General features: G+C 39.9%; 25 protein-coding genes and 3 long non-coding RNA genes across 89 annotated transcripts in view; 16 read left to right on the top strand and 12 right to left on the bottom strand.

Annotated features, from left to right (window-relative positions):
- The window catches only part of LOC102058782 (acyl-coenzyme A thioesterase 5-like), a 5,837-nt gene extending 4,590 nt beyond the window's left edge, over positions 1-1,247 (top strand). The window contains exon 3 of the mRNA XM_055717177.1: positions 1-1,247. This exon is cut by the window's left edge and continues 63 nt beyond it. Within this exon, the coding sequence (XP_055573152.1) occupies positions 1-519 (519 nt within the window). The 3' untranslated portion in view covers positions 520-1,247.
- A 1,898-nt stretch (positions 1,248-3,145) lies between these two features.
- LOC102058957 (acyl-coenzyme A thioesterase 1) lies at positions 3,146-10,088 on the top strand. Its single transcript, XM_005441163.4, has 3 exons — positions 3,146-3,794; positions 6,294-6,496; positions 8,267-10,088. Exons 1-3 carry the CDS (start codon positions 3,185-3,187, stop codon positions 8,870-8,872), a joined length of 1,419 nt encoding a protein of 472 aa, XP_005441220.4. The 5' UTR covers positions 3,146-3,184; the 3' UTR covers positions 8,873-10,088.
- LOC102053300 (dynein axonemal light chain 1) lies at positions 6,370-37,314 on the top strand. 10 transcript variants are annotated; one of them, XM_014281484.3, is made up of 11 exons: positions 10,184-10,861; positions 13,525-13,727; positions 14,574-14,756; positions 20,995-21,033; positions 23,970-24,079; positions 24,774-24,829; positions 28,044-28,099; positions 29,321-29,447; positions 29,856-30,002; positions 32,383-32,446; positions 34,333-37,314. In XM_014281484.3, the coding sequence occupies exons 1-10, from the start codon at positions 10,330-10,332 to the stop codon at positions 32,427-32,429; spliced, it is 1,500 nt and encodes a 499-aa protein (XP_014136959.3). In that variant the 5' UTR covers positions 10,184-10,329; the 3' UTR covers positions 32,430-32,446; positions 34,333-37,314. The 10 variants fall into 10 exon arrangements, 8 of the variants coding, with proteins under 8 accessions (XP_027663834.1, XP_055573150.1, XP_027663833.2 ...); XM_027808033.2 differs by lacking the exon at positions 10,184-10,861 and adding an exon at positions 6,370-6,496 and having other exon boundaries at positions 32,383-37,314; XM_055717175.1 differs by lacking the exon at positions 10,184-10,861 and adding an exon at positions 9,781-9,910 and having other exon boundaries at positions 32,383-37,314.
- On the bottom strand, positions 11,790-17,802 carry LOC114016358 (uncharacterized). The gene is made up of 2 exons (XR_008733327.1): positions 17,672-17,802; positions 11,790-12,510 (listed from the first exon to the last, which is right to left on the bottom strand). It is a non-coding gene; the product is annotated as an uncharacterized LOC114016358 (long non-coding RNA).
- Positions 37,315-43,829: 6,515 nt separating the features above from the next.
- MIDEAS (mitotic deacetylase associated SANT domain protein) lies at positions 43,830-92,925 on the bottom strand. 2 transcript variants are annotated; one of them, XM_027808029.2, is made up of 14 exons: positions 92,568-92,925; positions 66,196-66,301; positions 61,219-62,911; positions 55,286-55,603; positions 53,974-54,319; positions 53,440-53,506; positions 51,692-51,834; positions 50,739-50,842; positions 49,275-49,350; positions 47,995-48,083; positions 46,719-46,868; positions 46,344-46,514; positions 45,751-45,950; positions 43,830-44,253 (listed from the first exon to the last, which is right to left on the bottom strand). In XM_027808029.2, the coding sequence occupies exons 3-14, from the start codon at positions 62,674-62,676 to the stop codon at positions 44,052-44,054; spliced, it is 3,324 nt and encodes a 1,107-aa protein (XP_027663830.2). In that variant the 5' UTR covers positions 62,677-62,911; positions 66,196-66,301; positions 92,568-92,925; the 3' UTR covers positions 43,830-44,051. The 2 variants fall into 2 exon arrangements, with proteins under 2 accessions (XP_027663830.2, XP_005441221.2); XM_005441164.3 differs by lacking the exon at positions 66,196-66,301.
- A 15,094-nt stretch (positions 92,926-108,019) lies between these two features.
- On the top strand, positions 108,020-121,702 carry PTGR2 (prostaglandin reductase 2). Of its 10 annotated transcripts, none has more exons than XM_055716266.1 (11): positions 108,033-108,103; positions 108,660-108,770; positions 112,629-112,697; positions 114,132-114,250; positions 115,545-115,736; positions 116,676-116,846; positions 117,867-118,076; positions 118,872-118,993; positions 120,276-120,363; positions 121,110-121,149; positions 121,480-121,702. In XM_055716266.1, the coding sequence occupies exons 3-11, from the start codon at positions 112,661-112,663 to the stop codon at positions 121,542-121,544; spliced, it is 1,044 nt and encodes a 347-aa protein (XP_055572241.1). In that variant the 5' UTR covers positions 108,033-108,103; positions 108,660-108,770; positions 112,629-112,660; the 3' UTR covers positions 121,545-121,702. The 10 variants fall into 10 exon arrangements, with proteins under 10 accessions (XP_055572237.1, XP_055572241.1, XP_055572238.1 ...); XM_055716263.1 differs by having other exon boundaries at positions 108,660-108,841; XM_055716265.1 differs by lacking the exon at positions 108,033-108,103 and adding an exon at positions 108,230-108,421.
- Positions 121,703-129,363: 7,661 nt separating this feature from the next.
- Positions 129,364-156,652, bottom strand: TMEM62 (transmembrane protein 62). Of its 8 annotated transcripts, XM_055716254.1 has the most exons (16): positions 156,511-156,652; positions 153,541-155,548; positions 150,665-150,776; positions 149,332-149,469; positions 148,146-148,191; positions 144,352-144,493; positions 143,652-143,714; positions 142,253-142,377; positions 141,983-142,105; positions 141,015-141,170; positions 138,767-138,926; positions 135,851-135,964; positions 134,817-134,901; positions 133,218-133,322; positions 132,228-132,346; positions 129,364-131,243 (listed from the first exon to the last, which is right to left on the bottom strand). In XM_055716254.1, the coding sequence occupies exons 2-16, from the start codon at positions 153,721-153,723 to the stop codon at positions 130,917-130,919; spliced, it is 1,998 nt and encodes a 665-aa protein (XP_055572229.1). In that variant the 5' UTR covers positions 153,724-155,548; positions 156,511-156,652; the 3' UTR covers positions 129,364-130,916. The 8 variants fall into 8 exon arrangements, with proteins under 8 accessions (XP_055572229.1, XP_055572230.1, XP_027663855.1 ...); XM_055716255.1 differs by lacking the exon at positions 143,652-143,714; XM_027808054.2 differs by lacking the exon at positions 153,541-155,548 and having other exon boundaries at positions 156,511-156,631.
- A 164-nt stretch (positions 156,653-156,816) lies between these two features.
- Positions 156,817-232,342, top strand: UBR1 (ubiquitin protein ligase E3 component n-recognin 1). Of its 3 annotated transcripts, none has more exons than XM_055716251.1 (47): positions 156,817-156,967; positions 168,708-168,964; positions 171,072-171,150; positions 173,270-173,380; positions 177,463-177,593; positions 182,546-182,687; positions 184,297-184,359; positions 184,647-184,770; positions 186,749-186,856; positions 187,285-187,373; positions 188,192-188,290; positions 188,972-189,129; positions 189,743-189,842; positions 190,138-190,266; positions 191,056-191,236; positions 192,211-192,272; positions 192,496-192,606; positions 193,534-193,599; positions 193,764-193,865; positions 194,491-194,554; positions 195,038-195,162; positions 196,073-196,125; positions 197,111-197,213; positions 197,727-197,775; positions 199,778-199,932; positions 200,888-200,987; positions 202,680-202,789; positions 204,060-204,152; positions 205,715-205,896; positions 207,051-207,256; positions 210,591-210,684; positions 213,139-213,291; positions 213,760-213,857; positions 214,508-214,601; positions 215,912-216,060; positions 219,053-219,108; positions 219,442-219,538; positions 220,472-220,539; positions 221,428-221,578; positions 222,430-222,517; positions 224,129-224,262; positions 225,482-225,590; positions 227,406-227,462; positions 227,960-228,037; positions 228,719-228,889; positions 229,092-229,193; positions 229,671-232,342. In XM_055716251.1, exons 1-47 carry the CDS (start codon positions 156,887-156,889, stop codon positions 229,810-229,812), a joined length of 5,274 nt encoding a protein of 1,757 aa, XP_055572226.1. In that variant the 5' UTR covers positions 156,817-156,886; the 3' UTR covers positions 229,813-232,342. The 3 variants fall into 3 exon arrangements, with proteins under 3 accessions (XP_055572226.1, XP_055572228.1, XP_055572227.1); XM_055716252.1 differs by having other exon boundaries at positions 156,842-156,967; positions 182,549-182,687; XM_055716253.1 differs by lacking the exon at positions 227,960-228,037.
- Positions 232,343-238,243: 5,901 nt separating this feature from the next.
- On the bottom strand, positions 238,244-252,797 carry LOC102053817 (photoreceptor outer segment membrane glycoprotein 2). Of its 2 annotated transcripts, none has more exons than XM_005441133.4 (4): positions 252,438-252,797; positions 247,168-247,836; positions 243,025-243,271; positions 238,244-241,622 (listed from the first exon to the last, which is right to left on the bottom strand). In XM_005441133.4, exons 2-4 carry the CDS (start codon positions 247,746-247,748, stop codon positions 241,356-241,358), a joined length of 1,095 nt encoding a protein of 364 aa, XP_005441190.1. In that variant the 5' UTR covers positions 247,749-247,836; positions 252,438-252,797; the 3' UTR covers positions 238,244-241,355. The 2 variants fall into 2 exon arrangements, with proteins under 2 accessions (XP_005441190.1, XP_027663901.1); XM_027808100.2 differs by having other exon boundaries at positions 252,502-252,797.
- LOC114016366 (uncharacterized) lies at positions 247,843-258,800 on the top strand. The gene is made up of 3 exons (XR_003560781.2): positions 247,843-249,424; positions 256,071-256,240; positions 257,168-258,800. It is a non-coding gene; the product is annotated as an uncharacterized LOC114016366 (long non-coding RNA).
- Positions 258,801-263,778: 4,978 nt separating this feature from the next.
- Positions 263,779-368,606, top strand: TTBK2 (tau tubulin kinase 2). 3 transcript variants are annotated; one of them, XM_055716601.1, is made up of 16 exons: positions 263,779-264,186; positions 291,225-291,384; positions 296,695-296,842; positions 302,147-302,220; positions 304,740-304,880; positions 307,169-307,273; positions 328,801-328,866; positions 329,452-329,544; positions 330,491-330,616; positions 333,190-333,347; positions 334,862-335,078; positions 336,474-336,685; positions 337,843-338,446; positions 344,603-344,851; positions 358,819-360,089; positions 361,092-368,606. In XM_055716601.1, exons 2-16 carry the CDS (start codon positions 291,316-291,318, stop codon positions 361,558-361,560), a joined length of 4,002 nt encoding a protein of 1,333 aa, XP_055572576.1. In that variant the 5' UTR covers positions 263,779-264,186; positions 291,225-291,315; the 3' UTR covers positions 361,561-368,606. The 3 variants fall into 3 exon arrangements, with proteins under 3 accessions (XP_055572576.1, XP_055572577.1, XP_027663745.2); XM_055716602.1 differs by lacking the exon at positions 344,603-344,851; XM_027807944.2 differs by lacking the exons at positions 263,779-264,186; positions 291,225-291,384; positions 296,695-296,842; ... (1 more) ...; positions 304,740-304,880; positions 307,169-307,273 and adding an exon at positions 308,147-308,218.
- Positions 368,607-371,824: 3,218 nt separating this feature from the next.
- On the bottom strand, positions 371,825-374,688 carry LOC129736448 (uncharacterized). Its single transcript, XM_055715269.1, has 2 exons — positions 374,080-374,688; positions 371,825-373,213 (listed from the first exon to the last, which is right to left on the bottom strand). The coding sequence occupies exons 1-2, from the start codon at positions 374,546-374,548 to the stop codon at positions 372,555-372,557; spliced, it is 1,128 nt and encodes a 375-aa protein (XP_055571244.1). The 5' UTR covers positions 374,549-374,688; the 3' UTR covers positions 371,825-372,554.
- A 180-nt stretch (positions 374,689-374,868) lies between these two features.
- On the top strand, positions 374,869-408,401 carry CDAN1 (codanin 1). 5 transcript variants are annotated; one of them, XM_055715268.1, is made up of 28 exons: positions 374,869-375,101; positions 377,647-378,347; positions 379,954-380,175; positions 382,393-382,586; positions 383,026-383,145; positions 384,050-384,128; positions 384,521-384,641; positions 385,674-385,783; positions 386,489-386,578; positions 387,629-387,704; positions 390,205-390,413; positions 391,166-391,280; positions 392,059-392,202; positions 392,852-393,018; positions 393,620-393,701; positions 394,397-394,486; positions 395,666-395,720; positions 396,741-396,874; positions 397,552-397,655; positions 399,147-399,293; positions 399,745-399,808; positions 400,311-400,389; positions 401,398-401,555; positions 403,110-403,217; positions 403,604-403,667; positions 404,858-405,060; positions 405,776-405,883; positions 406,623-408,401. In XM_055715268.1, exons 1-28 carry the CDS (start codon positions 375,006-375,008, stop codon positions 406,746-406,748), a joined length of 3,966 nt encoding a protein of 1,321 aa, XP_055571243.1. In that variant the 5' UTR covers positions 374,869-375,005; the 3' UTR covers positions 406,749-408,401. The 5 variants fall into 5 exon arrangements, 4 of the variants coding, with proteins under 4 accessions (XP_055571243.1, XP_055571240.1, XP_055571241.1 ...); XM_055715265.1 differs by having other exon boundaries at positions 397,534-397,655; XM_055715266.1 differs by having other exon boundaries at positions 379,951-380,175.
- A 241-nt stretch (positions 408,402-408,642) lies between these two features.
- On the bottom strand, positions 408,643-522,616 carry STARD9 (StAR related lipid transfer domain containing 9). Its single transcript, XM_055715263.1, has 34 exons — positions 522,503-522,616; positions 508,389-508,458; positions 505,517-505,633; positions 472,295-472,411; positions 470,252-470,284; positions 470,089-470,150; positions 469,361-469,473; positions 463,857-463,926; positions 460,586-460,658; positions 459,582-459,649; positions 458,499-458,596; positions 458,080-458,283; positions 457,572-457,669; positions 455,320-455,397; positions 454,405-454,479; positions 453,521-453,700; positions 449,642-449,693; positions 448,600-448,737; positions 447,622-447,704; positions 446,485-446,588; positions 444,183-444,230; positions 436,200-436,390; positions 431,374-431,857; positions 419,253-430,478; positions 418,249-418,446; positions 417,293-417,473; positions 416,215-416,361; positions 415,473-415,578; positions 414,709-414,851; positions 414,036-414,100; positions 413,742-413,947; positions 413,271-413,350; positions 412,710-412,868; positions 408,643-411,661 (listed from the first exon to the last, which is right to left on the bottom strand). The coding sequence occupies exons 1-34, from the start codon at positions 522,547-522,549 to the stop codon at positions 411,560-411,562; spliced, it is 15,216 nt and encodes a 5,071-aa protein (XP_055571238.1). The 5' UTR covers positions 522,550-522,616; the 3' UTR covers positions 408,643-411,559.
- Positions 522,617-525,270: 2,654 nt separating this feature from the next.
- HAUS2 (HAUS augmin like complex subunit 2) lies at positions 525,271-530,109 on the bottom strand. Of its 2 annotated transcripts, none has more exons than XM_055717224.1 (6): positions 529,764-530,109; positions 529,104-529,208; positions 527,694-527,763; positions 526,734-526,866; positions 525,964-526,072; positions 525,271-525,826 (listed from the first exon to the last, which is right to left on the bottom strand). In XM_055717224.1, the coding sequence occupies exons 1-6, from the start codon at positions 530,022-530,024 to the stop codon at positions 525,683-525,685; spliced, it is 822 nt and encodes a 273-aa protein (XP_055573199.1). In that variant the 5' UTR covers positions 530,025-530,109; the 3' UTR covers positions 525,271-525,682. The 2 variants fall into 2 exon arrangements, with proteins under 2 accessions (XP_055573199.1, XP_055573200.1); XM_055717225.1 differs by having other exon boundaries at positions 529,116-529,208; positions 529,764-530,041.
- Positions 530,025-535,858, top strand: LRRC57 (leucine rich repeat containing 57). 2 transcript variants are annotated; one of them, XM_055717227.1, is made up of 6 exons: positions 530,025-530,163; positions 530,863-531,040; positions 532,352-532,487; positions 533,512-533,780; positions 534,145-534,330; positions 534,926-535,858. In XM_055717227.1, exons 2-6 carry the CDS (start codon positions 530,957-530,959, stop codon positions 534,965-534,967), a joined length of 717 nt encoding a protein of 238 aa, XP_055573202.1. In that variant the 5' UTR covers positions 530,025-530,163; positions 530,863-530,956; the 3' UTR covers positions 534,968-535,858. The 2 variants fall into 2 exon arrangements, with proteins under 2 accessions (XP_055573202.1, XP_014136883.1); XM_014281408.3 differs by lacking the exon at positions 530,025-530,163 and adding an exon at positions 530,214-530,495.
- Positions 535,859-540,594: 4,736 nt separating this feature from the next.
- On the bottom strand, positions 540,595-560,546 carry SNAP23 (synaptosome associated protein 23). Of its 6 annotated transcripts, none has more exons than XM_027807940.2 (8): positions 560,528-560,546; positions 551,608-551,712; positions 550,993-551,034; positions 549,224-549,272; positions 548,583-548,700; positions 545,032-545,184; positions 544,321-544,465; positions 540,595-541,802 (listed from the first exon to the last, which is right to left on the bottom strand). In XM_027807940.2, exons 2-8 carry the CDS (start codon positions 551,662-551,664, stop codon positions 541,737-541,739), a joined length of 630 nt encoding a protein of 209 aa, XP_027663741.2. In that variant the 5' UTR covers positions 551,665-551,712; positions 560,528-560,546; the 3' UTR covers positions 540,595-541,736. The 6 variants fall into 6 exon arrangements, with proteins under 6 accessions (XP_027663741.2, XP_055573205.1, XP_055573203.1 ...); XM_055717230.1 differs by lacking the exon at positions 560,528-560,546 and adding an exon at positions 559,282-559,428 and having other exon boundaries at positions 551,608-551,705; XM_055717228.1 differs by lacking the exon at positions 560,528-560,546 and adding an exon at positions 559,286-559,428.
- Positions 560,547-560,706: 160 nt separating this feature from the next.
- Positions 560,707-603,614, top strand: ZNF106 (zinc finger protein 106). 4 transcript variants are annotated; one of them, XM_055717214.1, is made up of 22 exons: positions 560,707-560,862; positions 568,984-569,069; positions 570,040-570,101; positions 575,507-575,704; positions 577,929-580,019; positions 580,833-581,451; positions 582,338-582,407; positions 584,020-584,174; positions 584,269-584,329; positions 584,654-584,995; positions 588,744-589,521; positions 589,897-589,952; positions 590,420-590,565; positions 590,877-591,011; positions 591,938-592,054; positions 592,871-593,062; positions 594,139-594,201; positions 595,094-595,213; positions 595,665-595,736; positions 597,306-597,377; positions 597,958-598,104; positions 599,127-603,614. In XM_055717214.1, the coding sequence occupies exons 2-22, from the start codon at positions 569,016-569,018 to the stop codon at positions 599,181-599,183; spliced, it is 5,607 nt and encodes a 1,868-aa protein (XP_055573189.1). In that variant the 5' UTR covers positions 560,707-560,862; positions 568,984-569,015; the 3' UTR covers positions 599,184-603,614. The 4 variants fall into 4 exon arrangements, with proteins under 4 accessions (XP_055573189.1, XP_055573188.1, XP_055573190.1 ...); XM_055717213.1 differs by having other exon boundaries at positions 588,741-589,521; XM_055717215.1 differs by lacking the exon at positions 599,127-603,614 and having other exon boundaries at positions 588,741-589,521; positions 595,665-595,771; positions 597,958-598,096.
- A 1,092-nt stretch (positions 603,615-604,706) lies between these two features.
- Positions 604,707-636,280, bottom strand: CAPN3 (calpain 3). 7 transcript variants are annotated; one of them, XM_055717221.1, is made up of 24 exons: positions 633,592-636,280; positions 627,394-627,463; positions 625,443-625,561; positions 624,677-624,810; positions 624,075-624,243; positions 623,294-623,434; positions 620,740-620,823; positions 620,258-620,343; positions 619,444-619,521; positions 618,826-618,986; positions 618,068-618,237; positions 617,401-617,412; positions 616,019-616,227; positions 615,297-615,333; positions 614,220-614,237; positions 612,921-613,060; positions 611,587-611,638; positions 610,843-610,900; positions 610,176-610,240; positions 609,080-609,148; positions 608,433-608,511; positions 606,748-606,864; positions 606,348-606,406; positions 604,707-605,713 (listed from the first exon to the last, which is right to left on the bottom strand). In XM_055717221.1, exons 1-24 carry the CDS (start codon positions 633,883-633,885, stop codon positions 605,687-605,689), a joined length of 2,448 nt encoding a protein of 815 aa, XP_055573196.1. In that variant the 5' UTR covers positions 633,886-636,280; the 3' UTR covers positions 604,707-605,686. The 7 variants fall into 7 exon arrangements, with proteins under 7 accessions (XP_055573196.1, XP_027663762.2, XP_027663758.2 ...); XM_027807961.2 differs by having other exon boundaries at positions 611,587-611,664; positions 612,959-613,060; XM_027807957.2 differs by lacking the exon at positions 612,921-613,060 and having other exon boundaries at positions 611,587-611,664.
- A 143-nt stretch (positions 636,281-636,423) lies between these two features.
- On the bottom strand, positions 636,424-663,895 carry GANC (glucosidase alpha, neutral C). The gene is made up of 24 exons (XM_055717218.1): positions 663,842-663,895; positions 662,735-662,797; positions 661,138-661,246; positions 659,504-659,631; positions 658,795-658,977; positions 657,885-657,930; positions 656,405-656,471; positions 654,954-655,050; positions 654,203-654,383; positions 653,178-653,331; positions 651,719-651,954; positions 650,434-650,560; positions 649,496-649,575; positions 648,451-648,594; positions 647,971-648,067; positions 647,489-647,590; positions 646,774-647,017; positions 645,010-645,074; positions 643,595-643,671; positions 642,299-642,373; positions 641,762-641,875; positions 641,075-641,187; positions 639,445-639,548; positions 636,424-638,538 (listed from the first exon to the last, which is right to left on the bottom strand). The coding sequence occupies exons 1-24, from the start codon at positions 663,871-663,873 to the stop codon at positions 638,429-638,431; spliced, it is 2,748 nt and encodes a 915-aa protein (XP_055573193.1). The 5' UTR covers positions 663,874-663,895; the 3' UTR covers positions 636,424-638,428.
- TMEM87A (transmembrane protein 87A) lies at positions 663,872-688,773 on the top strand. Of its 2 annotated transcripts, none has more exons than XM_055717223.1 (20): positions 663,872-664,285; positions 665,241-665,298; positions 669,164-669,261; positions 670,127-670,243; positions 671,801-671,854; positions 671,954-672,010; positions 673,617-673,764; positions 674,503-674,564; positions 676,473-676,656; positions 677,500-677,599; positions 678,208-678,301; positions 679,354-679,426; positions 680,484-680,588; positions 681,737-681,795; positions 682,050-682,153; positions 682,513-682,586; positions 683,900-683,961; positions 685,148-685,203; positions 686,531-686,561; positions 686,918-688,773. In XM_055717223.1, the coding sequence occupies exons 1-20, from the start codon at positions 663,872-663,874 to the stop codon at positions 686,957-686,959; spliced, it is 1,992 nt and encodes a 663-aa protein (XP_055573198.1). In that variant the 3' UTR covers positions 686,960-688,773. The 2 variants fall into 2 exon arrangements, with proteins under 2 accessions (XP_055573198.1, XP_055573197.1); XM_055717222.1 differs by lacking the exon at positions 679,354-679,426 and adding an exon at positions 678,716-678,791.
- Positions 688,774-691,643: 2,870 nt separating this feature from the next.
- VPS39 (VPS39 subunit of HOPS complex) lies at positions 691,644-717,652 on the top strand. Of its 5 annotated transcripts, none has more exons than XM_055715344.1 (26): positions 691,644-691,871; positions 693,486-693,551; positions 694,402-694,428; positions 694,880-694,944; positions 695,732-695,774; positions 696,776-696,870; positions 698,000-698,095; positions 698,767-698,859; positions 700,411-700,594; positions 701,108-701,228; positions 701,582-701,702; positions 702,495-702,624; positions 703,783-703,925; positions 704,759-704,902; positions 705,466-705,607; positions 705,897-705,983; positions 709,249-709,322; positions 709,948-710,046; positions 710,301-710,418; positions 710,893-711,021; positions 711,509-711,611; positions 712,563-712,608; positions 713,179-713,328; positions 713,498-713,632; positions 714,226-714,317; positions 715,481-717,652. In XM_055715344.1, the coding sequence occupies exons 1-26, from the start codon at positions 691,799-691,801 to the stop codon at positions 715,554-715,556; spliced, it is 2,652 nt and encodes an 883-aa protein (XP_055571319.1). In that variant the 5' UTR covers positions 691,644-691,798; the 3' UTR covers positions 715,557-717,652. The 5 variants fall into 5 exon arrangements, with proteins under 5 accessions (XP_055571319.1, XP_055571318.1, XP_055571321.1 ...); XM_055715343.1 differs by having other exon boundaries at positions 697,997-698,095; XM_055715346.1 differs by lacking the exon at positions 694,402-694,428 and having other exon boundaries at positions 697,997-698,095.
- A 150-nt stretch (positions 717,653-717,802) lies between these two features.
- On the top strand, positions 717,803-746,808 carry PLA2G4F (phospholipase A2 group IVF). Of its 3 annotated transcripts, XM_055715349.1 has the most exons (22): positions 717,803-719,560; positions 719,638-719,743; positions 720,273-720,415; positions 724,571-724,643; positions 726,737-726,873; positions 728,194-728,322; positions 729,735-729,775; positions 730,386-730,428; positions 731,661-731,727; positions 732,021-732,190; positions 734,292-734,405; positions 734,897-734,934; positions 735,858-735,993; positions 736,706-736,842; positions 737,980-738,202; positions 738,791-738,905; positions 740,576-740,713; positions 741,199-741,306; positions 742,172-742,366; positions 742,697-742,863; positions 743,494-743,680; positions 744,935-746,808. In XM_055715349.1, the coding sequence occupies exons 2-22, from the start codon at positions 719,692-719,694 to the stop codon at positions 745,162-745,164; spliced, it is 2,643 nt and encodes an 880-aa protein (XP_055571324.1). In that variant the 5' UTR covers positions 717,803-719,560; positions 719,638-719,691; the 3' UTR covers positions 745,165-746,808. The 3 variants fall into 3 exon arrangements, with proteins under 3 accessions (XP_055571324.1, XP_055571325.1, XP_055571326.1); XM_055715350.1 differs by having other exon boundaries at positions 717,803-719,743; positions 745,047-745,183; XM_055715351.1 differs by lacking the exon at positions 744,935-746,808 and having other exon boundaries at positions 717,803-719,743; positions 742,687-742,863; positions 743,494-743,632.
- Positions 746,809-754,521: 7,713 nt separating this feature from the next.
- On the bottom strand, positions 754,522-766,971 carry LOC102059585 (ETS-related transcription factor Elf-5). The gene is given in 7 exon segments (XM_027807966.2): positions 754,522-754,743; positions 755,374-755,465; positions 755,467-755,562; positions 756,017-756,072; positions 756,721-756,771; positions 758,975-759,208; positions 766,845-766,971. Coding segments are annotated over 7 exon segments (825 nt in total). The 3' UTR covers positions 754,522-754,574.
- Positions 766,972-822,191: 55,220 nt separating this feature from the next.
- Positions 822,192-838,030, top strand: EHF (ETS homologous factor). The gene is made up of 8 exons (XM_005441057.3): positions 822,192-822,315; positions 824,853-825,098; positions 825,415-825,474; positions 827,925-827,993; positions 828,083-828,151; positions 831,164-831,223; positions 833,681-833,876; positions 834,668-838,030. The coding sequence occupies exons 1-8, from the start codon at positions 822,219-822,221 to the stop codon at positions 834,765-834,767; spliced, it is 897 nt and encodes a 298-aa protein (XP_005441114.1). The 5' UTR covers positions 822,192-822,218; the 3' UTR covers positions 834,768-838,030.
- A 58,547-nt stretch (positions 838,031-896,577) lies between these two features.
- APIP (APAF1 interacting protein) lies at positions 896,578-913,529 on the bottom strand. Its single transcript, XM_055715197.1, has 8 exons — positions 913,397-913,529; positions 907,621-907,721; positions 904,570-904,618; positions 903,158-903,275; positions 901,956-902,091; positions 899,212-899,379; positions 898,543-898,662; positions 896,578-897,326 (listed from the first exon to the last, which is right to left on the bottom strand). The coding sequence occupies exons 1-7, from the start codon at positions 913,490-913,492 to the stop codon at positions 898,563-898,565; spliced, it is 768 nt and encodes a 255-aa protein (XP_055571172.1). The 5' UTR covers positions 913,493-913,529; the 3' UTR covers positions 896,578-897,326; positions 898,543-898,562.
- PDHX (pyruvate dehydrogenase complex component X) lies at positions 913,435-964,914 on the top strand. 4 transcript variants are annotated; one of them, XM_055715194.1, is made up of 12 exons: positions 913,435-913,554; positions 913,827-914,028; positions 923,708-923,791; positions 931,150-931,250; positions 939,064-939,269; positions 940,678-940,776; positions 945,974-946,157; positions 947,738-947,885; positions 953,940-953,998; positions 955,584-955,742; positions 959,279-959,343; positions 960,573-964,914. In XM_055715194.1, exons 2-12 carry the CDS (start codon positions 913,884-913,886, stop codon positions 960,835-960,837), a joined length of 1,515 nt encoding a protein of 504 aa, XP_055571169.1. In that variant the 5' UTR covers positions 913,435-913,554; positions 913,827-913,883; the 3' UTR covers positions 960,838-964,914. The 4 variants fall into 4 exon arrangements, with proteins under 4 accessions (XP_055571169.1, XP_027663768.2, XP_055571170.1 ...); XM_055715195.1 differs by lacking the exon at positions 913,435-913,554 and adding an exon at positions 918,393-918,505 and having other exon boundaries at positions 913,889-914,028; XM_027807967.2 differs by lacking the exon at positions 913,435-913,554 and having other exon boundaries at positions 913,661-914,028.
- An 18,552-nt stretch (positions 964,915-983,466) lies between these two features.
- Positions 983,467-988,097, top strand: LOC129736547 (uncharacterized). The gene is made up of 3 exons (XR_008733303.1): positions 983,467-983,561; positions 987,215-987,306; positions 987,563-988,097. It is a non-coding gene; the product is annotated as an uncharacterized LOC129736547 (long non-coding RNA).
- Positions 988,098-1,000,356: the final 12,259 nt, after the last annotated feature.

Genomic DNA, 1,000,356 nt, shown 5'->3' with positions numbered 1-1,000,356 from the left:
GCCGCCTTCCTGAAGAACATCACGGCCGTTGTTTCCCTCAACGGCCCTGTGGCCGTTACGATTTACCCTCTCTGTTACAAGGATAAAACCATCCCCGCTTTGCCCATCGATGAACAACAGGTCAAAATCATTGACTCCAATCTTCTTGATTATTCCGACATCCCTGCTGATGCCTTCCAAGCCCCTGGCAACCAAAGCCTGATCCCACTAGAGAAAACTGAGGCACAGTTACTGTTCATTGTTGGGCAAGATGACCATGTTGTTAAAAGTGAGTATTACGCTACTGAAGCCTGCAAGCTTTTGCAGGCTCAAGGGAAGGAAAATTTTCAGATTCTCTCCTACCCTGGAACAGGGCACTGCTTTGACCCTCCCTTTTTCCCTTTGTACTCCATAGGAAGCCATCCCATTTTTCACAAGCGGGCAGTCCTGGGTGGGGAGCTCAGGGCTTATTCTAAAGCTCAGGCTCATTCTTGGCCACGGATCCAGGCTTTTTTCAACAGGTATTTAAATGACAACTAATGTGCAAGAAAGACGCAGCTCTTAATGACCTAACCTGGCAGATGCTTTCAGGCTTGCCAGGTCAAAACTTGTTCACAGTTGCACCCGTACAACTGCAGTATCTTCCACCGCTTTGCACATCTGTAACTCAGAAAAGAGCTGCGTTTGCCTTTTCTGGTTTTCCCTGAACTTGCTTGGGTAAGTGTCAAGAAAAGGAATGGCAAACAGGTTTGCATTAGCCATTGATAAAACTGGTCACGTGCAAAATGCACAGTTACATTTCTTAGGTGGCTTCTATTCTTCCAAATGCCTGGCAGTACTTCACATATCACTGTGGTCTCTACATGCATACCTCATCCTCAGCTTTAAAGCAATCTACTGTAAAGCAACGCCTCTCAAATGCTGATTTTGGACCAGGGTTTTCACCACTCTTGTGGTGAAAGCCTCATCGTAAACGGAAATGTCTCTGATCTCTGTGCTGCTGGAAGTGTGCAGGAATGGATGTTACAGCCAGGATGCTGGGGTGACTCCGGTTAAGCCTCAGGAAGGGTTGCTGGCCCTCTGTGCCACCTCTCTGTCCTCTCCTCAGAGGAAGTGCTCTGGCTCGTCGATACTTCTGGCCCCAAGATGTCACGCAAAAAGCCATTCTGCTAAATGTACAGCCATTGTGATCTTCTCCCACATGATGTGGAACTTTTTCAGCTTTGTTATTAGGGTGAGAATTGTAATAAAGAGACTGAGATTTGAAAGCCATGGAGTCATTTGCCGGGCTTGGGTTAGAAGCAGGGATCTTTGCATCTTGAACACTCTCACCTCAGGGTGGAACTTGTACCAGCTTGGGAACAGGGGCTGCCCAGGTGGTGCGAGGATACTAGAGAAGACTAACACACAGTTCCCTTACCTTCACCCTTCCATTGCTCTTGGGGCACCAAGCCTCCTGGGCCCCCTCCCTTAGCATCTGATCCAACATATGGTCAAGGTGGTGCTCAAATCTAGCACCGCAAGGCAACGAGTGTTGCTCTCAACACCATAAATTGCCACACATTTAGAGCTGGGTGCCAGACGACATGCCCTAATGCAAGATGACAAAGCATCTCACCTGTTCAGGAGAGACGGAGAGACAGAGCAATCTCCAGGTGGGACAGAAGACTACTGAGGCTCTGCCCAATACTTTTAAACACTTAGTATTTGAAAATAGGACAATGCTGAGGATTCCCTCAGATGTTTCCACTTATTTCACACCACTAAGTCAGGCATGTGAAGCTCTGAGCAAGAGACATCTCTACCTGCATCTCCCAGGAAGATTTGGTGTGCCTGAGGAAGCGACTCTGCCTTTGCAATTCCCTTTAGAGCAAAAGATCCAGCTCTGGGTAAGACAGACAGAATGGCCTTAGTAAAGCCTTGTGCAACCCATTAGTGGGAGAACCAGATGTTTCTTAACCTGCTTAAAGAATCTGTGACAGCACCCCTCCCTCATGCCTCCCACACCCCGTACCACCCTCCCAATCCATCCGTCTGGGCAGGTGCCAGGGCTGGGCAGAGCCTGATGGAGACATAACCTGCCTTGCCCAGGCCTTGGGGCAACCAGCGCGGAGGAAGAGGCTGCAAGAAGACATGTAGCAGTGCTGGGCTGGCGCTGGGTTGGCTTCTCCCCACCGTGGCTGGGGCTGGGGCTGGCTCCGGCCCCTCGGCTGGGCGGCACAGCACGGCACGGCCCTGCATGCAGGGCTGCTGCTGGCGGGCTGGGAGCCCTGCCTGCCTGGGCCACCATGGTGTCGTGGTGTAACCTTGGCCAGCAGCAAAGCACCATGCAGCCGCTTGCTCACCCCCCCCCCCCCAACCCAGAGGGATGGGGAGGAGAATCGGAAGGGGATGTAAAACTCAGGGGTTGAGATAAGAACAGTTGAACAGGTAAAGCAAAAGCCGCGCACGCAGAGCAGCAAAGCAAAGCAAGGAATTCATTCACCACTTCCCATGGGCAGGCAGGTGTTCGGCCACCCCCGGGGAAGCCGGGCTGTGCCATGTGTAATGGTTACTTAGGAAGACAAATGCCATAATGCCAGATGTCCCCCCCTTCCTTCTTCTTCCCCCAGTTCATATACTCAGCATGATGCCGTATGGAATATCCCTGTGGCTAGCTTGGGCCACCTGTCCTGGCTGTGTCCCCTCCCAATCTCCTCCGACCCTCCAGCTCTCTCACTGGCAGGGCCCGAGAAACTGGAAAGTCCTTGATTTAGCATAAACATCACCCAGCAACAGCTAAAGACATCAGTGTGCTATCAACCCTGTTCTCACATCAGAGCCAAAACACAGCACTGTACTAACGACTAAGAAGAAAATTAACTCTGTCCCTGCTGAAAGCAGGACACCTGTCCCTGCGCGGGCAGCTGCGCACCGCCCTTCCCTGTCCTGGCAGCGAACCTGACCGCGATGCTGCCCGGCGGCACCTCTGCCCGCCCTGCCCCGCACGTCGACCACTGCAACCGCCTGGCGCTGGGGAGCCCGGGGGGACACCGAGGAGGAGCCCCCGGGCGCTGGGCAGGTCTCAGGCCACGCAGCCCGTAGCCGGGATCCCCCGCAGCCGGGGCGGGGGAGGAGGCGGGCGGGCAGGCGGGGCGAGGGAGGTGCCGTCTTGCTCCTGACAGGCCCTTTGAACCCGCCCCAGAGTCGGAAGCGTCCCGCGGCCATGTGGCACGTCGCCGCCCGCTCCCTGTCCCGGGCCAGCTCCCGCGCCTGGCAGAAGCAGCTGCCCCGGCCCAGCCCCGCGCCCGCAGCCCCGCAGCGCCGCGGCCCTGCATGGACGCCCGGGATGGCCTCCGCCCGCAGCCTCTCCGCCATGGCCCCCGCCATCCGCCTCTCGCCCGCCGCCCGCAGCCTCTTCGACGAGCCGCTGGCCATCGCCGTGCAGGGCCTGGGCCCGCGGCAGCAGGTCACGCTGCGGGCATCCTTGCGGGACGAGGCGGGTGAGCTCTTCCAGGCCCGCGCCCGCTACCAGGCGGGGGACGACGGGGAGCTGGACCTGGCCCGCTGCCCCGCGCTGCCGGGCGGCAGCTTCTCCGGCCTGGAGCCCATGGGGCTGCTCTGGGCTTTGCAGCCCCAGAAGCCCTTCAGGCGCCTGATGAAGAAGGATGTGCAGAGCCCCTTCGTCGTGCAGCTGGAGGTGTTCGAGGGCCACGGGGAGCCCCCCGGGCAGCTCCTGGCGCAGGCACAGCATGAGCGGGCGTTCCTGCGGGATGGCGTGCGGAGAGTCCCGGTGCGAGAGGGGAGGGTCCGGGCGACGCTTTTCGTGCCCCCCGGTGAGTACCAGCCGTGCGGGCTCCTTCCCTGGCGGGTGCTGCCTCCCCCCAGCCGGGGCCAGGCTGCCTCTAGATGCCCCTTGAGCCTGGCACCAGGCCGAGGACGAGCGGGGCTGGACCATGCCAGCCGCATGGGCCCTCCAAGGAGCGGCCTCATAAGCCCGGCTGGCTGCGATCTGCTGGCCACATGCCTCATGCAGCACGAGGCATTGATCACAGCACCCTTTTTGTTTTCAGATGCCGTGGGAGGTGGTGTCAGCTGGTCTGCAAGGTACCTTTCCCCTACCTGGCTGTTTTCCAGGGAACGCAGCTTGTAATTCTTTGAGTCAGTTGAAGGTTGCTTTCCAAAAGCCTAGTCCTAAGCCTGCTGCTTCTCTTCCCATCCCAGCCTCTCCGCACATGCAGAACTTGGCAATGCCATAGTAGCTGCAGCCCAAGCTGCCTTTTACTGCTGCATTTATTCCCATTTCTTACCCATTTGTGAGCAAAAGACCAAGTAAAGCGTCAGATAGTATTTTTGTCAGAAAATAATCATTGAGAGGGTCTGTGAGGTTTTCAGATTGCCTGAGAAATGCTGTGTTGTTCTCCCAGCAGCTGTCCAGACTTCTGCTAGTGGTCTGTAGGAAGCCTCATCTCTTGCCTTGGCTGAGTGGTCTGTAGCAGCCACACCACCACCACATTCCACCTTCCCTTCCCCCTGTGATCCAGAGACTTTCACCAGGCTTGTCTCTGGAACCCATGTACTCGGGGAGCTCCTCTGTGTAGCATGTGCCTTCCCCGCTCCCCTTTCTTCCCTGTCTGTCCCTGGTAACTCCTCCACATTAGTGCCAAAATCATGTGCTGTCCCAGCAGGTTGTGCTGGACCCAGTGTTGTAGCCTTGTGCCTGGAGGTGAATTTCCAGTTGTTCTGGTTTGTTGCCCAGTTCTGTGTGTTAGTCTGCAGGCACCTGAGGGAAGCCTCAACCTCCCTTCTGAGCAGGAATGTGAGTGGCTCTCTTGGTCTCCTCCTCTCAGTACTGCAAGTCTGCAGCAATCCCTGCATGAGGACTTCAGTCCCTGTCTCCTGATGAACCTCATGTAGTAAAGCTTCCCCCACCAGGTAGCAAGGCTGGTTGCAAATACTTTCTTCTCTTAATCCCAGAAAAAATGGCTGTAGTACATCTACACTGAAACTGAGAGGCTGGAACCATCAGAAGATGAGAGTTTTTGGATCAGTCTTCTGAGAAATGCACAGGAAAGAAGCCTTCTGGGTATTTTTGAAGCAGAGCTCGATACCTTTGCAGTGAATTTGCTATTTGCATGAATTTGGGCTAGTTGTGACTGTCAAGGGATCCCAACCCCTTCCAGCCATGTGTTCTCTGATGTCATCCAAAACATCAGCAGGCCTGCTATTTTGTGCTGTCTTGTTTAATCTTGAAGTAATGTAGCCATTTACTGAAAACTGGCACAGTAATTTAGGACCCTTAGAGTACAATTCTGCTGCTTTATGATTTTTTTTCTTTTAAAAAGACACATTCTGAGGCCTATGAGGGGATCGAGTGCACCCTCAGCCAGTTTGCAGGCGACACCGAGCTGGGGGGAGTGTTGAGCTGCTGGAGGGCAGGCAGGCTCTGCAGGGGCATCCGGGCAGGCTGGACCCGTGGGCCGAGGCCGGTTGTACCAGGTTCAACAAGGCTCAGTGCCGGGTCCCGCACGTGGGTCACAGCAGCCCCACACAGCGCTACGGGCTGGGGGCAGAGCGGCTGGAAAGTGCCTGGGGGAAAAGGGCCTGGGGGTGCTGGCTGACGGCCGGCTGAACGTGGGCCAGCAGTGTGCCCAGGTGGCCAAGAACCCAACAGCATCCTGGCTTGTGTCCAAAGCAGTGTGGCCAGCAGGGCAAGGGGAGTGATTGTCCCCCTGTACTGGGCACTGGTGGGGCTGCACCTCGAACACTGTGTTGAGTTTTGGGCCCCTCACGGCAAGAGGGACATTGAGGTGGTGGAGCGTGTCCAGAGAAGGGCAACGGAGCTGGTGAAGGGTCTGGAGCACAAGTCTTATGAGGAGCAGCTGAGGGAACTGGGGTTGTTTAGCCTGGAGAAAAGGGGGCTCAGGCAGGACCTTATCACTCTCTGCAACTACCTGAAAGGAGGCTGTAGGCAGGTGGGGTCAGTCTCTTCTCCCAAATAACAAGTGACAGGACAAGAGGAAATGGCCTCCAGCTGCACCAGGGGAGGTTTACATTGGATATTAGGAAAAATTTCTTCACTGAAAATGTGGTCAAGCATTGGAACAGGCTGTCTAGGGAGGTGGTGGAATCACCATCCCTGGAGGTGTTAAAAAAATGCATAGATGTGGCACTTAGGGTCATGGTTTAGTGGTGGACTTGGCAGTCCTGGGCTAACAGTTGCACTTGATGATCTTCAAAGTCTTTTCCAACCTAAATGATTCTATGATTCTATGAATTTGGAATGCAAATTAAAGATTGTGGGTTAATGTGTTTTGTTATGTGGTCTCTTGCAGGAAATGGTCCCTTTCCGGGAATTATTGACTTGTATGGAATTGGAGGAGGACTCCTTGAATACAGGGCATGCCTGCTGGCCAACTATGGCTTTTCTGTGCTGGCTCTGGCTTTCTACGACTATGAAGATCTCCCTAAAGAGGCGAAGGAATTCCACCTAGAATATTTTGAAGAAGCCATAAACTATATGTTACAACACAGCCAGGTTGGTTTCTTCATTGACACTCTCACTACAGGGAACTCTCATTAGTCAGGTCCTGTCAGACTGCAGATGAGGCGGAGCTGCTGTACTTAAAATAGCATCTCCATTCAAGTTGGCTGTAATTAACTGGGTTTGTATCTTTAACTCACTCTCATTACAATGGTTCTCTGGCAGATTATTCCAGTTCTTCCTTTTGAACTGTCCAGGTGACACAGTGATGCATAGGTCACGTACTGGTAATTTCTATAACACTGGTAACTAGTGTTACAGCTAGGGTTGTAACCCTCGTTGCAACCTCTAGTTCCCTGGAGGTTTATTGGACTTCCAGCAGGACTTTTAGGTTTATGCTTTGTAGAATGTCCTTCAGAACTAAATGCCCTTTTCAGCCATGGAGCACTTGATAACCTTCTGTGAGCCAGGTCTCAAGGAAGTCCACCAGTACATGTTTGTTTCTGTGTATTGTATAAGCTGTTAAAATCACTCCAAATGGTAATATTTGGTGAGCGTGTGTTTTAGTATATAGTTGTGAACTTGGGGTTCCTTCTAAGTTGATACCTCTTGGAAGAGAACCCTGCTTGGTCCTGCATCTCCTTCCAAGTATCTGTGCATGACAATAACTAGAATTACACAAGGCAACACTTGGTTTCTCTGGAGAACTCAGATACCTTCGTCAGCCTCAGAAAGATGAGTAGCTGTTTAAAGGTCTCAGTTGGTTTTCAGTTGCCCTAACCCCAACTGCTCATGCCACCTCTTTGCCCAAAAAACCCTGAAAATTGCTTCCCCTCTGCCTTTTTTTTCCCTCGAGAGCAGTACCGTAGCCTTCCGTGAACACCTCTGCTGATACCCTCACCGTGCTTTTAACATGTTGCAAAGTTTCAGCCATATGTTCTCATTTGTCCCTTTTCATGCTTCAGAGTCAGTGGGTTTGGAGCCTATTACACTCATGATAAGGTACAAAAGGTATTAAATTCTGATGCCGTCTCAGGCGCCTGTTTACCCCTGAGGGTCTTTTGGAGCAGCTGTGATATTAGCTAACCTTCCAACATCCGTAGAGGATTTCAGCACCCTGTAAGATCATTTAGCTTTCCTGTTCTAGTTAATTTGCCTGTGTAAAAGAAAAGGAGGGTAACCTATTCTAGATTGACTCCAGGGGACTGTACAATTCACTTAGAAAAATGGGTTTAATAGGTTATTTTTTAAAGATACATTTTAACGAGTAAGGTACCTCAGAATATTTCCTTCACACTGTGAGTTAGACACCAAGCATACTAGAGGAACAGGAGAGCAGCTGATAGGGAGTCCACTGCCTCATGTTAGCTTATTAGTAGGCGAATCAAACACAGTGGTTGAATATAAGAAATACATTATCATAACTGATGACAGTTTCATAGCCATTGTTGACTTGGAGCATTTGTAGAAGAGGCCTTCCCTGCCCCTTCCCTCTTCTTCCCCAAACTGCCTTATAAGCAAAGTGAATCAGGGACCGTGCATCTGCATGCTTTTTGCAAGCACAGCTGTACCCTCTGCATATGCTTCAGCACCAGGCCTTGTAGCTTTATTAGGATGATGCTGCAGTCTCAGCAGGGCTTATGATCATAAATCAAGCACAGAAGAGTGCCTCAGGGTCCCTTGGGTGTGGGCCCTGCACACAGGTCCTTAGATCCTGTACCTGGGGTCTAGATTCAGGGCAGACCCTGCTGCAAACATGGCAACATTTTAAAGAAGCCGTTTGCCATTGTTCATTGCTTGTGGTTTCTCTTCTCTCTCCTCCAGGTTAAAGGTCCAGGGATTGGGTTGCTTGGATTCTCAAAGGGGGGTGATCTGTGCGTCTCCATGGCCTCCTTCCTAAAGGGCATCACAGCCACCGCCCTGATCAATGGCTCGGTGGCAAATGTGGGCACAGTGCTCCGCTACAAGGACATCACCATTCCACCCCTTGGTGTCAATGCAAAACGCATCAAGGTCAACGAGTCTGGGATTGCTGATATTATTGATGTACTGAACAACCCACTAGAAGGGCCTGACTGCCAAAGCTTTATCCCTCTGGAGAAGGCAGAGTGTCGCTTCTTGTTCATTGTTGGCCAAGATGATCACAACTGGAAAAGCGAATTCTTTGCAGTTGAGGGGAGCAAACGTTTGCAAGCTCACGGAAAGGAAAAGCCTGAGATAGTCTGTTATCCTGGAGCAGGGCACTACATCGAACCCCCGTTTTTCCCGATGTGTGCAGCCTCAATGCACCTGCTAGTTGGCAGGCCTGTGCTGTGGGGAGGGGAGCCCAAGGCACACTGCGATGCACAGATAGATGCTTGGCAGCAGATCCAAGCTTTCTTCCGCAAACACCTCGCGGGCAAGCCATCTGGAACATCTAGTAAGCTGTGATCTGAGTTAGGTTACTTTACAGATGAAGATGCTGGTGTTTCAGGTTTGTTTTGTTAAATGGCTCTGTTGAGAGCAAAGAACGACAGCAAATTAGCTGTTGGGTTTCTTGGAGAATGACAGTGGGTGAGAGCATGAGTGCTGCTTCCTTTAACACCCTCCTCTGACCTTGGTTAGAGGTCTTGGCCTCCTGTTGTCTGGTAGTATGGGATCACAAGCTGTGGAAAAATGGTGGTGGTAAGGCTGGGTCTGCTTTGAATGTGAATTTAAGTAGAAGGTAACTCATCCAAGCTGAGAACTGTGACGAAAATTTGCTTTGGCTTTCTCAGAGGAAACACGCTCTGTGCCGTTGCCCTTACCAGAGCTAGCTTCATGTTCTAGTTTTTCTGGAAGCAGTTTGTTTTCTCTTCCTGCCTCCAGTGATTTTTCTGTTGTGTGTGCTTCCCTCTCCTTTGTTGTGCCTTCCTCTTCTCCCACGTCACTGAAATGCATCTGCCTTAACACTTCATATCTAATATTTCACTTACCAAAAGCAGCAACGCTGTGCCTGCATCCTCAGATCACACACACACACACACGCTTCCCCCCCATTTACAGACAACGGCCCGTAGCCCGACGCGGCATTCGGGGCACATGCAATAGAAATGAGAGGTTTGTACCGTTTTGGGAAGCTGGTGAGCACGGAGACAGCGGCGCCGGAGCCCTCGGCAGCGTGCGGGGACTGCTCGCGGGCATCCCCTCAGCGGGGCGGGCTGTCCCGGGGCGGGCCCGCAGCTCTGCCGCGGCCGCTCCTCCCGGCCTCCGCGCTCCCTTAACGCGCCCACCGCTGCCTGCGCCGAAGTGCTGCTGGGGACAGCGCGGCTGCGAAGGTGCCCAGGCGGGCGGCAGCGGCCGCGGGGCTCCCGCCTTCACCGGCTGGGCCCCCCGGGGGCGGGGGCTGCGGGCCGGGCTCTGCCCCCCCGCCTGGGCATTGTCGGTCATGTTTGGCACCCGCCTACGAGCCTGAAAGAAAAAGCGCTGAATATTGCTCGTGGGGTGCTGGTGAGTTTGCACTATTGTATAAAAAATAAGTTATTAGCACGGCAGTGTCTGACGCAGCCGGGCCGGGCGGGTGTAGGCTGAGGCGCCGTTCGTGTTTGTTGTGAATTCCGTGAGTGCGTTGGCGCGTTTTGCACTCGCTGTTATTTTATTAACGGATTAAAATGAAACGTTAACCGAGGGCTGGTGGCGCCTGGTGATTTGGTGGTTTGGGGAAGGCTGGGGGGCGGGAGGGGGCGGGCACGGCGCCGGTGGGGGCGGCTTTCCCGCTCCGGCCCTGCGCCGCCGCAGTTGCTGCCGCCATCGCGCCGTGGGGCGGGGGGTCCGCGGGCTCCGCACTCGAGCGAGGCCGCCTGCAGGGGCGGCGGCCGCGCTGCCGTTACTGCGGTTGGCGCCGCCGCTCTCGCCCACCTGCCGCCGCCATGTGGAGAGCGGTGGCCGCCGCCTCGGCCCCGGCGCGGGCCCTGCTCCGCGCCCCGCGGCGGGCCGTAAGCGTGGCCGTGTCCCCCGCCGCCGGCCTGGCGGACGAGCGGGTGGAGACGCGGGTGACGGGGCTGGGCCCGGGGCAGCCGGTGACCCTGCGGGCGCTGGCGGCCGATGAGCGCGGCTGCCTCTTCCAGTCGTGTGCTCACTACCGGGCGGACGGCCGCGGCGAGCTGCACCTCAGCACGGACGCCTCGCACGGCGGGGACTACACTGGCGTGGAGCCCATGGGGCTCTTCTGGAGCCTCGCCCCCGCCGGCATGGAGAGGCCGTACCAGCGGCTGGTTCCCCGCAGCACCGGCACCCCGATGAAGGTGGAGATGTCGGTCCACCGGGGCCACAGCCTGCCCGGCGCCATCCCCGGGCCGGTGGTGGCCAAGGCCGACGTGGAGAGGTGGTTCACGGTCCCCGGCGTGCGGAGGATCCGGCTGAAGGAGGGAGGCGTGAGGGGCTCCCTGTTCCTGCCGCCGGGTGAGTGCCCGGCCGGGGACCCCCAGCTTCTCCGGCCTCCCCTAAAAGAAACCCGAAGGGTATCACCCGGGAGACCCGCGTCCCGCCACCGGTCGGAACGCGGCCCTGCGGGCAGGCGGCCGGTGCCTTTTGCCTTGAAAACTTAGGGAGACGCTCCCAAAGGCGTGCGGGGACGCGGCCCCGCCGCCCGCTCCTCACCGGGCAGGCACGGGCAGGTGGCGCTTGTGACAGGCACGAGCCAAATGCGAACTGGGCCTCTGGAGTTCGCCGTGTCGCTGCTCGCAGCGTACGGTTTTTCGGCAGGTTTGATGTTTGCTCTGGACTATCTGAACCTGTAACGTTCAGCAAAGCTGATACGCTCCATCGTGGGAGCCTGCTGTGCTGTCTCCCAAGGGCTTTACTGAGAGTAGAATTGAATCGAAAAGGCTTTTTTCTTCGGTGTGAAACACATGCCAGTAAGCAGAACAGCAGAAGAGATTCTAGAAAATACACTAGAGTATTGCAGCTCTGTTACGCCAGGGCTGAAGCTGAGTTAATAGCTGAGTTATTTCAGTTGTTCTGTGGTAGAAAATCAAGAGATTTCTGAGCAAGTTCTACCTGTTCTGCTTGTGGGATGGCTGTGCTTTATGAGGTGTGATATTCTGGTGGACTGCTGGTGTTGGAAAACGAAACCTTATACTGATAATGGTGTTTGTACACTTGAGATGTGATCTAAACTTGTATTTGCCTGAGGGTTGTGCTACTAGAACTGCCCTCTGTATTACCTCTAAATTTATAATGACTTGGTTCAGCAAATCTTCTAAGTACTGCTACAGTTATTAGGGATTGAAGTATTTTCAGTGGATTATTTTCAAACCAATAATCTTTTTACCCATTTAGATACGACTCCAAAGTCCACTGAAGAAAAAAACAACAACAGAGACTGAACTTTGAATTTTGGATCAAATGTTTAGTCAGCATGCTGGATTTTCCATCACCAAGATGTGGTTGTTTTGATCTATCCTGCCTTAGAGGTAGAGCTGGATTTCTGTTGAGCTCAGTGGGAATCCAGAAATCGGCAAGATGGAACTGCATTTTTCCCTTTAGAAAGTCTGGTGGTGTAGTAGCGTGGAAGAGTCTGGAATCGTTGCTGAAATGATACTGGCATCCTTCTTAATGAAGGATGCAGTTACAGCAGTACTACCATACCTTTCTTCACTTCAGGGATGGAAAAATATTAATGTTATAAAGACAGGAATCTTGAACGTGAACTGTTCTTAGTGAAAGTGAGATTACATGAGTGGGTTTATGCTGTAATTTTAATATAAGAGATTTCTCAATTTGGGCATGAGTTACTAGTGTGGGGTTTTGTTTGTTTTTAAGCAGTAGTGAAGTTGTCTAGCCCATTTTAGTCTGCTCTTTAGTGAGCTATGCAGAAACTGTATACTTGGGCATGTGTAGGCAACTCGGGAAGACAGTCCAGGATCATTGTGCAAGTTAAAGGTTGTCTTCCTGAAAGAGAAGCACATTCCTTCTGACTGTGTAGAGCTTTCCAGGTAGGGGTGATAAATGAATACTTTTCTTCTAGCTATCTAGACTGACTGTTGTTAACTAAAAGTTACTGTTGATCATGGTATGATAAATTTATCCAGACATAGCTTCTCGCAGACCTGAAAGAAAAATAACCCAAAAGCAAGGTTCAGTGCTTTTCTGACTTCCTAATGCTTGTATGGCGGGAGGTTTCCACTGTCTAGCATGACTTGTCCAAAACTTCCTTTTCTCAAGCACCTTGAAATGCCAGAGGTCTTTCCTTTATTGCATAAAGGTAATATCAGAGAGTTAATGTGCTCTTGCACTTTCTGCTGAGATAGTTGTAGTAAGCTGGATCAGAGTACATCAGTGGTGACATCAGGTGGCCAGGAATAAAAAAAGTAAAAAAAAGACATTGTCTGCCTGGGGTCTTTATAGTTCCAAGGGGTTGTATCCTTAGCCTTTTAACCCAAGATCTGCTGGCATGGCATACAGTGATACCACAACACAACCTTTGGCTGCAAAACCATGCTCATTTAAAATTGTGGTGCTGATTGTTTCTGTAGTTTTGTGGGACTGACTGTACACATGTATATGCATGTTATCTATATATCAGTCACGCACACAACCACACCCATACAGCTCTCAGTTTTACCCTCTCTTCACATCTGCAGTAGCAGTTCTTCTGCCAGGTGTTACAGTGCTGATGTTGAGACAGCCTGTAAGTCCACCTGATTTCATCTAGCAATGGGTGTCTGCTGTGCTTTGTTCAATACACCTCACTTCAGAGTTTGCGTAACTTACAGGCTGAGCCCTCTTGCCTCATTAGTAATGAGCTTGCACTTTGCTAATTAAGGTATGACTTTGTGGGAAAACAGATGATTTAGAGTATGACTGTTCTGAGGGCAGGAGATTAAGACCATTAACCAAACAAACCAAGTTTAACCATTCACATATTTTTACAGTAAGGTAAGGACCTGTTCTTAGTTTGAAATAGCTAAAGTGGGATACAGCACTCTAATCTCTGCTGTGCAAATGGAAAAGTAATGAGAAAACGTTTTAAGCCTTCTGTATTTTCTTAATCACTCTTCACCAGATAGTTTTTAGTGTCCTGTTTGATAACTTGTCCTCTGTACCTCTTCTTTTTAATACAGGGGATGGCCCCTTTCCAGGAGTGATTGACATGTATGGCGATGAAGGAGGTTTGATTGAATTTAGATCCAGTCTTCTGGCTACCCATGGTTTTGCTGCTCTTTCTCTGCCGTATTTTGACTTTGAAGATCTGCCCAAGGTCATGAAAGAATTCAAACTTGAGTACTTTGAGGAGGCAGCTAGATTCCTACAGCGTCACCCGAAGGTGAGTGTAATGAGACATCTCTCAGGACGAGGGAGGATTCGACAGTCATGCCCAAGTGGTGGTGGTGATTTATTTTTTTTAGTATTGGGTTCTGCTGGGCAGGCTTAGGCCCAATAATGGAAAAAGTGTAGGTCCTGCATAGGTGGCTACACATATGACTGCGAAGAGTGAATTTCTTCTAGCACAAGTTGTCTGTTAAATAAACTCATGCTGGAAACTGCAAGATTCCTGATCATTCAAACAGCGAAGTGCTGGAATATCCTCTGAACAGGAGCAGTGGTGATAAAGATAGGTTTTTTAAAATGATAGCAATTAGTTTAAGAGAGGATTATACAAAACTGCTTAATAAGCAGCAAAGGAATGAATGTGATGACTTGGGATGTTGCTTTCAGTTTTATCTTCCAGGCTAGAAAAGGACAAGACTAAGTATAAGTACTACTTTTCTAATCCTTCATATGTTACTTGTGAGGATACTTTATTTGCCTGAGACGTATATAGCAATAGACTGTGCTTGAATTTCTGCTACCTATTTTGGGAAAAAAGAGAAAATATTTGCATCAACATAAGCATCAGGGACTAGGTGAGATCCAAGTGATGGTGCATCTTGTGCCTGTTTGTATTATTTTTGTGGGCTTTGACTGCTCATGGTGTCTCTGAAAAATAAGACACTTAAACAGAGGGGGGAGCCTGGGTCCAGGCTGTAGCTTTCCAACAGGTCACATCAATAATTAACCTAACTTTTTTTAATAACACAACTCCAAAGGCATTTAATGGCTAATCCCATTATAATGCATACTTCCTTTATTCCTTTCTTTCTCTCTTCCCCACCCTCTATTTCATCTGAAGGTGAAGGGCCCAGGAGTTGGAGTGATTGGGACTGGGAAAGGGGCAGAATTAGCACTCTCCATGATCACTTTCCTGCCAGAAGTAGTGGCTGCTGTCTGTATCTCCGGCTGTAGTTCAAACACAGTTGCAGACCTCCATTATGGTGAGATGACTCTGCCTGGGCTGCGTTTTGATATGAGTAAGGTCAGTGTTTCAGACGCTGGTGTATTTGACATTTTTGAAGCTCTGGATGACCCAACAAATCCTGCTAATTCTCCTTGCACAATCCCCATTGAAAAAGCAGAAGGTCACTTTCTCTTAGTGGTAGGGGAAGATGATCGTGTGTGGAAGAGCTCCTTATATGCTGAGCTGGCAATTGGGCGTCTACGCCAGCATGGGAAAGAAAACTTTGAACTCCTGAGTTACCCAGGAGCAGGTCACCGAATTGATCCTCCTTCTACTCCATTTTGTCAAGTAGCTATGGATCGTGTTCTGGGGGTGCCTGTCCTGGGGGGTGGAGAGAGCAAAGCACATTCCCATGCACAGGAACACTCCTGGGGAAAGATTCAGGAGTTTTTACACTTGCATTTGGGATGAACGTTTAAGTACCTGCAAGCTGTTGCAGAGCTGCAGAGGACTGAGCTTGAGCCACCAAAATGACCAGTGAATTGGAGGGACTGACTGAGAAAAGCTTTGAAATATGGAATAGCCAAATGACTACTTAGCTACAAGCATAAATCCAAAAGGAAAGTGATTTAATTGGACTGGCCTAAGTTATTTTAGCTAGGTACACAGAGAAGTGGAACAATAAGTAGGCTGCATTATAGCACAAATTTGGCAGCCTGAGTTGGTGATGGTATCAAGAAACAAGTATCTGAAGAGAGTAGTAGGTACTTTCTCACTTGCAGTATTTCCGACTTCGAGAATTTAATAGTTAGCTGCACCCTCAGCAATGGCAGACTGCATCGCACCTGGGGAATGATGGCAACTCATGGATGATAAATTTTGACAACAGAACAATGAATGATTCTGGCTTTGGGTCTTAAGTTACCTTAGCCCAGAATGCTGATTTACAGCCATAAGCACTTTGGAAATGTTTTCTATTTACTTGAAGCCGACAATATCCATTTGTTATGAGGCTTATATACCTTGACCTTAGGTAGTGGTCTTCTGGTGACACAGTCTGTTTCCAACAAAAAAATACCTGTAGAGTGGGAAAATTAAGAATAATTTTCCTGTCATCCAGGGAAAGTGGCAGCACTAGCACTGTCTTGTATTAAGAATGTAATCATCTATTCCTATAATGTCTTAAGATTGGCATTTGGCACTCGGTGGTATAAAATTCTGTTGGATAGGTTAAAGAATGGTTAAATGCAGTTATGCAATGTGCAAGTCTTACTTCTCTCTTAGTTGCTTGTTTTAAACTAATAACACCTACTGTTAAGTTAGGGATTAATTACTTGCGGAACTCTTCAGTAATGATGTCAGTGGATGCTGACAGCTGTTCTTAGGAAAGAAGCACACTTGAGAGACAGAAAACCTAGCCAGGAGGAGATTAAGACTGACTGTAAAAAGCTGTCACCTTATGGCAATGATTAAGTTAGAATTGTAATACTTAAAAAAACCCAAACAAACAAACAAAAAACCCAAAACAAACCCAGCAACCTCCCAGTTCCTCTCCCCCCCCCCCCCCCCCCCCCCCCAATTCAAAACCTAAAAACCCCCACCAAAACTAAACCAACCTAGGGTATCTTTTCCATGACTGCCTGAGATTGTGGTGGGTTTTTGTAATCCTAATTAACTTTTGGCTAGTGCCTTATTTTTGCCTGCCATCTAGGTAGAAAGAAACTTCTTCCCAAATGAGCTGATCTCTTGAGGTCTTGCTGGAGTGGTGCCAGTGCTGAAGGCCTGTTTAAAAAGGCCCTCCATCAATACAGTTTCTCCTTCCAAGGTCGTTTTGTCAGATCAGTTTTGAGAGCTGCCCAGAAAGATACAAAATCTTCCTTTATGTTACTCAGTTTTGCATTGCTCTCAGGGATCTTTTCTCTCCAGTTAACTGTCATTATGCTGCTGCTCAGGTCTCATTAGCTTTCTGCAACTCTTATTACTCCTTATCATTTGATTGAAGTCACATGTTCTTCACATGCCATCACTGCCAATTGAACAATTTATCCATCCACTCCTTACCAGAGAAGCTCCATCTTGCTCACTCCATTCAAAATGTCTTTATGCCTAGTCTCTCTAAACTCCCTCACTAGTTGAAGAGGCTTTTGCAGTCATATCTGGTACTTGAACTTCCACTAAAACCAGCAGCCCCGTAAGTCCAGGACCACAGCCTGCTGTGATGCACATGTTGGTGTCACCCGTGCTTAGTACACTGCCTTTTTTCCAAACTCACTCCAAGTTGCAATTGCAGAGGAAAGGGTTATCTGAAGGCTTCCGTTTGTTCAGTCTGCCTTGTCGTGTGCATCTTCAGTAGCTGGAGCTGTGTAACTGTGGTAGAGCAGTGCCTCCCCTAACCCTTTTTGTTACCCTCCCAGTACTGATAGCTGTGTCTCCACACTGCAGTCCTACCTCGGCATATCGACTGCCATGCAAGAGTGCAAGGTGGAGGTTCAGGAAGTAGGTGCTGAGTTGTAAGTAAAACAAAAATGAGGTAGTTTAAAAGTCCTCAGACAATTTCTAAAGCACAAGCCTTCAGAATAATTCATTGTTGTATGTCGTCAGATATATGCAAATTGAAAGAGAAGTAAACCACTTCATTAAAAAGCAAGCCTGTCTGTTTGATGTTATGGTTTTGTTTCTGAATAGTTCATTTGTTTGGAAAGCTGAATGGCATTTTTTAAACAAAGAAAGGAGAAAAAATAAAGAAAAAGTGATTTTACTGTGAAGATCCTTTTGTGGACAGGTCAGGGTATTCCTGGACAAAATAATTCACAGAAGGGTCTGTAAGAGAGCAGCCAACTTTTGCACTAGTATTCTGCGTATTTATAATGGTACTTGGAGACCAAAGACAGATCACAGACAACGTAGCTATTTTCTGAAGTATACAGTGAACTGAGTGCCTGATGATGGCCTTAGTTCAAGCGACATCATTCCTATCGTTCTGCATTCCTTACCTGGCAAAACTGCCATAGCATTCCAGTGAGACAGTTGCTTGGGTGGTGGGATTGGCTTCTCTTGCTGCACCTGGGGCAGGCTTGGGCCTGAGGCACAGCCGACGCTGCGGTTCCCAACCCGAGGGGACCGCGCAGCCCGCGGAGCTCTGAGGGGGCGCCCCGGGGTGCCTCACCGGGCCCTTCCCGCCCCGGCGGCCGCAGCGCTGGGTGCCGGCGCCGTTTGTCATCTGCACGTTGCTGTAACTTTTTTTCACCGACTGGTGTCAATAAAAGGCGTTTGATAAAGCTGGGGAGGCGGGCGGCTCGTTTTTCACCGTCAGGAGCGCGGGCGGGAGGCGGCCGCCACCAGGGAGCGCCTGGCGGGGGGACCGCGCCCCCACCCCTGCGCCACGTCCCACAATGCGCCGCGGAGCGCCCCCTACGTGACTTCCGGGATGGGGCTTGCCCTGTGGGCGCGCATCTCTATGACCGCCAGGTGCGGCTGCCTTCGTGCTCGGCCCCCCTGCCGCGACGTGTTGGTGGCGCTGCGCATGCGCGGGAGGCGGCCGTGCCATAGCAACCGGAGCGTTAACGGTAGCAACGGCAATGGTGGGTCCTGCAGTGCCGGCGCGGGCGCCGGGCGGGGAGGGCGCTGGGCCTGCGGGGGCGGCGGCCGGCGTGGCGCCAGCTGGGGACGCCCGCGGTTTGGGGAGACCCTCAGCCGGGGCGTCCCCGGGACCTGGCGGCCGCGGCCGCGGGGGGGACGGGACGGGGCGGCTGGGGCCTGCTCCGGGACGGGACGGCTGGCGCCGCTCCCGTGGTGCGGCGAGGTGGAAGGTGCCGGGCCGCGTGTGCGCGGCGTCCCCTCAGGGCCGCCCCGCCCCGGTGCTGCGAGCGGCGGCGCGGGGCCGGTGCCGCCGCCCGAGCTCCGCCGGCCGGGCCGGTGCCCAGCAGCCCGGGCAGGAGGCGGCCCGGGGCTCGGCGTGGCGCCTGCGGCCGCGGCCCGGGAAGGGAGTTTCGGGCGGGGGGGTGGCGGCAGCGGGCGGCGGGGGTGCTGTCGTCTGAAACACGCGGTACAGGGGCTGGAGGCAGCGGTATCTGCGGTTACTGCAGCGATTAGCTTGGTACCTGCTGCTGTGCAGTTCTCATTTGCTCTATTTAACGTGTAAATAAATGTTTGCAAATGAAGGCAAAGTGTCACTGTTCTGCTTTTTCTTGCGGGTCTGAATTTTGTAAATATTCTGTGTCTGATATCCATGTCTTTGGGAGGAAGAATACTTCTTCTGTAACAACTTTTATATGCACGGGGATGGGTTTTTTTCCCCTTAAGGTGTTACAGTTCTTGTTCCCGCCATGTTGATGGTGACTCTTCAGGGTGGCAGTTTCAGCTGTTGATCCCTTGCTGTTATGAACATTTTAAGCAGTATGATTTTGTTTAATCTAACTACCTGTAGGAGACTGTTCAATGTGGAGGTAGAGGAACTCTGAAAATAGGCTTCTCAGAGGGAGGTTGGCCAAAGGTGCTATGATTTATCCACAGAAATTTAAAGTGTACTTCAAGGAAAACAATATCCATGATATGTGTTCTCCAGACAACCCACTATGCTGATTTTCCTATTTCCACCAAATTGGGTATTATGATGGGAGAGACAAGTCAGCAGAGGTCAGGGAAGAAGCTGCTCCTTGTGCTCACATGGATCCCTAGCTTTAAAGTCCAGTCTGGTTTTAGGGATGTGTTTGGAACAGAAGCAGGCATTGGTCATATAAATCCATTTCTGTCTTCAACATGAGTGATCAAGATCACGTACCTGAATGCCGTAATGATTGCTTACCGTAATTATGAAAAATGCAACAAAGTTTCTGGCCAAAAAACCTGATTAACTGGAAGCCGCCTGTTTTAGCTGGCACACTGGTAGCTGTTAGTTAGGTTTCATGCGGCTGTTGAAGTGGGAACTAGGGGTGTGATCTTCTGAGCAGGAGGAGGTCACATGGGTGTTTATCTGCAGCAGACACCAAGGAGATACTGCTGTAGTACAAGCTTGCCAGGTCGTCTACAATGGGACCTAGAGCTAGCTATCCCATGGTATAGCAGGATTAAAATGAACGCCCGTCAGTGAGCAGAAGCAGGTGGAACATCTGAGGATGCTAAGTGATGTATGTCTAAAGCAAGGTATATATTGATGTCTGTGCATGTATGCTGAGACTCCTTGGTATTGCTGGGTCTTAGACTGTTGCTGGGTGTTCAGTGGCTGTGGCCATTCATTTACATGCAGCTGCCTCAACTGTTGTCGTTTACCGTTGAGTCCAGAGTTTCCAGTGGTCTAGAGTAAAGTATCCAACCCTAAAGCTCTGTGACCAGCGTGATTGCCTGTAAGATTTTGGGTGGAAGTTGTCTGTTGGTTTTAACTTTTAAAATCTGATTGCCCAAAAGGCTGCTTCTATCCACATGTCATAGTGCTACACATAGAGCAATAGAGATGGCCAGAGTCCTCCTGTTTTTGTGGAAAGGAGGCTGTTGATCAGTTTTTGTGAAAGATTGGTCTCTGAAACCTTTTTAATCCGAAAGACATCTTGGAATGTGTTTATGTTTAGGATATATTGGTTTCTTTATATGCTACTGTTTTGGATATCATTGTGGAGTTTTGATAAGACTCTGATGTGGGGCAGAAAAGATGGAGTCAATGACAATAGAGAGTTGGTCAGTAAGTCAGTCCTTAAAAAGCCATGTACAGTAGCTCTCAGATTTTTCCTAACAGAATAATACATGTTTTCACATCGCATGATGTGATTCAACATGAAACAATTGGAGAAAAACAAACAATCCAGCTTGCTCCTGAGTTTTGGCAAGACGTACCTTATTTTCCTCAGTGAATCTTAAGAGGCTGTATCATTCTGTCTGCTCACAGACTTGCTTTCAGACGGGAAAATGCTAATGCACAATAATAGAAAGTGTGGAGTTTTAAGAGCATTAGACCACATTTTTCAGTGCAGTAACAAGAATTCTTAAGTCTTTGAATTGAATTTCACCATCACAGCTAACAAGCAACATCCTAAACCCATGCTCTAGACAGGGCAGAAGGTAAGATCAGGAAGGTAATACTCTCACGTGAAGCCCATTTTGTTGCTTCTGAAAGTGCTGCTGAGTACCCCAGAAAATAAAATTACAGGACACTGAGGAGTTCCAGGTTCTTAGACTCAGCTGGAGGAGGATAATACATAGGAAAGTGGTAGAAGGGTGTAGACAAGCAGGATAGGGAGACAGAAGCGAGAAGAGATAGGTTTGCAGTGAACAAGCCAACTACAAGTTTGCAATGAGTACTCATTTAAATTTTTTTCATTTTTAGGCAAAAGCAACAACTATCAAAGAAGCTCTAGCCAAGTGGGTAAGTACTAGAACAGTATGTAGCTGCTTTGCAGTACTCCATGGCATGGTGTTTGACTGTATTCAGCTGAATTTGTTTTTCAAACATTGTAAGAAATATGTTTGCTTGAAACATGTGCTATAAAAAGCTTCACAAAGTTAAATTATCATTATCATTATTGTTACATTCTGTTGGACTTTCTGTGTGTTCTTTAAATTGATATGGCTGGTAAAGATGAGTCTTTTACTCTCCTGCCTTGTTCTGCTGAATATGCACTGATGGAAGGCCTGAGGCTATGAAGAGATGTAAAGTTGGGGATGTCTTATGTTCTAATTATGCTCTGTTCATTTCACCTGAGTTTAGTCCTGCCCACAGAATAAATAAGTATGAAATTCTCACTGTACTGAAGTTGGTGAAACTTCTGCTGTTGCCTTTTAACATATTGTGCCCCATATTGTGCAAAGCTTAACTTGGAATGAGTTTCATGCTCATTTTTCTTCCCAAAGTACTGTGTTAATACAGGCAGTCATTTAGGGTGGTGCCTGACCTGGTCTTGGAGCCTTCTAGAAAGCTGTTTGTTGGCAAGGATGTGGGCGTAATTTCAAATGATCATATAGGATGCTGTGGGGTCAGGTTCACACTCCAGTAAAACCAGTGAGAATCTTTCCCCAGTCTCAGTGAACTTTAGATTAGGGCCCAGATGTGCTATTTAGTATACACGCACTCTCCTGCTAATTCTGGCTAGCTGCTAGAGCAAGAGTCTATAGATGTTTTGGTCTCTAGAAAATCTGGATGTGAGGCAGTGTGGGCGTGTACAGTTAAAAGCCAGAAGATCTGTACCATCAGCTCGAGGTACTGGTCTGTAATTGAAGACTACTTCCTTTTTGAATTTTATCATTGTTTAGTACCTTCAGTGTTTCAGTTTCTTTTCAGTTATGTTGGTATATCCCACAAACCTCACTCCTGCTCTCCCAATAAGAACTAGAATGCAATAACTTGCGGACATTGGCAGTGCCAGAGATGTGAACTGAATGTTAAAAAATTTTGCTTTTGCTCCCTCAATCTTTCAGCCCTCCAAAACCTCAACTCCATGTTTCCTATTAAAAATTTATTTTCCATTTGCTCCTGTCACATGTGTCTTAGAGATAATAGACCTGTGTCAGTGAGTTTCCATTAATGTTAGACATGAGGCGCTGAATTTGCTTTTCTGTTCATGTTATTGGGGGTGGGTCTAAATCTTCCTTTTGCTACTTGTAAAATTGGATCCAGAGTGGTGTTGCATTCTGGATGTTTTTCTTCCCTTTGGCATAAGGGTTTACCTGTGCCCTACAGTCAGGGTGACATTAGTTAAAGCAACTTTAATTTAGCAAACACTTAACCTGTTCTTAAAAAAGTGTCTCTTCTACCTGTGGTTTCTCTGTGGCTTATTGTGGTTGTTCAGCTGACCTTTCTTCCAGAAGTGCACAGCAATTGGGATGACTTTTCTTCCCGAAAGCGCTCACTGCTGGCCACAGTCTGTGCTGAAAGGCCTCTCCCTTTCATGTGTTTAAGAAAAAATGTATTTTTATTTGGTGGTATGAACTGATAGATTATAAACTGAGTATAAATGCGAATATATATATAGTTTTGTTCTTGGAAAATAAAATTAAAGTTTCACATTTATATAGTGACTTAGTTTGAACACATTCACGGTATTTAGCAAAACATCTGACATGCTTATTTTCTAAATCACTAAGTATGAATAAAAATATTATCACACTGTATTTGGACAGAAACTGAAATATAAGTATATGCACAAAGCAACATGCTTTTTTTTTAAATTAGATTAAGTTGCCTGAAGTATTTTGGGTACATAAGAGAAAATGATGTTATCAAAACTGGGTCTTGTGCTGTGGTGTTCTTAATGACTTCTGGGATGCAATTAATTTCATTACAAAGTAGCCATATAAACCAGGCCAGACCTCAGCTATCTCACTTTCCAGTAGCTGCATAAAAACGGGGGAGAAAACAAGAGTCCTTGTTTTGAAAGCGCCAAGTATATTTCTCCTTTGTTAATGGACCTCCAGTACTCCCACTGAACGCTGAGAGAACTGACAAGTGCTCCCTTTGTGCTGTTGGTGAAGTAGCTGTCAAAACCGGTGGCAGTACAGATACTTGTGCCAAGTGTTTAGTCAATAATTACCATTGTTTCAGAATTTTAAAAGATTTAATAGATCATATTTTTTAATGTAAATATTAAACCCAAATGCTGAAGTTGTGGATGTTTTTCTAAAGCTCTGAGCTTTATGAAGTAACCTAGAAAATTACCAGCCTGGGTCATAAGTAGGAAATGTGTCTTTTGCTGTACTCTCTAAATGCGGTGAAATCTTTCCCCACTCTTTTTTAATGGCTAATGAGATTTATTTTTTTATATTCTTAACTCTGTGAATCTGTTGAGGTTCTCCCCCAAAACACACTCGCGTGTGTTCAGTTTATGTTGTGAGTTAGACTTGAGTTCTGAGTTTTCTGGGTCAAGTGGGAAGGTGATTTTTTTTTTTTGTCAGAGCTTTTAAGAATCTGCTTCTGCTACAGGTTGGCCCTAGCTGAGGCTCCTGTATGTCAGTCTCCATGGCAGTACCTTTATTCAGAATTTTAAACCTCTGTCTATTCTCCATTACTTTACAGCAGAGGGCCCCTTAATTAAATTGCTCAAGTGTAACACAACTTTTAAAAAAATCATATGTAATGTATAAATCCATTTGATATCTTGAAAATAAGCTAGCCTTCCCCTCTTTATGCTGTGCCAGCAGGAATCTTGATAAACAGCATTCAAAATGCTTTCTCTGTTCAGTAATATGTTTTAGTAGTATATTGGAATTACTTCTATAGTAATTACTTTTATAGTACGTTTTTAGTATAGTAATTTTTAGTAACTGCATGTAGCAGTGAGCATGTTCTTCACCTTCTCTTTTCTTTAGGAAGAAAAAAATGGCCAGAAGGCTTCAGAGGCAAAGGAGGTGAAACTGTATGGTCAGATTCCTCCTGTAGAGAGGATGGATGAATCTCTCTCCACACTTGTTAACTGCGAGTAAGTTCAGTTAAAAACTATCTGGAAACCAAATAGTCTCTTCTCTTTGTATTAATATTCAGTGTTTCTGCTGTCCCCTGTGAAAATATGTATTTACTCTGTTTAAGTGTGGCCTTCAAAGCAGCGGCTTTCTCTTCTTTTTTGTCAGCTGAGCTTCTCTTTCCACACACAGTTCCTCTTTTTAATTCAAAGATCCCTGTCACTTAACTGATAAGGTCTCAGGATAAATTCTGTATTTATATTTGTCCCCAACAGAAAAAAATTTATACTCTTTATCACTATATAATTACAGGTCCATGTTTGGAGTTTATCAGCTAAATGGCACATTTATGATCCATTCTAAAATTTATGGGGAAAAAAAAAAAAAAAGAGAGAGAGACTTAAGCAGGATTTCCAGAAAGAGATTAGAGACATTTCAAAAATAAACGTCCATGCATTTGAAAAAGTTTTAGGCATAAAAAGATAAACCAGTATGTCATGTTACTTACATGTTACCTAGCTTCTGGGAAGGTATGTAAAGTTACAGCATTGATGATTTGAGGATATTTTGAGTCTGTTTACACATCCATTTAGTTTGCCATCCTAATGAGAGAAGAACAGACAACTATTTCTAACGCAATGGTATTTGGATGTGGAACTCTTTTGATACAGTGATCCCCTGTATACTGTGAATTGATTATTCTTGCTTTTAAAGGAAACTATCGCTGTCTACAAACTGCATTGAAAGAATCGCCAACTTGAACAGCCTAAGTAAGTGACAAGCCAGTGATCAATTATGTTTGTTTTCTAGTTGTTTGGATAGGATGTATACCATAATGCATTATATGTGTTCAGCTTTACACCTATTATTACCCTTTTAAATTCCTTCCTCTTAGAAAATAACAAGTGACCTTTAAAATTATTAGTCGTACTGGGATATTAAAGTGCATTAAAATGTATCCCTGCATTAGCCTTGGCAGTTGTCTCACTCTGCAAGTTTAACAAAAGAAAAAAAAAAAACAACCCAAAATCCATCGAAAAGGCAGCTATGAACACTCCAGTGGGCCTAGTTGTGGTATTCAACACCTAATCAGTTCTGGAGTAATTTATTGACCAATTTTCACACTCATGATGGAGATAGTCTGCAGTTCAAGAACTCTGTAATTGTGGTATTGGTTGGAGTGAGGTTGGGGTGTTGTAGACCTGGGCGGAAAAATGTCATTCCATTTTGCAGAGGATTAGAAATACTTGGTTCGGTTTTGTTTGTACTTACAAGAGGTGTGCCATTTATCTAGAAATGGAACTGAACTTTTATTTTTTGGGCAGCTGTCTATAAACCTTGAAACTCATTGGGTTACTGACTTTGGGACAGAATTCTTACTGGTCTGTCCTCAATAATTTAAATCTGTGGCATGAGGCTGGCAAAGAGCTGCAGGTTTTGGGCTGGAGCTTCCACACTTTTCTGTCCCCATTAAATTGCCGGGTGGACAGACAAGGAACCTGGAATCCCATCCTCTCCAGCTACACACCAATGTGGCTGTCAAGGAGCTTGATAAATTAATTTGTTTTCATAATATGCTCAGACTTCAATAAATTTGCATATCATAATCAGGGAAAAAATATTCTGGTAGTCTTTCCAAACTACTGTAGTATTTTTTGCTCATGGTAAAGTTACTCAAATGGAAATAATTAGGCAGTTATATATAAAAGCTAAACAATGGCTTTTTTTAGTGGGACAAAACATTAAAAGCTTTTAAAGCATCTTACATATTTATATTAATAAAATGTAAAATCAAAACATCCAGTCTATACCAAGTATATGATCCTAAAGCCAGACAAACTGGAACTATGTGCTCTGCCTCTTAAAGGTACAGAATATGAGGAACTCATTGTCTCTGTTGGCTTCTGAGAAAGAGAAAGAAAGCAGTGCTTACAGCTATGAAAACCAAGCCACTAATTATTAGATACTCGCTTTTGCTTATTGCGGAGAGGAAGCTGAGAAATCTTTTTAAGCATCTACACTCTCTTCAGACTGAAAAGATTACTGTTAATTTATATACCTGCTACTGCAGTTATGGCGAGTAGATTATTTTGTGTAAAAGATCACACCCCTGTATCTGTAAATGTGAGGAAGATGTCTTAGATGACAGCAACAAGTGTCAGTTTTGTGGTTTAGAGAGTGTAAATGTTCCATGGGGGAGATCTATTCCTTTAAAATACAGAATATCTCAGAACAAGAGTAACAAAAAGCAGTAACAGCAGTTAGAAACAATTTTAAGGCACGGCTTTTTAAGCAACTGTCATTTTTGTATTTGTAAGCATCCTTTCATTTCTTAAAAATTTCAAAAGTTAGTGGAAACTTATAATTTATAAATGCGAGTGTCATGGTTTAACCCCAGGTGGCAAGTAAGTACCACGCAGCCGCTCGCTTATACCCCACCCCACTGCAGTGGGATGGGGAGGATGATTGGGAAGGGATGTAGAACTCGAAGGTTGAGATAAGAGCAATTTAATAATTGAAATAAAATAAAACCAATAATAATGATTATCATGAGAAGGACAGAGATGGGGAGAGGAATGAAATCCAAAGGGAAGGCTTACCAGCTACTGACTGATGGCCAGCCAGTCCCCAAGCAGTGATCAGCAGGCCCCAGGCATCCCACCTCACCCCCCCCTCCAGTTTACATACTGAGCATGACGTTCTATGGTATGGAATATCCCTTTGGCTCGTTCGGGTCAGCTGTCCTGGCTGTGGTCTCTACCAATTTCTTGTGCCCCTCCAGCCCTCTGGCTGGCAGGGCCTAAGAAACTGAAAGGTCCTTGACTCAGTATAAACATTACTTAGTGACAACTGAAAACATCTGTTGTCAACATTACTCTCACACCAAATCCAAAACACAGCGCTGCACCAGATTTTAAGAAGAAAACGAACTCTATTCCAGCCAGAACCAGGGCAGTGAGTTACGGAGACACTAGCTGGCTAGACCAAAAGGACATCTCCCAGCACTTCTCCCCTGTGGATGAGGATCCTTAGGGATAATCTGGAGAACAGCAGCAGCAGTAGACTTCAGATTTACTGATTATGATTCTTGAATCCTCATCTGTAGCAATCTCTAGCCACTACATGTGCAGTCTGTGGAGTATCTGTTGCTACTTGGCTGGAATTTTCACTGGTTTTGCCATTAATTGTTGTACCTTGTATTTTTGATGATTACACATAAAAGAGTGAAACAAGATCATTAGGTATTTAATCCTTAATGCAGTTAAGAAGAAGCATTAAAGCATTCATGAGTGGTATAGATCCAAAGTTAACGCAACTGCATGCTGCAACTCAGTTTGCTTATTTACACCTGCAAGAAAGCTTGTGTGAAAAATGAAAATCAGTCATGCAAAGAGACTGCTGTTTTGTGATAGCTTTGTGTTACACTCGTATTACACTAAACCCCATGAAGAACAGCTCACTTGGAAAGGCGTTTTGTCTGGGTGCTGGACTAAGTTTCAATTACTCTCATCAGATTTCTGAAAGGCAGCTTTATATGCTGACGCCATTATAGAAATCCAATCTGCTGCCTTAAGATAAGATGGGAGCAACTTTTGCCTGGAAAAGAAGGGGTATGAACTATGTAAGGTCAAAATTAGCAAGTTAGCAGTTAGAGTTCAGGTGCAAGGTGAAATAATATTTCTAATTCAATATTTATCTGGACTGAATTTCAACTAGGTAACCTACACATGAGCGGCTTGGCATTCATGGGCATGTTTCTGAGCTGTTCACTGCCTTCATTCCTGATGATCTGTGTAGGTCAGGAGGTTTTGTTTCTGTGAAGTCATTCTTTTCTTAATAAAGTCTGTTCAGAGTGCAGCTTGCTTGTAACTAGAATATGGTGTTTTACGTGACTTACAGCATATTCTTATATTGAACACCACCCCCCCCCCCCCCCCCCCCCCCCCCATATATTAACAAGAAACTTTCTTTTATCTATTACAGAAAATTTGAGGATTTTGTCTTTGGGAAGAAATAACATAAAGAACTTGAATGGATTGGTATGCACTTCTTAGTATCAATTCTTTGCTAACAAAGTGGAGTGCTGTCTAGAATGTGGGATAATTGCCCTATGTTCATAAAAGTCTTTGCTGAATTTACATTATTGCCTAACCATTTATTTTCTCCTTTCACTACGATCTGTTCACCCTCTTACACATTGCTTCTGAATTTTCAGACAGTCCTTCTATTTTTTTCGTTTAAGCACTCTTCACATTGTGAGATTCTTCAGGGCTGTTTTACTACATAAAAGGATTTCAGAGAGAGATTTTGTTGTCTTTGACAAAGATGAGCAGAACTTTTATCTGAAAACTGCTGTCTGTAAAGCCCTTTAACTTCTACTGGCTTTGCATGAAAATAAATCCTGCAGACTTTTTGTACGAGGAATTTTCTACCTGAAGATACTTAGGCTATGCTTCTTTACTACAAATACTGGCAGTCCTATGAACGCACATTTCATGAAAGTCTGTTCTTTTTCTGTTAACTACCACCTGGAGCAGTATGGCTTCAGGGGAGAAGGTGGTGGCAGGACCAAGTCTGCTAGGCGGGGGAAAATTTGTTGAGGAAAAAATGGGGTCAGTGTTGTTACGTTTGAATTAAGGGCAGAACTTTTTTTCAGTCACTTTTTTTTTTTAATGAATATAGAAATTCTTCTCTTCCTCAAGAGATACTGTGTGTTTCTCCAGAATGTTTCTCTTCAAAGCTATTCCCACCTTCAGGGATGCCACATCTCTTAAGTGTGAAATGCAGTCAGTGTGTAATGGCTGGTTTACAAACCCTCTATTTTGAGAGAATTATGAAAGCACCTTCTGGCCAACAAGTACAAACATACGTGCACCTGAAATGAGTCATTCCCTCCTATTGTATAAAATGCCTTCTAAAGTAGTTGTTGAATTGCATTCACTTTTATGTATACTTGCAGTGCACAAGCAGCCAAATTTGTCTCCTCTGCCCCTATGCCTTAAGAACAACTACTCCAGCCAGCTATTCCTTGTCTTATTCTAATATTGTGGTTTCTGTCCTCCTAAATACATTTCAGATCCTTTCCTCTTAATTTCTGTGAGTATTTGCCATGTATAATTAGGGACCTGCTTAAAAAGAAATGAGGATCAATATACCTCAGTATTTTCTCACGCGATGTGACCCACAAGGGGGTGAAGAGAGAATCTGAAGAATAAGGAAGCTGTACTTTTGCTTACCTGAGTAGTCCTGTCATTTTCCAGGAGGCAGTTGCAGATACTTTAGAGGAGCTGTGGATCTCATATAACTTCATTGAGAAACTGAGGGGTATCCGTGTAATGAAGAAGCTGAAGGTTCTTTATATGTCAAATAATTTGGTGAAAGACTGGGGTAAGCCATGCCTCTCTGTTCTGTAACTTCTCTTGTAGTATGGTGAATGCATGAGTTAAGTCACCAAGTAAAAAGTAGTTCTGTGTGTTACAGGGCTGTAAGTCTCACTGATAAGCCTGCAGACGTGCAGAATCCCTAAATAGCCACTCATGCAAGAGAGTAAAAATAATTAGAATATTGAATTTAACTTCTGAGCCTTATTGGAGTTTGTTCTTTGAATCATCTTTCTCAGGCTTCTTTTAAAACGCATACCTGTCTTTAACTTGATACCAGTTCAAGCCCAAGCAATCCCTATCCTGTTGTATCCCATGCCATTTATGTTTGCACTGCGTTTGAAAGGAGTGTGTGGTGCAGATGTACTTTCCGTGTTCCACAATCTGGTTGGTGTTCTTACCTTTGTGGTTGCAGCAGAGTTTGTGAGACTGGCAGAGCTGCCATTACTAGAGGATCTGGTGTTTGTAGGCAATCCACTGCAAGAGAAATACGCCTCTGATCAGAAGAACAATTGGATTGAAGAAGCAACCAAACGGGTACCCAAGCTGAAAAAGCTGGATGGTGAGTTTGGGGCATGAGGCAATTTGTGTGTTAACAGCTTAATATAAAGACAACCACAGGGAAGTGAATCATAACCTTGGAAATTCATCTGCGTGCCCATGTAATTAGTATTCCTCCCTCCTCTCTTTGGAAGTAGTTATGCAGATCCTGGCTGCAGGATCTTCCGAGTGTTTGATGGATTTTTGAGTGTTAAATCCAAGTGGTCTTGCAGCCTACAGGTGGTCTTCACTCTTGAAGTTACCCAGGCAAATAGCTTTAGCATGTAACTAATAGGGAACAGAAAGATTTAGCATTAAGTAAGTTAACAAGGCTTTCATCTGCCAAGCTGAATCACAGTTTTCTCACCAAATTTGATTTAGTTTTCCCAACAAAAGAGGGTGACGTGGGGGAGCGGGGATAGACAGGGATATGCTCTTTTGCTTCGGTTGCAAGGACGTGTTTTAGGAACTCCATGCAAATTTCCTGAGTGCCCGTATCCCCCTCTTGTCACTGCAGTAAGCCTCAATTTGTGTGCTGTCCTCTCCTTTTCAAGTCACTGATGTGAAAATATATTAAAGCATGTCCTGATTAGTGACTGAAAGTGAGATAATTTTTAAATATATTTTTAAATATGTTGATTTCTGTTAATGGAAATGTTAGCTGTTTACTGTTATCCCCTGTTTACTAAAGTGGTGAAGAAGAGAGCAGGACTGGTAACACTCGTAGTCAGAGTAGCATCAGGGAAAGTACAAGTGTAGGGATGGCGACAAGAGGACAGCTTCATTACAGGGAGCAGTAGCTGGGAAATCGAAGCCAGATCAGCTGAAGTAGTACGCATTACTAGGAAGTGGAAGCCTGGTGAGAGAAGTGTATTGCTCTGAAGGATGGCCTGCAGTGGTCCATTTATTGTTGTAGTAAGAAACGTTTTTAGAGTAAAACCAAACTGGGATAGGGCAAATATATGGGTAAAGAGTAACCTTGTTAGTGTAAGGTTAGACCCTTAGTTCCTGAAGCATTTTTGCACCCTGGAGCAATAGACAGCTCTGAATTAGGCAGGTACATTTCCTATGCAACGTAGAAAGAGAGGATGATATTTAAGAATGGAAACCACAAAAGGTAGAACGTTGAGCAAAAAAGATGTGAGAAACACTGTAGCTGGCCATAAGGTTGCCTGTTGCAGTGCCCCAGGGTCCTGTTACGCTTATGTATTGTATGTGAAATGGCTAATACAGGGGCCTCAAAATTATTGAGATGGTTGAAGATGTTCTGAACAAAAATAAGCACCGAAGGTCTCTTTCAGCAGGTACGCATCCCTTTTCTGTTAGTTCCTGTGCCAGGAACCCTGCTCAGCGGTTAGGTGCCTAAAGCACAACACAAACCAGGCTCTGGTGGGTTTATTTTCCTTTTCCTACCTGTGAAAAAAGAAACACAGCACCCCAATCTTACAGTAAACGAAGGACTCTCGCCACAAAGGCTCACCATAGTCCTAGTCTGCCTCAAGCTGAGCAAAGCATCAGCGTGACCCAGCTCCCGATACGCAGGTGGCAGCACAGGTGAATGGACATACACCTTCATGACCTGCTGTTCTTGTACTAGTTATTTAGGCGTGTATTTGATTGTGCCATTTCAGCATGCTGTGAGCTTACCTGTACTACTGGGTTTTGCTACTGTGGGGAAAATTTATGACTTGATAAATCTCTTTTGACTATTGCATTTCAGCTTATTTTAAGAACAAATTACCATGAGGTGGCATGAACCCTGCAGACTGCCATGATCTGAGGTGTCTTTGCTCAACATGGCTGTTAAAAAGAGATATTATTTAAGTACCCGAGGGGTGGGTATAGACTATGACACTACTGCACAATGCCTCTCTATTCCATGACATCCAAGTTATCCCTAAAATGTGACCATACAGCTTCTCAGATCCACATTGATATAATTGTATTTTGTAGTCTGGAACTACTACTACAAGGAGGTATCCTGTACTAAAACTTGGTCATGTATGTTGTGGAAACAGCAGCACAAAGTAGGGGCCCAACAAGGGTGATGTGCTAGTTGGTCATTAGCAATTGAACTGATGTGGTGTGTCTCCCAGAGACCAAGGCAGGCTGATATTTGCAGGTCCTGCTTTAGTACCTTTTTTTATTCCCTATTACTTAAGAAGTTGGGAAAACATCCAACAGAAGATGTCATCAGTTGAAGGCTTTTCCGGTTAAGAAAGTTCAAGTATGCAGAGGTTTATGTCAGTTAGAAGCAGTGGCAGGAAATACAACTCCTTCTGCCAGTCCAGCTCTTTCCAACAGTCCAGATGAGCTTTCAGGTGTATCAGTATTAACTATTGTCTTTGCATAATCTGTTCCTAAACCTCTTCAGATTTTTTTTCTCTCTTTTTTCCTTCTAGGTATTCTAGTTATTAAACAAGAAGAAGATGAAGAAGGAGCAAACTGATGACACTTTCTTGTTGGGTATTTAATTATTTAAGTAACTCCAGATAGCTGGGCATATAGAACTTTTATATGAAATGTTTGTTTTGAAGAAAATCTTTGGGCAATTTTTAAAAGACCAGCTTATCTGCAGAGTCTCACCCAAAGAGTTAGTTACCAAAATTTGGGCACTCCAATTTTGTCAAGCTTATGACACCTTCTGTAGAGACTAGTGGAGCCAAGTCTATCTGTTGTTTGGCTAGCAAGAGATCTTCACCTAAACTAATACATAGCTATTTTTAATCCCTGATTAATGGTGCTTGTTGTTCGCTCTTGGGTTCTAATAGAACCATTTTAGCTCGTTAGGTGCAGCTGGCCAACGTTGTCATTGGAGATGCTGAGGCCAGAAGAACAATGTTGTGGTTTAGAGACACATTGCAGGTTTGTTGTGTTTAATTTTTGTCATGTGAATCCCTCAGTATTTTAAATATGCGAGTTTGCCTTTTCATCCCCTTAACTGTTACGCCAAACAAGCCCAGTAGTTGTGGACCTACGCACAAAAAAGGTATTGGTCTGATGATAACTTGTTACCGGCCTTAAGTTTCGAATTGGGCTTCTCGCAGTGGAACTCGACTGCATCGCTTAGAAGGCCAAGTATAACTTATATATTTATTTATTTTAAAGAGGCAATGGGAATTTGCATGGTTTCAGTGAGACTAAAATACCTGCTAGCTTTTTCTTTTTTTTGTCTTTTACTAAGAAGTTATTTCAGATTGGAATATGTGGCCTATTAGCCTACAGCTGGTTCCTAGTCTTGGTTTGGATCACTGGTGGACATAATCCTTCTCAGCTCTGGAATCTCCCTATAACTAAGTAGGCCGATACTAACACAGAAACAAACAATGAACGGAAAACCTGGGCTTGAGGACAGAAAATTGTGGCCTTGATGAAAGCACAGATGAAGCAGTGAGAGGAAGTGTATGTAGTTAGTGAGGAAGGTGAGATGAGATGGAAAGTGGGCATTGGGAATAAAAGTATTGAAGATGTACCAAGTGTGCTATATTGCAGGGTAAGCAGTTTTAGAAAAGCTTCCTGATATAACAGGTAACTACTTTTAGTGGAAAGCATTAAACAATGATGAAAACATACATGATTGCACTGTTGGATGCCAACAGTGTGTTTTTCTTTTCTTCAGAGAATAGATCAATATTCTCTGTCACTGGAGTAGATTTTTCTGCAGCTCATTTTTGGTTTTTTACAAGCTTTTCTTCTAATTCATAGTACCATCTTTTCTTAAATTAAAATGGCAACAACCTGCCAGGCATAGAAGGAATGGAGGCAGAACACCATTCTTAATTGTTTGTGAAGGTGTGGCAGGAGTTGAAATCTTGGAAGTCATGGTCAGAGATAAAAAGGTAGAATTGGTCCAGGCAACAGTGGTATTGATCTCAAGCTCCAGACAGAAGTGTAGTACAAGATATTCTCTCTCTGATGAACTTCTAAGTGAAGAGCGTGAAGTAGATTACAAGACAATCACAGTCTAGTTTCTATGATTCTTAGAGGCATTCCAATGTAAACTGGCGATTGCTGATACAGCTTGAATTTGATTTAGATCTGTTATTTAAAACAAGGTCAAGAGTGCAATGGCAAGAACTGTGGACATTCTTCACCTAGCACAAACTATTTCCAGACATTTCCATTTCTGTTCTCTTGACCAGAAAGCAGTTTCTTAGTTAACAAGCTCACTGGCTTGTTCTTGCAGACAACTTTATATTCATATGTAATTTCTTTTAGAATTACTCCCCTAGCTTTAGCGTGAGTAAAGGCACCGCTGACCAAGCAGCACAGCGGCACGGAGGGTACATATACAGTCAACAGCCATTTCACACCGGCTTCTTTTAAACCTAAGCCATTCCGTTCACTTGCAGCCAACCGCTTTGGCAAAGTGATGTGCTTTGGCAGCACACTCAGCCCCTGCTGCCCCCAGCTCCTCGGGTGGGTCACGGGGGTTGGCCTGTGCCCTTGACGACTGTAACTGAAGTGTGGTTAACGTGAACCAGAGCCAGAGGGGAGCGAAACTTGACCTGTGAATACTGCCAACAAATGGAAATGCCGAATCCATCTCCATGTTTAGAGACGTTTTCAGAACAGACCATGCAGTGCTCGTGTGCTAGTGCTTGGCCACAAAGAAAAGCGTTTGAACCCCTGTAGCTGGTCCCTCCTAGCACATCATCTACAAGTGTGGTACGTGTGGCTACGTTAGCACCTCAAATGGAACGCAACGGGAGAGAAAGTGAGCAACCAGCACAGTCCAATGCCAAGAAATCCTGCTGATTGATGAATATATAAGTATGGTCCAAGTCTGTACGTTTCTGAAGGTCATGTTTGATACAGCAAATACTCTATGCTTTGGCTATATTTTGAGAGCAGAATAGAAACTTAAGTGTACTGACTGCCTGGTGATGGTTGGAATGAAACTGCTCCCGTGAGAGGACGTGAGGGGTAAGAGCAGTTTCTGGCTCCTGTAAGTGACCAGTACAGGCTGTACCTGTGGGAATTGGTCCAAGAACTGTTGCAGTTGTCAGCAGAGCTGTGTGTATTGTGGGGCCCACTGTCATCAGCTCTTTTCACAGATTAACAGCACAAATTCACTAAGGTTTTTTTGGGGGGGGCTGTATTATAGTTACCACCAAAAAAAAAAAAAAAAATCAATATTGAAGGAACGGAGCAACCAGTCTCAGCACAATTGTAACAGCAGTAAGGGCACTTAGAAGATTTCCCTCGCCTTTCACCCTTCATGCTGTGATAAATTAGCATAAAGTTAAAAACCTTTCAGATAAAAACTGTATGTCAAATCTCAATGAATCAATACAGTAAGAAAAGAATAAACTCTGGCTCTCATCTGTCAGGAGATGCTCAAAGCTGGGTGGAATATTCAGCTTCATGTTGCTTCGCCTGATGAATCATGATTAGTCTCAAGAACAAATCAACCTCCCCTGAACTTCTTTTCCTCCAAAATAAGTAAAGTTTTCCTAAATTTTAAAATTTGCACTTTAAAATTAAGCACTGGATGTGGTGGAAGACATAGGTGGCAGAATTAAAGCAGCTGATCTGCGTATCGATGGTGCTACGCCACGTCACGTATAAGCTAAAAGCAAAGCTCGGCCTGCACGCCCATAGCGAGGGGCCGAGTAAAATGCGGAAAGGCTTGTCTTTCTGTGTGCCTCTTTGCCCTTCCCTATCACGCTGCATCCGATAAAGCAGTAAGCACATTATTATTCATGGATGAAAAGAGCACCCATGTAAAACTTGCAAGCCATATAGAATTTTGCTTTTCCCAGTGAAATATGAAGGATTAGCATCCACTTTATTCCTTAGAGAAATATCCTAAAATTAAATTAGTGATAGGAAATAGCTAGGTCTTTTACTTGCCTGTTAGCACACTGACCTCTTTTCAAAGAGCTGATATATGCAGTGATTATATTGAGAATTGCTGGAAAAATGTGAGAAGAGACCCGAGAACCAGCAGATGACTCAGGTTACACTAGAAGTAGACTCATCTAGAAAAACCTTCAAGCAAGAGAGCACTTTTAACATCCTCTTTGGCTATCTTTTGTATACAGTAATTTTGTAGCATGGCCAAGCTGTTAAGTCTGCTGTGTTTAAATTATTTAGGCCTATGTTTATAAATGTTATTCTGTGAAACTTGTTTAAAAATAATATAATGTTATTTTATACAAACGTCTGGCTGTTGTGTAATGAAATAGTTCAGCTTGTGGAGAGTGTTCAGAAATTAAATTTTGTTCTCATTAAACTTTCCTAGCTGCTCAGGGAGCAATGTATTTATAGTATGATAGTATGTAAATGCTGTTTCCTTATTGCCTCTGAAAATAACCTAGACTTTAAAAATGCTGATATATTGTGATTGTTGTCATCTGATACATAAATATTTTTCAATCTTTTAAGACACTGGTTGTCACACTTTGTTCTTAGGTCCTAAAAGAAAAGTCTACTACTGCTATATGAGGGGAAAAAACCCCTCAAGTTAAATAAATGGCTAGTCTTTCTTCAGTACAAAATTACAATTCACTTGGAATTTCGGTTAACAGCAATATTCTGTCAGTTCCATTAAACCCAAACAACGGAAGGTTAACTGATTAATAAGACAGTGTTACTGAAATGTAATTTCAAAACTCCAGTATCAAGAAAAAGCTTTATACCCCACAGTCCACAGCAACCAGTCTCAATAACGACAACAATAGCATCCTGCAACATGCATGGCTTCACAGTTTTGGCACAAAATAGTCAAATCTTAGCACTTTTGCCAGTTGGCTTTGACAGGGAGGTAAATACATTATTTAAAGCCCCAAGTAAAGTCCTGCTCTGCTATCTGAACCGAAAGCTTTGGTGCTCCCCGTCTCTTTTGCCCACCAAGCAAAATATGACTTTTCCAAATGCTATTGCTGACCAACGGCCACAGGAGTAAATTAAACCAAGGGTTTCTAGACCAAGCTGAAAAAAAAAAAAAAAAAAGCTTTTTAATGGCTTCAGCCGAGTCTTTCTCCTGCCAGCTTTACCAAGAATACTGAAATTAAAATTTGCCAGCATAAATTAACAACTAAAACCAGAACAGGTGTGCTGCCATAGGTTGAAACCTAGCGGGAGGCCAGTCAGACACAGGGACCTGTTTCTGCCATCTGCTTTATGCAGTGAAACATTTGCAGCTTTTAAAGACTTCATGCCCACAGGTGTGAGAAACACCTCTGTAGCTTAGTTAACTAAAAACCAGTTAACTACCAAAGCAGAAGGAACCTTTGTTTTGAGGCTGGATGGAAGCAAATTAATATTGAAAATTAACAGCAAGAGATCCAGCTGCTGTCAGAGGAAGTGAGATTAACACTGTATAAAAATGTTTAAAAAAACCCTTAATTCAGCTAAGTGCCTTTAAGGCGGTATTGACTAAAACTTTTTTAAACTCTACCATTGAAAAATACAATGCAATATGATCTACAATTGAAGTAATTGTTTCTACAACCAGCAGATTCAACTACTAAACAGCAGGAAAACATTAACTCTTTTTTCCAGCAGCTCTGGATTTACTTCAGTCTCTATTTTCTGTCCCAGCCACAGCCATCCAGGAATTCAGACTGGATACAGGCCTCTCATGTACCAAGTTACTCCATGCTGCCTTTGCCCACTTGGCTTTGCAGTTGTTTCAGGTAGTGTCAGAATCCCGCTGGCCTTACTTACTACTTACGGCACGGCAGGCCTAGAACTATTCCCCACAAATTTCTAACACGCTATCAAGGTCGTTGCTGGCATCCTGGGAAGGTGCTCGGGACACCCCCTCAACACTCCTGTAAAGCAACAGGAGCTGCATCTGCCAGTTATTTTCTTGGACATAAGACATAAGACACACTGCAGGCTGCTGTCTTCGGGGGGAAGTTTACGTTGAGAAATGGCCTCGAGGATTGCTGTGGGAAACACAGAGGTGGGTGTGATGAGAGCAGACTAGCTACAAGGACTTGTAACCACTTCCCTTGCATGAATGCACCAGTCACTATCGGCCTGAGCCCCCCAACCACCCCCTCGTACCATTGAAAAACTCGGCTATGAAACTACTTTTTAAACCTCATTTAATAAAAGGGTTTTTAGATAGATAGAGGATATTAAGTAAATAAGTTACATAGTACATTACAATCACATCAGCAAGATTTCCTTTAGTGTATTAATATTTTATAAAAAAGCACACAAAAAATAAATTCAGTCCAGTCTATCACAACTGTACAGCAACAGGTAAATATATTTATATATGTACATTTTAAACATGTAACAGTCTTTTAAAAGGTGCCCTAGGCAGCAAACACGCAAAAGGAAGTGTCTGCTCACTTGTTAAAATAAAAGTAATATACTTTATTATAAAGCATTTATACAGTAATTACAAAGGCTGACTGCTCCTGTACAGTACACCAAAGCTTTGCTACAAATTTAAAAACAGAACATAAGAAGAATGAACACAAAAAAGTTGATATCAAATCTGAACTAAAAGGGGAAAAATACATGTGGAGAAGCTGCAGGAAACTTTTAAAATATACAATTACATTTCTATAAAAATATATGTTGTCTTTAATCTGGAGAAGTTAAGGTTTTTTCAGGCTCAGCTGTCAGCGGAATCCTAGTCTTGGAAAGAAAAATCCTTAGACAGCTGGGGATTCAACATCTGTGTCTTTCTAACATTTGACACGGGAGAGAATGAGGGCAAGGAAAGCAGCTGAATCCAAGTGACAAATTTACAGAGAAACTCACCCCCCCCCCAGACAAAAATCAAACATCATTTGTAGACACTGCTTCTCTGTCTCTTTAAAGCTTTATAAACTTTCAGACATACATCAGAAGATAGAACAGGGAGAAAAGGAAGTCTGTGGGAAAATGTGTTTTAGAATAAGGTTTCTGGCAGAGGTAATCATTGGACTAAAAGTGCCGTTGTATGAAAGCAGACAAGACTTCTATGGCTATAGTCCTCCCTGCTCCCATTTCTTTTAAAATAGGATATGTGTATATATATATATATATATATATATATATGTATATATGAACTTTCTAGTCCGCTGCCTGAAAGAGAATTAAGAAGTGTATAATCACTGAGAGCGAGAAAGCTCACTCTGCATGGTTTAGGAAACACCTTTTAATTGAATGTTGATTTTAATCTAAGCTTGTTGCAATGCGAAGTGACCAAAAGCCTCAGTTTGATAAATTAGAGGGTATTTATAGCTAATTTGGACGTCACATTACACGTCCAGTACGGGATTAATAGATGAGTTACCCTTAAGCTTTAGAAAGTCTCTCTTTGACCTGCCTTTAAACAGCTATACGCCTACCTGGTCCTAGCTAGCAAAACGCCAAGGTCCTGCACAGCTGACTGAAATTCGGCAGGCCTTCGACTTACAGAGTTGAGTTCTCTCAGATACTGTTACCTGTCTCAGTAAATGGAAAAACATCAAATAAATTAAAATGCAGAGTTGTTCTTGCAGCTAGACTGCAAAACAGCTGTAGCTATATCAGATATGCATCAGAAGTGCATGCATGTTATCTAGCAATTATATTCACACGCAGTCTTACAAAACTGAGATGCTGTTCCATGCAGATCACAAACCTGAAAGACTGAATCTATCCGTAAAGGGCAGACAACACAGGCAGAAGGATGCAAACAGGGCAAAAGATGATCCGTCGCTGCATCTCCGCAATGCCCAATGCTGCCATCAAGACTCAAACAGGTAATGGTTTTGAAGTACAGCCACCTGACTGCTTGGGTATATGACCACCTGAAGCCTGATCTCACACTGTGAAAGGCAAATCTATTAGGATGCATTTACACAATTGCAGTCTGTATGTATTTGTTCCTATAGCAAAGAGATGCTTTGTTCAAACTCAGCTTAATGACTGAGCATACACTGCCTTTTTTCTAAATTAACAGCAAGCCCCTTTACTAAATGTAATCAATAAATAGGCCTTTAAATGATGGAAAATAATGAGCATAGGGTTTTAAAATGGACAAATCAACAGGACAGAGACAAGAATTTTATATCATAGACAAGATTTAAAAATCATAATTGGAACAACACAGCCTTAAATTAACACTGTGCTGCAGTAAAGACCCACTCAAGTTACTTTTTCTCCGGCTAAGAAAAGTAAAAGATTTCATTGCAGATTAGACAAATTCCATTCAAATGCTTTGTCCTCAGCAACTGGGGGTTGGTTGGTTGGTTTGTTTTAAAACCATTCTCTGCCAGCTTTTGCTAGTAGGCAGGATCTAATTCAGATGTAGATGAATTCCAAACTCCTACTATAAGCAAGCGGGCAGCAGATTTGGTGGTGTTTGTTTTTGAACAAGACACTAGGGAGCATGTTTACTTATTACCATGACAGAAGAGAGCTCTTCTGGTGGCTACTAGCAATATGTAAACACGCTCAGAAAGATTTCCATTTGATGCCACTTGCTTGGAACATTTACCTGATTTTGGTCAGCCATGCTCACCCACAGCTGTCTGAGGTTATCCTCAGAAAAAGCCCTTTTCCAATTTTCTTCCAGTGACAGACCTCACAGTATCAAATTTTCCTGTTTTCTTCTACTGCAGCAGGGTGGGAGAGAAACAACCAGTACTAGATTCAGTGTGTAACAGACACACTATTTTTGGACAACTAAAGAAAACACCTTATTTGTTCTTATCAGCACCTCAATAACTTATTGTTGATGAGAGGAAAAATTACTCTCATATCAATTTCCTGTAATAGGGAGAATCAGTGAAAGACCTGGTCTTTGGAAGATTGTGATAGTGCTTGCATTCAAGCATCATCATATCTGAAAGAAGATTAAATTGATACTTAAAGCAATCCCATGATTTGCTCCCTAAATATTTGTACTTCATTTCATCTGATCAGTTGTCACCATAATTTGCTATGCCATATCTAAAACTACTTCAAGCTTGACGACTTGAGGGCCATGACTAAATGTTTGCTCATTATCACACAGGCATACTTCCAGATACTAAAAGTACTAGAGTAAATGCAGGTAGATACAGAGAGCAGAAGAGTAAAAGGCAGAGAAGTGTCCCGATTTTCCGCCCATGAGGAGAATGGTACATTTCAGTGCACGCATCTCTGCAGATTTGCCTTACAAACACACATAAGTTCTTCTACTTATTTTCTAGCTAGAACTACACCGGCTAGTCCGTACTGTCCCTCGCTTTTTTCCTAAGCATCTGCTCCTGACCACTGTCAGAAACAAGACTGGGAGCTAGACAGGGCTTTGGTTTGCCCAGTATGGACAGTCTTCGTGTTTTCCTAAGGGGTCATACACTGTTTGATTTTGCACTGTTTTAGCAAGGATAGTAAAGGCATTTTCCTAAGACAGTTTGTTTAATGTTATTTTAGTTCTCAAGTTTAATCAGATCTCCCCTCCAATCTAAAAAAAAAAGTAAAAAAAATAAATCTTCCATTTTTTCTGTGTTTCTTGCTGTGTGCCAGTTCAACCTCCATCTCCATTTTGTATGTGTTTCTAGGCCTTCCCAGTTTCTGTTAAGTACCTGCACGCTGTTCTGCTGCTGCAACACGCTATTCCAGGCAAAGGCATTCATTCCGACAATATAACAATAACTACGTTACTTTAAGTCCTTTTTAGATACACTCACAAGCCCTGCTTGTTTCTGAACTTGTTGCCCTGTAGTTCTCAAGATCTGGAAACTACTGGTAGTTTCCCATAAACATACTTCAGAACTTTAAATGAATCATTGCTTTTTACTGGAATTAACCCCAGCACAAGCCAAGCACAAGGTCTAGCTGCCGCACCTACTGTCTGCCCTAGCACAGTGTGCTAAAGCTTCTCTTCTCTCTAAAGGCCCTAGGATAATGGCAGACAAGCGTCCTCTCCAATTTACAAATGCAAAAAGCTAACAATCAACACAAACTCTTAACAGGAAGACTGATTTGCTGAAGCTGCTTCTTAAAGATTTGTAGCTTTTAGTTCTTCGCAGTTTTTGAATGATTTTAACAGTTCATGACATGCCATCTGCTTCCACAGCCTAGTTAGTCAACCAGACCTGTGCATGTAGGGACATGGAACAGTCATCCAAATGCTGAAAGGAAACCTAATTTTGTTAGGAATGAAAAATACACCCTTGGCAGAAAATTGAACACTTAAAAGGCAAAAGTGTCAACATGGAAAGAAGTGCAGTCCTTAATGATACTCCTACTTGTTTTGTAAAAGTAGTAACTGTTTCTGCTATCAAGAAAAAGGATTCTATGCAAAGGCATATATATGTCAAAGCAAACATGGTACAATACACAGCCTCCCAGACTTGGAGGGTGAAGCAATCATGGCTGCATAAAACCACAGGGCAGGAAAAGATTGCCAGATGGCACACTGGAGTTAAAGCCACTTTCCATAGTCAACCTGGAATTTATCTAGCAGCATGAAGGGTCAAGATTATTTTTTTTTTTTAAAAAATAAAATAAAAATCAGCCGGTCAGGAACACTGTAGTTCATGTCCAGCAGCCCCCCTAGGATCCCTGCTCGGGAATGCAGGAGCAGTTGACTCCTGCAGCACAGCCGCAGTGGCGCAGTGCCCACGCAATCTGACGCAGCGCTGGCACTCGGAGGCTGGGGTGGCTGGGGGCTCAGCGCTGTGCTAAGCGCTGGCTAGAGGGAGGGAGCTGAGCCAGGACTGACCAGCTATGAAGCACAAGGAAGTGATCCGTTTCCTTGCGTTTTTACAAAATAATGATACATGTGGGCTATAAAGATGTACAGAACGTTCCTGTGCAAATCTAACATTTATGTCACCTGGACTACTTCTTTGTAACTCTCCTTCACCAGCAGGCTTTTGGTGGCTAGACTTTTTGGGCTGTTAGCATGTGTCAGTTCTGAAGGAAGAATCGGCCTTTCAGCGGAGAGCAAGGCTCACAGCAGGACAACCCCGCGGGCAGTGCTGTCCAGCCACTGGTGTGGAAACAAGTGATGAGCTTCTCCTGTGTGTATGTACTGTCTGACAGGAGGTGTTTGGGAAATGAGGGCCCCACCACACAGGCTCCTGGTGATGGGAATTTCAAGGAATAAATGAGGGCTACCACAAGACAGAAATGGGCACGTTGAGAGGTAAAAGCCATGTAAAAGCCATTCACAGAGGGATCACTGCTGGAGACGAGAGTCCATTCCTCCCATCTCAGAGGTGCACACAATCCAGCGCACACGGTGGTCCTGGTTCATTTTCGCTAAACCAGCTTGCTCCCATTTATGCAAAGTCAAAACCAGCAGTTTTCATTTCAAATTGCACTTGTAAAGCCCAGACTACTTTCCATTGAGTCAATCAAAGGCAGACTATTTTGTTTTCCAAGATGAGACAACCCACAAGCTCTGTGGCTACTCTAATCCCACAGGATTTTTTTTATATCCACTGCTGCATTCTTAATGGCATAAGAGAAACCACCTCAAGCTTCTTTTTGAAAAATAAAACTTCCTCTCAAAAGGAAGAAGAGTGTCTTGCTCATCCCGCTTCTCATGTTTGTGAAGCAGAGGCCAAAAGCGCACACCATCTTTCCACAAAACTTGTTGGCTGCCTGAGTAAGTACTCAGAAAGGAAGGCAGGAAAGTGTAACAGGAAGGAGAACTTGCTGAGAAAGGAAACATCTAGAAATCACCAGTGTCACAGTAACTGGATACACTTAGCTCAGAGCAGAGCATAATTTTCTCACTTTTGTCTGGAAACTTTTATATTCAAGAGTCCTGTTATCACAATTCCTGTGTCAAGCACAAAAAGAAAGGTCTGACTGACCTGAGAGAGAACTTACTTCCACTGCAGGTGACATTGTTCCGTTATGTACGTCAGGTATCATTATAAATAGAATAGAAACCCCTTATTTGTTTTAAAAAAAAAAAAAAAAAAAAAAAAGCCAAGTTGAATCAAATCTTTTCATCCACCATTCCGGCTTGGTCAGTACTGGCAAGGTGAAGTGGAACACGTAGCATGAGGAAACAGCAGCACTGAAACTGAGACCTGATGTTCAGGTAAGAAAAGTGCAAGCAAAAAAGAGGGAGACCACCAAGAGGGAGGTTGGGTCCAGCCTCGCTACTCCCTCCACTTCTGGTCTGCTGCTATATTTCTTCATCTGAGCTCTCGCTGCTGCTTCCACTGCTGCTGCTCCCGCTGTCACTGCTCTCTTCCTGCCGGGCCCGACTGTGGGCTGCTGCTGCTGCCGCTGCTTCTTTCTCTTGCTGCTTCAGTGCAGCTGCCTTCTTCTCCTGCTCCGCGTGGCTTTTCATGTGAGCACTGCGGCTCTTCACCTTGTAGAACACCCTGAGGAAGCACGCACGTACGTTAGCATTGGTCTCTCCTACAGCCTCCTTCATTAATTCTCCAAAAGAGCTTCTGCTGCTGCAGCCTCAAGTTTCTGACCTTCAGCACAGGAACTCACTTTGGCATTGCAATAGAGCATCTACAGCAAACACTCCTTCTGACTCGGCACTGCCAGCGCTAGGTGGAATACCAGCGGGGATCCTGAGCACCCTCAAACCACTCTGTTTCTTAATGTGGCCATTTCCTCTTACCTCTCATTCAGCTCTTCAGTTTTCTAAATTCAGATGGGCAGCACGGGTACCCGAAATACACATGTGCTGCTTAACACAACAGGGCCCTGGTTTTTAGGAATTCCCCCTATGCTGCAAAAATACAACAAACGTGGAGGTGAACAATGGCCAAATGCCACTACTCCTGAGCCTTGTCCACACAGCTAGAAACGCTTGAGCTTTTACCTCCTGACTTTGCACTTCTATGACCTATCCCTCCATCTTTCACCAGTAACTATTTGGCTTTTGCACCAAATGCCATGAGAAAAGTTTAGACAACGTTAAGAACCCTTGTCTGCTTCTCCTTTGTCAGTAGCCAGGATCAAATCCTAGCTGCCCGACTTCTCACAGCGCTGCCCAATGCCACATGCTGTCTGAGGGTACCTTGGCAGGGCCAGCTAAGTCCCAGCCCCAGCAGGAATCTGTCAGCACTCCTGGTGATGCACCTAGACAGGGTTTTCATTTCCTTGCCATGCCCTAGTTTGGTGCCTTTTTTAAATAAAGGGATAACCCTGGTATTACGAGAGACACTGTTGTTTGAAGAGTAAGCAATTTATGGAATCAGAATCATTTAGGTTGGAAAAGACCTTTAAGATAAGAGTCCAGCTGTTAACCCAGGACTGCCAAGAACACCACTAAACCATATCCCTAAGTGGGAACTGAATTTTCTTAACATTTATGAATCTGTTGGCAACAAAGCTACAAGAACAACTAGAACCATGTGAGGAAATACAAGTATATTTTACAGTCACAAAAGACTGGTGCAAGTTTAACCAGATGTAATATCTGCTGCCATATCAATGGTAGTGTCTTGTATTTCTACACCACTGTTCATTAGAAAGTCCTAATGTTCTTAATATGTGATCTAGCAAATATATAGAAATTACTCATCACAAAAATGTAAGCATTACAGAGGGGCAATATAGCAGCTGTTTGAGAGTGCAGCTTAACACCACATACTGCACACAGCTGAAATGCAGGTAGCGTCTCATTCCATTTGAGAAAAAACAGTCAGCAGCAGCAGGTAATTATCCAAGTAGTAGTATCTTAATATCAATTATGTAAAAATTCCTAATCTGCAAGTATGAGTAGGGTAATAAGTCATTAAAATTATGGCAAATGTCTCTGGCCTAAATAGACAGAAGGAAAGCTCATTTGAGAATACACTTCCACAGGAGATGGCCTACTGCAGTTCTGTGACTATTGCTGGAAGCGGAGTTGCTCTTACCTGCCGCATTTTTTACATGGAAATGTGTTTTCTGTGTTCTGAGTTTTACTGGTAGCATCTGATTTTATCTTCTGTTTCCGCCGCCTCCTCTGCACTGGAGCAATAATGGGTTTTCGAGGCTTCACTGTTGTCTCCCTTGGCTTCCTTCCAATTCTGCCTGTGACAATTGCCTCTTGACTGCTCATATTTGCATCGCTGGCCTTTGGAGAGAGGGGACAGTTAAGGCAAACTGAACTTAAACCCACCATCAGAAGGAAAACAATGGCTGAGCTCCTGTGCTTCGTTTATTTAATTTAATGAGGAAGTCTTCAGGATATTTCTCATCATGATCCTATGCATGCACCAACCACAAAGAATTATATTGGGTTTTTTTCCCTTACTCATCCCAGTTCTCCCACCACAGCACACAGTTTGGTTGCTAGTAATACTCTAAGCTACCGCAGCCCAGTCTTGGCTCTGGGAGAAGTTAGAGGTGGAAACTTTTTCTGTATGGAACTCTGCACCTGGTATTTTCTAAACTAGCTGCAGAGTGCAGGTGGCATAGAAAGCACAACACGCACAATGCAGCACTTACTATTGTTACTGCTACTTACTATTAAACCATCTTGTAGTGTCTGTTCATCTTTGAGAGGAACTGTGCTCTTCTTTCTGTTATCCAACCCTTCCTCTGCCTCCTCTTCTTCCTCCTCTTCCTCCACATGCCCCTGTTCTTCACTGTAAATGTCCCGTCTGGGAGGAAGAACACGTGCAAACCTATGGGAACTCTTCACCAGAAGATAAAAGAACTGTTAATTTTGGTTTCTGTCAGTAAATGTCATTACAAGACACAGGGCATAAGCTTCTGAGTCTAGACTCTTCCACACTGGCCAGACCATTTCTGCTTTTGATTTTACCAGCAAATGAGACAACACACAAAACCAGACTTCACACCATAGCCCAAAAGAGGTGAGAAAAATTTAGAAAATTACCTTGATGTCAACTTCAGCTTCATCTTTCATAGATTTCTCATTAGCACCATCAATGTCCCCAAAGATTAAGGTCCCATTCCGACCAATTTTCACTTGTTTCTTGTATGTGTAGTAGAATTCCACACACTGAGCCACTGTTTTTGTTTTTATCTAGTGTTTAAAAAACAAAGTCCGACAGAATAGATGATTTCAAGAAGGCCTATAAATAATTACTAAAGGTGCAATAAATACACTTTATATTTTTCTTTTCTCAGTAGGCTCCATTCCACCACAACTGCTGTTAGAGCTGCCTTTTCTGCGTCATATTCACCTGCATGCCCCATCCCACAGCCCATCCCCTACTGCCACTGTTATTCACTGGTCACTACAGGACCAACTTCCCAAAGAGAAGCTGGTCAACGTAAAGGTGACAGAACCTGGCACTTCATAAGCTTAGCCTCCAAAATGTTCCATTTGAGCTGTCAGGCTTGAGAGAAGCCTTTCAGTTTTATGGGGGAGCTTTATTTTCCAGCAGCACTTCAGAAGATCAGACCAGAATACCAATCCAAAAATGGAAAGTAAGTTTTGCAGCTCTTTCCCGTTTTGGACACATGCATTTCATACACAAACAGTGGTAGAAAATTATCAGTACAGACCTGTGACCATCTACATATTCTCTATCATTGATTTTCCTGAAGTTTTGGAATATATTCTTAGCTTCTGGGCTTTTGCAACTTGAATGCCTTTTGGGAATTTATTCAGTAAACATGTACGCAGCTTTTGGGTTTGCACTCTCCTTCAGTGATTTCCCCAGCACTGAAGTGTCATACCTCGTGAAAATAGGCGGGAGGGATCATTTTTACTGTCATTGTCACAGAAAACTGGAAAGAGATCCTAAAAGAGGCATCATTCACATACCCTTCTTTGGTCCTTTTCATTACTAGCAAGGATGTGTTTCTATTTAGTTTTATAAGCAAGCCATTTAAGCTGTACTGGAACACAACCAACGCTCTAAATACACCCTGTAGAAGTGATACCTGCAGCATGGACTACTGGAAGTAATGCCGGAAGTACAAGGGTTAAGTAAACAACAACAGCAAAACAAACACACTATTGTTCTAGCTTTCTAGTGAGATTTTATGCTGTGCTGGATGATAAAACTTACCCGAAATCTTTTGAGTGCAGGAGTTAATACCACAGTTTCATAAAAATTAAGATTGAACTCCCTGTATTAAATGCTGAACAAATACATAAGAATGTATCCTAGCTGTCATTAAAAAACACAAAAGTAACTTACAAGCTTTTGGACCAAGAAAAAGTCTTTCTTGTAGATTGCAATGCCTTTGTTGAAAAGTTTTTTTTCAGCAACTTTCCACTTGTCTGATCCTATAGGAAAAAAAAAATCGTAACAGAAGCCCTTGAAATTTGAAATGTTTAGTCTTCTATGTACTTTTTTTTTTATGTTTGCCTTAAATAAGACAAATAACGCACACACAAGGGTGCAGTCTCTCATCATACCTAATCCAGCATAACTGTAAACTGCTGTTAATGCCTCCCCTACCGCTCCACTTCAGCCTGCCTCTCATCACTTTGTGTTAGATCCATTACTCATCCCCACCGGTTAACTCAATTCAGCTTGCAAAAACCAGTCAATTAGATAAATTAAGATGTTTTCCAAAAAAACAGCAAGGTAAATAGACAGACACACTTTCTGGTGGCCAGTCATAGGATTTTATACAAGGGAAATGGTGTGGCAGGAAAACAGCATCTTCCCCTTCAGCAGCAATCCACTGTACTCGAAGATTTATTACATCTCAAATATTCCTACTGTCCTAGCACCCTTCCCTCTAATAACACACACATTTTGGAATCTCCTCCTGTCTTATAGATACTACTCAAGTACTATTTCTCAACGATTATAGTAGGAGCGTGCAATAATGAAGAAATGTAATTTCTATAGTTTGTCGCACAGCTAGTAGATGTCTCTCCACCACCTTACATCAAGTCTTTCAGGTGGCTAGGGCCACTCTAAATCACCGAAGTTAATGTTACATGACTAGCTATTTTCTAATTAGGTACAAGGCAAAACAAAGGCCGTTTATGGCACTTGAGATTTTGCAGAAACGTTGACAGACGTCAAAAGTTGGCTGAGGTTTCTACAGCAAACTCTTGAAAACTCCTCCCATGAAACTTCCTCTTTAACTCCACCCTGGAAATTCATGCCAGAGAGCCTGTGGTTCTGAGGTTACCACAGCCTTTCTTGTATGTACTAGCTATCTTTCTGCATTCTCTGTGGCTTGATGTAAGAGATCATATTCCCTTTTCCCCATGAAGAAAATCAGAACACACACATGCAAATTCACACATGCACATGTTCTGAGAGGTGCAGTGTTTTTTACATTAGAAGTGTCGTAATTTGCACAGGCAAAATTCCTGGCAGACCATCATTTGACTTATCAGGGAGAACAGCGGTCTTTTCATCTTACTTTAATGTTACAGTGTTTCTCAAAAGAACAGAAAAGAATAGAAAGATTCCTTTATGATAGACAGGCAACACAGTTATTCTGGTTAACAAACCTGTGTAGTGATAATCTGCCAAAGGGTGGGTAGGTGATCGTACTGGCCTCTTCAATAGCAGTTTGGTCAAAGCTCCCTAAGATAAACATAAAAGAATTAATTTAGTGTTTGGGGTATCCAAAACAAAGATCAGACAATTGTTAATCCTCTCCTTTCTGGCAAGCTAACTGAAAAGAACGGTAGCACAGTTTAACATCTGGGACAATTTTAAACATCACATTCTCAACTATCCACCGAGTCTTACAGGTGAGTGGTAAGCTCCCAGCACCCCTTCATGTCTCTGAATTGCCACTTTCCAATGCAACCACCACAGCACTGGGAGAGAGTTAATTCCATAGAGACCATGCAGCAATTTCCTCTCATTTACTGAAGGCTAAAGTTACATACTCATATCCAAAACCACTGCCCTAAATGATGTCTGTCGTAAACATTCAAGTCATTGTGATCTTACCTCATTTAACTAAGCAGTATTTCAAAATAAACAGGGCACTCACATGACTGAAAGATTCCACACCAAAAAAAAAAATAAAAACAAACCACCCTCTCAAGCTGCTTTTTACTTTGCATTGAAATTGGAAGCACTTTCAAAGTTAGCAGGAAGGAAAGAATGGAGTCATGCTTCCATCAGCAATTTACATCACCCTAACAGTGAGCTCCTGCAGCCAGGGGCTACCTTGCGCCTCCCCAATGCCAGCAACAGCATTTGCAATGGTGGCTGGTTCGGGGAACTTACCTAGCAGAAACCTAACACATACGCACAAAAGTTACTTTTTATTTGTTCTCTTCTCCAATGTAGGTCAATACAGTCTCACAATTGTCAGTGCCGGCACACCACAGGGGACACGAAACAAGCAGCCAGGCAAAAAGGTGCGGGATACTCCTGACCACAGGGCTGATTTATGCCAAGTCAAATCACTCACAGAACTAAAAAAGGATGACAACCCTGTGCCGTACGCTATGCTCTGCTCTTTCATGTTACCTCCCCAGGGGTGTCAAAGAGCATTCACAAAAGTGTATCAAGTCTTACAGTACTGATGTAAAATTAGCAGCACAGCCATTCTATAAACATGCACAGAGAAAGTGCTTCCAAAAACTAAGAGGAGCAAGACACTGCGCTTAGTCTCAATTTCAGCTCCAGCTTCTTATTTTTCCTTCCAATGGTCATCTTCCCAGGAAGACAACACTTAAGATTCATTTAGCAGTCTCAGCTTGCTCATCCTGGTAGACTACCAGTCTGTTGGTTAAAAAGCCAAACATGTCAAAGTTGGAAATGTGCAACACAGTAATTGAACATGGCACTGTACATGAGGCAGAACCCACTTTAGGAACATCCAAAAGACACTAAACAGTGGGAGCCATGTGCATAGGAGGGAGTTTGCAAGGTTCTCCACTCAGGAATGACAGGTTACCTGGCCTTCATTAACATCTTTGACCACATCAAGGTGAAAAGCTGGGAAGACTCACCAGAACGCTTCCCTTTGCTTCATGTAAGAAATGCAATGCCAGCTCCTGGTTGGTTCCAGCCCCAGGAAAAATGCTTGAACAGGCAGCAGCTAGCAGGTTTTCCACTATTTCCACAAAGGTACCAAACAAATTCAGATAAGATTAAAATGGATTTTCCTACAGGCTTTGCAACATTAATTAGCTCTTTTGAAGCAGGACTAGGCATAACAGCAAGTAAAACTCTCAGAAGTTGAACGTCCTTGCAAAGTTATCTGGGTCAAATTTGAACACAAGAACTGATTAGACCACAAGGTCATACAGCATTACTCTGCACGCAGCACTTTTTATACAGGGAGTTTTCTGCAAATCTCCTCCCTCCTGTAACGTCTTCCCATCTCCCTTCACCTCAGAAATTTCCCAAATTCCCCCTTATACTGTTAATTTCCATTTCACAACACACTTTTTTCCTCTCTCTCATCAGAAAGATTTCTTCCAAGCCTGCCTACTTCCTCTTCCCTTCAGGATTTACACATGCCACAACCCCTGTGCACCAAGAGCTCCCCAAGTCTGCTACTAGCCGCTTCCTTGTCCTTATTTCCATCTATAACTTGATTTCTCAAAAATGCTATTATGTGTAGAACACCCCTTGAAAATACAGGAATTGAATGCATATGGCATTCAAATGTTAGCAAAAGACAAGGAAGCTTCACTGAGCAAATGCTGCTCTCTGCCTGACTAGTAACATATGGTCCCATTTTATCTCAATTAATAGAATTCTATCTCACACACACACATACACCCCGCCCCATCAGACACAACCTGAGTTTTACTCCTAAGACTGTTTTCAAGACCACTCGAACTTAGTATCTCTGAGCTACCAGTTAAGTAATAAGTTACACATACAGTAGATATGTGGTTTCCCCTACTACAACTGTGACAATTCAGTCCTGTTTACCAGCCTTCCACATTCTTACCATTCTTTTGGGTGACTTTGTTGGTTTCCAGGTCACCCCATGGCTGCCACACCAGCTCTGCTTTATGTTCATCAGCTGCTGCCAGAGACCTGTCTCGGAGCGATGGGATTTCTGCCTGAAAGCGAATTCCTACATTTATTCGCCTACAGAAAACGTAAAAAGTAACGGTCAGGCCCCCTTTACAATACCCAGGCAGTCTCCATCTCTGCTAGAAGCGCTAATTGTGAAGAAACTGAAATGCAGCAAGCTCTTGCATATAGCATGAACAGCTTTCAGGCGTTGTAGGTTACATCAATAAGTATGACTCAAAAGGTGAGAGGTTTTACATTCATTTACCAGTTTCCATTGTCTTATCAACAACAGCTGAAATTGGATTTAAATTAGGATCCCCTAATAACCGCTCAAAGGTCAAAACCTGAGGGGAAACAAAAAATATCTGTCCAAGAAGAGGTTCCCCTGGATAAGTGTGAAATTAACCAACAACTAAGAGATCAATTAAGCCATTTTCAAAACAGATTTAAACACCACCAGATGTGCTTATTTCCATGAATGGGCTCAGTCTAGAAGGGATCTGCAAAGGTGACAAAAGAATAATCTGGGTTCATTCACCATTGAAAATTTCCTCAGGACAGCCTGCTGTCAAAAGTGCATAGAACAGCTTCAAACAGGACGGTAAAAATGGAAAAAGGGTGAGAAAAAAATATATTGGCAGCAAACGCTCCATTCGATTTTTAAAATACAAGCCATTTTGAAAGAAAAAGTAAAAAAATCTAGTATTTCTCTGGGGAGAGTTTGAGTTAAACATCTCCAATGTTACAGGATACACTGCCAAGTCAGAGCAGGTTCCTGCCTGCACAGTCAGCAATGCAGAGCCGTGTGGGCGGTTTTATGCCATATGGGTGTTTCCATGCCATGCATCTCCACGTTTAGGTTTCGCAAGAGTTCACTAACCTAAGTATAAGAATGAATTGGAATTATCTTGTTGTAGTTCCACAGCACCGAACTTGAGCTGATAACACTCCCAGAGGGTCTGCAAGGGCTGTGCAGAGACATTTGCTACTCTGCTTACGTTTAACAGGACTGGCGCCAAGCCTAAGCTTACAACTTCAGCTTCAGTATCTCCAAACTCTGTTCCCTGGTGCTGCTGGGTCCGCATATGACTGAGCTTTCCCAGCATACAGCCAGCTAAAAAAGACTAATGAGGCTTATTAGCTCAGGTCACACACACTGTATGCAGCGAGTTGTAGTGCTTTCAGACCGAGCTAGCCCACGAGGGAGCAAAGTCATGTTCACAGTTATGCCGCAGCTAATAACCACATGGATAACCTGCAATCAGGCCAGTTAATGTGAGAGCTAACTACATTTTTCCATACTGCATTTTGGCCTTCCTCTAAAGGAGCATTATTTCCCTACTCTGAAACAAACATACAGCATACAAAGAAGTGTTTGTATACAACAAAACAGGACATATTCCCCTTTAGCTGACAAACAGTATTTCAGCCCAGAGACAGATGGGCACTAACAGAGAGCAGTTAGTATCACCAGAATTACAAGGTGCGTTTGCCCATATAAATTTTATCTACCTTATTGAATAATTTTTATGAAGACAATTTATATTTTGAGTCACTGATAGGAACTGCTTTAATGTTTCTAATAGATACATCAACTGTACAGGGAGCAGCTCGAAGGTTTAGGAGGAAGAAAGGAAGCGCATTTACTACCAGGCTAAGAATCTACTGGGTACTTACGGTTCAATGCTGACTGGGGTGGCTTCCCCCACTACTGTAAGAACAGGAGGGGTAACTTCTGAACTATCTGCAAGGAAAAGAAAGAACTGCTCAGACAGCTCATCTTCACATTTGAGATACACTCTTCACACAGCTTGTAAATCTAATCCTTTTTTGAGAGCTGGATAGCTATGTAGCTATACACTAAGGGAGTTTAAGATAACCAAGAACATACCTTCCAGTCACCATCTACATCTCAGTAATAACTATTTACTGCCCCTTGGTTCAAGATAATGACAATCTATTACAGAGAAACTGGCTTTTCCATTCCTAAGAACGTCAGTAGGGGGTGTTGCAGATTACTTGGAAATGCATCTTGACATGTATGCCCAGATGGAAGCAATATCGCATTTCCCCCATCCTAGCTCCCCAGACTATGATGGAGTTGTCCCATTTCCACATAACCACACTTCCTAAAGTCATGATCTTCCTCCTATCACTCCACAGCTCCTAATCATAAATTAACCACGAAAGGAAGCATAAAGCGGAACTTACTTGATCTAAGAAGAGTTCTGTGAGCACTTTTAGGAGTCATGGGAGGTGGAACTGAATGACCACTTGAAGAGAGGATAGCATTAAAATATAGCCCAGATCCTTCTCTCACAGGACTGAGAATTGGCGGAGGAGTGTAAGGAGGTAGCTCAAAGTTCCTATCCGAAGGATGATCTGCCAGACGGACAGGCGACCTTAAGTGGCTCTGATATGGAGTAATGTTAGAATAAACAGGTGGTGCAATAAAGGTGCCAGCTTTTGGTGGTATGAAGAGGGGCTCAGGCCTTGGCCGCTGCTTTGGTTTCCGGGCAAAGCCCTCTGCTTCATCCTTTGGAACAGCATCTTCATGCTATTAGAAAAAAATTACATACTTAATTTCATTTAAAAATCTCAGGAAATTTGAAAAACTTGAGTGAGATTAAAACATCCCTTCGTGGCAGCTCAAAATCTGGACAGGACAGTCAGAGGGTGTCTCAACAATTAGCACAAAGGGAATGAGGGAGGAAGAAGATGGGGAATGGAATGGCCACAGGAACTATTAGGTAGCAACACTAGCTCTGAGTGCTTATGAGTTATATTTTACAAGAACTACACATATGTCCAGTTCAGCCTTTGGTTGGAAAGAGAATGACCTCACGGTAGCTTTAAAAAAAGGACATAAAAGTGTAGCAGAAACCTGGTACAGAGACAAGGTGACACCAAACAGCAATAAGAGAACAGAAGACAATATTGTCTTAGATGGTCAAGAAATTAAATGCCTAAGAAACTGCCTCAGATGCCTGTAATTTCTTTCTTATCTGAACATTCTATTGTACTCCTGAATACAAAAGACAAAAAAAACCCTGAAAAGCAAAACCTGACTCAACAGCATCCCACTGAAGGGGAACACTCAAGTTGCTGACCTTCAGAACCTCAGTAATAGATTTCAATTGCTTGAGAATAAATCTTCACTTTGTATTTTATTCATATACAGAGATATGTGCACTACTCAGAGTTTATTTATTATTATCTGTGTATGTCTGGAGAAAGCTGTCTTTACTTGGACAGCAATTTATTCTAGTGTTATTGACCATCTGACTTTATTCACTATTTAGTAGTGGGGCAATGCTTTGTTGTACTAGCATTAGCTATAGGTCATGAAAAGCCAGTGATACCCACATATATGGCAATATTATGATGAAAACAATTCACAGTACCCAGACTACATCCATTCCAAGTTCAAGCCCTGATATTCAATAGAAGAGCTAATGGATAAAAACTATGTTATTAAATCTAACAGATTTGGTTCACCCTTGATTTCTTAGTCTATCCATACCTGATTTGAGGTTTCCATGTTAGTATTACGATTAGATCGCCTCCGAGTGACTATCACAGAAGGCTTGCGTTCACAAGGAGCTCGATCGTTTGTTTGGCCTCTCTGGAGTTTTCCATCCTCAGACTTTTCCTTTCCAAGGCTCTGCAAGTCAATTTTTCTCACTGGCACAGACACAGGAATGATAAGAGGCACAAGGCTGTTATCTTCCCGGGCTCTTTTGGGAGCTGGTGAAGAACTGGCAAATTCCACAACACTTTTTGCAGCTGTAGGTCCTGGAGCCATGTGCATAGTCTTCTTCTCTTCTGAAGTATCCAGTTCCTGAGAAGACAAATAGATTCCTTAGAAGTCCTGTAGTACTTACATAATAAATCAGAGAATATCTCACCTTCGGTGTATATCAAGTTTCTCAATGCAATTTCCAAGCTGAAATGGGTTTGAAAAAGTCTTACTGGAGGAAAAAAAAGCATACTTCACAAAAGCGTTACCAAGATTTCTTAGGATTACTTTAGGACTGACTGAAGTCTCAACTGCTAGAATCTTTGTATAAATCACTCTTCAGTATCACTTCACTACCTAGGGTTTGACATATTATTCTCCAGATAATTTTTTTGTGCCCTGCCATATAACTTCCAACAAATGTTCTTTAGTTTTAGTAACGATCAAAAGCTGCAGGTTATTAATTTCAAAGATTGGACCTCCATTCCAGGAAAGACCAAACCATGATAATCTTAATTAAATCTCTCATACAAAAAAACAGAGCTAGCTTTTTTGCTGCATTTTTTCCAATATACACAACAGAAGCAACTTTCCTTATTATAACTGGAGCCTTTCAGGTTTGTTGTCTAACCAGGCTTGAGCCTGAAGGACTTTTGCTCAGCAGAATCAACAAGGCCTAACTGCAAGTGTGCACTTCTTGCAAAGACAGCTTCCGTGTCTCTGCTTTCTTTTACTCATGGAAACTCTAGAAAATTGAGCTCCAAGGAGATGGGAACGGAGGGCGAGTTACTGAATAAACACATGGGTACTGTAATACCAAATGGTTTCAGGCACTGTCACATCAGTGAGTTCTAGTCCCTCAAATGACTATCCACATATTCATTCCGCTCTCAATTCAAAAGCAGTTGCCAGCTCACTTAGAAGCCAGATGTTAAACTTTTAAAAACACCTTTCTTCAGGGATGTAAAAAGTCTTCTTCAGGTCTTATGAAGTGCAATCTAGAAGCTGTAGAAGATGCTCCTTTTGGTGTTTCAGAACTTCTCTCCTGACGCTCTGTTTCGAAAGACTTTGGATAGGATTAAGTATGTAAACTCATCCTCTGTCAGAGCCACAATCTACTGAGGAATCTACCTGAACATCTGTGTTTTGTAGGTGGAAACTAAGGCATGCCATCTCTCAGGTATGACAAGAGCCTCCAAGCTAGACTTCCAAAATTTTGAGGATATTTACCAAAGTCCTCAAAAAGAACCTATTGTGTGCCATTAAGAATACCTAATCCTGATTAAAAAGCTAGCCTAAGCAGGTTCCATCCTCAGGATGCAGACACATCCCTAGTCATTTCACTGTGGTCATAGATCAAGAAAGCTGGTTTTACTGATGAGCGAGAGAACACACTCCAGCTGGCCCTCAAAGAGCCAACCCATGATAGCTAGAAGGACATGAGACTCAAGTCCCACTTTGATACTATATTTATATTGAGGGAAGCAAAACTGTATTGTCACAAGATGCGTCAGAGCCTGGAGTTAAGTGCTCTGGCCTCTCTCCGAGACTCCTGGTAACTTTTATTACTTTCATAAGTAAACAGGTCCACTCTGAAACACTAAGCCTTCAAGAAAAAGCTATGTGCTAAGCTCGAGCAAATAAAATCAATCACACTAAGAAGATTTAGGACTGCCTCCTTCCAAGACCTTTTATTAGACTAAGGCTAAGTGTGCACTGAAAGGTTTGTCCTGGAAGCGATACTTCAGTTTAGAAGTCTGACTGCTTCTTCACAGAGACTGGAGATACCTGCCCTCACCACACACAATGATGGAACACACAACTGAAGACTCACAATTGTCATCAGCTGCTCCAGATTGCACTGCAGAAGGCATGAATGAGCTCTCGAGGACCTCCCTTCACTCCAGGTTGGTGACATGCACCTGTATTTCCCCATGAGACTATCAGTTTTGTGTTTGGAGGGCATTCATCATGCTGACAGATATGTCACTACACACCACTACCTCTAGATAGTAAGGGGCTCTTGCAAATTTTTGTAGCTTCCCTCCACTACTTCAGGAAAGAGACTAACAAGGATGCCTTTCCCAACATATAAACAGGTGATGGAAACCAATACCAACTTCGACTAGTTGTGCCCATACCTGAAAAAGCAGCTCACATACGGCTTATGCTGACATACATGGGCCTCCGTTCATCAGGGAAATTTATCCTGTTATCACCTTCATTACTGAAGCCTAGTTAAACATCTGGGAAAGCTTTGGGATCACCTTCTGGCGGTAAGATCCATAGTCAATAGTTTTGCACCACTGCTCAGAGCAGTGCATTCATACTACATCTAGATCGCTGCCAAGAAAAGTCTTGGGTTTAATCAGGTTACTTTTTTCCCTCCTGACGTAGCTGTTACTAGTGCAAGCACTGTGGCATACTTTCTGGGTATCTGGGAGGCTAACAGCAATCAAACACGTAATGACAATACAAATACATGAACGAGCACCAATTCTGACCAATCTACAAACCTCGGATATGTCCTGTGTGCTACACAGATCTCTGTAGGTCAAGAGACATGAACTAATTTCCTGACCACAAGGAGGAAATTATGACAGCTAGTCACACAAAATATATCACATTTCTCTGGATGAATGATCAGTTAACCATGTTCCTTTTATTTTCAAGATTAGGAGGTAACCAGCAAGGACTCTCCTTCCTTGATGATGGGAGAGAAATTCAAGAAAAATGAGGAAGGAGGAGACCTGAATAGTTGTAAAGACAGAGAGAAGGCACCACTGAGGACTTAATATAAGCAATCGAGACACTCTTAAAGATGCTCTGGTCTACACCAGGGCTTTTCTGGTCATGAAAGATCACACATACCTAAGGTTTACCAAGAGAGGACACAACTGATTTTGGAATTAAGCTATTTGCTCCAGATCCCTAAATAGTTTGCTTACCTCTGAGCATAATCAAACAGTTAAGAGAAAGAAGTCACTGAACAAGTGACAGGACTTTCATTTGTAGAACTGCTAGGGGATTTTCAGCTAACTCAGCATTTCTGTTGCTGAATTTAAAGCAGGAGGGCTGCTGGATAACTCCAGTAAGTACAACTTGTTGCACTTCCACTTAGACTCTTGCATAAATATTGAAGGATGAACTAGTGATCAAGAGTCCTCCAGAACACCCACAGAAACCCATCAGTCTTTTTGGCATTGATCCTTTCTATCCTTCAAGCAGTTTCTAAAAAAATTTAGAATTCACAGACAAAACTCAATTGCAATAGCTGGAAGAGCTGTTCCAAGGTCACTGCTGTGATCAGACAAGAAACCCCACCACCCTTCTAGAAGTACCTGCCTGTACAGTGCTTTCTGCCATCATTCTGCATCACCTTGCTAACAGTAAAGGCAGCTTCTCTTTGCAGTCAAACTGAAGCTTGTCCATGGAGGAGGTAAGTTCAGAACTGCAATTTCTTTTTTTCTTTTGTCTGCAGCTAGTGCCTTGTCCTGTGCCAGGGGAAAGAGCCCAGGTAATTAAAACCTCTGCCAACCTTCCATGAAGGAATATTTAAATCCAGGCAACCTTAAGACTACCATTTCAGATCTGAGATAAGTTTTCTGCACTGTTAAAGAAAACAAATTACACTGCCTTTTTGCATACAACAGTTACATGTGAAATGAAACCATAAAACAAAGAGTTGAGAATTTGCTATGGCCTGTAAGCAGCAGTAAGCTTCCACCTCCCGAAAAAGGCAGGCACAGTAAGATGGGCAGTTGTGGTGCAAAGCATCAGTTGTGACACTACCTGTAGAGACAACTACTGCTGTTGAAAATAATGTTTTGTATAAGGTACACACACCTACGTTGCAATGTTAAACCATCTGGTTCAAATTATGAACACATCTTCTTTCATCACTAATTTAATCCTATGGCCTTCTTACAAGCTTTCCACATAACTTCCGCTAGAGAACTTTCTAGGTTTTTTATAACAGAAAGACACTGGTAAGAGAAGCAGACCACTCTCCTCTGCTAAACATGTTTCATTTTTCTCCCTCACGTGATATCCAACCCCTTGAAAGATGTAAAATCCATCAGATCTCAGGTAAGAGCTTTAACATCTTTCAAAACCTCATCCTGAAAGCCTGAAGAGATCTAAACATAAAGAGGAGTTCTGCTAGAGCCATCATAGAAGCAAACAAGCTGCTTGCATAACTGCAAAGAACAAAAGAGCATCTGTCAAAACACTTTTCTGATGGGTCTTTACATTACAAATCAAGCTGCAAACAGGCATGCCTGCAAACGGCCAGTTTCTTGCTTCACCTCTCAGGGCCTTTTCCTAGATGATTTATTAGCTTTTTCTTGCCACTGTGTTGGTGATCAGACTAGAATGTGAATCATAGACCTTCCTGCAATAAAACCATACAATGGCTGGGAGAGTACGATCAAATAGCTCACGTTGCTAACTACTACTCATTTTTTATCAAATCTGCTTGTTCAACTGGAATTAGAGCAAAAAAAAATTGAAGACAGCGCCAACAGTCACTGGTTGCTGTCTGCTGTACAAGAGATGGAGCAGGCTATGGATAGTTGCCTCATTGTTTATTAGTTCAGTTCTTTCACTCAAATAACCCATCCATCTAAGGAAGGGATGAGAAAAAAATGGCCACAGACAGACTAGGAAAAAAAAATTACGACAAGGGAAACAGAGGGAATAAAATTACCTTCCCTTTGTTGTCTAACTGGACAGCAACTCAGGTGGGGAAACCGTAGGCAAAAGTAGCTCATGCTCTAACACCTGTATTTCAACAGCCTCTAGCAACAAGGCTTCTGAAGAAAAGTGTATCTTTACTTTTCATGAGACACACTCAATGAAAGATTACTCAAACCACAACTGAAAGAAAACCTTAAGAAAAGCCCTCAAGAAATCCTCACCCAACTGCAAAAATCTCACCACTTGCCTCCCCTAGGCTAATTAATATTGAACGTTGTCATCTGGCCATATGGAACACATACTGTTCAGTTTAGATTGACGGGACACCAAAAGGATAAAAGTAGCCAACTACCTAATCAGCCAACCCTAATTTCTACCCCATCAAGCCCTACAGAACATCTACAGGCAGACTTTGTCCTCAGGTTACCAATCTCTTTAACATTTGCTGCAGGTCATTCCCAGAAACAGGATACCTGATCAACCTTTGTTATGTTTGGTACAAGTTCTTCATGTAAGTGAGGCTTCCTCAGGCTTTTAATATTTGGGAAATACTGAACATGTAACTTACGTAATTTTTAGATAGCACAGTTTAGAAACACCTCAATGGCTAAAACTGAGAAACCAGCAGGTGAGCAGTAGTCTTTTAATATAAAAGAAGGATAATGTTACATTGGTAAAAAGACACCAAGTGAACCGCTTATACTTGTCTCTAAATTCCTGATCAGTTTAAGGCTTAAGCTGCAAATGTCCATACTTTGAAGCCCTGAGCTAAAATCACATTCAGTATTAGTGAAATAAAACTGTCCTTAGGTGGTTTCACTGCACTAGGAGGTGTCTGTTCTCCCGCATTTATGAATTACAGAAGCTGAATTTACATGCCACCACTCCAGAGCTGCCCTTGCACCACTACAAAAGTTCTTGCATCAAGATACCATCCTATCCTGCATATGTCCATAGGTTCACTTCATTTCAGCCCTATTTTGTCATCCAAAACATACTGGTAAGGATGTATACCTTACCTTTACATTTTGAAGAGAAGCCAGCTCAACAGCTTTTTGGGCCAAAGTTAACAAATTGGCTTCTTGGGAAACACGCCGTCTCCGCCGTGTACTCTGGATTACACCACCTCTGACACCCTGAAAATCATTAGTTCTCTGAGTGGTTTCTTCAGCTGCTGCTGCCTGTTTCTCCCCATCTCTACCATTCTGGCCTGTGGCTTCCCTGCCTGTTTCCATCTGGCACAGCTCACTGTTGACCAGGACATCCTTCTGGCCCAGATCTATTCTCTTGGGGTGTGAATAGCTACTTTTGTTGTGGGCCAGTGATTCAGGTGGCTGCTGTAATGGAACTTCTTGCTGATGTGTTTGCCAGTGATGCAGAAATAAATTGCTAGGTTGTTCTTCTGTCTGCTTGGAAGCCAGCACTTCTCCTGTAGATGTCAGCAGGACACCTTCTTTGGAGAGTCTCCGTGACCTTCTTGGAAAGGGAATCTGGGTCTGAGGTAGCACCGTCGGTTGGTTCTGCTCTGTTAGAGCCTTGAATAGCTCCTGGTTCCTCTCCGTTTGCTGAAACTGGTGTGCCATCATGTGATGCTGAGGTGCTGCTGCTGCCACATGAGGCTGTGCTATGGAAGTTGTTTGCTGCAGACCAAAGGCTTGTGTGGCAGCCTGTTGCTGCTGCTGCTGTTGAGGATAAAAATTTTCAAACAGTTGTAGCTGGGGAAGAGCTTGCTGTTTCTGTTGGGCGGTAAATGCTGGACTGGAAGAAGCTGGAGCTTCTTGAAAGACATGTAATAATTCAGGAAGACCCTGCTTTTGGCCTTGGTGACCAAATGCTAGTTGGAAAGACTGTAACGGCAGACTTTGATTCTGCTGCTGCTGCTTCTGCATCTGATGAAAAGAATTCATCTGAGCTTGCTGCCTAACCAGGGCTTGCTGTTCCAGCTGAGCCTTCTGGGACATCATCTGCTGGACAGCATCTCCATACAAGTCAAGCTGTGACACAAACACTCCTTTCTCTTGATTTCTTTTAAGGGCTTCTGGGTGGCCATAGAAGCCTGGGGCACCAGCATTGGAGTGGGGCCCTTTTGGGTTGCCCGCAAAAACCATACTGTGGTTCCACATCGAAGGTGGAGACTGCCAGTGGCTGTCACCCCTCTCTGGCAACCGGTTTCCCATTAGTGAATTCTGCCATTTGACAGCTGTTACCGTCTGGGACATCATCATTGATTCTCCCCTATCTTGATTGTAAACAGAGTTCATCAAAGCAACATTGTTGGGGGCACTTGTTAATCCTCCTGCATGAGACATCTCCATAGTTTGGGAGACAGGTATATTCCCTCCATGACCATAGAACTGTCCTTCCTTAAGCTGCTGCTGTGGTTCTTTTGATGACACATTTATTTCCTGGTCATTAAAATAGGCAATTCGTTTTCCAGTCCTTTTGCTTGAAGACTTTTGCTGAGCTTGAAGATTCATGGTTCAGTTTATTCTCCCAGCTGCACGCACTGTATTTACAATCCACCCATCCCTGAGGCTGGGGGAGGAAAGGCACGGAAGTTTCTCTTTTCCATTCAGTTCTAGTAATAAAGGGCAGGAAAGAAGTCCAGATGAAAGTGCATCCACTTCCTTTTTCTTTGTGTGCTTCTCTCACTTCTTTTCACTCTTACCCTTTGTGGTTCAGAAGTCAGTAGGGTCCACTCAGTTACAGGTCCTGAAACAGAGAAGCAACTGCAATGATTCATCAAAAGATATAACTGGTATACAAACTCTCACGCGATAAGCAACAATGCATATGTCTGTCCCATTTCCCATGGAAACAAAGATCAGGATAACATGTGTAAGAAATAATAGAACTGACCTGCTAGAAGCATGTAAAACAAAACAACTTAGTTTACAAAACAGATATCACACTGTATTTGCATGATGCAACTCCCAACTGCACGCAGACTTCTGACTAATCACTCGAGCTCATCCCGAAGGTTTTTCTTTTGAACTCCCTCTCATCTGGCCAATTACTTCTATGGCTTCCTGTAGCCAGAATAATCTGTTTTTAATCTGAACTCAAAAACACAACACAAAAAAAAACGCTCGTGACTTGCCAATAAAAGAAAAATAACGTCTCAGGCCGCATTTCCCAAAGACATTTAAAACACACACATGTACATGATAGCTGCAGCCAAACACGTAGCAAGATGCTGAATTCAGTGTTGTGAAGGAAAGGATCAGGCAGCAGCAGCCCATCGTTCACACCCCTTAACCCAAACATTACAGTTCCTTTCCAATTAAGAACTGCCACCAAGCATCCAAGCACTGAAGACAGGGCCTGTTCAACCTGTTGCCCTCTCAGATGCTTTCTTCAACAGCTGAAAACAACTGCTCCTGCTCAGGTCACACTCATGGAAAAGTAGTGCAGGCAGATTGTTACAGCTGCTCCAGGGCACCAGCAAATATCTGTTAGTGTAAAGCTACAAACATAATAGGAGAAAGCCTTTCCAGAACAGGCAATCTAGGACAACTCTACCCTACTCTTCCACAGAAAAAGTTATCCACAAACTTAGGCTTTAAAAGCCTAGTTTGCAGGATTAAAGCCTAATGTATTAACACATACACCATTGTTTCTATTAGGACCTAAAACCTTTTAAAAAGTTTAAGAATTTACATGAATTTAAAAGTAAACTAATGTGTAATAACTTGAGTTTTAGTAGAAGTCCCTATTACTATGCTCTCTTCCACTTCAAACCACACTGCCAATGTATTTCAGAAAGATTTTAGTAAATTGTTAAACACCTACTTTTATTGCTATAAAACCAAATTTCTCTTGAGCGAAGCAGGTAAGATTAACACACACATTCCCTCCAATAAAACCTGCAAGTCACTTCTCTCTCTCTATAAAATGAAAAATAATAAAACAAAAGCATTACAGCACACTGAAGTCCTGTAACCTGTAACCTCCTCTGAATGGATTTGGCTACAGTGCGGATTTTAATACCGAGGTGGGGTTGGGAGCATGAGGAGGAGGAAAAGACAAAGAATTCAAATTAACTTACGCAACTTCCACCTCAGAGGCCAGGTTTGGCTTCAGTGCTACTGGAACCATGGGCCTGTGTTTCAGAGCGAAAGTGACTCACTTCCTCAGGCTGTTACATAGCTGTTCCCCCCACACTCCCTCCCCTCTTCGTCTTGGCTAGAAATTGTGGACCTCTGCCACCCCGTATCACAAGGGCCTCACTCCTGTGAGCACAATGTTTCAGCTCATTTTCCAGTCCTCTCTCAACAGGATGAAAATAACTCTAGAAGAAATTATGGACACGTGAGATGGAAAATTCTCCCTAAACTGCAACTAGTACACAAATAAGGATGTCATAAAGTAAGTTTTTCCTATTTCAAAACTTCACTAGAAGAGGAAAAAACATCCTACAGCAGTAAACTAGGTCCCTGGTAGCAAAAACATAGAGGTGGAAAGGTTGCTATGTGCCTTTCAGAAGTATTAATGTTATATATGTGGCAGTGCTGTAAAAATCAAGGAGAGAGTAACAGAGATAACAGCTAAACCACAATAACTGAAGTATATACTGCTAACAGTGGTTTCTGACACTAGCTTACCTTCTGAAATCATCACAAGCTACTTTTCTCTCCAAACCAGACCATCTTGTAACAGTTTTCCTTCTACTGATGCTTCTGTGCTTTTGTATTCATCAGTCACATGATTCTGATGAAAACAATGCAAATTTTTCTTGTATATCAGAAGACATTAACACTAGATCAAATATAAACCTGCCAGACAACTTTTAGCAGCTCTGCTGTAGATATTCTACACTGTGAGGAAGATCACAACAATAACTGCCCAAAAGCTGGGATACAATTCCAGGAGTCCTTGTTTTCAACCCTTGTAAATGACCAAACCAACCAACCAAAACAAAACACCACCAAACCAAACAAACACCCCAAACAGCTCATGCTGTTCTTAATAGTGGTGGCTGAGATTTGCAACTACCACACACACAAGTATCCAGAACACCTTTAGAAAGGGGGCTCTCAGGTTAGCAAGAACACATTGCATTGGTACAGCTCTCCGAACCTCCACTTGGGCTTTGGCTCTGTTTTTTCCATTACTACATAAGAAGCCAGAAGCATTGCAAAGCCTAACTCAAACCAGTTTAGAACTGCACCTATCTAGGAAAGAGATATAACAAAAGTATTAAGATGCAAAGTTTTCCTAAAAAAAAAAGTTCAGAGACAAACTAGAGGAGGGAAAGGAATGTGCGTTCCACAAAGGGAGTCCTATAATAAACACTATGTATCTCTTACGGAAGTTATCTTCATACTTAAGACTGTAGTGACTGAGAACAACTGAAGTTGCAGCCACACAAAAAACAGGATAGTGAAACCACCATCACCAGGGAGGAAAGAGATTTAAGATACTTTGATCAAAACATGCTTACTGAACATCTCCGTTCTCCAAACTGCATGCAAAAATAAATGAATCCTAACTAAGAGATCTCAAAAAAAAAAAAAAAAGGGGGGGGGGGGGGAAGGGGGATTTGGTGCATCCAGTATTAGGTGGTAAAATAACACATCACAAAATTAGCTTTTTAGAATTTCTTTCTATATGGAAAAATTTCAGGGAAATGTCTTGCAGGTCATCCTAATAATAATAGTCCATAGTTTAAGCTGAAGCGATAAATGCTCAAGCTGCAGCATGACTGTGCTCCAGGAAAGCTCACACTTGGCTGCTTCACTGGCTGAGCACTGCTGGCTTTATGACTAAGCAGGCTTCCCTCCCTGAGGTTGAGAGATGAGCTCACATTATCATCATCCCAGCCAATTACTAGCTTTGGTGGATTTTTTTGGTTGGGTTTTTTTTTTGTGTTTGGTGTTTTTTTTTTTTAACTTTAATTTCAGCACAAGAGTCAGCCTGCAGTAGTACAGTAAAATGGCAACACGCTTCCAGGCTTAAGTGTGCTTTGGAACAGTACACCCCTGACCACTTCTTACCTTTGCATAAAGCACAGAGCCAGTTCTGATACCGTATTCCCAGAAGATACTGTGTCTTGCCTCCAAATATACTGAAGTGTTAATGATACCTTGCATTGCTTTTACACTGCACAGAGAAAAAGCAGAACCTAACATCAGTATATTCTGTTTTAGTAACTCTTAAGATTTCTCACGCAATATGATCAGTTATTTTCACTTCCAGGAACTTTTGGCATGCAAAAACATCTCTCAAAACTTCCTTTGGATGAATATGAATTATATGTCACCTCCTTTAATATTGTAAATACTTTCAGATTTCTAAGAAATTTTTCATGTTGCAAGGCTTTCTCTTCTAGACCGAAAAAGAATGTAAAATTAGAGACACATATACCCAATGGGCACTTATGCAGTATTTTCTGAAATGAAAAAAAAAAAATTAAGTAACCTACGGCACCTTACTGAGAGAAGATGGAGTTAGCACTTTTAGCTAAAACTTCTCCAGCATATCTGCGCTACAGCATTAAAGAAAGTCATAAACTCATACAAAACACCACATTGGCTAGATTTAGGCAGTCTCCTGAAAGACTTACTTCAGTATACAACAGAACTAAGGAGGGGTCTTCTGCCTGCATTCAGGGTGCTGTTCTCAAATTAAGAAAGTCCTTCAAAAGCAGAGAGATCTGAGGAGTGCAGGGCACTCACAGGCACTCACTAGGCTGGTACCAGCCCTAAGCACCCATTAGCAGATTTTATTCAACCCAAAGTAAGTTCTACAGAATTGTTTGGATGCCCCTATCTGTTGCAACCATCTTGTCCCTGTTTATCATTAGCCTGGAATTAGCCTGGAGAGTTTGCTATAAAACCTTTTTAAGGTGGGGGGTGGGGGGTGGGGGTGTGTGTTGGGTTTTTTTTCTGTTTGTTTTTTAATTAAAGTTAAAAGGTTATTTGATTTTGAGAACAAAAACACTCAGTTGCAACCATTTAATTTTAAATCCCTTTATGTCCATTTAAAACCTTTTGCCTGTGTATTTAATAACCGCCTACCACTATTCCATCTCTTTATATATTCTCTTCACTACGTATGAGCATATTTGTATAATTTCACACAGCTAGTTCATAACCTCACACACTGTAGTAACCTTAAACTCTACTCTTCAGCCCACCTGTTGAGGGCTGTGCTGTCCTGTGCTTTGCTGAGTTCATTTGCTACACCACCTATATTTGGCACGATAAGCAAGTTAAAATTTTGCACACTCCTAATCTTCTTTGAGATCATTTGTACACAATTCTCTCCAATAGAATGCTGCAGAAATTACTCTGGAAAGACTGATTTATTCTCTAACCCTGGCAAAGTTAAGGATGTGGAAAATAGTAACAAGTGGTCACAGACCATCTCCTATTTCACCACTTTACTCTTAGCTCCTAAATACTTCCATTTTAGGGTTTTTTTTTCCAAGTTAAAAATGAAGTTTTCCTGTGTTCTACCTAATGTATATTCTCAGCCCCAGCTGCAACAATGCTGTCACAGTTCCTTGCAGGAAATCTGTCAACTCAGAGTAATAAGAACACTTTCTTTCTAAATCCTCCTGCTGCCAGCAACTCAAATCACTGATCTCCCCTATAAGAAGCACGATCACTTTTAATGATGATGAACAGAAAATGTAAGAAATGTTCTTGGTTAAGTCAAACACAGCAAGCTATTTGGTGTCCTTCTGAGACAGAGCAATTGAGCCTTCTTCTCCAAATTGCTCATTATTATGGTCAAATCCCACGTCAGGTAAAGAATCATGACACACATTTTACTGCTGAGGAACAAAAATAGAGGAATTAACTCACTTCTAAGATCACACAACAAACCAAGTCAAAAATCAAGAGCAGAATACAGGATACTAGCTACCAGTTTCCCTCCAGTCCTGCAAGAAAACATGGGCTTAAATCCTGCATGCAAAAGATAAAAATTGGGTGAACTATTTACATGTGCACAGAAAGGGCAAAGAAAATTTAATTCATTCAGTGCAATAGCAGGGCAGAGGTAGTTCAACAGAGTAGGTCTTGTTTCTGGCTTTTGTGATATTTTTTTTTTTAAATGACTGGAGACTTACAGGGCATCACAAACAAGAAACTTGCTCCAGCTAACAGAAATTTGTCCCTATGAAATCACCACCACCACCTATTGCAACAGTCTTGAGCAAGAACCAAGAAAGCAATGAAAACATGGGACAGTTTTTGTGTTTGGTACAAGATTTGCAAAGCTTACTGCACAGCTTATCCATATCCTATGCTTAGCTGGCTATATATGAAAACAACTTCAGTCTCTCCCTCAAAAGGCTCTCCCGCACACTGTCACATTTTTTTCCAGACAGTTAGCTACATCAAAATTCCTGCAGATTATCTGCAACCTCCCACTCACCACCTTCAGATACCTTGAACAGCAAGAATAACAGCACAGCTTTCCTACATACTGCACTGGGAGGGAACAAGAGAAAACAGAACACAGACCGTGTTAGTGAATTCTCTACAGCAATGCACAGCAATCTACCTTCTGAAGACAAACAAAGAAAAGCTCAAAACAACTGAGCAGCACCATATTGTCCAAGAAAGCCAAAAACACAAATGAAGGATGAAGTTTTTATGTTTCTGTCACATTATTCCAAATGGTGTGGCATTCTCCAGATATCTAGAAAGCCTGTCTCTACAGCAATAGGTGTATTTTTCCAGGAATCTAGCACCACAGAAGAGCAGCAACTGAAGCCCAAAGAGAACAAGCAAAACCAACCCAGTGAACAGTCTCTACTTTAAAAGCCCATTGCAAAAGAACATAAGCAGGTTAACAATTACACCACCACCACCCACACCTCCAAGTAAAAAACTCATCTAGGGAACTGTATCAGACCATAGTCCTAGAATCAATACAGTCTACGAAATGGGGAAGGCTTACTTGTTTGCGAAACGTTGCATAGCAAAAAAGGAACTCTACAGCATGCCCATATTAGGGGCAAAGAGATCAAAGGAAAGCGGCTTCACAGGCAGACAGACAACAACAAAAGGGGAAACAAAGCATCCAGGAGGCTTGACAACTTCCACTGTTGGAAAGTGCCTGACCAAATCAGTAGCACACATCCAAGATGTTTATGGCCCACCCAGGTTTTCATGTGATGAGCCCATTCTCACTGCAGAGAAAGCTGAAGCTGTGATTGACTTCAAGGGCACCTCTGCCCTGGGGACAGCATAGTTCAAATTACCTTGCTACCACTTTCACTTTCCCATTTTCAGAGGCTGGGAATTGATAAAGCTGTATTAAACCACTGTACTAATCAGAGATTCAAAAGTGAAATCCATTGGCTGTCTGACTGAAGCAGGGAAGACTGGTCATGCTGAAGGACTATGTGCCAGCAAAATCAGGTAGCTTGTATTGCACCATTAGATGTGACTACTGCTCCAATCTAGACCATTCCTGACGTTCAGCATCACAGCTTAATGGTTAATAACATAGAGCAAGCAAAATAACACAAAATGTATAATTAACATATTGTTTGGAGGAAATACACATACCCAAGAAGAAAATATTAACTATGCCTCGTGAACTAATCAAACCAATAATAATAATAAATAAAAATCCTACTTAAGTAAAATATTTTCATCTATTACAATAAGGGATGTAATAATGGAAAGGCAGTGTAAATGTGTTCTCACAGATGTTATTTAATTAGGCAGCTTCCTTTTCTGTTTGAATGGTCTTAAAACTCACCTAAGCACGCATTCTGGTTATATTTTGACCTACTATTTACAGTTGTGGACATGGTTTTATTTATCACTTATCACCACAGTTTTCCATATTCCATCTAAACACTCAGATGCATTCTAGTAGGCAGAACGTTTAGAGAAGGATTTTTGGTTTTTGAATTATGGTGTCTGAAGCACCACAGATGCGCCTCAAAAGGAAGTCTGCAGTAAACACTTCCGAGAGAGAGGAGTTGTGTATTTTCAAGGAATAGTCCAAAAATAACCTGTATTTCGGGTTGTCTTCCTCAGTTCAAGTGTAAACTCAGTACAGGTATTAGAGGTTCACTTTTCAAAACACATCTGGGATGGTCCACATAATTTTGTTTTAAAGGGATGAGGAAGGCACAGAAATTTTTTACAATGAAAACATCCATTAAGCACTGATTAGTCTTGTCCTTACAACAAATGGGACAGGCAAAATTGGCACAGATGAGGAAGAAAGACTATTAAGAAATGTGGTGGGTTGACCTTGGCTGGACACCAGGTGCCCACCAAGCTGCTCTATCACTCCCCTCCTCAGCAGAACAGGGAGGGGAGAAAACCAGATGGAAAAAAAAAATAATTGTGGGTCAAGATAAAGGCAGTTTAATGAAGCAACAGCAAATTTTGTGCATGTGGAAGTGAACAAAAACCAAACGTTGTTATTCTTTACTTCCCATCAGCTGGCGATGTTCAGCCACTTCCTGGGAAGGACAGCTTCAGTACACATAGAAGACAAACAACATAAATAATGAATGTCACCGGCCTGCCGCTGCTGCCCCCCCCTCCCCCCTTGGCTTTTGTATCTGAGCAGATGTCATATGGTATGGAATATCCCTTGGGTCAGTTTGGGTCAGCTGTCCTGGCTCTGTCCCCTCCCAAGACCCTGCCCACCCCCAGCCTGCTGGTGATGGGGGGATGTTGGAGAGCCAGCCTCGGTGCTGTGCGAGCGCTGCTCAGCAGAAGCCAAACACCGGTGTGTTAGCAGCACCCTTCTGGCTACCAGTACAAGCACAGCACTGGGAGGGCTGCTGTGGGGCTCAGCCAGAGCCAGGATAAAATTCTGGTCTGCTTTTTGTAACTTAGCAGATTATTAAACAAACAACAAAAGGGGAAAAATAACCCACCCCGATATATTTTTTAATGAAACTGATGTTGTTTCTCCCAGCTACTGGAAAGGTACTATAGCAAATGCAAGTTAGATCCTCAATTTACCTTCAAGCAAAACTTTGAATGGTGTAATTGGAACTTTGCACAAACCTCATCTCATGAAAACAAAAAATTCATCATTTGCACCAGACCCATCTTTCATCTTTCACAGCAACAACATGCAGTTCTTAGAGAAAACTATGAGAAAGAGACAATTACATAAACTGGACCTTTGTAAATAAATATGCAGGAAAGCCCGTCTTTACAAATGGCTTTGCAACACAGTGCAGGCTTACCCTTTAATAAAATACATACATGGTGCATTTCTTAAATTAATGTTATAAACTGTACTGAAGTTAGGAATATTAGTTATTATAATCTGTCATCATGATAAACACCATGATCTGAAGAGGCTTGGGCAGCCCTAGACTGCAGAAGGAACACAGCTGTGAATGAGTATGAAATGTTGCTTTGAGGCTTTGTAAAGTTACATTAACATACTATTCTTTCCCACTGGAAATGGGTTAATAGTTCTTCCCACTGTAAGCACTTGATAGTTATTTTAAGCTTTTTTGTTTGGAGCTGTCAGGGAAGGCAGTTGCTAGCAACAAAGAGACCAACACTCCAATATGCAGGAATCACAGCAGGCGCCAAAGTCAGAATGGCAAAGAGCAGGCCAAAATCTTCTCCCTGCCCTCACATTCACATAGCTGACATAGCCACATTGTGTCCTTTCGCTCCAAATGCCCCTACAGCCACAAACACACTAGCTGCAGAACCACGATACACCCCAGAGACAGAACAAATCTCTGCGATTTAGCCCTGAGAAGAAAACACATCTGAGCACTGAGTTGCAACAGGAAAGATTGCTGCAGGTTCAGTTGTTTCCATCTTGACCTCTCCAGCACTCCATCACAAACAAGACATAAAAATAGGTGTCCAGTGTATGAATACCATAGCCTGAGCTCTTCACAGATTCCTTCAAGGCTTTGCAAGAGTAACAGCCTACAAATAAGGGAAGAAAAAGGGGAAAGTTCATCGAGGTGAGAATACTCTCCATTCCCAGAAGTTTCTTCACGGGAGACAAAAATGCACTCAATACTCTGACCATAGCTCTCGGCAGAGATGCTCTTGACGCCATGAAGGAGGATAATCACTCACCCAAATCTGACTGGAGAATAGCTGGGACTAAAAGCCCAAGCAGAACCTCAGAGAATGTGGGATCAATTTCCAGTTCTGCTACAAACATGCATCTTAAGCAAGCCACTTCAGATCAGTTAATAAAATGAGAATACCACCTGAAAACCAATACACTAATACTCAAAGTATTTTGAGATCATAAAAGTCTCTTATCTTTAACACTAACAGGCTACATGGGGATTCTTTCACAAAGACCTTAGAAGTCTGACTTGAGACATGATGCAACAGGGCAGTGATAACCAAAGAAGAGGGAGCAGTCCAAAAAATGAAGGGAAAAGGTCACACAAATAATAACATAGTTGTTCTTTTGTCATATGCCTCTTTCTGCCTCACCTGACCCAGAAATATCTTTTTTGGTTTTCAGCAGTTATCTAAGATGAAGTGGCGCTGATCTTGATTTGCCCACATCCACACACAGCCAGCCAGATGCCAGTATTGACTGGGCTCATAATTATAAAACTACTCAAGTAGTCAGTCTTTAACAGCACTGACAGGACTTTAGTTCAGATTTCTAAAATTATGTCTTTTAAGTAGTCTTGCGGTCACTGTTGAATATAAAAAGGTCTTTTTATTGTGCTGGTCTGCTGCAAGGTACAGTAACCTCTCGGCCATGACTGGGGCTATCGGGCATTACAACACAGCTAAGCAAATGCACACTAGTGAATACTAGGGGTAGAAACACTAGAAGACATGGGCAAGCACAGTCACCACACAGTGGAAACCAGCAAGGTTTAAAGAATCCAGGGGCCCAGAGAGCACTCTGATTTCTTAATCTTTCGTTAGAGGAATCAGAACACTCTCCAGGCCCTTGGATTCAGAGGTCCCTGCCAGTTACCTGCCAGACGCCTGCCCGATCTCCTCCTTTTATCCATAGGGATCTCAGCAGAGGAAAGAAAGAGCAGATGGTTGGCACCAATACTGGATCAAATACAAGGCAAGCCTCTTCTATTTCTGTAGTGACTTATTTGTATCTGTACTAACATTAAAAAGCATTTCCACAATTGGACATAAGCGACACCAGCCTCATATGTACTCAGAGCAAAGTCAGAAACTTCCTAAAGATTCAGCTCAACAAGTCTACCTGAAGCAAACCACCCATCCTGCACTCTATAACTAGAAAGGAAAAATGTCATTCAGTAACAGCATGTGGAAAAGTGCCCTCTATTAAGCACGCTTACAAAGCTATTTTAAATTGAGCAAAACACTTTCAATTATTCTCAGGAGAACACAAAATCAAGGTCACAATGATCAAGTTCAGTATTACGGGAAAAGTTAAAGCTCACACATTAATCCACCTGCACATGGAATTCTGTGAGCATTAAGCAGATCAGAAGCATAACATGATTTTACATTCCCTCCTGCATTTATACAGTTTGCTCTGTGAGTCCTGGAACAATATAAATACATTTTATCAGAAGTAATAACATTTTTGAGTCAATAATCGCACATTACACTTTGAATAGCTGTATTTCCTAAAGATACAAACCATGTAATGGCTATTAACAGAAACAGTAAGTCCCTCTCAATTGTAAAAAATAAGGCAATAAATAATTGGAAAGTCACACAGCAGCTTACTAGAAAAGCCAGTAAAAGGATCAGTGCTAAACACCTGACCATCTCCAAAAGAAATTGCTAAGCATTAAAAAAAAAAAAAAAATCCTTTACATAATACAGTTTTCACTCTCAGAATAAAAGGCTAATGGACTAGTTATCCCTTCAGGTGTATGGGTTGCATCAACCTGATCCTCTCATACCAAAGAAAAAGAAATTCTGAGATTGATACTCCTTCAGAATCCATAACGTATCTAGTGAATTCTAAAGGATCTTTCCATGCCAGCTGGATCTCTTATTTCAAACAGTTTACTAGTTCAGCTTATATCCCACAGCTTCTGATGACTTTACTATTTTCAACAAATCTCCAAACAATGAGAATGAACATCCAGTCTCTCATCAGCAAGCTGACATTCATTACACAGTCCTCCCCCATTTGGGAGAGATCTACGAATCAACCAAGGCAGAAAAATATTCTACTAGTTGCTATCCTGAAGACAAATTTTGTTTGGGGAAAGTAATTGAAGGAACTTGCCCACAAACAAAGTTGATGTTATTGGAATACTTAACATTTAGGTAACCATTTGCAACAGTTAAAGCAATACATTAACACCAAATCATCCAACCACATAACATGTGTCGTGTGCAACATTCTGTATTTTTAATAGGCAAACAATGAGAGACAAAGCAGCCTGTTTTGCACTAAAGAGTGAATGGGTAGCCAACAAGAGATTATTCTTCTGGAATTCCTTGATCTCAGTTTTGTCCATTGTTCACTCATTCATATTGTGTAGATACAGACTGCATTTGCAAGATGGTCAGGTAAAGCATCTTCATTTTGAACAGATACACTAAAATTCAGAAACTGGTATAGAACACTACTTAAAATACCTTGCAGAACTTCCCCCCCAAAGCTATTCTGATATAAAAATCACAACGTATTCTAAAACACACCCAGTATCTGTAGAAGAGCTCTAACATTAAATTGTATATGGCAGTATTATACTAGAGATCTCTAACCAGTACTCTACAGATGCAGCATTCTACAATACCTTTGTACGGCCCAGGAGCTCTGCCTGTACTGTGGGCTAAAGGGAAGGGCTCTTCCACTTGCATGAATTGTACTGGTTGGAGCTGTGTTTTGGTGCTTCCTTTTTTTAAAATGACATTAGCCAGCTGACCACAGCTTCATTTCTTGCACCGTAGTACAGAAACTGAATTATAGCAAGTTCTGTTTAACACAGTTGCATGGCTTCATAATCACAGCATAACAAACAGCACTATATACTCTTTCATGTACTTAGTCTGGCAACGCCTCTTTAAGGGAGGGAACTACTATTACTCGCTTTTATTGAAGGGGACTAAGTCAGAGAAAGAAACGATTAAGTGATTTGCCTGAAGAGGTCTGCGACGGATCAGGGAACCCAACTCAGTCTCAAGCTAGTGCCGTACCCTTTCAAATCATCTTTAGTCTCTTACTCAGTTTGAAATCCCATCCTAAGGATGGCTAAAGTGCAAATGAAACCACCCTGAAACATTTGTCCCTATTTCAGCAGGCCCATGAGACTGTATGCCATGCATAATAAACAACTCCAAATAAGCATATGGCAGTCAACGCAGATTCATTGTGGATCTGAAAATATTCTTCTAGTTTTTATAAGAGTTGCCACCTATGAGGCATATATGCATAATGATACACTAGCCTTGGCTGCAGCAGTGTCCAGGGGGGACACAGAGCAATTCAGGAATACTAGGCAGACCTATTCAGGTGTAAACATGACATGATTAGTAATTTTGTCTAGGGATTAGGTAACAATGCTGAAGAACCTCATCAAATCCCTTCCCTGTATGCGATTACAAATTCAAATTAAGAAAGAAGGGGAGGAATATACTAAATTATAGCTGTAAGTAGATTGGCTTCGATAAGTATTTTCATCTGTTTACATCTCTTAGAATCGCCATAAGCAAAAAAGCATACTTTGGAATCAGAATAAAAAAAGGAAAGGGAGCTCTTAAGTCCTGTTAGACAGTGCTTTTAGCAATTACCATGACATATATATTCCTCCCATCTTTGCAACCTCCTTCCCAACAACCACTCCAAGGGAAAAGAATTTTTGTTCTTTTCTCACAACCACAACATCTGAGGCACCACAAGTAAGAAAGAGTTTTCAAGCCCACAAGAAACGGATGCATTGGGAGTTGCACATGTTCAGAGCCCGCCCAGCCAGGAACAAGCTTCCACCCCTTGAACCCTCTAACTGAATATTCTGTTTAACCCTGTCTCTGGCCAAGTTAAGAGCAAAACTTGTACTGATTTTTAGCAGGAACGTGGCAGACACAGCAGCAGCTGGTCTGTAGGAACAAGGACTCTTTCAGCAGACCATGGAAGGGGCTCTGCCACTACCACCACTGGCCTTTCTGAGGCCCCACCGGCGGGCAGGCACTGTGGTCCCGCCCCAGTGTCCCAAACATCACGTTTCTGTCATTTAAGGGAAAAAAAGGGGAAGAGAGGGGGAGAACCATCACACATTTGGTTGTGAAATATAATGAAATGTCATGGAAAAATAAAACAGGGGTCAGAGTTTTTAAATTCAGAGATTAAATCTCAAGTCTTGTTTTTCCCCTTTCCATAAAAAGCTATGTATTTATAGCAACTGCTTTATTAAAAAAAAAAAGCCTTGAGAGTTATGCATGAGGATGCATGAGAAATGCTAAGGCACAGTATTACTTAGAACGAACAAGTACTAATTTGCACATAACTGTGATGAAATTCACCTATTACAGTAGATTAAGTTGTTAAGTCAATTCCGCTGCTAAATCTCCCACCACTTGCATTTGTGGCTTTGTTCTTTCCCTTACTCTAAAACTTGAACACTCAGCACAAAAGGCTCCCCTGCAGACAAAATTTGTCAAATCAGAGTCACAGAAGTACTGTCAGAGCCACGAAACTGAACAAAAAAGCAGAAGAAAATTCACACTCGTTGCTACCTCTGCATAAGACCATCAGGAAAAAAAGTTCAGATTAAAAAATGGCTTCTACACATAACGCAGTTCCTGCACATGGCAGGCTAGGTTTGTACTGTAGCCACTTCTAAACTTACGGCTTTGCTTAAGGTTTTCACATTCTTCAGGTATCTTCAGCTCACTTTCTGCAAGATGCGTGACCCCGATTTTGGCATAAAGCTTCACAGCAGCATCTACAAAGAGACAGGGATTCCCCCAGCTGCAGTTTCAGAGGCCTAATGCTGAAGAATTTATCACTTTCAATTTTAGATTGAGGTCAAATACAATGGTTGGTTTCCATTCATGTTGCAACATGTAGGAAGCCAACATGTGAGAAAAAGGTGATACGACAAAAAAAACTAGCAGGAAGAAGATAACATCTCCCTTCTGAAACCATAAGTGTATCAGTCCCTGCAGATGCCCCTCCTCTTGTACCTACATTCCCAGTACATTTTCTAGCACATGATGCCTTCCAAGTTAAATGTACTTGGTTCCCAAAGATATCATGGCAGGACAAACTGTTTGAAGAGACATGAGCCACCCATCCAGTGAAGCAACTATAATAAGTTCTTAGTGTTTTGTTTGGGTTTTTTTAATAGCTTCTCACAATTGGTAATTCCTTTACTATAATTTTTTGATTTCTACCTTTATCTGAAAGTAACAGGTCAGGTTTGGACATAAAAAAGCTACAACTAATAAACAGAAGTTGTTTACCATTTTAGTTACTACTTCTCAGCTCCCTTCCTTGAAGAAATAAAAGGTTTTCCCAAATGTTTCAGTTAATATATATTTTTTAATTTTATGCACAGATATTTGCATAGTGAAGAGGAAGTAACCCTTCTTTTTTTTGGATATGGAAAGAATATTGTGTGCCAAATTTCTCAGTATCACTAGAGGAACTGCTTATAGTTTGAAAGATTGTTAATTCTCAAACACCAACTGAAAAAATTCATGCACATACCTCCCCCTAACATTCAGTAGACACTGGATTTAAAGGTTCAGGGTTTTAACAGCAGCAGTTGCTCAAGTCCCAGTATCACTTCACTAGCTCTCTAGTCAAATTCTAAAATAAGCAGATCTGCCACTCTAATTTTAAAAAAGGAGATTGCTTACCACAGTCCAACTTTTCAAGCTTTTTATACCTTAAACAAGTAAAATGACACTTCTTTGAATAAACAGTTTAAAATAAAGTCCACAGCAATAAAGATACTTTGCTTGCCTAGCTGCAATAGTAAAAATTTCCTCAGTCGAGTATGGATGTGTTCTCTTGCTGTTCATTGTGGAGAACTAACTCTTCAGTAACAAAATCCACTCACTGTGCGTTTCTTGCAATTCTGTGTACTTACCACAGTCTTGACTATCAAGAACGACTTTCGCTGTTTCCCTAAACTAGCCTAGGACTAATTTCCACAACCATTCTGAGGAGGAATGAGGGAAGATGTACACTTGTAAACGGTTAACACTCTCCCCGCTGCCCTCCAAGCAAATTGCACACACAAGCCAAAAGGCAAGGGAAATAATTAACCTTCCAGCTCCCAAATTGGAAGCTTCAATTCCCTGAAGTAGCTTCATGCACAAAATCAACATGTGGAAAGAATAATCAGTGGTGACCAGTTTGCTGAGAGTTGTGGAAAACCAGCCTGTGGAACACAACGAGGGCTTGCCAGAGATCTGCTGCAGTCTCTCCCGCCACACAGATCTCAGTGAACGTGCACCACAGGAGCAGCACCATGTCCTTTCCAGGCATTCTGGAAAACCTCAGTGTTTAAAAGCAATCACAGACCACCTCCTCCTCCTCCCTCCCATGCTAAAGCTTAAAAACTTTTCTTCCTTTTATTTTTTTTTTTTTTTTAAAGAAAAAAAAAGACAGCCATACAATTGCAAACATACGCACTAACTTAAAGCCACTTTGTAGTCTTTAGGGCCATGTGACAAAGTTGCATGCCTTAAGGCCTCCTCTGGATACTGGCACCATTTCTGTCAGGAGATACAATCCATTTATTTTAAGACACAGAGGGTGTTGTTTAAATCTACAAGTTTGCTTTCAGTTTGAAGCTGCCTTTTTAAAGCAAAACCCCATCAGTAACAACTGCCTCTTCATTAAAGTACCTTAGTATTTGAAGATGAAGTGATGAACATCCTGGAATGATCTTATACCAGATCCACTATTTCAGTGTCATAATTCCCTCCTGAAGAAGCAGCAGCTGTCGTAAGTGCTGTTTGCATATAATTTTAGCTCTGTACTTTGGTCTACTTAGTATCAAATATTTTAGGAAGTGTATCTGTAATTACTAAATATCTTTCAAATTTGTATTCTTTAAAAAAATAAAAACGAACACAACTTATTTTTCTACCTAAAATGAAATCTGTATGTTGGAACTTGCAAGACACTGGGTTTCCCCCTGGCAGGGGAAGGCTCTCCTCCCCTACTCTCTGAGCATACTGACATCCAGTATGTTAGTACCTCTGGCACATACACCTCTGTTATCCAGGTCCACTCACACTGCTGTAGAACTGCTCACAGACACTTTTGTAGGCATCTGGGGAACAATAAGTTTTAATACACATTTGCTGTTGCAGCTCATGGCCTGTACCTCCCTAGCTTCTTTAGTTTTTCAAACTCCCTGAAGTGCCAACCTCATTCGCACTAGGCAGGAGTAGTCCTCCAACTGCTGCTGCAAGAAGCTACTGTAAGGACAATTTCCATTTATAACTCTACTAAAAAAGTTTTTTCCTCTTGTTGAGGCAAAGACTGGCCTCAGTATGATTACAATCCATCTGTGCATATATCTGGTAGAAAAGTTATTTCCTCTTACAGAGGGATATACTTATTTAGCTGTAGTACAGCTGCTCCAAAGCCACTTGGAGTCTAAAAGCATGCTTTTCTGATGTTGCATTTCCCAATGAAATGCATCAGCTGCTGAGCAAGAACCCAAGTGACAGCCTGAAGAAACAGTATCTCTGAAAGGGTTTAAGTCCACCCTGCAGCTGAGCTCACTGGTCTCAAGAGTCATGAAGCTCAGGCTGTCCTCAAAACCAGACACCTGGCAGCTTCCCCCGCCCTCGCAGGCAGCCTGGCATGCCATGCCCTGTGGCTGCAGTGACATCCAGTCCCCACCCCATTATTTTAAGGACCCCCAGGCCCAGCCAGGCAGTAAACACCCCTGCAAAGACCGATGAAGCACTACACATTTGCAGCACAACCATGGAGTCCCGTACCCTCTTTAGCAGTGCACATAAAGGCATCCCAGAATACATTAATTTCATTTAGGTCTTGGGTGAGGATTTTTAATTATTCTTTTTTAATATACAGCCCCTTCTGTTGTTTATACTACTTGTTCTGCATTTCCATGAGCAACGAACATACATGGCTTCTTTTTCAACTTCTGCATTAGAAGGAAATCGAGCTCCCTTAAATGATAAATTAGATTAAAAAGAGCCTTGATACATCACAGTTGTTCATACTTCACTAGAAAAGAAGGGGTTTCTTTTGAATAGTAAAAAAAAAATAATTATACACTGCTACCCATAATCCCCAAGAAAAACCCTAAAACAAAGTATCTCTCAGCTGTTTTAATCCTTAACTCCCAAAAGATGCAATCCTTTCCATGAAATTAAGGCCATAACATATTTGCAGCTTGGTCCCTGGTCAAAAACGTGTTCTCCCTTACACTAGCATCCAATTTATATTTGGATATTTTGTTTGGCAAGAAGAGCAAATGAATGCTATTTGTAAAGCACATTTTGTTTGAAGTCACAACACTATGCAACTCCTGTGATCACTGATCAGCTGTATTCTATCTTGGCTATATATTATACGTATATAGTTATGTGTACATGCATACATTTACATGACTACATCCACTGCAGATAAGAACCAATTTAAATGAAAGGAATTCTTCAGAAGTAGTTTACTTAAATAATTTTTTTCTTAAAATGATGCTTTATCTCCACAAACAAACAAGCACTACACAAACAATTTGATTCAATTATGAAGGCTTCAACGTATCAATAACAACTTTGCAGTCATGAAGGAAACACTCCCTTGTTTAAATTTTTAAATAAACCCCATTATTTTGCTTTCAAGAAGTTATTACAAAAGAGATGTGTCAAGGACTTGAGTTTTCTCACCTCCAAAAATTCAATTTGTTTGAGAACCTTCTCAGTATCAAGAAACTATTAAGCAACATGAAACTACTACTACATATTTTTAAATATATTTTTTTTCAGAGAATTTCTGATGGTATAACAGTACAACACATTTAAAGCAAAAAGAAAACCAACTTTCTTCTAGAATAAACTCCCCACTTACTCCATTGCCTTGTAACAGCTCTCCAAACCAGGACTTGTAGTAGTAGCTACAAGGAACCCAGTACAAGAAAGCTTTCTTGTTCTTACTCTCTTACACACTACGCTAAGCGGTAATAGTTTTGTGCAAATCAGTCAGGTGCAGAAAACATAATAGGAAGGGCAAAGTTTCTGTAAGACTTGGCAGTTGTTACTGTCAGTTTTTGATCCTGTTTGCTGGGTCTACCTCTAGCTACACAGTGCAAAAGCAGTATCAGTGTCAAGCAAAAATACAGCTGTGCTTTTGTACATAAATACAACTTCCCTCAGCTCCCTATTTGTTTCAGAATCCTGTATTACCTGTGTGCAAAACAGCTGTCTTCTCTGTGTAGTAGCATTTGTGCCCCAGACCAATTCTGAATCCAAGCCATAGCTATTCCCAATGAAGCGTATAACATTATAAAGGGTTACAAACAAGCTACCACCAAATGTTTTTTCCCCTTTTTCAAACAAGAAAACTCCATATGCTTCAAACCTGTTGTATAATGCATTTAAGCAATTTCATGCTGATGTAGTATTAGATCTTAATTAAAATATATCAACACCATACAAAAATGTTCAGTGGGAAAGCAAGGGGCTAAAACCTCCATTATAGCTGCCACAAAGAAATAATAGCAAGTAACTTGAGAAAATATTCACTAAGTTTCCTGCATTCAAAGTCATTACACGTTTCCCCTTCAGGCAGGGTCACTATGTCCTGCCAATTCATGAGCTCCCAAAAATAAACTAGTTGAGTAACTAAAGATGTCAATAGATTTTCACATTCCCTCCGTGCATCCAAACTGTACAGCTCAGATGGTTACTTGTAAACAGCCAGGCACCCTACATGTAATCTAGAGCACTTTCCCAAGCAAACTCTGTCACTTACAGTAACTGAGTTATAGCTGTCACTAAACACAAAGTATCCTTCCACCTCCAAACTGTACTTTACTCTCATAGATCAGGTCACTCAGAAATAGCTGTCATCTTAAAATACTTTTTAGCACACAGCAAAACTGAGGAATTCTGTTCATCCTCACAATAAAAAACATAATAGAGCAGCTGACAGATGAATAGACCTGGCAAAAATGTCCCGAAACCATGCTCCAAGGGAGAAAGTTGATTAACCGCTTTGGTTTCCTCCACCTTTGACCTTTTCAATAACACTGTCAAAGCTGCCCAACTGAGAAACAGTGAAGTATGAAATAGCTCTCCATAAGAGCCAGACTGATATCACCTAAGCCACAGAGATCATAATTTTGTTCACTGATGACCTCATTTAAAGCAAAGTAACCTGGCTAGGGAAACTCTACTCAATCTGCTCCACACACAAACTGGTGCCTCATTTCTAATGTGCAGTCCAGAAGCCTCAGTTCCATATCTCAGATCTGTAGAACAAACATAAAGGGATTAAGCATCTCGCAGAGAACCAGAAGTCAGACTTGCAACCAGGATATCCAGGAAAAAGCCAGTCAAAAGGGCCCATAAAGGATGCATCATAGGAGCAAATATGTATCTTCATCTGAACGAAAAAAGTTGCTATTCCACCTAAGGCCTAAGTGCCTCTATCTGGTGGACTGGAGGTCCACAGTGGGTCCACAGACTCTTTCTGAACAACAAAGCTAGCTCCTTCCTAAACAACGGTAGGTGTGAGAGAGCATGACCTGTACAAAGCAAGCTGACAAAACACACACCCAGCCACCCAGATGCAGATTCAGACTCTCTTGTGTCAGCCTTCCCCTAATGGACATGATCCCCATCAAGCAGCTCCCTTGGATGGAGCAGCATCTCCATTCCCACTCTTGACCTTGTATGCTTCTTGTTAGGTCAGAGTATAGTTCTGTAGCCTTTGTTGAGGGTAATATCATCAACACAGATGATAACAAGGCACAAACAATCTAAGTTGTAAATTTACATTACAATGTGAATTAAAGCAGTGAGATTGCAAGAAAGGGAGAAGGTTGGACAGTTTTGTTGTATGTCTTACGTCACCAGAAAACACTTCCTCCCTGTACAGTATTTTTTTTATCTTTTCTTTCAAGTCTGTCTGTCTTTGGTCTTAGTTGTCCCACAATTGTCTACCAGTTTGTAAATCTAAGTGTGAACTCACATATTAGATGCAGGAAACTCCATGACTGGAAAATCTAATGGTCCTCTGGGTCAGGGCAATGAGCAAGACTTCCTCTAAGTTCTAGGTACCTGCTTCTTGCTACTGAGCATTTTAATTTCAGTATAAGCAGCCTGTTGTGACTACTTATGAATAAAAGGCTCAATGAAATGATAAATAGAAACACTTCCCCCAACCCCCCAAATAGTAACACCAGTTAACTTCGGAGGTGGAACACCAAAAGCACTCCAGGCTAATAGAAGAGGTGAAGAGCAAGATTTTACTTAAGATTTTTAAAGGCTAAACAAAGACTTCTTGGTAAGAGTATGGATGTAGTTTCTTAAACATTTTAACCCAACTAATACATTAGAAAGCTCCCCTTAAATTCAATTTCTAGGCGGTATTCTTGAAACAGACCTCCGTAAGAGCTGCTGGTACAGATCCAGTCACAGCATTACAACCTCCACTAACAGATCAGACCCGCAAATTTGCTTGACAAAAGGGACATCTACAGCTCACTTAGAACTTTAAGGTCTACATGTAGCCTGCACCTTGTTACATATTACTCAAACTAAAATGGTAAACCCGTGCAGTTTTTATGTTATGAGCCTGCATATTGGCTCAGAATATGAAAGAGTAAAACTGCAGACTTATCTATACCATGTAGCCTGAGAATTACAAAGCAGGTGCAGTCTTTTCTCTTAACACTCACCATGTGAAGAGCAGAAGCAAACGATCATAAGCAGATCTGAATTATTCTCAAAAGTCTCTTAAGTAGATTTCTATTCAAATTTTTTACAAGAGACTACAGAAAACTGAATTATTTTTTTTTGTTTCTTAAGAAATTATATTTCTATATTAGACACCAAAGACCTGCTGCAAACATCAGTGACATCTCTGCTGAGTAACGTGTGAACCAGCTCAAATACTGGGGTTTCTTGTTTGCTTTTTGTCATGCAGTCCTTGAAACATTTTATTACTGTACTAGATGGCCTGAAGCGTTTACAACCTGAGATCCTGATCCAAGTATAGTTTAAATACCAGTACCTTCCATGAAGGAAGCATTAAAAGCTTCTAAATCAAAGTGTTTTCCTACCTTGGTGCTTTTTTATTTTGTGTGTGCATAAGAAGGATTTTTTGGTTTGGGGCTGTCTTTTAAAAACAGGAAGTTTTGCCCTTTCATAGAAAACTCATTCAGTAAATAGTAAATTACAAACATCAACAGTAACTTCACAGTATTGTAACAACAGAATATTGCTGGTCAGGATTGGAAAAGATTATTGATTGACATTTACCACCACAGGGGAAAAAAAACACAAAACACTTCTGTTTTAAAACAGTAAAAGCCAATTCAACATCACCCAAATATATAGTCAGCATAAAAGAAGCAGCATCTTGCCAACATGGCTGTTTTAATATCAGTTCTGTCCCTTTAACTAAGTATCAAGCAATTGTTGATGTTGATAAGTATTTGGGCCACTGCCTTGGGTCTCATACTTCCCTAATGATACTTCTGATAAAGGTGTCTTATGGAGAAATCCATAAGTTTGCTAAAAAAGCAGCAGTGCAACCTGAAGTGCTGTAAAAGGTCTCCAACCTCGCTCTGTCGCCTCCAAGTTGGAGAGATGCTTTGCTTCTTTATGACCAGCTTGCTCAAGTTCCTTTTGTCTCCTGGGCTTTGCACTTTAGCAGATATATGCTTCTGCCATTCTCGGACAAATAAACAAAAACCTGCATCTTTGCATAGATGTCTGCACAGGCAGGCTACTTCGTTTTAAAATGCCAGGAGAGATTACCTGAATGAGGAAACTGAATCTTCCAGTGTGCAATTTGTATCAATAGTAATTATTATTATTTAAGAGCATTTCCAGATGTAGAGAAAAACTTAGAAATCAAGTATTCAAACTTGCATTTTATTTCTTTTGCTAAGAAAGTCCTCTGATTTTAATTTCCTCTGTAAAGGTAAGGTAACTAGGTTTATTTATATTGCAAATTAAAAACTTCAGATAGGCTTTGTTCATTTTTTTAAGGAAAAAATACCAGCATTGACTGCAATGAAGCTTCTTGCAAGGTAGCCCATTATTCACCATTAACAAGCATAAAACCAGAGTACAGTACCATGTGTAACAAATTTCTGAGGTTTTTGATACCTCAGTACTTCAAATGTTTATAAATTAATTTTAATTTTGAGTCTGAGATGCAAAAAATAAGAGTTTAAGGAGTTCTACATTCTTTGCATAGTCTTCGGCAATAGAAGAGCATTTTCATTTCAGATCAATTTTTTCTACAGAAAAAGTTATACTACATTTTCTATACAAAGTGGTAACAGCAAAATAAGCCAGCTAGTACCATAACTAAAATATTTCACTTTTGCCAAATAAAGAGGACTATAAAACAAACAAACCCCAACAAAAACAAGGAGTCAAAGTAGTTCTTATACTGCCATAGGAAAGAGGAAACGTCTTAAATATATTTTGCATTCTTGCATGTATTTAGAAAATCATGGTAACAAAGACCACTTCAATACTGAAATTATATCAGAAAAAAATGAAGCCCATAATCAAACACAACATTTAGCACAATTCTTTACTTGCAATAACATCCTTTAAGTAAAAAAGACTTTCTGAATCTCGAAAGAGGGCAATTTTTACTTAATACTAAGACTTTTAATACTAAGAACGCTCAATGGTAAAGTAATACTTTTTCATTCCTAGCTTTCATTTATAGTATATTTACTTTCCCCCGGCATCTCAACATCCCTTAAAACACCTTCATTTAAACAAATACTGATGTAGAAAGACTACATGATTTACTTACGATATATACTTGAAAAAAATACTTACATTTTCTAAGAATGTGCAAATATTATAGCTTTCCAAGTAAAATACATATAAAGTTATAATCTTAATTCAATATAATGAAGATTATATTATAAATATTCCCAATATTTAGCATGTCTCATACAGGATAACATCTAGAGTTTGTCAAAAAAGATTCTAAGAATACAATTCAATACAGATTTTTTCTAAGTAATGAAATCAAACTAAACCATAGGGGCAGTAAGTTTTCCCTGCCAGTTTCACATACACAAGTATTTGGCATCCTAAGTTGTCATCATTGGAATCTCCTAAAGCAATCAGAATGCCTTACAGCTGTGATGGATGCTCTCTCCTCTCACCAGGAATTTGGCAGTGCTGGGATTTCATTCTCAAATGGTATAAAACCAATTCAAGATAGAAAAATACTTCTCCATCCAAGTGTAGTCATTTCCCACAAACACAGCAAATTCTCCTTTCAGGAAGTGCTTGAAAGAATGAACAATACATTATGCAGGAAGAAATAAACCCTGAAAATAAGATAATTTAATGGCAAATAGTCCAATAGAATCCCAACAGTATTTTTAACATATGGCACTTTGTCTTACTTTTCTTCTGAATGTGTCTAAAGGTGACTATTCAGGATCAAAAATCTGAACAGTTAAGAATATTACTCAATGCCAGACTAGTTGACTTGCATTACTAAAAAACTCTAAATAATAATGTAATTTATGACAAATTACTGCGAGACTGATGCAGGAGTTTATAAGGAGATGCTCAAAGAATCGTAAGTGTACACAGACACAGCAGATATGGCTGCACCTAAACACAAATGATTAAGCCACATCTGAAATCATGCAACATCCTCAAACAACCTGGGATCCAAACAGGACTGCAATTTTACCCTATGAACTATACCATAACATAACAACTTGAAATTATTCAGACTCCTGGAACTAGTTTCAGCTTTAGACTTCATCACAATGCACACTGCAGACAAGGTGACAAGCATTTCAGCAATCCTTCTGCCCCACCAAAGGTAGCTTCAGAGAACAGATTCTATTTTACCCATGCTGAAGGGATGCAGCCAGTCTGGTAGCTGGAAATCAACCATCTAAAACTGTACCACAACTAGACCACAAAGCCAAACCAGTATTTCAAAAAGTCTTCTTAGTTAAGAATAAAGATAAAGAAAAGAACAATCCTTGCAGCCACAATTCACGTTTTGGTCACTATAGCTCTAGAAATACCAAAAGCAACATTATTAAAAACAATCAACTAAGATAAAACCCAAAATTCATCAATATTCAAGCTTGAAATAATAGTACAAACAATCAAAACTTTTAAAAAGTTTTATAAAATATAAACAAAAATTCACAAGCAGTACTCTAACACCACAAGAAAAAAAACAAACATTTGTTCTCAGGGAAACAGAGTTTAAAATGAGAAACTTAAGGGTATATAACAGAATAGTGTTTGTGTACATATAAATATACATGCACATTTAATTTGTCTTCCCAAAATAAATGAGAAGAGGATACACCAAGATACATTACAGTGTAACCTCTCCTATCAGTAAGCTATGATGGGGAAAGCCAAGCACCTGAGAACCAATTTTCAAGTGAGAATATAATATACAGTAAAGAAGAAACAAAATGTGAATACTGACTTGATTCCACTTCCTATCTCTTTACATCCCAATATTGACCATGTAATGAATCAATAACATATTCAGTAAGAAAGATAACAGAATTGTTTCTCAGTTTACTAGTTTGGTCATTCATAACATTTAACTTGTTTCAATCTTTACCAATACTTATTATACAAAACCTTAAAACTGATTTTCAAAAACTAAAGACTAAAAATGAAAGCATTATTCCATGTGTTGCTGTAGGCCTTTAAACAACAACAAAAAAGAAAAAAACAAACCACTGAACGCTTTGCCACCCCTCCAAATCTAGCTTTTCCCAGTTAACTTCTTTATCAACACCAGCTGTAGATGCAACAAGAGGCATTCATGTAATTTACTTGTACATAAAAAAAAAAAATAATTCATTTCTAAGATGTAAATTTCAAAGCATATCGGTACATCTTCCATAGTACATATAGACTAATAAATGGTATTAATACAGGTCTGCTAATCAGGTGGCTGTCAGTTGCACCAAATGTGGTAAAAAGCATCAACACAGCCAGAAAAGCAAGGAATTAATTACCAAGATTTATCTCTACATCCCCATTACATCATTTGCTCCTGAATACCTGAATGTTGGCTGCATTCAGAATGCATACACTCACATTTTTTCCCTGGCTTGAAGAGCATAGCTTTTTATTGTAACATTCTGTGTTATTTTTCAGTTGGTGGAGCTGATCAGCAGAGCACTCAAGAAGGGGTACAGTTGGAGACCATTCAGAGTCAGAAGTTATGCAAAACGTTGTGAAGTGTTTATTGAGCAGCCTCATGCTGGAAACACATGCCATTTGTGCACTGGGAGCTGCTGTAGCTGCCAAGGAGCTTCCACATGGAATGCAAGTTGCTGGTATGCAGCTACAAAAATTTAAATTATTACTTGAGCAACCACCTCCTTCAAGGGCCTACGTATCACACAAGCATTTCTTGGTTTGAATGCTCAAATCACACTAAAGGGAACATGTGATTCAAAGCACGGACAACTCCTGCTGACAGATAGCTCTGTGCCACACTTCCAATTGCTAGGGGAGGTCCCAACGATGATATTTCCTTGAATTAGCAGTACATCCCTCCTATTTACAAATTGCTCAGTGACAAGTCTTCCATTTGGAGCTGACTCATGAGCCTCGGCTTGCCTGTGCCAGAATTCGCTAGCTTTTTGGACACGTGTTGCAAAACCTCACTGCACGAACTCCAGCCTCCCCTACCCCCCGGCCCCACCCCTCACCCCATTTCACATGATACTCAGAAAAGTGGGGGTTTTGTCCCTTTATGGGAAACATAACTAACTGCACTGGAGACAATAAGCATATTTACTACATTTCATTTTAGCGTAAACTGTAAGTTACTGCAACCAGTACTAAGATTTTATGCAATGCCTCAGAAAATGAAGAAAAAAAAAATCTGGTTTTTTTTATAAAAAAAAAGGTGAAACGACAAAAAAAAAAAAATCAGCTCTTATCCCTAATACAAGTCCCTTCAACATCCTCATTCCATGATTTGATCAATAGATTAAAAAAGCAGCTGCTAAATGTTTACCTGAGCTCAAGGGAAAATTAGGTACATCTCTTGAGTAGAAACTCCTCAAGAATTGCTAAGCATATAGAATACATATCCATCTTTGGAAACAGGATCACGGGCTAGACAGACTACCATCCTTATTCATGGCAATCACTCCTGTCTTATTACATGCCGGAACACACCCCTCCACACAAACTGCTTGCTACCACCATCACCCAGGTAGCCATTTCCAAAGAAAGGCTACAGGTCCTGCATCAGTGGCAACTTAAGGGATTGCCTGGCACAGCTTGGCAGAATAGTGTCATGGGAGGGATGCCAGGCTTGAAAATACCTCCTGCAGTTCTGCAGCTACCACTTATGTCACTTATGGATGACAATAAAAGTGAAAATGCAAAAGCATAAATTAACATCTGGAATGATTACGTAGGCTCCCAAAATGCTTGTTCCGTGCTACAGCCCTCAGCATTTCATATCACCTACTACTCTCATGCACCTGGAAGGGTTAAAGGCCAGCACAGCTACACCTCCCTTTGCCAACATGTACACAAATGTGTATCTATGACTAATTCCACTGAGCACCACAGGACAACTCATGGACATTGAAGTTACCTACTCCTTTGTATACAAGCCCAAAGAATCCTGACCTAAAACGTTTTCCCCCACCAGGTAGGCTGTGAAAAGCAAAATACTTACCTTAAGTAATAGTTACGTTGTATCACTACCACAAATGAGTCAAGGCATCTTTAAGCAGTTTCTATTTTCACCCAGAAGTAATTTTGACATTAAAACACCCAGTATAACATAGATTGTCAAGCCAATCAAGACATTAAGAACAATCCAAAGAAAAAGCTACAAATAAAACATTGTAGTAATGCACAGATGAAACGTAACTTGACTTATTTTGTGTTAAAACAAAACGCTCCTATAAACTTCCAGGATTATCATGAAAGTCTGTCAAGTGATAGGCCTAGTACAGTGGTTAATCAGCCACTTGCTAACAAAACTGTAACAACCCCCTCATCCCCCCCCCCCCCAAAAAAAAAACCAAATGTAAACTTCAGCACATCACTATGTTCTTCATTAACAAAGCTACATATATTTTACATGAAGCATTTAGCTGACAACCTGAGGGGACTACCAGTAATAAGATGATCTGTGTGTATTCAACTAAAATATGTTCCAGTTGAACACCAAGAAATTTTAAAGCAGCTTTTCATTTTCTCATTACTTTCCATCACAGTGCTCAAAACACTTTCTAAGCCTTCACAGAATTTATTAAGACATCAGCAATGATGGTTAACACTTTTCCAGAAAATTTTCACTAATCTTAGGTCGATTTCTAAGTCCAGATCTGAAATCTTTTGGATTTGATACTTCATGAATTTCAAGTACTTCCAAACTGATAAAATTACAGGTAACCAACATCTCTGAAAAACAAATCTTAGAGTTGCATCCACAAGAACTTCGGCATAATTTTGATAGTCTTTCAAAGTCTTAGTTGAAATTTCAACTTGCTAATACAGTGTCTGTGGCTCAATGCCTTGTCCTGTCTCTCAGCCAGTGCTGCCTGCAAGATCACCGAGCACGATGCAACTCTTCAACTAAAGTTGAAACAGCATGTTCAAAATTTATGTCCAGTCCAGCACTCCTGTCAACCTCTAATTTTTTGTGGCCTGACACATAAGCTTTTCCAGTTCTCTCCATTTCCAAGAAAGCTAGCTGAACTGCAGCTGCTAGAAACAAACCGGTGTTTCTCCCACACAAGAACGTAGACCAGTGCAAGAACTGCACTAAACCTGCAGGACTGTTAGCAAGCCTGCCTGATTTTCACCTGCTGCATAATCACTTTAGAAACATGAACCTCAGTTACAACGAGCTTTCAGTTTCTTCCGTGATTTCAGGGACTACTGGTGGCGTTTCTTTTCTGCTGACTATTTCAGGTCTGCGACTTCTACTACCAGCCTCGTTCCACTTCTCCTCCTCCCCCCCCCCCCCCTTTCGGTAAAGTCGAAGAGAAATGGGGCAGTTCAATGCAGAATGCATTCTCTTTTTAGCATTTGCAATGCAAAACTAGGTTTTGTTCGGTACAGAAGTCTTGCACAATAGCCTGTGTATACGTATTCAGTCCAACAATGCTGTCCTATGCAATCATTCTGTAATTACACACAGTCATAAAGCTGCTGCTCTTGCTGCCTGGAACTGCAGTCTCGCCCTCTAAACAACCTAATATCAGTCTCCGCATTAGGACATTTCTTTTCTCTCTTCCCCTCCCGTAACTGCTTACTCCAGTACAGATGGCCTTTACACTGCGCTCAAAACACGTAGTCGGGAGGAAATCAAATTATTGTAAAAATGAAACTGTTTTAAAGAGAATGCCAAGTAAATCTCCGTTGAGCAAAGAGAATATTTCTCTGATTCTGCAGGCTGCAACCACATAAGACTTTACAGACCATAAATAAATCCTGCTTCTGCCTGTTTAAGAAAAAAAAAAACCGAAAACCAACCACACACACCAGCAACTTAAGTATTATATAAGACTCTCACATACGTGCGTGGGTGTATTGTCAGCTTCTACTGGTAAACTGCAAAGAATCAGTCCTTTGCAGTTGCTGCCAGAGAAAGAGCTGTACATTTGAGAGCACGGGATTTTTCAGAAATTATCAAATAGATTTCTCCCCACCCCATCCCCCTTCCACTGCGTAAATCCCAGCAAAGAAACCCAACCCTTGCAAGCCGAGCCCCGCCGCACGGCGTGCTCGCCACAGGCCGCGGCACACACGGAGTTACCCCGCTCCGGCACGCAGCGAGCACCGAGAAAAGCACACACACACCCCCAGCCCACCCCCCAAAATACCGTCCGCGGGCAGCTCACCCGGGCGCGGACACAGCCTCGCCGCCGCGGCAGCCCAGCGGCAGCCAGGGGGCCCGCCGGAGCCGTGAGGCGGCAGGCAGCGGCGAGCAGCCCCCTGCAGCAGCGCCGCGACCCCGGCCCCGCGGGGCTGCTCGGCCCAGGCGCGGAGCCGCTCAGCCCCGCCACCTCCACAGGTGCCTCTCCTCCTCATCCTGCACCCAGCGCCCACAAACAAAGCACATACCACACACACACACCGAAGACAAAAAAAAAAAAAAAAACAAACCAAAAAAAAAAAAACCGCCCCAGGAAAGACACCCCTTCTCCAAAATGGCAGGAAAACGGAAGCAAATCGTGCGGAAAAAGAAAAAAAGATAAACCCGCGGAAAAGAGGAGAGGGAAGAAAACGTGCTTGCTCACCTGCGAGGCGAGGCAGGGCCGCCGCGGCCGGGCACCTGCGGGGGGACGCGGAGCGGCAGTTCGCAAATGCGTGGGGGTGGGGTGGGGGTGCTAAAGAAGGAGGAGAAAAAAAAACCCCAAAACCCCAAACTTTGTTTCTTTCTCTCCGGGACTCAGGGAAAGCGTCACTTCCTAGTGCGGTAAGCGGGGAGGCTCCCGGGCCCGGGCTCCTCAACTCCTCCTCCCGCCTCCCTCCTCCAGCCCCCCCGCAGCGCCGCCAGCAGCCCCGCCGAGCTCAGCCTCGCCTCCTGGCACCGCCTGGCTCCCCTGCCCTTCCACAGATCTCGGCATGACCTTCTGTGCTCGGCGGTGGCTGCAGTTTGCAGGGAAGGAGGGGAAATCCCCGACGAGTAAGGGGCGGGGAGAGAGTTTGCGACGCTGATTTGGAAGCCAAGCCCTGCAAAATACTGCCATGTTCAACACCTGGCAAAACTCGCCGCTCTGATGACCCGAGTCCAGTACCAGCCTCTCCAGCGCGATCAGGCCTTGTGGCCTTTCTTTCTAAGGAAAAACAAAGAGCTTTTTGGCTTTTAGGAACCACTCGAACCCGAGGAAAACGTGGGTTTTGTTTCCCCCTTTTGGCCCCTTTTTTCACAGCTTTTTCTGAAGAAAAAGTGAAAAAACAGGGAAGGGGAAAAGGATTTGTATTAGGTACACAAATCCTCAGGTCGTCTCTATACTGTTGGCTGTTTTACCAAACACTTGAAATTTACTTTCAGAAGAAAGCTTAAATCTGCTTTCACAAGAACACATACTGCTGAGGTTCCTAAAAATGTTCCGCTTGCCTGCTGGAATATGGCTTCCTGTTGCCTTGGTCTGAGAGTAAAAAACAGCGTTCTGGCAAATGCAGGCACGCTACTTAAGGCAGGAAATAAAGAAGTTGCTTCTTCACTGCTCCCCCTGTAGACTGCTCTGATACTCGAGTTTGTTCACAACCAACGAAACTTGCAGAATATGAAATAACATTAAGACAGCATTCACAGATTAGACACTCGTTCAGTGAAACATGCTAAGCAACACGAAAATGCCAAACATTTTTCCCCGACGTGCACGCTGCCACGTGTTTACCTTCATCCAGCCTTAGATCATCCAGTGCACAGCAGCGCAACTTTTTTTTCAGACCAGCAGGGCAATTTCCCTTCTAGCATGTATTGCTTTATAGAGTGAAATACAAAAGTAATTTCTGCACTGCTCGCTCTAGTTTGCATTTCTTACATGACAGTTCCTGGCTCCTATGCAGAACTTTTTACCAGGGAGGCTCAAGTTGTGTGGAAACAGCAGCCCAGGGAAGTGACTTACCCATGACTACAGAACGTATCTGATGCATAACCAGGTTTCTCTGATGAGTCCCAGGTCAGTAGTCTAATTACCACACCCAATCTTTTCCTGTCACAGTGCAGAGAATAATAAAGACACATGGAGGTGAAAAGCAAAATAGTAGCCACAGGTACTACTGGTAACGTTTTTCTTCTTTCACAACCAAAGGTATCATTTGATACAACACTGTCTCAATAGGACATTCAAGGAAAACTCTTCTACACTACCATTAGTACATTTGCTTTTCTAAACTCCTGAATAGACTGGAGCAATAGGTCAATAACTATTTAAATCAATACAGAAATAATATTCACAGCTGTTCATAAATTAGCTACTATGTAAAGCAAACTTAAATAACCGAACATATAATGACTAAAACTGAAGTCAAAGGTATGCAACCCATTAGTTTAATTTGCCCTAATAAAGGCTGAAAAGACAGATTTCATAAACTGGAATTATTTCCTCCTCTGTTATAAAATGTTAGACAACTACTGCCTCCCAATGAAGCACATCAGATATCGATAAGATTGAAACTGCTTATCTCAACTTTCATTGGGGAAAACAACCAACCAACCACCAATCCACCGCTCTTCTATGACTGTAAATCATGTTGTAACACCAAAGCATAGCTCCTCCTTCCAGCCAGAACAAATGCACGTTGTACCTCACATGCGTGTTTTCAGTTTGGGAAGCAAAATTATGAGCAGTGTCTCGTGTTTCACAACACATAATCACGTAAGAGCAGCAGACAATGGCAGAAACATCATCATCTGGCTACAGAAGCTAACACTGCACAGACCGGGGATTATGCTTTCTACCCTTGTCTAGGACACATGTTAACATTGTTGGGTTTTGATAGTTGCCTCCTAAATAATATATAAGCTAGATAGGAGTCCTTCTTTACTGAGCCAAAGACAACATAGTAACCACAAGGACGAAGTTGAAACACACTGTAAGATGCAAAATCTACAGGAAAGGATGGCACCTCTTCCTAAACATACCAAATGGGATAAGAACAAAACCAGGCAAGCATGTAGGTACACCAGCCAGCTGATAGATCTGAAACAGAAGCAGCACACTTCAAACACATCATGGCATGAGGCATGTTTATAGAGCTGTATGCTACTGTTTATCTTACTGAGCCATAAACAGTTTTATGAAGTGTTTTGTAAAGATTTTGCCACTACACGCTCTTCAGTTTTTTCTCTGTTCCTCACGTTATGCAGTCCTTATATCTCCTCCAAAACCAGCTACCATAATTTTCCTCCTTGCAGTAGCAGCTTTTGCTATTTTTTTTTCTTCTCCTTTTCTCAGCATATGCTGAGACTGCATGCAGGCTGTACTTCCTTTAGTTTTACAGTAACAAAATTTAATACGCATATATTCCCTGTTACGTTGTTATTTTATTACTGCACTGAAGGAGACTGGAAGATTTCCTAGCTATCACCATATAAAAATCTTAGGTTTCTTTGGCTTGTACAGACACATCATGTGATGTAACAACATCGACTCATATCATTAATAAACTGGAGTGCACTGAGTCAGAATCTGGATTAAAGACCATGTTTTGCATACTTACATTTGCACAGCTGGGAGATAGGCTCAGTAGGTGGCACTTTTCACCAAGTCAGGGTAGAACAAACACCCCGTCCTCTTTCTGGTCCCCAGGAGCTGAACTAGTGCTCCAGTATTACAGGAGACAATATGGAGCTATTACTTTTCCCTGAAATTAAGTATAAAATGAAGGTCTTAATCGCTATCGCTAGTAAGAAAATAATTATGCTCTTTGTAATAGAAGTTTCAGATTCCAATAAGCCTAAAACTTCCATCTCAGAAGATAAGCTAGAGAATCAACTGACAGGAACCACGTGAAGTTCAGCACAGACTAAAGCGAAGCCCGGCACTTTGGCTGAACTAACCTTTTGCCATTTCACAGGCTGGGACTGACATACCACTCGGAACCACTGGATAAGATCTGGGAGGTCCTGGTGAACAGTGGGGTAAACACCAGCCAGCAGTGAAGGTTAACAGCATCCTGAGCTGTATAAAGATAAGCGCAGCTAGGTAAAGGGAAATAACTATTCCTCCTTACTACTCATTTGTTATCTGTGTCTGGAATACTGTGTCCAGTTTTGGGTATCCGAGTACAAGAAAGAAGTTGATAAACTTTAGTCAACAGAAAGCCAAAATGGTCAGAGGCTTGAACACATGTTCTCTGCAAAGACAGGCTAAGGGAAGCTGGGCTTCTCTAGTGTGGAAAGGAGAACAGGTAGCAGAGACTTAATGCCAGCCTTCCAGTAGCTACAAGGCTAGATCTTTACCTACAAGCAAAGGCAAAGCCAGGCTCTTTATTGAAGTGCACAGGGGGAGAAAGACAACGATCATAAATTGAAGCAAAGCTGTTCCAACCAGCTAGCGAGGACAGTGAAGCAATGCAACAGGTTGCCACAAGAGGCTGTGGAATTTCCTTTCTTGGAAGTTTCCCATAGCTGCCAAAGAAAGCCCTGAGCAACATGGTCTGATTTCAGTGTTGACCCCGCTTTGAGCGGGTTGAACTGGTGACCTCCCAAAATCCCCTCCAACCTGAGTGATTCTATAATTCAAGAAGCAAATCCCTACATCTCACATAAAAGGAGGATTAATTAAATGACAGGAAAATAGTTTGAAAAAATCTTATAGGAAATACAAGTTGTTTGTATGTTTCAGGTTGGTTGGGCTTTAGTGTTGAGGCTGTGAATTTAGACCATCAGCATAAATACAAAGATAGTCAGCATTTTTCAGCTGCATTATTGCAGGAGAAAATGCTTATAAGAATGCTTTTATTTCTTTTTATACAAGATTAATTATTCCTTACTACAGAGAAATTTCAGTTTCCCCAGTAACTACGTCTATCTCCCATCTTTGCCAGAATTAAAATGAAACACTCAAGCTGTTACATTTGAAATATTATTTTAGTGTAACTACTCTTGGGAAATTTGATGCAGTCAGAATGTTTGGAAAGAAACGGTTTGCCTTTCTTAGAAGGGTTTGCAAAAAAACCCAAACTTGCACATTTATTTTACTCTTCATATCTGAGTTTAAAACAGAACACTGAGTTTGCTTTACTAACTTGAGCAAGATTCAGCTTCTTTGATCAACTGTTTTATTTATAGAGCGTGTGTGTGTAAATACACATGTATACACACATAGAAGAAGTATCATGAACTGGCTCCCTGAGAACCCGGATGAGACCCTGTTATATGAGGTAAAGGGAGGGACACTGTGGTGGTTTAGAGGAGAAACCGCATGTTAAAAAAAAAAAAAAAGAAAAAGTTACTCACATTGATTAAACACTACTGAAAGAAGATTAGACACCATTGTGAGAAAGACACTGTAAGAATCTATGAAGTACCAATGTATGTGGCATGCTGAAAACCAGGACTGCTGAAACTTTCCTCCTAATTTTACTAGGTTGTGCAGCCTTAAACACACTTTGCAGTCCTTTCTGCGTTTACTATCACTTTTCCCAGAATCCCACATTCTTTGTTTTCCAAACAATAGTCTGGGGTAACATTATTCATTGTTTACAATTGAAAAAAAAAAACAAACGTGGAGAAGCTAAGCAGTGAGCTAAAGGCCACATGGAGGTTCAATAGCTGAGCTTTGGTTAGCAAATTTTTTTAATCAAAATTTATCAATTTTTTATCAAAATTTATGATAAAAATCAATTTGATGAGCAAGTTACATCATTTTGATTTTCATGTCTGGACTCCAGAAGTATTTTGGCAGTCCTCCAAGCTGCCTTCCAATGCCAACTTGTGTCTACCTCAACTAGCTGTCTGTTTATCTCCATGATCTCTGAACATTCCTTAATTCTGTCATAAGTTACATAGCATGTTCAATAATATAGAAAAATAATTCAGTTCCTCTCTGTATGTTTATCGGTAAAAATCTCATTATGGAATTTTCCCTTTTTCCCTCCACTTCTGCTGGTTTGTTGTGGTTTTTTTTTTTTATAGTGAAAACTTGGTAAATTTTTTTTTTCTTGCCAATAGGAACCTTAAAAAGCCTCATGCTCAAAGTACACTGTACAACTACAGCTATTTTGCAATATCTACATAGGGTATAAAATGCAATTTTAAAGCATAGCCCTAGCTAGGATGTGGTATTCCAAGGCAGGAATGCTTTCCAAGTATGGATGTGGTTATATTATTGTTGTCCACTGAGCATTTGAATTACCAGAAATACACTAACAACACTCAAGAGAAACACATACCTTCATGGCTGCCACAAGACTGCTAGCCTGAAGAATATCGGAAGCAGCAATTCTAACAGGCAGTCACGATGTCTTTTATCAACCCATCTCAATATATTTTGCACGTACTCTTAAACCCTCCCCTTTCTACAAACTAAGCAGGATCTTTCCTCCCTTGCAAATGCATGCTCCTCCCTTATTTCCTACTCTGCTCCTGCAGTCTTCTTTAGCTCCTCGAAGCCACAGTGGACTGAGAAAGCAAAGAAAACAAGCTGGAGGATGCTAATGTAACCAGGACCTACAGCAGAACAAACACAGGAATACACATGGTCTATGAAGGCACCAACTGAAGAGGTATTCAAATAGCAAGCAAGAACACTTGCTGTAGCATTATATATCTGATGGATTTACCACAGCCTCTGCTTACAGGTATTTATAAATTAGTTTCTTTGCTCTCTCCTCACATGTACGAAAGAGGCATCCTCCAGTATCACTACTGCCTCAAGCAATACAAAAGCAATCATTATCCTGGCCTCAGCAAGATCTCCTCCCCACAAGAAATGCTCTGATTATGCTTATGGTGCCATTTTAAGAAACAGCAGAAATCAGTCATGCTCAAGGCAGGGAGTATCAAATCCACTGTCTACCAGTAATCACTGTGGAATCATGACATTGGGCTTTATAGATCAAAGTACATCAGAGAAAAGATGGAGATAACTTACCACTTCTAGAGTCTCTGAGGAATGGGAAGTGCAGGAAATTTGCACATGAAAAATGCAGGGGGAAAAGCAGCCCAATTAAAAAACAAAACAAAACAAAAATCACCTACAGACAACCCTCAAACCTCCTGTTCCCATGAACCAACTATGAAAGTTAGGAAGAAGTTATCAAGTTATGGGATCATCATTCTTAACATCCGCATTACTAAGAAAACAAATGTTACTACTGTTCAATATCAGGTGACTAAAACAGTTGGTGGGTTTTTTCCTCCTTTTGTAAAAGATTAGTGGAAGTTTTTGAAAGGTGCAGATTGGCTAAGGAGAAGAAGACATTACCAGAGGATCAAAGCAACACAGAGGACAAAAAAAGAGGACTTCCCAACAACAAACACTGTCACAATTCACTATGAAAGATTATTTCATAATTTGCAGGGCGAAGCTTTGCTGCACAGGAGGCACACAGAAATATTGATGGGGAAATTCAAAATGAGATAATGGACTTAAACAGGAGCATATTTTCTGAGACCATTGTTTGTAAAAATTACAACCTCTCTCCTATTGCATGCACTTCAGTCTGAGAGTCATCATCTGTGGTCTGAATATCACCAGCAGACCCTCAACCACGATTCTCCCAGTCTGTTCCAGCGAACAGCATCTTGTGTTTGTTTCTCTGACATCCAAACAACATCCTGTCATGGCATTTCAGCTTCCAAAAAGTAGTGGTGGGAACTGTGAGAAAAGACTAATTATAGAAATTATGTAACAAGTTCACTTGGACAGCTCCTTGATTTGTAGACCTGATCTCTCAAATTAGTCATGTACTGATAATAAAATTAATAATTAAAATATACATGTTTGCCAGCACTATGATATAGCCTTTTTATTCCTGCTATTTAGCATTCAACATTCTATTTTAAATTAACACAATTTGCAGTGTTTGCAAAGCCAGTACCCACTAAGTGACTTAGAGGATTATCCTGTTAGTGCTATCTTGTATGGCCCACCGAAGAAAGCCACACAAAGAACTAGGCAAGAAAGGCATCCAAACAAGATCTCATTTCCTCCATAGATGTACAAATGATCTCCCCAAAATGCCCTTAGAGACTGTCATTTAGATAGTCTCATGTACTGCTTAGAAACAGCAGAAAGCCTCTTCACTGCCAGCCAGCGATGCTTGGTAAAGCACAGTATGCCAATTAGGATCTGAAGCAGGTTTTGCTTAGTTGCATCAGACCTTCCAGTTACCAATTGTTGATCAGCCTCTAAAAGACAACCCTTACCATTACACTGCAGTTGCTTAGCTGAGAGTCAACACAGTTGCATCTAAGTTTCACATGTCCAATAAAATACTTGATCATCCATAATAATAAGAGCAAGCACAGCATCCTAGAACACAGTCACCGACACCATTAATACATTCCAGGCCAGTTGTGCTTACCAATCCTGCTTCTTTTCCTTAGAGGAAACAGGTGAAAGTCTTTATAAATTCTCATCTCCAGGCCAGTGGAACACAACAGCTGATTTGCTAACATCAAAGTTGTTAATAATTGACTGATAATAACCAAGTGCTGTAAATTTCCAGAATGGAATGTCTAAATGCTGAATAGATGAGAAGCATTCTACTAACATCCAGCAGCTCTGAAACAAGCGCTGCACAGAGCTCCAAAAATATACCTTTGTTATCTTGAGACTTTGCAAGTCTACATAGTCCTCTTCCACAAACTATTACTTGCTTTTCAAAAATAACACATCTTGCACGTGATGCTAAGTGCAACAAAAGTTCCTTCTGAAGAAGTTTTCTCATTCATTTTCCTCTTTTTCACACCTGTCATTATTCACCTTTTATCAGCTTCCATCTTTCATCTACATCCCAAATGTGTTTTCCCACAAATGCATAGGTTGAAACCCACAAGATGGAACTTTCCAATTCTGTTTGGTCAAGGATTAGCATACCAAGGAATCTTACAAGGCAGCTATACTATGTATAACTTCACACAGTCCCAAATACATCCCTCATACGAACAATATTTTTTCTAATTATAGAAGACCCATTTCTCTTTCTGCTTCATTAGCCATTAGCATCAGCTCTTCTAGCACTGGGATGCATAAGAAAACAGGGCAGTTTTACAATTATTTTGAATTTCAAGTATGAAAAAGAACAGAAATACGATGCACTATTTATTAACATTAGGATTTCTCTATGTAGCACAATCTATCACCCACTGCTGCCTCCTGCTCTGGTGTAGCAATCAGTAGCATTTTCAGCAAAGGTACTCATACATTTTCTGTCCTCAGTTCAGACAGAAACACTTATCCTGACCGTTTTCTGTCAGCAATTTTAAACCAAAGAAACATAACCTAACATTACCATAAGTGTGATTGTGCAAAGATCATTTTGTGTTCTGAATAAGTCATTCCAGCCTTCATGACAGCACTTCTTCCTTCCCCCATTTTTCAGGATGGTCTAATATCTTGGTTACCTACATAATACATCTTAATTTATGATAACTTCTGTTCTTTCTAAATTACAAATTTAGTTTCATTTCCACTGAATGTTGCCAGTTTCCATCCACATAAGCTCTAGAATCACAGAACGGTCAGGGTTGGAAGGGATCTCTGGAGATCATCTAGTCCAGGGGTCCTCAAACTATAGCCCATGGGCCGGATATGGCCCCCCAAGGTCCTCAATCTGGCCCCCGGTATGTACAGACAGACAGACAGACAGACAGACAGACAGACAGACAGACAGACAGACAGACAGACAGACAGACACCCCCCACCCCACCCCACCCCACCCCCCCGGGGTTGTAGGTGGAAACCGAGCAGCCACAGATGACTTCCTGCCACTTCTGCACACCGGCCCACTGTTTAAAAAGTTTGAGGACCCCTGAAGTCCAACCCCCTGCTAAAGCAGGTTCACCTGGAGCTGGTTGCGGAGTCACATCCAGGTGGGTTTTGAATGTCTCCAGAGAAGCAGACTCTACAACCTCTCTGGGCAGCCTATTCCAGTGCTCTGGCACCCTCAAAGTAAAGGAGGTCTTCCTCGAATTGAGAAGGATTAATGTGTTGCAGTCTGTGCTCATTGCCCCTTGTCCTGTGGCTGGGCACTACTGAAAAGAGCCTGGCCCCATCCTCTTGACACTCACCCTTAAGATATTTGTAGACATCGATAAGATCCCCTCTCAGTCTTCTCTTCTCCAGGCTACACAGGCCCAGCTCTCTCAGCCTTTCCTCACAAGGGAGATGCTCCAGTCCCATCATCTTTGCAGCCCTCTGCTGGACCCTCTCCAGTGGTTCCCTGTGTCTTTTGAACTGCTCTGTTGATTACGACCCTCTGAGCTCTGCCATTCAGCCAGTTCTCAGTCCCCCTCACTGTCCACTCATCTAGTCCACACTTGCTGAGTTTATGCATGAGTATGTTATGGGAGACAGCGTCAAAAGCCTTGCTGAGGTCTAGGTAGGCAGCATCCACTGTTCTCCCCTTGTATGCACAGCCAGTCATTCCATCATAGAAGGCTATCAGGCTGGTCAGGCATGATTTCCCCTTGGTGAATCCACACTGACTGTTCCTGATGACCTTATTTTTCTTTAAATGCTTAGAGATGACCTTCAGGATGAGCTGTTCCATCACCTTTCCAGGGATGGAGGTGAGGCTGATGGCCTGTAGTTTCCCCACTTCTCCTACAAAACAAGAAAAAATAAGGGATCACTTACATTTAACATATTTATTTCCAATCTTGCAGTATTTTTTTAGACAAAATGGAGAAACCAGCAGTAGAAGGAAATACTTTCAAGGTTATTGGTATTGTTCATCTAAAAACCACTCAATCTTTCCTGGTTTTAACTATAATTATGCATTACAAAGCACATACAACAACTACAGGCCATGACAACAAAATTAAAATTTAAACTTTTCAGTGGTGTCTACAACAGATGAGCGGTGACACTTCATATTGAATTGCAAAAATTCAAGGTATTTTTCCTGATACAGACATGCATGACTGAATCTTAAAGTATGAAACAATACTTATATTAGTACTTCACTGGTTGCAGATTTCTAGAGTATTAGTAGAACCATTTTTAAATTATAACTGGGAGATAGCATTAAATGGAAATGGCACACGAAGCGATAAAGAAAGAAATTTCCCCCATAGATGTGTATGCTTATCTAACATCATGATTCTAGATCAGAAGGTCCTGATTTCCTTAACTGTTCTGCAATAAAAAATGAAAGATATGATCCTAATATGATGCTGCACAGCAACAGAACAGTTCTCATCTACAATGTGCTCAGGTTGTTTATAAACATTAAATAAGTAGATATACCAAAATGTAGCTTTACCATATTTAATACTATAAAAGTTACTAGAAGATCACCTGACTTTTGGATTTGATTTAGGAAACTCACTAACAAACTAAAGACAACAGGAAAATCAGTCTCTGCAGCAAGCACTTCAATATTTTCTTCTCTTAAGGTACAGACAGGAAAGGAAGCAAAATTATGAGTAAAACTTTGTGATAACCAAACAGTAGTAATCACTATCAGATTAAAATAATAACATTGTGCTCAATTTTCATGTATTTAAAAGGTTTTACAAAATGGTAAAAGATCAGGTCCAACAACATCTATGCAAAAGCCTTTTAACCCTATGTTTTCATTACAAAAGTCAGATATCAAGTTGTGTTACTGACATAATTTACTTTACTAACAAAATAAGTTATTTACCTTAAAATGAATGGGATTCTTCAAGATGTGCCCTACAGACAGTCTTAAGAGTGAACATATATTAAAACCAGTAGCTTTGACTAGCAAAGTCTGTTTATAGAGCAAAACTTCCTTACCATCACAAAAGTGTAAGTGACAAAACAAATTCAGAACCTGCCTATGCCCTTTGGCCAATCAGAATCCAGATGAACATTTTGAAACAATGGCAAAAATGCATCAGGGCATTCCCAAGCATTACACATCAGAAAAATCAAGTTATTATAAAAAGTAGCAATTGGTTCTTTATCAGTATACCTACCAGTACAGATGAAGCTAGCAATTAGCATCAGTTAGCATTAGTCTCATATGACAGCTAAGTGGCCACCTGCAAAACTTTCCCACAAGTATTTCTGCCTCAGGCTAATGCTCAGTCCATCAGCGATACATTGTTAAGTTTGTTTCTTTTTACAGAACAAGACCTGCATGAATGAAAAATGCAAAAGCAGAGCAAAATTTAGAAGTGGATGGCATAACTTCAGTTGGATGATAGCTTGCTTTCACCAGCTGTCTACCCTTTCCAACATTTTCAACCAACAGGGAGCTGAGCTGCTCACAAATCACCTTTAAACTGCACTCTACAGCATGGTATGTCACTGACATAAAGTCAGCTATATAGCTCAGTTCAACCTCAGCAGCTGTCTCAAGTTAAACTTTTTCAGTTCATTTCTTACACTGATTCAAGCAATCACTGCAAATTGTGGTAATGACCTTAATGTGTTACTGTGCTCTGCTAAAGTTGTTGCATCCAGTTTAGCTAGCAGAATGAATCATCCGTAAGCCCTTAAAACATTTCATGCAAAGATATGTAGATTAGCTCAAATTAGACTCAACAGCATGTCAGGCTGTTAGCTGACATTGCATTGAGTGAACAAGGGTGCTTTCTCCTTGTCTGCTCTGGCTCAGCAACGAGGGCAAGAAATACAACTGAAGGTTGGTAAACTAATAGTTTAGAAAAACAGAAACATCAAGCCTGCTATGGATGATTTTGCAATAATTTTTCTTACTGCAGCATAAAACACTGTTTTAGAATTTGTAGGACAAGTCAACTGGTTTTGTTACCCATGAACATGGAAAGGTATTGCTCTCTGAGTTCTTCCATAAGGCTGTTTTATAAATGGAGAAGGCACACTTTTTCTCAAGATACTTTCAGCACATTTCATCAATTCTGTGAAGAATAGTTTCAAAGATGTTTAACTTTCTGTACACTTAAAAAACTGCTTTCCCACAGCAGAAAAGGGCATCTTATTTTCCTGTCATGTGAGACTTACTATCTCAAAAACAAACAGTTAAATTGTGTTGGATTTGAGTAATGTAATTGATCATTCCTATCCACAGAATCCATGAAGGATGTTTCTGGAGAGACTTCATAGACCACTTTGCTCCCTACACACACAGGCTACAGAATCTGGTGTTATTCAGAGCGCATGCACACCCTATATCTTGACGGCCAAAACATAGCTGCATTCAATTACATAACCGTCTACATTATTCATCTATACAGATTTAAAAAGACTACTTATTATAATGGTATTAATTAAAAATAACAAAGAAAGGGCACACATCTGTCAAGACTGTGAGTTACATATGAAAATGGAAATGCGTAAAAGGTGAATTATTATTACATACTCTCATCAATATGATCCATGAGCCCAGCAATTCTCGGAAAATGAACAGGACTACTTTGTACTTTGAAATCATTTAAGCCTCACAGTATAGGCAGAATATGTAAGGTTTATATTTCAATACTGAGAGCAGGTAAACAGAAACAAAAAGATGATCTTCAGTTAGCTAAACAGTCAGTCAGTCCTAAAGGGAAAAAAAAAAAAAAAAAGCCACCAGACTTTGATTTTTGAGTTCTATTTTAATCATTATCATTGGCTTCACCAAAATTGACAGCAACGTGATTTTAATCACTCTGAACCAGACAGCTGTTCCACTTTTATGTTCTGTCCAAGTTTACAGGATTCTGGGAGCTAATGACTTTGTATCCATGAGCTTTTCTTTTTTTTTTTGTCCTTTTTTTGATCCTTTCAGATGAAATGGGATGAAGTCTTTTTAATCCCACCATGTGGCTAAGATATGTTTTTGCTTTCTCAAATTTGCCTGAAGTTGGTCAGAGAAAACTTTGAACTGGGGGGAGTGTCTGTCCAGTGAAGTAAGGCTCAGTGGAATGACATATCCCTATTCGGGTAGGCAGCGATGGTTTTTTGGCAATGACCACAACCGTCTTCCAGCATAAACACATCCCCCATTTCATCTCTACCCCATCACTGTTTGACTTTAAAATGACAACACTCAGGTTGATTTAGCCTTATTTATATGTGGCAACAACCCCTAATATCTGTTAAGTAACAACTATTCCACTACCACCTGCTTGCAAGGACAGTTTTCTTGCACGTGAAAGGTGACTTTGTGTGGTTTGGTTGAGTCTGAGGTAGATTAAGCTAAACCACAAAAAGGCATTCTTAGAGTAGAACATGGATCCACAAGGCAAGTTAGTGCAGAATAGCTACTGCATTTTAAATTCACACCTAAGCTTATTTCACAATAGCTTCATTAACAAAAGAGATAAGGGGGGGTGGGTGAGGGGTGGAATATAAGGGTTAAAACAGTAAACTGCAGATGATTGCTGTAACCACCTTTCAGGATAATCTTGTTTGTGGAGAAAACAAAGCTATGCTGTGCTAGGCAAGAGAAGGCAGGGTTGTACAGAGATTTTAAAAGCCCATTTAATGCATTGGGGTTTGGGTTGTTTTGGGGTTGGGTTTGTGGGTTTTTTGTGTATTTATAAAACATCTGAAGTTGCACTGTCATTATATATGGGAAAAAATATGCTCATGTACCCATATACAGCATTTGTTTTCACCACTTTTCTTTCAATTATTACTAGTCACTGAGATATACTACTTCTAAATTAACAGGGAGCTGTTCTCCATTAATACACTTCATAATCTTTTCCTGTTTGCTTATATAATGACATGTAACACTGGTTTCTGAAATAATTATTTTTGTAGTAATTGGGCTGCTCTTTTCTTGCACAAGTATGTAGCAAGTCAGTATTCGTTCATTTTAATGCAGGCCTTCTACATACAAGATAAGCCCATTTGAAACCACGGGGACAATGAAGACTTATTTTCAGTGCATTACACTAGTAAGAAGTTGACCTATCATTAGATCAAGTGATACTAGAGAAAAAAAAGTATGGATGTATAAATCCCTTATTAAGATTCCTCATTTTTTCCCCTAGACTGTTATAGTTCCAGTGATGTTATTTCAACTAATATGAAAGGCAAAATTTTGTATATTACAGTGGCACAAATGTAAGTCATTCTCTTAGACATGTATTATTAAACCTCTATGGGTAAAGCTCCAATAGAAAAGGCTTTGCCTGCCTTTATGTGAGAGGCAGAGTACAAAGTCATCAGGATCATTAGTTTGGAAGAATTTTTCCAGTATTCAGTGGTCACTTTGAGTCTGCAGTAATTTCCACAGACTCAGTGGCCACTTCATGGACCTGTTTGCCTTTCCAGCATGGCGAGCCACCACAACGTAGGGCGAGTACACAAAGCAATCCAGTCAGGCAGCGCCAGAACCTGAGCCCCACCCCGGGAAAGCTCTGGTTCCTCAGTTATTCATCCTTCTACAGCCGGTTCTTTCAGTAAAGATGCTTCTTCATCTGTATTCCACCATAGCAAAAGCATGTATATAGTAAATACAACATTATAATTATGCAATAGCAACTTTGCTGGAATTCTACAAATGGCCATAATACAGCTTTGTATCGCATCAGCGAACAACATCTCATCCACTAGCAGTCCCAGGGACGAAGTACCTCTCAGCATTACCCTCTCTCTCTCCAAGGAAAACACCCCATGAGCTGCAAGGGCCTCATAATACAGACTTACATTGCATCAATGAACAACACCTCACCCACTGGAAGACGCAGGGAGAAAGTATCTCTCAGGGTTACCCTCTCTCTGCAAGGAAAACCCCACAGGAGCTGCAAGCGCCTTGTCCCAGCACCTCAGCAGACGGGCCACCATCACCTCACCTGCACAGGCGGCCGGGCCGCGAGGCAGGAGACCCCGGCCCACAGCCGTATCACCCACTCCCCGCGACACGGGAGGGCAAAACTGGGCACCTGGTGCCGTAGAAGACCATCGGCGGCCCAGGGCTGAGGGCTGAGGACGCGGACGCAGCCGCAGCCCCTGCCCCTGCCCCTGCCCCTGCCCCTGCCCCTGCCCCTGCCCCTGCCCCTGCCCCTGCCCCTGCCCCTGCCCCTGCCCCTGCCCCTGCCCCTGCCCCTGCCCCTGCCGCCCCGCCCCGCCCCGCCGCCGCTCTAGGCCGCGCTCCTCAGCGCTTCCCTGTTTGAGGCGCGCGCGCATGCGCGCGGCGGGGCTGGGGCGGGGCCGCCCGCGCGCCCCGTGACTAACGTGCTGGAGCGCTCGAGGCGCGGGTCAAGGTGAGCGGGGGCCCCTCGCGGGTGGCGCGCGGGGCGGCGTGCGGCGGGGGCCCGGCCCGTGGCCGTGCGCGCGCGGGGAGGGGCGGCGCGCGCTGAGCGGCGCGGCGGGGCCTCGGCGGCCTCGGCGGCCTCCGCGGTCGGGCCCGTGGGTGCCCGCCGGCCCCCTCGAGATGAGCCTGCCGCGACGCCCGGCGTAGAACCGGGAGGCCCTGCGGCTGCGTCCCGCCTGGAGGGAGCTTGGCAGCGCCCTCCAAGCCCTCCCCCTGCCCTGCTGCCCGGGAGCCGTTTCCTCAGGGGAGAGCGCCGCGTCGTTGCAGGGTAGGCGGGGGCGCAGGTGTGACGGTAGGAAGGGGCTGCTGTGGGGTCGCCTGCTCCCTGGAACAGGAGCTAGTTTTACCCAGTCTCCGCATTGAACCGTGGCGCGGGGCAGGGGAGGATCCCAGAGGAAAGGAGCCCTCGGCGCCCAGGACACGGCCTCTCTGCGGCTTGTGGAACTGAACGTCCTCCATTGCTTCTGACCTCTCGGTTTCTCTCTCTCACGTTATTCTGTCTGCAGCTTCTGAAACTGGTAGAACCATCTGCAAGACAGTCTTCAGTGGCTCTTCTGCCTTTGACAGCAGTGACTTCTAACTTGGTCTTTGGTCATACCTAGGAAAGTGGATAATCGGTACACTCTTTGGGATTGCTATCATGTGGGAGCCTGAATACTACACCACAGGTTTCTCAAAAAAATATCAGGTGATGCTCCTGGCTTTCTGGGAGCAATCTGCATTCTTCTGTTCATTCCCAACTTGAAATTCTGCTGAAGAAAACCAGGCCTTTTGCGTTGGAATGTTTACAATTTTCAGCAACTCCAATACAACTTTTTATTTGTTAAAAAAAAAAAAAAGTATGCCCAAGAGGAGGTAACTGAGAGCTTTCAGCTTTTCTGATGCCTGGATCTGAAAAAGTAAAGTTTATTCAACCCTATTATGTGTAGGTGGGTGTATACTTTTGCTCTGTATGGCAGTCAAATTTGATAAAAATATCAAACATATTAGGCTTCTTGGAATATAAAAAGGATGGCTGGATCAAGATCCTACTACTATTGTCATTCTTCCATATTCATCTGTTTCTTTCTTGAGGGAAAGACTGCAGCCCTACAGTGTGTCAGGGAATCCACGTGGAGAAAATACCTATGGGAGGAGGAACTTCACACCAGAGATTTCAGAGATGAGACATGAATCACTAGAAAATCTGAATTTGTTGGTTCGGTTCATGAAAGTACTTAGCTTTTTATGGCATGCATTTTTCTCCCTTCATGATAGCTAGTGTTGATACTAGCTTCTTTTTGAAAACTTTAGTTTGGAATTAATTAACATTCTTCAAGTGTAGAGCTGCTTAGTGGTGTGACGGAGAGTTTGGTGCCTAATCCATTACATTTGCTTTTCCATTTCCATTCACCTCACCTTACCAGTTGAAGTTACCATTTTTTTGCTTTTTGCCCAGCCATTCACATCAGTTTGCTTGGTTGTGTCTCATCTATTGTTCACAGTTTCTCTGGTTCTCTTTCCCCATTCTATTTCTCACTTTCCTGCTTTACTAGCCTTTAAGTTGCTATTCTTGCCATGTTTCTCTGTTCTCCCTGATTCCTAGTGCCAGTCCTTCCCATCTTTCCTTCCTGCATGTTCCTCATTCAGAGTCATTCCTCCTTGAAATGTCTTTCCTTGAGTTTCCTCTGAGGATCCTCATTCCAGCCATTTTGAGACCACAGTTCCAGAAGACTTTCAGTCTTACTTGTCCTCCATTTAGACTGACTGCCACCTAGGCCTGATACAGGAGGGATAAACTACCTGCTCTTCATTTTTCTATTAGGCTGCACCTGGCATGGGCTCTAACAAGTTGGAAGCAGGTGAATCTTTTTGGCAAAAGCATATGTAACTGTAAACAATGTCTTATGGGCAGTCTAACAAGAAGGTAGAGGAACCAAGCCCAGGATAAACAAACTGGAGCGTTTTAGCGCTGAGGAATTTATTTAACATTTTTAAAGGGACCTGTCATGTCTCTGCAAAAATGGGAAAAGAAAAGCAAGGGGAGAAAGGGGTAAGAATAAAACTGGGCAAGAACATACTAGAGACTCCCCTGAAGGTACTGCTGTTGTGCTGCTTAATGCTTCTGTTGTACTTGGAGGGTGGGACAGGTGATCTTGGCATAGAATGATGATAAAACTTATAATGGAGTTTCACTCCATTTGAGTTAAAAAGTAGAACCATCTCATTATTGTTGTTTGGAAAAGCTAAAAAATAGTAATGCATGTTGCTTCCTGTTGGTCTTAAAAAAATATTCAAAAGCATGTGTCATATTGGCATCATGCATATATTGAGAAGGATTATGTATATGATACAAATCCCCTTTATTTAACTTTTAAAAAATCTTCTCTTTCTCCAAAAGCTTTCCTCAGTTTACGGTGCTAAAGGATGGTGCCTCTAACTTGCTTTCTTTAGTCACTTCTGTATTGTTTATAATGTGAGGAAAGTTTGATTGTTTGTTACTACGTAATGATATTGGTATGAACATTTGCTTGTGTAATGGTGTTAAATAACCATAGAGTTATAATATAAATTTCCACCATAGAGTGAATGCAGTTATATTTAGAAGTAAATGTCCATTTCCAGTGTTGTATTTTACTGTGACAGCTGTCATAGAATGAGTGACAGTTCAGTTGCCAGCCTCCCTTTCTGCCCACCCACTCACAGTATCTGGAAGATCTTCAAATTGAATTTGAAGGCTTCTCAACACAGCCTTCTCAACAAAAAGCTGAGAAAATGATCTGGGAAATCAACAGTGGTTTTGTTCCCTCAGAATGTCAGTCATTCAAAGAAGTAATCTGAACTTAAATTGTATGCTTTTTCCCCTCATCTTTCTATGCTGCTCTGTATTGCTTTTGCTTTCTTTTATGTTAAGATCTATGGGTTTTTTCTTTAAAGACCTCTATTTTTTCCCCTGTACTATTATAGCAGATATTTCAAGCATGTGTTGGGCACAATAAAATTGCTTTTCATCATCTTTTTTGTTGTTCAGATTGGGTTTTTGTGTTTTTATAATACAGGTATTTAGTTTCAGGATAAAAATTGAGTGAGTAGTGTTGATGGCGGACGTTTCTGTAAGGCATGAGCTGTAAAGCAGTTCTGCTTACTCTGTGTGGTTTATGAACAGTGGATCAAACCCCTAACACCATGGACAGATTTAAACTGACTACAAATAGTGATCTGCCCAAATTTCATGTGACCTGTCAAGATTGCTGGCGGTTTATATTCACCGCATTCTTAACTTATTTCTGCACAGAGTAGTTTCATTAGTGGTTATAAACTTCAGCCAAGTTCTGTATGTCTACAAATTATTTACTGGAGTAAAGTTGTTGTTTTAAATTGCACTGGGTACATCTGACAGTTTATAAAATGCTTATTGTATTAGCACAAATTCTCAGATGCTAAGACAGTTGCTCTAGGGATAACAACTGTACCACTTCAATGTAGTTTTGTTAGGCAAATGTTATCAGGAGGAATTTGGAGTTTTGTTCTGAAAAGTATTTTATAAGAGAAGTACAAAGTGATGTGCCCATGATCACACAGAAAGTATATAGTAGAGTACATTTATTCCAGAGCTGTGTGGATATAAAAATCCATTGTTATGTTTCTTTAACTGTTAATTCCTGTATTTTCAATGCTCATTTTTTATTTTTTAAACAGTAACTAATAACGTAATCAAAGTGTGGGGTTCTTTCCTGTTGTTGTAGACTGATATTCTACATTGTTCTGTCCAGAGAACTGTGGAGGTCACTTACTTTTCACTGATGTGATGCTTTAAAACACATTTGCGATCCATTTCTCATAGTTTTTCTAAATCGCTTTGGCAGCTCACAGTTGTAAGAAGATACATTTACAGTCCTCTTTTAAACTGTTGAAATTCAAGGAGAAATTTTTCAGTAAAACAGATCAAACAGTGATCTAATTCTTTCTTACCTCTGAGCCAGACCATTTCATAGGAGAAAATGCACTGCTAATAGAAAGACTTGCTGTTTCATATGGAACATCTTACACGGCAATCTCTTTTTGTCATGTATCTGCATAGTGCTATTGCTGGCATGAGTGCATGCCTTTTAGTGAGTTGCATCTGACACATGCAAAGCTGCCTCGGTGTCTTAGGTGGGAGCAATGTTCTCAGCATGGAAAGCAAACCAAACGCCTCTCCTACAGCGTAGCACAGTAGGGAGTGATGATCTTACAAGGAGCACAGTACATTATAATTTTCAGTCTTTCCAGAAGGTGCTAGTGTGACATTGTATAAAATCACAGCTTTAACAAGATAAACAGGGAAACTATTCACAAGTTTGTTTTTATTTACATTTATATGATTCTTGGTCATAGATGCTGAAGTTGGTGAGGCACATATTTCATCCCACTTCCAAATTACTAAGTACTTTACACCATACTATCTTTCAAGAAAATTTATGTTTCAGTCCTTGAAACAATGTTTTCCTTTGCAGGAACCCAGTGTGAAGTTGCTGCAAAAGCAGGGATGATTATACAGAGAGTAGTGCTGAATTCACGCCCCGGTATGTATTTCTCTCCAATAAAGGAGCAATATGTTCGTTATGGTTGCCTAATGCTCCAAAATGGTGAGCGGAGAAACAGACACTAACTTAAGAGTTACTGACATTTATATATCTTAATACTGCATGCAGCAATAAGTAAAGTTTATTTTGAGGTGTATTTATTTAGTCTGGATATACAGATTTCTAAATTCTTGGGTGAGAAAAAAAAAGATTGTCACATAAAATGTGAGAAACCCCAAAGTGAAGAAACATGACCAAGCATTGCTTTTTAGTTCTGACATTTATTCTTTTTGCATTTTAAGAGATGACTGAAATAGTGTTTTGTTACTGTTAATTTTTGTTTTCTTTTAGTAAATATTAAATCTTTTATTCCTCCCATGTTTCAAAGTATTTATTTTTTAAATTTACACTCTTGACTATTTGTTTACTTCCTTGTTTACACATTTGCCTTGTTACGGATGACAGCATAATATTTCAAATAGTGAGTTTATAAATAGTCTGTTGTAGAAAACCCACATGTGTGCATTAAGTTTTTGGGGCAGTATTGTATGCTGCTCAATACCAAAATACTCCTAAGAGGTAAGAACTATTGTGTGACCTGTAAATAAGTCTTTATTAATGCAAATCTAATTTTTCAGTGGTAGCCTGCTATAGTCACCCAGTCACTGACTTAAAACATACATGGGTATCTGTCTCTCTCCCTTTAGTGCTGGTGGTTCCAGTTGTTAGTCTGATTGATCCGCTGTATGCGGTACCAACCTGAGGATGAAGCCTCCAGGTCTGGGGCTCTTGGCACACATTTTATAGGTGTTTCTGGGAAGCTTTAATTTAAGGAGGTCCATCTGTGACTGTGAAGAGATGCTCTTGCAGCATATGCATGTGCGATGGCAATGGTCTATATTCCCCCAATCTCACTGAGTCAAAAGAGACTGAAAGGTGAGGGTTTAAAATTTGCCTAGTTAAAATGTATGGTCATTTGCTACTCACAAAATAATACACAGTGGTTTTGTTATGTGAGAGAACTCCCAATGCATGTTTTTGTTTTGAAAGTTAGGGGCTTTTTAGTACATAGGGTATATAGACCCATTTTTTGAGCATGAAACCTTTTTTCTTTTCCCCCTTTAATTTGCCCTAATTGTTCATAAAAATTATGTGTAGCAAACGGCACAGAAACTGTCAGTCAGTGCAAGTGCTTGGTGCTGACCCAGGTAAATGTAAGCTGACAGATCAATGGGTCTTCAGTTTGGATGGTGGTAGCGCACCCATTTAAATCGTAGTCTGTGACACAAAATCCAAATTTTGTTTGGTAGTTTTATACCCAAGTAAAGATAGACCCTAACTTGTTCTAAAAAGCACTGTCTAAGGGCTTCCCATATTGATTAAGGGAATCTTTATATTGATTCATTTATTTGTTTGACTTTAAAACAATTCTAGGTAAGAATGGAGTGCCAGTGGCTGAAAACTTCCGGCTGGAACAAGGTACAATAGCAGATACAATCCAAGCAGGACAAGTGTGCGTTAGAACCCTTTATCTCTCTGTGGACCCATACATGGTAGGTTTAAAATATCTTCAACTCTATACCTGTCATGATGTTTAACACCAAAGTTACCAATTATAGCACAAATGTATCTCTAGTATAACAGTAATTCTGTTCATTCTGATGGAGTTCTATTGGGAAGGAATTTGGCATTAATGTGCCTGCGATATATATAGGAATATGACTATAGGACCAGGAGGAGACTGTGAGCCCTGGTATACCATTACAAATTTGTATCAGCTTTTTCTGAACGTTGTCTTTTTTATATGTACATTTTTAACTTTTTTTTTTCTTCCCCATGGATGGAAATACTTTTTAATTGAGGGGTGTGTGGGCAGAGGAGGAATAATATTTCATGATGAAGCAAGGGAGTGACATGATCAGGCAAAAAGATTCCAGACAAAACACATAAACGAATCAAGTTAAATGTTATTTGGCTATTACCAGTTTTGTTTACATATGAAAGTCATATTTTCTCCTCAGGTGGGTGATGGCAGAACAAAATGTGTCAATACTTTGTAAACAATGACAACAGAGAGAGGATGAGTGAATGAAGCCATAATGAGCACTTGTACCTAATTCTGCAAAACTGTAGAAATCATGTGCTTGGGAGAGTTTGTTGAAATGGAAGTGAAAGTAGGAGAATCAGGCAGACCTGGTCTGCTAATATGTAAAAGTTTGCTATAAAGAGAATTCTGATCTTTTGTTCCTGCACAGATGAAGATAGTAGGAAAGAAGCATTCTTAATGTCAGGAAAGTGCATTTAGCTTGGAAATTAAGGAATAGTTTAAGAATCGTGAAGTACTAACTCGGACTACAGGGGGAGATACAAAGAAAAGACTTCAGACTTCAAGATGTTCCTTAGAAACTGATCTCTGTTGGGGTGGTCTACTTAAATTTGACTGTTCTTCAGTGCATAGGCATGGACTGAGGGACTTGTGGGTGGTTTTTTTCAATCCTGCATTTCTATGGTTCATCCAGTTAAGGAATGGCATTTACAGGATTCTTGTCAGACCCAAGCCAGTAGTCTTCGGTTGCACAGCTGACTTTGAGGCAGCGTCTACAGAACATGTTGGCTTTGGTAAAGCTGCTGGAGGTGATAAGAATTGTCCGTCTTCCTTTTGTACTGAGCAAACAAGCGGGGAAAGAGGGATCTACGAAAAGATGATGAATATTTGGGGCTTACTGAGAGATTTTTGAGTAGCCCTTGTGTTTGAAGTTCTAAACATCTCTCATCCCCAACTTCATTTGAAGTTATAAACAAATCGTGTGTTCCACCAAAGCCTTGCATTAAAGCCTTGTCTTTCAGCGCTGCCGAATGAATGAGGATACTGGCTCCGATTACCTCCTGCCCTGGCAGCTGTCCGAAGTTGCTGATGGTGGGGGCATTGGGGTTGTGGAGGAGAGCAAGCATGATAACCTTGCTAAAGGAGACTTTGTAACTTCCTTTAATTGGCCCTGGCAAACAGTGGCAATTCTAGACGGAAGCTTGCTACAAAAGGTAATGTAAATGCAAAGCCCAGATTGTCACTATTTTCTTTTATTAAACCTTTTTTTTTTTTTTTTTAAGTAGTGGCTAATGATACTTAGTGAAAAACAAGCCGATATTTTTGAAGCAACTAGTTCTCAAAAGGCAGCTCAACTCACAGGTGGCAAAATTTATATAAATTTCTCTCTTTTCTTAACAAAAGTGTAAATGCTTTTGATGGTTACCAGACATGTCAGTATTATTCCAGTAGTTGGGTTTTAAATCAATTTCCATGAAGCTGCTTCTGTTAATTAATTCTGTAAATTATTCTAATTCTAGTAGAATTCCTGATCCATGAGAGTGTGGTCATATGACATGAAAGGCTTCAGATATATTTAATTAAATTTATTTTACTAACATATGTTAGTGAAAGCTTTTACTTGAGGCTTTACATCCACAGAAGAAAGGGTATTCAATATTAAGTTGAAAGTGGAGAGGAAACAGTCCATTAGGACTATTGTGTTGATCATCCTCATGTAACACAGAAAATTATTGTAGTTTAGGAATGTATACTTTCCAATAAACTCATTCCTTTAGGACCCTTTGCCACTGATATGCAATCACAGTATTTGATAAAGCGGTGCTGTTTTATCCTTAACGCTGGCGTAGGGGTAATTCACCATTGCTGGAAACTTTTCTCCCAACTGCCTTTTGACAGGTGCATCATTTAAGTTTTTGTGAGCGACTTGGGTTTAAAAACATTTTCTAAAACTATAGAAATGTAATCTTTGTTTCATTTTGTATGAACTTGTTATTAGGGTAGAGCTAGTTTATAGATAGCTTGTCCCTACCAGTTGTACCTTGCCTGGTAAATATCCTGAGTTGGTCTTCTATCCTCAGACAATCAAATAGCAAACAGCAAAACTGCACCTTAAAAAGAAATGAACACCACCATGCGTTTCTGTTTTGTAGCTTGTTCCACAGCTTGTAAATGGACACCTTTCCTACTTTCTCGGTGCAGCTGGCATCACAGGACTGACAGCCCTGCTAGGTATAAAGGAGAAAGGACACGTGGCTGTGGGTGCAAATCAGACAATGGTGGTGAGTGGAGCAGCTGGTGCCTGCGGCTCTCTGGCTGGCCAGGTAGGTAGACTTAAGATACACAAGCATACTGTGTCGCCGAGTCTGTTTTCTGATACATGCTGGTTAGTAAATGTACATATAAAATCTAAAATGTAAAAGTGAGCAGGAGTAACTCCATGGGAAGGGTCTGTTTCACAGATTTGGCCAAACTCTCACTGGGAAAGATTTTAGGTGTGAAACTTGTTTCATGAAACTGGGATAGGAGAAAACGACCCAAGGTGATTACTTGTCCCTAGCATAAATAAAATAGATGATACAAATACATGTGTATATGTATAGTAATCTGCTGTTTGATGAGTTGACTGGCAACTTTCATTTTTTCTGTATTAGAAAATAGTCAGTAAAAAAAAATGTAATAAACCCTTCATTGTGTTGTGTTCCATGATATCCTTTGTTTTTTGAGATTTACAGCACTTTTATTCTCGTTAGCTTTGCAGAACTTGTCACAGTGTGTTTGTGTATCAGTGTCTGTGCATATCTACAAATGTACACACACATACACGCATATGGAAACATAAACACAATAGATATTAAGTAAGCTTAAGACTTACTGATAAAGAGAAGCTATGAAGAAATAATGCATAAGCAAATCTGTGAAGAATGTATTTCAATAAATTATTGTCCAATCTTTTTGGCCTTTTATTAGCTATTTTCTTTTATTATGGTACTTGGCAGATGGTCATTTTATACTATCATTGGCTCTCCAATCCTGCCAGTTGTTGGTGATGACTCAGACTAGATCTCCTGCAGTCAGCGAGTTTGGAAAGATGGCAGATTGTGATTTTTATCTGCCCCTTCTCTAGGTGTGAGGACAGAGTGACAAGAGGCAGTTGTGTCGCATGACAGAGGAGATGGGAGCCTCTGCTGAACTTTGCTGCCTGGGGTTTAGTGGGTGGGGGATAACTGATAACACCCCTTAGGCCCCCTGACTCCCACTGGTACCTTTATGCAGATGAATGATCTAACTTCTCTTTATTGTTTGGGTTTTTTTGTTGTTTTTTTTTAACTGTGTGCCTGCAGATTGGCCGTTTGGAGGGCTGCTCTAGAGTTGTGGGGATTGCTGGCACAGATGAAAAGTGCTCCATTTTGGTTGAAGAAATGGGGTTTGATGCTGCTATCAATTACAAGAAGGGGGATGTGGCAGAGCAGCTACGTGAACTCTGCCCGGGTGGTGTGGATGTTTACTTTGACAATGTTGGTGGAGACATCAGTGATGCAGTTATAAGTCAGGTGATTATACTGGCTGTTGGGTTTATTCTAGTAAATCTCCAATGTCTGCATGTCCAGCTTTGACTCGGTTCATACAGGAGACAGCAGAGCAGGCTTTCCACTTCACTGATCTAATCCAGGTGCTGATTCTGGTCTTTAGGAGAAATCAGGTATTTGAAATCAGTGTCTGTCATTTGGACTAGCCTGGCAGTATAGTGATAGAAACACAATTTCCGCTGCTTGTCTCTTGCTTCTTTGGCCAGGAGACTTGGTAATATTCTAAAACCCCTTGTCTGTCAGTGTAGTAATCTTGTGTTTTTTCAGCTTTGGTTTTCTGGTTTCACAAAAGACCAGCTCTGCTGGGCCTCCATAAAGGCTTTTGACCAGCCCTCTTCATTGTTAACATGAAAATACTCTCTCTTGGTGGGGGAGGCTTTGGTGGCAATGCCATCTTTGGGAGCTCTAAGTCACAGCTGTATCCAACAGCTGGGTGAAACTTCTTTGTCCTGTTGCCCCTCTCCTCCTGACAAAAAGGGCACATGGTAAGATAACAGTTTCTCACATTCCTTGTATTTGATGCCTTTTTAAATTACACATAGGCTGCATAGAGTTTATTTTTCCACTATTGCCCTGCATTTGAATGTAGTCATAGGTTGAATGGGACTGACTGCAATTTTCCCACTCTTTTCTAGGAAATGTGGCTTTAAATAAGGGTACCCTTCTGGAAATTTTGCAATATAATCTATTGCATCTCTAGAAAATGTAGTTTTTGAGACCAAGGAATGTAATTTTCCTTACTTTGTGCTGTCCCAACAGATGAATCAGAACAGCCATATCATCCTGTGTGGACAGATATCTCAGTATAACAAAGATGTGCCATATCCTCCTCCACTGCCTCCTGACATAGAAAAAATACAGAAAGAAAGGAATATCACAAGGTACATTTCTTCACCAGAACTTGTGACCAGGTTCCAGGTAGATTGCACATGTGATGTTGTGATTCGAGTGTTCGGAAGGTAGCCTGTAGATCCGCAGTAGGCACGTTTTACTGGAACAGAATATTAGCATAGTAAAAAAGGAAACGATAATCACAATGTCAGTAAATCCTTTCTCTTACATTTGTCTGTATCAGCATAAAAAATGCGAAAGAATGTTGTTACTTGTTAACATAGTTGTGTGTGTTTGTGGTTGCTTGATTTAGTCCTGGAGTCCCTGACAGATTCTTCAGTATGAGGGAAGAACGTGTTTCCATGGTTCTGTTCTCGGATGTTTTGCAGAGTGCCTTCTCTCCAAGTGTAATAGTTCAGGCAGAGAGAAAACCAAATAATTTTAAAGTAAGGATGCAGCTGACGTGGTAATTGTATCGAAATCTTTTGTGTTTGGGGTTTTATTAGATAATGGATATGTAGGTGTGACAGATACATACAGATAGAACGTTGATTTTTGTTCTGACTCTGAGAATTGCTGAATCTCCTACCAGGATTCAGGTGGAGCTAAGGCAGAGATTATGAGCAAAGTCTTAAGAGACTTTTCATTTGTTGCACTGCAGAAAGTTAGGGAGACTTTTGATTTCCGTGCAAACAGATTGACCTCTTCTAACTAACATTCTTTTCTTATCCCTGTTACTGTTCTCTGCGCTTTTAAAAAATGGATAAAAATACTAAACCCCACTATGCATAGTAGAAGGCAGTGGAGAATTTAGTTGGTATGTTGCTACAAGTAATTATCATTTTTTATGATTGTTTCAGTTTCTCTTGATTGTTATAGACAAATGTGACAGCAGGATATGCAAAATTCTGTGGAGCCTGAAAGTCAGTTTATACTCGCCATCTAGTTGCAGGTCCATAACTTATTCTTCCTACCACAAAACAAAACACCAAACACCCTCCTGACACCCCCTGCCACCCCCACCCCCCCAAAAAAAAAGGAATTCACTCACATTTTATGGACATTTGCTTATTCTGGCAATACTACTTGATTTTTATTACTTTTCTCCCTGGTACTTTAACAGGATAACTTGTCTAAGACCGATGTTACTGTAAAGCTCCCGCAGCAGGGAGCTGTCTCAATAAGCTGACAAAGCTCAGAGTTAGGTCTCATTGTAATTAGTACTCATAACCCTTCAGTTTCAATAACGCTGTTTCCTGAAAAGATTTGTAAAGATTTCAAAATATGCGTACCAGCATTTCTTAAGTCAAGGCTCATTCTTGTCTTCCACAGGGAAAGATTCTTAGTGTTGAACTATATGCACAAACAAGAAGCTAGTGTATTACAGCTCTGTCAGTGGATCCAAGAGGGTAAACTGAAGGTAAGAACTTTTACTTTTAATCTATGGCCTTTAATACTATTTCCTCAGATCATGGGCTGACTACAGGAAGTCCAATTTCTTTTCCCTGGCTCTCTTACCATGCCTCAGGATTGAGCAGATTTTCTTAAGAATATGTAAGTATAATTGAAAGCTTATTAAGTAGCACTGTTTTAGTAGGTACCTGCTGAGGATGGCATGCCTGTAATATGACAGACTTTTCTAATTACACGCTGCTGATATCTGTATTCTTTCTTTCAGCATAGGGTGCAAGGGCTTTTTTACTTAAGGGATCAGACCTTCTAAAATACGTACTTTCAAATACCTGATTAGTTAGTGTCCCGAATGCTTTTGGGGATCTTGTCTGAAATTTTGTTTCAAGCTTTATAATCAATCACCGTTTATTGTTTTGTGATGGGTAGGTGCTTTATCCATCCCTTCCCTGTGAATCTGTCTAAATTATTTTTTGATTCTTTAAGTGATCATTCAGTTTTCTTGGGATAATCCCGAGATATGAAATGTTGGCAGGGGCAGGGATATTCTAGTTCTGATTGAAGAATTAAATCACCTACATGTTTATCAGAAAGTATTTCTCTTTTGATGAAAGCATCTGGCCCAAACAGAGCACTGTCCACTGTAGCAACAGAATTATTTACATTTTTGTAGTTTCTTTGGCAGTTTCATGGCACATAACTAAGAAATGTTAATCTTGTTTGAAGAAAGCTAAAAGGATTTGTTTGCATTGACAGGTCAGAGAGACCATTGTAGAAGGCTTAGCAAACATTGGTGGTAAGATTTTTACACCATTTTCTAAGAGTAATAATCTGATTAAATACAATGACAGTAGAGGTGAACTACCTCCTTTGTTTCATTTGCCAATTCAGATTTGTGCATTTTATCTAAACTGATTATTATGTTATGTTTATTACAGACTAGATTTTTTTTGTTTCCTTCTTAATTTAGCACATCATTAAGGATAAATATGTCTGGGTCCAAAACATGATCCTCCTTTTTGGACAGCTGTTTGATACATTTGCTCCTACCACTTTTTTTTTCTTTTTTAAAAGCTACTGGTCACATTTTGCTTGGTGCTAACTTTTTTCTTTATTTCTCTTGAAGCCGCTTTCCAGTCTATGATGAATGGAGGCAATATTGGAAAGCAGATCGTCTTGGTTTCTAAGTGAAAGTCATTGCTTCAGGAAAAATAGTTGGATTCTATCTCTAACAGTGAGCAAGTTTTTACTTAGGCTAATTTCAATTTTCTTAAATAAACTATTGACTTGTTCTGTATGTACTGAAAGCAGAGATTCTGGGATGCTAATAAACTAAATAGAACTGGAAACAGGAATGTAATCCTTTATACTAGAAACTAATAATACGTTCTTTGACACGATTTAAACAGTTGCTAGCTAGCACATTTGAAAATATGTTATGGTTTGAAAGTTAGAGTGTCCCAGGGAACCATTTCCAAAAAGCAATTTGTATGCAGCCACCTAGTTTTAGTTGTTAGAAGAATTTACTAGCATAATGTGCACCATTCACATGCTAGTTTGTCTCAGTGCCCAGAAACTTCTCTAGGAATTTTTAATTTACTAGTGTAAGTTTGCCCTGACAGTCCAGTCAGTCTGGCTAATTGTTTTAAAATTTAACTGATCTCATTTTTACAGATAATTGCAATGAAAAACTCAATTTCTAGAATTCAGCGTTGCTCATAACAAAGGTATTTCCATTTTACCATCTGGAACAAATTTCCACTGACCTTGTTGCCCACTTCTTTGCATTGTATCATTATATCCCCTATTTTCAGAGCACTTGAAATCTAATTCAGTTACAATTCCATCTACATGCAACCTGAGACTTTAATGAGAGATGGGTTCAGATGTAGGATGAACTTTATTTACTCTTCTCAATATTTGCATTCCAAACTTAAGTGAAGTTTTCTTTTTAAATTCCTTTTTAGAAATCTACTCTATCTTATTTTTATGGTAATCTTCCCGATTTCAGTAGTTTTTCTGCTTTTTACACCTCTCCAAGATGTGTACCACAGGACAATCTTAAAACATGTTGCTTGATGACAGAAGGTAACTTTGCAGACAAGTGACCTTCTGTTCCCTCAGTAACTTATCTTGGTTCAGAACTGTTGGTCAAGCAATGCTCTTTTGCCATCTCAATAGGGAAACTTGAAAAAATGAGTCACCATTTCCAAGTTTGACTATCATAACCCCAAGCCAGATGGGACTGATGAGATTAAGTGTGTGTCTTCATAAGCAAGGAACAGAGAAGGGAACAGATAATTATTTTAAAGAGATTAGAATTCCACTACTGTGTACATTTAGAAACACTTAACATATTTATTTAGAGGATAGGATTATTCATATTGGTTTTGTTTTTAAGTTGTTTGCCTTTGAGAAGCGCTTCCAAACAGCAGGGTCAGCTGAACTATCCAGAGAATGGATTATGTAGATTTGTGTGAGTCACTACCTAGGCCAAACTACATGGAATCCAAGGACTAGGAAAGAAACACTGTACAAGAAATTTGGCATTTTATAAATCATTTGGTGTGCTGTGGAAGGTAGGCGAGTATAAAAAATGCCTGATATGGTTGTGAGCAATATGAAAAACAGTCCTTTCATTTCCTAGTTCTGAAGCTGGCCCTGATAGAAGGAAGCATGCAGTGATGGATGCCATAAACTTGAGGAAGAGAAAGACACCTGCAGTATAGCAGGTCTAAAATCTTCCAGCATGCATTTTTCAACTACAAAACCAGTGACTGGTTCACTTGCAGCTAGATTGTGAATCCACTGTCAGCATAACTAACTCAAGCAGCATTAGTAAGTGTTGCACTGGGATAGAAGCCAAATGCAGTAAAATGAGTATGATCCTAGCTGGCAAATGAAGACAGAAAGCAACAGGTGAGTGAAATTCTATGAATTCCTGCATATTGACTGCTCATAGATGATAACTCAGTTGTGAAAGTTAAGCAGTGCAGGCTTGCAAGGCTTGGTAATTCATATATCCATTAAAAAGAGGCAGGAGGAAATGCAGTGATCCTGAGCACTGTCTCTAGGCTTGGATTCCTGTCATGTCTGCTGTATTTAATGGGGAGGGAGATGATGGAACTACAATTTCCAAACGCAGGTCTAAGGAGTGTGCTGATGTGTCCATTGTCCCCTTTCCTTCCTTTCCTCCCTCCCACTTGCTCCCACATGCATATGCCTGATTGATAGGAATATTCAGAGTGAAACAGCGTCACCATCACCCTATGCACCCTATATTCTGCATTCAGTTTTTGTCAGGCAGCAGATGAACTTTAATGCACTTTAAGACACTTAATCTTTCTGAACAAGTGTCCTCATTCTTATGTTATCCGAAGCCTGGGTTCTTCACCCAGTGTGAAGAGCTGATCCACACAGTGTCCAGATACGTGTTTATTGCAGGCCTGCACAGAGATGGGTGCTAGGTGGTAAATCCACAAAGCTAGCACCCCTTTTAACACACGGTAAAACTTTTTATACCCTTTGAACAATTGTTTACAATTACATTTAGTCACACTTGAGTCTCATTGGTTCTTAAGAGCCTTGTCTCCACCTAAGGTACAGCGCTCTTTTTTCACCTCACAGGTTCTGTGGGGAGGGGGCTTTGTTAGTAGGGGCCTCGCTTTGCTCAAGGGTGGATCTTTTAGTGTGCTAATTAGAATGGTTCACACATAGTTCAACTAATTTTCTGTTTAGTCTCAAATTCTTTCTTGTTTTTCACTATAGATACTTAATTTCCCCGCCCCCCTTTTTTTTTTTAAATAAATAATTCTTGTATCGCAGTTCATTCCTAAAGGAAATAGCAAAATGCAAAAGAGAACAGTCCACTCTGTGTACATGACCAACAATTAACAGTCCACACCCCCGCAGCAAAGCTGGTCTTAACGTGAGGCTCTGTTGCTACTACTGAAAACTTACCAATGCAAGAGTATTTTTACAAATGAGAGTATTGGTATTGCCATTCCTGCTGAGTTGAAATAGTATCAGTTTTAATTAGGAACGGAAAGTCCTCCATTTAATTGGAATTTGTGTGTGTGTAATTGTACATAAATATATGTGTTGTTTTTTGGGGGCATGGTGTCACCATGGTGTTTTCCTATTCTTTTCCACCTCCGAAGGGTAACCTCCTCCCACACACAAGTTTCAGTGTCCTGTGGTATGCATTTCCCTGTATTTGGCTTCCTCCAAGCTATCAATTTTAGTTCATTTTCAACAGCCTGTTTTGAGAAAAATGCCTTTTATTCTTAAAACCGAGGACCATTCTTCTGTTTTATTTCAGCCTGCTTGGAAGGAAATACATCATAGGGTAGTATCCAAAGCAAACTAATTAGATACCTGTATATTTCAAAAGGGACTTCCACTATGAAAAAACCAATACAACCCCCCCCCCAAATCAATACATTTGTGTTGTATGAATGTAACAAAGCAATCGTAACCATAACAAATTTTGAACATATTTGCTGAGGAGCTGCTCCAGAGTGAGCTCATCTCTGGCACTGTGAGTTGACTCACCTTCCAGGAATGATAGTCCTCTAGGAAGTTACTTTTCACAACTGAAACAAAATATGATAAAATTGTAAAATTCCCAGCACTATTACTTTTACAGCAATTACTTAGCAATGCACCCAAGTCATAAGCCTGTTAAGACCTGATGATGTGAGAGCTGATCCAGAATCAGGTCATGCTGAGATACTGACTCAGGCAGCTTGCTTGCAGCAGCATTCCTATAGTTAGGTAAGCTATGACAGCCATATAGGTTCTATCTGCATTAGTCAAATGGCTTTAGAGGGAAAAAAAAAATAAAAGATGGTGACAGGCAAATTATACCTTACCCTGGTACCCTCAATGTTTAGGGTTCTCACAGAGGCATTTCTTTACTTGTGAATCCTGGCTTATGTTACCTCTTAAGAATAAATACAAATCAAAGGGTGAAAATGTTTTAAACCAAGCACCCACAGTTGTAAAAAATATTAATACATATTTTTTTCACCTTGTCTTAATGTCTTAGTTATTGTAATAGTGTGACTCTAGCAATTTTACATTTAGCACTGTAGGAGAGGTCTCATTTAACAAGGTGTGACAAATATTGGTAACAAAAAACCAAGATGCTTTGGATGTAGTAGTCACTGGCTGCAGAAGACCAGCATTTGTGAATGTTTACATGAGTGCTTCATGTAAAGCATGAAGCTCTACCGTGTGAACATGGTGAGTGATAGTTGTAAGATCTTAAGCAAGGGCAAGCATGAATTCAGAGTACGAGTTGTGTGACCACAGTAAGGTACTAGAAATTCAGCTATACAGTCTTTATAAATAAACATTTCTCATTGCAAAGGGCAACAAAACTTAAGTAGTATTGGGCAGAGAGACGTTTTTTTCTTATTTTTATTTGAGCCAATCTTCTGCTTGGTTTGCGTTTGGTAAAGTTTCATACACTCCCATTTCCATCCCTTCTGTCTTTGCACCTTGAAGAGTAGCTGTTGGCTGTCCTATGTTTCATTTTATTCCCTTCTGCTTTCTTACCCTCCATTCCCCCCTGCCCCTTTTCCTTAACTTTTATCTAGTTCATCATATTTCTTGTCCTCCTTCTTGGCTTCTTCCTTGATAATCAAACATGCTCTGTTCACAGGAAACACCTGTTAGTGGTTTAGTGCTAGGCTGTGTAGTTTAATGTCAGGATTTTATGGGAAATGTCAGCAATACCTTGAAAAGAGCTTGCCAGCCCAGACATAAATGCTTATTATGCAGTTTATAGTAGCTGTTGTTACAAAAGTGGAGAGCGAAGGCAGATGCCTTTCAAATAGCTTCATCTCTTTATATTTGAATGCATTGATCATGGAAGAAGCAGATGCAGGATTACTTAGTCCTGCGGTTTGTCACATTGCTCTCCTCTATTGCTCCTCTGCCTTTCTCTTTACTGGGCTCTCTTCATAGTGGGAAATGTTCATACAATCCATAAATAGACTGCTAGGGAATAAAAGATCACAGGCAGGGGGCATTATCACGCAATAGGACAGGGTAACAGCAGCTGGAATAAGCTCCAAATTGAGAAAGTGTTTTGTGAGACACAACTGGGAAATCTTTAGGAAAAGCGCAGAAAGAAGCAGAAATGAGTCAGGACTTTTTAGCCACAGGAGTACAGAATTTTGCATCCAGAAAGATACCCTGGATAGCAGGATTCGGGTTTGTTACAGCACTCTACTCTGGGCAGAGTGGTGGTGAGAGGGTGGCTGAATAGGTCAGAAGTATTGAAAGAAAACTGGAAGTATTAAGTGGCAAAACACGGTTTATGCAGGAATGGGGAAGTGCAATTTATTTGTATTGAGACTGAGGGCAAATGGCGAGAGAAGGGAGTAAGGTTTTGTGGGGCTGTGGGTCTACCCTCTGCTCCACCCTCTTCTGGGATGGGCTTCTCCATATATCTGAGACCTTCCCTCAGTCCCTGCTCCTCTGCGAGAAGGAGCCTTCCTCACCTGATCAGCCCCTACTTGCTTTCCCTTGCCTCCCAGGCAGGGGAATGTGGGAAGGGAAAGGGCCAAGGACCAGCTCTGGTGGGGTGAAGTTTGGGCAGGAGCCAGCATGGTTGGACATCCTGCTGGTTCTGGGGGTGACTGTGGAAGGGCAGGACTGTCTACTGGTGCTTTTCCAGCTGGGATGGAGCTGCCTTTACGTCCCACTACCCCCGAGTAATACCTACATCTCGCTTTTGGCAGTAACAATCCCGTTAGAAAGCTGCATGGGCAGCAACGAGCATTTCAGACTGGAACAGCCTGTTGTGTGTCCTTGGGTCAGGCTGCCCATGTGAGCCTTCGGTGCCCTACAGGCAGCAGTCTCTCACCTCTGCCTTGGTCGGCTCCAGAAAGGGTTCTTTCTCTTTGAACCTTGGGAGCTGTTTTGGCTGGGGTTTTTTGTTTGTTAGCTTTTTTAATTTATTTTTTTTAGTATGCTATAGAGGTAGTGGGGAAAACCACATAGAAAAAGCCACTGTTGCCTCCTGTCCTGCATTTTCCACTACACTGAACGCCAAGATGACTGGATTGGACGGGCCTTCACTGATGACACTGATGACAGTTATAGGAAATTATGCAAGGCAGCAGCATTCCCCTGGGAACTTCCCTTTGCAAGTTACTGCTCAGCCCTCAGAACGCTGAGGGTAACGCACATAAAATAACCTCTCTTTTTCCTATTTATGTTACGCATTTCATAGCATCTTGGATGTATTTTGCTGATGAATGCAAGAATTCCTTCATAAGCAAACAGCAGCATGAAAAATTACATGTGCTTTTTCTAAGAATTAAAAAAGCAAACAACAAAATGTATTTGGAAGGTATTGTCAGGGTTTTTTCCCCCAGATAATAATTTCAGGTGTCCTTTTAGAGTAGTTTCAAATGGGAGTCAAGTATTTTAAAGGAGCTTCTCTGTGCAGATTAAAAAAAAACCTAACACAAATCAAACCAACAAACCCTGCGGAGTATTGTAATAGGAACATTTATACTGTGAAAGATTGATTTGTCGTAGATCACACTAATGTCCGTCAGCAGTATGTAAAGTACTTCGGCAGCCTGGTTCCACGATCTGCCACGTGCTTTGCTTACTTCACATAGCTTTGATTGTCCTCCTCATGAGCAGCTTGGAAAGACTACTCGTGATTTCAGAAGACCTCTGTGTTCTCTGGCTTACCCCAAAACAGCCATGCAGTACTACTTTAAAAGAAAGATAACTGTGCCAGAAGTAATGAATGCCAAAGCCATTTGCTTCTGTTTAAGTAAAAAAGTTCATAAATAAAATCTTTTCATCCATAATCTGGAAAAAATGTCGTAAACCGTGTAACACTATGAGAGATCTTACACCGATGATGATTGATGTAAATGCTAAGATACATTACAGTACAATATTGTGTTGTCTCAGTAGAAATGTGGCCTTTCTATCAGTAGAAGAGCTTAATTTGAAAGAAGGCCAGACGCAGGCCATTCACCAGGACTACACGGGCCTGTTACCCTGGGAATGTCACTGCAGCCCGCTGTGTCGATTGCTGCTTCCTGGGCACCACGGGTCAACAGAGGAGCGAATGCAGTTTTCTTTACAGGGTGGTTTGCAGGTTTATCATATCTGCATAGGTGTCAAAGGCTTGGCCAGTTATCACAGATTCAAGTGACTGGTGATGTGTTCTGGAAGGTGGGCTGCATGTTATATAGCCAATTTATTTTGTTTGAATTTTAACAGAAAACATCGTGTATTGTGATTTTTGTAACTTATCGTTAACTTGGGCAACCACTTGTCTATATGATAAGGACAGCTAAATGACAGGCTAGCTTCTAGTTGGTGCTTCTACAAACTTTTAGCCTACTGAAAGGAATTAAAACACTTTTAAGAAGGTATGGGTAAATAGTTTTCCTATGGTAAAGTGTACAGCTCAAGTAGGAAAGTTAGTATTTTCCCCCTAAGGTATTTAGAATAGTGGAAAACTGTTTACGGAGGAAATCTGAATTAATGTGAGACAAGGTCAGTTTTAGTTGTCTGTTAAGCAACAAAAAGCTGTAATAGCTGTGCCTGTAGAACATGAGCAAAGAGTGCGCAGGGTGGAGTTCTGAGTTTCTACAGTGTGCTGTAGAAAATGTGATACCAAGGTAGTGGGATAGTCCTTTTCTCTTAAGATTTATTACATGATTCCCACATACAATCCACAGATCAACTACGTTTCAGAGCATGTGACTCTTACTTAGGTCCTTGGAGCCAGGGATTACACAAATAAACCATCTTTGCTCGCCACGCAAAGAACAGAGATGAGAGATTCTTAACAGAATTCCATCTGTCTACCAGACACATCCTATGGACCCAAAAAGTATGTATTTGACAGATTGTAAGATTTTTAATCTTACACAAACCAGACGTTGGACTACATTGAGATTTTATGACACTGCAATCTACTGCTACCACCACAACGAAAAAAAAGTCTCATTTCAGAACAGGGTCTTGTCACAGGGTATAGATATATTTTATTGCCACTTCTTATGCTCCTGATCATATAAAAGTAACTTGTGAAATGTCCGTTTTGTTATTAATATTTCAGTAGTGTTTCTCACAAGTGAATTTTGTGCCCTGCCCCTGATTTTCTAACAGCTTTGCAAGACAAACATGTAGCAGCAAAGTATTCTCTTAACAGTGTATTTAACTTGTGCAGATGAGAGCTGTTACTCTCTTTTTCCTATTATATCATCAGTCATTGAGGAACAGGAATTAAGGAACAGGAAACCTGCCACCTTTTAGAAATAAATGAATGAATGAATAAATAAATAAATCGTAGTTGTAGTTAATATTTTCTTCCAATTCAATTTATTTTCCCATATCCTTTTTCTTGAGGAGCCATAAATAAGTTACTGTAAAATTACCTCAAGTCTTTTGTTCCACTCACAGCAGTCTAGTGAAGTAAGACAGTGTTCTCCTTACTTTACAGATAAAGGCACCTCAGCTCTCTCTGGCTCATTGCATTCTTCATAAATGTAACTATTCTATCATTTTTAGACTTTGAAAAACTGAAAACGAATGAGTTTTCCTAGGTCACTCTGGCACATTTGACTGAGATGCAGAAATACAGCTCTGACCCCTCTCACTTACAGACTTCATAGGTATCAGACTACATGATTCCTTCGGCCTCTCCCGTCCCAAGGACGTTGCTTCCATTCTTTGCTTTAAAGCTGACCTCTGACTGCAGCTGGAAATCCCAGCAACATTGATCATTCACTGTCCTTTCACTGGTGAAGTGTGGAAAAACTGGCAACCTGGGCAGTGGAAAACATAACTCCTTCCTCCCAGAAAGAGAGCATGTTAATAGCTAGCACTCCCAGGACAAAAGCAATAGGCCATGGCTCAGCTACACATGAACACACATACGCACCTAATAGCCTATAAACTGCTCATATATAGCATTACGAAGTGAAAAAGTGTACAAGCACTTACTGTACGGACTCTCACTGAGAAGGGCACCACAGCACCTTTGCAATAACCATTAATTCATAAAGGCATCCGGTCTAGTCTTGTAGAAATATATGTAAATCTTGAAATAAAAAGCAAAGTTAAGCACAAATCCTGGAGTTCATTATCAAAGTCTGTGCTCATTTTCCCCACCATTATAAAAGTCAATAATTTAATGAATTAAAAATATTTTTTCCATTCACAGTGGTAATAGGCAAACATTTCCATTTGTGATCCATTTGGACATACCTGTCTTCTTATCACAAAACCCCCTATTAAAGAGATTATTATACAGTTTACTGTATACTGTATTAATGTATAACTGTATTATATAACATGTATTATACAGTGTGTTGTATATGTATAATACAATAAAAGTATGTATCACAGATTGTTATACATTCACTATTTGATACAGCTCTGTAGCAATGCAAGTGCAGCTTCAGATCTTGCCACCTAAAGGTTGGGCTGTATAAAATTCCAGCATCACAAACTATAGGTTGTGCCTTCACAGTTTTTAAGTCAAAAAACTTTGAATACGTATATTTTGCTTCAGGAGCTCTGACAGTTTTTCATTTCTAGAATGTAAGTTCTGAGCTCAGATGATTTCAGTGTCCAGGTTTTCCAAATCAGAGCTGCGGTCAGCACCACCAGCCATGTTCTCATCGGAGAGAGGAAGAAAGCCAAGGTCCCGTAGGTTCGCTGCAGGAAATAGCAGGAATAGACCTGCCAGGCCAGGAGGAGTGCCATTGCCAGGTGGACAAGCACAGCCACGAGGCGTGGGATGTGATGGACATGAGAACGGAAGCTGTAACCCTGGCATCGCAGCAACAGGCACCAGCACAGGTAGGCCATTAATGGCAGGTTGAAAAACAGCAGCTGAAAAGAAGAGCAGAGAAAAGTAAGATGATGAGCAAAACAAGTGTTCTTGGTAACATGCATGAGGGCACAGAAAGGTAAGAGCATATAAAACCGCCCCATCGTAAGGGCTAAGTACAATTCCCAGACCTGGGATCTCAGGATGCAGTTCCAAGACTCTGCAGCTGACAGACGTGTGGCTGCCTGTGCCTCAGTCCCTGGCCAAACGTTCCTGTCCACTCCCTTGCAGGGGGAGGCACTGGCACACATTTGACCTTTCTTGGAGCTAGTTCAGGGAGCTAGAGTTTGGCAAAATACTAGCACAGTAAAAAAGGAAGGTCCTTACGTCAGTGTAGCTCTCTGACCCAGCCCACTGTGATGTGAGACAAGTGTTAGCACTGGCATAAGGGCCAGACCGCAAAGCAGGCAATACTAGCACAGTCTGGCTTAAATGCCAAGGAACAACACCCTCTCTTTCAGACTAAGGGCAGCTGGGAAAACCAGAGGGCAGGCAGGTCAGACTGCTGGGAAACCTGGACTTGTGTGTACTGGGAGTGATGCCCGCTGAGCTGAATGGCTATTCAGTCTGCAAAGGCTGCCCTGGCCTTTCAGTTCCTCTTGCTTAAACCACTGCAACCTGCACCTGAACTGAGGACAAAAAAAAAAATAAAAAGAATTAAAAAATGGTGTGGTAAATCTGTAGAGATGGCCTCTACTCCAGACATCCAGGGAGACCAAAGCAACATTGAATAGAGGAAAAGAGAAGTTTGAGAAAATATTGTACAACCTCCTTCCCTTCTGTACTTCACATTTGCAGAAAGGTAAGAAAGAGCTGTTTGTGGTCAGGCCTGGCCACTAATCTCTATCCTTCCGAGACTCCTTTATTTATAAAACTATATATATAAACCCCCCTCTTTTCTTGAAAAAACATATACAAAGATCAGACACACCACTACCCCCCCAGAAGAGAGCAGTTTGTCAGCCTTAATTTTTATAAATATGTACCTGTAAAATCCCAACCACAAATGTCAGACTGCCCTGGAAGAAGGAACCACCAACAAACAGCCCAAAGGAAAAACAGGCCCCCACCTGGCCATCTATCAGTTCACCTACAAACCACGGTCCTGCAAGAGAGGAAACCAAACATACAACGCTATCAGAGAAGACAATGTAGACGTGGCCCCTTTTTCACACGGCCTTTCGTATTCCTCAGCACAAAGTGGTTAACTGAGGCACGTGACTTCTCTACTGCTTGTCTATAGCAGTGAGGCTCATGTTTTCACCCTCAACAAACAGCAATCTGATGAACCTTCCTGGTGTGAAAGTATTACGGTACACCAATGAGCTGTGGCATGCAATGAAAATACTTCCATGTTGGTTTAATCTCTCTGGCCGTTTTGACCATCACAACTAAATTTTTCCTTATGGGAGGAAGTGAAAAGGCAGATTCTTCCAAATGCTGGCCTTTTCCCTCAATTACAGTAAAAGATATGAAAGACATGGTCGTAAACAATTCCGGCTTGGCTCAGCTTAGATGTCAAAATGGGCAGGCTGCGCTATGTTATGCATACTACCCTGACTGCCAAGAAAGGAGCTATTTTTGTAATTTATATTATCAGAGGAGAAATAAACTGATATTGTTAGCACCAGAGCTAAGCTTAGTGACATGTCATATGAAACGTCCATTCCATATACTCATTTTACACCACAGATCTTACCCAAAGAATAAGTGAAAGCCAAATTAAAAATAATCACTTTTCTTTCAGAGCAATTTATTAAATTAAGTTTTTAATTCATTCTAGGGCTTTTAAGTTAGGCTCTTACAAACAAATCTTTAGTCCTTTTGGATGTTAGCTTTCCAAGTTTCACATTTATTTTGTAACTTAAGTCGATTTTCCCCATTCTCCAAGATGCTAGAAGTCTCATTTTTCATCAGGCTTTGATGTGTAATAGAAAAATACGAATTTATATCTGCCAGTACACTAGGTTACTTACCTAGAATGGTGTATAAATTCAAAAACATAATTGAGTAATAGAAGGTATTTGTTTTACTGAAGACATGAAGGGAATACGAGGTCAGAGTAAGTAATCCTGGCTTTTCTAAACAGAGACAACATTTAAGAAAAATACCCTTAATTCAGGTTGCAACACACACACACACACACACATATATATATATATAAAATATTGGTCTTTCTGAAACAAATGTGCACATTATTTACTCATTCTATTAAATAAGAAACATAAAATTAGTATTTGGCATGTCCACAGAACAAACACAAAAGAATGCATTTCTGGTGCTACTGTGATACCTGAAAGTAAGGAAACAATAAATATAAACAATCTATGTTAAAACCATCAGAAGCTGCCATTCTAAATGAGTACACTTACTGTATGTAAGTGAAACTGAATGACCATTCTACACCCAGAAAATTAAGTTAGCTAGAGTGAAAAACATGGAGAATGTTCATATTAAATGAAAAGTAAGAGATTCAAAAAAGTAACTGTGCCAACACAAAAAGGCTGGTCAGCAATGACTAGATTAACAGGATTTTCATTGATTAAATCTACTTAGTGAGATCTGATAGCAAATCGGATAAAACGAAGGCTAGGGGTTAAAATGGCAGTGTTCGGAGATCAAGAGAGCCTTCCTATAAAAGTTGGCTTGTAGAGTTTCACCTGTTACATGGCTGCAGTTCTCACAAAGCATTAACTCCCAGAGGGCAAGCTTGACCAATGGAAATCAACAGCTCTAATAATTTGTTCACTAATCTGTAAAACATTTGTCATGGTCTACAGGGACCTAGCTGATCAGAGTGCTAGCTCTTCATTTTTAGCTGCTGAGTACCATAAAGGCACCTGAAAATCTGTTCATCTATTCTTTTTCTATGAGGGCAGTTGCTGTAGTTACCTCAGGATGCTATGTGATCAGTATTAAGCAAAGGACATACACTGACACGAATAGGAAGGGAGGTGGCTTCCAGAAAAATCTCATTAGTAAGCTGTGGTTCAAGCAATTGTTTAAAGGATAAATACCACAAGCTTAACATTATTAAGTTTAATCTACCAGATTTATCACAAACAAAATACCAAGTTATGATAGAACTGGTCTTTGAGAAAGACCCAAGCCTGTTCATGCTTTTTGTAAAGATCAACAAACATTATTTTTATAGAAGGAAATTGTTTCTCCACTCAGGTAACTGAATTTTGTGCCAGCTCTACTGAAACAAGCACACATGCAGAACTAATGCAAAATAAAACATTCCTTTCCCTATGCGTTGCATTCTTCAGTGCGACAATTAAAATTAAACCTTTAGACGTCAATTAATTGAATTTTTGTTTAAACACAAGATACCTGATCCAGTTTTTAGGTTTTAATTTACTTTTTTTGATATACAGAAGATTTTCTGGGTCCCCTTAAAAGCAAACCAGCAGTTTCTGAGAACCCAATCAAAGCCCACAGTACTAGATGCAGAACGCGCATGGTGATTAACAGTGCTATTACTTACGTATTGTTAGCATACAGATAAACAGTGAAAAAAAGTTTAGGGAAATCAGAACGTCTAAAAACCACAGACAAACACCGGTACATACCTTTAAGCGCTGGCTTTTGGAGGTATCTGAAAATAACGAGCAAGGTGATCTGAATCAGCACAATCAGTCCAAAGAGCACACGAGCCTGAAAAGACAGTTGTCACTCTAAGCCAGCCCTGGAGCAGTAGCTGCCTTTGAGCCTTATGGACATTGAAAGAACGATACAAAGATTGCTAACTGAAACACATATTCAAAGCTTGATGGTGCCATTGAACTGAAGAACAAAACGAAACTTAGGAGTTTCCAAGTTATTGAACCTGCATTTTATGGACTTGAATTCAGTTGGATGGCTCAAAGTGATAGACCTGAATCTTTAGAAAAATGGATTGTAAACCACATCCATTGAAAAAGTGTAAATACACTTCCTATATAAAACAGTGTGTACTAAATAGAAATGCAGTTCAAAACATTGGGGAGACTATCAGTTACTGATTAACAAAAGTAATATAATTTTGAGCCAATTATGATACTATCTACAGTCATGTGGACTTTTCCATCTTGCTCTGTAAGTGCACCTAATCTATTATGGCATGCCTTCTTTGCATGTACTGAGCTGTAACAGTTCCGCGTATGACCTGGAACTCACTGAGGCCAATGGGAATTTTGCCTTCCTCTTTGCTAGAGCTAGCTACAACGTCAGCAGCTGATTTGAGACTTTTTCCAGCCTTTTTGCCAGTACATGTATTGCAATAGGCCACAGTGAAGTCTTCTTTGATTTAATGTTTCCTTTTTCTACTATGTCCATAGCTGCTTTTCCATTTCTTGCTTGCACAAACTGTATGTATACCAATGCCCAGAAATGGACAACTGTGACTAAATCGACTAAGTCAAATGTTTGCATGAACCATTGCTGCACATTCACATTTGAAACGCGCAACTTAAGAAAGGAAACTTGAAATATTTGTGAAATTCCAATGGAGTCATATCTGGAAACAGCAAAGTGCATTCAAGTCAGCCAGGAATTAGGAAAATGCCTTGTGCAGTCTCTGGGGAAACCAACATGGAATGACAGCTGTTTTGCTGAAAGTACTTACTAGAACATAGTAGTCAATGAGAAGAATAACAGATGGCCAAAAGTCAAATCTACGAGAGAGATTTTCTTCCATAGCAAATATATGGCTCCGTGTGCTAATTCTTCCTGAAGCATCCTAGATTGACAGAAAATAAGAGAGCAATTAGATACCAGTAGCGCACAAAATACCTAGTTAAAGTTTTTAATCATCACTGCAGCTTTTCTGGAAAGATCCGATTGGCACATGCATGTCTGGCATACTGCCATATTAAATACTTTACCTACAAAGGAATACTTACTGCCAATTTTGTAGTTTCAAGTAAATTAAGATTATGATTTTATAATCACCAAAGTGCTGTGTATAATGAGATCCTGTCAGAGATTCAGCAGTTTGTAGAAGACAGTGACTACTCCCCCCCCTTGTTTTCTGAAAGCTCAGTTCTAGATAATAGCCCATCTTAAAATACTTTGAAGCTTTGTCATGCTTCTTTTCTGACATATTTGCTAGTAACTGATATTGCTAATCAATAACAGTGCCACATTTATTCATCAATTCGATATTTCTGCATGTGTAACACTGACATCTGTGGTGGGTTGACCCTGGCTGGACACCAGGTGCCCACCACAGCCATTCTGTCACTGCCCTCCTCAGCTGGACAGGGGAGAGAAAAAGTAGAACAAAAAGCTTGTGGGTCGAGATAGGGAGAGGGAGATCACTACCAATTACTGGCACAGGCAAAACAGACTCAACTTGGGGAAATTAGTTCAATTTATTACCAATCAGATCAGAGCAGGATATTGTGAAGTAAAACCAAATCTTAAAAACACCCTCCTCCCACCCCTCCCTTCTTCCCAGGCTAACTTCACTCCTGATTTCCTCTACCACCTCTCCTGCAGTGGCTCAGGGGGACAGGGAGTGAGGCGTTTGGTCAGGTCATCGCACATTGTCTCTGCTGCTCCTTCCCCCTCAGGGGAGGACTCCTCACACTCTTCCCTGCTCCAGCACGGTGTCCCTCCCACGGGAGACAGTTCTTCATGAACTTCTCCAGCATGAGTCCTTCCCATGGGCTACAGTTCTTCACAAACTGCTCCAGCGTGGGTCCCTCCCACGGGGTGCAGTCCCTTCAGGAACCGACTGCTCCAGCGTGGGTCCCCCACTGGGTCACAAGCCCTGCCAGCCCACCTGCCCCAGCGCGGGCTCCTCTCTGCACGAGGCACAGGGCCTGCCAGGAGTCTGCTCCATCACAGGCTTCCCACAGGTCACAGCCTCCTTCGGGCATCCACCTGCTCTGGTGGGGTCCTCCACGGGCTGCAGGTGGATATCGGCTCCGCCATTACCCTCTGTGGGCTGAGGGGGACAGCCTGCCTCACCATGGTCTTCACCACAGGCTGCAGGGGAATCTGCTCCAGTGCTTGGAGCACCTCCTGCCCTCCTTCAGCACCGACCCTGGTGTCTGCAGAGTTGATTCCCTCACATATTTGCACTGCTCTCAGCTGGCTGCTGTTGCACAGCTTCCCCCGCTCACCCCCACCCCCTTCTTAAATATGCTGTCACAGAGGTGCTATCACAGAGGTGCTACCACCGTTCCTGATGGGCTCGGCCTTGGCCAGTGGCTGGTCTGTCTTGGAGCCAGCTGGCACTGGCTCCGGTGGACACAGGGAAAACTTCTGGCAGCTCCTCACAGAAGCCACCCCTGTAGCCCCTCTGCTAACCAAAACCTTGCCACACAAACCCGATACAACATCTTATCTTCCAGTACAAAATCAATGGTGTATTTATGGTAAAGGATTCAGTATGCTCAGTCTGATAACAGCTGAGACAATACTTGGGCAATCCCAGAAACAATGCACAGCAAGTGAGTGTTCGTATTTTCTCCAGGTACCTAACTCCAGTTAACACTTCACCCTCCTTATTTTCCCAGAACTATTCAGTTACTAGATGTAATAGTTATTTATGAATGGAGGGGAAAGGAAATTATTTTTTTAAAAATCCCATTCAGCTACCTGATAACAAGCATAATTTGCAAGCAAACTACTGCTAGGCAGGCCTGTATAACCCTCTTCAAAGGTTACTCAGCTTTGTGCATATGTTTTCATCATCATTAAAAAACCAAAAAAATAAATGCAGCTTTCCCAAGTAAAGCATCACAGAAAACAGTAACAAGCTAGGAGGTCGAACACTGGCAGTACAAAAAGGCCATTAGAAAAAAAAAGCATTATCGCTTTTGTCCTGTGAAAAATAATGCCTAGCTGGGTTCCATCAAGCAGGACAAAGCTTCCCATTTTCCCAACTATCCCATTAGTATTGTGCAAATGTGCAGAATGTTAGAACAGTCTGATCCGAGTTCTTCCAAGACCACTTGAAGATACAAAAATAAAATATAGTACAAGAACAGAAGCGTTCACTGGAAAACATTTTTTGCACCCAGGAATCTAATACCAGTTAAGTCTGATGTTCTGGGAAACAGAAACCATATTCACTGTCAGACTGTAAGAAATCATGAAAAGAACTTCAAACAGATAATCAAAGACAGTATTCCAATCTTCCAGGATCCAGTTCCTTTGCCTTCTGGACTAACATGATGTTATTTCCTATTTTCCTTGATCAAACCCGATCTTTTCTTTCCCAAGACAACCTTAAAAGTTAATTGTTGTCTGTTACTGAATTTATTTTTGACCAATTACTTGCTCTTCTGTCATGTCTTACTATATTTCTCGTGAAAATAAGAATCCTTTATTTTGTCCAGAGGCTTTACAAATGCTTTAGTGCTCAGCAGAGTTTTTTCATTTAATAAATCCTTTGGTTTTTGTAATCAGATAAATATGAAAGGAAGTCTGTTATCACATATTTTGTCCCTAGTTATGTGATGCAGAAGGGTGATGGAGCAGACATGACCACACAGAAATCCAATACAAAGAATGCCAACAGGTACCTTACCTGGACAGTCACATCTATGTGATGGAACCCTTCACTGTAGTTTTGTGGGCTCCACTTCAGTACATAGAGAGGGCCAGACACTTGATGCGCGTTCCCCAAGTGAACTCCGTCTATATTGACTTTGACAGAGATAATGACAGAAGGAGAGAAGGCCAGAATTCTAAGGAGTGAATAAAAAGTAAAATAAACAGATTTGTTACAGGACTTGCAGATTTGTCTTTACTTCCTGAAGAAAAGTCCCTAAAGATTATGCTACCTTGTACTTCAGAGTTCAAAAGAGTTAGAAATTAAAATGGTGAAATATGTAGGCTAACGGTCACATGGTAGCTCTTTCCTACAGTTAAAGAGAGAAGTTCAGTATGGTACTGTGCAAAAGATTAGGATAGAAAACCGGGCTGTGGAACAGCTGCAAAAGTGGCAGAGATCCTCAGGTCCTGGCAGAAATAATCTTAGAACTCTTGCTGTCAAAACATTTGCTAACACAAGTGGGATGCATCCTCCTGCACACAGACAGACACATAATCAAATACTTGTAGATACCTCAATTAAAAATTGCCAGTCTCTCTCTCTAAAGTCCTTTGTTATTTTTTTTGTTTGTTTGTTTGGTTCCTGCTTTTTACTTTTGCTAGCCAAAACATAACCTCTCAATCTTTATAACTGAATTTATGAGAAACTGAGTGGAACGCAAGACTGGTATTACAGATCTGAGATACCAACAAATTCAGTATCACTTGGCAGTGCTTATCTTCAGAGAAACAGCCATACTAATGTAGACTCAATGTATTGCACATAAAACTTCTTTTATTTCTGGTAATACAAAAGGCATTCCAGAGCATGTTTCAGTCAAAGGAAGGAGTCCACCACTAAGCTATGTCCCTAAGTGCCACATCTACATGTCTTTCAAATACCTCCAGGGACAGTGATACTTCCCTGGGCAGCCTGTTCCAACGCTTGACCACCCTTTCCTTTCAGTGAAGAAGTTTTCCTAATATCCAACCTAACCTGCTCTGGCGCAGCTGGAGACTGTTTCCTCTCATCCTATCACCTGTTACCCAGGAAAAGAGACTGACAAGCACCTCGCTATAACCTCCTTTCAGGTAGTTGTAAAAAGCAATAATGTCTCCCCTGAGCCTCCTTTTCTCCAGGCTAAACAACCCCAGTTCCCTCAGCTGCTCCTCACAAGACTTGTGCTCCAGACCCTTCAGCAGCTCCGTTGCCCTTCTCTGGACACGCTCCAGCACCTCAATGTCCCTCTTGCCGTGAGGGGCTCAAACCTCAACACAGTGTTTGAGGTGCAGCCCCACCAGTGCCCAGTACAGGGGGACAATCACTCCCCTTGTCCTGCTGGCCACACTGTTTCTGATACAGGCCAGGATGCTGTTGGCCTCCCTTATTTATGGAGGAGTTTTACAGAACAATATGGTTGGATTCAATAATCTTAAAGGTCTTTTCCAACCTAAATGATTCACTGCTTCTACGTTGAATGATTTGACCAGTTCATATATTTAATATAATCATCAGAAAGGTTCAGATAAAGTTCAGATAAGGTTCTAAATAGGAAACTGGAAAGTAGGTAGACTTAGTAGGACACTGCTTCCTAACTGAAAGTATGATGAACCTCTTTTAATTGTAATTCTGTGTATGCAATATGTATTTCATGCCTATTGGTCTAACAGCAAATTTAAGACACTGGAAAGGGCACAGAAATTTGAAATACAAATAAAAAAAGAAAAGGTAGAAAAGGAAGGATGGAAAGATCTAAAACCAATATGAAAATTGGCAGAGGCTTCAGATGCTTTAATATATAAGGGATGTAAAACTGGAAAGACAAGAGGCTTAGAAGTCTGAAGCCAACAGAGAAAACACTTAGAAAAATACATACAAAATCCTGAAATCATCGGTGTCAGATGTGAACATGTGAAATAAATAACAGAGATTATGTGTTAATCTAACTCTACCAGCTTTGGGTACATAAAAAAGTTTAATTGACTTTAGGGGGAAATAACTGCATAAATAAACATGAATTGCTACTATATAATCTCCTTTTATCACAGATATGATACAAAGTGAGTTCTCAAGAACAAACTTCCAGAGAAAAGGGGATTCTGAGAACAGTAGACACACATTTAAAAAAAATTAATACATTTTGGGTATATACATATAAATATAGATGTACATCACAACCAAGACAGACCCCCAACTATTAAGATGTAGTTAAATATTGTGAAATCAAAAGACTACAGCGTACCTGACATGAGTGGAATGAAGAATTTTGACTAGTGGCTCATGAGCAGAACTGCTGTAAAGGAAGGATTTGGGATTGGTGATGAGAACTACAGGCCATTCTTCGAAGTTAAGATCTGCGAAGCTAAAGAGGTCATGATCAAACGCAAGGATCCGGTACCTATAATGAAAGGGAAAAAAAAATTGTTAATACAAATTACTGCATGCACAGCTGAGTCCCATGCTTCCCAAGTTCCTAAACAGAACTTGTTTATTTTCCATTTATTCTCCTCTGTAGGTGATCCCATATTAAACAACTTGCTGTATTTCTGTACAGCTGGTTACCTCTAATCAGCTTCATTTTATTATAAATCACTGAAGCACTACTCAAAATTCTGAACATCAAGATCTATTGAATTTTGCACATGACTCAGTTAGATGAACATTATGTTAAAGATTTCAAATATAATGTACATTACTACAGTGTCTGAGTAGGTACTCTAGTTATGGACAAAGACCCCAGTGTGCTCTCTTCCTGCATGCATACAAGTGTCTTAGGATCACTGCAGAATAAAGGCTAATATACTACTATACATTCCATATAGCATCGGACACGTTTTGATATGCTGCTAACATAACATTTCTCAGGTAGACTATTTCCGTCTCTAAAATTCTGATTTTTATCAGATGCTGAATTTTATTACAATATATTTGTCTATTTTGAATACTAAACGCATACTCAATATTTAGATATCCTCTTTTTAATTTTTAAACACCAAGAATGAATAAAAAAATTACTTAATTTATTAGCACACTGTTGGTATAGGGAAAAAAAAATCCCAAACTTAAGAGAAATTTCTCAAAAGCACTAATAGTAATAACCAGTCAGGCAGATCTAATGCTTCTTTCAAATTCTCCAAACAGCATAAAAGGGAATCACAGTATAACCAGGTAGGCTCCATATAGTAATTTGCTCACACAGGTTTTACTTACCTCCTGTTATCCATCCAGTCTCCCAATTCAAGTTCCAGAGTGCCGCCACGGTGTTGACTGTGCAAGGCTGGCATCAGCCCACCCAGTGTATGGAGATGTCCACATAAATAGGCTGTGGCAGAACTAATAAAAGAACACAAGAATTGTGATTGTTTGGGCGGGAAGGAAATACCACTGCAGAAAACCTGAAAAGTGACACGCAAGCATGTGAAGAGAGGCAAGAAATGTACTTCAGACTGAAAACATACAGGGAAAAAAGAAGTATCTTACCTCATTAATGTTCGTATGCCTGGGGCTGAGGAGATGATTGTTGAGGTGGGAAAATGGCCAAACCAGATAGTGTGATTGCTGTGCAGACTTTCTGTTGCCATCAAAGATAGCTCTTTCATTTGATTCTGAAATAGGCAGGTGTTTGAAAGACAACCAAACAAACTTCTTTAACATTCAGCGTATTTAGAAAGAATAGCAAAAGGAAAGCAGAAAGAAATTAATCAAGAATGTAATTCATCAATTAATCTTTTTTTTTTTTCCTTCAGAGAATAGTCTCAGTTGCTTCAGGGACCTAAAATCCAATGTTGGAAAAATAAAGTGAAAACAAGACACTCAACATCTTCCTTGCAACTGAACACAGACAAAGTGCAATGTAAAGAAAGATTTTAGTGAACAATCTATCTATCCTTTCTGCTGTGTATTTATCTAGTCAAAGACAACACACTTGAGTTGATTTTACAAACATCTTTACCTTACAGTTATCATCCCTACTATCTCTTGAGTTGCTAGATGGCCTTTTATAGGCATGACAGACCACAGAAACTGTGTACCATATGCTTCAGTCATTTAACTGGACTAACTATGGTGCTGAATCTTGAAAATATTGCTCAACCATTGCTGTTAAAGTTACGCAAAAGTAACACTTACACACAGCAGGTAAAATTTCTCTCCTTTACTTGTTTGACCTCCAATATTAAATCAACCACTTACTGTCCAGAGAGACCCCCAATACCAATAAGATCTCAAAGTCTAACAGAAGAGGCAAAAAAGTAAAACCAGAAAAGAACACAAATCCTCTCTTTCACCATTTTGCAGATCATCTTTTAGGGTAACCCTGAGAACCACCAGCACATTCTTTCCAAACTACCTGGAAAGAAACACTGATGGGCATGAGTAAAGGAAACAGAAATAAAGGTATATGAAAAAAGAATGGATTCAGTATTTGCTTTTATGAATTTGGGCTTTAAGAATATGTTTACCTAAGCTACGCAATCAAATCACTGATACAAGTCTAATTTATTTTTCAAATTCCTGGCAGAGGTTTAATTCTTAGAAGTTACAGGTATCTACCTTGACTTCCAGTTTTGTGCAAAAATCTGCTCTCTGGACTCCTGCAGCTGGGTAATTAACAACCAAATGCTTGACTTACTGCAGCCAAGGTCAGGAGTTCTAGACTCAACTGCATTTCTTAGCTCCTTGAGTTTGTCTGCAAATCTACTGCACCCACTACAGATTACAGTAAATTATGAAAACAGTGCTTGGCGCTTCTACATCACCTTCCATTTAAGTATCACCAAGCGCTTTACAAACACTTAATTAAATGTCAAGCCTCCTTTAGACAAGATTAGAGGGAGACCACTTTACTTTTAATCACAGGCAAAATATGACATCTTTTTACCAGAACACAGTAACTTTCTGCCAACACTTCGGAAGAGTATCTCAAGAACAGCATATCAACAAACTACAGAGAAAAAAAATCACAGAGAATCAAAATGTTATCTATATGCCATGTTATCTGATATGCGATATAAACATTGCTATTAGCATTATACTTTCAAAGCAATACTATGTCATTTTTATGGTCTCAGAAGATCAGAACTCACTTTGAGGTGATGACATTTCTTTATAGCATTACCTTTCACATTATTCCATTGATAAGTGCAATACTCATCTGTAATATTAATAAAAAAATAATGAAAAAAAGCATCTAACAAAGCAAAAAGGAGTGAAATTAGAAAGTCTTTGTTTGGGTTTTTGTTTGTTTTTTTTAAAAATAGCTTTACAGCATATAAGGAAATTATCACTCAATTCTAGCTAAATGTTAAGAAACTACTGACAATGTCCTTAAAATGTCTAATTTGATGTTTTTGTATGAGATTATTTCTTAAGAGAGAGAACACAGGTACTCTATATGTTGACACATTCATTTTTCTAAATAAATGCCCCACATGCATAACTTTAAAACATAGTCTCTCTTAGATAAACACAAATCTTTCAGACAAGCCTTCTTTATAAAGAACAAACAAACAAAACCCCAAAACAAACCACTGTAGAAGTAAAATAGCCAGAAAAACGGAATGCCAAGACTTAGAAAATACCATGTTTAAAATCCCGAAGAAATTATAGGGTCTCTTAGGGCCTGGGCTGAGTGTGGCATCCACACAGATGAATGAATAGTTCCCAAAAGAGGTGGTGTGGATGTAATGGAAAGAGCCATCTTTACGCCAGGAAGAGTATTTCCTGCCAAAATAAATGGCAATATTGCTGTTAGGAAAGCTTGCAGCAATGACAAAAGCAACCTGCATAGTATAAATACAAGATTTCTTGCATTAAATCTAGCTCCATCTGGTTACTGCAGTGAAGTCTCTTCTTAGTAATCTATGACATTGAAAAGTCTACACTTGAAAGAAGATGCATGACATGGGTCATGTATTAAGACAAGAAGCAGGTTATCATACAGACATTTAAAAAAACCATGTTAGCACAAGTACATTTTCCCCTGGTACTTTTTACATGGCACTTATTTTATGGATAAAGGATAGGCCAGCAGCATAAATGATGCAAAACAAAGGCAAGATGACAGCAGAGCAGGATCTTAAACACCCTTAATTAAAGGAGATCTGCAAAGGAAAAAAAAAAAAGCCTTGTGTTTATTGTTGGTGTCTGAAAGAATCTGTCAAAAAGGATTTCTCCTTGCTTACCTAGAAATACCAAAGACCTCAAGTCTTGTCTCCACCATTCTGTTAGAGATCGCTTAAAATACTTTTATGTAGAATGATCTGCTGTTGGCTACTGGAATATGATTTTGAACCAAAGAAATATTGAACCTTTTCCAAAAGTTCCAAACCAGAGATGCTATACTACACCAAATCTTATAAATAGTGAAGACGGCAGCATTTCCTCTTGCTTATTACTCTTTTGTGTTTCTTGACATAGCAAATCTTACCAGTTCTCCTGTCACCTGTGGAATGTCATCAGAATTCTTCATTCAAAGAGTAAAAGGAGAGAGCAAAAAGGGTTGCTGCTCTTTTGCATGTTACCTGATGTTAACTGATTCTTGAATCTTCATCTTAAAATACTCTAAAGAGAGAACTGTAAACAGGGAAGGACTTAAAAGACATGTCAACTAGTTCCACCTTTTTTCCCCCCCCATGGTTTTATGCTAATATTGGCTATGATAAATATATGTAATAATGAATATACACATTGCTTTCTCTCCTTCCACTGACAACAGGTATTTTCAGTTTTTCTAACTTCTAAAACTGAAGTGCTTTTGATGATTTATGCTAGATGGGAATTCCACATATCCTCCACTGGCAAAGACAGGCAACGTTCCAACTAATGGTACCTAACACATTGCTCAGTTAAGAATTAAATTCTGTAACTAAAATTACTGTGAGTAAATTTGAGATTAACTAAAACTTATTTGGTTTAATTGGGGGGGATTTTTTTGTTTTCTTTTGGGTTATGTTTTTGTGTGCGTGTGTGTGCGCACACACATTTGGTTTTGTTGGTTTTGGGGTTTTCATTGTTTGGGATTTTTTTTTTTTAACTCCCTGCATGATATGTGGAAGCTAAAACATCCCCGAGTTCAGATAATGAGTATATTTTGCCACCCAGAAAGCAGTTCTTATCACTATTACTCTACCAATCAGATTAAACAATAAAAACACCAAAAAGGCTGACCTGAACAGAATAAAAGCCAATATATCAAAAAACAAGTTTCAGATATAAATCAATACTGCCAATGTCATAAAGACACTTTCACAATGCTTTTTTGTTTTGAAGTTAATGTTACCTTTATGAACATCATGAACTTCAATAAGAAAACCGGAAGCTCAGTATCAAAATGCTCAGACTTCTGCCTTTAGCCCCACTTAAGAGTATGTGTAACAGTTGAATTATCCTCTGCTCATACTGTGGACATAAAATAGGAACCCACGTTTTTCTGTAAAAATGTTATTGTATTTCAATACAACTGCTGCCTTCTTTAATTTTAATACATAATGAACACCAGATGTGGTTGAGTAACCGTTTTTCCTAGCCTCTATTTGTATCTGCAAGCTTGCAGTGCCCAAAGGTGTATGGCAAAAAATGAATTATTTGTTCAGGAATCACATAAAGGCAACGAGATACTGCCTTACTGTTGCTCAGACAACAACAACAAAAAAATTACATCGTCCTTTTGACTGTTTAACTTCACAGGGGCAGGTGGGGGACACAAAAAGGCTTCCACAAGACTCCATTTCACTCCACCATCTCCTCTCTCTTCCTAGAGTGTGGCACATTTACTAAAATTTTTCTTGATCTTTATATTTTATCAATACATTAGATTATTAACATTGTCCCTGTAAAGATAGTTCTGCCTTTAATGATGCTTAATAGTTTTTGAGGACTCTTAGTGCTTTTCTTCAGTCTTAGATAGAAATTATGATACATCTCATTAAAGTTTCTTTATTTTGCTATGATAACAGACTACAATGAAGCAAAAACCATTATGAGAACACATTTGTTTAGCAAGAGACTGTTAATTAATAAGGAACGACTTTTTCACCTGACTCAGAATTCCACTCAGAAATTCTTAGGTTGGCTAAATTGCTTTGAAATTTCACCTTAATCCTTTCTAATCCCTTTTGCTGTCAGCACGTCTTCAGTGTGAACTACAGGCAGGTGACTGATACATCTTTCCAAACAGTAGAGCTCATCCAGGCCAAACAACAATTCAGGGATGATCTGGCAAATTCACTGGTGCTACACCTTCCCATGTGTATCACTAGGACCTCTGACAGCAGCCTTAAACTAGGACGGAAGACTGATACTAGATTGTTATGAAGCCACAACTGTGGCAAAAGATACAGGGACATGCACTGCACTAGCACATCCATAAACTGTGCTAGCACCATACATTCATCCCTTCGTGGTAAACCCACATGCGGATTCCATGTTCTTCTGCAAATGCAGCTGCTGTAGAATCCTGTCCCACAGAATTTATGGGAAAACGTATCTGCTCCTGCTGGGCCACAGGGAGCTGGAGCAAATTGTACTATCAGATGTTTAATCTGTGTTCTTATTGCAAAGTAGATGGCTACAGAGCCTGAATTAAAGTAGAATTTAAATTTCCAGGTCCTCCTCCAGTTCCAAAGAGTCAAAGCTGAAAGCACCACCAAAATTATGAATGAAGATTTTGTGTTCAGATATGAAGGACAGGAGAAACTGAGAAGTTAAACACGAGTTACAACTGAGCCTATCTTTACAATATACAGGCAAAAGAGCCAGCTGAAGAGAGGAAAGTTTCCTCTCCTATCTTCACATTTAAATCTCAAGTGTGTTCCTCAAGAATATTTGTCCACCCATCACCATCATCTGCCTTCAATACTTGCAGTTTTCTAAAATTACTCCGACGTGAAGAATTGGCTCAGATAAGATTTAGACCCACACGACATGAAAAGCCCTTTTGGGCATGCAGAAAAAACATTAAAAAATAGTGAAGTTTTTTTCTTGCTTTGTTTTTCTTTTCTCATCTATTTTGAGGCATAAATGCGTTCCTTTGAGAACACTGGTTTTACAGAAATATATCACACAACTGTTCTGAGGACACTGAACACATAATGCATAGAACATCTCCTAGACATAGGCAGATTTAAAATATATTCAATTACAAAACATGGAGGTATAAGAGATATGAAGTCTGCACAACGAATTCTCTATTTTCTCAATCTATTCTGCTCTACTAACTGGCAATGGAAAAGCTAGAGGAAGTAACAAGTATGATCCTAGACTATAGAAAAGTCAGTGAAAAGGCATATATGATATATGTGATAACTGAAAACAGAATATTGTTTAGTGAGTTTTATCTTGAATATAACAAGATCTGTATGGTAAATAAAAGTACCTGTAATAATTCCAAACGCTATCCAGGTGTGGAATATTGAAGGAATCTGTAAGAGAGAGAAGGAAATGAAGAAACTTTCAGACCAAAATGGTCATTGACCTCTGCATTTTATTTCCTAATGTTGAGATAAAGCAGTCTCAGCAGGCACTGAAGAGCTATTTTTCTAAATATATAATTGACAAGCAGACTGTGAAACTGTGCAGAGAAGAAATTATATATATATTATATATATATTATCATATATACTTGATGCAGTTGACCTAGAAGCGGGAGTAGTTTTTTCATTTACGTTTCCGTTCAAAGATAACAGTTGTGGGAATGTAAACTGTCATTTAGTGGCTAAAAATTAACCATGTGTCTCCACTTTGGCTATAAAGCTTTTCAGAAGCTTTTTGGATTGGGCGCATTTTCCGTAACTAAGACCTAACTCATTGAAGGAAAATAAAGTAGTAATAGCATCACAGAATAGCATGTATAAAACAGACAGCAACCTGGGGACATTTGTACTGTGACTGGGGTCCACCTCTCCATTAAAGCTGGTAACAGAAGCCTGATCGTGAAATGGGAGTAAAATGTCATATATGGGCTGTATAGGACAAAGCATACACTTTTTTCTTCCCCAGTGCTAGGCTTCCTAGTTTTGCCCTTCCTCTAACAGCTGGGTTATATAGCCTACAATGTTGTTAGCTTGTGTTTGAATATTTATAATATAGTGACATCTACAATGTGCACAAACTTCCATGAGTTCCTTCTGTTCAAAAGAAACCAAATTTCCTTTGATTGCTGAACCTGTGATACTTCTTAACTTAAATCTGTGGGGAGAGGTCTATGAAAATTAAATTCAAACCATTTATTCAGTAGGGTAAGGTTACAGTTTGCCCTTCCATTAAAAGATACAGTATATAAACTAACGACCTGGAAACTAACATCCAAAGCTATGTTCTACCACTTGCCAGGCAAAAGCAATAAATGAAGAGTCTTGTTTCCCTGGTATTAAAACTCCAGTCGGTGTCTGTAAACAAAGTGTGCCCTCAGTAGAGCAGACACATGGATGGCAGGCCCCTCTTCAGACTCATAACCACTATTCACATGCTAGTAATTACTAACACTTTACCTCTATGCTCTAACTTGCCTAAATCAGCTCTGTAATCACAGAAAGGAAAGAGATGTTTCATTTCCTTCTTACCATGATTCCCTTTGATGTCTATCCACTTGGTTTTTTCCATGACCCTTGATCTCTTCAGGATTGAGTGGTAAGTTTTCCATTCTACTTCTACCTGCTCAGATCCCAGTTTATCTCTTGTCTTAGCATCTGTCAGGTCACCTAAAAGAGTACAAAGGTAAGCTATAACTAGAGCCTACACAGCTTACACAAATACTGTCATTAGGCAAGCATGCAATCCAAGCCTGCTAGCGTAGGCAAGCATGCAATCCAAGCCCGCTAGCGTAAGCGGCTGCAAGTCTCCCGTGCGCAATCTGGACGTTCCCGCTGTCTGGTCCAATTGGTTCCTATAAGGGCAAAGGCCTTCTAACGCAGACATGGCAGCCTGTTCAAACATCAACAGCTGGACTTAATGACCTTAAAGGTCTTTTCCAACCTACATGACTCTGTGCCTCTATGATATATCAGCCATGTCACTGCAGTGCTTTCACTGATTCCATGTCAAAGTAAATTGTTACACATTCGTTATACCTGAAGATTCATAGGAGCTTGTTTAACTTCACACCTTCTGTACCCCCTCAAGCTCCAATTAATGTTCAAACCATTCCCATTTCTGTTCACATAGTAAAGCCTCCCTGCATTGATAGTTAAAATATGCTATTTCTGAACTCTTAAAAAGCAAGCAGCAGATTAGTAACTCTCTATAGAAACAAAAGTACAGGTCTACCATTAAGATGCTAAAGCCTTGCATATATCAATGGCTCAAAGTCTTTCTGATTTGATTGCCAAAACTTAATCCATTTCAATAGCAATAGCAAGCTACCAAACGAAGAGGCAAGGCTTATTTCACCTGTCTTGGTACGCTATGTTCAAATGGAAATCAGCAATGAAATCTTACGTTAGCTCACAGGTGAATTTCAGACAAATGAGCAGGGATTGTTCTGAAAGAGAAACTGTCTCCTAATGACTAATCAGAGACATTGCTTACTTCTGTAATTTCAAATACACATGACGTAGAATCACTACCAGGAGGACAAGAAGGAAGATAGTTGCTAGCAGGGACTAAGGTGTAGCAACAAAGACTGGGAAAACAATAGCTTTATTGCATAATTACATCTGTTACATATATACACACGAAACTCACTATCAGACATAAGACATTGAACAAAAACTAATTCTCTTGAGTTGAGAAGTTATTCTCTTCTGCTTCTAGGAGTCTATCTTTAGCTGCAATCTCATTTCCATTGCTTAAAATACCATAAGGCTTTAAAGCTCTCTCTTGAGATCCTAGAATTTTGCTTATTTGCTCTTCCTTTGACAACATTCAACAGGAAATTCACACTTTTGAATTGCTTACCTGTTGCCAGAACAAGTGCGGGCTGAATTATATCAATTGTTTCAGAACAGAATTTTTCAAAGTCTGGAGCTCGTTTGGGATCCCGAAATCTACTGATATGGATGTCTGACACCTGCAAAAAAGAAAAATGAAATGCTGTTCTAAGCAGAGGGTTATTGCTCCACAGGTTATTCTGCAAAGCCAACTACGTAAGAATGCAACATAAGAGCAGTTATAGTGATTCATATCAGTAAAAGGGATACAGGGAGAAACAGAGGAGGATGACTAGGGGAGAACAAAAGCAGAGTAAGCATATGATATTGCACCTGTAACCCATAAAATCACATTTACATCAAGAAAATGTCCTTAAATCTAAGGGTATACAATAAAATGGGGAAATACGTAGCTATCTACAGTAAGTTTTGATGGCTCTAAGGGCCTGTTGACTTTCAAATTCTGTGAACTTCTGGTGCAACACAGTGATCTTGCTGCAAGAGAGAACACTTAAGTAGTTCTGCAAAGCAAGAATAAGTTCAAGTTACCTAAGACTTGAAGCATACTGATAACTGAATTTGTACCTGGTGTGACATTTCCAGTAGCTGGGTGGAAGGACTTCTAACATTCTATCCGTGCATTATAATGGAGCTAATGAGTGTGTTTAGACCCCATTCCATATGTCTCCATGAAGGCAATGATTGTCCAAGAAATGATACCATTTGTACAGAACTGTAAAATATGCTGTTCATTTCTGAACCAAACACTCAAAGCCCCCTATCAGAAGTCTCATACGGGGTGGGATGGGGGTGATAATAAAAATAAGATTTTAAATTATTTTTTTTAAGTATTGTGGTTCTTCAGGTTTCTCCAAAATTAATCTTGGGTGAATGCTTTCAATTCCACTTTCCACACTTCCCATTCCATTTCAGTCAGTCAATTAATAAATCATTCTCCTCAGTTTAGACAAATGGTATTTGATGCTCAAAAAACAGTGAGCACATGGTCATGACCACCTGACGATATCACTAACTGAGAAAGAAAAACAAACTTTTGCATTCAATTTAATAAACTTGGTTTTTAATTTTTGAAAAATCCAGATAAAATACCTTAGAGACAAAATGCCTTAGCTTCTACTTACTCAGTCATTTGAGTATGTAGCAAACATTGATTGAATTCCATTTTTTAATTCTGCTTATGAAAATCCCCCATTTGCTTATATGGAACTTTTGTTGAGATCAGAATCGGATGCTAAGAGGAAAACACTTTTAAACATAAACGTAACTTCATTTTTATTTACACGTTCAAGGTAGCATGAATCAAAGAGCACAGTAAAACTGACTTGATAAATCAAACCCAATTTAATAATTGACAAAGATACAACATCTTATTTTGCTTCTTCTCAGCCCCTGGATTTGCAATTAATCTATTTCAGCAATCAAACAGAGAAAATAAAAACTTCTGTTGTTGCAGTCTCCAGACTCTTGAGCAAAAAGTCTTAAAAGAAACTTTACTCCTGTTCTGCTGATAACTATGGAGCATGTACATTTCCAGCCTTTTAGCAGACAGTGGTTGGGAAGCCTAATTTTCTACAAAGTTCTTCCCACTTGTTTTCCCCCTACGTGATACAAGTTTAAGGTTTGCAAAATTGTAAATGTACAAAGATCGAAATTTAGTTCAGTTTAAGAAGATACTGTCCTGTGGATGGGAGGATAAACAAGGCAGAAAAAGGCTGGGGGCAGAACCAGTCATCTTGAGCTCTAGCCAGTGACCTAGATTAGACCCTATGGAGTCACCAGGGAGCCTGAAGCCTGTTTCCCACAAGGTCATCATACACAACACCAAATTTAGTGCTTGGTTAATTTCCAAGTTAGGTCAATGATAAAGCAGCTGTTAAAGGGCACGTCTGAAAGAGAACATAACCACTTGAAAATAAAGCCAATTCTCAAATTAGCTGTGCTATGACCTATCCTTGCGAGAGCTCCACTTGAAGTAACACAGAGAGAATATGGCAAGAGAAGTATGGAGTGGAACATGCTGTTTGTCAGCAATAGCTCTGCAGCTGCTAAATGCTACTGTAGTCGACTTTCAAAACACCAACTCAAGATAGGGGTTTTTATCTACGTTAATGCAAGCGTATCTTTAATCTTGACATGTGTTCTGCATTAAAGATAAGCCTTAAGTAATTTAAGGAAAAATTACTGCAAAAACTGACTTTGACAATACATAGCAAATGGAAGAGAACGAAAGGACTAGTAATACAGCAGCAAACATGTAAACAACTTGCGGTTAGTTACACACTAAGTGCTTCAGAAATACTTGGGGGTGTGACAGTGGAAGAGTCAGAAGAGAGGCCACAGCAGCACCCAGATGTGACAGTTTACTTTCGAGGCTATGCCAGGTTAATTTGGATTTTATGTTCAACCTGGAAACAAAGTTGTGCACATCGAAGCTAACATACATCGCTCTCTCTCACCCTGGCCCAGCACTTCTATTGCTAAAAATCTGTGTAACTATTTTCTCAGACACACAATTCTGAGTTCTGGAAGGGAAAAGGACAGGCAGGGCCCACATGTCTCACTGGGATGTCGGATAATACCGTGTCGGGTACTGGTGCAACATATAGGGTAGTGTAGTAATTAGGCGAGTTTTAATTACCTGCTTCTACCACCATCACTACCACCACCTTATCTTATGGACAGTCTGGCAAACCTGTAGCTTCGGCTTGACCGCCAGCCTCCGGGACAGCAACGGGGGACGCCGGCCGGGAGGTGCCGCAGCACCGCGGCGGGGACCCTCCCTGGCCTCGCACAGCGACCGCCGCCGCTACCGAGACCCGCAACGCGGGGGGCGGCCGCACCTCAGCGCGGCGCCTCCCGCCGCCTCCCGCCGGCCCCACTCACCTGCACTACCCACAGCAGGTTGGCGGCCTTCGCACCGGGGGCAGGCCGAGCGGCCCGGCGACGGCGCTGGCCCACGGGCGGCTGCGCTCCCGAAGGCGCGTACGATTCCAGCAGCAGCGCCACGGCGGCCGCCGCCAGCAGCCCCAGGGCCAGCTTCAGCATCCTGCGCCGCGTTACCACCATGCGCGGCCCCGGCCGGCCCCCGCGCCTCCGCCGGGCAGCGCCGCCGGCTTCAGCACTTCCGCGTGGCGGCCCACCTCCGCGGCTGGCCGGGCCGCCTGCGGCGCGTCTGCGGTTGGCTCGGAGGGCCGATGCCGGCGGGGGAGGGGTGCGGTGGGCACTCCCCGTCTTTTGGCGGTTTTATGTGGTTTCATTTTGCCGGGCCCGCCTGACGCGGCCCGGCCCCGCGGCCCTAGGCCGCCCGCGGCCTGCGCTCTGAGGTGCCGGTTGCCCCCCTAGGTGCGGGGGGCCGGAAGCGCCTCGGCGGGAACGGGACAGGCCGAAACGTTGGCTGAAGTGCGCGGCCTGCCTTAGTCTGTAAGCCCTTGTCGTTATCCGGGGGGAACAATGTACCGTGAGGGGGCCTCGGGCCGTCTTCAGTCAGGAATGGTCGGGTCAAAAACCAGACACAGAGAGATCAGTGTCCCATCCTGCTTTCTTCCAAGGACAGCATGTACTTGGAAAAAAACCTTTTTTGTCTCCTGGCAGTATTTATAAATCTGTCTGCTCAAAAATCTTGGCAATTGACTTTTTTGTTTTACTCCTGACTTCCTTAAAAAGTCTTTTTGTGGTCTTTTGAACATCTTTTTTTTTATATACATAATTTTAACCTTACTATAGCAACAGTACATAATCGTACAGTTTGATAATTGGTAACTTACTCTGTGCTATCAACTCTGTTTCCTAACTGCTGCCCACATTTACTGTTGAGGTTTTTTTCTTACCAGCTTAAGCACGAGTTTAGCTGAAAAAGCTTCTGGTGCTTCACACCACTTTGCTTTGATATTTAATGTAGTATTCTCAAACAACTTTTCAGAAGTTTCTAATTAAATATTGCTTAATATTCATTATCTTTTCTCATATAATTTGTCATAGGACAAAGATTTAATTTTTAGCATTGATCAAAACCCACACGCTTCAGATCAGTTACACTTTATTAATATATTACACCCTTTTTCAGATGGTCTTGATAATTTAGCTGCACTTTTGTGGGGCTTAAAGTATGCTTGCTGTCTTTTTTTCAGCCGCTTTCCATCTTGCTTGTCTGCTTCCTACTTCCTCCAGAAAAACACACCAAACAACTGCTCTTAAACCAACATTTAGCAATCAATATTCCTGGTAATCTTGGGGAGTAATCTTGAAAATTAGGGTTTGCACTTCTTCCTGGAGCTCTACTGTTTTCTTTTAGCTCTAGCAAGACTGCCAAGCTTCAGCATTTTGTCTCTATTAAAATTTATCTGAACTCCTTTTTTGTTGTTCTTATTTCCTCTATTACTTTAGTATCCATGGAGATTGTGGTGGTTTGTGCCATTTCTGCCTGGGTAGTGGAGCCAACTTTTGTTTCAGAGATTTGCTGCCCCTTCTTTTGCTGTCTCCCAGCATATGTGGGTTCCAAATCTTTCTTTTTTGTATTATTTTTGTTGCGGAAGTCTATACTCTTGTTCAACGAAAGCAGCTGGTTTACATTAGCATAACTTCTTCTAAAAGTCCCACAGTAAAGTGAAACCATACTAGTAGTTCAGCGAAAAGACATGGCCACGTGAGAGACTTGTCTCCCAGCAGAGGACCACAGGCAGCCCTCCTGCTGCTTGAGCGTGTTTGTTGCTGTCTTGGAATTACAGCATTGCCTCTCTTGCTTGACTACGTTGGAAGCTGGATTATACAATTGCTACTGTCGATGCTAAAACATGAGGAGGACTCCAGTAATGGCAGTCTAAACTTGGCTGCTGTGCAGATAGCACTGCTGGTTAGTGGTCAGCCGTGCTATCGAAGAGGACTGCGTACGAATCTGCAACATGTAAAGACAAAACTAGATTAAGCTTTGAATTGATTGCTAAGTGGCTCAATGGCAAAATTAACTTTGTTGGTTTTATGTCTCGTGTCTAAACCCATTTCAGTAACAGTATCTACACAGTAATTTTAAGTGACAGATTTCAATAAGTAAGTCTGCAGTGACCTCTTAAAATGAAGGTAAGTGGGAGCTACTACAGAAAAGCTACAGTCAGAGGTTCTGAAGACTTAAGAAAAGACCTTTGAGAGTACCTGTGACCAGGTACTGTGAGAAAAATCTATTGAATATGCCTGAAAATGTCATATGCAAACTTTATCCGATTGATACTGATAACTAAAGAACATGGAAAAGTTGCTTGGAGGCTTGAAGCGGTAAGACTGCAATGGCAGGAGGCAGTCTTTTTCCAAAGAGATACTAGACATTTGATAGGTGGTTAGTATGTATGCCTGCAAGGTCCAAAGCTATGGCTATTTGCCTATTCCCCCAGCCCTAAAAAGGTACAAACACAGGGAATTGTGCAACTGGACTGGTTTGCAATAATCTGGAAAGTTTGCAGCAGTGCTTAGGCCAGGTCTGTCACGTATCAACCAAGTTCCTAAATGACCTCATCTTCTGCTGGAGTAGCAAATGCAGAGTACTTGGAACAGTTATATGCTGTAGCAAGGAGGCACGGAGGAAAAATGTTGACCTTGGAGACAATCATATACCTAAAGCTACTCTCGCCTCCTATGCTTGTTTGAAGTTCATTAAATTTTGCCTTCACTTAATCCAAATGAGACATATGCCATGTCTGCTGAAGGAATATCAATCTGCATTAGCATATATGAAAATTACTTCAGGTATCACCTTGTTATTAAGGCAGTGCCCTAAGTGAACACCCACACTGTGCAGTTTACGTGCCCGCAGAGGAACTTCATCCGCGTAACTACACAGGCAGAATCAACCCAAGTTTCGCTCACCGACCATCCTGACAGACCCTGGGGCGGCGCCTCGCTTCAGCCTCCCGTGGGAGGCCGGAGACGCGGCTGGACGGGCCCGGGCCTCCCCAACCCCTCACGGCGCTCCTCAGCAGGCCTAGCCGGGTCACGACGACCACACCCGCCGCGCCTCCCGCGCTCGGTCATCGGCCCCCTCCGCCAGCCGCCCCGGTGCGCACGTCCCGCCCGCCGCCGCCTCTGCCCTCAGCCCGCGCCGAACCCGGCCCACGGAGCATGCGCGCGGGGCGGCCCAGGCGGCCGCGGGGGGTGGGCTGAGGAGGCGGCGCCGCGGCCGGGTGACGGCGGCCGCTCCTTCCGGGCGGTGACGTCGTCGCCGGCTGCGTCCCTCGCTCTCAAAATGGCGGACGGAGCTGACGGAGGGCCTCGAGCGGGAGCAGCGGGTGGCTGGCTCCCCGTGCAGCCCCAGGAGCGAGCCATGGTGAGGCTGTAGCCCGGCGCGGCGGCGCGGTTCTCTCTGCCCCCGCTCGGGGGCTGCCTGTGGGCTGCCCGCGCTGCGACCCCCGCCGCCCGGGCGAGCTTTTCCGGCCGCAGGGCGCCCCGCCGCTGGCGGCGGAGGGAGCCGGTGGGGCCGGGGCCGCCGCCTCCTCTTTGGCGGGGCTGCTGTACCGCCGCGCGCCGTTGTGCGCTCGCTCTTGGCGGCGGCACCCGCCGAGACGCGGCCGCGCGCCGTGGGGCCGGGACGACCGGGGCCGAGGGTGGGCGGCCCGCTCGCTGCTCCCCGGCAGGGCCCGGCCGCGCACCCGGCCGCTGCCCGCCCCTGGCCCCGGCGGCGCGGGCTGCCCCCGGCCCCGGTCGTCTGTGCGCGGGGAGCGGGTCCTGCCTTCAGCCCGGCGAGCCGCTGCCCGGCGGCCCGGGGGGACGCGGCTGGTCGCCAGCTCCCCGCAGCGTCACCCACCCCCTGTGCCGTGTCTTCGTTTGACCTCTGCGTTATTAAACGAGATCAAACTTAAGCAAGCCCTGTGCCCTTAAAACCTTACAGCATATACATGCATCTTTTATCCTTTTTCTGACCTTACGTTTCTTAATTAAACGTGATTTTACTGGGGGGGGGGAAGACTGAAGGCTAACAAATTATTGTTTTACAGAGTGCGAATGAAGCCACAAATAATGGAGTTTAGAAAGGGTGTAGATGGAGACGGTTGCTTGTTTGCTGAACAGAGTTACCCTCTCTTTTTCTTTTCTGTGAATTGCTTTAATCGTCTATGGATTTAATAGTACCTCACTGAACACATCTTGGTGTTGCATCTGTCCGGTGGTGGTAGGTAAGGGCCTGCTGTGCTTTCCTTCACAGCCTTGTAAAGTAATTGCTATGCTGCAAGCACTTTTGCTGGAGGAGTTTAAAACCCAGAAGCTGTCAGTTTAAGAGAGGGAGCCTGAATGTGTTTCAGAAACCTTACATTTTATGTTTTCCTGTTAGAACCTGAATGCATAGCATGGTTTTGAAGCTCTTTGACTATGGATGTTCAAAAGTCAAGCAGTGGCAAGCCTGTGCACCACTAAAAAAATAGGGGGATATCAATAGGAAAATGTTTACTCATAGATCTTTTCTCACAGGTTGCAGTGTTAAGCCAGAAACTTTATTCACTGTGCCTTTCCTGTCAGAATTATAAGGGAGTATACAAATCATGAGGTTGCAGTCTGCGACTACAGAGGCACTTCTAAAGTGAAGTATAATTCTGTGGCAGTAGCAGACCTATGTGTGGATTTTCTTTCTGTATTGCAAATGATTTAATTTTAAACTCGTGAAAACGTAATTCGATTGCTTTATAGCATCAAAAAATGCAACCTGAGTCAGGCAACTTCCTAAGCTTTGAGAGCCATGTCTAGGGTCAGAGAGGCACTGAGAATGATAGTTGCAATTGGCAGCAAAGCAATGTGATCAGCCTTTCGTTATTTGGGGACATAAGAAGCTGAGTTAGCCCAGGCAACCCATTAAACTGATAATAGTCATATTGTGAAAAACATAGGGGAAGACGTCAAAGAGATCTTCAGGTGCTTAAAGTTGATACTGATCCACTAAGTTGTCTTAATTTTTATGTGGTTTCAGCCAATTGAGAATCTCTGTGCCAAAATTATCATTATTCCAGGACAGGTGGGTGGCCGCCTAGGCGGCATTGTCTGCCATATACCCAAGCAAACTGCAGAAATTTTCATAGGGAGTATGAGGGGAGTGTATTACATCAAGGGAGAAGGGGAGCTAGGCGTCTGGGCTTAGGTGGTGTCCGATAGCATTCATGAAGTCAGGTTGCAAACCTAGCTATACTGATGCCAGAGAGCTGTAACCTGGAAGCAGTACTCCCAATTTATTGTTGTAGTAAAGATGGTACTAGTTAGGTGGAACTAACATATCCTGATTGCCTTATGTTTTCACTGTGCGCAGCTGGTTGGAATGTTCTTTCACTGTGGTGCTGGAATCGGGAAGTTGAGGGACTGTGGAGCAGAAACAACTGACTGAATGGAGTGAGATTTGGCGTTGGTGAACTTGTCAAATCTGTCTCTGTGTCAGCCCAGTCAGACTGACTCTCACTTTCCATCTCTGGCTTTGGGTGCTGTGCAGTACCACACCGTGACTAGTAAAAATTCTTAGAGTGCTGGCTGCATGATGCAGGATTACCTGAATGATTCTGCAGGAGCAGCACTGATTCTGAAATGGATGGTGATGATTTCGGTAGTAAACCTTTCAGCACGCAGTCCAACTCGGTGGTTTCTTCTGTGTGCTGAACTCCAGCTGTTTGAGTTCAATGACTGCAGTTGGAAATACCTGAGTTGACTGTTCACTGTATTAGTTGAAGTCATGTCCTGGCTCTGCCCTCTATTTACTGTAGTGGCTGTATGCTTCCTGAGCTGAACCGCCCTGAGAGAGGGAGGGCTGAATTTGGGGTGTACTGGCACTGACCTAGTAATAAACTTCTCTACCAAACTTTTACTTTCTTTCTTTCCCAATGGCATCTTAAGTTTGCTTGGCTGATTGGTGGGCTGGACTTGGCTTGTCTAGTAGTTGGCTAGCAGGCATTGCTGGTGGCCTAATAAAAGCCTGCTTAGCAGGCTGGATCCATCCCTTTAGTTGGTTGTCCATCTGTATTCTAAACAAATTCCAGTTTGACTTCTGCCTGCTTTGCTGGCTGGTATCTGGAATATACGAGCAAGGTTTAGATATTAAAACATTTCAAAGATTTTAGTTTATACTAAATCTTCAAATTTTGACATATATGTACCTTCTCCTTTATAATTGTGAGGAAAAGGGATTCTTTTTCAGAATTACTGTCTTGTCATCAGTCAGTATGTCTATAAAAATGTATAGATGTAAGTGGGGTACTGGTGTTTAAGAAGAGAGGAGCTTCATAATGAGGAAATTGCCTTTAAAGGCAGGAAAATAACTGTATTTTGATTTTTTTTTAATCTCAGAAAGCAAAACGATGCAGGTACTTGTGTATTCTAAAGTATTTCAGATCTTGTGTTGTGTGTCATTCAATGCTATTGCATAGTTGAAGAAATGCACATGAGGAGCCTTGCTTCTGTAGTTGTATTGTAATCAAGCAGTAATATGGAGGGGATACTCATATACAGGTTATTTATTGAAATTTATGAAATTGGAGCCAGGCATCTTATTTTGGAGTTGCAGTGACTTCTGCCAGTTTTAAATCTAATCTCTCCTAAACTGAATTAACCTGGTTAGACCAGATGATAGTCCACATAATTTTATATCAGATTATGTTAAGCTAAATTAGTTTAAAACTTCATCTTTAGGTAAACCAGCATGTTCTTTTGTGTAAATAAGTCCTAAACAGCATATAGTCAAAGCCGCTGTTTTTAGAGCAGTGCAGTGTATTAGCAGAACAGTGTATTCTGTGCACTTGTATTAGTGTCCAAGAAGTGGAGTCTGTGAAGTTGCAACAGGTAACTTGAGCATCGCCTGCTTGCGTCCTTACTATTTAGCACTACCAAAATGCTTTTATTTTGTCAACGGCATTGGGCAGTGCTGTGTCTTCTCCTTCCTTGTCTGCTTTCATGTTTACTCATAAGTCTTGGTAATTTTTGTTGCTTTGTAAGCTTTGGTTAGTGCAGGAGTAATCTGTCATTTTGAAGGTATCTTTGCTCAGGTCTGCATAAAGCACACAAATTTTGGTTGCTGTAATTCTGCTATAATACTGTTACAGTGCTGCAAGAGGTATGTGACTCCAGGAGAATGTAGCTGCAAGTGGATGTCCCTGATAGCATGCAGCTGTTTAGGTGGTTCCTAGATCCCAGAGCAGTAGGCAATCAAGGGAAAAACAGGCTGGTTTTGGTGTACAGGGGAAAGCATTTGGGAGATGCTGAGTGAGTGCTAAATACAGATAGATATACCTGAATTTTATTACACATTCATTTTTGCAGAATTAGACTATGAATACGATGGATCTTAAAATTAATGGTAATTGGAAAATTGGGTGGTTGTAAGACAAGTTGGAGTACGCAGGAATTAATACAAAAACCTAGTGGGTTTTTTGTTTTCCCCAAACATAACTGTACCAAATTAATTAATTACTACTTTATAAATATCCACTGTAGTTGCCATTTCTGAAGTGCAGTGTGCTGTGAAGAAATTTGATAGATATTCAAGGGTAGGAGAACATGGAATAGACGTTAAGGATCAGACAATGAGAGAATCAGATTCTTTCTTTTGTTCCTCTGGAAACAAAAAGGATCTGTTGAATAGTCAGAACTTTAAGAAAAAGTTTGATTTTTAAAATCTCAAAGACTACAAATAACTCTGCAAAGATGATAATTTTGTTATTTTTCTAGGGAGAATAGCTCCCCCCCAATGTATTTTGCACAATGTTTTGTTTAATTGTGTGATACTGAAATCCTGTTTCCACTGTTAATGGTACATTGCGGTCTACCTTATGCTTGTTTGACCAAAAATTTTGGAACATGAAAGGTGTTTAGATTGCAGTGCCTTGAAGACTTGGGAATTAATTCTAGAATTTCTGGCTACTTTGTTTTGCCTGTTGAACCTACTTAGTAGTATCCTGCTAACTTTGTAGCATATTTAGACTAGAGTGCCTAGTTGGTAGACAGTATGATAGAGATACCTTCAGCATGGTAGGGAGAGAACTATGGGCTATGCTTTTACTTAAGGTGTCTCCTTGGGCACCTGATTGCATTCAGGCACTTACCCTCATAAACTGAAGCTGCACTCTTGTGTTTTGGAGATGACTGTGATTTAAAACTGACGTCTGACCCCATGGTTTCAAAAAAGTTGAACAGCCTTGCTCTCTGTGTTGTTTACCCTGAAGCTGACATTAGTTCTAGCTGTCCAGCAGCCGAAAGGGTAACCAGTGGTGTTGGTGGTTACTTTTGCTTCTCTGATTGTCACTGGTTTGCTCTGGTTCAGCTAAATTGGCAGTTGTTGAAGACTACTGGAATCAAGGTAGATTTCTACTGTAGTCAAAGCTTTAGTTGTCTGCGCTGCTGTTATGAGTCTCATTCCCATTGGGCAAACACCTGCATCATTAAAGCATCTTTTAACATTAATTGGCACCCTGCTTTGACTTGGGGGCCAAAGTTTAAATGAATGTAGAGATCAAACAGTTCTTTCATGTCTTCAGGTCAGAGTTGATGTTTTGTTAGGACAATGTTAGGCAGTCTTGAATGTTACCCATGTTTTGCCAATAGAAAATAACTTTTGAAACCAAACTTGCTTCTTTCGGTGTAATTACAGATATCCAGAGCAGACTGAATTTTGGTACATGGCTGGTTCCCAGCCATGTTATATGAAGGAGCCATGTGATTGACCTGTCAGAGAACAGGTATTTCATGATTGAGTTCTAAATGGTCATTTTTTTTTTTAGATTAGCTTAGATTCTTTACTAAAACATTAGCTTTATTTTGTTAGAGAATGTGAAACACATCATGAACAGCTACATAGTGCTTCTGTGACAAAAACTAGAGGAGTTTCCATTTTAACTCCCTGAACTGTGCCCTTCCTGAGATAGTAAAATTTATGCTCCTGAAAAAATCATTTTGATTTATGGCAGGGAAGAGCAAATATGCTAATTAATTTCTAGTGCTGATTTCTGAAACCTCTTCTTTGGGGAATATAAATCTTTGAGGTTGAAATACATTGCCTTATCTCCTTGTTACTTTTACTAAAAATAATGCCTAGGTGTTCTGTACTTCAGTTGGATCTTATTTTCAGTGCATTAGAAAACTGATATTTTTAAACCAAATTAAACAGAAGGGAAAATTGAACTAAAAATTTAAAAGCAGAACTGCATATGGAAATGTTAGTTCAAGAATCTTTTGGAGTTTGCTTTCTAAAGAATTTTTAAGTGTTCTGTATAGTTACCAAAGAACTACTGTGTGGTTATCCTTTTAAAATGTCTTTTATAGTTGCTCAATTGCATAGATAATATCAGAATAAAAATTTTCTGTGATCTGTTGTCCTGCTAATCTCTGATTAACTAGTAACATTAGAGCAAAGGTGCATTGGAGCAAAGCAGCCTTTTGGATTTGGTATTTGTTGAATGGCACCTGCTTGAAATCAGTTGTCCCCCCAGCATTTTATGTATTTACTTCTAAAACCCTGCTTCTATCTGCTGTTTTGACAGGCAGCTGGTATTGCCATCTCGTGCTTGACAGATTTGTCATGTACAAACTTAAAAGTTTTTTTTTACTACTACTTTAAATTGGAATATTGGGCCAGATAAAGGTTTTAGTTTGTGCTGCTGGCAGTGCCTATTCCTTCATAATTTGTTATTTAATGTGTATAAATATTAATATTCCTTCTTTCACTGATTGCATCAAAACTATATTTTTAGATATAGAAAAATTTATATGGTCCCATTTGCACTAAAAGATCAGTGTGTTAATCAGTGCAGTTGAAGTAGAGCTGCCTTTTATAATATTGCCTAATACAAAGTGTTAGTTTGAAAAGACTTCAGAATTCAGACAGAGCTGTGCTTAGAATGTAAATCAAAAACTTGTCATGGAAGGTGGTGGCTACTGAATTAATGTATGTAATAAACCTGTTGCAATGATAAAGAAATTCTGTCACAGTGGTAAGAAATCTCATTTGATGCTTGATCTATAAGTGAAAAGGGAATTGAAAGAGTTTGTTCACTTTTCTTTTTCTTTATATGCTTTACTTAGCTCTCATTCCTATTATTATTTGCAGTATTCACAAATGAATGCATATGTGAATGACAAAATTGGATATAGATACATTGGATATATGTGACAGATATTTTGGCTTTTTCATAGCAGTATTTGTGGGGAAATATTCTTCATCTTCTCTGACCTTTTCTGATGTGATGCTTGTTTAAAGGGTTTGGAAAAAGTTTATAAGCTGTCTTCTTAGATGTAGTAGAAAACTGTGTGTTTGGTTGGAATTGACTTGGGATGATCTGGGCATGCTTACACATGAGAAGGAATATTGATAGTCTGATCCCACAAAGAAACACACGTTTCCATGCAAGATAAGAGACTATCTCCTGCTCTTTCTCAAGTGGTATTGCAAGGTACCGCTCTTAAAGATTACAGACTACTGCCTTTGTTATACATAACTAATCAAATGGTTGGGACAGAATGGTTGCTGTCTCTGCTCTTTTGACAAAACTGCTTATGCTTGAGAAACATAGCTTTACAGCTCCTCTTCATTCCCTTCGTGTAGTTTGAGAATTATTGTAATCTTAAAAAAAGGAGAATGTGACAGGAATCTGTGATTAAAGGAGGAAAAGAGGTGGGGCTGGAGAAGGTTAGAGATACTAAATGTAAAAGAAAAGAGGCAATACGTGTCTTTGATGCATGCTCTTCACTAGTGTCAGTTTCCCAAGTGTCACTTTTGCCTGTCGTTTTAGATGCCTGGCAATGCCCACCGACATGGGGTGGATGTTGCTCCCTCGGCAGCACGGGTGGTGGTGTGCTGCTGCTGTGATTACTCCCTCAGCTCACTGGTCATTGTGGCGGTTTTTTTTCTGGACCATGCATATGTCTGTATGGTCATTCTTCAGTTAACTTTTAATAAAAATGAGAAAATGACCAAAAATCCAATTAAAAGAACATTACTAAGATTGCTAATATAGATAGTCAAAAGCTGAGAAATTTCAGAATTCAAATTTGAGGTGAAGCCTTAATTTACTCCAAATGTATGTGGAGGTGATATTTTTTCTAAATTCGGTAATTTTTGGTTTGCAGCCTAAAAATACTTTGCAGTGGAATAATGGCAGTTGGAGTGGAGTGTGTTCAGGTCTGCTTCGTCTGGACTTTCCTCTGTTGCAGTGTACTGGGCTGTGAGCACTGGGGGGCTGTGGAGAGCCAGTCAATGGTAGCATTTTAGTTACGTGATAATGTTTTTATCTTAATGGTGTTATCTTATGACCTCTGCCTCTTTCAGTACCTATTTCAAATTTATTCTTGAGTGGAGTCAAATCTGGAAAATTACTTTTCTGTGGGGCTTACTTGTAGAAGAAATTGGAATTTTAATAGGGATTGAGAAAGAAACAGTATTTCCCCTGGTGAAGGCATTTGAATCACAGGATGTTTAGGGCTGGAAGGGACCTCTGGAGGTCATCCTGTCCAAACTCCCTGCTCAAGCAGGGTCATCTAGAACAAGTTGCCCAGATCCGTGTCCCATTGGCTTTTGAGTATGTCCAAGGATGACACCTCCACAGCCTCTTGGGGCAGCCTGTGCCGGCGCTGGGCTGAAAGCTGCAGTGCAAGCCCCCTGTCTGTACTTGCAGCTGTCTTGTACAGCTCCTGGGCTTTTCTAGACTCGCAGCCTATCCCGTGCGTAGGATGGTTGGAACTTCATCGATGGTCATCAATGACCAGTTGATGATGATGCAGTAATTTCCTCTTCACCAGTCAGTATATGATCAGCAAAGGAAAACTAACAATTTAATTTTTTATGTTTTTTTGTATCTGTAGCACCTAAGGACTTGACAGATGTGTGCTTAGGTAAAGGAGTGTTCATCAAAGTATTCAAACCTGAGTTTCAGTATGTGTGCGCAAAGGGACCAAGCTAGCATTGGACAGTCAATCTGAGCTTAGGGGTGTGCTTTATTTGGCAGCTTCTGTATTTTTTCATGGGTTTGTGCCTAGTTTTATACAGTAGAATATAGCATACTAAACAGATTTTGATGCAAGGAATAAATTACTTCTTGGAGACACAGAGGGTATGGGATAGATCTGAAGTTTAGCCTCGGGCAGCTTTTAGAAAGAAGAAAAAGAATATTCTTCTTGTGAATATAATGGGTATTTCCTGGGTAGCGTATAGGTTGGAGATGTAATTTAGTGTGTTTACCAGAAGACAGCCAGCCTGCTTGAGAAAGTTTTCTCTCTTCCCTTTTTCCCTCTCGTTCCCTATGTCCTGTCATCCCTCCTCTGAACAGCATTTAAATAGAATTAAAAGCTTTGCACAGGAATGCTTGAAATGTTTGTGAATTAGACTGTATGAGAACCCATTCTACACTTCTGGCAGATTTTAAGGAAAGCTCAGCCTTGTGTTTCTTAAAGCTATGATGCGCTCTGTTCCAACAACGCAGAAGCTAAATTTACACCATCCTTCGGGAATAGAGCTTACCAAGATAGAAGAGCTACAGACTGGGATTCTCTTGTGCTTTGCTAAGGGATCACTTACCACGCACCCCATGTGAACAAATACAGTAACCAAATTGGGAAGGGAACTTGCTAAAGCCATAGTGCAGTATAGGTAAATTAAAACAAAAACTAAAAAACAAATTAGAGGAGGGAACTTGTTTAAGGAGGAACATTAGATTATGGAGTTTCATCGTTACAGGAATAATTTACTTCTGCTCATTTTAAATCAGACATATAAAAATAGAGACGTGATCAAGGAATTAAGTTTTCAGTTAAATTTAACAGTATGGTATCTTTCTGAGAACCCCCAGCTAAGTGTGATATTTTTCTTCTTTAAGTGTTGTTATGCAAGTATGTGATAAATTAGGATTTCATTTTCGGTTGCTTTTTAAAATTTGGTGTCTCTTGCCCCAGGTAAGCATAATTTTTATTTTAAAAAATGTTGCTAGGTAGTTGAAAAAAATTGAACAACTTAATTGAAAAGGCACTCAGCTAATTTGTGTCCTTTCGTTTAGTTCCTTTAGCACTGTGAATATGTGAAAATAAATAGGTACCTATATATATGAGTGCATATCTGTATATGTATACAGAATGCATATGTATTACATGCATGTGTATGCTAAAGTTTTTATGACCAATATGATGGTCACAGTCATGCTTACTGTTCAAGTAATAAATCTGTTCTCGATCTAGAATTTTTATTAGAATTGGCATTTAAATAAGTGGTTCCCTTCACTTCATGGATGGATATGTAAGGATGGATTGAATGCTTTGTGATTCTAGAAATCTGATTAGACTGGTCAACTTGCCCTTATAAAGTGAGGATATTCTAGGATGATTTGAGGACAAATTTGCTCTTCTGCTTTAACATATTATTCATGACTTTTCTTTTCCATCAGTGTCTGCCATGCATTTTTTCCATAACTTTGAGCTCATGGATCACCATGATAAATGAAGTAATGGACTACCTAAGGGTAATGCTAAGGAAAATTGGTGGGTAAAATACCAGTAGAAGCCTTGGGCTAAACCTAAACATATTAGTTTAGCACTACAGAAGTGTAGTGTCTTGTTAAAGCCATGAAGAAAGTGTTTAGAGGGACTACAACCTGGAACAAATCTCCTTAAACAGATTAGTTTTGGGCAATGGATGTTATTGTTAATCTAGGCTGTTGCAACATTGTATCTCATTTCCATTTCTTCTGTTTAGGTTTTGTATGTAGACAGTTTTTTGTGGTTGGTTGTTAGATAGACATGCCGTTTTTCAGAAAACAAATATGCAGTTTCTACAGGTTGTTTGCAGATCTGGCTTTCAGAGTACCTGGGATTGCAGCACTTCGGACTGCATATATTCCGGATGAATTTCCTTTTTTGGAGAACTGTTCTGATCTAGGTGGTAAACTAGGGAGCTGTAACCTTATAGATCTATTATTTAATCCCTTAGCTCTGTTGATTTGGGGGATGGGGGGGTGGGCAATCCAATGGTTTGATTGATGTAGTTTTCATTTTAATTAAGAAACTGGGGTATTTTTTGCCTTTCACATAAGATGATGTGCAGTTTCATCGTTCAAAAAAATTGAATAGTCTGCTTCATTGAGCCTTCTCTCAATCAGAATTCTTTGGGTGATTGCTTTGCTTATTTTCTGCTTGCTGGCCTAAAGGAAATTCCTTTTACAGCTATTTGTGAACCTGCATACATAGTTTTTTCTTGAAAAATTAATTTTGGGGTGTTAATGTTGTGTATGAAAGGATGTTGTCTTTAAGAGCCTTGATGGGTACAATTGTTACCTGATTTGCAGTGGGGAAAAACATGGTATTTTGAAGTAATGGGACGAATGTGAAGGAAATAATTCAGACTTGAAGGACAGAAATAGAACAGTTGGAGAGAACTGTTCTGAAACTAGAGTAGTTAAAAGTAGAATTAGGGACTTAAATTAAGAAGACTTAGAACCTCAAGTCAAAACACGAGTACTTTCTTTAATTGTCTTATAAATATAAAATTGCATTTTAGTCTGGTTTCCCAAGGGCATTAGGCTTACATAATCAGTTGGGGTTTTTTTCCCCTCAGTAGCTAGTCAACACTGACGACCAGTTTCAACAAGGCTTTACTGAAGTGTAACATTTTCAAAGACCTTTCAGTTGCTGCACGTTTTTTGATTATCAGGAGGCTAAGGAATGAATCCCAAACTTATTTCCCAGCTAAGACACAGAAACCTGCTGTTGCTTTTTCCATTTGTTGGCAGCTGAACAGACATCAAGATTTGTATATTCACTGACCTGTTGGCAAGCATGTAGTTGAAAATGAATTAGTGCATGCATTGCTCTACAGTAGCATACTTGCCAACTCTTGCCTCAGAGTGTTTTACTAGAAGACTTCAAGGTAACAGAGGTTACTGTGGTGGGTACTGAAAGGAAAATAGCAAAGAAATCCTGGGAAAACATGATTTCTTGGGTTTTATTGCTTGCAGAACTGACTTGTGATGTGGAAAAGAATTCTGGATTCATAGAAAAAGTGCTTAATGTTATTTTCTTTTTATTTATCTAGTAATTTATGTTTATCCATGCGTGTGTTTTTCTTGCAGTGGTATGATGAAAGATTCAACTTCCAAGCTACATTTTTACAGTGCTTGGCAAAACATGTGCCAAATATTTACTCAGCTGAAATGGACCCCTTGCTGGAGAAACAAGAAGAAATGGTCCAGGCAGCAATATTATACCCCTTGGAATGTTATTTGTTTGGGGAAGACCCAGATATATTCCTGGAGAAACTACAACAGAGTGGAACCTCCCAGCTCTGTGGGAAAGTGTTCAAAGGAGGGGAGACAACTTACTCTTGCAGGTAAGAATGAAGGTATGTTATCATGAATGTTCCCCATGTGAGATAAGTGGTTTAATAAAATCAGTTGCACTGCTAACTAGTAATTTCTTGCGTCATGGTAGGTCTTTACTTAAATGACAGTGGCATTTGCTTCACATTTCAAACCACTTCACAGTGAGGGAAATTGCATATGAAAAGCGGGCTCTGACAGAGAAATGGGAAAGAATGTGGAAAGGATACTAAAGGTGCTGAAAGCCATTCGTTAAAAGTATTGGATGATAGGGTATGAGTATGGGGTCTTGACCTGACCTGAGCGAGAACAGGCATAAAAATCTGCGCGCTGTACAGGGCTCACCCTTTCAAAGTCTGAAACGGAGTCCAGCATTTCTGAGCATCATTGGTCCTTTGCTTAAGCAATAGGTGTGTGACTAATGGTCATTTTTTCACCTTCTTTCTCATCCTGGAATATATGAAAGATGGCATTCCATTGATTTGATTAAAATTATTTTATTAATTATGATTAATACAAATATATTAATTAATATGAATAATATATTGATACTAGAAAGCCGGAGGTCTCTGGTGGACGTAAAGACTGCAATAATTAGCATTAATATGATACTGTTGTCATAGTTTATTGTACTTTCAGTTTATCTTAGAAGCCTAGAAAAATTCATCAGAAATACTGAAAGAATATTGTTAGGAATGATTAATTTTATTATGGCTAAAATACCCAGCCCTTAGAATTTAGGAAGTGTCGAAGTGAAAGCTCTATGTAAACTTTGTTTATGAATCACACTGTAAGGTTTTAATCCATCACATACTCTTCAGCTTTTCCTAGGAATGAATTAGTGTTGTATATGAAAGGAGAATGGTCTTTGAGGAAATCCTTATGTGTTTGCTAAAAGGTATATAGCAAATGCAGCATTGGACTCTACAAAGGAAAAGGATGGTCAAGGCAGTTCAGTGCTGCTGTAACAGCAATAACTCTGTTTCTGCCTCTGCAGAGTTCTTATATGGTAGCAGGCAAAAAGGCTAAGTTATGTATCTCAGAGGTGGTCACTTTTTCTTATTTTTTTGAGTTCCTTTCTTGCAAAAATGTGGCAGTATTTGTACAAAATGCTGTACTTAACTACTGCAACTGAAGTTAATATGAGTTTGCTTTAGGCTTCTAAAATGCTGAAAATAATAGATACTCTGAAATATTAAAATCGGAGTGCCTTGAATTGGCCATTCAAATCTAGCAGGCACTTCTGGCTTATTTTTTCTTTTAATTCACTTTGCAGTAGATTTATGGTAATAAATGAATGTTAGTTAAGTATTAAATTATTGTAATGATGATGATCATCTAAAGGTTTAAAGAAAATTTATTCTGTAATCATAATTACCATACTATTTTATTCATATTGTAAAGAAGGCTTGAACTAAATATTGAATGAGGGTGTGAAACAAACTTCATATATTGTCATGGAACGCTTGTCATCGACATTTTGCATAGAATGAAACAGCATTTAAAGCAAGAAGAGTGACCATGTTTTAGGGAAAAAAAGGCAATGTAAAAAAGCTTATGTTTGGAGCATGGGGAGGGGGAAGAATTAATTGCCCATGAGTGTAATTCTGGATTTTCAGATACTTGAGAGCATGACTGAAACTGTTAAAATTAAATTTTAAAATGTATATATTCTTTGGCTCATTTAATAAAGTAATTATCTTTAGACTTTGACTTTTAACTGTTTTGAAAGTTACAAACATAACCTAGCAGAAGTGTAACAAAAGTTTCATTAGCAAACTGGCTACAGTTGTTGGAAACAATAATAAAGGTTACTTCAGAGTCATCATGGTTTTTAATAGCTGCTGATTCTTAGCAAGAGAGAAGTATGTTAGCAACAAGTTTTGAAAGTGGAAATCAGGCATGTTTCTGATAGAATCTGATATAACAGGTTCAAGTACATGGTTCAAGCCTAACAAGATAAGCTTTCATCTTCTTTCTGTGATGTGGAGTAGCCAATGTTTTTGTAATTTGAATCTGTTAATCTCTATTCTTATTTTCAGAGTAGCATTTTCTTTTGTGCATGAAAATTCTGTGTGTTTGTTTGAGAAAGTTTTCCAGTTACCATCTTTGTTGCAGAGACTGTGCAGTTGATCCAACTTGTGTACTCTGTATGGACTGCTTCCAGAATAGCATTCACAAGAACCACCGGTACAAGGTAGAAAAATCTTAGATTAAGAAATTGTACTTTTAGCTTTAGAGAAGAATTTTTGAGGATATAATAAACTGCATATAAACCATATAGTAATTTTTATTTCAAAACATAAAATCTGGGATTAGTTATTTATCTGTTTCTCAAGTTTCTAACTATGAAAAGCCTCTTTTAAGAATAATAACTTTCTAATTCAAGAACCAATGGGTAAGAAAGTGTTTATGAATGCATACGTTGTTACTCTGGCAATATCACAGAAGCGTATGTCAGAGCAAAAAGCTGTGACTGAAAATGACGGTCATGTCCTGAGTCCCAGTCAGTACTCTTTGGAAATTTAGAATGAGAAGGGCCATTACTTCAGCACTTTCATCACTGATGAAGTCTCTGTGTTTCTACTCTGTTCTTCCATTTAGATTTCTGTAAACTACTTTGTGCTTAGTGTGGACTATGATACAGTTAAAACAAATGTTAAGCATCAGTTTTTTTGAGGAGATTGTTCTAGAATTGGATCATCTCTTTCTGATAACCTTTTGATTCTCTTTAATCCAAATCTATGTTATCTTTGAGAGATACTCATGCTTTAATTAAAGAAGGATCTTTTAAATATTCTTAGCTAGCTCATTGCCTAAACTGTCATCTACTATTTCCTTCCCAGGCCCCCTTTTTTGCTCGCCCTCTTCACTGGGCACTCTGTAATTTCAACAGCCTTGGAAGCAGAAATGGAAAATGATACATTCTCATTTTCAAAGCTGGTCTAATTCTGCCTGCTGCAAGAGGCAAGAAAATATACAGAAGCATCATGTATTCAAATCGATTGTCTTTCATGAGCAAAAAGTGGGCTAGATGTTTTTTCAGCTATTCCTTCTATTCATTGACATGACATCCATTGAAGAGATTTGACTTGTATTATCAGTTAGTCATAAATCCCCTTCAGGCTGGTATGTTTCAATGAGAGACAGTTTTGAAGAAGAACCTAGCATTCTCAACATTAACTGGGACTGAAATACTATATTCTGCCCCTCTGTATGAGACCTTGTATACTGATCTGAAAATGTATTGTAAATATTGATTCAAAGATGCCCAAAACTACTTGGATAATGCAAATATAACTTCCATATACACATGCACGTGCGCACACTTCACAGAGGTAGGGTGAAAACTAGAGGAAATAGTAGCGATTACAGAGCAATTTGGGATCACGGCTGGGCTGAGAAGCTGGTGTCCTTTCCCTTTTCAGTAACTTCTTCAGGCAAAACACCAGCCATGGAAATAGGTGGTCAGATGGGAGCAGATTTACTGCATTTCCCTTTTAAAGATGCAGCCTAAATAATACAGATTATGCTTTTTATAGATCCGTAGAATATCTGGAAGGGACCTAAGGAGGTCACGTAGTCCAACCTCCTGCTTGAAGTACGTCTAATTAGATCAGGTTATTCTAAAATGTTTCAAGTAAATAACAAATTTTTTAAAGTCTTTTTATTGGGTCATTTTAGTGTTTTTATAATTATTTTAGGATTGAGAATTTAGAGTAAGCTGAAGATAATTATTTTTGCCTGAGTTTTGTCAGAACTTTTTGCTAGAGGTGAAGGGTCAGAATTTGTACTTTTCTGGAAGTGTAATGCAAAGGTAAAGTTGCAGGAATGTATTTAGGTGCTGATTATATCTTATTTTCTTTGTTTAGAAGTAGAGATACTACTAAACGTTCAATATATGCATGTTCTTGTTTATATTGTTTTCTAACTTTACTAAGTATATTGTAAAGAAGGGTTTAAATAAATTTGCTATTATTTTGCTAATAAAATCAGGAAGCACTTATTCATCAGTCCTAGGCTTTTTCACACTTTCTAGTTAAATTTGTTTGACTTGCATACCTTTTGCAGCAGCAACTGTATTTCTTGCTTTATTTTCTGCTTCAAAAAGTTTAGGTTTTTCTCCCGCACTCCTTTGATAAGTCTCCTTTTATCTAAGAAAAGAAAAAAAATGTAGTTAATCCATTGGTTATGTAGTGATTCTTGTATTTTGTAACTAGGTATTTATATTTGTGTTTAACTTAAATAATGCATGTTTCTATTTCTCTTGCTTTTTATGTGCATATTTCATGACTGAAATACATGTTTTTTTACAGATGCATAGCTCCACTGGAGGCGGATTTTGTGACTGTGGGGATACAGAGGCATGGAAGGCTGGACCACTGTGTACTAAACATGAGCCTGGAGCATCAGGTTCTCCAAAAGAAGTAAGAATATTGCTTAAAGTGAAAGACAAAATATTGTAAATATCTCCTTTTTAAAAAAGTTTTGTTTCCTGTGTATGGGAGTACATATATTGTATAATTCATGTAGCAGGTCCAATTGAGCTGAATCAGGATTTCCTTGATCAAGGTGTTTGGGGGCCAAATGTATATATTGGACATCCTTTTGTCTCTGAACAAAAGGCAAAATCCAATAGAACAGTTCTATCTTAAGCATTTCTGTCTTTGGTTCAGAATTTAAATTGCAGTTTCTTGCTCTTTTCTTTGCTGTGTGTATTATTCAGTTCCTGTTGATAAATAATGGGTTTCCCAGGGGTTAGTAAATGTTTAGATATAGTGCTTGATTTTAATATTTTCTCTTTTTCTTTATTACTGAACAGGTTTTTTTGGGTTTTTTTGTCAGTTACGTCTGTGTGATCTGTCACTGTGACTAAAAGAAGTCCTTATGCTTTAAAACTAACCTTATGGTAGGATGCATCGTGCTTTTATTATACTTGTTCAAGCAGCACATAAACAAAAAATATGCCATCTTATAAGCAGTTCTCGAAGAGAATATAAGCAAATCAGTTGCTTCAGGTAAAATTGTTTTTTCAGAGTCCTACATTCTGAGATAACCAGGACAAAAAAACCTTAGCATTTCTCACCTCCTGGCTTTGTTGCAAAAATACTGTTCATTATAATCTAGCAAAAAATCAAATGGAAAAGGCATAAAGAGCACTGACCTTGCAGAAAAATGTGACAAAGATTTCCTTCACTCATTCCTCCTTCAAAAAAACCATGAGACTGAAAAGTCCTTGATGTAGTATAACCATTACTTAGCAACAACCAAAACCATCAGTGTGCTATCAACATTGCTCTCACACCAAATCCAAAACAAAGCACTGCACCAGCTACTAAGAAGAAAATGAACTCTATTTCAGCTGAAACCAGGACAATAAGTGATATTACTCAGGTGACCAGTTTCTTACAGACAGTAGCATATGTTATGGATTTCACCTGTCATGGCTCACAAAAAAAAATAATCACACAGATACCTGGATGAATGTGGGCCTATGAGGCACATTCAGAACTTTAACAAAGAGATTCTAAACAAAATACATTGTATCTCCCCGCGTTAAAAGTCTTCTGTTCTAATTCAATAGATCTTCTAACAGTTGTTTCAGTACTTTACTTTTGAGAATCATAGTATTTTTTGGTTCCATCAACTCTGACCAGAGTCCCTAAAATGGTTTATGAAATGTTTACCTCCAACTGGGGAACCTGTTTCTCTGCAAGGTACAGATTTTGACCTCACAGATATGGTATTTGCATCTGTGACAGCATATTCTGGTTTTTACCTCCCTTTTCTTTAGAACAACTTTTTCATAACAACAAAATAATTAAAAAAAATGTTAGGATAGACACCAATACCATTATCAATAGAAGTTTATCACATGCTTGTCAAGCAACAAGCAGTCTTTTCTGGATGATCCTGACCACTGTTCTTTTGATTACTCTAAGGGCAGAGGATGTATCTTGCTAGGGTGTTCATAAACTTACTCTGATAAGGTAGGAGCAAGTAAGAAGAGGGATATGTTTGCAATATGTTTGTCTGCTATGCAGAACGTGGTAAAAATGTGCTTAGGAACTGGCTGCTATTTTTAAAAGGTAGATTAAGTTTATAGTTTGATCTACAGAGTGACCTCTTCTTGAAAATGAGCCCCGAGTAGAGGACAGGTTTCAATCTGCAACATCAAAGATAAGCACCAGAGTTTTTAGCATTTCTGAGATAACGAGGTGAGCATTAGTAAAATACAGCATTAAAAAAAAATTACAGTGAGGAGATATTTATGAAGCTTGGTGTGTATGTAATATGGGCTCAGAAAAGCAACCCTTCATTTAGAATCCCTACTCCAGGCTTTTAGGAGTCATCTGTTCTCTATTGGTTCCAAACTGATGTCTTTTATTATGCTTGTATATAAAACCTTTTTGCCTAAATCTTTCCTTAAAAACAGATAACTGAGAATTCATGTCTGAGATAAAAATACTTTCCAGGTCCATTTGTTTACCTTTTCAAAAAAATAAAAAAATTGGTGGTTAGTTATTTTTAAACTTTGAACATACTTAGTTCATTCTTCCATGATTTTGTTTTTTGAAGCTTTACTTGAAGCTTAAACTACACATTTTTGGGCATAGTTCTGAGGCAATTCTATTTTCACACTTTCAATTTACATTAGCTGTATCTTAATTCATTTTAGTGTGACTTCTACTAATGGGGATAGCATCGCAGGTGGCATTGTATCATTTAACTTTTCACTACTTGTATGAGTGCAATCCCCACTTTCAGCAGTTTGTAAATCCTTTGATGTGGTTTCCTTCGGTTTGTTCTACAGACTGAAGGAGAGCAGTATGTCTTACTACAGGGTTCTTGTTCGGAGTATCTCTGTGCGCAGCTCTATTTTCCTACAGCTCTTATCATTTTTGCTTAATGTGTTACTGCTTAAAAAGCCAAACTCCTAAGAAATACAGGGGGAAAAAAATGAGTATATTTACAACTCAATTCAACTAGATTATTCATAGTGCTGTGGTTTTTTCATCCTTCTCCAAACTTTATGATGATGATAGCTTTGTCAGTCTGGGGGGAAAAAAAAAATTACCGTAGACATTACATTCTTAATGTCTACCAAGATCTACTATGAGCTTATCCAAAACTAAGTATATACACACAGTGGTATTTGTAGACCATGATTTCATTGGCAGACGTTTCAGATTTTATGTTTGGCTCCAAATTATTCTTCTAATGCTTATGAGGTCAGAAAACTGTTCAGTGCTTTGGAAGCAGTTGATCATGGTAATGTATTTTCAATTATCTTCCACTGTGTTTTTAGCTTTTCCATTATATGGACACAACATGTTTTTACTTGGTTTTTAATTATATTTTTAAAGCAATCTGCTTCATAAATGGATAAATGTGACTGTAGTAGACTGAAGAATTTTTCAGAAACATGATTCTTAGCTATATTAAACACATCACTCTTTCTGTTCTTTTATATTTAACATATGCCAGTTTGTAGAGGTGAGAGTGCCCATAGTACTTGGGATTAAGTCACATGTGAAAAGCTTTATTTTTGGAACAGATCTTTGTTTCTCATCTTTTCTGACTTTGGCAAATCCATACGTACTCAGATTTTGTAGGCAGTTTGGGTCATCCCAAAATTATAGGAAACTTTGTGTGAATACTCGAAAATATCACCTTCTGTCATATTTATATACAAAATTAATGGATTTGGTTGTGTTAACATTAATAACATTATATAACATTTCATATATTCATACGCTGGAAGGAAGGAGGTATGGGGAAAAGGTCATCAGGGCCCTTGGATTAAAACTCTCTTTTCACACAATGTCCTTGTCATGTATCTGTGTCTTGTAACTGAATATTGATTGTTTCATTCTTAAGTGTAGATTTGGTAATTATTTTCTTAGCTTATAACTTAAATTGCTCTCCTGTTTACATGCTTATGGAAAGGATTAATAATGCTGTATGGCGTAGACAATTCACTTTGAGTGGATGGGAAATAGATCAGTTCACAGGGATATTTTAAATGATTTCTAGACCTGGGATGGGATCTCTGTGGAGAACAGAATTGAGTTCCTTTAGATGATTCTGTTCAAGGAGAATCATAAGTATTTGACAGAATATTTGGAGAAGAGCAAGCAATGCAGGGGAAGAATTTTGATCTGGCCTGCAAACTTTTGGTATCTTTAGGTGTACAGAAAGCTTTTAACCAGCTTTTTAAAATTTAAGTTTTAAAAATAAATTGAAGCTTCCTAACACATTTGGTGAGGCCTTTTGTCATCTGTTCCTACACAAAAACTCTAAAAAAGGTAGGTGAAACTGTTGGAATACTACTGAGAGCCCTTGGGGTGAAATAATTTTTAAGGGAAGAAATTAGGCGATATTAATTTGCTTGAAAATCATGAAAAGGCTAATTTTGGGCAGTAAATACAGTAATAAGATATTCTACCAACCGTTTTTTCATTTTTTATTTTTTTTTTCCATATTAATGTTATCTCCTGTTTTACAGAATTCTGAATGTCAGTTGAATGAAGAAATTATGGAGCATTCTAGGAGGGTGTTTCCCTCTGTGATAAAATACATTGTAGACATGCTTATATGGGAAGAAGAGAAAGAACTGCCTCCGGAACTCACAGTTAGGTAGGGAGTATTTCCAACTTTCTCTTCAGGGCATTAAAACTGATAATAATTTTGCCTGTGGTATTCTTACAGACATGCAAACATTAGTGCCAAAATTCCTGTAAATAGCACTGTAGCAATTTTGATCTACAGTTATATAGAGGAAAGCTCTTGATACATCATGGGAAAAGTAGTGTGTGACTGTGCTCCATCAGTCACTGAGGGAGCTGCTCCGGTGTCAGCCCTGTCCGCAGCAGAGCAGCAGATCTTGGTGCACAGTGGGTCTTCCTGAGGCAGGGAAAAGCCAGTGGAGAGGCCCACCAGGAGCTGACAGCTCTCGTGGGAGATGTTGACAAGTTCTGGGCATTGCCAGAGTGACCTCCATGCCTATAAAAAGCAGCCTAGGGAGCATAAGTGACCAGGAGTGCTGCAAGCAGTGTGGCATGTCAGGCAGGGCATGGCAGTTTCTGCTGCAGGGCGTGTAGGAAGGGCATAGTCACCCTGCTGGCTCAAGAGGTGAGTTCATTTGGTGGTCATCACCCTCTCAAAAGGAGCTTAGCTATGGTATCCACCCAGTGGAAAGCTGTGTCCTCTGCACTTGCCAGAATTGATGTGGTGACCCAGACAGAGCTCCCACAAAAACATGCAGCCATCTAGGTCTCAGGCTGCAGAGAGTGCCAAGGGCCTTTCACTGGTAACGGATGGCAGCAGTGGGGACAGCTGTGTGAGGTGCGACCAGATAGATGATTTGCTCAGCCTGGTGGCAGTGCTATGTGAGGAAGTAGAAAGGTTAAGGTGTGTCAGGGAGTCTGAGAAAGAGACCGACCAGTGGAGCCATGCTCTACCCTGCCTGAGACAGAAACAGGAGCAGCCACCAGAAAAAAAAAAAAAACCAAGATCAAGGGAATACTGTACGCTCCCCCTGCCAGGCTGGAGGCAGTAGCTTAAATGAGAGAAGTGAATGGAGACAAGTCCGCATGCAGGGTGGCAGCTGAAAACCCTCCTTGCCCACCTTGCTTTCCCAGGTGCCTCTGTACAATAGGTATGAGGCTCTGGATGTGGAATGCAGGTCAGTGGATGATGATCTGTCTACACCAGAGGTGTTGCTATGGTCAGTAAGGCCTACCCCACCCCACTCCCACCCCCCCCCCCATCACAACCACCTCCACAAGGAGGGAAAGACAGGTTATAGTATAGGCAGCTCCCTTCTGAGGGGAACAGAGGGTCTGATACGCTGGACAGACCCTCTTAGGGAAGTCTGATCCCTCCCTGGGGCTTGGGTTAAGAACATAACTAGGAAACTTCCCAGCCTGGTACAGCACTTGGAGTACTACCTGTTACTGCTCTTTCATGTGGCTGGTGATGAAGCTGCAACATGTAGTCCAAGGGTGATCAAGAGACTCAAGGCCTTGGGGTGGTTGATAAGGGACTCTGGAGCACAGGTTATTTTTTCTTCCCCCTCAAGTTGTGGGCAGCAACACTGGAAGAAACAGATGGGTCTAGTCTATTAATAAATGGCTCCGTGGTTGATGTCACTGCTGCAGTTAGGGAGTTTTTGATAATGGGATGACCTATGTGGCACCAGGCTTGCTGGTGTCAGATGGGATTCACCTTTCTTGAAGAGGGTCTTTGATCACAAGCTAGCTGGGCTCTGACAGCTTTAAACTAGGCTTGAAGGGGAATGATACGGGGCTTGCCCGTGAGGAGCTGTGGGATGCCATGCCAAGGTTAGAGGGTCAGGTGCTAGCAAAGGCTCTCAACCTGTTGCTTTGAGACATGCTGGCTACACTGCAGCACACACGTTCAAGTGTCTTACAGTCTTACAGAGATGAGCCAGCAGGTCCTGGGGTAATAGGATCCAACAGGGAAACACCAGTGAAATAGCCCAAAGGAATTAGAGGGCCTTCCTCTAAGAAGGCAACATGGCCAGCAGCCCAGCTGAAGTGCCTCTATGCCAATGCACGCAGTATGGGCAACAAATAGGAGGAGTTGAAAGCCACCATGCTGCTAGAAAGCTACGACCTAACTGCCATTACTGAAACTTGGTGGGATGAATCCCATGACATGGTTACAGGCTTCAGAAGGGATAGGTGAGGAAGGAGGGATAGAGGTGTCCGCCTCTACATCAAGAAGCGGATAGTGTGAATAACTGTGAAGAACAGCCATGAGCAGGTTGAAAGCATAGGGGTAAGAATCAGAGACTGAGGTAACAAAGGGAACCTTGTGGTTGGTGTCTATTACAGGCCACCCAATCAATGGGAGCCTATTGACAAAGCCTTCATACTTGAGGCTCTTGTTATGCTGGGGGACTTCAACCACCTTGACATGTGCTGGAAAAGTAGCATGGCGAGCTGTAGGCAATTCAGGAGACTCCTGGAATGCATTGAGGATAACTCCTTAAGCCAGCCCTACCAGAGGGGATGTGATACTGGACTTGTTGGTCACCAATGCAACTGAGCTAATCAGTGATGTCAAGACTGGAGGCAGCCTGGGCTGCAGTGATCATGCACTGGTGGAATTCACAGTCCTGAGGGATATGGATCACGTGAAGAGTGAAGTCAGGACCCTGAATTTCAGGAAAGCAGAATTGCAGCTGTCCAAGGAGTTAGCCAATAGGAACCTCTGGGAAACTGTTCTCAGGGACAAGGGAGCAGAACAGAGCTGGCAGATCTTCAAGGATGCTTTCCATAGAATGTAAGAGCTCTCAATCCCCAGGTGTATGAAACCAGGAAAGGAAGGCAAGAGACCAGCATGGATGAGTTGAGACCTGCTGGTCAAACTAAAGGCCAAGAATAAAATGCGCAGGCAGTGGAGGCAGAGACAGGTATCCTGGGAAAAGTATAGGGATGCTGCCCAGTTGTGTAGGGATGGAGTCAGGAAGGCTAAGGTGCAGCTGGAGCTGAACTTGGCAAGGGATGCAAAAAATAGTAAGAAGGGCTTCTACAGATAGGTCAGTCAGAAAAGGAAGGTTAAAGAAAGTGTGACTGTTAACACTTGCCACTGGAAAGTAGCAAACTAGTAACAGTAGATGAGGAGACAGCTGAGGTACTCAACTTTTTTGCCTCCTATTCACTGGCAGTCTCTCTTCCCACACCTTCTGGAGTGGATGGACATGAAGATGGGGGAGCAGAAGCCCTCCCACTCTAAAGGAAGAGCAGGTTTGTGACCACCTGAGGAACCTGAATATACAGAAGTCTATGGGACCTGACCAGATGCATCCCAGAGTCCTGAGGGAATTGGCTGATGTAGTTGCCAAGTGATGCTCCGTGATATTTGGAAAGTCATGGCAGTCAGGTGAAGTCCCTGATGACTGGAAAAAGGGAAACATTGCACCCATTTTAAAAAAAGGTAGAAAGGAGGACCCTTGGAATTACTGACCTGTCACCCTTATGTCTCTTCCTGGGAAGATCATGAAACAGATTCTCCTAGAAGCTACACTATGGCTGACACAGCCCAGCTGGCTTCACCAAGGGGAAGTCCTGCCTGACCCACCTAGGGGCCTTCTATGATGGAGTGACTATATCAGTGGACAAGGGAAGAGCTATGGATGTCATCTGTCTGGACTTCTGTAAGGCCTTTGACATGGTCCCCCACAACATCTTTCTCAACAAATTGGAGAGATATGGATTTGATGGCTGGACTGTTCAGTGGATGAGGAATTGGTTGGGTGGTAGCATCCACAGGGTAGTGGCCAACAGCTCAATGTCCAGATGGAGACTGGTGACAGGTGGTGTCCCTTAGGGGTCTGTACTGGGACCTGTACTGTTGTAATACCTTGATCAATGACATAGTGGGATTGAGCGTACCTTTGGCAAGTTTGTAGATGACACCAAGCCAAGTGGTGTGGTTGACACACCTGAGGGATAGGATGCCATCCAGAGTGACCTGGACAACCTTGAGAAGTGGGCCTGTGTGAGCCTCATGAGGTTCAGCGAGGGCAAATGCAAGGTCTTGTACTTGGGCCAGGGCAAGCTCTGATAGGAATACAGGCAGAGGAATAAAGGGAGATTGAGAAGAGTGCTGTGGAGAAGAACTTGGGGGTACTGGTGGATGAAAAGCTGGACACCAGCTGACGATGCACGCTTGCAGCCCAGAAGGCTGTATCAAAAGAAGCATGGCCAGCAGGTTGAGGGAGGCAGTTCTGCCCCTCTGCTCCACTCAGATGAGACCCCACCTGGAATGCTGTGTCCAGCTCTGGAGCCCTCAGCACAGAAAAGACATAGATCTGTTGGAGTGGTTCCAGAGAATGTTCACAAAAATGAGCTGAGGGCTGGAACACCTCTCCTACGAGGAAAAGCTGAGAGAGTTGGGTTTTTTCAGCCTGCAGAAGACCCTAGAGAGACCTTATTGTGGCCTTTCAGTACTTAAAGATGGGGACAGATGTGTTAGTAAGGCCTGTTATGATAGGACATGGGGTAATGGTTTTAAACTGAAAGAGGGTAGATTTAGACTAGATAAAGGAAGAAATTTTTTACAATTAAGTTAGTGAAACACTGGAATGGGTTGCCGACACACGTGGTAGATGCCCCATCCCTGGAAACATTCAAGGTCAGGCCAGATGGGGCTTTAAGCAACCTGATCTAGTTGAAGGTGACCTGCTCATTGCAGGGGGGTTGGAGTAGAGATCCCTTCCAACCCAAACTATTCTGTGATTTAATGAAAACGGAAAATGACTGTTGTGTGTCATGTTAAGAAGAGAAATGGTATCATAAAACAGCAGAGAGAGGAAATAATAATGGAATAATCAAGTAACTTAAAATCTCTTTTGTACTTGGTACAGGGTTTTTGTGGCTTTTTCTGGTATAGATGGTGAAGGATGTGTGTCTTTGACATGAAAAACATGCTTAATTTTCTTCTGTAGTTTTTTTTGTTTGACATTTTTCTCAAGCTTGTCAGGTGTTGCTTATATTACATAGGACACTACTTTCAGTTTTATTTTTATTTGTATGCTAATATGTTGGCTTTTTCCCCAGTAGAGAGAAGGTAGACAGCTACTACTGTGTCCTTTTCAATGATGAACATCATTCTTACGATCATGTCATCTATAGCCTGCAAAGGGCACTTGGCTGTGAACTTGGTGAAGCCCAGTTGCATACTACTGCCATAGATAAAGAGGTTAGTGCATTCTGGATATGGGAGAAAGTAACTTTTTAATCATTAAGAAGTACTCCTATAGTCTTTGGATCATAGAATTTTTGTTTCTGGGTGCTGGAGCTTGAGGAGAGAGAGAAAGGCATGTTGCAGAGTAACTGTTAATCAACACTTGCTTCAAGAAAGCTTGTAAACTGTGTTAATTTTCTTCTTCAGAATAAAAACCCACTTTCCTGACAAAGGGAAGAGCTGATTAATCTGAAGTTGCTCCTTGCATGTTTGGCATATTTGCTTTACCTTTTTTTTCTTAGCTGAGATTAATGTTTTATTTTAATAGTATTTGTCTGAAAAATATACAGGTCAGCAATACACATATTCAGTTACATTTCATCAGAAATGTACCTTACGTTTTGCAAGAAGAGATAGAGCTTGTTTTGGCTCTGACTTCATTTGAAACTCTTAAAGCTTCAAATTAAGCAAATGAAACCAGGAAGAATCCATGAAGGAATGCAAGTGAACTTGACAATTCTACTACTTCATTTTTCAAACTAATGTCCTATGTGAAAACCTTACATTAGTAACCTAAACTTTTTCTACACTGGCGGGGGGGGGAAGCATGATCAGTTTTTGAACAATCTCAATTGCAACCGTATTTTTTACCTCACTAAAGTACAAGACTTAAGTGTTTGCGTATGGAGAAACTTTGTCTATACCTGTGTATATATTTGTTGTTTCATATGTAAATACATATCTTACTAATATTAGAATCCTTTTTTTAATTTGTAAAAATTGTTTCCGTGTTTCTCTTTGTTTGGGTAATGAAAGTTTAGTTCTGTTTAGTTCATAGTGTCAGTCTTATGTAATTACAAGTCTTGTCCTGCAGTTGCAGGTTTGGTAAAACGTGTATACGTGTGTGCTTAGAGTAAATTGGAAAGGTTTTCATTATGAAGGTTCCTTTTGATTGAAATTAAATTTTAGATCCAGAGTTGATCAGACTTTTCATTTTACAAAGCACCTGCTCCAACACAAGACTGCATGTTATATTGTTTTAACTATAACAGCTCCACAACATACAGCCACTTCCCCTCTTCTTGTGTGCAGTTTTGCTGTGTGGAGAACTTGTTTTGGAAGCCTCAGGTATGCCTCTGAAGTGCTTTGAGTGGAATTTGAGGTCTAAGCTGGACCTAATCTTGGCTTTATCAAACCCACACTTATAATATATCCTGCTATTTTCATATGCAGAAGTAAGAAATAGTAGGAAAGACTGTAGAAAAGCAAATTCAGGATGAGTTGTGCTAGGAAGAAAGTTGATGTGGTTTGTGTTTAAAGTATTCTGCAGAAATTCCTCTCATCTGTTTTAATGTGTACATGAGTGTTCCTTATCTAATAATACCTGAGTAAGATACCCAGGCTTTACTTTGTTGTTCTGTAGTTAATTTAATTAAAATAGCTTTTTTTCTAAAGATAATTATGTTAATTTTGATTTGCTTCTAGATGTCTAAAAGCATCATGAGTGAGTGATGTTGGTCCCTGGTTTGTTTTTTTATGTATTAAAAAAACCATAATGGGTCAGGCTTGTGACATTTTGGCTTTGCTTTATGTTTGTCTCGTGCTCAATATTTTCTTTAAACAGGGCCGTAGAGCTGTTAAGGCAGGACATTATGCCTCTTGTCAGGAAGCAAAAGAAGAAATCAAGGTAAGTTCCCAATTTTTTTAATTAATTACTGATTAAATATTTTAATAAATATTTATAATTAATACTGAAGACTTACTTCTCTAACTTTCATGCTTTTATGACCTGTCTGAACTTTTTGAAATAAAATTCACATTACCACATTTGGTATAGATAGGTATCTTATCTTGAGAAATAGAACATCAAACTGATTTCTTTTTTTGCTTGGGAGATATAATGGGTGGCGAAGGCAAATATGAAAATTCATGTTACATTTATTTTATGTCTCACAATATTTACCTGACTCCTAGAGGCATTCTGAAAATGTTTCTCAACGACCACTTCATGTGGAGGTTCTGCATGCTGATGTTATGGCTCACCAGAAGTTTGCCTTGCGCCTTGGTTCTTGGCTGAACAAACTCATGAGCTATTCAAGTAAGCATAACTGATTTTTGTTATGATAATGCCATGTCAGTATTTGAATGACTAATTGTCTCAAAAAATGTGTTTAGTAGTGTTATATATGATATTCCCTTATTAAAATATTTCATATTCCTCCTAATAAGTACATTAATAATACGGTAGTACAGGTTCTGATATCCATCAGTATAGTTATGAATAGCAGTACTTCTCTTTTCCTTCTTGCTAAAATACATCTTTCCCTGCTTCCTGGCTGTTCCTCTTAGAAGTTTTACAATCCTTAGTTTCAGCATCCCATGCCCTATGTCAGTGACGATATAGCTTAAAAGCTGCTCTCCCTGGTGCTAGTGGAAAGCTGTAGAACACCTCCATTAGTAAAAGCATACATCCTCTGCTTGAAGTAATTCCCGCTTCAGATTTGATAGCTGTGATTAATTAGACAGGGCCAGTAAAACAAAAGCCTTAGTTCAAGATTTTGTCCAGTAGTGGAAGGTCTATTTTAAGCTTTTGAACATTGCTCTGGTGTTTGATGATACAGTTTTAAACAATACTTCTGAATCAATCTACTTTTGATTGCTATTACTGGGTTTTGTCATACCTGTGTTTTGCCAAACTTAAGCCATTATAGTCTCTTTTCACCGTACAAATATGCATAGATTAAGCTCTGCTCACCACTTCCCCTCCTTCTTGATAAGATAAATCTGTTGGTCTGCTTTAGCCTCTTTTGTAAGCTTGGGTAATAAAGTGAATTTCTTATCTTTTTTCCTGAACGCTTATTCTCTAGTCTTTTCTTCAAAATACATACGTCAGAACTGTACCTTTTTGTAATTTTTTATGAGTTTTAGCTTTCTGTTATTTTCAACCTTGTATTTATTTCACTGATGGTATTTTCTTGCTAGTCTGAGTTCCTCAGTTGTTTTTAATAGGCACAAGTTTTACCTATGTGATTTTTACCTGTGTGGTTTATTTCAGGGTTTCTAGTGAAAGTTCAATTTCTATCCACATTTTTCTTCCTAGATAACTTTTATTATTTTCAATTTTGAGATTCCTCTAAACTCAGCTATTGACTCTGAGTATAGACAAGTCAGTGTCAGTACCTCAGCAAATCCTCACGTTTTTGTGTGTTTAAGCATAATCTTTTTAGCTGATGAGATAAGCTAAAGCTAAAAAGGAGTATTCCATGTTGGGTGTGGCATTTTGGGTTAGGAAATTGTTACAGGTTAACTGATACTTTAATATGTTTTATGAGAGTCTTCAAGCACAAGGATTGAAGTCTAATAATCCTGTCCTTGTTCTTCTAGATTATATATGTAGATGCTTTAAGAGCCTGATGTTCTGTAGTCAGTTGGAATTTTTTTGTGGTCTGGTCGTTCCTGTTCTTATCCTGATTTCGCTTCAAGTGGCAGAACAGGAATAAAGAAGCATTCAATACTATTCATTTCCAGGTTGTCAGGAACTTTCCACTTCACTTTTCCATTTGAAATTAGTCATGTAAGAGCTCATTTTCGAATGTTAGTAACCCATTGATGACTCTGATATGTTGATACTCAAAACTGCTTCTGCAAGTACTGTATTTACTAATAGGTGCAAGGAAATACAAAATACGGTTCTGAAATTCTACAAAAGACTGACTTCCAGGGCCCAAGGTCGGGGCCACTGTAGACTTGCTTAGCCTGTGCATTTCTGTGCTGACATAGTGAACTGTTCTTATGGATCTGCTTTGCAAAGCTGTCTAAATTATTTTAATCTTAAAATCTTCTTCTCCATCACTGGATTTATTAAATGAAGTAGTTAAGAGTAACAGGAAGAAATTAAAGTAGTGTATGTGGGAGTATATTCACTGAGAAAGAACGTTGTTAAGAAATAATTCAAATTGAAGTGCCTTATTTTTCTTTTTATTTAACGAACAGAATTCTGTAATTCTCATTTTATTGGCTCATATAATTTAATTATCCAAGCATTCTTGTACAAATGAATAGTTTTATCTCTATAGGTGACTTTCGCCAGATCTTTTGTCAGATATGTCTCAAAGAAGAAGCTGGATCTGAAAAGCCATGCTTCATAAGCAAGTTGATGCTGTGGGATGCAAAACTTCATAAAGGTTTGTGTGTCCATGTTGCTATAAACTAAAGAAGCAAATCAATTTCTCATGTGTGTAACAAATGTGTAAAAGGAAGTGCTATGCAAGTGGGGTTGTTTTTAATTATGATTTTTGTACAGCATTTATTTGTATGACTGAGATTCGATATTTTGCCTTTTCTCTCAATTTTTCCTGCTTTATGTATTTTGAAGAATCTTTTCAGAAGATCTAGCCTGATTATGAGTGACTTCATGCTTATTTACCCTGTTTTAAATATGTACCAATAAATGTTAAAAATAGGAAAAAAAATAATATTCATATACTTTGTAACCATTTCAAGCCTTTTAATGATTTTTGTTAAATTGTAATTTAATAATCTCTTTCTCTTTTCTACAAAAAGCTGCATCTTAGTGCAATAAAGTGACGTGCACTGTATTGGCTTTTCACAGGGGCAAGGAAGGTTCTTCATGAACTTATCTTCAGTAGTTTTTTCATGGAAATGGAATACAAAAAACATTTTGCTGTGGAATTTGTGAAGGTAAATGGTTATTTGTTTTTTATGCTATGAATTTTACTAGCTTTGTAAAACTTGCTCCAACCCTAGAAATTGTTTCAATATAAATAATGAATTTTCCACAAGCAGAGCTTTAAAAACTAACTCAGCCTTTATAGAGTGTGTTGATTCCAATGCCATGGGTTTGTTCCTTGTAATCATGTAGGTATATGCTCATTTTGAATGAGTATTGCTAGCCTTCTGTGTATCTCTTGAAATGACAGATGAACTGCAACTAACTGGTTTGTTTTGGTTGGGTTTTTTTAATTAGATACAGTAGTTAGAAATATACACAACATAAGACCAAGTTTTTTTTGTTTTAGGGTGAGATTTTTTTTTTTTTAATCCTAATAAAGGTGACTGACAATCCATGGTTTTCTCTGGTCGCTTTGTTTCAGTCCAGACTTGAATTACTCATTGTACACATATTTTATAGTCAGCTGTTGAATAACTATTCATACAGTTATCCATGCAACACTGCAGGAGGAAGACTTGTGTTGTAATAACGTAATGTCTTTATTGATCTCTTTTTTACATATTTATTGGGGAAGATTGGTTGTAGGAGACGAAATATTCTGCTTCCAAACTGGCAGAATAGTTAAATTTGTGCTTATCTTCAGTATTGAGTCAGTGGGGCACATATTTAATTGGCTTGATGCATTGAGGATGTTGTGTTGTTTTTGTTGTCTGAACTGCTTCTATTAAAAAGGAAGAAGGACACCAATACGTAACTCTTTCAAATAAAAAAGTGTTTTAAATAAACACTTGTTTTATTTCATTTCCCCAATATTCTCTTTTCTTAGTATTACAAGGCATTGCAAAAAGAATACATCAGTGATGATCATGACAGAGTTCTTTCTGTCACAGCACTCTCAGTTCAGATGTTCACCGTACCTACTCTGGTATGTACAACCTGTCTCCTCTAGAAACATAAAATATTTGAGAATTGCTAGCAGTACCACTTTTGCAGACTGCTGTACTTGGCAGAGAGTCGTTATGCGTTGCTGAGTTGAAAATGATTGTTCAGGTTTGTTGAGGCCGATATGAAAGCACAAGCTTGATTTTATGTGAATATTCATTACAGAAGGTAGAGGAAATGCAAATGAGTTGAAATTTTAGGCAGCATCCTTCTTTGCATTAACTTTGTGTTCTTTTACTGTTGACATTTACCTTCTTATGTAACTTTAAAAACTTGGGGGGAGGGGGCAAAAATGATTAAATGGTTTTTTTTTTTGTGTAGCTGAAATATGTTAAATCCTGTGAGAGGGAAAAAGTATACCTCTAGGTTTTAAAGGTTATATATTTCTTGCCTGAAATACTAATATAAAAGTACTTTTCTACGTGATCTTTCCAGAAAAAATAGCATATCTCTTACATTGAAGCTGTCAGAGTGAGAAACCATGTCGACTTGATGGAAACTTGTCTTCATACATAATGAATATTATGGGAGGTTTTGTAGTTTGGACTTTTTAAAAATGCTTGAAATATTTTTCCTTTGAATTCAGTCTTTTTGATTAGAAATTTACTTTGACCATTCTCTTCAACAAAAGTAGGAAGAACATTTTTTAATTTTCTTCTTATAGGCTCGACATCTTATTGAAGAGCAAAATGTAATCACCACCATTACAGAGACACTCCTAGAAGTGCTTCCAGAGTACCTAGACAAAAATGACAAGTTCAACTTCCAAGGTTACAGTCAGGACAAACTGAACCGGGTATATGCAGTAATATATGACCTCAGGTAAGTGTAAAGCTGAGAAGCTAGGGCAATTCTCTAGAAAATTAGCAGTAGGATGAGGTGTTTCAATTCAGGAATCTGATGATAAAACTGCTTTAAAAAAATGCAAACTCCTCAAGAACCACACGTGAAACCTGAATGTTTTATTTTTCAGTGGAAACTTAACATTTTCAAATACCAAAATTATATTCTATAAAGACATTTTTTGGTGATTCTCACTAATATTATTCCATAAAACAATTGCATTAATAAACAAAATATATCTACTGTAAGACAATACAGGTAATTTGGCTTCTATTCATTATCATTCTGGCAAAGCTGTGTAATTCTCATCTGCATAGCGTTTTCCACTCTTACGGGTTCCGCATTACTTCAGTAAACAGAATATGTAAAAGCAAACCACCCCAAATACCTTGGAATCAAAAAAAATCTGTTTATTTCAATTGATGGAGTCGCATCAAGCAACTCTAATGTGTTTAGTAAAAATGTTAAGAGGAGTTTGAGATGGGGAGGGGGATGTAATGTGATGCAATTTATTACTGTAATACAAAGAACAATAAATACAAGCGGAAACGGAAGTTTGAGCAAAAGATGATAATGTTTTCTTTGGGGACAGGTATGTCTTAGTCAGCAAGCCTACATTATGGACAGACCGTCTGAGGGAGCGGTTCTTAGAAGGATTTATTTCTTTCCTAAGGATTCTAACTTGCATGCAGGTACAACACATTTAAACAATTTCTTTCTAATATGCTGTAATAAACATAGTACAGCATTTCTGTTTGCTCATCTTTTTGTCCATAGCAATATTGTGCATATAAACATGCAATTATGATGGTAAGTTCTTCAATCCATTTGTTGGGTGGGTGTACAGGTAATGTTTATAGAAGTATTCTTCAATTTTAGCTACATGTATCCGAATAACCTATATTTTACTATTTGCTTCCAGAATTTTCTGTTTTAAGCCTGTGTTCGTTGATTTAGCTTGAGTATTTTGTGGCATATCCATTTCAGGGAATGGAGGAGATAAAAAGACAGATTGGTCAGCACATTGAGGTGGACCCTGACTGGGAAGCAGCTATTGCTATACAGATGCAGCTCAAGAACATTCTTTTGATGTTCCAGGAGTGGTGTGCCTGTGATGTAAGTATATCAGTTGTCTGGGATTCTTACACGCGTGCCTTTTGTGAATATTCCTGAGTGCTTTTTAAATAGCAGCTTTTTAAAAAAGCTCACTATTGTTCAATACAGATCTCCACAAAAAATGAGCCTGAAAGAATTAATCTGTGGTGTGAGAAGGAGAGGTGGGATCTCAGGAGAGTATAATCTAGCTGACAAGCCTGCACAGGGTGTCAGGCAGATCATAAAGGAAAATACTTCCCGTAATACTGTCAGGTTTTCAGTTTTTGAAGCATACGGTGTTAATTTTCAATTGCAAAAGTAGACTGCAGAAACTTTGTGCTAATTGAGGAATTGCACTGTTAAGTATTCCTAATCAGTGCTGGAGCTTGTCACTGTGCTGGGGGAAGGGAGGAAATTGTACACAATTTAAAGATATTTTGAAATTGGTTTCTTTTGTTTCTTGTCTTTTTTTTTTTTTTCACTAGGGAGCGAAAGGATGAACTATAGCAGTTCAGGAGCTTTGTCCCATTTGGGGTACAAACTGCAAACGATTAAAATATCGCATCCTAAATAAGTACATAGATTTTAGAGCATTTGACAGAGCAGCTTTTTTGAACAGAAGCATATTCTTGGTTAGCTTTAGTGGATGCTCCACTGTTCCAGTCCGGTACTTCTCCATATAAGAAACAGAATAGTAATATATTGTGGACTTTAAGTAACTGTTTATGCCATCAGAAAAAACAAGTGAGGAATTTCAGTGCATATATATGATTTTTAAATATAGTGCTATGCATTTATTTTAAATTCTAGGAAGAGCTGTTGCTGAAGGCCTACAGTGAATGTCATAAAGCTGTGATGAGGTGCAGCACAAATGGCCGCTCACGGGAAAAAACAGTGTTTCACTTGTGTGGCCATACTCTGGAGAGCAGACCTTACAGAGTGTCTGCAGATCCTGTCAGCATACATTTACCACTGTCTAGGACTCTTGCTGGTAGGTGGTGTGTTTTGTTTTGATTCATGTTTGAATTACCTTTATCACCCATCTCGATTTCTTTATTCTAGAAACCATTTAGATGAAGTGCTTCATGGATCAGTCACTGTCAGACTTTCTGACATTCTCATGATCAGGCAACGCTGTTCCCCACATGTCCCACTAAAGGAAGGTTTTCCTCAAAAAAAAAAAAAAAAAAAAAAAAAAAAAATTGCCATGGAAGTTGGAGGTCATTTTTTAAACAGGAGAGAGATAAGAAAGTCAGATGAGAAGGAAAAAGTTCCATGTTTTAATGAGATCTTCAGTTTTCTCTGGACTATTTCTATTTATGTTACTGTGTTTCTGTTTCTACCTGTTCTGCCTAAATGAATGTTCATTATTACTGTATCTCAAATCTGTTTTCCTGCTACCTGTATCTTAGGACTGTTAAAATGCTCCTCCTAAAAGACATATGTTTGTAGCATGCCAGGACAGATTTCCAGTCCGTATTCAATGGTTTACAGCAGTGGGGGATCGCTGCTTTTTGTAGAATACAAATGAAATCATACGCTATTATTAAGCTGTATATTCTTTATCACATCATTTGATGCCAGGATACCATCTGTTAAGCCTTGTAATCCTGAAATTCAGTTATTACTGACATATGATTTAGATGTGAAATGAAAATTTTGCTAGTACTACTTAGCATCTCAATTTAAATAGTTTTAATGGATTCATTAAATGAATAGATTTATTCATAAAATAATGGATTGTAAGATGGGTAAGAACTGTTGTCATAATGTAATAGATCTTCTATCTTAAAATAAAAAGAAAAAGAAAATTAAAAAGCAAGTCACAAGTCTTTCCTACATAAACAACTTTTTTTCTGTAATTCTCTGGGTTGTAGATGATTTAGCTAACATTTAGAATGGGTTGGAGGAGAAACTTTACTAATTTTGATTTATTTTCTGGTTTTCTTCCTGTTGGTTTTGTAGGTCTTCACGTACGATTAAGCAAGACTGGAACCATCTCAAGACTGCATGAGTTTGTTTCTCCTGTAAGTTGGCTTCTTCCCTCCCTTCCTTCCCCCCAGCCCCCGAGTGTTTGTGATTTATACTCTGGGAATGAGAAATCCTAAAATTTTATCCTGTAATTTTCATGGCACACACACAAGTTAATTAGCAACTGTCAGTATGTCTTTGTTCATTAGGACTTACACTTTAAAAATCACTGACAGACTCATTATTGCTTGATTTTTCTTTTCCTTTTTTAAATTTTAGGAAGAATTTCAAGTGGAATTGCTAGTAGAATATCCTTTGCGATGTCTTGTCTTGGTTGCTCAGGTTTCTGCAGAGATGTGGAGAAGGAATGGGCTCTCACTGATAAGCCAGGTATTCTTATAATTTTCAGTAGTGAATTGGTCAGTCCTGTTGATGTATGCAAGTGTTTCTCAGTAATGCTCCCAGTGGTGGTTTCATCCGGTGCATAAAAAGGTCATGGGGGTCATTCTCACACTGAATAGAAAGGTTTCTAGGTCGGAGTTTAGATGACTTGGTTTTATTTCCAGCTTTATCAGTGGCTTGTCTCCCCATATTACACAAATATTTTCATCTCTCTTATGACTCTTTCTGACTCTGTGAAATGGTGTTTGTTACTGACATCTACTGGTAAACTACTTGCAGATCTTAGGAAGAAATCACTGCATAAATACTGTTAGTACTGTTGCTTATAAGAAAATGTTAGAAGAATCTCTCAGTTTATGGTAGTCATATGCAAAAGTTAAATCGATGTAAACTCATACTAAACTTTTCAGTGCAATATAACTGGATATAACAAACATTTTATAATACTTGCGGGCTTTTTTGTTGCAAGAGTGAAGGTAAAAGGAAGAGTCTGCCCTAAAGTACTTGTATTTTGCCTGCTTTGGCTTCACTTGTTTTTTTCTTTTGGCAGAAGTTCTCTGAGTTTCCCTTTCACAGGACCCTTTGCTGCAATCAAAGTAAATACTGCTACCCCCCTGTAGAGTTGTATCTCTGACAACTGGGGTACGAGAAGGAGGATATTTTGACTTTAATCAGTAGCAGCCATTAGAATTATGTTGTCTTGGGTGGCGGTATGAAAAAGTACAGCATAGACTTTCTCTGGATAAGTGAAAAAACATTTTTAACTTCCATCGAAGTACATATTTGTTTTGAAAGAAGCATGAGACTTTGCCTTAATAGAGGTGCTGTACAGTTTAAAAAAGCTTCAGTCATTAATCGGTATGCATTTGATAGTGTATTACTTCTCTACTTCAATTTTGTTTTCCTCTTTCTCAGGTATTCTATTATCAAGATGTTAAATGCAGAGAAGAGATGTATGATAAAGACATCATCATGCTCCAGGTATAATGTTCTGAATTGTTGCTTGCTTGACTCAAAATTGTCATGGAATTCCTTTGAACTAGATTTGTATGACTGTAAACATTTTTCTTGGTAAAGTATTTTTCATAATTAATGAAGAACTGTAGTAGTAACTGATATTAATATTAGTTTGGGTTTTTTGATAGATAGGTGCATCCCTTATGGATCCAAACCAGTTCCTCCTGCTGATATTGCAGAGATATGAGCTTGCTGATGCTTTCAAAAAGATCAAGCCCACCAAAGATCAGGTAAGTGCCAAGTGTTTCTGCTGATTAATTTTTTTGCTTTGAATTTACGGAACATTAATAAGAAAAACTAGCTACTGGTGATAACTGCATTTTTATGACCACACTAAAAGTCAGTCAACACAGGATCTAGTTGTTAGATAACTGATTTGAAATCAGAATTTGTAGGAGTTAATTTTAAATTAACAGGTTTTGCCCTCTTTGACCTTTATTTCATAGGGCATCTACCAAATTCCATGTAAATTACTTAGCTATAAAATTTCTATGTCTCTTAAGCCATATTATGTATTCTTGCTTTGGCTGGAAGTTCCTTGGATTGTTGTGCTACTTCTTGAGGCTTGAACTTTCATAAAATCCTTTATCTGGGATACTCTTTTAGCTGTCACTTCTTTTCCTGCGTGTGAATCTTGCAGTTCCATTGTGGAATAGTATTTCCTCTACAAGCACAGACATTTTCCCAACTTGTTAGAATGGAGTTTTCTTCTTACATTATGGTGCTTTGGCAAAGTAGTGCATCTGAAGGCTGAGCTCCGTGTTGTTTGATGGATTTTCCTGCTTGGTGTTGTTCGTTTGGTTGGTTTTTTGGTGTTTGTTTTGCTTTTTTAAATGATTTCTCTAACTCTTGTAGGATTTGATCAAACAATGTAATGTGTTAATAGAAGAGATGCTACAGATTCTCATCTACGTTGTGGGTAAGTTTCATTTCTCTCTGTTGAAGTATTGGGTTATTACAGTTTGACAAAATAGGCTTAATGACTTTGTTTAACATAGGTGGTATGGAGAGCAGTATGCCTATTTTAAATAGATTGTTCAGTAACACAAGTATTTGTCAGCCAGAATCAATAGGGGTTGCATAGTGAAAAAAGCTGTTAAGTAACTTCATAATTGACTATTAAAGTAGCATAAGAAGAGATAACTCCCATGTCGACCGATTTTCTTAGGAAGCTAGGCTAAAAAACATTTTTCTTCTCAAGACATTTGGGGTTAGGTTTCTGGCAAATGCAAGCTTTAACTATGAAATACCTCAGCAATAGCATTACCTCTGGTTAGGTTTCTGGCAAATGCAAGCTTATACTATGAAATACCTCAGCAATAGCATTACCTCTAAGCAGAATTCAGAATTGCTTTGTAACTGTCATGTTTGCTGTTCTTCTCCTTTTGATTCACTCTGGTAGGGGAAAGATATGTGCCTGGAGTGAGTAATGTGACAAAAGAAGATGTTATTATGAGAGAAATTATCCATCTGTTATGTATTGAACCAATGGCTCACAGTGCAATTACCAAGTCCTTGCCTGAAAATGTGAGTCCTGGTTTATTTTTTTCCTGTTAATTTACTTTTTCTTGTTTTATGTCTTTTTCTTCTTTAGCTTCCATATCTTTATATGGAAGCATTTTATTTCTGTTATAAAGCTCAGTTGTTGGTTTCAGAATTACAAAATGGCATGACAAAGGGTCTTACACACCTTACTGATTTAAAGGTAGATGTCATAGATTTGAGTATGGTACAATCTGAAAAGGCTTGTATGGAGATTGTGGGTTTTGATGAAGAGGTAGAATTTTTTAGGATATTCAGCTGTAGTTCTCCTAGATTGAAAAAGAAAAGTTTAAAAATTATTTTCTCTTTTGGCCCTGTAGGACCATGCAGTTGGATTCCACTCTGCCCTGTGTACCATCAATAAATTTGATCCTGTAATTTTGATCACTTAAACCTGTACAGATCCATTGGAAGTCAAATATTCTACAGGTCTATTTGAAAGCACGGATTTTCCTGCCATTATATTCCAACTTTTCAAAATTCAAGCAAAGGAGAGGGATGTGGATTAGGTTTTATAACCTGTGCAAGTTTTCAGGCCTGGCAATCGATGCAAACCCCCCTCAGTTTTATTGTAAATTAAATAGCCTGGAATACTGTTTTAAAAGACTAAAACTCTGTTTTCCCCTTCATTGAGGTTGGGTAAGACACGGCTTTGTTTCTGGAGATCACTCTTACAAATGAAATTTTACATGATTAAATGATAGTATTCTCTTTGACATGTTACAAGGAAGTACCAATTATGAATATCTGCTTTCTGAATAACAGTGGGCAAAATATATTAATTCATGAATTAGAGAACTGATCTAAATCTGTATGTCTATTTTTGTTACACCTAGCATAATACTGAAGATATTTGAATCATTATGTATTTATCCCAAACTAAATTTTTTACCAGGAGAACAATGAAACTGGCTTGGAGAAAGTAATTGATAAAGTGGCTACATTTAAGTAAGTTTTTAATATTGTTTTATAAGTCTTGAACATGAAATAATTCTGTTACATTATATGGGTTAAACAAACTGCACTGCACAGTATCTGTTCAGCTAATATTTGCTGTCTTGGAAATACGTATGCTTTCAAATATACATAGGAAAGAAAAGCTTATGGAATATCCAAACCTGCTGCTGCTCTCTTTTTGCCGTTGTCAGTCTTCAAATTCAGCTTGAGGGAGTCTCAGGAGTTTAGTAACCTCAAATCCTAGTGGGCAAGTCTTAAAAAGTTAATTTTGTGTCAAAGGTGGCTGGAACTGTAACAGGTCATTGTACCTTTGACAGTCCCCACCTAATCATTGGTTTAGAAGTTAATTAGTTGCTAACTTGCTGTAACTTTCAGATGGGAGTTATTTTTTTTTTAATATATATAGAACAACCGATTGTAGCAGTTGAGAAAAAGTAGTTCAAATGTCTGCTATTTTTGTCACAAAAATGTCTTTTAATTATTTTAGTATACCTTATTTGAAATTTCATGTGTTTCGCTTGTGTGTGTTTAATCAAGGGCAGCTATAGGTGTAAGTGGGAATTTTGCTTTGGGAATTGTATGGAAGGTTCAAAAAAATCTCACTAGCTGGAAAGTTCATATTACTTGTTTTGTATCTTGGTTAAAAAAGTAATTTTCTTTTTACAGTAACATCCAATGTCTGAAATTCTAAGCCATGAAGTTAAAAAGAATTTACCTGTCAGAGGCTATGTGGTGTGCTGTAGCTGGTGTAGACTAGAAACATTTTGCTTTTGGGTAGGATTTACAGAAGTAAGCAGTCTTGAAAGACTGATTGCTGTACTCACTCTGTGCTTTTAAGTTAATGAAGCAACCATCACTATTCCATTTCTTACTAGCACTTCCTTAGAGAATAAATTGTGTCACTGGTGTGTTTACATTTAAATATGTGCTGAACATAAATTATTAATCTGTATATCATGAAATATTTCTCTGTAAGGAAACCAGGTGTGTCTGGCCATGGAGTTTATGAACTGAAAGATGAGTGCTTGAAGGAATTCAATATGTTCTTTTATCACTATACTAAGACCCAGCACAGCAAGGTGAGCAGTGTCAGATTCACTCTCAAAGGTTAAAAAATAGTACATATCAACATCTAAAGAAGTTTGTTCAATCAAAGGAATTAATGGTGTTTAAAGAAACTGATTCAGTAAAGAGCATATGCAGCTAACTTCAAAACCAAACCTCTAATGAAGTTCAAATTGTTAATACAAATTCATGTGGGTGGTTTGCATTAGTGTTGTCACTAAAGTGACTTCTGTGTTAACTCTGTTAACTGTTTATGCTAAAGAACAAAGTATGATATCTCTTTGAACTGGAAAACCCCAAATTTATCTTTTGTAATTCATGCTGAGGAAGCAAGTATGTCCAATTGTTTTATATCTGCTACTAATTGAAATAAAATGCAGTGTTGTTAAACAGATTTCAGACAAGATTCTAGTTAAATGACCAAGTATTGATTATGTATCTTCCCACATTTCCAGTTTAGGATTTCTAATTGCTTCATTCTGTACTTCTGTAGAAGTACTGATGTAACAACACTACTTTTTCTGTAGGCTGAGCATACACAAAAGAAAAGAAGAAAACAAGAAAACAGAGATGAAGGTAAAAATTTGAAACTGATGACTCAACAAATGTGATAAGTCAGTAGTGTATGTAGTTGTGCATATAAAATGAGCTGTGGGAAATGTGACTTAATTGTGGATAGTTGAGTTCATATTGTTCGTTGTGATGTGTAGTAATTGTAATTAATTAACTGCTGTTAGCTTTTATCTTCCCCCACCCCCCCTTTTTTTTTTTAACAAAGATAGAGATTTTGGAATTTTTAGTTTAATTTCCATGTAGACAAACATGGCATAGTATCCATTGACAAAATTAACATCTTGAAGTTTCTATGGAGGAGTAACTAGGAGGCAAAAGTTTATTTTTAGTTAGTGCAGTGTTGAGACATAATAATGTCATGTAGAGAAGGCTGCCACAGGAACTAGTGCTCGTATCCATTCTGTAAGTAGCTTGAGACTTAGGTTTTATAAATCAAAATTTTATTTTTTAGAAGCTACAAATACGTGTAACAGTAAACCCCCGTGTTTCTGTCGTAACACAAGTATGTTTTCCTTTTGAGTTTACTGTTACCTATTTAAGTCATGAGCATTAATTGAGTTGATTTGAGGAAGACTTTGTAAGCTGAATGAATAAGTACAGTGAACAATTTAATAAAATCAGCTATCACCTGCTTTTTTAAGTTGCAACAGATAAAAGTATTTTTCTTTTCCCAGATTGCCCTTCCAGTTGAATACCTTAATCTTTACTTCCTAATCTGAAGTATATTTTGATTTTTGTGTACTATCAGGGGAACTACAGCATTTCATACCCAAGATGACTAAAATTTATTCTGAGTAAATTTTATTTGCTTTGGGTTCCTTTCACTTGAAAAAATGGAACTGAAGAAGAATTAATTGGTATTGTCATTTAGGAGGGACACAAATAAATCAGGAATCAGATTCTCTTTGGAAAAAAATGTAATTTCCCTCGGTTTAAAGTAACTCGGAATATGACAGCTGGAAAAAAAAAAAGGGAAAAAATATCTCTGGATTACTTTTGGTTTCTTTCTCCACTTCTTGTTTTATACAGTTGTCACGTTTTCATTAGTAACTTTTCAATGTTCTGCAACGTCCGTCCCCCCCCTTCACTTCAGCAGCTCTAAAATGTTAGCAAGGATGTTTATTTTGTGGAACTTTAAATGCAAATACTGTGTCAGAAACTCACATTCATGTAATCAGTCAGTACAGCTCCAAAATACAAAGATAACTTTATATTAATGTGTGTTCCCCTGAGGCTACCCGTTTTGTTGCTTATACTTTGTGCATATGCTTTTGTGTAGCTGTGTTGTCTTTGTCAGTAAGTTTTTATAATTCATTTAGTCTAAATTGTCAAAAGATTGATGGTTTCAGAGACACTGTGTTCATAGAAGTTTTCAGAAAAGAGGCATCCAGGTACCAAGAGAAGGCTTAAGTCAATGCTTCCAGTTAGGGAAAGGTTGCAGCATTAATTGAGCTGCTGTTAGTAGCTGCCAAGATTCTAGGTGGCTTCTGGGTGAGATACCACATCACACAGTTTCAATATTAGCTCAGAAAATGTACTTAGAAATTATCGGGATGGCCCAGTAGCAGGAAGAATTTAAACATCCAGCCACATTAAGCATGGGACACTGTAATGTGAGACATCACACTCTGGAAGATCCACTGCTCACTGTTCTTTAACTACTTAAAAACTTGATATCTGATGCAAAACACAAACACTATGTTTATTAGTGATACATAAATAAGGCAGTGTAAAAAATTAAATATTTGCATTTACAGATAAAATTAAACACTTCTGATCGATTGTTTAGCTTAGCTTGCATGTGTTTTATAAGAACTTACTAAAAGTACTTAGTTTTGCTAAAGATAAAAGCTGACTTAGGCAAACAATTGTGTTTGAGCGTGGTTTTATTAATTTAAAAGTCCATTTGTCCTTTCACTGGGATACGTGTGTTTGCTCTCTGCTTTTTGCCTGCAACCTTTGAGGTGCCAGTTTGTTAATATATTTGCGCATGTCTGTTTTCTAGCATTGCCACCACCACCTCCTCCAGACTTCTGTCCTGCATTCAGCAATGTGGTGAGGATTCTGAACTGTGATGTTATGATGCACATACTGCGGACTGTTCTTCAGAGAGCAGTAGAACTGGAGACCCACTTGTGGACCGAGGCTATGATCCAAATGGTATGGTTGGCTTTGGTCTTCTTCCTATGGTCATTCCTGTGTTGACCATGTTTGCTTATGATGAGATCAAAATGTGTAAAGATGAACTTTAAATTGGAATGGTAAGAACTTACTTTTTGTCCCCAAACATCTTTTCATAAATGTTACCAAGAAAGAAAATATTTCTAATTATTTACCTCCACTGTAAAATAGATAAGTGAAATGCAATAATATCTAAATTGGGAATATTCTTCAGTTTTCTACTTTGCTTTCCCCTCTGTGTTGCCTCGTCACTGAAGCTGTTTCAATACGTAATTCTCCTTACTTCATCTTTTTCTTGAAACTTCGTATGCAAATAAGTAACCCTTTAATCACCTTAAAAAAATAGGAGTTGCTTCATCTTGTAAGCTGCAGAGTCTCCAAATAAGTAAATGTCTTCGGGGCCTTAGCCATGAAATAATAAAATTTTGGAAGTATTTAGACATTGGATTTTACCACAGTGACTTTATGCTTTAAGAAAAAAGGAATTACTGATGTTGTGAAGTTCTTTTTGTGGGTGCTTTTTTTTGTTTTGTTTTTTTAAGTATTTATAGGATTAGGACCTGAAGTTACAAACTGATTGAATTAATCAGTTCTGTTAATTAAAGTGTCTAGATTATTTAATCACTTTGACTTACCTGCTAATCGTTGGATTATGGAAATAACCAAAGATTTTGCTGATAAGAATTTATTACAAGATTCATATGTTACTAATGTAAAGCGTGTGCAAATTTATTAGGTTTAGTGCAAGTAATATGCAGGAAAATTATATTGTGAGTTGTGATTTCACTGTCCACGTACAATCTCAGCACTTTTTCTCATTTCTATGTTTTGTCATGGATATAATCAGCATATAGTACAGAACTATACTAAACATATTAATTTTATATGCTGTTTTTCCAGACATCTAACAGTGAATGATACTTACTTTTTTTAGGTGCTTCATCTCCTTTCTTTAGGGTTATTAGAAGAGAAGCAGCAGTTACAGAAGTCTCCAGAAGAGGAAGTAACCTTTGATTTTTATCACAAAGCAACACGTATGTTTCATTTTCTTTAAAAGAGCGAAGTATATTAGGCAAAGGTGATTTTGTGAGGACAAAAATAGAGTAGAAGAAAGTGTTTGGTGATTTTTAGATAGAAAGGATTTACTTTTTGCTGTAGAATTAAAACATGATAAAATAAGTATTTTAAATAATGAAGAAACCATGTTTGGACTAGCTTCCTGTTTTCTTGGTTGCCAGATATGTTGAAAAGAGGGTGTGCTTCTCTTTCTGGAAGAGAAAAGGAAAAGTAATAGTAGTGTTACATAACTGAAAGTGGTTCTTCCTTGACAAGAACATGATTGAAATGGGAGCTAAGAACTTGAGAAATGACAGTGGATTTAAGTGAACTGTCACCATCTTTTTTTACTCCTGAGCTGTACAATTACTGATTTACCTGCAAGTTAGTTTTTTACTATGGTACTGGTAATAGAAGCAAAAGTTAGTGGCTGTGAAGCCACTTGAATACTTTTTTTCTTTCTTTACTTTTCCAAATCCCTACAGAGCACTTCGTAATCTTACATTCGAGACTAGTGAGTGTGAGCTGGAATCTACATTTTCCAAATAATCTTATCTAGAGTTTCTGCTTCACTGTGTAAGAATAAATAATAAAGATTCCATTATCAAGCTAGACATAATTGTCACTTCAGAGGTGAAACAGAGATGAGGAATGTGAAGTAAAATTATAGAATCATAGGATTACGTAGATTGAAAAAGACCTTTAAGGTCATAGTCCAATCATTAACCTAGTACTGGCAAGTCCACCACTAAGCACCACATTTGTGTTGTAAGCACCACATTTACACTTGTTTTAAATACCTCCTAGGTAAATAAATACATAAAGCTGCTGAACTGCCTTTCTTTAGTTTTTCAAAAATGTTGTGTAAACAGGTGTTACTGAGTTTGAAAAGCACTCCCATTTCACTTTTTTATTTTTGATTTTTTTCTTACTGTTGAGCAACAAGAATTGTTATCGTCACACTGAATGTATTTCTGTTTAAGAAGCTTCATGTCGACTACAGGAATACACTAAAAGGAATTACAATTGAGACATTACAGAATTGTTTGCCAGCTTTAGTTTTGCATAACCAGACAAACAAAAGCCCCGTTTATACATAAGGCATGCAAAAATAATCAGTATTTTTGTAAGAAAACTCTTATTGAGAAGTGATTTAAAACTCCAATGCTATTTAAATGTTTGTCTCTCTTCTAAAAACATGCAAATTAATTTCAAATGGGAAGTGCTGCAAAAGAAATGCAATGGCAGAGAATGGTGTCAATTTTAAATCATGTTAGAGAATGGCCTAGGTGTGAAGAAGCAAATAATTACTGTAATTATAATATTTTTTGTGATAGAAATAGACTTGTGCACTGAGCTGTTAGCAAACTTATGTAAACTATAACATCTTTACAACTTCTATTTGAAGCAAAAGGCAATTTTGGTTTTGTCTGTACTTCTGGAAGGAGCAAAAATGATTGATCTACGAGGGGTGAAGAAGGATTATACTATGTTTAAGTGAAATAAACAGATGAAATTAAAACAGAAATGTAACTACACAGATTGTATTCATGTTTGTATTACGTAATTAGCAATGTTTTAAGGCATTTCCATAGTTACAAATACATTGAAATGCTGAGGTTTTTTCCCCTCAAGACCCATGCTTTTCTGTTGTTCTTTACTTTGTAAAGGAATGGGAAGCTCAGCCTTGAATGCTGTGAACGTGTTAATGCTTTTGGAAAAATTAAAGAGAGTTCCTCAGTTAGAGGCACAGAAGGACACAGTCAATTGGATACTGCAGGTACACAAGGGGGGAGATAGGAATGATCTCGGTTTAGTAATTTAGGAAACTTTCATTGAAGAAGCGATGATTCCTGCACATAACCCAGTGTTTACAGCTGCAGTGATTTCTTGAGAAGCTTAATCTGATGGAACATTTTTTCCCCAGATGAGATGGTCTATTGAATACTGTGTTAATGTGTCCATTTTACTTGCTATTGCTACTTTCAAGTATTGGGTCAATTTTTGCTTAGACAACTCATTCCGGTAATGATATTTTTAATGCATAAACTTTATTCCTCATATGCTGCAAAATAACAGCAAGTGATAAGTAAAACTTACATTAATTGGGAAAGCATTTTAGAGGCTGCTTGTAGTAAGACTTGAGTCATGTGGATGTGACTAATGGCCACATTGTACGTTTGGCCTGTGGATTTTTTCCATCCAACTGCTTGCCATTACCCAGTAAGAGAAGGGAAAAACCTCTGGAGCTGTGACACCTTCTCCAGTGTAGGAGGCTGCTGCTTCTGCTTAGCAGTAATACTGCTGTGCTGTTGCATTTTGGGCTTCCTGGTTTAGGTGGCAAATGTAGAAGACGGTGCTCTTGGAAAAGAGAGTAAGAATCCATAGTAGGGTTCCAAAATTATCCTCAGCTACTAACATTGGACTGCCCTCGTACATTAGGGAGGCAGGTTTGAAAATTTTTTTGGAGAAGTTATTCCTCTAAAATTCTAAGGGCAAAAGTAAAAGTGTACTAAGTACATGTAATTTTTTAATTATATGTATAGTAAATGTAGGATATTTAATATTACCCAGACTTCAAGATGCTTGTTAAAGATAGCTGGAGAAAGTAGTAAATTAAAATTGAAGGCTCAGTTTTAGCTAATTGGACACATGCTAGAAAGCTTTCTTGATGTTCCAGATGTATAGGTGTTTGCATGATTTCAGTGACGATTTCCATGAGGTGATCCACATCTCACCTATTTGAAATAAGCTAGCAGCCTCTATCCATGTTTCTAATGTATGGAATCTTCAGCTGTTTAGCAGAATTAGTGCCAGAAGACTGAAAAATTGGGAAGAATTATACTTCCCTTCACATTGAGCAGTGCTCGTCAGGTTTAGGATACAGACACAGCAGTGTTACAGGATGCACATTACGGTCTGTTAGACGTTTTTGTTATTTAGGAGTATGGCAGTTGGCTTCATCCATATCAAAATCTGAAAATAATGTGAAACAAAGTATCAGGATCTTTAATCAGTTTTATTTTTAACATCTAAGTTTCTATTCCTAGATGTTTGAGACAGTGAAAAGAATGAGAGAAAAATCCAGTGTGACAACAGTAGTAGCAGCTACATCAGGCTCAGAAGTTACAAAAGGTGATGAGGTAATAACAAAAAAACCATGTTCTATGGAAGCCTTGCATTTAATGTTTTGAATGGCTGTTTTCAAAAAGTTGCCTAAATTTATTGCTACCTTAAATGACAGTTTTATAAATATTAATTTCTGATACATTGCCTAAAAATAGGATTAATAATTTTAATAATTGAAATTTACGCTAAGCACGTTTCATGGAATTATCAACAGCTAATGTGGTTTTGGTTGTACTTCCAAATTAAGTGAAACAACGGAGGGGGGTGAAGAAGTAATTTGTGTTAATTTCTCTCTATCTTTGTGATTTGACCACCTTTTCTATGATGTTTACATGGTGCAATAATTAGAAATACAAATCCACTTAAAATGATGTCTTGTATGTGACCTATGAAGAGGTTGATCTGCTTTGCTTTGATTGTATAAAGATGTCAAGCTTAGGTGATTATTCTGTCTTTTTATCAGTCTCTACACACTTCCCTCAAAATAACTTCCGAATCCAGTGGCCAGATTACAGAGTGAAATGGAGATTTCAAAGATTACTGCAGTCCCATGAATTCCTTTTTTGTTTGTTTAAATTGGCAGTTGAATAGAAAAGAAGAATCCAGTTACCCTTAGGCAGTGTACAAAGACAAGCCAGTTTGCTCTTGCACATTCTGTTTGGCAACAGCTCACTGGCAAACAATTTCTTGGCTAGTCATTGCATGCATAGCTCTAAACTTATCAAGCATCCGCCGTGTTTCTTTTTTTAGAAAGGTGTCCTGTGATATCTAGTAAGGTAAGGGAACAAAATACAAAAGTCAGTAAGAAATGAGACACAGTTCCACTACTTGTGGAGCAATTTGTTGTTTCCTCAAAAAGTAATACCACTGTGAATGGCAGCAATGTGTATAACGCTGAATTGTCTCTAAGTAATTGAATAATTAGAGTTAGGTTATGTATGTTTTAATTCTGTGGGTTTTGAATTCTGCATTTCCAGAGCATATAAATACTTTGTTTATAGTTTTTGAAAACATGGTAGGTGAGGAAATACTGGAAGAAGAGTTTCCCAGTCTACAATAAAGAAGAATAGGGGGAAAATACAATCTTCAGATGCATAAAATGCTGACACAAAAATGTAGGAACGTTCTTCGTGTCGTGCATAGTTCAAGATAAATTTTTCTTGAATTCCTGCAAAGGAGGTACTGAATACTCAGTAGGGGCTTGGCTTATGGGGAGAATAACACAACACTGGAGGAGGCTTGTGATGTTACCTTACTGAAGTTTCTTAAGAACGGACAAGCACCTAATTGAAGTGGATCAGGTATTATTGATCCTGTCTTTGGGCAAGGGATTGTACTAGTGATCTTTTGTGGAACGCTCAAAATCTTTCCTCTAAGTTAATGGACCTAGTCAACATTTAAGATTTTTGTTTTACATTTTTCAGACAGCAGTTAACTTTCTTTTTTATCATTAAAGCGTGTCAGTTAAGGAATTTCTCAGTGGTTAGAATGCATATAGTTGGGGAAAGAGTCTTCTAATTTTCTGATGTTCTCTGTTGTGTGTGATTTCTTTATTCTCTTTTATTGTAAAACCCAGAGTACTCAGGACAAAGAGAAAGCTGAGCGGAAGAGAAAGGCAGAAGCAGCTAGGTTGCACCGTCAGAAGATAATGGCCCAGATGTCTGCGCTACAGAGGAATTTCATTGAAACCCATAAGCTCCTGTACGAAAACACACTAGAGGCACAGGGGAAAGAAGATGCAATTATGGAGGAAGAAAGGTGAGAAACAACAGAAATCCAGAGTTCCCATGGGAAGAGTTCGTTATCTTCTACATATGTTCATTACGCTACCTTAAAATTCTGAAAGTACATTCAAGGGACAGATTGTGTCATCCCAGTCAGCAAACTTGTATCTCTATTTACTTCTAAGTAATCTTCCATTACAGAATTATATATAAATATATGTAAACTAGCATGTATATGCTAATGTAAGAACAGCGGACTCATTTGTGGAGCAGCATAAGATAAACAAGAAAATTCATTATTTCTTCAAATGATGGATCATCTCATCGTTTAACATTTGAAAAATTATGTTAGAAAGCTGCAGAGTTGACAACACTGTAATTTTGGAGGTGACTGTCTAACTTTCATGAATATTTAAGTGTTAGATTTGGAAAGAATATAAAAGCCCATATGCCTTAAGGTTAAGTTGCAACAAAGAAAATGTTTCTTGTAGCTCGAGTCACTGGTATTTCTGTTCACTAGTTTCTAAAATCTGATTTCACACTGAAAACTTTTGGTTTATATTGTTTGTAATTCTGTTGTTATGGGTTGCTCCTGTTGTAGAGATGCTGCAACAATATACCTAATACAACTCACAATTTTGGTCATCTTGGGGCTGCACAAAACTAATCAGGAAGATAGAGATCTGTTGTCAAAAAAGTACACTTCTGTGTGCTTTGATTTTTAATCATTTTCTGTAAATCATTGTTGAACTCTGGAATAAGGAATATTTAAAAAAAATATGTGGAAGCGTATTGTGTGTCAAACCACTGAATTAAGGTAGTGGCATTCATTTCCAGTATATTTTCTTTAAGAATGGGGAACAATTTTAACGTATCTGTAAGATTAAAATATATTTAATCTGATCTACATTAAATACAGCTTCGTGACTTTCCTACTGTATGAAAACCATTTCATTGTGTTTTTCTGTTTCAGCTGGCTTTTACTTTCTGTTTTTAAAGAATACTGCATTTTAGGGAGGATTGAGGTGTTTCTTCATTGTTTGGTCATCATTTGGTTTTGTAAAGCACTTCGGTGTAAAACTAGGAATGTTAGCAGTGTACAACATATTTAGATGCCTGGAAGAAGTAGTTTGCTTGGAAAAAGCCATCTGGTTATTTTGTATCTCTGTGTCACTTATGGTCTTACAGCATGTCTTCGGCAATTGACTACTCAAGGATTGCTTTGGGTCCCAAACGAGGTCCATCTGTTGCTGAGAAAGAAGTTCTGACCTGTATTCTTTGTCAGGAGGAGCAGGAAGTAAAGTTGGAAAGTGCTGCCATGGTATTATCTGCCTGTGTCCAGAAATCAACTGCCTTAACTCAGAATAGGAGCAGAATTCTTGAACTCTCAGGGGGTATGCAATTTTTCTTCTTCTAGACTACAAGCAGCTCTGTACCTAGAGGTCATACCCCTTGAAACTCATTAAAGTCTGTACTCTGTCAGATCGCTAAATGGCTTACAAAAAAAACGGTGAAAATTTTGAAATTGTTATAAAATCCATGCTTTAAAACAGGGGTCCTCAAACTACAGCACACGGGCTGGATATGGCCCCCCAGGGTCTTCAATCTGGCCCCCGGTATTTACAGACACACACACACACCCGCCGGGGGTTGGTGGGGGAAACCAAGCAGCCGCAGATGGCTGCCTGCCACTTCATCCAAGCGCCGGCCCCCTGCTTAAAAAGTTTGAGGACCCCTGCTTTAAAACTTAAAAATGAGAAATACATAAAGATTTTCATTTGTCCCTGGGAAATCAGAAATTGCTTTAATCTAACAAGAAGATTTAATAAAATTTAAAAGATTTGGTAGTAAATGTCACTCTGGAAAAAATCCAAGAATGTTAAGTTCTGTTTATTCAAGCACAGCAACAAATTTTCCCAATATGGAGGAAATGTATGAACATTATCGGAGGCCAATATGGCAGCCCCAGGAGGGTTTGGGTTTTGTATTGTTTCCATGGTTGTTTTTTTGTTGTAGGTTAGTTTTTTGGTTTGATTTGAATTTTGGTTTAGTTTGGTTTTGGGTGTGTGTGTGGGTTTTTTTTTTCATGTCCAGAAAGTAATAAAAACATCAACATAATAAAAATACAGAAAAGTGTAAGCAAGAATCATGAATAAATAAAAAAAAATACAAGAAAATAATAAAAACTAATGAGTTACAGTTGCATAATAGCATATTGGTAGCAGGAAGCATGAATAAAAACCAAAAATTTTTCATAAGTAACAGCTGCTTAAACATGAGAAAGATTTTGATCAGTTACTCAAGGGGAAGAAAGTAAAGTAAATAGAAGGAAAAGGGAAAAGTATACACTGATTTTTTTTTTGCTCTTTTTTTGAAAAAGCTTAATTAATAATAATTAAGGATCAGATGCAGGATTAATTTTAACAAGAGAGAAATACAGACCAGAATAGGATAAGAAAAGTTGAAATGATATATAGGTAACTTCAGCATATTCATCTTGGCAATTATTAAAGTAATACTGAAAGTTTTATCAGAACCATTGTCTTCAGTGTAATCTTCAATTATTTTTTAAAATCATAGTAGATAGTTGACATCTCAGAAAGCTAGTAAGGGCAAACAAGTATTTGTCTAAAAAACCCACCAAAAAACCAGAAGTGAAATGAGAAAGTTCTGAGAATTTGCGTGTGCCATCCAGCCTGGATGCCAAGTATGTTGGATGATAGTAATTATTTCTTATATTGTCCTATAAACTAAAAATAAAGACAGACAATAAAGCAGTAAGAATTGTCAAAAATGAATTTGTCAAGAAAGGAGCTTAGTAAGCCACCTGAATTCTTTGACCAGGATGACTGGTTTTGTGGGTAAGGAGAAGGTAAACTAATCTATTCTCATTAGATTTTTTGGCTCTGTCCTACTTGATATACAGGCTGGGCAAATGTTGTTTAGGTGTCATCACCCCAAGGTGGCTACATTACATCATAAAACTAGTAGTTCGATTCAAGCACGCTATAATACTAAATAAAAGTTAGTGGTCATTTTTCCCTGTAAATTGGATTATATTTATTTTAACACAGAAAAAAATGGAATAGCTGTTACCTATTAAATAATGAATATGCAGTCTCTGTGTATCTGCCCATATATTATTATAAAGCTGAGTCAATAATTGTTTCAAATCCTGCTTATTCAAGCTAACTAATATATAAGGAATAAGCATGTAGCGTTGAAAGATATTTTTTCAGTGACACTACTGTCTAGCAAATGGTTTTAAATTCTGTGTTCGTGTAGTTCAGAAGTGCACTCATGAATGTTATCAAAAAAACTCTAAAGAAAAGGGAGGGTCAGCATTGTTTTTTATTTCTCTAGGGCTGTAGGGTAGTACCCTGTGCTCTGTCATGCTTGCAGACCTTTACCAAGTTGTGTCACTTGATAAGGTGTTTTGTGTTTCCTCTTCTGGGTCATTAAAAAATACTAAATTGTCCTAGACCCAGGACAGACTCATACAGAATCCAGTTTGATCCATTTTTCTTTTTAACAGTGACTGATAATGGCAATTTTGAGCCAGCTGTATAGACTTTTTATCTAGGCCATCTACTAACTGCATCCTTTTTTTTCCCCCCTTCCTTTTTTCTGTGGTACTCTGAAGTACAAATTAAATCCTATGCTCCTGTAGTCAGATACACTTGTAAGCTTTCTGCAGCGACATGTTGGGCTATTGAAGGAATGAAGGAAGAATTGAAGAAATGAAGTTCCTTTTCCTAAGTCCACTTCTGGATATTACTCATAGCACTTACTCTCTGCTGCGTGGTCCTCTGCAGCTCGTCAGTTAGAAGTAGGCCTGTAAGAGCTTTTGTTCTTTCAAGATCTAAGTAAGTGGGAAAATGCTTGTTCCCACAGCAGAAGTGCAGATAGTGACAAATTAGTGTTATACCGATGTTCATTTTCTTGTTTCAGTCTCCATTTAATTTAAAGCAGCTTCAGCTGCTGTCAAATAGAATTATATTATCAGTGCAATTTGGATGCTATGTGGTTTTTTTTAAAATTACTTATTTTTGTTTTCATTGTGTCAAATTCAGGTGTATCTGTTCCAAATCATGAACAGTGCACCAGGTGAGATTGGGAGGACTACTGTTGTTCAGCTCAGCATTATTTAGGTATCTTTTAAGGGGAAAATGGAATTTCACTTCAAGTGCATATGCAGCACAAAGACACCATTACATTCTCATAATGTTTTTGCTGTTAAGAATTCTGCAAGAATTTTTGCATATTAGTAAATATTAGTAAAAAATAGACTTGGCTTTGTTATTCACCAGTGCTCATTAGCTGTAGGAATGCCTACTCTTTCTTGTCCTTAGTAGTTTTATTTTTTTTCATTTAAAAATACAGCAATGAATACATTAAAAACTGCAGTGATAGAGAATCCATCCACAGAGCTATTCCAGTACTGAAGAACTCTTTTTTTTTTTTTTTTTTTTTTTTTCTTGACCAATTTGCTATTTGTCATCTCTTCATTTGTAATTAGTGGAAAGCCTTCAGTAGTTAAAGTGGGCTTTGTCTCTTGACTACTTTGCTGGAGTATTGGTCTGGAAAAGCTAGCCAAAAGGGATTTTAATGTGCAAACTGCAGGAAAATAAAATCCGAAGGCTTATGTTCAGTGCTCATATCTGTTCGTACCGATGGGAAGTTACGTTACTGTTCTTTAAGTAATTTCTTTCTGCTGCATCTTTCTAGATACACTAGATCCTCTCTTCATGCACCCTGACTTACCTTGTGGGACTCACACAGGAAGCTGTGGTCATGTGATGCACGCAGCCTGCTGGCAGAAGTAAGGATGTATCTTTGCAGCCTTTTAATGTTTTTTTTGTATTAATTTATTTTCCAAAACATATAAGTGAATGCTAAAAGCACAGTACAGTAAGTGGAGATGTAATTAAGGAATCAGAACTATTTGTACTCATCAAAAATGAATTATGGCACAAGAGAAGTTTTGACTTGAAGAAAATCATCATCAAAGTTTTTAGTGCTTTCTATGACCCAAAGAAGAATCTCTAAGGACTTATGAATTTATGCAACTAAAACCAATGGAGTAAAATTGGTCAAGGATAAGAAATCGTATGTAGTAGGCTTATTTTTAACAATCCAATGAGAACCAGTAGAAATCTTCCAGGTGAGCTTTCTATAGCAACAGTACTTTGAAAGTCCGTCACCAGGTCAGTACTTAAAAGATGCAGCTGACTTACTCCACTGAGTCTTTAGATGAGAATCCAGCATTCAGAACAGAATATGAATGGTTAAATCTCTCAATATTTGTTCCCCACCCCTCCTCTGTCAGTGAACAAACCCTTACTATAAAAAGTAAGAGGGAAGAGTTGATGCAGTACTTAAAAACTTTAAGCAATTGATCTAGTGATTTCTGTTGTTGATGGGAGCCCACAGTTTAGACCAGATGTGTTGGATTAGAATGAAACCTGAAATATTAAAAGATGGAGTTACTTAGCCTGCAGAATATAGTCAGCCTGGTTGCAGCTACATTTGTAGGATTATGGACATCAGAACTAATGCTCTCAGCATTTGACTCCACAAAGGTCTGGCAAGTCTAAACAAGATAAATAGTGGGAAATAATAATAGAAATAATCCCACTGAAACATTATCAACAGATAAAGATAGTTGGGTCATGCAATTGCAAGCTACATTGTATTGTTATATGATATAAACAGTCTCTTGAGGTTTGTTGTTTGTGTTTGTGCCATTTTACTTCAAAAAAAAAATCTGACTAAACTTCTAGTGCTTATTATTACTTTCCTATAAATATGTGTCTATATTTTTTTTTAACAATACAACATGAGTACAAAATAAATAGGTGCACACACTTCAAATGATACGGAAGTATGTTCCTTGAGTATAATACATCTGCTCTTGGCAGATCCATCTACATCTGCATAGATCTAAGTAGTGCAACATTGGAGCTCAGTTCCCTTGCTCTTTTTAAGAAAAGATGACTTGCTGTATGGGTGTATGGGATTAAAATGGACAACAGGCTCTTCTCATACGGGATGGCACAGAAGGTTTGAGTATAGTCTTTTATTTATTACATAACAGACATTCTAACTTACTAATATTCCTCCAAACAATGCCTGCCACACCTTTCTAGAGTATCTGTGCAGCCTAAAAATACAGCAGAATACTCTCTAGAACAGTACAAGTTCAAATGAACTGAGTATCTTTGTAGTTGCCATGTAGCAGGAAGAGGAGTTGCTTGCAAAAACATAGTTGTTTGTGGTGAAGTAAATGTATGCTTTCGTTGATTGTAACAGAGTACTATCCTAAATATTCTGTAATCTCAAGAACTTCTGCAGATGCCCCTGCTGCACGCACACTTTCTCTTTACTATATAAGTGGGATTTTATTTTTTTCACTTAAGATGTAAAATTTAAAGAAAAAAATAATCTAGCTACCTACCTTAGTACAGAAGTTAGATTATTTCCTATCTGTCTTTTAAGATACTACATACCCAGTCTGAACATGAGTACTGAATTTAGTTGCTTGTCTCCGGGCAAGATGATCTGAATGTTGCATTTTTTTTGTTCCTAATAATACCGCTGAGACATTAATGAAATTTGAAGGCTTACTGAATCCACTGAGACGGCAAAACTATAATGAAATCTGTATAAAGATCACAATTGTTTTCTTAGTTTCCTTTTGAGTTTAAAATAGCTCAACTGTGGTATTGTAATATAAATTATCTTCTCTGTTAAAAGAAGGCTACAGTTTCATTGTCTAGTCATGAGGCTCAGTCATTGACATTAATAGCTGGTTATTCATTCATGCAATGTTGCCAGTAGTTTTTCCTAAAATTAAATAAAAACATGTACAATCCCTGTTTAAAACTTACTGTATGAGTTGCATATGAGAGATAGTAGGTACAGAGTTTCATTGTGTTGTTGAAGATGTTGAGAGAAGGGTAGAAAATCTAAAGACTGCTTGTCTGTAAAAATGTTAATGACATTTAGAAGGATCTTAAAAGCAAGGAGAAGTTGCCATCATTTTTGCATGACTGGTATACCATGCATTTTTGCATGAGTTCATCCATGTATTCAAAGGTTTTATTTTATTTTCACATCCAAGCACATGAAAGAATTATAAATCAAAGGAAAAGACTTGTTTGTTGGCTTGGATAGGTATTTGCTAGATAATAACACTTTTAATTATTTGAATGTTTGTTTTCATGTTACATTTGTGCCATTTCACTTTCTAGTAATTTCCTTTTCAATGTTGTAGGTACTTTGAAGCCATGCAGCTAAACTTTCGACAACGTCTGCATGTTGAACAGATATTTGACTTGGAGAATGGAGAGTATCTTTGTCCACTTTGCAAATCTCTGTGCAATACTGTGATTCCTATCGTTCCATTGCAGGCTCAGAAAATTAACAGGTGAATTATACCAGATTGCATAGCCTTTAAATTAAAAACAACCTACCTCCCCCCCAAACAAACAAACAAAATTAAAAATTACTTCGAGGCTGATTGGCTTTTCAAATTTTTGGAAAGAAAGCTTGGGCTGACCTTCCTAATCTGTGTAAAAGACTACATATCTCCTTATTGACTATTCAGCCAAATGTACTGCTTCTGGTAGTAAAGTGGGTGTTTTTAATATGTATTTAAAAAGTAGCATTTTTGGAGTGGCTAGTTTTTGGAGCTGATATCAAATGAGGAAGTACAGAGATCTATCTAGTATTTAGCCTAACACTTCATTTTGCACTGTTTGCTTAAAATTTACAAAGCCAGCAAAACTGCAAATACTGAGTTAATGTCTTTTGATCTAAATCTGTCTTCAGTTTTTGAAGATATGGTGTTTCTTTGAGTGTTAAAGTAAAACCTGCTTTCTGTTTCTGTTTTCAGTGAGGATGCAGAGGCAGTAGCTCAAATTCTGTCCCTGGCTAGGTGGATGGAGATTATCATAGTCAGGATATCAGGCTACAGTGTGAAAAATGCCAAAGGTTTGTTACCTTAATTTTGAAGCTATTCTGTGGGATTTCTAATATGCTAGTACATGTTTTAACTAATACCAAGATGAAACTTCAAAGACTACATTTTGCTATCAATGAAGACAGTATCAAATAAAGCTGGGGATAAAGTCACAGCCCTTTCTGAGCTGATGTCTTGGTTTCACAGTGCCCTCACCAATTTTCTAGTTTCTGTTAAATCCTTTCCATCTTTCCTGTAGAACAAAATTATGTACACTTGGAGAGGACAGCCACCAACTAACAATCAGAGTTAAACTTTTGTGTTGACTTTGGTAAAAAAAGAGAAAAAATAAATTTAAAAGGTCAAAATAAAAATATGTATGAATGTTTAGAAAACAGAAAGTACAAAGAATCAACATATTCCTTTGACTCCTGTAATGCAGGAAAGTTCTTTTTCCTCACCAGTAAAGCACTACTTTTAATCCTCATATTTCTGGGAATAGAAGAAAATGTTACTTAAGGATGAGGGTTAGAAGGCAGTCTGGCTGGTGAGGTCTGTTTACAATTATTTTCAAACCAGTTTAAAATAAAAAGATGTCTCACTTCTGTTAGACTGCAGTATAAACTGTAGCAACTTCTTTGTTTTTTAATGTGGATGTAATTTTTTTTTTTTTTCCTGGAAGGAGAGAAACAAAATCTTCCAGCTTTCACCAGCAAGGGAATGGGGAACTCTGCTTTGGAATTCCATTCCATCCTTAGTTTTGGAGTTCAGTCTTCGTAAGTGTTACTGGAAGTGCTCTCTGCATTATGCTAATTCTCCCTAAAATGACCTAGATAGGCTTCAGGATTTGTATTGAAGGAAAGGCATATGATTTGCTTGGTCTGAATATGGGCTTACTTAAACTCTTCCTTTAGCATTCACTGAATATCAGATATATACAGCTCTAGATGGACCGCTTGGTCAAATCCAGTCTGGTAGTTCTTACATTGCTGGCAAAAAGCTAGGAGTCTGGAATCTTCTAATCCATAGTTCCAATTATTTGGGTCACTTCCTGTGCCTCTAGGCAAGTTTTATTTAATGTCTGTTTGCCTTAATTTTCCTGCTAGATGTCAGTTTCAGGGATAGATTTCACTTGGGTTTGGATGCAATAATGTAACATAGGTTAGTCAAAGGAATAGGGCTGTGTTGTCCTGTTTCTATCCCAGTGGGCAAAAGCACTCATCCACTAAACCAGAATGAATTAATAGATAGTTTTCAAGTCTGTTATCTTTTTAGATCATACTAGAAGTACTCTGCTTCTGACTGACATCATAGTTACGCAAAGTACTTGGAAATATCTGCTATTTGTAAAATGGTCATCAGAAAGTTGAATCAAATTCTTTCTTGGTAACTGGTCTCCGTGGAAAAAAATTATAGTTTTCCTTTAAACGGTGTGGCATTTAAGTATGAGCCTGGCTAAACCCCAGACTTCATAGTACAGTTGTTTTGGCTGTAGAGATTTGGAGAATTAATATGAATATTAAATATTTCTGTTTAGAAGTTCTGTGAATGATTTTGGAAAAACACAAGCCATTAAACCTGTACGTGTTTTTGCCTAGGCATTTTTCTGATATAACTGCATTTACGTAAACTAACCCAATGTCAGTTGAAAAGATAGGAAACGTTAAAAAATGTGTTTTAAAACACGTTTGAAATGTCTTTCTTCCCATTTCTGGTGCCTTATGAGATGGGATACATATTCTCTCCAGCACTTATAATTATACTCTTATTCGCATCTGGTTTTTTCGTTGTATTTTACATGGTTAAAATGTTTATATTTTTTGAATGCAGGTTATAATACAGTATATAGAAATAGACTCCTTCTAACCTGACAGCTCTTAATCTCTCAATTTGTAGAGCCTGTCATGTCAAGGTACTTGTTTACTACTGGAAACTAGTGATTTTTGTCACCTCTGTACAGACAGAAGGCCTTTGTAGTCAAGAATTCTTTCATAAGTAACTTAGACTTACTGGTCAATCAATCGCTAACAAAGTAATAAGCTCTCTTAATAATTCAGACTGAATTTATCTTGGCTTGATTTTGCAGAGTAAAATACTCAAGCAGTATCAAGGAGATGCTTATTCTCTTTGCCACCACCATTTATAGAGTTGGGCTAAAAGTTGCTCCAAATGAAGCTGATTACAGGATTCCTATGATGACCTGGAGCACATGTGCTTTTACCATCCAGTGTATAGGTAAAGAATAACTGATTGTATGAATAATAATAATAGTTCTACATAAATAAAGGCAATGCTGTAGTATAACAACTTATATGTAATTGCATATGTAATAATAGAATGATAATCTATTATCATATTGTCACAGCAGGGAGTGACATGTTCCATGTTACTAATTGTAATATTAGGCATGTTCAATGAATATCTTCAGGCTTCTAAAGATCATTGAGCTGTATCCATCTCCTACATAGCTAAATATCTAACAGCTATGAAACAGTACTCCCTCACTTCATTTTGTCTGTGTTGTCAAAGAATTATCATGGAAACTGTAGAAGAAATAGTCTTCCATATTCTGAAATTGCTAAGCATATATCTGGTAGAAAAAAAAAATGCGAACAACCCCAAAAATTCTCTGGCATGAATTTATTTTTGAAGGCAATATAATTACCATAAAAATGATGGCATTTTCGGGGATAATGTGCTTGTTTAGCAGTCACTCTCTTTTCATTTCTGTACTATATACACAAAGAAGTTTGTGCAATAAACGCGAAGCTGTCTAGAAGTCTGTAGTGGATTCCAGGCAGGGAGGGAAGCAAGAGGAAAGTCTGAAATGCATACTGAAGGAATGGAGAATGTAATTGTACCTCTCCACAAATAGGATTGGCCATGTATGACATTTTTTCTGCTGAAGCTGTTGAGATACTAGTGTAGTCTCTCTTAAATCTATAGTGGACTTGACTCAACTGGAGTATCAAGTGTTCAAAAGGTTTTTAGGAGAATTGGGAATATTCTGATAAGGCAGGATTAGTCATGAAAACTGATTACATCGGTTTAGTGTTGGGTTTGATCAGTGTTTTTTCAATGAGTCGGGGAAGGACTGGAAGTCACTCAGCTCTGTTAACGTTAATGCACCTAATGCTGTGCAGATTGTTTCAATTTGATATATAAAAAAGGATCTTGGCTGTCAGGGATGAGTTTGCCAGCAAGTGTATAAATGCAATAACTGTTATCACAGACATGTTATCGAAGGCCTAGTTCAGAAGTAGAAAATTCAGATGTCTTAACCAGGCCAAGATTATAAAACCAGAGGGACTGCTGTGACAGTCTGACCTATCCTAGGCCGCACCAATTCCTGGTGTTCATTTTTGTTTACAAATAGAGCAGGCTTCCATGAAATTGTAAAGCAAAACTGCCTATGTAGCTTCTAGTATGCTGCTTTTGAATCTTGTCATAGGGTGCATTATTAAAACCATATGGCACATGGCCATTACTGTTATCAAAAAGTTCTCAGGCACAGCAAAGACAATAAGCAGTACAGCAAGCAGTGGAAGCAAAAAGCAGCCACTAATGAGCGCTAGAATAATATACAGTAAGGCAAGTCAAGCCCCATGGCAACCACAGGAGCCTGCCAATTAATAGCTAAACAGCAGTAACAGTTATATATTTTATCTGGCATGTTCCAATCAAATTTGTTGTTATCTTGAACCCTTTGAGCCCCATGTTGAGCACCAGAAAGGGCTGTCATGGTTTAACGCCAGCCGGCAACTAAGCCCCATACAGCCGTTCACTCGCTCCCCCCAGCGGGATGGGGAGAGAGTCAGAAGACTAAAAGTGAGAAAACTTGTGGGCTGAGGTAAAGACAGCTTAATAAGTAAAGCAAAAGCCACACGCACAAGCAAAGCAAACCAAGGAATTCATTCTCCACTTCCCATTGGCAGGCAGTGTTCTGCCACCTCCAGGAAAGCTGGTCTCCATCATGCATAATGGTTACTTGGGAAGACAAACAGCATCACTCCATATGTTCCTCCACTTCCTTCTTCCCGCAGCTTTATATGCTGGGCATGATACCATATGGTATGGAAAATCCTTTTGGTCAGTTGGGGTCAGCTGTGTCCTCTCCCAACTTCTGGTGCACCCCCAGCTTACCTGCTGGTGGGGTGGGGTGAGAAGCAGAAGAGTCCTTGACTCTGTGTAAGCACTGCTCAGCAATAACTAAAATGCTGTTTTCACCACAAATCCAAAACATAGCCCATACTAGCTGCTATGAAGAAAACTAACTCTGTCCCAACCAAACCCAGCACAGTGGGCATGCAAGCAAGGAACCTTAGCTACCTGTCGTTAATGGAGTCTCTAGAGGAGGTTCAAAGCATCACTGACCCAAGGGATGTGAATTGCTTTTATTGCCTAAAGCCAGACACTTAAAAGTACAAATCTGTTTGTTTTTTTTCCCATGTTTCCTCAGCAGCTCCACATGTTGTGTGTTAAACTGAAATATGGAATTTCTAAGTTAAAACACTTTCACTTTTTGTTAGAGGTGGTTAAAACAAACAAATAATAACAACACCACCCCCAAATAAACCAAATGAAAACATCACAAGACAATTTCTGAGATCTTGGAAGCGTACTGATATATCACTAATAAGTCACTAAAGCACAAAAACATTTTAAATTATACCTTTTTTACTCAATTAAGTTAATTTGGTTTCTTATTTTTATTGGCTTATTTTCTCTTTATTATCCCTTCAGAGCCAATGCACTCAGGGAGGAAAGCTGAATTCTCTTTTAGCCTGGACATTTTGTTTTCAAACAGCTATTGAAACTACAGTCAAATGCAGTAGTGCAAATCTGAGGGTAAGATGGCTGTATAGCATCCCTGGAAACATACCCAGAGGTTTCTGAGCACTGTTTAAGGGTGACTGAAAAAAATGCAACAAAAATTGTAGAATGGCTTGCTATTCATGTGAAATGGTGTTCCTTTAAATCCCTAGTTAGCAAGATCTGAGAACCAAATGTCTTTTAGAAGCTTGTTGCAAGCATTTATCTGGGAAACATTAAGTACCATTTAAGATAGAATTTTCAAGAGAATTCTCTTATCACAATAAAGTTGAACTTTAAAAGTAGTACATACACTAAGAATGAATTAATCTTGGACTAAGTGTATTCTAACATAAATGTTATATTAGTTTGTGTGGAACAAACCAGCTTAATTCTTTCTGTGTTTAATTTTAAGAAAACCTCTTGGAAACAGAAGGCAAGCCCTTATTTGGATCTCTACAAAATAGACAGGTATGGGCAAGTAAGATACGCAATACGTTTTAGAGAAAAAGTTTGCAACTATATAATACACATGCATATATATATATATATAAAAAAAATAAAAACTTTTGCAACTGCTAACATAAAGATTGTTCTCTGTTGAGGGATAACTCGCAAAATTTTTAGTTTGATAACATAAAGAGCATTTTGGAAGAAAAATATTTCTACTTCTACATGGAAGTTCATATTAAATTAACTTAACAATGTGTTTTCTGTCCATAGAAGTAGATATGTTTTTACAGCTTTATTTCACTATTGTATCTTTCCTTTTTTCTGTCCAACCATTTTTCTCTTGCGCTCTAGCACAGTGGCCTTAAAGCATTAGTGCAGTTTGCAGCTGCTCAGAGAACAACATCACCACAGGTCCTGATTCAGAAACATCTGATTCGTCTTCTAGGAGGTATTGTATTCCTTTTCTTTACTACCTTTGTTGTTGCAGAAGCTTCTATTGCAAAATGGCACACACATTAATAAAACACAGGAGCAAAGGTTAGACTACTGACAACAGTTAACTTCAGTTTCTCTAATGTTGCCTGAAATCACGGAGTATTCCTTGAAATGAAGTAATCAATAATTCTGTTAACCCAGCTCTGTATCACAGAATTGCTCAAAATGTCCTCTATCCTAGATTTGACTATCTCCAGGCCTAGGTAATCTGGAATATTTACAGTGGTGAACAATCTAGTTCTGGTAATGTTCAAAATTACTCAGATTCTTTGCCAGACAGGTGGATAAAGTGACAAAACAGGTGCTATTCTTTAGTAATTGTGAGATTTCATCTTTTCAATACTTTTAAAGGACTGCTAGCAGCCTAGTTTAAGATATTATGGTCTCAAGGAGAGCTAGTTTGAGACCCATAGCTATCCTCCGTGTTTCTTACTGATTAAGTTAGCATGGTGGCCTTTGTGAATCCCACTTTGACTTCCCTTTTATTCAGTAGGATTCTTAGGTGTGGTACAGGCTTTTGTTTTGGGCTAGGTTGTGAGGCCTCTAGTGTTGCAGCGCCTAAGTACGCTTGTGGACTTCACAACCTTAACACCTTGTGTTGGCTTTATTAGAGCTGGAGAAATAATTGAGGATTTTTATCTCAGAATTTTTAAGATACAGTTATTAAAATTGTGAACTGGTTGGTCATGTGGAAATAGCTAGAGATGCACGATTAAGTAAGTGGTAGGCAGTTAATTAAACAGATACTTCTTAGTTCAGAGACTTGAACATTTTTTTTATGAAAACACAGAAATGATAGAAGCTGTAAAATCAGATTCTGATATTGTAGTGCAATCCAAAAGAAGAAAATAATATCAAATGAATAATTGATATCTTTGTTTTGTAGTTCTTCTACCAAACTTTAAAGTGGAGGACACTCCATCCCTCTTAGAAGTAGATATGTTCCACATTTTGGTAAGCAGGTTCATTTTATTCTTCATATTAATACTTTTTTTTTAACATGGATTTTTGTGTACTTTACCCTGAAGATAGTCCTGCAGAGTCAAATGATTATACATGAGCATTGCATACAAGCAAATGACTACATATGGCTGCTATATAGGAGTGTTTACTTTTAGTTCTGCTGTTCTTCTACCTTAAGTCTTTGCTGTCTCACTCTTAATAAATGCCATGCTTGCAGTCTCAGTCATCTTTCTACCACCATCACTGCTATTAAGCCTCAAAAAAACCCCTGAGAAATGCACCACTCTGCTTGTTTCCCCTCGCTTTCCCTTTGCCTCAATAGGCCTCTCATACCTTCTGATTTTCTCACATTCACACCCCTTACCGTCTGTAACTCTCCTTAGCCTCGTCTTTCTGTTCTTAATACAAATCTGTATTATAGTTTCTTTTACTGTTTAAAAAACCCCCACAAACCCACACAACAAAAAAGCCAACAAAACAGAAACAAAGAAAAAACCAAACCCACCAGAATAAAACCTGTTTTGCCCTGGTTGCCTCTCTAACTAATGCTTGGTCTCACTTCGAAAAAAAAAAAAAAAAAAGATGTGTTTTGTCCTATGTCAAAAACCAGAAATTAAGCTTTCTAGGAACTGGACAAGATTTCTTGGTGTATCTCTAAACTGGCCATTACAGTGGATTTATATCCTACGTGCTAGAGGCACAAATGGTTAAGATTTTCCAATGAGTTTTTACTATGCTTTGTGAATTAAAGCTAGCAAGATAAATGAACGTATTTAAATTGACTACAGAAATGAAATATATAGTGAGAATGTAAATTCTGTTACTCATGTAGATCTTACCAAACTTCTGTTAGTTTAATATTTGCTCCTTTCACTGTAGGTGGCAGTTGTGCTGTCCTTTCCATCTTTATACTGGGAGGATGCTGTAGACTTGCAACCTTCATCAATTAGCTCAGCCTATAACCACCTCTACCTCTTCCATCTGACAACACTGGCACACATAACGCAAATTGTCGTCTCTTCAGCAACAGGTAGAGGTGCATTTGGGTTGGATTCTTCTGGCATTTTCATACAGTTTCTTAAAAATAATGAATGGACACTATTAGTGTCTTCCAGGTATAAACGTCCACGTAATAAATGACAGCTTGTGCTAGGTAGTAATAACTGTTTTCTGGTAAAACAAATAGAACTACATAATTTTCAGAGCATTTTATTATTTCAATTGTGTGTGCTTAGCCTAAGAAAATAAAGTAGTTGTTGATATATCAGTACTTGGTCAAGTCAGTCATTTCACAGTGGTAACTTCCCCTCTTCACACCCTGCAGGAGAAGCAAAGCTGTGCCCAGCAGCAGCATTCTGAGCTGTACAGTGACAGTATGCATTTGGGAAATAAACTTATCTTTACACTTCAACCTAGTAAATAACCAGAGCTGAAGTACAGAATCCTATAAACTGATAGGATTTAACTTTTAATTTAATTTAACTTTTCTCTATATTTCCTACTACTGTTAAAAACTGTCAGTAATCTGCAGGCTCCCTAGCTACTACTTTCCGTTTTCTTAAGCATGATGGGAATTAAAAACCCAAACCACCGCAACATGTAACAAACCTTTAGCTTAATCTATGTAGGGCAATAACTTCAGGAGTTCTGGGGAAGGAAGCAGTTTTTACATGAAGATAAGCAATAAGGTAGTAATCCTGATTGTTCTTTACAGCATGCAGTTTTAGGAGAATATTTGTTACGGTAAAAACATCAAATAGAAAAGAATTAGGCAAAACAAAGTGGAAATACTTCTGTAATGCAATTTTTTTTAAAAAAAAGAGCCCAGGATGTGTCATAAATGCAGTGCATTTACAGTGGGATTCATCTTTTTGTGTGCAGAATCCCCTACTGCTCAATCATCTGACAACAGTGAGGAGGCACGGTCTGCACAGTCCTTCTGTAGAGAGGTTTGCCAGTACACCAGTGGGTAAGTAGCAGTTACAGCATTGCGTTCCCCTGGAAAGATGGCAATCCACAGGGATTAACCCAAACGGTGGAGGGAACGGGGGAGGGGGGGAAATACAATGCCTTGTGCTTTCTTCCCATACTCCTGAATGCTGAAAAAAAGGAAACTGTTGAAGGGAACACTTTTAGTTAATATAGCTACTTTTTGTGGACAACAGTAAATTCTTAGTCTAAGGATGAAAAAATACCTGTTATCCATTCTGGAGAGGAATACAACCACTAACTATAGTAGTTATTTTTTCTTTGCCTTGATTGTTTTTGTGGGTTTTTTTAGATATCTCAGTTATAGATGGAAGCCAGAAAAAAGGAAATGGTTCTACTATAGAAGGGGGAGAAGTGTAAAGCCAAGCACAGTTGCTTATTTGTTAGAGAGTCAGTGGCCATCTTTTCAGACTATTTTTGATAGATATAGCTACAGACTCTGTAGTACTTCAGTATTTGCATGTGAAATAAACTAGAAAATACAGATTCACCCTCTGCATGTTCTGCTTTTGTTTATCTTCACCAAAGCTAGTTGCAAAGGTATGTTTCTCAGGGACTGACAGCGCTACCCATTTACCTAGAAGTTTTAAGTCAATACATTTCTAAATATTTAAAATTTGGTATTTAATTAATAGGAGTAATTTTTCGAAGGCATGAGCTTAGAGCCCAACTGTAGGTGCTGCGTATTTTGGAAAATCAGGTCACTGTACTGAGATGCCTAGGTACAGAAGTAAATGCCAAAGATTAGGCAACCCAGCTCTGAAACTTCTGGTGTTGCCTTCTACAGCAACTTTTAGTAGTTGTGTTCATTTCTATGTATGCGCTGTTGTCTTCTAACTCTGACCTTAAACAGCACAGTCTGGATAATAATTTTGCAGTGGTCTATGATGTTATAATACAGGTTGTTCTTCAGCAGTAATTTAGTTAAATTTACTATGAAATTTAGAGTAAATGCTCATATTGCCCAAACTACAAGAATAATTAATGAGTATCACTCCAGTATTTTTGTTAAAAAAAGGATTAATATAGCTTTATTTTAAACTGAGTGTTACTGTTGTGACTTCTATAATGAAGTATGGGGTATTAATTTTATAATTCTGTTAGGTTTTTTGTTCCTGAAGAGTATTTATGTCTGTTTGTTGTTTTCTCATTTTTTGAATTGGATTCCAAACACCAACTGAATGAAAAACTTTCACCATTTCAAAAAATTGCTGGCTTTCGGTAATAAAAAAACACCAGTGTAAGAATCAATTATTCTGTGTGATGCTGCATTGTACAGTTTAAATCAGGTATTTTGAGTTACCTAGAGATGGACAGCTATGTATCTGCTCTTTATTTTTTAGAATTCTGAAAAATAAATTGAGATGATTTGAAGGTTTAATGTAGGTGTTCTATGTAAAATTAGTACTCATTCCTTAGGCAAAGGAGAAATGGGAAGTCAGGTGCTGGTGGCTATGTTTCACAGAATTTGGGGTACATCAGTGTTAATTCTACACAGCTGCTGTTCTACCAATGCTAGCCAAAATGTGAAAGTGTTAGAAGGATTTGCACTGTGAACTACTGCAGCTATTTTCTCATTTGTGTATTACAGTTGCTTTAGTCAGGATATTCCAGGCTGGCTTGTGTGGGACTGTGTTAAAAAAGGCATCATGCCTTACCTTCGTTGTGCTGCTTTATTTTTTCATTATTTGCTGGGAGTTTCTCCACCTGAGGAACTACTACAAGGTAAATATGAGAAAGCAGATCTATCTATATATTGACTTTGTTTACTGTTTTCTTGGAAGAATGGAAATTTTAAATGTTCACAATAGTTAAGACATTAAAGTAAGACTTGGAAAGAAAAGAATATATTAATTTGTATAGGAAGGGGCAGGCATGAGAGGCTGAGTTGTCTCAGTCTTCTTTGCATGGAAAGGAGCTACACTTCTGAGTATGTGCAAATATGTGAATTATCAGTGATGTATTGACAGTAAGTATTTGTGGATACAAAGATTTTGTGATTTAAGGATAATTCTGTGGGCTTAGATTACATCGCCTGAGAATTACCCTGGAGTGTATTTAGGAAAAAAAAACAAACCTTTTTGTGCAGTTGCTAATGTCAGTAAATGCTAAAGACATAGGCATCCAGCAAAACAGAGCCAAGTAGAAATAAAGCACATTATAAAACTTGAACCTTTTCCTTAAAGGATTTAATGCATTACAGATACTATAGCCAAAATTAATTACTTTGTCTTCTGTCAAAATGCAATGAAACACGGAAGCTATTTGGAAAGGAGGACCAAAATTGCTATGAAAAACTGAAACAAAATACAGCATCTTAAGTAGATTTATATAAACTGTGAACTAAGTTTGAATTTGATTACTATATATGAGTCAAAATCTCTGCGCTTTGGGATATGCTGTTGTCTTCACCATTAGTTTGGAACTTTGATTCTATAAAGAAGAGTCTTCCTGGTGAATCAGCGATGCTATTTTCTGTAGCAGAGCAAATGAATGACCACCCAGCAAACTATTAAACTAGCCTGACTTTATGTAATGTGTTAGCACTGACTTGATCGTAGCAAAATTTACTATCAGTGCAGGCCAAAAGGATAGTAGAAAGCTAAAATATCATAAGTACAGAAATCTGCTACATTAACATGTTTTACTTATTAGGCAATAATTTAAGCAAGGAATTCTGTTATGAGTGACATGTGTGACTTAAAAATTACTTAATAACATCTATCAAATTTGTTAAACCTAAAGCAGATCGTCAGCTAATGCAATTTATTATAGCTCCAATTAAGTCAGTGGAATTACATCCAATTTTATTAGCTAGGAGCTATGCTGAAGCTGTAAGATACATATTGTTCAATGGAAAAGGGATTTGGAGATTTCTAGTTTTGAGTGAATTATTAGGCAGTATTGAAATGCTGTAACCGTTGTTCATGTTTTTCTTTTGCAGTTTCTGAAGAAGGGCAGTTCAAGGCCCTTTGTAGTTACCTCTCTCTACCTACCAATTTGTTCCTGCTCTTCCAGGAATATTGGGACACAGTAAATCCACTGCTTCAAAGGTACTAGCTGGGACTGGACAGGCCACGTTTTTCTGTTGTGATAGCCTTATAGGAATTCTGGATCAAATTTGTTAATAAATGACTGAGCTTGAACTCATACTAGAGTTCCAAACATTTGTTTGATGTGCAGAGGTATACAGAATCTTTAAAGCACTTTAAAAGAATAAAACATTTTATATTTTATGGTAATCCAAACATTAAACAATTACAGTTTAAGGGACTAGAGCTTGCAGACCTACATGAAATCATTCATGCAGAAAGATGTTATCATAAACCTTTGCTCTCATGGTGTGCCACTTACTGTTCATTGGCCTATTTTTAATCTGTCTACAGCGAAAGTGCTGATTACATGAGCTATAAAATGAGGATATGGAAAATTATGTAGCTGGCAGGGTGAGGCTTCGTACTGTTTGTTCTCTGGATTTCCAAAATAGACTGATGAATGCTGGAGTTAGCTTAATGGTTAAAATGTACAATTTAGGTATTATGTACACTGCAATCTAGCAGTAAAGAAATAACTGGTAAATTTCTCCTTTGAAAAACACAAATTAAAATAAACAGGCATGACATCCCCCCACACTAGCTCTGAGAATAACCCTGCTGTATTGTGCTGGAGAATGAGGACTTGGTTGCAGTAATGATCATCCCTGGTTCTTTCTTGGCAGAATTCTCTGGCTCACACTAGTTTTTGATGTTGGGTGGGTTGGTTTGTTGGTGTTTTATCTTTGTTCTCTTTTGTTGTCTGGATTCCTTCAATTTAGGGACTTTGAGCTGTTGACTCCAACCTACAGTCCGTGTAACTGTCAAATGATTCCCTACATATAATTTTACTTCCACTAATTGCGTTTCTAGTATATATTACTTAAAAATTAATAGCATTTTCACAAGTAAATTATTAAATAATTGTCTTACACGTTTATACATGGCTACTCAAAGACATAACGGTGCTTATAAAAGAACGCAGAGGATGGGTGCTTGGGAACATTAGAAAACATTCACTAGACGCAGGGCTAACAAATCCATTGTAGTGCTCCCAGTCAAAAACAGAGGTTTCAAGTAGGAGGCTACATATTTAATGTAATAGTAACAGTTTTCAAATCATCATGCAAGTTCCCATATGTTTTTTGAAAGAATCTTTTTTCAGAAGACTAAATTTGATGATTGTCGAGATATGTGTTAAATGAAGCTTACTAGGTTGACCATCTGCTACAGTTCTTTCTCCCTTCTCCTTTTTGTAGAAATAACTTGAAAGACATACCAATTCCTTTGTTTAGTAACTCGCCAATATCTGCCATTGTTCTGGTAAACACATTTGGCCATTCTAAGCAAGCATACAACATGCAATAAAAGCATTGTAAAATAACTGTTGGGTCATAGTTATTAAATAAAAGCAAGAAATATTTTCCTAATATAACAATTATAACAACAACAAATATTATCCTAGTACGGTATTTTCTGATGCTGTGGCTTTCAGCAGATATATTCCAAACGGTGGTGTGTGTTGTAGCCCACTTTGAGAACTGCAATATATCTGAAGACTGTTTGCGTTTTTAAACTCTGTAAGCACTGTGTCTTCACGTGCATGTTAGTAATTTTAAGCACTGTTCTTTTTCACATATGTTTCTCTCTTGTGTAAAAACTTAAATTCTTTTCCTGAAGCAAAACTGTAAAGAATAGCTGTTTCTCCCTGTGAAGTTTTAATTAGAACTATCAGTGCTTTATCTGTGCTCTGTATTTGCTTTGTGGTTTAGTTTAGTGATCCTAAATGTATATTATTATCTAACACTGTCATCTGCAAATGTTTGTTTGAAACAGGTGGTGTGCTGACCCGCTGGTGTTAAGTTGTTTGAAGGGGAAGAGCATTGCAGTAAGGTAAGTTTGGTTTTGTTGCTAGTGTTGTTTTTTCTTCTGTTTTTGACTTAAAATTGTTGAAAGAATGAAGTGCTTGTTGTGGGCAAGTTAGTGCTTGTATTTTCTCCCTCCTGTTCTGCTACCAGAAATAGGTTTCTCCTTAAACGGTTGTGTATTATTTCTCATGCAATGACTCTTGGTTGCAAATGCACAACATTGTTAGACAAGCTATCCAGCCTACTCTAGGGAAAAACAAAAGCTAACTGAAATACGAAATGTCTTCACACATGTAGGTTACATATGGAATTTAATTCATCACCTTTGCAGGAAGCTAGAAATGCTGAAGCTTCCATGTGGAGCTTGGGCTCCTAGGACTGAAGAACCGCTCTAGAACTGCGGCAGTTTACAGAAAGAACTGAAAGCTTAGCAGGAATTTATACCTATCCATTCTGTTCTTTGCTGCGATCTTTATTATTCTAATTATAGGGTTTTTGGTTTTGTTTTTTTTTTTTCCTCAGATATCCTAGGAAAAGAAATAGTTTAATAGAGCTTCCTGAAGACTATAGCTGCCTTCTGAACCAAGCCTCTCAGTTTAGGTAAAATATGACCTGTTTAGTTGTCTTCGTAGGTTGTTTTGTTGCTTTTATATTCTTGCAGTACTGTAACTGGTGTTCAAACTGTGTACAGAGATTATTTTGCAGAGGAGAAGGCACTGTTACAGTTATACTGGCTAATGTTAATTTTAAACCTGCATTTAAATCACGCACATGTTCATTTTAAATCTGAAATACAACAGCTTACTAAATGAAGTCACTTGGTGTTTTATAGGCTAGCATATGAAATTATTATAGCTTAATGTGCTGGTTGTTTTTCACCAGTGCAATGTGCATTTGGCTTCACCATAAGCCTGAAAATAATTTTTGCACTGGACACAAGAAGCCCGGAAGGTTGGCACTGTTTTATGCCAGGAAGAGTGAATCATAGGATAACTCAGGTTAGAAGGGACTTCAGCAGATCATCTAGTCCAGCATTCTGCTTAAAGCAGAATATTTTATCTTGCAGATAAAATTTTCTAAGCAATGTAAAAACATAGCCAATGGAGGCAGATAAGTGAAATATAGTTATGATATAGTACGTCTTAGGTTTTTGATTGTTAGTGGGTTGGGTGTTTTTTTTGCTTTATTTTGTTTGTTATTTTTTAAGCAACATTATCCATAGTTAACTTTTCTCTTGAAGTTTTAATTCCAGCACTAACATTCTGGTTATGCTTCTTCTAGATGCCCACGGTCTTCTGATGATGAACAAAAACATCCAGTATTGTGTTTATTCTGTGGGGCTATGTTGTGTTCCCAGAATACTTGCTGTCAGGAATTGGTGAATGGGGAGGAGCTGGGAGCCTGTACTTCTCATGCTCTTCAGTGTGGAGCTGGAGTCTGTATGTTTCTCAAGTAAGTAGCTAGCCAGAATTGGATGTGTTACAGAGTAAAGGGGAATATTTGAAGGTCAAAATTCATAACATTGTCAAAGTGCTTGACTCTTCTTGTCAGAGATGAAGAAACATTGCTTTGACCTGTAAACATAGCTCACCAAAAATTTAAAAACTGGCTGGGAGTTGTCTTGTATTTTAAGTGTAGCTATTTTTTCCTTAAGAATCAGGGAATGCAAAGTTGTCCTCATTGAAGGTAAAACCAGGGGCTGCTTATATCCTGCTCCCTACTTGGATGAATATGGAGAAACAGATCCAGGTCTGAAGTAAGTAAATGTTTGACTTTTTCTGAATTTCCACTTTGGTATCTCTTTCGTTTCTTGTACCCATTAGACAACATGTTCTTCCAGCTAGCATGTACAGCACTGTAATATGTATCTTGGCCTGGTGGACATGAGTTCAAATTCTTGATGGCAGTTCCTACTCATGAATGGGTCATTCATAATGGAAAAATACCCTTTTTTGTTACTGCTAAACTTTTCTCAGGAGTGCTTTGTATGTTCTTTCATCAGAAATGTGCAGCAACTACCATTGCTGAAATGTCAGCTGGGAAATGGCAGTCATTGCTTGTCACGTGTAGAATTCTTTCATTTCCAGTAGACTTGTCGGAATTGATGTTCATACAAGCATTTCATGTGTTCTGCTTATCTTTAAGAGTGTTAATGCTAGACTAGTAATGAACAGTTTTTCAGTTGTTATTCTGATACGATTATTGGGTATTCTTCTTTTTTTCTTCTATGAAGAAGAGGCAATCCCCTGCACTTATGTCAGGAGCGTTACCGGAAGCTCCATCTGCTATGGCAGCAACACTGCATCATAGAGGAGATTGCCAGGAGCCAAGAAACAAATCAGATCTTCTTTGGATTCAACTGGCAACTGCTCTGAGTCTCTTATTTTTAGTGAAAACTCTTACCTTTGGCTGTACTTTGGAAAAGGAAAGGAGGGTGGCAGTGAGTAGTCCACTCTCAAGTGGATTCTGTAGTTCAGACACAGTTGATGGATTCTCCAGGTTGGATGTATTACTGACACATTGAAACAGAACCTCACATCACGTTTTGCTTTTCCTCTCCCCCCCGCCAAAAAAAGGAAACCCATATTATATAATTATTACTGAATATTCAGGTCCAAAAATACATCCACTTTTTTGAGAAGTTGTAATTGTTTCACGTGTTTTGATGAAGGCAGCTTCCCAAACGCTGTGCTTCCGGGCACATACTACATTTTTGTCTCTTCCATGCCTTGAGAATATACCTAAATGTTGTTGTTATGGAAAAGCCGCCTTTATTTGTTCCTGGGTTCTTTTCCCAAGCTTAGTGAAGCTTTTAAATAGGTCAAGATCTGTGGTATAACGCTGGAGTGGAAGTGATGCCAGGTCTTTAGCAATCTGTAGCAACAGGTACAGCAGACTAAGTTGTACAGAAAAAGCCTGCATTCCACTATATCCCGGGTTTTAATGAAGAGTTTTCATTAATGAACTCTCAAAAGGAGAAGTGTGGGATAGAAACTGCATGGGGGAATTGCCATCTTGCTTGTTGCATCAAAACGAAGTCTGTGCTGTTCGCATTGCCAGAACTGCACTTCATCTAATGAATTTGTCCTCTGTTAAAATTCTATATGCCAAGAGGTCTAGGGCTACGCCATTTGGCTAGGTTATGATTAGTTCTTGTACAGTTTGTCTTTTGAGATTTTCCCCAAGAACCAAACATGGAAATGCCGTTGGGTAGTTGTAGTGTAGCTCTGGAAGTTGTACAAGAGCCAGAGACTTCAGTGAAGTAGACTGCCTTCAGAGCTACCACTGAATTAATATCAAGACCCCAAACCAGCAAGTTTTAGAATCAGAAATAAGTTTTTGTCCATATTTGAGGAGTTTTCCGCTCTTCATCTGTCACTGTTGTTGGAGCTCTGCCTGCATAAATGAAATTGTGTGTTTTGAGGGGCATGTTCAGTGGTTTGGTGCCACTTAGAGCACAAGAGGGGGGGAAAAAAAGGTGGCTAGGTCGGTGTCTTTGCCCTTCAGTAGTCAATAATACATTGTGATTGAACTCTCTCAATGATACATGATTGTGCTTTAGTTCTAAATGTTTGTTGTTCTGTTTTCTGAATTTCAGCCACAATATACATGAGAGAATTTGTAATATGATGGGTAAAAATGCTTTCCTAGGAAATCCCGTTTCTGTATGCAAGTTTGAAGTTGTCAGTACTCTAAATTTCCCTGTCCCTTCGCTATTTGAATTTTTATGTCATTTTAATAAGACTTGCAAGGGGAGGTTTTTAAATTAATGTCCGAGAGCACGTTTATGTTTGGTTTCTTTTCGGGTTTTGTGGGTTTGGTTTTTTTGGGTTCTTTTAGTTTGGGGATTTGGGGTTTCTTTTGCCACTGATTGAGAGATAGTAGAATCACACATAATGATTTAGATTTAAATGTCATTGTTCTCTTTAAAAGTTTTTAGAGTTTGAGTGCACTGAACAGCATCAAAACTCATCTAAAAATGGAGTACTGATGAACTCAAATATTGTTCGAATTTCAAATACTTTTTCTGTAACTTTTGCTATAATTCTTCCCTGATGATATAAGTAGTTGGCTTTGGTATGTTTTCCAGGTATTCTTTCTTGCAATTAAGGCCGCTATCCTTTGTTTTGATTCTTCTAGATTTTAAACCTGAATATGAAACTCTTTAAAGACAAACATTAATTCTGTTAGTCGTCTCTAAAATGTATTTAAAATGCATACTGAATTTAGTAGAACAGTTGTCGTAAACTTGCATGCACTGGTGATTTCCAAGGTCATCAGAACACTTCTTACCAACAAAAATACTGGATTAAGACTAGTAATATATGCCTTGTTGATACCAAAACTATATTAATTTACTGTTTCCCTCTGGTATTTGCCTATTCATTTTTTTAAAAACTTTCAGTTACCTTGCACTTCAGTGATACAACAATTCCGTTATCAAACATGCAGTGAGATTGCTTTATTTTGTTTTCTGTCTGAACTGTGTATATAACAGGAGCTGGGCTGGGCAGGTGAGCTCATGTTTAAAGTTCTAGAAATCTCTTTGTAGCTGAAGAAGTGGGAGAAGAAGGTCGCATCTGTCTGTACGTTTGCACATACTAATTTAGCAAGTGGGCTCCCACATCATTCACTGACTAGCGTGGTCATCTTTCATTTCATAAATTACTATGCAGTTTTGTTCACTGTGAGTATAATCTGTATTTAGTGATCGCAAGATGCTTATGCCACTGATTTCTGTTCCATCCAAGCTGACAGAAGACGTTATCTGATAATGCACATATTGGTATCTTTAATTGCAAAAATGTAAATTTGAAACTTGTATAATGTTCTTGTGCTTTTGAAATAAAATATCTTGTATATGTATATTTAAAAAAAAGAAATAAAATGACTTCTCATAGATTATTCAGTTTTTATTTGGAGGTGCTTTGACACTTCACAGCTGATTTTACAAGAGCATTATAGCAGTGTCTGTCAGTATGGAAAAAGAGAAGAGTTAGTAAATGATTGGTAAACAATACCAGTTATCCCTGTAGTCCGTATCATCATTGTACCAGTTAGTAATGGTGGCACACTTTTTTCTTATTTGAAGAAATACTCCACTTGAAACTTGTCCTGGTATTTTACAGACGCAAATTCCTGCAGTGTTCTACCTCAATTAGTAAAAGAAGTCTTAAGTACAAAATTCAATATTTAGATGACCCTGAACCGATTAGTTGAGTGATTCTGGTTTTGTAGCTTCTTAAAGAAGAACTGGCTGTACTGTCTGTTAGTTAGTTACCCTCTAGAAAGGGAAAGTTTGTGGGTTTGTGGTGTTGGTCTGATGTGCTGTATGATACATATTAAAAAACAAAACCAAAAACAAAAAACCCAACCAAATGTATTTTATTACAGAGATAAGCAAACAGCCAAGAAATCTCACCTAAAGAAACAGCCGGTACTTCTTGCCCCTTTTTATGTTACAAGCTGCTGGCTGTCATTACTTTCTCACTGCTTTGTTGTAGCTTCGGGCACCATTAAGCTTACAGAGTTTGGGTGTTAACGGCATTGCTCTCTATGCTTAGTCTTAGTAAAGCAAATGTTTCAGAACAAATTCCTGAGGTAAAAGGTAGATAGATTAAAGTCTACTAGCAAAAATGTTCTGAAGAACATTAGAACAAGCAGCCCGCTCATTAAGGGGGGAAAAGGAAAAAGCTACAGCACCATTTCTTGCGTGGTAAGAATCTCAAGGTGCAATGTACAAATGTACAAAATCGTGTGGAGGAGGATTTTGGCCGTCATACGCTTTGCTTTGTGGTTGAAATCCACTTTATTTGCTAGACAATATCCTTGAATAATCCCCATTGTAAACTAGTCAGATTCGTGGTAAATCATCTAAATTTTTTACTTAGATTCTTTTAACCTATTACTTGACAAGATCTTCAAAGGTACTTTCTTCAAAGATAAGTTGTTTCCTTTCTGTGGCACAATCTTTTATTTGCTTTTATCTGTTTTGCAGGTAGGCTAAATTTGGGGGTTGATACAGAAAACATGGATAATAATGAAAATCCACTCCTATACAAGTGTCTCAAGCTCCATTATTTCTAATCCTAGCTACATTTCTCTAAACTTTACGTTCATTGTGGTCAAAAGCATACATGAAAGAGAAGCTGTGTAAAGAAAAAGTGCATTGAAGGAGAGCAAGCTGAAATTCAGATGGATTATATACTTTTTTTTGTGTTTACAGTTAGAGGAGACCAGGTATAAGCATGAAACATTAAAACTGGTCCTGAGTTTTCATTTCTGTCTGACTATAGTTCGTGAGATCAGTGTCAGAAAAAGGAGTAGTTTGTGCTAATTAATTACAGGTTATTAAACAACTTTGAATACATCAGACTCAATTTTAGGAGGTTTCTAGGCTTCGTGCTTCAGTGAATGAGACTCAGCAGTATGTTGTGAAGTGGGTAGTTGGGCACTGTGGATTTCATGATGGTTTCGAGTCCTTGCTATATTTAAGATCTGTGGTTAGCCTTTTTCAGCAGACTGCTGCAGAACCTTGTGTCTCCTTCTTCTAGATGGTGCCCAAAATGTAGCATTAGCCTCTGGGTACAAGTATTGAGATGTGGTCTCCAGTGCTTGGAGAGAGGTCGTCCCGGTGTACCAGAGTTTCTGCTTGAAGGTTATCCTGAACATACCATGGCAGCCTGGGGAATAATCCACTCTAGATGATAAAAAGCCTCCAGTCGTCTTTCCTCTCATTTTTCATTCTGTGAATCATGCTGACCTTTACTGAAAGTGGCAAAACCAACGTATCTCAATCTCATGACACTGCAGATGACCTAGGGATATTTATTTCCCCAATCCAGGCTTAAACAGAACTTCATGGAGCAATTCAGTTTGCATACTGCGGGCACTCTGCCTCAGTTAATTGACATAGAGGAGCAGGACAAGATCATCTATTGAAGTGACGGTCTCCTCATAACTGAGGACTCCACCTGTGTTCCTTGAGCTTCACACCTTTCTCGTTCTTTCCTAAATACAGAATACGGCATGCAGAGCCTATAGCGCTCCCATTGTGGGAGACTTGATACAAAGCACATGTGTACCAAGTGATTTGCAAGATTTTAAATATCATGAATCTTGTGTTGTAGAGAACTCTATGTGTGCAATTTAAAAAAATCCGTTTGCAGAAGGGAGGTTTCTAGCTTCTAAGGAAATGTGCTACGTTCATTTTTTTATATATAAATGAAACTCTAAATGTGCTTTACTTGTGTATTTCTTACTAATATTTTTTTCTTTGTGATCAACATAGAACAAGCGTTTTCAGTGGTAATCAGAAAGCTTTAAAGGAAGAGCGTAATCGTTGCAATTTCTACAGGAACTGTCAATAGTGCCTTCACCAGAAACTGAACATTAAAATGTTTCAGTCTTTTTTTTTTTTTAGTTAAAAAACTTCATAAAGATGATAGTTTTATGCATTAGGTGAGTTCCTAGCTCTGGAAGTTGCTGTTGCACAAATGTATTGTTATTAATTCTGACTGGATTAAGCATTAATAACAAATAGGATAAGAAGTGTCCCCCAAATCGTATTTATTTCTGTATCTGAGCAGATGCTGCGGCTTAAAGGCTTGGCTTGCTAATGCTATTTTTGTCTTTGTAAATTACAGAGAATTAAAGATGGAGTCTGTGCTGCTACCTGAGTTTCTTTTCTTGATCCAGTGGCTGTAACATGAAATACTCCAGGAAACCCAAACTATTGTGACAGGTGCTGTAAAGCAAGTTAGATATGTAGGGTGCACATCCACTGTCTGAGGGAAACATACAAAGCAAAGAAGAAAGCATTTATTTTCAAAAGTAAATTTTATACTGATCACTGTGAAATGAGCTGTCATCTTTTTGTAATATATCTATATCAGTGGGGACTCTGAATGCCTATACAGAATAGAAATGAACAATCTAATGACTAAGTAATTAACGGTAATAGTCAAGACAACAACTGTTCCCTGTGAAATGTATGCTGATACTCAGTTAATTTCACAAGTGATCACATTGCTAGCCACTGCTGCAGGTTTTGGCAGCTGGCTGAGAGACAAAGGTGAACTTCCCAAATATTAACTAGTCTTTTTATGGTAAAATGTGTTATTTTCATACAACAGTAAATGAGCTCTGGGGGCTCAAGGAGAATGGGGAAGATGTGTGGCCGGACAGTTACACCTCTGCTCTTTGCGCTAATGTGTTACAGCAGCTACTGTGAAATTTCTGTTTTTACAGAGACGCTCAGGCTGGATGGTCATTGTAGTTCACTTTTCCTTCCAAATCTGTTTTTCAGAGCAGATTCTTGACAAATCCATCATACAGGGACCTCTGCTAGAGAGTTATCAAAAGAGTAAGCTCACAGCTCTTGTAATATACTGCAAGGTAGGTAGTTGACCTAGAGACACTTGTTAAGTGGTACAAAATGTCAGGTTTTGTCTGCTTCTACAGTTAAATATGTGTTGCCATTAGGAAATATTTCCTAAAATGCAGAACAAGGTTTCCTTTTTTAAAAAACTATGATCTTATTTCCTGTTTTACAACCTTTTTCATCATGCTGAACCATTATTCGCTTTCTTTTCATTCTTTAAAGCATTTTAATTTTTAAAATTTACATATTCTTAGTCCCCTTGACTCAGTTTTTCCTAATGAAGCAAATCTACAGAAGTAATTTCTGGTTTTCTCCGACTTATTTCTGATTCTTACACATTTTTGTTACTGAAAAATCTAGAACTGTTCTTCCAATTGTACATGCACTGAAATTGTGTTGAGGAAGTGATTGCTATTGACTGACGCACATGGCACTTTGCATACTCATCTAAAAAAAAATTGGCTTAAAAAAAAATAATTCTGCTGCAAACTCTGATTAATTTGCGATATATGACTGTCTGTCTTCTTGATCCCTCAAGGTACTACAGCTTTCTGTGTTCATTTTTTTTCCCAGTATGTATCACCTAATTCTAGTGCTGCTGGTGAGGCTCAGGATACTGTTGTGCTCAGTGTTCTGCAACACCACCACCACAGCAGACAGTGATGCAGAAGTAAGATTTTTGGCTCTCGGAAATGGCTGAAGGAATTATGCACCCGTTAAGTTTAATTCCACACTGGACAAAGTGATTGAAATGAACAGAAGTTGACAAATAGGTAAATGCAGTGCAAAGGGAAGAGTTAACACATAGTTCTTGTAAAGGGAAGGCTGAGCTTACAGATTGAATTCTCTGAAGGAGTTAACAAATATGATGAGGATGTTGAGCCAATCAGTAATAATGTGGATTTCAAAAAACTTTGACTAGTGTCTTCCAACTAACTCATAGAATTAGAAGAAGCTGTCATGAGATAAATGGAAGATCTGGTTCAGCAACAAAGTAAAAGAATAAATGGTGCGTTTAACAACTGAGATACACAGAAATCTGTGTGGCTTTTTCAGCATTTTCAGAAGTGATCTGAAAAAGGGAATTACAAAGTGGCAAACTCTGACAATGATACAAAGATATTCCATAAAACTTATTTTGAATGTTTTCAGGGGGCTGTTACTAAGTTTAGCAGCTGGATAATAACAGAAGGTTTAGCTTTTGGTGAATGAAAATTAATGTAGCTATGCAAAAACTAACATTTGCAATAGACTAGACTATGTCAGTTGGAAGAGACCTAAAATGATATCTAGTCCAGCTGCCTGACCAGTTCAGGGCTGACCAAAAGTTAGAGCATGCCAAGGGCACCGTCCAAATGCCTCCAACACTGACAGGCTTGGGGCATCAACCACCTCTCTGGGAAGCCTGTTCCAGTGTTTGACTGCTCTTGGTAAAGAAATGCTTCCTCATGTCCAGTTTAAACCTCTCCTGGCACAGCTTTCAGCCATTCCCATGTGTCCTACTATCACTGGATACCAGGGAGAAGAGTTCAGCACCTCCTTCTCCACCTCCCCTCCTCAGGAAGGTGCAGAGAGCAGTGAGGTTGCCCCTCAGCCTCTTCTTCTCCAAACTAAACAAAGCCCACAGTCCTTCGCCGCTCCTCACAGGACATTCCTTCCAGCCTTTTCACCAGCTTTGTTGCCCCCTGGACACGTTCAAGGACCTTCACATCCTTCTTAAACTGAGGGGCCCAGAACCGCACACAGTACCCCAGGTGAGGCCGCACCACCGCTAAATACAGCAGGATAATCACCTCCTGTGGCCGGCTGGTTGTACTGTGGTTGATGCACCCCAGGGTTTGCCCTCTTGGCTCCAGGGCACACTGCAGCTTGTACTGAGCCTGTTGTCGAACAGCACCCCCAGGTATATTCGTATCAAAGATTTTCTTAGTATTTTTATGGATAGTTCTGTGAAAATTTGTCTCTGCTCATAACAAGTCAAAAACAATGATAGGAATTCTTAGGAAAAGGATAGAAGACCTATTTAGTTCATGATGTCTTCGGCTCTACACAGGGTTGTCCATTTCAAAATGATAAATGGAGAAGAGTGGTGAAAATTATCGAAGGTATGAAACAACTTCCATAGAGTAAAAGGTTAAATAGCAACTTTTTCAACTTGGAAAGATAGGATCAAGAGAGATTATATTAGAAGACTCTAAAATTGGGAACGGCATGGAGGGAATAATTAAGGAATGACTGTCAGCTACATCTTACAGCAAGAATTAGGGGATACCTGACTTAAGTTGCCAGGGAGTTAACAAGCGAAGAGAAGCAGGTTTACAACAATGCAGAACTGAATTGAGAGTTAAAAATCTGAAGCTCACTGTTGTGTCTTAAATATCAAAACCATGAATGAGTTTAAAAAAAAAAAAATACTATGCAGATTTGTAGAAAAAACATCCACTGAGATTTTTTTAAAACAGTGATATAAATACCCTCTTTGTCATACCAGGTCCCAAAGTGCTGTTTCCTGGAAGTCAGGAGGCTTTGTCAGGGAAACAACTATTTTCTAATGGTGTTGCCTCTTATGTGCCTTTGCAAAACATCTGCTACAGGCTACTGGTGCAGACAGACCACATCTGTCTGGTTTTGTTTAATATTCCTAGGTATAGGCCTAAAATTTTAAGCAGTGAAGCAATCGCATTTGAAATTATGATTGTATATGTAGCCTGCTTGAATTACAGTACAGATTTTTACTTCACACTTTGTTTACCATATATTATTACAGCATAATTCTTGCTTATTCTGTTGCTGTAGAAAACAACATTGCTTAGACAGGTAAAATTTTTACTGTTACTTTCACACAATTTCAAAAGTAGGAATAGTTATGCTTTGAATATCCCAGTGGTGTAATCTTTACTTGTACTTGATTGTACATTAAAAATGGCTGCTCACGGCTTGGGCGGGTGCACCCTGCGCTGGGTAAAAAGCTGCTGGACAGCCGGGCCCAGGGAGTGGTGGTGGATGGAGTTACACCCAGCTGGTGCCCGGTCACAAGTGGTGTTCCCCAGGGCTCAGTGCTGGGGCCAGCTCTGTTTAGTATCTTTATCGACGATCTGGACGAGGGGATCGAGTGCACCCTCAGCCAGTTTGCAGGCGACACCGAGCTGGGGGGAGTGTTGAGCTGCTGGAGGGCAGGCAGGCTCTGCAGGGGCATCCGGGCAGGCTGGACCCGTGGGCCGAGGCCGGTTGTACCAGGTTCAACAAGGCTCAGTGCCGGGTCCCGCACGTGGGTCACAGCAGCCCCACACAGCGCTACGGGCTGGGGGCAGAGCGGCTGGAAAGTGCCTGGGGGAAAAGGGCCTGGGGGTGCTGGCTGACGGCCGGCTGAACGTGGGCCAGCAGTGTGCCCAGGTGGCCGAGAACCCAACAGCATCCTGGCTTGTGTCCAAAGCAGTGTGGCCAGCAGGACTAGGGAGTGATTGTCCCCCTGTACTGGGCACTGGTGGGGCTGCACCTCAAACACTGTGTTGAGTTTTGGGCCCCTCACGGCAAGAGGGACATTGAGGTGGTGGAGCGTGTCCAGAGAAGGGCAACGGAGCTGGTGAAGGGTCTGGAGCACAAGTCTTGTGAGGAGCAGCTGAGGGAACTGGGTTTTTTTATTCTGGAGAAAAGGGGGCTCAGGCAGGACCTTATCACTCTCTGCAGCTCCCTGACAGGAGGCTGTAGGCAGATGGGGGCAGGTCTCTTCTCCCAAATAACAAGTGACAGGACAAGAGGAAACAGCTTCAAGTTGCAGTAGGAGAGGTTTAGATTGGATATTAGGGAAAATTTCTTCACCAAAAGGGTTGTCAAGCACTGGAACAGGCTGCCCAGGGAAGTGGTTTAATCACCATCCTGGGACATATTTTAAGAGATTTGTAGATGTGGCGCTTAGAGACATGGTTCAGTAGTGGACTTTGCAATCCTGGGTTAACGGTTGGAAGCAATGATCTTAGCCTGGGAGGTTTAGCCTGAAGGAGACACAAGAGGGATCTTTATTGCTGTCTATAACTACCTGACAAGAGGCTGTAGGCAGGTGGGGGTCAGGCTCTTCTCCCAGGTAACTAGTGACAGGACAAGAGGAAATGGCTGCAGTCTGAGCCAGGGGAGGTTTAGATTGGATATTAGGAAAAATTTCTTCACTGAAAGAATGATCAAGCATTGGAACAGGCTGCCCAGGGAGGTGGTGGAATCACTATCCCTGGAGGCGTTTAAAGAACATGTAGATGCGGTGCTTAGGGACGGTGGTGTAGGGATGGACTTGGCAGTCCTGGGTTAATGGTTGGACTTGATGATCTCCAAGGTCTTTTCCAATCTAAATAATTCTATGATTCAAAATTGCACAAGCTGTCCAGACTTACATTCAAACAATGCATTATTCACAACAATAACAAGTAAAATATTTTATTTGGTCTTTTATCCTCTGTTCTGTATTGATATGTTTTTCTGCTTGCTAGTAATGATGAATTATAGTCCTAGGGCATTCTGTATCTCTGTGTCTTGGGTGTAGAAGGCTCTCGCTTCATGCTTTGACAAAGTTCCTGAGCTCTGTACTAGGAATGTGATGGAGATATGTCAGTCTGTGGCTTCATTGGTTCCAAATAATCCCTTATTTTCCAGACCCTGGATCTACGTAAGTACTTTTGAAGAGCTTTTAAACACGTAGGATTATTACTGTTTATTTTATGGGAAGTGTCTGCTTGTTCTTAAATTGTGCTATCACATGTTACTTCAAATTTTAAATATCCTGGCATGAGCTGCCAATTAGTTTTCTTGAGCAGAGAACTCCTTTCAGCAGTACCCATTGACTTCCAGGGAGGTACGGCAGCTGGCTTTCCCTGAACTATAGATGGAGAAAAATTAAGAAATACTCCAGACTATTCTGGGGAAAAAAATAATTTGGAATAGCTTATGCTAATTTTCATTGCCTTCAACTCAATTTCACTACCCAGTAGGTTCTCTTAGAAGGGCTGTCATATATATGTAGAATTGGGCTAAAATTTCCCCGATCCTAACTTGGACTAATAGTTTTCATTTCAGAGTTTTTGTCTTTTTTAAAGAAACTTTTTATTTGGTGTAATATTTTTTTTTATTATTATTTTCCTGCTGCTGGGATTTCTATAGATGTAATGACGTTAATGACAAACGTTGGTACACAGGAGACCAATCTGTATGTTAGTAGATGTAGACCCATCTTATCTGGAACATTTGCTTGTGCATAATCATTATTCTGACGTATTCAGACCATGACAGAAGTACATAAGCAAGGGAGAGAAAGTGGAGAAAATTCCAGAAGTTTATTTTGCGCAGTGTTGAAAATCGGGGATTTCACAAGAATGTGTAAAAATACATCCAGCCAAAGAAGTATCAGTTTTTTTGGAGCTGTCACCAGTCCATGGTTTGTTCAGTTGTCTTACTAGTTTTCCTACCATTTTTTGCCTACTAGTGAAAAGTCCGGTATCTGTAAGACCGTAATATGTCAGAGCTTGTGATACAGTTTCTCTGAAGACTTGCCTAGCTAGCTGCTGGGATAGATTTTGTTATAACATTGGTTTTGCCACAGTTTGTGTTTTGAACGTCAATGTTGGGGTCGTTCATGCCTGAGACAGTGGAGATCTGGTTGGCTTTGCCGAGGTTCTTAATGATACTGATGTTGTATCTGGCAGTTTCCACAAAGCTGTTTTCTAGTAACCAACCATCTGATTCACCCTCCAGATCTCCTAGCAGAAGGACGTTCTTCATGGCTGTTTGTAGGTACCGGACACCAATAAGTACAGAGAGCTGGAAACAGTTAATGGTTAAACAGAGAGTTTAAATTACAGCCTTGATCCTACTACTAAGTCAGCTTTCTGACGTGTGTTTACAGGCCTAATAATTAATATTGAGTAAAGCAGACAGATTCTTTATCTCAGCAATATATCCAACCGCTCTCCCAATTAATCAAATTTTAAAGAAAGAAAAATACCAGGGAGAGATTGATTGATTATCTCTCTGTTCTTCAGGTAGCATTCCCACTTGCATGTTACTAGCACATAAATACCTAGAGTTACTCGGGAACAGTGCAGCCTCAGAGACTACAACTAACTGGTGTAGAATGAATGACCAATTAATGGAGCCATCAGTCACTGGGGAAGAAAAAGTTTAAATTATAGTGTGTTAACTTCCATGGATTTTTTTTTTTTCCCACTGACCTTGATTAAATTGGTATTTTCTCCAAGGAGTTCAATCATTCATATGTAAGTCATATGTCTCCTACATGGCACTGCATTAAAATTAAGAAGGATGGCCTATAGTAGAGGCTTAAGTTTAGGAAAAAGTTCCACATTCATAGTTCTGTTGGATTCAAGATCAGTGTGTCCAGCTTGTCAATATTTAAGGGAGCACAGAGAGCTGGCTCACCGCGTTTTCAGGTCCTGCCAAAGTCCTGTTGTTTCTGGCACCACCCCTGCATCTAGCACTGCTTGAGGACTGTTGTGAACTATTTTAATTATAGTGGTGTTATTTATGCAGTAGAGCAATAATCAGAAAAGGGAAACTTATTAAAAAGGGAAGAAAACCATATTTTAGCCTGTGCCACTGGGGAGTCCTTTACCTGTGATGACAACATTCAGACAGCTTTCTTTACAGGTGCCAGCAGAAAGACCGCTGGCCCGGAATATGCCATGTTTGCAAGTACTGTTTGTATGGTGAAGCTATGTAATGTAAAAGGAGGCTTTGAGATATTCATACTTATGCTCAGTTTTTACTATAAATAAAATTAATGTATTCAGCCACAGGCCTGCCAACATTTTGTACTTTTTTTTGTCAAAATGGACTTAAAACAATCCTCAGACCTTATCACCTCATTTCCTTGCAGTTGTGTCACTGCATATATCATCCTGTATCTGACCCCATAAATGCTTCAGGGAAGGCAATATGCCATAGTCTATTGAAAAAGCTGTGTAAATGTACAGAAATATATACATAATTTCTGTTAGTTTTAATCTTCAATGAGATTTGCTTTTGCTTAGGGGACTTGAGAAAGTTGCCTTCCTAAAGGAAGTCCTGTAACATTCTGGAAGTGCTTGTGGAATTTATATTAGATATTGAGGCGCTTCTCATAGATTACAGTGTAATTGCTTCCCATCCTAGAGAGCAGGAAGACTCTGATTAATCCGATACCGGCCATTTTTATTAGACTTACCTCAAACAACCAAATAAGCAACGCTGCAATACCAATGGATCTCATAATAGCTGTGTAGTAATCCAGCAGGGCCTCTCTGCACCCCTTCACCCAGATGTTGAGCTCCTCTGTCAGAAAATCATAGTTGTAGTGAGCACTGTTGTTAGTCAGCTGGTACTGGATACAGGGCCGTGGGGAGCTTGGGTTGCAGCAGCTGAAGGGTACTCCATCCACCAAGAACTTGCCATCAACATTGCTCTTTAGGCGGCTGCAACAGCACAGAAAGTTTGGGCGTTACAAATCTGCTATCAGCAGCAGGTAGTGTCTGTGATATTTATAAAAGGATATAATGCAAGTCTGCTTCAATGTAGGGCTCTGCAATGTAACAAAAGGAAAATGGGAATATATTTTCAACTGGAAAAGTTGCTTATTGCAGGAAAACTAAATTTTTCATTTGCTCTATTTGCGTAGTATCGGCACAGTATCTCACATGGTTCTCAGTACTGTGTGTGCAAGGTGTGGAATCACAGATTCCACAAGGTGTGTTCGCAGAGATGATGCCTTTTTTGGTATCTCTGTGCTGAAAATACTAAAGACAATTTCTGAACTTATTTATCGTGGTGGAACTCTAATGGAAGTTACAGCCTTAGAAATCCTTCTGGATTGATTTTTAACACAAGCATTCCTTAAGAGAGAACCTAATTCGAGGATCACTTTGCATGCCCCAGGAACCACTGGAAATTGTCTGCTGGCGTTCCATCATTGTACCTCTGTGCAGTGGCTGGTTTGGCGCGTGTTTTGAGACTACTTCACAATGGAGTTTCTACTTCTTGTAACTATACTATTTCTGACTTTTGAAACTATATTTATTGTTAAAAATTATTCCTTTCTCTCCCTTATACGACTAGGATAAGAACAAGTGGGAAAAGAAGAAAGATATAGGAGAGAGAAAAAAAAAATCACAGGATGTAAAGAGAACAGTCTCAGACTAATGGAGTTTCTGGAACAGTTAAATGAATCCTTGATGTCAGTTTTCCTTGTATTGCCTGCTCTTTAGCTACTGTATCCTTGTGAGGACCTCTGTTTCCAGCCAGGCTCTTCGGAGAAATAGATTTTCCAGAAACTGGAGAGTATATAAGATGTTAAGAGATGCTCTCGCACTTTGGGGAAGTTGCCTCTAACCATGTATCTATTTTCATGCGCATTGCAAAGGCTTATTTCCTGAGACAGCCCCACAGGTGAGAACTGTGGCCTGTTTTAATGAAGCCCATGCCCTTCAGCCTTCGTTAGGGAGCCAGCATACATGAAAGACAATTTTCTCTTAGATATCCAGCTTTTGCCATTTGCTAATAATAGAATTTTTAATATTTTCCAAAACCCCACAGAGGGAGGAGAGGAAGGCCAGCACATTGTGAAAGGGGAGCTTTTACCCAGGCCAGCAAAATGCCTTGTATATTTTAGTGACAAGACCCAAATACAGTACAGCATCTAAAATGGTTAAAATACAACCTCAAGCTAAGTCTTTAGCTTTCCTTTTGATGCCAAGCACCAATTTAGTTGTGTGAGGTTTTTTTTCTACTTCCTGCCACATGTTATAACAAAGAATGTTCTTTCTGCTGCCAACAACAGCAGTTTCCAGACTTGAGTAATGTGCCCCTGCCATCCTGTTTCCTCTACTACTGACAAATTAAAGAATGATGCATCTTGGTACTGTTAGAAGGGAAGACCTCAGTAACAGAGCTGACAGAGTGAGACATTCATTATTGGTTATTGCAATTCAAAGTTGTTAGGTATTGTAAAGCTAAATTTGCTTTTGAGACTATAAAAAGATGATTTTTACTGAACCAAAGCAATGATAGAATCAGGATGGTTTGGGGTGGCAGGGACCTTAAAGATCATCTAGTTCCACCCTCCCTGCCACGGGCAGGGACACCTTCCACCAGACCAGGTTGCTCACAGCCCCGTCCAGCCTGGCCTTGAACACTGCCGGGGATGGGGCATCCACAGCTGCTCTGGGCAGCCTGTGCCAGTGTCTCACCACCCTCACGGTAAAGGATTTCTTCCTAATAGCTGATCTACATCTGCCCTCTTCCAGTTTGAAGCCATTCCCCTGTATCCTGTCACTATGGGTGCCTGTAAAAAGTCCCTCTCCAGCTTTCCTGCAGGCCCCCTTTAGGTACTGGCAGGCTGCTGTAAGGTCTTCCTGGAACCTTCTCTTCTCCAGGCTGACCAACCCCCACTCTCTCAGCCTGTCCTCATAGGAGAGGGGCTCCAGCCCTCTGACCATCTTTGCAGCCCTCCTCTGGGCTCGCTCCAACAGGTCTGTGTCCTCCTCATGTTGGGGGCCCCAGAGCTGAATGCAGTACTCCATATGGGGTCTCATGAGAGTGGAGTAGAGTGGGAGGATCACCTCCCTCAACCTGCTGGTTAGGGACTTTACTGCTGGTACAACCTGGATGGGATTGTGTCCACTGTAACCTGTCTCATCCTCCTGCCGTTCCCGTTGATTGTCTCCATTTCTTGTCATGTAGTGGTGTTGGCAATGGAGACACAGAAGAGAGGGGAGAGAAGAGGATTATGAGGGAAGGTGCAAAGTTCAGTTTTGCAAAAGTTACATGCGAGTTGACAGTATGTCAGTTCTCGCCTGCTTTGCCTCTCAATCTACCAAGTATTAATTGACATACCGTACAAGATGAAACCCAGAAAAATATTTGGTTTCTTCTCCATTCTTTCTGAACATTACCAGCTGGACTTTGCTTCCAACAATTTAATATCAAATGTTTCACTACCAGATTTTTGGAAATCATAGTGTAATTGGGTTATACATCACCAACTTGGATAATTCCATCTGAATTGCTAGTATCCAATTTATTTACAGTAAAAGAAATTCTGCAGTGTAGTAACTGCTCTCACATGCATTTCACTGGCAACTTCTGCCTACGTGAGGCAAAAATTAACTGACAGTGTATTTTCAAAACAGTGGCAGAGCACAGGTGACCCTGCAGAAGGAAAGAGTTTAGCTAAGACCCTGGGTAAAACATTGTTTCTGCATGTCTCACAGAAATAAGACGCAGTATATTTTACTTTTGTCCTCACAATAAGATGCTACTCCTAAGTTCCTGTGGACCACCTTGGTTGTCCTGTCAGTTTTTGGTGTAGAACCAGGATTTAAAACATGTCTTGGGTCACTGCTTTGTAGCACTGTTGCTTTCCAGCTTTTCCCTTGACAACACTTTTCTAAAGCTTGTTTTATTTCCACAGCCAACTGCCTTATGCATGTTGACGCCCTCTTGTCCATATTCTCGTAGGTCCCATCCTCTGGCATGTTTGTCGCTCTGTATATACACTTTGCTACGATGGCAGTTTCAAGTTGCAAATTCTGTGAAAACAAGATCTTCAGCTTCCCTTCCTCTGGCTTTGTTGTTGCTGATTTTTGAGTTCAACAAAACAGAACACTTGAAAAATGCCAGTCAAGCTTTTTGTGTTTGTCTTTCCCAAGAATATATAACTACTATACTCTGTCAGTGAAGACTTTTTTTTCAGCTTTAGAAGAATTGTCACATATTGGATTGTCTTAATTTAAAATATTTTTGTTACCTTTTCTACTGTCTGCAAGAATTACCAGACTCTTCTGTTTAAGCATATAATTTTCTAATAGTTACATCATGTAAAGAACCACCAAAAAACCCCCAAAACCAACACACCCACACCCACCCACCCAAATTTCAAGGATTTCTCTCCTCCTTTTTGATGCAGTGTATGTGGTGTTGGCAGTTTCTCACATGTGAACATACAGATTTGAATCTGGGTTTGCAAAATCTTAAAATCTTGAAGGAGAAAGATCTTTCAGTGTTTAGAATTGACTGTGTATTGATAGTACAACCCTTTTTCTCTTTCCGTTATCAGCTCACTTTAATTGAAATCTTTAGGTAGCTAATTCACCACATTAAAAAAGGAAAGATACATCTTTGCTTTGCTTAGTGACCCTAAAAAGCTAGCAAAAAGCAACTTGTGATTATGCATGTAGTTAGCGTATTTTGTGAGTAATGTGGTCATCCTATGTTTTTTTTTTTAAGAAACAAAGGTCCAGTAAAAGCTAGTACGTACTTTGCCTTCTTGAATGAGTTTTTTCTCCTCTAATTGTTACAACTAGTAAATACTTACTCCAGAACTTCCTTGGAAGCCATATTCAGGTAACGAGGAGATACCCACTGAATTTCAAACCAGTCTCTAAAGCCATTGTTTCCACAGCACTGGAATGCAATTTGTAACATATCCACTCTTTTCTTCAAGAAGCATCGTCCAGGTATGTCTGTGTCCTTATAGAACTTAATAGCATCCCTCAGTCCCAGATAGAGAGACTCTTCCAGCTCGTTCCTCATGGTATAGCACATGAGAGCACCCACCAGGATGCAGAAGGTGAAACAGAAGGTACATACAATGTATGGGAGCATAACTAGTTTCCATCGAGAGAACTTGTTGGCATCCGAGCAGTCATAGCAGATTTTGCCACCCAGAAAGTTGATGATACATGCTATGACCCCTACAGAGATCAGCATGTTGGGGAGAGAGTTAACATCCCCTTTTGCCATCACTTCATTGCGCTTCTTGATCTCTATTTTCAGGAAGAGGCCAAGACTGAAGAGAATGATCCCGCTCACTACAGATACCCAGTTGAGGATCCATAAGATCTGAGCCAATTTGTCCCTCTTAGTTTTGGTGAATTTTACTTTGAGGACAGCCATAGTCAGATCAGCATTAGGAAAAGAAGTGTAGGTCAAGGAAAACTTGTAAGCTCTTTAGGAGCATGTATCCAAGGCATGCAGCAGAAATCTGATGAAAAGAGAGAGATAGATTATAGTCTGTTTGACAAGGTATTTGTAGAGACTACAGAAAACGTCCCATAAAGCCTCATGTACTGTGAGTCCTGCCGAGGGAGTGCCCTGGTGAAATTTATTGCTTAAATTTCATACAATGTGAATCACTTAAAAAATAAATTCTAAGAACTGACTAGAACAATTAAAAACAAGTGAACAGTAGAACCAGTGAACCTGGATTCTTAGGATTTTTGTCAAGGGCAATTTTCTGTGCAGGTTTTCTGATGTCTAGAAGTGACTTGATCTGCTGTCTTTCCCTCCAGAAGACTCATGGTGCCCTTCTACTTGTTGCGTGTATTTTCTTGGTGATTCTAGGAATTAATCATTCTTAGATTACTATGTCATGGTCAGATTTGCAGTCAAGAGTTGATCAAGCAGGACAAACAAGCAGATAGATACAGCATAATCACATGAGCTTTTTTTCCAGATGGAAAAAACCCCAGAAAATAGTACCAGAAGCACAGTATCCCATGGTTATTTTGAGCCATTTCATGGATAATGTGCAGTAAAACATGATTTTTTTTTTTACCAAAAGGCAGTTTTATGCCTACAGTTACACTACGAAGATAAAATCCCTCTGGCAAAAACTGCAGGGGGAACTGACCGTGGTTATCCACAGACACAAAATGCTCAACAAATAGTTAAACTATCAATGAGACTGCTGTTTTTCTAGAAAATAGTATGAAACTTTTATTAACTTTTAAGTGTTATGGCTATATTTTATGACTGAATATATTACTGGTAACAAACTGTCCTCCACTGCATGTTTCCCACTTGATCTGGCATAAAAGCATAACCATTTTTATGTGAAGTAACATACCACCCTACAAAAAAAAGCAGAGTATCTTCATACCTGAAGAAAAAATCAGCAGTTTAAGATGCTCTGGTTTTTTGTGTGATTGTCCTTCCTTTCTTTATGAGAGTTCTTATTAAAAAACAGGCTTTGGAATAGCGTGATGTATTAAATGAGGCCTATTTAATCCTTAGGGAATCGCCATTACTGTCTTAACCTCTGCTCCTGCAGCTGAAGTTGCTTATTCTTTGCCTCTGTGCTGCGAACTGTGACAGTCACACCTTATTCCAACCCTCCTACCACCTGCAGACTGGTTTCCTTTCTGGGTCTGCCGTATTCCAGTCGGAATCCTAAACTTCATTCCTGGCTGCATGTTCTGCAACAACCTTGACTTCTTCACCGCCCGCTGAACTGCTTCCGTTCTCCTGTCTGAAGAAGACTCTGCAGCCCAAGTGACACCCCAGTATTTTTTGGAAGGGGGGAACCATTTGAAAAATGACAGTAAACTACTTGTGTTTAGTAATCTGTATCTTGTATGTTTTATTAGCTTGATTTTGAAACACCTACTCTTACGTTATTAACAATTTACTTCCCCATGTAATCTACAGGCTCTTATTTTTCTTTCCGAAGATCACAATGATGGGCATAAAAAGTATTTGAAGACTTCTCCTCCCTGGCCCTGAGTTTCAAATCTGGTATTTCAGAGTTTCACAGCTGAAGGAGGCCTGCTGTGCTGTCGTCTTTTCTCCAGGTATTAGTGGATCTAAGAAAAGATACCATCTTTCCCAGCACTTTTAAACTTGCTTCTTTGCAGCACTACTAATAACTTCTCCTTTGCACCTCTCCAGTTATATCATGATCACAAGCAGAAAACAGCTAATAACATCCAAGATCTAAAACTTCTTAGAGCTGGAGACAATGTGTTTTCAGTGTATGTGGTGTGGATGTAGCACTACGCTGCAGTACCTCCGGCTGAAGCGATGAACTTTTACCCTTCAGTGTTTCCGATGCTTTGTGATCGCCTTTCCTCAACATGTGCAAGCTATATAGAGTTCTTTCTTTCCTCCCCAGAAAACTTGCTCTCAGCAGGGTCTCATACTAATTCAGCAATTTTCAAGAGGGTGATTTTATGCTATACAACTATGTATTTATATGATTATAGTCATCTAATTCCGCTACTACAATGGCATTTATAAACAGTAAAACGTAACCCTGTACATTTGGGGAAACAGAGAAGCATAAGCCTCATCATTTTCTTACAATGTTTTTTAAGCTAGTGGACTCCACTGCTTTACTTTATTGGAATAAAGCTGGTATCAGCTAAAACAGCATGAAAACCACCTGCAGGCAAGCTGTACAAAAGTAGGGCTACGCATACCCGCTAAAGGATCCACAGCTGCAATGAAGCTTAACATGGGGTAAGCAGATTGTTGTAGAGTGCAGCTTAAAAAGGTAATGGTATCCCAGTGTCTTCATCTGTGTATGTCAGAAGGAATCAGTTTTGTTTGTACAGGCGAGGGGTAGGTTGTTCCATTCATATTAAAACATATTAATGCCTGTGAGATCTTAATCATTCACGTTGTGTGTATTTTCTCTGCATTTACAGAGGAAACTAATTGCCCTCAAAACTGTTCACCTCTGTATATCTTTTGTACAATACACAGAACAGTGTGCAAAATGCACAGTATTTTTCTTTACCGGTCTTATTTCCAAAGGTGTTGAGGCCATCAGCTCTCGGGAGTTTAAAAACAGGGTCCTGATTTTAATGATTAAGGCTGATTATCAGTTATGGTTGAATATTAATTGTGATCATAATGTGACAATCATATAGAATATCATGATGGAATACTGATTACTGGTAGACACCTCTGTACAAACAAGTCCAGAGAACAGGTATCTATAAAATGGCACCACTTTCTTCACACCATTCTTCTGCGGTACCCTTCAGACCTCATTTAAAAGGATCACGCTCTGCCGGCAGAGAATTAAGCCTCCATACGAATTCAGCTGACAGCCTGTCTGCTAAAGCCTGGAGCCAGTATCTTTGATTGCTTCACCAGTTAAGCAGTTCATGACTTGAACTTAAAATAGCTGTAAGATGGCTGCTTTTGCCCCCAGTACTCAGGTCTCAGAGCTCACAACAGAGAGAATCTGTTGTGAAATTTCCTAGCTGCTGATACGCAGTTCAAAGCCAATGGCCAGCGTATATGAATGCATCACTCGCTGTTCATTTCTATGAAATACATGTACATATTTGTTAGGCACACATATAGTTGAAGTGTCACTGAGAACACCCTACTTGCCAAACACCTTTTGCTTTAACATTTGAACAAAAGTTGTAAAGTTTTACCTTTTCCTAAAATTCATCTACTCAAGAGGCACTGTTGATGTAAATTTGAGACTTTCTATCATGTTATAGCAATGAAGAAATTTGTAGCTGAATTCCATAAGCAGGAATACGTTCAATCTCGTGTAGCTATTCTGAGATAGCTCCCTTCCCCATTTTCAGATGCCTAAAGTTAAAAGAGAAATTTCTGTACGAGAGCAACCTTTCTAGTAAGTCCTTGCCTCCTGTAATTATCACAAGGTATTCCCAGCTTCCTTGGTGCAATTTTATTATTGTTGTAAGACCAGATTTCATGCACATTCACCTAACAGAGGTACCCACACTACAGTGCTCCAGCAGTATAAGATCGGCTATTTCATATGAGCCCAACTGTCAGAGGAGAGAGGGGGCAATGACTGGTTGTTGTAGGGCCGTGAACCCTCCTTTACTGACCCTGGCTGTCACTGATATACCTGGGGTTGCACAAAGGATCTTCGGGGGACGCTATGCTTCTCATTAAATTTGAGTGCATCAAGTCTGGGACAGAAGAACAGCTTACCTACTCTGTTGCTGTGTTCCCAGCTTCTGTGTGGGTATTTCTCTTCAGATTATTTTTTCCTATGCTAACAGTTTACTGAATTTATTTTAGATGAGAAGAGTCTCTTCCCATCGTAATAAATTTTGTAAATACACCATAACATTATTCTTTCCCTAACTGTTCAACAAAGTATTGAATATATTTTAGCATAAGATGTATTGCGACACGCACACTGCCATATAGTAGCATTTTTTGAGCTCCATGAAGGAAGTTCTTCCAGCTGAAAGAACTGAAGTGCAGTTACGAGCTAAAAGTGTCATTGTCTTGCTCTGCAGTATGTATCTGTTCTTCAAGTTGTATTTGACAGTGGGCTATTGTAAAACCTCAAGTGCTCCTAGTAGTTCAGTGGAATAAACATGTCTATCAAAGCTCTTAGAAACACACTCCACATGAGCCACTCCAGAGTTATGAAGCATATATAAGCAGACATTTTTTCCCCAGCTATGGGACAGCAAGCTAGATTTTTATTCTATAGAGGGAGAAATATTTCTTTCAACAGAAGAAGCCAAATACATGTGGAAATCTCTCCCATATTATTGATACTGTTTTCAAATTTTCTTTGTCTAACTCACTTCAAACACTGCTTCTATCAGCATGCAGTAGCTTTTTGCTTCCAGCATGCCACCTACCTGTTCTTTCGCTATCAAATTCCCCATAGTACATACAACAAAACAGCACAGCTATTTATTTGTTTATAACATTTACTTATTAGGTGCAAATTGTCCAAAGAAATCTGGCTTGCAATTTTGTCATATCTTACCTTACCAATTTCACTAAAATCTGCCATTTTAGCTAAACACATGTTCCTATCTGTGACTTGCTGTAAAAGAAACCACTAACCTGCTTCACAGGACTGAACAGGATCTCGAAACGGATAACTTGATGAGTACAGGGGAGAAAATACCTGGATCAGGCATCCTGAGAAAGACTGAAGTACCCTTTTCCTGATGTCTCTGTAGTTCTTCTGTCTTTACACTGACTCACCAGTGGAGATGCAGAAAAAGACTTCAACTCTCCTGCCCATGTTAATCTCTCTTTCATCTCTAATCGTAGCTAAGAGATTTATTTCAAGGTTCTTATGCCACCAGGTTAAATCCTGCAAAACAGGCCAATTAACTGAGTGTGAACTGAGATCTCACCAACAAAATGGATTTTCAGTAATTTCTTTTACCTTTTTATCCCAAAGAGGTTTGGGCTAGTAAACAACAGAGACTGTTCAGACTGTTCTTCAGTACCTGCTAATGTCTTTATTAGTTCTTAATTTGTTCTTAACAATAAATACAGGTCCAAGAGAGAGAAGAATGAAACTAATGAAACTTTGTGCTTCTGTGGGAAGGGCGAATCTTAGACAATCATAATTTACATTCACTGTTATGTGCCTTACTGATCATTCCATATTTTCCTGCTTTGGATGGAATTGTCTGTTCTCCGTATATTGAATGTATCCAAGAAAGGAATTCAAGTAACCAGGAGCAATTGGATCATCCTGTATGACTCACAGTAGATTCTGGTTTGGGAAGCTTTCCAGGTTCAAGAACAATCTAGTAGAAACCCTCTGTCCTACACTCTTAAAAGCTTTATCCCAAGTCAGAAGCAAAAGCGTCTTGTCCTCCGACATTTTTGAGCCCAGCATGTAGCAGTTTGCAGGACGGACATGGCTGGGTTGAACTGGCAACAGTAGTGGCAACAAGCTCAGACTGTAGCAATGCTTGATGAAGCTAGTGGTGATGCTAGTACCAGAACTGAATCACTAAGCAGGACCAGGTTTGATCCACAGGGTCCACACCACATCAGCACAGCAGAGGGGGTTCAGTGAGCGCACATGACTGCAAAGGACCCTGCATCAGGGATTGTAATGCATATGGATATTCTCAGAAGCATAAACAGTCCTCTCCCAGCTAATGATGAGCAATAAACTGATACCATGATATTACTGGGGTTAAACCGCAACAGTTTCTAACGCTGTATTCTGTGAATATGCCTGCTCACCCTGTTTATAGTCTCATGCTTTCTTAAAGATAAGACACTCCTCTGCATACAGCAGTATTATCACACTTATCAGGGAAAGGTGAAAGGTTAGTTACCAGTGCAACTCAGTCTTTCAAAGTCTTGAGTAAAGCAAAGACTGGAGTATCTAACTACAATACTGTAAGAAGAAAATACAATTAAGACTTGTTCACTTGGCAAAAGTCATTTCATACATCACTGCGTGGAAGAGGGAAACTCCTAATTGCCAGTGTCACTCTGTGCCTCCACAGGGAGAAACAACCCCAAGGACATGTCCCAACAGGATGAAGTCACACAGTGAAATTCTCTCCCTTTCCAGTTTTTCTGATACAGTCAAACTCATAACTAATGTTTATGCTGAAGGCTCCATCTAACAATCCATCATCTAGTACCATATGACAAACTTGTACAGAGCCACTTCCTTGACATGTGGGGTTCCCTGGAAGCCATATGTGCCTTTTTGCTGGCAACTTCAGTTCAGAAAAATATAATTTACCTTTGCCTTTGTAGTGGGTTTGCATGGCAAGATTCTGGTAGGGGAAGGGGGGCGCTACAGAGGTGGCTTCTGCGAGAAGATGCCAGAAGCTTCCCAATGGAACCAATGCCAGCCGGCTCCAAAATGGACCCACCAGCGGCCAAAGTCCAGTTGGTAGTGCCTCTGTGATAGCACATTAAGAAGGGAAAAAAAAAAAAAAATCTGCACCAGTGAGAGAGAGAGGAGAAAGCAGCAACTCTGCAGACACCAAGGTCAGTGCAGAAGGAGGGGCAGGAGGTGCTCCAGGCACCAGAGCAGACATTCCCCTGCAGCCAGTGGTGAAGACCACGGTAAGGCAGGCTGTCCCCCTCAGCCCGTGGAGGTTAACGGTGGAGCAGATCTCCACCTGCAGCCTGTAGAGGACACCATATCGGAGCAGGTGGATGCCCGAAGGAGGCTGTGACCCATGAGAAGCCTGCACTGAAGCAGGTTTGCCAGCTGGACTTGTGGACCTATGGAGAGAAGAACCCACGCTGAAACAGGCAGGACTTGTGACCCCCGTGGGGGTCCCATGCTGGAGCAGTCCATTCCTGAAGGGCTGTACCCCATGGAAGGGACCTACACCGGAGCAGTGTGTGAAGAACTGTAGTGCACTGGAAGGACTCATGCTGGAAAAGTTAATGAAGAACTGTCTCCCATGGGAGGGACCCCACACTGGAGCAGGGGAAGAGTGTGAGGAGGAAGGAGCAGCAGAAACAACATGTGGTGAACTGACTGTAACCCCCATTCCCTGTTCCCCTGCACCGCTCAGGGGGAGGAGATAGAGCAACTGGGAATTAAGTTAAACTCAGGAAGAAGGGAGGGGTGGAGGGAAGGTGTTTTTTTCTGATTTGAATGGTAATAAAACTAATTTTCCCCAGGTCGAGTCTGTTTTGCCCATGGTGGTAATTATTGAGTGATCTCCCTGTCCTTATCTTGACCCATGTGCCTTTTGTTATATTTTCTCTCCCCTGTCCAGCTGAGGAGGGGAGTGATAGAGCGGTTTTGGTGGGCACCTGATGCTCAACCAGGGTCAAAATATCACAAGCTTTTTAAAGAAAATATCTGAAATAGGGCTTCCAGCTTTCTGTCTTGCTTATGTGCTGATGTACAGCGCATCCAGGAAACTTCAGATCAAGAGCATATGTGATACATCTGGGAGCTGCTCAACCTACTGCATGTGGACCACGGAAATGCTTGCATATGATCAAATATACTCCAACTGCATTCAATTAGTCCTATGTATATTGATCATTCATGGTTTGGACTTGCTGTACTCGTGCAGACCACAAGGAATATGTTAAATCTGTTCAAATGTGTACATCTGTGTATAGATCAACTCTATGGAGCATATTCAACAGGTATAATATATTCCTTTGAGACAGCACAAGTACACAAATGGACACATTTGCCTGGGGTTTTTGAGCTGTTGCTTTGGCTGGGATGTGATACATTAGAAATCCTGGGTAAATGTCTGAAGTCCTTTTCTATGCCCAGAAAAAGTTCCCATCTGAACCCCTTCACATCTATAGAACTTCAGACGTATGTTATCCCTGAATATTAGATGCTATTGCCTCAGATACCTACTAGAAGAAAAATGCACCTTCCCTGTTGCGTTGTGATATAAACCTAGTGCTCGCATGCATGAAGGAAAGCAAGCAGAAGATGGCAGTGCTGCTGTATGTAGGTTTTTTCTACAATGCAAAGTTAGGGGTTTTTTTTTTTCATTTGTGTTAGGTCAGTCACAGCTAGTGGAAGCTCAGGAATATGCATTTGATGAAATAACTTAAATCCAATCTTAATACAACTAGAGTCAATGCCACCTGTATTTTTTTTCCATCTCATATCGGGAAATGATTTCAGCTGTAAAGTTAATATAAAAAGTTGAATTATTCAGAAATTAGTTTTGTTTTATGGCAATCTATAACTAACCATGATGTACTTCCTTACAGACCTGCTGGGAAGCCTGGACACCAAGACCATAATGATAGAGTAGCATTTTGTAACTCAGCAGGAGTGGTTGTACATGTGCATCTGCTATCTGTCATCCAGTGCTGTAGAAAGAAAAGACTTGCCTGCTAACAGTGGAGATTGCTGTGCGGTGGCTTTGGACCTGAAAGAGGTAAATTTAATAAATGTTTGGCCAGTTACTTACCTGTTTAGTACCATTCATATGTAAGTCCACAAGTAAGGACAGATGTGTTAGGAATTAGCCTAATTACATGGCTAGTTGGGATGATGAATGCTGCAAAATCTAAATTTACATCTAGTTTCCAAAAATTAATGGTTTATTTTCTTTTATATTGGGATGGCTTTCCATTTCATCTTGTATTTAATTCAAATGATAACTAACAATAAGAGGTTTTGGAGTAATGAGCTAAAAACTGGAGGCACCCAGCAAGTCTGACACAAGCAGGTACTATACACCCTTTCTTTCACATGTCAGTGCTTCTCGCAGGAGCGTCTGTGTTCAGGAACAGATTCTCACTGATATGTGTTAATGGGGAGAGGGTATGAAAGAAGGAATTCAGACCATCTGCTTTTTTTTGGCTTTTGTAAAGTTGTGAACCACACAGTAGATACTGAGGGGCATTATTAGGCAAATAGAAGCAACTGGGTCTTTGCAGAATATTCATCTCTCCATTACATTTTTGAACTTTTCGGAAGAAAGTATAGTGGTATCTAGATGATTATGGTTGTTTTGGTTAGATGAAGATACCTAAGTTAAATCGCAACATTTGAAATTCTTATGGAATTGCAGAGTTGGCAGGGGGAATGCTAAAACTCAAAGGTAAGAGGTAATGGGACAGACAGTAATTAAAAAAGACCCAGTTTGTATATTTTCACACCACAAAGCTTATTGCAAACTAAGCCAATGGTATGTTTTCACAACTACAGCTATACACTGTAGTACAGTTGTACCAGAAGACCCAATGTACTATGTTCCAAGCAAAATACAAACACTGTAACTGTATCTCATTTAATTGCCCAAAAAACATCACAGATTAAACAAATCAGAAGAAGAAGTATTACAATTTTCATTTTTCAGATGTTTAAAGGTTACAACAATATGGATGCTGGAGCCAGTCTCAGGCAAAAAGGAAATTATAGCAGACTTGCATGAACTGCACTGCACGTGTATGCTAGTCTTCAGGGCTCTTGCATATTCCGGGAAACACCTTACAGGTGCCTATCTGATTGCAGTGCATAGGAGCTGTACTGTTCATAGGAGCTGTACTGTCCATAACCTCTGAGTCATCTGCTCCTGACTCATGGTGAGTCATTACAAATGGAAAACCAAGGCACAGAAATAGTGTATTCACCTTAAAATCAGACCAGCAGTCAGCAGCAAAGCTGGAAAGTAAACCTGTATTTTAAATTGGTTGGTAATCTGAAGCTTCCATCTTGGCTATAACTTTTTGTGAAGATTAGAATCCATTTTTATTACCTTATTCATAATTAGACCATGCAGCAATCTTGCTTTTACCTTTGTACCTTATTCACTATGGATTGTATCATCACAGGCCGGTGATCAGAAAGCTTTTTGCAGAATGGAATTATACACATATTAGGAGGGTTCCCAACAAAATTCTCCTTACATAATGAGGTAAAATTTCTTTTTTCTATTTAATATCTCATAGTATAAATACTTTGGTGTACTATACTGCCAACTGACCTTTCTTCCCCTAGCAAAGCAGTCAGATATACACTCTCACATTTCTCCTCAGTGAGACCTCCTACACGAATCAGGAAGTCTCCCTGCTCTTACCTTATTATAAACTGGATGTTGATGCTGTTCTTCACTCTCTAAACACCATTTGAACTGAACAATATTACTTGGGACATCTTGTAGGGAATCTGAGATTCTTTTAGAAAGAGACGAGACAGTTACCTAAAAAATAATAATAAAAAAATGGACTCACAAAGTTTTTTAAGCTGTCAGATAGACAAAAAACAGCACCTACACACATTACTCTTAGAGCTCTTCTGAAAAACACACAAGATCCCTCTGTCCCTTCAGCGGCTACTTCAGGCTTATTGACACTCTGTGTCTAGAAATCGTGATCTATGAAAAAAGACTGAAGGAACTCAGTTTTCTTAGTGTAGAGAAGACTGATGGTAAGAGGTGAAAATAACATTCAAGTAATTTTAAGGTAATTGCACAGAGGAAGGGAATAAATTCCTTTGGTAACAGGAGGAGAAACAATGCGTGAAATCTTTCTTTTAGTGAGAATAGTGAAACAGCCCATGAAAAACCTTGATTTCCATCCACAGAGTACTTTTAGAAGAGGCTGACAAATACTGGCCAGGAATGCTGTAGGGACAGTTGGTCACTCCCTGGAAAAAGGGCTGAACTAGATGTCTCGAGATTTTTCATTTGCTATGAACTAGATAGCTGTTTAAACATCTACAAAACTTTGTAAGCACTATCCCATCTTTGGTCAATACTTCTTTTGCTCATTGACTTTTGCCTGAAACATGAGCTTATAAAACATATTTACCTTTCTACTCCTCAGTGACAGCATTGTTTCCACCTCCATTTGTGTATTAAGTTTTACTTATAATTTTAAACAAATTCTATTACTTGGTGGATGTTAATTTACTGATCAACCAAACCTATGAATTTTCCGTCTCTTGGGAATGAATACTTATAAAGTCTGTGCATCTTGCTATCTATCCTCTCTCCTCCTTCCCCCCCCCTTTTTTTTTTTCCTTTTCTCTCTTCTCTTTTCTGACAATCATTTGATTTCTGACTCTCCAAAAAGCTTTCTGGAGCTTTGTTTCCTACTTCTGTGGTCAGCTAAGCAGAAACATTATTCAGAACTTCTGGCTCATACAGAAATAAATAAATAATCCCAACACCCTGACATCTAGGCAAAGAAGTTCCAATGAAAATATTTGAAATCAAGGAGTCTGTACTTTGCAGGATGAATCATGTACTCCCATACATATTTGAAGAAAATAACAGCAGAATTCAGAAGGTCTTACACATTTTTAATCATGTCACCCTTCTCCATCAGCATATATATGCATCTTTTTGTATAGGTGTGGTTTTTAATTTTTAAAGATTCCTTGAAGAAACATTAAATCATTCCATTTAGAAAAAAAAAAAAGAAAAACCCAAACAAAAAACCTCTGATGAAAATTCTCACATTTCCCTTACCCCATAAGGAAGAAGGTTTCCAGGAAAGCCAACTTACTTTTCCATCATTACTCATTTATGATGCTTATGAAAGCAGAACTTGACACACTAGAAAGTTGTGTTCCATCTACAGACAATCCTGGAAGTTCTGATCTTGTCCCTCAAACAAGAAAGATAGATATTGGGAGTTTATATCTAGGTATGTTCTCATTCTCTCTTCTTTTTTAAGTAAAAAATCATAAAAGCTAGAGTTGTGTCCAGAAATAGTTTACTGTCACTTTGGTCTTTACAGAATTGTTTCTACATTTTTAAAATTCAGAGCAGTCCTATTTATTGCTTCATCAGGTGATTTAATGCTTATTATTAAACTGAAGCTATATTAGATATGGAAGAACATATTTATAAGACTGGGAATTATTTTTCATACAAACTTGTATTGCCATGCATATGCCGTGCATATATCGGCACAACTAAATTTTTCTCTCTTGTTTTTGTTCACAGCTTTCTAGAGCAACTACTTGGTTATAATAAAGTTTGGTCAGGAATTTGGAATTTGGGGTAATTTCTGCATTAAGTTTGGATGCGTAGTGTTGATTGGGCTTCTCCTCCAACTTCAGAGTTGTCCTACAGTACTCTTCCTTTGTATCCTTGCAGTCTACAGCCACGTTAGACATTTAGGATTGAACTAAGACAAGACAGTCTGCTTTACTGATTTATTTTGCACCACCTGAGATACTTCACAACAAACACAGAGGTGTCCATTTGTAGCGGTTTACAGCTGTTGACTAACTTTGCTAAGTAACTTCATTTTCCCTCTAATTTGGAAGTAACAGACTAAAGTTTCTGCTGATACAATCATTTTGACTTCAGAAAAGTTAAACTAGAAGACAGTTGTTTCCAGGACTTGTTCTTCTCCATCCCAAGGTGAAATCCACCTCTTGGCAAGATCTGAACCTTTGCTAATGCAAATAATGATTTTCCCCTTCCTGTGATTGTAATAATTTATTTATAAAAGTAACATTTTTGGTATAATTTATGATAAAATGTTAACTTAATTTCAATGTGTTTCTCAGGAATAATGAAAGCAATGTAATTGTTTTAAGAAGAAATACCTAGGTATACTGTTTACATGCACAGACAAGTAAAATGTACTGATGAGAATTCACTTTCCAGAGAATATTCATAGTAGGAATAGACTCAGAGATCTGCAACAGATTGGAGTTAGAAGCTCCTCTTCTTTCCCCTTTTCTTTCTACATAAGTACTAGTAAACTAAAATTACTAGATTAATTCACAGCCACATCAGAGTTAAATGTTTAGCTGTGCTGTGCTTGAACATGAATATATATTCACTTGAATATGCTTGCAAGAGCTGTCTGGTTTTATAGGAGGACCTAGGATGCTCATTGTCATTCCATGGAGATTCACAGATGGCTCCTCACTCACATACATTTGATATAGATTCAAAGGCTGCACGATAAACTCTCATACAAAAAATACAGATACTTCAGAACATAGGAAACACCCTGCAGGGTCAGACCAGTTATCCACCTGGCCCTCTAGTCTGTCTCTAACGGCAGAAAGAGTAGATACTATTTAGAGGCACTTTTTACAGTTAATCCCCCTTTTACTCCCCCTGCATCCAAAACTTTTGTTAATGGGATGTTATGGAATACCAGATAATTACCACATAAAGCCAGATAGAGCAACAAAATAGAATTGGCTAAAAGATAAGATCAAGGTCACACTTATGCTGCAAAAAGCAGCACGTTTTTACATTGAGATACCCTATCAGAACAGGGTAAAACCTCCATAAAGGGCATAGGACAGTTTGTGGCTTAGGGCAACCTTTTCTATGCATCTAAGCTTAACTACCTGTACTACCACAAAAAAGCTAGAATAGCTTGATTCCATATTTACATAGAGATTTTAATGTTATGGAGTTTGTTTGTTTGTTTGTTTTGTTTTGATTTTTTTTTATTGTGGTGAAGATATTCTGCAAGTTTGCACTGACAGAGGAAACACTGGTATCTGTGATACTTACCGTCATCTTTGAACCAAAATAGAACAGAAAGCCCTGAAGAACCTTTTGGTATATTTCTGGAGCAGTGAATTAAAAAAGATTAGATCTTTTCTGTAAAGACCTCCTGCACTTATGTGGAAACAGATTTTCCTTTTGAGAAGACTCAGCTTTAGTTTATTTTTTTCCCTGCTTGACGTACTTGAGCCATTAAGGTTTTGTCTGCTTATGAAGAGTTCCTGGTAATTTGATAACTAACAGATCACTGTAACTTTTAAACTAACTGATGACGGAGGGAAAGGCTATTCAGTCTTTTAAAGCTTGCAGTGTGCAGGCTGACTTACAGTATGCTAAGAAGGAACGTAGTCATGATATGATTTCTGTGATATTGTGCATGACAATGTGGTTATATTAGAAAATGTATTAATTTGTGAAGTTACAAAGTGATAGGAGAAACTATGCCCCTTGGATTAGCAATGATAAACAGGTACACAGACAAACCAGATAAACAGGATATTTAAAGCCTTTCCATTCTTTTTAATTGATTCAGAAAATTTTCCTGAAGAATTGTACACCTCAGGCAATACATCAGTTATTTGGGGAACAATAAAGTAGTCTTCAAAGTTGGATTCATATTCATGAGCTCCCCGTTACATCTAACACACAATGAGTTTTGTTGGCATTAACATAAGAGGTGGTTAGGGCATTCATCTACCCACAATTATAGTTTGGGAGGAAAAATTATGTCTACTTTAGAGGGAATGTGAAAAATTATTTGTTTAGTGCATAAGAGTAGGTATAAGAAGCAGGCCTATCCTAGAATAATTGTCACTTTTGCAATGCCTTCAAGACAGATTTGGAAGAATAAGTAGCTCCAACAGAATATTTTCCATCTCAGAAACTGTGAATGTCTATTAATAGTAAGTAACTCGTAACTCCGTTTTGCAATTGGGGAAAAGATGTAGTACTGAAAAAAAAATGAAAAAGAAGAAAAAACCCTCCTCACCTATTTCAGTCGAGGTTGGTTCATTTCCATTGACAAAATGAACATTTCTTCATAATATAAGCTTTCTTATTAACTGTTTCAGCTGTTATTTGGGATATAGAACACACACATACACCCTCTATACACAGAAGAATATATGCTTATCACCAGTGTTTATCCACACCACAATGACTGGTGATCTGCTGCTTGAGGCAGTTCACTTTGTGAATGAAGGAGCATCTGGCTGAAGTTGACACTGAGCAAGTCACAACTGTTTGGGCTCACTTAGGTTCACAGCTCCCACTGCTGGGTAATTCCATTTGTAAATGACAAGCACTAAGATCTTCCTATTCATAAAGCAGCAGCAGTAGGAGATACTGTTTTCTAAATTTACTCTTTGACTCTGATCTCCTTGTGACGCATGAAGAAAGGGTTTACATTAGTCACACTAGCATCATCTTATCTGCCTGACAGCAGGGAAATAAGCGCCTCTTTTTTTTTTCTTTTTCTTTTTTTTTTAAGGAAACTTTGCATGAGGGGAGGATTGCGGTGTGTTTACTCACTTTGTATGAGCTGCTGCAAGCACAGCAAATCTGTCCATACCCCCTCATCACAGCACAGATCTTTCCTAGCTGCCATCTGCCAGACGACTCCAGCCTCTGGGCTAGCACCGTGGCCTACAAACGCCTACTGTCGCATGCTGTCGGCGGCCGTGCAACACGCTGGCTGGCACCCACCAAGGAGTGCCCGCTCCGTTGCCTGACGAAGCCTTCCCTTCGAAGGGGGCACTGGCCCCTGCGTGGGGTACATCGACCGCTTCCTAGTGCCGCGGCATGGGACCCGCTGGGCACAGCCCTGCTGTGCCATTAGGGCAGCGTTTGTCCCTGCAGGGCCCAGAAGTCCCTGAGGCGATTCGAGGGGCCGACCTCGCCCCCTCCTCCTCCGCGCCAGCCTCTTTCCTCAGCCCTCACGCCCCGCCGCGGCACGGTGGAGGCCGCAGGGCAGCGGCCTGGGCCCGCGAAGGTCTCGGGCATCCTCGAGGTGAGGGCTGCTTCGCCGATGAGGCCCGGGGACGGCCGAGGCCGGGCCGCTGAGGCCGAGGCCGGTGCTGCAAGGCGGACGCAGTTCGCCCCCGGACCTGAGCGGGCGCTGCGGTGGGGAGCAGCGTGCGGCGGGGAGCGCCGCGGGCCGGGCACGGTCCCCGCCACGGGCACGGCCCCCGCCACGGGCACGGCCCGCCGCCCCCTCACAGCTTCGGCGGGAAGCAGCGCGCGACGGGACTACAGCGCCCAGCGCGCACCTCGGCCCCGCGGCGGCGCGGGGGTGGCCGTGGCTGGCAGCGGGTCTCGGCGGCTCTCAACCAACCTCGCACACAGCGCCGTTTCCAGGTGCGCCCGCCTCCGCTGTCCTAATTGATGAGCCTGACAACCAATCAGCCGGGAGGAATCTCCGCGGCTGCCCAATCACCGCTCCGGAAAGGGGATGTGGGCAGCGTCCCGCAGGACAGCGAGCTTGGTGGCGTCGCGGCTGAGGACGGGCGAGAGCGGGGGAGGCGGCGCGGGGGAGCGCGGCCGGCACTGCCGCAGGGATGGCGGCGGCGGCCGCGAGGGGGTTAACCGCGCCGGAGAAGGCCGCGGGCCCCTCCGTGACCCCCTGAGCGTCCCCCTGCGCTGCGCGTACCCGTCGTCCCTCCCCGCGGGCAGGCCGGCGCCGTCCCGGCACCGCAGTCGCCATAGAGACCGCGCCGCACGCCATGGGGCGGAGGCTGAGCCGGAGGCTGGGCCGGGGGGCGCCGCTCTAGCCCCCGCCCCGCTCCGTGCAGACCATCCCCCGCGGCGGCCGGGGGCACCGGGCTCCGCAGGGACTCGCCGAGCCGCCGCCGCCCCGAGGAGCCGCCGCCGCCTCCTCGGCCCCGTTCCAGGTGAGGAGCCGCGGTGTTACGCGTCGGCCGTCGCCGTTACTCCTGCGCGCCCCGCGGCGCGGGCCCCGGCGGCCGGGCGAGGGTTCTCCCCGGGGAGCGCTGCGGCCGCTTCACGGGGGCGCGGCTCTGGGGCTTCGGTGGCCGAGCCTCTGCCGCCCGGCCGGGCGCGGCGGGGCTGCGTGGGGCCGCGTCGCGGTTTCGCTCCCCGCCGGAGAGGGAGTTCGCCGGGCGCGGGAGCTGCGGGGGCCCCGAGCGGGGCTTATTGCAGCGCGGGGAGCGCGGGCGGGACGGGGCGGCCCTCCCCGCCGAGTTAAGGTCAGCGGGTCCGGCGGGCTCTAGCAGCGGGCACCGCCGCCCCGGCCTCTACGGAGAATTCAAATTTATAGGCACGAGATCTTTTTTGTCCCTCCCACTTGCTGCAGGAAGGCAAGCGGTAGATATTTACGTGTTCCGATGGCGAAACGTCCCTGTTTTAAAATAGCTGCAGCTATATTTCCAGTCCTTAATTGCGGCATGCGTGTAACGGATGCATATGTGGGCAAGGCTGGATGGGGGCATCGGGCTGTCTGTCGTCTGGCGCTTTAAGTGCTGGAGCCATTAGCGGCAGTTGCATCAATATATGAATACAGATATGCCTGGCTAGGCCGCGGATGCACTCGCTACGGTGATAATAGTAAACATGTAAACTGCATGTGGAAGGAATTTCACAAGCATTTTTACACATACTTTTAGTTTGAAAAAAAAGGAAACGGGGAAATACCTTGTTCCTGAGTCTACAGATGATCTCTGGAGCTGCAGCTGCATCCTTGCACTTCTGTTGTCACTCCAGCAGAAGCGATGAGAGGACAAAGATGGGTATGAGGTTTCTGACCTCTGGTGTCAGCCAGAGCTGTTGAGAACAACTGCTAGTGTGAACGGGGGCGGATTTGCAAATAATAATATTAGCGTGTTGTCCTCGGGAGAGGGGGACATGGACACAAAGGGAAGACCCCTGACTATAGCACAGCCTTTTGAGAATTTTCTACTGTATTTATAATCAAGACTATAGGAAATGAGCTATAAAATAGGTTGTAGTGGCTTTCTTAGTTAGACTGTATGTGCAGAACCAGTTGAATTTCAAGTTTAAATGTTCAGAATTAGTAAGCTATATTGAGAGGATGGTTGAGAGCCCTGAAATAAACCATACTCTATTTATTTTAAAATAATGTTACCCTCAGAGTGAGTGATTAGTTTCCATGTTGTGGCTCTGGAAAAAACGAGCAGCTTTTAAATATATTCTGCGTAGTTAATGCTGTACCTCTGTTGAACACATGCTATGCTTGTGTTATGCTTGGTTACGTTAGTTGTTGTAACGGCGAAAACAGAAGATTCGAGCTTATTTTGCTGGTCTTGTTTGATTTTTGTAGTTTTTTTTGGAGGGATCTTAACAATGTGAACTCACGGTACAAAGATACCTGACATTTTAATTCTGTGTTAAATTGCACAGAATACTTCATTGATGATGATTCCTTTGTTTTATGGTGCAAATTACACTTAAAGTATTAAGAGTTTTTTAACTTCTTAAACCAGAAGTATGCCTATTAGCATACTTGTTTGGCTTGTCAAAAAATTGTATATAGGAAAGTTTGACTACAGTAGTATGGATATTCATTGGTCAAAAGTTATTTTGAAAATAGTGCATCAAGATACCATAGTTCAAAAATGTGAAGATGGTACCTATTATCTCTGACAGATACTTTGTTCTTTTCTGATATATTTCCGATGTACCATTATGCTCATCAAGTTCAGCATTTTTTTAGACTTCTTGTTTTGGAAATGATGGGGTTAGAATGAGAAGAGCGAATTGAGCAACCGGAATATTGTGATGTTGCTCAGATGTAGTGTAGTCACTGTACTGCTGCTGCGTGCTGCAGGCTCTGTTACCTCTAACATCACAAATTCCAGAGAGGTTGTTCCAGTGTGACTGATCAAATCAAGAAGGATTTTTGAATGTGACAAAAGAGGGAGATGAGCAGAGTTTTTTAGCAGTTCTAGATATGAGTACAGAAGGTTAAACATTTGCTTAGTGTATGGAGTTGCACTATATGGTATATTAATATACTACTGTGTTTTCTGTGTTAGCTAAGATTTGTTTATCTAGTGGGAATGAATTGATACTTTACAACAGGAGGGTGACAGTTTCTGTGTATTCTTCCTGTGTGTTGCGTTGTCTCTTTACCCTGCTCTGGGAAAGCACTACACAAAGCCTTTGTGTTTGACTAGAGGGGAGGAGAAACAGCTGCCTTTTCAGTACAAGACACCAGGATCGTGGTCTCACAGGGATGTGTTGTATGTGGACCAGCCACTGTCCTTCCTCCCTCATTCTGTTAAAACACTCTTTCCTCATGACAGAGAAACCTGAGCTTTGTTTGATCGATCTCAGGAGAGCAGTGTGTTGCGTCATGGATCTGGCAGATCAGTCTGATGGACCAATTGTTAAAAGTATTGATGGGCAAGAATTAAGACGTGCAAAATTGACTAAATGCAAGGTGTATGTTAAGGAATCCCAGAGCTACAGATCATGTGTGTTTAAAAGTTACTTAGTATCAACTTGATTTCTTGTCAGTGATTGGGCTGAAAGGAACTCGTTCAAATGGGTAATCTTTTATTTGTTTTTTTCTTTTAACTGTTTAGTATCTAGACTACTTAAAAGGGAATTAAACATGTTAACTTTAAGAAGAGGAAATAAAAATGGATGAGAGAGTATAATTAAACAGAGCAGTTTCATTTTGTTTGTTTCCATAGAGAGTACTGTATTCGGTGTCACACAGTGGTAGAATAAAAGTTAACTTCCTTCTCTATGTTGGAAACATTGAATACTATGTAGTGTGGCTTTTAGTAACTGTATCTTATATGTTCTTTCAGAATTACTTCTATGAAAATATCATCCCATCTTTTACTTATTCTTTAAAAAGACATCATATTTACTAATTTTAAAGTTTGTTTTTTTTCTTTCCTTTTTTTTCCCTCTCTGTTTTTCTTCCCCTTCGGTGCTAGATGTTAAGTAGTATGCTTTTCAGGGAATCCAGTAACTTGGGTTTATTTTTAAGCTGCTTATGAAATTGAAGTGCCATTCTTAGCAGTTTAAATTTATAGTCTTTTTTTTTTCTTTTTCCTTCCTGTATTAGCTTAAGGTCACTAATCTTGAAACCTAAGTAGTGGAAAATTTAAACAATAAAATCTTATCTTTTGACACTTCACCTCTTGATCTTGTTGAGTACCTTTTTCCCATTTTTGAGATGTTGTGCAAGTCATAACTTTCAATAACTTATTATTTAAATTTGGTTTTCAGTTAATGGAGACAAATCTTTGAAAACCTTGAGGAATTTCTGGGGAGAAGGGAAAGACTGTATTTGAGAGCAGAGAGGGAAAGGAGGGGAAACTGGGAAACCGAATAAGTCTGTAGTATTTTTCGCAAAACTGTATCTGTTTAAGAATTCAAAAATGTGTTCATTGTTATGTTCAGGCATGTTTTTCTGTGGTTCTTGTGCTACATGGTTGAGAGCAATTCTGTGATGAAAAGCATCGCTGGAATGCTGTTTCATTCTGTTGTTTCGTCTCTGAAGATATTGATCAATTATTGAGAATTAGGTTATTTGCGTTGATGATGAACTCCATCTGGTAATTCTTACTTTCAGAGAAATGTGTATGTTGCTTATCCTTGTGTTTGAGTGCAAGAGAAGCTTCTGGGCAGCTGGAAGAGTTGAAGGCTCGCTGGGTTTTTATGGATGGCACTTCTCTCACAACTGAAGCTACACAAAAATTGTATTGTGTGTTAATGCACTTGTTCCACTGGACTTACCCACAGTTACAGTTAGGAAAGATCTTGCCTTTCAGACTTTGCATCTTTTCAGTACTTGGGAACTGTCTCCAGTCAGCAACTGCTTACTGATTCTGAAAGAGGGGGTGTGTTCTGCTCTCGATCACTTCCCAGATAATTCTCAGATAGCATTTATTGCTTCTGTCATGCAGTCTCTTAGGATATTAACATTTTGTGAGGGTTTTAGCAACACTTATTTGAAACATTGTTCTTCAGCAGCGTAGTAAGAATGAGATTGCTTTGTTGTGTGGTGTATCAGCAGGATGTGTCTTGTTGCAGCTGTTTACTGCTATTGTAATGCTTCAAATGCTACTCTTGGTGAGCATTATGACTTCAGAGCAAATTAAGTATGTCTGTTTAGCTTCACGCTGTTGAAGTATTTAAAAAAGGGGGACAATGATCTATAAATAGAGCATTCTTTTCAGCATCAAACAGGTGACTTTTTAGCATGTACTTGTATTGTTGTTTTGTTTTATATAATGCTATATTGAGTTATTTACTGTCTGAAATAAATATTTTCCTGGCTTTCCATTTGTCAGCTTCCTGACTTAAACAGATCCAAAAGGGGCATTATCAACTGGTTGAAATTGTATTAGGTGAGGAATGACTGTGCTACTCCTGAAGTTTTGTTGAATTCCCTGCCTTCGTATGTGACACTTTAATTTTCTGTTTCCAGTAGTCTATAAAATCAAAGTATAATTCCCTAAGTTGAGTCAGCTTAGAACAAATTGGCATGTCATAATCTGAGAGCTGAAGGAGAGGAGGAATTTATATTGGATCATGATTCTTTTTCTGCATAAAGTGTATTTGCTGTTTCATCAGGCTCTAGAGATTACTGTGATAATCATGATCATATTGGTGAAATGATAGTTTTACAGCTTTGAGCAAGATGGTGTTTCCAGTGGGGAAACCTGTTGAAGAGTTTGCCTGGATGGAGAAAAATCATGAAAGAATCAGAAGACAGAGCAGTGTGAAGAAAGTATTTATTGCCCTGCAGGAGAAATGTGCTAGCTAGCCTAGTCAGTTCTCGTCTTGACTAGGCAAGAACTAAGAAATCAATGCTGAAGCTGAGGAGCAAGCCGTGAGCCTCCCACAGTAAAGCAAATGCATGCAGGAAGGAAGCTCCATTATTGACTGCCTGGTGCTGGCTGTCATTTATTTGTAGGTATACATACATATAATTGTATTTTTCACGTGTTAGCTCCTGCGGATGAAATTGCACATTATTGTTGAACCAGTCTAAGAGCTAGCTGCTGTTTATAAGCAGAAGATGATATCCTCCGCCTGTGCCTTTTCTAGTGTCCATTGATCTCTGAGCTACTGTGATTCAGCTTGCTAATTTGACAGAGAATGATTTTAAGAAGGGAGTTGTTTATACTGCTTTTTTGTTGAGATAGGTTTATAACTCTTCCTAGGTCATGCTGTTGTGTGTAACTTCACCCTGAATGTCCAGCTGAGATCTAGTCATAACCAGATCTTTCTATTACTGTAGCCTGGGTGCTCAGCTGATAGGTCTTTCTGCCCTATCGTCAGCTTAGGGAAGAAGAAAGAGGAAGAGGAACATCTTATCTGAAGGACTGCTTTGAGGCCATGTTGCACTACTTTCTCTGTTGATTTGAAGGAAGTTCAGCTAGATGCTAAAATTCAGCCTGGACATTTTGCCCTGTTGTCCATACTGGGTGTATGTGTTTCATAAGTTTTGAGCCTCAGATACCTTGATCATGTGGCCGTACTTCTTCTGTACATATCTCCAAAGGCTGGACCAACCTTTCCTTGATGAGTCAATTTTCCCTTGACCTCCCTCTGCAATTAGGGAGCAACTGTACTTTGCTTGATTTGTGGGAGTTTGTAGGTAATACTTCAATTCTATTGTTGAGAACATGTATCGCCATGTAACGGCTCCCTGATTTTTTTTTTTTTTTTTTTTTTTCCCTGGAGTGGTGATCTGGACAGAATTGATTTACGGTCTGAGTGAGGACCAGGGCCTGCCATACAAGTAGCCCTGCAGTAGATATTGCTCATATTTGGTGTTGACATGTTATAATGTACTCTTATATTCCTTGCTCTGGAAGAGGTAGAAGCTGGAATCTTGTTCTTAATAAAGAAGAATACAGTTATTACTACTCTTACCTGTATTATTACTATTCTAGTTCCTTGTATTAATAAAACAAAAGTGTACACAGATTTCACCCATATCATTGTTTCCTGTTTCTCAATAGAAACCTCATAACCCCACTTGCCATATGTTTGCATATCCAGCATGTTCTCTTATAGAGTAGAAATTAATTTTTGTTCAAATAATAATTTCAAAATGAAAAAGTATCTCACCACAGTTTAGAATTGAATATCCTTAAAACAAAGGTAATGGCTGTCAGTGTATTTAAAAAAAAAAAGGAAAACAAAAAAAAACCAAACCCAAACCCTTATAACTTTTGTTGATGGAATTGGGTTTCTTATAAGTACATTCAAGAACCTATCAAGTACTGCTATTATTTTAGTGTTATTGCACTTTTGCCATTATGGTGTCATGTGTTACTGTTTCCATATCTACAAAATTAAATCTGCGCTCAATGTGAAGTAAAATTTAATCTAGTTTTAGACATTTTATTTGTATAGATCAAGCATTTAAATATTCAATATATACAAATATAGCAGGTTATATGTAAAAAATACAACCAGGATTATTTTTAAAGCCCAAGCTTTAATTCTGACAGATTTGGTATTGAATATCTTTATTTACACACAGTAGGTATTTCTTAAAACATGATACCAACGTAGTACTTTTTTTATTATTTAAGTAAGGATGAAATGAAAGGCTGTAATGGGTTTTGGGAAACTTTGCTGTTGTGTTCTTAGGAATAATTTTGTGTTTGGCAGATAGCTAAAATTTGAGCTTGCACTGTTAGCTGCTTTTGTGTGTAATAAATTCACATAACTTTTGAGAGTCTCTTGATCCCCATGTTTGTAATACTTAAACTTGCTGATTCTTATGCCTCATCATTTTTATATATACATTTATGTATATCACTATATATATATTATGTCAATATATACATTTATATATATCACTTTATATATAAAAGGCCACGCTTTATTTTTTCAGCTGATTGCTGGACTGTTGAAAAGTACTTTTGTGGATTTAGGACAGTCTCAGCATACTAAATTTGCCTGGGATAATTATATTTTCATAATGAAATATACTCGTATAGTTAATTTTCAAAGATAAAATACTCATCACTTATCTCAGCCTGACTGCTTTAAGACCAAGGGAGCTCTGGTGGTTATTGAGGCTAACTTCATGCGTAACACCAGCTTCCCTAGGACTTCTCTGAATTATGTGTGCTAACAGTAGTTGAATAAGATCATATAATTAAGAATTTCAGTAATGCAGAATTCAGTGAAATATTTCGTGAAGTATTCTGATGGAATATCTCTATTGACTAAAATTAAAGACCATGAAGATCTTTTTATGTTTGTAAGTAATCTAAAGGTTCAGCCTTTTACCAGTATGATTTTGTATGTCAGAATGAAGATCTTTTGTAATTTCTTAGTCTAAAGCCGTTTTTAATAGATAATCTGGAGGAATTGAGCTTCATAATTTTGACACTAAATACATAGACTCTGGTATTTTAATATTTTGTTCTTCTGCATCGTTTTGCTTTTTCTTGAAATGTGAACACCGGAACTGGATATAATATTCCAACAGCAATCCTACAATGAGCAGATAGAGAGGTATTACGCTCTCCCATAGAACTTATTTCCCTGCTCATCTGTAGTTGGTATAGCCTTAGCGCCGCATCAGATGCATTTATCAAAAGTGGCTGATCATCTGTAATGTGTTAGGTGATGTTTCCATTTATTCCTTGCTCCTTGATGTATATTCTCTTCTTTTATCTGAGTTGGAACTTGTGTAGCTTGGTTGCAGTCCGACAGCTGATGAAGTTGGTGCTACACCACTTCCTGATCTCAGTATCAACTACAAAATTGATTTTTGTTTCCTCCCTAGTAAAAAACCTTTCAGGATAAAGTCAGAAATTATTCTTATGGGACTAATTAGAGAAATATTGGTTCAGTTGAATTGCAGTTATATTTTGGGACCTATTATTTAATGTGTGATCTGTTGATTTTCTGCTATTTTAGTTTCTTAAAAACAGACCATGCTGTGTGGTGCAAACTTAGATGTCTTCCAGAAGTGTAAGTGCCGTAGTAACTGTTACGTTTACAAGTTTGGCCTATAACGTAGCCAGAAAAAGTTACTTTGACAAGGAGGGGAACTTGGTTGAATGGCAGTAATTATATTGTCTTCCTTTTAATTCTTTAATACTCGAGTCCTCTGTTTTGCCTGGCATGTGTATCAAGCGGATGGCCCATAGTTGCCAAAGGAATTTTAATGTTTGGAAAGGATAAATAACATTAACTGTCTTCTGGAGTCGTCTGTGTTGGAGGAATTTGTGGGAATCCGCAACGATAAATCGGAAGTCTCCTTGAATATCCCTAGGACAACAAAGGATATTCAAGCGCCAGTCCAGCTTAGCAGCATCTGACTGATACTGGTCGCGGGAGCACAAGATGCATCGTCACCGCCACCCGTTTCCCCGGCCCGGGGCTGGGCGGGGCGGCGGCAGCGGCGGCGCTGAGCTAGCCAGGGTGCTGACCGGCCCGCCCGCCTTGGGCCCGGGGGGGGGGGGAGGGCGGCAGCCTTGGCCCCGGGGAGGGGGCCCGCGCACCAGGCAAGTAGGGAACGACTTCGTTACAAAAGAAAGGGTGCTGCGAATGTAGCATCTGGTTTATACATATCGTTATGTCCTGGGGCTTGCGCAGGAAATCTTTACGCCGTTGCTGGCTGTACCAGAAGAAGATGCTACTGTGAAAGAAGTTTTCCGGGAATCGCAGCTCCGGGCTTTTTAATAGCCCCAGTCATGCTAAACTCGTTGTCATCACCAGCAGGTTCCTTGTCATCCAAATTATGTCAAATGTATCTACACCATCCCTGAGCAAGAGATACAAACTTTTCCAATGCACTTCCAAAAAGTTTCACTATGAAGTGTAACTTTACCAATCGCTGTACATCACAGCAAACTTCCAGGCAGTGTCTAAAGGGCAAACCCATTAATCTGCCTGTAGCTCAACAATTTTCACAAAACACCTGTTTCGTCATCTCAGCTCTGGCCTGAAGATGAACATGGAAAATAACACTAACATCTATAAATAACTTCCAGTGTATTACAGATGATAGTTTCAATTTTTCCCTCCACATCCCACTAATTGCTGTCTTCTGTCTTCTTCCCCACATCACTCTTTTATTTCTTATGTACTTTAAAGATGATTAGTGATAGGACCATTTTTAATTATTATTAGACAGAAACCCCCTTGTTTTATTAAATCACTTTTACAAATGCCTTACCCCATTTACCAAGCATTAGGGCATGTTCATTTGCATTTATATGTAGCTATGTCACCAAATTTGCAACAGTTTTATGTAAGTAGGTATGGTTAATAACATGAATCTTCATTGACACAATTAGGAAGTTCTGTATTCCCGTAAAGTATATAATGGTGTATTTGGAATGTACACATAATATATATGTAAATGATGTAAACACATGTATGTATAATGTAAAATTACATGTGTGGGGTGTGTATGTGTGTATATATATATATGTATGTTATGGAATATTCTTTATTGCAAAGTATGTTAGTTTAGTGGTATGATTCCCTGCATTAGTTTTTGGCTTGATGCAGATATACCTCAGTTGATGCAGAGCTGAAGCTGCTAGGCTTTGGTGACCTCATTAGCAGTTATGAGGAAGTAGTTACAAGAACTGGGAGAGAAGCAAGACGAGGGAGTGCCACAGTGCTAGAAGGTGTTTTGAACATCTGGCATCTTCCTCTTCCTCCCCTTTTCCGACCAATTTAGTTTGCTTCAGGCCTTTCCTGGTGAAAGGTTTGGATGCCTTTCTGCTGTGAGGACTCCATGGCTCTCAGGCGAGAGCCTGCACTTCTTGAGATGGCTTCTGTTCTGTGTAGTGCAAAGCAATCAGAATAAGTAAGGGAACTCGCGGGAGGCAGCTATAGATGGATTAAAAAAAAAGGGGAAAAAATAGAGGATTCATTTATTTTTATTTATTTAGTCTTTGTGTGTGCAAATTGGATTGTGTAGTCTCTAAACTTGGCAATGGAAAATAATGTCTATGAATTTTTTGTTTGGAATCCATGACATATTTTGGTAAGTTTCGTAAGTTTTGATAAGCTTCATTTCTTATGTGTGACCATATGCCTGGCAATTTTATTTGACACAAAAAAGTAATCTCTAGTTAGTTGATTTAACTACTTTCCTTTTTTTGACAGTATGACTATTACTTTATCCATGGGTGCTTTTTTTATTTCCTTAAAAGTAAGATGTAAGCCTCTTGAATCCTTTTTTGATTTCACAGCTTTAAAATTGTTACAGAACAATTGTTAGTCGTTATTGAACTCCTATTGCTAGCTACCAGACTGAAGCAAAGGTACTGGACTGAAGCAATTTAAAAACACTTTTAACACTGCAACACTGCAACCTTCAACACTTAAGTAAAACTTCTGAAAATGCACCTGAGACTTGCATCTCTTCTGCTGTTGTTTCTATCACCAGCTATCTCAGCTCAGCAAGCTTTCCAGGGATAGGTTTTTCTTTTGTCAGGCTTGACAACTGATAATGACCAACAGATAGATTAAAAAGCATACTTTTGCATGTATTTTTCCCTGCGCTGTAGGATCTTGTAGGATTTTAAATATTTAATAGTGTGGTTTTAAAGCCTAGTCCTCTTGAGGGAGGAAATTCTGTGTCAGCTAAAGTGTGTGATCCTTTCTCTAGCAAAGATGTAGAAATCTTCGTACCATTCTTTCTTTTATGCAGGTAGTACCAGATCAAACCTAGGTGTAACTGGGCTGAATGTAATTAGGAAAATAAAAAGTCTTAATCCAGTGGTAAGAATTGAACCGAAAAAGCCTGCATGGTATTGCATGTAATCAAGATTTGCCTCTTTGTGTTTCCTGTGAGAAAGGCAGCAAAGATGAGAATTTAGCTAAAGTTCAGAGATTCCTTATGAAATTACATTAGAGAATATCCAACAAAAAACATTTAAAAAAAATGAAAAGAATATTAAGGGGTGTGAATGTTGTATCAAGTGGCAAAGAATTTATATGAATCCTTGTCCCCTTTTTCATCAGTTTAACGGATTTATGGAAGGACAGTCATATGACTTCCCAGTTGTTTTACAGCAGTTGTTTATGGCTGTTCATGAGAGACAGATTTTTTTTAATATTTTTTTTTTTTTTTTTTTTGCTAAATGAAACACAGTATTGAAAGTTCCCTGAAGTAACCTAAAGTAGATATGAAAATCACAGTAGTTGTGGCTGTTTATACCCTTGCTTCTCTTGATGCTCAGACCTCTTTAGCAGCCTGAAACTTTTTGGTGTCACCTATATAAAAATTACTGTCATATGTTTTGCTGCTGCCAGAAGTAATAACCGGTTTTTAAATGCAAATTTTCAAACTGTAGCATTGCTGTACCTGGCTTGTCAGTGCATTCTGTGAATTTTAATTGTTAAAAATCTTAACCTTTGTGTTTGCACCAGCTTTATTAAGAGAAAGCCTTGAGGTTATGAGATATGTATTAATGTGTTGGTTGTCTGTATCCAAGTTACAGAATTATTCGAGTGTAATGATCAGAGGCATTTCCAAGTATTTTATAAAGCCAGATGCAGAGAAGGAAACCTATTCCTTGTCAAATCAGTATCTTTGATCAATCAGTTATAGTGTGTTTTTTTATCAAATTAAAGTTGTGTAACAAAGTGACATGGTAAAATGATAACAGCAGAGATAATGGCATTAGGATTGGCATGGATGCATTTGGTGTGACATCTTTGGCATCTGTAGGATAAAGTAATGGAAAAATTACAAGTAATGTGTGAACTCATAGGTAAGACAGATTTGCTGCTTCCATCTGATCAATGTGTGGAAGTCGTCAATGATCCTTATGGCTCTGGAGGTTCATCTGCCCGTGATCACCACTATTGAATCACACCATGCTTTAAAGTTCTACTAGCTCAGTTCTGTGCATGCATGACTCCCTATTCATTAAGAAGTGTTAAGACCTGTTGAGAAAAATCATTGAGTAGGTGAGTAGGTTAGGCATTTAAAAAAAGAAAAAACAAACAACAAACAAAATTTGATTGTGATGTGATTAGGATTTATACAGAAGACTCAGACTGTATGTTTTTAGTGTATTTTGTATTAAAATTATTTTGCAGATTCTGCAAGTTTTTTCTGGTTGTTAAGATGGTTCTAAATAATTGAATTAACAATAACAAAAAGTTATTTTGGCATAACTTTTGTCTCTGGGACAAAAAACTTATTAGAGTGCATTGCATAAAGGCTTTTAGCTAGACTGGAGAGGAGAAAAATAAATTATTGACAATAGTCATCAGAATCGTTTTACTTGGAAAAGACCTTTAAGATCATTGCTTCCAACCGTTAACCCAGGATTGCAAAGTCCACTACTGAACCATGCCTCTAAGCGCCACATCTACAAATCTCTTAAAATATGTCCCAGGATGGTGATTAAACCACTTCCCTGGGCAGCCTGTTCCAGTGCTTGACAACCCTTTTGGTGAAGAAATTTTCCCTAATATCCCATCTAAACCTCTCCTACTGCAACTTGAAGCTGTTTCCTCTTGTCCTGTCACTTGTTATCTGGGAGAAGAGACCTGCCCCCATCTGCCTACAGCCTCCTGTCAGGGAGCTGCAGAGAGTGATAAGGTCCTGCCTGAGCCCCCTTTTCTCCAGAATAAAAAAACCCAGTTCCCTCAGCCGCTCCTCACAAGACTTGTGCTCCAGACCCTTCACCAGCTCCGTTGCCCTTCTCTGGACACACTCCAGCACCTCAATGTCCCTCTTGCCGTGAGGGGCCCAAAACTCAACACAGTGTTCAAGGTGCAGCCCCACCAGTGCCCAGTACAGGGGGACAATCACTCCCCTTGCCCTGCTGGCCACACTGCTTTGGACACAAGCCAGGATGCTGTTGGGTTCTTGGCCACCTGGGCACACTGCTGGCCCACGTTCAGCCGGCCGTCAGCCAGCACCCCCAGGCCCTTTTCCCCCAGGCACTTTCCAGCCGCTCTGCCCCCAGCCCGTAGCGCTGTGTGGGGCTGCTGTGACCCACGTGCAGGACCCGGCACTGAGCCTTGTTGAACCTGGTACAACCGGCCTCGGCCCACGGGTCCAGCCTGCCCGGATGCCCCTGCAGAGCCTGCCTGCCCTCCAGCAGCTCAACACTCCCCCCAGCTCGGTGTCACCTGCAAACTGGCTGAGGGTGCACTCGATCCCCTCGTCCAGATCGTCGATAAAGATACTAAACAGAGCTGGCCCCAGCACTGAGCCCTGGGGAACACCACTTGTGACCGGGCACCAGCTGGGTGTAACTCCATCCACCACCACTCCTTGGGCTCAGCCAGCCGGCTAAGTTAACCTGTGCTATTACTTTACATGTAGGTACTTTAACACTGCCACCTTGAAAACAATTCTATCCATTCACCCTCTCTCTTGATAAAAGGATTTGTATTGCCACTTAGTGATTTAGATCAGGCAACTGAGCTAGCTTAAAAACTACTTTTCTGAAAGGGTTAGTATTTTATGTTCCTTTAGGCCAGTTCATTGTGTAGTCTGGAGTGTTAAGGATGAGTTTTTAATGTGATGGATGAATTTACTCAGTGAAGTGCACTACTGGACCTGTTACTGAGGATTAAAGAAGAACTGGTCACACATGTGAAGGCTGATGGCAGCCTTGACTGCTAAGATCATGAGACACACGGTGTAAGACCAAAGGGAAGTGAGGAAAGTGAGAAGCAGCATAGGGACATTAGTCTTGAGAAGAGCAGACTTTGTCTTATTCAGAGAATGAACGGGTGAGATCCTGTGGCAGGCTGCTCTGAAGTTTACAAGAGCTGACGATATTTTTCTACGATTATGTTGGTAGAATAGAATTGGCAAAAGATGTTCTCCTATGGACTGTCAGTAATATCAGTCTGTTTTGTGAAACGAATCACCAGTTTTAGAAAAGTTTAAAAAACCTACATGTCTGCTGCCAAAATACGAATTGGACTCTGTCATGTGCTGTAAATTGCAAGTGCATCCTAAATAGGAAAATTTTTTAAAAGTACTTTCTAAACTGATTCTAACTTTTTTATTAATCAAAAGAGCTGTTGCAATTCAAGTAGCAATACTTAGCTGTGATATCATTCGAGTATGATTATATGATGATAAGTGATTTTGATAACACTGTACATTTTAATGTTTGAAAGTCTTTTGCTATAATAGCATATTCTATGAATAGCCTTAACTTTTTTTCTATAGCAGTGAGTATTACTGAAAACTTTACATTGTTACCACATAGGATTATAGCAAAAGCAGTATTATAACTGTTTGGTATTTATGTAAGAATGTAAGTGCGGTCTTAACCATCAAAACACAATGAACATTAATTAATTGTCACCAAAACTGAGGTGTGTTTAATAGCCTATGAATGGTTTGATCTCTGCTATAGTTAAAATTGCTTTAAATGCCACACTACACTGTGACTGCTCCAAGCCATTTTTCCTTTCATCTTTTTTGTGTAAGTTAACATTTATAAAAGATACATGGAAACTCATTTTTAGAAACGTTTTTTTCTGTATTTTTTTAAAATGCATATTGTAGTAGCTTTTGATGCTTCAGCTGAGGAGTATGTTTCTAATTTTACTGGTTGGCGGGATCACAAACTTGCTCTGTGTAATGATACCAAATTTAAAAAGGAGTATTCCGCTTCAGTTATAAGTGAAAAAAGATGAATGAATACGAAAGATCATTGAAAGTAGCAGACGTACTATAGCTGCAAGTTATTAGATCAACATAATTTCACTGCTGTTCACAGACTTGATGCACCTTCATTAGAGGTAGAATTCAGGCTTATAATATTAGTGATCAGTATTAGTTTTTAATGTGCATGTGAAAATCTGCATTTGAATAAGAAGCCTGGTGCTGGAGGGGATAGAAATATGCCAGCTGATGGGAAGGGCATTATAAATAGAAACACTGAGATTAGAGTTTAAACCCAGCATGAAATGGAAGGGACATAACGTGGAAAACAGAAGTTGAAATAATGGAACAAATGAAAACAGAAGTTGAAATAATGGAACAAATTACACTCGAGTGTTTCTTGCATACAAGTGTTTATAAATTCTCCCCCCCCCCCCCCAAAAAAAAACAACTCACACAAAACCCCAACAAACAAACCAACCTCACAGAAGTGCCAGAAAGAAGAGTTTACTTGAGTTGAAATGGTTTGCTTTCTGCTGTTATTCCCACACCAGTTAGTCAACAGTTTTAAGGTTGGAGCTTCTTTTAAATAACTGACAAAAGATTACACACAGGAATTTAATTCAAATTGCAGCTCATCAGTTCATATAATTTGAATTTATTATTTATAGGGAGTAGAATTTCTTTATTATCTCTTCATCTTCTCAAACATAATGTATGAATGCAAAATTCTGGAGCAGACTAAAGGTCTATCTTCAAGAGTGGTCATAAGTGGATGCCTAAGGAAAAGTGCGAGAACAGAGAAAATATACATTATACTTTCCTGTAGTACTTTTCCATCTTCTGTTAAGGGACTTCCGGAGCTGAATATGCTTAATATGTATTTTCAGTAACCCATAATAGTTTTCTTTTCCATGTAGTTGTCCAATGCCCTCTTGAACCATTGTGAACCTTTATCATTCACAATATCCATTAGCAAGAGGTTGCACAGGTTAGCTACAAATTAATGAAGAACTCCTTTCTCATGTTTGTTCTGAGCCTGGCTCTTGCTGACATCTTTTGATATTTTTTAGTTCCTTCATTGAATGAGATTGTGAATAGTTGATTCCAAGCCAACCTCTCCGCGCCCCTAATGATTTTGTAGACTTCTGTCAAATACACCTCTCTACTTCCCATTATTTCTTAAAAAAATAGTCATTCATTACCTCATGTGCAAATTAGTCTGTACCTCTGATTTTTTTGTTTCATTTTTTGAACCTTCCCCCCCCCCTTTTTTTTTTTTTTGAGATGGGAAGGACTAGAATTGCATACAATAGTCAAGGTATCAGTGAACGATGGAGATGACATATACATGATCTTCATGTTGTCATCAGTTTTGTCTGAATTCTTAACGTATGATTTTTTTTTGACTGCTCTTTAGTATTGAGTTGCCATCTTTTGTAACTGTATATCATAATACCAAGACCCGATTCTTGATTGCTAATAGTTTCTCATATTTTTAATGAGAAGTTAGGATTATTTTTCTGACATACATAATTTTACATTTACCTATACAGAACCCCACCTACCATTTTATTGCCTGGTTACTCAGTACCATAAAGTCACCCAGCAGTTCCTCACAGTTGCCCTTCATCTTTTCTTGATTTCTGTTTTTTAAAGACCAAGTCACGTGTTACTGTCAGCCAACTTTTGTTACTTTAGTTCTCACCCTGTTTTCCTTGAACTGTACAGATCATGTTCTGCTTCTTGCACAACTCTGCTTGTAGCCTCGTTCCACTGTGTGAAATCCTGTGTTTCCTGCCTTTTAGCCATTTTTTTTTGTGTGCAGAGGACTTGTCCTCTTATGCCATGCCTGTTTAGGTTCTTTAAAAAGACTTTATCAAATACTTTTTAGGAATCCAAATAGACTTTATTTGGATCATTCTTACCTGTCTGACTGACTGTCTCTTTTAAGAGCTCTGAGATTTGGAAGATGGCACTTTGTTTTATCAAAGCCATGTTATCTTCTCAACTCTATCACTTATGTTCAAGTGTTCAGTAATTCTGTTCATTGTTACAGTTTCTACTGATTCATTGGGTACAAATATTGGATTTCCAAGCCTGAAGCTTGGATGTCCCGTGTAACCCTTTATTGGCACTGTATTTGCCACACTCCAATGCAGGTATAAATGAGACATTATGTATCATCATAAATAGATTCACTATTTAATTCTTAAGTTTCTTTCGAATCTAGTGGCCTGGTTTTGGCTGGGATAGAGTTAGAGTCAGTTTTGCTTTGTCCTTGTTGTGCTTTTGCAGTTGCTGTAATTTACCATTTTTTTTTTTAATTATTTGCTTTCTTCTGCTTAGAAATTCTCTTAACCTTCTGTTCTTTCATGTTGGCTTTGCTTTGACCTTTTTCAAGTCTGTCTTAATTGATATTTTATGCTTTGCTTCCTGCTTGGGTTTGTGTTAGAGAGACTGCTTGGTTTGCAAGACCAAAATAAAACAGAAACAGAAGATACGGTCAGGCAGTATCTCTAAAAAATGTGACTATGAATTATGTCACATGCTGAATAATGATCTTGTGAAGAAAGATTGTGTTTAGATATCTAAGGAATCCATTCCAAATGTGAAAGCAGAGCTGTTAATGATCCAGATGGAAGATTATGATTCAGGTTTTCTAGATATAAATAATCTGTGCACATCAGCCTAAAAAGTATACCTCTCTGTGCTGTAGTGTGTATTCACAGATGGTCTAGAAAAGATGCAAATGCTGAAGTTACAAAGTCTGGTGATACAAGGGTATTGAAATTAGTAAAGATGGAGAGAAGGAGATGAGCTGGAGAAAGACCTTGCACCTCTGAGGTAATACGTCCTGGTTTCAGCTGGGACAGAGTTAATTTTCTTCTTAGTAGCTGGTGCAGTGCTGTGTTTTGGATTTGGTGTGAGAGCAACGTCGATAGCACACCGATAGGTTTGGTTGTTGCTGGGTGATGGTTATACTAAGTCACTTTTCAGTTTCTCAGGCCCTGCCAGTGAGAGGGCTGGAGGGCCACAAGGAATCGGGAGGGGACACAGCCAGGACAGCTGACCCAAACTAGCCAAAGGGATATTCCATACCATATGGTGTCATGCTGAGCATATAAGGTGGGGGGACATTCAGCATTATGGCATTTGTCTTCCCAAGGAACTGTTGTGTGTGATGGAGCCTGGTTTTCCTGGAGGTGACTGAACACCTGCCCGCTGATGGGAAGTGGTGGATGAATTCCTTGTTTTGCTTTGCTTGCATGTGCAGCTTTTGCTTTAGCTATTAAACTGTCTTTATCTCAGCCCACAAATTTTCTCACTTTTACTTTTCCGATCTTCTTCCCCATCCCACTGTGGGGGGAGTGAGTGGGTGGCTGCGTGTTGCTTTGTCACCAGCCACGGTTAAACCACAACATAATGATAAGTGAAAATTATTATAAAGCAGTTAATGTAGGGAAAAATAATTTTAGAATTTACACAGTGATGAGCTTCTTTGGAATGGGATCTTGCAGGTTCTCTGAAAATAGCAGGTCAGTGTATAATAACATTGCGGGTCTCCACATCTCAGAGGGGATGTCGTAGAACTGGGAAAAGCACACAGATCAAAGTCAGTGAAAGACTAAATAGGAGAAGAGATAAATGAGGGGTATATGGTAGCAAATGTGTTCCCTGTGTAGGACTAAGGTGAACAGGGAGCAACAGTAAACTCTACCTTCCAGTACAAGGGTCAGTGAACCTCAAATGTAACTAGCAAAAGACAAATTGGAAACAAAGATGTGCTTCTTCCCACAGCATGGAATTAAGTTAACGATTTACTTGCAGTAGATGTGTTATGGATGCTAAAAGATTTCATGGGTTCAGAAAAGATCTGATGAACTCAGAGGTGAAAAATCTTAAATACCATCTTTGGCTCAGAATGTGTTTTGTGTCCCAGCTTGTTACATCCTCAGAAAATATTCTGGGAAAGTGAGTTTATGCTTCCTGCATCCTTGTATTCTTCCCTAGACGTCTGCTGCTGGCAACAGTCAGAGATGGGAGATTGGGCTAGGTGGATCTTTGATCTAATGCAGCCTGTCTGCTCTTGTCATTAGCTGTCCATGCTATTTACTTTTCTACTGTCTAACCTAATTTTTTTCTGCTGAAAATTAAGTTGATATTTTTGGGTTTGTCCCAACTTTAAATGCCTTTGCTGAAGTTCCATTTCAGTTTTCTAATACCTGTCTCCCATTTCAAACTTAAGGACCTCCAATTAGGAGCTCAGTTTTCAGTCATTGTTTCTTGAAGCTGCCATCAACTATGGCTACAAAACAGGTGCATGCTCTGGCCAAGTCATTTTATTGACTCTAACCCCTGTACCTTGGAAGTTCCCAGCATAAATATTTTTTAGGGGCAGACTGCTCAGGCAGTCCTAGATGAGCTACCTTTCTCCTTTGCTTTTCTGGATTGTGCTTCTAGATTCAGTATTGCCTGAGCCCATGTGATCATTGTGGAAAATATCCTGTGAGCAAGAGAGACTCCCTAGCACTGTAGAAAGCCCTGCTGAAGCCAGCTCAAAGTGAAGATAAAGTAATAGCTTGTGCTGTTCTGCTGGCAAGAGCTTGTACGTTTATTTTAGCTGCCTTAGTGCCATCTTCCTTCAGCACAGCCAAGCACTAAGCCATTTCCCATATCTCATGTCATTTGGCAGTCCATAAGGGTCCGCTTCAAGTAACTGTCTCCTACCCACTGGCGCTAGGGATGTTGACATCAGTGCTGAGTAGTTGGTCTTGGCATGAGGGTCAGCACAGGGTCTCTTTTTTTTTTGTGTCTTTTCTTTGTGTCTGACTTCTGTAGCGCTGTTACCTACTGCTGGAAAGTACTCGGGTATCTCCTGCATAAACTAGAATGTGATGATGTGTCTTTCCTCCTTAACTCTTTCAGGGATTGCTGCATTGTGTGGCAGGATGGCTGTGCATTCCCTTCATCGAGGAAGCCAAAGCCTTTCAGAGTTTGGTAGACCTCCTGCACTGCATGGACTCACTCAGATTCCATCCTCCTGTCAGCTAGGCTCTTTTGAAGTCTTCTTGCTTGGTGTAGCAGTTACTGACCTCATTTCACACACTGACTAAAAGGAGAGTTGCTGTCTTCATGTATTTAAGGAGATGGGATACCTTTGTGTGCGTGGCCGGTGCCCTGTCTTTATCACAATACTGCTGCAGATTTTAGAGTTACGTGCCCTTAAGATAAGGATTCTAAGAGATTAGACATTACAGATTAAAAAAAGATTATTCTATTGCTTTTCTCCTGTTCTGCTTAGCAAACTGTTGGGCCTTATTCACTATGTTTTTGTGATGTGCTTTATCAACTGACGTATCAAGGGAATTCTCAGCTTTTGTTAGTGAGGTCCGTATCACTTCATGCATAGTGCTGCAGCCTGAGCACCATACAGTGAGTATAGACTTGTGGTCTGCCAGCTGGGCTGCTTGTCTGCCTCTGGCAGTCTGGATCATTTGAACACTATCAGTGCAGACAGCATTTTGCTGTTTGCGTGTCATCTATCTCATCATCTCACCAACGTTCCTCTGCCGATTTTTTTATTATTTTTTTTTTACACAACAAAAATGTTGTGTAATTTTTATTTTTATATTTAGTTTTACAAAATTTATATTTAGAATTTACCTTGAACTTTACTTGATTGGATAAAGCATTCAGAGGTTAATAGCAGTTAGTTGTATATATGTCCTTCCATCATTCTTGCACAGTCCTTAGCAGCAGCTCTTCTCCTCTATAAATCACTGTTTATCTACTGCAAAAAGTTGTGTAGGCTTTGGAAGAAAATCTTCAGAGAAGTGTGTTGTTTGCCTTCTTGCCCTCTGTAGTTGTGTGTTGTATGCCTGGGTTGGGCGTTTATGTTTTTCCTTACTGAGAAAACTGATTTATGAAATAATAGAAACGGATAGTACTAGTGAAAAAGGCGATAGTTCAAAGTGTCTTAAAGGATCAGTTTATGTTAATCTTCGTATATAAAGTTAGTGGCATTGATGGTAAGCTATTAATATTCTAAGTGTATCCTATGGAGATAACTGACTATTCCAACATTTCAAAAAACTGGAAACAAAGGTTTTATTTTGCTGATAAATAGTTTTATATTATATGATTGTGCCGTTATTTAAAATACCTTAATTGTTTGACTTCAGGCTGTCTTTGTATCAGTGTTCAACACTATCACTTAGCTCTTCTGCAATGAAAATTTTACAAGGATCTTTGAAAATAATTACTGTAATGCTGTATAATTTAGGTAATTGCAGAACTGACTTTCCGTTCATGTGTTTAAAAGTTTTTTTCACTTTATGTAAGTGATCAGAGACCTAGCTTCTTTGAAGAAGACTTTTATGAGAGGTAAACCAAAATCTTATCATAGGAGAAAACCTTACTTTGAGTTTCATTTATGTTTGTTGTAAATACCACATTATTTTTTTTTCTAAGAAATGACACTTCTAGGGTTTTAAAATTAATTTTTGCATAATTAGTAAGGTTGCACAAGCCTCTTTTTTACTTGGAACTCACTCTGAGTTGTGGAAAAAACTGAGACTAATAGTGTTATTTGGCATGAAGGTGACCTCTCCATAGGGTTAGGTTTCCCCATTTATATTAAAGGCTCTGCACCTGAGGTTGTAGTTCAACAACTGGTTTGAGTTGAAAGCACCACAGTAGTCCAACCTTTCCCTGTCCCCCACAGCTAACTTCCATTCTTTCTCTTGTTCTGACATTAAGTCTTTGTGCAATTGTGTGACAGATCAGATTAGGAAATGAACTCACTTGTCTGAAAAATACTGTGGCAAAAATATCATCTAATAAATGGAGTTTTTGTTTCATGGGTCATTCTAATTCTCCTTGACCAAAAATTTCTGATTGTCTGTAGGTAATAAATTAGGTGCTGTGTTTCTCATAGGAGCCACAACCCTATAGTCTCTCCCTGTCACACGCATATCCAGGTGCTTCCCTTTCTTTATGGCAAGTATTGAGTACCTTTTACCTCAGTTGGTCTAACCAAAAAACATAATGAAGTTTACTGTAGTGCAATTGCTTTCAAGTTCAGTTTAATTTTAAAGTTCTCATTCTATTTTGGACTTGAAGAGGGGTTTGTGTGTCTAAAACTGGTAGGGATTTGCCACCTGTATTAGTTGGTTTAGTGAAAGATAATATACTCCTTCCATAAACTTTGCCTTACTTGGGTTTTTGTAACATTTTGGTGCTGGATTCTCTTGCAAACTGGAAATAATGTAGTAGCTTGAAATATGTGTTTTTAAAATAAGATTGTCACTTGAAACTAAATGTTATATTTTTAACTCTGTCTTCAAACTGAGGAAATATTGCCCCTTTTGTAATAACAACATAGCTGTAAGTGCAGAAGCTGCCAAAAGGAAATCTAGACTCTTTAGCTATAGCACACAAGACAGTTGGGAGCTTTTCACACCTGGAATCTGCAAGTGGTGATGAGTATTTTGGCACCCAAGAGCTTGAGATTGTAAAACCTAAAATTGCATTGGTTATGTGTTGGATCTTTAAAAAGATTTTCTTCACAACCAGTACGGTTGGAAATTTAGGTCAACATGTTAAATTTGGTTTTCTCGTTGACATACTGAATGATGATTTTCAGGACCCCAGCTTGTAATGAATGCATTTAGAAAATATTTGGGTTAGAGGTGCAGGATAGCTTTCTAGTTTGGATGCTCAAATAGACACACTTAAATTCTGGCTTTAGAATTTACAGTTTGAACATGCTTCTTAGCCTGTCTAAGAAAATGGACTTCCCCATAAATGTGGTGAAATTAGGACCTTTGACTACTTCCTGTCCTGATTTTCTCTTTATGCTGACTTGTTTACATTTTCTTTGTTCCTTTAAGTTCTTCTGTTCAAAAGTACAAAGTACAGAACCTTAGATCTGGATTTAAACATCTACAAAGGCTGGTAAGCACAGATTGGCTTCAGTTTAGAGCCATGTCTAAAGAAATATATACATGCACACAAATTACGTAAAACAATTGACTTTGCTTGCTGAGCTAGAATCAGCTTTTACAAAATTGACTTTGTTTTTTTCTGGAGTTTTAAAACTTTTTTCTAATCGCATATAATCTTTCAGTATACTTGGTTGGGGTAATTTAAAGAAGTCTTGTGGGGATGATACATAGCTAAAAGCAGTTAAGTGGATAGAAGAGATTTAAATAATGGATGCTGTTTGTACAATATTCAATTCTGGATATAAGTGCTAACCTTCCTTTAGCTGTTCTCATGTTATACTGTGATCGGTTCCCAGGCAAAGGCTTATGTTATGGAACAAAGTTTGTACTCATTGTGTTGTCCTACTTATTACATGACCTGTCACCTGGAAATAAATTTGATAGAGGGCTAATTGCCTTTAATTGTGATAATTCTGTTACCTTACACATTTCCTTTGATCTGATAAACTGGTCTGATAATGAAACTGATGTCTTAATGGAATGTAGAATTCTATGAGATATATTGCAATTAAAATGTCTGTTACTTTTTTAGGAGAATTATAGTGTTCATTGTGCAGAAAATAACCGTACTGCCACCTGTAAAATTGTACTGCCGAATGATTCATCTGTTGAATGAGTAAGGGAAAGCTTGCACCTTAACTGTATGTCATTAACCAATCACCTGCTTCAGTGGGATACAGATCATACAGAGCTTTCTTAATTGTTTAACAGCATTGTAGGCAATATATGCCTGTATTTCAGTAATACAAATGGAACTGTATCTACTTTTATGGTCTTTAATTCATCTGTGGAGTTTAGAATGGGCCAAACTATCTGAATTCAGGTACTTCAAAATTTAGAGAAGTTTCAGTTTTGTCCTGAGCACCACCTCCAAAGAATGCATATTGATGTCTGTCCAAAAGTCCTTTAAATATAGTCCTCTCCAGTAACGTCCAGGGTTTTTTCCACATGAATTTGGAGAAGGTGGTTGTAATCTAAATTGCACCTACCAGGATACGTGTTTTCTGTTATTAGGTAAGGAATATAAAGATAGTTATCTAATGCAGTACATTAATAACTAACAGATTTTCAGTTATGCAGTGTTAAGGTTGTTAGAGAACAGAAGAGCAATGAAACCCAGTCTATAACAAACTTTGAATAAAAGCTTTAAAGAAACCATATTCTTGCAGCAGTGCCTGTGTATAAGCATCTGGGAAGAGTTGTGATTTAGCAAAAGTATAGAACAGCTTCAGACTTAAATTAGGGAAATAAGACTGCTATCATAAAGAAATAAAAAAACCCCTCTTTTCTTCATATTAGGTATTGGTATGCTTGAGTGTAATTCAGTGTTGGTGTCTAACTCAATTTCGTTGCCCATAACACAAGAAGAATGTGGAGCAAGGAGAGGATTTTCAGAGGCCTACAGAAAAAACCCATGGGATAGAGAGGGAGGCTTAAAGCTTAATTTATTAATTTAGAGGAAGTTGAAGAACTGTGTTTAGATGCTTAAATGAGGTGAAATTACTGGGGATGAAATTTGGTTTCCAAAAATGTAACAAAGTCCTGTGGTAAAAAACTAAAATCAGACAGATTAAACTGTGAAACAAAGCAAGTCATGCTTACTGTGAGGGAAGAGATGTACTAGAACATGTTGCTAGTGAAGATTGGGGACTCTTAATCATTTGGAGTCTTACAAATTAGCCTGTGCTATTTCACTAAGGGAGTGAAGTTCTGTGGCCTGATCAGGTAAAAGTTCAGGCTAGTTTTAAGCTTTCTGGCCTTGAAATTTGTGATTGAATCCTCCTGCTACTTTATGTAGGGTCTAGAAGAAAATATAATTCTTCAAATTAACCTTAACATGTTTGTAAAACATTTTTCAAGTAAAATACTGCTTGCCTTCAGGGGGTGTTTAACACCTTGTCTTCAGGGGTTCAGGAGAGAAATTTTGCCTCCCTGTGTGACAGTTTAATGGGTCCTGGGGCTTTGGTGCTTTGAATATGAGTGACAATGCAGAATAGATTTTATTGCTCTGTAATGATATAGGATGACAAGAGATTTAACAAGGAATTAGTGTATTGGAATAGGATTGAGGAATTGTGTATAAATGAAGATTTTGTTGCCCTGGCCCTGCAGATGTTATCTACAGTAATACAGTACTTCTATGATGATTCTTAAATATGGGGTGGTTCTGTGGATATATGTATTTTACCATTGCACTCTGGGCCAGTTACTGGTGCTCTGTTAGTATGCTCAAGAATTTGTGAATGAATAGCTATCAGAAATGTTTGTCAGAGCTGTGCCTATACATTGTAATTTGAAGTGTATTTAAAAAAAAAAGTTCAAATCAGGTATTGGATCAAGGCTGATAGCAGTATTAACAGAAAACGCTAAAACTACTGTTGTCATATCTTTGCTTTAATAAAGCATTTACTTTTCCTGCAGGTGATGAATTTTGCTCATGTTTGAAAGCTGTAGCAAAAGTCATACTTGCCAATTTTAGATTTTGCTCCAGTGAGATGAATACTTCCTCTATTACTGTTTTTTAAGCAGGGTTCAGAAAAACAACCCCTTGAAGTCCCAGTATAGGAGTAAACATATTACTTAGTGAAGACCACCATCTACTTTGATGTAACTGGGGTGGTGGTGGAAGGGGAAGCAAAGATCTGAGTAAATGAAAAAATCACTGTACATGCTGTAAGCATGTAATTTTGGAAATAAATCTTTTTTCCTTCATTAGTGCCATTTCATTTTCTCTTCGACTGACTTAGTTCCTGACTGTGTTACAATAATTCTGTTAGAAAGGTCAGTAATTATGGTCAGTGGTTAGTAATGTTAAGGGTGTTCACATAGATGACTATAGCTCTCTTTAGAATTTTGACCTTATCTGCAGGGGAGAATTTACCAGCACTGGTAGAATTTAAATTGGTTTAGGTCAACTTGATTAAATTGCAGCGTGGATGCTGTTACTCAGAGCACGCAATCTTAATTTGGTTTCCCTTCATTTGTTTGAATTAAACCAATTCAGGCTACATATTCTGAATGAACAGTCTTTTACAGGGATGTAATCTACTCTAATTTGGTATAAATTTAGATCTTAAACTAATCCTGATTAATTTTTCTCCAGAGGGGTCTGTTTTGTTTGGAGTTGGTTTAAATGTCAGAGTTTACAATTGAAGCAAGAAAGGTGTAAATGAAATATGAAAAATAAATATGAAAGAATATGAAAAAAAATCCCACAGTTACTGTCATGTCAAACAAACATCTGTTTTAAAAGCTAGGTCATTCAAGCAGCAGATTGTTTTTTAAAAAGGCTAATTTAACCCCAATAGTAAACTTGGCATTTACCCACATGGAAGGGCTTACTGTTAATTTAAATCAGAGTGGTTGTACTAATTTAACATACAATTTGTGTGTTGATTCAGGGAGAAAAAGAATTTTTCATTTTCAGTTCATGCTGTTTTGGAAGTGATAGAAATAAATTCAAAGCAAATACGCTTCTGAAGAGTCCTATCGTTGGATGAGAGTTTATACAGAGTTACACTTGTATAATTATACCAGTGTAACAAATAAGAATAATTCTAGAAAAACTTCAAACAATTGGAATAAGCTTTTAATTGGTTGTAGTAGTTGCTAATGGGAGCCATTATGGATGGATTAATCTCCAAAACACAAACTTTTACATTGCTATATAAAATTTGATTTACAGATGATTGCCTAAAGCCAGAAAATTAAAAAATTAAACTGATGCAATTACCTAAGACAATTTTTTTCCTTTAGCTATTTGTACTCTGAAATAAAACAACAAAATTTTACTTTAGACATATTTAATCATTAGTAATCCTATCTATGTGAAACACACTGTAAAATGTGGAATAGTCTATGCAATGCAATAAATTAAATTGCAATGCTGATTTAATTATTTTTAATTCTGAAATGTTTTGGTTAATATTACTTTAAACTTGTTATTATATATTACTATTAATTATGTAACCAATTATTTAGTAAATTATTTTTTTTAGGTTTAAAAAGTTGTTTTTATTACAATTAATTATAAATGTAATTATGATTTACAACAATTTGAAACTGCCTGCAGAATATAACTTTGAAAATGTTGATATTCGTTAATACTATTTTGAGATTGGGCTTGAGGATTTGAGAGAGAACAGGTTAAAAAAATAAAGAGGAGTATACTTGACTATCTTTCTGTACTGGAAGTTATTTGGCTAGAATTCCAGCTTGAGTCACGGTGGGATACAAAACCTAGTTAAGATTCTGGGTGAGAAACACAACTTTTTCTGTATTTCATGTTGTTCTGTTGTTATTCACTGAGATCCCATGTTCTGCTCTGTTTCTGCAGTCCCTGGTTAAATGGAAGCCACTCCTGGGATCTGGATGGTTTCTACTGACATAGACTTTGCATAGCAGCTCCATCGCTTCAGGAGGTTGCAATGAGTGGAGGAGGGGAGCAGCCTGACATCCTCAGTGTGGGAATCTTGGTCAAAGAAAGATGGAAGGTGGTGAGTATGCCTTTCTGCAATATTTTCTCCTTTGAAACATGTTTTTAAAAAGAAGTAGTTTGCGCCTTGAAATCTGTTTCAAAATTCTTGTGAAATATGTTTTGCTTAATACTTATGTTAAATGGTTAAAGGACTTTACAACCATGTGTTTCTTTTAGCCTACTTTAAAAAGAAGTTATATGCATTTGTGTTGGGTTTTTTTTGTTGTTGTTTGTTGTTTGGGGTTTTTTTTTTTTGTGGTAAGGACTTAGGGAAGCTTATAAGTCCTGACTTAGTGCCTGTTCAGAGCACAAGTGGAAGAGTCCTGTTAGTATATTGAATCCAGTCAGGCAGTGATTATGTCAGCCTGTTTTGGAAATCAGTCAGGCACCCTTTTGAGACTAGTCAGATCGTGAGATTTGTTACTTCTTACAGGAAGACCTTTCAGGACCTTGCTGCTCTTGCGATTAGAAATGATTTTTGTTTGTTATATTTTGTAGCATAGATTTATTCCTGAGTGATTTATATCCATTTGATTGTGTGCCAGTATCGGTGTTACTATAAATAGCTCTGTTCCTTTTTGGTGTTCATATCCTTGATTTACATCTAGAGGGAAATAGAATCCACTTGAAAGTATTTTTGCTGGGAAGGACAGGCTGAGTTCTCATAGTTCCTCCTCCATTCCCCTAATGACTTAAGAATTTTTTTGCATGTGGATTTGTTTAGATCTAAAAAAAAAAAAAAAGGGTGGGGGTGGGGGGGAAGAGCCAAAAAAAGCACCACTTCATAATGGAACATTTTGGGTATCTCTTTGTGTTTAGTAGGCTGTGAATGGATACTGAATCACTATTTTTTGCGCTGTCTTTGGTTTATATTACTCCCATGTTTCAATATTTTATTTAAAACTATGAAACTGAGAAGATACAGATTCAGCATTCATTTCAAATTCATATAGAGAAAATTTCAACTGTCTTGTGTCCTGTCCTTCATTGAAAACTGCAGGAAGCTGATACTAGCTTTGTGTAGGAAAACTTTATATTTCCTTTTGTGTAAATAGAACATAAATGGCTATCTTTGGAGCATAAGTATTTGTAAAATGTCTTCTTACATTGCATCTTAATATTGCAGTAAAGTAAAAAGTGAAATCATAGTCTTGAATCAGATCAAATAGAGTAAGATAGAATTATAAATAGAAAACAGTATACTAGTATATCACTAACCACAAAATTACTCTGTTGTCTGATATGTTCAACAGTAGTCCTGTTTCCTGCAGATTTATTTTCTTCCCTAGGTAATGAAGACTGATCATCAGATCAGTGTCTTTTGGAAATTTTGAGAGTAGGCTGTTGTTCATCTCATGTGATTATACATTTTAACTTGTATGTTTTCCAAATAAAGTATTACAGGTAGATGAGTGCCAAATATTGTCTGGGGGTAACTCTTAAATTTCTTAATTTCTGTGGCAGTTATTAAGGATGTCTTGATGGCATCTAGAGGTGATATACTTCTTTTGAAATTCAGGATTTCACAGGACAGTGTGCCAGTGGAAGAACATAACATACAAATTCTAGAAATTCCTTAATGCTTGAAATGTACATTAACATAAGGAGTACTGTTCTGTTAGGTTATGAAGTTTTTTGCTAGTGTTCTTGAAACAGCAGTGTACTTAAAAATTCCTTGTGTAGAAAGATATATATACTGGTGGACGTTCAAAATTTAGTGGCAATGAGTACTGTCCCTAATTATCAGTAGTAATTCTGATTTTTCCTTGTGGAACTGTCCCAATATCCTGCTTTTTTTCCTCCATTGAAGAATGGCAGCACTGTAGTATGATTGCATGAGATTATTTTGTTGTAACCAGTTTAAGAAAAAAAAGAACACTATCTGGAAGTTATGTGAAGATTTGTGGCTGAAATGCAATTTTCAGAATTTTTGCTGTTCAGGACCTTGGTCTTTGTAATTGTGAAAACATACCTGGAAATTGTGGACATGAACATTTTTTAAAGCTATGCTCAAATAAATTTAACTTTAACCTAGACATTTTTTAGAGTGATTCTATCTTGAAAAGACAGAGTATTTTTTCCTCATTGATACCCTCCCTCTCTGCTGGTCTCTGTATCTGTTAATGCTTGCTTTTATCCTCTGTCAATGCCTTTTCTCGTCCCTCTGTTTCGCCTTTGAAATGTTTCTTAGAGTCCTGACTTGGAGATACTTGATTGTAATTATAATTGGTTTTAGGTAGGTTTAAGAACATCATTCAATATGCAATGTAAGCGAAAGTACCAAGATAAAATATGTTGGAAATTGTATGCTGTAGGCTTGAAGCATACAAAGAAACAGGAGTTGAAGAGAGAATGGAGAGGATGAGTTTGGGGTATGAGATGCTGAATGCAAAGAAGAGAAGCTTGAAACTAATGTACAAAATGGGAGAATGTGGTGCAGGTGTAAATGAGGGCAGCATGATCCTTGTCAAGGTAAAAGATGTGCAGATGTGGCAGGAGGTGAGTATGGTTGAACAGTCATCTCCTGTCTGAACTCAAAAGCAAAATGGAAGCCAACAGAAGGTGGAAACAAGGATGGGCTGCCCAAGATTAATACGGAGACATTACCTCTGTGTGTTGGGATGAATGTATAGGAAAGCCAGAGCTCAGCTGGCAGTCAAAACTGGTGAGGGATGTGAAAAGCACTGAGAAAGGCTTCTACAGGGATATTGGCAGCAAAAAGACAACCATGGAAAACATGGGCTCATTGCCGAATGTGGTGCATGACCCAGTGACAAAGGGCATGGAAAGTATTTTTCCTACAAGCAGAGGTGCACTTGTGCTTGGAATTATTGACCAAGGTCATTATTGAATGTTTGTTAATGATTCTGGTGTACTTTCTATCTAAGGATAGAAATTGATCTGTTTATTTTATTAGTATGGTAATGTGTTTGTTTTTTAATTTTTTTTAAGCACACAAGCAGAAAAAAACCCTTTCAGTAGCAGTCTTTCTCAGTCTGGCTATTTCTCAAGGCCAGTAAATGAAGATATATGGTAAACTGCTGTAAGTCTGTGTAGAGGATGGCTGTGTCGCCTTTTTCCTTTTCCCCTCTCACCTTTTTCTCCATGCATTCTCACTGTCCATTGTACTTGTACTATGCTGAAAATTTATGTGCTTATGCTGAAAACTACAGTCAGATCAATGTCTATGTTTAACTCTTGGAGCCCTGTTAATAGCTCAGAGCTCAGTCAAGATAATGGCATTACCAGACCAAGAGGTGGAATGGAAAAGTACAGACTTAAAATGGCCAAACTAGTCACAAAGCTACATCTTTGAGAGATATACATAGATACACACATAATTAAAAAATAATCAAAACAACAAAACCATATATGTAATCCTGTTAGAACTTCTTTTTTATTTCCCTGATATGTAGATGGCAGATCTCCTTCCCTTACGTAAGGACTATCACTCTGCATATATTGGATACATCTGAATGTAACCAAGAGATACTGAATATTTCACTGGACTTGACAGGTTTCTATTTTTCACAGTTTGTCATTATTTCAGAGTTAACCCTAGATTCTTACCGTAGTAGTACCTTAAACAAGTCGCGTCTGAAGACACAAACTTCTTATTCAGGATTTGTGATACTCTGATCTTGAATTTGTTAAGTTCTTGAAATGTGTATGCTGAAGAGTAAAGGTGTAAGCCTGCATTGGTAGTATGCATGTTGGTAGTATTCAGAGGAAGTATACAGCCTGTGGAGGAAATTGTGTTTGCTAACAGCTAGCGTGCTTATTAGAAAGAAATGAACATCTGAACTTGCAGGCAGCAGGTGTTGCACTAGAAGCAGATGATTAGGTGCATTAGTTCTGTAGGTCTGAAAATGTGCTGTACTGTCTATTTTATACACCTTTCTAAAATTGGTAATGAATTGGCCAGAAGTGAGTAATTTAGATCGTGCTACATATCTTGAACTATATTTTCCTCATCTTAAGAGTACTGAAATAGCAGTTGCTTGCACTGGTCAAACATCTTCAGGACAGAAAGTACATGGTGAAATACTGAGTATTGTTGTAATCATACAGAACAAAGATTTCATGCAATACGATTTGAAAAATGCAGGTAAACAATGTGAGTATTTTATCTGTTACCTTCTTCCTTTTTCTTAGGGGCCTAGACTATTTTAAAAATTGTTATTCCTTCTCAGTCAGATGGCTTGTTTTATTTTCTGGATTAGGAGACGTGAGGTTTATTTTCAGAATCTGAAGATAGGTCAGCGTATTGCTGATCTGCAGATCCCCAGGATGTTTAGATGACCCTTAATACACTATACTCATATAACCTTATGTTTTCAAATGATGTTTAGAAAACAATGTCATTTCTTTCAAGGTAAAATATAGTAAAAATACAATATTGTGTGTTTCTTAGGGTAATTCTTTTTGTTTCCTTTTCTGTTTTATCAGCTTTAGAATGGTAGCTACAGGGGAGATCACTATATGAAAGCATTACATGAAATAACATTGACATTTTTGATACTGAAAACCAGACAAATCTCTGCTCCCTGTGAAAATTTAAAGCAGGGTGAAAATACAACTATTAATATTTGCTCTGAATGTAGTGCAAACTGTTCAATATGCCAGGAGCATTCTTTTTACCTCTTCCTAACTCGGATGAACTTTTAATTGTGCAAGTTTCTTGAGTGCGTCTGTTAATAAGAATGGTACTGGTGAACCATAAGTAAGTGTGAATGTAACATTAAAATATAATCTTAGCCATTTCTTACTATTTATGATTTAACTGTTATGTGTAAATCACTGGATATTATAGAAAATGCTGTCTCTTTTCAGTAAGTCCAGGAACTTTTATACCTTTGATATTCAGTGTGTTTATCTCTGAAAAAAGGGAAAAGATGGCATATTTTAAAAAATTCACTGTACTTTTGTATTTGGAGGTCTCTGGGTAGCATGTGAATATTTGAAGAAAGATTTTATTTAGCATGATGACTTTGGTTGGATTAATGTTGGGAATGCTAGTGCATTCTTCTATTTTATAAAATACAAGAAGTTTAGTGCAGATGGAGATCAGGTGCATTAGCCTAGAATTTCCTAGAATTCCTAGTTTTCCTAGAATTCTCTTACAAACTTTATTTAACCATACCTTTGTAGATTATTCAGTAGCTCTTTTATGTACTAGAAGGCTATGATTATGTTATTTTAAAATCTGTTAGTAATACAACAGTGTTTGCAGTATGGCAGGCAGTACAAAGAAGTATTGATGTTTTCTTTCCTTTCTTCTCCCTTCTTTTAAATATGTTTTTGTTCTTTCTGTTTTTTCCCAATATAGTTGAGGAAAATAGGAGGCGGAGGATTTGGGGAAATTTACGATGCACTGGACTTGCTTACTCGGGAAAATGTTGCACTGAAGGTGGAATCGGCTCAGCAACCAAAGCAAGTGCTGAAAATGGAAGTAGCTGTGTTGAAGAAATTGCAAGGTAGGGCTGTACCCTGGATATGCTAGAAGCAGAATGTCAGTGTATTGCCTTAAAAAAATCATTATAATCTCTATTTAGTCACAGTTTGAGAGAATGTTCCCCATATTCTGCGTGTTATTGCTAAATGGTTATGAAATGTGGAATAGAAGCTCTTCCAGCTTCTGAAAGTTTTGCAACAGTGAACCTTTTCTTCGAAACAGGGTGATATGAAAAAAAAACCCAAGAAAAAATTAAACCTGTTTTAATGCAAAACCTGTTCTCAACTGTGTTTTATTCTGGATCCATATCTTCTCCTTACCTTTATTTCTATAGACTTTGTTGTTAGCTTTTTATTTCCCCTTCTAAATTGGTATCTTTTTTTCCTATACTGTCTAGCATTGATTATTTGTGGGTTCTTCATATAGCATCCAGGATAAGGATGTTTGTGTTTCTTTGCCTTTGCAAGTATTGCCAAGAATAATTCTATTGTTGAAATGGGAGACATATTTAAACCCCACACAAACAAACAAAAAAACAATTTTAAAATGCTGTAACTTGTAGGAAAAAAAGTTATATTATTGGCATGTAGGGACCTGAAATACTTTAGGGTTCAGGTCCTTGGCCATTCAGAATCACAGCTTTGAATAGTCACTTTTGATGTCTGAAGCTATCAATACAGAGGAATAGGCAATGGCTTCTTGTCATTGGTTTTCACAACATAGGATTATAAAAAAGTTTAAATGGCCACTTTTTTCTTTAAAACAATTATTTTGTATCTGGAAGATTTTGACTAATACATCCATCCCTGTCAGCAGCTCGATTTTTCCAAACTCTTAATTTGAATAAAGCAAAATCTGCATGACATATGGTGCTGCCTAATCTACTGTAAAGGTCACATTGCAGTAGAAATTGATGGCCTGTATAGATTTGAGAGGGCAAGCATGTCACGTGTCACAGAACAAACTGTTCCTACGTTTTTATCTTTTTAATTAATTTCACAAAAACGTCTAGCATAATAGTCAAGCAAGGAGGTTCAGGAACTGCATATTGGTTTTCTCTCAGTTTTAGAATTTCTAGTACAGAGATTAATAGTAAATTTCAGTATTACCAATTCTGAATTTAGAAACCATTTGTGAGGGTTCTTGAAAGAAACTGTCTTAAACATCGTGTGTTTTGAAGTTACTCTATAACTGCTGGGTTTTTAAATGCTCAGAATTATTTTTTCAAGTTGTTTTTTTTTTGGTTTTTTTTTTTTCCTGCACAGGAGCTTGATTTTGGTTTTAACAAAAATGGTCTTTCAAAATGGTGTAGGTGAAACAGCTAAAGTAATAAGGAAAACAGTAATAACTGAAAGATATTGGAATTTGGTAACACTGCAAGGCCAGTGTTTCTAAAAACATAGCCTTATATATGACTGCATAACTTGAGTGCTTTATAACTTTCTACTGTGAATTTAAGTGAAATCTGAGTTAAGATGTTACAAAAATACTTTTTTCTTATTAAAAACTTATTTACCTTTTGAAAACCATGAATGTTTCCTGAAATAATAAGAAATGGATTTGTGAAGAATTGCCATAGGGCCTTAGAGAAGTTATAATTTCTGTTATCAGTCTTCCTTTGGGAGTATAATTCCTTTAACAATGTGTCTTCCTGCAGAGGAGTCTCTGGTTCCACTGAATCATGGGAAAGGCTGTCTAGATGAAAAGAACAGAACAATGAAACACCTGAACAACAGATCCATTGAGGCGAATAATCCAAATAATACATAATCCAAATAATATATAATAAAAAACTTTCAGTTATTTTTGTTCCCAATGTTATTTCTCTGAGAAAACAATAAAGAGGAGTTTTTATATGACTGAAACCCTGATTTTCTATGAGATCTTCAGAAGGTGCTCTTTTGACAGTCTTCTTTAGGAGAAAACAATCTAAAAATTATTCCTTAATTTTTAATGTCTTTTTTTAAAAAAAATCTCTTACTATTCTCTAGCATATTTAAAAAAAAAAGTTGATGGTTCCATGTAAGTAACACTAGAGGCGATCTTTAGTCAATGAAGTGCAAGTTCCACATTGCAGTGTAACTGCTCTGGTTGTAGATAGGGAATAGTTCAGATGACCGGGAAAGTCACTGCAGTAAGAGACAGGTCAAGGCTGAACCTTTTGCATATATTGAGATCTGTAGTTTGCACAGATGGATAACTTTATTTTTACATGCATACATTTTCATCCATACTTAAAGGATTTTTATTAAATAAGATTATGGTAGAGATCATTTTATGTTTTACATAAAATTTTGATTCCTAGGAGACATTTCCATTAATTATTCTACCTTCCCAAGTTTTCAGTATGCAAGAGCTAGAAATTTGAAGCAGAGAGAAAATCAAGAAAAAGGGAAAAAAATAGGCAGTAAAACCAACTTTATCATATTTTTTAATTAAATGCTTCATTTACCATGTGGAAATTTTTCTTATTTTTGACAAGGTTTTTTTAATGCAGATTCAGAGCAGGTGAAATTGTAAACAGTTCTTTTAGGATATTTTTGTAACAACCTTCTAATAGCATGTATCCTCTGAGACTTTTTTTCTTTTCTTCTGTCCCTTTTTGGCGTGTGTGTGTGTATATGTATATATATGTATGTATATAATTACTATCCTTTTCTCAAAGGGCTTATGTTCTTTTACTTTCAAGGTGTTCTAGTTACCTTGAACATAAATCAGAGGAAGGAATGTAATTGTCATGAAAATCCTTTTCCTTGCAAATATTTGAGAAGTTTTATCTACGAATAGTATGTAATGAGAGACAGGGAGCTGACAGGGTCATTCAGAATTGTCTTGGTGTGTAGATCTGATTTTTAAAATACATATTTATTAACATGTTCTGTTTCTGGGGAAAATTATGTAAGAAACATATGGAGAGGAGTATGTTCACTGATACAGCCATTTATTACAGCTTAGTCATCAACTGTATCTTTGATTTATTTACTTGTTTTTTCCTGCTAATGATGCTGTCTCCTAATTATTGTTGTCAGAATACTGTTTAACTCCTTAAGCTCTGGGGTTTTTTTGTTTTGTTTTAAAAAAGAAAGCTGCTGCAACAGATCGTTGTTTTAATCATGTTGTTAGGCCATCTGTTCCCACAGTCAGATGGGAGAAGACAAATTTACCACATCTCACTCAGTGAGGGTGAGATTCACTCAGTTGGTTTCCGTCTCACACAACGTTACAAACTTCTGCCTCACTCATTTACAGCTCTAGCATAATTTAGTGATGGATTGCATCTGGTATGGGCTGAAAAGCTATCTTGTAGTGATACACTGCAGCCTGGGGAATGGCATGTAGGCTTCATACCCTCCCTGGGAAGCTTTTCAAGGGCATAGTTGTTCACTGCAGCCTAGTACCATCTTTTCCTCCTGCTCCCTAGCCATATAGCTCACAGGTGTGAGAAAATCCTCTTTTCTCACAGAGGGAAAAGGAACTGAAGGTATCTGCAAGGGTGAAGTTAAGTGTGTGTACCCACACTGGAGTGGCAGAGGATCATGCTATTTGAATAAGGTGTACAGGTCCTACTTCTGTCCTTTGCCGTTTCCTCCGATTTTTGTAAATGTAGTTTCCAGGGAATATATCACACAACTTAAGTTGCTGCTGCAGTTAAAATGGGGTTTCTCTGACCAGACTGAGTTTTGGACATTTACTGAATTTGTCAGATGAAATCTGACTAATATCTGTTTTTCTGAAGATGTTCCTTCAGCATACCCACAGTGGCTGTAAAATGAATCATTAATATTTCAGATGAGACTTTATTAACTGGAAACTGCAGCAATGAATATACAAAATTTAATCTTGACAAATTTGCTGCAAATAATTTTTCTTCATGAAATTACAGTGTCTGTAATATTGCCTGTCTTAAACAAATGGGTGGAAGGAAAAAGAAGAGGAAGAGCAGCGGTACTTACGTGCTTGGCAGAAGTTGTAGAGATTTCTTTTTAAATAATTCTTTTAAAATAAATTATTTTGTTTAATCCTGTACTGTTTTCTTTGCTTAAATGATCCTCTTTCTTAATTGTATGTGGCAGGGAGCTTCCTGAGGAAGCAATAAACAGGCAACCACTCTTCTGTCAAGTGAAGTGAGAATATTCAGAAGCCGTAGGGCCAAGTTTTAGAGGTTTGGTGGAACTATGAGTACAGCAGTAACAATAAGTCCCCCCTGGATCTGTATGTAGCAGTAATAGTATTTTGAAAGCAGTATTTTATTTTTTTTAATTTTTTAAATTACTTTTCTCCTATGACTTTTTTTTACTGGTTTTTGGGGTTTTTTTTATTTATTTATGACATTCTGGTAATCCTAAGGGTAAAGATATTCATGAAAGAAACGTTAGGTGACACTAATTTTAGATAGCTTTAGCAACCACTTGTGCCCATCTGCTTTCTCTTGGCTATAGCTTCCATGGTGTCAGAACAGCAGGTAAATGGCCCGAGGGACTTAAACCCTGCCGTTCCCAGTTCTGTCATGGAGTGGGGTCATACGGGGTCCCAGCTTCTCTGCAAGTCAATAAATAGAGATACTGGAATGACAATGAGGTTGCATTCCCTTTCTGTTTCCCTACTGCAGTCTTTGGCTTGCCTTTTTCTCTATTTACACTGGGAATCTTATACTTTGGCTTAGAACTGCAGGATATTAAGGAGATGATTTTTGACCAACCCTCTTCTCCACAGTTTGTTCCTGGGACAGGAGGAGGCTTTAAAGAAAATTGGCTTAAGCCAAACTGTGGTTTTTAACTACTACAATTCTTTTATCTCTGCTTCAGTGTACCTGAGCTGAATTTGTCTTTTGTAGCTAAACAGCAAAGATCATATTCTAGAATACTAAGTTGGATTAGTTGAATTACTTTTTGTACAGTTGTTTTTAATACAAAATGTGACCTGCAGTTAACTGCTACTGTTTTCATTCCTTGTGGCAGCTGCCCCTTATAGAAAAAGGGGAATCGTGCCTAGGAATATTGTCTATAAAAAGCCACCAGCTTTGCAAGAAAATAACCTCTTCCCAATCCAAAATTCCTCTAGTTTGTGGACATGTTGTGATGCATGTTTTCTTATGGAAGAATGATAGCTGTGGTAGGTCTGCATATTTTATGGGAAAAAAACTTCTATTTAATTGGGGGTAGAACTGACATTGCTTTTACAGCTCCTGAACTGTGGAGATGAGGAGCTTAAATAAAAAAAATCTCCAAAGAAATAAAACCGCCTCTTCCAGCAATTTGCTAGGTTTCCAAAGGAATAAACCACAGAATTTAATTATTATTGGCTAATTTGCTTCTTTTTCTCTCAGGAAAAGATCATGTCTGTAGATTCATTGGATGTGGAAGGAATGACAGATTTAACTATGTGGTCATGCAGTTGCAGGTCAGTATCAAACAACTCTTCAAGTTTGCTTGCGTGTTTTTGTTTATTAGCCCAGCATGTATGAAAACACCAGCAAAATTTTAGAGGATGGCAAATTCTAAAAAATCCCAAAGGTAATAAGCAAACCTAAACTAAGCATATATAGATATCTTTATTCTTTGATATCCTTTCCATAATTCTCTCAGAAAAGAGAAAGTTTGCATCCTCAGAAAGACCTGACTATTGAAAGAGTGAACCATGATGTCTTCTGAGATAATTCATATTCCTTTGAAGTCTTCATCTGAAGATGGTCTAAAATATAATACATTAGTCTGTGCATTTTGTTGGCTTTTTTGATGAAAGTGAAAAAATACCCTTTGCAAGTAAAAGAAAACACTTAATTCACTTCACTGAAAGACTTGTTCCTGTGAAGAGGGATAAAATGGGTGATTAACACTTAAAGTTATGGGATTATTGTCCTTTATCATCTTGATAAATGTGTATACTGGAGAAAAAAAATATGCCCTATTGCTGCACTCTCCAAACTAGCCAGCTGCAACAAGGTCTTTTACCATCTCATACCAACATACTCTTCATGCCAGTCCATCTGCTGTCTTCTCCTAGTCTCTCCTTATCCCAGGCACACATTCTCTCTCTCTTATCTCTACTTCTTCCTCCTCTCTCTTCCTTGGCTGCCCAACCACTTAACAGAACCAGCCACAGCTGCACCTTATCTACAGCAGCCAACCCACTGCCCCTGAAGCCAGCCCACAGCTATATATTAACAATATTCATTAACCCAGCTTCATTCCTCTACAATTCCCCCCTTTTTTTTTTAACATTTCATATCATATGTTACAACCTTTTTACAAATAAGTTTTTTGTACAGTCCTTCAGAATTCCTCTACAATTCCCCTCCTTTTTAACAGTTCATACCTTAGGTATTTAACAATCATCATAACCTTTTTACAAATAAGCTTTTCATACAGTCCAGACAACTTGTCCCTGAACAAATACTCGTATTCCTTCTTCACTTTTATCTTGGGCTTTTCATCTTCTGCAGGTTGATCACCTTTCTTCTTATCTGCTTTCTTAGCATTGGGGATTTTGATTTCTTCAGAGCGGGGTTCTGATGAACTTATAGTGCCTTGTCCTTTCACCTCTTGGGTCATACTGGACAGTAACCCGAGTGAGTTTTCAGCAGCAGCAGATCTAGAATACAGCACTGACACATCATTCTGTGTCCTGAAAAACTTCTTAACATCCTTGTGGTCACCCATTTCTTCTACAAGTGGAGACACCTTCAACAAGCACACAAACACCAGCAAGAATACCACCAGGTCGAGCAGCAGCAGCAACGGTGGGAGCTGCCCACGGCACCGCGCTGCTCCCACACCTTCCCCCAGCACAGCCATCACTGCTGTCTGGCCAGACCCGCTCTGGACCCACCACAGCTGTGGGCTGCTGCCACATCTGGCCATGTACTCTGCTGCTGTCACCCATTACCCTCAGTCTCTTAACTCCATGGCAGTCAGGCTTCCTTCTCCTTGATCCCAACAGCTCACTTTTACCGGTGTCTGATCCAGATCCCCAGGTTCTTCCCACCTATCTCAATGTGATCTGGATCACAGTCTATCCCTGCCTGTCTCTGCTATGTTGGGCACCACTGTCACTGTTCAAAACTTCAAACATCCCCCAGGACAGCCATCACCGCTGTTGCCGCTCGTTACACTCAGTCTCATAATCCAAAGGGCCTCACACAGGGCACCAATTGTCACAGCACTCTCCAAACTAGCCAGCTGCAGCAAGGTCTTTTACCATCTCACACCAACACACTCTTCATGCCAGTCCCTCTGCTGCCTTCTCTTAGTCTCTCCTCATCCCAGGCACATTCTCTCTCTTCACTGGCTGCCTAAGCCTTTAACAGAACCAGCCACAGCTGCACCTTATCTGCATCAGCCAACCTGCCCCTGAAGCCAGCCCACAGCTGTATGTTATCAATATTAATTAACCCAGCTTCATTCCTCTACAGTGCCCTTGTTCACACTGTTCGTCTTCTGTTATTTTGGCAGACCAACAGTTCTGTGATATTGTGGGTGTGTATTTCCTGCATAGTATGTTTTTCGTCTCTTTGATTAAGTAGTCAGAGATGCACTGTATAAATAAATAAATGATGTACTCTTCCTTAGAGGTGAGTGTGAAGAAGTCTTTGTGAGCATTTTTTCAGTGGCCTCTTTTCAGGTTGATGCAGATACAATGTTAATTAATAGTGTATGTCTTAGTCTTCTAATAGAGATTAGTTTGGTCCATGTTATTTAGAAGCAGAAAGATACTAGGATTCATATATTCAAAAATAAATTATAAACTTAATGTTGGAGACACTCAAGGACATACAGTCATTGCATTTAGGTAAGATATGTTGTTATTGTGTATGAAGATAGGCAATGAGTATTCCATGGTTAACCATGAACAGCTAAAGAAGTAGGAAAACTACACTGTCTTGGTATTTTTTAATGAAAATATCCTTTTAATTTCATCAGGGTCGGAACTTGGCAGACCTGCGTCGGAGTCAATCTCGAGGAACATTCACCATTAGTACCACTCTGCGGCTTGGAAAGCAGATTTTGGAATCTATTGAAAGTATCCATTCTGTGGGATTCCTGCACAGGGACATAAAACCAGTAAGTCTGCCCATTAAATCCAAACATGCAAGTAATATATGGTTGTTAGATGGCTGCATAAATAAGAATAGGTTCTATACTAGATGTTAAAATGAAAAAATGAGAAGGGACAGAAACTTGAATGTTTGTTCATCAAGGGCAGATTTTTTCTATTGATTAATGTTGAATTGCAACAACAACTGCAGTCTTTGTCATCATTGTCTCCAGTTACTTAGGACTCTTTGCAGTTTCCTGTAGCTAAAACTTCCAGCTCTTACCTGTAGCATCAAGCAATCAAGAGTGTTTGTCATGAGTTTGGTTAATGGCAATTAATATCTTCACATAATAAATCTAAGAGAATAGATACTAAATGTAGGGTGTATTTATAAGATCTTCAGTAGCATTTTATTTGTGGTTAATATATCTAAAACAAGGGAAGAAAAGACAGAGAAAACTATTGAATTGTTTTATTGTGCAATTCTGGTAAATTGAGTGTTGTCAAATGTCATGAGGGCAGTGCCTTCTTGATAGCACCATGCTTTTGTTCTTATTGTTTTTTATGGTTTTCTTTCAATTGATTCCTGATTTATTTATATCAGCTCTATATTAAAATTACCATTAGAACTCTGAACTTTCAACATTTGTAAATGAGAAAAAATAAATGAATCTTGTGTTTTCTAATAGATGCAAATATGGCTGGTTATATCTGGCATATATAGCTAAATTTCCTGTCAGCTGAATAATATTTACGTAAAACTTCTGGTAAGTTTCTGTGCATTAGGGGATTTTCATTTTCATCACTTCTTCCTTGCAACTTTTATAAAACTTGCCTTTTCCCTGACCCATCCCCAAGACTTCATTTAACAGGAAAAGGATACAGAAGCAGTGAATGTCAAGTGAAATAGGTGAGAAGGGGTTAGCTGGAGCACAAGATTTTAATGATGAAAACAATTCAAGTTTTGAATGGGAAATGTGTTCCTTTATGGCTGGCAGGATGGATTGGGGACATCTTGTTATCTAGCTGTATCTTGGAGTTTTTTGGGCCAAATAAGATGGAAATGGAGAATGCTGTTAGGGGATGGAAAATCCCAGAAAATTAAATGTTGAGCCAGGATAAACAGCAGTGTAAGGTAGTATATTAGATTCATAAAACAAAGAATTTTTCTTCCCCTTTACGAGTTATGTTGTGACTTACATGTGCAAAAGAAGGCATGATTGCTTTCTAACATGCAGTTTTCCTGGCTTGAAAATTCAAGTCCATTTTATTTTTTATTATGCATTTTCTAGATAGATTATACTAAAAGTAAGCATTGCGCTGAGCTGAAATCTTGAAATCCTTGGTTGGTTTTTTGACTTGTGGTGAATTAGGCAATACTGAAATTCTGTTCCATTTAAAAATAATGTTAAACACACTCATGTCAATTTATGGTTTCAATTGGTTTTCACCCTCATCCTTTGACATTGAAGCAGCTGTGAATTTCAGTTTTATTTAGAACAGTACTACTGTTTCACTTCATGGGAAAAGCAAAGTAGTTTTTCTAGAGTTAACTGCATTAAGCTTCCAGTTTGCTCAGATATGTAGTTTGAATTCCATTTCACAGAACTTGTTTTTAGCTTTATCTTTTTTAAGGGGATTTGGTGGGGAGAGACTTGAACCAATATAGCCAATATGTTCAAGCATCATAAACTAGGGGTGTTGAAGAATTGTTTTGAAAGGGCTAACGTGGAATGGTAATCTGTAGAGGCAAATAAGAAAACTTACTGAAGCTTTTCAGAATTAATTACCTCCATAAGTCCTCACTAACTTTACAGCTCTTACTGTTTAGTTGCTTTTGGGTTTTTTGGGGGTTTCTTTAGTTAAACCTGATTCTTCCCCCTCACATGAAAAGCAAAAGGCAGTGTGCGTGCCCTATTGTGCATTCTGCATATATGATAGGTGCATTTGTTTGGATGAACTTGTCAGTCCCAGGGTTGGCAGTTTTTTGAAGTGTCAAAACCAAATGATGTGAGTAGGTGACACAATTGAAAAATTCTTGTTAAAAATTAATATATTCTAAGTGGCAAAGTAAGATGACAATCTCTTTGGACCATGTAGGCTGCTGCTCAGATACGCTAACTTGCATGTCTCGTTTTCTTAACAATGTTTTCTTCAAGTTTAATGAGAATTTAGTAGAACTGAAAATATGGAAGGAAGGATAGAGAGGTAGAATGTAGATTTTCTATGATTGTGTTACTGCATTGATACATGCACATATTGAAATGTATGTGTATTTATCTGTCTCTCTCTCTGTATTTGTTTTTTTTCCTAGTCAAACTTCGCCATGGGACGTTTTCCTAGCACCTGTAGGAAGTGTTATATGCTGGATTTTGGCTTGGCACGACAATTTACCAACTCATGTGGGGATGTCAGACCAGTAAGATTCTTTCAAAGTTTCAATTTGATTAATTGAATGTGGTAGTAGCTGTCTTTTTTTTCTGGAGAAGTATGAGACTTGCATTGAACTGGTAACTGGTCTGAACTTGACAAACATTATCCCAGATCAGAAATGCAGTGTTATTTATTGATTATATTAAAAGATTGGCAGTCAGGAGTGAATTACGTTTCTGATCATTGGCTTGAGCCAGAGGTGTAGTCTATAATATTTTTGGATGACCTCTCTTCTGGAGAGAAAAAGAGGAAATCAAGTGACAAATAGGTTTTCATTAAATATCAGAGTAATAGACCACAGTTGAATTTCACTTGGTATTAAATATTTTATTAAAAAAAAATCTATGTAGGAGAAAAAAATCAAACACTAAACTGAATGTATAATCTTCTGAAAGAGAAAGTCTGAATAATTAAAAGTGATAGGAGACTAATTATAACATACAACAGGACGTAGTTATGTGTAGTTGCTTTATTCCCATGCGATACAGTCTGAAGAAAATTGTAGATAAAAGCGTATCAATGAGGACATTATAATTTTAAGTACAGCAGAGCCTCCCTAATTCACTGGCGGGCAGTCCTTTTGTTAATTTCAAAGTTTAAAAATGAGCAAGTCAGTACTGTGGTATATGGTGATGTTTAGTTTACATTTTGGTGGTAATACTGAATAATGTACTAGTCAATATTGTGTAGCATATTTATTAATGTGATGTGATTTGAGTGGTAGAAACCATCTCTACAGGATTTTCAATTTTATGTTGGCTAAGACATTGGGAAAGCAGCAAATTTTTGTGTGCAAATCATGAGGTATGTGAATTAGTACGGTAAATTAGCAGGGTTCTGCTGTACTCTATTCCTTCAGCCATAATGCTGGACACTGCAATGAAAGCAAAGAGCAGGGGAGACCAACAGAGTGGCTGCTGCTGTTGGAAAGGTGAGCTAAACATTTTACGTAGTTTTAAATTTTTTTTTTATTATTTTTATTTCTCAGTGTTCTTGTTGTGTTCTGTATGTTTGGCTGCTTATATTTTTCTAACTAACCTGTAATTTCGAAGAGAAAACAATTTCCAAGATTCTGAAATTTTTATATATATACACACACCCCAGTGGTAGTATTTTCAGGAAAAAATAGGCGATGACGACGGAAAATTTAATATTTCTGCTATTCTCTCTTTTGTAACAACTCGGCTCTTGCCTTTTTGTTTTTCATTGCAGTGCCCTACAATGTAACTGAAGTAATTATTTGATTTAATGTTTAGAATTTTCTGACAGTGTAATCCATATTAGTAGAGTGGCAGTGAGGGGGAAAAAAAAAGACTAGTTTTATTTATACTTAATAGTCAGAAATGGCTCTTGTATTGATAGCAACCATACTGTTGGCCTTGCTTACTAATAAAATGTATTAATATTTTCATTAAATGTGCTATATGCTTCTCCTTAAGGCTATCCTTCTTCTAAACTTCATTAGATTTCTTCAGCAGATACTGCAAATAACCTGGAAAAATGTAAAAGCATGTTCTACAAAAAACATAGTACTCTGTTGGTAAGAACCTGTTCCTTAGTTAAGGCTGATTGTTAGATTATTATGCTAAGTCTAATTTTCTACATACGTGACTTTCACAGAAAGAATCTAGTCCCATTGAGATTTTACATATCACCACCGAGTCCTTGAATTTTCAGTGTGTTCTAAAAGAATGAGAAGAGCAGTTTTGGAAATTATAGTTTCAAGTTTTAGTCCTTTAGTACTTTTGTATTCCGCCCAACATTAAGGAATTCCTGGTGGCCATAAATCTGTTTGTTCAACTCAAAAAGATGGAAGAAACTTATATGGATATATAAGTTGAGAGCAGAAAAGTTTATGACAGGACAGTATTTTCCCTCTGGAAGTCATTGGCCAGCACTACTGGTTAGCATATACATTCCGACAAGTGGAGAAAATAGTTTCCTTCAAGACTGATAGAGAAGAAAGGTGTGTAGTTCTTAGACAAAATGCAACTTAGACTGGCAAGTGGGTTGAAACTAAAACACAATTACAAGCATAAATTATAATTAGCTTTATAGTGTACATCTTCTTGTTAATCTAGGTAGTATTCACTTGACTGAAGTTCAAACAAGAAGTTGAAAAGAGGTCCTTATGGTAAGGAAGACTTGCTTTATCTTGTGAAATGAGGTCAAGAAGCAAAGAGGAAGTGAGAAATTTATCAAACCATTAAGCTACCCAACATTAGAGTCTTGGTTAATTGCAGTATATTGTACCAAGACAGAGGAATGCAGCAGAGTTTCGTACGTCTTCAGTGTGATAAGGTGTTCTTGTTTCAGATCTGTTATAAAAAGAGGAATTATAAAACGGGAATCTATGGTTTTATTCTGGTATTTGCCTGAACTATGTGCCGGTGGCTACTACTATCTTTGACCATCCATTTGGACTCTTCCATATTTCTGTTAAGCCTGTGCTTATTCTAGTCTGAACCTTTTCTTTTGTTTACCCGCTCTGGTTTCCTTTCTACATCCACCTTCTCATATTGCTTTGCTTCCAGTTTGCAGTTTTGGTGCCCACTGGAATAGTACAATACAACTAAGTGAAGTTTTCTTTGCTCTGAGTTTCTCTTCTTGGCATCATGATGAAAGCTGAAAGCATTCTGGAGTAAGAGAAAAGAATTTCAGGCTGGTGCAGCTCTGGATTGAATTATGCCTCGTGACAGATAGAGCACTTGAAGAATCTAAATGCCTTATTCAAACAAGACTGTACTGAGTTTGTGTGAAATACAGCTTTGCAAAAGCTCAGGCATAATCAGTTTGGGATGGCTAGTAGAATATTCCTTGACATCATCATGGTACACTCTCAGATCTCTCCTTGTCTACCTTCATTCCGAGGCACACAGGATGTAGGGTTCCTACAAATTACTGTGAGAGTTAATAACCGAAACAAACATTTGTGTCAGCTGCATTAAAGAACAGTTAGAAATGGTTTGCTGAATTAAAAGCAAGCAGCTACAAACCCAGTCATCTAACATGAAGAATTTCAACTTAAGTTAGTAATATGCCATAAGTTTCAAGTGGCTGAATGCAGGAGCTTATATGGAAAATAGTGGCCAGTGTTTAAGTATACATTTTACTACAGTTGCTACATATGATACATTGGCAGCAAAGTTCACAAACAGGCAGCAGTGCTAGTGAGTCTGGAGGAATTCCGATGAAGTTCCAGCAATATTCTAATAGAAAATGTTTATGCTTCAAAGTAGAAATGAAGATTCATTCAGGCTAGATAACTTAAATATTTCTGGTACTATCTGTAGTAATTACTTTTTTTGTTTCACATTGTTATTACAATAGTTACCAAACATACCTGTTTTCATTACAGAAAACACGCTGATGATACAGACACTTCCCTGGCATGGACTTGGTTCCCCCTCATCTTTTCTGTGCTGTATAGACCCGTTCTGAACATTAGTTTCTTCATGTGTACTGACTTGTCTATAATACTCCAAATCATGACCTATGGAACTAAGTCTCCCACGCATACTATTAATTCAATTGCAGCGGTTTAATGAGTTATCAGACTCTTTCTGGGCAAATTTTACAGTAGCATTGGATCTATTTGTATTTGCTGCAGTCTGTTTTCTCATCTTGCTGCCATGCTTTTCTACCTTCCCGAACAGGCTGCAGAATTAAGTTAAAAGCATCTCTTATCTTCCATGATAAATTAAATTATTCTCTAGAGTAAATAGATGTTATAACAGCAAAAATTGCTCACAGGATTTTTGTGCATTACAGACAAACAAAGCCTGTGTTCAAGTACTGCTTGTTTCAGTTGAACTTGAGTATAATCTATATTTTCCTCCTTTTTGGGTGCACTGACATCTTGAATTCTCATTTGATTGTTGTTTATTGCTAGAGAGTTTTAGAATGAGACATTGACACATTAACTAGAATAAGAACATATTTTAATTTATGATTACTGTGAAATAAAATAAGATTTATCTCATTGTTTTGCTGCTTCTGCTGTTGTTTACCATAAGTAGTGTTTATTATAAAGTTCACAACAAATAAAGCTATTCTGATTCAGTCTGCCTTGAAATTAAAAGTGGCTCATACATTAGTAAGTTGAAATTATTCTATTTATTAAAAAAGATGTGTTAATTAAATTGTCTAGGGATCATAATATAATCAAGCTTGCAAAGAAAATTGTGTAGGTAGTTTACAATTGGAAGAAAATGTTTAGCTTGTCTTTAGTGAGAGATGTTAGCATCCAGAATTTTAAAATTTCTGTAATTATGCCATCAGAACTAATTTATATCTTTTCCCATGCCCATCTGATAACTACATCCTGTCTATTGACATCTTCTTTTTCTGTGCTGGTTTTTCTTCTCACCATTACTAGCTTTTCTCTTCTGTGATTCCCATCAGCTTTCTCTCCTTTTCTCAGTTTTTGCCATTTTCCATTAATAGAAGTCTTAAACCTGAATCCACATAATTTCTGCTTCTCTGTCTTTGGTGACAGTCTTGCTTTGTCTCACTTTCTTCTGGCTTCAGCTTCTTTGATGATTTAATTTCAAGTCTTCTTTCTTCAGTGTATCCCCCTCTAGTTTTATGTTCCCTCCTTTTCCCCTTTATCTTCAGATAGCCTCATTCATAAACACATTTTTTAATCTCTAAGCATGTGATTCACATTTATGATATCTCTGTTCCAGTACAGTTTCCTTCTGTTCAAACTAAAACTGTCATCTGTCTCTACTGTCTTTGTTAACATCTTATGATGAACTCAGACCCAACATGCTCTTGGTGTCCTTTCTCCTGAGCCAGCCACTCAGTGCTACTTCTGTTCCTAGTCATGGCACATGAGATCATCTTCCTGTCACCAAGGCTTACTGGCAGTTTTGACTTGGTGTGTCTTTATATCCAGGCTCTGTATATATCCTGACAGTGTTTTCTGTAAAATGTGTGCATACATTCACATGTATATGTATAAGGTGGGTTGGATTTTTTTTTTTCATTCACAAACCTGAAGATCTTGTGTAGGATCACCATCCCCTGCCCTGACTGTTACAGTACCCATTTTCTGGTTTGATGAATACAAGGTTTTTGTCTTGACAAACACCAAAATTCAGGGTGCTACTACAGATAGAATTTACGTGATTTGTTTTGATTATATTACCCTTCCGAAGTGCATCAAACAAGCTACTTATTTTCATTTTTAAGGCTTCTAAAGATCTCTGCCCACACAGCCTATTATCTTTCATTCACAGGACAGATAAGCAACAGTAAAGATGCTCTGTTTACTACTTCTGGATTTTTTTAAAAAAGGAATTTAATTCTTTATTTCAGGCTGTTGCTTATGTTGGGAGGGAGATTTCTATAACCACCCAAAACCTCACTGTTTTCTTTTAAATCACTGTTTGGAAACAAAACTGGACAAGTATCATTATTTTCTGTAGGAGGTGGAAGTAATATTTGTTTGTCCCTAAACCTTCAACTACAGTCTTTTATGACTGTAGTTCTTATTTAAGGTTTAAATGGAATGTGTGCTTAACAGCAAAAAGCAGAATGTAGTGGCCAGTCTGTATAGAACTACACAAGGATGGAGATAATACTGCATATGGAAAAGATTATCTTCTAATACAGAAACTATACATGAATGGTAGGAAGTCTTATATATGCATGTGCTATGTACATATTGCTGGCAGCTTATTTTTAATTACTGAAAAGAGTAGTTTCAATATTGCATTTTCACTTTGGCTGTTAATAATTATTTCTGGTAGACAGTTATGGAGGGAGGATTTTTTGTTGTCAGTTAGTTATTTTCTTCCTGAGAAGTTATGGTGTCTCATTCAACTTCTTACCTGGAAGAATGGTCAAGGCACAGAGCTTAGAATGAGAAAGCCTTTCTTGAAGATCATCCCGGCTAATTCCATGAAGGGTTCAAACCATACTTGAAAATTAAAGGATCCCACAGATTTTTGCTGTCATGCTTGTTAGATCCTAAGACATCTCAGTCTTGTTTTCAGAAATGTTGTTCATCTTTGTACTCACCATCTCAATGTCTGACTCCATGGTGATTTAGCACCATTAAATTTTTGCTACTAGGGAGTCAATTCAGCTGTGGTTGCTCCTATCTAAATGCTGTTTTGAGAAAAAGCAGGTTTAATATAAAGAGCTTCTCAGAAAGTAATATTTAAAGAACAGAAAGAGGAGTCCTAAGTGAGTAATTCAGTTCTTCAACACTTGTAGTACTTAATGTATTTTTCATTGCATTTTGGAGTGTCACATGTGGACTGTCTGTTTACAGAATTGAAGAGCAAGCAGTTTTCAGCCCATTTCACTGTTTTTTCCCAGTGGGATTTGCAATAGCATGTTGTTGTGGTTTTTTTCCCTTGGATTAGGTTATCTAAAATGATCTTCATTTGGTTTGCAGCAGCCAGATGACAGTAAAGCTGATTTTGCAAGTAAAAAAAATGAGACTTGAAGGAGCTATATTGTTGCTTATCCACCAAGAATGTGATAGAATCTAAGAAATTGTTTCTGTAGGTATTAGACATCTTTATATCCACATTTTTCTATCCATCAAACGCCCTTTTTCAAGAAAAATGCAGAACAGTCACAAAGCTTAGGCTTTTGAAGTCAGTAAGCAGCAGTTTTCATATGAACTGCTGTTACAGGATGCACTGATTTTTGCATGTCTGAAGGACACAAATGATTCACATGAAATACCAGTTTTTCTTCTTAATTATCAGTTAGCTTTTCCTCATTTATTGACTCGGGGACCTGGCCAGTCATGTTGTTTGGGTCATCCATTCCATCTGCACCAAGCTTTCAATACAAATAAAGGAGTTAAAGAGCACAGGATTGCCACCAGTTTTTACAATTGGGAATAAATTGCTGTAAACACAGAAGCATATGGTATTTTTGTTTTTCCTTATTCTTTCTGGTTTCCCTTGTACTTCTGTCATCGCCTTTTTTGCTTTTTTACGGAAGCTTCCCACACTGCAGCTGAAATAGCCTTTTATAGCCTCTCTGCAGAACTATATAATTTCTTCCTCCAACAATACAGAACTCTTTCAGAAAACAATGAAATAATACATCTCCAGTGTATTTCCCAAATATTTTAGTTGTAGCTGTCTTGGTTCCCTTCCCTACAAAGTGAATGCATAGTTTCAAAGTCTTATTTTTACACATCGACTGTATAGGTAGTAATCTGTTGTAAAGTTGATAAAAAGGGATGGAATTGATCATAAATATAATACACCAACGGTTAGAGGAGGACTAATCTGTTCTGGTATTCCATAATCATTGTCTAGACTGTAACTTCAAATTCATCGTTTTCCTTCTGGGAAAGTAATCACCCTTCTTTATAAAGATGAGTAAAAGTTCATTTCAGGAAATTATTGGAAGGAGTATTTTAAGAGAGGATTTTATGTAATGAAAATGTTTGTGTTCAAGGTTTATTGGTCTGCATTTAATTTTTGTTTTCTGGGAACATATTTTGACCACATATTCTTTTGGGAAACCTTGAGCAATGGTATGTGTGTAGCTGGGAATAGGATGAAGAATATGGAAACTCGGGCAGTATCCAAAATCTGAAACTAGATTTTACATGTTGGGGACAGTACTAAGAAACAGGTATTTGGGGCAGATGTAGAACTAAATTCTAGAATGGAAGTTGGTAAGGAAACACTTAATTGGTGTGAGGAGCTTTGTCTGGTGACAGAAAAGATTGGAAGAGAACAATGTGTGTGGGAAGAACAAAAAAACTGCTGGGGATGATGTAGGCTGTTAGAAGAAGGAAGGAGGAAATAGGGTCAGGGCATTAAATTGTTGGAGAGAGGAAGCCAGTAATTGAATTAATGGTGTAGATAAGAATTGATTACTGCAAAGCAGGGTAATTAGAATTTAATTGTGGGGAGACTCTCTAGTCATCAGGCAAATACATTTAGCAGGGTGCAAATCCAGTATATTTATGAGGTTCATAGTCTACTGTTTATTGTTTTTTGAGACTGTTGTCAAAGGATATTTTACCTACCATTTTGTTTTCCATTGTCCTAGTGATAGCTGAAGTAAGTAGTACCAGCATTTGTTTTTTCTTAAGACAAAGAATAAATTATTCTTTTTCAGTGTAAACCTAACTTCATAAACCTTCAGTTTACATATATCTGTTTACATGGCGATAGTGGAAAGTGAAGGTGTCAGCTGTGGTTCAGAAATAAAAAACCTTGAGGGACAAAATCCAAAGGACGCTTGTATTCTTAATATCATCAGTACTACAGCTAGCTCTTGGGCAGTTGTCATCAGCCTTGTTTTAAAGTGAATGTTAAACACAACTTTCTTTGAGGTACTATTAAATTTAATTTAAAGCAAGCAAAATAAAAGAAAAAAGAAGCTGCTAGTCATTGCTTTTAAACACATTAACCTTTAAAAATGAATTTGAGTTCATAATTCTTAAAAAAAAATCCGTAAATTCAACCATCATGTATTATCACAGGCCTGTGTTTTGTCATCTTTCATTTATGTGGACTTCAAGTTACAAATAACTGAAATGTATTTGTTTTACAGAGAAGATAATATAACTTGTATGCAAGCTGAGATGACAAAGTTAGGGAAAAACACATTTGAATTGAAAAAGTATCTATAAGAAGGTGGTGTTTAGATAAGACCTTTTTATCTAAAACATTTGTGTTTTTCTACTCACTGACTGACAGCCTAAAGAATTATTGAATTAACAGCCAGTCCTTTGAGTCTGGTGATTTGGACTCAGCAAAGATGATTGAAGGAGAAAACTCCTTTTTTTTTTTGTTCAGTTTGGTATGTGAGCTTCCTCTTTCAGAGTATTCTAACTAGTGGGTTAAAAGGTGTTCTAATGAGACTATTTAGTCTGTGGAACTGTGCTATTTTTGATAAGTAAGGTTTTTTAGGTCAAAGAGAGAGTTACCCTATGACTGCTTTTCTCCCTCTCCCCACCTTTTTCCTGCCCTTCCCAGTGACTAGATTTTGGGTCATTCTTCCATTGTTACATAAAATGGACAGTTCCCACCCTCATAGGTTTGTTTAGCATCACCTTAATTTCAAGTGTCTAAACTTTCTGTATTTATTTGAAATAAGTAAAAAATTAAAATTAATTCTTTTAACATACATTATGGAGGTTTATGGTATTTTAAATCTAACTTGCTAGATTTCTTTTTTTACCTGGAAATTTGAGATCTCAAACCTAACCAAGCTGGGAAGTCTTGATTTGAGAACAACTAGGAAATGTAGTAACTGTTTTTTCTGATACCTTTGCATTAAAGGAGTCACAAAACTCTTACTCTAAACATTAACAAAAGGATTCAAATCCAAAGGAGACAGGGTACCCACCAAAATTTTCTGAGGAATTAATCATGCTCTTTACTAGTCACCTGTCAGTAACAAAATTGTCTCTGACTCCTGCTAAAGCAGAAGATACAGCAGCTGCTACACAGTCTGACCGTTAGAAAAATGCAGTGAAAGCAATTGTGAATGCAAATGTTTAGATCTTTTTATTGTCTAGGGAAGCAGTTACAAACCTGTTCACATCAAACAACGAACATATTATTCTATCCAGGTGTTTATGTACAAAATCAGATAAGTACTGCTTGCCTTTCGGCAGTGCTCTCAGGTTCTGATGATTTTCCAGCAAATGAGTTTTTATCTTCAAGTTTCACTTTAGGATGACAGATGGTGTCTGGGAAATATACTTTGAAGGAGCAGAATTCTTTGCAGGGGGGACAAGCGACAGGAATCTCAACAAAAAAAACTCAAAACAAAATAAACACCTAGAACCAACCCCACCCAGCCCCTGCACAGAGTGCGGCACAGAAGTGAGTTGGTAAATAACAAAGCAGAGTATTAGGTGCATTTTGAAAGCTTTCAAAGTCTATTGTACTTCAGTTAAATACAGGGATAGAAGGTATAAGTTTCTTGTATATTCATCTTTTACTTTTGGTTTTTACTTCATGAAAATTTGGGAATGGTTATGCATGTGAATGGCATAGTGTGTGTTTCTTTTAATATTCTGGATTATCTTGATTGCTTGATCTCCTGTCACCTTGACAGAAGAATTGCAGATTGTCTATTTCTGTGTTTGGAAGAGAACATAGTTTTTATGGTACTGAAAGAGTGGAAGCTATATCCACTAAATGCTTTCTATGATGGGAAAAAGTGTGGAATAATTTTAAGGACTAAAGGAGCAATGGTGAATCTACACTGTTGTAAGAAACAAAATCACTGTAAATCTTTAGTCTTCTCTGAAGGCAGTTTGGACCCAGAGACTGCTTAAAGATGGATTGCTCATAGATGCTTCTGAATCTCATTTTCAAGTAAATGCTGTTATAGCCTGATCTAGAAACACTGATATTACTTCAAGAAAAAAGTCTCAAAAGTGGTCCACAGGTAGTACTGACTAAAACTGGTGCTGTTTTATTTATTTGCCCCAGTGCCACTGATGATTTAGAATTTGTGGCAGTAACTAGTCCTGAATAATACCTTGACTATGCATTTATTACAAATAAAGAGTCTATATACTGGAAGTTGTGCAAGAATAGTTACTGAACATTGCATCTGAATTAAAAATTGAGTTGAATTGAGACTCCTTATTACATTTAAATTATTGGAGCACTTTGGTCAACTCCAGAAAATAGTGAATTTATCAGGTTTTAGTTTTATTTAAAGAGCAGAAAGATACATTGTATCTTCATCAGTTTCTTGATACATTCTCTGCTTTGAATGACACAGATTAAGACAAAATCCAAGAACAACTAGGACATGTTTTCTGAGTACAGTATTAAATGGCAGTGGATTATATGAAAAAAAATTCAATAGTACAAAAAAGTTCCAGGGAGCTGTTTCAATTCATAGTGCTCCATATTAAGCATATAATAAATAATTGGCTAAAATATGTAACAGGTCTAAAAAGACCTCTCTTCCAAACCTGACTGAAACTGTTGAAAGCCAGATGCTGCAGGGTAATGGTCCATGTCATTTTATTAAATGTACTGTTCAGTGATTGTTTCATCCTGTTGAGAAGCATTTTGTTGCTGGCATTTACCTTATGCTATCTTTTCTCAGTAATGTTCTCTCTCAGTCCCTAACAGTACATTACACAGGGATGTGATTAGTTGAGGACTGCATATTTGCACCTAAACAAGTAAAATCATTTTTATTTTTCCTTTTGAAATCTTACCTTCCTCAGCTATACTGCCTGTCTTATATTTAACACGTATTGTCACTTAAACTTGCAGTACAATTTTTGAGCTCCTCTTCATTTCATTTTTACCTTCAAGTTGTCACTAAATCATATTGTTTTCTCATGGAAACTTATGAAAACTTCTCTGAAATTTATCCACATGCCTTCAGTCTTTGGATAAAATTTTCATCAATCCTTAGGTTATTTCCTTGTAATTTATTGCAACAACTTCTTTTTAGCCCCCTCTTTTCAGAGTCACTGTCGTGTGAGTGGAGTTTACTGGAGTCATGCCTTGCTAATAATTGCGCTCCTGTGTAGTTAGGCGGCTCCTGTCCGGGCTGCAAGTGATGAATGTGACAAAGAAGTGTCTCTGTAGTTGTAGGTGCTATGGTACTATAAATAATACGTTATAAAGAGGAATTTGAATCTGAAGATAACCCTGTTTTACCCTTCCCTTTTATCGTTTTCCTAACCGGTTTCTGAAAAACACAAGAACATGAATAGTTCAGCATGCATTCTCAAGCTGAGTATGGAGGCACCCTGTGACATGGAGCAAGAGCTATGTAATTGTTCAGGCATGGCACAAGAAGCACTCAAGAGCCTTCCAGCGCTCCCATGGGGCTAATCTGCTCAGGCTCAGCAAAGGCTTGTCTTCATTACTGCTGTACTGGACTAATAACAACATCACCTTCTCCTCTTACTGTCATAGAAAGATTCAAATCATGGGAAGGATGATGGAGGAAGCAAAACTTGTTAATCATTTTCTATGTGTATAATAATCCTCTGAGGCTTTTACACATTGATATGCTTTAGAGTAGATCTTTCATAAGTTGTATCTTTGAGTGAACACTCCATTATCTTGCAACAGAATTTTTTAAGCAGGGAAGTGATGAAAAGTTACTTTTCCCTCAGCATTTGCATGAAAGCTATGCATGCTGTACTGGACACCTCAACGCTACTGGTTATAAAGCATGTGCATGTTAAAATTTGGCATGAGAAGTTCCCAGGATGAAATGTCTATAACTGGGCAATCCTAAAACCAGAATTCTTTTTATTAATTTCTACAGTTTGTCTAACAAAGACATAAATTAATGTGAAGAATGCACTGAACGCGTTGAAGTAATGTCAGGCATTAAATGGTTATGTATCTTGCAGTGGCTCCTCCCTATCAAATCCTTTCAACCAATCTTTACCAAATCACTGTGAGTTCCAATTAACTCTTAAAATTCTCCCTTATTCCTTGTGAGGTCTGTGATCAGATTTCATGAAATAAGGGAGAGAAATGCAGTGTATGAGGTATGAGAAAGTGCAAGGGAAAAACAGGAGGAGGAGAGGGAAAAGGGTGACAGAGAGAATGAGTATTATTTACCTGCCCCATTCCCTCTCTACTGCAGAAGTAAAGATATCAGGTGCCAAAACAAAGAACAAGAAATGTTTGGTGATAACCTCAAAGGTAAATGCTTCAGTGACCTTTAAATCTGGAGGTAGTTCAGCTGTATTGGTGTGAAGCATTGTGTGGGCTATCTGGCCTGGGGAGACCACTGTGCTCTACCAGGACCAGAAGTAGTGCCTGTCTCTGTAGAGCATTGCACGGGGTCAGCTGCGTCTTGAAAGAGTTTGAGAAATATTTCTTCTGATCTGTATGAAGGGAGGAAGAAGACATGACAGGGAAGTGGGGTGTAGTGCAACAAAGCTAAAGTATGTCCAATTTTTCATTGTTTCCAGCTTAATGAAGAGTTTGACATGATAGAATAAGTGGCAAGTTGCAGTTTTAGCTTGAACCATAGGACAAGTGTCTTAATCACATATTTTGAGATCAGCCTCCTAACAGCCGTCTCTCTTCTCTTCAGCACTTCTTGGGAAGATTCAAGAGCTGGGACTGTAAAACATTAAAAATAAGTAATAGTTTTGTAGTGAACTCTCTAGCAGAAAGGCATAGAATGAGCAAGAAATTATAAACAAAGGAATATTTAAAATATTTAGCGTGTGAATCTTAGTTTATGTTAATAAAGTTTTGCACTGATTGTGTGTTTTGCAGCAGTTAGCAAAATTACTTCAGCTATTATGGCACCAATGAAAATATTTAAGGAGGGACCAATGGAGACATACGTATATGTGATACAATTAAGCTGCCAAATAGAATGTGATAAAGTCTTGAAAATAGAGTTGGAAACTATTTACTGCATGTTCTTTGTTTCTAAAATAAATATTTTTATTAATAAATAATGATTCAAAAGTAGTGTTGGAAGAGAGGACTGAGGTAATTTTTTTGAAACCTGACCATCCTTTCCTGTTGTAGCCCATTTCTGATTTTCCTGTCTATAAAATTAAACTTTGTACATTTTGCTACTGTAGAACAAATAAAATGTCTAAACAACAAAGATTTTAAAACTGTGTTTTCAGGTTTTCTTCGCTAAATCTGCATGCCAGCCTATATTACATGTATTTTTGGAAACAGATGAGATCTGCAAGATTTCCTTCTGAATTCTGAGCTAAGCATTTGATAGTTGATAGCTTTCTAAAAAATGAACTACTTTAAAGAAAAGAAGATTTGTTTCAGTAAATGGAGTTCTGTTGAAGAGTCTGAGATTAATTATTACAGTTTTATATTTTCTTTATTACTTTCAGTTCTGTTGCAAAGGAATTGTTATATAATATCAGAGCCATTCAATGCAAGACATAAACAAATAGCCTCATTCTTAAATAACCTGTACATACTCCTTAATTCTTTCCCTCATCATCTAAGTCAACAAAGACTGGAGCCTAATTAATCTTTTCTTTTCTTGTTATTTTTTGGTTGTTTTTTTTTTTCTCCTTAAATCCCAGGGAATACTAAAGAAGGTCTAGATTTTTATGTCAAAATGTCCTACATGGAAATGGTCATTTGCCGGAGAGACTAAGCCAAGAGGCCTTTGTTTTATTAGTCTTACCAGAAGGAATCTGCATGAGTTGAAAGAATTAGGACATTAGTCATTTGAGGCTCCATTTCTGAATTATGACAACTTTATAGGGAAAACAAGGCAGTTAGTTTGGAGAGGTTTTTGCAGACCTTATTTTTTAATAAAGAGATTAAAATAACTATTAAATAGTTATGTTTCAAAAATTTTTGAAGTAATGCATAGCTGTGATATACCTACCAGTGTTATACCTGTGCAGATATAATGACACAGCTGTGTTATACCTACCAGTGTAACACTGTTACGTTTCTCTGCCATAACCTCCTTCAAGGACATAGAGGGAGATTATTTAAAGTCATACAGTCTTTATATGTAGCATTTTCAGCATCCTCTGAACATGACCCTTGCAAGTTTGATTGTGCTATTACTGACAAAGAAGAAATGAAGGAAATCAGTGTTATAGAGACAGACAGCTGGTGTCTTGTGTGTGATGTGTGATAGTGTGAGGTGAAAAAGGCAGGTAGTGAGTTAAAGTAAAAGATGAAAAACAAGAATTATGAATTGACTTACAAGTGACACAAGTAGAATGGGTATATGAATTGAATCTGATCTGATATTTTAGAACATCTCTATGGAGTATTCTTGCAACAATTAAATGAAATGAAAAACTTAAGAAAATCATGTATGGTTATTTGTTTGAGAGGAAGATTGTTTGTGAGCTGGTGTTTGAGCGTTTTTGGGTGAAAAATGAAAAGAATATACAGTCTATTAATATCCTGCCTGAAGGAACGGGTTGATAAATAGTTGAGATATGAAAAAGATTTAATTCACATAATACAATACTTTGTAATTGTTGGAATATATTGGGTTTTTTCTCCTTTCCTGTGGTGTGCAGAACACTGATATCATATCCAGGCAATCACTGAACAGTTTAATTCTGATACAGCAGTTCCTTTATTTTCTATAGAACTGACAGATGCCTAGGCGAATGGGCTGTAGCAGTCCTTTAAAACAAAGAGAAATAGTTTTTTCACTGAGATTTGATATTGTCTTTGAAAAAAATCAAATTATTTCATGCATCATGACACTTACTTCATTCCTATAGTTTTGTGTACTGGTTCCCTTATGCCCTCCAAACTGCTTAGTATTTTCACCTTCATACTATACTCTGCCTTTGTGACCAGTCCGTAGTCACAGTTCTGGGACTAGGCATGTCTTGCTTGCCATCTAAAGTGCATGCTGATTGACCAGCTGACTGGTGTCTTTTAAGATGGAAGTGAGCCATTTTAATTGAATTTTAATGGTCTCCCTCTGTGTCAAGATAATAATTTGGGTTCTATCTGTAATCACTAATTTTCATTAATCTTGTAGAAACTGCTGGAAGTCTTTGAGAGCTGTCCTGTTTGCTTGAAATTAAAAGCTATTATCGTGGAAAGACACATGGTTTGGTCCAGTAAAATTTGTTTCCTGGTGAAAATAGAAGCAAACCAAAGCCAAACCAGAAACTTTAGTTTCTAATTCTTTCTGAGCTATTGACTGAATTCTCTGCTGAGTTACGAAAAATTATTTCAAATAGTTTAAAAGAAAGAAGGAAAGTGTGTTATTTTATGTACATTAGCTTGCTTGAGACCTTTTGCTTCTCATCCTTAGTTGTAAATAAGTCTACTACTGAAATAAGTCTACTTCTGGATTGATGCAACTCTTTAATGTATGGTATTATCATTGTAAATACTAAATATGATATGTACAAAACAATTAAAAATTAAGGTCTCAGTTCTCAAGTCTGCTAAAAGCACATGACTTCCCATAATGCAGAACAACCATAGAATTTTCACTTATGAAGATAAGTAAAACAATATTCTGTTGTCTGGGGAAATTCTCTGCCAAAGCATTAGGTGGTTTACGTAGGTAGTCTTCATCTCACAGTAATCTCTGCTTCAGCTCTTGGTGGGAGAGAAAGATGGCACAGGGCAAAGCAAACATACACATGGTAGATTTATCATGTGTGATTTTTCACTGCAGTAAGTTCAGGTTTGTGACAGACACTTGGTAGGTTGTTCCCACCTCCAGCCCACCAGACTTTTTCTCTGCATATGAGTCAGCTGTGGAATGATTGCCATTTTCTGCTAGTGCATCACATTGGCTAAGTAAATGCTCCAGATTGAAAACGGAGTAGCTTGGGAGCTGGTTTTGCATATCAAATACTGCTGTTTAGAGATGGTGATGCTCTTTATAGCATATGCAGTTGGAGTTAAATTTTCATTTGTCACCACACATCTGTTAGAACTCACAATAGCAAAATTTAATTGTACTGTTACATGTTAATTGGGCTTGTTTGTTACCCAGCTGCTGCTGGAATGAGGTAACATAGGATGAGACAGCTGTAATCAATATTTGGAAATCATGACTTCTGTTTAGGTATGTCTGAGTCCAAATAATGTATCATACCGACAACTGGCAGGAGGTGGGTCGATAAAGAGTTCTAAGTACAAGTACTTGGTCATTAGTGTCTGATGTAGTTTTTACAGGGGGCTAAAAATGCGGCTTTGAAGAGCTGTGTATATATGGTGAAAACTAATACGTAGAATATATTGTAATGGCAATTGTATTTCAAGTGCTTACTATTTCTTTACCCAAATGATCCCTGAATTTTTCATTTACTTTAAACTGGTGCTAACACATGCTAGGCATTAAATTAGATTGCAAAGCCTACATCCACAGAAAAGGGGGGATTGGAATGTGAATTATTGAAACCATTTGGTATGAAAAAAGGCTCCAAAGAATTGGAACTGTGTATAGTTCCAATTCTGAAAATACATTCCTGTTGGGTAAAAGAACTTTTAAAAGTTCTTTTTAAAAGTTTTTTTTAAAAGTAATAGACTTTTTAAAGGGAAAAGATAATAAAGGAGGATTCTACCTTTAACAAAGGGAAATAGAGGTAATGGAGGTGGGTGCTTCTCTACCCACCCCACTATGTGCTTTAGAGGCAGCACTGAGAAGGTGGGGGTCACTGCTTGAGCTGGTTTCTCAATCCCAAACATAAAGACACTTAAGAATTCTCAGCCATTGCCTGACTGATAGAAAGAACCATGGTGTGTGTCAGAAATAGTGTAAATAATGATTATTATTTTATTTTTCCATATTTAATATCTAGTTTACATGACTGTAGTAAAAAGTTAACTTTTTGCTCTGCATAACATTTCCAACATTGCCGAAAGCAATAAACACAGAACGTTTAGCTAGAGATACTCAACTGAGCTGAGGATTGTTATTTCCCTCCTCCACAGCCCCTCCAAAGAAGCAACAGTCATAGACAGGTTTGTAAGCATAGTGTCTTCAGGAATCTGCAAACCTGTGTGCTGGGAGGAAATGGTTCGCTTTTCTAGGAACTCCTTATTTCCTGCATGTAGTTTATCTAAGACATTGTCATGTGTTTCCAGGGCAGGGCCACCTCCAAAGAAAACTGATGTTACATTAAAAAGTAGCTGTGTGTAGAAAAATTCTTCAGAGTCACTAGATCTGCTTCATATGCATCTATCTTAAAAAAAATATATATTTTAACTTATATTTGAAGAATCTAATGATAGTAATCAAATCTGAGACAACTCAGACTTCCAGATCATCACTTGAGCTAATTATATTAAAAAAACCTTTTTTGTGTGAACTGATGCAAACAAGTTACAGTTTTGTAGATTTTCTAAGTACTTTTTCTGTCAAATATAACTGTGGAAGAACTCTAGTCTTGTTTGAAATTATATCCCTTATTCTAATCAAGTGACTACATCATGTGATTTGTATGGCCATTACTACTAATTTAATACCTGGGATTTAAGGCAAAGGTTTGTAGGAAATATTTTTTTTGCAGAAAGTATGACTACAAAATCTAAGAACTCTTCCTTAATTTCCTGTTTGTTTCTGTGCCAGTTTGAGGGTGGTTTATTTCAAATGTTTGCTTACTCTGTCTGAAGGGAAAACTTGCTGACAATGGTTGCTGTAAATAAACAGAAATGAATGCAAGCTAAATAAAGATGTTAAGTACAGAAGAGCTGGAGAATGGAATCCACTGCTGAGTGGACTGTTAATGGATCCCTGCGACTGAGACAGCATCTGGATGTGGCAGTTTCTCCCAGTCTGGAGAAAAAAACCCCCACTAAATTTCAAGTGAAAAAACAGGAGAATGTTGATTATGACATTCGTCATGGAAAGGAACATAGATGTGATCCATTTTAATCAAGGGCATCAGGGGAATTCACAGGTGTATTCGGATGTAAGATGCACTATCTCTTTAGTACAAATACCCTTTCCAGCTATATCCTCCAAAAATGCCATAGATTCTATTGGTTGTCTTAATAGGTCACCTGTAATGATTTTAAAAAATGGTCCTATTAAGCTTTTTTCTCAGCATGGAAATCTACTTTGCTTTAAGGAAGCTCAGTTGCTGTGGTAGCAGCTTGCTTAGATAAGGCATCTGGAAGACAATACTATAACCAATGTTTCTGTAAGGCTCTTTTCCATTCTTCCCCTGGTGACAGGTGAGCTCAGATGGAAAATTTGGGGGTGTTTAAAAACAAATCGACATGATCAATAACATCAGAGGAGGATTTTATTTGAAAAAATGCAGGGAATTGTTCAGGAAGTTGCTATTTTTGCCTCTGATATTTTGCTTTTACTACGTGAGCCATTGTGAGATGCATAAAAAGCTCTGAAACAGTTTCAGAAGTTTTGCAAATGCTCGGAAGTCTGTAAATTCTATTCTGAATTGGGCAAACTTGATTTGAGCTACTAGGGACATCATTCATGTTGTTAGTGACGCGATGGAATTAATTTATTGTTGTTGTGCGGCATTGTAATACTACTGTTAAATAGTGACCAGCTGCATTATGAAAGATATTTCATTATGTATTAAATTACATATGCTTTTAAGTCAGATTTATGCAAACTACACTTTAAGGCAATAGATAGTAAAAGGAGGCAAGAAATTGTGAAAGGATTTAGATATCCTTGCTGGGGTGAATAATTCAGAATTCATTTCCTGATAAACTAATGTATAGAAACAATATTTATGCTTGCCCCCCCAGTGAGGTGATTCTCAGATGATTGAAATCATCTTAGGGCACATGATTTCATAGGGTTGTCTAAGGATGGCAGTGACTTTTAACGTTTAAAAGCAGTTGAGCTGGTACCCAATGAAATTCCTCATATGGACATTTCTCCACCAGGACAGAACTGGAATAGGTCAGATTATTAGTTTTTGTAAACTGTATGGGATAATTTAGATTCCATATGCCATTTTTTTACCCTTTTTTTATTTCCTTGTCAAGCAACTGGAATGTTTTTGTGTTAGTTATCAAGTAAGATTTGAAGTTGTTACTCTAGGAATAAAAGCCTCATTTCATCATAGTTTTCCTATTTTTCATTAATCTCCGAAGAATGGAAATATTTACCTTAGTAAAACTGAATATAGTCCTTCCTTTTTAACATTCAGACCAGAGGCTTAAGACAGTAAGCATTTGGTTTCATCTCCTGAAACTTTATGCTCTTGGGATTTACTGAATTTCTGTTTCTGGGTGTTCTGAAGTTAAGGTCTCAGTGCCCTTCTGAGAAGTGTTAGTCATCAGACTGCATCTTTTCTGGAAATTTACCTGTATTTTGATTGTCTTGGCAGTAATGCTGTATTATTCTTACTTGGATGGTTTGCCAGTCTTCAAAACTACTAAGAAGGAGACTTAAGTCCTTTTTTTGAAAAATTTAGTTTCTACTTAAATTTAGCAGTTCAAAAGCATTTTGAGCTATTCTTTTTATAATTGCATGGTACTTGGAAATTTCTGCAACTACAGTGTTACGCTTCATTTCAGGATAATGTTCAGTATGCAATATGATATAGTTACAAGATGTAAGATAGTAACTCAGTTGTCTGTCCTGCCTGGACACAAAATGTGTTCCAAGTACCATTTACACTTTAAGATAACGTGCAAAACCTAAGATTTAAGGAATATCATCTGAGAACCTGGTCATGTTAACAACATCCTAGAAAATACTTTCCACCTGAACTAACGTTGGTTCAGCTCTTATCGTACCACTCTAGCAGATATTGATTATATGGGCTGTTGAATCCCTTTTAAAGACATTTAATGCATAATCCTGCTGTATTTAATTGATAGGGTTATTAACAGTAATGGCAGCTCCTGACATACTTAAATGATAACTCTCAGTGTAGCGTCTCTTGGTGGATAAGAAGAAATTATACCTATGTATGTATAGATGGGGAGATACTGAAGTGTTTTATCTTAATAGGGTAATAATTATGTATTATAGTGATCTCTGTGTGTATATCAAACCAGACTTTTCAATGTGGTGTGCAAAATTTTTAAAAATCGTAATTGTCATGAGTCTGGGGCAGGCAGACACATCACCAATACCCTTTTTAATTACAAGACAGAGCTGAGGAAAATAATTCAGGTTTCTCACATTCACTGTTAGAGGAAATAAAAAGAAATATTGATTGGGAAGATAAGACTGTGTAAAAGAACACAAATTTAGCAGTTCTGGCAGTTCCCTCTATATAAAATGATTAATTAAGGAGGTGACATGGATTTGATATTTGTTTTAGGCAAAGTAATATACCACCATTTGATTTTTTTTAATTTGTAAATGTATACTAATTATGACTATTATCAATTATATAATTCCTTTTGTAACATTTTATTTGAAGGAAAGATGTATGGGAATATATACTCTCTGATTACAAAACACCAATTGACTCATGTTCATACAAGATCTGGAGTGTCAGGGAGAAAATGCCGGTATTCATGAACTAGAAAAGAATGAAATGTTTCTAACTGATGCTTGTAGTGCAGCCCTTGCTATTTATTGCTTAGCCGCAGCTTTGAAACTTACCTGTGGCGTTCCCTACTTTTGGAATTTCTCAAAAAATTGATTGGTTTGTTAGTTCGGAAAAGAATTTGTGAAAATGTTGCTAGGACACTTCAATAAATGGCTGGTTATCTGTTCATACCACATAATATTGGTGTATTTTAGTAAAGTGGAAGAAATCATTATGGTTTATATCCTGTCAGAATTTAAAAACTCAAACTTCTAATGCTTAAACCCAAGAAATAATTTCATTATTGGAGAAAAAAGAGGAATAGTTCTGCCATATAGCTTTTTTGAGGGATGAGGTAACTAGAACTTGATGTCTGTGAGAACAAAAACTGACATAAATCGATGGTTTAAAAAACTATGGCATATGTCACTGTATGCTGCCAACTTGGATTTCCACTGAGGACTTGTAGGTACACGGTAAATTGAAATAAAACAAAAAGTTTCAAATTATATTTGTTGTGGCTCCATACTCACTTTGCAGATGCCAAGTTTAGTAGTCAGAGGGTATATTTCTGACAATAAGAATCTTTTTCTGTTCTTTGACAGCCACGAGCTGTCGCTGGTTTTCGAGGAACGGTACGATATGCATCGATCAATGCTCACAGAAACAGAGTGAGTATCTCAGTCTGTATCATATCCATGTCATGTAGCTGAAAGCAGTCAGTAATGCGGTTACTATTGTTTTTTTGTATTCTTATGTGTGAATTTATTGGGTAGAAATTATAAATTTTGGGAAAAGATAATAAATTTTACAGTAGTGGAGGATAAAAAAGTTCTTGTAGAAATAATAGTGGTTTAACTAGTTACCTCTGGTGTTCAATTGTATTTTAAGTTAAGAAATTAAAAAGGTGAAGTTACTGAGTTTTATAAAATATATAATATCTATAATATCCAGTATATCATCTTAACATCATACACTAAACAAATCTGAATAAACAGCTCTTCCAGTATAGAGATCTGCAATGTTATTTTAACGTACTTCAGCTTCTGTTTTGTTTCTCTGGTCTTCTGTGGAAATTTACTTGGCTGTTTCTACTTAAAATAGTGGCTGGATTTAATTATACAAAATTGTTTTGCAGTGTTGATTATAGTAATTTTATAGATAATAATTTGTCTCCAGAGCAGTAAAGAATCTATGTTCCCTTTTGTCTTATAGGTATTTGTAAGATGCATTAGAATAATATTTCTTTTTCACAGGAAATGGGTCGGCATGATGACCTCTGGTCCCTGTTTTACATGTTGGTGGAATTTGTGGTTGGGCAACTGCCTTGGAGAAAAATAAAAGATAAGGTAAACCTAGAAGCGAAACCAAAGGGAGATTTACTTCTGGATTGCAAGTGAATGCTGTGATATCCACTAAGAATCACTAGTTTGTTACATTTTCCAGTGTTTTCTAGTGTTCTCATTGCTAGTGTCATGCTATAAAAAGCAGACAAGTTTTACAAACTGTTCTAGGCAGGAAGTGGATTGTATTTCCAGTTTGCAAATGTTTTACAAGGCCGAAGTAAGTGTATATATGCCATTTATTTAATTTTTCTGTTTTCACTTGAGGACTTTTTGATTTCACCTATCACAAGTTTAGAGTTACTTATCTATTTTGATTATTTGTGAAAGGAGTGTTTTTTACTTGCTGGTGAAGAATAGTGAATCAGTCAATCTGTGGTAGTGCCTTTAGTCATGTATCACAGGTGAGGTATGCAAAGAAACAGCGTCTAATTTGCCTGTCATTACTTCTTCCAACTTCTTTTGAAGTTGAAACAAGATTACTCTCTGATGTAGTTTATGCGTTGGTAGATGACAAAGTGGTATACAGTCTCTTTTTTGGTTTTGATTTACTCGTCTTACACTTTAATAGGATTTGCTGATCTTAGGCAGTATGATGTGATGACCAAATATACACCAATAAGTGGCTGGACTTCAGATGATGCAGCAGGATATTTAAATCTGTAAAACATGCTTTTTAGAAGGGTTGGAGTGTCTAATGACAGTCCTTGATATCAGGCAGCATTCAAACACAGCAGAAAATTAAATGGCTTTTCATACTGAATTTCAAGTTTCAAAATTATTTTGCATGTGTACTGAGGGGAATGACACAATCTCTTTCCTTGCTGTCTGATGTAGTCCACAGTACTATTCAGTGTAATATACTTACCTGTCTTTCTGGCCACTAATGTATTGAGTGTGTTGTAGCAGAGAATGAAGGCGTGTTAATGTTTGTTGTATTATTTACTCCTAGGAGCAAGTGGGCTCCATTAAGGAAAGGTATGAGCACAGACTTATGTTGAAACATCTTCCTCAAGAATTCAACATCTTTCTGGATCACATTGCTAATTTAGATTACTTTACGAAGCCTGATTACCAGGTAAACATTTTTCTATTTTGTCTCTATGATTTTTAAACAGCAGAATTTTATGCTGTTTCATCTTCAATTTCCTTTGATTTCATTGTTTAGTCTTGGTAGTTATGATGGATCGTGCCATCACAAAGTTATTTTAATGACCTTCTAGTGCCGTGGAAACTTTGTAGTTCAAAGATGTAATTTTTTCCCATTTTGGAAGAGTAAGGCAGTTAAGTTTCTAAAAACAATTGACAGTTGCTTTACAGTCAGTATGCGGTGCAGTTGGGTACTATCCTACTATTGTAGCTTCTCGTGGGTGCTCCTTAAGTTAAATCAATCATACTGTTTTCTCAGTCATAGTCATTCTGGCAGTTTTCCAAAATCTGGAGCTCAGCACCTACAATATATACAGCTAGAACGCAACGTGCAGCCATGGTGAGTTTTTCAGACTGAAGTACTGCCTCCAGAGATCACCAGAAAACTAGTAATTTTAATTTGTTTAAGAGCATTGCCTGTTGAAATGAACAGCCTCAGCTTAGTGATAAGGTGATAGCTGCCAAGAGGATATGCTGTAGAATGTGTCTTACTCAGTGTTGACCCATGATTTAACAATAAATAAAACACAAAGATAGAACTTACTTCAGTCCCACTATGTGGAAAGCGGCAGGGGAATGCTCAGGAAAAGCAGGGAGGGAGAGACTGAGTTGTTGAAGGTTGGCAGTGACTTTAACATTCAAAAGTGACTCTAACATTACGCTGCAGGTTGTCCCTGTGTGCCTTCCCTCTGGCTCCCAGAAGCACACATTCCTGTCAGCTTCCCACTTACATTACCTGTCTGCCTCTGTGCATTTGTTCAACTCACTAACTCGGCAAACCAGAAGGAATAGTTTTCTGCTGATGTGCAAGCTGAATTGGTTCAACTCCAATAAATCATTCTGACTAAGTGTGGAATTGTAACTTTGATAAGAATGATTCCTGTGCTTTACTTAGTAAGATTAACAGAGAAATCAAGATATATAACATTTGAAATAAGAACTGAAATTCTCAACTAATTTCCTGTTAGTAAATGAATTTCATTAGATGTAGTAGTATGTTCTTCTGCACATTTGCAAAAAAAAAATAATCAATTTTTGTGAAAAAATTTGATGGCAAAGAAAAATCTTATTACAAATACAGGAAATGTTTAGCATTCCTGAAAAATAAATACCTTGGGTTTTTTTCCTTTCCTATTAAAAATTTCCATGGAATTTATCCAGTAGTTTTCAATTAAGTGAGGAAAATTATTAAGAAATTTTTGAGTGGTTTTTGTGCCTAGTTATAAAGATGAATCAGATTTCCTTTTTTTCTTCTATGGTAAAAATCACTGATTGCAGAAATTTTGATGTTGTATAGAAAAACCTTGATTGTAGACTGATAAATATGTTCTATTTACATTATACATCCTGAATGATAGCACATACACACAGGCATATTTTTGCAAAACCTTTTTCTTGTGGTCTACTTGTATCTAACACGGCACATGCTCAAGGATTAACATGATACCAGGATAGAATTTCTCTGTGATAGAGACAGCCCAGTAATTAATTTACAGTCCTCTGGTTGGTCATGGAACATTTGCAGCTGCACAGCTGCAGCCTGAGCCTTCCAACAGAGTCTTGCCTCTGTGCTTTAGACCAGAGCAGGGTGGTTTTATTTAGAGCCATGAGGAAGTGCTTTACTTTCCATGGTCATTTAAGCTCTGGTCTTTCTTAACTAGTATTTGTTGTAGTTGTTGTAGCAGTGCTATGCATGCCTTCGATATCTATTGTTCTTTGTATGTATGGTTAGGCACTGAACAAGAATGTACGTGGTCAGGATCCCTGCTTTGAAGAGTTACAGTCTAAAAAGCTTTTTAGCTTTTAGGAAAAAAAAAAAAAGACTAATTTTAGAAAGGTTACAGAGTAAGAGATGATGTGATATGGACACAGCCTTCCCACCAGTGACTACAATTAGGCAAAGTTTTTTCACAGGGAGGGAACAGTAGACGCAATTTCTTTCTCTGTCATGGACACAAATTGGTCTAGGTGATTTTTCCTTGCATAAAATGAGGGTGGAAGGCTTCCAGTGTGACGTTTCTGTGGGATGGATGTCAGCATTAGAAAAAATAAACAATACGTGGTTCTAAATAACAGAAATGTACGAATTAGCAAATCATTATCCTTCCCTATGTACTCCTCATTCATTTCCTTAGTTTCTAGTGGTGTTACCAAATATATTATTTTATCTTCCTCTGCTGGAGAGCCATTTGATGTTATTCTGAAGCAATGTAGTTATGCCTCTGTGTGCCTTTCTGTCTTCTTATGGAAGGCTATGGTGTATCTTTGCCTTTCTTTACTGATGAAAACACAGGTGTATATGTGTTTTTTAAAAAATAAAACAGAATTTTGCATATCTTGAAAAATAACAAATGGTTACTATAAATAACTGTGTCCTTATTTATGTAAATTGTCTGTCAAAATCTTGAAGAGACATATTCAAGTATTACAGGAGGATATTTTTTAATCGCTTGGTCTCTTAGACAAAAGTTAAACTTACTAACTTTATTCTTTCATTTTTAGCTTCTCATGTCTGTGTTTGACAACAGCATGAAAACATTTGGGGTTATTGAAAGTGACCCTTTTGACTGGGAGAAGAGTGGAACTGATGGCTCTCTGACAACGACAACAACTTCAACCACACCTCAGTTACACACTCGTCTTACTCCAGCTGCAATTGGGTATGTATGCACATTGTGGTCACTTAAAAAGCAGCCACAGAGTACCAAAAGGAAATTATCTCCATAATTTAGGGGTTTTGTGCAGGATGTTGAATAAATAGAGGAACAGCAGTTTGGGAGCATTTCAAGTATTTGCTTTTTTAGGGTTCCTGTCTGTACTATCCTGAAAGATCAGTACAGCAGACTTAAATTTATGGCAATAAAAAATAGTACCTCAGGAAACTGCATATAATTTGCTAGCCCATCCTTTGCTAAATCGTATTTTGTGAAACTAAATGGTTTGCCCTGAGTTTAACTGCCTGGAAATAAACCCATTGTTTTCTGTAAACTTTGAATAAACTGCTAGCTGCTGTCTCCTTATAACTTTGAAAAATGAATGGACCTTTATAGGAAATTTGGAAATAGCTTTTGGTCATGTTTAAAATATTATGTGGTCTTTGAGACCTTCCATAATTAAGTTGAATGAGTTGTGATGTTTAGTAATACCCATACTCATCTCAGGAAACTGGAGAATAGAAGAAATGTTTATGGATGAGAAGGAACATTTTGTGCCTGTTCTGTGCCTTGAGTAGATCAGCTTTTTATCCAAGAGTCACAAAGGTCGTGACATGGGAGTTTTGACAGTGTAGTAAGGCTGAAAATAGCTAGAATTTCATGTAGAATGTATTGAATTCCCAGTATTTCAAGGTAATTAAAAAAAAAAGTTAAAATAAATGTCAGTCAAGACATTAACTGGTGTTAATATTACACAGGTGTACAGTGTGCGCTGTTGAACACACTGAAGTTGACAGGGATTTTGCATACGATTCAGCCCCATTATCACACTAAGCATCACATTGGAGTTATCAATAGTCTTTGCTGCGGTTAACAGTTTTGGTGGCTATAAAGAAATGACTTTTAATTGACCTCCCAACCATTCATTTTTTAGATATAGCGTTGCTTCAGTTTCAGAATACTAAGCTAAGCCTTAGCCCTATTTAGCCCCAAGTCAATGGTACTACAGAACTTCAATTAAAATGTCCTGTTAGTGTTATGCTTATAAGTATAGTGATTAAAACTGTTTAAAAATTTAGTCTGCTGAGTGATTTCTCTTCCTTACACAGTATGTTTTGTTTTTCTACCAAATTTTGGGGGAAACTATATTATGAAAGTTGCCCATTCGGGTTTTTTTAATAGGAAAATATGTGTAGAAGAATCAGGAGCATAGCTGAGCCTGGACGTGATCTGTTACAAATTTGCTGAGAAGTTACTTCAAAAACATTCATAAAACAGCTTTTAAGTGATTGGGTTTTCATTTCACCTTTTGTTATGTGCCTAAATTAAAGAAATATGAATTGTGAAAGCCAAGAAGTAGGGGGTATTATATTAATTAATTTACAAGATTTAGTTTTCTACAGAAGCATACTTTTACTTGAAAGGTTTTTTTCTTTTAATAGACTAGAAAATAATTGCAAGAAACACATTAGAGTCTCAAAATTTTTACCTTTCCATTTTTTTTAAAACTACTTTTGTAGAATTGCCAATGCCACTCCTATCCCAGGAGATCTGCTGCGAGAAAACACAGATGAAGTGTTTCCTGATGAACAGCTCAGTGATGGAGAGAATGGTATTCCAGTTGGTGTCTCACCAGAGAAACTACCTGGATCCCCTGGGCATCAGCGTCCTCAGGAGAAAGACGTTTGGGAAGAAATGGATGCAAACAGAAACAAAATAAAACTAGGGATCTGTAAGGTACTTGCAATTCTGCATTGTGTATACCACCTTTGAACAGTTTCCTGTCCTCATAGTGCACATAAGATATAATAAATAATGCAGTCTTATTAATATCGATTAGCCAGAATGGTCTAAGAAAACGAGATTTATGGTACAGCTAACACATTTTATTAGAGCAACTTATGTACTGGAACAAGCAGACAAGCCTTTGGGCCTTGTGCCACTTTATCAGGTCTTTATGATGAATGGTATATTGCTGATAATTTGAGATTCTTTGCAGTTTATTCATATTCATGTTCTTCAGACACAATTTTGATTCTGAATCACTGAATGAAAGCAAAGTAAATTTCCTGCATCTTGCATGTGTGGCAGTCAGATATTGAATATACAAAACTGAATTTAATGTTATTCTTCAATTGACAGGTTGGCAGTGTGATTGGCAGTATCCATTTACTTCACTTGGTGGTTTTGTGTCCATAAGATACGATACCTTTGTACTGATCCAGAGTGGTTCATCGGCTAGTCTTTAGAAGGGAATGCTGCTTTATTTTGAAAAGTAGTCTCTGAGAAATGATTCCTGTCTCCCTTGCTCACAATCACAAGATTTTATATTCTGACAAATATAGCCCTGTTTCATTATATAAACATATTTATTACATGAAGAGAAATCTGGTACTGAAATGTTCTTTAGCTAGGAGAACTGTCTAGTTTGAGGCTGTTACTTCTTTACTAGAAAAAAAAAACATTGTGGGAGAGAATATGGCATGGTGTCTATTTTCAAATTTTCTTACTTGTTTGTTTTTTACCAAGGAGGGAGAAAGATGATTATTCTGGTTTAAACGAAGGCAATTTCTATTAGCTATACCTGTTCAAACTAAGGATGATTGTGATTTCCCAGCTCTACATCATAACTAGTCAGTGTACAAGGTGCAATGCAATTTAACTAAAACAGTTCTGTCACAGAAATATCTAGTAGATTTAGCGTATAACAGTGTTACATGGTCCAGAGAATCATAAAGACAGCTTAGAAGCTAACTTCTTTTTAATAAGAGCACTTGAGTATAAAGCAGACCGAAGAACATACCAAGTGTCAGGTTTCAGACCATTATTAAAGAAAATTTCAGAGATCAATATGAAATATCAGAGTAAATTTAAGTGTATTATTAGGCTTTGGGGACTCTTGTTCTCAGACCTACCCAGAACTAGTATATTACTATTATTTTGTCAGTTGTAGGTGTGTGCTGAAGAGCATATCTAAAGTACATTAACTATGGCATAAACTTAAGGACCATTCCAAACACAAATTGGCTTATCCCAGGCTAAAAACCTGGATGGTGTCCACCATGTAGTACCTTGTCTTCCTCTGTTTTGACACTCCTAGTAAGTTATATTTTTACTTTACTTTTTGAACAGGCTGCCACAGAGGAAGAAAACAGCCATGGGCCAGTGAACGGAATGCTTAACGCACCAAGTCTTGGTTCTCCAATTCGTGTTCGCTCAGAGACCACCCAGCTAGACAGAGATGTCCCACTGGTGCGAAAGTTACGTTCAATTCACAGCTTTGAACTGGAGAAGCGCCTGACATTGGAGTCTAAGCCAGATACTGATAAATTTCTTGAGACCTGGTAAAGAAATTATTTTGTTCTTATGCTTAGATCTTTTCAGAATGTGTGGTTAAGATACTGTCATCTTTCCTCTATTGTGTGAAAACCAGGAATGGAGCTACTGGGTTATGCTTATGCAAGCTACAGCAAAGTATTTATTATGTTCATAATGTGGCTGGATAATGGATGTTACCACTTGGCAGCTTCTTTAAAAAAAGATTAGTGCTGGTATACAGTTAAAGCTGGACTTCCACACTTGAGAATTTTTTATTTCAAGACCTATTGGTCTAACCCTGGTATTTATTACCTTTTCTTCGGTGGGATACTCTTGACAGTCAGTACAACTCATCCTAAATAAAAAATGATGACATCAGGTGCTCAGTAGAGGTAACATGGAATTAGATTATATGAAATAAGGACAGTTTACAAGAAGTGGTGTTACGAAGTTAGAAGTCTGTCTGCATGCCGCAGGTTTAGTTATGCCCAAAGGTGTCGCAGCAACATTAAAAAAGTCTTGATAGAATTAAAATTAAAATGGCAATTAAAGGCAGAGAGAGACAGATATATGAGAACAGGTTCAATCAGTTTGCTTATATGTAGAAAAAATAAGGGGAGAAGGACACAGTGAAATCTAGCTGAAAAGCAGAGGCTGAGTGGGGACAGTGGAAGACAGCTGAGATGCTAACAGTGGCAAAACCTTTCTAAATATGTCATAGGAGGGTTAGGAATTTGTTTGATGAAGCAAGTTATGCAAAGCCCAAGTAAGGAATCAAAACAATCAATAACATTGGTCTTGAAAGCATCTACTAACTTCTGCTGGAGACATCTGTTTCTTCTGTTCTGCTTTGAATCTCTGCTTTGTAGCATAAATTCAGTCCAGTGGGCATCTGGTGGTAGCCTCACCACTGAGCTGATATCCACTCACTATGCTCCCTTCTGGTAATTACATTTACAATACAACATGATAGATTACAATTACACTTACAATGTGTGCAAATTTCTAAGACCATCCACCCATTTTTACTTGCCATCAGAGTTATTTGTCTCAAATTGTGGATTTTTCAACCATTGTAGATTCTTCTAAAATATGACAACAAGTTTTTATATGTCTAGTTTTCCTCTACTGAAATAATTTAATTCATTCTTAACTAAGTCACATATTATCTTCTTTTCTTAAGTTTGGAGAAGATGCAGAAAGACTTGAATGCTGCGGCAGAGCCTCCTGTTGCTGCTGTTCCTCCTCTTTCTCAGAAAACACCCATTCCTGCTCCTGTAACTGCCCGTATGGACCATGTTTGGCACTATGATGAAGAATACCTTCCAGATGCTTCAAAACCTGTGTCAGCTAGCTCTCCAGAACATGTTGATGGTGTTATTAGCAATGGATTTGTAGCGGTCAACTTAAGTTCCTGCAGGCAGGAGGTTGATTCTAAGGAATGGGTGATAATAGATAAGGAACGGGACTTGCAGGACTTCGGGACAAATGAAGCTTTAGGTCACAAAACAACTGGAAGTCCCTCAGATGAAGAGCCAGAGGTACTACAAGTTCTAGAGGAGTCCCCTCCAGAAGAACAGCCCAGACAGGGTGGTTGGGCAGGAAACAGTGTCCATGCCAAGAACCAAACCTCAGGGGTGGAGTTTGTTCTAGCCATGGAGTGTCATCCTGCTGCTTCCGAACAGCTTACAGATAAATTGGAACTTCTGTCTGGAGCTGCTGGACAGCTTCTTGCAGCCACCCCTACAAGTCCTATGGAAGCTCAAGCAGAAGGAGCACTCACTCCGGTAAGAGAAATGGCTGCTGTTTTATTAAACATTATTTTATTAAACATTTATTAAACATTCTCTTTATTCAGAATTACATGATGAGACAGTAAGGCAAAATGCTGTGACTGAAATACAGTAGTGTAGCAGAAATTCCTAGTTTCATCAGATATGGGACTTGATTCTTGAGGAGTGATCTTCCATGTTCTGTTAATGAGCGTTTACATTCTCTCATGGCAGTGGCTATTAGTTCTGCAGGTATGTTCCACAGAACTAGCCTCAATCAAAAAAAAAATTATATATATATATATGTACACACACAAACAAGCTCCTTAGGAATTGATTCCTAATCAGTGAGAGATACACATGCAAATATATATATTTACATTTGCAGTACAGAAACGTAAGATGACAATGAATGTGTAAAGCACTGCTACAATGTTTCACGTGTTTCAGGAAAAGCCTAAATGGCTGAAATCAAAGAACCAGAGTTACTTGCTCCTCACCATCATCGATGTAGTGTTTTCTTTTGGAATTCCATTTGTTTCTTCTGAAATTTCTAGTGGTTCTTTTACAAACAACTTGTTGGCTTTTATAAATAGTTGCTACTTCTGACTTCCAAGATATTTTTGCAACCACTGCTTTGCTCCCAGAATTTTCTCTTCACTAAGACAGATTGGTTTGCTTCCATTGCATCCTCTTCTTTTTGTGTTTCTCCATCTTTTCTAAAGAATTCTCATTTCTACAGTTTTTGAACATTTACTTTTTTTCTTCTTTGTCACTGACTTTACTGAAGGAGGAAGTGAGATTAACGGTTAAGTGATTTGGCATCAGCTCCTGATTTTGTTTCTCCCCTTTTATGAGTAGAAATTGTGTCATTATGATATAAAGGGCAATTCTTTCAAGCTCCTTTGAGCGAAGAAACCTGGCTGTACTTCTTCCTCACTTACCACCACTTCCTGTGAAGGTTACAGCCAGCTCATTAGAAAATGAAACTTGTCACCTACACTCATTTATTATAAAGTGTGGAATATCCTTTATGGTGAAAACGTAATTAACTATAGCTGTACAATAAAATTTCAAATACACCTATGTTCTCATGGAAAATACAAGATTGTATCTTTCATACAAGATTGTAGTCACTTTGTGAATTACGCAGTTTAAGGAAGATTCATTCAAAATACAGAACTGTATTAAACAACAGAAGATTTTTGAGATTTAAGTTGAAATATTAGTTGCGTGAAGTTTTTGATTGGTTAAAAACTTCTAGAGACTAAAAATTAATTTAAATTGCTCGGTTGATTTCAGTTGTTTGATTTTTGTATTTTAATGTCAGTTTTAGTAAAGCAGACAAGAAAGAGCAACACAGTCTCTAATTATTGGGTGTGTTTATTTTGAAAGCTATTAAAAAACAGCTTTCAATTTTGTGTGCAAATGCACTATCCCACTTTATACAAATTTGGCTCTTTTTGGGGAAACAGCTATTTTACTTAAAACTGAAAGTAGAGGTGATATAAACATCATGTACTGCAGTGCAAATAATGGACAATATCTGGAAAGGAAGAAGCTTCTAAGCGTGGGAGCAGCAATAGTTATAAACAAGGTCAACAAATTACAAGATGTATTGCAAGAAACACTGGTTGAAGTAGACACTGGGGTAAGATTATAATTTAGTCTGGCTTTGCAAGCAGGTACGGGATATTTGCCATGACCTCAAAAATGGGGAGAGTGAATATGATTTATATTATCCTGGAAGGGCAAGTGTGGATAACTGGCTAGCTGAAAAAGTTCACATAGACATAGTCCAGCTGGCTGGACAAAAACGCACATCGCTCTCAGCTTATCTGAAGTAAAACAAAAATACACTATCCTTGGCTGTTCTTGTTACGCAATAACGGGAAGATCGCGGTGGGAAAAGAATGTTACAGGTGGGAACAGATAACTACAGAAGAGAAACTAGGGGCGGGCTTGGTATTTAGGCAACTAACCAATAATGAGCTTAACTTTTGTAATATGTATGAGCTAATTATAAGAAGGCATAAAAGGTGACTGTAAGAGACAATAAACGAAGTCTGCTGATCACTCATATTGAGTGACTGTGTCTTCCCTCCGTCGCGACAGGCAAGTAGTGCTGTGAGGGCAAGATGACTGGCAGGAAGGAGCTCACTGTTTTGAAGGTGCATCATGTGGAATTGAAATGATAAATAGAACTGGGAATAAAGAAAACAAATTATTTGGCTGATTTAGAAACTGGGAACAGAGTGTGTCTATGCAGTATGTCTATTCCAACTGTAATGCCAATTTGCGGTAGTATTCCCTCTACTTCATTAGCCCTTGAAAGTCCAGGAAGATATTTGGAGGCGAGTTGTTCTTTCTGTCCTTCGTTGGTGGTATTTCATTTCATAAAAGTTACTTAAATATTCCTTGAGATGGGTACTGGAACCTAGCTGTTCTTTTAGGTGAGTGTCCTAGTCACTTCACAGGGAGACAGTATACATATGCCTCTTCATACAGTATTTCTGTCTGTTCCAGAGACCTGGTGACCTTTAGGAGCTGTTTGGCAGAGTCCTTTTTCTTCTTCCTCAAAGCATTTACCCACCTGAAACTGTTCTTTGAATGGGATTCTTGTTTGCAGATCAGATGTTCTTGTTCTTTAGTAATTTTATCTAGGTAGTGCCTTCCTGACAATACAAGTAATAGGTGAAGGGTCATATTTTACTTTTGTGCTGATTTAATGATATTGCACCAGTTACTAAGAGCAGGTTGGGATCCAAGAATGTAAGGTTAGGACCATAAATCAAATTACTTAAGTAATGATAAAAGGCGTTAAAAATACATGTTGAAATTTTAGTAGTATAATAGCTTAATATAATTTGTGAAACCATTTACTCATTTCAAATGGTTTGAAACTGTAGGAGGTCACCCCTCACGGTCATCATGCTTATGAGTATGCCTCCCATATGGATTTCTAGTGATCCGCTTCACTATCACTTAGGAGAAAGTGTGATGAATTACATTCTTTGAGCTTATTCTAATAGGTTTGTTAAATATGCAAGCAATTACTTCAATGGTGAATAAATAAAATAGTTTTCCTGTTTTATATATGTTTTTTTATTTTTACTTTGATGATTCTTCTGTCTTTCAGGGCTTTATTGCTCACTATTTTAGTAGTAAGTAGTAGCAAGGATGTTTCTATATGAGAAACTAAAGCTTCGTATACTCACCCATAATTTTATTTTCTCCTGGAGAAAAGAAATTGCTGGTCTGCAGTCCCCCCATTTGTAGGTAAATGTTCTTCCTGAAACTGTGTGTGTACACAGACTTCCTGTAATTGATGGTAATATCACTTCTTACCCGTTTCATGCAGCATCAGCATTCTAATGGCAATGTTAAGTTGTAGCAGTTCAGGAAGGAAAACTGAACTCAAAAAATAAGGGAGAAGTTATTGGCTTGGAGATGAGCAAGTTTCAGGCATTAAAAGATAGAGCAAATTATGCTATCTATTATGAAAAAAACTCTGCAGGTAAGAGAACTAATTTTCATGTTAACAGTCACGGTTTTCCAGTTGCAATACAGATTCTGTGTGCTACCAGCAAATACCAGTTTGATCTGGCTCTGTCATGGGCGCATGGTCACGTTCCTGTTGATCTATTCAGAGCATGCTAGGGTGTATATGCTGGCTTCATGCTTTCCTGATGGCTCTGTGTTGACTTTGGCTGCAGGAAGACAGACAGTACCTGATTTACTGTAATATCTGGTGGTATAACATTAATCTGTCAAAAGAATTAGAACTGATCTAGACTAGTGGTGAATTTATATTGGAGCAGCACTTTACATCATACAGCTCTAGTTTAATTTTCCTTGAGCTGGTGCTAAGAGCCTAAAGCTGGACTTGCTGTGTTGTTGAACCATGACCTCAGTTATTTACTGTGTTTGTAGGTTTTAACAGTTGGACTTGATCACCTATTGGGGTTTAACCCCAGCGAGAAATCAAGCACCACGCAGCCGCTCACTCACTCCCCCCAACCCCAGAGGGATGGGGAGGGGAATCAGGAAGGAGTGCAAAACTCGAGGGTTGAGATAAGAACAATTTAATGATTTGGATAAAATAAAATAGGAGGGGGGAAAAACCCACAGCAATAATAATAACAATTATAGTGAAAAGGAGGGTGAAGGGGAGAGGAATAAAATCCAAAGGGAAGGGTAAAAAAGCAAGTGATGCACAATACAGTTGCTCACCACCCACTGACCAGTGTCCAGCCAGTCCCTGAGCAGCCAGTTGGCAGGCCCGGCCGACTCTCCTCAGTTTATATATTATACTACCTTCTATGGTATGGAATATCCCTTTGGCTCGTTCGGGTCAGCTGTCCTGGCTGTGGCCCCTACCAATTTCTTGTGCCCCTCCAGCCCTCTGGCTGGCAGGGCCTGAGAAACTGAAAGGTCCTTGACTCAGTATAAACATTACTTAGAGACAACTAAAAACATCTGTTGTCAACATTACTCTCACACCAAATCACAAACAAAAAACACAGCGCTGCACCAGCTACCGAGAAGAAAATCAACTCCGTCCCAGCCGAAACCAGGACATCATCTTAAAGGTCTTTTCCAACCCAAGTGATTCTACGATTCTACTGAATTGCAGTGAACTCCACACAATGCATGCACAAAACTTTGCAATGTGTATTTGTCAAGGAGATATTTCAGCAAAGAAATAATAATGGCATTGAAGTAATAGAATATGTAACAGCTAATCCCATTTTTATCTTCAGTTTAAATTAAACTATAGTTTGCTCTGGTCAAACTTTGCTGACAACCTAATACCGTGCGTGTGTGTGTGTGTGTATATTTATTTACACACAAACACGCACACACACATGTGCATGCATGGTTAGAAAAGAGGTTTGATTGTATGGATCTATTTATTTTTATTATTTAGAAATATTACTGAAATGAGTATTTTTGTACATCGAGGTACTAAGTTTTATCAAAAACTTGCTCTTAAATTTACATTTATTTCTGAATTCCAAGTTGTTTAATTTTCATGTACCCTCTGTTCTCGGTTGATGCATTTGTGAGATACTGGAAATACGCTTTCTTATTTTTTTCTAGTTGAGAGACAGCTATGCATTATGGAAACCAAAGCTTTAGGACTGAGACAATTCAAAATACCTTTTCATTAGGTACTAAAATGCTTGATAGGTGCTCTGTTTTCAAGACACATAGAATTGCAAATACCATGGTAGGAAACAGAAAATGACCTTCATGAAGATTAGAGATATGGAAACTTTTTGCAGTCTTCATGGTTTTGTTTAAATATACTTGGAAGAAGGGCTTGCAAGCTGTATATAGCGATCTCATTTGCAGGTATTTGGATGTGTCACCATCAGATACTTATTCAGCACTGGAAAAGGTCTTGCAAAAGATCAGTTGGTTTCAGAGTTGTATGTCAAAGCTATAGGTTTATTAGAATCATCAATAACCAATTTGAAAATGTACTTTCTCTAAAATGATTAGTTTGGAACACTTTACAGCTCCTGGTCTTTATTTTTTCTTCCCTTTTCTCTAAATGCTTGAGTGATGTACTTCAATATGAAGCAATCGCTCATGGATTCTTCAGGCCAGCGTATCCTTCCAGTTCAATCCTATATTTGGGATATTTCATCAAAATTATTTAGTACTAATCTTACTGATTAATCCTGTCAGCTATAGTTCTTAATATGTGCTGCTATAGCTGTAGTTACACAGTCACATTTCTAAACCCTGCAGTGGGTGTATATGCTAAAAATACAGTCATCTCAGAAAACAATGCTGTTGCAGGGATGTGCTAAGCATTTGCAAGGACCAGTCAACAATCAATTAGTTTGTGTACACAATGCCCTTGGAACAGACTATGTTAGTTTATTAAATATGCCCTAGATTTTTACTGACTGATTGACTGAAGGTAGGAACCAGCTAGAGAAAGGATGATGACTTCTGATTTTGATACTTGATTTTTAAAAATTGATGGAAAATGTGAAGATTAGACTTAAGATGCCTCTTAAATTGTCAGCTTTTAACCTGTGAGGAACTTGTGAATATGGTCTTCTAAGAAAATGTATCTAGGCAAGACATAAACAAGAATTATTAAAATATTGATTTATAAACCTTATTTTCTTCCCCGCCATGTTGTTCTCACAGCTCAACTCATCTCATGTGCTGCATTTCTCCACTCCAAGAATTTCAAGTCCCATCCTCCGCACCATGAGCCCTATAGCCTATCTATCCATCCACTTGGACCCTCTGAAAGAGGCTGGTTTACCAAGGAGTCAGTCAGCTGAGAGCCACTCCTCTTCCTCCCGCTCAACTGGTCGTAGGCAGCTTCCAGTCATTCCCTGTGGCAACAAGTTCCCCCCTGCCATTTGCATCTCAAAAGCACAACTTCAGCAGGTGAATAAGCCTTGTTTTCATAAAAGTGACTGCATTTTAGCAGTCATCTGCAAAGTTTAACATTTTCAGTTGCTCTGCACAGTCCAGTAGTAGGCATATGCTAATCATACTGCTATACCCAACATCCAAAAAAATATTTTGAAAGATCAATTTGGGGAATAAGAATGGATCTTGTCCAGGACTAGAGTCAGGAGTACTCTATGAGAAAGATACTGTCCCACTTAGAAGAGGTAGTATTAGAGAGAGAGGAATATTGAAGGAGGTTGTGGTCTGGAGCATCAGCCCTCTCTGGATGTTCTGGAAGATAGACTCACTTCCTCAGAGGGGTTTTCTGTTGGAAAAGGTAGGATTATAAATTCTGGAAAAGTTTTGTTGCTTCTTTCAAAACTAAGATTAAAATCTCACTTTTTTTATGTGTTCCTATAATCAGTACCAGGTGGATTTTGAATGAGGAACACATATTAAAATTTGGACTACCTTAAATCATTTTAATGTGAGGAAAAATATCTAGAGATAGTGGAATTGCTACTTGGGGAATGAACAAATAATGAATTGTTCCACTGCTTGCAGTATACAAAGCAAAGATGGCAATTATCAGGAGTCATAGCTAATGAAAATGTCACTAGAGAAAGGGGACTTCTCATAGTTTTGTATTCACAGTTCATTTCAACATGAGAAAGATGAAGGCTTAGAATCATAATTGAAGTTAATCATAATTTGTCTGTTAGTCACAAAAATATTGAAATTTGCTAAGCAGCATGAGCTTGCATTGACTGGTAAAACAGTATGACATAGCATTAATGCATAAGACCCTAACATATCATTATCATTTTACCATTAATATTTCATTTGGATTATATTTTGTGTGCCTTTTATTTCTAATGTATTTTTTCAGTATAAATATTTCTATATTTATATAGACTTCTTTTTTTTCAGTGAAGCATGCACAGGAGTATTGATATTAAAAGTAACCATCAACATTAGCTTCTTTCAAACTTCCACAGGATCAGTGTTGAGTGATAACAAGGCAAACAAAGCAGCTAGTGTCAACATTTTGTCTGTTAACTCAAAAAGCAGTGTTTTTTTCCAGCAACTCCTGGCTGCTTTTTATCTGAATATAAAAAAACCAGTTCTGTCCTCGATGTATGGAAATGGAAAAAGAGTAGCTCCCAGATGTTCATTACTGTGAACTTTATGAGATACCAAAATACCACATTCTTCATGATGACTGACATATTGACTAGCGCAAAGGACTTAGAAGAAATTAACTCATGAAAAGTTAAGCTTCAGCATTTTTCAGGATTAGTTTGTATCCCAGGATGCAAAATGGCCTCTAAATTTTTTTTGCCTGTATATGTATGATTTAAATTTTCCAATTGGAATGAATTGCAGGTATAATTAGCAAACTGCTCACAATACTCAAAGAAAGTAAGTTGGCAGTGAGGGTCTTCTCTGGCTTCTTTAGTACCCAACAAATGAATAAAGCTGCAATATTAATATGAGCTGCAAAGTGATACACTTCCTTGTCATGTGAAAAAGAACTGGTATTGTGTCAGGTGCTGCTGCTACTGAGTGGAGTGAGGATTACATGTAGCATTCTCAGCCTCCTCTTTCTTTTTACCTGGTAAGTCCATGACTGCTGTGTTCCTTTTCAAGCTGTGGTTTTGAAACTCCTGACTGTTGAGGATTTAACTTCCAGTTTTTCATTTACTATGGAAACTACAAGCACATGATTCTTTAGTTCATTCCAACAATGAAGGCCTCGTGTACTTCATGGCTTACTGAAACGCTGAAATACTTCTTCAAGTGTTTCTCTTTTCTACAGTGCAGTAATGTTAGGTATTTAGCAAACTGGAAGTTCCAGCAGCCTGAAAGATGAATATGCATGTTAATAAGCTAAAGCTTTTCTCTAGTCTAATATTAAAAATAATTTGTATGTAATTCTATATTGTTCTATATAAATATTTGGTACTGAATATATGTTTGTGTATTTCATGCTGGTTGCAATTTGGTTCAATGTTCATAACTCATGAATTGCAGAGGTCAGGGATCTGTGCTGTTGAATTTAGTTTCCTGTATTAAAAAATAAAAAATGATACGTTTGTTCCTGAAATCAAGCAAAGGGATTTTCTTTCCTCATTGTTGATGAGTGAGGGTTCGGAAGCTATAGCCCACCTCCCTCTAGTTTGACATCAGATAGAGGAGGTCATGAAATTTCTGTATATTCCGTGCTCCCTAGTGCAGAGAGGGTGTGGGATGTAGGTTTACCTTTACAATATAAGACATATGATAGAGAACTGCTCCCTTGCCATATATATGTTATGTAAAAGAATTGAAGTATTTTGCTTCAACTCTCTGTATTTACTCAGCTTGCAGCATAGAAGAGCCTGGCAGCATTAGAGCTGACAAAAACCAGAATGAATGCTTTGACTGTACTTGAATCTGAAGAGTGGGGCTAGAGGGCTATTAGCATCATGTGCCTCTGTAGCATGGTCAAATTGTACGGCAAATCCTCTTGAAACATAACCTTTTCCTTTCTGTGAATTTTTCAGTCAGGTAAGTTCTCTGAACTCTGCTCATTAGAGGACTGCATAGCGTGTTGTGTGAGGCCAATGGAAAAGGTGATGTGATGGCAGCAACTATACTGGCCAGGGCTGTGTATGAAGAGACTGCTTAGGTAGACGTTGTGCTAAATGTGTAACTGTGTCTTGAGAAACAATCAAAATAAGTGGTCTCAGATGTTGATCTCTGTGGTTTCTCAGCCTGAGTTCTTCAATAAGATAGTAAGCACCCCTTCTAGCCACAGCAGCCAGCTAAAATACTTGTAAACTGGCTGCTATACAGTCAAATTCAGCCCTTAACAAAGGTGGATTTTGTATTTTTTATTTTTATTTTTGGTCATGCTGGCATATTTTCATTTTGTGAATGTGCTTAATGGGACATGTACAAGGGGACTAATTTTAATCTAATGATTTTGTGGTTATTCATTGTGTTAGGGAAGGATAATCTGTGTGTCTCAGGTTAAGCAGTTGAAATTAGTTGGCACTTACACAGATATTTTATGTCTTAATTTTCTGAAATTTCTACCTTACTGGAACATTTTAAAAATTATTTTGTAGCTATATAGACATGTTATTAGTTACAAAATGCTCTGAAATCTTCCCACACAAGATGCTATGGAAATGCAAACCATCATATTCATATCCAGGATGAGAAATAATATACTGATCTGAGTTGAAAAATTTACCTTAATTTTTAAGCATCTCACTGGAATTCAGGGACCTATGGAAGAATAAGGTAAGACTTCTTGACGTGTTCAAGGGGTATTTAGAGAAAGAATGCATATCCTTTATCATTGTAACTTTATTTTGGATGTTTTAGGTTTATAAGCCAGGAGTGCACGTAAATGTTGTAAATTTTGCCATTTTTTATGAACTAGTTTTGGCAGGTTTCACTAGTCTGCAATAGCAAGAGATGAACGTTTACATTGGTTTTCACATTTAACAATCCCTTTTAGAGCCACAAATAAACAAACAAAACCCTAAAGATGCTCCTCTCTTGTTACAGTGTTCTTTTAAAATTATTTTTGGCATCGGCATTAACTTGAAGTTTTCATGTCTGTTAGGATCTGCCTTTGGTATAAAGAAGAATTAAAAATTACACTATGTTAGGGTAGCTTTTCCTTCAATGGAAACTTCACACGTTGTAAAATAAGAAACAAACAGTTGAGGACAAGCAGTCAGTATAAATGCCTTGGTTTTTTTCAAATAGTGTGTTGCCTGTAGAGAGAACATCCATGTTTAATGACAGAACACTCTTGGTCATTTTTCTGCAGGTTTCAGAAGCAGCAGAAAAGTCATAGTGAAGGTCAGGACAATAAATTAGCCTTGGTAATAGCATCCACATACACCGATCATGTAGGAAAAAAACAACCAGTAAAAAGTTAATAATTGTTTAAAATGTCCATGTCTTCTGGAATCCACAATACTTTTAAGATTCCCAAAATTGATAACCACATGGTTCATCTCTTCTTGTCTGTCCTTGAAGTGGCCAATTTTTAATTTTCTTAAAAAAAATCTTATCCCAAACCTATGTGAATTACTACATTTTTCTAGCATCATAATTCCATTAACTTGGAATAAGTAAAGATAATTCAGGAAAGCTAAATGGTCTGTGGGATTTGCCATGGAGGGCTGCTCAACTCTGGTGTCAATAATTGTTTCCATGATGACAATTCATGCAGTAATATTCTTGCAATAAGTAGGTGGTTACAATTCAGAGCGTAATGGCCAAGGACTAATGATTATTTCTCATGTAATTAAGGTATAATTGATCTAATTAATAAATATTGTATATAAATAATTGCAGATATTGTCCATCCATAAGAGAATCTTCAGTTAAGATGTATTTATCTCTTAAAATCTTTTTCCTGCTATCATTAAAATCGCATATAATACTAGTCCAACTAGAATTACAGGAAAAAAAAATATCTTTATTTGGAGTTCGTGAATGTGTCAGCATCTTAGCATTTTCTCCTGGTTAGATAGGTCTGTCATAGGGAAGGAGTAGACAAAATAGGGAAACAACTAAAATTAGGACAAGTGCTCTGTGGGGGTCTCTAATATTTCTTAACTGCCACAACATGATTTTTGAAAATCAGTTCAGTTTCAAATTATTATTAAAATTTCTAGTATTGGGCAACTCTACACTGTTGCTCTACATGAGCCACAGGGATGTGTTTACATATTACCTAGCTACAAATGTAGAGCTCTTCTGACTGCTTTCAGGCAGCTTCTAGAGACAGAATATATGTAGACAGCTTACAGATGGGCTAGAGTGATACTCCCTTATTGGTGTATCTAATCTTAGTAATCAGGCTAGCAACCAAAACAGAATCAGAACAAACTGGTGGTGCCTTTGTAAGTATTTTTAAGGAGCTTGCAACATGCATTATACTGTAGATCACTTGAGTGCTTGGATGGAATCAGCCGTGTTATAACTGCTTCATGGAGGTGTGCTTTTACATTTATCATCACTCCTGTTCACAGAGGCAAGGCTATGTAATATAACAGGCTCCCAAAAGTTCTAGGTATTTCATTTTTAAAAGATAAGCTGGATTCTAATCACATCTTTGTGTCTGTAAACTTTGTGACTATAAAACCTTGTGTGCAGAGGACAGAATATATGAAAAGACACTGTAAGAAAAGAGAAGGACTCTTAGTATAGATAAGACACTTATCTCTAGGTCTGTCTTCTCTAAAGGATATCTATTAAACATGCTTATAAGCAAACTGAAAGCAGCTAGTTCTTTATGTGAATTACAACTACTGTTGGTGGTAGTGCACTGTGGGCAGGAGAAAACCCGTAATGCTTTCAAATAGATCCTGACAATTCTGAGGAGAGATATTAAGAAAATTTTAATCTGGATTTCAAGATTGAAAATTAAATTTTGTGTGTACAGTAATTTTAATTCTTCTGAAATTAGCATGTGTATTAAAATTATACTTGCAGGGTTTCATCAGTTTTTCTGGTATGTTTGACTCATCCATAGAAATTTTAGTGTTCACAGATTCTCTCCCTTGCAAACATAACATAACTGTGGGCAATGTGCTAATGTAGTGCCAGTCTTATAACTGGATAGAACTGGATTTAATTTATTTCAACATACAAATGAGTGGATTCACTATCTGACTGGAGGATCACAAGTCAGGAAGACTTAATTTTGATATGGTTGTTTTTTTAATGTGTTGCTGGAGCTGCTTTTTTAAAGAATGTTGCTGTTTGAACATGAAACATACTTTTACCTTTGCAAAAAATCAAAAATATAGTGTAAATGGCAAAACTGAAGCATAAATGTAGCACAACAGTAACATGTGAATTACCGATACTTTGTGATGACCCTTTGTTGGAATTGATAAGTTGGAGAGGAATATTCAGTATTAATCTAAACAGTAGTAGCCAGACCCCACTGTTGTTACGCATAAAAGCAAGTTTTATGTAATTGAGTCTCTTTTTCATGACAGAGACTCTTTACTTGAATTGAACCTGGGTTCAGAATAGAGCATTTCAAATGAATTTTCCAAAGGAGATACTGGGTTAAAAAACCAAACAAACAAAACCAAAAAAAACCCCAAAGCCCCAAAACCCCCCAAGTACTGGCCCTTAATGTGTAAAAGGTGTAGTGTGGCTTTGAAAATGAGAGTTCAGGGTTTTCCTGAGGAAGTATTAGCCTGTGTTTTTATTGTTTCTTAAAATTGCAGGTATTCTCTCTGTAGGGACAGATATTAATGTAGAGCTTAGCTTCAAAAAGATCAAATGTAGTAAAAATTGTTTCTAAACTAAGAAAAATATATACTAATACATTTCTCACAGCTAGCTGCTGAAACAAAGCAAGGTTTACTTAAAGATGCTTACATCATTATTAGCTATGATATTAACAATAACAGTAATAATAGTAACAATAAAATGAAAATATTTTAACTGCATTTTATATACCAAAAGTGGTTGCACCATTAATTAAAAAATAAATGTCACTTCATATTTAATGTTTCCTCTATTAGAGGAGGAACCTTGTCATTTGTGGTGTTGTATTGTGCTTCTTAACAGAGTACCTAAGTATACTTGAGCAGCACAGTCCCTAAATATGCTTGAACATAACCTGTCATGGAGAACTAATTCACATCCTATTGAAGATTGTTAGATGTTTTACAAAATCTAGATTTAGGAATGCTAAATATATTATTATATTTATTTCTAATTCTATAATATTATTTATATTTTATAATAATATTATATTGTATCATTATAAATATATACTTATTCACTAGCTTTCATACTAAAACCACAGTCTTCATGGAATCGGTAGTTTCCAACTTCCCAGAGGAAAAAGTCTCGAATTGGCCAAGCTTCTGAAAATAGTTCTTCATCTCTAGACCTTTTGTGACTTTAGAAAATAGCCATGGTAAGGTAGGAATTCAGTTTCTGTAAACAAGGAAATAATAGCATGAGATGGGAAGGCAGAAATAGGCTTTAGTTGCCATCTTCTCACATCTCTGAACTGTTCGTTAAGGCAAATTCATCCTTTCTTTGTTAGAAAAAGCCTGTTTCTGTGGAACTCAAGAAAAATATTACAATACTGGCCCATTTTTAATAGGAGTATATGGCAGGAGTATTGTGTGAGTGTTATGAAGTAATAGCCTGGAAGCACCACTGCTTCCCAGTTCTCCAACAATGTAAGTAAATGTCGAGAATGTTCTTCAATTGGTTTATGCACTATATAGCAGTTTCAAATTACCTGAGTACTTGTTTTAGTCACATTACCAAACTAATTAGCCACTTATCACAATGACAGTCATTCTCTAAACACAATTAAAGATACTACTTTTAGAGCAATCATTATCTGCCCTATTGGATGTTTGAGGATAAAAGTTTATGTTAGAACAACAAAAAAATCTTCCTCTACCTTGTAAGTGGCGTAGGAATAACTGAAAAGGGAAGATACTTTAAAAATACTGAAATTAAGCCATGATTAATAAGTTTTAAAGTAAGACTGTACACACAGATCTGTATATACTTTATCCTCAAAAGATACCTATCACATAAGAGAATGTGAAAACACAGTTGTCTTGTTTATTTGCAGCTTTACATCTGTATTCCATCCTCTTCCCATTTCTTGCAACCTCCATATAAATTGATGCAAAAATTAGCATTATAGAATAGCAGAAAGAATATATCTGAAAAGTTACGGAGAGCAACACAGTCCTCTTTTCAGCCAAATACAAGTAAACCTTCAGATGTTGCTTTAGTTTATGATTAGGGCCTGTCATATATGAATTATTAACAACAGAAGGTAGTATCGTGGGGAACACCAGTTCCTAAAAACGCCTGCAATGCTTGCAGTACTATATATATATGTGACTGTTGAAAGGGATTCAGTATCAAAACTTACAATCATCTCTGGTCTTATGTTCCATAACAGCATGAATTGCAGCCGTATATTCCTCCTGTTTATCCCCATGTTAGTCTACCTGTAGAAACAGCCTATGTATCTATAATCAATTATATTTAACTTCTTCTCTGCTGTGAATTTAATCTGGGAAGGGATACAAAGTAAGGGATACAAAGGATTAGACTAAAATGTCAGTAAGTAGTAGGCATTGAGGATTTTGAAGAGTAGAAGAGCTGTCCTGAACAGTAACCTAGATTGTCTACAAAGATGTAAGCATAGCAGTGGTTTATTCATGTGAGAATAATGCTAGCAGTAAATTACGGGACAGTGCACTAAAATACCCTTTATGCTTTCATACAAACTGCAGGTCACGTTTCTTTGCAGAGGCCTATGGTTGTGCAAGTAAGTAGAAATTATGTGACATAAATAAAGAAAAACTCAAGAAGTAGAGGAAGCTGTTGAACTGGAAAGATTCAGGGAGGTTGTTTGGTATTGCAGAAGTTGCAGACTTGTACTAACATTGGTCATATTCCTGGTAGGCAACAGAGCTAACGACAGATGAAAAAGAGAAGCAGGGAAAATAGAAAAGATATATGAGGTTTGTTCTCATAGATACACAAACTTTACTAAGATAGGAAAGAAGTTCTGGAGGGTAGACATTAGGTAAAGTGCCTTCAGAATGCCAAGTAATATGCTAATGGCTTATTGATGTGAGAAGTTACAAATAATGACAGTATTAGCCGAACAATGGATCTGTACACCATGTTTCTAAGAGGCCTGAAGTCCTGACAGTACTGGACATGCTTGCACAAGTAGCAGACAGCATGAGTGGAGGGGAAAAGCTGTAGCTGAGGGGTCAGATGTTTACCTGCTTGTGTTGTACAATAATCCATATTCACACCTTTAGCTCTTTCAGACTTAGCAACTTTTCGGAGCAAAACTCAGTATTTCACTCCTCTGCAATTTGCTGTGTACATTCACAGAGAATTTCATCCAAGCATATCACTTGCTATTGCAGCCTGTCAAAGGTTTAAAAGGAGGAAAGTTTGTCAGATGTCATAAAGGATGTCCAAGAGGTATTTATGTTGTTGTTACTGTTGTTTTGTTCTTTTTCCTTCTTAACATCCAACTCACCATCTTGTAAAGTTTCTTGAAGAAAGTGCAGTCTAATTTCTCGTCTTTGTCAAGTGCTAATTTGAAAAATCAAAAGGGAGTTAAATTATTTAGGGAAGGCAAAAGGATTCAAGACTGTGGTGGTAATAATTTCATTCCAATGTTTTGGAGTGAAAGGAGAACCTCAAATTCATTGTTCCATAAATTGTCTCAGCCATTTTTGGTAATCTGCTGTATTGCATAACTTCTGCTGAACTATGGAAATCGTGATAATCGGGTAGATAGTGTTATAAACTGATTATCATAATGAGCTGAGAGGCAGCATTTTAAATTCTATTCCCCACATTTTTCTTCTTAGGTGAATTGCCCATAACACGTTGTATTCTTTGTTCCTTAGGTTCAGTGTTTTACAAAATTGACATGACTAGTCATAGAAATCTCATAGCATACGATTTTAATTAGTGGCAGAAGAAAAGAAAGTATGAGGATTATTTATGATTATGATTTTTTTAAAAATTTACAAGTTAGGCCATTTATTATTTGTTTTGTAACAAGACATGTATTGAATAACCTTGAGATTTCTGTCTCCCTGAATTAGACTAAATGATAAGATAAATTGGTTATTTTGTATGTCTTGGGATCAGCCCTCCTCAGACTGCTTGATTCTGACTTCTGTCTTGCAAGGTTTCACAAACAAGAGAGTGAGAAGACCACGGGATAATTAAGGCCACAGGATTATATATTTTTCCCCCCCTTAAATTGTTTTAACAGATTCAAAACTTCCTCCAGTCTTTTTACTTAGAATCCTGCATAGTGTGAAACGTGAAGTTATCTGTAGTGGCCAGCCTTGTAAATAAAGAAGCTGATGCTTTATCCAGAGAAATCTTACAAGGGGCCTTAGGAGGATCATCTACAAGCTTCTTCCGTTTCTTCAATAATTGACTATTACATCCAAGTTCTTCCAAATGAAAGCATTTGTATCACTGCCCATGACAGGGGGGTTGGCACTAGATGGTCTTTAAAGTCCTTTCCAATCCAAACCATTCTATGATTCTATGTTTTAACAGGATTCAGTTCTATGCAAGTTCTGTTTTCTCATACATGTTCCCAGATTTTTTAAAAATTGGCCTTGCTCTGTTGTTTCTCTCTTAAAGCTGCACCTGAAGTTGTAGCAACCCTTGCATGAAAAGCACTTCTGCATGATTACCCATTTAAATGTCTTGCATGTATAGGTGAAATGTCAAGCCCAACAGGGATATAATTTGATTATTGTGCCTTGAGAAGACCATTAAGAGGTTTATTTACCATCTGAGAAAACAAGCTTTTGTTTGTTAGTGAAGAATATCACAAATCAAGAAAGTGATCTATATGTTCAAAAAGCCATTTCTGAAACTGTGAACTACTCAGTAGTACTGAGTCTTTGATGGTACTTAGTCATCCAGTATCTGGTTCTTTCCTCCACTTGTTCAGTGTTTTTCTTTCATAAGTAGTTCCTGCCTGTTCTATTGTAGGTTGTTCAACAAACTTTCTATTTCTTAGGTGTAAGGGTTAAATCTGAGTTTGCCAAGATAGGCCTGAAAGACTAGGAAATTCTCTCTCCAGATGTGACAAAGGATATAAAGTCTGTTGAAAAATGTAAATAAATTTCAGGTCAGAGCTGGTTTTCATTAACAGAGAGTTGACATATGAGAGAGAGGTCACAAGGAAAAGAGAGGTTGAGCAAAGGAGGAGTTAAACGCAATTGCAGCACTTCTGGAAGTACACCAAGAAGATAAATGTCTTCCTAAAAGCAAATAATTAAGGTTGTCTTACCTCTGAAAATTGAGAGGACACCAGAGCCATTTGAAGGGAAGCCATCCTTCTTCAAATAAGTGGAAGACAACTCGGGTTTTTTGATTCCTGTGTTATTTGAATTGGCAACCAGATTAGCTCATCAAGTGAAAAGTTTGGAAAAGGAAATATTTTACCAGATTTTCTTACTTTGGGGATTCTGCCTGCAGCCCTGGGGAACAAGGTATTGAAACAAGCTGGAGACAAAGCTGAGTGGACAGCAGCTCCCCAAGTGATCTCTGGAAAATCTGAACCTGCTATGCCAAGGACTATGTTGCAGTAAAATTTTATGAACCCACTTTTTACCCAGCTTGTATTTGAAAATTCCTAAGAGATTTGATGATTTTTGTGTGACAGGCCAAAAAATGTTCTCCTGTAATATGAAAGCGAGTCCTTCAATACCTGGAGATGTGTTGCCTCAGGGCAACTTTCTAGAGAGGTAAGGAAACATGTGGAAGAACTGCCCCATTTCCTAGACCTTTTTTCTTCATTTTTTCTCTGGTTTTATACCTTTTCCTTTCTATGCAGAGTTCTTGCTAAACTATTTTTGTTTAACACTCAAGATTTAGGCACTAATTGACCTAATCTGGAAATGTGCTTTTTAAAAAAAAATAATAATCTGCTTCCTCTGGTATTTCTGTAGCAAAACTAATGTGCTTGGATTCTCTCATAAGAAAGCTTTTGAAGTAAGAAAGACTTCTCTAACTCAAAAGAGAAATAGTGTCTCTTTCAGAGGAAAGAACTGAGACCAAGAGTAAGAGGAGATGAGGAGGACTGTTTGGCCAAAACTAAGTAACTTCAGTTTGTTTCTGAATGTGCTATTTTAATTCAGCAAACTTGAAGGGACTGTAGTGGTCCAAACTTGTAAACAGTTTTATCAGGGAGACAAAAAGTAGCCTCTTGCTGCAGGTCTTAAGTGTTGGGGTTTTTTTGTTGTGGTTTGCTTTTTCCTCTATTTCAATAATAGAGAAAAAAAGAGAAATTTTCCTCTATTTCAATAAATCTCAACCTGGGGAAGATGCTACAGACAGCTTAAGTCTACTTAGGAAAACAAGAGTTCAATTACCTTACATTTCTGCCTTCCCGCCCCCATTCCAGTGAAAAATACCACTTGCTGTAGCCTAACAGCTAATCCTATTTATAAAACTAAGGAATTTTTTTTTCCCAAAAAATTTTTCCCAAATTTCTCAAAAATACGATTCCACATTTTTAGTTTAAGGTCCAAAAACTGCATTAGGTAAATTAGAGAGGTTCATAATGCATTGTATAGTACAGAAATATTTTCTTTAACATAAATAATTGTCCTCTCTAATTCAACTTTATGCCTGTGATTTGTGTTTCATGTTTTGTTCTAGTGAACTGTTTATAATATCAGTTGAATGTTTGTGTTTCATGGAGGTAAATGTGTGCCCATAATGATGAAAATTTTATTGTACAGGACTATGAAAAAGCAAAAAGAAAAAGAAATCAGCAAGAATTTCAATGATGCTGTTATACTCTCATGGGAAACCTGAGAAATCTCCTTCACTGTCAGTTCCCATTTTTTATTTTGGAGAGGTGTTCTATATTTGTGAATTTGAGTACACAGTGTAAATTGTTACAGGTCCTGACAGATGAGCTTGGTCTCTACCACCCAGTAGTACCAATGTACTAGCTCTTACAAAAACCCGTTAAGCTCAGCAGCATGTATAATTTCTGCAGCAAGGTCAAGTGAAATCTGTCTTGTAACATAGAATCGTGACAACACTGGAAATAGGCTACCACTAGTGGTCTCTTCTACCATCAGTGCATCAAGAAAGTCTTTTTGCCCAAACCCAGACTCCAGTCTTCCACTTTCTGTTGAGGGTTACAAACTCAAACTGTGTCAAGTTAATGAGGCTAAAGAACACCAGGAAAAAAAGGAGCTGAACACTCTATACATGTAGAGAAAGATGTAAGGGTAGCCCCCTGAGGTTTTTTTACTGTCATTTACAAATGACTCCATCCAATATGTATAAACCAGAATCTAGGACTCCTCTTCACATGACAGCGCGTTCCTCCCTTGGCCATAGAGGTAAAACTCCTCTCACTTTTGTGTGTGCACTGTCACCCTCTGACCTCATGACTCTTGCATTTCTGTTGGTGCAACGGCCTGACTTCAGCAGGGAAGGTGAGAAGCAACTCTGTTCTGATTTTTCCATACATGATGGGAACTGGGGCAAGTGGGTTAATGTCCCTCAGGTGGAGAGTGGGGGTTTCCTGAACGTGTGCTCTAACAATTAAGCTGTGTGCTAGAGGCAATACTCATCATGACGACTGTTTTTCAAAGGGACTCTGACTAAATACTATATCTAGGTTTTAGGAGTGCTTTAGGTGTATCTATTGGATTAGACCCGTTAGGGGATTTAGATGTGTGAATATTTAGTTTGTGAAGCTCTTAATAACCTTAGGTAAGGAGATGTCCTAACCAGTTTGCTTGGTTAAAACGAGGCATAAGCTTCTGTAGGGAAGGTAACAGCTAAAATTTGGGTATTCGGGAAAGTTTTTCTGGACAAAAAATATAGGTATTACAGGTATGGATGTATTTAATTAGGTAAATAAAGTTTTTTGTTAATTGTTTTGTTAACAAAGTATCTAAATTCTGCCTAAATGGAAATTTAAGTCCATTCCTGAATCTAGATCTCACTGTGTTCTTTGTCTTCTGTACTTGTCTAAAATATTGTTGTGCACTTGTTAAAGATTGTGTGTTTATATTTTATTCTAAGGGTATTCAAACTAATGTAAAATAAATTAAAAGCCTACCTGTTAAGCTGGATCTCATTTCCAGGAGGGTTACTTGGTAACTGCAACATTTTCCACTGAGCTTATGTTTGTTTTTACCTGTTACACATTTCTGTCTTGGGGTGATAGAGCATTTTCTTTTCTAATTATTTAGATGTAAATTACGAAATTGGGTATTACTTGAACATTGTGAGTCATAGGAATCATTCTGTAATGCATCTTGAAGACATGGAATCAAAAGTGCTATTTAAAGAATGTTAATCTGTATAACATTCCAGAGTTTCTCACCTTTGCCTTCTCTAATTTTCCAATGCAGATAACAATACCCAGACCTTCAGTGGCATCCACACAGTCTGCTTCGGAGAGCTTTCATTATGGCCACCAGCTAGAGAAAAGAGAGCAGGATGCTCAGTCTGTGGAACACACTGTGGAACTTTCCTCTCCGAAGGAAAGTTTGCCAGGTTTGGTTGTAACAGAAGACGCACTTCCAGCTAGTGCCAGCAGGCAAGATTTGGTACTTAATATCAGCCAAGAGGTGCTTGACCGGGAAGGACTTGTCAAAGAATGTGTCAGCATCCTGGACTGTGGCCAAAAGGACCTACCTGATCAACATAGTGGGATACAGGAAGAGAAAGAACTTGAAAATATGCCTGTGGAGGCAGCTGAGGAAGAAAGGCTTCCGGTGGTTTCTGAGGATGCCATTGAAATGCTAAGCAAAGAACAGAATTCTTTGCCAGGAAACTCAAAATCTGCAGAGGAAGAACCTCTAACGAGTACTGAAGCTGCTGAAGAATCAAAGCCAAGGCCTGTCTGTTTGGTGCCAAATCAAGATGAGGTTCTGAAGTCAATAGCACCTAAAACATCAGAATTTTCTCCTTCAAGATTTACCAACACACACGTTAATAGACAGGCAAGCAAAATAGCACCAGTTCAGGAAAATGGTTTTCATTCTAATAAGGAAGAAGTTCATATCCAAGACTTGAAATGCCACCAAGTGGCCCTTACTACTTTTTTGCACCAGGAGGACAAAAAAGAGAAAAACGCACCCAGAAATGGAGAGTTATTCCACTGTATTTCAGAAAATGAGAATTCTCATCGATCTAAGAAGGACTTAGTTAAATCTCCTTTTGTATTCAGGCAGAGCCGAATCCCAGTTTTAGCACAAGAGATAGACTCAACGTCAGAGTCCTCTTCTCCTGTTTCAGCAAAGGAAAAACTTCTTCTAAAAAAGGCCCATCAGACAGACTTGGTCAGACTACTTATGGAAAAGAGACAGCTCAAATCTTTCCTTGGTGACCTCTCAAGTGCCTCTGATAAGTCACTGGAGGAAAAAATGGCTGCTGCTCCAGTACAGTTTTCTGAGGATAATGTCTTATCCTCATTTTCTAGATTGACACTGGACTCTCATTTCAGCAAGCAGACAGAAGACATCTCTTTATCTCCAAGCAGCCCTCAGTCCAGAAAAAGCAAGATTCCAAGGCCAGTGTCGTGGGCAACCACTGATCAAGTCACCAGTTCAAGTTCAGCTCAGTTCTTTCCTCGGCCACCACCAGGAAAACCACCTACTAGACCTGGGGTAGAAGCTAGGTAATGCAGAGAAAATAGAAACAGGTTTGCGGGCTGAAAATGGATTTGAGCTAGACTGCAGTTACTATGCAGTGTGAAATCCTGTAGAAGTTCCATCCTTTAACTAATATTTTTTTAAATGCTGGACTTCAGTTTTCTGAGAAATCTTACATTGGAGAATGAATGAGGAGAGGCTGTTACACAAGAATGAGCCTGCTTCACCGTTAAACCTTATACATCTATAGTTGTGTATTCAGTATTTTGAAACCTGTCAATCTATAACTAAGTCTTTACAGTTTTTTCCGAAGTGGGGTCACATTTCTGGAACTGTTGATTATTCACAAACCCAAAGAGATCAACAGGATTTGTCATATCCAGCCCCTTTGAAAATTAAACTGTTCTTATTGTAGACATTTTAAGTATTCAAGAATTTGGAGATTCCAGCCGTGAGTACTGAGTGAGTTAGCTATGCTTAGATCACGGCTAAGTAAAACCAGCTAATTAAAGGAGGGAAGAGTGAAATCTAGAAGCCCTCCTTTGCCAATTCTGTATACAGACAACCATGATCTAGTTTCTTCAGTGCCTACATTACCAGGATAAGGACAATTTTGATACAGTAGTGCGAAATCCTCTGAAGGAAGTTGTGGTGTACCTTGTCATCCCCTAAAATTGTGCACAGGAGTGTATTGGTGGTGTGCAGGAATGGATGTACTCCTCCAAAACAGGCAATAAGCAGTGCTCTTCAGTGTACTTCTTCCAGCACCACCAGGACATTTCAGTTATCCTGTAAACACATAGGCTGTTTAATGTGAGTGAGTTTATGCAAATATAAATACTGTGTTGGTTTGAACAATACAGAAGCCAAAGCCTAGATCCAAACACCTCTACCTTATACGAAAGATCAGCTCCAGATGTCTGTTCTGCAATGTAAACTCATCTGTAGTTGCTAGTGATACTGTGTTTCTAGATGAACTTTAGTGAATAGATGGGAACAGAAATAATCTTTCTTCATTTCTTCTTAAGGTTACGCAGGTACAGAGTCCTAGGGAGTAGCAGCTCGGACTCAGATCTTATCTCTCGTCTGGCTCAAATCCTACAGAATGGATCTCAAAGACCAAGGAGTTCTACCCAGTGTAAGAGCCCAGGATCTCCACATAGTCCAAAAACACCACCCAAAAGCCCTGTCATCCCCCGACGCAGTCCCAGTGCCTCCCCTAGGAGCTCTTCTTTACCCCGTACTGCCAGTTCTTCTCCATCCCGGGCTGGGAGACCCCATCATGATCAGAGGAGTTCATCCCCACATCTTGGGAGGAGTAAATCACCTCCTAGCCATTCAGGCTCCTCATCTTCTAGGAGATCCTGCCAACAAGAGCACTGCTGCAACAAACCAAGCAAGAATGGTCTGAAAGGATCTGGCAGTTCCTTCCACCATTCCCCAAACACTAAAACTCCCACAGGAAAGAGCAAATCAACCACTAAGCTTAGCAGATAGGAACTGGGCCTTGACAAGGTATAAAGCCTCCTCCTAAATCTGATGCATGTTATGTCTGTGTACTGTGTATTTAAAAAAAGAAAAAAAAAATCAAAAAAATACATTAAAAAAAAGGTGTTGAATCTGCGCTTTTTAAAGAAAGTAAGCATCATAAACTATTCATGAGAAAGCATACTGTGTAAATAAGTGGCCAGGCATTGCCTAAGAGCAGGCAGCAAGCAGATCTGCAAGAGGGGAAGTGGAGGCCAGGATAAAGATGACTAGACAGTCAAAGAGGTGCAATGTATTTAAAGTAAAAAATATCTTAAGGTGAGTGTTTTAAAAGGATATTTATTTCTGGTTTTAATTTACCTAGCTAAAAGGTTTGGCCTAATAATTTCAGGCATTACATACGCAAGGAGTATGTAAGAAAACCTGAAACAATTATTCCCAAAATGACATCACCACTTGGGAGATAAATAGTGCTCAAGCATGTCCTTGCAGTTTTAAAAAAGCACACAGTTTAGAAGACAATTTTATTTCTGCCTTAGAAGTCTCTTCCATTTTGAGTGACCATCTCTGAGTCACTCAGTGCTCGTCTTCTCCCCTGTCTACCATGGCACAGCCTTTTTATGTAAGGAAGTATCATATACCTTGCCCCTCCTTGACACTGATGACATTTTAAAAATTAACATCTGCCAAGACATTTTTATAGCTATATTCTTTAGAAATTTGTTTAGTACTAATTAGGACCCAAGAAGCTAATTCCCAGTTCTGTATCATATGCTTCTTTGGGAGTCATGGTGGGGTTCTTCAAACTGCATTTGGTAGAATTTGGAAAAGCATTCCTGTCTAGGAAATGAGAGGAAGGAGGAGATGTCTGCACTTCAGTGGATGTTGCAGATTTACGATAAATTGCAATACAAGTTAGAAAACTGACGTACCTTTTTTCCCCTTAATTCATCTGCTGAAAGAACCCTTGTTTGTGCTGGTTTTTGTTTTTCTGTTAGTTATGGCTCACTTAAGCCACTGATCTTACTGTGCAGAGATGATTACCAACCCAGATTTGCTTTTTTAGTCATTCATTTTATAAAAACAAGAAAGATGGAAGAGAGATGAGGAGATTATCTACTTCATGAACTTGGTAGGTTATAGATGACAGAAATATACTTAACACCTTTACAAAATTTTGTTAATAGTAATAGCCATCAAAGCAAAATATACAGAAAGCAATCTGAGTTATATTTTTTATTGGATTCTTGTCATTCTTTTGCCCAAATGTTTTTTGATAGCCAGGCTTCATTATCTTTCAGTAAAGTCCATGGGTTCTAATTTCTCCAACTTTGGATCTCTGTAGGGAACATAACGGTACAGCACCTTTTGCTGTAGTCAGAAGAGAATAGTGGGTCAGGATAGTAATGCACAAGAACACAAGCCCGAGAAAGATGCAGCCAGCTCACTGTAATTATTCCTGTTGTGGTGATGCTGGATGCATAGGGGACTTGTCAGTTACTGATCTGCTTGCTGTAGTCATATGCCTCTTCAGCCAGCATCTGTGCATTTTTATTTAACCTCTGCCAAATGAATACCTTTGGATTAAAAAGGGAATATTTTGTCTCTGAGCTAACACATTCTAATGCTGCATTAAAGCTGCCCTGGAGCTGCACTGAATTTCACTTGCTTTGTCAGACTATGTTGATTTTATTTTTTTTTTTTCCTTTTCTTACGATGAATATGTATATCGTTTCCCATATGTAATGTAGCACAGTGTGGAACCTTAATTTCATTCAGGTTTCAAGCACTACAGATGAATGCAATAGGTAGGATATACCTGCTTTTTCTGAAGAAACTGTACCATTGGAAAGTCCTAATCCTTTGTATTATATTGTATAATAGGTGCTATACCAATAATTGCATGTCCTCATGGTAAATTATATAATATAAATATTTATATATATACACATATGTATATGCTTATATAAACTCATTCTTTCTCATTTTTCATTTGTAATTTATGGACCACAAATAATACAGCTCCCTTTCTGTTAGTTCCTGAATACTTTTGGCATTACATCTTCTATTTCGCCCCAAGAAATTCTGGTATGCACAAATTCTAATAGCCTTTATACCTTGGTACAAGATTGAAGGACTGCTGATTTTTCAACCAGCCAATGTTTTGTCTTGCAGCTTGCTTTTTTTCTTTATAATTTTGTGTGTGCATTTGCATATGGAACAAGAACAGAGACTCAAAGGTATTTTTATTTTTGATTACAAATAGAGCTTGTCGTTACTAATTTTTATTTCATAATGTGAGTTCTTAATTATTACAAATACTCATCACATAGGAGCAGTGACATTCAACGGATACCTAACAGACAAATGTGACAACAAACTCCATCTTTTCCTTCCTATTTTCCTCATGTTTCCTTAGGTGTACCATAAAGAGAATTTGGTGCCATTGTGTTATTTTTGCCCTGGGCACTGCTGGAATTGTTTGTTAAGGTGGTGTAGCAGACCATGATTATTTTTCCTCTCCTCTCCCTTATTTCTGAAAAGCATTTATTATGGTCTTGTAAGATTATTCCTACATTAACATGGTCAGCTTTAATAGGTACCAACTTTATGCATCCTTGCGTGAAATGCTGAAGTTGAGGAGTTTGTATTTTCTCTCCAGTCTCTCCAGAAACAGGTAATTGCTTTAAAGGTGAGAAAGAACTGTCTTCAAAGTACAGACTTGTCCATTGTTACATATTACAATGTAAAATCAATGCTGTAGAAATTAACTTGAACTACTTGCCAATGTAAAAATAGTAAACTATGCCAAAATGGAGAAAGAGATATCAATCGTGATTCATGACCTGGGCTTTTTCAGTGCAGAAAAAGGTAAAAGGACTGTATATCCGAAGTTGCTTTTTGCTGTAGTTTCAGCAGGATCTAGTGAGAAAACCATGAAGATACGAATGGAGGAGTGGTTGTGAATAACTTGCCTTGAAGTACCCACTCTTCTGGAGTTTTTTGTTGCTTGATACCTTCCCCTCAAAAGTTTACAGAATTGCTTACTATAGTCTAATGTAGCAATCAGTTAATGTAGTTAGGTAATGGTCAGCTGATCAACTCATGCATAAATATTAGCTTAATATTTCTAGAGGGCCTGTATAATCATCAAGAACTCTGTAAGCTTCAATATTTGAATATGCAACTGACTGCATAAAACCACCAATGTATGTGTGTGGCCCTTGCACAGAGTGTGAATGAATGGTTTAGAGGGTTATCTGCAAAAAATTTTCAGGGACAGGGAAGATTTTTCTCCATTGTATGAAACGGTTACAGTTATTCTGCATAGCATGGAGCAGCTTACACAGGTTTTTTAGCTGAGAAACAATACAATTCAAGGAGCTGTTGCTTTGCCCTCTTCAAGCCTCCTTTTCTTTGTAGGGCAGTGCAGTGGAGCCATGACACGTAGCAGATGCAGATGCTGCACACGCTTTTTCTCTTGATGGTGTTTCCTGTGTTGTGGCCAGCACTTTGGAGCATTTTTTAGAGAAATAGAGGCATGAAGCCTTTAAACTAAAATAGAACTTGAAAAGACTGAACATTTCACGCAGTCTTTTATGCTGCAGTATTGCATGGTATAATCAATCTAAGTTGCAACCTCAAAAATCTATATTAATACTAATAAAACTCATTATTAATTACAAATGCCAATTACTAACTAAGCAAAACCCTGTTAGAAGTAATAGAAGGTGTGATACAGTAGAGCAACACTGGCAAGTGGTAGGATGCTAGGCACCCATCTACTACTTGAGCAGGATCGGTAAGCATAGAAAATTTCACTGCTCAAAGGCAGGAGCTGTATGAGGTCTTAACTGCTCGTTACATACAATTATTGAGGAGGCAGACTCCTGGGGAGTGACGCGGGGCATTCGTTACAGCCACTAGTCACATCCTATCCTGGGAAATCTGGACATATTCTTGCCTTGAAGTCTGCATGTTTGAGATCAAGCTTTCTCACGTAACTCACTAAACAGTCTTGATGTAAAGAGGAGGATCTGGTCCTATATATTTAAAAATAGCTTGAAATATTTTTCAGCTGAAAAAGACTTGCAAGAGCTCTATCATTTACAATTTGTAGTGTTATCTTATTAATTGTAGCTGGGAAAACACGATTTTTGTTTTATATATATAAATACACATTTGTACATAAGTGTATCTATATATATGCTTATATAGATACTGTATATTATATAGATACATATATACATACATGCATATGTGTGTATATACATATAGATAGGAACAGTCTCAGCTATTGCATCCTGTTTACTGGAATTTATTTGCCAGAGTGAGCCAAGGCCAGTTTTGCTTTGATTTCCTCTGATCTCCTCCCATCTACCATAATTTGCTATGCCCTAATTCTGATTCTGCCTTTTCCATATTACAAGGCCTGATCCTATAGTCCTATGTGGGCAAAGCTCCCATAAGACCTTCTTATTGCAGTAACATTTACGCAATGGTTGACTGTAATGCTTAGAAAAAAAAATATGTTCTTTTTCTCTTCATTGAGAATGTACACAAAGCCAGACTTACAGTACAGTCTCTTTCCTGTAAATAGAATTTTTCCATAATGAATTGGACATTTTTGTGGAACACTAAGATGCGTAAGTTCTGGTAAGAAGAAAGTGATTATTCCAATTTCTTAAAAGGGTCTAATGGCAAACTAGGGATATGTACCTCCATTATTTACAATCAATGTTAAATGAGAGAGGAATCATCTGAAAAGGAACAGGAGAATAAAAGAGAGCTCGAAGTCAAATCAGTTTCTCATTATAGGCCTATAATATATTGATCTTAATTTTTTCATGCAGGACTGATGCTGTGAGCTGGCAAAAGCCATGCCTGTCTTGTCAATTCCAGCGAGCAAGGGGCTGTGTAGGTGTCTTAGGTAAACACCATGATTCCTTATGCTGCATTCTCAGTATGCTTTTCCACTACAAGTAGTCAGAGAACTGTCAGCTATATAAATCAAAGCCTTGACAATTATCTGTGATTCCTTTCTTCAACTGCTAAAAGCTTTGGATGCTTGTTCCTATTTCTGAAACTTGTAGAACAGTGCATAATATTTTTATTATACTTTTAGCTAATCAAATAGGCAGTGAACTGAAGGGTTTTGTTTGCTGTTTTGCTTTTGGCTTAAATGACATTGGTTGCAATTACTGCAATTTTCAGTAACCTGTAATGCTGGTGAAAGGAAGCGAGGTTCAGTGTTTTGACTACATGCAATACGTAAGCAGAGGTCATACATTTCTTAGCTAATACATGCAGATCACATAAACACGCACCTCACACAAGAATACCTCAGCTGTCTGCTTGAAGCCAGTCTTCCTTTTCCCTACGCACATTTGTAAAAAAAGAAACTAAGTAAAAGTCAGCCTGAGTTGGGTAATAATTGTCTGAAATTATCTTAAGATACTGTCCAATGTTGAAAAGTTCTATCGCTCATTTTCCTGTGGTTTAAATAACCAGGCTTTAAAATACTAACCTTTGAGGTTTTGGTTGTTTGTTTTTTTTTTATTAAGGCAAAGTGCAAAAGAGTGTATTGTGTTGAAGTCTAATATATTAAACTTGGCAATTACTCTAGCCATCCAAGTTTGAACATGTAACTTGATTTTTACTCTCCGTTGTTGCTAACACATTCTCTCTTAACAGTGACAATCCCAAATGTTAGCATATGCCATTTAGGTGTTTTGCTTCTGTTTCTCCGCTACATGAAGAGCTTGGATCCTTGGGAATTCTTGCTGTTCCTGTGCAGGTGAAACTCTCATCAAAATCAGTATAGGGTCTTGTTTTGTTTTTTCCCATTTAGGGACTGAAGGAATAAACTCAGTCTATAAATATCGTATTTGCAGTTGCTGTATTTTAAATTGCAAAATGCTTTTTTTTTTTTGGTTACTAATATGACATGACATGCCTTTTGATCTCTACTTTTCTGTAAGAATTACTACCGAGAGCCAGCTTTGGCCAAGAGTACAAAGTGGTTTCTTCTAAAACAGTACTGTAAGTGAGCTGCTCATATGAGGTCCTGATCATCCACAACTCTGTGGGAATTCAGCTGACATTTATTTGAATTACAGATATTTGTTTCCTTTTGCGATCACTTGATCTTTGACCCAAATTTTATATAAAAGACCTATAATAACAGCAGACCAGCTTACTTAAAAAGGATACAGTGTAATTAGTTTGGTCTACCTGGCTTCAAATCCTTTAAAACAGGTATCTACTGCATGGCAGGCAAGGTCATAAAAGTTTGACACGAGGTGAGGTGGGATTTTTTTTTTTTTGCTATTTCACTTTTTTTTTGTCTGACTGGAGATCTGGATTGGTTGCCTAGCAGCCTTCTTTGTATCGTCTTAACTTTCCTTGGCTAGAAAGCAAGATTTGAAATTCTTCCCCAACTTCTTTCTTTCTATAGAGTCAGCCCAGGGATGAGTTGCAGTACTTGTGCTAACAGATGTCAATTTTCAAACGCTTTCCTGTGAATATCCAAACTAGTAAATTAAGGAAATCACCAGCAATGCCTTCAGACAAGTACTGACTTTTGAAGCTGCCAGCCAATGGCTACTAACCTAAAATCTCTGGGCAGTACCACAAAGAATGAAAACTGTATTAATTAAAAATACAATATTGTCACCCCATAAGAAATTAAGTACTCAATAGTAAAATCTGCAGCATGATTAAATTAAGTGGAAAGTAGTTCCAAGATTGTTTGTTATCACTGAGGAAGACAAATGTAGAGTCCTTCAAATTCTCTTGCTCAGTAATTGCAGTTCTCTTCCCCTCCTCGGAAACCTTCTAAGCCATTCTTTTCCTTTTAAGTTTGCTCAGGCACCCAAGAACATAAAGAGTTAATGCCCTTATAATGGTCATTTGTACATAAAGTTGTAATTATTTATTTTCTCATTTGTACCATATCAAGGCTTTGTACAATGTTTTAAGTTTTGTTTTCAAATTATTTTGTATTTTATTTTTATAAACTGGTTCTAAATAAAATATTCATTCAGCATGCAAAACTTCAATTCTTGATTGTGTTTGTATAATGATTTAATTATTTATGAAACTTCAGTTGAATTTTTTCAGTATTTTTTATTATTGTAACCCTGTACTTTAAATGGAGAAAGTGCTTTGACAGTGATGGTGGGGTGGTTTTTTTTCCGTTAGAAGAAATCAAAAAGCAAATGTCTGTTGGTCCTACTGCAGCATGAATTGGATGTTTGTATTGTAACTCAGAATGATTGGATCAATGGAAGTTTTACTGATTTAGTAGGTTCATGTGTTGTATATGAATAAGAATAGAAAAACTCAACTGGCCTCCTTAGAAGCCTCCCTTTCTATTTGCTCATGCTCTTATCCATACTGTCTGTATTCAGCCAAACAATGAATGATTGCCACAGCCCAATCAGATCAATTTTAGAAATGACATGGTGGATTCCAGCCTTGTTCTGAAAGGCCAGCTACTTTTTCCACCCACCCCACCCCCCTTCAAAATTGTAGTTTCTTATTTTGTCAGAGGCCGCCATAATTGATTTATTTGGAGATGATCAGCTATCTGGAAATAGTCACTGAGCTTTTACAGCCTCTTGAAGAGACCTGTCATGCTCTGTGTAGTATGCTTAAGTGGCAGCTAGCGGAGAAATGAACAAACTGAATCTGAGCAGTTTGAGCTCTGTGGAAATGCAGTGTTAAGCTACTAGTTGCTCTAGTTTCCTCTAAGATCCTTTCATTTCTTTTTCTAGTAAAACTAGGTAAGAGTAGAGTAGAATATCTTCAAAATTTATACTTGGGGTTTGTGTGCCTGCATGCCTTAGCCCTTGTATGCTGTGCAAAATGCTGCCTGCTCATTGCATAGCAGAGCAAGGTTTTTAGGGAAGTGCAGAAGAACTGGAGAAAATTCCCTGGTTCTCTTTCTCAGCGTTATCACTGTTAGGCCTTGCACATATGGCAAAATAAAAGCCAGCTCTGCTTTTGTTCAGATTATTGGCAGTATTTTCATTAAAGCTTCCTGACCAGGTCATTAGCTTTTGTCACTTATATAAATAGCCCATATTACTTCGAATGACAGGAAACAAATTGGGAATTCATTTACACAGTAACATTCTGAGAAAATTATGTTTCATCTTCTGTTAAGAGCAGCCAGAAGTTTAACGGCATGCTTCTGGACGGCATGTGCTTCTAGTGGTCCCAACAGAACCTCCGTTTGATCACAGAAAGGGTGCATAATTAAATAGCAAGCCAGCTGTATTAATATGAAGATTAAAGTAACAAATTTGCTCACTCTGTACTGGTGAGAGGTAGCTCAGTATCCTTCCTAGTTTTAAATATGTAAATCTGGATCATACCAGAAATGGAAGAGTGGGTTTCATCTGGCTTCAGTATACAGTATCAGTACAACTGGCAGACTGTGGGAAAGAGGCAAGATTGGAACAAAGACACTGTTGAGGTCTGGTAGTTGTCTGACCACTGAAGTGTCTTCTAGCATTGCCTGGCTTTGTCGTCTTCATTCATACAGGAGATCCAGTCTGCCCACTCCACTCTTAGGATCTTGCTGCACTTTGCACTTGCACTGTACCTGCCTCTCATTTAAATTTGCATTCAAACATGAGAAAGCTATGTGGGAGACAGAAGTCAGCTCTCCCTAGAAATGCTGTTGTAAGTGAAATTCAAGAATTAACAGTTAGAGAAAGAATTGAAACATTCAAAAAAAGTCAGAAAGGTAAGAACCAGCTGATGCAACCTGGACAAGCTCAAACTGCTGCCCAGAAGGACCAGGTAAACTGTAGATCACAGTTTACTAATCTACCTGGAATGTCACAGTAGCGTTAATTGTCGTCTTTGTACATGAGAACAAAATCCAAATGAAGGGTTAATTGTTGTCTCTGTACATGAGAACAAAATCCAAATGAAGGATGCCTTCTTCAGTTACAGAAAACACTGCTTGAGACAGCCCATCTGTACTAATGGGGGAGAAATAATGCTTCCAACACGTGAATTTGGGAAGTTTTAACAAAATAGACTCTACATTACATTTAAAAACAGGAAATAACTAATCCTGCTAAAACGAGCAATTTAGGAATAAGGCAGTGATACCTGTCACCCACACCATCTCCTTGTGTTAAGATAAACCTGAAAACAAGAATCTCCTCTTCTTCGAGGCGTTAATCCCAATTAACAATGCTTATGTTTTAATTTTGTGAGATATTTGCGTATTTCACTCCCTCTATAATACTGAAGGGAAGCACTTGCTAACAACATGACTATCCTGTATTCACGTTTCATTAGGCAGCAGCTGTTGTTTTTTGAGACGTACATGTGCGTGATTGGTATACCATAATGGTCTAAGGGCAGAAGTAGTACTTCAAAGTATGTTTTCATATGCTATAGCTTTCTGTCAAAACTGACTGCAAAAATGACGTATCTTACCCCAGGATTGCATGTTCTTATGCTGCTGGGAGAGGGACAATTGGGTTGCCATTCTCTACATCATTTGCATTTGCTAAATTCTTGCAGTAGGAACGCTTGTGCAAAATGATTCAAAAACTAGAGGCAGCTAGTCATTGGTATAGGCCATATTTATCTGTAGAACTTTAATATTGGTGATAAATGCTTAAGAAGAGAACTGCATGATTTTTCAGGTCATTGGATAAAATTACAGGTGAGAAGCTTTTTGTTTCCCCTTCAGCATGGACACTGGACGTAAGAACACAGCACCTCTGCTAATCTTGGATTGTGGAAAGTAGAGCGACTCTTAACATATAAGCCTTAAACTCATCTTAAGAATAGCACCAGTGACAATAGTTTCTTCCTATCTAAATGTGAAAAGGAGGTTTTTCTTTTTCAAATTAGGATAAAATGATTCCTTTGTGCTTGTTTTAGAGTTGACACTTAACAGGTTGCTTTTTCCTTCAACTCTACCTTGTCTTTCTTCTTCCTTGGATATATAGTTACGAGAATGGAAGATATTATTCATCTCTCCAATACGTGAAGAGGAACACTTCAGAAACTATGCAGGAGCATTTGTACCGTCTGGAGCGAAGTCAGCTCTTGCCTCCTGTAATTTGTTTAACAGCCGATCTACTGTTTCATGTAGAATAAGGAAACTTTTTTTCTCTCTGTATTTCAAATGTTGCGGTATTGATTCCAGAAGTCTTGCAAAATCTGGTGCAGATACAGCCTGCTCATAAACCATATGGAGAAAATTTATTCCATGTAAAAAACAGGCATTACTCATCAATTACTATTTTTTGCTGTATTTCTCTATTTTAATCTTGTGACAAGAGCGAGCCTACCCTGCTAGTGCAGTAAAACAAAATACCTCTGTGAAGAAGGTGCATTTGACAAGCTGGGAATGAACAATAGCCAAGTGGAACAGTGCTGTATGAATTCTGAGTACATTCATAATTGAATCAACAGCTCGGTCCTAAACCATTCCTAAAGTAAGCAGGTACGTCACTCTTCCTGTGATGCCTTGCACAGCGCAGGCTTAAAACATAAAAACACCACCAAGCAAACACCCCCAACATTATAATTATTGGAAAAACTAGTACTTAAAAAAAATCAACTACTTCTGAGGTTTGTATAAGCAACTTGTGTAAGACAGCTCCTGCTGGTCAGTAACCATAATGTTACTTTTTTTACCCCACTCATGCCTTTTATTTTTCAAAAGGTCACATTAAACAAAGGATGATACAGACAACAGTCTTAGTCAAAATAAATCTGGGTTTTTTTGTTTGTTTTTTTTAAGAGAATGAGAGGATAAAGAAAACAGAAGAAAATTATTAGCCAACTGCACAGAGTTAACAAACAATAGACTGGTAATTAGTGTTTAATGCCACCTATAGCAAAATGTTTCCCACTGGGAAAAATGTGGGAGGCAAGTCCACTTTGCTCCTTTGAAATCACAGGCCGGAGCAGAACATACAACAGCACCTAACACCACAGTCACTTTACATATATTCAAGTTTTTACACATCTGCAAAGCAGAAGTAGTAGCAGCCATTTGGATGTTCTTTCTTAATGGTTCTCAGGGGGGGCCTAGGAAACTCTGAAGGACCTGGTTCTTGTGACATGGAGCTGGAGCTGCAGCTGCTGCTTCTGCTGCTGCTTCCAGCCACCTGCACTCTACCTCTGTCCTCAGCGGAAGAGACCTGGGGGGAGCCTGGGCTCAGGTACCCAGCCGTGGTTTGAGTAGAGGCAGTGGCATACGTCGTCGGGCCAGTGTTGTTTTTCACGTAGACGTTTTTGATAGCAACAAGCGTATGCGCCATGATGCTGAGGCTGTTACTCAGATCTTGCATGCCTTGCTGCAGCAGCCGAAGATTGTGGTTGACACTGTCAAAGCCAGACTGGATCACCTGCATCTGGGTCTGCTGAATCTGCACTAGGTCCTCTTCAGTTATTTCATTTTGGTCTGCCTGGGATCTGCCTTTTGTTTTGGCTTTTACTTTCCCAGAGGAACCACCACCAGATGTCCCCAGAAAAGGCAGTTGTTCTTGGCTAGGTGGAACCACTGCCATGTCCTCAGAGCTTTCTTCTGGCTCTACCACCTTCACTACTATCTCTTCTTTGAGGTTCATCTTCTCAAGACTGGATTGATGAGATGTTCCAGGATCATCATTAAACCCTAGAGGAGATGGGGGGAGAGGAAAAGCAAAGGAGAGTCAGTGAGAAACTTCATGACCTCGGCGGTCAGTGAACTGTGTTCTCATCCACTTAGGACTAATATTCGTCCTCGGTGAAATGTGTTCTCGTCCGCTAAGGGCTAACATTAGTCCTCGAACCAAGACTCTAACTTGCACTGCATTATCTTTGATGCTTTTAAAACGCCTGTTACCTTGACAGGTGGGACGAAAACCATGAGGAAGCATTCACCAGTTAACCATATATTTGCATGCTACAGATCCCCTACCGGCCCCACCACAGAAAGCAGTTTTAGGCTCCGAGAGACAAAGTTCATTGCAGGCTCATTCCGCGTGCACGCCAGCAACAGCACTGCTGAAACACTGTGATTGCAAGAAATCCCTCGGTATTGAAGGCGATCGTTGCAGCGCACTAACGCGATGCCTCTCTGCTACGCACAACGCTGGGTACTCGCGGCACTCTGTACTGCCTGCACTGCCCGGAACCAGCCGGTACGGCCCTTGGCACGGCCAGCGCAGGGTGAACGCAGCGGCCGGGTCCGATGCCTCACAGGCAGGCATCTACCGCGGGACAGGGCTCGCTCGTAGGCGCCTTTTTACGGCCCACAGCGCAAACATCCCGGTTCTGCGCGCGTTTACAGACTGTTCGCGCCTACGAGGAGAGAAGCCCGCTCGCCAGGCCGGGCACCCTCAGGCGGGGCCGGTGCCGGCGGCGCCCGGCGGGCAGGCCGAGAGCGGGGCGCTCCCCGCGGGGGCCGAGCATGCGGCCGCCGGGGCCCCCGCGGTGGCGGCGGGGGGAGGCCGGGCGCGGGGCCCGGGGCAGGGCCGCGGCGGCCTGTCCCGCACTCACCCATCTCCCCCACGACGGCGCCGGGCAGCTCCAGCGTGTCGATGCCGCCCACGATGGGCACGGCCTCGGCGGGCAGCAGGGAGCCGTAGGCGCGGTGGTGGTGGTGCAGGTGGTGGCGGCGGCCGGGCGGCGCGACGGCGGGCGGCATCTCCTCGGGGGCCAGCAGGAGGCCGAGGGCGGGGGGGCCGGGCGGCCCGCAGCCCTGCGAGAGGCGGCAGAGCTTGCTGCGGTCGCGGCGCTTCAGGTCCCGCCAGCGCTTCTTCAGGTCCTCCACGTCGCGGGGGCAGGCGGCCACCGGGTTCACCTTGTGCCGGATCAGCTCCCACACCTTCCGCTTCTGGCCCGGGGAGGCGCGGCCCGGCCCCGCCGCGAAGAGCAGCTGCTCGTGCTTCAGCACCTGCTCGATCAGCACCTCCGTCTCCGCCTCGTTGAAATTCGCCTTGCGCCGCTTGGGCGAGTCCTCGGCCATCCTCCGCCGCGGGGGGCCGGGGCGGCCCGAGCCCGCCGCCGGCGGCCGGGCGGGCGCGGAGCCGCTGGGGGCGCCGCCGCCCCTTCCCCCGCCCCGGCCCGCGGGCGCCGCCGCCGCTGCTAGGCCGGGCTCCGAGCCCTGCTGGGGAAGCAAATACCGCGCATGAGAGGAAAAGACGCGCACGGACCGGCGCAGGCGCCCCGTGCCCCGCGTGTTGACATGGGGAGGGGGCCCGGCCCCGGCCCCGGCCCGCGCCGGCCCCGCCCCCCCCGCCTCCCCGGCGGGAATCCCCGCGGCCGCCCCGCCCCGGCGGGCGGGGAGGGACGCGACGGGCCCGGCCGGGCGCGCGCGGCGAACTCTCCCGCCCGCTCGCCCGCAGCCGGCGGCCGCCCGCCCCGCCCCGCCCCCCCGCCCCGGCGCGGGCTGCGCGCGTGCTCGGCGGCGGCGGCGGCCGGGAATGGCGGCCGTTTTGGAGCTGCTGCTGCGGGAGGAGGTGGCGGTCAGCGCCGTGGTGCGGTGGCTCCGGCACGGCCCCGGCCACCGCCCGGCTGAGGTAACGCGCGGGAGGTGTCGCCCCGCTCGCCCGACCGCAGCGCGCCGGATCTGGCGGGGCCGGGCCCGCCGCCCCCCGCACCCTGCCGCCGCCGCGGGCCGGGGCCGCGCGGGACAGCCGGCGGCGGGGGCGGCCGCGCCGCGTCGCGGTGAGGGGCGAGGCCCGCGGGGTCAGGCCCCTGCCCCGGGCGGGCTGCGGGCGGAGCGGAGGGAAGGCGCGGCTGCCGGCGGCGTGCAAACCGTTAAAATCCGCAGAGCTGAGCCCGCCCGGACCCGGCGGCCGCGGCCTCCGGCGGGCGGTGGTGCCGCGCGGCCCCGGGGCGGGAGCGGCGGCGGGGCGGGCAGCGTGGCGCGGTGCCTGGGGGCCCTGGCTGCCGTGTGCCCGCGGAGCGCGGGGGGGCGGGGCAGGCGGGGCAGCTGGCGTCTCGAGGGGCCGCGGTACGCGAGGGGCCGACGCTGCCCGCGCCTTTGCCGGGAAGGCGGCGGGGCGGGGCGGCCGGAGCTGTCACCCGCTGCCGGCGGCGCCGTGCGGTGCCGGGGCCTCGGGCCTGGCGCTGCGGGGCGCGGCCGCGTGCGATCGCCGCCGCTGCGTGTCCCGGCCCGGGTGTTGAGGGGGGTCTTGGGGCAGGGAGAGGGGCATTGCTGCGTTTGGGTCGCCTGAGTTTTGTGACAGGGTGCGGCTGGGGAGTCTGGGTTCCTGTGGCAATAAAAGCATTTATCGCCGTGGATGGACTATGCGTGCAGATGTTTCACTGCTAATGTGGGGAAGTGACCTCTGTTTAAAGCATTTTCTGCCTGAGCCCCTCGGTGCACGTTACCTAGTATTAATTAAAATCAAAACTGTCACCCCCATGAGTTAGTCGAGTATCGCTGTCATCCTGAACTTCAGCAGGAAGAAGGGACCAGCATTTCATGATATCAGGTATTTCCTAAACCGTGACTTGCAGAAGCAGACCTGTGGAGGCTGTGAAGTTTGAGGTGCTGGCAGCTCAGCTCACATTGCGTGATTGAGGGATGCAGAGGCCAGAATGTTTGCCCTTACAAGGGAGTTGCCAACTGCCTTTTGCTGCTGGGAGCAGCTTGGTTGCTTCAGAGTGAGAAAGCAAGTGGGAGGCTCGCGGTTGGCAGCTGGTGGCTGCTAACAGGTTGCTGTTACCCAGCCATGGAGGAATAAGCCTCTATTGATTTGCACACGGAAAGATGAGTTGAAAGCATGTTGTGCTCTGAAAAGCTGAAGAAACTACCTGACCTTGTGCATAGCACAGACTGTAATTGTCTTTGTTCCTCTGCACTAAACCCAGGGGGCACCTGAGGAAACCATGGACTATGTCTTGCACTAGCTTCCCTGGCAGTTTCAGACTGCTGCTGGTAGAAGTTGGATCTCCTGACACCTCATGGGGTTTGTGTTCTGACCTGGGTTGTTTCACTGAGTGCTAAAGCAGGGAGTCTTGGCTGCTTGGCTTGTTATCCAGGCTGTGCTGGAGTCTCATGCTTCTCCAGGAAGCTGAATTGGTCTCATACTTTCAAACGTGAATTTCAGCCTAAGTGTCAAGGATTGTAGGAGTCTAGTAATGGCTATGCTTTCACGCCTCCTTTTGGACAAAAAAGTCATGCAGAAATAGCATTTGCTTTCTTGACTTTTCATGTAGTGGAGGTGTGAATATAAATGAACAGGAATATGTGTGCAATGATTTTAATATTGGTAAGGAATAAGTCGCTGCCTGTGAGAGCAGCTCTGTTGTTTCTGCAAGTGGTGCTGATTCCCATTGACAGGAAATAGAAACCTGGTGCAGTGTTAGGAGCAAAAGAAATTTTACCCAGGAAATAAAACTTACAAAGTCTTTTTTTTTTTGTGTGTGTGTCTACATTTACCCTTGTAAGATCACCACCGCTTGTTTAGATTTTAAATGTGTTGAGTCTGTGGTGGCTTTGTTTGTTTGTTTATGTTTCTTCCACATACCTTAAAAGCTGCAAGGTCTTGGTTTAGACCTCTGTGAGGTCTCAAGGGAGCAAAATTAGGTAATTGAAATGCAAGAGCAGCTTTGGTCTTGTATTTGACACTGCCAGACCCAAAGTGCTTAAACAACTGTTGTTATAGCACCCCTCTGTGGAAGCAGGTGCCATTCATAGACACATAGGGTATGGAGAAGTTGCAGATTTTAGATTTTTCTATTAGAAGTAGCTACTTCATTATCAGTGTCTTTGAAATGTTGAACTTAGGGGTGCCAGTTGCTCCAAGTTCTCCCTGGCTGTAGCTTCAGTAAGTATTACTGGTGTTCCCATGGAACAGTGCCACTGTTTTCCAGTCAGAGACCAAAGTGAATGAATCCATCTGAAAACTTCTGCCAAAACATCTTCTGTGGAGGCTGAGTTTCAGATCTATGGCCACTGCTAAGGTTGTTTGAATTTCAGTGACCTGCTTTGAAAAGTCATGTTTTTTATTGTGCGTTGCAGTCCCACAGTTACTACTTAAATGAGTCTGGGTAGGTGGACAGAAAGAATCGGGTAGCATCTTTACATTAATGCTTTGTCCTCTTTCCTTGTAGGAGAACCACATCCATGACAAGCTGATATCTCTTAGTTTGCTTCAGAAAGACTTTGTGCCTTTTCTGCTAAATTTTTTAAGGGAGCAGACCAGCCAGATCCTGACTAATGGACCCTCTACTCCTGCTAAGACTCCTAATTCCAAGGCCCGCGGGAGCCATGGGATAGGATCGGAAAGAAGGGCAGGCCACGCAACCAGCAGCCGAGCGCAGCTCTTTTCCCAAAGGATTTCAGTGACCACCAGCACCACAGATACCAGCTTTTCTCCTGCTGCAGCACCCAGCAGCTCCTCTTCCTTTTCTGGGTCAAACCTGTCTAGCCCTTGCGGTGACTTCCCTAGCATGGGCTCCAGTAGCAGCCCGAGCTTTGGGTACAGCCCTGTGCTTAACCACAGTGAGAGGCGGTCATCTCAGAAGGCCAGCCTGGGGAGCTTCCTTACAGCCACGCCTGAAGCCCTGCCAGCGAGACGAGGCCGGAGGAAAGGCAGCAACTCGGTCAGTGCCTCTGGCCGGCAGGTAGCTCGGGATCTGGGGCGTTCCCTTGCTGACGAGGAAGAAGGAAAGAATGAGAGTCTATCTTGGAGCGGAGGGAGAAGGAAGCGGAGTGAAGTGCCTCTTGTTTCTGCCAGATCCCCGCCCAGCCAGCTAAATCTTAACAACTTGGAGGAGTTTCCGCCTATGGGTGCTGCCTCTGGCTGGACAAAGTAAGAGCAAGTCTGCCTCGCTGTCTCATTTGGATTTTGCTGCGGGTTACTGTTCCTTGGCTAGCTCATCCTGTTGTGCGTGTCCAGATACACAGAAGATGCCGTAATAAACAATATCTGGGAGCCGACTTCTGAGCTCCTTTGTCAGAACTGCTTTGTTACGGCTGCCGTGTAGGGGAATTGTTTCAATGGGTAGTCAGGCTTTTACTCTGGCAACTTACCCAAGGCACCTCTTTAGCCTCTCACTTGTGATGCTTCCCACAGCTTAGTGGTACACAGGCTGATACGAAGCTGAGCACATCTTTGTCCCTTGCATGTTCTAGCAAGTCAGCATTATCTTGGCTCTTCACATTTCTCATTTAACGCAATAGCAATTGCTAATGAAGAGCAGTCCTGGAAGGCTCTTCACCTTTACTGATGCTAGCAAAAAAGCTTTCGGATTGACGTTCTGTGGCTTCTCGTAACAGATGTTAGCATGCGGCTTCATTTGTGCTGTGTGGTCAAGGACAAAATAACTAGTGTTATTAATGCCTGTATTCTTTTTGGTCTGCAGCAAGCCCTGGTCTCCCTGATTACTTTGGCTTAGCTTCTGGGCAGCTGTTTGTGTTGTGGTTGCCTCAGTCCGTCTCTTTATCTTTGAGATGTTACTCTTTAAAGTCCTCATTACCAAATATAACGCTTTTATGTTAGTCTGTTTGCTCCAGGTAACCAGCAGTGGTCTCTGAAAGTGGGCCTTTCTAGGTGGATGTGCAGAATTCCAGCTGAAATTTGATAGGTCTGGGTTTGTACAGCAGACACAGATGCTGGGTCTAGATGGCACTCTAGATGATGCTTTGGCCGAGGGAGATAAGGTGTGTTTCTGGCATAGCCAGTAAGTCTCTCTTCCTCAATTGCACTATGCCCGATTAGGAAAAAGAGTAAGGAAAGAGGTTTACAGGGTTTTGGGAAGCCAATGCTGTAGTGATTTTGAGAATACTGTAGCAATTAATATGTAGCAACCAGCATTTCCTTGAGAAATGTAATGCCTTAGGTTTCTATATCTCATTTCCAGTATGTCTCTTACTGCATTACAGAGCCACTTCCTAAAGGACAAATCTAGGTATGATTTATGCAGGGAGGATGGGTTTTCCTAGACTGAAAGGGCCTGTGGTAACTCGGAAGCCTGGACTCTTACTGATAGACAATGACAGCGTGATGTTTCTGGGGTTTTGGTTGGTTTTTTTCCCCTCATGGTCATATTAGAAGCTGCCAGTGAATTAGTCTCTTATTAAAATGAGGCACATCCTGTCCTCTCAAATTAAAAATGTTTGGAAGAGTTGTGTGGCAGTGTGTTATCTGTTCTGTGACTTGGTGATTGATAATTAACTTCACAGCAAGGGTCAGCAGGCTGTTTTTAGCAGCCTGTAGCTCTGTGACATTTTATTCAGTGACAAGAATGAAGTCAGCAACTATATGCACAGTTTAGAAGTTCAATATTCTGACTTCATATCCATTTTATTTTAGCATTAGGTTCTTCTGGAAGAGTTGCATACATCTGTCTTGAGACCTAATATTTTTTTGTTGTTTAGCTTGATTTCAGTGGAATCACTTCTCACTTTTTCAGCAGAAGCAAACCATCAAGGCGAATCAACCCAACTCCTGTAAGTGCTGAGCGCCCCCTCTCAAAACCAAAGATGTGCTTCACTTCTACGCCTGTCAGCCAGTCTCCAGCTGCTCGATTTTCATCTGGGTCAAGCCTTGAGGCCTTTACTGCTGTCCAGGAAGGAAACCTTACATCTGTGATAAGCACCAGCCTTCAGGAGGAGAGGGAGATGCTGAAGAAAGAACGGTACAGTTTGAGCAGGGTGGCAATAGGCTTGTATTGATATTTAATTCTCTTGTCTTAAGGTGGTACCAATACAAGAGTGAAACAATCAGAAGAATATCCAAAATGAGTATTGGTGACCTTAAACTGTAATTTGCCTAAAACCAAGTGTGACTCTGATATCAGACTAGGATATTAATGCAGCTAGCTCATGTTTATCATTTTAGAGGTGTGCTGACTAGGACAATGACCCTCACTTTTTCAGAAGTCCAGTTAATCCTTACTGCTTTCATAAGATTACCTCTCCGTGGGCTTGCCCATGTGGCTGTCCCCTCTGCAGCTTTCCTTAGACTGCACAGGTGAAGTAAGTGGGTTTGAGTTGGTATAATAAGGCTGTCTTTAAAGACTGTGTCTGTGATGGAAGACACACATGTGGGGAAAGCGTTAGTGATTTTGCAAGGTAGGCAGACTAACACAGGCTTGCAGTCAGAGAAAACAGGACATGGGTAGCATGAGATTTTGTTTTAAAAGTTACTGCTGCAGTTATCTGTTGAAAATGACGTTTGGGAGATTAGGTGAATTCTAGCTTCTAATTTTGTCTGCTGTTCAGTTACTGTGTGACTTTCATCCTCTGTAACGTTAGTCTGTGAGGACTGATACTTCAGAAAAAAGGTAAAGCACAGTAGTAAAGAAACTATTGTTTATAATTGCTGTCAGAACTGTTGCAGTTCTTTGTAGATTTTGTTCTGGGGAAACTCCTCAGGACGTGTGGGTAGTCTTTTCCTGCTAAGCCTTGCAGTTCACTTCAGCAGGACCAGAACTGGCTGAAACAGACCCAGTAGAGTTTCATGAGTCACTGCTTGTGTTGCAGCTGTAACAGAACTGCTCAGGATTCAAATCTGCTTCTCTGCACTTCAATGAAGCGCATATTTCAGTCTGAATTCTACCAGAAATGTCCCCCTAATCTGTATAAGCTAAGTTCAGCGAAATAGCAGTATGTGGGCTGGATCTTGCCTGTGAGGTGATCTCATCCGATCCATTATGCTTGAGAGCTGGGAGCTGCTGTTGTGTCCTCAATAGCAGTGGCGAAGTGAGATGCAAAACTAACACAGCACCTAGCTTGCTCTGAGCAAGGGCAGGAGGTGGAATTCATGCTGAGGTAGATGACAACACTGAGGCAGAGGTGAAGCAGAATCTAACTACATTATTGAAGTCTTACCTTGGTGGGTTTACAAAGTGCTTGATATGTAATTTTCTTGAGTTCTGTCAGTTGGGTGCTTATGTTCATTGCAAGGGAGATATTAAATAACCTTTCTACTCCCATTTTGGGACTAATTTATTCTTCACCACAGCCATTCCACTAGAAATTGGCCAATAGAAAAAGTTCTTTGCTGCAATTAAAAAGGTTTCTGTCTTCCCCACAGCCTTTGAAGTGACTTTCAAAGATTTTTACTATTTGAGACAATGTGGTAAGAGGTGCTGTGATGTTCCAAGTGTGAATGTTCCACTGGGGTCTTTCAGAATCATTTGATACTGCTGTTACTGGCTTTTTTCCTGCTTCTCATGTGTCTTACATATGCCGCTCTGCTGCTGCATTCTTGAATGACCTCTGTAGGTATATTTTTTTACAATATCTGTGTATTTAACTGAGTGATCATTGTTAATTTAGAATGCAGCAATTAAAGTAGTTTGTTCCTTCTGTTGTTTAACTTGCCAGTATGGAATTTAATCAGTTGTTGCATTGCCTTTCAACTTAGTGATATTGGATCTTCTCAGGGCATTGTTACCTTACAAATACATCTGAAGGTATGGATGTGAACCTTATTTTCGTAGATTTCTTGAAGTGTCTAGCTGTCAGAAATTGTACATGTAAAAATTTTTTTTAGGACCTGGTCTCTAACAGATTCCATGTCCTTAACAAATACTGGTTTAGATGAGAAGCAATAACATAGGTTAGTTAAACGATTTGGTCAAAGTGCCACGCTATTTTAGTAGAGTTGGAATATGAATGTCATTCTTTTTGAGTTTTTTGATTGTTAGCCCCAAGATCTTTCCTCATTAAGAGAAAGACGAGTTCAAATACTATTATGATAAAAAGCAGCTTTAGACAGTGTAAATTAAATGGTTAGTTATTGCAGGAACACCTTCATGCTAGACTGCAAGAGAAAGACCTCTTCTGGCCACATGGCTGCTGTGTATTCATCTTCAGTCATGTATTATGTTGTTGCTCTTGAATTTCAGATGCAAACTGCTGCACCAGGCATCTTCTCCTGCAGGGATATCTCTTGATCCTGGTACTGCTACTAAGCCTAGCTACACTCGCAGTGCTAGCCTTCCTGCTGAAAGCCATCTGGTGACTTGTGCAAATCCTACTAAGGTTTCCTGCAAGAAACAGTTGGAGTGTCTGGCACAGCTCTATTCATCGTGTATAGCAGGTGAAGGCCCAGAAGATGTGAGACTGACCTTTCTTTGAGCTTTGAACTTGCATGTGTGTTGTGAGGGGGAGGTAGATGAGAAGTGAAAGTTGTGGGACAGTTACAGTGTACAAACAAATAACATCTGGAAAAATAAACTAAGCCAACACTGTTATTAGAAAAAATGGGTGCTAGGTAAAAGTTGAGGGAAGGAGGTGAATCTGATGCAGTACTCTGAGCTGTAGTAGGCTGATGTTGTATGGCCCTGTCTGAAACCAGGCCTCTCCCTAACACATCTTTCCTGTAATTCTCATATTGATTTACACTGTGGCTCGGGTGGGGTGGGGGAGGAGTTGTTTGCTGACTGTGCCATAGAACAGGTATCTGTCTTTTACCTTTGTTTATTAAAGCAGGTCAATACTGAATATCCACCTTTAGTATCTCATTTCCTCTCTTCCAGAAAACCTGGTACCAAATATTTTTCTAGAGCTCTTTTTTGTTCTGCAGCTGTTGACATCTAAAGGCACTTCTACTGCAGAAGATGAAGATAGTGACCTTGAGGTCAATGAAAGAAGTAAAGGTAAGCACTAGTACTGAGCGGAAAGAATGCTACTTTCAAGGAATGATAATATGATACAGAGTAGTTGCCTTTAGCATGGACAGTTAGCCTTAAATTCCATGAAAATGGGACTTAACTGAAATGCTGACAAAAATCATGCATGTATGGGGAGTGCCTCTACCATATGATAACGTGGAGTTGCTAGATCTTGTTTGAATTGAGTTTTCTGCTGTTGTGTGAGATTTGCTGTAGCTACTTGCGAACACTGACTTTCAGAGAGAAGGATGCATATGCTAAAGTCTCTCTTCCATTGGTGCTTGCAACTCAGAAGTGCTGTTGATCTGATACGTGTTTCTTAAATTTAAGGTTGGGTTATAAGTGCACAGAATCTATCCATACAGATGTGTAATCACTGCGTTTGTTTTTTGGCAAATTCACACTTAGCTTGATGCAGTTAGTGCTTTGATATGGGTATATAAAAAACAAAACAGTGGCTTTAAGATGGGACAACGCCCACCTCTAGATGCCCCAGCTTGATTGACTTTTGTTTTGCCACTTACTGATTCTTAGGGGCTAAGATTAGGAACACGAAGTCTCCAGCTACAGGAGCAGCAGCTGGTGATTGGTTGCAGTCAGTCTGCTTTTCATCCTTGATCTGCTTACTGTTGGCCAGAAGGCTGAGTAGGAATCTTTTCTTCATACAGCATTAAACACTTCAGTTGCCTTTAGTACAGGAAGGATAGGGACGGGAGGATTTGTCTATTCAGGTGGCAGGGAATGGAAACTTGGGTAAATTAGATACTGCTCTGAAAGACTATTTCTGGATATGGCAGTTCCTACTTTCCTTGAGAGTTAATTGTTGTTGGTCTTTTAGTTTATAAATGGTGATAGATGCTGTTGTCTCATGTTTCTTTTTTTCCCTTAGAAGCACCAGGGAGACAGCATTTCCGAAGTGTGCACAATTGTGTTTATTTTGCTGTTCAAGTCTTGGATTATCAGTATGAGTGAGTTGAGTATTTTTTCCCCCTCTGCTTATGTCTGCAGATGTGTGAGATTAAGCAAGTGTGCTTGGATTTGAGAGCTTTTACCTTACAGGCACAGAGTTGTTAATTTCCCCTCAAAACATACAACTTGACCTGGATTTGGATATCTTGAGTTTTTCTTGCACTGGTTTGTCTACTGAACTTCAGTGTAATTGTGCAACAATGGGAGAGTCACGAGATTGTAACGATAAAAAATGGCCCTACAGATGCCAGTAGGATTTTACAGTGGGTGCCTGGGGCTTAGAAGTCTTTACTTGGGAGCCTCATAAAAAATGAGCATAAGCATGTCTTTAGGTCTGATAATGTGCTGTTTATGTCTGTCTGTCTGGGTTTTAACTATGTTGTCTTGGCAGAATTATTTCCCGTTTAGAAAAGGGGATGCTGAAGCTTTTGGCTGAAAATGAACGGATTGCATCTTTTTCTCCCACCTTGCATGAGAGGCTCAGGCAGGCTTATGAAAGCAGCACAGCCAAGGTAAGAATTGGCAGACCTTAACTGACGTTGCTTCAAACCTTTGTGGTGTTGCTCTTTTATCTGTGATGACTTTGATGTTAAATCTCATTCCTTCTACTTCAAGTATCTTGTTGTGTCATCTTTGGCAAGTGTCTAGAAACTACTTTTTTTTTCTTCTCAGTGGGTGAGTAAATTGCTAGGTCCAGTGATTGTTAGCTGCAAGCCACTGCTGGCTAGCCTTGCATTGTGCTTCAGGCACTGACCTCAACCAGTGACTTTAACAGGGTCAAATTTTGTTTGAGATTCTCATTTAATGAACATGGATCCCAGAAGAGTGATTGGTTAGATGCAATATAAGAGTGTAGTTTGGAAGAAGTGGAGTTGTTTCATACCTACAGACTCCTTTTAGGCAAGCGAAGCTTCAGAGGAGACCATGCAGCTTGTGAAAACTCATTTCCTGATCTGGGTTAGGAAACTAATGCTAAATGGTAGGAATGCCTTAATGTATTTTGTATCTTGTTTCATCTGTCTTTTAAAAATGGAAATGACTCTTGGCAAAGAAAGTAGTGTACTTTCTGAGACTAGGGCATTTCAATAGCTGAGCTTTTTAGTTAAAGCTGTAAATAAGGGCCTTTTGTTACTTGAAGGCATAGGCTTTTCAGATAGGAGAAAGAAGAATAATACAGGAATTTCCAGCTACTATACTGCATTGTCTGGAGCCCTGTATGGAAGGTACGCTTTGGCTGTTTGCAGATCATTCTTTCCAAGCTGTATCAATACTAGTTGCAATCTGTTCTGCAGAGATTTCTGAGAGAGAGACAAGGTGCTTCCACTCATAATGTTGAGTGATTCTGCCTCTGTAGTGTAATGTAGGTTGTAAAACTGTTGGTGTTTACTACAGTTAGCAACTGGGAAATGGCTAGTGTCTGAACAACTCAACTAGTGGTACTTGGTTTCCTCATCATGTCTTTTCCCTGTTTTTTCGAGATCTCATATTGTTGGATAAACTAGAGTCTTATGTTAGTCTAATGGCTGCCTTTATATTTTTAACAGGTGTCTCTCATGCTCCCATGCTCTGTACAGTCTGTTTCTTTCCAGCCGGAAACTGACAATCGCTCTAACTTTCCCAGTGACAGAGCATTTCACATATTTAAGAAACAAAGGTAAGCTTCTTCTACTGTTACTGTATGGCTCAGGGGGTGTAATCTTTCCATGATTGTGAACAAAGGATATTAAGAATGTCTCGTGTATACTACATGCTGTAGAAAAATCTTGAGTTTTCACTCTGATTAAAAAAAAAAAAAGAAAAAAGAAAAAAAAAGTCTTTGTCCATATTGACTGCAGGAGCTAAATGCTTAATGTCTTTAGAGAAGAACAGCCTAATTCTTCAGGAGTTAATGAGACTTCTGGTAAATGCCAGTACAGTGTGTCACCCTACTGGATTGCTTCTGCATATAAATCTGGTATGCTTTTATTCTTCCTGCCACCTCCCTCCATGCTTGCAGCAACAGGGTGAGGGGAGAATGGCAAGTTGTCTTGGTCCTTTTTTCTCTCCTCATAGGTATTATTTCATGTGGCTTATTCTTTCCTGCCTCTCAGTCTTCAGTATGTCTGGTAATGGGTGTTTTGGTCAGTCCGTCAGAGCTTGGGCATAACAAGCTTAAGCACTTGCTGTCAAAGACATGGAAAATGGAAACTCGCTGAAGTACCGCTAACATTAATGAGTTTTGCAAAGGTATCTGAATGCTTAGAGGCTCGACTTAAACTGAATTAGGTTCTTGCTGGGGAACTTAGGAGCAATTGAATATTCATTTGTTGTTACTTCAAATTTTGAAGAGCTTCATACCATTCAATGTCTTGATTCTCAGGGATATATTTTATGAACTGCTGCGTGAATGGGAGGATAACCATGAAAAAACTGGCTGGAACTTCGAAGGAGTGCTGGGCAACAAGATCAGGTAGGAGTCTTAATGAATGATTAAGCAACTTCAGCTAGCCCTTTAATGTAGCTGGATTGCTGGTAAAGCATACTAGACTCGGCGTACTAGCCTCAGCATCCTAAGTTCCATGTTCTCCCCAAGTCTTCTGCACTAATCTGTAGGGAGCTGTGCTTCTTGGAAGATGCTGTCCATATAAACTTGCTTCTGTATTTGGAAGTATCAACTCTTTATCTTGAAGAAACGAACCATAAGTGGCAAGGGCCTAATTTGATCAGTCTTGGTGTAGCTCTTTCCCTGTTCATAATCACAGGAAGAGCCACTGACACAACCAGTATGTTGTGGTCTGAACACTGTCCTTGTACACGCGTGTGTGCATGTTTCCAATGCCCCACTCTTAAGTCTGGAGAAGTATGTTACCTGTTCAGAAACTCTTAGTGTATTGGCTCTGAAAACAAGACGATTGTGGCTCTTTCTTTGGAAAGCAGACTGGTTTATTCATTTATTGCTTTATCAAAATAGAATATATATAAAGAAGCTGTTACTGTTTTGAAAGTAGTTGCCTTTTGAGTTTCTGTCGTAGTCTTAACCACCAGCCTACTCCAAGTTACATGTATGTAGGTGAATTCGCCACAGGAGCAAAACAAGGCTGAGATTAAAACCAAGAAAATTTCCTTCTTTTAGGGCATCAGAAGCATTGCAGGTTTTGTTTTCTTACTTGCGTATGTGTGAACTCTCAACTTGCTGCTCTGTGCAGGGGAGAATGGGAGCAGAACGAGTTAAATTTTCTTCCTAAATAACATGATCATTGCAGAAAAGAGAGAGAATCTTTTTATCTCTACAGCTGTGTTTGCACTGCAGGTGCTCGGGGAGAGCTTTTGCTTACATGTTCAGCAGATGGGGCTCAGCACTTGGGAAACCTAGTTATAAAGACATTGCTTTTTGCAATGGACTTTGGAGATTGCTTTCTTAAAAGCATTTGTTTTTTTCTTTTCATATAGTTTGAGGTTAGAATAGGTTTTTTTGTACCACAGAAATCCAGTCAGCATTTTGTGATGTTTTCCTTCACAGGGCCATGATGGCTCACCTATCTGCAACCTGCAACCACAGCCATTTTGCCAGGCTCTTTCAGAAACAGCTTATCCAGGTAAATGACTTCTTTTTTTTTTTTTTAATGAAGATATACATCAAAGCAGATTTGCACCTTCCTTTGCCTGAGAAAACAAACCATGTCTTGCAAGTTTCTTCGAGATTTTCTTATTGAAACTTTTTTGGAAGAGCCAGATTTTCAGGATGGGAATTTCCTTCCTCTTCCAGAAACAGAAATCAGTGGCAAATTACTGATGAACTCTGTAAATTGGGGATAAGGCACACTGAGCACATAATGAGCTGTAAGAATTCATTCTTCGTGGTTATTTACTTTGACCTGCTAATTTTAGAACAGTTACAGTTTTTAGAAATTGTAAGGATATATTTTGATATGTATCAAATGCAGAGGCTTGCCAGTTATGTTCATTAGCAACATAAGTGTACTACCTGCAGAGTCTGTAGCTGTTCTGTGTAACACTGCAGCAGCCTCTTTTTGATACAGTATTGCTGTTGTAGTTTACGGGGGGGGGGGGGGGGGGGGGGGTTGGCCAGTTTTAAGCATCATCTGACTTCGCTGTGACTGAGAAATGAAGAAAGAAAAGATGCTTCTGATTGGAGTGTAGATATTCACTGTATTCTCTATAAATGGCTGGCTTATTTGTGGGCTCCTTTTGGTCTGATGTGTATGTTCAGGGAGATTGCGGGAAAGAGATTAGAGATGGACTTTGTTGCATCAACAGGACGACATTAGTCTTAGGTACTTGTAGTGAGTGGGTTTGCATGGCAATGTTTTTGTAGGGGGTGTGTGCTACAGGGGTGTCTTCTGTGAGAAGATGCCAGAAGCTTCCCCCATGTCCAATGAAACCAATGCCAGCCGGCTCCAAGATGGACCAGGCACTGGCCAAGGCTGAGCCTGTTAGCAAAGGTGGTAGTGTCTCTGTGATAACATATTAAGAAAGGGAAAAAAAAAATCTGCACCAGTGAGAGAGAGGAGTGAGATGATGTGAAAGCAGCAACTCTGCAGACACCAAGGTCAGTGAAGAAGGAGGGGGAGGAGGTGCTCCAGGCGCCAGAGCAGAGATTCCTTTGCAGCCTGTGGTGAAGACCGTGGTGATGCAGGCTGTCCCCCTCAGCCCGTGGAGGGTAACGGTGGAGCAGATCTCCACCTGCAGCCTGTGGAGGACCCCACACTGGAGCAGGTGGATCCCTGAAGGAGGCTGTGACCTGTGGGAAGCCTGCACTGAAGCAGGTTTTCCAGCAGGACTTGTGGACGCATGGGGGACCCATGCTAGGGCAGTCTGTTCTTGAAGGGCTGCACCCTGTGGAAGGCACCCACCCACGCTGGAGCAGTGTGTGGATAATTTAACCTGTAGGACAGACTCACACTGGAGAAGTTAACGGAGAACTGTCTCCCATGGGAGGGACCCTACACTGCAGCTAGGGAAGAGTGTGAGGAGGAAGAAGTGGCAGAAACAACATGATGAACTGACTGTAACCCCCATTCCCCTGTGCCACTTTCGGGGAGGAGGCAGAGAAATCAGGAATTAAGCCCAGGAAGAAGGGAGGGGTTGGTTATGTTACAACTGGAGTACTGTGTCCAGTTCAGGGCTCGCAGGTACAAGAAAGATACAGACTTACTAGAGCAAGTCCAGCACGGCGCCACATAAATGTTTAAGGTACTAGAGCATTTTTTCGTGTGAGGAGAAACCGAGAGAGCTGGGACTGTTCAGCCTGAAGAAGAGAAGGCTCCAGGTTACCTTAGCACTATACACAAATACCTGATGGGAAGGAATGAAGAAGAGGGAGCCAAATTCTTCTCAGTAGTGGTCACTGACAGGACATGAGGTGATAGACGCAAACCGAGAAACAGGAAATGCCACCTGAACACAGGAGGACTCTTCTCTACTGCAGAAGCGGTAAAACATTAAAACAGGTTGCCCAGAGGGGTTGTGAAATCCCAGTCTGGAGACATTCAAAACCCACTTGAACATAGTCCTGGACAACCTGCTGTAGCTGACCGTGAGTGAGCAAGAGGGTTGGAGATAATCCCAGATGTCCCTTCCAGCCTAAACAGTTTTGCAACTGTGTGATTCTTCGAGTATTGAGTAGCATCTATGAGTTTGAGGGATGGGGGCGTTAATTTTTTAATTTTATTTAGCATTGTGGAAACTCCAGGAAGACCTGGTCTGGGAATGCATATTGCAGTATCACAGTTCTTGGAGACTGGGCTAAAGATCCTACTAATTAGTTCGTTAAGACTATGCAAGTGATAGGTGTTCTCTTCACGCATCCACATGTAGCCTGCTAGATGTGCCTGAGTTGAACGTATAGATCAGAATTACATCTCTCAAGATCTCTAAGCTGTTCATGGCCAAGGTGGGTAGCATGTTTTGGCATGAAAAGAGACCTTCTGTATGTGGGCTGCCTGAAAAGGCCATGCTTGGATTACTCTGAAAACAAACGCTTGTGAGGAAGGGAGAATACGTGGCATGAGAGATGAAGTGAAATGATGCCTTATTACAGATTTTCTGCCTCACTACTCTTTCTATCTCCTGAAGATGTGTAAAGGTCCTGTTGGTGGTGGCGCAAGCTGGGGAGACGCCCCAGACCAGGATGTCCTTAATATGCTGGGTTCTGATAATCTGAGCCGTCTGAAGAGGCTGCAGGAAAGATTTGTTGTTCCTCAGAGCATCAGAGGTCCTTGTCCACCCCCTTCGTTCCCAGGGTGCCAGCAGTTCTTCAGGGACTTCATCCTCAGCGCAGGAAGGTTAGCTGCTCGTGGTTGCTGTTTCCTTCATGAAATGTGTGAGTGAGTGGGAAATACCAGCATGTTGCTCTTGTGGCGGGGAGTTGTCCAGAGAGCTTGAGGTGTGGTGTAACCTGGGCAGAGCGTATAAAAAAATTACTACGCTTCATGTTCTTGGCCAGCATGCGTGGTGAACGTGTCAATAAGCAGGCAGGTTCTGTCTGGGGCATGGAATGTGTATGTGTGCTACGTTAGGCTAGACTATATGGTAATAATTTTCCTTCTATAAAACCATAATATCTTGTCACAGGCCATCAGCATTTCCCAGTGCCGAGGCTTGCAGTGCTGCCTAGCAGGGGCACCGGACTGGCCAAGTTTTTCTTGTGTGGTAGTGCACGAAGCTAAGGAGTTACAGGATGGAGCCAGGTTCATGGTTTTGTTTAATGAGTTTTACACAATCCACAGCATGGAGGAGTTGTGATCTATGGGAGATTTGACTCTTCAGTTATTTTACAGCTTCCTCGTTTGACAGACCCATATTATTATCCTTATGCTGGGACTTGCTAAATAGTGTTTGTTCAAAAACAAGTATAAAATAAGAGTGGAAAAGAAAGGGGTTGGCCAGTACTAGTCTTGTCCTTTGCTTTCTTGTCTGTCAGCCTGTCTGCTGATGCTTGATGCAACTCATGAGACAAGCTTGGAATTTTGCATTGTGTTAGTTGAGGTTTTACTGCTGTTTTCAGCCCAGTCTGACTCAACATCTTTTGCTGAAGTTACCAGTTCAATCAGCACCTGATGGACAGTCTGTGCCTGAAGATACTTGAACTGAATGGCCTTACTCTGGTGGAGCATGAACACAGTGATGGAGAAGCAGATATGGATGAACAAGTAAGCTTGTTTTTTTGCAAACACATCTGGCAGGAATTTCCCTGAGCTTTTCCAGTACCCAGAGAATTACTGGCTTGATTGTGAGTTGCCTAGAGCTTCCACTGCTGTATTTGCAGGACAAGAGCTTCTTCATTTGGTTTTATCATTTACTTGTGGTTTTTGGGATGCTTCATAGAACTGTGTCGGAAGAGGATAATGCACAATAGTTTGAAAAGTGAGAGCCTCTTCTTAGGTAGTTAGTACCCTGTGTTAGATCAATTAAATAGTTGAGTCCAGTTGTTGGACTTAGTTGCAATAGCTCCTTGTTATTTTTCATGTAGAAAGATTTTAATTAGAATGAATTCGTAGTCATCCCTGTTCATACCCGTTCGTACGTTTCTGCACTCATCTATACCTATCAGAGGTGTCACAGCTCATAGTCTGTTAGGAAAGTAGTAGCCAAAGGCTCATGTAAACTTGCAGAGCAGTAGTGGTATAAAGGAGACGAGAGGAGATCAGTTTTCTGCCTTCTCGTTGACTCCAAAGTTGTTAATATGAAGATAGATTGAATAGCTGCTTGTTTTGGAAAGCTCTTGAATTAATTTCTTCTCACTGTAAGTGAAGCAGTGGAGGCAGAAGGAATTTAAAATGATTAATATCTAGTTTGGAAATTTAGCTTTATTAAAAGAAGTGATGAAGCTATGTGGTCCTTTTACATGAAGGGACTGGAAGTTTAGTGTAGGTAGTTGCTTTACCAGTTTAGGGTGGCAGTGCCCCAGCTTGCTTTTCTCCATTTCAGGATGAAAAGAAGCGTTTCACCGTGGTCCTGTTAAGCCTACGACTTCTCGCCAAGTTCCTGGGGTTTCTTGTTTTCTTGCCATATCGCACTGTGGAGCAGCCAACCAGAGACTTGCAAGACTCTGCAGTAGCATTAAGAAACAAAGTAAGGAACCAAACTCTTCTAAGAAGTCTAATACGACCTTTTGCTTGACAGGCAGGTTTTCTAATCCGAGCAGGGGATTATGAATAGTTACGCCCTTTCAAAGCAAGCCAGTGGTTCCTGGGCTGGTGTTACACTGTTCTGTGCCCCTGCTGCACATGCTGGGATTGGGAACAAAGGAAAGGAGAGTTTCTGTAAGCTAGAAAAGAGGGAGTGAATGCACTGATGGTGAGGTACTGAGTCTTCTGTTATTTCTGCTAATCTGTCATACCAGAACTCTGACCGTGCCAAGGAGGCTTGTATTTATGGTGTAAAATCCCGCTACCAGGAATGTTTTTGTTAGTTTTGCACCTGTCTCCTAGCAGTATGTCATACTGAATGCAAGGAGGCAGGGCTTAGACCTTGAGTCCACTTGTACATAGCCAGGCATGCAGCCTTACTTCTGAAAGTCCCGTGGGACCTCAGGTTGTCATCATGATGTGTTTTTTACTTCTACACATGTGCAGAGAAATGTTTTAACTAGCCAGAAAGTCACCTCTTACTTGTATAAAAGGTGAAATCCTAGAAAGAAAAGTCAAGATGTAGATAACATTTTTCTAAGTATCAAAAGGTAACTTCAAAGCTGCTGCTTTAACTTCTGTTGTCCATAAAGACCCTGCCTGCACTGGATGTATTAATGCTTCTGAGACAATCTATTCGGGATCAACGTTCTATCCTCACTATTCCTTGGATTGTGGAGTACCTTTCCCTCGTGGATCATATTGCTCCTTTACTTGATTACTACAGGAAAGTATTTTGTCTCTTGCTGCAGGTATACAGGTAAGAGCCTGGGAAAGTATATTTATCAAGAACTTTTCTGTGAACGTTTGCTTATTTAGTTGAGGTGCCTGGCGTTTGAGAATGCATGCTGGCCCTAGTTTGAGATTCTATTAGAAGTACATTTTTTTGTGTGCATAAAGCTGCAAAAGGAGCACATCCTAAACTCAGAGATTACTGTTTGATTTAAATATGTGAGTTTTCATTAAGGAAACAAAATTCTTTAGATCCCCACTTACTCATTCTGCAGATGGCAGCTGTGAATTTTAAATGTTGAATTTGAACCTTAAACCTGCGAAATTTCCTGGGCCTAAGTAATGCGCTAGTTTTATTTCCTATATACATGAGGAAAACTTGAAGCACATTCTAGAGAGTTAGTTAACGCTGGCTTTTCCAGCGTAAGCTTAAAACAGCATGTTATTCAGATGCATACATCCATAAAAGTAGAGCTTGCTCTCCACTCCTTTAAGCATACAAGTAAGGCATGTGCACATGGTGACAAACAGTGTAATTGGGAAGTGAGCGGTATCAGATTTTTTTTCCTTAATGAAAATGAAGCTACTGTAATCTAACACTTTCTGTTGCTGCTTTTGCTTCCTGGCAGGTTAACGGTCCTTTCTGAAGATAAGGAGATGAGTTTCCTGAACAAGCTGCTGATACTTGCAGTACTGGGTTGGCTTTTTCAGGTAGTCTCTCCTGTGTGTACACAGCTCTTCCCTGAAGAAAAACCTGGGCACAGAACTCAGTAGAAAACAGTATTAAAATCAGCTAAAACAGTGCAAAACAGTAGTTTGTTGTTTTGTTGGGGTCTTTTTACAGTCATGTGGACTTTCAAAGAATCCTCTGTATTGTAATGGAGAATTATTTTCCTTTAGTGGAAATGTGTAACGCAACATTTTTTTTCCAATATGAATTCTAATTGCTGCTGAAACATATTATGTACTTGGAAATCTGAATCTTGTAAGCAAATTCACAGCTCATTCCTGTTAGAACTGGAAGCTCTTGTCACAAACATGGAGTGCTAGCTGGCAGCATTGAATTCCTGGGGAATTTTTTGTCTGAAAAAGGGATGGGAGGTGATGAACTTCTAAAATCCTTCCATGCCTCCAGTTGGAAGCAAGGTAACTGCTTAGCAGGAACCTGCTGGAAGGGTGAAAGGTGCTGTCTGGGGAGGGTAAGGAAGGCAGTTTCTGTTATTGTGGTCAAACTATATCTTTAATTCTATGGAAAGGTTCTCCATAGGGCAGAAGAGAGGACCCTTAGTGCTAGTTATGTTTTGTGTGGGTGGCAGGTTGGTGAGATTTTACTGTCCTTTTTATCAGAAATGGTGTCAGTTACTGACTGATGGTTTGGGTTGTAACTGCTGGGGTTTCTGTTTCAGGTTCCGTCAGTCCCTGAAGAGTTGTTCTTTACCACTGATGTCAGGCAGGAGGGATTGATAATGGATACTGTGACATCTGCTGAGGCTTTGGTGAGTTAGTGCAGTAGCAAGTCCTCTGAATCTGTGGGTAAGGGTAGATCAACCATGGCCTCAGGAGTTTTATCAAGAACTTGGCTTCAGTGCAGCTGCATTGAGCGTGTGTAATCCAATAGATGTGATGCCCCAGTTTGTCCAGGTGCCTTAATTGCATTGTGCCCTGGATTGTAAACTGTGTGTGTTACAGCTCTGGGGCTTTTGTCCAGCAGGAGCCATCTCACCTGCTGCAATGGCTTGCAGAATAGGTGTGCCAAGTTACGCTGGAGGGTCAGATGCTGTTTTCCTACTCACTGGTTATTGCAGTACAAGGTGAGCTGATAGCACTGTAGCTTCCCAGAAATAAGCCATAGTAACGGTGAACTCAACAGAAATAGTAAGATGGGACTATAAGAGTAAGGTTGCTGTCTTTGGAGTTATCTGTTTTCCAGTTGCACGATAAAGGGTAACTGAACTGAAAATAGTATGAACCAGCAGAAAAGGAGGTGAGTTTATGGCACGTGTGATGTTTCTGGTAAGTCCCAGACATGCAAAAGAATACATGGTATTCCTTAAAAAATGAGCAGTGTGTTTGCTAAGATACAGGTGTATCTTGTTCTAACTAGAAAGTTCTGTTTTGCACTCTCTCTTCAGTGTCACAGATAATACGCAGAGATCAACTGGTTTTCTTCTTACTTTTTTTTCCCCACCAAATGAGTGCAGTGTACGCTGCCTGCATGGATGGGATCTGAAGTTGCTTTTCCTCCCATACCTCTGGCTGTGCTGTGTAATACTGGGGTGACATTACTCTGCAGTGTGGTGTTCCAGTGAGACTCGGTGAAGACACTTGCGGAGGTGTAACACGTAGCAGATGTGTCTCATTTATTCTTCTCCATGGACAGGTTTCTCTTTTACAAGTAGCAGCTGTTGCCAACGGTCCTTGTTGCCTTCTGTAATCATCAGTTTTCAGCTGGGCTTTGACTAAATGTAGAGCAGCTCAGTTGTGGCTTGGACTGAATGCTTGGGCTGCAGCGTTCATAATTTTACTGTGGATTTGGAATCCATTTATCTTTTATTGTTTTCATGGAAAGACAGTTCTGAAACCTGCCTGTGACTATGCACGTGGGATATCTGACTTGCTGAAGACTGATCCTTTCCTGCTGTGTCCTTTCAGCATTTCCTTCCTTTTCTCACCAGGACTCTGTACCCTTGGTGGATCAGCAGTTACTTTATACCTGCTGTCCCTATCTTGGTGAGTATTTTATTTGCTATATAAATAAAATATATTAGTATCTATCTGTATTCACTTACGCTTTTTATTTTTATTTATATTTCTCCTTTGGCATTGTGAGTCCTCAGATCATCTTTCTTGCCCCTCCTCACAACTTCAGGTCTCAGTTGTGTTTGAGTCAACCTTGGTAAAAAGCTGTATTGCAGAAGCTCATGCAGCTGTGAATAATATCTGTTGAAATTGTGGGAGGGAGGCTACACAGTCAGGATAGCTGATCTACAGAGCTTGAATGCAGAGGGACAGGGGAACTCATCCTTCACAAACTGGAAGGAAACATTATAAGGAGTAAGTGTATAACTTTTCCATCCCAGGGTGTAGGGAAAGATGTTTGTACTGTGAGGAATGCCTTGATCCTTGGGCGTATTTCTGCTGCTAGGCAGAGGGGAAGAATCCTTTTGTGCCTTGGTGCTTTATCAAGTTGATGTTTGAGGTATCTTTTTCCTGGGATCTGACTGCCATTGGTGAAATCCCTCTCTAGACAACAGTCCCACCCAGATGCTGGGATGGTGCTCTGCTTCTTGGGATTTAGCTGCTAAGAAAAACTGTCATGTTAAACCTGTATCATGAAGCTTCTAGGGGTCAAACATGTCTTCAGGCTTTTCCCCAGGTATTTTCTCCTGACCCTTTTGGAATTTTATGTAGCTGCTTGCCTTGTAGTCCTTGTAGACTTTACAGTTCCCGCTTGGCATGCTAAAAAGGGATGCGTAGAAATCACCGCTCCCTGATCCTTTTGAACAAGTCCTATGTACCAGGGAGCTTTTTGGAAGCTTCGTCATTTATCATCAGAGCCTTGCCTGCCTTGCTGTGCCCTGCTGGTTAAATGGGTGGGATGCCCCTCTGCTCTTCTGGAACTTCACCTGTTACAGAAGCTGAGAGAATCTGCTCTGGAACCAGGACTGGCAATGCGAAAGGCTCTTGAGTTTTGATTTGTTTCCTTGCTTATGGGGATGATGACTGCTTTTGTGTCTTTTTCCTGTACAGGTGAGCTGCGGAAACTACTTGCCTCTTTTGTGGCTGGCAGTGGAGCAAAAAATGGTGGCTTTATGAGGAAAATCACTCCCACAGCAGCAGAGTCCTTGGCACCCAAGGCATCTGTCACACAGCGGAAACTGCAGGTATTGAAATAAAGGAGTCACAAGGGGAAGCAAGGCAGGAGAAATTGTGTGAGGGTAGGGTACACAGTGGTATCCTAATGCCAGGGAAAGAAAAGAATGGGCAGCAGCAAATGTTGTGTTAAACAGTCAGGTATCCTTACTTCTCATTCTTCTGTTATAGTAATGTGGCTGGGATACTGTGTGGTTGTTGAAATCCAGGTAACTTCAGTAAATGTTCTTGCAATTGGAACAAATAGCCTAAAAGTTGGTGTGTTTCTCATACTCTTGTTTTGGTTAGATTAGAGCCATGCTTTCCACCAAAAGAATGAACTGTGTAGGAGCTTACAGGATTACCAGCCTGTAATTAAAAGAGAGGATTCTTTTTAAAAACAAATCCTGTGTGGTGACCCATTATTAGTAGGTGCTGTCAGAACTCTCCCGTTCTTCCCTTTACTGGGCTTTTGCTTTTGTAGCTTCGTAAGCCCTGATAATGAGCTTTGGGTTAAATGATTAGAAGGAAATAGGGAGCAAATACTTTACAGGGGTGCTGAATGGTACAGTAGCAGAAAATTCTAGTGTAGGCAAATTGCATGCCTTTTAGCACAATTCCAGACAGTAGCTCTGTCCACCCCTGTGCTGAGGAGAGGAGGATCTGAGTGGAATGCTCTAATCAATTGTAGCATTTTTCTCTTGAACAGGTAGAGCTGGAACAAGCTTTCTTCCACAACCAGCCTCCCTCCCTACGGAGAACAGTTGAATTTGTGGCAGAGAGGGTGGGATCCAATTGTGTCAAGCATATCAAGTAAGTGCTCGTGATCTATTCTGTGACTGAAGAAGTAACTTTACACTAATGAGACAAAATGTTGATCCTTTAAAACTTTGTATGGGGGAAAGAAAATTTTCCTTCGAAGTATGCTGTATAGCAGAACACCAATGCTATAAAAGGCTAAGACAGTGGGGTCCAGTAACATCTGATTGCCATCGTAGAGGGGAATTTGTGAAGGGATGCAGAGAGGAGGCTTATATGACTGTGGGACACCTGGAATGTGAACATAGTGCAGCATTTTGAGACTTTATATCCCTTTCAGAACATTCTTGCTAGTGATAGGAAAATCTCAGGTCAGAAGGGGCCTTTGGAGGTCATCTGGTCCAAACTCCTGCTGAAAGCAGGGCCGGTTTTCAAGTTAGATCAGGTTACTTGGCACCTTTCCCAGCTGAGTTGTGGAAGTCTCTAAGGATGGGGATTCAGCACCTTCTTAGGGCCATGTTCCAATGCTTAATTTCCCCAGACTTTGTCAAAAATGTTTCCTTATATCCTACCAGAATTTCCCTTGTTTCAGCTTGTGTGTATTGCCTGTCAACCTTTAGCTGCATACTTCCTGGAAGAGTCTTGTTCTTTCTTCTCCCTTTACCTTCTCTTCTCCAGGCTAAATGAAACTGGCTCCCCCAGTCTCCTTTCAAGTCTTGTGCTCCAGCATCCCAGCTATCTCGATGTTTTTTTTCTTTTCTCCTGCAGTCACTCAAATTATCGATGGCTTTCTTGTACTGGGGTCCCAAAGCTGGACAGGGTACTCCAGATGCAGCCTCACAGCACCACGGGAAGCAGTAACTTCCCTTGACTTGCTGGCTGTCCTGTTGCTAATGTCAGCCCTGTATAAAGCTGGCCTTCTTTGGACACTGCTAACTTATTTAGCTTGTCTACTGGGAACCCCAGATCCTTTTCTGCAGAGCTGCTCCCTAGCCAGTAGACCCCAGCCTGTACAGGTGCACAGTCACCACCCCACTGTCAGCCCTTTTCTCCGCCTTGTCACAGTCCTGAGTGGCAGCCCTGCCCTCCAGCATGTCACTCCTGAGCTTGCTGAAGAGTTTGCACTGTCCTGTTGTCCAGTGTGTTGAAGACAGTAAAATGATACCAGCCTACAGGAATGTTGGTGGTAGTGGGCTGCTGTGGACAGTTTTGAACTTCTGACCACTGTCCATGGCTTAAGAGTATAAGGGTATTGTTGCCAGAAAAAATACCTGTAACCATATATGTTTCTATTAAAACCTAAAGGCTTTTGACTCTTGAGTCTTAGTAATATTTTTATATCTTCATTGCTGCTTTCTTCCTTACAAAAAGAGCAAGGAGATGGTACAGTACTGAACGCAGCGTGATTAACTGGTTTTTTTAGCAGAGTTTTATTGCATTTGAGATGGCTATCCCCCTAAATCAGGGAGGACAGCTGGTTACAGTCAGTGTGCACTGTTTCTTGCATTGATTTCAGTCTCTCTGATTGTTCTTGTCTTTTTACAGGGCAACACTGGTAGCAGAGTTGGTTCAAAGGGCTGAAGTCATGTTGCAAGATAAAGTGAAGGAGGATGCTAATCATGACAAACTGCTTGAAGAGGTGTGCGCTCATCTGTATGAGGAAGGGGCCCAGGCACTCATCAAAGGCAGAGAGTAAGGAGGAAAAGTTATTTAAACTTCTGCCTTCCCTTCTGGTCTTATTGAGGAATCTATAAGCCTAATTTGGCTTGGCCTGTCATGCTCAGGTTCTGGTGGTTATAATCCCTGACCTCTGCTCTTCTTAGGGTGACTGTCTGCTGTGCCTCCAGCCAGTTAATCGTATTTGTAGGAAGGAATAAAGGTGCTGTGTGTCCCTCTGCATCCAGCTCCAAGCGGACATCCACTGCAGCTATTTTATTTCCCCTGTTTGGAAAACTGAGTATTGCAGCTTGGTGGCTTGTAATCGCTCTTTCTTTGTCTGGTTCTTTTGGTCTGAATTATTTCACTGCAGTCTTCCAACTGGTTTTGACTGTGAGAGAACATGTGAAAGTTGCTACGGTAACCTCTGAGTGTTGTCCAAGAACTTTGACTAATGCTGCGGCACGTTTTCTTTCCTTTCTTGCAGATTTTGCAAAAAGAAGGGTCCTGAGGCAGTAAGGGTGTTATTGCCAGAAGAGACATCTGCAGCAGTATGTATTTCCATTAAAACTTACTAACTAAAGGCCTTGACTTTCAGTCTGGACCCATTACCATTTTTCCATTGCTGCTTCACTTATCCATTAATGGCTTAGGATGTTGGAATCTATTGATGCCCTCACGTGAGGACTAATAGCTAAGGAGAGTCACCTCTGCCAGGCTGCCTTGGGTATTCTGGGGACCCTAGCCAACAGCTAACTGTTGAGACTAGAATGGCATATAAATTGCCTTCATCTTGTGAGGATATCTCATTGTTTTAGCATCAGCTGCCTCAAGAGTTGATAGGGTCTGTATGGGGTTGATGAGGTTTGAGAAATCAAAATGGGTCAGTCCTATTGCTCAGACTAGCAGTTCCCACAGAGGTGGTGGTCCTCTATTTAAATGTTGCATGTCAGATTTTAAGCTTTATCCCCTGTAGACCTCCTTCTGACTTCTCACTGACTCTGGTGCTGTGGCTGGTAGTAATCTTCTATCACTTGTTATCCTTCCTGTAAGGTTTTAAGTAGTGCAGAAGACATTGCAGTGGAACTGGCTACTGAGAAAGCCTGTGGCTGGCTTTCTGCCAACATTGCAGGTGAGTCTCCTTGCTCTGAACGGGGGCTTCTGACCTGTGTATTGTACTCTTCTTCTGAGATCAAGGGGTAGAATTTATTCCAGTGGTATAAAGTACTCGGCCCTACTCATTTTTCTTTTAGTGGGAAGTATGCAGTTGTTCTGTCCCTCCTTGTTTAGAAATAAGAGGAATGATTTCTAGCTCCAGGAACCTTCTTCAGGGACTTTTCAGGCTTGGCCCGTGTAAGTGATTTTTAGTTACGGAGGCTCGTAGGATGGTGAGAATGAATGCTGTGGAAAGCTTCTTCTAAAATGTCATCCAGGCTGAAGTTGTCTTAGTACTTCAAATGAATGATACAGATGGCTGCTCTTTCAAGCCACCTTCTGGTCCACATGTACAAGGTCTTTCTGAAGTGTTTTATAAAACAAACTCCTCTTGGACTGGGTGTGTGTTCAGCAGGCTGAAGGCAATTGTGGTCCTTTCACTCTGTAATAGTGCTCTGGCAGCTCCTCAGAATCTCTGAAAACATGTTGTTTCAGGAGGTTGTGCCAAGAATCCAGGGAGGAATATCCAGCACCATTTGCAGCGGCAGCAGGAGTTTAGTGTTTTGGATGCTGGTCAAAACTTATTTTGGTAGAAAAGTGTGGTTTTCATGGGCACAGTGGTTGAACTGGTATGATCACGCTGATTCAGCTTTCTGCTTTGGCATTGCTTCCTGGCTTAGTTACTGTGTTCATTAAACCTGCTGAAATATTTTCATAAAAAATGAGATGGGTTGCCAGTGGTACCTGATGGTAACGAGTGGCTGCCTTTTAGAGCTGTGGGTTAACACGCTCCACCTTGTGCCTGTGCCCCTGCCCATTAAATATAACAGGAGCTGGGGGGGGGGTTGAAGATGTAAACTCTCGTTTCCTCATTTGCCGTGGCCCTCAGAATGAGAGGCTAAGATGGGTAGCGTTTGGAGACAGTTGTCTGCCTCGCTGAAGAGAAAAGCTGAAGTAGTCTGGATTTGTTCCCTGTTCTTTATAGCACTCATCAAAAGAGAAGTGAAGGCAACCTTCAACAGGATGCTCAGGGTCCCAGGATTTCCCTTGCCTGGTGAGGATGCTCTGGAGCCGAGAAGGGACTGCCCTCCAGGCTGTCAGCACTGTGCCCAGTTTCCCTCCCAAATCATCAATGAGATTAAGGTACGCAGGGTTCGCTTCCTGGCTTGCCCAAACTCCCTTTTTATTTTTCACATTGGTGATTTTTGTTTGTTGTTGTGGTTGGGGTTTTTTTGTTGGGTTGGTTGGTTTTTGGTTTTTTTAGAAAGGGGTATTCTGGTTCTAAGGATCTGGCTGTGAGTGTTCAGGAAGCACGATGAAAAGGTCTCATGTTTTTTCATCCCTCTGTTTGCTGTCTGTGTAGATCAGAGTTCCCTGGTCAGGAGTACTGTCTCAAACACAGGATTTTTGGTAGCATGGCAGCGGCCTGTTTGACACGAGTAGCATAGAAACCCTAGTGTGGGGAGTGTTACATACAGCTGTATGCTGAAGAGTCAGCATATTGAAATGGCTACTTTTTTGTAGACCTACTCTTTTTATGGAGAGTCTCCTGGCCTCTCAGGAGTTCAGAGTAGTTTCTGTTGGTCCTGTCAGTTCTGTAGAACTTGGTAAACTGTCCCATCTTACATGGTAGGAATTCTACATTGAATTAAGTGTCAGATGGATCTGTACAAATCTGTTGAAAGACTTTTGCCAGTCTGCATCTGCACCTTTGTTCAGCTACAGTAAGGGAGAACCAGAGTATCTTAAAAAGGTGATGATGGTATAGGCTTAATTTCAGCCTTAGGTCTAAACAATTTTCTACTCGAGCTGGTTCAAATTACATTTTAGTCTTTTCTCCCAGGCTTTTAAAAGGGCTATGCTTTTTAAAAAAATCATGCAGTTATATAACCTGCATGAGTAACCCGTGAGGAAAAGAACTGTAAAAACCTCACTTTTTTACCATTACATGTTCTGCCTTTTTTTTTTTTTCCTGTTTCTTGTCTGTTTGAGCAATGATACTGGATCTCACTGCCATTCCCAGCGTCTGTATAAGAATGACTACACATCCTTTAATGCTTTCTTGCTTGAGCTAAAATAAAGAGGAGGTAAAGTGAGGAAACCAAGGGCCTTTTTAATAAACTGTTGCTTTTTGAAGATCCAATATCTTGAGATACAGCTTCTAAATTTTTTTTCTTTTGTTTTCCATCCTGGATTTCTGATACTGGATGGTAAGTTGCTGGTGATGGAAAGCACTACCACATGAAAATTGTCTAAGCCAGTTTTCACACCGTAACCCTGTTAGCGCTCTTCATACTCAGCTTTGTGTTGACACTGAAGCTACCTTGACAATGTAAGAGGACTCTGCATTTCTGTAGCACTTCTACCCTGGGCTCGCTTGCTGTGATACCACATCTACCAAGAGCTTTGGGAGCTAGTTTCTTTTAGGAAGGATGAACTGGTTGCCCTGGTTGACGTTGACTTTGACTTCATAACATTAGCGAGAACTATGGTAGAAAAATCAGACCTAGGTGAGGTTGTGAAAAAATCAGCTTTAATCTGTCTTTTGAAGTGAGTAGGATACAAGCTTAATTTTGCTACTTTATTTTTTTTTAATGAGGACCTGAGGACTGTCTGAACTGCTTTATCAAGGGTCCAATCTGTTTGTGGAAGTGCAGGTTACTAATAGGTGAATTACTGCTGTCTTTTTTTATCAAGGATGTGCTCTGTGTTGCTGTGGGCCCACGGGATGAGGGTGAAGTGATTGACTACGCCTGGCTGGAGTGCTTGCTAGGAAGACTGAGTCAGACACTTCAATGCAGAAAGGTAGAAGAAGTAAAAAAGCAACAAAACTCCCTTTGGACTGCTTTGAGCTCTCTCCATACCTGTAAACTTGTTAGCTTCCCTTGCCTCACAGTTGAGTTCAGTTGAGTGTTTTTTGTTGGAGTTCAAATGTGACAAAGTTGAACTGTTTTTTGTTTTTTTTTTTATACTGTAGATCTGCTTGTTATTTCAAGTTAGCCTTTGTGGGTCCCCTTTTCATGTATGATCTTTTCTTGTCTTTCAGTCTTTAATGGTTTCCTGATTACAGCTCTGTGCTTCTTGCTGTAAATTGCCTGCTCTTTTCTGATATTTTTATCCCTTGTGAAGCCCTGTTTTGTCCAGTCTGCAGTATGGGGACAAAGATACAACTTTTTTTTTGTATTTTCCAGTTTATGTGTCCCACATCAGAACAGCAGCTGGCAAAGTGCACGGTTGAGTTGGCTTCTTTGCTAGGTAAGTCAGTCATGATAAGCTATTTAAGACGGAAATCTGTTATTACAGTTCTCTTAAGTCCTTGGGGTCAGAGACTGCAGTATTTCGAGTTCGTGGATGTTTGATTCTTTTGCTCTCACTGAGTCTGCAGATTTTTTTTCTGTCAGATTGAGTGGTTGGTCTTATTCCCTTCCACCTTCTGCTAAACAGCCTTATACTGTGACTAACCGTCCTTCAGGTCCGGTGTTCTTGTTCACATCTCCATTGTTATTTATTGATACCTTCATTTAAACGTGTGTTACGTTTTCCAGTATTTCCACCTCAGAAAAGTTGCAGCTGAGTGTTTTTTTCCCCTAAAAGTAAGGGCCTGTTCCCTTGAATTATATTTTTATGGCTCTTTTTGGAGAGAATGGAAGTAACTTGTTTTCTGCATAGTGTCAGTTTGGTGAGTGTTTTCAGGGGGTTTTTTTTCCCCCTCTTGCTCTAATGTGTTAAATACAATAATTTTTTCAGTGGGAGCTAGTGATCTGGATGCAGGTGTGTTTTCATTTGGCGACCTTCTAATGTCCTGAGTTTAGAACCTTCTTAAGAAGTTTTATACATGGTTCATTCTTTCAGAAAGCAGTTCGCATCTGAATATACTGAAATTTCATTCTGGGGGGTAGCATTGTTAATCTGCCCCGCTCCATGAGACTGTACCAAGGAGGATCTGGTATGTTCCCTCTGTGTATGTTTAGCTGCAGTTAAACACCGTTCAGTTTTACTTTCACTTGTATGAAGTTATGCAACTCTGCCTATAGGCAAAACTGAGCAACTGTTTAATCTGTTTATAGATTTAAATGTTGTCTTACTGAGTTACTCTCCTCTCCTTTGAAGTAACACCTAGGCCCTCTTTTATTAAACATTAGGCTGACTTGTATTTATTAAGTCATCTTTCAAGGCTTGGGGCTATATGCCAACAAAATGGTATTCTTTATCTGAGTAGTATAAATCTCTTACTATGGAACACTTGTTTGAATAGTTTCAAAGCTTATAATCTTGCATGTTTCTGAACTACAGCCCTCTTAGGTTCACTGGTTTACACTAGTAGGTGTTTTTACTTCAGTGATTGTTTAGATACCAGCTATGCAAAATGTGCTGTTGGACCAAGATGATGACTGTAAAAGGAAAATAACGCAGCTATAGAAGTTCACTTTTCTTCCTTTTCTTAGTTTCAGGTCGTGTTCCTCTGAGTCTCAGGACCAAGTCCCCAGAGAAGAGCTCCGAGAGGCTTCATGTAAAGAGTAATCCCACCTATGGCCTTCTCAAACTGCTGCTTTCTGTCTGGAAGGAGGACTTCGGGACACCTGTTCCTGTGCAGCTGATGCTCAGTGAGAAGAACATCAGTTACCTTGCAGGAGTTAAGCAGCGAGAGGTAAAGCTTAATCCGACCTGTGGAGCTGCCAGTTATCGCTGGTCCGTTCCCTCGGAGCTCTGCCTGCCTGCAGCCTTAACGGGCTGCTTGTGCGAACGTGGCCGGCAGGACTTGGGTCTGCTGTCAGCTGGTGTTTCTGCAGGGGCAGAGAAAAAGGCAGCTGCGTACTACTTGTTAGTGTTTGATACCTGTCTGGGGGGACTGTTTGATTTAGGAACAAATGGCCAAATGGCCCATTTGGCCTGGGAGATCGAGGACTGAATGCGTGTGATGCTGGTTGCATTCATGTATCTTTTATCAGCTTTCATTTTTGCATGCGTATTGGTGTTATAAGATCCTCAACTATGAAGCTGAAAATAATTTAGTTGCAGGCTAAACCCAGTTTATTTCAGAAGGTAAGAAAATAGTTTTTCAAGCTCTTCTTGGAACACACAGGGATCAAATACTTGGTGTGTTTGGAAACTGGGAATGAGAAATTTTGAGACTTTAGGATACAGTGTAGGAACTGAAGGAGTTTTGTTCCCTCATTTTGGATGTTGCTCTTTGGTGTCCTTCATTGCCACACCCAGATTATTAATGTGCTTTCTCCTTTTGCTCCTTTTTTACACATTCTGATCCAAGAAGAAAAACATGAATTGTATGTAGGTCTAAAGAAGCGATCACAAAATCCATTTTTTTTTGAGTTGTTGATTTATTTTTTTTTTCTCTTCTGCAGTGGGATTTGTTCCTTTTCATGCTTCATGGACTTGTAGAACATGACCTAATGAGAACTAATGAAATAGAGAGTTGCTTGCATGGCCTTAGAGAGCTCCCTTGGTCTTCAGTAAGTAATTAGATGTGGAGAACAAGAAGTGAAATAAGAAGTATAGCTACATAAACAGTCCATCCTTGTAGTTTTATTTCACCTGCATGAAACCCGTAACCTTCCTATCTATAGTTCCTGCTGAATGCCGCAGAAGCAGTGGCTTCCAGCAGGCTTGTTACAGGTGTTCAGCTGAAAGCTGTACCTGTGTGGATCCCAGCATTGCCATGCAGGGCAAACATTTCCAAGAAAATTGTAAACAAAGTTTGGAGACCAGCTGGCTCAGCTGCCAGCTCTCAGTTCTAGCCTGAGTGTGTTTGCCGTGCTCCAGCTGAAAATGACGTGTCGGGCTGGGTCTTCATCGACCAGATTTGCATTTAAACCTCTTTGCCTCCTACCACCAGAATGGGAGAGGAGTGGGACTATTCTAGCCAGAGTCCAAATGCAGGAGACCACCCAGCACCCTTGCTAAAAAAGGAGAGCGTTTCAAGGCTGGTGAGCACTTGCATACTGGAGATGTTTAACCATTCAAACTGGCATTGATCTCCTCTGAGGAGATTGTGGGGTTTAGAGGAGAGTCCGAACATGTAGACCCACGAGCATTCATCTTTACAAACAATGTTGTAGCTTGTCTAGGTTTCTGCGCTGGAAAGCCGTCAACATGTTTAACCTGGTAAAGTTCTTTACTAGAAAAATTAGGTAAGCCTCTTCGCTGACTTTTGTTAATAAGGGTTCTCTGGTTTGTTTATGTTTGTTACAGAATTTCGTAAAAGAACTGGAAATACTGTCCAGAGCATTTGTATCAGAACTTCGTAGAGAAGAGCCCAGGACTAATCGTTGCAAGCTGACCAGACAATCTCTAGGTGCTGTGACAGCCCAGAGTTAGCGGAGGTGGACTCTCTGGGGGCACAAATTACTAATGAAGATGCAAATGGAATTTTTAGTGTTTCAGAATGCGTCGTGAGCTCTTTGCTGGGAGCGTACCGCAGAGAAGGGGTCACTGTGCAAAACCTGCACTGGTCTTTCTGTTCATGGATGTTTTGCCATGGTGATGCTATGCTGAAGGATTTACATGAGCAAATGAATCTCCAAGTCAAAAGTCCTTTAAGCACCTTGATCGTGGCTCAGAGCAGCCGTTTTTTAGACTCAGAGACACGTTTTGTACGTGCGCAGCAGCAGGCTGTGACCAAAGCCAGGAAGCAATTCACGTGGAGAAGTTACTTCATGGTCAGAGAGGTGGTTTCCTGGTGGCTGTCTCTTCTCTTAAGTAAATGTGATTTCTCACTCTGCCTAGGGGAGGGAAAAGCTGAACCTGTATGACATGGAGATGAGCCTGTATTTATTTTTCATTGTAAGCTCAGTTTTGAAGGTTTAATTTTTTTGAAGGCTCATTTTAAAAGTTAAACCATATTAAATATATACACCAGAACATTGATGGCATCTTTCTTAAAGGATGTAGATGCTTAAGTGTTTTTCCATCTCTCATTGGAAACAGAACTTGTAATTTCCTGAGGTTTTTAACAGAAATAAGGGAGAAAAATATCTGTTTATATTTTTTACTGAAGGCAGTATTTTTAAGACACTTTTGTAGTATGTGAACATAAATGGCATCTGGCTGCTATTCACTGTTTTTTTATAAACCTTCTTGCCTTGAGTTTGGGTTTTATCATACAGGAAATGCTGCAGCAAGAAAACTACAGCCTGGAAGAGCAGACAAAAAAGCAGCACAAGAGCACTGTGACATCCCCTGGAGGGCTGCTCTTGAAAGGAATCCCTTTTGTGAAGGACAACGGGTGTTCTCTGCTTCTCTGCCCTTGTGGATAGATTACCACGGGTGTGACCTCCTGTTCACACTGCACCGAGCCCCCTCCCCCAGTATTTCTTTAAGCTGGGGTTTGTGGTAGGCACTGCTGGTTGTGAGCAGAGTATGAGTAGACGCTCTTTGCTGTCTCATGGGATTCCCCCTCCCCGTAGCCGTGAGGATATTGCTGCCTTTTGTCTGGGAGCGTCCTATTAGTGCAGGTTTTTCCAGAAAGCAAATACTGTGTTATGTAAGAACAATATTTAGACAAAGTGAAGCCCAGGGCTTTTTAGCTTGCTAATTAACTAACCTCTTCCTTCTCTAAGGTGAGAAAAGGTAACGTCTTGCAGTTGATGACTGAAGAAAAACCACAAATAGGACTAATTAGGAAGAACTGTGGCTTCTGGTAAAATGTGTGTGATACAGATAGAGAAACCACAGAGGCACACGGCTGTCTGAACTGTACCGAGCGTTTTCTTGACTTGGTTACTAAGCAGTGCACTGGAAGATTTGGCATGTTGCACCTGCGTACCTCATTTTAGGGGCTTTCTGATATGAATGAAGCACAGTGTCCCTAAAAGTGTAAGCATGCTGTGTATGCAGCAAGGACATGGTACTACAAATTGAAATAGCAAGTAATCGTACCATACCTGCTCCCTGAGGCTGAGCATTATGTGACATTTTGCTGCAGGTGTTTGTTGACGTTGTTGTTTGTCATAATAAACATGATTAAATGTCCTGGTTTGTGTTCAGGCTGTTGGTATACAACCTCTTTGTATTGGGGTGAAGTAAAAAAAAAAAAAAATTGCCTTGCCAGAAAGCAGTGGGCAGAGAAAGTATAGTAATATTGCTTGTCTGGCCTGCTGCTGCTTTGTTTATACTGAAATACAACTTTCATTTTGTTATAAAAGGAGGGGGATGGAGGCAGTGGAAGGGGGAAGCAGCTGGAATCTGCGATGGTAAAAAAGGTGCTCTCAGCTCTGGAACTGACTTTATTTGGTTATTGTAAAGCTGTTTGCATAGATACCATGGCTACAGCTGTCTTCACGTACTCAATTATGTACTGAATTATTCTTCTCTAGTACAACATGCTTGGAATTTTTAATTTAAAAGGTGACCAACCCCCCAGGAGCAGTTTGCTGTGTCCAGAGAGCACAGTTGTGCCCGATGGGGCAGAAGGCAGGCAGCTCTTCAGCGGGAACCGGCAGGTAAGACACCTCTGTTTCCGTGTTCTTCCGGGTTGATGCGGTTGCTCTAGTTCCTGGGCATCCCGCGGTACTCGGCCTTCCTTGCTCTGTAACACCGGACACCTGACTTTGTAACTGAAGCTGAGGAACGGCTGTGCAGCGCGCTGTTTGGTGCCGAGGGATACTCAGCAGCGGGCCCCGCTCAGGAGGGCGCATGGCTCTGCGGTCCCCCTGGGCTGGTAGGCTCCTCGTGGTGGAGCGCTTCAGGCGTTGTACGCGCTGCGGCTCCAGCTGCGGTGCCAGAGGTGCTGCAGGAGGGAGCGAGCTCACAGCCAGCTGGGTCAGCGGGGCCTGCCTCTGGCGGCCTTCCCTGCTGCACGCTCCCCGCGCCCTTCTGTCCGAACTGCCTTCTGGTCCCGTAACCCTGGAGCGCTCAGGAAGACACTCCAGCCAGGGCCTCGTTTCAGAGCAATACAAAACCCCCTTCGCCTGGACAAGGCACGGGGTCGTGGCTACCAAACTTCAGCAGCAACGGGCTGCTTCGCTGCTGTGCCGCAGATGCTGGTTCCATGCATGTTCCTCCACAGGTAAGTAACTGGGAGACCTACGTCTTCTGTCACAAGCCGTTATGCTATTTCTCCATCCAGCCCAGTTCCATAGGTGGGTATCTTAGCTGCAGCAAAATAAGGCGGGGCTCGTTTCCTTGTGTAGAAAATACCATTTATTGTGGATATGAAAATAGCAATCTTGATTAAGAGCAGAGATGCAATAGTAGGTGGTACAATACAATTGGTTTGATCATCTACTGCTCAGCAGTAACTTACAGGAATTTGGTTTTTGCCTGTTGTAATTTAACAAATTAGCTATCTGCTGCGTTTTTATTCTTTCCAAACAAACCAATGCCGTACATTAACACGTACCATAAAATGTTGTATTTGCAAAAGAAAACATTCATATAAATAGGCTTTTTAGTATCAATTGACGATTGTTTAAAAAAAAAGTTACATTAATTCACTACTGATAAAAATAAAACTTAGCTTTGATAGCATATAAAAACACTTCAAAACAAGCATATATAAATAACTTAATTTGTAAACATAGAAAAAAAAATCTTATGTATATATAAAAATAAACATCTGATGCACTGTACAATAAGACATTATCCTTCACAGGCACCATTGATCAGCAGGAGTCCCCCTAGATGTTTTTCCTACAAAAACTGCTTTATCACTTAGTGCCATGTCCAAAATAAAAGGGGGAAAAAGCGAAGCACTGAGCAAAGTTTTGTGGATTGGATGCAGACCTCCCCTACCTCCTCTGGAAGCCCATGGGAGCAGCACTGGGGACAGAGCCAACACACTGTGCTGCTGTTTCTGCTTACTTTTTTTACGTCTCTAATGCACTGCTACCTTCGCCCTTCCTTTCCTGAGTTCCACCAGAAGCGGGGACACTGTGTGACAGGTTGTAAATCTGGAAAGCCATCTTTTTTGCTCAGTTGCACAAAACTTTGTGACAGGTCACCCCTTTTTCCTTGAGGGGCTATGGAAGATGCATGACGCTTGAAATGAACCAGGCCATGACTCAGTTGGGCAGGCTTTTAAGAAAAGGCTGAGTCTCACCAAAAGAGACCAGTACTATATTGGCGTTAAGATTGTAACCATCACCATCTAAAGATAAAACAAAGCAAATTTGTAAGTGAAAGGTTTTATCCTACCTGGTATAGTTGGGGGGGGAAGCTTGGGGCTGTTATGTCTCAAAACTGCTATTTTCTTAAATATCAATTTAAAATAGCTATTATCTTTTCTTTTAAAACTTAATATCCTAGGAACAGGAAGTAACATAGAAGCTGAGAGCGGGAATTACACCTGTGCAAAGGTACAGTCAAAGCAGATCTTGGCTCTTGAACTCAAAGGTGAGAAGTGCAGCTAACTTCACTGGAGGCTGGGAAAACACCAGTTTTACTGAAAGTAACTGTGTTAAAGTACAGATGCTGACTCTGGTACGGTGGATACTTGAATACGTATTTCTCACTTGACAAATTTATAGTGCAACAGCTTCTTGAACAATGGGGGCTTTTTTGAGCTACAGAAAGCATATCATAGCAGCTTTTATTGCTTAGATAAGAGATCTAAAGTGATTCTTTACTGTTGTGCTGAAGAACTACATGAAGTTATTCAGATACTTGCGGTTCTGTTCAATTTTAGGAATGTGTAACTAAACTAAGGGAGTGTGTTGGAACAAACACATAAAGCCTGGTAGCGGGATTGTTGGACCAAGTTCAACAACAGAAATACCTTGAGGTATTGAATGGGAAGAGTCTGTATTTGCTGCAGTGAGACAGCTGGTCATGTTAGGAACAAAGAAGTGCAGTAAGACTATGACCAGGCTAGATTTTCAACTCTTAGTGCATTTGGGTAAGCGTAGAAGGACCAATGGAAAAAGCCAGTGTGGAAAAATGCTGGAGCTACTACTCTTATGAGCAGGATTTAAATTCTAGAAACAAGCTGATTACTCAGTATTACTCCCTATTAATTACAAAGTGTCACTGTTTCCAACTGTCAGTTTGGTTTCTTTATTTCGAAGCACCTAGTTCTGCAGCGCAGTAAAACTGTGTCCTGAGGTGTGGTGGTTTGCACTGATGCTGCATAGTGTTGTGGCAATCTTCGCGAACTTTCAGCTGCTGTTAAGCGTCCAGTTTTGTGCCAGATGCTAACTAGCAAGGAAGTGTGCCAGTCGAGCAATCACCAGAGGCTGCCGCTTAGCAATGGAGCTCAGGAGCCTTGCGGGGATAGCCGGGGCACCCAGATCCACCTGCAGGAATGAGAAGAAAGGCCGCACGCTGGGCTTTGGAGCTGGTTTTGGACAAAACATGTCTCCAGCCTGGTACAGCTCTGATGTTGCAAGTATGTGTTAAGCGCAAAAGTAGTTCAGAGCCAAGTGCTATCGTCATGGTGTGGTTTATAACGTCTCCTTCCCCCTACTCTATACACGTTCAAAGCTTTGTTATTTGATGTTACTTTCAGCAGTATGGCCCATGCTGCTTTTGAGTTTAAGCTTAAAATATATATTTAAGTATTTAATCTATCTAAATATATTTTAATTATTTAATTTACATTCTTATTTACAAATACATATTACATATTATTTACATACTATATAGATAAATCATATTTAACTAAAAATATGCAAATATTAATTTTAAATATTGCTTGTTTGAGACAGTGTTATGAAAATGTATATGTGTATACTGAAGTGCAATATAAAACGCACATAAAATTTTAAAATACAGTATGCATTGTAAAATGCCTATACTAATTAATTAAAAAATAATACTTTTAGAGTTGTATTTTAAAAACATGTTTTAAATAGGTAAGTTTAAAGGACTAATGCCATTTAGCTCTCAGATGAGCACTTGAAATTACACCTATGGTATTCCCTTCTGGGCATTTTTAAGTACTTGGTACCACTGTCTCAAAGAGAGCCTCCATTTCAGATGAGTCTGTAATAAATGGATGGCAGGATTTTCTTATTCTTAACTAGAGTCCTCATCTTGACTTCTCTTTTGCATCTATTAAGCATGAGGAATGAATGACTTCAGTTAGAAACAGTTAACAAGTATTTCTGTGCATTTTGAAAACAGCATAACCTGAGGTGGACTTCCTGTGTCCACAGCAAGATGAAAATGCAAACAAGACCCTCCATCCTGGCTCACCATGTGCGTAAGCACAAGCCCAGTAAGATTCTGTCTGCATTGCTGTACGTTGTGCCAGGTAACAGCGTGGAGGTGACTTTTAGTCACTTCATGGCTGATACATAATAGCTTTTTGCATTCACAGTTGGACATACAGCAAAACCTTACCTGTGCCATGTAAATAACTCTGGTGATATCTCTTCCATTGACTACATCAGGTTCCAGTATCCAAGCACTTGGCAAAATCTCCCCTCTCACCACTTCCTTACACGGGTGAGGCATGGATGCATCATACACAGACTGAATAGCCAAGACGGACAAGTTCTCCTGCGTGTGACAAAGCGTAAAGATGACAATTTGAAAAATTTTTATGCATAGAGTAAGACTTTTTTTATTTGCCATGAGGCATATTTCTCAGATCACTTAAAAAGAAATAATATTTCTCATGTTATTTATGAAATAACTTTCTGTCATACTCTTGCATGTTTGTAACCAGAATATACTGCTACACTGCTGTTACTGCCTAAAAAGGGGCTTGGTTGGTGACTGTCATTCACGAGGCTGTTTTAGCTATGGTTCGCTTCTGCCCTATCAGTGTGGCTTTTCTTCCTGTTACACTGTCACTTCTGTAAACGTGAGCATGGACTTTCCTTCCTTCTCTCCTTTGTCCTCGAACCATGAGTTCAAAACAATTATTCCTCTACACTTCAGAGGGAGCGTTCACTTTACCTCTTTGGCTTCTACAGTAATGCAGCAGAAATCCCGGGGTTGTTTTAGGTAGCACAGGGAGGTATCAGTCACTAAATACACTGTGAAAAAAAAAACACCCAAAAAACCAAAAACATGGGGAATTAGACTTAAAGGCACGTGCATACTTTATTTTGATTTCTTGTTGCTAAAGAGCAGAGCTCTAGTTAATATGCTATAATGTGTCATTAAGATGTTCTTTCAAGCCACTTAAGGTTTGTTTTTATTTTTAAACCACTGTCTCTAGCTGTGCTTCTGCAGCAAGACGTGTTTAATATTATCCTTACTTTGGAATAGTCTTGCAAACCTGAAGTTTCTGTATTAAATAATGAGACTGTTTATTCAAACCTGAAGAAATGAAGTAAGATGCCTCTAAATTTCTCCCTGGCTGGCAACCTGAGCTGAGAAAGTACACAATGCTAATGGCGGCCAGCCATTCGCGTTGATACTCACCCAGCTGAATATGGCTGGTTACCTTCTTGTGTATTCGAGCGGTGTTGATAGTTCTGTCATACAGATGCCTTTTGCCAGGGTCTCTCACTAGTCCCCACACGTAGGGAAGAGGTCTTTCTATCACTCCTGCGCCCAGAAACCCGTGCCTTGTTGCTGAAGGGAAGACTTTGTAGTAAACCTGCACCTCTTTTTCTGTACATTGATATCTGTCAAAGACAAACGAAGGGTATTTGCACACAAAAGGGCCAGGTACATGGAAGGGCCTTCCATTGTAAAGATCTGCCATAAGCTTACTTCCAACCAGCTGCGGCTTGGCAGGTGTAGAGGTTCCTCAGGTTATGAGAGCATGCTGCCATTACCTTAGAAAATAAACAATGACAAATGTACGGGTAAGAGAAAGCTGTATAAACTGCGTTCAGCTTTTACATGCTGCTACACAATCTTCTAAGCAGGCCTTACCACAAATGGTTTTACAGTGCTTAGTAATCCCTAGGGAGTATTAACAGCCAGGCTGACTTACCTGCCATACTCTCTGCTGAAGGAGAATATATATAAAATGTAGCCTGTATACTAGCCTAAACTGTTGTGAGAAAATGGGAGACGGGAGGAGCCTGTATCTCCAAATGACGAAGTGACTCCACCCGATCTGAAATACAAAGTTGGTATGCTTTCCTTCCAGCTGCACACTCACTTCTTGCCGTACACGCACACATAAAACCTGCACTGGATGTCGTAGGAATTTATGGACACTAAAAGAGTTCAGCCACTTCACTCAAACATTTCAACTGCCGTGCAGCAGTCTCTTCCGCACCCACTGCTGCAGCCTGGCTCACTTTCCCCTGCCATTTAAAATCATCCCGTGTGTGTCTCTGTAACTGACAAACAGGTAACTTGGCGTGTCCCACACATTTTTGCCAGAACTTCCAGCAAGAGGTAGAGAATAAGTGAAAACTGCTTGTTTACTTACCTCAGTGGTAGCATTAGCCAAGATATGTTTGGATAGATCTTGGTATCCTTTTGTTGAAGAGGAGCTGACAGAAATAGTTAATCCATGAGTGAACCTACAGCTGATGCTGCTAGAAGGAAGGGGTGGCTGAATTCTGCTGGCTTCTGCAGGAAACGAAAAAGCCATAGAGGAATTTTAAAAAAAAAAAGTTAACCGACCACTATTCTGCAGTTGTAAGGACTTAAACCCTTCACTGGAGCACCCAATCCAGATGAAGGACTAGTAACATCCCTTTTCTAGACAGTCTGGTGTTGGTAATTGCACTGCAGTTACGTCTTGTGTTACTCAAGTTTAACAAGTTATTACCACATACAAGCTATTAAAATAACCTAAAGAAGAGCAAGCAACCTCGGTTTTGAGGATAAAAATAAGAACTTGCACGTACAATCCTATACTCGCTGCATCTTTAGCACCCACACCCCTCCCTGCCCCGCCTGCTTCCTTGGTTCATTCAAAGCATGGTCCTCATAGCCTCTCAGAACAATGTACTTTGACATCACCAGATCAAAAGACCAACTTCACAGGGACCAAATCACCATTTACTTTTCCATGAAATTCTAAGCAAGCTCTGACTACTGGTAACAGTATTTTTCTTAAGTCATGCAATGGTAGGGACATCCTCAAGATACCTACAATCAAATTAGATTTTGATTTGCATAAATGACAGATCTCATTTAGGCTTTGCGATACAACTCAAAATATTAGCAGACTTATGTTTTTCTTACCAAATGTTGAATCCTTCTGCAGCTGCTCTAGCACATAAAGCTGACTATTTCTAACAGCTGAACGACCTCGTGTATCTCTTGAAAGCAAAGCATTTCCAGAAGAAACCTGATTTAAGAAAGAGCAGAAGTGGGTGTGAAGTGGGAAAAATAAATTATGTTACATAGCAAATGGAATAGTTGTAGCAAATGTGCCTTACAAGCTTGGAAGCTTCTCTTTAACAGAAGGTAACTCCTTTGCCTTTCCCCTCGTTATGAAATGATACCCTGACTCAGGAAATTTAGCAAACCAAGTGTGAGGAGCTAGCACAGGTGCATACTCCAAACTGTAACTTCAAGAAGGTCCGTGTTCACATACACAAACTCCTAAGTCAGTGTGTGCATCACTGAGGGAGCCACACTGAGAATATCGGGTTCTGTTTATCACAAGAGAAGGCCTGTTGCTTCCAAAACATTTGACAGACAGTGCCATTCCTGGCAATAGCAACACTATCTGGTTTTTATCTGAGTGTAAAAAACCCCACCGCTTGAAAAAATAAGTGTGCCACTGTCCTTTGCAATTACATGGCAGTGCTCCCTCCACCCCATGTCACCCCTCTTGTGTACTAGTGACAGAAACTTGTCCTGTTTGATAGTTGTGACAGAGTATGAGCCATCTCAAAAAAACCCGCTTCTGTTCCTACATTATCTCTGTAATTGCTGAAACATCAGGAGACATCAGTCACACAAGTCAGCTGTTTCTCACCTGTCCTTCCTGGCTGCTGAGGTTACTCGCAGTATATGTAGCAGTATTACTGCTATTGTAACCAGATGTTGGGCCAGAGGAGAGGCTGAGGCTGGAGTCTGTACATAAACTACTTGTACTTGCAAGAGTCTTCAGCCTTGCTTCTTCCTGTAATAGGTATCACAGTATTACAAACAAAAACACCAGGCAAAACTCACCTTGCACAACAGCTAGTCAAAACAATGATAACAGCACTAAGAGATGAAGGAAGAATAATCTGAAGTTAAGTCGTTTCATTCAGGTAGTGTTGACAGGACAAAAGCTGTTGCCATACAGAAAGTATTAAATAAGCGGGCTCGTCTGAAAGACTAAGATTATATAAGCCATAGAGCAAAACACCCTTGTAAAACTTGGCAGTCAGGGAAAATGCAATGGAAAATGGGTGCAGAGCAATGAAATAAGCATTCACCATATTTTATGCCAGATACACACGAATGAGGAGAGGAGGTCTGCAGGTGTGATTGAAGCTGCATTGTCAGGCAGTGACAAAGGTTACTGCATGAAAGTATAGTCAGAAACGGGGCAGAACAGACACACCCCCACATCCTTGCATCCAGGAGAAAAATGCATATGCCTGGGCTGTGCCAGATGGGTAACAAAATGCAGAAGAAAAAACCAAAAGTACAGGACAAAAACACACATGGAAGACAATCTAAAAAGAGAAACAGGAAAAAAAAAAAACAAACCCCAAAAGACCTGTATGTTTAAGTACATACTGAAATAAACTCAGTTTATTTAGCAAAACTCTTCCATGGACTGGGCAGATGCCCCACAGGATGGCTGTGTAAGCTTGATCCAGTGAGAAAACGTTAGGGTTTCTTGCACATAAAATGTGGCTTCAGGAAGATGTAGTTCAGAAGAATGAACGTTATCATTCAGTATTACTGAGATCTTTTTAAAGCACAAATTTGCATTTAATTCTTTGGGTTTTCTATGCTGATGCATATCGAACAGGAGAATTACTTAGCCATGGAACAAAGCCTTTTAAAAAAATGCTTTGATGTGAAGAACGCGTAATGGTTTCCTCCGTAATGCTCACCTTCTGTAACTGAGAAAATATTTGCTCCCGTATGCGCCTTTTTTCTTGCTCAGCTCTCTCCCGAAGTTTGTCCCTAGCTCGTGCAATTTCAGTTTTGGTTTCCTCTCGTGCCCTCTGGTAGTCTCGGAGCAACAGTTCAATGTCTGAAGGATGCTGAATGCTTCTTTTTGGTTCTTGAACTCTGTAAGGATAGGTAAGTGGGAAAATACACATAATTACTTGAAATCAGGCCACCTGACAAAATACCATGAGAAAATAATCTTTCAACACAGAACAGGAAAATTTGCCAGAAAAGCAAGTAACCCCCACCAGATTAGCCTCCAAAAAGTTTCTCTTTGCTCACTAAAGGCTGCACAGACATTAACCTTGGAAAATTATTCAGATTGCAAGTCCAGTTTACCACTGAGATTACTCCAGAAATTGCACTGGTTTCTGAGTCAGCTCTCCAAATGATCTAAGGTTACCACTTTGGCATATCACACACAAAATAATTGTGTTGGGAAAATAACTGTCTCCTGACCTTCCTCAAAGGCAGCAAAAGTCATTCAGGGGCTATGGTGGAGGATGAGAAATTCCAAACGGTAAAGTGTTGCAGAACTCTTCGATATTTAACATGAAGCTATTTCCTCTGGCTTTTAAGTATGTGAAGGAGTAAGAAGACAGACAGGTCTGTAATGAGTCAAGACCGAATACTTGGCTGTCCCCATAAATCATACACATAAAACAAATTAGACGCTTGTTATGGACCGAAATAAACTAGACAGAATATTTCAATGAATGTTTTCTAAAATCAGCCACGTTTTTCCTGAAAGCACTTTCTGTCGCAAAGTTCAACACTTCTGCATTGAGAAGAATTCTGTCACAGAAGTCTCAGATGTCAGCAAGAACCATTAATGCGCACCCACTGTGAACAGTTAACGCACACCAGGCCGAAAGAGAGGTTCGTAATGCCCTACCTGGTATTTTCTACCACATCTCTCCTCAGCTGTTGCAGATACTCTCGGCGTCTGCTGGGGAGATCTAGATCCCTCTGACTTGCATCCAGTGTCTGCAACAGACTTAAATGCTTTTGAGGACTCAGACTTCGGCTTCTTTGGTATCTTTGCAGCCTTTTTTCCCTTTCTTTCCTCAGAGTTTCAATAGTCCTCATGTGTCTGTTGGGGAAACATGATTAGAGCAACAAAATGTACCCTATACATTTCTAGTAACCTTTACAACCCTGTACTTCAGAAAACACTTAAATATTAGGTAGCTTTGTAATGTCAAATTTATAGGAACCTAGTACCAGACACACTCTTTGCAAATACCCCTTTGGCCATATGGTGACAGATGATGCAGAAATTCTAAAACTCCACTGCTTTTATAATGGTAGGAGATGCTTAAGAGGGTCTTGGTTACTGCTTATTTGTAATGGCTGAGAGACAAATTGAAGACAGAGGCTAACGTAGCTACTGCTAAATATTTTTAGTTACAAGAGCTTCCTAAACTGAGTTCTATAATCCAATTGCAAGCATCTAGGATCTTGATTTTTTCATAATTTTGTATATTTATGGGGTATAAAAAAATGTTTTTGCATATTCATACAGCAGCATTTATTCACAGAAGCACAAATGAGATACTCCCATAAACAGCATGTATCCATTATTTTTACATTGCAATTCATCAACAAAATACATTCCCACGATCACCAGGTACTCATGATCACTCTTATATTTGCTAGAAGTTTTGAGTGAGGTGACACTAGATTGGATTCTTAAACTTTTCCCTATTTTCTTGAAGTCAGCCCAAAATTTTGTCTTAAATGCATTACTTAACTGTATATAAAGTAAGCTTAATACTGTATCCCTTCACATATAGTTCATTCTGTGTGACTAAGTGATTTAAGTGCTCGTTACTAAATGCTCTTTATGCTGCATGAAGCGTACAGGAAGTGCATTCAAAATACTTAATAAGTAATTACCTTTCATAAAGTTGCTGCTTCACTGGAATTGCCACCAGGTCATCGGTAGTTCCACTCTGCAGGACCTTCAGCAGGGCGTCTGTTTCCCCGATGCCGTAATTGAGCTTTGCTTCGGTCAGTTCCACAGTGAGGGGATGCTGATGCAGATCCAGGTGAATGCCAGACATGATCTGAGCGCGCTCTCTTTGAAGTCTCTCGATCTCTCTGCTCCTGCTGTCACAAAGCTGGGCCTTCCCTTCCATTTCTGTTGCTCGTGTGCTTCTAGGTTTCTTTTCTGCCTGACTTCGTAAATCGGTCACGCTGCCACTCAAGCTGAGTAACGAAGAAGGATGGCTCCCCTTAACACCACACCAGTTGCTAAATTTGTTGTGTATGGGTAAGTCACGGAGGCTATAGCTGCGAGGTCTGTAAGGCTTTGCAAAAGTAGTGTTTTTGTTGAGAGGAATTTCAGTGTCGCATTCACTTTCACTGACAGAACCTGTATTGTCGTCTTGGAAGGAAGTTTGCACATCGCTCACATCAGAGAGGGGGGGAAGGCAGCTGTTTTCATTTTTCCAGAAGAAATCGTGAAATTGTAGAGAAGATGCTTCTACCAGAGGTTCTGAGGACACACCAGCATTTGTCTGACTTGAAAAAGTGGCACTAGCTTTTTGATTAAAAAGTAAGTCAGCATTTGGAGGTGGGCAGTTATGAATCAAAGCAGTATCGGAATTACCAACATATCTTTCATGTGCGATTCCAGCCGAAGAACCTCTTCCTCCCCTTGTGACATACATACAATGAAGCGAATGTGCCAGTGGGTCTCTGAGGTCTCCTGTTAAAACTTCCCTATGGCCCGACACCTCCAACATACTACTGGAGTGATACAGCCGTTTTGCACAAATGGTAGCATGGGAGTCAACCATGACTCTGGGCTGTTGTTCCAAGTCTTTTGAAGCATCCTGTCCCAAAAGCTCTTTGGCTGCTTTCTTATCTGAGAAACTTTCCAATTTCTTTCTTACACCCTTATGCTCTCTGGAAGTGCTAGATTCAGTGTCTGTTTCTGTCTGTGAAAAATTGTCCACACGAGGTTGCATGGACTGTGGACCTGCCCTCTGCTTTCTCTGCTTGTGACGGGGACTTGAAGTGTCACCAGAATGTCCAAGAGGCTCTTTAATAGGGCAGACAGACTTGCTAAAAGCAGTCTGGCTGCTGGGACTAGCACTAAGAGTAAGAATAGGGGAAGAGGCCCTATCAACTAGCAGGGTGTTTTTGTAACAAAATTTTCTTTCTGCTGGGACCTCCAGTTCACCAACACTTCTTTTATCCCGAGCATAAGACGCTGGAGATTGAGCGGTGCTATTAGTAGGGCTGCTAACTACAGTGCACGAGGAGCCATCTTGCCCTGAACTCAACGAAGACGATGTGACAGATGAAACTCTGGTACTAGCAGAAGTAACATTCTGCTGTGCATTTAGTGATGTTTTTTGAAAATCTAAGTTAGGAGTGGAGGTTCTGGGTAAGAGTGGCAGACTCATAAAGGAGTCTTCCAAAATGCTGTCAAGACTATCCTGGAAGTCAGGATTACCCAGATCTCTCATCCCTGTTCGTTCTTGTGTTCTTTCTTCAAGAGAGAGTGTTTCCTCTTTCCTTTTGGGAATCTTACCTACTGCATCTGCACCTATTCCTTTCCAATCAGTATTTACTGCCTGAGCTGCCCTCAATTCATTTTCTATTTTTGCCTCCAGTTGTTTTTCTTTGTGTTTGCTTTGAGGTTCTTCCAAAATCTCAGTTTGAGTGCCTACATCTGCTGTAGTCTGAGTGCAGCTATCTGATCTAGTAACCTTTACAAACTCTTCAGTTCCTCTTTCATTGATTTTGGCATTCTGCTCATTTTCTATAATACTCTGTTGGGAGAGATTTCCTAACAGCTCAGAAGTGTTCTGAAGCAGCTGTGACAGATGCATGGACAGATTCTGCATGCTTGTCCAAGAAGAAGGTTGATGAAATAAATCTCTGTTTGTTTCCTGCTTTCTTGCAGAAACATCTGTATAGCTTCTCTGATGTCTTCTCTGCCTTTTATACCTTCCTGTAGCTGTTGTTTGTGTTCCCTGCTCACATGTAATCCCTGGCAGTTTTTTGGCAGACCTTTCAGACTCAGAAGGATATAATAGTACAATTTCATCAACCTGAACTGAAGAGTTACCAGGTTGTGCAGAAGGATTCTCAAATTCAGCAGTGTTATTTTCTGGATTAGTTTCCAATATCTCACTGGATGCGTTGCTATATCGCTTGGTACTGTCACTTGAGTATGCAGATTTTAAGTCTTGTCTGACACTGTCCCATCCTTGAAGACCTTCAATGCTGCTTAAAGTGCTCGACAGAACTTTTGCTGTAGCATATGAACTGAGATGAGAGTGAAAAGGAGAATTTTGAGAATTCAATCCATTGTCTACACTGGAACATCTCATAACTTTACGATTTTCCAGGTTTAAGGGAATTTGATTGCAAGAGACATCACTTGCACTTCCAAAAACATACTGTTTCCAGCCAATCCTGCATGACCCACCTTGTGGCCATGGTTGAATATATGGGTTGATATCACTTGAACTAAAACGCATCGCATCTTTATTGTCTTGCAAAAATAAATCTGTTTCAGGCTGGTATCTGGCTTCTTCAACTTCCCCTTCACTACACTGAGCTACAGAACTACTCTTTGAACCAACATTTGCTTCTACACCCACAGAACAGTGAGCTGTGTGCTGTAAGGACAATGGAGATTGGGTACTACAGTCCTGTAAAGACTGGCTGCTTCGGGTTCTTGCTGAAAAATTTTGCAAATTTTTGAGGTCACAGTTTGCAAGCTTCTTAGTTTGTGCCATTCTTTGCTGAAACCTGGGTTTAGATTTAACCTGTAGAAAGTTCTTTGATTCCTGCTTTGAAAATCTTTCAATTCCACGAAGATCATCTTCAGTTGGTGATGGAGGCTCTACACTCATATTTAAATCTTGTAGTGATTTAGATGCAGAATATAACAAAGGATCTCCCTTAGGTGAAGCTTCCAAAGTATATTCTGTATCAGAAAAGACAGCAATAGCTGGGGCTGATAGTCTGTGACTGTATAAATAAGGTCTCTGTTCACTTTGTTTACAGCTCTTTGTATTCCGTGTAGTAGAATATGATCTTTTGCTCCTGAATTGCACCAATTTGGATTCTTGAGGAAGCAAATTATGGTCTTCTGGTGAAAAATTTACAGAGGTATTTTCATTATTCATTACAGAAAACTTCAGTCTTTCTGATTTCAGAGTCTTATTCCTCATTGTAGCATCTCCCATTGTTGAACAATTGTCTGCATCAGCAGCAGCATCAAGGCTATCAACACTTGAACCTGTATTATTTTTGCAAAGTAAAATCTCTTTTCTACCATCTGTATTTGTTTTGTCTGGCACCTGTTCTATCTGTTCACCTGCAGGCATATACTGACAATTATCTTGCACATCTGCAGGGTTTTTTTCAAAACCCAACACCGTGTGATACAGTCGCCTGGAATGAGTGCTTCTGCTGTATGTGGGATATGCTGGACTAAACAAATTGCAGGTGTGTTCATGATCCACATCAACATCTTCTGGATTTAGATTTTCCAACACTGTAACTTCTGAGCCTATTAATTCATTTGCAGAATTTGAGGACGCATTAGTTTGCTTTTCAACAGGTTCTCTACTTAATGTTTGTCTCTGCTTTGTCTTTACTGCAAAATGTTCAGCCTCAGTATTTGAATGCAGCTCTTCCTCATTTCTGTTACGTATTTTTCTCATTTGTCCCTCTTTAACAAGAACTGCCCTTCCAGTATCCCAAAAAGGTAATGATGGTAACAAAAGAGAACTATCATTTAGTACTTGCTCTATGTGTTCTGTGCAAGCTTCTTGTGGTGAAACTTTACTCCAGTAGTGCTGATCGACTTTTATATCATTGTCAATTTTTTTATGATTACTTCCATATACAGGTTCCCCATCTGCAGCAGAATGTTTATATGAAGTAGAGTCTGTGTCTGATACTGGACAATGCCTGTTTTCTTTTGCAAGAGAAAGTAAAATACTTCCTGAGGCACGTATTGGCTCGTCAAATACCACAGCCTTATCAGACTGAGTGTCTTGTATTTGCAAAACAGCAAATGGAGATTGTTTCAATGTGCTTCTATGTGAAATATCGTATATGCCAGTTTCACCATGGCCTATATCTGGAGTTAAAAATGATTCTGAAAATGGTGTTAAGGATGGGTGATTGTCACTTGCAAATACTTGGGGAAAACCTCCGTCTTTCACAGAGCACACATCTGCAGAACTGGAGGACACTTGCTCGGTCAAAAAGGTGTCTTGAAGTGAGTCCTCAAGCTGACTAATTATTAGAGATTTTGAGTCATCAAGTAAGCAAGAAGTGTCAAAAGCACTGAAGTTCTTGGAGCTTTGAAGTGGTTTATCAGTTGGAGCATCACCTGCAAGGTAGGATGGATGAGACTTCGATTCTTTGCTGCCAGTCCGTCCTTGGCTCTGAAAAGCAAGTGAGCCCGATTCTGGTATAGTCACGCTAGAAGTGTTACTGTAGTGTTCTGAGTACTCATGAATTTTATTTTCTTCTATGTCATTGCAATTCTGGAAAGAACCTTGAATTATTTCCTCCTTTTGATCTGCTCCCACAACTTTTTCAGGGAGTTTATTGTTCTGAGCATATGTAGCCTCTGCAACTGCAGAATTATTTTTCCTTTCATTTCCTTTTTGAGAAACGTCAGGAAAAGTTACAGATACACTTGAAACTGTTGAATCACTTTCAAAATATTTAGTTTCTTCAGAGAGAACAGCATCGGTTTTACCTTTGTCTCCATTGCTGGCCATCAGAACATCTGCAGATGATGCTGGATGATTCAGGAGACCAGGGGAATGTTCAGAAATGCCTGAGTTCCTATTATCATTTAGAAACTCTTTACTATAATGTGGATTTTCCCACGGAGACTTGTTCAGGCCTTCTGAAAGGGTTGAAGCATTCTCAGAAACAGTGCTGCCTGGTTGGTCTACACAGTGCTCTTCAGAAGTCCCGTGTCCCTGATTTTCTCTGGGCTCATGCTGATACCCAGCTACGCCAGGAGAATTTGCATTTTTGTTTTTACTGTTTGTTGTAGTATAGCTTGTGCTTAAAAATTTCTCCTCGTCATGCTGTGATAAAGTCCCTGAGTGAAGTACTTTCTGACTTGTATTAATATTGTAAAACATTTTTTGTGTAGAGATTTCTAGTAAAGAATGCATTTCCTGCCCCCCTGTATCTTCCATCACTTCTTTCTCTGAAAAAGAATGCAGGTTTGAATTATCCAAGAGCAGTGAATCGGGCCCAATGGTACCCTTTTCCTCTTGAGCTGTATCTTCTACGCAATTAAGGCAGTATTTTGATAGCTTATTAACCGTTAAATCCACACTGTGTTCTTCATGAGTGCTGTTAACATCCTGAATTACATCTTCAGAAGAATCTGATTTTTCCAAGGAAAATGAGTTTCCTTTGGCCCCTTGCTGAAGTACAGCAGCTTCAGACTGAGGACCGCCTGCACTGTAGGGGGTGGAAGAGGTGTTCTCATTGCCAGGTTGCCCAGATATGGCATAATCAGGTGCACTGTTAAATTCAAAGGGTTCTTCCTCCTGCCTGTCCTGTGTGGTCCTGGTTTGCAGAAAAGCTACATTCTTTCTTTGCATTTTATCAGGGAGATATTTGTCTTCTCCCACTTTGTTGACTGCAACAGGCATACCCGCACAGACCTCACTCTCCATAAATGTTTCATAGTAAGGCAGAACAGCTCCAGTTCCCACACTGCTGTTAGACAGTTTTGTATGTCTTTTCAATGCAGTGGGAACATCTTGAACAAGATGGGAATCATCACCGACTCCAAGATACAAAAGATGATCTACAGACTGGAATGGGGAGTCTTTAAGTGAAACTTCTTGGGTTTTTTCAGTAGACGTCAGTAGTGTTGTTGGCGGATTTTGTTGCTTGCTGATATCTTCATTATTTCTAGAAAAGCTGGTAGACACCCACTGGCTTTCTGTTAAGATTTCATTTAATCTGCTGTCATCACGCGTTATTTGGCAGCTGCCTCTGTCTTCAGGGAATAGTTCATTCAGCTTTTGTAAAATTATCAGTTCTACCTCCTCCGTGTTTTCTACAAACATCTGCTTTTCTTTGTCTGTTTTGGCCATCTGTACTAGATTCATCAAATGCACTTTCTCCTGCTCGGTTCTGGAGCCTACTGGATCCAATTCACAAATACCAGGTCTTCTAACAATACTGACATTCAAGTTTTCTGAAGTGCCACCACACTCAGGATATTGCATAGAGCAACTCATATACATATGGCTGTCCTCTTTAATGTGGAGACTTTTAAATTCTTGTTCAATTCTATCTTGGCCAATACGAGTACTATCATCAACTGAATATTCATATGCATTGATATCTTTCATGAATGCACTTGTATCTGTAACAGAGTCCACTGAGCCACCATCTTCATTCATTTCAGTAGGGTCATGGTATCTTGAATCATCTTCTAACAGTATATTCTGTTCTAGTCCTGAAGCTGTCAGGTATCTTTCAGGAATCTTAAATTGATTTAAAATTTTCTCTTTGTTATCTCTGTCACAGTACATCTGATGTACAGCTGGAGACTCTTTAGTAAATAAAACATTTTCATCTGTGCATATGACTTCTTGCCTTGTGACAATCAGCCCCTCAGTGTTTGTCATGGTAATTTGTTTTTCACTCCCAGTCTCATCACATTCATTAATTTTGTCTTCCTGAGGCAAACAGCATGGTACACAACTTTTCAATAAATTGCTAGAATTTTCTCCTCCTTCATTTTCAGGTTTTGCTAAAACATTGCCTTGCCTACTTGTGATTAGTACTGTTGCAGCTACGTCCTCTGTATTAAACACATTTTCTGTTGTTCTGTTCATCTGTAAGAGCCCCTCAGAAGTATTAAGGAAGCCTGAAGTATTCTGAGTAGTATCTGCCATGCGGGAACACGCAGCTGAAGCAGTGTTTTTGGGAGCAACAGAAAATGCTGGTGAATAAATACCTATTTCTGTTTTCTTGCTGTTTTCTTTTTGGCAAAAGCTGCTTGTTTCAAGTTGGCTGCCAGAATGCACAAGTGCTTTTGGTTCCCGCGTGTGTTCTAACCCAGTGCTGGCTACACGGAGTTCATCTTTCTCAGCCTCTTCATGTGTCAGGCACAGATTTGTATAAAACTCACACTGAGCTTCACAAGCTACAATATCAATAGGTTTTTCTGGATTCTGAGACAGACTAATGCCTTTAAAATCCTCTCTGCTCCTGTCTTCAGTTACACTTTGGATTTTGGCTACTGGGTAGTCAGGTAAACTTTCAATCTGTCTGGATTTAATTTCCAATGCATTTTTTTCAAAGTTGATTGCACTATTGATTAATTTTATTTCTTCATCAGTGTTTGCTTTTGTATTATCATAAGAAGTCACAGTTTCTTCTGGATCAGCTTCTGGGTTTCTTAAAAATTTGAATTCTTTATTTATGTATGGACTCTCCTCTTGAGAAACAGTAGCTGATGTATTTGTGTTGTATTCAAATACTCTCCCTGACTCTGAGTTTACATCATCAACAAGCAAGATACCCTCCGGACAATCACCTTCCAAAAAGGCCTCTTTCTCTTCTCTTGATTCAAGTAAAGATTTGTTCTGTGTTTCTGTTTCCAAGAGAATGGCTGCATCAAATTCCACAGAAATGTCGGTCATCTTATGTGTACTGGTTTTCTGCCCTGTTGATTTTGAAGAACATGTTGTGCAAAGGCAGCCAGAACGTGCATCAGAACAACTTTCTGTGGCACTGACTTCCACAGTAAGATTAGATGAAGCATCACAATCTCCTTTCACTGTTGTGACATGCTCCAGTCGTTTATCGTAACTTTCAGTCTCAGATGCACTTTGAAAAAGATTAGCTTTTGCTGAAGCTTTGTAAAAAATGCTTGAATTGGATTCTGGGAGAAAATCATTTGTACTCTTACAAATATCGGCGGGGAAGGACTCCGTGTCTTTCCCATTTACATTCACTATGAGATAACTTAGTTCATTTACCACTAAGTTTTCATATTTGGATGAAAATTCTTTCTGAACTACAGCCTCAGAATTCAAGATATTGTGTTCTTTGCTTTCACTGCTTTCTTCTCCTATATTACCAATGCATAATGTAGAATTTTTGGAAATTTGTTGGGATGAGCAACTTGCCCGACTCTCTGCTAGAGCACATTCATGGGAATAGTTTTTTGAAACAGATTTGCTTTTGAATTCATGATTCAGTGAAGACAAGTCTTCATCCTTTGATTCGTATTCTTCATTATCTCTGAATGAAGGCACCTCTGGCACAATCTCTGCCAAGCTATCTGTGCTTATTTCCATACAGATAATCTCTTTTTGAGACATCTCTATTGGTGTTGCAGATTGGTCATAACTTGCACTGCAAGCAACAACTGAAGGGTTACATCGGTATGTTGTCTTCTGTGAGGAAAAATCTGTCTCTGTTGTTATTTCTTCTGCAGCTATTTGTTCATAATCCATTTCTTGCATTGTTTCCAAACTACTCTCCCCAGATCTGAGGAGACCTATTGTAACAGGTGATTCTGCTCCTTGTCCAGCCAATGTCTGAAGCTCATAACTCCTTACTAGAGAGCAGTTCTTGTTTGTTAATTCACTGAGAAAGAAACCCTCATCACAACATGCTGGTATTTCCCCTCTCGGAAAAAGCTGCCCGTGGGTTCCAAATTGGACTTGTTTCACTGCAGGTGTCTGTGGTGAGGTCATATTATGAGCAAGTCCTGTAGAAGGTTCAGCAGCAGGTGCACTGACACAGGCACTTGTACTGCCCGAATCTGTTGATTTTGTCATCAAGTTATTGTAGTCATCATTGAGGTCATCTTTTTCAAAAGTTCTGATGAAATCATCTTCTAAATTTGCATCTATGCAGCCGTTTCTCTGTTCCAAAACTTGCATTGGCAACACAGTAATAAAAGGTGGTTTTTTCAGATTGCAATCTTTTGGCAGGTCTGGGTGAGTCGTAGAGAGAGAATCCTCCTCTTTCCCAGGTACCAGTGACAAGCAGTCTGCAGTGGAGATGCTTTCAAAACAGCTGAATGTTTGTGTGCATTCAGTGGTAGACCTATAAGTAGGCAATTCACTCATTTGTTCTTGTTCAGGATGATTTGACCTTGAATTTTTATAATAATCATGCTTTGGTGAAATAGGAACAAAAGAGGAGCTTGGTCCTACTGAGCTGACAAATGAGGACATTATGTCTTCAGATTCCAAGGAAGAATTTTCATTAGAGTGTGTCCATCCCTTAAGAATCTTATTTAATGATCTGCTCCCAGGAACAATGCTTGCAGTTGTTGTTTCAGGTAAAGGTACTTCTGATGTGTCAGATGAGAAAACTGTGTTTATTTCGTTTATGCGATGTGATAAATGAGTAATACTGTGTATCTGCTTAGAGCCAGACACAAAGCAAACTTCAGCAGCTGACTGCTTTAGATCATCCTTCTTCAGCCAAAGCTCTGGTTCGCTCAAAGAGCACAGATGAGCTTCTTGAAATTCCAAATTTTCATGGGAAGAAGGCACTGTTATTCTGGGGCTGCTGATATCAACCTTTGAGTCACAGGAAGACCAAGCATCAGCAGTAAGCAAAGGATTTCCACTTGTGTAATACAGTTGTCTATCAAGAGACCTTTCTTGTTCTACAAAGGAGACTTCTGTCTCCTTCAGCAACTGCTTGCAAGCATTACTGGAAGCAGGTTGTTGTTTAGTGTCCAAATAAAAGGAACTGCTCAGTTTCAGATCATAGTTTGTCCTTTCTGTATCTCCGTCGCAGGTCTTGGACTCATGGTCTTCCTCAGTCTGTATAGTTGGTGATCTAGGAGTTTGTAACTTCCAAAAAATCTCTGCTGGCACTTCATCAGATGAATCAGATTTGGATTCTTCTACTGGATCTTCTGCTGGCATCTCTTCTCCATCAGCTAAACTGTCGAGAGAAAAGCTCCTTTCAGGCTTTCCCAGTCTCCTACGAGATGCATATGATGTCACCAAAGATGAGACATGGTGATCTGTTCTGCTTTTGTAAAGCTTAGCTGGCTCATGGTGGGCCTTTGACTTGTGAAATCGACTTGTATTTTGCTTTTTGGTTTTATTTTCCTTTTCTACCAGAGAGTCTTGTGACATTTGACTGTCATCACTCTCAGAATCTTCTGGGTTGGCAAGACATTTATTTCTGTCAAAATCCTCTTGTTTCAGTTTCTCTGTGAAAGCTTTTGCGTAAGCGCAAGACAGAGAATCTACAGAATAGGAACTGTCAGTATCAGAAATCTCATTTTCATCATCCTCTTGCCAGTTGCCCAGCACATCTGTTGCTGTTTTGGGTACTCCAGCATTTAGCACCTCAGCACTGTGCCACTTTTTTTCGACGTAAGAGAGTGGTGCATGTGTATTCATCTTAGTGAGATTTCCTACTGATGTTGCTACCACCAGAAATTCTTGCTGTTCCACTGATTTCTCGTGACTCGGCAAGGCTGAGTTTGGCTCTCTCTTCCAGTTCTTGACCATTTGGTTTAGATGCACTGATGGTGGGTTTCCATACACTGTTTTCTTCATTTCTTTAGGAAAGTTTTCTGGAGAAGACCTGTGGCCTTTTCCATTGCTATCCATTCTAGTCTTTTTATGAGATACCTGAGCTCTATTTTGTTCTAGGCTGCTAATTACAGGCTGACTTAAATCTCCTAGCACCTTTGCTTTTGTCATTCTTGTCCCTGTAATAAAGGTTTCAGGCTCATCTTTCTCCTTAAAAAGATCAGGAGAGGGGCCTTTAGAGGTCTGGTTTGGAGATCCAGCTTGCCCTGGGTTATTATCCAACTTTTCAATTTCTTGATCATTTCTGTTATATGCCATGATAGCTGAATCATTGGAGTCTTTTTCTTCTACTTTTTTATTTCCAAATGAAGATGTTTTTTGTTTTTCAGTTAGCTGCCTCTGGACTGAAAAGGAGATCCCTTTTTCATCATTAAGGTCATCACTCCCAGAAACGTCTTCACCTCTTCTGCAAAGATATTCTACAGATGACAGTCTCCCTGTTGTACTGCCTTCACAGCATTGATCAGTATTTGATGAGGTAGATAACTTTGAGACAGTCTCCCTCTTCAACAAACAGCTATGGAAATAAAGAAAAAATAAAGCCCAGTCCTTGCTTGAATAACATATTTAACCACTTCCACATCAGTAATGTCTTGTAGTTAAGAGTAACAACACATGAAACAACAATCTGAATACCTTTCAAAAGCAAATTCTAAATTCTAGCAGAAAGAAACAAAAAGGAGGAAAAAAAGAAAATTCTGACAGTTACCATACAGTCCCCTAGATACCCTGCAATATGTTCTGCAACACAAAGGAATAACTCAATGCTACATGGTGTAGCTTGAAATTTAGTCTCTCTGTAGGCTCAAGTAGCTGCAAACATTAGTTAAAAATAAAGAATGGCTCTATGTCACAGAAAACCACTTAGCAGAGTTTAGCTGCTTAGTTTAGTTTTCCTGCCTCCAGGACCATGTTCTGATAGACACCCTAGTGCCTCGATCTTTTAACGTAGCATAGAGATCTTTATTTAGCTTAGAGAAAGGCTGGCCAACTTAGAAGTCCAATCCAGAATCACCCCAATGACACAAATATTCTGAAGGAAAAGTTTTACCCTAATCAAGATAAAACGATGCAGAAATTAGTATTTAACCAACAGTTTGGACAAGGTAAGAACAAGAGTTAAGCCAGTTCTGGAAAGCATGCACAAAGAGGTTAAAAGTGCCGAAAGACTTGAGAGAGCAAAGTAAAAAACAGTGAGAAAGATCATGTCAAAGCGCTAAGCAGGGAATGCGCTGTACAGATCTGAGGAAAAAGGACAAACAGCTCCAGTGTGACATATTTTTTAAGTTCACTGATATTGCAAGTTTTCAGATTGTTTCAATACATTGAAAGGCATTCTGGATGGCCACTGAAAATACCTTGAATTTAAATTACTTTTGAAAGTGGAGAAGAATTGGCAGATGTTAACTTACCTGGGTACCTGGGGCAGATGTGGGTTACAGAATGAATGCTGCCTGTGCTGCAAGGAACTCGAACCAAATAACTTCCTTCCCTTTTGCAACTGGTCATCTGAAGAGGACCATACAGCAGTATTTTCGTTTAGGACTTGGGATTGTTTCACACACTCTTCATTGAGCCAGCAGCTAGCTTCCAGCTGCTCTAGGTTTTGCTTGGCTTCGAGTAATTTCTGCTTCTTGACTATCCTTTCCAGTTGGAATTTGACCTTTTTCCGCCTGATGTTTCTTTCTGCCTTTTTTAAGGAGTATCTTCGCAAAAGCTCCAACTGCACCAGTCTCTTCTTGTTCTGCTGGAGCAGGGAAGGGCAGATTTCCAGCCCAATGGGACACTGTGCCTCAGCCTCTGCATACAGTGTAGACTCTGTCTGCACTGCAAACTCCCTCTGCTGTTGCTGAAGGGCAGCCAGTCGTTTATTTTCATTTATAAGCCACTGCTGGTCTGTAAACAGAACAATGATTAAAAGAAAGTACAAATCATAGGGAAAACATTGTTTGTTACTATCTTGCTTCTTAATTTAATCAGCCTTGATTGCTCATCTGAGAACAGAATTTCTATGCGTGTAGAGCAGAGTCTTGACAAACCATTCAGAGAGAAATGTATCATTGCAGCACTTTAATGGTAACCGAAAGCCTCTCCATTGCGATAAGGACTCACTAACAACTGCGAGAGATAAGCAGGAGCTTGGCTGATACACCTAAGGAGACTAGTGGATAAGACCTTGTTTGTAAGGAAAAAGTAGAACATATTTCAATTTCTCAAAGAATACACTCAAATGTCACCTCAATGTTATTGTTAAAATACAGCAGAAGCATTAAAAGGCCTGAGTTCAATTCTGTGCACTTTTTAGACATAGGTATATATTCACAAGTAGCAAAGTATGACTTAATTAGCTTTTTACTGTGAAATATGCTACTACTACTGCTTTATTTATTCTGAAGTCACATGCTAAACTTTGTACGTGTTACTTCGGGAATTAATGCATGTGCACTGAGAGCAGAGTTAACAAGGGAACCAGAAAAGGCAGTCGTACAGAGCTAAACAGAGCCTCTGTGTTAATGCAGCAAATGGAAATTCATGCACACGGTAATAAGCCTTTGGCTAATAAATTCCCACATTTCAAGTGAAAAAATAAGTACTTGTGCAATCTTAAAATGTTACTAACTTCTCACCACAGCATTTGAATGTTTTACAACGATTCTAAAATGAACATTTCTCTTTGTGCCTTTTCCTTCTATCCTTTCCTTCTTGACTGAACCAACAAAACCCACCTGCAAACGATTTTCTCTCACTTACCTAGTCATGCAGAAAATGAGGGAGTCCAGAGCCATGCTAAGGGAGCTTGTTTAGTACAGCAAATGGCAATTTTTATGCTCTCCCTTATCAGTGGCAAGTTCAGTGAGCCTGAAGGCTAGACCTCTTTACACCCCCGCTAGGACGTGCCTCATTTGTGGGAGCAGCTGCCAGTCCCGCAGATGGGCATGCAGCTTTCAAAGTGGGTTGAGGACAAGGCTGCAAGGAAGCCACCTGTACAGGTACCTGCTGCACAGTTCTGCCAGCCTCTCTAAACCCACCAGATGAAAACTTCCCAAGCAACACAAGCCCTGTGTGGCACCTAGCTGAGGTAAAGCAACAACCACAAATTAACTACCTGTTGCAACTACAGCTGCTCCAACAAGTACTTGCCAGAACAGCCTGATAGAAGCCCACATATCTTGTACATGAGCACTTTAGCAGGCAATGTACTCGAAATAAATCAAATACCCTCACGGCAAGGACACAGGTAAAGCCAACACAACTCAAAAAAGACAGGCTCATACCACCAGTGAACACATATTTTTAATAAAATAACCGCTCCACAAAAAGACTTAGCTTTTCTGCTTTTGTTACTGTCCCCCATATTTCATACATGCTAAATATGCTCACCAACCAATTAACTTAATTTGATAATAAAATATGTTACCTCTGCTTACACACTTAGTTTTCTCTAAAGGTTCAGAACCTGATCTTTGCACTCAATGGGGAAGCAGTAGAGAACACAGAACACCAGGTGGATTTGTTTTAAACCCTGGGTGCAAGACTACTTTATACCATGCCGGGGATGTGGCTAGAGCTTTTTCAGAGTGCACTGGCTTCAATCTGAGCTATGATGAACGGTAACAATCAAAAGAAGGGATTACTGAGATTTCCACTGCCAGATCGTGTCTGATGGCTTGGACATGTTCTCTTAAAGCAGTTTATTCATTTTTGTGCTGCTATAAAAATATACATATTCAGCTGCACAAAGCAAACACAAATATATCCTTAGCTGAAAAAGCAATGTAAAAATCATAGGCAAGCTTTCTTGAGAAGGAGAGCATTTCTTAACAGACCAAAGCTTTGCAAAGCACTTATGTCTTACTAGAAGCAACATTTTTTTGGCTGGGTTTACCTTCAATCTGCAGTCCTTTACTGAATAAGCAATCTTTCTTTGCTTATTTAGGGGGTTAGGAATTAAGAGGTATTTAAGTCTGATGTGGTGAAGGAAGGCTACCCACAGCTCTGCACAGCTGAGCTGTAAGAAAGGAACTTTGGGTTGTGGAAGTTTCCCTGATGTAACAAATCATTAGTGCACAGGCAATGTCGGCATCACTTGCTTGGTGATCTTTTAAACATATTTCATTGGTGTCCCCTACCACAATGAGTCTCCTGTCCTGTTTGTGTTGGCAGCTCTGCACATAGCACGTGCACAGAGGTAGGAATTCTAACTCTATGGTTACCCTAAGGATAAAAGGGATATATTTGATTAATTATTTTTGTTAATTTTTCTTAATAACATTGTTAACTTTCACATACAACATTTTTTTCTCAAATCTATTTCTACATCGGTTCTCTTTAGCATGTTTCTAGGAAGCAAACTATGTGGCAGATGTTTCCCTGCAAGAGAGCTTCAAGCTCTAAGATGCTAATTAATCTCTGCTCACAAACTTGCCTCTGTCAGGGGCTGAGAGGCACAGAAGGCACAGAAAATAAAAAGAACTTTGGTGGGCTGCCAAGTGAAGAATTGTATTTGGCTGGCCAGAACTACCTGCCTGGCTAAGTGTAAAGGGAACACAGCAAAACCAGCAGAACTAGATGGAAGCAGAGAATCAGTCTACAGAGTCATGAAATAAAGACATTTTTTGGGAACTGTCCTAGTTCTCTCTATTATCTAGATATCCTAAGTCCATTTCTTCTGTATTCCATCCCCACAATTTCCTCTTAACCAATTCATTGTGGCTGGTACAATTACAAGACAGCAAACTGCATAAGTTTGGGTCTGACAAGTTTCAAAAAATTCAGTTTTCTTCTTCCAGGAACCAATAGCAGGTTTTGCCAAGCGGGGGCAGTGCCTCTGTAATAGGCATATTTTGCTTATCAGGAAACCTGGATCAAATCGTTAATTAGAAGACAAACTAGAGAACACTATAACCACCCAATTTCAGTAGTCAAAAATATCTCAAGGTTTAAAACGTTCCCAAATCAGTCTATAAACTCATTAAGGGGCAGCCCAACCCCACCAAGACAACTTGCTGATTATGTCTGCCAGCATGCAAAGCAAGTACCTCTGGGGCCAGGAGCCACTGGCACTAAAAAATACCTCCTCAAATAGACTGTGGCTCCACTTTCTGACATAGCTATTTACCTTTCAAAATGATCACTGATCTAGCCTTTAGTACTCTTGCATATCACTGTAGAACTTCCTAGAAGTAACTCCTGTTTGAACAGAAGAATGTCTCTCTTCCTTTAATCCAGTTTTGGTTTCAAACAAATTCAGCAGTGGAGAATGCAACACCACTAATTAATCATCTATAAGGTAAACAAAACTGGCATCTTACTTTTAATATTAATTTGTCACACTTTAGTTTCTATGACAGAATATCTTCATATATTTTTCTTCACACTATAAAAGGGGTGTGTGGTGTAACATATTGACTATATAAAAGCCAGTGAAACTCTCTTTCCCTTAACTGGGGCTGGGATTTTAGCTCTGAACTTTGTGTCCCACCTACTTCTCAGGTGCGCTTTATTTGTTTTGATTGTTTAAAACTCACATAGCAACCACAGAAAACTCAGTTTGAGCTGCTGTCTTATGTCATGGCTCCATTTTTCCTAATGAGTGAAAATCATTGAAAGCACATGAAAACGGTTTATATTGTTACAGGTGACATCATCAATGAAATGCGTAAAGATAGTACCCTAGCTGACACACGTCACTGTCTTAGAAGTGCTGCTTGGTTCCTATCGCATCCTGTTGTTAGAGCAGTTTCCCCTGAAAGCTTATGGTAGGAGTTACCACAGTCATCTCAATTTCAGTCTCCCAGAACAACTCATTGGATGAAGCACCGGTATATCACAAGAAAAACTTAAAACACAACAGTAGCTTTGGTCTACATTGCAACATGGCAGAGTTGCACTACAAGTATGTGCAGAGCAAAGCTGCAGGGAGCTTGGATGGGCAGCAGCTTGGGAGACAAGAGGCTCAGGGCCACAGATGGCGTGCTGGTGCCATCTCTCCCAGCAGTGAACCTGCAGAGCTAATTAAACAGTGCTGCTGGTGCACTGCAAAGGAGGCCCTTTAGTCCTGTTAATCAAAGCTTAATAACTGTTCTCAAGCAAAAGGCAATTATAAGAGAAAACTAGTAGTAAGCTGTAATAAAAGTTTCACCCGTAATATAAAGCATAACTAGGACAAAAACATCAAGATGATGAAAGAATGCAGCAATGGAAGGGAAGTGAGAGAGGGGAAGAGGCAAGTACCCACTTTCTTGGATCTGCTGGTTGATTAGTGTTTGGTCATTTTCAAGTTCCTGCTCTGCTTTGATCTGTCCTCTCAGGATCTGCTGCTTTAAATCCTCAACATAGAGCTGCTGCCGCTGAATTTGTTTTCTGTGGAAAGCTTCCTGGTCTCTTAGTTTCTGCTTGTACTCTTCATGCACAGCATCTATTTCTCTGCTGTTAGAAATGTTGACAGTGAATTTAAACCAGAAACAAATACCAAACATTTCTAATAAAACAAGTCAACTTACTAAAGAAAGACAGACAATATTGAAGATGTTTTGTTCAACAAAGGTGCATTGTAACAAAACCTCATGATGGTAAAATAGCTGTGTACATGCACGTCACAGCAGGCTACAATCCTGTGAGTATCATAAATCCCAGGAAACATAAAAGCTCTTATCGTGCAGCAGAAAATTTCATCACAAGAAAGATAACAGCCAAAAGAATTTAAAAAATATTATCACTTTTCATTTTGCTGTACATCTTCCAAAAACAAAACTGGGGAGGAGGTATTCCTTGGTGCCAGGGAAGGTTATGGAGCAGATCATCTTGAGCACCATCACACGGCACATGCAGGACAACCAGGGGGTCAGGCCCAGCCAGCGTGGGTTTAGGAAAGGCAGGTCCTGCCTGATGAACCTGATCTCCTTCTGTGACAAGATGACCTGCCCAGTGGATGGAGGAAAGGCTGTGGGTGTTGTCTACCTGGACCTTAGTAAAGCCTTTGGCACCATCTCCCACAGCTTTCTCTGGAGGCACTGGCTGCTCACGGCTTGGGCGAGTGCACTCTGCGCTGGGTTAAAAGCTGCTGGACGGCCGGGCCCAAGGAGTGGTGGTGGATGGAGTTACACCCAGCTGGCGCCTGGGCAGGTGGGGGCAGGTCTCTTTTCCCAGATAACTGGTGACAGGACAAGCGGAAACAGCCTCAAGTTGCACCAGGGGAGGTTTAGATTGGATATTTAGATTGGATATTTCTTCACTGAAAGGGTGGCCAAGCATTGGAACAGGCTGCCCAGGGAGGTGGTGGAATCACCATTCCTGGAGGTGTTTAAAAAATGCATAGATGTGGTGCTTAGGGTCATGGTTTAGGGATGGACTTGGCAGTCCTGGGTTAATGGTTGGACTTGGTGATCTCCGAGGCCTTTTCCAACCTAAATGATTCTATGGTTCTATTTTTATGTGTTACAAAACTTTACAACCACTACACAGGATTTTTGTCATCTAAGTACTTCACAGTGCCTTACAGAAATAACATTCTGCTCTGTTTTCAGATCAAAAATCTCCAAGCTAGAAAGGGTTACAGGCATTGCTGAGGTTACACTGGGTCTCTGGCAGTACCAAGGAAAGAACTTGATCACGCAATTCTCTGTTGGATGCAACAACTCTGTTAGGTTACTGTGCCTGTATCCGGAGCAGAACTGTGATCAGAAAAGTGACTATAAACTGTGAAAAACTGCCTTGCAGTCCCTTCCAAGATGTTTGGCTCCTGACTGTGTGCCAAAATTTTACATGCACACACAGACACAGTAACAAAATAGTATCTATTCTTAGCATGATCCATGATAATATTCAAAATACTTTAACCTTCTAAAAGGAATATATATTCTACCTGTTCACACATTATCATGAGAAATTCTTGATGTTGAAGTTGTATCGTATATAAAGGTGATATATGATCTTTGCCTGTTGTTTTGTTTCTAAACACATTATTATATGAAACCTCAGGAACTTATTAAATTATTTATTATAATTAGGTATTTATTATATTTTTATTATTATTATATTTTATTATTATTATATTTTTAAAGAGCAAAGGTATCAAAACTGTAAAAAGTCCCTGAAGATCAAAAGAAAACAAAAATATAATTTCAAAGGAAATGCTTTGGAAACATCATGTTGTTCGCAAAATCATTTGCAACACAAGGTCACCTATATGAAAAGAGCATTTGACCTTTGATACATAAGAATTACTTTAACATTTATTTAGAATTATAAGTATGTGTTCAAAGCAACCATTTCTACAGCAACTACTTTGATTTTGTGTGCTAGATTAGCAGACAAAATAGATGAAACAAGCAGCCAAAGTCTACAAATCTTCTGGAATACCTTTACAACTTTATTAAGCAGTGGGAAAGCTTCACTACATAAAAGCCTTAAGATTCTCAATAATTTACAATTTTAATGTGACTCTCGCTCACCTGAGGAAAACAGAATTCAGTTTGTTTTTAATGTTTACATAAATGTAATGCTGGTGAGAACAACTGAAAAGAAACATCATCTGTTCAGTTGTCTGGCACAGTGCAAATATTTAGAGTACAAACTTTGTTACTGTCATCTGCTGAATGGTTTGTGTCTGTTTGGGACCCACAGGAACAAATTGTGAGAATAGGCAACTCCAAGATCCATTTGTCCTTGGCTCGACTACAAAGATGCCAACAATCTGTGATTTGTAATTTTTTCCTCTTGGATACACTTTAGCTGATCCCCAGGAAATAGGAGTGGGATGCCTCATTTCTCATTCAGCTGAAAGAGGTTTGAATTGACACTTGACTGCAGCACTGAAACACTCGTATGGCCATCACAAATCTCCAGCTGTTCAGGTATTTGTAATGCCACCAACCACTAAGGGACAAACTCGAAGGTTAAAGCTAGATTGGTCAACTGAAGAAGAATCACTTTTCAAACATAGTATTAAAACTGAAGCATCTTGTTTAGGAAAAGCTCCTGTGGTTTTAATGATAACTCTGAGGGAGGCTTTCCCTGAATATGGCATCCAGATTACCTTCCATATTTTCAAAGGGAAATGTAATGGAGCAGCCAAATAATGTGGAGATTAAAGTACTAATCTGAGACAAAACCTCTCTGATTTTGGAGTAATTATGTCACCTCTGTGCCTTCATGTACTTAGACTGCAAGATCTTCAGAGCGCAGACTGCCTCTGGCTGCCTATGCACTACACCTAACAGCCCTGATGTCCGCTGAAGCCTCTTCTTGCTGGTATGTCAAAACCAATAAACCTTAAGAGCAATTGTAAATGTTAAGTCTCTGCATGTACTCTGCTGATGGGGTAGTCTTTAACCTGTTTTCCTAACAGACACATAAAAGCTCTGATTCCTACGGTGGTACGAAAGTTGAAAAACGTCAGTCTAAATTTGTTATTGGACAATTCTGTGACCTTGGGCAAGTCAATGTGAGACATATGTGAGAGAAGCAAAGTACATTTATCCAAAAGGAGTGACAAGGATCCGTTAACATTGTCAAATCTCAGAAAGTCAAGTATCAATGCTCAGATTTCTATTCATTTAACACTATTAGCACCATTCTGTATGAGATTGAGAAAAATGGAGTAAATCATTGCCAATAGGGCTGAAAAAGGGAGTGTGATATTAAAACAATAGAATTCTTGTTCTGCAACTGTTTACTAGAAGATTAAAAAAAAAATTCCTCTTACAAAATGTCTCATATTCTTCCTAACCATGACTTTTAGTTCTAAGCCATCCTTTTCATAAAATCAACCTATCACAGTTCAAACTGATTACAAATTGAAACCCAGAACATTTAAGTATATAAAACAACTCAGTGTCGCATTTCAATCCAAAGACCTCACAATGCTCACTGAGGTGGTTAGGTAACATCTGTTTACAGCTGGGAGAGGGTCACAAGCTCTTCCCATACTTCCCAACAGTGCTGAAACGGCACCCCACATCCCTCCAAAGTATCAGAGAATAAGCAATGCAAACAATGCACACAGAAGTATGTTGTTTGCTATTCTCAGCAGCATTAGCATATTCCCTCATGTGTGTGGTAATGGCTTTTTGCTGAACTACCACAAAACTGTAAGATCCTTTCCAACAGGCACGTGTGTTTGCACACAGAGCAGAATACGATGCAGGCCAAACTGCTGTTACTAATCACAGCTCCATACTATGACTACACCCCAAAAAGGCATAGTACAGAGACATACCCATACTTTAAACCTTGGAAAAAAACCCACACACAATAAGCGCTACAGTATTATTACTGCTTTTGTTCTGGTGATGTAGCTGGTTGGTACAATTCTCACTAAAGTTACAGATTCTGTAATAAAATACTGTTGCTGAAGGTATATATACAAATTGCAGTTCTGCTACTATTTCAGTGACTCTCTTCATCTTCTAATTTTTAAGAGTTCAAACCAAAAACCAAGCAGGACAGTAAAGACAGGTCTGAATACAGAGACAGAACATTAGAAAACCCTCTTTAAGAAGCAATTTCATAAAAAGATGTCTAAGTGGAACAAAAAGATAATGAAAATTCACCATACCCACTTATATAATACAGGTATGCCAGAAGATGTTTTTCCTCTGGCTGTGAGACTACTGACTGTGAGAGCAACATGACTGGCTGGTATGGGATACAGATCTGTCCCTCACAGAAACTGCTGAAACCAAGAACATGAAGTAAGAATGCTCCCCTTCTACCTTTGAACATGCTTTGTCATGTCAGCACACTCTTGATGGTTTCTGGAAATCACACAACAAACAAATGAGGTGACAACGGCCCAGAAAGAAAATAACAGATTTCCACACACTTCATAGCTAAATCACCTAACAGACAATTTAAAGACCAATCAGTTTGTGTATCACATTTCTGAATGGTTAAACTAAAAGCAAATATCAATCCAGTTAACATAGAATTGAGTGGTCTCATCTACCTATGACAGAAAATGGCTAAATTCTTTTCACCTAAAACAAATTAGATATACTGCAAATATAGGAATACTACGAGAAACAGGAATCAAGCATAGATGAATTTCTGCCATGGCTTGTATTGCTGCCTGCCTACACAAGCAATCTATACGTGGTATAGTTTTAGCAGGAAATAATATAACCTCAGGACAAACAGAAGACAAACATCTTCACTTCACAGGTATCAAGACATACATAAAATCTTGGTTTCATGGGACCAGCATACTCTGGCACACAGCATATTAAAAAAAAAAGAAAAAAAAAAAAAAGCAACCCAGCACAGGATTTCATAAAAGCATGCAGATTTTTAGGTGTACTAAATGCAGCAAAAAGTGTCAACAGTTACCCCTCCTCCAAGCAAACATTTTAAACCAGCAAATAAAATTAAAACAGAAAGACACCAACCTTAAATTAAAGGTAATCACAAATTAATGAGAAAATTTTCATATTATTCCGATGCTGTCCGATTGTGGAGAGAAAAATGAGATGGAAAAACAAAGTTTTCATGACGCATGCTAAATGAACCATCTGTAAAGCCACATTTTTTCCAGCCTGTTCTGTTGTCAGCTCTCCAGGATTGTATTGTGCAATTCTCCTCCCCTCTTCCCCAAACACTTCTACTGCTGATGCAGACGCTGGCGGCTGCTACAGCATAATGCAGTTTTCAGTAACTATGGCAGCAATAGCTCTGTGGTGAGGCTGCAACAAAATCTTAAGGCTCAGACAGAAACTCAAGTGAAAATAACCACTGTTGCTAAAAGCTGGAATTTGCCAGTTTTCCCAAAGAAAACATCAGTCAAGTTAGCATCCCCATTCTTCGGTCTTCCTAGTGTTCAAGCCCCATTTTTCTTTCACAGATTATTTTTTCCAGGGGAAGAAGAGTTAATAATAAAGCAGAAAAAAAAGATGTTGGCAAGGCATTTTTACACCCTTGCAAATCCCAGCACTGAAAGCAATCACAAGACAAGGTTACAAGCCTATCCACTGATATACATCCACCCCCACTTCACCCTCCCCCTCCACCCATGTCCACTCCAGGGCCCTTCTCACAGGGCCTCACAGCATCACACAGCAGCAGGCACCACGCAGCTGCACAGGATCATACATCCGCTCCTGCCTAGCACAGAGGCCCAAACCTCTCCCTTCTCCTCCCTAAAGCAAAGGGAAGAGCGATGAGGGAGATACAAAGACCTTGTATTATCATCTTTTCCAGCCTCCTGAAGCAATGCCACTTGCACGATTCAAAGCAAAAGCTGGGGGACACAACCAAAAATCAGTCAAAACAGCCAGCAGAGTCAGAAACCTTTAGAAATAAGGGACCTCTGGAAATGTATACAGAGAGTAATGCCCTTCAGAGAAATTACCATCAGAAGTATCGTTTGGATTTCTGATTAGCTGGTTTGCTCACAGGAAAAGCACATCTGAGCTTTTTTTTTTTTTTTTTTTTTGGGGGGGGGGGCAGGTGTTCAGTCTTTCTATGCAAACCCTCATGATTTTATTTGCCCAAGCTCCCAAAACAACAGTAAGGCAACAACTTACTTTAGGCAACCCTTTAAATACACTTCTAAAACACACCTCTTTTTGGCAAGGAGTCGCAAGCGCAAGATGTAGCCACACACTCCAGTAAAGGTCACCACTGCCTTGCTAAATTCCAGTTCAGCTGGAACTACGATCTACTACAGATTTTCCTCTTACAATTCTAGTCATATATAGAATCAGTTAGTTCCCCTGCTAACGCATTATATGTGATTCTGCTGTAAGTTGTAGAGTTGCTGTAATTGCCACACTGCATTTCTTTGTGAAATAAAATTTTGAGGGATCTTTTAAGAGATACAAAAGATTTCTTTAACTTGCATTTGTAAAGCACTTTGAAATTCTCAAATGAAAGCTGTTAGGAAGAACTCAGTATTATTTTTATAAATATTAAACACATTAACTATACCACATTAGAATAATAATTGTGTTGTGTTCTCCAGCATCAGATGCCATATCTATGGGCTCTGTTTCCCTTCCAGTTCAGTAGAATTTCGCACATACTTATAAGATACTTCTTTTCTCAGTTTAATAATGTTGGTATTTTTAAGGAAAGACAGCTTAAACATGTTCCAAGCAGCTAAAATTAATTATTTTATTATAATTAATAATTATAATTATATAATTATAATTAAAGCAGCTAAATTTAATTATTAGAGTCCAGTGTTGTATCACTGGACTCTAATGGAACTAAGAGAACAATATCATGTTTATATTTATATGCAGTATGGTATAAAGGCAATGGCAGGAGCAACAGCTTAATTACCTACTTATTTGTGGTGGTGCTATCATATGAAAACCAACACCAGTCACAAGCCTTTTGCATGTTTGCTGGCTGACAACAAACGTCAGAAGTTTGAAGTGCTGGGGCTCTTCTGCATAGGGTGTATAAGCGAGCCGCCAAGTAAGAGTACAATGGATCACACCCCTTTTCAAGGAAAGTTTCATGCCTAAAGTTTTAATATTTAGTTGCAATGGTAGAAATTTGTTTTTCCTCTCATTTGTCAAAACATTTAAACATACAATTAGAGGCTGAACCAGTAATTCAACCCATGAAAAGCAGATGAGAAAAATTAGTCATCATACTGACAGCACGAGAGATAAGACTATAAGTAATCATTACCATGATATATATGTTTATATGTTATGAAATAAAAAATCCAGAAGAAAGCAAAGTACCGTCAGTTCTTGATTAAAAAGTACTTAAACCCATGGATGACCAACAATTTCTGAATTATTTTTGTGAGCAGCTGCTGTGCTTCTTTGCGTGAATGAACCATGTTCAGTGCTAGGGCTTCTTTTTTGGACACTTCCATAAAGCTGTTTTCTTCTCACCAGAAGAGAACATAATTTGTCCAAGGAATTTTCAATGTACTAGAGTATTCATAGTGCCTACTACTGACATAAAATTTAACATATTTTAGGCTTCTTACATATTGTAAATTGGTGGCATCTTCAGCATAAACCCCACTCTAGTCAGATTACACATGCGAAAAAGGTGCCATTTGCACAAGATTGAGTATGAAGAATGAACATGGTTGCCTGTAGCTCAGCTGCATGTACAGATTCTTGTTTCAATATCATAAAATCAAATTAAAGCTTGAAGCCTAGTTTGCATCTCTTCTGGAGGAAATCAGTGTAGCACACAAGACAAAGCTAGAGGGGCCAAAAAGTTCAGCATGCCTTAGACATATCAATATTCTTACCTTAGTTCAGAAGAATATTTGTTTTCTTTACAGTTTCTACATTTTTGACTGTAAAAATAAAAACAGCAAATCATAAAGATGTTCAAAAAGAAGGCAAAAATAGATGCCACTGAAGTCTATTACACACAGAGGGGTTAGTGTATTTTTCAGTAGAGGGAGACTCCAAGATGCAGACTGTTAGCATCTGGGAGAACATCAAGAAATATGAGTTCTTGTGAGATCTATCAAGTGAGAGGGGGAAGAAAGAGGGACAGACATGAACACACAGAGACACCCGGACACAGTTTGTCCTGTTCTTATATTTTCCTCTAAGCATCTCTTTCTGACAGACAAGATCCTGCACTAGGTGAACTTCCTGCTGATAAGCAAACAAGCACTCCCTGTCATTCACTTAGTCCTGTATTGCTGTTTGCAAAGTACCTCAGACACACCTTGTAGTACTTGACAATGACTTTTCTTCACAAAAGCTGGACATTTGAGAGACCAATATGTCTTGGTTTATTCTCATATTATAGATCTTAGGATAGATGTCTCAATCATAACTCCCTCCATGAGCAAAACTACTTGTCTGGACAGAAACACAGCCTTACTGGTTACTGTAAAGGAAGGCTGAGTGGATCAATTCAGTTTACCTTTGCCCAAAATCTATTCAAGAGGAAAAAAAAGACCACCGGATTAAGTAGGGTGAAAGATAACTAATATTAGGCATAGTTATTAGCTTATTCCTGTAAGATGACGGACATTCATAAAAATCATGGAAACGCAATAGCATAATGCTTTTCATTTTCACTGAAGTAGCCACTTAAAACACTCTAGGTAAGTATAAGGGTAATATTAAGTAATGCTGTATGTATAGTCCTATCCAAGTGATTAAAAGAAATGATCAACACAAACAAATCTGCTATCTAAACATGGGCTGAAAACAATGAAATCAGAAATGTTTTGCAGTTTTGTCAGGTTAAAAAGGGGAATACCAAGTGCAATTCTGTGCTAAACTGTTCACAATGCCTTGGAATTTCAGCATGTTTTCTAGGACAATCAAACAAATTTCTGTGACAAAAGCTCCACCTCTGATGTTTATAATCATGTAAAGAACAACTTAGTATCTACTTTTGGCGATCATGACACAAATCCTTGTTTTAAAATTCTTATTTTCTTTGTAAAAATTTTAAAAAGCAGTGATGTTCAAAATGTACCTCAGTAAAGAAATAAAATGAAATACCATTTTGTATAGAAAGGTATCACTGCAGCAAATGAAATGCAAATGAGGATTAGATACATTAAAGAGAACACAGAGAAACACACTATCCAAGGTAGAAAGCAAGCCCCTTGACTAGATGTATGAAGAGATTTTCAAAACAGAGATAACATTTTATACTCCTAAAAACAAGATGAAAACCAAAACATCCTTTAGAAAGAGATAAAAGTTTCCCAGTATGTTACCACACCAAAAACAATCTAGCAAGAAGCAGAACTATCAACAGATATGAATGAGAAGATGGTTGTTTCTTGCCTTTAACAGATCAATTGAATGTACCATGCTGAGAGAAAAAACCCATTTACATTTAAATCTGTGATGTTCTTCTTCCAGTGTTATGAAATTATATGTTATATGATATCTTAATTCATTTTTCTGATACATATTAATCACTGTCTTAATCACACCAATCCTTTCCCTTTCAGAAAGGCTCTGCCATGAAAAGCATACACTAGACACTGTGAGTATGAGTAGCTCTTCAACATTTCAGAAGCATTCTATGCCTTATTTACTGCTCAGTTTTAAAAAAGGAGAGAATCACAATGGCCTTCCGAGATGAAGGGCTCAATGACAGCTTGAAATGAAGGGAACTTATGAACAAACCAGCCTTCTGATTTCCACAACAAATTAGCAGGGATACCGAACTGGTAATAATTACCTTGCCTAAATCGTATCTAGAGAAATCCATTCTATGCACTGAAGTAAGAATATTGTAAAAATTACAGATTAGCTTATAAATCAAAACTGCTATAATGCAGATGTGCAAGTAAACTGAATTAAGGCTGTCGGACAGTCTCATCTGAGGCGTTTTCTTGATTGTGCATCAATATTCATTGTGCATCAGTAAATAATTTTTCAGGTTTGTTGTCTGGATATTGTAACACACTGTATTAGTCAGTTGGCCAACATTTTCTTGTACACTTCTATCTGATCACTTGAAAACACGATGGGACCTAATCTATATACAAGTTAGTTTTGTCTGAACCAAGTCCTGGTTTCAGACATCATCCCAGATGAAAATTTGTTTGTTAGTTTTAAACTTACTTGTCAAGAGACGGAAGGATGTAGTGAGGAGAATGGGTGCAACTTCCATCCAGGTTGAGCCAGTCCAATGCTCCACAACTCAGAATGCGTCGGGTTTCATTAACCTACAAAGCACACAATGCAAGAACAGGAAGAAAAAATATCACAGCAACCCAGGAACTTCCAAGTTATTAAAATACCACCGTTGCTAACTACTGTGTGCCATTCTGCACAATACCTCCATGTGAATTTATAATCTCACTTACACTTGTGCTTAGCCTTTGATGCTTTGCAAAACTGCTAAGTATTTGTTACTGCATACACCTCTTCTTGTAGCTCTGTTTTAATGTGCTGCATGTTTCATTAATCAAGAAATTAAGAATGAAAACAAATGGAAGTTAAGCCCCTTATCTCAACTACAGAGGTGAGTACAAAAGGACAATGGAGCAGAAAGTATAAAATGTTACTATATGAAAATCCATTTTAAAAGGTAGATTCTTGCCAATATCAGTCGGTAATATGATTATGTCCTAAAGCAGAAAATATATGTTCTTTAAATTAGGTTTTTTAGTTATATATGCCAGTCATTTTAAGAATTACCCGATTTTTTGGAAACATTATTGAACTAGCTGACCAAATAATATCTTGCAGTAGTTAGTTCCTGGGATTAACATACCAAAAAATATTTTATCTAATTCTGATGTATGTAACAATTACATGTTTTAAGAGTCAACAATACTGAAGCAATTAATCCTATAAATTTTCCATTTCTTCTGGTAGACCTCATTCAGGACAGTGAAATTACAGAGAAAGAAGGTAATTCGAAAAATTATTAAATGTGGAAAGATTCTTAACTGGTGTTTTCACTGCAGCATTCTGCCTTTCTGTTTCAATCCTACTACAGTCATGACTAGAAATAGGAAGCACTAAATTATTTAAGAGATCTGCATCATCTTTAGCTAAGCACATCTGAAAGAAGCGCTAGTGTCCTCCTACAAAAGGTTTAGTGTCATTACAGACCATTAGATGGAGGAAACGAAGCAAGTAAATACGAAGATGAGAAGAAATATTACCTATATCGGGCTTGCCTTTAAGAGGGAGAATAATTAGGAAAATCAATGAAGAATTAGGAGAGAAAAATACAGTTTTAGAACTTACCAATCTTCTTTGTCTTAAGATAGCAGCTTCTGCTGGGTGATTGAATCTAAACTTGTGAGACTTGCCAAGGACAACAAGCGCCCCTGTGAAAAAAAATCAGAAACCTACAGAGACATAATTCATCAAAGCTGGTCCCTAGAACATTAGCAGTTTCTTAACTCCAGAATACAGACTTCTGTATATACAAACTACTACAGAATAGTACATTTAAAAAAAAATAATATTGTTTTGACCAACAGCTTTCTGACTATCACAGAACAGGGAACTATTTTTAAAATTTGCCACTATGGAACAGCAGAGTTATCATTCTATAATGACAGCAAACTAATCTTGGAGATCTCTGCAAACTCAACATAAAAGTAAATTCCCTGTTCATATTAAAGATGACTTCATGTGAAAAACACAACCAATTCACTGCTGGAAACTTGGTTTTACATTGTCCTTTTAAGATTCCAGATCACTGCAAGTTCCCAGAAAGCTGACTGTTTTTATTTTAAACAACTGTAAAGTATCAAAGCCTGACCCATTTCATCTGAGCTCATTCACCATAGCCTATGACTCAGCGGCTAGTACCCTCCACCTAAACGCTCTGTGAAAAAGTTGAAGGTCATTTCAACCATATTACATAATAACCAAATAAACCCACCAGTGGTCAGCCGACTTAGAGCCAGTCTCCACTACTTTTCACAACAGTCCCTCTGACTACGGCTCTTCCCTTTTCAGAAGGTCACAGACTACTGCTGCCCAAAGGGGTCTTAATATTGTCATCTGTGTCTTCATTTTACTTTCTGTGAGTTACTTACTTTATTTGTCCCAGTCTGGAAGCTCTAGCCATGGACCAGACCTTGTGGTGCTAGGCAGCAGTAGGAGACTCAGAGATCCGTTTCTTGGATCTGCATGAGTTCCATAAATCTTTGTCGCTAAACTCCAGATATAAGTTGATTATAATGCAGCATTCACAGAAAAAGCAAGGTTTACCTTGTGACAGACGACATGACCCAGTGACTTCACATCCATTCACAGTGCAGTGTGCACCCTGAACCGGTCGCAGGGTCACAATCCCACAGTTGTTATCTATGATACAATGATCCCTTTCAATCCACCGTCCCTGCAAAACTACAATATATAGATTTGTATTATCTCACCTGTTGAAGCGGTTGGGTTTGCAATATTTTCCTCAGAATGAGGTGTCACGTGCTGTTTGACATTATGCTGCACACTTCATACCTCAGAGATCTATGTCACGTGCAGAACAAGGAGATTAAATCGTCATCTTTGATTGCTAGCCAAGTACCCCATCACAGAAAAAACTTACTTGAAAATAGTGACATTGCTCTTTTAAAGTACTCCTGGTTTTGGAAAACTGTACAATACTTTCTGATTTGTGAGCTGATGTGCAAGTTCTTCTGTTGTCCTGAATTTTCTTATTGATATTATAGTATTTATTGTTTATATTTTACTAACCTACTGGCTGAAAATAATCAAATTTAAGTAAGCTTAGCAGAACTAACCAGAACTGAGATTTTACAAAGTTTCCAAGTTCAGTACAAAGTTTCAGCTGACTATCATAATTCGTAGCTCTTGAGATTGACTATTGAAATTAAGAGCAGAAATAAATAAAAAATATTTTGGATCATTTGGATTTTGTATCTAAAATACTCTGCCCAAGCAGAGTTGAAAAGCATTTTAAATGTCTCATGATCACTTGCACCACTAGAACATACCAAGATTTGGATGTTGGACAAAGATATTTTTAAACTCTAGTGTAGCATCTCACAAGTAGGAAGAAAATTCTGAAGAGATCTCAATTAGGTCAAGACCATTGACTTTTTGACTTCTTAAAGAAAAACAAAAAATAACCAAAAGATTTTAACCAACTTAATTATTCTCTTCTACTTAACCTCTTCTATAAAGAAAGCTGACAAACAGAAACATTACCCAGCTATTACACACGACAAATGCAGACCTCTTGATTTGACCTGACCATATCATAAAACAATGTGTAGTATCATTCTCTTACCAATGTCTTGATCTTGGTCTGAATCACTTCTTCCAATTTTGGTTGTTCCTTCCTAAAAGGAGAAAAGAATCAAGTTAAAAGTTGGTTACTGAAAGGAACCATACCTAATAATTAAAAAAGCTTTGGTACAGCATGTTAGCAAATACCTGAAATCAATCACCTCTGAATGACTGAACTGTTTTAGAGCAAACTATCTACTAATTCATAATACTACAGTCTGCTGTTCCTCATAGCGATGCAATTACTTCTTATCCTGCAGCTATGTCAGCTCCTCTTATTACAACTTCAGTAGATGAAGTCACCTTCAGTGAATGATTTTTGAACTGTGCTTGAGACACATATTTTGAATATGAATACATGTTATGATGCTTTGCAATTTTACAGTAAGACTTGATGTTTGTGGAAATGAGATAATTCTTTTTACAGATATCCATGCAGGAAGAAAGAAACTGCAAAATGATTATTCAGTTAACTAGGCTTTTCAGATATAAAAGTAACAGAATTCCTATTTTGGGAGGAACTTTGTCAGAGATTATGAAATCTTCAAACAAACTACTAAAGGAGAACTTTCTTCCAAAGTGTAAATGATATTTATAAGAAGTCTTCTTGGCAGTTATGGAATATGGGCAAGTTCCCAAACATGAAGATTTAATAACTTCAAAGAAAAGAACTGCCTGTGAACGAAAGTTTCTAGAACAAGCAGACTCAAACTGTATTACGAGTCAGTGATGGGAGACAGTTTTCTTATGGCATAGTGCAAATATCAACAAAACAGAGTCATTTCATCAATACTATGAGAAAAAAACTATCAAAAAAAGCAATAAATTTACCACTGTCTAGTATGTTCCATTACCGGTTCTATATTTTCCCTTAGGAAAACAAAGAGAGATAATTTCCCAGCTCTGATTATTGATTATTGTAAACTGATTAGTGAATGCAATCTAAAACAACTTTAGTGGCAACTCTGTCAGTCATACTACAATTAGTTATGGTCATTAAACTACTTGATTTTTGTCTTCTATTTAGAATGAATTGAATATGCTTTCTCCTCCAAGTATATTACAACCTAGATTTAAAGATGAAACAAGAAGTAGTGATCAGAAGCCTGAAGACTGGGAAAAAAGAAGCTGTGTGTTACTGTAAAAGAATGCAATTATAGGTAATTATGGGTAAATCACAGTGGGTTTGTGCACTGGAGGGAAAGGGAGTGATTATAATTCAGTTCCTCACAGAGCTCAGCTGTTTGAACCAACAAACAGACCCCGCTGCTACAAGCCCTGCTGAAACTCCCTTGCTGGAGAGGCTGAAATCTGAACTGTGTCCAGTGCCCCTGCTTTGGAATAATTATCAGCCTACATGTCAGCTTAATGTTCAGTGCACTCAAACACGAAATATCCACCTGACTTGGACACAACTTGTAGAAAACTTAGGATCCATACAGCCTTTGACTCACCTCACACAATCAAGTGAGTCAGCAACATGTATTTTATACAGAGAAGCAAACCAACACCTAAGACTTCTTTACCAATTATCTTCTTAACTAAGCAAAGAAATAGTTATTGCCATTCCAAAATAAACTTTTTTCCAGTGTGCCGAAACAACTCTCTGGTAATACAATTCAACTCAGAAAAGTATATTACAGCAGTATTGGCTCATGAAATTCACAACAGTATCCCAGTTAGTGGAGTAATTCTGGGTGTGTTTAACTACAACTAAAAATTACAGCTGAGAGCAAGGGTACAGAAACAATACAAGCAAACTAACTCAAGAAGAAAACAAAACAAAAATAACCATAACCCAGTCCCATGACAGTTTAATTTTTTCAAATGCTATTACTGAGCTAATAATTTAAATATTTATTCTCTTTCCTAATTCAATATTGAGTATTCTACCTGAAAAAGCAAAAGACAGATGATTCATATGAAATGATTGCACTTCACCTTAACATATCGAGGTACATCTTGGTATCTGTTGAAGTGCTTTTATATTGTAAACCTCTTCGGGCAGTGTTTCCTGACTAAGGGTAGAATTCCCAAAGTGCATTATATAACCGTGAAGAGTAAGATTGCTTTCCCCCTTCAGTTTTGGGAGTACTACAACTTTCAAAAAAGTTTGTGAAGCACATCTGTTTCTAAAACAACATAAGAAAATCCTGTATTTTTAAGCTATGCAAAAAAGTCAGATAAATTACAGGGAAAATGTGTTTTTTGTTAATGAAAGCCAGAAAAAAAGAACAGAACCTAAGAAAGAAAGGTCCTTTAAGCATAGACACAGCACTGATCAGTGCAATTAATACTATGGAAAATGAACAGATTTAAAGAGTAACACAATGTTTATTCTATATGATCTGAAAACTGCTGCCATGACCTCTTTCTAGAAGTACAATATAAAGTGCTGTTACATGTTGAAGCCCTAATACGTAAGGAACCACTGTTTTACCTTCTTGCTGTTCAGATGAAGGTAATAGACACCAGAGTCTAAAAGATGCAAAGCACAAAGAAAAGAAAAGGCAGCATCTAGGAGCAAAGAAAGAGGGGACAATGATGTTAGTGTGACAGAGAGACAACAGTGACTTCAGGAGGTGACCTTCAAACTAGGCTTCTCCATAAAAATAAGTATCATTAAATTACTTTAGATCTTGTCAAAATTAGTATGTGAAAATACCTGACATTTCCAAAATGGCACATAATGGAAAGACACTTAAGTAGTAGCAATTACTTTCAATAAATATTTAATGTTAATGTAAGATTGAGTAGTTAAAGCTGCATGTTGATCAGCAATGGACATTATTACTTAGTCCCTAATTATTACCTGGTACAATTTCTTTGTGCAGGCATGAGAAAAATTAGTCAGGTTTCTCTTTCAACATGATAAAGAACAGCATCGTTTCTGCTTCAAACATTTGATGTGACTTTTAATGGGAAAAAAAATTCCTGTGTCCCTAAACTATATCAAGTACCACAAAACCTAAATTCAGATTAAGTTACAGCACATTTTTTGCTAATGAGTACACCTCTGTGGAGATGCCCATCCATCATTCCCTTTATGTTAAACAGCACCAATATTTCAGTAATGTCCATTCATTTATACAACATTAAGAAGTTAAAGTCCAACTTAGCACTGAATTATTAAAAATAAAATCTCCTAAAACTATTTGACCTAGCCATGCACGTGATAAGCTGCAATGTGGAGTAATACACAATGTTAGCTAAGTTTCTCGGTGAAACCTTGCCTTAAATGAACAGCTACGCAGCAAAACAACATGTATGAGGCCAGGATTTCCACCTGATCCTGGAAAATAACCACTCAAGTGGGATCACAAGTAATTAGCATTCAAGCTACACACCTAGAATTCACAAGGGAGGCCTGGTAGGGTTATAAGAGCAATCATTGCCAAAGTGAACTTGTGCTTGTTAAAGCTCACTTTTATCTTTGATCTACACATACACAAGTATTCCAGTCTCAAGTATACAAGTACCTAGTAAAATCTGGACCAGTACCTCTGGTATACTTAAACAGCACCCTGTATGTTTACACATACATGCACGCATGTGTGCGTGCACACACACACACACCATCCTCATGTTTTGTGGACAAACTACTAATGCCCAGTTTGAGAATTTTGCTTTGCTTATGATACATTATTAATGCACACGCATTCATAAAAGGTCAACTTAGTATTCCATATACAAAGTCTTCTCCTCCTCCATTTTCATGTACACTTTTCTGCTTTTTTCCCCCGTTATGTGCGTCTTGTGGGCTGTGGCCTTTACTTTTTAATAACTGTTGTTGTGATGCCACCTTAATCACTCTATATTTCCAAAGAAAACAAGTGTTTTCAAATTCAAGGGAAAAATAAGACAAGTGACAATATCTCACCCTGAGATGATACAGCACCACACCTGTGCTGAGGATATCATCATCCATGGCCATTAGATGAGGTAAACTAGAATCTATTGTTACTCCAGCTTTTTCTTTGTTGATGTCCACACTATATTCTTCCATAATGGCTTTTCTGTCTGTCCACTTACTTGTCCAGTCTTTGGTCAATTGCTCAATCTTAAAGAATAGAAGAAAAAACTTTGACTTACTAAGCAGGTTAATTTTTCCCACACAAATTTCTTCAGAAAGAACAGCATTTTTTTCCAGTTACTGGATGCAAAAGTCTTTCACCAGCTGCAGTGCAAGTGTATTTCTAATTGCAGTACATTTCTGTGGCAACAAAAAAATCAGGTAAATCTGCACTTCCACCTCATGAAGCACATTTAATTTATTGAAGACTCATTCCCAGAATATCAGAAAGATATATAATCATGCTAACTAGTTATTTTACCTGTCTTTAAGCAAAACTTAAAATTAAGATCTCCAAAACCTTTCCAGGTCACTAGTGATCAAATCTTAGTAATTTAGTGACTGCACAATAGTTTCCTTTGAATAAATTGATGGAGTTTAATCTTGGAAGAGACAGGCTCTGGGTAAGGAATTACTGTGATATATTGAGACAGCTTTCAAACATGGAGTAGATTGTGCAGACTTAGTAGCATGCAATGGACAGTATCCTGCTAAGGACACGAGACTTTCATCACAAACTGGTAGAGAGAACCCAACATGCATTAAGAATAGCAGTTTTGTGCATATTCAGAGCAAACAAGAAAAGATCAGGTCAAAAACATTTTCACTGTTGTTTCAGAACTATAACAATGCTATCCCCCCTGGCCCAGTGAAACAGGAGAGAGTTACAGCATCAAATACATCATACACACCTTCATTTCATTCTGAAGAACCAGCTCGGTCAGATTTCCATCTCTCTCATCGCTCCAAGCAGGACTGGAATTTCTCTGTACAAACAACAGCCAGCAAGATCTGCATGTTAGTTTCCTTATTCACAACTGGCAGGCATGTTCTTTCAAACTCCAGGATTTCAAGGAGATGAAGTAAGGAGAAGGGAAGACAAAATACACAGACATTTGTTGCTGCCTTCTAGCATCTAGCCTACACCTCTTAACTATTGCATGCAAGTTTTTGTGAAGACCTGGTGAAAGGGCATTAACAGAGAGATATTTCTGTGTAAATAAATCCTGGACTGTAGTTCCAGTCTCTCCCAGCAAAACATGCCCTTCACGCCATGGAGAGCAAAGATGCTATTATTATTCCAAAGGAGAAAAAACAGAGGGTATCAGCTGTATTGTGAGAGCTTAGAGATGTTCACATCTTTCGGGAGACAGACTGTGCAGGCATGGTGAAACCTGCAAAATACTGTTGAGGTCTACCAGTTCATTTTTGGGGGAAAGAGGATTGTAACAAGTCTGGCTGGGAAATTACATCAATGGTGAACATTTTTTACAGTCTTGGTGCTTCCATATCCCTACAAATAAAATATTTCTATTTCACAGTACTTCTGGACAACAAAACCATCTGACTCTACAAAAGACAAGCAAGGAAATCCTTTCTAATCATTACATGACTGCTTATACTTCAGGATTATCAATAAAATGCCAGAAAAAGAGAAATGACAGAAATGCAGTTAGCCTTATAATCATCATGAAATCACTCAGAGAACATTTTAATTTCCCTCCAGTTACAATAAACATGGAAAGATAAACAGGTAAGATGAAAGTAAGCTATTGTAGCTACCTAAAGCACCATTACAGCTCCAGCTGGGAAGTATTCCTACGTACCAGTTCAAAGCTCATCAGCATAGTTTTCAACCTATCAATTTCTTCTCGCAGATCTCTGATCAGTTTTACATTTGCATCCTGAAACATTGAGACACAGATGTTGGAAAAATTACTCTTCAAAAACTTCTAGCTAAAGAAATAAAGGCAGAGCTGTTCCGAGAGTCAGGAGAAGAGAACAGGCACACTCACAGCAGCACTCCTTGCTCCACTATTCCAGAACCCCAGGATGTACTGCCTAGGGGCAGGTGGTTCCCATCTTCCATAGGTTCTCTTTTCACATAAAATTTGTTCCATCTCTTTTCTGAATACAGACCTACCATAGCATTTGTTCCCATCATGACAATAGCTGGATACATCACTACTTTTATGGATTTACCTTCAAAATAGCCCCATCAGGTCAGAAAAATGCTGTTATTTCTGTCACGCAGAGGAGAAAATCAGGCTAGAGACTAAGTCAGAATGTCACCAACCATGGTATTAAAAGCCTTTGCCCCGTTACACAAAGCATTTCCTGCCTAATTGGGAGGTGGCATTTATCTCACTTTTAGAGTAAGCATCTGCACCGGCAGTGTCTGGAGACCAGCTTTTTGCAGACAGTTCAGGGAAACTCTTGAGCAGAGTCAACTTTCTCTGGGCGTCCAGTGACACATTGGCTCAGGCCAATTTGCAGTGAGGGGAAGGCGGCAGCTAGAGGAAGGGATGGAGTTAAGGGTCTAGCACTGGCTGTGCAAGACAGCAACGGGCACACAAGCTGGGAGGCTGAGAGGCTGTATGTGAGAGGCTAACCCAGGACGACTGTATTTACTTGCATGCCACAGAGTTAAGAACTGCTGCTGCCAAAACCAAACACACTATTGCTGCCACTAGTGATGTCTAAAAACTAGTTTTAGTCACTGGTAACAAGGATGCAAATTAGATTTGGGAAACCTTGGGTTAGAAGGATTTCCTTCTGCACAAGATTTAAGAGTATCTTTAGGAAAGCAAATAAATGAAGTACATTTCTAAGATTCTATCCTTTTGTCTATGGATAAAATCTTGATACACCCAGGTCAAATCACAGAAGAACCCTACTAAAGTTATAAAGTCAACTGCTCAAAGATTAGGAAATGCTGGAATCAAGACATTTTGAAACCTAAATTCAGTCTCCTTTAACAGACACACTGTGATTCAGTCCTTAAGTTATGGGATCACTGTAAGACAGCAGCCTCATGCAGAATGCCAGGTGAAGAATGCTCAGTTAAAGCAGCAATTCAAGAGTTTTATATGTCTAGCCTGTCTGATTAAAGATCTTGATTATTGTGTGCTATTTTAGTTTTGACTATGAAGACAGAGAGAACTATGCATTTCCCATGGATTTTTTTATGCCTGTTCTCATCACTATAGTGTATAAAACCTCCACAACTGCTAATCAATCTGTTTTAACAGCATGTCTTCAGGAGAGCTTATGTGTTTCCCATTTGATAAATGTAGACTTGGGGTAAGGGTGGAAAATGAGGAACAAGGACACACTGAAATTTTGCTAGCACTGAAAAAGAATGCTGTAGCTAGGGCAGTGACAGAATCCAGTCCTCCAAGGCAGCATCAGACTCCCCCCTTAATACCCTGCCACCTTCTAACTTGTGCAGCCTGTGAAGGACCCCTGCACAATCAAACAGATGAATCTGCCATAAGGATCAGAGTTCATACCTGGAACAGGCCTATTTTGTGCAATGAATGAACCTGGGGTTCTGTGGCAAAATTTGTTTCCGTGTATTTAAAGGACTCATCATTTTGTGTACTGAAAAGAAGACAAATTGAGGCTATACAGACTGCCTCAGGCCTGGCATATTAACTTCTGAATTCCTTGCGACATTAACAGAGTTCATTTAACATGTCAAAAGAAAGGACCACAATGGTTATGTGCTTATAGTAACAGGTTGAATAGTAACAAATGATCCTAACAGATCTGTAACTCTGCTAATATTTAGGATAAAAATAGGGTAAATTTTCATATCATAACAATTCAAAGAGAAGGAGGACTGAAGCTCAATGAACAAAGATGAAGAATGTAAAATAGGTGTGAAATTCGAAATGGTTTAAACTACAAGGGATCAAAGAATTTTTTTCTGTAATATCCAGGCTCCTATTCAGCTCTCATTAACGTGGGAAAAAGAGGGATGAATTTTATTCAGAGAGCAGATACTTTGAATAAACCTTAAATAATAGACACAACAAACCAGAACAAGAATGAAAAGCAGAACTCAAGGTTTCACCTCATTCACTCTGGGCTTGTTAATAATATTTTTGGCGTTTGAAGCATATCTCAGGGTACTCATGGTCTCGTTGTAGCTGGAGCTGGCAGGAGAGATAGCTACAGACAGAAAACAAACAGAAAAAGAAACACTATTTTAAAAAGTAATCAGCTTAACCCACCACTTTTCAAAAAGGTGGATTTTTTCAGTCTTGCTTCTATAAAAAACAAAACTAAAACCATCTTTAGGGATATTTCATCAAGCTTACAGATAATGTCTTCTCAAGATAGTGTTTATAACTGAATAAATCACTTTAAATCAAAGCTATGACCTTGGAAATACTCTTAAGCTTAACTTCATGCACAATCAGCATGCCTCTTCATTTCCTTGAGTATTCTATGAAGCATTTATGAAAATCTTTACAAGGACAGATTCTAAGTGATCTAGCTGTATTCTCACTGTAGTACAGATATATGTTAAGGAAGTAATGTAGTGCAAAACGTTAACAATGAATAGAAACCAAACTCACTGGCAATCATAATGGTCTTGGAGTTGCCCCCCAGACTGTCCTTCAGAAGCCAGGTAAGTATGGAGTCACGATACGGGATATAAGCTGGTCGCCGGCTCCCATTGACGCTGCCGCCTGTGGAAGGACTATCCGCATGACTGCTCTCCCCTTCGCTTGTTATGGTGTTTATGCTCTGGCAGCTGCTGAACATCTGTGAATTTTGTGCTGAAGGAGAAACACCACAGAGTTCAGGAAAGGGGTTATCTTCTTCTGTCACGACTATTTAATTTTCTTAGATGGCATTACAGTTTATGAAGATGCCACACAGCTGTTTTGTTCAGTGTTTTGTTGTAAATATAGATAAATATTAAGACAGCACATGATGAGTGAATCCTATGCTTTTATCACTACCCTTCAATATAAAGAACTATTGTGCTTACCTAAAGTGGAGATGACAATTCCAAGTGTAACTAATGACTTGTTAATATTGGCACCTTCGGTAATTCGATCTTTACAGTAACTTGGATCAGCCCTTTCACTGTAGCACACAAGCAAGGAAAAGACAATGCAAACCAAACAACAATACTTAATTATTAAAACACAATCAATACGAAAAAAATGATGTATTTTACTGACATACAAGAAAACAGAAATTGCGATCTTTGAAATTTAAAAAAAAGAATATGCTTTGAATACTTTACATTGCTCTCTGGTTCAGAAAATCCAAACAACCATGAGCAAAGGCCATTGGCGCAACCTACTGTTAAAGACCCATCAAAACATAAATCCCAGCCTGAACTGGGCAACCCAATCATAATTGTTCTGAACCAAAAAAACAACAACATAAATTTCTCAACTCTGCAAGAGTATGCTGGCTCAGTGCAAAAGTCTGTATATCTCCTCAATACTATTTTCTCTGCCCAGACATGTATGGAGATTTACATTCTTGAGAAATAAAAATCTCCTGTTCTCCAGCTGCTCTACAGCTCTTCAGCACAACTTCCATCTTTCTGTTCTCTAGTCATGTTCAGCATAACATGTCATAACCACATGTTCCTCATTGAAACACATAGCTAAGATCAGAGACTTGGGAACTTTTGGAACACAAACAACGTAAGCAATGAGTTATGACTATTTTCTCCCACCCATACTAAGAAGCAATGAGGAATACTTTCTTTTTCTCTCTCACTTTACAATCTCAGATTTGGTAATTACACCAATAGCTACTGGAAAAGCCACTTAATAAGAACACAGAGTTGAATGGAATTACCTTAAATGTGTATGCAACAGCACAATACTGGATCTGAGGACCCAGGAATTCCCTTCCTTAATGAAATCCAAGACCCAATACAGAAGAACATATGACAGAGACAATATTAGCTCAATATTCCTTGTTACTGTATACAAAAATCAGTCTTATTGTTAGTTTAATGAGGTTTTAAAATAATAAATTTCAGCTTTTAAGGCACTACTACCAGCATCTTCAAAGAAAATTACCTTTTTGCCCCTCAGTATATTATTACCTGCCTGCAAGGTCCACTAAGTTGATCTTGCTTGCAATTTCAGAGGGGAGATTGTTCTCCAATATAGCCTGAAGAGAAAAATATACATAAGGAAGATTATTCCTTTTAATTAATTAATCAAATTAATTTCTTTTGTTTGAAAATCTTTTGTTTGAAAATCTTTTATTTGAAACTGAGCTGTGCACATGACTGTCCCACTGTCTTCCTTTGTGGCCTTGACTCACTGACTATGTCCAAACCATTAACTCAACAGCTCTCTCAACCAACAGAGAAACAATCCTCTTATGCCCATTTCCTCTTGGAAAAAAAACAACTTTACTGCCTAGTGACTGTGAAAGGCTTTCTTGTAGATCTTGCAGAGTTATTTTCCACTAATGTATTCCAAAGGTCTTTTGTGAAACTACTGAAAAATATCCCAAAATGTTCTGCGATTACAGGATGTTAGAAGTGTGAGATAGAAAAGGTCTATTGGATCACTGAACGACTTCCCTGCCAGGGAAGGATATAATTCCTCTGGAAAAAGAGTGCATTGTCTCTGGGAGAGTACTAGATGCCAAATGCTAAAGAGATGAGCACATCTGAAAAGCTGGACAGATACAAAATTTTGGTAAGCACTGCTTATACTTCAATTAAGGATCCTAAACAAGTGTGACAAAACATAACTTCAAACACATTCACACACAATTTTCACAGCATCCTAGAAGGAGTATTGCATTTCAAAGGGCTGATTAAAACTTTAAGCATTTCTTTTTACAGTGAGACTTTGGCATCGCCTCTGACTATAAGCTTGCATAAAGGAACAAGAATACTTCAGTAAACTCTCAACACATCAGGCAATGTAGGAAGTGTAACACAGCTGCAGTGTGATCCAAAGGAAATAATTAACAGCTTCCACTGAGGTTATTACAAACAGCACAAAACAGTGACAAGTAAAGAATGCACAACACACTGAACAGTTCTTTTTGAGCATGAAGAGAAAAGGAAGTTGAATTATTTCATCTAACCTGAGTGTAGTGGATGGTGAAGATAGCATGGGATCTGCTGCTGGCATTGTGAATATGTGTAGCTGCTGTGATTCTAGAAAGAAAAGCAAACCATTCAATTACAAAGGCTTATTTACCTCTATTCAGGGAAAGCAAAAATAACAAATAAAGAAGATAAATGAAGGAACGTGAAACTTGGAGAATATGGTAGGTTGTATCCTTGGATCTGATCACAGAACGTTTGGCAGAGGACCTGGAAGCGTGGAAACTGAGGGTCAGTTAGAAGTTTTTTTGTCCACCTGCAGCACTCTGAAGAAATATCTTAAAGCAGCCTTACAGCCCAGGTGTAAGGCGCTGCATAAGGGAACTAGAGCCAACAACAGTATCATACAGCTCAACCTCAACACCACGGAACGTACTGGTCCAGTACACTCCGTATTGTCCCCACTTTTATTTCTTGGTACTTCAAAGGGTCCAAAAAGCTTCATACACCACTTGTGGGACTCCCTTCTGTCACAGAGCTGGTACAGTAGTTTTACACTGTTAGAGGAGTCCAATTAGATTAGGCAGTCTACCCATACGAGTACCAAATGAATAATGTAATTCATTCTTGTAGCACTCGCTTGGCTTTACCACTGGCTCTAGCTCTCTGACCCACTGCACTCTGGCTAGCTGGTACCAGAGTATGAGGTACCATACATACATACAGAGGAGGAAGAAAAGGAGCAGCAGCACTCTCCCACTGACTGTAACAGAAACTTTTGGAAATTCTGCTTTCTTTGTCGTTGTTTTGATTAGACAAACCTAAAGAAAGCAGGGTGGCAGAAGCCAGGTCATGGGTCTTTTGCTTTGTCATTCTTGTAGCTTGCCTTGAATATCAGCTATATGTACAGCTTTTAACATCAGTTTTGCCCAGCTTACCCTCCACAACAGCACATAATTTTAGTAGTGCCGACAAGGACTGCAGAACCACATTTTTGTTACAAGCTCAGCTGTCAGAGGACTGTAGAAACCAGTTGCACTAGAGAGCAGAAAGCTGCCGTTGTACGTACACTGCTGAGCACCTGCCACAGGAGGCCAAAGCCAGGACTCTCCTCCCTATTGCTCTCTGCTTCCTACACCTCCAGAGCCACGTGATCGGGCACTGCCAAAAGCTACAGACAGCCTAGTGCATCATAGTTATAAGTCAGCCTAAGGCAAGGAAGCAGGACAATGTGAACTAGTCTCCAGATGTTGGAGGAGGAAGACAAACAATTAGGTAAAGGGCAGAAGACAAAAAACTGTTCTACAGCAGGCACAGAACATAACAGAACAGTACTGAAGTTTATAAAGCAAGAGAAAAATAGAAAGAGCCCCAGGATTTGGAGGAGAAAGTGTTAGTACTCGCTTCCCACCTCTGACAATACACAGGGTAACTGGAGAGCAAGTTCACATCTCAACTATTCACAACCTATGCGAGCATTTTATGGGAGAATGGATGTGTTAATTTTTCATCACCGTATGTGATATACATTTTAATACTTTTACCTACTCTAATAATATTTTCTAGATTCATCAGTTGTTTTGCTTTACACAGCACAAGGGGCTATGCTTTTGGAAATTTTGAGATTTGTATTTCCTGCATTTTAAAAATTTTGTTCTTAAGCATTTGAGACTGAGTTTTTCAAAGTGTCAAGAGAAAAAAAATAGCATTAAGAGTTACAACAAAAATAATGATTGCATGTTGAAAATCATATTTGTTTGTTTTATAACAGCTAGCTGCAGCCAGAGCAGGGCTGGAGCTGGCCTGATAAACCCAACTGGTAGAAAAAAATGCCTTCAGTAAACTCTGCTTATTTTTGGCATAGGAACTGCCTGCCCACCCACCCATGAAAGGCACCACCCATGTTCAATGGAAGCTTCCCCCCCTATCCTTCCTATATAGTCAGACCTCGAGCTGTCATTCCCCACCTGCTCCTCTCCTGTCTCCTATATGGGGCAACTGCAACCTGTCCACCACCTTCTTTATCCATAAGATCTTGATGTTCATGTTTCATCATGTTCCATTTGCCAGACTGCACATGTTTTAAGTTACTTTGTTTGCATTTATAATGTGATAATAAATACTCTGCAGCATATTTCAGAAAAATAAAGACTAAGGTAAACAGGAGTTTCCTGTATATTCCAAGTAAGCTTTTGAAAAGTTACTCAGAAAAGGAAGTTGCTTGGTTTCATACAAGTGATAAAGTTTGAAACTTCAGCATCACAAAATCAGTATTTTGTGTGTAAGTTTTTGTTTTCTCTGCATCTTCTATTTCCTTAGCAATAAAACAACTGTAGGATTGCACTAGTAGACAAACGGGAATTTTGTGTTGTTCTGAAAAAGTCTCTTCCTACAACAGAGTTGCTTCTATTGATTGCTACAAGCAGAAGCAGCAAACTTAATCCTGCCGTATATTCTATGTGGTTTTGTAATAATGCAGCTTAGTTTTTATTTACTTCCCAGCATCACTGATATTCTAAAGTCTTGACCTTTCTTATGATAAGACTTAACATCAGTTTTGGAACTGTGATTTGTATTTGGAGGATCCTTTCAAATATAACTCATTTACATCACTGTAATGGCAGTTGTATCGATATCCAATGCTCCCTGTCGAAAAAGTAAAAAAGTGTCTTGACTAATTGGAGCTGAAATCATTGGCTTCACTGGTGTGTCAATTCCTACAGTTCTTGCATAGCAAACATGCACAATTTGGTCTAAGAACTTAGAAAAATACTTACAAAAATTAAAACAAATAGCAATAAAACAAGTACTTTTAGAAATTAAATAAAAATACTCTCTTTCCAACAGTTTTAAATTACTAAGTTACACTAACAAATGAGTTGAAAGCTATACAGTCTAAAGTGTCATGAACAAGCGGAAGAGAAAAAGAGAAGTTGAAAGCTATACAGTCTACAGTGTCATGAACAAGTGGAAGAGAAAAAGAGAAGTCTGTTTACAGCAAAACATTTTCCTGGCATGCATTTTTTATCCCAGGCAGATGGTTGAATCTTGTGGGTAAGTCAGCATGGGATCAGTTTTGAAGAAACAACTTCATGAGTGCTTGTAGCTTTTACTGTGGATAATACAAGGATACATAACATCTTATTTGTATATGACAAATACAAATATGACACTTATATGACAGGTGTACATCATCCTGTCACCACAAAGCATTGGCAACACAGTCAGCAAAATAAACATCAATTAAATTAACACATGGTGAAAGAAGTGTTAAATAAAGTTGGAGCTGGGGGTTTTTTTATACAATACCTTTTAGCTATTCCTTCTTCTAGAAGTTCTACAACTTGCTTGTAGTCTGTAACTAAATGTTGAGTCAATCCTGCCAAAGATTTAAAAAGACTTAAGTGCATATTTTTCTCAGGAAGTTTCAGTCAGTTTACCCAACAATTTACCCAACACCAGGAGCATAAGGATGTTCTGCTGGGATGCCAGTCTATTCTCTAAGTAGTCTCTTAACTGGAGTAACTATTTTACCTTTTTTTAAAAAAAAAAAAAATTTTTTTGAAAAATTGCAGTCCATCCTTCAGATGCAGTGATATCAGCATAAAAAAATGCCTTGTACCTTCAAAGTACAGACCTTTTTCCTATCTGTCTGCAGAATAATGGTATTTAAAAAACCAATATAGTTGAAACTCCATAAGAAATTTTCAGCTATGTCACTGATACTAATTGGACACAGATCCTGTAAAGCAGCTTTTTGCCACTGCCTCTGGATAACGGCTCTGCTCACGCAACTAACAGAATTAGGAACTGTGAATATTTACCATCTACTTCACCAGTCTTCAGCCTGCAACACATAGGAGTCTTCACTCTCTTTTCTCCCCATAGGATAACCAAATAATGACATGAAACATCTGGCCCTTTCATATCTTCTACTTTCAGGCGTTTTGATTAATTTTTATTTTATTTTTAAGGGGGAAAAAACCCACTGAAAACAAATGAAAGCAGCACTGCATTCGGAGCCTGCGGCGTGGGAGTGGTGGCTGTGACTCACAGGGCCCCAGCGGAGGGCAGTGTGCTGCTGTGCTGTAGCGGCACTGCCAACCCCCTGCAAAAATGCAAATTCCAAGAGATGCACAAAATTAACCTCAACAGACTTGTATTTCACATAAATCCAATTTAATATACCTTGTTTGCATTTCATGGTGATGATTAGTTATCATTTGTACTGCAGTGACTCCTACAAAACACCTGAGTTGTGAAGCAAGCCTTTGTCATACAATACCGAGTAAAACACTCCTCTGGGGAATGTTTTATCCCAGCTGGAATCCAGGACATCTGCTGCCCCCCAACACTGATTTAGGTCTGGTTTGTTTTATTGCAGACCACAAACGTGTGGATGAAGGCAGAATACTGAAAAATGTGGTTTATTTGGATCAAATAATTTATGTACTGCTAGAATGTGTCAAGATGAATATAAAATTCAACAAGACTGAATGAAATAAGTACTTCTGGCATTGTTAGAGTCTATCCTTACATGATAATAGCTTTTTTAACTTTAAATGAAAGCACGATCTAAGCCAAAGATGGGAATTTCTTTTAGTCCTTTAACAACCGATACACATAAAGAAAAAAACCCCAGATTTTTGGATCACCCACACTTTAAAGAAAAGAAACCCTAACTGTAGCATGCATGCATGCACACCCACACACACAAGAAGTATAGTATGATTTTCAAACAAAAGCATTTCTTCTGCTCTCTAGTGTCCCTTTACAATACATTAATTCCAGAAGTCATCACATTTTCCATTTGAGAAAGAGGCCCATTATTTTTCCAACAGCACTGGGATCTTCAAAGTTCAGAACATTGAAACTATCTTATATTGTTTTCCCAGACACTTTTTCAGGGTCTTATTTAACTGAATAAAAATCCAGTTACAAAATGGAGGCATGGAAGAAATTCTTACCTACCTACATTTCCATAAGTACTGGAAACGTGAATCTAGCAGAGTTCAAAACTTTTAGTTTTTCAATAAGGTAAATGAAATATTGTAAATTATGTTTGAAAACAATTGACAAAGTGTTCTGTTGGCTGCTAGAGAAAGAAAGTTCAAGTTCCAAAGAAAGATCAAAAACACTTGCTTGTCTAGAAATCTGCCTTGGAGTTAAGAAAGGATCTCCCCCAGAAAAGTGTCTCAGAGTAACAAAATAGATTGCATCATTTCCTGATTTAAGAGAGGCTGATTCCTTAACAGTGCGACCATCTGTGAGGGAGAAGTTTGAAATGATTCCAACCCAAAGCACTGAAACACTTTCAGCATTTTAAAGGCTACAATCTCACAGCCTTTACGTGGAAAAATGATGGGCTGGAAACTATTCAAAATACTTGGTGTTCAGAGCTGGGACTTCCTGACTGGACTTGCAAATGGAAAATGCATTGCCCAGAGCATCTAAGCATCCTTCAATAGTGTAAGTTTTCTGATTTACTTCTCTGTTCTTCATCTAGTGCTATGGTATACATACATACATATATGATACTCTGGGTATCATTGACACCAACCACACAACTGATAAACTAACGGTACACTGGGGAGCTCCTGATCAAAGTCAGCAAACCTTAAAATTGCTGATGGCTTGCAAGAAATATGATGTAAACAAATAAGATGCTCATCCTTAACATACTGGATCCGTGGGAAATAATAGAAGATTTCTGAGGATTGCTGTTGTTCATCATCTTTATTTCTTTCATACAGCAAATCACCCGGAAGGGCAATACAAAACAAGCGCCCCTTCTCATAAGCTTGCTGATAATTATGATCCCAGCCATCTAGCTACTGGAAACAATACTCTTACACTCTAATCCTGTACAGAGACACTACATATAAAACTGCCAAAGACTACTTTAGCACGTAGAAGGCCCTCATTACAGAGATCAGCAGCTGTTGATTGCAGCAATACATTCCTGCAGCTGACAAGGGCATTTTGTACCAGTGTTGTGAACCATTTCATTTTCTTGAATTTGATGTTATTAAAATCAAGCTGACTGTACTCCTCTCACCTACATTCAAAACACCTCTGGACTTTCTCACTACTGTTTATTTTCAATGTGAGCTAATGAGTATAGTTCCAAAAGGAGCTATGTCATCACACCTTCTTTGTTAGTCCCTCCTCCAAAAGACACCAGGGTTGTCTCAAGTAAGACAAACTGTTCCAGTTCTTAATTGCATAAACTGTACATAAGCATCTTTGTTTATTAATATATATTATTTATACATATTTTTTAAAAAAACTGTCATCTGACCGTTGCCCTAAGCCACTGACTCATCAGCCTGAAATCACTTCTGTTCATGTTCTCTCACAACAGCATCTAATTATACCCCATCATGCCTTCAGCAGAGAAATTACTTCATTTTTTATGTTTGTGATCAGATTTTCTAAAAATGTGAATCACATTTATCATTACAATTAATTTTTTTCTTATAGACACCAACACCGATTTTTTTTTCTGAGGCTGTCATAAGATACACAGAGAAAGGATCTTCTAAAATAAAGTATTCATACTGGATTTACATATGTGGCCAAAGCTGGCAAATATTATTTAGGTTAATCTTTCTCCCTTATCTTTTCCTCAGATTTTACGAGTTCTAATGACTTAGGAACTGTTATGGGATATTTCACAATACTAGCATAAAATTGTTCCACTTAAAGTTTTTAGTTGTGTCTAAGTATAAAATCCTTATTCAAAAGGGGTAAAATTTAGTTTAAAAAAAAAAAGACACCAAAACCAAAATCCACCCAACCAATCAACCAAAAAAACCCAAACCCCCAAAAACCCAGAACTGAAAAAGAAGTGACAGATTTGGCCTGGAAGGTTGCAGATGAAGACAAAATAGTGACAAAAGGCAAGCCAGCCCATTGGCAGAAGCTGTAACTTCATTTTCTTTTAAAACAAGGAAACGCCATTATGCAGCCAAGGAATCACTGGAGATATAAGGCCTGAGAAAAGGGATGGAAATTGCCAAGGAAGGAAGCAGTTTAAAGACCTTTTCTTGCCTGGTGAATGAGCAGCTGCTAAAAGAAAATAATTAGTATCTGTATCCCACCAACAATTAAGTTCTCCAATAACAAACAGGTAGAAAGAGAATCTTGGAAAGGCCTCAGCAAAGGCCAAATGTTTATGAACCTGCTTTACAAAGAATGATAAGCTTGCCATACTAATGAGACCATCAATTCATCTATTTTCTAAATCTCCTTGAACAGGATGCTGATGTGCTGGGAAAGCACTGCTGAAATAACCAGAATGCCAGATAGTCCCTTGTGTAATGGACCATGCAAGTTCAACATTTCCCAAGTGCTTATTTCAAATTTTGAGAGGAGGAACTGCTAACAAGCGTTGGTTGTTAGATGCCCTATGACCAATACTGCAGGTGCCCAGGGAATAAGAGCTGCAAATTCCAGACTCCATTCAATCACATTGTCAAGTCACCCTATCTGTTCTTACATCTTGCCTTAATCTCTGAAGTAAGCATAACAACCTGACATGTAATGCCACGATAACGAAAGAGGGACAAAAGTAAACCAGGGAGAACAAAAGGAATTCACAAAACAGAGACAAGGCAGAACAAATCAGTATTTGACCTGATCTGACAGGACCAATAAAATTCTGTGGGATAAGCATTTTGCATACTAAATACACACCCTCCACGTGTTACTATCCACTTGGTGGCCAGCCTGTTAGAGACAGTGATACCAGAGGTAACTCTGGAATTCTGCCCACTAGATATAAGGCACACTGAAAGGAAACATATGCATTTACTTTCTAAACAAACTCACTAATTTTTGAAATTTGCATGAGTTTGGAAAAGGCTTTTCCTTCTGACCTCCACTGTAAAGCTACTCTGTATGATTTTGCACTGGTGCAATGATTTTGAGACACATGCCTTTTGTTAGTTGTTGGTCAGATAAAGGGTGACATAGCAGGCAAACTTTAGATCAGGAGCTAATCAATTTACAAAGTACCAATGACCAAACTCAAATTTAAAGCTACGTAAGACCCTGAAGCGAACGCACCAATTAAAACTGAAAATTAACTGGAAGTACAAAAACAATGAGAAGATAACAACTAAATGACACACAAGTGAAACAGAAAAAATACACATGGGGGAGTGTTTTCATCTGTGTCACCTGATTTGAAAGCTATGATTCACTAGAAAATGCAAAGTCACCTGAGGAGCTGCTGCTGCTGGCGTGAATTAAAGCGTGTGATGTTTTTAATCATATAATGCACCTACATTACCCATTCTGTGCTTTTTCAGTTAATGAAGGAAAATGAAGCTTACTGGGTTCTCACTTGGGTAATACAGATTTTCATTGCTTCTCATGGCCTGGCCTGCAACATCAAACAAGTTGAGTTTATCTACTTTTTAAATTATTTTATATATGTACTGCTGCCAAGGACTGAACCAGGTATAGAGGGACCTTAGGCTGGTCTGGAGAACTCATTTAGAGCTGACGTTAGTGGATTTCTTGATTAAGATTTCTTTAAAACCAAAGAAAGCAAAACACTATGGCTTCCATATGACTTATGCCTGGAAAGGCAACAAGAAAGTGTAGGATATCTAGTCAGTGGGATAACAGAGGCAAAGCTTTCAGTGTATTACACGTGTTCATATTAACAAGCAAAATATTTGAGGAAAGTAACGCCTGAAGAATAGAAGCAATTAGGATCACACCAGGAAAATATGCAAAGACACATACAGATCTGATCCACATTTACTTGAAATTCTGATGCTAGTTGTGAAGCCCACTCTCACCTTGTACATATGGTCCTGTTTCAGGGTGTTCTCGGACTCGAAGTGTGTAAGGTTTCTTTCGGTCTGACTGTTTTAACAGATCTCGGACACGCTCATTATAGATTTCAAGAAAACTGAAAAGCAAAGAAAAAAAAGAATGTAAAATGCAAATTATTAAAAAAAAAGGAAGCGTAATTTTGACAATGTAAGTACCTAAATCTTACATAGATCTTTCATGATATAGTTGATGAATTCATTTGTGTTATCTCTGTTACTACCCCTTCCCATGCAGTGCATGTAGAAAGAACACACAGTAGCAAATTTCCAAGAAGCAAGAGGCATTTAGTATTTTATTTAAGAATTCATAAAATATGCTTTTTTAACACTGTGGACACAGTCCACAGATTTCCAAACATAATGCTTCATTAGATCACTGGAACAACAAATAAGAATGGAATGTAGGATTATGGCTCAAATTTAAGAGTTAAACAAACAGGAAACAATTTTTTAATGCACTCCTATTTCAGCTGTCTATACAAAAGTGAACAGACAGCATCTAAAGAACTATACAGAGATCAAAAAATAAAACCAACAGTTTCTCATCTATTCTCTGTGTTCTCCCCCTTGTTCCAAAATGATTAGGCAACTGAGAAAACAGAAACAAAATAAACTAGTCTTTACTCTGTTTGATTACAGGAATATGTTGTTGAAAGCCTTCATAGCATTGGCCAAAACACTGACAAGCTTACCTGACCTTTACTCTGCAAGATGCTGTCTGGTCTGAGTAATCATCCTTCCTTGAAAAAAGACCCTGTACAAATCAGAACTTTACATAAGTTTTAAATCCATTGAGAAAATCTAACTGCTTAAACAAATGCAAGTAAAAAAAAAAAAAAAAAAAAAAAAAAGTACCTCACATATACGAGGTGTCAGCCCAATGGATGCCTTCAAATAATAAACAGAAAAAAAATTAAGCAATGTACTTGCTGTGACTCTTGCAAAACTTATTTTTAAATAAAAGCCAAGTTACAAGAAAAGGACAGAATCACAGTGCAGCATTAAAGTAATGACTGTATGGTGGATTACAACACAAACCACCCTGGATTGTAGGTCAGAACAGCATGGCAATGTTCTACTACTCCAGCTGAAGCATCTTGCATGTGAAACTGCAGGGTCTCACATGCTGTGCCATGTCAGCTGTTTCAGCTTTAGTGCAAATGTTCTTTACAGCAGAAGTCATTTTAGAGCAACCTATACAGCAGCAATGAGAAGTTTAGAGGCAACACTGAAACTAGCTTAACTAGTCATGAGTATAATGTTTTTTTCTTATTCTACTTTTATTTCTTTATGCTGTGGCATCACAGAACAGGCTTGGAACAGCTTTATGTTCTAGATTCATAAATCCAGTCTCTCAGAGAGAATGGTATAAGGCTGCTAACAGCACCCAAACTAGCCAATTTAAACTTTGCCAAAACAGTCTACACCAAACTGAAGTAACAGTGTTTTTCATGTGATAAACTGCTCTTACAACATGATTGCTTGCACTTCGGTGATCCAGTGCCAACACACCCTGAGAAAGACTTAGGTAGAATCTGCTTGCTGAACAGCAGGAAAGGATTTTAGAAGGCACACTTGAAATGGTGTTAGGGGAAGAAAGTCCAAGTTCATCAAGTGAACCACCATGGGCAAAAGTTCAGTTTATACCAAACACTTGTTTCTTCCTAGTTTTGAACACTGTTTAACAGTGAATACCATGAAATATTAAAGATCAGATCAAAGTAGGATTCCACTGGAGAAAAAAATCATTTTATAAGCCACAAATCTCTTCAAAACACAACACCTGGAAATTGCCTTAGAAATAATGATAACTTCAAGATGTGAACATTCTGAATTGCTAAGATATTTTCAAAATAATGTAATAACAAATATCCTAGTTTGTCACCTATTAACCACAACTTTAACAATTCTTCAGGCTTCCATGGTGTTAAGCTTGATTTCACAGAAAATGGATGGAGAATCAGGTCATGATTTAACAAAAACCTGTTGCTGATGTCTGTGGGGAAAACAAAATCAAAAAATCCGAACTCTTGTCAAAAGTACAAACCATGCCAGAATAGTCTTTTTTTCTTATCTTCAGGGTTAGAACAAACTTTACCCTCATTTCACATTAAAAATTGAATCCCATGGGTGTAGGAAATAGTAGTCCACTCATGCAAACTGTTAATTTTTTTTTTCTTTAGTAACAGGTTTCACCATCAGCTGAGAATATTTATGGACAGAGATCAAATTGTCTTGTGTTGCAGCAGAACACAGGAAATCCTCAACTGACTTCATTGATCTGAGTACCAAGACCAAAATGCACTTTAAGTGGTTCCTGGTAGACAAGAATCTTAAAATGCAACAGCTTCATTCAAATACATTTCAAAACTGGAAGTGAAGAAAGTACTAGTTTCCACAGGCCAAAGGATAACTTCTGCAACAGATAAATGTCTCAAGTACAGAATGAAGAAGTTACAAAAGTATTCCTGTGAATTGTATCCAGTTTTGTTTGTGAAAGTGATTTAATTTCAGCATAGGTCAGATAATACAAAATATTCTCATGGATTTTTTTGGCTATCTTGAGCTATAGATTTCTAATACAGAACTATTCAGAGGCATAGATTTCTTCACCCCCACCCCCCGCCATAGCAGTAAGATTCATACATAGTAAAATGAAGATTATCTAAAATAAATATTTAAAGTACCGTCATATTTTCTAGCAGTTTAGCTGAAACTACATTATTTACCTAAATGTAAAGGCTTGACTCTCATTTTATATATATATAAATACCAAATAAAACATATATAAAAGCTTTCTGCTCAACATGCACCATAATCACTGTTTCAAAATAAAGCGATATTTCTGCTGGACATCCTGCCCTCAACTCAGAGTGTAAAATGAATGGCGTAACTCACAGGTGTTCCCATCATTGTGTAAGTTTTTCCTGAACCTGTCTGTCCATATGCAAAGAGGCAGATGTTGTATCCTCTAAATGCACCTGACAACACAGAAGTGCCAAGGTCCTGGAACACCTGAAAAAGACCAAAAGAAACAAAACAGTCCATGAATAATTGGATAATTAAATACTCCTCCCTATAAACACTCTGCATTACCTGTAGGTCTTGAAGCTTTAATAACTCCTCGGGAACAAGCATCTCCACAGTATTTGTCTTTCTAATTTATCAGGCACAATATTAAGCACCCAGTGTTCACTTGTTAGATCTTCCTCCAGATGCTGATACACCAAGCATGGTGCTGACAACAAGCAGTAGCGTTTAATTGTGCTTCCTTGCCTTTACTACTTTACACTTAGACTGTATGATTTCTCGAGGATCTCTCCCACACCAAGTTTTTACAGTCCTCAGCATAAACCTGACAGAAAACGTGATCAAAGCTCTTTAACGCAATTACATTAATAGGAGCATTAGGCATCAGAACTATAGGTCAAAAGCTAAGCAAAGTCTAACCCGTAGCCTGCAAGCAGACCTCACCTAAGCAATACTTCTATCTTGCCTATCTGGTCAGTAAGTGATACCACCAAAGGCTAAACACTATTTTCTGTTCATGCCACACGCATAGTGATGTGCCACCTTCCACTCATTGTAATGCAGAGCTAGGAACTGTTACCATCAAGTCAGTGTCAGCCTCTAGGGGCTTCTAAAGCTTGCACTGTTCCCACTGTGGCTGCAAAAGTTGGACCATCACAGCCAGACTACCCGTACAGCAAGATCTGAACAGTCATTCCTTGTGTATTTTGAACTTTCAAAATAAATGTTACAAGTACTAATGGTTTTGCTATTCACACAGAAAACTAGCTAGTACATATAGAGAGATGAATATGATTTCAGTGTTTCACTGCTGTGAAGTCTCACTCACTGCCAGGTCATTTGCTTCTCCAATGGACAGATAAATGTACTAAACCTAATAAGAATCAATAGAAAAACATATTTCATAAATATCACCACTTTTCTATACTCTCCAGAAAAAATTAGTAAAAAAAACTCTGCCAAGACTTTTATTTTCACATCATATTTCAACTCAAACTGAGACAAGATGCTAGTTTCTAGCTGAAGAATCAGCAACGTTCCCATGCGGCAGAATTTGGCTACTCCTGCGTGTATTTGTAAGGATATGTGGCATGTCAGAACATCTGCTTCATTAGGATTATCAGATCAAGTAACTTTTCCATGCAAAGAATACAGTGAAAGTCATAAACAAAACACATGAATACAAATGTAATAGACAAGGTATAACAAAGATAGTGACAAACTCACCAGTTGCTACTGGACAGGCCATTAAGAAACTGAAGCATAGCTTTGGAGAGGGCCAAGCTGGACTTCATAACCAACAAGTGGGGGAAACAACAGGAACAGGAGGATTTTGGATATTTGAGGAGGGCCTGCAGGGCTATACAAAACTCATTAAGGAATGTTTAAGGTGAGGTGATCAGAAAGGAGAAGAGGGTATATACGGGGCTGGTCTCATGTAAGCAACAGTAGATCAGTACGCTTGTCTGACTGAGCCCTGTGCCTGATTACAACAGTCTGTCCTATTTTCTTACTAAATCCTTTCTTGATGATCTTAACATGTAACCACACTCCATCCCATGTGTGAATGCTGTTAGGACTAGACGACAGCATCTGGAGAGACTGGAGTGAATTTGGGGACAGCAATGGAGTCAGAAGACCTCAGGCAATATAGCCATCACATCAGTGGTGCCAGCAAATGAAGCCAGTGAGAACCTCAGCATTGGTAGCCAGTGTGGCCATGGACCTAAGAAGTGTGGGTCCAGGGTGTTAGCTACTGGGGAAACTGGGGGGAAGTAAATTCAGGTCAGCAACCGAAATCAGCCTCGGGTTATATGTCCCCCATATCTGTGGTACCAGCAACTGGACCAAGTTAGAGTCTAAGTGCCATCCATTAGAGTGGGATTATGTGTCATAGCATCTATGTCCCAGCTACTAGGGGAACTGGAGCAGTGTGAGGGTTTGTGTCAGCAGCTGGAGAGGGGACCATGGGTCCCAGGGCCTGTGTTGCAGGTACCAGCTCCTGGGGTAGGTGAGGTGAAGCAAATGAGCATCTTGGCATCAGCACCTGGAGTAGAGAAGCACCATGGATGGGGGGGGCAGAGATGGGGCTAGAAGGCTGATATACATCAGTGTGGGCATGTGTAATTTGCTAGCAAACTTCAAACTGGATAAGCTGGTGAGAAGGTGGTACAGACCTTCTTGATTTGACCATAAGCATGCCATTGCTTTAGAGCATGGTGGTAAACAGAACAAGCTACATGCTAAACACAATGATTCTGGAGCTTCTCCTTTCACTAATATTGATGCACTCCCTCTAGCCTCAGTAAAGAAAGAGGTCGGCCTCATATTTACATCACTATAACAGATTAACTTGGTTTCCATCAACAAAGATATCTAGAAAAGCATCTAAGCATTAACAGCAGCCATGCAAATCACTGTAACCGATTCTTGGCAGGAGTCATCAATCAACGCAAGATATAAGTCAAGTTCCTTGACATTGTACAGCCCATAGATCAGTCTAATGACTTCAGAAATCTGTTTAACTAATCCTTTACAGTAAATCTGTACACTGACCAAGGACAAGACAGGAGACTCAAACGAGTATGCAGGCCAATAATGACTCACTAAACAAACTCGTGGCTTTATATGTGATCTCCGCTCTCTTGTGCCTCCTGCAATTCTCTCATGGATATTTCAGCACCCACCACCCCTACACTGCTTCCTGCCATCCTCCTGCGTATCTTCTCATCCACTCTCAGCTGTCCTTGGTCCAGAGCAGAGACACAAGGTGTAATGCTTTGGGGAAGAGGATATGACTGATCAGTCAGAACATGGGACACTGCCAACTGCTCCAGCAGCTGCCAGCTACCAGTGGAGAGGCATACAAGCCTGGCACCAAATACCACAGACTAATTCTCAGCCCTGGCAAGCCACAAAGAAATTCACTATAATTTAAATGTGTCATCAACTGCATGTCATACAGACTTCTAAAAGATGGAAGAACGGTACCCTCTTCCAAATGTCTTCCATGTTACTCAACAGTCCTTGCCTTCCTCCCCTCCACTCTTTGCCCTCTGCACCCCAGCTTCCAGAATTCACCTCCTCTCTGCATCCCCGGCTTTTCCACTTTGCTCCTTACTATTCACTTAGATGCCATAATCCTCCAAGACTGCAAAGAAAAACAATCATAACATAATTCCTGAGCCACTTAACCTTTTTGCTTAAGGCCTTCCCTCTTAGGTTTGTGCTCCGATGTGAATTCTCCAGTAAGCACTGGACAGCAGACGCACCATTAGGATCTCTTTCCTAGTTGGTTGACACATAAAACTTGTAGGAACGTAATATCAGAGATCTCTAACCCTCTTTCAAATTGGTTCAACCTAGCCAGTTTGGTCAAGAATTATTGGTTAACATGGGCCAAAACCAGACAGCCATTGTAAAAACACTTTTTTTTTCAGAAAATCAGGATAAGAGACTGTGGTTACTACCTATTCAGTAGAGTCTAAGATTTCACCAGCTATTTTTTTTCTGTAGATTCTGCCTGCTCTGGCATACTTCAGCTCATGAGGTGAGAAGGATCTTCACTCACATTCCAAACTGGACTACTGTGGGCTAGAACACCTCTAAGACAGGTCACTTGAATTCAGAGCAGGAGAAAGAAAGTTTCTCCTGTGTGAGTGGCTCAATGATTTTCAGTAGCTGGAAATGTGAACAGAGAGTAGGAAAGAATCTAAATTCAAGATGAAAAGAGCTAAATCTGAAGATTGACAGAGGACCGGGGAACAACCAGGTAAAATAACAACTGCTGAGAAACAGTAATACTGAAAGGAAGGAATGAAAAGAGAAGGGGACTGATATAAGGCTCTGAATAAGGAGAAGGAGGTTACGGATTCAAACTGGACAGAGTTAAAGGAGGGAAGATGAGACTAGTATTCATTTGGAGCAACAAATCAGTGGGAAAGAGATTGAATTTGGAAGCCAAAGCTCAGGAAACCATTGTGTTGGGTTGATATGGAAGACAAGGAACAGGGACAAAAGTGTGAAAGGCAGACATTTGTAGATCTGGAGTCTAAAGGGTAGAATTTTGGGACAAGCCACATGGGATTGGAGTCAAGCAGTATAAAGAACAGGATTAAGAAATGACAGGATGCGTTATCTCCTAAAAGAAGAATATTCAACTCCAAAGTCCCAGTTAAGCAAAGCTCTGTTACATTTAGTCTCTATTGAATACACGTGGCTACTCAGACGCTTCAATTCAAACGTGTTTCAAATCAGTCCTTTTTGAATTAGGCCTTGAGAGAAGCTGTGTTATTACAAACAAAACTGGTTAACTCTGAAAACAGTGCCATAACACTATGATGATAATGAATGAGAATTTTAAAAATTATTTACTGAAATCCAATTATAAGTCAGTTCATACTGTTTTGTGTTTGTTCTTTCTGGTGAATTTCTCTCTCTCCTTTTGTGAGGATAAATTACAATTCATTTAATTGAATATAGTCTCAATTTAGTCAGAAAAGCCTCTTTGTTTTAGTGTACTGCAGAAAAAAATGGAGAAGTGAAGCAGAGCAATGAATTTATGGCTTGCTTAAAAATAAAGAAGAGTAATCGAAATCAAAGCTTTTTCTTTGCCAATATCAGAGGCATTAGTCCAAATACGTATCAGTATCAACAGCTGCAGATTATATAAGAAGTACTACGATTAATCATTTTGGACATACCTACTAACATATTTCATGATATAATGGAATGAATAATAGTTTTTGTTAATCATGAGGAAAAAAGAAAAAAAAAAAAGGATTCTTCTGGGATTCTTCCAAGTCTCGTTTTTGAAATGAAACTTCATGAAGATGAGGTTTTACAAAGAACATGCGTTGGATACAGCTTCCTGCAGAGAGCACACCATTTGGCCAAGACAGCTATGTCTTCCTTGCATGGCTGCTCTGTGTGATTGACACTGTTCAGTTTGTTCCATGCAAGAATGCTTCTTTCAACAAAGCCTTAATTGGCTTTGCTATGCCTTGTTCTCACACTTGCCCAGCTGTATGAGGTCCATATCACATGGTGATCTGTGAAACACTCTACAATTTATTACCTGTCAACTGTCCTAATAGTGGAAAAACCATGCCTTTCTGAAAAAGTTATGAGAAGGCATTAAAGACAACTGTTATCATTCCAGGTTCTTGGCTGGCATGCTCACTACAAAGCTGCCAGGTTCCAGTTCAAATCTAACAAATCCCGAATCATACAAGTTAGCCCTCATTACAGGACTTGCAGTACAGATGTAATGTAGAGAAGGGGAGAAGTTTTGGTCTTAATTATGCAGTTCAGGCATACCAAAATGCTGTCCATGTTGTTGCAATATCTACATATTTGGGGTTGAAACTGTTTAATATTAGATAAGGATAATCTGCTTCAAGTATAACAACAGATCACTTAACCATTTTAAAACCTACTTCAGTGTTCCTTTAGAAGATACAAGAAATAACTCAGTCTAAATATTTGCAGAACAGGTAAGTTAAGCTGCTCACTGTGAAATCCTGTTTAAGAAGTTGTGCAGTTATGTACCTGTATGTTAGAAGCATATAGAAAGATCACAGCAGGAATCCTGCCCTTAAAAAAACATAATTGAACATATAAAAAAGGACTCAAGTATATATTAAGGTACAAGGCTTACCAACACTTAAGCAGCAACCTAAGTTTTATGACTCAGTCCTAACTCAGACAAGGAATCACAGAACTTAATTTCTGAAAATTACAGTGTTAGTAATTTGCCCTTGTCCAAACTAGAAAACCAGGCCATTTTAACTAAAACTTGTTTTTAAAAAACATTTTAAGGTTTACAGATTTATGTGCCAGGGAGGCTACTTTTACTATGATTCAGTTAAAAATAGAACTATATTCAGTTTGATCTTACCTGTTTTCTTGATTTTTTGAAGCCATTTGTACAATTCATAAGCTTACACTCTTTAAACACATACAAACTTTTTCAATCCTCTTTGGCTGTACTACCAGACTGAAATCACACTTCAGCACATGAGATAGGCAATTGCTACTCAGGCGAAGTTCAAAGCCTCAGGTGGTACAAGAGCAAGCTGCAACAGCTAATGCAGGAAACTTAGAAGATCCTGGCCCAGCCATGCAGAAGGACCTTGTGATCATCAACAGCTTGAACAGTTACACTATCTTTCTGAAGCAGATAAATGATTTTCTAAATGCATAGCCAGTGCACTGGAGTACTGTTGACCTGCCCAATGTCTTTCTCCTCTTTTTGTCTCTCCCCCTCCTTCAGTTAGCACCATTTCTCTTCAAATAAGTGGTTTCAACAAACCTCCAGTGCAAAACCTTTTAATCTTATGAAATTCCACATCATCCAAAGAAAACTACTATTCAAGTAAAGAATAACAGACCCAAATCAAATGCTCCAGAAACTTGGGCTTGGTATTAACAGCCCTGACAAGTGCCTTTAAGTGTCTATGAGACGGTAGACTATTTGATCACAGAAAGTTTTATTCCTTGCCTCCCTCTTAAAATATATTAATTTTTTAAATTAACATTTTTAAAAAATAATTTCAGGATTATATTCTCATTCAAAATTGTTTTAAAGACAAAAAAAATGTCACTCTTAAGAGATTTTACACATCTCAAGTCCAGCATCTTCGTCTAGAATTACAAGGTCAAGTTTACCATTGGCTATCATGCTGAAGTGAATGCTTCTGTGTGGGGTAAGTGTGCCTGCTTCCCACCAGTTTATGCTGCTTGCTTTTTTTCTCCTCTGGTTTGCACACCAGCTCTTTTACTTTAATCACTACGTATTACACAGGACATTTTTAACCAATTCTAACACATACTGTTTAGACCTGGACTGTAGAACTTTGAAGACACAAACAGAAAATACGTCAGATGAAGTCTCACTACAGTGTATGTTTTTCAAATATTTATGTGAACACAGATTCCGAGGCCATCTAAATCCTAAAAATTCAATTTCATATAAACAAATGTATCAAAGAAAAGAATTTTCATATGGTATATAAGCAAACATTAAAATAAGGATATATTCAGTTTCTAATTGCTGTTATGTAGGGAAACAAAGACGAAGTTGTAATTTAGTGCAGTCTAATTATTACTATTGAGTTAATCCTAATTAAAATTAAAAGCTAGGAAGATTGATTATATATTTGCTTTGAAACCCAAATATATTAGAGGCCAAAAGAATTTGCCACTCTGCAAACAACCTCCAAAACTTTGTTGGAAGCAAAACAGCATGAAGTGCAAACTGCAGTCAGCTTGGAACACAAAGTTTGTATCAGGTCACCCTTGATAAAAAAGTGTGGATTTATTACCCATTTCAAAAGAAAATAAAAATCGATGAAATTAAATAAAAACTGAGCCACATTTTGAGGTTGCTTTTTCTAAAGTACTTGAGAATTTTAACCTTTCCCCACAGACCATTTTTAAAATGGCGTCTGAAGAATATTAATTGGAAATGCACCTTGCATTATGGAAAGACACAAAAATTGAAGGAGCCCAAGAGATTTCAATGAAAGCACACTACCCTGTCCAAAGAAACAGTGATAACCAAGTGACAGGAGACTTTTTTTCCCAAGTGATGGGAAACATATTTTCTCCCTGTTGAATAAACCTTTATAAAAACTGTTTCACAACATTAAAATCATAAAACTCTTCCTTTTTAGAAACTGTGAGTATGCTTTGCAATTAGATTTGTGGGTAAAGAACAAAACCTTTTTCACTATCAGGATATTTATATCAGGGAATGATACTCTGTTCTGATTTTTTCCCATTTGGACAGCAGAATCAGAAATCTTCTGACGGCAAATTTTCAAGATACTCAAAAAACCCCTATTTATTAGCTTGAGATTATATCACATTTTATTACATTAGACCTGCATGTCTCTGTCTAAATATGCATAGCAGATGCATGACTGTATTTTTTTCTGGAATGAAAACATACCAAGAAGAAATAAAATATAGCATGGAGCACATCCAGTCAGACATCATAAGTGACAGGCATTTATTATTAACAGTGACAGTTTGGGACTTTGTTATTTTACATTGAAATCTCTGCTTGAATATTAGAAGTGTGAAGCATCTTGGTTTTAAACTCATATTTACAAAAAGGCATATTTATGTTTGCAATAAAAGTTTTAGCATATCCTACTTCTCCCAGCTGCCTGTGTATATTATGAAGCCCTTCCTTTCTTCCATGTTCCTTGACCTCCAAGTTACTATGAAACCACTGGCCTGTGGATAAACCCTGTAGTCTATAACCTTCTGTGTGTCACACACAAAGGACAGAAGTGTTGGTTGTCATTTTTTCTTTTGATCTTAAAAAAGTTAGAGATAATTAAACTCTCCTTTAATGCACATGATTCAAACTAAAGCTATTGACTATTGTGACACAAGGCTTAGTTAATATCAGTATCTTTGACTTTTAATTGAATTGATATGCAACTAGGACAGCTGATGACAGCAAATATATACTTTACATTGTAACTGCAACAGGCTTCCTTTATTTTGTGATAATTTCCCTCTTATAGTAACAAATGCTTTAATTTTGAATATAATGGGGGTATTTATCAGAAATGAAGTTTTGGCAATATAAATTTACCGAATATAAAAACTTTCCTTTCTTAATCCAATCAGAACCTGAATTGCAGAAGGAAACTAAAATTAAACTACAGTAAACTGTCTGTTATGCTTTGGGGTTTAATAACTTGGGAAACAAAGTTTTCCCAAGTCACTTGAGCGAAGTCTCAGAGTAACTTGGGGGGGGGGGGGGGCGGGAAATAGTTCGGTAAAACCTCCAGGGACAGCATAAAATTTGAAAATTTGCAAATTTCAGGGATCAATACTGATAAAGGTTATGGGGTTTGCTGGGGTTTTTTTTGTTTGGTCGGTTGGGTTCTGTTTTGGTTTTTTTACCCTAAATAATTTCTGGTAAATAGTACTTTGCATTTTGCTTAGACTACAATGAACAGGCTAGGATCAACTCTGACTGAAGCAGAGGAGAAGGGAGGAGAAAGTGGAAAAAGTAGAAGAGAAGGAGCTACACCTTTGAGGTGCACAAGCTAATACAATAATTTATCACGTCTTATTTGTATGGTAAGATTTCTTATTTGCAAGTGTCTGAAATGGTCAATATTTAATGTTATCATTAAAAAACTAAATTAAACTTGGAAATTTCAAGGGAGTTTATTTGGTCAAGGCAAAAAACCAGACAAGAATAAAAGCTTCTGGTAATTTTTAGGAGAGGTTTTTGAATAAATAAAATTGCTACTTGTTACAGGCATAGTCCACATGCATCAGTATGAACAAACAACTCACTAAAAACAAACTACTTGTACTGTAAAACATTAGACTAAATTCAGAATATTAAGATAAATACCCACAGATTAATAACTGGAACCAAAACCAGAAAAAAATAATCTTCTTGCATAGCACAATTTTAAAATAGCCTTTAAAACCTCACTGATATAATGGAAGAGGAAAAGACTAAAGGAAGACATATGCCAACAACTGCTTTTCAACATAGAATCAACAATGACTTTATTAATACTGAAAAACTCAACAGCTCTATTTCCATTAAAGGTTTGCCACACAAGCAAGAAAACAGAAAGCTTCATCTGTAGATCAAAAGATTGAGAGCATCTAGACAGTTGCAGCAGATCCAGGTATAAAATGAACTTAGTATAAAAAAAGGTGCTGTTATTTACTATGCAAACAGAATCACTCTCAACTGATAGGTCAGGACAGTTTAAGCATGTGCATAAAATATAAGAGGCTCGGTCCTTCAGTATCTATTTGTCACCATCTCCGCTATGAACTACAGATGCGCAGGATCTTATATTTGGTGTGTTTTCCTTACAGAATCTTGCCCCCCTCAAGCTGTTACTGTTTGGGTTATGAACAAATTCTGTTTAATTAAAATTGTTGCTACATCTCAGTTGTAACATCCAAGACGTGGATTTAAGGTGAAGAAATATCTCATGGAAAAATATTATGCAGAACTAAACAATTCCTGCCAAAATAATGAAAGCCTTGGTTCTAAAACCTTTACAAACTCCCCCAAATTAATTTAAATAAAAAAGGCAGAAAGAGGATGCAAGGAAAGAATATCTGAAAACAAATTTAGGGGTTTGTTCCAATAATGCAACGGGTTTTCTGCACATGTTTTCTCTTAAAGAATATTAAATGTCAGCTGAAGGGCTTTCTATACATGGCCAAAGAAAGCACAAGCAGAGGAAAGCACATTATGCTGATCAGCTGCACAGAAGCCTCTACTGCGATGTTAGGATTACTTCAGCAACACTACTTTTTGGTTTGAATAGGATAAAAGGGGGGGGAGGGGGGGCGCGGAAGCATCAGTTGGTTAGTTTGGGAACATTTCCTCTCTCTTGTTAAGAGGCCGCAGCTTCACAACTAGGATTACTTCTTTTCCTTCTCTCTATCCAGCCTTTTCAGTTTATTTTCCCAGTCAAACCGGAAGCAGGGGAGTGAAAGGGACAGCTTCTCTCCAGCTCAAGAAGCTTGGCCCGTGGCAGTGGCATTTGCACCAGAACTTAAGAGACAGTTCAGTTCTTGGCTCTGCCAACAGACTTCGTGTGTGTCCTTAAATCCCTTCGTGCTTTAATTCTCCCTGTGAGAGACAACAATGATTTCTTTCTTCATCTTATCAGCTGTAATTTTTTTTTTCCAGTGGAAAAACTGCTCTTTGTGGTAACATACATACACACACTATATTTAACAGCATGAAAATTCAAACTTGATGAAGGTATTTAGGTGTTATTGTAAAATAGTAGAAAAAGTCACAGATAATGTATGACAAATATATACTGTTTCTCTGGTGGGGCAGGAGTGAGAATATGAGAAACACTGACTAGGTTGAGTGGTTGCTTTATATTCCTGCCATTTTATTACTGAATTATACAATCATGGAAATACACCTTATCTGCTCATCAAAAACCTATTTCATTTTGAGAAAAGAAAAAAAACAAAACAAAACAAAAAACCCACAAACCACCAACTGTGCTTACCACATCAATCTAATTTATAAACTTTCTGATACAAGTCTTGAACTTCTAAAAATTCTGGAGTACTCAATCAGCAAGGATGGAATTCCACCCTCTTCTTTTCAGGTTTGTTCTTTGTTTGGTTTTGTTGTTTGGTTTTGCTGTTTTCTTTTGGGTTTTTTTTTTTGGGGGGGGTGGTTGTTTTTTTTTGTTTGGTTTTTGTTTTTGTTTTTTTTTTATTAAATTGCTGGTATTCTACTGTAAACATCAACGTGAAAGAGCAGACACTCATTGCAAAAATATTACCTGGTATTTTCACCTACCTGTACAACACCACAGTCTTCTCAGATCCCTCTTTTCCTGCCCAACAGGGATTCCTATTGTGCAATCACTGAATTACAGAAAAGTAATTTGAATGCAACAGCCACACAATCCAAACCCCACAGCATTTGACATTGTATCAATATCTGACTTAGCTCAGTCCAGTTATACTTGTCAAAACAAAGCTTTCCACACAGGAAAAAGAACCTGATATGATTTTTGGCTTTACTGATGAATACTTCAAATAAAACAAAATGTAGCGTGTAAATCTTAAATTTTATCCTGGTAATTCCTTCATCTGCCCATCGAATTAAGGTAGATGAATCCTATCCCTTAAGGACTGAATTAAACCCCTTTTATTCAGTGAATTGTGAAGCAGATGTTAGGCTTGGTGATTCTCTTCAGGAGAACAGCAGTATTTGTTAGGGAGATACAGTGAAAACAGCCTCTGTTTTTCCTCAAAAGCTAATAGGTATAAACCGTTACTACGTAACAGGAATCACAGGAAAAAGACTGTCTGGGGAGCTGTTTATTCCTCTGATCTAAACCTATGGATCAGCTGGCAGAAGTCCAACTTCAGACTTGAATTCTCTTTCAGTACAGATATTCTGTAAAACAGAATTGTCACAGGTACTCTATTTTTCCAAGAGCCCTGTTCAATTTATGTAAAATAGCCCTTACAGATACAGTTACTTGGACATACACAATTTCTCATGCATGTCAAAGGAAAATTCAGAGCAGTTGTATAATTCTGGATTTCCTTCAGGAATACATCCTGCTTAACTCCCAGCTAAAGAACACTCCTTGATTGATTTTGAGCAATTCTTCACTTGATATGAGAACTTCTATCATGGCACAATTGCACTAAAAGCCGGGGGGGGGGGAGGGGGCACGGAGAGTCAAATTGATCCATGTGTTAGGAAAAAAATGAACATTACTAGATCAGACATGCTCAAAAAACACAGAAGATTCTTGTTATGCCTACTTTCTGCAAAAGAGTGAATGACTCTCTTGCAGAAGGCAATGAAAGACTGTGGCATCATTGTATTATGGAGATTAAAACGAACAAGCATCCTCAGGGAAACCAAGGAGAAAATTAAAAGTAAATAGCCAGCCACACACAACCTGCCACATTGTGTCTACAAACCACTTCACGAGCAGACGAGCAACTATTTTATTTCTCTGTCCCAGGAACCTGAGACTGCAGGTTTGAATGTTGCTCTATCCAGAGATGCTTGTTTGCTGGGTTGGAACAGAATTCCTTCCTGTGCTATGCATCTTCACCAGCAGAATAGCAACATGCTGACTTACAGTAGTGCCAGCAATATGCAGCTAAGCAATATTTCTCCTGAGTGAATTCTGGGTCAGACCACGCAAGAATGGAACCACAGGGGAAACTAAAAGCTTCAGCTTTTCTAAAGGCCTAGCAAAAGCAAATGTCACAGCTGGAAGAAGAAGCACAATGTTCTCTACATGTAGTCATACTGTTTTACTCCACCAGGACCAGAAAATGTTTCAGACATCCCACACCCCTGTCCCAGATATTACTTCATGCCAGAAAAATAAATTTAATTTGTCAGTTTAAATGTTGTGATGTGATCATTATCTGTGCCTGAATGTCTACCAAACAAAACAAAACAGAAAAAAAAAAAAGGGAGGGTGGGGAGGGGAGTAGTTTTACTAATATCCCTTATAATGAGCAAAATAAATACTGTGAGAGTTATTAGGGTTTTTTTTAATACTGAATTATATCGTTCTTGCAATGAAGAGAGCAAGGAATAAATAATAGATTATAATGAAGTTATAAATATCCTGCATTTTCTACCACCACTGCTAGCTCTTGGCTAGAATCCCAGGTCATTAGCGGATGTCTGTGATTCCATGTGAAAGGAAAGAACAACATAAAATTAGTAAGTTTTATTGTTTAAGGCAGCAGGGACAAAATCAGTTCTCAGCTGTCTCTCTGAAAATAACCACCATTAATTTTGTGAGAAGATAGGGGATGGAGATGGAAAAAAGAATGTTCCTTGACTTTATTACAAGGGCATGGGAGCAAAAAGTAGTGATCCAAGTTTTTTGGTAATCCAGTAGGGGCTAACAATCATCTGTAACACTTGGACAACAGCACGATATCATTATCAAGATTAGATTTCTGCTTTTTTCCTTTCAGCTAGAAATGAGTATTCTCTTTTCACGTGTCAGCTCATTCAAGTTGATGTTTTTGCTATTAGATCATCAGCTCTTAAAATTACTACACTGGAAAACAGTTCTTAGGCCTATAAAATATACCTTCCCAGCAATAATCTCATTTCTTCACCTTCATATAAGAGACTTTTTTTGCATTGCCAGAAGAAAGTAGAAATGAAACAAAAGAAATGACAAGACATTGAAAATACTAATTTATATAAACAACTCTTTTAAAATACCACTAGAAATTCTACAAGGCAGATTCCATTTGTAAAACTATCAACAACTGAATTTCAACAGTACCCAAACCTGATAGGCTTCACTTCATGCTTCTGAAAGCAAATTTCCTGGGTTTGTCATTGTTTAATCTGGGCTCGCAAGCACTCATGGAGTTTGGTAGTGCTTGGTCTCAGTTGCGCCTCAAATTTCAGTTTTTGGTAATTACAACTATGATAGCTGTTGGAAAGATACACAGTAACAGTTTCAATAAAGTATGTCTTGAGTTTCATCTACATAAATACTATAAGCTAATAAAAGAATCATAGAATCATTTAGGTTGGAAAAGACCTATTAAGACCATTGAGTCCAACCATAAACCTAACACTGCCAAGTCCACCACTAAACCCTGTCCCTAAGCACCACATCTACATGTCTTTTAAATACCTCCACGGATAAATAAAAAAAAAAAAGGGGGGGGGGGGGGGGGGGGGAGGGACACGACAAACAAAAAACCCTAAAAAGCCAAATCTTCTTGAAAAACTGAAAATCTAGAAGTACAGATTTTGAGTTCCACTGAAAACTGCATTAAAAAAATATTCTCTTTAGACTTTAGAAGATTTTAAAAGGCATAAAAATACAGCAGCTACTTAAACAGTTCCATTTTTAAACTTTTTTTTCACTGTCCAAGCTCAGAACATTAAAATCCAAATAAAAAGCAACTACCTTTGCAACAACAGAATTTTCCACTTCATAACAAATTAATTGTATTATTAGCAGCATATGTAAAAGGGGTTTCAGATTTCTTGTAGTAATTTGTTTCCCTTTAAGCACACAAGTAAATGCAGTTTTACTTGCCAAGTCTGGGACTGAAGAATCTGCACTTTTCACACAGCAATCAGCAGCAGCTAAGCAAAGAAAGGAGTGGCTTACCCTGTTCTCTTACTCTGGTGAATACACTGGTTGTCTTGTCAGATTCAGCCAGGGAAAAATAAATCCTTTGACTTAAGTTGTTACAGATGTATTAAAGGAAGAACCAATTTTTAACCTGATTCTATAATACAATATAGACATATATTTTGTTTCTAATTTGGGATATTAAGCAAGCTATAGCAGCATTTTTGTTAATAAAGCAACTAAACTACTCTTTTTATGATGATACTGGACACACCAGAAGTGTTGCCACTTTAAGACGAAAGTCTATATTTAAAGTAAATTATGCTTCCATAATTGGAGAGATGAGAAGGTTTAAAGGACATTTATTTATAATACACAGTAGTCACTTCTACTTTTGTATTTCACAGAAAGAAAGTAGATTAATGTATTCCTGCTAGTTTCAGGCAATAGACTTAGGACTACATCTACTTTAATCATTAGAAGGACTTTTTTCTCTGTTGCTTGTTTTCTTAAAGATACAAAAGTACATACCTTTTGATAGGAAAGTTTGACCAGCTTTTAGAATATGTGCAGGGCTTATTGCTAAAAGAACAGGTTGAGAAACAGATACTTCATCAACCCCACTTGCATACATATATATATGTGTATATATATATATATATATATATGTTTCATCCCACACTTATAAGTACCAGCTATCTTCATTAAGCATGGTTCACAAGGGAGGAATCTGCAATCACTGTTTTCACAGGCACAGAGACAGATATAGAATCATAGAATAGTCTGGGTTGGAAGGGAACTTTAAAGGTCATCGAGCCCAACCCTCTTGCAATACGCAGGGAACAATGATACAACAGTGATGCTTCCACTGAGTAAAGGTCTTTACACCAATGGAACTATTTTTACACCTGTGTTTTGAAATACCTATCTGACTACTCAAGGACTAAATGTGCACAAAAGAGATATAAAGGAAAAAATTTATACACTTGTACAAATTCAGATATTACTTCAATTTTTATTGAGAAGAGTGAGAACCAGTCATCGAATCCCCAAATGAGTTTCTTGACCATGGTTCAGTTCTTCAAAGATTCTTGCAGAATTGAAGCTTTGTGGGATTTTTTTAAATTACATTTTAAAAAAAATGCCGTCTACAGTGCGTCCCACAACTTTTTAAAAAAAGGTTTGGAGCTGTACAAAATCCTCAGGGAAAAAAAGTTCTTTCTACATGTATATGGTTTTAGCAGCTTCTCGGAAAATCCAAACAACAGGAGGTAATTTAAGGTCACTTAGGAGTTCATGGAGAGCTCTTGGCATCCTATTGTCAAGAATGCATGAACAATAAAATTTGCCAGGACCAGTGGTTGAGTAAATTGTTAATTCTGATCTTTTGCCAGGTCACTGGCCTCTGTTCATTTCCAGCTTACAAGTACTGGGGGCCTGCATATTAACAGCCAAAGGTGCAATGAGCAGTCACAGCACACTTAATTAGAAATATTGCATTAAAAAGGCTGCAGGGACTGTCATTTTCTTCTATTTTTGCTCTCCTAGTGACAGAAATTACTTAGGCTGGACATAACTGCTTCTTTCTACTGTTCTTCTCTTCCCCACTCACTTCATACCACACCAACCTCAAAACGAGGCAAGCCATACTATGAAGACAGCTCAGTGCTTCTTACTGCACTTTGCTTAACTAGACAGAAAGCAAAAAGCAAGCTGGTGAGTGTCAACCAGCCCAATAATTCCATAAAGCAAAAGATAAACCCATACATTTTCAAAAAGAAAAACGTGCAGATCTGCTACAAACAGAGAACAAACAGGCATCAGAAACAGGGAATTCCCAAGTCCCAATTAAGGTCACATATTTCTGTGTCATTACAAGCCCAGTAGTAAACCAAAACCTTGGTATTACCAGGATGAAAAAAGAAAGACCCTTTGGCAAACTGTCAGAATACCCCCACCCTCATAATATTATGACAAGACATTTCCTGTGAAGACAATACTGGAGTTTTCCTCTCAGATATGAGGCTTTCTGGGATTAACAAAAAAACCCCCCAAAATAGGCCCTAAAAATATTCAGAGGAACACACTTGATTGCCTAAGAAAAACAGCATACTTTTACCCTGGAGTAATAAAATAAATGAAAAGGGGTTTAGTTTTGGGGTTTTTTTCCCCTTTTAAAATGAGAAAGGAGGAAGAAATTTCATCAGCATTTAAAGTTCTTCCAAGCTGAAGATGCATTAAATTTTATTTCTTTACACATTAAAATTTTGTGCTATGCAGCACATTAAAATAGGCAAGAAATGCACAAGCAATGGGCAGAGAACTGGTAGTTCAAAATAAGGGATTCTGAAAGGATTGAAATGTAAGCTATTTATGTATTTACACTGGGTTTAAGTAACTATCCACCCTTCTGCATATACTTTCCAATATGTTGGTACAATACTCGTTTTAATGAAGTGTAGATTTTGCCACTTATAGTTTGCAACTTAAATTGTCAGTTCTGTCTCAAATTAAGTTTACTATATTAAGCATATGTTAAATCAATACATTTTAATACATGTTCCTTAACTCTTTTTTTTAACACAAATGTCTTATTACAACAAACTGATTCAGAAAAAGACAGGTTCACACACAACCTGAGGACATACTGGAATATGACAACCTAATCATGCATATTTCTGCTTCCACTATTTTCTTTTAGACAGAGAACAGTTGCATTATTGACGTAACTAGAAATTCAGTTATTATATTGTTTCCGTTTCAAAAGATTATTTAATATAATGACCACATGCCTAAGTTACTGGATGATTTTCAGATAACTGTGCTGTTTAAGGCAACGATCTACCTCCCAAGGAATTCAGCTCAGGCTTCTCTCTTTTCAGTGTAATAACTTACAGCAGAAACATTGAGTGTTTCTTACATTCAATATATATATAGTCTGCTGTCTTAAAAAAAAAAAAAAAAAAAAAGGCCCCAGCATCTGCAAATTCTTCGTTTTTAAAAATGGCTGCCAGCTTCGATCAAAGCTGCACAAACAGGTCAAAGTAGCACCGTGCTCTGTATAAATTAGAGCATTTCACTTTTAACACTTCATATTTTATTAGTCCCTCAACCATTTTTAAAAAGTCAAAGTCTGATTTGAAATGGGTTTTTAAAACATACTTTTAAAATATTATTCTATGTATATCATTGTTTCCTCCAGATTTCCATCATCAAATAATTTTTCTCTCCAGGTCCTTTTCCTCATTTTTAGAAATTACCTTCTGTTAAGTGTGCTTTTATTCTATGGTAAGTAACAATAGAAAAAATAGTTAATATTATGGCAAAATATTTTTGAGTAACATTATTTCATATCAGTATTTTAAATTGCATTAATAATTTCATCATTTCAAGATGCTTCCTTACCCACTAACTGCTATCTTAATTTTGTATATACTGCATGTACAATTCTAGCAAATTAGTAATACAGGTCTTTCTATTTAAACGAACGCCAAAAAAAAAATTATTGGAAAAAAGCATAGTTACTAGATTGTTGTTTAGGAAGCATAGCATGGAAAACTTTTTGTACACTACAAGTTTTAACCAAGTTTATACCACTTTAAACTCAACAAAAGAACACTTTACATTAAAATATTTCAGCCAAGTCTATTGAAAACTTCTTCCAGTTCCTATATAGATTATTTCTTGAACTAAAGGTGTACATCTTATACTGCCTCATTAATAACATTTTACAGTTGCTAACTGCACTGCAAATTGAAAGCAAATTTTGTTGATGCTTTGTGCATAAAGGTATCAGTGCTTACACTACTGACTGTAATAAATTTATGAATGTATAAAAACTTCTGGTAGACAGTAAGAATACTTTTTTTATATTAGAAGCAACTTGCAACTCATGTCATTCCTTCTGGGAGGAAAAATGGGGGTAGAGGTTAATTCTATACAGAGCTACTCTGGCATTTTCTGTGAGAACACAGCATTTTCTGAGTTCTCAGCCAGTGTTACATGGATGACTTGAGAACTGTGTCTGTGATGGAAATGGTTGCAAGGGCTTACCTTGCAGCCTGAGCTGTTTCTTACAGCTGGGTCTTAGAAGCACAAAAAAGGACCTAATGAATTTCTCTTTCCTTCAAGTGACAAATTGTCTCTGCACCCTGCCTAGCCTTTTACTTCTTATTAATGTTTCTTAAAGATTTTTATTCTAAATAGCAGCCATTCACTACCACAAATGTGTTAATTTTGTCCTATTTCTGTCTGCTATCTCTTCCTGACTCCTACCCTGGTTTTTTTCAGGGGAAAAAAAAAAAAAAAAAAGAAAAAAAAAAAAAAAAGAGTCTGAGAAATACTTCTGTATCTGTAACAGTAGCAAAAAAAAATCAGGAGGCTGAAAGAATACAAAAGGAAGGTAGAAAACACTAAAAATTTTCAGAGATCCCTGACATTGTATAGACATGCTAAAGAACGTGCCCTCGTGTTCTGGGATGCAATGTCGGGTGCCTCAATTGATGAACAAATGTAGAAACTTGCACAGAAAGCGTGCTATACAGAACCAGCTCTAATGGTAAATCCATCTTTAAAACACAAGCTGCAGGGACTCTCGAAGGCTGGTATACAGACACAGGAAATGGATTTATACAGTCTCACTGTCAAAGGGGCTCCAGATTCCTGCTCAGTTGTATCAGTCCCAGAACAACATCATGATGCGCATGCTACAAGCATCTTGTGGACAGCATATTAAAAGAAGAAAAAAGTTTTGATGCTTAGCATGAAACATAGCCATTAAAACAAAAGGTGCTGAACTGCGTGCAACAAGTTTCAGCCCCCATAATTAACTCTCCACCCCTAATCCCTCTGCTGGGAACAGAACCAGCTCCCATCACGGCTTTAGGTCTGCTGCTGGTTATGCACTGCAGGCGATCTTGTACCCCACAAAGACACAGGCAGGTATAATGCCAACGTAAAACGTGATTACTTACTTGCCCCACAAATCTGGAAAGACAGAGCCAGAGGCATATGTCTGAAAGACATTCTCCCTTCTCCGAGTGATAACTTCTAGTTGCTTGCAGAAGCATTTCAGAATCACTTACAAAGAGGGTGGGCTACAAGCACTTCTGACAGGACCATGGAATTACAGCTGCAACACTAGCAATGTAAACACCCCCCACCCATATGTCACAGACCTGCCTACCTTCATCCTATCAACTACTCTCAGCCTCCAAAGCAGGGTGGCCACATGCAAGCTGCCCGTCAGCAATGGTCACGGTCCCTGTCAGTTACTGGACGGTGTCTAGAAAGTGTTATAAGAAGTACCAGCTATCCCAGCCCAAACAGTACCAGGAAGGAGCCTTAACAATTTAGCAGTATAGATAACCAAGCTGCAGAGCACAGGGAATATTCCTGGGCATTAAACGGGGCCATTTTATTTACTTGTACAGATACAGACTCAGTTTGGTATGACTCCATAGACTCCAAGTTAATAAAACAAGGTGACTTTCAAGTCTGTTTTGCTCTCTCTTTTAACTCAGCATGCCAATAACATTCAGCTGTAGAAAGGCACTTACATTCATAATAAATAGAATAGAAAGATTACATTCCATACACTGTAATAAGCAATAAATTTATGCAAATGACATGCAGTAGGATGAGACAATAAAAGCATTGTGCTGTATCAGAGTCAAACACACAAGAATGATGTAAAGGAGGACAGCGTGAAGAGCTGGTAGCAAATTTCTACAGTCCTCTGAAATATTTGTGTTTTCAAACTAAATGTATCTTTAAGGCATTCATAGTTCTTTTGAGTTTCTGCTGAATTCAAGTTTAAGTTAAAAATACCAAAAGCAATTTAAAGCCTGGGCTTAAGTAATCTCATTCTTCATATATAGGAATCAAGAAGGTTGCCAATTTTCTGAACGTGAGCTGAAAATTCAGCATTAGTTGGTTTAGAGTTATACACTAAAAATAACTAAAAGGTGCTACAATATTAGTTGTCAAAAAAATAAAAAGGAACAAGTTACAGCCTCAGATTGCAGACTAGAATATTTCCCGGTTGTTAAAGAAATGTGATGATTTTTGGCTTTAAAATGCTAAATAGCTCCACCAAACCCATTCATTTGATTGGAATTTAAAAGTAAGGACTGGAATATGTGAAAAACTCATTGTTTCAATAATAAATTCGTATCAACTCACTTTCTAGATTGTTAATATGATCCCACCTTTTTTTCCTATTTCAAAACAGCTATGAGAAATGCTCTTAGTTCTAATAAAAAACAAAAGGAAAACAACAAAGAAAAATATAAAAGTGAGTGGGTTTCAGATTTTGTTTAGCTAATTAAAAGGTCAGTGAATTCAGACACATTTCAAAGCAGAACTTGTGTTCTATTAGGAAACAGGTTACAACGTACAGCAATTAAAAATAAATTTTATATATATAAGTAATTCATTAACTACTGTGTCTATTACTTTCAGTCATTAAGAAACAAGATGCAACTAAGAGCATCAAAGAAAGATAGACTAGAAAACAAAATGGCCTTGGAGCACTGTCAGTTATTCGAGCAGCATGACATGAACGATGCAGGGTAACCTGAGTTAACCAACCATAACCATCAGCAATAACACTGCCTATGTACATCAGGTCCTGGAGATGATGTGTGAGAGGGAGTGCAGAAGTCCAAAGCCCAAGCATGTGGGTCACAACGCCAACAGCTAAAGGAGCACTTTTCAGTTCTGCACATAGAATTTGTAGGTGCGTCTCTCCCATCCCAAAGGGATATATGCTTTCAAGCTACTATATAAGGAAGCTCTTTTCATCATACTTCCAAGGTTCCAAGTGCTCAGGTTACATTTATTGGTCATGCCACAAAATTATTATTGTGATCTTTACTGTGAAGGTCATAGACAGGTCCAATAGGGCTTGCTTGAAAAGACTGGGCATCATTGCTTTAAGAGATTTTTGGCTTTTAAAATCCATCAGGAAACCTCTTTCTTCTACAATGAGGATAACAAAAAGTATTACCCATTGTAGCAGGTTTGCATGGCAAGGTTTTGGTAGCGGGGGGGCTACGGGGGGGGCTTCTGTAAGAAGATGCCAGAAGCTTCCCCCATGTCCAATGAAACCAACGCCAGCTGGCCCCAGTATGAACCCACTGCTGGCTAAGGCCAAGCCCATCAGCGATGGTGGTAGCACCTCTGTGATAGCATATTAAGAAGGGGGGAAAAAAATCTGCACCAGCAAGAGAGAGGAGTGAGACTATGTAAAAGCAACAACTCTGCAGACACCAAGGTCAGTGAAGAAGGAGGGGGAGGAGGTGCTCCAGGCGCCAGAGCAGAGATTCCACTGCAGCCCACAATGAAGACTGTGGTGAAGACCGTGGTGAGGGAAGGCTGTCCTCTTCAGCCCATGGAGGGTAACAGTGGAGCAGATATCCCCCTGCAGCCTGTGGAGAACCCCATACCCAAGCAGGTAGATGCCTGAAGGAGGCTGTGATCTGTGGGAAGCCCATGCTGAAGCAGGTTTGCTGGCATGACTTGTGGACCTGTGGGGGACCCACGCTGGAGCAGTTTGTGAAGAAATGTAGCCCATGGGAAGGACTTACACTGGAGAAGTTAACAGAGAACTGTCTTCTGTGGGAGGGACCCCACACTGGAGCAAGGGAAGAATATGAGGTGGAAAAAGTGGCAGAAACGACATGTGATGAACCGACCAGAACCCCCATACCCCTGTGCCACTTCTGGGGAGGGGACAGAGAAATCAGGAATTAAGTTAAGCCCAGGAAGAAAGGAGGGGTCAGGAAGGTTTTTTTCTGATTTGAATGGTAATAAATTACACCAGTTTTCCCCAGGTTGAGTCTGTTTTAGCCATGGTGGCAATTGCTGAGTGATCTCCCTGTTCTTATCTCGAACCACAAGCCTTCTGTTGTATTTTCTCTCCCCTGTCTAGTTGAGGAGGGGAGTGATAGAGCAGTTTTGGTGGACATCTGGCCATCAGCCAGGGTCAAATCACTACACCCATGAAGCTTTCAACATTGTTGTTCTAGCCAAAAGAAGTTATCTATTCCTAAGTCTATGAGCAGTTTCTCAAATCCGTTTTCTGGTATGATAACAGAACACACTTCGCAAAACCTAACACAAGATAAAACATGTCTCTGTCCCCCTTCAAAGCAACTGGACCTTTCCTGAACGTTGCTTTGCTGAAGCCCAATTTAAACACACCTTGAAGGACCTTCTACTAAAATCTGGGCAAAACTTGCAAAACATTTATGGTCTCAGAAAAGAAGCTACCAAAGCAAAAAGCATAAAGCAGTCTTGCACCAGTAATTTGAGCTCCTTTTCTTTTTAGTTGTATTCCAAACAAAACAAAGTCCTAGAGACACTTCATTTTCAAAACCACCTATGAAATACAAATACAACCTCCCTGAAAGCTTGCCTACTTTAAATCCAATACATAATTCCCTGCAATTTCATATCTCTGCTTCTCCAATGCTAAGGCTTTCCTTACCCACTGATGTCAAATTACTGACCTCTGCCTATGAAATAATAAAATTATTTTAAATTTATAAATACAAAGAAAAAGAGGTAGGCCAAAGTAATTCATTCTGGCCTGGATCCTTACAGTTCCTTAATTTTTCAGACCTGATGCTTTATATGTAGGTCTGGCACATGGGATGAGGCACATACTCTTTACAGACTGACTCTTTTCTTCATAAGAAAAGCTGGCAACAATACTGTAAAGGCACACAGTATCAATGATACAATCCATGTATACACTCGTAAAGACATATGTTGTGTTCACAAGAGGGATGTCTGAAAATTCAGAATGGAAAACCTTGCAGTAACAGCAGAGCACAAGCTGGGACCCTTCTTAAAGTTAGTAGATGTAGTTTGAAAGCAAGTCACTCCTTACAGGCACAAAACAAAATCCAGGAAAATATTCATTGCCATTCAATATCTCAGGAATGAATCAATCCTTGCTGGATAGGTTATAAATGGTCCATTCCAAAACTTATTAATCAACTATTTCATGTGACAGTGATAGTCTGTTAAGACATACTTCAAAATACATTTGCCAATCTAAGATACAGAACATCATCTCTTCTGCTTCAGCTGAGAATGTTCCGACATTGTAACTCTGAAGTTATAAAGAGTGAGAACCTCATCATAGCATATACACTTGGGGGTAAGGAACCTTAAACTGACACTCAAAATTTTTATTTTCATGTGGTGAGGCTACTGTGTTTCTAGACTGAATTAATGTTATTCCTTTTCACTCTTACACAATTTAGGAGCACTGGCAACAGAATCTACTTTAGCAGAAAAGCAACAACTGAACAGAGATGTTAATTTTGCTTTTCACATATGAGCACTCAAGGGCCAGAGTTTTTATTAATTAAAAACAAAACAGAACTGGGAGTCAACATGCAGGTGCTCAGATCAAGCCAAAAGGGTGATTCATTCAGTTTGTGTTCAAGCCCCCACACACATCTTTCTGAGGCATATCATCTTAGCTAACGGAAAAATACAAGAACAAGCACAAATCTATAAAAAGGGGATGTCCTGGTTTTTGCTATAATATAAAGGAACAATTGCTGTTCGCACCAAACACTTCAATAAGCAGTAATAACAGAACACATGCATATTACTTGGGTTTTTCAGGCCTTAGCTACTTAAGCATGCAAGTCCAATCTCATGGCTGCAACATGTCAGAAACAGGGCACATTTTCAGAAATAAACAAAATAGCTGTGTTGAACTTGGTCACAGCTGCTGCAATAAACATATCTCACTATTCTGTACTAGCACAGTCCTGCCCAACAGTATCTTTCATAAGCCAGCTGCCTGCTAAAACCACATAAAACCCCAAACCCATAAAATAAAACCCCCAAACCTGGCCCAGTCTCCCACTAAAAGTCTGTCAGCATCCTTCCATCCAGTTACTACAGAACTCACAGATCTATATGATCTTGGAGACTTAGTTGCTAAGTTCATATTAATTTTTCAGTAATTTCAGTTCCCAAAAGACCAGCCTAACTGAAATTATTCACACAAAATTGCCAAGATCGGAGGAAACCCACTCCAGGTTAAACACTAGTCTCAGATCAATCTGCTACCTTGGAAGAACCATTTATATAACCTTCCATTCTGTGTCCAGCCACACTGTGGAAGTACTTGCAGATGGGTAAGGGAACCTGTTTGCAAAGCAGAAAGAGTAAGGAATGCTCCTCAGATTAAAATAAGAAAAATGTATCACTACTTTATGAGCATGGAAAAAAGATCAGTATGATCACATAGAGGAATTTTATTTGTGAATGTTAATCTGCAAGTAAGAAAGAACAATCAACATCTGCATACAGCTTATCTATATAACACTGTTTTTTAAAATACACCTCCATCACTAGAAGTTAAAAAAAAAAAAAAAAGTCATCCTTCCAAATGACCATATGCTGTCAAGTTACTTCAGAAAGCTTACAGGTCACCAGCACCAAGTTTCTGGTTTTACTTGTAAGACACACAAAAATCACCAGGTTTATAGGAGTAACACAGATTGTGAATGAGCAGGTTCACGGCAACGTGCATGACAACTGACAACCCAAAGCAATTGTTATTCTTTTTCTTCTAAGTTGCTGAATGCACTTACACATCTTTTCAATACTATTTAGTGAATTATACTGCCTGCATATTGTAAAGAATGTGCTCTAGGTATCTAGTAAGTAACAGTCAGTGCCTATCAGGGACTATGAGCACTAGCAGATTGAACAGTCAGAAAATATCTCATTTCATAGTTTGTGAAACAGTTTATTGATTTCTCTCAACTTGTTACCAATATTAAGCTTAATCCTTTCTTGTGTACTCCTGTTTAGGCTTCATATTTTAACTGCATCTGCATTAAATTATAATTGCACATGTATGTATATGACTATATAATTATTTCTGTCAATTAACTCAATGTCTCAGTTACTTGAAACTAATTTTTTTCTCCCCAAAACATATTTTTAATGTTATGCATGGTAAACTCAAAGTCAACTTAATTCTTCTTTGTCTTCCAATAAAGCCTGCTTTGAAATTTGCAATTATTCATGACAATTTTCAGGTAAGTTTTCTGAAAAGAAATCTTGGTATAGCCAGAAAGAACGACCTTATTAGATCACAAACTAAACACAGCAGCTGTGTTGCTGGCAGAAGATATGTAGCACGCACTCACGGTGGTTTCCCTCCCTCCATCATAATCCATTATATAGTGATCCAATTATTGCACAAAAAGCCTTTTTCTTATAGCACGCTCTCCTTTCTACTTCTGTTTCACGCTGGTTCGGAGAAAAAAAAAATCATCTTGTGGATGGAATGCTTACTGCTTCTCAAATATTTAATGAAAAAAATGTCATTTACACCCACAACCACTGCCGCCTCTTCTTTCTGTCTCCTTCTACACCAAGGGGAGTGGGGGTGCAGAGAGGCAGAGAGAGAAAAGAGAACAAATTGAAGGATTTTTCAAAATATTTAAATTAAACCTTTATTATGTCATAATTTTTAGAATTAAGCACATATGCCAGATAACAGTTTTTAATTTGTCTTGAGAATTCACAAGACAAATAAAAACTTAAATCTCACAGGGAACGTATGGAGGCACAGAAGTATCACAGACTCAGCTTACAAAGGAAAGGTCTCTCAGTTAAAGTTCTTCAGAAGTGTGACTACATTTGCATTAAAAAAAAAAAAGAAGAAAAAAAAAAAAGTACAGTGACTTAGTTTGACAAAGGGTGGGAAAGTATGTTGCAATGTTTTGCTTCCAAACAATACTGTTGTGTAACTTTTCTAAACTTTTGCAGTCAGCAAACAAAAAAAACCCTCCAAAAAACAAAACTAAAAAGCACTGCCATATTGAAGATCTTGCATATTAAAACAAGCACATCTGCTGCTTCTATTTGCTTTTTGGTTATACTCTGACAAGGAGGTAAGAAAAGCATTTGCTTGCCTGCCTCTTTCCCCAACTATTTTTCTTAGCTGGAAGTAGTATGAAACCCAACTATGCTGGGAAGTCAAATGTGATAAAAAACAATTATGGTACTTTAAAAACAAATAAATGGGAAAAAATCTGTTTAAAAGGGTCATGTGCATTCACTCACTTAAGCCATCAGCAACCCCCATTTCTGCCTTCAGAGCACAGAATAAACCCCAGTCTCCCCAATGAATCTATTTATAAACAAAGATAGAAATAATTAGATAATATGTTTGAACAGAAAGGAGTTCTTCCTAGCATACATTTGGAATGGACAGACAGGCATAGAGAACCTGTGTCACTTGTCATATAAAGTTTAGAAATAAACAACTTTAAATTTAACACAGTTTTGCTTTTGGACAGTCTTATAAAACCCTCAATGGTTCAAATGCACAGTGGAAGTGCACCAAAAACCAGAATCACAGTTATTCTCTCACTTATATTAGTAAGCCAGTGCTGAAGAACTGGGGGTGGGGGGTGGAAGGGAGTGATAAGGTCAAGAAATTAGGAGCAGTTACTGACATTTGCAATAAGACTTGGTTTTGTACCCTTACTGCTTTCTCACTGTAAAATCATCCTGATTCGTTAAGACAATGCTTGTCACATGTGACATCACAGTGCAATCTCCACATACAGGGAAATCCACATGAATTTTCAAATGAAGATTTTTATTTCTTTTTTTTAATAGGCAGCCACTTCTCATCAAACAGACAATGTAATATTTCAGGGGGAAAGATGCAAGAGTATATCATCACTCAGCTACTTATAACAGCCTCAGTGCACTCTCACATTTCTTGTATCTACCTTATTTTTGTTTGGTCACAGCCTTTTTGGTTGAGTGCTTTTATGACTGCATCTTAGAAGGTTCAATGAGGGTCATAACGTTACTGAAAATTATAATAGTCAGAGACACAGTGAAGGAAGATACACACCTGCATAAACCTAATACAGTATGCCAAACCAAAATAAAATCCTTATCAAGTCAAGCCCAGAAATCCTTGACCAATATGAATATCATTTATGTCATTCTTTTGACAGCCTGAGTAAAAATTCTGAAGTCTAAATTATTATTTCCCTTATAAACATTAACATCTCCATTTAACTGATGCACTAAGGTACAAAAACTAAGCTTGAGATCTACAAAAAGTGTTTCAAGAAAACCCAGTCTGACATTTGGATCCCACTAAAAATCAGTGCGAGTTGGGCACTTAAACACTTTTCTAGATTTCTCTCTCTACCATTCAAAGCCTATTAGCCATGGGATGTATACCTCTTATCAAAAAGAACAGATTGCTACACACCAGCTATCTATGGGAACTGCTGTGTGTAAATACCTGCTTGTACATCCTGTGGGTCAGCCTGCCCACCGTGCTTACTGTGCATACACAATAACCGGATGGGTAGGATGGCTGGAGGGAAGCTGTGAGGACTGGAGCTATAACAACCAGCTACAAGAATACTTAATGCTTGCATGTGTTCCTTTAGCCTTAAGAATACCCTTGTGCAGACACTTTGTTTAACTGCACTTGCATTAGATCAAGCTGAACTATTCTTTCTTTTTGTCAGTAGGATTTAAATGGGCATTTACTTAAGTTCCGCAACTGTTTTAAACATTTTCCTTTGCTTGATGGAGCTAAAACAGACCTGAGGAGTTCATTAAGAGGTACCTTAGGTTTTAAAAAGGAAACTCAAAAGATTGAAACAGACTGTTCTATGCCAGACAAAAATTAAGTAAGTTTAAATTTAGATGCTTGTCTGCAGGACAACTATAAAGGTCTCAAAGCACCTACATATTAACTATCATATTCATCCAGCAGAATGAATCAGTAAGCCTGAATCTGCCTATAAGAATAAAAGTTATAACCCTAAATATCATTATCACACAGTATTTTTACCAGAAAATGGAAATATGTCATGAATCTCTATTAAAGGATAATCCCATAGTTATACAATGGCCAAAAACTGATGGATTTCAAACGTAGTCTTTGGAAAACAATCCTGAACTACACACAGCTTCCTGAAGACATCTGTGGAGGAAGGGTGCAGGGGAAAAGGAAGCAGTAGTCACTTCTACACAAATGTCCCCTCACTTCTACACAAATGTCCCCTGCTACTGGTCACCTTCCAAAAAAAAAAAAAAACCAAACCCAAAAAACAAACAAAAACCAAAACCAAAAAAACCTCCCAAAACACAAGAATGCAGGAAGACATGGTGAAACTACTTCATTTTATGGAAGCAGTAAAGCCCAGGTGCAGACTAAACTAATTCTGCAGCAACATGGCACAGGGAAAAATCAACAGTTTGTGTCAAAAATGGCAGGAAAAATAACATCACCAGAAGTATTACAGGTTCTTGTGGGGGTTTTTTTTGGTTGGTTGGTTGTAGTTTTCTCTCTCTTTTTTTTTTTTTTTTTTAAGAGTATAACTATATCTTGACAGTGATGGTGTGGAAGACCATTCCCTCGTTTATAACCATGGAAAATGCATGTTACGAATTGCAAAATTAAGATCAGAAAAACCATGCATGACCTTTTTCTCATAAATGCCTATAATCTTTTAGAATTTCTTTTTGTTTCTCATTTCATATTTTACCCATTAAATGTGAATTCATATTTACTTGTTGCAGTTCTTTCTCTGGTCCCACACAATGTTTTGATACTCAGTTTCTTTCCCTCATTCTACCCATGTAGCCCTAGTGCCTAGTTCATCCTTTCATACTTAGAATGATTTAACACATCTGATTCCTTTCCTTCTTCCTTTACTGGCTGGCAACTGGTTGATTTAGACAGTGACTCTTCCCTTAGGGTCTTTCTTAATTCCTCTATTCTGTTTATGCACCAACAAATCCACAAAAATTGTCTTTAAAAAGAGAAGGTAGGCTCCACTTTGGAAAGAACAGCACATCTGTGAAAGCAGATGAAAACCTTAGCTCAATATCAACGCAAAGCGTTCTACTGCCTAGTAAGAAATCAAAAGCAACAGGCCCAAGGATCAAAAACTGGCCGCCTAAAAACAGAGATCTCATTGTAAAATTTGGCATTCTACTTATCTTATGAATACTTGCATAGGTGAGCTATTGCAAAAATATTACATTTTGTGAAGAATTTATGTAACTTCCAAATGAAGACTAAGAATTAGGTTTGCTACTAATGGACTTCTAAATTAAGCTTATAAATTACTGGGTTATCATTAGAAACACTGTATAGCTTTATATTTCACCACAGTTAGGAGAGAAATAAAGAAAAAAGAACTCTGCCTCAGATCTAATTACTCAAATGTTTTAAATGTGAGAATAATATTTAATAACAATCAAAGACTATCCACTTGTACCTGAAACCATCTTCCAAAACCAATTACAAACCACCAGGTTCTCTCTGCTAAAAGGCCTGCTTCCCAGACATGAGTGATGTGGTCTTCCTTCAGTAGTCAAAAATCAGCTTTGTTTTTAATTTAGGAAACTCTCTTCTTTTCAGAGATATGACAAGGCTTACATTATTTATGTAATGCCAATCAAGAAAGCTTGTGTATATAATGAAGTGAGAATTATTTTTTAAATTCAGCCCTAAATAAATACATAGACAACATTTCCTAAAAATAATTTATATATTTGACTCTGTTTGCTCCAGCTTTTAAGGGAAAAAACATTTCCAGTTTCAGTGCTGTTAAAGTCAGGGGTGGGGGTGGGGTGGGGAGGTAAAGGCATATCATCTGTCACTTGGGCATTGCAAGTTTTACTAAATTGGTTCAGTTCACCGTATTGCAAGGTCTACTCTCCCCAAACTAAAGTGAAAAAAAAACACACACACACCAAAACACCTTCCCAACCTTTTTTGTTTTCTTTTTTTTAGATTAAAATAAGGCAATAGAAGAAATATTAACATGAATATATTAGGAAAAACAAACAAGGTGGGCAACATGTATTCCCATTTTGGCAAATACAAGTAGAACAGAGGTGGCAGAAAAAGCACAATTTTTATAAACAGAACAATAAATCCAAACTTTTCAACCAAACATTTTAAAGTACTTACACATGTGTGACTTAAGTCTGTCACAAGTACCTGTGAAATACATGATAAAAAAAAGGGGAATAAAATGCATTCTGTGTAGTCATCTCTGGAATGCAAGGCACTGGAACCTTAAGTGAGCAATGTTAACATCTGGAAGAAACTCTAAGAAGTATTCAGAGAAGTGGATTTGCATCTTGAAAATCATACTTTTACCTGAACACTAAGATTTGCAGCCCTTCCACTACTGTTTTGTTGTCACAGAAACCTTAATAACTGAAGAAACTGCAAGGACTTCATTTTATACATCCACCCAGAGGACAAAAAAGTTTACTACAAGAGAGCATTCTACAAAAATGAACCTGAAGGCAGATACTTTAATCTACTTTTCATCCTCAACCAATACACCAATCGTGTATTATAACTGTTGGCAGGACATCTTCAAGGAAAAAGCAATCCAAGGTCAGCTCATGAAAGCAAGCTTTTACTGGATGACAATGTTAACCGAACCTCCTTTGGCTGCTGATAGCATCGCTGCTGTAAGGAAGCTTAGAAATGTCAGGCTCAGCACTGAAGTAATGATTCAAAACATGGAATTAATACAATAAACTTCATTCATACAGTGTAAGGGGGCAAAGAAATGCACAAAAGCATGGTAAGATTGCAGTATTCTTGCAGTCCTCTTCTCAAGGACATTTAAAGTATGCTTTACTGGTTCTACAATCACCAAGACAGGTAAAAGCCCAAGAAATTCATTTATGACTCCAGGCCCTTTAAAGCACCTGTCCATCTTTAAACTTTCCTTAACTTGATGAAATACATCTGTCTAAGGCTCAGTAACCCAATGGTTACATGAAGCAGCACTGGGTGCCCTTTCAGCCAGTATCAGGCACAAGTAAGGAAACTATGGCCCATTACTTAATTTTCTAAGGCCAAGGAGTTCATGTTTTCCCTCAGTGTTTTTATTACATAAAACTGTATTGTATGATAACACAAGGCTCTCCACAGTGTCTGAAATACCTACTCAGCCCCAGCAAGGAAGCTGCACTGTTTATATTGCATTTTACGTTCTTTTTTGATCGCACTTGTATTTAACAACAACAAGAACAAAATATTACACTTCGTAGCCAGTATTTACATTTTCCATTTGGCAGTTCTGATAATTTTTCATACATAGTAGAGATAAAACTGACTTGGCAGACTGTATTTATCAACATTTCATCTACTGAACCATTTCAGCTAGAAAGCCAACTGTATTGTCAACAGCTCTAAGAAGGCTGTTTCTAAGCACAGTATGAGAGAAACTCACAAAGAACACAATCAAAATAACCCAGTAAGACAACATAAGGGGAATGACGGACCCCAGCAGTTCAGCACTCAAAGATTTGTTATTTGTAATTGTTAAAATGGAATCTTACCTAGTGCTGGATACTTTAGAAAGACAACTTACTTTTTTAAACACTAAATACACTTCCCAAGTTCCCCAAACTGCTTCCACACTATTGCACCAAGAAGGAAATGGAACACAGTCAAGAATTTAAACTGTAGTTCTGGTAATTGCCAAATCTGATAGTTTTTCAAATGTTGACTCCCGTAAGTAAAACAATTCTGTGCTCATCACTACCAGAAAGACAAACTTCACCAGACTAGCTCAGCCTTAAGTGATACTTTCTGTGAAAACAACACAATTATACAAGTTGAAATTTCAGGAACAATCACACCAACAACAGACAAAGATGAAATGGTACAATTCTGAAGACCAAACAGAGGCAAAAAATTATTTTAATGCCAACATGTAATAAAATGCATGCATAGTGAAACATTTTGATAGTTCTGCTGTGCATTGTATTTATTTGTAATAGATGTAATAATTCCTTGTTTATTAACAAAAATTTGTAACCATATTCAATTTAAATACTGAATCCTTCTACCTTCTTTCTTAATCAAACCTTGGCTCCTCAAGCTAGAAGTAATCTCCATTAATTATAAGAGGTTTCTGATGTTTCATTAATGAAAAGTGCTCTCAGAACAGTATTGTATAAGTAAAATAAGTACTGTTATTTAAAGATGTGATTACTTCACTGTTGACCCTCTCAGAATTGCCTCAACACTCCTTCCTCTCATTTCAGAGCTTTGTCCCTCTAGAATCTGATCCCCCCACCACCCCCGAACAAAATGTCTCATTGCTAGCCTAGAGTCCTCAGATCATTGAAATTAATGATCACTACCAAAGTTAACATATCTAATGAAAGCATGCATTACTTGAAAAACAAGGGTATTACAGTCCTACTGCACCAACTTAAGATAAAAGGACCGAGTACTGTGGTATTAGAAACAAAATAAGAAAAAGATGGGGGCAGAAAAGAAAACAAAGTTTTAGGTATCCTGCGTCTCTGTCTCTTCCTGTGAATGTGATTATAAAGGACAAAACAGAATGGAAACACAGACATGAAGAACAGCATCACTTACCATTTCCTGAGATGCATACTTTGGATCTTCCGGATCAACTGACCAGTAGCAGTAATCAAAGCTGAAGGCGACAGTCTTCTCTCTCGAGTCCCAAGTGCTGTCAGGCCTACTGTCAACCTGACAACAGAAGGAAACAGACAGAAAAAACCATTCACTTTGAAGCTAACTGAAAAGCAAGCATTTTAAAACAGGAAGTTTAACTAGGATCTGTGCTGTGGAAAAGGAATGACAAATAGTTTATCCTCTTTATTAAATTTTCTTTGATGTTCAGAGTGATGCAGAGACCTCCATGACAGACCTGCTGAAGCCTTTTTGCTGAAGGGTTCATTTACTACAGCTAATATTGTAGTAAAATGAAAGCGATTTAGTTAATCTTCACAACATCTACATACTGGCAGGAAAGCTCTATAACCCTTTAGATATTTCTCTGTCCTTCTGTTTCACCAAGAACCACATGACAGAAATGAGGCCCCAAGTGAGAAAACAAAACTAATATTCTCACTGCATAGTTGAAAACACAGGTCTCTTCCCCCATTTTCCCTTCGCTTTGTCATGGTTGCAAGCAAATGCTTCTGTCACTGGAACTGCGCGCTACAAACCTAACATTTACAGTTTAGTAATAATGACAGTGAAGCCTTTCTAGCATAATAGTCAGAAATGGTGACTGAAATTAAGGGAATTGTTTAAGTCTGTATAATCTTGCCCAAGTGACTTGTAATAAAATATATAAGCTTATGAACTATACATTGTTCTACTCATCAAAGGAGAGCAATGAGTCAAAACATTACACAAAATTAACACCATCCACATGTAATTCTGATCTTACCACTAACTTTATTGTAGCCTTGACATTTGGAATAATCTAAGCAGAAAAAAAGGTTTGATATAATTTGCTACCTAACGGTGCCAAAACCCAGGGGTGACAGTGCTGTCTGCCAGATTACTGGACAAAGGGCACTCTAAGCACCAAACTCTGCCACTAGCTGTGATGTTTCCAGGGAAAACTAACTTACAGGCTCATCTGACAGGTTTATGACTTTTACGGCTTTATTAAATCAAGAAAGAGCACAGCAAAAGAGGACAGACACAATTTTAAATTATCTTTGAAGTAAAGAGGTAGGTATTTTAAACCCTGCATGAGTCCAAAGTTGTCACACTGAATTAAGTACAACCAAGGTTTCCTTTAGTCGGAATTAATGTCTTAACAAGCCTATTGATCATCTTCAGTAATGACATTTTCAACATGGTGATTCAGAGATTTTTATGATTACCTTTATTTTCTTTGGTTTTCTACAGCAATAAGCAGAAGACAGCTTGCCTTCCTATTGGAATGTGTAGAAAAAACAAAAAATAAAACCCAACAAAACAATTCCCTTTTACCTCAGGAAAAGCAGCCCCTGACCACAGCTGGGATAATTTTGCTCTGAACTACAATGCGTACCTACCCCAGATATAACATGAACACTAGTGTATAAAGTTAACTTACACACTAACTTGGATTCATCAAAGGCTGCCTAAATTTAGTTTATGCGTAAAGCAAACTCACGCCCATTACAAAACTCACCAATTGGGAAAGCTCAAGAGAGAAACAGTCCACAAACCAGCCACTGTGCCTCCAAACCACCATTCTCGGCCTGCTGCGCGCAGTCTGCCCCACTGCTGTGGTAGCCCCAGAGTCCCAAGGCAGCCCACAGCGCCTCTTGAAACAAAATTAAAAACCCTCCAGGTCTAATAAGGCTCAGCTGCACCCTGTCAGGCAGCTGCAACACCCAGGCCTCCACTCACTGCGGGAGGGGGTGGGCAGCCCTCAGGCCAGGGCCCCTCGCAGCAGCCTGGGGCCCCCCAGCCTGCCTGAGAATGGCCTGGGGATGGGCAGCCTTGCACCGGGGTGAGAGCTTCATCAAATGTATGAAGAACTGGGTAAAATTATTTCAGAAAGTAATGAGTGTCAGACTCTGCAAACACAGCCTTTGGAAAGGAAATACCCAGAAAATAGGCAACATTTTACATCCGTGATACCTTTCTTTAAAAACAAGCACCTGTATTGTCAATACAAGAATACTTGTAACAGAAAAAAGTAAATAGTTCAAATCTTTCCGTTCAATTTTTGACAAGGTTTCTCTTCAATGCATTTCTCTTGAACCAGCAATCTAGAATCACTGGGTTCCTTGCAGATACAAACAGGAGACAAGAAATACAACAACAAACCCGCCTTCTAGCATCCCCACAGTAATCTCACTGTTCATTTATTTGCCTTTCAAGCAGAAACGTGCTTGACAACACAAAATTGCTTTGCTCCTATTCTATTAATTTTGTGAAAGACCATGGCAGCTTTAAGTAGTTCAAGAGTCTAAACCAGAGGGCTGATTCCCCAGCACGCTGGCTCCGGAGCTCTCACCAAGGATGACAGCTACATTCAGTTTAGTCTTATAGTTCTTGGTCTTTTATCAAGGCCTGAAGCGTAGCTGAACACATTTTGCTTCATTTCATGCAAGTCAGTTGCACTTTGAGTGTAAACATGAGAAGAGGAGACACACAAGGAAAGAAATTATCCAGATGTTTAGTAAGATAAGCACAAAATCCTAAACAATTTACTAACAGCTTTGAATGATGGCATGCAGCCAGACAGCAGAAGTTTCGACAAATATAAAATACAGAACACATAACTACATGTTAAATCCACTGTCACAAAAAAAACCCACGCCCCAAACCAAAACAATCCTCCCCAACACTTTTATTGCAATTGTTCTAGAGCTGTGCCAGTTTAAACTTCTCCCTTAATATTTTTATTAGAATGATCCAATAGCCGAACAAACACAGAAAAGCATCAGGATATCAGGATCCTTATATAAGAAGACAACAAAAAGCATACCTTTATATTTCTGACTTTTGCCACTTTGTCATCAACTTCTACAATCACTCTTCCTCCTTCTGCACTCTCTCTGGAAACAGAACACATTTAAAAATCCATTTAAAATATGAAGACACAGAAAGATGCACATCAAATCCATAAATCTCAGAAATTTGTGTTTACTTCAACAAACTATAAATCAGAGCTATAAAACAGATACTTGTAAGACACTTGTAGAGGAATGAAGCTGGGTTAATTAACATTGATAACATACAGCTGTGGGCTGGCTTCAGGGGCAGTGGGTTGGTCGATGTAGATAAGGTGCAGCTGTGGCTGGTTCTGGTAAGGGCTTGGGCAGCCAGTGAAGAGGGAGCAGCTGAGGAAGAAGCAAGAGAAGAGAGAACGTGCCCTGGATGAGGCGAGATGAGAAGGCAGCAGAGAGCTGTATGAAGAGATGCTGGTATGAGGTGGTGAAAGACCTTGTTGTAGCTTGATAGTTTTGAGGGTGCTGTGACAGACACTCTGTGATGTTAAGTAACGTCAGGAAATCTGCAGCCAGCTATCTCAGTAGTGAGAGGGGGGAAAAAACCCACAGGACTGTGGCGATTAAACAGTTTCAAAGTTCTTGTCCTAAATACTTTGTTAGGATATTATTTCTAATTAAGAGTTGTTGTTTTAAATTACATTTACAAGGAAGTAGAGTGGAGCACCAGTAGACGTCCTGTGCTTTGTGGAGTAGGGATCCACGTCACAGACTTGCAAGCTGCAAGCGTCAAGTCACGCTGTCTCATTTTTACCCTGTAATCCAAAGTGTTTGTTGTAGTCCTCAGAAAAGTACGCTTTGGAAAAAGAAAACTGTCCTTAAATGTAAATTAACAGAATTGTTCTTCAAGTGCAAAGGGCCAAGCACTCTTATACACTGTCTAAACTTCCCACTGAACACAGCTATGAATGGCTTCTAGAGCCAACTTCCACTTCCAAAATTAGTCATACTAGAAAAGAATGAAAAAAAGATGTGGCCAAAGCAAAAAGAAAAACAAACACCAAAACAACAAACAAAAACCCCACACCAAAACCCCAACCAACTTATTTCTGGGCCAACAGCACAACAGCTACTTGGAAGTTAAGGAGATTCTTATTTAGAGGTGTGTTGATTCACATCCCTCTCAATAATTATCATGTATTTTTTTAATACATAGCAAGATAGAAATGAGGAAGAAGAGGTCAGGAGCCTAATTCTCTCACAGCAGAAAAATAAACAAACACTTAATTACTGAGAAGCTAAGAACAGGAGAAAGATTTTTGTATCCTTTGTATCTCTTCTATATTTTGCTTTGCACTCTGATACTGACAAATCTTGTAAGCTGTAACTTTACCAGAAAGTTTTACTTTGATGAAACCTAATGCCTTTGTAAATTTGGAAGGAAATGGTTTAGAAATAAAATCAATGCCCTTAGTGCAGTTTTGGCACACTTTGTTTAAAAGTAAGCTGAAGACACAGACACTGTCATATGAGACTAGCTGTATAGCTATCTCCTGATAATCAGCTGGATCAGTACCATAAGATCAATTAAAAACTAGATAAGATAAAACAAGAGTAAGGAAATTCAAATCCAGTTGCCCACCATACATTCATGGCCCTAGATCCATCTTTTAACAGATTCCTTACATGTGTACAGAAGTATTTACTCCCCCACCCATTACAATCTTCACTGACAGCTCTTCCAGGGAGCACAATGTGCCCTACCTCTGAGGTCCCTCTGGTTCTCACTTTCTGTACCAAAACAATATTCAAAACAATGCCTTAGAACACTGAAGGCTTCCACAGAGACACTCATTTGAGCTTTACAAGCATAAAGGAGTTTTAAACACATTTCTCAGCATAGGGTGTCCCCATTTTGCAGATAGAAATAATGCTTTACCTTAACGTCTCTCTGCTTCATGTTGCTAACTTTGAGCACCTGCCTGGAGACAGACTGAACTTAGTATTTCTATAGTACATACTTATACACAGCACTTCACTTAGAAAATACACGCGCAGCTCCCAGACGTTTTAGTTAAGCTGTGAGTATGCACCAGTGCAATATTATCAGCCACCAGAGCCCTGAATTCAGCCCCAGAGGAAAGTGGAACACTCAAAGGAGACAGAATTTTCATTACATACAGCTGATTACTGAACAGAGGCCTCACAAGGCTCCCTAAAAAACAACAAACAAGGGCAAGCATCTAAGGATACAGGCTGTGAGCATCTAAGGTAGAAAATTGCAACTGATGCATTTAATCTGTACATGTGCTTTTCAAAGCACATACAAAGTTGCAAGTGTTTTCCAACACAGTAAGTTTGGGGACTTGCATATCCACATACAAACCTCTGCCAGGTGAGCTAATGGGCAAAGCTGACAGTTAACCCTGTACAGCACACCAGATCCGAAAAAAAATGGGACGTTGTGACAAAGAATTTCACAAGAATTTAAGAACAGCAGAAGGCAGACAAAACCAGAGGGATCCCTTAGGAGGGAGCTTGCTTCACTTACACATACTGTTTCCTCTACTGCCTCAGTACGATCTTGGCCCTATCCTGCTTCCTAAGGACAAGAGCACTGCCTATTTTTCAGTCCTACTGTTAGCCCTCCAGTCTTACCACCCTAGTTACAGTTCACTGAGTTCCTGTCTTCCTCCCCTTCCGCACACACATCATCCCTTACAGGTACCTGCTACCTGTTCTCTCTGACATCTTGACCATGGGCCCACATTCAATTTTAGTGCTTTCAACTGCTCTGCAGGTCTTGTCTCCCTTCTCCTACTGCACTGCAGCTGGTTTAGGCTGATCTCCCTGCCCCTAAGGTACACAATCCTACTCTCTTCGTTAGCTCTTCCAGTCTCTATCCCAAGTTTATTTTTACACTCCACAGCTGAATCAGTGTTTCTTCCTTGACACCAGCCGGGGTCAGCAAACAAATTATTGAGAATAAATGGGATAGAAGACCGTGTTCTCAGTTCCTATACCTGGGTTTCAATTGTGAGCTGGACAACACTGAGCTCAATTTATTAAAGCAGTGCTCAACTGATTTTGACTTAAAGGAATGGTGCAAGCACAATTTGGTCAACATGAAGGAACACAAGTTCAGATGCACTCAGGGAAACCAGATCCCTTAAAACTTTCATCTGCTGTATTCTTACAAGTCTTCACTAAGCATGTTAAAGAGTTTCAGTTATTTAGAACTTCAGCAGAAATGGGTAGATTCAGATGGGGAATTTCAAAAATACATACCAGATTTCCACTTTTAAATCAATTGGGAAATTCAAATAAATGGTCACCCTAAGTTGCTTTTAAATATTTTAAAAACTAGTTTTCCCTTAATTTCACCTTCAGTAGCAGCTAAACCGTTCTGGATGAAGCCTAAAAATAATTTAAAATATCTAGTCTCAGGCAAGCATTCATGAATGGAAAATTTCTAACCAAATTATAAAGACCTGGCAAAGCTTTTAATGGTTTTAAATGCCAGATGTAAGGCAACCTCAACAACAAGCAGTGCTCCCAACCCCACCTGTAACAACTAAATGAAATTCACTGTGTTCAGTCCACTTGTGTTATACAGAACCCTATGAACGAATGACTTTATGCTGTGGTTTCTCATCACCTGATGTTCTCCCAGGCCACAGTCATTACTGAAGAGTCAAGATAAAGAAGAAATTCCAAACATAAAACCTTTGAGGTACAAAAATTTTTCATATATAGAAATCATATAGTCATATTTATATTATAAAATAACTATAAACCCTGTAAAATATAAACAACAAAATAAAATTACCACACCACCCTCTAGGGCAGGCTACCAAGGATTCCTCACTACGCAGGCAAAAAAGCTCTATGCAGCAATCAAATAGCTTTGTTCAAGTCTCACACAACAAGAAAACTACCAGCAAACAGGGATAGAACTAAACTCTCCCCTTGCTCTGCGTGCAAATTCACAGCACCCAGACTTTTATCTTAACTGCAGGCTGTTGCTGCAAGAAGCAATTTCTCTTGCTGCTCCAACCTCCCACATGTGTTCCCACTTTCCCACTTCTTTTCTTCCATCTGATCTAGCAATCACACCCCCATGCTATGACTCAGATCAGCTGTGATCAGAAAACAAAACACACCAAAATAAATAACCAAGGCACCACAGAACCAGCGAGCTCTTCCAGAGCACAGTGGTCGCGCAGTTGCCAAGCCGAAGCAACAGACAGGACAGGAACACGCATGGTGGTGGGAACAGAGACCCCTCCCTTCAGCAGCACCTCACAGCCAGAAAGCATTAAGCGTAAACAAAACTCGACCTGCAGCCATCCTCAGCTCTACAAACCATACTTCAACCTCCCCATAAACTTGTGTTTGTATCATGCTTAATTTAGGTACAAACGAGAGAACTCTGGGAAAGAAACCACAGTTTAATATCTAAAGCCCAGGAGGCAAAGCAGACTCACAGCTGTTCTAGATGTTCTGGACTTAACTCCAGACTGCAAACATTACAAAAGGTCATTCAGCAAAACCTGTTCGTCAGTACAATCTCACACAGATGTGCATCACAGTTTGCATTTGACTGATAAAACACATATGCATCCTTAGGAATGGGTGCTCTGCTCCACAAGTATGAAAGCTGTGTTCCTTGTACCAATAAAATCAACTCTAAAGTATGCTTCTCTAGTAACACATTTGACTTCTGCAGCTCAGAAGTCACAGTGATCCTAACATTTAGTTTCCCCATCCTCCCTTCTCCCCTACCTCTTGAAAAATTCATGCTATATTTGGGAAATTCCTCCCTTCTGAATTACTTTGCATGAAAACCAGGCATCTCTACAAAGATAAAGCTGTAGAAAGACCATTTAATCGCACACATCCCAAGAAAGAGCTGGATCTTCTCAGACACAGAAAGTCTGAGAAATGCAGACCCAGCAACAGAACAGTGACACAAGTACAGAATGCAGTGGCAGGGCTGTAATGGGGAGCTACGAGAGAGACTGGACAGCAGCAAAGCTGCTGTGGCAATCTAAAAAACAGGGGCAGCCCAAAGCTGCTGTGGCAGTCCAAAAAACAGGGGCAGCCCAAAGGAAATCTCCTGATGCTATTTGCTATTCTCATGACAAGTCATTTCTGCAGTCAACATGTAAAGTTAACGCAACCCCAGGACAAGAGACACTCTGCAAGATGTAGAAGTACAAAACAGCAGAAAAGAAACATGGGAAGATCAAGACCCCTGAGAAGAACATTTCCACAGATTGCTGGATCTCACTGACAAGTTCAGAAACAGAGTACAGAAATGCAAGAAGGTATGTAGAGCTGGAGGAAGCAGTGTACGGAAAAAAATGGGGCAGTTGTTCATTTGAGGCTTTACAAAATTTCCCCACTTCTCCACCCTCTCAAATGTAAGTCAGGCTCTTGCAGAACAAAGGAGCTGACTCTTAAAGAGTCACATGTACATGCAATAAAGCAAAAATACTGGAGTCATTAACAGTAGTCATGTCATGCAACAATACAGCTTCTACAAATACCACCAAAATTACTCACCAAAGCCAATATATACCATTCAAGTACATGAGAAATGCTAAATAATTTTTGAAAGACTTGCATATGTATCTACTCACACAAACTTTCAAAATAACCCTGCAATGTAATTGTTGCAAGTACTTACGCTTTCCTACCAATTCCTATCACCCAAGTAAACTCCGAACCCAATCTCAACCTGTACTGAGAGGACCTCAAAAGCAGTATGGCAATGGTGTCAATCCCTCTCCTCTTGCAGAAAATTCTTGCTGATCTGGGCAATTGCATAGGTTCTGGTTTTTGGAACAATTCATTTTCTAGACTTTTCTAGAAAAAAACTAGCTTTATGTGGCTTACTGTCATGGAATGCATTTTCACACTCTGCTTACAAACACACGCAAAAGCACACTCGTGAGCACGGCAGGATGCATGCCAGCGGTCACTGCTGCTGTCTCTGGGACCCTGCCATTTCCCAGGATATGGGGAATGACTATCATATGACTACAATAGCCTATAAGTAAGGCACAACATTTACCAAACTACCTCCACTTGTACCTGGGACACTTTGTGCTGTCTAATGGCTATCTATGCAATCACCATGCCAGCAGCTGAAGTATAATCCTGAGGCAAATCTAACTCAAGGTTTTTCTTGGTCATGAAGTCTAAAGGTTTTATGGGGAAAATTTCAGGTAGCCAGATTTATCTTTTCCTTTCCATTAACAGTATATTGTACAGTGTCTCTGCCTCTTGCTTACTGGTGGCCTTGGCAAAGGTATCTTTGAGGTGATGACTGACTTTGGCCATGGAAACAAAGAAACAAACAATGGGGGCATATTTTCTAAGTTTTGCTAGTCTTCAGAGAACACTGTACCAGACAAAACAGGTTGAGGACACATCTGTTGAGAGACCAAAGGTACAATGAGAAAAGCACTGAGTCCATGCTGCTCCGTCAGAAATTCTTGAGAAGAATGTCAAAGCCTTCAGCCATTACAGCTTCTGCACTCTACTGACAAGCTAAGTAAGGCACCTACAACCACAACCTTCCCAAACACAGCATCCCCCCCTCCTTAACACCAGCATGATCTGTATCCTTATCCCTCCTGCCGTAACGTAAGAAAGTCGAACTGCTAATAGTATGAACATCCTCACTTTGGCTCATCCAGGATTTTTTATTTGAAAAAAAAAGTATCAATGATCAAGTAAATGTAAACTAAAGTTTGTTTTACCCAAAGTTTATTTACTACCCAATGCCATTTCTGATATTTCTCTTTAAGTATTTTTTTTTCTGTCTGGCAAATATCATTGCACACTCAGTCAGCAATCCGAACAGAAGTCTATAAATAACTTAAAAATCTATATTGAAGCCAAGTACACAGAGTTCACCAAGACAGCACGCTGCTATACTAGGCATGCTGCTCAAGTTACCTTTCAAGCCTGCTCCCAGCTGCATAGAGCTCTCACTGGTTCTGATAAAGGTTAACACAATCTGAAAGTCAAAAATCACCATTCCTCGTGACCACCATCATCCACGTGTGGCTTCCCCCTATTCTTCTTTGCAAATGTTATATAGCAATAAAAATGGGGAATATTTGGTGCAGAGATAAACGTGAGGCACTGTCAGTGCTCTTTTTGGATACAGGCCTGCTCAAACAGTTAAAGTCTTTACTTAATCTTACCCGACTTTTGATATATGTATCCACGAGCTAGGAGGGGAAGCGTGGGATGGCTTCCTCCGGTCACAGTAAGCTCTGCAATCCTGCCCATGCAATGTCACAGTACGAGAAGAGCATTTCTGCCTACACCATCTCTGAAGTCTTGCACTGCTAGAACAAGAGCTTCAGGCACATTCCTTGAGCAATCCAAGTCAGAAGTACTCCTGATGATCCATCAGTGCTTTGAACAGCTGCTGAATAGTGCTGCTTTCTCTTGAATGCAGAGGCATTGAGGGGAGAAGGAAAGAGGAGAGGAAAAGGTTTTTTCATCTGTCCTACCCAGCATTTAAGGAAGCATGAAATATGGGGGATTTAAAACAAAGCTACGGTCCAGTTTCATCCACCCTTGATTTCCCAACTGTTTACTGAGCAATGAGATAATATAATTCACACACTTCTGCATCGAAGAAATTCTGTGCACATGCCGCAATTTCCATGCAAACCAGAATTTGGATGTAGTGGTCAGTCTTCATTCCACCGACAGAACTTCAATCTGCAATCACAGATTAAATAAATGACTGTGACACTGAATGCTGCGATGCACTGTCTCATCCCTCATGTTTAGGGACATGACAACCTTGTCCTTTTCTTCAAAAAAAGTAGTGGTTCTATATTTGAAAATTAAATCCATATGAAACATATGTTGAATACCTATAAAACCAAATTATACTACATCAATTTTCCAGAGAATTTTTGACTGTAATATATTTCTTGTGCTAATGTAAAATATATACAGGTTTCTAAGGAAGTTATTTCCAATTACATCCAGTAAAGCAGTTAATGGAGTTGATAGCACTATTCCATTAACAGAGAGCTAATTTATCTAACACACACTTGGGTCACAGAGGAAAGTTTATGTCAACTCAACAAAAGTACCAAAGGGAAGAAAAAAATGCCTCACACTTAGCTTTAGAAATATAAAGGGAAATAAATGTTCTCTGCTTGCAAACACTGGGGTTTTATTCTAAGACAGTTAAATACAAACACTATCCAAATAGCACAGAAAAGCTAACTTAAGCAGAAGTTGAAGGTGTAAAAAAAACCCCCAACTGTAAAAATACTAGTGATGCCCGTATCTTGTGTCATTATATTTGACTTGGATCAAATACATTTGAAGTAGTGTATCACAACAACAATTTGAATAAAGTAGGATCATGGCTTTTTTTTTCTTTTTTTTTTTTTTAATATAGTTGGAAAAGCTTTTGAAATGTTAACCTAAATGTCTATGGCTATCTTTCCTCAGAATACATTCCTCTTAACAGTGGCATTATGAAGTTATAAGACAGAGATACACGCACCTGAACAGGGTTGGTTCAAAAAGTGCCTTAAAAGGGCAGCAGTGAGCAGCTAGTGAAGAACAAACATTTTAAAAGGAATATGCTTGAAGAATTTGCTTTGGTGGGGTAAGAGGGAGAACAACAATAATCTCCGATCTGCTATTGGTTTAATTTTATTTTGATACAGTGTTTAACATGTTATGCGTAAGATTCAAGGAACTGCTTTCTACAAAATTTGATACAACTTATCACTCTTGCCAGCAGTAGGCCATATTGCTCTAAGTTCTTGTAGTTACACATAAGCATGTAAAATAGCTAATAGCACAGTCTATAAAAGAGCAACAAGTCTCTTGCTTACAAAACAATCCTTCCTTTTACTTACCACAATGTGATGACAAAGAACAAAGGAGGTGGACCGCAGCAGAGAGACTAGTTAACAAAGCTGACCCTGCAGCAGATTAATAAAGGCATACCCAGTAAAAACCAATAGTGACTTACATCGTACCATTTCCAGAATGATTTTTAAAGCAATTCTGCTTTTCCACATAGCTTTCCTTTTGAGTAGACATTAATTTTAGATATTCATATCATAATGCACCAGTCATCTGAGTTCTTCTATCACCTATTCAATGCAGCTGTGCTCAACGCGCTGCTCAGGTTAGCCTGGCACAAGCAGCATGGTTTTGTAAACAGTTCGCAAGAAACTTTCCCTACAATTTCCTCCCAGCCTTGGCCTTGCTCACACCCATCACCCAAGTTCTTAGGACCACAAACTTTAATCCGCTACCCCTGTCCCATCCTCAACCCTCATTGCCAGCTGCAACCCAGGAAGACAATTAAGAGGACTATGCCATATAGAGCAGCAGTAACAAGGAAAACAACTGCTGCAGCTCAGAATGTGATAGTAAACACCTACACAACTGGAAGTTCAGTTCAGCTTTGCCACTTGGAACTACCCAGACATGTCTTTGATGTTCTCATTTGCCAAGCATGAAGGCCAAGCTCAGGAACTCCCGAGAGGATCGGGAAATAAACAGCTGGCCAGGAGGCTTCAGGTTACAGCCTGGAAACAATGAGAAGCAGAAAAAGGCAAAGGGCAGCTTTCGGGGTAATTAATCTGTTTAGCAACTCTTTCAGGTGACATGTCTATGAAGTTTGTAGAGCATGTTCATTTGTGAGTTATTAAAGACACCTTTCAAACAGGAGTTTCTTGCCAGTCTCTCCTTTTCCAGGCCAGAGAGGCAGCTGAAAAGTGGAGAAGGTATTTTCAACAGCAGAATATGCCTTCTGTTTTGCTGGGTCTTGCACAAATAGCTCCCAAGCTTTTTAACTAACACCACTATAATTTTACAATTCAATTAAACAAACTCACTATGAATGATTTTACCCAGGCCTCAATGCATGATCCATAAAGGAATGCAACGCCTTCTAGCCACTGATGCATGCTAAAAAAAGAATCCTATAGTAATGCATGAGGCTTTTTTCACTGTAGTATAGAACACTGTAAAATTCTTCTTTCCCCTCTTTAAGACTGCTTATACAGCAGTTCTCAAACTACACCATGACAAGGGAACACATCCTGAGTATGCACAAGTGAACTGAGGCCAGCTGGATGCAGAGCAGAAAATGCAGTGGAAGTGGATCACAGAGGGAAAGGCACAAGGCAGCTGTGCTCCATCCTGGTCCCAACGATATGGTCCTGGACACACTGACCGCTCCCCTCCCAGAAGGCATCTCATGTACAAACACAGCCTCCCTTCCTCCTCTCATGTAACAGAGGGCTGAGGTCCACCATAAAAGCCATCAGCAGCCACAACTAGGGAGTAGAATTGTGATGGGATACCACAGGGACAAACATTTTTGAAACTAGCAGCACATAAAAACTAACACTGGTTTTTACTGGCCTACATAAATAGTAAAAGGGCATGTCGAATGCTGCAGGTGTTTCTGTAGCATATAAACACCCAACTTAGCTTTAAGAGAGCTACCCAAGGGAGAGCCCTAGACAGAGTACTGAAATACTTGAAAGGCAATGTACCCTCCTTCTCAGCCAGTCACGCTATTTCCAGGTCAGGATCTGGGGTCAGATCTGCTATCACAGCACCATGCTGCAGACCATGGTGTTGGCACACCCCACAGCAGAAATCAAGAAAGAGAAAGAAACAACATTCCTAGTTCACATAGCTACGTGCTAGCATGGAAAGTGTTTCCATCAACAGTTTCTGACTGACAGCCAAAAATAACATTACGCTTTCATTACAAAGGTCTAATATCTAACGGACCAAGCATTAAGATGTCCAGAAATAAACCATAAAGGGATTTCATCCGTTCCCAGATCCTGTTTAATATTTTTACCTGATTATTACCTACCACTGTAGTCAATTTATAGCACACATTCAAGCCCCCGTATTTCATTCCTAGGGGAAAAATGTATTTGCACAAAACAAGTATCCATGTAAGCACAAAGTAACAAATCTTCTTTACTATGTATAATACTAAATGTGTAACAGACTTTTTTTAAAGCAATGTCACTCCAGGGAACATATTTGAGGGAATTTACTGACAATGTTTTGGTGATAAAAAAATCATTTAGTCTGTAACAGAATGACGGATGGCATTAGGAAGAACATTGGCTACAAGGTATTTAAAGTTTAGGCAAAGGAAAAACTGCGTTCTGTATAACTGTACTTGCTTTATAACGATCAGCAATTATTTGTGCATAGCAGCTCTCTGTCAAAGCATGCATTGTGATGGGCACCATACAGGCACAGAACAAAAAGACCACTCTTTGCCTTATGCTAAATAACAAGTTGCAGATGTGATTAATATAGTTTATAAAAATTGGAAACTTTAAAAAGAAAGCATGATTTTATGAATTCCCCTATTAATAACACTTTTAACATCTGAATATTCTATAAATTTTAAGACGCAAAACCAACATTCATCTGCCATCGTAAATTAAATGAAAGAAGCAATGAACAAGTAAAGCTTGTATGATAGTTTAGAAACAACCAACATACCCTCTAGTTCCAGCCTTTGCCCCCAGCTTTTCAGTTTTGGGGACTCTTAAAAAATTTGGGCTGTGATTCGCGATTGTACACGTTACAGTACTTCAATCCAGTTGAACTGAAAATTTTCTGCAGGAATGCTTTCTTTCTAAAGCACCTAAGAGATCCTAGGAGCTCTGGCAGCACAGGTACCTGTTAGAGGCGATCATGACATGTGTGTAAAGAGGGTGAGAGGGTTGTGTGACCACAATATGGAAGTGATATAAGAAGCTGGAATAGAAAAAAAAAAGGACTTTATCCCCACTGACAGCTTTAGTCCTTTCAGCATCCATCAAGGTTACTTTAAGCCTTCGTATATTTGGTATTTGCCTTGAAGTCATTACATCTGGACAATTTTAGTCTGGGCTAGAAAGCAAGTTCTCATGTCAGATCCTTCACAGACAATATCCAACCATGCCCCCTTCCCATTTATAATACACAAATCCATCTTGAAATGCTTTTGCTGACCTCAGCTGTGGCAACGCAGTACAAGGAACAAATGGCTTGTTGCCTTTGGGGTCAAATACCACAAGACTGCTCTCTGCCTTCCCATCCCATCTGTTACACCCCCACAGGCTGAGTAGATGGAATTACTTAACAGTCTCTTCCACATTTCCACTCTCACCTTCGTACGAACATTTCTGTTCTAGCACCAGATTAGCTTCTCCCACATGCAGGAGGCTTTCCACATTTCTGATCCTACCTTCCTCTCCAAACTACATTCCTTATGAAACAGCTGGCCTACACCTACTGTATCGAAGGTTCTCCTGTTTAGCACACCTTATCTGACAGACTTATAGGCTCTGTTTAATGCTGTAATGATGTATGCACTCTTAGGCACTATTTAATGCTACCCATTGGGGAAAAAACACCAAGACACATGTGGTGCAAAGTTCCTCATCAAGGAAGGTTACACTCCTGCCAATTCAGTCTTTGGCCTCTCTTCCCCAGCTGCTAAGAAACACTCATTTTAACTTATGCCTACAGGACACCCTACCAAGTCCACTACATAATTGCAAACAGGCAGCCAAATGCTGTTGTGGGAGAAACAAGTATGTCATTGATGCACAATGAAATACATCACCAAGTTGGACTTTTAAATACTTTCAATCGCCAGTGAATGCTGCAAGACACTAACAAAAGGGTCCTATGCTCTGGATAACTTGCTTATCATTACCAAATTGTCATTTAATGTTAATAGTTAGCACTTGTATACTGCTTTTTATTTCTAGAAAGCATAACGGCTATTTATTTAACCAGCAAATGCTAAGAATGACTAACAGAAGAAAATAAAAACCAAGTATCTCCAACACTAAAGCAACACTAAGCAACCAAAGGTTAAACTTAGCTTACTTCAATGCTGCAACTCTTCTTACAGTATGCCAGTATCTGTTAAAAGCTATTCCATTCACAGCTGTACAACAGATCAGAACTACAGTACCCAAACACCCTTTTAAATTAAATTATGGACAGAGTGTATTTTTAATGTTACCTTTGAGTTTAAGGTAAAATATATTGAAAATCTGTGAACTACTTTCCACCTTTTCCTTTTCTATTAGTAGTAGCAGGTTTGGTTTGGGTGGAGTTTTTATTTTGTTCAACACTCTCTGGTACCTTTTATCGAAAAAGAAAAAATATCCATAGACAAATAAGAACTTAAAGAGTCCAAAATATGCTAGTGCACTGCTGGCTAAATGAGTAGGATAGTTTTCTGGCTAAATGAGTAGGATAGTTTTCTGGCTAAATGAGTAGGATAGTTTTCTGGCTGGGCAACTCTTCAAGAATCATTTGCTGTGCTACATGGAAGAGTTATCACAGAAAGTCAATGCAGTCAGAATACACGAGGAGCTCAGCTAAAAAGAAATGTGCCATCAAAGCAAAGACGGGCCCTCAGAGCTCGTACCACTTTCCAGACCATCCCTGCCTGAAGTGCTACTGCACTTCTGCGACAGGAGGAGCAAGTTACCAGCCGCTGAAACTGGGGCTGCGCGCTGCTTCTCTTTTTCCTCCCCGAGTTTCCAAAGTCTGCAAGGTTTTAATTATGTATTATATCCAAACAACACAGAGCATTGTGCTACGGCATCTTCTTGTTTGTGGGAGTTGTCTTCAAGCCGTACCATTTAGCTTTTGGGAATTCTATTGGAGCCAAGCACGCCGGGGAGGGAGCGGAGCCAAGCGACAATGGGAATATCCGGCTCTGCCTCCCGCTGGAAAAAACCAGCAACAACAGGAGGGGAAGGGAAGATCCCCTGACACCGGACGGCAGCTGTCCTATTTCGGGGAGCTCAGGAAGGGGGAACTCAGCCCCGCAGCTCCGGTGGGAGACTTCTCCACGAAAACCTTCCAAGCTCTTCAGCGAGCCGGAGAGCCGAGCCCTGCCGCTCCCCGACCCGCACCGTTAGGCTGCCCAGCGCCCGCCGCCCCTGCCTCAGCCCCAGCCAGGCCACCTCCCCGCCGCCGATGACAGGACCAGCGGCCGCCGCTGGCCCCTCGCAGCCGCCCGTAACTGTCCCGCTGACGCGGCTACCGGGACCTCCCCGCCCGGGTCCCTGTCCCCGTCCCCCCGCCGCACCTTTTGCTGAGAGGCCGGACCCGCACGGCCACCTTGACGTTAGCCATGGCCCAGCTCACGCCCGGCAGCCGCTGCCGCCCGCGCCCCGGCCCCGCATCACGCCCCGGCGCGGCGCCTGAGCGCCCGGGGAGGGGAGGAGCGGCGCCGCCCGGCCCGGCCCGCCCGAGGGGGAGGGGACCGCCCGGCCCGGCCCCCGGGCGGGGGAGAACCTCCCCGGACGGAAAGGAGGGGTTTCGGGGAGGCTCCCCCCAAAGCAGCCGCGCAGCAGCCTCCCCAGCCCCCACACCGGGTTTCTCCGCCCGGGAGAGCGGGGCCTCCAGACCAAGAGTCGGTGCTTCCACGCCCCAGGCCCCCGGCGACACCCGCGCTCCCCCCGCAGCAGCGCCCGCTCGCCGGCAGCCCCGTAACGACCCGCGTTTCGCTCGCAGGGCTTCACGCCGACGGTCAGCCAGATGGGTGCTGCCACGGACATACTCCCTAGGGGCTACCCCAGAGAAACCAGTTTGTTTCAGAGGAAAACTGCCAGCCCAGCCCCACCTACCGTTTGATCAGGTTTCTTTTCCTAGGAACATGCAAGCAATCAGAAAACCAGCACCATTTAAAGCGCAAAGCACTCCACGTTTAATTAATTTAACAGCAATTTAAGGAAGGCAAGCGCCAAAGGAAAACTCTCAAGTGTTTGAAGGAGTTTAAAAAACCTCCAGTCTTTATCTGCGTTGTACTTAACGGTGTAAAACAAACTTTTGAAACTTCCAAAGAACTGTCACTGAAATCAATGTCAACCTGTTGCACTTAGAGAAATATAAAAACCACCAAAAGTGTAAAAAATATTTGCTTCTTAGAATATCGTCCCTGTCAGCTGCTGCCATTATTGGGAAGAAGTGAGAGCAAGTAGCATTGGCATAAACAAGATTCCTGCTTGGTTTTTAATTTTTAACTGGACTCTTTCTGGTTTTGCATTTCAAACTGTGAGCTGAATACTGTATAGGGCTGTTTTTCAATCCATTTTAACAACTTCTGTTTAAATGGCCTTTTAACTGTACTATTTATTTGTGCTTTAAGTACAGTTCTCCTCATGAGACTATTTGCCTTATGCTCCAGAAACAAATCTAAATGAAAAAGACACCACAATACAGAAACCTTCCAGACCGAAATATGGGATGGATCCTTTAGACTCAACACTTCTCCCACTTCATGAGCCACCACAGAGACACTAAAGTACCTACAAGCTGTGAATCACTGCAAACTTCAATAGACTTATCCCTTTAATCATACTGAAGAATCAATTGGTACAGCACTCACAAAGAATATTGGCTAAACTCTATCATGCCCATCGTCAACTGTCTAGTAAGATACCATAAAAGAAGAAAATATGCTTGACTCTTTGGGTACGGCAAAACCACATTTGTCCTCACTCCAAGGAATTATAGTGACCAAACTAACCAGAAATGTCTTCATCCAACTTCTGGAAGCATTAATTTGCCCCACCTAAACCATCACTGTAACGCAATCAGAGAGAGGTTAAGCCTGTGATAGATACACAGGACAACGATTCCAGAAGTCTGGATGCTGTTTCTTCCCATTTCACGTGCAAAGTATTTTCAGTAAAAATGCCAGCTCCTCTGCAATTGCGTGGGAGACCTTAGTTTCCGCATCCGAAACAACAGTAACATGGGATTTTGGACTCAAATGTTGCAGTGATACATAGCAAGTGTTCTCACAAAGATCCCATTAAAGTTTATGGGACTCAATTGTCAGTTCTATTCTCAGATTCTATCTACTGACATTCTGCTTGACTGAATTCAAATGGTTACTATCCTCTTAACTTTTCTCAACAGCCGCAGAAAGGAATATGAGCTACATTTGCATAGTTTACTAGAGAATTGTAAAGCTATACACCTTGTCACCACACTCAGCAGAATGGTGTGGTCTACAAGGATTAAAATGGCATTCTCAGAAAATTTCAGATACAGAGTAGACTGATCACAAGTAAACTCAGATCAGAGTGTGCTCAGAGAACCAAAGATTCCTCCTTAAAAGTAACTACAGTGAAATTTGTGTAGTACCGAGCCATCTAGTGGTTACTTTCAAAAAAATAAAGGTCTCATTTTCAGAAACAGAAATCAACAGGTTGTATATACAAAGAATTCAGCTAACAAACAATCAGTAGAAAGGCATACATCGGCATTGCTTCCAGTTTGTTTTATATCCCGAATACAAAACTGGACATCCTTCACAGACAACCAACTATCCTGGTTTACAGATGTCCTGCCAATGACATTTTACCAGCAAATCTCACGACATAAAAGTTGCTAAGGTTGCAAACTGGAATAATCGATGCTTTTGCTAAATTGCCAGTTGTAATCGTGTCACAAGAGTCTTACTGTAAAGGGGGCACAGAAAATGGGGCAAGCAACAGAAAAGGAGAAACTGAAGAATGTATTTGTCCTGTCACAGAAGCGTAGTTTGCAGATCAGTAGACCTGCCATATATCGCAGATCAGTAGACCTGCCATATATCGCAGATCAGTAGACCTGCCATATATCGCAGATCAGTAGACCTGCCATATATCGCAGATCAGTAGACCTGCCATATATCGCAGAGCCTATTCCCTGTTTTCCCACAAAACCACATCATAGCCATAAAAACTAACTTAAAACTAGTTTGGTTTCTTGGTTGGAACTCCTATGGAAGCATAAGCAGTGACCTAAGACTTTGCACTGTTCTTTTAATTATAGGATCTTAAAACAAAAAGCAAGAAACAGCTCTTGAAATCTAGTGCTTTCACTGAAGTTTTACAGTGACATACAAAATACAGTGTATCATCAAGACATTTATAAAAACTAATATAGACACTATAGCAAATGCATAAGAAATATCAAAACAAATTTCCATTGAAGAAATAGCCTCCAAGGGAGTACTGTCCAACTATTTAAAAAAGGAACTCCACCACAGTCTTCTCGGTAGTCTGCCTTCCTATGAGCTACTGTTCATTGCCCCCCCCCCCTCTTTTTTTTCCCCCCCAAAAAAGTCATTGAAGAACTGTTACAGAAGAACAGAAATATAGCTACCTACAAAGGCCCTGTTGGATTAAAGCACAAATTTGTTGTGGGTTTCACAGACTGTAAGGAGGTAGTTCTTTGAAAAGCCATCCCATCTAATGAAAATTTTTTGTCAGGTTCAAGATAAGCCAAAGTCCAATTCAGCAGTATTGCAGATGCTGGCAGAATATACTTCTTTTTGCAGTTCTCTCCATTTCAGTATTTGCTTTGTCAGCTCCTCTAACTCCATCACGAGCAGCTCTGTTTTTGTCCAGGCAGTGTCCTGAAGCAGAAAAGAGCTAGAGTTCATCTCTATACATTCTGTCAATCTAGCAGGACATAAAAACAACCTATACAACCAAACAGCATTGAATTCTTAATGCTGGAGGAGACAGAAGGCTCAGGTCTTCTGCTACTCACCATATCCCTCATGATGTTCGGTATCCGAGGGATGCTTCTTAAAGCCTGCAAATGGCTTTCAAGCTTCTCAATGAAAGTCACAGCCTCAGCCAACAACTCTACTATGTATCTGTAATAAGAATGAGCACCCTACTCAAAAGTTGTGCAAAACAAGGATTCAATACTTCCAAGCTCTTGTTTGCCCCCCCCCCCCCCCCCCGCGGGTGGTCTTAGTCCTCTAGTTTTATACAGGTTCCTAACCATCTAATAATTTCTCTGCAATTACACTTTTATGACTCTCGGCAACAAGTAGGGCAGGAATTACAGAAGTTAATATGCATTTCTTCAGTAACTGGACTAGATTTTTAGACAATAAGAAGGATTATATTTTTCAAACTTGTACTATGCATGCCTGGGAATCATTGACACACTTATTCTGAGCAAGTGACAGTGGAAGGAAGATGGCAAATGCTTAAGTAAGAATTCCTACCTATGCAGAAGCATAACGAATCAAGCAATCAAGACACCTATTCAAAGCAACACATCACAAATTGTTCTGTAATCTTCAGAATACAAGACCAATAACCTAAGCAATTATTCATGAAAATATGTATCACCACCTTTCTAAGAATTTAGCAATTAATTACTAACTTTTAGCTGAGGTTGTGCTACCTTTTACTACAATTCCTATAAATGGAAAAGTGAATGCAAGCATGCAATTCTTATGCCTATTAGTTCAAATTTAATTTGAACTCATGCAAACAAAGAACTATTATTTTCTATGTGCCTACTTGTGGAAAGTAGCCTCAATAGGCAGGCTGTCTTGACATTTGGGCTTTATCAGCCTCTTCCTAAGACATTTCTTGTTCTTCAGTACGGCTTCCAAGTGTCTGTTCATATCTTGCAAAATCTCACATTTTTTGCCTGTAAAATAAAATTGCAAAGTTGAACTCATTGTCCTGCTAAAACAAGAGCAAAATTTCTTCTGGAGAAAGACTGAGAAGTCATCTGATCTATTGCACTGGACAGGTTACATTTGAGAAAGAACATTAATCAGAATTATTTTTGTTGGGATTATATAGAACTTAATATCAGCATGCACCTCAAAGTCATAATAACTACTTTTTAAAGATACAGCTTTGTTGATTGTTTTACATTATCTATAGTTTTAACTGTCTTTGAGATGAAACCAACTTCTTAAAACTATACTATGACACTAAAGCATTACAATATACTTCACTAGCCTAACACAGCAGTAGCAAGCTAGAATGTTTTCAAGCATCCGTCAAATCATAGTTGGAAAAGTGCCAAATAATAAAGAAATTAATACATTGCTCCTACAATACTACAATAAAAACCCAAGAGATTTTAGGGGCATACAGATGCAGCAAAAAAACATCAAGTTCATGGAAAAGCAGCAAACTAGCACACAGGGCAAGGGAAGCAAGTCAGGTTACTGATGATCTCTGAACTCCTGATGCTGCACTGACCCTGGGAAACTGACCACACACACCCCCCTTTTGTGGCGAATGAGTTACCCACAGAGCTGCTATTCAGACAGCAGAGGATGCAAGTTCAGATAGTATGGAAACATTTCTTAGGGGCTAATAAAACACCTGCCATCTCTAACAAGCTGTTCAGCGGAGACAGCTGCAATAACTTCTGGAAGTGTCACACAGTCAGATAAAACCTTAATATGCTGATGAAGTCACTTAACACTCTTGGTTTTTCTAAGGAGCAACTGCACTTACCTAAGTAAAAATGGTGAGCAATGTCTGCTGTCTCCTTCTCCAACTGCAGAATTTCAATTTTCAGTTTCTTCTACAACAATAGTAACATCAAATGAAAATGCATTTATCCAGATACTGTTGACTTTTTAGGCGTGGGGGAGGAAGTAGAAAGGGAGAAAGCGGAAGCATGGGGGACAACACGCGTGTGAAGGAGAGGGAGCATTTGCATGAAAGCATGTTACCATGCTCTCTGGAGGGTTTTATTATTTGGTGAGGCTTTTTTGGTCGATAAGAAAAGACTGTTAAAAAAACCAAAAACCAATTTGGTGATTTAATGGGAATTTGTGATGGAAAAGACAGATCCTGCAACTAATTCATAAAACACAGAAACTTACATCTCCTACAAAGCAGTTTCATAGTCTATGTTCTACTAAAACTTTTCACAGCCTCAAACTTCCTCCTTCTGGCAAAGATTGGTTTATGGTGCATTGGGTTGTTTTAACTGTAGGAAAAGCACTTTCAGGTGAAACTCCTACCTTTAAGTCTTTCCAATTATAAATCAGCACAAGAGCAGCAGATACCTTCTTGTGGCTGAAAGAATTTGTGGTACTTTTGGCTAGACAAGAGAAGACTGAGGAAAATACAGAAGAGGATCACGTATCAAGTCTCTCAGGACACACAGAGAACTGTTGCGTTGCTTTTCTTGATCAGTGAGGAAAGGACAAAAGTAAACCTGCTTCACTCATAGCATATTGAACATCTGTCAGAGTACTTCGTATGTGAAATCCTTCAGCAAGGGAGACTGAGTAGCCACCTTACTGGGACCTCAAAACTGCTCATTCCTTCTGCCCATCAATACAGGATGATGGCAGCTGTTTAACACATCCTCCAAAAAAGCAAATGATGAATTTTTAACACTGCTTTGCAGTAAGCCTTTGTAACTGCTGAAGCCCACACTGCACAACTTAATAAGCACAAGTTTTTGTACCAGCCAGCAAATCCTCAGAACACATTATCACAAAATACAAGCCAATAGCCAATTCAGTCAGTAGGAAAAGACTGAGGTTACCCCTTGCTAGCCAACAAGATGGTTACACTGTCTATAAACAAACTCGTCTTCGCGAATTCAAGTCAACTACCAATTCTTATTTGTTCTTCAGTTTCCTCAGAAGACTTCAGGTAACACTTCAGTCACAGATGCAGGCTGCTGCCTCTTTCCAGTTACACCAAAAACTTTTGTTACATAATTCTGGGGTATTTTTATGACAACTCAGTCCACCAGGGAGGAAAAGTGCCAACCACAGTTAAACCACTAAACTGTGAAAAAAACCCAAAACATGAAACAATAGTACATGGCAGTCCGATACATCATCGGTGCCATGTATTATCTCTAAGTATTGAAGCGTTGAGTGTGCACTGACAACAGTGTACCTCTGGCTGTACCTCATTGATTTCAGCTTGAATGTCTGCCATTTTTTCCATCTCTGATAATTTCACGAAGCAAGGGGTTTTTCTACAGGTTAAATCCAATGTCTCCTGTGAAAGGAAAACAACGGGGAAAAAACACAGTCAGCAGCCAGGACGTACCAGGCAAATTCTCAAGATTGGCTTTTAATAGTCTAAAGTTACTGTTAATTTCTCACACTACGCCAGACAGCAAGTTTCACCTGATCAACTGATAGAATACACGTACCGCCTGGGGAAAACGAACAGGCATGTGGAGAAAAATGGGCCAGGGGTAAACAAAGCCCCTCCCGCCGCAGCGCCAGGCGGGGCCACGGCCGCTCGGGAGCGCCGCCCAAAAGCCTGACAGCCCCACCGCAGCGGGAAAGATTTCTCTCCCTTTCAAGTTAACGCGCACACACTTACCCACCCGCAGCGCGGCCCGGCACCGGTACCGCGGCGGCACCCCCAGCCACGCAGCCCCGGCGCGCAGCCAGGTGTGCGGGCCCGCAGGCCGCGCCGGGGGGCGCCGGGCACGGGCGGGAGCGGGGGCCGCCCTGCAGCGCCTCAGCCGCGGCTCCTCCGACCCTCGCGACTTCACCCGCCGCCCCCGGCCTTCGCAACCGCTCCAGCCCCCCGGGCCGTTACCTGGCTCACGACGCCCGCCGCCAGGCACCGCGCCAGCAGGGCGGCCGCCGCCGTGGGGTTCTCGCCTTTCCAGGGGCGGCAGGCGGCAGCCGCGTCGCTCGGCATGCCTCGCCACAGCATCCACTCCGGCGCCCCCCGGGGCGTCCCCTGCACGGGGCCCGCCGCCACGGCCGCCGAGCCGAGGGGGCGGTGCTCGGCCGTGCCCAGCCTCTCGGAGGCCCTGGCGGAGTGCGGCCGCCGCCATATGCGGGTGGCCGCCATGTTGGGTGTGACGGGCCAGGGGGAGCGACCGGCGTCCGGTTCCGGGGCAGCCCCTAAGTGCGGTCGGAGCGTCGGTGCTCGAAGGGCGGGGGCGGAGCGCGGGGGGCTGCGCCGCCGCGGAGTGTGGGCGCCGGTGCAGGTGGGTTGGGCCGCGGGGGGGGCGGCGGCGCCGGGCGGGGGCCGGGGCAGTCGGGGCGAGACCGAGGCGGGGGCCCGGGGCCCGCGGCGGCCGTTGCTGGCTGCGCCGCTTGCCGAGGGCCCCGCTGAGCCGCTCCCAGCCGTCGCGGCGCGGGGCGCCTCCTCCCTTGGGCAGCCGGTCCCGGCCGCGCTGGGCTCTGCGCCCACCGCCCGGCTGCAACCCTGGCGCGGCTCCTTCGGCCTGGGGCGCGGCTGAGCCGGTGCTGGGGATTAGACCCCGCTGGGGCTGCGCGACGTGGGTGTCGTTAGAGTCGCCGCAGAGGAGCCAAGTCCGTAAGTGGAACAGATGTTTCCAAAAAAGCAAATAACCCCCTGGCAGTGACAGCGGGTGGGTGCTGGTGGATGCCATCACAACCACGGCCAGCCTCCGCGGAGGATCGCCTTGCGCCGCTGGGCCCTGCAAGAGGCAAAATGCGGAAAGCGTGCAGGTCTTCCGCTTAGTCTTAACTCTATTTGTCGCATCATTTCAGTATTCAAGCTGCCTTCATTAAGGCACCTTAAACTAGATAAATCTTTTAAGTTCAAGGGTTTAGTTAGAGGGACATGAAAACGCAGCAGTGGAACGGTTCAGCATGTTGAAATACATGTAGCATTGAAGATGGTGTATGTAAAAAGTCATTTTACATTTGCTTTATCACAGAGACTTTGGATTGCAGTTCTCTAGTGCAGAATAACTGAGAGAAACTGGCAGAGACTGTCACTCAAACTCTCTACGCCTGCAGAGAACTGTTAGGATGGGCAATAGTGCATTAAAAGCCCACCTGGAGACAGCACAGAAAACCGGCGTGTTTCAGCTAACAGGAAAGGGACTTACAGAGGTAATGTAACCACAGGGGAAATGTGGCTGTTTGTGTGCCTGACTGGTGCTTCTGGAGAGAAGTTTCCCACCTCAGTGTCATAGTGCATTGCATGCATGTATTTCTCATAAATAGTGATGGATAATACTATTTCAAGAAGGTTTTTTTCCTTTTCATAGAGCAGATTTTTCCTTGCACTTGCTTCTGATTGAGGATTTACCTGTCAGGGCACCTGTATGCTTATGAGCTTATGCTTTTAGAATGCATGTGTGTTCAAGAAGTACTAGTTATGATGTTTTGCTTTTTAAAATAATAAATAAATATATTAATAAAATAATAAAAATATTTTTTAAAATAAATTTGAGGGAACAAATGTAAATTTTATAACCGTATTGTTACCTAGAAAGACACTCCACAATCTGTCACATCTAGATATTTACGCTGTATTTAATCGTAGTCATATGAATAGTCTGTGCAGGTTGTTCACTGGGCTGTAAGCATCCTGAAGTTTATTAAGTCAGAAATTGTCGTGTCTTTGACTGAACTGCAGAAAAACACACAATGTCCTGGGGCCAGAAGTCGAGTAACAATTCAGAGCATAGCCAAAATAACTCTACACTGCAGTATTTTTTCCAAGACTTTCCTAAAGTGTCTTCTTCCACTATCCTACCTTCTGACTTTGCTTTTCTTGTGCCAAACCAAAGGAGAATCAAAACCACTGTTGCCTGAGATTCGCTGGTGCGATTGTCAGGTTTTTCTTTCTTTTTTTTAGCTCAGTGCCAAGTGCAGATTAAAGTAGTACAGGATGTAAATAAGAATAAGAAAAATGCCTTACATCATTATTTAGAAAGTAAGACAAAAATTTGCCAGTCCTGATCTGCCAAAATCTAGATGTGTTAACTAGCTGTAGAATATTTTTAAATTATAGGCAAGTTTAAGAGAAACATACAAGAGGACTAAAACATAAATGAGCTTGTGTCTTGGTGTGCTTCCTTCTCCCTTTTTAATTTAAATTCTTTAGGTTAAAAACTGTTCTTCCTAGATGTTAGGACTGTCTAGTTTGTATCCCTTTTCCCTTCTTCAGATGAATAAATATTTATAAAAATATGTATTAAGTAAATTTGCCAACTTAGTTGCACACTGCGGTGATTGGACATTGTGATACATATGACTATATAATAGTGATACAAATTTCAATTAAAATTCTAAGGTGTGTAACTTGAACATTTGAAGTATTTAATATTTTTTATTTATATTTATAATAAGTGTATTTAAAATTAATTAATACTAAATACAACTATTTAAATGCTGTATCTTTCTTCTCCCCCGTAGTTTCCTGAGGATCTGCAGAAGCTAACAAGCAACTTAAGGACAATAGACTTGTCAAACAACAAAATAGAGCTCTTGCCACCACTCATTGGAAAATTTTCCTTTTTGAAGAGCCTTGTTCTAAACAACAACAAACTGAGTATGCCTGCTAATTAATACCTCCACAGATTTTTAAAATAATAACCTGACTTTTTTGATCAGAGAAACTAAATTTAACAATTTAACTCTCACGGGATGTAAATAGGGAATTTAGTTGCCTGAACTGAAATCTTTGGAATTCACTTACAGTCCCATAAATTCTTCAAAACTAGTTGCCAGCTTAGTTGTATTATCAGTTTTACAATGACATGTAAGTACTTAAAACCATAATGCTTCTGCACTATGACTTGTCTGATCTGAAGGTTTAACAATGTCAGGTGGTTTAGTACTTGCACAGAGAACAGGTAGTGAAAATGATCTGTAGAAACTGGTGCTAGCCATTCAATGGTTGTTAGTTTCTGTTGAACGTCAGACTTCATGGAAAAGTTAGGATGAGGTTAAGGAACTTAACTTTTTTTTTTGTGGAATGTATTATCTGCCTTTTTGGAAAAAGAAAAGTAATTTGCAAACCTCTTTGACTCTGTAGTGCAAGTCAGGAGTGCTACAGGTTATACATGTGTGTAGGTAGCATGAGGGGTGAATAAATGCCAGCAGAGCTTATCTGGTGAGGCTTATATGCTGGTATGATATGATAAGCTTTGTCTGAGAACTTACTTTTGAGTGTGTTGAGTAATGCCTTTAAAGCGCTGCAGTAGACCTGAAGCTGTGAACTGTGTGGTACCTCAAATGTCATAGAATACATTGGCAAAGTGGTTAATAAGGAGCGTAACTGATAGGCTAAAATCCTCTGAGGGTAGTGTTTTCAGCCTGTGATTTGAAGGTTTGTCTTATCTGCATACGATTTTTAAGATACTTGTGAAAGATGGTTAAAAAGCATGTGTTGTCAGTGGGCTTAAGTTTCTGTGCAGGGTTCTGTGCCTTCATTGGAAAATGGGGAGGAATCCTGTGAGAAATTACTGTAATATGGCACAGTTTACCATGCAGAAGCTTATTTGAATTAAATGGGTATGAATGTTTACTGCTCTTTGTTTAGGTCATCTCTTTGTTATGTCATTTATTTCTAGCTGCTTTACCTGAGGAGCTATGTAAACTGAAAAAACTGGAAACACTACACTTGAATGGCAATCACTTGAGGCAGCTACCAGCTGCGTTTGGACAACTTTCGGCTCTCAAAACCCTGGGCCTTTCTGGAAACCAGCTTCGGGCTGTGCCTGTGCAACTCTGTGGTCTTCGCCACCTGGATGTGGTAGATCTTTCCAAAAATCAGATTCAAAATGTGCCCGACACTGTGGGAGATTTGCAGGCTATCGAACTCAATCTGAATCAGAATCAGGTCCGGTAACTGACATATTATGGGCATGTAGATTTAAGACATGGTTTATCTTGGACTTAGTACATTCACAGGACGTAAGCTGAGACCATCAAAACTTCGTAGCTAAAAGCCATCTCCCAAACGTAACATAAATGAAGGGTCATAACTAGAATTTATGTAGTGATACATCCAACTGCCTGATTTGACTAACAAATCCTCAATTTAGTCATACAGAAAACTGGTTGAACAGTTCTTCAGTAGGAATCTGATAAAGACATGTAGTTCGCCTCTCATGATGGAAGAAAATATTAGTCTGAAACAACTGCAAGTAATCATGGATCACTAAATTTTTAATCCCATTATTTTGTTTTTTAATTTCTACCAGATTTCCCAGATCTCAGTGCGGATCTCCCACTGTCCACGCCTCAAAGTCTTGCGTTTAGAAGAAAACTGTCTAGAACTCAGTATGCTTCCTCAAAGTATCCTCAGTGATTCCCAGATCTCACTGCTTGCAGTAGAAGGCAACCTTTTTGAAATCAAGAAACTCAGAGAACTGGAAGGTTATGACAAGGTTTGTGTATTTTTTTTTATTTTTTTTTTAAAGAAGCTTCTGGTGACGTCATAACCCAGTACCTCCTCAGAATACTAAGTATTTATGCTAGTGAATAAAAGCATGATCAGTCTATCGCTGTTGTCACTGTTCCTGGATTTGTAACTAACATCTGAGAAGAATTTCAAGAGTTCTTCAAAGATTAACTTTTTCATAGGATTCAGGATCAGTGTTCTTTCATCAGCATCTTTTGAAGGGTAGCTAATGATAACAAGTGTGTGTCTTCACTTTGATCAGATAAAAATTAATGGATGCTTCCTATTATGCAGCATTCTTAACTGTTTAACGTTAGTTCATCCTTAACACTTGAGATTTGACTGTTGAGCACTGTAAGGACTTTCTTTCTCAAACATGAATCTGACTTACAGCAAATGGCAGAAAATTTGGGGGTTGGACTTTTTTTGTTTGAAATTTTCAGTGTACAGCTGTAATGGTTATATCTGGGAAATGAAAATATGCAGAGTGCTTTTGAGTCTGAGAGCAGAAGCTTAGCTGCTTTCAATAGTAATGAATCTTGTATTAATTTCTGAATCTTACCTTTTTTTGGTTTTTTTAGTACATGGAACGATTTACAGCTACAAAGAAGAAGTTTGCATGATCATTATTCTGACCCTGTGTATTCCCAGTAAGAAGAGTTAGTGACTGAAGTACCTGCTTCACTGACTTAAACCATGACTGATGAAGGAGATCATCAGAGCACTCCTCCCTTAGTAGTCTGATATGGTCTGTTAAAGCCATGTCGAACCAACTTGAACTAGAGAACATGGGTATTGAACTGATGAACCTGCCCAGGGTCCAGTTTTTGAATTTTGAGCCGCTATAGCTTTTAACACAATACTTGCTCTCCTTTTTCAGGGCTTGTTCCTTCACAGCAAAAGGGAATGAGCATTTCAAAGTTGCTAGTTCTCTTTTGTCAGGAAGCTGGCTGTTGATGTGCAAGAGGATTATTTCTTCTGGAAACACTCTTCCATGATAACACATGGAAGTTCTACCACCAAAGCAGATGTGAAACATTGTTTGTCTTGCAGTAAGCACTATTCTACAGAGAACTTTTACAGATGAGGTTTTAGTTTATAACCTGTATAAGGTGTTTATGAAGCACAAATAGTTGTGGCTAAGTGTTTTATTAACTGCTTCTGGTAAACAAACCGTGGTTTGGGCATCATTCATTCATATTTCACTGTACAGGCTTTCTTTTCCCATAAGCAAAAATTGCACTACAGTCCACTTCTGCTTGAGCTGTATCAAATAAAAGACGAGGTTCATCTTCAATGTAAAAATGTAAATTTTTCAGTAAAAATGTATACTGCTGGAAAATCCTTGCACTGAATCCTTGTGTACAGAACAATGCTGAAAGTTCTAGTCATCAACCTGCTGCTACTGCCTTATTACCAAAAGCACCTAGAAAGAGCTAAAAATGTATGCAATTGTGTAACTTATACTGAAAATGGAAATGTACTTATTTTAGTAAATAATTTTCAAAAAATCAGTTCCAGTTTATTTGGTGTAACTGCTGCTGTTTTCACTTCAACAAGTAGTACTAAGCCGTCACTGAAAGCTGTTACTTAACGTACTTGGTTCCATCCGTTGTTGTTAACAGCTATACTTCAACTGCTTTGGGAATGCAGAGGATATGAATGTGTCAACATCTTGGTAGCAATTTTATTGGTATGTACTGCACACTCAAAAACAGTGAAGTAGGAGCTGTACTAAGTACACTTTTTGGCAAGATAAGCATGGACATCTATTCCTAATAAAACTCTTACGTTAATTACTGTTCTAGACTTAAGCTTTCCTACGTTAGAAGAAAGGACAGCAAACCACTTAAAGTTGCTGCTGTAATCATTAAATGTATTCAACTTCTTATGCCATCTGCAGTTAAGAAGAATGAAGTGACCCCTGTGCCCATCTTTTCCCTCAACGTAACAACTATAATGAGATTAGTGATAAGTGATTCTTTTTTAAGATGCTCAGAAGAGGTATCTAGTTTCCTGACCCCATTGCTGTCTTATTTCAGTGCTTACATAGTGATAACTATTACAAAAGTTTTTTAGGGAACATCAACTCCTTATTCAAAGGATGGATGTGATCCATCATTAAACAGGGAACTAGTTTTACGTTAGAACCCCTATTCTAGGTGTTACTTTATGGAAGAACTACTAACTTCCTCTAAGAAGTAGCTGACTGCAGACAATGCCTACAAGGCTACTTTGTTTTGCAAGACAACTAGAGAACTGATTTAAGAACACATCCTATGTTACCATAATACAAGGCCCAGTATACTTAGAAATTTATTCAGCTTCATACTAACAGACTTCACAGATTCTGATGTGCAAATCCAGCCGTGAATAGTTTAAAGCCTCAGACTTGTTTTAAATTTCAGGTCCTTCCATTTGGTACCTAAAGCCCATTTGAAGTATTAGCTGTTTTTCCTAAAGATTTGCCATGTGCGAGACACCCAGAGAACAAAGCCCCTCCGTTAACAGAGTCCCCCTTTGCATTCACCAACCTGGACTACGAAGGGCATGGTCTGTCATCAATATGTATGCACTTGGCAATGTTGTGCTGTGGTGGATTTTTGTTGGTTTTGGTTGTTTTTTTTTTAACTGGAAGTATCTGCTCAGACATGCTGCTTCTCTCATTTAACATTTGTTTATCAGGATTCTTTTGTCTATTCAGCAAGGATGTGTAAGAAGAGATGGTAGATCAGAACATTTAAAAATTACGTAGTTAGCATAGCTATAAAAAAATTCTCACTGCTTTTGGAATTATTCGAGAAAGTCAACATTTCTCTTATATGATCGCTAGTACACTTAGAAACCTTTCAATTACTTATTGTTAGTCTTTCCTACCTTGAAGTTATGACAGCTATCAAAAATTTTGTAAAGCAAAAGGGAGAAAACATGCAAAATACTGAATGGTGCTGAGTCAGTCCTGGATTAACCAAATTTGTACCAGAACAGAGAAAGACTATTTCTGTTTCAAGAAAAAAAGCTGGCCAATACCCTCACATGTTTTAGACCACAGCAATAAATAACCGTGACTGAGTCACTTAGTAGAACACTGTTCTGTACATTTCAGCACTGCATGTAATCTGTTAGTAGTTTCATATTGGGAGTTTCTCAGTTTTCCCTTCTCATCACCCTCACTCTACAACAGGCGACTAGAAAACGATTTTATTTCCATACACAATTACACTAGAAGCTTTTTTGTTTTGGAATGACTGAGGTAGAAAATGCGACCCTAGTTAACAACATAAACCATTAATGTATTTTATTTCAGTTCTGTATCACTGGCTTTTCAATTTTTCGTTGGGGTAAAACTTTTTATGCATCTATTCAACATTTAGATAGTGCATTGCTGTTCCCAAATGCAGCAAAGGTGAATTAGCAACTGCAAGTCACAGCACTGTGTAAACAGCAAATTGTTTCACCGTATAGCCTTCACAGAGGAAGGTTCTGCAAGTGGCTGCACAAGCAGCATGTGCTGCAGTTCATGCTATAGCTACCCCTGAATAAAAGGCTTAATTAATCTTTTATCAAAGAATAGGCTAATTTGATTTTACCAATTATCGTCATTTAAGCATACCCACGGGACGTGCTGCAAGCTCAGAATAGTTACATATACAGGCTGTCCCCAGTTTTTTTCCGCCCAGTTATGGGTAAGAATATACTACATGAGAAGTACTTCCAGGCCGTTCCCAGGTATGTTGTTCTCTCTTGCAGCTCAAAACTGCTGGAAGTCAACACAAGCTGCCCCCAGGAGCATTCTGGGAATCCAACATTCTAGTATCAGAAAAAATACAATTTAAATTGCCCTGGAAGTGAGATTGTAATAGCAGTAGGTGAAATCTAGTGATTTAATATCTAGGTATTTGCTAGGCATCTCGTTACCAATATTTGACTGGAAAGTTTGTTATTTTACTTAGTTCCTTTATCAACCTGAACTATAGTCCCATGTCAAATAACGGCCTTTCAAAGAAGAGATGGACACATTCCATAGTTTGAAGTTAGGTGATGTTGATTATGCAGGGATGAAAACTAGAGTTTTAAAAAAATATTCCTCTTTTTTTTAAAAAAAATCCTGTCTTTCCAACCACACCCATTCCTTTGTTAACATTAGGATTTCTGTGAAATAAAAATAGAAGGGAAACTTTTTAGTTGCAGAGCAGCAACTAGTTCTGCCAAGTTTTTCAAGGACAGGAAACCAAGCATAAACACTTGTGTTTTAACCTTGGCCAACAACCAAGCCCCACGCAGCCGCGTGCTCACTCCCCCCCCCCCCCCCCCCCCCCCCCGTGGGATGAGGCAGAGAATTGGAGGAGTAAAAGTGAGAAAACTCATGGGCTGAGATAAAGGCAGTTCAGTAAGTAAACCAACAACTGCACACACAAGCAAAGCGAACAAGGAATTCATTCAGCGCTTCCCATGGCAGGCAGGTGTTCAGCCATCCCCAGGAAAGCCGGGCTCCATCACATGTAAGTTACTTGAGAAAACAAATGACCTAACAGACAACCTTCCCCCCCCTTCCTTCTTCTTCCCCCAGCTTATATAGTCAGGATGACATTCTATGGTATGGAATATCCCTTTGGCTGCTTCAGGCCAGCTGCCCTGGCTGTGTCCCCTCCCAGTTTCCCATGCCCCTCCAGCCCTCTGGCTGACAGGGCCTGAGAAACTGAAAAGTCCTTGGCACGACTGTTACCCAGCAACAACCAAAACCATCGGTGTGCTATCAACATTGTCTCACACCAAATCCAAAATACAGCACCGCACCAGCTACTAAGAAGAAAATCAATTCCATCCCAGCTGAAACCAGGACAGACATTTCTAAGAGAAAATAGTTTTCAAGCACATTCAGTGATAAAGGGTGTTATTTTTTGTGCATCTCACACAGGTATTACCTCAGCTGCCCCCCAGCAGCAGTGACAGGCTCAGGGACTCCCTGCAGCATGTGACCTGGACAGCTGCACATTCACCTGGGAGCTGTCTGGGCCACCACATGCCTTCTGGCACTGGCTTTTGGCTGAGTGGAAACCATGGCAAGGGTCCTTCTTAGGAGGGGGGGGGGGGGGGGGCGGGGCGGAAGGCAATGACCACTATGGAGCTCACCACTATGGGATTTTAGGGGAACATCCTCCCTGATCACCGAGTCAGCACTGACACTGCCCAGGGACACACCACTTCCCACTCTGAAGGGAGGGGGGGCTGCGGCACCATCTCTCTGCTCTCGCTTTTCCTTTTTGCAGATTCATGGAAAGTTCCCCACAGTGCCTTGGCACAATCCTCCACTCCAGAGCACATCTGTCAGAGCACCACACCTTGGAGACTTCTGTACTACTCGAAGGAGGACAAAAACACCCCTGAGCATACAAATCCCCTATGCTTTCCCATACATGCTCTTGTTAGAAATGCAGTATGCAACGTTCTTAAAAGTACTTCTTTGCTACTTGTGTTTTTAAGCACATAATCTTCATTTTCTAATGGGGTAGACTAGTTTTTTTGATTAGTTTTCCAGCAATTACCATAGTCTAGCATTGGCCTATTTATTACATGCATCAGCTCCATCCTTTCGTCAGTTTTTCTCCCTGCTTGTTTTGTTGGGGTTTTTTATGTTTGTGGGGGGTTTGGGTTTTGTGTGTGCACGTGTGTGTCATTTGTGTTTTTTTTTTTTTTAAGTTGTTCTGGAAGTGAACTGAGAGTTTGCCAGTAATAACGATTGTATTTCTCCTAAAAAAAAAAAAAGAGAATAAAACACTTAATATTGTCTTACATTTCAGTAGATTAGTGTCACCTCTCTAGCCCTAGGATTCATTACTAACAGCTACAGGATGCTGTGGACTGTCTTTCCAAAAAGCCATGCCATAATGCTATTAGTCTTAATTATTCCTCCCATTGACTTTGTTTGAGTATTTTTGCCATCCAACACCGAGTATCACAGGTTAGTCCAAAGCATCATTTTCACCTTTAAAAGAGGCATAATATATTTCTGAGTTAAAATTATACAGGTCACTTGCCATTTACTACAAGAAAATCCTGGGAATAAATCTGATGATATTACAGTAAAATCAAAATATTTTTCTTCTTCATCAGAAGACAGCTTTACCTCACCTGGTCAGAAACTCCTCTATTCTGCAACAGAACAGGAACATTTATGTTGCAAGCAACTTGGATGTGCAGTATTTCCAATTGCCAGTCCCAAAGTCTGCAATAATAAGCCAGTCAGTAATCTATTTAGAACTAGTTTATTTAGAACTAGCATACAGTTCATAAATAGGTTCTGCTTCCTCCAGACTTGTGACAAAGAAGTTTCATAGTAAGCTTCTGTTTTCTATATGTTTAAGAAGCTCCCCCAAAGTCACCACTGAGAGCAAACTCTGCACCACATCTCAGTCATTATTTTGCACTGGAAAAAGGCATAATCTGAACTCCAGCGAAAACTGGCCAAAACAGAGTCTCATATGGGATGTGAGAAAGCTGCATGCTTTTCTATTCAGTTTCTTCCAGTGAAGATGCATCATTCAAACACTAAGAGTTAACTTTTAAACGTGGGGCATAAAATTTTCCATCAAATAAATACTTCAAGGAGATAGTTTTATTTTCTTCTACTCACATGTGCAGGGGGTTTAGATCAGGCATATATACACACAACAATTATCAGAACAATGCAGCACAATTTCCTAGTCATGACCTCCAAATCAACGTCAATTCATAGTAAAGAAATGGCAACCTGCCTATCCCTTCAGTTACCTTTAATGTTTGTGTGGTTAGGAAGTGTTTTAAACCCTCAACCTTTAAGTAGTGGGCCTCTTCAATTCTGTAATCCACAAACTCAATCCCAAATCAATTATGTGGTTTGGATTGTAAAACTATGGTTAGCCTGCTAGAGATACAAGTCAGACAATATTCACCAAGTCCCTATTTTAGTGAAGGACACTCAACTTATGAGGTATTTCAAACAGTGCATAGTGCCCTCTCCAGCATTCCACAACCGTGAATTCAGGTTACCCTGCTTGTTCATCTTCAATGAAGGACTATATTTTAGGTGCAGGAAAAAAAAAATAAAGAGAGAGACATGGGAGAGGGGAATAAAGCATGCAAAAAGATTCTCAAAGCCATAACCTTTTAGCCCTGAGCAGTTTAAAGAACGTGAAGGCAGATGAGTAGGAGGAAGTTACATTGGCTGCTTTCTTGGAGTCACAGCCATGTTTACATGAAGCAATAAAAACGTAAAAGAAAATCAATCCCTATAGAAAGGGTACTGCTTCATTTCTCCCAGCCCCTCTTATTTCAGAATAGAAGTTTCACAGATCCATGAATATGGTGGCTTGCAGCTGGAGAGACCATGTCATTGAACCATGACAGCAGGCTTTAATTGTCAATTAGTTTCTTGGCTCTGATGTTGGCTTGCTCAATACGTTCCCTGTTTGTATCGGCCTGAAAGAGAAATTCACAGGTCATATGCAGACTCCATGCAAAATAGTTTCAAAATTCAAACTGACATGAACTTCTGAATTGCAGGGTGTTTTCACTGTGGCAGACAGAAGGAGACCAACTTTTATAAGCTGGAAATAGTTCTTTTTCCTGCCCTAGCCAGCATATGCTGTCAATTCTGGCAGAAACAGAAGCAGGTGAAGTAGTTTTTAACCTTAAGCTGACCCTCAAAACACAGAGCAGCTTGCCTCAGCAAGTCAGGAAGTATATTAACAGAACAAGAGGATAAAAATTCCCTCTTTCCAAATGTTTAGACAGCTTAATGACCTCTACAGAGCAGCTTTGTTGCTATGGACTAGAAGTAATAGTCAAAACTGGACGTGACCTATGGGCATAAAGTCAAAATTAAAATGCCTGGGTTTAATCCACATGCCCTCCAGTGTCCTAGTGTCATATTACGGTATCTGTAAACAAAAAGCACTTTATAATTGTTTTACCATTATAAAAAGTCAGCCACAGCATCTAAGCTAAACAAATGTCACAATACAGTTTTACCAAAAGGTATGATAAACAGCTTAGAAATTCCCTGATTATCCACCCTGCAGTGGGGAACGAGCAGGAGGGGCAATAAGCACAGAAGTAGTCTCTACCCTCACCATGAGTGGAACTCCCGAGAACTCTACCTGTGCCTAGCATCAGCCATTTCACACTTCCATCCTGCAATGGGCTAGGAAGAGGGCATTGGCAGTTCTAGCCCTTCCCTCCAGTTCTTTCCTTCCTGAACCTCCGGTCAAGGGCTGGGGAGGGGCAAGAATCTACTACAGAAAAGTGAGAACCCAACCTGTTAACACCACTTTGGAAACACACTGACCTAGCTACTAGATCATCTTCTCAGGAAAAGACAGTAATGTAAGTCACCCAGTCAAGACTATTTACTTCCCCGGTGAGTTGGAATTTTTCGTATTTTTATTTTTTAAAGTAAAAATAAAAGCATCAACTCTATTCTGAAGTTAAGCCTAATACTGCTCTTTGTTTCTTTACACGGTCCTTTGGAAATTCACCCTCAACATTTTGATTCGGTTTCCACACTGTTCACTAGATTTAAGAAACAGTTATCAGCAAAAACGGTTTAATTTAAATGTCCTGAGACAGGCTGCCAGTCTCAGAGCCCGGAATTGCACTTCTATTTTTATTGCTGTTTTGTAAAGCAATTCTAACTTGTTTACATCATATTTTAATAGTTAGTAAGACCTGATAAGCAAGATTTATTCAGACCACTAAAATGAAAAAGCATCAGGCCAAAACATGTGCTTGAAGCTACAAGAAACACTACTGCTAAAAACAGTAATTCCCGCTTGCAGTTAGTTTGACCAGGAAATTTTCAGTCCACTTAATAATCTGTAAGAATTTCACACCTTGCTTTAAAACCAGATTAAATTTTCTAGTGTTCCTTAAAAAGTTTGACTTCTTTTACTTGACAATCACCTCAGATTTTCATTGTCGTTCAGTGTTCCCTGAAACTGCTGTAATCTTCCATAAGATCATGTTGATTGGCCTTATTAATACTCCAATGCCTAAATTACTAGACAAAAATTGAGATGCTGACATAGGTACAACCAGCATTTGTGTCAGGCTAGCTCTGTATATTTGATAAAATTCCATTCCTCTTACTTTTAACCTTACTGGGCATTTCAGTGGTATCTTTAACTTCCCATTTTGTCTTAATACTATAATTTACATCAACTGGTATTCACTTCTGCTTTTAAAAATCTTTAACATACACTATTCATTAAAGGTTTCATTTCCTTTCTTAACCAGGATGCCTGTAAAAGAGCTTCCATTCATTTTCAGAATGAGGATTTCTAAAAGTAGGGGTAACTTCCTCATAAGTTGGCCTCTGAAAGAAAATTCCCCAAAATATATTTATCAATGATTCACCTGTTTTGTTAATCTTTAAAGCAATAAAAAAAATGTTACTGGCTATGACTAACTTCACGTGCAGATGAAGGCAGACCATACCCCTGAGCACCTACAAAACCTACTATTCCAAAGTCTCCCCAGCCCCAACATTAACTTGTCCATAAGAATTAGGGCAGTGAGCTACTTGTGTTTTATTCTACATTCAATGATTATAGTGAGTTTTCCGAATTTCCAGAAGAATCTTGCTACTGTTAAAAATACCTATTCCCTACCACATACAAGATTCCCTACAAGCAACAATCCCCCAGTTATACCTCCAGTAAACGTCTGCCCTTTTGAGCCGATAAAGTGTAGTTGTTTCCAGAGTAAGCGGTGACCTGTGTCTATCTAGGTTTACTGACACTCTGAAGCATTTGAATTTTCAGCTACATATCCAAACGCCAAGATGTATGCTTTGCTCCAATCACTGCAACCTAGAGGATGGTATAATCTTAATGCATATTTACTGTAAATACAGGTAGATAAGACAGTGAACCCATTCCTTATAACTTCTCTGTTACAACCTCTAAGCTGAAGGCAGAGAACACCCTTTGACACTTACCTTTACATTTATCCGGTCTATTTGTTTATTCTGGGCATCAATCTCATTGCCCATATCCAAAGCCATGTTTTTCAAATTCCCAAGAATATTTCCCACTTGAGCAAGATTTTCATCCATTTCATCTTCTCTGGCATCATTTGTTATCCTGTTCAAATAATTAAGACAATGTTTCCACGAATCAAGAACTTGCTTTTCCCTACCCTCAATTTACTTTAATAGAAATTGTTCGTTGACAGGCAATGTATTCAAGCCAAGGTACATTTTTCCCCTCTCTTAAAACCCCACTTATTCCAAGCAAGCAGCCCACCAAAAATGGTACTAAGCTAGCTGCTATTACAAAAAATAGCCTTAGAATTCAAAAGAATGGCTACCAGAAGCTTAAGACATGAATTTGTCTCAAATATCTTTTATGACAGTAAGAGTACTTGGTATTTTTTAAGAAGCCCCTCAATAACTGAGCATTAAGTCCTCACATCCAGAAACAGACTGATAATACCACCACTATGAAAAAAAAAAAAATGGAAGTGTAAGATAAGCACTACAATACTGAAAGCACAGGTATCTCATCTCATCTCCAAGCAGTAACAGCTCCTCCAAGCAGCAGAGAAAACTTACTATTTAACAACTTTACCTGAAATGCATCCAAAAGAAGCAGACAACTGGTAACTTAGGATTTCTGCATTTGAGATTGAGAAATATGAAGCAGCAAACCTGGTAATATATCCACCACTTGGTCCTCCAGAGTTCTGAGGCTGCTGTTGATTTATACTTCTTGGTTGCATGGATATCACATGATCTGCAGAGTTCTCCGTTCCATCTCCCCAGGTTGCTCTGTATGCTTTGCTAGCCTCGAAGTTCTTCGTCCTACTCCGTAAAAATAAGAAATCTGAACTGCTACATCAGAAATATGGCTTCCTGACTGAAGTTCTGTATTAATCAAGGATTTTCAGAAACAAGTCTTGTGCTTGAAAGACATTAGATTTTGTATACACAAAGCCTTGTCTATACAATAGTGTTTCTTATGTTTGTACTCTCCAGATACAACTGGGTTACTCTAGGGACAGTGATTAATTCAGTGTTAAGCTTTAATACAAGCATGGTAATTTCCTTAAAGTAATATACTCAACCAGAAGAGGGGAAGCTTATGACAGTAATGGGGAAGCTTACATGGTCATATGATAAAGTTGCATTTACAACAGGAATTAGTCTAGAGTCAGGACTACTTACTTTTCAGGGAACAAATGGGGATGAAAGAAAATACTCCCCTCAAATACAAACAGCTACAGTATGCAACAAAATCATTAATCTCTACTGATTTTTGTCAAACATTTTCTGTTGCCCAATCTTTCTTTCTAAAGCTAATGCTTCTCAGGTTAATTCTGACTATGAAATAACAGCAATATGTTTAAATAGCTCCTTCATTCTGCAATTCAGTTGTACTAACTCCACTGAAGTGGCAAATCAAATTGCTTCATGTCAGTGTCCTTTAATTTTTTTTCCTCTTCTGATTTATGGTAATCTCAAGAATCACAGACCCACAAAAAGCAAGAGGGGAAGAAAATATAAACGAAAAAAACCTGAATGTAAATTGGGGGTCAGTTCTCATGAACTCTAAAGAACACATTTTGAGAAGAATATTCTCATGGTCACCTTGTTTGCTGGCATTTTCAGGTTTAAGGTAGATAATCCAGACTCCACTGCTACTTTTCTGTCTCTTTAAAAGCCTGTGAAGGTGAGCCTGTAGTGTCTTTCAGAACAACTAACTTTGCAACTACAGGTAATCAATTTATTTATACTGCCTTTCAGTAGCTCAGATGTTTCACATTTGAAGTGTGAAATTAGCTGTAATGAAGAAATATTCCCCTCATTCTTCTGCCATTTATGTAACCAAAATAGGAAATTGTATTTCATAGGTCAGAACTTATGAAAAGTAACCTAATAGGAATACATCAAGAGGAAGAAATGGAATAATTTCTCAGTTTATAATGGAACTGTAGCACACAGCAGAATCCTAAACAAAACTAAACTAGTCAATTCTAGCTCCTGGTACATACAGAGGCTTGAAGATATCTTTATGTTTACTACAACTAGATCAAGCATTCTATTTTTTATCTCATTCATACTAAAGCTGCAACAGCAGGAGTGCTTTGTATGCTTGGATTCTGGATTACCAAAGTCTTAGGTACCAGAGGTAACAGAGCAATTTATTGCATAAAAACAAGTGGCCTGAAAACTATTTGCGCATCTGAAGTAGGCTACTAGAAACAGAATTGTTGCTCAAACTAAGCACAGTTAAGAACAAAGCTTCTCACCACCTGATTTTTTTTTTTTTTTAAAGAGCCATTATTCAAATTACATTCACTTTTCTCATGTTTCATTTCTGTAAGAGTAAGGTATTTTGTACAACCTGTCAAACCAGCAAGGGCTCAAGCACTTGTTGAGCATTTCCACAGCTAATGCACTCTGTAGTAACTGACGTTTTCTGTTCACATGAGCATTACAACACATCACAGTCACAAGGAGACCTGCATGCAGACATCATGCATTCGGCAAGCACAAATCCAATAGAAGCACCACTTCAAACAGCTGGTTAAATGCACTAATAAGACTGACCTTGTCCTAAAATCCGCTTTCACCAGTTAAGTGAATACAGCTTCTTATCCTAGTCTTCATTTTTAGAAAGCAAGCATCAGTGTTAGGAGAGAATGGAAAAGAGAAGAAAGAATAGTAAAGACCAGCAAACAGGTAAATTGTTATTAGTACATAGATGAGAGTACTGCCAGTATTTTGTGTTCTCACAAAGCTTTTATAAATAGTGTAAGCCTAGGAGAAATGTGCAAAGCAATATTTTAATTCAGCAACTGTTCTAATTTAGCTTTATGAAAAAAAAATGAAAAGCTTTGGAGATAACTGGTTAGACAAATAACTCTGACATTGACAGAAAAAACTGGTGTACCAGTAGATATACATAAAGCATTCAGCTTCTTCTCTAGTGGTTTTTCTCTATACATTACTGCCCATTTTGGTACACAAATCATTATTTCTTTGTTATCCATTTATTGCCACAAGAGTTAAATTCTGAGCTTGCTCAGTGTCAATAAGCAGCTTAGCTTCAGTGAAATAAGACTGTCAAATACAGAAAACAAAGACTGAGTGTCAAAATGCTCAGAGTCCATCAGCCTGATAAAACTAATACAAAACAGAAAGGACACTATCCAGAGGTCAGGACAGAACTGTTTTTTCAAGATATTAAAGCACTACAACTTTCAGCCTTTGAGTCCATGTTCCCATCTATCCTAAGTGATTCAAAGTATTATTCTGTTGGATAAGCAGACTCAGCTACACCAAGGAATTTTTACCTAAATTTCTACTATCTCTCAGTTGAATGACAATGTTTTTTGCTCATGCTTACAGAGCAAAAGTGAACACACCCACTATTCACTTCAGTGGTCAAACTCTTAACTTATTTCTCCTTCAGCTGGAAGAACTATGATCCCATCCAACTCACACAAACTGGTTTGATACTTTGGCTAAACATAAAGCTAGCACACCTCTAAATAAAATACTTTTCCTTATAATACTGATTTCTGATCATTGTTTGTACTTCTAAACACCTAAACAGCATAAGTGCCATAGAAAAGATTAGATTAATCTTAACTGACTTGGATGTGGTAGCTGTAACACTGATGTTATAGAGGTAGTGTGAAGCAGGCCTGCAAGAATTTATGTAGTACCAGTGAAAGATTAAAAGCTTTAACATCGTCCGTTCTCCTACTCTTCCTCACTACAGCATGAAAAATTTTTAAATGCCTAGAGAATCAATATTACTTTCCTTCTCCAAAACATGTTTTCCTGCTTTTAAGTTAGTACCAAAGCACTTTTGTGAAAAAATTATTTTTGGAGTCAAATTTCTAACAGACAAGCATTTAAAAATAGCTGTTTGCAGTCCAACTTGGTCTCATCTGTATGGACATTGATAGTATTCCATTAAATATAAGCCTTAAGGTGATTCGGGCACAATTGTGCAGGATGTTATACAGCAGCTATATTTACAGTGAAAGGGGCATAGTATACAGTTAGATGCAAGCAAGCTTTAGCTACTCTCATACAATTCTAATAGGATGCAGCTCTATGATCCAGAATAGTTGACCTTCCTACAGATCCAGCATTTTTTAATTAGCTCTTTCATTAGCGACCATCTCCCATACAGTAGCTATTGGGAATATTCTAGAACATCAGACAAAAGTACCAATTTAACTGACCTGTTACAAGGACAGACACAGAGCCCACAACATTTGTTGAGCTCTGTCAGTGTCTTCTCAGCTTCTCTCATATCCTTATTTATCTGGTCCATACCTTCTTCTATGCGATTGAGTTGTTCTAGAAGAGAAACAAGTAACCTGAATAAACAGATTGGGGGAAGGCGGGGGATATTAATATTTCTCAAGCAGGAATTTCTAAGTTTCAGTTCTATTTTTACACCAAAACTAATGCCTTTTTTCTTTCCTGCCTTCTGGGACTTAAATTTTTTCTTTTGTTATTATTATTTCTTAGAAAGATACTGAGTAGTAAGTTTTGTTTACTACATTAAAGATACTTCACCCCTATTCTTAGGGCAGCACTTCTGTTGCTGCTTTTAAGAGTAAATGCAGACAGTTACATTCATGCTGTGGTGGAAAGGATGGGCTTCTGTAGCAGAGCTGTATTACTTGTAACTAACATGATCTCTCAACTACTTAAAAACCTCTTTTAAATACTGCACACGGGAATAACTGATCAGCAAATTTCATGCTCACATAAGTAGTCTTTAATAAGCCTTTAGCTTCAGCAACAACTCTTGAATGATAATCCTTTTTTAGTCACAAAATTTATTTTTAGTATTAGAGAAGGAGGAAGAACTCACCTCCCTGTTCATCCAGCATGGTAATAGTTTTGATACCAACATCCTGGGACTGCAGAAACAAGATTATTTGCAGATATGAAAAAACAGATTTCAATACAGCAGTGCTAAATCAGAAGGTCTCTATAGGAAATTTGATAAGGCAACAAAGTTTGTAATAAAACACTATCCTAAGAATACATTCTGCAGTAAAATTATGCTAAGTTTCAAATTAGACCCTATGTTAGTGTAACAGGTGAGATTGTCAGCCTATCTCAATCAGTGGGTTCTTGTGAAGTTTTTTCATATTACAACAAGATAACATTATTGTCATAGTTCAATCTATTACAATTATCAAGCTAAAAAAGTAAACCTAGCTGTGCCTTGTTCTGAAAAGTAGTATTTAGTTTGTTCTTTATCCCTACGCCCTTCACTAGGGCTGACAAGGCCTTTAGTCCTAGAAGACAGAATAAGACAAAGCGAAACAAAGCCTGCAAAACCGTTCTTGAGAATTCAGCAGAAGAGATCAGGAAGAGAATAGCTGTTCACTAGTTTTAGAGGCAAGCAAAACAAATCAGCATTGAGGAATATATCATAGTACTGCCTCAAAGTCTCGAGAATCTAGTGTGCAAGTCACACCAATGCTTTACTATAAACTGGCAACATACAGCTGTATGGTAGGAGTTATTTTAGTTTCTAGGAATCACCAGACTATAGTATCAGGAGAAATTATGGTGGCTCATTACATGTTCTTAACGTTTGTGTTTGAGAAGCATTCATTAGGCTATGCTGGTTCAAATGCCTCACTGACAACAGTACCATCCTCAGTTCCACAGCAGCCTGCTACCATCTGGACTGTGAATACAGGCTCTAAAGCAGTAGTGACCAAACACTTTAGGCTCCTTATTCACAGGATTTTTTTTTTAACGTTCTCACACTCACAATAAATTGTCTCAACTCTTCAGCACTAAAAGTCTGGACATTAGCTTTGAAAGGCATTATTGCTTAGCCTCTGGATTCCCATTTGTCTATGCCATATCCAAGTACCAGCAAAACTGTCCTGCTGAACCAGTCAAGCTTTGTTAAGTCTACCAGAGCTGACCACGAACCATCCTATTTTACTCCCTACCAACATGATGTTCTGGTTTTTTTTCAAGTTACAGTATCAAAATTATCAAGTCATTTTTGCAATGGGGCATGCATGCCATAAGTGTAGAGGAACAGATTTCTCACACAATGTCATGTACAAGGGTGTTAAAGAGTTTAACCAGCATACTTAACTACCTTTAAAGTTAAAACTGATTAACAGATTGTAGGAAGGTGTATGTAGAACTACTTTTGTTCAGAAACAAACCCCACCCTCTACTACCCAACCCAACTGAGCTCCACCCTCCTCCTCAAAAAGACATTTTCACACTGTTCACAAGCAAAGTGAGCTCAAAGACAAATGGAAGACGTTATGAGAAGCAAGTGATGCAGCAGCCAAAGCCATAACTGACCATCACAGAATATTTTTTATAACTGATCTGTAGCATTTGGAGATTAGTCCATTCTGCTTAGGAGGGAAACAGGTAAAAAGAATACTGATCCTTGAATTTACATAGTGTGAAAAACATTAGGTTTAAGTCATTCCAACCCTACTACTAAATTAGATCAGCAACTTCTAATAATGAAATATGTATCTCAGTTTGAGAAAGACAAAAAAGTGATTAAGATGACTTCATGATAGTTAACATGCTGCCTCTTATACTAAAATTAGTAAATACCCAGGGAATGCAAAAGCTTTTCCTCACCTCAATGGCCAAGCCAAGAATCCTCCTTGTGCTTTCCAAAGACTAGAAAGAGAATTTTAAATGAGTGTGTTAACAGTACATATCAGTGTCTGAAAAGCTTTTTTACCAGTTCATTGCAGTAAGGCAACTAGTATACAGAGGTTCCTCAGCCTATTTGTAATACACACTACAACACAATCATACTGGCAGCACATCAGAGATGTTTTTTCAGTAGCATAACCCCTTGGTTCTTAGTACTTGCTCATACTTTGCTTATCCCATCTGAAAGTCACTATGAAACAAAATATATTCAAATGAATTTTAGTTAATTAAAACAGTCATGAAGTATCAACATGATTACAAATAGTTCAGGTACCCAGCCTGTGTTGTCTCAGTAATCATGACTGGGTGATCGGTACTCAGTCAAGTAGGTGGCTTTACAATTAAGAAGTTTAAATCCATTCTTACTTTCAGGAAGGAGTAGTCTTTGCTCTGGCATTTAACGAGTAAAGCAAGAGTTTGAAACATTTGAATACCCTTGCAGAATCACTACCTTAGACTGCCTTTATTTTAAAAAGATATTGTAATCTTGGCAGGTAAGTACTGTAATCCTAGATGGCCTCCTATAATATTTACCTCATCAGTGACCTGGTTGGCCCTCAGCTGAATTTCTTCATGCGATAGTTCAGCCATGATGAGGAACTATTACTTCAAGTAGTCACGTTAAATAGAATCTTCCCCCTGTAATAAGAGATACCAGTTAAGCATCAGAATTACCTTTTTATCAGTATTTTCAGTTTAAACTGGAAGACAGTTCAAAGAATGAGAGCCTATACATTTCATTCCGCTTGGTACAACACCTGGTTAGGACTAGAACGCACTGAAAGAATTATTCAACTGAAACGACCTAAGAGAGGAGCTAAGAAAAACGTAGGAATAATCAGTAGGTAAAATAGTTCCCTTTCCAAAACACTTTCTGAATATTCTACTTATTGTTAGTTTAAGGTACAAATCAGGAAGTCTTAAAATAAAAAAGCTTCTCCATGTTGGAAAAGCACATTCATTTACCCAATAATCCATAAAGAAATTCATTAAGGCATTTAATTACTACCATAAAACTTTAAGTGTTCTTCCTCTTCCCTTTGAGGGAATTCAGACAGAAGGGAAAACATTTTCACTGCCCAAGTACCACCTAAAATGGTTCCAGTAACACTCCAGAAATAGTTAATTCTTATGGTATGGTGAATCCTTCAAATGCAAATGGATCAGCAGAACTTTTAAATGGTACATCTGCAACTCCAGCAAAGGTTTTTCACATCTACCTTTTTCGTAATAAAGAAAGGATCAAGATTCTGATAACTGAAGTCCCAACACACCATGATTTAACCTTTGCTAGAAACAGAAGATACATTTTTGCCTGAGGAGACAAGGGAAAAAAGCAAGCCCATCAATAACTGTATTCTTATCAGAGCCAAGAATCTGCATTTTTGTTGGAGGAATGGTAGTAAAGCCAGCATTCCTACCAACGGGAATATAGAGCATCCAGGCTATACAAGCATTTAATGAGATAGCACATAAGCTGAGAATAAGAGTTTTTTTATCTATTCATTTTCCCTTAACTTTAGATTAACCCTTGCTCTTTCACATTAGTAGCTTCCCATTAAGTTCACATTATCCCTTGAGATCACTCCAAATATTCTGCTTGACTATGTTCCATTTTTCCCTACAAGGTCAATATTTTATAAGACATAAAATTAGTAACTGCCCCTAGAAGGGCAATTTATGCAGACTCACCCAGCTATTAGCTAGACAACAGCTCTTTGCAGGACACGTGCAGACCTCTGACAGTCAACTGTCATCAAGACACCTAATCCCTTACAGCTGAAGGATGCAGAGAATACTTCAGCAGGTCTGATCTTTAGCACCTAACATATCTCCTCAGCCTATGACGGGAGCTCTAGGAGGTTTTTCTAAGTAGGTGTCAACAAATGTTATTTTTTGTCTGACTTTTTTTTACATGATGGCATTCTCACACAAGGTCTCTAATGCTCAGTTTGCAGTAGTCCAATATCATTATATAATCAGTGACTTACCTTTTCATTCACAGCCTTAAGCTCCTTCCATAAGGTTTATTTTGGGCACCTCAATCCTAACTTTGAATTTGAGAATGCCCTTCAAGCTGGTTTACACAGCTAAGGACTAGTAAAGCAAGGACTGGGAGGAAATGGCCTATTTTTGCACTGGAAAGTGCTATCAAGCTGGTTCTTTGGATGAAAATCTCATTTATTTAATATTCAGAAACAGGGTAAGTTTTCAATTATATAGTTGCACCAAAGCAGCAATATCTCAGTTACTGTAATTATTGCAGGCTTGGCCAGCCTTTCCCTACTTTGGTTGCTATGGTTAGGTACTCCTGCAGCTTGGAGCCATAAAACATATCACATCCCTTTTGCTCTGCAAGATGAGATGTCCCCACCCTCTGAATATAACAGCTTCCCAACAATTCCACTGTAATTGCAGAATAGGGCCAGAAATGCAGCTGTATTCCCAGAGTGAGCTGCAGATTTCTTTTTCAGCAGCCCTGGTGTCCCACTTCCCTTTGCAGCTGTGGGTTCAGGCTACCTAGGAGTTCACGTACCAGCATAAGCATAACCGATGGCTGTATGATGTAATCCCAGCTCAGAGGCTGTAATCGAGTTTCTGAAGAGCCACACTGCAGCCAACACTACACAGTTTCTTGAGGCAAGGGAATGACACGCCTGTTCCCAACGACTGAAGTACATACTTGATAGTTGCACACCTAATTGAAATAGCTGCATATAGCAGGTGCCTTCATTGCAAGATATCTCTAAAGAAGAAGTTATAACACCCAAGATGAGGCCCCTTGTTTTGAAATAATAGCTCAACTATTCCAACAGAACACAGCATACATACATAAAGGATATGCATTAATCTTTCTGCCTAGGAATCGTAAGCACCCATTGAGGTATCCAGCTCTTAAGCTAATGGCATATGATAACATGATTTTATATCCAAGGTATTAAGATTCCTTAATAAAGACAAAATATTCAGGGAGAAAATATTCAATATAGCTAAAGTATTCCTGGCATGTATTTTTATTATAATGCACGATTCGCTAAGGCAATCATTTATTTTAATATCAATGCTCAACATCTAGTGGCTTTCCCTCTCCTACCATTTTAAAAATCCTAGTCGCAATGTAAAAAAAAAGACAAAGAGACTTTAGAATTATATTACAACAATAATCTGCTATTTTAGTTTATTTTCTCTCTAAAGTGGAAAGTTTTAAACATGAAACTAGTATGTCTACATATAAAGTAGAACTCCTTCAAAGAAGGAAGTTTGTCAGCTGTATTTACTTTGTTATCAAGAAGTTCTCTGCAGAATGTACTCAGTTACCAAACTGCAAGGATTAAACATATTTCAGCACAACTCCCCCTCTACCTCTTGCATAGGAAAATGTGGCACCTACAGAGTATGCAGAACTAAGCTTGCTACAAAAATACCTTTTCTTGAAGTAATGGGCCTCATAAAACTTTTCTACCAGGAAACGTAGAAGACTAACACATTCATCATAACTATGACTGTCAGCCATCATCACTATCCTAAAAAGGAAGATTCATCAAAAAAACAAGAGCATCAAGGTAATGAACACAGGACCTGCAAATCATAAGAATCTCTCTTTTCTGCTGTGTTTTATTTTGGAGATTGCAGGGGCAGAAAGAGTGCTTTGAAATTGCAATTCCAGCCACAAGCTTTAGATAAGATGTTATGTCTTCATAAGACTATTCATATCATGCTTAGCCATCCTACTAACTCACTATTATAATGCATATTAAAATTAGGATATTATGGTCCAAGCCAGTTGAGGATGGATTAGACTTAAGTTACTTCTATCTTTTGGACAAGAGGAACAATGAGGTAAGGCAAATAAATTTGTCTGCACAGACTTTTTTCCATTTACCACACATTCAATCATGGCTCCTGAAAAGCCTTACATTCGCTCTCTTTATGTGAAACTTGGGTAGGACAAGGCTGAGGAAAACACACAGCAAAGGTGATTTAACAGAACTGTTTAAAACCTCGAGGTATTTCCTGTAAGAAAACAAGGGACATGACAGGCACTTTTGAGCTGGTTTTAGCATTGTGCCAGACCCATTCAAAGAATTACTGGCTTAGAGATCTTTATTTGGTTAATCAACACAATCACACAGCAGCTGAAGCATCTTAGTAGGTTCTTGGTCTAACTTGAAAAAACTGGAAGGTGACACAGACTGATGTGAACTATGGCTACGGCTACATTAGCAGTAGGGTGATCCTGTGAGAGTACAGTGCAAGCTTTTGTTTGGGGAAAGTGCTGCTCACATTACCACATTTCAGCTGGATCAGTCACAAGTATTTAATCAAGAGTTCTGCCCCTACCCCAGCTACTGAATTGAGAGCTAACACCTGCCAAGCTGTAATTTTCTTAAGACTGAGTGCAACAGCAGCATCATTACTGCATACTACTGCAGCAGGCTCATTTTATCCAACAGCAGCTCTCTGGCTGGGATTCCCTGACAACAGATACATTAAAAACTTTGAGGGAAAAAAAATTAAGCATCTGAATTGACAGAGCCTCAAGATCAAAGTACTGTTTTCTGCAGCCTGCAACAACAGTCATCTTTGCCACCTGTCTCCCCAGACCACACAGTAAAAAATTAACATGAAATCTTTCTTTGTGGTCTCTGTCGTTGGTCTAAGATACTCCACTGAACCACTAAGGGTTTTTCTTGCAAGTGTTTTTTTTCATTCAGAATTACTTGTAAACTGGCTGCCAGCTATTTATGCCAACACTCAGTTTCCAACATAAACAAGTTTCAAAAGCCACAACAACAGTGAGGTTGCGTAGTCTTTTCAACCGTTTTTCAATCCCAGTAACCTCCTGAGGCTTATAAAACACTTCCAAGATAATGAAATCTATAGTAGACAATTTACATGCAGTTTGAATCTGCTTTTCTTCACCACTAGCTGAAAAGCAATTCTAAGGATTATTAGCTCTAGGAAAACAAAAAATTACTTCCTTGTTTTACAACAGTTACAGCATACTCGGGCTGTGCTACCCAAAGCACTCAAAAATTCATAAGAATTTTTTGTCTTACCAATCTTTGTGAATTTGCACCAACTGCAGGGCACCACAAGGCATAAGAAAGTGCTTTTTCAACTGCAACTACACAGTCCGCACCTGGATAGGGCTGCAGGCAGGAAGAGGCTGCCATCCCTGGAAGCGTTCAAGGCCAGGCTGGATGTGACCTTGAGCAACCTGGTCTAGTGGAAGGTGTCCCCGCCCGTGGCAGAGGAGCTGGAACTAGATGATCTTTAAGGTCTCTTCCAATCCAAACCACCATGATTCTATGGTGACAAGTTTTCTTAAACCAGACAGGTCTACTTGCACCAGACCAATGAATTGTTCTGATTGCTTGCACTTTCACAAAGCCAAGATTTTTGCCCTCCATCTCTGGCTAACATGCAGCTGTTTTGTGCCTCTGACAGGCTTAATGCCCTTCAGAAACTTGTCATAGATCCATCACAGTTGCTAAATATCATAAATTAAGTCCTTATTCACCACCTGGGGGCCCTCTATTTGAACCTAGCCCCCTATCAAGTAATGCTTCTAAAACAATATCACAAACTTTTCTTCCTCCTTCACTGATAACTTTTTTGATAACATTGATAACAATGATAACATTTCCTTTTTTTCCTGTTAAAGATATTTTGATAATATCAATAGCACACAGCAGGCTGTGCCTTGGTGCCTGGTTCCACAAATAGAGAATAAGAGGTCTGCAATTTTCTTCTGAGCAGTAAATAAAGTGACAGAAGAAGAAACTGGCATAGTATTTGTGGCCATGGAAGACAATAGCTGTGAGAGCTGGAAGTTGGTGTACGTTTATCTCTTTAATGCCAAAACACCATAAGGCATATTAAGTTTGCTTTCAGAATAATTTTTTTTCTCTCTCAAAAGAGCTATTTCCAAGCTGTGAATGAAAACCACAACTCCTACAACATGTTCTAGCAAGACTCCATGCTTATATCTTCACATTGTTTTCCTCTTCAAGGTCTAGCAAAAGTTTTTGGCAGTCAGGAACTAAATGTAGGAGAGTTGAGTGGAAAGCTTTCATACATTATGTTCAAGTTAACTCATTTTTATACAGTCATGATATGAAAGAATCTTACCTTTTCTATTTCCAAATAACTATATTTGACTACCTCTTCAATTCAGATAAAACTGAAAGTAATACTTGTACTTTATTCTTTTAAAATAATCCACTAGTAAGAATACCAAAGTATTAAACCTTAAAATCCTACAATCCTCATCTGACTAATTCTTTCCTTGAATGTTTCATATACATACCAGGAAAGAAAACTTAAATAATACCTACTAACCAATACATCTGAAAGCATGATTGAGAAATGCAGCCTATGCCTCATTTTGTGTAATCTTAGCACAAAGGTAGAACTAAGTGACACAACCTTGTGGTTGCAGCAGTTAACTGAAAGCCAGTATCACACGAGCTATACTTTTAGCCATCAGTGAATTGGTACAGCCTCAGGTGATCATGGAATCTCTCTCGGTTCCTTCTCTTGTAAAGCAAGTTGTTGCCTTGCCCAAAAGATCATGAAATGATCGTGACAAAATCATGAAAACATATTATTCGAAAACCATGAATGTTATATGAATGTATGAAATTTCTGTGCATTATTGCAAAGATCAGAAGTTAGACGGTTTTCAAATTAGATTACTTAGGGCTGGGGGTTTTTTTGTTCTTCCAAATTCTTCATATCACTAGTGTAAAAGGAGTTGTTTTTTTAAACCCTTGGCTTCACACAAACAGTTATCCTACTTGTTAGTCAGCTGAAATTCAGCTCAGCTAATGCAGGGTGGTACAAGGTATCAGCACCAGAATGTACTGCCTACAAGATAAATGAATAAAGCATCTGTGACCCTGGGGAAAAAGGCCAGGGCACAAGAATAAGACACTACTTGCATGCTTCCTGCTTTGTCTTATCTGCTTCCTGAACACACTGCACAGAGGCGATAACACAAAGAATAGGCTCTAGTAATGCCACCTCCTCTGTGGAGTGTGTGCAGTTCTATACTTGTCTCAACAATTCATTTCTGTTCCTGGAAAAGCCTCGTGATACCTCCTCCAAATTAGTTACTGGCCAATACAAACTAACAATCAACCCTAGATCCACATACAGACAGTAACAAATCCTACTTTTTTCTAATGACACAAACTGTGCTATATAATAATGTACTTCAAAAACGGCAGAGCAGAGGAAGTCAGGCATATAGTTTGGTCACTAGACTGTCAGCAAGCAATTAATTATTGCTCAAGTCAATGAATCAAGCAATTGACATTACAGGAGGCTTTTCCTTTATCCCTAAACACATTCCTACAGAGCTGTTCTCTCTGCAGCACAAAATCTGGTTTGTTTATGAAGGAGAAGTAAAGCAATACCCAGCTGCATAGTTCTGGATGCTGAGCAACTACCATCCTTTTTAAAAGGGTGAAAAAGAGGAAGGTAAACAGCTAGAGAAGTTGTATAAAGACATTTCCAAAGTTTCCTTAGCTCATTTTTCTTAGGTCATCAAATCACGTGTGTTGATTTGATAACTTCTGTTGTGCAAAACACAAACGAAAGTGAAAAAAGGAGAAAGAAAAAATGAAAAATAAAGCTGACCCTTCATTAGCTTCCCAGAAGCGCCAAGGGCATCAAGATGTACAACCAAGAGAAGCACAAAAGTACAGATTAATTTCGGTGCTTATTGCTCACCACGTACCACAACAGCACCTCACCGGCGAGTCTCAGGGCCGCATGACACCCAAGGCGAGGAGGGCGTACCAAGAGGAGGGGTTTCCGCTGTACCCTCCCGACAGCCCAACCCCGGGGCCCTCGCCAGGCAAGTGAAAACCACCTGGAAACAGCACCGAGGGCCCCCGCCGAGGAGGGTCGGCGCGGCCTCCGGCACGGAGAGCCTGAGGCGGGGCCCTGGCGGATCCCCCGGGGGGGCCCGCCCCGCGCCCCGCTACCCCCGCGCAGCCCGGCGGGCCCGGCCGCCGCGGCAGGGCGGCACCAGCTGGACTAGCGCGGCCGCCCCGCCCCACCCCGCAGAGGCCCCCGCCGGGCCGGGCCCGCCCCGCACGGGGCACTGCGCGGCAGGGAGGCGGCCGCCGACCGGAGCCGCCAGCCGTCTGCCGCGCCCGGGGCGCAGGGAGCCAGTAAGCCACAGCTACCGCACACCTACCGGCCCCGCCGCCGCCGCCGCTCTCCAACCGCGCCGCGCTGTAGCGAACCGCCCCCTCAAGAGCCCATGTCCCGCCCGCGCCGGTGCCGAGCGCCGACCCGCCAGCGCGTCGCTGCCCGCCCCCCGGAAGCGGGGCCCCGCACCGCCCCCCGGAGGCGGCGCCGCGGGCCGCTCCCGACGTGGCGGGAGGACGCAGGCGCGCCGGGCGCCGCGGGCAGCCTCCGAGCCCCCGGCGTGGCGCCGCGCGACGGCTCGTGCGCACGCGCCAGCGCCCGCCCCTGGCCGTGGCAGGCAGCGCGCGGCCCGGCCTCGGTGGGGGCGGGCGCGGTGGGACCCAGCGCCGGGCAGAGGCGGCCCGGTGGCTACCGGCCGGGGATGGCTGCGGGAAGTGCGTCCGCCCCGTGCCTTCACCAGGAGGAGAGCAGGGGCAGAAGGGGAAACGGCTGTTGGGAATGGCAGATCCCGTCTTCCATAGCCTTTCCTGAGACGTGAGCCTTCTTGGGTGCGGTGACTCTTCCCTGCCGGCAGCTCTCGCGGCATCGAAGCCGCTCTTTGAGCCTGCAGAGTCAGATAATCAATCGTTTAGGTTGGAAAAGACCTTTGAGATCATCAAGTCTAACCATTAACCCAGGACTGCCAAGTCCATCACTAAAACGTGTCACCAAGCACTGCATCTAGATGTTTTTCAGACACCTCCAGGGATGGTGGTTCCACCACCTCCCTGGGCAGCCTGTTCCAATGCTTGACCACCTTTCCAGCGAAGAAATATTTCCTAACATCCAATGTAGACGTCCCCTGGTGCAACTTGAGGCTATTTCCTCTTGTCTTGTCCCTTGTTATCTAGGAGAACAGACCTGTCCACACCTGCTTACAGCCTCCTTTCAAGTGGTTGTAGAGAACAGTACGGTCCTCCTTGAGTCTTCTCGTCTCTGGACTAAACAACGCCAGATCCCTCAGCCGATTCTTGTAAGACTTGTTCTCTAGATGCTCTTCCAAGGTCCCTCTTCCAGTAAAACCGCTGTGATCTTGGACCCAGGCCTTGCTTTCCCTCTGGGGATGCTCAGAGCTGCTGCGGACTTTGGCCCCTAGAAAGGCCCGGTAGACTAAGGCTTATTGCACCCTGCACCAGCTTCTCGCTGCTGAGGCACCTGCCGCCTTCAGCGCCCGCTTTTCAGAGTGGTAGCGCGTGGCGCTACGTGTATTTACGGCGCTCCGTTTCCAGATGATAACAACGTCTGTTACCTTTGTCGGCTGGATAACGCCCCTGACTGACGACAAGCGCCGCTGCCCTCGCCCGCACGCCGCGCCCGGTGTCCCGCCGCCGGGACTACATTTCCCGGCAGGCAGCAGGGGGGCGCAGGCGTCGCTCCCGGCGTGCAGCGCGGCCGCCGTCCCGCGGGCGCATTGGCTGTGCCGGGCGGCTGCCCCACCCCGCCGTGCGCCGCGGGTCTCGGTGGGGTCGGCCCGGCGCTGGTGCTGTGCGGGCGGCGGGCTCGGGGGTAGGCGGCGGCCGGGCCTGCTCTGTCCCGGCAGGGGGATGGGTTTTCGGGCCGCTGCCCTGGCGAGGGGTGCGATGTGTGAGTACCGGGGCTGCGGGGAGCAGAGGGCTGCGGGAGCGCGGTGGCGGTGGCGGGGGTGGTGGGGGGTTACTCCGGCTCTGGCGGAGGGGGCGGCCTCAAGGGAGGGGAGCGGGGCAGGCCCGGCCTGGAGGGCGTGCAGCGGGCATCCTTCTTTGGGGCGGGCATACCTTTTGTTTTGCGTTGTGAGCATCCTATACTTGTGGTAGTGATGCCTAAACTTTGTTAATTCTGTTAAATACTAGCTTTGTTAGAGCAGGTTTCTAGCTATCATGTTGTCTCTTCATACCCTCTAGAAGCGTTTCCAGCGTTGAAGTGTGACTTTGGGTACAAAGTTGCCTAGTTACCTTTCTTACAACATACAGCTAAAAACGTGATGTGTGAAAGCATGTATAAATCTGATGGTAAATATTGTTAACCTAAAAGGAGTGGGACTGATGGTGTGAAACAAGTCTTAATAGTTCAACAAAATATGAGATATTTAAAAGTAATCAGTCATCATTACAAGCAGGGTAGTTCACATGCAAACTTGCATTAAGAACTGTTCAGGGGTGCTTATGAACTTCAACTTGGAAAAGTTTATGAACATTGGATAGAAATGGCATTAATAATTCAATATATTTTGTTGATAGTGGTTTGATAACAATGGTCTTATGCGAGTAAGAAATTCTCCTTTTCACCTTATGTCATTTGCCTTCTGAAGTGCAGCTGTAAGGAGCTTTGTAGTACAGATGAGTTCTAAGGCATGACCTGAGAGAGAAGAGGACTGAGATTTGACTGACTGTTTTCAGCATGAGTTCCCTTGCTGGTTATTTCTGCTTTTTTGTTATTTGCTACTTCTTTCAGTCAAGCCTCAATTACTGTATTAAACTAATTGACTGTTTTGGTGAACTGATAGATCCTAGCCTTAAAAAACACTTAAGCCTTCCAAAAATTTGATTAATAGTTTTGCTGAAATTTAAAAGAAACTCCCCATTAGCACTGCAATATTTGGGATGAATACTGCAAGTCCTAAGGGTCAACGCAATGTGGGTTGGTAATTTCTTACCTTGGAAAATAGATTCCTATCCTGAAGTCCCTTCTGTTAAAGGCAACTATTTTTTGGTGGTTTTTTTTTGTTTGTTTGTTTTGTTTTTTTGCGCTTGCTTGATTTCAACTGAACTAGCAGTATAAGGCAACTGCATTTGCACCACCACGTATGTTCCATAACTGACTTATTTTTGTACGTTAAGTTTGTTGAATAGGTGCTATATTCTAGTGTTTTCAATTTGGAACAAGTCATTGGTTTTAACCAACTTTGTTAGTCCGTTTCCTGCATCAGTTTGGTTGCTGTGACAAACTTCGAGTAACTTCTAGCCCGTATGTCAAAAAATGTCACGTTTGAAGAGATGTCAGCCAAATGCATCTTAATTTATGCAGGGCTGTGATATCCAATACAAAGAACAGCAATCACATGTTCAAATTGTGTACGGAGATGCTAAGACTTGTAGATACCTTCATCTAGGGGACATTAAGGTAATTTTCCATTAGTTTTTCCACTTCATCTTGTAATGGAAAAATTAATAAGATATCTGGAAGCAAATTCTTTTTAACAGCTGGTAATCATCGCCTGTGAATTCTGCCACCAGATGGTGTCATAAGATTTGTGATGTTGCCTGACTCAAGCCTATAGGAAAACAAGAGACTGTTACGCATTACAAATAACTTCTGTTTTTATAAAAATGTTTTTCTTATTTGTAGCGTAAGGAATTTTTTTTGTTTTTTCTCATCTAGTCCTAGACTATTTTATATTTTGATCCCAAATTGATGGAGCTGCTAATATTCAGCCCTGGGACAAACTGCATTACAGAGATGTAAGAATTCAGACAGACCCCTCTATTTCTATTGCGTTGTCGTTAGTGACTGTTGTCTTAATGTTTGGGATCCTTAACTTGAATTTACTTGGCACCAAAGCTCCATGCACTGGAGTGACCTGATTACCTTGGTTTGAGTGCCTCAAATCACTCTCCAGTGGTTCTTCTTATGCTGTAGTGACTGTATAAACAGAAAAATCCCAATGACTGACTGCTCTCCTACACACACTTGTGTTTACATAGGTCTTTCTTAGGGACTCTGGGTCATTTTACCTGCTTCTGTGGAACTGCAGTAGATAGGATGTATAGAATTGTCTTAAGATGGCTTCCTAGTCCCTGTTCTTAACTTCTCATCAGTGAAAAAGATGGGAGTATGCATACCTGTGAAGGGTAATATGAGCTTAAATACCCTAGGAAGGGAAAAAGATACAGCTAAATGTTACCCACCACTTAATTTTACACTTATTTCTGTATTTCTGTCATTCTTATAAGGGTCTGTTTGTTGAAGACCTTTTATTAAGTGACACACGGTTATCAGAATAAGCTGATGTGAATTCTTTTGCAAGTCACGGAAATACCTAAATCAGTTATTTGTCCCACATCTTGTGTATCACTATGTTGTTTCTTAATAAGACTCTGCTCAATCATTATCGATTATGTTTTAGACATATTATGTAATGGTAATAGAGGTATAAAGACAATTCCCTTCTCTGAAGGGTGGTAATAGGGGTCTTAGTTGGAGTGCTGTGTCCAGTTTTGGCAATTTCTTTTAGAGTGTTTTGGGCAATTTGGAAAGAGGAACCGCAATTTTAATAGGCTCAGGAAATGTGTTGTTTAAGGAAAACATCTGAAGAAAAAGAGCTTGTGTATGTCTAAAAATGAACTGGGAGTATAGGAGAAAACAGAAGCTTTCCAGTTGTGTGGATTTTAGGTGTGTGAAATGGCAGCATACAGCAATGATGCTGAACAGCTCTCCGTTCCAATTAGGACAGTGTATATCCCTGAATCTTCCAGTACGTAAAAAGCTATAATAAGTTAGACAGTGATAAGGCATTTACTTACACTAATGAGGAGTTATCATCTCACTTTACAGCGAGGAAAACTTAAGTTTGGATATTAGGAAATCATTAGCATTGCTTATATATAGGGAATTAGAAAGATGCGGTTTGATTGTGACTTAAAGTGTGTATATTGTTCTGGTCTGCACCCCATTCTTAGATTTACTTGAAATAAAAATAGACATCTGTAAAAACTCTCTGTTCATGCTGGGTGTTCCTGTGTCTGTTTAAGGTATTTCTCTATAGTCTCCCTATCTCCAGTATACCTTTCCTGTATATTGTAAAAAGCCAGCTGTACTCATGGGATAGCACACAGGTGGTTTCTGCTAGGTGTTTTCTAGACTAGTTAGTGAAGTCTACTTTATAGCTTTTAACAGGAACTTAAAGAACTTTGATCTGTGAAATCTCCTCCTGGCTCAGTGTCAAAACAGTTGAGTCTCAGCTGCTCATTTATAACATTTGCTATGCAGTGGTGCTGCTTCAGTGCCGAGAGGTCTAGAGTACCCTGTCAAGAGGGTGAATTTAAATCTTAAAAGCAGGGAGGAATTTACCATAAAAGTCTTGCTTCTTGTGCAAGTATTTTAACTGTTGGGCTGTAATATAGTTATCGCTTTGTCATGTTAAAAAAACCCACAACCCGGTGACTACAAAGTAGTTTATACAGTGCATGATAGTGTGCTAGAAAATAATGCTGTTAATCATCACTTAACCGTAGTAAGTCCTTACTTTTCTGTCTGTTGATTGGATTAGGTTGTATAGATCAGCATCTCAGAAGGAAGGTTAAAGTGCCTCCCACATATACCCAGAAGTAATGTTAAGGTAATGGTTAAAACTTAAGGTCTAGCAAGGAAACGTATAGTGAATTCAGATGTCTCTAGGGCAGTGAATCCGGGAAGGAAAGATAGTCTTTGAATGTTGGTGCTTTGTTCCACTAAATTCTGCTTAAGTTGGTGAAATTTGAGCATAGGCCTCTATCTTGTTATGATTAATGACTTGGTTTTATACAGCATTCTTACAGCATTACAGGGCTTTGATGTGTGGAGCAGCATGTAATACAGGGAAATGGTTTTATAGTCACAAAATTTTTCCTTAAGAAAATATTTCTCTAATACTAGGCTTTAATAAATTATTATTAGTTAGATTAGCAATCATATTGCTTTGTAGATCCAGTTATCGTATTCTGTGGTTGGATACAGATTTCAAAGGCCTGTGTGGAGTTCTCCAGGTTTTCCTATGAAAAGACTAGGCTTCATGACAGATCAGCAAAGTTAGTTGTGCTGATAATGAAAGTACATATGGTCTAGCTTAGCAGTGGTTGTTTAAGTTCTTCCCAGGGCCTAAATACGCTTCCATTTCTAATTCTTCTGAGCAAGAGGCTTCTCTGAGTCAAAATGACCTTGTGTCCACCACTTCCTCCCATCGACCAACTAAAGATTTTATGAATGTACTTTGTGGTGAGTCGCTTCTTTCCTCTCTGCTCTCCTCTCCCGTGTTTGTGGCAGCTGGATTAGTGTTTTGCAGCTCAACTAGGATGTCTGCAGTCAGTTGCTGCAGGAGAGAAGTCACTAAAGCAGAAGGAGTCACATCCCTGTGAGGAGCCGAGGATCGTTTGCTGCCAAGCATTCTGACACAGTGAACTTCTAGACTGCTGCTCTTCTCAAGTGTAGAGTTTCCACTGCTGTCTGTAGGGACGTGCAGCATTCAGGCAGGCCTTTAAGACAGGCCAGTGCTGCTGATCTCTTTGAGGCCTCCTGAGGATTTCTAGGCAGCTGGAATGCTGGGCTGCCTGCCCCACTCTATGGTACTTGTGGCTTTATATAGTCAGTGTTCAGCCACTGGTCTGTAGCAGATTTAACCTTGACGTACATTTTTAATGTATGTTATCCGGTAAGGTTGAATAACTGTGGACAAATGGATGTTGTAGCAGGAAGGAGTCTAATGACTTTTTTTCTTTGTAGACTATTTTTACTCGTGAGAAGTGTTCTCCAAAAGTGTCTGTAGCTGCCTTGCTTAAGTTCATTAAAAACTCTGTGGTATTTCCAAGCTCTGGGCAGGTGCAGGCTATGGGCAAGTTGCGCTTGTATCACACAGTTGGAAAATGCATCCCTTCCTTTAAAACAAACAAATAAAAAATCACCCATTGAACATTGAGGATTACATTCCCTCAAAATAGTTGTCGTAGTGTCTCATTTGTTTTGAAGGCTTTGCATTTTGCTCTTGACGTGTTTCTCCTTATATGATGGTGTGGGCTTTCGGGGTAAAACCTTATCTTTGCTTGCAGTATGCTTGTGTTTTAGAGTAGCTCATTTTCCTATTAATGTCCCCTAAGTATTCTATGCTATGGTGCAAACTGGTGATTTCAAAAGCACAAACGGTTAAATCCAATAAAAGCCTGAAGGTTGTCTGCTGTTTAAAATATGGGATTTTTTTGTTGCTGTTGTTAAGAATTCAAATATGTCTGTATTTATGTAGAGAAAGCTCTGTTCCTGAAGTTTCTCAGTATGAAAATTTTGTGATTGAACAGACCGGTATATGATGAGATTAAATGCCATCACGGATTGCATAGCTCAAAAGCTGTCTGGTTCTTGTCGCTGTTGCATAGTGAGGGTATACCTTGGATTTATAATGTTTTTCAAAGTACTTCATTAAAGTGAGCCACGGGTTTTATAGCAGGATTTGGGAGAAAGCTAAGGGTGATAGGAAGTGTTTTATCTCTATGTAGACGGTAAGTCAAGAGGTGAAATGGAAAGAAAACATGAGACTGTCTTCTCCCAGTCCCTGTAGCATCTACTGACTCTCTACTTCTAAGTCCTTGCCTCTTAATGGCTTGTGTCTGTGGAGGTGAAAGTTTCACTTTTCATAGTGACATCCAATAGCATTTGAATTCCACTGGTATTTTTAGTACTCTGTCTTAAGTAATGCCCCGTTGATTGGGCAGTTAGCCTAAAACTTCCTGTAATCATGTATAGTTACTGTATGCTTTAATTAGCCAAAACGGGTGTAATGTTAGCTGTACTTGTGGAAGCTTTTTAATGTTACATGCAAACTGGCGTTGGCAAGTCACCATACTTTGCTGGCCTGCTTTTCCTGATCCAAGTCCCGTGCTGCTGTTTCACCATTGTGCAGAATGAATTCTGTAAATGCTTGAGTAATCTTGAACACATGTAGGATATTACTCCTCTAAACTACAAAGTCATGCTGGTGAAGAATGTGGAGCGAGCACAGAATATTTTAATGCAAAAGGAAGTATCTGAAATTGGTGCAAGGATTAGCACCCTTGCTTTTCAGGAGCAACCTCATATTAATCACATTAAAATAGCTCCTATATTGGGTAGTCATCCAAACCCTTATCACTTGCATATAATCATAAATAATTCTCTTAGATCTGATGCAGCTGCACTGATCTGTATATAAACAATATGTTGGTCATGTGCTCCCTTACTCATCTAATAACTTACTGGAAAATCATGAGACTGAAATACCTCAGTTTGTCTCTACTCAATATATTAACTTGAACCGCTGTCTCGGTTGAAATACGTTTAAACCCAAGTTATACTCTTTATATGTGGTTTCAAAATAATTTGTTCCAGAAGTTGCTATTTCTGTGTGCCGACCTTCCATGAAGGCAGGTAGGTGCTTTTGCATGTACATCACTGATACCATATGAATTCATATGCATGCTCTGTATGACCTAGGCTGGTACAAAGTTCTGAATGATCTTGTACCTTTGTTGGGGGCGATTTGTCAAAATAAATAGCTGTTACTAACGATTCGAGTACATCAGGTGCCTGTTTGATGAAGCTAGAGAATGCATATTTAAACACTTATCAGGTATTTCAGTAAGATCAAGAATGGCACCCTAGGAGTGTTGGTAAGGTAACATGAGAAGGTGACTGAATCTCCTATTGTGTTTTAAGTGTGTTTGTTTTGGTATGATGATAGGGATATTTTTTTTTTTTTTTTTTTTTTTAGGGAAGAAACTGCTTTCTCGGTTGCTTAAAGGTGAAAGGGCTATTGCAACTCTCAGTTCCTTCCCCTTGATACTGGTGGATAGCTAGACAGAAACTAGAGTGTATGTTAATGAACATGGAGGAAAAGAGTTGTTTGTCAGAGAACTACATTTTGGAATTAGAGTCAGTGTGGGTTTACTTGCTTATTTTTAGTTGTTTACGGTTGGACAGTACCACTGAATGTCAGAGCTTCTTTAGGTAATCTGGATTTGGTAAAAATCCAGTTCTTGCCCTTTGCTCACAGCTTCAAGTCAGTATCAGACTCAGAGGGTTTGATGCCCCTGATACAGAAGGTTGATGATAAATAATTAGAATTAACTTTGTAGGGTAAGTTGTGGAGATGAGCTGTGAAGAAAGCTCTTGTAGGTTGTTTGATGATATCAGCTAAGTTAGCTCTGAAGTTGGCTAATGGCAAAGCTTGGAAAGATTTGTGGTTTTGTTTGGGGATATAAAAGGTCCTAGTAGTAAAAAGATACATTTCTTTCCACTTGAGGGTGAGGAACTGCCTCTGCCAATCAGTAAAAAATTACTACAATGCACAATTATTCTGTATTTTAGTGTCTTTTAAGAAAAAAAGGGCAAAGATTGTACTTTATTACTTCTGCAGACATGTCTATCCTTGTATTATAACCTAGACTGTTATGTACCTCTCTGATTTAATTGTTCTCCTTATGAATTAAATATTGTGACAAAAATACATATAGCATTTAACTTGACGTGCTGGCTTTCATTGCATGTATGCATAGCCTTAATTTCATTTTCCTAGGGACTTAAATATCTTACTTTTGCTGCCCTGTGTACCAAAATGAAGATCTGAGTTTACAGTGCTTGATTTCCCCATTTCCTTATCTCCCTCTCATCTTGGTAGTTGAAAAGTGTTTTGTTAATATGATTTCAGTAGCAAGAGGATTCCTACAGAGCTGTATTTGCTTGTAGAAGGAAGTCTTGGAGAACAAAGAACAAAATGAAAGAAAGGGAAAGCTACTTTTTATTATAGCTGTTTTAGATGACTGTTCAAAACTACTTTTTTTTTTTTTTTTTTGGAGAATATTGACTATGCACAAGAGGTGAGTATTCTTTTAAAGAAACGCAACACAGGTGTTTTCATGAATAGTAACTTATTTTTACTTTCCTTACTGAAACAGGTTAATGAAAAAAATCCTAAATATTGGTTCTTTTTTAAATTATGTTTATTTGCAGGTGTGGGATAAGATCTCTCCAGAGTAATAAGCATGGTTCAAGAACGAAAATGCATATTATGTCATATTGTGTACAACTCAAAAAAGGTAAATAATTCATGCTTACATCTATTGGTAGATACCAATATGAAAAGTGTGTAAGAAATGCTTTCGTTTTAAAATTGTGTGAAGTGTGGAGGATTTCTCCCTCTACCAGGAATACATTGAACTAGGTCTATCACAAATCAAGTAATATATTTGCATGTGCTTTAGAGTATCTTTCTTGAAATGAGCTGTGCAGTATACTTGATTCTGAACATTAAAAATGTTGAGGTCTTGTGAGTTTTTTATATTGTTGTATAAAGATACGAAAGTGAAAAGCACTGACTCATTTGGCTATAAATTGTGTATCATAGTATTCTTAACATATCGCATTTTCTTAAATTCCGTTTGGGAGCTCTGTTTCTGTATGGAAGGAAAACATGGAATGTTTCTCTTCCAGCTGTTGTCTTTCAATAGCAACTATTTATAACAGCACTGCACTTCATGGATCAAGGTTGCTGTAAACAAGTTGTAGGTGTTATATACATCACAGTTTCTGAAGTGCATCTAGCAGAGTAAAATAGGATGTGATGATGATGAAATTACAGCGATGTCATAATACAAACACAGACTGCTCAGGTTGCACAGGAAAACTGTTTTAAGTAGTGTGATTCTGGAGAGTGGTATCAATGAGACTTTTAATAAAAATGATCAACAGTAATTTGTCAAAAATCAGTCTAATACACTTTGCCACATGCACTCCTATTTGTCTTTCTCTTGGAATTCCGCACCCCTTCTGTTGAATTTTGGTGACTCCTGCGCATCCTTCCTCAGGAAAGGTAACATTATATAACTTCCTGGGAGTGTGACTGTGCTTTCACAGTCATAGAAATGGAAATGGCAACTGCTACAGCCCTACAGGAGTAGAGTACACCTTCCTGCAAGGCAGGAGAGCTCTCAAAAGTGAGCTTTTCAACTGTGATACACCATTTTGTTCAGTTCTGACCAATTTTACTGTTTTTCCCCCATGTTGAAGGAGATGGAAGAACACATGAGAAGCATGCTTCACCACAGAGAACTTGAAAACCTGAAGGGAAGGTACGAGAACAATCTTGCATCCTTCCTCTCTGCATTTTGTCTGTCACTCTCTGGAAGAAATCATGTCCTGTTTTCCCATACAAGCTGAGTTGCACAATTTATTTTTATGTATCGCTTAATTGCATGCCTTGTGATAAAGCTGTGAATTAACATGTTCTCTTAATGTCAACCACTCAGGAGGCAAAGAATGATGTGGAAGAAAGCTCTCTTGTATTTCTTGGACTGCAGTGAAATAAAGAACATGTTTTTTAGGTCTTGGCAGTTTCATGCTTGGTTTTTGGAAGGGCTGGAATACTACATTTGGCGGAGTTACTGGTGGTTTCATTTCTAAAAAGTTTTCAGTGATATAGAAGCAATTGTTCATCTTTTAAACCACTGTGAAAAGACTGATATTTTGTATGTAAAGACTGCATCTGCTTGAGTGACTGCCTTGTCCTGTGCCACCCTGGTCCCGCTGTTTGGTTAAGGGACCTAACCATGTGGATGGTGTTTTCCTTCTGGTTTCCTTGGTTTAATTTGCAACCTTTGGAAAACAGGAGGAGGGAGTTAAGGGGTATTTAAGTATCATCCTGATAATATGAAATCAGGTTGTAACCAGAGTGCACTTTTAAAAATGCTTTCAGATGTGTGGATTTTGAGGTACCTGGCAAGATCAGATAGTCTGCACTTAAATATTCGATCTACAGACTAATTTTTAATCTTCTTGCAGCACAAACTTTATGTGGAAATGGCAAATATTTTAATGCCTTTTAAAGGACTAAGAAGTGATCCTCTTAAAACTCTTAAGAGGTGTGGGAGATCCATTTTGTCAGGACATCTATCTTGTATCCAGGGAAGAAAAACTGTAGACCATTTGTGTTCACACGCTAGCTTTTTGTTCACATAGCTTTTATGCTATTTTCTGTAAGGTGAAAGCAAGCAGCTGTTAGGGCTGCTCCAGGCCCCTTTTTAAAAAAGTTAACTGTTAAAGAAAGGCTAAATGAAATTAAGGCTCTGATCTATACCATGATAGATACTAATGGCCACGTACCATGTGGTTAAGTTGTGCTGAAACTGTTCTGTTTTACTACGTTTCAAAACTAGAGGAAGTTAGAAACTTACTTCTCTTCAGTAACTCTATATGCAAAGTATGTGAGTAGCTGCAGAAAAGTGTCCGCATTTGGAGTACAAGATTGTATTACGTACCTGCCACAGATGAATACCCTTAATTGAGCCAGCTGTATAGTATTTTATACTACTATTGTGTATAATCACTAAGTATTGCTGTAGTTTGTCTAAATCAGCACTTTAAAATGTTTCTAGGTTAAGACTTCCAGAAAATGCATAGCGTATGTGTATGTCCACTTACATCTGCTAACATTTCAAATTCTGTGTAAAATAATATAACCCTTATGGCAGGACAGTAAGTAAAAAGATACTGCTTACCTTGAAGTGCATATTAACTGTCTGTTAACAACCTCTGTTGTCTAATTTCTGCTTCCATTTAATATTTGATTAATTTGTCTGCGGCTTCACAGCAGGTTAGTAAACTGGGGAAAAAAACTTCCACCTTTAGAATCTTTATCACCAACCTGTTTTAAGGCGGGGGTTTGTGGACTATCAAAATGTTAAAATATATCAGAAAGAAAAATAATCACTCTTGAAATGAAATTTGTTTTAGTGGGATTCAGAAAACCTTCAAGTTATCCAGATCAGCAAAGTTGTTCTTGTGTCACACTGAGAAAACATATGAAAGCGGCTTTTTGGAAGCTATTTCTTTTTTTCAGTAAAAATTGCTTTGTAGTAAAGATGGAGGACATAAAAGTGATACCTTCTTCATGTTCCCCACCCTTTTCTTTTTTTTTTTTTCCCCCTGTCCTGCCATTGCCATCCCTTGCTCAGCCCTACATTTCTTGGGTTCTTTTTCTGAATTCAGCTACTTACTTAAAAAGAAAAGAAAAACAAAACACAAACAAAACTCCCAGATAATTTTGTTTTCTCTGCCCTGTACAACGGTATCTTGGGAGCTAGGAACGTTCTGAAATTATGAGTGGGATCAAGCACATCATGCTACTTGGTATCTGTCCTGTTGAGTGTGAAAAGGATGTTCTGTTACTGAACAGCTGGGAGGGGGTGCTCAGAAACTGGAATGTCCTCTGCACTAAAACCTGCCTTGGGGCTTCTGGTCAGCTAACTTGTAGTACATTTGTGTTCTGGACTTTCTTTGGATGGTGATTCTGAGGTCTTCTTAAAATTTCACACATTTTGGCATCTTATTTCTGGCCTTCTAAGTTAATGTTTGTTTATTTTTGTTAGTTTATGACTTTTGAAGGTCACAGTAATTTCAAGTTTACGTATGTGTCTGCAGTGACTTTTAAGTGATCTGACAGTTCTTGGGTTTCCACTTCCATAAGACTGAAATTAAATTAAATTTGTTTCATCATCATTTCATTTTCTGTTACAAAGGTAACTGTCTTCATTACTTTTAGAAGAATGCATGGAAGATGTTTGTTCTCAAAATGAATGATGAACTTCATTTTTCACTGTGCAGAAGCAGCCTTGTTCTCTTCCCCTGTGCCTCTCCTTCTTCCTCTCATTTAAGATGAGTAGAAGTCTTTTCAGAGCCTTGCAGCCTTGTAAAGCAAATGGTACTCTCAAGTGGAAAATGTGAAGCACAAGCAACAGCCTTGTGAGTGTGGTTGAATTGTGTAACAGAGGATAATACTGTTAAAATGTGTAGTATCAGCATCTTATTACCTTCAAGTTTAGCATCATCACTTTTTAGATTTTCTGTAGGGAAGAGGTAAAGGAAATGCATACATTGGTTCACAGTTTCCTCCTTTTAAAGTTAATTTAGTAATCTCAAGAGCTAGAATAATTTTCTGAAACATTGTAAGACTCTTCTCTTCTTGAAGTCTTATTCCATGTGATACATAGGGAGAATTGGTTGTCAAGTACCGAGCTTTAGTGGTTTTGTTTTGCTTTTTGGTTTGTTTTTTGTTTTTAAATTGAAATGAAATAATAATCTTGTATGAGGCATATTGAGTCTGCCATCTGAAGCGCACACACACATCCAGTAAATAAAGCTCTTGAATGTGTTCATACTGAGAATACTTTTGTTATGTTTATTTCAAACTGCTTTTGGCCTTCTTGTTGAGCAACTGTGATTTGAGTTCCTGTATGATAGGGAAATGCATAGACATGATCAGTGCGTGTCATGGGGTGTGCTCAGTTCTGGCTGATACTAATGGGGATAGGTGAAGGAAAGAACTGAAGGAGATCTAAATTCCCTGAAGTGCAACTAGCTGAACCACTAACCAATTCATGTTAAATTAAAGCAGTTTTTCTTATAGAAAAAAATAGTGGTTTTATTCGTCGGATTCATAGAGATTAAGAACAGGACAGAGAAGTCTTTTCTTTCCAGATGGTCAGTTAGTCCAAGAGCGACAGCTTTGTAATTAGGAACTTGCAAGTTATAAGTGATAGAAAGAAGTTCTTTGTCCTTAGGCTAGCTGCTAACTCACTGGCTTTCTCCAAAGTAAGTAAAACCTTGCATTTATTCAGTTAGTCTATAAATGAGGATGATGGTTTTATGAAAGAATTGAAACATGAGTCATAGGGAGGATTTGGATTGTTTTCTAAAACCTAATTAGTACCACTGTTTCTCATTGAAGTTTCCTTATGTTTGAAGTGGAATGTTATGTAAAAAGAACACCTTTTTCAGCAAGAAACCAGCTTTCTATTTGCAGTTTGCCTTGTGTGATGTCCTAAGTTAAAAACAAGTCTTATTAGCAATGCATAGATGTGGCATTTATGAACATGGAGAGGATTCTTCCAGTGGCATTAGTAACATTTACTGATTGTATTTGCTTATCTTTATTGGGTTAACTTGCATATTTATTAGTGAGTGTGAAGTGCAAAATGAAGTACACCCTCTGGAAAATACAAACTAAATTGTAGGCTTCTGACTTTAGTAAAAATTTATCCAAATACTTAATCTGGAATTAGTTAGGCTGCAACATACAAAATAAATGTAAAAAAATAATTTCTAATAATTAGTCTATTTAAAATAAAATCCACTCTAACTGTGCCTGAATGACAGCATTGGTTAAATAGCTCAACTATGTTAGCAGGAAACCCACAAATTTCCAGGATAAATAAGACGTAGCTGCTGACATGCCATTAACAACTCCAATAAGGATGTTTGCTCAATATCTTGAGTGAAGGTGCATCTTTAGATTATTTTTTTTCTTATTTTATTTTTAACTTTGCTCAAAAAAAAAAAGACTTCAGATTTCTTTTTTTTTTTTTGTATGGATCTGATTTTTTGACCCCCAGTCATGAACTGTGTGTTGGTATTATAATGCAACTGTTACAAGACTTTGGTCTCAAGTGTGCCATAGGGATATGCAGATCTGCTTTTATGAATTAAACAGAATTGAAGAAAGCAGTGTGGAGGCAGGCAGTGGGTCCTAAGTTAGTCCTGCTGAGTTATTTGCAGTGGACTATGCTCTCATTAATTTTTTTCTGACTTTTTTTTAACTGGTGCACATACTTTCCTTGTTTAGGTTTATTATTAACAACATATTTCCTTAATAGTGGAGTATTGAAAGGTTTTGTCCGGAGAAAGAAATCAGGTATTTTTAGAAATCTGAATTTCTTGGGGAGGGGGGAGGTAAAAAAATGTTGTAACCTTAATCCAGTATTCACAGAAACATGAGTAAAGCCATTTGTCTGACACAGCTGTCAACTTCCTCCAGCTGAAATAATTTCTGTATTTTTTAAGATCAAGTCCTCTAAAGTAGAAAGCAGACCTCATGCACACTTGAACCAAATAAAGTACAGTGAACTGAAGACACCCTTCCATCACTCGCTGTGCTGTGGAGTCTTTGCATTCCAGGCAGCAGTCTCAACTGTCCCAGTTTAGATTATGTTGTATCAGGATTGGCTGTATGCATGTACTGCGTCCTCCCTCTTCTAAATTTCACTGGGGGAAGGCTCAAGGCAAGGATTAAATGTAGAAGCTGTCACCAGGCTTCCCCAGTGCAGCTGGCACCATGGATGGGCTTCAGAGCAGCTCCCGCTAGCTCTGTAAGCCTTCCACTCTGCCTCCGTGCTCACTATGTTTCCTCTGATAAGATTTTGAGTACAACAATTCAAGAAGAATTCCTTCTCTCAGTTAACACAGCTTTATTACCAAGTCGTTTACCTCTTGATTGTTGGAAAAAAAATCTTCAAAACTGACCATCAAGAAACTAGACCTTGAAAGAAAAAACCCCAGGGAATTCAAGTAAGTTAAATATACTGAGCAAAACTAGTTGCCTTGAACTTGGGCACATTCAGAGGAAACAAAGTAAGACCAGAGATACGTGCCGTGCCATGCCTGTTGGCAGAACTGAAAGTCCACCCTCTGCCTCTCTTCCTAGGGACAGTAACCATGAATGCCAGGTGTGCAGGGTGACCCTGGTGGGTTTGTCAGCATATGCCAAGCACATCTCCAGCCAGCTGCACAAAGACAATGTTGATGCCCATGACAGGAAAGAGGAAGAGAAAGAAGAGGCAGAAGAAGAATACCTTGACAAAGAACTGATTCAACTAATCAAGCAAAGGAAGGAACGGAACCGGTGAGTCTTCCTTTCTCCTATTAGGTCATAGAATTGCTTTTAACACAGTTGGGGTATGCTCGTAAGGTGTAGGTGCTCACGAAATGTACAATGCCTGTAGCCAGCGTATATGTTACGAGAACAATCCAAGTGATCTGTGTGGATATTGTAGTTTCAACATGTAAATGTGGTTCTGCTGAATGTGCCTGTTCTGTTGATCTGCTACTAGTAAGGAAGCACAGCTATTCTCCATTATGGATAAAAACAGTCCCCAGTGTGGAATCGTGTATTTTGAGAGCCCTAATATTTTTATTTTAATATTTGATACCCATTTAACTGAAAGGCTTAATAAACATGACACTAGTGCTAATACTCTTTGGGGTGAGGTGTGTCTATAGGAGCTGGCCTTTTAGAAACTGTTGCTGAAAAGGTTATGTTATAAAACCCTAATCTGTCTATTTTTAAAATTAATCGGATTTCTCTGTCAGTGTCACACTGAAATCCCGTAATCCTTGAATGAAATTTCTTACCTGTTTTATCTTGCTGCTTACCATTAGCTAAACATAATTCTGGTGGCTCACTATGAAATAGAAGGCTGCAGAGAGTAATAAGTATTGCCTTTTATCTTCTGTGTAACTCTGCAAGTGTGCATTGCAAATATGTTCCAGTTGGGAATATATTGTTTGAATAGATTTATGGCATGGGGGTGGTATTAAAGGGGCATACGATTTTTGAAAGAAGCTCTTGCTTGTTGTGGCTAGAAATCTCAAATAGTGTCTCCCAGTGCACAAATCTGTGGTTGTTACTTGGTTTTGACAGTGTTCTGTCATACTAGGGTGTCCCTGTACTGCAGGATGGTAATGTTTTCATATTGGTTAACGTAGGTAGCAACAATGTCACTTTTCCTGTTTTATAGTAAAGGAGTAATGCTGTCAGTACAGTGGTATTCTGAGGCAACTGAGATCTTAGAAAGTGTGTCTCTGCTGGATGCTGGTTTGGAGTGGGGGGGAAAGAAAGTATGTGGATTAAGTTACTAATACGGCAGGGTTGGTTTTTTTTCTTTTACAGCAATAGTCAACTAGATCATAATCTAGTTGAGGCAGCTCCTAGAATTTACAGTATCACTTAGGCATTGTTTCTTTGAATCTTTGTTTTAGAGCTCAACTTTATCTTATGCAGTACGCCATTTACTATTAGAGAGTAATTATTTGCATCTTTTAGCAAAATTGGAATGTGTTGAAAACTTAGAGTGGTACAATAGGAATTTTTAGTTCACTCAAATCAATTGTTTTTGAGCAGTAGTGTGAAAGTTTCCTGTCTTGTGTATCTAGGAATCTGGAACGAATGTATTCCTGTGATGCCAGAAAGAAGCGTTTCTCTAATCAGGTTTTGGAAAAAACTTTTATTAAATGTGGAATAAATACTTGGAACATTTAGACTGCTGACCCTAGGAATAGCTGTTGGTGTTAAGGTAGCATTTATCTTTAAATGTGCATTTAGTAATTTACCACATGCTCGTGATAAGTTGTCAAGCACAAGTACTATCCAAAGGGCAGTACATAGCGCTTCTGGGAGGCTCATACGGACTCAGCGTTGCAGGCTGTGGACTGTTCCAGTCTGTTGGTTAAAATAAGAAGAAATATTTTTGTATCTGAGGTACAATTTCTGTGGATGTTTTACATCTGTGTTTTAACTGAAGCTTTATAAACTGGGTCATGATCTCAGTTGTTTTCTCCACTAAGTAACTGCTTCTCTCAGCCAAACTTTCCTTCTATTTTGTATCAATTTGCTCTAGATATGCTATCTAACACCAATGGAATAGTCTTCAGAAAAAAATTATCTTACTACTAATTAATTTTTCATCTATCAAGATTACTTAAATAACAAAGATTATACAACAGATAGGAGCTCTCTTTTTGTTTGTTTCTTAATATTCCATTCTATTTACTAGTTATTGGACTAGTATCTTCTGAGTTAAACAGAAATATTTAGTCTATTGAACTGTCCCTACACCAAACCAGTTGTTCTTGTAAGAGCAATTTTGAAATACCATATTAAAGTGAAGGTACTACATTAGTTTTGAATACAGAAGCCTGAATAGTAAAGCAGCTAAATAAACTACCTCTGTCTCTTTTTATTAAAAAAAAAGTTTTCTTCCCAGTGCAAATAAAACGCATGAGACTTGTGTGCTGTTGGATTTGTGTGGAAAGGCATCAGTATTTAGGTTTTCTCAATTGTTTTGTAGGCAAGCTGAATCAAGCTGTGCAAATCAAGAATTAGAATGTGATGATAGGAGATCACAGAGAAGGCGAGAAGAAAGAGCTACTTACAAAGAAAGAGAAGCTTATGACCAGTCATTGTGGCATCATCATAATGCATCACAAAGGGACTGGAAATGGGAAAAGGATGATTATATTAACCCTAGACAAGGCAAATTTTCACACTCTCAGAGGAACCTTAATATAAACAGACATTCACTTGGCCCAAGGGGACACTCTGGATGGCACCAGAATGTTTCAGGAAGCTCTTCAAATTGGCGTAACTATGGGAATTCTGGAAATGTTTGGCATCCAAGTGGGCGGAGAGGAGGAACGTCAAATTGGCATCACGGTGCCAGGGAGAGAAATTCTACTTGGCACTCAGAAGGAACAGGTCATTTTTCTAGCTGGAATTCAAAGAGTTATGGAGGAAACTGGAAATCTAGTCCTCATGGTGCAAATGGCTGGAATTTTGGAAGCTCAGGAGGTACATATTTGGTAGATCCTATTAAATATAATAAGGAAAGATATGCATGGCAGCAGCAGGAGAAAGATATTGATGTTCTGCCATATAGAGATCGAAAAAATAAGAGTGACTTGCTTGATTTTACTAGTGATAAACTTCCTTCTGAGGGGGCATTGGATTTTGGTATGTTGAAGCAACCAGAAGGCAAAACTTCAAGAGTCAGTGGGAAAAGTGGCAGTCCTTCCAGAGATAAAATGTATCGCTGGACTCCTTACCGGTCCCAGAAAGCTGCAGAGCAGCAACCATGGTCTGAAGATAATGTTTCTAAAACTCCAGATAAAATGGATTCTGTATTTATGCCTCTTACTGATTCAGCAATGAAGGGAGAAGCTTGTGAAGCCAATGTTAGTCTTTCAAGACTTAAACAAGAAGCATCTTCCCCTTCTAATGTAACCTCAGATCATCTTGATTCTTGCAAAGTAATGAAAGACTGTTCCAGTGGTGAAAAGCCTGACAGAGATGATGGCAGGAGTAGTAGGATGCCATCACTGAAGTCTCCTCTTCTGAATATCACAGATATAAAGTTATCTTCCCCAAAGCAAGACACAAACAGTCTTTTAAAAAATGTCAAGCTCGTGTTATCCTCAGCTAGTGAAGAGCGGAATCATTTGAATGCACTGAACTTGGAAACAAACAGTGTCTCCTCTTATTCGTTGAACCGGCATCGTGCGTGTGCTGGTAACTTACAAGACAACACAGATGTGCTTGGTAGCAATCCAGAGCCTGTTAATAACTTCAGTGAAGCAGAACAAAACCCCAAAGATGTTCAGTCCAACCATTCCTTGCAAAATACTCCCTTAAGCTCTTGCAAGCATACAAGTAACCAGAATAGTGAAGAAACTGGGAAAGCATCACCAAAGAACGAGTTCAGACTAGATTCATTAGAAGATGTGAGCGATGACGATTTGACCGTACGTGAGAAGTCAGAAGCAAGAGTTGAAAAGTTGTGTTCTTCTGTTAGTTCTTGTTTACCCTGTGACACTCCAGAAGGTAAACCTGCCACCTCTGAAAAGGAAGGTGATGAAAAGCCAGCTGCTTCAAGTGTTGTTTCTGCCAATCTAAAAGATTCTGCAATTCAGATGGGATCCACAGTTTCTCCGTTGAGTGGTCAGGACCATTTGCACGTGCGTTTGAAAACTGCCTCACAGGATGGAGAAGGGGACGAAGAGCATGTCAAGTCACATGATCACTTTGAAATGGAAGGTTTTGAAAATCCTTCAGATCATGAGTTGCAAAAAGGAGGAAGCCAGTCATTAGGCCTCCTTCTTCCTGATTTAAGCAAACTTGGCCTCCCTGCCTCCCTGCAAAGAGACTTGACACGACATATTAGTCTGAAGAGCAAAGCTGGGACACATCTTCCAGAGCCCAATCTCAATAATGCACGGCGTATTCGGAATGTGAGCGGCCATCGGAGAAGTGAGACAGAGAAGGAGTCAGGGCTAAAACCCACCCTTAGGCAGATTCTTAGTGCTTCCCGGAGAAATGTAAACTGGGATCAAGTCATCCAGCAGGTAACAAAGAAGAAACAGGAACTTGGCAAAGGTTTACCAAGGTTGGTAGCTTTCAGATCTAATGTGCTCTGTGTGCGTGTTGAGGGGAGTGGGTGGTTTTTCTCCAAATCCAAAAAGAATTCCAGAATCCTAAAACTAAGACTTCAGAATGAAGCTTGCTATACCACGATCTTTTGCGTATACAAATAACTTTAGAGGTTTTGTGATTGATTGCTACTATGGATGTCTATCCATAAATAATAGCAGTCTGCTGCTCAGAAAAGGTTCTGATCATTTCATAATAGTTGCTTAATATTTGAATATGGAGACTAGCAATATATTTGCTTTTCAAGTTCTAGTAAGTGGAAGAATGTAAAAATTCAATCACAATCTGAACAGTGCTGTGACTTGCTTATTTCTTCATTTATTTAGGACTACAGGAAATGCTTGCGTTGCTGCAGGCAGAATAAATGCTTCTGCTTCACTTGCTAGTCTTTTAATCTGATACACTGGTTTTGTGTTTAGGGCAAGCAATTATATAATACTTCACTTTTGAAACGTTCTTCAAGCCTGAAGTTTTTGAAGCATCTTAAAAAGATGTCATATTTGCTTATTCCAAACCAAGTTTAGAATAATTATAGTAATGTGATTTCTGACTTGGAAATCATGCTGTCGGTTCTTAGCCACTAAATCTAATTCTGTGATACACAAGAAGATACTCCTTTGCCAGATGAGACAGAAAGCACAGAATACCGGTGTAATGAGTTGCCTGATCTCTTAAAGCAGTAATGTGCATTTGGGGAAGGGGGAGGCTTTGTTCTAGATTTAGCTGGCTTGTTACATGTGTATTTATTTTTCTTTTTATCTTGTTAAAGGTTTGGCATAGAAATGGTGCCTCTTGTTCAAAATGAGCAAGAGGGTCTAGAGCTCAGTGAAGAATCTGATCTGTCTACTCTAGAAGGATTCCAGTGGGAAGGGATTTCCTTAGCAGTTCCTGGCTCAGCCAGAAAACGTAGCTTTTCTGAAAGCAGTGTCATTGCAGACAGAAATCCTTCTGCTTATAGTTTCTTCAATGAACAAGCCAAAACGAAAGAAAGTGGGCAAATAGTTGCAGCCAGCCACTCACATCACATAACATCTGGGTATGAGGCACGCGCTGACATTGAGGCTGACTTGAAACGGAAGACATCTCCTCTTCCTTTGTCACCATTTATGTCTGAAAGAACTGAGACTAGTGGAAGGAGTGACAGTCTACAGGCCACCTCTGAGGTCACAGGTCTCGCTAAACAAGACCAGGAGAGCCCAGAGAAGAGAACTCCTCTTCTTGAAAAACAAAATGTACTAGAAATCTCAGAAGAAAATCGTCCAGCTTCAAATAATGCTTCACTTTTTGCAGTGTCTAATAACATAGATGCAGCTACAGATAGTAGCTGCACATCTGGTACTGAGCAGAATGACAGCCAAGGAATTGGAAAGAAACGAAGAGCAACTGGAGTAAGTGTGCAATTTTGTCCAGCTTTGGTGCCCTAAAAAATGTTTTTTCCTGTCAATGGTTATTCAGCCTTGGAATTATCTCTGCAAAGAGGACTTTCCCCATTTGTAGCCTCAAACTAATTTGCTTATTTGACTGAACTTGCTTTAAGATTTTTTTCCATTTCTGCCTTCAAGGTGCAGGACTTCTGCTTAATCTTTTTTAATAGTAGAAACGGCAAATGCTCTTTAACTTTTATTTGGTAACTGGCATGCTCATGCTGGTAAATGAGAGCTGTTAAAATATTTCCATCAAAGTACCTGGTGTAGCGGAAAGGCTCTTTGTCTTGGTTCAAGAGTCTTTGTTTCAAAACTTAAATGGAAGCTAGGCTGTAGTAGAAATTTGTTTTCCTTGATGTTCCTGATCTTATGGTCAAGCAAGACAACCGTTTTACAAAATTATATGCTTAAAATTATTTCTCAAATCTGAATTTATTTCACTGTCCTGTCTTGGATTTACCCAAAGGGGGAAAAAAATGTTTCTGATCAAAATGTTTTTGTTGTGTGCAGAAAGTAATATTTTAATTTCCTCACCGATTTAATCCTCTAGACCTTCAGCTAAGGGCAGAAAATCTGACCCAAGGTGTAGTCTTAAACATCTGAGCAACTAGAAGGCTGTTGGCTTATTTGATATTTCTTTGTAGCTGAGATGAAAACACGGTGCTCACTTTGTTGCCTTCCCTCTTTTTAAGAGCAGACGAAAAGATGAGTTATAGAGAATGTGCAAAATTGGTTGTGTGTTCTTCTCTGAGGGTTATGGTAATGGTTGAAAAGACAGTGGGTGTTTGACTTTTTGATCTAGGCAAAATGGTTCATGTAGCTTTTGTTAATAAATGATTTTTACTTGCAGGAGGGGTCTTCACCTGAAATCCCTAGTCTAGAAAGAAAGAATAAGAGAAGAAAAATCAAAGGGAAAAAAGGTGAGTGGATATCATACACGTGTGAATCTGATATAGAGGTTATAAATACCTAGTAGTATTTTAACTTGGTTAAAATGCTAGTTCCATAATGTTATTTTAGTGCTTCTTGGGCTCTTAATGAAGATCATAAGGTGGACGTCTCTCAAGTCTGCAACACATTATTCTCTGAAGAGTCCCATGTAAATTTGTCAGAAGTTATTTCTAAGAGAAAATCTTGTGCCTCCTTTCTGCCTGCACTTTATGTGCTTGTTTGCACAGATGGGACGCTTGATTTCCCCTGCTCAGGGAAGAGACCTTTTTTTCCTTTTCGGATGGAAGTTCTGAAGCGGGAAGCACCCATCACTCCCTTCTAATTCAGCCATGCAACTTTCCCTATCTATTTCTGGGTGGTCTCACCAGAAAACTTGTACTCTGTGTAACCTGGGCTGTGTTCTGGTTTTGACATCTCTGGCAAGACTTCCTATTTTTTGACTCCTCCTTCCTTGTCCTCAATGGAAATGAATGTGGAATGCCTCACTCCCTCCTGCTCCTGACCAAACAAAACTCTAATTCTGGCATCAGAAAGGTCTTTCTCAAATGTGCCTAACAGATCCACATCACTGTGTATCAAAATGAACCATCTGTGTTTTAGGCAGAATGTTTTCTTTGGGAATTAAATCATTGCATCACCACCTGGGAGCTTTGGGGTCCAGAAGATAACTTTGAAATGTTCAATTTCTCTTTATTAATTATTTCTTTATAGCAAGAGGTGTTTGGAATGCAGGGCAATTAATATGGATCTTCTTGTGCAAATGAAATTTCACTGCTTGAAAAGGTGGGGTTTTTTATCAGCCTCTGTGTCTTTGATGACTGGTGTTTATTATGGAGACTAATAACACATTCAGTGAAATCTTTCTTTCTCCCTTTCTATGACTTTGCTTTAGCATCATTGTTAAGGTATTAAATCTACTGAAGGAAGCTATAACCTGAATGAACTAAGCAGTACTCCAACTGAAACTTAATTTGGAGAATCTCTGTAATGCCAGAGGATGGTAGAAGGTAGTATAGTAGGATCTTTTACTGAGTACAGTGCTCAGAGACTCTTTCTCAAGATATCAGAAACATGAGTCTCAAGTCCCAGGATCATCCTGGACAGTAAATGATTGATTTTATTTTTTTTTGTTATCATTAGGTTCTTTTTCTCTTAAGCTGCCTTTCCTCAGTTTCTGGATTAATTTAGTTTAAATCTTGTTTAGCTTAAATTTGCTTTTGCCTTTTTGATTACATTAAAGGCGAGTGTGTATTTGTACTTTATGTACACATGTACTTCAATAAAAGATCTTTGTGGTTTGTTCAGCTAAACTAAATCAGTGCTGACAAAGCTATGATGGAAATAGTAGAGTCAAAGTTGAGATCCTGTAAAGAGGAATTACTCAACTTTGCACTTGTTTTAAGTAGACCTGACTATTCCTGTGCATAGATACTCCTTTCCAGCTCCTTGGGTGACTCTTGCCCTGATTAATGTGATTTTTTTTATGTTCTGGGGTGGTAGTACTTATTGAGGTACCATGTGTAATGTATTGTAATGTCTGGTCAAGTAGAGTTATACTCTTATGTTTTGTTTCTTTTTCAGAGCGTTCTCAGGTAGATCAGTTGTTGGCTATTTCACTGAGGGAAGAAGAGTTAAGCAAGTCCCTGCACAGTGTGGACAGCAGTCTCTTGCAGGCTAGGGCTGCCCTGCAGGCTGCCTATGTTGAGGTTCAACGTTTCCTCGTATTAAAGCAACAGGTAACAGTCGGCTTTCGAGAGCCTCCGAACTAGAAGTTAGCAGCCTGTAAAACTGCCTTAATTAGGATTGATTTAAACCACAACTGTTTTGCAGATAACCATGGAAATGAGTACACTGAGAAGTCAGAGAATCCAGATCTTGCAGGGGTTACAAGGTACATGATACCACAAAATCACAACAGTGGGATGCTGACTCTCATATTCTTTGAGCTAAGCATCTTGTAAAAGTTGTGTTTAGCTTGAATTCAGTCATTTAAAACGTGCAATAAATTGTAGGCTTTCAAATTGAAGTCTTTATTGTTCAAGTCTGGTCTGTCGTCTTTGGTAGTGCCATCTAGTGGCTTTTTTACAAATTACTCTCTTTCTGTGCTCACAGTAAATGAGCTCTTGGCACTACTAAATTTTATTGTAAAATGTGAACATTTTTGTTCTGTGAATTTCTTGTGCTTTTTTCCTCCCATCTCCTCTTTTTCCATTAGAAACATATGAGCCTTCTGAACTGCCAGAGCAACTTTCCTGCAGCGTCTTGAGTGAGAGAAGAAATAGCAAATCACAGATGACAGCTGACTTAATTCCTGCAGGCTCCTTCCTGCCCCTTTTGGACACTTTGTCGTCTTCTGTATCTCCACTGGGAGCTTCTGTTCATGTAAGCATGCCCTCACCATTCCAGTCTTCTGGCATCACACCTACCACTCCTCCTGACTCCACAGTACAAGTTAAACGAGAACCTGTGTCTCCAAAAAGCGCAGAAGAAAATGTGAATTCAGTCCTCCAGAGCTCTCCATGTGCTTCCCGAGCAGGAGAGGTGAAGCAGAAGGATGGTATGTATGGCTTCCCTTTGTTTTAAGAGAACTAGGTTTAAGAAAATAAGGAAAATATTTTTTTTTCCCCAAAAAAGAATGGAAGTTGGGTCTCAAACCTGCAGCGTGCTGTACAGGGGTGAACTCCCATTAACTTGTGTAGGGCTTTGTCAACTTAATGGTCTTAGAAGCTGGGGTCTTCTTTACAGCACATCCAAATGGATTCTACATTTTTTAAATTAAGCACATGCAAATTGTAGTCATATGCACCTACAGATTTCTAGTTTTACTTAAAAAATAGAACAGACATGAATTTGAAAGTTACATCCTTTTAGTTAATTAAAAAAAAACAACAAAAAAACCCAACGCAAAACAAAACAAACAAAAAACCCCCCAAAACCCCAAACCTTAAAACCTCCCCTGTAATTTTTGTCTTCTACTCTGCTTCCTAAGAGCCTGTGAAGTCAAGCCAGGTGACTTATGACAGTTGTTTGCCATAACAATGTCACTTACCCAAACCTTTAACTTAGATAATTTAATATAAAGTTTAATAAGTAAAATCGTTGTTGAAGGTAAATATAGCCAACACAAAATGTTTTTCTTTGGTTTAAGTGGAAAACACTATTGGAAAAAGCTGTGCTGCTCTACTTTTATAAGTGTGTTTTTTTCTCAAGCACAAGATAAGTGTTGGCTGAATTTAAGCTTAGACTACTGTAAATAGAAGAATTTTAAAGGTTTTTGGTTTTATACCTTTTTGCAGTTTGCTTCAGATGTAGAATTCTGTATAAATAGTGTTCTTTGTGCTTTTTCAGTCACCATTGCATTTCCTGTATTCCACTCTGTTACATTAAGTTACATTGATGTAGTATTGTGAATTTTGCTTCATCTTTTTTTGGAGGATTTGACAGGGATTATGAAGCTCTAAGGGTGTACGCTAAAGTAAACTTGGGTGGCAGGGAGAATCTGCTTTTGTGTTTGTTTGCTTCGTTAAGACTCAGCTTTTAGGAAGCCACTATCTTTCTTTCACTTTCCCATTTTTATTGGCATATGCCATTCTCTTATGTTGAAACATCAGTAGGGAGAGGTGTAATTTTTCTTTAGAGTTGGAATATTCAGAATAAAGATTTAGTGATCACTAGCTACAGTGGCATGAAGCACCTTGCTTGCAAAATCTTCAGACTTCACTGATGTTTGTGCAGGCACAACAGAAACTAAAGAGTGCGGTTTGGTTTTTTCTCTCATAAAGGTGAACCTTCAATGTATAGCTGTATTTATTACTTAAATGATTACTTTTTAATTGTCTTCATTGCATTAGCATATTTTTCAGTTTCCTACAGATTTGTTTTTGATGTTTGTCAAATGTGGTTTTGGTATTGATCAACTTCTGTATGCATTAAATTTTAAATATGTCTGCCATCAAATGAATTTGGTAATTTTTGGGAAAAATAAGGATTTGCCATCAGGTAAATTCTGTAATTTGGTGGAGAGGAGTTCTCTCTGGGGGCTGGCTGTATGCTTTCTGGGGATTGAACACCTGGCTTGTTAGCTTTCCTAGGATGTCAGCTCAGCCTTGCTTTGAAGGAGCTGATTGCATTTGGTTTCCCCTAACTCCCAGCAATCTCTCCCACCTGTGGAACTGAGTGATTCTGTTTTATTGCACTACACGGTGATTTCCTACTTCCTTTTCTAACACCTACAGTACTCCCAAGTGCTGACAATTAATAACTTTTGGGTTTAGAAATTTCAGTTTAAGTTGCCAGTTACTTTGATTTTCCTGGTTGTTTTGTTTTTAAGTGACTGGACTTTCTTCCTTCCCCCTTCCTGTGGGTAATGAGGGATGCATGATATTAGAGGTGTATTCAGAATTCAAGGGCTTGTACGCCGCCTTCCCAATATAATTCCACACAGTAACTTCAAACCGTGTCTAAGCATTCATTTCTTCTGCCTAGAGGGTTTTCTAACAGGTTGCAGCTGTGTGTGACAGCTATGGGTCAGGGGAAAAATAGCTTTCCATCGACTTAGTTTAAATACAATATACTTGGCTGTCAGCAAGTTCTAATTTTATCTTGGAACTTCCCACCTGAGGAGGTTGTGGGGCGAGATGCTCACGTTTAAGCTGTGTCTAGTTGGATGTGTGATTTCAAAGCATCAAATTTGTACTATGATGTGTTAAACAGTCCAACAGCTTTGTCTAATCATTGCTGTAGGTTTAATTTGCTGGTTTCTAAGAGAGGGAAGCAGGGAGGTGTTTCAAATGTTGCCAGCTTCCCATTCGCATTGAGAGATCCCACCCAGTAAATGCAGTGAACTTGAAACATCCTGTTCTGGATTGTAGTTACTGCAAATGCAGCTGTGGAACTTCAGGGTGTGGGAAGCACAGCTGTGAGAGATGCTGCCTGTGCTCTTAGCTTGTCTCAGTTGAGAGGTTGGATTCATTTGTTCATATTGGCTTCGAATTAAAGTGACAGGGAGAGTATGTTTGCCCCATTGCTTAGGCCACCACTGATGAACTTACAAAGCTTGCCCTGGTGGCTACAGTGCTGCCGTTCCCAGGACCAAAGGTTGCAGAGTGGGTTGTGCATGGCTCACTTTCAATTGGGCCCAAGTAACTTGGTAGAAATAACTAATGCAGATGGCTTAAGTGCAAGATCTTCAAATTGTGTCTCTGAGTGTTACCGAAATCTCGGAATGAAGAACTTATTGACACCAATGTGATGTAGATAAGCAGACACTTCTTTATTAACGGCTGGGTGCGTGAGTGAGTCTTCTCACGATCAACGCACACCAAGTTTCAAAATCAGACACTATATATAGAACTTATTCATGCATAGTCATTAAGTATTCATGCATAATCATGATATTTCCTGAAAATCATTAACATATTCTCCTCCCATATCCGATTCTGCGCAGTAAAGGTTAGAAAGGTCCAGAAATGGGTCTGGGGTACGATTTGGGTAGGTGGTATATGAGTCAGTGGTCGCGATCTCCCCCTGCCAGAATTACCTTTTACTCAAGTTCATGGTTTCTTGGCAGATAACTACAAGCTGTTCCAGTCGACTCTCCCCAGTTCCCATTAATCATATATTCTGACATTTCAATACACTTTCTACATACAGAAGACTAGTTAACTACAAAGAAACCTTTCAAACCCTCAATTTACTACCTAAGTTTTAAACACTATTCTAGCCCATTCTTCTGGCCTTGGTACGGGACTGTACAAAGGATTTCATAACGGCTTTTGCTGTGCAACTGTAAGTTTCATTAAAATATATTTCTTGTCCCTCTATATTTCTATTAAAAATGATTTTTTAAAATCAAATAAAGTCAGTCAATCTTAACTTATTAGCAAATCTGTAACATGAGCAGCTGAGACATACTAGGCATGCACTGGCTAATACCAGTCCTGCAGCAGTGGTGACAGCTGGTAAGACAGCACCCAGTGAAGCCGTCAATATAGGATTCACCAAAAGCTGTTTGTCAGAACTTTAAAAGCATATAGTCAGCCAGCAACTTGAGTGATGTGCCCCATTCCTTTGGTTCTGGGTACACAGATAAACATTTTATTCTTCAGCTATGTTGTGGGGTTTTTTAAAGGCTGGATAGCTGACTGAGATAGCGAATCTGCATGTGCATGTAGCTTTCAACATGTGGGAAAATGTACTTTGCATGCACAATTAAGTATAAACAGAAAAATGCAGGGAAAGCAATTTTGCGTAAATATTTATTGCTGTACAGATTGAATATAACACTAGTCTGCTTTCTTCAGAAGAGACCAACCAGAAGACTTCAGTATATCCAGTTATCTCTGAAACCATATCCCTATCAGAGCTGGCAGCTTGTTTCCAACACACTAATCAAGATGTTCACAAGCCTGCTGCGGACAGGGGAAAGGCTGGACTTCCTGCAAACCTTTCTCCTCATTCACTGTCTGTTTTTAGCAAGAGAGAAATAAATGATACGGTGACTGAAAGCTTTTTACTGGATCAGTGTAGCACTCCTCTTGCGAAGCATTTAGTCCTTCCAGAAACACCAATGGATAAAACCCCCAAACTGTCAGCAGAACCGTCCGAGCAACAGATGGCAACCACTGTAGCCCCAGCAGAAAAAGGAAACAGGAGGAGGAGAAAGTTAAGGAAGAAGAAAACTCTGAGGGCAGCCCACGTGCCAGAGAACAGTGATACAGAACAGGATATAATTGACTCTAAGCCTGTCCGGAAAGTCAAGGGTGGAAAGGTACCTAAAGGAGAAAAAGTTACTACATCCACTCCTCCAAGACAGGAGGATGGAGTTGCTGCTCAAACAGCAAGAAACAAAGATGAGAATGACAGTGATGCTTCTCTGGAACTAGTGGAAGTTCCAGCACCCCAGTGTGAGGTGGTTGACGTAGGTTCATCAGAGTCGGGCGATGAGAAACCAGACAGCCCATCAAAGAGGGGTTCACGCAACTCTGTGAATCAAGCAGTCCTAGAGGCGTCCTGCTCCGGTTATGATGAAGTGAGCTCTACCAGTGAGATTGGCACAAATTATAGGGATGACGGGAAAAGAAGGTGAGATTATTGTAGATCTCAAAAGTAAAAGCACTATATAATATTCATAAGGGCCTCATTTTTTATTTTTTTTTTCCTATTCAGAAAGTCTTACAACATCAATAACTTTTTAATTTCATTCAGGAGTGAAATAAGAGGGGAAAATGAAAACTGAAATTTTTTTTGTCCAACAAATGAATGTGTCTTGTTGCCTACTAATTTCTTTAATACAAGAAACAAGGCTGCCCTGCACAGAAAGTTTGTTTTTGAGCTTATCTGTTACAGCCTGTTTTCTACTAAGTGCAGTGTCTTGTTTTCTATTGTGTTACAGCAATATTTTGTCTGAAAATGAACATATAGAGTCTAATCTTAATACTCTTTATTTCTGTGTTACAGTGTGGCTGAGACACAGACTTCCATATCATCACTAAGAGGATCAAAGAACTCATCAGGTATATCTTTTTAGCTTTTCTTCTCATGCTTTATGTATGTTAAGTCTCGATCAGACTGCTTCCAGAGGGGAATTTGGCCCCTAAGAGAAAAACTGAAGTGGGAAGTGATGCATACTCACTTCACATCATCTCTCACTGCACGCTTTGTGCCTTGACTCCTCCACATCCTCCCTCTTCTTCCCACATGAACACTTCTGCACCACAGTCTCCATAGTGTTGTAGGATAAACAATATACAATCCTTTTGCTATTTTAAAGATCTTTCTGGACTCAATGTCATATAAAGGTCTTTCTGATATTTTATGTTGCCTCCTGCTGCTCACAGGCTTTAACTGGGACCCACAATGAAATCTGACTTTAAGATGCTGAGACCACAAAACAGTTCTGCTGTTTGGTAATACAAACGACAGCAGTATGTTTGCTTGAGTGTGTTCCCATAATCAAAGTACTCATGTCTCTGTCCTACAGAAGTGTCTTCAGAGCCAGGTGAGGATGAAGAACCTACAGAGGGAAGCTTTGAGGGACATCTGGCTGCAGTGAATGCTATTCAGATTTTTGGGAATTTGTTGTACACCTGCTCAGCAGACAAAACTGTTTGTGCCTACAGTCTGGTAGTAAGTAAGGTTGTGGGAATGGTGTTAATTAATTGCAGTTACAAGGCTACAATTCTGGTTTTGTAAAGCCTTACTATATAGTTAAGAAAGCGCCTGCTTTTTCAAGCACCTGGGTTTTTTTACGCTGTTCTTTTTCTTCAAACCTCGCTTCTCCCCCTCCCCAACTCCTTCTCCCTGTGAGAGGGGTAAGGGGAGATAGATTGCCGCATGTATCCTGCTTTTGTTAGCTGTCCTACCCTACTCCATCAGGCACAGATCCTGAGAGGCATTATGGGCCTGTATGTTGACAAATCCTGTGCTTTCCTTTTTAGAGCAGGAAGTGTGTGGCTGTCTTTGAAGGACATACTTCGAAGGTGAACTGCCTCCTGGTCACTCAGACAAATGGGAAGAATGCTGCACTCTTCACTGGCTCAAGTGACCACACTATCAACTGTTACAGTATCAAGGTACTCAAACTTGGTGTTGATTAGTATGTACTGCATTTTTATGCGAGTGTTTCTTTGCAAATATAAATGAAGAAAGCCTTTTAAACCCATATGAACTGGACAAGAACCCCAATTCATACTGCATTAGAGCAGAGCACGAAAAAAACCCCAACCCCAGAACCCAAAACAAACAGCAAACCATTAAATGATTTACTATCCTTATCTTTTGGCTAGCTTGTCAGTGTAATTTTTGCCAGAACAACATGATAGGACCCCAGATGTCAGGAACACCAAAGTGCAGAATGGTTGTCTGACCACGATTGTATGTCTTGCTGTATTCTGAACTTCATTGCTTATGGAAGGCTCTGCTCTCTGTGTAGAGAAGTTGTAGAGAGAACAGGTATCTGTTTTTCTAAGGGTAGGTGGAGGAGCAGACTTGAGTCTTCCTGAACCTGGATTTTTACAGATAATTGATTGGAAGGCTTGTCCAGCCTGTGGCTTGAAGGACTAGAAAGGAAGTATCTGCTTCAGGGGGCAAACTGCTAGAGATTTTTAACTCTTAGGCTGATGCTTCATGGCACTTTATCTGTGGGGGACTTCATGGGGATTCCTCAAAATCAAGCATGTAACGGGTTTTTTTCATATATATATATATATGTGTGTATATAGTCTGTAGTCTAAATTTCTATATACATTAGAGGTTGTAACTAGAATAAAGCTTTTAGGATTGTAACTGGTTGCTGAAGTACGGTCAAGTCTCGGAGATGGGAGTGAGCCGAGTAAAAATAGGATCAAACTGCCATGTGACACCAGCCTTTCAGATGTTTTTCTCTAACGCTGTTGGTTCAAAAAATGCAGCTTGTAGGTGAAAATCATCATTCACTTCAGGCTTTTTTCCCTGAATTGTTTTCAGTTAATGAAAAACTTTAAAAACTTTCTATTGCCAGACCAAGGAATGCATGGAACAGTTTAAATTAGAAGATCGAGTGCTCTGTTTACACAGTAGATGGCGGATCCTTTATGCAGGCCTTGCAAATGGCAGTGTGGTTACTTTCAGCATAAAGGTTAGTTCATGTAAATATTGGCACCTAAAAGCCTGTTGTGATATTCGTTTTTTCCACTCTGTGTTTCTTACCATTCTTTGTCTTGAGTAGTAAGTGTATTTGTAATGAAAGTGTTGGCCCATTCGGTCCCTTATTTTGTCAGTGCATGAAGCTGTCCCATCTCCTCTTCCCTCTGGTTACCTTTCTCTTAACTGCTGTATTGATGTCACACTTTTCCTTAAGGTTCCACCACATGGCCTACCAGTCATGTGTCATGAGAGTTTGCTGACACAGCTGATTATTTATGAATCTTCCTTTCCTGTCCGTCAAAGTAGTGTGAGAGACTTCAGTGTGGTGCTGGTTTAGTCTGCTCTATTTGCAGTTATAGAAGAGACTCGTTCACGGGTTTTCTGGCAAAGAGGCTTAATCAGCAGTCCCTATGATGTTAAAAGATGAATAAAAATAATTATTTAAATAGATTATTTTCTTCATGCATCCTAGACTAATTTCTCAAGTTTATCTGTAAAAGTTCATTCTGGTTTGCATTTTTTCTCATATTTCCTCTCATTGTTCTAATTTGGAAGGAGGAATTACTGGACCTTTGCTAAATAATGAAATATTTTTTAAAAAGACAGGAAATGGAAGCCTAACATAAGGAGTCATTTCCTTGATTTGGAAGCTTAGTTCTTAAGATGCAACTCTTACCGCTGCTGAAATGGGGTGTTCCTAAATTCAGATGCTGTAACAAGTACAACACAAAAAAGACTTGATGGCCTAGTCAGTGTCATAGCAAAGTTTTAATTCTTAAACACCACTTTTTTTTTCCTCCCCCAACAGAACAACAAGCAGGTTGATACCTTTGAATGCCATGCTCCTAGAGCAGTGAGCTGTCTAGCCACAGCTCAGGAAGGAGCACGCAAGTTGTTGGTAGTGGGCTCCTATGACTGCACCATCAGCGTGCGAGATGCACGGAATGGGCTGCTTCTCAGAACCCTGGAGGGTCACAGCAAGACTATACTCTGCATGAAGGCAAGTGTCTCTGAAAATACATTTTTGACAAAGAATGCTTAAAATGATGTGGTTTTTCTTCCTCATCTAAAAGTGAGCAGATTGTGGTAGGAGATAAAGGATTCCTCCATTTTAAATTATAAAAAACTGAGTAATTTGGTAGCAAAATTGTCTCTGGCTGGCTGCCTTATCTCGTGTTCCCAGCAAAGCTGTAGGGGGGGTGTATGTAGGAAGCATGTTTATTTTGTGTTGTTAGAAGATTCAGGGAATATTGAAATTTGAGTTTGCCACCAGAGGAAAAGTTAGGGAAAAGGTTAAGTTTTTCACATACTGTCATAGTACAGACCTCAGAGGAAACTAGAAAAAAATTAACTCTAGAGAAATGTTCTTCTTTTTTAATAGAGGAATAATTAACACTTACAGGTTTCTGGCTCCTGAGATTACAAGCTGGAGCATATGCTTGTCTGACTGCCTTGCTGTGACCACCATGTAACAGATAGGGGATGACTTCTATAAATTGTATTTGTCACTTTAGATGTTACGGTGCAGTGGCTCGGCCTTTTTTGCTCTGTGGACTGTCCCAGTCCTGCTTGCATGGCAGCATACTGTGGTGCCTTCTTGATCCATGATGGATCGGTTAGGCTTCTTTTCTAGATCAGTACAAGTCAGGAACACAGTCTTTCTTACACGACCAGAACATAAGTACACAGCACATCCAGTATTTCCAGGAAGTGGTGAGCTTTACTATGCATGTGCAGAGCAGCATTCTGCATCCAGTTTGCTTGGCCCCTGACCTGCTGCTGAGCTGTCCCTGAGAACAGTCCTTAGGTAGGATGAGTTGGCCTCGTAGGCTGCAAGTTAACAGCTTCTAATGTCAATTGTGAAAGTGTCAAAAGTCATTGTTAGGGGATAGCATAGTACATTTTATAGCTCTTATGTAAAAAATTCAGTGCATGCTTTTTTGGCATACTCTGTTGATTTTAATTCTGTCAAATTTAGGAGATGTTACAGTACAACTTTAAACTGAACAGCGTCTTAATGTTTTGCTTGCCCATTTCCATGTCTGCTACAAAAGTAATAAATTTTTTTTTTGTAAGGTTGTGAATGATCTGGTATTCAGTGGCTCCAGTGATCAGTCTGTCCATGCTCACAACATTCATGTAAGTCTCATATACAAAGTTGGAATGACTTTTGCTATTAAGGCAGTGAATTCCTGTGCTATAAAGTCAGTATTTCCAGGATTTTTGACTGACTGGTGGGGCAAACTGCTTCCAGGAATGGAAGTCATATGACTTTGTTAATGTGACTGTGCACTCTAGCTAACTAAGGAGGCACGCAGAGGATAGATAAACATGCTGACTCTTGTAATATGATATGCAATGCCTTTTTATCTGGGGATCTTGCTTTTGCAAAAACTACACAAATGTGCTGATAATGTAGAAAGGGTTTAGAGCAAAGGTGTGTGAGGGAGGAGTTCCTCTGTTACAGGGAAAACTTGAAGGATACAGTGTTCCAAACTAGCTGGTTCAAAAACTGTTATACTGTCGTGAATGCTTTGTCTCTAGCCTGCCGCTCTTTTCCTCTTTTACACCATCTTTCTCCTGTGCTAGCAGAAGCATTCATGTAGCTATGCAACAAGGTAGATTAAGAAACTTAACAGAGATAAATTTTAATTGAAAAAAGAAATGTGTATTCAGCTAAATTTGCTCACTGATCCTTGTGGCTACATAAATACTGCTAGTAGTAGCTGCACAGTGCTAGTTGCAGGACAGGTGGGAACATGTTATAAATGATAGAAGAAGTAGACACTTTTCGTAGTGGTACACGTTTCTAGTGTACTGGAATGGCTCTGTGTTAACATGGGGAGGAAAAGGTAAGTAGTGTTTGATCATAGTCTAGAAGTACCTTCACAGGAGATGGAATCTAATAAAAGGTGTTTGCATTTTCCGAGCAGTGAGCATTAAAGCTAGCTATCCTATCTAGGTTAGGTTAAACTTTTGTTTTAATAAAAACAAACACACACCTATTTGCCTTTGCTTTTTCTTGATGCAGACTGGAGAGCTGGTACGGATCTATAAAGGTCATAACCATGCAGTAACGGTTGTGAACATTCTTGGGAAAGTGATGGTGACAGCATGTCTGGATAAATTTGTTCGTGTTTATGAACTACAGGTAAGAAAACTTTTAGTTACTAATGACATTTACCTAATACGTGCTAATTATTTAGGAGTCATCTTTGTGCTTACTGGTCTCTGGCCCATCCTTCTCTTTCCTGTCGCTCAGACTATATCATTATCTCACCAGCCAAAATACATGGGTTTTAAAGAATGTAACCTGAACCATTTTTTTTAGAACCCGGGTTATCCTAAGACAATGACAGCTCAGAAAAGTGGGAAATGTTAGTTTTGTCTGCTGAAAGACTAAGTGCTTAGTTGGACAAAAAGACTCACAAAAGTAATGTAAGCAAAAGTGAGATTTCCTGGTGGCTCCGAGGTTTGGAATCCACCAGAGTAGTTTAGTTGCTACTCAGGAAGCTGCTGTTGGAAGCGTTGTCATTTGTGAGTCTGTGAAAAAGGGCTGTTAACTGTCATGCTATTAAATGTTTGTTTCTGTTTCTTTCAAGTCTCACGACCGCTTGCAAGTGTATGGAGGCCACAGCGATATGATCATGTGTATGACCATCCATAAGAGCATGGTAACTTCCTTCTTTCTGCTGGTCTCAAAGAGAAGGTTGTATTTTCCACAAGCATATGCGAGACAGTTTTATTTTTTCAGATAATGAAATCAACCTGCTGTCTGACTAAGAAGAACTTAGAAACATCAGCCAAAAAATTAAGTTACTATAAAGGCTTTGTATTGATGTAATATTATTGTCTGGGGAAAAATTACCTTCTAACTTACTGTAGCATTAAAACAATTATTCTGTTTGAAGTGATGATTGCAATGAAGAGTCTAGAAATAGTAAAATATTACCTCTTTTCAAGCATCATGTTTGACTTTTACTCAGGAGAGTCACCCAGATGCTAGAGAAAAACTTCACCCACAGTCAAACCTCTAGTAACCTTTGATAGAATGTAAACAAAGGTATGCAATTGATTTAGGCACACAGAATTTCTTCATACATCTGTCCTGCAAGATAGGTTTCAGAAGCACTTCTGGATAAATAAGTAGCTTAAAGTAGTTGTTAAAAGCACTTATTTGCCTGCATATGTAGGAATTTGTTTGCAAACTTTCAGATTGTAAAATGAAAGGTATAGAGATGATCTCTAATAACAGAAGCATCAAATCTAACAGAACTGTCTCCTGCTAATTGGTATGCATACTGCCCAAGCCTCACTTCTTACATGAGAGAGACTGAGAGCTACGTGCACTCAAGCTTCGCACAGTCTGAGGCTTGAACTGTCTCCCAGCAATAATCTGTTTTGGGCATTCTCAAAAAAATGTTCAGATCAGGAGCTTAGTGATGAGTGGAAGATTATCATTTTCTGTAGCAGTCTTAAGTACTAAAGTGTAGTCTTTTACACACAGCAGATTGGCTGTTATATCCTAATGATGAATTTCCAAGAGACAAAAATACTTGAACAAAAATAACAAATGAAATCTTCAGCTTGCAGAGTTTTCTTTATTATGTGAGTAATTATAATATTAAGAGAGTATTCTCTGTTATGTATTATATGATGAAAGTTCTTTATGGGCTTACAAGCATCTGACATCTTTTTCTTTCCCAAGGACAATTTTGTGTGGTGTGTTTGCCTAACAAAAGTGTTTTTCAAGATGACATTTTGCCTATGTTTTTAGGATCTGTGTCAGTCGTCGTCTTCTGAAATCCTGATGTTCTTCCTCACCCTTCCTCTTCATCCCTTTTTGATATACATGTAACTGTTTAAGTCTTGGAAATATATTCAACTTGACATTTGCACCCAATTTTTTCTTTTTTCTTTTTTTTTTTTTTTTTTTTTCACTTCAGTGGATAACATATTTCAAAGTATTCTGAACTTTTACACACAGGACACTATCAACAATAGAAATTATGGAAACATTTCTTATTCACTAGTAGGCTTTTGTAAACTATGAATGCAAATCTTAAGAGTTAGGTTAGACCCATTTTTTTTAAATTCAGAATCATTGCAAGTTGGTCTTTTCTTGTTTTTCACCTAATATACTCTGCACTGAAGCTTCCTCCAAAATTTTACTTCCTCCTCCTCCCCCCACCCCCCCGCCCCATTATTCCCAGTTTGCTTATCCATAAATGTTTTTTTCACAGATCTATACTGGATGCTATGATGGCAGTGTCAGAGCTGTGAGGCTTAATCTGATGCAGAATTATCGTTGCTGGGTAATGAGAAAAATGTTTTTAGCCTTCTTTTGTTATAGTTTTTGGATGAATCTTCTGGGCATGGTCACTACTCAGTCTTGGATAGCTTGACCTTTAATTTATTGTAATTCAATAATATTTTTAAAATGTATATGTACATTTTGCATGGTCTTTAGTGTATGTGTATGCTTTGGGGCAAGTTGATAGCAGGATCTTAAATTATTTTTCTTTCTGTCAAATTTTAGATAGTGACACGTAACTTTAAAACCAAAAGCTTCAGCTGAGTGACATAGAAAGCTAAATTACTCTGCTCAATAAATTTAATTAAATTCCCAATGACTCTGTCTCAGGTAAGCTTCAATCTTGTAAGAGCCTTGGTTCCTCTCTTTCTCCTGCCATTCTTGCTGATCGTCTAGGCTTGGTGAGAGGCAGGATGAATTTCTGTAAAGCTATAATTCAAGGAATAGAGATGAAAAAATGTACAGGAGGTGGCGTACATGTGAACATGTATGTCTTGGTAAAATATTGTGAAGTTGCAAGAAGAAAACTACTAGCTAAAATTATTTTTCTTTGGCTTATTCTGGTGTATATTTTCTACCAGTGGCATGGATGTTCACTGATCTTTGGAGTTGTGGATCATCTGAAACAACACTTGCTGACTGACCACACCAACCCTAATTTTCAGACCCTAAAATGTCGTTGGAAGAACTGTGATGCTTTCTTTACTTCCAGGAAGGGTTCCAAGCAGGTATGTGGTTGAACTAACATAGTTGTATTTGGTAGCATAAAGTATCTACATCACCACAATTGTGGGACTTGATCCTATTTCTCTTTAAAAAGGGTTAAATTCTTATAGTCTTGACAGGCTTGACTGCATACAGTTAGTCATACAAGGCTAATAGGCTTCAGTTCAACCTGTGACTGATAAAGAGTGCAACTAAGTATTATAACTTGAGATATGGTCAATTTAAAACAGAAATACTATATGGAAATAGTAATATTCTTGAAATATTAGAAGAAATTCTGATAACCCTACTCAAGATGCAAGTTTCTGTAGGAAAAAAATATTTTTTAAGATGAACAAACATCAGTCTTGAAACAGGTTTTTATCCTCTTAACTTTTATCCATCACTACCCCCCTTCATTGTTGTGGATGCTGATACTGTTCCTTGGCATATGGGATTGGTTTTGCTAAGAATCATTAAATAAGTAGTGCATACATTTCTGCGTGAATGTTAGCATAGGTGGGAAAAAAATGAAGAAGGCATAACAGTTGGATTAAGTGATGTGCAAACGGTTGGGGGGCGTGGGTGGAAGGAGGGTTGTTACCTGCAGACTGATTGGTAAAATCCACGTTTTACTCCTTGGCAATATAAACTACCTTCCTGTTGAATGCTTCTCAAAATATGCTATGGAAGGAGGTTTCTTAGAAGACTAAGAACCAGCAGTAGAATCTTTAATTTTTTCTTCAAGCACTAGCTTTGTATATGTTGTGTTTATTTGATATGCACATCTAGTCAGAAAGGGAACTGGGTTTTACTTACCTTGGATCATGTGGTATGTGAAATATTTATAGAAGTGATTTAATAACTTGGCATTGATAAATTTTTCAAGTTTGTTTTTTTTTTAGAAGCTTTAAACCAAAAAATGCATATTATCCAGAATATCACTTTCAGTGAGGCTTCAAGGATCTTTTGCAAAGTCATTCGTTATTGTTGTTGCTATTATTACTATTATTTTTAACTGTCTTCTGGTGGTTTTTTTTTCTAGGATGCTGTAGGACACATTGAAAGACATGCCGAGGATGACAGCAGGATTGACTCATGAAGCTTTTCACCTCCCACATTGGGAAGTAATTTTATATGTCAGAATTATTCCAAATAACATCAATTTCTTACTCCAGTCTTTCCTCTTTCTTTTCCCACTTGGAATCCAAAGTTAGAGTGGGGCTGAAATGCCTTGCTACAGAGACTTCAGGTTGTGTTGCGCTCTGTAGAAATAAGGCTGGTCAAGTAAAATTCGGCCCAAATGGAAGATTCTTGCAAGATTTTAATACGTTGACAGATAAGAATATTCCCTCCACTTGTCTGCCTTGGTTTTTTGTTGGGTTTTTCTGGTTTTGGTTTTTTGTAAGAAGCATAGTCTGAGGGTTCTTGGGAAGTCCAGAGGGTGTTGAGAACTTAGATGACAATAGGTGCTGGTGTCTGCAAACTCAACTTGAAGCCTGTGAAGTGTCTTTAAGACATGTCTGATTTTATGTCGTATCCCATTTTTTTAGCTGATCTTAATAAAATTCTGCAAACCAGAATATGACAGATTCTAACAATGTAACCTGAATTTCCAGTGTACATTTTGACTTCCTTCATAAAAAGAAGAGGTATTCTATGGAGAACTGGAATAAATTAACTTTTTTAATGTTAATTGTAACTTATTTTTTATTCCTTGTGTAAAAATTGCTACAACTAGCACAATGTATACAGTGACAGACTTCCCAAAATACTATACCTTCTGAGGTATTTTGTTTATTTGCAGGAAGGCAGTTACTTCTTGAGAGGTATGCCAGGAGCAGAAAAACAGCCAGAAGAGTGGCTCTGCTCACATGCTTTGCAATCTTAAGTCTTTTTAAATATTGGTCCTTATATACAGGAAAGAAGTGGTGTTGGCTTTTGTTTTAGTTAAATATCAGCATAGCCTCTGCTATCTTGATATGCCACCACAGCTGGATTCCTGATTTTATTTGGAATCTTAGTGACTGAGTTTTGTATTTCTGTATCTTCATGGCATAGCAAACAGAGAAATGCAAAGGCACTACCTAAGTGCATCCACTTAGGTAATGTTTTGTTTCTGTTGTGAACTGGCTTCATTGGCTTGGGCTGTGTCAAGCTCACAAAAACTCAGCTGGAAAGAATGGAGCAGGATTTTAAAGGGTAAAGTTCTCAAGCAGAAGCTGAGGATACAAAATGCATATAATGTATAGGAGTCTTGGTTCTACTAATGCAAGAAGGTACCACAGAGAAACCAGTGCAGAGGGGAAGACTGTTTCTACTTGTCAGGACTCCTCTGCAGGTGTCTCTTGGCATGGAAAACTTCACCCATTAAGTTCAATTAAATGTACTACTTGTATTTGCAGTCCTGTCGCCTGTAATGACACAAGTCTAGCAAAGCACTCTTTTGAACAATGAGACTAATTAGTAAGGGGCTTTGTGTTCACATTTGCCTAACTTGTTGCTCAGGATAACAAAAAGGTGAAATTTAACTAACAGAAGGTAAAGACAGCACAGTGGCAAAACTGAGCTGCTTGTAAATGAATCCCGTGCTTCTCAAACAAATTGAATGTACTATTTTGACTGGGCATTGCTTTCACCACTTCTTCGAGGCTTGGTATGTCAGCCATAGACCAAATGAGTTTTATAGCCTCATCTTTGACTACAAAGAAGCCTTTTTAGGCCAAGAAAGTGATTGAGGAGAGCCCATGGATGTTCCACTGCTGTCAAATCAAGGAACTTCAGGGCCTTCTCTGAAGCACGCTGTTTTTGTATTGTCTTAGCGGACAAGCATAATTTCTCTGTGATTGCTTGAGATGGGTGACTTTTTTGTGAGAGACAGAAACAAAGTAGGAATGAGATGTAGTAGCATCCTACTTCAAAGACATGGGAATCTCTCAGGTTCCAATACTTTTGCAGTGATTTGTTTGGGTGTTTTTATTAAGCTGTTTGTGAACAGGAAAAATTCCTGATATGTGACTCAGACCCCACGCTGTTTTGAGGGAGTTTTTATTTTGGCTTTCAAGGTGTGTGTGTGTGTGTGTGTTTGTGGTTTTGATTTTTGGTTTTCTTTCTTTCTGTGGTCTGTGGATGAAACAATTCAAGAGAGAATCAAGTTCAGGGAGATCTCTGAGCATCGTACATGTTTTCTGATGTAGGTTGTATTGCTCTAATGTCTCTGAGAGTATTTGTTTTTTTCATGACCTAAAAGCTGTAGACTGCGTAATACTTAAACCATTTCCAAAATTATTGATATTCAAGAGTTGTTCTGGGCTTTTTTTCAACCACAATGAGGGAGCATGTCAACATGTGGCATAAATAATGTGAATGTTTCAAGTGGTCCTCCATGGACTGCACTTGAAGTGGAAGTGTGTGTCCTTAGGACGAGCATGTGGAGTGATTGTAGCATTCTGAAAAATGGTGTGTGAGACTAGATATTATTACTGCTTCCGTATGATTCTTCACATTCTTTCATCTGTTTTCAGGAATGTGTAAAGATCTTTCTCACTAGGTGTTGCAAAAGACACAGTTATTACACTTTATTTGCATTCCTGATTGCTTGTTGAGTTTATCTGTTTCAGTTGGTGGAAGCAAACTTTCTTTTCTTGTAGTCCATGATACTTCCTTATCCGTCCTGAAAAGACTGGACTTCTGAAATCCAGCTAATTTCAGATATATTGTAAGAATCTTAAAATGGATGAGACGGGGCAGTAGCAGCCGCATGAGTGTTCATAAAATTTTGCTTCATAAATTAAAAACCATTTTAAAAATTGCTCAAGGGTTCGGAGGAAAATGCAGTGCTGCTTCATCCTGAGGGTGTCTTAAAAGGTTTTGCTGTGAAGTTATTGTGCAGCTGTGGAAATCCCCAGGCATCTCTGGAGTTCTGTGGGAAGGTTTCCTATTAGTTCAGCTGGAACTCGGTGCAGCTTTCGCTATTGGCCGTTCACTTCTTCTGGAGGTAATTGCAGGAGATGCCAAACTAATGTATTGGCTTGGTAGCCATTAATGACATCCTTTCCAGTCTTGCAGCTTGGGGTTTTGATTCTTGATACACCTCCAGTCAAAGAGTGTAATGACTTTTGGGAAGGCAGACTATTTGCCAAATTTAGCAGAATAATATTTGCCTGAAAAGCAGCGCTGCACACGAGCCTGTTTCAGGACTACTTTTGTTTTCAGGTCTGGGGTTCTTTTTATGCAAGTAAAATGTTCTAAGTGGAAGAGTGGGTAGAATGAGGGTTTATTTTGTGGTTATCTGTGCTTGTTTTATTAGTCAAATGTTAAATCATGAGCTGTGGACTTGATAGGTGGCTGACTACATATGGCAGGCCCTTTGGGGGACAAGCCACCATTTTCCTCTTAGCAGGACTGACATTGTGCTTATAAAGCTATGAGCCTCCTCAGCAGACAGAAGGTGCTCAGAGGCATTTTACACTTTTACAATATAAAGAGTGGGCCAGCCACTACTGAAACCAGTTACATCATTCTCTTCAAAAGCATGAGAACTTGTGCTATAGGCATACCAAGCCCTGACTGAGCTCCGGAAGGAAGGTGTGTAGCATAAAGTTATGACTTGAAGTTCACATGGGCTGCAAAGCTTAACCTTCCCAAACCCAGATAGCCTTGCATGTATTGAATGGTAAAGACGATGGTAGGATTGTCTATATTCATTGCTTCTTTCTCCTTCAAATCACAGAGACAAATAACAGCTAACTGGCAGTGCAAAATACTCTATGGCCTAACACTGCTGCTTCTGTACGTGGAAGGGGCTGGAGGGAAAACTGCTGCATCTCTTGGTACGAAGATGCGTTAAATATCCCAGCTTCTGCTTGCCTTGTGTCACTTTATGTGTGGGTTGCAGACTTTAAACATATTATCAGTGCATGAGCTGACTTCTGCAAAATAGCAGGAGTTCGGCTGTGCGGTGCGTTTGAAGTAGTGCAGTTCTTAATGCACATTTTCAAACTACAATAATGCCAGATCAAGGTAAATGGTAACTGAAAACTCGCAGTAAACTGCAGGCTCCCAGAAATAAAAATGTGGTGTTGAGAAAATGTTTTTCCCTTTTTTTTGAAATAAAACACAGGTACAGATGAATCTTGGTTTTCAGGCTTGTATGGTACTATCATTCAAACAGTCTAGGTTGTCCGGAGTTGCAGAATATGTGAGGAAGGATAAGGAAACTGTTTCAGTTACTGTTTGTAAAATTTAATTGTGAAAGAGCAAACTGTGTGGGTATATATTCTGTTATATGCACCTGCCAGCTTCTCAAATTTCATTTTGCTGTAAGTGTTAAACAGTCTTTTTGAAGAATGGAAGTGGAATAAACCAACATAATTGAATATTTAATCATTTAAGCTGTGTAGAATATGTGCACAGATAGATCATGGTTTTCTTCTCTCACTCTGGTACAAAGCTGTGAGCGTAATAACAAAACTACACAGCAAAAGAAGAAAAAGAAAAAACCCAATAAAAATAAAAGTTCTTTATATTGTTATGGTTTGTCAGTCTGATTCTTCTTTGTTTGGAATAGAGTGATTCTTTCACAGGATTTGGTAGAACTGGACTTTGTTCTGGATTTTTTTCCTTTTTTAAGAGGGCTGGATAAAATCAAGACAGGCCACTTGGAAGCTCCAGCACTGGCAGGAATGTTGCAAGTTTTTGCTCCCAGCGTGCAGCAATCTCAGACCTAGGCCTTCAGCAGGGAAAACAGGAACGGTCCACCCAGCTGGTGCCTCCAAGATGATGTACTGACTCCCTTGCTTCATGGCCTGTTGCAAAGGGAAGTTCTCTAGAGCACCTGGTAGTTCACTCACCAGGACCTGAAGGACTGATTTTGAGTTGCCAGTCAAAAATCCTGATTTTGATCTTTTGACTGAGAGATTTTGGGTTTCTCTGAACATCCCAACTGAGAGAATCTTGGCCATATTTTTTTGTATGGAGATAATGCATGGCTGGAACGGAGGTCTCCTAGTGTTCTAGTCATCTTAAAAATGTGATTTGGATTAAAACAGGAGTTGAATTTAAAGGAGAGTAACTCTTCTTTAGCTAAACTTTAGGATTTTCTTACTCTTTCAGAGTAAGTTACACTGCAAGACAACATTAAGAACTTTTTAGTCAAAAGTTTTTCTGTTTCTTGATGACCTTTCAGTTGAATGTGCTATTTACCAGAATAACTTTGAGTGGATGTTATGATTTGGTTTTACAGTTTTGCATTACAGTAGTGGATTGCTTTGTTACTTTTCACCACTAGAGAACTAAGTGGAAGGTTCTCCTGACAAAGTCTGGTCTCTTCACACCTTTTTTTGCACATTTTGTTTTTCCTTCCAGTTTTATGTTGATCAGCAATTGACCAGTTGTGAAAGCCTGTCATCCTTAAAGCTGGTAATGATGGAACCTGTCAAGTTCAAGTGCTTTTTTGTAAATGCATTCAAGGAGTGCACTGGCAGGTATTTGAGATATTAAGCTGATCTCATGCTTGCCATAAAACCCCAACAGCTGCTGTATATTCAGGAGAATGATGGAAGAGCGATCAATGTTTCATCTTCTGCTGTTCTTTCAAAATAAAAACAAAAAGAACCTCTAAAAATTAGGCCAAAGTCCAGTTGATTTTATTTTCAATTAATTAAACTGATTGTACTTACACATTCTAATAACCTTGCCAAAGTGGTCATGCTGACATAGTGTCTGATTCTGCTGCAAGTCACATCTTACAATAAAGAAATACAGAATACTGTCAGGAAATCAGACCCTGAGGTGGGGGGAGAGTGGGTGTGTAGATATATACATTTGTATGTATAAGAGGGTTTATGTCTCAAATAGGAAACAACTTTCTCAATGTTACAGAAAATGCAGTTACAATAGAAAACATTCCAAATGTCCAATGTGTAATTAAGATACTATGGCAGTACTAAAAATGAGAGCAAATTGCTTAGTTCCAGTACTTTTGCTGAAGCACTAGACTAGGCTGTACCTAGATACTGCAGTCTGTTGTGCCTTACTGCCACGTTCCTAGCATAGCAGGGAGCCAACCTGCACAGCCACATCTGTAACAACGTGATTGGGATGCATAATATTAATGTAATCTGGCAGAGTCTTGTGAAATATTCAGTCAATATCATGAAGAGGCTGTAATTGATAATATGAAAAGCAGGACAAGGAGTTAATGACTAATTACAAGGTGGTAGTGAACACCTCTGACTTTCACAGTTAGATACAGTCCCAATTCTGCTTGACTTGAGGGAAGGCTTTTCCAGGTGTCAGCATAAGCAGAATAACAATGCATGCTCCGTGTCTCAGCCATGCAGAAAAAGCTTAATTCAGTCATCAATAAATTAATCCTTGTTGCCCAAAGGAAAATGCCAAGAAATTGTAACAGTAGTTACAGAATATGCGCCCTGGTCTGCCTACTGCAGTATGGTCGTCTTTTTTTTTTTTCCTAAGGGCTTCTTCCCATTATCTCAGTGACCGAAGCAAATAATTGGGAAATGCTCTTCTTTGCACTTGGAGATGAATGGAGCTAGTCACTCAAAACAGAGGTCTTGATGAAGGTAGACGCTGGCTCTGGTGTTACGCATACATCGTGAGCTGCAGCCACTGAAAGAAGAGTTAGAATAAAAGGATGGAAAACTGGTTGGCATCCTCCAACAAATCGTACTTGAGACATCACCATCTCTAGCTGGAAGGCAGCTCCTTGCTGACACTTGGTATGAAGCATAGTGGCAGTGGGGAATTTTAAGCTTCTTGCTCCTATTCCTCCTTCACTTGGCAAAAAGTGAGGGGTCTTTTTAATGGCCTACTTAGCAAAAAGACATGCTTTTAAGTTGAAACTTTGTAAGTCGTCTTAGTAAGAATTTAAAAAGGTAAAGAAAGAACTATGTTAAACCCTGTTATCATTTAATGCTATATCAGTAGGTTTGATTTAAATCGCCCTTTTAAAAAAAAGTCTCAAAAGTTTTGTGAAGCATTTCAAAGATGATACAAAGAGTCCGCAGCTGTGCTCTTCAGCACCAACTGGAGTCTTACAGAGCAGCTGTTACTGGCAGATTATGGATGTTTTCCATGTAAAGTTGGTAGCAAAATTTTTAGGAGGTTTTGCGACCTCTTACCAACTGGATGACAATTTCAGACCAGTTCTTGTAGGCTCCTTTGAGAATGTGTGCAATGAATAATACGACTAAAATTTAGCGTTGTGACATTGTGTTAGAAATAGTAGCGTAAAGCTGTTTACCTCCAGGACGTTGAGCTTAATGATGCCATCTCCATCTTTATCAAAGGCGTGGAATGCCCCTGAAGCAAGGAAACAAAAATATATGGAGTAGATTAAATTGCTCTGTGTGTAAAGGTAATTCCAGGTAGTAAATCAAATTGTGCTCCTGGTGTGTTATACAGACTTGTGCAGGTATTTACTTATGTGGTCATAAAGTATTTCTGCATACGTGTTTACCTTAGCCAATACAATGGTTTCTTGTGTTTGTATGAGATGGCTGTCATATTTTAGATTCCCTAAGCACACGTCTTTAATTATTAATACCATATATATAGGCAGGAGTGCTTTAAACAAACTTCGCTTTGAGTATGGCTGCATTTTGGGGGCGAGGGGGGGAAGTACAACTGGGGCGGCCACTCACTGAACATGGCGTCCAGGCGCACGAAGCAGCAGATGAAGCTGTCAAAGTCGATGTTCATGTTTTTGTCAGCGTAGCGCATGGTGATGATGTCGTAGAGCTGGTTGTTCAGCCGAAACCCTGCGGAAGAGCAGAAATGGGGCAGAGCTGTGCCACGGCGGGGGAGGCTCTGGGACACCCAGGCCTGTGGCTGCTGTTCGGCCGTCGGCGCTTCCTGGGCCCGGCCGGGGCTCGGCCGGAGGGTCCCGCTGCAGCCGCTACATGGAATGAAGGAAAGCTGTGAGGAGCTTCCCTGTGTCCAGCCGCTTTCTTAAGACAGTAGTAATATTCTGAAATCGCAGTTTAGGATTTTTGTTATTATAATTTAGGGTATTTAGGAGAGCCAGCAGCACGTGAGTTACCTCACGCTGTATCAAGAGCAGAGGGCTGTGCCCAGCAGTCTGCGGCTTAGCTGGGCCTGATAAGAGCAAGGGAGCAAAAGCTGGGCGACAGAAATGCAGGAGGAGGTCGCTATGAAAACAAAACTACACAATGGTCAAAAAGCAGATGAGGAGGTAACACCTCGGCAGGACGTCAGGGAAGCGTGGCGCTGACGGCTTGTGGCCGTGCTTCCTGAGGACTCTGTTGTGGTCTAGGTGCTGCCGGCTGTTGGATAAACGTGAGGTCATGCACAGCCTGCATAAGAAACCTTTGTTGTGGAATGTGTTCTCGAGTCTAAAATCAGGGCAGGAGGTATTAAAATAATTTTTTTACATTGACAGCTTTCCTGGTGAGAATGGAAACCTGGAAAATAAAAATGACCCGTATTTCTACTGCAGCAGGAGCCCAAATGCAGGTGTAGTTTTGTCCTTAGCAAAGGATCGAATCACTGATGTTTTGTAAAGTACAAGATAGCCATCCATTTCTGTTCCTTGAACTGGAAAACAATGTGCCAAAATACTACTGAAGTGCCACTGAAATCATCCCATCTAGGTTTATAGGGACACTACAGATTTTCTGATTAAAGAAGTCATCTTGCTCCCTTAGAGAGCTGATAAGGACATTTTCTGGGGGAGGCCCGCTGTCGAGGGGAAGGAGCACACTGGTGTGTTTGAGACAAGAAGCAAGAAATGTCGAGAGCTTCTCTGCTGAACAAATTTCATTAACTGCAGGTTTTGCAGAAATTCTTTTTTCTCACTGCAAAGGTAGAAGAGGAGACTGAGCCCACAGCAGCTTAATGCCTAAGAAGCATGAGCAGGACTCAGGAAATGTCCATTCAGTTGCCTCTGATGCAAACTTGGACATTGACCTGCTGTGCCTCGGATTTGGTGCCCGTACACTTGGGTTGAAGGTTTTCCACTGTTCTTTGTTTGTTACTTATGCAAACATAAAGAATCCACAGCTTAAATGAGAGCAAATGTCTTTGGCACTCCCTGGTCCCCCTGAACAGCAGGATCCTGAGCGGGAGATACTTAGGACAACAGAGCATCATTCATTGGAAAGTTTAAAGAGCTGAAGAGATCAATTCGGTTGGAAAGACATACAAGGCTTGCTGTTTGGATATTTGAGAAGCTCTGCTGGAGAAAAAAATTTACTTATAAATTTCTCCAGGGTCAGTCTTTAACAGGCATCACAGTGTTCCTGATTTCACCCTGTGATACATCAAACAAAATAAGGTTTCTTCAGCTGTTGGACACTGGGGGAAGTACCTGCATCATTGACGGCATTGCGCATCTCGTAGCTGTTAATGGTTCCTGAATGATCCGTGTCATAACGCTTGAAAATTTTCTGGAAAAAGAAAAAAAATACACAGTAGAAAGAAAAGCTTATACTAGTGTTGAATGTACCCGGTGACTGGATATGGGATGTGTGCCTCAGGCACCTGGAGGTGTTGCTGTTTGCCTTATATTGCTGCTGCTGGGCAGTCTGGGTTGTTAGCACTTGAACTCAGTCACAAAGGAAAATAATTCAGATCCATACCATGAGAGGCAAAAAGCTCATCCCTTGAGACTCTCCTTAGTTTAATTTGAGTTTACACTCTCTTTTGATTGTCCTAATTAAGCTATTTGTGAGGCCTGATTCTTGTTCCCACCCTCCTCCTCCTCCAATTTGTATGCCTCTGTGCTGTTGTCATGGGGGAAGTTCTTACATGACTTGGAGCTTCAGAGATTCAGGCTATTTGCTTAGGCTGTGAGTAGGGTGAATGAAAAGAGATACTACTTTTCTTTTTAGAAGCTAATTTTCAATTTTATAGGTTTTCTTTTTGTTGTAGCATATGTAGAGAGCTCTAGTTTTCCCACACAAGCTTTTGCGCTGCAGAAGCTGTGAAGAACAGCACTGTGAATACCAGCAATACCTGCCAGCTTTTAATCTTGTCCCAGAGATGTCGAAACTCATCAAAATTTATCTTCCCTGAGCCATCTGTCTGTGAGACAAACATTCAGGTAAAAAACCCACAATATTTTTAAGAGAAAATTAATTAAATCTGCAGCTACTGGTGAAGGGGTGAATGTGCAACTAAGCTCAGGATCTTCTCGATGTTACAGGCTGGCTGAGCTGTGCAGTAAAATATTGTGAACGTTTTGGTTATTGTGCATAGTATTTTGTTTCAGGAATGTGAAGCACTATTTGTATAAAAGCAAACATCTAGTACAGGAGAGATGCTTGCTCCTAAAGTACATAAGCAGAGGTTTAGGTTTTTTCCAAATACCTCCAAATGTGAAGCTTACCCAACATGTTCTAAGACAACTGAGCTTTATCCTAGCTTGAAGCTCTTTCTGCCTTACTTAAAATGAATTGACAGCTAAGCAAAATGTTGACTAAAGCCAGTTACAAAAATGTGTTTGGGTTGCAACCATTATGGCTCTGGGTTGTAGTTACAATTTTGTTCTGGTTATGCTTGAATGCACTTATGTTGTCTCAAAATCATGTGTTATGTCAAACAAGAAAACTGAGTGATGTTGTATCAGAGGTAGCCCCATACGGCATCTTGTAGTGTGTTTTATTATCCCTACTCTGAGACAATTTCCATATGTGTTGCATGCTAAGCACCCAGTGGAATGTGTAATACATTATAAGCTTAAAGATAAGAGAGAAATATACTAAGTCTATTGAGAAGAACCGTAGTCTGTTGAGTTGGTTTAAAAAAAAAAATAGTTTTAAAATCATGCTTTAGCACGTGAGCTGCCAATCCCTGATTGAAGGGTATCATATGGACTGACTCATTCTGTAGTTTTCTGTTTGGGGATATTTTCATCATGCCAGCTATATTGAGATGACCGGAGTTAAGGTGTGCCAAACCAGGAATGCTGTGTTATCTGACTACAGACTATAATGTACTGTTCTGCTTCCCTGGCTTGCTAAGGGGTGTGTGGGTGTGTGTAGTGGTGGGAAATACAACCCAAGTGGACTGCTGTGGTATCAAGCACTCCACCTTCACCAGAAAAGGATACATCCATTAAAGCAATCATGCTGCGGCAGGATTCCAGTTCAAATCCTTCTGTCTTTAGGTCTTTATCTGAAATAAATTATCCCAGGTGAAAACCAATCATGCATGTCAGCAAGCGCTTCTTCCTCTTAGGTGTAACTGTACTCAAAGTTGAAGCCAAACCTACTTCCTTCATATAGTAACAAGGGAGCGGTAGAGGAATCTGAAAAGACTCTTAAGTAATGGTTATTGCTGGTGAATTAGAGATTACTTTTCTTGACCTGTTATACACAGTAAAAACTTCTGGAAAACTCTTAACTTCCTTGTAATTAAGCAAGCCCAGGGTCTGTAGGCTGAAGTTTGCTAAAAAGGGGAAAGGTCTGCCTCTCCATTAGATTTTTATCTTTTTTAAAGGGCTTTTGCAGACTGCTAGAAATACTGTATTATCCTGTGTGGTGCTTCCAACAAACATTTGCTCATTTCTGTGTTATCAGTACTTGATCACCTGTAGAGAGCATCTCTATGAAAAGGTCAGCTTGCTAAAGTCTTGGATGCAAAGTCTATGGAAGTATAACTGAAATTTGTGAGTTTGAAACCATAAATAATTTTTGGAGTGCAGCTTGGGAGTGGAAGGTTACATTATATCACAGATTTCTTTTTCCAGGGTTACTGAAAAACATGCTTAAACTCACGTTTTTTTACAACATTGTTGAGAACATTCCTGAGTTCTTCAGCATTGATCTCCATGTCCTGGTGGGAAATGTGTTGAGAATACCATTAATTACAGCATTCCTTATTAAGCAGTTTATTTTATGAATGAATATCCTACACGTATGAAGTCTTTGGTCACTTTTCAGTCTGGCATATACATGCTTCAAACTAGAGAGCATTCTAGTTCATGCAAACATTCACCCACATCTTTCTTGAGACTGCAAGATCAATCTAAAGTTACCATACATTATTAAAGTACAACTACAAGAACGACCAATAATCTCAAGCCACTTTGCAAACCAAAAAGCAAAATGTGAAAATCCCTGTAACCTATTTGCAGCCTCTTGACTTACACAGTTCTTTGATATGTTTTACTTTTAACTTCCCTCATTAGGCATGTACTGGAAAGCATTGCATTTCTAACTTGTTTATACATGCTATGCAAAATAGCATCTTGTAGTAGTGATAGAAGTAAAAGCCTGAATTTAAATAAGGCTCCCTCATATACAATGGGAATAGCTTATATGTACATATGAGGATAGCTGTATATTTAATTGGATTTTGATTTGGTTTTGCTTAGCTTCAAGTCTCAAAGGAAATTTGATGGAAGGAAATTCAAAGTAAATTTTAAAATTCAGTGTTTTGAATCCATGAAGCAGTTGACTTAGGTGCTGTTGTCGCTAGGCTGCTTTGATGGCAGAGACAGGGATCAGTCGCATACTCACATCCCCAGCAATCTGTCGGAAAATATTCCTGAACTGGTTTTCCTCTTCACTACTCTCACGAGCTTTTGCTGAAGGACGCTGAAAAGAGACAAGCAAAGAAGAGGGATATCCCCTTAGCTCAGCAGGGAAGGGAGGGGGCCTGGATGTCTCACTTGCCCTTACGTAAGGGAACCTCTTTGTGAATCTAGAGATCTTTGGTGGGATGGGTTGTCCTCCTGTTCCTTTCACCTTTTTTTGGTTAAATGTGTTCCTTGGCAAAACTGCTGAGTAGTTAACTTCATCCCATTGCTCTCCTTTCTCTTGGAAGGAGCTAAATGATTACTTTCACTGACAGATATTTATCTTTTAATTTTTTTGTTTCAAAACATTGCAAAGGAGAAGTTGGAGCAGAAGAGGCCTATCTGCTCCATAGCCGCCCTGTAGGCTTTGAATTGCCCAGAGAGACTTGGGCTTGAGAGTTCTTTGTAATGTGGGAGGCCCCTTGCTGGAGAGAAGCAGCACAGGAGACAGGAAAGCAAAAGTGAAGCTTTCTCAGACACATGCAAAGAGCAAGCCTGAACTCTGAGGCTGGTACTGAAAAAGGAAACCATAGTTTATTACAGGAATTGTGTGTAACAAAGTAAAATTAATTTCGTAAGTTAGTTCTTATTTTCATTTGGGAAAAGTTAAGGTTGGTTCACGCTTCACCACCTGCACGCTTTGGCAGTCATGTAGCAGAAAAGCACACTCCCTGCAATCAGACACTCCAGCCATGCCTCTAGATGCCCCAAGCCTGGATGCAGGCTGGCTGTTGCATCTTGTGTCCCTCACCCACCCGCTGGCAGAAACTGAATTTTGCTACGCTGCTTTCCTCCTTTCTGGTAGTGAGAGAAAAGAGGAGGGATGCAGTAGCTCCTGGGTTTACTCATCCTTTTCTCCTCTGCCAAACAGGAACTGGTATAGGGATGCGTAATTTGTAATGGGGAGAGGCTGTGATCATTGCCAGAAGCTCCTGAAACCCCTTGAGTGCAATTTATGCATGTGCCCTGTGTAAAGCGGGTACCATGTAAGGGGCTGAGCAAGAGTGGATTGAACTGTGTTGCTCGTGGTGAAGGGATCTCTCACAGCTGGGATCCTTGTATGAGAGAGCAACCAGGAAATGTTTTCAATGGACTAAATCCTCCAGCACAGGTGTTAAATAACTGAAGGGGTAGTCTCTGTTCGCTCATGCTCATTAGATCCACATAAACCAGATGCAAGTTATGGTAAGATTTGATGAAAAGCTGTTAAGTATCTTAGGACACTTCTTTGCCCCATTCCTGCGCTCTACCCAGCCACTTTCATGTTAGTGAGACCAAGCCCTATTTTCCCCTTTGCCACTTGCTGCAGAAACCTTTTTCTCATCTAGATTGGTTTTTTCACCATCTTTGCCAGCATCTTCATCTGCTGTCAGCTCCTTATTGCTGTTTGCTCTGTCAGAAACAAAGATGATAGGCTAGAAGAAGAAGGAAGAAAGCAAAAGAAAAATGGAAATTACACAAGAAATATTGGGAGGTGACACAAGAAATATTTGGTGACAACCAGTTAGTGGTAAAGCACATGCAGCAACAGCTCCTGTCCTCGAGAATGTGACCAGGGAAGTTAGAGCTGGGAATAAAAGAAAAAAACAGACAGAGGAATTTCTGAAGTTACTGCTCTCCTCATGCTAAAACAGCTGCAAAAGCCTTTTTGCAAAATAGTGCAATCTGTTTCTAGCTTTCCTTCTCAGAAAGCAAGTAACCATTAACTGTTTAAATGGGTTGTGTGGTCTCCCCATCATCACCACCCCTGCAAAATGAGCCTCACAGATTATCAATTCTCAGTTAAACTGATGAACTTGACCCTTTCTACGACGGACAGTAGCACTGAAAAAACCCAGGATTGGAATCCTACACAGAAAGGGACTATTTGTGTAGGAGCCTGTTAGTTATGCAAAGCATATGTGCTTTCTCTGTATTAATTCTTGAAGCAGTCAGCTGTAAGGAGCCACATGCAATTGCTCTGTTTTAGTGCATTTAAAACAGGGAAAGCTGCTACAAGATGCGAATCTGTTACCATAGAGTATGAATTGCAGGCAGCCTGTGTGGAGATTGAAACGTCTAATTACATTTTCAAGGTCCTAAATGTGTCGTGTACAATCAAAAGGAGAATCTTGGACTTTGGTGAGGAAAGAGGAAATGTAACTACTCCTCAGGAAAGAGGAGTTAGCTGCATTAGGCAATAGAAAGCAAATGTGAGGGCACGTGTCTGGAGAAGGGGTGCTTTTCACCGAATGCTGTGTCAGGGTGCTTGTGAAGGGGCAGGAAGGAAGGGCAGTTTGAGCAACCCAGAGGATCAAGCTTATAAAGCTAAAAAGTTTCTGTTACCCTTTTGCCCCCCCCCCCCCCCCCCCTTGAGTGAGAGGGGTATACGATGCTAATGCTATTTCATTACAATGTAGCGTAGAAAGATAAAATCTTTGCTGCCTGCAAATGACCTCTTACCCTGTGCACTTCATTAACGAGGTCAGTTTCCAGATGAACAGAAATCACAATAACAAGGAACTCTGCTTCTGCTGCATGCATTGCGCATGCTCTTTGCCTTGCTGGCACTCAGCACATTGCACAAGTACTCACCTTGCCCTTTTTCTTCTTCTGTACAAAAAGAGACAATTATTATTTTTTTAAATGTGTCTTTAAATAGAATTACAGTTTTTACCTAGATTATGCAGAGCTAACGACAGGGTTTTTTTTCTATTGCCCTTTCTGACATTTATTTTTCTTGTTCCTATATTCATACTTTTTTCCCCCATTTCCTGTATTCACAATTTTCAAATCTCAAAAAATTAGGGAAAATGCTCCCACCGAGAAATTGCATGCTGAAGGACAGAAACTGCAGAAACTATAGCAAAACAGTGTCCCATCTCATCTGGGGCTTTGTCTGCCTGAGTAAAATTTCTGTTGTATATTTACCCCTGACTATTCCTTTTCTTTTTCCCCACCTGTCAATGCACTGGAAATTGGGCTTCTCTGCCCACACATCAATGCTATCTGAAGTGGCAATGAAATTCCATCAGATCTGGACAGATACTTTGTTAGCACAACAGTAAATGAAAGGGGAACACTTCTGAGAAAGGTTTGATGAGCTCAACTCTGTGCAAGAGCATTTCCTCTGATTTCCTCCTTCCCCACCCCCAACTAATTACGCTGTATATAATCTAGTATATTCCCACAAAGATGTATAAAACCCCAGGATAAAGTTAGAGCTTGTCATGGATGCTAGTTGGAACAGAGTATCATTAAGATCCCTTTCCAGAAAGCATGTACTTCGAAATAAAGCACTTCTGCACTTTTTTTTTTTTTTTTAATTAGGTGCAATGCCAATTTCTCACGCGAAATATCTTGGAGCACAATTAGGTCTCCCCTAGTAAATGAATAATCTCACTGATGAGGCAAAGGCAGTACTTAGCATCCAGCTGCTTTATGTCAGGAGCAGATTTCAAACCTGGTAAAAGATTTTGGTCTGACCAAATCAGCAAATAGTGTATATAAAGTGTTAATAGAAGTATCTTGATGAGAAAAAAAGTGGGAATTTATGCTCCAGGAGCTGCCACGTGGCTGCAAAATGGTTTTCTGCTGTAGGTTTCCCTAGATGTGATGCTCCTCCTCTCCCTACCCTGTTCATGTATGGAAGAGGCTCAGGACAGTACTTACCGATGGACGTTCTGCCTCAATCATATTTTCAGCCTCCCTAGAAGAAAGCAGAAAGTAAATAAATCAGGAAAGTGACTGTTACCAACGTTGCTTGTTTCTGTAGCTGATTTGTAAGCAGCCACTTGAACCTTCCAAACAGCCAGCGGTGTGGGCTGGCTTCCAAGCAGTACAGCTGCAGGCTCCAGATGAAGCTTTTTCCCAGTTTGAGCTGAGCATCCCAAGTACCACTTCCAGAAGGGCTTACTCCTCTAAAGAGCCTAGATAACACTGACAGCTGGGACTAAACCAGGAGCTGTTTGGCTTAAGTAGAGTCACACTAGCTGCTGGGAGCTAGTTGAAGAGCAGGATAGAAAAGAACTACCTACTTCTGTGTTTCATTCATGACTGAAATTAGATCTGCTTCAACGATCTGTCTGGCCAAAATTTCAGCCAGTGGCATATAGCAAAAAAACCCCAAAGAGGTTCACTTTCATTATTAAAAATGGCTAATGGTATGTTTACAAAGGATGTTCTGCAAGTAGTAAGCTTCTCCGAAGACAATTCAAAGCAGGATCTTGTTAGACTATACGGGAAGTCCTGGGAAATGAGTTTGCAGCTTGGAGTTTCTAGTGAGGTTAAGAAAATTACAAGCAGGGTGTATGGAGCAAACTGGAAACATGACTTTAGCAGACTGGCAAGCTCACCTCCACCTTTATGGCCAGATAAATGAATCTGCAACTTACTCTGAAAGACTTCTTTTCTCTGAGAAGACCCTCAGGATGAATTCTCCCTCCTGATGGGGTTCATATGTTGACGGGATGATGACATACTCATTGGGTGGTAACCGGAAGCGCTCGGAGATTTCTCGCATGTTTATATAGGTTTTACTTCTAGCTTTGGAGGCATTGTAGAGGAAAAAGTCCTTTTGCAGGTGGTGCTTAGTACCATGCATCTGCAGAACAAATAAGTCAATTTGTCTTCAAGGAAGTCTTACCCATTCCCCAGGTGGCTTGTTACGCGGGCAGTACATAGTTGGGACAGAAACCACAAATGAAGCAAAGCAGCAGCTTAGCAAGCAGGGAGCTGTCAAGGGATGGTACCTGGTAACAGATACGGAGTCTGTCACCTTTAAGTAGCTACTGGCTGGGTCTAGTTGGCTTCTGAGGGCTGCCTCAGGACCCACCTGCAGAGCATTGGCTGACCTCTGCTGTGTGGGCACTTTTATCTGGCTGTTTTGTTAGATGTTAAGTTGTGTGTAACCAAAGTTCATCTACTTTCCTTGGAGGGTGGCATGGCAAGGTATGGTATATGCAAGCTCCTGCATGCAGTGTGGTAAGGTGAAGGTGTTTGCAGTGGGAACGTGCCCTTGCCTGGATGAACCATGGATTCTGTATCTGCTGAAGAAACATGGTACATTGCATTGGTTCACATACGAACATTAAGTCAAGAATTGTGGGCTAAGAACGCTTGCAGGCTGTTTTCTGCAGAAATAACCACCTGTAAAATAGTCAGCAAGGACAACATTCAGACTGTTATCTTCATGTTTTCCAAGTAACATTGCCTTCAGGTGAGATTGTTTGCAAAACTTGTGACACCTAAGATTCACAGCTGGCAGGCTCAGAAAACCTTTAAATCTGTGTACTTATAATACATTTTCTTCAATGGTTGAAAATACCATTGATTTTCCAAACAAATTCTAATGCTAATGAGGAAACTCTGTGGCTGCAGGATATGGTCCACTGGCATTATTTGCAGGAGGAAATGGAAGTGGTTTAGGGTGGTTCTGCATGGGGTGGAAAGGCAAAGTGCTTGCTGACACCGCTTCCTGCAGCACAGGCTCACTGACCAGCCCTGCAAGCCACGGCTGGGTCTCATACCGGCTAGAAAAGAAGGACTGAGGAAAAGGTGCAAGTGAAAATCAGGTGTGGGTGAGAAGGAACTGAAAATTGCTGGCGAAGTGTTACAAATAAACACTCAAAGTAGGAAGGTTAGCAGTTTCACTTCTGTTACATCCCTGAAAACAAACTTGACCGGGCGGTTTCCTGCTGACTTACAGACAGGCACAACAGTAACACTAGCTGTGAGCATACACCGAGATGTCAGGCTGCCTCCGCTCTGTTCATACCTCTTTGGGCACCTGGGGGAGAAACGGAGAAGAAACAGTCATAGCCGCTGGGCAAGTCCACTTGTTTGTAGATCACACACAAGAGTGTTCACATAGATTTCTGGGGACACAGCCAGTAATTAAACTGCCCCGAGTTTAATTGATTAAAAATTAATTTTAAAATAAATAATTAATTTCTCTCGTCTTTTCTAGATTTCTTGGGATCTACATGAGATCCACTAAGGTCTGAACTAAATATGTGCAAGGGACAGGGTAAATTGACTTCTTCATGAAGTTGATAGCAGGGACAGAGGTTAATTGCTACGTATGCATTATGGATGTCTGTTTCCTTTTTTACACTATTCTGCCAATGAAATGCTTAGTTTCAGCAAGCATGAAAGGGAGATTGGAGAATATATGGGGAAGAATATGTTAAAACCTGGCATTAAGTCACTATAAAAGCCTAAAAAGTTTGTTACTTATAGATGGAGTAAAGCCTGAGGTTACTAGAGTTTGAATGCTTACAAAGCCTTGAATTTCCTTCCTCTCCTCCATTTTCCCTGACTTCCTCACAAAGTAAAAATTGCAGTTGATGTAATCAGGCTGAATGATTCAGTGACTCTCCTGGTGAATGCATACTGTCAGGATTTGCAACCACGGTGCAAAGAACAAAGTCTAAAGCTGGTACCTCATAGATGGCAAAGCCAATCGTGTACAGGTTGGCTCCCAGCTTGCGTTCTTTCCTCCTATTTTTCTGCATCAGTGCGACGAGGAAGCTGCAGACAACCTCTTCATCCTCAGGATCATCATCTTCCTCCAGGAGCTTCAAGCGATACTGGGGATTGGTCCAAAATGTATCTGTGAAATCCCAACGACAACCCAAAGCAAACACATAAAGCTTCAGTTTTCTAATGATACTCATTACCAAAGAGAACTTTTATGTTCCCTGCCTGTGGGTCCTGAGGGAAAGGTTAAAACTGGGCTAATGCATGTATTTCTTTTTTTAACATATTATGGATTTTACATAGTTCTAACAAAACTGCACAGCAAAGGAGGATATAAAATGAAGAACTGACATCTGACAAACTTCCAAAACACCTAAAACTATCAGAAAATGGATTTCCCAAGTGAAATCTGTTAGTGTGTAACTGTTGCACTGTGAAGTATTAGAACGATTATTTTCTAATATAGTTAGATATTAGAAAATAATTATCATTAGATAATAGAAAAATTAGAATGATTTATCTTTGCCAGGCCTGCCTTTTGCACTTGTGAAGTGCTGTCACAAACATAGAAGATTACCAGCCACAAATTCACGTACCTTATCCACTGGGGAAGCAAGGCTTTCCCTGTGGCTGAGCCCTGATCAGGCTGTGGTATGACAGCCCGTGGGATCTAACACAGACCCCATCAAAGAGGCTGTATCTCTCAAGACCCATTGCTTACCTGGATAATTGCGGCAGCCTCCAGCTGAGCAGCCTCTCACCCAGCGCCCTTCGTTGACTGACACAGTCCAGGTCTGGAGTTTATCGGCTTCCAGAGTATCAGGCGTGAGGTTACAGATCTCAAGTTTTGTGAAGTGCCTCATGAAATCTTCAAATGCTATCCTGGAGGAATTGAGGGGAAACTGAACCCGGATGGATTTACGTGGTGGGTGGTTGTCTGAAAGATCCTGGTGAGGTGGCAGAGGGTGACCGATGATGCTGGCACTGTTAGGGCAAGTTTGCAGTGGGAGTACCATGATTTTCTGATGCATTTGGCCCACTGGTTGGCCAGTTAATGTGGGTGCAGCTCCAAATTGGGGGAATCTGAGCTGAGAGAATGGTACATAGGAAGGGTGATGGAGAGCTTGTGGAAGTGTGGCATAATTAGGACTGTGCTGGTGGTACTTAGTAAACCCTGGTGGGAGAATGAGTGGATTGCAGAGTAGGACTTATTTAGAATATGAAGGGAAACAGGGATTACTGCAATAGTTTTAGCAGATTTAAGTAGTGCAGTGTGATTCATTTTTGCTATGGTTGTGTATCTCCTAGAGAAGCACAGGTTTTTAACTGATATTCTCACCAGAACTCGCCATCCTCGACGATCTTGTGCTGCAGGCGGATTTTCTCTTCTTCATTAATGAAGTTCCACTCCTCTGACCTTCAAAGGAGTTAACAAGTTAGATTATGATTTGCAATTCAGTTTTCATGAAGATTTCTACTCTTTACTGTAAGCCTTGTAAAGTAGAAATTCAAGAGTCATCTTGCTACATCCATATAATATTTTCTTTGTGAGTCTTGCAACCGATTGTTGTTCTCAATGCTACCCTCCTCTCCACATGCCCAGATTAAAGAAGCAATTGCCCTCCTTCTCCCCTTCAGACTTCCTCTTAGCAGCTCTCAGAAATCTGAACTGAGTTCATTTTATTAGTTTGAAGAAAAGAAGTGTTTGCAGACTTATTGCTGGAGTAGCTGTTGAAATTCCTTTCTGTAAGACCTAATGAGAAGCTTTATCCAAATTTGCTATGTACTGACATCTTGCTTCATCCAGTTCTCTTATAACTTAACAGATCTTTCCACTGTCACATCTTGTTCTGAAAATGGACATTGCTGAACTTTCTAGACAGTAAAATCAGATTGACTGTGCCACTAGAATGGTCTGTCTCTGAATTTTCATTGATTGAAGCCCCTCAACATCTTTTTTAGGTACTCTTTACAGTTTCAGCTAAGTGCTCAGCTATGATCGCCTTCAGAGTGCATGTGTCAAAATGACAGCAAAGACAAATCAGATACCTCATCATTAAATGTTAGGGTCATGCCATGCACAAGCTGCATAAGGGCAAATAAAGTTGCATATTTTTTTTCCCCCAAATCACATGGAGTGCTGTTTTACTCACTTGTCACTCCAAGGTCCGTTCCATTCCACCTGCCCCCAGGGGTTTCTCAGCCTTACCAGACGTATTTTTTCCCCTTTAAATGTTGTCTAATTGAAAAAGAACAAGAATAGACTGAGAGTAGCTTCAAGAGGAAGCATTCTGCCTGTCAAATCACTGATACCAGCCCCTCCAGTGATGGTGCTTTCCTGGGCCATCACCCAGCCTGACCTGCTTGGGGTGAGTCGGGGAAGGCTGTAAGACCAGGAGGTGGCTGGATGTGGCCACCTTTGCCCAAGTGGTGGAATATCCATCTCCCCAGAAAGCCAAAACTTGGATAGGTTTAGTTCCCCATGAGGCTTTCATTTCTTTAAATAGTAATTTTATTTCCTTAGCTTATAGTTTGTTTTGCTTTTTTTTCCCTGCTCATAGGTTTGCTGACATGCATGGTACTAGGCCATGTAGACCACGGTTCCCCATAGCTGGAGGAAAGGGCCTGTACGTACCTCTTCCACGGCTGTGACAGAGTAGGCATGGCCTTTGACAAGCCCACAAGACATCCGGGTTTCGTACTGCATTGGCACTATGGTCTGTTGAACACAACATAAAAACTCATAAGAGTCATGCAAAGCTCAGCCAGGTGCTCTAAAGCAGGTATTGCCACCCAGGGCTTTTGGAGGGAGAGTGACACCGTTCAGGTGACAGATTTTTTTATCTTGTCCTCTTCTTTGCATTTGCCAAGGTGGCCAAGCTTCATGCCCACAGAATTAACGTTGTTGGTATCATAAAGGAGTGAAGCATGAACTAAAAAAGGAAAAAGTTAATAATATCAGTTGGAAAGGACATTTTGTGATTTGTTTTTTCCCTTTGTGTAGGTCACTGCTTTGTGCACTTATAACATGCTAGTATATAGCATGCTTAATCAAAATAATCAGATTTTGTATTAGTGGGACTACTCAGCCATTTCTGGGGTAGTATGTTCTTGTCTGGCTTGGTAAGGCTATTGCATATTAACTGGAAACATCAGAGCAGATCAACACTTAGAAGAATGTTTTCATCTTTACACACGGCTGCTATCTTATCACAATGACATTAAAACACCCTATTTAATATATTGTCCCTACTAACTTACACTATTTTTCAAAAAAATTAATTTCCTGTGGAAATATACATTTTGTTCCATATTTTTTTTAAAAAAATCATGAATGAATCTTTTTCCAGCTGACATTCAGGACAGGCATAGCTTTCTTCAGCAATGTATTGCTCAAGTGCAAATACACTTGCTGTCTTGGTAATCAACTATTAGTGTGCCTGAGGATTTTTTTTTTTTAATTTGCAAATCTCAGAATACTATTTATCTCTGAGATAAAGAGTCGAGAGCAAGATGGCAGGTGCACACAGTCCTCTGTACTTGTAAGAGAAACACTGAGATCAGTGGGATGGGAGGGCTCTGACAGTGTGTGGGGGCCATGGACCCCTCCTTCATTATGTCTGTCACCAAAAGGTGACTGCAAAGCCCTGCCAGTAAACCTGCCATCCCTTCTTGACACATCTGAGGGCATGAGAAAGGCAGAGCTGGAAACGGAGAATTACTAGTCACACAGGTACATTCTGAGCTTGCACAGGGAGGATTCCACCCAAATACATCCTGCCTGTTTCCTTTCTGCTCCTCTTTCTTTCGGTTTTTTTTTTTTTCCTTGCTCCTGTTTCCATACTTTTTGTGCCTAGAACCTCATATCTATTTCCTTTTTTCTTCATTTCTACTCACATTGTTGCCATCATTACTTACCAGAACCCCTTTCTGTCTTTTCTGTTTAAGAACATTAACTTCTGCTGGTGCTCTGGACAACTTCTCAGAAGCGCTTCTGAAGCCTGCACTATCTGCCTCTTTTCATAGAGAGTCATGATTTTTTTCTCTGGTAATGGCTCAGAATGTGTAATAACCAGAAGCACAATGGCTATGGGGACAGCAACTGTAGAAAGAGTTTTGCAACCTTCGTTCAGTGGACAGGCACTGGGGAAGAAATTCCCCCCAAAACATGGGTGATTTGGGCAGCTGTGCTTGCAAAATGAGACAGTCACACTCAGCTTTCCTGAAGAATTACACCATTTCAATCTTTTAGGAAGACTAAATACGAATGTTGAAAGAGGAAAAATCAACTATTTCTGCTGCAAATACAGAAGACAGTTTGCACAACCAAAAGTTTCAGATGATGTAATTGTGGAGGCTTTTTGTTTGCTTTGTCCCTCTCTAAAGTGTATGTAAGTGTATACAGCGGACATAATTTCATTGTCACGGAAATGCAGCTCCCTAAAGGGCAAGGTGTCACAGCTGCCTGATGGGGAGAAGGAGAAAGCAATGTGTCCCTCTACAGATTTGAAAGTTTTTAGGTTTACCTGTTTGGAATTTTTCTTAAATGGTTTTAACATCCCTCTCTTTATTTTCCTAGATACTTAGGTATGTTGGAGTTACTGTGTATTTCACCACACATATAAAATTCTACATGTTTTTTCTTTTCCTTGTTAGGTGGTTTAAATGAGGATCTTAATGGCAGTAATCTAAAAGGAGCATCCTGAGAGCAGACTCCCTTCCATTTGTGGGCAGAGCTCATAGCACTCTGTCTCAAAATAAGTCACCAAGTACTTTTGTGCCCGGAGTGAGAGCCATGCAGAGTTTGCTTTTTCTTTCTTTCACATTCCCCACATGCTCAGGGATCTTGTTCTGCTCTAATATTTTAATGTTCTTGTTTTCTCCACCCTTTGCAAGCGAGGGACTTGATAAAATCCACTAATCATTTCCTGTTCTGGAAATTATAAGCTCGTCCCACAAGCCAACAGCCCTTTGCCTCAGTGTCAGCAAAGCACTCCAGTATCAGTCACTGTGTCTGAAAGCACAGAAGTCTTTTAACATATGTCAAATAGCATCCATAAGAACAGGTCTTTAGTGTTGGGATAATTCAGTGAAGCCAAATAATGATTCAAAAGCATAGGTGATTCGTTTCGCTAACTGTTTGTAAATAAAAACACTGTGAAGTCAACCACTTCTGGAGATATACGAACCCAGGCTGGCCTCTCATCTGTCCCATGGTAGTCTATAGTGGAGTGAGTCATCTGCGCATTTTCTAGATTCTTCACCATTCGAGCAATCAGTTCCCCAATGTTGCTTCGAGGAGCTGATCCATAGGAAAAGCCTAGGTTATCCTGGTACAGACAACAGGAGAGAAGTATCATGCAGAGAGATGAGGCAGGGAGAGGGAAAAGAAATGATACAAGAAAGATGAGTGGTAAAAGATAGCCTAGATAATTTCTCTTCTCTCTCATTATGTCCCTACTTATCTACAGTGGCTGATAGCACTGGTTGTTCTCTTGCCTTTACTGCAATGTCATGCTCCATAATGCTTATCAAAATTATTTTTTTTACTTTTAAATTTACCATGATAAATTAAGACAATCTGAGGCTGTGTTGGCAATCAAAGGGTTAATTTCCTAATTGTTTGCACACTTAGCATCTTTGACATGACAATTTGTGTCTTAACAGATTTGCAGCACCCCCATACTAACCTCATTTTACTGGGTGAGGGCACTGAGGGCGGGGGGTGCTGGTTTTGCTGATTGCATCCTTTCTCTCCACCTCCATGCTTCTGTTCATTTCCTTTTTCATGCTTGCTGTTTGCTAATGGGTGGTGTCTAGTGGAGATTACTTGATCTCCTAGGAATGGATGTTCACTACGTGGACTAAACCAAGCAGTTGCAAAAGGTGGCATGTATTTGATTATGGACGGAGGGGTCACTCTCCTGTACCATTTCTTATGGCTCATCTGCAAAGTTCATGTGGACTCACATCAATGGAGCTGGCCATGAGAGATCCTCTGTCAATGGCATGTTTCATGATTTTATAGATATCTCTAGGGGCATCCTTTATGTCATAGAACTCTGTGACTCCTCCGGTGAAGTCCTCCATGGCTTCGGTGGTGTTGCCTCCTTTCAAAGCTTCGTATGATCCATGAAGTCTTGGAAAGAGAAAAGAAAAAGATCCTCTTGTACACAGATAAAGATACCTGCCTATATATTTATATCTATCTTGTGTGTTTATAAACATAGATGTGTAAAACCGCATACTAAACACCCCCCACCCCCAACCCATCTGTTTGGTAACCCACAAGATAAAAGTTTCAAAATATGCCACCTGCACACACCAAACAAACAAACAAAAAGAAGACATACTGACAATGAAATGTAGACCTCTGAATGAGTAGCAACCCCCCCCTAGAAAATATGCTTTATCCTATCCCCAGTTCTGAGGCATGAGAATGTATGGGAAAAGCAGTGGTATGTTCAGAGCCTCTCTACATGCTCGTTGTAAGTCTTGTGCACAGCGGTTTAACCACCTCCCCAGCCGAAGTTTTGGCAGGGAGCCTGACATGGTCCAGCCGGTCATTTTACTTTGCATAGGCCTTTTCCAGGAGGGCGCTCCAGAACTCATTACGCTGGGAGGACTTCGTAAAGACCAGCTGGTTGTTGTATGTGGGTAAGCAGTCATCGACGACGACGTCCACCCAGTCTCCGTAGCGCCAGAACTGAATAAAGGCAAACAGAAAAAAACCCTCGGTTGTCTTGGTGCAGGCAGGGGAAGCTGGCTGAAAAGCCAGGCTGAGAAAGGAGAAATGTGTAAATTAACTTCTTAACGTGGCAAAAAGTGATGGCTATCGGGAGGGAGGCAGCCATACTGAATTCCCCTGGGCAATGCCTGCGGGACAGTGAGAGGTGTCTTATGAGAGCCAAGGGAAATGTGGGAAGCAGTCAATCTTTCCTGAATTAGCGGTTCTTCAATAACTTGTTTTTGACAGACCAGCTGCTTGTGGGTCTAAAAATAGATGCTCTTCCCAACTGCCCACGTGTCTGTGCTGGCCATAGTGCCGCATCTGAGCAGCGAGGCAGGACCGGGCACCTGTTGCTATCCCTTATGTGCAGGACGCAGCGATCTGCAAATGCTTCCTTGGTGGGTTAATGCTCCCTAATTGCTTGTACGGGCTGGCCCTTCTGTGACTGCCCTCTTGGAAGAGTTTGGGGTGAGGCAATTCAGTCCCTCTTCCTTCTCCATTGCGGCTCATGCTTCCAAAGGGCAGAGAAGCAAGAGGGAAGAGCATGCTGAGAGCTGAGCTCTCTCTCGGGTAAATACATTCCCTTCCTGCTAGATGAAGGGACTCACCTGGAAGTGAAAGATGCCAGCATAGTTTTGTATAAAGGACTGGTCATGAGGTATGACTCTACAGAGTAGTTTTTTATTCAGTGTCAGGCAAGCAATGGCAGCCAGGAACCAGCAGTCACCTGCAAAGGAGCAAAAGCAGCAGACAAAATGAAGGGATAGAACAACTACAATCAAAGGGAAAACGTGAGATACTGCAAAGTGACACATTAATTTTCAGTAATGCATGCTGTCGCCTTTCAGGAGAGGGCTCTTCTCCATGTGTTCTGCAGTACTTTAGCACTTTATTTGTGCTCTGGCAATGCTTGTTGGCATCATTCATGGCTAGGTACACAGCTGTTAAATAGATGATGTTCCCTGTACTTTAGGAAAAAAACTAAAATCTGATGAACACTGTTCCATGTGAATGCCCATCTGACTTCCTGCATTAGTTATCCTTCCAAGCTGTCCATTAGGACAGAGACCAGCTGAAAGAGGGCTCTTTCACAGGTGGAGCTCTGCACAGCTGAGTTTCAGTGTCTCAGTTTTCATTTTCTGCTCTCAAGATAAACCACTCTCCCAATCATTATTCTGTGGGGCCTCTTTCCTGCTTCATTGCTCTGATGCTTTTTCCTCTTTTTGAATCTGTCTCTGCACTGTTGTAAACACTGTCCCCTTTAGTGCTTTTCAGTTCCTCCTTCAGACACTTGCACAAGTTTGCTGCCTCTGTGGGAGCCTGGGGAACGTGGCTTTCTCCTATAGTACTTCTGTGTTCAGCAAATGTTGCCTCAACTCTTAATTAAGACCTCCTAGCTGCTACTTTAAGAGAGATTATAGGGTAAGCTTGCCTGGGCAGTGTGAATGAGTGGGGTGAGAGAATTACACAAGGCAGTGAAAACTAAACCTGATTGCAGGAAGTTGTAAAATAAATTGGTGAAACTGGTGGAATGATAAAACATATAGAAATACATATATGTATATATATTGGAAAGCCAACGCTATACATATGGCAGTACCTCCTAAGTTACCTATTTCCCATTAGTAAGGATGTGGGGGCCACGGTGACCAGGAGTTTTCTAAACTATCAATATTCATCAGAAGTCAAAAAAGGTAAACCATGTTATGAGTAGTTGGGAAAGGAATAGAAGACAGAAGAGAAAATATGCATGTAAATTCATTGTGCCCACACCTTGGCAACTGTGAGTCACCTCAAAAAGAAAGGCAGTTTAAATAAATTAAAAAAAAAAAACCAAACCAGAAAAAGTACTGGGATGGTGATGAGGACAGTCAGAAGCACAGAACAGCAATTAAATGAAAAGATTAACTCAAATTAGGATCTATTAGCTTAGGAAAAATATCACAGGAGAAGTTATAAAACCATGAAAGACGTGGGGAAGCTGAGTGGGGAACGACTTTACGAAGCAGTGCAGGTGAGCACTGTGTAGACAGCTGTTGCAGAGGCATCACTTGTACCTAAGTAGTGGCCCTCTATATCAAAGTATCTTTGACCATCTGAGATTAAGGCCTTCAATACAGAGGTTGTCCTTGAGTACAAGGCACACTTAGCTGGAGGCGTTCAGAAGCTCCTGTATGGAAATAACAGGTCTAAATACCTGAAAAAATACAACAGTAGCTGATTAGATTTTTCTTTCAGTCAAATAACTCCTCTTTATCTCTTATGCTTGTCTTAACTAATTTTGTCTCTTCTGAAAGCCTAAACAGTGTTTTATAATGCACTTATGATATTAGTTCATTGAAAGCAAACCACCCTGTAAAGTATCTTGTCTTCAAGTTCTTCCCTAGGTTGTTACTAGGCTGATATCGATGATCCGCTATAGAGAGAAGGAATTGCTAGATGTGTAGTGGTATGCTGAGACAGAGGATTTCAAATATCACCTTGGAAGCAAAAGAAAATTGAGAGCTAAACTATGATGTAGACTATAAAAAGTGCAGAGTTGAAATAGGAGTTTCATACCTAATTCTCCTTGGCAGATATCTGTTCTGTTGGCTCCACCAATAATAAACCGTGGATTCTCACAGATTTCCTGCAAAATATAAACGGATGTATCAGAGGAAAAGCATGCATTACAATACCTGTTTGCCAGAGGAATAAAGGCTGTGTTAGGACAGTGTTCTCCATAGGATATTTTGTGGGTATCAAAATGTCTGACAGAGTTTTCAGCTGCAGAGTTTCACTATGAAAATGTTTTGGAATATGGATGTTCCAGACTTCAGCCGGAGTTTTCTCCATGTATCTACAGGGTCTAATAGCCAGCCTGGGGGGCTCCCTCTGCACAGGGTGCAAACACTGCATCAAAATGAGAAGAATAGGGTAAAATATTTTTCTACACAATAATGAAGAAAAAAACACTGGAGAGGACAGGAGAGCAGGTCAGTGGAAAAAGCACCAGGGGACCAGATTAAATTATTTTAAAATGACTGCAGGTTTAACATGTCCAATTTGCAGTAACTATAGTGTGCTGGGGCATTAGTAAAGCTGAAGAATGCATTTCCTCAGGAATGAGACCCAGTAATGCTCCTCCTTAAAATTTGCCCAGGATCAGGTCTTTCATTCTCAGGAATAAACAATTGCTGGTTACGAGATTTTATTCTTTTCCTCATGTTGCCGTTTTTAATTACCAACTCTGTATTCAGAAATGTAAACAGACATCATCTGTCTCTGAGAAGAGGAAGGTCTTCTTTTGTCCTGCAATTAGAGCAATGTATTGGCTTTATCAGTGTTTATACTAGTACGGCATGGGCACAAGATGCTGTACAGGCATAAATAATCAAGGAATTGCTGTAGAGAGGGAAGGGCTACGTAGGAGCTGCCAGCAGATGAGGTGGGACTATTGCAGGGTTACACAGAACGTTTTCTATATGGGACAAAGAACCACAGTATATAAGGAAGCCAGGGGAAGAAGCAGGTACAACCTCTCTTGCAGAAAGTCCCTGCTTTATCCCATCCCGTATACTCAAATACTTGGTATGGGGAACGAAAAGAGGACACAACTTTTGGACCCATCTCTTGTGAGGGTAAGAAAGAAAGATATTGCTACCTCAGGACCACTTTCCTGAGCAGCTGTGAACGGGGAAGAGGACAAAGTGTGGTCCAAGAACCCAATCTGCTGGAAGATGGCAGAGCTGGAGTAGGAAGCAGAAAGTAGAAACAACTGGCAATTTTTTGTGTGGCAGTACAGGCAGCTGGCTGCAGTCTAAAACTTTTTTTCTCACATCATCCGGGTAGCCCTGGATGTTTCCAGACTCATGTTTCAGCTCTAGTAGTTTCACTTGGCTTACACCCATTTCTTTGCTCCTTCACAATAATCAGCAGAGTTGCTTTGATGTAAATTTTTGGATTAGTCGTATAGCCAGATAGAGAGACCAGCTTCCAGCTCCCAGTAGCAGTCATCTTATTCGCCTCAAGGGAGGGAATGGAGGGATTGTCCTGTTATTCTGGGCTTCGGTCAGCTGTCCTGGGATCCAGTTCTGTCAAGGCAGCTGTTTGAGATGCCTTCATGCTTTTTTCCACACACTTGCTTTGTTGAAAGTATCCTTCCTCATATTGCTGTGGTGCTCTCTTGAAAACTATCTGTGAGATGCCAGGTTTTCGGATTGTGCTTTTTTCAACCTCTGTTACTGTATTTTAGCTTGATCCTGCTTCTATTGAAGTAAAAAGCTCTGAAATCCAGCAAGCTGTGTTTTAGATAAAGGTAGTTAGATGGTGTCTAAGTGTTTCCAAATATTAACTGTACTGCAATGATCGTTCCTCAGAGCCATTTGTTACATCTTGGGCTTGTTTGCTTTGTAGGATGGTTGGAAAAGGAATGCAAAGGGAGTCATAAAGTTGTCATATGGACTGATCTAGCTATGACAGAAATGCTTTTCTTGCATTTTTTTGTGGTGGCCAGGTGTGCTTAGTACACTGCGGATATGTTTCTAATATTGTATTACTCTCGTTCATCTGCAAAACTGTGCTGGATGTGCTGAGTACAGTCGAAGTTACATGGAAAGGCTTCAAGGTCTTCCACGGCTGATGAAAAGTACTCAGCAGAGCGAGACGACCTGGTGTTGAAGGTGCAGGTGGCAGGTCTGTCCTTCCAGATTTCCTGGCTGAGCGAGGGATTGCTCTCCACCTCTTAGGTCGAGTTATCACAGAGAATACATTGCACTTTGTTGAAGCAGTGATTCATCCAGATCTGCATGCCTCTGATCTGAGTGCCTCAGACTGCCTTGGTACTATTCAAAGGACCTTTGGTTTCACTGGGTTGATTCAGTTCAGATGGTAATTTCACTACAAACAGTCAAAGTTACTGCAAAGGAGACAGAGTCCTAGGAAAACCCTGCATGCTGCTTTCTGGGCAGAGCATAAGAAATGAGTCAGTTGGAAGGGAGCACTGGAAAATGCAAAGACAGCATGCAACTAAAAATGACATTTGACCTTCATTATATTTTTCAGTAGCTTTTCCTCTGTGTCAGGAAAAATCTTCCTGTCAGCTTATACTGTTACAGCAAAAGGCATTCATTCCTTTAAACACTGCTGTTAATAAACTATAGCATTCTAACTAAACTCTGATCTAACTAAAAACTGATCCTATCAAGTAGAGGAATCATTTTCTTTGGTCTGCCTAAGACAATTTGTAGCCCTGTGTTTCTCCCTTGGCCTCTCTTGGTCTGGACCATGCTATTAAATGGCTGTGCTGCACACTTCAAGGCTGAGCTTGATGTTGTCAGATACCAGGCTGGTTTTAGAGTTTCAGAGTTGGATTACCCTCATCTGAAAGTCCTGCCTTGGTGGCACTAAATGCCCTCTTTGCATTGCAGTACTGCCTGCAGAAGCACACATTCTGTGGCGACTAAATTCAAACAGCTTTGCACCTGTGCAGCAGATGATCTGGTTCATTTTCATTCTAAGCAAAATCCACTAGTCTGCTGACTTGATTTGATTTATATTCATTATGAAAAGAAAGCTCCTCCTGCTGATTTTCTTACTATGGAGAGGATCCCCATGGGCAAGTCATCAAATTCGGCAGTTAATGCTGTGACCTCCTGGCTGTGAGCAGGGACAATGACAGTGGTGCATTTGAAAGTACAGTGTCATGGCAGAGCCATCCTATTAATGCCCTAATGTCATTAGCTCCAAAGAGCACTGTTGCAGGACCCCTCGATGCTCTGCATTATGTTACAATACAGACTTTTTCTCAGCTCTCAAAGATCAGCAACCTCATCCCTGCTCCCAGCTGAGAGAAGCCTCCGAAGGCAGCCTGGGTGTGGGAGGCTATTAAGAAACCTGAGCACAGCTCAGCTCTGGGTTGGATATAATCAGGTGCAGGTGACAACAGCTCTTTGGGCTCCTCTTACCATCCATGGGTGAGCAAATTATTTAATATTATGCATTAACTGAGGGGGATTTTTGTTGCCCTCTATGTACCTAAATCATGCTCATGCATACTCTGAACAGAAACAGTGGATGGATTTACTGTTAGGAGTCTGCTCTGCACATACGTGTGGTGGCATGGCACTCACTAGCTGAGTGGAATTACAGGGGCCTTCTCGCAGCCCCCCTGCCAAGTCTCACGGCTGCCCTGTGTAGCAGCCACCCCCGTTGGAGGCACAAGACTAGCCCTTGTGCCCTCGCTGCCCTTGCAGCAGCAGGGGCCAGTCGTTCTGGGGGTGGCAGAAGAAGACCTGACCTCTAGGTAGCACCGACAGCAGGGAGAGGAGCCGGTAGGGCCAGAAGCATGAGAACGAGGGGTAGCTCTGGGCTGGGATGCTGGACACCTCTCACCACCTTGGTAATGCACTGCAGGAGCCCCGAGGGAAAGGGTCGAGTCACATCACAGCCATTGCCAGGGGAAGTGGGGAGAGCCCAGGGTCCCCACAGCCCGCGCGTGGGAAGGGGAGCTCCCCATGCCAGGCTCAGAGGGCAGCTCAGCTCGGAGCCAGGGAGCCGGGGAGTGTCATCCCTGTGACTGACTTGCTGTGGGGTGCTCACAAACCCCAGGCACAAAAGCAGACTCCCAGCCTTTCCATATGCCAGCGCAGTGTGCGGGGAGCTGCAGCGAAGCAGCACTATTCAGCTGAGGAACCGCACCGGCACCAGGGCTTGGTTATAGCATTGGTAACCAACAAACATGTGCCCTTTAGGTTATTTATTATAAACATTATATTAAATATATTCATTTGAGTTTATTATGTTCTGTTAACACGTCTATTGTGGCTATTTGTGTATATAATATTATCAGACAAGTCCTCTTGTCATTGCTAAATAACCTAGAGTTTCAAAATCCACTGAAGTCCTGGGTCAGTCGGAGATCAGTGCCAACAGATATGTCTTTTGCATCAGTGCCCAAGAGAAGTCTCACTTTGCAGTTGTGGTGACAGAGCATTAAATGTGAGTCTCTCCTCTTCGGGGACCTGCTGGGTACAGCACTGAACTGAATTACAGGGTTTGTTTTAAAACAAACACATTTGTAACAGAAAGCACAGGGATCTCTATAAATCCGACCCAGTGTGTCCCAGGCAGAACAACCATCTCTATTGGGGTCAGGACTGACTGGATCTATGATCCCACAGCATGCCAACACTCGGCAGGTGCAGACCGCAGCTCTCTGGATCTCCTTTGCTCTACCTGCAGCTGGCACCACTGACACATCAGGTAACTGAACACTTGTATCAACACAGGTGGCTTTGGTTTTGATGTTGCACTGTATTTTGAGTCTTCACACAGTCCTCAGCTTGTTGCTACCCAAGTATAGAGCTTCCAAACTTATTTGTTAATGAGTGGCTTAAAGAAATGTCTTTGGGATAAAGACCCTCAAGTCTGAACCTTCCCAAAAACAAAGGCTGGATATGCGGATGCTCAGTTATATTAGACAAGTCTGAGGTTACACTGTGGGTTTTTTTGTTTTGATGCTTTCTCATATGCACACTTGCAGTCTGTTTGCCCCAGGGCACCGACACTCATCCACTGTACCGCTATAGCGCTTCCCTCTCCGTGGAAACAGGAAATCCAATCACTTTGATTGACTTGTGGCTGCATTTAATTCATTTGCACTCATTTCCAGGGGCTGATGTAGCCATGGTGATGATGAAGGAATGACAAACACACAGGCACAGGGCACAGCATGTTGCTCCCTCCACATTGCTCACGGTGTTGTGACTGCAGCACGTGGCCTTCCTCTGCGCCTGGTCTTCCACTATTCAGTTACATTCCTGCGGTCAGTTTTATCTGTCACCACTGACTTTGCCACTGAAGCACAGATTTGGGTGTTGGGGAAGTATGGCAAATCTAGAAGAGGTGGCCAAAACCTGCCAGAGAGAGGGAGCTGGGGAAGCTTCTGCGAACCACGTCCTCGCTGCTGGACAGGGGACAGAAGGGGCCGAGGCGATGTCCTGGGGGCTGCCCCGTTGGCGGGGAGCACCTGCCCAGCAGGAATGGCAGGGAAAGAGGGTAACTTCCTCTGCAGTAGGACAGGAAATCACTTGGGAATTGAGGAATTAGTCCTCTGCCCGTGAGAGAGACTCAGGGTGGGAAAGAAGAGGAAGGCTGGCAGGGGAACGCCCACAAAATAGGAAAAAGAAATAGGATTAGTAGGCAGGAGTGGGTACTCATAGTGGTTACAACTCCCAAGTTCATAGTAAGTGGATAATATGATAAACACCTTTTTCAAGTTAGTTAAGCCGTGCTGGGAACAAAACAACTGAATAAAAACATGCTTCAGACCAAAATCTGTCCTTTTATTTTCACAGATTAGGAAAACAGCAGAATACTGAAGTAAAATTGTAAGTGAAATAAGATAGTGTTTAAAAATCAAGCCTCAGCAAACACAGTAACTTGTTGCAGAATGAAAAAATTTCTTTGGTAGTTTCAGACAAGAAAATCCCTAGCAAATAATGCAACAAGAAAATTAAATTCCATGTTTGTTTTTCTACGCATTTAATTCCATCTCTTTTTTTGATTTCATTTTGGTTTATTGTATTTTAGTCATTATATACACACACTCTGAGCTTCCACAGCCCTAGCTAGTCGTCTTCCAGAGCTCTTAAGGAAATACCTCTCCAGCTTATTCCCCCTGCCTCCCCCGATACACGCCTTCTGCGAAAATATAAGTTCAGGGTGAATACTTCAATTTACAGAAAGTAAAAGGCACTCAGAAAACATGTTACTTACATGTGGCCTTTTCCATTCGAACTTGATGGGGATTTTCTGGCTATAGAAGAGGGAGGACTCATTTGGCGGGAAATCAGGATCTTCATAAAGAATGTTTTTCTCCAGGCACGCCTTGTGAAGGTCTTCATAGGTCTTCTGCTTTACCTTGATAATGGGCTGGTTGCGACTTATGATGGCAGAATAAATCCCCCCTGTGCCCCCACCCACACCTTCAGTTGTGGTGCTGATAGTAGCGCTGGGAACGGACCCAGCAGCTGTCTGCTGAGCCACTGCTGCATTTATGGCGGACGGCATGGGAATCAGGCTTATAGCAAATGCTGAAAGAAAGCGAGATCTTGCAAACTGGAAGGAAATCTGAGAAAAGAGGAAGCTGCTGTGTAAACTGCTTTTTCTATCCGTTTAAAGTCTCCCAGTCAAATCTGCAATCAACAAAATTCCCTGTGGTTGAGCACGTTGTGCATCCTCTCAGAGGGCAGTATTTTGTCATAAGAAGTCGGAATTTATTCGTTGATGTGGAGGAACAAGATAATCTGTTGCTAACTCCTGTGCCCGAGTTGTAGTATCTACAGCACGTGTGTGCCTGCCCTGTGCATACAAGCGTCCAGAAGGGACAAGCTTTAACCCGTGAAATCTAAAAATAACTAAGGCAAAGAGAGGAGAGGGAAAGTGAGAGGGACGGGCTTAGTGAGATGGTGTCAGTCTTCTGGGAAGCTCATGCGGGGGCCAGGCATGTTCCTGGGACAGGCTCTCGCTTCCAGGCTGACTCCTGGTGCACGCAGCTCATCCTTTCCTTAAGTAGAGAGCACAGTGAAACTGGAAGCTAAACTCCTGTTGGTTTGGGAATGTATTTATGAAGTACTGCCAGCCAATAAACTAGTCGTGACACCCCTGAAGGAGCTGTTGTACTCGACTTGCTGCTTTTACTTATTGCTGTGGACAAGATACATATTTTCACTAGCAGAAAGGATTATCTAAACACATGCACCAAACAGTGAAAAAGGTAATTATTTGATGCTACTGAGGTCAGGTCGATACCTGCCAGCTGGGTTTGGCTCCTCTAGAGAGCAGCTCACCAGTGCTAAGATTCACCTGGTGACAGCTACCTCCCATGTAAAAGGCACCTTCTCATACAGGTGCAGAAAAGTTTACAAGGGGCTCAGTGTGGAAACTGGGGTGTTCTGTGTGTGTTAGGATATACTAATCTTAGAGGAGATGTCTGACTTTGCACATTTATTTTGTCACACAACAGTGGGATAAGGGACAAAAATCAGTCTCCTGTGAAAGAAGATTTAATGACGTTGCTCTTCTTCATAACACAGTTCTTTAAAAGGTGACATTGTTTATGTGTCAAGAAAAGTCCCTACACCTTGATTTTTCTTTGACTGGGAAGTCTTAAATCACATCATGACATCAGTATTATTTCTGCCTGATGACACTAGTCTCTGGACTCTGGCTCACGTAGTTGCTGACCTTCTGCCCTAGTGCTATGGTGTTTTCCAAAGCACTGATTCTTCATTTCTCAGCCATTTGCTTGGCTTACACATTTCAAATTAACAGTACAATGGACCATCTCTACAGCTCATTAAACAAACTCCACTAGGGGAACTTTTAAAGAAGGTAATATAGTTGACAAGCTTGACTAACCTCTAGGCATATTAATTCTCAGCCTTCTAATGGTAGCCTAAATTATTTTCTTTTTATCATGAATACAAGCCTTTTTGTACCAACAGGACAATCAGAAAGAATGGAATCAAGTGTCTGTGGAAATAGAAATGTAATTGCTTCAGAGTGGGTTGTCCAGATGCAGAATTGATGACTTCCTCATCACATTTAGATGCAAGGATTGCAAGTCTCATATTTGACATTACTTTGTAGGACAGCTTGGCAAAGCCATGCATCACTCTTTCCAGGACATTTCAAGAGCAATGCAAGTAGTGAGATGCAAGGGCCTCTCTAACTGCACAGCTTCAGCAAAAATGCTTATTTTGTAGCCTGTGCATATGTTCTTTCTCTCATATTCTCCCTTCTTGCCTGATTATAAAAACTGTTCTTCGTCTTGTACACAGAGCTCTGTTTCAGGAAGGTGTGGTATTTGACAAACTCCTTGTGGGCTGCTGGGGAGGATCAAATGAAGGATTAGCCATGTTTTTATATTTTTGCTTCTATTTCTTGGGATGGTCAGCAAGTGTCACAGTATGACCTGTTGCTACAGCTACAGCTAACGGTTCAGCTAGTGCCTGCATAGGGAGGAGCAGGTGGACACACACTCCTTGCTTCTAACCCAATGTTGCTCTTTATGGATGTTCAGGAGTATTTTGTAGTTATACCTGTTCAAAAAACAGTTCTCCCTTTCTTAGTTTTTACTGGACAGATGGTTTTGTTATATAGGTCTTTTATGTGAGATGATATTTCTATTTAATTTTTATGAAATTTTATCTCCAGGTAATTGAATTCAGTTACCTTTTTTGTAAATACATACTATAAAAGTTTATTTCTTCACTTATGGCATAAGTATATGGAAAAGTATGTGAGTTGCTACAAATAACAGCGTAAATTATATTCTTTGAAATGTATTTCCTCAGATTTAAAGACACAACTGCTAACATTTTTAGCAACTAACTCCTATCGAAATCCATAGAAGTTAGGCACATACTACTGAAAATTTGCCCCATAAGTACTTACTGTATCTATATACACTATATATAGATAGATATCACACTGAGGGCGGGAGTGTAAAAGCTAGTCATCTGCTTTAACCAGATACTCTTGGAAGAATGCTTGGTAGTGATTCTCAACAGTAGAAATAAGGTTGGAAAGAATAAGGCGTGTAACTTGCTTCATTGTTATTTTATTTCACTTACTTTCCGACTTCAGAAATACCAGTTAAAACATTTCACTAAAACGCTCCAGACAATTGTATTCTGTCAGAAGCACTGCTATGCTTAAATATAAGAAGCAATTGTCAATTAAAGCTTAGAAGCGGATAGAAAAATAGGGTCTGTCTCTCTTCACACAGATGTAAAAGATCTATTTGCTACTGTTCTACCTGGATTAAGCATCTGCATTAAGCACAGCAGTATTTAGGCTGCCAGTTCCTGGAGTGGAGGCTCACACTGTCTGCTAGAAGGGGCTGACAAACAGCTCTGCAGAATAAAAAAGAAGGAACCTAAAGGTCTGGTGGGGAACAAACTGCCCTTGGTAGTCAAGAGCGGAGTAGTCACAGATTGCTCTTGCATTTGCTGTTCCCAGACATCTGCCCTGCAGAGGACAAACAGCAGCAGGTGGGAATGACTGACTGAGCACAGGGAGGACTTTGTAAGAGTAGGGAACAACGTACAAATGGACTGTTATGTTGCCTTTAATTGGCAAAAATGGTGACTATCCTTCTCTGTTTCCTAAGAATTAATTTACTGGTATTTTTAGAAAAAAAAAAAAACTTTCTTATTAAGTAAATTTTGCCCTTTTATATCCACAAAACCCAGTTGATGGCATGTCCAAGTTTGACTCAAAGCAGAACTGTTTTTAAAATAATATAGTTGACAAGTGTACAAATGGAAAGGGCAAACAACTTGAGCAGTGGAGCACTGGTAGCCTGTGAAAAGACATGCCTGATATGGAAAAGGCTGTGGGAATAGGTAGGATGTAGGGGATGTGGGACTCAGGATGTCTCCTATTTTTGAAAGGGAAGAAAGCATCAGGACATACCAGCTTTGTTTGCAGAGATGACAGGAGAAGGAGGCAAGGGAATACTAGACCGAGTTGTAAGAGAATGAGGGAATAAGCATGAAGTGGGATGGCTAAACGCAGAATTAATCCCATTAAAACCAAAAATTTTCTTCATAAATACCAAGCTCAAATCTCAGCCAGACACTAAAAATTAACCAAGAAATTACTAAAATATGTGTAAAGGAAGCCAAACCTTGGCAAGAACTGGAAGATGTGGAGAAGCAGAGCTCTCCCTAAGCAGAGTTGCTTCACTGGGCTGCCTTTAACCAATGGCATTCCATCATCCAAAAATGCCAACTCTTTCCTAACAAAAGACTTTTTTTCTTATGTAGTACTTGCAGAGAGAGGGGAGCAATAACATGGAAAATGTTTCCGCATGAGTCTAGCTGCTACTCTATGCCAGTATTGCACTTACATAGACCTGTGCCCTTTCAAAATCCAAATAGCAGTTTCAAAGCTGGCTATTGGAGAGAATACTGTCTTTTACTATTGCACAACTAACTGGCCCAACCTACTCAAACCATACCTTCAATGACTGAACTGTTTGGCTAGCCTGTTGTTTACTTTCCTGTACAGAGTGCCTAATTCTGCGTTGTCACAAGGGCTGGAAAGGGGAAATGTCTGTAATCACACTGGGTGGCTCCTGTTTTCACAAGGCAGCTCGCAGGCAGAACTCTGATGATAACCTCTGTGTCTGGCTATGTACCGATGCTGCTCGTCAAACTGGCCCAAATCTGCTCTCCTCAAGTACTCCAGTCTCTGAGTAGTGGGACTTCCAAATACTTACATTAAACCCCATGACAATGAGCACAGTCTATGATTTTTGTTGCAAGTGAAGGCAGAATTAAATCCTAACACCTAACTGAAGCTAGCCTGGAGCAGACAGTATTTAGCTTTTTTCCCCCAAAGATACAATCCTAGCACTATTACTCCTGCTGTATCCAAATTTAAATTACTGCTTCAAAAGAAAAAATTGTAGGAAATGTTAGTTTGGGGGTGTGGGTGGGAAATAGGTTCCTCGGTTCCATTGGATTCAAGTGAATATTTAAGTCCTCCCACCTTATTTCCCCTCAGCCTCTCAATGACTTCTCTGAAGAAGGTGAGTCTCCTTTCAGTTGATGTAGATCTGCCAGTCAGCATCAACACTCAGGGCTAAATTTTCCAACGTCAGTGCAGAGGTCTTCATATTGTATGTGAAAACCACTTCTTTTCCTTTACCATCTGAACAAGACAAGAGAGTTTACTATATGATTTAAGAAGAACCCTTCTGAAACAGTCACACATGACTTCCTCCAGTTTTTAACTCTCATTGTCCCTGCCACTGGTGGAAAGGATTGATGAAAAAAGAAACAGTAGTCAAATCTGCCCGGTATACACATATGAACACAGCAGAACTGGAAAAACTATTTCTTTTTTTCTGACCTCTCAAAACCACGGTACATCAAATTATGGAACTATTTGAGGGTTTTTCTGAAAAAACATAACCCTTGTTTCAGCACAGGTTTTCCTCCAAGCACCCTAGAAGTCCTCAAGATGGACAGGTGGAGGCAGAAAGTCCATGTCCACACGATTCCCAGAGCAAAGGGGTGTGCTTGGAAAGCAGCCAGAAATTATAAGCCCTTTCTGTAGATGCTACTGCTTATTCATATGGGATCCCTCACAGCTTCTACAGATCGCCACATAGTCAGGAACTCCAGACACTTTTGAATGAGCAAGAAAATAGAAAAATAATTCTGGTTTTGTCTGCAAGTTTCCTGTTCTAGACTAGGCAGGCCTACAGATCTGAGCAAATGGTCCTTCATTTGAAACACTATCTTGGGCCATATTCTGTGCAGGATAAAGTTACTTGAATTTGTTAATTCTGAACCACTTTTACTGATGTATCTATTGCCTTACAAAGCAAGCGTTCTTCAGTTCTGCATGTAATATTAGTGGTGAGTAACCGCTGGTTCCTTTCACTAAATTCTGTCCTTGATATCAAAAAAAGTAGCAAAGAAAAGTAAACAAAGATGCTCCCTTATACAGTAACACTTCCTTTATAGAGCTGTCACTTTGTTACCTCTAGTGAATGGCAGCAGAGCAACAGTATTTAAAAATTTTGTAGTAAAATAGAAGTCATTTTGTTACCCTTGGAACAGGCTGTCACAAAAGTGGGCTGCTGTCCAAATCCCAGAACTATCACCCGTTCAACCACACATGTAGTGTGGTACTTCCCGCTTTCTTCCGTGCGGCTGAAAAAAGAAAATGATTTCATATATGTTACTTTCTGCTCATCAGCAGTTCAGCATCACGCAGAGAAAGTATTACTTCAGTCTCACCCTTTAAGTTCCCTATACTGGTTTCCTTTTGTCTGCCTTTCTCCTGAAAGAAGTAAAACTTTCCCCCATTGGCAACTAATTTTTCACTGCGTAGCAGATTTCAAAAAGTTAGAAGAAAAAAAGTTTGAGAAGGTATTTTGTGGCAAAAATCATGGCATTGACAACCAGAAAAGTTCTGTATTTTTGCAAAATAGTGGCTAAAACTCTTAAGTATAAACATAAAGTTGTTTTTAACATTTTTCAAGTAAGATATTTCGATCTGAGACACAATTGCCTTTCATTTTGTAACTAATTTAATTTTTATTCAAAAGCTCTAAAAAAACCTCAAACCAAACTGAAATTTTCCTTTTCAAATAGAATGTTATATCATTCATCTCAAAATTACTTTTTTCAACTTCTAGGTTTGCTAGCAATTTAGCAACATTTTTCTATTACAGTCTGAAGATTTAAGCTTTTCAAGATTGCATATCCCAGATAAAGAGATTTAAAGCATACTTTTACCTACATTATCCAAGCTAGTCTACAGTTTTACTCTGTGCTAAATTTTACAGTTTCAAGACCACTTCCTGCATATTTTTGAACCCTAAAGGAATAAAGAAATACCTGTAAAATCGTGATTTATGCACTGCACAGCCTCATGGGCAACACACTTCAATAGTAGAAGTGTCATAGTGGCATATTTAGCATTTCTTTCCTTACAAGCAGCTATGGATATTTTTTGCTTTTAGGTTGTTTCACTCAGCCTTTGCAGGCTGTGTCCTCTCATGCTTCCTTTCAAGTGCTTTTCTTATATATTTTACCATTCTAGTATTTATGGTGCACTTGTTGATTACTTTTGGAGACCACATGTAATGGTGTCTATTTGTGGTTCGCACATAGAATCACAGAATATCTCAAGCTGGAAGGGACCCGTAAGAATAGAGTCCAACTCTCTGCTCCTTGCAGGACTACCTAAAACCAAATCATATGACCTAAGAGCATTGTCCAGATGCTCCTTGAACTTTGACAGGCCTGGTGCCTTGACCAGTTCCCTGAGGAGCCTCTTCCAGTGACCAACCACCCTCTCAGTGAAGAATATCTTGGAAAATATATCTTAGAAAATACAAACACTCCAGGTGTTGCCTATCTGCAAATCTCCCAGTTTATCTTTGTCTCTCTGGTAGGATTTACTCTTTCTGATTACTTCCTTTGTATTTGAGTAAATCTGTAGAATCTCTAGACATGTATAAGTCAAGGCAGTATTTCATGTGTTTCTGCCCTTAGACTTCTGCAGAACATCGTTTACCTCTGCTGTTTTAATGACAGATTCTGCATGGTCTGGGACTTCACTGAGCTTCCAGCAAGACTAATACATCTATGTTTGTAAGAAGGCCTCATGAATTAGAAAAGGCATTTACAATGACAGTGTGTTGGTGGCTTTTGTCCATAATGGCTGTTACCTGGAAGAGAGAATGTTCTTCTGGAAAGTGAATTTCTGATACAGGAACTGCTTCTTGTGGAGATATTGAAATGAATGTCCATCATCTAGGTAGAGCTCACCTATTGCACAGGCCTGTGAAACACACCGGATGGAGTACAAATCAACAGCAGCTTCTAATGCTGGCAATGAAACTAAAAATGTCTCACTGTATGTAATGCTTCATAGTGAGGGTGTGTCTTTATTTTTCTTTAGTGACTTGTATCCCTGGAAGGCTCAGGGAGTCCAGCTCTGAGAGTGCGTGAAGGCTTGAACGTCCTGGTTTTCTAAATTGACATAGGTGCCAGATGTCATCTCATTTATTAGAAAAGACAGTTGTGGGAAGTTCTCCCTCTGTGTCCAAGAAGTTTGTGGCCTACTCGTTCTCTGCTCCTTCCTCCAAGAGACTAGAGGAGGGATGAGAAAGGTCAGAAAAATGTTCTGCCTCTGCTATACTTGGATAGTCTTACTTTGAGGGAACAGTGGAAGGGAGATGGGAGCGCCGCCCCCCCCCCCCCCCCCCCCCCCCCCTCCCAACTAGGAGAAGTGGAGGAGAGCCACTGGGCATAGAGATCAGATACCATTGTGCTGATCAAACAGGCAGCAAGGACATAAAAAGGTCATATGGAGTAAAAGACAACTTTGTAAAGGGAACGTCATCTCAGAGTACCTCTGTGTCCAGGGCCACATGGAGTTCATAAGAAATATCTATCATCCATTCAGTGGATTTTGCAGCCCTGGTCTTCAGAGGTATCACAGTGCCCCCCCGCTGGAATACAGGAATCTGCAAAAAAACAAAGCCAGGGTAGAAAGGTTTCATAGACTCTGATCATGTAATTTTAACTTGGAACAGGGATAACTGAAGCTTGCTCTCAACAAAGTTCAGAAATGAACTTTTACCAGGAGTACATAAAGAAAACTATTCAAGTAACAATGGGAATAGTAGTAATCTTCCAGTATGAGTACAAGCAAAGTATCTTTGCTTATAGAAGTCATGCTTACATCATCTCACTTTTCTCTGCCACCAGGACACATTAGTGTTCCATCTAACTACAAAGGAGACTTTTCTTCTCTACAAAAGCTCTTTTAGATTACATTCCTACAAGGAGATTAAAATGTCACTTTTCTGATTTCAAATGTTGACAAAACAGAAGTCTATTTGGGTTTATTTGCTCAGTGGAAGTAGTATTTTAAAACAAAACCATACATTCTCCAGTGTTACCGGGATCTTCAGAGTGCCTGAATCTTCCATTCGTTTAAATTTCCTGAAATCATACCAAATCTATAAAAAACAAAAAAAGAATGAGTGTGATACATACAGCAAGATCTGTTGCCTCTGCAGATGCAGTTACGCTTCTGCTTAACCTTGCTGTCACTATTCTTAGTGACCTATTTGATGTGCAAGAAATATAATTTAATTTTCAAATCAAATTACTTTCTGGATGGAAGGAATAAATCCTCATTCCTGAAGCACAAAATAAGCTGATCTTTTCTACAGTTTGCACAACATCTTTTATGTCTTGAAGCATCTGGAAGTGCAAAACAAAGAAATACCATCCTTTCTCTTTTTTTATTCTGGAACTCAGCATTTCTAGATTAAGCGTATTCACATTAAAGTGAAAATTAATAACAAAGTTGCTAATAACAGGTCACAAAAAAAGAGCTACATCTGAAACTTCCCATATACCACACCTGCCAGCAGGTTTAACTGCTTTAAGTGTGCCAAGCAGTCAATTCCCACAGAGATATTGATAAAAAACGTTTTTGTTTGGAGAGCCTAGTCTGGTTTTCTCCTTATATTGAGAAGAATTCTAAATGTCCTTCCGTGCATTAGCAGAGTCACAAGGCTCCGCACAGCCTCATACACTCCTCTCTGCTGCTTTCTTTCCTCTTAGGCCTTTCTAGAGTCTCAGGCTCTCCATTAGGAACTATTTTCCCCCCAAATTCTTTCCTTTCTCCCACCTCTCAGCTGTTTCAGCCACTCTGTAGGAGTGGACCACAGTGCCATCCTGTGGATAGAGAGCTTTACTTCAGAGAGGAACTGATCTCTCTACATGTCAAAGCCTTTGCTACACACATCCCAGGCTACTGAGGCTTGTATTTCCTTGTTATAATTTTCCCTCCCCACAGCTTCCCACTGATTTCCTTATGACCTTTCTTCAAAGATCACTTTCCTTCCACATAAAAGTCTAACCCAACGAGAAATACGTGAAAAAAAGGGAACTGACAATTTAGTGAAGCTGATTCTTCATGTTCCATGAGAAGCAGCAAGTCTTGAGGGGAGATTTAAATTATAGGAGACCTGAGGTTTGTGCAGCAACTCTTGGAAAAGCGCAAAAGTAAATTTCCTGTGAGCCAAGCATGTGAGGTATCAAGATGGAATGGCCAGCCGGCCACTGGCACAGCGGCAGTACTCTGCAGTTATGAGATGAGGAACTGGAAGATTGCTGTATACAACACTTCTTTGGACTGAACAGCTGAGCAGCTTCATATTCATCCTCACCTCCTCTGACCCTGGAAGCAGAACACTCACGGCCTTGGCTTCTTGCTCTGTGACTGGATGCACCAACAAAGCATTTCCTGGAGAAAAACATAAACACAGCTGTGGTGCTCAAGGCCACATCTCACCGGAGCAGAAGCTGTGTGCTGTGGGGTTGTCAGCCTCCCATAGCCATTTTAGGGGCTCGCTTAGGCACACCATATGCTTAGGTTCACTTTCTACTGGAAAAAAAGGCGTGTGTAGGGAGCTGATGGCTGCTTGGGTCTTGTTCTGTTACGGTACTGGGATGCAGCTGTGCTTTGCTGCACACCCACCAGCCTGGAGGCACTTCTGGCCCCTCGTAGTCTAAGAGATGACTTGGTTTTCTCTTTGGTTGAACAAAAGAACACATTTTTCTAACTGTCCTGGTTTCAGCTGGGATAGTTAATTTTCTTCTTAGTAGCTGGTGCAGTGCTGTGTTTTGGATTTGGTAGTGAGAATAAAGTTGATAGCACACTGATGTTTTCTGTTGGTGGTAGGTGATGGTTATACCAAGTCAAGGACCTTTCAGTTTCTCAGGCCCTGCCAGCGAAAGGGCTGGAGGGGCACAAGAAATTGGGAGGGGACACAGCCAGGACAGCTGACCTGAACCAGCCAAAGGGATATTCCATACCATAGAGCATCATGCTGAGTATATAAACTGGAGGGAGTTGGCTTGGGCCTGCTGACTGCTGCTCAGGGACTGGCTGGGCATCAGTCAGTGGATGGTGAACAATTGTATCGTGCATCACTTGCTTTTTTTCCCTTCATTTGAATTTTATTCCTCTCCTCCTCTGAAATGCTCTTTGCCACACTTAGCTTTGCTGCTGCATCTTGCCTACCTTGGTCAGACTTCTGTGTGAGAAGAGAATGTCCCTTCCTTTGAAAGTCATTATTAGGCAATCTTGAGCCCAGAGGTAAAAAACGGTAATACTGAAATGCAACACCCCCCTCCCATTCTCTCTTTCCATATAGGCTGAATGTGCTTTACACAAACACACTCATCTCTTCAGCTTAACTTCTGAGAAAACTGACTTCAGCAGCCAGCCATACTGGAGTAAAAAATGATCGGCTTTGGATGGTAGTTGTTTGCTACTATCATTTCTGAAGCAAACTGCGGTCTTAGCTGCTACATTGAACTTCCACATTTCAGGTCAAAACCGACCATGTTTTTTCAAAGTGACTAGTGAGACTGAACTCAAGTTCTTCCATCTCATATGACCCCTGTTTTCAAAGTGCTGTCAAAAATGAGTCCCTTAAAGAGGTCTCAAGTTCTATATTCAGTTACAATATAATTTTTAAGTCTTAGGCAGAATTCATGTTTTGTTTTTGTTATCTGACACTATCACCTCAAAAATATTTTAACTCAAACTCCAGAGAATGAGAAGACACCTGCTTACCCAGCATGTACTCATTTTCCACACCAAAAGTTTCTGTTTTCCCTGGAAACTCTACCCAGAGAGGCCTGTAGAAAGAAAGATAGAGATCCAGTTAGTTTCTCCACTCCCACTAGCCTGCTCAAAGCTTTCTGGCATTTTCAGGCTCCATTTTCTCTCTCTCTTTACAGGGTACAGCTATAAAGAACTGAAGATAGAGCAAGGTCCTCTTCTGTGCCTTAAAGTACCCCTTTTGAGTCACTGATGAGAGTTCCCAGTAAAACATGGGTTAAGACACTCCAATACACCTATGGTTTGGCCTCCTGCAGCATCACCTTCTTCCCTCCTGCCTTCTTCCTTACAAACCTGCACCACATATACCTTCCTTCTAGCAAAGGAGAGGTGGATGAGCCTGTCTGTCATAGCCTACCAGCAGCGCTGACACCTGATGAGCTAGTCCCTGCAGCACAGTCCTTCCTGTTCTCAGCAGCCCACTACAGCTTTCATAGCATCTCCTCCTGGTCGTGACTGAGAAACCTGCACCAGAAGTTAATTTTCAGTCTTTCTCAAAAAAGGGTAGCGCAATCACCAGCTGGTTACAGAACAGGAGTTGTGTATTTAAAATCTGAGAGATCATGACAATAACAGCTCATTCAGAAGCAGGCTCTGGGTTTTCTTACACAAAAAGCCTGGCTCATCTGCGTACTCACAGGCATCCACTTGTTCACTGCAGCCCTGCTGTTTGTGTGCTTGCTAATGAGACACGTTTTCCACTCCGCTTGTTTCAGTGAAAAAAATATCATGCTTCCTCTAATTCTGTACCTACTGCAGCAAATGTAGCATACTCAAAGTTTTATTTGCTATTGTGGGCAGTGCATGTGTCAACATAAACTTCATTTTAAGAAAGACAGAAACCCGCTCTCTATGTCAGTGCATACAACAGGGACATCTATGCCTGTGTAATACCCATATACCTATGCAACAGATGCTCACACTATGTAATGCAAATCGTCTTTGAAACTCAAACCACTCAACTCTAGTCAACAAGACCTTAATGTTTTTAAAACTCAGGAGATGTATTGTATTTGGATAATAGTAAGTAAAGATAAATGTAGTGCAAAAAGACAACCTCAAAGACACAGCAATACCCGGCAGATCAGTGACATTCATTTCTTGCTGAAAGGATTGTTGCATTCAGTTCCACTGAGTCACTTTTTTATTAGAGGTTAGAGAGCAGCAGAACAGAAGTTTATTTTCTAATTTCACTTCTGTTCTAGATTACTAGATTATTTACTAAAAGAAAAATTGTAAGAAATACTGCAGAGATAAATGATCAGATTATCAATAGGAAATAAGCTTTTATAACAGTATCAATTCAGCCATAACAAATATTTTCAAGAGGGGCAAAATGACCTTTAGGTTTTTAGATCAGCAGGTTCAGAGACCATCAAGCGCTGTTTTAAGTGTGAGTCGGAATACTACATAATGTTCTTTATCATGACAAGAAGTTTGGAGCCCACAATACTTTAAAAACATGTTTAAAGTCTGTGCAGTGTTTACTGAATTAGTGTGGTCCTGATGTCATTTGGAAAAAAACACAAAAAATGTAGTCTTCCTCTGTGAACCCTACCAAAGCTTGCAGAACGCACGACAACAGAATTTAGTAATTTTTGTGTCTTTTGTCTTTAAAATTTAAATAAGTAATCACAAAAAGAAGATGGAAATTTAACTTCCCTCCTCCAAGTAATTTCCTGAAGATAATCACTAAACCTCCTGACATGTTCTTACCTCATAACTGGTTCAGCCGCTGTGTGAGCCCGATAGAACAGTGTGTATAAGTATGGCAGCAGGACGTAGCGCTCTCTAATGGCTTCCCTGATGATCTGGGTGTTCTTCTCCCCAAAGAGCCACGGTTCTCGCCGTTTGCTCTCCATGTTAGAATGACCTCTGAAGAAGGGCTGGTAGGCTCCAGCCTGATACCAGCGAACAAGTAATTCTGGTTCTGGATCTCCAATAAACCCTCCCACATCAGCTAGATATTGCGCAGACAAATAAAAATACACATTTTTGGAAATTATTCTGAAAAATGTGCAGTTCTTCTCTAACAAACATTCTAAGTGTATAAATCCATGCATTTCACAATGTGCTTGCAGTTCTGCTGTTGGACGGCTGCTTGTCCAAATGAGAGTGGAAAACTGGTGTAGTATGTTATCCTTTAATAAAAATCTCAAGTGAGCTTTTGGAGGCTAGGTGAATGCCTTCCTCAGTGACAGAGGATTGTCACAGTGATGGTACAGACCACCACCTGAGGACTGCTCCTCCAGATGGGATGCAAACACGAGATAAAAATTAGTGGAGGTATGATGGTGAGAGTCAAGTTACTGGCTTCTGAAGCCAGACTAATCTGTAAAACTGCCTAGAAATGCACTGAACTGTTTAGCTTGGAATACAAGCTTGGTGGCACCACCGATAGTGATTGTAAGCAACCAGCCGAACACCTTACCTCCACAGAAAGAAATCCCTGCCATGCTGATGGTGAGAAGCATTGGAATGGATATTTTCAAGTAACTCCACTCTGCTGTGTTGTCTCCAGTCCACACTGCCCCTGGAAATACCCAGTTTCAGCATTACACAGGGAAGTTGGGCATATGCTTCAGTTTATGCTTGCAGTTAAGGAAAGAAGACAAGAATGGTCATGAAATACCGGTGAACTGCTGTTCATTGCAACTTTTTTTTCTTTATACACACACACTCCTGAAATATGCAACAAGAGCAGGCAGTGGTTTGTCACAGGACACAGGTTGTTATTCTGCCTTTAACTTGTACACACTTTACCAACTTCTCTTGATTTAATCACTTGCACTCTTATAAGCTCACTGTGTCAGTATTTCTAAGATAGTTTCTGTCCTCTCCAGATATTACTACTACACAGTGAACTTAATAGAACAAAACAGCATGGAAGGCATCCAGCTCGTCCTTACTTACCATACTTCTGTGATCCTGCAAAGAAAGACCGTGTGAGGACAAATGGTCTCTCTTTTCCTGAAGAACGTCTTATGAGTCCTTCTGCAGTTGCCATTTGCTGAAAATCACGAACATAAAAGTCAGGAAGATAAACTCTATAATTAGGATATTCGCCACACCACCTTTTTAGCCCTTCCAAGGCAGGAAAATCAAGAAATCTGTACCCACAAATAATAACTATTATTGAAGTAACACTTTCTTATTATAATACACTTGAAAAAAAATATTAATATTGTGTAGTTACAGCCAATGTCATTTACGCTGTTATGGTAGAAAGGCATGGATGTTGTCAACATTTTCTTGTGATCAGTCACAGAGTTTATTTCAAACATGGCAACATCCAGCACAGCAGAGTTGATGGACCTTGATGGAGGTTACACAATACGAACTACTGTGTAAATTACCACATTTTGTTGTGGTTTGTGTCTCCAGATATTCTACCTGGTAGAATCCGTAGAGGTTGTGTACTTCCCGATGCTCCCAGTTGTTGTAGTGCACAGCATCTTTCTGCATTGTTAGTTCTGCCCCTTTGAAGACTGAAGGCTCATTCATGTCGTTCCACACAAACAGGATATTAGTGGATCCCTACGATACAGGGTAGCAATTAGGACATAACACAGCCATTGCTGTGACTTGGTGTGGTTACCTCTAGTGGGTGTCAAACAGTCTGGGGTATGAGTTGAAACAGCAGCAGCAGCAAAGCAAGACATGTTAATTATACTCCTGTGGTCATTTGAAAGCTGCCAGTCATTCATCTCATCTCTCCTGGTGGCCCTTCTGGTCAGGGTGGTGGCCTATCAGCCCACTTGATTTTTGCAATTCTTATAATACTTACTAGGTACTTACTATTCCTGCCTGCTGGTGAGGGAAAAGAGGCAGGGAAAAGAGAAGTAGCAAATAGCCATGAGGAAAAAGATCAGAGAAGGCCAGAAGAGAAAGACTGGAGAGGAAAAGCAGCATGGGAAATGTCTACTATGCATGTCTGCTACAGGAGTAGTTTCAACAACCCTACTGCAAAGCAGAACTTCGGGGCGGGATGTGGTAGAACTCGAGATGTCCAGCAGTGTTTACCCACACACCTTCAGCACTAGGCAGGAGTGCTGGGAGGAAGGTCAGGGTGAAATTACCATGAGCTATGAGAGAACATTCTCACATCACTCCTTGTGTGCTACCATGGTAGTAAAAGCTGGAATTGCAGCAGCAGTGTTAGATTAGAGGCTGCTAAAACGCCTGCAGTTTGTCCATCCTACTGCTGCAACTAAATGAGCAGGTTCACTAGTGGCATATGCATTCCAACTTTCTTAGTGTAGATAAGCTCATGGAGAAAATCCTTCTGTGGTACTTCAGCTTATCAAGATACTTTCCTCTACATTATCATAATACAGCTACAAAAGCCACCAACTTGCTTAACCCATAGTTTATCTTCTCTCTTTTCACCATTTTCAGGCTTTCTGGAATATGCAGATCAGAGCAAATAAATACACACCTTGTATGTTTTGAAGGTAAACTGATCTGCATACCATTTTCGCACTTCAGGATTGGTGAAATCCAGGTAACAAGAGGAACCTGTGGATATGGGAGATCCCAATTATTTACCTGATTTTAAGAGCAGACTTGCTTTGTCTTTGCACCTAAATACAGTGGCCAAAAGCTAGGATGCTTTCCACAATGGGCAGCAATAATGTAGTTGCTATTGTTTCTGAGACAAAAGCTCAAGAGCAAATTCCAGGCTGACTTGGAACTCAGTACACCTCTTGCCACGTTCTGCAGGCCAACACATGTAGATGCTGATGGTCTAAAGCTCAGCACCACTTAAAAATGACTGCTAGCAGTTTGAAGCATGTTCAGATGTGAACAGAACGCCAGGGAGAGACAGCATCCCTGGCATTTTGAGCTCAAACAGGAAAGTGTCACTGAAAAGCTGAATAACTAAATCCTGTCATGCTACTAGAAGTTGTAATATGTCCTTGATTTTTCCCATTTTCATTTCTTTGCCAGAATTGTGGGTTTTCTGTCTGTAAAGAAGGGGGACAAGCTCCTTTGCCTCCCTGCAGTAAGATCTCCTCATGAAAAATAACGTGTCAAATCAGGGTTCACTTAATTCATCCAGCCCACATAAGCTGTGCTCACTGCAACAGACCAGCCTGCATTTCTGTTACCCAAAACAATTTGGGAAGAGGGATAGCTGTTCTGACCAACAAATCCAACTTTTTTAGTTTGAGACACTTGGACTATCTACAGATCCAACAGATGTAACAGAGGAAGTTGTACAGCTGAAGCAATTGGAACATGACAAAGAAACCACAAAGTACATGAAATTGTGAATATTCACCAAAAATGCGAGGAATGTAAGAATCCCAATTAAACTTTTCCAAAATTTTTAAAATAAATAGCTTGAAATGTAGAGACAGAGAAGCTTTTTACCTGGCCAACAGATGCCCTCAAAATCTTGCCCATTTCTGTCTTTCACAAAATATCCTTTGTCTTTTGCCTGTGAATACAGGGTATACGTGGGATCAATCTTAATGTGGGGATCTACAATGACGACAAGCTGCCAGGATAAGAAAATAAAATGCATCATTAGCAACAACTGTACTGAATAAAACAGTAGAGTTCACTTTTGATAAAGGGCAAATAATGATTTCACTTCAGGTAAAGAAGGCAGCTGTGTCAATAATTTAACAAAGCAGTTACCAGTTCTTGTATATACTGTGCTAGACTTATGTATAATAGCTGAATTTACAAGGAGGGCAGGAACTCATGCTTACCCCTCTGAAATAAGGGCCAAACCCCATTGTTTCAGACAAAAGCAAGTACCCTCACCCCTAAAACCACCATGTTTAATTCACTGCTGTATTCTGTGAATGGGAAAACACCTGACCTCCATGTTCATGTCCCTGCTTAAAATCATTTGCCTTAAGACACTTAAACATATCTTAATTTATATAGCATACAACAGCAAAAGAAATTTCTAATTAAAAAAAATAATAATGTATTTTGCAGTTACTTTCTGCTGCCATTAACTGCCTTGCTGTTAAGTGAAAGTACTATAGTTCCAACTAAGAGATTATAAAACTTGAATGCTATTTCAACAGTCCTCTGTTCATTGACTTTTAGCAAAGGTTAGGCATTAAGCCATTCCACAACTGTTAGGCATTAACTGTCTACATTTTAATACCTCCATAATTCCAAGGAAAATATTTTAGCTGTAAAAGCAGAAACAAAGACTAACTAAGCTAACAGGCTGCATATCATACCAGGACTTCACCAGAAGAAAAAAAAACCAATTTCGTTTATGGTAAGTAATCCTATCAACAGAAAGCACAAATTAAAAAGTAGTGTCAATACAAAGAACAGCTGAAGCAAGGATAGTAACTACCGATGGTGAAAGCTCAAGTTAAGTAGGAAAATTTTCTACTGTGCCCATCAAGGACAGCACTGGGCTGCTTCTGTAAGGTGGAGCTTCACAGGGGTCAAACTTAGCCTGGTGGTCAGGGTACAAAACGGACTATGAAATAATAAAATGGCAAGAGAAGCTGTATTAAACAACATAGCTTGCATACTGGAAGCATCACCAGACTGCAACACAGTCTGATTTACTCTACTGTAGTTAAACTGCTTCCGGTATCTGAAATACCTTCGTTAAAGCTAGATTGGGTAGCTTCAAACTACGAAGAAGTATTTTATATCTTCCTGCTATATTATTTACCTTGCGTTTTTTCTTCCTGAGATGTTCTTGCATCTTTCTGGGGTTCTGGAATTTCTTTTTGTCCCAAGTAAAATACCTTTTGCCATCTGTGTGCTCTATGTCCAGCCATATCACATCATAAGGAATGTCATGTTCATCAAAGCCAGCGTCTACTGCCTTGACGTCTTGCTCATCCTCATAATTCCACCGGCACTGATGGTAGCCCAGAGAAAAAAGGGGGGGCAGGGCTTGAGTGCCTAGGGAGAGTATATAAATTAAATCAAGGCAGCACTGTTAATGCCCTTCAGGATTTTATCTAGAGACTCTAGAAAAGTTAACATGATTAATATGTATCTGTTTGGAACTAGGAAATGCTAGCCTGAGTTGAGCCTAAAGCACATTCTTCATACTGAAGTGACTGAACTCTTGAAATAACAAACATTACAACCAGCTCAACAGCCAGAAAGAGCAGAGGGCTGTAATAATAATACAAGACTGAGAAGGAACTCGCTGTTCCATAATGATGAAGTGTTATTTCAGTAACCAGTGTAATTTTTTTTTTCTAATGTAAATATAGTCTAGATTAGCTTAACTGTCATTAATGCAAACAAATAGATTTTAATCAGTAGAATGCAATTCCTGTGACTGCTTGAACCTGAGTACTGTAAACAGGCCCACAGGTGCTGCCGTACAAGAAGAACCATGGAATTGCAATTGTTAGGAATTTTTAAAATTAGAAAACATGTACGTATATATGTATATGGCCAAAGGGAGCTGGGAAACCTTCCTGAGTGTGCACTTCTGCTGGGAGAGATCCTCTTGCAACCTGGCTACTTTCCTATTCCTGTTCAGCTGAACCACGTTCTCTCCATAACATCTGTGCAGCAAACAATCATTGCTAATACACCAAAGAACTATCAGGGATGTTTCTGTACTTTTAATTCTATTTAGTACGTAAAGAATTTTGCTTTTGTAACATGTTCATCCTCTTGCCTTCAATTTTTTCGTCTCTTTCTGAGCCCCTTGTGTCCTTCCTTTCCCCTATCTGCATGTTGTCTCTTCTCCCTTCCCTAATGGAACCACTGGACAGTTACCAATATTCTTTCTCTACATTCCAGGATATGTTACTCTGTGACTTCAGTCTTTTCTCATTATAAGGTGGCCTGCCTTGACAGTGACTGGCAGTTCTAGCCCCCTGTGTCTCCACACTTCATCCAAGGCAGCAGATTCAGACAGCAGTAACTATGCTGGCTTCTCAACTAGGGCCAAATGTGACCAGCTGCAAATGCCACGAAAACAAGGATGGAGGCCTGTCTTCACAAAGTACCAGCCTTTGCTCTACCAACTGCAGTTTGGGAACAAGTGGCCTCCTGCACACAGTGGGCTAGGTAAATATTAACCCATGCCTGGGTACAGCATGTTACTCTGAGAATCTCCCAGGTAAATGTGCCATACTGACTCCCATTATGTGAGTTAGTACCTGTCAGTTGTGCAAACTGCTTGAAGATATCAAATGCAGTGGGTCCCATCAGCAGGAAAACATCAATGATCCCACTTTCTGACATCCAGCGCACATCAGTCAGAGGCACCACTCTCTGCTTAGCAGCCTCTGCTGCAGATCCGGATGACATGGGCTTTGAAGGAAACCAAGGTAAAAGTGAGTACATCTCTATCAAACTTTTGTTCAGTCAAGGAGCAACGATGGAAACCCACAAAAATCAGTAACACACACCTGGTACCTGGCAAGTATTAGGAATATACACTGAATGTCTCTTATATATCCTTCACAAATCCTTTACCTTGCATGCTGGTTATACAAGATGGAGTAATAGTTAATGAGGAAAAACGGATAATGAGGGGCAAAGTAATTAAAGCTTTTCTGTAATTATAGACTATGCATTTTCTGCAGGAGTTTTGAGTAGTATCTGTAACTGCATCATAAATAATAAAGAAAATTAATAATGTTAACCATGTAATGAAGCAAGATTTTTTTTCTCACTGTTTCAATTGTAACAGTATTTGTATGTTTGTGTTTCAAGAGTTGAGGGAGTTCATCTCCTGAACTTTCTATGTTTCTTGAAGGTCAGTTACAATCCACAGAAGAATAAGACTACTAAGCAGAAATGTGTGGCAATTCCAAGAATTTAAAAACTCAGAAAAATTTCTCAAACCCAAGAGATTGTCAAGATATCTGTCCACCCTTTTTTCTGCCTCTACATCCACTTGTGTAGATTTTTTCTGCTCCAATATTACATATTTCCTCTCTGCCTTCTCTGCAGACTTGTTAAGACACAAGTTCTTTAACTTGACTCTTGAAAGGAGTCATCTCCTTGTTCTTTTTAGTGGTTTGATGCAATAAATTTAGCAATAGGGAGGACAGGAGGAAGAGACTGACAATTTTCATTAGGGAGCAAAAGATAAATCTCCAACAATGTTGTTATGTTCGTGTTGGACTTGCCCTGGTGTGTTTTCTTTATTAAATTCTGAGGAAAGTGAGCAGCTCACCTCAGCTACTGCCTTTGTACTAATATCCACCAGCGTTTCTGAAGAGTTCAGCCAGAAAATCCCTGCAGTTCTGTTAGGCTTATGTGCTAAGAGAAGGGGCACCGAACCGTAAATGCCTATTTTGTCATGTATCTTGTGGCCGAAGATATCCAGATTATAAAGCCGGTAGGCATCACCATCACTAGGACAAACAAACAGATGTGTCTGTTATACGTAAGCATCCCACACTAGGCCAATTTTAGCTGTATTGCCATTCCTCTAAGCCCAATGAACACACTCTGTATTATGGTCTTTTGTTTAGCAACCAAAGCTGAAATTTGGACAGCCTAGATTGCTACTCCTTTGCTTTGGTCCTAGCTATCTTAATTAAACATTTTTGCTGCCAGTCAGACTACTGTTCATTTGCTCTAAGTCCTAAAATATAAATTCTGAACTCTCCTGTCCTTCCATGGAGTTGCTCTTCTAAGAGTTCTGCTTAAACATGACCAGTCCTGCAATTCACGAAAAAACTGCATGGAAAATTGCGTGAGAAGAGAAAGGGGTCATTCATGAAATTGCAGAGTGGAAAGGGAAAGCAGAACAATTTACTCCATGTGGACAGGGGCTGTGTTTGCTGTACCGTTACACTAAAATATACACTATAGAATACACATATCTCGAGCTGTTGTCTGCGTTAAATTATTAAAGACAATGTTATAGCTCTCGTCTACAAAAAATGATACTGTTTTCACTAGCAATCTACCACCTTTACCTGGTGTTTTTGAGAAGAAGTGCTTCTGTGTGTTGTGGTATTCCATAAACATGGTCAAATCCGTGTAGAGAGAAGTCCGTGCCTACCGAACTAGGACCTGAGGGAATAACATTAAAAGAGAAGACTACAGAGTTCCATTCTCAGGCTTAGCTGAAAGCAACAGAGCAGAGCAATCTAACTGAAAGAAAAATATTAAAAAGCAGGTTTTAATAATCAGCTCTTTCATTCTTGCTTTCAGCTTCACTTCCATTATTACCTCTATGCTACAGAGGTAATGTTTTAAACAGATTTTATGGTACTTATTCTGATTTTGATCTGCTTATGAAGATGAAATGAATCACTTAAATAGAAAAAAAACAATACATGTAATAGCGGGTATCTTCCTTATTCTGTAGTGAAACTGCTTAAAATTATCTCCTGTTTCTATCCCAGTACCTACAAGGCAAGCTTTGCAGCACAGTGGACTTCAGTGTCAGTTGCCTGTTTTGTACTGCTCTTCAGCCTCAGCCAGGGAAGCAGCATGAAGAGCCCCTGCCAGTGGTATCATTTTGTCACATCACTGAATCCAGAGCAACTTTTGGCAGGTGACCAGAGATCCCGCAGACTGACAAGCAGCAGCCTCAGGATCAGAACCTGACCATACGGACTTCTTCCTCTAACACAGAGAAACAGGAAAACATGACGCCGACCTAATACATCAGATACACCGTAAACAACAAGCTTCCTGCCCCTCTGTGTCTTGACTGTGAACTGAAGAAGCTGCTGTCACCCAGAGGAAGCACTTCCAGACCTCTCTCGCTCTACTGCAGCTGCTAGGTAGTGCTGGTTGCTATATAAGTCTGCACGATAGTGGTAATGGACAAAACTAACCAACTCAATTAATGTAGAATATAACTGGACAGACAGCACACGATCATAAAATCTGATAATTAATAATTTAAATTGCATTTGAGCTACTGACCTATATGGTTCTAGAATCTCCTTCTTATCCCTTAAGACTGCTCAGTATTTCCTTTTGTAAGTCCTCTACTTAAAAAGTTTCTCTGCGACAATTATTACTGCTTAGATATGATTTCTTATATGTCGTGAGAATAAACTACAAGTGAAATCAATGTTATGTGATGATACTCAAACAGAAAAAAAAGAAAATAAAAAGGAAATAATACATTATATACCAGTCAACCAATGCAGATAGGGCTATGCTGCATCAGAAACGGCACTGTGAGCTGATGTGATGTGTTGCATTTAACGTGTTCCCTCCTGAACAGAAATCTAACGAATATTTCCAGTACTTTTGTCAAATTTGTTACCCATTACTCATATCTGATAGGTTAAAAGAAGGCACGAGTGAGACACTGATAAACATTAAGCAGCTAAACAGAATGCAGACAGAAATATGAACACAGGTATATACAAAGCAGTAAAGCTGTTTTCAGAACAGACAGACTTACCATGAGCTTTGACATCTAAGAAACTGCCAAATTTCTCTTGCCAGAGACCTAGATCCTCCTGTTTCCCCTGCATAAACAGAAATAACTAAACCTAGAAAATGCAATGGCTCACACCATCTGTTTCTAAGAAAAATATGTTTATTCACATGAGCTTTGTATATTGTTAACTGCTTTTTTGCTAAATATGGTTAATATAAGTAAATCCAAAACACAATTCAGATCCTGCTTCAGCAATTCACACTGAAGAACAGATGTGCTAGTGGAGCACACATGCACTCTGCTACAGCACAAAAGTAATACCTGAGGTCTTGGATAAAATCACAGAATGACAGAATAGCCCAGGTTAGAAGGGACCTCAGAAGATCATCTGATCCAACCTTTCATGGGAAAGGGAGCCTAGATGAGATTATCTAGCACCCTGCCCAACTGCATCTAGAAAACCTCCATTGATGGGGACTCTACCACATCCCTGGTGAGACTGTTCCAGTCAACGATTGTTCTCACTGTAAAATATGTCTTTCTTCTGGATGTTGAACATGATTATGAAATGTAAAGACTGCATGGATGGAACAAACAGGAAAACCTATAGAAACAGAAACGGACCCAGTCCCCTACACAGTAAGGGTCAGACAACACAAAAGCTCTCCAGACTCTCTGGAGTCCTGTGTAACTGATACTTTTAGCTTCCTTCACACTTTGAGCCTTGTGCCCTGTCATTCATTGTCCTAAAATTTCCACTTTTTGCAGCTTCTTTCCCAGTTTTATTTTCTACATTTGTCCCAGAATAAGCAGGCATGGCCTCTTGCAGCTGTGTGACTCCCCGAAAGCAAGCATGCTCCCTGGCAGGACTCAGAGTTCAGACACAAGTATGCTCAAGGCAACATAGCTCCAGCAATTTGTAACAGGAGGGTGGAGTAAGCAGCCATCTGCTCTACAGAAGGCTAAAATTGTATCATGGGCATAACTCATCCTCCTGAGAAAACTGGTATGTGCCTTTATGTGCTGCCAGGGCCCAGTCTTTTTTCAGAGAGACTCTCACTTCTGTGTTAAGCATGAATGTATGTGGAGGCACATTTTTGGACTGTTATAAAACAGGTCTTGCTTTTTTTAAATGCTCCTTGCAATGAGCAGGGAATTTGAAAATGACTAAATATCACCACAAAACTCCCTTTTACATGTCTACTCCAAATCAAGCAAGAGACCAAAAGAGAAAGAAATTCTTCATAAAAAGGCCACAGAAAAAACATTTTTGAGCTAGATGTGTCTGACATGCCTTCTACAACCCTCGTAAAACACATAAACCTTTGTTCAGCTATAAATTTGCAAAATATCTCAATACAAAATAGCAGCTCCTTTCTGATTTTCACTGGAAAGTGGTTAGACTATGCTTGTAAACATTGTACCAGAAGAAAAAAACATGTGATTCTAATTCTCTTTTCTACAAAATATTCATGCTGAATTTGCAGTAAGCATGGGTTACCTTGCAGGAATCACTTGCTGCCTTCTCATTTTCTCCTGTAGGTTTTCTAGCGAAAATGAATACACAGAAATGATCAGTTTATTGTTAATGCAAGGAAGGATTTCAAACAGAAAACTCATAAAACATTATGCATTGCCTTACACATTATGTAAGAGTTTTGGTGCTCGCTTGACTGTTCTGAAAACTGATGCCATAGCTGAGAGCTCTAAATGGCAAATAATTTTAATATTCAATGTGTCAAAATAAACTCCACTCACTATTTGAGTTAGGTCGGCTCCCTGGCCTTCCACATTTATTTCCATTTGCATCAGCGTTTTACCTGCCCAGAAGATCCTCACTTCTTTGTCATTTTCTGTTAAGGGCTGACTGTTAATTACAATTTCTGAAATAATGTTTTCTAGGAGAGACGTTTGCTATGCTCTTTTTCTAGTCATGACATCTCCTGCACTGTGGTTTCTCACCCTTTCAGCACTTAGTGGGATTGACCTGTAAAATCTTGCAGCTACATGGCACATTGTTAAGAGCTTATATGGCAAGTAAAACTTACCTAAAGAGTAAGTTTAGTCATAAAAGGAGATGAAACTAATAACCTCATTATACTACTATCACTCATTCCCAAGAAAGACAAGGGGTACCAGGATACTTCAGTGTTTTGCACTAAATTGTTTGGCCATTAAATGAGGTTAGCATTTTGCACATGGCTGCTGCAAGGGATTAAAAGTCTGCAGTTAACTGATCTAGAACTTCTTCGGTAAAACTTCACCATTGTACTCACTGGTATGAAGTAAAAGAGAAGACAGATTTCAATGCATAAGAGCTTCTAACACAGAAATTGCAATTCCACAGAATTCTTTATCTTCAGCTCCAGCATAATCAGTACATACTATGATGCAATAGACAGATACTGTACCTATCACAGGGAAGTGGTTGTAGGTGCTCAAAATACAACAACCCATTGGAATTCATGCTCAGAACAGTCTCACCCTTGGACTGTAGCTCAACCTGGAAGGGATTTGCTGTGACTTGAAGTTTGTAGTCCTCGCTAACACTTGACAGCACCAAAATACCTGCCTCCTTCTGGGATATGAAGAGTCTGGGAAATGAACAGCTTTATATGAACAAGCAGCACATGAAATCCACTGTAACTAAACAATGATTTGAAACAAAAGATGGGCTGAGAGTATCCACATACATTATAAAAACCTCAAGGCTAACACTGAGGCAAAGAACATCAGAAATACATGCTGTGTGCAGGGTTCACTGCACAGTGCAACAGGTAGCTGCAGAACTGCTATGAAAACTACCCAGAGTTTGCATTCCTTTCACATTAACAAGTAATTAATGCCTTAGGTAAAAATGATGTATCATAACAAGCAGGGTATTCTCTGATTGGGTCAAATAGCCTCAAGTTTCTTATGTATATGACAAAACTTTCTCCTAGTATTTAACATGAATTTTTGAAAGTAAATTAGCCACATGCGTTGTTATTTTCTCTTCCTGTTAACAACTCTGTGTTGTAGAGAAAACTAGTGGAGCACAAATGAGGGAAAAGGGAAAACATTCTTGCAAATGAAGCTGCACAAGTTACTAAGGTGTTAAATCATCTTCCCATCACTTACCTCTGGGTGGTAGGTTCCTTTGTAAGAACATCAGGAACTTTGTATCTTGCTCTGAGAGGAGTTGCCTCATCAATTTTAAGCCTGAAAATATTGCCTTCTATTTCACAAATTTCTACTTGTAGAAGAACCTGGGAGCAAACAGATGAACAGGCCGCGATAAAAAATAGCAACCAACTTTTCAACTCAACATCACCAAACACTTACTGTCTGGAAAAAAAATGCCTGCTTTCTGATTTGATATTCTTTAGCATTGGTCAGCTACAATCATCACCCATATGAACTTGCACCAGCTAACTCTACTCCCCTTTGAAGAAGCAACTCTTTTTAAATGGACTCCTTACCTTCAGGCCTCTCATGTCTAGCACTTTGCAGCTTTCCCCAAAAGCAGCATGGAAAACAGGGGTAGTATACACCAATCCCAAAGTTTAGACAATTTCATTACTGTGCTGTCAATGTAAGAGTGGGACACTATTGAGATGTGGGCTTTTTGCAAAAATGTCAGTGCTCTGTGTTCACTAGTATCCACAGTGGTGCTGACACTGATGAACTGTGTCAGAAAGACACCTAAAGAAAATGTGTAACACTGCCTTACCCACTGTAACTTGCTATTTTAAAGTTCAGGGAACTGGGAAGTCACCCTGTTCTAGCTCATACAACACGACTCATTTCTCTTCTGTAGAGGATCCCTAAAGCACAAGTCTGATTTTTTTTTTTTGTTTTTTCCTTTCTTAATCTCTCCTTCCATGAGACACAAAATTGGCTGCAGAATTTTGGCCCGGTATCTTTTCCCTCTACATGAAAGCCAATCAGCCCTGCTCTCTTCAAAGACATAGAAGAATGAAAGAGCCATAATACCAGAGGTAGAGTAGTCAAGAGAGAAAAAATTAATTTGGAGCTCCAGATTCTGCTTCCTAGGAAATACACTATGCTTTGTATAAACCCCTGAATAGTCTAGGAAGCTACAGAGCCTTCAGTCTTTTACCTACCTTAAAATCTAGACAAAGCATAGGCTCCCTTTTCTGTGCTGACTGCAAAGGTCAGGATTAACCAGAGAGGCAGAAAATACTTTTTTGCAGAGTATCTACATAGTGTGATGCTTATGAGCATGGAAGAGAGCTGTAGTTCCAAACTCTCATCATCTGAGGATGGGTTAGGTTGCCTGTTGTCTAACTGAATGTGCTAGCTGCTAAGCTGGTAAAAAAACCTCTTCCTGGCTGTCGTCTTAAATGCAAAGACGACTTCTTTTCCCCAAAAAACTGCCTTTGAGCAAATACAGGAATGCAAAAGACATGGTTAGGAGGTGCTGGAACATAGGTCTTTTTATTACATTATAGAAAAAGAATTTATTATTTTGGAATAGTGGAGAAAACTCTGAATTTTTTTTAAAAATAGATACAAAGAGTTCTATTCATAAATTTGCTAAAGATTTTTTTTTAGTTCCTTAGAATACCTGTTCTTGCACAGTCTCAAGCTGCCAATAAATACTGACCACTAACGACATCTTTAGGCTGATACTTCGCATATCTGAAATATCTGTCACTGAAGAATCTCAAAACCCTCAAATACTATCAGACTTGTTGATAATATTCGCTGCTCTTTCTGTACACACACTCTTCTGCTAGGTGGGATCTCACCTTATTCTCCTCATGAATAATATGGAATTTGACATTCTCATCACTTAACATGACTGAATCCAACAACGCTCGATACAAGGATTTTCCAGGATGCAGACGTTTCTGACGCCTGTCAAGACAGAAAATAACTTTTGGTCTCCTTAATTGTTGTGGCTTATATCATACAGAGGAACATAATATCATTAGAAATGTTTACTTAATAATTTTGTCTTGAAGTTTTTCAAATACAATTATTACCAGTGTTTCAAGTCAAGGGGAAAAAAAGGAATATAGTTCTGAGAGCACATACATGTTTATGAATGAGATGTTAGAGGGGTTTGGCCACCCATCACCACTCCATAATTTTTTTTTAGATAGTAATAGTCTTAATCCAAGTGTCCAACTAAATTCTCGGCTGTCCAGTTACATTTTTTTCTTCTCTTCATGACCCCAGAAATTTCAGTGGAATAATCCAGTTTTAATTTTCTGTCATACACCCCTGCTTGGTCTGCAACCCCCTGGTGAACAGCTTCTGCAGTTTGTGGTGATGATGCAATATATACTGTGGAAACTGTTTTTCAACAAGCCTTCTGACGACAGAGTGTTGACTACATCTTTTGGTCCTGATAAAGTTTTTAGGACAGAGACCCTGAAACAAGAGGCTCTTTCAATGCTTGTGGAATGCTCCTTGCTGAGCCCAGGTTTTATGAACTATTTGAAGATAAATGTCGTGGAGGCTACCTTAAAGGGAAACTTCCTCATTAGTAGACTGATTTTGTTTCCTTGCAAACAGATAATGCACAAATGTGAGCAATCAGATAAAGGATTTCTTTTAAAAGCAGAGCAAAGACGTTTGCCGATGTGTGGCAATCTCTTTCTAAGAAATTGGATGTGCTAAGTTAAAATGGCTAGAAAGGGCCGGTGTGAAAAGAAGGAGTCCTGCTCCCACTGGCAAAGTGTTATTTGGGGTTTTCTGAACATAATTTCCTGCAGAACAGAAATAAGTATCTGAAAATGTACCCCAGTATGTCAGTGACTAATTGCTATAACAGTGGGCAATCGTTCCTTTCACTCAGCCGGCACAGGACAGAAGGCAATGGAGGACAGGAGGAAAAAAAGTTGGAGGAAAGGTATCTCAGTTAGAAATGGGGTGAGAAGAATCACTTAGCTTAAGGTTAGCTTTAAGAGACTACTAAGCTAGAAGTTAGATTTGATGCTGAATTTTGGCCAAGGTACTTGTTCAACAGGACTGAAATCATGTATGTGACTGTCACAGACTAATGGGTTCTATTGAAAATTCTTGTTTTGAACTATGGATATTCAAGAAATATCCACATCAAGAAAACAACCTGTGTCTGAGTTTACCGATAGGTAAAATATTGCTGGGGCTTTGTCAGATGAGAGGACTGACTCTTAAATTTTAACAAAGAGGTTTCGGATGTAACATTACACCTTCTAAAAGATGCTGACTATTGCTTGCTGAAGCCCACTTTGAAAGATAAACTCTTGAAAGTTAGCAGACTTACTGTGATTAAAAATCAATATGTAACTACTTCTTGTATCTTTTAATATTACTAGTTTTAAAAAAAACACCTTTCACTACAATTCTTCTCTTTACCTGTAAAACGCAATCTGGTTGCATTCCTTAAAAGTGCTTTTGTCCACAGCCTCATCTTGGACACTAGAAAGAGCAGATTAAGAAAATGTTTAAACGTGTTCACTAAACACCTGCTGAATGATCAGATGGTGGGGGTCCTCAAGAGGGGTAAGGATTAAAGAAGGTGCAGACAACTGTGGTGACATAAAATGTGTTGGACTTTGAACTACTGTGTTTGGATATCGCAAGAATTTCTTACACATTTAGTTCCCACCCTAAACCACCTCCTTTCAAACTCTGACCATTTTGGCGAACAACAGATTTCTGCATTTTGATCCTGCAACTGCACACTTGCAATTGTCTTGCTGCAAGACATGAAACTCAGCCTTTGAGCTACACTGGACAAGTGGGAAAACCCTAACCCTGACTAACAGCTGAATTTCAGCAACAGTGAATTCTTAGGGCTTTGTGTTTTGCAGCCAGACCTCTCCCTGCAACCCTCGCAGTGAAGTATTACGTTCCAGCAACAAGCACGGAGGAAGGGGCTGGCCTGGCAGAAAAGCAGAAACCCTGCGCCCTTCCCTGCTGCCTGCAGCGGGGCTGCCGATGGCCCTGCTGACGCTCTGCCTTACCTCCGGGCTTAACGGAACTTCTCATCTATTAGAGAACAGTAAGCTGCTGCCCAGCCTGAAAAAACGGACTGCCAGTTGTGGCTGTCATCCAAACACTTGCCAGAACATGCAGAGTTCAGACACACGTGGAAGATAATAAGGTTTTAGTGCTGTCCGACAATGAGCTGCTGCTCATAAAATACTTATTAATTATATACACGCAACATATAACATGCAGATGGGAGCCACGAAGGCTCAGTCACAGTCACCGTGACCTAAACATTATTAGAGGCCGCGCAGCAACCAAATATCGAGGCCAGTCAGCCCCTGCCGGTTTCGCCCGAAGCCGCCACACGCGCTCTGCGCGGGGCTCCGCTGCCGCACCCCGGCCGCCCCCGCCCCGCCGCGCCCACCCCGGCCCGCTCGGGGCCCGCACCCCACCACCCCCTGCGGAAAGCTGGGGGCCCGCCCGGCAACGCCGGGAGCGAGGAAAGGGCCGGCCGAGGAGCCGCGTTACCCGACTTTCCCTGGCGTGAGCGCCTCCTCCATGGCGGCGGCGGGGCGCGGAGGGCTCCCCGGAGGGAGGGGCGGCCGCCGGGCTCCCCCCGTGACGGCCGCGCCTGGCTCGCGGCACCGGGCGCTCCGTCAGCGCGGCAGCCGGCGGGCCCCGAGCGCGGCCGGGCCGGCGACGGGCGCCCGGGGGGCGGTGACAGTTCGGGCCCCGTCGGGCGGCGGCTCCGCCCTCACGCCGGCCCTCGGCAGCCGCCTACCGCCGCCGGGAGCGGAAGGGGCGCGGCCAGCGCGGCTGCGGCGGCCTCCGTGCGGCGGGATGGCGGCGGCGTCGCGTTCCGGGGGCTGGCGGCGGCCTGAGGCCGTCCTCCTGCGGCTGCTGGTGGTGCTGCTGCTGGCGGGCGCGGCGAGCGCCGGGCAGCGCTCCAAATGGCGGCTCCCGGTGCTCATGGTAGGGGCGGCTGGGGCGCCGCGCTGGGGGCTCTGGGCCGCCGGGCCAGCGGGCTGCGGCGGCGGTCGGAGCGTACGTGTGCGTGGCGGCGGTCGGAGGCCGCTGCCGCTCGGCTCGCCCTCCCCGGGGGGAAGCGGGGCAGCGCCCCGGGGGCCGGCGGGAGGGCTGCGGCCTGCGGCGCCTGACCGCGTCCAGGGCTGGTGCGGGGGCGCCGGGCACCGTGCCGGGCTCGGACCCGCTGCGGCGGGTCGGCGGTGGCGACAGCACAGGGAAGGGCTCTGCGGGGAATGGCCCGGGTGGGCGGCGGGGAGCGTGTCCCCTGTGAGGCCCGTGGCGAGGGAGGCGGCCCCCTTGCCTGGGCCCGGCCCCGGTGGGGTCTGCGCGGGGAGGGGGCACCCGCGCCCCGCGGGCGGCTGGGCTGCGGCCTGCTGTCGGGAGCGCTGGGCCTCTGCAGCGCTGAACCGGGAGAAGTGCGGGCTCTGGGAAGGTGGAGTGGTTTCCAGCACTTCTGCTATACCGTGTGTTTTTGAAGTTGCGTGGAGAAAAGTTATTTTGCCTCACGTGAAACCTGCCTTCATCTGGCCGTGGAAGGGGGGAATGTCGGCTTTCTGTGGGGCTCTTGAGCTTCAGAAACAAAATTAAAGGATCGCGGTGAACGCTCCTGTTGATTCTTAGGACAATTTTGTTGGATAGTCCAGACTTTCTTATCAGGAAGAAAATGCTTATTTCAACAGATGTCGATGAAGTTGATTCAGTTTTGCAGAACAAAAAGCCCCAAGCCTCTCAAGCTGAAGGGGTGGTGAAGCATGACTGGAAAGTCCAGTGAGGCTGGCTTCTGATTTGGCATTTGCTTTCATTGCTGTATTGAATTAAAACTTACAGTGGAAGGTGACGTGTACTTAAGCTAGGTGACATTAGGCCCACTAATACCTTCTCGGGTTTTGTGTCTTTGCAGGGGAAGAAGTTTAACTTCGGGAAGATTCTCTTCAGCAACACCACCATTTTCCTGAGATGTAAGTGGTTACAAGGGATTAACCTGTTTGCTGTTTGACACACTGCCACCCCTTTAACATTTGGGACTTGACACACTGTGAAGTGTTTAACTGCAGTGGTTGCAGTGACAGCTAACGTAGCACTGAATAAAAGCCATAGCTCTGATACAGCTGGGTGTGTTAGCAGCCGTGAAGCTTCGCAGCTGTGATCTGTTTAGGCTGTAGCAGAAATGAATGGTTCTGTTCAGGCCCTCTGTGGAGAGGGCGAGATGGGCAATGGCAGCACCACTTCATTTCAGATAGCAGGTAATCAGGCATGGGGTGTGCTGAAACCTACTGTGGGGGTGTGCTTTCCCTGTTTAAGATACGCTGAATTCCTCTAGCTGGGAGATCTGGTGCTGACTGGGACAGGGGCTATTTCTGTTGCAGAATGATTGATGCCAGTGTGCAGGAGACTGTGCTTTTTGAGCACCCTTTTTAGCTGGGTGCTTCTGGGAGTGGTAAGGGAATGCTGTTGCATGCTATGGCAGCTCTCTTGAGAGCTGTTTTCTCCTCCTGGTCACAGTGTGTGAGTGCCACAGAGCAAACATGTTTGTAGCCGTCCCAGTTGTTCTTTCTGTTTATTGCTCTTTGCTATTCTGGCTAGGGCTATGGGTTATGTAGGTTACTGCTCAAAGGGGAGTTTCTGTAAAATACCTCTTAGCTGTGAACATGAGGACAGTACTTAGATGGCAACAAGATGATGTAGATGACATGTGGAAGTCACTAGCTGAATTAGAAGAGCTTGAAATCTTTTCCATGCACTCTGAGCACTTTTAAGGTGTTTGCACCAGTTCTTAACTGGGGCAACGGAGAAGAGGCTGTTTGATTTCCAGCTGCTAACCAGGTGGTTATACAGGTACAGTGCCTGTGAATGCCCTTCGTGCAGTTGTGTCAAACAAGGATAAAAGTAACTGTAGAGACTGTTTAGTGGGATCTGTGCCTTTGTCACTTCAAGACTCTGTTGCTGCAGAGATTGTGCTTTTTTTTTTTAACAGAAAATTAAGGTGGTGTGAGGGTTAGCTGACGCTTCTTGATGAAATTGCATGTTGCTGTGCTCCATTACGTTTAGTACTTACCTTATCGATTTTCAGGTTTAATTTCAGATACCTGCCCTTCTTGAGACAGTGTTTCAAAGGGATTTTGTTAAAGTTCCTCCATTAATCCCACATGAATCTGAAATAGGAGACTAGTATTGCAGTAGTTATTAGTGAAGGTCCGTTATGTCAGGGTTAGGGTTTTCCCACTTGTCCAGTGTAGCTCAAAGGCTGAGTTTCACGTCTTGCAGCAAGACAATTGCAAGTGTGCAGTTGCAGGATCAAAATGTAGAAATCTGATGCTTGGGGAAAGCTGGGACAGGAGTTGAAAGGGCATTTGTAGCTTTGGTAGGTGTTTAGTCTGTGTTATCTAAAGTTGAATAGAAGTAGTGTGCTTGTACTAATGTGGCATCTTAAGATGTGGGTCCCCTCAGTGAAATGTGTGGTAAGTCTAATCATGAGATGTACAGCTGAAATACTAAGAGAAAGAAGAAACTAAGGCACAGAACAAATAAAATGTTTGTTACAAGACAGGTTTGTGGCAGATCTGACAGTAAGAATTCAGTCCCCTGGCTCCTGTTGTGGATTCCAACTACATTGTGTTGTCAGCCTTTAAACAGTCATTAAGCCTTAAAATTCTTAAAGACACCTGTTTTACATGCCGGTGTGATTAAAGGATTTACATTAATTTAGTTAATCACTGCAAGAGGAAGGAACAAAGGCTAGGAACTTAATTTCAGTTCCTCAGCCTAGATGATACTTAAACTGCACCTGGTACTGGGAAGCTTCAGCTTTACATACTGCTTCTTTGCTGCTGTGGAAACCAGCCTCTCTTCTTCTGTTTGCTGTCTGTTGCCTCTTCCATCTGCTCTGGGATGTTTGTGCGGGCAATGTGACCCTTCTTGCCAAACATGACTGCTCATGGGTTGTTCTTGGTGTTTTTGGTGAGCACCTGCATCTCCTCCTCCACCACCTCCTCCTCTTTCCCCTTCTTGGGGTTTTGGGGGGTTTTTTGTGTGTGTGTGTGTGTGATGTATTGGTGTCTGATGCTTTTTGCTTCTGGCTGGAAAGAGTGCCACTGGTGTTTAGTATTGTCAATAATGATTTTATTTCTATCTTCTACCTTTCTTAAGTGCTATTCTAGTATACATCAGGCTTCCTGTCTAGGATCATGGTAGAAATCCTGCTCTCTGTAAATGAGTACAAAGACTGCTTTTGAGTGGAATGTTGCTGGTTTTGTTTGAACGCTAAGGGACTTGGATTTCCATGTTGCTGAATCTAGTAAATGCCATGGATGCCTTTTATGTCTTTTGGAGTACTTCCTTTTCAAGGTCTCCGTAATCTTGATGCTTGCAGATATTGGACTGTTCTAGTCATTACCTGTTTTGCCTTTAGGTGGTGTTACTGCTGAATGTAAAAGTTTCAATAATCTTAATTATTTTTAATAGGTAAAAATGTATTTAAAAGGTATTTTTGAATCCCTCCTATTTTTTTCATAGCACTTTTTTGAGGTGTTCCTCATTTGATCAGTTTATCAAAGAGTCTTTGTCTTCTATGAACTTGCCATGTACCCATGTCACTGCAGTGCTTGTGTTGACTATTAGTTTCTTTGTTGTGCCCTCTGCAACATCTAGGGCTATGTGGAGAATGTGTGCCTTGTTTTCATGCTTACCAGAAGGTGTCATAAGGAAACTCACGTTTTTGCAGTGATTGTATTCCATTCTTTTTTTCTTTTTCTTTTTTTCTTTTTTTTTTTTTCTTTCCAATCTTTGGTATTAGAGACTCAGTTGTTGAGGTTTTAGGTCTATGTATACTTGTTTTAGTAGTCATGTGGTTTAAAGTGGGATTAGTCAGTTAAGACTCTATGGCAGGATCTTTTTTTTTTCCAACTGCAGGTTTTACCAACAGTGGTCAATAAGGAAACATTTCATTAAAAGCTCTGTATGTGTAACAAGTGTGTGGATATCTAGTCTGAGGTTGAGTGTTGCCTGTGAAGGTGTGAGCACTTCTCAGCTACTAGAAACAAGCTGTCAACTTGAAAGAGTTTTGCCATCTGTTCACTGGCAAAACCCAAACATAATTATCTGAATGGCCCTTCCAGAACTGTTAAGGGTGAAGCTTACCTCCTTAAATTCTCTTGATCAGGCTTCAGTTTCAGGATGAGATGTGAAACACAAAAATCAGACGGTTTGTCCTGGGGCGAGCAGCAAAGAGGGAGAGGGAAGTCTTGTGGTTCACTTTTCATGCATGTTGTTCCTTAATAAATCAAAGTGGAAAGTTGTCATTGCTGTTTTAAGTAGGATTGCGGCTTTGACAGTGAGCTAATGTATAGATGGCTTGTTTGTCTTGTTGGGAGTGTGTGGGGTGGATGTTGACTCGCAAAATCTTGCTTTTTTTTATTTATTTTCTTGTTGATGGTGTTGATATTTTTAAATTACCTGTGCATTGCCCTTAGCATTAATATGTTCCCAACTCTCTCCACCTGTTATGTGTCCCACATATCTTGGAAAGGGAAGGCCTTTTGTGTATTTTAGTTGCTGGGAGTCACTGCTGTTCTCCTTTTGTTTGGTATTTGCGGTTGCTGAAATATCCCCGATTGTCTTGAAAACAAAAAGTTCAGCAATTTAAAAGAATCGTGTAATGTTCCACATGCTGCTTCCTTTCACTGAACTGTAATGGATTACTTGAGAAAAATGTTTTTCTATTGTTTTGCTTTCAGTTTTGTGTTTAATTATGGTAGTTTGGCACAGAATGAGAGGAAAAGCACAGCAGGTAGAGGGTGTCTTACATGTTCTTATCTGGTTTTTCAGTTGAAGGAGATGAAAAAACTTGTGATCCCTCCCAAAGTTACAATGTTACTTGGTACTTAAGATATTCTGACTGCTACAATGAAGTCTTCAACTTTGGGGTAAGAATTGTGTGGGAGAAGATGGGTTATGATTTTTAGGGGTGAGCTGAGTATATTGGAGATGTCTCACTTGCATCCTCATAGCTCTTTGGGCCTAAAAGACACTTGTGCATTGGTAGATAACAAATTTCTGAATCATTGGGAATGGAAAGGAATTGATCCACAGCTTGCTGGAATTACTGACTTTTCTGGGTTTTGGGTAAGGTGGAAGTGTTTGTCAGAATTCTTCGAAACCCAGAAGCTTAAATAAGTGCGTTGATTCTGAAATGAAGTGTGTGAGTTTGAGGTAGATGAAAATATTTACAGCAATGCTTAATGACAGCAAATAGAAAAAAATTACTATTTTCATATTTAGTCTAAATTCTGTTCTTTATGGATGCACATTACAAGTATTAAGTTAGACAAAATTTATAGTGTCTCTGTCAAATGTGGTAGAACACAACTGTGGTTCATACTGTGTAACACCTTCCCCATGTTTACTTAAAATATTAATTATGATAGTTGTAACTACTAAACACATTACTGAGGTTTTTAGTCTTTTAATATAATGTAGACTTTGTTTGTGTAGACTGAGCTTTATGATGGCTGCTGCACCTCCATTGCAGAAATACTGGGATTTCTTCTTTTTTTAAAAATTAGGTATTAATTTTTACTTAAAACCTGTATGAGGGTTTTTTTTGCGCCCCCTTTTATGGCCCTCATTTTTACAGTCTTGTGTGGTCTTGATGGCCTTTATGCTATTAAATTCTCTTTGGGGCGGTGTGCAGAGGGAAGGTATGGTGCTCTCCAGGTCTTGCAGCTGCCTACTGAGATAAACCATTTGATATATTGGATGCTAACCTGAGATCTGTTCTATGTTTGGCAGGATGAACAGGCAGAGTACTACTTTGGGGCTACGTCTGAAGAGCATCCTGGTTGGTCAGGATACTATGCCACAGCTTCTCTCCCCTTTCCAAACTGCTCTGAGCTCTTCAGACCTCAGGTATGGGTAGAAACTTCTGTTTGCTCTGTTCTCTTATCCAGTATACAGAGAAGGTGGTAGTTCCTGTTACATGTGTTAGCATCCTATGTAAGTATCACTGTAGATAGGGAGGTGCTTGTTATTATCTGTTTGACAACCAAACTGCAATGATAATTTTTTAATTTTGCTTTACTTCTGGCTTGCTATTCAACATTTGGCCCACCATGAGGGGAAAAAAACCCCAAACCACAGTAAAGTTCAGTGCTGCTTTTTGTTTATGGTTCTGTGTTCTGAATTTGTTTCACTTGCACAAGGCCGCTGCTAGTTGAGTAGAAGTGTGAATCTCTGGCAGCAGAGTGAAGCTCCTGCTAAATTTGGTTTGATAAAGGACTGGCATTTTTTGCTCAGATAATGTTCATTTACAGTAATGTAAATTAAAGTGTGTTGAGAAGTGGGTTACTTAAACACTGATAGCAGGTTAAAAATTAAAAATAGGTAATGTTAAAACATGTTTGAAACAAATCAAATGGAGAAGACAATGCAGAACGGCACAGGGAAGTAATGTGCAAACATAGGCTCTGCACCAGCTGTGTATCCCCAGCCAATGCTGTGTGATCATGCTAATGGCTATCAGTATAACATGCTGTCTTTAATTGTGTACTTAAGAATTCAAGGTAAATTATGCAGTGTTGTCTCTCTGTTACGGGGTTTTTCTTTGCTGGGTTTTTTGGTTATGAAAAAAGGTGTGCCTAAAGGTGACTTACAAACGTTACTAAAAACCTTTTTTATGCCTCTAATTCCTTTGATATGCAAAGATGGCTTGAAAGGTGGGGTTTTTTTAAATTTGTGTGCTGCTTGCTTTTTATGTTTAATAATTGAGAAGTGTCAGTTCTACTTGTTTTTATACAAGAGATCTTGTGGATTTAGATGTGTAATGTGAACTTGGGCGTCTTAACTGCATGTCCAAGTTGGTGAAACTGGGGTTTTAAAAGTCTAAGTGACTTTCCTCCAATTCCTTTGATAAGTCTATTGAAATTTTAACAAAAGTTATTTCTCTCAGATACTAATTTCTGAAGTTTCACATAAATTTCTCCTTTTGATCGTTCAGCTTATTTCTTGTGGTTTAGCAGTTTCACTAGATCTCAAGTCACCGTAGTTTGAGTGTTGGCAAAATCTGGATCTCTAATAGGCACCCACTCATGTAGGGACTTTTTTTGCACAGACTAAGGCAGAAGGCTCCAAATTGTGTATCTGTCTGTGTAGACTTCATCTAGTAATGGAGACAGCAAACAGATTCATATTTGAAAAATAAAATACTGTCATGTCTGTGGGTCTAGTTCTAAAAATAGACACCTGTTGTCTGAGGGGAGGAAAGTAACTCTCAAATGAAACAGTATTAATTTAAGTATTCAAGACTCCATCTGCAAATGGACAGTTGTTTGATTTAGAAAAATGAAAGTTCTCTAATACAGCTGTTACAAGACTCCTTCCTTTGTAAGCAAGTTTACTGGAAGCTGTTCTGGCAATGTCATGTTAATATTAAGTGCCTATAAATACTGTACATTTCTTATCTTGCAGATTTTCTATAAAGAATTTGTTCATCCAGAGCCTCTCTCACCTGAGAAACAAGAGGTGATTTTGCCCCCCACCCCCCCTCATAATGAGTGAGTGTGGGCATGGAAGAGATAGTTTTGGCGTACTGATTTATCCATTTTTCTGTTTTTCTTCAAGAGCTTAAAAGATAAGAAGGAGAGTGGAGGAAATCACACAATGGTGGCAGATAAAACTGTATGTATATTGAGTTTAAACATGACTTGGAATCCAGCAGTCTTAATTTGTTTGGTTTCTGGTTTGTTTGGTTTTATTTATATTTCCTTGTTCAAGAAATTACTGGTAGCATTTACAGGGAAGATGCAATTATCTGGGTTTTTTTGACACCTGGATTGTTTATATCTTGAAACTAGGTAGCAATGTGTGAAAGAACAGAGCAACTGCTGCTTCTACATGTGAAATATGAAACTCATACCATTCAAACTAATGGTATAAATGTAAAAAAAGTATTTTTTCATAGTAATTTAAAGTATGATCTGTTTTAAATGGTGACTAATACTTAGAGGTTATGTTTGATTTCGTCTTCAGCTGGTCAATCTTTTAAAACATTGTACCTAACAAGTTGAGCAACTGATTTTCAAATTTGTTTGTATTTTTATTGTGTACTATGTTCAAGCCTTAACCAGGAACGATTGTCAAAATAACTTCAAATTGGATGTCCTGGATGCCAGCAAAGAAAGTGTATTTAATTCCCTGTGTACTTACAGGGCCATTTACCTTAAAGCTAAAACATAAATAGCTGTGTGTGCAGTTGTGAAATAAGGAATCAGTGCAGCAGGAGATGGAGATCATATAAAGGCAAAATTGGTGTTTTAAAAAAATATGCCCATTTTCTTTTAAGTTTACTCTGTTTTTTAACTAAGTCTTTTAATTTCAGTCAATATCAGCATAAATTTTTTTTTGGATACTTCAAAGTATTGTAATCGGGAGGTTTCTTAAATACATGCTTTTAATACTGAAGTTCTCTTGGAGAAGCCATTATAGAAAATGCCTTTGTGGTAGTTCTGCAGTAGTCATGTGAGTGGCATATATGTGGATAGTCTTAATTTTAACCTTAAAGCTCTTCGTAAATATTGTCGTTTCAGAGATGGCTAGAACTTCCTCAGTTGTGTAATTAACAGTTTTGTATCCTGAAACTCAAGTCTCTGATTTATTCTGTGGTGCATATGTTTATCTGGGCAAGCTTCTTCTGTTAGTTTGTTGGCAAGGTTTGAGTCTTATAGGTATGAGAGCTGTTGCAGGGGCAGTAGTAGTTTTCAGGGGAAACAACTACTATAGAAAATTCTAATTTCCCAACTACCTCTTGTATCTTACACTGTAAGATACAGCCTTCACCAGGGAACTGAGTTATATGCAGCTGTGCTGTTGCCAAACAATTGATTTCAGGAGCAATGAAGTATCTGTGTGGTGATCATTGTGTTTCTAGACTGAAAGCAAGGAACATGATGATGTGCTGAATTCTTTGTAGCTTTGAGATGGCTCTTTGAGGTTTTTTGTAGCCACCTTTGAGATGACTCTTCAATATTAAATTTGCAAATAAACCCAGATTACCTGCCAGGTCTTTGAGGATTTATCTGGATTCAAACAACTAAATTTTAAGTATCATGTCTAATAAATAGATTTCAAGTTTACATATCAAATACTTATTAACAAGTTTTAGGCTTGGGAAGAGATGAACTTTATTTTTGCATGGGAGATATCACCCATGTATGGTAAGTCTAATTCTATCATCTTCGTGTCATCTTGACTATGCGCTGTCTACATGTAGACATTTTATTTTCAGGCAATGAATGCTGTTATCAAAACTTGGCGAGATGGGCCATACATATTTATTGTGCAAATTGGAATTACAACTGCAAAGGATTCTACTACCAAAGTTAAAAGAATGGAGAGAACAACACCTTCCTCATATCAAAATAAGCCCTTTACAAGTAAGATACTTTAGGCTAAAAATACAGTGCCTTTTTTATGTATACCAGTCTGAGTGTATTCTGAGGTACTTTTAATATGTTAATTAATATTTTAATTCTGCATGGTTCAGTTTGATAAGACGCTATCTTTCACTTCAAACAAATGTAAGTATTGTGTACTACAATGCTTTCTTATCATAAGAAAATAAGTGATTGTTAGTGTCTTGAAGATCCTAAGGCTGTTGGTCTGTCAGATTAATGATGGAAGTAAAGAAGAATCCCAAGCAGTTCAATTTTGAGGCTTGGTAGCATGTTTCAGAAATGTGCAGACCAACATGGTGATTTATATTAATAAGCTCAAATCATGTAGAATACAAAGATCATAATTATCACTTGAAATTATATTACAGTATATTTAAGTGTGCATTGATAACCTATTCAAGCGTTAGAGAAGTTTGAAAATCCCCTTTAAAAAAGTGAGCTTATGTGTGTTTCTGAACTTTCCTGTTACACATGAATCTCCAGCACAAATTACTTTTAAGTAGTTACTTGATAATAGTGTGTAATTTTAATTACATGCTTTTAGCTGAGTGTGTTGGGAGTCTTGTCTGTCTTTGATTTAAGTTCAAGTTAGATTTAACAACTGATTTTTTTACTCAAGTGTAATGAAATTCCAAATCTTCACATAGCTAAGTATTTTATCCTGGCTTCCTCCTTTTGGTTCTTGTTCAATTTGATTATTGGATTGTCTTTTGACAGTGACAGTAGAATTGAAGGGGCCATATGAGTACCTCTCTCTTGCAGACTATCCTCTGATGATTGTAAGTAAAACAGCTTTCCTTTGACTTCTAAATTTGTCCGTTGATTGGAATCTCAATTAAATACTCTTCTTCCATGCTTTAGGAAACAGAAGGGCAGTGTCTCAGAAAAAATAATTTAGCAGAGGGTGTTTTTTGGTCTGTGTGGTGGTTGGTGGGGACTTTTTTGTACTAAATACAGGCTAGGGAAAACAGACATAGATTTTAGACATTTGCATATGCCACTAATGTCCTTTTCTGGATTGTTTGACTTGGTGCCTGTTGATTTGTAGTTCAAGAAGTTACCAGTATCATTAGCTCTAAACTGACCAGTTTTACTGATGCTGTTTTTCTCCTTAGCTCGTATCTTAGAAAATGTGCTATTCTATGCATTTGATTACAGCTACCCTTTCATTTGTCACTGCTTTCTTTGTTCTTTTACAGCTTTATCATCCTTCCTCCACCAGCTCTCTTGCAGCCTGTGAGGAGGTCCTTAATACTGCCTAACAGTGAAAGCGTAATTGAACTACAGAGCTAATCCCCTTTTTATTCGAAGGAGTTATTGGTTTGGTTGCTCATTCCTTCTGTTGAGGAGACTAAGAAAATAAAATAAATTCAATATTTATGTGGTGTAAACAGACTTTAGCTGGGGATTGCTAACAAGTAAGGTTTCTAGCTTGACTATATTGGTAAGAGTTGCCTGTAAATAGGAGAGCCTGAGGGTATTTCTGAAACATAGGTTTTACTTCCTGCAGAAGTAAAAAGCCTCCAGCAGCTCTGTTCACATACAGTCCACTGGTGTGAATATCCCTATGTGGCAGGTCCAGAAAAAGATCCCTGTCTAAATGCTTCTGTAATGAAGCATCTAAATGTGAACTACATGTCTGGGTCTTTACCATTTGAACTGTATGGATCAGTCAGATGTGAAAATCTGTAAGGATTAGTAAGGTAATGAAGGTGTTCTCAGTTCGTGAAAGCTTCAACAGATTTTGCAGCTGACTTCAATGCTTGCTTGGTTTATAAAAAAGATAATCTACCTCTGCAAGAGGAGACTGCTTGATTATTACTGTTCTGTACTTTGGCTAAGTAATTCCCGTTATTCAGTTAATGTCTTAGACTCTCCTCCTTATTCCTCTTCTTAACCTAGTATCCTTTTTGAAAACTTAACTCGCTCTGGTATGGTGCTGTTAATTAGAAAATTCAGCACCACGTAGCATAGTCAAGCTTATTGTTTGCTGTAGGAGACGTACCCTGAAAGTTCTTCTGAAGCAAGTAACACTAGATGGGGAAAAAATATTTTAAAAAATGACAAAATTATTTTAAATGAATATCTAGGTTTCTTTTTCAGTTCCAGATTTTTGGCTGACCTAAAGCTTGGTCAAAAACTGAGTTTGCTGGAAATTAACTTCTGAGAGAAATTGTCAAATTATTTGAACTGAGGGATTAAAACCATCAGTTGCTTATCTCTGTTCTGTGGAATGGTGTGTAAAGGTGACTTGTAAATTTATTTGGAGAGTACTGTAAATGTACAATTAAGTTAGTAATAGAAAAATATGTGAGAAGGAACAGGGTTTCTAGTACTCAATGATTTGCTTGAGCTCTTATCAGAGTTTTTGAAAGGTAGTAGCACTTGATACCTTCCTTAGAAAAATTGCCTGTGAAATAAATTGGCAGACCTCTCGAGAGAAATTGTTCCGAAATTCAATTACTGTGATTCCATGTACTGGCAGTGGGAAATTAGGCTGTCACTGTAAAAGAATCCAGAGAAGACAAATGAAGCAATGTTTGTTTCTAGTCACTTTTGTATATAAGACTTCAAAAGTTGCTACGTTCAAGGAGGAAACAGATCTGTCTTACAGTTGTGGAATGGAAACAAGGATATGGTTTTTCTGGGTCTAAGGTTCATATTTCTTGCTTCTTTTTGTGTAATAGTTTTTCATGGTGATGTGCATTGTGTACGTATTCTTCGGGGTTCTATGGCTTGCATGGTCAGCCTGTTACTGGCGGGATCTCCTGAGGATCCAGTTCTGGATTGGTGCTGTTATCTTCCTGGGAATGCTCGAGAAAGCAGTTTTCTATGCAGAGTTCCAGAATATCCGCTACACGGGGGAATCTGGTAGGTAGCAATTGCAGCTTGCAGTTTAATTGATGGGGCATAGCACTAACGGCTTATGCTAAACTGGGCTGACATATGCATGCTAAGTATATGATTACTTGGGGATTGTTTCAAGACAGAACAGGAAACCAGAATTTCTGCATTTTTTTAATATGTTGTAAATACGGTGATCTGTGTTCTTCTAAGGCTAAAATGCTGTTGCCTTCTCTGACTCCTGAGTGTAGTGTCTTGGGGATGTAAAATGCTAGGTTCTGGAAAGTATTCACTGTAGTGCTAGTTTGAAGTTTAAAATAGGACTTCATAAGTGTAGCTTGTAATTAATTTCCTGTTGGCCTTGGAAAGAGACTTTGAAACTCCTTTTTCAACATGACAGCATTGCAGATGACTTGATATTCAGCCCATAGCCTGATAATCAATCTTAAGTGATTCTCTCCACATAAAGCTTTGGGACTTTGGTTTTGAGTTTTTAGGATGGATGCATATAAATCAAACTCTGCAAGTAAAACTTCATTATGACTTTGTTAATTGGCCACACCCATGGTATAGAAGGTTTTGTTGCTTGACTTGTTTGGAAGATCATCCAGGCTGATCTTACAGATAAATGTTTCATGGATCGTTTACTCTCAAATTTCTATGGATGTAAAATTTTTCAGTACCTCTTTTTATGCTATGTGACGTATCTTTTCTTGAAAGCTTACTCCAGCTGTCGGTAATTAAAAGATTATACTGTTTAATAGTCCACTTTCTGGAAAAAATGGTCTGCTCTCATGCTACAATTGCATGCAGTAGCTATTAAAATTTTCTGTTTTATTAACCTAGCTTCCTCCTCTTTGCTTTTGGTAGTTCAAGGAGCAGTAATACTGGCAGAACTGCTTTCTGCTGTGAAGCGCTCATTGGCTCGAACTCTGGTCATCATAGTCAGCCTGGGATATGGGATAGTCAAGTGAGTGATTCTGTAACAGATTTGGTGTGTTCTATTAACAGGCTTTTCACTGTTGGTTTTTAATAATCCACCCCTTTCTGTGTACCACTGTTGGGTAGGCTTCTGAGTCACTGTTGAAACACTGCAAGGATTGGAATGGGAGCTTTATCTGCCTTCCTTCTGGGCAAGGAGGAGCTTCTAGAAATGGGGGAGGTCAGGAATTATTGATAGGGGAAAGGATCTGCTTTAGGAGGCTTCTGCTGTCAAGATTGCTGCTGATCTGTCTGTCCCCACCTGTATGGTAAAAGAACATGCTGTGTGGTAGTAGAAGCTTCCAGCAGGTATAGGTGTGCTGGGGGAACTGATGAAGCAGAGGTGGGCTGAGACTTCTGGAAATGGTTGTAAAAAGCTAAACAGATTAACTAGGAAACAAAACTGTTACCCATCTCTTCCTTAGTCACGTAAGTTTTGAGCACCATAATAAAAATATTTCTGGACCTTGAAGTGGCTTGTCACAAGGACCTTTTATTCATATGCTTCATGCCTTATGTTAGACTCAAATTGACATGAGTTCACTCTTCCCCTTCCCCCCCCCCCCCTTAATTAAATTTCACTTTGTTTTCCTACAGGCCTCGCCTTGGAGTTACTCTTCACAAAGTAGTTATGGCTGGAGCCCTTTATCTGTTATTTTCTGGCATGGAAGGTGTTCTTAGAGTCACAGGGGTCAGTAACTGCTTGAATTTTCCCATATGTCACAGATGCTACTGGCTTTATTTACTTACATGCTAAGGGAGAATCCCAGGGCTATCCTGAAAGAAGGGAATAGAGACAATGAAGTGGTTGAGTCTGTGGATATGGATTATTGACAATTATTTTAAGTTTGATGTCTTCTCATTTTATCAGGATGTAATTCTGTGTATTTTAATGTTAATAATTTTCTGATTAGTGAGGTTTCAGACACTATATTCTGCCTAGACCCTTGTGTCTAATATTCAGATTAGGTAGGGCTAGTTGCAGACACAGATGTACAGCTTGAATCATCTGGCCATGAGTGCGCATCTCAGGAAGTAGATTGCTGTTGTTCTGTGTTTGGTATTTTGGAATAAGGTATTTAACATATATTTGGTACTTTTTCAGTTTTTCTATGACACTGTGGCTCTGATAGCAAACTTGGCCCTGTCCATGATTGATGCCTGTATGATTTTGTGGATATCCTTTCATAAACTGCAGAGTGTTCCAAGCTTATTCGCAGCTTATTATTTCTGTCTTTATCTTAAAAGGAATAAAAGGTGATTTGTTTGTTTCAGCTGGGACTTCAGTAGTTCTCAATGTACACACAAAGGCAGTTCTTGCCAGTTTCAGTCAAACTCATGGTTGCCAGTGGAGCATTCAGTTCATCCATGGATAGTGTAAAAGACTTAATTACTACATCTCTTAAGAAGCTGATTGCTAGTTTTCTGTAAAGGAACTGGCCAGAGCACATTGTTGCAGCCATTGCCTCAGCAGAGACTCCTTTTAACAGTGCTAGGTTTACTTCATGTGGAAGACTACTTCTTGCCTTGCTGGTTGAGAACTGAGAACTGACAATGTGGTGTTATCAGTTCCCCTCAGTGCATTGAGCTAACTTGTGGTTCAAACCCTCTGCTTCTGTAGTAAAGCTCAAACATTGTGATGGAGTGTTTGTGGTTTCTCATAAAACAGCCTGACCCTCTTCACTTCTTCTGTACCTTGTTTCCTTTTCAGTTTGTTCTTACTGGCTTTCTCTTTGTCTCCAGGCCCAGAATGATCTTGCCTCCTTGGCTTTTATTCCCCTGGCTTTCCTAGATACTGCCCTGTGCTGGTGGATATCCTTCACTATTTTACTTGGTGGGGTGTGTTTTCTTTCAAATTTGTTTTTTTGGGGAGTCATTTTGGCTGAACTTTTTTTAAGATCAGCTTCAAGTATATGTTCTTTCTACTTCAGGTAGAATTGTTAGAACCTCTGTAATTGAGTGTTCAGGTAAGCTTCTGCTACAGCCAGTTCAAGGAAAACTAGGTAACCAGTAGACACCTGTTTTAGAGCAGCTCCTGAACATAGACTAGGTAAGTCTGCCTCTTACCAGTCTCTGATTGTTGAAGTATGAAATTAATTTGTTGTCGTGTAGCACTGTAACGGTACCATAGCAGTAGCCTTTGGAGAACAGACTCAGTTGATGTTTTGGGGAGAAGGTTGCTTAGCAACATCAAACCTAAAATTACTTTTGTAAAATTCAAACTTGTCTTGAAGTAGGTGACAAAATGGGGCAGTGTTAACTTTTTGGTGTCTTGACATACTACATACAAACTGCTATAGTGTGACTGTAGCAACTGCTGTTGAAATGCTGAACTCAAAGCCATTTATATCAAAATCCCTGTAAAGTATTTTTAGCAAAAGTCAATCACAAAACTATTTAAAATGTGAATAGCTTGCTGCCCAGCCATGACAACCCCAATTCTCTCCTACCATGATGTTTCTCCTAAGCACTTGTTCTCTTGCTATGGAAATAAATTTGTAGGCAAAAGGGAAAAAGACACTTGTATGCTCTAATCGGATTTTAACTCACTTCTAGTTCAGACTTGATTTTTCATTTATCAGAAGTACATCTGACACTTTTCTGGAGGAATGGGCCGTAGTCCAAAGTAGATGCTTGGATGCCATCTTTGTGTGATGAATTCTAAGTGTAGATGATTAAATAACGTGAAAGGGATGTATCCTGCCGTTTGCTACCTTTGCTATAGGATGAACTTTTCTTCTACTGAGTCTGGTCTACCTTTCTGAAGGGCTAAGTGTGTGGGTGGGAGAGCTGTTGACCCAAAGATCTGTGTTCCTCCTAAGTCTGTGACCAGCTTGTCCCTTCAGAGGCTTTCCTTGACTCTCCTTACATATTCATCAGCTTAACTCAAACAATGAAACTGCTAAAACTTCGAAGGAATGTTGTGAAACTCTCTTTGTATCGGCACTTCACCAACACGCTCATCTTGGCAGTAGCAGGTAAGCAGAAAATAACTGAGAGCATTTGCCATTTCCATATATGGCTTGATTTGATCACTAAAGCAAATTTTTAGTTTGGTGGCCTTTCTTTAAATGCAATCAAAGTACTTGGGATTTCTAACATTTAACCCATTTCTAATAGTGGGTGTATGCCAAGTGTTACATCGATACTTCAGAGGTAATGGATTATTGGTCCTGATGTTATAAAATCAGTAGGTTTTATGCAGTGCCTCTTAACAGAGCACTTTCGTCCCTCTAAAAGCTGCTGGGGGCAAAAGATTATTATCCTGTGCTGTTAACTTCATAAAGGTACTTCGCAGAGGTAGTTTTTGCCACAGTCACAGTCTGTGTACTGCAGAATTTTTAAGATGGCTGAAGACTGGAGTGATTCTTGGAAAAACAGTATTCTTAGTATTGTAACATAATGCCTTCTGTATTCTGGCAGAGTACAGATCCAAAATCGCTTTCCATTTGTAGTAGTAATGAACTGAACTTCAAGAATAAACCTGTTGGTGCTTCTAGGTGCTCAGCTGCTCTTCTATTTCCAAGTACAATCCAATGAGCAGAAAACTTCTAAGGACTGAATTTTTGGGGGGATTTAAACCAAAAAAAATTGAATTCCTTTTAATCAACAGCTCTGATTAAATTCCTTTCATCTGGTTTTTAGTCATCATAGAGCACCTTAGTGGAGGAAAGTGTCATCTTCTAAAACTGCGGTGATAGTATTGTTTGAGCATTGGAACTCCTGTGGGTCAGGATCTGAATGCCTAGGCATTGAGGCAGGTTGGGTGGTTCAGTTACTTCAAGGTAGTCTTTATTTGTCAACTGATAATGACAAATGGTTTGGTGGCTAGATGAAAGTAATGTAAAAATGGTGAATAGGGATGAGGAGTTGGCAAAATACTTCATACTTGATAGATGCCTTGTCTCTGAAGAACCATGAGGAAAATGTACTAGTCCTTGTCTAAATTACCATATAAGGTTAGTGTGATAAATCAGTCTCTTGTTTTCCAGCAGTAATAAATTGGATTCCAAGAATTCACTGTTCAAGTCTTTGCCCTTTGTTTGGGAAGCACAGTCTTGTTAGTAGTATTTTTGGACTAGCATCTTTTGTAGTCATAAGCAGCTTGTTTGTTTTAATATTGCAGCATCTATTGTATTTATCATCTGGACCACCATGAAGTTCAGGCTGGTGGACTGTCAGTCGGTAAGTGAATATTTAATACTTTCTGCCGTTTCTGCCTCTTGATAACTTTACATTTGGCAGTGTAAGAGGTGAGATTGGAGGAACAGAATTTTATATGGATTATGTCCAGAGTAATATACCACATGCTAAAATTCTCACTGTTGTGGGTAATGAGCCTTTGTCGGATGCTTTTAGTTCACCTTTGGAAGGAGCGGAGGTCATGGAGTCTCTTCCTCCACAGCCTGTTCAATTTGTGCTGCTGTTTGCCTTGACAGGACTGGCAGGAGTTATGGGTGGATGATGCCATCTGGCGTTTATTGTTTTCAATGATCCTTTTTGTCATCATGATTCTGTGGAGACCATCTGCTAACAACCAAAGGTTCATCTTTTCTTACCTCTTTCTAAAAATACTGGGTTTTGGGAATGCTTGTTGATCCAGAGAAGTACTGGTGGGTGATTTTAGTTGCTGTATGCTGTTCCATAAGGATTCTAAGCAGAGTGCGTAGGGGCTTGAGGAAAAGTAAGTGTAGGAAGTCACGTAAATAAAACCCAATCTGTTCCTGGTGGTAAACTTACGTAAAAAGAAGTGACTTGAACTTCTGATTATGTAGTTTAGCATAGGTCTTAAAAACAACGAACCACACAGAATAGTGAAGTCGTGTGAATGTTGAGGTAATGAATCTCTTGGGTGGCAAAAGGTATTATTCTAAGATAGCTTTTGTTCTTTCCCTCCTAAAGGTTTGCTTTCTCACCACTGTCTGAAGAGGAGGATGATGATGAGCAGAAAGAGCCAATGTTAAAGGAAAGCTTTGGTAAGAGAAAAGATCTTGTTCACCTAGCTTAAGTGTGGAAGAGATGCTTCTGTGGAGTGAGGTCTCTTGTTCTCTGGTGAAAGTTCATTACTGCTGTAAGAGCAGAGTGCATGCCTCCTTGTTGCCATTGATTTATGTAGTTGTAGAGGAAACATTGGCTTTGTTTAGTGTTTTACGTTGCCTGTTTAGTTCTGGGGCGTTTAGATTGCACTGAACACACTGCTGCTGTTGTGGTTGCTTTACCATGTCCACTGGACTTTGTTTATTAAAAGTGTCAAGTCATAGATTTGGATCCAGTGACGACAAGGGTGTCTCTAGGATATTGTTGCTAGGCAGTGGTTTAGTTTGCAGTGCTCTTAAAATCCAGTTTAAGGATTTTCGTTTATTATCTCTTCTTTGAACTCTGCAGTCTTCTTCATTTTCCATATCAAGGCCTAAAATGTCCAGTATAAACCTATGGATGAATATGTTTACATACTTATTAATTTACATATGAATGAAAGAATCCTGCTCTGTAACACTAGATTGCGTCTTTCCCTCCACTCACCCTCCTCCTACTGTAAAACCCTCTTCTCTGCCTTCTATCTCCCTACTATGTCCATTGTAACATTGCTCTTCATAAGTTGTGCAAAAGGTAGGGTGACATCCCTGCTGATGCTGTCTGTCCACAAATCAGTTCTGCTGGCATATATCAGTGCTGTTGGGCTTGTTTAGGAGCTGCAGAGCAGTGTATAATCCCTTAGGTGGATTTGCCAAATCAGCTCTCTCTGGCTGTCTGCTGGTTTGGGAGATGCATGTTGCCTCTCAGCTTTTAAGTCAACCTTGTGGCTGGTCAGCAGTCAGTATGTTAAATAAATTTTGGGAGTTGCATATGTCTCAGAATGGTTGAGGTTGGAAGGGACCTCTGGAGGTCATCCTGTCCAAACTCCCTGCTCAAGCAGGGTCACCTAGAACAGGTTGCCCAGGTTCTGTCCAGATGGCTTTTGAGTATCTCTAAGGGTGGAGATTCCACAGCTTCTCTAGGCGACTATGTCTTTGAGTTCTGTGCTGCTGGTGCCTGGCTTAAAAGGACTCGAAATTGGCATTTCCTAAGTAAAATGGCAAAAATCAGGAAAAGCCATGTATTCCACCTGTCAGGAAAAAATACTACAAGCCTTTCAAAGGGAAAGCATTGTCTTAATCATTAACTTTTCCTGTCTTACTCTGTCTCTTTGGATTTGATAAAATATTCTGAATGAACATTAAACTCTTTCACTTGCAGTCTATGAAAAATTACAGTTCAGTTACCCCAATCTTTTTTTCCTTGTCTTCAGAGGGAATGAAAATGAGAAGTACAAAGCAAGAACCAAATGGGAATGTAAAAGCAAACAAAGCTGTGAGTATGCCCTCCCTACCTTGAAGGTTATACCATCTCTCTTGTTTTGTGAGCTGCTGCTGGGAGGCAACCAATATGCAGAGCTTTCAGTCTATAAATGTGAGTTTCATAGTTTGCTTTAGGGTGGGAGTGAGTCAGTTTCATATGTTTACAGTACTTGTGAACAGAAAGTAAGCACGTTTTTCATCTAGTTTCCTGTAAGTGCAATAGAAGCTTTAGAATTCAGTCTGTTCTTTAGGAATGTTTGCATAGTCCAGTATAGATAGAACTGTATAATACCATATTCTGGTAATGAACAATACATTATTTTTAACAAGTTTGTCGGGCTGAGGAGGAGGCTGAGCTGTATTTTAAGTAAATAAATTGCCTTCAAAGTTTGAGATTTGTGATTCATTACTCAAGTGAGTTGATGTGTATATTATTATGTAACTACCAAAGTAGTTTGGATGTAACATTTTTTATATATCTGTGGTTTTTTCCATGTGGTTTACAAGCAGAGGTGGTTTCGCATTCAGCTAGGAGGTAGAAAGTATGTCTCAGTCTTTTAATGGAATTCATGCATAAATTTAAAAGTTGAAAGAACCTGTAGGAATTCACGATAGTAGCATGAATATTTGTCATTAATGTTTATCTCAAAGGTTAGTTGCAACTGTATTCTACTTATCTGAGGATAACATGAAAATCAAGCTTTTTTACTTTGGGGATGGGGTGATCAAAAAGGGTCAGTTCTCCAACTTCAAAACAAGTGTGCTTGTGTTGTGAATTAGTGTTTACCAGATACAAATGAGAAACGCTGGCAATACCTTTGCAAAATCTAGGTTGTGCTTTTTATGACCTTTTTTAATCTGTAGCATCTTCTAAAGATAATGTTCTTTTGTGGGAGACTAAACTAGATTACATAAGTAACCAAAGTGTCCTGAGGACCTGCTTTTGCTAGTCACCATTAGACTATTATAGAGTTCTCAGTAAGTTATAGGTGGGGGGTTGTTTCTTTTTTTCTTGGAATGTGTTTTCTATAATCCAGAAAGCAAGTTAAAGGTGGGTTTTTTGGGTTTTGGTGGTGTTTTGAACTGACATTATAAATACATTGGTTTTTTGTCAAGTAAGCTGAGAAGAAAAAGGCTTGCATGTGACAGCATTTTGGGAGAACTGACTTTTGTTTTCCATTTAATTTCTGTACTTATAGCAAGAGGATGACCTGAAGTGGGTAGAGGAGAATGTTCCTTCATCAGTGACAGATGTGTGAGTATTTTTATAGTCACAATAAAAGCAGGTTCCTTGCACATAGGAAAATACAATTAGAAATCTTGTATTTTTTAAAAAACAATTATTTTTTTAAAAAAATACATTAGAATGACTTAAAACTTGTATGCTACACTTACATGAGCAGTTACAGAGTTTAGTCTGGAATTGGCCCTCTGACTACTTAGCATGGTTCTGTTTGTGCCTATGCAGTCTGTCGGCCTTACAGTTTGTGCCACTTGAACACATGCTGACTTAACTGTCTCAGACTCTGAAATCATAGACTGATTTGTTTGTACTTCACTGAAGTTAAAATTAAATAAAAAAAAATCCAGAAAACAAGGAACAAACAAACCTTCTCTTTCTGTTCAGTGCTCTGAGAAGTCCTTTGAGTATCTTGCTGAATGTAAACCACTGAATGTCATGTAGGTCTAAATGTTACTTGGAATGTCTGTTGAGTCATTTTTATGTCTCTGGCAATATAGTCAGCTATGTAGGCAGTCCATATCTGTTCTGCTTTTGATAACTTTTACATCCTAAAAATTTCAGTGTCTGTGTCTATAAATTTTTTTTTGTAGCAAAACAAGCTCACAGATCTATTACGTTCACAACTCTGAATGGCTGATTTTGGCAGAGGCTCTGGATTTAAGTACAAAACTCTGCTTGAAGTTAAAGACAAATCAAGTGTAGCTTCAAGAGGATGAAAAAGTGTATTTTTTCAATTGAATTTGTTTTTTCCCCATTCTAGTACTTGTTTTTTGAAGAATGGTAGGATTCCTTAAGAAAACAAGGACTACACTTGTATAAGCTGGGAAAGGGCGCCTAGAGGTAGTCTGCTGCAGGGTTTTCTGTTCTTAAAAGTATGGTCAGGGTTGTGAAGAGATGAGGTCCCAGTGGGTGGGAGATCTATTGTAGCTGATAAGGCTATATGATACTAGTGTAGCTTGTTTGATTTCTGTGATGTGTTTTTGCAGTATGAGACGGTATTGTAAATGTCTTCAGTGTATTTCAGCAGTGTTCCTGTATGAATGATGCAGCTTATTTCATGGCAACGTGGATTGTTCAGTTGGTAATGAGAAGCTTAGAAAAAAAGGATTTTAAAAATGTAAAGGTCATTGAGGATCCTTCTTGGGCTCTTCATCTTTTCTGTGCCTTTCTCTCATTTCTCTGTTTAGTTGAAAGGTCTGGCTTTATTATTGATCTCTTGTGCCCAAAAAGGCTTAAAGTGCAACACAAGACTGAAAGTGATTGTCAATAATATGCTCTCAGTAGGTGCTCTAATTCGCTTAACTATTTTTTTTTCCTTCCCTTCCCTTGCCCCCTGCAGTGCTCTTCCAGCTCTTCTGGATTCAGATGAGGTCAGTAAACTTGCAGTTCAAAATTAGTCTTCTGACATGCCAAAGGAGTCATGAGTCAGCTGTGAAGGGCTTGGCTTACTAGAACTGCACTCTCAGATCTTGCCAGTGCAGCAGTAAAATACTACAAGGAGGGGAAGGGTAGTGGGGGACAACCATGATACAACTGCTTGGAATAGAAATGCGTATTCTAAATGTATATTCTAAAAGAACTGGTGTATCTGCTGTGTAAGTTGTACTCCTGACTTAAAAGGCATATATGAGTGTGCATTTGTTGTGAATGTGCAAAGTATACCACCTTTTTTTAATAATGTAAACTTACTGGGGGAAATGACAACATTGGGCATTTTATTTTCCAGGAAAGAATGATTACACACTTTGAAAGATCCAAAATGGAATGAAGGAGTAGCTTTTTGCTATTGGAAATGGAGACGCCTCTTTTAAAGTTGTTTGGTGGAGCAAGTTCATCCTGCTGATTTATTTCTTGATCTCAGCCTTGGAAGTCTGATGCTTTATTGCCATGAGGGCGTCTTGCTGTGGAAGAAGTTCACAAGGACATTATAAACGTTTTGGAAATTTGAATTTACAACGTTGCTGCAAGTTTGGATTTTTAAGCAATTTAAATGTGTACTGCACCTTCTGTAACTTTTCAAATATTTAATCTGTGAAACTAAAATTCCTAATGTCTGCTTGAGGAGTTTATATTTCAATGTTACAATTGACACTTAGAGGTGTGAACTGCCTGTACCTTTTTGGGGGGGAGGGTGATGACAGAGAGAAATAAGCACTGAAGAAACAACAGACCCATTTTCTGGTAGATAATGGCTTAATGCTGTTGTATGTCATGTGCTGAACATGAATGAAAGGTTTTTAGAGAGAAGCTCCTGTTAATGAAGAAAATTAAGATGCCAGAAAGGAAATATTTGGAAAAGTTACAGTGATATGAGTTTTTAACAAAATCAAGTGCAATTTTATTCATAACACTGTGTAAGAAAGATTTTTCTATTTTAAATGCCATTGACCTATAGGTAACAGCTGCATAGAGCTAACGCTGTTGTGGCACATCTCATTGCCGGCAATGTGGTGGATGCCTAGAAAAATGATTTGCCCCTACCTTCTATGTGTGTTGCATGATTTAATTAAAAAAACCAACACAACAAAACCAAACATCACCAAACCCACTCATGCAGTGCTCCACAAGTGCTTGACTACTCATGTTAAGCAGATATTAACTAGACGTTTCAACAGAACTTTTCTCCCTGCACATGTAACATCTCCCAGCAAGAAGCTGGCACTCTTCTATGATAAGATGGCATTGCTTTTCAGAGGGTGCAGGCACTGCTTACCTTACTTGAAAGAGGCTTTAATAGAAGCCCACAATGCTGGGACCATTCTGCTCCCAGTGTCTGTGCAGACTTGCCTTCCATGTAAGTGATTTGATGATGGGCTTTCCTGTCCCAGTTGGTCCCTGTGGCCAAGAGGTACTCTGAGATCACTGTGTTTAAGTCAAAGTTGTAGATTTCTATTCTATATAATTGCTTTTTGTTTCTCCTTTTCAAATGAAGAAAGAGCTTGTGGACAGTGTTCTGTTTTTATTCGATGCTTGGTTGTAGAGGCTTCATTTGCAATAATTTACACATGGAAACCCATTGTGGACTGTGTGACAAAAGCTCTAATTTGGGTTCATAACCTTTACAGCTGATAATTACCAGGCAAGCAGCAGCACAGCTGGGCTTCTACAGAGCTGCTGTGGCTGCTGTGGAATGGCACAGGGAGTCAGTTTTTCTGGTTCTTCACTCATAGCTATGTCAGCAGAAGTGAACATGTGCCTGTACTTCACTCATTCCACTGTAAGGTCGGGTAGCTTAGCTCTAGTTCATCTTCATCAGCGATTTATGCTGAAACTTGGCACTTTACAGTAGAGTAGCTGAGGCACAAGTGCATAGTGTCTTCTGCTAGCTGTGCTGTGGGGGCAGCAAATCCTCGGTGGATGGGCGAAGAAAAAAAAAGCTGTGGCTGTTACACCTCAGCCTGCCTCAGCAAGAGTTGCTGGAGCTCTTCTGCCATCCCCTTTAGGCCACAGGTAGAATCTTTGAGTAGAGAATACTTCTAATTTGCTATGCTTGATTGATATAGGTGGAAAAAGCATTACCTCCATGTCCTTTTGGGGAGAGGAAATTTTGTGAAATAAAGCTACACAAAACTTGCTATTTAATTTTTTGTTGTTTTTTTTTTTTTAAGTCCTGTTGTTTTGGGTTTGTTTTGGTTTTTTTTTTTGAGACAAATAGGGGAAAACGTTCTCTATTGGAAGCACAAAAAGGAGTTTGTATGTGCTATTTAATAAAAGCTAGGCGAAGAGTAGAAAGGCTTACATTGTGTCCTTCCACTTTCTTACTATCTGTTCTCTCACAGACAGCATTAACATCTTCACAAAGCTGCCTCGTTTTTTCTTTTAACTCTTTATTGCACGGTATTTATAATGCAGTTATTCCCAATAGCGCTTCTTTCTTGTGAAGTTTGACAATAGAGTGGAAGTATGTCACTTGAAAAGCTAATATAGATAGGGCAAAGAAGACATTTCTGAACAAAAGGGAAAGACCTAGACCGTTTTCCTAATTGCCTTCATAGTTTTTATGAATAATTTAAATATTCATATTTATATTTTATATAATTTATATAATTCAAATAATTTAAAGACCAAAATAAATTTAGTAGCAGCATGGTGCTTTCAGCCTACAGCTAACGGTGATCTTGGGCAGTTCTCTCTGCCTTCTACCCTTCCATCCCTGTAGTAACTTCCATCAGTATTTGAAGTTGTTCTGAATTCCACAGGGGGCTCGCTGCTCCCTCAGTTACCTGTTCTTGGGTTTCTGCTAGTTTGGCAGAGTTCGTGTCCTTGGAAGGTAGCATCTGCTTCCTAGCATGCAGCAGGCATGTGCTGTGACTTCCCTGTTTGCAGGCTTACAGAGAATGTTCATCAAAGCCCAGTTCCCACAGTATCATGCAGGCTATGGGCTCATGCAGAGCTACTGCCGCAACTATGATTGTGGAAGAGGTGGCTAAAAGCAGTAGATGAGATGTGGGTGAGGAGTGACGTGTATGTGCGCATGGCAGTTGCAGTAACCTGGCCTCTCCCCTGACAGCATGTTTGGTCTACTAAGGAGGTCTTTGCCTCTCTGGATTCCTGATTTTGTTCCTAAAGATGTGGGAGCTCTGTGACATGTCAGGAAAGCTCCATCAGCAAGCTAGTTTGCTAGGATGCACAAAATCAGAAATCCTGCAGGATTGTTACCTTGAATTATGTAGATGGGGGAAGACTTCATTCAAATTCATACCCGTTCTTTCAAAACGGGTACTGTAATTTTAAAACAAACTGTATGGACTACTCTGAAGACCTGGTGAGTGGGAGGGAGAAAACATATCTACTCTTTAGGTCTAAGATCTGCAGAAGTTTTTGGTGACTAGAATAGTATGTAGAACCTGAATTTTCTTTAGGAAATTGGGCTGCTGGCCAAATATTTTCAACAAGCTGTTCTTAACTGAGATAATGCTCTACTAAATGTCTGCCAGGAATTCAAATTTAGAGGGAGTTTTTTAGAGTTCCTGTGCCTGATGAGTTTTCTGTGTGTGGATTTATTTGTGAGAAGTAGCTGTGATATTACTGATGCAATCATACCATGTGCGTGTAATGCAGAAAACTGAAAACAAATTCACAGTGAAGCAGATGATGTTGACCGGCTTTTCATTAGGGTGACAAGATGTTCCTGCTAGGAGTGCCAGAGGAGGGACTGAGTAATAAGGGATCATGTGGCATGGTGAAGAAATGCAACAGGCTTGATAGCACAGAGTGAGTCAGGATCATAAGACCTGGGGTAAGGAAGGGTATGTTTGTCTTTTTCTGCAGATGTAGGGGTGTGTGAGTTTGTGGGCTTTTTAAAAACCTTCCTGTACACTTTATATGGTATTTTGTTTGTGAAAGGAAAAGTATGCTACTTTTTAAAACCTGAAGAGGTGTCTTGCACGTAATTTGCATTCTGGTAAAAATCAGGTGAAGTCCTGATTACTTGGTGTTAGTGAAACTTAAATTTTCTTTCACTAAATTGGTGCTATCACTGTATTCCTTTTGTAGGAATCCTAGGTCAAGGAGACGAGATACGTGCCTGAGCCATAACTGTCAACTTGCAGTTCTGGTACCTGTGAAGGGGATGTGACTTAGCATGGCTTTGTGCTCTAGCAAGGTTTCATTCCCGAGCAGGAAAGAAGCTGGATGCAAGAATACCACACTTGTTCGCCTGTTCCTGTGCTTCGGTCTCCCAGCACAGAGCATCCTCAGTCCCCTTTTTCTAAAACAGTGGTCTCTGTCAGTGAAGATGCTCACCAATCAGCACGATGTGCTTTTTCAGTTCGGTTCAATTAGTTTAGATTCTAGGCCAGTGGTGGTGAACGTTGCACCTCTCTGTGACCAAAATGCCATCGTGGCCTGTTCTGGAAGGGACAAGGTAGCAAGTGAAGATTCCTTCCCAGAGACTGAGCTTCACCTGCGAAGTTCATTGGAGAAGTTAATTACGGTAAAGCGTAGGCCCTCCAAACCCAGGTATTTACTTGCAAGAGATGTTTTGCTGTTCTCATCTGGTTTCCTCAGGTTACTCAGGTCAGTTTTTCTCTTGATATACGCGGTGACTGTCCTGCCTGCTGTGGTTTGTGTTAGCGAGTGGCACCCTGACACTCCCGATAGCCAGACGAGGCTCCGGCTGTCTCGCCCCCTGTGGGGCTGCACGAAGGCGCAGCGGGGCTGTGGCCGGGCGAGGCCAGGCCCCTCCGGGCCGGGGAGCGCGCCCCCCGCCGGCGCTGCCCGTGCCCCCCCGCGGTTCCCGTTGGTGCCCCAGCCGCCAGGCAGGCGCTGCGGGAGAGCGCTTGCTGTGCGGGCTGCCTGCGCGGCTGCCCCGTGCCCGCCGGGCCCTCACGGGGGCCGCAGCTGCCGCGGCACCGCCCGCCCCCGGGGCGGCGAAGGGACGCGGCGAGGGCGGGCACAGCGCGCGGGGCGGTGCCTCGGCGTGGAAGCGGCGGCGTGCGGGCGCGCGCGGCGGCTGCCGGGAAGGGCGGGGCGCTGCGGGCCTCGGCGGCGCTTCCGTCGGGGCCCTTCCCCCGCCCGCCGGTGCCGCCGCTACGCTGCGCAGGGGGAGCCCCCCGCGGCGCTGCCTCTGCCCGGGTGGCGCGTCGCGCCCCGAGAAGCCGCCGCCATGCACGACGCCTTCGAGCATGTGCCGATCCTGGAGAAGCTGCCGCTGCAGATCGACTGCCTGGCGGCCTGGGGTGAGCCGGGGGCCCGCGCCGCAGCCCCAGCCGCCCCTCTCCTGTCCCGGCCGGCCGGGGCGCCCCATCAGCCGCTCTCGGGGCCGGCCGCGGCCTGCCCTGCGGGCCGGGGTCGGTGCGGCGCTCGGGCCCGGCCGGCTGCGCGCCGGGGGCGCCCAGCCGCCTGACAGGCCTGGCCGTGCGGGCAGCGCAGGAGCGGTCCCCGCCGTTTGCCCGGGGCGCTGGCGCCGGGGGCCGCTCGGGGCGGGGGCGGCGGCCCGGCTGCGAAGGCTGCCGTGATTCCCGGTGCGGTAACCGTGGCCCGGCTAGTGTCCTGCCAAGAAGCTTTCCTTATGTTTTGACTAAAAGTTTTTTTGGAAACCCTGTGTGGTATGTTCCAGTCCCAGGGTTAGGGTCTGTTTGCATGTGTTAGCGGCGCACAAACACAGGGTTATATTTTTGGGCACACTCGATGGTCAGCATTTTGGTCAGGTGATTGCACCAGCTGTGGTGTTGAGAGGGCTTGGTAAGGCTTTTTGGGCTGCTTGAGTGCTTTCCATCAGGTATGCTACCATAACACAAAACTGGTATTTACAGTAACTCAGGCACTGTGGGGCTGTGACCCCTTTAATCTGTCTGGGGAACAAAACCTGAGCAGCAGTGCCATGTTTAAACATGGCTTGTTTATGCTAGAGTTATGTAGTCGAGAAGGTGTGAAGATGCTTTATCCCTGCATTTAGGCTTTCACCTCTTTCAGAGTGTTTACTGAAGTAGAAAAAAAGCCCTAAACCCATAGGCCTATGGCAGTATAGTTGTGTAAAAAGAGGTGTAACTCTGTCTCTACAACTCTTTTATTAAATAGTGGAAGAACGGTCTTGCAGGAAACAAGGTTTTGTTGGAGTACCGTTATCTTTGGCAATGAAGGAGTACTGGATGTAGAAAGGAGTATTTGTGTATGCTTCTTTCCTGTATGATCTTCAGCAAAAAGGAAGGATGTCAGTTGTATTTTATGACCCAATGAAGGCGTTGTGCCTTTCGTATGCTATAAATAGGAAGAGTCTCAAACTCCACAGATTTTGTACATAAAAAGGTTGTCTTTTATAAATCTTGAAGGACTGGTGATTGTTCAGGCAATTCAAATGCTACTTACGCAAAGCTGCCACTGTCCTTCCAGGCATAGCTGACTATTTGAGAGGGTTCTTATAAAAACTTGGACTAGTTAAAAAAACCAAACTCGCTTATACAGAACTCATTTTTCTTCCTGACAGTTCTTCCCGTTCTGTAGCAGTGTTCCTCTCTGGGAGATAGCAATGTCTGAAGAGTAGTTTCTTGCCTCTTTGGATTGCACAAAAAATGGAATGGTTTTCTGCTTTACTTTTGTGTAAACAAGTGGGATGTCATGTTTAGGCTGTACTTTCTGCTTTACTGCTTGATCTTGGGCTGTCCTCTCCTGAGAATGAGAGCTACTTCTGAGCACTTCCAGCAGAGATGATGGGAGACAAGTGTTTAGTCACCACAGAAAGTCTTCTTTGGTGTGTGGAACAACTTTCCAAGTGTTCTGATAAACGTAACTTAGCAGGGAAGGGCAGTCTTGGCTGAAACTAATTAGACTCTTTTTCTCCCCCATCTTTGTAGAGGAGTGGCTCCTTGTTGGTACCAAACAAGGGCATCTCCTGCTTTACAGGATCAAGAAGGACATAGGTAAGTTGACTTCAAGAAAGTCGCAAAAAGTTGATGATGTTATTTTTATTTCCCTGCACTTTAAGAGGCTGTAGTAATGTTAACACAAATGTGTTTAATTGCTGATTTTGTCCTACATAGAGTTTAATGAATATTTGTGGTATCTTTGGTGAAAGTGTACTTACCATTTATCAGATGTGCAAGAAGGACAGCAAGTAGTGTCAGCCTTCTTTTCTGTTTTAAAGTGTGTTTTATATCAGGTATCTATATGTTTGAATTTATAGTAAGTTAGTATATTTTTTGTGAATACAGTGCACAAACATATGCAGAACCAGTGCAGTTTGCTTGTTGCTAGAGGTTTGGTATTTGTTAGTGAAGGACTAGATTAGTGGAAGAGCAGCTTTATTCAATAGGTCCATGACCATCAAGGGGTGGGGCAGCGAGATCCCTCCTAACTGGTTCTGTCATGTATTTACTCTTCTCCCTGCCTCTTTGAAAGTCATAAGTGTTCATAGTCTATTCTACAGATGCCACAAATAGAGCTGTTCTATTTTTGGTTTAGTTAAAATTGATTTTTCACTGAACAGATTTCTATTTTGCAGTGTCTGGTATTATGTAGAAACTGATGTTATTGAACACAGTAAAGTTGTGTAGTGTGGGACAGGAAAGAAAGAAAGCAGACATCTTTTTCCAAGTTCATTGGCTCTTGGAAAGGTGTTCATTTGTAGCTACTTGGATTCTAGAGACTAAATTCAGCGTGCTTTTTCTGAAACTTGTAGGCCATATGTTCCAATCAAAGCATGCTAGTCTTGAGTTGCTAGTGTCTTGTCTCATGTGGTAAATTTCTCCCCCTTTTTTGCATCAATGCCAGGAGAGGTTATGTCATCAGAAAGTGTCTGTAAGTCTTTATCCCTAAAACTCCTTTTAAACCCTTGTGGTGTAGTGTTTATTTCTTGTCTTTCTTTGCAGTGATATGCTCCCTAGCAATTTAAATTGCTGGTAATTTGGTGTGGATAAATTCTTTATGGGTATCTATGTATCTCTGGATTTCAGAATACCTAAATATAATTCCTGTAACCTAAAATTCCAGAAAGGCAAAAATGTAACTTTGTGAGTCTTTCAGATGGGTACAAGAACTGTAATTTACATTTTCACCTGACTGTGTAGAAGACCTTCTGATGCATTTAGCTATTAAATAAAAGATAGCCCGCATATGTCAGACGATTCTTTTAGTTTTAAGTGGCCAAGTTTGCTTTCATAATTCTTTGTAGTCTATTTAGTATAAGGTATATTAGTCATAAATTTAAGGGCAACTTCAGTTTACATGCTATCTCAAATCTCTCTGGTAGGTTGCAATAGGTTTGAAGTGACGCTAGAGAAATCCAACAAGAACTTCTCAAAAAAGATTCAGCAGGTAGGAAATACCATCTTCTTGAAGTGGGGAAAATTTTATAGTGATTTCAGCCAAGAAATGAAATACCAAACTTGTTTCTGGAAACTGTAAAGCTTAAGAAAAAAAATACCCCGAACTATAAATTCTTCTAGAGGTGGCACAGCCTGTTTTTTTTTTTTTGCACACTCTTCCCATAACAGGGATAAGTTTGGTTTGGTTGCTAAAGCAGAAAGCAAAGAATTGGAACTTACAGGTTTATTTTTGGCTTTTATGGAAATGCTGTTTGCAGTGAATCTTCAGCTGCTTTGAGAATATTTGTTAAAATGATGGTAATACACCAGCAGACTGTTTGATTCTTGGATAAAATGCTATAGGAATGTGAATGTAATTCTTCTTATTTGGAATTTACAACTAAAATAACAGATTATCTATTGCCAGTCTTAATTTTTTTTTTTTGAGAACTTTTGTTCATTTGTTACATTGATGCTCAGGAAAGTAGTTGGCTCAAAGATTATGCAGCCTCTTTCAGTAACGCTCTCCATTTCCTTTAGAAGTACTTTTGTACTAGTAACATACCACTTACAGCAATTTTTACTAGCTTGGGTTGCAAGCTCTGTGTGCTAGCTTGTAAAAACTGTGTAAATGAAAGATGTTGCAATAGCTGGAGGAAGGTTGTGCCTACATAGCTGCCTTGTCTTTTTGTCATTTGCAGAGTATCTAAAATGCGTTTTCGTAGACTTTCTATAATCAAGCCTTATTCAGAGGTTTAGTTTATGAATGGAGTCACTGATAGCATTCTTTCTTTCAGATTCATGTTGTTTCTCAGTTTAAAATTCTGGTCAGTCTATTAGGTAAGTGAAGAAAATATTTTAATATTTAAGGAGGTCTTCTTGATGCAGTAACTTGGCTAAACGTGGCACCCTTTCTACATACCTGCATAGTAGTCTAGTTGTTGAAAAGTCATTGTGTAGGATTTAAGCGTTTTCACTTTGCAGAGGAAGCACTGCAGCATAGATTGAGAAGCAGCTTTGCTTGTCGTAAGCCAGCTTGGAGAACAAAGTATTAACATGAAGTTTTGTGATTAAAAATCAAAAAAATACGTATGTGCACTGAAGTGTGTGTATATACAGTTTGTCTGTATTGGCATGTGTATATACATACATGCGTGCATATGTGTGTGCACCATGTGATAGGGGCTAAAACTTCCATCCAGACTTGTTTGATGTATGAAACTCACATTGATGTGTTACACCAAATTTATGCAGATGGCGATCTTTTACCATCTTGTGGAAGATCTAAGTTTGCTTGTCTCTGGCTATATTTGTTTAACCTTATGATCTTCCTATGTCTTTTTTTTTGCTTATGATGCTACTCCCTTCTTTATGATCTCCAAGTCCCAGCTCTTCCAACTCCAGCATGTGTAGATTTCTGCTGCCTGCGTCCTCGTGCGTACAAAAACTTGACCACAGTACCCTCCATTTGCAGCCATTCACTTTCCACTAATTTCAGGAGCCAGTTCAAAATGGTCTTTGTTCATACAATCTTCCATCATGAACTTGGTCTCTGGCCTGCTTGCTGTTTCTTTTGTTCCCACTTTCACTTGGTTAGCACCTGTTCTCAATTTCTTCGTGTAATTTTGCCAGTGCTGGTGTTGGTTGTCTTTTCTGCATTTATTGTATGTGCCTTAGCACTTTTCAGCTTTTGGGAAAACACTCATTTTCCTTTCTTGCAGCTCTTAGTTTTACAAGTTCTTCTTTTTATGTAAACGTGAAATGCGATAAAATACTTGAATTAGCAATGAGCTCTACATGTATTAAATATTGAATCATAATTGGAATTTTGTTTTAAACAGAAAACAACATTTATGTGCATGACCTGTTGACATTTCAACAAATCACCACGGTTTCCAAGGCAAAAGGTGCATCTCTCTTTACTTGTGATCTTCAGGTAAGAGAGAGAACACAATGACACGATGTTGAAGCTTTGCTTAAGTGAACAGTTTTTAATGTAGTCACCTTGATTTTCTTCCTGTGCTTCCTAAGATATCTTCCTGTGCCTGTTGTGACTGTAGGCTTTGACCTCCTGATACAAAACCTCAAGGGATTTTTATCTTGTAGTAACTCTGTGTCTCTTCTTTTTTGAAAGATCCTCTTCAATATAAAAGCCATTTCCTTCCCTTAAATTGCTAGTGTACTAGCTTATAGTGAGTCCTTCTGCCAAGCATCTTCATCACTGTTTTTGTTACATATTTGTTTCTTCTAAACTGTATTGGCCCAAGGAGCACCAGGGGAAGTTATGGTAGGTTCAGGCTGTAAAATGGTTCCATAAGGTTTAGTAATTCTCTGTTCATATACTGTGGTTTAAGTGACTCATTTCTATCCAAGTGAGTTTCTCAGCCTACCCATGCCATTCAGAAACCTTATTCATAACCAGAAGGGATGGCTTAGTGTTCTTCAGCACTTTTTATCTCTCTGCCCGGTGGGAACTTAAGTGTTAAGTATTTTCTAATAAATACTTAGGGTTTTCTAGTTGTTAAAACTAGTGATGTATTTCAGAGCACCTTTAAATATGGTCATTCCAAAGTGCCTTGTTGTTTTGTGTGTACAGGCATTTAGGTTTGCTGGGATCTCTTGTCAGGAAACTTTTCTGATAGGCTAGAATATTAAATGGCTATTCATGTTATTATCTGTCAGTATAACATGTTCTTTACATTATTCCATTTTCTCCCCTCTCCTATACTGCAGAGAGTTCAAGCTACTTATCCTAGTCTTCAGGGCTGGGGTGATAACTCTCTACTTATATTCTGTTTGTGCATGTGTATGACTTCGGTACTCTTTAATTTTTTTGTTTTTATTTCGTTGGTGTCACAATCCTTGCCAAAGTTAATTTTTAAGAATCCTGCCCCACTTCTCTCTGTGCTTCCTTGTTTAGGGAATGCCCTTGTGGCATGGATGAGCAAAGCTGCTCTTCAGCTGGCAGCTTTGCTTCAGGCTGAGGATTTTTTGGCCTTGTATTGTCTTACTTGGTGGTTAGTTTATGAGTGCCTATGAGTTAGGCCTGTCTGTTTTCACAGCAGTCAGATACAGGGGAAGAGGTGCTCAGAATGTGTGTGGCAGTGCGGAAGAAGCTACAACTGTATTTTTGGAAGGACAGAGAGTTCCACGAGCTACAGGTGAGTTGTGCGCCTCAACACAGGGACTGTAGTTGTTCTTTACTGCTTGTTACGCAGTCCCTGTAACTCAGAGACACAGAGACTTTCGGAGCATTAACTCCAGTTGGTTCTGCAGTGACTTAACAAAGAAGCAGCAAATAAAAGTGAAAATACTGGTTGAAATCACAATTAATGGCATTAATGCAGTTTTATCAATTAAATCGAAGGCTGTGTTCTCTATTTTAATGTTCTAGTTGTAGCATACTTGTGAAATGTATTAACCTGCAGCCTCTATAAATGTAGAGCTAACAGTAACACTGTGAAAGTGGGTCACTTCTATTCAAAGGTTTCCAGGTATGTCATTAAGTCAGAAGGTAGTTACTGATGACAGGCATAGAGAACTGCACTTGTAAATACCAGATACTGGTATGATAAAAATAACCAATGGAAATGAATAGATGATTTTTCAGCTACGCTGCTCTTCTAGGAAGTTACCGGCTAACTTGAGAGCCCACCTCTTTATTGTGCAGAAATATAGCCTTTTTAGGTGAATACTGCCAGCAGACCAGCAGAAGTCAGATGTGTGGTGGTGGGGAATACAGTGTCAACAACAGTGCTGCCTGTTACAATCAGTGTTGCCAGATCTGACCTGCCTTTCTCTTGTAACAGCCATTTTAACCTGTTTTCCTCAGGGGGACTTCAGTGTACCTGATGTACCCAAGTCTATGGCCTGGTGTGAAAACTCCATCTGTGTAGGCTTCAAGAGGGACTATTACCTGATACGGGTAAGGCTGGCATTTGGAATACAGTGTTTCAGATGATTTGGAAAGCAGTAGACACTATGGAGGCTGCTCCTGTGCTCAGGGATTTGGCTAACAGACATTTATCAAAAACGACATCTGGTACTCTTGCTGTATGTAGTTTTGGAAAGGGCGGTCTAAGTATGTTCTTTTGAACTGCTGTTTTGTCAGGAAGTGATCTTCTCTTTGTTGCTGTTGAAACCAATGTTGGAAGCTCTTGCAGAGAAAAGCCATTGGAAAAGATTTGTTTTGGTTTGACATCAGTCTCTGTAAGCTCAGTTTGCATTTTATTTAATGTATTAAGAAAGGATATAGTTATAAAAGGGAGAAAAAGACTACGATATCTTCTTCATATCGGATGATGGAGCTTCATTTTTTCTTTTTTTGATTTTTTTCTTTTGCTGAACCGTAGTTGTTTCAGTTAGAATGCCTCTAAACTTAGTGTTGTTAATTTAGTATTAGAGTTTCCACTTACGCTTTGTGTGACAACTATATTTGATTCTCTTCTCTGCCTTTACAATTGGCTTCTGCTGATACTATAGGAAAATGAGATGAAGATGAGGTAAACTACACATACGTATGTGTATGTACATGGGTGGCAACACTGCTCTGTAGTTGACAGGAAAATTGCGCAGTAATTTTTACAGTCCCTTCAAACTGACACTGCTCACAAAAGATGCCTTTCTGCATCCCTGTCCTAGATGTTGATTCCTGCCATTCTAGTGATAGGAGCAGCTGTGCAGCTGCTCAGGCAACCAGAGTGGAGACTTGCCATCCAGGCATCTACTTTGGGTTGGCTCTGGTACTTGACTGACCTGTTACTGAATAGCTTTATTTCACTAAATAGGCAGAAAAAAATACACATATTTTTATGGTATTGTTTTCTGCTGGCTAAGTCTTGATTTATAAAAGTGCTTGAGCTGTAATGCAAAGGAAGCAGCAGGAACATGTAGCTGGAGCTGAAGGAGGAAGGATTCTCTTTTTTGGTGGCAGTAAGTTGTTAGATCAGCCCACAAAACAGCTCTTCGGATTAGTGTTTTTTTTCTTTTTTGGAAGGTGGGTTCAGTTCCCTGGACAGCATGTGGCCACAAGAATGAGTGGCTAGGGCTGCTGGAAAAAGGCTAGGTAGGTTGCTAGGCCTTTAGTTTGTTTTTTATGTGGCAACATTTACTCATGCCAGAATAGAACCAGGTTAAAGTTTTGGCCTAAATTAAATCCTCTGGTTACACCAAGATGTGTTTCAACACTTCAACTGGTTTTGCTACTATGCCATGAATTTTGTAAACCTGTATGAATTATTTGCTCAGCTGCTGTTAGGGTAACAGGAATACATCATCTCAGACACAAAAGTATTAACCCTTTATTTGCAAATGATGTATAAGCAAGATAAATGATGATATGCAGAAAAATTTATTGCTGCTCTTTAAAATCAGACTTGTACTGTTAGTGATTAGTCTGGGTTGTAAATCCCTCTAGGTACTTTCAACTGAAACCCCCCTGAATAACAGTTGGTTTTCATTTTCTTTATTATCCTAGGTGGATGGAAAAGGATCCATCAAAGAACTGTTTCCCACAGGAAAGCAACTGGAACCATTGGTAGCTCCTGTAGCAGATGGAAAAGTTGCAGTTGGCCAAGATGATTTAACAGTTGTGCTCAATGAAGAAGGGATCTGTACTCAGAAGTGTGCCTTGAATTGGACAGATATTCCTATAGCCATGGGTGATTAATTTTTTTAAAAATTGTTTCTTTGCTTCTCTGTATATGACAAAATTCATGTGTTCCTGGTATTTAGAAACTAGCTGAATTTGGAGTGTGGCAGTCACTGAAGTATTTCAAGTCATGCTCTGTGGAAGGTTTCACATTGTTTATTTTTGTTTCTTCCTCTTTTTTGCTTGTAGTCTGTATGCCCGTCTCAGAAAACCGGCATGTTGCCTATCTTTTATAAAGGGACAAGATTTTAAATCGAACGTAGTATGTTAAAACATTGTAGTTCCTGGGCATCTGAGTGCCACAGAAATTCCTCCTGTTGAAAGATGAACAAAAAACCTGGTAGTGGTCTGTTAGCAAATTGCTGTCAGTGTTGGGCATTGAGTTTTGTTTTTAATAAGCAAAAAAAGGGACATATTTCAAGCAGGGGTGGGGATTGAAGAGAAGCCTTACTTTTAAGTCATGACTTGTTCTCAAGTATTGCTTGAAACAATCAACTTATTTTTTCATTTGTTTCACTAATAGAACACCAGCCTCCCTACATCATAGCTGTTCTGCCAAGGTACGTGGAGATCCGCACTTTTGAACCCCGGCTGCTGGTACAGAGTATTGAGCTGCAAAGACCACGCTTCATCACCTCTGGAGGGTATTGAGCATAAACGATAATTTTTGTCAGGCTGTCTGGGTGTATGGTAGCACTCTGAAAAACTGGGAGAGGAATAGCTTCTCAGCTTAAGTAGTAGCATTGAATCAGTCTGGTTTTTATGAACAGATGGGTGGAGGTTATACTTTGAGGAGTAAATGACAGAGTTGAGTGTCTTTTTGGTATTTATCATCACTGGAGATAGTCTTCTCCTTTCTGCTTTGCAGTATTGCTCAAAGTGCCCTTGTATCTGATTGATCCATGTGTGTATTAACCAGGAATGTTTTTTTCAGATAGGGTATTGCTTCTTTCTCAGGGCTGGAACTTAGTAACTGACCCTTTTGTCTTGTTTACAGCACAAATATTATATATGTGGCAAGTAATCACTTTGTCTGGCGGCTGATTCCGGTATCGATAGCTACACAGATCCAGCAGCTCCTGCAGGACAAGCAGTTTGAGTTGGCTTTGCAGTTGGCGGTAAGTACTCACAAACCTTCGGGTTTGCAGTGGATGCACTTGTGCAGGAAGATATAAAAGGGTGTTTTCCTTCTGCTTGACTGTAGCTAGTCCAGAGAGTTTAACCTCCCTACTGTCCACATTGCACAAACTGGTAAACTCTAGCCTTTTTTGACTTTTTAGGTTTGTGCTGCCATTTTTCCCTGTGGATCTATTGTGGTTTAGATTGAGATACCATCTCGTATTTGGAAGATTATCTCTTAGCTGCTTAATTGGTTGCCTTCTTTTCAACTTCAAAGTCAGCTGGACTTCAGAGTCTTCAGACTGCTAGTAAACAGTTTTGCTTGGAGTTGTGTGGTTTTTGTTTTTTTTTAATAGCCCTCCATATTACTTCTGAAACATCATAATTTCTTAGAGATGCTGAAGCAGTACATTTAGTTATATTGCTCCTAGGATTTAGGTTTTAGGATTTTCTGGTTTCAGGACACTTCCCTGGAACTACTTTAAAATGAATTAATTACATTTTGTGTTACTAACTTGAAAAAATATTTTGAAAAGGCAAATGAATGAAGAGATGCTTGCTGTGATAGAGTGAGTATATACATAACCAGAGCTAGCTTTCAAACCTTTCAGGTTCTGAGTGACACAATAAGTGTAGCATCTGAGAACCACCTTCAGAGGTGTTCACTTTGGAAGGTTATCTTTCTTCTTACTCTCTCCAAAGGGTAATAGTCCTATTACTTCTGTAGAGTGTTTCTTTTTTATTTACAAGGCCCAGGGGTTTTTAATGTTCATTTATTTGTATGTGTGTAGGAAATGAAAGATGATTCAGATAGCGAGAAGCGACAACAAATTCACCACATAAAGAACCTCTTTGCCTTCAACCTCTTCTGCCAGAAGCGCTTTGATGAATCCATGCAAGTTTTTGCCAAGCTTGGTACAGGTGAATTCTTGGGTTGACATTGAGATACCTAGGTTAGGAGGAATGAAATGAAGCTCACAGACTGTTCTGTGGGTTTTCTTGTTTTCTGTTTTGTTTTTGTTTTAAAACAGTGTTGTCTTGTGCAGACCAGTCCCCTGTGAATGGCAAATAGTGTACTCATTTATTTAGCTTTTTTTTTGTCAAACTGGTTACAGTACTTTAACTTCAGTCAGAGAGTTAAATCATGAATTCGTCCGTTGTGCAGAATATATTGGTATTGTAGACTATTTTACAGCATGCATAGCATGTACATAGACCTTGGAAGTTGAGGGTTTCAGCAGCTGCCAAAAGCTGGCTTTTAGTTTGGAATGAAAGATAAGGATCATCTGTAGACTTGCTAAATCCTTGGATTTGAACCAAACTGAGGATCCTTAACCCTGTTTCCTCAAGCTGTTGAAGCCAGGAAACTTTTAAGTGGTTTTGGAAGTCAGAGTAGCCTCTGGTGCTGTTCCTCTGGTTTGTACTGGGATTATTGGAAGAACACCTGAAGACTGGACTGTACCATAAAATAGCGCTTAAGACTGAGATTCTGTGGTGACAGCATATCCCTTGTGCATTGAAACAGAATTTTTACTTGTTTTGATGACACAACTTCATATTTACTTTGGAAAACTACAGTGAAAGAAAAGGACTGATAACTCAGAATACTTTGAAGTTAAATCAGAGGGCAGTAGTTCTGAATTTTCCTAAATTTCATGAAAATGGGTGCTCGTTAGTTACAAATGGCACTAAATCAGTTCTTGTTTCAAAAGCCCATAAATTGTCTCTTAAAACATTGCTTGTTCCTAGAAATCCTGTCCTTCTGTCAGAGTTGTTAATGCTGGGATTCTGGAAGAAGAGCAGGAAGAGGATTATAATAGTGGCTTGTCCTGCAGGTGTGCCAAGCGCACAGGTTGGAGCTTGTTGTGCTTGGACTTTGAAACAGCCTTTTTCTTGCTGCTTTTGCCTTGTTTTAGCTTCTTGTCTGTAACAAGCAAGTTTTGCTATCTTGAACTTTGTGTACATACAAGTTGACTACAAACACCGATGTTGGAAAGCTCAGGTTACTCAATGGTTACATATGTTTAAGAGTTTGCAGAAATAATGAATGGTTACTAATACTACTTATTTTTTGCTTAGATCCTACTCATGTGATGGGTCTGTATCCTGACCTCCTGCCCACAGATTACAGGAAGCAGCTACAATATCCCAACCCCCTGCCAGGGCTGTCTGGGGCAGAGCTGGAGAAGGCACATTTAGCTCTGATAGACTACCTAACTCAAGTGAGTGCTCCTGTATCAGTTTTCAGAGCAGGTTTATTCAGTTTTAGCATACTTGGTGGTTAACTTTGTACAGGAAGCAGTATACTGGTTCCAGCTCTGTCATGCTAGCCATAATGGGCTGTCTTCATGGTTGGAAACTATGGCAGTAACTCCTGAGAAAGCAGGCGAACTGGAAGACATGAGGTACCCCACAGATAATGTGGGAGGCATCATACTTATGCACCAGGTCTGAATATGAGTCCAGTATTTTATTTCTAGAAGCCTTCTGAAGAGGACTTCAGCTCTTGATCTTTTGGTTTTGTTTGGTGGCTGTTGTGGAGGTCACACTATCCAAGAGACAGGTCAAAAGCATGCAATAAAAGGTGGAACAGGAGGTAGTGGGTACTGTAACTTCCTGTCCTCTCTATTTTGTTGTAACTGGAATCTGAATTGTTCTGTTGCTGTTCTTACTACACTAAAAGGAAGCTTGTGTCTGAAGGAAGATAGTTTTTGTGCCTAGTAGTTCAAAACCTAAATTGTTTTCCAAAATGTTCTAAATGTCTCCTGAGTTCTCTAAAATGTCTCTGTTTAGGTGAACAGAACTTCCTTCTGACTATTTTTGCAAGATTCTGGACATCTTGCAAAACTATAAATTCGCAGAACAAATATATATACATGAATGTGGTTGGAAAGGTGACGTGTTGAATAGGTAGTAACAATAGAAATTCAATTGGTTAAAAGAAGTTATTAATTTAGTTTAATTTAGTCTTTTTACTTGGTGGCTTGTATTTACTGAGGTGGGATGGAGAAATCCATAGCCTCTTCCTGATAAAATTTCCTTTGATGTCCTGCAGAAAAGAAGTCAGCTGGTGAAGAAGCTAAATGATTCTGACCATCAGTCCAGTACCTCACCCCTCATGGAAGGAACACCCACAATCAAATCCAGAAAGAAGCTGCTACAAATCATTGATACCACCCTTTTAAAGTGTTACCTCCACGTGAGTTTCTGCCTGACCTAGAGACCTTTCCATTATCATGCAAGCTCTATTGGAATTTCAGGCTGAAATGTTTGAGGAGCATAAGGAGCTACTTCAGAAATTCTCACACAATCGTCTGTCTTTGGTCTAAAAACAATCTGTGAAACTTTGGCGTTAGCTAGTTTGCTCACTGGTCAGGAAGTAGTTTCATGGAATAAAGCAGATGTATCTGTTTCTGGTTGCTGCCTCTGTCAAAGGAATGTGGCCATGCCTGTGTATTTTGAGGTTCTAATGAATGCTTCTCATCTTGCTTTGTACTGTTGAATGCAGGCGAGTATTATCTTTGCTGTCAACAGTGTTTTTCAAAGCTGACCACTATTCTTGAAAAGGAATAGCTCTCATATATTGTTTCCTTTCTGTCCCAACAAATTATGGAAATGAAGATGGACCTTGCTCTAAAATTTTGAACTGTCATTTCTTATGCTATCAGACTGTTCTTTTTATTTCTCTTCCAGCTCATGTTTTGTACCATAAGCTTAGGAGGTGCACATTACAAGTATTAAGTACTCCCTTTTTGCTTGCAGACAAACGTAGCCCTGGTGGCACCATTGCTACGTCTGGAGAACAATCACTGCCATATTGAGGAGAGTGAGCATGTACTAAAGAAGGCACACAAATATAGTGAGCTGATAATACTGTATGAGAAGAAAGGTCTGCATGAGAAAGGTAGGTGTGAGGTTGGGGTGGAGAGAGAAGAGAAGAGATAGTAGCATGTATTCCTAATAGTGAGTTTTAACTTACCTTCAGTGAGCAGGCAATATTCTGAAGAGACTTTGTTTCTGGGTCTATCTTGTGATTGAATAGCCTTTGTTCTTGTTACCGGTTTGGTCTGTGTGTTTAAAACAAACCCTTGTATTGTGTTTGGTAGCAGAAAAGGAAAAGTGCACTTTTTTGTGGGTCAAGTTGGGATGATACTTTGTTTACAAAGGAATGAACCTTTTTGTTGTTCTGAAAGCATTACAGGTACTGGTGGATCAGTCAAAGAAAGCAAACTCACCATTGAAGGGTCATGAGAGGACAGTGCAATATCTGCAGCATTTGGGTGAGTATGAAGGAGAGCATTTGCTGGGCTTAGCAGTTACTGTACTGTTCATCAACTTTATAGAGACGACTAAGCTAAAGCATGTCCTTGTCATCTTGTCTGGTTTCTTGCATAAGGGAAACTTCAAGGATTAGTTTCTGAGTGTCTTGTTGAAACTTGAGTATCTTACTGGAAAACACTCCTTATTTACAATAAAAACTTCCATTGGTAGAAAATGTGCCATAGTAGTATTTTGAATTTTCTTCCAGTGATGATTTACCATCACTGACAAAAGGAAAGTCTAACTTCTGGCTTAGGCTTTCCCGCTGAAAGTCAGACTTCTAGTTGCTGGGGCTCCTATCTTTCCTGAGATGAGTCCTATAAGAAGGTTTTTTTCTGTGTTTAGGTAGATACAGATAATGACCTAACAGTTGTAGTTGCTGGTCACAGCATCACGGTAGCAACTTGCATGGCTGACTACTAATTGTGAACTCCCAAGTCCTTTTTTGTTTTTGCAACTTTTGAGAATAGTCCTCCCATCAAATAATATTATTTATTTCTAAATGCACAGCTTTTAAAAAGTATTGCACTATTAGTTTGAAAGCAAGTCGTTTATGAGGGAAATAACTTTGTTCATCTCATAGTCTTATACTGTTGGCAAAGTTTGATATTTTTTCTATAATAACTACTACAGAACTACTGGCTTCTGTTGGCAGTTTGTTTATTCATTGATAATGTTATTTAAAATGACATGAGACCTTTCCTATTTGTATCACATCTCTCATGTTTCTTGTGCATTGGTGTAATTTGGTAACATCACTCAGAGAAGTATAGGTATGTTATATGCAGCATACAGCTTTACAAAACAAACCTTTAATCTAACTTAAAAAAGAATTCTGTTATCTTGATAAATGCATCTTGATTGACCTGTGTCAGCTGTTCATTTGTTTTTTTCATTGGTGAGATTGGTGATGTTTAAGACTTAGAATTATCCGAGGTGTCTGGAATACTTCTCTAAAATCTTGGCAGCTTGATAAATTTCTTTAAGACTTCTGGAGCTTCTCTGTTTCAGGACCTCCTGAAAATCAGTTTTCCTGTATGCTTCTTGCTCAGCTCTTTAAAACTGATAAAGGACATTTGAGTCTGTTCACTTCAGAGTGGTGAAATATGGTGGAAACAGCCTAGAAAGATAACTATTGGTAATAAATGGAATGTTTCACACTAGTGTTGCTTGCAGATTTGCAGATGGGTAAATAGCAGAAATGTAATACTGTGCATGTGTGTGTTTTTTTAAATTGTGCTGTCCATTCTGCCTTGATTGGTAAGTTTCATTTCTGGGAGTCCCTTAAATAAGGTGATAAAAGCATTTCAGACTGAGGTTTCTCCAGATTTATCCCTCTGACAGCCCCATCCCCTTTTGGTGTGAGGCTTCTGTAGTTATGAATTTCTAATCTAAGTAATATTTGATTTTTAAAAAAATAATACATTTTCAATTTTATTTATGCAGGATGGATTTTTAGTTGCTTTCACTTCACATTGAGTGAAGTAGAAACTCTTCTTTATTTATCTCTTATCTGTTTTTTGGGGCATTTAATGAAATAGTCTTTAATAGTTCTCAGGTAATTAGGGAAAATTTCCTTCAGGCTTGTAGCTGTGGTCTTCTAAGTCATCAAGTACGTATTACTGACTTGGATTTGATACTTGCCATGTGTCAGCAGAGTAAGCACTTATTGTTCATTGCATTAAAGCAAATATTAATTGTTAATTCCGTGATTGGCCATGTCCATCAAAAATATATTTAGTCTGTGCAGGGGTAGGCACAGGAGAACTAATGTATTCAATTGCGTGGTAGATAGCTTTCTGTATTACACCATTCTTTATCTGTTAAAATAGTGTTATGCAGAACTTCTTCCTATTATAGCTCATATTTAGAGTAGGGATTTGTTGCTGAGAAAGTTTAGAAATTCAGTGTTGGCTTTAATTCTAGGAGCAGAAAATATCCTTGCCTGTGACCTTCAGTATAAATCGCCATTTAGCTGAATATTGTGTGCTGAGGGAGCCAGTGTTCTGTGGTGTGATGTTGGCCTTTCAGTATTGTGATCTATAAGCTTGATGAGTTCCTTTTCTCCTGCCATCTTGAGCATTTTGAGTAGGTTGTAACTTCATGTTTGATTTGGTTGCCATTTCAGCAGAGGCAACTTGATTCAGTGCTTTGGAAAGGAGCTATTCTTATTAAACTCACACTTGATTAAGGAGTTAACTTCCTCTTCTCTGTCTCTTGTTCTACATAAGAACTTACTCCCATGACTTGTCCTGCCCTTTATTTAAATTTTTTCAGTGAGGCTAGCAAATCCATTACCATACAATGCCCTGTTAATTCAGAAAGCTAATCAAAGTTCAGCAAGATTCAGACCCATGACCTTAGTGCCACTTGCCAAGTTACTGTTTTGTTCCTGAAACTTTGAAATTGACTCTTCTGGGCACTATACTTTGTTTTACTTCATAGCACCCATCTTCTGTTTTTCAAAATACTGCTACTATGAAGATGCTGCTTTGTTTAAGTAGTAACTTCTTTATGGTACTGTGGGATGAAAAAAAGAGCAATGACTGCCTTTCTGTAGGGTTGGTGTAGGGTTCTGTTTCTTGTATAGCTTGTATAGTTGTGTTGCTCCATTGTTTGGGCAGTGAATGCCTCAGTGGTTCTCATCAGGAGGGTGAGAGGAAAGGCTTGTTTTCCTAACATGTTTTATAAACCAAATTGTCTAAATGAAAGTGTTTTTTTAAAGAGACAGGTCCTGAATTTTCTTAAAAGTTGAAAAGTTATTACCTGTCATGTAGTTTCTGTGCCCGTTACTTCAGTACTATGATGTTTTACTACTATTTGACCATTTGCTGTAGAAGTTAGTAGACTCGCAGGCTGAAAATGGACTGAAGCAAATTACACAAGTGAAAAGTACAGTGCTTTTTCTACCGTAATAAAAACAAATTGTAAGGGAAGGCCTTTGGAATGTGGTTAAGATGACTGAGCTTGGTTGTGGTCTGAATTATTTATGTTTTGTGGCATTTAGTATTTGAGTTCTTATTTCTGTTTAAAATCATGTTTGTAGAGCAGTGAAGTTGTGGCTTTAATCTGGAATGTGTAATTTACTTGACTGGAGCAGGGAAAAACCAAATGAAGTTCTTCCTGTAAATTAAGCTTTGCTGGCTCTGAAAGCATTTGCTTGTGTTGGGAGTAGATAGATATTAAGGATTTTAACATTGAGCACTGTTGCCTTTTGTATTCCAGGCACAGAGAACTTGCACTTGGTGTTTTCCTACTCTGTCTGGGTGCTAAGAGATTTTCCTGAAGATGGACTGAAGGTAAGTGCGGTTGAAACAGACACCTTGCCATTGAGATTCTTAGTGCAGTGTATGGAAGTGGGAGAGCTCAATGTAAGAAGTGATGTATTAATGGTAAATCCAATTAAACATATACTTTATATTTTCTATGTTCAGTACTACGGTAAGATTAGCAGTAGATACAACAGGACAGCCTTTCAGTTTTCCTTATGCTTTTTCATTCTTGGAGTTACCTTATCTTGCAACAAGTAGGTAGAAACCTTTGATATAACATTTATTGTTGTTGATGTCACAGTTTTTGTACAAGAGCCTGAGTATTTGAATGTGAAATGTTAATTTGCCTTTCTTATTTTTCCTTTCCTCATTGATATATAATTTACTCCCTGTATTTGGGAGGTGTTGGGCACTGTAAAAGAGTGTTAACTAAGGCAGAAGTGGGAATGTTTATTAATCCTTTCAGATGCGAGAGAGCTTCTCAGAGCCTAAATAAGCTGTTCAGATATTTTTTTTATACTTCCTGTACTTTGTGGACATATGTGATGATATGCTGGGTATTGGTGTCTCGGGGAAAGTACACTGTGGTGCTTAATTTTTTTTATTTTTTTTTTTTAAATCACCATTCTGTGGATAAACTTTTGTTTAACAGATATTTACAGAAGACCTCCCTGAAGTAGAAGCTTTGCCTCGAGACAAAGTGCTCAGCTTCTTGATAGAAAATTTTAAAAGCTTGACTATTCCTTATCTGGTAAGAACTCAGTCTCTACTAGTGCATTACATTTGGTACAACATGTTACATGTAGGGTTTTAGTTCTCCAAGCGTTTGAGCTTGATGCTATCTCACAGCATGCTAGCTTTGCCATAAATTGTGCAAAGAAAAAATAATTAAAATATATGAAATCCTGAAGTCAAGGTTGGTAAAGGCAGGCATGGGACTGTGGCTTATAACAAATGACTTTCCAGAGGAAGTGTCTGTAACTGAACCTGACTATGTATTTACAGGAACACATCATTCATGTCTGGGAAGAAATTGGTGCAGAGTTTCACAACTGTCTGATCCAGCTGTACTGTGAGAAGGTGCAAGGCTTAATGAAAGAATATCTCAGTTCTTTCCCTGCAGGTATGTCTAGCCTTTTCTGGTGGGAAGACCAGGGGCATGGGACTGTACAGGGGAGCCTTCACAGTGTATTGCTTTAAGTCTTCCCTGTTCACATCCAGAAGATGTCCCAAGTGATGAAGGAACTAGAACAACAGAAGTTGTGGGTTTGTAGGGAAGTCTGCCTCCCTAGAGATCTTAAAGGACCAAGCGACACTTTATTCATGATTAAGTGGAATGGCAGCTACTGCTTCCTGAATTCTGCATGTTGAGGGTGGAGAAGGGTCTTGAATAGCTGAGTCTATTGTTTAACCACCCACTTAATGCGTTTTAAGGAGCTGATGTAATTTGGCAGGTGCATCAGAGTCAGAGTCCCAGTCCCACCTGTAACAGTTTCATCAGCACTTGGCTCTTCCTCATAATTATTTATTTTTTTCTGTGTACTAGTGTGGTGAAATAGTTGTAATACCATGGCCTGTGTCATTTTCTTCCACATAGATAAAACTCCAGTGCCTGCTGGAGAGGAAGGAGGAGAATTGGGGGATTACCGGAAAAAGCTTCTGCTTTTTCTGGAGAAGTCTAGCTGGTATGAACCCAGTCGACTAATTAGTGACTTCCCCTTTGATGGTGAGTTCAGTTTTCCTAGGTTATTTAAACCCTAGCTTATTGCATTGCACAGCAAAACCTCCTCACTTATTGTAGAGTCGTGGTAACTAGCAACAGAAGATGGTTATATCTGTAGTTGTAGACCACTGGTGTATATACTGGTGTATACTGACTGTTTTTGCTGGCGTAGTTAGGTTTACCAATCCCTGCAGGATTCCTGTAACTGTGGGCCCAAGACATTGTGACATCTCCCATCGCTTAAATATTTAGCCTAACTTTTTGATGAGCCTGAAATGGTCTACAGATCTGAAGTTTGTTGTTTCTTAAGTTGCTTAAGAATTCATAAAATGTTACTGAGACCAGTGTGAAGTAGGCTTACAGTCTCAGTGTAACTTTAACCTGTGCTTAGACTTTGGTTTATAGTTCCTTCTGTTAGTCTGGTCACTAATGAGCTTATGTTGTCACTTCTCTGTGTAGCTATTGGCTAATCCTTCATTGCTGTCACTAGGTCTCCTAGAAGAACGTGCTCTGCTCTTGGGTCGTATGGGGAAGCATGAGCAAGCTCTGTTTATTTATGTTCATATTTTGAAGGACACCAACATGGCTGAAAAGTAAGGGCTTTTTTGTTTGTTTGGTTTTTTGCAAGACTTGGTTTGCTCCCTGCCCTGTGGATAGGATATGTAATGAAATGTTGCTTTATGTGGAGCATAAATGCTGTAAGCCTTCAGGATCTTCTGGGTTTCCATGCTTTCTTGACTTTTAGGCTCTTCCAGGTATCTGTTCATTACAGATGATTATGCTGTCCCCTTGAGGTTTACCTTCTCATGCTCTTCTGTAATTGCACTTCAGAGCAATATGACAGTCATCAGTGAGTTCCTTGTTTCCACCTGTCCTTTGCTTGTGAACTTCTGTACGTTGTTTTGCTTCCTTTCTCTTTGGAGAGATGTTCATTAGCCCACATGCAAAGTTAAGCTCCTTCAGTTAGCAGAATCCTCTCTAGTAAAGGTACAGCGTTTTGCTGGATGTATCTTGTCAGGGAACCTTCTGAATGAATCTGAAGTACTTAAGTGAAAATGGAATTAACTGATAATAGCAGATATATCTGAACATTGGGGCCTGTTCAACATAGCTTCTTTTGAAGCTAATTTCAGCAAATGCCTGTCGGAGAACATTCAACCCTGGTATGCAGTGTACACTAATGAACACCTTCTCTTCATGATTCAGGTACAGTAATTGGATACATCTACACGTATTTTTATACTATGATGTGCTGACTGGAGAAATCTCCCCCCCTTTTTTTTTTACACAGCTGAATTAAGTTTCTGCATTAAAGCTTTTTAAGTTGATTGGAAGTGGGGGACTTGCATGAAATCTCCCTTTTCTCAGCATTGTTATGCAAAGTAAATGATGTAATTTTGTTGTGCAAACTTGATTAATTGATCAAAATCAGATGTGCGGTCACCTAATTCAGTATTTAAAGCATTTAAATGTTAATTTCTGTGGACTGATTCTCTGGGTTCTGAAACTGTCCCTGCATTTCACTTGATTCTTTTCTGTTCCAGCTACTGCCATAAACATTATGACAGAAACAAAGATGGGAACAAAGATGTAAGTAGCTTCATCTTTGCAGCCTTCCTTTTCATTAAGGATGTATTAGACTATTCATACCATGTTAGGGACTTTAAAGTTTTTCCTCAATGTAGACTTCACGGTTTCTGTAGGTGGATGGGAACCTATGTATAAGCTCTTGGAATTTTGGAATTACTAGATGATTGGGGGTTTGAAATTGGAGTTGAGTGCATATTCTGTAGCTAAAGTTCTGACAGAATTCAGAAGACAGAATATGTACATGTGTATTCCACATCTACAGAAAAGTTAACATTAAAAAACAATGAAGTGTTGGCTTCTAAAGGCTATGAGTTATGTGAGTTAAATGAAGGAAGCATGATTAAAACTGCTTTTATTGAAAAACCTTAGTGTAGAATGCATGCCTTAAAAGGCCTTGAACATCACTGGTACTTTTAAGTTTCTGTTTTAAGAATAGAGCTGTTTAAATGGACACTTCAGAATTTTTGAATGGCATGGGTACGATGTTCTAGTACCATCGCTGTGTTCTACCAGCTCTGTCAATTCTGGATGCATGTAATGGGTTCAGAACTTTCCTTTTGTGCGCCACAGGTCTATCTGTCACTGCTCCGGATGTATCTCTCCCCACCTAGTGTTCATTGCCTGGGACCAATTAAGATGGAAGTACTGGAGCCTCAAGCCAATCTGCAGGCTGCTCTGCAGGTTTTGGAACTACATCACAGCAAACTGGATACTACCAAGGTAAGAAAGACCTGCAAGTACTCTGTACTGTTGACAGAAGGTGATAGAAGGCACTGGAGTAGGCAAGTGAACAGATTGTAACTGTTGTCAAGCTAAATGTGCTGATTTCTATTCTGTTTTGCTCTCTGTTCCTTCTTAAGTTTTGCTAAGTAAGTGTATTTTGCTCTAGGCAATAAACCTGCTCCCAGCAAATACACAGATTAGTGAGATTCGAATCTTCTTAGAGAAAGTCCTTGAAGAAAATGCTCAGAAGAAAAGATCTAATCAAGTACTCAAGAATCTTCTCCATGCAGAGTTTCTGAGGGTAAGTACCCACCACCTGTCATTTATTGGAATGGTGGTGTAAAACAGATGTTCAATATTTAAATTAACTGTTCCTTAGGCGGAATGTGTGTCATCTAGGTGACACTCTAGTGCGCTTGAAATTAGTAGATGGGCATCAAGTAGATTGAATGTCCCTTTTTCTGGAGATGGCGAGTATGTTCATTTTAGTTTGGATGAGGTGTGTGTCTTTGCTGTGAGTCTCTGGACTCACTGTGCTCTGGTGTGCGTTGCAGGATGATTTCAGAGAGCATGGACTGGATTTCTTTCAAATAAGCTAAACCAGATGGTGCAGTTCAGTAGTTCACCTGCACATCCCTCGGTGGTTAAAATGATTTATCTGTGGACCAGACTAGTTGAAAATAACATCCTGCAATTCATATAGCGTGGTTGTTGGGTATTCAGTGTACCTGCTCTGCTCTACAGACCTGCTGCTTCTGTGCTGTACAACTTGCTATACAGTGGATATAGCCACTGAAAACTAAACACTGTGACAGTTTTCAGTTTCACCGGACTAGAAAGGAGCTGTGGTGTGGCGTTACCTGTTCAAAAAGTTCTTTCTTTCTTCTTCTTTAGGTCCAGGAGGAGCGAATCTTGCATCAGCAAGTGAAGTGCGTTATTACAGAGGAGAAAGTGTGCACTGTATGTAAAAAGAAGATAGGTAACAGGTGAGCGACCATGTATCTTAAAACTTGTGCAATTACATCAAATATGAATCCTGTACACTTAAACTAAGAATATTGCAAAACTTGGAATCTTTATGTACACAGAATAGCAGTATGAGGGAGACATTTGAAGGGTGTTTCAGTTTACAAATTACATCACTCAACTGGGTGGCTGAGAAAACATCAAAGCTTTAGTTAGGGAAGTTTACTGCAAGCGTTTAATCCTGCTTTCAACAAAGGAGAATAAAATCCATTCAGAAAATCTTAAGGCTTCTTATTTCACAACTCTAGAAGGCAGAAAATCGCTTCTCATACTGAATTTGGAAAAAATTTTAAGGACACTGCCTAATACCCACTTAACTAGAATTAAGAAGGATGATATAAAGAATGTCAAACTAAGGTACATGTGTAATACTTTTCTGTATCTGATGGCTTTGTGGTTCACTGGCTTATTTACATTTTGTAGCCTAATTATCTTGGGACTTGTAAAAGTCAAATTAATTCACTTGATAACCAGATGCCAATAACTTTCCTTCTACCATTCCTAGTAGTTAATTATCATAGAATATAAATTTTATCTGCTTTTTTTCCCCTCTGAACTCCAGTGAAGTGCCATGTGACTAGCTTATTCACTGTTTCTTTTGTTGATGTGAACCCTTCTGAGGTATCAATAGCATTCACAATGATAGGGGAAAGTTTTTTTCCAAAGCATTTTAATGAACATAAGTCTAAATATACTTATTGCTATGCATATATGATTTTTTGCGGTTAGTGTGTGGCGTGTAGCATCAGATTTTAAATTTGCATATGCAGTATTGGTTTAGGTGTTTAGGATTTTTCTAATGCTGTGAAGTTCAACAAGATTTTAAAGGGCCAAGCACGTCAGCATGTCACCCAGTCTTTTTTGTTAGCAGTGACTTCAAAGTAAAGTGTATTTATAGAAACAAAAACATAGATTTTTTTTCTTTTTTTTAAATGAAGCTTACAAAATCCATAGAATTCTTTTGTCTGTCTTTTTTTTTTTTTTGAGAATAAATCAGGCTGTAATTTACACAGTGTCACTTTCCTGTAAGCATGGTTCTGCACAACTTGGATGTTTTTGTTTGAATTGGGGAAAACTGTTTGTAACTACTGACAGTTGGGTTTTGTGTTCTGTCTCTTCACAGTGCATTTGCTCGATACCCTAATGCAATCGTTGTGCATTATTTCTGCTCCAAAGAAGTCAACACATTGGACACCTGACCTTGTCATGGTCAATAATCCCAACATTCATATGAAATGCAGAACTGACGACTTAAGAAGTTGATGCCTCTGAGATTTTTGAGGCTTGTTGTTAGGTTCTCTTACACTGGGTAGAAGTCATTTGTATCTTTGGACTGACTGTACCTACCTGGTAATATTGATTTATTAGAAGATGACTTTAACCATGTTGTTACAGTGTGGGCAACTACACTGAACTTCTCAGTACTCATGTGAAGAATAGAAACTGATTTTTGTACTGAGTTTTGTATTACACTCCAGCCTTGCGAATGAATTGTTAGACAACTGTTGGGTGTTCACAAGTCAAGTTTTACTATAAAACTTACTTCCCTAGGATGACAATATTGTGATTTGGCCTTGTATGTAAATAGTTCTTAAAAAAAAAAAAAGAAAATTATTTTAAAATCTTTGCAGCTGTATCAGTATTGCATGAAGATCACCAGGGGTTTGGCATGGAGAAGGCTTCTGTGCCTATTTCTAGACCTAGAAAATATAACTTTACTTTCATCTCAGTAACGGGAATGTTTTAAGTGCTGGCAAAAGGAATCTTTTTATTGGTACTCAGTGTTATCACCTGACCTTCTGATTAGGAGACAGTCAGACAAACAGTAGTAAGGATTTTTTTTTTTACTTTAGTTCAAGAGCTGTAAATTGAATCAACTTGTATGTTTGCACTGAATATGTTCACTCTTAGCATGAGTGGAAGCTCAGAGACTGTTCTAAGAAGTTCACATCTGCACTTATAGCAAAAAGCAAAGAACACTTTGAGAAGCAAGTTCTGAAGGGAGTGAGCTATAGTTATTGCTTGAGCTTCTAGACTACACTTGAGATTTGTGTATGTAAGTTCTTTGGTCTCTAGTTCACTTTCCAGCATTGAAGTAAAATCCAGACTATTTCAACATCTCCATTTTAAATCCTGTAGAACTGCGTTCTGCTCAGGCTAGTTTTGTTCTGAAGTTACTGTTGGGCTGGAAATCTTAACTACAAGAACTAGATTGTACCGTACTCCTTGTAGGCTGTAATATTTTTGTCTAACTTATTTTTCCACAAACTTTTAATCTATAGTAGATTGGTATGAGGGCTATTAAAATGTTTGATTGGTGCAGAAAGAGTCTGTGCAGTGGTAATGAAAAGGCAGCAGTAGCAAATAAACCAGTAGAGTGGCTATTTGACTCCCAGCATCCTGGTCTAGCAATCCTTATAAATACGTAATTATTAAATAGTACAGAGCATGGCATGTAACTATGAGGTATCACCTCTTAACAGACATGTAGATGAATAAAGCTTGTCTGCCTAAGATGTAATTGGATCTCAGTTAACATTGTAGGTTTACTTAAGCCATTGTTACGTGTTTTTTAGGAACAGATCTGCTGCAGGCTGACGAGTCCTAATTCACTTTCATTTGCCAGTGTTAATAATTTTGCTTTAGCCTTATTTTTTCTGTTTCCGCATGTGTTTGTATTTATTGTTCATATGCCATGCATTTTTGTGGATCTCTTGGTCCGGTGTTTTGCTACTTCTGTACTTGGATGTCTTGGGCAGTATTGCTGCTGATGTCTTTCTGCAGAGGCTGGGTAGGGGGAGTCTGTGGTGTTAATGTTTTTAATCTTGTATTTCTTCTTTTTGAAGAAGAGAGCCTGAAAATACTTATATTGCATTTGCACATTCTGTATAGATCTTTATATACTAGTTCGGGTACAGAGGGAGGATGGTTTGGGAGAGTTGTGTTTACAGGTCACTGAGAATGAAGAAGGGTATTTAAAAAGTCCCTGTATTCTTTGTATACAGATATAACAATATTGCTCTGATTTTTTCATATCTTATGTTTAGTACTGTTAGTCTGATTTTTATTCACCTTCATTATCTGTTGCCAGGAGAGCTTTATTCACATGAGGATCTTCATTGTGCTCTTACTATGGTTAAGGTTGTGCCTCTCTTCACCTCCACTGCATACCTTTTACAGAGGTGTAGTTTGTGCTGTATCTTTTTTTTGTTGGTTCTTATAATGTGGTTTGGGTTTACTAGCCATACAGCAGGTTTATCTAAAGCAATAGATTGTAATAAATATTGTGAACCAGTGTGTGTTTCAGTCATTGTGCAGTTAAGTTTCTCTGGGGTGCTGTAGATTAGGGTTGGGTTTTTTTAATATTAGTCCTCACTTTCTCCTCAAAGTCTCCTCGAAGACCCAATGCAGGGACTCCCAGTATCACTTCTGCTTTAGTATATGTAACTCAGATGAGACCATGTCATATGAGAGCTGTCATCGCTTCTCACCTTTGGTTTTTAAATCTACAAGTTTTTAGTATGCTTGTGAATGTTCTTAGAATCCTACTACATCACTTTTGTATTCTCTTTGAGTAATTTTTTGAAAGTCTTGTACCATTAAATATGTACTTACTAGAGAACACTAAAATTACTGACAATTTTTTTTTTTTTTTGAGTGGTGGTATGCTATTTTGGGGTGGGAGAAATGTTGAGCTCTGTGTGACTAAGTCAGGAAATATCTAGATTCACAGGTTTGCAGCTGTTTGAATTGTAGGTCATAGACTAGTCTAGCGTTTGAAGTAGAATACAGATCTCCAGTTCTGCCATTCTGTAGAAATGGGAGTAATCAGCACTGAAGAATAGTCTTTTGTTTCCATATTGCACAATTAAGTATATGGCTATTTCTGGAGAAGACCAACCCACCAAAAAAAACAACCAACCAAAACCACCCCCCGCCCCCCTCCAAAACCTCCAAAAAACCACACCACAAATCAAACCTTGCTAGCATCCTTTGGAATCTTGATCTCTTCTAATTATGCACTGCATCTCTGCTCCCATTAGCAGCCCTAAGAGGAGAGCTAAAGGGGTCCCTTGTGATATCTGTGCATATTTTAAATACTGTATAGTAGGTGTCATCTATTCATGCTGACAAAAAAATAACTGAATGAAATGTAGATATAAATCTACCTTTACCACTATGGGGATGCTAATCCAAGCAGAAGTAAAGTTACCAGGTATGAGGCTGTTGCCTCATCTTTTGGTTTTTTCCTTAGTCTGCTGGGAAATGACAAAAGCAAGTAGCTTCTCTTTGGATATTAAGCTGGCTGTGAACAGAGTCTGTAGATAGCTAAAACTGCACGCAAACACTGTTTGCTAATGGAACAAATCTTAAACATATGTTCTAAAGAGCTTTCGATTTTTCTTGAGAGAGAAATTCAAGAGAAATTCTATAAACATGAGATCCTTGTGCTGAGATTTCACTGGAAGAGGAGAGAGAACTTTAGGAGAACGCCGGTAAGCCAGATTTTAAATGCAAGTGGACACTCACAAGATAAAGTACAGGCTTTATTTACTGCCTGTAATAAACTGTTTATAGTAAGTCTGATTTCTCCATGTTAGCTTACTGTGTGAGCCCACCTCAGTTTTACTGTAATTTATAGTCAAGCTTAGATTAGATTAAATATAAATAAATCACACGGTTTTGCAATTTTCAAAGGTAGATAAAACCTAGTATGATAGCCCTTGACTTTCAATGCAGTGGTATGTAGAAATGCAAAGAAACTGCTTTTTCAGTCCAGTGTCTTATCTTTACCATACCATTTAGTACCACATGAGAGCTTTACAGCCGTTGCTGATCATTTTGCAGTGGTGGTGTTTGCTTTTTGCCTGTGCGTTGACTCTTAAGCCTGTAAATTTGCTAACTAGGACTGACTTGTGTTCCAGATGTCAGTGCCTGTGCTTTTATTAATTTTCTTAAATTCTGATCTAGTGACTGACACTAATGACAGGAAATGATTAACGAATGGGATCTTGCTGAGAATGTGTCACATTCTCATGTTTGTGTAGAACTGGTGATACGCTGCATTACTGGCTTTTGTACATTCTCTGCCACTTTCTAATTGTTGAAACACTTAAATTTGTTTTGCTTCATTTCAAGCTCTTTAATAAAAGCTCCAGACAAGCCAACTGTCAGCAGCTGTTAATAAACTAATTGCTTCCAGGTAATCTCCTTTGCTGCTTAAATGTTTTTTAAGGCACATTAGACTCATTAAAAAAATATAAAAATCTGCTCTATCAGTTGTACCATTTTTCAGGAATCTTTGGTGGAAGAATCAGGACTGCTACATGGAAAATGAGAATAAAGGGGGGACCCATGGAGGCTGCTCACAGAGTGAGGAGAGGTGGTGAGTCAGTGTCCTCTGGGGCGTCCTAACGCAGACCGAGCTGCAGTGTCTCTACTCGCCTCCCTGCAGCTTCTCTGAATGGCTGCAGTCAATGGCAAGTCTGGATTTGCTTCAGCCTTGTAAGATGGGTATTTCTGTTTAAAAATATTCTTTTAGGGTATGCTGAAATTTTGAAAGGGTTTAAAATGGCCAAAGTTCTAGATGAGGTTGCTGGAACACTCAAAGTAAATCTGGGCTAGGGGTTTTGAGGTTGTGGCAGAATCACTGAGCGGTGCTTCCTCCTACCTAGGGCTTCCATGTCTGTCCAGTGCTGCTTTGCTGCCCTTATCTTCTTACCAGTACTTGAAAAACCTGCCAGCAAGGTTTTGAACTGGGTTGTTTGTCAAGTGCAGGCCACACCTCTGCTTGCAGCTGGAAGGCAGCCCAGTCCTGCGCAAAGCAAAGCTTCAGACTTCAGACGGAGCCGGTGGCCTGCAGCCTGCCACAGCCAAGGGTCCAGGGACTCTTATTTTCTGCGTTTCCCTGTCAGGTTTTCTGTGGAGACAGCAGGACGTTTTCCCCATGTTCCATGAGGTGCTGCGGGGCCCGCTTCCACCCAGAGTGCTGCCTTTTCTGGCAGCTGTGCTTTTCCAAAGGAAGGAGAGGAAGGAGACGGGGTTTTATCACTGGCGGGTAAGAGGAACGGTAGCACTGTTTTTGAGACAGCGTTCCTTAGCCAATGTGTTCAGTAGTGACTTGCTGTGACTGCATGTGTGGAAAACCAGGCCTGCACTTGTGCAGGAATTGATCAAAAAGTTTGTTGGGGAAGATTTTGGATAACAAAAGTGCTAATGGATGTTCCAGGTTTTTACTAAATTCAGGGTCTGTGTGAGGCAATGCAGAGCAGGTCTCTGGTTCCTTAGGTTTTGGGGAACAGCTAAGCTGATGTCAGGTACTTTTGGTGGGGCAGGGCAGAGTTCAGGAGACTGTGCTTCTCATCAGTAGAGACAAAATACTGCTTATGTGTTTTCTTGCAAAATGTCCTTGATTACCATTCACTTCCTCTCTGCTCTCTACCTTATCCCATGGGGCTTAATGGTCTGAAGTAGACAAAGATTAATGATTACTTCACCCCCTGTTCATAATGCAGTACAACTACATTAAAGTGGTTTCAGTGTGTTTGTCCTTTAACTGGTGTAAGATCATTCCATTGTGTAAGACAGTCTGGCCAGTAACCTTGATTTTGAATTACGCTAAATGTTTGTGAAGGAGCCTTTGCTTAGGAGGTCTGATCTGTTGTCTGATTACCTGTGTGTGTGTGTGTTTCCCAAAATCTGCAACTTAAAATTGAGGTGACTGTTAAATGTCACAAGATGGTATGGCTTGCTGCCTGTATGCCTCTCCACACTTCTGCTTGCTCTGTGATAAAAATTATCTTGATAGGTGGTGGATTTTTTTTTTTAATGTTGTAGTTTAGTACTTGGAAAATCAGGGTAGAAGAGACTAGTGTTAGCCTGTGTGAATTCCGTTAACCCATAAACCACTGGATGTGATGTTTCCCCTTTAGGCGCTCACTATATAAATAAATTTCAACACTACTTAGCAAACTTATGCTGGCTGGGGTGGAGAGAATTTGTATTGACTAGTTAATAGCAACTGAGCAAGAGATGGAACAGAAGATCACCCTTTTGGCTTTCTAGGTGAATTCAGCGTGATCAGATCTTCTTATTTTCCAAAGCTTAGCCTTGGTTTCACATATCTAAAGACAATGGTAAACTGGAAACAAGCCCACTGTTTGCCACTATTGTGATACCAAGCTGGTAACACTACCTGTATTGCCTGACTGATTATAAAACTTGCCTTCCAGAAGATCATGGTTCTTGTGACTGGGTCTGAAGTCTCCTTTTATGACTGTAGGTGTACACTTCTGGGGGTGGAGGGAAAGTTAGGGGTGCCTAGGCCATCTGAGTTTGCTTTTTGGTTTAAAAGCAAACTTCCGGCACTCTGGCCATGAGGAAGGGAATTACAGGCAGCAGTGTTTTCCTTGGGAGCAGGAACAGGGGAGAGAGTGCTTCCTTGGTAAACCAGACACTTCTCTGCCCACCTGATTTGCCTAGTAGCTGTGAACACAAAAGAAAACATGGCTTAGAAGTTACATTTTTATTTGCTATTGATGACATTTTTGTAATGTGATTGGCATGCTTATAGTGAGTCCTCTGCATCCACTGAGAGATGTGGAGTGGATCCCAGCACTTACACCCCCCTGTATAAAGGCAAGTATTCTGGGCCATATGAGAATAAAGAGTGCTGGGTCCTACGGCTGGGGTAATCTGTTTTGCCATCACTTGCTGCTGCATCAGCATCTTCAGCTTACAGGGAAGATACAGACAGTGCTTAGCGGGGCTGAATGTGTGAAAATTCAGTTTTGTACCCTCATTTAAGGCTTTCAAGGTCTTTTTGCTTCAAATGAACTCTCTTGAGCTCTGGAAAAGGGGTGATTCTGAAAAATCCTTAAGCTGCAAAGTAGAAATTGTTTGGTTGCATCAGTCGCATACACTGGTATGCTGTCATGTACACTGGTGTAGGCAAAACTGTCATTATTTGTTGTTCATTTCCCATACAGATTTCTTGCCTGCCTTTTCCCTGACACATTCAAATGGATCATATCTGATACTCTCAAGCTTCATTACTCTGTAAGCTCACCTTGCACCATGCTATGACCTTGCTGTGCCTTGGCTAAAAGATAAATAGAAAAAGCAGATGGGAGGGTTCTGGTATAGCACAGACTTGTAAGCCCAGTGAAAAGTCTGTTATATGCCCTTAAACTATGATCTGGGCGTGGAAAATGTGTCCTCAGCTGTTTGATGGCTGACTGCAAATCGAAGTTCATTAGAGACTTTCAGAAGGACTTTCTTTTGAACATGTAACTATACGTTGACAGATGGTGTGGGTTAAAAGAAGGCTATGCTATCTTCAGGAGGGTGTTCTGTGCTTCCTCTGCTGATAGTGTCTGAATTTCAGGCAATAGCCAGGCTACGTGAGTAAAGATTGCTTTGGCAGTAGTGGGAGTGTGATTACGTAGCTTCATTTCTCAACAACCTGAAGAGTTGCAGCACCTTTAGGAAGCTGGTGAGAATAACATATGCAATCTTAAATTTCTCTCTGTAGTCCATTCTGCAACTTGGTGAGGTAGCAAGGAGGTTAGGTATTGCCTCAGAAACTAGCGTTGGTGGTTGAGCAAAATAGAGGTGATTAGGAAAAGTTTTAAAAGAAAAACTAGCATCTGAAGGGTAGAGTTCATGGTTAAGTTCAATGTGAAGGTATGTCTTGCTCCTAGAAACAGATCAGGGAAAGAGTATGTTCAACATGTTGATGCTGCAAATAAGAACACTTTAAGAGTAATAATAATATAATTGGAATTTATTTGCACAAATTTAATCTGGCACCAGTGTGAGAGATCTTAGACAACGTGTGTAACTTTTATCCTTCACTCGTTCATCAGGGTGGATGGTAGTCACTTAATACAAAGACATTCAATATACGATGTGTGTCTTGGTTTTGTGTTGTTCACCTGGTAAGCTGAGAAGTACCTTGAAGTGATAAGAAGTAAAACACCACAAGTGTGTGACTGCCTAACAAACGTAGTACAGTTCCAGTTATCAGCTAAGGAATATTCAAGAGAAGTTTGACAGTTCAAGGTTCATTGGTTTCCTTGAGATCCTAGTTAGTGATATGTAGGGCCTATGTTTTTATATAATATTTGGCACTCTGCAGCACTTTGTTGTAAGTGAAGATCCTGTTGAATTCAGTTGTAGATGAATGCTTAGCCTATCTGAAATTAAAGTCTGGTCCCAGGTCAGCTATGTAGAAAATTATGAACATGAAATAGTGACCACTTGTGAAAAGCATTTTGAAATGAGATTTAAGAATAGAAAAAGTTCTTAGCCTGCCAGGATTGTGTCATAACTTATGGAAATGAGGCAGAATCCCATTCTTTTCACCGTATACAATTGTTGCTGGGCAGTCTCTGCACTAATTCCTTTCAAGGTATTTTCTCTTGTCTTCTTCTGCCCTCCCCCTGCCAGTTCTTGATCTTCTAGGATTCAGTCAGGCTTTTTTTTCCCCCTCTTCACATCCAGACATCTAAATACTAATATTACTTTCCAAAAATAGTGTCCCAGAAGCTTTCAAGAGCAAGAATTACATTTTGATCTGTGCTTGTGAATTGGCACATGCATGTTTAGAGTGCTGACACTAGTAACTAGTCCAGAATGAAAAGGAATTTAAGGTTTGTCTTTTCTTGCTCAGACTGCCATGAAGTATGTGTTCCTACAAGAAAGTGGTTTGGTGGTTGTTTTTTTCCCCCCTCATTGTAAACAGCATATGCTTCTTACGTCTTTAGACCATGCTGTTAAGATTCTTGTCATGTCTGGTATTACTCAAGCATGCATATGCCCTTGGCAAGTAGTCTTAAATTATCCAAGTCATGATTAAAATTATTTGAGCAGCTTTAGTATCTGTTTATCCTCCAGCAGGAATGAACTAATGAAGGAATTAAAAACTGATCTATAATTAGAGGAAGCCCTAAATAAGGAGCTTATTTTCTGAAGTCTGTGAGGAGTTACCCTAAGACATCACTCATTGCCCTGCTGAAAGGGAATTTAGTTTCCTTCTAGACTCCTTTAGTCTTCTTGCAGGGCACTGAGAGTGCTGCATATGTTCCCAGACTGACTCAATAGTTTATTTTGGGTTGGCTGGTCTGATCCATTTCTCTGGACTGATACTAGTGTGGTTATAGAACGGGCACTGCAATTGAGACAGGTGCTGAGCTTGTTCCTCTCTTTTCAGTGGGAGAAGCACCCTTACTACAACCTAACAGTAAAAGTCCTCCAAGCCAGAAACATCAAGGGTACAGATCTGCGTAAGTATTTAGTCAAGTTTATATGAAAACAGATAGTTTGTTTGGTGCTTATCTGTAACACAGGTGACGTTGTTATGGGAACTTCTTACTGACACATAGTGTATTGTCTTTGGTCTGAATAAAGGCTTCTCTTGTAAAGCTTGATCTGAGGCCAAGCTGCAAATTAACCCTTCTACTATGCAGAATTAGATTGGGTAAGTCCTGGTAATGTTTTGCTTCCCTGCTTCTTTACATCTTCTGTTGTGGCCCGTTTTGTGTTCCTTGATCTGGATTCAGCGCTCTGGCCATGGCAAATTTCACGCTTGCTTCTGCTGAGCAGTCGTCTTACACCTGGAAGCAGCAATCTTCAGTTCTAGATTCCAGATGTTTCTCAGTTGTAGCAGTGCTTTCTTTCACATGCCTGCTATTTTGTTTGTCATTGAAACTTTTCAAGGAGGTAGGTGGTTGTCTGATTCCAGGACAAGCTGCTTTTTACCTGTTCCTGTTTTTGATAGCATGGTATATATTCCCTTCCTGTTACGCATCTGTGTTGAGTAAAGCTCTCAGGGCTGTTTGGGTCATTTGGATCTTTAAAAGTAATTTGAGATTCAATTACTTCAGATATAATGTAGTAAGGTAGTCTGCCTGCTTTAAGTTTATATCTGACATCCAACATTGAACTGCTGGAATGCTAAATGACTGTCCAGGGAATGAAAAACCCTTCTGAAAGGCTGAGGGCTAGAGTCACACTGTGAAGAGAGGTTCATTTTATGGCCTTTCTGCGCAATTGGTGTGATGAATGGTCCCCATGCTTATGTTGTTAAAGGGGCCTTAACTGGAAGAAGGAAGGAATCTGAGGCAATTGGTTATTTTCAGAGAAAAGAAACGGAAAGCTTACCTCCTGGCCACACTAGATGTGGGTATAGCAGTGGTGGATATTGTCTACTTCAACTTCAGTAAGGCTTTTGACACTGTCCCCCATAAGATTCTTACAGAGAAGCTGATGAAATATGGGCTGGATAAGCAGACGGGGTTGGATTGAAAACTGGCCGAGTGGCAGAGCTCAGAAGGTGATGATCAGTGGTACAAAGTCTAGTTAGAAGCTAGTAACTAGTGGTGTAACCTAGGGGTCAGTTCTGGGCCCCATCTTTTTCAATGTCTTCATTAATGATCTGGGTGATGGGGCTAAGTATATCCTCAGTCAGTTTGCTGATGTTAAAAAAACTGGGAGTAGTGACTGGTACACCAAAGGGTCACAATGCTATCCAGAGGGACCTCAACAGGCTGAAAAAGTAGGCTGACAGGAACCTCATGCAGGTGAACAAAAAGAAGTGGAAGTCCTGCACCCTGTGCAGCAGTGTACGCTGCGGGCTGATGAGCTGGAAAACAGCTTTGCAGAAACAGACCTGGGGGTCTTGGTGAACAGCAAGCAGGCCATAAGCTAGCAGTGTGCTCTTGCTGCAAGGAAGGCTCACAGTGTCCTGGGCTGCATTAGGAGAAGTGTTGGCAATGACAAGCAAAGTGATCCTTCCCTTCTACTCAGCAGCAGTGAGGCTGCGTCTGGAGTGCTGCGTCTAGTTCTGGGCTTTCCTCTAAGAGATACTTGGGCTACTGGAGAGAGTCTATTGAAGAGCCACTAAGACTGTAAACAGACCGGAGCATCTCTCATATAAGGAAAGGCTGAGTTCTGGGACTGCTTAGTCTGCAGAGCAGAAGGCTCAGGGGGACCGTATTAATGTGGACAAGTATCTGAAAGGAGGGTGTCAAGGACATGGAGCCACACTCTTTCAGTGATGCCCAGTAACAGAACAAGAGGCAATGGGCCTGATATCAGGAGTAGTCTTTTTTGAAAAGTTGACATTCTTCATTTTGAATAATAGTCTCTTTTATGAAGGGCTTTATGGTTTGAATGAATCAGAAAAAATAAATAGAAGTGCCTAATGTTCACTTTGATGCTGTTTAAAAATGTGTATTTCATTAAAGGCTTTTGCTTTACAAGTCCAGCCTTGGTTTTGCAAGTTTCTATGATGCAATGAGATCTAGAAAATGAGCTCATGGGAAAGAGTATGTTTGATTAACATTATTCTGATATCTGTCTCTACACTGTGCTCTAGTGTCCAAGGCAGACTGCTATGTGGAGCTAAAGCTGCCCACTGCGTCTCCCAAAGTGTTCCGAACTCAGGTTGTTGACAACTCTGATAACCCAGAATGGAATGAAACTTTCAAGTATCGAATCCATAGTGCTGTTAAGGTAAGGAATGCGCTTTGTGGAGCTGATTGAGCTGTGTGCATTTGTGTACTGACTTAACTTTTGATCATTCATTATTACCCTCAAAACCAGTGGTGCTTGTAAGGTATCAGTTGTTTTCAGTGGTACAAAAAGCTGTACCATGCATGTCCAGTGATAACCACAGCAATTTGTAACTGCACTTATGCAAGTTGCAGCTAGAATTTTCCATAAATATCCTTGTGATGCAATTCAGGAAAGGGGAGTTATGGCGGTACAAGGAAGTTCCTTGGTAAAGCAAGTTTCTATTTGAAGGTTGCTTTTTACTTTGACAGAGTAGCTGTTACCTTCTTGTAGTTCTACTTGCCTTACACAGCCAAGTGGCTGAGTGAAGGTAATGGGAACTAAATTTCAAGTCACATTGCCACTTAGTTCATTCAGTCATGTCTTGCCATCAATTCCTATGATCAAGAAAAGCAAAATTCAAACTCCTAGAGACAGTACATCTGTCTGAGCAGGACCAATAGAGTATTGAACAAAGTCTTCAGATTGTCAGCGTTCATTCTCAAAGTAGACGCTAATGGTAGATGGAAGGAAACTGTACTTTAAAAGGTTAGATTTACTATGACACTATTGCTTTCAATAGCATCCTAGCCTTTGGAATATGGTGCTTATTAACAAGAAACAAACTCCCTCACTGGAGTACCTTTCCATAATGGTTGGTGACAAAGGCAGAATAGTAATTGACCTAAATCATAAGGAAATTGTAAATTAAGCTTTAGAGTGTGTGACCTTTTTCTTCCCTTGCATGGGGGACAGCCGCCCCTGCATGAGGCCTTAGTCTGGTTACTGCTGCGAGACTGTGCCAGCACAATTCTAACTTGAGTTTTGTCTCCTTGAAGAGACAAGTTGTTGCAAGGCCACTTTTTAGGTGCCATACATACTGACTATGTCTATTTCAATTAGTTTCTGCTGGATTTACCTGCTCTGAGACTGCTGAGCAGGAAGTGATAGTTCCCTATAACATCCTGGACTAAATCGTGCTGAAAGAGTGGAAATTGCTATTGCTTCTTCAGGCAAATCTGTACCTGAAGGTGGTGGAGAATACTGGCACATGCACTCATCTGGGACCTCTCTTTATTTGGGAAGCTCAGAAAATCTTAGCTAAAAACTGTTATCTAGGAGCTTTTTGCTTAACTATGCTGTAAGCCCTGCTGGAAATAGTGAATTCTCTTCAGGAGTGGGAAGGGTATTGATTAATGCTTAAAGTTTCCATTGTATACAGCTACCCAGGTTTATGGAAGTGTTTCTGTCTTATCTGAGGCTGTTTCTGTTTGGTTTTAGAACATTCTGGAATTGACACTCTATGATAAGGATGTCCTCGTCAGCGATGAGCTCACATCTGTTGTCTTTGATGTAGGGGGCATGAAGCTGGGTCAGCCCCTGCTGCGTACTTTCAGGTTGAACCCTGAGGTTAGTCTTTGGCTTCTTCCCAGGTCAACTGTGAATAGCGGCAGCTCATCATTACAGAAATCTGGCAGTACATGCTGGTTGACTTTTCTGTTGTAGAAGCCAGAAGGGGAAAATGTGTCAGCAGGTAATGACAGCATATATGGTTTTACTGTCAGATGTTTCTAAAATCCCTAGTGATTTTTTTTTTGTGTTATGTGTTCCACAGCTTTTGAGATGCCCACCTAAATAAAACTTGGAATGACTGCTGTCTTTCAGAAGATGTTAAAACACCTTTAAAGGGTATTGATTTTTCAGAAGACTAGAGTGGCATAAAGTGGGCTCAAAATTAAAAGCATTTACAGGCAGCAGTCATTGTGGGGTCTGCAGACAGTCTTTAGTTGATCATCATCAGCTTGCAGTGAAGGAGTTTATTGCTGTAAAAGTTAGCTCTATATTTAATAAGTCAAAAGCCTAAGGAAATCTTACGTCCCTGAGATATGTTCAGTTACATTTAGCCTCTGCTTCAGGTGGGTGACATTGGTGCATATCAGCTGCTCTCAGTCCCCATGGACCTGTTTATGGACTTGCAATAAGACAGCTTGTTTTATGTACGTAAAGCCACATCACCACTCTGATCTTTTTTGTAACTGCCTCAAAACACATTGGTACAGTAGATCTGGATTAAAGGGAAGCTTGAGCTTGTTTCTTGAGAAATTGGACTTTAGTGCTGTTGGTGCAGTCAGAAGCAAGCTAATTGGTATGAAGTTAGCAGGAAGGTTTTGGTCAGTGTTACAAGCACTCTAAATGATTTGTAATCATAGAAAGAGGGTTAGAAACTCCCTTTTTTTCCACTAGCCATCCTGTTTGCTAAATGCTTAAGTCATCTTGATCAGTAATTACGGAACTAGAAACTTCAGTAAATAGAATTACCTAGATTGGCTTCTACTTGGTTATTTTAAAAACTGCATTAGGTCTGCTATCGAGCATTTACTGTATTGCTATGGTAGGGGAAAAGATGGCTGGATCAAAGTGTACAATACAAAGACAGCAATGAGTGAAGAGAGCAACCTACTGAAATAATAAATGGGAGGAAGCACAAAACCTCATGTAGAACCTGTTTGCGGAGGCGGCACTGCAGTGATACTTGAGCCAGAAGAGTGTGTTTTTTCTCATTAGCAGAGTAGTGGATCTGAGACCCAGCTCTCACTTGTGTGTACTTGTGTCTTGTCATATAAGATATGTCCAGGGGGAGAGGAATCTTTAAAAGAGTAACAACAAAAAGCATGAGTTTTCGACCTTCCAAAAAACTGGAGCTTCTGTAAAAGCAACAAAAGTAGTTACTATAATTTGTAACAGGAAGAAAGCTTAATCTCTTGGAAAAAGCCTTATATTCAAGATCAAGGGTCACCTGTGTCCAACTTTTATTTTTAAAGGCTAATGAAGAGCTGGATGTAGAGTTTTACTTGGAGAAATGGTGAGTCTTACCTGAAAAGCTGAAAGAACTTGTGCTCCACCAATACGTTTTCTTAGTTGCTTTTTCTGGGCAGGGACAGTCTTGTCCATAAAAAGGCTAATGCTTAACAGTTCTCGGTGATGTTTGAGTTGATTCAGCAATGGCAGATCACAAATATCCTTAAAACACCAGTCACCAAAACTTTTGGGATACTAAAAAAAAATAATAAAATTTGCTGGACTTTGTGGGAATGGCAGTGCTGCAAAAGAAATGAACATTTTGTAGATGAATTACTTAGGAGTGGAAAGCTTTCACAATTAACCTTGCAATATAAAGAAATAAAGGCTTTATCTATCTGACAGTCAATCTAAGCCCAGCTTTTCTCTAGGTTGTCAAAATAACTGAGATGGGGAGACCTTATAGCACATGCTTATAGTTGCACACAATTTTTTTCTTCAGTATTTCCCCCCACATTGTTCCATGAAGAATATACTTGTGTCAATCTAGTTTGCATAGATCTCTCACACTGAGGACTTTCTCCCCCAGTGTTTATCCAGGCAGATAGTTTGTAAAGTAGGATGAAGTAAATTAGTAACAAAACTAATTTGCATTAAATCTCTTCCTTTCACAGCTCAGATGCCCCTACAGAGGTTTTGACTAATGGAGTCCTTGTGGTGAGTACATGGAAGCCAATTACATACATGTTGGCATTCACTCCTGAAGGTAGGTAATAGCAAGAAGACAAGAATTGTTGAGAATGGCTTCCTGGCTTCCAAATAGCTCCTATTCTCTCCAGCATCTGCCTCTCTTTTAATTCTGGTTTAAAAAGCTTCCTCAATTTTTAAAACTTGATACCAACTCACAGAAAGGGTTGGTTTTGGTAGTTTGGTTTTTTTGGTTGTTTTTTTGTTGATTTTTTTTCCAGTGGGGTTGTTTTAAAAGATGTAAACAAAAAATGTCTTTAGAAGGCTAGTGAATCTTGCACATTTTACTGAGTTTCTAGAGTAGATGCTGGCCAGGTATAGTCTGCCACTTTAACACCTATTATTTGTAAGCTTTTAACAGTACCATTAATAAGTAAGTGATGCTTCCCACTCTCCAGACTCTACCCTCACAGAATAGACACATCCATTAGGATGAAAAGTCCTAATCAGAGAAAATCAGTGCATTATATCTTAAAAATACAGGTGTTTTCACCTCTTTTGTCCCCTCAAAGGAAAGGGACCAAAGTTTTTTAATAAGGAAAAGAGGATGGGAAGGAGTTCATCATTGTTGAAATGTAGAGTTTTAACATTTTTTCAGGAAAAGTCGGTGGCATTTTACAGCACAGTTCTGCAAACTATTTCACAGGAGAGAGACTTTTGTGTTCCCATTTCCCTTAGCAAATAGTCTTACATTCAAGCAGTGGAGGAGTTTCTTATCCTTTAGGGCAATTATGGCCAATTAAGTATTTTATCTGCTGCCCTGGAAGGGAAGCTGATGGTTGAACGGTGTGAGAGACTAAACTTCATGAGCATGTGGACAATCCAGGACAGAAAGTCATGGCAGAATTTATCAAGTGTTTGCTTGGATCTGCACAGGCTCAGAATAGGTACTCACACATACATTAAACCAAGGTAAACGGAAAAACCCCTGGCATTGAGAACTTGTAACTATGAAGTACTGGTTGCAAACAAAAAAACCTCCAGTAACTGGAATAGGAAGGGTAGTTTTGATTTTGAAATGTTTCAGCAGGATGGGATATTTGCTCAACTTGCCCTTTATTTGAAAGATCAATGTAATACTTAGTGGGTTTTTTTGACAGCTTGCAGCTGTAAATCTACATCTCCTATAGTAGGTGGATTAAGTTTCAACAGAGTAGCAAACTAAAAATCTCATAACCAGAACTGGTTTCTTCTTTTCATAGGTTCATCCTTGCTTGTCTTTGCAAGGCACTATCAACAAAGAGGAAAAAAAAAAAGAGAAACAGAAAGGTAGGGCTGCCTGAAGAGTTTGTCAGATCTACTTTTCAGCATGTTTACTCCTTGGGAGAGAGGGGAGACTTGATTCTCTGTCTATCCAGCACATTTTTATTTACTGACTAGCAAATTGACTTTTAATTTTGCTTTTATTTTTAATGCTAAATAATATCATGTCACTTTCACTAGGTACCACAGAAGAGTTTTTGCTTGTGTTTTCATCATCTTAGCTATACTTAACAAGTACCTGATTTTCAGCATCTATTTAAATGGTTCCTGTGGTCTAAACTTCTTATTCTAATGCACAGGGAGCTGTGAGGTCAAGGTGTCTGTTCCAGGGGCGTATCAGAAGCAGTTGTGCATTCCTTGGAGACCAGACAATGAGAAGGATTATGGAACCTCATTTGTGTTTCATATGGATAAAGAAATGTGTCCAGAACTACAAGTGGAGCTGGAGCAAACCATATCTGTCTTACAGGTAAGCAACTGGGCTGACTGCTAGGAAGTTTACAGCCTACTTTTGAATAAATCCGTTCTGAAAGCAGTGCCTTTTGGACTATGAAAATGTACTTGAATGGCCTTAATTTAACGTAAGACAACCAGGGACAACTTCAGATGTTTAGGGATGTCAGTTTTGGGTATGTTATTTGGGTACCTGTGGATATCAAAAGCTGGCATTGGAAGCAGATTTCTTGTGGGCTACTATATGTATGTGGTGCTGCGGACCATCTGTTATGAAGGTTACTAATCACTTACAGTTACACCTTTTTGAACTGAACTCTATAATGTTGTAACCGCTCAGATCAAAATTTTCTAGACTAGAAGCCTGTCTTGAATGGATGTATTATTTTTTGGTTATATATTAGAAATTTATGGGCAGAGATATAAGTTTTTCTCTAGTGTTGCTTTTTACACTACTATTTTTTATTTTAAAAATTGATGAAAAATGTCAGACTTCACATTGGGTCTTTGACTTTGGTAAGGAGGTGAACTTGTCTTAAAAGTATACCCTCGCCAACTCTTTAAAATCTGTTCAAACTTGGGGATTAAAAAAATCTGATTCTGCACATGCTTGCCACCTAAAGACATCTTTCCTTTTGCCTGTTGGGATACTCTGTAGAAAGTCTTTTCTATTAGAAGCTTGTGGAGCACTTGCCACTTGCAAAGGTTTATTTAGCTTTGTCTATAACTTCACAGTTTCTACAGATACCCACACAGTGTGTCTGTCCCATAGGAATGTCTGAATATTCATTGTGATAACTGCTGCCAGTATGGCCTAACACCAAAAACGAGAGCAAGGAAACTATATATTCTGTGATGTTTTTCATCCCCACAAGCAGTTGGGCAGCATGAATGCGGATGGTGATCTTGACTACTCTAGAGGCAACTATGGAGAAGAGAACACAAAAAATAATATGGAAGAATAGCTTTGCAGTGGGGTTGATTGGGCAGCAAATATGAGCTGAAGAGAGAGACCTGGACTTAAGCAGTCAAAACCTCAGAGCCAGGCAAGCAAAAATACAGTAGAAGTTGACTGTGGAGATTGGTCCAGATGGTAAACCTCAACCAAACCACCCGTGGTAGCTAGCAGAATGTACTCCTTCAAGAGCTGGCATAGAGCACAAAGCTATCAAGTCTGACCTTTCCTATCTTATCAGAGGTAGGAGAGTGACAGGAACATAGTCATGTTGCTTGCCCTGTACCTAAATGCATGTTGTTTGTCCCTGTTAGAAGGACAGTGGGCTTAGAGGGACATTTGACTTAGGACACATGGTTTTGGTCAGAATACATCTGTGGAATCTGTGGGTAGTTCCTTGTCTGTCCAATTCTTGTTGTGAGAAGGGTGACCACCTGTTGTTTCTTTAAGGTGCTGTCTCCTCCCAGGGGTTGAGGCCTGCAGTGGTTGTAAAGGCTCCAGCCCACGTGGTAGGCTGTGTAGGTTTTGAGTGTGGCCCTGTGATATGAGAGGGTTTTTTATATGCCCCTTTTAAATATAGGAAACTGCACACAGCTCTGTATTGAGTGAACTTGCTCTTGCTAATACAGCCTGGCAAACTTCGTTTTGCTGTGCTTGTATAAGATGATTATGTTTTTTAATTACATACTACCATTTGTCCCAAAGGCTGTATTTTGTTTTCTATTTTGTGGTATTTGTTCTGTACGTCTAATGCTATTGCCTTGCTGGTATCTTTTCCAAATCCTGCTTTCAAGACAGAATGCCAAGCTTACTTGTAAGCTTTCTGATACATGTCAGACCACAGTTATTTTGGGGGGAAATTTTATATTTGGAGATGGAGAAATTTTGCTTGTGGCAGACATCTATATTAAAAAACAACAACAACAACAAAAAGCTATTTGAGTGACACAAATAATCCCAGAAAAGATCTGTCAAGCAGAGAGCAGGATGATCTTGAAAAACCTTAAACTTCTGGGAGAGATTTAGTTATAATGATCTTGAGGGTTGTTTGCTGGTTTGACACATGAAAGTAATATATTTAACTTTTTTCTGGATTTTTCTTTTATTTTATTATTCATTATTCATTACACCAAATATAAAAATAACATTTTATTTTTATTAGGATGGTATGAACCCTGATATTGAAAAGCATACTACAGTTCTGGGACTGGGAACTGTGCTAGTTAATTCCCTTCCTATTGGACAAAAAGTTGAAAGAATCATTTCTCTGGGAGAGGTAACGTCAATGTTTTGCATTTGTTTTAACATGCTTGGAATAACTTTTTCCCCTATTGCCTGTAGGGATTTGGAAAGTTAACCTGCACGTGATTCTTAGGAGTGCTGTTTTCTTGAATATCTGGAATGAAATACTGAGATTAAAAAAATGTTGTCATGGATGTGTCTTGCAGAATAGGTATAAAGTACATCACTTCCCAAAGAAAAAAGTCTGTTAGGTTGTGAAAGAAAATATCAGAGGAAGAGAAAAGCAAGAAGCTTGCAGAAAAAAAATTTTTTTCACCCTGCTCTCAGAGTACTTGTTTCTACTTTCTGTGGAGACTACTGAAAGTGTCTGAAATAAGTGCAAGGGAAAGGTGTTCCAGAGAGAGTTTTGTGAGTGAGATTGCTGTTCTGGTTAGTATCTAGTGACCCCGCTTATGTTATAACCTCTAGTTAATAGTTTCACCTGCGTAGTTGCTATCAATTGCAAGATGTGTTCTCTCTTCACAGGGACAAAGTTTGGATATGAGTTTGAAAACTGAAGAGAGGTGAGTGGGAACCTCATAAACCTCTAAAAATCAGGAAAGGCCTTTCTTCTCATAGTGAAGTAGCTGAGTGATTCTCCCTGATATTCTGGGGAGGTCTCTTGTCTCTGTTGATCTTTTGGGGTAGATTAAAGAAAAATATTGCTGGGTATTTTTCTTCTGAAGGCTGTGACTCTGCTTTGCTGATACTGTATTGGAATGGTGTCAGTCTTGCTGAAATCTGAACAAATTTTGTGTTCCTAATACTTAAGTGTAAAATAGCTGACAGTGTAAATCTTAAGTAGTTTTGTTAGGGACAGATGGTTCCCAGAATATGTGCAGCGCTGTACTGACAAATAGGAAGGGACGTCTCTGCATGTGAAGAGGTTGAGCTGTGAAGTAGAGGAAGGGTGCAAGAAAGGAGTGATAGGGGAAGAATAACACACAAAACTGAGCAGTTGGCTAGTAAGTTGATAGGGTTATTTCGTATATAGTCATTAACTGAAGATTCTGCTCCACTTTTACAAACTCATAACAAGTTTATTGGCATTCACTTGTCCATTTCTGCCTTGTAAGTTCAGAAATTTCTGTTTTAAAATTACTCTTCCCTTCATTTCTTTCCATGTCAGTACAGTGATCTCAGTTGCACCTCATACAATCTTCACCTACTGAGAATCTTTACTTTGTGAAATTCCTGAAGCTTAATCTGAGAGCTGTTTGACACAAGCTTTGTATTTAGACATTAAGGGAGAAATTTAATTTTAAATTCCAAAAGCGGTTGTTTCAAAATAGCTGGTGTATAGATATACACACTAAAAGTTCATTTAAGAGTTTGATCCAGTGATTCAGATCAGCACCAAGATCGCGTGTTCACAGAAACTGTTTTCCCCTGGTAGTTACAAATCCTTCAAAATTTTGGGTTTTTTTTGTCTTAATTTCTATTTCAGCACTTGGGATCTTGATATACGTCTGGGTTTTGACCTCTGTAAAGAGGAGAGAGAATTTTTGGACAAAAGGAAGAAAATAGTTTCTGAGGCACTGAGGAAAACTCTTCACTTAAAAGAATCCCCTCCAAAAGATGAGGTATTGAGCTCAGTGCTGTAGTGAGATTCATAAAAGCCTTTGTGCTTGGTTGATAATTAGGTATTGTAGGATTCTTGCCTGTAACCAATAGAAAACATGGTTTGCAGTCACCATGGCATGAAATACATCCCTGGGACATTTCAGTTCTGAAGTCTGAAATGGTGTATTTCTAAAATTTTGAAGGATGGGGGTGTGTTTTGGAACACAAAACATTGAAATTTCAGAATGTGTGTACTTTCTTTAGTTGAACTCTTGTATCTTGGGCTTTGAACTCTGAATTGTGATGGGGAAATCTGTTTCAGAATAGTTAAATTGAAGCTCAGACCACAGGAACAGCTTCATAATTTGAGGACACACTTATATCTAGATAGCCTGATACCTTGCTCTGTGTTCTTAGTGTGCTGTTATAAGAATGATTACTTTTTTTTGTCCTTATGTGTATATTGTATGGCATGCAAGTAAATGTGTGGTAATATACAAAATAATTTCAGTGATTGTCCCTAAGATGACATGCTGTGTCTTATAGTAAACAGTATATTTCAATTACAAAATAGAGAAAGGAATTATGGTTGAAATCTAACTGAAATTACTTGAAATGTGTGTAGAAATAGAGATTTTATCTCTTATTTTTATAAGAATGAGACTTAAATAGGATTAGTTCTGTAATTTGTTGGCAATTCAAAAGTCTGTCATTGTGACTCCTGATCTGTAGGTCCCAGTTGTAGCGGTACTGGGGTCTGGAGGTGGGATGAGAGCACTGACATCGTTCTACGGCAGTCTTGCTGGGCTTCAGCAGCTGGGCCTTTTGGATGCTGCAATGTATGTGTGTGGGATTTCTGGCTCTACTTGGTAAGTTACATTCAATGTTGATTTCAGAAACTTAGATGTGAATATGTAGTAGTGTTGATGTAAATCAAGGTCAAAACTGCATTTGTGTCATCTGTAGAGAGACAACAAAGTCAAATATTTTATCAGTTCTCATCTGTGAGTTCTGATGGGGGTCCTAAAGAGTCTAAGAGATTCAGTATCACTTCTGATACAGCTACTGCCTAAATTTATCAGTCTGCTGCTTTTGCAACAGCTTGGCAGTTGAATATTAGAATGTGTTACATCAATAAAACTGCTGTGTGTTCCCTCAGAGCCCTGACTTCAAACACTCCCCACTTCCTTGCTCTTTCCAAGAGGATGACTGAGGTGGTGCAAGTCACTGGAAACATGCTCTCACAGACCACTTAGGTTACCACCTTCCAAAATGGCATATGTGGCTGAATAGAGGAATAGCACCGGCATACCCTTTGGTGGACTGGAGCAATGTGCTGAAATGTTAGATGTGGCTAGAATGTTTCAGTAGCTCAGTTCTTGGAGTTTGTGGTGAAATCATCCTTCATAAGTACATATTGTTTTTGTGAAATGGTTTCACCAAGTTGTGCAACTTTACAGTATAATCTTTCCTTCCAGAGCTTTGTATGTTAAATTAACTCCTATGTACCTAGTATTCTTCCACTGACCTCATGATCTGACCTGCGCCTTTTGATTCAGAGGCAAACTTTCAAATGTAGGCATCTGTTCATGTGGATAGCCAGTAGTCCAAACTAGTTTCTCATTTAATCAGACCTGTGTTCTGATAAAGGCTGTGGCCTCTATTGTTGTATGCAGTATAGCACCCTTACTGTCAGCCAGTCTGTCAAGGTTCTGGAGTTCGCTCATATTTATGAACTGGTTCATGTGCGCTAGCTAGCATGTGATGCTTGGAACATCCTTGAAAAGTAGGTTAGCAATCAGGATGAAGTCCTCTAGGTGTCAGGGTTTTCAGCGTGTTCTAGAGTTCAGAGATCCATCGTTTTTATGGTCTCTTTTCATGGTTTTATCTTTTAGCTAGACTTCTTAAGCTTTTAGTTTAGTGCTGCAGCACTAATTATAACTAGCTAAAATTATTGTTTACACAAGAGTTGTTACTACTGATGACATTAATATAAGCATTTTCAGGTGTTTATCAACATTGTATCAAGACCCTAACTGGTCACAGAAGGACCTTCAAGATGCAATCAGAAGAGCTCAGGGTACTGTGTCCAGCAGTAAAGCAGGGGCATTTTCCCCAGAACGACTGAAGTACTATTTCCAGGAGCTGAATGCAATGGAGATCAGTGGACGGAAGGTTTCCTTTACAGATTTGTGGGGCCTTATTGTGGAATATTTCCTACAACAGAAGGTAAAAGAGTTCATGTTTTGGGTGTGTACTGCTGTTTGTCTTCCAGGTGGGAGCTCTGAACACCCCGTATATTGTGTGTCTAGAAACCAACTTCTCTCTAACTACCCAGAGCTGTCCTGGGATAGATGTTGTGGAATAAACATAGGGAATTATTATCTCTTTCTGCCCTGAGTTTCCCAGCACCCTTGTTTAGTAAAGAATTTTGAAGTAGTGTAGGTCAGTGCTGTAGGAAAAGGTAGTATTTATTTGGAATGACTGTTATTAAATCAATAGCTGTTGTACTGGGCAGGTAAAGAGTATGATGTTGGTTTTGCAAACCGGTATTTAACCAGTATTTTCATGCTAGTTGCAATCAGAAGTCAGAGAGTAACTAGTTTATTAACAAACACCAAACATTCGAAACATGCAACTGCAGAAATATTCTGGCAAAATCTAACCATATGCATGGGTTATGCAGAGGGAGGAAAAGGGACTTTGAATTAGTGGTATTGTTAGTCTAAAATGCTAAGCAAGAGCTTCAAATTATTGAAATAAGGGTATAGAACTTACCTGATTAAAGTGTGTTTCTTCTTCCTTGCTTGTGACCAGGAAGATCCGTCAAAGCTGTCTGATCAGCAAGAAGCAGTGAAATGGGCCCAGAACCCTTATCCTATCTATGCAGCTGTCAACGTGAGACCCAATATTAGCAGTGGCGACTTTGCCGGTATGAACATCACAAATTTATTTTTATTTGCTAAAATCCATAAATCCTGTTAACATATAGAGTTCCTTGGGTAGTGAGTAGCTAACAGGAAACATGGCTCAAGTAGCAGCTGGTAGTGCAAGAGGCCATAGGATTGGCAGAGTGTTATCGTCCTGATTGTAAATGTCTTCATGGCTATAATGGAGAAAACAGATTCAACTCTGCTGGCCACTGCCCGTGTTTTGCTAGGAAGTGCCTGAAATTTTCAGGAGCTGAGAGGGAAGATTCTTACAGTACATGAGTCTGTATCCGAATAGGAGAATTGAAGTCCTTGGTTATTAGGTGACTGACTGACTTTTATAGTCTCAGATAATCAATTTGTATAGGATTCATGTAAAATGATGGATTGGTAACCTTAGAATTGTTTAACCATTTAGGCTGGAAAAGACCTTTGCCATCATCAAGTCCAACCATTAACCCAGGACTACCAAGTCCATCACTAAATCATGTTGCTAAGCACTGCATCTACGCATTTTGTAAACACTTCCAGGGATGGTGATTCCACCACCTCCCTGGGCAGCCTGTTCCAATGCTTGGCCACCCTTTCAGTGAAGAAATGTTTTCCTAATATCCAATCTAAACCTCCCCTGGTGCAACGTGAGGCCATTTCCTCTTGTCCTGTCATTTGTTATTTGGGAGAAGAGACCTGCCCCCACCTGCCTACAGCCTCCTTTCAGGTAACTGTAGAGGGCAGTAAGGTCCCCCTTGAGTCTTCTCCAGACTAACAACTCCAGATCCCTCAGCCACTCGTCATAAGACTTGTGCCACAGACCCTTCATCAGTTCCCTTACCCTTCTCTGGACACGCTCCAGCACCTCTACATCCCTCTTGCAGTGAGGGGCCCAAAACTCAACGCAGTATTGTAGCATGCATCATGAAAATTGTGGTATTTAGCAGCCTGGGTTCTGCTGGTTATACAATTACAGTAAAAGATGAAGGCCAGTCCTACTCCAGGTCACTTGAAACTTTAAATATGGTGCAACAAGCGAGGATAGATACAGTGGGACAGGAACGTGAATTCTTTTCTCCATCTGTGTACCACTATGAGACTTCCTTGTTCTGGAGGAGAGTGTGTGTATGCCAGTGAATTTGATCTGTAAATATTTGTGGAAAGCTTTCAAGCATGAGAGAACTCTTTGATAAGCAGTCAGTGAAGTCTGACACAATGGGTCAATTGAATTTTCAAGTCAGTATGATAACAGTTTATGAGATGGTAAGTAGTGTGAAGAAAGCTGAGAAAAGTGAAGTAGGCTCCATTTGTGATGGAAAAGGGAGCCACCAGAATGGTTTAAAGTGGAAGTAATGTAGGCAGGCTATTTCTGCAGAAAAACAGTCAAGATGGAGCAAGATGAATTCCCTGCCCTCCCCATGGCCCCCCACCCCCCAAAAAAAAAAAATTAAAAAAAAAGGCCAGGAAGGAAGGATGTTGTATTTAGTCAATGAAAGCTTGTACAAGTTTTTATATTAATCATGTGTAAGATGATTTACTGAGGAGTGACAGGGAAATCCATAGTCATGGTGAACAGTGGAGGGAGACTGTTCTGTCTCCCTTGTGTGAACAGAAGTCAAGTGAGCATTTTCACCAAGTGTTTACTCTGGGATGAGTAAATATCCTCTTGGCTTGTTCTTAGAATGGTGCGAGTTCACTCCCTATGAAGTTGGATTTCGCAAATATGGAGCTTTTGTCCAAACAGAGGACTTTGACAGTGAGTTCTTCATGGGACGGCTCATCCGGAAACGTCCAGAGCCTAGGATTTGTTTTCTACAAGGTATGATCTTACAGTAATGAATGAAATGGGCAGGTGGAAGGGAGCTATGCTGCTTTTGGGATTCATCAACTTAAACCCATGCATTTTTGTGTCTTCCTAAAGAATTTGAAGAAGGGAAAAATGTCAAATCTTTCTCCAAAGGTTTAGGTGTACATTCATAGTATTACAGTCTAATATTCTGAGTTGCAAGACAACTGTAGTATGAGCAGCCTGTCAAAATCTTTGGCTCTAGATCTTCCCAATCTCTTGCTATCTTTCCCTTGCTGATAGAAGAGATTTTCTGTTGGAGAAATTTTTGCATAATGTTATTATATCAGAATTTGTCATGTGATTAAATCAAAGGTTTAAACTCAGTCATCATCTTTTAGAAGAGTAGGGGTCATGTGACACCTTTCCCCATGACAAATGGCAGCTGAATTGTAGGCCTTCTGGTTAGACTGTGGAAAGCCTTTTGAATATTAAATTCTTCCAAATTTCTCCTGCAGGAATTTGGGGCAGTGCCTTTGCTGCAAGCTTGGATGATATCTGCCTGAAGGTGATTGGTATAGGACTGGGCTTTCTAGATTCTTTCAAAGATGTTATCAGAGTTGTAGGTAAGAACATACGTTAAACATACATTAAACTAGTACAACTTTTTTGAAAGATTCCTGATTTTGGAATACAAATCATACAAATAATATGATTTAGTGTGCTGTGTATAGTTTTCAAGATTAGCATAAAAGATGGATTTGGACGGATCTTTCATACCGTTTATCAGTACACTTTCTCTTCCTCCTTTTCTAAAATTTTATGTCTGACTTTACTATAAATCAGCTAGTTCTAGGAGCTGTCTTAAACACATACTGCATTGCAGGGGTCTTAATTGTGACAAGAGGAAGAACAGAAGCTGTACTGCTAAGCAGGAGGTGAAAAATAGGTTTTCAGTTCCCTCTTTGGCCCGATTTTTCTATTCTTGGATAAGCTAGTTGTATGTTTATGCTTTGTTCTCCATTTGTGCAATGCCTCCCTAGCAGTGAAAAGGAGGTGTATTAAAGTTGCTCAGGTGTATAATTATAGCCTTACAGTAAGTAGTGGGAGGAGATATTTTTTTTTTCTTCTCTGCTTTCACAGCCCTGGTTTTTTCTGCCCACATTTTTATTGTTGTAACTATAAATGCTGCTGTGTGTGGATGTCTTGTCTTATGAAACAGAAGCAGTCATTGTTTGGTAACAAGAGTTTCTTTGGGTTTGAAATCAATGTGGACAATGATTTATGAATAATGCTATTCCCTTTAAACAGGGCAGGTAAATTATCCAACTATAGAATATGCGGCTGATTTAAATTTCATGACAATACTCTTTTTTTTAATTAAAGGAAAAATTCAGCCTTAGAACAGCTGGTTAAAAATTGTAGAAAAAAAGTCTGATCAAAATGTTGGAGCTGGACAAGCACTTGCTATGTGTTCTGTGGCTTCTGCAGATGACTGCCGAAGATTCCATTTCCGAGATCCAACACGACTGAAGACTCGCTTGGTTATACCTGGGGGCCCCTTGTTACAAATTTTTCAGGATTTCTTCAAGTCCCGGGTCACATGTGGAGAAACCTTCAACTTCATGCAGGGATTGTATCTTCATAAAGATTATGTTAATATCAAGAAATTTGTGGCTTGGAGAGGTAAATGAATCTGTCTGTATCTGGGATATAAAATAGTATGTTAATATTTGTAACAGTCGTTACAGAACATAAGTGAGCTTGACTTGGTTCTGCTGAAGTCAGGGAATTTACCCCCCCTCATACCATAGCAAAAATTGTGAACCACTATATATGTTCTGTCATATAAGATAAGCTTATCATCAGACTTTACAGGTCAGTTTCAGATGAACGTGCACGTTGGAATGTCCTTTTTTCTTCTCATAGCCCCAGCATAAGCTTTGTTTATTGCATGTACCGAGAGGTGTGTAACGAATCATTATAGTTACTTGTGTTACTTGGAGTCTCTTCCAGGCACTCATCTGGATGCATTTCCCAACCAGCTGACCCCCATGGAAGAGAACTTGTATTTAGTGGATGGTGGCTTTTCTATCAACTCTCCCTTTCCTTTGGTACTTCAGCCAGAGAGGGATGTGGATGTTATCTTGTCATTCAATTTTTCTTGGGAAGCTCCGTTTGAGGTGAGAGATGTAGCTGAGCATTATTACATGAAGATAAAGCATAGAATCATATTCACAGTGGCAGCAGGTCGGTTGATGTTGAATACATACACTAATGAAAGAATGCATTAAAACAAATCCTTACCTCTTTCAAATATTATTGTACTATGCTTTTTACTGTGAATATCATGAGGAGACAGTAAGTGACAAATATAATAAGATTCCAAACTTTTCAGAGGCCTAAATAGATTGTTACCTAAAATAAGAGTGTTTGTGTAGCTTGTATGATCCATGTTACTTAGATATGTGGTTCTAATGGGAAAGTGGCTATTGGTGATTTTCTTCATGCAAACAAATCATTTCCTGTATACACGAGTGTTTATTTTTAAGTGTGGAAAAGTAAAGGTGAATATATTTAGAGCAATAAAACAAACAAAGTTTCAGCTGCAAACTGTTAATGTTTGGTAGCAGTTCTCAGTTCTGCTCTTCGTTCTTCTGTATCACTAGCCAGAAAAACTGTTTCTGCCAATTTGAAGTTGGATTTCTGTCACTTTTTTGGTGAAAGTCTCTCTCCCTTTGTGTATTGTAGTTAGATGATCTTATACATGTTTCTGGTATTCTACCAAAATTATTTTTGTTCTTTGACAACAGGTTTTAGAACTGACTCAGAAATACTGTGAGGAGCGGGAAATTCCTTTTCCAAGAATCAAATTGAGTGAGGAAGATGAAAAGAAGCCAAAAGAGTGTTACATGTTTGTAGATGATGATAATCCAAAGGCTCCAATTGTGCTCCATTTCCCACTGGTGAATGACACCTTCCAGAAATACAAAGCTCCAGGTAAGGGAGCTGTGTCTTAAAGAGCTATTTTAACAATCCTTCGGGTGTGTTGATAGGTAAATTTCAGTGGGCTCAATATCCCTCCTTTCATTCTTCTTAGTGTTACCATGTTGTTAATAAATTATTACATCACTTTAAGAAGAATCAGCTTCCACTAGCTTTTTGGAAGAGGGAGATGAAGAAGCAGCTGACAATTTAAAAAAAATAAAATCTGAAGGCTGGAAGAATCAAAATTAGGCAGCATTTTTGCTTCTTTCTGAACATTTCTGCCCTGATACCTGATTTTGTTACTTGTAGTTACTCTGAATATATAGGAAGGCACTATAAATCAGATTAAATTGTAAGTTCATTTTATTTATTGGATATGAATAAACCATTAATCAACAAAGTGTTGGGGACCAATCTGTATGTCAGATCATGTAACTCAGTGCTAAGTGACCTGTGCCCTTGTAGGGTAAGGTCAAGTGATAAATGATCCTTGCTTCATTTAATGTGATAAATACCAACTACAAGGCCCAGCTCAGTCTATCAAGCAAGAGCACTGGGATGAAACAGAGCTGTATATTTAGGAAGGGATAGACAAAATTCAGTGTCCTTTGGAATACGTAGGAAGGAATGTGCAGAACTGACGCAGACAAGAAGGTGTAAGGGACTCTGTTGATGCTGCCTGTGTTAATACTATAAAGATTGGCAGGCCCTGGCTGCTTTTCCACATCAACAATGAAGAGTTTCAAAGTGCTGGGCTTCAATATGCTTCAAGACTACTATTTCTGTAATAGCAACAAGCAGAAGTGTTTTTAGCAAATTTAACGTTTGTCTTTCAAGATCGGTATTTAAATGTAAGTGGCAGGGTGCTAAAAACACAGGTTACTGTATTTTGAAGAGTACATGCCAACCTCCTAAGGTCAGTTGAAAGCAGGGTGCTAGTGTCTTGTCTTTTAGTACAGAACAGCACTTTCAGGAAGGATTGAGCTTTGTATTTCCCATTTTGAGTATGATAATCGTGGATGCACTGAACTATTTATCAATCTAGTGGAAGGATAACAATACTTTACCTTCAGCTTCCAAACATTTTGGATCCCGAAGGAGCTGAAATCTATGAGGAGGAGCTTTGGGGAAAAAGTTTGGGTACAACAGAGTTATCTGTGATAGACTCCTTGCAGAATCCTAACTAAAATGAGTGTCCCACAGCTGGGTTTTTTTGGTGGTGATTTGGGTTGTGTTTTCCTCCCCCACCCCCCTTCCTTGCTGCAGGAGTTAAACGTGAGTCAGAAGAAGAGAAATCCTTTGGTGACTTTGTCATTGAGTCAAAAGATTCTCCTTACCGTACACTAAATTTCACCTTTGAGCCGTATGATTTCAACAGGTTAGTGGAAGTGAATCGCTACAACGTTCTGAACAGCAAGGACACTCTCTTCAAAACCCTAAACTTGGCTCTGCAAAGGAGAAAGTTGAAGAAAGTCATCAATACATCCAACACATGAGCAGCTTCCATAGCTGAGGATACAGACAGGCTGCAGCGTACAAAACTCATGTGGTGCGAGACACAATATTGAAAACTCATAGCTGGAAGCTGCCCTTTTGGGAAGTGAGTGGCACTAGTGACACTGAAAATTCATTCTGGATAACAGATGTTCTTATGAAAACTTAAGGGATGTACAGTACAACATGGATGTTGCTTTGTTTTGTGGGGAAGAGTAGAGAATTATCTAGCATGGTATCTCATCTGATAGTGGCTGATACCAGATGACTAGGACCACCTTTTCAAACAGTTCAAGCATCAGGAGAATAATCTTTGAGATTCCACTGAGTGAAGCATCTCTTTTTGTCAAAGGTGCAGCAATGTTTGAGGAAACACTAATTTCTTCTATACCTTTATCTCTCTTGCTTTATGAACCTCCCTCCATGAACTACAATTTACATCGTCTGTCAAGGAATTCCACAGATTGTACCTATGCGCTGAGAGAGGGAATGTGTCCTTTTTGCTTTCAACTTGCTACTGCCTGATGCCCATGTACTTTCAAGACTGAACAGTCATTATCTGCTTTCCATTTTTGCCATTCGTGGTTTCAAGGATCTCTGTGATATTCCCATCCTACTCTTCGGAAGGATTATAATGGCTTTTAGTCTCCCAGAAGTTCAATGTAGAGTACCTTACTTAGGTAACTGTTTGGTTTTGAGGAAATAATAGTTCCCTTTTTTTATATGTAACAATTAAAGACATATCATGGGATTGTGTTGCTGCTTCCTACAGTTTGATCATCACAAACTGAGGAAACAGTGAAAATGCTGTAAGTTTAATCTTTCGCTTTCTCTGTAAGAGGAAGGAAGGCTCCTTTGAAGAATCTGAATTAGATATTTTTACCTTACACTTGGGCTTGCAATTCAGCCAGACCTTTGTTCAAGTTATTTCTGTGTATCTATATATTTTAGAAACATCAATATTCAAAGTAGGCACACCTTATGAATGTGAATGAATAAAATGTCAAATGCTGCTACGGTGTGGGATGGAATTCACCTCACTTTGCAGAAAGCTCAGGGAGAAGTACTGAATTATGCACTTGGAAAATATCTAATAGAAAATGGCGGCAAACAAACACCATGTACCTTTCTGGCTTTTACATTGAACTGAATGTATTGATTCTGTACTCGAAAACTGGAGACAGGAAATTTGTCTTTTCTGAAATTATGTAAAGGCTTATAAACAGGTATGATTCTTGATATTTTTTTAATATGTTTCTCTTAATAAATACTAGTTTTGTTAATGTGCTTTTCATGATTTTTCTTATAAACACTTAATATATTTTTCCTTATTCTAATAAAAAGTAAGCAAAAAAGTCAATGTAATACTATATTGCTTAGTTTCGTTTATTACATCAGGATACCTGACAGTGAGAAAAATGACAAGTCTATCTCGGACTGGTATCCACAGCAATGGGAAGTAATCTCTTCATTGTGAGACTCCTCTTTGAGGAAGCATGGCTCATAACTGAATTTTTTAGATGTATTTTGAACAGTGACTTCATCTGGGTGATTAGACTTACCTGGTATCTGGAAAGATGTATTCTTAAAGTTCTTTGTATGTGTCTACTTAAGCTGAAATAAGAGAAACAGCAACTTAATGTTAACATTCTTCTGTGTAATTGTTGCCACGCAGCTACCTGCTATGTAGGATTTGGATATCTCATATTCACTGAGCGACCTTTGTGTTTTTTCCACATAAGATTCGCAACTATTCTTGTCTTGCCTGCGTTTCAGCCTGCTGCCATGCCTTTGAATGCTTGTTTGTAGCAGGATGGTCGTTTCTTCTGTTTCTCCCGAGTTGTTCCTTTTTTTTTTTTTTTTCTGATATGAAACTGAGTTGAACTGCCTGGTTTGATTTACTTTCTTGGTTTTGAGGTCCTTTCTTAATGGGAAGTGCTTGGGCACTGTGGAGATACAGGTATTTAGATGTCAGCAGATGGATGGGAAGATGGAACATTTTTATCCAAAAACTCTCTATCTACTCAAATTTACTAGGCATATACAATGGAATCTTTTAAGGCATAGTTTCTCCGTAAGTTCTTCCACAGTGACAGGGCTTCTTTGTTGGAACAAGGTATGGGGCCCTAATAGTGAATTTTAATTTCGTAAACTGGTGTGTAAGTAGCCCCCTCACTTAAAACTATGGCAGGAGCGCTGTCCACAAGTCTGTGCACTCACTGTGCAGCATATGTTCTTCGGTCTTGCTAAAAAGCTTCTGTCTTTTAGAAGGAATGTGTCTTTTGTCCCTGGCATGTAAATTCTATTCTAGTTATTAAGTTGAAATCAGCCTGGCATCCCAAGTCAAAGGAGCATTCAGGAGAAATGGGAAGCGGGTAACTGTGGGACTGTTTTGTTTTGAGATTTTTTTTGGTTGGTTTGGGGTTTTTTGCAGAGCCCAGGATTAAAGCTCTCTCACAAAGGAGTGCCAATGGGGAAAGGAGCCTGAAAGCGCTGGTGGCTCCAAGCTCCTGTTACCGCTTTCTTCACAAGCCAGCACCACAGCAGCTTTGCTCGTGCTCTGCCACCCTACGCTGCTCGTCAGCATTCCACTCGCCCTGGCTACAGACCAGGTCTGAAACTAACTCCTGTCAGCTGATGAGCCCCTGCAGGAATGCCCCGGACCGAGAGGCGTCGGCGGCCTCCGCCTCCCCTCGGCGGCTCCTTCGGTCCCACCGGCAGCGCCGCCCGGCCCGGCCGCTGCAGCCGTAACCCCCTCGCCAGCGCGTGGGCGCAGCGGCGGCGGGAAGGGAGGCGGGCACCGATTGGCGGGGAGGGGCGGACTGGGCCGTGTGATTGGCCGGAGCCCGGCGGGGGCGGGGGGTCAGTCAGCGCGGGCAGGGGGCTGCGGCGGGTCGGGGCTCGCCGCGAAACGCGGCCCCCATGGCCTCGCAGCCGTCGCAGCGAGGGAAGCTCCAGGCACTGCCGGGAGACACCCGAAGGTGTGAACGTGTGGGGGAAAAGGTGCACCGTGGAGGGAAGCACTGGGCGTGGGGGACCCGTTTGGTGGCGCTGTGAGGGGACTGCAAAGAGAACCAGGTGTACGAACGGCTTCCAGCCCTAGCCCACGCCGAGGGGGAGCCCTGGGCAGTGGCTCTGCCTTAGGTTCCTGGCCTTTGGCAAGGGAGGGTCAGGTGTTAGCGCAGGGGCAGGGCACCGTTGGTGGGGCTGTGGAGGGGCTTCCAAGGGAAGGTGGGAGCCTGAAACAGCTGTTACCCCCTGCCAGTTCACCGTAGGAGCCTTGCCTGGAAGCTTTCTGCATTGTTTATTAGGTCTGGCTAGAGACAGGCAGTAGACGACAGAAACCATGAGGTGTCAGAACAAGTGCAGATCCCCTCAGTTGGTGGGACCGTGAGGGGAGTGAGTGAGGACCAGCAACAGTTCTCACTCCTGGCCACTTCTATCTGGGAGCCCTAGCTGATGGCCGTCCCTTTTCTTGTAGTCTATGGCAAAGGTGATGATTAGTTTCTACAGTAAAGATAAGAGTACCAGTGGTGCTGGCGATATTATGGGGCTGCTGTCGGTAAGTAAATTCCAGCAAGATCTTTCAGTCCTAGCCCGTGTGTCTGGGAGCCCTTGCTGGAGGTTTTCGCCTTTTGGATCTGGGCTCTAGCTGGAGTGAAGAAGGATGAGGGAGATCATCAGGTGTCAGAACAAGCACCGAGTAGCACTGCTGTTGGTGCTGTGGATGAGCTGCAGAGGGCAGCTGAGGCTTGGCAACAGCTTTCAGTCCTGGCCACTTCTGTGTGGGAGCCCTACCTGTCCTGGCTGTTTTCTTGCTGGGCTATGAGGTGTTCAGAGCAAAGACAAGAGACCCTGTTTGGATGAAGCTGTAAACTGCCGAGAAAAGGTGAGTGCCGGTAACACTAGCCCTTGCTGGTCCTGTGGGGGAGCCTTACCTGGAAGTTTTCTCTGTTAATTATTAGACCTGCCAAAAGGGAGGTAGTTGATGATGGAAATCATTAGGTGTCAGAACAAGCACAGATCCCCCATGTAGATGGGATTGTAAATAGGCTGGCAAGGGAAGGTTAGTGCCAGCAACATAGTACTTCTGTCTTCTGTGTAGGAAGATGGGAGATTTTCTTTTTTGAACTTGGGTTCTGGCAAGGTTGAAGGAGTATGGTTAGGGTTCAGGTGGGAGTTAGAAGTGTGGGTTAGGGATAGGGCCCTAGTGATTTTGGTTTATTTTTAGGGTCTGTTTGGTTTAGGATTAAGGTTAGGTTTAGGGTTAGGGCCTATAAGGTTTAGTGTTAGGGTGACATTTAGGCTTATGGTAAAGGTGAAAGCCATTAGTGTAAGTTTTATGGCCATTAGGGTTAGGTCTGTTAGGGCACATTAGCATTTGTGTTAAGGCATGCTAATATTAGGTTAGTATTAGGGCCTGTTAGGTCTAGGGTTACAGTAAAGTTAGGGTTAGGGCCTACTAGGATTAGGGGAGAGTAAAGATCTGTTGTTAGGGTTTTTTATTCCTCTTCCTCCAACACAGCGCTGATGGGCCAGATTTAATCCATGCATCTACGTGCAAAAGTATTTATTGTAGTAGGAAAATCTTTCCACTTTGTAAAAAGGGAGCCTAGAGAAACTCCTGTTAGAGCAAAGCAGTAGGTGACAGAGTCTTCTAATTGTTAATTGACTACTTTAAAATGGTTTGATTTTAAAACCATCAAAAAAACTCATGGATTTTGCGCATTATTTTGAGTTGGCTTGTTGAGTTCTTAAGTGTGGGTCAAATGACCTAATTTTAATCTCTCTTCTGTGAAATTTATTTCCACATCTATATAGAAATATCAAAAGGGATAATGAATGGGTACGTTATAGTACATAATGCTTGAGAACAGAAACCCCAGGTTATTTGTTAAATTAACTCCTGTTTGTTCAAGAATTAACTGTTATTAAAGATCAACAATAGAGGCTTCACGTAACAGTGTTTAAGTGATTAAAATTAAAGGATAAGCAAAAAATGTTATATTGATACTCGTAACATTTTTAAACATACAAAATACCAAGAATTATCTTAGCCTTAGAATTTTTTTTCATCAGTGATATTGTTAGAGCTATAGAAATATGGAGATACAAGCAATTGTGGACTTGGACCTGCTTGTGACAGCCATTGCGGAGTCTTGTCTTGTGCTTGTACTATTGCTGTTTAAGCATCACTTGCCTATAAATTATCTTTTCAGAGGTGGTGTGGAGAGAGCATTCTTGTGCTATGGGCAAAAAAGTGTAACTGCTGGGGAAAAAAAAATCCAGCCAGTGGTATAGCCTTTCACTTAACTACTTAAAGATTGAGCTCCTGCACTTTACAGTTCTTCACAGGAGCCTTGCTGGAGTAAAATTTAAATATGCTAAATGGCATGTGAGGATTTATGTCTTAGAAAAAAAATGTTTTGAGAAATTGCATGTGAAAATGTTTTTCTACCTATAAAACCTAATAGGGATTATATAAATTTTATCTCCTGTCATAGCATGTAAAGATCTTGCAAGTTGAAAGAAGAGATATTTACAAGTTAAATAGTAGAGGCATCTCTGAAAACGTTATGAGCCTGCACAATTCTGGGGTTTTGGTAAAGAACCGAGCTTTGCCCAGCACACAGCTGTTCTAGCTCAACTGTAGCCTCTGCTGGACTACTGCAGTGGTGCAGATCAGCTGATTTTGAAATAGCTGTCAAGAATGTGAAAAGATGAACTGTACTTCTGAGCACAAGTGCTCCCACTGGAATGCCAAAGTAAATCGAGAATAAAATTCTCTGCATCCTTTTAATATAAGGAATATTCAGTAAAATGCAAAACAACCCAAAATATGATTATTCTTCATACCTGATGCCTTGCTGGCTATCACACTCTGCCTTGCTCACACATATAGCCCAGGAAATGTACTTTCTGTGTTGAAGAAAGTAATAGAAGTAAAAAACTTGGTGTTTTTTTATGGATGTGGATGGAAATACCTTCTTCACAATTCTGGAGATGCAGAGGAATCTGTAGATGCTCAGTGTTAGAAGGCATGATGTGGAAGCTGGCATGTACTACTTAGACTTTGAGTGCTCTTGTTTTGTGTTTCTGCTTTTGTATGGATAAGAGAATAATTGATTGCATCAGGACCCTGTGTAAGCATCTTCTGACAAAAAACACATTGGCTGTGGAGTGTGGAAGTTGTAATTACTGTTGAGTTTCAAGAGCAAGAAGAGGTTATTTGTACTAGGTGGGTGGTAGGGAGAGTTGGCTGAGTTTAGTCCTGGAGACATTCAGTACCAGCAATACAGGACCACTGGAAGTAAAATTACCCTGCTGAGAAACAGTATAGGCAATCTTCATTTTCTTCTTCTTCCTTCTATGCAAATACTTGTGCAGATGTCAAAATAATTTGCAAAAAATCAAGATACAGATGAGCATGATACTTGTCACTCCTCTCCTTATTGGATATCTCATACAGCATGAAGGGTTTGTTAGTAGGTGAGGAGCACTGAGACAGGTGTTTCTGTGGAGTGGTGGCGGTGATGAGGAGCACCTGGTCTGCACTAGCCCTGAGCTACTGCTGCTCAGTTGGATTGTGCAAGGAGAAAATTAAGATGGGGGATTAAATTTTGTCCCAGTGAAAACTGTTCTGCATGGCATACCTGTCACAGGGATGTCTTCTGTACTTTTGTTCTTGGCACGAAGGAACAGCCAATTATAATATGGCTATTCTCCCTGTTGGTGCAGTGGCACAAGCTGTGGCTGCCAGGCCCTGGGGAGCCACTGGAGCCCTTAGCCCTGCAGTGCCCTACCAGCAACATTGGCATTGGCACAATCTTACATCCTCCTCCTTGTACGTCTTACAGCACTGCTAACGCAGAGGGTGCGCACTAACCCCAGGATTCTGCGTGAGGAGGCAGTTGCATACACATGCTTCAGAGCCCACATGGCTTGTGAATAACGTGATCCTTTAGTGCAGCTTTTCTCTTTACATCAAGCCATTATACGCAAAAGAAAAATGCCAGAAGATGGGCTGTTGAAACATTTTTGTGTTTGGGTCATAGATAGCTGTTCATAAATGTGCAGAGGTGTCTGGGGCACCTCTGGTACAGGTTAGAAAAATATGAGTAGAAAAAAAAGCCATGTGTCTTGCTTATTAAATTTTTCATTCATGTTGTTAACAAATTGCAGTTAAAGGAAACTATACAAGCCCAGAAGTAGGTATTTTAGTCATTCACATTTTAAAAGCATATTTACAGTAAATCTGCATAACTGTATTAGGGCCTTGTGGTTGATGGATTGTCATGGTGGAAGATGGGTTGAAAGGAGTGCCAGCTCTGTGGGTTTTGTCCATGATGCTGATGGCTGTGCAGCATCAGGTTAGGACACACAAGGTAATTCCTCCAAATTTTCAAGGTTTTGAAAGTACTACTTTAATTAGCAGCCCAAACAGAATATGTTTGTACCACAACTGTGCATTTTAGGTAGTAAAATTTATTTTGAATGTGCTCATTGCTTAATTCTATTTATTGCAACAGACTGAGAAACATTTTTCTGTGGTGTTCAGTACCCTTGTTTTGGCTGTGCCTATTGGTTTTTCTTTTAGCAAAGTAATTGTTTCATTATGAAATAGGCAGCTGCAATAAAATTAGAGCACTTTTCACAGTACACCTTTTATACTGTATTCATATCCTCAGGGGGGTTACCTCTCGGGAAGAATGTGTGTAGCTGTTATGCAGATAAAAACAAATGGTTGGAAAAATGAGTAAGAGGAGGATATCCAAACAGATACGCATAATTTTTGGAAGAAATATCAGTGATAGACATCACTGATCTGAATTTTGCAATGTTTGGTTGGTAGAGATGAAGCTGGGACATGATCTAGGTTGTAAAGTCAGTAACAGCCCTCCTGTATCCCAGCCATTGCCTGTTAACCCTCGGTGGTGTGGTACCAACCTAAAATAGTATTGCTGCAGCAGCACTTGATTTGATAATCCCAGTTCTTAAACCAAATGCTTTCTTTAAAACAAATCGGTATTGCAGACACTGCCATAGTTTTCTGATTTACAAGAATGAGACTTTTAAGGCTAAGGAGCAAAGGAACTTGACAATTGAACTGAGGTTACATGCAATAACATGCTGCAGAGCAATCTGTTGGAAAGCAAGACCAGAGCCCTATCAACACTCCCTGAATGCTAGTTGTAGTAGGCTTAAAATGGTTGATGGATTTATAATTGTTGCTTACATTCATTACGAGGAAAAAACAATGCCCGTAAGAACTACCAAACAGCTATGATACTTTCAAAGACCACAACTGAACTTTCATATACCACCTTTCATTCTAACCGATCTACTGTAAGTTGATGTATGGAGCAGCTGAGAGCAGTTAGTGCACATTCATTTTTATTGGTATAGGTACAACTGTATGTATAGGCTGCTTGAAGAATTAAACCTATGTTTGTACAGATGTGGACAAATGCTCTATAGAAACCTCTCCACAAATAGCCATTTGCAATTCAAAAGTAGTAACTTCAGCAAATGCTTGTAATCTTTCCAGAATGGCTTCTTCTAAATGCAAAAGTGACTTGAATACACCTTTGTGAAGGTTAATAGAAAGAAAATTCAAACTTTCATGGATGAGAATTTGTATAAAGTGAACTTGGATTTCACAGAAGTGACTGTTTTCCCTCAAAATTCTTTATAATAAAAGTTATATTCATTCTGCTAAATACCAGAATTTATATTGTGTGATGAATTGTAACTCAGCAATATTACAGAAGGAACAGTACAGTGAACTCTTTAGGTTCAAAAATCCAAATACACCAAGTATATATGGATTAATATATTTGCATGGATGGAGTTAGTAGGCAAAGGAGGTAGCTGCTTGATAAATAATTCAGAATAGAGCTTTATTTCTTTGTTAACTATATTGATGGGACATATTAAATGCAGACAAATAGACAGGGCCGAACTATTCATTTTGGACAACATACTGATTTCTAGCATATCTGAGAAATTCAGTGGCTTAGGGTACGATGGATGAGAAAAGTGATTTCCTTATGAAATGAAAAAAACTCTTCCGTGTTCTTCTGAAGTATGGGCACCTAACTGGGAAATGTCCCTAAACAATCTCTTTTTAATGGTAGTGAAACGGGCAGGAAATTAATCATTCTCAGTGGACAAACTGGTTGAGACAGAGATGCAGGGAATTTTTAAGTATTAAAATTATCCTAGTATCTTGAGCAGCAGTAAGGATATTCCTAAAAGTGTACTAGGAGATAGTGCTTGGCAGAAAGCACAAAGGGGAAGATGACTCCAAAATTCAAGTGCTGTTTTTGTTACTCTAGTCTGTCTCTTGAAGCAGACTACAATGAATTTATCCAGACTGGCAGAGGGGAGAGAGGGAGCAGAAAATGTTCCCTCAAATGTTCATTGCACCTGGATAATTCAGGCTGTGGCATATTTTGTGCTGAGAAGGAAGCACGGGGCGGTTCATTATCTTGGTTTTCTGCCATCTGTGGGCATTCTTTCCAAACTTGTACACCAGCCTTCTGTCCACTCTTTCAAAAATGTCAGTTTTATAATTGTAACTGCAGGGTGGGGAAAAAAAAAAAAAAAAGAAACCTTGTAGAAAGTAGTAGTACCAGTCACAGTAGGAGGGGTCCTTCAGGTGGACTTCATGGCAGCAGCAGAGTGCAGAAGTCAGTGTCCTTTAAAGTCAGAGAGCTCCTCTTTTTCTGTTAAAGCTCTTTAAAGTCACAAGAGCAATTTAAACTCTCCCAGGCGCTTTGGAGTATGCCTTCCACTGTTTGAGAGATAAAAGAATTATAAATAAATGGGGTCTTTGGTTGGTTGTATTTTTTCCTTAAGATTACCACAGTTCAGAAGAGATCAGCAGTGTTACTGCTACAAGGGCCATTTTGTGTGTGTGTGTCATTTGGCAAACACAGTCTAAAATTCTCAGCTGAGGTAGTGAGACAGCTTTGTTGTCATCAGTAGAGTTATAACTGTACCACTTTACATTTAGTCCCATGCTATTGTTTAGAAGCGGAGACTGGGTGCTATCTCACGACTATAGGAAAAAAGATGAAGAAAATAACCAGTCACCCTAACACCACCACCACCACAGCCCCCACCCCGAGTTTTCAGGATAGTTATGAAAAATGGATGCTGAAGTAGAAGTCAGCTGAAATGAGGTGTCCTGCTTTCTGTTACCTCACCAGAGAGCACTGCTCAATTTTTCATATTTCATTCTGCCATTTTTCTTCCTCTGTCCCCACATCTTTGCTAGAGCTTCTGATTTAACAACCCCCAAAAATGCCTTGTCCCCTGTTTTCCCATTCCAGGATGCCACTGTTTTCTTCAAGAGAAAGGAGCAGAGTTCTTACAAATTTCCACAAATGAAAATTCTACAGATCTTGAACAGGAAGAAAACAGCTATTTAGAGCATGTTTTCTTACTCATGCCAAAGTACTAAGGCATAACTGTATTTACAATGCATCTTGTTAATGGGTTGTTAAGCTCACAAATCAATTCTACTTATCTCAGTTTAACGTCCAGAATTTTAGTGCATTGCCTTGCTGTAACTGGCTTCAGATTACTTGCTTCAGAAAAAAATAAATCAGGGTGATGCAAAACACCTATGATGCTAGAATCTGTTTTTTACTCCAGAAACTAGTGAATTTTACTGTCTTGCAACGTTTATGTCATTGATAGCTTCTGTTCCACTGATCATCAATGATCACCAAGGCCTTATGCTTTCAGTTATGAAGGTTTCATGGCATATTTGGAGTCTACTGCTGGCCCAATAGAGCATGAGCTAGAATTGGTAAAACAGTATTCTGGAATATATATTTTTATGACTTTATTTTCACTGGTGTCTTTCATGTCAATGAATTTGTTCAGTATTCTTTTATTGGCTGAAGGGTTTGACAAAAGGAGTAGCTCACATTGCCTAAATCCTAATGTGGAATGCAGGTAAATCTAGCCAGAAGTGCTAATACCCCAGAGCTCATTGAGAGTTACTAGATTATTAGAGCTGGTTGATAGCCAAATCTGAGTGATTACAGAATATTCTGTTTGGGCTTAGGCAGTCAGACACCTGATATTTTGCTAGATTTACCCATTTGCCTCCTCAGTGGATAAATAGCAAGCTCAGCTGTGTTTAGGATGAATAGGATCTGTATTGCTGACTGCATGTTAGTCCACCACCACCTCCTGCAAAAATTTAAAGTATTCTCGTGGAAATGAACCTGTACTTCTGCCCTTTTGAAATCTGTGGCCAAAAGAACAGCTTTGTTCTGCTCAGTGGCTGGCTTGCAGCCTCAGTGAATATACAAAGGCTCCTGGGATCCTGCTTCCCTTCAAAATACCAATTCAGAAATGTTGGGATCTCTGCTAATCTTTACTTCTCTGCATACTCCAGGTATTTCAGGAAAAGCATTAGACAAAAATTGCCTGGATTTTTTTCATTTTTACAAATGGCTTGAACTGCTCTATACTGCTAATCTTTGAAAAGTATGTTTCCTATTGAATGGAGCTCATTATGTACAAACAAGTTTACTTACAGTTCTTGTTGGCTGGCTTAGTTTCTTCTGCTTGAGTAAAAAAGGAAATGCCTAAAAGGGAAAAAGATAACTCAGTGTTCAGTACTTTTCTTCATAATTTCTGAACTGAAATTGAGAGCCAAGTCCTGGCCTTTTGCATCATTGCTAGTGAATATAGCTCAGCATAGGCATTGTAGAAAATGCAGACTGTACAAGTATGAATTGATTTTTCAATTTATCTGCTGCAAAAATGATTTCATGTGTACTGTTTCCTTTCTCTCTGGTCCCTTTGCACTTGGTTTCTGCTGCCATTTGTATCATAGCTTCTCACCATTTCTTTACGCTTGTATTAGTCCTTTCTCATTCAGCCCCTTGTCCCTTTAAAACTACTCCTGCCGTTTTCCCTCCCTCCTCCTCTTAACTAAAAATAATCTCTGTTTGAACTCAGATTTTCACAGGGCTGGACCTTGTCTGTATTAGTAGGACAGTGTCACCATTTAAAGGAGTCATTACATTTACAACTCATAAATAAATGCATCGCACATACAAATCTGCATTCAAGGAACTTAATTCATGTTGTAAGTCCAGCATGCAAAATTGGAAAAAGCTAGAATTAAGTCTGCTTGTGTGGCCATAGTTTGGTCCATCACTTAAGTATGTTGTGGCAAACTCTTACAGTTTTGGACCATATACTGCCTTTCCTCACAGGCCTTGTGCAATTCGTTATAGGTGAATATGCATGATCTGTTGTATTTCAGTTACTGTCAAGTGTTCAGTCTGTGAACTGACTAGAAAAAGTTAATTTTCTTAATAAACTTTTCTTCCCATCTCTGTATTCTTTAATTCCCTTAATAATATCTTTGTCTTCTGCATTCGATAATTTTCTTCTGAATGGCCTGTCTGACATGATACATGAACACTGGGTGGAAGACAGAGATGGTTGTCAGTCCCACAGGAGAGCTGTGCCATCCTAAAACAGAGTTGTTTTGTTCTTCTGGCAGCCTCTAAGTCTTGCTGATCTCTACCAGTCTTACACATCTATTGACAACAGTCTCAATCACTGCACAACCCTATAACAATTTGAAAAGGCATATACATATTTTCTTATGCACTGCCTTGTCGCTGGTCTTCCCAGTCTCTCAGTGCTCCTGTTCCTTTCAGCTTCAGCCTGCCCCATCATGTTTGCCATGTACCTAGATCACCCTGCAATGCTGCCTTCTCCCTTTCTGGTCCCTGTGTGTCACTGGCCGCTCTGCCCACTGGGCAGCTGAGAGGTAGGTAATGGACCAGTAAGGGACGGTTAAATTCTTAACATGTTGTGACACAGCAGCTGCTCACCATCAGGAGCCACTGGCAGTGTCACTCCCATGGGACCCTCAGGACTTGCATGCCTAAGCCCTTCATCGTTTTCCAGCAGCCCTATGGCTCCAGTTTGGTGAAATACTCCTCTAAGCCAGGGAAGGGTTAAGCTATTGAGGGCTTCAAGCAACTAAAATGCTCCTCAGTTTCTCATTGCTAGGGCATGGGAAATTAACTTCTGAATTTCCCTGCTTAGTGGAAACTCTTTTGTTCATACCATAACAAAGGACACCGGTAGAATTACCCTATCTTGGTATAGACGCTATTTAATCTTTGGGAACTAGTGAATATAGAGAAAGGGTATCTGCAACACAGATTTAACTTCTATTTCACTTAAAAAAACCTGTCAATAACTTAGTTTTTGAACCTAGATTAATGTAAGCAGTAACAAATCTTCCAAGACAAGGTGAAAATAGTAAATTACAAGTGTTTCCATTGAAGAGCATCATGAAAAATGCTACTAATGAGGTGGATTATCAGTGCATACTGCACTGATAATAACCCCATCAAAAAAAAATTTGCCTACTTTTTAAGAAGCAGAGCAACCTTCACTATTTTGAATTACAAGAATTACAATATTTATATGTCTTTCTGTATCCAGGATGTAAACCTCCTTCAGATTTTATGCTGGCTGACTAGTTTCAGTAGAAAGACCAAGGACAGACCAGTGCTGGGGTCTCTTTGGAGATCTGACTGGCTTACAGAGACGAGCCTGGTCTGCGTGTAATTGTGAGGTCCAAAGTTGCATTGGGCTTTTCTTCTGCCTGACATATTTCTGTGTACTCCTCATATCTAAATGGCCTCTATGGTTTGCCTTTCTTCAGTACTTGAGGTGTGTATCCCATATTTTCTGTTATCATGAAACACACAAAAATGCAATGCCTTTTATTTTGTGTTTGATATCTGGAACACTAACTGTGCATCCTGATGTTCTGTGAGATGAAATACTAGTATCTGCCTTAAATGCCTGCAGCATCTAGGAGCTCTTCCTGAGTCATGTTGCACAGCTGTAAGCTCTTGATATTAAAGTGGGGAAAGGAAATGCAGTTGGCATCTAGTTTGCACTGCTCACAGCAAAACTTCAACCATTCACAGATGTTGTGCTTACTCCGGTATTCTGGGTGGATGGATGTCCAAAAAGAATAAGAATCTGCCAACATATTTGATAAGGAAGAGGAACATGGCAATGTAAAAGTCATAGTGTGCTTCATTTTAATAAGTGTATTTCAAACAAAACTAATCCCTCTTCCTCCTTCGGTGACAACTGCAGTCTTCCTTCCTTATTCCTCTAGAACACATCAAGCCCTGCCTTTTGCATTTTTCTGTCTCCTGTTGTCACAGCCTTTTGTATTTCAAATATTCATACTGATTGTGTGAGACATTTCAAGAGAAAGTGCTTACGTGTGAAAAAAAAAAAGAAAGAAAATGCCCCTCTTAAAATGGCAATTCAAAGCAATTAAAAAAGATTAGAGTACAGAATTTGTGAGAACTCTGCAATAAAAAGGAGTGATGCATTCCTAGACTGAAATAACTTCGGGTCTTAGATGTGAAAGTACTCTCATTCAAAGACACCGAGCTACACTCTGTGGCGGATGGGTAAATACCATCTATTTATTATTATTTTCTTTACAATTCCAGCAAGTTCTTTCATCTAAAATAATCTTGTTAATGTTGTTGTAGAGAATATAGTGGGTTTTTTAGATCAGAAACTGAAAAATATGTTACTGTTGACACACTTACCACTGGAGAAGCATTTAACAGATAAAAGGAAGAGTGAAAGAGCTTCCAAGTAAACCTGCCAGGCTATTGTAACCTAAAACTACTTTGCCAGTTAAATGCCCAATTTTTTAACAGGCTTCTCTTCTCAGCAATGCAGTTACCAGCAGAATCTGTAGAAATATATATCTGTATTTGCAATAAACATTTTTTTCCCTACAATAGCATATTTTATAACTATTATAACTATTATAACTAAATAACTATTACTGATATGAAATGTAGTCCTGCTATGATAAACCTGTTTGCTGCAGCTAACAAGCATAATTTGTGAATCACACACTTTTTCTTTAGAATCAAACACAGGCTTCTATTACTGAAGCTGATTGGGTTTGTATTGATGGGTGCACTCTTCAAAAAGCTCTGCTTTTTCTTTCTCTGTCCCAGACAGCTACATGCATGGGAAGGTCTAATCTTGCAGTCTTCTGTTGGATGTCTGTGCATATGCAGATGGCTTTTCTGGGTGATTGGAAGAATTCTAAGTAATGGCAAGGATACGTCCTTTCTGTATCCGTTCAGATAACGCTTAGGGAAAATAGAATTCAAGTCTACATCTTGGAATCATTATTTCATTCATTACTCAAGTTACTTGTATTATGTTAAACTTTTTAAGGTTAACTAGTAATTTCTCTCAGGTGCGATTCTTAGGCAGTTATAGGTATCCCAGCCTTGACACATTATTGCTTTAGGAGCTTTAAAGATTTTAAACTGGAATATGTTATCTGTAATACTTAGCATATCACTGGAGTGGCACAGTTACAGAACAGTAAATAGCGACAGAAAGGCAATCAAACATATGAATGAGAGTAGTGTAAAGAAATCATAAAAGGTTTAGTTTATTTTCACGTTTTACAACATCTTGCACTTATATTTCACAGTTTCTTAGTCCAGTCATCCATTATCTATTATTTCATTTTCAAATGAATCCTGAATATTTGATTTTAGGCATTGCTTATATAAAATTGTTATTCAAAATGGGTTATGCTAACACTGCAAGCCAAGTGAATTGTGTCTGTTATTTGTCTAGACAGCCAGTTCAGGGTGCAAAATGACGCAAATAGGCTGCATGAGTTTCCGTAGTAAAATTAACCCAAAGGGTTCAAAATTTGTGACAGGATCACTGAAATGTGGACCTTGCATCCTACATGGCTTCGTGTAAAGTAGTTAATACTTCTAATTATAAGTCATAAAAGTTTACAGAGGAATTTGTGGTTGCTTTCATGAATCTTTCCCATGCTATAAATATCTTCATATGTATGCACATACAGAATTAATGTCATACTGAATACTGTGTTTTAAACTCTGAGATGTTACTGTGAGATCCTAGCAAAGTGAAGAGGTGAGCAGAAGTACTGGGTCTGACTTTTGGGACCCATAGCTTGAGGATATTTCAATCTCAGATTTTATTTACTTCCTTATTTAAAAGGAAAATCAGATGAGTTTGACATTGGATCGGCTTTCTGAGCCCTGCAGACTGCACGCACCTGGCTATTTCAGAGTCTGAAGGCTTCCTTCAGGAAGAATGGGAGTGCTGGGAGCACCAGGCTCACAAGGCTTCTGCCAGGAAAAAAAAAATCTTTAAAATTAGGCTTGAGCTCTACAGGAATCCCAACTTCAGAGGCTGCTCAAGAAAAGCAGAAAGCTGAACCGATCCCTTTGTGAACCAGGCTTTTTCTTATTTTTTAATCCTCTGCCAACAGCCTTCAGCCACCCTTTGGAAAACTGGAGCATCACCATCCTCAGCTAGACTGGCAGAGGGGCCTCCCTGTGGGGCTGGGTGTGATTTAGCCCTGTGTTACTGCAGCAAGCCAGCCCAGACCCTTTCATGTATCTGTGTGCAATACATAGCCGAGTGCAAAGGTCATAGCTTTGTTTTTCTATCTACAAGACTGTTGGATTGCTCTTTATTTTTTTTTCTATCTTAAGGCAACATGAAAGAAAAGCAGTACTATTTATTACACCATTTCATAAGTACAGTGAACAATCTTGAAATATTTTGGCCATTGGCCTTGAAACTTTGACTTGATTGTGATAAATATCAGCTTTGCTGACAATTATTTGTAGTGTCATATAAATGGTACAGCATGTTTCTTTCATGGAACAGCACTCATCTGGTCCAGCTTCCTTGTTTGCTTTGGCTTTGAAAAGGCTAATTTTTTTGTGGGTTTAGGGTTTTTTTTAGAGTATTTCAGGTCCCCCTGAAGCACTGTTGTGTATGGTGAGCATCTAAAAGGTGCTGACACCAAAATTTCGCCTTTGTGTGTGTTCACAATTTTTATTTCTCATATCAGAGTTAAGCATTTAGGGAGCTTTCCCATCTTCTAAATGATGGACGTGCCCAAGGTATTATGCCACTGTGGAAGAAAAGATCTGCCAAAGACAAAGGCTCTATGGAAGATTCAGGTTTTCTTTTAAAGAAAAAGAAAGGGGCAGGTAGAATTTCGTATCACCATACAAAAATATAAGGGTAAAAGCTATGCAGTAAGATAAGGTGGGGGCAGGTAGATACCCCAGTGGCAGGAACATGCCAGAATTGTGCCTAAAACTACAGCCTGAAGGCGGCGGAGGAGGACGACAGCTGGAAGGATGATGGTGGGTAGCTGAGAGCAGAGAAGAAAGCACAGTATTCTGACCTTGCCCTTTCCACCATTTTAAGGTGATTTCCACTGCTTGTTCAACTACATAGATGACCTTATTGTACTTCCCCTTGAGCCTGGGTGTTTAAACCCTTTTGTGCTGGGTAGTGTCCAGCCCTCAGGGAATGGCATTTGTTGACATTATCTTCCCAGACTGCACAGGTTGTTTCAATCAGTAGACTTGATTCATGTCCCCTAGCTAAGGTGACACTGCTGAAATAAGTCTCCTGCCTTGCGGGGGACGTGGTTTTTATCAGTGGTGACAAGCAAAGCTATGGAAGGCAGTAAGTATCAAGTAGGTTCAGGAATGCAGGCCAAATAAAAGGCAGCTGTCCAGAACTTCCTGGGATGCACTGATTTCTGCATGGCATGTGCAGGCAAGCTAATACGGTATGTGTGCTTACAGTGGGGGAATACTGCTATCAGCCATACCAAAACTGGAGGATCTGTTTATTTGTAGCCCAGGTTTAATATAGGGGAGGCAGATCATTCCTGTATAATTAGGCCCACATTTTTGTCAGCTGGAAAAGATATATTTCATTTAGGCATAATGTTTTAATTTTTGGAGCTAGAATTTTTGTGTATTTTCTGTACTGCTTTTCCTTTTTCACCCACTGCTGGAAAACAAAGAGAAGAAATTAAACTGACACAATATTTTTTGTGTCACAGATTGTAACTTCCTCCACTTTGTATGTAAAAAAAAAAAAAAAGATGCCCCCAAATATAAATCCTGATATATTCTGATTGCCAGAAAATAAAAACATTAAAATGAGCAATGTGGGAACTGTAAAGGGAAACCCCATAGGAGCATAGGCATGGTGCACTGTTCCAGGCTGAAGTCTGATTGGATTTGCTGGAACAATTGCACATTTTTTGAAAAAATATTGTAGAAAATTACTTTGGCCTTATACATAAAAATACTAGTGCTCTTTCTAGCACAAGAGCTGAGCCCAGTGATAGCCTGTAAATCAGTGGTCTTAATCTGTTTCTTTCTAGGCAGGCTTGCCATCCCTTTTTCATTTGTTGAACCTTGAGCTTCTACTTTGTTTCTAGGAAGTACAAAACTGGTTTTTCAAAAGCTATAGCCATCACAACCCTTGAGCCTATTACTGTCACCAGGAGAAGGTGTAGGTTGAATGTTACTATGTTGATTTACATTATTCTCTGGCTTCAGAGCAAAGTACTTTTCTGTTCAAGGGTTGCTTGTGCAATGCTAGTGGCACTGCAGTAGTGGTTTTATTTGTGTGTGCTAGAAATATTAAATGTACTCCTTGGCTACTGTGGAAAGGATGGTAAGACAACTCACTGACTGGTTTAAATTTGATTCAGGAGAGAAATTACTGTAATTGTGAAGGACTCCTGGAATACCTAAAATAATCAAAAATTGAGCAATAGAAAACATGTGGAGGACCATGTTTAGTCCTCCAATAGAAAACATTGTCGAGCTACTACCCTGGTCAGAAAAGGCTAATTATTTCCTCAGCTTGGCTTTGCTTTGCAAGAGGCAGTATGACCTGATTGTGGCCCAGAGATGTGAATCTTAAGAACTGAGGGGGCTTTGCACTTAGTTACAACTGGTGTTCGATAACAAAGTTGCTGGGGTATAGATGCTGAACCACGGGTCACCTGGATGAATTCAGGGCTGCACAGGTGTGGGGTTACAGACTTTATACTGTTAATAAGTAACAGACTGCAGTAAAGCTAGAAATTGTCAAAATGCCTCAAACAGGCTGCTTTGGCAAATGCTGATCTGCTGATATCAGAAATTCTTTTGGGACTATTTCAATTTCACTGTTGTGGGTTTTGTGCTTGTGGGTTGGTTTTTTTGTTTGTTTAAAAAAGTGGAAGAAAATTTAATAACCGGAAAATCTATAACAAAAATTAAGGCAAAAGAAGAATTATCTGACTGATCCAAGATTAAGTTTAAATTGAATCACATCAGATATTTAAAAATGCGTATTTAAATTCTAAAACAGAATACTTGTGTGATTTCACATGGAATTTAGAATTGTGTTCTAAGTTGGAATGAAAACTAATATGGAAACAATATGAGTTTTTTAGCAATAAAAATTCAGTTCCTGCAGAGCTTTAAATACAGCCATTTAGTTGAAAGAAGAGATTTGTATTCTGCTTTGTATGTCAAACTTGGCTATACAGAAACAAAACAGTACATCGTCAGTGATCATGGGTTAGTACCATCAGAAGCCATGTAGAAGTTTCTATTTCTTATTATTCAAACTGTGCCTTGGCAGGAATGGTCTTTTCTGTAAGATCAACAGTGTTTGCATGTAAAAGGACAAAAATAGCTTTGGAAGAGAAAAAATGTTGCAGAAACCCATATTTTGCTTAAACATGATAGATGTTGTCTACCTGGACCTTAGTAAAGCATTTGTCACCATCTCCCACAGCTTTCCCTGGAGACACTGGCTGCTCACGGCTTGGGCGGGTGCACTCTGCGCTGGGTTAAAAGCTGCTGGACGGCCGGGCCCAAGGAGTGGTGGTGGATGGAGTTACACCCAGCTGGTGCCCGGTCACAAGTGGTGTTCCCCAGGGCTCAGTGCTGGGGCCAGCTCTGTTTAGTATCTTTATCGACGATCTGGACGAGGGGATCGAGTGCACCCTCAGCCAGTTTGCAGGCGACACCGAGCTGGGGGGAGTGTTGACCTGCTGGAGGGCAGGCAGGCTCTGCAGGGGCATCCGGGCAGGCTGGACCCGTGGGCCGAGGCCAGTTGTACCAGGTTCAACAAGGCTCAGTGCCGGGTCCCGCACGTGGGTCACAGCAGCCCCACACAGCGCTACGGGCTGGGGGCAGAGCAGCTGGAAAGTGCCTGGGGGAAAAGGGCCTGGGGGTGCTGGCTGACGGCCGGCTGAACGTGGGCCAGCAGTGTGCCCAGGTGGCCGAGAACCCAACAGCATCCTGGCTTGTGTCCAAAGCAGTGTGGCCAGCAGGACTAGGGAGTGATTGTCCCCCTGTGCTGGGCACTGGTGGGGCTGCACCTCAAACACTGTGTTGAGTTTTGGGCCCCTCACTGCAAGAGGGACATTGAGGTGCTGGAGCGTGTCCAGAGAAGGGCAACGGAGCTGGTGAAGGGTCTGGAGCACAAGCCTTGTGAGGAGCAGCTGAGGGAACTGGGGTTGTTAGTCTGGAGAAGAGAAGACTCAAGGGGGACCTTATCACTCTCTGCAGCTCCCTGACAGTGGGCCGTAGGCAGATGGGGGCAGGTCTCTTCTCCCAAATAACTAGTGACAGGACAAGAGGAAACAGCCTTAAGTTACACCAGGGGAGGTTTAGATTGGATATTAGGAAAACATTTCTTCCCTGAAATGTTAGTCAAGCATTGAAACAGGCTGCTCAGGGAGGTGGTGGAATCACCATCCCTGGAAGTGTTTAAAAAATGTGTAAATGCAGTGCTTGGCAACATGATTTAGTGATGGACTTGACAGTCCTGGATTAATGGTTGGACTTGATGATAGCAAAGGTCTTTTCCAACCTAAATGATTCTATGAGTGGCTTGTGCTAATTTTCCTTTCAGAGCCTGTTGAATCATTCAGCCTGAGTGCAGAGAAGAATATTAGGACTGTTTAGAAGGGGGAAGATTTCTAACAAGTAATACTTAAGCTTCTGAACAGCAACCTGGCCTGAAACCAGGACATTTGGAATTCCTTCAGAGTTGGGATCTCCACATGGGATGTGTGGCCTGGTAAAGCGTAGCATTTCCATATGCACAGTTAGAGGATTGCGTGCTTGATGTTGGCAAATTCTGCCAAGTGGAGAACTGTTGTGTTGTTATGGATGCATTTCTACAGCTGTACCGTTCTCTGGTGGCTTTCTGCAGCTCTAGTTTCATTTATATGGTCACTGCTAGGCATTACAAAGTTGCAAAGCATTTGAGCAACTGTAAGTCTCCCAAATTTACACTTCTGTTACGTAGCTGAAGTGCTGTATTTGGGAATATTTTCAGTGATAAATGCTGCATTTCAATCAGATGGGGTGAACAAAAGTAATCAAGAATCTGAGGTCATAGTTGTCCTGCCCCTTTTAATGAACCATGCTGTCCTTTGGAAGTTTCTGCTTGCATTAGCTGTAGCATTTTTTCAGATGAAGGGGAAAGCATCAGATCAACACAAGGCATAACAGAACTAAAGCTGTTACTTCTTACTACTCTTCCTGTGCACTTTTATGTTGCATGGCTGGTGATATGCCTGAAAAGGTCAGTAAGACGAGGAAATAGAATGCATATAATAGAAGGCTTAGGAGCAGTTTCGGAATCCATAGCCTGTTTGTTGCATGAATAGTCTTGAATGAATTAAATTCAGATCACTCCTGAGTTTTGAACATTGTACTTTTTTTTCTATTGGTGTCTATCTACATACCTTTTTGATGATCACAGGCAGTATAGTAATATTTGGTTGTCCCAAATAACCCTGTCAAAGACATCAGGGGCTCACAAACCATTTTGTTTGACAGAGACATGCTCTCAGTTACTGACTCTAGCATCATCTTAAAATATTAACACATCAGTTGAAGATCAAATGATAGTACTAAGGACCAAAGTCATAACACTTCAGGCATTATCCCCTTACTGTGTATGTACAGATCTATGAGGGACCATTGCCCACCATTGCCTAAACCTCAGCAGAAGCTAATGATGGTCTTCTGAAACTACAGTGAAGGAATCAAGAAATTCAGAAACAATGTGGGTGATGAATATAGAATAGGTAGATTTACAGTAAAAATGTTTGTAATGATACATTCATAGGAATTTGAGAATGCAATTTATGTATGTAAAAATGAATGAGGTATAAGCCATAAAATAATTAGAAACATGTGCATGAGATTGTGGTTTAATGACATCATTGGTTAAAAATCTTTTGCAAGTCCCCATAGAAATGTATGAGAAAACATCATTCGGGCCATAAGGATACTGACTTTGTAGGACACTGCCACAGATGTCAGCCAGTCCAGAGTGTGGGAAGATTAACAAAGTCTGAGAAAAAAATGTGTTCTCAAAAGAGAGTAGAAGTTGAGATATTATGCAGAAAATTGGTTGTACCTTCAGGGAAGAAGGTTCTTGCACCAAAACTGAGATGACTGAAGAATAAAATAGCAGAGAACTAATGTTTCTTTCACTGAAACAAACGAGTGGCCAAGGAAAATATGAACTAAAGTAGTAGGTACAGAAGAAGATAATTTTTGCCCTTCCCTTTCATTTATACATGTATCATATACATATGCATGCATGGATTCATCTGTTCTTTATGACTAAGACTCATAATGCCTGAGTCCCTACACCTGCCGTATGAGATTTAGTAGAAATGGTGATGGCTTAAAAGACTTGAAGGAAGGAATTATGGTTCTTTATGTTCTATTTCATGTCTGCTTTCCTGTTCGAGATAGACTGGAAATGTTCCATGGACTAACTGCTGTGAACGCACAAATGGACCTGATTGTGGCTCTTGACTTTCAGACATTGCACAAAACTGCTCGAACTAGTTTTGGCTCTTTTCTTCAGACGTAAGCTGCTTCTGCCTTTCATAACTATTTTTAGCAAAAGACATCTGAGATGGTTAGAAGGGTAATATGATCTTAAAGATCAACGTGTAGTCAAAATTTTTCCATAAAGCTGTGTATACTGAGGAGATGTGAAGGATTCAGAAGTTTTCATGGATAGGTTGCAGAACTGAAAGAAAACTCTGATCTCAGTCTAAATAAAGAATTGGTGAGATATGGAGCATGGAAACATTTGGAAGGCTCCTGAAATCCTTTGATATGCTGAAATTCATATGTAGGGCAAGGTAATAGTTCACGAACATCACATATATATGTGTAATTGTGCTTTTGGATGTATACCGTATATTCAGTGAGCAATACAGAATTTTACAGAATTCATACAAAGTGATCCATGCGAATCCAGTGGTCCTGTCTGAAATATAAGAGGATTACCAGAATTTAAGATTGTGATGGTTCCAGTCTGATTTTTTTATTTCTGAGTGCCCCACAGAGAGAAAGGTTCCCAGTGTCATATCCATGTAGAAAGTCAAAACAGTGACATTTTTATCAGTTCTGAGTTATTGCATAATGTAATCCAAATCAAAATAAGTACAAAATGCACTTATTTAGTTTTTTGTGCAATTGCTTTAATGCTTAATTCCTACTTTAATAAGATGATATTGGCTTACTATGTACAGAATTCTGAAGTTCACAGGGCCAGGTAGAAAGAGATCAACCACTTCTTACTACAATGCAAGTGTGTTGACCCAAGTGTCTTTGAAAAACAACAAAGTAGAGACCTACTCATGTTTACCATCTAGGTAAAAGAAAATAATTGTTTACCCAAAGGAAAAATTATTTTGGCCCTCTTGAAATCAATGGGAATTCTTCAACAGAATTTCACTGCTCATTAATCACCAAGGGGTGGCAGGACAGAGACATGCAGAGGAGCTGGATAGAAAGTCACCGAAGTACAGGTTGAACTGAGTCGTTGACAACCCAGATCTGTAGTGACAGGACATTGCCAGAGAGGTACCTACATCTGTGCAGTAAATGATGCCAGTTAACAATTCTGAAAAAGGTGGAGACCTTCAGGACATGTGTTGTGACCACGATCTTCCCACCTGTACCCTCTGCAGCCAGCATGCTCCTGTTCCTGTAACAGTCACCCCCACAGGGCTACGAGCTGCATGTTGTGAGTATACCCTGGTACTGACTCAGTGGTCAGAAATAAACTGAAAGCGAAATTGCCATTCTGGAGAGAACAGAATATCTCTGCATATCATTGGAGAGACATGTTTTAAGAATGATTGCAAAGATAATCTGTTCAGAGTGTCTCCCCCACTCTCTATATCTGCCTCCCCATATGTAAGATTTCCCACAGATAAATGCCTAGAATGAAATCCCAGTCCTACTCAAGACAGAATTTTCCCATCAAATTCATCAAGGATAGAATTTCACAGTTTATTTGTACTGGCTGTCAGCAGAAATAATTTCTATCTGAGAGTTTCACAAGTTTAAGAGTTACTTCTTACTAGAAATGGAAATTAAAAAGGGTGAGAGGAAGGTGAGTTCACATTTTCTTTACAGTTTCTCTGTTGACATTTTTAGGCTAGTGCTTTTAGTGAAAAAAGAAAAAAAATGGAAATACTCACGGCTTAGATAAAACAATGTTATGCAAGATTATAATCCTTCCTCCATCAGGGTAAGATTTAGCTAGAAAGGTAAGAAGCTGTTATATTAATATTTGCACCGCTGCTATCCAAATGGTAATGGCAGATTAGCAGATTTAGCACCTTGCTTGTGAATTTCATAATGTTTTTTCAAATGTGGAAAGTAGATTTGCTCAAGGTGAAATGATACCTGGGCAGATGAATGAACTGTTACAAGCAAAGAGGCGTGTGAAATAAAGCCAAACCAAAACCATTGGTTATGAAAAAATTCAGAACTAGGCTCATGCTTGGTTTTGTAGTTTATTGTGAGGGAAACTTATTTCTCCAAGCTGGGAAACTAACTTAGTGATGTGGAATGGCAGCCTCAGCCCCTGCTGAGGACTAGACGTGGGCTCACAGGCGTGAGGCAAAGCTGCCGGCTTCAAATCCTACCAACAGGCTTGACCACATTGAGACAGGCAGCAAAAGCCATTTGGGAAGTAAAAATCCTGTTTTATCCCTACTGCTGCTCCCATGTAGAGCTATAGGTGTTCCAGAAAATAATGTTAATTATTCATATCATTGGCAAGGATAATCTCTTTTCAAATATTTTATTGAAACAGGATATTGGTTTGGGTCACATCGAATAGTATTTCAGTTAGCTGGTGCTGCTTATGTACACACATATATCTGCTTAAATACACTTTGGGGACATAGAAAGGGGAAGAGGCAGGCAGGTTTTTCTAAACAACAGGAGTGCTTTACAGCTCTTGGTTTTACTCCAATTGGTACTGGGTTCAAAGAAGCTATTAATTAGCTGTCACATTACAAACGATCTCTTGATTTAGGTAGACAGGCCTAGATTGTTATTTTTTTTTAAAGTATTTGTTGAGGCTCATCCTTGTCTCCACTATTCATTCATTAAATCAGGTCAATTGTTTATCATTGAGAAAACTCGTGATGCACAAATGAGAATGGCAGGCAGTACATCAGTTTGATGCCTGATAAAACCATCACAGCAAAACCACTTTGACAGTCTATAGCTCTTTTAAAAACAATTACTTCAATAAAGAAATGGAGCTTACTTGTAGGTAGGTAACTATGCCTGATGCGGCAGTTAAGTCCAGAAGCAGATCTTGGAAGCAAGGGGGAGCAGGAGGCTTTAACAGCAGCACAGCCTGACACTTTGGAAATAAAGCCGCCTGCAGGACTGTGATCCATGGAACACCTTACAGACAGGTTCGTTTAGTTTTTCAAGTTCTTATACACACCCCTTTTGATGACAGTGATACTATATGGTATAACAAAGCCCAAGAATCAAGGGAGAAACATTCTCAAGTGTGGAAAGTTTACCTTTATCCCATGTTGTTTTTTCCTTTCTCTAAAAAGTATTGATTCATGTGAGCATGAGTCTTGGACCACCTTAAGCAAATCTTTTGTTTAAGCACTTGAACTAAGGAGACTCTCACTGTTGCTTTCAAGACCTTAGCATGTAAGAAGGGCTGTCGCATTTTGTTCAGAGTTCTCAAAGCCCATGGAGTGACATTCTCACCATTTACATCTGGCAAAGACCAGGATGCAGAAAAACGACTGGCTTAAAGTCATGCAGCAAACCACACTGCATGTGTTAGAGAAAGGACAGCACTCATCTCGTGTCAGACAACTTCTCTGGCTGAGCACAGTGCCTCTGAGATCCACAAAACCTGCTGGATTTTAGCCCAGATGCAGCTGCCTTTAGGTCTAAAATGGCTGTAAAGTGATTTGAATGTTCATGGATATGATGCTTGGCATTATTAGAAGCACCAGATCAGAGACACCAGCGGTGGATAGAATGGAGACTGAAATGAGTACATCTAACATAAAATGATACTTCTTTTTAGTATAAATTAGGAAGAGCTTTGGTCAGCCTAAATCAAAATATATTTTTGTGCCACAGAGGCCCATGTTAATTAGTAGTCTCTTGAGGATGCCTGCATAACCAGCAAGAATTAAAAATTTAGGCACGTAGGTCACCTCAATTCTCCTGAGACATACTATTTCTAATACTGAAAATACCTCATTATTAATGTATTTTAGGTGGCCTTTGTACTAAAATTTTCCCGTCTTCAAGAATTTGTCAACCAGACCTGTCATTTGGGGTGGCAGAGGGATGGAGGAGGGAGGAGTGATAGAATCACAGAACAACAGAATGGTCAGGCTTGGAAGGGACCTCTGGAGATCATCTAGTCCAACCCCCTCCTAAAGCAGGTTCTCCTAGAGCAGGTTGCAGAGAGTCACATCCAGGCGGGTTTTGAATGTCTTCAGAGAAGGAGACTCCACAGCCTCTCTGGGCAGCCTGTTCCACTGATCTGTCATCCTCAAAGTAAAAAAGGTCTTCCTCGTATTCAGAAAGAACTTTCTGTGTTTCAGTGTCCCTGGGCACTACTGAAAAGAGCCTGGCCCCATCCTCTTGACGCTCGCCATTAAGATATTTGTAGACATCGATAAGATCCCCTCTCAGTCTTCTCTTCTCCAGGTTACACAGGCCCAGCTCTCTCAGCCTTTCCTCACAAGGGAGATGCTCCAGTCCCCTCAGCATCTTTGCAGCCCTCTGCCGGACCCCCTCCGGTGGTTCCCTGTCTCTGTTGAACTGGGGAGCCCACAACTGGACACAGCACTCCAGATGTGGCCTCACCAGGGCAGAGTAGAGGGGGAGGATCACCTCCATCAACCTTCCAGCCACACTGCTCCTAATGCACCCCAGGGTCCCATGGGCCTTCTTGGCCCCAAGGGCTCACTGCTGGCTCATGGGCAACTTGCTGCCCACCAGAACTCCCAGTCCTTCTCAGCAGAGCTGCCTGCCAGGAGGTCAGGCCCCAGCCTGTGCTGGTGTGGGGGGTTGTTCCTCCCCAGGTGCAGGACCTCACGCTTGCCTTTGTTGAACTTCATTAGGTCTGTCTCTGCCCAGCTCTCTAAATGAGGCAACAGAGGCAGAAGCTTGCAGGATCCCTTTGGTTCAGTTTTCTTCTTTTCTTTTGTGTTCTTGCTTCAAGTGAAAGCATGTATTTGCTCCATTGCTGTGCAGTTAGAGTGCCTCATCAGCTTCACTGTGCTGCTCTTGTGCACATGCCGTGTTAGTGGTGCTGCACAGCATGCCTAGGGAGAAGCAGCTGATGTAAGGTAATGCTGTTGCATGGTGTGAATACAAGTGACTCAGAGGGAGTGTCACATTTTATCTCCCCAACATAATATGGGCCATGCCAAGATGCAGTGCTAATGAAGCTGGCAGAGAGCCAACCTGGAGTAGTGTCCCGGCTAGCCATTTCAGAGCAGCAATTGTACCAGGCGACATACCTTCCATTACACAAGATGGTGTCTGACAAACATGACTGGAGCTTCGTCTGCGGGCTCCCATGTGGGAGACCCTTAGCCCTAGATGATCCCTTCTTCCTTTGCTCAACTGCACTCGCCTCGCTGTCCTTAAACTAAATTCTCTCTCTCCCACTTGTTTCTTTCTGTTTTCTTCTCTGCTTACCTTTCTTCTGTTTTTCTTTTTCCACTTTTCTTTCAAAATGACATAATGGTGGAGTTTGCCTCTACCAATGGGGAAAATGCATATATGCTGTGGTCGTTCTGTTGCAAGCAGATCCTTTCAGAAACACAATCATCCACTGTGTGTGAAGCCAAACAAAGGAGTTTGTGCAATAGCTTATCAGTTTGTCCAAAGCAACAGTCTGATTTCCTGCAATGTGGCTTTTGCATTGATCAAGCAGCATACAGACTGTGCGATCATCCAGACAGGAAATTCTTGGTAACCTTGTAAATATCAATAACTGTTTAAATAAGGAGTAGCAGTTACTGTACTGTGCAGAACGGATCTCAAAGGCTGTGTAAACAACATGATAGGTATAGCCCTAAGAAATGAGCCAGAAAAAAAAAATAATTCCTCTCCTTTCTTTGCCACTCCATGAACATATTTAAAGAAAATGTGCAATTCTCAAGGATGTGGAAGACTTCTCTTTTCATTTCTTATAGACATGCTTCTGCACTTGTGAATTCACAAGGCAGTGTCAGTCCCTGCTGTGTACTTTGTCTTGCACAGAAGTGCCTGAGCCTTGGTGCTCAGTTTATGAACAAAGACCTGCTTTTAAGTAAGATTGACTGAGTAGCAGGAAGAAGTTATTACTGGATTAGCCCTTGACACCATCTTTCACAGTTTTTAATGAGAGTGCCAATCTCAGAGCTTTGCAGCCTGATTGGAGAGGTATTGCTGATGACTGCAAAGGGACACTCAAGATTTCCACAGTGAGATGTTTCTGATTCAAATACATCTCAGATTTTGACTGGCTCAGTTGAACTTTGTTCACAGACTATTAAACTCAATTCATTTGATATTTTCTCATTTTATGGCCCGTTATTATTTTTTATCTCACTCTCACAGAGTGGAGGTTTATTGTTTATTGCATGTCTGTGCAGAGATGGGTGCTAGTCGTAATCCGCAAAGCTAGCACCCCTCTTAATACATAGTAAAACTTTGAACAATTGTTTACAATTACATTTAGTCACACTTAATTCTCATCGTTTCTTATGAACCTCGTCTCTATTTAAACGTTCTTTTTTTTCACTGCATATGTTTTGTGGGGAGGGGTCTTTTTTAGTAAGAAACTTTCTTTGCTCGAGGGTTCTAAATTCATTAAAATGGCTAGCTGGTAAAGGCACAGAATTTGCCCTAAAATGGTCCATTTCCTATTTCCTTATTTATCCTCTTCTGATGGATATTCTAGTGTGCTAATTAAGATCGTTCACACATAGTTCAAATAATTTTCTGTTTAGTCTCATTAAACATTTGGTTCTCCTTAAGCTTATCTTGTTGTGTCCCAGCTTGACATCTTTATGATGTCTATTCCTTCTCCCAAGGCCATGTTTTCTTAACTGTTTGTAAGAATTTAACTAACATCCTCTGTTTTTCAAATTCTTTCCCTTGTTTTTCACTATAGATACTTACATTTTCTCCCTCTGTTTTTCTTTTTTAAAGTAAATAATTCTTATATCAAATGTCCCTTTTGATACTGTATAAGGGAAGACTTTATATTTTTCCCGTATATTACTCTCATCTTTTCATTAATTCATCCACCCAAAATCAAACATTTCTATGTACATTGAATTAATACATGTATACTTATCAAATATTAGAACTCTTAGAACCACAGTGTGTATCACTTTTTTTATCCATGAATTTTAATCTGATACCTAAGAGGTCAGCCATTTCCACGTTTCAGCAAAGCAAACAGAAGTGTCATTCCTTTGTATCTCATGTAAACTTTTAGTTTGTTTTCAAATCTCATTAAGGTCGGTAGATATTCTACCACTTTGGTACACATACCCCCCTTGGATGCTAATGGCATGTCAATCTAATTTACCTGTTCCTTTTGGAGCTGGGAGATCAGGGGTAGTTACTTCCCATTCCTGTTCTATTCCATGGCTTATATTAAAGGATATGTTTGTCCATAATTCTCCCCAAGATACATTAGAATGGTATTCCTCATTCTGAGGCTCCTCAGAAGTGCGTACAGATCCAGCAACTGGTTCCTTTTACTATTTGTATTGTTTTCTGTATTAGTTTTAAAGTGCATATTTTTCTTTCGAAGGTCCTTTAATGGCTGCCTCTCAGGGTTCCTACATTATTCTATCACTGTAACTAAGCAAAGGATAGCAATTTCTAGTACAACGACACACTCTATTACTACTGCTATTCTTTTTACTTATTACTATTAATAGCGTTAATAATACAAAATTAAGTGCAATCTAATTCAAGATATAGTTTTCCAGAATCCTTTGTACAGTTCATCAAACTTTAGTATTACAGTCCCTGGGTTGTTCCATGGTCCACTGTTTTGTTATAGGTCCTTTCTTCAGTTGGGTATAATGTATCCAGGATTAATTTCACTGCTGTGTGGGTGGTTAGTAAAGCAGTACGTGGTCCTTTCCACTTTTCTTTTAGTGGTTCAGCTTTCCAACATTTGAGGTAAACCAAATCTCCTGGTTGAAACTGATGTACTGGTGAATCCAAAGGCAAAGGAGCTTTTTGATTTACATATCTGTGTAAGGAGGATAAGATCCATGACAGAGAGATTAAGTGTCTCCTTAGTATTTATTCATTTATGAATATGCATTTGGTCCTCTTTTGTGGTTAGGCTATTGACTGGATGTGGTTTCCCACATAAAATTTCAAATGTACTAACCCTTTCTGTTGTTGTAGGGTCAATCTTAATTCTCATTAGGGCCACAGGTAATACCTCAATCCATTTCATATGAGTTTCCTGGCACCGTTTTGTTATTTATCTCTTAATTGTTTAATTCATCCTTTCTCTTTTCCCATGAGATTGTGGTCTCCAAGGGGTGTGCAAAGTTCATTTAAACTGGAGGAATTTGGACACTAGTTGGACTATCTCTGCAACAAAATGGGGTCTATTACCAGAGGACAGTCCTTCTGGAATCCCAAGTCTAGGTGACGTACGGAATTAAACTCTATAACTTGAAAGTTATAAAGTAGGTATGTTTATTGCGTGCAGATGCACGGGGGATCGCTCCTCCACTAGCGTGCATGCCCGAAGTGAGGAACCATCTCACATTTATACAATAAAGCAAATGAATATTCAATTAACGCCTATACATATTCGTTACCTAAACCCGCTTACTCTTGCTTCATATGTTAATTAGCTTATCAGTCCTTTGCCTGGAATGTGGTGGTCTTGCAGGTTTGTAGGTGATTCATGTCCTTGTGACCATCTGATCTTCTCCAGCAAGGAGACTTAGCACTCCCTCCCTCTAGATAGCATTGGAATGTCTCTCATCCTTTTCATAAATAGCCCCTTTGTTAGAGGAAGAAGGGCAGGTGTCTCCTCAAAGCTGTTGCCTCTGTGACCATACACCACACCCATGACCAGTCACCATACCCACATTCCTTGAGCAGACATATACAATCACGATCGATGTCCATTGTCCCCATTTCACACTATTTCTCCATATCATAGGTTTAGAGGGATGAAGCTGGGTTAATTAACATTGATAACATACAGCTGTGGGCTGGCTTCAGGGGCAGTGGGTTGGTCAATGTAGATAAGGTGCAGCTGTGGCTGGTTCTGGTAAGGGCTTGAGAGCCAGAGGAGAGAGCAGCCGAGGAAGAAGCAAGAGAAGAGAGAGCAGGCCGTGGATGAGGCAAGATGAGGAGAAGGCAGCAGAGGGGCTGGCATGAAGAATGTGTTGGTATGAGGTGGTAAAGGACCTTGATGCACCTTGATAGTTTGGAGAGTGACTGCGACATCTAGGAATTATTTCTTTTAATGTTACCTTAGTGACTTCTCTTGCCCAATTGGTACAGTAAAGGAAAGTTTCTGGCCATCGTGAAAAGGTATCTACTAAAAGAAGCAAATGCTTGTGCTGATTGCACCTTGTTAACTCCGAAAAACCTGTTTGCCAGTGTTTCCTAGGAGCAATTCTACTCTTTCTACATTTCCTGCCAGTGGTTTCTTTTGGATTTTAGGATTATTCATACAGCACATCTGGCACTTCTTCACAGTGATATCTGCAAGGATCTACATTTTTGGTCCTACAGTATATCTTTTGATACTGTCTACTAAGGCTTCTGTTCCCCATTTCTGCATGAGTTTTTCCATCATTATTACAGATATTAATATTTGATGATCATGTGTCACCCACCATCCTTCAGAATTTTTGGAACGTTTTAGTATTCCAGCCAGTTTATCTCCTTTTCTGTATATTTTGGTAACTCTAAACGCATTCTTCTTTTGGGTATCAGTGCTTCTAGTATCGATCCTTTTATTGCCAGCCTTCTTGCTGCTGCATCTGCTCATTGATTTCCCAAGATTAGGTTCTTGTGCTGAGAGAGGCAACAGCGTGGCAGGGTTCAGGGAGGTTACTGTTTTAAGATCGGTGTCATCTTGTTCTAGCTACATTGGCTTGGTATCTTACTAGTTGACTAGGAGAGATCCAGTGATGTTCTTTCTGTTCTAGAATGGCTGTTACTGCATGGGGCACTAGGACAAGTTATTGGTTGTGGGGGTATTTACCTTGCCACGGCTCCAGTTCCTTTGCCAATACGTTACCGGAGCAGGGCTGTTCTTGAAACCTTATGGGATCACAGTCCAGCATAACTGCACTTTTCTTCTGGTGGTTGAGTTCTTCTGTTCAAAGGTGAAGAGGGATTGACTCTGCTCAGCAACAGGTGTTTTTTCTTTTTTAAAGTAAATAAATCTTATATCAATATGGTCTGGAAAGTGTGGTGGTGATAATAACATAAACACTAATCTAGCTTTTTCTTTCAGCTAAAACAGCAGAAAACATGATTAACTCTGTTTCCTCCATTTCAAACTGACCAACACCAAACAACTCAAGGTCAACTCTCCTATGATGGGAGAGGATGCAATGAACACACGTGCACACGTAGACCCTCTAACAAGAATCATGCCACTTTTTTCCAGAGTAGCAGAAGTTTCTAGGAGATCTGTCTGGAAGAATATTTATTGGAAAAAGATATCCTGCTTAATGAAATGATAGACTGACTGAATAAATTAACTTTTTTTCTTTTCCACAATAGTGTTCCCTACAAATACTGACATACTTCTGAAGAACTGTTTGAAAAACAAAAATCTAAAGGTTTAGTGACATGCATGATATATCTTAAATATTCTATTGCTCCCTCATTTAACATTGTGTCACCTCATGTCTCACCCTGACATTTGCAGTGAGGTTAAGTAAAAATGCTCCAAAAATCTAGGTGGTTGAATAGACTGAAATATTACTGTGATGTAATTTTTGGTTTGGATTTCTCAGGCTCCTGGACTGGCATAAATGTTCACAGACATGACTTTGTGAGCTTTTTCCATGGTAGACAGTGGGGAGGGCAGTTCAGAGGATGAACCAGAGCCTCTTCCAGGCTCTTTTCTGGCAACTGGGAGGCTGGTCCAGGATGACATGAACCTTGGGGCCACAGAGGAAACTGTCATGTACAAAGGAGTGTAACTTGCACAGATTCCTCGTACAGCTCCGTAAGGAACGAAACCCCGTGGATCTGACCAATGGAGAAACTAGAATTTCAGATGCTTCTCACATTCCAGCATATCTAAAACCCCTCAATGTCTTCCTGCAATAATCTGCCAATCAGTTATTCACTATGCCTACCTTCTGCCACACTGCAACCTGAATGTGATCAGCTCATGCATAGACATGCCTAAACTATCACACTTCTGATAGCGCCCTGGTGCTCAGTGTTTACTAGTGGCATGAATAGTTAGTTATCCAGGTTTTTGCTGGGTTTTGTAGCCTTTACTCCCACAGATTTTCTCAGTCTCCTGGAAAAAGTACAGATTTTCCAAGGGATTTTTTCCTGTGTAATCCCACATAGAAATAGTGCTACTGATTAGGGACAGAGGAGTCCCCAAGTGATAACACAATTAGTAACATGTTAAAACAAGGCTGCAGCATACCACAGATTCCCAGAATCTCTTCTGACATATCATTCCCTTGTATCTATAGATCCTCTACACCAGACAGAGTGGGACTGGGGAATGGTGGAAGCACTGACAATCTTGGCGTTACGTGGGACAATCATTGTCTGCTAAAGGTTCATGTCTTGCACGTTTACTGCTCTTAAAATTTTTTTGTGAGAAGCCATTGTTGAATGTTCTCAGTATTAGCATATATTAGAATATACTGGTGGCAGAAAGAAATATTGAGAAAAAACCAAAGCCTGATTAGACCCTTGGTGGTGAATAACAGGGAGCTCATGAGCTTTTTGAGTTTATCTGGCTGCAGCTGCTTGCATTTGTAGCTGGAGGTGAGTCGGAAAGGAAACATTGGTTCTCCAGCCAGCCCAGCATCATGGCTTTGACTTCTGTATAGAAGAGGCTGCTTTGCTGGATTAATTTTGATGCAGAAAATCAAAGGTGTGTCTTTGACCTTTGAAGTGTGATTGGAGTTCCCCTACAGACTAAGCTTGGAGGGGTTAGGAAATAATAGTATTGATCAGTCTGAGACAGCATAAGGGTTAGAAAACAGCAGGAGAGATCAATTTAGTGCTGCAAAAACTATCACCCTTTAAAAATACCTTGTGTATTAAGGTAGATTCACCTTTATTTAAGTTCAGTGCCCTAACCATAGAGCTGTAAAAGCAATCCTCCTCATGCTTTGGCTCAGACTTATTGCAGCTTAATTAATTAGTCCATGCAATGCGAAATCCCCTTAATTAGACTAATTAAAAAAATACCATACTACAACATGGCTGTCTCATAAGCAGTAAAGAATGTGGGGTCTTTAGGCAGAGGGGGAGTCTGAATTTCAAATTCTGCATCCAAAGCCCTGGACTGAAAGGCAGTTCATTCTGTGGAAGACTTGGCTGAAGCCCTCTGTGCTAGGCAAGTTTTGGAGACATTGGTGAGCTTGGATGCCTCCAGTATGGTGGCTGAGGAAGGGTGACTCTGTGGGTCCTAGACAGTGTGCTTGAAACCTGACATTTTGGTAACTGGAGAATATAACCAGCATAAATGAGGATTTTTTGATCTCTTTTGAGTAAAATCTGTGAGTCTGATTCTGCAGGTTTGGGCAGCATGACAGCTATGTGAGTTTATGGTGGTCAGTCTGTGAAATTTGAGTGGAAGGTGCTATGTAATCACATAATTATTAGGTTTTACAGGGAAGTACAGGGAAACATGTTGTATATTATCTACCCTGGCACAAAGCAGAGCCTGGTTCAGATCACATCTCTTATCCGGACTCTTCCAAGCCAGAACAAAGAAGAGGGAAGGGCAGTAAATATATCCAGGGAAGGGGAAGCCTCGCAGAGAGCGCACAACCAGTTGTGAAAGTTGGGGAAAAAAATTCCCCTCTTGACTCTTAAGTCATCAGCTGATGCCATGAGCCATAAGGTTCAAAAGCATTTATTGCTGTCTGTCTGCATAACTGAAGTGGATAATCATGCTGCTGCAGTTGTTGAAACCCAGCTGCCCCGTTTGTCTCAGTGATAACCACCTTCAGCAGCAAATTCTACAGGCAGGGCTGCTGTAGAAAATGTTTCCTCTTAGGGGTCACTGTTGATCACCCTCATTCTTAAGATACATCTTCAAGAATGCAATGTCTTGTTAACACAGCAGCAAGGAAATGGAACCTTTTTCCCTCCTGTATATTTTCAGTCTAGTTTTGTATGACTCTTTGCTGAAGTCAACTCTAAGAGATCTTGTGTGGATCAAGCCCTAACCTGCCACTATTGCTTCCAAGCACAGCAATTCAAACAAGAGCTGAGAGGAACCAGAGCTTCCTCTTTTTGCTGTAGAGGAACACCCTCCTTTCCCAGCGAAAAATTGCAAAGGAAGGGGAGGAAGGATGAAGGAGGAAAAAGCAGGTTAGAAGTTAGAGATTCCAGCTGCAGCATCATAAGCTGGGTGAAAGGAAGGAAATAGGACCTGGGACAAATATTTGTGCTACTGTATTTGGAAGTCAGACAAAGCAACTGGAGCCCTTGCTCGGCAGGGTTTGCACAGCATATTGCAGTGTGGAGGGATCTGGTTTCCTGTCTCTTACTGCTTCCTGATGACCAGTCCAGAACCAGGCCTGAGCACAGACTGACACAGCCTTGCTGAGGGTGCACCATGGCCGTGGGGTCCCATTGCAGCCAGAGGACTGCCTGAGCGTGTTGTACCCCACATATAGCCTCTGGGTGCAGGGCTGCAGCTGGGGCATCACAGCCACCGGTGGGATGGGTGTGGGTTTTTCTGTCATCCCCAGCAAATGCATAGCGGGACAGATAAGCAGCACCCATTTGTGGTATTTGGTGGGGATAGAGGACAGGGTGATAAGAGAGGGCAGCTTTGCAGCTCCCCTAGAAGATGAGTAAAGCAAGGTCCCAGTAACTCACAGCTCATGCTGGCATGAGAGGACCATTTGCCTATCGCTCACTGATGAGCTCCCTCTCTTCCTCACACTTGCTGTTTGTGCAAGACAGTTTTCTTCCTCGTGATCCTACAGTGTACCAAAAAGCCAAGCTTTTAGTGTTATGTGTGAAACATGAGATCTGACTCTTTGCTAGCACTGTATAAATGCTTACCTCTGTTAACAGTTCTAATTAGTATCTGTTTAAAATGTAAGGGTCATCTAACCCCCAGGGACTGATGACGTTTATTCATTCTTCAGTGTCAGATCCTTTGCTTTCTGTGACTGCTTTGACTTAGCTTATCAGCATTCAGGCCCAGTGACAAAACCTGCAAAGCTCAAATCAGCTGTGACGGATGTGATCAACGTCACGCGGTGTTCATGTGTCACACGGTGTTCATGTGCGTACTCCCTGCCCCTGCCTGCCGCCACCCCCCCACCCCCCTCCCCACCCAAGGCGTGAGAAGTAGCTAGAAAAGCTGTAACAAAACTCCCAGCTGCACCATCACTCATAGCCTTGGGTTTAAACAAAAGGGCAATGTAGTTCTCAAGTGAGAAACTCTAGATAAAAATATAAACAAATGAGTGAGAAATGGTGCCAAGTTTGGAGGGATTAAGGGATTCAATGAAAGATGAAACTTCAAAAAGTGTTTGAGCCTGTTTCTTAATCCTTGAAACTGAAAGGCACAGAAAAGTAACCTCTTAGTTGCTACACACCTGTGCATGACCGTCACTGCCTGCAAAAGCAGCTGATATGTTTTAGTGACCAGAAAGGTGGACATCTCTCAACCATAGAGCTGCACACAGTTCCAGTTAAATAAACTCTTTCCTCTCTGTCCTTGTATGAGAAACAAATTCTCTCTTACGAGCACAAAGTGCCTCTTATGCTTGTCTGTCGATACTAATCTAACCTCATGGAGATGTTCATGACTTGCGGCACAAGAATCAGAGAGTGGAAATACTCATGACAGCCTTAGTTGGAAAAAATGGGTTTATGAGAATCATTAAATCCTGCAAGACCCTCTACTGTCCTGGAGACTTGCAAATGAATGGGACTATCCAAGTAACTAGTTGGATTTCAACAACATTTTTTCATCTTCAGTGGTACAACATAGAAGGACAAAATGTTCACTTATCCTGATTCAAATGCATCTGGAGGATACAGACAGGAAAAGAGCAATGGTTCTTCTGCCCAAATTAGACTGTCTAGATGGTAGGTCAAATAGGTAGGCATCTTTTCATTGGAAGACTTTCTTCTTTCTCAAGCAGCATACCATTAATACTGCACACTAGTTTCTTGGCAGGAAATGTTGCTTCAAAAGTCCTCTCAAACCATGGCTGGGAAGCTCAGTGTCCTATGCAGGTCCTTTGGGACACAGTGAAGAGCCGCTCAAAGTACAGCCCAGGGACGACAGAAAGCAGCTAGCAACAAGGACACTTGTGGCTGGCTTCTTGCCATACTATGCATTTCTTTGGGGAAATGCACCCATTTGAGTTTTCCTTCAGTTTAATCCTGAAAATAGGCGTAGCAGTAATTTGTACTATATGGAAGCACAGTCAGTGACTGTCCATCACTATTTGGAAAGGTCACTTAAGCTTGTTTTAGTGTTTCATCATGTTGATTTTCTCCTTCAAATGACCTTGTAAACTATTGGCACAGCAGCCAGCTGAAACTAAGCCTTAACTAGATGGATTTGAGAAAGAAATGAAAATTTCTGTGTCTGCTGTTTCTCAGGAACATTGGGCAGAACAGAAAACTTAATGCTGCCAATGCTGTTGGCTCAAACAATGCTTTTGATGTTTCAGGAATTAAGCATGAAGGATTAGCAGATAAATGCACATTGTGCATGAAGAACAATCCTTAACCCTTCACACATCCCAAAAGAATATGCGCATGATCTGGTGGCCAGTAACAAGGCACTGGGGAGAGGGCATTTGGCTTACCCTTTGTCATTACAAAGGATTCACTTTTGAACTAAGAATCCCAGGGAACTTGGTGGAAAAACTGTAAATGTTAGGGCAGATGAGTGATGGAGGAAGGGCAGCAGGGGTGGACATGCTGCAAAGTTTTGTGTGCATGACAAGAAATGGATCAGAGGAAGTGTTAACTTGTGCTGAGTTTACATGCTGCAGTTTATAAAGGGGAGGTGAGAAGGTGGCTTTCAGGCCACTACTGCAATCAGGGAAACATCCTGGAAAGATTGTCACTGTGGTGCTGCTCAGGATTTTGCAAAAGCAGTGATGGAGTCAGTCCTTGCCTTAGCTGAGGAGTTCCTCATTAATTCCTCATTAGTAAGGCTTTTCAGCATTGTAAGTGGAACCTGGTAACTAGATTTCTGCTCAAAGAGGAGAGTAAGAGGACAAGCAAAGGAGCAGGAGGTGCGGATGATAGGTATGAAAGCATACCAGTGCAGAAATGAGGAGACAGAGGAAAAAAGCAGTAACACATACAGCAAGATTTAACTAGAAATCTTGGGAATCGCTGGCCCAGTCCATTCTTCTGTTTTGAGGCATAATCAGCATCTAGATAACACCTGAGAATTTTTCATCCAACTTCTTATTAAAAAGCATCAGTGGAGAAAGTGCCTCACCTTCCCTGAATGGTCCATTACCATACTGTTTCAGACAGCTTGGATCCAGGTTTGAAGGTGGCCAGAATACTGGGAATACCTTTACTCCTGTAAAAAGTGTTTTTCAAACTCCATTATAAACAATATAAGTTTTAAATGAGAGCAATGCAGCATCCACTGTTGTCATGCTCTGGTACTGGGACAGAACCGTTCCACTTGCTGGGTCAATGCCTGCCAACAGCAATCGCACTTTTGGCCATCTCATGTCCAACTAGTCGTCGTATTTGACCTGGCCTTGTTTAAGAGCTCTTAAAGGATCAGAATGCAAGACTATATGACTACAGCTCTGCAAAAATTTGATGGAAGATAGACTGAAAGCTAGACTAGGATAAATTGTCATTGTTAAAAAGAAAGTTAAATATCATCATCTTTGAATCATAGAATCATAGAATTGTTTAGGTTGGAAAATACCTTTAAGATCTTAGAGTCCAACTGTTAACCTAGCACATCTTACTCTCGGGGATTAAGCTACAGCGATTTAAGGCTACATGAGAGCACTGAATTAGAGGTTTAGCATATACATATCAACTTCATGTGCTTGACTAATTCCTGTCCATTTTCCTGAATAGATAAATGACAGTCAAAGGTTGTCCAGGAAGCAAGGGAGCTGAACTGGGAGCTAACAAGTATGTTAGTTTCTGCAACCATTGCTATGTTTTTCTTTTTATATGGATCTCAGCTTATATGACCTCCTATTACCACTCATTAATTCTCCATTATGCTGGATACAGATCTCTCCCAAACGAAGTTTTAGTGAGGAAGTTTAGAAGGCACATCCTTACTGCATGGCCAATTCCTCTTACAACACTGAAATACTGTCAGGTCTTAACATGCTCAGGCTGTACCAAGGCCAAGTCAGATAGTGATCAGTTGTCATGCTTTGCGAACATTTGCTTGTAATATGTCTCTGTACATTTCCGTGGGGGAAGAGCTGCAAGTGAGGTGCCCTGGGAGGGCAGAGGCAGGGAGCAATGGGGAACGGCTGTCCTGCGCATGTGCCAAACACCTACAAGATGAGGAAGGTGTCCTTGTTCATTTTTGCTGTTGGGGTCTGCAGTGGTGTTTCTAAAATTTCAATTTTTCCTTTGGGATATCTCAGAGATTGCGTTAGCACAGCATTAGCTGTCCTATAGACTAGACCCAGAGTGGGATACAATTGTTAACAGATACCACTTCTGCAGTGACAAGTAATGTAAGTTTTACAGCCATTTCTTGCTTCATTTTTTTAGCCAGTAGTTAATATTATTCTTTGTGCTATCTCTCTTTTTTTTTTTTTTTTTTTTTTGTGTAAAGCTGTGAACATTATCTTTTTGGAAGGAATCTCTAGCATCTCAGGGATTTTTAATAGGCATTTCGGTTTTCAAATGGGAACAGTCCCTTTATTTGTGTATTGTACCTGGAAGAAATCTTTAGTGCTTAAGCTGATTGCTGTCCTCATTGGCCTAGGCACCTGATGAGGTAAATTTTAGAGTGTCATTCCCATTAATATAACTAAAATCCTTTAAGATACATGAATGGTTAAGTATAGGAAGGTAGGTAGCATCAGTGTGTTTCATCTGTCATTGCAATGTTATTCTTGAAATGGATACAATAACCATACATAACCTATTTTTTTAGAGGAGAATCTGTTGAAAAACCTCAGCAGAAAGCAGGTTTGGATAGCACAATTGTCTCAGAAGTCCTGCTTGTAATTACCTATAGAACAAGGATAAAAATACGGAGGAGACATCAACAGCAACGGTCCCTTGCTGCTCATTCAGGATGTTATTAAGTGTTCTAGAGCTCCAGGAGTTTGAATATGCTTCCATTAAAATTCTGTCCACAATTTATGTATAAGCCAGTCCTTGTAAGTACTTCACAAAATGGAACTCTGATCTGAAACTCGTTATGCATCTTAATCAATCAGCTACAGTAAATGGCATCAATTGACTGTCTGCGGTAGCCTTACGTGAGATGTATAGACTCATTTTGCAACCTTCTCTCTTACTAGCTCATTAAGGGAAAAAAACACCAAACAACAAACAAACAGAAGAATAACAGAATAATTAAGGAAGAAATTATATATCCTGTGGCCCTGAGAAACCTCAAACTCACTTCAGGCAGAGAATTTTCAATAAAGCATATCATTAGAAAGTAGTCTTAAGAACTGCAACAGACTGCATATAGATAATTCAGATTTTTAGAATTAAAGTAAAACCCTGATATTTTTTTTTTTTTCAATTTAAAGACATATAATAGCTGGGTTTAATTCTGCTCAGGAATTTAAATCAAAACCATACTTCAACTCCAAGTTTCCCTAGACTCACAGACCCATTTTATCATATGTGATGAGTTGCACAGATTACATACGTCAAGTGGGACAGAGCTGATCTGCGAAGAGTAAGTTAGGTGTTCCCAGAGTTCCGCAAAGTGAGTTAGAGGCTATACCAACTCCTTTGTTCTTTGCAAGATGATGATGCAAAACAGATCAGGACGATCGCTGCTTTTACTTTTGCCTTGTTGTCCACCAGGTGGTGCCCTTTCCCTTGTGCTGAGGTGGTGGTTGGCCAATCCGAATCAATTACTACTTGGCCCCTCTGCGTCTCTTTATCTGTCTCTATCGACGCTGTGCACCTGCATGCATTGCCACTGGGTGACTGCCTTTGGCCAGCTCTGCTTTCACGGATCTGACCTGCAGTTGTGCATGCCTGCTTTACAAGATGTTTGGTGTCTGTTTTGTTCTTCAAAACCTTATGCTTCATTGCAAGACTGTGATACTGCAACTGAGTCGAATCACATTGCATCAATACATCCCAATGCTTTGTTACCACCATACATATTCACCTTTATGGCACTGAGGCAAGCAAACCAAGAAATGAGGTATCCTCTGTGCAATGCCACACACCAGCATGACTGGTAGTGGTCATGATACATTAATCAAGCATGGAATTATGACCTGTGATGGAATGTGTTAGCTCTTTGGAAATTATGTATTGGTTTCTCCAGACTAGGTCTATATCGCTGTAAACAAGTAGATGACATGCCAAATTAAAAACAAAGGCTGAGTCAAGCAGGAAACAAATCTGATTTTACGGCGTCTGCATCCTGTGATTTCCAGAGCACTTGCCTGGTCACCAGGCTGTCTGCTCCCTGCTGAGGGCAAGCTCTGATCTTCCAGCAGGCAGAGCCAAGGCACTTTGGCTCACCCAGAGCAGCTCACCAAAGAGCTCTTGTAACTTCCCCATGTGTCTAGTACCAGGAAGATAGCCAGGAAAGGGTGTTGTAAAGGCTTTGTTGTCTCTACTAAAAGCTCTGAAAAGTATAAAATGTTGTGTCCCGTAACACATTCCCTGTCATTTTAGATGTACGTAGCGACACCACTCAGAATAGTAAAGGCACCAGTCCACAAATAACGTTCGTGGGACCTGAGAAGCCCCCAGCCACTGGCTGCTTAGTGGTAGGGGGGAGGGCTACAGACCCAGCTGCAGCCCTGTCCTTCAGCTATCAGCATCCTCAGCCTGCTCACAGCTCTCCATAGGCCTCACCTCTGCCTTTTCCATGGACCTTCTTTTAAGTAAAACTCCTAAAATAACTAAGCATATATTTTGCTGTAAAATTTTTCCTTTATTTCTTTCTCCCTCTCCATATATTTAGCCTGCTGTCCGTCCCCACCCTGCCACCCCCCCAGAGATAGTGTATTATTGGTGGTGTTGAGGAGATACACCTGCCAGATGATCAATGATTAACTCAGTGTCAGGAACGGGTGGGGGTTCCAACATCTGATATAAATAGATGGTGGGCAGTAGGATTTGCTTTTTTTGTAGGACTTTTGTGCTTTGTTCTGGTGATGTTACTTGGCTAGGAAGGAGGGAGGTAAGAGATTGTAGTTAGGGAATTAAGCCTTTTCATAGGAAGTGCTTAAAGTATTTTTTAAGACCGAGAATTATCACTCCTTTGTTAACCTCTTCATGAAATAAGACAGACACTTGCCCAGGGTGCGTGGTGAGTCAGTGTTGAATAGGTATGCCTGGGCTGTAGTTTGCATCTTCATAATGCATTCTGGGGACTCTGTAACAGAGGCAGATTTAAAAAGGGAAAAAAATTATTAAAGAAAAACTTGGTGAGAACATGTGACTGTAATAAACCTAAGGCTTGTAACTGTTGAACCCTATCACCTCTTGTTGGAGGCTGCTAATTCACATAGGTCCTTTCAGCTGTAGATGAAGTACCATTTTAAAAACAGTTAGGACTTTTGCTAGAAAGCTGAACTAAAATTCTATTCTACATTTTTTCCTTCTTTTAGTGAGAAAAAAAGTTTGTAACTGAATAATTTCAGTTTCAATTTTCATTTTCCCCTCTGATTTCATGTTTTTTCATGGTCTTATATGCTATTGTGGATATTGCATTTAGTTAAATTGCAAAAAGCATTATATTTTCCTCACCAACAATTAGCTGATTACTACAAATAGCTTCTTCTCAGTCTGCATGGTGCCCAGTTGCATGGACCTTGAGACCTGTCTTAAGCTTGATTTTCCTTGATGTTTTAGTGTGTATCAGATCACGTTATCTGTTGTGAGGTTTGTGCTTCCTGCTTTTTCAAATGGCTAGGTGCTATCACCTTCATGGACAGATTCACGCTTAAGCGAAAAGGGGCAAAAATGTACCCCCACAGTTATGATTATAGTGATAGAGCCATCACGTGTTTGTGCCAAATACTTGAAGGCAGCAAATGACAGCAAATCCTATGGCTCAAGATCTGCTTGTTAGTATGAATTGGAAAGTCTGTTTCAGTTTGGTCTTTTCCTACCTTTAGAACCAAATCATAGGAGTGGGCTTCTCCTCTTCACTCTCCAGCTACTTTAAAAGTAGGTTGCATTTACAGGAGAAGGAAAATTATTGGAAGAATTTAAGCTTTCATCTGATCCACTACCCAAGTGAAAAAAATGTAGAGTATTTGTGGCTAAATGAATTCTTTCTTTCCCATTCAGAACTGTTTGATTCATCTGTCTCTGTGAATGATTTTTTGCCAGATGACCCAACATTACACTGACGTGTGAAAGTTGATTTGGAAACAGTCACAAGTCTTCATCAGATGGGACAATAGGGCTGCAGGAAATACTCACTTTGCTGAAGTGCAAATTGTATAGTATGCGTGCAGTAGAGTTAATCCAATAAAAAGTGTTTTTGTCTCAAGACAATCACGCAGTTTGAAACTGTGCTGGCCTTCCTTAAAACATCTTAATGACATGTGGATAGAGATAAGCTAGTGCTCAGAATTACAACAAGCTGATATAATACTTTGTATTGAGATCAAAGGAATGGATAGCTTGCTTTACCAGTCTCAGGCATGGGCAGGCAAGAGAAAAGGTAATGTCAAGATTTGGGAAGGGTCTGGAGATCCTTCCTCCCTATACCAGCCGGCCTAGGGCAGTGGAAGAATAGCTCTATTGCTGGGCCTGGTGCAGTCTGTCTGGGCTCTTGATGTTTAGCGTAGCACTAGTGATAGTTAATGGGCCAAAAGTTACTAGGAGAAATGGCTTTTGTTGAGTCATAGACTCACATAATACAATGAAGATAGTCTTGCACTGACAAAGAGTGGTAGGTTGATCTAATGTCTTAGTTCTGTCTCGACTCTGAAATTAACAGCTACAAATCTATGATCAGGTGAGCTAAAGCAGGACCCTCTGAGGAAGGAGTGGATTTTGCCTCCTAAAGGTTACTAAGGAACTGCCACGATTCAGAGCTTATCAGAGCTGAAGTGACAAGAATGTGCCTTCCAGAAAGCCTCCAGCTATCAGCTATGCAGCTCAGATGGACACTGTTCCTGGCATGGAGCTGTGGTATTGATTGCTGGGCTAGCACTATCTGGTGTCCTTGAAGTTGATGGCACATGTCTTCTGACTTTGCCCTCTGCATTTAGATTTGTGTGCTGGGTGTTAGAGGGCTCTTTTTCTTTTTTTTTTTTCCCTCCTCCTTTTTTTTTTTTTTTTTTACTTTTTCCCCTCCATAGACACTATGGTAAACACCCTGTTTAATTACCAAAAAGAATTCAATGTCCAGGTCAAGTTCTCATCCACTACTAAAGTCCCCAGGAAAGATGTTTAAAGGCAGAGTGAGGAGTATGAGGCACTCTGCAGCACTGACAATGCCCCTTCGCACCCACTGAGACGTAGCTCCTGTGCCTGATACACCCTTTTCAGAGACTGTGAGCATTTCTTGGGGAAATGCATCTAGCTGAAGGTCTCTCAGTCATACCCCTTTTTCTCTCTAGGGCACAAGAAGAGCCGACAAAACTGTACTGTATAGGACCTGCATATTAACGAAGCAATGATGAGTTTCTCTCTGTCTTTCTCAAGGGAACCTGGAAGAGTCATTCAAAGAGCTTTGGGAATATATGTTTTAATAACAACCCTGGACTCTACTTGCTGGTCTTTGCATTTGGCTTGACATTTTGTTTACTATAGTGTTTGTGAAATAGAGACAAGCCATAAACATCCATCTAGCTGCACCTCTGCAATGGCATGCTCTGACACGCACGAGTATTTTCAGTGGAAGTGTTCCTGCAGCCATCTTAGATCTTTGTGGGTTCTCAAGTCATCCAGTTAGAGAGAAAAACAACCATAACATGCTACTGAGGTCAAGGATGAATAAGACATTATGAATAGTCATGCTGGAAACAAAAGCTCTGGCGAATAGTCAGTGAGAACTGTGGGGGTTGACATAAGTTTGTAGAGCAGTTCGGAATGATGGAACACACAGAAAAATGTTAGCTTGTGAATAATTTCCAGGCAACAAGAGTTTATGAATAAACTGTTCAATGTGGGGATTTCACTCACCCTTATTTGCATCTGAGCTGTGAATCATCTGGTCATAAATAGTTAAGTAAAATATTTAGGGGGGCAGGGGGGAGGAGTGGAAATCAATATGTCAGGTTTACCCTATGTCCCAGAGCAGTGAATATTTCTTTGTGTTGCTGTAGCAACTGATGGCTTAATCCCCTAAGCTTAAACTTCTCACCAGCAGTGTCAGATCTTCTGCGTGGGTCACAAATAAATGAGAACATATCTTCTTTGCATGAGAAATTTTGCCAACAGACATAATACCTTTCTTTCCTATTCCCTTTAAAAGAGGGCACGTACTAACGTGTCCACATAATTACTTGTCCGTTTGTGACAAAGCTTTTCTCTATATCACATCTTACTGTTGATTCACAACTTCCTTCATGAACTGCTGGTATTTTATCTGAAAGTTTCAATCAGATGTGTATTTATAAGCTCTTCTCAAATATAGATTGTGAACATATATACATTTTTTCTTCCAGCATGTGTATAAAATGATATAATGTTTTACATGTCTCGACCCGAAAGGCAGGTATAATATAACCTGCCTACGGTCTTGGAGAAAGACTATGGTAGAAAGAGAAATGCACTCTAGTTTTCCTAAGATCAACCCCAGACCCTTAAATGCACAATCATCCAAGCTAAACAACAACTCTGCAGTCATGGGTCCAGTCATAAGTGTCCTCACTGTGATAAATGGCAGAAGTATACTGGCACAAAATGATGGGGTGAGCTTGAGTGTCAGAATATTTACTTTTCCCAGTCTTGCGAAGTCCTAGCATGATGATCTGTTTTTCCTCCGAGGTAGATTTTCAGATTCTTAAATGATGCATCTCACTTCAAGTTCACTTTAGTCTTTCAGTCGCTTATTTCCCCTTTCTTCCACAAAATACAAAGAGGTTTGCCACCTGTCGGGAAACTTCCAAGGGAAGAACAGAGTTGGTAGCAGCAATCAGCTGAAAGGATGAACGTGCTTATTACACAAAAGTGCATGCTTAGCAATTAAAATATTCTAAAATAACATTGTAGTTGTTTTTTTCCTTTATGTACAGTATTAAAAATAAAATAGTCTACCACAGGTAATTTATGAAAGCAGCTAATAATGAGTTCATTATTACATAGCAAGCCAATGTTGCAGTCGTGGTTTTAGGCCTGGCCAAGGTCTTTGATCTTCTAGTTCATTAATGTATAAATGAAAAGACTTTAGCTTTCATCTCACATTCATCGGCTAATTATCTCAGTAACTGGTCTCACTCAGGTCTCAGTCACTTCTTATTCAAGGACTTACCCTTTCATTTTCCATCCTCTATACAGTGAGTGAGTCACCAGAGTCATGATTTATTGTCCTTTCGTATAAGAGATTTGTTATTTTCACAGCTCTGTCCAATGGACTCACCTGTCTATAAAATTTGCAGCTGAAACAATTTGAAAAATACCAGGTGATGTAGCTATTTGCAGTGACACCATTGGATATTAGTTAGGAGGAGCTGATTTTAAATAGGAAAATGCAGCACACAGCCAAACGCAGGGCTAAACTGAGTATCATCAGAGCATTACTGTACTCTTTGGACTAGTTCTGCTCCCAGTTGATGAGGACACAAAATCCATGGCTGTGAATAACATCGATGTTAAGAGGGCCTTTAAAAAAAAACAATTAAGTTGATTTGTTGGATCTTCTAGGCAGGGTATTAGAGTGCACTCTGTCAGGAATGAACAGCAAAGAATTTCCTCTTGGAAAACTTTATATCAGTTTAAAGCTTCCTGTCAGCTCTAGGATCTCTATGCAAGTACATTGTGTAGTTTAAAGCTTTCATTGACTTCTGAGTATTGCAAATGGCCACTTCTGTTCAGATCGATTTCAGTCAAAATTATATATATATATATAAATTCTCAATTCTAAATGAATGAAATCTGATCTGGATGGTGGTTTTAAAATGTGTTGTTTTGTTTTATACACAGATTGTGGTTTTCACCTTGCCTCTCAAAAATATTAATAGTTACAGAATGGTGCTCAATAGGTGCTTGCTAATCTTTCTCTCCCCTCCATCTTTTCCATTATTTTAATAATAATAAATCAGTGTTAGTAAATAGCAAGATTAAGTTCCTCACTTAGAACTTGCATACCAAATATTTTATGCAAGGATGCTAAGGTGTACATCCTATATTTCTTATGACTGTAAAAAAAAAAAAAAAGCATGTTTCTTGAAGAATTGTGTCATTAGAAAGTCACATTAAATTCATATGTTACGGTGTTAAGATGATTAGAATGGTAAGACTACTGATATGTCTGCAAGTTCTAGCATAATTTCTTTTTTTTAATATCTTTCATTGAGTGATGAATCCATGTATGAACATATCATGGCTTACCTCCTTATCTACCACTGATTTTTCCAGGGATGAGAGCTGGTGCTGGGAATGGAGCTTGTTCTCGGCAGCTATGCTATATGGAGAGAAATGCTGAAGGTGATATTTAGCAATGGTTGAACTCATGTATAATTAACCATCATTTTCAGGTGAATTTTCTTCTGTTATTTTTTTACTATACACAATTGCACATGAACAGGTGGCTGCTTTCTTTTAACTTGTACCCTTGTGGACAATGGATTTCACAGTGACTCAGTGCCTTTACATATAGCATTATTTGAGGTATGAAAAGAGATATGATGTGCAGTTTAGAAGGTGAAGTGACATGGCAAGAGGAATATGACAGTGGATTATTATTGGAGCACATGGTTGAACACGAACAGAGCAAAACTGAGACAGCTGACTAGGATAAGCTTCTTGACAGAATGTGATAAATCATTGAATGGTCTTGTAAAGAGGTACAAGTACTGTCCTTAGGAACACTTAAAACTAGCTAGATGATAGTCTAGTTACAGTGGTAGTTATAATAGTAGTTGCAATTTGTGGAATACACCTGATTGATCAAGGAACTGATTTAGAGGGATAGATAAAGCTCTAAAGCCTATAGCAACCTGGTCTGGTCACTTAGCTGACTGTGGATTGAGCAGGAGATGAAATTAGAGACCTTCAGAGGTCCCTTCCAATGTGAATTATCCTATGAAATAAATACATCCAAGCGTATAGTGAAGAAAAATACAAAAAGTCACTGTACCATTTCCTATACAATCTGTAAATTGAAACTTCCCCTTCTCTCTGCTTCCCCCACCCTTTTTTTTCCTCTTTCCTTTTCTTCTCTCCTTTTCTTCTTTTTTAAGTCCTAGGCATATTAACACACTTTCCTGTGTAGCTGTGTCGTGATCCAAGAAGATGCTTTTTGTGCACCCATTCTTGGGTCCATACCTAAGAATGCTCAGAAATAAGCATGTTGTGTCAGTCACCATTTAGATTAGATCATCAAGAGCAATAACTAAATTATGTAATTGGCCGTAATGACAGAATAGCTAATTCATTTTAGTAGCAATGGTGCAATCTACTAGTACAGAAATTGTTTTAAAGACGGTGACCATTCTTTCCTCCAGATGTGGATGCTCCATAGGTGCTTCTTTCAGGTATGCTCTTGAGAGGCATTTCTGCAATGTGTGTATGTGTGTGGAGGTGCATGGTAAAGCCACCTGTCTGCTTAATCAGCAGGTCACTTCACTCTTTTGGGGGGATTGACTCCCACTACTAGGGTGATTGCAGCAGGCATTGCTACCTGTTAATATGTCCTGACACTCTGACACTTACATAGAATTACTTGCACACAAAATAAGCTTGTAGAGCTCTTCTGTAGAAACTTCTTGTAAGTAGAAGGATTGCCTGCAGGGCATGAGACCAGCAGTGGAGTTGCCTGAAGATCACAATTCCAGCTCCAAGGCTTTCGCTGGCTTACTAGAAGAATAGGGAGCAGCTCAAGGAGACACTCACTCCTTTGAAATTCAGGGCTGTTTTGCTGTGGGTCACTGAGTCTAGTTTGCAAGCCACAGAATGAGTCCTAGTAAAGTTACTACAATTTTTCTCATTCTTTCCTCCCACAGATGCACCATGCCAGCTGCTAAAAGCCATTTCAGAAAGGGCATGGGAGAAACCTGGGAGAAGGTATTTCTTTCTAAATAAATCAAGTAATTAATTCTGAGTAATGGAATGTTGCATAGTAACACTGTACAGGGGTGACGAGGTGCCAGCTTCATGCCAGCGTGCCTCGCTGCAGTACCCGTGATACTGTTCACATGGTCATTTTCCACGATTTAACAGCCTGGTTGGTAAAAGGCAAATACAGCTCTCCAGTGCTCACTGATCAAACGACTACATAGCTGAATAAAATTGGTCCCTTCTCCTGGCAAAAATGGTGTACGTGTACTTTCAGACGGGAACAATGTGCCAAATGTAAGGATTAGAAAAATGAAATCTTTGCAGAGTAAAAGGCATGTGTAAAATATTGCTGCCAGACATGGACAGCCTGTCTCAAAGACTAATGCAGCGGAATACTAAGGACAAAGCCTGAACTTCTTTGCCCCTCAAGTTTAATTAGCACGAGAAGTACTAGTACAATTGTCTGGCATACACAAGATTTTTGTTTATGGGGTACCTGCTTAACTCTGTAGAATCTTCGTATCTAGACATTTCCACTGAGCCTTGGAATGTCTCAGAAACAAGATTGCATTCATCTTTATAGTGTTACATTGTTACAAGAAGAGTTATCTCATTTGCATCATAGACTAGATAGACCTAGAGAGGCAAATTGCTGAAAGGCAACTCAGGACTCTGAAGTCCTGTCGATGTCCTGCTTAGCAAAAATATCTGCTCCACGGTGCAAGTTCTGTAGTGGGAACCAGCTGACTTTCTCTGAGGTCAGTGTAAAATATTTGCTTAGTCTATCCTCCATCTCCAGTAGAACAATATTTGCCCCAGTCATGCATGCAGTGAACGTGCACGTTCCTTGGCAGATAGTGTACTGGCATGTTGAACCAAGGGATGTCAAGGAAACTCCTGGGACATATAAGGATATGGCATATATATCTACTGAAAGATTTCCTTTTAACTGCTAGCAAAGTGAAAGTATAGTAAGGAAAGGGTGCATTGTTTTAATTTCATTATACAAACAAATAAAAGTTCCATGGAATTTTAACACAGTTAATCATAAACCTGATATTTGCATATCACAGGCACTGAACATTTTGTAGATATTGGAGTTGGGATAAACTGGTTTGGAAAGGTTTGACTGCTTCAGCTATGTTTAAGGGTTAACCCTCACTGCCCTGCTCAGGTGCTGGCAAAGGAAATCCTCTCATAATCACAAAGATTGGAAGGTAGCCTATGAATTGTTCGCATCTAATGCTGTTTTGGGGGTAGCTGCTTGCTTTGTGATGTCCCCAAAAGATCTCTTCTGGTATGTTTAACAACAAAGGGTTGGGTTTTTAATATCCTTTGTACTATGCAGTTCTTAGCCCCCCTTCATTCATTTCTGTGATGCTATTCCAACTTTGCCTTATGGCAGATGCATCCACTTCCTGACTAAGTGCTGAAATCTTGGAGGCTTCTTTAATAGTCTTTCCCAAATACATGAATGCGCCCATTTGAATGCACTCAGCTCACATTTATGCACCAAGACAGACATATGCATAATGAGTTTCTTAGTTAATCCCCTCCTCAGTCATTCAGTCATGCAACGCTCACCCACATGCACGCAGACATGCATGAAAATGCGCTCATACAGAATGTCATTACTCTTCAATGTCATGAAGAGTGAGAAGTTCATATTGAAGAACTTGGTCACCCACATATTCATGCTGCCATGGGACTCTGTTGGGTGTGTCCCTACTGCAGCAGTCCAGGGGAGCAGCACTGGTGCCATTGATTCCTCATAACAAATCAAATCAGCAATCTCCCTGTCAGATGCCCTGCACCCCAGCCTGTCTGTCTCTGTATTCTCCGTTAGGGCCTATGTTGTGCTGTCCTGCCCTTGAATTGCTTTTGATCTATATGTGGATGCGGGTATTTGTGTCCAGGCATGTCCTTGAGTCCTCATCTCTATTTCATTTTGCCGTACCATATGGATTACAAGGGTGACTGCCTTGAAAAGTAGCTGATTACAGTGTGAACAATGTCCATTTTCACATAACTGGCCCTGCCATCCCTTTTCACTCCTGTTTTATTGGCTTCTTGATCATCTTTATGACATATAACTGGTCTTATGTCAGCCTGTTGTTCTTACTTTTTAATTTCCTGCTTTCCCAGCACATAAAAGAAACCACACTTGCTCTTGTAGGCCTCTGCTGCAGATTATCTCTGAACAGCTTGTAATTTTGGGAGGCTTCAAACCATTTAGATTTACAAAGACCCCAGCCAGTTCTTAGGGAATCCAACACCCTTGAAGTGGCAGAATTTTAATTTGATAAGAAAAAGTTAGAATCAGCATTCTGCAGCTGGGAACCTCTTACCTATTTGTAGGTTTCTTAAAAGGGTTGCCATTACATGCTGTATGTAAAATGCCATAGCGAAATACAGGTACAGAGTCGATGATGAGCATCTAAATGCAGGAATTAACTTGAACTCTTGTTCAGACAACCCACAGTGCTTATCTCCACTTGTTCTTATATTTGCAGCTCAATACTAAGGTATCCACATGACAGAAGGCCTCTTCTAAGCTCTATACTTGAGCTCCAGTTCCTGTATCTGTGAACAAGTGGCAACTGGGGGATTACACAGTGGTTTGTAGTCACGAATGGTAATAGCACAAGCACTTCTATATTCACCACATTTTGGGAGGGAGAGGTGCTACGGTCATAGGAATGGTTGTGCCTCTCCTCGCCCCTGTGGTTTTGTCATGTCCTGGTATATGAATATAACAGGAAAAGTATTTGAGCCCTGCTAAAAGTTTGTCTCACTGTATTTGTGCTCCATTGTTTATATTTGTGCATTACTTTGTGTTTGCATTCAGTGAAAGACAGTTTTATGTTCTGAAAAATTAAAGGTTTTGTTTTGCTTTGGTATGGCAGCATCAAGATGTTTGCTAAGAGATTCAAACCACAACAGATAGAAAAGACCTATTAGGTCATTTTGCCCTGCCTGTTGTTTAACACCTACTATTGCATAGTTATGAAGTTTTTTCTCTGAGAGATCATTCATAGTCAGTATAGCCTCCTTATATATTTTTTGACTCCTGAAAAGGCAATATACACAACTATATTAAAAAATGCTGTTAGACGTACATTGCCAAAACCTCACAGAAATCCCTGGAACTGCATCAGGTTCATATAGGCAAAAAATAGTCTTATAAATAGTTTCTTACAAATTGGTCCTGTGGACTCCTTACAAATTTTTCACATTTTTCCTTCAAATGAGAAACATAACTGGTGCAGCACTGGGTTTAGTGTTCTCCTTGGTGCTACATATCTTTTTATTTGTCACAGACATTATTTATTAATATTAACCTCTCTCTCCATTTCTCACACGAGTTTACTCCTGACAGTTTGAGCAACAATGGGTCTTGCACAAAGGAGTGGCTGGATGCCACTGCACTGTTATATTGAGCTGGTTTGACCTGCACACTGAGGAGACTAAAACAAATACATAATTAATAATAAGCCTACATTTTCTCTAGGATTTGCATTTTTTTCTTTCAGTGTTTGTGTAAGCATTTCATGTTTGCCCTGCTGGTTCATTCTGGCCCTTTGTTACCCTTATCTTTTCCATGGAAAACTTGTCATTTGAAATATTTATTTGGTTTCTACCCTATCCCCAATCAGTTTCTCAGTCCAGGTGTCTTATGGTTTTTTCCATGAATCTCTCTCTCAGAGCATGGACAGTTTTGCAGTAATCCTTGCAAAGATTCCTGCATATGTTTTCCTGCAAGTCTGTAAATCAACAGATGCACACTGGATTTTGCCTTCTCTTTACCTTTAGACTGCCATGAGAAGAGAAACCACTGTGATGTTTCAAAGAAAATGTCCATCCCTTGAGCTGTGATGTGTAGGAAGGAGACCAATGGGTCAAGATGGCGGGGCTCCTCCCCAGAACAGAAGTGGTGCTTGAGTGGTACTTGCTAGCTGGCAACTGGCTTTGCTGGGGAAGGAATTTGAGGGGGCTTGTTTCTGTCCCTTTGTTCATCAGGTTGTCCAGTATCCCTTTTGAGGCATGTCTGGATTTGCAGGGCATCTTCTTTTCATCAGGAGAGTATACAGTACCAAAAGGATTCGTTACTCAATTACTTCCAGTTCATTGGTTCCATTTACAGCAAGTTACGGTCTGCCTGATGATTGGGATGTGTGTGAAGAAGCTGAAAAAATATTAATATACATAGCTGTATTGGTTTAGAAATTGAACCTTCAGAGAATTGTATGCAAAGCTGATAGTGCCTTGTGCCCTAGTTCCACAGTGTCTACCTTTACTTATAATTTATCCAAATGGTCACCAGCTATAATGGGCTTTTGCTTGAGGTTGAATATGTTTGGAAAAATCCAGACAAAGTGGTTATGCTATCTCCTAGACTAATGCCACTATTTGTTCACATTTTTTAGAAAGTAATCAATTTCTTCCTCCTTTTTCTGGGAGAAAAAGAGTCTGGTTTACAGAGCTGCTATGTGCTAAGTTCTGAAATGGAAGTGTATGAGAGCTCTGCTTTCAGTACATACATAACTATACTAAGCTCTCTAAATACCTGGTGCTTAGGCATCTCAGAATGGATACCTTGAATTATTACACACCTTTATCTAGTCCTTAGGATTCCCCATTAAAATAGGGATAATAAATTATTAACTTCTCACCTCACCAGAGAATCATAAAGATAAATAAATTTTTGGTGCTAAAATGGTAGTATTAGTGCTAATGTGTTAATATAATGTAATGCACTAATATACATTATAAATAAATGTGTTAATATAATACTTCAAATACCATAAGGATGAGTGCTATAAGAAAACTCATGAGGAAATTAATAGAAGTTTTCAGAGCAAGTTTGATTCATGTGCAGCAAATACAGCTCAGGGCCACTCCCTGAATGCATAGTATTGGCTAGCTTGTCTTCAAACAAGTACCATGTTGGCTATGTCTTAAGTACAGTAATTCCTAACTTGTCACAATGTTAATAATTTTCTTTTAGTTCTGTTTCTTGTGAGTGGTTTCTAGGTTTTACATAAGTGATGTGCAGAGACAGGTATTTCAGCATTGGGGATCCTGTCGGTTAAGCCCATGAATAAAACCTTTAGCTCCCCTGTACAGATCTCTGCCAGTTGTACTAAAAGCAGCTGCTGGGCCAAGTGGGGAACTCGCTGCAAAATTTGCCTTTTCAGGGGCTGGATGCACAAGAATAGGCTTGGTTAGCTGGGAAAGCCCTGTGAAGCCAGGAAGTGGAGAACACTCAGTGCAGAAGGAAGCTGCAAGGAATGCGGCTCTTCATCATGGAATCCATTATGTGGAGTATGATTTGTCATTGAGCTTTAAACTGGCTAACATTAGTTGGATTTTATTGGGAATCCTAAATAGCACACCTTTAACTTGACAACCTGTTGTAATCAGTCCGTGCTTCAAAGATATATTTCCTGAGCCTTCCAAAGAAAAGATAGGAATGTTTTTTACTATGAATACAAAACACAGTATTTTTTACCCTGTCTTTTTTAATTTGTCAGAAAAACATACACTATCATGGATGACAATTATTCGAAATTTTATTGCAGAGCAAATGTCTGTGATGGAAAATTAGAGTTTAACCAAACAGCTAAGGGCTAGAATTTGTCAAAATGTAAAGAAAAAAATTACAAGGTCTTGCAAGCCTAAGTAATGGGCAACCTTAGTAATAGGTGGTGCTTGCCTATAACATTGAACACATCTTGGAAATCGCATCTGTCTTGCTCCTTCTGGCTTCTCTAGTGATGTTTTTATAGGCAGTGTACTATTTTACAGCAAACTTCATGAATCAGTTTTGATTTTGCTGAAGAATGAAGGCAGGAAAATCATACCCTGAATTCTCTGATTGCTTGGCATTTCTAACCTACATATCAACTTCTTACAATCTCCTTTTGATACTCCTCTGGAATTTAACAAATTAAGCAGAGATTAATATTAATGGAAAAGTAGAAATTACCATACATTTGTTCTCTGTTTTCATTAGATGTCAGACACTACAGTAACAGACGCCAATTTAAGAATCTAGACAGATTTAGATAATTCCCTCGATGCTTGATGGCTATAATTAAATTAATTCTGGGAATCTGCACTGACACTTCTGCCATACTGTGAATGTGGCCTCCTAGCTCCTAATTATAGAGGTTTTCATGTTTACTCTGCCAGCTAGAATTGTGTGGGGACCAAAATCATGTTAATTTTGTGGCTGCAGTGCTGGAGAAGGATATGCAGAGGGAAAGGTCTGCCTGTCTCTGAAAGCCACCTGTAAGCCTCTCTGTGCTGAACCACATGTAAGTGTCAATAAGCATACTTGGGAGCATGGGGGCAGCATAGCTGGCCAGGCAGGGCAGTAAATTTAAGGAGCCACCACCCCTGTGTGGCACCCTGCCTTTGAAAATAGCACACTAGTAAATAATGCATGCTGGTATGCCGACTAAGTTAGCCTCACCTTGCCCAGACCTGTTGGTACAATGTGCTTTTTTTGTCTGTCTGGAAGTATTCTGGGTCTTAGCAACCAGAGCTGTCTCTGCCCTTGGGAGCTGAGACAGAAAAGGATTACAGCCACACAAAAAGAAAGTGACACACCAGTCAAAGAACCGTATTTGAACCAAATTTCTGCTGCTTTTGCTGGTACCCTTTCTAGCAATAGGAAAAGTCTGATTTCCCTAGCTATGTTGAGATCCAGCGGTCACATCCTCCTGTGGTGCTTCTGCAGCATATGGAAGAGATGTATTACAGTGTGACTCTTAATCTCCCACGTTTAGCTCAGTGAGATGATGTAAAAGGTGGGTTCCTTGTTAAAGATGTCCTTCCTGGGAAGGGAAGTGCTCTTTATTGTTTTCCTATTTCTTTCTTTGCTTACTTGTAAGCTTTTTCTTGTTTTCCTGCTCTGGATTGATCATCCATGCTGATATGATAAGACATGATTTTGATGATGAAAGCTTTAGTATAAATACTCACCAAGACATGAACTGGTATGCAAATACTTAGACTTGGTGACATGAATGCTTAGAGAAATCTGACAGGTAGTAGACCTACTTATGAAATCTCCAAATAGTTGCCTAGCTGTTTTCAGTGACATCCTTAACTCTTTGTGTTAAAACTACAAGACAATACTGCTTTCCAAGACAGACATTTACAGCCTTCCTTCATCCTCAAGGGCAACTTTCTTTGATAGATGAGAATCAAAGTGAGCAGCCATGGAATTTGGCTGTAATCTGGGTGAAAAGCAATGGGATCTTTTCAAGCAGCACTTGTGCACAGGTACATCATATTTGTGTGAACAAAAGCAACTCAGGTTTTAATGTAATTGGTGTTGGTGTCGATGATAGGAGCAAGGGTGACATTCCTTGAATCTGAGATCCACTATTTATCTTGAAATCAGGTTCAGCATAAGTAACATGTATGAAATATTTCCCTTACACTGACAATGAGCCTTGATTAATAATTAATAGTATCTTTGGATGTTGAAGAATAATTCATTCCCCGTGCTTGCTAAATCTAACACTGAGAATGCTTGTCAGCATCTGTTGGGAGGGGAATTTATGATGAGACCTAGAACCAACAGTGAACGAAGACTGGAAAACTCATACAGACCACTGAACAGTCACTGTATAATAATATTCTTGTGTTTTATGCACATAAATTAACCTCAGAACCTTCTACATTTTACAATACTACATTTTTAGCTGTTTTTATGTTAGATGCCTTTTCTGACAAGTGAAATAATGAGAGACAGATGAGGGTTCATATTTGCATTTAGGCAACTCATTTCCTGTTCAGGGTCATGGTTGCAAGTTGGAAAGGTAACCCACACATAATCAAGGAAAACTTTGGACTCACAACTCAGAACGGTCCTGCAAGCACCGATCTTCCATGAGGAAACAGCCTTTCTTTGCTCTTCACCCCAGCTGAGGGCTGAACTGATGACTGAATTAGTGAAAGGCCTCTAATGTGATGCTCAGGCCGTGGCTCGCAAGAGTAAGCAAAAAATATTTTGCCCGACTTCCATGTACTGTGGAGCAGGTACCTTACGAAAAGTTTTAGCTTTCCTTGCTGGTCTTAACCTTCAGAATTAGAAAGATTAAAAGCAGGGAAATGTAAAACTGAGCATTCATCTGCCCACCTGCTAACCTGCATGTAGTTGAGCTTTCATACTCAACCCCATAGACATGTATGGTGATGATTTTTTTCCTCATTTTCTTTTTACTTTCTCTTAAATACCCAGAGAAGCTGGAAGACTCCCCTTTCTGCAGAGTCATGCATTTCACAGGATGCTCAATGTATGAAAAGCAAGAATTGAGCCCATGATATTGGCTCACCCAGTCCACCTCCCTGCCAGCACAGGGTTATTCCATACCATGCATCTCCTAATGTTATTTCCAGACTAATCTTAATTTAGGACATTCCTGCTTTTCAGTTCTCCTCATTCTAATTATAATCTCCCTATCTACCTGAAATAACCTCCATTAAAAAAATAGGGATGGTCTTAAAAAAACAACTCCAAAGAAATCAATCCCTCATCCATTACCAGGTTTTTCTTTTGTTCTGGAGCCACGCGTGTAACCCGGTTAGACCTGTTCTCTTTGAATACTGAGGACTGAGCTGGCCTTATGCAAATGCTCCCAACCTCATCTTGGTTGTTGTCATTGCAGACCCAATCAAACGAACAGGAAGTGACCTAAGAAATTTCCCTATTGGCTGCCCGAGTGTTCAGCAAAATGTTTTAAAATTAATATCACATTCATTTATCTTCACTCCTGGGAGTCTTTAGGAGACATAACCTAGTACCTGTGTTTACCCAACCTACTGTTCTGTAGACAGTTTTCCCATTGCCTCAGTTAAGGATTTCCACTCCAGAATCTGCAGCTAAATGAGGTAAGGTGTTTGGGGTATTTTTTTTAATATACTTCCTTTAATTTAACACCAGTGAGAATTAAAAAAAAAAAAAAAAAAAAAAAAAAAAAAGAGAGAGGTGTCTACTGGATTCATGGCCACCCTACCAAGCCCCTCCCTTCCCACTTTGGAACAGCAGCTAAGCTCATTTCATCAAAAGGCTTTTTTAACATTACAGTAAAGACTTCTGTTTTCCTATTTTGAATTTGTATCTTTCTTCTGTTTAAATATTTCTGTTGTGTTTATGTATGTTTGACTGGGGCCAGATCTGCTGCCTTTACTTACCCTGAATGTCATTGACTTTGAATTGAGCCAGTGGCTTCATCAGGATTACTTAAAGATTCCTGAGTATTCTTTTCATTATGATGTATCTAAAAATATTCTGGGTCCTAGGTCTGCTGCTTTTGTCCACAGAGTGGTCATCTGTTCAGTAAGGCAAGGGGTGAGAAAGTAGACCTTCCTAATACCATTGAGAGTGCTGGTGTCGCAGAACTGGGAGACACTTTACAATGATGGTGTTTCTGTTGCTTTTAGTGATAAGGATGTTGATGGTGATCGTACTGATAACAAAAAAATCCTAAAGGACATTTATAATTTGGCTTGGTTTTATCCTAAAGGCAATTTCTTGGCAGTTCCTGTGGTAATGCGTGTTCTGCTGATCACAGTCTCTTTTAAGCTAAAGCACCACACAGAACCCAGCTCATGCACTGGGTAGGTAAATGCAGTGTGAGTAGGGAGACCTGCAGTGTCTTTGCCTGTTTAATTTGTTTCTCTTTCAATGGTAATTTTATTTTAATAGAACCAGAATTGGCCCCTTAAGGTATAGACACAGCTGTTAAAGTAATGGTAGAAGTGAATGTAAAGAAAAAGTTGTGCAAAATCTATGTTGATTTTGTAAAATATGTGTAATGGGTTTTGCATTTAAATATTTGCATTTCACCACGAGTCATTTTAGGCACATACTCCTGTATCTATGGTTATAAAGTTATTGAATTTTATTAGTAATGCGCTTTTGGATTGCTTCATCTAAAAATATTGTGTCACCTTTGCGCTTCTAAAGTACATCCAACTATCCTTTTTTTTCCTATTCTTTAGACAATGAAACCAGTTCATAATGACAGAAATTAACCTTGAGGTAAAAGCTTCATTTAGTGATTTCATTTGTACTTGTGTCACATGGGACTGAGTTAAATATACCTATCTCACACAAGTGTTTCCTATAATTTGTGAAAACTGTAGTGGAATAAGAAAAAGCACTCCTCTAAGTTTTGTTTTGGTAGCAGATTTGAGGGTGGCAATTTGAGTCAGTTTTCTGACACCTGTTTTTCACTGTAGCAAATAACAGAGCTGGAAACTATAGGAGTTTTATATTTAATGCAAATGCAGAAACTAGAAAAAAACCAGTTGCAAATGAAACTAGAACAACAACAGGATTAAGATGTTTCACCAACAAATATCACAATGACAGGTTAATTCCTGGTCCTTACAGTTTTCAAAACCAGAAGTGACTGCTGCAGAAACGACACAGGACTTCCCAGAGTTTTTCAGAGTTTAACTACATGACTTGAAGTGGAGCTTATCTTCTAGAAAACTTCCAATCTGCCAATGAAAAAAAAAATATATAAATCTGTAAGTCCAGTAATGGGAAATTCACCAGAACTTTAAGTGTCCCAGCAATTAAATACCATTCCTCTAAAAATATTTTATCTCGTTTTCAGTTTGATGTGGTCTAGCGTCAACATTCAGCCATCTGATTTTGTTGTCTTTTGATGATCAGTGTGAAGTCCTCCTGAGTGGCAAATTTCTTTTCCTTGTGTAGGTAGCTCGGGACAAGTCCTTCTTTAGCTGTCTTTGATCATTGTGGTAGACCGAGCTCCATAAGCTCATCCCTCTCATGAGAAAACTTACACTACAATGAAAACCTCTAGGACCTAAACCTGTTCCACTGTAAGCTTTTCCATCCTTTAATCACTTCAGTTGTCCCCTCTAATTTTTCAACATCTGCTGTGAAATTTGGATGTCAGAACTGGACACAGGCTATAGGAACTACAGCACCAAACACAAAGGTAATGTGAGTCAATATACTGGGAGGTCACGGTCAGGGGTTTATAAAGCATGCCCAAGGCTTTCTTAGTTGTTGTCCTCCAGACCCCCTTCTCGCCTTTGAGCATTGGTCCTCCATGAAGAGACAAGGTTATTGTCATTAGTAGAGTTTATGTTTGCTTGCTTTTTTCTTTTTCTTTGTTTTTTTTTTCCAGTCCCAGTGTCATTTGTAAAGCCTATAAGGATGGTAAAAAAGTATATTTTCCTCAAGTCATAGTAGTAAAGGCTCTCATATCAGGCCAGAATAATGCTTTTTTTTTTTCCTGGCACAAATTAAGTAGCCCTTCACAGCAATTTATAGGGTGACAACAGTACGTATTACCCCAGTCATGCTAAGAACAGGTAACAGAATGTGGACTGTTTAACATGAGATATTATTACCCTCTTTTCACCTGAGAGAATACGCTGTGGTATTGCCATAGTAATTTCATATTACTTCAGATATTGTCAGGGTGTTGCAAGTTTTCAGCAGTGATGGGAACAGACAATAGGACAGTTGGACAAAGGTAAAATTAAATCTTTTGGCTCCCACTGAACTTTTTTTTTTTTTTTTCATTCTCAATGAATTTTATTGTTAACATCAGTACTCGTTCTGTCTGGGAGGTGCAAGGTAACAAATTGCAATGGAGAGAGATCAAACTAAAAGGAAAAATCATTCAGAGACACAGATGAAGATTGATTAGAGAGGAAAAGGAGGATTTCTGTAGGTGTGTCTTTCTCCAGACAGGACTGATATGTTAGCCTGTTGCATGTCCCATAGCAATTTGCACCAAAAATAAAACCCTGTGAGGATGAAATTCTACACCTGCTGAAGAAGTGAATATTTATGTACAATTCTCACAGAAGAGGATTAATGATTTTATTGCCTCAGTGAACTCAGAGATCTGCCCATGAGCCAAGACACCTTTGCAGAATCAGTGCTTACCTTCCCTCCCTTGTTCACCCCCTACATGCTCTTTATAAAGATGTCTAACTTGGTCTCAGGACCAAACCATTCAGTCTTCTCCTAGGCAAACTTCCTACAGGCTGCAATGTAGCGTGGATCTATCCTGTAGAGCCTACAGTTACATGTTTTCTATTGCTGTTTACTCGCTTACATTCAATTCCTGCACAAGTGTCTGAGCTCTTTCTGCAATACAGTGAATACCATCTCTGTGGACTGGAGCAATGACCAGCTGTATGGAGAGACAGGTTGGAAAGTGAGTGCTGCAGGACAGGCCTGTCTGGCTTAAAACTTGGTCAGTCTGCCGAGATCAAGCTACGGATATAGACGAATGACCTCTTCTTATTCTGATGGTAATGTGACCATTTTATAGAATGTCACCTATAATGTGACCACCCTTTATAGGATTTTCTGAGGTGTTCTTGCAGTGCTCTCTTTCTCATCAGCCTTCCTACAGCTGTAAAGTAGGTATTCTTGTTGAGGACTAGGTTTCTGTGGCAAGCAACACATAAAAAGAAAAGGGTCACAAACTTAATTGTCAGTTGTCATTGCTAATGACACATGATGTTAGGATGTGGTAGAACCAAATATAAAAAGGCTTTGCTGTACATGAGGAAAAGAACACAAATGCTAACGATTTTTGTAGCTTGCATAGTTTGTGATGTTTAGTGCAGTAAAGTCTCTGCCCAGTCTAACAGCTTGGTTGCTATTGAACTTTCAAGTATAAAGTCATGGAGTTTTCTTCCTAATAAGTGCCTTGTGAGCACCGGCGAAGTCCAACACCATCTTCAGCAAAGCGTGCTGGCTTTAACCCCTCAGCCAGCCTAGTGCTCAAGTGCGCTTCAAGATGTCTTATCATAAACCTCTGCTTCCCTTTCTCCCTGTCCCTGGGTTCAGCACACTCTGCAGTTTACATGTGTTTTGGCCCCTGGTGAACCAAGGGTTTATTTTACTAAGTTTCCAAGGAAAGGGTACATTGCAAATTTGGTAGGGGTGAAATTCATAAGTAACATTACTGATAGAAAGGGTAAACAAAGAAGGGTTTGTTTGCAGAGCTGGTATATGGAAAAGTAAGGATTAGATTAATTTCTGTGGAAGTCACCTGGAGTCCTTCTTAGCTCCTTTGAGCTTTACTGTGGATGCATCTTGCACCAAATCCCTCACTGAATGCCTAAAATACTTGGGACATTTGTTGGTCATTGGTCTATAGACAGGTGAGAATGAGTAAACATGAAGTCATGTAGGCAGTGGAGCAATCAACTGGCGTTTGGCATTTTGCGTCTCTCTCTAAGGTAGAGCCCTCAAAGGCTTCCTTTCTAAAAGCTGACATTGCACGTGGTTATCGTTACCTACTCCTCTGCTGATCTTGTGAAATGTGCTCCACAGGAAAGGGTATGAGAACTAGTAGACAAAACAGCTAGCTGGGGCTGGATAATCACTGGTTATAGACCAATGAGATGGGGCAATAAAAAAGAATTGCTTTGTAGCGATTAAAAGAAAGTAATTGTATTTAAAGGATCTGCAAACACATAGAGTAAAATAAAAGTTCCTGCCTATGATAGAGGAAAGCTGCAGGCATAAACTTGAGATATTTCCTCAGCTCACAATCAGATGTAGCGAGAATAGTCTCCTGAGCCCCTACAAGTCTGTAAGGATTAAGCAACTCTGTGTAAAAATATGCTCTGTTGTCCAAATTGCTAGTGCCATCAGCAGGAGAATTGGTTTTGTTTTTTAAAGCTGCTCTGGGTTTTCTTTCATCTAACAGTGAACAGGTAACTAATTTATATTGCTGTATGATTAGCGAACTCATGTAAAACTCCCCAAGATGCCATGGTCAGGAATCAGACTAAGTCCATGATATAATGATTACCCCCCCACTTTCTTAATGATTTTTACTGAAACATGTAATTATTATTACACAACAGTTCACAAGCTTGCATCTTGATGATGCACTTTCAAAGTATGCTTGGTTAAGCAATTGTCTCATAGATTGGCATGGCTATGGAAGGGTTTTATCAGGGAGTCAAATTCTGACACATTCAAGGGTGCTGTTCTCATCTCTTTTGCAGTGGGGTCTAACACTACTCACATAAAACTAATTTTACTTGAAATATGTCCAGGCAGCTGCCCTGACAGAGGAAGAGTAAAAAGTTTTAGAAGACTGAATTAATAGGTGATTAGATGAGTAAGATATACTTACAGACTTATCAAAAACAGGACGTACAACATGAAATACAGTTTTTCCTTCATTTAGTGACTTGTTGATATCCTTACCCTCTCTAAGTCTTTTCTGGCTGGAGCTGTAATACTTTGTAAGAACAGGTAGAAACTTCTCTTCCTTCTTTAAAATCTTAAATGATTAAATGTTTTTGGATGATAGTCAAATTGTAGTCAATCCAGTAAATTTTTCCTAGTCTGCCTGTAGCTACTCCTGATATGCATACACTCACACAAACATACTGCATAAAGTACATGCACATGCACATCCCTTATCTCCTGTGCAGGCTTTCTTGCTTTACTTTTTAAAACAGGAATTCAGATATTTGCCCCAATTTCAACCTATTTGCTCATCAGAGTAACTCCTTCATTTAATACTTTAAAATGCAAAGCTATTTGCTTTTGTTATTTGATATATATGTGTATTTTGGCAGGTATAAGTGACTGACTAGCATGGTCCTGCAGCAAGTGAGGGGCTGCTCATGCCCAGATCCTTAGGCCGAGCTGTCTGCGACTTCCACGCCTGCTGGTTTTGCCCTGTGCCACGGTAGTTTTTCGTGCAGGAACACGTGCACGGACTGACAGCTGGTATGCTCAGGGCTGCCCTTCCCCAAACCCCGGACCGTGGGTGGCCGGTCTGCAGCTCTAGCACCAGCCAGGCTCTTGTACGCTGGCACTGATAAAATGGAGAAGGCACGGACTCAAAGGTGTTAATGTAATCGCTGCTGCTGTACATGTGAAAAGCTAACGGCTTTGGGTCATTTAGGACCAAGTTATCAGCTTGCCTTGTGTTATGACACATGTTCAATATTAAAAATCTTACAAAGATTTAATCATTAAAGATAAAAAGAAAACAAAAGCAGTCTCCAGCACCTGAAAATAGCTGTTATAAGGATCTCTGCTAACACTAATTTCCTAGAACAATGTAAAAGTTAGTATAATTCACATGGTAATAAATCTCCTTTTGAAGAAAACAGTTGTTTGAAATAGTCCGGAAATACTTTTATTGGTTTTGTTGGTGAAACCTGTTCCAGTTACCTTGAGGACAAAGTGAGATATATACCTGTACAGGGCAGCAAAAAGAACTGAGGGAAGCAAGCTTTTTTCCCTGTTTCTGACTCCTCCAGCCTCCATCCTAGAGACCAGCCACAAACTGCGGTTACTGTAAGACCTGGCACTCTTGTGCCACAGGTAGATGATTGTGTTTTTGTCTGGTTTACTGGTTACAGGCTTACAGTGGTGGTTGAAAGAAGCTTCCTTGGCCAGGTCAGCCAGTCTGCCTAAGTAGAAGGCAAGAAATGAGAGAGGGAAAAAATGAAACAAAATTTTTAAAAAAGCAAAATAAAAGAAATAAGGATGAAGAGAAGGAACAGCAGCAATCAGCAAAAGAGGAGGAACAGGACTGCAAACTTCATATCCTAGGTAGTGTCTGAGACAGTCCAATCTGGTAGTCCGCAAAGTCTGCATTTCAGGATTACCATGGTGAGGCTCTGCAGAGGGTTCCCTGGTGACCATGTACACAACAGCCATGTTAGGCAAGTTTATTGCTTCTAGCGCAGCTGCTCCATGGGGACATTACTGCCTGTTTGCAGTAATATCTTAGCTTGGTATTTGATATTTTCTGTCCTTTATAAACAATTCTACATAGCAGTCTGAGTTGCACTTTCATTACTTGGACAACTTGAATATAGGTTTTTACATGTAAGTTGATTTGAATGGGGATCCTCCCCCTCTGTTGCCAGGGAACTTGCTTTTTAAAATTCCTTTCTTTCATTGTGATTAAAAAAAAAAGAAAAAGAAAGAAAAACAATGCCTTGAAATAGCCACAGTTCCACAGAACATAAATTTTGAATTTCAGCCAGCTCTACTTAGGAATTTCTAGCTCAGGATCATACATAGGTCAAGGGCAGGTTTTTTGATTTAATACTTTGTGTGTAGATTTAATTGTTTGGCTAACATAACATTCAAATCTCTACTAGGCACGAAATAGCCATGATGAATCTTGGTTTCAGTCTGAACAGGTTTCTTTTTTTATAGAAAATTCTTTCCCTTATTTAATACCTTCTCTTCACCCTCAAAAACCCCATGATCAGACTAATTCATCTGCATGTTGAAATTTTTGCTGGAGATGTGATGCAATGGGTAGCAATGGGTCTTGAACTGGAAGGTATGAGTTGGACTGACTTGTTATATGACTTAAGCAAATCATTTCAACTCTGTGTCTCAATTTACCTATTTGTGATAAGGAGGTAACGTAAGGAATGCTAGGTCCTTCATTTCTGTGCTTTGTGCTGTTTACTGCCTTCGTTGTCTCTGTGGACTCTCCCTTTTCTGTCTGGTGGATGTCAATGCTTTAGGAGTTCTTCCATCACTGTAGATGCTTTTACAGTAGATGAGCCCTGCAGGCTTAATTTTCAGAACTTAAAAGTAGCCCATTTCCTACCTGAGTACCTACTTCTCATGGACTTATTTTTTTACTTTCTTTTATTTTAAAATAGTGGATTAAGGGTTGGAGTGTGTGTAGGTTCATAAGGGAAAGCAAACCCTCCCAGTGCTTGCTTTCTCTCTCAACAATGTTCCTTTACTGCTTACACTTAATTTGTTGCTTTTTCCTGCTATTTTTTGAACCACTGTGTCTCAGCTGATTTTTCTTCATGTATATTTTATGATACCTCTTCTGACTTAAGTCTTAGAACAGCGTGTTACTTTGACCTGTTGAGGTTTCAGTTGATGGAAAAGTACAGTATTGAGCTGTCCTCCGACACCAAGCTATTCTGTAGCAAAGGACTATTCATGAAGCGGGAGAGAGTTCACGTAAGAATTGAAAGAGTACATTTGCACAAAACCCAATGGGAAAAGCTCTATCGTCAAACCGGCCCAGGCTGTCGAGGCAGATGCCTGACTTTGCTTTTTTGTTTATATTCCAACAAATCAAAGCTGACCTGTGTAGTTATCGGACTACAGCAGCAGGTGCAAAAAAATAACTCTGCTGCCAACTCAAACGAAAGGGTAAGACTAATACCCTCTGGGAGGTATTGAGAAGATAACAGAGCGCCATGCCAGCAACTGAATTAACGGCTCTATTTACGGTGGGTTTTACTTAATAACCTGCTCCTAACACTGACACATAAATACTCCATTGTATTGTTTAACACAGCCACTAGAGAAATCAATGGAAACAGGATGGGCAGTTCTTGCTGTGCCAGGTGAGAATGAGCGATGCCATGGAGGTGTTTCTTCTTAACCATAGGCAGGAGAGTGAGGAGGAGGCTGTTCTCAGCTTTTACAAAAGTGGAGAGACATTGTTTCCCACAGCTTCTTGCCTTAGTTATAGAAGGTGGCTGCAGAGCAAGGAAACTTCATTCCCCCCCATATTCTGGTTATTTTTAGTGAAGACAGGGAGCATAAATGAGCTCCAACATATATGTCAGCTACTGTCCCAGTGCCATGTGTCTCCAGGAGGCTCAGGGCCAAATAAGCCTGCTGCTACACCCAGGGCTGAAGCAGAAAGCTCTTGTACAGCCAGTGGATTGGGATCCCAGGGCAGTGATATTGCAAACTCTTAGTTTTTACACAACAAATACAATACGAAGAAACTGCATGGATATAGCTGGTCTCCAAATAAATGTTTAGTAAACACACACAAACGTGAAAACCTTAATGACAGTCAAGTAATGGTCTAACATCAGTTTTCTGAAACAGGGTCAGTGAGCTCCATTAAAGTATTTCAGTGATAGCTGCCCACCTGGAGACCCTTTACTTTGCAAATAGCTGCTCACCTTGGGATACTTGGTAGTCTAGAGAGGAATGAAGGGGAAGCAGGCATTCTGGCTGGAGCTATCACACAGGTGGGATCAGCGAGTCCCAGCTTGGCACTAGGAAATGTGGCTGACCCAGGCACAGGAGTTAATAGTCAGCCATATAAACCCTCCCGGTTGGCTGCACAGAATGATCCTTCCCACCATGAGCTCTGCAGTGCCTCTGCTGTGTCTCCTCCTTGAAATAGCCTTTTGCCATCATGCCAGCAAAAGTGTGATCAGATTGTGGTTAGTCAGGCTGTGGGTTATAATAAGGTGTAAACACTGCTATTGACTGGGTTAGTCCTCCGGCAAGCTACTTAGTTTATGATAAAATGCTTTACACTCAGCTTCCAGCTTCCCCATACTAGCTAATTTGTGCTGTGCCCCTCATGGATTTAATGAAGAGACACGATTAGTTTATTGATCGAATGAATTGATTCATGTAAAAAAATAGTAGTCCCAATGGGAAAATTTGCATGTTCCCCAAGACACTTTCCTGATTTTGGTGTCCATCCCACGTTCCTTAGTCTGTTTAGTTCTCACTTGAAAACCAGCCCCAAAGAGGAAACTTGCAGTTTCCAAGCAGATGCCCTTTGAAAAAACAAAATGTATGAAACAGGGTTTAAAAAAAGGAAAAGAGGAAAAAAAAGGATCTTTTTACTTTGGAAGTAGGCAAATTAGTGGTTGTTACTCTTAAAAACCAGACTAGTCCCGTAACAAGAGAGATGTGCTGGTGGTGGTAGCGGTTAAAATAAAATTCTCCATGAAATACTGGCTGCTGCAGCTGCATGTATCTGAGTGGCTGTTATGTCAGAAACACTTCAGCAGCTAATGAGAGCCAAACATGAATACAAACATAACTATTATTGTTATTATTTGTCATTATTCACTAATAACTGAACAGTCACACAGACTACCTTAGCAGTATGGAAAGCAGTTCCCTCGATATGCTGTTAGTATTTAACACAATACAAAGAGAAGCTGTCGTGGAAGGTAGAGGGAAGTGGTTGGGGAACCAGAGCCAAGGGAAAAGGAGAAGGTGTTAGAACACGATGGTAGTATTCTGTTAGCTGATGAGGTTCCTGCCTAATTATAGACATGTGGCTCGTCAAGCTTCAGGGCCATCTAGAGCGCTTTTTGGCCATTTGTATATTTAGTGTATTGTAAGCAAAAGAAAAATGTTTAGCAAAAGGAGATTAGGGAGATGAGCTGGCTCCTGGTTAGAGGAAGGATGTACCAGAGAGATAGGAAGGACATGAAAGGAGGTGTGGAGTTGTTCCATGAGGTGTGGTATTAAGTGCTGAAAGAAGAATAAAGAGCAAAGGTAGTTTTTCCCATTATTGTGTTTCCAAGACTCTGTATCCCTGAGGCTAGACTGATGAATCTATGGCAAATGACTTCTAAATATTCAGGAAAAATGGCTGACCCAAATTATCATGAACTTGCTGAGGTGGTGCAGACAGTAATGAAAGGAGTGCCATATGCCGGTCAAAGCCATGTTTTGCAGCACTAACTCTGAAAAAATAAAAAAAGAAAAAACCATGCTTTTTTGCCAGTTTTTAGCAGATGTATCTACTTGTTCCAAACATTCTAAGGATATGTTAATGCAAAAATGACATGAATATTTATGACAAGAAATAAAACCTTTTCTTGACTCTCTTTTGTCTTAGCTCTATGACTAGCAATTCCACTAATAATACACAGATCTGTGCACAGATCTTCTGCAAGGGGAGAATGAGCTTTTTGACAGTAAAATAAGCGTTGATATTCTTTTTTTATATTCAAAAACTAGTGGCGTGGCAAGAAGAGGCACATCTAGTCTGTGATGTGGCAAGGAAGCACTGATCCGGAACACTGGTTCCTTGTTAAGAGGCAGGTTCTGGTTGACTTTTTCCTCTGTTTAGGTAAAATTTGCAGAAGTACCAACCTTTGTCAGTTAGCACTGTCAGACACATCTATGCCTTGAGGACTCTCTGTTCACAGTTGGCCTTTTGTTTGCTTCTGATTTAGAAAAACAAACAAACAAAACCTCTTTTAAAATTCTGCCTTTTATTTTCATTATACTAATGAGTACCTTGGAAAATTGAAGTCAGTTCATATGAAGATTGTTGATTGTGAAAAAAAGGGGTCAGAGGAAAAACAACCTATGAGACTTTGCATATCATCAAGTAAATTTTCTTCTTTTTTTGCATTCATAAAATGAACTTTGTTCTCTCTCAAAAAGGAAACTGTACTATGGTTTTGTCTTTAAATTACATCGTTAAAAGAGAGATAAGAACCAAACCCAAACCCTGGAGCGGAGGGATAGCGCAGATACAGATCTAGATCCTAACTTTTCTACCCAAGCTTCTCTTTAGTTAAAATATATATGCAAGATTTTGAAGCATCCATATGAACATGTTAAAACAACCACCACATATACAAAAGTTGCCTTGTAGTGCATCATGAAAATCAGATCTTTAGTAATAAAAGATTCCAATCAAGCTTTATTTGATTTTGTTTATCATGATCCTATCTGTAATGTAGGTAAATGGTAAATGCTCCTTTTCTATTAATCTTTCTTTTTCTGGTCTTTCAGTTTACCTTCATGTATACATTTAATATACAAGGTTCAAAGAAAACAAAAGAATAAACCCAACTCTTCCTTTCCAAAAGCCCACAACAGTAAATGATCAAGGTATTAATGTAGTCTCTGAAAGCTCACCAAGAGTCAGTTTTGCACATGCAAAGGTAGGTTTATGCATATGAACCGCAGCTGTATACACCAAAACTATAGTAGCATAGGTATGTGCTGTTCAGAGAGGTGCAGAAGGGAAGAAGATTGGCCTCAAAGGCCCAAACCAGATCCTAAATGCAAAGAGTTTTGGAGATTATTTAGAAAATTTTCTTATAAAAATGATTCCTTGAACTTCACACTCGCAATGTGATTCAGTAAACACATTTTGTTACTGTGGCCCAAAGGTACATATGATGGAATAAAAATGAAGTGCATCAAACACTTGGTATGTTATACAACAAATAATGAGTGTGATCATAGTGCTTCTTCATATGAATTTTCTTCAAAGCTTTCAAAGAGATTGGAAACAAATTTTTACGGGGTATGTTTGCAGTGGTATTAGTGGTGAGTCTTGAGATTATCATCAGGCCAAGCTGCATATGCTGTCATCTGAATGGTACCTTGCAGGTCCTAGCAAAGTGGTCCAAAGTTGAGCTTTTTGTTGTGAAGTAGATCTCTTCTGGGAACCAGCTGGCAGATGAGTTGTTTCTTTTGAGGCTTCTCTCTGCTTTTGAGGCACTAAAACAGAGAGGTGGAAACAAGGAAGTGTGCGATGGCTACATGTGGATCTACACGGCCAGGAGAGATCCTAACACACTGCAGAATAGGTCATATCTGAAACTGAGCTGTGCCAGGGATGGTATCTTATTTGGGAGTTTGGCACAGACACCAGGGATTAACCTGAGACCTTTGTAAATCAGAGAGAGATCACAGGGCAATCTTAGGGTCAGCCATAACTGTACCTATAGGCACACTAGCTCAGAATAAGACCTGGTAGTAATACACATTAAATGAGAGGAAAAAAACCCACCAGAAGACCTAAAGCTCACAGTAACATACAAACAGACTCTCAACATTCATGTATTCAGTTTGTGCCTGCCCTTACTGCCACTGGAGATGTAAACTAGGTGGTTGGAATGCAAAACAGCTAATTGATCATATACAAGTACAATGCATTTATGTTTCTGAAGTAACCATATATGTAAAGCAGGTCCACCTGCTTTGTTGTATATGTCCTTTGTTTCTGGTGGCTTGAAAAGTAGGCCCACTTGGTTGTCTTTTGCTATTTCAAGAAAAAGATTAGAATCCAGATCCTATTCCTCTGCAGCTGCAGTTATTACTGGGTATCATTTATTTTAGATTGATGTTTAAGCGCTTGACTGTAATCCAAGGTGCAGTAATGATCTAAAATACTTAACATACTCTGTAGATACTTGTTCCATAAACTCCAAGCCCTGAAAAGCAGGGATTGTGTCTTCACTGTGTACATAACATACTTCAAAGAAAATAGGCCCAGGTGAAATCTGCATTTGAAGTTCAGCCATGATGGTAAAAGGGGAAAAATGGGGAAGGATCCCATAGGTAAATACACCAAAAGAGATCCACCCTTTCGGACACGCCAGGAGGAGCTGCACCGAGCTTGTCTCAGCTAGAAGTCACTTTTAGACTTTGCATAGCTTACGGGTGGAGTCATAGTTTAATAGTTTCAGTCAGTTTTGCCTTAGACATCTTTTTTTGTGTGTTTTGCATAGAGTACATAGCTTTGCAAACCAGAAGGCTGTAGGCTCCCTTCCCCTATGGGCCCCACACCCCCTCATATTTGTAATTAATGAGACCCTTATTTATCAATGTCAGAACAATCACTCTGGTTGTAGTACTTTAGGATTTGCTCATTTTCTCTGTGCTGCTTCCTTGCCTTTCATACTGTGTTCAGCATTTTTCCTGTCATGTAATATGAGCTCTTCTTGAAAGATTCTGGTTCAAAGAAAGGAGAAACTCATTATCTGGATGTTAAGACTCATTGGGTTGAATGTGGAAATGAGGATCAGAGTAATTTATTTTCAGAGCACACCTGTAGTGCAATAAAATAATTTGAATAGAGTGCACTATACAGTGTTCAAGGTTCAAGGATTTGTAAATATGTTTTTCTGCAATGCTGGATTTGCTCCATGGGCTGGCCATGGCTCCTTGCTCTTTCCATTACTGCTGTTTACTCAGAGTGTTCAGGCGGTCAAGGAAGACAAGACAAACAGAGCAAATGACCTCCTGTTACTGCCAAGTTGCTGGGTTGTGGCTCGGTCAAAGCTCTTCCTGACTCCAAGTAAGAGCTTTCAGTAAGCGAGGCCTTAAGGGTTTGGTCTTTGAATACCACCTGATATACTGAATGTAGGGGAAAGATCTTTTTTTTTTTTTTAATGCATTCATCCTTTCTCATAGGACTCTCTCTAGAAAGAATGTTGCTGAACACCAGTGGACAACTATTTTTAACCTTGCTGATTGAGTAAAGTGTTATTTGCTTCCTCTCATAACTGTGCAGTGTTCCTACTAGTGTTACAAGATTATACGCCAGAGATGGCCCTTCTTCAGCGGAAGAGTGGAAATGTGTGTACAGATATTGTACAGATACCTGCAATGCACACACAGAGAGGGGTGTGTGTGTATATAAATACATGTGAATATATACACATATATTTCATGTGTGCTTTCATTTATAATGTACCATCTTAGTAGAGAGACAGATCCCAATACCTTTATATTGCTTTCCAAAATCTCAGCTCAGATAGAATCCCTTTTTAACACAGTTTCCTAAGGAAATGGGGCTTTTGTAGTTATTCTGCCTGTGTGTTGGCTTTTGCATTTGGCCTGTAACAATCTTTGAGTTCCATCACTAATTTTAATTAAATTTGATATGGGGTAGAAGTCTCAAAGATATGAAGTTCTTGCAGGATTAATGAAAACTGGCTGCCAAGTACAGGAGGAAAATCTATTAATACTCCGTCTGAAAGAAAGAGTGAAGCTTGAGCTCACTTCTTTGAGACAATGAGATATTATGAATGCCCCAACCGTGGGAAAAACTTCAATCAGTGCTCACATCTTACTAGACACTAGAGAATCCAACCACAAGATACACATTCATAGGAAACCAGGCTTCATTAGTTCCACTGTTCGCTTTGATACATGGCATATGATTAAAAGAGAACTGAACATATTATGTGTCCTTCCCCTTGAGGCTTCACACCCTTTAACCAGGTTTGTCTGTACACAAGGGAGATTTGAGTATTTGGCCTTAAACTAATGAAGAGCACACCCCTTCCAATATCCTGACTCAAAGTCTTTCCAAGTATGGGATGAGGTGCTGCTATAAGCATAAATCTGCCATGAACTTGTGTCAAAGAAAGGCACACAGAGGATGAAATGGAGAAAATCACATTTTGGTTTTCATAGGGAAAATATTCTTGAGGGTGATGCAGTACTCTTCCAAGCAAAGGTGTGGAAGTTAGATTATTATGACTTTATGCTCACCCTGAACAGAGTGCTAAAATCATTTCCAAATAAGGAACACCCTTGCATTAAGATAAAGGAGGTGACTTGACAATTTTCAGGTCACCAAAAAAACAGCGCCTTGAATAATACAGAGAACTTTGGGGAAGTTTGGATTAAAGCTAAATCCAGTCCTGTTCCTGTAATTGATGTCATATTGCAAATTCTTCCTCTTATGCACAATTATTCTCACAGATGGTGATGGAAATTGATTATTCTGGTTGAGATGACTTATATAACTTTCAAAAATGGGATGTATTCATTGATTAATTTGTAAAGCAAGTTCCATGGACATTATCTGAAAATACTATGATTGTTTACGGATACTGTGGAGAGGAGTTGTCTGCTAGTCAGTGAAGGAGGAAGAAGATTTTTGAGGAAAATAACTGAAATCCACATCTAGGGAAGAGGCTGTCAGAGTGCTTCTTCAGAAGTCTCTAATGTGCATTGGTTTTGGGTACTGCTGGGGTGCAAAAACTATGCAAGACACATGATTTGGTTTATTTAGTTATCCATAGTTTCACTTGCTAAATCAAAGTGTCATAGGATCTTTTGGTTTGGAAATTCTCCTGATTAGTTATGAAGAACGAAAAATGAGAGTTTACCTAACTGAATTTTCAGAGCAAAATTACACAGGAGCTTGAACACAGAAATAATTTCAGTTGATATGCACACATCTTCCCAGACATATTTTTATTTGCATGAGTATCAGGCATGAAACTTGCGTAGAATTCCAGAAACTGTGTAAGTTGCAGAAGACAAAACCACATAACACAGCACCTGAAATTCTGAGGTGGCTTCTGAAAATGTGACTTCAGATCAACAAGTTGAAATCCGGTATGAAGTACATGTTGTAATTTTTAAAAAAGAAGTGAATTTACCAGGCTAAGTTCCTAAGAGTGTTTTGCTAATCCTCAAGTTTCTAGTTGTTCCAGAATAGCCGGTATTCTACCTCACCTCTATTTGATACTGTATTAAGGTCTTCATCATTAATACTTCATTCATTCATACCTAATTGTCTTAAATGATTAAACCCCAACGTAAATAAATAACTTGATATATCATCAACCAGTACAGTCTCAGAAGTGTATGTATTGACTGTCAAACATGCATTATAGCTTAAAAAGTCTTATGTATCAGGTATATGAGATAAATTACATACATGCTGAACAATTTTATAATCAGTATAATAAATTTAAATGCTTCCTTACACTTTCTCTCTCACAATAATAAGTCAGTTGGCTTTAAATGGGACTAAAAAATGTCTTGACTTGCATAAATGCACTGACTGATATGACAGTCAGCCTTATTTGGCCAGAGCGGGACAATAGGTACCTCTCTTAATTATTAATATTTTATACCCCACATACCTTCTATGAGAAATTAAATTCTCCTTGCTGGTGGTCACTGAGTCACAGATGGGTGAGGATTATGAGTGAAAAACAACAGGTAAAACATCCGTGGTTTGATTTTGCCATTTTGTATAGCTACAAAAAAAGGTCCTGAACTAGGTTATACTGTGAAGCACCATTCCCTGTGATAAACTCCCTAACGCTTTGGCTTTTTAAGCAATTCTTGGTAAATTCTCTCTCCCTCTCCCACTCTAAATACATTTTGAGGGGAGAGGGAAGAGAGAGAGACTTGTAATTTTTAAAAGTTGCATAATTTATTTTAAATGACAGAAGGGAACACCAACCCAGGTAATTTTCAGGCTGTTCTTTAAAACCAAGGTGGTAAGTGTTTCTATTGACTCTTTCTAACAAAAAGGTTGCAGGTATAAGCTTGTAGGGGGTCAGGCTGTGCTCGCAATGGAAGTTTTCTCATTGGCCTCAGTGAGAAAACAACCAAGACCAGTGACCTTACTTTTCACAAGTCCATTTTGTATTTCATCATCTTTTTAATTCCAGGGTGATGTCTAGCTGCGTGCACATGCCATCCTGATGTTTAAGATTTTGTTTTTACAGACTTTGTGGGTTTCTGTTTAGAATATTTTTGAACAACAGTTTGTTTTTTTTTCCCTGTGTATTTGTATAAGAGTAACAATCTGAAGCCTTTATAGTATTTAACAAATTATTTTTCCAAACTCTTGAAGAATGTCCATGGTTATAATGTGTGTTTTTAAACATTGTAACTTCAAACCACTGAAAGATAAGTTAAAATATAAAAAATACCTGGAGAACTGTGTATACCTTCACTGGAATGATTAAGCATGTGATAAATATGTGACATTTTTCTAAAATTTCGTAAAAGCAGGGTGGAGTTTTTTAAGTATAACTGAAATAAAGGACAGTTTTATTCATAGTGCTAATTCTAGGTAAGTAGAAAGTAAAGTTTGTGTTATTTAAAAGAGGGAATGCTGGCTTCGGGGTGGTGTCACTCCAAAATGCTGTTTCTGTTACAACAGTGGCTTTCTCATTTATGAGATCTATGACCATCTGATTTTTCAGTAGTTTGAAATGTGTGATCTGTGATATTTGTTACTGAGAAGTGTTATAGACACTGCTGACACAGATCAGATAAGAAAGTGGGTCACCTGACAAAATATTCCTTGTAACATCACCTCCCTGTAGCATTAACATGTACGTCCTTCTATGTGAGGGAGTTTCTGAACATGGGTTGTTGTCAACTGTATAGTTTCATTTGCAATTACTGAAAAGTCTTTTCTCTCAAAAAAAAAAGAAAAGAAAAGAAAAGAAAAGAAAAAAATAAAAGCTTGTTTAAGCCATTTTTGTCTTCAAATTACATGTAAAATAATGAAAATATTTAGTATTTCATTCCTTAAAGCTTGGCAATTTTCCTGTATTGCTCTGTCAGGAGCTTTGTCTTTTCATTCAGCTTCATTTCTGATTACAGGTTATTCATTTATGGATGGGCAGCTGTAGAAACTTGCTTCTTGCATATGCAAATCAATCATGGTAATGTTTATCATAAAGAGATTTTGTGGCAGTGGAAAAGGGGTTGTGGCAACATGTTCCTGATTTCAGTTGTATCTTCTACAAATGAAATTGGCTTCCTCACTTCACTTTCAGTGGATTTTTTGGGGGGTTTTTTTTGCCATTTACTTCTTGGACTAGACACAGCTCACTAAGCAAGCTGTTCGATTCACTTACAGATCATGATTTTGGAAGGAGCTGGCAGAATGAGTATCAATTCCGGCAGCAATCTACTCCATCAGCAGCCTTCCTGGACAGACGGATATTCCACATGTAATGGTAGGAGGAATTTAGTGGCTCTGAGCCGTGTTTTTTTGGGGAATGCAGAGGAGAAGGGGCTACTACACCTTTAAGCATGCACAGATGTTATTTTTCAGTAATACTAGTTTACTGGAGTTTCACTTCTGGTAAGAAAATTTTCCATTTGCTACTTTATTTGTAAAAAGCTAAACTTGCAACACTAAGTTTCTGAAAGTGACCGGTTTATGGTTCATTTCCTTAGTGGTTCTTTTTCTTAGAATTAATTTAGTGGTAAATTGAAAGTGCCAAATATTCCCCCTCCTTGGTCCGGAATTCTTTCTCTCTTATCTTTACCCCTGATGCTTTCTCTGAACCAACATTACTCTTCGTTGCTAATCACCCCCCAGCTTTCCAGGGGGAATGGTCTTTTTGCTGCTTTACCATATTTGTTTTTTCAGCTCAGATTACTTGATAACTTTCTAATTAGACTGACGTTAGAGCACTAGATAGTTTGTGATCTGAGAACTATTTTTTTCTTACTATTTTCTGATTATATGGCTGTATATATAAAAATATGTTTATATATATTCCCCCTCGGTATAAAAATATAGATAGAAGTACATATCTATCTATCTAACTATCTATCTATAGTGTCTGATACAATTTCAAAATCATTTTTATCACTCAATTGACAGGTAAACCTTAAAATCTAAGCAGACGAACACATAGTGCAGTTGTTCTAATGCAAATAATGCTGTACAAAACTTACAATACAAATTCCCTCTCAACTAAACTTTTGGGGGGTTTTATTACACTAATTCTAAATTTATAAATTTCTAAATACACAGGAATACGTAAGTATGCACTTAATTAATGTGCTGACCTGTCTGTAGCATGTTCATGGGGAAAAATGTCCTAGCTGAGTTTCACTTTGCACAGGATTTTGTGGAGGGAAACGGTGGGGTCGATTTTCATGTTTCCAGTGTGGATGGAGCTCCTCAGGATTCACTTATGTTTTAGAGGGACAGGAAGCCAAAAGCTCTGACCAGCCTCTATCATCATTCACCACTTCACTTCCTTTTACCCAGCTAGTATTTCCTCTCACTAAAGGTTCTCCATTTACATTAAGAGTCTAGTGGCCTCTGAAGTTCCTATATGCTTCTGAAGTGATGGAAATACATATCAACCTCCTTTTCAGGGTATACTTGACAGTCCATCAAATCTTTATTCTCTGACATATGACACTTCATAATTTGCACTCTCATTCCCCAAATCCTTCAACAGGAGGATAAGAGACAGTCCTGCAAACTCCCTAGGTTACTGACACGGACCTTGTTGGCCAATATTTATGAAGAAACCCAAGTAACTGTGGGGCTTTTTTGTGTTTACCTGGAAACTAGCACTGCGCACAGCCTTTCTCAACCAAAGAGGCCTGAAGTCTAGTGGGAACTGAGGGGAGGTGATTTCCTGAAATGTGCCAGCTCTGTTGCTTGTGGTCCTCTAGCACTATCCACTGTTGTCAGTATTTCTGACAGCTATGTGGGACACTGAGAACGGACTGGCACCATATCCTGGAGTGAGGCTACTGTAGAGCAAGGCTGTGGCAGTCTTTGCTCCTCCTGTAATTCAGCCACCTCTGCAATTTCTCATTCTCTCATCCTTAAACCCTTTATGCACTTGTGAGCATTTTATCATGCCACCATCTGTGCCTGGCATACTCCATTGTCCTCCTTTCCCAAGGAATAAATTGCACTGAACTCCTTTTGCCAGCCCTTCTGTGATGGCTGACCAAAATAGTGCTGCCTTTGCTCTTTAATAATTATTCTATCCCCACATACAATTTCTTTCATTTGGTCACATAAATTATTGTCATGCAATGACATAAAACTGAGGGCAGTTTAAAAGATTGTCAGGAAAAGATTCAGACAACCTGACAAGAAAATTAGGCGGCTTTCGTAACTAAAAATGAGTTTTAAAACTGCATTCAGAAATCACCTTACCAGACTACAGAAGTAACGTGCATTCATCAGAAAGTGGGCTCTGTCATGAAGCTGAATAGTGATAGGCTTTCACTGTGGAGCAATATGAGAGTGCCTTGGCTTTTATCATTCTTTGATTAAATCCCACAGTTCATATTTAGTTCTTACTAAGTCCTTATTCAGAGAAAATTTCCATGTCACATTATGAGATTTTTGCAAGGTTTCTCCATCATTTTCTGATGCACAAAATTATTTTCCCACTTGAGGATCAACATACCTTTTCAACAGTACTTCTGTAAGGTATCTTCTATCAAAGAATTTTGGTGTATTTAGCCAACATCAATAAATTAATTCCTACATACTCAATCTGCCAAGAGACGTGTAATGTAATAATTCCCAGTTTTTAATTGGAAAACTGAGGCAAAACCGCATAACAATACCTTCTCCAGAAATAGCTACTGAGCTAGTGTTAAGGACTGAGAAAAGAATCTAGATCTGTGTACTTCCAGGGGGTGCAATTTAGCTATAGACCTTTCTTGTTGTAGACGTAATCCTGTGGCTCTAACAGAGACAGCAAACACCTATTTTCTTTTCCAGTGTCCAGCAGCTTCTATGGAACCCAGTGGCACGAAATACACCCGCAGTACTGGACTAAATTTCAAGTCTGGGAGTGGCTGCAGCATCTTCTTGATACCAACCAACTGGATGCCAATTGCATACCTTTCCAGGAGTTTGATATCAACGGGGAACATCTGTGCAGCATGAGCCTGCAGGAATTCACTCAGGCAGCTGGGACAGCAGGGCAACTGCTTTACAGCAACCTTCAACACCTAAAATGGAACGGTAAATAGATGTGAGGCAAAGATGCATGTACAGTGGTCAGAATTCTGGGGTTGTCAGAAGTCGCTTACATTCCCCAGAGACCTAGCTGGCAGGTCTCATTTGCTATGTTTACTATACTGCTTACACCTCATTCACTCTATTGCTAAATTGCTTAGATATGACATAACACAGAATTTTGAAGGACCAGGGCAAAGAGTATGTTTCCTGCTCCAGATATAGCCCTCTGGCTCAGCTGTAGCAGTTGCCACTTGGAGCTAATACCTTTGATTCTTCTGTACTTGTTGTCATACATCCTATCTGCCATGTTTTCTTGCAGGCCAGTGTGGAAGTGACATGTACCAATCTCATAATGTCATCGTGAAGACAGAGCAAACAGGTGAGTAACAGTTGGGTAAGCTGTCTTTTAATGATGACAAAAGGGGGAAACTCTTCATTCCAAGAGAGCTATGTCAAAGTGGCATTAAATTAAATGGAAAGTGTATCATGCAGGATAAAGGAGTAACACAAATATCAGTCAGTGTCTCCTTTTTGAAGTTTCAGGTAGTACCACCGATCTTAGTTTGCATGTGGCCACTTTTCCTGGGAGACCTCTGCAGTATCAGCAGTATATACTCCTGTTCAGAGTTGGAATAGTTTGCGGTGTTCAGTGAGTGTGGCTTTGTAGAGGACTTCATTCTGTGCTTCGTTCAGCAGATTTGAAAACCAACTATTTTCACAGTATTCTCAGTTTATAAAAAAAGAGAGAAAAAATATTTTGTTGTGAAGTGCTATTAGTGCTTGAAAGATGAGGAAATTTCCCAACAAAACAACTTAGAGAGAGAGAAAAATGTTACATTTCCATTTCTTCACATTTCAATGAAACTGAAATTCAGGTAGCATTTTGGTTTGAATAAATCTGCATTTTTCCTGTTGCAGTCTCTTTTTTTACTGTGTTCATAGCTAGATCCCTTTTCTCCCAGGACTTTGTTTCACTGAGAAAGAACATCAGCTAGGTTCAATCCCACTCTTCAGACATGATTATTTTCCTGGTTCCTTTGCCAGAGTACCTCTGTCTGTACCCGAACTCTCTCTATCCCACTAGTCCCAGCCCCTTTGTATGTGGGTGTGTTCGTGAGCCATGTTTTAGTATCTCATGGCAGAATGAATGCAGATTCATAGCGTGCGATGTCTCTGACAAATACTGCCAGCCTGTTTATTCAGCTAATCCAGAGGAATCCAGCCTCTCCAGCCAGGGATACTATTTACCTTCTTCTTGCAGTGGGCCAGGCATTACAATCTGCCATCCACTCTCTGCCTGTGCCTGCATAGTGTGGGTGATGTGCATGCAGCAGCCTTAATGCTTGCCATATAGGAAACTACAGTAATCCTTCAAGTCCTAATTTATGAGATCTTGGTATAATATTAGTTCCTTCTCCCACCAGAGATACACAGGGCAATGCAAAGTACCTCAGCTGCACATCCTAGAAAGGTCAAAGCCCCGGACTAACTGGTGGTTCTCCTAGCTGTGGTGAATCAGGAGTGGCATGGTGGGGCTCTGGCAACGCTGACCGTGGGCAGTGGGAGTAGGTTTAGTTTCTGCATGGGGAGGAACAGGTGGTACGGATTAGGGCTGCCGCGAAGGGGACTCCTTGTGAGCCAGCAGGGATGGGGCTGGAGGTTTAGAGGGGTGGCCTGCCTCATCCTAGTAGACTGTTGCAGTTGGAAAGACGTGGGTACTGAAAAAGGCCAAAATAGGAAGACAAGCTGTCTCGCCATGTTCTGGCTAGGTAAGGCCTGTTTTCAGAGGCAACATTAGGCAGATCAGGTGTCCAAGCAAGCAGAGGGTGTGTGCTATTGTAGGAACGCAAGCTCAGGGTGCCCAAACATGCAGCTATTACTTAGCATGCCTGCTAAATTCCTATGTCGTAAGTGGTAACTCAGCCAAACATGATGATTTAGCTATAACTAATTTTTGATTTTTTTAAAATTTTATTTATATGAACATGAAAAAAAATGAAGTAAAACCTAGATGTAAACCTTACATCTTATCCTTTCTGAGCTGGACTCAAATAGAAAAGAGATTTTTAAGGCTTCTGACCTCAAAAAATGCACTGTGAAGAGAATATTTTTCTGACCAATATACAGGTCATAAAGACAATACTTCTGTATATCTTGCAATGTACAGGTCATAAAGAAAATACTTCTGTTCTGCTTATCTTGATCCATCTGACCAGAAGGTCACTAAAAATAATTCCTCTTTTATCATGGAGATGCTTTTTAGGTTAAGGATGGGGACCTGACATGCCTGGAATAAAATGGTCCTTCATCTAGGATGAGGCTTTCATGTTTCTCACTATGGGCTTACACGTGAAGCTGTTTCAGGAGGGACTTTTGAGTTCTACCATTATAGAAATAAATACTCATTATAGGCATCCTCCTGTTTTACTAGATATTTGAGAAGACTTTCATCTCTATGGCACCAAAGCACTGTCATGATCACCAGGGGCTGAGAATTCAGGACTGGATTGGATAGAATTAGAGTTGATCTGCCATAGGAAACCTCTTTCAAGGGCAGGCATTAATGATATATTAGCCAGGAAAAGGAAGAGCCTAATACGTTATTTCTAAAAGTCAGTGCTTTGTGTAAGTACATTTGCCTGAGCATGCAAAACCCCATCCATAATTTTGAGTGAAAGAAAATAATTTCGTGCATAGCCCCTTCACTTCTTGGTTCCCTTCACAGCTCTTTTTTTGCACATTTCTTATTCCTTCAGTGCTCAGTATTCACCTCTGTGCTAAAAAATTTCTTTTAGTGAACTAATTTTCCTTTTGGTCCTTTACCTTCAGATCCGTCACTAATGGTGTCCTGGAAAGAGGAGAATTACCTATATGACAGTGGCTATGGTAGCACAGTAGGTAACTAACATCACAATACTTCATGCATTTCTGAGATGGTTTTTATTGTCTGAAGCTATTGCTATAAACGTCTTCTTTTTAATTCCCAGAGCTATTAGACAGTAAAACATTCTGTCGTGCTCAGATTTCCATGACGACACCTAGTCACCAGCCTCCTGGTAAGGAACTTGTAATTATATTGTTAATTGTTTGTCACTTGTCCCAGAGCTACCGACGTGTAATAGTCTCTGTGGTGTTCTGTTGTAGGATTGAATCTGAGCCTCCAGTAATTTTAAAACAAGTAATACTGATTCTGACGCTCTTTTAGCTATCATTATTACAATAGCTTGCTTTAAAGAAATGCTTTTCTCTCTGTCAAGACAAAGAAGATCACATAATCTGCAATCTCCACTTATCTTTTGGAATGGCTGAGTCAAAGGGGAAGGTGTTAGTGTCAGAGATGAGATGTTTCAGATCCACCACACTTTTCTGTGGTGTAAGCTGGATCTGGGCAAATGAGTGCCATGTTCCTCCCCAGAAGTGTCTGCATTTCCCTCGTGAGCCAGTGGTTCACACTGAGTAGGTGGCTGGGTTTGGGGCTGGCCTGGGGGAGCCGTAGGGCTAACACCAAGCCCTCAGTCCAACTGTGCCAGCAGAAGGGCTTCTTCGTGGAGCCTGTCTCGGCTGACAGCAGGTCAGGCACTGCACGCCTCTTCACCGTGCTTCCATGAGGCAGAGCTACAATCTGCCTGCTAAAGGGCAGGAGAAAGAGCAAACCCATTTGCCATAGCGCCTGGCAAAAGTGCAGTCCCGGCACATGTGTAGGGGCCACGGGACTGTGGGCCATATCCTGGGGGTGGAGGCGGGAGAGCGACGCAGCAGGAAAAGAGGAGAGCAGAGATGGCAGGGGAGTGAGAAAGGCGGGAAGGAAAGGCAGGTCCTTCTTAGGAGATTGTTAAGCAAACAGACCCGAGGGGGAAAGCAGTGAAGCTCAGGGGGGGATGAGAGAGGAAAGCACACTGCTGTAGGTGCAACCCCACAGGCACTGCCTCCGCGCTGGGGGCAGCCGGTGTCGCTGCACGTGGGAGGCAGTCACAGGCTCTGTGATGCCCGTTCACGGCATCCCCTGGCCTCCCAGCACAGCCGCATTTCCCAAGTGACATACAGTTTAAACTCAGCAATAAATAAACAAACAAACAAACAAACAAATAAATAAATAAAAGAGAGAAAACCTGACCAGAAGAGAAAACCACCAAATCTTAAAGAAAAACCCAACCAAGCACTCTGTTTGCTTTCTGCACTGCCTCCACCCACTCTCACAAGATGGCTACCAGGATTTCAGAGCTCTCTGACAGGAATGGGGACCAGTCAAGATCCTGGCACAGTGTGTTTACCCGCTGACTGCTTAAGCCTAGAGCTAGGGTGGCACGCCAAGGGCACAGCCTCCTGTAAAAACTAAATTTGTATATCCCGTAAAAAAATGGCTCATTCCTGAATCATATGCAAATACTGTGCAACCTTTTGTCAAAAGTTTTGTAAGACAGCTTTGTTGAAACTGCATCATAACTCTTTTCATCTGTCAGGCCTCAGCCTCCTAACATGGCATGTTTGAAACTGGTCTCCACGTAGGAGCGGGGGCAGAGCGGGAGGCTATTTACACAGCTGAAATCCAGAATATATCACCAGATAGGCAGAAGGCAGCTAAACTTCCAAGAATAAATCTCCAGCTAAGTGGAGCATAACAAACATTTGCAAGCGAATTGTGGGATTACAAAATGAGAAGGAATTATGTAAGGGCAAATAAAGGACTGAGTCCTGCTTTCCTTGCCCGGAGTTCCCACAGGCTTTTAATAACATCAGGGGAATCGTAATCTGGGGAAAGGCAGCGAAATAAGCCTAATTTTACTTTTTCCCCCCAAGCTGAGTGAGGTTCAGGCTAGTTCCTGCTCTCTGAGACTGGGAAGGCAAAATGACTCAGAGCACGTTTGCTGCTTGGGGGTCAAGGACAATAATTATGTCAGGCTCAGAACAGTGGAGGTTAGGCTTATCCTCACTGACCTGTTCAGTTTATATTTCCAGTTATGTATGAATAAAGCAGGTGTGTGAATAGCTTTGCATCTACCTTTTCACATGCAGTTGTTGCAGTTGCTTGTGCAAATCTGACAAGTTTCTATGCAAATTAATATTTCCTGTGAGTCATTTTCCCATGCAAATGCCCGGGTTCCATGAAAAGTATGATAATCGTGCATTCATAGGAGCTGGGAAAACATGCGTGGGACCTTAAGCTTTGCTTTATGGAATTCAGGCATGAAGTAGGCTGAAAAGCAAACACAGAAGGGGCTCCCTCTTATGACTATCCCACAGATTTTGCGAGACTTAGAGCAATCAGATGAAAGATATTCATTAATGACAAAAGGAGAGCCAGGCTGCGGTGGTTTGAGGGCAGGAGGGTTGAACGTGCAGACTGCAAGGTAGGTTACAGTTATGAACAAGCAGAACTTTTCTTTTTCTTCATTTCTGAAGAAACACTTGTGCCAGAAATCCTATTCTTGCTCTGGCTGGCTGCAGTTGATAAAGTACCATTGATGAGAAATGGCTTGTTTCTATGGCTCTGAGCCATGGAACAATATATGCACGTCCAGCTGCCAAAAACTCCTACCAGCGCAGCCCTGTTCCCCCCTCCCCGTTCCCCCCTAAACAGCAATGCTTTGCCAGTTCATTATGTTTTAGTCAGGTAGGTGTTCTGTGCATTGGTACCAGTGCATACATTTCACATTAGATCATCTCTTCAGAAACAAATAAGCCCCCAAAGATACATGCTTCTGCAAAGACTAAGACATAATGGGACAATTCAGGATTCGTTTTGTAGAGGTGATCATCTTATTTTTTTCTCTCTCACACAAAACATGAGGTGAGGTATTTGTTAACCAAATTTAGGTTTCAAAAGCCAAATGTTTACCTCTGCATTCATTCTTTATTCATCAATGATCTCTTTGTGAAGTGTGCTGATTAACATATAGTACAGAAAACAAAACTGTCCCCCTTCCTCCTTACTTAGATTACCTTCTGAAAAGTGATTATCTTTAAAAGAGATATTCGTTCTTTTTTGTGGTTTTATTTCTTTCAACCTGCTAGTCAATGGAAAGCCTTTAATCAAATTTACAAATAGGCTTCATTTTCCTTCTCTGCAGATTCTTCAGATGTGAAAAAATCGCAAGATCATGCCCCAAAGTCCCACACCAAGAAGCACAGTAAGTTGACATCCATGTTTAGGACGGTTAGGATCCGAGGAAGAGAAACCCATTAAAAGTAAATCCCCTTCGGGAGAGAAAAGGAAGCATTTTGAAAACAAAACTGGTTAGATCCTTATTACGATTGAATCCTCCAAGGATCTGACTGCTTGTAGTAATGTTTTCTTATGCTATTTTTGACTCAGTGTTGTTATACTTTTCAAATTGCTTTTTATCAGTGAGGGCTTATGGGGAAGCAACCAGAAACCAGTTGCCTCTGCCCTATGTTGAGCTGAGCTGGTGGAAGGGAGTAAAGGAATGATGAAGGCGACCTAGGACTAAATCAGGAAGGTCCGTGGGCATGGCCACGCTTGTGCCTGCACCTGCTGGGCGCAGCATGCACCAGAGACCCTGCTCAGCATCTCCTTGCAGAACTTCTCATGTACGGCATTACAAGCAAGCACCTGCCCCTCAATCCTGACACCTTCATCTCCCCTGATACGACAGTCTTTGTACTCCCCTAATCTGCTTTTTCTGCTAGTTTTGATTGAACCTGACTCTGTAGAGGTTACCATAGTTGTGATTTCTGGAAATAGTTCCACTAATGTACTTTACTGAGATTTTAATGCTGAAAATATCTTGTGTATGTCTTTTGCATCCCGTGTCATTCTGTCATTCCCTATTTGTAATAGAACCCCCCAATATTTGTCCCTCACCACATTTTGTAGTATTTGATGTCTTCCTGTTTCAATATGGTATCCAGATTGACTGTCTCTTCCTGACTCCTCTTCTTAGCTTGCTCTGTGACTTCGCCCAGCCAGAACTCCTAAACTTTTTATCTGCACGCAGATAGCTTTTTTCTTTTCTTGTGTGTATATCAAGGTGGCTAATTAAAGGGTTAGATGGGACTGGTCTGAAGAAACCTGCGAAGAACTGAGGTCACTTGGTTTGTTCAGCTTAGAGAAGAGAAGGTTGAGGGGTGACCTCATCACAGTTTACAACTTCCTCAAGGAGGGCAGCAAGAGGGAGGTGCTGATCTCCTCTCTCTGGTGACCAGCAACAGGGCACGAAGAAATGGAATGAAGCTGCATCAGGGGAAGTTCAGATTGGACGTTAGGAAAAGGTTCTTCACTGGGAGAGTGGTCAGTCACTGGAACAGGCGCCCCAGGGAAGTAGTCAGAACACCAAGCCTTTCAGAATTCAAGGAGCATCTGGATGAAGCTCTTAGTCATATGGTTTAGTTTTAGATAGTCCTGTGAGGAGCAGGGTGTTGGACTCTATGATCCTTATAGGTCCCTTCCAACTTAAGATATTCTGTGGTTCTAAGAACTCAATCACAGCCTTGGCATATAGAAAAGGTCATCTTGTCATATTGGGCTAATCCCCAACATTTTCAGTTTCTTCAGGACTGCTGTGTCATCACCTATTGGGTATGTTACTGATGTCCAGATAGACTAGGTCCACCACATTTTGGTGGTTCTAGAAAACAGTTATAATAATAAAGAAAAATATTGGATTAGTTGACTGAAATCTACTCATGTCGCACTGTGTACCACTTTCTATTTACCTTCACATCTTTGACTTGCTTGTTTCCTTCTTAATTTGGTCTAAACCCTCGCATACTTTTGAAGTCAGACCAAAGGGCTCCTATCTTTCTAGCCTGCCTTGTCACTGTGCTTTTTATTCTCCATCATAAACTACTACATCTGACATGCTTATTTAGTCTCTTTTTCTGGTGCCGCCTCTACAGTAACTGTGAGATGGATTTGTGCTTAAAATGGGAGGTATGCCTGTTGAACTCAGAGATGTAGTTTTGCCTTTTCTGATACCACGGTCAAACTTTTTTACACCCTTTTCACATACAATTTTGGCTAGCCAGCTTTTTCACTATCCCTCTATTCATTCTATGCCTTCTTACTTCTTCATGTATACCTAAGAGACCTGGGACCAAATACTCATTAATGTGGAATGGCATTTCACCTCCTTTGCCTTCCGTCTGTCTTTTAAATGCATGGAGATTCAGTGCCTGCTTCACAATTATCTTGGCGTTTTCACGTACCACATGATAATATCAGGTTACATGCCATGCTGTAGAAGAATATCAGGAAAATGGGCAAATGAGATGAGGGGAAGAGTTAAACATGTTATCTTCAGGGCAGGAACAGTGCCAAAGGCAGAAGGAAGCAGTGAGTGGTTTGGACTCTGCTTCCCCTGGTTGCTGGGGCTTCTACCTGCCTGCCACAGGGCTCAGACTGCCAAAGGCTGACGCTCTCCTCCACCTCCACGTAAAAGGCTGTCAGCATTTTTTGCCTATATATCTCCGAGGTGGGGGTCCTGCACTCCAGGAACTATAGCTTGTCCTGGCCGAGTGGTCACTGTCTGTAGATGACATGCTGTAAGAACATGACATAAAAATGGCAAGCATAGCCTGGAGACCTCTTTAGACACTCCTTTTTCCTGTCCCCTTTCCTCTTTCAGACCCTCGAGGAACTCATCTTTGGGAATTTATTCGAGATATTCTTCTCAATCCTGAGAAAAATCCAGGATTAATCAAGTGGGAAGACCGGTCAGAAGGTGTCTTCAGATTCTTAAAATCCGAAGCTGTGGCTCAGCTCTGGGGAAAGAAGAAAAACAACAGCAGCATGACTTACGAGAAACTCAGCCGGGCTATGAGGTGAGCTGAGATGTCGCTGTAGAAGACTGGGACATGTAAAGAAACTACCTGAATGGAGAATCTGGTTGACTTTTAAAAATGAACTGTCAGCAGCACCAGTTGCTTTCTTTGACATTTGGGGGTCTCCCACTAATTTTGAAATTGTAACACTATGTTCTTCTTTGCCTTTTCTTTCCCCTGCTGTTATATATATATATATATAACACATACATTCTGTTGCTGTCCACCCGAACAACCAATGTCAGAAAGAAACATGGTTGTAGCAAGCTGAAAGTTCATGTGCTACTGCTGATCAGGGAAGGCTTAAATGGCCCAGTAATGTCCAGATACCTTGTTATTTGCAGCAGCGCTCAGAAACTAGACATATCCCCCACCCATTATCTTAAAATAGGTTTACAAATTGTATGTGAGAGTTTCCATTGCTCTTTGCTTTAACACTTGTAGCATTTTCCTGTCATCTATGAAAGTTATAATTTTAAATGGAAGCTGAGATTCTTTCCTAGTCTGATTTCAGATCCTGGCTTATCTGGACAAAACCCCGTGAAATCTCATGAGTGTGTGATAAATATAGCGGTATGCTATGACCTGAAATATGGTGAAATTCAAAATAAGAAGATAATTAATATAAAGTAAAAAGAAGACTTCAATTTATTCTTCTCTATCTTTCAGTTATAATAATCTTAGGTATTAAGACTTTCCAGCTAGCTAAGTGATTGCCTATTTGGCAGTGGCCTTTTAGGACTGTAGGTGAATTTAATCTTCAATCTTTTTCTATGTTTTTATTTTAACAGATACTATTATAAAAGAGAAATCCTGGAGCGTGTGGATGGTCGGAGATTAGTATATAAATTTGGAAAGAATGCCCGTGGCTGGAGAGAAAATGAGAATTAAATATGTCAAGAAATAACATTTAAAACACCTGGATGTAAATATTCAAAGACTATTTTCTTATATTTATGTACCAAACTGGGGTGAAAAACCAATTCTACTTCTGTCGGGAAGAAGGAGCATTATCATTATTGGTGTTAAAATTATTTTATTTGAAGTATGTCCTGTATGGGGAAAAAATGTACACAGTTTTCTGTGATGTAAGTTAACATTATAGAATTATGATTATTTTTCCCTTCTTGTGAAGTTTTTCTCTTTTTTAAAAATCATACAGGCATAATGTGATTTATGAGTCATGCAAAGAAAGGGAAGGAACAAAATACTAGGGCATTTAGGGAGTAAGATAATACACTTTGGAAGGCCACTATAAGTGGAGGAAAAGTAAAGCATCTCTGAGCCAAGTAGTCTTCTTCCATAGTCAGCTGGTTTATAGCTTTCATTGGCCAATATCACTTGTTCCTTCCCTCCTCTAATTTCTGAGTAACACTTTGCTGGCTTCCAGTTGCTTTTGTTGAGTCAGAGAGTGGGTTCCTCTTCAGTTAGCTTATCCCAGCCACAGAGAGCAGTGGCTCTGCAAGGTGGCTGTCAGCATTTATTTGGAGAACCCATACTACCTCCACCACTGGGACCTTCTTTTGTAGGCAGAAGTTTAGGACCTGACCTTACCTGGTACTGTGTATCCTCCCTAATCTCCAAAGGGCATTCAGCTCATCCCAGGAAAAGGGCTATACATTTTTGAGGTGAACTGCAGAAAGAGTCAATCTCGAGGACCAAAAGCTATTGAAAGAAGGTTGTTTTCTCACTGAGCAAACTTACTAAAAGGCACTGGTTTCCCAGTAGAAACACTAATACTCCTCCCACCCTCTTGTACTCCTAATTAAAGCATTCAGATCCATGCCATACGAAGTAGTGAGGGGGTGGGCAAGCAGAACATTTATTAATCCCATGGCATGAGGGAGCAGTCTCCCTTCAAGTCGTATGGTCCTCCTGGCAGATCAAGTCTCACCTGGACAGATAATTTCAAAAAAACTTTGAGAAATGCAAAGCTCCATTGCCTGTAATATATGAGTTCCCTTTGCTTTTCTCAAGTCTAACTCTATATTGTATTTGTCAGCTGTGCTTGGGATTCTTAGCTGGAAAAAAACCCACCAACACAAAGACCCTGAGAGTCTGGGGACATTCAGATCTCAGTCAGTATTTTGGGCTCATCTCTAGAAGTGCAATGCAGAGACTGAATGTTTGTTGGCAGCTTTTTCTTTCTCCAAGACACAAATGCTTCCTGCTGGCACCAAGCACACACAGAACATGGGGAAATAAAAACTAGAGGAGGCAGCACTTCACTAGGTCACTGAGTATGTGAGATATGGGAGTTGAGAAACAGGATTTTCTTGGTGATGTTAACAGAGGTGAAACCAAGATTGATTCCAACTCACTTTTTCAGGGATGGGGAATTTGGAAAACAATAACGGGGACTGAGAAGTCCAGGAGAAAAAAAAAAAAAAAGAAAATTAAGAATATTAAATCCATCCAATAACCATTTCCTCAGGCATCCCCTGATCCCCTAATCAAGATTAGCCTGAAATGCAGCAAGGTGCAGCTGGAGGTTGTAGGTTATTCCATTTTTTGTTTGTCTTAAAAGTTAACAGAGATGAAATCAAGAGACAACAGAAGTATCAATATAAAGGGTATCAAATGTGCTTAGCAACAATTTGTAAGCAAACATCAGAGCCTAGCTTGTTATCTACACATGTAGGGCATGTCAAACAATAACACCACCTCCTACACTGTATGCCAGAGCTGTCACCATCAATTACCCATACATGACAATTTTTACTTTTCATAACCTGGGTGGAGAGAGGTTCATCTTATTTACAAATCAAATAATAAGTCTCTGTACTTCAAAGCATTTTTTTCTCTCAGTCTCTTTCTCTTTTTGGACTGACTGTGCTAGCCTTGCTTGCTTTTGCGCAACTCAATAATTTCCTTTTTTTTTTTTTAGCTTGATTAGCTACATTTCACTTCCTTTACCATAATTTTGTAGTTCATATAACAAGAACCAGGCCACCAGACAAGGAGAACATCTTCACTTTGCTCCAAAGACCATTCCTTCCCCCCACCCCATGGTTATTTGCAGCCCTTTGCTCCATGCTCTTCACCACCACCCACCACTCCCAATCCACACCTTGGGTGAAAATCTGAAACGAGTGGCACCATCACAAATCTGCAGTACTGTTGTACCTTATCTCAGGTTACCGTGCATTGTACAGCAACTGATTGTAATACCTTCATAAAGCTGCTTTCTACCAGATCTCTCAACAAACTTCTTGGGAGATAAATGAACTTGTGATATACACGTGTCACTGCTTGGTTACTGAGCAGCAGCTAAACCTGCTTTTAAAGGTTGTGAAGGCTAAAGCTTTATTTAGAAGCATACTGTATAAATCTGGAGAGTGATTTATGCTGGGGTGCAGTATAAATGCCAGTCTTCCACCGTCATGTCTTTCAGCACGTGAAAATCATGCAGGTTTCTGTTCCCACTCTGCAGAACTTTTCAGACTATGTACTTGTCATTCAGCATTAAAATAGCACAAAGCTGGAATAGAAGACGGCCAACATTTACTCTCTTTTACAAATATATTAACCTTTGTGTAAGACAAACAAAAAGGACTGTTTAAAACTACAGTTCTTGCCAAGGACAGATGCAACCAAGCAAAGGGAGTCTTTTTACCAGACCTAAGCAAATGGAGAAAATGAAGAGATTAATGTTTATGTAAATTACTATTTAAACAAGAAGAATTTCTGATTGCTCTTTTATTTTATATTTCAGAGGCTGAGCAATCATATTTTTAGATGTATCCTTTAAATTAGCAGCTGCTGAACTGGTAGCACCGTGTGTATAGATTTTCATTGTACCATAATTTTTCATATGTATAAAGCTCTAGAAAGGAAAGTATATTATATTTATATAGTTACAAGCAAATCACAGTGTCAAAGGTGTTGGCATGAGCACTCTCAAACTATGTTTTCTGCACAAAATTAGAGCAATTTACTCTAAAAACATCCTGAGAAACTGTATGTAAGCTGGTGAACTACACAGACATTAAAATGTTTAGTTACATTTTCATCTTTCTGCAGCACATTGCGTAATTCCTGCTTGCTTCTCACAGCATCATCTTCAATGTATACATGTGGAAACAAATCCAAGTTAGATATTTCACTATTGTCATTGTAAACCTCAGCTTGGAGACGATGTATCACAAAATGGTTCTAAAGGCTGTTTCTATTTTTGTGGATATGATATAAATTCAAATAAAACACTCATGAAAGAAATTTTCTGATGAATGTTCATCTTCACTTTTTTATGCCTTGAGATTGGAAGTGACTTCTTTCAATATTGGACAATATTTCAAGATTGGCGAAAGGACTGATGTAATTACCACAAAATCCAATAGCATAAATTCGCTGACATGCTGAATAGCCCATCTATTGTGAAGATACTGGATTTCCCAAACCTGTTTTATGTCTCACAGGCCTCGCTGGAATACTTGATTGTGTCGACACAGCTAGATTGACTTTCTTGTTCGACTGCTAAACTGTACAAAGGTCTTACTTCAGCACTGATTTAACTTCAAGCTATTTTGAAGTGTGTGCAAGGGCTAGGCTGATTAAGGATGCCATTACTCACACTGAGCATTTCCTTTACTGAATCAAAGCAGCTGAAACTATGAAATCCTGTCCTTCGTGTTATTTTTCCATCTAAGTGGTGGCTACAAAAGCGCTCAATAAACAAAGAGAACATCTCTCCTGATTTGGTCTGCAGCTTGAGGGAAAAAGGTGAAAACCCTAAAATTAAGAGAAAGTCAAGGTGGGATCGTCTGGCATTTGCACTCTGGCGGACTGTGGCTGTATCGGTGCGGTGCCTGGAGCTGCCGTGAGCCAGCCTGCGGCCCCTGCCACCACCTCGTGCGGTGTCCCTAGCTGATGGGCAGCGCGGGGCACCACGGTAGTACAGTGCGGCACATCTGCTGCGGTGACTTGTGCCTGTCGCTGTGCCAGCATGTCTGGAGTCGGGCTTGATTCTCAAACTGGGAGCTTCACTGCAATGGGACACACCGCACTGTCATCCTCTATAATCTGCAAATGTGCTTAATTTTAAGCGAGTGATTGCACTGCACTGCATTTGAAATTATGTATATGGATGTTTGAGGATAGTGACTTTGCAAGTGTTCAGCCTATATTGAATCAGCCTAGATTCAAACCCAGAATTTCAAGGGGCTCCAGCATCATGTCCACCTAAGTAGGAGAATATGTTTGAATTTTAAATAGAGCTACAACCGTCATGTTTAACGTGCAAAACCAGGCCAGTGCCCTGAAAGGGTTGTCATAGTTTGAGAACTTGGGAGTCCCAAGCCAGGTTTCAAAAGGAATTGGAACCATATTTTAAGCAAGTTCAGACTGAATTTTAAATAAATACACAGCTGGTTATTACAGTAAATGGCCAGGCCTTTCGTTTCAAGCAAGCTGAGGCCAATATTTGAGACAAATACAAACGAGAATAGTATTTGGAAACATACAAATAATGCACACTTAAAAAAAACCCAACTCTTTTTGGCTGAGACTTAAAATCAAGCAAAACTTCAGCTTTCAGCTGCATTCTAAGGCCATATGAAATAAAAATTCAAGGCAAAATTCAGAGTTTGCAAATCCTATGTAAATTGAGAATAAGTAAGAGGAGTACTATAAACAGAGTCTACCAAGCCACATCTAAACCTGATACAAATTTGTGGGCATGACTGCATCAAGGACGAGTGAGAACTGCTTCAGGTAAGTGAAATGTGGTACTGCAGAAAGATGAGCAATTAAGGGTTACCAATACTAATAGCTACCAAGAAGTGTAAGTGGGATAATTATAATAATTTGAAAGATAGATTATCTATCTGGGTTTTCAGCATTTGCTCCCTTGCGAATGGAGCTTTGCACAATGCAGTCCAAGTTCTGAGCTTTATATCAGCCAAGAATTTCCTCCAACAACCAGTCTTGCTGACTTTCCCTAGATATTTAGCTCCTTCAGTCGCCTGACCGGTTTCAAAACATTAAAATGTTAGAGGAAATAATAGAGAAAGAAAAAAAAAAAAACCAAACAAAAAAAGCAGGAGAAAGAGACCGAATAGATGGCCAGGTTTTACTGCACTGAACAGTTTTGTGTGGAAATACAAAGCCTGTATGCACAGAAAAGTTGATGACATCGAAGTCAGTATTTATAGTCTTTCCGTCAGAGGTTGGTTGCAAAAATTAAACATAAATTAGTGTTTAGAAGTCTAATCATAAATGTAAGGAGAACAAAAAATTAGAGCAATATGCCTATGTGCGCTGCATAATCTTGTGACCCTAAAAAAATATTTAATTATGAAAGTAAAATGAACGAAGCATTATTTCTGCTGAACAATTTCCCCCCTCTGTCTTCAGAATGGTATGATAGTCTCCTTTGCTTTCATCTCATTTTGAATTTTCAACAATAAGATTCAGTCTCAGCACAAGGAATGAAGAGGGAGATGGATGATCTGTGGTGGTGTAGCAGGTACTGCAAATCGAATAGGCAAAGTAAAGCTTCTTCTTCCTAAGTTTTTTGGTTCCTCATTCAGCATTTATACTGTTCCTGGGAACAAGGTGCTTTGTGTGAGGGTGGGGATAAATTTAGTCTAAATATGTAATGTCACTAAAATGAAAAGGAAAAATAAAATTATTTTTAAGATTGCAAATGTTTCTTTTTCTACAACTGAGGTTCTAATGTGTCTGCTCCAGTCAGTTACTATACCACGTAGTATAGTTTTTCTTGAGACGGGACTGTTAACTTGAATAGCTAAATCTGTTTTCAAAGGGCTGATTATTTCTGTGAGAAATTTGGAACATGATCAATTATTTACATTTTGATTTAAATAACTCTGTATTGTTTCTGCAGGAAAAGCCTAACACCAAGGTATATTTTACAAGAGTATTTTAATGTTCAAAAGCTCTCATTGGCAAATTTTGTTACTGAAAACCAAACAGATTTCCAACACAGCACAAAAATAACACAAAATAGAACAGGATGACAAAAAGTTGTCATTTTATTTTTAACTTTTGAGAAAAGGTTATGTAGTAACCTCCTTTTTGTCATTTTGTTTCTGCCTTTTCCCTTACAGTCATTGCACCAGCAGTGAATCTGACTTAATGGAGTCACCCTTTAAAAAATATTATATATTTTCTATATCCTATTGAGCAGATGAAGACAGAGAGAAATTTTAATTACTGACAGCACTTGTTGAATACCTTTCTCTATAGACACATATTTGGGACATATGCATGCTGACATATCCTGGATGGGATGCTCCCACAGGAACTGGCTTGCCTAAATCTCTCGAAGAAATTGTTACATTAATACAATTCAACTAAAGATCTGTTAAGAAAACCATTCAGCAATGATAATGTAAATTCAAGCCTGGTGAGAAGCCCCACAGGTGGACAGACTGTCAAGGGAAGCTCCAGGAGGGGTATTGGTGACACGTTTGTACTTCCCCAGTGACTCGCCTGTTTTAAGAAGTTCCAAAGATAAACAGAGTGGTGAGCACCTTTAATCATGAAGCTCAAGACTCTTTGGAAATCCCATGCTCACTATGTTGGCATCACTAGCTCAGCATTCAGCTGCCCCTCACTGGAAAGTTTGTTCCAGGTTGAGGTTTTTCTAGGAGAACCCTCTTAATGAAAATTTCTAGGTAAAAATCAACCGCACCTGGCAGTTAGAATTGTATTTTGCATAAAGTGTTACGGTTCACAAGCAGATCTGACATAAGCAATTACAGTTTTTTATTATAATTTAACTAATTGAGATCTGCCCCATGAAATTTACATCCTGATGGATCATTGCTGCTGCCTTGCTTCCCGCCCTGTCTACCACATCACGTTTCACTGTCAGCCCCAGTGCGTGCCCCTAACATCTGTCTGACACGGCGTTTGATCTGAAGCATTCCTTTGAATGCCAGGTGGGAAAAGGGGAAATCTGGGCTCAATCGACAAAAATCTCAACACTGCAAATTGTTTTGCCTCTCAAATCTTGTCAAGGGGAGACAGGCTGTGCCAGAAGTGCAGTTTCTATTCCTAGAGCTGGCCTGCAAGGCCCGCTCAAGAGCAACACAAAATGTGCTTTTGCCCCATGACTTTGCACACAAGATTGCTGCATATGCAGTACTTCTTGGCCATGGGGAAGCAGGAGCGCTTCATAAATGTGTTTCAACTGCTGTTATATATTCTGTGTGTGTCTGGTACTTGATTTTTCATTTGTATCTGAGCCTGCAGTTTTACGGCACTCAAGATGTTGAAAGAGATTCTGCTTCTAGTGATTTAGTTCAAGTGACTTATTAAGTCAATCAGATCACAAAATGAGATTAGCAGGTGGGCTATTTATTGCAAATATCATTTATGGTGAAAATCACTTTATTTCCATTGGCAGATGCTTCTTAACTGATCCCAGATTTTTACATAAGTATATGATAAGCGCTAGGATTTCCTCATTTCAGGCTATGGGTATTTCAGTGAGGAGTGAATGACTTTTTAAGCAATGATCTCATTATCGGTGACACATCTTGTGAATTTTGCAGAGGAGCAACCCCTCTCTAAGCATGGTGCAGAGACCATCATAGCACAAAGGTTCTCTGAAAGCCTCTTTCTTGGAATTGAAGGTGTTCAGGGGCTGACCACGACACCTTATAAGCTTTTCTGAATCTTGAAAACTTTGGGCAATAATCTGACCTGCAGCACTGTGTGGCAGGGAATTTATTGTGCTTCACAGTTTTCGAGGGAGGGCTGCAGGATGGCTCCATAGCAACCAAAAGGTGAGGAAAAGTGCTGCACTTATGCAGGCTGCAGCCTCTGGAGACTGTAGGATTCACTGTGTACAGAGATTTAGTGCCACTGTACACCCTCATCTACCAGGCTGTGGGTCTTGCACTTCTCAGATATGCTGAGCAGGTGTAGGCTGAAGATTTTTAGTATTCTTGGGGGAGCACCCCAAATGCCATGACTGTGAGCGCTTCAGAAAGATCAGGAGACTGATGGGACTGTTGAAGCTCCTGGAGGTGATGCTGCCATGAGGACGCTGAGATACAGCCCTCCACTGCAGATCATGAAGTGTAGTTGAAGAGTGGATCCACCTTCTCCTTCAAGTTTTGCCAGTTTTACTCATTGTCAGCTCCTGCCTCCAATCCTTTCCCTTATCCCCTTTTCCCAAGTAGGACAGATATAACATTGCACATCAGCAGGAAGAGTATGACTAGGGAAAATGTGGGCCCACTGCTGAATGTGGTGGGTGCCCTGGTGACAAAGGACACAGAGGAGGAGTTTCTGAACGCCGCCTTTGCTTCAGTCTTCACTGCCAAGGCCGGCCATCCGGTTCCCCAGACCGTGGAGGCAAAAGAGGAAATCTGGAAAAAGGAGAACGTTCCCTTGGTCAAGGAGGATCATGTTAGAGATCACTTAAGCAAACCTGACACCCACAAATCCATGAGCCCCGATGGGATGCACCCCCAAGTGCTGAGGGAGCTGGCAGATGTTATCGCCAAATCACCCTCCATCATCTGGGAAAGGTCATGGAGAACAGGAGAGGTGCCTGAGGAGTTCAGTAGTCAAAAAGGGCAAGAAGGACGACCCAGGAAACTACAGGCCATGAACCTCACCTCCATCCCTGGAAAGGTGATGGAACAGCTCATCCTGGAGGTCATCTCTAAGCATGCAGAGGAAAAGAAGGTCATCAGGAACAGTCAGTGTGGATTCACCAAGGGGAAATCATGCCTGACCAGCCTGATAGCCTTCTGTGATGGAATGACTGGCTGGGCAGACAAGGGGAGAGCAGTGGACGTTGCCTACCTTGACCTCAGCAAGGCTTTTGACGCTGTCTCCCATAACATACTCATACAAAAACTCAGGAAGTGTGGACTACATGAGTGGACAGTGAGCGGGACTGAGAACTGGCTGAATGGCAGAGCTCAGAGGGTTGTGATCAACGGCAGAATCCAGCTGGAGGCCTTTAGCTAGTGGTGTTCACCAGGGGACAGCGCTGGGTCCAATCCGGTTCAACTTAGTCATCAGTGACCTGGATGAGGGGACAGAGTGTGCCCTCAGCAAGTTTGCTGATACAGAACTGGGAGGAGCGGCTGATCCACCAGAAGGCTGCGCTGCCATCCAGTGAGACCTGGACAGGCTGGAGAGCTGGGCAGAGAGGAACCTCACAAAGTTCAATGAAGGCAAGTGTAAGGTCCTGCACCTGGGGAGGAACGACCCCACACACCAGCACAGGCTGGGGCCTGACCTCCTGGAAGGCAGCTCTGCCAAGAAGGACATGAGAGTTCTGGTGGGCAGCAAGCTGCTCATGAGCCAGCAGTGAGCCCTTGGGGCCAAGGAGGCCCATGGGACCCTGGGGTGCATTAGGAGCAGTGTGGCCAGCAGGTCAAGGGAAGTGATTCTCCCCCTCTGCTCTGCCCTGGTGGGGCTGCATCTGGAGTGCTGTGTCCAGTTGTGGGCTCCCCACTTCAAGAGAGACATGGAACCACTGGAGAGGGTCCAGCAGAGGGCTGCAAAGATGCTGAGGGGACTGGAGCATCTCCCTTGTGAGGAAAGGCTGAGAGAGCTGGGCCTGTGTAGCCTGGAGAAGAGAAGACTGAGAGGGGATCTTATCGATGTCTACAAATATCTTAAGGGTGAGTGTCAAGAGGATGGGGCCAGGCTCTTTTCAGTAGTGCCCAGCCACAGGACAAGGGGCAATGGGCTGCAACACAAGAAGTTCCTTCTGAATGAGGAAGACCTTTACTTACTTACTTACTTACCTTACTCAAAGAGGGTGACAGAGCACTGGAACAGGCTGCTCAGAGAGGCTGTGGAGTGTCCTTCTCTGGAGACGTTCAAAACACATTTGGACTTGACTCTGTGCAACCTGCTTTGGGTGAACCTGCTCTAGCAGGCAGTTTGAGTAGATGATCTGCAGAGGTCCCTTCCAACCCTGATCATTCTGTGATCCTGTGACTGTAGTCTTACGCTGTCTAAGATCCCCTTATTTTCAAAGAAAGCTTAAATAGACAGACAATTAATTAAAAAAAGAGGGGCAGGGGAAACGCCTTGATTTTCATCCTTCTCATGGCAGATAGAATCATAATGTCTCAGGTAATTAACTTTGCCTAAGATGATGATCACTCATTTCAGGAGTATATAAAATCTATGAGTTGCGATGTGAGGCAACCGGCAAGTCTCCATGCATCCTTCTAGCGTTCCCTCTGTACTCTTATATCTCTCTTTAAATCGTACCTCCTTTCCTGGGGGAAGGCTCACCAGAGCTTATCAGATTCAATTACTGCTGTTTCATATCAATGTTCTCATGTGAAACCAGAATACAAATAAGCCAAGACTGCCTCCATACCCCCGAAGAATTACAAATGCCAATGATTCACCAGTTATTCATGCCAAACCAATATTTTTCAGTATTTTATTGTTCATGAGTGAAACATTTCAGCATGTTCAGGCTGAAATCGTTGGCATGCCAGGAGGCATCTAATGGCAATGGGACTCTGTGCGGGGATGCACAGCATGTTCAGCAGCCTTCACACAACCACATACAGCTTATGGACACTCTGCTTTTCCAGTAGGTTTGGGGGTGAGTGGATAATAAAAGGTATACTTGCATTCAAGGAAATTTAGAGTTAGATGATGAAGCTAATCCAACTATTACCTGTCTGCCACTGGAAGAAGGACACGCTTTGCCCTTCCACCTCCCCAGACTTGCCCTCGGCACAGCTTGGCTCCTGCCCACTGCTGTGACCCCTGCCCAGACACGCCAGTCCCCACGGCTCGGGGGCTGCGCGATGCCCCTGTGAGCTAGTGTGCTTCTGCAGAGCTCTGAGCGAGCCGGGCAGCTAAAGAGAGCAAAGCACCCCGCTGCGGCAGCCCCCTCATGCCCACCGCTGCCAGCGGCTGCAGGGGGCTGGCAGCGTGCCAGGCGGAACAGCTCTTTCGTTTTGCTCTGAAAACAGAGACCAAGGGTGGCAGTGCTGAAAATGTGAAGGATCGGAGGACTGCAATAAATTTTGAGGCTGAGAATCACCCTTTGGCTCCCTAAAACCTAAGGTCACTACTTCAGTAAAGTAATCCCCATGCTGGGCTGTGTGCCTGCACCGGTGTGGAGCAGCCCAGTGCTGTCAAGTTTAAGGGGGCAGAACACAAAGACCCATTGTCGGTGTCCCAGGATCTGAGCAAGCGCCACCTCGTCCCAGGTATGTTTTGTTGCCATGAAGCCTGGTCTCCATGAACAGTTGTAACGAGACCTGCTTTTTGTCTTTTATTCTATCAAATGTAATTTTTCAATACACATACAACAAAAAGTTATCTGCTGGAGTTTAAACTCCTTTTTTTCTGGTGTGTAGAAAGCTTTTGATTCACTATGCACGGATAACCCATTTGTTTATACTCAAGTGAAGAACAAAGTCAGCTAATAAGCTTTGCTGTCACCCTTAATAAATGGTTTCACAAGATAATAGCTCCATGTGGCTACGCCCAAGGGCCATCAGCAGTTTTAAAGCCTCTTTACGTTTCAAGGAAAAGTCACACTGTAACAGCCAGGACACTGTGGGAGAAATAGTACAGACTGACACTCTTTTTTCCCCAGATGTGAAGGTTACGAGGTACAGGGAACCTGTGGGCAGGGGACCTTTAGGCAGCTCCACCAGCCCAGAAGGGCTGTGCACCAGCAAGCCTTTCTGCAGCCGGGGGGAAGGCAAGGCTGGAAGCGGGGCCTTATCAGATGTGTATTTCCCAGCTCAGCCACCACGTGAAGCACCTTGAGCTTGATTGCAGGTTAATTTAGTCATCGCTTGTTTAAGCTGACTCGAGGTCCCTGCTGGGAGGGCTGCTCTGGCTGCCTGGTCCTGTTGTTCTGTGCTTGCTGGTGCCTGGTGCTGGCCCCAGTGCTGCTGCATGGGCTGGCCCCGCTCACTCACAGATTCCCAAAGTCAGTCCGAAGTGAAAAAGGGTAAGTTCTTTGGTTGGATCTGTGCATCCTGAGGTCACAGGGTCATCAGTCATAGCCCAAGGGAGAAGGTAGAAACCTGCAGCCAGAGGAGCAGGGGGCGGTGGCTTCCTACCCCTTTAGCAGCTGTTTCCAGTTAGGTCAGCGTGAGCCAGTTTATGAAACCTCAGGTGATCACCTGCTCCACAGAGAGGGACTCAGCAGGTATATTATGCTCTGGCAAATAAAGCAATGCTTTTCCTTAGATTTTCTATAGTAATGAAATAATTCTGTGTTTTACCGTGTGTTTGCCATGATGTTTCTTTGGTCTTAAGAGTGCTTTTGTGCACCTGGTAAAGCACAGGTCTCCAGGAACTGGTGACACTGGGGTGTGAAACTGGGGAACTGCCCCCCACCCCCTCCGCCCCCGATGTAACACAGACTGTGGGACTCCAGGGTGATTGCAAGGCTCCTCTGCTAAGCGGCAAGGATGAGTTTGTTGAGGAGCTAGTAACACAGGGTGTCAGTTTGGGAAAGATACCTCCCACCAGTGGATGTCCTCACAGGATGGTAAGGAGGTCATATGAGTCACAGGGATCTGTGAAACTCCGGCGTCCGTGCTGCCTGGGAGGGTACGTACAGCCCATGCTGCCTGGGGAGCAAGGGAAGAAAGGGGATCAAACCTACTGATAATGGGTTTGGGTGTCTGGGGTTCTGGGGGGGCGGGGAGCGTGTATCACCAAGACGAAGAGATGTGTTATAAGTGGCAAAATATAATTAAGAAAAGGAGAAACTGAGAAGACGAATTTTGGTAGTAACGCCTTGACTGTGCAGCTTGTCCTTCGGAAGGGCTGGTGGTGTAGCTGGAGGTGCCTGGGTTGCAAAGCTGCACTGTGCTCGCTGTGCTGCAGTGCACGATTGGAATTAAAAACCATTATGACTGTAATGACTGAAATTGCAGTGTGATGCATCTAGTCCTTTTGAACTCTGGATGCTGCATTTGCATATTAATATCTAAGAACAATTACCTCATGTCTCCTAAGGGAAGTGGTTGAGGCCCCACCACTGAGCACCAGTAGGGCCTGATTTTCAGAGGCAGTGAGCAATCGCTTACCCCGTGAAGAACCAAAACGGAAAATAAACTGCAGATAACAATCTGGTACAGGCAAAGGGATAGCATAGGTGTGACCTATTATGGTCTTTCCATCTCACACTTTTATGATTTGGCTGTATGCATTCCCCTAATATGCCTGTTAAAATAATAAAATTAAAGAAAAAATAAAATACTGTGTGATCAACCCACACAGCTCTGTTCCTCAGTCAGTTCCCACATCTCCGTTCCTCGGCCCACTCAAAGGACTTGTTGAAAAAAAAAACCAAACAACAAACCCAACCAAAGAAACCACAGGCAGAGTGGATCATTACAACACTGCAAAGGCTTGGTTACAGACAATTAATTTCTCTGGGCTAGATTATTCCCTGTGTTTACCTCTGTCCAAAGGTGCAAGGCAGAATAAATTATCTCCCACCTAATGCTGAGCAGCAACTACATGCTGGGGTTCACTGCACACGCCTTCCCAAGAGTAAGGACGCAGGGGTCAGGTGGAGTCATCGTGATGCTTCTCTGGCTCAGGCAGTGGGAAAGGGGAGATGGGAACTGCTCTGTGAGGAGTAAAAGATGATTCCAGTAATGAAAAGGAGTAAAACTTGCTTCCAGGAAAAGTCAGGAAAGAAAATATGACTCTCACTGAGTAAATTTGAGGGGTTTTTTTGGAGGCAAGATAGCTACAAGTATCCTTTCAATCTAACCCTACATAAGGAGCTCAAGATAGTAAGAGGTCTGTGGTCTAAATGTTTGGTTAGCAGAAATGGGACCCCTTTGTATCTAGGGAGGCTGAGAGGTTCAGTAGCAGCATCCATCCTCCTATGCCTGCCAGGCTCTGGTGAAAAAGCAGGCAAATGCACTGAGGGTGCCTTGCAATGGAAAGGGTTAACGTTGAAAGTGTTAAAGTTTTACTATTTTAAGATAGTCTTGAGATATTGTTTTCTATCTACCAAATGCAATAAAGCTTAAATAATAAATATGACCTGGATCGTTACCTGTGTGTGAAAATGTACCCATATGATCATCCATGAGCAGTTTCCCAGAAAAAGCCAATGGTCTTCACTATGAAGTCCAAACTTGCTCCAGCATGTGTCCTCTCATTTTCTCAGCAGTAATGTCAGATTTTATTTTCTCCAGCTGTTGTCTTAAGATAGTGGAGCTAGAGGCCTCATTCTTTTTTCCTTCCAAGTGTAATTGTAAATGTGTTTCTCCTGCTTTTGATAACTGGGGTAGTATGCTCATACCTCTGTGGAGTGCTGGGTGGGTGCTTAATAAGGGACTTGTTATGTGTGCGGGAACATGAAATGTGCCATACTGGTTTTGGTCACTTGGGGAGATCTTGCAGTGGATGGTATCAGCCATTTCAGGTGGAGACTGTCCTGTTTATCGCTGTGCCGTGTTGTATTCCAGACTCAAACCTTTCTCAGTGCCTCAGGTGACTGACTGCAGCTGAGGCACTGCGCGCAGAACGCTGACTTACACAAATGCGTGTGTGTGAGAGTGAGAATCAAGCCACAGCACCTCATCTCACTAAACTATTTCTGCAGTGTGATGTGCTTGAAAATACTACTTCTGCAATGCCTTGAAAATAAAATAGGTTAATGTTTTTCTGTTTTATTATACACCTTTATTTTCTGCACTAATGTGGAGAAAGCAATAATTTGCCAATGGGAACCAGTATAATCCACAGATGAGACAGCTCAGGTAGTGGTCTCTGGAGTTGTTTGCTGTCAGTTTTATTTCACCACGTAGAAATCATAGCCTGGGTACTGAGTACTGTAGGCATATAACACAGCTTTAAATCTTGATACATATAGCATGGTATGACAAAGGAAAATTGCTGCTAGTAAGTTTTCCTTGATGTGTGTCCCAGGGAAAAACAGAAAAGAAATACTAATCTTCTTAAATTAATCACAAGTTTTTTCCCTTTTTTTTTTTCCCCCGAAGGCTTGTTACAAATAGGTAAAAGCAGACATAACTTATAACTTCCAAAGTTTTAACATGTTATGTTTTTAAATCTCTTGTAAGCTTTTTTTTTTTTTTTAAAAAAATATATTACAATGCAAAAAATTGTTGTTTTTCAGTTTGGAATAGATTTGTTTTCCTTTTTTCACTGTCCCCATCTGACTAGTGAGAGCATTTCAAACTACTGAAACTTTCTCACTGTAAACTTTGTTGGACTTCTGATCAGCGTGCCCACACACATTAAGATCAGCAAAAAAAGAAATGAGACTTCAGACTGCACATGTAAAAGAATATGAATTAGATGTTTCACATCAGCTGATCTTTTTGAAATCCTTTCAAAACTGCTTAGGATGGTAGGTGAGGCAATCTTTGAGTTATTAACAATGACATTCAAAAAAGAAAAGCAGAGGTCTGGTAAACAGAAAAATACAAATACAGAAACTATAACAGGGGGTGGTGAGAGGAGGACCAAGGCAAATACAGGTCAGGAAGTAAAACCTCAGCTTTTCCAGAACTATTGCTACAAATTATCAATGCATTTGCAAAACACCTACAAAAAACACAAGGGATTTCCAAGCACCGTTCCAACCAATTTTATTCTGTGATAGCACGACAGGCTGACATTTCTTTAGGAATATGAGAGAGAATGAGCTAAGCTTTCAACTTAATACTGCTTCAGAGGAATCTTTCATTAACAAGCTATGGAAACATGGTCTTCATGAAATTACTTAAAACTGTGTTCAAGCTGGTTGCAAGCTTGTACTTCAAGAGTGATTATTAGTGATTCACTGTCAAACTAAGTTGGATTTAATGTAGCTTCACTGTGATCTGTCATGGGCCAAGTACTAGTCAATATTTTCATTAATGACATTGCTCATTAAAAAAAAAAGAGAGTCAACTCACTAAGTTTGTAGGTCATGCCACCTGGGAGACGTAGTAAACCCTTTGAAAGAAAGGATGAAAACAATGATGACACATTACAGAAATGATCTGAAATAAGTAAAAGGCCATTCCAGACAGGCAAAAGCAAAACCAATGGCTCAATATATTGCACAAACATGCAACAGTCGCACAGGTATGAGATAGTAAATGACTTACTGGGTGGCTGTTTTGTAGAAAAAAAGATTGTAACATTGCAATGGATCACAGGTTAACCATGAGCTGGCAGTGCCATGCTGTTGTGAAAAAACAGATGAGAAAATATAAATAGGTGTGACAACTGTGAGATAACAACACTGCCCTTCCAGCCTACTCAGCAGCAGTGAGACCAGCTTTAGCTACAGTACCGTGTCCAGCTTTGGATGCCCTACTTCAAAAAGAAACCCCAAACAAAACAAAACCAACCAAAAACCAAAGCAAAACCAGGAGCCTGGTAGCATAGCAAGAAGGGCTAGAGATGTAATAGACATGTTTTGTGAGGAAAGATTAGAAAATTGAGGTTATCTTACAAAAAGTTGGTAATACTCTTCAAACATGTAAGAAGTTGTCAGAAAGAAGATAAACCCTCCCCTGTTTCCAGTGAGACAAAATGAGGAATAACAAGCCTAAACTATAGCAAATGAAATTCAGGTTAGATGTATGCAAGAGGTTTGTGATGGGACGGATAGGAATCCCAACAATAGACATTTATAAGAACAAGTCAGACCAGCATCTTCTGGGAATTACATAACTGCAGCTGATCTTTCCTTTGGGTGAGGGATTGACTGGCATGATCTTAGATCTCTTCCAGCTTGGCTTTTTGTGATTCTGCAATATGTCTTCGCAAGTCATGTAGGTTTTGATGAAACATGAATATCTCTATGGAAAAAATATTTTTTTTCAAAAATTTTTTTTCAAATATAGCTTTTTCAGATCTTTTGGCCAAGCTGCATGCATTGACAGTTTGTAAAGTTGCCTTTTGTGTTGTATCCGGTCACTTACTTCTATATTCTGCAAGAAATTACAGGTGTTTCTGGGACAGAACAGTAGCATGTGGACATTCCAATTAAAGGAGAGTATGTGCAAAACTCAAAGTGGCCACAGAGGCCAAGAGGGAGAACAGAACACAGTGACATACTCTGAGTTACATTTGAGCCTCACCTATCTAACCTGCTAGGTAATTGTTTACTGTGTACTGTTTCCCTGCAGGGAAGTGATAAAGCAAGTTCAAGTTTTGAAAGGAATTAGGAGAGGTTGTTGATGTCAAATTGTGGGGAGCATTAATCTAGATTGGCCTACACTTCTACATCATGCGCTGCAAGTAACTGCCCTTCTATCTACGGAAAGATAAGACAAAAATTTTCCTAAATGCATATAACATTTATATAGTCCATCCTGATGTACTATCCTAAAACACCTCTCAGTCCTGTCCTTGAAATATTGCTGCCGGAGACAGAAGTACAATTATCCTCTTTTTACACATTGTTTATACACAGAAATTAAAACCAAGATCTGTTTGGTGTTTTTGGGATGCTTGTGTACTTGTGTAGACTTGAGCTGAAGCAACGTCATCAGTCATGCAAATAGAGACATCCTGAATGCGAATGCATCTACCAGATGCCAGATACAGGCAGCTGCCCTGCACTGGGATTATTCTTTCCTTTCATTTACCTGTCATGAGGCACTAAACTTCCTAGTGGAGGCACTCCCATTTCTAGTGAAATGCTTTTGGTTTTGATGAAAGTGTTAAAACAATATGGCTTGATTATTTTTTGTCATCTTTCTGTTGGTTTAAGAAAAATTCTTATGAAAATTTGCCAGTCTGTGCAAAATGGATTGTGGTAAATGAATAGTGCGAGATCTTAGGAAAAAAAAAACAAAACACAACAAACCAAACCACCAAAACCAACCAACCAACCAATGAAAAAAACACCACCACCCCAAAAAAAACCCCTGGAAAATGCAAAGTAACTTAAACATTTCTGGTTTAACAGGAAATCCCGTTGATCTTGTTAATCAGCCTGTCAAGTTGGGTTGCTTTTTTTTTCATGTCCAATTCAAACTTCTGGCCATTCTCATACTTCTTGTTGACCAGTGGGAGACAAAGGAGTCCCAGTGGAAGGTGGATATGTGGAAGAAACGGTTTCAAAAGAAACAGAACAAGCTAAAGGAGTTTATGCTCTTTTTTTTTTTTTCCTTTCACATACCATGTAGATCATATCTTCAGCAACACTTTCATTCTCTGGTATCATTCTCCTCTAGTTTCAGTCTTCCGTTGAGTTCTCTATAAGTAGCTTAAGATAAGAGAAGCTGGGAAATCTCACCTGCCACTGAACTTCCATATGACTATCAACAAAGCAACAAGAAAAGGAGATCTAGCCATCCAGAATACAGCTGATACAAAGAAAATACATTAACATCAACCTTCTGAGTAATGCTTGGTATTTAGGGAGGTAGTAACAAAAGACTGGCTGCAGCCTACCAAGACTAATCACCTGAGGATCACCTGTAGTCAGTGAAAGCTTTTTGTGTTTGCATTTGAGTTTGAGACATGCAGATGTGATGTCTGTGTTGAGTCAGCAGACAAACTTGTTGCTGGTAAGCAGCCCACTCTGAACAGCACCCCAGGAGGAATAAAAAAAAACTATGCAAAACATATGCTGGTTCTGGTGTCAGACCAGATCAGTTTGTAGCAACTATAGGTAAGTGCTAACAACTAATTTCCTTCATACTACTAAGTTAGTCCTACTACTTACAACAAACCTTGGTGTTTGGAGAATTTCAGTGCAAAATCAAAAGAGGGAGGATGACCCAAGAGTTTACAAGATGGAAATGTCTTACTGAACTTGCCAGACCACAGCAAAAAGGATTTTGGAGATCTGGAATGACTTGGCACCTGGTACTGTCATCCTCAGGCACATGAAATGATGTGGGATTTGGATGTGTCAGGAAGCAAGGGCTGATCCTCACGCTGCTATCTTCTAAGGATAACTTGCTCTCTTCCTGATGCCTAATAGGAACTGGGATATGCCTAATCAGACCAAACAAAAGATGGAGAGATTAAACTGCAGCATTAGTATGCAGTAATGAGATGAGTGGAGAAGATCTCTCACATGCAACAGCTTAATTTCCATGCTTACATGATTTGCTTCTTTATTAAGTCCACTTGAATCAGCATTTCATCTAGGGAAATTAAATATATGTGGAAGAACAGCTGGCATCTTGACCACAAGCTAAGCTATGGATGCGGATTTAAATACACAAGCCTGCAGAATTAGACGTTACTAATGAATGAAACAGAGCAGAAAAAACATTTGCATATACTTACCTTTGCCAAAAATGTTACAGAAATCCTGAAATGTAAATGAAGAGTACTAAAAAGTTGTAAGAAAGCAGAGCAATCACCAAATACAATTTCTCTGTTGCTTTCACCATTGCAGGAGAGTGGCAGAATTTTCTGCTTATAATTATGATCCTCACAGATTTAAGACTGTTACCTGTTATCTGACATTCTGGGAAAGATTTATAGCTTTGGAATACTCCTGTCCCCTGCTCCAGACCAGAAGCAGTCATGATACTTTGGCATGAAATGTTCTACTTCTAGAAACTGCTAAGGTGAAATTTTGCCTATGATTTCTTTGCAGAATTCATGGTAATTTTAAAATCAACTCTTGCCTCACCCCTCCTCAACCACAAGAGACAGGAGGAGGGATGGAGAGATGGTGCTGGGGACGACGGTCCTGTTAGGCAGCACCTTTGTGCACCGGGGATGATGCTACCGTGTCGGCACCATCTGGCAGTTTCAGTCATTCCTGACAAGGGCTGTGAATTGGAGCTGACTGCTGCAGATGAAAGACTCCGTATCCCAATTACTCACTGCTCAGCTATACAACACACCCAAAGTTGTCAATTTGTAGTAAAAACACATTCTGATCTTGATTCTCTGGAAAGAGGGCAATTTGTTAACTGTGAACTGATAGGGTTGCCTCTTGTCATACCAAATAGTTCAGATTTGTAAATTCACTGTGGCACAGAAACTGGAAACTTCCTCTGGTTAGAGTTTTCCCTTGCACTTATAGAGAAGTCACCTGGAATCAAAGCTGTGATGTGACTTTTCACCATGGATTTCAACTGAATTGTCAGTGAAAAATAATAATTTAGGGGCCTTCCAAGTTGGTTATGGGAGAAATCTTCACAAACAGCTATTTGCATTCATATGAAGTGCTTCAGATTAATATGTATTTAATTATGAACTGATAACAGATTTACTATGCTGTTGTAAAATGAAGTTGTAGAGGCGCATGCAGAATCAATCATCACAACTGACTGAGAAACCTTGAACCCTTCCCAGAAGCTGACGAGAAGGGGCGCACAGGAATGCCAGGAGACGCGCTTTGATAGCTGAAGTTAAAGTAAACGCTCTGCTCCGAGCACCTCAGGGCCCCTGTCACCCACGGAGCCTGGCCTGGCGGAGAACAACGGGCTTTACTGGAGGCAGATCTGCACGTTTGCATGGGCAGGGCAGGGGCTGCCCGGCGCCGGGTGGGCAGTGCCAGGGTGAGCATGGTCCTGTGGCTTGTTTCTGTTATTCTGACCCATTTCTGTTCGTCATATGGAAGAATATAGTCTAAACAAAAAGCCAGGCAGATAGGTGAAATTAATGAGGTAATTCAGACTAGCAGTGGAAGAATTTTATAAGTGAACACCGTTGATCAAGCATTTGACAGGTTTTCACAAGAAAGCATCAGCAAACTGTTATTTTTTAAATGTTGGGGGGAAGGATTTGGCGAAGTGAGCACAGGTCACTGGGGAGCTGCCCAGGGATAACACGTGTGTCTCTGTGGCCTTTTGGATGCCTCTGAGCAAAATCCCGGGAGTGAGAGCCTGGTGGAGGCTGGGAGCCTGGGCACTTGCTGGTACCACAGCATTTGCTGCAGAGTCCCTGCCGGTCACACAAGCTTGCTCCCCACCCCCGGTGCTCATTCGGCAATGCTATGGTCACTTTTGAATCAGATATTAGCTGGAGTTTTTTGCCTCAGGTGACTTTGTGTCTCTCGGTTTACAGGCTGTAGTCATGCGTGCTCTCGGCAATGACGGGGCGCTGCTGTGTGCGGAAGGTGTAGCTGATGGCTTCATGTTCTTGGTTCCTCGGGTTCAGATCCTGCCTTTCCTTCCACATGAGCTACAGAATGGTGGCTGGCAGCATAACCCAATGCTTACCTTGATATCTGGGTGCTAAACCAAGCACCTGGCAGGTAAACCTTTGTCCCCTAGTAACTGTCCCCTCTAGTTTCTGTATATAAAAAGGTAATTTTCTTTTTGTTTGTCATTTTCTTGCCTCTGCTACATGTGGTGATGCTAAAGCAAAGTTAATGAGAAGACAGTGAAGTTGCAAAAGGAGTCAGTTTATCTGATCATATTTGTTTTCCCTCACTGTTCTGTTAAAAATAATTATACGTGATTTGTAATATTTGCTGTAGCCTGGCAAAAGGTATAGCAGCAACAGATCAGATTCAATCTGAGATGAAGCCATCATCCTCAGCTAATGTGTGTGGGAGAGGCACGCAGACAACTTTTTCAGCCCATTTATTCAGTTATGTAATGGCCTTTTAAACATTTTCCACTTCTGGTCTCTATTTAATTTTAAGCCACAATGGTTTATTGTAAATCCAAGCTATAACATATCAGACAGCTCAGCCATAAATCAGACCAACCTTTGGTCCTCATGCATTTCTTCTTTTAATGAAATAACTAAATGTCCATTACCTGCCCCTTAAAACGAGCCTTGAGAAAATAAATCACTCATGTTACTGCATAGAACAAAACAGTTCAGAAAGACAAGGTCTTTGCCCATAACAAATGCAATAAAGATTTAGAAACTCTTCCTTTTAAAAATATTTCCACTCACCTTTTGTGTTATCTGGTTTTGTGATTGAAAGAGAAAACACGGTGGGGAAAATCAGTCTTGCAGTATAGCTTTCAAACTCTTGATAGCCGGGAGCCCTGGAAGGCTCTCTTTGCAGCATCTCCATGTGTCTCATTGCAGGGAGTTTGGCTTGGTGTCTAAATTAGAGTATTTACTGAACTAAGCAAAACCTTGGCTCCACTGTAAACTCGTCATAGCAGGAGTTTCAGCAGCGTGTGCTTCTTCATTTATCTTCAGTTTCGCACTTCACTCTCTGTTCATCTTTCCCTGTCACCAAGTGCCTAATGTAGCAATCAAGGATTTAACCTTTTTTGTTAGACCTGTCAAAGGTGAGTTACGTTATTCAGGCTCCAGCCTTAGGAGTTAATACTTTTCCTTCCAACCCTCCTCCTCCCTCTAGGCCCCGCACAAGAGGCATGAACCAGAAAGCAAACCACAAAGATGGGGCTCTAAGGAACATAACCCAAACCCTGTGGTTTCCACCGAAGAGAAACATAGCCCAGCGTGGGCTGTGGTGGGTTATGGAGTGCAGTCAGGCCCCTCTGCAATGTGCACCCCATACATCTCCCCCCAGAACGAGCAGAAAAAGTGAGCAAGGAACCTGGTGATGCCAGTAAGAGCTTTTATAAGCTTCTTTTATAAGAAAAGCATCCTGGTGTGCTGAGGCCCCCCCTGCATTGGAGCCAGCAGGTTCAGCTGGGGTGCAACTGAGGGTGCAGCGCAGGGGTGCCCTGGGTCACTGTGGGCAGCCAGGCTGGGTGCTGGAAGCAGGCTAGCTGCAAAATTAGTACAGACCCTCTACAGAACTGCCTGTGCACAGCACCTGGTGCAGCACAGAGGCATCCCAGGTGGTTTTACACTTGCTCCCAGGGTTGTTGTAGCTCCTTAATTCACAACGTTAATATCTCGTATCATCAGGTGGATCGCTGCTCTAAGAGTGATGTTGCTTCTGGTGTTTGGACTGGTTTGTACACTTTCACATGGTGCTGCCCTGCACTCTGACAGACAAACTGATCCATCTGATCAGATGTTCTGCCCCTGTAATGGAACAATGAAAGGCACACTCAGTTGTCAATGTAGACAACCCACGTTGTAACAGAATATGTCAGCTGGGCACACAGGTGGACCTGAGGTAGCTTTCATTTAGCCTGCTCAGGTACTGGTGGCATGTGAACTGGGCATGTGTGGCCAGCAGCCAAACCCGCCTGGGAAATGGGGTAAACCCCATGGCAATTAGCCCGCACGGTGCTCTGTGCAACCACAGCTAGACCTGCAAGCTCCAGGTGAAAGCAGCTGGGGTCTGTCTCCATCACGCTGCCTGCTTACACCATTAGGATGCACCCCTGGTGTCCTTGGTGCTCCTGGTGCTGACACCCATGGCAGGAAGGTGAGGGATGGCTGCAGCACTGGTGAGCCACCTGGTTTCACATGGATGGCCAGAGCTCAGCCTGACCCTCTCCAACTGCTCTCCAGCTTTTCCTTGAGGTGCATCCCACCTTCTTCTTTAATTTCTTCCTCATTAGAAGGGGCACATATGACAAACCTAACACAGACGTTAAGCCTCTACTGGCTAATTGATTGTCCGTGTGGTGCCTCCCTTTTAGCTGCAGGCAAAACTGGGGACAGAGGTCAGTCCCCTGCAGAAGGTCTTTGGAGAGGTCCTCCTAAGAGACCAAGATGTCGCTTGGTCCTTCTGCCTGGGTGAGAAGCTGGGCAAGTTCCTCCCATGGCATTTCTGAGGTTCATCTGATCTGGTGAAAAACACACAGATCTTTAAATTCCCAATATTTCAGCCTGAGAGGCTGGTCCCCAGGTCTGTTGGGTTAAGAGCATGGCGCAGAGGGAGAGTGAAACTCCTGGGCCTATTTCTGTGTTAATGAAGACAGACTGTACCCTATATTTCTTCTCTGTATTGACTTTATCAGATTTAAATCTGACGGGTCTGGTATATTTGCAAGAGGCTTGTGTGCATTGTTCTGCTGTTTGGTTTTGATAAAATGTGGTATTGTACTTGATGTTCTTTAGCTACGTCAAACCTTGCTTCATGGCTAATGCATGGCATTAGTCCATACCACAAGTTGTGCAACACTTTGCAGCAAAAATATTGATGCTTCTTGGGATTAAGAGTGTTATTTCAGTGTGAGGTTAATGAAAGAAGGGAAGGCAGAATTGGAGGAAGAATAATTTCACTGCAAAATTAATTTGGGCATGTAGATTGTAAGGAAAAAGCCCCTCTACCCATTCAAGCATTATGCATTCTTCTGTTTCTAGGAGCAAATGCTTTTTCCCCAACTTTTCTCTTCAGTTTTACTTTCACACTGAAGCAAAACAGTAGCAATAAAAAAGCAAAAATTTTTGACTGGAAGCCCTTCAGAGAACACATGTGAACAGGGCTAGAGGAGAGAACGGTGAGAAATTTTACAGTAGCTGGTCTCTCTCCTAGTGAGTATTTTCTGTAAAGTCTCAAGAATTGGGACAGTTCAGGCCAGCAGGAAGGGTGCAGTGCTTCTCTCACCTGACCAAATTCCTGCAATTCTGCTGACATGAATGGGGTGACACAGTGGCAGTGGATTTGGTCCGTTCTGCACAGAGCTGGCGCCTGGATGTAATTGCTCGGGGAAGCTCCGATGGGAACTAAACGTGCATGGCCTCTGTGGCTCTATCTGAGATGATCAATTAAACAGCGAGGAAACACTTCTTGCTTGATCATTTATACCATTGCAGTCTCACAACATCCCTGGCACGTGTTTTGCCACTTTCTCGAGCAGCTCCCAGCATGTTTTGGGACTAGCCGCTCCCCACGGGAAGCCTGTTGGGGGCGAGGGAGTCCGATGGCCACAGGGACCGCAGGGCTCGGTTTGCCTGCAGGGGCGTAGTGGCAGGATCTGCAAAAGGAGCGTGCTTCGTGGTCCCAGGGAAGCAGGGGGGACAAAACTGGCTGTCACTTGGGCACCCCAGGCTGAAGGCTGCCTTTTTAGCTGAGCCCTTGGTGAGCTGGCAGCACTGGGGTTTTGGTCTTTGGGGCACGAATGTGAGGTTGTTTCCCCGGCAAAGCGCAAAGCTTCTTCCTGCCCTAGTGGTGCCAATTTTTTTTTTTGCTCCTCATATTTCCTAGCCAAGAAGGCCCCACACTCTGGAGGGCAAGGACGAATGCAGATGAAATTGCCCTGCTTACAGGAGAGACGCTGCCGCTGCTTCCCTAGGCATCGGCAGGATAATGCTTTTGCATCCACCCTTTGGACTCTGATTCAGGAGCTCTACCCATTCATGCTGGGTTGATCAAAGAGATTAGCAGCATGATGGGCTGCCACACCTGTCTGCCAGGGGTTATTGCCCTGCAATGGGGGCGAAGGCAAGGCAGAGTGTCAGCTTCTGATGTACTCTGGTTGTAGGCTGATAAGTGCACACAAATTGCTCTTTTGCTTTTGGTTTGTTACTCTGCTTTGAAACGTGGCAGTGCATGGCGGTGATTCGCGGCCCCTCAGCTGCGGCTAAAGAAAATTTGAAATGTTATTTCCAGCATAAATTCTTAGAGACTGTTTCTGGCTTTTAATTTATTAATTTTTCACAAAGCCCAGTCTCTACTGAGCTTGGCAGTTGCTACTCTGATATTAGCACTACTGCTACAAACCACAGCAATAACAACAGCAGTGAGTACCTACATGAACCAGACAATGAGTTTATTAGATGCCACAAACACTTTTTATCATGCAATGCAAATGCTTAGGTCATACAGCCTAAATGCCTTGACTACAGCTAAAACCCAGACCATTGGCGTTCTTTCAAAGTATTTCTGAGTATCCACAGAATAGCTTTGGGTCAGAGCATCACATGTCAGCCCAGAGCCAGGCTGTCTGAATCCAGCAGGTCAAAGAGGGATGTTCCACACTTATGCAACAATTTATTCCAGCGAGATCACTCCATCTCACTCTAAAACCAACACTCATACATATTAGAGGAATCTCTACCCACCAGAGTTTGCATGTGGTGTTTTTGCTTATTAAATTCCCGAGTCCTCAGGTCATCATTTGCATTGTGTATCTTCCTCTTTTGGGCTGACAATGTTGCAGTATTAAAACACTGGGGCTAATTGTTCTGCTATTACAAAGGCCTCTTGAAACAAGGTAGGTTTGGAGGGTAATTCAGAGCAGGTGCTTAGTACATGGGAAGTTCAGTTGTCCGAGTAACAGATACCACAAGAGTTTACCAGTTTGGTATTGGCTATATTAGTCTCTAGATGTTTCAAGCCTTCCTAAATAGAGAAGCAGCTCAGACAACTTCCATGAGTATCTTCCATATGTAATGCTATGAACATACCATTAATTTGTGTTTTGCAAAACTGCACGTTTTTTTCTGGAGGTAGGTCTGCCTTTATTTTGCTGACAGTTTTACAGCTGTTAGTATCTTTAGGGACATAGATTCAAAACTGCATTTAAGCACTGTGGATAAGTTGTATTAAAAAGATGAAGGAAGGAAATACTGCAAAATCCAGTGGAAAACTTTTCAAGCCATGCATAAACTTTTTTTTTTGGTAGGATGTTGTAACTCATCCTACTGAATATAAAAATTGCTATTGTTGTAGCAGAGCTTCATAGATCTTTTAAAGTTTTTACAGAAAGATTAGCCATGAAATTCTACAGAATTTCCAGGAGGAAAATTAGAATATATGCCTTTATTACGACTATTTGTCCCTAGGCAGTAGTAAGAGAAAGAAAAACTTCAGCCAGTGAAAGGAGAGAAAGCTGAATATCCCATTGCAGATCCCTTGCAAAATCTGTCCTTTTCCTTTAGTTGCAACTCTTAAATCGGTGGCCAAGAAAAGCGAGCAAGGCTGCAGTGGAGTCAAATACAGCAGCAACCGTATAAAGGCCACTGCATTTTAAAAAGTAACCTCTAATATGAATATAACTTAAAGGACTTTTAATGTAAGATTTGATTTGTTCAAGGGAACTTTGTAGTTGCAATCAAAACTGAACAAATCTAGGAATGTAAGAAATTTTACTATACATTATTCATGAAATACTAAGGCAAAACAAGAAGGAAAATTATTGTAGAAATCAATATGAAGGCGTTTAGGGTTGGCTTTTTTTGTGCTTACATATGTTAAAAAAATCTTTTTCTTCTTGAGTAAAATGCAAGTAACATAGGATGAAGGAAAACCTAACTACAATGTGGCAATTCCAAAACAGATCCTGCAGAAGTTGTGCCATGATTTTGCCCTGAAAAAAAAAGTTGGAATATCCATGTTTAAGCTAGTCTGTGAAATCTAGTGTTTGATTCAGCTGGATATTCCAGGGTAATTACTTCCACAGAATACCTGAAAAGTTGAACTACAGATGCACTGGCAACTGTAGTAATATCCAGTTACGGCATTTGATAGTCAAGCTACATTGCTTTATGGTAATTACCTTTGATAGCAATTCCTTGTGTTCGTTTTATGTTCACTTTAAAGCAGGCTCATAATAAAGCACGCTCATAATGACATGACTTTTTGTAATTCTATAGATTTACATACTGTACCTCATCAATGCAAAAAACCTTGAAAACCCACAAGAAATAGTCATACTTTTCAGCAGAATGGGTAGAGAAAATGAGAAAGGAAAAAAAAAAAAACAAAAAAAGATTTAACAAAAACCCCAAATCACATGGAAATGAACACTTATCTCCATTCCTGCTGTGATGCCCAGATGATTAAACAAGAATTACTTGCCACTTTTTTTGTTAACAGATTGCTTTGCAGAATTATATATGTTTAGTTCATTACTGAATTGTGAGCTGTAATTAGGGATTTCCTAGGTGCTGTCCAATGACCTGATAATTCATGGTCTTGTAGTGGCTCTCACATTAACCCCTCCATGTGTATACGCTAGCAGTGCAAGTCAGTGTTAGTAGCTAACTGGTGGAGTAAAGGAGCTGCAATTACTGCACATGTAGAGTTAATGAAGAGTTGTTAATACACTCTACAGTTAGGTACCTGTGAAGAGGAGCTTTCATCCTGATCAGAAAATAATTTTGCAGATAATTTTACTTTTTTAAAAGCCTGCTAATTTAGCATTTCTTAGTTGATAGAGCCGATCTCCATAAAAATACATGGTAAGAATTTGGTAGAAACAGTAGCTAATTTTGTAATGCTTTTGGAATATGTCTTTATGTTACATACATAAAGTGCCTACTTTCTAACTGTCAGTTTGGAAATATATGTATATCTCTGCATTATGTGAATCGGTGTATTTATTCATGTCTTTAAGAAAGTTTTTAGAAAAGAATTCAAATATTTATACTAGTTTTAGGAGCATCATAAAGTTAGATTTCTTAATAAATAGCTTGTTTTCTTTCTAGAGGTTATGAATCACATTTTATGCTTCTTAACTACCTAGGAGTAGTTCATGAATAATCAGTCATGCAAAGCTGTCACACTTGGTTAAATAACTCAGTCCTGTTTTTACTGCTTCAGTCCTTTATATCTTTAATTACCTTTATTTAGCTGATATAAATCACCCTAGAACACATGCTCTCCTAAACAGCCCTATTTCTGCACGTATTCTGCAAGTACTGATTGCACTTCTGGCTGAAGTGCAAAACACAAGAACAGTATCTCTTTTTCTTTGGCATAGTTATGGAAACCTTTTATGGAATAGTTTTTATGAAATCTTTTATTGGCATAGTTATGGAATCCTTTTATCTAGAAAGAACTCATTCTTCCCCCCCCTACTCCTTCTTAGAACATATTTTCCTGCATTGGTGTTCTTGCTCAGTTGCCTTCTCATAGAGGTACGCACATTTTTGTTTTGTGAGAAGTCCCTTGTAAGAAAATGTTATCTTTTCCAGCACTTCACTACTGGAACAAAGTTCCTTGGGTATGCAGCCCAAAATGCATTAATGAATTCTTCTCCCCTGTTATCAATTGGATCTGTACTCCTCTGTGCCTAAAGTGCTTTGACTCCAAAACTGCCCCACACACCCAGTCTCTAGCTGACATCAAGGTACTCTATATTTAAGAAAGCAATTCACTCAGAAGAGGTTTGATAACTTCAAACATAAACAACATTACTGTCATAAAAAATGCCCGGGAAAGCCACTTGGCAACCTAACCTACTTAATCGGGTAGTTGTAATGAAAAAGTGATGATGGGTTAAAGTCATGGTAACTAGAAAAGCTAGTTGAGGGCTGCTGAAAACATTCTCAGACTAAGCCGAATGTTACTTTCCATTTATTTTCTCATAATCTGTCACAGCGGTCAGACAGATTTGCTATAATGGCTAGTGTCTGCAGATTAAATGCGATTCATTCTCCAAAATGAAAGGAGTGCATCTTCATGCAAAAAGTTAATCGGGCTCTAAAGATTGTCTTGCAAATCTCCAAAGGAAAGAAGACAGACAAAAACCCAAAGATGACAAACTAGCCAGATTATTTCAGGATGATAATTTAGTTAGATCTATTACTTCAAATTTTCTCCTCTTTTTTTGAACTTTTCTGTTCAAGGATGACAGCCGATTATAAATATATGTGTATACCTGAATATAAACAAATGACTGTAGCTGAGAAGATGAAGTCAGGTGTCCTATATTTCTCATTCTATAACAGGCTTGTGACCAAGGACAAGATATTTCATGTTTCTGTGTTTTGGACTACGTAAGCGAGGGTTCAGACAAGCTTTATCTCTCACTTCTTCCCTGTCCCCTCGAGCTTTCATCCTGTTCTCAAAATTTTCCCTTGAAACCTCCAGTTTGTGCGTAATATGGCAACATCTATAAAAACAATATCACCCGTGAAAATACCTGCTAAGGGATAGCTGTATAACGTCAAGCACATCAACAAGTCGTTAGCACCCTAAGCTGATCCATCACCTGACATCAGCGATGCCTGCAATCAGACTGGCAGAGGCTGCTGTTCCGGCTGGTCCTGCTTTTTCAAATTCCTCTTTGCATGTTCACTGCCAACTGTACAAAACTGATACGCCTTTTTGATGAAACAAAGGAAGTATTATTGGACAAGCTTCTGATAACAATATGTTGTTATTTGCATATCTAAATGCTGGCTTGTGAGTAAGTGCTGTGGGCCTGGGAATGGGTGGGTTTCTGTTAGAGTGACTCAGACAGTACCTTTGCCTAGTTCAGGAGCTTTAGTGAATAATAATCACCAAGTACCCTCCCACTGTATGTACACAGATATGTAGAAGCCACTCTTTCCAGTCCAGGGAAACCTTCGTCACTCAGTGTATATATAGGAAAAAAAAAAAAAAAAAAAAAAAATCGAGCTTTCGCTCTAAAGTGAATTTTTCTTGGTGTTCCATGAAAACACTGGTAATTTCTATCACAGAAAGTCCCATGACATTTTTGCAGAGGTTTTTAACCAGGTTTGGAGTTTTTGATACTCAAATTTTTTAAGACTTGTGACCACACTTGAGTCCACTTTTTTGACTTTTTGAATGCAAATTTGTCATCTTTACCAGGCCTTAGACAACGCAGCTACCAAGATTGTTTGTGCCTCAATCCAAATAGATTACCCCTTCAGCTGGAATCTAGTTCCAATGTTTTCCCCTTCTTTCGCCTCCCTGTCTGCTTACCTTACCTGCCTTTTATGGCATTGCCCCTCCACCTTTCTAGTGATAAACATCAATGTCCCCTCCAGCTCCCTTCCTTTTGGCTCCTGTTGTGCTTCCAACATTCGATCTGTTTTGCTAACAAGTTGACAAGGCTGCTCCCTTGCACATTACACTGGGTACAGCAGTGCCAACAGTGCAGGGCAGGGGTGCTCTACACCTACTGCTTATTTATTCCCTCCAAACTAAAGCATACACTTGAGAGTCAGCCTGGATAGAACAGCTCCAGGGACCCACCCTTTGCAGGGAAAATCCCAGGTAAAAATCAAAATGCCACAAACCTTTTATGACCTGTATGTAGACCTGCTCCTTGTATAACAGGTGTTTCTGACACTGGAACTTCAGGTGCTTTTTGCACTGCTCCGGGCTTTGGAGATGGTCCAAAGCTGCTCTTGGAAGACCCTGCCGAGACATAGGTGTGTTATGCATGCCATGAGCCATTGTGTCACTTGTCCGTGGTCTCTCTGAACTCCATTGTTTCATGAAAAAAGGGGTGCTTCCTTCCAAGTCCTCTGATGAGGATCTTTCTCAAGACGTTACAGCTCTCCACCCATAGAAGAAATTAATTTCGAAAATAATTTTTGAGAGAGAAAAGAGAACGAGAGAAAACTCTCCTGCCCTGAATTTAGCTGAGGAGCAGGTTCTTCCTGTGCTATACCTGGGCACAGACAAGGGAACAAGAGTCCTGTGGCCCCATCATGCCCAGACCACTCCTGGGCTGTGGGATGGGAACGTGGTGGTGATATGCAGGGGGTAGCAGGTACCTGGGTTTCACCCTGGTGTGAGTTTGTATGTGTGCAGCTGTATCTGTAATCAGATTTGAGTGCTCAGAAGCTCCCTGACTCCCAGTTTGTATGTGTATGCTTTACCTCCAGCAAAGCTGTCCAAGTAGTGATGTTATTAAGGAATCCTGGGACAGCGCAGGTTGTGCTCATGGTAATGAATACCAAGCCATGGAGATGACTCACCTGGGCCTTTTTAGGAAGCACAAGAAGCAAGAGAAAGAGATAAAGAATAGAGGTAGAGCAGCTGTGTGCAAAATACTCAAGTCATTGTCTGGACATTCCCCCTTGTGTTTGTAGTTCATGCAACAGCCAGACCCATCCACTGTCATGCTCACTCTAAGAACAGTAGTGTAAAAAAGGGACCTGGGTCGTTGTACAAGTGCTGCACAGTAGACACATTTATGATCATAGAATCCTAGAATGGTTTGGGTTGGAAGGGACCTTAAAAGTCATCTAGTTCCACCCCCCTGCCATGGGCAGGGACACCTGCCACCAGACCAGATTGCTCAGGGCCCCGTCCATCCTGGCCACCTTGAACACTGCCAGGGATGGGGCATCCACAGCTTCTCTGGGCAGCCTCTGCCAGTGCCTCACCACCCTCACGGTAAAGAATTTCTTCCTAATATCTAATCTAAATCTGCCCTCTTCCAGTTTGAAGCCATTACCCCTTGTCCTATAGCTACAGGCCCTACAAAAAAGTCTGTCCCCATCTTTCTTATAGGTCTTCTTTAAGTATTGAAAAGCTGGTATAAGGTCTCCATGGAGCCTTCTCTTCTCCAGGCTGAACAACCCAACTCTCTCAGCCTTATGATGAAACTGTGGGAGATTATTCCTGCCCTCAGTCTAACAAAACTAATCATCTTCTCATGCTCTCTTCAGCATTTCATCTTTCTAAATCGCCAGGGCAATTTGGAAAGGTCACTATGTGAGCGCTTTTACAGATAATCTTACAAAACTGTGAGTATTAGACAGAGGATGGGCATTTTTGTTTAGCAGTGCCATTTTTAAGAGGTAGTTGAGGGGGACCTGCCGTGCAGGGGTGGTTGCCAAGCAAATGATAGCTCTAACCAGGGGGTGAGTGGTCCAGGGTCCTCCGCTGTGCGCACTGAATGCTAAAGGGTGCTGAGAGCCAAGTACTCCTGAATTCTTCTCTCTGCTGTGATCCAAGGTAGACCATTTTCAGGGTGCTATGCAAGTCCCCCTCTGCTAGGGTGGTGGGAACAACTGGAAAGCGGACTTTTCAGAGCTCTGGGCAATCCTACAGGCAGCAGCGTAGGTGCACCCCTCCTGTTCCTTGGTGAACTTCAGGGTGTGGGCAGGGTATGAACGCTCTGACCTGGTCTGCAGGCAAGATTGAGTAGGTAATGATGCCCTCTAGTGACTTCCCAAAGAGAAAATAGGATGGTGCAACTAACAAGGCAATATTTTTGATTTAGCGTTAAGACCTATGATGATAAAGAATTCATGTTTTCGGTCTTTATTTTTTCTGTCTGACTGAATGAAAATTTTGTATTTATTCCCAGCAGCATGTTAAATCCAACATAACAAAAGCTTTGTGAAATGTTGGTCTTAGTACAGTTCAAGTTTCATCTCTCAAGCCTTTTTCTAAAGAATTCTGCTTTACTAGAGTGGGGTTTGCATAAAAAGAAAATGCACAGCTATACTAGCCCTCTTCAGATAAGCAAAGATTTTTTTATAACGCAAAGGCTATGTTTTCATACAAACCTGCTTAGTCATACTGTGACTGTTTCCTTGCCATGGGAATACTTGAAATTCAGGTTAAAAAACACAGTAACTGCACTCACTTAGTAGTCTTTGCTTAATTTTGGGGGATGTTATCACAATTTCTTTATTTTTTTTCCAGATGACTTAGTTGGAATTTAGATCAGACATTTTATAAGAATGGTGTTAGTTATGCAGGCAGTGTTTTCTGAATGGAGAAGGTGAGCCACTTGCGAGGAGTGCAGGAATGGTGGACATAAAAGGTTGACAATCACCAGGTTTTCATTCAAAGGAGCCCTGATCCACTCACCCGCTCCCTTTGCTGTGCCCTTAGCTTGTCATGAAGCCATCCATTCTGCAGAGACAATCCTGTTTGCTCCCACCCTCCCAGGTCTGTGCAGCTTTTCTTGTTTCTCACATAAATGAGCATTATGATTTTTAATGCACTGCTTCCACTTGCTTACCACCTCTAAAATAGCCTCTTCAATGAGGTCTATCACATCTACACATACTAGTTAACTATCATTCTTGGATTACAATAGATATTTTGCTGTTTGGTATCTGTTCTTTTGGGAACAGAACTCTTTGACAGAAGGACCTTATTTATTTTTATTTTGGTGTGAGCTTTTATTACTGAAAATAAGTCAATTTTATATAAAATTTTTCAGATCACCTCAAGCCCAAAAACTAGTAGTTTCCCGGGTTGTTTTACCATGGTTGTTCATGGCTTTGTTTAGCCTTAATCTGAGGTGAGTATGAGAACAAGGAGGGGAAAATATATCCCCTTTGTGCCTGGAAAAGGAACTACCACCCTACATCATCAGTGTCTCTTACTTGTTTCCAGAATGCATGAAAATGGCCAAACATAGAATAAACATAAATATTTTACCTTGTACCAAATCTGCATCCTCCTTGTTTGTTCCACTCCTGTCTTCACATAGTCTGGAAGATCTCTAGGTGAGGACTGTCCCCCGGCTCCATGGGTTATATCTTGCCCAGCATGGCCCTCAGCCCCAGCTGTGGCCTCTCCACCAACACTGTGCCAGTGGGCAGGGGATGGGTTTGCGAGAGCTGCGTGGCCCACAGGCAAAGTGAGGAGTAGGGAGTATCGGGGATGGGAGAGGTGAGGAGGGAATGCAAAAGGGGAAGGGATACAGAAGAGAACAGAGGCAATAAACTGAAAAAACATAGGAGAAAGAGAGAGATACATTGGGCTTCTAGTTCAGCCAGGTTCCTTGTATCTCAGTACTTGTCCCAAAAGCTGGGAAGTAGAGGCACCATGTTTGCAAGTGGTGAACACTAAGATGGGAGATAGAAGGAGAGAAACAGAGCAAAGGAAAGTGTGCTGGGAATGGGGCAGACATCTGAGCATTTTATCTTTGCTGTCCCTTCCCAAGTGACCATCTGAAGTAATCAGAGGGCATTAATTGGATTAGCAACAAGAACTCAGTGGGTGGAAAAGTGGGACAATCTGCTTATATTATGCGTGTCATCATCTGTGACCTGTGCTAATTCAAGGCATCTGTTTTGCCAGTCCTGGGTGTTCCTTCAAGCTGACAGAAAAGTGCTCTGGGTAGAGGCAGGTGTACTTAATTAGGAGCAACACCAGTCTGTATTTTACTACTTACAGATCTCAATTCAAAGAGGGTTAAAAATGTGCTAGTCCCTGTACTAATAGGTCCTGTATGAGCAGGGCATCATGCCTGCAGAAGTTTCCCTCTGGGAGGATGAAATGAGGAGTGAAACACAGGGAGGTGTGTTTCTTTATTTGCTGTTTGGTGTCCTCAAGTAAGACTGTCAATTATCAAAGTTAGTTTTATGCTTTGATCATACATTTTATTTTTATTTTTTTCAGGTAGGGGCTGTCTCTTTGTTATGTACACAAATGCTTTAAAGAATGAAGGCTATATGTTGTGGTGCTACTATAATTTTTTTTTATTAGTAACTTTTTTATGCACAGGTTATTTTTATATATTGATAATGTTTCTGAAAAATGGAGTGAGTTCATGCAGTACTGGAGGAGGATAAAGCAAACTTCTGCCAATGAGCTTGAATGAGTAGGTCTCTTTAGGATGTGTTGCACAAGCTTAGGACTGTTATATGATGTAGTATATTGCCCTTTCTGTCTGCACTTGTGGATATCCCTTCAGCAATTGCTGTGCCTCATTTCCCCCTGTGGAAGAGCAGTCCTTAAGGATGTGCCTCACCGTCAATAACAGTCTGGTTCAATACATTTGCTCGTTTTCCGCATGCACAGTTATTACGCCGGGTACAGCTGCAGGACATGTGGGGTAAGGAGGAAGAAAGGCTTCCTCTGTCAGACAGGGTGATGCAGAAGCAGAAAGACTTGTGTAGATACAGGCTAAATATTGGAGCAGGTTTTGGTAACAGGATTGGGGAATGCCTCGCTGCTACACCCATCTTGCCCAGCATGGAAAAGTACTATTGAATGAATTAGTAATGAGCTTCTATTAGGAATTATTGGGAGAGGTGTTATTTGCTTAACTTATCCCAGTGTAAGGGTTTACTGTGGACCTGGAAAATTTTGTTTCTGAGTGCTCACAGTCCTTGTGCATTGATTGGTGGCGTTTTTGTTTGGAATTTTCTAGTGTGAAGTAGTCATCTCTGAAAACCTGTTTTTTAAAAGTGTCTCAGTGCATGTACTCAAATCATAGAGCTTCCAAGTTCCTGTTTTTCCTTTGTTTTCTTTGGTTGCTGAATATTGTGGTTTGATGGATCAAAAACAACCCTTAGGTTTTCTTAAAGGCCATCCTACACTGCCTTAGTTAAGTTTTAACCAAAAATGCTGTTCATTGCAGTTCTGGTAAACAGCTAAGGGCCACTCCCAGATCTCAGTTAGCTAAAATAGCCAACAAATATACTGTAAACTCACCAGATACTGCAAAACAAAACTATAACTTCTGCTGTTCTTGTCATCAGGCTTATCAGAAGTTCACTCCCTGAGTTACCAGCACAGATTTGGGTCAGTTTCTTTTAATAAGGAGCTTTAGGGTTTGTATTTTCCTTCTTTTGGTCCTTTGTATGTCAGGAAAGTAACTCTTTTTTGCATTATAATGATTATTTATTTACTAGTTCTTCACAATTGCATCTTTCCCCCTATTGTTTATATTGTGAGTATTTTGGCTTGCTTACTTTTTGGGTGTTTGCTACTTCCTATGCAGTGTAGCACTGATATCAGTCTTAACCTTTAGCATTTTATGCTTTTGGATCTACAGTTATTTTTATTGCTTAAAGTTCCTTTGATTATTTCAGCCAAGTGCTGCACTCTGCCAAGGTAAAATAATTCAGAAAATAAACTCAAAATTCTGGAAGCTAAGAAAAATCCAGATGTCCATATTATTTATATAATACTCTACTCTTTCAGGATACAGTTCACATACCAGCTAGTCTTCCAAATACTCTGTTAAACAAAACAAAACAGTTATTCCTTACTGTTCTTGCTCTGGCTAGAATGATGGAGGAACACAGACCGATATGAAAGCACTTGCAATAGAGAGACTATTTATAAGCCGGAGATGCCAGTGGGTCACAGAAGAAGAAAATCGCAGGATGCCAGAAATATAAACATTATTTTCTTCAGCAGGCATTGCAACTAAGGAAGATAAATGAAACTCTTTTGAATGAATGTTTTTTCTTTTAATTTATGCTTTTTTTTCATGCTGCATCTGAAAAAGCAGAATAGGTAAGAGGAGTTTATCACCTTTCTAAGGGGATCAGCACTCGGGAAGGGATGGCTCCTGCATTTAAGCAAGTTGTTCTTTGCCTATTGTTGATATATCACGGAAAGATTGAAAGGAATAGGTCTGTGCAGGTAGAACTGGGAGCAGAGTTTGGCTGCAAAGCCTTGATGACTGGTGGGGGTACACAGAAGGGCAAGGACCTGTGCTGTATTTGCATAACTGACAGTTGAAAAAAACAGCGCTTTCAATTATAAACTAGAAAGTGCACAAGAAACACTGAGATAGAGATTCCTTTAATCCTACACTTTCAGTCACATGATGGGACAGGACCACACTTCAAGGCAATCTGATTTTCTTCCCATAGATTTAGAATTCTGCCACAATTCCCTAATTGCTGTGGAATGTTGGTAATAACAAGCAGGGCATTATCACTCCATCTGGATTGTACAGTACTAGAATAGTTTGCATTTCTTTAGTCTCATTTACCATGGGGAATTTAGATGTAACCTGACTGGTGAACCTACATGACTAATATTCCCTTTTTAGGAGTGCAGAGACTGAGATGAACGGTGCTGGTATTTTTTTTCCCTCCATGTTGTACAGACTAGGAAAGCCTGAGACTGGAACAGGGCCTTCAAATCCTTGAAGGGTTAATTGCTTTAATTCCTAAACTATAGGTACAGGTTGCACAAAAATCTTTGTTCTTACCTTCAGTGTCTTGGGCATACTCTGAAGAAATTCACAGTAGAAACTTCTTTGATGGTGTAACACAGGACAAGTTTTTTCATGCTTTCAAAATATATTACGTTTTTAGGAAATATGTAAGAATTTGTGTGACTACTGAGAATATACATAACCTCTTACTCCCGAGACCTTTGTGAATGCTCACGGCTAGCTTGGGTATTTGGGTGGTTAGTTCATAGCTCTGCCGTTCCTTCTATGGTCTACTTCTGTAACACAGAATTCACGTGCTTCTGAGCTGGTTTTGACTTCACTGTAAGACATTAAAAGATTTGAGCCAAGTAAAAGTTTTAATGCTGTAAAATCCACACAGTTTATCTCTAAATACCACCACTTTCTTTGGAGAAAAATGTAGTAGGATCTTTACAACAAAAAGCAGTTCTGTTTCTGAGAATTAAGATCCGAGAGAGGCACTGGCTTTTCCACTCCTCTGACAGGTGGGATTTACAATTTAAGTGAAAGTGTGTCATGCTGACTACTTTTAAATGCTTTATTATTTGTATCTCCTTTTTTTCCCCACTCACAAAAGAGAAATATGTGTAATACAGCAGAGTGGTCTGGATGGTGATTAGCAGATAGTGGCAGAAAAAAACTGAGTATATTAAAGCCAAGGGGACCACGTGTAGGTGTGCTGGTTTTGGCTGGGGTAAAGTTAACTTTCTTCACAGCAGTTAGTATGGGGCTGTGTCTTGGATTTGTGCTGAAAACAGTGTTGATAATTCAGGGATGTTTTCGTTACCGCTGAGCAGGGCGTACACAGAGCCAAAGACTTTTCTGCTCCCCACCCCACTAGTGAGCAGGCTGGGGGTGCACAAGGAGCTGGGACGGGGCACAGCCGGGACAGCTGACCCCAACTGACCAGAGGAATATTCTATACCGTATGGTGTCATGCCCAGCATATAGAGCTGTGGGAAGAAGAAGGAAGGCAGGGGAACACATTCAGGGTTATGAAATTTGTCTTCCCAAGTAACTGTTATGCATGATGGAGCCCAGCTTTCCTGGAGGTGACTGTACCCCTGCCTGCTGGTGCGAAGTAGTAAATGAATTCCTTATTTTGCTTTGCTTGTGTGCACAGCCTTTGCTTTACCTATTAAACTGTCTTTATCTCAACCCACAAGTTTTCTCACTTTTACCCTTCCAGCTAGGACCCCCACCCCAGTGGCAGGATGTGAGCGAGTGGCTACGTGGGCTTAGCTGCTGGCTGGGGTTAAACCACGACAGCCTGCTTGAACCTGCTCTGGGAAATGCTCTTACTGTGTTATGGTGCAAGGTATAAGAAGCAAAATGACAGTCCCTCCCTTGCATGGAAGTGTGCAAACTACATAACTTGTGTTTAGAAGGAGGAGAAAATTTCATAACAATATGGGTTATGGGTGTGCATGGCTATTCTGTTTCCCAGTAGCACAGTTAAAAGTACTTCCAACAATGCATTATACATTGTGACCCTGAAAGTGTGAAGACAAACTCACAAAGAAGTAGCTTTTTGTCTGAATTAGCTGGTGAGAGCTCAGCACTCTGGAGGTGCCTGTATTTCGTATCCCCCTCTCCTGCTCCGCAGGATGCGTGCTGAAATGGCCATCTCATTTCCCAGTCTGTCAGCCATCTGATGACCGTTGCTGGCCTTGACTAGACTGCAACAATTTTGTAGCCGTTTAGTTGTGGCAGATAACAACCTAAGTTCTTGTCCATACTTAATCAGCTTCTGGGCTAGTGCATATAGGTCTGATGAACCAATCACAGCTGTGGTTTAATGAGTATAAACAATTAAGTAATTATAAATCAATGAGCTCTGAAGCTCTGGTATTATAATAATTACATTTAAAAAGGCACTACTTAGTTACAACTCGGGGACTATTTACAGGCAATAATTAAGGTCAAACTGACTTCCTCCTGTTACACATAGTATTTATATGAGCAGCACGTCAAATAATAATTAATTTAAGGCAAATCTAATTGCCTAGGGTACTGAAGTGTGTCATTGTCCTAGGGAATATGCTCTTGAGTTTATCACTGGTTATATTTTGAAAGGAAAAGACGTCTTTTTTAAAAATAAAGATGCAAATTCTTTTAATATGTTACTTTTTACTTAGAATGGTATAATTTCCTTCAGGGTTTTTTTTACTCAGCCCACAGGAAAGGGAATAAAGTAACAGGAAAAAGAGTATGGCACATTCCATGTATGAAGCAATCCTATGAAGAAAGAATACATGGGAAAAATTAGTGCAATCATTTTACAGGATTATTCCTCACAGGATATTTCCCAGTGCTTTGTCTGGTCTAGTTTGCAAAGATGCAAATGATGTCGTTTTTATTGCTTCCCTTAGGGGAGATTATTCCTGTCTAATAACAGTCACAGTTAGGAAATTTTACTGATGTACAAACTGTTTTTCTTTACCTGACTTTACCCCATTGCTCCTAGTTGTAAACTCCCGCGGGCAATTCAGTATAGTTCCTCTCCTTCCTGGGTGTTCTGAGCCAAGCAATACACAAGTATTTCTTTTAATCTTTCGTCGAAGTCTACCTAAATGATGGACGTTTGCGCCTTGGAGAGCCTCCAGGTTTGAACGCAGCCTCTGATTGCTGCCCTGTGCATCGCTATCTGTGCATGGACACGCTCGTGCACAGAGACATGTGCTGGTGGAATGCTTACCTGAAGGTGCCCCCACAGCACCCACTGACCGGCAAAGTGTTCTCTTGCAAAGGGATTTCTTTCCCAATTGGTCACCTCCAAGGCTGGTGGCCTTGAGGAAAGGTGAATCCATAGGGTCAGTGCAGAGTCATAAAGGTGGGGAGGAACACCAGGAGGTCTCTGGGCTGGCCGCCATCACGGAGAAGGGTGAACTATGAATGTAGACCACGTTGTACAGGGCTTTGCCCAGCTGGGTCTCAAAAGCCTTCAAGGACACGTTCCCCAGCCTTTCTTGGTGACCTGTTTGAATGCTCCATTTTCTCATTGAAATATTTTTTCCTTTATACCCAGTCAGAAACTATGGTGTATACTTAGTAGTCTTCTGGGATTCATTCTACGTTTGATGTACGCTTTTCAGCAAAAACAGCAGCTGTGAAAGGTGGCAGCATGAGAAGTGTTTGCACTTCTACTGCTGAACAGGCACTGAGCCTTCCCCAGCTCCATCTCTCTAGCGCAAACCTTCTCTTTTTCATCTCCGTTGGCACTGGATAATTCAGTTACCTAGTGGTGCCCCTCCCTGAAATATATCAATATATCTCACAGTTCTGGCAGACTTGATTATCACCTTGGAATTGTACTCCTCCCAGCTGGAGGTGTCACTGATAAAGAGATAATACCCATCCCTTTTGCAACAGCAAGTGTAGTGAACATGTATTTATTTATTTCAGCTAACAAGCTGTAGTTCTTGCAGTCTTTTGAAGACCCATGCCCCTTCTTGCTCTCCTCTATGTCACTTCCAGATGTCATGCTTGTTGAAGTGGGGTTCCCAGTCCTTGGCTCAGTATTCCAGCTAAAGTCTAACACTGAAAACTGGTATTTCATGTGGCTGTCAGGCTGTGCTCTGCTTTACACGTCCAAGGGTGATGTTAGCCTCTCTTTTTTTTCTGTTGTGGCAGCATACTCAAGTGCAGCCTGTGCTCAGATAGATGCCCTGTCTCCATGTACTCAAAACTATTTTCTGGACAGTCATTCCCCTTTTGTACTGTTGAACACCTCTGTGTAAGTGTAGCATCTTCCACCTGACCCTGTTATTAAATTGATTCTGTTTTTATTCCAGTTTCCCGAATTTTCTTATTGACAGCTAGAACAGTTGGTGCTGTTTTCTGTGGTGGTTCTCCATGCTTTATTCAGTAGCGAGGGTTTAGTAAAATGTAGGTGCAGCACTTCAAAAACCAACAGAACAATTTGATTAACACATGTCAAATGTAATGCTGTTTTGTAAAAGTCACGGTATCTATAGTTGGGAAAATAGGCATTAGTTTAGGAAGAGATATATGTGTAAAGGGGACAAAATAAAATGCCTGCTTAATAAATAGATGCAAAGGAAAAATGACATGTCCTTACGATACAAAGTTTCCAAAACCATGGATGAAGTATTTCATACAAAGGCTGCCTAGGAAGCCATTTCAAAAATAACAAAAGGGAAGAGTTATGTTCCAAAGCAACTCTGTGTGTTTTTCATTTAACAAAAACCCGGGTTTACAGCAAGATTATTTTGTAGAGATCTACAGATACATATAGAACCCAAAATAATAACTGAGGAATACTGTAATATCCTTTAGCAGAAATATTTCAAAGAGGGCAGGCTTTTCAAAAAGCTTGGCTTCTTTTTAAGAATCAAAACAACTAGCAGCATTCTTAAAGGCTTTTAGCATGCATGGCTTTAAGCACTTCTGAAAATTTGCCTATAGAGGTGGATGCCGAGCACTTGAAAAAAATTATCCTTGAGCTCTTTGGAAAATCTGGCTACATTTTAGACAAATGTCTGTTCTATGATCTCTTGCCCTTTGATATACCAAAGATTCACATTGCTATTTGATGAACTGCTTGTTGACAGATATTTATCAGTTTTTAGCTGGCTTAAAAAAAAAAACAACACCCAAAACAAAAACCAATAAGGGGGAGAAGGGGAATCTTGGATTTTGTAGAGATGTAGCTAAACTTTATATTTAGAGGGAAAGTCAAACAGCCAGGCAAGTAATCAATCAAATTTCTCAGCCCCTTGAGAGGGCTTGGAGCATGCAGTCCAAGTGCAGTCCTGGAGAGTCTTTCTTGCACTCCAATCGTTAGTTACATCAAGGCTTCATGCTTTTACTAATGTTACTGAGAAATGTTTGCACATATTTTTCCACCACCTATTGTGGAGAAAATATGTAAGTACCATGACTAATCCCACTGCAGAATAAGTTGTTACTAATAAAAGAAATAATAAGAGAATGTATACTTGGATGTAACCCATATTTAACAAAGAGCTGATTTTTAAATATGACAGACAATTGCTATACTAATTTAAGTTTAATGTAGTACCTGTTTACTAAGGTTTCTGGATTGCATTAATGTTTTTTGGGTATACATTTTGACACAGTATGTCATTCCCATTTTCAGTCCTGCTAGTGCTAATATTAACCTGGGAGTTCTTTCCCAGCCTCTCACCCTCTGCAGAGCATCTAAAGTGAATGTACAGAACACGGGTTCCTGGAAAACTTGTGTATTTAACTGACAATTACAATCTTGTCGTGGCTTTCCTGGATTTCTGAACCTACAATAGCCAAAATGCAATCTGATGCAAATCCAGATTGGATCAGCAGAAATATCTTGGCTGACCTGAAAGTGTCCCAAGTGAAACTGTACAGCTACCAGTTGAATTACACCCCTAACTGCTACGTGGGCAGTACCCAATGCCTGGCAGGCTGCCTGGAAGAACACCGTTGCAACCTTTCTCACCCATATATATATATATATATATATATATAAATTCCCCAGTTTTTTGAACGTATGCCTCTCTTGCTGTACTTACGGACGTTAAATTTACAAGAGTAGTAATTATTTACAACAGTAGGTGGTTAACTTGCTCTTAAATCAACCACCAGTCCTATCTGGATTAATCAGTATTTAATTCTGCATTCCCCATATCTATTGACCTTTAAAAATACTTTTTGCTACCTATCAGACAATTGTATATTGTAGGAATTATTTTAGATCTTATTTGGATGATTAATTCTTTGTTTTTTGATTTGGTGGGAAGGGTAGACTTGTTCAATGCATTTCTCACCATTACATGAAAGCAGTTTCTGAGCAATAGAAGTGGCAGAACCGTGCCATAAGTGCAGTAACCTGGGCTTCATGATAGAAGATGACATTAATGCTTCTTTTTAGAAGTTGTTTACTTATTCCCCACAGCCTCTTTCCAAAGATTGTACAAGGGGTGCTTAGCTATCACAGCAAAATAAAGATATGATTGCATAATGGATTTGGTTTAGGATGCGTTTTAATCTTTACTGAATCTTCTCACTAAATAGTGAATGATATGTAGCTGATGAAAGAGATAGAGGAGAGAAAGAGCAACTGGTGTTTTGACTGATTCTCTGATACTGTAATTATGTTTCTAAACCTGTGCCAGGTGCTTTAACAACTCTAGCTAGGTTTTATTTTATGTGGATGGTGGATGTAAATAAAGTTTGTGGTTTATTTTCCTGTTTCCTGAAATAAGACTTTATAGGTGTCAGTGAAAACAATGTAATTGAGGCCTAGAAAAAAATAGACTTAATTATTGGAACTGTGCAACTGAAGTAATGGGGTGCTTGAGAGGTTGACTTGGTAGCTAGGGAGGAAGTGATCTAGCAGGCTATTTATAGTCCGTCAAAGGGTCTGTGTTTGTCTTTTAATAAGGACATGAAAGCCAGGAAATGACCGAACATAGCCTTCGAATACTTACAGCATGAACACATGGTGCAGACAGTGATTGGAGCTAGCATGGGTGCACATGGTATGGATAAATCATTAAACAATTGAAAAATGTGTTGCAGATTGATGACAGAAGCTAAGCAATAGGAGAAGCATGGCAAAATGTAAAAGGAACAGATTAGATGTAAATAAAGAGGGGAGGGGAGGTGTGGAGGAGAGATTTGCATACAAATTTTTTGATTCAGCTGCTTGAAAGTAGCTTGAACCAGCATCATGATTCATTACTTACTGTGCTACATCAGTAAAGGGAACCTGAGCAACAAATCTGGTCTTGATTTAAATATGTGGTTAAAGGCAACTAGGTGAATGAGAGTTCCTGACTGGTGGGAAAGGGAGGCTCCTGCCAGGGATGCAGAGCTAATGGATGAACAGTCACAGCTGGAATAGCATCCAGGGACCCTGGAGAGTCAGTGGGAGTAGGGAACAGAGTGAGAGAAAGGGTTTGCAGCTGACAATGGCACACATAATCAATTTTAGGAGGGTTTATTACATTCTCAAGAGTTTAACTTGAATTAAATTTAGCTGTTTATTGTAGTGCAACATAAATTGGATACAATATTATTATTAATGTTATCTATTATCAACTCCAAAACAACTGTATTGAGCACAGACTGCAACTGTCTCCACTGAAAGCATAAAAGTAGGTGTGAAAGAAACAATCTTGTTCAACCCACAACAGAAAAACTTTAGATTTTTTGTGAAATGCAGTCATATTTTCTATTTCAAAAAACAGTTTTTGTATTTTTTTGGTTTAAAATCTCCTGTAAGGCCAGATTATAACAAATCTCATAATTTTCCCTTTAAGTCTCTGTGATGATGGTTATTGTGCAATTTGCATTTCAACATACAGTTATGCTTTCTGGACTCCAGCCCTACTGGAGCACGATCAACTTCAGGATAAACAACAGAGAGGATATAATTATATATACTCATAGGAGATGAAAATTAAAGCTGTTTTCCAGTTTATAGATATTAAATGGACTTGTGTCAATTAGCAAAATCATCTTTCACCAGAGGTTATACAAATTAATTTATTAAAGTGAGGGGTGGTCACCTAGTGCAGCTTCTTAAGCAGCTGTGCTTCGTTCAGTGATAGGCAGATGTCCTAAATCTTTTCTCTGCTGCAGTACCCAGCAGTGGAAACCAGTCATTGCCAAAATCCATAAAGCTGATACCTTATCCTCCTCCAAATCCCTAGTGATGCTTGCGAACCACTCCCATTGGTTAGGCAAGTAGGGAGCTGCAGTGAAGTCTGTTTTCTTTACAGTTATTCAGTCTTTCCAATCCACTCCCGCCTTGTGGCTTATCTGTTCTATCCATTGCTTTTATCCCAGCCGATAAGAACACTGTTAGATCTCTGATGCAGGAACTATCTCTTATTGTTTGCAAAACACCTAATTAAATTAAATCCTTTCATTTGGGGTTTCTGGGTGCAACTATAATATAAATAGTAAATGATAACTTTGTTAGATTAGCATTATCTCTAACCCAAAAATCTGAAAATAAGACTTCAGTAGCAGTAGGTGATTAGCAGTATACTGGGAAGAAACTAAGCAGTGGGGTGCCACAACAGAATCTCGCCACCAGACAAGTCCTGCCTGGTAATATGGGACGATGCTAACAGATTTGGGGAACTATGCATATGTAAGTCTACACAGTTTCCTTTCAAAACACCACCTGGACTAGGAAGTTGGAACAAAAAGTATTGCTGTCATAAGATTTTTTTACTGATTTATTGGTTGTTACTAACCTCTGGTTGACCACTTGCACACAAAAAGCTTCCCACGTTAATGGAGTTTAGGAATAAAAAAGCTAACCTGGGAGTACTCATGTCTGAACCACAGTAACATATCCAGTCCTGCAGTGGAAAGTGTTTCATCACAGAGGTGAAGCGATCCTTAGCTAAACCTTACAGGAGAGGTTACCAGTGAAAGTCCTGGGTCATAACTTCAGTGTGACTTGGCTTTCAGCATGTCACCTTGGCTGTGATATCGATAATTGGGTCAAAACCAGCAATAAAAATGAATACACTGTGCATCACTAAGCCGGGAGGAGAACACTATGTCTTTTGAGACCTCTGTGTAACTGGTCATACCTGTTCTAAAATGAGTATATTCTTTGAGAAGCATTAAAGGGAACTGACCTTACCTTAGTGTCTAATCATAATAAATGACAGGCTGGGTTAATTATTACTTGGTAATTCTTTATTTAAACTTTGTACTAAGATTCATTTACAGTATATTCTTTCATGCAGAACATAAAAGATGTAATTGTGTGCAGAGTGGGTGTGGTGTTTCCCTAGGTCAAGTAAGGAATAATTTATGTACTTGCCCAGTATGAAAAATCCGTGTACACCGTACACACGTATCCCAGTTCATAGGACTGTTTCTATTAGTTGTTTGCACAAATTGAGGACAGTCACTTTCATCATGCTTGGGGGTCACTTTCTTCCCAGCTGGGTATAAGGGAGCAAGATATAGAGGTGTTTGCACAGTGCAGTGGTAACTTACTAAAACCTTCCAGACCTAGTCTAGGTTTTCGTCCTTACCCACTCCATACAGCAGTAGTTCTAAATCAGCTGGCCTGATTACTCCATCTTGTAGTCTTGTAGGACTTGTTAAAAAGTCAGGGCCCAGACTTTTCTTCCAGGCTGTTGATTAGCCATCCCCAGGGATGAAACAAAACAATTTGTACTGAGCCCTTTTATACTCAGCTGACTGAGGCTGGCATTCTGCCTTCAAGAAATCTGTTACAGACAGCACCTCATTGGATCGCTTTTTTGAACCAAAACATACATCTGGCTTTTGTATGTGCTTAACATGTTTAGTTGTTGCACCAAGGAATTTGTGTGAATTAACAGAGGCCCTGGACATGGGCAGATAAAAGCAGAAGTCACATTAGCAAACATCAATGCAGTTAAAAAAAAATAATGCTGTATCCTGAGAGTGGGGGAATGCTAGGTAATCAAGGGTTTTGCTTATTCTTCTGCAAAATAAGATTCTTCTTTTTATTTTAATAACCCTGCATCCCCTGTCCCCCCCACAACCTCAACAGCCCTCCAAAATGTTCTGAACCTGACTTCCTTGGATTGCCACCAGGTTTCTATCAAAAACAACAGGATCCTGTTGAGACTGAGATAATTCAATGTCAAAATTGTCGCTAAATCCCTATCAGGCGTGAAAGACTTCTTCCAGCAGAGTTCTCCTCATAGCTGCTGCCCTTTCTTCCAAAGCTGCCCCTCCTCTTTTTTTCTCTCATCCTACAGCTCTCACAGATCTTTCTGAGCTGGAAGCCCCTGGCCATCCCTACCTCAAGAACCAATGACAAATTGGTACCATATCCCTGCGCTTATTCTGGGTATTCTGGAATGGCATGAAGCTCACAGCGCATGAGGGAGGACGAACGAACTGAGTCAACACCAACACAAAGGTTAAGAACGACTGTCAAAGCTAGTCACTTCAGCCGTTGCTGGCTGATGTTCGTTTGTAGAATCTGGGTTAGCAGAGGCGAATAACGGAAGACCACCAAAGGCATGAATTCCATTGCACTGGTAACTTCAGAAGTTTCCACAGAGAGGGATAAGGAAGAAAAGTAAGTACCTTTGCTCCAAGGGACCAGGAACTATGTGCTAGCTGCACCACGTACACAGAAACAAACTAAAAGTACTCTCTGACCATCCTGTGGAAGACTGGAACCACCCTTTTCAAAGCTGCTAATCGGCCACTTTAATTTGTCTTAAACTTACCCTCAGGGTAAATTTATTAGTAGCACTTCTCTGCAAGTATCTTCCGTTCACAGGCATCTGCTCTTCTCTGGGAGGATCTCTGCACTACGGAGCTCTCATTATCTTAGAAGGGTCCAGAAGGTTTGGCTGTACCAGAGAAATGCAAGCAATTACAGAGGAAAGAAACTTGTTTTTCCAGCCTGGGGAAAATGGATGGTCTGCCACAGGGTACTCATTGTTTCATGACACAGCCTCTGCTTTTTCTGTTATCAGCCATATTTAGAAAGTAAATGTTTTTCTAAGCTCTGCTATTTTTATGTTCTTCAGATACTCTTGTTCTAAGCCCTTTGTCCGATATTTTTTAATGTTTTCTTTTTTTGTGTATGTCTTCATGTCCTCTTGATATCTTTAAGTCTTTGTCATGTTTGACTTTTTCAATATACTTGCTTCTTCCTTTCTCATTGCCTTTTTTTCCTTCGTTGTCTCCTGCATATTTCCCCCCCTTTTCCCCAGTATTGTATTTATTTATTAACTGCACTTAAGCAGTCTCAACCGAGCATGAGGTTCTATTATCTTGGTCACAATCTACAAAGCATAGCGGAAAGGAATTTTATCCTCCTTTCACAGATAAGCAAAATGTGGCTCTGGCCAGTCAGTGTCTTGACCTAACCCATGTAAGGAAGCCAAATGCTTTCAGGCTTGAGACCATATAGAACAGAATAGAATAGCGTATCTCATCTGGAAGGGACCTATGATGATCATCTAGTACAACTGCCTGACTACTTTAGGGCTGACCACAATTTGAAGCATATTATTTAAGGGCATTGTACAAATGTATTTTGAACACTGACAGGCTTGGGCATTGACCACTTCTCTAGGAAGGCTGTTCTGTTCCGGTGTTTGACTATCTTCTCTAAAGAAATGCTTCCTAATGTCATCAGATTTTATCTCCCCTGATGCAGCTCTGAATGTTCCCACGTGCCTTAGTACATCCCTCTCCACTGCTCCTCCTCGGGAAGCTGCAGAGAGCAGTGAGGTTGCCCCTCAGTCTCCTTTTCTCCAAACTAGACAAAGCCAAAGTCCTCAGCCCCTCCTCACAGGACATTCCTTCCAGCTTTTTCACCAGCTTTGTTGTCTTCTGCTAGACACATTTCATACCTTAACACCCTTCTTAAATTGCGGGGCCAGAACTGTACCCAGTACTCAAGGTGATGCCACACCAATGCTAAACACAGCAGGATAATCACCTCTTTTAACTGGCTGATTGTACTGTTTCTGATACATCGAAGAACGTGGTCTGCCCTCTTGGCTGCCAGGGCACGCTGCTGATTTACATTGAACCTGCTGTCAACCAGCTCCACCAGATCCTGCTCTGCAGGGCTGCTTTCCAGCCACTCCTCTCCCAATTTATATTTGTTCCTGGGGTTACTCCATCCTAGGTGCAGAATCCGGCATTTGGTCTTGTTAAATTTAAGGCCATTAATCATTGTCCAGTGCTCTAATCTTAAATCCCTCTGCAAGGCATCTTGTCCCTCAAGAGTCAACAGCACCTCTCAGTTTGGTATTGTCAGCAGTGGTGCATTGTCAGTGCTAATGGTGCTAATTGCTAATGGTGTATTCAACTCTGGTATCTAGATCATTGATAAATACATTGAACAGATCTGGCCCTAGAACTGAACACTGAGGAACACTGCTGGAGACTGGTTGCCAGCCACATTAGCCCCATTTACTTCAATCCTTTGAGCTTTACCCTTCAGCCAGTTCTTCACTGAGCATACCGTGAACCTACTCACCTTACAGGTGGACAACTTGTCCAGAAAGATGGTATGAGGGACAGCAATAAAACCCTTAGTAAAATCCAGGAAAAAAGGGAGTTTTGATGAGTCCCACTGACACAAGGCCTTCAGTCATGTCTCTCTCCCTCTCTCTTTTTTTTAAACACACCTTTCCCCCCTGTGTGCTCTCTCTTTTCTCTTTTCTTTTGTACTTTTCCAGAGAGAACAGTTTATTCTCTATGCTTACTAACCCTTGGCGACTTTGCTGAGTGGGTATCTTTCCACCCAAACCAGTGGCAATGATCTCAGGTTACAGGATGTTTCATCAACTATAGAACACCTGTATTGCATAACGCCAGTAAGTTGAACAGTACACCCATCTTGAAATAACACTAGGCACACAAGTTAATTGCATAGTTACTGTGGAAAAAAATATTAATTATTTGGTGGTAACTATTCAGTGACTCTATCAGCAATGGCAGTAACTTGCTTGTTTAACTTAAGATAATGCTTTCAGTCTGTGCTGTTTTCCACTAATCATGTAATTGACTGGTGTGCAAACAAAACGACATTTTGGAAATATGCTTGCACATAAAATCCCAAGCTAACACAGCAAGAAAAGGCATAAACATTACTGACAATAGTTATCATAGTTTATTTCAAAACAAATGGGGAAACATGGAGCAAGTGCCTTCATTGAATTCCACCCATGTTCTGCTGCACAGAAATGTGGAAAGATGTGCAAAGGAGGAGAGAATGAGAAAGAAAAGAGGTACTTGATTAACATGTATAAATGAAGATCAAGTAGTCTTTTTGGTTTTTTGTCCTCCTCTGTGGAAAATTATTTGGGTGAAGGAAGGTTATTTGAGTTACATGGTAAAACATATGCTCAGCTCTATCTCATTTACAAAGGAAAAAGACTACTGTTCTGTCAGTTTATTTCTACCTCTAACTCTCCAAACCTAAACTTCTAATTCTGAGAGCAAGATAGAATCAGCTTCTGTTAGCGGTAGTGGAAATTAAATAATCATCAATACATCTAATAATGAGATTCTAAGTCTTCAACATGGAAATGAATATTCGGTTGATAGAAAATTGAACTTCAGACTTTCTGAAAAATAAAGAACCATCTATTCCTCAATTTTCTTAAAAGCAGTTTTGAATCAGTAGGTTTTCTCGATGGATTTTAGCATCCATGCTTTCATGTGGACAGAAAGAACCACAGTCAATATACATAAGGATCAACACCAAAATAAAGTTGGGCACAAATAAGAGGTCGTTTATTCAAGTCCTAAAGTGCATACTCCTATTCCAAGACAAAACCGAACTGTGTTAAATCACTTCTTTACACTAGAAGGCTTCACCAGTTACAACAACACTGTTACATGGATACAACAAACTCCCTTCCTCTGATGTGACACACTGCAAGGGGCTTTTTTCTGCCTTTATTTCAGTTGAGCTTAACTGCTTTCTAATCAGAATGATGTAGTATTTAATGCTATGTAATGTAACATCACCATAGTCACAAAGGCACACTATACCTGTGTTACTGTATGGTCTGAAATCGCATTTACTCATTTGTACCGCATGTCAGCATCTGAATTGGGCCTGTTATCATTTTTCCTGGGTGTCTGGAAGATTGGAATGCAATGTCTTGAGTGCTGATGTAATACAGAGATCTTGCAGAAACAGTATCTACTAGAAGTTCACAGCAGCTGTTGTTTTGTCTGTATTTTGTTAAGGGGCTTCATTATTAATGGAAATTCTAAGGGAGTTTTTATCCCATTTTAACACATAACAAGAGATTTCAATCTATTATTGAGTCATAATTGCTAATGGCATGGTGCTTTATTCAGTAGTAACTGGCTGCAGAGCAACCTTTGGACATGTTCCTGCGGCAACACCCACTCTTCTGGGGAGAAGGATTATCAATGCAAATTACAGGGGTGTGTTTATTAAAGGTTACTAATTTGAAAAATGAAAAATTGGCTGAGATGAATGGTTGGTAAAAGCATCTGTCACCCATTTCGGGACCAAAAGAAGATTGTAAAAATCATGGAAAGCAAAAGGTTTTGGTTAAAAGGGAGGCCTGAAAGTTGTGTTTGCTCATTTCTTTAGGTTTGTTCTAAAGTGCCTGTCCAAACCTCCATTTCAAGCATCAAGGACTATTCTCAAGCATCTTAAGCATTTCCACTGGAGGTTTCTAATCTATGGTTTTTCCTTTATCATCCGTGTTTCTCCTAGAATTATGTAGTCACCACAAGCCTTGAGTAACCAAGCGCCTATATCAAATCTAAGTCCTTCCAGGAAGCAGTCTCTTGATAGATCTTTGGAGGGTGTGAGCACATCTAGGTCAGGCTCTGAATAAAATATTTCTCACAACTAAGTGACACAGGAAAGTATCTTCTTATATCACGTTATATAAATTATACTTGTTCTGAAATCTTCAACACTCTTTAATTCCTTCTGCTGCTGGAGGGTCTTCATATCTGCATCTGCCATGACAAAAGCTTTGCTGAGTGACAGTGCTTTAATGTCCTTCTGTTGACTCATCTTTCTCCAGTTCAAGTATCTATCTATAAATGAAATAGAGATTAGATTTAGAATTAAAAACAGATTAGAATTCAAGATTGCCCTTCCTCATGTAAACGATCAGTTGGTTGCTTGAGGATTCATAGGTGCCCATGCTTTCTCTTTCAGAGCCAGTCAATAGTTTCACAGCATCTTCAGCTAGAAGGAATGAGAGTACTCCCTCTAAATTTAGAATAACTGAAATTTTAGCTCTCTTCATGGAGATGGGAGAAACTTGGCTGCACCTCCTTGTTATGAAAAGGTACCAGGTTTTCATCATTCTGAATGAGAGCGCTAACTGCCTGGTGACATTTTGAAGGAGCTGGTACTTCCTTCTCGGGAATAAATTAATAATCCCTGCTTACATATTTTTCAAAGACAGTGCTTAGGCATCCATCTTTAGGAATGGATTCTAGGCTGAGTTTTCTCAAATAAGGGGCTGCCGCTCTCTTCTGTTTTCAGTCTAACACCCAGATATGGCCTAAGATTGAAGACCTGCTGTTGTTCATGTTGTTTCCTACTGGTTGCTTATTCTTCACATACAGCTTGTATTTTAAAAATGTAAATCTTTAACCTTTGAATACATCAGTTCCTACAAGGAAGTCCATCACAAGTATCAGAAACCTAACTCCTTTTTCTCTTTTTGATAGCACTTGAAAGCTATAAGTGCTTGAAAGATGCATAAGGAAGTACAAAACCTTTACAGAGCTTAGGTGGACCATAGTCAAAGACCTGCTATTACTTCTCTGAACAGGAAGTGATTTTTACTCAACTAGGAAATCCTAGTTTTACCCTCCAAGAACTCAAGCATGGAAGTGACAGTCTGGGGGAAGATGTTCTAATTTCATACTGCTGTGCTCACTTGAAGCTGAAATGACCAAATAGGATATTATAGACAGTCCCAAGAGACTGTTTGGATTACAGAAGTGAATTCCCAAGGACATCCATAAATCCTGAAGAAGTTGTACCCTCTGCTCCTGAAATCAGTGTCTTATGCTCAACCCCTAACAGAGAGCTTCCTCGAGTTCTGCAAGGAAGGCTTCAGTTGCTCACATTATTATCCATCCTGGTCAGATTATCTCTGGCCTATGACTTTTTGACATTTTAGTCTTTCTGCCCAATGTAAAGAGCATAGAAGGCAGTAAAATTTTCCTCTATAGACATTAGTAATATTAAAAAAGTACAATTCCACCGCACAGCTGATAAGGTGTGAAAATACAACTCACAAAACTATCCTGACTTTAACCTTCCCTGGCTAATGGCATTTCAGTGATCCCTCTTGCGCTTCAGCTGTCTGGCTTTTGTTTATTACTTTGAAAACAAGTTTCCTCTCTTATTTGCAGAATTTGAACTCTGTCATTTCCACTGGAATGTTAATTCTGGATGAAGTAGGATGAAAAAATTCTCTAAAAAAATACAGAAAAATAAAAAAGAATCTGTCTCAGTCAGCTGCAATTCAAAATAGTAGCTGAAGGATTTTAAAAAAATATGCAAATGAGAAATATCCTGAATCAATTATTAGTATATTTTTTTAAAGGAGGGGATAATTACAACTGTAACTAAGCTGATGCTTGTGGGATGGACCATAAAGTTCTTGATCTCTCAATTAGCTTCCGAGCACATTCAATTTGCACCTTTGTTTTACAGCTTATTGTGTGATAAACTTAATCCTGTAATGGGCAATCTTCTTTCAGTTTAGCTGACATCTATAGCACAAGGCCAAGTGTGGCTGCTATGGGAACAGGTTGCAAGGTATTGTCATTTAATTTTCTTTGGTAATTAATTTTGTGCAATATGAGTTTCAGGTTACACTAAGTTATCATGTATTCTCTACTTGATTGGCCATTGTTCTCTTCTGGTCTAACTAGAGTAAGTTCCTCATCTAAGTATGAGATAGTTTTGTTCTTAACATTTCCAAAATTTAGGAGCAATCTGTGTTGTATTAACTACTTAAAATGTCTAGACTCTCTCTTTCAGATATACCAGTCTTCCTTATTGAGGACTAGAAATTTCAAACAGGACAATACATCTTAATGTAGGTTAGTATATGATGTTTTAACTAATAATACTGGACTAAACCATTCAGACTACCAGGATTGTGCTGTTTTAATCATAGTTAAAGTATAGTAAAACATGGTACTATTTTCTAGTACAATGAAGTGTTCTGTTATTGCTTCAATTGCAATAAGCAGTGGTCATTGTCCTATTCATTTAACTGTGCTTATCTACTGATGTTGCTACCATTGCTACTAAATGCTGTCTTATTTAGGTGTCTGAGACCTTAATTATATTCTCTTTTTGATTTACTACAATTAATTTGTTATCATAATGTTTGCCCTTCCCTCACTCAAAATATTATTCCCTTGTTATGCTATGGCTTCAGGCTTGATAGACTGAGCTGTCACTGAAATGCTATTGAATGAGTTCTCCTCCCTCTATTGCTTTTCAGAAACAGCAGCTGACGTCTTCCTACTCCTACACACGTCTTTGTAACCCCATTTGTTATAACCATGGCAAGCAAGCATGACAGTAGCCTTGGTTTTTTGTTTTGTTTTCTTTTTTATTCTTTTTTTCTGGCAACTGGACTTTCGGGTTCAAATAACTTAATCATCCAAGTTGAGTAAAAACTAAATAGCATTTCAGACACCTCTACAGCACCCCAGCCATAAGTCTCTAAGCGTGTTTACATGGAGGAAGTATCAGGTGACACGTGAGAAATTCTTTACTTTGGCAATAGGTTCTCCAAGTAAAAATTTTAAGCATGCAACTGGATTTAAAATGAAAGTCAGGGACCTCCAACCTGACTAAGTATTAATCTGTGCAGAAACATTTGTCTTGATTTTTTAATTGCTAATGTACTTTCTCTTGAGGCCCTTCTGCTAAACTCCTATGTGGGCACTCCTTTATTTATATACAACTTGAAAAAAACACCTGCATTATGAAACCTCGTTGGCTTTGGCTATGTTTTTCATAGGTGTAATCCTGAACCCTTGTTTTTGTGGTGCATGTGATATTTCAGAAGTTATCATAACCTGAAGGCGAGGGCATTAAATAAAATGATGACCCAAGAAGATGCGGTAGCTTGATTTTGAACATGTGACACAACTAATAAAAGGAATAATTTTTTTTATTGTATGAATTAAGTTGCAGGAACTGTTAAGTTAAACTTAAAATAACCCTTTTAAATGTTGTTGAGGATAATGAATTAGCCAGGAGGAGTTAGAGCCTGCTGCTGCCAACTAAAGTGCTTGGGGACTTGAGATAGAAGTGAACGATAAGAAGCAGCTTTCATGCATTCAAATAAATTACATGTTGGGCTTGGCTTAATCCTGGCATCAGAATGATCTCTGGGTTTTTCCCTACATTATCTTAGTCTATGATTATGCAAATATCCTTTTAATGTAGCGACTCCTTAACAGGAAATTAGTCTCATACTTGCTCATAAGCTCTTGCAACCAACAGACATTTGCTTGCAAAATCCGAGTGTGTCTGAGGCACAAAAGGCACATTAACCCTTTAAGTAACAAAATTTTGCAAACATGCAAATAACAGGACATGCTCGGATATGTCAGGGATGTAGCAGATGAATCAGGAAAGTGGTAAGTTTCCTAACACAAAAATATTCCTGGGTTTGAAAGTTCAACCAGAAAGTCTATGGTATTAAGTTTACATTTGGTTTCAAAGATTGTAAGGAAAACAGGGAAGTAGAGAAAAATCTTACAGAAAAGCAGAACTAAAACTGAATAAAATATGGAAATGAGACAAAGCATAAAGACAAAAGAAGCATAACCATTAGCGTTAAATGTACAGCAACCTGGTGAGCCCAGGTAGTCTCCCATCATCATTCATGCATATAGACGTACTTTATTGATGTTGTTTTCAGGAACTGCACCAAAATGGGACTGTGAGAGTAACCTGCTTTGTCTGGAGAACAGGAACTTAAGAATGGGAATCCGATGTTTCATCTGGAAAGACAGAATGCTGGCATCCTTTGGGAGGGGAAGAACTGAAGTCACAAAAATTGTGTCGTGCTACTTGTGGTAGTATTAATGTACATCTCTGAGCACACAACAGGAAAGCCCGGTTCTTGATTTTTTTACTTTTTAAATCCCTGCTAGGTGAAATTATCTTCGGTAACTTTTTTCTCTTAAACTAAGGGTTTCTGTTTTCTTTTTAGGGAAAAAATAGCAGTTAAGCATTTGACGTCAATCTGGTATACACTAGTGATAAGTTGACGGCTAGTGTTTCAGGTGACCCCTGTCCCCCTTTCTTTTGTTACCTGCGCTGATGGAACCACAGACAGCTAAAGCCTCAGTTACAGAGCAGCATAATGAAATTAGGCACCTAACTTTCCAATGGGATTTAGGGTAGTATCTGATTCATTCAAGCTCTTTTGAAACTCCCATCAAAGTGAACTGTTCAAGGCATGACCTTAAGGTAACACTTGAATCAGCCACAAAATCTAGACATCCAGCTCTTTGCTTTAAATCTAAGACCTATTCTTTCTTCTATATCCAGTGTATTCTGTTTGTAATTACCAGAAATTACCATCAGAGAAATCAGAGCTAATCTGAGGCTTATTAAGGAGCGAGAATTTATGCTTAACTATTTAAATAAATTCTTGTTGATCTGGTTTCTGGAGATTAAACTCTTTAATTTTGTCTGTCAGAGATGGGAGAAACTTGCTAGTACAACAGCATAGTATCTTGGAGTAAAATAACCCAACACGTATACGTAAGTACAGAGAGAGTGGGTGCTTGCAAATGCTATGCAGGCAATATGAATTGCTGTGATTCCCCATTAAATGCCATCTAGTCAAACACCCTCAGTCCATTTTTGGTATTGAGCACTAGCCAGTCACTAGGTTTTTTTTCTAACTGTTCCAGCAAAATCTAGCAGATTCTAGACTAACTTTGAAGACAGAAAAAATTTACAAATTACCATTTGGAATTGATTTTGTTTTCAATAGATTAAAGTCCTAATAGCCTACTGTTGTGGTTCCAGCTCCAAAATAATTTTGCAGTGGCGTACTCAGTGTGCTGAATCACTAGCACTCAAATTTAGCAGAAACACATCCCTGTGCTAATAATGTCAACGAAAAAACAGTGAGATTTTATTTACCATCTGATCTGTGTAGTCAGCCCTTGGGTAGCACAGGACAAATGCCTGAGAGCTCTTTTTTAGACTCAGGGACTTAGAAATTCGCTCTTTCAGGAATCATGTCAGGTAGCATTCTGCTGGAGTAATATTAAACTTTTAGCATTAAGCCAACTTAAACCAAACATACGGACTCTCTGACTTCTATGAAAGCTTTGATTAGCTGGCAGCAAAGTGCAGTTGCAGGCACCTCTGTATTCTCCGTTTGAAAAGTCAGCCTCAGCTCGGAGTGCTGTCCTTGGAAACAACCTACATCTGTAAGGCACAGCTTTTATTTCACCTGACATGTAGGGGAAGAAAACAAATACAAAGCCTGCAAGGGTTCATCTCGCCTTATAACAAAAGGGAACTACAAATCCAACGTGGCTTCAAAAATGAAGAATTCTCCTGATTTCTTCATTGCTTATCAAGGGAGTACATGACTGATAACTTCCTTTAGTAGGGGCATCTTAACTTGTATCAGCTCAGAGGTTTTTTAACAATTTTGAAATTAAGAAGCATTAGTATCAAATTACACATTTTTTGTTCCTTGGTACAGAAGCCACCTAAAGTGCTCCAGGGTTGGGGTTTTTTTTTTGCCAATTTGCCATTCTCTGTAAAATGACAAAAAATTGTTACAGACATATTTGCCAAAAAGTGTGGCCAAAAATAATTTAGAGGAAGGCTACTAGTCAGTGGGCCTTTTGAGATGTTAATTTTTAAATTATGATTTCAGGGTTACAGGAAATAGGATGCCAGTTGTTCAGGAATTACGGCATTTGCTAGAGGACCTATACTGGCATCATAACTGCTTACTTTAAGTTAGAGCTCTATCTCTTAATATTTCAAGATGCTGTATTCTGCAAATTTATTTCCTTCTTGGAAAGCAAATAAGATGTTGGCTAGGAAATTAATTTTATTGGGAAATGTTGGAACTTATTTAGTTTTTTGGATGACCCACTTGAAATGGGGATTATGTCATTTTTACATAAACCTATCTATCTGGTGATACTAAACCAAGATAATTTGCTTCGATGGAGATCAAGTCTGCTGTAAATGTATAAAAATATCTAGTAGGCTTATTAGCCTACAATTCAGAAAATGATCTAGACTTAAAAATTATGGGAGTTTAGAAGCTTTAAATCGTATGGGAAATTCCAATATTTTTGGTCTATGTAATCAGAGCTGAACTGTAAGAGCTTTCTGAACACTTCAGGAAACAGTAATCATTTCACAGGTTTATGAAGCCGCCAAAGCTGTGAAGTCATTGATTTCTTTGCTCAGAGTTCACACACAAACAGATGTGCGAGGAGTGTATTTAGCTCATTTCCAGGCCACTGAACGGGACTCTGAGCATCTCAGAATCCTATATGAAAGAACTTAACTGCTACCACAGAAATTTGATATTACACACAGATTTTAGAAAGGCAGCAGAGTGGCAAATTGTAGCTGGATGAGGGAGTGAGTATTTGTAATGAACATGACCCCAGAGAAATATATTTGGCATAAAATACCTTTCCTTGTGTGTGTTCTTTTGTAGTTTGTCATTATACATGCAGAACAAAACAACACCAAGTGTAAAAACATCTTTATCCTTACAAAACATCAGTGTTAGGGAATGATACAATTATGACCTATTCTGAAAGCATCATCAGAATACCACAGGAATTTGCTTTTTGCAGAAATCTAGCAGTTTAAATAACGAATTAAAGGTCACAATCAATATAGACAGTAACTAGATTTCAAGACTAAGTGGATTGTCACATAAAGAAGTATTTTCATGAGCATGCCCATAGGGAAAAAAGCTAAGGGAATACAGTCTGCTTTCCCTTCATGTCGGTTGTACCTCTGAAGTCTTGAGAATACTTAGGGATGTGTATTGTGCTTAAGTGGAGTAGGGGAGTATGCAGCCTGTCTAAAGTCACTCTTTGATCTAAAACCCATTTTTCACTGAAATTCTTACTGCAATCCACATAGATGTGGAGTCACTGCAAAACATTTGCCACTGACAAATGAATGCCTAATAATGAAAAAATTTATCAACAAACATACAGTCAACAACCTGCAGTAACTTTCACAATAATCAAGGTCACCCTCCCCCTAAGTTTTAAAGGTTACTGGTACAACACTACATACAGTAGAGAAGGAGAAAGATGCCTAGTGGTCACAAGATGCTGATCTTAAAGAAACCTGCCAGTCCGTCAGCATAGCACTACTCTTTATGTATTCTAAGAATCAGGTAGCACAAGCATTTCTGATGGGAGCTCAGAAATGAAGTCAATGGCATAAATCAGAAAATGGCCAATGCTATTCTTGTGTTCCTCAAATGCATAAGGAGATCCAGAAAAGAACTAAACACGGTTATTCCTTTAATGTAAGAATAGAACGGCAAAGATTCTGTTAAATTCACCGTAATTAACATTGGTGAGTCTTGCAGTCCAGTCATCGGGGGGAAAAAAGAAGCCTATCTGAACTACACGGCTACATCTTTAACAACTCTTCAGCTGATATTTCACTGACAGGGACAGGAAAATTTGAGAGCAAAGCTTAGGTATTTCCTGTTGAGAAAATGTGAAGCATTCCAGAGCGGTGAGGGTATGTTACCCTGGTAGATGAGTACTCAGCAAGTTTGTGACAGCAGATCTTTCTATAATGAATGATTCCTGTGGAGTAGTTACTTCATCAGTTGAGGTCTTGACATCATTTTTGACAGCTGCTGTTGGGTTGGTAGCATCAGATGCTGAACATGCTCTCTTGTACAGCATAGAAAGACAGGCTATAACTGCTACATGTGGAGATAAGGGGGATCTGGCTGCTGACAAAGTGGCAGCATAGCAGCAACAACTCTAGTGGCCTACACCAGACTGTCCTGGCACAGGTGACCACATCTTACTGCTTAGAAACAGCTGATACCCAGCAGGTTGGATCAGGTCAGCATACACTTCGCTTATACCATGATGGCTTAACTGCAAAGGAGTTTTGTTGAAGCCCAGTGACAGACTGTTATGTGGGGACACAAATACCTACCAAGCCAAAGTAGGATGTTTTTTGTGCAAGTTCAGTACAACACAATTTTCAGGAACTAAAGAGACCAATGGCATGTAGTTCTATAATCTGTAGTCTGACATACATAACTAAAGAAAATTCAATGCTCAGTAATGGGTGAAAAGTAAGTTTCTTCCTGCCTTCTTTGTTTAGCGGAATACTTTCCACAATTCCAGTTCTTTCCGAATTATTCAGAACACCCACAGCAAAGCCCTGTCCACAAGTAGCTGAATAAGTCTGAATACTCATCCCTGTGAAATGGGGGAAGCGTCTGCCATCTCTGGCCTCAGCCATCTCCTCTTTTGCCCCAGTTCTGGTTCTGTTTGGACCCATCTCTGAGTTGATTCAATGTTTTACCAGTGGCTTAACAGGAAGCAATGTAATGGTTTTCTTTACCCCACTCCTGCAGTAGTTTTCTCTTGGGTTGAAGAGTTAATTCAAATCATAGAATCTTTTAGGTGGAAAAGACCTTTGAAATCATCAAGTCCAACCATTAACCCTGACTCCCAAGACCATCGCTAAACCATGTTGCCAAATGCATTATACATTTTTTAAACCCTCCAGGGATGGTGATTCCACCACTTCCCTGGGCAGCCTGTTCCAATCTTCAGCACCCTTTCAGTGAAGAATTTTTTCCTATTACACAAACTAAACCTCCCCCAGCCAAGCTTGAGGCCATTTCCTCTTGCCCTGTCCCTTGTTACCTGGGAGAAGAGACCTGCCCACACCTGCCTACAGCCTCCTGTCAGGGAGCTGCAGACAGTGATAATGTCTCCCCCGAGTCTCCTCTTCTCCAGGCTAAACAACCCCAGTTCCCTCAGCCACTCTTCACAAGACTTGTGCTCCAGACCCTTCACCAGCTCCGTTGCCCTTCTCTGGACACGCTCCAGCACCTCAATGTCCCTCTTGCCGTGAGGGGCCCAAAACTCAACACAGCGTTCAAGGTGCAGCCCCACCAGTGCCCAGTACAGGGGGACAATCACTCCCCTTGCCCTGCTGGCCACGCTGCTTTGGACACAAGCCAGGATGCTGTTGGGTTCTTGGCCACCTGGGCACACTGCTGGCCCACGTTCAGCCGGCCGTCAGCCAGCACCCCCAGGCCCTTTTCCCCCAGGCACTTTCCAGCCGCTCTGCCCCCAGCCCGTAGCGCTGTGTGGGGCTGCTGTGACCCACGTGCGGGACCCGGCACTGAGCCTTGTTGAACCTGGTACAACCGGCCTCGGCCCACGGGTCCAGCCTGCCCGGATGCCCCTGCAGAGCCTGCCTGCCCTCCAGCAGGTCAACACTCCCTCCCAACTCGCTGTCATCTGCAAATTTACCGAGGGTGCACACAACTCCCTCGTCCCCATTGTTGATAAAAGATATTAAACAGGACTGGCCCCAGCAGGGAGCCCTGGGGAACACCACTGGGGAATTCACTTCAGGGAAGTTCATAAAAGTGCCAGGGATGATGCAAGGGGAAGTGGTGGGAATGCATGGCCCCTAGCAGAAAACAAGGTCAACTGGCGCTTACCCAGTCTCAATTCACCCCTGGGACTAGAGCCTCAATACTCAATCAGGAAGTTGGTCAATCAAGGCTTAGACTGATGCCGCTGTGGGGCCATTCCAGGAGATTCCAAAAGAGGACACTAAGATACATAAATATGCAATATTATATTTTAATGAGCAGTTTGATTAAATCTATCATAGGCTGGCTAATCACAGGTCATAAGCTGTTGTAAAGTTGTAACAAAATCTTATTGAAAGTGAATGAATTTAAAGAGATAAAAAACAGACAAGACGCAGAGCAGTCTCTCAGTAACAACTTCCAAAGGCATGCTATAAAATTATGTTTCCTACTCATTATAATAACAATTAAGAGAATTTAAAAACACATATGCTACAGGCTTAACTGAAAAAACCCAACATCTATTAACATGGCGTGAATGAATTAACAGTTCAAGCAATGCTTTAAACTTTCTACCTAACTTCTAATTAAGGGGTCGTCCTCACATTTTTTCCCCAAGAATAAAGGCTACTATACCTTTCAGAAATGGAGACCTAGAACAAAGTAAATGATGTAGCAATAGAGTAGGATCAAAATAATGCAGGTTGTTGAAATCTGCATTTTTAAAGCACGCAAACAAAATGTCACATTAGTTCTCCACAGCTTTTTTCACAGATCTTTTTTTGCATCTGAATTTTCATTTCTCCTACTGCAGCATTTGACAGGATTCATAAATAGAAATGATTACTCAGCTTTTTTGTTTAACTGTCCTCTTCTTCTTGGATTTTCTTTTTAACAGTCAAACCTGATTGCTAACATCTGTCCATCAGCTGAGTATAACAGCACCCCCTTCTGGTTTTAACAGCATGAGGTGGAATTGGAACTCCCATCATCATGTAAGAAATCTGTAGAGAAACAAGATAGAAGTGAAAATTTTATAAAACTAGGTATTTAGTCATAAGAAATAGGCAAAGGAATATTAATGCCACTACATTAGCCCAACCTATTCAGTTTCAGGGGCTGAGGAGCAATTTTAGAATGGTTCTCATAGGCCATGAGGTAGCTCTGTGTAGGTGAGGTAGCCAGCGTGTCTTCATCACTGTATGTAGTGGCAGCACTCCAAATACCCGTTCATGCAGAGACTCCCTTGACAGCAAGCCTCCTGTCCCACTGCTTCCTCCTCTAGTGTGGCCATAAAGGCTAAAGATCCAAGTACTTGTCTGTTCTGGGCTCATGCTGCCTGAGCAGCCTTTTCTCATCTCTTCTGATGCAAATGTGGTGGGTGGAGAGGATTATTTCATGGGCTAACTGTGCCCTAATTTAGCCTACCCTGTTTAATTAGACCACCACTTTGGCCTAGCAACTCCTATGTAATCTGACTACTACTGGTATCTTGCTTAGATTTTCAGGAAGAAGTGTCCCAGACTCTGAAACGTTACTCTACCCCTGTGTTTTGCCATACTGAGCTGTGTATTGCTTACATGACAATTGTTTCAGGGATCCTTCATGTAAAGTACTGCATGATCATATTATCTATGTGCTTTTACTTTAAAATACTTGTTATGAAAACCTTCAAAACGTTGATCATTTCTACATTAGAAAACAAAACATTTTAATAAATTGCTGTATGAGGTAAACAGGTGACACTGATCAATGAATCAAATTGCAATCAGCCATTTCTGCAGAAGGAAAAACCCCAGCCAACCCACCATGTAAGTAATACTACTAAGACAGATTGAATTCAAACCTGATCTTGCAAGAACAAACTGGGTGTTCAGGCACCTCTGTACAGATTAGCTTACTAGGCTGGGGTCTTTTTTTTCCATTGGCTTTTTCTGGTAATACTTGATACAATTTTGTTTTAAAAAGCAACTGCACCCCATGCTGTACATAGTGCTAAAATATGCACAGGACATACTTCACTATGAACACATATCTTTTTGTTCCATTGTGTGGTAAAGCAGCATTATTTCAGGCGTAGATGCAACTGCAGTGGTAATGGAGCAGACTGGGGGAGATGTGCAATACTGAAGTTTCCCCAGGTGGGAAAGCGGACTGAAGTGATGGTGTCATCTGTAGCCTCTCCCTCCAAACAGATCATCTTTACAGATAAACTCACACCTGAATATATATGTTCTCATTTACAAGATCCCGTTTTCTCCTGCTGGATGTTTTGAAGGATCCAGCCCATGCAGCTTCATCTGCACTGCGATGTCAAACAAGTAATCATAACATTCACACCTAAAATCAAAAGGAAAAAACAGTGAAATGTAAAGTAAGGCTCAAGTCTTGCCATGTTTTATGAGAATAGTTTTCTTCCTTGAGCTCTACATCACCAATGCGACAATCTGACTGGACAGCTCTATTGTAATTTATTTCTGTTCTTGCAGCATGGAAAATGCCGAGCATTTTTGTTGTATGATCCTGATTTCCTGCATTCCCATCAGCACATGAAGATGTAAATTCCAAAAATGGGTCTAGGGAAGACTATACAAACGGTATTGGCAGGTGTCATATAAAAGCAGAGATTGCCTGCAGGTTTCATGAGGAGGGACTTGTCCCTATGAAAGGAAAATATTGGCAACTGTATCAGCCAGCATTGATACAAAAGCAAAACCAAGCAGTGGAATCTTGGATGAATGCATTTCCAAAAGCTCTCTATACATTCAGTGAGGCCAGAACTTAATGTTCTGAATTATTGTCCATGGGTTGGAAATACACAAGACATTAAGGTCATTAAGATTTTGAGGTATAATGGCAAAAGATATCATATTCCTACGTTGTACTCACATTGTTTTGGCTTTTTCCCATGTTTCTCCCCATACGTAAACTCCATGACGTCTAACCAATACAGCACAAGAGTCTGGATATTTTTCCAGAGCACGTGCCATTCTTTCCTTGAGATCCTTCTCTTCTGGTGTATTCTCAATAATGGGAACCACTAGCGTATCATCATATCTAAAACAAAAATGAATGTTCATGTATTTAAAAAAATGCTGTGTTTGGATGTATGAAGCTTTTCCCTAAGAAAGAGATTCTGCTTTGACCATGTGAAGGTGTTAACAAATTCTCAACACTAGTGATTTTATGCTCTTCTCTTGTGAGTCATGCTGTAACATAAGAACTCTCAGGAACATCTCTCACTCCCAAACGTACACTATGCTGGCAATACCTGAGCTACACTTGAGGCACAAAAAGAAAGTAATACTTTAATGTATTAGGTGTAGCTGTTTGTTCACATATCACTTTGTAGTTGGGTCTCTTTACAACTTTCTCAGACTCTTTATCCTGTATTGGCATCACTTACAAGCTTTATCTCAGACTAAATTATTTAAAAGAATCACATCATGAAGAAGGAAATGAAGCTGTTTGCTGCAGAGCAGAAAAAAATAATTTAGGTAGTCCAAAAAGCCCCTGGAAATAAGATTGTCCTGCTAAGGCATATAAATAGAAAGTAGAGTCAACACATGAAAAATAAATACTCTGATGGAGTCATTGGTGGGCTATATGTGATCTTAAGAGAGCCTGAGAACCCCAGTTCCAAAGACAAGATGATGCATGTTACTCAGTGGAACTTGCCTAAGAGTTTCTTCTGAAGGAGGACTGGGATATTTGGCATTGTTTGAAAGTTAATTAACACTGGCAGAAACTTGTTTAATTTTAATAAGTCCCCAGTTCAGGTTCAGATTTATCATTGAGATCACAGATATTTCATGAGTGGATCCTAGTTGTACTTTTATAAAACACAGAGAGAAAGCAATAGTAAAAATAATACATCTTGTATTTCAAATCAGAAAATTAAAGTCTCATCCCTTACAGTTTTCAATGCTGATGCTTTCCCAAGGAAGTAGTATGAAAATAGTGATGAAGAAACTTAAGTGTTTTTTGTAGGTTTACTTTGAATCTTACACATTCTGATCATTAAAATTAGATTTAGAGTGGGCTATTAGTGAGGCCAAATGAGCTAAGGCATTGGTTTCCTAGGTTCTGCTTTCTACTTGGATGAGAGTTTGGAAGCAGGTATAAATATCATAACTGATTTCTAATCATAACCATAAGCTTTTTATCAAGAACTAATACCTATAATACTCAAAGAAGATTATGAATGAGTTATTACTTGATATTTCTTTAGTTTTATTGAAATATAAGCTGCCTACATTTAGCCAAACCGTCATATAAAATCTCAGGACAATCTGAGACTTTCAAAGCTATTTACTACAGATCTAGTTCTCTCTACTGACGTCAAATGTAAAAGTATTCTGGCATCACTGGTATGACATTTAGGTCAACAAATACTTCTGATTATTCTGTCTGTAGCACTTTCCTGGATAGCTTCCAGAAAAGGTTTCTGAAATTAGAAACAATATATCATTGATCCCTTTTTTGAAAGTTCCCATTCCGTACTATCAAATTCCTTCTTATCAATGGGGAGCCTTGTGTGAGGCAAGACAGTGGAATCAGTCTAGTATGGATGAGTATGTACTTAGGAGCCATGTAATCTGGAGCTTTGACTTCTTTAGTTTTTCTGGTAAATTAACAGGATGAAATGGGACAATTCAGAGATATGGAACCCAATAAATATAATGTCTCCTGACTAACATTTGGGAATGTTTGAGAATTCAAAACGTATATCCAACAAGAAAATAGTTTTGGACTTTTTTAAAGTCAGCGTTGTTACACATTTCAATATAAGGGGCATCTTGCCACATTAAAAATACAAATGCTCATGCTGGCCAGAGAGTAAAGCTGGCAAGTCAGCCAAAACTGCATAAAATATGGCCAGGTGTAAAATCACATGCCAGACACATGGCTTGCTCCCTTGCAAAGGGCAATAATTAGTTACAGAAGTTAACATCAAAAAAGTGGAAAGAATTTAGCATTTCAATTTTTCATCTAATTGTCACATATTATATAAATGCTTTTTGCGGATCCCAATTCAACACACTGTGGGTGGAGTCCTCAAAACAAGCCATCACACATAATTTGGAATAACTCAGCACTTACCTCAGAGCTCATCCTTGAAAAGTAATAACATTATCTTTAATGAGCTGTTTATTCTGAGTTTTCTTTCAAAGTCTGTCAAGTAAAATCTGAAATCCTGTACTCTTTTAACATGCCCTAAACTAGCACATGTAGTGGTATGTGAAGTCCACCCAAATGTAGTTTGCACATTTTCAATCCAACCTAATGTTGGCTGGTTTCAGTTTCAGTTTAACATTCTATAGATGTGTTAACATTATCTGTTCTTGAGATATTTGTCAGGATATAACTCTCTATTTGGCTTGATTCTGTAGCTCAACAGACCACAGTAGCCCTGACACTGCAAGACTTTATCTCAGACCTCTTCCATAGGCTTGCAGGCTTTTAATGGAAAGCCAATGACTGATTTAATGTAGAAGTCTTTTTACTTCTTTTTCCTAATACTTTATATTACACACTTTGATGTACATAACTCAAATGACTTGCCATCTATTTATATTGCCGAAAACAAATGATCAGATAGCGTGCCTCTTTTCTTAAACATAGAGAAGTACCGGTAATAGCCTCCTGAAGTACACTTCTGGATTCCTTTTATCATCTCCTGATGGGTAATACTGAACTCACTCCCTGGGTAAAGAAGGGTAGCCATAACAGCAGCCTTGGAATGAGTATGGATCACTGCACCTGCCCCTAAGAACAGAAAAAGGAGAATTTTTTTTTTTTTCAGAATTTTAAAATGTGTTTATTAAGAGAATCTTATTCACCTACTTGATTAATTTCCTTTGGCTAGACATCTTAGCAAATGGTCATCTACTTTATTACAGGAAAAAAACCAGCAACCTAAATAAAGGTATGACATAATTCCTCATCCTTAAAGGATAATTATAGATTGTCTTAGGACACCAGCGTTAACCCACAGTTAGTGACAAATTCCAGGAGATAAACTACTTGCAAAAATTGAAGGAGAAACACTACTGGTACATTTCTTTACATACTGCAATGACTGAAACACTCTCATTAATTCAAAAATTTATTTGTGAGATGAAAGTTTAAAGACTTTTACTTTCTTTTTAAGCTAATACTCTTCTTCGATTATCCACTGATTCTCTGAAAAAAATATTTGTTATCTTTTTGTGTTATCATGGAAAGATAGGTAGATAATAATTATAATTTACTTTTAAAGTTGCAGAGTTGCCAAAGATATGAAATGAGTTTTCCTCGGGTACACATGTATGCTTCTTGTGCAGGAAGATCAGAATAAACTCCCTAAATCATTTCTAAAGTAACAGATGTAAATCTTACACAACAGCAAGAGCTCTCTTTACTGTCCACCTGCAAAAGAAAAAATTCATACTTTTTTCACCTACCTGTAATTTAGAACCTTTAATCACAGCCAATGGTTGCAAAGGGATCTAAACCAGTTGCTGAATAGGCAAAATTACTGGGACCAACCTGCTGTAAACCCCCCACCTCCTCCCACAACCTACTAATACACAGCACTAAAAATTACTGCCAAAAGGATGGCCACAGGTATAACTACCTGAGAAGATTAAAATGTAAATGACACACACACAGGATGTTACCATGAATTACCTTCAACTGTTCATACTCTTTTACAAATAATTTATTTTATATAGTTTCATGTTTATTTCACTGTAACTTCCATGTCTAACGAATATGGTATTGATTATTAATTCTGTGGATGTATGTATTCAGTGTTCTAGTCATCACAGAACTAAACCCATTTGCTACACACCTCTCATAGTGTAGGCATTCATAAAAAGAGGCGTGCACTGGCTTTTCTTCAGTTTCTTGTGTGGTGGAGGACCACTGATGTCCCGTTCGTTCATGTCACAAACAAACATATCTTCTGGCTGTAACAAAGAAGGAATTATTTTGACCTGTGATGACCTGAACAGTTTTGTTTTCCTTCTAGGGAGGCAAATACATACACCATAATTTTAACTTCGTGGAAGTGCTGTAACGCACCACATTTATTCTAGCTTCTAATACTATTTACTGACATTGTGTAATGTGAATTAATATCAGGTACTTTTTTCATTCAGACTGCTGCCAAGCAGATATTTGTAAAACTAAGTTTTTCTTGGAGAGGAGGCAGCCTGTATCTAAACAACAGACAACAGATCAAAAGGAAAAATAGTAACTGATTCAAAAGAAATGTAGATGTACTTTTCCTTCCCCCCCTTTAAAGAATCAATAATGGACATAAATTAAACCTACACATAATATATTCAACTTGTAGAACTATTTTTTTAAACCTTGCTTTTAGTAGCTTTACATGATTGGTACCTTTGCATCAATCAGCTACTCATAACAGTACAAAGAATTGTTCAGAGCAGCAATAAAACGTTCTTCTTCAAATGTTATTTTAAAAATCAGCAGGAAATACAGTTGCAAGAGATTTCCTTACTCACTGTGCTCAATCCACTACTACTGCTAGCAAAAAACAGACCATCACAGTCTTGCCATGTTATGCCTTTGCCTGCTTTACTTGCTAACATCCTCAGCAAGCACTGCTGTGAAACCCCAAGTTTCTATCAGTGAAGAGATTCTGTTCACTTCTCATTGTATTTACCCTCATATATATAAAACAACAAAGCCTTTCCACATATTACTCTACTCTGGGGAAGTTCCTGGTGTCATAAAATAGTTACCATTTACCATTCTCCCCTCCACTTATATTTTGGGGTTTTTTTGGAAAGGAGACAGACAGGCACAGTCACCTTTTCATGGGGAAAGCCCATCTATTTACTGAGAATATCAAGAGAAAGACTTGTAATCACTAAAATGAAAATAGAGACGAGGTGTTAATGTTAATTACCTATGTGCCACAGTAACTTGAAACTGTAGCCAGACAGTTATAAAGCCATTCAAGCTTGACAAAGCTGGACTTTAGTAACGTTTGAATCTCACAGCTGTCTGTGTTAATTTAAAGCAAAGAGATCATCACGAGTAATCTACACTGGTCACTGAAACACGTTGGCTTGCTATGCTAGTGGAGTACTGGGCAGAATCTTCAGTTGTTTCGATAAGGAAGTCAATAGTATAATAAGTTTCTAACTTTACATACGGAAAAATGAAACTCTAAACAAAGGTACTTTCATCCTTCTAAAGATGAGCTTTGACATAAAATACAGTTCAGCATACCTGTATTCTTTCCTTTTGCACTCCTGAAGGAGCGATGTAGATTTCATTCCTAAGAAAAGTTACAGACAGGGAAAATGGATAAACAGGTTTAGAGCTCTTGATCCACTGAAAAGGAAATGGCAAATCTAGCCCTTCATAATTTAGTGACTTTCTTGCTCCTTCCATAGATTTACATGTAGGTGGTTTTCAAAATAGAACTGAATCATAGAAGGGCATACGAAATCTGTAACTTGCAGTGGTACAAAACCGCGCTTTCAACTTGACAAAGAGATATGAAACATGTGTACGAAGTGCAGCCTTATTTTCCTACAAACACACAGCCTCCCCCTGCAATAATTCCAACTCAAATCCCCAGAATTCAGAATAAAAGTGGAACAAGAGAAATTGCAAGTGGACATCGATCTATGACAAAGCAGGTGACAAAACTATTACTTAAAAATTCCCAGACTACTGATAAACAGTATTAATTATCCATAGTATTCTACAATGTAAATACTTCTGGGGGTTTGTTATAACTGTGTAGTTTAAGTTTTTAATGCATTTATGTATTTCTTTGTGTTGATGAAAAGATAACAGTAATGCAATGCAATTAAATGCCTGCAATTCAAGTAGAAGTGCATTGCTTCTTGCAAGGTTTACATGAACTAACACTATAAAAAACTGATTTAAATTACAATGATTTTAAGATGACATCTAAAATATTTTCAATAATAGCAAAAAAAATTTATCAGATTATCTTTCTCAATTGTAACCACTATTCAGTTGCAACAGTAACATACTAAATTCAGGAGCACAGAGACATCTAGTGAATAATTAGTCAAGTTACAGATATATTTCTGGACAAGAGCACTTAGAAGAGCAACGAAACTGGTGAAGAGTCTAGAGAATAAGTTTTATGAAAAACAGCTGAGGGAACTGGGGTTATTTGGTTTGGAGAAAAGGAGGCTGAAGGAAAACCTTACTGCTCTCTACAACTACCTGAATGGAGTTTGTAGTGAGATGCGTGTTGGCCTCCTCTTCGAAGTGGCAAGTGATAGGATGGAACAGCCTCAGTTTGCACTGGGGAGGTTTAGATTCGGTATTAGGAAAAATTTCTTCACTGAAAGGTTTATCAAGCATTGAAGCAGGCTTCCTAGGGAGTGGTTGGGTCACCAGCCCTGGCGGTATTTACAAGACGTTTAGGCATGGCTCTCAGGGACATGGTTTAGTGGTGAACTTGGCAGCGTTAGGTTCATGGTTGGACTTGATGACCTTAAGAGCTTTTCCAACCTATATGATTCTAAGATTCTAACTCTTCCAAAACCACAACTTTTAAGGTGATGTATTCTTCATAGTAGTAAAATGGCTGTGAAGCACATCAAAACCTGGCTTTATCATATTTGTAGGTTTTAACATTCATGAATTAACACTGCCAATACTGCATTAATTTAGTCTTACTTCCTTCACGTAAGCAAGTTGATTGAGAGTGCAACATATTGAAAAACCAAGTGATAATTGGGTTACTAATGAAAGACATGCATTTTTTCTTAAAACATTTTTTTTTTATTTTTTAGAAATTAATCACAAAAGGAAAATCTGATTATGAAATACAGTCTTTGAAATACAGCACATCTGACAAAGAATTCTAGATACATTTTTAATATACTATCCCATGTCCAAATTGGCATTTTTGTTGAGTAGCAGATAGGAACTGCACAGTGAGTACTGCTGAGTAGGATTACCTGGTAAGACCAGCTGTTAGAATTTCAGTCAAATTTTAATTTTCTTTCACTATTTCCTATATAACAATTCTAAGCTAGTCTGATGTCTGCCTGATAGCTATTGATTTTGAAACAGATACTGTTACTGTACATATAAAACAGTACAGCCACATAGATTACTATTCCTAGACCACATACAATATTGGTATCAACTCAAATACGTATTTCAGTGTAGTCTGACCAACCAAGTTATAGAACTGCTGAGGAAAATTGTACTACTGTGTCAGTGTATTCTCTGTTGATGCCATTGTCTTGCACAACCAAAATGAAATGCACTGAAATGATGGAGAAAATAGGTTACATTTAGCTACTGATGAGAAATTAGCGCAAGAAAGATCTTTCCATAGACAAAGAACTTTAGAAACAAGAATCAACCCTCTTATCATTCCTCTCATTATTATTGCGACTGCTTTGCTTGCAAAATCAAGAAAGGAAGTGAAATGACCTGCACAAAGCCCCATTAGAATAGCACAAGTACTAGCATTTAGAGGCTTCATATATATATGGCATGTATTTGAATAGCAATGGCTGTTTGCGTCTGCATACAAGTGTATGTCAGAAAAATGAGAACAGACACTTTCAAGGGTCACAGCACCTGTGACTGGGGACAGAATTGCAGGCGCTGTGCAAGGTCTTTTGCAGAATGAGGACTTCTCTTTTTTCAGTGGCCACTGAGAGGAGCTCTGTCTCCGTTAAAATAATGGAAAGTATGAACAGGGGGAGCCGAGCAAAGCAAAGAGGTGCTCCTTAGTAGTGGATATGCACAAAAAGTTGTTTTGCTGTTCCCTGTCCTGCTTTAATTGTATCTGTTAAGAATATCTCCTTAGAAGTTACCCCAGTAGAACAGTAATTTTCTTCTTAAAGGAAATGTCTTGCCTGCAAAATGACTAGAGGGGGATTCACATCGTTCAACCACAGGCAGCTGAAAGCCATGTGCCTGATGTAATCCACTCTGAATTCCATAGCCAATGAAATGAAAAACGGAGAATGCATTGTTCCTTAAAGACAATTAATCTACCTTAAACAAAGATAGGAAAAAGACAGAAAAAAGTCGTCACACTCTGAAGTTGGCTCTTTCCATTGAAGAGACTAAAATGACTACTTCAGACTAGCCACCTCCCTTCTATATGGTTAAATTTGGCATATTGTTCATTTCACCCTCTATCTTCTTGCTTGCTCTTGACTTTCAAACATTTTTCATGTAACTGAAACACTCCCACCGACTACTAAACACAGTCCCACCGACTACTAAACACAGCCACCGTCTCTCTCTTCTTCCATCTTTACTTACCCATGTTTCAAGCTGATTCCTCCACCAGTTCCTGTTACCCAGCCTAAACCATAAAAGAGTCTACAAAGCTCAGGGATAAGATTTCTTGGATGTAACTTGTCCTAAAAATAAAGTGATAAATTAAAAAACATCAGAAGCATCACAAAACTAAGAATTTAAATTCTGAAACTGAGTTTAAAGGGGTAGTATAATCATACTGCAGTATGACAGTCTAATTTATACTTATGAACTTGTTACAAAATGACTGCGTGTTTGCACAATGCCCCTTACAGTTTGCAGGGGCCATTCAGACCTTGAAATGAACAAATAGAGCTCCCAAATAAAATGCGTCTGATTAATCTTCACAGGAAAGGTCTCATCTCAAATTTATTCGAGTGCAGTGGACCATAGGTATTACACCAGCAAGATTAAGTCATAGACTAATGACACAAAAAAATAAAAATAAATGTATCTAACATTATCCATTTTTAAAAGCTCAACTAGTATTTTTCCCATTGAATCAGTTTTCTGAAGGTTTATTTTGCTTGATTTAAAAAATTTCAGTAGAATAGATTTTATTAGTTCTGTTGTATCGTATTTTAAATAGCAGTGAAAAATGCCATAGAAAACAGGCAAATTGTTTGATGAACTTCAAGTTCCTACATTTTTGCAACATGAGGTTACCTCACATGCAGTTTAGCCAGAAGGCAAACTGCATTGTTTTAATCTTTCAGAAGTAAAAGAAGTTCTTACATTTTTCCATATTCTATTGTTTACTAGATCAATAAATATATCTATATCTATCTAGTAACCAAAGCTTACCTGTAGTGTCAGAGATTCATTCATAGTTAATCTAAAACCGAATGGCTTTAGAGTACAAGCCAAAACTATTTATTGGAAATCCTAAACATTACTCTGCACTGAACATATAAAACTAAGAAAGCTACATCTAACAGGTCTTTGATAAGTGAGTACTGCATTGGAAAATTAAAAATTCGGGATGCTGGAATCATTTACATGAGAAATATAACCAGTATACACAGAGAAAGCCGTGAGATGCTACTTTTCATACTGTGTGCTTGAATTCATGCATCTGTATGTTATCTTGAGTATTTCTTTTAGCTTATCTGAGAGCATAAAAAGCCAGTCTTCCCACATTTACCCCTAAAAATAAAAATTATTTGTGCTTTCACAAAGATCCTGACACAACTGAACCCATCAAGTAAGGAATTAAACAGTACAGAAGCAGTGCAGTGATTGTATTTATCTCTCCGGGATAGAGTAAGATTTCCACCTACATTACCACAGTAATACAGCTGGTTTTGTTTCTTACATGGGTGTGTGACAGAAATCAGCAATTAATCACCACATGTGTGCTCCTTGCATTGTTTTCAACAGAAAACTGGATTAGTTTTAGGAAGGCTAAACCTTTAGCTCACCAAATACAGTAGCCCTCTACTGCAGCCAACTCTCACATAATTCTTTTCATATACATGTTAAGTCTGATCAGGTACTTGGAACTTGAATTCAATAGTGCAGCACCATATTCTTCAACGGCACTTGTTTCTGAAGCAATTAGCTTTAAAGAACTGGGATTCAGTTCAGAAGCTATTGTTGCCTGCTATGATTTTGTTTCTATTATTTACAGTGTCTTAATATATTAAAAATGTTTATTCAAGTGATAGAAACAAGACTGTAACCAGTACTCCCAGAAACTTACGTAAGAAGTTAAGATTTTTAAAGCACCATGAACCTTTACCAGTTCACTTTACCTGCCTGAAACAAACAGACCACCACATACAAGAGCATACGAAGGCAAAAGACCCCAGGCCAAATACGCAAACCTCTATATTTACAGTGAAAAAGCTCTGAAATCTTCCCCATTCACAAGCTGAAAATGAAACCACTGCTTTCCAGCTTTTTGCCACTGAAATTAGTAATATATATCAAGTATGCTTGGAGTAATTAAGCATTCCTCAAATACTAATGACCCTGAAATGTACTATGAATCTGAAAATATTCACCCATGTGTCATACGTTTACAAATACAAACCAAGCACATACTATGTGCAACTCACAGGTCCCTGTTTTGTTGTTCTGATTTATTTATACAGAATTAATGGTTTTACATAACTTTTATCTATTCACTTGTTCCCACAGTATCCTCTTTTGACTCTTACTCAAAATTACATCACTGTCTATTTGTAACCTATATATTACACCAACATTTTTCATTTCAAATAAAAATTATGTCTTTTCTACCTTTGATGGAATAACCTTATATTTACCAGGTTTATAATGCTATTATTTATTGAATGTACACAGCCCTAAAAACCCTCAATTATAACACTACCACAGTTTCATATTTTCCTGTTTGATGAATCTAGACATTTACTGCAAAATTCATACTCATGGGAGAACATGAGTGCTTTTCAACACTCTAAACCATTAAAAAGAATTTTTAAAAGTTCAAATTCAGAAGCTACTTTCACCAAAAATGTATGAAAATAAATATAATCAAGGAATTTTTACTATTTCTCTGAAGAATTCCAGGATTATAAATCAATCTTCAGAGTTTAACAGTATTTTTCCAAGATCAGTGGATACTGGTTATAACCATAAATTACCTAAACAAAAATACTACTATATTTCACGTTTAAAAATCACTGATAATAAAAATGATGATTCTTTCCATTAACTAAAAAAGAGTACTTGCTGTAATAAGCCTGGGAGTGAATGTGTGAAAGCAGTAGGCAAGTCAACAGGATTACTCTTTGTCAAATCTCAGTTAGCAGTACTTTTAAATCTGATTTTGAAGTGGACTACAGGTGCTGTTGGTTATCTTTCTTTACCTCTCTAATTCAGGATCTGGCCCACTAGTTTTCTGATACAGCTAACATGAACAATTCAGTTTCTTTGCTGCTATGCTGTTACCGTCTTAGCCTAAGTTTCTACATGTTGTTAGGTATGAAGGAAAACTTGACAAATTTCCATGAACTTTTTTCAATCCATTAAATTATTCTTTTGAAAACATTTTTGCTGGTAACTTTCTAAACAGAAAGTATTCATTGAAAATGTAGAATATTTCCTACAGTAAAATATTTTCAAAAAATTATTACTGAATTCTGCAAGACTGTCGTTGCTCAAGGAAAATTAGCTTTCTCCTATTTTATTCAAATTACTGTCTCTAATGTGATTTAAAAAACAAAATCAAATGAACCCACCCTCCCAATGCAAAACTCCACAGAACAATGGGGATCTAATATCATGGACATCAAAGTGGACCCAGACTACTTGTGGAACGAACACATGTGTAAAAGTTTTGGGGATAATTTTCAGAAAGTGTAAAAGTGAACTACAATGTGGACGTTTCCAGATATTACAGTAAATAAGCAGTGCCTGAAATAGGTATCTCCCTTTCATAAATTGCTTAGAAATCATGTATTTTCCTCACCAATAAGCACAGACTGCATGAAATCATACTGTTGATATGTCATACTGCCAAGTATTAAATAATGATGAGGTTTCTCTGAGCAGCTGTGTAGTGATAAGTTTTATGTGGAAAAACAGATATACGCTACCCTGTATACATAAAGTACTGTTAATAAGCTGACAGATTTCTGTTTAAAATCTCTTTAGCATAGAAATGGATCAAATCAACTTTTTTAAAGGATCGTGACATTATTTTTGCTGTTTTGGTTTATTTTCTACAACACCTTTAGTACCACACAAGGATTCTATAATGCAAAAAAGAGGGGGTTTTAGGTGAAAAAAAGCAATAATGGTAAGGAAGAGAGAGGAAAGCAATGTGGTGACGGTTCCTACTCTACTTAATAGCCTCAGACTGTCAGTTTTTATAGCAAGTACAGACCTCCAACTGAAACTGATAATTTATGGTGTGCCTTTTTTATGTTTTGATTTTTTTATTACAACAATTAGAAGCTTTAATAGTTTTTTTAAAATGACAAGCTATCAGCTGCTCTACTGCTCAGCTTAGTCATTTAGGCCCGTGAAAGAAACTTCCCAAGAGAAATGTTTGTTTAGTAGCAGGAACCTACATTGGTGGAGGGTATTCTGCTAACACCCATGGAATAAAGAGAACAAAAGCAAAAAAATAAGTAGCACGTACCAAAACTGGTAGGCAGGTAGTTACTTAGTACCGATACTTTTGCTGAAACGTTAAGAAACAACGCGGTGTTGTCACTGTTCTCTCCGCCCACCCCGAAACCACAGTGACTCTGAAGTTGAAGACCGAGTGATCCTTGATGGTCTAAAGTAAGACCGTAAGACTCAAGCAAAGGGGAAGCAGGATTCTGTGAGCCCCTCAAGATTGTCTCCTGGTCCTTAGAATCACAGCAAGCAGAAGCTTTGCCTAATGCAGCCTCTCTGAACAGACAGACCACTTGCACCTTGTTGCAGTTGCTATAGGGGGTTGTTATGCCACAGGAAAATGCTTCCAGTTGGCATCGGACTTGCAGAACCGGGTGTGTGGAGGCAGTGGCAGCAGCATGGGAGAAACAGGCAGGGGTGCAAGCCAGCGGCAGTGGTTCTGAGGCAGGAGACAGGGAAGGTGAAGTGATGGAGATGGTAGCCTGGGGTAAGTTTGACAAGGTTTGGAAGCTTCTACTTTAACATCATCTTTAAACCCTTCAATGACAGTGAGTCACAACCTCCTCAGGCAACCTGTTTAACTGTCCCTGGTTAGAAATATTTGCCTAACGCCTAACCTAAACCTTGCTTGCTGAAACTGAAGCTTGTTATCTCATACCAAACAGTTACGGACCTAAAGACAACATTCCTCCCTTTCATCTCTGTGACAACATTTTACATACTAAGCCAATTCCATCTGCTCCTCTTCCCACCCACCTCCCCCTTTTCTTTGACTAAGCGCATTCCTTCCCGACAGACCACGTTATCTAACCTGCCGCTGACTCTCATCTCCCTGTTGTGGGTCCACATTGTTCTCGAGGCTTGGGCTGGCCTCTTGACCAGTTCCACATACAAACTGGGCAGGTATTGCAAACCTTGCCCAGGAGATGCTCCCATATGCTGTAGGCCAGGGGTCCTCAAACTTTTTAAGCAGGGGGCCGGCGCACGGACGAAGTGGCAGGCAGCCATCTGCGGCTGCTTGGTTCCCCCCCCAACCCCCGGCGGGCAGGGGGGTTCTGTAAATACCGGGGGCCGGACTGAGGACCCTGGGGGGTCGTAGTTTGAGGACCCCTGCTGTAGGGCAACGTTTGCTTCACGTGATGGAGCGCAGCACTGCTGGCTGACCCTCGGGCTTATGGTGGTGAACGGCCACCAAACTACAGAAAGCCGCCAACCATCAAACACAGAAAAAAAAACCCAACCCCAAACCTAAACCAAACCTGAACGCCTCCCCGGTTACCATATATTAAAAAAAAAAGGCCACAAGTCCTGTAATTGCGGCCAGACTGTCAGCTGGCACGTTCTGGGACGCGTAGTAAGTTTGGGAACACCTCTATGCCCTCTGCTAATTAGTAACTACGAAGGTTACTAGCTAATTGCTACGGTCGCAAGAACAGCCTCAGTAACCGCAACCCGCAGTGCCACCGTGCCTCCAGCCCGCGCCCGGGGCGACGCCGGCAGGGCCGCTGCCGATCGCCGTGCCGTGGCGTGCCGCGCCGCTGGGGCAGCCCCTCCGGCCGGCGGGGAGCGGCGGGGCCGGGCCCGCATGGCGCAGATGGCGGCCCCGCGCCGCCGGAACGGGACGCTGCCCCAGGACCGGGCGCGCGCCCCGCCCGCCCCTGCGACGCCCGCGCGCGGCCCCCGTTACCTGCGCGGCATCGCTGGCGCGGGCCGCCATGTCGCCGGGCGGCGCGGGGGTCCTTCGGCGGGGCCGCGCGGGTGCCTGCCCCCAGCGGTGGGGCATCGGCCCGAGCGGGACCTGCCGCGGGCAGCCGGGCTGGGTGGCGAGACCAGGCGCCGCGCCAGGTCGGGAGGGCAGGGCAGGGCCGGGCCGGTAGCGGGCGCACGCCGCGGTCAGGCAGGGCCGGGAGGGGCGCCACGGTGGCGGGCATTGGCTCGTACCTGGGGCGCTCGGGGCGCTCGGCCCGAGCAGGCGAGCGGCTGGTGCTGCGGGAGGGCTCCCCGCCGCGCTAGGCGCGGGCAGGCGGCCAGCGGCAGGGCAGGGGGCGCCGGTGAAGCCGGTGTTCCGCGCTGAGGTGGCCCGGCAGTGGGAGGTGTGCCGCTTTTTTTCTGCTCAGGCACCGAGAGAGACAGCCCCGGCGCTGGGGGGGGGCGGCGAAGGGAGGAGAAGCAAGATGGCAGCTTCCTTGTGGCTGAGCTGCGGCGGCAAGGGCGCGGTGGCGAGGCTGCTGCTGCGGGGGCGGCCAGCTCTGCGCGCTGGCGGACTTTCCCCCCATCGAGGCGGCTGGAGGTGCCTGCATGAGACCCGCGAGCTGCTGGGTGAGTGCTGGGCTGGGTCCTGCACCCCTCGTTGTTAGTCGGAGGCCTGCGCCGTCGGCCTGCTGCAGGTGTGTGGGGAGGGCTTGGGGCGTTCGATGCGGGATGGGGATGGGTGGCGCTGGGCGAGAAGTAAAAGCCGTGCAAGGTGGTGGTAGGGTACGAGGGCCCGGTGTTACCGGGTGGGTGTGTGGGGTGGCAGGGCCGGGCAGGGCTTTTGGTGCCCTGAGCAGAAGCTGAACAGCAGCGGCCGATGGGGAGGGGGGCGGCCGGGCGCGGCGGGGTCGGTGTCCGGGGGTAGCGGAGGTACCGCGGGGATTCGGAGGGAGGCGAGAGCCTCGAAAGGCCCAGAAAACGTGACCGCTGGGAGAGAGCTGGAGGAATTAGTCTAGAGAGGAAGACGTCGTTGGGAGATGAGGCCTTCTTCAAGTGTTGTGGATAAGGGGAATAAAAGTGCTTACAATTGAAAATAGTCGAGTGTTTTCTAGGTGTAACAAAAGAGAAGGTATTTGGGTTTGGTTTTTTTTAAATGTTTGACAATTCCACCATTTTTCTGTCAACTTATTATTCTACAAGTAATGTTTCAAGTAGCTAGAGAAGGGCAGGGAAGCTATATTTTATGTAATTTTTTTTTAAAGGAGAAATGGAGTTTGACTTTCGTAATTGCTTGTCTGGCGTACATTGCTACATAGAAGTCAGCCTATAAGTTGTGGCAACAGCCTTTCAAGATACTTTTTCTGGTCTCAGGAGTTTGTTGTTACAGAATTACTAGGTGGATCTTCTACTTACTACTTCCTTTGTCTCTGAAATGTGGGAAGAGTTTTAATGCCCAAATTAAACGTGATTTGTTTTCTTTCCCTACTTGATCTGTTAGTTACAGCTTGTAAGACATTTAAACAATAATCAGGTACATCGTTAATAGGTACTGGTGTGATACGGAGCTTAAAATACCTGAACTCCTTGGGTTTTAAGTGCACTTATAATGAAGTGAGCTCTTGCTAACCTTGTGTCATAAAAATATGTGCATTTTACCAGAAAACTCGGTAGTAGTTTAGAGACTTGTTAATGAGTGTGCTTTAGATCTCAGTACACCCTTCTTTCCAGCACTGGTTGTCTTTTGCTTTGCAGCATGAACATATTTTTCTTTGCAAAACTGTGTATAATATAACAAAGCTGTGTATAATACAAGGAAGGCTATCCCTGTTCTTGAAACAAATGTTATTTAATTTCAAATTTTATTAGAAAGCAATTGCTTCATTCTTCATAAAGTATATGTTTGTCTTTTTGTCCGATGCAGGGTTAGCTAGCTCTGCGTTAGTCGTATTATCTAACTCCTTAAAGACTTCTTGTCTATGGTCCTCCTAGGCAATCTGTTATAGTCTGTATATCTTCATGGTGAGAAAGGCTTATTTAATACATAGCTGGACTAAAGTTATTAATTTTAGGTGTGGAATCTTTTTCTTCCTTACAGTAAGCTTTTGGTATTAAGGTGGATATATCACACATTTAACTTGTTCACGCTTTCCTCATTGACTTACTACTTTGAACCCTCTTGGTATTCCTGACTGCTTTTAAGGTGGTGCATATCTCGGTGACACCATTCTTCTTAAATGTTTACTGTAGCCTCTAAAAAGAAAACAAAGAGAAAACTCATAACTTCTCTTGTAAAATACAGCTCTTTTGGACATGAAACTCGCTCTTGGTTCCTAGTTTGAGAGTTTAAAGTTAAGTCAGTATTATTTTAGCATTAGTCTTATTTCTCCACATGTATGTTTCTGAAAATACCACTGTTTGAAAAAGTATTGGCTTATGTGGGTCTAGTTTTTGTTGTGTCGCTTCAGTTTTTTGCTTTTTTATGTTTCTGTCCCTCTCTGTGGTGGTGATATAATAGGGAGAAAGATGTTTTGCATAGTCAGAACTATTAATTCAGAATTGAATTCCTAGTTTGTTGGCTGCAAGGAAGTGATATGGAGAAATAGTGTGAAATGGGGACAATGGACATCGTTTGTGATTGTATATGTCTGCTCAAGGAATGTGGGTATGGTGACTGGTCATGGGTGCGGTGTCTGGTCACATAGGCACACAGCCTTGAGGAGACGCCTACAGTTTTGAGGAGACGCCTGCCCTTCTTCCTCTAACAAAAGGGTCTATTTTAAAAAAGAATGAGAAAAGGATGAGAGATATTCCAATGCTATCTAGAGGGAGGGAGTGCTAAGTCTCCTTGCTGGAGAAGATCGGATGGTCACAAGAACATGAATCACCTACAAACCTGCAAGACCACCACATTCCAGGCAAAGGACTGATAAGCTAATTAACATACGAAGTGGGTTTAGGTAACGAATATGTATAGGCGTTAATTGAATATTCATTTGTTTCATTGTATAAATGTGAGATGGTTCCTCGCTTCGGGCATGCACGCTAGTGGAGGAGCGATCCCCCGTGCATCTGCACGCAATAAACATACCTACTTTATAACTTTCGAGTTATAGAGTCTAATTCTGCACGTCAGAAGAAAGAAAAATAGAATGAACCTTTATGTGGGAGGTCTGTCAATTTTTCTGTGTTTTTAATATTTCTTAATCTTATCATTGATACCGGGTTGGAGTAAATCTTGCAGTTCTCTACTGGTTACAGAATATGGTTTAGGAAGTCACGAAATCTCTCTCCAGTGGGGCGCTTAAAGCATTGTCTTCAGTTCATTGCAGTTCTGTTGGTTTGACAATGCTGTAGCTATTTTCCATATCAAAGTATGTTAAAAAGAGGCATTGAACCTGTGTTAGGCTGGATAAGTTTAAGTACAAAATTCACTGTCAATGGGATTCTTCGATTGTAGTTAACAGGATATTACAGAGGTCTGCTGGTCTGCTCTCCTCTTAAAGTGCTGTTCGTCAGTCTGATAGCCTAAGCATGCATTGAATCTCTTCGTGGAGAAGGAAGGAGGCAGAAACATCGTGCCAAGACTCAACTGGATTCATAAAATATGTCACCAAGAACAAATTCTCTTGGATACACAGATTTTCTTCAAACTAGCAGCTACAGCTTATGTGAAGTTTTTTTAAGCCTTACAATAAAATAGATTAAAAATGTATGTAACTCCTGTGTGGGACAATACAGCAGAATTTCAAATGCTAACACTTAGCAGCTATAAGTAAGCTGGTGTTGTCTTTTTAAATTAAGACCTGTGATGTGGTGGGGTTTTTTTGTTTGAATCCATTTGGGAAACAAAATGTTTCCACACGTGCATTGTTTTGTAACTTAAGCAGTATGTTGAACTTGCAGTGAACAGTTTAATGGAAAACATCTACGACGTTTGCAGTCATATTGCAATATGTTTTAAGTCTGCAGGGACAATTCAGACTTCTACAGCCAGATATTTCATCTTCTGAATGAAATCACTACATAGGATAGTACAATATTTATATGTAATTATGTTTTGAAGTAAAAGGTTAGCAGTCTTCTAGGTAGTAGTAAACGTCATTACCCGCAGCTTGCAAGGTCTTGTATGCAGCCTCTTCAGCGAAAAGTGGAACATAGGGATAGTTTATTTTTGTTACAATTTCTAAATATACTTGTAGATTTGTGAGGATAGAATTACACTGAAGTGTGTCCATAGGTTGAGAAGGGAAAGAAGGCTATTTGAGTTACAACATAAAGCATGAGAGTAGCAGTGGAAAGACGGATGTTCTTTCGTTTTGATTTGATGCAGAGTGAACTATTCCACTAGCACATCAGTGATACGGAGTAACATCTATCTCATTAAGAGGGTTTATATTGTCTTGCCTGCTGAAGCAGCTGAGTAGCCATCAGCTCCCCATATCTTTCGAAACAGTAGCAGCAGAACATTGTAGGGTTTTGTTTTTGTTATTTTGTTGTGGTTTTTTTTAAAAAGAATTTTCCTTTAAGCTATATGATATATTGGGCTTGCTCCAGTAGCAGGAAAACTTACCTATGTAATAATAACAACAAGCTTTTATTACAAGTCAAATATTCTGCATAAGTGGTGAAAAGCTGGGGAAGTATGAAGGAAATTTTTATTTAGCTACCATTGTGGATACTTCTCTGATCTACTCAGTAGAGGTTTTGCCATTTCTATCTAGTGATAAGTGGGTTTATTCTGTGTGGTGTGGTTTTGTTGTAGTGTGATTGTTAGTAAGAAGTTGTTAAGTACCTGAGAACACTGTTAGCCTACTCTATTGGCTATTAAAGTCTTGTATCTTCTCGGGTCACTTTGAGATACAATTCTTGCAGTGAGGCACAATAGTATGGAAAATTGCAGTTTCACTTTTTCAGTTTTGGCACATGCTTAGATTTTTTGGATACTTCTTTCTCCTCTGTTTCCTGTTTATTTTATTTATTTTTTTATACAGTTGATGATACAAAGCAGGGAGGGATGATCCACCAGAAGGCTGCACTGCCATTCAGCGAAACCTGGACAGGCTGGAGACTTGGGCGGAGAGGAACCTGATGAAGTTCAATAAAGGCAAGTGTAGGGTCCTGCACCTGGGGAGGAACAACCTCACACACCAGTATGGGCTAGAGCTTGACCAGCTGGAAGGCAGCTCTTCAGAGAAGGACTGGGAGTGCTGGTGGGCAGCAAGTTGCCCATGAGCCAGCAGTGAGCCCTTGTGGCCAAGGAGGCCCATGGGACCCTGGGGTGCATTAGGAGCAGTGTGGCCAGCAGGTCAAGGGAAGTGATTCTCCCCCTCTGCTCTGCCCTGGTGGGGCTGCATCTGGAGTGCTGTGTCCAGTTGTGGGCTCCCCACTTCAAGAGACACATGGAACCACTGGAGAAGCTCCAGAGGGCTACAAAGATGATTATGGGGACTGGAGCATCTCCCTTGTGAGGAAAGGCTGAGAGATGTTTCTTCATAGGAGAGGTACATGTTCCATCCCTCTGACTGTCTTTATGGGCCTCCTCTGGACCTGCTCCAACAGGTCCCTGTCTTTCATGTACCAAGGACTGCAGAGCTATATACAGTACTCCTAGTGGGGTCTCACCAGAGCAGATTAGAGGGGCAGAATTACTTCCCTCAAGAGACTGACCATGCTTCTTTTAATGTTTCCCAGGATACGGTTGGCTTTCTAGGCTGTGAGTGCACATTGTTGGTTCATGGCCAATTTTTCATGTGTCAGTACCCCAAGTCCTTCTTGGCAGTGCTGCTCACAATCCCTTCATCCCCCAGCCTGTAGTGATACTGGGGGTTTCTCTGACCCAGGTCCAGGACCTTGCACCTGGCCTTGTTGAATCTCATGAAGTTCACATGGGCCTGCTTCTTGAGGTTGTGCAGGTCCCTCTGGATGGCATCCCATCCCTCGGGTGTGCCAACTGCACCACTCATCTTGGTGTCATCTGCAAACTTGCTGAGAGTGCATCCCACTGTCTATATCATTGATGGAGATATTGAACAGTACTGGTCCCAATGTGGACCCCTGAGGGGCACCACTCATCACCCGTCTTTATCTGGACGTGGAGCCATTGACCACTACCCTCTGGATGTGGCCATCCAGCCAATTCCTCAGTCACCGAACAGTCCACCCATCGAATCCATAGCTCCCCAGTTTAGAGAGAAGGGTGTTGTGGGGGATTGTGCCTTACAGAAGTCCAGATAGGCAGCATCTGTAGCTCTTCCCTTGTGCACTGAGGTAGTCACTCCAACATAGAAGGCTGCTAGGTTGGTGAGGCAGGCCTTGCCCTTGGTGAAGCCATGCTGGCTGTCTCAAATCACCTCCCTGTTCTCCATGTGCTGTAGCACAGCTCCTAGGAGGGTCTGTTTCATGACCTTCCCAGGCACAGAGGTGCGGCCGATAGGTCGGTAGTTCCCAGGGTCCTCCTTTCTACCCTTTTTAAAAATGGGTGCAATGTTTCCCTTTTTCCAGTGACCAGGGACTTCACCTGGCTGCCATGACTTTTTAAATACCATGGAGGGTGGCTTGGCAGATACATCAGCCAATTCTCTCAGGACTCTATGGGACCCAGCAAGATGCATGCTAGTTACCTGTGTTGAGGTTCCTCGGGTGGTCACAAACCTGATCTCTTACAGTAGGAGGGACTTTGCTCCCCGAGTCACTGCCATGAGGTCCTTCTGCTAGTTGGGTGTGGGAAGAGAGTTTAAATAATAATGGAAATAATGAAAATAGTTTTTCCATTATTTCTATGTAATGTCTTTCACTCTACCTAATCTCTGAAATATTTATGGTTGAATACCTACATTCTTTTACAAGAGTAGCGATTTATTCTTTCATAATTCTATTGCAATGAGAAAGACAAGGTCAGATGTATTGGATGTATTAACATTAATGAATTACAGAACGTAGGTGGACACTTTTAATTCCTTTAAATCATTGTGTATTAGTTGAAGTTTCACTTCTATCTTTGTGTTCTCTGAAATCTTAACCATGGTAACTCTTAGGACTTGGAAATAAAGATAAGAGGCATTCTTACTCTAGGTGACACATGCTTTTCAGCTCAAAATTCTAGGGTTTTTTTTTTCCTTCACCTTCCAAATAATGGGGGGGAAGGATTAATTTCTAAGGTTTTAAAGCTGTTCGTGATTACTCTAAGCGATACAGCAACTGGGAGAAATGTGGTATTGTTGCCTATTGAATGATAATAAGCCTTAATGGTGAGCATTAGAGACAAGGGAATATGAAGTAGAATTGATTCTTGCTGTTGTATACAATGTACTTTCTATGTTTCTGTTTCTGTTCTTTAACTGAATACAGATTCAGATTGAAAAGTTAAAGAAAGAACCTCAAAAATCTTTCAAGTGCTGGAAAACGACTCTTAAAAATAGTATCTGAATAAAGATATGTTTAATTCAGCCTTTTAACTATCCTTAAAAGGCCAAAAAGATCTTTTGTGTTACAAGCTGTATGTCAGATAACTACTTTGATATACTGGATCAAATAGCAAGAGATGTAGTGTGCTATGAAGCCAGGGAATGTGCTGCATCACAAACCCTGTCCTCAGAAGAATCCCGCTTAACATGGCATGCAGCTTGCTGCTGGGCAGTGCCAGTTCCTTCTATGTATGGGTTTACTAAACAAATTTAGTCAACTGGGAGACTGAAGTGATGGGCTAGCTAGCTGTGTTTAGTACATGGTGTTGTAGGGCCAGAGTGTTGTGATGTTGTGTTGCTTAAATACGTTGGACTTCTCAGATATTTTTATTTTGCTTGTCAAAGGAAAGAAAAGGGTAAGAATTTACCTGGTCTATATATATAGACACTCACTGATGAGAAGAATCTCTGTAATGAGAAATCTTTCAAGCTTTTTAACAGGCATAAGATACAATCACTGAAACTTGAAATTAGGCAATTTTATTCTGCAAAGTAGATAGTTTCCTAGCAGAAAGGATAAATAAGCATTGGAAAAGTTTATCAGTGAAAAAGGTAGATCATCAGTGTCTGGAGTACTAGGATCAGGGGAGCTTTATTAATTTAAAATATATTATTTAATCTGTCATCTAGAAAAAATTCCACAGCCTGCAGCAAAGAGGAGGAGGACAGGAGAAAGGGGGATGTAGTGTTCGTGGTGGATTCTGACAAGACCAACTGTCATGGTTTAATCCTGGCCTGTGACTAAGCACCACACGGAGCCACTCACTCACTCACTCCCCCCACAGTGGGATGGGGGAGAGGATCAGAAGAGTAAGAGCGAGAAAGCTTGTGGGTTGAGATAAAGACAGTTTAATAGGTAAAGCAAAAGCTGTGCACGCAAGCAAAACCAAGGAATTCATTCACCACTTCCCATCAGTAGGCAGGTGTTCACCCATCTCCAGGAAAGCTGAGCTCCGTCACATGTAACAGTTACTTGGGAAAACAAACACCATAATGGTAAATGTCCCTCCCACCTCCTTCTTTTTCCATTAGCTTATATCTACTCAGCATGACACCATATGGTATGGAATATCCCTTTGGCTAGTTTGGGTCATCTGTCCTGGCTGTGTCCCCTCCCAATTTCTTGTGCCCCTCCAGCCCTCTCACTGGCAGGGCCTGAGAAACTGAAAAGTCCTTGACTTAGTATGACCATTACCCAGCAACAACAAAAAGCATCGGTGTGCTGTCAACATTGTTCTCACACTAAATCCAAAACACAGCACTGCACCAGCTACTAGGAAGAAAATTAACTCTGTCCCAGTCAAAACTGGACACCAACCAAACTTCTGGTCTAGGAATTCAGGACTCTGAATTCCCATTTCTTTTTTTTTAATGCTTGAGCTTTGGGGAATGGAATTACACAGTTTGCCTTGCATGCTCTTAATTCTGCAGTTCAGCATTAAGACAGAGGTTATAATCAAGATATAAGTATCTAGCCTTTGGCTAAAAGCTGGAAAGCATTCTAGCAATTGTCTAGATATGTTCCGCACATTTACACCCCACTCTGTCCTCACACATGCATACCCATGACTAGAAGCCTGAGGATGGATAAAGTACACTGAACAGAAGAGAAGATGCCAGCCTGGTTGGTACTCTGGTCATACATTCATAGTCATACTGCTGATACACTGCATAACTAGGAAGAAAAACTATGGTAAACACTACTGAGGAATTTGTGCGTGGAGTTACACTATGCTCTGTAGCACATCATGGTTCATCAACAAGGAACGTATCAATAACTGTCACCCAGTTTCTTGTGATTGCAGCAATTTCAGCCTATCTTGAGGATTGAGATAGCTGTGCGTGCATGTGTCTGTGTGTTCTCTCCTCTGGGCTTATACCTGACAAGTCTTATGCTCAGACTTCCTTCCTGCCCGGCAAGCGGGAAATGAGAGGACAGGTCTTTAAGACTCATCTCATTCACTTCTGTGACAGACTGCGGCACAGTGTTTTATTCAAGGTTTTGCTCAGAGACCCTGACAGGGCAGAAGGAAGCATATGCAGGATCATGTGTGGAAATCCCCCCAAAATGGAAATGTGGTTTGGTTTAGTACATATGTCCCTGATACGCAAGAGTCAGGGTGTGATAGCTGGCAGCTTTAAAAGTTATGGCATGTCAGGGGCAAGGGGGGAATAAAAAATTAAAATCACAGCTCCACGCTAGCTACTCTTCCCGCCCCCCCCCCAATGTATATTTGTATTTTATAGCTGCTTTTTCATCCTACACATGATGGCTTGTGTGTAGTTAGTGCTCTAACCAAGTTGTAGATTTTTTTCTGTTTACATTTCTGTTGGACAGAAGGTATGTAACTCTATTTCGCTTGCATCCGTTGTAGGATTGTTCAGTAGGTCAGGCTGAACTGAGAGGGTACTTGAAATACTACTTTATGTATTTTTAATAATGGAATAAGACTTGGTTGTGGAGAAAGTTTCCATTAAAAATTAATTGAATCAAAGCTGAAGCAGTGTGAGTATATAAAGTCATCTTCATCAAAGCAAAAGTTTCTATATATATTTTTACTTAAGGTAGAGTTTAGTTTGCTTGATGCTTTGTATTATTTATGACTTAATACAATAGCTCCTGTTCCCTCTGTAACATAGAGGTTCTATATTTAGTGCCTTGTTTTCCTTGGTGCTCTTGGGAGTGCATACTTGTCATAAGAAAAGAGCATCATAGTGAATCTTTTGTTCAAAAGTGCATAAATCTGAAAGACAGTTACTTCCATTTGTGTTAAGCAGTTGACTGAGAAAGTAAGTGTACTGAAAAAATATTTAGTCTAGATAATTATGTGTTTGTTTTACAGGTACACCTGGTATTAAAGTTCTCATGCCTGCACTTTCTCCTACAATGGAAGAAGGAAACATTGTGAAATGGTTAAAAAAGGAAGGTAAGATAGCATTTTCTATGGCCATGTTTGTAATTCTTCAGCTATACAAATCTATTCTTACAGAGTAAGATCATTCTTTCTGTTTTAGTATTTTGAAGCAAAATGTTTGGTATATGGATGCTGTCTTCCTGAACAATACTCACTTTGAAATTGTTTGTTCTTGAAATGTTTTTCCTTTAGTTCCCTTTCAAAAGGTTGCATCAGTCATATTTTTGAAAAGCTTCCGTTAGGCTGTTCGAGGGTGTGAGTGTGTGTGTGTTGTTTTTAATTCCCAGTGTTGTCATACAGACCAGTAACTTTGGAAAGCTGAGAGCCTTTGACTTCAGGGAGGGTCTCTGTTTCATTATTCCACTACATTACAGAATTATATGAAAGATTGGTGTTTTTATAGTTTTATTCAGCACTTAAATATCTAAGCAATAGTCTACAATTAAAGCTGATAGAAAAATGTAAATTACTTTCATAACCCAAATTGCAAATGGGGAAATCTCTTTCCAAGAAAAAAAACACCCCAAAATAAAACCCAAACTACTCCTCCAAAAAAAGCCTAACAACCTTGGTTATCTTAGGTTCTCTGTGCTCTGACAACTGAAAAGCAATGTACTTCTGTTAAAATACATTGGAGCAGCTAGAGAAATAGTCTGGGTGTATGTTCTCACTTCACATAGTTTATATGTAAATGAAAAATGATCTGCAGAAGAATCAGCAGTCCCTGTTCTGCCAGGAAATCCTTCTCCCCTCTCCTCCTATCTTTTCCCCTCTCCAATTTAATACTAAACCTGTGTTTTTACTGTAGTTTTGGATTCCAGGTAGCATTTGTCCATTGTTATAGGATGCGTTGTGGAGTTTTAAATGACTGTAGGAATATATCTTGTTCTCAAACATTTTTACCTTTGTTAAAGCGATGAATGTGTTTGGAGAAAAGAAAATCTCTTAAAGCATATTATCTTTGAGAGACACAATTTGGTGAGCTAAATGTGTGTTTTGACTATTCTGCCTAAATAAGCCATTTCCTTTGGCTAGTCTTCTAAGTGTTTATACAGCCTCCATCATTGTGCTGCTGGAGTACTTTGCTTTTATATATTTTGAATACATTTTGAGAGGTGGCCAGAAAGCAGCTTGTTGCTCCAGTACTGGACGTGACCTTTTGCTTGTAAAGCTTCTAGTAAGAATTTCTGCAGAATTTGCTAGGAAATATGGCAGCTATGTCTGTAGAAAGCAGTTCTTGAAACTTGAAGCTTCAGTGAGTCAAGTATCAAGTCAAAGATTATACAGAAAGGAAGGAACAATCCAAAGTCCTTTTTCTATTCATTAGTTGTCAATAACTGTAAATAACAATAACATAAAAAATGAACGGTAGTCTGCTTTGCAGTAAATATAACATTCAAAATTGCAAGAGAAAGCACAGAAGAGAGCACAATAGGAATTGAAGTAGATTCCAGTTGACTCCACAACACAAATGAATCAATTTCATTATGAAAAGGTCTTAAGACGTAACATCTATACAATGGTTTTTCTCAGTCTTTCCACTACGCTTCCACCCTATTACAAAAGGAGAAAAAGAAGCTCCTATGTTAGTTAAGTTAAAATAAAAAATATTTTAGGATTTCTATTGCTCTACTTTCTATTTAGAAACAAGACCAAAACTGAATCACAGGATCACAGAATGTTCAGGCTTGGAAGGGACCTCTGCAGATCATCTAGTCCAACCCCCTGCTAAAGCAGGTTCACCTAGAGACAGTTGCAGAGAGTCATGTCCAGGCAAGTTTTGAATGTCTCCAGAGAAGGGAGACTCCACAGCCTCTCTGGGCAGCCTGTTCCAGTGCTCTGTCACCCTCAAAGTAAAGAAGGTCTTCCTCGTATTCAGAAGGAACTTCTTGTGTTGCAGCCCATTGCCCCTTGTCCTGTCACCTGGTACTACTGAAAAGAGCCTGGCCCCATCCTCTTGACACTCACCCTTAAGATATTTGTAGACATCGATAAGATCCCCTCTCAGTCTTCTCTTCTCCAGGCTACACAGGCCCAGCTCTCTCAGCCTTTCCTCACAAGGGAGATGCTCCAGTCCCCTCAGCATCTTTGCAGCCCTCTGCTGGACCCCCTCCCTTGGTTTCCTGTATCTCTTGAAGTGGGGAGCCCACAACTGGACACAGCACTCCAGATGCAGCCCCACCAGGGCAGAGCAGAGGGGGAGAATCACTTCCCTTGACCTGCTGGCCACACTGCTCCTAATGCACCCCAGGGTCCCATGGGCCTCCTTGGCCCCAAGGGCTCACTGCTGGCTCATGAGCAGCTTGCTGCCCACCAGAACTCTCATGTCCTTCTTGGCAGAGCTGCCTTCCAGGAGGTCAGGCCCCAGCCTGTGCTGGTGTGTGGGGTCGTTCCTCCCCAGGTGCAGGACCTTACACTTGCCTTCATTGAACTTTGTGAGGTTCCTCTCTGCCCAGCTCTCCAGCCTGCCCAGGTCTCACTGGATGGCAGCGCAGCCTTCTGGTGGATCAGCCGCTCCTCCCAGTTCTGTATCAGCAAACTTGCTGAGGGCACACTCTGTCCCCTCATCCAGGTCACTGATGACTAAGTTGAACCGGATTGGACCCAGCGCTGTCCCCTGGTGAACACCACTAGCTAAAGGCCTCCAGCTGGATTCTGCCGTTGATCACAACCCTCTGAGCTCTGCCATTCAGCCAGTTCTCAGTCCCGCTCACTGTCCACTCATGTAGTCCACACTTCCTGAGTTTTTGTATGAGTATGTTATGGGAGACAGCGTCAAAAGCCTTGCTGAGGTCAAGGTAGGCAACGTCCACTGCTCTCCCCTTGTCTGCCCAGCCAGTCATTCCATCACAGAAGGCTATCAGGCTGGTCAGGCATGATTTCCCCTTGGTGAATCCACACTGACTGTTCCTGATGACCTTCTTTTCCTCTGCATGCTTAGAGATGACCTCCAGGATGAGCTGTTCCATCACCTTTCCAGGGATGGAGGTGAGGTTCATGGCCTGTAGTTTCCTGGGTCGTCCTTCTTGCCCTTTTTGATTACTGAACTCCTCAGGCACCTCTCCTGTTCTCCATGACCTTTCCCAGATGATGGAGGGTGATTTGGCGATAACATCTGCCAGCTCCCTCAGCACTTGGGGGTGCATCCCATCGGGGCTCATGGATTTGTGGGTGTCAGGTTTGCTTAGGTGATCTCTAACATGATCCTCCTTGACCAAGGGAAAGTTCTCCTTTTTCCAGATTTCCTCTTTTGCCTCCACGGTCTGGGGAACCGGAGGGCCGGCCTTGGCAGTGAAGACTGAAGCAAAGGTGGCATTCAGAAACTCCTCCTCTGTGTCCTTTGTCACCAGGGCACCCACCACATTCAGCAGTGGGCCCACATTTTCCCTAGTCATACTCTTCCTGCTGATGTAATTAAATAAGCTTTTTTGTTGTTGTCCTTGACCACCTCCCTTTCCAGATTTAATTCTAAATGGAGCTTAGCTTTCCTCATCACCTCCCTGCATATTCTGATAACATCGTTGTATTCCTCCCCCAAGTGGCCTGTCCCTTTTTCCACATCCCATAAACTTCCTTCTTCTGTTTGATTTCTGCCAGAATCTCCTTACTCATCCATGCAGGGCTCCTGCTTGTTATCTTACTCAATGAGGATGCACCTATCTTGAGCTTGAGTGATATTTGGCACGTCTGTGACTGTAATTAGTTCCTATGTATGTGTTTTTCCTCTGACAGTCTGGAAAATAATCATAAGGACAACATTAAAAATGTGAAGATAAATTTTGAAGAAAAAAACCAATGTGATTTAATGCTTATACCCCTTCTGTCTGCAAGGGATGCTCATAACTGCATAATCCTCCAGTGACTTGGCCATCTAAATGTAGTGGCATTACTGAATATAAATGTTTGATAATCTCGTATCTAAGAAAATAAATATTTTAAAACAATTGGAAGAAGCAAGCTGATGATGGCATATGAAATGTTTTTCCCACTGTATAACCAGCAGAGGTCAGTAGAATACTATTATGATTTTTCTGCTCTTTGTGTAAATGTCAAATGTTTTCATTTTGTGGTCTGGTTTCAGTACTGCAGAAGGAAAAATGCTGAACTTAATTGACAGCTTTACTATTTCCTTCTCATTGTTAATGCAGTTTTGTATTGATTCCTGTGGGTAATAAAGTAATTCTCATAAAAATAAACTGTGTTTCTAAAAACTTTTATTTATTATGTATGAATTTAATGTTGATGAAAGATGATAGACTGATGGCCCAGGAGACTGAAATCCTGTTGTTATTGTGGGCAGGAAGCGGAATAAGCAACAGTGCTAGCAGTTTCCTCATGCAGTACATCTTTGCCACCTTCTGAAACATCACCTCCAGGGACTTCTCAGTCTGATTCCAGAGGGTCTTTATGCTCAGACAGCTTTGATTTGATTTGCAAAGAGTACATCAAGGAGTGCACTTTGTGTCTTGTGATTTGGATACTTGTCTGTCAGTAATCGAACAGAGCATGTAGGCTTTTGAATGCCAGTTGGATGTTATCTAGAGGGATACTTGGCTTCAGTAGAGATCCTAATCATTCAGCCTATCTGTAAGAACTCAACCACTTTAAAAAAATGAACCAAACAAGCAAACCCCGCTCACGATTTTTCAAGGGCGTTATATATAATCTCTGAGAGCTGGCATTCATGCAACTTATGTTGCAAATACTGTTCTCTCATTAGAAAGTGTAAGAGCAAAGATGTGCTCTGCAAAAGTGTTCTTTCCAGTGGAAAATAATGATGATCCTTTCCATTGCATTTCGGTACTGAAACACATGAAATTTTTGAATGCTGCTATGAAGTATTCTTAAAATTGCATTTAATTAATTGCATTCCAAACTTGGGCCCATTTATTCACTGCAGCAGTGAAAGGAAAACAAAAATAGTAGTGGAAAAGTGGTTTACCCAGTTCTCTGAAGACTTTTCCTCTTGCCTTCCTGTCCTGGATTTGACTGGGACAGAGTTAATTTTCTTCCTAGTAGCTGGTGCAGTGCTGTGTTTTGGATTTAGTGTGAGAATAATGTTGATAACACACTGATGTTCTTAGTTGTTGCTGGGTAATGTTTCTACTGAGTCAAGGACTTTTCAGTTTTATGGGCCCTTCCAGTGAGAGGGCTGGAGGGGCACAAGAAGTTGGGAGGGGACACAGTCAGGACAGCTGACCCAGACTAGTCAAAGGGTTATTCCATACCATATGATGTCATGGTCAGTACGTAAACTAGGGCAATGCAGTTGGAGGGGCGCAGGTTGCTGCTTGGGGACTGGGTGGGCATCGGTCAGTGGATGGTGAGCAATTGTATTGTGCATCGCTTGGTTTTTTTTTTTCCCTTGAGTTTTGTTTCTCTACCTCTTTCTGTTATCATTTTCTTTACAGTTATTAGTATCAGTAGTATACTTTATTTCAATTATTAAACTGTCTTTATCTCAGCCGGTGGGTTTTACCTTTTCCAATTCTGCTCCCCATCCACCAGGGGCCGGGGGGAGTGAGCAAGAGGCTGCTGGTACTTAGTTGCCAGTTGGGGCTAAACCACGACACTTCCCCAGTGTAAGGGAATCCTATAGCTTTCTGTGAACAGCCTCACGTATCCAAGTTAAGAGATGTGTCATATGTGACAAAGACATGGATAAAGGTACTTGGTTTGACTGGCTTGCACTGTTGGGAGTTACAGCTGCAGGTTGCTTAGCACTGAGATTTCTATTTAATGGTGCAGAACACACACAATCTGATTACAGGTTGGGAGAAGAGACTAATTAAGACAGAGTTAAGCTCCTTTCTGCTTGCCTGTCTTAGCTCTGTAGGTTAAAGAATTTGCCCAACAGTTTGATTTCTTAACATCTGTAAAGTGCTTACCTAATGGTCTGATACATGGGCTACTTGAATTAATGATCTAATGGAATTAAAACAATGGTATAGAGCCTGGAATTTTTACTTCCTGTTATATAAAATGTTTATACTCTAGTTATTGCAAAGTACAGTGTGGCAATTAGATTATTAAATTAAATAGATCAGGTCCTAGTTTGTGTAATCCCCTGCCAAGTTCCATCATAGGAACATTTTTTACTATGGCCAACATTAAAATAGAAATTACATTGAAAAATGTTGAGGTAGTCGAATGTTTTGGCCTCCAACAAAATAGGATAACCTTTTCCTTACAGAGCACTGAAAAATAGGGACAATACATATAAGCCTAACGCATGATTACAACTTTTACGTGAAATAAAATTTTAGTATTTCCCCAGTACCAGAAATGCTGCAATGTTATTACCTGTCTAAGCATTTAATTTAATTCCTGATATCACTCTGTTGTGCTTAAGCATGAGAATAAACCTAGTGCAGTTAAATTCCTGTATTTAGGTAAGAGATAAACACTTCTTATTAAATAAGTATTTCCTGTTTCAGGACTCCCAGAATTAGAAGGGGAAAATGAAGTGTTGTGTGATGCTTGTGATCTCTGCAGTAGCGAACAATGGAAACATTCAAAACTTAGTCACTTACATAACTTTAAGCCATAGATGTTCCCATTATGGAACTTGGCTGGGGAGTACAAAAAGTAGTACCTGATTTTTTTAAGTTAATAAATAATTTATGTTAGTAAAGATATTATAAATTGATCTGTTGAAAGAATCCAGATCCATAATGTCTTTATCATGAGCCAGCAGCTACAGATACACTTGAAAAGCAAAGGAAGAGTATACTTCAAATTTAATCATAGATTTGTGTGATGTAGTAAAAGCAATTTCTAACAGTTGTGCATATTTTTATTTCACGAAGGTAAGTATGTTTCTAATACACCTTTTTAACTATATAGGAGATCGGGGAAACAAACTTGCAGACATGCTTTCCAAAGAGATTAAAGTTCCTTAGGTTTTTACTTGAGTAACTTTAATAGTGTGGATACAAACTAGAGAACTCTGGTACTTAGTTGAAGATGTTGCCTGTGCCATTGTCTTTAATAGCTTGCTTTGACTCATGGCTAGTAATGAATATGGAAGGCTCAGGGTTTTATTCATTGTAGTGTTACTGAGTGGTGGTGTTCTGGAAATAAAAAAAAAAAAGTGTGTGTGCTTCCTTTTGGAAAACCTACTGTAAACATAAGTATTTGGAATATCTTAAATGTTCTGGTGCAGCAGTTTGTGTCTCTGAATCTTAGTGCTTTTATTTGGAAATGAAAGATACAATATAATAAATAATGATGGGGGATCAAGTAGCTATAGAATATATTAAAGAATGTAAAGTGGCTGTATTATAGGGATAAGTATCTATTTGCCATGGTTAAATAGATCTGAAAGGAAGTTTAGGCTAAGTATTTTTAAGTTTTGTTATATTTTGCAGGTGAAACAGTGAATGCTGGAGATGCCTTGTGTGAAATTGAGACAGACAAAGCGGTGATTACCATGGAATCAAGTGATGATGGCATATTGGCTAAAATACTGGTAGGGATTCTGCCTTTCTGAGTAGGATGATATAACTTCTCTTCAGACCGTCATTTAGCATATTGCCTCAAAAACTAGTTTAGATAGCTAGATTTCCTTCTGCTCAGTTTTCAGAATAATGTACTTGCATTCCTAGTGAGAAATAATTGCTCTATTTATAATTTTGTACATGTACCAGGCTACTGGTACATGATTCTATATTTATTTAATGGATTTTCAGTTAAGCTGATTGATTGGGGGGTTTTGTATGTTTTGCACCTTATGAATTATGGCCATGCAATATTGCTGTTTGTGATGTCTTACTCTGAGTTACAAAAAAACAAGTTACAATCAGTTTACTGGAATGTGGAATTTTGAATGATACTTTACCCAGGATATGTGATATCCATGCTAGATTATCTTGTGCTGGCCATTGAAGTTGGAACATTATACAAGATGGGCTGACACAGAGTATGATTCTTAGAATTTTTAACTTCCTGTATTCTTAAAGTTAGATTGACTAGGCTTAATATAAAGAATAAGAACTGGCATGAGTGAAGTTATCTGAACATCATTTTGGATTATTGATGTGTATGTGCATATATAACTGTGATAATGCTAGGGTTTTTTTGGCTTCCTTGTTGATGTTTGGATTTAAATCCTGTTCTGTAGGAAGATGAAAGTAGTAACAACTGGACTACAGAGATCAGGATGAAGGACCTGTGGACTGGCTCAGTATTAGATCAAACTTGAAATTAGACAAAGTATGAAAATATCTATAATAAAAAACAAGAAAGAATTTGAAAAACAGGATGTTACAAACAGTTAAGAAAACATGGCCTTGGAAGAAGGACTAGACACCATAAATATATCAAACTGGGACACGAGAACCAACCAAACAGAAAATTAGTTGACCTGTGTGTGAACTATCCTAATTAGCATACTAAAATATCCACCCTTGAACAAAGAAAGCTCCTTAATAACAAAGCCCCCTCCCCACAGAACGTGTGGTGAAAAAAAGAGCACTGTACCTTTAAATGGCGATGAGGCTCTGAAGAGCCAATGAGACTTAAGTGTGACTAAACATAATTGTAAACGATTGTTCAAAGTCTATAAAATGTTCTACTATGTGTTAAGAGAGATGCTAGCTTTGTGGATTTACCACCTAGCATCCATCTCTGTGCAGACATGCAATACGTGATATCTCGGCCCTTGTCTGAGACTGGCTCTTGCACACTGGGCAACGAACTCTGCTTGTGAGTCAACAAACTTACTTCTAACCCTGCATTGCTTGAGGTCTGCTTGTAAATCTTGTGCTATTCTGTACATAGTATATTCTAAAAAGACAAGTCAAATTTTGTATCTTTTTGTCACGTAATGGGTGTGAGTCTGATGCGTGGCCAGAGTGGGAAAGCCTTCCTGTTGAATCATGAGGTTCGGAAAGGATCCCCTTGCTTTCTAAACTCATTCACAGAGAGGAGTTTAGATTTGGCTAGATCCAATCCTAGTCTCAGACTTGGTCAGCAGTTTAGATCTAGAGGATACAGCCACTCTTCAGAGTCAGTTTGCCTGTCAGATCCCTCTCAAGGACTTTCACTGAAAGAGTTTTACAAAGTTGAAAAAAACCCAGATGATTTATTAAGGCAACAGATAACAACAAATTTGGAATTGCTGTTGATAAATGCACTTACTGCAACAATCGGGCTCAAGTTAAAAGTTCAGCACTTTAGTTAACAGTACTGTCCCGGGTAACATCAGAGGTGCAAGTCTTACCAAAGAGGTGTCCCTGCTTGGCAGGGGTGGGCAGGCCAAAGATTTCAAATAATCCGTACCTCTTCTGGAAAAACATTTGTTCTCTATGCATTTTAGATCCATGTGATCGTAGCTTTTGGTCAATAAATAACTATAAGGTGTCTGAAACTTTTCTAACTCTAGTAAGTACTTTAAATCCCTTTGTGGAGATGATAAGCCATTATTTCAGTCATGCTTCTTAACAACTCCATGAAGGTGTTGGACTAAAAAGATGTGACTATTTTAACACTAAACAAAGTCTTAAACGATGCTGCCCTGCAAATGTTACTTCATGTACTTGCACTTGTTAATAATGACACTATTTAAAGCTTGATGATATTCAGTCAAAATTGAGAAGTATTTATGAAGAGAGATACCATCATCTGAAAAATGATATAAGCATGAAATTTAATGTCTGTTTCCTTGATATTTGCTTTGTACCTTGATGTTTAGTATGCTCCACTGTTTCACTGTGTTTAATACAATCATTTCACAATCAAGTTAAGTTTATGTAGAAAGTGGGAAGAATTAAAAATTGGAGGGGCTGGCTTTCCACAGAAATCTTACGCTGTTTCTGATGGTTGTAGTTACTAAATTTTGTTGTGACCACAAGTGTCACTAGTAAAATTTCCTCAGAAGACATTGCCAGTTTTGGTCTTAGCACTTAGCTATATTTGTAGTTCTAAGAAGGGTAGATATTGACTTGGTTAGTTAACTGCAAAAACCTGGAAGATAATCCAGAATATCAGTGTGATCAGAGTGGATAAAAAGGTGTGAAATATAGCAGTGCAAGGTGCTGAGTCAAGGAGCTATAGATAAAAGTAGGTTAGAAAAGCATAAGTTATTGATTACTGCAGCTTCCTGCATTGACAGCAGCTCAAAGTTACCTAGACAATTTGCTGACAGAGACTCTTTACATGCTGTTGACACCATCCTATATTTGCATTTAGAAAAAAATATTTCCTCAGTCATCAAAAGTAAATAATTGTACAAAAGTAAACTGTTTTTTATTCTCTTGATGCGGTAGCCACAAATGGCAGCTGATAACTATTCCATTTATCACAATTATTTATGTACTGGAAGACTCTTACATATCTCTCAAGTATTCTCTTTTGCAAGCTTGAAAAAGCTTGAATTCTTCAACCTCCAAAGGATTGTTTTCAAAATTATTTTGTTCTGTTATAATCCTTCAAGTTCTTTTTAACAGTTTCTCTTGGAAGTATGGTGCTCTAAACTGGATTAAATATTCTATCTGAAGCTGTATCAGGACTTTATAGTGAAATACTTCTCAAGTATTTAATGGAACATTTCCCAAATGAAATATGCTATGCTTCTATGACCCACCCTTTTTTGCAGCAGTTTTTATATTGACTCATGTTTAGCTAGTAATCCTGTGTAATCTTGGAGCCTTTTCTGCTCAACTAAAACAGTGTTATTCTACTAACAGTCCTGTAATCATTAAGAACTAAGATTGCACTCTAAAAGAAAATGCTGTTGAAGACAAACTTTTATAGTAAGTATGTAATTTGGTCAGGGAGGTCTCATCTAGGGAATATCTACACAAGAGGAATGAATTGCATAATTATATATAGGCATACTGGTATTAGTTGCAATCTAGCTATTAGGAAACAACAGAATGGGCATAGGTGGAAACTAGTTCCTGGAGCCATTAATGTGCAAGAGAAAATTCTGCACAAAACTCTTGCACAGTGAGACATGATTCTGCTGCTATTGGAAAAGCTATTTTGGTTGGTATAGGTGCATTTTCTTACAACAGCATGTATTCCCATAGTTACCCTTCACCAAAAAAAGGGAGACTAGTTTCCTGTGTGGCAATGTTTAAGAAGTGATGATCTGTTTAGTATCTTCCTTTTTTTGTATAAGCAAAGGGAACATCCTTTGCAAAAATGAAAGCATCAAAATAGATGAGGGGCTGGGTTGGGAGGAGAGGTGATGTAATATGGAACTCGTCTGCAAGTGAAGTCTGTCAGGGCTTAAAAGAAATTGTCATTAGTGTTTAATTTCTACAGGATAACTTGCATTTTAAACACTAGTTTATATAAACAAGTAAGAGTTTTGTAAATCTTTTTTTTAATTTACATTGCTAAATACTAGTTTTTCCCAGATGTTCAAGTTTTTTGTAGCACCTTGAAACTTCTGAGATTTTCTGTCCAACTGTGGAGCAACACATCTTATAAGTTTCAGATAATCTATTCTGCTATCCCTGGACAAAACATCACATCAGACATATTCTTAAATGTGATTTTAGTCTCCATAGAGTTATTTTAATATTTGCTGGATGAGCAATGCTTTCACTATTTTTAATTCTCTCTTCTTCAGTTAGGAATGTTTCTGAAAATTATTTTGCATCCAATTTTCTTGACAAAAATTTATGTAACCCTTATTTTTTTTTTAATATGAAGTACCTATTCTGCATTTACAGACGCTGCTCTGTTAGGTCATGAAGAGGAGATATGAGGATTGTCTTTGTCAATAGTATTGAAAAGTGATTCCTAGAGATACATTAAAAAATGAATAGCAGACTCCAATATTGATTTTTAAATTTAAATTTTCTCTAATAGTAATCATGATTATTTCAAATAGCATTAGTATTTCAGAAACTGTGTTTTTGCTGTTTCCTGTCTTGTATTCCAAATTCCCAGATTTCTTTCTGTGTATTGCTGTTGTGGCACACTTTTTGATAGATGAAAACCAGAATCCTCAGCAACTGTGTGATATCAGTATCACAGAGCAGTGATACTCAGCCTTAGCCAACATATCTACATCATCCAGTAACAATCATATGCCCAGAACTGAGCTTGAGAAGGAGATGTCAGGAGGTGGAAAGTAATTATAATGTCTTTCAGATTAAGGGGAGAGAGGCAGCTTTATTGGAGTACATTGAATAGGTCATTATACATGCCCAGTCTTTAATGGATTCTTTTAATCCTCTTTTTTGGAATCTAGAAATGGTAGACATAAGTATTAGAGTACAGAATAGGTACACAAATAAGCTTTTATTCCAGTCTCCTAAAAAGTACAGAAGAAACCTGATGTTTTGGAAACTGAAATAGTAGGGGAGCAATAAGATCAGAATTTTCTGGGTTTTTTCCCCCCCTAGCTCAAGTATGATACTTAGTAGTCTTTCTGCAGTATAGTGTGGGTGTTTCTGCACTATATTGGGTTTTCAGTAGATGTTTGTGTGGGGTTTATAACATTAAGCTGTCTCCCTGTTTGTGGACAGGGAGATGATTTCTTATTGACTGTCCTTTCAAAGGCCACTCAAAAGTTTCAGATGTGATGTAGTTGGTGAGAAATTAAGAATGTTTAATGCATCTGAGTTATCAGCACCTGGCTGAAGTTTACTCACTTTCTAAATGAAGTGGGGCAATAATTTTATGGTCTTTGATGCCAACTGCAATTCTGCACTATCTTGACTGAGTTCAGTATGGAAAACTGAATCAAATAAACACACTATTTGCCTAACATTTTGGTTTTTACCTTTAAAGATGGAATGTTCATTACGTTAAATGAATTAAACTTCTGTAACCCTTCTTGGTTTTCCTTGACTGTATGGTTTAAGAAAGAGCAGGCTTAACAGTAAAATATATATCATGCATATATTCCTTTTCTGTCTGAACAGGTCTTTTAATGACCACATCTGATTAAGTGTAATGCAATAAAAATGCAAAAAAAAAAAAAAGTTAAATGACTGAATGAAAGTATTAGAAGGGTAATTTCAGAATGGTGATTATTCTTTCAGTAGTGCTGCTTCTTAAATTAACACTGACTTTTTTTGCCTAAAATACTTACTAGTTCAATTTGGACCAAAACCCGATGATGAATGATTGTTTAAGAACTGGATTTAGTATCCATCACCATTTTCTCATTCATTACCTAAACAAGAATTTGTATGAACTGAAATGACATTGTGTAAAACTTCCACTGCAGAGTGAGCCAGTGTAAGTTCCATCCACCTTTCTTCCAAGGTGTGGCATCACCAGCGCCAAGTACAAGGGGACAACCACTCCCCTTGCCCTGCTGGCCACACTGCTTTGGACACAAGCCAGGATGCTGTTGGGTTCTTGGCCACCTGGGCACACTGCTGGCCCACATTCAGCCGGCCGTCAGCCAGCATCCCCAGGCCCTTTTCCCCCAGGCTCTTTCCAGCCGCTCTGCCCCCAGCCCGTAGCGCTGTGTGGGGCTGCTGTGACCCACGTGCAGGACCCGGCACTGAGCCTTGTTGAACCTGGTACAACCGGCCTCGGCCCACGGGTCCAGCCTGCCCGGATGCCCCTGCAGAGCCTGCCTGCCCTCCAGCAGGTCAACACTCCCCCCAGCTCGGTGTCGCCTGCAAACTGGCTGAGGGTGCACTCGATCCCCTCATCCAGATCGTCGATAAAGATACTAAACAGAGCTGGCCCCAGCAGGGAGCCCTGGGGAACACCATTTGTGACCGGGCACCAGCTGGGTGTAACTCCATCCACCACCACTCCCTGGGCCCGGCCGTTCAGCAGCTTTTAACCCAGCGCAGAGTGCACCCGCCCAAGCCGTGAGCAGCCAGTGTCTCCAGAGATAGCTGTGGGCGATGGTGACATAAGGTCCAGCAGGCAACACCCACAGCCTTAGATGTCCATAGATGCAGTGCTTGGCGACATGGTTTAGGGATGGACTTGACAGTCCTGGATTAATGGTTACTGGTTAACAATTGGACTTGATGATCTCAAAGGCCTTTTCCAACCTAAATGATTCTGATTCTGTCAGTGGAGTTAACAGTGTGCAGAGAGCAGCCTTATAATGTTGTAGTATTTGCATCTGCCTAGTACAGTCTTTACAGCATTCTGTTTTATTTATTTAGTATTTAAGTGCCTAGAAAACCCAGTTAAGGTAGTAAGAACAGTGTGATACTTGGTACTGTGTATGTTTTTATTTTTTGTGCCTGTCTTTGGCTTTTCAAATGACAGTGATTTTCATTTTCTTGAGTAAAATACCAGCGTCGCAGATATGTCCCAGTTCCATTGAGGCAAATGTATGTGCAATGTGGCTTTATATAAGGAAATATTTCCTTTGTTATGAAATCAACCCTATCTGGGCTGGTGCAGTCTTAGTTGTATTTGACTAAATGTGATCCTAAAGGTGTCTCTTTATATTTGGCCTGATGCCCTGGAAATGTTACTGCTTTTGAGTACATGAAGAGTTGTACTTCTGCAACCAATTCAGTGACTGTAGGAGTAGCCCTTCATTAAATTGTTAACATAACTGCCTTTATCTGAAGCATCACAGAGATGTTTTTGACTGTGATACATTTTCGTTTTACAAGAAACATGTAGACTAGATTGGCTTTGTCTAGTCTAATTAGATTATATTAGATTTATCTTTCTGTAGACTTCTGTTCAGATGATCTTTGAAACAGAGATTTACATGCCATATAAGCGCTATTGCTTTCTTGATGGACAGACTTGTTATTTGGCACCAGTTATGTTAAAATACACAGAGGTGAAAGTTAGTGGGAAGTGAATGTTATATTTTTCAAAAAGAAGTAATGAGGCACTGATGTTGTGCAGTTTTGGTCTCTTTTTGTTCCCTTAGACTCTGAATTTACAAGTTTGTGTTTTAAAAAGTCAGACTGTTAGATACAGGGTAGATAGCTCAAAGTGCATCTGCTGAATGTGTCCAGCAAACTTTTCAGGCTCTGTTCGCAAAGATTAGGGATCCGCTTTTGGTTTCAGTAGGTTATGTGTCTTTGGAGGTACTCAGTAGTCTGTAACTTGCTTGCTTTGATTTCTGAATGTTAACTTCAGACGTATGGGATTTTGGGGCATAAGTTAATATTCCTCTCCTTATAATAGCCATTGTAATTAACTTCAGCCATGAGTCATCTTATTAATAGTGGGAATAAAATGGGATATATTTTCTTGATGAAGTGTCATTAATATGCCTGAAATTGTCACATCTACCATCTGCAGTCATATTAATCTAGACAGCACAATATGTAACCTAATGTTCCCATTTTCACCTAAATGAAATGTTCACCTAAATTTAGGTGGCAGAAGGAAGCAAAAATGTACGCTTGGGCTCACTAATTGGTCTACTGGTAGAGGAAGGACAGGACTGGAAGCAAGTTGAAATACCATCTGATGGTAGTGATCCATCTTCTCTAGCTCCACCAGCACCTGCGCTTACCTCAGCTCCTGCAGGTCCTTCAGTTTCAGCTCCTCCTAAACTGGAACATCAGCCTGGAAAATTGCAGTAAGTTTCTGTGTGTGTTATGAAATGGAACTCTTACTTAGGTCAGTAGAGCTGAACTAAGAAGAATCTTTTGTCCCTTTTTACCTAGGATTAAGCTGTTTAAGAGAGTGTTTCAGTATGTGTAAAGTAATAAAGCTTGCCTGCCCGGAATATTTCTTTGCTTGTAAGCCAGTTAGTCAATTTGAACAACATAGTTTTAGTAGAGCACTTCCTATGGATGTGCTTTTATTCTGACATACAATTGCTTTATGAAGGATTTTAAGCTTAGATTAGGAAGAAGTTGTGTTTATATATGATGGACACTAATGCTTATGCAGCAGATGCTTAGTTTAACTATAACTTGTTTTCTCTTTCTTTTTAAGGAGAAAAAATAAACAAATGGCATAGTCCAAAACTTTTCCAAGCTCTTGCACTTTTGATATTAAAAACATTTTCTTCTTTCGTGATTTTCATAACATTGGAATGCAAAAAACTCACTCAAAACTGTAGGTTTATGTGTCTTTGTTAGTTTTGTTTTGGTTTGATCTGTTAGAGTACTTGGAGCATTGCAGACATCTGAAATCTCTTCTGTGCGTGTTTACCCTTCATTTCAGAAAGCGAATAATGCTAAGGTGGTACACTGGGTGCTCTGTAGCTATGTACTGCACTTTGTGGTTGATCACTGTTTCTGTTTCCAGGCAGAAATGTTACTATTTGAGCATACCCCATCTAGGTCAAGATGGCAGGTACAGGTTGACTAGTATTACAGTACATCTTAGGTATACGCTGCTTAAAAGGTTTGAGTGTGGGAAGGCTTAGTATTTAGTCTTCTAAAGCATATACTGAAGTATGCAGCTACATCTATATGGCTTTTGCTTTCCAAAAAAATAGCCATTTTACTGAATCAGTCCTATAAAATAAAATTGAAGCTAGTGCAAATGTAATATTATAATTAAAATTAAGCTGCATAATGATACAATTATAGCTAGCCAAATAAATAAATGAGCTGAGCAACCCACTTGTCTGAGCTCCTAAAACTCATTTTTTAATGTTACTATAACAAGGTGGTCTTAAAAAAAATGTATTTTGTTCTTCACTGATGACCCTTTTCCAGAAGAATCCACAAGTACATTGCATCACTGCTGTAAGAGGAAAGTTTGGAGATGAATTTTCCACCTTTAATTTGATCTGTTTAAGGGTTGCTACTGTGTTTTTAAATTGAACTTTGCATTAAAGCTTGATGAAGGGGCACAGTGTGACTGCAGTGTCAAGATCACTGTGCAGGATCTGCCTTATTGCAGAAGTCTCTTCTTTCCCAGCTGTTGCTTCTGCATTAGAGCATATATTGTGTAGTTTCTCTTGATACACATTAAATGGAATAAGTTAATCTAATTGTTTAAATAGTTTATTTTTCTCACCATTTTTTTAGGGTTCGCTTAAGTCCTGCAGCTCGCAACATTCTGGCAACGCATGGTCTAGATCCAAGCAATGTTACACCTTCTGGGCCTCGAGGAATCTTCACTAAAGAGTATGTAGATATTTCAGTAAAGCTACAACCTCATATTCCCTTATTTCTTCCTTTGAACCTAGAGCAATCTTCATGAACTTGGAACATCCATTTATTTAAAAAAACAACTTTTTGTTCTAGTTTTTTCTTTGGGGTAATGGTTTAGTTATATTTGAAAAACCTGTTGAGAAGATATGGAGAATACGCTAGGAAATACTGTAAGAAGTCTTAATTAAAAAAAAAATATATTTTTTTGTTTTTATATCCCAACTGAGCTGCATGGTACTGCTGTCACATTTCCTGCAGCTCAGCCTGATGGTCACTCTCAACTCGTAGGTACCACAGTTAGCTACCTTTGTGCATCTCAAGAATTTTTCTACTTGGAGATACATTCAGAGCCAAAATAAAATACCAGTGGCCTGTTTTCTTCAACTACTTTTCTTTGGCAAGTTCGAGTCATTTGGTTCTTTCACTTAAGTTCAATTATGAAGTCTGTTGGGATTTAATTTGTTCCTTTTTTTGTTAGACTGGGGAGAGCAATAAAGTGTAATGGTAAGAACCCCAGAGTTCTGCTTTTCTCCCATGTTTTTTTTTTTCCCCATCTTTGATTTGAAGATTGTTTGTTTACGAACCTGTGGTTTGTTTTGGTCAGGCTTCTAGTAGTTTACTATACTTTGAGTATTCTGATGTAATGATTGGCACTCTAGCCTTGGAGTGAGGAACTTGCATATAAAATTGTGTTGTAGATCCAGAGCCCTTAGGTTTGAAATGATGCATTATCTTCACATTAGTATGTTATTGGAGGGGGAGATTTTGGCAGGAATACTTATTTTTGTTCTCGGTGAACTTACTCTTTTTGAGAAATGCCACCATTCACCTACATAGACCTTGTTAGCCACTGTAATTCTAGTTCCACTCAAAGACAACCAGGTAAGTGTAACTTGGAATTGAACCAAGAGAAGCAGACAGCGTCTGCTGGTTTTTTTCAAAACTCTTTTTCCTGTGGTCTTCAGCTGAGTTGAGGTAAGGTAAGGAGTTGAACGGAGATAATATCCTATGTAACAGCAAATTATCAGAGATAGTTTTTTCTTAATTATATGTGTAATGGTAATTTATGGCGTGTTACTAAGCTATGGCATGTGGAAACCCTCTAGGACTTTAGGACTCCAGCTGCCAAATTAACATTCCCTAGTTGTCATGGAGATGTAGCGAAGATTTTTCTGCAGCTATGAGAATTACCTAACAAAATCTTTTTTCAAAACTGCTTTCTTCTGTACAAAAGATTCGACTTTGAAATGTCAGTTTAAGATACAGACTGTGGTTTTTTTAACCATTCTTTTGAAATGATGTTAATCTTTCAGATGCCTGCAGGCTCTGCTGTTATGTTCAATTCAAAATGAAATGTTTGCAGATTTTTGCAAAGCTGCTACAGTTATTCAGGGAAATACTTCTTTTGCTAACTTGAGATTACTGTTAGAATACATGCCATGCTTCACAGCTTAGTGACTCATGGTCTCTTTTCCAAGTAGATGAGTGATTGATTCTTTCAAGGGAGTCTTGCAAGTTCACTTTTCACTTTCAGACTCTGAGTTTCCTTATTGAACAGGGTTCATGCTCACCAGATAACAAGAAACAAACACAGAAAGTGAGTTATGTAAGTAAGCAACATTCTTTTCCCCCAACTTTCTATCTTTAAATTCAATTTACTGTAAAACTTTTAACAGCAATAGGAGCTTTTACTTAATAATTTTCTCTCTTAAAATCTACTGCCTTAGTAGGGCAATACTTCATTTCTCTTATGTGTCTGTGCAAGGCTGAATTACTGTTGTCTTCTTCCTACTTGCTTTTTTTTTTTATGGAGTGGCAGCTCTTTTTTTTTTTTAAAGCAATATCCTCTGCTTTCTTTAGATATATACTAGGAAATTGATGTGTCAGTACAAAGTAACTCACAACTTCTGTCAGAGATTGCACCATGCTAGTCAAACAGCTCAGACACTGTGTTTGGGAGAGCTATGTTAAAATTGTTGATTGTTTCAGACTACTTCTGCCCTTTCTTGTCCTATTTACTAGTGATCTAGGGATTTATAAATGTAATCATAAAAAGCGGGGGGGATAGTTACCAATAATAACTGTGTTTTTCTGAGGCCACGTTCCTCCTATCTGTACCTTCCTACCAGCTGTCACTAGGTTGGTGTGATTTGGGATCTCAGAGCTGCTCAGTCATTTGCATTTTCAGCTTATAAATAAGGCACAGCGCACACATGTAGTGCTGGTTTTCCAGAGAGTCGTTTCATGTGTATCTATTGAATGCAGACTTACAGTGGGATCTATGCTGTGTGCAAACATACAACAAATTGCTTCCAAAGCTGCCATTATGAAGGAATGAGTTCCTTCTGTAACGTAGATAGTGCAGTAAGTCTGATACCTAGAAGTTTCTGATGTGTAACATTCTCTGCTCACCTTTTTCCTTCTTCTAGGAAATCTTCTATGAATTGAGTAATGAGATGTTCAGGTGAAGGGGGATTGAGACAATCTAGTAACAATAACTGCCACCAGAGGAAGATAGTGTCCATCTGTGCACCTCCTTTTGCACCGTTGAATCTTTAGTGATTTTTAGGTGTGTGTATAACCTCTAACTTGCCCATTTCAAGCAAAGCTTATTTTGAGCACAGAATAGTTTACTTTCCCTATTCTTGGATTTTGGCTGACATGAAGTGGAAAGACTATATACACTTCTGTAGCAGTGATAAAGTGAAGTGTAACAGTTGCCAGAATCTTCAGACTTCTAATAGTAACAGTTTGGTAAGGCATATTTTTGTGTGATAAATGTTTACGAAACTCAGGTATCTTTTCTGGGGAGAGGACTGCTCTCTTTCATGTTTGTTATCTCTCATCTTTTTCCTTTACTATCCTGTGTTGATAGAGGTTTGTAGAGTAGTTGCAAAGATGTTTCCAACCCTTTGTTTTCCAGTTCAAGTAAAATATCTATTTGCCTGACTTGCACTGAAATCTGTTTAATTGGGTTTGCTGTGGTGCCTCCTCCAACTCTACCTGTATTCGGGCTTGTAATCTTGCACCCATGACAGTCGTGTCATTGCTGTACCAGTTTTTCTTACTCAGTTAAATCATGTGCAGTTGGGGGGGGGGGGGGGAGGATTATATGTATGTGTAACAAATATATATATATATACTATATGAATATATATGAAATACAATTTATATATATATTATATTTATATCTCATACTCACACATTAGTATCAGTTTTAAAAGCTCCTAAGTGAATCTTCTACACTAAAAATAAGCCTTTTTTTGGCAATTTTATAGTTAACACACTAAAAGTCAGCAAAATTATTAAAGCGTTTTGGCTTGGCTATGATAGGTAAGACCATCTGATTTTTGGCATTTGCATAATACATAGAAGAAATTTTACAGCATTTCCTTAGCTTTAAAACATATAATAAGCTATAAAAGCTTTATTTTATGTATTACAGAATATATTGAGCAGATGGTCTGTCTTACAGCTGCCAAATTAAAATCCTTAAGTAATTTTTGGTAGCTTCTAATATGTTAACTAGGAAAGTTGCATTAGGTCATGCAATTACTTTTTTTTTTTTTTCCTCAAATTGTAATGTTAGGACATAATTTTCATTCAATGAAATCTAGTTTTTCCCCTGATAATAGAAGTTACGTTAAACACTAATCACTTTTTTTTTTTTTAAAAACAGATTTTGGCTAACATGTTAATTTGGAAAAACAAGTAACAATTTTAATAACAGATTTACATCCTGAACTCATTCATTTTTCTAAACTTTAATGTAGTTTGGTAAAGTATGTATTGAAGCTAAAAAAACATTGAAGCAAGTCAGCAGTCAGTAGAAGGCATTATATAGACCATACAGAGCTTTTCAGTTTTCAGTTCTTGGTTCTGGAGTACTACTTTGTTAGGAAGAACTAAGAACACATAATGTTCTGAGATTTTGTCCTTTCTACAAAAATACAATAACACAAACTATTGACTCACTCAAGCAGTAATATAAAGAAATTAGATAGCTTTGTTCTTTAGTTTTTATGGCTTATGTTTTGAAACCATAGGATGCTTCTTAGTAGTGTGATTTTTGCATTTATTTTTAATTTCCTCTGTCAGTTTATGTAATAAAACTGTGTACGTAAGCTTTTATGTACATGCTGTGGTGATGTCTTCGCGAAGTAATAAGAGATTTAGCTAGGGTGTATAATACAGACTTTTGTTGTCGCATCTGGAACATAAAGAGAGGAGATCTATGACCGATACAGGTCTTTTAACAAGTTGTTAGTATAGGTGCAGTTACAACTGCAAAAGAGAGATTTTACTATAGCTTATTTCCCTTGCATTTGGCAGTGGTAGTGTAAATGCAGTCTCTTTCTGTTTAGCCTCATAGGTGCTAATGTTTAGCATGTTGCTTTGTAAATACAATGCATCTGGAGTGGATGTAGTATTACAGCTTCAAGATGAGAGTTTACTTAGCCTGTTGTGCTATGCCCACAAAAGGGAAGTTTTGTGGTGGGAGCTGTATCAGTATAAAGACCCTGGGAGAATGCTTACAGAGTAAATGAAGTTCAGCCATACCTCAGACTGTTTGATGTTACTCAGTTTTTGGCTTTGGTACTTTAGTGTGGTGCTATCTTTCAAGTGGCATATGAAGAAGTATGGACTTGTATACTATCTACAGATGTTTGTGCATATTTATGTCAAAAGGGTACAGAGAAATCAATGATAAATGTACTACTCAGTTTTCTGGGAGCACTAATTAATTACATTGAATTCAAATGATTACACATGTAACAGATGAAACAGCTTTTATTTGAGACTTTATAGCTGAAGTAAGTGTACTGTATCTTATTTAGAAGAATTGTTAGTGCAATTCACATATTACCTTGTACACTCACAATTAGTGATGATGGATGTTATGCTTCTCTAACGCAAATATTTTCTGTTACTCCACATTCAAGCCCTTTCATTCACAGAAGTTAATGAGAATTTACCAAAAAAGGTGTCATAAGAGACACAAAATTTCTATCAGTTAATAATAATCATCTTCTTAATGTTTAGTTTGACGACAGAAATTTAAATGCACAAAAGCGGCTAATTGATTAAACTTAGTGATGGAATAGTAATACTTCGGAAATTTTTGAAATAGTTTCTTTGTCGTCAGTATTTCACTGTGTTTAATCACCAGGGATGCTCTCAAACTTCTGCAAGAGAAGCAGAAGGGCAAACCCAGTGAATTGAAACCTGTGGTTTCTCCAGCTCCTCCACAGCCTACCACAGTGCCTTCTGCTTCGCAAACAGCAGCTGTGACTTCTGCTTATCCAAGGCCAGCATTTCCTCCAATTTCCACACCAGGACAACCTGCTGCACTGGTAAGGCTTCTATTACATCCCCAATGTTGCTACAGCTAAATATTGCCATGGCTACTAAAGCAGCTATGTGAGATTTCCAGAACTGGAGAGATGAAGGGAACTAAGGCCAGCCAGATGCCAAGCCCAGTCATGTGCAGTTTTTACTAAGTTTGAGTGATTTTAAAGCAGTGTAATTCAAAATGCAGAGCTCTTGAAATTATAGTGCGTGCCCTACTTTGTGTAACTTGCATATTGAAGCCATGAAAGAATTTACATTGCAGGCCTTGGAAAGGGGAAAGTCAGAGAGGCAGCAGTTTTGTTTCAGTCCCCAAACAAGAAGACGCCAATATTTTGGATGGCAACAATACATCCTTTCCCTTAAACCCTGCAGGATCAATATATGTTTCCAAAGTTGGAGAAACTTGAATCCTGATGTATTTTTACTGTACTTCATTTGTTTGCTTTCCTGCAATATAAGTATATGTGAATGTCCATTGATGAGTTGTCCAGAAGCGAGGAAGGAAAGTGGTTGCTTTGAAGAGTAATTTTGCAAACTCTAGCACCCAAATACAATTTCAATGTTAATTTGAAATGACAGAAATACCAGAAATTGTTTTGTAAAGAATAAAAGTTCATGCTGAAACGCATATTAGTAGAAATGGAAATGCTTTTGTGAAAAATATGAGGAAAAAACTTCTGGGTCTAGAACTAAATTTGAAGTGTCTGTACAGGCTAAAGTTTACAATGTAGCTACAATTCATAATATTCAGAAAATGCTGCTTTTTTTGCACTGTCCAAAGATCCAAAGAAACCACACAAAGGTCAAACTTAGATTTTTTTTCATTACAGAAAAAAAATGTTTCTTCACTTGTACCAGAACATACTGCAATTTGTTGTGTCTTGAGTACTACTCAGTATGTAGCATACGTGCTATAGACTAGGTACAAAATAATATTTTACAGAATCACTTATTTTCTTGCTTTCTGTAGTCACTGATATTTCAAGAGATTCCTTGAAAGTTGACTTGCTTCTATGAAGAAGCTGGGAAAACTTCTGCATTGAAACATTAGTGAATATATCTGGAAGGAGAGAGAAGAAAAAAAAAGATATTCGGTAAAGCTGGTCTTAAGGAACCATTCAGGGAGCTGAAGAAGTGTGGGGGTTTTTTTCCCTTCAGCTTACTGAGGAAATATCTATTATAATTTAAATGGAACAAAGTATATTCTGAGCAATGTGCCAGGTCTGGCAGGTGGAACAGTGTTTATATACCGTGGCTGAGAATTAATGCTTGAATATTTGGAAATACGTATATATCTTTAAGCAATCTGCTAGAATAGTAGGATTAATTCTATACTGTAAAGTGAAACTATCTTTATTCTATAGAACCTGTTGTGTTGATCCAAGTGAAGTGGAATAGACTAGAACACTCATTGCTCTTAATCATATCAATTTTGGTAGTTGGAATATTGCTTTTTGAGATCTAGGAGATGTTTGAAGTGAGCATAATGCATCAGTGCTGGAGTTCTGTTTTAGCAAAGGGGAAGTTTTTTTATATGTTAATATCTCTTGATATTAAATATGCAGCATATGATTTCTTTCAGGGCACGTTTACAGAAATCCCAGCTAGCAACATCCGAAGAGTTATCGCTAAGAGATTAACAGAGTCTAAAGCTACTATACCTCATGCATATGCTGCTGCAGACTGTGACATTGATGCTATTTTGAAGTTAAGAAAAGAACTGGCCAAAGGTTAGTGATTAAACTGATTTATTATACTATGTGGTTTTAATGCATAGTTTGTCCTGTTTCAATAATCTTGGCCAGGAGGTGTAGAATTTTGTTTAGGCAGAACACTATACACTCAAATAATCTTTTTCAGTATTCTGTATGTTGTATTCAAGCTGTCATTCCCTGCGATTATTAAATTGGACAGCTTACTAAGGTATAGGAAGATAGAGGTCTTATTTTGCCAATGCACACAACACTGTAGACAGCGACAGTTTAACACAGGACTATGAATTGTCTGGTAGGTTTTTGTTTCCATCTATCCAGATGCAGCAATATTTAGCTTCTTGATGGTTAAAATCTCACATTATTCACGTGAAAGATAATAGGTGAAGCTTCAAAATAAAAATCATGCTCTGTCCTAGGTACAATGTTAAAATTTAGTTTTGCTGGTCTCTTTGTTGAATTTACTGGAAAAGGAAAGCTAATGCAGGCTCTGAAATTCTGGTTGAGAATGGCTTTATCCATGGTGAGGAAAGCAAGCGAGTTTTTAGCATGTGCTAGCCAATGCAGGATAAATTCCTCTTAAAGGCAAAGTAGTGGTATTAATGTGAAGGAGACAGGGTTATCTCTTTCAGTGAAATTTAGATGTACATGCTTAAAATTATGTTAAGCCGTTGGAATAGAAATCTGGCTCACAGAAAACTGGATAATTGGATTAAAAGCTATAAATCTCAATATTTATATATCTATATCTGTGTAAATCCCAATTTTCATAATGTCTCACTGTGTCTTATTTATACAGAGACATTTATGTATAAGATTAAGAAATTAATTTTTCTCTTTTTGTCTCAACTTGTATTCACTGAAGTGGCTTGTTTAGAAAAAGTTGTTGAAATTTAAGGTCATTTTCAAAGATTGCTTTGTTTTGGTGAAAATGTTACTGTTTTTACTAAAATCAGCAAAGTATATTGTATGATAAGATCTTTAAATAGTTTAAAAATCAATTATGCAGAGTAGAATCTTCTTTCCCAAATTTCTGTTCAACAAAGTACATATGACATGCATTTAAAAAAGTTAAGAGGATTTTTCAATAGAACACACTTAAGACAGGTAATTAGTTTTCATACAAAATATCACAAAAGTGTTGTTTGCTTAGTGTCTTTTTTTAAGGACTTCTACTTAGTTGCCCTAAAAAACCTGAATGAAAATTTGTCTTAGTTTAACATCATAACCTTCTTAATTTAAATAAATTTTACTATTTTTAGAAATACTTGATCAATATACTGTTTTTAATGTTGTCTACAGAAAGTGGCTCCAATTTCAGTTTGCTATGTTATTAAACCAAAACCTGCGGAAACTCTTTAGGAAAGCATTGTTTTATGGTAGGTCAGTTCTTGCAATTGCCTGCTGTTACTAAAATTTTTCCTCCCTTTTTTTTTTTTTTTGTAGCTGGTTTAATATTCTGTATTCTGAGGCCATCAACACAGTGCAATCTATTTATAAATACCAGTATCAGAAATACGGAAACAAATGTTTTCATAAAACTGTGACATCTGTAAGTTAATTTGATCAAGCCAGATTTACAGCTTGTAACAGTAGGTTAGACTTGCATTAATCTAGGGTATCTTGCTCTTCAGTAACTCACCTTAAGTTAGAGGATTTTCTAAAAATTGTATCTTTTGACTCAGAGATATTCAAGCCTGAGGAAAAACTTACTTTGTAATGTAATGTTTCTTTTTTCCATCACACTTAATAGGCTATTCTCCATTAAATACAGATCTTGAACAAGAATTTAAAGGACTGTAATGAAATAAGATCAGAGAGAATTTTTGAGCAGTTGCCCTGTAAAATTTTTTTTTTCTCAGTAAGGTCATATCTCTGTCACCAATTGGTAAGCTGTGGAAAAAAATAATGAATTCACTGTCCTTTTTCACTTGCATCTTTCGTTTTCACTTAACTCCTAAGCTACTTGCAGAGGTTATAGATTGGAATTAAGATACTTTTCTTCACAGAAAAAGCTGGATTTAACAGTTGAAAACCTGTGCTGCGTGTTTCTTCCTCTAGTATCTTCATGCTCTCTGATGCCAAAACTTTAGTCATTTTAAGCTGTCCCAATCCCTGTTATATTTTGACATCAGACCTGTAAAAAAGTTACACAAGCACAACTGAGGTTATGTTACAAAGTTGGCAGTAGCTGAGAGGAAGGGAGACAGGCCTGCATGGGGGCAATGCCTGCCTTTAATTTCCTGGTTGCCCATGGAGCTCTAACTGATTCTAATACATTGAGAAATATGGTTTGGCTTACAGCTGTCCAGGAAGAGTAGCCTTCTCAGGAAATCTGTCTGGTTTTAAGGCAGAACTTGATAAATTAGTCAAGATCATGTAGTATGATTGACCACAATATCTGCAAGTGATTCTTTAGTTTTTCTATAAGCTTTTATGAAATGTGGAATATTCTTCACAAAGAATAATATTAATTTCTAGTGCCTGAAGTTAGCAGTATTGTTTATTAAATTGACTATCTTATCTCTGCCTAAAATGACGTGTCTGTTGTGTTTTATCTGCTGGAAATCAGTTGAGATCAGTTGATGTCTGCTTCTTCAGTTGCAGCCAAAGCAGGCATAGCATTTTAAATTAATTCTCATTCTTTTAGAGGAGAGAACCCTCGTCAGATCAAATTGGGAAACTACTGATTACTTTTGATAGGTTTAGCTAATTATGCTAGTGGAAGAATAATTTGGTTGCTTAAAAAACTTGACTTTTCAATACCTACAAAGTTTGAATACTATTCCAGGCACACAGATTAATCTCTTCCACTTCATAAATTTACTTTTCATTCATCATTCATTCCATTTTATGAAATCACATTTTCCACACTGATCAGGCTACATAAGCAAGTAGTGAATTTCTGTTTGCTGAAGGAGGCATGCATACATGCACCTCATAGCCTGGTACTAAGTCTGTAACTTGGGTAAAAACATCTTAAGGCCCATTATTTTATAGTGAGGAGAAACAGTATTTTTTTTTTTGTCCTACTGTACTTTTTTTTTTTCCCCAAAGACCAAACTTTTTTTATTAAAGACTAGGATGAGAATAATGTTGAAACACACAGATGTTTTGGTGGTGTTTACACTAAGTCAAAGACTTTTCATCTTCTCACACCACCCCACCAGTGAGTAGACTGGGGGGATACAAGGAGTTGGGAGGGGACACAGCCAGGACAGCAGACCCAAACTGGCCAAAGGGATGTTCTGTACCATGTGACATCATGCTCAGTATATAAACTAGAAGGAAAACTGCTGGGGGCCACTGGTTGGGAAATGGCTGGGCATTGGTTGATGGATGGTGAGCACTTGCATTGTACATCAATTGTTTTGTATATTCTAATTCTTTTATCATTACTACTACCATTATTATTATTATTATTTTCTCTTTTGTTTCTGTCCTGTTAAGCTGTCTTTGTCTCAACCCACAAACTTTCTCTCCCCCATCCCACTGGGGCGGGGGGGTGAGCGAGTGGCTGTATGGTGTTCAGCTGTCTGCCAGGTTAAACCATGACAGTCGGTTGTTGTGTGGATGTGTACAAAAGGGTTTTCAAGGTTAACCTAATGAAGTTAGCCTTGAAAGCTTCTGTATACAGAGGCACCAGCTACGTTTTAGACACAGTGTTCATGTGGTGATATGCCTGTCTGACAAAGAGGTTGATAGTCTTTTTCCTTGAACCATGTTTCTGTTGATGTAACAAAAGATTTGCTTGCAACCTGGTATTTCTAGCAATTTAGACTGCCATGTTTTTCTTGGGTGTATCCCAGTATAGAGGTCTTTTGATGTGGCATTATGGCACAAGACATAAGTCCTCCAGGGGTGTTGGGTTACTTCATAGTCATTTCTGTGGGAGTGTTAGGTTACTTCATAGTCATTTCAACAGGGTAAAGTTGTTCCCGAGGCTTTACCCTGTGAGTGAATTTTCTCTCTGCTTAGTGTCACAGAGCTGTACATGTAAGAACTAGAATGCTGACATTGGAGGGCTACTGTTATGTGCTGGTGACTAACTCGTGCTTGTTTATCCATTTGTGAGGTCTTAAATTAAATTAGACTGGTCTATTCAGATTTCCTAGATGATGAGACAGGAGCTGCTTCTCCTTTCTTTAGAGTTTTCAATGACTATTTGTAATGCAAGAGTACCCAGGTCATTGTTCTACCTGATGTTTATTTTTATTTTAATGTCTTATTCACAAATTAATGTCAAAGACAATTAATTATGTTAACTTTTTTTCTTTAAACAGCAGCAAGTCATAAGAAATTAAATAAAAAATTGTCTGAGGAATGTTCACTTAAAATTTTTCACATCTATTCTGCTGTTATGGATTCTTAATGAATATTTTTTTTAAATATGTAGGGGTGGGAAACACCCATATGTCTTTGCATAAAATGGAATTGCAGAGATGGTCCTGGTAGATTTTTTTTTTTTTCTGATGGAAATGATGGTATTTTCTACTACATGATGAGATGTAATGTGGAAGTTTCATGGAGCATTCCCTAATGTAAGCTTCCTTGTTATGGGTGTAGAATATAGCAGTTTTCCCTACTGTAAATGATTGGAGGTAAAGTATTCAGGCATAATTCATCTAACTGTACTATCTTTTCAATATATTACTGCCCCTCTAGTGGACAGTGACATTTTTGCCAAGGGTTAGGAATGTAATATATAAATCAAAATACAGAACACTGAAATACATCTGATGACCAAGATACAGGTTTGTCTGATGTGAAATTCTGTCAATGCAACATAGTACTTGCAAATTCTGCTCTGTTACAATAGAAGTCTGACTCTCTTATGCATAGATTGCTAATCATGACAAATGTTGCAGGTGAGTTATGCGGCAAGTATATACTTGGTTCATTCCTCCAAATTTATGATCACTTAAGAAGATTTCACTTAATATAATTATCTATAAATAATTTTCCCTTTACAAAAGCATTTCCAAAGCTATGTGTTACATGCTGTAAACCATACTCAAAAATGAAATAACTTTGCTTCTTGATCTGTTCAGCTGACAGCAGTGGTGATGGTAGCAGAATAATGTAGCTTTTTTATTGTGAGAATTATGTGTTTAGCATTTTGTAAATAGTTTGCATCTTCAGGATAATCTTGTAGCAACTGTGACATATTTTGCATTGTATCTATACTCTTTGCTTCTGCTGCCAGTCCTGATTTTAGTTAGTACTTTCAGTCTCCTAAAACTTGGAAAAAAATAATGCAGGGCAAATATAGCCATTGTTACCACCCCTCCTTTCTCCTGAGCTTTTGGGAAGGGACACAACTGTATTAAGTGTTTTGCAGTATTTCTTGGGCTCACATTTAAAAAATCCAGTCCTCTGGATTTATCTGGATACCTCCAGATAAAAGGTTATTTTATCTGCTTTTGGCTAACACTGCCTTTTTTTGTCTGCAGCTTTGTTTTTAATTTAACAATGTTGCCACACATATTATTTTGCAGCCGGCTTTTGAATATATTGTTAGCCCATTTTAAGGATTGACAGATGCCTTTTAACTTGCTAATTCTTAAATTATAAGGCCCCAAAGGTCACTGGAGAATAACATACTTCTGATTTATAGATGAATAAAAGTTGATCTCTGCAATTATTCCAGTTAATGCATTACACTACATAAAGAATAGTAGTCTCCGGTATTGTCTCTAAATTTAAATCTTGCAATAGATTTCTACATAGACAGTAAATACGTAAAGTGTGAAGTACATATAGGCTGTTACTTACAGGGATGAATAGTTATACTCAAATTTGCAGTTTTTTTGGCCTTCTAGTAACAGCTAGCAAGAATGTCTCTGCTCAGCAGACTTTTCCTTGATGATACTTATTCTGTCCCAAGGGGGAGAAAAGTTTTCTTTCTTTTATGATTATAGTTTGAAGATGAGTTACTTTCTGACAAAAGACAAAACTTGACAATTTTCAAAGAAGCAAATCTGCTGAATCACTGTGATCTTACCACACAAATACTGATGAACAAATCATACAAGCAATGATAGTTATCCTTTTTTTTTCTCCTGTCTGCAGATGACATTAAAGTATCTGTAAATGATTTTATTATCAAGGCAACTGCAGTTACTCTGAAGGTAAGTGAATAACTGACTTTAAAAAACCAAGTTTTTTTAAAAACAAGTCCAGTTATGGATTCTGCTTTTCAGCTTGGTCTCGCTGTTTGATAGCCAGAGGTTTGTGAACGTGCTAGTGGGTTCACCAGATGTTAGCCTCTTGGAACAATTTTGGCTTTCTGGAACAAGGACAGGGGAGGAAGGAATGAGAGCTTCCAGGCTGATATCCCCAAGTAGTTGGGTTTAGTAACAACAGCTGCTATAGCAACCGTTCTTTAAAAATAAATCGTCTTTCATTGCTGAAGTGATGGGAGAAACAATACTGTTTGGTCTACATCAAAATTAAGACTATTCTAATCATATTGAATTTGATAGGAGAAACTCCTTGGCCCTACCATCTTGTTTGGATACTTTATATAGTCATACTTGCACAATACCCACTTGAAAGCTTCTTACAACTGTGTATGCAGTGGGACTTTCCTGATGTTTATTTAATTGGCAAAGAGGATTACTGCCATCCATTTTTTTTCCTTTTTTTTTTTTTTAATATGAGTGAATACTGTTACACTGCTTTTTGTAGGAGTGGAGTTAGTTTAGATAGAGATAATGTGTCCCTCCCATACTTTTTTCTGGAATATCTTCTCCACTATGAAGTCAAGTTTCTAATTTCATTAAGGTTGCTAAAAACTAGTCTTGGATTTATTGCAAGTAGTAGTTCATAGTGTCTATGTTACCTAGACTTCACCTGTATGTTGGGGTATTCTTTTCTTCTAAGCTTTTTCAGCTTTATAGGGTAAACTCAAAAACCTTATGGAAATTATCAGTAAACATTATCTCAATTTTAATTGAGTCCACACACACAAAAAATTTTATCAGATGTGGTTTAGGAGAACCTAATCTGAATAACAGTGAGTGTAGCTGCAGCATATTCTATTTGTAGCTTCCTTTGTTGCAAGTCATGCTTGAGACACAAGTGGGGTATAGTAGGATGTCCATTTCCATGCTTTTTAAGTCAATATCCTGAGATTCAGTTTGAGGGGGGAAATGACACTGCTTTGTAGTTTTGCATGCTGGTTATCTGTGAGGTGGCATCAGTGACTCCTGAAGGATTTTGTAGGCTTTTGTTAATTTTTTTTTCAGCAGCACCAAAAAAGCTTCTGGCTGCCCTGCCATTTTCAGTTCCTGGTTCATGCTTTTTGACAAAGTAGAGTTTAAATAAAATAAATGCAAGCTAATTGTGTACGTCTATTCTCAGACCCTCACAGTGACTTTTGGGTTTTTTGGTTTGCTTCTGGCTGTCCTGAAGATATATGTAACCTCTTCTTTTGCCTTCATTTAGAGACAGCAGTTTGCGATGCACTAATTAATTTGGTGAATGCCTGTATGTAGCTGTGTCTTAAAGGTTTTTCCTTTTTTGGGGGGGTAATTGATTGCACCATTGTTCTTTTAACAGCGCGCTCTCTCTGTCGCCTCTCTGTCCTCCGTCCCCTCTCTCGCCCCCCCCCCCCCCCCTTTCTTCTCCGCTGCGCCCTGTGCCCGCCCCCCCCCCCCCCCCCCCCCCCCCCCCCCCCCCCCCCCGCCTTCTCTCCCTCTGTCTGTCTTCTAGCAAATGCCAGATGTGAACGTAACCTGGGATGGAGAATCCTGCAGGCAGCTGCAGTCCATTGACATTTCTATTGCTGTGGCAACAGACCGAGGTCTCATTACACCAATCATAAAAGATGTTGCCGCCAAGGGAATAAAGGAAATTGCTGCCTCTGCAAAGGTAGGTTTTAAATGTATGGTGGGCTGAAGAATATCATATAGTAGCTATATAGTTTTTTGTAGCAGAAAATGTGGCATGACCCGGATGGACATCAGTAATAACAAAGGCAGTTTCAAAATGGATCTAAAGCAGTTTCAGCATTCTTTAGACTTAAAAATTATTATAATTTTTGCAACTCTGTTAATTTTTAATTAACAGTACTTAAACCATCATGTTATTTAGTTTAATGCTGGTTAGACTGTTTGAAAAGTAAACCTTTACACAAATCTGAAATTTAATACAATTGTGTTTCTTTAATCCTCATAAGAAAGCTAAATAATGTTAAAGTCTTTAGTATTTCCAGTCTTTGGGTTTGAGATTTTGTTTGGGAGGTTTTTCGCCCCCTTTCCCAGAGATTCACTTATAGCTGCTTGTGTTACTCTGTGTGCAGTTATGTTATTTCTGCCTGCATATTTTAGTATGCAGTTCAGTTGAGAATGTCACTGAAAGGTAATATTAAACTTCTCTGACTGATGAGCAGTGTTTTGCAAAGACTAGGTGCCAGTTGGAGTGACTTGAATCTGTGGCAGTTGTTGCCAGCCACAGAAGAAGTATTTTGTGGCAGGTGAAAATACAATGAATAATGAAATGCCCCAATACAAGGCTTTTTTTTTTTTTTTTCATTTGAGTGCTAATCAAAGGCCTGTAGTATCTGAGGAATGGAACTGGCTGCTAGGGCATAAGACATCCTAAAACTAGACACAAGCTGCACTTTGTAAATTTTTGTATAAGTAGTCTGCATTGGTAGAGGGGAACCAACAAAGTTGTAGCAGAAGATGTTAAGTGTCATGCCACAAAACATTTGTAATTGGATATTTTAAAGATATTTCCAGTTCATATAGCTTACTTCATGTTGAATGTGTTGTGAAAACAAATCCTTTTGCTAATGTAATAGCCAGTCGAGGAGGAAGGTCAGCTGAGATTTTTACATCATTCTGTGATTAATGGTAGATTGACAAGAACAACAGCGTTATGAGAAGGGAAGTGTAAGTTGTGTTTTCATTATTATCCCCAATACCTGTGATACTGTGATGCAGTATTACCATAAATTACCGTGTCCTGCAGTTCCCATGATGGGAATGTATACTTGCATTATGTTTAATAGGGCCATGATAAAGTAAACATCCCACGTTTGTTTCAAATGGAATGTTTGTAACATAGGTCACACAGTATAAAAGTCATTGGGTCACATAGATTGCAGGTGTCCACACCAATATAGTTTTGCTTTTCAACTTCACTGAATTATTGAAATAAATATGTACCTGACATGCATATGTAGGAAGCACAAATTGAAACTGCAGCTGCTTCTCTACCGATCTCCCTGTAGTTTGGCAAGCACTTTTTTGTGTAGATTGCTTATATGTCTCCTTCTGCTGTATGTTAGTTTTACTTCTTTCCAGGTTACGTGCATCCTAGCACCATATTTTCATCCTTCAAGTAACGCAATTGGACATATGCATAATGCTTATATTGACCCTAGTGTGTGAACGCTGTTTCCTTGGCTATTGTCTTCTGGTTCACTAATTATTCAGAGATGAATAAAAGCTTAAAATAAAATTCATTGTATCCTTTTAACTTTTAAATTCATAATGAGGGTGTCAAAGTTTTACAAAACTTGATGTCAGCTTGAATTATTTGGTGGGTGATTCATTACTATGAGATTCTCTTAAACATCTTAGTGTTTATTTTTAAGCTGAAGTTACTGCCATTGTTAAACTACTGTGGCCTTTCAGAACCCTTGCCTGAAAGATGTTTAGAAATGTATACAGGGAAGACAGTTGTTTACCATGACCAACAGAGTTATATTACAACATGAAAGGGGATTAGTCCATGTCATGACTGTAACTACTAACCAACTCATTATCTGTGCGGAAGTTGATGACTTTACCCCACCCTCATGCAAACAAAAAGAAGTCAATTCTATCATAGTTTCCGTTTTTTGACTCAGGCCCTTAAAGGCAGGGGTGAGGTTTCATAGGAGTTACCTCTTGGTAGATTGAATTGAGTGCTTGACGGGATATCTATAGAATGCATGTGAAAAAAAATCCCTGGAAAGCAGAACAGGCAATTGCTGCAAAACAGTCTAGAAATTAAAACAAGAGGAGGAAATAAAAAAGATTAAAAAGGTCAATTCCTAGCAAGAACATGGAAAATATCCTAGGAAAGTGGTAGAATTCCTAAAAAGAGAATGGAAAATTCCTAGAAAACATGGGATTCATGGAATAATCTTCTCCAAGAAAGTTTCACGAATGTGATACAACACCTTTTTGACATTGTGATAAAGTAGACTTTTTTGGTTTTTATTCGCTTCCACTGGAATTTCCCTAACATAACTAAATATTGGAAACTATCATTAGTTTTATTCATTTTACCAGAAGGAAAATATAAACAAACTGTCTTCCCAGAGGCAGATCTGAGTCAGTTTCCCTGACTGTGCTTTTAGAAACAGTTCTTTCTGTCTGAAAATGTCCACAAATGCTGCAATTGTTACAACATGACAACTTCCATGTGTTTTTCCACCTGTGAGATAAATATGATACAAGCCAAAACCGCTATTCTGTGTGAATAGGATAGTTCATCTGTCCTACGTATATTCCCACTTCAGTCTCGGCTGTCAGTTGAAGAGCTCTTGATTTTGAAAAGGTTGCTATTAATGGAGAAGTCATGTGGCACATTTCCAGTCACCACCTTTTCTGCTGGGTACTCACAGGGTGTTAGGAACCGGTTGGTAGCTGAATAACTGGCTCTTGACCCACCAATGAGTGCCATTCCTCTTGAGGGCCACACAGTCCTTTCTTCCTTATGTGAGAACTGCACTAAGGATTATCCATCGTGATTCCCACTGCTTCTTTCTAAGGAGACCTCTGTGCTAGAAACATCCTAGGTTGGGATAAGGTTATTTTTCTCTGTGATCTTATCTCAGAACATAGTATGAACTTCTTGGGCTCTGTTTTGAACAAAACATTCCTGGACAGTTTCTTCTATTATGTTTAGAAGTAGAAAACTCTCACAAATGAGATGGAGGTCACAGGAAAGGTAGTCTTTAAGGTAATTGAATGCTTAGCTGGAAGAAATAAGTTCTCTCAATCTGCTAGAAAGTTCTGAAGTGATACATGGCAGTTTCTTTAAACAAATACGTTAAGAAGAATACTATGAATTTGTCTCATCGGTATTTTGCTAGATATTTTTATCATCTGTTCTCCCTAGTGGTTTTAGTGGTTCCATTGTGAAAACCGGAGCAAGGTTTGTAAGGTGAGAACAGCTTTTACTGAACAGCCAGTATCGTTGGGAAAATGAAGTTTTGTGTTCTAGTCTCTTTGGCAAATCATTGCAGCTACAACAAAAATGTTGTTGAGGTGCTTCCCTAAATCCAAAAGCAGATGCTTCTTTAATGGCTGTATGGTACTTATAATGCCTTACTGAAGTAAAAAGGGTTAATCCATTACAACACATTAATTGCTTTCCCCTCTCTTTTTTTTATCTTTCATTTTCCTTAGGCTCTAGCAAAGAAAGCAAGAGATGGAAAACTATTACCAGAAGAGTACCAGGGAGGATCTTTTAGGTAAAACTCTCTAGCAGCACTTAATACATGCATTGTGGGTTCAGAACTGTTTTATCCTCAGCTATTCCACTGTGTGTTAATGCATTGCCTTTTAAAATCTTGCTCCATTTAGGATGAAACACTGTGTGATAATTCTGAGGGCCAAACCTAGGCTGTGTGTTCTGTATCAGGGGAAAACAATTATCTTGGTGCAGGTTTATTTCATCTCAGCCTGGTGTGAAATTCATATTTTTCATACTGAGACTGACCTGACTTTCATTTTTTGCACCTAATTTTTCACATTTACAGAAGAATGTTCATTTGTTGGTTTTTTGTTGGGTTTGCTTTGTTTTGTTTTTTGAATTGAGTTCTGTAGTTAGGAAAATCCGTTGTTAATATTTTAAAAAAGAAATACTTTAAAATAAGTTGTCTGGCAGAGGTATCTGAAATGTCTCTATAGGGACAAAAAAAGGTACAGCAAAGTTGTGTTGACTCATACTTTTTAACTGAAACATTAAAAACTGAGTAGATAATTTTTAAATAGTAGGATATATTTAGTAAATATTTTTTTCTATGAAATGTGCTCTGAAAAAAGAGCTAGTGAGCTCAGTGATGGGAAATAAATGGCACGTGTAGAACACTAGCATAAATGTAGTGACGCAGTTGCACAACTAATTTCTCAACTGAGTTTTTACACTCCCCAGCTTTCTAAACCTTCAAATGTACTGTATTGTATGACACAGTATCATCAAGAGTCCAAGCCTTTCCTAATATGCCACTTCCTGGCTGGTGACAGACAAAAACATTCAAGGGAGAAAGGCACGATGAGGCTGTCCTGTGGCTGAGTGATATGTAGATGCCCAAATTGTATGACATGGTTATCAGCAGCCTTTTTAACTTAAATGTTGTGAAATTCAGTCTAAAAGACATTTGGCTTGGTGCAGGGACAGCCAAAGTTTGTTTGAAGGTATTGCTTTCCTTTTCTACTTTCTGCCTTTAGTGCATGCAATGCAAGGATATACTGCTGTACAGAAATGGGGCTTTTAAAAACATGCATTAGTTATAATTGCAAAAATCCCAAACCTTGAGTCTTTAAGTGTGTCTAACTGCAATCCAGTTCACATATATTATAAAGTTAATGGGTTTGGCCTTGGGAGAGAGTGACATCATGTTAGTCATCAAGTATAGATTATTTCTTCTAGGGGATATATAATTTCTGACATTACTAGTAAATTTTCTCTTTCATTTAGTATCTCCAATCTGGGCATGTTTGGCATCAATGATTTTACTGCAGTCATAAACCCTCCACAGGCCTGCATCCTAGCTGTGGGCCGAGCAAGACCAGAGCTCAAGATTGTGGAAGATGAAGAAGGGAATGAGAAACTTAAGCAGCATCAACTCATGACAGTGACTCTTTCAAGTGATGGTCGGGTGGTAGATGATGAACTGGCTTCGAAGTTTCTGGAGACCTTGAAAGCCAACATAGAAAATCCAATCCGTCTTGCCTTGTGTTAAACTCAGTGGATTGCTTCTTCTTATGACAACATAGATAACTGTTACATACTTGAGGTTGTTCTTCTGTATAGAGGAGTAAATAGTTACTGTAGGATGGATAGTTAATTTATTGAATTAATGTGAAAACCTCTTAATTTTCATGCTCATAGTCTTTTGCAATGACCAGGTTTTAATACTGTAAAGCTAAAAGACTTCAGAGTTAACATACTACATTTCTTTAAACACTGAGTACTAATGGCAAGTAACATTTGTGTAGAAAAGTCAGTCTGCTCTGTAAAGGAAAACTCAAGAAAACTTGATGAAGTTTAAAAAGGAATCATATAATAGTTTGGATTGAAAGGGACCTTTAAGGGTCATCTAGTCCAACTGCCTCTGCAGTGAGCAGGGCCATCTTCAATAAGATCAGGTTGCTCAGAGCCCTGTCCAGCCTGACCTTGAATGTTTCCAGGGATGGGGCATCTACCACCTCTCTGGACAACCTGTTCCAGTGTTTCACCACCCTCATCATAAAACAAAAAATTCTTCCTTGTATCTAGTTTAAATCTACCCTCTTTTAGTTTACAACCCTTCCCCTTGTCCTGTCACTACAGGCCTTGCTAAAACGTCTGTCTCCATCCTTCTCATAATCCCCCTTTAAGTCCTGAAAGGCTTCCCTGAGGTCTCCCTCCTTTTCTCCAGGCTGAACAACTCCAACCCCCCCTGGCCTGTCCCTCATAGCAGAGGTGCTCCAGTCCCTGGATCATTTTTGTGGCCCTCTTCCAGACCCGCTCCAACTAGTTCATCTTTTTCCTGTCCTGAGGACCCCAGAGCTGGACACAGTACTCCAGGGGTGGTCTTTCCAGTGCTGAAATGGAATGCTTTATTTAAGGGCTTTGTTTTATGTATATATCTATATATCTAGCATTTATAGTGAGGAAAGCGAGACTCATAATTGAGTAAAGTGCTGCTATGGCTCCTGGTCAGTACTGAGGTAACCAAGTAGCTCAATTATATTTCTGCAGTAGAAAGTTTGTCAATTTTCAGGAGGCTTTTTCTGGCATGTTGTTCCATCCAAGTTAGATTGAAGTAGTGTTTATAAGATTTTGACAGATATTTCAATGGCTTCCTACATAAAAGCAAAGACATTACAAACCAAAACCATTTTGGTTCAGTTTTTTTATGTCACAGATTTAACTGCTCTTTATGTTCTCCTTTACTATAAGCTGCATCAAAGAAAATAAGATGAATGTGGAGATGAATGCAAAAAAAGAAATAACAAGAAATTCTGAGGAAGACTGAAGTAGATGATAGATAAAAAATAATTTCTCAAAATACTAAGTAATTGGTGAAATCCACAGCTTCATTCATATAATTAGAACTCATTCAAACACATTTAAACTGTAGATGCATCTGCTTTTTTCAGTATTTAAGGTTAACCGCATAATTAATGCCTTGCAGAGGGATAGAGAGGAGAATAAATTTGTCTGAATAAATGCATTCTCCATAAAGAATGGAATCTAAGTGTCATTGATTTTTGGGTTTTGATGGAACCAACATCTAGTGAAAACATTTTGCGTAAAAAAAAATTAATAATAGGTTTTCTTTGACTTAATTTGTAGACAATTACATTTTTCTAAATTCAGAAGTTGCCCCAACTCAGATATCTTCTTCAGTATCACAAAATGTAAAAAAATATTTTTTTCAGGTGCTCTGTGATACACTGTGGTTAACTTAAAACATAAGTTAATTTTGTCAGCAGTGTTGTGATGAAAAACTAGCTGTGATCTCTAAATCTCATAGAGGTTCCAGTATGAAAGGTCGTATTTTGCACACTGGATATTGCTGTTTAATGCTGTTCTTTGCATGGATAGGAGAAGGATGTAAGCAGAAAGTGTTTAATCATCAGTGTGTATTGAATTGTAACTCAGAGGCTTAAGTGCAATGGCCTGAAGTTTAAATTAACAGATTGGGCTTTTTTCTTGTATATAATTACGGAACCATGTATTGTATGTGTTTGTAATGAAATAACTGCATTTACAGGACCTGGTGAGAATATAAATTATCAGTAGAATTTTAGGAATTTGGCTTAATCTGTTTTGTGAAAGTACTTTTTTTAAAGATTTGGAGGACATGTTTGTTGAGCTGCTGCCATAATTATAAAGCTAATTACCAGACAAAATCTTTTGTTAATACTGAGTTGAGAGGTTTTTCTAAATGAGTTTGCTTCTTCAGCTTGTTCTTATATCATAAATTTCATAAACTGTTAATCTAACAGTAGGGAGAGATTCTGATTGCTAAATATCGTTTACTGTGCAATAATGGACATATCCATTCTGTATTTCCAGGAGTTTCTCACTGATAAATTATATTCAAGATTGGTGCTGAAGATTAGTTTGCAATCTTAAATGGTTAACCATGTATTTTTCTGAAGTTTTGTCAATCCCGTATTACTTAAAAGGGAAAAACCCCACCGATGTACATTATTAAGGACAATATATAAAAGAAATTGTCATTGTTTGCATAGCTAAACCTGGTCTACCCAAGAGAATTTGCAGACTAATTTAAAATCAGATATACTGTTCTTCATTTTTGTACTTGGTGCTCTAGTGTTGTTGTGTGCTCCCCAGCATTTATATATTCTACTCTTCAGCTGGCCACAGTTAAAGGTAGTGTGACTGATGTGTACAACTATAGTTTTGCATGCGTGTGTGTTCATGTAGTGCAAGTCAGTATGCTTTTTTGGTTTTGGGAGCCACTGGAAGGCACTGTTGTATGTAAGTATACAATGTTTAGCCTGGCTCATTTGTGTGGGTACTAATCCATTATACTTTCCCTGTTTGACATGGACAGGTGAAGACAATGCAACTTTTTCTCCAGGTTAAATACACCTTTTGAACTAGGCAAAACTCAGTAAGGTCAATACAAGCTTTAATTCCAATTTCTTTATACCTGCCTGCTTGTCATCACTGTCATTTCACATAAAGATGGATGTATGTGATTTGTTAGTCCTCAGCCTGTGAAAGAAACCTCTGGAGTTCAGACATGTGATAGCAGTCAGATCTCCTTAATTCAGAGTAATTGTACCATTTAGCAACACCTACCACTTCAGCAGAACTGAGACAACAAATAGTTGCCCATGTGGATTAAAATAAAACATTTAATATCTCCTTGAAGAATTCGGGGATTTGGGGATAGGGGCAATAGATAAAATGGCCCAGAAAATGAACCATTGAAATGGTTATGCTTACATTTGAAGCAAATTTTCCTTGAAGCAAAAATTTCGCGTATGAAAAATACAAATTTTCATTTTTTTATTCTTTAAAATGTTTTCTGACAACATCTTTTTTTACGTACCTAAGCAAGAAATACCATGAAGACATCTACCTTCTTAAAGAATTAAAAAACAAAACCAAAAAAACGTAAGGAGTGTGCTAACATCTGATGGAAATGTCTGCCTCTTTAGGGTATGCTTGGGGAAAATTACTTTCTTTGTATCATTTTCCTTTGCAAGAGGCATAGATAGAAAAAAAAAAAAGGTAGCTATTTTGGACTTTGTGATTGCTGGCAAGTATTGATCTGTGTCACAGTTTAATCCCTAATTATTCTGTCAGAATATTTGACTTCTTTGGATCTTTTTTTCTGCAGTGTATTTCTTACGAAATAAAGTTTCTGTAATTAATCTTCCTACACATAATCTCTGAAAGAACTTCACTCCTGCAAAGTGTATGCGTAGTGTTATTTTCATCTATTTCTTTTGTCCACGTGTTCATCTCCATCTATACAAAATAACAGTAGACACTCTTATTTCAACTAATTAGTTGAACTAATTAATTCAACTAAGTCCCATTGGATAAAAAAATATTTTAAAGTTGAGTAGGAAGCCATAGATATGACAAATAATCCAAGAAACAAAGTCTGAATACATGCTTTTATGTGCTCTTGTACAGAAAGTTGATATTGATCGCATTAAAGTATATGCAATTGCAGAGTGAATTAAAGGGGAACTAATTCAGAATTGTGTCATACTTGATGTGTTTTTCATATGCAATAATTTGTGCCATAAGGTGAAGGAAAATAAAGAAAAAGGTGCCATTAGGATTGATTGTGTATTAGTCTTATGGTGGTAACCTGTAGGTTTGAAACTGATCATTTTTTTATTTTTTACTTTCTTGCCTTTTCTTGTATGACTTCTCATTTTTCCAATGAGTTTTAGTCCTGGATTACGTTAGACTATAACAAATACTCTTTCCTCCCTGAAATCCACTGAAAATGTTGTGCATTGTTATAATTTGTTTGAAAGCAATGCAAATAAAGCACAGAGTAAGTAATGGTTGTGCAATGGCCAGTGCCAACTGGTCAAATGGGTTGGTATCTTTCTGTCAGAGGTACTCATTGCAAGCCTCTTGGAGTTTATCCTGGCAGCTTCAGATATGGGTTAATTGGAGTATGGTTAATCTACTTGTATGTTAACCAAAACCAGGCAAGACCAGGAGCAGCCACTGGGAAATGTAATTCTATGATTTGTGCAGTAGACTTTTATGGAGAAGGATTTTGCTGTCCTGGGTGGACATCCAGTATCTTTCACAACCACTGCTTCTAGGGTATGAAAAGCTGTAGCACAGAATTAAAAATTTTGCATAGGAAAAGGCACAGCTGAGATGTTGCAAACACAACAGCATACTCATTTAAAAGCTTTGGTGACTGATGAGCTGAAAAGTATTCCAATGTCTTTTGACAGAAGGAAATAATGTTACAAGGAGTCCTCTTGCCAAGCAGACAGTTTTCCATAGTTACATGACAATAAAATATGTATAGGTTACTGAACTGGTAGCTCATACTATTATTTCTTTTTTTAATTCAACTGATTTTGTCTTTGGTGTTTGACTAGGTCTCTTAGGTCTCCTTTTTTGGAGATGCCCCCCTCCTTCCTAAAGTGATGAAAGTATTGTCCTAAGAATTCACGAGAATTTGCATCGTTTACTTTCTTATCAAGGAGTGTAAGTAATGTCTGTGTGTTCGAAATCCTCTTTGATCTGTTTCCAGGCCCCGTGCAGTCCGTACAGCTGTGTAAGCTCGAAAAGAATGCAGGAGATGGGTTCTCATGAGAAACAGGCCGTCTTCTGGTGTTCAATCGAATCACCCCTTTCTGTACCCACAAACTGTTCGTTGTGGTAGTTTGTTGTGTTTGGTTGGCTGGTGTCACTGCCATAATTACGGGTTTTTCAATGATGAGGTGGCCTACGTGGCACCAGGCTTGCGGGCATCAGATGGGATTCACCTTTCTCGAAGAGGGAAGAGGGTCTTTGCTCACAAGCTAGTGGGGCTCTGACAGCTTTAAACGAGGCTTGAAGGAGGAGGGGAGTAATACGGGGCTTGCCCGTGAGGAGCTGTGGGATGCCATGCCAAGGTTAGAGGTCAGGTGCTAGCCAGGGCCCTCGACCTGTTCCTCTGAGAAGCTGGACCTTCTGGGGAGCTGTCTGCACTGAACGCCCTGCTGGCATGTCCAGTGCTGGATCCAGGACTGGTGACCTCCCTGTCTCTCCCCCTGCTTCTAGCTTGCTCTCCCCCTCCTCTTTTTCTCTTAAAGCTCTTAAATAATGCAAGGTCTACCTCGGCTCCTCACACAGCTGCACAGCTTGGTTGGATATAACTGTGAGAGGGCCAATGTTCACAGAATGTTTTTTCCGTTAAAGCTGATGGTTTTGTGTGGACCTGGGGTGGTATCTCACCTTGGTGCACACTGAGGGGATTTGTGACTCAGTCACACCTCTGGTCTCATAGGTGGGACATGGCAGGGGTCCGGGGGCCTCTGCTATGAGGGACAGGCTGGGGGGGTTGGCGTTGTTCAGCCTGGAGAAAAGGAGGCTCTGGGGAGACCTCAGGGAGGCCTTTCAGGACTTAAAGGGGGATTATGAGAAGGATGGAGACAAATGTTTTAGCAAGGCCTGTAGTGACAGGACAAGGGGAAGGGTTGTAAACTAAAAGAGGGTAGATTTAAACTAGATACAAGGAAGAAATTTTTTTTTATGATGAGGGTGGTGAAACACTGGAACAGGTTGTTTCCAGGGATGGGGCATCTACCACCTCTCTGGACATTCAAGGTCAGGCTGGACAGGGCTCTGAGCAACGTGATCTCATTGAAGATGGCCCTGCTCACTGCAGAGGCAGTTGGACTAGATGACCCTTAAAGGTCCCTTTCAACCCAAACTGTTCTATGATTCTATGAAAACTACTACTCTTGAGCTATGTGTTCAGTTTGAGCTTATGCTGTTTATTGTTTGTACTGCTTCAAGTACCAGTAAATAATTTATTATTTCAACCGATGTTATGTCCCACTTTCATGTTATGGAAGGGCTGTTTTTCAGCCTCTTTTTCATGGCTGATTTGCCTTTACTGCTCTCATTCATGCTATTTTGTTCTTGAAATTAGAGAAAAATTATTTTTTCCAAGGCTTTGAAATAATATATCCTTTCACTTCTTATGAAGTACTGCAGCACAACTAATAAAATTTAACTAGCTGTCCACCCACTCTTAATACTTTTCTGACTCTTCTAGATCAGGAGAGATTCTCTTCTAGTACTATAGTGCATCACAGATCAGAAATCAATAGCTATTATTTCCTTTACTGTGAAGGCTACTAATAAGCAATGAAGCATTAGCATTTAAGAAGTGTCCTAGTACCTTTGATTTCCCGTTCCCCAATACCTGTTTGTAGACTGCTGTTTGTATTTCCTTTTTTGTTTCGTTTTTTGGTGGTTTTTTAAAAAGTTACTAAATTACGTGTGGATAGTCACATAGTGCTTTGTAAGTAAGGAAGATGAACAAAATGATGGTTCGCATATATTCCTGTTTGTATGCTGCTGCTGATGGTGGTGTTTTTTCATTTTCCTTAAAGTTCCCAAGTATTAACTAAATGGTAGTCCAATAAAATTAGGTTAATGTTTTGGTAACTCTTCCTAAGTAATTTAAACATTCTGATCCTTCCCTTTTAGTCTCTGTATACTAGGTTAAGTTTTATAAGCTTCTAATTTATGAATATTTCCTTTTTTTAATTCAGCCACATGAGAGAGTTGAGTAGCAATTTCTCTGTTGTTTTAAGAGGTATGGCCAAACCCTTTGTGAATGTGTCATTTAAATTAGTGTCTTAGCAATCATTTAAAAAATATGCCAGCTAGATACTGTTCTTGCAGAAGAGGAAGTGTATCTAAGATGAGCATGATACTGATCTCGAAAACGAGGGAGATGAACATTGCTGGAGTAGCTTTAAAGGATATTAGCACTAGAGAAGTGTGTCTCCTATCAGTTTCCTTTCTGACCATAGCAATGTAGCACAAAGAATGAAACATTGTTCTACAGGAAAGTGCATGAAGTGTGGGGGTTTTTTTCGTTTTCTGTATTTTGTCAATTACCAGAAATATATGCATTATGCATATTTATCCAAAATTTGTTTCCAAGAAAGTGGATTGATCAGCCTATTGATCTCTGTATAGAGCGGTTCAGGTGTAAGCCTTAATGGTACCACCATCCCCGATCATCTCAGTCAAGGAAAGGCTTGTTTTGAAGGGAAAGCTGAAATACAGAAAGGCCGGCAGAGGGCAGACAGAGCAGTCCGGCTTTCTGACTTTTTCAGTCTCTTGATTTTAAGTGTACATACAGTCACGGAACTATTTCATTATGTAGAATGGTAAAATTAGTATGTCGAATTTAAACTATAGCTTGATGGTTTGGCTTTGAAGTGTTTCAAAAAGCACCTGACATGAATAAAGAAGGAATAGTAAACACTAATTGCCTTACTCTGTTGGAATTAGGATCAGACAGAAACTTTGGTTGTTCTGTGGCACTTCCTGCAGAACTGGATCATAGAACCACAGAACATCTCAAGTTGGAAAGGATCCATAAGGATCATCAAGTCCAGCTCCCTGCTTGTCACAATACTACCTAAAACTAAACTATTTGACTAAGAGCTTTGTCCACATGCTCCTTGAACTCTGACAAGCTTGGTGTTTTCCTGAGGAGACCGTTCCAGCGTCTGATCACACTCTCAGTGAAGAACCTTTTCCTAACATCTAATCTGAACTTCCCCTGATGCAGCTTCGTTCCATTTCTTCCTGCCCTGTCGCTGGTTAACCAGAAGGAGGGGATCAACGCCTCCCCCTCTGCTGCCCTCCTTGAGGAGGTTGTAAGCTGCGATGAGGTCACCCCTCAGCTTTCTTTTCTCTGAGCTGAACATACCAAGTGACCTCAGTGGCTCCTTATAAGTCTTACCCTTGAGGCCTTTCATCATCTTTGTCACTTTCTGGACACACTCTAATAGTTTGATGTCCTTCTGCTATTGAGACGCCCAAAACTGCACACAGTAGTCAACATGGGGCTGCACCAGTGTAGTGCAGAGTGGGACAGTCAGCTCCCTCAGTGGGTTAGCTGTGCTGTGCTGAATGCACCCCAGGGCATGGTTGGCCCTTTGGGCTGCCAGGGCACTGTTGACTCATATTCAGTGATGCTTTGTTCCATTTGTCCCTAAAGTGTCGAAGGCATAGAAAGTAGATTCTTCTAAGTCAGTAAGGCAATTACATCTTTAATAGAGTAAACAGAGAAAAAAGCTGATCAGTTGAAAATACCTTTCAGTATGTTCCTAGTTAAGTGTAAGTTTTAAACTTATAACCTCTTGTGATTTCTTTCTTTGTAATTATGCTTGAGTAAAGCAGGAGGATGTTTACAGTAGCTTGCTGGGGATTTGTTGAAACATGCTAACCAGTAAATGTTTCAAGAAACACAGAAACTTGGGATCTGGGTGAAGACCCGTGTGTTGATGAAACTGCGGTGGGTGCAAACCATTTACCAGAAGCTTGACTGGCTACTTTGCATGGTTACTTTACAAAATCTGCCTAACCTGTATCAGTGAAAAGCCATCACTATTTGCTTGAATTCAGTTTGCACTCCTTCCTTTTGACGTCCGTTTTGCTTTGACTTGTAGGTGTCACAGTGGATAATTATTCAGATACAATAACCATATTGTTCTCCTCTCTCTCCACAATAATTGTGCTACCTGGCAAGTTAAACATTCGTGTCATTATGAGAAATAACTAGTTGGAAAATGACGGACTTTTCTGTTTGTTCATTACCTGTACTAAGGAAAATGATTCATGCTATGTTAATGAATACCACTATTTATCTCCTTAAAGATTAGAGATTGAGAAGACACACTTTTATATGTTAAAAATTCCTCTCACGAGGCCTAGACCTAGATAGGCAGAAAGGGCAGCTGCCTTTTTTATTTCTGCTCACTGTTGTATAAGAGTATACTGAACTGTTAGTGCAGCAGATCTTTCTCCTACAGTTTCACGATTTTTGCATTGTCTTGGTAACATTCATTACAGCGTGCTGTTTGCTTCACTTTGCAGCAACCCGAGCAATCGAACCTTGTAAGATACTCTCTGTTGACCTAGTCGTCAGCCAATTCCTGTTTCAGCTGTCTGTCTTAAGAAAACGCGTGTAATTATGTCCCATTTTGCAACTTTGGTGCACTTTTGGTTTCTTCCCTGCCAGATAAATTATAAGCTTAAATATTCATGGAGACTGTTTGCTTGTGCAGATGCTTATACTTGCTGTGTCATGTCCCGGTCTCCATTAGCAGCACGCAGTAAGTTTCTCTGGTTTCAGCAGACGGCATCACACTGTTTTCCTTGCATGGAAAATAGGATCTATAATGGAACTCTTGGCTGATCAAACAACTCATCTTCCACTCTTCTGAAGTGTGAGATTTCTGGTTTATAGTATAAATTTCAACTAAATATTCTGAGTGCAATACAGTGCTTTCTCGCTCATTTTGGCAAGGATTCTAGAGGACCTTTACTATTCACTTTATAGTACAAACAATACACAGATTAGTATGAAAATAATATTCACACTTTTTTCCCCCCAAGAGTATTTAGAGAGACAAGTTATATACAGAATTATTTTGGAGTCAATTCACAAGTGAATTGGTTGTGCCTATAGAAATTTATCAGATGTAACATCTTGCATTTCCCTGTTGACAGGTACAGAAGAGCTACAGCTTTTTCAGACAGATTGGAGTCTTTCCTCTGTCCCTTCCTATTTCAAACCTAATCTAGCTGTCATAGTCTTCAAATCAGGTGATATCTTACTCAAGCTTATAACAAGTGCTAATGATTCTAAGTGGCTCCCAGCCTAGAGAAGAGATGTTTTGGGATGTGTTAAATTATCCGAAGCAATTCTCTAAGGCACCTCCTTGGATGCTTTTCCTATATGTTTGTATGCTATCGACAGGCTTCAACCACTCTGACAGCTGTAGAGGAAGGCCACAAACAGAGGGTCTAGGCCCCTTATTGAAACAGATAATACTAATGAAGAAGAAGAGATGTGATTAATGGCTCCTTTTGACAAGATTTTTGCTAATAGTTCCGTTCCAATGCCTTTGGCCACAATGCAGCGAGCTTCATTGTAAGTTGAAGGAAAGTCTTGCAGTTTTACCACAACAGAACTACTTCTGTGTTAATGCTTTTGTTTTCAAAGACAGCTTTTCCCTACTCTGTGTTGACGTAATGACTGTTAATCATTAGTCTGTGACATCCATAACTGTATTAGAAGTTGCTTATGAAGGTCAATACTCATTGTTTACCTGGAGATTAGCAATTGCATTTTTACCAACAGACTGATGCAGCTACAAACTTATGAAACTAAATTGACCTATCAGGAGTGTCTTAAATATTATTCACATGGCTTAAATATTATGTGAGATCTGAGCCAAGAGAGGGAGGTGTTTTGGCCAAAGACTACATTTCAGCAATTGCAGGAAGATATCTTTATTTTGGAAGACAATACCTACTGTACAGGGGAAAAAAAATGAAAGTCTAAAGAAAGTAGTCTTTTTCATCTGTACTTGAATATCTTTGTTTGTATAGTATTATATCTATTTTATCGATTAGCAAGGAATACCTGGATTTTTTTAAGCCATGATCTCTGTTCATGTAATTGTCTTAAGCAAACTGTGAAGGAAATAATACTTCAAAACGTTAATATTCCATAACACATTTTAAAAAGGGCATTTTACTTCTTGGACCTCTTTTTAAAGCATGCCTGCAAACTTTGCGTGTGTGCCTGTGCACATGTATATCTCTATATGTGCTGCAATGGACTGGCAGAGGGCCAGCTGCTATTTCAGCGACATTCGTTAAAGCCTTTTAGATTGAGGCTACAGGAGGAACAGAAGGACAGGCCTCTAAATTCCCCTCCTGAGACTTCAACATTTCTTCTTTAATGTATTTGTGTCAATGTATGTGCGTATAGGTACAATACTGGGAGAGGCCTAAGAGAAACCTGCATTGTATTTGATTACATTTTGAAGAGAGTAATTGCAACACTGCATCTGTTGCTCAAACACAAGTGATGAGACAGTTGAAATGATAGCTAGGAGCAAGTACTCTTGGCTAAGAGAGATACCCTAAAGAATCTATGAAGCAACCTTTGTGTGAGAAGGCATCTTTATACACACCTCATCAGAGTATTTTTGGGGAATATGGTGGTGAAAAGTTGTCTTGCGTGAGAATAATGTGTCTGCTGCTCTTGGAGAGGTTTTAAATATTTATTTTTGTTAAGAAATAAAATCAATCAACTACCAAGCACCACCTGCAACTGTTGCAGAGTACTTTATTAAGTTTGTTTGGATATTATAGAAATCACATGGTATTAGTACTGATTTAGGCATAGGCTAAGCCATTATTTTCTCTGCATTTTTCTAAGCCTAAGTCCAATTTAATTTTTAAGCTGTTTAATGGGGTGATGGATGTGCACCATACACAACTCAGAAGTGTGTGTGTGTACCATTTATATCAAAGTAACTACTCATAAATTATAATTACCAATTTACTTTTAATTTCAGAATTGACTAGACAGGCATCAATAGCATAGGTAGTGCCATCTCTTTTTTAGAAAAAAACAACCAAACAAAACCAAACCCATTACTGAATAACCACGTTAGTGGCTAGTGCTTGCTCCACTGAGACAACAATTTGCCTAATGTGACAGAAAGCAAGAGAGATTAGGACAGGAAAACAGTAACTGTATAGAGAACTCAATGGCAAAAGACCCCTGGATTCTTGCATACCTAAAGACTTGTGTATGTGTTTAGTTTAGATTTTTTCAGTTTTCAGATTAGTTAAACACAAAAAAGTTTAGCTTTGTCTCGTTAAGTGGCAGTTCTTTGTCACATCAACCACAAGTTCTAATTCCACTCTAGAATATGTTTTTCTGACTCCAGAAGTTTTAGGAGTTTCTTCTGAAGTTTTTGTGATATTAGAAAGAAATGTTTTCATCTAGCTTGCTGTTGTTTTTGTGGTTATTTAAAATGCTTGACTGGAATTTCATGTGTGAACAGCAGATTAAATAATCACAGATTGCAGGTTTTTTTGCTTAAGGTATGCAACTGCTAAGTAAGTTTTCTGGAGTAGATCCCCATGTCACCAATGGTGGGAAATTTAAAGATGATGGCTTTTTTCTAGGCTCTCAGCCAGATGAGAACAACATCTAATTTTCTTTTACTTGATTTTTTTTTTTTATAATTTAAAATTCGTTTCAATGTACTGAAAGAATTACTGGCCTAGTTTGCAAAAAACATTTATAAATACACTGATGTTTTCACAAAACTGTGGATGTATATCTATAGTTAAAACTGTTTCATTAGAATCGCTATGAACATTTTAAAGATGTTCATTTGCAGAAGTTTTGATTTAGATGTAGATTTATATAAATAATAAAAGGTATGGATAAAGATTATCTTAGCACTGACCACCACTTTTTAAAATAAAAGGACAACTGTGTCAGTTAAGAATTTCTTATCTGGCAATGCTTAATCAGTTTTTTCCAGCAATCCCAGAAAGCCTTGGCTCACCTCACCATGAATTTCTAAGAGCTTATGTTATCTCTGAAATCCTTACACAAAAATAACTTTTTAAGGATCCTGTAAATTTGAACAGAATAATTTTTAAAATGTATTTTATTACAATGAAAACATATATAGACTTCAAAGGAAACTTCAACTTTTGAAGTCTGTGAGGACTAAACTTTATCAGAAAGAATTTAAACTTTTAAGAGTTTCTGACTACCCTTCCTTTAGTAAGCGTTTTCTTGCTTATATGTAAACAGAATCCGGAGTTGTGAAATGAAAGTACTGTCAGGACTGTCCACATTGATGCTGAGAGACTGAAAAGATTAAAATAGTGGCTCCAACTAAATCTTAAAAAGCTGCCTTTGGCTTCCAGTGATACTGTGAAATATCAGTGAGGAAGCATATGCCCTCTGTGTTCTTGTGTCTCGGGTCTCCTGGCACTCAGCCTCATCTCCTTCAAGCAATCAAACTGTGAGAAGACAAAGAAAACAGCTGACCGTACAGCAGAAAGCTGAAGCATCTTTCAGTCATTTGTCAGCAGTCCTGGCTAGCCAGGGAGGTCCCAGTTGATGGGAGGTTAGTAAATGTAATGCCCACCTACAAGAAGGGCTGGAAGGAGGATCCAGGGAACTGCATCCTTTCTCAGTCATTGGTTTATCTTCCCACTTGCTTTGAATAATCCCTGGTAGTGCTGCTTCTCCTTGAAGGTGTCTTCTGTGCTTACTAGCCCAGTGTCAGGAGCTGGTTAGTATTTATCTTCACAGATTCTGCAAAAGGAGAAAATTGGAGGCTTTAAGTAAAATATATATATGTGACTGTTGTTTTCGTTTGCCTATCCAGAAAATGTCTTTGAATGGTTTCTTTTGAGCTAACTATTGAAAGCCTGTGAAGCAAGAGGAAGTCTTTAATTAAGATTACTTTATTTCCTCCTTTGTAAACTGTTCACTACCCACTGTAATCCAGCCACCCTTCAAAATAATTCCTTTGTCCATCTGTAAAATGTTTTAATTCTTCAATATTCACTAAAGCAGGACTTATCAATTAAAGCTCATACTGTGTTTTACAGGTTAGAGCAGGGTACTTGTAGCTATTGCCAAATCACTTTGTTAGAAGCTGTTTACTGAGAGATATATAAAATACACCACTGTTGAAGCTGGCATGGTTTATAATTTGCTTTCCCTGTTTGAATTTTTTTTACCCTCAAGTTGCACATTGGGATTGTGGTGACCCTTTACACCTGCTTAAAAAAAAAAAAAAAAAAAAAAAAGAAAGAAAGAAAAGGTTAAAACAATAGGGGACAATACCTGCTCTTCAGGAGTGGCAGCTAGAGACCAGGTGGGATATCCAAAGGCATCTAAAATAACACTGAGGCTTGCGTGTAAACAACGAACTCTCATCACTGAGTAAGCATGGAGAGAAACCACTGTTAAGTTTTGACTTGCTGTTTCTTGTTGCTCTGGATAATGAACTTGAATGATTTTATTTTTAATTGAATGGGGTTTTTTTGACAGGACCTTTTCACTGCAATGTATGATATAAAAAGAATCAATTTTTCCCTAAACTTGGAGGCATGTTTCTAACTAAACATCAGTAGCCATGCATGAAAAAGATATACATGGTACATAAAACTTCTGCAGTCCTCAACAGAGAGCTGCCTCATACACGGCTAAGAAATCAGCTTGCAAGCTACTCTCAAAATGAGAAACAGAGGACTTGCTGGAGAATTGCTTGATTTGATTATCTTTCTGATAGATTTCAGATCATTTATAGCAGTGAACTAAAGTTCAATGAAATAGAAACAGCAGGGAAGAGACACTTTAATCTTCACTTTTGATTAAATCTGATCCGATCTTCAGTATCACCTACTGTTATCTATAATTCGACGATTTGGATCATGAATCAAAGAGGAGGAAAGTTCTGTCTAGTAACTCCTGGCACAAAGCTAGATGTGTACAGTTGACTCTTGAGTTGTAAGTGTAGGTGCCCAGGAATCTCCAAATGCAAACAGTGTCACTCCAGATTTCCAAGGGCTGCCTGCTTACCAAGTGATTTATTGAGGCATATGAAAGAAAATACAAAACCTTTTTTAAATCAGCAACTGGAAAACATGTAACTGCTACTAAAACTGGGTAAGATGTGTGCAAACAAAAAATTAGAATTGTGCTCTGATTTCATCGAACGCATCCAGCCAAGAAGACAACTGGACTCCTTTGTTGAGTAATTAGAGTAGAAATAAAAATTAAATAGTGCTTCTCATGATAACTGCATTGCATAGTAAATTAATGAGATGTAGTTGCTTCATCTGTATGCATTCTTTGATTTTTTTCAAATGGAAAAGCCCTCCACCTAGACACAAACAATTAAGAAAATCCTACTATAAGAATATGGACCTTTCTAGCATACATGACTTTCCAAAACCTAAGAATAATTAGGTAGGCATCTTGTAAATACTTTGCACGTATGCAAAACGTTTCTTTAGTGAATAGTAGGCTGACACTACAGCAGGAAACAGTAGGGAAAAAGCAAGAGGTGCTGGTGCATGTTGATGCTGATTACAACACGCTAGGTTTGTTGTCTTAAACCAAGAGTATGACATCATCAAACCAATGTCTTTGATCTCAAATACCAAGGTAACTGAATTGCTATAAAAGGCCATACACTGGATTTTTCCCAGCACTGTTCCAACTGATTATTTGGAGTAAGAATTAACAATCAATTAACATGATCATAATTCATACAAACAGTCATGTAATTAAGTCCATACTTCGGGCCTTATTTTTAGAACAGATGAGCATGCAGTTCCTATTGTATTCCAAGGAAGATAAATTGTCTGGAGGGGGAGTACATGCCAGCAGGTGAGAAGGAAGGTTACAGAAAGAGGCCATGCTGAAGAGGGTTATGGATTTTCCAAGAGGAGGAACATATGCCAGAGACGTGGGTTTCGATGGGTACTGAAAATGAAGACGCATGTCGGCTGGGGGGCACTGTAGGGAGCAGAGCAGGTCTGGTGAATGGAGGAAGTGAGTCGTGCAGTGACTCGCAGCCCACTCTGTCTGTTACAGCAACTGTCCAGTGGGATCCAGATCAGAACAGTTACCTTCTGTGTCTCTTCTGCATGATGGGTTTTTATCCACAGTAAAAGCTAACATTTGTTCAGCTGCCTTCACGCCGGACATTGTGAGTATATAACGCAACAAGTCTTTGAGATTTCTTATGTGGACACTTGAGCGCATATCTGATCAGCAGGATAAAGATGGAGTTATTGAGTGTCTTATCTGGCCTAGTTCCAGTACCCAGCAAGGACAATTTGTGCCTGGGATGCCAGCCAGGCACTTTTTCAGTTCATGTTCATGGAAAATAATGCCTCCTTGACTACAATGTACTTAGTAAAAACAAAATCATTTCAGTTCTGAAGAAAATAGCTCTGGTTCTGTACTTTTCTGCCTCATAAAGTGGTGTCACTATGTGAGTGTTTTAGCCCTCTGTTGTCATATTTTAGAGCATTATGAGAGATTTCTTTGATGTGGCCTAGAGCAAAATGGCAAGTTATTAAGTGAAGCCACCCAATCCATACTGAACAGTTTGTTATTTTGCATTTTTTCTTTGTTGGCTGCCGCTATACTTCAGCTTTTCTGGTGCCTTGTGTGTAATGCATTAGGTGTAAGGATTGTGAATTGGGTGTTCACTTGTATTGGTATTCACAAAACTTACAGGTCACCCGTTAGGAAGATGAGGGTCTTCCATGTGGTGTTTACTTTGTCTTACTCACTCCCAATGCTTTATCTTGTGCTTTCCTTTCCCTATAGCCTTGTTCTCATCTCTTGATCTCTTTTCTTCTTCTTCTTCTTCCTCTTACACTTCCCATTAGTGTCTCATTTATCCTTTTTTCATTCTCTGTTCTCAAATTTTGTCTCCCAGCACACTGGTTTTCCCATCATTGTTTTGTGTGCCTCTCAGTTTTCCATTCTTATTTTCTTTTCCCCACTCTTATTTTAGGCCTCAGCTTTACCATTAGTCAAGTGCTGCCTATTCAAATTTATACTTTGCATGAAATATGAGAGGATTTGAATGGAAGCAAGTGATCTTTCACTCCTGTCAACAATATATTTAGCTATCCTTGGCTCTTCTGCCATTTTAATAATGGTAATTTTTTCTCTAGTTGTTTCCATGGGTTATTAGGTCTTTCATACTTGAATGGTAATTTTAAATCTCTTCCAAGTTGAATATCTGACCAAGATTTTAACTACATTGTCCCATCTGAAAGGAGAGGCAAAGTTCCCTCGCTCTGCACTGTGCATATAGTAGCATTTAGCTGTTTCCAAGCTTGTGTAATAGACTACAGCAACTGACTTTTAAGACTGTGCTAGCAAAGACAGTCACAGCAGAATACTGGAATAGGCAGATGGACTGGGAAAGGGCTGTATAGTGGAAAGTGTCCCGGGCTGGCTAATTGCCTCCAGCCTCCCTAGAAAGCTCCTTGTACAGCTTCAGTTTGGATCTTTTCAAACTTATTGTGCCATGTTACTGCACGCTGTTGAGCAGTTGTTGAGATCCATCTTGGAGGCTGCTGCAGTTAAAAAACCAAACCAAATCAACTTCTTCCGCCCCCTCCACCAAACAGATATTTACTTGCATGCTATTTATTAGCATTAAAATACAATTCTGGAGATTTCTTGGTAAAGCGGTGGGTGTAGACTGCAATCTAGAAGATATGCATTTTGAAAACACCCATTATTGTAATAACCAGATAGTAGTATCCAGCCACTGCTGTGGTCTCATTATATAGAAAGCATATTGTGATCTTTTTTTAATGCTCACTATTTTTACATTTCTTTTTTAGACTTGTTCAAGTAAATAATACTGTTAGTCTACACTAAGTTAAGAGGTACTCCTTGAGCTGTTTTGTATAACTCCCTTTTTACAGTCTGACAGATGGCTGTTTTTTCACCAGTCTTAGCCTGCGTAACTCCCTTGACTTCATCTGGAAGCTTTCAGTCTACATTTTTGTTCTAATTATATATTCAGCAATATGTAGTAAAAAGACTGTTGAACAATCAATGCAAACACTATTCTTAGTAGCTAGCAGATTCATGGAGGTTTTGCCCGAGCCATGTTTTCCAGAATGCTCTAAGTAAAAAAGGACTTTTAGCTCATTATGACATACAAAATTATGGAAAAGGAGAAATTTTTAAAGCTATTTAACATTGTTTTTATGCATCAGCTGGTCCATCACAAGTCTGTCTGGTTTGTTACCCTTAGATATGATTTCTAGCTACATTATTTCTTTTCATAATATTCTTTGGGATTTCAAAGGAAGCAATACGTTAGGTACTTGGTGTCTTTGAATCACTGAAGTTCAAAGCATTGAGAAAGAGGTTCTCCCTAACCGTCTTTGCTTGATGACTCAATGGCAGCTGCTATTAGAAAAAGTACTGTGTTTCCACAGGCAGGACATTCCTTTATTGGACTCCTCTGTACTGTTTGAAAGTCTGAACTGTTTTATGAAGTACCATTAGCATTTGAACTGACTTTCCTACAACTCACAAAGTCTGTTAATCCTGGGGACGTGCTATAGATGCTGAGATAGAGAAGCATAAAGAACACACATATTGCAATATAAATCAATATACCTGTATGGTTTACCAGCAACTTAGTGAAATATTGATTTAAATAATAGAAACTAGGCCATTGTGTCAAGGATGTTTACTTTTGCCGTGCTTTTTTCTTAGAAAGTAAATTAAATTGGTAATCAAATCAGATAAAAATAGAAGGAGCATAACTTTGGCTCTGAGTTTCTTAGCTACCAAGCTGCACAATTTCTATCCTGTTTTTCTTTTTTTTTCCTTCTCTGTTTCAACCAAAATAATTTTGCAAAATTATTATTATTAATATTGTTGTTATTATTATTAATAATGCTGAGAGAAGACTTTCAGTTAAAGAACAGGCAAGAATTGCTCATATTGTAAGGACTGATGCCATGGTTGGTATTTTTTTCAGAAATCTGCTGGTAGTGATCTAATATCACAAGTGTACTTCAGAAAAAAATCTTTCTAGTAGTGCATCTACCTTACAGTCCTTATTGATTTTTTTGCTGTATTTATTTGTCAGGGTGGATTTAGACTAGAGTAAGGCATCCTTTTTTGTAATGCATTATTATCCAACACTACAAGTCAGAGCAAGGTTTTTCTTTCATTGATTTTCTGTGGTGAAGCCATACTTTTATAAAGCCAAGTGTTTCCAAGTTTCTTTTTAATTATGGATTTTCAAATATAAATGTGAGAATGGCAAAGTCCCAAAGTTCAGGCCTATGGTCTCTTTCACTTAGGCCCATTAGCAGGTGCAACATGAAAAATCTTTTTCATCTTGCTGTGGATGCAGCTGCTTTGCAGTTAGCCCGAATAACCCTACAGCATCTTCATGTATTTCCTTATCTAGTTAATCATGGAAGTCTGAGGTTATTGTTTTATGCTCTTTCCACTACCTTCTTTCCTGGCACCTGTCTTTGGTTCCTGACAACTGTGTCTGTTTCCAGAATTGCAAAGCTGTTCTCATTCAAAACACTTTTCTTAATTCTGATCCACAGGAAATGGTTAGCAGCCTTCCACTGTGTTACAGCTCACCCGTGGTCTCAGTTAAAAGCCTGATGCAATGATGCGCCCACTTGTCTGCTGGCAGGTCTGCAGACTGATCAAAAAACATGGGTGGCCTTTGCCTACATCACACTAGACTAGTATTCTGTCTAGTTTCTTCTGTGGCTCCCAGCCTCTGAGTATAAATTTAAATTGTCTTTGCAGAATCCTTTGAGGGTACAAAAATGTTCAGGCACAGAGAGCTTCAGTTCACTGGGACAGGAGCTCCAGTCTCTTCTTTAGAAGAGTCTAACCGTTTAACCTGGGACATAACAATTCACCACTGCATCCTGTTTTTACGAAGTGTTGTATGATAGATGTACTAAAGTAAAACAGGAATAAGGCACATGAGGAATCTATTCAAAGTTATACACAGAGGTGGGGAGAGGGTGGGAATTTTCCAGTGATTACACCCTGGCCCGTGAGACTTAATTATCCAAAACAGTCTGATAACCAATGAAATTTGTTTGCATTGCTAACTCCCCTGATTAGTTCTGGGGAGGTGTGTGGGTCTCTTTCCACTTCAGGGAGTTTCTTGTATAATTTTCTTTCAAAGGTGAATAACGTCATATTTCCCTAAATGCAGCTGGCTCTGAGAATCAAACTCTGTGTTCATCAACTGAATTTTCAATCTCAAATAGTTTGATGGTTGCGTCTGCTACAGGGGTTTCATTCTCCTTTTCAATACATAAAGTGTACAAGTTGCTAGCTCACACTTCAGCCTATGCCATAGTATCTTTAAAGTACACCTTTTTCAGAGTAAACCCATTTAGATGTGTACCTCATTCCATAATTCATCTATGTCAGTCTCTGGCAGTGTATAAGAAAAGACAAAATTATCAGAACCACTAATTTAAATGGCAAAACCTCTTTTGAACAGCAGTGTGTTCTTTTTGTCCAGAAATTATTTGCATTGTGATTTAAATTTGGTTTTGGTTTTTAACAGTTCAGCAAATTGTATTGTTCGTGCATAGTGATCTAGGCTATAAGTTGTTTTGTACACAGAATAGGTCATCAGTTGACAATACCAAACTCTACAGATCAGTTAGTGTGAGATCTCTTTGGTAATTTTCAGGACCTTCTTTTTTGCTATGTGTTTTGATCATCTGGACACATTTCTAAAGACTTAATGGAAGATTTTTTTTTTTATTTTTTGAAAGCAAAGTCTTCACCCTGGAATAGCATGAAGGTAGGAAGGGAAGCTGAGTGAAACCAAAAAGTTTTGCTATAAGCAAAGAAAGTAGAACATTAATATTTCCTCTTTATGCATGTCACATCTCCTTTGAAAGTAACTATTTGAAATGCTGACTGCAGCTCAGTATTAATATGGGCACACAAATACAGATGAGTTAATGCTTCTGCTGGCTTAATATCATGCTGGACTAGCTGCATTTAAGCAAACAGAACTCTTATATTTCCAGGATGAGATATACTGCCTCAGTTCACCTACTATTTAGCCATGGACAGTAATGCAACATTGCTGATGTCTGTCTGCATGTATATTGTGCTTTCTGCTGTCATGACAGATCTATTGGGTCATAATCAGGAGATCATGGTCCAGTGATGTTATCTGATTTCTCACTGAAGCTGCTAAATGTGGATATGAACCCAAGAGGGAAAACAGAGTATTGCATAGGAGCTGACAAAGCTCGGAAACCCTTGGGTTTTTTCCTTCTCAAAGACATTAAGAGGAAGAACCCAGTCCTCATGAGGAAAATGGGATGTGAGGCTTCCCAGACTCTGTGATCAGAGGGGCATGCAAAGTTTCTCATTCTAATGAAATCTTGTAGAGTAGATGTTAGCTACATGTGGAAGAATACAGGTTTTCATCAGGTTCTTATTATGAATGTAACGGTCGTGCCCAGTGAACTTTGAATTCAGAAGTAATTTTTTCTTGGCAGCCAGCATCTGAACATTATGAAGAGGCAAATGAGATGTCTCTTGACTTGCAACACTCTGCCTTATAGATTTTGAGAGAATTTGTGATTCTGAGCAGCACAATCCAATTCACTGCTTCTTTCAGAGGGAAGAAAGAGACTGAGGAACTTTGGTGCCTGTTTTTATGATAAATTTTCCCACATATCTTTTGCACACAGATGTCCCCATATAAATGTACCAGCATTTATATTCCTAATCCATCCCCTGGGATTTGTGAGTCTTTTTAGGCTGTCAAAATTACTGAAAAGCTTGGAAGCTAATGACAGAATTCTCAGATGAAAAAAGGAGCCTATGGATGCTAAGCATCTTGCAACATGGAGAATTGGACTAGAAACTAACCTTGTTCAAGGCAGACTCATCAAGACCAGTAGAGAATTAATTATTAAATCTGGCCTTTTTCCTGGACTTGGAATTCTACTTTAGTCATGGCTTGAGGTATATGAAAACCTGAAATACCCAGTAAGAAACTCCCTTCTAGATTTCAGAGGCCAATTTCTCTTTTCTGTCAGGATGCTGACTCAGTGGTGAAGGGGTTTTTAGCATGCATTCCTCTGAAAGGAGGTTTGACACTTAGACTTTTTCATAAAGTAGAAGACCCTAGTTCAGTGATTTCCTCTGACAAGGGTTCAGCCTTCCAGGAAAAAAAGCCATAGATAGACCAGGGGGTAAACTGACACCTGGTTATCTTTACTTGTATCATCAGAGTGGGTCACTATGTAGCCAAGAACACAACATTCAAAAGCAAAGACAGTCAGCCAGAGAGGCTAATATGGTAGGGTGTCCCGGAGTCATGGTTCTCAGGAGTAACTGTATGGCTTATTTTATGCCTTATTGATTATTACTTCCCATAAATAAAGATTATCTTACTGGTCAGTGTTAGTGAACAGTAATCAATGTTTCCCATCAACGATAAGAAATCTGATCACACTTTCTAGCTCTTGTGATCTCGGTGAATTTTGGATTTGGGCTTTCTAAGCATATTCAGAAATCATTTTACTGGCACAAACCATAGGTCTACATGGGATCAAAACACTGAGGTGAGATTGTTGATGCTCACAGACTTGAGCTGAGACCCCCTGAATCCTTCCTGGTTTGTTCTTGAAGTATGTATGAGTCTATGTTTTGGTCTGCTTCTTTGTAGGCACCTGTTTCTTCGTTTTGCTGTCTCACAATGGATCAGTGCTCTGCCTTTTCAGGTCTCACAGGAAGGAAGGCCCAAACATTTATCAGTGCGAGCAGACATAATTCTCCTGCCTGCAGCATGTTTTGCAGAGGTAAGTGATGTCTCCTACAAATGAAAGGTGTAAATATCTAATTTTCTTCCTTTCAGGCATAACACTTGGTATGAGAATGTGGAAGTGCTGTTTTCTAAACGATTGATGCCACTTTCTGCAGGTGTTCTTTTTTTAAGTGTACCATTAGAGAAATTAACATTTGAAAGGGCCAAGTGAATTGCAGTACGCTGGGGCTTCACTATCTGTCTTTCTGGGTGGAATAATCATGGCCAGAAATGCCATATGTGCCAGTGAAGGAATCTGTCATACTGTATGTGATAGTTCAGAGCAAGTGAAACCAAGGGAAGTCTTGAATTGTGTAGAGCTAGACTGAGATAATAGCAAAGCCTGTATGCATGAATTACATGAGCATGATTATCCCCTCATCACAAAGTTTTCAATCGTTATTACACTGCATAGCTACAATGCACGCAAACATTGTCCTGCTATAGCAACATGACTCATTTGTTCTTTTAAAGACATTTATATTACATCAGGGGTATAATTTTTGGAAATCTGATCATTTTCATTGAGTCAGTTGACTGTCTTGTCTTTCCAAATGTGCCTGGTTATCTTCTGAGTAAGCTTGGAGAATGTGAGGCTGAATGACTGTTGGTGGGGTCTCTGTCTACAGGCAGAAAATATCCTGAATAAATACATGGCTTGTATGCAGTGCCAGTATTATTCATACACATACAAAGAGAGCAATTTAGAAAACCAGTAAATATTTTTTCTGATAGTAAACTGAAGAATGTGCACTAAGGAAGAAATAACTCCTCTTTCCTGGTTGTTCGGGCTTACTTCTTGAATTGGTACAGAATAACTCCATAAACAAAGGCCAAATACTTTTTTGTGTTAAACAAACTACAACTTATGACAAAGTAACTTTGTATCATAATATATAAATCATAAGTAGTGAGATTTTAGAGGACTTTAAATGTTGATATAATAAAAATATGAGGTTGTCTGTTCTCATGCTGTCTATTTCAAAAGTATTTTTGTTTAGACTATGTGGTCCAAGGTATTTTCACTAAATTTCTGGAAACTTCTTTACTAGAGATTTTTACCTACAGTGATCAGAAGAAATCAGAATTACAACTCCTTCTATTTGTGTATAATTTTATTGGAAAAGTTTATAATATAAACTTGTGTCTATGTGAGAGAGCATACTGATGTGTGTACTACTTAACAGTAGAGACAGAATTTTGTGTTCATGAAACATTGTATGCAGTAGTCATTTGATATAAACTAAGAAAAAATTTCCCCATGCTGAGCAAGTTGGAAAATATCCTGCCTGCATACTGTCTGTATGATTTGTGTGTAAATGGACAATGATATACCCTTGTCACTTGAAAATATGAAAATTAGAGCGAGGCAGAGCTAGGTTCATAAAAAAATGAAAGCTTTTCTTAAAATAGCTGTAAGGAGAGCATAAGCATTATTTTTAAAATACTGTCATGGCTTTGTTGTTTCACTGACATAGCCGGTTACCTCAGCTTCCTGACACAGCTGGTTGGTGAGCCAGCCAGGGATGATGCCCCACTGGACCTGCTGTTTACAAACAGGGAAGGACTGGTGGGTGATGTGGTGGTCAGAAGACACCTCAGGCATAGTGATCATGAGATGATAGTTTTCAGTTCTGGGAGAAATAAGGAGAGGGGTCCACAGAACCACTGCCTTGGACTTGCAGAGGGCCGAGTGTGGCCTGTTGAGGACCCTGGCTGACAGAGTCCCCTGGGAGGCAGTCCTGAAGGGCCACGGGTCCAGGAAGGCTGGGCATTCCTCATGAAGGGAGTCTTAAAGGGGCAGGGGCAGGCTGGCCTCATCTGTCGGAAGCAGGGGAGAAGACCAACCTGGCTGCTCAGAGCTTGGACGGATGTACCCTACACCAGGTTAACTTAGCTGGCTGGCTGAGCCTGAAGAGTGGTGGTGGATGGAGTTACACCCAGCTGGTGCCCGGTCACAAATGGTGTTCCCCAGGGCTCCCTGCTGGGGCCAGCTCTGTTTAGTATCTTTATCGACGATCTGGACGAGGGGATTGAGTGCACCCTCAGCCAGTTTGCAGGCGACACCGAGCTGGGGGGAGTGTTGAGCTGCTGGAGGGCAGGCAGGCTCTGCAGGGGCATCCGGGCAGGCTGGACCCGTGGGCCGAGGCCGGTTGTACCAGGTTCAACAAGGCTCAGTGCCGGGTCCTGCACGTGGGTCACAGCAGCCCCACAGAGCGCTACGGGCTGGGGGCAGAGCGGCTGGAAAGTGCCTGGGGGAAAAGGGCCTGGGGGTGCTGGCTGACGGCCGGCTGAACGTGGGCCAGCAGTGTGCCCAGGTGGCCAAGAACCCAACAGCATCCTGGCTTGTGTCCAAAGCAGTGTGGCCAGCAGGACTAGGGAGTGATTGTCCCCCTGTACTGGGCACTGGTGGGGCTGCACCTTGAACGCTGTGTTGAGTTTTGGGCCCCTCACGGCAAGAGGGACATTGAGGTGCTGGAGTGTGTCCAGAGAAGGGCAACGGAGCTGGTGAAGGGTCTGGAGCACAAGTCTTGTGAGGAGCAGCTGAGGGAACTGGGGTTGTTTAGCCTGGAGGAAAGGAGCCTCAGGAGAGACCTTATAGCTCTCTGCAACTACCTGACAGGAGGCTGTAGCGAGGTGGGGGTCAGGCTCTTCTCCCAGATAACAAGTGACAGGACAAGAGGAAATGACCTCAAGTTGAGACAGGGGAGGTTTACATTGGGTATTAGGAAGCATTTCTTCACTGAAAGAATGGTCAAGCATTGGAACAGGCTGCCCAGAGAGGTGGTGGAATCACCATTCCTGGAGGTGTTTAAAGATGCAGTGCTTGGAGACATGGTTTAGTGATGGACTTGACAGTCTTGGGTTAATGGTTGGACTTGATCTCCAAGGTCTTCTATAGACTAAATGATTGTATGATTGTATGATTATATTGGGGGGGGGGGGGGGATAAAATAATCTGTTTACTATAGCTATGTTGTGCTCAAGAGGGATATAGGCAGTGCTTGTTCTAGCTCTTAATTTCAGGTAAATCTGAGCCTAAGTAGTTGTGAAATGGCTCTTGACTGTCTTGAAGCTAGTGAGAGTTATTAGATGGAAACTGAACAGCAGGGATTTCCCTGGCTTGATGCTTGTTAACTTAGAAACACTGAATTCCTTCATTTAAATTGCTTAAAAATGTCTCCCCCATCTCTGGAAAACCAAGTTATGAAAGCTTGAGGGTTAGCAGACCACTGCTGTCTTTACATTTACTGTGCTCTGCTGCCAGTCCTGTAAACACTCCTGTGACATGAGTGGCAAGTTACAAAGTAGGAGGTATGCTCAGCATCACAGCAGGCAAAGGCAGCAAAATTAATAACTTCTTGGTTATTAATTTTACTCTTACAGGATCACCATAACCAACTTGTAAGAAATAACATGCCTCAGCTTGCTGGGTTGCCTTTAGTTTTACTTTCCTGCTTGCAAAGGCAGGTCTTGCTGCAGCCAATGGGAGCTTTCTGCACTTTGGATTAATCATAAAGCACTCATGAATTTTGTAATGAAGTGATTCAGGAGACATTGACATAAAGACTTTCAGTCTTTAAAGCTTCTACTCTGTTCTAGGACATTTTCATATTCTTATTAACATGGTTCTCTGTTTGCTTTTAGGCAAAATTTGATGAACCAAACACCTGCGCAAACTAGAACAGAAATTGCAACAGCACACAGTTACATGATATATACCTGGTATTACACTGCAGGTATGTCAAGATTAAAAACAACAAAATAGAGCTTCTAATTAACACATACACACTGTTTTGGCAACCGGCAGCTTTTCAGATATGAATGAACCAGATCAAACTCTCAAATCTTGTCTCCTCTGTGCTCCAACTGTATATGAAAGACACATCTGCAACTTGTTTTCTGCAGTTATTCACTTAGTGTTAACATGTAGCATGCATATTCTCTCTGGGGAAGTTTGCATGCAAATCATCATCTAAGATTCTATTTTTCTAGGCACTGATTGATTACTTTTGGCTGGTGTTTGGACATAGAGCAACTGCAAGAGCAAAGCAACATTTACATCATCCTGGCTTTTGTTCTGAGGAGGGTACCCCACATGCTTTAACCCTGCTGATGCAAGCCAAAAAACACTCTGCAAGCCTACAAGAAGACACAGAAACAGCCTGGAAAAAATAGCATAGAGACTGCAGGTATCAAAATGTCTATGCACGTACCTGGGGGCTGGTTTTGTATTTCTGTAAAGCAAACTTTATTTTACAGTATTCTGCAGCAGAAAAAGACCAGTTAGGAACTTTAGCACTTGAGGAAATGATCACTTGTTTCCTATGTATTTTCTCTTTTTTTCCCTTCAATGCATCATAAACTTGTTTTGGAAAAGTTTTTTATCTGGAAAATTATTACGGAAACAGCACGAAACGAGGAATAATTATAGTAATGCATTACAAAATAAGGTACTGTTGGAACCAGAAAAGCAGCAAAGCAACCTACTTGTGGCTTATTTCCTGTGTGAGAGAGAGCTCAAGGTATGACTGGGAAGAGGAGGTTTATGCCATGGAAATGTAGTAATCACCACCCATGAATAAGGAGCTGTTGACTAATGGACAGTAAATTTTTGGAGTGCAGATGACTAACTAGGACCTAGTTTCATTCTCTGTGTCCTGCCCATGACTCTGAGAAGGGGTCTCCATCTTTTTTGCCCATCTGGCTATGCATTTGGCTTTTGTCAGAACTAAATCAACTGCATACAGTGGGCTGATGACTACCCTGCTGTAACTATGCCTATAAACATTCCTTTGCATTAAGAACAGGACTCAGATTTCTGGTCAGATTCCAAGACACTGTGTTCTTCCTCCGTAAGCTGTCACGTATATTCATCTGAAATAAGCAATTGTCAAAACAATATGCTTTCAATCAATTGCTGTATTGCAGTGACAGTCAAATTTACCCTTAAATGTAGCCTGCAGTTAGAGTCAATTGATGATGATGATGGACTGCTAAATAAATAGCAATTGTTTCCCATTATAAGTACCCATATAATAAACATTGACTAGATATTGCTGTGTAATAAGCCCATGTATGTGTGAATCATAGGAATTTTTACTAGTTAATGTTTTGGATGGGTTGTTACCAATATGTAACATGATTGCTTTGCCTTTAGTGGATGCTAATTAAGGGGGAAAACATTTAGAACACCTGCAGAAGCTAAGTTTTTCCCAGGTCGGTGTAATTTCCCATTCTCATCTTCAGAGAATGCTGGTTACAGTCTGGTGTAGTGTAGTAACTCTTGGCTGGATCTGTACTCAGATGAAATTGTGTTATTAACAGTCTATGGAGCTTTCCTTAGTTTCTTTCTTTCTCTCTTACCTCATGTTATCTGCTGTTTCAGTCTCCTGACTCTCTGAGATTAAGCTTCCTGCTAATTGTATCAGGGCATTCCCCAGCTGACACGAGAATCTGTAACTGGAAAATGTCCTCTGTGGGGCAGGAGTGGAAAATCTTCCATAGAGAGCTCCAAGAGTTTTAAAGCGCAGGTTTTTTTCTTTGGCAAGGATTTCCTCATACCGAGCAGTACAGGAGGAATATTTTTACCGGATTTACATTTTACAGAGCCCAGAAATTGTCTAAAAAAGCTGTAGCTGAGATATTAAAATTGCATTTTAACTTGAAGTGTCTCTGCTGCTCTGCCCAAGCAGTGGTGTCTCAGTGAAATTGACCTTTGGAGAAGAAAACCACCGCAGAATTTCCTAAGCTTGCTTGGAGATGGTTGAGTGCAGGCAGAGCAGTTTTAGCTCGTTAACAAGAGACCAACTACACTATGCTCAAGAGAGGGGAGATAAGGGGTTTGTTGGCGACAGATGCTCCCTCCAAAGGATGAAGGAGGTATCCAGTTCTATTCCATTTGCCAGCAGAGGTTCTAGAGGATGCAGCCAGTTTGGCTGGTGTAGGTTGTTTTGCTCAAATGAGAGTTTGGTAAATGATCAGGAAATTCCAAGGGAAATGGGGTGTGGGGGTGTTGGAGTGTTGGTTTGGGTTTTTTTTCTCTCTCTCCTTACCCTAGGTCATCTGCAAATATGCTCATCTCAATAACAATCAGTGCTCTCTCTCCCTATTGCTTTTTTGTTGCCTTCCCCACAGACCCACTGTCTTTAACCTGGCAATAGGTATCCCTATGCGCCCCACTAAGTGTCGTAAGAAACAATTAGATCAAACCATTTGAAATTAAGTAGGCAAGGAAATACATAGACATACAGTTTGAGGATAACAGTATGACAGTCCCAAAGTCAAACATTCAAAAAGTAGGAAATATCAGAAGCAAGTTTGTCTTCCTTAATTTTGGCTTCCTTATACATGTGACTACAATGCTTTCTTCAATGCATGGTCACATGCTTCCTTCTCTCCTCACCCTCCCAGGACCCCAGAATCACGTAGTGCATGACATGGACAATGCTCACTTAACAAGCATCTTTTCAGTGCTTTGTTTATGTCTCATTATTCTACCTTTAGAGTTTAGGAATTGTGTCTGATGACCAAGAATCCATGTGCTTTGAGATGACTTGTGCTTTTCTGTAGCTCCTGAATGCTTCAAAAGCAGTAATTTATCTTTTCAAAGGCACCCAAGACTAGCAAATCTTATCACCTCCAGGAGGCTTTGCAATTAAAATAAACAATTAACTTGATTTGAGACAGTATAGTTTTATTTTTTTACACCGTGTGCAGTTCTGACAGAACTGTGACATGCAGGAAATAATGGTTTAGAATATGTAGGACTAAACTGAACTTCATACTTTTTCAAAGCGTAGCACTCTCTAACTTCACCTGCATCTGTGAACAAGTGAGATTTCTTTTACTGGAGCTGAAGCTTCAGTTCAGACACCCAGAAGTTAACATGCAGCCTTCACTTGTTTAAAAAAATTAAATATTAGTTCAAATATCTTCTCCAGTTTTAGGTATAAAATATGTGGCAGAGAGAGGAATTCAGTTTAGCCTTTAACCTCAACTCTGACCATGCCTTTTTCTCCTGCAGTCCCTTATTCTAACTGCTATACACTTCACAATCTCTCTGAGGACTATGGGTGCTACCAACAATAATCACTTTCACTTCAGAGCTTTCTTGCCTTTCCAGAGTGTTTTGTAGCATGCATGCTGAATAAGGTATTGCAGAGTAGGAGAATATATGACTGTGAAACTGTGAAAGTGTTGTGGTTTAACCCCGGCTGGCAACTAAGCACCACGCAGCCGCTCGCTCACTCCCCCCACAGTGGGACGGGGGAGAAAATTGGAAGGCGAAAAGTGAGAAAATTCATGGGCTGAGATAAAGGCAGTTTAAAAGATAAAGCAAAAGCCACACGCACAAGCAAAGCAAGGAATTCTTTCATCAGTTCCCATGGGCAGGCAGGTGTTCAGCCATCCCCAGGAAAGCCGGGCTCCAGCACACATAATGGTTACTTGGGAAGACAAATGCCGTAACTCCGAGTGTGCTCCTCTTCCTTCTTCCCCCAGCTTACATACTCACCATGATGTTCAGTGGTATGGAATATCCCTTTGGCTAGTTTGGGTCATCTGTCCTGGCCGTGTTCCCTCCCCGTTTTTTGTGCCCCTCCAGCCTTTTCGCTGGCAGGGCCTGAGAAACTAAAAAGTCCTTGATGTAATATAAACATTACGCCACAACAACCAAAACCATCGGTGTGCTATCAACATTGTCTCACACCAAATCCAAAACGCAGCACTGCACCAGCTACTAAGAAGAAAATTAATTCTACCCCAGCTGAAACCAGGACAGAAAGTGGATTCCTTATGCATGCAACAGGACTGAATTATGATTATACGCTAATTTTGGAACCTTGCAACAAAAAAAAGAGATATTCTATGCAAACTGCTTATTTTTCAGAAAGCAAAATGACAAAAAAGCCTCCAGAAGTTCTACCTTGCAGACAACTATTCTGAATTCTTATCAAAATCTTTGCATCAATTAACAGTGATGTTTATCTGTGGTAGGCCAATGCTTACAACCAGACTATCACTAGAGGAAAAATGGAAGAGTGGTAGATGACAGTGAGGGTCTAAAGTAGAGTGACCGTACTTCTGGAATAGATTTACTGTACATCCAGTGGGATAATGCTTCTGGCAGGATAAAGGGATGTGTCTTGAAAGAAACAGTGTGAGTGTGGACATGACTGCCATTTTTATTTCTTTCAACACAAAGCTGAGCTTCTCTATTGCTCCTATTCTACATTGCAATTTCCCTCTTGCTTTCTGTCCTGTTTCCTTACTGAGTCAGCCCAGGTCTGCTTCTCTCCCTGCCAGGTCTTTCAACAGACTTCTTTTTGCAGTCTGCTTGCATATGGGTCAACTCTTGTCCTCCCCTTGACTCTGACAGCTTCTTTATTTCTCTGGAATTTGTGTGGCTACACGGAAGCTGGCAGTTTCAGGGATAGTTGTGCTTAGCCCTGGGCTTGGGCATGCCTTGTGGAGGTGGAATATTTGATAATCCTAGCTGCAAAGAGCCACTGGGTGTATGTGAGATGCAGTTACTTAGAATTTTAGCAGCATTCGTAGGATTAGAATATGGCATGCTCCTGATGCAACAACCACTCCCATATAAAATTGTAAAATATGTGGGTGTTAGAAGAATTGAAAGAAAAAAAAGTGTCAGAAGTATGGATGTTTGAATAAAACAATATATCCTTAATTTTATGTTTTGAAAAGACCAAACTACGCTGGTTGAAATTTTCCAGAAACTAAATTTTCCTTAACACAGGCGACACCCAGAAAAAAAATGTTTCAAAATCTAGCATTTAATACCTTTTAAAATCATATTTTTTATCATATATCATTTTAAAATATCTTTTTTAAAAAGATATTGTTACATAGGTGGAGCAGCCCATAGTAGCTACTAAGCCACCAACAAATGGAAATATGTTTCTCCCTACATAAGACTGACCTGGAACACAAGCAACAATCTAAAATTATAGCACTGTGTGTTTTATTTCCAATCTCAGAGCCTTCAAACTTATTTATTTAAGGATTTTCTTTCCTCACTAGGAGGCATTTCCTTACAGACCCAGTTTCTCCCTCCTTTCTTCTCCTTTCCCTGCGTATAATAAAATGTTTTTCTTGATCTACAATATTGAAATGAAATTGAACCCTGTCTGGCATCCTTTCAGAAAGACAGAGATGTAGGGAGGATATTTGAGCTATTAGCTAAACCTTGTATATAGAATTTTCCATTCTCTTTTAATAATGCTTTGGCATTTTCTTAGTGCTTTTTTATTCTTCATAAAACCATGACCTAAAAATACTTCATGAAAAACTAAGCTAGATCCTCAAATGGAGGAATAAAAAGGAAAGACTCTTGCAGGGCTTTGGAATGTACTGACAGAGGAAATGAGCCAGATTTCACTCTCCTTCAGTAGATTTTGTTTCAAAATGGCTGGCAAGGACAAAAAAAATCTTGCAACTTCTCTAGATTTCATAGGATTTCTGTGAGCAGCAAATGTTTCCTTTAAATTGCCTGAAATAATTTCAAGGGGGAGCTGTACACTCTTACAATAACAAAAAAATCAAATATACAGTGGTGAGCACAGTGGTAGTACTCTGGTGTCTTTTGCAGTTATTTGTATATACGTGTCACTCCAGTATTGGAACTCACTGGAAAGATACTTTACTCTACTCTTTCTCCACTTCATTTTTCTTTCCCTTCTCTTCTTCTCATACATTTCTTCTTTTTTATATTTTTTCTCTCTCTCTTCCACAATTCTTTGTTTCCTCTCTACAACTCATTTTTATTACTCACATTGAACCATAGATTAGGTTGCTGAGTTTGTATGCCATTACTTGCCAGCCACAAGACTGTATTTGTTAAAAAGAAAAAAAAAGAGACACCCCCCCACCCCACCCCCCAGCAATTCGCCCTATAGTGATTCCATGCAGAACTCTTGAAGGATTTATATTTGCTTCCAACACATTCACAGAGAGGCATGTGCCAAATCTGTTTTCATGTCCATGAAGGGAAAGTTGGACTTGTTTGGAAGAAAATAATTAACAATACTACATTTGTATTTTCACAGCTGATGACCACACATTTCATGGTGATGATGTTAGGTTCTGCCTTTCCAGGTCTGGTGCACAGCAATAAAACTGCAAGGAAATTCATAACATCAAATGCCATGTGGGAAAAGGACAAAGAGACCCTTTCTAATACTCTCCCTCTTACAGTGTCTCTGCAAAGGAAAATTAATTGCAATCTGTAGTCTGCTTTTTGACATATAAGAAACGTGAAATGTTTCCTCTGTAAATCAACGCTGCAAATGGAGGTTAATGCAAGCCCATAGACTCTTTTTCTAAGCCCAATGGTCTTTGTCAAATGCTGCTGAAAGCAATTTTTTTCACAACAGTGGAGGTTTACTTTTCACTCACAGAATCACAGAATGTTCAGGGTTGGAAGGGACCTCTGCAGATCATCTAGTCCAACCCCCTGCTAAAGCAGGTTCTACTAGTGAAGGTTGCACAGAATCACGTCCAGGCTGGTTTGGAATGTCTCCAGAGAAGGAGATTCCACATCCTCTCTGGGCAGCCTGTTCCAGTGCTCGTTACCCTCAAAGTAAAAAAAGGTCTTCCTCATAATCAGAATGAACTTCTTGTGTTTCAGTTCATGCCCATTATCCCTTGTCCTATCACTGGACACTACTGATACCTAGTATTTGTGCCTGAACCTCCATGATGATGATTATTCAGAACTTCATGATAAGAACAAGTTTAGGGTAAAAATTCTTTGCTTCTGAATGCACATTTATGCAATGATATTAAATTTGAGATCTGAAGGGCAAATTTAGAAAACTTGGATAATTGCACAGAAACAAACTTCAGGATTCATTGTACTTTCTCAGTTTCTCCAGATACCACATCACCTCTGCTACCTTATTCCATGTCAAGGAGTTGAAAAGAAACAAAGAAACAAACCCAAGAACAAAATCCAGTATTTGTTGTTCTGCATTTATACAAGATACTGTGCTGTGCCACTGTATGTCCTTTTGTGGTTAATGCTTGTGATTCACCTCATGTAGCAAGGAATCAGTTTGTGATGTGCTGCACAGAGACATGGCATAAAAAGATGCTCCTCATGCCCAAAAAGTGTACTAGACAATAAGAGACAAAACATGACTAAAGCCAGGAGAAACATTCAAGTAGGGGTTAAGTGAGTTGTCAGCGTGAAGGATATTATAATTAGATTACTTCATTCATTAGTGGGGTTTTAAGCCATAGATATGACAGTGGAAAACAATTCAGTGTTATTTTTATATAATGCATGTTCAATGAGGCAGGATGAGTATTTTGTGTAAGTTGAAGGTTCACATAAAAAGCTGTTGATAAACTGCAAAAATTATAGAGCAAGATATAGCAGCAAAATGATTACAGTCTGGAAAGATTGACTTGGGAGGAAAATGTGAAATGATAACTCAGGAGTCATAACAGCAGTCTGCAAAAGCTGAAGCATGTGAATGCCAAAGAAGGAGAGGAATTTACTGTGATGCAAAGGAAGTGCTACAAGAATTAATGAGCAAAACAATTGGGAGGAAGTATAACTATGAGACTGCAAAATGCTTTAAAGTAGACTTAAAAGTAAGACTGGACAAATGTCTAAAAAATATAGTGTAGGAACCAGTCTGAATGTTAGAGCCAGGTAATCTATTGTTGTAACTGAGCCTTGTAGACTTCCCTCTGCCACGACTTTTTTATGCCAGTAACCTCAACACTGGTGTGAAGCCAGTATGTTGCATTTCTGACTATTACATTACTGATTATGAACTGTGGTATGATGGGCCATGTAAAAAAGGTTAAGGCCTAATGGGTGATCTACTTCAAATCATCTTCTATCAAATTACCTGGAGAAATCTCAGCAATGATAACGAGACATATGAATTTTAAACTAAGGAACAAGGGAAGAAGGTGTGGAGAGACTTGTATGATTTCAAGGCTTAATATTTTCTCGCCAAAAACATAAATCGGATAAATAAGTATATAACAAAATACAAAGGGATATGATCAGTGGGCAGATAGACAGCAAAGGGAACCACGTAGATGACAACAGGGAACGTATAGGTACTGAAGGAACTGCACCTCATCTCAGAGACTAGGTGTGGTCAGTGAGAAACCAAATATTTATATGCTAATACTGTAGCCTGGTAACACAACAGAGGAAGTTGAGATGGTATGGGAAATGAAACTAGACGGGGTGGGGATAAGAGGAACATGGTGGAATTAGAATCATGACTGGACTGTAGGTACTGAGAGGTATGCCATATACAAAACCACTATTTATACATTTAGCTGGTGTTAAGGCAGATGGATAATGCAACACACCACTCAGACATAAACTAACAAACAAACAAAAACAAGCAAAAAAAATGTAGCATGGCTTAAGAGGAATAGGTTTGGACATAAAGAAAATCTAGTCAAGAATAGTAAAATAAGTTATTGTAGGACAATACTGAAACCTGTATAGATGGTTTTGAGATTTCTAAGGATGTTAGGAAATGCTTTTGGGGATTGCATGACTGTGAGATTTTTACCTTTTTTGATAAGAGTTAGGAAAGAAATACCATTTATAATGATGAGCCTTAGACATTCCCAGATTTGATAGTTAGCATATTTCTTCATGGATTGTTCCCTGAATTAGAAAGAGGTGATGATGTTTAGCTTGGTTTGGGTGCATAATAAAACATGGTGCGAAGATGATACAGAAGAGTTGGCCACAGAAGATACTTGTGACTTGAATGATGGTGGCTTGATCCACTATAAATTAAGGAAAAGATAACCAAAAGTGGATCTATGAATAAGGTCTTCAGTTTCAATAGAGAAAAACAAATAATTTACTTGTGTAAAGTATGCAAATTAGTTAGTCATGTTATGTGAACAGGAAAGCTGAGAAGCTTGCATGTAGACAGTACTGATGCTTAATTAGAATGTTGTGGAACAACCAAGAATTCCTATCTCATGCAAGGGAAAACTTATTCAAGGTACCCTGTGCCTAAATAAATACTAAGTACCTCCATAATGATATTACTATAAGTAGAGAGCTGGGACTGAATTGAAAATTGTGTGCTTACCAAAAATACTGCCTGTCTTGGGCAGTAAGTATATAGCTATAGTAAGGATCAACAGAAACCTAGTTCAGACAGACCTTGTTAAGAACATAAAAAATAGATTTCAGGAGGTCCTTTAGCCATAAAACCTGAAAAGTTTATACATAAAAATGTTTAATGCAGTGAGGATGTGATCAGGAGTAAAGATATTTATCTGTTATGATTCAAACCCTAAACTGGTGTCAATCTTTACCAGGTTTCAGACATAGCTAGCATGCAAAAGTTTGCAGGCCCAAGTTCCATCTAATACCTGAACAATGCACAGATTAATGTTGAATAAAAGCGTATGTTTTATCAACACTCACAAAGGAAGGGGTGTATCTGCCTATCTGTAGGTACATTAGTTTAATCTGAACGAGCATGACTCCTTCAGAGCAAATTTGAAGGACAGGTTTACTTGAAGACTGAAACAAGGATGCATTCAAACAATGATTTTGCAAACAGAAGATTGTGCCACTCATCTTTTAGCTCTTTCTCTAGGAAAGCAGGGAATTATTTGGCAGTGGGGAGAATCTTGTCTATTTGAACTAAATGTATCATATATTAGGGTCATGTTTGAAATTGTTGATTAAGAATTGAATGAGTGCCAGACTTGTAAAATGGCAAAGGAATCGTTGAAGGAGAAGAGAGGTAAAGAAGCACCTTGGAAGTGGAGGGTTGAACTGATGATGATGAAGATGATCTATTGTCATCACATGGTAGAACTGGATCATGACACAGGAAGGTTTGAACACATTGAGGACTGGAGTAATAGAAATGAGATGAAATTTAACAGTACAGTTAGAGAAAAGCACTTAGTGGAGAGACTGATCAAAACTGTTCTGAATTGGGACTATTCCAGGGTAAGAAGTTTAGAAAGGAGGTGAATTTGGGTGACAGAATAGACAACTATCAGTTTGCCAACAAGATAAACATCCCATGGGAAAAGACAAATATCCTGAGAGCTATCAGTCAAAGCATTTCTAGTAGAAGTGGTATGTAAATGAACAACTGATTGAAGCAGGAAATCTTGGTGCAAAGGAGGGCAAGTAGGATGCTTAAGGGAGAATTTTGCATTCTTTGGCTTAGCAAGGGAAGTGGAAAAGCTGATGTTGCTTCTGCGCATGAATGGGGATGATAACCATGACCAATAGATGATAGTTAAACCAAAGAATACAAGCTAAAATAGATGTGCTTTGACCGTATGGAGCCTGAAAACAAGAGCAAGAAGGCTCTGGAGGAGCTCTCCATTAGAAGTAGTCCATAGTACTCATGGGACTTTTAAGACAGAGATCAGAATAGCACAAGAAGTCACTTTTGTGACCAAGTGACTGTATGAACAGGGAATTGCTTTGGGTGAGCTTGGAAAATCTTTCCAAACTCACCGTCTAAATATGTATTCAATCTTTGCAATTAGTCCTTGGCTCCTCTCTCCAGTTCCCTTAATTGACTACTTAGTTCCCTCATATAAACACATTTCTTAGTAAACATTTCCCATGAGTCATATTTCTGAACACAACAGTGAACTTAATCACAAGTTAGTGGGTTAAGTAGCCAGGTAAAAACCCCTTTAGTTTTACTTTATTTAGGAGTTAAGATTAAAATTTTAAAATTACCTGTCCTCATTTTAGATGGTGCAAACCACCAAAATACTGGCTCCTCAGATAACTGTTGATCGACTGTGTCTGAGGAATTGTACAGGTGAAAGTTTGAGAAAGGGGAGGTGACATGAAAATGTTATCCTCCTAAGCTTATTTAAATTACAAGCAAAAAAAGTCCATCCTCAGACATTAACTAGATATTTTATATTACTGTACTGTTTTTCACCTCCTTCTCCCCACATCTCCCAAATGGAAATACTGTTTTAGTCCTACAAGAAGTCACTATGTGACACCCGGGGTCACCATGTGGCACCCAAGCATAAATTGCACAGCTGATTAAATGGTTGACTTTTCTACATCAATATCGCTGCTCTGAGTGGCTGAAATATGCAGAAATTCTATTCTAAAAACTTCCCTCCACAGACCAAACTCTCTACCACCACTTTGATGTACTTATCTTGCCTAGTGTGAGTATGTACTTTATCAGTTGGAGAGAGTTTGCCTGTACTAGCATCTGAGTTAATGGCCTATCTGGAGTGGCTAAGTCAGCCTGGAATTTTGATGTGTAAATAGCATATACAGAGATGCACCATATAGAAAACATTAAAATATATACGCTGTTGCTCAAAGAAAGTAACTTCTGTTCATTATTGCCCTGCAGTTCATTTAAGAAAAAATCTTGCAGGAGACTCCAGATGATCAGTGCATTACACTGTCAGGAAGAGGACATTAATTATTAGCCACAGTATTACAATTAGTATTAAATATTATTTTTATAAAATAATAAATATTAATAATAAAAATGCTGGTATTAAAATTTAAAAAATAGCCCCATTTTGCTATGGGGGATGCCGAATAGGGGGGAGAAAGAGGTGTGTGACATAAAACAAGAAAGTGGAAGAATTGCATGGTACTATCTAATCCCTTCAATGTAGGAAAATGTAATCAAAAGGAAACAATCTTGGATGGCTGTGAGGGAGCTTAAAATAAGCAGGGCAGATAAACAGGAGGGAGTACAGAACACTGTACTCAGGCTCCCCTGCTCTGATATCTCATGTAACATACCCTAAAACAGCGAGAGATTGTTCGAATTTAATATTGATGTCTTCAGCTCAGTGTTCAAACTCCAGGCTATCAGGGAAAAAAAAAAGGAGTGGGGGTGGGGAAGGAGGAAGTACCTTCACTGTCACAAGAGGTTGTACTGCAAAAGTAACAACAGAACAAAAGTAACAACAGTCTTGCAAGAAGCGTTACAGTTTCACTTTTTGATAATGTCATAGAGATTATGAATTGCCACAAAACTTGCTTTTCCTCTGTGAAAGTGAAAACCCTGTGATTCCTCAGGTTTCAGTGTATTTCATATTTCATTCAGTAATTTTATACAGGAGGAGTAATTAAAAGTATAATACCTACATTTGAAAAAAAGAAAAACTGTCAAAAATTCAAACATTTTTCATGTAGCTAATGAAAATTTTCTGGAAAATGCTGGAGACCATTCACAAAATGTGACATTTTAGATGTTTTGAATGATAAATCTAAGCCATCAACTTTCTACCCATGGGAAACTTTCCCATATGAATCATGCATAATATCAGCTAAAATAATATATTTTTTGTCTGGAAGGAACTCATCCAAGTCAATATGTAAAGCCCAGAAAGGTACTTTTTTACATGTTGCTTTGCTTTGGTAGGTACAAAGTCCTGCGTGAGGGTATTACTAGGGGACCAGTGATGAAGAAACTTGAGTGGAAGAAGTAAAAGTAGCAGTTCAGACCATGACAAAAAACAGCGTTTCTTTTTTTTTTTTTTTTTTTTTGTCTCTAATTACCATTCTAGTAAGTAGTCTAGTGGTGGGACCAGATGGTGATTCTGTAGAGGTGTGGCAAGAAACTGAGGAGTGGAAAATGAAATGCTTGCAGATGTATGCATCTGATTCTCTCAGATTTTTCTGAGTGGAGAAGATTTGATGCAGTAAGAAAAATTTCCAGTCTGTTCATTTTATATTATTCTTCATTAAAAATTTCAGTTCCTTTTCTGGAAAACCTTCTGAACTCAGTTGCTTTTAA

Source organism: Falco cherrug, chromosome 7, assembly GCF_023634085.1.
Source record: "Falco cherrug isolate bFalChe1 chromosome 7, bFalChe1.pri, whole genome shotgun sequence".
In the NCBI taxonomy this organism is placed as follows: domain Eukaryota; kingdom Metazoa; phylum Chordata; class Aves; order Falconiformes; family Falconidae; genus Falco; species Falco cherrug.
Note: the sequence above shows the minus strand (reverse complement) of the source record. Positions and strands in the feature narration are given on the sequence as shown.

What these genes read in the sequence shown, in the direction of transcription:
- LOC102058957 (XM_005441163.4), top strand. Translation starts at nt 3,185, where the DNA reads ATGTGGCACGTCGCCGCCCGCTCCCTGTCCCGGGCCAGCTCCCGCGCC. An exon ending in GACGCTTTTCGTGCCCCCCG is followed by an intron (nt 3,795 to 6,293) that starts GTGAGTACCAGC and finishes GGTCTCTTGCAG; the next exon opens with GAAATGGTCCCTTTCCGGGA. An exon ending in ATATGTTACAACACAGCCAG is followed by an intron (nt 6,497 to 8,266) that starts GTTGGTTTCTTC and finishes TCTCTCCTCCAG; the next exon opens with GTTAAAGGTCCAGGGATTGG.
- LOC102053300 (XM_014281484.3), top strand. Translation starts at nt 10,330, where the DNA reads ATGTGGAGAGCGGTGGCCGCCGCCTCGGCCCCGGCGCGGGCCCTGCTC. An exon ending in TCCTACAGCGTCACCCGAAG is followed by an intron (nt 13,728 to 14,573) that starts GTGAGTGTAATG and finishes TTTCATCTGAAG; the next exon opens with GTGAAGGGCCCAGGAGTTGG. An exon ending in CGCCAACTTGAACAGCCTAA is followed by an intron (nt 24,830 to 28,043) that starts GTAAGTGACAAG and finishes TATCTATTACAG; the next exon opens with AAAATTTGAGGATTTTGTCT.
- MIDEAS (XM_027808029.2), bottom strand. Translation starts at nt 62,676, where the DNA reads ATGAATCTTCAAGCTCAGCAAAAGTCTTCAAGCAAAAGGACTGGAAAA. An exon ending in ACATGGAAACCTCAAATCAG is followed by an intron (nt 54,320 to 55,285) that starts GTATGGATAGAC and finishes TTTTTCTAATAG; the next exon opens with CATGAAGATGCTGTTCCAAA. An exon ending in ACCCCAGTCAGCATTGAACC is followed by an intron (nt 51,835 to 53,439) that starts GTAAGTACCCAG and finishes CGTTTTCTGTAG; the next exon opens with GCGAATAAATGTAGGAATTC.
- PTGR2 (XM_055716258.1), top strand. Translation starts at nt 113,582, where the DNA reads ATGGCAATGGTCTATATTCCCCCAATCTCACTGAGTCAAAAGAGACTG. An exon ending in ACGGAAGCTTGCTACAAAAG is followed by an intron (nt 115,737 to 116,675) that starts GTAATGTAAATG and finishes TCTGTTTTGTAG; the next exon opens with CTTGTTCCACAGCTTGTAAA. An exon ending in GCGGCTCTCTGGCTGGCCAG is followed by an intron (nt 116,847 to 117,866) that starts GTAGGTAGACTT and finishes GTGTGCCTGCAG; the next exon opens with ATTGGCCGTTTGGAGGGCTG.
- TMEM62 (XM_055716254.1), bottom strand. Translation starts at nt 153,723, where the DNA reads ATGGTGGTAACGCGGCGCAGGATGCTGAAGCTGGCCCTGGGGCTGCTG. An exon ending in AGACATCAAAGGGAATCATG is followed by an intron (nt 148,192 to 149,331) that starts GTAAGAAGGAAA and finishes TCTCTCTTACAG; the next exon opens with ATTCCTTCAATATTCCACAC. An exon ending in CAGAAAGTTACTGTGTTCTG is followed by an intron (nt 142,378 to 143,651) that starts GTAAAAAGATGT and finishes TGCCTATTTCAG; the next exon opens with AATCAAATGAAAGAGCTATC.
- UBR1 (XM_055716251.1), top strand. Translation starts at nt 156,887, where the DNA reads ATGGCGGACGGAGCTGACGGAGGGCCTCGAGCGGGAGCAGCGGGTGGC. An exon ending in GGATTCTAACTTGCATGCAG is followed by an intron (nt 189,843 to 190,137) that starts GTACAACACATT and finishes TATCCATTTCAG; the next exon opens with GGAATGGAGGAGATAAAAAG. An exon ending in CCAAGTCCTTGCCTGAAAAT is followed by an intron (nt 195,163 to 196,072) that starts GTGAGTCCTGGT and finishes ATTTTTTACCAG; the next exon opens with GAGAACAATGAAACTGGCTT.
- LOC102053817 (XM_005441133.4), bottom strand. Translation starts at nt 247,748, where the DNA reads ATGGCTGTCCTCAAAGTAAAATTCACCAAAACTAAGAGGGACAAATTG. An exon ending in GCTTCCAAGGAAGTTCTGGA is followed by an intron (nt 243,272 to 247,167) that starts GTAAGTATTTAC and finishes GTGCTGTTGCAG; the next exon opens with CCGCCTAAAGAGCAATGTTG. An exon ending in TGCTTATTTGGTTGTTTGAG is followed by an intron (nt 241,623 to 243,024) that starts GTAAGTCTAATA and finishes AACTGTTTCCAG; the next exon opens with CTCTCTGTACTTATTGGTGT.
- TTBK2 (XM_055716601.1), top strand. Translation starts at nt 291,316, where the DNA reads ATGAGTGGAGGAGGGGAGCAGCCTGACATCCTCAGTGTGGGAATCTTG. An exon ending in TGCACAGGGACATAAAACCA is followed by an intron (nt 304,881 to 307,168) that starts GTAAGTCTGCCC and finishes TTTTTTTCCTAG; the next exon opens with TCAAACTTCGCCATGGGACG. An exon ending in AGACCTGGGGTAGAAGCTAG is followed by an intron (nt 360,090 to 361,091) that starts GTAATGCAGAGA and finishes TTTCTTCTTAAG; the next exon opens with GTTACGCAGGTACAGAGTCC.
- LOC129736448 (XM_055715269.1), bottom strand. Translation starts at nt 374,548, where the DNA reads ATGGCCGAGGACTCGCCCAAGCGGCGCAAGGCGAATTTCAACGAGGCG. An exon ending in CGCCGTCGTGGGGGAGATGG is followed by an intron (nt 373,214 to 374,079) that starts GTGAGTGCGGGA and finishes CATCTCCTCTAG; the next exon opens with GGTTTAATGATGATCCTGGA.
- CDAN1 (XM_055715264.1), top strand. Translation starts at nt 375,006, where the DNA reads ATGGCGGCCGTTTTGGAGCTGCTGCTGCGGGAGGAGGTGGCGGTCAGC. An exon ending in CTATTCATCGTGTATAGCAG is followed by an intron (nt 382,587 to 383,025) that starts GTGAAGGCCCAG and finishes CCTCTCTTCCAG; the next exon opens with AAAACCTGGTACCAAATATT. An exon ending in GCTTTCTGCCAACATTGCAG is followed by an intron (nt 400,390 to 401,397) that starts GTGAGTCTCCTT and finishes TGTTCTTTATAG; the next exon opens with CACTCATCAAAAGAGAAGTG.
- STARD9 (XM_055715263.1), bottom strand. Translation starts at nt 522,549, where the DNA reads ATGGCTAACGTCAAGGTGGCCGTGCGGGTCCGGCCTCTCAGCAAAAG. An exon ending in TTCTTCAGAATGAAATGAAG is followed by an intron (nt 453,701 to 454,404) that starts GTGTGTATGATG and finishes CTATTCTTTAAG; the next exon opens with ATTGAGCAATTGACCAAAGA. An exon ending in CATCTGCCCCAGGTACCCAG is followed by an intron (nt 430,479 to 431,373) that starts GTAAGTTAACAT and finishes TTATTTCCATAG; the next exon opens with CTGTTTGTTGAAGAGGGAGA.
- HAUS2 (XM_055717224.1), bottom strand. Translation starts at nt 530,024, where the DNA reads ATGGCGGCCACCCGCATATGGCGGCGGCCGCACTCCGCCAGGGCCTCC. An exon ending in CGGCGGGCGTCGTGAGCCAG is followed by an intron (nt 529,209 to 529,763) that starts GTAACGGCCCGG and finishes TTCCTTTCACAG; the next exon opens with GAGACATTGGATTTAACCTG. An exon ending in TCAATGAGGTACAGCCAGAG is followed by an intron (nt 527,764 to 529,103) that starts GTACACTGTTGT and finishes CTATTGTTGTAG; the next exon opens with AAGAAACTGAAAATTGAAAT.
- LRRC57 (XM_055717227.1), top strand. Translation starts at nt 530,957, where the DNA reads ATGGGCAATAGTGCATTAAAAGCCCACCTGGAGACAGCACAGAAAACC. An exon ending in TCAATCTGAATCAGAATCAG is followed by an intron (nt 533,781 to 534,144) that starts GTCCGGTAACTG and finishes AATTTCTACCAG; the next exon opens with ATTTCCCAGATCTCAGTGCG. An exon ending in AACTGGAAGGTTATGACAAG is followed by an intron (nt 534,331 to 534,925) that starts GTTTGTGTATTT and finishes TGGTTTTTTTAG; the next exon opens with TACATGGAACGATTTACAGC.
- SNAP23 (XM_027807940.2), bottom strand. Translation starts at nt 551,664, where the DNA reads ATGGCTGAACTATCGCATGAAGAAATTCAGCTGAGGGCCAACCAGGTC. An exon ending in TTCTTGGCTTGGCCATTGAG is followed by an intron (nt 549,273 to 550,992) that starts GTGAGGAAAAGC and finishes TTGTTTCTGCAG; the next exon opens with TCCCAGGATGTTGGTATCAA. An exon ending in TGTGTCTGTCCTTGTAACAG is followed by an intron (nt 545,185 to 548,582) that starts GTCAGTTAAATT and finishes TTTACGGAGTAG; the next exon opens with GACGAAGAACTTCGAGGCTA.
- ZNF106 (XM_055717213.1), top strand. Translation starts at nt 569,016, where the DNA reads ATGGTTCAAGAACGAAAATGCATATTATGTCATATTGTGTACAACTCA. An exon ending in TTCGTGTTTATGAACTACAG is followed by an intron (nt 595,214 to 595,664) that starts GTAAGAAAACTT and finishes GTTTCTTTCAAG; the next exon opens with TCTCACGACCGCTTGCAAGT. An exon ending in TGCAGAATTATCGTTGCTGG is followed by an intron (nt 597,378 to 597,957) that starts GTAATGAGAAAA and finishes ATTTTCTACCAG; the next exon opens with TGGCATGGATGTTCACTGAT.
- CAPN3 (XM_055717221.1), bottom strand. Translation starts at nt 633,885, where the DNA reads ATGCCGTCCGCCATAAATGCAGCAGTGGCTCAGCAGACAGCTGCTGGG. An exon ending in TCGAATGGAAAAGGCCACAT is followed by an intron (nt 627,464 to 633,591) that starts GTAAGTAACATG and finishes TATATTTTGCAG; the next exon opens with GAAATCTGTGAGAATCCACG. An exon ending in AGGCTGCCGCAATTATCCAG is followed by an intron (nt 618,238 to 618,825) that starts GTAAGCAATGGG and finishes GGGATTTCACAG; the next exon opens with ATACATTTTGGACCAATCCC.
- TMEM87A (XM_055717222.1), top strand. Translation starts at nt 663,872, where the DNA reads ATGGCGGCGGCGGGGCGCGGAGGGCTCCCCGGAGGGAGGGGCGGCCGC. An exon ending in CACCACCATTTTCCTGAGAT is followed by an intron (nt 665,299 to 669,163) that starts GTAAGTGGTTAC and finishes CTGGTTTTTCAG; the next exon opens with TTGAAGGAGATGAAAAAACT. An exon ending in CAGACTATCCTCTGATGATT is followed by an intron (nt 674,565 to 676,472) that starts GTAAGTAAAACA and finishes TTTGTGTAATAG; the next exon opens with TTTTTCATGGTGATGTGCAT.
- GANC (XM_055717218.1), bottom strand. Translation starts at nt 663,873, where the DNA reads ATGGAGGAGGCGCTCACGCCAGGGAAAGTCGG. An exon ending in CTTAGATGTCAAAGCTCATG is followed by an intron (nt 655,051 to 656,404) that starts GTAAGTCTGTCT and finishes TTATTCCCTCAG; the next exon opens with GTCCTAGTTCGGTAGGCACG. An exon ending in TGAGGGCATCTGTTGGCCAG is followed by an intron (nt 649,576 to 650,433) that starts GTAAAAAGCTTC and finishes CCATATCCACAG; the next exon opens with GTTCCTCTTGTTACCTGGAT.
- VPS39 (XM_055715343.1), top strand. Translation starts at nt 691,799, where the DNA reads ATGCACGACGCCTTCGAGCATGTGCCGATCCTGGAGAAGCTGCCGCTG. An exon ending in TCTCAAAAAAGATTCAGCAG is followed by an intron (nt 694,945 to 695,731) that starts GTAGGAAATACC and finishes TCTTTCTTTCAG; the next exon opens with ATTCATGTTGTTTCTCAGTT. An exon ending in TAGTGACTTCCCCTTTGATG is followed by an intron (nt 711,022 to 711,508) that starts GTGAGTTCAGTT and finishes TGCTGTCACTAG; the next exon opens with GTCTCCTAGAAGAACGTGCT.
- PLA2G4F (XM_055715349.1), top strand. Translation starts at nt 719,692, where the DNA reads ATGAGAATAAAGGGGGGACCCATGGAGGCTGCTCACAGAGTGAGGAGA. An exon ending in CATCAAGGGTACAGATCTGC is followed by an intron (nt 724,644 to 726,736) that starts GTAAGTATTTAG and finishes ACTGTGCTCTAG; the next exon opens with TGTCCAAGGCAGACTGCTAT. An exon ending in AAAAAAAGAGAAACAGAAAG is followed by an intron (nt 731,728 to 732,020) that starts GTAGGGCTGCCT and finishes TCTAATGCACAG; the next exon opens with GGAGCTGTGAGGTCAAGGTG.
- EHF (XM_005441057.3), top strand. Translation starts at nt 822,219, where the DNA reads ATGATTTTGGAAGGAGCTGGCAGAATGAGTATCAATTCCGGCAGCAAT. An exon ending in TCAACACCTAAAATGGAACG is followed by an intron (nt 825,099 to 825,414) that starts GTAAATAGATGT and finishes GTTTTCTTGCAG; the next exon opens with GCCAGTGTGGAAGTGACATG. An exon ending in CGTGAAGACAGAGCAAACAG is followed by an intron (nt 825,475 to 827,924) that starts GTGAGTAACAGT and finishes CTTTACCTTCAG; the next exon opens with ATCCGTCACTAATGGTGTCC.
- APIP (XM_055715197.1), bottom strand. Translation starts at nt 913,492, where the DNA reads ATGCCCCACCGCTGGGGGCAGGCACCCGCGCGGCCCCGCCGAAGGACC. An exon ending in GAATGCCTACACTATGAGAG is followed by an intron (nt 902,092 to 903,157) that starts GTGTGTAGCAAA and finishes TTCTGTTCTTAG; the next exon opens with GGGCAGGTGCAGTGATCCAT. An exon ending in TGGGAAAAAGCCAAAACAAT is followed by an intron (nt 898,663 to 899,211) that starts GTGAGTACAACG and finishes TTTTGATTTTAG; the next exon opens with GTGTGAATGTTATGATTACT.
- PDHX (XM_055715194.1), top strand. Translation starts at nt 913,884, where the DNA reads ATGGCAGCTTCCTTGTGGCTGAGCTGCGGCGGCAAGGGCGCGGTGGCG. An exon ending in AAGAAAAGAACTGGCCAAAG is followed by an intron (nt 947,886 to 953,939) that starts GTTAGTGATTAA and finishes TCCTGTCTGCAG; the next exon opens with ATGACATTAAAGTATCTGTA. An exon ending in TACCAGGGAGGATCTTTTAG is followed by an intron (nt 959,344 to 960,572) that starts GTAAAACTCTCT and finishes TCTTTCATTTAG; the next exon opens with TATCTCCAATCTGGGCATGT.